The sequence below is a fragment of the Schistocerca nitens genome, chromosome 6, assembly GCF_023898315.1.
Source record: "Schistocerca nitens isolate TAMUIC-IGC-003100 chromosome 6, iqSchNite1.1, whole genome shotgun sequence".
In the NCBI taxonomy this organism is placed as follows: Eukaryota; Metazoa; Arthropoda; class Insecta; order Orthoptera; family Acrididae; genus Schistocerca; species Schistocerca nitens.
In genome coordinates this window covers 266,251,606-267,405,038 of record NC_064619.1, presented here as the reverse complement: position 1 = coordinate 267,405,038, position 1,153,433 = coordinate 266,251,606, and positions in this window count along the sequence as shown.

Genomic DNA, 1,153,433 nt, shown 5'->3' with positions numbered 1-1,153,433 from the left:
CCAGTGTAGGAGATCGCTCCCCACACCATGATGCCGGGTGTTGGCCCTGTGTGCCTCGGTCGTATGCAGTCCTGATTGTGGCGCTCACCTGCACGGCGCCAAACACGCATACGACCATCATTGGCACCAAGGCAGAAGCGACTCTCATCGCTGAAGACGACACGTCTCCATTCGTCCCTCCATTCACGCCTGTCGCGACACCACTGGAGGCGGGCTGCACGATGTTGGGGCGTGAGCGGAAGACGGCCTAACGGTGTGCGGGACCGTAGCCCAGCTTCATGGAGACGGTTGCGAATGGTCCTCGCCGATACCCCAGGAGCAACAGTGTCCCTAATTTGCTGGGAAGTGGCGGTGCGGTCCCCTACGGCACTGCGTAGGATCCTACGGTCTTGGCGTGCATCCGTGCGTCGCTGCGGTCTGGTCCCAGGTCGACGGGCACGTGCACCTTCCGCCGACCACTGGCGACAACATCGATGTACTGTGGAGACCTCACGCCCCACGTGTTGAGCAATTCGGCGGTACGTCCACCCGGCCTCCCGCATGCCCACTATACGCCCTCGCTCAAAGTCCGTCAACTGCACATACGGTTCACGTCCACGCTGTCGCGGCATGCTACCAGTGTTAAAGACTGCGCTGGAGCTCCGTATGCCACGGCAAACTGGCTGACACTGACGGCGGCGGTGCACAAATGCTGCGCAGCTAGCGCCATTCGACGGCCAACACCGCGGTTCCTGGTGTGTCCGCTGTGCCGTGCGTGTGATCATTGCTTGTACAGCCCTCTCGCAGTGTCCGGAGCAAGTATGGTGGGTCTGACACACCGGTGTCAATGTGTTCTTTTTTCCATTTCCAGGAGTGTAGTTTTTCTATCTTTTCGAAACAACAAACATTATCAGCAAAACTCCGCATTTAGATCACAGCTACCGGATAACCAGTCAAATTTAGTATATGCATTACAATGGAAATGTCTAGTGTATTTATTGGTCTTTTAACTGTAGTTCGTTAATTCTGGTGTTGGTCATCCATTTTAATTATATCCTTTTTCTGAGAAAGAACGCCCAGAAAACGGCTTGGACAAAAGCTCCTTTATAACTCGTGTAGACATAATTCTGAACTCTATTACAGGATACTACGTGGCACCTTCACATACATACGGCAAACGAGTCAACTGAGCAAAACAATACCATATTATTATTGACGCACTCCGATACGCTGTTGCTGTATTACATGCCCACACTCTGTCTCTGTGTTATATGCCCGACAGAAGCTAGCATCGCTTGTGGCAGAAAAACGCGATCACGGCCCACGACCACGAGAGATGTGCACGCACGTCTCTCGCTGCTCAATGATGCTACACGGATATTGCTTTCGGTTTGTCTCACATCGCTCTTTCAGTTATGTGACATAATGGACGTATTAGTTCTATGATTTTCGAAGAAATGTAACTGTTGGTCCAGATATTGGAGAATAGGCGTGTGATTCGGAGCCTACAAGAAATACGGGCTCCGCAACAAATTTGTGACATCACACTAGTTGCGTTGCCCGACATATATCGCGAAAGCTTGGCTACCTCCGGGGCCGAGCACGAAATCAGTATGTGAATGAAAAGGTACCAGCTAAAGTCCTTAACTTTGTCATGTGTTATCGAGAGCTTGACTGTACGTAAAGGTGGAGCTACGAATATTAACCAGAGACGTCGCTGCAACTCGTAAGACCTGTAGCGTCATGCGCTGTGACGCACAGCACAGTGTCCGTATATCTGGTTGGCCCCAGTGTGATTGTTATGACGTAATAAGTTGTTCCAATTATTGTTAACCGAAGTGGTGCTTAGGTTGCTTCCCTTGAAAGCACGCCACTGTCCAGCTTACATCGGAGTTCGCTGTCGCAGTGTACCTACAACCTGTCCAGGCCGGATGCAGCTCCTGCGTTTGCCGGTGTGCTGAATTGAGCCATTCAGACACCGTGACATATTGGACCTGAAGCACCTACTTCTTGCGTTTATAGTTTTTGTAAATAAATTATTATAGTCCTCCGTGAGCTTGCTGCATCTGTCTGTAAGGTCATTTAGAACTTTCTGTTATTGACTAACAACTTGCTCAATTCCCTTATAAAGAGTCGCTGACGTCACATTACCCTCTTTGTTACAACGTAAATTACGTTTATGACTACCTTTCGATTTTTGCAAATAAAGCAAAACTGTACGCATATTTAATGACAGCTCTATTTTATGCAAACATACGCCTGCAAACTACATCGATCAACTCATTCAAGTCAGGTTTGGTTATAAATAGTCCTGTTTTATTAGAAAGAAATCGTTCCCATTATTGACGATGTTTGGTATTTGATCGAGTCCTACTCGCCTCCTTTTAATATTTTTATCTGTTGTTCTACTTCACGATCCAGTGCATTGTCCATTTTTATTTTCGAATGAGAAGACAAATTAGGGCAAAGAATGCGAAGGCAACAGATTTTTTGGGTTTTGTAAAACAACTTCAGAAGTACCACAATTGAGAATGCGACATTTACATTGTTTTGAGAAATACTGCTATTTTTTTCTACAGAATGGACAGAGAACCTCTTTTAGACATACTCATCGAAAGGAAAATGCAAAAATAATTAATTGCAAAACACTTCACTAGATAATTTTTCTCTAAGAAATCCTGTAGCTATATCCAAAATCCTCTGCAATCTTCTCCACGTTAATGTTTTCTCAAAGCGTCTCGAACAAAAGAGCATATTCCAAGTGTTCCTTGACTTTTCCACAGTGAATTTTAGTACGGAATCTCTGACCATCAGGTCGAGTCCATTCGTTTTGAAATTTTTGAAAGAGATCATCTATTCACTAGAAACACGTTTGAGAATGATTTCATATATTTGGTACCTACAAGGTAAATACTAGAGACCTTTTTCTAAAAGGTTTTCGATCTAAACACATACACCACTAGTAGCTCTCGTATTGCATATCCTAACATGGCACTCATTAGCTGCCCCCTTTCTCTCTACAAATAAAGTTAACGTTAAAAATTACGGTCAGTTAAACGTGTAACTTGATACAAATTTTGGCTCCAATACATGTCTAACGGGTACTTAAACATCGGCACTTTCTTCATCCTCTGACCAGCTTAGCTGTGGCACTGTTAGATTTTTTTACAGAGTTTTCCAGCGATGTATGAGAATTGCTAAAGAATGGTAACATTTACAAGTAAAATTAATAAAATAAGATAGTTAAGTAATTCAAGATGAATATTTATGACTGAAATTGAACAAATTTTTCTTTACTAAATAAAATTGAATTCATATACAAATGATGGCCTCACGATAAATTAGATATATTAAAAACTGTTTTGCCAAACTCACTTCATCAGTTAGATTCATATAAGCATGCAATAAAGTTAGCAGTACATATTTGTGAACAAAGCGAACTCCCATACCATGCATCCCTCACAGACGGACGCTCAATTTCAGAGTCCAAAAGCACCTTAATTTTGTGCAAATTGGATATTAAAGTTGTTTTATTAATTCTGTAACCAGTGAAAAGTGGGAGCAGAACTGCCTACTAATATCTATGTATTTTTCCATTAGCGATGGAAGGTCTTGACATATTAATTGAAATGGGCTTTTGTTCACTGCTTCACACTCCGCACGGCCAGTACAGCACATAAAATCTCTCTCCAGCACAACCTATTCCCAATTCACTGGCGAGTGCCCTGGGCCACGACTAATGCACCTAAGGCTTACGCCACTTGCTCATTTCCCTTATAAAGAGTCGCTGACGTCACATAACCCTCTTTGTTACAACGTAAATTACGTTTATGATCACCTTTCGATTTTTGCAAATAAAGCAAAACTATATGCATATTTAAAGACAGCTCTATTTTATGCAAACATACGCCTGCAAACTACATTATAACCTTTTTGGTTCTTTTATTAATGAACAAATAGAAGCTGAAACCTTTTTACAACATTAGTTCACTCAAACTTAACACATTTGTAAATTAATATACATATTAAGCAGCCAGTTATTCCGAATCCTCTTTCAATGACCTTTCACCTAGTGATCCCAGAATTTTCAGTAATTGCAGCATACGCACATGGCAATATGGCCGATTTGAATAAATTTAATATAGCTATCAAAAATACTCAATGTTATAAATAACTAAAACATTGTCCAGGTAATCCATGTGCCTACACTGTGCTGACTGCATAATACATGTTATTATGGGCAATTGTATACTCTGACTCAATTTATTTAACTACAAAATTGTTGTTTGTAATATTAAAGCTATATAGTATATCAAAGCATGAGGCTCACAGGTTATAGTACAAACAAGTATATTTCATTTGCCACCTCATCTCGTTTTTTAGGACATGCAGTCCTCATGCAATTAATGTTAAGGAAACTTGCATAAAAGACAGTTGTTAATATTTCTTTAGCTTGTGTAGTTTTTGGCATATAGAATATTCTAAGAGTCTATGAACATTAACACTGGTAGTAATATACCACCCCAATGAACACTAGCAGTCTGATTTTTTCGTGGAGTTTCTCTCAGGACTTGTGAAGAGAACTTTTAAGTGATAAATCTTTGATGTCTTGACACAACACATCAATTTTCAATAACTGACACGTATTACTTCTCTGCCGCCGATCCTGCATTTAACACTGGCTGAATTAAGCTTGGGAGTGATTACTCCTTGCCATCTTCATCCCTTTTTGGGTGATAGTGAAATTTTTAAGGTAGTGTTATTAGTTGATGTCCCTCGAGATCCTTGAAATCAAGTAACTGATGCAACACTACTTGTATTCAACATGACCAATTCGACAAGCTGGTCTGAGAAAAGATTATAAGGAAGGTTTATTAGGAAGGTTTGAATAACAGCAAGCTAAATAGTAGTAAGTGGGACTATTGAGCACACTTTCTAAAATTTTCACACGTAATCGTTTCTTACAAACTTATTACATTATAGATATAACATAGTATAATATAATATAAGTGGCTAACCATAAACAATATTGAGAAAGAAGCTTTTGAAATAAGAGTGAAATGGATGAACATCGCATTCTAGACCACCAGAAACATATTCAAGAAGAAGACATTATCATGGGACACCAAAATTGAACCCTACAATACACAGGTGAGAACAAAAGCTCTGTATGGTGCCAGAACTCTAACCCTAGTACAAAAAGGTGGGATAAATACAGTAATGAAAATACAAAGGATAACAGAACAGAATACAACAGATTATGACCCAACAAAGAAGTCTATGAACATGTAGAGAGTATAATATACATTATGCGCCAAATAAGAATGTACTTCCTTAGACGTTTGGCGAGAATGAAAAAAGACCAGCTCACAAAACACACCTTTCACAAAATAATGAAACTTAACGGACAACCACTATACGCCATCTTTAAATGACCTCAAAGAAAAAACAGTGAGATAATGAACACACATAACAGAAACTTGTACAGGAACAAATTTCAGAAGGTGATCTTCAAGAAAGGACAAGAGAGAAAAAGAATGCAGCCTTGTCACATTGAGAAGCTCCGAACACAGAGATCAGAATGCATGAAATTAATGTGGGCAGAAAGGGGGAAGAAAACAAGAATTGATGTATTGATTTAAAGGGAGAACCTACAACATATACCCACAGCATTAAATTTGCAAAATTGATGACCCATTATCTCATAACCTTTGACAGATATAAATCTGAAATTTTTGGGAAGTGTAGTTTTACTCCTGTGATTACTGAATCAGAATCATAATATACAAACAAACAATGAGTTAGATTTCATTCTTTTTTTCAAATTTATGTTCGATTTTTTTAAAATCCACTTTTGCTCTGTAAGAAAGAACCATTAGGTAGAACTGTGTTGGTCGTTCAGCAGCAGCAGTACACTAAGAGGTAATTTAGAGTAAGTAAAAGACTGCAAAATTAGGTATACATATCTGTAATAGTTACTGAGATGGGTCAAATATTAGAAAAAAGGTTTTTCAGGAAAGCAAGTTTAAACAATTCATTTGATATTAACTGACATATGGAGGCATTCCAGCCCCTAGAAACATTCTGCAAACCTAAAAGCTTCTTTCTTCTCTTACCTCTTGCTTCTTTAGTCAATGCCTATGCTGTGCACTGGGCTTTTATGATCCTACGTTGATCCATTTGCTGGAAGACCAGCAGTGTGTTGGCTCCTGGAGTGTTACCAAGCTGTTCCAGTACCCTAATTTCCTCTTATTGCGATCATTAAACGTTACCACAGTGCCAGAAATACTCAGGCAAAGAGTTTTCCTTCCTATAAAGACACTTTTTGGTATGAGGAACCAATTGACTTTAGTGAAAGACTGATTTGGGTTTTGCATTCGACTATGGAGATAATTGGAAAGAAGGTCAGGATGAGCTAACTCTCTATATATTGGCTTAATAGTTTCCATCACTGCAGATGGTATGCTTTTTTGTGCTTAAATTGTACCTGCCACCTGAGCTTTGTGGTACTTGTACCATATCTTAGAACCAGGTGGACAAAGACCATGTATAGGTGAATCATCAGTGGATAGCTTGTGGAAGAATGTAGCTCACACTGGTCTTTCAATCCCTTGTAGGTCATGTGCATTGTTCCTTATTGCCATTTCATAATATTGCTGGAGTTCATCATTGTTTTTGTCTGTAAGTCTTCCTCTAGAGTCTCCACAAAATTCATGTGCAATACCGCCATTTCTCTTCACACACTGCATCCAGCATTTTAATTTGGACATTAACATGAATTCAAGGCGTAAATAGCTGAAAACCACAGCCTTCTAGATTGAATAGTTCTGGAGATAGAGATACTTAACGAAATCAATGTGGAATGGCTGTACCTTTATTACACTGTCACTATTAAATCTGAAGTAATACCAACTACACTTCCAATTGAAATTAATCGACAAACAGTCCGTCAAATTATTCAGAGGTACCAAATATTATTAAGAGAAAACAATCGGAAAATGCCACTTTTTGACCAGTTCCAGTGTACTTACTCTCCTTAATGTGCTATGTACAAGTTTCATTCGAATAAGTGAATAAATAATAATGTAATGTTGTTGTTGTTGTGGTCTTCAGTCCTGAGACTGGTTTAATGCAGCTCTCCATGCAACTCTATCCTGTGCAAGCTTCTTCATCTCCCAGTACCTACTGCAGCCTACATCCTTCTGAATCTGCTTAGTGTATTGATCTCTTGGTCTCCCTCTACGATTTTTACCCTCCACGCTGCCCTCCAATGCTAAATTTGTGATCCCTTGATGCCTCAAAACATGTCCAACCAACCGATCCCTTCTTCTAGTCAATTTGTGTCACAAACTCCTCCCCAATTCTATTCAATACCTTCTCATTACTTATGTGATCTACCCATCTAATCTTCAGCCTTCTTCTGTAGCACCACATTTCGAAAGCTTCTATTCTCTTCTTGTCTAAACTATTTATCGTCCATGTTTCACTACCACACATGGCCACACTCCATACAAATACTTTCAGAAACGACTTCCTGACACTTAAATCTATACTCGATGTTAACAAATTTCTCTTCTTCAGAAACGATTTCCTTGCCATTGCCAGTCTACATTTTATATCCTCTCCACTTCGACCATCATCAGTTATTTTACTCCCTAAATAGCAAAACTCCTTTACTACTTTAAGTGTCTCATTTCCTAATCTAATCCCCTCAGCATCACCCGATTTAATTTGACTACGTTCCATTATCCTCGTTTTGCTTTTGTTGATGTTCATCTTATATCCTCCTTTCAAGACACTGTCCATTCCGTTCAACTGCTCTTCCAAGTCCTTTGCTGCCTCTGACAGAATTACAATGTCATCGGCGAACCTCAAAGTTTTTACTTCTTCTCCATGAATTTTAATACCTACTCCAAATTTTTCTTTTGTTTCCTTTACTGCTTGCTCAATATACAGATTGAATAACATCAGGGAGAGGCTACAACCCTGTCTCACTCCTTTCCCAACCACTGCCTCCCTTTCATGCCCCTCGACTCTTATAACTGCCATCTGGTTTCTGTACAAATTGCAAATAGCCTTTAGCTCCCTGTATTTTACCCCTGCCACCTTCAGAATTTGAAAGAGAGTATTCCAGTTAACGTTGTCAAAAGCTTTCTCTAAGTCTACAAATGCTAGAAACGTAGAGTTGCCTTTTCTTAATCTTTCTTCTACGATAAGTCGTAAGGTTAGTATTGCCTAACGTGTTCCAACATTTCTACAGAATCCAAACTGATCTTCCCCGATGTCCGCTTCTACCAATTTTTTTCATTCGTCTGTAAAGAATTCGCGTTAGTATTTTGCAGCTGTGACTTATTAAACTGATAGTTCGGTAATTTTCACATCTGTCAACACCTGCTTCCTTTGGTATTGGAATTATTATATTCTTCTTGAAGTCTGTGGGTATTTCGCCTGTCTCATACATCTTGCTCACCAGATGGTAGAGTTTTGTCATGACTGGCTCTCCCAAGGCCATCAGTAGTTCTAATGGAATGTTGTCTACTCCCAGGGCCTTGTTTTGACTGAGGTCTTTCAGTGCTCTGTCAAACTCTTCACGCAATATCTTATCTCCCATTTCATCTTCATCTACATCCTCTTCCATTTCCATAATATTGTCCTCAAGTACATCGCCCTTGTATAAACCCTCTATATACTCCTTCCACCTTTCTGCCTTCCCTTCTTTGCTTAGAACTGGGTTGCCATCTGAGCTCTTGATATTCATACAAGTGGTTTTCTTCTCTCCAAAGGTCTCTTTAATTTTCCTGTAGGCAGTATCTATCTTACCCCTAGTGAGACAAGCCTCTACATCCTTACATTTGTCCTCTAGCCATCCCTGCTTAGCCATTTTGCACTTCCTGTCGATCTCATGTTTGAGACGTTTGTATTCCCTTATGCCTGCTTCATTTACTGCATTTTTATATTTTCTCCTTTCATCAATTAAATTCAATATTTCTTCTGTTACCCAAGGATTTCTATTAGCCCTCGTCTTTTTACCTATTTGATCCTCTGCTGCCTTCACTACTTCATCCCTCAGAGCTACCCATTCTTCTTCTACTGTATTTCTTTCCCCCATTCCTGTCAATTGTTCCCTTACGCTCTCCCTGAAACTCTCTACAACCTCTGGTTCTTTCAGTTTATCCAGGTCCCATCTCCTTAAATTCCCACCTTTTTGCAGTTTCTTCAGTTTCAGTCTGCAGTTCATAACCAATAGATTGTGGTCAGAATCCACATCTGCCCCTGGAAATGTCTTACAATTTAAAACCTGGTTCCTAAATCTCTGTCTTAACATTATATAATCTATCTGATACCTATTAGTATCTCCAGGATTAACTCACAAAGATAGGTTATTCACTAAAAACATGCTAAGTGTGCTAAACATACGCTGTAGAAGTACATATAAAAATTCAAGCCTATTTTGAGCTCAGTAGAATGAAATACAATTTTAGTTGAGAATAATGGGCATTTTGAGGACACAAGAATTAATTTAAAAATTAGTTTTTTTGTTTGTAACTAAAATCTCTATAGAACAAAACAAAAGTTTTGTTGAAAATACTGTGCATTTTGAATGTTCTGCAATTAATTTTACAAATAATTTGAGCTTCCAAATCATTATTCATTCCTTTATATACAGTCAACAAGGTTACAGGAAAATCTTTCTTCGCAGTTTGAGAAAAAACCTGGTGGGATTTATTTCACTTCATCAGACTGGCTGGCGGAACCAGTCCTGTAGCTATACAGAAGTGCCCTACAGGGTAATGAAATAACATTCACAGATCGTGTATATGGTTGGTATTTGAGGTTGATTCCAGAACAAAACTGGGAATGTGTCAGCCATTTCCTGAGTCAGATCCAGCTGCTAAAGCAGTCCAGGAAACGGTGGCTTGATATCAAGGACCGACCTTCTGACCAAGCCAGATAGCGACAAAAACTTCAGTCAGTTGTGAGCCACTGCAGAGGCAGGATCTATGCAATATTTTCTGCGAGCTGGCCTGTTGAATATATCGATTTTCGTTAATTTTGCATCCAAATATTAAACGATTTCAGCATACTCATATCAAATTTTTCTTACCATATAGGACTATATTGAGAAACGGGTCTTTTGGAATCTTACCATTAAATGCACCACCAATTTTATCGCTGTCTTTTGACTTGTAACAATATTTCTTCTATATATCATTTTAATAACATGTATAGGATGATTTGTTATGAATTTATAGGGATTTATATCAACATATCCTTTCAGTTGAATAACTCTTCAAAATCGAGAAAAGCATCATGAGCTTTAAAAAAATATCAGCTGGTTTTAAATTCCATGCTTTGTGAGGAGTATTACGTTTCTTCTGTTTTTCAAATATACATTACAAAGCTTTCCACATCATTGTGATGAATCAGCCAGTTGGTAATTTTTTCGATTAATGTGAAACACAACGAAAATAAAATAAGGCATTTCAAATGCTATTTCGTCATACCAAGTCATGAGATCTAGCTCGAATTTTTTCTTTTTACCTTAAGCAGCAAACTTCACAGTTTGTAGATCATAGAAAAATAATATTATTTTAGGATTTTCAGTATATTTTCTCATTGTTCATGCTCATAATTCGAGTTATATTTCACAACAGGTGCACGAATTTCCATAGATTATACTACAATTTTACCTTCTTTTAAGTGTATCTATTATTTCAACTCCAGCATCGTTATAGTCAGCCTATCCAAGGAGAGCATCTTCAGATCTGGAACTCCAAGTAAAAATTACAGTGTGACCACTTCCCATAAAATTTATATAAAGTCCGTAAGGAAACCTCCAAGCATATTCAGTGGATAAAGCACTTCATTTTTTTCTCTTACTTTACCATTATTAAGTGTATGTCCTTCAATACTTATTTTATCATTAAGAGATGAAGTCAGCTACAACAAAACTGTTGATGAAATAGAGAGATGCTCTATTCTAGACGTCACATTATTCCCTTTCTTTATGGTTATAAAAAAATAGCTTTGTCATATAATTATCAATTATTTTTATAAGATTTTCCATGATAAGTTAGATAATCTATACAATCAGCTCAAATAATACTGAAGCTCATCGACAGTATGACTCAGATGAAGCCATCAATATGCTGTATTTATGTTACTTAGTGTATCCTTGTTAGGAATATCCAGATTATTTTTTGATTTCTCATTCAAAGGGAATCAGTAGAACTGGTAGCCCTCTATTTTGTTGATTATGTATTAAAAACAAATCCTTATTAAGCCATTTATAAAATAGCTATTTCAGTAGCACCATTGAAGTCAATAAAATTACTTTGTTTATCAGTTACCATTGTTTCTAATACCTGTATAGTATCAAAATTGGAATATAAACAACATATTGTCATACATGAGTTATTGGTCCACAAAATTCAGGATTACGCCTGAGTAGGCAATAAACTGATTGGGAACCAAAAATGAGAATTCCAGAGACGAAATCAAAACACTAACACTGTAAGCTTTTACCAAATTCTATTCCATATATTTGTAGACAAGATGACACAAATTTAAATAATACCTACCATGAGTTTGTTGGTGGTGATTTAAAATTTGCTTTTAGCGAAATGTGTAGTAAATGATGCATTGACCATTTTGTATTCTTTTTACAACAGATATAACTAGGAAACCTAATGAAGGGAAATAGAGGTATCGTATAAAAGGGTTCCTTATTAAATGAGTTTTTTAAAAGATGATGCTGCATATCTGTTAGATCATAGTGATCGTATTTCACATGAACAGGTGAATGAATCTAAAGAAGCTCTGAACTATATAATAGAATATTAAAAAGTATGAAAAGTTTGTCAACATTATACTAATTGTTCATGGGCTAGTGAAGAAACTAAATGTGGGTCAGATGCATGCAGTTCTTATTTTTTTTATAAGTGTAAAAGCGGAATGCATTATCTTTCTAATTTTTAAATCCATATACAAGAAATATATTTCGTTAATGCTTTTATCCTTAGTATATGTTTTCGAAATATGACCCAGAGGTTACTAAAGAACTAAAAAGACAATGAAAAACTGAAAGAAGGAGTCAAGTTTTGGAAAAACAATCAATAACAGATTATGAAAAATGTAAGAAAGGACATCAATCTCTTATCGAAGATATCTGAAAAGTTCAAGAACGAATCAAAGATTTAGATGATTATGTATTGAAAGCTATTGGAGAAAATAGAAAGGTCGAAGAATCAAATGATTTCGTATCATCATTGAGACGTACCAGGATATGTAAGTCCAGAGTGTGAATAGTCTGATGCTCATCCAGCTTTATATAAGTATAAATTACGTGTATCAAAATGCAAAATCCTCTGAAGAGATATGAATAAGGGATTGAAGATAGAAAAAAGATAGCTCAAGTTCAAGGTGAAAGTAGAGAAATTAATATAAGTGGAAAATGTTTAAGTATATTAATCACAGTGAAGATAATTTTTTTGGACTGAAACCTATTGGTATGCTATAAATATGTTGGTACTTTACCAGTAAAATAATTTACTAGTAGAATTGGAGCGAGATGATTAAACGTTGGTGGAAAAGAACATGGAGGTAGAGAAGGGTTAATGAATCCGTTAACTGAGAAAAACATTTCTATGGACAATATGGGTTAAAAATTTGGTGCTGTTGACTTATTTAAGTATGCAGATATATTATTCACTTTATGAGCATTATTTTCTAGTAATAATTAAAATAAAATAAGATCAAGTAAAGGTAAAAAATACCAAAGTTTGATAAAAGAAATTGCCAAAGATTAATAGAACAATTTTCAAGTTCAGATTTTTCAGATACAAAAATTTTGGAGGCTTAATAAAAAAATATACAGAAAAACCAACTGAGTAGACACACATCAAAAGAAGTATTGCATCACCTTGGTTTCTGAGATTTCTGGCACCTGTACAGAAAATTGGAATAGAGATCAACATAAACACCATTTCCATTCTTTTTATTGCTCATTAAATTGCGGAGATGGTGTTCCAGATTGCTGTAACACCACTACCTGTAGTACCCAGTAGCATGTCTCTTGCACTGATACATGTCTGTAGTTGTCGTGGCTTACTATCCACAAGTTCATGAAGGCACTGTCAGTCCAGGTCGTTCCACAACTCTACAGCGATTCGGTGTAGATCCCTCATACTGGTTGGTTGTCACGTCATCGATAAACAGCCCTTTCCAATCTATTCCAGACATGTTCGATTGGGTTCATGTCTAGAGAACATGCTGCCCCTCTAGTCGAGTGATGTCATTACGCTGAAGGAAGTCATTCACAAGATGTGCACGATGGGACTCGAATTGTCGTTCATGAAGGGGAATGCCTAGCCAATATGCTGCTGATATGGTTGCGCTATCGGTCAGAGGATGGCATTCACATATCGTACAGCAGATACGGCGACTCCTATGATCACCGCGGCATATGTCAGCCCCACATAATGCCACACCTAAACTGCAAGGAACCTCCATCTTGATGCACTCGCCGGACAGTGTGTCTAAGACGCTCAAGTGAACGGATTCCCTCCAAACACATCTCCGACAACTGTCTGGTAGAAGCATATGCGACCCTCATTGGTGGAGATAACATGATGCCAATCCTGAGTGTTCCATTTGGCATGTTGTTGGGCCCATCTGTACCGCACTGCATGGTGTCATAGCTGCAAAGAAGGACCTCACCGTGGACGTCAGGAGGGGAGTTGCGCATCATGCAACCTGCTGCGCACAATTTTAGTCGTAACACGACGTTCTGTGGCTACACAAAAAGCATGATTCAGTAAGGCGGTGTTGCTGTCAGGGTTCCTCCAACCCGTAATCTTTAGGTGGTGGCCATCCACTACAGCAGTACCCCTTGGGTGACTTGAGCGAGGCATGTCATTGACATTTCCTATCTCTCTCTGTATCTCTTCCATGTCTGAACTACATCGCTTTGGTTCACTCCGTGATGCCTGGACACTGCCTGTTGAGAGCCCTTCCTGGCACAAAGTAATAATGTAGACGCAATCGAAACGCGGTAAGGACCATCTAGGCATGGTTGAACTACAGACAATATGAGCTATGTACTTCCTGCCTGGTGGAATGGCTGGAACTGATTGGATGTCAGATGCCCTCAATCTAATAGGCGCTGCTCATGCATTGTTTTTTACATCTTTGGGCAGCTTTAGTGACATCTCTGAATAGTCAAAGTGACATTGTCTGTGGTACAATATCCACAGTCAACGTCTATCTTCAGGAGATCTGGGAACCAGATTGATGCAAAACTTTTTTAATGTGTGTATTTGGATGAATGATATTAGAGATTTGATTAACAGATTAGCAGTCATTCACATAGAAGAATTAGATGGAAGTAAAAATTATCATAATGAAAATGTGGGAATAACACAAATGTTAAAAAACAAATATAGTGCTTCTATTATCGACAACCCGAAAGGAGCCTCATATTTGATTAGATTTTTAAATAACTTGCCACTCACTTTCTGGGAAAGTGAAAACAATGTAAATGGGTTAGCTAACGCAATAAATTAAAAATTTACTTTTGAAATTCATCTACCTAGCTGCAGATTTTGTTGTTCAGGGACAATACTAGATGAAAGTTCATCTCGAAACCATCAGGGAATAAATCCACCATGTGAAGGCTACAGAAAATATGATTTTGCATACAGGGATAATAAAGATTTAGAGAACATATGTGAACCAGATAAAGAATTTCAGCCAGCTGCAAAAGAAACAATGCATTCTTCTGATGCTTCAATTGGACAAAAATTAGTAGCAACTACAGCTATAGAAGTAATATATGGAAAGAGAAAATTAGTAATGCTCATTGGCATGATGTTAATGATTGGGGACTATAAAAATTTTAAAACTTTTAAAAAATTTTATATTTATAAATGAATAACTTTGTCATTGATTACAGTTTGCTACCCAGTGGTAAAACTAAGCCAAAATCAATTAAAATTAAGCTCAGTAATGAAGAGTTAAATAGTTTTGACAAATTTTGTACTGATGTACAAAAAAGAAAAGAGATAAAGGAATGGTGGTAATTTACTAATAGCATTAGGTATACCAGTTGTGAAAAAAGTATCAGATACCTAAAAAAAAGAAAGATGGCCAAGACTAACAAAACATGAAGCAGGATTTCTTCATTTATTGTTGGCAGCATTGCCATGTGCAGCAACTATTAGTTCACTAGTTGGTGGAGCAGATGACATTGTGAAAGTAGTAATGGGCAAGAAAAAGGTGATAAAGAATTAGAATAACAAAGAACACATAGTTTAGCAATGGAGAAGAAAGCTGGTACTGAAATAAATAAATCTGAAAAAATAGTTCATATGTATTAATATGCATTAAGTCCTTAGTTACTCAGTAATTAAAAATCAATTACTTTCGTGTTGTTCTTATGATTGATGAATTACTTAAACATCCCAGAGAATGTGAATGGAGAATAGTAAATTTAGATACATTTGCTCACACTGGCTCATACAGTATCCGTTATTAAAATAATAAAGATAAATTAATTGTGTTTGATTCATTTGCAGGAAATATTCCTGGTTAATTTATTGAAAAGAGTGAGTTGTACTACAACAGACAATGAATACATTATTTTTAAAAAGTGGTCTGTAGTCATTTGTGTATATTTGGTTTAAAATTGATGCAAGATAATTATAAGTTTAATGAAATTTTGAATATAGCAAATGGACGTTTTCAGAAATAAGATAAAAAAACAGAGTACTGAAAATATAAAGTAAAAAATCAAAATAAAATCCAAGGAATTAAATTCTTTAGAATTAAAAATACAAAAAATGCTTAAAAATATGGTATCCAAAAATAGATAATTTAATTAAATAAATTCAGAAAGCAGTAAGTAAGATTTTTAAAGCAACTGAAGATAACATTAATTTCCAAGGTAGGAGATTACTGGATATAAAACACCCTTTAAATGGTTATGATGCAGTTAGTAAACAATACTTGGAAATATATCATGTTTCAAAATCTGAATATAGAAGTTTTCGAACACACATTAATCACTATATCACTAAAACAAAAGAAAAAAATTAATTCTTACAAATTACTTCACAAAAAAGAAAACAGAAGAAACTTTTACAAATTATTTCTCAAAATCACATTTATACCATGCTTAAACCAGGTGAGTAATCTTCAATCTAGAATGTGTGACAAACAGCAACTGAAATTTAATTGACTGAAGGAATTTGTTCAGCATGCACAACTAAACCGAGCAAATTTATTAAAATAAATTTATGAGTGTAAGGGTGAATGATTCGCCCAGACCTGAAATTATTAATGAATTACATAAATCGATTAGAAAAAGTTTTAAAAGTGGAAATGTTGTTCATTTTGGTACAAACGATTTATGGCAAGTAGATTTAGTAGAAATGAATTCAGGTAATTTAAAACGAATTTCAAAAATAAATAAAGGATATAAAAGTTTTTGAACTGTTTTCAATGTTTTTTCAAAATATGCCTGCGCTATTCGTGTTAAGGATGAAACTAGTAAAAACATAGTTGATACATTTGAAAATATATTTAGAGAGAAATTTAGAAAGACAATTTAGAAAGAAAATTAGAAACAGATAATCATAAAGGATTCTGTAATAAACATCCTCAAGAACTTATGAAAAGATATAATATTTATCATTAGTCAGATTTTGCTGAATTAACTGCATCTGTTCTGGAAAGATTTTATAGAATACTTACATAGAAGCGATGAAAAATTTGATTTATAAGGAAACTATAAATTGATAGGACTAGTTGAAATACTAGTTGATGAATACAGTAATACAAAACATCCAACAAAAAAAAATGGAGACAACAAAAGTTCATGACAAAAATTGTAAGCCAGACATCATTTATCTAATGCTAATGTTAAATATAAAGTTGCCAATAAAGTTACAGCTAGTACACTTAAAGGAATTTAAAAAAAAGTTCTTATAGCTAATTTGTCAACAGAAATTACTGAAATTGAATATGTTATTCATTCTAATTGAAACCACATGTAAATTAAAGGCACTGGATGGGGACAAAATAAAATGAAATTCTTATGAGTTTGAAGTACAGAAGAAAAAATATCGAGATGGCTATCTGATTGAGAAAGTTGTATGAAAGAACGGAGATAAAGTATGTGTTAAACGGTTGGGATTTGTTAATTCACTTAACAGTTTGGTCAGTGAGGATAATGTTATTTTTCAAACAGTGTGTTTTTAGTAAAATTAAAGAATATAGGTCTGATTCATTAACAAATACATCTATTATACCCAACTTACAGTTTGGTCCAAAATTTTTTTCCATAGTTTATTTTACATTCTTCATTGACATTATTTATTATTGCTTTATCTGGATATGTTTAGTCTAATTATTCAGCAAGATGCTTTTCTTTAAACCCTGGATTATTTCCTGTAACAACTATCACAAGCATTTTCTTATTGTTATAAGCAATCCTGTAATATATATTATCAATGCTGTGAGAGCTGAAGCAGATGAACTTGGAAGTGGTTCCATTTAACAGAATTTTTTTTAATAAGTTCCCTATTAGTAATTTTGTTGTATATATTTGTTTTGTACAATAAGAATGAATGAATTAACATTTTAATATTTTCTGTCTGTATATTATCCTGATGATGAAGTATATACATTCATAGATCAATTAAATGATGAGAATGTGAAGTATCTATACAATCTAATTGGAGAACTAAATGTATTGTTTATGAGTACTTTGAAAAACAGATCTAAGATTTTAAGAAATATGTAGTCATCCTCTTGAGTACTGTAATATAGTACTACAAGAAATTTTATTTGATCTTTTTTTTAAAAAATGTTATGAAAATCAGTTATATTGTATGCAGGTAAATTTTTACCCCTTGCAAGTCAAACTAATCTCTCTTATTTTCTTAAGCTTTGCATGTTATGGATTGCCAAACACTGTAATTCCATGATGAAAGATAGATAAAGTACCATTAGTAACTAACACATAGTTTCTTAAGTAATAAATAGTTTTATATTTTTCTTATAAAATATTTATCATCACTGAACAACCTAAAAGTAAGAGAATTAAAGGCTAAAGCCAAACAGATAAGTATAAAAGGTTGTTCTAAGCTTAGAAAACAGTAAATTACTAATCTTATTTATGACAACAGTCAGCAGGATGCAAATACTGTGGAGACTGCTTCTCATATAAAGGAACTAAAAACTTAAGTGGCAGAACTCGGAATTTAAGGCTATTACAAACTAGGAAATGAAGAACTTATTATACTGATTAGTTCAATTTTAACAGTTTGTGTCTTGAGGAAATATATAAATTATGTTCAACAATAGCGAAATGTATAGGTTATGAACTGGTTGATTATATTAAAAAGAATAATCAGTATAACAATACAGAATGGAAACATATATCTGGACGTAACTGAAGAGTTTTTATGAGAGAACTTTAATATAAATTAGATTTGGAAATGTTATTAATACTGTGACGAAATTTATTATAAGGTTTTGTTGGAAAGTTCAAGATAAAATTAATTGGTACACTTTATCACACACACGAGATTATCCCAAAATTTTATGAGAGAATTTCAAGACAAAGGAGAGTGGTATGATATATCATATGAAAACTTGACTAAAAATTCCATAAGACAATTTCAATATAGATTTGATTAGAGTATTATGTCAAATAAAGAAAAGTTATCTGTAGGTTTTATTAGAGATATCCAAGATAAATTAAATTTGAAATGCTTATCAGTTGACCAATAATTATTTGAAGACATCCTGTCACAATTTCAAGATAAATTAGATTGGTATAATGTACCATATTGCCGAAAATTATCTGAAGATTTTTTGGGTGACTTTCAGAATAAATTAAATTTTGATGGTGTATCATACACAAAAACTAGCTGAATACTTCATAACAGAATTTAAAGATAAAGTTAATTGGAAAAGTATTTAATCTGTCAAAATTTAAATGAATCGTTCATACAAAAGATAATGAAACTAGATGAAATAATGGAAAACCTGAAGGAAGCAATTATTATGAATGCTTAATTAATCAAGATTATCAATTGCATAAAGAACAAAAGTTTGCATTAAATTCTGATCGAATATTTGAGAAAAAACATGAAGTAATAAAGTCTGTATTTCTCTGCTCCTTTCTAATACAGTTACTTAAGTGTAATCCATTATTCGATCTAAATTTTCTGTATGTTCATCCTTATTTATCTTTATATTTTCCAGATGAGTTATTTGACCCTGATACATCTCTTCCACTTCGTTTTTAATTTCATAATCTCCCTGATTACAAACTAATGGTAAAACGTCTTCATAAACCCAGTCTTGAATATCTTCTGCAGAAGGTACCTTGTATCTCATCCAGAAAGAATATATACCAGATTCATTAATGAATTTTAGTGATTTTTGTATATTTTTAGGTAGTGTCATTTTACTGCTACTGACATTTTCAGATCTTTTAGTACAATCATATAACTAAAGACATTAATACTAAAAATTTAATCGACAAGCAACTTAAGAAAGAACTCTCAGTATGACAAAAGAATAGTTCTAGAAAATTATGGTACAGTACCATAAGGATTTTAAATCTATTAATAAATATTTATTCTATATCGATGGAAGCCTTACTGAAGAAGCTGAGCAACCCTAGCATTACCAATTTGTTTAAAAAGATTTGTGAGCTACAGGTAAATTTTTAATGTAACACTACGAGTTTTGAAGATTTGAATACTAATCATGCAGATAAATTATGCTTGGAACTGAATAATGAATTTAAAATTATTTTTCCAGACAGATATTTCAACTTCATTTGTGGTTGGGATGTAAAGAAACAGAGAAACACGGAAACAATTTTTTCTCAGATTTTTTAACGGTAATCTTGTGAGGAATAGCCATATCCTGCTGAATTTAATTCGCCAAAATGGGTAAAATTTAAAATATAACAGTAACTATAGCCTACATCCATTAAATATGATTTATTTTTTACACTTGACATTTGATTGTTTTTATATTTGTTGGTAATTCATGTTGGATTACAATCTAGCTGGTCATTGATATATAATAATGATTTTTTGAATTCCCCAGGGAAGCGTCCTGGGACCTCTGCTGTTCCTGATCTATATAAATGACCCGGGTGACAATCGGAGCAGTTCTCTTAGGTTGTTCGCATATGATGCTGTAATTTACCATCTAGTAAGGTCATCCGAAGACCAGTATCAGTTGCAAAGCGATTTAGAAAAGATTGCTGTATGGTGTGGCAGGTGACAGTTGACGCTAAATAACGAAAAGTGTGAGGCGATCCACATGAGTTCCAAAAGAAATCCATTGGAATTCGATTACTCGATAAATAGTACAATTCTCAAGGCTGTCAATTCAACTAAGTACCTTGGTGTTAAAATTGCGAACAACTTCAGTTGGAAAGACCACATAGATAATATTGTGTGGAAGGCGAGCCAAAGGTTGCGATTCATTGGCAGGACACTTAGAAGATGCAACAAGTCCACTAAAGAGACAGCTGACACTACACTCGTTTGTCCTCTGTTAGAATATTGCTGCGCGGTGTGGGATCCTTACCAGGTGGGATTGACGGAGGACATCGAAAGGGTGCAAAAAAGGGCAGCTCGTTTTGTACTATCACATAGTAGGGGAGAGAGTGTGGCAGATATGATACGCGAATTGGGATGGAAGTCATTACAGCAAAGACGTTTTTCGTCGCGGCGAGATCTATTTACGAAATTCCAGTCACCAACTTTCTCTTTTGAATGCGAAAATATTTTGTTGAGTCCAACCTACATAGGTAGGAATGATCATCAAAATAAAATAAGAGAAATCAGAGCTCGAAACAGAAAGGTTTAGGAGTTCGTTGTTCCCGCACGCTGTCCGGGAGTGGAATGGTAGATTGATAGTATGATTGTGGTTCGACGAACCCTCTGCCAAGCACTTAAATGTGAATTGCAGAGTAGTCATATAGATGTAGATGTAGATGTAATTGTAGTGCACTCAAAATACACATAATATTCAATTAAAATTTTATTTCATTCAAGTGAACTCAAAACTGGCTTGGGTTTTTATATGTAGTATCAAGTAGGCATTTGAACACATTTGGCTCGTTTTTAATGTGTAACCTTTTTTTACAAATTAATAAATAATATAATATAATTAATTCATAAATAAGTTATATATTAAATACCTGCCAAGTGTGTTCATTGTATCCACTTACTACTGTGAATGACTGTAATATGAGTAGAACTGATTGACAAGCACATTTTTCATTTATTTTCAAGTGTATTTATGTAGATAGGAATGTTATAAATTCATAAATACATGATTTACCAAATTTAAGAATTTTGAATTCGTTTCACTTTCACCTCCTTCAGCTGCTCTGCTGATTCAGATGCTCTTGTTTCTTTTTGAAGCGTCTGGTGATCGAATCAATGCATGAAAGCTGGCTGTCATTTCAACCACTGATTTATCAAAAATTACTTCAACAGTAAGGATATTAAAAGCTTTGGAATATGGTGCGTTAAAAATTTCATCAATGGTTTGAACAAAAGTAGTTTAATTTCGCTTACAGACATGGAATGATTTCCTCATATATTTTTGTAATTGCCTTAATTGTCAATGCAAGTTTCCAGTAATGGAACACAGTTTTCCAGTGTGTATACGACAGTTTGCGGTTTACCTCAATAAACCATCATTTCATGAATTTAAATTCCGTTAATTTACACACTCACAAATTATAAAAGAAGAACTTCAACATATTCATACATATTACTGTACTTTACATCCAGTTATTTCATGAAAATAAAACATGAATAAATAAATTTGCTCCCATAACTGCTATGACTGATACCTTCCAACAAAAGTGAAAGATCACAGTTGGGTCGTGAAAGGTGTTAGGCTGTAAAAAGTGTTGGGGCTCAAAAGGTTAGTATTTTCTATTTTCTCAATACTATGGTTTTTGTCACTGCCCTGTAACATCACCCAAACAGTGTAATCTTTGATGTGAAAATGCATTCAGTTAAGAAGACTGAAAAATTGTCAGCACTGGATAATTAATGAATTTCTTATGGACAAGTAACGTTTTGCAAAAGTCATAGTTTTGTTTATAAAGATTTAAGAATTTATAATGCCCAGAGGCCCCTATTCCCCTTATCCTACTGAGCTCAAATTTCAGACAGCTCATTTCTTCATGGAGTAGAACTAAGGTATGGGACAGACGACGAAAAATTACTAAAAAAGAAGTTTCACATAACAACCACAATAATGAGCAACCTTGTAATGCTCTTGCACCACTGAACAAAACCTGTCCAAAACCATGCCGCTCTTCTTTGGATATCTATTTAGTACATTTATGATAACATGTAAGAGTGTCAAACTCACTAGAAATTATCAGAAAACAGTGAAACGATTATTCTGTAAGTCATTTATTTAGAGAAGAGATCATGTTTTCTGTAGGCTTATTTCAATGAATTTGAACCTTTTTATCCTAACATCTGCTTTCTGTACAACTTTTTGCTATATTGCGTTTACCTTCAGCTCATTCCAGACGGTGCTTCTAGATATAACTATCATGTATGGTAAAAAACTTCCTAAAACCACGATGACGTAAACATTTCTCTATTTTCAACAACCAATTTCAACCGACTTTGCTGTCATCTTCAGGTCTTCAACCTTTTTGTTGAAAATCGTGTTCTTTATGAGTTGGAACCTCACGCCGTGCTGTGATGTTAGTGGATAAAATGTAGCAACTTATATAAAGGTTTGTCGATAATAGAACATTTACGGTAAAAAAATCACCTTGTGTACATGGCCAGATCCGTATCTGTAGCGCTCACAGATGGTTGTTACGCCATAAACACGACAATATACAGTAAAATGCACAGTAGCTCATATATTTACGTTAGCCTGACATGTTCCATTAACTGCTGATGGTCCTTAGAGGGCGTATATGGTACCATATACGTCGTCTGAGGTCATCTCATTATCTCCTTCCAAGGATATGTTGTAATCATCTTCTGCGATCTCTATCATCCATCCATCTATCTCTTACGGTGTCTACATAGTCCTCTCTCTTCAGTCAGCCAATGATGCATTATTTTTTATGGCAATCTATTTTCTGTCTGTCAACGTGATCCATTTCGTCCTATTCTCTTTTATCTTGTCATTAACTGAAAAAGATTTTTAAATATAATCTTGTTGGTTCATTCCTTATTTCTTCTATTTCATTACAACCTCTCATACGTCTCACGAACTTCATCTCTGCTTTTTGTGTACATGATTTTTCTTATCTTTTCGTTACTTTCCATGATTTGGAACCATGTAAAAGAGTAGGTATAGACTTGACTTTATAGAACTTCATTTGAGTTTCTTTCTTTGTGTTTCCTCCCAATGTTCTTCCAGGTGTTCCGCAGATAGATTGATATTTAGGAACCTTATTCTCAATGTCTTTGCCGTAGTTAATGAAACATATCAAGCTAACGTATACAGATGTGCTACTGTTCATTAAATTGTATATTGTGGTTTTTATGACGTAACAATCATCTGTGATCGCTACATACACGGACATGGTCACGTACACAAGGTGTTTTTTGATCGTAATCGTTTTATTAGTGACAAACCTTTGTGTAAGTTGCTACATTTTATTCACTAAGTCGATAACTTGCCGTGCATTTTCAATCCACAACAAACACGTTTTTTACAAAAACTTTTAGGACTTGAAGACAACAAAGTCGGTCGAAATCGGTTGTTGAAATGAAGATATATTTATGCGATCTTGGCTTGCGAAAGTCATTTTACCAAGTGGAACAGACCGCTACTCACTTCTCAACATGAGAAAATTCCGTCATATCAAAGATGGGTCTTCCACTTCGAGCGCTGTGGTAATTCCTATAACTGGAACAGGCGGTTTTCGGTTACATAGATTTTTTCCACACCAGTTTAAACTATTAAAACCGGTCAAAATAAACAGTTTCTGAAATAACAGATTTACGGTTTCCTATTCCTTTTATTTCCGAATGCGAAAATATTTTGTTGAGCCCAACCTACACAGGTAGGAATGATCATCAAAATAAAATAAGAGAAATCAGAGCTCGAACAGAAAGGTTTAGGTGTTCGTTTTTTCCCGCGCGCTGTTCGGGAGTGGAATGGTACAGAGATAGTATGATTGTGGTTCGACGAAACCTCTGCCAAGCACTTAAATGTGAATTGCAGAGTAGTCATGTAGATGTAGATGTAGATGTAGAAACGTAGAAATCTAGCAAGAACTGAAAAATTTTGACTGTCTCAGTTTCAAGATACACAAAATCGAAATATTAAACGAAATAGGCAAATAGAAGAAAATGTAGTCCACCCATCATTTGCTGGTTTTCTTGAAAAGTAATTAGTGGCTAAATAATACAAAAAACCAAGAGTATTCTCCAAGTTGTAACACTGCTCAAAAATCGTATTCTAATCTGGGAAAATACCACTATTTTGTCATTAGAAACAGTCAGTGCTATAAGGCGAAAACTGAGGTTGAAAAACTCTGCTTTTCGTGTTAATCTGTCCATTTTCAATTGCTACAAGCAAATAAAGGCATATTACGTGAAAACAGGCAGTAGATCAGCTACTTTCTATTTTTATTGTATGCTGTGAATGAATTGTTATTAAGCTTTTAATTTCTTATTCTTAGCGTAATTCTCTTCCTCTTTTATTATTTCATGGAAACGCCAGACAAAAGTTTAATATTTGGAAGCAAACGTAGCACTGTGTTTCATTCTACGTCTCTTCGTGAAAATTTTCACAAACCAGGGTTGGCACCATTCTGGAATGCAACAGACATCCGGCGACGACAGCAAGAAACTATCGTATAGACAATGTGGCGTAAAGTTTTGCACACTGCAAGTACAGATGTATCTTAATCAGCAACATAAGGCGAAGGATATTATTGTCTTAGCAACGCTGTAGCAACCCTTATGCAATGTCGGCGTTGTTATTAAAGCAGCCCCGATCGTTTTTCCCATTTTCTATGATAACGAGATATTTCAAGCCAATGTAAATTTTACTAACAAAAATTACTCCTTCTTTGAAAATGGTTTATTTAAAAACAAATTCCGAAAATTATCGGTAATTCAGAACTGAAATGCAAGTATTGATTTTAACTGGTCGGTTTTTCCCAATTACTTCTGCACATTTCCCGTAGAGATACGCTTGTTTCCGAATCGTAGTCGGGGACATAGTTGTAGTGACTCGGAAGATCCACGCCAGCATGAAATCTGCAGACACATCCCGCAGTGTGCTGTCAGGTATTTTCTTGCTGGTTCGGCAACTTTCCCACAGTGCACCCAAAAAAATGAACAGTCAGAAAGAAACGACACTGACAACTTTCAAATGCGCTATGCAGTGTCAAGCATTAATTGGCCTATGTTAAACGGCAATGCAGGCCCGACAAAATGCAATTACTCGTCGACCACTTTTCCATAAATCACGCAAAAACAATGAGACTTCTCAGCTGCGCTGCGTCCGGGCGTCTGTTTCCAGCAGGGGCCGGGCGGCGACCCCGCGCTGGAAGGCGCCTCGCCCGCTACACGGGAGGTGTCCGCGTCCTAATGAGAGGCGAAGTCCTGTCTGACAGAGGCGGCGCTTGATTTACACCTGGCCTCCGCCGGCCCACCTGCTAATAACGCACGCGTGTGCGTACGTTTCGCACCCCACGCTACTCGCGCCCACCGCTCACACCACTGAGTCATCTTGCACCTGCCTCGGACGCCTCCTCACACACCGGCAACTCGGTGTCTGAAGAGGCTGTGTGCGATGCCACAGAGGCTGCCGCTGGAAGACTTCCTTGCCAAACAGTGGAGTATCTATTGTGTTTTCCATACTTTGTATTAGTCTCGCCCAACAAAAAACGATATAGAAAAATAATCCAATCGTTTCATGTTTAAGTCAACAGGAAACATGATTTAGAAGTTCTACCCACCAACACTCTTCCCCCCCCCCCCCCCCCCCCCGCCACAAACACACACTGAAGACTGTGAATCTTTCTGAAACAAAGGAAATTACCTTACATTGCGGCGAATCGTGTCAGACCTCATTTTGCCCAGCATAGTGCAGTAGGTCGACGTGGTATGGAGTCGCCGGAATTCCCTTGCAAAAATATTGAGCCATGCTGCCTCTATAGCCGTATATATCTAAGAAAGTGTTGCCAGTACAGCATTTTGTGCACTAACTGACCTCTCGATTATGTCCCATAAATGTTCGATGAAATTCAGTCGGGCTGTTTGCGTAGCCACATCATTCTCTCAAGTTATTCAGAATGTTCTTCAAACCGAATCTACTATTCTAGGCACACACTTAACGCTGTGGATCTCGAAATAATGAATTCTCTAACGATTTCGGAAATGGAATGTCCCATGTGTCCAACTCCAACTAACCACTCTGCTTTCAAAGTCTGTTCCTTCCCATTTTGCGGTCATAATCACGTGTGAAACGTTTTTACATGAATCACCTGGGTACATATGACACCTCCGCCAGTGCACTACCCTTTTTCACCATGTGTATGCGATAGTACCGCCATCTATATACGTGCGTATCGCTATCCCATGACTTTTGTCACCTCAGTATCAATCCTTCTGAGGACTTTTCTTGTTTCTATTAATGATTGCATGTACTATGCTGGATATAGTGGTTTGAAAAAAACAATATCGCCTTTTCAGACCAACAGTTCAGTTCATAGAATCAGTATCACAAATAAAATCTACCTTTACATAAAATTAAAGTCACTTACTTTGGTCCACAAACCTGTCCATTATTCAGAAACGCGCATTTTCAATAACTTTCCAGTAGCGTTAAAGGGTTTAACTAATAATAAAGTTCAGTCTAAGAGGAGCCTGAAGGATCTATTGGTGAGGAGTTATTCGTGTAAGAACCCATTGAGGTGAAACTTCCTGGAAGATTAAAACTGGGTGCCGGACCGAGATTCGAACTTGGGACCTTTGCCTTTCGCGGGCAAGTGCTCTACCAGCTGAGCTACCCAAGCACAACTCACGACCCGTCCTCAGAGCTTTACTTCCGCCAGTATCTCGTCTCCTACCTTCCAAACTTTACAGAAGCTCTCCTGCGAACCTTGCAGAACTAGCACTCCTGAAAGAAAGGATATTGCGGAGACATGGCTTAGCCACAGCCTGGGGGATGTTTCCGGAATGAGATTTTCACTCTCCAGCAGATTGCGGCTGTGGCTAAGCCATGTCTCCGCTTTCAGGAGAGCTAGTTCTGCAAGGTTCGCAGGAGAACTTCTGTAAAGTTTGGAAGGTAGGAGACGAGGTACTGGCGGAAGTAAAGCTGTGAGGAAGGGGCGTGAGTCGTGCTTGGGTAGCTCAGCTGGTAGAGCACTTGCCTGCGAAAGGCAAAGGTCCTGAGTTCGAGTCTCGGTCCGGAACTTTCGTCTCAGCGCACACTCCGTTGCAGCGTGAAAATCTCATTCTGGACCTATTGAGGTGTATATATTATTATTAATATCAAACGATGTCAGCTTACGAAAAATCTTTGACACATCTTCTAAGCGGTAATGTGATCAATGTAAGTGGTATAAAGTGATTTCCTCTTTCGTGTTGTGTGGCTTCAATAGTCTAAGACTCATCATATACATAGCAGTGTGTGTTGTACATTTACATGTTTTGTGAAAGTCTTAAATGTAGACATATGTGCGATTTTTGAAATTGTTCCACATCCTTGAGGACTATGTCACTTGGCGTATGTGGAAGGGATAGTAGCGTACCTTTAAGTACATACGTATTAAGTACTTTTGTTTTATGACATGTTCTACTTCCTTGTACCTTCTTGTTCTTATACATTTCACGGTTTAGGCACCTATACCTGTTCTGCCTTCACGTTTCACTCCCAACACGTGGGATTCTCTCTACTCCCATTATTTGCCCATTATTTGTGAGTTTTCTATAATATTTTTATTTTCTTCAATCTGTTCATTAGTATTACAAATGTCTAGCTGATTACTTATATCCTCATTCTTATGTGGATTTCTCAGGTACCACTTCTAACTTTCCTGAGAAATCTCATTTCTGCTGCTTATATTTTAGTTATATCAAGTTTTTTAGGAACCCGCGATTTACTTCATTATAGCAGTTCACGAGCAGCCAACGTTTTATAAAATTTTAGTTTTGTTTCCTTCCATATTTTATTTTGGAATGTTTTGTTTATCGTGGTGCATATTCATTACTATCTTTTAATCTTATTTTGTGTATCCTTGTCCTTACCATAGCACATACCACATCCTAAAACATTAAAGCTGGGATACCTGCTCAGGTGATGTATTATTAATTACTTTTAAGCTAGTAGGATATTTCCCATGATAAGCCATGATTTTAGTTTTCTTTATTGATATGCGAAGGTTGCATTCCATTTTCCCGAGTAGGTAACAGCCTTATTTTTGCAGCTCATTTTCACTTTCCTCCAAAACAGCTGCATCGTTGGCCCACATATTTACGTATACTTATTTCTATTAATTTGTATACCCAGATATACTTTGTATCACCAGTTTCTAATCAGATCATTTACATACACATCAAATGATGTTGGTGACAGGTTACAGCCTTGATTAAGTTCCTTTTTGGTAGTCATTTCTTCAGTTTTACTAGCGGCAGTTTTGCTATCATTTTTGTGTGCTTATATAAGCTTTTTGTATATGATATTCAGCTTCAGTCGTTATGTCCCACAATTTCTTTCTATTATCACTGTTGAAAGCTCTTTTTGAAATCAGTATAAGCTAGATGTGTCCATAGACTGACTTGTCGTCGTTTTCCAAAAATATTTTTCTGGTAAATATAAGGAGCCATCAAAAGTTTCCTTTGCTGCAGCGTATATGCCACTTGGCGTGACTCCGATGGGGGTATACAAGCACCGTCAAACAAGCAAGGGATAAGGTCGGCATTCAAGTCTTTCCGAAGGGCGCGCCCTAAATGCGGAAACGCGAACTATGGCGACGTCATTACAAAATGCGTCCAAACAGGACCAACGTGCTGTTATTCTTTTCTTGTCTGCCGATTGACAAACACCGGTAGACATGCGTCGGAGAATGAAAGATATGTATGGGGTAGCATGATTGCTAAAAATCACCGCCGTGAAAAGTTGCGCCAAGTTCCGTGCTGGGTACTGCTGCTTTATCACAACTCACGTCCCCATATCGAATATATGTCGTAACGCGCAAGTTACGCCACCGCAAGTGGGGGACACTCGAGCACCCACTCTGTAGTCCCAATCTCTCCCTATGCGACCATCAAGCCTTTGGTTACTGAAAAATAGCTTGAACAGTAGACGAATTCCGTCGAACGACGATGTGCAAGAGAGCGTTAAGGAGTTCTTCATGGTGCAGGACATGTTGTTTTGCCAAACGGTTGTCTTTAACTTGGTGCGTCGGTGATACGATGGCTTCAATGACCGTTGTGATTTTGAGTGATTGACATACCGATTCAGGGCTGTACGGCCTCTGAACGGAAAATTTTTGATCGCCCGTTCATACTGTCGTTGAATGAACGGCTCCTCCAGAACCCTATTAGTCGTTCTAAAAGGCGTGTCTCTGTTATACAAGTAGTTTTCAAGCGGTTGTTAATTATTTCTGCAAATATTCCAAAGGCTAAGTTTACGAGATTAATTCCTTTGCAGTTTCCTTTGGATTTAAAAAAAAAATTGATATCAGTTCTGGAATCTCCCAAGAATTTGGTATTTCACACCAGAGTCAACATTTATTAAGTTAATGGTCCATATTAATTCAATCTGGTCCACACGCTTCCCTGTTTGTCATACTTTTTAGAATTGTATGTAGTTCTTCTGCTGTAACTGAATACAGGTCATGTGATCTCCTCACTCGTCAATTCTGAATGTATTGGACATTTTATGTTAGCCTTTACCTCGTACTGACACGGAGATATACAAGAAACCACACGAGTGTCCGATTCCATGTTAAACTGTAGGTGCCGTTTCGCCGACAAGGTTACTGAGTTCCGTTAAGGGAGAGCAAGTCACTGAGGTGGCGGTCAACTGAAACAATTTTCAGTGAGTCAATCATGCCAGACGAATTTACTTTAGTTTAACAAATGTGGCTTTCCTGACGTTTGGCAAGATCATAAACATTTCTCATGTTTTAAATTTCTATTATTACTCAAGATTTTTTGGTTCTTCTGTATACAGGTGTTCGATTATATGACACTGCTCTTCAGTGACAGGATACGTTATAGTTATCGTTTTCATATTTTGTAAATCCACATCCATCTGTAATAAACGAGAAGAATGTGGATTTACAAAACATGAAAACAATAACAATTTTTTTTCGGTCGCAACTGCGTCAGTTTACCATTTTAAGTACATATCGGTGCTCTCTGCTGATGTAATTGCGCTGTAACGGAATACCAGCTGCTTCTTTTACAATCGAAATGCAACAATTCGTCATCGTGTGGTGACAAATTCTCTTTTCTAGTTTTAAATTACATCCATTCTCCGTGCATCTTTTCGTCACGGTTAGCTTCTACTTTGAATCTACTTACATACTCTGCAAGCCACTGTACAGTGTGTGATAGAGGGTATCTTGTACCATTGCCATTATGGTCGCAAATGGAACGAGGGAAAAGCGACTGCCTATACGCTTCAGTACGAGCCTTGGTTGCTCTTATCTCGTCATCGCGGTGCTTACGCGAGATAGGTGTTAGCGGCTACAGAATCGTTGTGCAAGCCGTCGCGAATGCCAGTTCTCTAAAGTTCCTCAGCAGCGCTTCGCGAAAAGATTGTATGCTTCACTCCAGTCATTCTCATTCGAGTTTAAATAGCATTTCTGTAATACTCGAGTGTTTATCGAACTTACCGGTAACAAATCTAACAAATCTAAATTGCTGCGATGTCTCCCTCGAATACGACCTCGTGGGGGTGCCAAGCACTTTAGCAATACTCAAGAATGGCTAGAAAAAGCCTTCTGTACGCCGTCTCCTTTATACATGAGCTACCATTCCTAGGATTCTGACAATAAACTGAAGCCGAACATTCGCCTTTCCTACAGCTGACTTTACGTGCTTGTTCCGTTTAATGCCGCATTGCATCATTACGCCTACACATTTAACAGGCGTGAATGTGTCAAGCTGCAAGTCACCAATACTGTTTTCGAACACTATGGGACTATTGCTTTTTTTTCTACTCATCTGCATGAAATTGAATTTTTCCACATTGAGAGCAAGCTGCCATTTATCATGCTAAAGAGAATTTCTGTCGAAGTCGTCCTGTGTCCTGCTACAGTCACTTAGACATAACACGTCCCGCATACTTCTGCGTCATCAGCAAACATTCGTAGATTGATATTCACCCTGTCTGCCAGATCGAGAACAGAAGCCGTTCTGTCACACTTCCGTGGCTCAACCCTGACGGTGCCTTTGCCTACGTCCAGGACAGTGTATTAGATTCTATTACTTAAGAAGTATACGATCCACTGACATATCTGGCAACCTGTTCCGTATGCGCGGACCATTCTTAACAGTCGAACGCTTTCCTGAAGTCTAGGAATATGCAGTCTTCCTATTGCCTTTCAACCTTGGTTCACAGTATATTGTGCGAGAGAAAGGCAAGCCGAGGTTTGCACGGACTATGGTTTCTAAATCCGAGTTGATTTGTGGATAGAAGCTTTTCTTTATCAAGGAAATTAATTATATTTTAACTTTAAATATGCTCAAGAATTCTACAGTAAACCGATGTTAAAGATTTTGGACTACTTTTTTTGCGGATCTGTTCTCCAGTATCTATGGAAGTAACTTGGGCATTTTTGCGGTCCCTCGGGGCTTTCCGCTGGCTAAAAGTTTCATGAGAAATGCAAAATAAGAATGAGACCAATCCCATTAATTACGGCGGCAGCGGTGGCCGATTGGTTCTAGGCGCTTCATCCCGAATTGCGCGACTGCTACGGTCGCAGGTTCGAATCCTGCCTCGGGCATGGATGTGTGTGATGTCCTTAGGTTAGTTAGGTTTAAGTAGTTCTAGGTTCTAGGCGACTGATGACCTCAGATGTTAAGTCCCATTGCGCTCAGAGCCATTTGAGCCAAAAATTACTCTGTAAAAGCGAATTGTGATTCAATGGAACTGGCTACTTAGCTGTTTTCAACTCTATAAGCAGTTTTCAAGGGCACAAATTTCTGTGTCTATGTCTTCCACATAGTTCTCGAGGTATTAGCAAATCCTGGTCGCCACTGGCGAACCGTGTCAATACAACTTTAATACTTTCTGGCAGCGGCCCATGCTTCTTCGTTGCTCCAACTCAACTGGTCCTCGCGGCATACGGCCGTGCCACGTGACAATGTGTCGCCAACTCCCCACAACGACAACATCGAAAGCACGTCACGTTACAGACTGACTCGGCTCATGCGCGGACCCACTCTCCTCGCTGCTGCTGCCTGACAGGGACAGATGAGCCCCTGTGGGCCGATGGAGTCTAGGCCGGAAGGCTATTCCTCCAAACTGACGGAGCGTGTGATGTGGCCTGACTTCATGTGTGATGTCCTGTCAGTCTGCTGGGACGGTGTTCTGGACGTGCTGGCAACACAGTGGTTGCGAAGCAGGTGGGGCCATCTGGTTGCGTTAAGACGCTGCACCCGGTGGCCCAGGGGTCGAAGGAGCGGGTTTTCGGACTGCGCGGACTTCTCGTAAAAGAGCCGTGCAGCCTGACGAAACCTGTCTCGAACAGTAGGGATGTTGGAGATTCGGTTAAGGTCGTCCGACGGGAAGTCCCGAGGGAGGTGCAATGCCAGACGTAGAATCCGGTTCTGAAGGCGTTGCAGGCGATCGACGTGGGTCGCTGCAGCATTGCCCCAAACCACAGCGGCGTAGTCGATAAGCGGACGTATAAGCGTTAGATAGAGCGCAACACCCAGTTCTGGCGGGTGCGCAGGCGTCGGATTGAGAAAGAGGTAGAGTTGAGTCAGTCTACCCCTGACCTTTTTGACGATGTCGTCGATATGGTGTCTCCACGTGAGCTCTCTATCCAGCGTCACACCCAGGTACTTAGCGGTATTGCCCCAAGGTACGGCGGTTCCCCTGATGGTGATCTGCGGGAGGTCGGCTGGAATATGCTTCCTGGTGATGAGGAGGGCTTGCGTCTTAGCCCCATTGAAGCTGAGGCGCCACCTCCTGGCCCACTGACTAAGTGTGTCAACCGCTGCCTGCATGCGTCGTTGGAGCAGAGCTGCATTCATGCAGCGCGTGTCCATCGCCGTATCATCCGCGTACAGGGCGAGGTGGACCCTGTCCATTCGCGGCATGTCTGCGGTATACAGGATGTACAGTGTGGGGCCGAGGACGGAGCCTTGGGGAACTCCAGCCCTAACATGGCGGCGCGTCGACAGGTCCTCCGTGCGTACATGAAAGCTTCTGTCGGCGAGGTAAGATTTTAAGAGACGGACGTGCGGCAGGGGCACACCGAGGTCCAGAAGCTTGAAGAGAAGCCCCTCATGCCATACAGAATTGAACGCCCGTGAAACATCCAGGAAGATGGCTCCGAAATATTCCCGCTGTTCGATGGCATCAAGGGCCTCTTCAACGAGGCGAAGCAGTTGGTGCGTTGTTGCGTGTCCAGGGCGAAAACCACATTGTTCGTCCGGCAGGAGACGTCCTTCCCTGATGTGACGCAGGAGGCGGCAGAGATACAGCCTTTTAAAGACTTTGCTGACAGCTGGCAGCAAACTGATGGGCCTGTAGCTGCTCGGGAGACGAGGGTCCTTCCCAGGCTTGCGGATGGGGATGACCTCGGCGTGTTTCCACTCCTGAGGATAGCAGCCAGTGCGGAGGATGCTGTTGAAAAGGCGAGCCAGGTGTTCAGCGGTTGCCGGTGGCATGCGTCGCAGCATTTCATTCGTAATCTGGTCAGGGCCGCCTGCCTTGCGCGTGTTGAGCCGTCGAAGTTGATCGGAGACTTCATCAGCATCCACCTCGTCGATACGTTCGTCACCCATAGGGGCAGCGAGGAACACTGGGAGACGTTGAGCAACCAGGCGAACGTGATCCGGATCCATGGGGTCTGTGACGGGCTGGAAATTTTGTTCAAAAACGTCAGCAATGGCGTTGGCTTTGTCCACTGGGCTGCTGACGATGTTTCGACCAACTTGTAAGAGCGTAATCTTCTGACGCTGGCGGAGGAAGAGCTGTGTGGCTTTCCAGGAGGTACCATCGTCAACCCGAAGAGTGGCCAGGCGGTTGGACCATTCCTGATGGCGGTGGTGTGCAACGGCAACTGTTATGTCCCTCCTCATCCTGTTGAGAGCCCTCTTCGTCGCTGCGTTGCGGGTCAGCTGCCATTCACGAAAGAGGCGGTTTTTGGCAGTTATCGCCTCCATGAGATGCGGTGGTAGTTGCCGGGATCGGTCAGGGTGGCCAGATCGCGGCCGCGGCGTGGCTCGGAGTACCGCGTGTAGAGTACAGTCGTGGAGGAATCGGGCACAGCCATCAACCCCAACACCGTCTGCGTCAGGTGTGTCACGGAGACCCTCTTCCAACAGCGCCTGATACTGGTTCCAGTTGGTGTTCCTGTTTGGGATGCCTCTCCGCGTCACTGGCTGGGCATCGACGTCGATGTCAAAGAGAACTGGGACGTGGTCCGAAGATAAGGCAATGCGGGTGCTGGCCGATATAACATAGGGCACCCCCTTGGCCACTGCAATGTCGAGCACGTCCGGAGGCCCACCGTTGTTGGGAAAGTGGGTGGGTTCGTGAGGTCCGAGGATGACGGCGTTCCACCGCTTGGCCACTCGGAGAAGTTTGCGTCCGTGGTTTTTGGTGACACGGGAATGCCATTCGGTGTGCTTAGCGTTAAAGTCACCACCAGCAAAGACCTGTCCAGGTAATGCCAGCAAATCTTCAACGTCCTGGAGGAGTAACTGTCGGTAGACAGCAACAACGTGATGCGCCCATGCGAGGTGTTGACAGCTACAGCAGTGTCCTCCATCGCTTGTAGCTGTGGAAGAGGAACTTGATGGTGCACCAGGACTCTCTTCGACTTGCGCACGCGCGCCACCATAAATAGCCTGCCTCAAAGACGCAAAGAGAACAAGGCACAGGGACAAAGATCAAAGATAGAAGTAAGAATCGATATCGCCCGGTGCCAGAAACCCACCGGCTCACCTATCGATAGCACTCATAACTTCGTGAGAATGAAAACGTAGTTGTGTTTCACAAGAACGACATTTGCTGAATCCCTGTTGGCTACTTCTCAATAAAGCGTTTTCTCCGAGGTAATTCACAAGCTTCAAACACAGTATATCTTCTAAAAACACAGTATATCTTCTAAAAAAAATCGATGTAATTGATGTGTTTCCATAATTCAGCGGATTGCTCATACTTCCTTTCTTGAACATTGGTGTGATTTATGGAACTTCACACTCTTTAGATACGTATCCTTCGATGAGCGAGCGGTTGTATCTGATCAATCTGGACCGGATGCCTTACTTCTATTACGTGATTTAAGCTGTTTCGCTACACCTATGATCTACGTCTCAGTTGGGAGTTGTTCACGATTAGAAATCTGGAATATTTTCTTCCTCTTCTTTCGTGAAGAAATTTCTGGAAACCTTGTTTAGTGTCTCTGCTATAATTCACTGTCATCAGCAACATTACTGTTGCTATCACGCAGTGAAGGTGTTAACTGCATCTTGCCGCTAGTGTACTTTACATATGACCAGAATTTTCTGCGGATTTCGAGACAGAGTTTCGTTGTGGAAGCAACTAAAAGAACTCCGCATTGAAAATAGTGCTTAATTTTTAGCTCCTGTAGAACTTTGCCACTCTTGGGGATTTAGCGTTCATTTAAGTATGCCATGTTTATTTAGTCGCTTCTGCACCGGTGTTCTGACCTGTTTAGTGCACCGTGGGGCCAGCCATCACGTATTAATTTTTGTTGTTGTATGCCTCTAAAATGATGTCGATACAATTTCTTTGAATTTAAACCAGATCTGGTCGACACTTACATAGTCGGATTGGAAGAATTGGAGACTGTTTCTTATGAAGCTTCAAACGAATTTTTGTATGCTTTTTTTAAAATAGATATGTTTTGCGTTTATTTTTTGTGGATTTGGATGTCACGGTACTCAGCCATGCTACAGTGACCTTGTGGTCACTGATTCCTGTATCCATGTTTCCATGTATTCCAGCTTTGGACCGCTTTCACATCCGAGTTCTTCGCAAATCTGGACACCGCACGATTCGAGCAGCTGGTGAAATTGAGACCCACAATGAGGCCCCTTTTAAAATATTTGAGGTGCTGGTAACGCTGTATCACACGAGAACACGGAATCTCCGTATCCTTCACAACTATCATTCAACATCTGATGCTGTTCATGTCTCTTATGTATCCTACCAGTCCTGGTAAACATAGACAACACTAAAGCACTCTTTCGGCTGCTCTACCTGTCTCAGAGAATTGCACCTCGAAGCATTTGGATACCCTCCGACGGTGTGTACGTATATGTACGAAGTTAAAATTGACATCCAGCCATGTTTTATCCTTAACGGGACCTACCTAACATTTCTCGTATCTTCGAAATGGGCTGAAACACCGTTGTCAATCGATGTCTTTAGAGTACAATCGCTAATTTCCCAGCCGTCATGCGCAGTCAGAAATGAATTTACTGCCTAATCCTTTCCACGCCGATTAAGTCTGAAAGCGGCTGACTGTCTTCCTCGCTTGAGCACTCATCTTAAATGCGTGAACTCGCACTTAATTCAATATAATAACGTACTCTGAAAGCTTGTCATACTCAAGTCCCCAAGCTTGGAAAAGGAAGAAGGAATTCGTTTTGATGAGATATAACTGAACGATCTGTTTTTACTCTGATGACATCTGTACTGTTCGCCTATACTGCAAAAACTAATGAGATTTCTTAACAGAGTAAGTTAAAAAGTAAACATCAAATCAGTCAAAAGAGGAGTAATGTGTAGAGAACAAGTCGGAATTAAAAGTATAAATTTTCAGTGAAGTCATAGCACTAGTTAGCTTTTTGTTCAGTGGAGATGAAGATAACGACATGATGGGCTAAAAAATAATAACTAGAAGAGCAAAAACGGCTTGAATACATGGGGATTTCAAATGACAGATGATGATTACAGCTTCGCATCCAGTCTAGCAATCACCTTTTAAAGTCTGTCGAATGCGTCAACTCCCGTCTGGTCAAAGCAAGTTTTTGTAATATTTGTCCGCGATCCTTGCGGGGGGTGATGACAAGTTTGTCTTTTGCTATCGCTAACAGATGGTGATGAATAAGAGCCAGGTTGGGAGAATCACGTACCGTGTAGCAATGAGAAATTTGTTATTCATTTCTTATTTAATGCGTAACGGACGGCGGCAGCATGCGAAGTCTGGTCTGCGATATCATTTCTGCCATGAGACGTACTGCATATGTTTTCTAGCTGAGTGACCTCGTATCCTGTTTCCATATTTGTGGTGTGTGTGAGTAGTGATGGCGGGTGAGGATCGATTAAGACATCAACACTGACTTACGCACAAGGTTATCTTGTAGTGATTAATAAATACCACTTGCAGTGGTACGCGAGAAATGTTGCCCTGGAAACTGAGACGAGATTTTATGTGCACGATATCGTGCAGTACCACGCGATTTAATGCTTCAGCAGTCTTAGGCGATTTAATCTAGAAGACATCTGGGCAAAAGCTAAATCTCTTAAAACCGGAATAATAAACAAGGTATTATTGATGTATCTCAGTATGATTAGCGGAATAATTTCCTAACAAGTAAATACAGCTTCAAGTTGTTTTATAAAAACGTGGACTGAATCTCCGAGGAAGACAGATTTCGAGTACGTTTTTAACCTTATATCATTCTTCTGACGGAAGACAGGCAAGAGTAAGTGAAAATTAATCATCGTATGCATAAATGAAGTATATTTAGAAAAAGAACCATCTCTGCCATCGATTCCTAAAGAGTTTATTTTAGATTCTCAGAAAAATACGATCAGAAACCAAAGAACTGAAATAAATGCAATATCACAGAGAGACCGAGTCTAAACGGAGGGGAAACAGTTTTCAATCTGCACAAGACAGCTAGATGATCCATCGCGCGAACTAATATTTAAAAAAACTACACAGGCATGTAGCAGTTTATACCTTATGTATGTAGGCTGTTTATGTTTTCTTATTGGCAACGTTACGTAGCGCTCTGTCTGAAAATCACTGGCTGTGCTCTGTGCAGTCTGTGGCTAGTTTGCATTGTTGTATGCCACTGTAGTGTTGGGCAGCGGCAGCTGGATGTGAACAGCGCGTAGCGTTGCGCAGTTGGAGGTGAGCCGCCAGCAGTAGTGAATGTGGGGAGAGAGATGGTGGAGTTTTGAAATTTGTAAAACTGGATGTCATGAACTGCTGTACACCTTATGACTTTTGAACACTATTAAGGTAAATACATTGTTTGTTCTCTATTAAAATCTTTCATTTGCTAACTATGCCTATCAGTAGTTAGTGTCTTCCATAGTTCGAACCTTTAATTAGCTGGCAGTAGTGGCGCTCGCTGTATTGCAGTAGTTCGAGTAACGAAGATTTTTGTGAGGTAAGAAATTTGTGAAAGGTATAGGTTAATGTTAGTCAGGGCCATTCTTTTGTAGAGATTATTGAAAGTCGATTGCGTTGCGGTAGAAGTATTGTGTGTCAGTTTAAACACAGTCATGTAAAATTTTTCTAAGGGGTCGTTTCATATGTCGACCCTTAGCCAAGGATACCTCACTGGAATCTTCTGATCTTTTTCTTGTAGTTTGTGTAATTAGTGTAGCTTTTGTTTATTGCTAGCGTGTAATTGTAGAGAAAATCTCCTTTGTAGTTGCAGTCTTTCATTGTTGTACAGTAAAACAGTTGTGGCATGCATGTAGATTTGCACCAAGTATTTCGCAGCTGCAATTAACTAGATATTATTTTCAGTGTTATGTTAATGTGTTCTCTTATTTTTGCTCTTCAAATTGTGCTTTTCTGTGTTATCGTGTGAAATATTGTGACAATAATGGCGTGTGTAAAACGTAACACTAGGCTCCAAAGTAAACTGAGAAATGACAGTGACGACGAGAGTAGCTTACCAGCACCGCTGTGTAATGAATTAACAGACATTCAAAGTAGTAATTTGGTAATTGTGCATAGGGAAATGGAGCGGGCGTCAAATAATGGTGTAGACAGTGAAACAGGTAGTGAACAGGGAAGCATTATCGATCGATCGGTCGGCAACAGCTCGCCTCAGGAATCCGAAATGACATAACACAATAATGCAACTACTGTAGACTCAGGTTTTGGGTCCTCACCGTTTTCTCAATTAAGTCAAGACACATTTTCTGATCGTCAAAATGTAAATGTTTCCGGTGCAAATGCACTGCCGAAAAGCATAGAGGAACAGATTCCAGACACTAATACATTACTATTGCAATTAATGCAGCAAATGAAACAAAATCAGAGAACAAACACACCAACAGTTAGACACAATGAAACAAAATCAGAGACAAACACAGCAAAAGCTTCAAAAGTTAGACATGATGGAACAAAATCAGAGACAAACACAGCAACAGCTTCAAAAGTTAGACTCATTGGAACAAACTCTTGAACAAACACGTGAAGATTGAACTACTGAGTTACATAACATTGACTCGAAATGTCAAAAAGTCTGTAATGACGTAAAAACTCAAATTTGTGAGCATTTTCAACCTATTTTTTCGCGCCATGAAAATGCGTTACAGAATCACGAAGCAGCCATAAAAGAACTGCAAACTATTGTTCATGAAAATCATGAGACCTTGCAAGCTAAAATTGACTCAGTTGCATCTACCGAACCGGTTACGCAACTTGCAAAAACTCAGGAAAACTTAAAGGACACAGTAGATATTCTGAAAATTGGTTCAGAAAGACACATGGAGGAAATTAGTTCACTATCAGAGAAAGTAGTCGAACTTTCGGATCAGCTAAATAATTTATCTACGAAGACAGATGATAATCTGAATGACGCAAGACCGGTAGTCTTTAATGACACAGAAGAGTACGAACAAATTAGGAAATTCAAACAAAATCAGAATCAAATTAATACACAACACCAAAGAGAAATCCGGGAAGTACAAGATCAGCTGACACAGGTAATACAAGAATTACGTATTTCAGAGGACACTCGCGCTCCAACATGGTAAGAGCGACTTGGAAATACGGAAAAACCGCAAAATAGTAACACAGGGTATTTCGGAAATTATGGAAGAAATTGGCAAGGTGCACCGAATTTTGAAATGGAACCGCCGAAACGACGGAACAATGACCGACATGCGACTCGCCGACACGATGATTTTGACTATAAGCTGTTCATTACTACACGCAAATTTAAAACATTTAAGAATTCTGACAACGACATTCATCCACAAGCATGGCTCCATCAATTCTCTCATTGTTTTCCTCCCAACTGGTCGTTAGAACACAGATTAGAATTTATGTGTGGCTACCTAGAGAATGAACCAGCTGTAAGAATGCGATCGGTCATTCACGATTGTCTCAGTGAAGGAGAATTTTATCATGCCTTCCTCTCAGCATATTGGTCTCAAGCTACACAAGACCGAGTAAAACATAGCATCATAATGATGAAACATTTCGAACAATCTGAATTCTCCAGTCTTGTGAAATATTTTGAAGACATGTTGCACAAGAATCAGTACCTGTCAAACCCATACAGCCCCTCAGAACTCATCCGCACTTGCTTAATCAAATTACCTGAACATTTACGACATATTATTTTGGCTGGACGTTGCAAAGATGACATTGAAGCTTTTCAGGGACTGTTACAAGAATTGGAAATTGACACTGACAATCGCGGAACGTGGAAACAGGAGCACAACAATTACAGGTCACATCCGTCGCAATTCCGCGATGAATGAAATAATAACTGGACACGACGAGGCTATTGTCACAACACAAATCGTGACCAAAACAGACACCACCCGTATGACAACCACTGGCAGAGTAATAGTTACAGAGAAAGTTCGCATTTCCGTAGTAATGAATATCACAGAGACAATCATAGAAACAGACAATATGGTAACCAGAACTATTATTATCAAGTGAGACAGAATAATTTCAGATGCAACAGTTCAGCGCGCAGTTACGATTCAGGGAGAAATTCTCCACCACGTGACCGACAAGAAAGAAACTGTGGCATCTACCGACATGACGACAGACGATATAATCATAACGACAGACCTGAATTTTATCAGAACTGGCGGGATTCAAACAGAGCAGGGCACTCTCGACACGGTGAATTTGTAGAATTAGGTATCCTAATCCTAATAACGATGCGCGCCAACAAAGAGACAGACAATGACTCGCACAGCAGGCAGCCGCGTGCGCCAGCTGGCTCAGAGAAAAATAACATAGATGCTAACCTTGAGAAAAATTCCAGTATTCTTTACCGACATATACCACATGATGATTCCGTTGAAGCTGGAGCTCTGCATAGTAGTAAGAGTAAAGGCTTGAACCACATTTCACATGTAAAACCGCTTATTGAAAGATAATCTGCTTTTTAACTTTGTCTTTGCCATATAACTTTTCACTTTACATTACTAGTATGCTTTGTCAGACTTAGAATCTGTTAACATGCAACAATGTTTGAAGTTAAATATCCAGTCGAGAACCAAGAGAACTTATTTCAACAGAAATTACGAATGCATTGTTATAGTGAACAGACGACACAGTGTTGTTATTTGTACATTCTTGCTTGTAAGTTGCACTATTACGTAACGACTATATGGCTTACATACTTAGAACATATACCAGTACTGCTAATGAGATTTTAATGCAACATTTTGGTTTACTTGAAATACATTCTGGACTTAAAGTACTTTCTGTGAGATACCAGATGACACAGTGGTTAGTTTATGTGACAGCTACACGATTTTATCACGACGCTACTAAAGAGTGACAATTTACAATGTTGCTTTTGCGGTGTATTGTTTTATATCTGCACAGTTTTTGTGAATTCTTCTGTAAAGTAAAACATGTTTTAGTAGTAACTTTTGTGGTATAGCTACAAGGAGACAGCCTTTTCTGTAGGACAACAATACGTTACAGCACAGTACTTTCTTCATCACGGCAATAAGCGTAATAACTAAGATATCTATACGCAAAGCATTTCACTTTTGTTTATCATGAGGTAAGTACATTGACTTCTACAGAACTTAGCTTTCGGAAGACGATAACTATGAGACTTCCACAGAGATTATCTTACAACATGACGCACAGTTTAGCGCTACAGTACACGTATTTGAGTGATTAATTTTGTACTTAAAACATTTATTTTTAAAGATATTTGAAGTAAAATGATACAAAGGTTTTCTGTGATACATTTCATTCCATTGCTGTAATCTGTAACACCTGAGGGTATAATTACATTAATCCTCAGGGGGGTACACGCTTACTTTGTGTATCATGTGTGTGGCAAGCACAAGGAGCCCTAGCTAATATGGTATTTGCTTATACAACTTTACACTTCGGTACCATATTTCTCTAACACATAAAATACACAGCTATCTGATCATTTAACTGAGAGATAAACATTTTTTTAGTACATCAGTGACACATGTTTACGCAATTACACAGTTGGGTAACTTCACACTTATGAAATTGTATTTTGTCTGTACTATGAGAGCTTTGAATGATGTATTTGGCAAGGGAGCATGATTGTAAAGTACGTTTGAGGTAGATGACACTATTGAAATGAGCAGAGAATTTTTTTTAGGTTTTGACATTATTGCAGAAAGCTACGACGTTTTTGAGATTTGGCTGAGTTTTTATGATATTATTACGATGGCGATGTGTATTATGCTGTTGAGGTATGCTTACGATCAATAAGCTGATGCTATATGAGGAATTTGATTATGCTACGTATTTATTATGATGAAATATTGAAGAAGCGTCGACGAATATGTATATGTGTAATAAGGTAAGGAATAATGAGTAGTGGTTAGGGACTCTGACTTGTGAAAAAGGTTGTTGGAAACCAAGAATCGTACTTTAAGAGTTATGAAATGTGTGTAAATGCGTGAATCTATCACAATGCCGGCGAAAAGTTTTTTGGACACTGTTATATTTATAGGATTTTGTTTCTACACTTTTCTACTGCAATTTCTCGAATTGTGAAATTTTATTTGTATATGAGACTGTCACTGTAGTGCAAACTGGTGTCGTAAATATTTCGGGAAGAAAGTTAAGTGACTACCTGCACGTAATGCGTCGTGGGCACCCAGCTGCGCGACAGTCGCCTGAAAGAAAAAGCCATTAGTGTGTGCCTTTCAGAGGCACAGGTGGAAAATAAAAAAGGGAGAGGCCATTAACCTCGCTATTGACATTCCTTTCTAGAAATCATCGCAAATACGACACGCTCATTACTTGGAAAGATCTGTGCACCTGATTATGACAAGTGTCTTTCTACGAGAGTTGAGAGAATTTCTAATAACTTATGAAATGCCACATGACTATTGAATGATATTTTTATGCTTCACTTTGTACTTAATTGCTTATTTCATTTGATATCTAGTTTCTAGCTGCCTACAGATCCAGTAAATAATTTTATGATCTACTTCAAAAAAACGAGGGAGCACAAAAGACATTTCCCTTCACAGTAATTGCATGCATAATTTTTTTCACTGACTGGTAAATGTTTAGTAGTGTAAGTTAAGGTGATGCATCACTCTAGTATTAACATGTGACATAGGTATTAAACATGGGCATTTGTACTGTAATATATTTTCTGCTTGAGCTTTGTCATGTTTAGGTATAAGTTATTGCATTTGCTGCTGCTGTTTGCCAGGCATAGTGTTTCTGAATTTCACTTTGTATTACTCTCTTAAGCCAGTTTTACTACAGATTTATTTTTCTTGTTTGCTGCGCATTGCCTTATATTAGTTGTAATATTGCAATTGCTTTGCTAATTTATGCTGCTTGCTTTGCCAATTTGAATTTTTTTGTCATTGCTGTTTGTGTTAACTGTTTTGTGCTGCTGCATGGCCTCGTCCCTTAGTTTAGCATCTGAGCTCACTAGGTTTAAGTTAGCTTAAGATGAGGTAGGCTATATAAGAGAATGAGTTGCGATGAATTTGAAGAAATGCACTGAGAGGCTATACGAGAAAAGTACAGAAAGCAGGTATAGATAGGACTTTTGGAAATAATGAAGAACGAAGGGAGATCTCCGAGAAGTAAAGAAAGTTTTGTTTGCAAAATACTGCAGTAAAACAAACCCTGTCCTTTCCATGTGTTATCCCACTATGTGTTTGTGTACCCTTGTGTATTTATGTTCTTCCTGTCTTTATGTGTTTATCTGATAAGACTTATGTTGTAGAATTTTTGTAGTACTAAGCTACATTCACTATGATGAGGAATACTCTTATCCTCAAATATAATTGGCATTAATAATATGTTATTTACCTTGTAAATATGCTTAGACATTATTTATTCTGTTTTGTTTTAATGCTCATGTGTGAAGTTGATGTTTCAAAAGTTATTCTGACCTTTTATGTATGTATTCATGTCATAATTCCTGTAACACTGATGTATATTTTATTTCGATTCTTTTGTAAAGCCTGTACTACAAATGTCATCTGTATTATTATGTTCTTTAATAATGTATTTTGTACCTTTGTTATTGTATTCATATGTTATAAAATTGTAATTGACACCAGTTCATCATACACTCCTGGAAATGGAAAAAAAGAACACATTGACACCGGTGTGTCAGACCCACCATACTTGCTCTGGACACTGCGAGAGGGCTGTACAAGCAATGATCACACGCACGGCACAGCGGACACACCAGGAACCGCGGTGTTGGCCGTCGAATGGCGCTAGCTGCGCAGCATTTGTGAGCCGCCGTCAGTGTCAGCCAGTTTGCCGTGGCATACGGAGCTCCATCGCAGTCTTTAACACTGGTAGCATGCCGCGACAGCGTGGACGGGGACCGTATGTGCAGTTGACGGACTTTGAGCAAGGGCGTATAGTGGGCATGCGGGAGGCCGGGTGGACGTACCGCCGAATTGCTCAACACGTGGGGCGTGAGGTCTCCACAGTACATCGATGTTGTCGCCAGTGGTCGGCGGAAGGTGCACGCGCCCGTCGACCTGGGACCGGAACGCAGCGACGCACGGATGCACGCCAAGACCGTAGGATCCTACGCAGTGCCGTAGGGGACCGCACCGCCACTTCCCAGCAAATTAGGGACACTGTTGCTCCTGGGGTATCGGCGAGGACCATTCCCAACCGTCTCCATGAAGCTGGGCTACGGTCCCGCACACCGTTAGGCCGTCTTCCGCTCACGCCCCAACATCGTGCAGCCCGCCTCCAGTGGTGTCGCGACAGGCGTGAATGGAGGGACGAATGGAGACGTGTCGTCTTCAGCGATGAGAGTCGCTTCTGCCGTGGTGCCAATGATGGTCGTATGCGTGTTTGGCGCCGTGCAGGTGAGCGCCACAATCAGGACTGCATACGACCGAGGCACACAGGGCCAACACCCGGCATCATGGTGTGGGGAGCGATCTCCTACACTGGCCGTACACCACTGGTGATCGTCGAGGGGACACTGAATAGTGCACGGTACATCCAAACCGTCATCGAACCCATCGTTCTACCATTCCTAGACCGGCAAGGGAACTTGCTGTTCCAACAGGACAATGCACGTCCGTATGTATCCCGTGCCACCCAACGTGCTCTAGAAGGTGTAAGTCAACTACCCTGGCCAGCACAATCTCCGGATCTGTCCCCCATTGAGCATGTTTGGGACTGGATGAAGCGTCGTCTCACGCGGTCTGCACGTCCAGCACGAACGCTGGTCCAACTGAGGCGCCAGGTGGAAATGGCATGGCAAGCCGTTCCACAGGACTACATCCAGCATCCCTACGATCGTCTCCATGGGAGAATAGCAGCCTGCATTGCTGCGAAAGGTGGATATACACTGTACTAGTGCCGACATTGTGCATGCTCTGTTGCCTGCGTCTATGTACCTGTGGTTCTGTCAGTGTGATCATGTGATGTATCTGACCCCAGGAATGTGTCAATAAAGTTTCCCCTTCCTGGGACAATGAATTCACGGTGTTCTTATTTCAATTTCCAGGAGTGTATTATTAACTTGTAAGTTCCATTTCACTGCACACGTTTCTGTTGGTCATAGTATATGGACAATATGTGAGAAGTAGGGACTCATAGTGTTTTCACATGTGTTAATAATTCAGCAAGGGACTGGATAACAGCATTGCTGGTTCTAAGGACAAAAAAAAATTTTTTTGTGAGTGCACAAGTGGTGGTTTATGGACTTGCTATATTGTCTGCAAGACTCTTCGATGGTGATTGTGCACCTGCACAGTCGCAACAGATGGTTGCTGGCTGTCTCTGCAAGGACTACAGTGGGTCTGCACCTCTGGTAGCCCACCAATACCATAATCTCTACCAGGACTACAGTGGGTCTGCTCTGTGATGACCTACCTACCAATACTCTTCAAAATTTGGACTGACTCTGCTGTGGGTTTGCTCTGTTGTGGCCCAATACATGTCTGCATGTCAAGAGTCAGCACTGTCTTTCCGTTGGAAGGACAACACTACTTCTTCAAGATTGAATGGAAATCCACTACTTCGGTGTGCATTTTCTTTTACTGCTCAGCCTTTGAGAAAAACACTGCAATTTTACTGTGATAAATGATCAGGACTGTCTTTATGGACTGTAAGAAAATTTTAACTGTTGACCAACATTGTATCAATAAGTGTGTGCATTTGATATCTTTGTTATTGTAATTATGAAAAATTTTATCAAATCATTATTGGCCACTACCCAAAACAATTTGTAAAATATTTTGTGGGGGGCATGGGGGCTATGTAAGTAGGCTGTTTATGTTTTCTTATTGGCAACGTTACGTAGCGCTCTGTATGAAAATCACTGGCTGTGGTGTGTGCAGTCTGTGGCTAGTTTGCATTGTTGTCTGCCATTGTAGTGTTGGGCAGCGGCAGCTGGATGTGAACAGCACGTAGCGTTGCGCAGTTGGAGGTGAGCCGCCAGCAGTGGTGGATGTGGGGAGAGAGATGGCGGAGTTTTGAAATTTGTAAAACTGGATGTCATGAACTGCTGTATACATTATGACTTTTGAACACTATTGAGGTAAATACATTGTTTGTTCTCTATTAAAATCTTTCATTTGCTAACTATGCCTATCAGTAGTTAGTGCCTTCCGTAGTTTGAATCTTTTATTTAGCTGGCAGTAGTGGCGCTCGCTGTATTACAGTAGTTCGAGTAACGAAGATTTTTGTGAGGTAAGAAATTTGTGAAAGGTATAGGTTAATGTTAGTCAGGGCCATTCTTTTGTAGAGATTATTGAAAGTCGATTGCGTTGCGCTAGAAGTATTGTGTGTCAGTTTAAACACAGTCATGTAAAATTTTTCTAAGGGGACGTTTCACTTAAACGTTGCGGAAGGTCGGAACCTATGGTCCTTGCAATAACACAAGAAAATAAATGTAACATTACTGCTAATTTATGAACTCCAGATGAATAGAATTGGGAACAATTTCTTATACAGGGTGATTCAAAAAGAATACCACAACTTTAAAAATGTGTATTTAATGAAAGAAACATAACATAACCTTCTGTTGTACATCATTACAAAGAGTATTTAAAAAGGTTTTTTTTCACTCAAAAACAAGTTCAGAGATGTTCAATATGGCCCCCTCCAGACACCCGAGCAATATCAACCCGATACTCCAACTCGTTCCACACTCTCTGTAGCATATCAGGCGTAACAGTTTGGATAGCTGCTGTTATTTCTCGTTTCAAATCATCAATGGTGGCTGGGAGAGGTGGCCGAAACACCATATCCTTAACATACCCCCATAAGAAAAAATCGCAGGGGGTAAGATCAGGGCTTCTTGGAGGCCAGTGATGAAGTGCTCTGTCATGGGCTGCCTGGCGGCCGATCCATCGCCTCGGGTAGTTGACGTTCAGATAATTATGGACAGATAAGTGCCAATGTGGTGGCGCTCCATCCTGCTGAAATATTAATTGTTGTGCTTCTTGTTCGAGCTGAGGGAACAGCCAATTCTCTAACATCTCCAGATACTGTAGTCCACTTACAGTAGCACCTTCGAAGAAAAAGGGACCAAAAACTTTATTGGCTGAAATGGCACAGAAAACGTTCACCTTAGGCGAGTCACGTTCATACTGAGTTGTTTCCCGCGGATTCTCAGTGCCCCATATACAGACATTGTGACAGTTGACTTTCCCGTTAGTGTGGAAAGTTGCTTCATCACTAAACACAATCTTTGAAACGAAAGATTCATCTGTTTCCATTTGAGCAAGGATAAAATCACAGAAATCGATTCTTTTAATCTTATCAGCTGCAGACAGTGCTTGAACCAATTTCAGACGATAAGGTTTCATAACTAACCTTTTTCGTAGGACTCTCCATACAGTTGATTGTGGAATTTGCAGCTCTCTGCTAGCTCTGCGAGTCGATTTTCCTGGGCTGCGAACAAATGCTTGCTGGATGCGTGCTACATTTTCATCACTCGTTCTCGGCCGTCCAGAACTTTTCCCTTTGCACAAACACCCATTTTCTGTAAACTGTTTATACCAACGTTTAATACACCACCTATCAGGAGGTTTAACACCATACTTCGTTCGAAATGCACGCTGAACAACTGTCGTCGATTCACTTCTGCCGTACTCAATAACACAAAAAGCTTTCTGTTGAGCGGTCGCCATCTTAGCATCAACTGACGCTGACGCCTAGTCAACAGCGCCTCAAGCGAACAAATGTACAACTAAATGAAACTTTATAGCTCCCTTAATTCGCTGACAGATAGTGCTTAGCTCTGCCTTTTGTCATTGCAGAGTTTTAAATTCATAAAGTTGTGGTATTCTTTTTGAATCACCCTGTATATTCAAAAGTACAGAAAAATTAACACACATAGACAACACTATTATAAAAATTTTTGACTTGAGGAACGAAAATACAATTTTGGCACTGTCATCCCACTTAGTGTCATAATACATGTGCAGTACAGGAAGCAAGAGACAACTATAGGTATCAGTGAAGTAAAGTTTTTCATCTGACACACGTACGTAGTTATACCGACAAAAAAAATCAAATTTACTTGGTAAAAGACAAGGGTATACAGATAAGTTTTGCGACTTAAAAATATTACGAATCCTAAAACAACATTAAAAAAATTGCAAAAACCATTGGTGATTGGAGTCAACTTCCTTTCCAGTATTGTAAACGAGGTACATGACATTACTCATACATTATGAGACGTGACATTGCATCGCATACATGACGTTAGTCATACTTTATGAGACGTGACGTTACATGACATTTGGTGCTACAGACAGCTAAAAAACGTACTATACAGTTCATTAGAACAGAGTGGCTCACCAGAGAACGAATAACGCATGATATCCACGGAAAGTGGAAATTTACCCTCTCTAAGAATACGGTAAAAGACAAATGCAGGAAGACTGCGGCTGCAATGTACAAAAATTATGTATCCAACACATCGTTAAGAATATTAAAAATCTCATTGGCCACTGGAGTGCAGTTGTTCATCTGCACTGTAGATGAATTACGTGACGGGTGCATATGGATCTCTATCTCTTCCAGAATACCCAGCTCTCGCCCTTTGGGTTCGAAAAGAAGTATATTCGATTGTCTGTCAATAGGAAGCATAGAATGCCTCTTCCTGCAGCAAACTGCAACGAATAGCCGTATTATTTTTGTACGTATGTTCCCTGAATCTGATAGCAATATCCCTACCTGGCTCTCCGACATAAATACAATCACAATAACTACATCTAATTCTTTATATCCGAGACTTTTTTGGACGTTGTCTACTTTCTCGTCCACGGAATTGCGCAAGGACGACCTAAACTTTTTACCAATGTGAAAGCCGATTTGCGCCCTTGCCTTTTTAAAGGCGTGTGTGATTTTTAAGCAATGCGAGCTTAGGAGAAAAGGAGGGCTACTCTTAATCACCGTTTTCTTTCGCTATTACAGGCCGAGATTTTGTCTTGCCAGGCACCTTTCTCCCAATAACGCGTACAAATTTTTCAGAGTAGCCGTTGCCCAATGCAACCTGCACGATTGTACCAATTTCCATGTTCGTATTCTCCCTACTAATATCCAACCAAGGTAATATGTTAGACATCGAAAAGAAATAGGCACAATTGCTTCCAAGTGAGTGGCATGAATCAGTACTAATGGTGACGTCTGCAGTTGTAGGTTTGCGAAAAAGTCTTTAAGAAGCGTTGACGCTTCCGCTACAACTTTTAGACCAAGAAAATTTAGGTAGTAGTCTTTCCCTGACCCTAGAGTGAACAGGATATTCCTCTCTACTTGGTTCAGAGCCTACGCAAAATTATGTTTATCCTGATCATACTGCTTGTCTGGAGAGAAACTCTGTTCTAATGATCGCCAAAGTCAAGTTTTTAATTCTATTTAGCACGGGTATTATAGCACCAATGTATCACATTTGCTAATGTAATGTCATGTACCTCGCTTACAAAACTTGGAGGACAGTTGACTCCAAGAGCTAATGTTTTTTTAACATTACAGCCTTGATCTTCCTACTCTTACCTTTTACTATATAAATTTAACCTTTTTTCGTGGATGTCACGACGTATCGGTTGTCAGATAATTTTATTTCAGTGAACCCTATAGTTATGTCTCTTACTTTCTATATTGAACATGTATTCTGACATCAAATGTAATGTGATTACCAAATCTGTACTTTGATTCTTCAAGACAAAAACTTCTATAATGTTAGCGTCTAATGTATGTTAACTTTTCTGTACTTCTGAACGTATAAGAAACTTGTAACCGATTTTAAAGCCTATTGATCTGGCGTTTATAAATTAGCAGTGATTGCTTGGACCATTGTTTACGTTCTGTCGCGATCTATAATGAATAAACAGTTACATGTCAGTATAGTTTTTTTTTTAATTTTTATTTTACTGCGCTTATCAAAAAGTGTTATCGACAGTAAAATGTTCACACAGTAGAATTTGAGGAGACGCTTTCGGATCACGAGGAAGAAACTTCATTAACTCACACATATCTGGTTGTTTCTTGTATCTCTCACAGATTTCAGTACCCATTTACTTTTTACACAGACTCCTGTAGATTGATTTAAGTTCAGATACCTTTACTCCGTCTAACTCATACAACATTATTTCACCGCCTATTTCTTTGACATCAGATTACTCCTATCCACAGGTGACACTTCTTTCTTATCGTATATACCTTCGATGTGTTCCTACCATCGGTCTCCCCTTTCTTCCGTATTCCACATAGTTTTTTCCATTTGTGGGTAGTACGTTATCACCTTCACATTTTACTTATCCGAAATTACGCTTAATCTTGCTGTACGCCATTTTGCTTTTGTCTACAGTCATCTATCTCCCAATATCTTAATATGTTTCTCTCATACGTTCTGAGTTAGAAAGAACAACATATTACGCTTGAACCTATTCACCACGCTTACACTTTCGGTCTATTATTCCACTCTCAAGCGATAACTGCACAACATAAATAGCTTAGAGAGCAATTCTACTTTAAGAATACGTTCTTGTCTGAAAATATTTTACAGAAATAAAATTGTCAAAAAATTTAGCTGGCTCGTAGGTAATTGTTTAACGTCTTTAACGTATTAGAGTTAGTTCGATCGGGCCAAAGAAACTAAAACCTGTCAGCCTACAGTGATTGTGCAAACAGAATTAACGGGTAGTTCACAGAGATCGACGCTATCAGCTAGTGTGAATGCACTGTGAGACATGTCGGTCTTGATGATGCGGAAACGCATGGAGCCGGATCACTGGGGCCGGGCTATTAACTACTCGGTTAATATGTTTCCCAGCAGTGTTTGTAATAGGTTCAATCGTCCAAGTCTTCAGCTGCGATCGCTAGGCGCCGATAAGGAACAATAATCAGATGAGGCTGCGCTCGAGAGCGGAAATGACATGCAGGTTACTGGGCACAGTTAATTAAATAAAGGCATAATTACACATCATGTAGGGGATATAATATGCATTAAGTGTATTAATTAGGAAAACTCTGGCTATCTTGATTCGGTGGATGTCGAATGCGCGTTTAATTATATCATCGGGCATTGTGGGGGCGGCGGCAGCTGAGTCACGGTGCGGCCGTGGCGCCGTCTCCTTAATGACGTCTGCAGTCCCCACACAGCGCGGTTCTCCGGACCTGACGTGCTGCCTATTTTTGTACAATCGACCTGCAGCGCGCATCGACTTTCCAATTCGCGAGGCCCACTGCCAGCGTCGCAACTTCTCGTGCAGTGACGCTGAAAGGCGAGCGGTATTGGCACCGCAGGAGCCCGTCTTACAAGAAACGGTTCCGGCTACCAGGAACCGAGCCTCTCGTGCTAGGGTAAAGTGGCACTGCGCCTTCTTGTGTAATGTACGGCCTAAGGTCTTTTTCCCTGAGAAGATATGCAAATGCAGTCCGATGACCTGGAGCAGGTTTAAGTGGTTACCCTTGTTGCTGTGACAATGCATGGACCTTACGTCTGACTTAAAGGAATCGGTATGCGTATGTGGACTAAATCGCTTGACCATCATGCATGTCTATAACACATTTCCTTTCCATCCTCACTTACTCTATAGTTTCAAGGATTTTCGCCCCTTCCCCCACCCCCCTCCACCTCCCCCGTCCCAGAAGTTCTATTGCTCTCTTCCCATAGTTGAAGATTATGCACTCTGCCTCAATTCCAGTAGCAGTTTCTCCTCCCCACTATTACCATGATAAAATTCCTAAATCTCCTCAAACAAATGTAATAATCACACCTGATCGATACTGCCCACAAAACCGAACACCCGTCTTGAAAATTCGATCTGATACTATGCCTCTTATCACTGTGTCTCACACACTCCTCATGTTACTCCCCAGCGTAATTTTAACGACTTTACTCTTCCAGACCTTGAAATAATACCTGAAATCTCTCCTCCCTTTCAACCAACTCTACCTGTTCAACACCAACCCTGCAGGGTTAAAGACTACACACACATCAATAACATTTCAAATTACCGTTTCTCTTCTTGTCAATACGTTTTATACATTATATATTCTTTTATTCAAAGGCTGGAGACGGAAACACTGCCAGCTCTCCGCCTACTAGAAGAATTTAAATTATATTTAAATAGAGAAATCGTGAGCACTTGCCATAAATAATAACCACGTGACTGTTTATTTCGTCAGTTGTACAACTTCTTCAGCTCACTAGATTTCCTGCGTCGCATTTAATTACATCTCTAGAGATGAGACGTTAACAGAAGTTCCCCAAAGAATTGATGCTAGCAATAACTGCATCAATTTTGAAGAATGGGAGTAAAACTGACCCAAAACCTTTGAACTTTGCTGATCACAGAATGTAATTTCTCTGCCAAAGTAATTACAGTGTGAATGACAAATATTGCAGATGGTACCTGTGGTGTCACCGCCAGACACCACACTTGCTAAGTGGTAGCTTTAAATCGGCCGCCGTCCATTAGTACATGTCGGACCCGCGTGTCGCCACTGACAGTGATCGCAGACCGAGCGCCACCACACGGCAGGTCTCGAGAGACTTACTAGCACTCGCCCCAGTTGTACGGACGACGTAGCTAGCGATGCACACTGACGAAGCCTCGCTCATTTGCAGAGCCGATAGTTAGAATAGCCTTCAGCTAAGTCAATGGCTACGACCTAGCAAGGCGCCATTAGCATTACATAGCTTTTATCTAAAGAGTCTCACTTGTATAGTCAAAAGCGATGTACCACAAGGATGGATTAAAGTTAAGTATTCCCAGAGCTACGTACTTTTCTTTATAGCATTCATTACGTATCCTGTTTCAGACCTATCTACTAGCCTGCGTGAGTTAACGCGTGCCTTTCGGCTACTTCCGAGTGGCGTGGCTGTCTTGTTACGCCACAACAGTACCTTGAATGAAGACGAAAATGTATTCCACAAATGTCGTTCGCGTATAAATTTTGCACGAGTATACGCCAGACAGCAGGGAAGCACCAAGAATTTCATTTGGGAGCAATCATTGCATTCACTGACTACGCAAAAGCGTTCGATGGAATTAACTGTTGGACATTTCAACTCATATCATGGAAGTTCTGGGAAGTACGCACAGATGCATTAATACTCAACAGCATTGATTACCATGTAACGAAATAATAAGCAAGCAGTTGCATAAAAGAAATCTGATTTCCTTACCGGTTTCGGGCAGCTAGTGCCCTTCGTCAGATGTCATACCTAACGCATTATTTGCGATTGTCAAGAATAAGAGGCACAATTCCGCGGTTCTAAAAAAAATGCAGGAGCTCCTGCATTTTTTTAGGACCACGGCATCTTCATTTTTATGGATGACAATGAGCGACCGCATCGAACGACGCAGATGGAAGAGCTCTATTATGAACGAGTGGATGTTCAGCGAATGGATTGATCTGCCCATTTCCTACCCCCCCCCCCCCCCCCCACACACACACACACACTTAAAACCCATCGAGCACGTGTGAGATGGTATGACAAGACATATTGCAGCACGTCCACAGGCACCAACATCCACTCAGCAGTAGTTACCAGTACTGGTGGAAGAATGGACTGCCTTACCACAAGAACTCCTTACCAACCTTAGGGCCAGCATGGCAGCACGTTGCAGACCACGCACTGGTGTCCATGGTGATCACACGCCGCATCAAGAACCAAACCTCGCATTTTGCATTTTCCAGGTGGGTGTAATAAGTCGTAGTGACTTCACTGCAATTACTGTCATTTCTGTGCAAGTTTCTCACTTTCAACTGCAATCACGACTTTAATAAAAATGGCAAAGGTAATGTTAATTAGAGCACTGGGAGGAGTTATCATCTAACAATAGATTCATTCATTCTTAATATCACAAGAGAAAAAAAATGGCTAAAGAAATGGCACTCAAACATTTTTATTGGAAAAACGCTTTCAATGATATGTGGTCTATGCCGACCATAGTGATAAGCTAGGAATCAATACACGACACTAACCAGAACTAATGGCCTTATCTGACTTGATACATGTGAATCCGTGGTATGGCCCAATAACTAACCTACTATCAGAGATCTGTACTATTCCATAAAGAAAAACATTATTCTAAAGAACAGGGTGCTGAGAAGCATATATTGGAGCCCTACGCCATAGTAGCGAATACTTTACCCTTCTGCGGGTCAGGGCAGGACACCCCGATGCGCTCGGCGACTGCAGTCTTGGACGGCGGCAATCTGTTATCAATGGCGCGCGCCCGAAAAAATAATGCAAGTACGCGATCTCGTGTTCGGCAGATTTGGAACGCAGATACTTCCATATGAGCCTCTGAAACCCCAGTGGATTCCAGGGTGCAGGTGGACCCGTTTGCTGGTCTGCCAAACCAATTTGAGTCCATGCCACGACTAAGCATGGCAGAATATGTCAAATGTTTCGACGGCCGACTCAAAACAAATAAGTACACCGATGCGTCACTCGCTGTGTGCTTGAGGCTAGAAGCAGTACCTCTGATGGTTCAGATGGTGACTGGCACAGGCTCTAAGTGGCACACTTGCAAAGGACAGAAGTCTCAAAGTTTAGGTAAACACCTGGAGTTCTGTACTAGCGAAGCGCCAATACAAGAGTGTCTTCTTCTCTTTCTCTCAGCTTTCCTCGCCAGTTCGGTAGCATTGCACATTTACATCTTATACTTCTCCCACTTTTGCACAAGCCAATCACGACCTGGAGCACAGCATTCGAAGCTGGGAGAGCCCCCCCCCCCCCCCCGCCCTTGATCTGCATATACAGGTTTGACCAACCAGCGACTTTAAAAGTTAATTAGGAGAAAAGGTGGAAAGATCCAGCAGCGCGGCCTCTTTCCTATTCGTTTATGCTGTTTCATTTGGTAATAGCAACACCTGGATGGAACTATAGAACCACAGCCCTCCATAAAAAGATTGTTATCTCCCCTGTTGCGTCCATTTCGAAATTACCAAGGAATGGTCATAAACTCCCTAAAAGGCTAGTGCATTCACAGATATGTTTTGTACTAGAGTATGGACGCTTGGGCGCCAGGCCTGTCCCACGGAAATTCGCAGAAACTCACAGTCGTCTCATGGCTTCCTACCTAACAAGGGCGCGTCCTGTGCTTCATTGCCAGTCATCAATGCTCTGCGCTCGTCAGCCTACCTGGACTCGGCCCCGACTGACCAGCGCCATCCAACGTGTCTGCACTATCAGACCGAAGAACTGGGCAGTCGGAAAATGTTTTTAGCCAGGTTCTACCGAAAAAAACTCACCTCGACGCTCAGCAACCTATGCTTTCACTGCAGTCATTTAAATCGGTACCCTCTTCCTTTGAAGCCACGTAAAGCTTACCGCTATTCCTTAACTAGAGCACAGAAGCAAGAGCATCAACTACTGCGAACCATTTAATTATATGAATGAATTCAAATGGTATCCAGGTATAGCAACCAAGTAATAAATATCACCTTCCCTAAGAACATTAAGTGGCATGACACCATATCAAAAGTGAGAGTGCCCTACCATCTCTCATCTGTTCGTATCATTGCTCATTTCCTTCAGTTTCCTTAGGTAATATGTACATATGATTGAAGTCTCATAAAATTATGTTACTTGACAGCGACACGTCATGCGAAACTTACTTTCGTCATTAAGTCTTACACAACAGTGTAGTTCGCCAAAAACGAAAGTTAAAACTAATTATCACCAAATTTTTGCACTCTGTGAGGGCCGGCTTTGTAGTAAAACCATTTTAGGACCGTGCATCTATTGGAGATAAATACACTACTGGCCATTAAAAGTGCTACACCACGAAAATGACGTGCTACAGACGCGAAATTTAACCGATACGAAGAAGATGCTGTGATATGCAAATGATTAGCTTTTCAGAGCATTCACACAAGTTTGGCGCCGGTGGTGACACCTGCAACGTGCTGACATGAGGAAAGTTTCCAACCGATTTCTCATACACAAACAGCAGTTGACCGGCGTTGCCTGGTGAAACGTTGTTGCGATGCCTCGTGTAAGAGGAGAAATACCTACCATCACGTTTCCGACTTTGATAAAGGTAGGATTGTAGCCTATCGCGATTGCGGTTTATCTTATCGCGATATTGCTGCTCTCGTTGGTCGAGATACAATGACTGTTAGCAGAATAAGGAATCGGTGGGTTCAGGAGGGTAATACGGAACGCCGTGCTGGATCCCAACGGCCTCGTATCACTAGCAGTCGAGATGACAGGCATCTTATCCGCATGGCTGTAACAGATCGTGCAGCCACGTCTCGATCCCTGAGTCAACAGATGGAGACGTTTGCAAGACAGCAACCATGTGCACGAACAGTTCGACGACGTTTGCAGCAGCATGGACTATCAGCTCGGAGACCATGGCTGCGGTTACCCTTGACGCTGCATCACAGACAGGAGCGCCTGCGATGGTGTACTCAACGACGAACCTTGGTGCACGAATGGCAAAACGTCATTTTTTCAGATGAATCCAGGTTCTGTTTACAGCATCATGATGGTCACATCCGTCTTTGGCAACATCGCGGTGAGCGCACATTGGAAGCGTGTATTCGTCATCGCCATACTGGCGTATTACCCGGCGAGATGGTATGGGGTGCCATTGGTTACACGTCTCGGTCACCTCTTGTTCGTATTGGCGGCACTTTGAAAAGTGGACGTTACATTTCAGATGTGTACGACCCGTGGCTCTACCCTTCATTCCATCCCTTCGAAACCCTACATTTCAGCAGGATAATGCACGACCGCATGTTGCAGGTCCTGTACGGGCCTTTGTGGATACAGAAAATGTTCGACTGCTGCCCTGGCCAGCACATTCTCCAGATATCTCAGCAACTGAAAACGTGTGGTCAATGGTGGTCGAGCAACTGTCTCGTCACAATACTCTTGTCACTACTCTTGATGAACTGTGGAATCGTGTTGAAGTTGCATGGGCAGCTCTACCTGTACACGCCATCCAAGCTCTGTTTGACTCAATGCCCAGGCGTGTCATGGCCGTTATTACGGCCAGAGGTGGTTGTTCTGGGTACTGATATCTCAGGATCTGTGCTCCCAAATTGCGTGAAAATGTAATCACATGTCAGTTCTAGTATAATATATTTGTCCAATGAATACCCGTTTATCATCTGCATTTCTTCTTGGTGTAGCAATTTTAATGGCCAGTAGTGTATAAAGCAGACGGTCGGAGAAAGGTAGGAACACACCATCGACAACCCAACAGGACAATGCAATGTTCAAACCAAGCTTCGAGTTTAGGAGAGTTTAGACGCTTACATTTATAAGCAGCAGGACAGTGACTTAGACACTAGAATACTGACTGATCTCTTTGGTAATAGCTAATTTCATGTTCGTCAGTGTTATCTTTCACTGGTACTGTGGTAGCTGTTAAACCTTATTTGCAAACTTATACTACTTTTTTTCTTTGGAAATGCCAGTTAGATTTTTCAACGAATCAGGCATACTTCTTTATCGTATGGAAGAGAAATGAAATGGTCAGGCACGTGAGGACAGGTAAATATGAAACTTGGCAAGATACAAAGGTTGAAATAGGATAAATCTCCCATTTAGGAAGCTACAGTGTAGCTCTTATGCAAGTGAGCCGAGGAAAAAGGTGCGAAAATTGTACCTTGGAATACAGTGGAACTGCGGTTTCACTAGCACCTGATTAGCGTAAGCTGAATTTATTAAAATTTAGAATTTACTGAACATCAATGAAATTTAGGTGAACCAGTAACATGCGAAAAAATATATCATCCAAGAATAGTAATGGGTTGCTTCCATGTTGTTGTAACGTGAAGCGGGTAGAGATAAATAACTTTCTCTAATTAAATCTATTTTAGATTATTGTTAGATAGGTAATTCAATCTTCGTTGTGGCCTGAACGTATTACAGAAAGCCTGATTATGTTCGTAATTGATTTCATAGCATTCGTTGCTTCTCAGCATTCCTTTCTTCGTACAGAAATATCAAAGCATGACACTGCGTCGTTGTTAGGACGTGCTGACAATTGCAGTACAGAGGATACGCTCCGTCACGCGCTTAAAGGACGTGTGTGTCACACCAGCCGACAGATCGCAGCAGCGACTGGGAATTTCACGCACGAGTGGCGCGCAGCCTCGGCATCACTGCCGGGGGAAGCCCGGCGTGTCTTCACGTCCCATCTGCAATGGGCTGGAACGCGTAGGAATTGCAAAAATCGCCAGCGCTTTGCAGCCGCCATAGCACCGCTAATGTTCCTGGCCTTGGAAACTGATGTTTATCAGACCCGTACCTTACATTACGGAACTTTGCGCGCTCCCTTGCCATAAACGACACTATCTGCTCAGATATGACTCCACGATCGAAATTCTCGCATCAGGTGTGCTTCGTGGACAGAGTCGTTAGCTTAGTAATTTTTGAAAGGACTCTTTAAAGTGTCCATGATTCCCACCGACCATTTACCTGACTTCAGGTTTATAGTTGCATTAAACTACGCTTTGGACATAGTTTCAAACAGAATCATGGTAGTCTACGTCTATATTAAATTCGGTGACAACAGAAACTGGAGAGTGCCTGTGGATAATTAGATAATCAGCATAACAGAGCAGTGCATTGAATGCAACAGAAAAGGAAAACCTTAAGAAATGGCTTGGCTGACAGCACACTGCAGGTCAAACACAAACAAGAGAGAAGAAATATTAAAAGTGATACGTTTAACTATGAAATGACACCACGCAGAGTTTTATAACTGTGTTAAATGCCACATCAAACTCCTTGGCAGGAAGACTGAAATGCGTGCAGTTGTTTAAGACGAGATCCCATCGCATCCTTTATTGCAAAAACTAACTACAGCAGAAGCAGCAGTGCTAGCACAACACGGATCCAAGTCATCTGCATCGGCTTGGACCTTATGAAAGACCTTACGCAAACATAGAACTCGAGCAGATACCGGTTTCAACTTCGAATTCCTCTCTTGTTAAGAATTCAACTAGAAAAGCTAAGAATGCAACAAAGGAAAATGTACTTCTTCCTGTGTTCACCACTTACCATGTGGGTCCGAACTGGTTGTCATCTGTGACCCAACTTGAACTGTCTTCACAAAAACTGTTTGTGTACATACCTGAAATCAATGTAAAACCAATAAAAAATTATTAACAAATACAAGTATGGTACTTATGATATGTATATACATAGGTACAATTTTTAATTGTTTTCTTAGTGCCGGACGATTCTATTTTAGATGTTCATTGCTACATGACTTGCTCATTGCGTAAATGAAACTTATTATTCTCATGTTGTATTTTCTATAGCTCTGTAAGCAGAAGTTAGTTATACATTCAGAGTAGGAACGTAAAAAAAAATCAATCAATCCTTATAGTCACTGTGGTACAGAAATGCAATGAATAAATAAGTTTTACGCATCATCGTCGTTCATTAAAGCATACTGAACTCTGAAGACCAGCTAGTCGGAAAAATCCAAGGCCTAGTCCTGACCTAATACCAGACTACAATCCGTCGGCCGGCCGCAGTGGCCGAGCTGTTCTAGGCGCTTCAGCCTGGAACCGCGCGACTGCTACGGTCGCAGGTTCGAATCCTGCCTCAGGCATGGATGTGTGTGATGCCCTTAGGTTAGTTAGGTTTGATTAGTTCTAAGTTCTAGGCGACTGATGACCTCAGAAGTTAAGTCGCATAGTGCTCAGGGCCATTTGAACCAAACTACAATCCATCAAGGGGGAGTGATCTCACGCTAATTTGTTTAATCTGCTCAAGGAAAATTCTCTATTTAGAATTTTACTAAGTTTTCCCTGCTACAAAAACTTTTGATCGCAGCTTCACCGTAAAGACAAAAGGCGGCCACCAAGAAAGGAAAGTGCTTATTGTAGCAAGGAATGTCAATACATGCATCGGTGCTAGGTCCATGGTGGCCACGACCGCACTATCTCATGAACTCGACTAAAACGAAAGGTTGATCGTTGAAGGCATGTGTAACGTCTTTCCGGAAAATTAATGATAAATACCAATGATTTGCGTGAAGTAAGAGCGCATGATCATTTTGACACTATCAACTAGAGCAGACATGAAAAGTAGAGCTGAGTGGTGACTAGGAGATGTAAAATTGTAAGTTTCTATGTTCACTGTAGAATTGCTAAGAAAGTTAGCTACGTTGATGAAAAATCCAAATTATTTACGTCAAAACTAGGTGAAAGAGTCTCAAAATGTGGTTCGAAGAGAGGACACAGCTGGGCATAATGCGTACACAGATAAGATCATGCATAAGTGTTCTAGATACCAAATTTAGAAGGTGCCTTTCCAAGCGAGTTTTTTGTGTAAATGTACCTAGATCAAAAATTGTAGCGTTAGTACAGATTCTGCATTTTCACCAGCTATGCGAGTAACAATGTGAGTAAACTCCTCATAATTATGACTTTTGGGCAGTATCTAAGATGAAACAGCAAGCGTCCCTTTACACTTGTGAGAAGCAAGTAGACGGGTGCATCTGGATGCTCGGAAATGAGCAGCTTGATATGTTCCACGACTTTCATTATAAAAGAGTGAAGCAATTCTTCCAAGCAGTTATTACGTCTGTTGCGGACTATTAGAGCTCCATTTCCAGTGGTAACTAGTCATTTTGGATTGTGCATGTGGTGTGCATATGCCAGATCAGGATGATACGGCACTGAGAATGACGAAAGAGTGTAAATACACCATTTAGAAATGTAAAGAGGCGAAACACTAACGGCCACAGACTCATTATAAGAAATCATAAGAATAGAATATGAGCTCCTTGACTTGGCACGGAGGTAGATTCTGTAATTGACTCTTTCATTACTTGTGTATTCTACTTAAACGATTGGTTTGGAATGCAGACTCTCCTACTGCGACGAGCCCAGCGTATTTTCTTTTCTTTTATTTATTTATTTTACTATCGTTTTTTGGCTTTCGTAATGTACCCATACAGCCAGTTAATCACTGGAAATGTTATACTGCAATTGGTTTCAACAGTTCATGGTAGACATTATTTGAGTTGTACCATGGTACGATGTAACACAGGATGAACAAAAGACTGATTCGCCATGAAACAAGATTTACACTCAAAGTATACGAAAACGAGTAAAACAGACGTCAATGGAACACCAGCTACACAGTGATAGTATACTACAAAATCATACTCGTGAGACAATAAGAAGTGATAAATCGCCTTTGGTATACATTTGGGATATTCCCAATTCAGTCCACATTAATGACTATGTATCTAAATTAACAATAAAATGTTCTCTGTGTGTCGAGTGAGGTTAGTTTCACAAGATGGGGACAGAGCATTGAATATTTGTGTACGCGTATGAGTACCATCAAGACAAGACCGGAGAATAGTTTATAAGAACCTGAGTTGCGTTTTACAGCCACATGTGTAGATACACAAGACAGAAAGATATAGGAGGTACATAGTAACATACATTTAGAGGCTGAGCGTTTCATATTCTGCAGAATACCTTGTGCTGATATAGTCACTTAATAAAGCTTTGGCCTTGTGACATTCTAAGTACCAGGAACATCATATTAGTAGCGCAGGGACCTATCTCTTGATTTCGGTACCATTGACGAACACATACAGTATAGCTTATAAGTTGCTATGTTGTTGGATGTTAACAAGGTCCGCAGGCTCTTTTGGAACTGATGACCAGGAGCCCGAAGATTACTTGCAAGTACCTTTATGTGATACGTGTTCCGAGGACACAGTAGAAATATATCATTTGCATCTTCTTCCTCTCCGCAAACACACAGAGCGGTTGTGCTTAGGTTGAGCAGATAGAGGTGATTGTTGAACTTCCAATGATTAAATTTCGGCCGTGCTATAATTTTCGTGACCCTTCTTGATGTTTGCGCCTTATTATACCACGGTACTCATGGAATCATGGGATGAAGTAGTGCATAGTGAATGCCTTTAATTTTAGATGGGATGAAGTAGTGCATAGTGAATGCCTTTGATTTTAGATGTCCGCGACCATTCCTCTTGCCAGTGATAGGACAACCACTTTCTGACCATGGGTATCATTTCTGTGAGAGGACATTAATCATATCTAATAACTCCGTGCATTAATGACTGAAATGAAACGAGTGTATGGTATCGTTGGCCAGGAGTCCCCATTCGGGTAAGTTCGGCCGCCAAGTGCAAGTCTTATTTCATTCGTCGCCACATTGGGCGACTTGCGCCAGGTGATGATGGAATGATGATGAGGACAACACAACAAATAGTCCACGAGTGAAGAAAACCTCCAACCCGGCCGGGAATCGTACCCGGGCCCGCTTGCATGGGACGCAAGCACGTTACCACCCATCTAAGCAGATGGCTGCTTTGTTATGACATCTACTGATTCAAAAAAAAAAAAATGGTTCAAATGGCTCTGAGCACTATGGGACTCAACTTCTGAGGTCATTAGTCCCCTAGAACTTAGAACTAGTTAAACCTAACTAACCTAAGGACATCACACACATCCATGCCCGAGGCAGGATCCAAACCTGCGACCGTAGCGGTCTCGCGGTTCCAGACTGCAGCGCCTAGAACCGCACGGCCACATCGGCCGGCTCTACTGGTTCATTTTGAAGTGTATTAGAGCGGCCATTCATCCATTCCAGCACAATATTGCGACAGTTCTTCTGCACTGAGGCCCACGAGAAAGACAGGCCGTGGCGTGTACATCACAGCACTTGTCACTAGAGGTCTTAAGAGTGCCGGAAACCGTCGCCGGCGGAAGCGAATAACTGTTTCAGACGAATTTAGTAATTCTTGACTGCGTATTTAAATGCTTGGAAGTTACCGATAGGACACGAAAAAATTAAGACTTTTACTGTGAACATTTTCTATTAAATATTGATTTCGCCTGGGCCCTGCACAGAAAGGAGCTTTCACAAAGTGTGGTGGAGAAGCCGACTAGTGTGACGTCACAAGTTCGTTACGGGCCTTCTACATCTCGTTTGTCCCGCTCTGTACCCGAAACAACAACTTCGACAACTGCTGCACCTATGGGGCTGGTCTGAATATTATGGTGCTTTGTAGGGCTGACATAAAGCTCTGCTTATGAAGTACTCCTCTTCGTACCACGTTTGGCATTTCAAATACGGGAGCTGTGTAAGACTAAGTAAATGCTCTGTCTATGCGCCACGGTTTTACTGCTGAGCCGAGATGTCACAATGACATGTGAGTCCGAGAATCGCTGATCTGCCCATCGTTTTCGGGCTTCCGGTTACTCTTCTTATTTCCCTTCGGCGCGAAGAATTTTGAACAAACAAAATGGTATTACTGGCTAGCGAGTGTCGGGTAACGAGACGTTCCCGTCCACCTGCGCCGAGCATACACACACCACACACTTGCAGCTACAGCAGGCGAGACCTCCTGCCGCACTGCGTCGCTCCTCGCTTTCATCCTGTGGGCCGGTAGCGTTCACAACGAGCCTACCACCGCCGACGAGAGAAAAACAGCTAATTACGATCAGCTCGAGATAGCCCCGACAATTAATAACCCCTTCGGCCTTTCATCTCCCCGTCCGGCGTGGGCAACATCCCTTCCCAGCGCAGGTGTGAAGTGGGTCTCTTATTATCACGCCAAGAACAGAGGAGGCGAGACCAGAGCTGGCAAAAAAGGAGGAAATATATATAAACGCTGGCACCGCACACCCCTTTGACGCGTCGGCCGGCCGCGACCAGAAATGCGAATTGGCCCTCCAGGGTTAGGCGAGGGTCTGGAGGCTGCACAGCCGCAGCTGCTTCGTAATTGAAAGACTGTAGTCTGGTGTTCCGCAGACGGACGCCTGCTAACTGCCCAGAACAGCGAACCGCCTGCGGGGAAGCGCGCGATTAGCGCTGATCTGGGGAGCGGCGAGACGCCGTATTATACGGTGCAACTGCCCATTACCTCTTTAGGTTTCACGTCTTTACTTTTCAGCTGGCGGCCGCCGTTTGGGTGTGCTCCAGCTACAGAACCAGACAGCAGTTTGCAGAAATAAATCGTCTGCTTCCGAGTCAAGGGCTGAGAAGGTTAACTCCTCTCCACGAAATGGCATTCCTTAGTGCCCACTGCGTCTGTATTATAGGGAACGCAAGGTGTCGCTTTAGAGGATTATAATAAGAGGTCAGAGGCAAAACTGTACAAAACGTAAGCGTAGGCGTACGAACCGTATTAGAATACTCAATTGTTTCTCCCGTTTTTATTTGTTCTCTCACTATGTTAGTGACCTCAAAGAGACGTAGCTTCAATTTTAATTGAACCAGACAAATTAACAATACAATTTCATTATATAAAGAAATATCCCGTTTTAGTCGCTTACATGTGGGCCTACATGCAGCTGCATAAGGTGGAATCAGAACAGTTTTTGAAAATTCTGCTTCCCAACCATCAGACACTGAAGAAATAATTTTTTTCAGGCAATAAACATTAATACTCTAGGGCTGGAGGTTAATCATCGTTTGTCAATCATCTCCATGAAAATAAAAGTGCTGCAGTTAGTTAGAATCAGTTAGTTACATACTTCGTGGCTCATTTGCACGGAGTACGGTGGTCACATGTAACTAATTGGTTTAACGCTTACGAACTTAATTTTTTATTTAAATACAGCTGCATGCGGAACATTTACAAACATGTTCATGAAACAGAAAATGCTTAATTCAGTCACGGAAATAAGTGTGTGATATATTGTAGTAAATAACTTGGAAGTTTTAAAAACAAATATTGTCCGGTGGATAATAGGGTATTGCCGGATGGGACTTGTTTTAACTTACTCCCAAATTCGGTTTTGTTATTATCTGACTGGCTTTTAATACCATTGTGAAAGCGATCAAAAAAGATTTTCGTTGCAGCATCATTTAACCCGATCAAACACGAAGTCGATTGTAATGGTGGGTAATGAAGAACCTGTTTGTTTTTACTTTGTGAATATCAACGTCATTGTTCATTCTCAATGCTATTTGATTCCTTACAAGAAATTTCATGACAGAAAGTATGTTAACCTTATTCACTGTGGATGACGGTCTGCAGCGGTGATTTAAATTATCTATTTATGCAATTGCTCATTACGTCACATAAACGCCAGAAAATATGTGCTGCAATGTTGTATATAGACTTACTATCTCCATAAACAGTTGTCTACTAGAAAAACGTAGTTGAACACCACGTATTATTCCTTCGATACGCTTTTGTGCAATAAAAACATTACGTCTTGGAAATGAGTTACTATAAAAAACGTTATGATATTAAAAATTTTTTGAAGGCAATTTCCAATAGTTATAAGTGTTTTCTTAAACGGATAACACGTGGCTGTTTATATGTCCTTTTACACACATCAAAAAAAGTTTTGCATCACCCCGGTTCCCAGAACACCTGAAGATAGACGTTGACTGTGGATATTGTATCACAGACAAAGTCCCTTTGACTGTTCAGAGATGTCACTAAACCCGCCCAAAGATGTAAACAACGATGCATGAGCAGCGACTATTAGACGGAGGAGCTCCGACAAACGATCAGTTCCAGTCAGTCCACCAGGACGGAGGTACACGGCTCGTGCTGTCTGTAGCTCAACCATCAATAGACGGTCAGTGCCGCGGTTCGGTCGGGTCCGCATTGTTACTTTGTGCCAGGAAGGGCTGTCAACAAGGGAAGTGTACAGGCGTCTCGGAGTGAAAAAAGCGATGTTGTGCGGACATGGAGGAGATACAGAGAGACAGGAACTGTCGATGACATGCCTGCCTCAGGCCGCCCAAAGGCTACTGCTGAAGTGTATGACCGCTACCTACGGATTATGGCTCGGAGGAACCCTGACAGCAACACCACCATGTTGAATAATGCTTCTCGTGCAGCCACAGGACGTCGTGTTACGACTGAAACTGTGCTGTATATGCCTTCAAGCAGACAATCGTCAGAGACGTGTTTGGAGGCAATCCGGTCAGGCTGAACGCCTTAGACACACTCTCCAGCGAGTGCAGCAAGGTGGGGGTTCCCCGCTGTTTAGGGGTGGCATTATGTGGGACCGATGTACGCCGCTGGTGGTCATGGAAGGCGACGTAACGGCTGTACGATACATGAATGCCATTCTCCGACCGATACTGAAATCATATCGGCAGCATATTGGGGAGGCATTCGTCTTCAGGGACGACAATTTGTGCCCCCATCATGCACACCTTGTGAATGACTTCCTTCAGGATAACGACATCGCTCGGCTAGATGTTCTCCAGACATGAGCCCTATCGCACATGCCTGGGATAGACTGAAAATGACTGTTTACGGACGACGTGACCCATCGACGACTCTGAGGGATCAACGCCGAATCGCCGTTGAGGTGTGGAACAATCTGGACCAACAGTGCCTTGATGAACTTTTGGATAGTATGCCACGACGAATACAGGCATGCATCATTGCAAGAGGACGTGCTACTGGGTATTAGAGGGACCAGTGTGTACAGCAATCAGGACCACCGCCTCTGAAGGTCTCGCTGTATGGTCGTACAACATGCAATGTGCGGTTTTCATGAGCAATAACAAGGGCGGAAATGATGTTTATGTTGATCTCTATTCCAATTTTCTGTATAGGTTACGGAAATGTCGGAACCGTGGTGACGCAAAACTTTTTTGATGTGCGTATATCACGATCGGTTTTTGTTAGTAACCGTCGTCACTGTGTAGGAGTTCATATATACCTACCCTATCACGTCATATTGAAATGATAATATTAATAATACATCCCCATCAGGCCGGCTTTCAAATCTGAGACACCATCTCTTCAGTACCGACTCCTGTTTGATCTTTCCTAGGTTAGATCTTCTGATGGGGTTGCGATAGTAACATTGCCGTATTGATATGAAATGAGGTGATCCTTAAATAATATATGAACGTTTATACTGTGATGATGATCATTAACTGAAGCCGAAAATTGTAATAAAGGACGTACAGACAGTTGCGTGTTATACATTTCATTAAATATGAAAGGAAACAATGTTTGCTGATTTGTTTTTTTATAAGTATTTTCAACCATACGAAGTGATTTAACAGCAGTATTTAAGAAACTCTAAAAAAATTTTGCTCTTTAGTTATAATCATCAGAATTTTTTTAGGTTTTTTATTACTGGCTCTAGATAATGCATTAAATTTATCATTGATTTTCAGATCTTAACACGCTACGTTTATTTACAAGTAAGAGGCATTTGCAGAAAACTAGTCACTAATTCTTTTAAACACGTTATTCACGATTTCCTGTGTTGATGTACGTCTAGTGAAATTGATTACAATGATTATATCATCAGGAAGAATAAATAACTTTGCTGGGTGTGTATTGCACAGATCATCGTATACTTTTGCGAGAAGCAGTTGTGTGAGCTAATATCGAACATTTGGGAGTTCTGTTAATGATTTTTCCCAAACAAGAAAAAAACGTTCATGATTATAGCTGTTCAGTTTCGTAGCAGAGCATCCCTTTATGTGTGGCGTGATATATTTATTAACTATATCATTAATTCTATAAAGAACCAGTTTTTCTAACGAAACGTAATTCACACAGTGTAATAAATTTTGGTAAGTCACAGAAAATTCTGTGCATTCTATCAGAATGTGAAGGTACCGTTTGTTGTGAGGAAAAGGGGCAGTTCTGTGTTTCAAAGGCATGCGAAATATTCCGTTTCTCTCATGAACACGAATAGTCATGTCCTGTGAAGTATTGTAGTCACTAATTCGAAAGCTGCTATGGTTGACTCGTTCTGAGAGATAAAAAAATAGCGTTGTATGATAATATGCCGTCCTCTTTAGATGCTGAGTTTTACTGGTGGACTCCAACCAGACTGTCCACTGTCGTTGCTCTTGCCAAGATATCGCTATGAACTCAGTTATAACTGTAGGGTGAGACCAACAATGATTACGTCTGGCTGGAGTTTACGCAGCGAGTGCACATAACAGGAAAAGTCGCAGTACCTGACGAAAACGGCTCGCCCAGAAGTCGAAATATTGTGTATAAAATGAAATAAAAAACTACGCAGAAAACCCGGAAGTACGTCAAAATCTCCTTTTAATATGTTGCTGCAGCCTCCCGTAGGTAAAATGCAGAAACGTAGGCGTTCGTAAACAGCATCATGCAGGTGTCAGAACTCATCTTACGGTACAGTGAACTACGCTAGTTGCCCCTTTTGTCTTAATTGGTAAAGAGATTTTACAGGTAACGTATTTGGATTACATGGCGTCATCGACGAGTCATGGGATTTACCCACACCTCCTACCTCCACTGCCGGCCGAAGTGGCCGTGCGGTTAAAGGCGCTGCAGCCTGGAACCGCGAGACCGCTACGGTCGCAGGTTCGAATCCATGCCTCGGGCATGGATGTTTGTGATGTCCTTAGGTTAGTTAGGTTTAACTAGTTCTAAGTTCTAGGGGACTAATGGCCTCAGCCGTTGAGTCCCATAGTGCTCAGAGCCATTTTTTTTCCTCCCTCCGCTCTCTGACAAAGGTAAATTACCCCATGCATAAAAAGGCGGAAAATTCAAACTTTGGGGGGAAATTAAAAAATGGCGGAAATTCAGAAATACGAGTAGCTCATTTGCGTTAGTGTCTAGCCCACACTCCCTCACCCGTGACGTAGGGCTATTCACATAAGCATGAATCAGTGGGAAAATTTAAATTCACACTGACACATTGTCATGCTGGTGGTAGACCACTTGTACTAAGTACAGAATGCAAGATGGCTGATCAGGGGTGCTGGTGCAGATCCATAACGCAGAATCTGGGATGCTAGGACAAAGGGAAGTAAGTTGCCTGTAGTGAGCTGTAGAGCTATTTTTACAACCATTGGGCCAATTGACAGAATTCCTACATACTACTTCTCCATGTCTGGATATTTCCACTTTAATACTATACATGACAGCTACACCGCCGCCGCCATCGCTGCCGCTGCCCCTGCTGTCCAATATAACTGACTGAGTGCCACGAGTAATGGCACCCCTCTGCAAGATTGAGGGGGGAAGCTGTCCTGAGTGCTCACCGCCATTTTGCACCAGGGCCTGCTTGGACTCAGAACAAGCACTAAGTGCACTGCTGTTTAGGTGTAGGTGTACACTATGTGATCAAAAGTATCCGAGCACCCACAAAAACATACCTTTTTCATATTAGGTACATTGTGCTGCTACCTACTGCCATGTACTCCATATCAGCGACCTCTGGAGTCATTAGACATCAGGAGAGAGCAGAATGGAGAGCTTCACGGAACCCACGGACTTCGAATGTGGTCAGGTGACTGGACGTCACTTGTGTCACACACCTGTACGAGAGATTCCCACGCTCCTAAACATCCATAGGTCCACTGTTTACGATGTGATAGTGAAGTGGGAACGTGAAGGGACACGTACAGCACAAAATCGTACAGGCCGACCTCGTCTGTTGACTGACAGAGACCGCCGACAGTTGAAGACGGTCGTAATGTGTAATAGGCTGACATCTATTCAGAACATCACACAGGAATTTCGAACGGCATCAGGATCCACTGCAAGTACTATGACAATTAAGTGGGTGGTGAGAAAACTTGGATTTAACATTTGATGCAGATTTGTGCATCTCCCTGTATAAAGGAATTGAACTGTGAATGAATTCCTCCTTATAGAAAAGACGCATGTAGGAAGTGTCACTATACATTATTAACAAATAGCTGTGACGTGGCAGAATGAAAGAAAACGAGTGACTAGTGTTTTTTCATTAAGATAAATTGCAGGCAATAAGTTTTTTCTTGGAAAAAATATGGCCCACATGTTGGGATATTTCATTTTTCATCTATTGGTTCCCAACACAGAAAAAACAATATGGTAAAAATAAATTGTATATATTTTCTCACGACAAATATGTTACACATATTGGACTAATTCATTTTCCCACAGAATATATTTGTTGTCAATATAGATAAACCATATGCCTGACTTTTTTACGTAACACACAGAAGACACAAGGCAAAAAATCTGTTTACATACACATAATATTTACAAAAAGCAAATTCAGAGATATATGTCCAAAATATCTCTCACAGGTTAGGAGTATATTTCCCTCCACAGCTCATGCTTTTTTCGCATTTTTGAACATCCATTGCACATTTTAAAAACAGTTGATCTATATTTATTCTTTCAACAGCTTGGAATATGCATAGTACAGTTGACAGAATTACACATATTAATTATACTGGACATGAGATCTTGATTTACAGTCCCCCTGCAGACATAACACTAAACTAAATACGATCTCTTTTGGTACGGCCAGCAGCAGTGAAACTTAATCTACCATGCAGATAATACACATATGGCATGCAAAAAACAGTTTAACTTGCACATATGATGTGCACTCAAACAAACTGTGTGTAAGAAACATTAAAATAACTCGCAGAAATGGTGTGAAAAGAAAAAAAAACAAGTATTCAATCACTCACACATTCACTCACATACACAGTCAAACACACAGACACACACACACACACACACACACACACACACACACACACACACACACTCACTCACTCACTCAGCCACTCACATGTATACAGGGTGGGCAGAAAATGTCTGGAACACTTTTAGGGATGTTGCAGGGCAGGTTGTACTGAGATATAAATGTTAAGAAAAAAATTCGACACATTAAGCCGTTTCAGAGATATTTAACATTAAAATTAGCCAATCAGGGCATTGCATGCTAATATTTAAACGGCCTGCGAGTCACGGTGTAGTCAGACGAGTGTTTTGTTTGGTTAGCTTAAACGTGACTCTTTACACACGGTGATTGACTGACTCCAGTCCTGAATAACTCAGAAACGGCGCAATCTATCGAACGTTTTTCATGACATTTGTGTCTCAGTACAACTTTCCCTGCAACTTTCCTATCAGACGTTTCCTGACCACCCCATATATACACCTGTATACACTATGATAAGTGAGTCATTCTATTACACACACACACACACACACACACACACACACACACACACACACACATACTTGTTTCACCATATGTGCAACACACAACACAAACACACACCATCCTCCAAGTGAATAGTGTGTGGTAGGATTTCAATCGTATCAGTACAAATGTCCCACTTATCACGTCGCCAATGTTCAGCTGTGTTACAGTGTGCACCTCATATATTCGTGACTGAATGCTACACCGTATGTGGAGAGAGGGACAGAGCACCACCAACACCACGGTGCAGGCACATAAGATTGTCTTCATTTGTGATAGGCATTGATGCCATACGTTGCACACTCTTAGCCTGTCGTCGTGTTGTACCAGTGTCTGTACTGTGTTGTTGTTGTGGTCTTCAGTCCTGAGACTGGTTTGATGCAGCTCTCCATGCTACTCTATCCTGTGCAAGCTTCTTCATCTCCCAGTACCTACTGCAACCTACATCCTTCTGAATCTGCTTAGTGTATTCATCTCTTGGTCTCCCCCTACGATTTTTACCCTCCACGCTGCCCTCCAATACTAAATTGGTGATCCCTTGATGCCTCAGAACATGTCCTACCAACCGATCCCTTCTTCTGGTCAAGTTGTGCCACAAACTCCTCTTCTCCCCAATCCTATTCAGTACCTCCTCATTAGTTATGTGATCTACCCATCTAATCTTCAGCATTCTTCTGTAGCACCACATTTCGAAAGCTTCTATTCTCTTCCTGTCCAAACAATTTACCGTCCATGTTTCACTTCTATACATGGCTACACTCCATACAAATACTTTCAGAAAAGACTTCCTGACACTTAAATCTATACTCCATGTTAACAAATTTCTCTTCTTCAGAAACGCTTTCCTTGCCATTGCCAGTCTACATTTTATATCCTCTCTACTTCGACCATCATCAGTTATTTTGCTCCCCAAATAGCAAAACTCCTTTACTACTTTAAGTGTCTCATTTCCTAATCTAATACCCTCAACATCACCCGACATAATTCGACTACATTCCATTATCCTCGTTTTGCTTTTGTTGATGTTCATCTTATATCCTCCCTTCAAGACACCATCCATTCCGTTCAACTGCTCTTCCAAGTCCTTTGCTGTCTCTGACAGAATTACAATGTCATCGGCGAACCTCAAAGTTTTTATTTCTTCTCCATGGATTTTAATACCTACTCCGAATTTTTCTTTTGTTTCCTTTACTGCTTGCTCAATATACAGATTGAATAACATCGGGGAGAGGCTACAACCCTGTCTTACTCCCTTCCCAACCACTGCTTCCCTTTCATGTCCCTCGAATCTTATAACTGCCATCTGCTTTCTGTACAAATTGTAAATAGCCTTTCGCTCCCTGTATTTTACCCCTGCCACCTTTAGAATTTGAAAGAGAGTATTCCAGTCAACACTGTCAAAAGCTTTCTCTAAGTCTACAAATGCTAGAAACGTAGGTTTGCCTTTCCTTAATCTTTCTTCTAAGATAAGTCGTAAGGTCAGTATTGCCTCACGTGTTCCAGTATTTCTACGGAATCCAAACTGATCTTCCCCGAGGTCGGCTTCTACTAGTTTTTCCATTCGTCTGTAAAGAATTCGTGTTAGTATTTTGCAGCTGTGGCTTATTAAACTGATTGTTCGGTAATTCTCACATCTGTCAACACCTGCTTTCTTTGGGATTGGAATTATTATATTCTTCTTGAAGTCTGTGGGTATTTCGCCTGTTTCATACATCTTGCTCACCAGATGGTAGAGTTTTGTCATGACTGGCTCTCCCAAGGCCGTCAGTAGTTCCAATGGAATGTTGTCTACTCCGGGGGCCTTGTTTCGACTCAGGTCTTTCAGTGCTCTGTCAAACTCTTCACGCAGTATCGTATCTCCCATTTCATCTTCACCTACATCCTCTTCCATTTCCATAATATTGTCCTCAAGTACATCGCCCTTGTATAGACCCTCTATATACTCCTTCCACCTTTCTGCTTTCCCTTCTTTGCTTAGAACTGGGTTTCCATTTGAGCTCTTGATGTTAATACAAGTGGTTCTCTTATCTCCAAACGTCTCTTTAATTTTCCTGTAGGCACTATCTATCTTACCCCTAGTGAGATAAGCCTCTACATCCTTACATTTGTCCTCTAGCCATCCCTTCTTAGCCATTTTGCACTTCCTGTCGATCTCATTTTTGAGACGTTTGTATTCCTTTTTGCCTGCTTCATTTACTGCATTTTTATATTTTCTCCTTTCATCAATTAAATTGAATATTTCTTCTGTTACCCAAGGATTTCTACTAGCCCTCGTCTTTTTACCTACTTGATCCTCTGCTGCCTTCACTGCTTCATCCCTCAAAGCTACCCATTCTTCTTCTACTGTATTTCTTTCCCCCATTCCTGTCAATTGTTCCCTTATGCTCTCCCTGAAACTCTGTACAACCTCTGGTTCTTTCAGTTTATCCAGGTCCCATCTCTTTAAATTCCCACCTTTTTGCAGTTTCTTCAGTTTTAATCTACAGGTCATAACCAATAGATTGTGGTCAGAGTCTACATCTGCCCCTGGAAATGTCTTACAATTTAAAACCTGGTTCCTAAATCTCTGTCTTACCATTATATAATCTATCTGATACCTTTTAGTATCTCCAGGGTTTTTCCATGTATACAACCTTCTATCATGATTCTTAAACCAAGTGTTAGCTATGATTAAGTTGTGCTCTGCGCAAAATTCTACCAGGCGGCTTCCTCTTTCATTTCTTAGCCCCAATCCATATTCACCTACTACGTTTCCTTCTCTCCCTTTTCCTACACTCGAATTCCAGTCACCCATGACTATTAAATTTTCGTCTCCCTTCACTATCTGAATAATTTCTTTTATTTCATCATACATTTCTTCAATTTCTTCGTCATCTTCAGAGCTAGTTGGCATAGAAACTTGTACTACTGTAGTAGGTGTGGGCTTCGTATCTATCTTGGCCACAATAATGCGTTCACTAAGCTATTTGTAGTAGCTTACCCGTGTTCCTATTTTCCTATTCATTATTAAACCTACTCCTGCATTACCCCTATTTGACTTTGTGTTTATAACCCTGTAGTCACCTGACCAGAAGTCTTGTTCCTCCTGCCACCGAACTTCACTAATTCCCACTATATCTAACTTTAACCTATCCATTTCCCTTTTTAAATTTTCTAACCTACTTGCCCGATTAAGGGATCTGACATTCCACGCTCCGATCCGTAGAACGCCAGTTTTCTTTCTCCTGATAGCGACATCCTCTTGAGTAGTCCCCGCCCGGAGATCCGAATGGGGGACTATTTTACCTCCGGAATATTTTACCCAAGAGGACGCCATCATCATTTAATCATACAGTAAAGCTGCATGCCCTCGGGAAAAATTACGGCCGTAGTTTTCCCTTGCTTTCAGCCGTTCGCAGTACCAGCACAGCAAGGCCAGATCAGTCAATCATCCAGACTGTTGCCCTTGCAACTACTGAAAAGGCTGCTGCCCCTCTTCAGGAACCACACGTTTGTCTGGCCTCTCAACAGATACCCTCCGTTGTGATTGTACCTACGGTACGGCTATCTGTATCGCTGAGGCACGCAAGCCTCCCCACCAACGGCAAGGTCCATGGTTCATGGGGGGGGGGGGGTCTGTACTGTATGTGACTATATTTGGGCAGAGACATACAGGATCCACAATCGGCCACCGACTTGCCTCGTCTTTCATCAGACCGACAATCTTGGAGGGTTTTATGCCATAAGGATTATTCGCCACACATCCAAATGTGTGAAATGCAGGGATGGTACATTATTACTTCATATGTACTGCAATCTTTCACCCGACAGACGAAACTGTCTGTATCCATATAAAGTAACTTTGGAGTTGTAAAATGAGTTTTTGTCAGATAATACTGAACTGGTGCATGTGGAGTTTGGAAGGTCCAATATACTTGTACACAAACCAACACAAACAGGTTTTTTGTACTCTACTGAAACCTTTCCATCTTTGTTGACGATTGTGGACCATTAAAATTTGGCCTGGAGATATAACATGCTGCACCACCGCCCCTTCTAGAGAGTAACTAAGTGAATTTTCCGATGTCCTTTGACATTCTGCATAGTTTCGCCGAAAGCTGCATTAATCATAAGTTTGTAAACATCTTCCTCAAATGTATATGTCTGGAGGGCCCTCTTTGTGGTTTTTAAGTATAGTTTTCTTCAACTGGAGAGGGTGGTTGACAAAAATAGTGTGAATGAGTCTATCCAGTTTCAACCCCAAATTGACATATTGATTGCGATTACGACAGTGTAATATGTCCTTTGTTTTCCCTTCAGTGTTGTCATCATCTCTGAGTGGGAACCGTTTTCCAGAACTTGGTGCTCTGGACATTGCAATAAATGGATGTGCTTCTCATGCAAACTGATAAGGTAGATTAAATCTACCTCCAGAATGTACCCCATTTGAAAATACATGTTGGATTTTTTTTACCCAATCTAATTCTTTGCTTATCATACAGACACTGAAACCACTCATTAGATAGAGGTTGTAGCATGGCTTGTCTGTTTAATCTGCTTGCATCAAAGTACTTGATGTAACTTAAATTACCAGATGCACTAAACTTTTCATGTATTAGCAGGTTGTCTGCCTTGGCACGCTCATGGACACAGTGACAAAGCCTGCTGTGGATCCTTCATTCACAAAACTGTAACATGTAAACATCAGTCAATCATTCAGTGTTGACACATAGCTTTTTCAACATAGTGTCCCACAAAAGCCCTAGCAAGGGGTAATAGTAGACAGTGTACAACTCGTATTTTTCTGGCATACACTCCATAATAATTCGTAAATATCTCCAATTAAGTGCACATCTGTGATGATATGAATTATGTATTCCTTTGAATTAGGAATCTTGAACTGATGCCACACTCTCACTGCATGGCCATACTCCACATCCGATAGGGCAATACCTGAAACTTTACTGGATAATGCTGTTATGTCAGTCAGAGTGGTTTTGTTGCGTTTCTCCCATAAATCCAGATGTTCGTATGGGAAAAACCCCTTCACTGTTACAAGGTGAAACTTGACATCATCGGGAAATGCAGCTCAAGTGAGGTGTAAGTCGTCCTGATGCATCATTTTAGCAAGTTTCTGTAGTGATGCCTGCATGAGTCTCTGTGAGCTAAAGAACCTCAGTGTAACTTTCTTGGTGATTTGATTCTCTTTGAAAACGTGATGTATCTCTCAGTGCTGTGAGGTAGGACACTAACCTGATCCCTGTTCTTTCTTTAATCAACCAAGTACTGGAATAGGCCCGGAGTGTCATATCTGCTTAAATTATGGATGACAATGGGTTTATGCCCTGGGAGAGAGTTATTCAAGTTGTGTACACAGTGTGCAGCACTGTTGAACTTGACAGTTTGATGGCATTGATTCCTTCAAGGTGTTTCTGCTTCTTTATCCATCGGCTGTCAGAAAATATAATAATCAACTGAATTATTGTACAGTAATTTATCCTCCGGCCTTTTGGAACGATGTTGTCATAAATTTCATCACCTTTCCTTGCAAGGTTTTCATACCCACAGAGCAACCAATTAGCAACATTATTCCTAACATACGAATTAAAATGATTAAAACTTGAATCACACGCACATACAACTTCATAGGCAGGTGCAAAAGGTACATGCAACTCTGTGAGAGTGAAATGTGAAGCAGTAGGAGCAATTTCACAGCCCACCACAGGAGGGAGAATACATTGAAAGTCGGCATATACGGTAAAGGGTATTCGCTCCTTGCTGACAAAATCATTAAGCCTTAAGACACAATACAACATGAATCGGCTCTGTGGTAGAGAAATCCACCACATGCTTTGTGAAACTCACACTCACCAGGCACCTTGAGCAAAAATGCTGTGTATCCTTATGTTTCGACGTATGGGAGGAGAGAAGATGGAACATGCTCTGAACCCATCAATAAAGTTGTCCGTCACCCTCAGAGATTAACAAACAATCTGCATGTGTCGCATGGTGACCAGCGACTTTAGAAAAGTAAAGGAGTCCAACGATCATTTGTGTAAGAACACCAACATCTGACTTGCATTCTCTCTAGCGATATAAGTGAGTAGATGTATGGTTTACCTCTCAAATTTACTGATGTTCTGAGGGTTCAGGGGGAATTTAAGTATCATAGTGTTTATAACATCTGCTAGTATTCGCATGGTATTTCTGTAGACGCTCAGAGATTTTTTATTTTTTATTTTTTTTATTTATTTATTTATTTATTTATTTTTTGCGGGCCAGAAGGAGCCACAGAAATCAGTACTTGCCTTTATTTTATTTTGAACATTAATAATGGCCTAGTTATCAGCAATATCCCTTGGAAGGCGGATATGTGAGGCCCCATCCCATGGATCATAGACATGATACAGAACCCTATGGAGAGCTTTACCCGAATCTCTCCGTTGGTAAACATAAGATCTTCGGAAGTTCTCTTTCCAGAAAGGGCAGACAGCCACTCATTTAAAAATTTGGGCCTTGGCACCCTACCATGTTACTGATGGTCTCGAAGAGCACCTCGAATCACTGAAAATGATAATTCTGTGCAATATACCTGGACAGTATCTTCGGTTTCAGAATGGGCAGAGGAGCTGCTGCTGGCCAGTAGATGATCGCTGCTGTTACTACAGAGGTCTCACCTCAATAAAACAAGTGTCGGGCATAGTGATGCTGCTGCTGCCTGCGACGTCCTGGTTGCTCACGATCGTCCTGCTGCTGGCAAAGATATGACTGCTATGGACTGGGGCCAGGTCACTCATAATGGCTCGGCCACTGGTGCTGCTGCCCACAGCGATGGTGACGCTAATGTTGATGGTGCTTGTGACGACCCAGGTGACAGAGATGGAGCTCCAAGTCAAAGAACAATTATGAAACATCACGGAATAACAGTTTATAAGCATTAGAAATATTTTTACACATATACATAATTAAGCTATTCTTAAGCATTCTACACTACTGGCCATTAAAATTGCTACACCACGAAGATGACGTGCTACAGACACCATATTTAACCGACAGGAAGAAGATGCTGTGATATGTAGATGAGTAGCTATTCAGAGCATTCAACCAAGGTTGGCGCAGGTGGCGACACCTACAACGTGCTGACATGAGGAAAGTTTCCAACCGATTTCTCACATACACACAGCTGTTGACCGGCGTTGCCTGGTGAAACGTTGTTTTGATGCCTCGTGTAAGGAGGAGAAATGCGTACCATCACGTCTCCGACTTTGATAAAGGTCGGATTGTAGCCTATCGCGATTGCGGGTTATCGTATCGCGATATTGCTGCTCGCGTTGGTCGATATTTAATGACTGTTCGCAGAATAGGGAATCGGTAGTTACAGGAGGGTAATACGGAACGCCGTGCTGGATCCCAACGGCCTCATATCACGAGCAGTCGAGATGACAGGCATCTTATCCGCATGGCTGTAACGGATCGCGCAGCCACGTCTCGATCCCCGAGTCAACAGATGGGGACGTTTGCAAGACAACAACCGTCTTCACGAACAGTTCGACGACGTTGGCAGCAGCATGGATTATCAGCTCGGAGACCGTGGCTGCGGTTACTCTTGACGCTGCATCACAGACAGGTGCGCCTGCGATGGTGTGCTGAACGATAAACCTTGGTGCACGAATGGCAAAACGTCTTTTCTGTGATGAATCCAGGTTCTGTTTACAGGATCTAGATGGTGGCATCCGTGTTTGGCGACATTGCGGTGAAAGCACATTGGAAGCGTGTATCCGTCATCGCCATACTGGCGTATCACCCTGCGTGATGGTAGGGGGTGCCATTGGTTACACGTCTCGGTCACCTCTTGTTCGCATTGACGGCACTCTGAACAGTGGACGTTCCATTTCAGATGTGTTATGACCCGTGGCTCTACGCTTCATTCGAGCCCTCCGAAACCCTACATTTCAGCAGGATAATGCACAACCGCATGTTGCAGGTCCTGTACGGGCCTTGCTGGTTACAGAAAATGGTCGGCCGGTGCCCTGGCCAGCACATTCTCCAGATCTCTCACCAACTTAAAACGTCTGGTCAATGGTGGCCGAGAAACTAGCTCGTCACAATACGACAGTCAGTACTCTTGATGAACTGTGGTATCGCGTTGAAACTGCATGGGCAGCTGTACCTGTACTCGTCATCCAAGCTCTGTTTGACTCAATGCCCAGGCGTATGAAGGCCGTTCTTACGGTCAGAGGTGGTTGTTGTGGGTACTGATTTCTCAGGATCCATGCACCCAAATTGCGTGAAAATGTAATCACATGTCAGTTCCAGAATAATATATTTGTCCAATGAATACCTGTTTATCTGGAACTAACGGTTACCTCATTGGTGGTGGTACAGGTAGGGGCAATACCGGAGGATTTTAAGCGTTTCTATGAAGCAATACAACAGTCTGTAATTATTACCTCGTGATGACTGGGTGTTGTGTGATGTCCTTAGGTTAGTTAGGTTTAAGTAGTTCTAATTTCTAGGGGACTGATGACCATAGATGTTAGGTCCCATAGTGCTCAGAGCCATTTGAACCATTTTTTTTTGTAATTATTAGATACAAAATTTATAGGTACGTACACACACACACACACACAACACACACACACACACACACAAATAAATGAGATATCTGCATAGAAAATCAATTTGTCATTGCCGTCATCGCCATTATGTCTCATCCTGGCTTGCACATAATACATGCTCTGCTGCTGCTGCATCTCGCTCATTGGAACAGACAATGTTTCGTTAAAACGATAAATACGGAGAAAGCAGCAAGAACGATACACTGGTTATGCAAAAACATGCACAAGAGATAATTACATGGAGAACTGTTACTGTCATTGCCGTTAGTGTCACTGTACGCCACTAGCCTTACAGGAGCGTTTATGAATTACTAGAGGTCTGTGATGGCATGGCCAGTGTTTGAATACATGGGGTAATGTTTGCCCACCAACCTCAGATGCTGGCGATGCCAAAATTTGGGTAGAGCTTGGAACAATAATCAATTCTGAAATACCTAGAAAAACATTGGTTAAGTAAAAAAATATAGACAATAACAAATGTATACACATTCAAGTAAAAAAGATCATCATCATTTTCAGCCCTCTGTGAGGGGATGTCTAACATCTGAATACACGGGGTAATGTTCACACACGTCCGCAGCTCGTGGTCATGCGGTAGCGTTCTCGCTTCCCACGCCCGGGTTCCCGTGTTCGATTCCCGGCGGGGTCAGGGATTTTCTCTGCCTCGTGATGACTGGGTGTTGTGTGCTGTCCTTAGGTTAGTTAGGTTTAAGTAGTTCTAAGTTCTAGGGGACTAATGACCATACGTGTTAAGTCCCATAGTGCTCAGAGCCATTTGAACCAATTAATGTTCACACGTCAACTTTCAGATGCTTGTTATGCCGGAAACAGGTTGGTTTTGGGACATTAAGCGATTCTGGAAACAACAAGAACGATATTGTTTAAGTCAAATACGTGAAAAATACACAGAAATTCCTGCATATATATCGGGAGAAAGTCGTACTACCAGCAAGTGCTACAGCATCATGCTCTTGTGATCGTGTACCCACACAGGTCACCCTTAGGGTTGTGTCATTCAGCAGCTCTAAGACAACAATGTAATAGTCTGCGAGTATCGAAAATACAAACACACTTACAAGTTTACAGAAATGGTACTTACTTTCAAGATTCTCATCCTTTCCAAAATCCTGCACTAAAGCAGTAAACTTCCTGTCATTGAAGAGGTTCGATGGTACACCGTCCTCATCGGCGACCTTCTTGAAATGATGGCACTTGCCACTGCTACAGCTGCTACTGCTGCCTTATCTCTTCATCTCAATGAACTCTACGACATAAGCACACATGACACCAACAGATGCTACAAGCAGACTGAGGAGAAAGCACACCAGCTGAGCTATCTTATATAGTCTTGGTCAGTGGAGAGGTGGTGAAGGTTGTAATTCTTTGCCAAATGAGTCAACGTAATAAACGCTATTTTGTGTTCTTCTTACACCACACAGTGAGTTTCTAGTCTTCCTGCAGTGTCTAAATTTAGAATTCCACATTAATTTGACTTCCACATATCTCAGGTTGTGTATTATGCATGAGCACTCCACGAAATCTTGGGATAGAGAACTTTTTGACTAATTTAAGCAGATCATATTAGTAATGGTTTGTTGGGTACTCCAGACAATAGTTTTCTTAGTGAAGCCCTTTACTGTGAGGTTTTAAATAAAGTTCTTTCCTAGTGGCCACATATTCCAATAATTTATTACGCCTTTTAGACTCAAAAAGTTGCTGCTACGCGTTTTCCGCTTTTTGCACTATTCTGGCGACAGCTGCCGCACCTCTGGACGGGGAACAAACCGTTGAAAGCCCCAACAAGGCTGGTTTTAAGAACAGAAGGAATCCACCTAATGTGCTTGCAGTGGTAACACTCCAGGCGTTTTAATCAGGTTTCATTTTGAGGCTCCTTTAGCTCCAGACAATGACAGCTGAAAATTTTTTCTTAAAGACCCTTATATCCCCTTCCGCTTCTTCTTATTCTTTTTGTTCAGTGGGCAATGAGAGGCATTTATAAAATATAAATTTAAGCCTATGCCAAAATTAAGTTTTGTACGCATTGCTTTATCTACTAAAAGTGTAGCGATAGGCTGACCAACCCTGATATCTTTTCCTGATCGCATTTGCTTTGCTTGGTCGGCTAATATTCCATATCCTACGTGACATCCTGCGAGATACTTATGTGTATATGATATTTTGAGGTCTAAAGGCTTCATCTATAAGACTGATCCTATTATCACCAAGCACGAGTTGCTTCTCAGGCTTAGTTCCAGGTCCACAGTACTTACGTATAAGGATATAAATTTCTGTTGGCAGATTACCGAAAATACCACTATCTGTGTTGATGTGCTTCCTGTCATCCATGCTATGCTGTTTCAGATTTGTATGTCTTGTTATCCAGCAAATCAGAGTCATACACCCAGCTGCTATGTGATGAATGGAGTCACAACCATTTAACAAGGGCCTTTTTGCCTCGTCTGCTTATGACAAATTCTGTGAGCAAAACGTCTAGTTCGCTGTTCCTCTGTAAATCTCCGTAAAAATTACTACCAATTTCAATAATGCTGCCATTCTTTAAGGCATAAGTTCTAGGTTTTGTTGGTTCCACCTTGCAAACTGTAAATAACTCGGTTGATCAGTTTTGGAGGTATGATTTCTCAGAGCAGTTGTAAATGTTAATGATATGTGGGAAAATATCAGTCCATTTAAAAGAACTGTGAAAGTTAAAATGCATCCACATTTGCCCTTTTACAGTCCAGTTCAAACGGTCCACAGTACTTGCTCCCAAATGTTAGACTGTAGTGTAGTGATGTATTCCATACAGTCACATTAACGCCTTGAAATACTGACTATAACTCACCACCCTCGTATGTTTGTGGGGTATAGTTGATTCTTGTCTGTAGCAATTCTTCAAACACATGTGCAGTAGCCTTTCCCATCTTTGTTTTCACAGGTAAAGTCCAAGAAAATGTCAATGACCATTAAAATATATTTGAATGTTTTATTCTCCTGTCAATATTGTTACATATGTTGGAGACCTGACTGCCGTATGTCACCAAAACCTGTGATTCTTACCCGCCTACACAGCAAGTCAACGGCCTTGCCACAGAGGTAACACCGGTTCCCGGCAGATCACCGAAGTTAAGTGCTGTCAGGTTGGGCTAGCACGTGGATAGGTGACCTTTCGGTCTGCCGAGTACTGTTGGCAAGCGGAGTGCACTCAGCCCTTGTGAGGCAAACTGAAGAGCTACTTGATTGAGAAGTAGAGGTTCCGGTATCGTAAACTGACATACGGGCAGGAGATTGGTGTGCTGACTGCATGCCCCTCCATATCCCCATACAGTTGCCGGTAGGCTGAGGGTGACAGGGCGGCCGGTCGATACTGGGCCTTCATGACCTGTTCAGGGTGAGATTAGGGTGTTGTTACATTGGAAAGTCCTGTGTGCTGGTTTATGGGGTTCTTGAACAAATTTCTCCATAATTAGTCAGTTATACATCTTTCTCTAAGTTCTGAAATTATCTGAATGATTTCATGCAAATATGATGTATTTCCAGCTGCAGAAGATGCTGTAAGCAACTGTGATCTTTCAACTATTTCATTGGGTAGATGTAATAGATATTTTGGTGTGGTGTGTTGTTAATTTTATTGTTCTGAATTTCGATAATGCCACTGCCAGGTACGTCTGCCAATGCTTGTTAAATAATGTTTTCGTATTTCGTGCTGTTCGTGCATTTTTCTGCTACTCCATTGACTTTCTTGTATATCTCCATCATACATAACATCTGATCCTTATTCTTTTCAAAATATTTTGGTGAGTAGCTGTTTGTTCTGTAGCTTTGAGGAATACTAGATTCAGTAAACTGGGTAGTCTTTCGAATTCTCTGCCTTTGATCTGTACTGCATTCCTTGTTGAACTTACAAGCTGAGTGCCCAGCATATATGATTTCTCCTTGCTTACCATGTAAGTTCTAGCCATCCAACTATCACTGTAATGTTTAATGAAATCACCAAAATCATCTTCATCATCCCCTTCTGTAGCCATCGAGAGCAATGTGAGACACAGGGCTAAACATGTCTCTGAGAGATTGGTCTCTTTCCAAATGCCGTAACTTCAGCAGTCGCAGTTTTCCTCGGACAGCCTTTTGTGCTTGAACGACTTTGTCTGTGGTAAGTTCCTATGGGGCCAAACTGCTGAGGTCATCGATCGCAACGACCTTGTTTCGTCGACATGTTGACATATACTAAGCAGACTTCAGAGTGGTACACCACTTATATAAACTCACGTTTGCCTTTTTTCAGTCACATCAACCTGTGCAGTTGACTCATTCGTCTTCTTTTCAATTAAATCAACCCTCGCTATTAATTTGTTGATAAACATCAGAACAGTTTGAGAATCAATTACTTAATACCTTTGTTGAGTGCTTGAAGTCTAATAGTATCACGCTTAATACAGTCTTGAGCTTCTGAATTTTCGTGTTAACACACAGACGAATGTTCCGTCTCTCCCTCACAAACTTGTCCATACTGTGAAGTTTAATGACGTCATTTCCCAGTGTTTCACTACATATACACATTTCCATTATCTTTTAAAGACATCCTGAAAGCTCCAACGTCATTCAACTGTTTTGTTTTATTGATAGGTACAAATCTATGATGTGAACGATCCCAGCAATCTCTACATAAAGTTGTAAATCCATCTAAAGTCATGTCAGTTCCTACATGTGCCTAGTAAATGTGTATAAGATTCATGTTACCCGTTTGAAGGCAATAATAACATAGCGTTACCTATTATCAGTTGTTTTGGGATTCTTGAATATGCCTGGCTTGGATAAAAGGTATCGAGACCGCTTTGTCGGCAAAAAGAGAAGTATTTGATTATTTGGTGCCGATTTTCCACTATGAGATTGTTCTATATGAACACCATATGAGGTTTTACTCCTTCAGGTGCTGGGACGTCTTCACATTGAGGAAAGTCTTTTATGTAATGCCGTCAACACATGAAAGTATTTCCCCAAGTAGCCGGCACTTTTGAAACAGTGTTTTTGAAAATACATATGCATTCTCATGAACACCATTTTGATTCATTAGTAGGGACATGAGGATATTAGTTTACCCTACAAACGATGGACAACTGGGCTTTAGTGCTCCATCCTTGTTATTCAATTTTTCTGTAGTAGTCTCAGACCAACTAGTTTCAGAGAAGTGTTTGTAAAGAACATTCTTTGTCCATCTGCTCTTGTTGAATACTACATGGCTACACTAGCATTCAAGATGTTTGCTACGATAAATAACACAGATGTCTTATACATGATTCATTTTATTCTACAGATAGCTGAATATATACAGAATGAAGAAAAAAAGGCCGCACTTGGTGGTCGGCATGCGATTCCTTATCCCAGTTCAAGGCAAAAATGTTTGTAACAGAACTTAACTGCAGCAATAGATTTAATGGGAGTGCGATTTTAAGAAACGAGTCTGTGACAACGCTGTAATTGCGTGCAGCAGGGTCAAGAACAGGTAGCAAGAACTCGGGGGTGTGCTGGAGGTGTCCCTTCAGGTCAGTGAAACGAGGGAATATCGCGGGGAACTTATATGCAGACTCATCGATGTTTGAGTCGTGTTCGGACCAATTTTTTTAGTTAATGCAATACATAACTTGAATCTGAATACTCCAGCTTCAAAGATGAAAGTGACATCTGATAGTTACACTCACAGCTCAGCGCCGCGCGCTACGACGCGGTCACCTTGTCGGACGGCACTTGTGCGGTGGCGAGTGACGCGTGGACGGTCGCCGGTAGCCAGTGGCCGCGGGAGGGTGAGGAAAGTCTAGACCATAGGGTGTGGTGGTGGTGCGGAGGTAACAATGATACCAGTAGTACCCTGCGCCGTACACCCTTAGGTGGCTTGTAGATTCTACTGGGTGTTTCTTTAGAGCGTGCAAAAATGTAACAGGACATAGAGAATGCTCCAATGAACAATTTGAGGCCGGGAACATGGGGTCGGAGAAGCCAGCTTAAGGAGATATGAAGTAAGCTTGTCTACCGCTTTGTCTAGCATTACTGTTTTCCAGCCTATTTACAACTAACATGCGTACAAGTTTACACGTGCTGCTTATTTACAAGTACATTATGTGATCAAAAGTACCCGGACACCCCCAAAAATATACATTTCTCATATTAAGGGCATTGTTCTGCAGCTTACTGCCACGTCCTTCACATCAGCGACCTCAGTAGTCATTAGACGTCGTTAGAGAGCAGAACGGGGCGCTCCATAGAACTCACGGCCTTCTAACGTGGTCAGGTGATTGGGTGTCACTTGTGTCATTCATCTGTATGCGAGATTTCCACGCTTCTAAGCATCCCTAGGTCTACTGTTTCCTATGAGATAGTGAAGTGAAAACCTGAAGGGACACGTGCAGCACAGAAGCGTACAGGCCGACTTCGTCTGTTGACTGACAGAGACCGCCGGCATTTGAAGAGGCTCCTAATGCGTAATAGGTAGACATCTATCCAGACCATCACACAGGTATTCCAAACTGCATCAGGATCCACTGCAAGTACTATGACAGTTGGGCGGTAGGTGACAAAATTTGGATTTCATGGTCGAGCGGCTGCTCGTAAGCCACACATCACGCCGATAGATGCCAAACGACGCCTCGCTTCGTGTAAGGAGCCTAAACATTGGACGATTGAAAAGTGGAAAAACCTTGTGTGGAGTGACGAATCACAGTACACAATGTGGCGATACGATGACAGGGTGTGGAATGGTGAATGCCAGAACGTCAGTAGTGCCAACAATAAAATTCGGAGGCGGTGGTGTTATGGTGTGGTCATGTTTTTCATGGAGGGAGTTTTCACCTCTTGTTGTTTTGCGTGGAACTATTACAGCAGAGGCCTACATTGATGTTTTAAACACCCTCTTGCTTCCCACTGTTGAAGAGCAATTCGGGGTTGGCGATTGCATCTTTCAACACGATCGAGCACCTATTCATAATACACAGCCCTTATTGGAGTGGTTAAACGACAATAACATCCCTGTAATGGAGTGGCCTGCACAGAGTCCTGACCTGAATCCTATAAACACCTTTGAGATGTTTTGGAAAGCCGACTTCGTGCCAATCCTCACCGAACGACAACGATACATCTCTTCAGTGCATCACTCCGTGAAGAAAGGGCTGCCATTCCCCAAGAAACTTTCCAGCACCTGATTGAACGTATGCCTGCGAGAGTGGAAGTTGTCATCAACGCTAAGGGTGGGCCTGCACCAATTCCAGCATTACCGATGGAGGGCGCCACGCTAGTCATTTTCAGCCAGGTGTCCGGACACTTTTGGTCACATAGTGAACATCTTTATTTCCTACTCTATTCAGAGACGTACAGTGGAATACGCTGGAGCTGTACCGGTACAATTTCGCAAAACTCACTGACATGCACCCTGTGTACGGGGAAGTATACGTTGCAATACTATCGCTGCACAAAGGCTATACAGGAAACGATTTCCTAACAGGAATCATCCGTTATGACGAGTTTTCATTTCTATCGATCGACGAATGCAGGTGATTGGTTCATTGGAAAGAAGAACATGAGGACCACTCGCACACCCGGTCGTGAAGAGGAGGTGCTGTTGCAGCGGATCCACTACAAGTACTCATCGTATTGCATATGAAATGGGCGTTGCACATAGTACCATGTGCCGAGTACTGCACGAACAACAATTACATCCATATCACCCACAATGAGTCCATGCAGTGCTGGTGACTGACGTTGCACAAAGGGTCACATTGTATCAGTGGTTGCTGCAACAATGGACTGATCGACCAGATTTCTTCCAAATCGTGCTCTTTACTCACGAGGCCTCTTTTGATCGTGACGGTGTTTCGAACAGCAGAAACATCCATATGTGGGATGAGGAAAACCATCACGCCCTATTAGAGTCAAACCGTCTAGTATGTTTTGCTGTGAATATCTGGGTCGGCATTGTAAGCAACAATCTCATTGGACCATATCTTCTACCTGGCCGTCCGCGTGGCCACAGGTACTTGCGATTCGTGCAGAGAGTTCTCCCTGAGTCGTTGGAGAACATACCTTTTGCTGTTCCTGAGAAGATATGGATGCAACATGACGGTGAACCGCCTCACGTCAGTGTGGATGACCCCAACCATCTCAATGCTGTATATTCTGGTCGCTGGATTGGAAGGGGAGGTCCTATTCCACGGTCTACGAAGTCACCTGACCTGAATACCCTTGAATACATCCTATGTAGATATCTAAAGTCACCTCTGTGTGAGACCCGAGTTGTTACGGAGATGTAATTAGTTGCTAGAATGGCTGTGATGTGATTCGAAACACACAAGAGATACCTGTCAGGGTGTGTCAGAATCTTGTTCGCCGATGTCAAGCTTCCAATGATGCTGATGGCCATCAGTTTTGTAAGATATAGTACAAATGATAAGTTTATTGTGTCAGTGGTGGTATTTGCAGTTAACTGTAAATAATGTAAATAAAAAAGTATACAGTATTCCTATTATTTTAAGCTGTCTTCGCCGAACTCACGTTCCCTACCTCAAATTGTTCAGTGGAGCACCCTCTTTGTCCTGTTAAATTTTTGCACGCTTTTACGGAAACACCCTGTATATGTAGAGGTGGTAGTGAAGACTACTGACGGCTTTGTTCAGGGGAGGGTCAGTGAGACAACAGCAGCCGGCCGCGACACAAGCAGCAACAGGGAAGTCACCGATTTTGCAACTTTTACGTGTTCCTAATTAGGAGTGGATTTTATAATGTAATCTGTGTGCTTTAATAGTTTAGTTCCTTGAGTTTCTGCGTGTTAATTTAATATCTAATAACCACGCTTCTCGCGATTTCGTTTGCGTCGGAAAGTAAACAGATTTTATGACATATTACAAGTTCCTAATCAGGCGAATTATTTAGTTTCACCTGAGTGGTTCGGTAGTTAGGTTTTTGAATCTCTGCATATTAATCTAAGTTGTTAGAACAATTCCTGCGTTTTCGTCAGGGTCTACAGTAGAGCTGTGCAGCTCGTGCCGGTAGTCCGTCTATCTGTATAGTTTAGTTTTCCACGGTCTTAAGTACGGACGGGACTGCGATTGTTGCGTGCGGTCCGAGCAGAGTTGGTGACACTTCGATCTCAGCTCCAGGCTGTGGTGGCCTCGGTTACACAGCTTGAGGCTGCAGTGGATGGGCACCACTGTTGTGGACCGGCCGTGGGGATCAAACGGACGTCCAGCATGTCCGAGTCCTCCATTCGGTCCCCACCGGTGGCCAGCCCAGTTACTGCTCGTACTGAGGTTGACCCCTCTAGTGGGAGGTCGCCCCGGGGCGAAACAGGCGGCGAAAGTCTTCCCAGCCCACCGCATGTAAGGCCTCCCCAATTCGTCTGACGAACAGGTTCCAGGTGCTGGCTTTGGCTGACACTGTCGCTGAGCCAGATGCTGTTGCCTGTCCTGCTTCAGAGGAAACCTCTCAGCCTGCAAGATCCGGACAATCACAGAGGGTGGGTTTATTGATAGTTGGAAGCTCCAAAATTAGTCGCGTTATGGGGCCCCTTAGTGACATGGCTGCCAAGAAGGGAAAAAAACCATTGCGCACTCCATGTACATACCGGATGGAGTCATTCCAGATGTGGAACAGGTCCTCCCGAATGCCATGAAAAGCACAGGGTGCAGCCAACCGCAGGTGGTTGTTCTCGTCGGTACCAACGATGTGTGTCGCTTTGGATCGGAAGAGATTCTCTCTGATTTCGAGCAGCTAACAGAAGTGGTGAAGGCTGACAGTCTTACTTGCAAGATGAAAGCAGAGCTGACCGTTTGCAGAATAGTCGACAGGACCGATTGCGGACCTCTGGTACAGAGCCGAGTGGATGGTCTGTATCAGAGGCTCAGACGGTTGTGCGACCGAGTGGCCTGCAGATTCCTCGACTTGCGCCAAACGGATGGTCGGCTTTCGGGTTCCGCTGAATAGGTCAGGTGTCCACTATACTCAGGAGGCGGCTACACGAGTAGCAGGGGCTATATGGCGTGGACTGGGTGGTTTTTTAGGTTAGAGGGTCTCGGGAAAACACAAGAAGTGCTTCAGTCACAAAGGGTGCAGGCCGAACACAGGAAGAACGTAGATACAGGAACCATTGGTATAACAGCTGTAAACTGTCGTAGCTGTTTTGGGAAAGTACCAGAGCTCCAAACGCTAATACAAAGCACTGGTGTTCAAATCGTTATAGGCATTGAAAGCTGGCTAAATCTGGATATAAGCTCAGCCGAAATTTTTGCGAAGAACCTAACGGTGTTCGGAAATGACGGGTTAAACACGCTTAGTGGTGGCGTGTTTGTTGCTGTTAGAAGTAGTTTATCTTGTCACGAAATTGAAGTAGACAGTTCTTGTGAGTTAGTATGGGCAGAGGTCATTGTTGGCAACTGGAATAAAATAATAATTGGATCCTTTTACCGACCTCCCAATTCAGGTGATACACCTGCTGAAAGGTTCAAAGAAAACTTTGGTTTGATTTCAAACACGTACCCGACTCATACGATTGTAGTTGGTGGTGACTTTAATTTACACTCGATTTGTTGGTGAAAATACATGTTTAATTCCGGAGGTATCCATAAAACATCATCCGAAATTGTGCTAAACGCATTCTCTGAAAATCATTTCGAGCAGTTACTTCATGAGCACACGCGAGTAGTAAACGGTTGTGAAAACACACTTGACCTCTTAGCAACAAATAATCCTGAGTTAATAATGAGCATCAAAACCGAGATTAGTGAACACACGGTTGTCGTAGCGAGACTGAGTACTGTCAACCCCAAATCCTCCAAAAATAAACGAGAAGTATACCTATTCAAAGAAAGCAGATAAAAATTCACTTGACGCCTTGCTGAGAGACAATCTCTACTCCTTCCAAATTAATAATATAAGTGTTGACCAGATGTGGCTTGAATTCAGAGAAAAAGTGTCGGCAGAAATTGAAAGATTTATACCAAATAAATTGACAAACGACGGAGCTGATCCTCCTTGGTACACAAAACGAGTCAGAATACTGTTGCAGAAACAGCCAAACAAACATGCCAAATTTAAACAGACGTAAAATTCCCAAGATTGCCGATTTATTACAGGAACTCGAAATTTATCGCGGACTTCAATGCGAGATACTCATAACAGTTTCTACAACGAAACTTTGTCTCGAAACCTTGCAGAAAATCTAGAGAAATTCTGGTCGTATGTGAAGTATGTTAGCGGAAAGAAACAATGCCTTCTCTGCGCGATAGCAGAGTTGCTAACACTGCCTTCCAAAATGCCTTCACAAAAGAAGACGACGAACATATTACTGAATTCGAATCAAGAACAGCTGCCAACATGAGTAACGTAGAAGTAAATATCCTCGGAGTAGTGAAGCAACTTAAACCACTTAATAAAAGCAAGTCTTTTGCTCCAGACTGGATACCAATTATGTTCCATTCAGGGCATGCTGATGCATTAGCTCCATACTTAACAATCATATACAACCGTTCTCTCGATGAAAGATCCGAACCCAAAGACTGCAAAGTAGCACAGGTCACACCAATATTCAAGAAAGGTGGTAGGAGTAATCCACTTAATTTCAGGCCCATGTCATAAACGTCGATATGCAGCAGGATTTTGGAATATATATTGTGTTCAAACATTGTGAATTAGCTCCAAGGAAACGGTCTATTGACAGACAGTTAGCATGCGTTTAGAAAACATAGTTCCTGTGAAAAACAACTAGCTCTTTATTCACAAGAAGTTTTGAATGCTATTGACAAGGAATTTCAGATTGATTCCGTATGTCTGGATTTCCGGAAGGCTTTTGACACCACACAAGCGGCTTGTAGTGAAATTGCGTGCTTATGGAATGTGCTAGTTATGTGACTGGATTTGTGATTTCCTGTCAGGGAGGTCACAGTTCATAGTAACGACGGAAAGTCATTGAGTAAAACAGTAGTGATTTCTGGCGTTCTCCAAGGTAGTGTTATAGGCCCTTTGCTGTTCCTTATCTATATAAACGATTTGGGAGACAATCTGAGCAGCCGTCTTATGTTGTTTGCAAATGACTGTGTCGTTTGTCGACTAATAAAGTCATCAGAAGAAGAAAAAAAATTGCAAAACGATTTAGACAAAATGTCTGAATGGTGCGAAAATTGTTAGTTGACTCTAAAAGACGAAAATTATCAGGTCATCCACATGAGTGCTAAAAGGAATTCGTTAAACTTCGGTTACACGATAAATAAGTTAAATCTAAAAGTCGTAATTTAAACAAAATACCTAGGAATTGCAATTACGAACAACTTAAATTCTAAGGAACACATAGACAATGTTGTGGGGAAGGCTAACCAAAGATTGCGTTGTTATGGAAGGACACTTAGAAAATGTAACAGATCTGCTAAGGACACTGCCTACACCGCGCTTGTCCGCCCTCTTTTAGAATACTGCTCCGCGGTGTGAGATCCTTACCAGATAGGACTGATTGAGTATATCGAAAATGTCAAAACAAGGGCAGCACTTTTGTATTATCGCGAAATATGGGAGAGAATGTCACCGAATTGATACAGGATTTGGGCTGGACATCATTAAAAGAAAGCCGTTTTTCGTTGCGACGGAATCTTCTCAGGAAATTCCTAGCACCAACCTTCTGCTTCGAATGCGAAAATATTTTGTTGTCACCGACCTACATAGGGAGAAACGATCACCACGATAGAATAAAGGAGATCAGAGCTCGTTCGGAAAGTTATAAGTGTTCGTTCTTTACACGCTGTACGAGGTTGAAATAATAGAGAGTTGTGAAGGTGGTGTTGCGTCCGCACTATAACACAACAAATATTCCGTGATAACCAAATTTATTTGACCTTCTGTCACTCAAAACAAAACATAAGTTCGACTACACAACACTTCGCTGGCTGTAGCGCCAAGGAGAAATCAGAGTCACTAGTAGAGAATACAAGTCCAAACCACTGCCAACCAGTCGACACGGACTCGTCGCAAGTTTCCAGCCAGGGAGGCCACAGTACGGTTCGGTCGTCGTGAATCCAGCAGCCGGGTAGTAACACAGTTATCGGCGAAGATCGAACTGGTTAAACGGGCTCAGGGAGCTCGCTTAAATCCGCAGGTCCGGCCAATCAGAGTGTTGGTAGATGGCGCCCTTATACGGTTCCTCACTCTGGTGGCAAGGGCAGCGCCGCCAGGGTAATCCGTATCGATAGTGGTGTGTACGCTGCCGCTAACCCCGCGATGACGCGTTCACTTGCGCCAGTTGTTGACATCGTGTGCTGCGCCAGCGGTACTCAGTGTGTGCCACGCGTGTTGTAGCACGCCGCGCCGAGTTGACGGCTGCTGTGCGGCGGCCGATACGGCAGGTGGTTCGATGAACCCTCTGCCATTCACTTAAATGTGATTTGCAGAGTATCAATGTCGATATTTATGTAGATGTTGTTGAACATTAATAAGTTTACCATTGGCAGGCGTGATCTGGAGCAAGTAGGAGGGAGATTTGCTAGCCGGCTGGTGTGACCGAGCGGCTCTAGGCGCTTCTGTCCGGAGCCGCGTGACTGATACGGTTGCAGGTTCGAATCCTGCCTCGGGCATGGATGTGTTTGATGTCCTTAGGTTAGTTAGATTTAAGTATTTCTAAGTTCTATAGGACTGATGACCTCAGATGTTAAGTCCCATAGTGCTCAGAGCCTTTTGAACCATTTTGAACCAGTGAGGATTACTCTTAGGTAGTAGGGTAGTGGTAGGAAAAGAGGTAAGAGGCCGGGAATTTCTCAGTTTTAAATATGTCACACTGCATTTGGCAAATTGATTAAGAGCGAGTCTGTTCTTAGTAATTTTTTTAAGCATTAAATTGAAACCAGTTTTCAACACCCCTCCTTTGAGTCACCATTCGACAATGATAGTAAATAGTGTGTTGAAATAGGTTTATCTTGCTGACTGACAAATATTGCTTACAATTTGGAAGAAGTATTTTCTCTCTAATACATGCTTAACATAGGTTAAGTGCAATTAATTACCTCTATAAACTTTATTTAATTTGGAAGTAATGAAGAAGCTGAGATGCATACAAATTTATTGAGTAAAACTGCGTTTAAATGAACAGCCATAGATCGCTAGTACAATACATAAAGAAAACAATAGTTCTTTAATTCAAACTTAATATTTGCTTGTAGAGACTAAGGCTCAATTTTTTTCATTTATTGAAAAATTAATGTATCGAAATATCAATATTTTGTATCCGATATAACTCCTGCATCGACCCATATCTGACGATTTATTGAAAAGTCGGCGTATCGATACTTCGGAATACTGCGCCATCTCTAATAGAGGGGTTGCTAGAGTTCATCTGAGAGGCCTCGGATGATTTCGTGTCTCACCCACCCTCAGCTTAGGCCACAAATGAAGCATATACCCTGACGTTGGTGAGCTCGTGGAAGTCTCTCCGGCAAGCGTTGCCGGCAGGTGACACGTTCGTTGGATGTGTGAGGGAGGCAGCGAGCCGCCGCGGCTCGCGCTCGGGCTGGCTCACGGTGACTCGGCGCAGCCTTTGTTTTGGCAGTCCGGGTCCCAACAGCGGCCGCGGCGGCGCCTGGCTCTGCCGGCGGCTGACGGGAACACAAAGGAGGCGTGTAGCGCCGTGGGGCGGCGCCGGCTCATCTGCCGGCCACGGCAAGGTGCGCGCCTCGCCTCCTGCCCCGTGTCTTTCGAGTGGTACCAACTGTCAGTGAACTGCCCACCCAACTCTGTGTGACAAAAATGTGTGATACTTTCACGCAGTTGTCTTCATGAGCGGTCAAGTATCCACTCATCTACTGTAACTTAACAGTCCCCAATCAGAAATTAAAATCTTCACGTAGTAAAATTACCTTTTGCCTAATCCTATTTTTAAAGCCACTGAATCTTTAGGGTTGTGTTGTTGTTGTGGTCTTCAGTCCTGAGGCTGGTTTGATGCAGCTCTCCATGCTACTCTATCCTGTGAAAGCTTCTTCATCTCCCAGTACCTACTGCAACCTACATCCTTCAGAATCTGCTTAGTGTAGTCATCTCTTGGTCTCCCTCTACGATTTTTACCCTCCACGCTGCCCTCCAATGCTAAATTTGTGATCCCTTGATGCCTCAGAACATGTCCTACCAACCGGTCTCTTCTTCTTGTCAAGTTGTGCCACAAACTCCTCTTCTCCCCAATTCTATTCAATACCTCCTCATTAGTTATGTGATCTACCCATCTAATCTTCAGCATTCTTCTGTAACACCACATTTCGAAAGCTTCTATTCTCTTCTTGTCTAAACTATTTATCGTCCACGTTTCACTTCCATACTTGGCTGCACTCCGTACAAATACTTTCAGAAACGACTTCCTGACATTTAAATCTACACTCGATGTTAACAAATATTTCTTCTTCAGAAACGCTTTCCTTTCCATTGCCAGTCTACATTTTATATCCTCTCTACTTCGACCATCATCAGTTATTTTGCTCCCCAAATAGGAAAACTCCTTTACTACTTTAAGTGTCTCATTTCCTAATCTAATTCCCCTAGCATCACCCGACTGAATTCGACTACATTCCATTATCATCGTTTTGTTTTTGTTGATGTTCATCTTATACCCTCCTTTCAAGACACTGTCGATTCCGTTCAACTGCTCTTGCAAAATTGCCAAAGGTACAGACCAGAAAAAGTATTTACTGTAGTGGCAGCTACCTCGGGTTATAACACTCCCGTCTGCTACTGTTATACCATAACCTCAATGCTAGAAACAGGTTGTGACATAAAACTATTTTGTAAAAGCAATTATGGTACAAAGCAACAGAGCAGTGTTACCCTCTGAGAGGAATTTTGTTATGTTGACCGTGTTGTCCCTAACGGAGGTGGCTTATCGGAAATGAAAGTCAGAATTACGTAAATACTTGAACAGTACCAAACAAAATTTTGTTTATCTGCACTGTTCAACGGATAAAGAAAACGGCCGCCAGCCTAACTACGCAAGAGAATGATTAACATTCTCGTTCAAGAAAGTAGTTATTAGTAACACTAATGGACAAACACAACCTAGACTTGGCCACACGCGAATGCAATGAACTCTGACACACATATGTTTTAAGATTGAAGCTAACAACTGGAGCAGCACAAACTATTTGCAAAATTATAACAGGTACAGAAAAAACTATCACTTTCAGGGCTTACACAAACTGAGTGGTCTTTATACTGTTAATATGCACACAAGAGAGACAAGCACTTAGTAATCATGAACATATAATTTCCTACTATGCAGATTTCTACTTTTACTACCGTGAGACATAAAATTAACATTAATGTAAGACACTGACCCACTTTCTGAGATCAACAACAGGCAGTAACGTGATCATTTACTAAGCAAAACTCTATAAGCCTCAGTCTTGAGAGATTTTAATTTGAAGTTGGCAACAACACATTAATAAGCATTTTTACTAAGAATGTTATTTTCAGCAAGCATCATTAACTCTAACTCACTCTCTTGCCACATTAACTTTCACTTTACTATGTTCAAGAGGCATTAATTAGAAAACTGGATTTTTAACGTACTTTCAGTAAGGACACTCGGTAATCACTTTAGATCAAACGGAGAGGACTCTGAGAGGTGTTATGATGAAGAGAAAAGTCAAGGTAGGTACATAAATTCAGATATAAATTACCTTATATTTCAGCACAATAACACATCCATTAAGCTGATCCTTCAATGTACATCATTATAGTGTTACGTTGCAATGATTGCGCAATGTGGTGGCAACTGCATGTTGGTAGATGGAATTGCAGGCAGAATTGCTGGACTCTGTCATTTCTTGGTGGCGATGATAGATACAAATTCCAGAATAGCCCAGCTATTTATCCATCCATCCGAGGCATTGGAAAATAACAGAAAAGCCTCTCTCGAAACCAGCACTATGCAACTTTTACACGGCAGTGCACGGACTCGTAGCTCATCTCTGACTGCTGGCTCGTCCCCGACTGACTGTTCGTCCCCGACTGACTATCAGTGCCACCTATTCTACATATGCCAACCACAATTTGCGCGCGCTACACAGTTCCGTTCCCGAGGGGAACCACACTACCTTTTACATACAGAATAACTAAGAGCCCTAAGTGAAGGTCAGCAGTTTACATAACAGCAAACAAACACATTAAATAAAACAGAACATTTTCACATATTGACACTTCTACAAAAAAAATTATTCACACAGAATTACAATTATATACAGTAAGTATTGTTCCCTCCAAATGGGACAAAGTATTTACAGTACAGATACACTACTTTGCATTGAAACAAACTACGACATCAAAGTTTTAACAAAGAAAAGAGTATACAATTTTGTGTTATCTATTCAATCAAAAACATTTACAGGTTCTTAACGATGTAATATTAAATGAAAAAAAAATAGATGAGTATAGCATTAGAGCTATGGTGTTACAGGGTGGAGTCTGCCATGAGCAAGGTGACCATTTTCTTTTTGGTCAACAGTCTTATGACTGGTCTGCCATGAATCCCTCTCCTGCGCAAACCTCTTCATTTTAGAGTTGCACGCTACATCGTCAATTATGTATTACAGTCTTTGTTTTCCTCTTCAGATTTTACTCTCTACAGTTCTCTCTAATACCATGGAGTGTAATCCCTGATCCTTTAATAAATGTCCCGTCACCCCGTTCTTTCTTCATGTCAATTTTTTTCAAATGTTCCTTCCTTCACCGACTCTGCAGAGAACCTCCACTTTCCTTTTCTTATCAGTCCATTTGATTTTCAACATTCTTATGTAGCACCACGTCTTAAGCGCTTCTATTCTCCTCTCTTCCATTTTTTTCCAGTGTCCATGATTCACTACCACGTTCTCCAAACGTACATTCTCAGAAATTTCTTCCTGGAATTATGGACTATGTTTGACACCGGTAGACTTCTCTTGGCCAAGTATGCCCTCTTCTACATGGACTAATCGGCTTTTTGTGTCCTCCTTGCTCCGTCCGTCATAGATACATTGCTTCCAAGGTAGCAGAATTCCTTAACTTCGTTTACTTCATGATCACCTGTCTTGGTGTTAGGTTTCTCGCTATTTTCATTTCTGCAGCTTCTCATAGCTTTCGTCTTTCTTATTCTCAATCCATATTCTGTACTCATTAGACAGGTCATTTGATTCAACAAATTCTACAGTTCTTCTTTACTTTCACTAAGGATACGAGTGTTATCAACGACTCTTGTCACTGATATCCTTTCATCCTGTAGTTTAGTCCAACTCTTGAACCTTTTTTTATCTTCGTCATTGCTTCTTCGAAGTATAGATTGAAGAGTAGGACTGAAACACTGCATGTCTCTTTTACACCTTTTCCAATCCAAGCACTTCGTTCTACGTCTTCCTGTTCCCTCTTGGTTCTTGTGCACAATGTATATCATCCGTCTTTCCCTATAGCTGACTCCTATTCTTTTTTCAGAATTTCTCGAACGTTTTGCACCATTTCTCAATGTCGAACGCTTTTTTTAGATGGAGAAAATCCTGTAAGCGTCTTTTGATTTTTCCTGTCTTGCTTCCATTATCAAGCAAAAAGTCATCACTGTCTCTATCGTGCCTTTATTTTTCGTAAAGCCCAACTGATCGTCAGCCATAAATACTTTCTCGTGAATTTTTCGGTAAGGCAGCCACAAATCACCGTCCGCCATCGTTCCTTCGTCGACCCGCAGAAGCGTATGACTATCTGAACCCAAGGACATTTCGCTCTGTTCATCGTCCTTCTGGAACTCCATTTACTGAGCATGTGTGAGGTTACAGCAGAACATGGACTGCAACTTAATCCCTGCCCTGGCTAAAGCCCATGTATTCTGCGCAAGGACATCTGCACAGTACATAGGAACACAGAGACATTGCCCATAGTGGCTATTATTTCTTGAAGATGACACCTCAGTCATTATCTCCTTCTCTGGCCAAGTGACTAACGTGTTCTAGACCATTGTTTTACATCTCCCTTTCATGAAAGACAAATCATTTTTTGATTCGTGCATGTGATTTCCTAGCAGCCGCATTTCATTTGTATAACCTATCGATGTGGATGGAGTCATAAAAAAAACTGGCGTTTTACAGATCTGAGTTTGTAATGTTAGAGCCCTTAATCGAATAGTTGCAGAATTCAGAATGGAAAATTAATAGTTTGAAATTAGATACAGCGTGACGGCAGTAAGATCAGGACTTACTGTCAGGTGAAAAAATTCAAATTGCTCTGAGTACTATGGGACTTAACCTCTAAGGTCATCAGTTCCCTAGAACTTAGAACTACTTAAACCTAACTAACCTAAGGACATCACACACATCCATTCCCGAGGCAGGATTCGAACCTGCGACCGTAGCGGTCGCGCGATTCCAGACTGTAGCCCCTAGAACCGTTCGGCCACCCCGGCCGGCTATTGTCAGGTGAGTACAGGGCTACAGTTAAAAATGAAATAGCAGTAATGCAGGAGTAGGTCTAATAATGACTAAAAAAATAGAACTGTAGATATGCTACTGTCAACAGCTTAGTGAACATATTATCAGAGACAGAACAGACACGAAGCCAACTCTCACCACTGAACGTTTATGTGCCTACTAGCTCAGCAGATGATAAAGCGCTCGAAACAATGTTTGATGAGATAAACTAGCAGATTTAAACTGGGTGCCTGATAAGGACTCGAACCTGGAATCTTCGTCTTTCGACTGAGCTATCCAGGCACAATTCACGACACTCACCACAGCTTCTCTTTTCAAAAGTCCTCTTCCCTACCTTCTAAATAAACAGTTCTGTTGCATACCAAGCGTGACTGACGCTAATGGAAGAAAAGATACTGCGGCGACGTGGTTTAGTCATGGTCTGCGGGATTGTTTCCAGAAAGAATGTTCATTCTACAGCGGAGTGTGAGCCGATTTAAAAATTCCTAGTAGATTAAAAATGTGTGCTGGACCGGGAATCTAACCTTGGACCTTTACGTTCCGAGGGAAAATACTTTCCGACTGAGCACTCCAAGCATAGAACTTTTAAAAAGCACCGTCCAGGTTTCTGTAGCTCTGGGGAAAGTTCCACGGTAACATAGAGCGACTTAACTACACTCCTGGAAATTGAAATAAGAACACCGTGAATTCATTGTCCCAGGAAGGGGAAACTTTATTGACACATTCCTGGGGTCAGATACATCACATGATCACACTGACAGAACCACAGGCACATAGACACAGGCAACAGAGCATGCACAATGTCGGCACTAGTACAGTGTATATCCACCTTTCGCAGCAATGCAGGCTGCTATTCTCCCATGGAGACGATCGTAGAGATGCTGGATGTAGTCCTGTGGAACGGCTTGCCATGCCATTTCCACCTGGCGCCTCAGTTGGACCAGCGTTCGTGCCGGACGTGCAGACCGCGTGAGACGACGCTTCATCCAGTCCCAAACATGCTCAATGGGGGACAGATCCGGAGATCTTGCTGGCCAGGGTAGTTGACTTACACCTTCTAGAGCACGTTGGGTGGCACGGGATACATGCGGACGTGCATTGTCCTGTTGGAACAGCAAGTTCCCTTGCCGGTCTAGGAATGGTAGAACGATGGGTTCGATGACGGTTTGGATGTACCGTGCACTATTCAGTGTCCCCTCGACGATCACCAGTGGTGTACGGCCAGTGTAGGAGATCGCTCCCCACGCCATGATGCCGGGTGTTGGCCCTGTGTGCCTCGGTCGTATGCAGTCCTGATTGTGGCGCTCACCTGCACGGCGCCAAACACGCATACGACCATCCTTGGCACCAAGGCAGAAGCGACTCTCATCGCTGAAGACGACACGTCTCCATTCGTCCCTCCATTCACGCCTGTCGCGACACCACTGGAGGCAGGCTGCACGATGTTGGGGCGTGAGCGGAAGACGGCCTAACGGTGTGCGGGACCGTAGCCCAGCTTCATGGAGACGGTTGCGAATGGTCCTTGCCGATACCCCAGGAGCAACAGTGTCCCTAATTTGCTGGGAAGTGGCGGTGCGGTCCCCTACGGCACTGCGTAGGATCCTACGGTCTTGGCGTGCATCCGTGCGTCGCTGCGGTCCGGTCCCAGGTCGACGGGCACGTGCACCTTCCGCCGACCACTGGCGACAACATCGATGTACTGTGGAGACCTCACGCCCCACGTGTTGAGCAATTCGGCGGTACGTCCACCCGGCCTCCCGCATGCCCACTATACGCCCTCGCTCAAAGTCCGTCAACTGCACATACGGTTCACGTCCACGCTGTCGCGGCATGCTACCAGTGTTAAAGACTGCGATGGAGCTCCGTATGCCACGGCAAACTGGCTGACACTGACGGCGGCGGTGCACAAATGCTGCGCAGCTAGCGCCATTCGACGGCCAACACCGCGGTTCCTGGTGTGTCCGCTGTGCCGTGCGTGTGATCATTGCTTGTACAGCCCTCTCGCAGTGCCCGGAGCAAGTATGGTGGGTCTGACACACCGGTGTCAATGTGTTCTTTTTTCCATTTCCAGGAGTGTAGAACCCTACAGTTCATACCGTGGGCCGCAAATGTTACGTTTGGAATAACTGACAGGAAATGCAGGGTAGCCAAACACGGGTGGTAAGAAGATAAATGCACGGCTGCTGGAGCGTGCAAGACTATGGGAGTACCAATTATTGGAGAATTAAAGAGATCGGTGGAGAAAAGATAAGTAGCTGTAGGAATATCAATAGCTCAGATAGCGAGCTAATAATAAGCAAAGAAGGGAAACCGAAAGGTAGAAGAAATGTGTAGAAAAACCACAAGGGAAATAGAGTCAATATTATTGAAAGGGAAGAGGAAATAAACGAATTTGAAATGGGTGATGGAACACTGCGATAAGTATTTGACAGAGTACTGGAAGACATAAGGTGAAATGAGACACATCGAACACAAGACATTCCCTCAGAAATATTGAGATTCTTGGGGGAGATATTCATGAAGAAACTATTCCACCTGGTATGCAAGATGTAGGAGGCGGAGAAAATACGTATGTGCCTTCACGCTTCAGGAAGAATGTTGTAATTCCAATTCCAAAGCAGGAAGTTGTGCATACTAAACAACTATCAGTATAAGAAGTCGTGTTTGCAAAATAATGACAAATTACTTACATGAGAGTGGAGGAATTGGTGGAGGCCGACCCTTGGAAAAATATTATTGGATTCCGGAGAAATATGCGAGGCAATGTTAACCTTACAGCTTATTATAGAAGATAAACTGAAAATGGGCAAACCTACGTTTTAAGGCATTTGTAGATTTAGAAAAAAACTTTTGATCGTGTTAACTTGGATAAATTCTTTGAAATGCAGAGAGTAGTAGGGATAAAATACAGGGAGTGTAACACTATTCACAACATGTAGCGAAATTAGACTGTAGCCACAAAACACGAAGGGTATGAAAAAGAAGCAGTATTTGAGAAAGGAATAAAACAGGACTGTTGCCTATTCCCAACTTCATTCAGTGCGCAAGCAGTAAGAAAAAGCAATGAGAAGTTATGAATTAAAGTTCAAAAAGAATAAATAAAAACTATGAGGTTCACCCACGGCATTTTAATTCCGTCAAACAGCAAAATACTTGGAAGAACAGTTGAACGAAATGGGCAATGTCTTGAGTAGAGGATATAAGAGGAACAGCAACAAAACTAAAACAAGGGTATGCGATGTAGTTGAATGAAATCAGACATTGGTAAGGGAATTATGTGAGGAAACGAAACACCTAAATATAGTACATGTGTTTTGGAAATTTGTGTAGCAAAGTAACTGATTATGGCCGAAGTACAGAGGATACAAAATGCACACTAAAGATAGCAAGAACAGAATTCTATGTAAGAGAAACTTGTTAATATCCAATATAAATTTTAACGTTATGGAGTTTTCTACGGAGGTATTTGTCTTGGATCCAGCGCTGTACAAAAGTAAAACGTGGCCAATAAGCAGCTCAGACAATAGAAGGTTTTGAAATGTAATGCTACGGAAGAATGCTGAAGATTAGATGTGTTGCTCAAAAAACTGATGAGGTGGTACTGCATCTAATTGTGGAAAAAAGAAATTAATGGCTCAACATGCCTAAACGAACGGATCAGTTGACAGGACACTTCATAAGGCATGAAAGAATCATCGATTTGGTAATGAAAGGAAGCGTGGGGACTAAAACCTTAAAGTAAGTTCAAGGCTTGAATAGTGTCCATACTTGTTTATAATAGCTCAGGGACACGGCTGTGATCTGAACGCTGTTGCTGCTAGTAAAAATCGGTAACAAACAACCATTTTCCTGTTTACAAGAGAACACACTCCAATCCAATCAGTATGTTATACTATTATGTACGTCGTTCCTTGTCGCTAGATCCAGTGAAATTTTATCCACTCCTTTTGAGTGGTAACGTGTGTCTGTATTTAAGGTCTTCGCATCACTATGAAGTGCGTGGCAGGGATACGTTTTTCACTGCACATATTAAAATTTCTTCCTGTTCCATTTGTGTGTGCGTGTTTTGGGTGGAGTGGCCTCGGTTCAAGTGGAGACTGAGACAAGACTAAAGAAAGCAGGTTCGAATGGATGTGGCTGTAGTAGTGATACAGAGATAAAACTAGAGCGAAGGGTTGCAACAAACCAGTCTTTAAGTTCAAGAACACTAAAAACCACAATGACAATCTATTGTCTGCCCTAAAGATCTAATCATTGTTTATCTTCAGCGGTATGGCACTACATATTATTGCGGAATGGATAAAATTATCTAGACACAGAATCACCATGTTGTGACTATTAAAATCCAGTATGGCAAATTTTGTATGGCCCCAATCTCCATTGCTGCCAAATTTATTCAAGATGGCGGATCCAAGACAGCAGTTAGAGATATTGCAACATTGCAATGACGTCATGGCGGGAAGTTAAAATTTTGGCAGGAAGATAGGTCAATTGGGTTACCTCGACTAACCTAAACATCCTCCCCCTCCCACCCCCCCACCCACAGACACACAAAATAGTGGGAAGTTCAATTTTGGATGTGAAGAAAGGTCACTTGGGCTACCTCCACTAACTTAAGTCATCCAACCGCCACCTCTTCCTAGGGATTCGTTGGGAAAGGACTCAGCATGTGTTGGATAGGATGGATGTAAGTCTTTATTTTCAGTCTTATTCAAACAATTTGAGGCAGTAGCTCCATCTAGTGTGTGCACCATGAGTTCTGGAGTCCAGCTGAACTAGTACACAGTATTGCAACCCTCTGTGATACAACCAAAGATGGCGATCTGGAGGGGAAAAATGGCAGGAAAAGGATTCAGCCTGTTCTGGGGTGCTGGAGAGAGGAATGAGTGTATTTGGAATGAATGTATTCGGAAACGGATTAGACATAGTACACTCCTGGAAATGGAAAAAAGAACACATTGACATCGGTGTGCCAGACCCACCATACTTGCTCCGGGCACTGCGAGAGGGCTGTACAAGCAATGATCACACGCACGGCACAGCGGACACACCAGGAACCGCGGTGTTGGCCGTCGAACGGCGCTAGCTGCGCAGCATTTGTGCACCGCCGCCGTCAGTGTCAGCCAGTTTGCCGTGGCATACGGAGCTCCATCGCAGTCTTTAACACTGGTAGCATGCCGCGACAGCGTGGACGTGAACCGTATGTGCAGTTGACGGACTTTGAGCGAGGGCGTATAGTGGGCATGCGGGAGGCCGGGTGGACGTACCGCCGAATTGCTCAACACGTGGGGTGTGAGGTCTCCACAGTACATCGATGTTGTCGCTAGTGGTCGGCGGAAGGTGCACGTGCCCGTCGACCTGGGACCGGACCGCAGCGACGCACGGATGCACGCCAAGACCGTAGGATCCTACGCAGTGCCGTAGGGGACCGCACCGCCACTTCCCAGCAAATTAGGGACACTGTTGCTCCTGGGGTATCGGCGAGGACCATTCGCAACCGTCTCCATGAAGCTGGGCTACGGTCCCGCACACCGTTAGGCCGTCTTCCGCTCACGCCCCAACATCGTGCAGCCTGCCTCCAGTGGTGTCGCGACAGGCGTGAATGGAGGGACGAATGGAGACGTGTCGTCTTCAGCGATGAGAGTCGCTTCTGCCTTGGTGCCAATGATGGTCGTATGCGTGTTTGGCGCCGTGCGGGTGAGCGCCAAAATCAGGACTGCATACGACCGAGGCACACAGGGCCAACACCCGGCATCATGGTGTGGGGAGCGATCTCCTACACTGGCCGTACACCACTGGTGATCGTCGAGGGGACACTGAATAGTGCACGGTACATCCAAACCGTCATCGAACCCATCGTTCTACCATTCCTAGACCGGCAAGGGAACTTGCTGTTCCAACAGGACAATGCACATCCGCATGTATCCCGTGCCACCCAACGTGCTCTAGAAGGTGTAAGTCAACTACCCTGGCCAGCAAGATCTCCGGATCTGTCCCCCATTGAGCATGTTTGGGACTGGATGAAGCGTCGTCTCACGCGGTCTGCACGTCCAGCACGAACGCTGGTCCAACTGAGGCGCCAGGTGGAAATGGCATGGCAAGCCGTTCCACAGGACTACATCCAGCATCTCTACGATCGTCTCCATGGGAGAATAGCAGCCTGCATTGCTGCGAAAGGTGGATATACACTGTACTAGTGCCGACATTGTGCATGCTCTGTTGCCTGTGTCTATGTGCCTGTGGTTCTGTCAGTGTGATCATGTGATGTATCTGACCCCAGGAATGTGTCAATAAAGTTTCCCCTTCCTGGGACAATGAATTCACGGTGTTCTTATTTCAATTTCCAGGAGTGTATATTTATTACACTGATACAAAACACTCATCCTCACATGCTTGGGATCACAATACACACGCTACAGACCTGCAAACTACACGTGAATAATGCAGTACACTGATGTGCAGAGATGCAAAAAACATGCTTACTAATTGTCAAAATCATGCATTACACGGTCTGCACACCTGTTCACAAAATAATGCAACAGACACGAAAACAACTCGTAAATTCAAAAGATAATATGTGTGTAATGCTTTCAAAACCGCTCAAAATGCTTAAACACCAGAAAATAATGTAGTGCACAAACACTCAGTGCATGTAAAAAAACGCAACGTATCAGCAAACTGTTCTAGTGCGCGCACGAGCTTTGCAGGGCCAACCGGATGCAAGACAGAACTGGAGTGCGAGCCATTGCTATCGTGTCACTGCCAACGGCAGGTGAAAGTCGCATCTATTTTCAGGTGTACAGTCATAGTTCTTTGAGTGTTATGCTGATGTCACATGTCTATGTTAATAAGCCCCAAATCACCCTCTGGACTGTATGCGTGTGTTCACATTTGGTGGTGCAATCCCTCTCTCTATCTGCAGCCCAGTGAAGACCTGATTGTCGAGCGACTCACCTCGCAGATGCTGCAGAAATCCATTCCATTGCTTCCCCAAATAGCACAGGCTTCATTGTTCCTAGCGATCCTAACAGGACATGCGAACTGCGTCTAGCCGTGTACGCATTTACCAGCCAAGTGTGGCTGACACATCGCTTCAATTACTTATGTAATTACACACTATCACAAGTGAATCTAAAAGGTTCTCATTGTTATACTCATGTCACATAGCTATGTAAAATAAGAGCCAAGTCGACCTCTCAGAAATTGTATAGTGTCCCAGAGATAGTTAACGGCTGCTTTTGCTTTTGTAAGAGCAGGGAAGTTCTTGCCCTAACAGAAACCGTTTACGAAAATAGTGCAGAATAATTCCGAATGCATTCTTCATGATGTGGCACTCCATCCATCACGTGTTACCCTTCCTGGAAATCATCAAGTCCTGTTTTCAATTAACACCTCCGAAACTCAAACGTTCTCACTGCTATGTAGAGGCTCCTACGTCCCGGCACAAAGGATGTCTTGTAAATGAATGGAGCATTAAAATTGGCTCTTATTGAATTTATGCGCCGAAATACTGATGATGCCAGTGTGGAAGCACTGTCCACCTTTCTTTTTTCTTTCTGTAGATGAGATTTTCAGTGGCATAATGTATTTTGTACAGATCACCATACTGAACCGACAATTAAACCCTGCAAAGTGGCCAACAGATCGTCAGATACAGAAAGACACTTACTCAATTACGCCGCTCTGACACAGATGGTGGGAGCTTGAATATTAGGGCGTTAAACCGATCTCCAACGCAGCAATATATCACCGAGTACCATGTCGATGTAGTAAACACACAATTCGTATCCTGCTCCATACAGAATCGCCCCTTTTACATCATTCGTTTAGCTATCGTATGCCAGACGCTCATACATATAACGCGAAGACAGACAGCATATACACATGCTCCATAGGTATACTCCTCTCTGCACTAGATATTTCCCGCGAGGTCGGGCAGTCATCCACCCCAAATGCGTGGCAAGAGCGCCCTCAGTGGACCGAAGGCACTCTCAGAACTGTTCTAAAAATTCAGTTTCGACTCACCTCGGCACAAATGCGTTACTGTTTCTGGTCCCAAACTGCTAGCTTTTCTACACCCATCTCCAGAGTCTGAGATTACAGGAACATATGTAATTTCGCATGGTTTGCAGGAATATCATACCATTTTCGCGATAATTGTCGATATCAAGCACATAGCAACATCGCTTGCATAGCATGCAAGAACTTCCTCAATTTCCCCTCATTTCAGTGTATTTTCTATTAATTTACGTCCGAAGATGTGTTCTATGTTCGAAGTTGGGTCCATCAGCGACAGGACCTGGTCCTGGGAGCCATCTGTGACACATGCACATGTGCAGACATACATAAAACAGAGCAAGCGCACTGCAGATGTGGAATATGTTGTTGGAGGCGTCTGGATGCAATCTAGTACAGTGCTATACTACACATCCCGATCAGTGCATTTGCGCTAGGTGTTGGCAGTTGTACTACATTTACAAGGAATTTCAGAACATGGTACTAGAGATGATATCATGATTACATGGGTAGAAGTGACATAGAAAAATCGATAGAATTGCGAAAAATCATGGAAAATATGTATAAATTGATAGAAAATACACTGAAATGTGGGGAAATTAAGGAATCTCTTGGACGCCTTCTGCTTGGCGCAGAAGATTTCTTCTGCTAGGGAACAAGTATGCAACAGCAAGAAGAATATGAGCAAACATTACCATCAAAGTATCGGGAACCAGGGAAGCAGTCACTATTTTTTCTTTTGGGGCAGCATTCTATTGTATGTATATTGAGGTAATAGTGATACCCTTGAGTTGACTGTTGCCTTTGATGATTTTCTGGAAAAACAGAGAACCATCTGCTTCTAGAGTTACTTGAATCTGCAATAAAGGATGACATAGAGTGGATGGGGTAGTCGGTTGAGATGGAGATGTAATGAGGTAGGATTTAATGGTAGACTGATGATGCATTCTAGAGAGAGAGAGGGAGACATTGCTGCAGGTGAATTTTTCCAATGTTGTGTCGGGATGCAATGGTCGCATGACATAGCCTGTATTCAACTCGTATACAACTGCATGTTCTGTGTGGGTCTTAGAGCGGTGTGTACTTGCGATCGTTAATGGTAAACCTCTCGGTCATCAGAGGACTACCATCTCATGTGTGATGAAACATGACACAGTTCTCTAAACGAACCAAGATTTATGCAATGTACTCCATTCCCCTATCACATACTGGGTATAAAATCAAGACTTTAGTTTCACTACTAAGATGATTCTAAGTTAGCGATAGGTGTTTGTGAGGCACTGCAGTCCCCATGTATACATTTGCCTGACAGATGTCTTGTTTACAGAGTTAGTGGTGGCATGACGTATAATTCTACATGTCAATCGCCTCTGCTATGTGTTTACCTGTTTCCTTCTAAGAGATATTCTCCATTACTAACGATCATTTTATAAAGGACAGACGCAGTCATAGTATAATTTCTGAACCATGATTGGATGTGAACAGTGGACGCTACACATCTCTGTAAAGCTATATTGTGCATGTATCAAACAGAACCGATATTTTGAGGAAGTAGTTTTTTCATTTTACGGTATGTTACAATAGTTAATTGTAGAGAAACCAGCAAGAGGGATGTATGTCATGTGCTGGAAATATATTTCTTACATTGGATTATTAATTTTAAGTGCAAAACCTTGTAGCCTTAGGAGTCCATTTGCTTATGTCCTCTCTCACTAGTATCTTCCAGATACTGATCCCAGATCATAGAATAACACTTTCGAGTGGACAGCATGGTAGATTTTCGTAAAAATGTTTCAAACTCCAGTCACGTGGAGCTCCAACTTGCACAAAAATCAGCAGGTTCTTGTTCTTCTTAACCATCTGCTATTACATCACAACACATTCTAATCTGTTACTGTACACAGATAAGAGCCGCTAATCCCCTCGACATGGTCGCATCTGGAGAAATCTTGTGTACTTTTACAGGCAATGACTCAGCTAGTTCCATTTATTCACGAGATGTAGAATGTAATGGTATACTTCTGGTCAGCTGCAGACTAAATTGGTAATAGTGCTGCAGGGCAGGCTGCTCAAAGAAAGTTCAAGGGGTTCTTTCAGTCTCTAATTTTATCCTAAGACTGCGTGAATGCCCTATGGCTCCCATCTTCATAGAGATAGATTGTAAATTAAGCATTATGCTCGAGGTGCTAGAAATATGTAGGTATACTTTGATGATGTATGTTTTTGAGAATTAACAATGAATGGACATACTGCACAGTCATCTATCTACATTTGCAATGATACTCACAAAATAGAGAAGAGGTGGTTTAGCTATGATACTGAAATTGGGAAACATGCTGTTTTATCATTGGTTGGTGTTGTAATTACTGTAAAATTGTTCGCAAAAAAGGGCTCTGAGCACTATGGGACTTAACATCTGAGGTCATCAGTCCCCTAGAACTTAGAACTACTTAAATCTAAGTAACCTAAGGACATCACACACACTCATGCCCGAGGCAGGATTCGAACCTGCGACCATAGCGGTCGCGCGGTTCCAGACTGAAGCGCTTAGAACCGCTCGGCCACAACGGCCACCAATTGTTTGCACCATCAGCTGTGATGCTTATTATTACAGTACATCGATGGTGCCTTTTCCACCACATCTGTCTACTGTACGCTCTGGGTTATCACATAATGATTGACTGACATCGCTTGTTTTGAGATGGACAAAGAGTTTTGTTGTGGGCAACACCTTCTAGGGATGGCTAGCACTGAATCACTGAATGCATACGTGACTGCAATATGAGGAATCAGTCAAAAGGGAATGCAGAGCCATCAGCTATTCCATCACTGTGACAGATAAGTTTAAATATAGAGGTCGTCAATCACCTTCAGACAGCAGTTTGGAAACTCTTCACAATGCCACCAAACTCTTCCAGTTTCCATATGTTGTAACTGTCTTTTATTTAAAATCATCCACTGTGTGTGGTGTGTTATGGTAGCAGCAGTAACAACACGACTTATACCGTGCGACATCTAGTTTTCTGTGAGAGGCAATAGATCAGAATGTGTAAATGTCAGACTAGACCCTGACACATACCTCGAAGCAGTGTTGGAAAAACAAAATGTATGGCAGTGGACAAAGCGTTTTACAGCAGAAAAAAATCAATGTTTCAAACAACATCACAGGGTCACAGAGAGGATCTCTTCGACTTGTAGCATGGTTTGTGGGATACAGTCATCCTCCTACAGTGCAGGCAGTGCAACTTTACACTGGTCTGTGCAATGGATCAATAGCTGTATATTTAATAGGACGTCACATGTGCTCGATTCCAGCATGCAGACGGTATTTGTTTCTGATATATGGAAGGAGAGAGATGCAATAAATGTCTTATCGAGTTCTCTTGCAAATAAAATTAGTGGAGCATTTGTAGTTCGTAATGTTTCTCTGTTGGATGGTACAGAATAATGAAGAAACATGTTGATGTGATAGATGTGAATGAGCTCTGAGTTACGTGGATCTGCTATGGACAACAATAGTTGTATGTAGTTTAGGGGTGCACCACAATGCAGTAGCAAAATCTTCATTCTCCCCCCAGTTCCTGTACTGTCTTTTATACTACCTGGTATTGTAGGAGCAGGCTTCATTTGGTGCTGACCTTAGACATCGTACATTGTTGGCAGAGCTATGACAATATGTTCCCATTTCCACAGAATGTTCAAAACATGATAATGTCGCTCTAACTCCGGTCACTCTGTGTCTAGGTTGCAGAAGGTGGTAGACACAGCTCTCCCCGACTTCTGCTCAGTTTTTTCTTAAATTGGAACGACCACATGTGCAAAGCTGCAGAAATGGCGGCAGTAGCATGTGGCATTGGGACTATCTAAAATTTTACTGTGGCTGATAGGTTCGAAAAAGCTGACTTGTTTCGAGGTTTGAGAGTGCCAGCAATATGATTCACTACTGGCTGTAATCATGAAAGGACACCCACATTGGATCCAATGCAGGTATATGGTAGAATGGAGAGACTTGATTCCAAATGCCAGACAGAATTTCTAGCAGATAGCGTTCCAATAGAGATCTGAAAAGCTATTGTACATTTCTTATGACCTCAATCAGCACACCATCTGCTGTTTGTGATCCTTCTCAATCAGCCATCACCTATAACCCAGTCGATATATCACCGAACCTCTGACATGGTATCGAGACAAAATGCATTACAAATACTGGAAAAATATCTAGCGGCAGTGGTGTGAGGGAGTTACAAATAACAGTTTCATGCCATGTTCCTTAGCGGAATCACTTTCTAAATTCAGTAATTCTATAATGAGGTTGCACTGTCAGTGGCATGTAACCACTCTGTTGTCTGATAATATACAGTTTGACAATCACCGTCTATATTCAGTGTCACGGTATTCATCTGGGAAAACCACTTCATATGGAGGTAATGCCATACCTCGGTTTATAAAGCCAGTATAGCCTTTAACATGAATATATGTGTGCCCCCGTAGAACCAAGACCGTTTGCAATAGTTATGTGGCCATGTTGTTTTAATCATATAATGGTTTGTAAGACGATGACAGCAGTCTTTCTAAGACACAGTGGTAGCACTCGCAAGAAAAACTTACGAGACACGTCCACCCATTGCTGATTTTCTCTCAGTATTATTTCGTATCACCAGCAATCAGTTATTGGCGAAGTATTATACTTAGTAGTAGGGGGTGCACCTTGTGCGTCAAGCTTATAAAAGTGTGTGTGTGTGTGTGTGTGTGTGTGTGTGTGTGTGTGTGTGTGTGTGTGTTCTGACATGTGCAAAGGAAATGACTATGTCCACTCATAAGGAAGGTATAGTTTGATGTGTAATGCTGTGATAGCGAGGGGGAAAGTATGTGAAATCATAAGAATGATACAGATCTTTCTACTTCCAGAGGCACAGCTGTCAGCAGGGAGTATTTCCGATACTTCGCTCATTGTTGAATGTCGTCCAATTGAGAGCGGGATCGTAATATTTAATTGTAAGTACAGCTATAAAATATACATATGTGGTCAGCTTCCTAGGCTAATGATTCTGCCTATGCATGCTTGGCATGTAGCGCCAGTGCACTGATGTGGGAATGATTCACGTTTCTAGCTAAAGATAAGAGCTGTCCAAATGGGGAGATCTGTTGAGGTGCAGGAATGTAGCTGACATGACCATGGTGATCATATGGAAATTCGAGGAGATTCAATATGGACGTGTGTTTACGTTGAACCATTATTCCCTCTCATGTAAATTGTCCACTTGACTTCTTCTGCACATTTCACACCTTTATTTAGTTGAGGGAACATCTATTGTGGTGTGCACATCGAGCAGGTGAAAGACAGGTGGAAACACGTTTGCTGGTTCTCTAGACATGAGAAATACCTTAGCTGACTTTGTAAATTATAGGGATGATTTGGAATCTGTTACATCACTGACATTGGGATTCACGAGTGGAAATATCTGTTTCCTCTATTTTTTTTTCTTCGAGTTTTCACGTTTAAGGTCTTCACATATGGGATATGTGGTGTCACCGCCAGACACCACACTTGCTAGGTGGTAGCTTAAATCGGCCGCAGTCCATTAGTACATGTCGGACCCGCGTGTCGCCATTGTCGGGATCGCAGATCGAGCGCCACCACACAGCAGGTCTCGAGAGACTGACTAGCACTCGCCCAGTTGTACGACGACGTTGCTAGCGACTACACTGACGAAGCCTTTCTCTCATTTGCCGAGAGACAGTTAGAATAGCCTTCAGCTAAGTTAATGGCTACGACCTAGCAAGGCGCCAATTGTACCATTTCATGAATCTAAAGAGTCTCACTTGTATCATCAAGAATGCTGTATACCAAAGGACGAGATAAAAGTTAAGTGTTCTAGTAGCTATGTTCTTTTCTTTATCACATTCATCACGTATCCTGTTCCAGACTTAACGCCAGACGGCGTGAGTTGACGCGTGCCCTTTCGGCTACTTCACTGTGGACTGGCTGCCTGAACAGTCCACTACAGGATAAGTTTCTAGTTACTCAGTGGCTTACAGCATGATCCACCTCACTCAAGTTTCAGGTTTGTAGAGAAATAAAATCCAGTCTATATTTTTGGAATTATGTTGTGCGAGTGATTGGTAGGATCCTACAGTGTGTTTGATATCGAGAAATACCACAAAAATTGTATAATATTATGGCAAAACATGCGAAAATACATATGTTCTTGTAATCCCAGAGTTTGGAGATGGGTGTAGAAATGCAAGCAAGCAATCAGGTGCAGACCAGAAACAGTAATGCGATTGTGCCAAAGGGAAACAAGCCCCGAATTTGTAGATCTGTTCTGAGAATGACTTCAGTCCTCTGACGGTGCTCTGGTCACACGTAGGGAGTGGATGACTTGTGACTGTCAGCTGTGGGAAAATATCTAGTGATGCTGTCTATCTTCACGGTATATGTACGAGGGTCTGGTGGACACTAGCTAGACGAATGATGTAAAAGTGGCGATTTCTGTATGGCGCAGGATATGTATTGCATGTTTACTAGATCGACATGGTATGTGGTGATATATTGCTGGGTTGGAGATCGGTTTCTCACTCTAATATTCAATCTCCTGTCCTCAGTGGCAGAGCAGTGTAATTAACGTATTTGATGATCTGTAGGCCACTTCGCAAGGTTTAATTGTCGGTGCAATACGGTAATCCGTGCAAAATAGATTTTGCTTCTAAAAGTCTCGTCTGCAGAAAGAAAAAAAGGAAGTCGGAAAATGCTTCCACCTACACGACATCAATAATTCGGCGGGTAAATTCGATAAGAGCAAATCATAATGCTCCATTCACTTCAGAAGACATCCTTTGTGCTGGGTCGTTTTCTTTTTGGTCATCAGTCTACTGACTGGTTTGATGCGGCCCGCCACGATTCCTTTCCTGTGCTAACCTCTTCATCTCAGAGTAGCACTTGCAACCTACGTCCTCAATTATTTGCTTGACGTATTGCAATCTCAGTCTTCCTTTACAGTTTTTGCCCTCTACAGCTCCCTCTAGTACTGTGGAAGTCATTCCCTCATGTCTTAGCAGATGTCCTATCATCCTGTCCCTTCTCCTTATCAGTGTTTTTCACATATTCCTTTCCTCTCCGATTCTGCATAGAACCTCCTCATTCCTTACCTTATCAGTCCACCTAATTTTCAACATTCGTCTATAGCATCACATCTCAAATGCTTCGATTCTCTTCTGTTCCGGTTTTCCCACAGTCCATGTTTCACTACCATACAATGCTGTACTCCAGACATACATCCTCAGAAATTTCTTCCTCAAATTAAGGCCGGTATTTGATATTAGTAGGCTTCTCTTGGCCAGAAATGTCTTTTTTGCCATAGCGAGACTGCTATTGATGTCCTCCTTGCTCTGTCCGTCATTCGTTATTTTACTGCCTAGGTAGCAGAATTCCTTAACGTCATTGACTTCGTGACCGTCAATCCTGATGTTAAGTTTCTCGCTGTTCTCATTTCTACTACTTCTCATTACCTTCGTCTTTCTCCGATTTACTCTCAAACCATACTGTGTACTCATTAGACTGTTCATTCCGTTCAGCAGATCATTTAATTCTTCTTCACTTTCTCTCAGGATAGCAATGTCATCAGCGAATCGTATCATTGATATCCTTTCACCTTGTATTTTAATTCCACTCCTGAATCTTTCTTTTATTTCCATCATTGCTTCCTCGATGTACAGATTGAAGAGTAGGGGCGAAAGGCTACAGCCTTGTCTTACACCCTTCTTAATACGAGCACTTCGTTCTTGATCGTCCACTCTTATTATTTCCTCCTGGTAGTTGTACATATTGTATATGACCCGTCTCTCCCCATAGCTTACCCCTACTTTTTTCAGAATCTCGAACAGCTTGCACCATTTTATATTGTCGAACGCTTTTTCCAGGTCGACAAATCCTATGAAAGTGTCTTGATTTTTCTTTAGCCTTGCTTCCATTATTAGCCGTAACGTCAGAATTGCCTCTCTCGTCCCTTTACTTTTCCTAAAGCAAAACTGATCGTCACCTAGCGCATTCTCAATTTTCTTTTCCATTCTTCTGTATATTATTCTTGTAAGCAGCTTCGATGCATGAGCTGTTAAGCTGACTGTGCGATAATTCTTGCACTTGTCAGCTCTCACCGTCTTCGGAATTGTGTGGATGATGCTTTTCTGAAAGTCAGATGGTATGTCGCCAGACTCATATATTCTACACACCAACGTGAATAGTCGTTTTGTTGCCACTTCCCCCAATGACTTTAGACGTTCTGATGGAATGTTATCTATCCCTTCTGCCTTATTTGACCGTAAGTCCTCCAAAGCTCTTTTAAATTCCGATTCTAATACTGGATCCCCAACCTCTTCTAAATCGATTCCTGTTTCTTCTTCTATCACATCAGACAAATCTTCACCCTCATAGAGGCTTTCAATGTATTCTTTCCACCTATCTGCTCTCTCCTCTGCATTTAACAGTGGAATTCCCGTTGCACTCTTAATGTTACCACCGTTGCTTTTAATGTCACCAAAGGTTGTTTTGACTTTCCTGTATGCTGAGTCTGTCCCGAAAATCATATCTTTTTCGATGTCTTCACATTTTTCCTGCAGCCATTTCGCCTTAGCTTCCCTGCACTGCCTATTTATTTCATTCCTCAGCGACTTGTATTTCTGTATTCCTGATTTTCCCGGAACATGTTTGTACTTCCTCCTTTCATCAATCAACTGAAGTATTTCTTCTGTTACCCATGGTTTCTTCGCAGCTACCTTCTTTGTACCTATGTTTTCCTTCCCAACTTCTGTGATGGCCCTTTTTAGAGATGTCCATTCCTCTTCAACTGTACTGCCTACTGCGCTATTCCTTATTGCTGTATCTATAGCGTTAGAGAACTTCAAACATATCTCGTCATTCCTTAGTACTTCGGTATCCCACTGGTTTGCGTATTGATTCTTCCTGACTAATGTCTTGAACTTCAGCCTACTCTTCATCACTATTATATTGTGATCTTAGTCTATATCTGCTGCTGGGTATGCCTTACAATCCAGTATCTGATTTCGGAATCTCTGTGTGACCATGATGTAATCTAATTGAAATCTTCCCGTATCTCCCGGCCTTTTCCAAGTACACCTTCTCCTCTTGTGATTCTTGAACAGGGTATTCGCTATTACTAGCTGAAACTTGTTACAGAACTCGTCTTTCTTCTCTTTCATTCCTTGTCCCAAGCCCGTATTCTCCTGTAACCTTTTCTTCTACTCCTTCCCCTACAACTGCATTCCAGTCGCCCATGACTATTAGATTTTCGTCCCCCTTTACGTACTGCATTACCCTTTCAATATCCTCATACACTTTCTCTATCTGTTCATCTTCAGCTTGCGACGTCGGCATGTCTACCTGAACTATCGTTGTCGGTGTTGGTCTGCTGTCGATTCTGATTAGAACAACCCGGTCACTGAACTGTTCACAGTAACACACCCTCTGCCCTACCTTCCGATTCATAACGAATCCTACACCTGTTATACCATTTTCTGCTGCTGTTGATATTACCCGATACTCATCTGACCAGAAATTTTTGTCTTCCTTCCACTTCACTTCACTGACCCCTACTATATCTAGATTGAGCGTTTGCATTTCCCTTTTCAGATTTTCTAGTTTCCCTACCACGATCAAGCTTCTGACATTCCACGCCCCGACTCGTAGAACGTTATCTTTTCGTTGATTATTCTATCTTTTTCTCATGGTAACCTCCCCCCTGGCAGTCCCCTCCCGGAGATCCGAATGGGGGACTATTCTGGAATCTTTTGCCAATGGAGAGATCATCATGACACTTCTTCAATTACAGGCCACATGTCCTGTGGTTACACGTTACGTGTCTTTAATGCAGTGGTTTCCATTGCCTTCTGCATCCTCATGTCGCTGATCATTGCTGATTCTTCCGCCTTTAGGGGCAATTTCCCACCCCTAGGACAAGAGAGTGTCCTGAACCTCTATCCGCTCCTCCGCCCTCTTTGACAAGGCCGTTGGCAGAATGAGGCTGACTTCTTATGTCGGAAGTCTTCGGCCGCCAATGCTGATTATTTATCAAAATTTAGGCAGTGGCGGTGATCGAACCCGGGACCGAAGACGTATTGATTATGAATCAAAGACGCTACCACTAGACCACGGTTCGTAGCAGCTTCTATATAGCGGCGAGGACGTTTGTGTTTCAGAGATGTTCATTGAAAGTAGGTCTTAACGATTTCCAGGAAGGGTAACATGTGATGGATGAGGTGCCACATTAGGACTATCATGAGGAATACATTCGGCATTTTTCTGCGCTATTTTCGTAAACAGATTCTGGCAGGACAGGAATTTCCATGCAGACAAGGTGAGACATCATAAAAGCTCCTGAAAAAGCGACCGTTAACTATTTCTGGGCCAGTCTACAGTTTCCAAGAGATTGACTTTGCTCTTATTTTATGTAGCCATGTGACGTCAGTATAACACTTGAAGAACTCTAACTGTGTACCCAAAAATAGACGTGACTTTCACCTGCCGTCGGCAGGGACGCGATAGCAATGGCCTGCCCTCTGGTGCTGGCTTATGTCTGGCTGGCTCTGCAAAGCGTGTGTGAACATTGGAACAGTTTGCTGATACTTTGCGTTTTTTACGTGCACTGAATGTTTGTGCACTACATTATTTTCGGGTGTTGAAGTGTTGTGAGCGTGTTTGAATAGAGTTACACATGCATTATCTTTTGACAATTTACGAGTGTTTTTCGTGTCTGTTACATTATTTTGTGAACAGGTGTGGAGGCTGTGCAATGCATGGTGCATGGTTTTGACAGTTGACAATTAGCAAGCATGTTGTTTGCATCTCTGCACATCAGTGTAGTGCATTATATACGAGTAGTTTGAATGTATGTAGGCTGTGTATTGCGACCAGGAGCAAGTGAAGGTTAGTGTTTTGTATCGGTGTAATAAATATACTATGTGAAATCCATTTCTAAATACATTGTTCTGAAATAAAGAAAGTACACTCCTTCCTCCCTCCAGTAGCCCAGAACAGGCTGAATCCTTTTCCCGCCATTTTTCCCTCCAGACTGCCATTTGGATTATGTCACCAAAGGGATGAAGTGCCCTCTGTGTACTAGGTCAGTTGGACTCCGGACCTCATGGTAGACACACTGGATGGAGCTGCTGCCTCAAATTTTTTAAATAAAGACTGAAAATAAAGACTTATGTCCATCCTATCCATCACAGGCTGAGTCCTTTCCCAGCAAATTCCTAGGAAGAGGTGGCAGTCGGATTACTTAGGTTAGTGGAGGTAAGCAAAGTGACCTATTTTCCTGCCATTTTCTTAGGTTAGTGGAGGTAGCCCAAGTGACCTTTCTTCGCCATCAAAATTTGAAATTCTCAACATTTTCTGGGCGGATAGGTGAGAGGGGGGAGGGGAGGGGTTATGTTAGTGGAGGCAGCCCAATTGACCTATCTTCCCGCCAAACTTTCAACTTCCGACCATGACGTCATTGCGATGTTGTGATCTTGGATGCACCATCTTGGATAAATTTGGCAACAATGGAGAGTGGGGCCATACATTGTTTGCCCTACTACTTCCAGTTACACATCGTCAAGCTGTGGCTTGTTATGTATGTTATTAAAATGTGTATGAATATTTGAAGAATAGAGAGTCTCATTACAATGGCTTTAGTGAGATAACTATACTGAACGATGAATTAATTGAGTCTTTGCCCTAAGTGTTATTGCTCCCTGTCTCCAGATAAAAGTTAGCTTACATGAGAATCTCTGGCCATGTTGTAAGGCACCTCCACTGCAGAGAAGTTAAGATGCCTTTCTCTCTCTCTTGTACTAGCACCCTGAACATTTCTCTCTCGTGTGTGTGCGTGTGTGTGTGTGTGTTTGTGTGTTTATGTGTTTCTCTAATGACAAAACTCACGTATTCATACTTTTTTGAACATGTCTGTGTCCACACAGGAGATGAAATGTTGTGATGAGCAGAGGTGGAAAGTGAGAGAAAGAGACAGAGAGAGAGAGAGAGAGAGAGAGATGATGATGATGTAGCAGATGCGGAAGTAATTTGTGCACTCAATCAATTGACAGCAAATTTAAGGATGAGACAGGTGGAATGTTATTCCAATATGTATTTTATACCATGTTTTTCTCTTCTTTGATAACTCTCATCTTCAGCCATTACTTGTTACTTGGCTACCGAAACAGCAAAAATCGTCTACCACCATCAGTTTCTCATTTCGTAATGTATTTCCCTAACCATCGCCTGATTTTGTTTGATTACATTCAGTTATCGTTAGTTTACTTTTGCGGATATCTTCTTATAACGTCCACTCCATCTCACTAACATTCAAAGCCTTGTTCCGTCTCAGAGAACCACAGTGACATCGGAAAATCCAATAGTTTTTATTTCTTCAGCGTAAACTTTGTTTCCTTTGATTTTCCTTACTGATTTCTCAATGTAGAGATTGAATAACGTTGAGGTAAGGTATAATCTAGCTCCCTTTCGTTTCCGACTCTTATATCTATGATCCGGTCTCTGTGCACGTTATGGACAACTTTTTACTGATTGGCGACATAGTTCTACAGTGGCCCACCCAAATTTCAAGAGTAGGGAATGAAATCTGCAAAAAAAAAAAAAAAAAAAAAAAAAAAAATTCTACATTTTTGTAATCAAGTTATTTCCCCTTATATGAATCGTGTATGTGTACTTTTCCATTTCTTAGTCTTCCTTTCTTTGCTTAGTAATGGGTTGCCATCTCAGCTCTTAATATCCAGACAAGTGCATCTCGTTCTGCAATAGGTCTTAGTAATTTTTCTATATGTGGCCTCGATGTTCTCCATAGTGAGCAAATTAACCCTTACCAACAGAAGGGACAAGGTAATTGGACAGGTGCTACAGCCTCCAGGAAATGTTAACATGATGCAATGAGCATTAGTGAGGAAAAGCGGAAGAGGCAGATGAAAGGTAGAATACGCAAAAGAGATTGTAGCTGATGTTGAGTGTAGCAGTTATGTAGGGATGTAAAGTTTAGCACAGTATATGAAAAGGTAGAAAACGGCCTCAAAAAAAGGAAGATTACTTACTTACGTGTGGCAAGGGCTATGTCGACCATACGCCTGCTCTACAAATCTCTTCTAGTTCTTGCCGTCTAGTGCGTTGGCTGCCCATTCGGAGTTGATGTTCACACTAGCTGTCTCATCCCGGATTTTGTCGCTTCTCGTAATTCTTGGTCTTCTTGGTCTAATTACGGTTTTAGAGAAGGCTAGTGCAGGTAGACTATGTGATATAACAGTCATATGTCGCTACGAGATGTTTATTTTCTTATTTAATAATTTTTTATTCTTCTTAAGAAAAGCACGAAGCTGGCTAGATATGGAGGATGTTTTCAACTTGCCTTGGTGGCAAGCGAGCTGGCTGAGTGGCCGCATAGATGTTGCAGCGTGACCTCAGGAGGTATCTGTCACAATGGCTGTGGTGGAAAGAGGTCGAAATCATGGGTGCTGCTTTTCGCAGAAGCGTCTGTAGTAAGCCCCTGGCCGTCCGTTTCTACTATGAATGATTTTTTTTTTCCCTTTTGAACGGAGTCACCGACTAGCTTCCAGAGAATTGCCGTGTGTGACGCATTCACCTTTCGGTACACAGAGCGCAGAAGACAACGATACGGCGCCGCTAGCCTACCGTGGGAAACTCGTTGCCTTCCCGTCAAAATTGAGGTTGTCCAATCATTTGAATTTTTAACGACACAATACTTTGTCGCGAAGGACTCGACCAACGAGTGGAACCTATCTAGTAGTCAGTACCAGCCTTGTTCATTCTGAAATGCATTCAGAAAGGCAAGGATGGAAAATAGAAAATTTGGGCAGGGTTCACTGTGCTAGAGAAGAAGCGAATTTCTCGCTGCTCACTGTGGCGACGCCTGGAGATTTTTCAAGAGGTATAGAATTAGGAGGAGACGAAAATTCCATTTCGGGACCTGCCATCGAGAAGTTATCTGGACCTGAGTAGTAGGATAATGGCGGCATGTTAGTGAAGGCTGCCTACGTCAGGGGCTAGTATACATTGAGAGGCAAACCGATTGTTCTCTTTAGATTGACAGGTACTTAACCTATAGCTCTATTAAGCAAAGTATGACCCCTGGAGTTAATCCATCTATTCAAGAAATCCCCATCCCTCCCCCACCTCCTTCCCCTCGCCCTCCTTCTCCCCCACACATCTCGCAACTCCTTTCGCGAATAAATGTACACTTTGGTATCAATTGGATTGGCTGTTTTATTAAAGCAGTCAAATAATTAACCCTGTCCCTCTGGGAAACCCCCAGACTTCCATGTCCCTTCCAGTACCTGGAAAATGGTGGGAAAAACTGAGTTGATTGGCCATTTGTTGGGAACTCGATTGCATTCTATGGAATATTGTTTAAACAATTTAGTCAGGGGGGATGGAACATTGTTTATTTAAAAAATTTATGAGATATATGGTGGTGTAGGGAATACAGTTTATTTACCAATTTATTTAAAGTATTTGGTGGAAATCGACTGCAGTGTTGCAAAATTTTTTAAACAATTTCTGACAGACATAGCAATGTGTGGAATATTGCTTATTTAAACAATTCATGGGATACTAAGCACTGTTTGGAATATACTTTATTTATTTAGTTAAATAATTTGTCAAGAAATTAACTGCAGCGTATGGAATACTGTTTATTTAAACGATTTGTGTGTGATAAGGCAGTGTGGAATGTTTAAACAGTAGAGGCCCTTTTTTATTCTGATCGCGCATAGAAATGCTGAGTGGGCTTAGTTTATATTTGATGCTGGAGTCAGGAATGTTAAGGTTCCTTTTTTTTTATTTTCCTCACTTTTCAAAGGACACAGATGTCTAAGCTTAGATGGGAAAATCAGAACAAGTTAAAGACGTATTTCTAAACCCGCAACAGATCGTGGAAAAAGACACACACACACACACACACACACACACACACACACACACACACGTACGCACGCACACACATACACACAGACACACACACACACACACATACACACACACACACACAAATAGAATTCGGAACATGTCGTACAGACGAGAAAAATGTCTGGTGTGGGAACACTGTATGCCACTTTCTGCAGATGCACAAATTACTGAAATTTCAGCACCAAACTATTTTGTAGAGATAGAAAAAAATACAGGAGTCATATTTCATTGACAGTTAAACCCTGCAAAATTGGTCTACAGATCATGAATGGAATTAAGTGCGATATAGTCTCCCGCGTCTGTGTCTATTGTCAGGGCGTCGCCACATAGGTCAAAACCGCCCAACGTCCTAGTGACAGATCAGGTTCTTAAATAACACCGATCAGGGACCAGATATGGGCCTCCTTTGAACTTGCAGCCGCCAAATGAAGCATGAAGTGATGGCATTCTGTTGCTCAGGAGATTCTAGACTCGCTTCCTGTCTCTGTCTTTCTCAGGAGATCAATTCCTGCGTCATTGTGAACCAACATCTCGAAACACACAGACGAAGGTTTTCATCTCTCCTCAGAATATCATCATCTTATTGGCTATGATTGGAGACAAGGGGAGAACTGACCCAGTTTCGATATCAAAACTAGAGTGAAATAATCCATTTGTACTACCCTATCAGATTAATGATTTAACAATTTACAGGAGTCAAATAGATCGCTTAAAACACTCACCTCCATCTCACAGTGATCCTTCTCCACAATAAAACATAATTTCAACGTTTGAGCAATACACACAAACATTTTTTAGTTGGTTGGTGTATAACATCCGAAATAATTTTCGTAGAAAATCAAACAGCACATGAGTATGTGAGCAATATGACCATACACATACGAAATACCGTAGAAAAACTTGAAAAACGACATAAAGTTCGTAAAATTCGACGAAAATCTGGTATAATCAGGAGAAATTGAGGGAAATATGACGAAATATGTAAAATCGCGAAAACCTAGAGAAACTGCAGAAATTGACTGAGAATAGATAAAATTAGAGAAAAATACTATGAAATGAGTACTGAGCAAAATCTATAAAATTTCATGTTTTGTTTGAGGAGGGGAGTAGACTGATGCTACATATACACGCCTTAATAGTGGAGAGAGGAGGCAATCTAGAGATGTTGCGTCAAGGTGCACATGAGCCATACAACCTAACATCGGACCATGACTTCTGTGTGAAAGAGAAAGGTTGTCAGGGGCAGTGTTGAACTACGATAAGACTGTTACATCACCTCTGGCTTCTGGGCATGGTGTTTATTTCCTCGTAAGATGTCACTGTTTGTTTGTATGTCTTTTCAGATGCGGAAGATTATTTTATAGAAGTGTTGTTAACATACTATAATTTCCGAACCGTAATCTGGATTTAACTTCATAATCAGCAGGAATCATACAATTTACATTTCGTCACCATAGTTTATCAGATAGTAACTTGCAGGGAGGGTGTATGTTATGCAAGGGAAATATATTTCTTACATTGGAATATTGACAGCGCTGCATTCCACAGGACTAATAGGTCGCAAGCCGCACCACTCTAGCATTACAGCATGTTTAAGTGCATAACCGTTTAACCCTTGGAATGTGTTCATGTTCCACGATCATATCTCTCTTCCAAAGGTCTTTTTGGTAGGGGCACCAACACCAGAACACTACTTCAGAATTAATAGCACAGTCGATTTACGTAAAATCATTTCGAACTACGTCTGTCAGGAGTTCCATCATGCAATAAAACACACGTTTCTTCGTAACCGCCTGTTATATCATTACAAGACTTTCATATCTTTCACACACCGATAAGGGCTGCTAACGTCCTCGACATGCACGCATCTGGAGAAATCTTGTGCACTTGGGTGGGTGCTGTGAGTAAGATTGGTGAGGAACAGTAGTTATGGACTCGACTCGCTCTGTTCCTTCACGAGACATGGAATGTAGCAGTCTGTTTCTGTTCAGCTGAGAATGCGAGAATGCCCTGTGACTTCCATCCACGTAGGGAAAGATGGGAAATCGTAATCGTAAATTACGCCCTATGATTGAAGTGCTAGAGGTTTGTAGATCGCGATGTGCTATACGTTGGTGTATATGTTCCAGAATTAACAATAAATAGGCGTACTGCACAGTCATCTGTCTACATTCGCAATCTAGCATATGGTATTCGCAAAGTAGTGGACAGGTGGTTTCATGGTGTTACAGAAATTGGGAAGCATTCTATCGTGTCACTGGTCGGCATTGAAATTACCGAAAAAAATTGCTAAAACTGATGGCACTATCAACTGTGATGCTTACTGCAATACATCGCTCCATGCCGATAGTGCCTTTTTCATCCAGTCTGTCCACTGGCATGCTGTTGATTACCACATAATGATTGACTGATGGCACTTGTTTGAGATGGAGAGACTCTTGGTGGGAGTAGCACTATTCAGCGATGGCTTGCATGAAACAGTGATCGTGTACATGACTGTAATATGAGGAAACAATGAAAGCGGAACACCTTGAGATATACTACACCCTCACTGTGGAAGATGAGTTTAAATGTAAGGGGTCATCAATCCGAGTAGCTGTTTGGAATCGGCCCAAAATGCCGCAAACTCTTCCAGTTACTATGTGGTATGATGTCTTACTCTTCTTTTTCAATAAGAAACACAATCTCTGTCTTTCATTACAGGCATCCTGTGTGTTGTGAGAACAGCAGGAGCGTAATTTACACTGTGCAGTGTCAGAGCCAATGGATCGACACGTGTTAATGTCAGTTTAGCACCTGACACAAACCTCTAAGTCATCGTAGAAGAAACATGTAGGCCTCTTTAAAATTCTGAAGGTGGTAGGGGTAAAATACAGGGAGCGACAAGGTATTTACTATTTGTACAGTTACCAGATGGCAGTTACAAGAGTCGAGTGACACAAAGAGAAGCAGTGGTTGAGAAGGGAGTATGACAGGGTTGTAGCCTGTCCCCGATGTTGTTCAATCTGTATACAGAGCAAACAGTAAACAAAAGAAAAATTGGGAGTGAGAATTAAAATCCATGCAGAAGAAACAAAAACTTTGACGTTTGCTGACAGCATTGTAATTCTGTCAGAGACAGCAAAGGAACTGCAAGAGCATTTGAACGGAATGGACAGGGTCTTGAAAGGAGGCAATAAGATGAACATCAACAAAAGCAAAACGTGGATAATGGAATGTTGTCAAATTAAATGAGATGGTGCTGAGGGTATTAGACTAGGAAATGAGACACTTAAAGTAGTAGATGAGTTTCGCTCTTTAGGAAGCAAAATAACTGATGATAGTTGAAATAGAGGGAGGTAAAATGTAGGCGGTCTGTGGCAAGGAAAGCGTTTCTGATGAAGAGTAATTTATTAACATCTAGTACAGATTTAAGTGTTAGGTAGGCCTTTCTGAAAGTATTTGTGTGGAGTGTAACCATGCATGGAAGTGAAACATGGAAGATAAATAGTTTAGATAAGAATAGAATAGAAGCTTTTGAAATGTGATGCTGCAGAAGAATGCTGAAGTTTAGATGGGTAGATCATGTAACTAATGAGGAGGTACAGAATAAAACTGGGGAAAAGAAGAATTTGTGGCACAACTTGACTAGAAGAAAGGATTGGTAGATGGGACACGTTCTGAGGCATTAAGGGATCACCATTTTAGTGTTGGAGGGAAGTGTCGAGGGTAAAAATCGTACAAGAAGACCAAGAGATGAGTACACTAAGTAGGTTTAGAAGGATGTAGGTTGCAGTAGTTACTCGGAGATGAAGAGGCTTGCACAGGATATAGTAGCATGGAGAGCTGCAGTAAACCAGTCTGTGGAGTGAAGACCACAATAACGCTAACACGGCTATGTACACACCTGCAGTCATAAACTGCTTTAATGTGTTACAGCAAATAAGCTAATGTATCCGAAAACAACACAGGGACCTTCTCTTGCAACTGGTAGTCTGTGGAACATGATCCTCCTATAGAATGGGTGAAAAAACGTTACACTGGTTTGTGGAAGCGACTTCGATCATTGGTCGCCTGCTCCAGTGGGCCAACACATGTATGTTTAATGGGATCATCACATATGGTCAATGCCAGCATGCAGACGGTATTCGTTTTTGATATATCGGATGAGAGGGGCGTCGTAATACCTTATCGAGTGCTCTACTGGGTGACATTAGCGGAGTTTTTATAGTTCTCTGTTGGATGGTACACAATAACGAGAAGGGACAGAATGTTTGGGTGACAGACTTGAATGCACTCTGAGAGACGCAGATCTCCTTTGAACTACAGTACCTGTATATAGTTTGCTGACGCAGTGCAGTGCAGCAGGAAAATCATCATCTTTCTTCCAGTTCCCATATGATGTGGAATTTCCCAATAAGAAATACCACCGTAACTGCCAGTACTGTCTTTTCTACTACCTCGTGTTGCTGAAGAGAGATAGCTTCTTTTGTAACTGGTCTTACACATCGTACATGGTTGGCAGAGCTATGAAAATATGTTCCCATTTCCACCAAGTTGTCAAAAGATAGTCCTATTGCATTAACTCAACTAACACTGTTTCTCCAGCGGTTGCAGGAGGTCTTAGATACACTCCTGGAAATGGAAAAAAGAACACATTGACACCGGTGTGTCAGACCCACCATACTTGCTCCGGACACTGCGAGAGGGCTGTACAAGCAATGATCACACGCACGGCACAGCGGACACACCAGGAACCGCGGTGTTGGCCGTCGAATGGCGCTAGCTGCGCAGCATTTGTGCACCGCCGCCGTCAGTGTCAGCCAGTTTGCCGTGGCATACGGAGCTCCATCGCAGTCTTTAACACTGGTAGCATGCCGCGACAGCGTGGACGTGAACCGTATGTGCAGTTGACGGACTTTGAGCGAGGGCGTATAGTGGGCATGCGGGAGGCCGGGTGGACGTACCGCCGAATTGCTCAACACGTGGGGCGTGAGGTCTCCACAGTATATCGATGTTGTCGCCAGTGGTCGGCGGAAGGTGCACGTGCCCGTCGACCTGGGACCGGACCGCAGCGACGCACGGATGCACGCCAAGACCGCAGGATCCTACGCAGTGCCGTAGGGGACCGCACCGCCACTTCCCAGCAAATTAGGGACACTGTTGCTCCTGGGGTATCGGCGAGGACCATTCGCAACCGTCTCCATGAAGCTGGGCTACCGTCCCGCACACCGTTAGGCCGTCTTCCGCTCACGCCCCAACATCGTGCAGCCCGCCTCCAGTGGTGTCGCGACAGGCGTGAATGGAGGGACGAATGGAGACGTGTCGTCTTCAGCGATGAGAGTCGCTTCTGCCTTGGTGCCAATGATGGTCGTATGCGTGTTTGGCGCCGTGCGGGTGAGCGCCAAAATCAGGACTGCATACGACCGAGGCACACAGGGCCAACACCCGGCATCATGGTGTGGGGAGCGATCTCCTACACTGGCCGTACACCACTGGTGATCGTCGAGGGGACACTGAATAGTGCACGGTACATCCAAACCGTCATCGAACCCATCGTTCTACCATTCCTAGACCGGCAAGGGAACTTGCTGTTCCAACAGGACAATGCACGTCCGCATGTATCCCGTGCCACCCAACGTGCTCTAGAAGGTGTAAGTCAAGTACCCTGGCCAGCAAGATCTCCGGATCTGTCCCCCATTGAGCATGTTTGGGACTGGATGAAGCGTCGTCTCACGCGGTCTGCACGTCCAGCACGAACGCTGGTCCAACTGAGGCGCCAGGTGGAAATGGCATGGCAAGCCGTTCCACAGGACTACATCCAGCATCTCTACGATCGTCTCCATGGGAGAATAGCAGCCTGCATTGCTGCGAAAGGTGGATATACACTGTACTAGTGCCGACATTGTGCATGCTCTGTTGCCTGTGTCTATGTGCCTGTGGTTCTGTCAGTGTGATCATGTGATGTATCTGACCCCAGGAATGTGTCAATAAAGTTTCCCCTTCCTGGGACAATGAATTCACGGTGTTCTTATTTCAATTTCCAGGAGTGTATAACGCTTTCCGACTTCTGTTCAGTTCCAACTGAAACTGGATTGATCACAGAGACAAAGCTACACGGTGGTAGGAGTGCGGGGGGGGGGGGGGGGGGGCAGGGCAGAGACTTAGGAACAATTACAAGATACAGACGGACTGGCTAAAAAAAACCACATTTGAGTTTTGCTGCAAGGGATCCTTAGCAGATAGGTTTGAAAAATGTGACTCGTTTTAAGATATGAGAGCGGCACGAATATGGTTCGCCAGGGGCTGTAACCATTAAAATACCTCTCCATAGTATCCAATGCAAGTATGTGGTTGAATGTATAGACTAGATTCCAAATCGCAGACAGCATTTCTACCAGAGAGAGTAACACAATCAGCGACTCTTGTGTGTGCCTGTAGAACCAAGACCGCTTTTTATGCAGGCTGGCGGTAAAATAGTCACTGTGATCGTGCGGTCCTTATGCGAAATGTGTGTTGCTGGTGGTAGACTCCTTCTGCGATCATCTTCAAATATTGGTTCCCAATACTTTTCCCGTTTCAACTACCTGGCGAGTATAATCCCAATACTCAATTAGAAAAATTACTCGCCTTGCAAAGTTACTCTCATGATCAATTTCATTAAGTAGTTACTTAATCAATTTGATATCAATGATATGCCACCTGCCGGGTGGAAGCGATGGCCAGAATACTATGGATGTGATTCTTGAGGTGGAGGAGTAACCAGGCGTTTTCTACGTTGTGGTGATATCTTTTACCAAAATTTCAGCCTCCCACCTACACAGGGAGAGATAACCATCGAAATGAAATCAGATGTATTACAGAATTTATGAAGTGATACCTGATACTTGTAAAGTCTCTGTGCTGTTACTTTAAGACGTCTGACGAGGTATTTGGTTGCTTTAAGATAGAGTTCGAAAGTGAGGAGGCATCGTGTGACAGAGGTACAACATACTCTTAGCTCACCGTCATGAGCCAAAAATGAGTTTAATGTTCTATCCCTGTGACACAGAACGTAACATATAAGAGAAGATTTATCCTACCTGAGAGAGAATACTCAGGGGAGATATAGCATATGCCAAACTGCTGTACAGGATTTTCACAATAAGTAACTATAATTTAGCTATGTAAAAACGTGTGTATACACCGATTTCTTCTGTCTTCAAAAGTAACTTGTATAAAAGGGAGAAACTTCATTTCGTGTGAGAAATTCGAGGCGTATGGCCTACAGTACCGCTGTCTCGGATTGGGTAGAGTGGATTTTTTTAAATTGGAGGATCTATGTCAGATGTTATTGGTTTGAACTACTGTCCACATCTAAGCCACAGCTGTTTGTTTCACACTGCAATGCGGCTGGCTGCAAGGGCGGTCACGAGCAGTCGGCGACCAGAAGTAATGTATTAGCTCAGCCTGTGACAGGATGTTAGGAACAAAGAATGCACTGAGCTGCCTGCTCTTGTCTGTGGCAGCATCGGCCAGCAAAGTGAGCAATGTGTTGGGTGGGCAGCGATAGAAACCGACGCGTGTGTTTTGTGAGAAGATTCAAAATGACAATGTTCGCGCTGCACGATTATTCCACCCACGCAAATTGATTGGTTGATTGCTTGGTGAAAGTCTCTCTCTGACCTCTGAGCATTTGATAAGGCGGGCATGTGGTTGTCGGGGGACTGGAGTGTGACTGTCGGCATATCGGATACGTGTGGAGGTCTTTCCTCAGCGGCGGTCCCAAGACATTGCGATATCCCGGCCGGAGGCGGATGGTGCGACTTCGGCTCCTGGCAGTTGGCGGACAGCGCACTCTTCACGGTCGCGAATTTAGGTGATCGGTTGGTTTTCTCACCTGATATGTCTAGTGGAAACCTTGTAGTGGAGAAGGGTGTTTGTGCCATCAAACATCCGTGCATACAAGACCTCGGATATATTTAATGCTATGATCTATTTGTAGCGGAAGTTTCATAACTTGTTTTACATAATGTTTGTGTGAGACGCTTAAACGTTGAAAGTGTGTTTTATTATGGAGAAGGGTCATTGTAAGGTGGCGGGGAGTGTTTTAAGCGATCTAGTTGACTCCTGTACATTGTTAACCAATTAATCTGATAGGGTAGTACAAATGGATTATTTCACTATATTTTTGATATCGAAATTGTATCAGCTCTCCAGTTGTCTCCAGCATCAGCCAATAAGAACACAATATTCTGAGGAGAGACGAAAACCTTCGTCTGTTTGTTTCGGGCGTTGGTTCACATGAAAAAACAGGTAGTGGCCTCTTGAGAAAGACAGAGACAGGAAGCGATACTGGAATATCCCGATCAACGGAATGCAATCACTTGATGCTTGATTTCGGGGCCGCAAGATTAAAGGAGGCCGATATTCGGTCCGTCGTCGTTGGTATTTAGGAACCTGATCTGTAATTAGGACGATGGGAGATTCTGACATTCGTGGTGACGCCCTGACGATAGATACAGATGCGGGAGACCCAAAACAGTGGGTCCTATGACTCACTTCGTTCCATTCATGATTCATAGAACACTTTTGCAGGGTTTAGCTGTCAGCGCAGTATGACTGCTGTGTGTATCTCAATCTGTACAAAATAGTTTGCCGCAAAAATTTTCGTAATTTATGCATCTGCAGAAAGTGGCGGACAGTGCTCCCACACCAGTAGCAGCAATGGGGCGCGTAAATTTAGTAAGAACCAATCAGAATGCTCTATTCACAGGAAATTCCATGACGTCAGAGAGTCACAAGAGATCCTTTGTGGGTGGGCGTAGGAGTCTCTATAGATTGGTCGAAGAAGACGGAGGGAGAGCAATGTATCTACAGAAAGTTATGTGACCTAAGAGATTCGTCTTATGTCATCTTCGTTCGAGTGTTCAGAGACAAGTCCAAGCAGGACAGCCTCCTCTGGTTTGGCCAGAGGGGATACTGTCCCTCGGGTCGCCATTGTGGCTTTAGAGCATATCCAAACCAGTATTTGTAGGGCATCACAAATTCACCGAAAAATCCAGACATTTTTATTGTCTGGAGGACAGTGCTTCGAATTCTGTTAGAGATTTTTTCTTTTACGATCTCTTGTCGGTTTCGAAATATGTGATGAACTTTTACATATGTAATTGTTCTGATTTTCTCGCCTGTGCTTAGATACCTGTGTGCTTCGAAACGTGCAAAAAATAACAAATAAGAGCCTTAACATACCTGACTCCCGGATCAGATATATAATAAGCCCACTAAGCGTTTCCATGTGGGATCAGAATAAAAAAGCGCCACAGTTGTTTAAATATTCTATATTGCCTTGTCACCCACAACTTTTTTAAATAGACAGTATTTCATTCACTGCTGTCAGTTTCCCCACAAATTCTTTAACTTAGTAAATAAACTATATTTCAAACGCTGCCTTGTGTCCCATAAACTGTTTAAATAAACATTATTCCACTCATTGCCATTTTCCCAGCAATTGTTTGAACAATACTGCATGAACTGCAGTAGATTTCCCACCAAATTCTTTGAATACACAAATAAAGAAATAAACTCTGTTTAATAAACTAACTTGCATCGGATAAACTATTTAAATATCCTGTAAACTATATTCCATACACAGCAAACGATTTCCCACCAAATGGCAAATCAACTGAGACTTTTTCTCTCAATTTCCAGATGAGGGGAGAGCTGCGTGGTTTCCCAGAGGGGAATGGGTTGATTAATTTATCAATTTCGATAATTAGTCAAATTGATATCAAATGTGTGCTACTATCAGCAAGAGGAGTTCCCAGAGGGATGGTGGAGGAGGAGTGAGAGGGGGAGAGGAAGTGGGAGAGATGATGGTTTTTTGGAAGGATGGATTGTCTCCAGGGAGATCTGTTTAGCAGAACAATAGGTTGACTTGTAGTCAAAAGAGAATAGGTTGCCCCTTGATGTAGGCAATTTGCACTAACAAATTGTGTTCGTCCCGCCAAGTACTGACCCAAGTATTGACCTGCCCTGATGCTTGCCTCAGTTTTACCCGTCCGACATCTTAGTTATTTAGCATTTGCTGCTTACTTGTGCGTTGGAGCACATGATCGTTTAGTTCTAAGTAAGTTCCGCTTTTCACAATTAGTGCAATTGTTATATGAGCAGCTCACAATTTGCAGGATTTGCACTTATTAACTGTCAATTTTTTTGGCTCACATAGAACCTTATTCACAATAAACCGATATTGTTCAGTGCATTCTCGCTTTCCAGCTATAAACCCTATTGTCCTACGACTAATCCTAACTATGTGACCTGTAAATAATAAATGTAGTTAGTTACTTGCATATCTAATACGTTGTCTCACTCTTAAGGTTATTTCCGTTGCATTGCAAATGCCCACGCTTCGGAGATTTTGATTAATTTGCTTGAATTAATGTACAACGAGCGCTGTATTCGCTCGTCTGGCATTTAGATGTTGAAGTCATCAGTCAGATAGGCAGACGGTACCCACATCTGCCGAACCCGGCACGACTTAGGCATAACGTCTCATTGGGACGCTAACAGTTTAACACTGTAAAGGGGTTAAATGTTAAATATTCTCCGACATTCTTGCAATGTGACCAGCCCTGCTCAACATTCTCTTCCCTAGAATTTCGACGATGTTACAGTTATTGTACGACGCATGTAGTTATTAATTTTTTTCGTATCCTCCGTTCAACGTTATTATCATCGGTTACAGGTCAAAATATATTCCTTTCGAATATCAACAGCCTGTCTTCCTCTTTCTTTCTCTACGTTTATGCTTCTCACTCTTATAATATTACAGCAGAGATTGTTGACGCAGAGACGAATTCTGAAGTTAATGCTAATTGATCACTTCCTTAAGATAATCTATTCGGTGTCCTTTCCGTTGTCTATATGTACTGCTTGAAGTGTTGCCAATGGTTCTGCCTCGTGAAAAGGCTGGTTCTCGCCCGATATCCAGAGGCAAGCAACGTCGGGCACTGTTGCACTTCGATGGATGACCGTTCATGGACCACACAAAAGACTACATTTAAACTCGTGTACATGAACACTACTGCATGCAGAGTAGCTGTATAAAAAGATGTGTCCTCAGTCACGGATAAAAAACTGCAAAGAAAATATATGACGCAGTCAGAGGCAATCCTCTGAAGGATACCACTGAGCCAAAATTTCCGAAATACTGGTGGAATATCATGTGGCAAAAGGACTCCACGCGTTTTTTATCGCTAGAAGTCCGCACGACGTAGTACAACGTTGTTAAAAGACGTTACTGACCAGTGAAAAACTAACAGGCATACAGATGATAGGGACAGACGCATGCGAGCCGCGCAATGGACTACACATTCTGGAGCACATGATTCTGTGTCGAAGGGTCCTAGATATTTGGAAAACTAGTAAATTAATACTCAGATAAACAGAACTGCATCAAAACATTGACCCACCGCAACAATCACGACAGTAGACTTAAAGCCAGGGGTAGTCAATCTTCTGAGACGAATGCCACGAAGTGGTTCCTTCATCTTCTGAATCAAATCAAAGTCACAACGACAAGTCCAGGAAGTATGGTGGATGGTACAGTACTTCCCAGTCCCATCGACCGAACAGATGGTTCAAATGGCTCTGAGCACTATGGGACTTAACATCTATGGTCATCAGTCCTCTAGAACTTAGAACTACTTAAACCTAACTAACCTAAGGACAGCACACAATACCCAGCCATCACGAGGCAGAGAAAATCCCTGACCCCGCCGGGAATCGAACCCGGGAACCCGGGCGTGGGAAGCGAGAACGCTACCGCACGACCACGAGATGCGGGCGACCGAACAGAGCAGCCACAGCTTGCGCTATATGCACCCGGGCATTGTCGTGCAAAATGATAGGTAGGTTGCGCAGAAAGTGTCGCCTCTTCTTTCACAGAGCTGGTCGCAGGTGATGCTCCAAAGCCCGCATCTCGTGGTCGTGCGGTAGCGTTCTCGCTTCCCACGCCCGGGTTCCCGGGTTCGATTCCCGGCGGGGTCAGGGATTTTCTCTGCCTAGTGATGGCTGGGTGTTGTGTGATGTCCTTAGGTTAGTTAGGTTTAAGTAGTTCTAAGTTCTAGGGGACTGATGACCATAGATGTTAAGTCCCATAGTGCTCAGAGCCATTTGAACCATTTGATGCTCCAAAAACGAACAGTAATACTGAGCATTGAATGTATGCCGTGGAGGAACGTAATGCGTTAGGATAACACCATCACAGTCGTACACCATTCGCACCATCAACAGAACAGGCACTGCTAACGGTATACTATGCCTTCCACATCGCTGGAAACGGGTTCTGCACCCCGCTGGTGACTACTTTGAAGGACAGTAACAGGTGCAAACATGTAACTCTTTTGTATCGGTTGTGAATAAATAGTTTCCACTATTTAAGTTCCAACCCTCGTAATTTATACTTTAGCATACGTGAATTACTAAAGTTATTCCATAGATTATAGATAATATTATTCCAGTATGAATCCCGTTGCCGTAACTTGGACATAGTTTAACATAATTATTCTACCTCTTTCTTAAAAGGTACGTTTTCTACAATCAATATTTTGAAATTCTGATTCAGTTCGATTAGCTGACCTTCATCACCACTGCTTTGAAGTAATCGAGAGAAAATGTCGGCTATAATATTATGTTTACTTTTAATATATTTTATTTCTATTTGGCCTTCCTGTAATAGTAAAGCCTGTCTCATCAACCTTGAATGAAGAATTTTGCATGTCATAAGAAAGGTCAAAGCCTTGTGGTCAGAATATACTACTACAATTTTTGCATATACAAAATGTCTTAACTTCTCGAGAGCCCACACCACGGCTAATATCTCCCACTCGCTCGTAGTGTACGCCCTCTCGCAGTTGGAAAGTGTGCTGCTTGCAAATCAGATGACCTTAATATCTTCCGAATTGTCAGGCTCGTTGACTTGGAATAACATGGCACCTTCACCCATTGCTGATGCCTCTGTCATAATGCAAAATTCTTTATTGATGTCAGGGTGACACAACAGATTAGCCTTTAACAAAGCTTCATGTACATCGTCAAAAGCTATGCTACACTTGTTATTCCATTTCCAACGCGCACTCGTTTTTAATAGCCCCAGAAGCACATCATAGTTTAGTAAGCAACTGGGTAAAACTTTCTGAAAAAAGACGATATATCTAGAAAAGATTTTAATTGCCTCTTTGTTTGAGGATATGGACAGTTCCTAATCACATCCAATATCTTTGGATTAGATACTATCTCATCTGTTGAGATAATATGCCTGAGAAATTTGATTTTATCTCGTCCAAATTTAGATTCTTCTAGATTCACAGTTACATCATATTCACTGAACTTATCTAAAACCCTCTTCACCAAATCAACGTGCTCTTCCCAAGTAGCAGTGGCTATTACCAATCATCGACATAAGTGGTTACTTTCCCAACACCGTGTCGAGCATGGTGATAAAAACACATCCACTTACGTTTAACACGAAGGGCATCACTCAAATTGAAAGCTCCTTCTGGCAAATATAAGAGCAGTATATTTTCTAAAATTTTTGGCTAGTTTAGTTTGCCATAAGATCATAAGTCCAGAGAAGTTAAATAGTCTACCCAGTGAAAACTCTGCACTAATTCTTCTAAATTTTATGTTCTGGTATGTACAAGTTTGATGAGTTTATTAATACATTAGGCGTCCAGAACCAAACACTAACTACCATCTGATTTAACGACAGCTACTAAGTGACTGCTGTACGGGGGAGTGAAAGGCTCAATAATGTCCCAGTCCAACATCCTTTGAATTTCCTTCGCCACCTTTTTCTTTTCCGCCAAAAGTATTGAGTATGATGCTTTACAGAAAATCTGATGAGGGTATATTTCTATCTCGTACTCATAATCCCTTATAACACCAGGTTTTTTTTATCAAAAACATTACCATGATTCTGAAGTACTGCACCTAGTTCGTACCTTTGCCCATTAGTTAGATATTCAGATTCTACCATTTTAACTCTTATAATTTCGTTGATGTCTGACACTCCTTGATCGGTTAACAAATATATGGGTTCCTTATTATTGAAGTAGAGTAGTTTAGTTTCATTAATTCTTATTTTAATTTGATTCCATATTTTGTTTTGAAATTCCAGTATTTGTACTAATGGTAACTCAACAACCCATCCACAACTGTTTAAGGAAAACACGCCCATCTCAGTGTGGAGTATTATGTCTCGTTCACGCATAAAATTGCATCCCCAAATGCATGGGTAAGTTAAATTAGGAACCAACAGGAAGGTGCTAATAAGTCGTTCTCCTTGCGCTACTATTTCTACTTTTACTTGGGCCTTCATGGGTACAGAATGGGTTCCTAATGCTCCATACAAATATAGTTGGCCACCTGTAATAGTAGCAGCTTCTGTTTGCTATTGTAATATTTATAAAGTCCCATATTCATCACACTAAATGTTGCGCCAGTATCCAACGGATGCTAATATCTTCATCTGAGATTTTAACTTTAGCCATAGCTTGACCCACTTCAAGAGGATTGTTATATAATTTTCTCGATTATATAAGAGTTGTTTTCTAATATACATACCATCATTATAGCTCAATACACACGCCTTTAAGATTTTATTAACTCGTGTCTCTTTGCCAGCTATACTGGAAAGGCTCATGGCAGCTGGTTTTAGTTTGCCGGGTGGTTACCCGTTTCATCAAGTACTACTCGAACCCCAGAATTTTGACCATTCCATTCATTGTTACTGTCAGAAGAGATATTCTCAGGCACAGACATTATGGGTGTTGGTACAAATGGTCTGTTAGCTGTAATGACATTAGTGGGAGCTCCCCATTGAATATTCGGCCCATTACCCCACTGAACACGCCTGTCTCGCGCTGGTCCTTGATGTTCCAACTGCTCTTCGTACTTTCGTTTTCTATTAAAACAGTTTGAATTGTGTCCATTCTGATTTTGGTGATTAGTATTGCTATATTCGGCGTTATTTTGTCCATTACTTCCCTAACAGTTATTAGAATTATTCTGTTTATAATTTTTTATCTCCAGACTGATTACCATTATCTTGATCGTTATACTAACCATTCTGATTTCGATTAACATAGTGACCTTCTTCGTCGTCTAGCTTTTTACTATTACTGTTATTGCCACTACAACAATTATTTTGTTGAGAGTTGTTACAATTAAAATTAAACTCCTCCAGAACAGGCCAAGAAGGCCCAACGGTACCGACCGGCCGCCGTGTCATCCGCAGCCCACCGGTGTCTCTGGATGCTGATATGAAGGGGCATGTGATCAGCACACCGCTCTCCCAGCCATATTTCAGTTTCGGAGACTGTGTTACAATTAGTACAGTGAAACTGATTCCCCATGCTCTTACCGTGTCCCTGAAATACGTCCAGGGAATCAATAACACAAAAATTGGTCAACGTCGTCATCTGGTACGTTTATTAATTTCTCGCATAAACAAATAGATAATTTTCCCTTGAGAATTCTAATAACCTCTCTGTGACTAATGGGATTATGCAGTATGGAGTTCTATTAATGTAGTTATCAAAGTATTTTTTTAAAGTCCCTATTTTAGGATTGTAAAATTCCGGAACATAAATTTCATTTCTTGATCGATTTTGCTTGCTTTCCGGCAATATTTCGCGATGAATAATTTTTCAAAATCCCTACATGTTCTGCAACTTTCAGCTACTTCCGATGCCTAAAATGAAATTTCTCCACTGGTCCTTGACACTATAAACTGTATTTTATCTTGTTCCTCCCAATATCGAGGAAATATCTACCTGAAACTTTTTATAAACACGATTGGGTGTATACAATTTTTGTCGTTCGAAAATATTTGAAATTGCCTAGCTATGAAAATACTGTATTCGACGTTAGAGGATGAGACAGTCCTCTTGCGATCGTAACATCGATCTCCAAGATCGGACTCATCGCTACTGCTACTACAATCGCTCTCTTGCCACTTTCACTTCCTAACGGGCGATTGATTTCTAGAATATGGTTCTCGATCTCTTTCAAATTGTTTTTTGTCTTTTAGGACTACCTTCACCTTTTGACAAACGATTAGTTACATATTCCTGCAACATAGGATTCTCGTATAAAGCTTTCTCCTTAATAAGAATGAATTACGCTTTCATTTGATCCATGCTATCTACCTCCTCGCGTCACAGTGCATTTGATTTATTCCGTTGCACCGCGTTCTCGATAGCATTCTGAACTTGCGTGTAAACTTCTCCCGTCTTTGCTTCTAACCATTCTGACAAATCCTCCACTATCTTAGTCGTTTGTTTACTAAGACAGTTATCAATAAACACCTTCCCTGTGATTTTTAAATATTTAACTTGTTTAATTACTTTATCGATCTGTTCAGCTGTTTCAGTCTGTTCTGTATTTATTGCCACCACATGATTTTACATTTAATGTTAATTTATCTCCGTTTTCTTGGTACGTGATTCTAGGTAATCCTTAATACCTCTTTCTTAAACTCTTGGTCTTGATGATCCCATTGTTTCTGTAATTCTAACATCTCCTCCCGAAAAGCTTTTCCCCGCAAGTTCGCGTTGTTTCGCTTGTTCCCTTTCTCTAGATTCGCATTGGTTTTCTTGTTCCCTTTCTCTAGATTCGCATTGGTTTTCTTGTTCCCTTTCTCTAAGCTCGCGTTGTTTGCTTTTCTCTAAAATTTCCGCTGTTAAGGCCTTATCTTTAAGATCACGTCGTTTATTTAACTCCATTTCTCTGACTTAAAGTTGTTGGTTTTGCTCTAATTGTCCCTGATTTCATTTCAGTAGAAATTCGAACAGCTTATTGATACTGGTATCTCCAGATGGCATATTGACAACACTGGTAGCATTACTTTCCCCACAGGTATCTATAGTTTGAAACTCGTGGCTTTCGGTATGGTCATTGCTTCTTACCAAACTAGTTATGCTCATGTTTGACATTTCACGTTCCAACAAATCCGCTGTCCTATTAATATCTAAATTTTCCACACGGTTTTCTCCTCTCTCGTATCTTCTCTCTCCAAAGTCACTAGACTTGTTTCTAGATTCGATCTTAAATAGTATTCCCGTTCCACTGTTATCAACATATACTCTCAGAATAACACCGTAGTAATAATACACAATAAATAAAATATAACTCTAACTAGTTATACAGTTTTTGTGGCTCGGACTGGCTTCATTTATCCACACAATTCCAATTAAAAGGAAGCACAATGAGGTACTGTGCAGCCAGTAATAATATTTCTTTACACTTACAAGTCCGAACCGCAGTAACACAAGTCAATTATTTCCTACCTTCCGTACAGATTTTAATGTCTTGTACTTTCCGTAGGTAGGCTCCTCGTTGTCGGCCGCACTTCACTATCAGCTCGCGCCGTTGGGCGTGAGTCGTGGGTTGTCGTAGCGGAGAACATAAAACATATAATTGGAAGTTTTCAGTCACTGTTCATTACGTAATCACCAAATAATTGTTTTTTCATACCTTTTTTCGAGTCCCAGTTTGGGTGCCAGTTGTAGCCGCCCTCCATCGATCTACTGTAGTCGACTTCTCTGACGTAAGAGACTGATGTTGTTGTCTACTGTATATGCTGGACTTTTCGTTATATATACACACCAGATGGAGCAGCCACAAACATCTTCACTGTAACGGCGACTAAATTTGGGGTTTTCATATTAATAATTAATATTCACTTTTTGCACAGTCAATGTTGCTCCGTTACCGAAGACAAGATAGTTAATAACGTCTTTGGAGGTTAGTTATTATTTCAACTTCCTATTTCCGACGCTACTACTTATCCCCACTGTTTCTGATTTTACATTATATCTGTCCGATAGCAAATGAAGCGTTAAATAATTTTAAGTCACAATTTACGCATCGTAATATTTCATAATCGAACCTTCCGTCATCCAGAGATATAGTTTGCAGCTTGACTATGATTATCGTTGACTAATACGCACGCCATTGTGGAAATCAGTTTAGTCTTTTATTAACAACATTTAATAATAATTAAATGATTATGAATGATGGCGTTTTGTATATAAAGAAAAGGAGGGTTGATCCTACAATTACTCTCAGCAATTACGGCAACGAAAATGTTCGTGATTTTTATAGTTGGTCACTCCAAGATATTATAGCAAGCAGTATGGTCCATTACTATACTTGCATACAGGCATTCAAACCTCGTACGCGTTTACTTTCACAAAACTAAGTGTCCAATTCCGTTCTTATATTCAATTTAACGTCTCTTCTATAGTCCACAGATCCTGTTATCGGTTATTCGGCAATGTAATAGAGTTTAACACTGAGCGCTATTTTCTCTCACGTACAGAATTCCTCAGATATTCTTAGTGCGTGACCTTATGGCAAAGATCTACCTAGACCTCAGTATAAGTTTCAACGTATCTTCCGTATAAATTAACTACAGTCACTTTCCTTGCAGTTTAACGGAAGAGGCCTGGTGCCTTCTGTAGCATATCACACAGAAATGGCAGCTATATCGCACGCCGCAGCTACGTAGACTTATTCAGAACGCAGACAACACGGCAAGAGAACTAACAATACCCGCGCTTGGTTTATATAATAAAATTTAGACACAAAAGTAGCCGCGTTGAACACTCTTCCCTTTCCCTGAGGCGTTACTTTGCTGCGGGCGTTATTCTGATGAGTGATTATATATCGATAATTGTAGTTAAAACTTTTTCAATGCTATTAGTTGATCTTATATTATCGATCACCTCTCCGCTATGTGAGAATAAGCCTCTCAATTAAAAACGGTTATACCTGTAAACGACCATCATTTGCTTGCAGTCAGATTCTACTTTCATCGCTGAAGACCACGGTGCGCCATACCATCCTCCAAGTGATCCTTTGACGGCACCTGACGATACGTGCACCTCGATGCTGTGGCGTGAGTGGTAAAAGGGTTAGAGGTGTACGTACACGTAGTCCCACCGCTAATAATCCCTTCGCAGTAGTTCGTATTGACACGTCTGGGCTCACAAGTACTGTTATCTGTGCTTGGATAGCTGTAAAATCTGCCACTGCCGCTCTTACATTACTACTTTCCTGGCGGCTGGTCCTACATGAACTGCCGGCCGGAGTGGCCAAGCGGTTCTAGGCGCTACAGTCTGGAACCGAGAGACCGCTACGGTCGCAGGTTTGAATCCTGCCTCGGGCATGGATGTGTGTTATGTCCTTAGGTTAGTTAGGTTTAAGTAGTTCTAAGTTCTAGGGGACTGATTACCTCAGAAGTTAAGTTCCATAGTGCTCAGAGCCATTTGAACCCTACATGAACTTCCAGGACCTCGTCCACGGCTGTGAGAAAGTTCACATGATCACCGATACCTGCATCGTTGCACAATCGACGCAGCATGTCCAGCTTGTGCGGCAGTTCTCCAAAAAGACCATCCCGCCACTCGGAAAGCCACAATTTAACCTCTTTAACGCTGTCTGTTGGCTGTAGGAAGCACGATTGCGTCTCCGTGGCATGGTTGCCTGCTTACTTTACACTGACTTCTGGTTGTGCGCATACCCTGTTAAAGGGTAGACGTAGACGGCGCTCTGGTAACTATGCGACTGAGCTACCTGTTGGCGGACGACCTTAAAACTATTATCAGTACACATACTGTCCTTCAGATGGTATACGGCATCATCACATCAAAATAGACGTCGTCTTTCTAAGTTCAAATGGTTCAAATTGCTCTGAGCATTATGGGACTTAACTTCTGAGGTCATCAGTCCCCTAGAACTTAAAACTACGAGGGCAGTTCAATAAGTAATGCAACACATTTTTTTTCTCGGCCAATTTTGGTTGAAAAAACCGGAAATTTCTTGTGGAATATTTTCAAACATTCCCGCTTCGTCTCGTATAGTTTCATTGACTTCCGACAGGTGGCAGCGCTGTACGGAGCTGTTAAAATGGCGTCTGTAATGGATGTGCGTTGCAAACAACGGGCAGTGATCGAGTTTCTTTTGGCGGAAAACCAGGGCATCTCAGATATTCATAGGCGCTTGCACGATGCCTACGGTGATCTGGCAGTGGACAAAAGCACGGTGAGTCGTTGGGCAAGGAAAAGTTTAAAGCCATACCCTCAGCCGGTAAAGTCATGGTTACAGTCTTGTGGGACGCTGAAGGGGTTATTCTGTTCGATGTCCTTCCCCATGGTCAAACGATCAACTCTGAAGTGTATTGTGCTACTCTTCAGAAATAGAAGAAACGATTTCAGCGTGTTCGTAGGCACAAAAATCTGAACGAACTTCTCCTTCTTCATGACAACGCAAAACCTCACACAAGTCTTCGCACCCGAGAGGAGCTTACAAAACTTCTGTGGACTGTTCTTCCTCATGCACCCTACAGCCCCGATCTCGCACCGTCGGATTTCCATATGTTTGGCCCAATGAAGGACGCAATCCGTGGGAGGCACTAAGCGGATGATGAAGAAGTTATTGATGCAGTACGACGTTGGCTCCGACATCGACCAGTGGAATGGTACCGTGCAGGCATACAGGCCCTCATTTCAAGGTGGCGTAAGGCCGTAGCATTGAATGGAGATTACGTTGAAAAATAGTGTTGTGTGGCTAAAAGATTGGGGAATAACCTGGTGTATTTCAATGCTGAATAAAACAACCCCTGTTTCAGAAAAAAATGTGTTGCATTACTTATTGAACTGCCCTCGTACTTAAACCTAACTAACCTAAGGACAACACACACATCCATGCCCGAGGCAGGATTCGAACCTGCGACCACAGCGGTCGCGCCGTTCCAGACTGTAGCGCCTAGAACCGCTCGGACACTCCGGCCGTCTCTTTCTAAGTGTACTAATTATTTTCCGGTAGTGCATTTGTCCCTGACTGTTCGGACATAGGATACATTACAACTTTCCAGGCAATTGTAGTAAATTATCGAAATATTGATGTTTGGAAATGTCGCATTTCCCCACTCATTCTTTATCATCTGCATCGGCCCTGTAGACTGCTTACTAAATACCTGAAAAACCTACTGTAAATGAGAATGGTCGTGCCATTACAGACTGGTGAAAGACGGAAGCGAGGAAGAACATACGAGGTCTCGACCCGCGAACACCTGCCGTGCAACTCTAGCCACCAGGAAAGTAGCAGGCAGTTAGCGCACGTGCTCGCTGGACGTGCGGCGGCAGCGGCGGCGGCAAGATGCGGGAAAGCGAAAGCTTGGCGTGTACGCACGGCGGCGCAACTGGTCCGGCGGCTGGGGTCGGGAGGTCGGCTGCTGCCCAGCCCAGTCTGGAACGACTGCAGCCACTACCAGCACCGCCACGGCGCCGGCAGCGGCAGAACTGGCAGCGCGCGCCATTTCCCTAAATCTACGCAGCCGGCGTCGGCCCGCACGAGCCGACAACCGGCTTTCGCCGCGGCAGTCGGGCGCCTCCTCGGCTCCGGCCTGCTCCTTTTTTTAATTATCCCGGCGAGATGCTGGTTATTCAAATAACTAAATTATCGGAGCGGCCACGCCTTAATGGGCCATTAGGCGGCTCCACCTGCGGCCGGCAGGCGCCGTCGTCCGCTGGGTGTGGCCGGCCCAGCCGCCACTGCAGCCAACCTGGGCCGTGCCTTACCGGCCGGCGGAGCGCGTTATAAACTGCCCGGCCTTGGTGGGCGCCTCCTTCTCGGCTGCCGGCGTCCCCATCCAGCTGCCAGTGCCGCCGCTCCCTATCGCTCTCGAGTGCCGCGAACTAACAGGACGCCTGCTTCCGAAGCATTTCATTTACGGTACTCTCAATTCTCGGACGTGTTGTGGACTCACGTTTAGTTTCTATCAATCAAACAGATCAACAGCTTTGTCTCTGCATCGGTAACAAGGCTAAAGATACGAAGACGATGAAGACATTGAATACTTTAGACACGTTGTAAGTAGGCTGTTTAGGTTTTTATGTTGGTAACGCCACGTAGCGCTCTGTATGAAAATCACTGGCTGTGCTGTGTGCAGTCTGAGGCTGGTCGGCATTGTTGCAATAGTCGCTATTGTAGTGTTGGGCAGTTGCCTGTTAACAGCGCGTAGCGTTGCACAGCAGTGGTGGATGTGAGGAGAGAGATGGCGGAGTTTTGAGGGCGGATGATCTGGAATTGTGTCCATCAGAGACAGGAAATTTGTAAGACTGGAGGTAATGAACTGATAGATATATTATGACTTTTGAACACTATTAAGGTAAATACATTGTTTGTTCTCTATCACAATCTTTCATTTGCTACCTATGCCTATCAGTATTTACTGCCTTCAGTAGTTAGAATCTGTTATTTAGCTGGCAGTATTGGCGCTCGCTGTATTGCAGTAGTTCGAGTAACGAAGTTTTGTGTGGTAAGTGATTCACGAAAGATATAGGTTATCGTTAGTCAGGGCCATTCTTTTGTAGGGATTATTAAAAGTCAGACTGCGCTGCGCTAAAATATTGTGTGTCAGTTTAGTATTGATCAGAATAGGTAAAGAGCGAAATGTCTGAGTACGTTCAGTTCTGCTCAGCTGTTTGTAAATCAAATATTGTAAGAGGTTTATCAGCACAGTAATTCATTAGTTTTTCTAAGGGGAAGTTTCAACGTCTACACGTGTTTCCTTCTCTGAGTGAGCGACTTCTGTCTTGCTCTGCAGCTTCTCTGTTGACGAAGATGTTCGCGATTTATGGGAAGGTACAGAAACTCCCAGTTTACGTTCCAAATGGCTCTGAGCACTATGGGACTTAACAGCTGAGGTCATCAGTCCCCTAGAACTTAGAACTACTTAAACCTAACCAACCTAAGGACGTCACACACATCCATGCCCGAGGCAGGATTCGAGCCTGCGACCGTAGCAGTCGCGCGGTTCCGTACTGAAGCGCCTAGAACCCCTTGGACACCGCGGCCGGCCCAGTTTACGTCAAACGCACAACAAACTATTGCTTACTCCCAGAGAGTACATTTCTTTGATTTGACTGAGTGACGTGGGTGAGTCTTGCTATCTGTCCCCCAGGCGAACTAATGTCAACATGATGTTTATGATGCTTGAAGTCGAATCTCAAGTGCACTACTTTTTTTTGGTCATCAGTCTACTGACTGGTTTGATGCGGCCCGCCACGAATTCCTTTCCTGTGCTAACCTCTTCATCTCAGAGTAGCACTTGCAACCTACGTCCTCAATTATTTGCTTGACGTATTCCAATCTCTGTCTTCCTCTACAGTTTTTGCCCTCTACAGCTCCCTCTAGTACCATGGAAATCATTCCCTCATGTCTTAGCAGATGTCCTATCATCCTGTCCCTTCTCCTTATCAGTGTTTTCCACACATTCCTTTCCTCTCCGATTCTGCATAGAACCTCCTCATTCCTTATCTTATCAGTCCACCTAATTTTCAAAATTCGTCTATAGCATCACATCTCAAATGCTTCGATTCTCTTCTGTTCCGGTTTTCCCACAGTCCATGTTTCACTACCATACAATGCTCTACTCCAGACGTACATCCTCAGAAATTTCTTCCTCAAATTAAGGCCGGTATTTGATATTAGTAGACTTCTCTTGGCCCGAAATGCCTTTTTTGCCATAGCGAGTCTACTTTTGATGTCCTCCTTGCTCCGCCCATCATTGGTTATTTTACTGCCTAGGTAGCAGAATTCCTTAACTTCATTGACTTCGTGACCATCAATCCTGATGTTAAGTTTCTCGCTGTTCTCATTTCTACTACTTCTCATTACCTTCATCTTTCTCCGATTTATTCTCAAACCATACTGTGTACTCATTAGACTGTTCATTCCGTTCAGCAGATCATTTAATTCTTCTTCACTTTCACTCAGGATAGCAATGTCATCAGCGAATCGTATCATTGATATCCTTTCACCTTGTATTTTAATTCCACTCCTGAACCTTTCTTTTATTTTAATCATTGCTTCCTCGATGTACAGATTGAAGAGTAGGGGCGAAAGGCTACAGCCTTTTCTTACACCCTTCTTAATACGAGCACTTCGTTCTTGATCGTCCACTCTTATTATTCCCTCTTGGTTGTTGTACATATTGTATATGACCCGTCTCTCCCTATAGCTTACCCCTACTTTTTTCAGAATCTCGAACAGCTTGCACCATTTTATATTGTCGAACGCTTTTTCCAGGTCGACAAACCCTATGAAAGTGTCTTGATTTTTCTTTAGCCTTGCTTCCATTATTAGCCGTAACGTCAGATTTGCCCCTCTCGTCCCTTTACTTTTCCTAAAGCCAAACTGATCGTCACCTAGCGCATTCTCAATTTTCTTTTCCATTCTTCTGTATATTATTCTTGTAAGCAGCTTCGATGCATGAGCTGTTAAGCTGATTGTGCGATAATTCTCGCACTTGTCAGCTCTTGGCGTCTTCGGAATTGTGTGGATGACGCTTTTCCGAAAGTCAGATGGTATGTCGCCAGACTCACATATTCTACACACCAACGTGAATAGTCGTTTTGTTGCCACTTCCCCCAATGATTTTAGAAATTCTGATGGAATGTTATCTACCCCTTCTGCCTTATTTGACCGTAAGTCCTCCAAAGCTCTTTTAAATTCCGATTCTAATACTGGATCCCCTATCTCTTCCAAATCGACTCCTGTTTCTTCTTCTATCACATCAGACAAATCTTCACCCTCATAGAGGCTTTCAATGTATTCTTTCCACCTATCTGCTCTCTCCTCTGCATTTAACAGTGGAATTCCCGTTGCACTCTTAATGTTACCACCGTTGGTTTTAATGTCACCAAAGATTGTTTTGACTTTCCTGTATGCTGAGTCTGTCCTTCCGACAATCATATCTTTTTCGATGTCTTCACATTTTTCCTGTAGCCATTTCGTCTTAGCTTCCCTGCATTTCCTATTTAGTTCATTCCTCAGCGACTTGTATTTCTGTATTCCTGATTTTCCCGGAACATGTTTGTACTTCCTCCTTTCATCAATCAACTGAAGTACTTCTTCTGTTACCCATGGTTTCTTCGCAGCTACCTTCTTTGTACCTATGTTTTCCTTCCCAACTTCTGTGATGGCCCTTTTTAGAGATGTCCATTCCTCTTCAACTGTACTGCCTACTGCGCTATTCCTTATTGCTGTATCTATAGCGTTAGAGAACTTCAAACGTATCTCGTCATTCCTTAGTACTTCCGTATCCCACTTCTTTGCGTATTGATTCTTCCTGACTAATGTCTTGAACTTCAGCCTACTCTTCATCATTACTATATTGTGATCCGAGTCTATATCTGCTCCTGGGTACGCCTTCCAGTCCAGTATCTGATTTCGGAATCTCTGTCTGACCATGATGTAATCTAATTGAAATCTTCCCGTATCTTCCGGCCTCCTCCTCTTGTGATTCTTGAACAGGATATTCGCTATTACTAGCTGAAACTTGTTACAGAACTCAATTAGTCTTTCTCCTCTTTCATTCCTTGTCCCAAGCCCATATTCTCCTGTAACCTTTTCTTCTACTCCTTCCCCTACAACTGCGTTCCAGTCGCCCATGACTATTAGATTTTCGTCCTCCTTTGCATACTGCATTACCCTTTCAATATCCTCATACACTTTCTCTATCTGTTCATCTTCAGCTTGCGACGTCAGCATGTATACCTGAACTATCGTTGTCGGTGTTGGTCTGCTGTCGATTCTGATTAGAACAACCCGGTCACTGAACTGTTCGCAGTAACACACCCTCGCCCTACCTTCCTATTCATAACGAATCCTACACCTGTTATACCATTTTCTGCTGCTGTTGATATTACCCGATACTCATCTGACCAGAAATCCTTGTGTTCCTTCCACTTCACTTCACTGACCCCTACTATATCTAGATTGAGCCTTTGCATTTCCCTTTTCAGATTTTCTAGTTTCCCTACCACGTTCAAGCTTCTGACATTCCACGCCCCGACTCGTAGAACGTTATCTTTTCGTTAATTATTCATACTTTTTCTCATGGTAATCTCCCCCTTGGCAGTCCCCTCCCGGAGATCCGAATGGGGGACTATTCCGGGCCGGCCGGTGTGGCCGTGCGGTCTAGGCGCTTCAGTCTGGAACCGCGTGACCGCTCCGGTCGCAGGTTCGAATCCTGCCTCGGGCATGGTTGTGCGTGATGTCCTTAGGTTAGTTAGGTTTAAGTAGTTCTAAGTTCTAGTGGACTGATGACCGCAGATGTTAAGTCCCATAGTGCTCAGAGCCATTTGAACAATTTTGACTATTCCGGAATCTTTTGCCAATGGAGAGATCATCATGACACTTCTTCAATTACAGGCCACATGTCCTGTGGATACACGTTACGTGTCTTTAATGCAGTGCTTTCCATAGCCTTCTGCATCCTCATGTAGTTGATCATTGTTGATTCTTCCGCCTTTAGGGGCAATTTCCCATCCCTAGGGCAAGAGATTGTCCTGAACCTCTATCCACTCCTCCGCCCTCTTTGACAAGGCCGTTGGCATAATGAGGCTGACTTCTTATGCCGGAAGTCTTCGGCCGCCAATGCTGATTATTTATCAAAATTTAGGCAGTGGCGGGGATCGAACCCGGAACTGAAGACGTTTTGATTATGAATCAAAGAGGCTACCCCTAATCAACTACTACAGCGACAAAATATATTTATGAACCTTAGTATATTACAACAGATCCCATGTGAACAGGCATGTGAACAGGTGACTGGAGAACAATCCTATTGCTGTCAAAGTATATTTCGCATACCGAAATTCGCTCAGAGAAATTAGGGCTCGTGAGGGAGGCTTATAGGCAGAAGTGTTTTCCCTAGCTCCATTTGCAACTGGAACAGGAGAGGTTCAAAAATGGTTCAAATGGCTCTGAGCACTATGGGACTTAACATCTGTGGTCATCAGTCCTCTAGAACTTAGAACTACTTAAACCTAAGTAACCTAAGGACATCACACACATTCATTGCCGAGGCAGGATTCAAACCTGCGGCGTAGCGGTCACGCGGTTCCACACTGAAGCGCCTAGAACCGCACGGCCACACCGGCCAGCAACAGGAGAGGAAATGACTAGTAGTGGTACACGTATGTTGTGTCATACGCCATATGGTGGCTTGCGGACTTCGTTTTAGATGTGGATGTAGATGCAGAATGTCGCTTATGCACACGCGATAAAACGTCCCCTTTGAAAAATTAAGAATGACAGTGCTGGAAAACCTCTTACGTTATTTGATTTTCAAACAGCTCAGCAAAACTGAACGTACTCAGACAGTTCTCTCTTTACTTATTCTGATCATAACTAAACTGACACACAATATTTTTAGGGCAACCTAATCTGACTTTCAATAATCCCTACAAAACAATGGCATTGACTAACAATAACCTATACCTTTCATGAATCACTTACCTCAAAATATCATCGTTACTCGAACTACTGCAATACAGCGAGTGCCAATACTGCCAGCTAAGTAAAAGATTCTAACTACTGAAGGCACTAACTACTGATAAGCATAGTTAGCAAATGAAAGATTTTGATAGAGAACATGCAATGATTTACCTTCATGGCGTTCAAAAGTCATATATATATATATATATATATATATATATATATATATATATATATATATATATATATATATACCTGAGGCAGGACTCGAATCTGTGACCGTAGCAAATGCGCGGTTCCCGACTGAAGCGCCTATATATACAGGGAGAGTCACCTAACGTTACCGCTGGATATATTTCGTAAACCACATCAAATACTGACGAACCGATTCCACAGACCGAACGTGAGGAGAGGGGCTAGTATAATTGTTTAATACAAACCATACAAAAATGCACGGAAGTATGATTTTTAACACAAACCTACGTTTTTTAAATGGAGCCACGTTAGTTTTGTTAGCACACCTGAACATATAAAATAATACGCAATCAGTGCCGTTTGTTGCATTGTAAAATGTAAATTATATCCGGAGATATTGTAACCTAAAGTTGACGCTTGAAACCTTCGACGTTCAGTTGCGTGTGGTAACAAACACGGGCCACGGTCGGCGAGCAGCATCTGCAGGGATATGCCCAAACAGCTGCAACATACATCGCGTTTCTACAGAATGATCTGCCAACGCTGTTCGAAAATGTCCCACTGGAAACGCGTCGACGTATGTGGTGTCAGTATGATGGTGCACCTGCACATTCCGCAATTAACACTAGGCTGACCCTTGACAGGATGTTCGACGGGCGTTTCATAGTACGTGGAGGACGCATAAATTGGCCAGCACTTTCTCCTGATCTTACACCTCTTGACTTCTTTCTGTGGGGTACGTTATGGAGAATGGGGTACGTTAACAGAGAATGTGTACCGTGATGTGCCTACAACCCCAGAGGATATGGAACAACGTATTGTGGCAGCCTGCGGCGACATTACACCACATGTACTGCGGCGTGTACGACATTCATTACGCCAGAGATTGTAATTGTGTGCAGCAAATGATGGCCACCACATTGAACATCTATTGGCCTGACATGTCGGGACACACTCTATTCCACTCCGTAACTGAAAACGGAAACCACATGTGTACGTGTACCTCACCCCTCATGGTAATGTACATGTGCGTCAGTGAAAAAGACCAATAAAAAGGTGTTAGCATGTGGACGTAATGTGCTGTTCCAGTCTCTTCTGTACCTAAGGTCCATCACCGTTCCCTTTGGATCCCTACGTAATTCGGTGCTCTCCGATGCACACGATCGAACAGCGGAGGAGTGTACTCAAGCGTCAACTTTAGGTTACAATATCTCCGGATGTAATTAACATTTTACAATGCAACTAACGGCACTGATTACGTATTTGTTTATATGTTCAGATTTTCTAACAAAACTAACGGGGTTCCATTTAAAAAAACGTAGGTTTGTGTTAAAAAACATATTTCCGTGCATTTTTTTATGGTTTGTATTAACCAATTACACTAGCCCCTCTCCTCGCGTTCGGTCTGAGGAATCGATTCGTCAGTACTTGATGTGGTTTACGAAATATATCCAGCGGTAATGTTAGGTGACTCACCCTGTATATAAACTCTGGCATCTCTCTCTCCACATCCACCACTGCTGGCGGCTCACCTCCAACTGCACAACGCTACGCGCCGTTCACATCCAACTGCCAAACACTACAACAGCGAATATTCCAGCAATGCCAACCAGCAACAGACTGCACACAACATAGTCAGTGATTTTCATACAGAGCGCTACCTGGCGTTACCAACATAATAACCGAAACAGCCTACTTACAACGACCATCAACTGGCGTAACAAGAAAAGTGACCAGGTAACACGTTTCCGTCGATGGACAGTCCAGTCTCAAAAATATCGTGTCAACTGCAGTCGTAATTGGCGGCGTCGTTCGGTCAACATGAGAATTTGCAGAGGTTTGCTGCGGAGCCCTATGTACAACACTGCCGGCTTAACGGTGAGCTCAGAAATACTTGTGTCGGCACTAGCATTGTTTCCTTCCACACATCGCCGCCTGTCTTGCTTTACAGAACGGGCAAGTTTCCACTTCTATGTTCTGTGATCCGCATACATCCAACTCTTCGTCGGCCACTGGTAGTCTCACCATCCTTCAAACACTTTTCCATAGATGCTCACAACAGCAGCAAGAGATCAGCCGTCCGAGATTCTCGTTCCCAGTCGTCGGGCCATAATAATCTGCCCTTTGCCATAGAAACTTATGTCGGTGGATTTACTCATTTGCACCGTATCGTCCCTAGAGTAATTCTCCATTCGCCTTTGCTTCGCTTATATAGATTCATTACTACGCTACGTTCCTGTAGTGCGCCAGGCAGCATTCGTAATGTTTTGGTTCATCACTGTATTTTACTGTATCTCATCTTGTGTGCTATTAATTATGATCATGCGCTATTGGATTAGACACTTATTAGTGAATAGCAAAGATGTGTTGTGGCATCCTGTGGACACCAAACGCGTAGAGGAGTTTACCTAATGCATGACCGCTCAAAGATCACGTCTCTCATCTGAAAAATGCGTCACAGTTGTGCTCTACGGAATAAGAGGTCCTGCAAGACCCCCACGTCCATTTCTCAAAACCCTTCTGATAAAATTTGAGGAGGATATGGTGGTGCATTGTCTTTCTGAAGAAACAGGTTGTCTGCAGGCTGATGTTTCCGGATAAACAGGTACGTATGACTGAAGAGAGGTTCCGGCTCGTCATTAAGAAATGATGGCAGACACATCAGGAGCCTCATATCATTTCGTGAAAATATCCTTTATACCTTTACATCTGCTGAGTGGCACCGCGTTGGTAAGAGAAGCTCATCGCCTAACTTTTGGTTCTCAGTGTCTTCGTACCGGGTGTACGAATGGTCATACTCTATACTGGAGACTTTTGCTCAAATTTCAGGCGCCCAGTGGTGAAAGTTTTGAGCTGCTGCTACTCACTGTACATAATCATGTGCGTGAGCACGGCTATATTTATGAGAGTGTAGCTTCTCTATTTGTAACGAAGACATGGTTTTGGATTATATGGGTGCCGTCTGGTTATTGTGAATTGGAGAGTGTTCTGCTTCACTGTGGTCGTTATATTCGCTAGTATAATACACGATAAACGACGGTGGTGGCTGCCATCGAATCGTATTCACTCATTTGACTCTGGTAACAGCGGTTTGGCTCGAACAGGAGTAATTGCTGTACTCCCTTGACACGATGGCATAAAAAAGCACCTCGGGGATGAAGTGTTCATGCGTCAGGCACCTACGGTTTTGTCGCTATCAAATCCACTGAAATTATGCGCCTTTCCCATACTGCGCTATAAGCTACACTCACGGAGATTTCGTACGTTGTCTGACGACACCCAAGTGATGTGAAATCGCAATGTATTCCACACACACCGCATTAAATCAGTTAGTGACTGGTGTTAAAATATCTACTCAGGTTTCAGTTGTGTGATATACTGATACGTCATTAGCAACAAGCAACGCGGTCACGGCAGAATGGGAGAAAATAAGTAAATTAAATTACTACTGAGCGGTTTTCTTGTCACAGAGAGATCCCCTGTATCGTTGGGTCGTTGCACTGATATATTGCAGTCTTGTTTCTTGGCATTTTGTGTTCGTAACATCTCCTTGATTATCCAAATATCGTGAGAACTTCCAAAACAAGGATCAAAAGCCAAAGTACCAAGATATTTACGCATACCATCATCACGTCCTCACGGATTAAAGCTGTTTTGCCAGGCAAGAAACCAAGTGCTCGGAATCAAATCCAATTTACTAGCTACGCAGCTTATATGAGTAAGGAAGTTTCGCAACACCTCACACTCTACTGCTAAATTAAGGATTTCTTCTAGTACCGATAGAATTCGTTCGGTGCTGTGGTTGTTGACATACAACTTATTCATAACTGAAATGTTTTACTGCCAATAAAGCTCTCTATAATCCAGACAGAACTCAATATCTCCTTTTGGAACCGTCAAAGGATTTTTTAAACTTTATCTTTAAAACTTTTAAGTATCCATATCGATTAAAAATGAGGTTTACAGAAGCATGTCAACCACATTTGCAAAAAACCAACTCCCGAATAAATTACCTCATGTGTAAACCAAAAAACATAATGAACAGTAACGTTTTAGAAGGAATTCTGTAATTGTAGCACAGCGATCGGTATAAAGTGCTAATAATCAAATAAAAACAGTCTCGATCGCTATTTCAGATTCTTTTATTTGTTAGCAACCGGTTTCGGCCCTTTCCTCAGACCATCTTCAGGCTTTTTTCACTGCAATACAGTAATAACACGTATTCAGTACAGAGGGACGAAAATATGGCTAAAGAACGCCTAAAACATAAGCTACAATAATTAAAAATTATGATGTTATACCCATTATGGCTGCTGGTGGCAGCATACGGGACGAGATGCTTTGAAGTAAGGTTGTCACGGCTGAATAAGGCAGCTTTGTTCGAGATTATATTCTATAAGCTCCGCCCATCACCTACAGCGTTACATCATTGTGAGATATGCTACATTGATTGGTTTAGTTGAATTTATGAGGAAAATAGGTACAGCAATAAAGACATAAAATTTCACGTGACTCATTATATCACGATTGATTTAAGGAAAAGAAACAAAAAGACAGGAATACTGTAATCGCTATGTGTGCACAGTGCCCGCTGTGGGCATTTGTATGTACTCGCTGCAGCAGAGACCGCTATAACTGGTTGCTTTAGCACTGGATTGCCAGTACCGATAGTTTTACTGCAGCAAGGGGTCCAGAGATACAATGGCGGAGGACGGAATCCTGAGGAGGCAGTGAATGAGTGTCTGCTATCTTGGAAGTCGATCTTCGTGCTTCAGTTTTGTTCGACGGTAACAACGAAGGCTAACAGCCGCAATATTGGCTCCTGTGGTCAGAATAAATCGCTTAACGTATGATTTGCATGGGTTGTACATGTCTGTCGAAGATCCTGGTTATAGACCTCGACAATATTGCCTTCCAAATCTCTATGTATTATTTAGTATTAACGAAATATTCATACAATAAAATAATCAATTGCTCTTATAAATAAAATCGTGTGAAATGACACGAAAGTGAAGTTCTCTAAAAATATAACTATAAAATAAAAGTTGTCTCCACAGTAACTGGCGACGGAAAACATGTAAATGAAAGAAGTACGTTTAGTATCTGCAAAATAAGTGTCAGTAACATCAGTTAAATAGTAAATAAATGTTATAAAAACAGTTGGTCAGAATTTGTAGTATATATCAAAATTATTAAAATGCTTAATATTTCGTTAACTGCAAAGAAATTGTGTGGCTATCTATGGGTATAGTGTGGTACAATAGTATTTACACTCAAAATCTTCTTAGCTAGTATTGTTTCCAATGTTAATTACCACTGAACATAGCTCCTGAGTTCTTTATTATAAAATTATAACGAAAAGGCTGCAGATATCCTAAAGTAAATCGTCAAAAAGTTAAAAAAATTATCTTTCTCTAAAATCAGACTTTTCGTTCAACAACGATAATGGTTTATTTTTAAAATGCGCATAAATTTTCATTTCCTGAATGGTGTTTAGCAGTAACCCCTTAGGTGTGTTATGTAGTATTCTCAAACTATTATCAGTGGAACATTCTGAATGCTTACTCTGCATCAAACGCCGGCCGAACAGTGATATATTGCGAGAGGTACCTACTTTTCTTTAAACCACAAGGCAAAATTTCTTCCTGTTTGGCCAATATATTGCTTTTCACAGCCTTGGAATGATATTTTATACACCCCTGAATTTAAATGCCTATTACTCCAATTGACAACCGTGTACCTCGGTTTAGTTCGTAGTAGGTTGTTAGTAGTGAACGCAATAGTCACTTCAGCGGTTTTAAATGAACTGTTTATTCAGAGGAAAATTGCTGACTGATAGCTTTAGTTTTGCAAATGATCTCGACGTCTCTAATTGTGACAATAAAACATCCTAGGAACTAACTGGACTCATACAAAACAGTAGAAAAATTAGTTTCGCAGACTTCATTTCAATGGACATGGAAACAAAATATGGCGATATTAAATAAGTCCTACAATTTAAATATCTTGCTGCTCCAGATCACGAAATGGAATAAAAAAGGAAGGTAACGAGTTTAGATGAAAACAGGGTACCAACTCATTCAAAATATATATACAACGAGAAGTGCTCCTACAGACACACAAAACTAAAACATTACGATTACATAATTAAACCGGAAGACCTCTTTGCTACAGAGGCACTAATTTCGAATAGCAATCTGAAGCCTAAACTTTCGAAAAAGGTAAAGAAGTATTATGAGAAGAATCCTGGCAACAAAGTGCAGATGATGTCATTTCAGGCTGAGAAGCAACCAATGAATCAAGTGATAACAATGTTTGACGCTGACACAAAAAAACGAAGATTAACATTTTACAGTTACATGAAGATGGAAAATCCATGGACGTACAAGAAAAATAGTTGACATTTATTTAAACAGCAGGAAAGCAAAAATAGACATTGAAATTGATTGAGGAAATAAAAAATAAAAAATGGTCGGTAATGTCGGCGGCGCTCGCACAGAACGGTGTCCAGAATAGGCATATTTTTTGGAGATGAAGTTTAAAAACGGTAAGGTGACCAGGCGAAAAAAAAAAAACTGCCTAAAGGACCTGGAGCAACTTGATCTGAAAAGAAGAAAAAAGCCTGAAGCAATATCACGAAAGATATATGGGCACAGATGAAGTAAAACCAACGTTTGTAAGCATTTTGTGGATTCCTAAATTGACTCATTTGCATAAAAAAATCATAAAAGTAGTAAAAAACGTCAATTTTCGATGTTTATTTTCTGTTAATCACTTTTATCAGGGTGTGTGGACTGTGTAGGATGTAGCCATAGCTGGGCATAAGACCGTTGATCCATTAACCGTTAATTAACGAAGTTAACTTTTCAAGTAAAGGATAACTGGGTGTTGGCCGTTTGTTGTTGTCAGTTTACTGAATTCGCTTTAAGTACCAATTTTTGTTAGTGGATTGACAGTGGAACCTAAATCATGGAATCGTACTATAGTTGTAACAACAATCTAAAGAGAAGCCTAGCAGTAGAACATCTGTAAAAAGTAAAGCCTGGATACAAGTTAAATATGGCTGGACATGAAGTCGAAAGACTCATTTAACTAAGCGGTCTTTGGGAAGAGGTTTTAGTAATCCTCCATTGCTGCACTCAAACGACTTTTTCTGAGGGCAAAGGCATTGGGTCTCCTAATTGAGCCTCGCTCTCAGATGGAAACCTTAACATGGCATTTTTATGAAGGAAAATATGCACCTTATGTTTGATATTTTCTGATTCTCCTGTATTTTGATTCTCCCGTGATTTAACATGGATAAGTATATAATTATAATATTAAATTATTAAATGATTACACTGTTTTTTTTATTTTCTTCGATGTGCTACCTAAACCTCTCCAACCAAAATATTTTATTCAAGTAGCGGTAACACGTTTGATTCACTTACTTATTTCACTTTGCCTTCCAAATAATGTATACTATTACGAATTTACGATTAATTTTAACTTCCTATAAATCTCCTGTGAAGTAACGCTTCAACGTTTAACGAAGTTAACTTTTTCAGTAACGGATTAAGGATTAGGGAAGTTAACTTTTTGATTAACGTTGCCCAGCTATGGATATAGCCTGTGGTTAAGAACGATTCAAGTATTTGACTAGAGTGACTTTGTCTAACCGAAAACAATACTGACTTTTTGTTATGAAAGCAATATCTCCCACATTCAAATTGCTTTATTAAAAATCACATTTAAATTAGCCTAACACATTCCTGCAGGCAGTCAATTGTTTCTCTTTGTTTCAACCACTGAATGTACAATTTAGCTAGTCTTTTCTACCTCTTTTCAAACGAGTAAATGTTAACAGAAACAAATCTTATTGATAATTAAACGTACTACGATGTGAATGACGCAAACAGCCACAAATACATTTTAGATGTTTTATTTTAGTGCTGTAATTACATACGTTCCAGTAGATGGTGATTTGTTTTTGAAGACAGCTATTTTGAATCATGTATATAAAAAGTCAATGATGTTTGCGTATTTTTATTAATGAAACAACTGATAAAGTGTCTGTAAATACTCAAATATTGTTGTGCAGCGTGGAACAGTCGACATACTGTTGCTCAAAACGTCTATGTACCGAAAAATATTGGCCATCTGAAGATAGGCATGGTAGCCCGAAACGGATAACGGCACTAAAACAAAATATTTACAAAATATTTGTTGCTGGTAGTGCTATTCACCAACTATCATCAACCGCCGCCGAGTTCACAAGATCCAACATGGATAAAATAACATTAAAAATATTGTTTCGTGTAAAAGTGTGTAGATTTCTTTTCCAATTATTCATCTATTCGTCATACCGGACAGAGATTCCGTTAATAGCTTATGCTTTTCGAAACAAATTCCGTATTTCTTTATACTTTCTGTAGAGATAATAAAAATGGATAGACATTACTGAAATGAATAGCAACTGCATTATAAATTTTCTGTTGAGAACTTCTTGAGACAACAACGACGCTGGCACTCTCTTTTGGTTTTGGGTAACTTATATGTCGGGAGACATCTGCCTATAATGCGACTGCGACGGCAAGCCCTAGTGTGCCATGTTCTACCACTACTCACCAAGCGCCGGGCTTCACTGAGTCCCAGCAGACCTCAACTCGCTGATAAGAAGTCAAGACGTTGGCAGGTAATAAAGTTTCCGAAACGTCGCACTTTACTTGGGCAATATCACGAGAAAGAGCCCTCTGAAACATTATATGTTTGCCGACATTGTGAGGTTATATGAGAAGTTTAATGATCGGTTCCCATGTAACTGTCACACTCACATCTCATCAGGAAAGAGATTCTAGTCGTATCATCTGATACTGACCACCGAACTATCGGCGCACGAAGAAAGGTTCTCTGCAGGTAACTCCCTTTTAATGCATGCAGTGTTCCACCCTGATATCGTGTAGGAAGGGACTGGCTCATTAAGGAATTAGCGTCGGCCGGTTGGCAGGCGTGCCTTTAGCCTTGGACGCTGCGCCATCCGCCAACGCTTCATCTCCTGCTCACGCCAGTTATGCGTCCCGAAATACAGCAGGAAGAAAGAGGCCGTAATGCTGCTCCGTCTGACTACATGTCTACATATTATCTGTACAGGTGTCTGTACAGAGATCACTGGTGATCTTGCAGCTCTCGAAGAATGAAATTATACCTAAAATTATACAGACCCGTAAGCAGCTAAAGGTCTGATTTCACTGTAATTTCAAATGTCCACTTTGTGGCCAGCTAGTGAGTAAAGAATAATTAGGAAATAGGAAAGTGACGAAAAGTCCTAAAATTTCTTGCAAGTGAATTTGCTGTTGGTTCTCCCGAGTTATTGAGGTCTGTTATGTAACTGACAGAATGCGAATCCATAGCTTAGTCTAAGATTAGTGGGCGTTTAAAGAGAAGCCCAAAATGCTGTCTTAACAGCAATTACGGAGTTTGAAAGACTCAGTAGTAAGGTGGAGATAAAGGCAGGCTGTCTAGGGCTGAAGATGTTTCGAGAACGAAGTGAAAAGATAAACGCAAATAGCCATGTAGAACTTTGCAGACAGTGGTTGTGTTGTGCTTTGTGTAGCACGTTTTGGGGCATGAAATAGCCAAAGACTGGGAGGTAATTGTGAGAGCTGTGTAATCGAACACCGAGAAAGCATGATCATTTCAAAAATTGCTGTTTGTTTGATACTTGCGTTTAACTGTCAGCGTTAGAGTATTTACAGGCAAGCGTGCTTTACCTAGCGTCCGGAGTAACAGTACTTCGCTTCACTTAATCAACCCTCTGTTGCGAAACTACCATAGTCTCGTTGCATTTAATTCATACATCAGATGCAGTACTCAATAGGAGGAAAAGAAAGTTTATGTTTTCATGTAAACCACCTGCAATTCTTTTATAAAATTATTCTTTAAAACGAAGAATGGAACTTGTGTCGTAGATGTCGTCATCATTACAAACGGAGCACCATCTTGCTTCGGCAAAACTGCGCATTATCAGTGCTGGTGTATTTTTATTTCCTTGTGACCTTACCTTAAGCAATAGTGTTTGATATGAAGAAAGCATACCACAATGTAACTCAGCTATAATGTTCTAAATAGTATTAAGACTGTTACCACAAAAGAGAGGTAATACATAGTTAAGATTTTATTTACTACTCACCATTACTTGCCGTAACAACTCGAAGGAAGTGTTCTAACTATTTAAAGTACTTGTTTATAATCAACATTTTTCATTTCCTTAACCGGGTTGTATACTTTCAAATTTTTTCGCTCGAGGGCAAGCTACCGTGAGCGAAGCCGGAGTCTATGAGATTGATGCCGCAATATTTTATTGTCCTTGCGCTTTGTTACTTGTAAAACTGTAGGCTGACTTGATTGGAAACTGCAGTCTTTTAAATTTAAATGGGAGTTCAGTAGAGGTAACTGGTATTCTGGGGAGAAACAGTGTGTGTCCTTTGTACTTTCCAGTCATAACTTCTGCTTCGATTATGTTATTCGATAGCTGTTTGACAATTAACTTTGGTCCATTACATACTTTTGTTGAGTTGAGAATTCTGAGTAGTATGGTTGGAGATCCATTCCTGGTACTTGCAGAGAGTTAAGAAATCTTGTAGGAAAGTTCACACTTTCTTCAACCTAAACCATCGTGTCGATCGATTTGTACATTACCTCTTCACCAGGAATTATCTTTTGAATATTAAAGTTATTGTCACCGACAATATTATTTTTATTTGCCAAAATTGCCGTTACTAATAACCAGTCCGGATTGGTGTAGTTGTGGACGATGTTTGGATAAAGTTGATCGATGGGTTCGTTTCCAGCAGTGACTATGTTGCAGAAATAATTGTTGAGTTTAATGAGGACAGTCGTCTGGTCAGTACGATATGTGCCTTCGCCTATTTGTAAAAGTTTCCCAAAACATACCAAAAACGCTTCGAATGGTCCACAATGTTCCAAAACATTTCCTAACATTCGAGAGTGCCCTGGTCCGGATCACTGTGGAACATTTCGGAACATTCTGGAAAGCTGTGGAATGCTCTCGAATGTTCTGGAATCTTCTCGAATATTCTTGAATGTTCTAGAAGTTTCTGGAAGGCAAAACTTCCCAGCCTCTGTATCTTCGAAAGCACGCCATTCAGGTAAAAAAAAGGAACCTTCTTCATTGTTGGGGATAGAGGACTACCACACCATGTAGCTCCCTTGATCGTACTGACACTCGTTTCTGAGTTTTAGCGACATGCACACTGTACACTCAGTTGTATAATACATAATGATTACTTGGTTTCGTACAATTCAGTATAGATTTAAAACAGCCAATCAAGTCCTCACTTCAACAAGATTTTTTACGGTTCCTTTCTCGTAACAACTCAACGTTTTGTTTAATGAGCGGTAGTTTTTACAGATTCTGTTATTCTTTACCTGTTAATTTCCTACTTTGAGTAACCCTCTAGTACGATAAACTACTATTCTGTGCAATATACTGAAAACGTCCAATTTATTTATTCCAGATTCTCGTTTCGCCATTCTTGCACTGCTTGTCGGAGACCAGAAGCGTTTGATATCCGACTGGTAATACAAATGAACCAGCGAAGGTAATTTATTAAGCGAACTGTAAACTGCTATTCGTTCTGGCTTCACATTGGCCACCTTGGGAGATGGCACGGTGGCTTCGAAAATGGACTCATATCCAGGAACTAGGGCTTCAAACTCGCTCCAACCTCCTGGTTAAAGCTTTCTGTGGTTTCTCTATGAACGACTCCGCCCTTATCGTAGACAGGACACTGAACCCCTCACTTTACGTTTGTTTATCGAATTCGCAATTACTATTGTTGAACGCGCAACATACTGGTTTATTGGTTTTTACTAGAGCCATTTGTTTACTGACCATGGCGTATACACTGAAATGTTTTTAACAATATTGTGTTAGAAGTACGGGTAACGCAGGTTGTGTACCGTCTTTTACGACTGTAACAAAAGGCTTGTTAAGACCATGTACGTCTCGCTTTAGTTTAAACCATCTTCAGTGCTCATCGCAAAAGTTTTAAATTACTTCTATTAAGCAATATCAAATTACTTTTATTACTCACGATTATACTTTTGTTTCCTGTTTCATTCATCTGCATTGTATACTTTGATTGGTGTTGCGGAATGCATTTATCTTTTGTTTCCTTTTGTACCGATGGAAGAGTCTGCTACTATTGCTTTGAGTATGTCTTTATATTTTTCGACTAATGTGCGTGTGCGTGTGTGTGTGTGTGTGTGTGTGTGTGTGTGTGTGTGTGCGAGCATGCGTGATTACATGTCGCTATGTAACCTAGATTATGTGGTATTGTTTTTATGCTGGCTATAGGGGTTGTTACTTATCCACAGTATGTTTTATTCGTTTAAATAAAGATTTGCTGACAATGTTTGTTTGGTAATTTATTATGTGCTTCTTTTCTGTCATTGCCTTCTGATTTTGGAAGTTTCCTTACAGCTTTAAATGTTGTTTGTTACTGAGTCTGATTGTTTTCACGTCTGTTTCTATTGTGGTAGGATGGTAGTTACCTTGTCAGCGTTGTTATTCAAATGTTGCATGGCTGGCGACACATTTCATAGCTCTTTTATGCTGTTTGTGTACTATTTCGAATTTTCTGTTGGTCTGTACTAAGTAGGGAGCATCACAGCCGGAGTTGGTAAAGGCCAGTTTTTTATGTCTGTCAATGACATACTTCTTTAAACATGTCTGTATTGAGCTATTCCTCGTTTCTTAAGGATGTTTTATTCCTCGTTTCGTAAGGATGTTACCAATTCTGTGTGAAGTGTATTCGAAATTATGGCCATCCGAACAGGGTACACCTGCTTGTGTTAGAATATGGACACCGTTTCTGCTGTTCTGGTAATGATACATGGGATTCCCAGAATTTATTGTTATAAATATACTGAGGACCATCACAACTGTTTTAGGTTCGCTGTTCACATTTTCTACACAAGCTAACTCATGTCACTGGCTGTGACAATAAATTCAACATGAAAATTACGAGTCACAGCTATCGCAGAACACGATCGACCGAATACTTTAAAATGTGTCGAACGGACCTATAGAAGGTAGCACAACTCAACTTGAAAACTAAAATACTTACTTCGTTGTGATGTATGTTTACACGTTCCAGCGTTGTTGAGCACCTTCAGAGGTGTCTTCCACAACTGTTATCTGAATCAGAGAAACCCTTTTGGACCCGCAATGGTGACTAGGGATTTATCGTAGGATGGACTCTATTTCCGAGATCCCCTGGTGTTTCGTAGCGAACCTGATAGCCTGTGACTCACCTCTCTAAAAATACGAGCCATAACATTTCAATTTATGCACTTTGTGTGGTCAACGACACCGACGGCGCGTCGCAGGGTCGTTGACAAATACGACCGGCGCCCACACGGGACGGGTTTCGCAGTCCAGCGACACTGGACCTGTGGCGGGTGAGACCATTTGGGGAGACGGCGGCTCCTCTAATTTCGTGACACCGCGTCCACAACTCCTGCCGCTAAAATAGTGAACCGGCGCCGGGTGTCAAAGGAGTTAGGTCCGAACGACAGGGAACCTGTTCTCTAATCTTGATCACCCAAAGAAACCGTGCTTTGTGTCAGCGGTCAGGTACTCTTCAATGTCGACGGTATCCCTTTTTTCAGCCCTTTATGCCTCATTCATCTCGGTATAGGAATTAAAGTTTTGGAGTTGGTGGAACACTTCAATTTCTTCTGTTACTTAAATGAGGTCGGTTATATACATCTGGCTGACATTCAACGGGCCACTAAGCTCCTTTCACAGACTGTATATAATGTTAAGAACCACCAATGCTGAAATGCAGTAGAGGAGTACTTCCTGGAGCTTGTTTCTTATTTATATGTAACGTACTATAGCACCCGTTGAAGTTCTCTGGAAAGCCAATACATTTCCAACTAATGTGCAGTGTTGAATGATCGTGATACCGGATCGATTTTTATTTTATTTTTCTACTTCTCTCTCTCTCTTTTGGTTGCATGCAGTCCGCAACGACTGTCTCTCCTGTGTCAGTCTCTTCATCTCAGAGCAGCATTTGAATCCCACTTCCACAATTATTTGTTGTATGTGTTTTAAATTCTCTCTTTCGCTATAATGTTTATCCTCTACGACTAGCTACGGTACCGTGGAAGTTATTTCTTGACCTTGGAGACGTCCAATGGAGTCCAGTTGTATTTGGAACGTCAGTGGCAATAGTTGCTAATACATTCATCTACATCTACACGGTTATTCTGCAGTTCACACTTAAGTGCCTGGCAGATGGTTCATCGAACCATTTTCATACTACTTCTCTACCATTCCACTCTCGAACGGCGCGTGGGAAAAAGGGACACTTAAATCTTTCCGTTCGAGCTCTGATTTCTCTTATTTTATTATGATGATCATTTCTCCCTACGTAGGTGGGTGCCAACAAAATATTTACGAATTCGGAAGAGAAATTTGGTGATTGAAATTTCGTAAATAGATCTCGCCGCAAAGAAAATCGCCTTTGTTTCAGTGACTGCCACCCCAACTCGCGTATCATATCAGTGACACCCTCACCCTTATTGCGCGGTGACACGAAACGAGCTGCCCTTCTTTGCACTTTTCCGATGTCCTCCGTCAATCCTACCTGGTAAGGAGCCATAAGTGTTTATATGGAGAGGGCTTTAAAGGCACGACGAATGGGACAGTCCGGCATTTTACATGCCTGGGACACTGTCAAACCTTGTGACAACCCTTCGGCTTCCTCCATAGCAGGATATAAAAGACAGTGCCGCGCGGGATTAGCCGAGCGGTCTGCAGTCATGGACTGTGCGGCTGGTCCCAGTGGAAGTTCGAGTCCTCCCTCGGGCATGGGTGTGTGTGTTTGTCCTTAGGATAATTTAGGTTAAGCAGTGTGTAAGCTTAGGGACTGATGACCTTATCAGTTAAGTCCCATAAGATTTCACAGACATTTGAACATTTTTTTAATAAAAGACAGTATCGACGTAACATAACGGCCACATCATGGGTGCCCAAAGCATGGGACTTCCCGTTTGAACAGTTGTGCAGACTGCGGGGGACGAACTATTGAAGCGCCACTGTGTCGAGGGTGTACCGAGACCAAAGTACCTCGAAACAAGAAATACCTCAGCCTCCATACTCAGCTGGATAGGTAGCAAAGTCTATGTTCCGTTCAGAGTGTAACAAAAAGTTTTAAAGACGTGTGCTATGATAAAACGCAGTGACTACTGCCACAAGTATTGATGATAGGCAAGGCACGAATTCTTGAAGCTGTGCAAAAAGTGTATTTCGTATGCCACAGAAAAGAATTTATAAACGCTCTCTGTCTCGTCAAGTGTAGTAGAAATAGTTACACACACAAGCATTTTCGTAATTCAGCGTATCTGAAAAAAGTGGTAGGCGTAGCTAGTATTCGAATATTACACAGTGAGTAATGATTCATCAAGACAGAGATCCAAAACTGAATAAGTGTTAGCTTCCTGATTATAGCGTCCAGCTGCGCACTGAGGATGCTTCCTCGGTTTTGTAATCACTGGTTTTAAATACAAAGAATAATTGAACCCTCAGCACCAATACATAATTCGTGGATATTTTTTTCACGCAACATCATAGCATTGTGCGAGATCATTCTGCGCAACATTTATCAACCAGCAATCATCGAAACAGCAGCGGTTGACCTACCTTATCTGCATCTGAAAACTGGTAGCATCCACAGGAAAGCTACTCATTCCTAAAGGTTTGTGACTACAACTCAATTTGTGGTTTCCGATACTCCAGAGTATTTGTACAATAGGACGCGAATCCACAGCACGTAACACGTTGGTGGCCATGCATCAGTAACAAGAAGTGATGTGGTTTACATCGAAATAATACCGGAAGAGTTAGACCGATAACTGTACACAGTGGACCAAGAAGTATTGCCGCAGACACCTTTTCGCATCTAATACAAAATGTATAAGAACTAGGAACATTATATGTAACCACTAACCCTGACTCACTAAAGGAAATAACTTTTATATTGCAATATTTTCCCAACGTAACAGAAACACAGGTATTCAAGTAAATAGGGGTTTCTCTGTGTCAAATAGGTATTGGCACACTGTACAACGTTTGTTATTGTGTTTGACGGACAGCGTCGCGCGTACCAGATTTATGCAACCTGAGCTGCCAAACAGTTCAGTCACTTGCCTGTCGGCCAAAAATATGGCTCTGAGCACTATGGGACTTAACATCTGAGGTCATCAGCCCTCTAGACTTAGAACTACTTAAACCTAAGGACATCACACACTGAAACGTGCCCTGTGGAAAATTAATGAATACTGTGCTGGTAAACCCCTTACCTTAATAGCGTTCAAAAGTCATAATATCAGTTCATGACATCCAGTCTTACAAATTTACTGTCTGTGATGGACACACGTCCAGATCATCCGCTCTCAAAACTCTGCCATCTCTCTCCCCACATCCACCACTGCTGGCGGCTCACCTCCAACTGCCTAACACTACAATGGCGAATATTCCAACAATGCCAACCAGCCACAGACTGGACACAGCACAGCCAGTGATTTTCATACAGAGCGCTACGTTACCAACATAAAAACCTAAACAGCCTACTTACAACACATTCATGCCCGAGGCAAGATTCGAACCTGCGATCTTAGCAGCCTCGCGGTTCCGGACATAAACGCCTAGAACCGCTCGGCCACAATGGTCGGCGCCTGTCACGATGAAGTCTAAGGGGAAGGACCATTCCTTGGCGTTCCACAAGAAGGCGGTTCTATTACACTCGCAGGGTAAGAGTTATCGTGAGACTGGTAAGAAACTTTCTGTTAATTGTATGACAATGCAAGCAATTATCAAGAAATTTCAGGAGACTGACACAACAGATAATAAACGCAGATCAGGACGTCCAAGAGTTCGTACATGTAGGGAGCGTCGGAGAACAGTTCGTCTTGCACAAAAAGAGCCTTTTAAAAATGCAGGGTCGCTTGTGTCGGAGATACAGTCAACGTCCAACAAACAGGTCAGTGCTCGAACTGTTGGGGAATGTTTTGAACGCAGCTGATATTAATGGCAGATCTTCCAGAGAGAAGCCATTTACTTCAGAAGTTAACAGAACAAAACGCACTTGCAGTTGGCCAAAGATTATGTCAATAAATTAGCTGAATTGTGCAATACGGTGACAGTTTCTGACGAATCCAAATTGTTTGGATCTGACGGAAAGGGAAAAGTGTAGCGTAGACCAAATACAGAGTTCCAGTTACAACGTGTTCTACCTACAGTGAAACATAGGGAAGGAAACGTAATGGTTTCAGGATACATGGCAGCTTCTGGTGTTGCTGACTTGGCAATTACTGAAGGTGTCATGATTAGCGTAAATATACCGATGTGTTGCGAGGCCATTTAAGTAGCATCGCACAGATGCTGGCGTCTTTTACCTTCAAGAAGACAACAACCATAAAAATACGGCTCTGAGAACTCGGGAGTGGTTATTATCTAATGTACTAAGAAGGGTTTTCACTCCACCACAAGGTCATGATCTTAACCAGTTAGAGCATCTTTAACCACACTGGGATACAAATGTCTGAAAACGTCGCTCTACGGAAAGCGGGAGTTTCAGACGGTATTGTTAGAGCAATGGCTGAAGATCTCACCAGAAATTACTTGCAACTTTGTTCAATCCATGCCAAGATGTTTACAGGCTCTCATCAGTGCCAACGGAATGCACACAGGCTACTAGGATTGAGCTGCGTGAATTAGAGAGACTTTAACTTCACTTTTATATAGTTGTGCCATTACTTTTTTGATGTGTAGAGTAACTGATTTCTTTTTGTATTATTGTTAAGGAAATACACTTAAATAAATATGATAGTGTATCGGTATCATCTTTATTTGTTTGTAATGTGTGTATAATAGTAAATGTGGCAGTACTTCGCGGTGCCACTGTATATTACTACCAAACAAGGGTAACTCATTTACAAGCCCACATGGATCCTCAAAATAGCAGCTACAACATTAAAATACACGAGAAGTAATCGGAACATCACATTTCCAGTCCACTACTTTGAACAAAGAAATAACTGTTTCATAGTTTATGAGAGGGTGACAACTTATATTTAGCGTACGACGAACTGAAAGAGTAATATGCGGCGCTACACTCTGCTCCCATTCAATCAAGTTCGACAATCTACGAGTTACCAGATGCAAGCACACTGCAGGATGCCTAATAGTGTATTAATCGTGACCAAGGAATGCCGAAATAACCTAAGAACTTCACCTAAACTTCAATAGGGCAAATAATAATTGGAATTTCACCGAGTGCTTTCATAGTTGTAGAACCTCCACAATAGCACCCATCTCCACCAGAAAAAGGCAGTGTTTCTCCCAAGGCGGGACACAGAAAAGGACTCCTGAGACACGGCACCATCAACTATAAGAATGACGAAAGACCTTCCAAATGGACCAGCCTCGTGACTCCCAACTTGTGAAGACTTCCCACTGATAGAAGCAAAAGACTCCCCAAAGATGTGAAATCACGCACAACGACCATGGAAAAAAGTTGCTCTCAGTTTAAAGTATACCATTGATAAATGTCACGATCTACTAGAAGCAAAATGGCATGGGAAGAAATGAAACTGCCGAATGAACAGGCAATTATCAAGGAGCGGACAAGTTTTCAGGACTCAGTGCTCATATAAAGAAGGAGAAAATAAATTTTATGGTGGTGGACTGGCAACGCTTTATTTTCACCTTAGAATTAATATACTACGTCGGAATGACATGGTAGCAGAGTTTATCAGCGTACTGGTTAAACTCTTTCTTACTTGAAATTATCATACTACACTCTCACCAGCTGCGAAATCATAAGAATATTTCAAGAGAGGCCTTAACAGATACCGTATTCAATGCGACGGTGGGATGATGCACGTATCGTTGATAACCGACGTCATTTTCAACACAATGTAAGAAAGTGTTATGCTGATACTTTGTGTGGGATTCTCATGAAATCTGTACACTTTTGTTACATTGTTTGTAGAGTGTTAGCAGTAACGCCAATCAGCAGTCAACTATATAAGTAGGTGGGAAGACCAATTACTCTTCGATTATATTATTGGTGACAAGCAGCTGGAAAGAATAACGACCGTAAAATTCCTAGGAGTATCCATCCGCAGCAACCCAAAGTATAAAGATCACAAAAAGCTAAGTGTAGGAAAAAATAAATGCAAACTATATAAGTAGGTGGGAAGACCAATTACTCTTCGATTATATTATTGGTGACAAGCAGCTGGAAAGAATAACGACCGTAAAATTCCTAGGAGTATCCATCCGCAGCAACCCAAAGTATAAAGATCACAAAAAGCTAAGTGTAGGAAAAAATAAATGCAAACTAGGATTCAACAGAAGAAACCGATGGGAATGTAATTCACCCACGATGTAAGTGGACTACAAAATATTCGTTCTACCTATTCTTGAGTCAGGGTCCTTTCCGGGCAGACTTAGCAGAGGAGATACAGATCCAAAGAGAGCGACGCATTTCGTCACAAGTTCGTTGGGATAGCGAGAGGACGTAACAGGGATGCCCATACAACGAAGAGTGGCGTGTTTCGTCACAAGATCTTTCAATAGGCGAGAGAGTGTTATGTAGACTTTCAACAAATTACTGTCGCCGACGCTGCGAGAGAGGTGGTGTGCATCAGGGTCAGGTTTATCACTGAAATGCCGAGATTACGTTCCTAGAAGAGTCGGGTAACAACCTCTTCCTCCCTCATAAACTTGCAAAATAACTACGTCAAAAAATATAAATTCAAACGTGGGCTTTATGGACAGTAGCTTTTCATAGCAACATTGTCAAGTCAGGTGGAAAAGGAAAGTTAGGGAACGACGGTGATACTGGACGTACTCTACGAGACAGACCGTAAGACGGCTCATCCAGTTTCGCTGTTGACGTATTTACGTTTGTCAGTGAATATGAATTAGGTTGAGCCATTTACGAACAATGGACCGTAGATATTCCTGTTGCACACTCACGCACTAGTAACAAACCTTCATTAGCGTAATGTAGTCCTGCTACTGTGTTGATAATCGTACACGGGCTTACAACAGCTGTAACCAAAGCCGTTAGCGAGCAAAACTAACCAGTAGACTTAACAACACATGTAGCCAAGCTCTGTTAATATTAACAAAAATACACTCAATTATACCTGTTAAAAAGACCTTGATTTAGATTCAGTTACGCGAGTTCACAAACATAACAATTCCTTCATCGACTTCGAGGTTGTTACAGATGAAACACTATAAGAGCTGGAAACGATTGATGACGAAACCGGCTATAATCTGTGTAACTTTTCTGGAAGTCATTTGAGAGTGATTCACGAAAACCAAACTAAATCAAAAAGACTTGACGGTTAATTGAATCTGCACCTGTTACTACAAGACGAATACATCTAAAATGGAGCTACTCCTTCAAGTGCCGAATGTTTGGAATTCGTACAGTGTGGGAAATTTGCAGCACAAAATTTAATCTCACAGTAAATTTACAAAACTGCACATCACTTTCAAAAATGTGGCTTTCCGTGTTAAGTAGCCCCGTACTATATGCAGAACGGCTACCAAATCCATGTAATATTATGTCAGCACCGACGTGTTAAAATTACGTGAGTCTCCAGCCACGGTATAGCATCGGGACATGTTACTTCAGGTTACGTATGCATAAATGCTGAAGTGATAATATTTGAGATGTTATGGAACGCAAGAGAGAGGAAGTGTTCATTTGTCCGTTGGGAATATGTCAGTGGAATAGAATGGGAGGCAAGTAATTACGGAAGTTATCCAGATTACACGGTACGATACCTTGCAGGAAATAAATACTGAGGTTACCAAATGAAAGATAACGCCATTTTAGATGGTGCATCAGTTTCAGAAATCGAAAAACTGATTTTAGCTGGTGAAATTTTATATTGCATTGCTCTAGTTAATAAAAAAAATTAAACAGTTCTTTTTCACAGTCCAATGTTTATGGAATGTAGTAAGGTCGCTAGCATTAACAAATGTGTTGTGTCGCAACAAGAGCATCGATTCGCCTTAACAATGCCGTGTATCTGACACTCCGTTAACATCTCGAATAGAAGGGTATAAAAGGAAAGACAAGTATAAAATTAGATGAAGAGTACGGAGGATGAAGTGGGTGAATTAAGTGCAAAATAAGAGGAACTGTAAGTTACAATAAAATAGATAGCCTCTTTGAGAATGCTGTGGAGTACCAACGCTGCTGACATAATGACCAAGACGATTAACACCTTTCTTCAATAGCTGTAATACGTTCTCGTTAAAACCAGGACACAGCCTCCATGATACAACCGGTTTTATTCCATTTAGCCTCCAGAAAATTGATCGGCAGAGGCTCTAAACGTTTCAAATCGTCTCAGACCGTAGGTGTATCACGGAAAGAATAGAAATACTTCACTTGTCATATTAAGAACTTTCCATTAATAGTGAAAAGCTTCATGAAACAAAAGATTATTACCTATTATCAGTCTGTCGTAGACGCTGTAATAAACCACATTCTGCGGACTGTTAAAGAATTATACTGTATGACAAATCAGATCCAAAATCGCCACTAAAGGCCATAATGTTCTACGTCTACATCTACATGGATAATCTGCAAATCACATTTAAGTGCCTGACAGAGGGTTCATCGAACCACCTTCACAATTCTCTATTATTCCAACATCGTATAGAGCGCGGAAAGAACGAAAACGTATATCTTTCCGTACGAGCTCTGATTTCCATTATTTTACCGTGATGACCGTTTCTCCCTGTGTAGGTTGGTGTCAACAAAATATTTTCGCATTCGGAGGAGAAAGTTGATGATTGGAATTGCGTGAGAAGATTCCGTCGCAACGAAAAACGCCTTTCTTTTAACAATGTCCAGCCCAAGTCCTGTATCATTTCAGTGACACGCTCTCCCATATTTCACGATAGTACAAAACGTGCTGCTCTTCCTTGACTTTTTTCGATGTACTCCGTCAGTCCTATGTGGTAAGGAACCCACACCGCGCGGCAGTATTCTAAAAGAGGACGGATAAGCGTAGTGTAGGCAGTCTCCTTAGTGGAGCTGTTACATTTTCTAAGTGTCGTGCCAATAAAACGCACTCTTAGGTTAGCCTTCCGCACAACCTTTTCGATGTGTACCTTCCAATGTAAGTTGTTCGTAATTGTAATCCTAGGTATTTAGTTAAATTTATGGCTTTTAGATTAGACTGATTTATCGAGTAATCGAAGTTTAACGAATTCCTTTTAGCACTCATGTGGGTGACCTCACACTTTTCGTTCTTTAGAGTCAACTGCCAATTTTCGCACCATTCAGATATCTTTTCTAAATCTTTTTGCAATTTGACAAACTGCCTATTGGCTTCTGTCTCGGGTTCTTCGGCCGACGTTCATCTAATGATTTTTCTGACGTTTCGCCAGCACGAGTGGCTGGCATTGTCAAAGCTTCACCCTCCATTGCCGGTGGTGAACTGGAGGCGAGCTCGCGGCCGCAGACTATATGTACCTGGCGCGCCAACGTCCGAGGGCTTCTCCGCGGTCATTTCCGGTGCGGTTCTCCTCTTGCTACCTGCGACGGTCGTTCGATGCAGTACGGGAAGCCAGGATCCGTTTACCTTAAGGCTTTCCTCTTTCTTGTTGAAACTGTTCGCGTGTTTTTGGATTTCTACAGCTTCTCTGAACAAGCGCGTGTGACAGTGCTTCTCTACAGCCAGAACTTCCGTGTCGGCGAATTTTATTACGTGTTCTGCCACGGCCGATTTCTCCACCTGCCCCAACCTGCAATGTCGCTTATGCTCTTTGATCCTGGTGTTAATGGATCGTCCAGTCATTCCGACATAAACTTTTCCGCATGTGCAAGGTATACGGTATATTCCCGACATTGCAAGTGGGTCTCTTTTCTCCTTCGCCGATCTAAGACACTCTTTGATCTTCCTTGTCGGTTTGAAAATCGTCTTTACGCCGTGTTTTCGCAATATACGGCCGATTCTGTCCGTCACTCTGGGAATGTATGGCAGAAAGGCCGTACCCGACATTTCTTTTTCTGGTTCCTTACTTCGCCGAGTGTTTGGCTCTGTTACACTTCTAATGTAATTTGTGGAGTACCCATTGCTCCTCAGAACAGTTTCCAGCTGTTGCATTTCTCGTTTGAGGTGTTGAGGCTCACATATTCGTCCTGCTCTCGTTACGAGCGTACTAATCATGCCTCTTTTCTGGCTCGGGTGGTGGTTTGACAGTTTGTGGAGGTATCGGTCCGTGTGTGTCGGTTTTCGATACACGCTGTGTCCCAGGTTTTCGCCGTCCCTTGTGACCAGCACATCTAGAAATGGCAGTTTCCTGTCCTTTTCTACCTCCATGGTAAATGTTATGTTGGCATGGAGGCTGTTCAAGTGTCTCAGGAATTCACCGAGCTGTTCTTCACCATGGCTCCACACCACGAAAGTATCATCGACGTACCTGTACCACACCTTAGGTTTGCAAGTCGCCGAGTCCAGTGCCTGTGCTTCGAATTGTTCCATGAAGAAGTTGGCCACCACTGGACTGAGAGGACTACCCATGGCGACGCCTTCCAGCTGTTCGTAGAAATCGCCATTCCACGTGAAATAGCTCGTGGTGAGACATGCATGGAAGAGCTTTTTGATGTCTTGCGGGAACATGGAACCGATGTGCTCCAGAGCGTCGCTGAGTGGCACTTTCGTAAATAACGAAACAACATCAAAACTGACCAGGATGTCGTTTGGCGCAAGTTTCAGTTTCTTCAGCTTCTCAATGAAATGTCCTGAGTCCTTAATGTATGTGTCGGTCTTTCCCACGTGTGGCTGTAGCAGAGAGGCCAAGTGTTTCGCCAGTTTATATGTTGGTGAGCCAGGAGCGCTAACGATCGGTCTCAGTGGAACGTTGTTATTGATCTTGGGTAATCCATACAGCCGAGGTGGTAGGGCTTCTGTGTTGCGCAGGTTTCTCTGTATGTCCGACGGCAGAGAAGACGCCTTGATTAATCGATTCGTATTCCGAGTGATACGCTGCGTCGGATCTGCGCTTAGTTTTCGGTACGTCGTCGGATCTAATAGGTCTCGGATCTTTTGCTCATAATCTTCGGTCTTCATTACGACGGTCGCATTCCCCTTATCGGCAGGCAGTACCAATATACTCTTGTCGGCGTTGAGATTCTTAATGGCTTGTTCCTCTTCTTTCTTCAGGTTGCAAGCTGGTGGTTTTGCTCGGCGCAGTATCCTGGCTGTTTCAGTGCGTATTTCCTCTGCCCTTTCACAAGGAAGGGTCCGAATGGCTGCTTCGGTGTTGGCAATGATGTCCTCCATAGCTATAGTTCTCGGGATGATAGCGAAATTCCCTCCTTTTTGAAGGACTGACACTTCCTCTTCGGTCAATTGTCGTTCAGTGAGGTTGACCACTGTGTGTGACATGTCGGGAATCGCCTTGTCGGTCTGCGTCCGGCATCTTTCAAACTTTTTCTTTTGCCGCTCGAGTTCGTTCTGCATGCTCCTGTGAGTGATGCTGTCGATCTTGTCCCAGTCGTCTCGATGCATTCTCATACTTAGTTGATAGAAAATGTCCAGAAGTTCCTGATCCGTTCTTGCCAAGTCTCTCCGTGTTGTATGTATTCGCTCACGAAGAAAAGCTCGTTCCATTCTGTCGTAGATACGATGTGCTTGGGCGGTGGTGAATAGGCGCTTGCATCTCAAGAACTTCGGTGTAGCACATTCATCTCGGCACCGTGACAGAAAGGCGAGAGAGGACGTTCCACTGAGACCGATCGTTAGCGCTCCTGGCTCACCAACATATAAACTGGCGAAACACTTGGCCTCTCTGCTACAGCCACACGTGGGAAAGACCGACACATACATTAAGGACTCAGGACATTTCATTGAGAAGCTGAAGAAACTGAAACTTGCGCCAAACGACATCCTGGTCAGTTTTGATGTTGTTTCGTTATTTACGAAAGTGCCACTCAGCGACGCTCTGGAGCACATCGGTTCCATGTTCCCGCAAGACATCAAAAAGCTCTTCCATGCATGTCTCACCACGAGCTATTTCACGTGGAATGGCGATTTCTACGAACAGCTGGAAGGCGTCGCCATGGGTAGTCCTCTCAGTCCAGTGGTGGCCAACTTCTTCATGGAACAATTCGAAGCACAGGCACTGGACTCGGCGACTTGCAAACCTAAGGTGTGGTACAGGTACGTCGATGATACTTTCGTGGTGTGGAGCCATGGTGAAGAACAGCTCGGTGAATTCCTGAGACACTTGAACAGCCTCCATGCCAACATAACATTTACCATGGAGGTAGAAAAGGACAGGAAACTGCCATTTCTAGATGTGCTGGTCACAAGGGACGGCGAAAACCTGGGACACAGCGTGTATCGAAAACCGACACACACGGACCGATACCTCCACAAACTGTCAAACCACCACCCGAGCCAGAAAAGAGGCATGATTAGTACGCTCGTAACGAGAGCAGGACGAATATGTGAGCCTCAACACCTCAAACGAGAAATGCAACACCTGGAAACTGTTCTGAGGAGCAATGGGTACTCCACAAATTACATTAGAAGTGTAACAGAGCCAAACACTCGGCGAAGTAAGGAACCAGAAAAAGAAATGTCGGGTACGGCCTTTCTGCCATACATTCCCAGAGTGACGGACAGAATCGGCCGTATATTGCGAAAACACGGCGTAAAGACGATTTTCAAACCGACAAGGAAGATCAAAGAGTGTCTTAGATCGGCGAAGGAGAAAAGAGACCCACTTGCAATGTCGGGAATATACCGTATACCTTGCACATGCGGAAAAGTTTATGTCGGAATGACTGGACGATCCATTAACACCAGGATCAAAGAGCATAAGTGACATTTCAGGTTGGGGCAGGTGGAGAAATCGGCCGTGGCAGAACACGCACTGAATGGGACCGACCACGTAATAAAATTCGCCGACACGGAAGTTCTGGCTGTAGAGAAGCACTATCACACGCGCTTGTTCAGAGAAGCTGTAGAAATCCAAAAACACGCGAACAGTTTCAACAAGAAAGAGGAAAGCCTTAAGGTAAACGGATCCTGGCTTCCCGTACTGCATCGAACGACCGTCGCAGGTAGCAAGAGGAGAACCGCACCGGAAATGACCGCGGAGAAGCCCTCGGACGTTGGCGCGCCAGGTACATATAGTCTGCGGCCGCGAGCTCGCCTCCAGTTCACCACCGGCAATGGAGGGTGAAGCTTTGACAATGCCAGCCACTCGTGCTGGCGAAACGTCAGAAAAATCATTAGATGAACGTCGGCCGAAGAACCCGAGACAGAAGCGAATAGGCAGTTTGTCAACAAGTGGCCACGAAAGCCTTAACAATTTTTGCAATTTGTTTTGATCTTCTGATGACTTTGTTAATCGATAAAATACAGCGTCATCTGCTAACAACCTAAGACGGCTGCTCAGATTGCCTCCGAAATCGTTTATATAGATAAGGAACAGCAAAGGGCCTGTAACAATACCTTGGGGAACGCCAGAAATCACTTTGGTTTTACTCGATGACTTTCCGTCATCTACTACGAACTGTGACCACACTGCGAGGAAATCACAAACCCAGTTATATAACTGAGACGGTATTCCATAAGCACGCAATTTCCCTACAAGCCGCTTGTGTGGTACAGTGTCAAAAGCCTTCCGGAAATCCAGAAATACGGAATCTATCTGAAATCCCTTGTCAATAGCACTCGACGCTTCATGCGAATAAAGAACTGGTTGTGTTTCACAAGAACGATGTTTTCTAAACCCTTGCTGACTGTGTGTCAATAGACCGTTTTGTTCGTGATAATTCATAATGTTCGAACACAATATATATGTTCCAGAATAATGTTGGATATCGACATTAATAATGTGGACCTGTAATTAAGAGGATTACACGTACTAACTTTCTTGAATATTGATGTGACCTGTGCAACTTTCCAGTCTTTGTGTACGGATCTTTCGTCAAGCGAACGGTTGTATATGATTGTTAAGTATTGAGCTAATGCATCAGTATACTCTAAAAGCCACCTAATTGGTATACAGTCTGGACTAGAAGACTTGCTTTTACTAAGTTATTTAAGTTGCTTCACTACTCCGAGAATATTTACTTCTACGTTGATCAAGTTGGCAGCTGTTCTTGATTCCAGATCTGGAATATTTACTTCGTCTTCTTTTGTGAAGGCATTTCGGAAGGCTGTGTTCAGTAACTGTGCTTTGGCAGCTATGTCTTCGATAGTATCTCCACTGCTATCACGCAGAGAAGTCATTGATTGTTTCTTGTCGATAATAAACTTCACATACGACCAGAATCTCTTGGATTTTCTGCAAGGTTTCGGGATAAAGTTTCGTTGTGGAAACTGTTATAAGCATCTCGCATTGAAGTCCGCTCCAAATTTCGAACTTCTGTAAAAGATCGCCAATCTTGGGGATTTTGTGTCTGTTTAGATTTGACATGGAAGAAAAATTTCGAAGATTCCATTCTAGAGATTATTTACTCGATTTAATTCTAGATCTTCATAAGGATAGTGGTGCAGTAAAACTTCGCTTCGTAACTGGAGAAGAGTATGAACTAAAGCTGTTCTCGACCTGAAGGTGACCATGAGCATACAGGACGTACTGGGCATGAACATAGTGGCCGTGGTATTTATTTACGTTTCTCCAGTCTCTGGACTAGGAGAACCAGCCATTTACAGGAAACCTACAGTCTGAGTTGGACTGCAAACCACGATACAATATGACATTTTTCATGTAGGCTACTCATTGTGAAGGAAGAGAGAAGCAGTAAGAGGCCGTGGACTCCTGGCAGAATTTGGAATGAAACACATAGGTACAAAGAAGGTAGTCACTAAGAAACCAGCGGTAAGAGAAGAAATACTCTAGCTGATCTATGAAAGAAAGAAGTACGAAATGTTCAGGGAAATTCCGGAATACAGAAATACAAGATCTCTTAGGAATGAAATAAATACAAAGTGCAGAGAAGCTAAGGCGAAATGCATGTATGAAAAATGTGAAGAAATCGAGGAAGAAATAATTGTTGGAAGGACTGGCTCAGCATATAGAAAAATCAAAACTACTTTTGGTGATATATATATATATATATATATATATATATATATATATATATATATATATATATATATACAGGGTGTTTCAAAAATGACCGGTATATTTGAAACGGCAATAAAAACTAAACGAGCAGCGATAGAAATACACCGTTTGTTGCAATATGCTTGGGACAACAGTACATTTTCAGGCAGACAAACTTTCGAAATTACAGTAGTTACAATTTTCAACAACAGATGGCGCTGCGGTCTGGGAAACTCTATAGTACGATATTTTCCACATATCCACCATGCGTAGCAATAATATGGCGTAGTCTCTGAATGAAATTACCCGAAACCTTTGACAACGTGTCTGGCGGAATGGCTTCACATGCAGATGAGATGTACTGCTTCAGCTGTTCAATTGTTTCTGGATTCTGGCGGTACACCTGGTCTTTCAAGTGTCCCCACAGAAAGAAGTCACAGGGGTTCATGTCTGGCGAATAGGGAGGCCAATCCACGCCGCCTCCTGTATGTTTCGGATAGCCCAAAGCAATCACACGATCATCGAAATATTCATTCAGGAAATTAAAGACGTCGACCGTGCGATGTGGCCGGGCACCATCTTGCATAAACCACGAGGTGTTCGCAGTGTCGTCTAAGGCAGTTTGTACTGCCACAAATTCACGAAGAATGTCCAGATAGCGTGATGCAGTAATCGTTTCGGATCTGAAAAATGGGCCAATGATTCCTTTGGAAGAAATGGCGGCCCAGACCAGTACTTTTTGAGGATGCAGGGACGATGGGACTGCAACATGGGGCTTTTCGGTTCCCCATATGCGCCAGTTCTGTTTATTGACGAAGCCGTCCAGGTAAAAATACGCTTCGTCAGTAAACCAAATGCTGCCCACATGCATATCGCCGTCATCAATCCTGTGCACTATATCGTTAGCGAATGTCTCTCGTGCAGCAATGGTAGCGGCGCTGAGGGGTTGCCGCGTTTGAATTTTGTATGGATAGAGGTGTAAACTCTGGCGCATGAGACGATACGTGGACGTTGGCGTCATTTGGACCGCAGCTGCAACACGGCGAACGGAAACCCGAGGCCGCTGTTGGATCACCTGCTGCACTAGCTGCGCGTTGCCCTCCGTGGTTGCCGTACGCGGTCGCCCTACCGTTCCAGCACGTTCATCCGTCACGTTCCCAGTTCGTTGAAATTTTTCAAACAGATCCTTTATTGTATCGCTTTTCGGTCCTTTGGTTACATTAAACCTCCGTTGAAAACTTCGTCTTGTTGCAACAACACTGTGTTCTAGGCGGTGGAATTCCAACACCAGAAAAATCCTCTGTTCTAAGGAATAAACCATGTTGTGTACAGCACACGTGCACGTTGTGAACAGCACACGCTTACAGCAGAAAGACGACGTACAGAATGGCGCACCCACAGACTGCGTTGTCTTCGATATCTTTCACATCACTTGCAGCGCCATCTGTTGTTGAAAATTGTAACTACTGTAATTTCGAAAGTTTGTCCGCCTGAAAATGTACTGTTGTCCCAGGCATATTGCAACAAACGGTGTATTTCTATCGCTGCTCGTTTAGGTTTTATTGCCGTTTCAAATATACCGGTCATTTTTGAAACACCCTGTATATATATATATATATATATATATATATATATATATATATATATATATATATATATATATATGAGACATCCATCTCTACAAATTTCCATTTTCTGGCAGACACACGTCCAGATCGTCCGCTTATAGTAACCTCTCAAAACTCTGGCATCTCTGTCTCCACATCCGCTACTGCTGGCGGGTCACCTCCAACTGGCCAGCGCTACGCGCTGTTCACATCCAACAGCCCAACACTACACAAGCGAATGTTCCAACAATGAGTCCAACCAGCCACAGACTGCACACAGCGCAGTCAGCGATTTTCATATAGAGCACTACGTGGCGTTACCAACATGAAAACCTAAACAGCCTACTTACACCATAACCTAAAAAAGCAGATGCGAGGACATGTGAACAAAACCGAACATTGAGCCTGGTGTGTCCTGCATCGAAAGTAGTCACCAAGAATAGGAAAACAAATACAAGGACTATTATCTAATACCAGTGAGGTTTTAGAGAAAATGTGGGAATGAGAGATGCTATATAGGCACTGAGACAAGTGATAGAGAAACAACTGAAAAATGGCAATGATACATTCATTGCACTTGTAGATCTTGACAAAACATTTGTCAGTGTCAACTTGAATGTATTATTCAGTATCCTTCACCAATCAGGTATCAGCTTTAGAGATACATAAAACCTAACTATGTACAATCGGAGTAATTCACTGTGGTAATAAAGAAGAATCAGCTAGCACTGAAAAGGGAAAAAAGCCAAGTTGCTCTCTATTTCCACACTTATTGAATCTGTGCAAACAAGAGCCAATCGACAAGGTGAGATATGAAGAAAACATTGGATTAACAGTTCATGGAGATAAGGTAGACATGTTGAGTGCTGCTCATGATACAGCGCTAATTGCAGAAAGTGAAGGAGACCTGCATAAAATCCTGAACGCAATAGATAGAAAAATGGAGGAGCAATTCCATTTGACAATAAACACACATAAAACGGAAGTTCTAGCCTGTAGTAGCAAGAAAGAAAGCAAGACAACCGTAATGTTGAAAAATGAAACAGCTGAGGAAGTGAGTGAGGTTAATTGGCTGAGAAGTAAAAACAAGAGTGATGGGAGAAGCTACAAGGAGACTGTACGCATATTTCCCCAGGCGAAGAAAAAATATCCATAATAAAGAAAATGAGCCTTGATGTGAGGAAAAAAGTTGAAGATCTATTTGTGGAGCATTAAAAACATATGGCAGCGAATTTTGGAAGATAAACGTCGCTTCATGTAACATCAGTAGTGGTGTAAAGGGGATCTGAGGACACTTGTAATTTGTTCATGATGGCTGACACTCCTTCCTCCCCCTCTGGGAAATCTGCAGCTTTAACCCAAATTTTTTCCCTTCCCATCGCACTGATGGCATCATAGGTTTCCTGCTTCCTGTCTCACGTCACCTGCCCCCCTAGCTCCTGTTCCCCATTTTCTTTCCCATCTCCCCTCCGCCACTAGGAAATTGGCGAGAACAATCGCTCAGCCTGTCCTAAGCTGTTTGTGTGGAAGAACATATTGTAGCTTATTTTCTTTATTTTGGGTGTTATCCTGCTGGAAATAGGCAGAAAAAGCTCAGCCCCTCCCCTTCCCCCTATTCCCTAACCCCTACTTGGAAAAATGGCAACATTAAATTGAAATCAATGTCAGTTACATTGCAGAGAATATAATAATATATTGTTTACATATAAAAGAATGGACGCTGAAGATGTTGGAATATATTTCAGAAAAAGTATCGAGCTGTCAAAAAGTAATTAAATGCGTGTATAGATCGCTGTTTTACCGATCGCACATCCAATATCGCTTCGAAACTGATGTCAACGTCAATATGGCTCTGAGCACTATGGGACTCAACTGCTGAGGTCATTAGTCCCCTAGAACTTAGAACTAGTTAAACCTAACTAACCTAATGACATCACAAACATCCACGCCCGAGGCAGGATTCGAACCTGCGACCGTAGCGGTCTTGCGGTTCCTCAACGTCAATATAAGACACTGCAGAACGCACTAAAGAAATCTGGAAAAGCAGTGATATTTTTATGTAAATCATACGTATCAACAAAAGATGGCAGTTAAAAACAACTTCACAGGTATGTAAAACACTCACTGCATATAATTACACTGCAACAGATTGCAGTCATGTCCCACTCTAATTACACAGCTACTGACTGGCGGGAATAGCATATAAAGATTCAAAAACATCGTAAACACAGCTCTAAATATACTATGAAGATCCCAAAAACTTCGCCGAACATGCACCTCAAATAGAGCCTATAAAACGTGCACCCTCTACTAAAAAACACCGCGCTGACTGAGAGGTCAGCACCAGCGGTCAGCGATTGTGTCTCTACAAGAGTCAGACACGCCAATGGCATAATTCCTTGCGCTGCCATCAGTGGGCAGGCTACCAACGCTGTCTACCTGCCTGCGACACCCGACGATCCCACAGAAGTCACTGCGCTGGTTGAACAAAGTACACCTCGCGGCATCTTTGATGTTGAAACTGGGGAAAAATACCGAGATGCTTCCTGTGTAACTATCTGGGATCACCTGGGCACTTGACAATATGCTTCAAATGCTCTGTACGTGTACCAACCTTGTGAACAATACCTATCGCTGGGATTATGCACCAACTTTGCTGTAGCTGACAAGAGATTTTCTTGGAGCATGGAGCTTCTGAATAATAACGCTTCCAGAGGATTTACACTTGTTTTTATTTTATTGACGAAGAATTCTCCATTTCTGTCGTCCCATCCATGTTCTGTATGTGGGTGGTCCTGAAGGATAAGAACTATACCACTCCCAGAGGATTTCGACTAGCTTTGATGTAGTCAAAATCCAGTTTTCTGGGAACGGCTGGCAAATGCTGACAAAGTCATTCTCTGCCTTCCCATCTGCATTCTGTGTGTGGGTGGTCCTGAAGGATGTAAACAGTACCTAATGTGTCTGAATCTGCAGCCTGGGTTTCCCCTCCCACCACCTGTAAATTGGTGGAAGACTAGTTCACAGCATCGCATCAGAAGGGAGCTTGAAATTGTAATATCATACGTTTTCCCCACTCTTTGTCCTATCCATTCCCCTTTGGAAAACTCCCGACCCTCTCCATCACTCGCCACCCCTCTCCTCCCCTCCTGTTCTGCCCCCACCAAATGGAGACCTGGGTTTATGAACTTTCTTATTGGTTCCTACCAAATTAGTGGCAGGGGGGCTGAAGTCTGTATAAACCCTATCCCCGCCACAGTCATCTTCATTCTGTTACAGTCTGTATTTGTGTCTCATCATTGTTAGGGACCTCATCCAGCCCAGTGAAGTGAGCGGGAAGCAGTAACAGTGACAGCCTCAGCCCCAAACACCTGAGAAAGTATTTGGAGAAATTGCCCTCTAAATACGTATTTTATACCATGTATCCTGAATGGTGTGTGTGTGTGTGTGTGTGTGTATGTGCACACAAGTTCCTCAGCAGGTATTTCACTTGTAGATTGGTAGAAGGCAACTATTCCTGCACTTCAGTGATGGTTTGCTGCCCAGTCACTTGATACCATGTATGTACAGGGTGTTTCAAAAATGACCGGTATATTTGAAACGGCAATAAAAACTAAACGAGCAGCGATAGAAATACACCGTTTGTTGCAATATGCTTGGGACAACAGTACATTTTCAGGCAGACAAACTTTCGAAATTACAGTAGTTACAATTTTCAACAACAGATGGCGCTGCGGTCTGGGAAACTCTATAGTACGATATTTTCCACATATCCACCATGCGTAGCAATAATATGGCGTAGTCTCTGAATGAAATTACCCGAAACCTTTGACAACGTGTCTGGCGGAATGGCTTCACATGCAGATGAGATGTACTGCTTCAGCTGTTCAATTGTTTCTGGATTCTGGCGGTACACCTGGTCTTTCAAGTGTCCCCACAGAAAGAAGTCACAGGGGTTCATGTCTGGCGAATAGGGAGGCCAATCCACGCCGCCTCCTGTATGTTTCGGATAGCCCAAAGCAATCACACGATCATCGAAATATTCATTCAGGAAATTAAAGACGTCGACCGTGCGATGTGGCCGGGCACCATCTTGCATAAACCACGAGGTGTTCGCAGTGTCGTCTAAGGCAGTTTGTACTGCCACAAATTCACGAAGAATGTCCAGATAGCGTGATGCAGTAATCGTTTCGGATCTGAAAAATGGGCCAATGATTCCTTTGGAAGAAATGGCGGCCCAGACCAGTACTTTTTGAGGATGCAGGGACGATGGGACTGCAACATGGGGCTTTTCAGTTCCCCATATGCGCCAGTTCTGTTTATTGACGAAGCCGTCCAGGTAAAAATACGCTTCGTCAGTAAACCAAATGCTGCCCACATGCATATCGCCGTCATCAATCCTGTGCACTATATCGTTAGCGAATGTCTCTCGTGCAGCAATGGTAGCGGCGCTGAGGGGTTGCCGCGTTTGAATTTTGTATGGATAGAGGTGTAAACTCTGGCGCATGAGACGATACGTGGACGTTGGCGTCATTTGGACCGCAGCTGCAACACGGCGAACGGAAACCCGAGGCCGCTGTTGGATCACCTGCTGCACTAGCTGCGCGTTGCCCTCCGTGGTTGCCGTACGCGGTCGCCCTACCGTTCCAGCACGTTCATCCGTCACGTTCCCAGTTCGTTGAAATTTTTCAAACAGATCCTTTATTGTATCGCTTTTCGGTCCTTTGGTTACATTAAACCTCCGTTGAAAACTTCGTCTTGTTGCAACAACACTGTGTTCTAGGCGGTGGAATTCCAACACCAGAAAAACCCTCTGTTCTAAGGAATAAACCATGTTGTCTACAGCACACGTGCACGTTGTGAACAGCACACGCTTACAGCAGAAAGACGACGTACAGAATGGCGCACCCACAGACTGCGTTGTCTTCGATATCTTTCACATCACTTGCAGCGCCATCTGTTGTTGAAAATTGTAACTACTGTAATTTCGAAAGTTTGTCCGCCTGAAAATGTACTGTTGTCCCAGGCATATTGCAACAAACGGTGTATTTCTATCGCTGCTCGTTTAGGTTTTATTGCCGTTTCAAATATACCGGTCATTTTTGAAACACCCTGTATATGTGTATGTAAGATCCAGAGCAACTATTTCACTTGAGGCTTGGCAGGAGGCGACTCTTGCAAGACTTCAGTGATAGTTTGGTGATCTATATTTTTGTACATCAGTGATCAGATTTCCTAGTATACTTTCGTAGTTTGTGTTTGTGATCTGATTTTGCAGTATGTTTTTGTAGTTTGCGATCAGAATTCGTAATATATTTTCCTAATTTGTGTTTGTGATTAGGGTTCATAGTATATATTTGTACTCTGTGATTAGATTTCATAGTATAGTTCTGTAGTTTGTGTTTAGATTTTTGTTGTATATTTTCACAGTTTGCGTTCAGATTCCGTAGCATGAGACAATTATTCTTCTTTTTGTTGTAGCATAAATACTACAGATGCTGCCTGATCTCGATCAGCAGCTCGAGGCCACGGAAGAGCAGCAGCAGCAGGCCGCCCCAAAGAAGTCTCCTGTGATAAATGATTTCCCATCACAGCTCGAGTTATCTGAGTACATATTCTTGTTTTTTATAATAATTTTCATGTGTTTACCACCACAGTAAAGACTTTTTTCTAAACCAGTCTGTTGTTTCTCTATCAGTAGGCGATTGTGGGAACTCGCTTCAAAAACGGTGCAAATGGCTCTAAGCACTATGGGACTTAACTTCTGAGGTCATCAGTCCCCTAGACTTGGAACTACTTAAACCTAACTAACCTAAGGACATCACACACATCCAAGCCCGAGGCAGGCTTCGAACCAGCGACCTCACCAGCAGCGCGGTTCCGGACCGAAGCGCCTAGAAATCCTCGGTCACAGCTGCCGACGGGAACTTGGTAATTGGATCCATACCAACTCTGACATTGTGATACCTGAGTGGGTGGAAGAGATGGACCAAGAGTTGTGGTCATGTGATACTGAATCACCTATGCCTGGGTGGATGGAGGTGGTTGTTGAGGCGGGGTTTTGGGACACAATAACATCAGGGAGATTTCGGTAATTTATGTACCTGCCTCTAATATTTTTGTAGTGCATATAACTCGTGTTATTTCTTTCTTTGAATCAACAGGTGAGTTTATAACGTGTTTGTACTTATTCTTTGTCTCTCTCTGTCTCTCTCTCTCTCTCACTCTGCAGCTGCTCCTTTATTGCCACTATGCTGTGGAATGAAAGTTGGGAGTAACAAAGAACTGTGATCCATATAAAGTAATGCATTCGTAACATCTTCCTACATTCTCGATAATCCTTACAGTGTTGTTACACAGAACAAGAAGGTTATCAGCCTTCTGAAAGGTGAGGCGAATGGATTGCCAACGGTGGAGGTTGTGTATCTTAAATCCGAAATGTAAGCATATTGCACACTGGGAGGTGCCACCCAGAGGCGGACAAAGCATGTGCGTTGTGTGACATCAAGAGCCTTCATGACAAGATTACTTGCAGTTCACCACAGCCACAGCAAATGGTACAGTAAGTGGGATTCAGTCACATGAGCACAAGGAGTACACTGTACTGCAGTCTAAAATTGATGTGACACCTCATGCAATAAGTAGATCATTTGAATTTATGGGATTGAAACTTACCTGTACTCGTGCTATTCACTTGATGAGAATGGTGTGAATAAGAGAGTGTGAATAAGAGAGTGTGAGAGTTTGTGTGAACAGTGGTTGTATGTGGAATGGGAAGACCCATTTACCATAGTGTAAATATTTCTAATATATATCCCATGTGTGCTGGCATAGTTGTGCTCTTGTAAGTTTATATGCACACCATGTGTGAAATGATAATGCAAATAGATGAAAATATCATGTAAAATATATGTACACCATGTGTGCTGACATAGTTGTGCAATAAGTGCACTTGTAAATATATGCACACCATATGTGTGTGACAGTGTAAATAGACCAAAAATGGTGTAAAGTATGTGCACACCATGTGTGCTGACAAAAAGCATGCTTGTAAATAGTCCTTTCAGATGCATACACTTGTAAATAATCCCTGAATGTAGTGTGAACAGAATAGTTTTTCAGTTTCACCTGCTGCTTGTCATCCAAGTCTGAATAGTTTTTAGTATACATATGTCTTAAACCCCAGACCATCAAGAAAACTATCAATATTTTTAATCGAAAAAATTGTGAATATTTTTAACCACTGTTTCTGAGCTCCAAAAATTGTAAATGTGGAAACATTGTTACTGTTGGCTGTACTGTGGGGTTTTCTTGAGTCATAGTTATTTGTATTAGTAATAGTGTATAAATAAAAACGTTTGTCTGCATTGAAAAATATTATGTGAAAAAGATCCAAGCTGTGTCTGTGTTGTGAGCAAAACCAAACTGTATCATAACAACAAAACAGTGTCAGTGCGGCGAGAAAAAAAAAGTATCTGAACAGCCAAATTGTATCTCAAGAACCAAAATGAGATATATTGTGAAAAAAAGAAAGAAATCGTATGAACTGTTTTTCAAGAACCAAATTGTATCTATATATCTGTGGGCATTCAATAAATGAAATTCATTACCATATGCCATTGTCGTTGACATTCACAGACAATCTATCTCCCATTGCGTTATTTATGTACAGGGTGTGACAGACACACACATAAAATTAGTTTGCAATTTGAGCATGAAATTTAAGATGTTGAATAACTATATATATATATATATATATATATATATATATATATATATATATATGTATATATACACTCCTGGAAATTGAAATAAGAACACCGTGAATCCATTGTCCCAGGAAGGGGAAACTTTATTGACACGTTCCTGGGGTCAGATACATCACATGATCACACTGACAGAACCACAGGCACATAGACACAGGCAACAGAGCATGCACAATGTCGGCACTAGTACAGTGTATATCCACCTTTCGCAGCAATGCAGGCTGCTATTCTCCCATGGAGACGATCGTAGAGATGCTGGATGTAGTCCTGTGGAACGGCTTGCCATGCCATTTCCACCTGGCGCCTCAGTTGGACCAGCGTTCGTGCTGGACGTGCAGACCGCGTGAGACGACGCTTCATCCAGTCCCAAACATGCTCAATGGGGGACAGATCCGGAGATCTTGCTGGCCAGGGTACTTGACTTACACCTTGTAGAGCACGTTGGGTGGCACGGGATACATGCGGACGTGCATTGTCCTGTTGGAACAGCAAGTTCCCTTGCCGGTCTAGGAATGGTAGAACGATGGGTTCGATGACGGTTTGGATGTACCGTGCACTATTCAGTGTCCCCTCGACGATCACCAGTGGTGTACGGCCAGTGTAGGAGATCGCTCCCCACACCATGATGCCGGGTGTTGGCCCTGTGTGCCTCGGTCGTATGCAGTCCTGATTGTGGCGCTCACCTGCACGGCGCCAAACACGCATACGACCATCATTGGCACCAAGGCAGAAGCGACTCTCATCGCTGAAGACGACACGTCTCCATTCGTCCCTCCATTCACGCCTGTCGCGACACCACTGGAGGCGGGCTGCACGATGTTGGGGCGTGAGCGGAAAACGGCCTAACGATGTGCGGGACCGTAGCCCAGCTTCATGGAGGCGGTTGCGAATGGTCCTCGCCGATACCCCAGGAGCTACAGTGTCCCTAATTTGCTGGGAAGTGGCGGTGCGGTCCCCTACGGCACTGCGTAGGATCCTACGGTCTTGGCGTGCATCCGTGCGTCGCTGCGGTCCGGTCCCAGGTCGACGGGCACGTGCACCTTCCGCCGACCACTGGCGACAACATCGATGTACTGTGGAGACCTCACGCCCCACGTGTTGAGCAATTCGGCGGTACGTCCACCCGGCCTCCCGCATGCCCACTATACGCCCTCGCTCAAAGTCCGTCAACTGCACATACGGTTCACGTCCACGCTGTCGCGGCATGCTACCAGTGTTAAAGACTGCGATGGAGCTCCGTATGCCACGGCAAACTGGCTGACACTGACGGCGGCGGTGCACAAATGCTGCGCAGCTAGCGCCATTCGACGGCCAACACCGCGGTTCCTGGTGTGTCCGCTGTGCCGTGCGTGTGATCATTGCTTGTACAGCCCTCTCGCAGTGTCCGGAGCAAGTATGGTGGGTCTGACACACCGGTGTCAATGTGTTCTTTTTTCCATTCCCAGGAGTGTATATTGGTTACATGGTATTTGCCTACCGTGCTGGGTTATGAGAGCAGATGGCACATGTCTGTGTCTGTTTCCAGAGATATATAGCAGACGTGTCTAAAATTATATCACCTGTGCTTGAGGAGAGCTGCAGACGCAGTATTTGGACAACCTTGCACAGTATATGACTATCAAAGGGTGAGCAGGGCGAAATCAGTAACAAAAATTACACAGATGCAATGTAAAAATTATTTCATTTCTTATCCAACTTAAAAGTACTTCATTTTCATAGGCAGACACAACACTACTTTGCCACATGTTCTCTTTCTTCTTGAACTCGTAGAGAGCAGGGCATCCATATAATTCCATGTCTTGAACAGCTGATTATTGAAGATTCAGTGCATTCATGCGATCTTCTCTTTCCCTTTAATGTAGATGATAGTATCTGTGTAGTCAAATGAAGGAAGCGATGTCACTATATCTTTATAGAGTATACCAGACTCGTCCCAATGAATTCCATGGAAGAAACGTGATAACCAATTTGCAACCCTCTGCGTTTTAGCAACTTCAAATTCTTAGAATCAAGCAGTGCTTGCTGAGAAAATCTCTATTACAACAACATCTTCTATTAATGCTGTGAATGCAATAACGTTTTAAATACACTGAAGAGCCAAAGAAACTGGTACACCTGTCTAATGTCGAGTAGGGCCCCGCAAGCACGCAGAAGTGCCGCAACACGACTTGGCATTGACTCGACAAATGTCTGAAGTAGAGCTGGAGGGAACAGACACCATGAAGCCTGCACGGCTGTCCATAAATCTGTAAGAGTACGATGTGGTGGAGATCTCTTCTGAACAACACACTGCAAGGCATCCCAGATATGCTCATTAATGTTCATGTCTTGGTAGTTTGGTGGTCAGCTGAAGGGTTTAAACGCAGAAGAGTGGTCCTGGTGCCACACTGTAGCAATTCTGGATGTGTGGGATGTCGCATTGTCCTGCTGGAATTACCTAAGTCCTTGGAATACACAACGGACATGAATGGATGCAGGTGAAGAGACAGGGTGCGCATGTATGTGTCAGTTATCAGAGTCGCATCTAGATGTATCAGGGGCCCCCATATCACTCGAACTGCACACGCCCCACACTATTAGAGAGTCTCCTCCAACTTGAACAGTCCCCTGCTGATATGCAGGGTCCTTGAATTCATGAAGTTGTCTCCATACCTGCACGCGTCCATCCTTTTGATACAATTTAAAACGAGACTCTTCCTACCAGGCAGACTTTCAGGACATGTAGGAATTATTATGAACGTTAAACAGGAGCTTGTTCTGGTACAGAGTGCAATGGGTAACAACACTTACATTCAAGGACCCCAAGAGGATAACGAGATCATCATGAGTAAAATAATATGGAAAATGCCTAACATCACCTTTAATGGATAAGGAGTGTTCCAAGCTTTCAAAACTTCTGACTGCCAGTGCATATCTGTCATTAAATTTCTGTTCATCAGAACGTTTTGGGTACCCAGTCTACCAGCACCCTTAAAAAGTTTTACAGGTACGCAGGACTGTAAATCTCCTGTACTCTCCCACTGTTCTACCCACTGGTTGGTCCACGAACCCTCCTGCATTGACTAAACCTTCCAAAGCTGTGGGCAAGGCACAGACATATGTTTAAAGGTCGATGCTGTGCCTACATTATGTGTACAGTCAATCTCAAACCCGTTAAGTTCATATCGTATCTCCTGAAACAGAAATGCTAAAGCGCTATGTATAAGCTTCGACGCCGCCACTGTGGTAGAACCATCGTTTTTCCTAAATACCGTATCCAAATATATGAAACTCCTGCATGGGAGGGTTAAAGCATCTTGGTGCTGGATGAAAATCTTGTTAAATGTTTTTTACACATAAAGTTCATGCGATAAATATTCCTGGTGCATAATTCGCTCATCATATTGTGCTAGGACGTTACAATGAGCGACATCATTGCAGGGTTTTAGGCCTACTGATTTAAGAAACTCTTAGTTCACACATGTCAACATGCAATTCTGCTGTGAAGTATTTTAATGTGCGTTGTGCGCACTGCTTTTATACCATAAGCCCATCCTGTCTTAAATGAAGTCACACAGTGATATCGTCACCACGAAAGCCAGCAAGTTGATTGTTCTGGTCCATAATATGCAGCTACAGATAGGCCGACATTTGAAATGTCACTGAGAGGTATATAGCGTTGGTGGGAGTCTCAGAAATCGATACCCTAGTCCAACTAATATGAAGAATCCGTAAATTATATGAAGCACGCAAACGTTGAGATTGTACTTCCTAGCAATGTTACACTCGACACGGATTGAATTGACGGGGAGTATATTCACAGTCCGATCAGTTCTGTGAAAGTTATTAGAACCCTTCTTCAAAAGCTGTCCTTTGTGAAACGCAATAGCGTCCTGTTGTGTCTTTTTCGTTAAAGTCAGTCGTTGCATTCTCCATCCTTATTTGGGAATTATATGTATTGAGCTTTGCATATAGTCCGATCTCTTTTCCAGACTGTTTTAAATTTTCGTTTACATCGTCAGTATCATTACACCAGGCTCTATTCCCACAACTACTTTTTTAGCATTAAGTTATAGATGCAGTTTATTGTTAGCCTCAATGATATTTGGTATGCCGTTGTATGTCTCCAGGCCAATCAGGGGAATACTCCATTCTCCAACACTTCTATCAACTGGTGAGAAGTAATTAACGTGTAATAATGAGGATCATTATTTTAAATTTCAGAGTATGTGGCACTGCATGTGAAACTCAACTGGTGAATGGATGCTTAATCCACCTCTTAATGTATCCTTCTTCATAAATGTTAGGAGGAAGATGATGCAAAGATGAATACCCAGGTATGTATTTACGTTTTGATAGCGTTGAAAATTGTAGAACACATTTCTCCGCCTGGCAAAGAATCGTTGTAATTCTTCCAGAAGTTGCAGGTCACCAAATGCGTCGTAATACTAGACATTTTTTATATTTTTTTTTTCTTACAGACGCCACAAAGTGGATTCCAGCTTCTCCTGCAACATATAAATTGTAATTCCACATTCTCGGGGCCGGCCGTGGTGGTCTAGCGGTTCTAGGCGCTCAGTCCGGAACCGCGCGACTGCTACGGTCGCAGGTTCGAATCCTGCCTCGGGCATGGATGTGTGTGATGTCCTTCGGTTAGTTAGGTTTAAGTAGTTCTAAGTTCTAGGGGACTGATGACCACAGATGTCAAGTCCCAGAGTGCTCAGAGCCATTTGAACCACATTCTCGGGATTTTTACGTGGTCTTTGATAATGTATCCCGCATAAACACATGCGGATTCTTGGAATGTCGAATTTTTTACTAACAAACCTAAACTGATCTGTATTTCTAATCGCTATAGCCGGTAGGATGTTTAAGCGCCTTTTTTTATTCGTGAATACTCTAGTGTTTGTAGTCTACTTCCAGGTATTGTACTTTCCCGATGTCTGCCGGTTTCTTCATGCCATTATATCTTCTTGCCTCCTCAAGTCGCTTCTGGGAGTACTGTGAGTTACTGACAGTCTTGGCAGTACCACCAGCCAGCCAACTCAATGCTGCGAGACCTGCGAGGGCCGGAATGAGGAAGGGAATAATTCCACCTGATGTCTTGGGTATTGGCAGAACCCTGGGTGCCTTAACCGCTCCTTTATGCTTCAGAGCGGTTTTAGCTGAATGCATCGCTCCAAGAATACCGTTCTTTAAACATACCTGCTCTATCGTCTTCATCATCTTCTTCTTCTTTTTTAGTGCGCAAAGTATTGCATTGCTGAAAATATCATAACGGGCTCTCCTCTCCAGTGTCCCATCTTGCATGCATTGTCTTGGCTTTATAGTTAAATTTCGATCTGCAGAGTGACATCCTGGGAGATCTCTATGTTTAGCACGTGCAGTGTCATTCCATACATGCCTTTTCAAACAGATTAATGCCCTTATCACCATATGCCAACCATTTTTGAAGCTTTGTTTCGGTCCACAGTAATTATACCTGGGAATTTGTAACTTGACTGGCAGTTAGTCGAGAGTACTATCACCTCCTTTAATGCATCTCTTACCACGCATGTTACGTTACTGTGGTGGCTGTGGTCTGCAAACCCTTTTATAAGCAAATCGTCGTATTGAATACAACTGTTTTGTGCTGCAGGAAAACCTAGCCATTTGACTAGCACGCTGCTCCGTCGATGTCTTATGACCTTCCCTACAAGAAACACATTTATTTCAGTGCTTTTCTGCAGTTTATCTGTGTAAAAGCATCCTCCAATTCCAGTATCACTGCTGTCTTTTAGATTAAAGTTACAGAATTTTTCCGTTGCACTGTGAAAACTGCAATATTTTTGTTGACCAGTTTGGCAGATATTACCTCTCAAATGCCGCATTGTGCTTTACATATTAAATCACGGACATTAAAGTTTTGTTTGCACGAATCCAGCATGTTAATGTGATTGTATATTGTATCAAGGAGTCCTTTGTCACAAACATCAGTTGGTCTCATTTCTATGTTGTTATCTTTGATTCGAAATTACTGTGCAATTATTAATGAGAGAATGGATACCTACCTGTGTGTATGAACTGTGGAGGTTAAAACACATCCGCATTTGACCCTTTATTGTTCTGTTCAGACATTCCACGGTACTTACCTTCCGGTGGATGAATGTTGAATAGTGGTGTCTTCCAGACTACCCCATCTATTGCAAAACTCTCCACACATAATCAGTTTGAAGGTTGTCTGGACATCAGTTCGCTTCTGTCTGCAACAAACGATCAAATCCCTTTGCGATATCTTTCCCCGTTTCTGTGTCGACGGGTAACAGTGCTTTTGTTTTTTGGTACTCCTTTTCCATTCTTATACAGATCAGCCAAATGTGGTACTTTACCACACATTTCTATTCTTCAGCTGAATACGTTAGGGTTTTCGTAGGTTTTAGGAAAATAAGGTTAGGTAGACCTGGTATTCTTTCAAATTCATTGATTTTCAATTGCATTGAGCTTTACAGTTAAGTCGTTTACTTCCTTTTCTATTACATTGACCGCCGGCCGCGGTGGCCGTGCGGTTCTGGCGCTGCAGTCCGGAACCGCGGGACTGCTACGGTCGCAGGTTCGAATCCTGCCTCGGGCATGGGTGTGTGTGATGTCCTTAGGTTAGTTAGGTTTAAGTAGTTCTAAGTTCTAGGGGACTTATGACCTAAGATGTTGAGTCCCATAGTGATCAGAGCCATTTGAACCATATTACATTGACCATATCTACTTCTATACCTACATCTACGTGATTACTCTGCTATTCACAATAAAGTGCCTGGCATAGGGTTCAATGACCATATCATTTAATGTATTGATCCAATCTCATAAGAGCCTGACAAAATATCAGCAGTTCCTTGCTTATACGCCTAAATGTATGTTCGAGAGCCTGAATTTTTCCATCCATGTACAAGCGAATGTTCTGTCTGTGTATAGCCATCCTGTCAGGTTGAGCGCTCGAAATCGATGTGAACTTGTCCATGGAGTGACATATGCTGATGTAGTCAGCCCTTGTCATAACTATATATATCGAAAGACACATCAGTTTCATGTAAACTTACCATTAATCAGCTTTCTTGTTTTGTCAGCATCAAGAAACGTGCACGGGGTCTAATTCCAGTAATCTCCAGGTATCTTTCCAATTTCATCGAATGACATATCAATTTCTACATGTAATTGATAAATGTGCTTTAAATTCAAATTGTGTTGTTTGATGACCATAATCAGTTATGGACTGCCTCTCACCAACCGTTTTTGGATTCTGAAAAATGTCCGATTCCAATGAAATATGTCAACAGCCATGTGACAACCAAAACAGAGATATCTTAGAATATGATCCTGGTTTTCACAGCAATATCGTCAAATATTAACACAGTATTTGGCTTTACTTTTTCTGGAGGACGGACAGCACTGTTTTCAGTGAATGCCATGTATGTCACACCATCGACACCTTGCAGTATCTCCCGTAATAGTTGGTATTTGGCCTGAAACAGTATTTTTGAAAATACGCTTTTGAGATCAAAGCAGACTCCATCCAGGTGTCTTAGCCGTGACCATCCCACAGCTGGATGGATCTACAATTATCGCTCATTATTAACAGGAAGGATTATCCCATTCTTCTTCTGGTCTTCCACGCCATCACAGGAACACTGACTTACAACGAAGTCCCTGTGATGAAAGATGCTTCATCCATCCTACGATGCTCCCTACCACATCAGGTATTGGTGTGTTATGAGCTTTTATAAAAACAAAAACACTTGTAATAGTATATGTAGCCACTATAGTGCAATCAGCTTATAAGCTGGGCTACAATGGCTACATTATAATGAGAGGGTTATCGAGTAAAAAATGACAGATTATTCGCAATAATATACATATTTTATTTACACTTCAGCAATGGTATACAGGATACATTACATTAAAAAATCCATTGGTTCATTTTTCCAATGTTGCTTGTATGTACTAAATTCTGCATGTTTTCCCCTGAAACTGATAGAAGCATAAGAAAAATTGGGTATTCCATCTGTAAATTTAATGTGGATGGACTCTTTAGTTATCGGAGTGACTTTAGCACTGCATTGATGCATGAACTGAAGCATTGTTCTAAATCATTAACATGAACACTATACAAATACAAAGTAGCTATCGCTCCTGTCCCTCTAACATGAGAGATAGCACCATCCTTAGTACAAATAAGATAGTAACAATAGAGTTCAAATGGTTCAAATGGCTCTGAGCACTATGGGACTCAACTTCTGAGGTCATTAGTCCCCTAGAACTTAGAACTAGTTAAACCTAACTAACCTAAGGACATCACAAACATCCATGCCCGAGGCAGGATTCGAACCTGTCCCATTCTTGCGGTTCCAGACTGCAGCGCCTTTAACCGCACAATTAAATAGGTTGTTACTTATCATTGAAGTCACCAGCGGTATTTTCTGCCTTGTGGCCGTTAATGCCCCAGTAACCTGCCCTGGTCGTTAGTGTAGTTTTCTGGCAGTGTGGTTTTCCTTGCCTTGTTGATGCTGTCTGTCATGGCGTGTAGTTCAACACTTCGGCCGGCTGAACAATAGAGTACCATTAGTAAATGGATCATTTCCAGATTTCTCCCTTGAGCTTCATCATGATACTGAGCCACGTGCGGCACATATTCGTGCTGTTATTGCTTGACATCTTGTCTTGGCAGTAATCCCATCTCGTTTCTTAAGCGATTTACTGGCGTCACTAAGTTGCTGGCTTGCCTGCTCATGAGTGACAGCAGCAGCGATTATCGATAAGAGTACTGTCGTACTATCTTTGGACCGACCGTTAGTATTTCCGGGTCATTGTGTGTCAGGAGTTTAATGGGAGACGGAGCACCAGTGAGGTCCGGACGGCCATCACTCGCCCGATCGTTGCTGGCACACAGAACTTCAGTGGAGACGACCTTGGCTGGTCGTTCAGTCGGTCGCCTCATCGGACGACGTGTATTTGGTCACTGACTGCTTCCGGTTTCTCTGTGTGTGTCGACTTGTGATTCCTCCTAGATGTCCCACAGCGACTGGTTTTGGTATAGTTAGAGTTGTTTGTGGAAGTATTTCGTGGAACCGTGTGCTGATTGTGTGGTATTGACTGAGCAGTTATTTTAATGCAATCCGTGTGCTGTATTGAGTTGGCCAGATGGGACAGAGCAGCGAGGAAGTCTCTGCGGTGCAAGGTCACGCCAGGACCGCTGGCGGCGAGCACGCGCGGTCTCATTGTGAGGCGCTAGCTGCGAGAACTACAAATTTCATTGCCCACCGAACCTGGACAACGAAGTTGAGTGATCAGTTAACCTGTTATGAAACCTCAACTGCTGTGACATCTCTTCATTAATTGTCAGTTGTTGCTTCCTGGGCCGTTCCGGTTAGCAGCAATGCTTGGTGTGTTGGAGTCGGCGAAATTTTGCAGCTGTCTTCCTATGTGGTCTTTAACAATTAAATAGGTTGTTACTTATCATTGAAGTCACCAGCGGTATTTTCTGCCTTGTGGCCGTTAATGCCCCAGTAACCTGCCCTGGTCGTTAGTGTAGTTTTCTGGCAGTGTGGTTTTCCTTGCCTTGTTGATGCTGTCTGTCATGGCGTGTAGTTCAACAGCCTTCTACTTGTTTGTTCATATTTTTTCTTAAGTGTGGTTATTGTGACTTGGCTGTTTTTAGACACCAATTTTGAAGCCGTAGTGGTGCTGGTATACTCGTCCCCGACTGATATTTTTCGTTGTCATACCGTTGGTCAGGTGGAAGGGAATTGATTAGGTTGTTGGTCTGTCGTTCAGCCATCCCTGGGTTGAGTTGCCATCCGATTATTTAATCTTACTCTTGGCTGCCTGTCTCACCTCACCTTCCATTAGAGCTACCTCCTCAGGCCGACCCTTGGAACACTTCGGAGCACCACCGTTCTGTTGGCTTTAGATTGTGATTTTCATTTTAGTCTGATGTACTATGCGAAACCTTCAGCTGTCTATTAATTCAGTTTATTTAAATTTTAAAAAGAGGCCTTCAGCTGACTTAAATTAAAATTTGAAGATTGATTTGTTTAAAAACTAAATTGTGAAAGTTTGTTCTATGTGAAATTCTTGTTATCCAGGCCCTAAGGCCTGAGTTGTTCAATGCCCAGTGTGTGGCCTTCAGCCGAGTCTTTACAGGAAATATTTTTAAGATAAGGCCTTCAGCCGACTTAAATTAAAGTTGAAGAGTTATTTGTTGAAAAACTAAAGTTTTGAAAGGCCATTCTATCTGAAATTCTTGTTGTCCACGCCCTAAGCCTTGAGTTGTTCAATGTATTGTGTGTGGCCTTCAGCCCGAGTATTTACGTGAAACATTCTTTTTTTTTAAGTAAGGCCTTCAGCCGCATGTATTCTATAAAGTAATTCTTATAACTTGTGTTCAGGGCTTCAGCCATTATTCTTTTCGGTATGGTTTTGGGCCTTCAGACCAGGAGGTATCTCAAGTTTTCTTAACTAAGCCTTCAGCCATATTGTTATAATTTGATACTTTTAAGGCAATGTGTAATTAAGTGGTTCTTAGAAAAATAAAGTTTGTGTGTTTTTTGCAACTAACAGTAACTGATTACGGCCCCCTCCACAACCATAACCTGATCTGTTCTGTTCTGCCAAACCAGATTTCACATACTTTGATGTTATAGACAGTGTCAAGTGAGTACAATAAACGTCCTGAGGCAGACAGATACTCTGTAGTCATTTGAACATTGATGTAGGCTATTGCACAACATAGTTCTTCCTATCCAGTTAAACACTCTTCATCACGTTCTGAATCTCCATCATCACATGCCACTCACTGTCTACTGCTTCTATGCCTCTTTTCAGATGTTTTGATCCACTAGAGGTTCAATTATACATGAAAGTGAATTGTAATAGTACACAGGGAGCAATATGTGTCTCATCATCCCCTACAGCCACACTCTGTCCTTGTAGTGTCACTGGAGCGCTTGGGATGATTTGTATGTTGAAGTACGGTACTGACCTGCACCATACTGTTTGAAACCCTCAGCACATTTGTGTGAGTCAGGGCATGTTATGTGTATTCATCGATGAGCAGTACAGACAAGAGCAGCTCTTTGTCCAGCTCCAACATGTTGACCATGAGTGCAACAGGATCCCATATGGTGGCAGTCACTGCAGTTTCTGGCATGCTGGAGGCTGCATCCAGTAACAACAAGCTGGAGGCCACTGCCAATCATGCAGGTCCTGACAAGCTGGAGCATGCTGTTGCTGAAGGTCCAAGCTAACCAGAGGTAGTGTCCACTGGTCCCAACACGTTGGAGACCGCTGAACAAAAGGGGAGAAGAAGAATGACTGTTAAGTGCGGTAATAATATTAGTAATAGCAACTATGGACAGACAAATAATACATTTAATGAGTAATTTCTTTTCTACATCTTCTTAACCCGATGAGAGGCCCTGCATGTTCTTATCATATGCTGCTCTTGATCTCATGATTCTTCCACTGACTGAGACTAGAGAACTACTGTGATCACCTTACATACCTGACATCACGACCTTTTGACCAGATGCATCATTATCGTTGGTTTCCACCAGTTTCTCACTCATGATGTCACAAGTGTGAGTGCATCTGCTAGCAATATTGTGAAATAGGACAGTCAAGCTTGGGTCTTTGAAGAGAACACTTTCGTTTCCGGCATATCGACTGGCTATTTCAAAAAAGCTTGACAGTTCCAGCACAAGGAACAGTCTGCATGATTTGTGAAATGGATCTTCAAACCCTCCCACTGCATCACCATTATTTTCTGGAAGGTATTCTTCTTCTTACACTCATTCATTATCTGTAATTTCCAATCCTCATGTAAGGCGTTATGGACATAGACCTCAGCTGCGTGCTTACAGGTAATACATTTATCAGATTCCTCTCTGAGCAACGCCAACATCTCATCAATTAAGCAAACTGTGAGCTTTTCTTACCAATTTCCAACAGGATCACACCCTGAAAAACTATCCAATGTCTTTCCACACCAACAGCTCAGAACAGACATAGATTTTTCCCACAAATTTCCAAGTGCAGGAGGGGAATGGAGGTGTGGGACAAGAGATGGGGAAGAGGGGATAAGTGGGGAAAATCCATAAGGCCTTCAGTGTGACATTGCCATATCTACACCTTGGGGCAGCGATGGGGGAGGGCTGGGGATTTCCCAGAGGAGTAGGGGAGGGGAGACGGTACCTCATCTTGAATAAACTGAGACTGTCCTCATATGCCCCTTACTCCATTACTAAGACCTAGAAAGAAGAAGAGATAAGCTGATTGCGATATAGTCTGACAAAGTGGTCTATTGAAAACAAAAATTGAGGGGGCATTAGAAGGCAGAAATTACAGTGGACGACCCATACTGGAGTTGTTGTTGTTGTGGTCTTCAGTCCTGAGACTGCTTTGATGCAGCTCTCCATGCTACTCTATCCTGTGCAAGCTTCTTCATCTCCCAGTACTTACTGCAACCTACATCCTTCTGAATCTGCTTAGTGTATTCATCTCTTGGTCTCCCTCTACGATTTTTACCCTCCACACTGCCCTCCAATACCAAATTGGTGATCCCTTGATGTCTCAGAACATGTCCTACCAACCGATCCCTTCTTCTAGTCAAGTTGTGCCACAAGCTCTTCTTCTCACCAATTCTATTCAATACCTCCTCATTAGTTATGTGATCTACCCATCTAATCTTCAGCATTCTTCTGTAGCACCACATTTCGAAAGCTTCTATTCTCTTCTTGTTTCACTTCCATACATGGCTACACTCCATCCAAATACTTTCAGAAACGACTTCCTGACACTTAAATCTATACTCGATATTAACAAATTTCTCTTCTTCAGAAACGCTTTCCTTCCCGTTGCCAGTCTACATTTTATATCCTCTCTACTTCGACCATCATCAGTTATTTTGCTCACCAAATAGCAAAACTCCTTTACTACTTTAAGTGTCTCATATCCTAATCTAATTCCCTCAGCATCATCCGACTTCATTCGACTACTTTCCGTTATCCTCGTTTTGCTTTTGTTGATGTTCATCTTATATCCTCCTTTCAAGACACTGTCCATTCCGTTCAACTGCTCTTCCAAGCCCTTTGCTGTCTCTGACAGAATTACAATGTCATCGGCGAACACCAAAGTTTTTATTTCTTCTCCATGGATTTTAATACCTACTCCAAACTTTTCTTTTGTTTCCTTTACTGCTTGCTCAATATACAGATTGACTAACATCGGGGAGAGGCTACTATCCTGTCTCACTTCTTTCCCAACCAATGTTTCCCTTTCATGTCCCTCGACTCTTATAACTGCAATCTGGTTTCTGTACAAATTGTAAATAGCCTTCCGCTCCCTGTATTTTACCCCTGCCACCTATAGAATTTGAAAGAGAGTATTCCAGTCAACATTGTCAAAAGCTTTCTCTAAGTCTACAAATGCTAGAAACGTAGGTTTGCCTTTCCTTAATCTTTCTTCTAAGTTAAGTCGTAAGGTCAGTATTCCCTCACGTGTTCCAACATTTATACGGAATCCAAATTGATCTTCCTCGAGGTTGGCTTCTATCAGTTTTTCCATTCGTCTGTAAAGAATTCGCGTTAGTATTTTGCAGCTGTGACTTATTAAACTGATAGTTCGGCAATTTTCACATCTGTCAACACCTGCTTTCTTTGGGATTGGAATTATTATATTCTTCTTTAAGTCTGAGGGTATTTCACCTGTCTCGTACATCTTGCTCACCAGATGGTAGAGTTTTGTCAGGACTGGCTCTCCCAAGCCTATCAGTAGTTCTAATGGAATGTTGTCTACTCCCGGGGCCTTGTTTCGACTCAAGTCTTTCAGTGCTCTGCCAAACTCTTCACGCAGTATCATATCTCCCATTTCATCTTCATCTACATCCTCTTCCATTTCCATAGTATTATCCTCAAGTACATCGCCCTTGTATAGAGCCTCTATATACTCCTTCCACCTTTCTGCTTTCCCTTCTTTGCTTAGAACTGCGTTTCCATCAAAGCTCTTGATATTCATGCAAGTGGTTCTCCTTTCTCCAAAGGTCTCTTTAATTTTCCTGTAGGCAGTATCTATCTTACCCCTAGTGAGATATGCCTCTACATCCTTACATTTGTCCTCTAGCCATGCCTGTTTAGCCATTTTGCACTTCCTGTCGATATCATTTTTGAGACGTTTGTATTCCTTTTTGCCTGCTTCATTCACTGCATTTTTATATTTTCTCCTTTCATCAATTAAATTGAATATTTCTTCTGTTACCCAAGGGTTTCTACCAGCCCTCGTCTTTTTACCCATTTGATCCTCCGCTGCCTTCACTATTTCATCCCTCAATGGTACCCATTGCTCTTCTACTGTATTTCATACTGGAGTGCATTAAGCAAATAATGGATGATATGAATTGATCTTCATACTAGGAGCTGAAACAGAAAGCGGACAGCGAGAAGAATGGTGAGACGCACGGCATCTTAGAGAGAGAGAGAGAGAGAGAGAGGGGGGGGGGGAGAGAAAGATGGAAGAAATATCGATGGCATTAAAATCGCTTGTCGAGAACTATTTCCAAAACAGTATTTGGTGTTTATACAGAACGAGTGAACTCGTAATGAAATATGAAGAAATGGTATATTACTCCGATTCGTTGAAAGATACTCTAATGTGTAGTAGTGGTGAAATCATTTAATTTTGATTTAACTGATAGCACAAAAATCCAGTGATCCAGTGGTTAAGTGAGCGCTATATCAAACACAGTCACTGATTGTCAAAGCTGCAATTAAGGTTGCTTTACGATGAATTTAATGCAAATTTCTAACAAGAAACCTTGATATGTTAAACCTCTCTCTTTTTCCTGAAGAAGACGAACCTGCTAAATAATAAACAGTTAACAAATACTAAGAAGTAGTGGCGTAAACGTAGCTGTACGCGGTCGACGGAAACATTCGCCATGCTTCGGGTTTCCGTGAACTGGTGGCGATTCAGTGCGCTTATATAGCACGTTTTTACTTCAGAAAGTCAATTCTGTAGTGTCTTCAACTGCTTCTGGTTCAAGGCTGCAGTAGACATCCTGCGCTCGACTGTCACGCAAACATGGAGGATGAATCCTGAGGACATTATGGTCACGTGAGACATCGAAGGATTCATTTTACGTGTGCTCATTTGCTAATTCACGTATTTGATTCCTAACCACTGAAATGATCTTCACCCGTTTGGATGGATTATTTGTATGTTGCTGTGTCTCTTTGAGAGAAGTGTTTTGTGAAGCATTTTCTTTCCCTTAGCTCTCGGCCGGCCGGGGTGGCCAAGCGGTTAAAGGCGCTACAGTCTAGAACCGCGCGACCGCTACGGTCGCAGATTCGAATCCTGCCTCGGGCATGGATGTGAGTGACGTCCTTAGGTTAGTTAGGGTTAAGTAGTTCTAAGTTCTACGGGACTGATGACCTTGGAAGTTAAGTCCCGTAGTGCTCAGAGCCATTTGAACCTTAGCTCTCACTTTACTTAATAACAGTGGTTGTCATACTGTAGGGTGTGACCACTGGAAGGAGGGTGGGGAGCCAATGGCGTGCAAGGGAGGCGCCGTATATTAAAGAAAAAAAGAAAAGACTATTGCGTTGGTCTCGATTACATTTCGCCCGACGTCAGTGTTGTTGCATCGGACGCGGTTGACGACAGTGAAACCGCGGTAATATTTTTGGCTTTATTTGAAATGATCGTAGCAGCTAGGAGACGTTGGCCGTCGAATGAATTTCCCGATGTTGGCTGCACTGTTACTGTATCTGCAACTATCGCATGCGGTACAAGCTTTGGTTTGTGACTCTCGACGCCTCCTTACAGTCTTTCAGACTTCACGAGGAAGACTTGACTGCAATATAAAGCGGTTCCTGGTTATTGGCAGAGATTAGGACACCAGTGGTCAATCAACTGCCGGAGGGGAGAGAGGTACTCCAAAGGAGAAACCGAGAAGGTGTGATGAGTGTGGTGTCACCCAAGGCACCACACTTGCTAGGTTGTAGCCTTCAAATCGGCCGCGGTCCGTCAGTACACATCGGACCTGCGAGTCGCCACTGTCGACGCTAGCAGAGCGAGCGCCGCCACTCGGCTGGTCTTACGAGACAAGCTAAAGCACTGCCCAGTTCTACAGCCGACTTGAATAGGAATGGTTCACTTGATATAGCTTCAGAGATCTCATTTGCAGAGACGCTAGTTAGTATAGCCTTCAGCTACGTCAGTAGCTACGACCTAGCCAGGCGCCACACACAATTTATGCACTGAACTTTGATTTATATTTGTGAAGCAATCAGAATTGTAAAGAAGTATTCGCAGTTCAGTCTATAACTGCACTTGTAAATATTATTGTACAAAGTCAAGACAGATGTTCACCGCTGATGCTGAACTAAAGCTAAGTATTTAATTGTATTCTTGTCTACATTCTCATCACCTAAGATGTTCCAGATACATCCCGTCAAGTATAGTTCATTGATACTCACGGCAGCCTACATGATCAACGCGTGAAATTAATGGCCACACCTCCTGATCAGACTTAGAGTCAAATTGCGTGACTCAGACGGGTCACCCTTTTTCCATGAGGCCCATAGTTCCGCCTCATACACAACAATGAGAATTATTCGTTGTTAGGCATCACGAAATTTACAATGGTCAAGAACGTCCGCAGTGTGTAATATGTTTAATCAGTTCAGCTGGTGATACCGTGAACAAGTTAAATAATCATCTTGGAACCAAACATCCTGAACTAATAGGAAAACCAAAATAATTTTTTGTCATGAAACTAAATGTTTTATTGTATAACCAGGAAAGTTGTTAAAACGATGAATGTGACAAATCAAACATCATCATTGTTCATTCATAGTTTTTGAATGAATGAAAATATGACAAGGATAAACAATTTGTTCGGTTTTAGAGTAGTTTCGACTACTGTTGCGTAATATCTTTCTATATTGGATTTGGTCAAACAGAGAATAAGGCAAAGAAAAAGTAAGAAATTACTATTTTATGAAATAGGCTGAGTGGTTTGGGTTGCCTCATGAAGGGGAGTCCAAAGAAAAAATGTTTGAGAACCAATGATTTGTAATAAGTGGGTACTTCTTTACGCCAATAGCAGTAATCCTGATATTGACCCATACCGACAGGGGTGGCACAATGCTTAGCATAGTGGACTCTGCCGGTCGGAGTGGCCGTGCGGTTCTAGGCGCTACAGTCTGGAACCGCGAGACCGCTACGGTCGCAGGTTCGAATCCTGCCTCGGGCATGGATGTGTATGATGTCCTTTGGTTACTTAGGTTTAAGTATTTCTACGTTCTAGGGGACTGATGACCTCAGAAGTTGAGTCCCATAGTGCTCAGAGCCATTTGAACCTTTTTTTTTTCGTTTTTGAACCATAGTGGACTCGGATTCGGGAATACGACCGTTCAAATCCATGTCCGGCCATCCAGATCTACATTTTCCTTGATTTCCTTAAATTGTCCCAAGCAAATGCCGTGATTGTTCCTTTGAAGGGGCGCGACCGATTTCCTTATCCACGCTCGAAACCTTCCGAGTTTGCGAAATGGTTCAAATGGCTCTGAGCACTATGGGACTTAACATCTGTGGTCATCAGTCCTCTAGAAGTTAGAACTACTTAAACTAACTAACCTAAGGACATTACACGCATCCATGCCCGAAGCAGGATTCGAACCTGCGACCGTAGCGGTCGCGCGGTTCCGGACTGAGCGCCTAGAGCCGCTAGACCACCGCGGTCGGCTCCGAGTTTGCGCTCCATCTCCGACGGGACGGGGCGTTAAACCCTAATCTTCGTTCCTTCCTTATTTAATACTGACCCGTGAAGGCTCCTGAAACATGCACTATATTATCCTGATCGGAGCGTTACCAATAATGGCTAGTATTCATCGGAGTCAATGGCAACGCCCAGCAGTGGCCCAGGGAAGGTCGCAGAACTGCACCCGTTCTCCATGTACGTAAACGAGATGTCCTAGCGGATGGGCAGCGCTTTGAGTCCTTTTGTTAATAACACATGTTCTGTTCGTGGAAGTGTCGTAGCTTATTTACTGCAGGACGTTTCAGGATTACTTGGACGGAATTTCGATTTGGTGCAATGGACAGCAGCGTGGATAAATGTAAGTTAATGCTTGTGGATAAGGAAAATATTCCTCTCATGTTCGAATGTGGTGCTAATGGTTTTCTGCTCGAGTCGATTAAATATCTGCCGCAACACTGCGAAAAGACTTGAAACGAAACCAGCACATAAGGTCAGTTGTGGGGAAGTCAAATGGACTCTTATGGTCCACTGTAAAACTTTCGTTAAGTATAGCACACATATTAATGACATTGCTTACTGGCGGCTTGTCAGTCGCTTTCTTAAGTCCAGTCGTGTTTCTGATCCACAGCAGGTCAGATTAAAGGACGACCTCGGAGCAATTCAGGTGAGTGCTCATGGATTTGCTACAAGTCTGCCCGAACAATGCGGGAGTGCTAGGGAAATTTGCCGTAAGCACTCAGAAATTGTGACAGATTACGGAATGACTCTACTGACTCCGCATGCTTAAGTACATGAAGGAGAAAATGGAGATTACGGGTCGTTCAGTTGTAAGGGCAATCGTTCTCCTCCTGTTCCATTTGCGAGTGGAAAGGGAATGACTAGCAGTCGTGCGTAAGTATAACATGTCATTCCTTGGCCCTGCCTGTGTGCTTCTACTGTTCGCTACTGTGGACGCCAGGGCAAGTTTCCGCAAGCTGGAGGGAAAGAACTTTTGTCCGGCCTAAAGATGTTGGCCAGTCAACTCTACGAAGTGGTCTGTAATCTGCGCTTAGCATCCTCGCTTAGTGGTGAATAATTTTCTCATGACGGCCAGTGTTTTCCAGCACCTCAAGGAAGCAAACTTCTGAAGGTCCTGGCAGGCTGCTGCGCAATGTACACTAGACATAGTAGCGAGAGCGGGAAGCGGCCAATGCAAATGTCAGATGCCAGAAAGGGTCGGATATTAAATAGTTTCAATGGACGATTAGGAGCTCGTGAAATCGAGGAATCGGCTGGCAGACTTCGTGAGGTGTATAAGTGGAGTTTACTCTGCGGTGAAGGTGGTGTTCGCATAGTGTATTTCTAAAATTCGGTGTTCGTTTTCTTCCGTGATCAACCAAATTATTAATTCATGACAGGAAACCTCGAGAATCCGAAAGCACGTGCCCATGTGCAGACGTGGATTTTCGGTTGTCACATTTTTCTTTTTCTGGACCAATGTTGCCGTTCAGAGAGTGTAGACACACTCCTGCGAGAGATTTCGAATTATATTGCGGAGCCAAGCAGCTTTCAGGACTGTGGTGTTTAGTGTACGAGACGGACTTTGTGAGATTTGATTGAAACCAATAAATTATATTCGATTTCGTGAATTCTGATGTGGTATGTTTGTGTGGTTGTTCCTCTGCTGAATTCGGAGTATATTAATGTTCTGATGTCGCGGAGACTGAAGTCGGATGTTGCCAGAAACCGACCAGAGGCGGTGTACGAACTACAAAATCGTTAAGGCTTTCGTGATCACTTGTTGAAAAACTGCCTGAAGGCTTCTGTCTCGGGTTCTTGGATCATTATTTTTCTAAGGTTTCGCCGGCGTGAGTGGCTGACATTGTCAGAGCTTCACCCTCCATTGCTGGTATTGTATGAGCTGTTTGCGAATCATATTCGAGTGCAGTGGTCTGATCTCGGAATCTTCCTGATCGGAATTATGAGCTGATAGGTTTAACACGATCTCGCGGGTCCAAGGAAAACTGGAAACTCTTATTTAGACAGATTTTACGTGTACAGAAATGCAGAGAAATAATCCGAGTCAGTGAACAGAAGTTTGTGAGAAAAATCTGTAGAGCAGTGCGTCATGTAATTTGCTCTGAGCGCCGTTCTACGCAAAGAATGCATGGTTTCTCGTCACGGATGCTAGTGGTACCTCGCATGATACTCCGGGAGCAGCGAGGATGGTCGAAAGATGTCATAGACAGTATACTGAGTTGCGGGGTCTGCTTATACGAGCGTCGTTCAATAAATAACACCGCATAATTTTTCTTTCATAGAACATATTTCTTCTTAAGATTTAGATTTTGGGGACTATATCCGTCAGCATGTTTTTACATGTGCAGTTTTTGTACACAGTATCCGTTACGTTCTGATACCTTACGCCTGACATGTTTAAGAACATGAATTCACTGTTAGCAAAACCTCTTGTCGTGCTCCTAACCTCATAGTCACTGCATGAGTTACGCTCGCATCATGCTCAGAGTGCTTCGCTCGTAGAGAATCCCAAAGTAACCCAAGCAGATCCACCATATCGGGAACGGTACGTGTGATAGGACATGGAGCCCAGTTTCTGCACTTCCTGACGCTTCAACTATCTCTACTCATTCCATGAAGTATACACGTACCGTATATATATATATATATATATATATATATATATATATATTTCCAGGAGTGTATTTCAATTTCCAGGAGTGTATATATATATATATATATATATATATATATATATATATATATATATATACTCCTGGAAATTGAAATAAGAACACCGTGAATTCATTGTCCCAGGAAGGGGAAACTTTATTGACACATTCCTGGGGTCAGATACATCACATGATCACACTGACAGAACCACAGGCCCATAGACACAGGCAACAGAGCATGCACAATGTCGGCACTAGTACAGTGTATATCCACCTTTCGCAGCAATGCAGGCTGCTATTCTCCCATGGAGACGATCGTAGAGATGCTGGATGTAGTCCTGTGGAACGGCTTGCCATGCCATTTCCACCTGGCGCCTCAGTTGGACCAGCGTTCGTGCTGGACGTGCAGACCGCGTGAGACGACGCTTCATCCAGTCCCAAACATGCTCAATGGGGGACAGATCCGGAGATCTTGCTGGCCAGGGTAGTTGACTTACACCTTCTAGAGCACGTTGGGTGGCACGGGATACATGCGGACGTGCATTGTCCTGTTGGAACAGCAAGTTCCCTTGCCGGTCTAGGATTGGTAGAACGATGGGTTCGATGACGGTTTGGATGTACCGTGCACTATTCAGTGTCCCCTCGACGATCACCAGTGGTGTACGGCCAGTGTAGGAGATCGCTCCCCACATCATGATGCCGGGTGTTGGCCCTGTGTGCCTCGGTCGTATGCAGTCCTGATTGTGGCGCTCACCTGCACGGCGCCAAACACGCATACGACCATCATTGGCACCAAGGCAGAAGCGACTCTCATCGCTGAAGCCGACACGTCTCCATTCGTCCCTCCATTCACGCCTGTCGTGACACCACTGGAGGCGGGCTGCACGATGTTGGGGCGTGAGCGGAAGACGGCCTAACGGTGTGCGGGACCGTAGCCCAGCTTCATGGAGACGGTTGCGAATGGTCCTCGCCGATACCCCAGGAGCAACAGTGTCCCTAATATGCTGGGAAGTGGCTGTGCGGTCCCGTACGGCACTGCGTAGGATCCTACGGTCTTGGCGTGCATCCGTGTGTCGCTGCGGTCCGGTCCCAGGTCGACGGGCACGTGCACCTTCCGCCGACCACTGGCGACAACATCGATGTACTGTGGAGACCTCACGCCCCACGTGTTGAGCAATTCGGCGGTACGTCCACCCGGCCTCCCGCATGCCCACTATACGCCCTCGCTCAAAGTCCGTCAACTGCACATACGGTTCACGTCCACGCTGTCGCGGCATGCTACCAGTGTTAAAGACTGCGATGGAGCTCCGTATGCCACGGCAAACTGGCTGACACTGACGGCGGCGGTGCCCAAATGCTGCGCAGCTAGCGCCATTCGACGGCCAACACCGCGGTTCCTGGTGTGTCCGCTGTGCCGTGCGTGTGATCATTGCTTGTACAGCCCTCTCGCAGTGTCCGGAGCAAGTATGGTGGGTCTGACACACCGGTGTCAATGTGTTCTTTTTTCCATTTCCAGGAGTGTATATATATATATCCTGACCACCCTAAATAACTGTTTGTCCAGATGAAAATTACAAAATGTTCAAGCAAATGCCCTTCAGCCGTCAGGGGGACACTAATCAGCATGATTGCCTTCGTTGTAGCTTTGTTTTTACAAAGATATAAACAGTGGTATGACTTTTTTAAATGGCACCCTGTATTTTGTATTCGGTAATTCATTTCCTCTCCTAACGACCTATTAAAAAATGTATCACAGTGTACCATTCACTGAAACACAGCGTTATTAATTACACAACACAACATTGACGTTGACACTCCCAGCGCATAGTGCAGGTACTCGGGTTACTGGAACACATCCACGTGCTGACGTTGACAGAGGACAAATGTAAACATAAGTAGAATGCACACTCGTCATTCCGTCAACTATCGTCAGTTGAAGAGTTGTGTGAGTGGAATGTACACCAATGAAGAGAACGTAGAAATGCTACTCGTCTATGGGGAATGTAAGTTAGCAGAACAGTAATTTCAATACTGTTTTCTTATGTACGGGTACATTTAGTATAGTAGTTTAGTACTTTAAAATATTGTTGTGTAGAGTAGGCATACAGTAAAGGCTGTCCTTCCTACAAATTGCATCGGCATAACGCTTCTTTTATTGTTGTTGTTGAAGGTAGACGAAATGCTACGCAGGCAACGGAACTGCACAGAGAGCGATATCCTGACAAAAACCCACCTTCCTGTCGGATGTTTTCTCGTCTTGTTGCGACGCTTCAGGAAACGGGAAGTTTCAACCCACGACAACACAATCGTCGTAGCACTCGCACAGACGAAGCTGCCAAAGTTACTGTCGTCGCATCGTTGCTATGAATCCACATGTGAGCACAAGCACACGATAGCTCGAACATGAGATTGGAATTCCTAAAACCAGTGTACATCGTTATCTTACACGTCACCGGTTCCATCCTTACCATGTACATCTACATCAATAATTGCATTGGAATGATTTCCAGAATCGTGTATAGTTCTGTCAGTGGGCACAGCAGCAAATCCTCGCCAACCCGAACTTCTTCTCCAATGTTATGTTTATCGATGAATGTTCCTTCTCAAACAAAGGACAGGTAAATACAAGGAACATGCATTATTGGTCCAGCGGCAACCCACGATGGCTTAGACATGTGGAACATCAGCGTCAATGGCGAGTTAACGTCAGGTGTGCAATGCTTGGTACTACAATTATTGGCCCTTATTTCATCAGTGGCAGTCTAAACGGCACAGGGTATGCCAATTTCCTCAGACGAATTCTTCCTCCTCTTCTGGAAGAAATGCCGCTAAGAACCAGAATGCTTATGTGGTATCAACACGATGGATATCCAACACATAATGCCTTGCGTGGACGTCGTGTTCTGAACCGAAGGTATCCGGCCAGATGGATTCGTCGAGGAGAAACAGTTACTTCGCCTGCTAGGTCTCCTGATTTAAATCCTCTTTTTTCTTTGTGGATGCATTAAAGACGTTGTCTATATTCCAACAACTCCAGAGCACACGCAGGGACGTATCGTGCTTGCTTCTCTTCAGCAGGCAACACTGGAAGCAGTAAATAATTTTTCATTAAAATAGTGCACTTATGTATCGGTGTCCAGCGTCAATACTATGAGCAGCTTTGAATTTTCTGCTCCTGGGCAATGGTACAGGACGGTCAAAGTCAGTTTTGTGTTATGTGTTTACTTGGTTTTCATTTGTTTTCTGACAACTCCAGCAAGTGGACGAGTTTGTGATCCCGGGCTCAAGGTCAATGTGTTATTAATTAATAACGTTGCGTTTCAGTGAATGGTACAATGCGATACATTTTTGAATAGGTCTTTAGGAGAGGAAATGAATTACCGAATAAAAAGTACAGGGTGCCATTTAAAAAAGCCATACTGCTGTTCATATCTTAGTAAAAAACGAAGCTACAACGAAGCCAATCATGCTGATTGCTGTCCCGCTGGCGGTTAAAGAACATTTGCTTGAAACATTTTGTAATTTGCATATGGAGAAACAGTTATTTATGGTGTTCGAGATAAATGAGACAGCATGTATACATAAATTTTCCAGTAAAAATTTTTGCAATATGCTTATATATATATTGTTTCAAAATTTTCCAAGGTTTGTTGAATTTAAGGGATCTGTGGCACACAATATAGCTGGTACCAATTAGAACCTGGAAAAAACAAAAAATCTATGTAATCTACGAAAGAGCAGCTAGTGCGCCACGTACGTAATTTTGGAAATAATGATTTTTGTATAATTAGCGGTTGTTTGAATAAAATCATTCGATTTTCACCAGAAAAGGACTCATTTCTTAATAAATGTTGTTTAAATTAACTAATCGAAAATCCCCTAATGTTTCACTTTGAAACGTTACTTAAAAGCTCTCATTAAATTTTCAAATAAAAAGATTGAAAATTGTTAGAGTTATGCTGCGTGACGTTTTGAAATATCATGTTCCGAGAAAAATACTTTTGAAGTTTTGAAATGTGTTAGAGACATGAATAAAAAAATTCCTTTTAGAAAACTCTTACCATTAATCTGTTATCCCAGGACTGGCCTGTGACAATGTTTCCGTTGCGATCGAAATCGTATCCACTAGTTTACCAAAAAACGATTGAAATATCGGTCATGGCAATTCCATGATCGCACAAAACTTTACTATTTCGTTTTGCCCTAGGACGACTTGACGGTTGATTTCATATACGTTCCGTACAAACTTACTACTTGGTATAATAACTTCTGGATAGGTTTGAGAGGCAATAAGCATTGTGAAGCCTAAGCCGCGACGGCTCCATTCGGGCAACGCAATGTCTGTACTGTACGTTTTTATAGTTAACGCTTTAAGAAATAACAGAGAAAGCGGCAAGAAAATTTATATCCTATAGCTCACTCCGTAATTCACATCAGACTCCTAGTCAGTCTTTCAATTTCTAAACGGAGGAACTGACTCCTCCCGAACTGCTCTCAGCCTCATATCTGTTCTTTGGACGCTTCGGCACGTTGGATACGTTCTTTTCGTACCTTTCCTGCATGACTACACTTTCTTACCAGCCATTCAGACTTTTGAAAGACAAAAACATATAACATAAGACAACAAACTATCAAAAGCACACAAAAATCAAGATCCGAGGTGAAAGAATCGTCTTTTTCCTGCAAATACTGACTCTTGCTGATTCCAAGCTAACGTATTATTATTCTGAAATGCTTCTAACTATTCCCAGATACTACAGGGGGTATCGAGCTGGCGCAAATGGGACGTTTTGAGTGATCCGAAGCGCTAGAGGAGGAGCTTGGCATTCCATACAACTAATTTCTTTTGTCAGACCTTTCGTCCCATGGCAAAAAAGCTGCAACACCAAGAGGCAGCTGTGCGACAGTAGTGGGGCACAGCCATTTCTGTGTCGATTTCGATATCAAATTGACATTAAATTAATTATGAAAATTAATTAATTGATCAATTGATTACCCTACTCCCAACCCCCATCCCCAGATGAATTGGGTTTTCCCCAGCCAGCACATGAGTCCCTTCCCCTTACCTTCCACCCCCCCCCCCCACCCTTCACCTCCATCCTTGGAAATGGCAGGAAATTGAAGTTTTGGAGGGACATTTAAAAATGGTGGGAAAATCAAATTTGTTGGTGAGAATATCAACCTTCAGGTTCAGAGACCAGACCCACTAGTTCACAACACCACTGGGAGACGGCACTGTTGGCCCTAATGCACACCCCCCCCTACCCCACCCCATATGGAAATTGGCTGAAAAAGGACTCAATGTGCTAGGCTGCCAGATAGGACAGATGTAAGTCTTTATTATTTTGTATGCAGTGCGCTATTTTGTTTATTTAAACGAATTGACTTGCCATTGATCGAGCACTAGACAGTAGCTCCGTCAATAACTGATGGATGTGGAGTAAATACTTTCGATAATAGTCTAACACTATAGACTTGCTCCAGCCAGCCTAGAAAAAGTGGCCATATTTGGGAAGGATAGGTGCTAATAATAATGAGACAGGAAGCTGTCACTAAAGTACAGGAGAGCAGGCTCTTGCCGACCTACAAGTGAATAATTGCTGGATGCGGAGAGGATACTTTCGCTATTAGACTAGCACTAGAGAGCTCCTCCAGACTGTCTACCACCCAACAGCCCTACACGAGAAACATGGATAATAATAATATGACAGCAAGCTATCACTGAAGTACAGGCAAGTAGCCTCCTGCCAGTGAATGGCTACTGCTTGGAGAAATTTAAGGGTGGGTAATAGTAATATTACACTACTGGCCATTAAAATTGCCACACCACGAAGATGACGTGCTACAGACGCGAAATTTAACCGACAGGAAGAAGATGCTGTGATATGCAAATGATTACCTTTTCGGAGCATCCACACAAGGCTGGCGCCAGTGGCGACACCTACAACGTGCTGACATGAGGAAAGTTTCCAACCGATATCTCATACACAAACAGCAGTTGACCGGCGTTGCCTGATGAAACGTTGTTGTGATGCCTCGTGTAAGGAGGCAAAATGCATACCATCATGTTTCCGCATGTGATAAAGATCGGATTGTAGCCTATCGCGATTGCGGTTTATCGTATCGCGACATTGCTGCTCGCGTTGGTCGAGATCCAATGACTGTTAGCAGACTATGGAATCGGTGGGTTCAGGAGGGTAATACGGAACGCCATGCAGGATCCAAACGGCCTCGTATCACTAGGCATGAGTGTATGGTCAACATGAATCATGACGCACGTGCGGCCGCACATGTGCGTCGATTCGTTGACCATACACTCGATCTCCCCCCCCCCCCCCCTCCTGGGTCCACTGGTCCCAAGGTCGCCATGGCGCCTATGGCTGTGGTGCTGAGATAGTTGGCTTTTCAAGCCAGCTATCTGGGCAAGCATCCATGCCAGCAAAAGGTTGGCGACAGAAAGAAATCGCGCATAATCGGTCACAGCCATTTGCGCCATGCACTATATGTAGGGGTATGTTAGGGTCTCAGTAACCATGTCTTCTGACAACGTACTGAACACTGCGTCTACCTCTGACCTCGCCGAAGCTACACTTAGTGAATTTTTCGTAAGTGCATTACGAAATGGTTTCTACTTTGTACAAATTGAGCAGATTTGTAATAGTAGGACACCTGGACAATGTTCTCCATTCAATTGACTTAAATATTCCGGATCTGTTGAAAGAGGATGTTACTTTACATTTTAGAAATGAAAAAATCCGTTATACTCTTTCACGTTATCGTTTATCACCAGATTACATTTTTCACAACTCAGAAAATGTACCTATGTTGCGAGAAATTGTAATAGAAGCTTCTATGTTTGGAAGAAAGTTTCGTAATTCAGAAAGGAAACCTTGGAATGAATTATGTGTATTAGCAATGAGTGATATGGAGCCTTTCAATTTCTTCAACAGTGTTTTCAAAATAAGTGTGCAGTATTATTGCATTAAGATCAATAATTCATACCTGAAGAATTCAAGATGGAGAATAAATATTTGTGAGCGGTGTGTAAATGAAATGCTTTCTGTATGACCCAGAGATCTAATTTATAAAATGTTTTGTGTCGACAACATATCATTAGTTGTTAATCCTTTGGAAGTTGTGGAAGGTGTATTTGCACCACCCATTGTAACTAAATATAATTATTGGTGCTCATTTTGTGCAAACACCCCACTATTTCGTAGTGTACGTTGTGCAGGTTGTCTAGCTGCAGTTTCCGATTCGGATGGATATGATGAGTTAATGTTTGATAATTTGTTTGCAGAATTCTGGAAATGGAACACATAGTGGAGCAACCTTGATGTGGACTATGCTGGAAGCCGAAGTGAAGAAACCATCCCTGAAGCTCCTCACATACCTGGCAACGAGTATCCTGTCATCACTGGGAGAAGACGATGGAGCTTTGTTAACGTGCTTGAATATAACCATGAACTATTTGACAAAATACGAACTGACTTCCTACTCTCATGTTCCCATGGTTTACAGGATTTATTAAACTATGTGAGGACTCGACCAGGTGGTACTAAAGTGACGTCATTGTCACATAAAGACCGGGAGATGCTGACATCTTGCATAGCAAACTTACTGAGTTCTCAAAGAGATATCCTGGAGAAATTCTCTTCTGGAGAAAAGACGGAGACCACTTACACGTCATTCATGACTGTGTCTATTCCTCGAGGAGATGCAGATGTTGGTTCCGAAATGATGCATTTATTTTCTCCAGAATTAAGAAGCTCCACAGACGGAAAGGAGCAATTGCAGCAATGTCAGATATCGACTGGCTCAATGTACTGTTATACCTCTATGTGCAAAAGGGGTATGGCCGTGGACAAATTTGGATTAGAGGAGCCATTAAAAGACTACCTTATCCAGCTGAAATTGTACGATGGGAAAGTTGCCTCTCAGGATACCAAACTATACTGGAAGGGGAAAGTAGTCGATCTGATGGTGACAGCGAACAGAGGCACGCAAATAATGCACCATGTAAACAGTCTCATTCGAGACGCAAACAGATCATTACAGGAAAAGGGTGCAACCCGACAACAATCGCGCGCCAGGTTCTTTCCGTACTAAGTCAGTACAAGTGTATACCACCCGAGAACATTACAAACTTGCTTCCAATTGATCATGGTTACTTCATGAATTTTATTGATCCTAAATTTAAAAGATCTTTCGATATGGGATTAGAGTTATACAAGAAAACCATTAACGATTTAGATCTTAGGGGAAATGAATCACTTTTATGTTCTGGTTCACAGGATAGTATATTTTATGCTACCTCTAACAATGTGTGAAATACTATTACACTTTGGGCGATTCTTTAACTTGGTTAAACAAAATTCTATTATGACAAAGCTACAGAATTTGTTAAATTTAGTTTCATGGTTCAGTAAGAATGGATTGTATTATTGGAATAATGATAATTATGTCCAGTCAAAAAAGTTAAACACTTTATGTATTGTGGGTCCTCCAAATAGTGGTAAAAATTGGTTCTTTGATTGCTTTGTATCTTTAGCTCTTAATGTTGGTCATATAGGTAGATGTAATAACAAAACGAATGAATTAGCAATGCAAAATGCTGTTAATAGAAGATTAATTGTTGGCAATGAAATTAGTATTGAAGAAGGAGCCTTAGAAGATTTTAAAAAAGTGTATGAGGGAATTTCATGTAACATTCGAGTGAAGTATAAAGGCGATGCAATTTTAAAGAGGACACCACTTTTATTAATTTCCAACAGTCAACCTATAGTTTGCAGCCACGTGTGAAAACTGTAAGGTGGCGTAGATTTGAAGATTTGAAAAATGCAACAAGAAAGCCTTATCCCTTAGCTTTTTTCAGCTTATTACGAATGTATAATGTGGAATATTAAATGAAAACCAATTGCAATTTTGAAATACATATATTATCAATAACTTGTTTACAAAGGTAAATAAAATATTACATTATGCAAAATAAATATTACACTTGTTTTATTTCATATTGATCCTTGTACACTGATGATTCCTCATTCCTTTTTACATTAGACATATATATCATATCAGAAACTTGAATATTTGATACTTTTGAGCGAGGATAAAGAGTTTATAAACCATCTAAGTATACAGAACATTCAGCTATCACTTCAAATAACATTTGAGTATCTGTATACTTTGTAACATCACTGTTCAAACTACTCGTACTTAAAGCATATGTAGGATTTATGCCTACATGAAGATTCGGCTGAACATTGATATCATGAAGTCTAATATTATACCCAGCAGAAGCAATATCAGCTTTTTCTATTAAGTTATTATATACAGATGAATCAGTGTTTGTTACTGGAGAAATAACTCCTAGTAATTGTTCATGAATTTGTGCTGGTTCAAATGGTGTTGTAGGAAAATTATCACATGTTACGAATGGAGTGAAGTGCTTATTACCAGTGATTGTGTACCGTTGAGGTACACCCTGAGCAGTAGATGTTATTGGGAAAATATCAATATTAGCTGGTTTTGGGATTTTAAGAAAACCTAAAGTAGGTTTGTATTCGTAATTAACAATACTACTGCCAGTACGAGCATCTGCATCTGCCTTGGAAACACATGATTGTACACATTTCCAACCCCAATTGTGTAGACCTTTTTCTGTTGTACTTGTTACACATGCATAATAGTATTTTAAGTTAATGGGTAGCCCAAATTGATGTGCAGGAACTATAGTTAAAAAATCGCCCTCATCATTTTTATACCTATACCATGATTTCCAAATAGGCGAAAAATCACGTTTATGGTCTATACTAGTTGTTTCCATAGGAGCTGAGTTACCAAATGTAGTAGGCTTTACTTTAACACCAGGTATTTTTAAATTAATACCCACACTATTAATCATATTTTTATTTTTATTTAAAGTTGCAAGTTCTGTTTCACTGGAATTGGTAGGAAAAGCAATCCTCGGATTTCGGGCAATTACTTTTGCTGAACAGTGAACAATTCTACTACCATTTGGCAATAAATCGAATTCAGGCGGTGTCATGTACAAAAATGGTCTATCAACAGGAATTTCAGCCAAAGGAGTAATCATAAATACAGCATCAGAATGAGTAATAACTTTATATGCTAAGCCATATGTAAAAAAATCTGTGCACTTTTCTAAACGTAGTAATATTTCCAGTATCTAATATTGATGGTGCAGGTAACGGCACATCACGTGTGTTAGCCGAATCACCGATTCCATTAGCTGATGGCGCTTCAGTACCAGGAAGCGTCTTTTTACTTTTCTTTGCTCTGTTTCCCTTTTGCGAGTGTCCTGCACGTTTTCCTGAATCTACATCCATAGAACTCATATTTGTATCAGAGTCAGAATATGGAACTAATGGAACACCTGGATTGTGATCTTCTGATTCGTCTTCGGAATATTCGATGTCGTCGTCGTCGTGATCCGTCCCACCGTCGCTCGTTGATGTTACTGACGTTGATGGCCGCTCCTGATCTATAGGCAAACTACGACGTACACGCGACATTAGCCACTGTTCATAAGCATAACGTTTCTGGCCTTCATGCATTTCATTCCAATTTGGACGTTACCAAGGAGGCCAATCGTAATTCCGGTGAAGGCAAGAAACGTTATTATTACTATTATCTGAATATTATATATACATTATATATGTAAAACATAAATAAATGTACATACCTTGTTGTTTAGCATCAGGTTTTTTCGGTTATAACACTTTGTCAAGTTTCTTTTCCACAAATGTTTTCAATTTCAATCTGTACTTTCCTGCAAAAGAATGCCAGTTGCATGTATGACTCCAATCAATAGCAAAGTCTACAATGTCTTTAGCATACAACTGCTGCACTCGTCTAAATTCTTCTTCCGTAAAAACACGTTCTCGACCTTCCTTCAATAAACGATAGTACCCAACGTCGTGTTCTTTAGCAATGACATCAGCTCCACTTCATGGTGCGTCTATATTAATACACTCCTGGAAATTGAAATAAGAACACCGTGAATTCATTGTCCCAGGAAGGGGAAACTTTATTGACACATTCCTGGGGTCAGATACATCACATGATCACACTGACAGAACCACAGGCACATAGACACAGGCAACAGAGCATGCACAATGTCGGCACTAGTACAGTGTATATCCACCTTTCGCAGCAATGCAGGCTGCTATTCTCCCATGGAGACGATCGTAGAGATGCTGGATGTAGTCCTGTGGAACGGCTTGCCATGCCATTTCCACCTGGCGCCTCAGTTGGACCAGCGTTCGTGCTGGACGTGCAGACCGCGTGAGACGACCCTTCATCCAGTCCCAAACATGCTCAATGGGGGACAGATCCGGAGATCTTGCTGGCCAGGGTAGTTGACTTACACCTTCTAGAGCACGTTGGGTGGCACGGGATACATGCGGACGTTCATTGTCCTGTTTGAACAGCAAGCTCCCTTGCCGGTCTAGGAATGGTAGAACGATGGGTTCGATGACGGTTTGGATGTACCGTGCACTATTCAGTGTCCCCTCGACGATCACCAGTGGTGTACGGCCAGTGTAGGAGATCGCTCCCCACACCATGATGCCGGGTGTTTGCCCTGTGTGCCTCGGTCGTATGCAGTCCTGATTGTGGCGCTCACCTGCACGGCGCCAAACACGCATAGGATCATCATTGGCACCAAGGCAGAAGCGACTCTCATCGCTGAAGACGACACGTCTCCATTCGTCCCTCCATTCACGCCTGTCGCGACACCACTGGAGGCGGGCTGCACGATGTTGGGGCGTGAGCGGAAGACGGCCTAACGGTGTGCGGGACCGTAGCCCAGCTTCATGGAGACGGTTGCGAATGGTCCTCGCCGATACCCCAGGAGCAACAGTGTCCCTAATTTGCTGGGAAGTGGCGGTGCGGTCCCCTACGGCACTGCGTAGGATCCTACGGTCTTGGCGTGCATCCGTGCGTCGCTGCGGTCCGGTCCCAGGTCGACGGGCACGTGCACCTTCCGCCGACCACTGGCGACAACATCGATGTACTGTGGAGACCTCACGCCCCACGTGTTGAGCAATTCGGCGGTACGTCCACCCGGCCTCCCGCATGCCCACTATACGCCCTCGCTCAAAGTCCGTCAGCTGCACATACGGTTCACGTCCACGCTGTCGCGGCATGCTACCAGTGTTAAAGACTGCGATGGAGCTCCGTATGCCACGGCAAACTGGCTGACACTGACGGCGGCGGTGCACAAATGCTGCGCAGCTAGCGCCATTCGACGGCCAACACCGCGGTTCCTGGTGTGTCCGCTGTGCCGTGCGTGTGATCATTGCTTGTACAGCCCTCTCGCAGTCTCCGGAGCAAGTATGGTGGGTCTGACACACCGGTGTCAATGTGTTCTTTTTTCCATTTCCAGGAGTGTAGGATTTCCGGGTCCCACATAATAACTGCCAGGTATTGTTAATCCTTTATTTTTTACTCTTTCAACTAATTTTGTAGCGCCGTACGCTACTCCTGCACCTGCTAAAGCTGTTACACCAACAGCTCCAGCTATTTGCCCTGTAGCTAACGACGTGCTTATGGTCGCACCATCAACTGCTGTTTCAGCTGCCCCAGATAAAAGTGGCGTACTTTCAGATGCACCTATTTCTATTGCTGTGTGACCTTCCTCATCGTACTGATATGGACGACGCTGGCGCAATCCAGTTTTTAGGTCTTCTGTTGGCCTTGGCTCCATTTCAAATTGAACAACTTCTTCGTCTAAATCATCGTATGCTGGATTTTCTCCATACCTAATTTCATCTGCAGCATCTTTGCGAAACACTGTCCTTATACTATTACTCCTATTAACATTAAAAACGTTTCCCCGATCCACCATTTCAATATCGTACACTGGTCCTGGATATGAAGTTCCTCCGTCGTACTGTATTGAACCATGTTGTCCAGTGCTTAAATACTCATTTAACCAAGACAGTGTGCTGACTAAATAAATGTTACTAGTTTCTGCTTTTATATACGTAACAGCAACATCTGTCACTGCATGGCGCAAATTTCTGTGACCGACCTTTTGCTGGCGTGGGTGCTTGCCCAGATAGCCGGCTTGCAAAGCCAACTATCTCAGCACCACAGCCACAGGCGCCATGGCGACCTTGAGACCAGGGGTCTCAGGGGGTGGGGGAGGGGGGGGGGAGATCGAGTGTATGGTCAACATGAATCATGACGCACGTGCGGCCGCACATGTGCGTCGATTCGTTGACCATGACAGGCATCTTATCCGCATGGCTGTAACGAATAGTGCAGCCACGTCTCGATCCCGGTGTCAACAGATGGGGACGTTTGCAAGACAACAACCACCTGCACGAACAGTTCGACAACGTTTGCAGCAGCATGGACTATCAGCTCGGAGACCATGGCTGCGGTTACCCTTGACACTACATCACAGACAGGAGTGCCTGCGATGGTCTACTCAACGACGAACCTGGGTGCACGAATGACAAAACGTCATTTTTTTGGATGAATCCTGGTTCTTTTTACAGCATCGTGATGGTCGCTTCCATGTTTGGCGACATCTCTGTGAATGCACATTGGAAACATGTATTCGTCAACGCCATACTGGCGTATCACCCGGCGTGATGGTATGGGGTGCCATTGGTTACACGCCTCGGTCACCTCTTGTTCGCATTGACGGCACTTTGAACAGTGGACGCCACATTTCAGATGTGTTACGACCCGTGGCTCTACCCTTCATTCGGTACATGTGAAACCCAACATTTCTGCAGGATAATGTATGACCGTATGTTGCAGGTCCTGTACAGGCCTTTCTGGATAGAAGAAATGTTCGACTGCTGCCCTGGCCAGCACATTCTCTAGATCTCTCACCAATTGAAAATTTCTGGTCAATGGTGGCCGAGCATCTGGCTCGTCACAATATACCAGTCTCTACTCTTGATGAACTGTGGTATCGTGTTGAAGCTGCATGGGCAGTTGTATTTGTACACGACATCAAAGCTCTGTTTGATTCAATGCCCAGGCGTATCAACGCCGTTATTACGACCAGAGGTGGTTGTTCTGGGTACTGATTTCTCAGGATCTGTGCACCCAAACTGCGTGAAAATGTAATCAGAAGTCAGTTCTAGTATAATATATTTGCCCAATGAATACCCATTTATCATCAGAATTTCTTCTTGGTGTAGCAATTTTAATGGCCAGTAACGTAGACAGCGACCTACTGTTATTTCTGTATTGTTTTTTCATACCCCTGAACCATGTGGCGAGGGGTGGGCTAGCAGCGGTACAATTCGCCACTCTTCACCCAAGAGACTATATAAAATATCACAGGAGAATGGTACATACATAAAATACAGGGATAAAAGGTGAAATTTATGCATGAGAGGGGGAAAGAATTGGATTTAAAATATACAAAAAGGGATAGTTTGATGAGGCACATTTACATAAAATCCACATATAATTAAAATGGCACTCGACAAAGACATAGCTCATAAACACTGGTGGAACGAATAGCACAGTATGATATGACTTTCACAGTATGATATGACGAAGGAACCAGATGATGTCTTTGACTGTGAGAATGGGCAGCGGGAACTGTTGCGGTGGAAGGGTTGACCAATAGCATGAACGAGGCATTGAATCTGGTTTGATGGGTGGGTGTTTTGCCTAACATTTAGAAGAATAGATGGGGTGGGCTTCATTACATGTACTGCAGGAAGGACGGAAGGCGATGCTGAGACACTGTTTGGGAAAATGAGGGGCTTTGCAGTGGGGGAAGGTAGGAGGATTTTTACAGAGGGAGGTAAGGTGATCGTTGTAAAACAGGCACTTCTGGCACCCGCAGGATTGGTAAGGGGAGCAGGAAGGATCAACAGGGAGGCAGCGGTTATAAATAAAGGCTCCTTGGGTGGGTAGGTGGTCGATGGAGGAGGGGATCACTGCAGCTGTAACATCCTGCCCATCTGTACAGGACACCTGTCGCAATGTCATCTGGAAGTGAAACAAACTTTTATTTATTTATTGATCGCAACTCGCATCCGAGCCAACAGAAATTTGGAAATTATATCGAACGATATTTTTTACGAATATAGCTCTCATTACCTTACCCGAACACAGCATCTCAATATGAAAAAGAAAACCGACCTGTCACTTCCTGGCTAGTCCAAAGTCGTCTACTGTGTGTACAGTGTATCTGAAAAGCCAGCCGACCGAGAAACCGCTGCTGGCCACGACCATAAGCTGCGACTTCTCATTCCGCGATATCTTCGTGACCATCGTGGCATGAAACGGTGCGACATGGACTAACAGAAGTCTCACCCAAAATTCCTCCTATACGCCTGTTCATATTGCTAAAGTGTCGTTATTTGTTGTGGAAATCCTGTACAACACGATGGCATAGGCTTTATTTCCACTAAGTATTCTCGCATCAGTTTAGAAAAATTTGTGCTTACCTGCCCCATCCTGCATCATAGGATTAGAATATTAAACTCATTTTTGCCTCATAAACGAGTGCTAAAAGCATGCTCTACCTCTCTCACAGGATGCCTCCTCACTTTCGAATTCTCTTAAAGTAAACAAATGTCTCGTCACATATGAAGTCTCTCAATCTAACAGCACAGAGAAACTGTACATACTGTGCGGCTGGTCCCAGCGGAGGTTCGAATCCTCCCTGGGGCATGGGTGTGTGTTTGTCCTTAGGATAATTTAGGTTAAGTAGTGTGTAAGCTTAGGGACTGATGACCTTAGCAGTTAAGTCCCGTAAGATTTCACACACATTTGAACATTTTGAAACTGTACATAACAGTTTCATACTACATTCCACTTTCCAAATTCGATAGTATAGCTGGGTTATTATGATGAACATCTCTCACTGTGTAGGTGGGAGATTGAAATTCCGTCAGAAGATCTCATAGCAACGAAAAAACGTCTGATAACCGCTATAACTCTTGAATCAAATCTGTGGTACTCTCACCACGCTTCCTCCGACCAGCCGGCACATCATTAATATCAAAGTGATATGCTAACTAAATTGATCAAGAGAGCCCCTTTGCATGGCGAGTAATATTTTTTCCTACAGTCGGATTACATTCGCCAGGTAACTGTAGCAGACACTTCCGCGATGTCTCTAAAGTGCTCCCTCAGACTAGTAGCGTCCAGTGCTCAAATCCGATTATGGTTCAGAAATTGTGCTATGCTCGCATCAGTCCTGTAAAATGATCGCTAGCAATGGAAATTACATCTTATTAGGTAACAGACAAATGCATCGCAGTGGTGTCTGACATGGGAAACTACACACCACGCAGCATTAACTTCGTAAAGAGGTCAACTATCAAGCAAATGTACACACACGGGGTTTGCAGTACTTCACAAACCTCTGTTAGTGATTTAGAAAAGAGATTTGAAACACTTTACGTAAATAACTTGTGCTAACAATTCTGAAGTAATGTTCTGGTGTTCGGTGTCCGTTCCAAGAAGACATCGGAAACAGAGAAAAGGTAATGGAAATAAACACATTGCAAGGGTTACACGGTTCAGCACTTAAAGACGCTATAACGCTAGAGCTATGCAGTTTCCGGCCTATTAGTAGTGTGGAATGCGACGTTGTTAATATTTCAATGTAAGAAATATATTTCCAGTGCGTGACTTACATTCTCCATATAAGTTCCTCTCCGATAAATTATTATGACAAACTGGAAGATGATAAAACAACTACCTTTCACACCAAAGAAAACATCGATTCTTTGTAACACGAACACGGTATTAGCGAAATACCATCCACGTTTCGTGTTTCTTAAACTGAGCAGTCAGCTGAGGAGAACCTATGACGTCATCCAGGTGGTGGGGGTGGTTGGCTGAGTAAATTACTGATCAATTAATTAATTTGCATAGTTTTTTTGATGTCACTGTGTTCCACTACTTGCGACATAAACGGAGTTTAGTAGGCGTTTTTATACATCTGAAACGCGATGTCTATTACAATATCATGCCATTGGGGAGATGCTACTAGCACGAGTATGAGGATGAAAATCATGTTTCTTTTAAGTGCATGCTGTAATTTTCGTGAGCTTTAGCTACCTTTGATATTGGACGTAGCGACAAAGTTGCCGTTATCAGCATTTCAATGACTTTGAATGAGGCCGTGTAATAGGGCTACATGTAGCTAGAATTTCCTTCTACGATACTGCAGACAGACTAGGCAGGAATGTAGTAACTGTAAATGACGGCTGGCAGCGGTGGTCGTGGGAATGTACTGTGGCATGAAGACCGAGCCCCGGACGGCGACGTGGCACTACCGAGGAGGAAGACCCTCGTGTTCGGCGTACGGTTCTCGAACATCGCACTGTACCTGCTGCAGCATTGTAAGCAGCAATTGGAACGACAGTGACGCAACGAACTGTTACAAATCGAGTACTTCAAGTAAATCTCCGAGCCTGACGCCCTGCAACGCGAATTTCACTGATTCCAAACCACTGCCATTTGCTATTCAGTGGTGTCAAGCAAGCTCGTCGTAGGGCAGAGTGGAGCTCTGTTGTGTTTTCTGATGAAAGCTGGCTCTGTCTTGGTTCCAGTGTTTGCTGTGTGTTGGTTAGAATAAGGCCAATTGAGGGCCTGGAAATAGCCTGCTGTGTGCTAGGCACACTGGACCTACGCCTAGAATTATGGTCTGGGATGCGATTTCGTGTGACAGCAGGAGCACTTTGGCAGTTATTCCACACGTCCTGACTGAAAATTTGTAAGTCTGTCTGCCGATTCGAGCTGTTGTGCTGCCATTCATTAACAGCATTCCAAGGAGTGTTTTCCATAAAGTTAACGCTCGCCCACATAACGCTGTTGTGACCCAAGATGCTCCACAGTGTGTCGACATGTCGCCGTGATCTACTCGATCACCAGCTCTGTCTCAAATCGAGCACATATGGGACATCATCCGACGGCAAATCCAGCGTCGTCCACAACCAGCATTAACCGTCCCTGTGTTGACCGACCAAGTGCGAGAGGCATGAATCTCCATCCCACAAACTTACGTCTGGCATCTGTACGGCACAATGCGTGCAGGTTTGAAATCTTGCAGCAACATTCTGGTGGATACACCGGTTATTAATGTAGCAGCATTTTAAATTTGCAGTGACCTGTCTCGCGCTTATATTAACCTGTAACCTTACAGCGTGAATCACTAAAATACAGGGTGAGCAAAAATCGACTTTACAACTGTGGAATGATGTAGAAATTGATTGAGGTAACTTACTGAAACGGCAGATGTGTCATTTTGTAGCAAACAATCAAATTCACGTAGTGCATTAGTACCCCGTTTCACCACTAGGATCGCCAGCGTAGGGCATAGACAAAATGGTTGATTTCATGGGTGTGGAGAGTGTTCTCTGTGTGTTTTGGTTTCATGTAACGAACTTTGCAACAGCAATTCGGCGCCAATTTCGCAGGCTGACGAAGATGACCGACATGGGATGGTTTGCTACCGACAAGACTGTGCACTACCTTATTTTCTCATGGAAGTTCGGGGTTTCCTTGATGATCGCTTCCCAGGTCGGTTGATTGGCCAGTCGCATGACAACCTCACTCCCCAGACTTGACACCACTGGATTCGTTCCTTTGGGGTTTCATTAAAGATTGTGCGTATGTGTTCCTCCCCTACCAAACAATTTAGCTGACCTTAAAAATCGAACCTACGCTGCCGCTGCAAAAGTTACCTTCGATATGCTGCAACAAGAGTGGGAAGAAATTCATTACCGGTGGGATGTTTGCCACATGACAAGTGGTACTGACATCGATCCAAAATGAAACTTGAAATTTTTGTGTGAAACTTCAGGTTGTTGACTAGAAAATGAAACATCTACTGGGTCTGTAAGTTATCTTGATGAATGTCTATATCATTTCAAACTAGTAAAGTCCTTTTTGACTCACCTTATATGTTACCTAGACAAATGCACTCACGAAATTTCGTTATCCTATATTAATTTTTTTTGGTGTTGTGATCTCTTTTGCCGGCAGTATATTTTAGGAAGTTCAAAGCATCTTTTAAGACGAAAAGAAATTTTTTTTGTTTTTTGGAAGTTCTATAGCGATATTAACCCTTAGGCCGGTTTCACACTATAATATTTCTTTGACAAAGATTTAATCAAAGATATGATCAAATATTCGCCAATTTTGTTTGATAAAGATATTTGACATGGCACTAAAAACGAGTATTACACTATCATCATATTTTTTGTCAAAGTTCAAGATGGCTGACAACAACAACTTGTTATTATGGACAGCAGTTGCATGTACCACAATTGCACTGTGTGCGCATTTGGAAGAGAAGTGGGGAAAAGAAAAAGAAACGTACCTGGGTGAAGCCATGGGTTTTAACACGAAACGATAAAAGTATTCAACAAAATTTGTTACACGAGCTCCTAGGGAAGGACGTCAAGTCGTACATAAATGACTTAAGAATGGATGAACATGCATTTCAGTATTTGCTCCGAGAAGTGTCTCGTCATATCACAAAGCACAATACTCACTTAAGAACTGCAATATCTGCAGAAGACAGGCTCACAGCTGCTACAGGAGAGAGTTACTCTAGCTTACAGTACAGCACTCGAATACCACAATGCACATTAACTAAAATAATACCTGAAACTTGTGAAGCAATTTATAAAGCGCTAAACGACCGCCAGCCGGAGTGGCCGAGCGGTTCTAGGCGCTACAGTCTGGAACCGCACGACCACTACGGTAGCAGATTCGAATCCTGCCTCGGGCATGGATGTGTGTGATGTCCTTAGGTTCGTTAGGTTTACGTAGTTCTAATTTCTAGGGGACTGATGACCTCAGAAGTTAAGTCCCATAGTGCTTGGAGCCATTTGAACCATTTGAACTAAACGACCAAGATCTGAACCTAAATAAATGTTCAATACACTTTATGTGCATTAAGAACAATTTTTTTTGTAGATCAAACTAATAATTACATTTTATCTCCCATGACCACAAAATTAATAGAAATTTGTGAAGCTGATGAGACGCTTTCCAATGTGAGGCACCCTGAGTACAAAAATACACTCCTGGAAATGGAAAAAAGAACACATTGACACCGGTGTGTCAGACCCACCATACTTGCTCCGGACACTGCGAGAGGGCTGTACAAGCAATGATCACACGCACGGCACAGCGGACACACCAGGAACCGCGGTGTTGGCCGTCGAATGGCGCTAGCTGCGCAGCATTTGTGCACCGCCGCCGTCAGTGTCAGCCAGTTTGCCGTGGCATACGGAGCTCCATCGCAGTCTTTAACACTGGTAGCATGCCGCGACAGCGTGGACGTGAACCGTATGTGCAGTTGACGGACTTTGAGCGAGGGCGTATAGTGGGCATGCGGGAGGCCGGGTGGACGTACCGCCGAATTGCTCAACACGTGGGGCGTGAGGTCTCCACAGTACATCGATGTTGTCGCCAGTGGTCCGCGGAAGGTGCACGTGCCCGTCGACCTGGGACCGGACCGCAGCGACGCACGGATGCACGCCAAGACCGTAGGATCCTACGCAGTGCCGTAGGGGACCGCACCGCCACTTCCCAGCAAATTAGGGACACTGTTGCTCCTGGGGTATCGGCGAGGACCATTCGCAACCGTCTCCATGAAGCTGGGCTACGGTCCCGCACACCGTTAGGCCGTCTTCCGCTCACAGAAGCTGGATTAATCCGAAGAAATGACGTTTTGCCATTCGTGCAACCAGGTTCGTCGTTGAGTACCCCATCGCAGGCGCTCCTGTCTGTGATGCGGCGTCAAGGGTAACCGCAGCCGTGGTCTCCGAGCTGATAGTCCATGCATCTGTAAACGTCGTCGAACTGTTCGTGCAGACCGTTGTTGTCTTGCAAACGTCCCCGTCTGTTGACTCAGGGATCGAGACGTGGCTACACGATCCGTTACAGCCATGCGGATCAGATGCCTGCCATGTCGACTGCTAGCGATACGAGGCCGTTGAGATCCAGCACGGCGTTCGGTATTACCCTCTTGAACCTACCGATTCCATATTCTGCTAACAGTCATTGGATCTCGACCAACGCGAGCAGCAATATCGCTATACGATAAATCGCAATCGCGATAGGCTACAATCCGACCTTTATCAAAGTCGGAAACGTGATGGTACGCATTTCTCCTTCGTACATGAGGCATCACAACAACGTTTCACCAGGCAGCGCCGCTCAACTGCTGTTTGTGTATGAGAAATCGGTTGTAAACTTTCCTCATGTCAGCACGTTGTAGCCACCGGCGCCAACCTTGTGTGAATGCGCTGAATAGCTAATCATTTGCATATCACAGCATCTTCTCCTGTCGGTTAAATTTCGTGTCTGTAGCACGTCATCTTCGTGGTGTAGCAATTTGAATGGCCAGTAGTGTAATAATGACTGTAGGAAAAAGGTTCAGTATTTATTGATGGACACTCGTAGGTAAGCTGAACCTTGAGGAACTGGGGACAGTACCGATTTCCAATGCGCCGCCTTCGTCATCTGCCGGGTACGCGAGCGACCGTTGAGGGCGTCGCATCGCGGTTGCCGCCGCGCCGCAGGACGGGGCCCGCCGCTGTTTTATGGCGGCGGCAGCGGCGGCGCTGTCCCTGCCTGTCGCTGCCTGCGATAGCGGCGCCGCCGGCCGACTGCTGCCTGCCGCCTGCCGCCTGCCTACCTGCTAAAAGCCGCCAGAGTTACGGCCCGAGATAGCGCGCGCCTCTTCGGCCTTGTAATACATAAATAGTGTTAGCGCGGTTCGCGTCCGGCCGCCCTAAAGAAGATATCCGCTGGAGATTTGTGTCCGGATCGGAGCATTCGCCGCGCCGTGAGCTGTCCCCTATATGTGTGTGTGTGTGTGTATCGTCTTGTATCGGCAATCGGAAATTCTGAACACCTCGGAATGTGGTCTGCAGCAGCATTTAGTACGCAAGCAAATGCACAACTAATGGCGCCTGGTTCCAATCGGAATCCGCGCTCCCTCTCTGCTCTCTTTTTTCCTCCGCGCCCGCGCGGTGTCTACGCGAAGCGTCCCCTTTTTCCGCGTCCCGAGTGCACTACCGACAGTGAGCGTAATTTATCTGCCGATCGTGCCGCTGGAAATATTATCTCTCCCCTGCCCCTTCCCTTTTAATCGCCCGGCGCGGCAGAACGGAGAGCGCTGTGTTAGGACGCGCAGCCAACATAAAAAGGAGACAAGAATTGCCGCGAATAAATAACTGTAATGAAACGGAGCAAAAGTATATTGTCCAATAAAACGACAGCAGCAGTGCGGCCTGAGTTACATACGCTCTGATTTAGATTCTAGGCTCTCTGTTCTCCGTAAGACGCTGCCTGTTCTACGTCGTCGGGTACGGAGAGAGGGATGTAATTTCAAAGTAATAAATTTGTGACTTCTTCGGGGAAAGGACGGTAAATCTGCGTAATATAAGCTGTAAGAAGCGGCGCTCCGGGCGAGCGCAGCCCGTGCGCTACCTGGCCGGCGCCATGCTGGCGCGCCGCCCGCCGCCACTAAAAGTTCCGCACTGTGCAAAGACCGGGGACAGCCGAGTGATATACGAGCGCCGCGGCGGTGTCGAATACCCGAATGAGGTCCGCGTTGCTATGCTTCACCGAAAGCAACGTCTGACACAACGCCCGCGTGTCTGTGTGAAACATTGCTAATTCGCAACAGTTGGGTCCCGACTGTCACGTGACGGTACGTGCCGAATTGCGGGACCGTATCACCCAGTTAAACAAAATCACGTCCTTCTTTGATTAAGAGTCGTGCGTGAAATTTGCAGTGCGCAGTTCCCGATAAGTTATATGTCGTCAGAGTCATAAATAAAGAGTAGTATTTTGTCAGCCTGTTTTGCTTTCCCTCCTTATACCCTTTTCGAAAAAAATATGAGGGGTGAGGTGTGGTATCATTAATTCGTTGCGTGTGCTAAGAAAAATATGTCGCAGCCACCTGCGACCTCCACGTTAGGGATATATCCTTGTAGAAAACCTATTTTCCTCGTCTTAGGAATAATTTATGGCTCTTCCTGTGGATTCAACCGATTTACACCTGCAGTAGTAATGTATCGGGTGGTTATAATTAAACTTTCCCTATTTAAAAGGTTTAACTTGGAAACTAATTACAGTACGAGTACCAAACTTGACAAAATTAATGCCCTGAGTATAGGGTGCATGATTTCCATCCATCACAGCGCCATCGTCCAGTTCCAACTATGACCACCAGCTGCCGTAATCTGTCACCGCGCCGGCCAGACTGGCCGAGCGGTTCTTGGCGCTACAGTCTGGAACCGCGCGACTGCTACGGTCGCAGGTTCGAATGCTGCCTCGGGCATGGATGTGTGTGATGTTCTCAGGCTACTTAGGTTTAAGTAGTTCTAAGTTCTAGGGGACTGATGACCTCAGATGTTAAGTCCCATAGTGCTCAGAGCCATTTTTTTTCTGTCAACGCGATTCACGAGCTCACACACGTGACCAGTCGCAGTGCACTTGTTGACGTGTCAACATGAGCTTCAATAAAAGCAGCAGGGAATTATTGGTGAAGTTCTAGTATCAAAACAACAGTAATGCTGAAGCTGCACTTCGACAACATCGCCAGCCGAAAGGATTATGGGAGGGTCCTCTTTCTCCACTTGCTGTGTGGAGTATGATGAAGAGGTTCGAATCAACTGGAGAACTGGGCGCCGCTCCGGGAAGGGGCCGACGACCGGTTGCACCACAGGTGGTTGATGAAATCGCTGTTGCTATGGCAGACAACATTGCGGGCAATTCCGGATCGTCAGGCAGTACGCGTGCCGTGCCACGACAGTTGAACATCCCGTGGTCCACTGTACGGAAGGTGCTTCGAACCATTCTCAAATGGTATCCGTACAAGATCCATATCGTACAGCAGCTTGCATCACAGGACACACAACGACGTGTTGACTTCGCTCTCCTCTTTCTCGGAAGGAGTGAAGTTGACAAGGGCCCTGAACCATCCTATGAACAGACGAAGCTCATTTTTTCCCTGACGGGTGAAGTTAAAACTCAAAATTGCCGTCTGCGGGGATCTTCATTTCCAGTCACTGCGCATGAAGTTCCTCTGTAAGGTAAACGTATCATTGTGTGGTGTGTGTGTACGACTACGTTCATCATTGCCCCATTCTTTTTTGAACAGGCTGGCGCTCAAGGACCAAACACGTGCAGTGTGACGACATAGTTACTGCGATATGCTTCGCCAGAATGTCATACCCGCCCTACTGGAGAGAGACGCATTGAACTCAATAGTTTTCATGCACGATGGGGCCCCACCGCACATCGCTCGTGAAGTTCACCTGCTTCTCCGAAACACATTTGGAAACGATCGAATTATCAGCCGATCGTTTCCAATTGCTAGGCCGGCACAGTCATCTGATCTCACTCCCTGTGATTTCTGGTTGTCGGGCTACCTGAAGGACAGGGTTTAGCAGGGGAACATTCACACATGTGCTGATCTGAAGCGCAGCGTATCAAGGGAGTTAGCCAGCGCTCCTATAGACATGCTTGGTATTGCTGTGCAGAATCCAATCCTGCGCTTTCAGACTCTTCTGAACACTGATGGGCGCCTTATTGAGTCCTTTTCATAGTAATAATGGTAATGGTACCGGTATGTAATGGTACGATGTACCTCTGCAGCACGTTAAGAGAGTTGCAACTGAACTGATTCTCCATTATTTCTGTTCCCCATGCCGTTGATATTAATGCTACCATGATCGGTACGCGTAACGAAATTTGTTTCCGTGTTATAAGATGTTAAATACGGAAAGTTTAATATAACCGCCCGGTATTATCACCGTGCATATGTTTACCTTTTTTGTTGTAGAAGTATCATCAGTCGTTTGTTATATTCAGAACACTCCAATATTAAGAACGTTCAGTTCCCATTTTGTTAAGTCTTATACTAATGACTAATAAAAATATTGATCTAGTGTACGCCCCAAACTGAGGAACATATTTATAACTAACGCTCCGCTTCAGTTACCATCGGCCTTGCCGCAGTGGTAACACCGGTTCCTGTCAGATCGGCAAAGATAAGCGCTGTTGTGATTGGCTAGCAGTTTGATGGGTCACCCTCCGCGTCTGCCAAGTGATGTTGGCAAGTGGGATGCACTCAGCCCTTGTGAGGCCAATTGAGGAGCTGGTTCACTGAGAAGTAGTGACACCGGTCACGGGAACTGACAACGGCCGGGAGAGCGGTGTATTGACCACATGCCCTTCCGTATCCGCATCCCGTGGCGCCTACGGCATGAGGATGACACGGCGGTCGCTCGGTACCGCTGAGCCTTCAAGACCTGTTCGGCTGATGTTTGCTATTTTTTCCGTTTCAGGGGAGCCGGAAAATGACAAAATTAACGTTTTTTGGGTTTTTTCATTAGAAAATTATTTGGAGTTTTTTGAATAAAACAAATCAAGTTTCGCCCCTCTAAGTGAATTCTAAGTATGTTTTTTATCGCTGCAAAATTGATCCGCCGCGTAAACGGTTATAGCGACTTGGTGAGTCACCACTGACGGCGCCGCTCGCTGGCCGCAAGCAGGGTATCTCTGCGGAATAGACAGTCTTTTGTTTTCCAACGTTGTATGGCTTTATCTCTGTGACAAATGACTGTTCAAATCGGTAAACATAAACAATATACCGTGTGTGTTGACTTGTGGGGTTTGCTTTGTGTTCTTTAGTTGTTCAATTTTGCGTATTTGATGAATTTCGCTCGTACCTGTTTTACGTATTTGGTTTGTGGATACCAATATGCCCCGTTTCAGCAATCGAGTGTTTAAGAAAAGGCACAATGAGTGGAGGAAGAAATATTTTGTTGTTTCTAAGGGAGATTCTGCTCAGACTGCTTCACCGACTACTCAAAATGAATGTTATAGAACGTCTTCCAGCAAGAATCTTTGTGAGAGCAAAGAAAAATTTGAACACTATGAAAGTGACAGCAAAGATGTGAATGAAATAATTAACATTTCCTTGCTCTCTAATTAGATCTTGAAACATAACGTATTATGTCAAGTTTTCAAAGAAAGAGGACTGGAATTGAAAATAAATTCACACATTGGTTTGGCATGTAAAATGTTATTGAAGTGTAACAAATGTGCTGCAGAAGTTTCGTTTTCTAATTCTAACAGTATTCCTCGTAGTTGTAATAGTGGAAAGAAGGTGTATGATATAAATGTTAGGCTACTGTATGGCTTGCGTTGGTTGCATTGGCAAGGGCAGTGCTTCAGGGACAATGTTATGTGGAATTATGAACTTGCCAAAACCACCAACCAAGTTTGGATTTATAATGAATTGGTTGGGTCTTCTGCTGAAGATATTGCTCGAGCAAAAATGAAGAAAGCAGTTGCGACAGTTAATGGGAATTGTAGAGATTTAACTGTTGCTTTAGATGGATCTAATCAGCTTTTGCACCACACAAAGATATCAGAGAACGAAACAATTTCTCGAACTCGACAGTAAGCAACTGACCAAGAGACCGAAACCACGCTCTGCTACCAGAGTTGACGCACACAGTGGTTACGGTTACTACAAGCCACATCACAAGTTGGGAAACAGGGCCAAATTTCTAGTAGTTTACTGTCGAGTTGAGATTTTCACAAATGTTTTATTCGTATCTTACAGAAAGAACACCTTTTAAACCCGCCGCTAAAGGCAATACAAAAATTAAAAAAAAAAATTAAAAAAATTAAAAAAACTCAGAAGCTAGCAGTACAGCAATAAAAAAAGCTTTTAAAACACGCCGCTAACGGCACTCAAGTAATTTGTAGCAATACAACAATTTAAACAAATTTAAAGAACATTAGTAAACAGGCTACTAAAGTAAATACAGAACTTTGTTAATAAGGTACGGTGAGGTAGTGAAGCTACCAACACCGCCATTAAAAAAATTAAACAGGTCTCAGAAAACACACAATTAAAGGCAATAAAAGGAATTTACTAACTTGGAGGAATTTAAAAAAATTTTATACAAAAGTGTCCTGGAATATCATTAGAACATAACAGATATGACGGACCCGTGTAAGGCGACCACAAATCACCCACTCAGGGATGCTCAGGCTAGACAGAATACTGACCAATTTAAATAGTCCCGTAAACACAATTGCCTCTCTGAGGATGGTCACTGTACCGACTTTTAGCCAGCGAAAACTTGTTATAAGATGGCTTAACTTGCGGACAGAATTAGAGCTAACCTCGTGCAAGGAAACATTACACCACACAGTCCTGAATGAGCGACCACATCATCAACCAACAAGAAGCATGAATTTACTCATAACCCACGACAGAATAGCGAAACAATTAAACTGCCAAAAATACACCTCCCATCGGACACTAACGAGAGGAGGAGGAAAGATCACTGTCTTCAATTACACCGGTGCCAGGGACAGGAAACCGGCTCGCCGGAGGCCACAAGGCAGAAAAGACGCTGGTTCCACAAAATTATTACTTAATGATTAAACCTTCCACGAACTTAACTTGCAATTATGCTCGAACAGGCAGTTCACGACCTCCGATGGCAAGGATCCACACATCCGACCGCGCACGCGTCGCCAGCGTATCCAACACGCCACGGTCACGCGAGACACGCTCTGTCACCGGAGTTCACGTCTTCTCTGCAACGTTGACGGGTAGTGACCGCTCCTTCATGTTAGGTGTCTCCTTTTAAACTCCAGTGTTGAAACGGAGGATTTAAAGACGCTTGTTAACGTCCCACCAAGGCGAAATGATCAGTAACCCCTCGTGGGGCGATTCTGTATACAACCAACACGCGGGGAGCTCTTCCGTCAACTAGACCCGCTCGTTACACACAACCAACATACATCACGTGGCGACTCGGTACAACCGACCACGCCTGCTTCTCGTTGGAGAGCCACACTGCCCTCCCGTGTCCACCACACTCTCTGTGCGAAACCCCCTACTTCCGCGTCACCACACGAGGTTACCACCGGTCAAAGATCTCACTTCCTCCATAGCAGTTTCCCGGAAGCAAAAACGCAGATATCGATAGCAGAGGGAAAAGACAACCAAGCAGCCACTTAATGACAGACAACATATCAAACAAACATGTCGGGGGAAGAAAAGGAAAACCAATGCAATCTAAACACAAGGTGTAGCACGAGTCGATACACGGCTCGGTCCTGCACGGTTTGTAACTCTCAAGGCGTTTGGCTTTGTCATCACTGTGATGCGCCATTTTTCATTCGGTGTTCGTGGCGCAAGTTAATGATTTGTTTTGAAAATTTCTCGAATGTCGACGGTGTCCATTTTGTGAAGTGTAATACATAAATCCAATAGAAGTTTGATCTCTGCACCTCCCAAACACTGATTTTCTGATGAACATGGTGTGTCAATAGCATCTAATATTTTTCCTGTAGTCATTGTTAACACAACACTTTCAAATGAGCATTAACAAAGATTGAATTTGCGACCTCTCACTCGGGGTTCCTTGTAAATATTCTGCGGCTGGACGAGTTGTCCGTTATTGCCGTAATTTTGTTTACGGGCCACAGCGTACTGATTAAAAATCATAGGGAAACATTGTATAACTGAATATTAACTCTAAATTCTAGTGTTGATAATGGCCGTATAAAAAGTCGAAAAAATTATTGCAATCAGAATCCAGAAGAAGTCATTAAAAGCTTACAGTTTTTTACTGGTGGTCCAGTAGATACGTTTCACGCACGTAAAATATTTCTTGGTACACCACATTCATAAAATCTTCAGGATTAGGTGCAAAAAACGAACATATTACGTTCTGATGTCACACGTGATAGGGCCACGTACAACTGCTGTGTGCGCCGGCCGAAGTGGCCGTGCGGTTAAAGGCGCTGCAGTCTGGAACCGCAAGACCGCTACGGTCGCAGGTTCGAATCCTGCCTCGGGCATGGATGTTTGTGATGTCCTTAGGTTAGTTACGTTTAACTAGTTCTAAGTTCTAGGGGACTAATGACCTCAGCAGTTGAGTCCCATAGTGCTCAGAGCCATTTGAACCATTTTTGAACTGCTGTGTGAAAAACACTGCACGCTTACAAGGGCAATCGGATTTATGTATTTTTTATATTTATGGCACGTGAAGTTGAGAACTCAAAAATCAGTCAGCAGCTGTACTTAGACGCAACTCTCAGAAATTCTATATAAAATCAACTTTGAAATTTTCGGACTAGAAAAACGACTTTGAAGTTTTCGGACCGCTTTTAATACGTTATAGCAAGGTCAATCTTGTCGATATCTTGCTTGGCTGTGTAGTAGAATGCTTGCTTACCACATACATGAACTGGATTCGATTCACAGATTTTTCAAAATTTTAAACAAAGGTGCGTGTTGTAATTTTTAATTCAAAACAATCTGTTATAAAATATCATCAATTAATAATTTATGTTTGCAATGAGAGCTGGATTTTTGTGTGCGATGTATAAATAGAAAAAGGAATAAGAGCATTGTTCATAAAACAGTAATTAGATATCCGTTAATCAGCGTATATTTGATGAATTTAATATTTGAATGACTTTGGGATTCGAACTGAACGGAAAAAACTGAAAAAATAACGACTGAAACGAGAGCCTAATTTGTGATTAAATGTATTTTAAACTCCACGGACTTGCTAGCAGAACTTGCACCTATTTTTAAAAATAAGCCTCAGCTAGGAGTGGAGCTTCCAGAGAACACACGAGCATTCTACCACACCGCCACACGGCCTTCATAAACTAACACAGCTTGCCTTACCAGATTTAAGACGATCGGGAAAATTCAAAGTCGATTTCCTCGAGAATTTTTGAGAGTTATATATAATTGTTCTGGGCGTATCAGCAGAGTAATAAATTTGGAACGGGCACTTCATACTTGGTTTATAAAGAAACAAGTATAATTTGTCAATTAATACCGAGGCGTTTAGTACCGAAACACAGACATTATTATAATTATTTAACTGACTATGACTTTAAATTTACCATTTCATATTATGATCAAGTTGTTAGCAAAATGTGTGTTATCTCGTCTAAAAGACAGAACTTTCCTATTACTTTTAAGTTCCAGTTATATGCAGCCGTAGGTATTATCTTCTCGAAGAAGCCTTGACTTCAACCGCTGTCGTCCCTCTTGAGACTACGGGTAGAATTTGGCAGAAGTCTCCAGAGAACAAAACGTTGCAGTCGCCCATAGGGTAATTGTTGTTACTCTAATCTAGCGTTGTACTTTCGAACACTCCAAAGAATATTTTATGTGACATCGAAATCTCAATACAAACAATAAAGGTGCAATCATGCATTACTTTACCAGTAGTACTTCGTTCATAAGCACTATAGACCCTGTAGGTCTCGTCATTACAAACTTTCAGGAGAAGTCTGAATGTAGACTGAGCAAAAAAAAAATGGTTCAAATGGCTCTGAGCACTATGGGACTCAACATCTGAGGTCATCAGTCCCCTAGAACTTAGAGCTACTTAAACCTAACTAACCTATGTGCCTAGAACCGCACGACCACCGCGGCCGGCTGTAGACTGAGCAGATCGGCCACCTTCTAAAAGTCTGGCAGCAGTGCCAGTCAATGCCACGGTGAGGGCAATGTTTCCACCAGATTTCACTTTTCGAGCTTTTCAAAAATGTCTTACCTGTGCCTCCCTACATCAGCATGTCGTAAACATTTTTTCCTCGTGGTTTAAACGACAGTCATTTTGTATGGTCTGTAAAAGTCGGCAACTATCGTAGTTTGTTTCTCGCAAATACTCAGCATTAGTTAATGTATTTATATTGGAGTTTATCGGTACGGAACGTCTAAAATGTGCTACAGATTTTCCTCAGAGAGAGAGGCAGCCTATTTATTCAGTTTAACAATGCTTCATCAAACATATTTTGGTTGTAATCTGTATCATCTAATGACAGTTCTTGTCGTTTCTGATGCAGCATGTCTTGAACCATGCTTTTGGGACGATTTTGTCAAAGGAGCATTGGATCAGTAATTGCACAAAACAAAATAATGATAACAAACGGATGTCTCAATGATTTTGCTGAACAGCATATCGGAGATCAGATTTTTTTGCCAGTGAGAATAGTCTCCTAGTAGAACCATGGTTTTGCGCGCTCCTTGCACGGTATCGTAAGTCATCTATCACCACTAGGTGTCAAGGGTATCGTTTTCGGAGATTATGGTAATAATAAGTCAATTCCCCCCCCCCCCCTTCCCCCCTGAACCATAGACCTTGCCATTGATGGGGAGGCTTGCGTGCCTCAGCGATACAGATAGCCTTACACTAGGTGCAACCATAACGGAGGGGTGTCTGTTCAGAGGCCAGACAACCGTGTGGTTCCTGAAGAGGGGCAGTAGCCTTTTCAGTAGTTTCAGGGGCAACAGTCTGAGTGACTGACTGATCTGGCCGTGTAACATCAACCGAAACGGCCTTGCTCTGCTGGTACTGCGAACAGCTGAAAGAAAGGGGAAATTGCACCCGTAATTTTCCGGAGGGCATCCAGCTCTGCTGTATGGTTAAATGACGATGGCATCCTCCTGGGTAAAATATTCCGCAGGAAAATAATCCCCCATTCGGATCTCCGGGCGGGGAATATTCAGGAGGACGTCGTCATGAGGAGAAAGAAAACCGGCTTTCTATGGATCAGAGAATGGAATGTCAGATGCCTTAATCGGGCAGGTAGGTTAGAAAATTTAAAAAGGGAAATGGTTAGGTTAAAGGTAAATATAGTAGAAATTAGTGAAGTTCGGTGGCAGGAGGTACAGGACTTCTGGTCAGGTGAATACAGGGTTATAAATACAAAATCAAATAGGTGTAATCTAGGAATAGTTTTAATAATGACGAAAAAAATAAGAAAGCGGATAAGCTACTACGAACAGCATACTTAACGCATTATTGTAGGCAAGACAGACACGAAGCCCACGCCCAACACAGTTGTACATGTTTATATGACAACTAGCTTCGCAGATGAGGAGGAGATTGAGGAAATGTATGATAAGACAAAAGAAATTATTCAGATAGTTAAGGAAGTCGAAAATTTATGGTCATGGTGGACTGGAATTCGTCAGTTGGAAAGGGAAGACAAGGAAAAGTAGTAGGTGAATATGGACTGGGGGAAAGAAATGAAAGAGGACACCGCCTGGTAGAATTTTACACACAGCATAATTTAATCAGAGTTAACACTTGGTTTAAGAATCATGAAAGAAGATTATATACGTGGAAGTTACCTGGAGACACCGGAATGTTTTAGATAGATTATATAATGGTTAGACAGAGATTTAGGAACCAGATTTTAAGCTGTAAAACATTTTCACGGGCAGATGTAGATTCATCAGTTCCATATAACCTAGAACTACTTAAACCTAACTAACCTAAAGACACACACACATCCATGTCCGAGGCGGGATTCGAACCTGCGACCGTAGCGGACGCGCGTTTCCAGACTGAAGCGCCTAGAACCGCTCGGTCACACGTTCCGGCCGTAGAGGTCAAATCTAATGATGTAGAAACATATATTACTAGGGGTAAGATAGATACTGCCTACATGAAAATTCAAGAGACCTTTGAAGAAAAGAGAACCACCTGTATGAATATCAAAAGCTCAGATGGAGAAACAGTTCTAAGCAAAGAAGCGAACGCAGGAAGGTGGAATGAGTATACAGAGGGCCTATACAAGGGCGACGTACTTGAGGGTAATATTACATAAATGGAAGAGGACGTAGATGAAGATGAAATGGGAGATATGATGCTGCGCGAAGAGTTTGATAGAGCACTGAAGAAGCTAAGTCGAAACAAAGCCCAGTGAGTAGACAACATTCAATTAGAACTACTGATAGCCTTGGGAGAGCTAGCCCTGACAAAACTCTACCGTCTGATGTGCAAGATGTATGAGACAGGTGAAATACCCTCAGACTTCAAGAAAAATATAATAATTCCAATCCCAAGGAAAGCAGGTGTTGACAGGTGTGAGAATTACCGAAGTATCAGTTTAATAAGTCACGGCTGAAAAATATTAACACGAATCTTTTACAGAAGAATGGAAAAACTGGTAGAAACCGACCTGGTGAAGACCAGTGTGGATTCCGGAGAAATATTGGAACACGTGAGGCAATACTGACCCTACAACTTATCTTAGAAGATAGGTTAAGGAAAGGCAAACCGACGTTTATAGCATTTGTTGACTTAGAGAAAGCTCTTGACAATGTTGACGGGAATAGTCTCTTTAAAATTCTAAAGCTGACATGTGTAAAATATAAGGAGCGAAAGGCTATTTACAAGTTGTACAGAAACCAATGGCAGTTATAAGAGTCGAGGGGCATGAAAGTGAAGCAATGGATGAGAAGGGAGTGAGACAGGCTTGTAGCCTATCCCCAATGTTATTCAATCTATAGATTGAGCTAGCAGTAAAGGAAACAAAAGAAAGATTTGGGGTAGGAATTAAAGTCCAGGGAAAAGAAATAAAAACTTTGAGGTTTGCCGATGACATTGTAACTCTGTCAGAGACAGCAAAGGACTTGGAAGAATAGTTGAACGGAATGGACAGTATCTTGGTAGGAGAAGATGTACATCAACAAAAGCAAAAAAAGGATAATGGAATGTAGACGAATTAGATCAGGTGATGCTGAGGGAATTAGGATAGGAAATGAGGCATGTGAAGTAGTAAATGAGTTTCGCTATTTGGGAAACAAAATAACTGATGATTGCCAAAGTAGGGAGGATACAAAGTGGTGAATGGCAATGGAGAGGAAAGCGTTTCTGAAGAAAAGAAATTTGTTAACAACGAGTATAGATTTAAGTGACAGAAGTGCTTTCTAAAAGTATTTGTGTGGAGCATAGCCATGTATAGAAGTGAAACATGGACAATAAACAAATTAGACAAGAAGAGAATAGAAGCTTTTGGGATGTGGTACTACAGAAGAATGCTGAAGATCAGATGGCAGAGCACATAACTAATGAGGAGGTACTGTATAGAATTGGCGAGAAGAGAAATTTGTGGTACAACTTGACTAAAAATGGATCGGTTGGTAGGACACATTCTGAGGCATCAAGGGATCACCAATTTAGTACTGGAGGGAAGCGTGGGAGGTAAAAATCGTAGAGGGAGACCAAGAGATTGATATAGTACGCAGATTCAGAGGGATATAGGTTGCAGTAGTTACTCGGAGATGAAGAGGCTTGCACAGGATAGAGTAGCACGGAGAGCTGCACCAAAGCAGTCTTTGGACTGAAAACCACAACAAAAATTCCACGTGAGTCAACGTATAGGTGCAAGTCTTTCAATTGGACGCCGTTTAGACGACTTGAGTCTCCCTAACCACTTATCCAACTGGAAAAAAACGGCCTACATGTTACTGAGAAGTGATTGCCAGGATTAAAAAAAAGAATGAATATCTATGGTCTGACCGAGATCGGATTTCGCGACCTTCTTTTTTTCAGACACGTGCTTTACCGCTACGCCACCATGCCCGACTTCTATTTCGCGCAAGCTTCGCTGTTCTCTGGCGTCGTGGCTGCTGTACTGCTTTGATGGCAAAAAGAACCTTTTCACAGAGACGGCGCACTTTAACTCATTATATTTCAGCCAGTTTCCAGGAAGTATTTATAATTTTCCCCTTTTGTTTTTGTAATTTAATATATATGCTCTTTTTCGTGAATCAGTCAACCTGTTAGTTAAAATCAGATCAAAATCCGTTTAGTAGACTCCGACATCATTTCAAACATACAGACGGAAGCAAACAGAGAACCTCAGTTCATATATACAGTGAGGTGATAAAAGTCGTGGGATACCCCCTAATATCGTGTCGGACCCACTTTTGCACGACATAGTGCAACAACTCAACGCAGCATTGACTCAATATGTCTCTGGAACTTCACTGCAGAAATACTGTGTCATCCTGCCTCTATAGCCGTCCATAATTGCGAAACTGTTTCGGTGGATGATTTCGTGTATGAACTGACCTCTAGATTATGTCCCATAAATGTTCGACGGGGTTCATGTCTGGCGACCTGGGCGGTCAAATCATTGTCTCTAATTATCCAGAACGTTCTTCCGACCAGTCGTGAACAATTGTGGTCTGCTTACAAGGAGCATTGTCACCAACAGAAATTCCATCGTTGTTTGGGAACATGAAGTCCATGAATGACTAAAAATGATCTCAGAGCAGCCGAACATAACTGTTTCCTACCAATGATCGGTTCAGTTGGACCATAGAAACTGGTCTATTCCATGTAAACAGAGCCCATACCATTATGGAGGCACCAGCAGCCTCGTTGACAACAGGGATCCACGGCTTCGTGGGGTCTGCGCCACACTCGAAGCCTGTTATCAACTGAAATCGGGACTTATCTGACCAGGCCACGGTTTTCGAGTCGGCTATTATCCAATCGATATGGTCACGAGCACAGGAGAGGCTCTGTTGGCGATGTCGTGCTATAAGCAAAGTCATTCGCGTTCGTCGTGTGCTGCCATAGCCTACTAACGCCAAATTTCGCCGCAGTATCCTAACGGATAAGTTCGTCATACTTCCCACATTGATTACAGCTGTTTCTTCACGCAGTGTTGCTTGTCTGTCAGCACTGACAACTCTACGTAAACACTGCTGCTCCAGATTGTTAAGTGAAGACCGTAGGCCAGTGCGTCGTCCACTGTGAGAGGTAATGCCTGAAATGTGGTATTCTCGGTACGCTCTTCTACATCTACATCTACATTTATACTCCGCAAGCCACCCAACGGTGTGTGACGGAGGGCGCTTTACGTGCCACTGTCATTACCTCCCTTTTCTATTCCAGTCGCGTATGGTTCGCGGGAAGAACTACTGTCTGAAAGCCTCCGTGCGCGCTCTAACTCTCTAATTTTACATTCGTGATCTCCTCGGGAGGCATAAGTAGGGGGAAGCAATATATTCGATACCTCATCCAGGAACGCACCCTCTCGAAACCTGGCGAGCAAGCTACACCGCCATGCAGAGCGCCTCTCTTCCAGAGTCTGCCACTTGAGTTTGCTAAACATCTCCGTAACGCTATCACGGTTACCAAATAACCCTGTGACGAAACGCGCCGCTCTTCTTTGGATCTTCTCTATCTCCTCCGTCAACCCGATCTGGTACGGATCCCACACTGTTGAGCAATACTCAAGTATAGGTCGAACGAGTGTTTTGTAAGCCACCTCCTTTGTTGATGGACTACATTTTCTAAGGACTCTCCCAATGAATCTCAACCTGGCACCCGCCTTACCAACAATTAATTTTATATGATCATTCAGCTTCAAATCGTTCCACACGCATACTCCCAGATATTTTACAGAAGTAACTGCTACCAGTGTTTGTTCCGCTATCATATAATCATACAATAAAGGATCCTTCTTTCTATGTACTCGCAATACATTACATTTGTCTATGTTAAGGGTCAGTTGCCACTCCCTGCACCAATTGCCTATCCGCTGCAGATCTTCCTACATTTCGCTACAATTTTCTAATGCTGCAACTTCTCTGTATACTACAGCATCCGCGAAAAGCCGCATGGAACTTCCGACACTGTCTACTAGGTCATGGTTCAAATGGCTCTGAGCACTACGGGACTCAACTGCTGAGGTCATTAGTCCCCTAGAACTTAGAACTAGTTAAACCTAACTAACCTAAGGACATCACAAACATCCATGCCCGAGGCAGGATTCGAACCTGCGACCGTAGCGGTCACGCGGTTCCAGACTGCAGCGCCTTTAACCGCACGGCCACTTCGGCCGGCTACTAGGTCATTTATATATATTTTGAAAAGCAATGGTCCCATAACACTCCCCTGTGGCACGCCAGAGGTTACTTTAACGTCTGTAGACGTCTCTCCATTGATAACAACATGCTGTGTTCTGTCTGCTAAAAACTCTTCAATCCAGCCACACAGCTGGTCTGATATTCCGCAGGCTCTTACATTGTTTATCAGGCGATAGTGCGGAACTGTATCGAACGCCTTCCGGAAGTCAAGGAAAATAGCATCTACCTGGGAGCCTGTATCTAATATTTTCTGGGTCTCATGAACAAACAAAGCGAGTTGGGTCTCACACGATCACTGTTTCCGGAATCCATGTTGATTCCTACAGAGTAGATTCTGGGTTTCCAAAAACGACATGATACTCGAGCAAAAAACATGTTCAAAAATTCTACAACAGATCGATGTCAGAGATATAGGTCTATAGTTTTGCGCATCTGCTCGACGACCTTTCTTGAAGACTGGGACTACCTGTGCTCTTTTGGAATCATTTGGAACCTTCCGCTCCTCTAGAGACTTGCGGTATACGGCTGTTAGAAGGGGGGCAAGTTCTTTCGCGTACTCTTGATGCTGTGGATCTCGGGATATTGAATACCTTAACGATTTCCGAAATGGAATGTCCCATGCGTATAGGTCCAACTACCATTCCGTGTTCGAAGTTTGTTAATTCCCGTACTGCGGCCGTAATCACGTCAGGAATCTTTTCACAAGAATCACCTGAGTGCAAATGACAGCTCGGCTAAAGCACTGCCCTTTTATACCTTGTATATGTGATACTACCGCTATCTGTATATGTGCATATCGCTATTCCATGACTTTTATTGTCTCGGTGTGTATAGAGATTGGTGCATCTGCACAGCAGTGAAATGTACTTTGATTTATAGTTCTTTTATAGGAAAAAATAAGTAGCTCTATATTTATTTATTCACGTGAAGTAATATAAGACTAGCATCACATTTTCGTAATAAGTGAATTTGTTCCGGAAATGGCCAGATATTTCGGGAATTTCAGTTACAAATCTGCATACTGCCTCCTAAAGCATCCCTTGCGTCAAAACGACTGTAGAAAGTGGCGCTACTTGTGAATATTATTTTGTACATATATTTAATTTCTAAAATACGTTTCGAGCCGCGCACACTAGCACACGCCAACGGATAGCGTGCCATCACTCGAGCCTACTTCAAGCAATCGACAATCGCCAGGTGCTCCTGTTGGAGTGCTCCATACAACTGGATAACTTGCTGTAAATCGATCTCTTAATGATCTGTAATGCTTCGGCGACACACTATAGACTGTTAGTAGCCAAGGTGTCAGTTGGGATACCTTTGACTTCGAGTTGTTTAATGTTCAGGAGACTGACAGTTTCTTTGTGTTGGATTTTTGGAGGCTAAATTTTGTAAAAATTGGTCTATGATCACATATAGCCTGCTTTTTATTAAGATATAATCGTGGACGTTTGTGACATTAAATTGTGTTCATTTTTCAAAATATTTTGGCACAAATATTTTCAAATAAAAGTTTTATTTCAAGAAAAATACTACCGGTAGCCCCAGTATGTCTTTGAGTTCTGTGTCTGTTTACCTGTACGATGTAAAATGAAAGTAAGAGTGTTAAATATTCACTTTTTACTGGAAACTGAAACTTGAATAACATTTACCGCAAAATGTGCTGGGATAGTGTACGTTTTATTGCCGATAAAGAAATAGAAATACAGTCTCATGAGGCAGCACGACTTCTTCGATGAAACTGTCGCGGAATAAAAATGCGGTTTGTCAGGAGGATTTCATTCCACTCCGTTTAGACACGCATCCTAAGAACATCGTGCACACTAGCATTAACACGACACACTGACACTAACTCTGAAGTATTCACGTCTTGGACTGCTTTCCACTGTGCTTCCGGTAAAAGTGACGTTTCTGGTCAGATATACGTGGCACTACTGAACCTATGCTCATTATCCTCGTGTAATCGATACTACTTTTTACGAGGACACTGTTCTCAGCGTCATCCGATTTGGATTAATTCGGGCAGTGGTTTCTGGCGCAATTTTTTACATATATTGTCATACGTCATCAGTTAAAATGAGTTTAACCCTTAAACCGACAGTGCGGATGGATTTAAACGCCGTCTCATAATGCCACTAATATTGAATAGGGGGTCAATGACCAGCATGGCACATAGTAATAATAAAAATCTGAATTAACCGTAAAAGTTGTTACAAGCATAAAAAGCCGACCAAGTTGATGACGATCAGACGTTTCCCCAGCTATAATTTTATGTTACTGAATACTCGACTTTGAGGTACGATCGTGTTAGGATACCTCGCAAAGTTGAGAGAAAATTGGCAAACACAATCAGTTGCAGCCTATGGCCTTATAATCGAAAAGAAGCATTATATGACATACGAGAAAAACACAGTTATCCGCTTCAACTGGGGTTTACACTCTCGCTTTGCAGTCGTCTGTGTAATTATCGCCTCCGCTGAGTCACTTGTTGTTTATACCACCAGCGAAGCGATAACTCTTTCTCCTCCACTTACTTCGCATCACCGGAGACGAATTACCTTCTCAGCTATAGATCGCGGTGAGGATAACTATCTTCGGTACACTGTTCTCTAACGAGACCCGCGCGGCTTTCTCGGCAAGTGCAGATATCATATCGCTTCACCTAGCCTTCAATTTGAAGCCCCAGCCAATTAGTGCAAAAGTTTTATCAGCAATTAAAGTTATGTGAACTGTAACGAGCGGAGACGTTCCTTACAAAAGCTGTTCAGGAATTCCGTAACCCTGCGAACTACGCCCAAGGTGAAGTAGAAAGCTAGGGAGAACTATAAGGAATGTTGCAGAAGGCTAAAAGGTCTGCAAGGAGAACTAAGATAAACTGCGCTCTTTGTTATTACATGGCAGAGAACGAAAAACTTGTACCTCTGAGTTTATAAACGCATGCTGGAGAACTCATTTTGTTACAGGGAATGTTCAGAATCTCTTGTATCAAAACTGTGCCTATCGAAGTGCCATTACAAATTAATAAATAAAGATCCTCCCCCCCCCCCCCCCCCCAGGGACCGATGACCTCACAGTTTCGTCCCTTTCCTCCCGTTTTAAATCCCCCCCCGCCCACACATCATCCTCACCGTGTTTTATGACCGTAACTACTGTAGAGATTTTCACACGGGTTTCAATAATAGACAGACCGATTCAGGAGGGGGGTTTTTGCACAAAATTTATAAATAGTTCGTGCAAATTTGCTGTACTATGATGAATTAAAGACTGCTACCACTTTTTTCTCTCTGTGTGTGTAAGTAATGGATTATTTAAAGCTTGGACTGTGATGATTCCCGCACCGTCACTTTACGCCAATAACGGTTTTCGATAACGGATGTTCCCATTACATTAGCGTACACCACATAACGCTAGAACTTGAAATCCCTTTCGTGAGGCACAAAACATTGAAGATGTACCGCGAGGTGGTTGCCCGCTTCCAGCAGCGTCTCTTATCGCTGCCAACAAATTATGACTCATAGTTACCTCGAGGAGATTGGAACAGAAGTACGAACTCCCTTCTTTGGGACAGCTGGAAGATGTTGGTCGATCCAGATAATGCGCAGTGTCTCCACGCGACAAATCTGATCTCTAGACGTCCACTGCGAACAACTGCGCAAACCCCATTCACCGTGGTGTTTGAAAGACGTTGATCAAAGCAACACCAGTGAAGGAACCTGGTTCAGTGGCGTCGTATTCTCTTGACCGATTTACAGAGGATATATATGACGCCTGGTGATCGTCGTGAAGAGCGTGAAGGCACCAATGGACGCCTCAGGCATGAAATAACTCGGGTTCAGCAAAGAGGTTGCTCTGTCATTTTTTTGTATGATATTATGTGTGAAGGTCGGACATTCATGTCACCATTCGTTTTCCGGATAGGAGCCTAGTGAAGCATCGAAACCAGTTGCTTAAATAATGAAATTTTTAGGAACAATTGCGGCTGTTGGTATCCCTTTCCTGCGAGTTATTGATCAGCAGCAGTTACACAGCTGGTGGCCAATAGTTCAGTACGAGATCAGATGACTCTTAAGGCTGATCCATCGTTGAGGAAGCTCGTTGTGAGGATATGCTCTACGTTAAGGAGCCAGTGCGATGGTGCTCCGCCCCGCAGAAAAATAAAATTTTCGGCATGTTCTCGCAGTGGTGGAAAACGCAAAATCACAAACGTATCCAGGTTCCTGGTTATCGTGAGCGTATTTTCCTCATAGAAGAACAGGCTGTCAGTACACTGAAGAGTCAAAGAAACTGGTACGCGTGCCTAATATCGCGCAGGGCCCTAGCGAGCACACAGAAGTGCCGCAACACGACGTGTCATGGACTCCACTAATGTAGAGTGTAAGCAGTGGTGGAGGGAATTGACACCATGACAACCGTTTATCAATCTCCAGGTAAGTTTACACTGGAGATTTCTGGTGCACGTCGCTTGCTTTTTACCGAAAACTGGTGAGGTGGCGCATGTGCGTAGGGTTTCACTGCGTGGCCACCCTCTGTCGAATTCAGCGCTCTCTGTCAAATATTGCCCCATCTTTGGGACGCAGGTGCATGCGAAACGTTGATTCTGCGTGCACACCACCTGTTGAACTGCAGGTCTGCAGAATTAAAGTTTAATTGGCAAAATAATAAAATTAATTATCGTCGGACATATTATTATGCGTAAAATGTTGTCCTTCTGAAGTTATAGGAGTAATAACTGCGTCCCAGGACTTTTCAAATAGAAAGCCACCGTCACCATGAATATGGTCGTCCGCCAAAAGTATTTCCAAAGACTCCTTAATAACGGAATTCCCGAAGGATCAATCCTTGACCAAAATTTTCGTGGCTGAATAATCCATATGATGTTCTGTGGAAATAACCTAGGACGTTCTGTTATGGCTGACATGTTGAAAATCATGTTCTATCACCCTTCACGAACTGTGCGACTGGTCTGACAAATGTAGGCTTTTCCACAATGACGTGGTGTTCGTGAACTCACCTGAAGATGGATGAAGGGTTGTTGGCCGAAACATTGGGCTAGGACGTCATCGTTATTCGCCTGCAAGCCCGAAACCTTATGGAAGATTACGGCCTTGTCGGTAGTGTCGATGAACTACAGCAACACAAAGTGACAACGTGTCAGTGCGCGGATGGTTGTCAGTGCATAAGGAAAATCTTTGTGATGTTTGAACATGCACGAGGATCGGTGAGGAGGCAAGCAAAGGCCTGTCTTCACATGGGAGGTGGCCATCTGGAACACTTAGAGCAAGGTGTTTGTCCTCACGTGCATATCTGCACTTCGGTTACTCGGAGTCCCCCATAAGGTAGTAACAGCTGCACGTTTTTTAAATCACAAAGCAACATGATTCCATTTTGATACTTCGGTGAAGGTATAATAAAGGTTGTAAATGAGTAGCTTTGTACCAAACCCGAACATCTGTTCTCCAAGTTGAAATTTAGTTGTCAGTCGATTCCGACGGGGAATTTTCCGCTCTTTTCATTGGTGAAGCCCGTTCGTTTCAGAAATGGACGTAAATATGATGGATTACACATTGAAATTCACCGTTCACTTCAGAAGTGGACACCTACACAATGGCTTGGCATTTGATGGAACCAAATGTAAGACCGTATATGATCACACGACCTCCAAAATCAGACATGGGAACCATCTGTGCAAGATAATAAACGTGCTAACCTGCTCTTCAGGTTCTGAAGAGTTTCTGCAGTATTACTACCAAAAATTAATAGTTAATGAAATGGAGCAAAATGTTTCACCAGCCACAGAACGAAGAGAAATCGGCAACCTGAAAAGCGTAAAGGAAACAATGAAAAGAGACGACGAATGTAATGATAGCTTGTAATCCATGCTGTTCCATTTGTATACATATTGCACGTAATTGTCAATTATTGGAAAGTATTCTGCTGTCAGAAATAGCGAAAGAATATATAGAGAGGAATCTGAAAGGAATTTTAACTGGCCATTTCCGAGATGCAGGGCCATGAAAAGTAGTAGTACAGGCTGAAAAACTGACGAATTCTTGTTCGTCACTGATTGTCACTGCTATTTTGGTGATTAAATCTGAGGTTGTGGGTTGAATTGTCGGCTAAAGGGGCGTAAGGAAAGGAGTGAGAGATTGACTTACTGAAATAAATAAATAAATATTAAAATGCAACACTTCAACCAACAGAGCAAACGTGTTTCCAAATTCACTGCTGTCAACATAATCTTATAATTACTATATTAATGCAGAATGTTTAGTGCTATTTTTATGTGGTACTGACTACGTTTCGAGTAATTTATTCAGCTGTTAAACGTGCCTACTGTCCTTCTATGGCAATATAAAATAACCAATAACCAAGCACAGGATCACAGGTGTGTTCAAAAACTTCAAGAAAGGCAATTCTCATGTTCCAGTAGAACCTCTAGATGGAAATCACAAGGAGATCAATTTTGGCCACTTACAGGAGCCCTGAAGACCTTCATTTTCAATCTAAGTGACCGTGAAATGTATTATTCAAGAGAACAGGCATCCCATGTTTATCTGTCAACAGATCTACGGAGAATGTTCAATGCATAAAAAGACTATCAAAAGAAAGACAATCAAGCTGTTTTCAGAAAACAATTTTTCTGCACACATTTTAACACAGGATTTTTATGCCCAAGTGTAGATGAGTGTAACAAATGTATTGAACTGCTAAATAGAATCTCAATGGAACAAAATGCTACTATGAAGTCAGGACTGAAAATTAAATTAGAGCTACGTAAGAAACAAGCACAAGTTTTTCTCCAGCACTGCGTTTAAAACCAACAGGCTGTTTCCTCTTGAGCTTTGACTATCAAAAGAACCTTGTTCTTCCTAAGGTAATGGGCCAAATTGCCTGCTGCTCCAGACAGCTTTACTGCTACAACGTTTTAGTTGTTCAAGGCTTGTCAAATGATTATCTAAAGTCTGATAATGTATCAATATACAGCAGGACGGAAGGTGAAGGCAAGAAATCATCGAATGAGGCTTCCATCATATTCAGTGAGTTAAAAGCTGTTGGTTTCTCAGGCTATAACAACATCCGTCTGGTGGCGGATGGATGTGCAGGGAGAAACAAGAATATCACCAGGTTTATAACGTCGAACAAGTTTCTAGCTAGCTATGCACCAGTAAACATAATAAAGATTGACGTAGTATCCTCAGTTACTGACCAATCTTTCCTGTCTTGAGATAGTGTTTGACCTAATAGAAAGAGATCTAGGAGAAAAACCTACCATCATTAATATAGCTGATTGGAAAGAGAAAGCCAAGCGGCATTTGAGGTCAGCATATCAGCTCCACTTCAAACTATCAGCATGCAAGTGCATAATTTTTCGGAAAACGAAGTCGAGAATAGTGGTGGTCAAAGAAGAACTTGCTTAAAATATAGGCATGGGAGCGGAAAGGCAGTTTCTGAGCCAAACCCCAAACGGGAAGACATAAACTTCCAGAATATTCCCACTGCTATAGTAATCAAGGCAGAAAAACGTGGACATGTTGACAGGTTGCTAGTCAAACGTATTGGAGAAAATTGGAAGAATCTTCCCACTGTTGAGAGGTACAAAAATGTACTACAGAGACCAGCTCCTGACTCAGAATTTGAAACGCAGCAGAATGATTTTGGCAATGATGTTGTTTTAATGTCTATTTGAAATCAGATTTATGTCTATTTGCATATAGATTTTCAAATATAAGTCAAAATTTTAGGTTTCTCTGGCAATTTTCTCATAATGTAAGGACTTTAAGATACAAACAAGTTTCATTATTACTCAGGATTCTTAAAAATCTTAAAGATCACTAAAATACGTATGCATCTTATTTTGTATATTGCACTCACATTATTTTAGTTTTTGCTTTCTTCAGTAATGTAATCGAGTTTAAAAGTTAATGTCTTGTAAAAGATTCACAGTATTAGGAAGTGAATCAAGAACGGACACGTGCAAGCAATTTCGCGTCAAAAGTGGACATCGGCACATAATAGTTTTAAAAATGAACCGATGTATTTTCAAAGACAATTTTACTAGTTCGTCTGATTAAAATGATATTGGGTACTCTGCAGCACCATTTCAGCAACTCTGAAGTTAATAACATTATGGAAATATATTAGAGCCACACTACGTAATAAAAAAATGACGTTTATTTCTGTTTCTCGCAGACGACAGATGTCCGTCTTTGATGATAAGCTCTTCAAAATATTCATTAATGTTTAAAGCCCTTTAATTTATTTGATGCTTTAGGGTGAACGGAATGTAATACATCATACTGTTTTATAGCATTATCTTATTTAAATTTCATTGTATGTAATTTGCGCGTAAACTATGTACGCTTTGCCCCGATAGGAAAAAACTCTTCTATGTTAAAATTTTGCAATAGGGAGAGTACCAAGTAAACTCTGTTAGTCTAACTCGGAACTCAGAAGTAGAGAGATGCACAGAAGGCCGGTCGGGGTGTCCGAGCGGTTCAAGGCGCTACAGTCTGGAACCGCGTGACCGCTACGGTCGCTGGTTCGAATCCTGCCTCGGGCATGGGTGTGTGTGATGTCCTTAGGTTAGTTAGGTTTAAGTAGTTCTAAATTCTAGGCGACTGATGACCTCAGAAGTTAAGTCCCATAGTGCTCAGAGCCATTTGAACCATTTGATGCACAGAAGAGTCATGTCAGGTTGTTAATGAAAAAAAAAAACCTGTTTGTGTGTTTGTGAATTGAAGGGGGACCCCCTACTATCAGCTCCAGTGGAACATTAAGCGGAATCAACTACGACGAGCGAAAATGTGGATCGAAACGGAATTTGAACCCGGAATCTGCTGCTTATTAGGTACATCCGGTAACCACTGCGCCATCGGAACACAGCTTTGTCGAAACTGCACGGACTATCTCGATACGCCTCACGGTCGATCGACACTCCCACCGAGTGCCAGCTATTCGGAGCCCCGTCCACTGTACTAGCAGTTCGCTACTTCGAGATTCTCACTGCAGATCGGAGGTATTTGTGCATTCTCGCTGAAGAAAGTGGATGCATTGCCCAGGCAGGCTTATCAATTATTTCAATTCATATAGCATTTCACAGCTGCGGGATCTGCGTGTTGTCTGTTCTTTCGAAGGAACGGACACCAGTGGGAATCTCTAGGAAGCGAACAGGCGTATAACGGACAGGGACTGCGGACAGATGGCGTTCGATGAGAGTGTGGAATGGCCGTGAGGCGTATCGAGATAGTCCGTGCAGTGGCGGTAACGCTGTGTCCCGCATGGCATCCCACACACGCACACACACACACACACACACACACACACACACACACACAGAAAAAAAAAGACCACGACGATTACTCGGAGAAAGAAGATGGCGGAGTGGTTACCGCATCTACCCAGTAAGCATAAAATCCCGCGTTCGAATCCCGGTCCACAATCATTTTCCCTCGTCGCCTTTGATTTCGCTTAATGTCATGTTGCAGCTGATAGCTGTAATTTACCTTCGCTTTTCATATATTGTTCTGGAGCTGCGTGTTGTCTGTTGTTTTGAAGGAACAGACACTATGTTTTCAAATAAAAAATCTATTAAATTTTGTAGGAAGATGTTTTCGTGTTGTAGTGGACGAGGTAATGTGGAGAAGAGAACACGAAAGTTTGAAGTATAGTGTGTGCTGTCACTCGTTCACGTAAGGGCGAATAGGCGTAAACGTAGTGCATTAGCCGAACAGTAATAATTTAGTGTAAGGAGTAGTGGTTGTCGTGGTAGTAGAAATCGGACAAAAGAGCAAAGAGAGGTATTGTACTGAGACGGACGCAACACAGAACCTTCCAGGTAAAGTACTGCAACGATATTGCTGCAATAAAGCCACGTTATATGTTCACTCACACATATGTCGAGAGCCACCACCATATATCACAAAGAAATACTATGCTGAGGACTTTGATCCACATAATTCCTGCGCTGCTAGACAAGGGTACATTTGTCAGTTAAGATATCCATTATCGGCTTTTCAAAGAAATCTGTGTTCAGGTAACTAACCGAACGGGTGCTATGAGAAAAATCAACAACGTCTAGGAAGGAGGTAGTGGACTGAAAGAAAAAAGAACCTATCAAGCGCCACAGATCTGACAAAGTTGTGTATGATCAGGACAAAGTACATAAACTGACCAATCAAAAGAAAAGAGGTACCGTGATGAAATTTTGCAGAATGCCAGTGGAGACAAGACGACTGAAATATGCTTCCTGTGTAGCGCTTCATACTACACCTAGCGTGAGACACTTTAACATCTGCTGGAAGGTCAGTCAAGACTATGGTCATGAGTGCAAGCAATAACGATATGCAAGTCACGACTGATAGGCGCCATGTCCAAATCACAACACTGCCTGCCATCTTACACACATAGTACGACCGCCACGTGTCGTTCAACAGTACCACTTCAGCAGCACGTTACCTGATGAGCAAATGGACTTATGATGCACACTAACATGCCTGTCAATGTAACATTGTCTCCAAATAAAAATCAACACCCAGGAAAGCGACTTTGCAAATCTAACTTAAATCCTAGAGTGTGAAGAAAAAATGTTTGTTGCTTCGTATCAAGAACTTCCGAGTAAGTCATTAAACCTCATCATCCACCTCACTGGTCAGAAATGCAGGCCTACTCCAATGTACCAGTCCACTTCTTCCTTGGTCTTCTCAAGTATCTTCTGGAAGGCGGTATGAAGTAACTTGTTTAGGTTGCTGCAGATTAACCATTTGAAAGACATCGCTGGATACGTTTGCCCGTATTTGTTGACTTTCCCGATATTTCCGACTTCCGAGGCCTTGTAAAGACTAAAATGGTTTCACTGCAGAACAACTCTATATTGCGTTTTCATTGAAGATGTGTTCTACTCTGTTATAATTGATTGCTCTCAGAAAATTCATGTATGTTGCTCGAATTCGACTGCTGTCAGTTTCCCCATGTGAGAGTTTACACCCTAGAAGCAGTTTCTGAATCAGAAAACCAGTTTTTACGTTTACCGCTGTGTCAGATTTTTTTTTGTAATTTAGCACCACAACTGTTTTACTTGGTGACGCCACCACAGATAATGAAAGAACCCCATGGAAGCAGGTCTGACTGGAGCCGGCCTGGTGAAGTCAAATCGGGAGCGACCTGCCAACACAAGTAGCGTCTTCGAAGCGTCGGACAGTTGCTACGCAGCCCAGCTCAGTAAAAAGGGAGAAGACGAGTAACATCCTCGACGTAGTTGGAAGGCAGAGCCGCTGTGGTGTTGATGACCTATTTGCTACACAACCGAACTAGGGCTCTGTTGTGGCTTGTTTGATGGGAGTTGACGTCTTGACTAAACAGGGACGAGTCTAGCTCATATAAGCAGAGGGTAACACTGATCCATGCCTTAGACGTTGCAAGTATTATTATCAAACTAAACAAAGAGAATCGCACGTAAAATAGTAAATGACGCGTTTGTTAAAGTTTTTGTCTTCTTTAGCACAAGTGGGCTAGCAAGAACCTTTGAAGAACTGCGTGTCACCCAGGATTGTAATACCCAAAAAACGAACATTCTGTGTGGCTCGATGGTTCACGAAATAAAAAAGAAGTGTAGGTAAGACACGGGATACAAATCGAAAGGTCCGGCGTTCGATTCCAAGTCGGTCCAAGCAATTTATCTGTTAGTTACTTCTTTCACTGCTAGCACTGATTTGTTGAAGCGAAAATTGATAAGTTGCACGGTCAATGGAGCTTACATTTAATTGTAGTTTTCCCTACAACTGGGTAAGTAACTGAGTTTAGAAGAGGAGGATGGCAAGGGCATATAACCTACAACAAGATCACCCTTAGTAAAACACGTCCTTTGGGCTGATGACAGGCACATTTTTATCAACAAAAAATTGGGAATAGAGTAGAAAAGTTTTAAGTTCTTGGGCGACCACAGTGACCAAAAATTAAGTTCAGCTACTTTTATCATAAGAACAATTGGTAACGTTGAGAACAAAAAAATCTATAAGTTAACAACCTGTTTTGGTTATTTTTAGTCACTGGTGCCTTACTGCATAATTTTCTAGGGTAATTACTCACTTAGGCAAAAATATTCATTGTACAAAAGAAAGCCGGCCGCGGTGGTCTAGCGGTTCTAGGCGCTCAGTCCGGAACCGCGCGACTGCTACGGTCGCAGGTTCGAATCCTGCCTCGGGCATGGATGTGTGTGATGTCCTTAGGTTAGTTAGGTTTAAGTAGTTCTAAGTTCTAGGGGACTGATGACCACAGATGTTAACTCCCATAGTGCTCAGAGCCATTTGAACCATTTGAACAAAAGAAAGTATTTACAATTATATGTGATGTTGACATACACCTTGTAGGCCTCCGTTTAAGCAATTGAGAATGTTAAAGGTAGTCTAACAGTGCACTCGTTGATGAAATGTTGTCAACAGCCCACTGCAGTCTGAGAGTAATAAAGCTATTCGCAAATACAGTACCGTAAGCAGAACTAATCCTTAAACCCTTCTAATGAATTTTGGTCACAGAAAGAACGATATGTCTGGAAAATAAAATTTCGACAGATGTCAGACGTTGTTATAAGTGTAAGCACTCCGTCTTCAGGCCACAAGTGGCCCATCGGGACCATCCGACCGCCGTGTCATTGTCAGATGAGGATGCGGATAGGAGGGGCGTGTGGTCAGCACACCGCTCTCCCGGTCGTTATGATGGTTTTCTTTGACCGGAGCCGCTACTATTTGGTCTGGTAGCTACTCAATTGGCATCACGAGGCTGAGTGCACCCCGAAAAAATGGCAACAGCGCATGGCGGCTGGATGGTCACCCATCCAAGCGCCGGCCACGCCCGACAGTGCTTAACTTCGGTGCTCTCACGGGAACCGGTGTATCCACTGCGGTAAGGCCGTTGCCTGTTATAAGTATAGACTAAAGTTATTTCTATTTAACAAGTCCTTCTCTAGCACAGAGGGTTTTCTGAATAGACATCAACAGTTAGTTAAATACCAGTAAATGGCCAGTGTGTATCCATGTAAATATAAATATTTTCTTAATCGTCTATGCCAGCTTTGGTGAAACTGACACATTCTTCATGATTATGTTTATTGTAAACATGGTATCCGCAACACGGAACTGGCTAAGTAGGTAACTAAGAAAAAGATTACATTAGGTCATGTCCCCTCTCCCCAAATACGTGTATGCATAATACAATGAAAGGAATTAGGCGCGCTATCTGTAGGAATGGTAGTGAAGTACATTATAATTCCCTTAATGCCCTCAAAATTGACAAATTTTCGACGACAGCTCGCTATACTTAAATGGCACCTGTATAGAATAAATATCAAACTTTAATTATCCAGGTGTAAATCGATATGTGTGTATAGCCAAGATATCAGTGGAAGATTAGTAACTTTCTCATCGCTGTTTGGCAGAATTAGAGCATTTTCGAAAATCTATTCTGTCTGAAACTCAACAGTGGTAGTGCCATTTCCTTTGAAGTTATACAAATAAATAAAGAATTAAGGTCACCAACACAAATGTAATTACTGTAACAGCATATATAATTTGTAAAGTTTAACGATGCTGCAACTGTGTTTTACCTTTTACCTTGTTGGTATTGCAGGCATTAGAAAATGTCCCCAGGGCCTAAATTGGCAAGTAATGTAGTATATGATGAAATGAAGCACATCTCTATTGTTGAGGCCGGGAGTGTTTGACCTCTACAGTAAAAAGATGGAATGGGTTCTCAGTGGTTAGGAAGCCTGCAGGTCACCACCTTGGGACGGGTGGCAGTGGAGTGGTGCGTGGATGCCCGGTATTTGTCGTAGTGTGATGAAACTACACAGTGAAACATTCATTTTATTGCACAGCAAACTGCAACAGATGTGTCACTGATCGGAGGTGCCAACGCTCCCAAAGCGTGAGCTTGGAATGGTCGTCGAGAAGGTGATGCCGTCAGCAAATGGCCTGTTGTTACTGGTAGCTAGTGGCGTCGTTAGGCCAGTGAAATGGTGACGCCGGAGATTCGGCAAGAGCGGTGATTCAGGTAGCGGGCAGCTGTCCACGACGGCAGCCACACAGATTAGAGGCAGCCACGCAGATCAGAGCAGGGCGGCTCGGAGCACAGGCAAAATCATGCCGTGGGGCCGCTATGGAGAAGACGGCTCACAGCAACAGGGCCTGCTCACGCAGGCGGAGGTGGATGGCAGCAGAGCTTCCCCGTAAGGCAGCTGAGCAGTTTGCTCGACCCCACTCTGGAAGTGTAGATTGCCAGGGCAGGAGGTTAACAGAGACTGGAAGTAGTCCTACTGGTGACCACCGGTTGGAGGGTGCTAAGTCAGCAGCGATGACTTAATACGGATGATAGTCCCGTGGCTAGAGGAGCGAAGTCTTGTGGTGGAAGCTTACTGATGTACGTAGACTCTAAAACCTGCGTTTACCTTCCATCGAAGCTGGCCACTGCCAGACTGCACATACCTGTTATACATACGGTGTGTTTCCGTGCAACAGGACGTAGAGGGTGCTCCACCGAACAGTTTGAGGTAGGGAACATGGGATCAGAGAAACCAGCTTAAGGATATAATAGGAATAAAATCACGTTACCGTGCACCTTTTTATTTAGGTTAGTTACAGTTAACTGCAAATACCTTCACTGATACAATGGATATACCATTTATACTGTATATTACAAAATGCGCTGGAAATAACAGCCTTCAACCTCAGCGCAAGCATGACATCGGCGAACAAGATTCTGACGCACCATGACCAATACACCTGTTGTGCTTCGAGTCACATCACAGGCAGCTACAATTCTGGCAACTAATTCCATCTCCGTATCCACTGGGCTCTCGCACACGAGGGTCTTTAGATATCCCTACAGGAAATAACCAAGGGGGTTCTGGTAAGGTGGCCTCGCAGGCCATGGAATAGGACCTCCCCTTCCAATCTAGCGACCAGGAAATACAGCAATGAGATGGTTGCAGACATCCACACTGAAGTGAGGCGTGCTACGTCATGTTGTATCCACCCCGTCTCACGATCAGCCAAGGGTACGTTCTACAACAACTCAGGTAGAACTCTTTGCACGAACCCCAAGTACGGGTGACCATTGAGACGGCCAGGTAGAAGATGTGACCCAGTGAGATTGTTGCCCACAATGCCGGCCCAGATATTCACAGCAAAACATACTTGATGGTATGACTCTAATACAGCGTGAGAATTTACCTCATCACACACATGGCTATTCCTGCTGTTCGAAATACCATTACGATCAAATAAGACCTCGTCAGCAATCAGTACGATTTGGAGGAAACCTGGTCGATCAATCCAATGTTAGAACAACCACCGACACAATGCGACCGTTGGTGCAAAGTGGGTCACAAGCTTTGCATAGACTCGTTGTGGGTTATATGGATGTAACCGTTGTTCGTTCAGTACTCGCCACATGCCACTATGTACAAAGCCCATTTCATATGCAATACAATGAGTACTTGTAGAGGAGTCATCGGCGGCCACGGTGGCCGAGCGGTTCTAGGCGCTTCAGTCCGGAACCGCGCGACTGCTACGGTCGCACGTTCGAATCCTGCCTCGGGCATGGATGTGTGTGATGTCCTTAGGTTAGCTAGGTTTAAGTAGTTCTAAGTTCTAGGGGACTGATGACCTCAGATGTTAAGTCCCATAGTGCTCAGAGCCATTTGAACCATTTTTTAGAGGAGTCATCTGCAACATGTTCCAGTACCTCCTCTTCACAATTGGGTGTGCGAGTGGTCTTCATGTTCTTCTTTCCAATGAACCAGTCTTCTGCATTCGTCGTTCGAGAGGAATAAACACTCGTCGTGACTGGGGATGCCAGTGAGGAAATCGTTCCCTGTACAGCCTTTCAGCAGTGAGACCATTGCAACGTACTTCCCCATACACAAGGTGCATGTCAATGAATTCATCGAAACTGTACCGGTACTGCTCCATCATATTGTACTGTACGTCTCTAAATAGCATTGAGTAATGAAGGGGTCTGTCGTTGATTCATAACACTTTCTGTCATGGGACAATGTAAATACGATAGAACAGGGCCATATTATGGACGAGCAAAATTAACAAGACCTACATCATGACTTCCTAGTAAGCATCCTCGTCCTCCTTCTTTCCTTGCAGTAAATAGAGAAAGGAGATGTAAATAAACAGCACAGTATGTGTAAACTTGTACGCATGTTAGTTGTAAATAAGCTGGAAAACAGTAATGCTAGATAAAGCGGTAGGCAAGTGTACTTCCATATCTCCTACAGCTGTCTCTTCCGAACCCAGTTCCCTACCTCAAATTTTTCGGTGGAACATTCTCTATGTCCTGCTACATTTTTGCACGCTCTTACGGAAACACCCTGAATAATGAACATTTTAGGTTAGTTCCTTTCTGCACACTGTCCGCCCCGATAGCTCAGTGGTCAGCGTGACGGATTGCTGTCGTACGGGCCAGGGTTCGAATCCCGGCTGGGTCGGGGATTTTCTCCATTCAGGGACTGGGTGTTGTGTTGTTTTCATCATTATTTCATCCCCATCCGGCGCGCAGGTCTCCCAATGAGACGTCGAATGTAATAAGACCTGCACCACGGCGGCCGTACCTGCCTCGTAAGGGGCCTCTCAGCCAATGACGCCAAACGCTCATCTCCATTTTTCTGTACACTCATATATCAATGCGACATAATTTTCTCAGTGATGGATGGTTTAGTGGAGATCTTCGTTGTAGGAGTCAGCGTCATGGCTGCTCAAGAAACGTTCTAACATGAAATTTGTCTCATCGTAGTTCTGAAAATGCATCTATGCAACAGTTTTTCATCCGAGGAAAGAAATTGAAATTTCTGGCTGTCACATCAAGAGAATACAGGAAGCAAAGGAAACATTTATAGCCCAAACAAGCAGCATGTGTAACTCGGTGCCATACGGAATAACCTAGCGCGTTGTGGAGCAAGAACATCCTGTCGTAAAAGTTCCCGCGACACTCCGTCTTGAAAGCCTCCACTAACCTCGTGAGAAGTTTCCGGTGGTGTGCTCCTCTGACGATTTGTCTGCAATGAGTCCAATCAGTTAGCTCCACACTACTGTATTTTCTACGTATGTACTCAGCGTCAACTTACCCGATGATATTTGGATCTTCGCCTGTTTTTTTCAATGGAGAATCTTCGTGTTTCCACTGCTTGCTTTTCTCCTGTCGGGGACACAGTGATACACACAACGTAGAGATCAAGCAGCTAAAGCAGTCTTCTGGATGGGCCTGACACAGCTGAAACCTCTCCGCTGCTGCATCGGTTGGACGGGCTTCTTGAATGTGTGTTGGCAGTCGCGAACCCAGCAGGCGGCGACCTTCTCATGTTAAAAATGTCGTGCAAAATACTGAAAACTTATCTGTCACTGATTTTCACTTTCTCGACCATAACCTCAACTATGATACTTCTGTCATGGGAGCCCAACGTTCTGTCACTTTGTTCTTCATCATTCACACTTTAAAGAACGCACTGCAAGCGTTTGAACGGCCTGAAGGTGCGTTTTCGACGTACAGTTTCACTGACTACGGGGATTGTAGCAGCACTGTGCCTCCTGAAATACAGAACAACAAATCACCGCACAACAGTCCTCTGTATCAAAGGAGTCTTCTATTTTGTTTTGGTTCTTCTAACGCCACGATTCGGTATTGTGACGCTAGGATTTAAATTTTCACTAGGACAGCAGACATGTACCTGCAAGTGTATGCATGTATCTGCCACTTAACTTTATTCTTTCGAGGTGCTATTTAAAACTTTAAGACTAGACCCCCAGCGTGATCAACATAGGTGAAAACTTGTCCGATGCTGCGCTATTAAATAATTAAGTAAAACTTACCTGAAACTCGCATTTAAATCTCTAATCGCACAAGATGACTGGTGAAACACGTAGCAAATAATCGAGTAGGTGTAGAAAGAACAGGCGAACAACTTGGCTGACGTAAGTTAGGCCGTTGCATGGTCTCGCTGTGCCCCGTTCCTACTGCTAAAGCGTGGCTTTCCAGCCTCGGAGAGCCCGCGGGCTCGCTGACACCTTTTTATTCCCGACCCCGCTAGTAGCGAGCGTCGTGCCTCGGTTTCTCTCCGCCCCCCCCCCCCCCCCCCCGCCACCTCTCTCCCGCTGGTACTGGACCTGCAGCAGCCGCCGAGCACGCGCCAGGCGCTAGTAGCGAACGCTCGCGCCTCTCCGCCCGCGCATGCCCTGTAGCTAAACGTAATTAACACAGACTCGCGTTACGGCGCCATTGTAGCGGGTAATTACTCGGCGGCCGGGTAACGCTATTAGCAGCGTGCTGCGCGCTGCTCTCGCTTCTTTCTCTGCCCAGGCGGCAGCAATGTGGGCGGCTGCCCGCGCACTTCGCGTTGATTCGCCGGGACAGGCAAGTGGTCCACCTAGTCTGGGGTGGCGGGCAAATAATCAAATGGTCTCTGTTCTTCATAATGTCGTTGTGGAAATGCTCCTAAATTGTCTGTGCCTGCTTTCCGTCTACCTTCGCCGTCTACATGAGCCTGAAAACTACACTCATGTAAAAAAATAAATAAAAAAATAATAAAAAAAGTCTTGAACGACTCGACGTTCATATTGACAGGACATTAGTACGTTTTGCAGAAATGATTAGGATTTCAATCGCCTCGGTTCAACACGAGTGCTGTTGCCTAGTGGGGACAGTGTCCGCCATGGGCCATGGTAACTTGTTTTATTCATGATGGCATCCACGTATATAAGGCGAGAATGGCCTCATGTGGCATAGCCATCCACGCTGCATTCACCTGGTTCCGAAGTTCATCTGCGGTGGTTGGCATTGGGTCACAGCGCTGCAACCGTCGTTTCACAATGTCCCACACATTTTCGATCGGCGACGAGTCTGGTAATCTGGCAGGCCAGGGTAAAAGGCTGACATCCTGTGACACCACGAAGCACGTGTCCGTGCAGCGACAAGTGGTCGTGCATTGTCTTTCTGAAAAATGGCGCCTGGACTGTTGTGCAGAAAGGGTACGGCTACGAGTCGCAGGACGTCATTCACGTAGGTCAAACTGGTCATAGTGCTCTGTACATGCACCACCTGTGATTTGTGATTGCATCCAGTAGCACCGTGCACCAGAACGCCTTAGTTTGGTGTCGTATGTCTTGTGCGAAAGCTATCACTGTGACGCCGCTCCTCCTGACTGCGGCGAACCAAAATGCGGCCATCATTTTTAAACAAACAGTACCTTTATTCTCCCATAAACAGTAACTGATGCCATTCCTGTCCCTAGAGACGTCGTTCCATTCACCATTGCCGTATAGCGTGTTTCTGCACATTCGCCAAAGGTAGGCCGGGAAGTGGACGACGCGCACGTAACCGCTGCCGCAATAAACGGCGACGGACTGTCACTGCTGACAGTGTACGATATGTCGCACCAGAGTCGACAAGGCTGCTGACCCGTCCTGCAATGCCATAAGGATGACGTGTCGATCTTCACGAGAAGTGGTATGGGTGGCGACCTGACCCACCTCGTCGAATTCTACGACCTTCCGCGAGCCATTCTGCAGACACTCGGTGCACTGCCGATGCGGTTAGTTGCACTCGAGCAGCAGTTTCCCGGATGGATGCTTCACATCCTCTCATGGCAATAATGCGCACTCTTTCAAACTCACTGCCGGCCGAAGTGGCCGTGCGGTTAAAGGCGCTGCAGTCTGGAACCGCAAGACCGCTACGGTCGCAGGTTCGAATCCTGCCTCGGGCATGGATGTTTGTGATGTCCTTAGGTTAGTTAGGTTTAACTAGTTCTAAGTTCTAGGGGACTAATGACCTCAGCAGTTGAGTCCCATAGTGCTCAGAGCCATTTGAACCATTTTTTTCAAACTCACTGATTTGAAGTGCGTTTCGCGCATACGTCTGCGAAGCATTCTGCACGTCTGATCATTTCACACTACGCATTACCTTCGGTTTATAGCGATATCGAGAGCCGCAGACGCATTTTATCAGTAGGCGGTGTTGCAATGAAATATCGATGTTGACCTAGAACTCACAGTCTGACAGGGTTCAAATGCTAGTAATTTCTGCAGAGCATACTAATGTCCACGTCCTGTGAATATGAACGTCGTATCTCTTGTTGTTCAAGGTGTTCAGTTTGTTCTAAACATGAGTGCATTTTTGCGGTCAGTCAGAAAGCGATCTAGAATATACTGACCATAATTTCCAGTCTGCGAGTACACATTACTCTTTGCACTCACTATAAGAAAATGTTCCTACTTGCTATTCACTCAGCGGATCAGGAACTGCGACTATAAATGAAAGTTTTGAGTTTTTACTGATTAATATCGTTTGTAAAAGTTCACACTCACAAAATATTGCTCTTAGAATACTAACCTATATCCCCATCGGAAACATCTGTATTAAAAGTTCAGAGTCCCAAGTAAAATGGTCTAATCGCCTTGACTTATAATCACAAAAGTCAATTACTCGCCTTAAAAGTGGAAAATAGTCTCACCACTTTTACCGAAAAAGCGTTCAAGTCTAACCAACTCTCACGTCATCCAACGCACGAAGCACGCGCCTGAATGACACGGACAGATTGATATATCGGTGAGAAGTAGGTCTTACCACTGCCTCCCTGGCTGTATTTAGGGTATAGGGGCGCAGTGGAGCGCCAAACGGAACCTCTGCTATCAGCCGCCTTAGGCACACGTAGCATTATCTAATTGGCTCCTTTCTCGGACACGTATTAAATAATAGTTCAGTCGTTCAACAATTTAAAATATACTTAATTTTTATATAAATTAAGTTTGCTTCAGCTACTGAAAAAGTTTTAGCTCGAGTGTATTTTAACTTTATCGGCTAGAGGTTTAGAAGGGAAGCTATACAGAACATGACCTCTGAACTGCCTCTTTAAGATTCCTTGTAACCATTGTTGTTTATAATGTAGTTTTGAAACCTGGTGTAGCTGTATTATTGCGTGAATGTAATCGAGTGCTGTAATTAGAACTTTCTATTGCAAATACAAGTGATTCTTAATCCACCACGAAGAAGGACGTTTTCGTTCCAAAATGGTTTTCAGTAAATAACTTGAAAAGCAATAGAGATAGCTTTTTGATGTCACATATTTAGTGTTTTTACACTCCTGGAAATTGAAATAAGAACACCGTGAATTCATTGTCCCAGGAAGGGGAAACTTTATTGACACATTCCTGGGGTCAGATACATCACATGATCACACTGACAGAACCACAGGCACATAGACACAGGCAACAGAGCATGCACAATGTCGGCACTAGTACAGTGTATATCCACCTTTCGCAGCAATGCAGGCTGCTATTCTCCCATGGAGACGATCGTAGAGATGCTGGATGTAGTCCTGTGGAACGGCTTGCCATACCATTTCCACCTGGCGCCTCAGTTGGACCAGCGTTCGTGCTGGACGTGCAGACCACGTGAGACGACGCTTCATCCAGTCCCAAACATGCTCAATGGGGGACAGATCCGGAGATCTTGCTGGCCAGGGTAGTTGACTTACACCTTCTAGAGCACGTTGGGTGGCACGGGATACATGCGGACGTGCATTGTCCTGTTGGAACAGCAAGTTCCCTTGCCGGTCTAGGAATGGTAGAACGATGGGTTCGATGACGGTTTGGATGGACCGTGGACTATTCAGTGTCCCCTCGACGATCACCAGTGGTGTACGGCCACCAGTGTAGGAGATCGCTCCCCACACCATGATTCCGGGTGTTGGCCCTGTGTGCCTCGGTCGTATGCAGTCCTGATTGTGGCGCTCACCTGCACGGCGCCAAACACGCATACGACCATCATTGGCACCAAGGCAGAAGCGACTCTCATCGCTGAAGACGACACGTCTCCATTCGTCCCTCCATTCACGCCTGTCGCGACACCACTGGAGGCGGGCTGCACGATGTTGGGGCGTGAGCGGAAGACGGCCTAACGGTGTTCGGGACCGTAGCCCAGCTTCATGGAGACGGTTGCGAATGGTCCTCGCCGATACCCCAGGAGCAACAGTGTCCCTAATTTGCTGGGAAGTGGCGGTGCGGTCCCCTACGGCACTGCGTAGGATCCTACGGTCTTGGCGTGCATCCGTGCGTCGCTGCGGTCCGGTCCCAGGTCGACGGGCACGTGCACCTTCCGCCGACCACTGGCGACAACATCGATGTACTGTGGAGACCTCACGCCCCACGTGTTGAGCAATTCGGCGGTACGTCCACCCGGCCTCCCGCATGCCCACTATACGCCCTCGCTCCAAGTCCGTCAACTGCACATACGGTTCACGTCCACGCTGTCGCGGCATGCTACCAGTGTTAAAGACTGCGATGGAGCTCCGTATGCCACGGCAAACTGGCTGACACTGACGGCGGCGGTGCACAAATGCTGCGCAGCTAGCGCCATTCGACGGCCAACACCGCGGTTCCTGGTGTGTCCGCTGTGCCGTGCGTGTGATCATTGCTTGTACAGCCCTCTCGCAGTGTCCGGAGCAAGTATGGTGGGTCTGACACACCGGTGTCAATGTGTTCTTTTTTCCATTTCCAGGAGTGTACATGCAACTGAAGCTACATACGAGTTTCCAGCTTTCTGAGTCTAATATTTAGCGGCTTCAGTTTTTCGTAAAAATACCGATTTTGACCAAAATATTAGTCTGATGAAGTTGAGACTTGTAACTTTTAATTGTTATATACATTTACGTATTCTGACCAGATTTTATCTTTCTAGTTTTATTATTCAGCAGTACTTGTTTATTTCTTAAGATCGTGTATTTTGCCTAACATACTCATCTGATCACTCTGAGGCTTTACGTTGTTGACATTAATATACATAAGAACACACTGACGAAGTCTGGAAAAGTTATTTTAATTTTTGATTTCACTCAAATTATGTCGCAGTCCTTTCTATGTGAAGCACAGGCGCGTCCTCATGATGTGACGCTGATAGTAATGAACGGGGGTAAGCCCCTGCACACTCGCTCGCCTCCGTTTCCTCTCACAACGATACAGGTCTTATTTCGTGTAACAAGGACGCCAACATAGTCACTCAGGTGTAGCCTGCGTGTTTACCTCGGTACTCTGAAACCCAAAGGGATGGAGATTTTACAAACGACAGATACACGGTGCTGTTAACATGTGAGACATTACTTTTGTGGCTGTGGTCTTCGGATTGCAGACTATTTCGGTACAAATGGTTCAAATGGCTCTGAGCACTATGGGACTTAACATCTGTGGTCATCAGTCCCCTAAAACCTAGAACAACTTAAACCTAACTAACCTAAGGACATCACACAACACCCAGTCATCACGAGGCAGAGAAAATCCCTGACCCCGCCGGGAATCGAACCCGGGAACCCGGGCGCGGGAAGCGAGAACGCTACCACACGACCACGAGCTGCGGACTATTTCGGTACAACTCTGCACGCTTGTCTGCCTGTAAAAGCACCTTCACCTATGCGAAATTGCTACAACCTTCACTAATTTAAACGTGTTAACACTTCACTTCATTACCAAACTGATGACTACTTGATGCCTCTGGATGTGTCCTATCGAGTGATCCCTTCTATTAGCCAAGTCATACCATAAAGCTGTTTTCTTGCCAGCTGTATTCAGTATCTTTCCATGTAGTCTCCAGCATTCTTCTATAGCAATACGTTTTTTTGAGCTTCTTCTCTCTTCTTGTCTGAACTGTTTATCTTCTCATTTCACACTGACGTAAAGGCTGCACTCCACACAAATAACCTTCATAAATGATTTCTTAACACTTGGATTTGTATTCAGTGTTATGTACATTTACATGTATATACATAATCCGCAAACTACTGTATGATGCATGGTGGAGGGTACCTTGTACTACTACTAGTCATTTCCTTACTTGTTCCGCTCGCAAACGGAGCGAGGTAAAAGTGACTGTCAATATGCCTCCGTTACAGCTCTAATTTCTCTTGTCTTCGCTGTCCTTACGCGAAATGAACTTTGGAGGTAGTAGAAGCGTTCTGCAGTCAGCAGAAGTTGCCGGTACTCTAAATTTTAGGCGTAGTGTTTCACAAGAAGAACTCGTCTTCCCTCGAGGGCTTCCCCTTTGAGTTTATGAAGCATCTTCACAATAATAGCGTGTTGATCACCCTACCTACCGGTAGCAGCACATCTCTAAATTACTTTGAAGTCTTCATTTAATCCGACCAGGTGTGGGTCACAAACACTTGAACAATACCCGTAAGTCAGTCACACCAGCGTCCTACACGCGATCTCTTTCCTTAAATCCCTCCAACAAACCGAAGTCAACCATTTGCATTCTATACCACCCTTTTCACTCGCTCGTTCCGTTCCGTGTCGCTTCGCAACATTACGTCTAGATATTTAATTTACGTGACGGTGTCAAGCATCACACCCCCTACCGTGTTAGAAGATTACATGATTGTTTTTCCTATTCCTCTGTATTAACATACAATTCTCTACGTTTAGAGCAAACCTTCAAATCTGTTTACGACAAGGCCAAACCTGCGCGATTGCGGGACAAAGGCCCAATAAAAAGAAAGAGAAAAGATGTTTCTTCTACAAATTCATTTCAACATACTGTTGTTGTTGTTGTGGTCATCAGTCCTGAAACTGGTTTGATGCAGCTCTCCATGCTACTCTGTCCTGTGCAAGCTTCTTCATCTCCCAGTACTTACTGCAACCTACATCCTTCTGAATCTGTTTAGTGTATTCATCTCTTGGTCTCCCTCCACAATTTTTACCCTCCACTCTGCCCTCCAATGCTATATTTGTGATCCCTTGATGCCTCAGAGCATGTCCTACCAACCGGTCCCTTCTTCTTGTCAAGTTGTGCCACAAACTCCTCTTCTCCCCAATTCTGTTCAATACCTCCTCATTAGTTATGTGATCTATCCATCTAAGCTTCAGCATTCTTCTGTAGCACCACATTTCGAAAGCTTCTATTCTCTTCTTGTCCAAACTATTTATCGTCCATGTTTCACTTCCATACATGGCTACACTCCATACAAATACTTTCAGAAAAGACTTCCTGACACTTAAATCTATACTCGATATTAACAAATTTCTCTTCTTCAGAAACGCTTTCCTTGCCGTTGCCAGTCTACATTTTATATCCTCTCTACTTCGACCATCATCAGTTATTTTTCTCACCAAATAGCAAAACTCCTTTACTACTTTAAGTGTCTCATATCCTAATCTAATTCCCTCAGCATCACCCGACTTCATTCGACCACATTCCGTTATCCTCGTTTTGCTTTTGTTGATATTCATCTTATATTCTCCTTTAAAGACACTGTTCATTCCGTTCAACTGCTCTTCCAAGTCCTTTGCTGTCTCTGACAGAATTACAATGTCATCGGCGACCCCCAAAGCTTTATTTCTTCTCCATGGATTTTAATACCTACTCCGAACTTTTCTTTTGTTTCCTTTACTGCTTGCTCAATATACAGGTTGAATAACATCGGGGCCGGCCGAAGTGGCCGTGCGGTTAAAGGCGCTGCAGTCTGGAACCGCAAGACCGCTACGGTCGCAGATTCGAATCCTGCCTCGGGCATGGATGTTTGTGATGTCCTTAGGTTAGTTAGGTTTAACTAGTTCTAAGTTCTAGGGGACTAATGACCTCAGCAGTTGAGTCCCATAGTGCTCAGAGCCATTTGAACCAATAACATCGGGGAGAGGCTACTACCCTGTCTCACTTCTTTCCTAACCACTGCTTCCCTTTCATGTCCCTCGACTCTTATAACTGCAATCTGGTTTCTGTACAAATTGTAAATAGCCTTCCGCTCCCTGTATTTTACCCCTGCCACCTCTAGAATTTGAAAGAGAGTATTCCAGTCAACATTGTCAAAAGCTTTCTCTAAGTCTACAAATGCTAGAAACGTAGGTTTGCCTTTACTTAATCTTTCTTCTAAGATAAGTCGTAAGGTCAGTATTGCCTCACGTGTTCCAACATTTCTACGGAATCCAAACTGATCTTCCCAGAGGTCGGCCTCTACCAGTTTTTCCATTCGTCTGTAAAGAATTCGTGTTAGTATTTTGCAGCTGTGTCTTATTAAACTTATAGTTCGGTAATTTTCACATCTGTCAACACCTGCATTCTTTGGGAATGGAATTATTATATTCTTCTTGAAGTCTGAAGGTATTTCGCCTGTCTCATACATCTTGGTCACCAGATGGTAGAGTTTTGTCTGGTCTGGCTCTCCCAAGACCGTCAGTAGTTATAATTCAATGTTGTCTACTGCCGGGGGCCTGTTTCGACTTAGGTCTTTCAGTGCTCTGTTAAACTCTTCAAGCAGTATCGTATCTCCCATTTCGTCTTCATCTACATTCTCTTCCATTTCCATAATATTGTCCTCAAGTACATCGCCCTTGTATAGACCCTCTATATACTCCTTTCACCTTTCTGCTTTACCTTCTTTGCTTAGAACTGGGTTTCCATCTGAGCTCTTGATATTCATACAAGTGGTTCTCTTTTCTCCAAAGGTCTCCTTAATTTTCCTGTAGGCAGTATCTATCTTACCCCTAGTGAGATAAGCCTCTACATCCTTACATTTGTCCTCTAGCCATCCATGCTTAGCCGTTTTGCACTTCCTGTCGATCTCATTTCTGAGAAGTTTGTATTCCTTTTTGCCTGCTTCATTTACTGCATTTTTAAATTTTCTCGTTTCATCAATTAAATTCAATATTTCTTCTGTTACCCAAGGATTTCTACTAGCCCTCGTCTTTTTACCTATTTGATCCTCTGCTGCCTTCACTACTTCATCGCTCAGAGCTACCCATTCATCTTCTATTCTATTTCTTTCCCCCATTTATGACAATTGTTCCCTTATGCTCTCCCTGAAACTCTGTCCAACCTCTGGTTTAGTCAGTTTGTCCACGTCCCACCTCCTTAAATTCCTACCTTTCTGCAGTTTATTCAGTTTTAATGTACAGTTCATAACCAATAGATTGTGGTCAGAGTCCAGATCTGCCCCTGGAAATGTCTTACAATTTAATACCTGGTTCCTAAATCTCTGTCTTACCAATATATAATCCATCGTAGACCTTCTAGTATCTCGAGGATTCTTCCATGTGTACAGCCTTCTTTTATGATTCTTGAACCAAGTGTTAGCTATGATTAAGTTATGCTCTGTGCAAAATTCTACCAGACGGCTTCCTCTTTCATTTCTTTCCCCCAATCCATATTCACCTACTATGTTTCCTTCTCTCCCTTTCCCTACTCTCGAATTCCAGTCACCCATGACTACTAAATTTTCGTCTCCCTTCACTACCTGAATAATTTCTTTTATCTTATCATACATGTCATCAATTTCTTCATCATCTGCAGAGCTAGTTGCCATATAAACTTGTACTACTGTAGTAGGTGTGGGCCTCGTGACTACCTTGGCCACAATAATGCGTTCAATATGCTGTTTGTAGTAGCTTACCCGCACTCCTATTTTTTTATTCATTATTAAACCTACTCCTGCATTACCCCTATTTGATTTTGTATTTATAACCCTGAATTCACCTGACCAAAAGTCTTGTTCCTCCTGCCACCGAAGTTCACTAATTCCCACTATATCTAACTTTAACCTATCCATTTCCCTTTTTAAATTTTCTAACCTACCTGTCCGATTAAGGGATCTGACATTCCACGCTCCGATCCGCAGAATGCCAGTTTTCTTTCTCCTGATAATGACGTCCTCTTGAGTAGTCCCCGCCCGGAGATCAGAATAGGGGACTATTAAGCATTTCATTCTACCTAGTCCGCAGCTCGTTGTGTATTGCAGTCGGCTTTCGGCCGTGGTCCCGTGCGGACCGGCTCCGCTTGCCGGACAGCGCACCGCAGTTGTTTACTTCCGCGGTGCAGTATTTCGTATTGTGTAGCGTCCATTATTACTGCAGCTCATGGCGCACTGTTACCGCCGAGCGACACTTATAGTAACATTCCAAGCCGAACATGCACGACCAAGCGCTTATGAAATTGAGCAATTCATTCGCGAAGAGCTACGTCTGATCCCCCAGGAAGTACAGGTATTTACTTCTCTATCACTGGCAGTATCCTCTATATTAAAATGACGACGGAGGATGCATGTGCTGAGGTAGTTCGACAACACGCACACGGCCTCAACTTCAAGCATTCTGACGGCATATTAGAGAGATAACGGTAGATCACAGTGGTTTCGGTCTTACAACAATTCGGGTCTTGAGCTCCCTTTCGAAGTGCCACAAGATGTGGTCGTCGAAGCTTACCGACCCTACGGCATGTTGTAGGGCACATCATGGCTGACTTTCACGACATACCACATTTTGAATGGTGTCCGCCAAATCAAAATAGCACCATCCTATCTGCTTATAGGTGGCGTGCGAGCCATCGTTCTCTATGATGGCCAGCCGCGGACGTGTGCCGGTTGCGGACGAAAGGGCCATGTTCCGTCAGACTCCGCCGACGTTTGCTCCAGGTCCCGACCAGTGACTCAGCTACCAAAGCGACGGTCACTTCTTTACCAGACAGCTACACCACAGCCGTCCGCATCCCCGATGCGTCACTTCAGGAAGCGACTGTTCTCCCCCGCCCTGCACTCCCCACTCGAAATGACGGTGCTGCGACCTCACCGGCACCATCTCCTCCGACGGCTACGAGACCACCACCTCTCTAGAGCTCGATGACCAGCCTGCCCGCTTCGATGGACATCGATGCGATTGCGGTGCCTACCTCTCCTTTTCTTCAGACGAGCGCGACCTCGGACATTCAACGTCCACATTCTGATACAGAACAGTACCTCCGAAAGCAGCGGTCGCCCCGAAAACGGAAGAAGAGAAGTCAGACCCCATCCGACGGCACACTTCTACATGTGGCATCACAGGCAGTGGAGCGGAAACAAGACAGTGATCTCCCATCGAGCGCCCTGAGGACAGGAGTAGCCGCTCCTGATGTCCCATTTCAGGAACAATCCCAACCGACAACGATGGATCCCATGAAGGGAGTGTCCCTGGACCCCGCTACAGCAGCGTCACCACAACTCGTCCTCGATGAGTGCGACAGTCGCTTGCCACCTGGTCCAGTCTCCTGGGCTGATCATGTAGACGATGGAGTAGATCGAGAAGGTGGCCGTTCCATCAGGCAGTGCCCTTGGAGGTGACTGACCACCTTCCACCCAATGATTGCGACTACAGTGACTGCGCCGGATGTTTCACGCCAGCCAGACATCTCTGCCAGAACATCTGTGCCAATGGTGGGAGCACACCCACAACACCACCGCATTGCTACGATGAATCTGGCCACCATTCGGGCTTCCCACAAAGTGGCGAAGTTCCAAGAGACGATTTATGCTGCTGATGTCGACACTGCCCTTCTCCAAGAAGTGATCGTTGCTGATTTCTACGCCCCCACTGGCTACACGGCACACATCTACCATGTTTCTGACAATGGTAGTGGAGTCGCCATCCTCCTCCGTTCTGGACTCCGTGCTCTTTGACATCATCAACAGACTTCAGCTTGTTAACACGTGGACAAAGGTTCATGGCACACATGCAAGTTTCACATACTACACGGCCCATTAGTCCAGTCGCCTCGACCGCATATACCTCACACGTTCTCTTGCTGCCGACACTCGACATGCCGAAGTATGGCCTCTGACTTTCTCTGACCACGACGCCTACATTTGCGATGTCGTCCACGCCCGCCAACAGGTGTGCCACTGTCAAGGGCTGTGGAAGTTAAACGTTTCCCACCTGACTATCCCCGATTGCCGACTGATCGTTGAGGATGCGTGTGCCCTCTGTCGTCGACGTCACCCGGCATACACATCCACCTTATCCTGGTGGCTATCCTCCGCGAAACCAGCTCTACACAGGGCACTGATGGGATATGGCAAAGACTTCAAAGCTTGGGAAGCGAGCACCATGGACTTTTATTATGCGGTGCTTCGTGACTGCAGTTCGATGGCATTGTCTCCTATCCATCAGATGACAGTGCATCGTGCTAAAGCGCAGATCACTTCACTCATGCGACGATGCTTGGAAAGGGCCCTTGTCAGATCCTGAACACATGATCATATGCCTCACGAAACCTCATCGATGTACCATCTTCGCACAGAACGCTTACGTCGTCGTAGAGCTCTCATCCACGACCTCTCCGATGCGGAATGACGACGATACACTACGTAATGCGCCATTGGTCACGCTCTCTATTCTAGTTTCCGCCGGCTGTACGCTGCTGTCCCACATTTCCCGGCCCTAATTGAGGAGGTAGCAGCACTGACTATCAACACCATGCCAGAGGATGTGGCTCAATAACTTCAGGAGCAAGTGACCTCCGATGGAGTTCTGGATGTTATCGAGGTCGGAGCTCCGAAGAAGTCCCCTGGACCTGACGACCTCCCCCTCGAACTTTACAATTGTTTTAGCTAGCTTTTGATACGTACTTGGACGTCCATCTGTCGCAAACTGATGTCATCCACCACGACGATACCAGCCACCTTCCTTGATGGGGTCATCATCCTGGTCCCTAAGCCACATGGGCGATCAAGGATCTGTGATTACCGGCCCGTCACTCTGCTCAACAGTGACATGAAAATTTTTACCCATTTGTTGGTCTCCCGACTCAAGAGGGCAGCAAGATACGTCACCTCCCTTAATCAGACTTCGCTGGGCGGTGACAAAAACATCCATACGCCCCTTTGCCGTTACAGGGGGCATGATCGCGCTAGCGGTCGCAACGCTTATCTGGCACCTTAGCATCGCTTGACTTGTCAGGCATTCGACCATGTCGACCATACCTTTCTGAAATCGGTCCTCCAACACATGGGTTTCCAGTTCGTATAGTAACAGTGGTAATGCGGCTGTTGAGCGACGCGACTTCAAGAATACTCTGTAACGGTCGCCTCACCGCGCCTATAGCGATCGAGCGGTCTGTCTGACAGTGTTGCCTACTTTCCACGATACTGTATGCTTTGGCATTAGAGCCCCTACTCCAGGGGCTTCGCCAACGCCTGGTGTGCCTGACATTGCATGGGCGCCCCTTCTGTTGTACAGCCTATGCTGACGATTTAGTCCTCTACCTCCGCAAAGAAGATGATGTTCGCCTGGTTCTGACTTGGATGGCGACATATGGGGAGGCATCCGGCAGTTCTATTAACATTTCCAAATCGAAGGTTCTGCTCATTGACGAGAGATATGTCGCTCCTCTAAGTGTGGCCACCAGCGTCCGCTGTTTGAGCGTTGATTTTATGAATAACCTCCGTCGTTCAGCGGCAACCAACAGTAGACGTCTCCTCCTAGCGATCAGGGACCACCGACTTAGATCCCTCGACACTGTACAGCGTGCGCGACTCACAAATCCCCCATGTGGTACAAGCTTTCCTGGTCCCGATTACCCTCGCATGTCATTTGTTAATGGCGATGGGATCCTTTGTCTGTACCGGGATGTTATTTAACGTTCAATATTCCTCCCTTGCCCTCCCGCGGAGCGTGGTGGAGTGGGATTATTCCATGTGCCAGACACAGTTACGGCCCTTTTCGTTAGCTCCCAACTGAAAGTCTGGCGTCGCTGCCCGACGAGCCTGAGCGGACTGCTTTTGCATGAATACGCACCAGTCTCCATTTCAGCCCCAGTCATTTTATTAGACATTCCACCGCCCCCCCCCCCTTTTTATCACTTTCGGCACTTATTTATTGAATTAAGTTACATCCTGCACTCCTTACCCCTTTCACGCATACTCGGGACAAAGACTGTACATGACAAAATACAAATGTGTCGAACCCCCAACCCGTCGAATACAAATTTCCCCAGATCATATGGCGTCGTGCGTGGAAAGCGGTGCGTGCTGGTTATCACGACACCAGCGTCCAGTCCACCAGGTATATCACCGTCAATGGCAAACAGGTCAACCAGTTTCGTTTGCACCGCATCCGCCTCGCAGATACGCGTCTCTGTGTTCAATGTAGTGTAGATCACATAGACGCTCATCGATTCGATTCTCATATAATCCGTCGTCTGACGTCTGGAGGCTCGCGAAACGTGTCTTGGCTTTCCTTACCCGACAGACACCTGCTCCGATCACTTTCCTGACTCATGTATTCCCGGATGTGATTCATTACCCCCCAACAAAAACTAACGCTGTGAATTGGATACGCATAGAAATTGAAAAGGACTTCCGTTTACTTTCTAGGACATTATTATTATCCTTTTTCTCTTTGTCCATTTATTTGATTTCAAATGGTTCAAATGGCTTTGAGCATTATGGGACTTAACTCGAAGGTCATCAGTCCCCTAGAACTTAGAATTACTGAAACCCAACTAACCTAAAGACATCACACACATCCACGCCCGAGGCAGGATTCGAACCTGCGACCGCAGCGGTCACGCGGTTCCACACTGTAGCGCCTAGAACAGCTTGGCCACCCCGGCCGGCATTTATTTGATTTACGATACTTATTTTACCTACTCGTGAATGACACTAATTAACCTATATTCTGGTAACAAATACATTTAATAATAAGTGATTAGCATACCAGATGAAAGATGTTTCTGTCGAAACACAAAAAGGTGAATACGCTCCTTTTAAAAGACTCAGGCAGAAAAATGAGGAAACAACTGTCTTATTTCTCATTCTTCCCGCCTTGCCAAAAATTTTGGTACGCGAACACATTCAAGCTAATTTAACACAGAACATCCTAGATTCTTTTACCCATTCTCTCTCTGCAGTGAAGCCTTCGTACTCAGCATCTCACTTATCTCTCTCTCTCACTGCCAGTGTATATGTATAGCTCTCCCCCATTGTCTCCTTTTCCTCCCATTAGCACTTTCTCCTGTCTTTCTCCCCCAATGTCACTGTCTGCATCCCCTTCTCTGGCTCTTCCTGTACAATGTCTCCTTCTCTGCGATTTTCACTACCTCCTCTATCCCACTGACATGATCTTTGTCCCATTTTTTCTGTCTCATTGTCACTATCTCATTTTTCTCGCTTACAGTTTGCTGTCTTTCTTTTCAACCACCATTCTCTCTTCTCCCCACATGTCCTTGGGAATGGTTTGCTCAGGGCTTTGACCCCTAACCTGTGAAACTTTAACACGTAGATACGGGGGATAGGGGCAACTGAGCAGTTTCTCACATGTTAAATTTGACTCCCTCTATCCTATGTATATTAGCAATTCACGTCTCTTTTTCATTTCCACTGTCTCCCATCTCTTTTTTCCCTACTTCTATTATCTCCATCCAACTCTGTTTCTCTTTTACTGCCACTGCCTCTCAATGACCGTCAAATGTCCTCTCTCTTCAGTTCCCACTGCTGTTGTTTCCATCTGTCCCTCTTTCTCCTTCAATGCCACTTTCTCTCTTCCACCGTCACTGGCTACTCTCTCCTGGTTCAAATGGCTCTGAGCACTATCGGACTTAACTTCTGAGGTCATCAGTCCCCTAGAATTTAGAACTACTTAAACCTAACTAACCTAAGGACATCAGACCCATCCATGACCGAGGCAGGTATCGAATCTGCAAACCGTAGTGGTCGCTCGGCTACAGACTGAAGCGCCTAGAACTGCTCGGCCACTCTGGCCGACCCTCTTACGCAATTAGTGTCTCTCTGCTATTTTTTTGCAGCACAAAAAGCGCTAATATTTTCACATGCCATAATGTTTGGTGCGGAAGGCGGAATGTGGACTGAGAAACCTGCTTCCCCATTTTCCAGTCACAGTGTTTTAAAGAAGAGCATATTTGCCTTTTTTGTGCTCCAATAGGAGCATTTTTCAGCTGGTTCCCTTCTTTCCTCTGTTTTCTCTGCTAATTTTATCAAGCCTATTATCAGAGCGGTAGAAACAGAAACCGTATATCGAGAACAGGCTCAGAAAATAATTTTAAATGTTTCCAGAATGAAATTTTTCAGTCTGTGTGCTGATACGAAACTTCCTGGCGGATTAAAACTGTGTGCCGGACCGAGATTCGAACTTGGGAACTCTCCGCAATATCCTTTCTTCCAGGTGTGCTAGTTCTGCGAGGTCTGCAGGAGAGCTTCTGTGAAGTTTGGAAGGTAGGGGGCGAGGTACTGGAGGAAGTGAAGCTGTGAGGAGGAGTTGTGAGTCGTGCTTGGGTAGCTCAGTTGGTAGAGCACTTGCTCGAGATAGGCACCGTTTGCGAATTCGGTTCTCGGTCCGGCACACGGTTTTAATATGCCAGGAAGTTTCAATTTCAAACTTAAGTTAAAGGTAATCTTCAAGAAACCAAAATACTGTCTTAGTGGTTTTGTCACTGTATTTAGGAGCTTGTAAAAAAAGGAAAAGTAAATGAAGGAAAATGTTCTATCCCCGATCCTTGATCTTTGACGAGTATCGAACGCGCTAGCTTACGAAAAACCAGTGCAAAGAGTTTCGCTCGTTTCGTCATAGATGACTCGCCCGCCTCCCGAGAACACGCTGACAACAATGGGCTAGTCAGGAGGGCCGGCGGCTGCCCGCTGCCGGCCCTCGCAGCTCATTCACGAGCCGGACTTGGAGAGAAAGTACAGCGCAGCACGGCACGGCACACGCACCATCATTAGGGGCGCCGGCACCTCACGACGCCGCCACACAAAGCCACTTTGTAGCGCTCAAGAGCCCACCGCCGCCACCGGCCCTGTACACGCCTGGCGCTAACTGCCCACATTGCTCAAGTTATTGCGACAAGAGCTCTCGAAGAACCGTGACCAGCGCGAAATTTTAATCATAGCGCATTAAAAAGCCTATTCCCACATACTAGATATCGGCCTGGTTCCGTACATCATTTAAACAGTTCCCGATCATGGCTGCTTGCGTAAGATTATTTTAAACTTTTCTATACATACACTCTCACAGTAAGTGTGCATTTTAGCATATTTCAGGAAAGCCCGGAGCATTTTCAACCATCAGCGCACACCCCGCTGCAGAGTGAAAATCTCATTCTGGAAACATCCCCCAGGCTGTGGCTAAGCCATGTCTCCGCAATATCCTTTCTTTCAGGAGTGCTAGTTCTGCAAGGTTCGCAGGAGAGCTTCTGTAAAGTTTGGAAGGTAGGAGACGAGGTACTGGCAGAAGTAAAGCTGTGAGTACCGAGCGTGAGTCGTGCTTCGGTAGCTCAGATGGTAGAGCACTTGCCCGCGAAAGGCAAAGGTCCCGAGTTCGAGTCTCGGTCGGGCACACACGTTTAATCTGCCAGGAAGCTTCATATCAGCGCACACTCCGCTGCAGAGTGAAAATCTCATTCTGGAAACTTGTAAAACATACGACTTAGTTCCAGGAGACAATCGCCGTCATGTAGGTAAGACACTCTTTGCACACACTCTTTGCACTTGTGAAGGTAGGAGGGAGGAGAGTGTTAAATGTAATTGTATGTCTGAAACATTTGGAGTCATTTTAACGAAAATTGGTTCTTATTTGATTTACTATCTGGAAAAATCTATTGTTGAGGTAAGACGCCACTAGCTGTCCTAACGACGGGCGTGGGGATATGGAGGGAAATAGGTGGCATGTAAGCGTAACTATCGAACGCCTGTGAAATTTCAGCTAAACTTGTATCAGATATGGCTTGGATCTACTATCTAGACCAAAATACTGTGGGAGCAAGTCAACTCAGCCTCCTCTAAAACGGGCTTGGGGACGGGAAAGCAGTTACACGTAAAAATGATCGAAAATTATTGATGTTAGTGTCGAATCCATGATATTCTGTGTTGCTAGTCTGACTGGTGAACATCCTGATAACAAGTCTGCACGCTTTCTTGGTCACTGCCATTGAAACTAAAATCTGGGTCGTTGGGCCGCGTCAGATTCCTCTTCAAACTTCATCAGAACTCGAAGTTTCGATTCCTGCTGCCAGCATCATCTTCAGAATTCCACTGGTGTCTCCGGACGACTGAACACTAACGAAAGATGGCGTCGTATTCACTTATAAATTGCTGAAACAGTACAGGAAAGTAAGTTTTTTTAAGTGAACATAACACAGTTTTTCGGAAGTGTTTAGTCATCCAGACACACCAGTCTCTGAAGATGATCCCAGCAGATGGGCTCAAACGTTGAGCACCGAAGAAGTTTGAAGAGAAAGATGACGGAGTCTAATAGATCAGATTGTACCATCAATCCTGATGACATTTGGCCCATAGGGGTAGAAGTGGGAAAAGGATTGGTATGAAGAGCATAATTTAGGGATGTGACGAGCAGTTACAACCAATGTTGGTAATGATATCACTTACTACACGGAAAAACCACTGGGGAGTTAGACATGCCTAGCACCACTAGGTGCGACACTGGAATAAATAAGCTGACGGGCAATACAGAGTAATAAGGTATTTAATAATAACAATATCATATTAATTTCTCTTCTTCGAAACAGCAAAAATGAATCGTACCTCTCGAAGCCGATTTCTAAACAGCCAGAAAACTGTCACCCCATATGCAATGTGGATATGGGTGCATTACAAGATCTGGAGGGCACATAACGGAATATGAAAGGTATGAGCTGAGCTACTGAATTACGGAGGAATTATTCGATTATCTCTGAGCGCTCCATTTGGAAAGACCTGATTGTGAAGGCTCTGCGGAAACAACGATTAACGTATTAACTAGCAAACGGCGAGATTCGCTGAATGTTCAGGTTCGACTGCCAGTAGTACCGATTAGAAGCAGAGATGAGGTGGGAAAGCACTATCAGCTGACAAGGTGTAAGAACATGTACGGCTGCGGCCTGTGCGCTTGTATAGCGAATTACTGGACAGCTAAGCAAAGAACGTCTCTGAAAAAAATACCGGTAATCCCACTCATATCGTCCATCACAATGAGTCGCAGCATGGAACTATCCATAGATGTACTTTTCTTGATACACCAATATCGTCATTTAAGGTTGTAGTGATAAGAGCGTCAAAAAATGTAAGAGGGTCAACTAAGTCAACCTAACCACGCCTCGCGTTACATATAAGGTCACTAATCGTTAAGGACACCATGTCTTCGAAGGGAAATCCTGCCCGACTCATGCAGAAATTTTGTCATTTAAGGTTGTAGAGATAAGACTGTGGAAAAATGTAAGATGGTCAAAAAAGTCAACTCAACCACGTCTCGTGTTACATATAACGTCCATAATCATTAAGGATACGACGTCTTCGAAGGGAAAAGCTGCTCGACACATGCAGATAAGATGCAAAAAGATTACATGTACCGCGTGTACTGTGCTGGAGATTGTATGCCAATTACCCCTATAGCGTTTTTTTTGTTTTTTTTTTCTTATAAATACAAATCGAAACAATTTTAACGTCCTAAAGATCAAACAGTACATCATTGAACAATGATTTTGTAATATTGACTTTTGCAAATCACAAAATGTTTTTTTTTTCCTTTTTCAAGCCAAGATATGTTTCAGCACGTGTGTGCCATCTTCAGTGGATCTTCCTGTATTTTTCTTAAATGTGGTCTGGCTGGTTTTCCATGTTATTATTTTAGGCTGAAGGACTGAAGACGTTAGTATTTTCAGGAACTATACTCTCATACAACTTTGGATATCTTCAAATGGTTCAAATGGCTCTGAGCACTATGGGACTCAACATCTTAGGTCATAAGTCCCCTAGAACTTAGAACTACGTAAACCTAACTAACCTAAGGACATCACACACACCCATGCCCGAGGCAGGATTCGAACCTGCGACCGTAGCAGCCCCGCGGTTCCGGACTGCAGCGCCAGAACCGCACGGCCACCGCGGCCGGCTTGGATATCTTCATTCGCGCTTATGCCTATCAACAAATATTATTGTTTGCAATTGAAATTTCGGCTGGTTGCCTTTATCAGGGATTCAAATGGTTCAAATGGCTCTGAGCACTATGGGACTCAACTGCTGTGGTCATAAGTCCCCTAGAACTTAGAACTACTTAAACGTAACTAACCTAAGGACAGCACACAACACCCAGCCATCACGAGGCAGAGAAAATCCCTGACCCCGCCGGGAATCGAACCCGGGAACCCGGGCGTGGGAAGCGAGAACGCTACCGCACGACCACGAGATGCGGGCTATCAGGGATTAATGACGCAGATAATGCCATAAATAATTTATATTGCCAGATACAAATCTTTGGCAGTAAAAATACAAATGTCTGAAATAATGCAGCTTAATGTTTGAATTTCGTCACTCATGTTATCTGCTTTACCGTCATAAAGGAGGATCCGGCACACGTAGCTCATTGTGTGCTATAATATCCATTATGTATATTTGATAATGACAGTTAGTTGAAGTTGTAACTGGAGAGTGTGTAACTTGTTGACAGTCGTAAGTCCCTGAGCCGATGTAGGAGAGGGCCCGCTGGCACTGACGAGAACAGGTTAAAAAAATAAATAAATAAAAAATGGACAAGTGATGTGATCTAGTTCACAATTTGTATTTTAGTTCGAACTGCTGAACTTGGCAGTTCATTTAACATCTGGTTGATTTTTGGGGCTTTTATTTCTTTTATTCCTGCAGATGAATTTTTTTTCTAGCACTATCATCTGCAATGCACTAACGAATTTAACAAAGTTCGTCTAAGTAATAGTAAAGTTCTGAATTGTGTAAGAGTCAATGCATGTGTTACAGTTTTTAGACTTACGGATATAAAAGAGAAAACCGTTAGAAACTGTGTCATGTTTTAAGAGGTAAAGCTAAAGCCACTCAAGAATGCGTGTTAGTGGTAAAACGCATACGGGTAAAAGCAGGGATAGAAATATCTTGTTTTGTAAACACAAAAACGCTGGAGCAAGAGTTCCCTATTTCAACAAGATGATGATACACTTTTGGTTGATAATGACAATTTAGTGACTGATTAGTGTTGCTGAGAATGTTAGACGGACGTAATCGAATTGAATATATTTTGACACGTACAACTTAAATTTTATCTGTGTCCTTACCTAGTGCAATGTTACAATTTGCTCGATAAGCTCATGGACAGACAACGAGACGTTCATTGCAGACATCGCACTCCGCCGAAAAACATCAAGTATGGAAAGTGAAGAGCCAATAAGCATGAAGTTTCTGAATTGTGTAGCAGATTATCTGATGGCAAAAACTCGGGGCAATGTAAGGATCAACGAGGCCAGGCATACAAAATACAGAATCTACATCTTCAGACATACTTCTCTGGCCACCGTAGAATATTTTTTGAACAAGACTTCGGATCAGTGTTAGCGATTTATTGTTCTGTTCCATTCGCATACTTATCAAGGAAAGAACGACTGTCTACAGGTCTCGTCACGCTGCCTATTCTCCCTTGCTCTATTCCTATGGTTCCTATGCGATGCATACGACGGTAGGAAAAGAATTATTGCACACTACTCGTCGAATATAGATTCTCTAAATTTACCCAATAGGATCTCTGGAAAGTAATGTGGCCCTTCTCCGACAGATATCCATTTAAGGTTCATGGATATCGCTGTCTAGTAGTTCATCCTTGGATCAATTTTACAAGAATATTTGAGATGTCAGGGTAATTCATCTACAGTAAAAACTATAGCGATACTCTACAAACCACTGTATAGTTCTTGGCAGACGGTTTCCACGTTTCATTCAAGTATCAGGTAGGAAAGACTGAATGCTTAAATGCCTCTCTGAGCACTGTAATTAATCTAATCAAGTCTTTGCAATCTCTGTGGGAGCGATACGTAGGGGATACGAGGGGGTTGAGATACATTCCTAGATTTGTCGTTTAAAGTTGGTTCTAGAAATTTTCTAAGTAGATTTTCGAGAGATCGCTTGCGTCTCTCTTGAAGCGTGTGTCTGTTCAGTTCAATCAGCATCTTCGTGACACTCCCCAATGGGTCGAATAACGCTGCTACTAATCGTGCTGCCTTTCTTTGCATCCGTTCAACATCTTCTGTGAGAGTGAGACTAGTAACGAACAGGTCCTACAGAAACATCAGCATAGCATTCAATTTTTTTTGTTGAAGCTACTGCAATCTAAAACTGTGACATTTTGAGGGAAAGTTCCTAGAATAAGTGCTCATCATAATGTTGTAGGGTGCTTATGTACGACATTAAGTAACAGAAAGACGAATTTTAATCGTTTTACTTACTATAGAGAAAGAAGAAGTGGTGGTGGGGTTGATGGTTGTTAGCTGCAGATCGTATACTGTCGTCCATAAGATGTGTTGAAGTGAATGACAAACGGCACATAGTTGTTCAGTCATCGGAGGTGATGCGGCACATTATTAGAGTTAGTTACCAATGGAAGGATCAGTTGAACACTAATGTACTGTTAGACCGTTTTAATGTGTTCATGTACTCAGTCGGAAAACCTGTTACCCATGATTGGTAGGGTTATTTGCTCGTTTCACTGTCCTCTTCTCCTCCCTTTCGTTCGACCTCATAATTGTCAGAAACGTTGACAGATAGTCAGAATTCGTTGACAGTCAAAACACCGGTTAGAAAAAAGGTTACAAAGTGAATAACTTTTCAAATTTTGAAGGGCACTGTGTGGAGTGGGGGTTAGAGGAGCAAGAGAGAGAAGTACGACCAACGAGCAGTGACAGAGGAACACGGGGGCGCCTTACTCATCCTGTAGGAGACCGTACCATGGTATGTAGCTGCAGGCGGCGGCCACGCGGTTCGTCCTCCGGCCGCGAAAGTAATTAACATACGATTTACGAACGTTAAGCGTTTAGGAGCTGCTGTAGAGGCTCGCACTGACCTGAGGGTTTGAATTCTCCTTGTGTAAGACTGCCGTCAACGTGACACCTCACACATGTTCGTTCTGGTGGACGCTGACTACACGACGAGGGCGTTATCGTGCTGGCTGCTTCAGGAAAACTGACAAATCTGAGACTGTGTGCTCCTGCTGGGTCGTATTTAAAGACTCGGTCCCAGCAATAAAACAACATACTGTCGTCGTTGGTACCATTTTCTGTAGCTATCACATACGGGCAACCCTACGAGGAACTAGCCCACACAGGAAAATTTACAGATCTGTTATGTTAACTTTACCAGGCTGGTACTAACCGCCTCTCATTCCATCCTGTACTTTTCCACCCATGGCGTCCTTCTTGCAAGGGAACCTAAGTGGCGGTCACCACCATCTCACTGACGGTTCATGACTACAAAGCCGTCGGTGGTAAGTAACAACAATATTTCCGCAACTAGAAAATCATATTTTCTAATTTCCGTCTATCTCTCGTCTCGGCACAATGGGAAGTAAGTGTGTGAAGTTGAAGACTCGCCATTAAGCCATAAACAATGTTGAAGTGGAAAGGTAACGCTACGGTCGCAGGTTCGAATCCTGCCTCGGGCATGGATGTGTGTGGTGTCCTTAGGTTAGTTAGGTTTAAGTAGTTCTAAGTTCTAGGGGACTGATGACTTCAGAAGTTAAGTCCCATAGTGCTCAGAGCCATTTTTTTTAAGGTAACGTCGTAAGAACCAAATCGGTTGAAGTTAGCATATTCCGCTTTTGGGTAACGTAATGAGACATCTAGGAACGCGAATGTAGTGTCGTCACTTCCCGCTAGAAAAGTCAAAACTCTGTCCTCAGCAAGCAAGGTGAGGCTCACCGTATTTTTCGACGTCCGAGCTCCAATATTCATCGACTTCCTCGAGCACAGAGTAACCATTAACAGGGTCGTGTACTGTAAGGCACATGTACTGAGAGACATTCCGTAGACTACGCATATTCATCAAGAGCAAACACATGTCCAAGGTCACACAGAGTGTAGTGGACAAGTTCAAGTGGGAGCAGCTTGAGCGTCGAACCTATAGGCCAAACATGTCCCCCTGTGACTTCCACGTGTTTGGTCCAATAGACACCAAAAAGGATTGTTTCGTACCATTTCTTTTGAACACGCCTCATATGTGTCACACTTCAAATAAATTAAGTGCCTCTTTTTATTTGGGCTGTACAGTCGTATTAAGATGAGACCCTGTTAAGTTTTTACAAATACGATGAAAGAAAGATTTGTTTCGTACAAATTGTTACATTTATAATTAAAATATTCGCGTTTAAAATCTTATGCATTTGTATGCGTTTAAACCAGTCCTATCCACTCTGTTGTTGATACCGAAAAAAATTATTGTGCAAGGATTCAACAGTTTTCTTGTCATGATCAAAGACGCTACGCATTTTTTGTTTTAAGTAACGGAACCGAAACAAGCTGATAGGCAACAAATGAAATGAATAAGTGCAATTAGATGTTAATTCGCTCTTTCCACTGTCAGATAATCCATTATTTGACATATAGTGCGACAGGAGGCATTGTTTCGATAATTTATAATGCCACATTTTCGGTGACTTCTGGCTCCCTCCAAACCAACCATCGCCAGTTCAGTAAAAAAAAAATCATGCGATCATTTTGTTGCAAGTTCATTGTGAACGAACCAGTTATATCAATTTCGGTTCATTTTGGAACACCAAAGCAGTTGGATGCTGTTCAGTTTCCGGATCGTAGGTATTCATCCAAGTTTTGTCCCATGTTACGATTCTGTGTACAGACTTTGCATTCCCTCCGTCCTGTTTTTTGAATATTAGCTTACACGAACTGAGATGAGCCTGATTTTGAGATACATTTAAAATGTGAGGAATCCATCAGGAACAAATATATTTCACATCCAATTATTAATGCAAAATCTAACAGATACTTGTATCTCTCTGTGAGTCACACGCCAGTCCTATTTAACCATATTGCCAGTAGCATTTATAGGTTTTATAAACAACAACCGATGTTTGTCGAGCTTCGCAAAATTTATTTCTGATGAAAGCACAACGATAAGATTATACGGAAGTATTGTAAAAAAGACAAACAAAGCGTTTCGAGGCGCTATTGCTGAGTTAGGCCCCTATGAAAATCGTAAGACGTTAACCTTCAAGTCGAATTTCCTTTTTCACACTACTGTTGTCATCGTTTCAACAATAAAAAATGACGAATTTTGAAACAACAAGAATGCTCTGAAGGTAGCGAGCGGTAAGTTATCTACAGCTTGTGCGAAGACCAGACTTCAAATGTAAGAGTCGAAGGACATGAAAACGATGATGTAGTTGAGGGAGTGAAACAGAGTTGTAGGCAATCAGCGATGTTACTCAAACGGTAAACTGAGTACGAATGGAAAAATTTAGAAAAAGAATGAAGTTTGTGGAGAAGAAATAAAAACTTGAGGTTTATCGACGTCTTTCTAATTTTGTCATAGATGGCAAAGGACTATGGAAGTTGGTAGAATGGATGATGATGATGATGATGATGATGATGATGATGATGTTTGGTTTGTGGGGCGCTCAACTACGCGGTTATCAGCGCCCGTACAAATTCCCAATCTTTGCTCAGTCCAATCTCACCATTTCCATGAATGACGAAGAAATGATGAGGAAAACACAAACACGAAGTCCCAGGGCGGAGAAAATCTCCAAGCCAGTCGGGAATGGAACCCGGGACGTCATGGTCCAGAGGCAGCAACGCTAGCCACATTTTTTTAATGAAAGTTTATTTTATAGGATTTCTTTGTTTTTTGTTTTTTGCGTATTTGTGTGTAATTTTTCTTTTTCTTTTATTTCGTTATTTATTTTTTACTTTTTTAAATTAAATTCGTTTATGTACCAAAATTCTAGGAGTCGCTAGGGCCTTCCGTTTGACGGAACATCCAAACGTGTCTTCTCGAAAATTTAATGGAAATTCCGTTTGTAGTGCGTTCAGTACATATGTCGGCAACAAAATATCCGCATCTCATGGCTTGGACGTTCCAGCTGGAAGGCGGGTCATGAAAGGCGCTCCTTAGGAAATTGGAAAAGGATTGCTTGTATCTGGGGCTGCGAGCAAGTGCACAGCGTCGATCGTTAAGGTATGTCCAATAACCTAGTTCTGATTTCTGGTCGGGGCCAAAAGGATAGCGGACCTTAGTTAGGTTTAAGTAGTTCTAAGTTCTAGGGGACTGATGACCTCCGAAGATAAGTCCCATAGTGCTCAGAGCCATTTGAACCATTTGAAATCAAATAAATGGACAAAGAGAAAAAGGATAATAATAATGGCCTAGAAACGAACGGAAGTCCTTTTCAAGTTCTATGCGTACACACAAAAATATCATCCACGTTATTCCTTCGAACGTACTATGCAAAAACGTTCAACTTGTCCTGATGTTAGCACAGAATTAAAGTGTGAAAACAAACACTGCCAACTGCCCTATTCGTTTTAATTCTAATAAACGGTTTTCGATTTACCATGTCATCTGGTAATGAATAATATTGGATATCAGGAAAGTAAGACATAATTTTTTTTAAATACTTATGTTTTAATGAAAATGTAATGTCAATGTACTTCCACAATTAAAGTATTAGAAAAAAGATTGGAATATAAAAATGTAAAACGTTAAAAAAATGAGTTAAATTGCACTAAAATTTGTGCGAGAACTGAATTACCGATTCACATGGAACTGTGACAACACTGGACTAGTATTCAGAAAGACCGGGCTTCACATTCCAGTCCACCTCTCCAGATATAGAAATTATGTGGCTTTTTCTAAATCAAGCAAAGAAAATGTCACATTTGGTTCATTTTCTTCCCTGCCTTTCTCCAATGCAATTACATTGTTGTCGATGGAATATTAAGTCCGAATCTTTCGTTCTTCCTTAAAAGTAAAGTGGAAATGAAACGCTTCCTAAAACCCTTCATACTCTCGACCTTTATACAGAAATGCATATATATCGATTACCAAGTTCAGGAGATAGCGAAACCAGGTAAACAGATTTCAGAATGAAGTGGCGAAGTAGCATTTGACTAAAACAGAATAACAAGACGATGAAGAGAACAATGCTGTCGTCCTCCAGATCATGTCGACATCTACATCTATGTGATTACTCTGCTACTCACAATAAAGTGCCTGGCAGAGGGTTCAGTGAACCACCTTCTAGCTGTCTCTCTACAGTTCCACTCTCGAACGGCCCGCGGGAAAAACGAGCACTTAGTTTTTTCTGTGCGAGCCCTGATTTCTCTTATGTTATCGTGATGCTCATTTCTCCCGATGTCGGTGGGTGCCAACAGAATGTTTCGCAATCGGAGGAGAGAACTGATGATTGAAATTTCATGAGAAGATCCCGTCGCAACGAAAAACGCCTTTGTTTTAATGGTTGCCACTCCAATTCACGTATTATGTCTGTGACACTATCTCCCCTATTTCGCGATAATACAAAACGAGCTGCCCTTCTTTGTACTATTTCGATGTCATCCGTCAGTGACACCTGATGCGGATCCCACACCGCACGGAAATACTCCAGAATAGGGCGGACAAGCGTGGTGTAAGCAATGTCTTTAGTAGACCTGTTGCACCTTCTAAGTGTTCTGCCAATGAATCGCAGTCTTTGGTTTGCTCTACCCACAATATTATCTATGTGATCGTTCCAATTTAGGTTATTTGTAATTGTAACCCCTAAGTATTTAGTTGAATTTACAGCCTTCAGATATGTGTGACTTATCGCGCAATCGAAATTTAGCTGATTTCTTTTAGTACTCATGTGAATAACTTCACACTTCTCCTTATTCAGGGTCAATTGCCACTTTTCGCTCCATATAGATATCTTATCTAAGTCATTTTGCAAGTCGTTTTAATCATCTGATGACTTTACAAGTCGGTAAATGACAGAATCATCTGCAAACAATCTAAGACGGCTAGTCAGATAGTCTCCTATGTCGTTAATATAGATCAGGAGCAATAGAGGGCCTATAACACTTCCTTGGGGAACGCCGGATATTACTTCTGTTTTACTCGATGACTTTCCGCCTGTTACTACGAACTGTGACCTTTCTGAAAGGAAATCACGAATCCAGTTGCACAACTGAGGCGATACTCCGTAGGTACGCAGTTTGGATAGAAGACGCTTGTGAGGAACGGTGTCGAAAGAATTCTGGAAATCTAAAAATATGGAACCAATTTGACATCTCCTGTCGATAGCACTTATTACTTCATGAGTATAAAGAGTTAGTTGTGTTTCACAAGAACGATATTTTCTGAATCCGTGCTGACTATATGTCAATAAAGCGTCATCTTCGAGGTACTTCATAATGTTCGAATACAGTATATGTTCCAAAACCCTACTGCAAATCGACGTTAGTGATATAGGCCACTAATTCAGCGGATTTCTCCTACTTCCCTTTTTGAGTATTGGTGTGATTTGAGTAATTTTCCGGTCTTTAGGTACTGATCTTTCTGTGAGCGAGTGGTTGTATATAATTGCTAAATATGGAGCTATTTTATCAGCATACTCTGAGAGGAACCTGACTGGTATACAATCTGGACCGGAGGCATTGCCTTTATTAAGTGATTTAAGCTGCTTTTTTCCACCGAGGATATCTACTTCTATGTTTCTCATTTTGGCAGTTGTTCTTGTTTGGAATTAAGGAATATTTACTTCGTCTTCTTTGGTGAAGGAGTTTCGGAAAACCCTTTTTAAGAACTCTGCTTTAGTGGCACTGTCATCATTGACTTCACCGTTGTTATCGCGTAGTGAAGGTATTGACTGCGTCTTTCCACTGGCGTGCTTTATGTATGACCAGAATCTCTTTGGGTTTTCTGCCAGATTTCGAGACAGAATTTCATTGTAGAAATTATTAAAAGCATCTCTCATTGAAGTACGCACCATATTTCGAACTTCTGTAAAACTTTTCCAAACTTGGGGATTTTGCGTTCTTTTAAATTTGGCATGCTGTTTTCGTTGCTTCTGCAACAACGATCTGACCCTTTTTGTGTACCATGGTGGATCAGTACCATCACTTATTATGTCAGGACATAAAACAGCAGGGACAAACAATCACAGTCTATTTTTGTCTAGGATTTTTATTAATGGAGTTGTTTGATATCAAACAATAGTTTAGACTGTATTTAGGTACTAGGAGAGAAGGCATCAGAGGAATTAGGTCGGTAAGATAGGGTCGTGAGTCGAATCGAGTCGGTGTGTACTTACATAGGAAAGACATAGTCGAGAGATAAAGAAACCAGGTAAGCAGATTTCAGAGTGAAGTGGCGAAGTAGCATTTGACTAAAACAGAATAACAAGGCAATGAAGAGAACAATGCTATCGTCCTCCAGATCATGATGGGATGTGAAGCAATCGGTGGAAGCAAGGACAGACAAGCACAGCCTATTTATTAGCTACGATTTTCGTTAATGGAGTCGTCCGGCACACTGTTTTAGTGCCCCAGGACGTTTCTGTATTCCAGACGTTATGCTCGGCTATACAATTCACCGAAACTGTTTTCTGTACACCACTTTGTTGCCGTAATGAAGGATTATATTCTTTACGCTCTCTAATTCATCACTCCATCTCAGATCGTTTTTACGTATTCTGACGCTTTCCAGAGATCTAAACCTTTACGTTTAATGTTTATGAAATAACGTTTTCTATTTTTCGTCGTGAAAAAGTAGAGAGAGAGAAATCGATGTGAACGGTTTATCTGTAGAGATACCACATACTAATTTTGCAAAATCTGCTTCATATCTGTGCACGTGTTTCATATATAACAACCTCAACATCACTCATACTCGTATTATTTATGCCATATATCACGTATACCCTGCTCCAAACGAGTTAGTGTTGCATTAATACGACGTGCGTAATATGTAGTAAAGCACCAAACTAGTCGACATTGCTAAATCGTCATAGCATCCACTGAAGTAAATTCTCCAAAGCCAGTGCTTTATGATCTCTTACATGACTGAAATATGCGAAAAAGTACACAATATGAAGTGAATAATTTCCGAGACGCGGTAAACTCTGCAGTGGCTGTCATAATGCGGAAACGAAACGATTCATCTGACGTCCAAAAGGGCACGACCATTGGCTTTCGGGCCAAGAGTGGAAGCTAACCTAGTAAAATGTTCGCGTGCCACCTTGGTTAAAATATACCGTGCATGGAAAAATGGTGCTATATTTGTAATAATTGGGTCACTGAAACACTTTAACATTTCTGCCTATCATTTTCTGATTTAGGAATAGAGAAACCAGCTTGAGTATACCCTTGCAGTCTCGAGCACATAGTATTAATAGAACCTCCCGCTTCATAACTCAGGGAAGGGAATATAATTGAAAGTTCGTTTCGAAGTGTTCTCACAGCCTCTACTCAACTTTTTATCCCAGACGCTGCAGTGCGACGAATGCATTTCTAGGCGCACTAACTGAACACTATTATCATAACAGCAGTGGCGGTGCATCAGATTTATCTGAAGCGTAATTATGAATTACGATGGGAATATTGAGCATTCAAGAAAAATTCACTTTGCAAATAACACTGTTTTGTGTGCAAGTGCGTCCTGATTAGCCAGGAGAGAAATCGTAGCTGATAGTTACAGGAGGAATGCAAAGGAACCAGGGAAAATTCTGCGCTGTAAGCAACACCGGTTGTTGCGGCTGTATGTCCTCTCTAGGCAGCGGCGAGACCATGCATATTTCATGATCGTACTTAGCCGTTAGATTCATGAATATACCTCCTGACCCCTGAGCAGAGTCGACATCTCTCTCCAACGAAAATAACTGATCAACACTGGAGTTATTCCAAGGCTCACGTGCTCATGTGAATTAATAAGAAATGATGAAGTCTACACAATTTTTTCGAGGTTTAATTTTACAGTAAAAAGGCAAAGTTATACTTGGACAGCATATTCTGAGACAATTTTTTTTTCTTTTCACTCATGAATAAGACAGAAATTTTTCGTTTTACTATATAGTTCAAGGAATTTTCAGGGAACTAGCTGTACGACTTGCATCCACACATCAAGAAGCAGATGTGCTACAAAGGAATACGTACGTCATCGTATGGAACGTACGTCATCGTATGGTTTCGGTAGAAATGAGGGATATCCTCATTGTTCTCTAAATCCTTTTAAGGGTTTCTGAACCTTCTACCAGACCGAATACGACTTGTTCTACATGCAATTTCATACTGAAAACAACTTGTAACAAGCAAACACACGAGTGCCAAGGCAATAAGGGCTTTTATTAGCGTACACCCTAAATTGAAGTGAAAGCTAGACGATAGGCAAGAAACGCACAGACGATCTGCAGGCAACAGAAGTGAGACTACAGAGAAAACTAATTAAAACGAGCTGGACATAAAATAAACCTAACGAAGAATTTTTTAAAGAAATAGAGCGATAGAAATCAAAAATATGTATCATATCATCAGTCACAGCACCTTTCTTGTATGGGAATACTTGGAAAACACCAAGAGGTAAACCTAAAAGACGTTGATAATATTCAGGAACTACCAAAAAAAGAAGTACGAGGCAGAAGACAGAATGCGATGCTGGCAATAAGGGGGTTTGGACTTTAGAATATGACATGGCCTGGTGACAAACAACTGGGAACAGCGCTCAGTAAACGTATTGTGGGCTAAGTGGTGTTATAGAAATGAGAGGGCGTCTGATCTGTTGCTGGTTCATAACGTCCACTTTTCGTAGACTGTCAATGGAACCCCTGAACTTGAAGCCTTCGTCTTATACCAAATCACAAACCACGGTATTCTAAGCTTTCGCTCCTCACAATCTTACAGAAAGGGAATACTTTTATGTAGAATATTTGTAAACGTAGAACCAAGTGACATCAGTTACCTTTATTCCTACTGATGCTTAGAGGATAACGCACAATATCTAGCCGCAAATATCGTTCGCTGCCGTCCTGCTTCTTTCGTTTTGTACATCTTTCATTTCCTGCCCATGACAGCAGGGTAGACTGACCCAGACATTCTTTTTTCTCACTCAAACCCGGCAATCTGTGACTGGAGCAAAGGGATTCTTAATTGAGAATGTTTGCGAGAATATTTCCAGTTCTGACATTCGCCTGACAGCCAAGGAAAACGTTCCGCAAGCTGTGGTCCGAACCATACAATGGGAACTTTTGGTTTTGTTTCAGGAACATTGTCCTACACAAAATTAGAGGTGCGCACTTACTTGTGTGTGTGTGGTTTGGCGGGAGGGGGGGGGGTCGGAGGGGGAGGCTGTTTGGGGGAGGAGACCACCAGACAGCGAGGTCATCGGTCTCATCGGATTACGGAAGGACGGAGAGGGAAGTCGGAAGTGCCCTTTCAAAGGAACCATGCCGGCATTTGCCTGGAGCGATTTAAGGAAATTAGGGAAAACCTCAGTCAGGATGGCCGGACGCGGGATTGAACCGTCGTCCTCCCGAATGAGAGTCCAGTGTGCTAGCCACTGCGCCACATCGCTCGGTGTGTGTGTGTGTGTGTGTGTGTGTTTGAGAGAGAGAGAGAGAGAGAGAGTGAGTATGAGATTAAGGATAAACAGAGAGGAGTCTAAACGGACTAGAACCTTTTTTATATACTTTTGATTTTCTATGTACACCCATATATTTAAGCCAAATACGAGGAGAGATGAGCAGAGAACGAACCTATTACGAGTCTTTGGGAGGGGATTTCCTTTTTGGTATTTTCCTTACAAACAAAAGAATCCTCCCGAGTACCTTAGTCAGAACTGGAGAATGGGAACTATGTAGTTTAATTCTGGAACAATTTGTCCTAGACAAAAAGTTTTAAAGCCTAGTGTGTGTGAAAATGTGCGTCTCTCTCCCTCTCTCTCTCTCTCTCTGTGTGTGTGTGTGTGTGTGTGTGTGTAAAGTAAAGCCGATAGCTTGCTCGGCATGTAAAGTGGCTCTATCTAGGGTAAACAGTGGCATCTTACTTCATTGTTTCATCCTCCACGCCCCAAGTCGTTGGGGCAGGGGAGGGTGGGGAGGGAGTGGAGGGAGGGGAGGGAGGGGAGGGAGGGGATCTCAGCCTGCTTTTCAGCCAAAGAGCACGTAACTTACACAAAGGCGAACACAAATTAAAATGTAAGATATTTACACATGATTTTAAAATTTGTAAAGAATGATTTTATGCATATTTTATATAAGAAAAATTGATTTTCTTTGTTTTTTAAGATTGTAACAGGAAAACTAAAGGTAAAATTAAAAGAATGACAATACTTTTGAAGCACGTTGTAAAAGTGGTGATCTTAAAAAAATGAAGCACAGGACTTCCAACAAAAACTGAGGTAGGTGAACGGCGGTTAGTGTGGGTCAGAGGGTAATATGAGCCAGTCGGTGTTTCTCGGGTTTGCTGCAAAACAGCGGAATAAGACGCAGACATCAGTCTAATATTTTCTGAGCTTGAGTGATGGAGCTGTTAAGTGAGTCACAAGTAAATTTTGTTATTGAGTATCGAAGCTGGCGAAAGACGTAGTTTTCAGAATCGGTTTATGGTTTTAAGGGTAAGAATTAATATTACCAAACTAGTATTCATATTTAAGTAGTCTAATGTAAATTGTAACATAATAATGAAATTCCATTCAGTCAAGACGGTTTTTGTTTCTACCATGTTCAAACCTGCAGTCTCAGTCGGGTAGTATGGGCTACACCAAAGTCGGGTGGGATGGGCCATATAAGTAGTCATATTTTGTTTTTAGGGCACGATGCCAAGTTACTACAACAAGTCTGCCCGTAAGGGTAAACCAGTCTACTTGCTTTCCTCATTTTTTTCACGATTCATGATGTCAGCGTAATTAAAATTGTTTATTTGAGTTTTCATTTACCATATCAAAACAAATAGAGATTCAACAAGGGAACTTTGTGTACGTAACCAGGCGATGTGAAAAATGAGCAGCAAGTAGAGGTATAAATTAGAAACACTGGCATTGATAGTCTTTCCTGAGGGGCGCAGAAAAAGACGCTTATCTTGATAGGAATGTGTAGTGCAATCATAGCTTATAGAAAACATTCAAAGTGAAACTGATTGTATAGGTTGTCCGTAGTAGTAGTTATTGCAAAAATCTCGCAAAAACTTAAATCCAGACTTTTCCCAAAATGAGTGAATATTAAGTGCTATGAATTTCTGTTTGATACTCCAGGAGATGCACACAGTAATCGTGCACGTATCCAGATATGAAGTTCATTGCCTATATGTCCCAAAAGGGTCCACCTTTATCGGACGATATGCTTTGAACGAGAGTGGATTATTCCAGAACTCTGAATCGAATGTACGAACTGAAAGATCAGAAATGTGTACCCTTCCACGTCTACAGAATTCCTCAACTCGCTGACTTTTCGGATCGCTCTTTGTATGACGGCGAAGCAAGATGGCACAATGGTTAAAACACTGGACATGGGAGGAGCGGGTTTCAAATCCGCAAGTCACTTCATGTGACCACCTGGATTGTTCCTCGAAAATGGACACGATCGATTTCATTCCACATACTAAACCATTCCGAAGTTGTACTTAACTCCTAATGATCAAGCCGCCGTCGGGACGCTAAATCCATATCTTCCTTTATTATTTTCCTCTATAGACAAAGAATGAAACAGGTGAAGTAAAAACAGTTCCATGTTGGTACCAGGAAAAGAAGAATTGATTGGATGAAGGAAGAAAGGCTTTATTTTATTGATGTTCGGTGTAAAAAACATACAGACAACACAGTATTACATATCTGGTTCACTTAATAACTAACAATTTATGTGCTTAGATACAGAGGATATAACAACTGATAAGAATTCATAATAACGCATCATGGTAGAGGTCAACAAATACAGTTGACTTGGGTTATTTAGGGTAAGAATGTAAAAAACGGTATAAACAACAATTTGTTCAGAAGTGAGATGGGATTAGAGACCAAGTTACATATGCACGTTAGAATCTCTTATGACGTTCACTGTGTTTTTGTAAGTTACCACATTTTTCTATGATAGTGGCGATGTTAGTCTGAAAGTGGTATTTCAAACTGTCCAATCACCTGCTCCAAGATATTTATTTATCGCGATACTACTCACGCGAAAAGCGTATATGATTTAGATCACTTTCTGATGTTGAATCACTTTCTGATGTTGAGTTGCATGGCCAAGATGAGGAGTCTCTAACGCCTATCCGGTGGTTACTGGGAAATTTCCGTAGTGAAACAACATCCTTTTCGTAGGTACAGTTTGCAGCATGACCAGACAGTAAAATATTGTATTCTGGGGGAAGAGGCTGCACGTTTATTATCCTGGTGGCCTCTCTGCAATCGCGCTACCTACCAGTCTTCTTTTCATTCGTTATTTGCTCGTCTCAAGTTCAGTGAGGCAATGAAATAAGGTAGAACAAAGTGGCCATTGTGCGGTACACATACTGACAAGATCGCTGCTCAGCCACATCAGGAGGTGAACGTTGTGGTCCTTCAGCAATGCTAAGACGTTGAGAGTTCATAATACACTTTAAATGTAACATACGCTAGAGATATCGTCCAATGCAAGCGGTCTGAATAAAAGTAAAGAGATTTTGTGACGGCCGCTACCTGTGTTCTGAGTCGGCCAATGATCGTTCTCCTTGTATATTAGGTCAAAATTAACTGATACCCTCAAGCGACAGACTGGTAATTTTCTACTCATCAGTGAGTATTTTAATCTTATCCGGTCATTAAACTTGACCTGGTTTGAATATGTTGTTTATGTTTAAAGGCGGCAGTGTTAGAGAACAAGCGGGTTTTGCACGAAGTGAATAGCTAAGACAAGTGACGTTCAGAGTGTTTTCTTAACGTAAAAATACAGTGCCGGGCAAAAACACCCTGAAGACAGAATGTAATACACTGAGGTGACAAAAGTCATGTAGTACCTCCTAATATCCTGTCAGGCCTCCTTTTGTGCGGTGTAGTGCAACAATTCGACGTGGCATGGACTCAACAAGTTTTCGGAAGTCCCCTGCAGGAATGCTGAGTAACGCTGTTTCTACATCCATCCGTAATTGCCAAAGTTTTGCAGTGGAAGGGTTTTTACAGTAACTGACCTTTCGGTTTTGTCCCGTAAATGTCCGATGGTATTCATGTTGGGCGATAAGGGTGGTCAAATCATTCGCTGGAACTGTCCAGAATGTTCTTCAAACCAATCACGAACAATTGTGGTTCGATGATATGATGCATTGTCATCCATAAAAATTCCATTGTTCTTTGGGAACAAGTCGATGAATGGCTGCAGGTGGCCTCCAAGTAGCAGACGGTAACCTCTTCCATCAATGCTCGCCTTAATTGCATCACAGGACACAGTCCTTTTCTCAGAAAAATGTGCGGAATGAACTAGTAGCTGGTGGCTGGAACGATTGTCAGTTGCGGGGAGCGAGAAGGGTTTTCACAGGTACCTGGAGACAGGATGTTGGCGCCGTGTGGCCGCCTGTGCCTGTGGAAGGTGCGTATGGAGTGTGTGCAGCGGATTGGCTGTACATGTTCGCAAAACTTTCGACGTGATTCATAGGAAGTGGCTCCTTGAATCAAAAAAGGAAGCTGCATTCATCAGGATGAAATCAAATAAGGAAAGGAATCTAGATGAAAGTGGGGAGGCTGGCGATGTATCCAATCAAACTATGGATGGTTTAGAAGGAGGAACGAATCCTAACTTGGTAGAATTGCTTAAAGCACTCTTCGTACAGGTAAAAGAAGTTAACGAAGAACTTGAGACAAGATTAGTGCAAAATACTAGTGAACAATTAGGTGCAAAGTTTAAAGGGAACAATGAATAGCTCCGTATGCTTAGGGACGGAAATACCGCACAGCTTCGTGTGTCTAGGAGGAAAATAACGAACTTTAAATAAGATGGCTCTGAGCACTATGGGACTCAACTACTGAGGTCATTAGTCCCCTAGTACTTAGAACTAGTTAAACCTAACTAACCTAAGGACATCACAAACATCCATGCCCGAGGCAGGATTCGAACCTGCGACCGTAGCGGTCCTGCGGTTCCAGACTGCAGCGCCTTTAACCGCACGGCCACTTCGGCCGGCCTTTAAATAAGAGAAACATGAAAGGTTAAGTAAAATGTAGAGGAATATTGTAGCAAATACTGCATAAAAAGAACAGGTAAAAATATTTGTTGAGCCTAGCCTACAAACCAAGTATGTCAGAGTAGGTACTGTTGAAAATAGAACTGTTAATTTGGATACTGAATTTGTAAAATAAACCGTAAATGGAAAGAAAAGTTAGAGCATATTATTTCTGCAATTAAAGAGGAGAATGGAAAAACGTGGAATGAGTTGCAGAGCGTAAGAAACGCTTGTGAAAGTTCTCGATGAATATGATGTTTGGTTTGTGAGGCGCTTAAATGCGCGGTCATCATCGCCCGTACGAAGTCCCAGTTCTTACACAGCCCATGTTGTTTACTCTGTCCAATCCAACCAATGTCACGAATGATGATGATGAAATGACGAGGACACCACAAACACTCAGTCTCCAGGCAGAGAAAATCCCCAAACCGGCCCGGAATCCAACCCGGGACCCCGCGATCCAGAGGCAGCAACGCTACCCACTAGACCACGAACTGGGGGCAGTAAAAGGTCTCGTTGATGCGTTATTGTCTTTCATAGTAACTTGTCGCCAAGTGTAGTGAGCCGTAGTAATTAAGTTACAAGGTTGGCAGTGTAACAGACTTGTAGCGAACTGTTTATGTTATTTATGTACCTGTTTCAAGATTTTGCCAACTTATATGCATATATTTCTGAGGTTTATGAATATGAAATTGCAGTTCGCAATAAAAAGTGTGAAATTTCAGGAAAAGTATTTTAGTAACTCCATAGGGAGCCAGAGCCTCCTTTCCAGCGTATCTGAATGGAACGTAGCTGCCTCTGGACAATGACGCGGCAATGAGATAAGTTAAAATGAACTTTTTTGTTCTGTACCAGCGCTACTATTATTATATACACGTCATTACAATCAGTCTGGTATACACATACACTCCTGGAAATTGAAATAAGAACACCGTGAATTCATTGTCCCAGGAAGGGGAAACTTTATTGACACATTCCTGGGGTCAGATACATCACATGATCACACTGACAGAACCACAGGCACATAGACACAGGCAACAGAGCATGCACAATGTCGGCACTAGTACAGTGTATACCCACCTTTCGCAGCAATGCAGGCTGCTATTCTCCCATGGAGACGATCGTAGAGATGCTGGATGTAGTCCTGTGGAACGGCTTGCCATGCCATTTCCACCTGGCGCCTCAGTTGGACCAGCGTTCGTGCTGGACGTGCAGACCGCGTGAGACGACGCTTCATCCAGTCCCAAACATGCTCAATGGGGGACAGATCCGGAGATCTTGCTGGCCAGGGTAGTTGACTTACACCTTCTAGAGCACGTTGGGTGGCACGGGATACATGCGGACGTGCATTGTCCTGTTGGAACAGCAAGTTCCCTTTCCGGTCTAGGAATGGTAGAACGATGGGTTCGATGACGGTTTGGATGTACCGTGCACTATTCAGTGTCCCCTCGACGATCGCCAGTGGTGTACGGCCAGTGTAGGAGATCGCTCCCCACACCATGATGCCGGGTGTTGGCCCTGTGTGCCATGGTCGTATGCAGTCCTGATTGTGGCGCTCACCTGCACGGCGCCAAACACGCATACGACCATCATTGGCACCAAGGCAGAAGCGACTCTCATCGCTGAAGACGACACGTCTCCATTCGTCCCTCCATTCAAGCCTGTCGCGACACCACTGGAGGCGGGCTGCACGATGTTGGGGCGTGAGCGGAAGACGGCCTAACGGTGTGCGGGACCGTAGCCCAGCTTCATGGAGACGGTTGCGAATGGTCCTCGCCGATACCCCAGGAGCAACAGTGTCCCTAATTTGCTGGGAAGTGGCGGTGTGGTCCCCTACGGCACTGCGTAGGATCCTACGGTCTTGGCGTGCATCCGTGCGTCGCTGCGGTCCGGTCCCAGGTCGACGGGCACGTGCACCTTCCGCCGACCACTGGCGACAACATCGATGTACTGTGGAGACCTCACGCCCCACGTGTTGAGCAATTCGGCGGTACGTCCACCCGGCCTCCCGCATGCCCACTATACGCCCTCGCTCAAAGTCCGTCAACTGCACATACGGTTCACGTCCACGCTGTCGCGGCATGCTACCAGTGTTAAAGACTGCGATGGAGCTCCGTATGCCACGGCAAACTGGCTGACACTGACGGCGGCGGTGCACAAATGCTGCGCAGCTAGCGCCATTCGACGGCCAACACCGCGGTTCCTGGTGTGTCCGCTGTGCCGTGCGTGTGATCATTGCTTGTACAGCCCTCTCGCAGTGTCTGGAGCAAGTATGGTGGGTCTGACACACCGGTGTCAATGTGTTCTTTTTTCCATTTCCAGGAGTGTAAAACGCAATGTGATAACTCATCTACGATATTCATTGTTAATTATTGCTAAACAGTAGTCGTAGCTTTAGAACCTGTTAAATATAGGTTTCACCATTCGTTATTGTATAATGACTACACTAGCTAGAGCACAAATGCCCCCCTCCCCCCTCCTTCCACACGACCATCGACAGATTAAATTTAAATTTGGAGGTTTCAATATTTTTTTCTTCTACTGCGAACAGGTCATCTGAGGTCCAAGTTCCAATTTCAGTTCTTCATTATTTTTTTCTTTTCTTTTCTTCCAGTATGGCTTCATCTGTTCACTACGTTCCTTCTTCTTGCATTCAAATCATTTTGAAAAAGTCTTCCATTTTCAGTAAATTTTCCCGAAATGCTTCTCTGTCGTTTATAGCTTCTGATTTTATATTATTTCTTTCTAAATCCTTTTTTCTACTTTCATCCAGCTTGTTTCGGCTTCTTACCACACAAATATTTGAAAAAAATAGTGATTGTACTGTGTTGCGTTAGAAATAAATGTTCAAGAAACATGAGATTTTTTTCTCATTACGTTTGAAATATTTTCCATATTTTTGTATATTTCAGAATTACTTCGTAATTTCCAGCTTTCTGCTGTGCTTTGTGGCCCTAATTATTTTCCTTATAATTCGCCTTTCCAGTACTTCTAACTTACCTAAATTGTAGTTCAATGCCAGGGATTCGCTTGCATATAGGCGTTCTGGCTTCATTACTGTTTTGTAATGTCTTGTTTTTGCATTTTTGGATAGGCACTTTTTATTGGAGATGTCTTCGGTGATACAATATGCTCTCCTCATTTTATGCAGCCTTTCCTCTGTTGCAGATATATGCTCTCCTCATTTTATGCAGCCTTTCCTCTATTGCAGATCTGTACAAAGCATTTTCATCTGATCTTCATTTATACTGTCAATTTGGAAGGAGTGGAGATGGCCCCTCAGGAAGGTGTCAAGCGAATTTTTATCTTTTTCTTGTGCAAGTATATTTTTCGTTTATTTTTGATGGATTTGTAAGTTACAGTTTTCATTCTTTCTACGACAACCCTGTGTTCCCTAATCCCTGTATCCGTTTTGATGCTCGTTATTTCTAAGAAGATCGTGTTATGACAAGTGCAAGAGGAAGCATGTGGTAATATGACAGCGGGAAGAACATGGCCAACCGAGACTGCCGTTTATCGTTCCGTGTCACTGCTACAGGTTCCCAACGTGGAAACTGTGACCTCAGGAGGCTCATACTCAACGACATCCAGGATCTCAAAATCCGTTAAGCTTGGCCGTGGAGGACAGTAGAGCAACATCACGCACCTGGACTCAAAAAATGTGCTTGTTTACAACAAGGCAAGTATCGACATGGACGGAGCGATGTACGTTTGGAGCACGACAGACTGGCAACCATTGTTGCGGCTTTCCTTGACGAGCCAGAATAGAGAAGAACATATCGACAATGGTACGTCCAACAGCAACATTGGACACAGGAGTGCCACCACGTTGTCTGCTCAGATGAGTCCTAGTTCATTATACTGCTTCACTATGGGCGGACCCGTGTGTGTGTGTGTGTGTGTGTGTGTGTGTGTGTGTGTGTGTGTGTGTGTGTGTGTGTGCGTGTGTTTTTGCGTGTGTGTATGCGTGTGCGATTCATACAGCCAATCATTTGGACAACAGGTTATTATTTCAAACGTGGTACGGCCAGTTGCTGAGCTGTTCTGATATACGACAGTACTGATATTCGACTATTTCCTTGGCACGTCCTCCAAATGTCACACCCATTGAACACATCTGGTCCCCGACTGCCGAGAAACTCGTAGACGGCCGAGCGGGGTAGTCGCGCGGTCTTGGGCGCCTTGCCACGAGTTGCGCGGCTTCCCCCATCGGAGCTTCGAGTCCTCCCTCGGGCATGGGTGTGTGTGTGTTGTCCTTAGCATAAGTTAGTTCAAGTTAGATTAAGTTGTTTGTAAGCCTAGGGGCCGATGACCTCACCAGTTTGGTCCCATAGGAACTTACCACAAAAAGACTCGTATACCACCACCTGTCAGCGACAAAGACCACCATTAACGAAATCAGGCACCGAGCTGAAGCTTGGAATGACGTCCTCGTATCTGTCATAAAAGCTCAGATTGTCTTGATGCCCAGACTGCTTCAAATCGTTGTTGCTCCAAGTGTAGCAGCTCTGTGTACTAAATTCTGCAATCTGGGTAGCCCGAAATCACTCGCAAATTTAATTATTCGTTCTTCCTGCTATCCAGCCTACAGGTATTGAGATTTGAATGGACAGTACTGTACAGGGTGGGCGAGAATTCCCAGTAACCCTGTAACCCCTGTTTAGCGTCAGATGTTGCTACACAGGATGGAAGATATTAATTCTCATCAATTGTTGAAATGCCTGTTTCCATATTTTGCAGTCGCAGTAGCAGTAGAGTTTTAATTTATAGCCATGGCAGATGTGAGCGGTCATACAGGGTGACACAGAAAAACGGGAACATTTCCACAATCCAATCAAACTAGAAGTATTGAAGGAAAGCAATTGCATTCATAGTAATTGAAACCTTACAACTTTGTCATTTACGAAACGTTGATGGCATTTATCATTATTTTTAAATTACGTCCTTTAGATGGCGCCCTGCTGTACGAATGTATTCGTGAAATTTGCTTTTGAGATTTCTCATTGACAACTACAACATCTCACCTGGGATACTGTGAATTGCATCTCGAATTCTCTGTTTTAACTCGTCCAGGTTTATTTGTCGAGCCGTATAGACTTTGCTCTTGAGGTAGTCCCACGAGAAAAATCAGAAACGGATAAATCAGGAGATCTAGGGGACCAGGGAGTGTTACCGGATCGTGAGATGACACGGTTGCCAAACAATTCTCGCACATATGCCATTGATTGCCGTGCAGTGTGTGGTGTCGCCCCGTCCTGTTGAAGCCAGGCTTCTTGGACGTTTGGAAAGTTTTTCAATGCAGGTGTAATGAAAGTTCGAAACATCTTCACGTAACGATCGGCACGGGCAGTTATTGTGTTTCCCCTGTTCATTTGGGAAAAAATATAGTCCGATATCCCCATGTGATGAAACACGACACCACACTGTTACTTTACTAGCCTTAAAGAGCGCTCATGAACGTCATTAGGATTTGTGTTTGCCTCGTAACGGCAGTTCTGTTCAAAATGGCTCTGAGCACTATGGGACTTAACATCTGTGGTCATCAGTCCCCTAGAACATAGAACTACTTAAACCTAACTAACCTAAGGACATCACACACATCCGTGCCCGAGGCAGGATTTGAACCTGTGACCGTAGCAGTCGCGCGGTTCCGGACTGAGCGCCTACAACGCGAGACCACCGCGGCCGGCGGTAGTTCTGTTTATTCACATAACCCGTGATATGAAAATGTGCCTCATCTGACATCCACAACTTGTTTAGAAATTCATCGTCATTGTTTATTTTTGTTACCATTTGTTGACAGAATTCTAATCGTAACCGGTAATCGTTGTCCCTCAATTGTTGCACCATCTGTAGTTTGTATGGATGAAATTTTAAATCACGATGAAGAATTCTACGAATACTCTACCGGGACATTACAACCACTGCTGCTTGCTTACGAATTGAACACCGTCGGCTTTGTAAGATAGACTCCTATACAATATCAATGTTAGCTGGAGAACGCACTCTTAGGCCTATTGGTCGTCCTGTTGTTTTATTCTTGAGGACAGATCCAGTCTCTTCAAAGTTATTAATCCAACATTTCGACGGAGCGGCATCATCACGTCCTGAATTATAAAGGCGTGTAAACTCCGTCTGCACCGCTACCAAACAACCATTGTGTTTATAAAACATTTTTATAGCTAATGCACGGTATTGTCCGTTCCACTGATACATGATTGCCGAAATGGCGGACTGTTTACTCGCTAACTGTCACGAAGCCGCCGTGCTGCCACCTGCCCATGGGTGCCACTACTCATTTCAAACATTCGTGTTATTGTGTGTCACCTTGTAGTTACACTATTTAGGAGCGTTTACTGTCAACCTTGTGGAAGTACGAACGACAACGAAGAGTCCAGACAGTGAGACAGATTATGGAGGCATTCCAAGAAGGATTTAATAAAGTTCCATCGCGAAAGGCAGCACTTCTGGATTGAGAGAGATGTGCTTTTTCCCTTGTCAGTGTTAAAAGCAGGCCGCCTAGTGGAGAGAAGAAGACATGAGAAGAAACAGCTACCGGAATCTCTCCTTCGATCGAACAATAAACGTAACCGGGGTTCGAACTTGGTATACCGAGGACACCAATGCGAGATCACTCGAAAAAGGACCTTAAGGTCAGACCTTTTGGATCGACCTTCGTAAACGAATTATCGGATACAGACTGGAATGAGTGCGTTTTAGCATGTCGTGCTCTGTTAACTCAGTTTCCAAATGCAGTGAAAAGTGTCAAGTTTAGGTTTTGACATGAATGTGCCATTTATCACAGCTCATGTCCTACAAATATTGTGGTTTAGGCCAAAGAGAATCCTCGTTACACATTAGTGTTAGAAAGGACCCTCCTCTCGTAACTATATGGGCAGCGGTGACATGACAGCATCTGTTTGGACGGCACTTTTTTGAAGGGACTGTGAATGCCGCAAATCATTGACACATGTTTGAAATATAGTTAATACCTCAGCTTGAGGAAAGGGCCTCACAGAACGCATATGGTTGCAGCTAGACGGAGAGCCTCCTGCTTTGGCGTTGTGGCGTTCGCTGTGTTATTCAGTGGTTTGGTATTTAACTAATTTGTAAATGAAAATGATAATCTTATTTTATTACATTGAGTAATTACTAAATAATTTTTCTCCCGGCTAAAGATTTGGTCAAGAACTCCAAGTTAACGTCGTGTTAAAGTGTTGTCTGTAAGTTGAGTAAGTGTCACTAAATCACAGTTCATACAACAGATTCCTTACAACTATTGATTAAGATGGAAGCAGTTATCTTCAGCAAAATGATCATTAAAACCACCGAATATCAGCCGCGCAAAACACTGACGTATGTTACCTGAAACAATATTCTTCGCAACTCGTGCTCCATACATCAGCTAGAAAAGGTTGTTATAACGATCGTGCTATGAGCACTGCTTTTAAAGAACCAATCTGATTCGAATCATTTTCATTAAAATGAGTTCGGGACAACCGGTGCACATTTATTTTTACACACTTGTATTACGATTGGCATTTACGTCTGCAGAGTTGCGTAATTTGAATTTGCCGCTGAGATAATTGTTAAGATGGCGGCAGACAACTGATAGAGACTTTCTATTGTTAGAGCAAATAAGATAAGTATTTGACATGCTTATTAAACTCTACTTTCGTATTGTGCACTATTTAGACTTCATCAAGCAAACATTTGATTTTTTTCTAAGGAAAACACAGACAAAAACGCGATACAAATCGCTATGATCAATGGCTGCGCTATTTGCAGCGGAAGGAAATAATTAACACAGATAATGCTTACTGAGAGAGGAGTTAAAGTTACAAATAATTATTCACTCATATTTGTAATAATAATGAACTCTATGCTCAAGCAATAATTAACAAATAATTATAATTTCTTAACAGGCCTCAGTTTGATATGCGTCCGCAACCTACAAAAGCCAACCAACGAAAGGTAAAAAAAACAAAGGAAGACAAACGCAGATCATAAATGGAATTTACAATTATCATTGTCTTGTTATGATACACATCGATATGTCCAATTACATCATAGAATATTATATAAATAATTAATATTTATCATCGTTTTCACTATTTTTTTCATATGTCGAATAGATTCTGTTTATAACTGTTACACACATAATTTCCTCTCGTAGCACTGTAGCTAAAATTTATCTCGTGGATGTTACAGCGTTCCTAAATGAGCAGTTCCCAGGACGGTGGATAGGTCGTTGTTAATCAGCAACATCAGTTTTCTTGAAATGGCCACCAACAAGTTCTGACCTCACCACAGCTAAGAATTCCTTATGGGAGGTTATTAATGGGCATGAATGTGGACGCCGTTATTTTACAAACGAAGAACTGCGCAATAATGGTGAGTACATACATATTTCGCACTGTAATACCGGACATGTTCAAAAATATCTTACGAATAACATTGAGGCTCACGGAAATGTGTTTACAGCATCATGCGGTACGTAGCGATGTACTGGATACTTAATACGTAAGTAGGTACTTGTCCTAAAACTAATGAATTCATTTATCATTCGATCCTAGGAGTGCGCGAACTTTTCGCTCACCCTGTACGTACTTCCGATTGTGTTGCGTTTTCTCGAATGACGTCTTTTCACTGAATAATGCACAGCAACCTTACGAAATTCACTTGACAGCTTTAACGTGGGCGAACCTTGTCAGAAAGATCAGATAAGATGTGCTACATCCCGCGAACGAACCAATTATTGACCATTTGCATACACTAGCGGCCGGCAAGGCCCGCAAAGAACGGAGGAGCGGGACACAATAACCAGCTGCGACAGTCGATCCACAGCGCCCTGTGTCTGGTGGAAACACGACAGGACATTAGCTGTTGCATCAACACGATATTTTACGCTCATCTTAACACATACTCAAAACTGACCCGCCGGACGACAATAAAGCTGTTCGTTAAAGCGGACAGGACACTTTTCTTTCCGAATTACGTTACCGAAACACAATCGGCGGGCCGTTCCTCGGGCGACGTTATCTGCCGGCTCGGTGATGTAGCGGCGTACCGGGAACCTGTTCTCGGCGGGCGGGACCAGCGTCGGCGACACGCGCCGCGCCGCGCCGCGCCGTGCTGTGGAACCGGCGGCGGACCGCTCGCGCATGCGCAGATTTACGCGCCTCCCCTAAAGACACATTAAGTTATCCCAATAAATAAATGGATAAACAAGTGGCACGTGTCGCGGGCCCCGCCCACTCTCGGCCGCAGGCGTGGCCGCTCCTACCTGCCGCGGCCGTCGCGTTGTGAAATGCCGAAAAGCGCAGCCGGACGCTGGAGCGCCGCAGCGCCTCCGGTCTTGGGAACTTTCTCTCTCTCTCCGTGCGACAATTACTGTCTCATAGTGCTACTCGTAAATCTGGCTTGTAAACTAAAAGTGCACGCTCGAGACCGCTGGGATACGCCCACTAGCACCGACGTTATCTCAGCACACACACACATCGACACACACACGCACGCCCGCACATATACACATATACATACACATACGCACACACACACACACACACACACACACACACACACACACACACACGCTTTAACGAGTACAGTCTCCGGTGGACAAAGAGACAAAGGCGACGCAATGGCAAGGCGGTAAACCGCTAGTCCCATGGTTCGGGTCCCGTTACGGCAAGTGTCACAGTTTCTCTACACTATGTAATGGTGCTTGAATTACGTAACCATTACGGCAGCTCACCTGAACCTCTAGATACCAGCAATATTCTACTGTGTTTCTGTAAAGTAGTTAACATGTTTCTGAGATAACATTCAGATTTGATTTCATTAATGTAGAGGTACTTCGATACATAGATATGTTTATGTTGCAATGATATTATTCTTATGTGTATTCTTTCTTTTGTCACTGTGTTCTTTGACGTACTTGTAACTCTGATTTTTGGGCGCGTAAGCGATTGTTAGTTCGTTAGAGAGTTAGAGACTGAGAAAGTCAAGTCTTGGACGTCATGTTGGAAAGACGCATATTGTAGTCAACTTATGAAATGTGAACTTTAACAGTGAGGAAGATGTTTTCAAGTATGTTTTGTATTGTGAAGTGATGTTTTGTGTGTTACGTGATATTGCAACAAAAGCAATAAAAAGGAAGTGAAACTTAAATTCGGCGTGCTGATTACTTTTTTTAAATCACCATTGTCCTGCAAAAGTGTAATCTTCAAGAATGGTTTGTGAAACACATCTATTAAACTTTTGAATGTCGCAGAATAAAACCTAGGCCTCTTTGCATCATAGCTTGGAATCATCACCTAGATTTTCGACGATTGAGCCATGATTTTACAACGAGACCAGCGTGGCATGATTGTGTGTGATGCCCATATATTAGTTAGGTTTAAGTAGTTCTAAGTTCTATGGGACTGATGACCTCAGAAGTAAAGCCCCATAGTGCTCAGAGCCATTTTGAACCTTCAAACATGAAGGGATGCAGGTGTTCAGCAGCTATCTGGTCCCATGAAAGCGCAGGAGAATGTCTTCCATAGCATAATACTGCTCAACCAGTCTGCGCTCGTCATGCTCTGCACGTTTGAAGCCGCCGTTCACCCCGTTGATGGCGGTTGTGGATACGACCACCGATCTAGTGTAGCAAACGTGTGATGCACCGGAAGAGCCGACACGTTTACTCTGATCGACGGTCGAATCCACTGCAGTAGTAACTGACCATGTCGTTTGGTCAACACGTAAACACGTAGGGGCGGTATGCTGCGAAGCTCTTGTTCAACAATATACGACGAACGGTGTGCTCCGAAACGCTTGTGCGTGCACCAGTATTGTGCTCTTTTTGCGGAGCTGCCATAGATCGCACTCTATCCCACTTTACAGAGCAGACAAGCCTCTGAAATCCACATTTGTGAGGAGTCGTGGACGTCCAACCATTTAGTGCAGAGTGTTCTTCTACCTCTTTCCGTAGATGCTCACAACTGTAGCAAGTGAACTTTGACCAGCTTCACCGTTTTCGAGTTATTCGTTCACAGGCTCTGCGTAATATTAATCTGCTCTTTGTCAGAGTCCCTTATCTCAATGGATTTCCTCGTTTGCAGCCCATATCTTGGTTATGGTGATCCTCTGTCCGTGCCTGCTACACTTACACATGTCACCTGCCCCAATTGCACCAGTCGCCATCCAACGTCACGGAGGGCAGTGGTCATAATGTTTTGGCTCATCAGTGTAATTTTTTTTCTTTTAACGACTTGTACGAAACCAAACGAGAGCTCTGTGTCTTACGTTTTGGCTTGCTACACTCCTCTCTCCGCCTGCAATAGCAGTTGCAGGGCCGGGAGAGAGGTCATCCACTAACTGTTCAGACTCCTATCGGCAGTGGAAGCAAGCATGCTTACGTTATTGTGCTCTTCATTTGCATACGCTGGCAGGTCTACGACCGTGGTTTGGGTCCTGTACGGCGTCAACAGGGAAGATAAAGTGTCACTAGGAAAAATTCCTTGTTAAGGCTTCAGTCTTTATCCGAATGACGAATACCGGTATGTGACAGAAATATTTTTACATTTTTTTAAAATACTAAAATCTTATATAAAACTGTTTTGGTGGCCGCATTAGCTGTTTGCAGTTTCTCTATTACAGGATCATACACAACCGGTTTCGCGATGTTTTAATAACATCCTCAAGTGTATACATCTATGGAAAAATGTAATATGAATTAAAATGTATGACAATGATAAAAATAACGCACTTAATCTGAAGGACAGGGAACAAACGCTCACATAACTAATTTAACAGTGGATCGTTAAAAATACACTGTCTCCCAATATTTGGACGCCGTTAGAATTGTCAGAACCGCCTGAATTGGATGGTTACACGGTGGAACATCAAAAATTCCATTGGACTGCTGGCGCCGGCAGTGTACATAAGCACTGTGAGCAGCGGGTGTGAACATAAAAAAGGAGTTGGAATAAGATTACGGAGGGAACTATACAGAATAAACCCGTGTTTGGACAGAAAACATAGAGGTTCAGCAACGATTAAAAACCAACAACTGTCACAAAAGCCAGATGTTGGAGACATGGCTATGCCTGAAGTGTGAAGGCTAGGCCGTCTGGTGTTACTGAAACTTCTGGCGTGCAGTGTGCCCGGCTCCCACGCGGTTCCATCTCACCAAACGAGATGAGGACTACGGTTCAAGCCCGTGTCCTACCATCCACATTTAGATTTTCCGTGGTTTTCCCTAAATCACTCCAGCCGAATGCCATGACGGTTCCTTTGAAAGGCCATGGCAGATTTCCTTCCCCATCCTTGACACGATACGAGCTTGTGCTCCATCTCTAAAGCTGTTATGTTTGCTTGCTGATAACACAAGCATTGGTATAAACAGCAAATCAGGAATAGTTTTGGAAAGAGGTGGTAACGGCAGTTCATGGGTTTTAAAGATTTCTAGCCAATTCACTACCACTAAACTCTGAAATAAAAGCCCTCACATATCCAGCTTACACCTACAAAACATGACTGCACATCATGTATAAGAAATACAGGAGCGTAGAGAGAGAGCAGAAGAACAGAGTTAAGCGGTTCTGGCGCTGCAGTCCGGAACCGCGGGACTGCTACGGTCGCAGGTTGGAATCCTGCCTGGGGCATGGGTGTGTGTGATGTCCTTAGGTTAGTTAGGTTTAAGTAGTTCTAAGTTCTAGGGGACTTATGACCTAAGATGTTGAGTCCCATAGTGCTCAGAGCCATTTGAACCATTTTTTTTTTTTTGAAGAACAGAGTTAAATATCTGAGATTAAAACTTGATGATAAATTCTTTTGGGAGAGGTATAGAACAGAAGTACTGAAACTCCTAAATCAGTCATTGTTTAAAATGCGAGTATTGTCCTACAGAAATAACTCATAAACGAAAAAGACGGCTGGCATTCTTCTCTTACTTTCTTTTCATTTTGGGCTCCTCATCTATCGAAACAAAAGTTTCCAAATTAAAAAGAGCCTTTAACGGATTACTTGTGGTGTGAGTTAATGTACGTGCTTATACGAACTTTAATTTTTTTGTTTTCCGGACGTGTTCGAAATTCTCGAGGATCCCTCACTATGGGTCTATGAAACGCCACGTTGTATGTAATCTAACCTAATTCACAATAATTACAAATCTATCTTTAAAACTTCATAAAGGGTAGCCAATGGGAGTATTCCCGGAAATCGTGCCTCTTAATCTTTCCCTCACTGGGTGTACTGCAACAAAGTAGGCTATTACGTTCTCCAGCAAACTTTCGGGAGCCGTGCGGGATTAGCGGAGGTTCGATTCCTCCCTCTGGCATGGGTGTGTGTGTTTGTCCTTAGGATAATTTAGGTTAAGTAGTGTGTAAGGTTAAGGACTGATGACCTTAGCGGTTAAGTCCCATAAGATTACACACACATTTGAACAAACTTTCGGGAAGTTTGTAGCAGGCATACATTTAAATATTCTTAGGCGGATAAAATCAGTTACACGAATCTCTTAAAGATTTGAAATGAATTACATAGACTGCAGTGAAATGGACAGACCAATGCGGATGAAGTCAGTGAAGGTACAACAACATAAAATGACATCAGCGTACATCTTTCACCTACACAAAATCTGCAGTGCAATGAGTCCCGGCCTGAAACTGATTTTCAACTGTCGCCACATATATATTACACTGCCAGTTTAGCATATTTTGACGGATGTGCTGATATAATTTGATGTTAGCGCATCATGTATTTCATCCCGATCGATCTTTTCATTCATTTTGTCTCATTCAATTCATTTCATATACAAATTATATTCTTTGTGACAGGGAAATCCACGATCCTCCATGGCCTCCCACGTCCCCTGTTGAGAATTCTGGCAGTCATGTTCGAAAATCACAGTTAGAAACATCAGTGACAATAAAAATCCCAGTCAGGCCTGGATACGTTTTGAGATAGCCTAGTAGTCGCGGCGGCTGCTTACTGTAAGTGGGAAATTCGGATTCGAGGCAATGTTTGTCAGACATTTTCCGTTGTTACTATATATGTTAAGGGATTGTTTAATAACATCACAAAACCTGAAGCCAGTAATGAAACTCAAACAGTTTAAGCACACTCCACTAAACTTGATGTATTTTGTAACTCCATCTGCAGTCACAATCCAGTGAACCGAAGGAGATTGTCTTTCTCTCCGTATGCTACGTGTATCCATCTCGTCTTAATACTGCATGAACGACTTATCTTCTACTTCGTTGCAGCTCTATCTTCAGGTTGACCCTGTGGTATTGTGTGTTTCCTCATACCCAAAGCCCATGAGAAACACATAATTTTCTTCCATTTATTACCAGTGAGGCAAAGCCTCAGACCTCACATTTCTTACATTGGTCGTTATCTGAAGCGAAATCTATTTCCTTCGAGACCCCCTTTCACAGATGGACCCAAAGTCTTCTCTTTTGCCTGTTGTAACCTGGCCTCTTTCCTAAATGTTCGGAAGAATTAGGTGACGTTCCTTTGTGCAGTTTACACTCAAAGCCGACATGACGGGGGCTACCAAGTTGAAAATTCTTGTGGACAGTGACAGACTCATGTGTCCAATATCCGTTATCATCAGGCCCGTTACCAGCTCGACTTGTCTAGGGCAAGAGTAGTTACGTGCCCACAACAAGATATTAAATATTCTTCATGTAATATATACTATTTACTGTAACATTCTGCTAAAACTGACATTTTCTTAATCAGCAGTGGAGGGAACTGTGTTAAACGACGAGGAACGGAAAAACTATCTATGGGAAAGACAAGTCATGACGACGTCTAACTGTCTATAAAAAAAAAAAAAAATTAGAATGCAGGTAGCCTGTCTATGTTATTATACAAAATCTAGCCGAGACCTTAAAGGATGTGTGTGATGTCCTTAGGTTAGTTAGGTTTAATCAGTTCTACGTTCTAGGGGACTGATGAGCTTAGAAGTTAAGTCCCATAGTGCTCAGAGCCATTTGAACCATCTGAACCTTATAGGAATGTGGTGAAACGACAATAAGAAATACATAACAAAATCTTTGATATTTACAGCTGAACACGTCAAGCGCAAAGAAATCCGCATTTGGTTCCAAGGAATCAGAAGTGATCAAAAGATATAGAGAATGAAGAACATAACACTATAAACAGATATATCTTTCGAAAGAAAGTTTTATATTCCCTTAAGCTAGAAGGAAGTGATCAGAAGTTCGAAACGACAGCAATCCGATTGAATGAAAAATGGAAAAACCGGTAATTAAATCAGAAGTATTTATTAACGTGGAACTTAGGAGGCACAAACTCAATGAAAAATGAAGAGGTCGTGGTAATGTTCAACAGCTGGATTACGTATATCAAATGGAGACGTGTTTTCCAATGGATCACACTGTTTCTGTTTTAAGACACTTGTTGCCTTCCTGTAGATGTGTAACAGTATATTAAGTGGTTTTTCAAGTCGGTGAATGATATGAAATGTGATTAGTATTATCATACGAAGCAGATGGTGCAGTAACGAAACCGACTCTAATAAAAGTTGTTTGTCATTCATTTGAAATATAATACTGCTGTTGGAACTTAACTACAAAAAATGTTCAAATTGTTTGATTGATCGACAATGGACGTGACTCAAAAAGAGAACATCCTATAATTTACTCGAAGTGATACAGAAAAACTTCGGGAAACCTGAATCAACGTGGCTCAATAGGAGTATGAACTTAACCACACGAACATGTCAAGAACCTCTGTCACTTCGCTCATTGCTTCCCCATTAATTATGTATCTGAGATGGCCTTATGTTTACGTTACGTGGCACTATAACGGGTACTTTTAAGGGTGGCCTAAAAGCGTAGGTGATGGATATTAAACTTTCTATATTATTTCGGCTACCTATTATTATTATGCATAAAAACTATTTTTGATGTTCAAATAAGAAATCATTTATCGTTTGCGCCATGACCACATCACGGCGGAAATATTCATAATAGCATCCGTTTCAAAGATCGCTACTGCTGTCCTCAAATATGTTACACATTACTTTCCTTTTATTTTTTACTTTCTTTCACTTTTTCGTGTTATTTTTAAGTTTTTGTGTAGTTCACACGAACAACGTTCCTCCTAGTTTATATGGAAAGAAGCTTCTGTGGAAAATCAAAATTTGTAGCAGTAAGCCTATATCTTACACTCATTAAGACATTCGAAGAAATGCTTATGGCGATTGTATACAAGGGTGCTCTATAAAGACGATAGACCGAATCGAATCTAAAGATGTACACGACTCAGTTCAGTTTGACAGGGAAATTCGGTACTGGGTACTAGCATTTGAACGTATAAATACATTAACAAAACTTTTCAGCAAACAGTTAATAAACAAACACATAAAACTTAATAATATTCCTAATTTTTTGCATATTCATGTTACTTGAAAACCTTTACAGTAAGAAGAACACGGTAATGCACCTTCTTCATTTACTTTACCCGAGGTATAATCCAAATATGTATAAATAAGATACAAGTGCCTAGAGCAAATAAATACCTACTCAAAATATTTTGGTACAGCTACAATCATGAAAACTTTAGTATCAGTAGCATGAGATAAAGTTAGTATAATATAATGCATTACTGTGTCAAGGTATTACGAGAGCTAGCAATATCGGCATTCTACCACTTTTGATTCGCCAAAAAAGAAAAAAAGTTCATTAAAATTCATTTTCTGAGACAAAGTTATGTAATGCTAGTGAAAAGCTTCATTGCTGTCTACTCCAAGTAGAGATGGAAACTGGAAATGTTTGTGCAGAAAAATTTTGGCTACATTATATAAAATATTCATGTAAATATTTTTTTTTCAACAGCGGAAACATTGTCATGGTCAAACATTGCAATAGGACAGTCAGTAGACTACTACGCTTTAAAAACAACAATAATTTTATTTGAATTATCTATTCCAGACATAAACGCATGTATTTTTTTGGTAATTTCCACAAGCAGCGCATTTAGGACTACGTCTACATCTATATCTACCTCATACTTCGTAAGCCACCTAATGGTGTGTGTCAGATGGTACTTTTAGTACCACTAACTAAGCTCTCCAACCCTGTTCCACATGCGAAGAGCGTGTGGGAAGAATTACTGTCGGTAAGCCTCTGTACTGGAGCTTATTTCTTGAATTTTCTCTTGGAATTAATGAACAGATTGATTGCATTTTCGTGACTGACTACGGATCTGTGTATCAACAATTTTGTTGCTTCTGGTGAATTAGAGAATGCTTTCAAGTGTTGTAGTTGAGTTTTTTTCTGAAATACACTGTAGATAATAATCTTTCGTTTAAACTGTAACGGAAAACATTCGTATTTTTTAGGAAAGTGAAAGATGTTAAGTACTTGTCATGCTTCAATGTACACTCGACAGCAAAAAAAGTGGGTAACCCCTGAATTCCAACGTGTAGTCTGCACCTGAATGTATGCAACCAACAAAGCATATCTGTGTTGCACATAGTCGCAACCCTCCACAGTACAGTCGTTGTAAGATACACAATGGGTACCGCTAGAGACTACTAGAGAACACCAGTCTTTATGACAGTCCGTACAGATGTAAAGTAAAACCACGATAGTACAGAAGAGATCAGACAGTCATTAACGTTTGTAAACTAAACTTAATTACAATACGTGACATTTCAAATGTTATGGGACAACTAGTTTTGTCACATAAATCGTTCAGTAATCCTTAAGCACAATTAAATATTTGAGACAGTAAATGGATTTATAAAGTTGTATGGCAATTGGATACAAGTTCTTTGCTGTCTGAAAGGATTACCCAGCACATGCTGAACGTCATTCAACGTTCAACAGGGAGTGGTTTCGCATCAACTTTATGTAATACTAAGCAGTTACAAGAAAACGTGATTAACGGCGGCAACCACTCTACGGAAATCCCAACATTAACAGCGAATCACAAGTAATATCATTGTTCACATTACTCATCGACAGTTACTTGTACACGAAGTTGTACTTTAAATGACATGACCAACGTCTTCGTTCTGGATCCGGATGCAAACCCAGAACGTAAAGCCATTGTTAACCAAGCAAAGCTTTGTACCTTATCGAGACTCGATCACTAGGCAGAAAGAGACGTCAAATATTGACGTTTGCACCAGTATCAGTTATCAGTTCTCAACTTGAACGTAAATGACGATAATGTTTGTACGAAAGCAGGAATCCTAACATGACAATTACCTTCTTGATAATTAACCTCGAAAGACGTTGTATACTGTCGCATTGTCAAGGAATAAAGGATGCACATGTTTAAAATTGAAATGCCATCATGTAATGCTGGGGACAAGGATGCGAACCCAGCACCTATTCGGATTGTTGAATAAGTACGTAAAATCACAATGTAGATATCACAGTTTGTCACCAGTAGTGGGGTTGGAACCTTAAATGACGACTGAAGTTGTATTGCCTGACCGGGATTCGAACCCGGCGCCTACCGCCGTCGTTGTCTAAACAGGAACAGACGAGAAATGTCCAATGGTGGTTCACCATCAGCGAGATGTGCACACGTCTAACTAGAAATAAGGTGACGAAAACGTCTATGCTGACTGAGAGTAGAACGCCGCACATATGGTTATGAAGACACGTTAATAATCAACTTCATATTCAGTAGTAGCTAGGAGAAACATGTTTAGTTGCAAACCTTAAGGCCTTACTCATCCCTAGTAACGTGTTGCCTAATATCTGCGATATCATGATGTTAATTTACAAGTGGATTGACTGCCGTAAAGAGCAATGTTCTCTAGTAGTCGTGTATCATTGAGATGTAAATGAATTGCCTCAGCAGAAAGTAATTTCCGTCGTGCAGCACGTATTGTTTCAGACACACTGAGAACATGTTATAAGTGCACAAAACGTGTATTGTATACTAAGTATATACTATTATTTGGAGAAGTTGCCGCCAAACCTGTTTACTTTTACATTCCGCTCAGTTGTCCTGGTTGAATACAGGTTTTCTTAAGGCTACATCTAATGCACAGCGCTTGCAAGAAAGTATAGCTTCCTGTGTCATGCTATTGCTAGCTAGGTGAAATATTTTGTGGTAGCTATGTTTAAAATGAATGTATTTTTGAAAGTATTGTTCGTCAAATATTTGAATAAATCGTCAACTGTAGGTGTGTCTGCACATGTTATAGCATAATAGCTGTAGCTGCGTTAGTTTGTACTACAGACTTGGGTAGATTAGGTGTAACTTTTGATCCTTCAAGGGGTGATCGTGGCCCTGCGGCCCAGGTCTGTACTAGCCGCGGCTCGCGAGCTACGGGCCAGCCAGGCTGGCCGAGGCGAGACGGAAGTGAGCGATCTGGCGGTGGCGTTGGGGGGCCAACAGTCCGGGACGAGCCAGCACGGCTGTGCCGCATGCCTCTGCCACTGCCGCTCCGTTTGACGTAAATATGTTTACCTCCTCTCCTGGAATCAGTATAAGAGCGGCAAGCAGAAATACACATCAGGCTGTCTGCCGTAATGACTCACTGGGAGAGGTCTATTCGAGGTAGAGTCAAAAAATGGTTCAAATGGCTCTGAGCACTATAGGACTTATCATCTGAGGTCATCAGTCCCCTAGAACTTAGAACTACTTAAACCTAACTAACCTAAGGACATCACACACATCCATGCCTGAGGCAGGATTTGAACCTGCGACCGTAGCGGTCGCGCGGTTCCAGACTGAAGCGCTTAGAACTGCTCGGCCACTCCGGCCGGCCGGGGTAGAGTCGTCGCTCTCATTGAGGATGGAGGATGTTCCATCAGAGAAGCTGGCAGGCGTTATGGCGTCTCACACACCACTGCAACGAAATGGTGGATGTCTACCTTGAAAGAGGCACCACCAACAGGGCTCCTGGCTCAGGCAGGAAGAGTGTGATCTGACAGCAGGAAGACAAGGACCTAGTGTCTAGGAGCAGAGAAAATCCCTTTCTGAACGCGAAGCAGTTGCGGCGGGAGATCAACTTCCCCGGCTCCAGTGACACGATTCGCCGAAGGCTGAGGGACCCTAGACTGCATGCACGACGATCCGCCGTGAATCAAGGGCTCAGCGAAGACAACGTTTTATACCGGCTAGCATTTGCGGAGCTCCATCTGAGGGCGTCGTGGGACAACGTCATTTTCACTGATAAGAAGGTGTTTTCCACCAATAACGACGGTCCACGAATCGTTTACAGGCCGCAAGGGACTCGCCATCGACGCGAATATGTAACCACGACGAGAAGAAGTGGCCGGCTATCTGTTACCTGCTGGGGTTGGAATTCTCCGAGAGGGGCAGGAATTCTTCACAGGATAGAAAGAACTCTGGACAGCGCGCAGTATGCCCACATATTGGAAAATGTGATGCTTCCGTCAGTGCGAATGCTGTACGCAGAAAGGGACGTCACATTGGAAGAGGACAATTCTCCCATTCACAAGTCTGCATTTGTTCAGCATGTATTGTCTTTACTCTCTCCCAAATCCATGATTGGGGTCAACGTCACGGACTGGCCGCCACGGGCGGCTGATATGAACTCCATGGAAAACATGTGGGCTGAGGTCGCCAGAACATTAAAAGAGAACTGGCCACGAAACCAACCAACTGCTGCGGACGCTCTTTGGAACTGCGTCCTGGAAGCCTGGGAGGAAGTTGCTTCTTCAGGCTGTTACGTCCGACGGCTTATACATTCTATGCCAAGACGCGTGATAGAAGTACAAAATAATGAAGGATTCTGGATAAAATGTTAGAGTTCTTAAAATGTTTTGTTATGTCTTCTTTTTCGTCATTTTTCCTCAAAATTCAAATGGCTCTGAGCACTACGGGACTTAACTGCTGAGGTCATCAGTCCCCTAGAACGTAGAACTACTTAAACCTAACTAACCTAAGGACATCACACACATCCATGCCCGAGGCAGGATTCGAGCCTGCGACCGTAGCTTTCGCGTGGTTCCAGACTGTAGCGCCTAGAACCGCTCGGTCACTTCGGCCGGCCATTTTTCCTCATTGGAAGCTAGTGGAAGATCGCGTGGCAACAGAAAAGACACAATATGGGTTAGCTTTCCTTTGAGTTGCCCTTTTAATTCAAGTGGGTTTCTTTTGAATATACAGTTTGTTAAGTATTCTACACTCCTGGAAATGGAAAAAAGAACACATTGACACCGGTGTGTCAGACCCACCATACTTGCTCCGGACACTGCGAGAGGGCTGTACAAGCAATGATCACACGCACGGCACAGCGGACACACCAGGAACCGCGGTGTTGGCCGTCGAATGGCGCTAGCTGCGCAGCATTTGTGCACCGCCGCCGTCAGTGTCAGCCAGTTTGCCGTGGCATACGGAGCTCCATCGCAGTCTTTAACACTGGTAGCATGCCGCGACAGCGTGGACGTGAACCGCATGTGCAGTTGACGGACTTTGAGCGAGGGCGTATAGTGGGCATGCGGGAGGCCGGGTGGACGTACCGCCGAATTGCTCAACACGTGGGGTGTGAGGTCTCCACAGTACATCGATGTTGTCGCCAGTGGTCGGCGGAAGGTGCACGTGCCCGTCGACCTGGGACCGGACCGCAGCGACGCACGGATGCACGCCAAGACCGTAGGATCCTACGCAGTGCCGTAGGGGACCGCACCGCCACTTCCCAGCAAATTAGGGACACTGTTGCTCCTGGGGTATAGGCGAGGACCATTCGCAACCGTCTCCATGAAGCTGGGCTACGGTCCCGCACACCGTTAGGCCGTCTTCCGCTCACGCCCCAACATTGTGCAGCCCGCCTCCAGTGGTGTCGCGACAGGCGTGAATGGAGGGACGAATGGAGACGTGTCGTCTTCAGCGATAAGAGTCGTTTCTGCCTTGGTGCCAATGATGGTCGTATGCGTGTTTGGCGCCGTGCAGGTGAGCGCCACAATCAGGACTGCATACGACCGAGGCACACAGGGCCAACACCCGGCATCATGGTGTGGGGAGCGATCTCCTACACTGGCCGTACACCACTGGTGATCGTCGAGGGGACACTGAATAGTGCACGGTACATCCAAACCGTCATCGAACCCATCGTTCTACCATTCCTAGACCGGCAAGGGAACTTGCTGTTCCAACAGGACAATGCACGTCCGCATGTATCCCGTGCCACCCAACGTGCTCTAGAAGGTGTAAGTCAACTACCCTGGCCAGCAAGATCTCCGGATCTGTCCCCCATTGAGCATGTTTGGGACTGGATGAAGCGTCGTCTCACGCGGTCTGCACGTCCAGCACGAACGCTGGTCCAACTGAGGCGCCAGGTGGAAATGGCATGGCAAGCCGTTCCACAGGACTACATCCAGCATCTCTACGATCGTCTCCATGGGAGAATAGCAGCCTGCATTGCTGCGAAAGGTGGATATACACTGTACTAGTGCCGACATTGTGCATGATCTGTTGCCTGTGTCTATGTGCCTGTGGTTCTGTCAGTGTGATCATGTGATGTATCTGACCCCAGGAATGTGTCAATAAATTTTCCCCTTCCTGGGACAATGAATTCACGGTGTTCTTATTTCAATTTCCAGGAGTGTATTTTGATTTCATTTATACCATGTCTACATACTTACAAACTAATCAGCGTAGATGGACTCTGTCACAGTAGTTTTTGATATTTCAAATACGTCTCTCTCTTCCCCTCCATCCGTGAATACACCCTCCGTCCTCCACACAATACGCCAACGATTTCATATTATGTTTACTCGCCGCGCGGGATTAGCCGAGCGGTCTTAGGCGCTGCAGTCATGGACTGTGAGGCTGGTCCCGGCGGAGGTTCGAGACCTCCCTCGGGCATGGGTGTGTATGTTTGTCCTTAGGATAATTTAGGTTAAGCAGTGTGTAAGATTAGCGACTGATGACCTTAGCAGTTAAGTCCCTTAAGGTTTCACACACATATGAACATTTATGTTTACTCGTTGTTAATATCTCTTCTGTTCTCTCTCACACTGTCTCTCTCTGTCACTATCGCCGCAAGTGCCCTTCTATTACACTCCCCCAAAACTTTGTAAACAAATCTAGCGGTTTCCAATGACGCTACATTTTCTCTTTTAATTGCTGCTGTCTTTACCCTCTAACATTCCTCTCACCACCTATGAAACCGTATTCGTTGATCTCCCCATCCCTGTAACCCATTCTTCGTTCTGAGAACAGTCCTTCCTTATCTCTCGGTCCTAAGATAAAACGAACTGTGGCACACGTCTAAATAAGCAATACTTTGCAAGAATTTCACGCTTATATTTTGCACTTCTGCACTTCAATCCATTCCCAGATCCCGCCCTCCTTCCTGCTATGCGTCCCTTGACATATGCATCTACATCTAAATTAATACTCTGCAATTCATAATTATGTGCTTGGCAGTGGGTTCTGTGGTCTGGTGGATTAATATTGTATTGAGGTGTAAAAAGTGTAGGTTCACATCTCACGTCGGGCGTAAATTTCTAACACACACAAGTAGCTCTCCTTCACCCCTAGTAACGCCAAGTGCAGAACGCCTTTAAGCTCCGTAGTTCAATATCCGCAGTAAAGATAATATCCCTTCGCTGCCGACTGGGCATTCGTTTGAGCTGTGACAGATGGAGAAACCCCGTAAGGCAGAGACTCTGTCACCAGCAAGCCGTCGTAAAGTAGAAAACGTATTTCATTTTAATGAACCAATGGCCATGTAAGTTCACAAGGGTCTTACTTGATTTGAAACTGAGACGTTGGAAATTGTGGTGCTGGACTGGGATTAGAATTCGATTTCACTATGTTCCCGAAGATTGCAAACTCTTCTAGGCGTCCTCGAAAGGCACCTATCTGGTTTCGAATCCTGATCAGCACAAAATATTCACTATTTCATTTCAAGCCCTAGCATGTGCACTCCGAACTACTGGTGAAAAATAGTTGCATTTTCAACGTCTCTTCGTGCGTTGTCAGCTGTAACGTGTTCGTTTCAACACACAGCCACATGATGAGCGTTTTATCACAACATTACAAGATCAAACGTATCCTTACATCTTTTCAAGTTCAAACATTCCTCTCCATCCTACTGGTGAAAACGGATTTGGGTTTGACGTTGTGTTCGTTGTGATCACCAACGACGACATGTTGTGGATTCAACTTCTAGCCAGCAGAGTATTTTCCATCACATCATTGACAGTACAAACATGCCATTCCTAGCTATTATTGGAAAAGAATTTGATAGTTAACGTTTCTTCATGACCACGTGTGCGCGGTTTGAATTCCATTCAGCACAGAACTTTTCGTCGCCTTATGTCTAGCTAAACATGCGCCCATCTCGCTGCTGGTGAACCAACAACAGCTATTTATCGTCTGTTCCTGGCTAGAAAACGACGGTGCTAGATGCTGGGCTCGAATCCCAGTCAGGCAAAAACAATTCTATCGTCAATTAAGGTTCCAGCATTTCGCTATTGGTGAAAACATTTGATATTTAACTTCTGATTTTATGTACAGTCGTGCACAAAAGTATCCGAACGACCTGAATTGCATTTCACCTGATTCCCATGCGACCTACATAACGCAGCTGTCTAGCAGGTCCTCTAATCGCTCCTTGGTACAGTCGTTTGACTATTGAAAATGGTTCCAACAAGTCACCACTAGAAAACACTGCTCTGTATCGCAATAACTCAGGACGTAAAGTAATACCACGATACTAAAAATATCAGGGAACACCTCATCACGGGTAAGACTGTCCTTAAGGCTTGTAAGCTCGCATTTACTGCAATAACTTACATACATGAAATGTTAACACTCTCATTATTACGTCAGATAGGTATTGCATGTAGTAAGTTAGTCGTATTCATGATTTCCTCTTCAAAGTCACATACCATACATGTTATTTAACACAAAATGTCATTAAAAATTTACGTTATTCACGGGCAGCTAGTTGAGAATATGTATGAACTTCAAATGCCACGACGAACCGCCTAATTCTGCATATGGATTCAAACCCAGGTCATGCAGGCTAGGCCGCAGTGGCCGTGCGGTTCTAGGCACTTCAGTCCGGAACCGCGTGACTGCTACGGTCGCAGGTTCGAATCCTGCCTCGGGCATGGATGTGTGTGATATCCTTAGGTTAGTTAGGTTTAAGTAGTTCTAGGTTCTAGGGGACTGATGACCTTAGATGTTGAGTCCCATAGTACTCAGAGCCATTTGAACCAATCACGCAGCCTAAGATTTCGTGGCTAACGGAAATTAACAGACATTCCGGACCAGGCATAAAGAGAGTGATATACCTCATTTTTGGACAGTATCAGTTAGCAAATATCAATTTTAAATTACATAATGTAACATTTTTAACGGACGCGAATTCCTATTCAGCATCTATTGTCCCTGTTAACGAACTACGAGAGATGTTAAATACTGCTTCTTCACAAGTAACTTACTTGAAATGCAGTGAGGTAAAGCTTTGTGTTGGACAAGGATTCGAACCCAGAATCTAATCGCATTTTTATCGAAGCAGAATCAACTTTGACATATCGGATTTTCTCGGCAGTAGCTAGATGTATTAAATGAAATGACGAGACGAAACATTAATTTTTCCTTTCCAGGACTCCAACCCGGCACATATCGCTGTTATATTCTAGAGAAAAGGAACGTTAAGTATGGGTTTGTTACACCAGCAGCGACATGTGAGCATGTTTGAACTAGAAATAATGTGACGAAGTGTTCAGTGCTGACTGAGAATCGAACCCCAAACAAATCATTGTTGACTACACACAAAGAGGCGACACTTACCGAATTTTTCACCACCAGCAGCTCGGAATAGCATCCCTGAACTTACAGTGATCTCGCAAATAGTTCTGTGTCTCACTGGGAGTCAAAAACGTCAGATATCGTTAATGTTGACAACGAATGAAAATGCATTAAAAATAAAAATTATTATCCACCAGCAGATAGGTGTTCTCATGCTAGAGCTTGAGAATACATAGTGAAAAGTTTAGTGCTGGCCCAGGACTCCAACCAATTCATGCGCAATATGTGGAGATGTTAAGGAATCTGCAGTTTTGAACAAACAAGTTGTAGTCGAGCTGTATTGTCACGAAGGGGTCAAATTCCGCGTTAAGGGCGGTCTGAGTTGCATTCCCAGTTCAGAACCAATTTTATCGACATACAGAAGCTCAAATAAAAGGCGGAATAAATGTCCTGTGACCATACACAGTGTTTGTTTCGTCACTAGAAATAAATAACTAGTATAAGAAAATTTACTGGTGATAGAGTTTCTACATGTCGCTACTCCTTACTTTATTGTGGTTCCACCTAACGTCTACTTGGTAGGGAAGGAATATCATGTTTAATGTAATTTTCAGACCGCAATGCCATTATACCTTCTTCACTTGGCGTAGCCAGAAGAGAATAGAATCTACCTCTCCTTATCAAAAAACATCGGCAGAAGTTGGAATCGATCTGAGACCAACAGCATATGAAACTATCATCAGTCCAACAGACCACCACACGCACTTCTCTACGGCTCATTTCTCTATCATAACACCGTTGCGGCACACAAGATGAGAATTCCGACACACAGGCTCCCTATAGTGGTTTGCAGGATGTTCAGTACATTCATTTACTTGGTTGACCGAATCGCCGTGAACTAGCTGCCTTGGCTACCCATTGCATACATTCGACTCTATTTTGTAATCACCGAAATAAAATAACGTAACTGCCACCTACACAGAACTGCCAACAGTGTAGGATGCAGAAATTTAAATAGGGAGTGTTCCTTTCGATTTGAGCTACTCTATTGCGCTATCTGTTTGTTGAAACCATCGTGCAGTGCAAAATAAATGCTGTAGCTGTCTGTCTCTCAGAAGTCTATATCCAGCTATATGCATTATCTCACAGCACTGTGGAATGCCGAAGTTCTGGAGGAACTGTTGTTCACTTCCAGAGGTGCTGCACCTACGTTACAGCTAATAGCGTAACGATAAGTGTCGTGCACTGATGGTAAGACGTCGCGTGTTTTATTACATTCGCTACTACTTTTTTTTAAACACAATTCTGCTGTCTGCCAAAGTATTCAATTTAATGGAACTTTGAACATAATTCTCTTCACTTCTCAACCCAAAATAGTCGCATGTGGAAAAAAGGCTAACTTCTGCGTCATTTTGTTCTTTTCAGGTTTAATAGACGGCCAGGCAGCAGATGCGCTCGAAGATTTTGTATTATGTATGGGGAGAGCGCATCGTGCCAAAATAGTCAGAAAAGTATTTTCTACATTAGCTGTCGTCTGGTAGTGGCATTTTATTATTCTTCAAACCTTGTTTGACAGCGTTAACTCAGAACAAGTTTTCTACATGCATGTAATCAATAAACTGCATGTGCATTGTCAGACTGTTATAGATAACATCAGAGAATTCGCATATATCGTTGATGATTAATTTCTCTCTCATGTTTAGCGTAGTTTTAACAACACTAAAAGAAACCTTACGAAAACTGTGAACTGTATTGTAAGAAAGGAAATAAAACTACCCACGATAACCTTACGACGAAAGTCTGTTTTAACAAAACTGAGTGTCTGTCCAAAAGCGTGCCTCTATCTGCACGAATTAGTAAAACACTATTCACTTAGATTTCGATTGGGTCTGTGTTTAAACGGTATGCTGTGTCATACTCAACAGGTATGCAAACGTGGCATTTCATAAATAAAGTTACGTATTCCTAGAAACCCTCAAATTTGCTTGTCAGCAGCGGAAAGAGGCGTTACCTGTTGTGCAGCATTGTAAGATTTTCACCATTGCACTATGAGCTGAAAGTATTTTCTTACGATTTGCTAATCAATTTATTTCCTTCATACTTATCACCCTGGCATGGGAGTCTTAAGTGAAGAACGATATTGAATTTCGTATCGTTGACGGTCGATTCGAATTTTTTCAGAGACGCTTGTATTGTATAGCAGCTTGGCTGTCAGAAAGCCGAGATCTACGACCATTAACACAAGTTACTGAGTCTAGCTGCCAAGAGGATTTGACGTGTAAAGGTTTTCTTCTGATTTTGTTACAGAATTTTTTCTGGGAATTCGCAGCTCCATGAAATAATACACAAAAAAACTCGAATGTTCTGCCCCTACCACAGTTAGAACTGACGATTTTCTTAACCGGTGGAACACGAGACACGGACGGTACCACGGGGCTACGTACACGCTGCTGCCAGCACGCCACTCTCATCATGGTATTGGTCGCTCAACCTCATAACGCATCGTGAAAGATGTTAAAAGTTGTCACTTATGTGAAGAATGGCATTTCTTAAGACAAAAAAATTGAAATTTCTGTCTCAGTGTCTTAGTTTACGTGAGGATTATATACCACGAGTCATTCAAATGGAAAGGGAATATGAAGTGAATTTAGCGAGTCAGTTCAGTACCATACGCGGAAGTAATTGCACTGTCACAGTGTTGCCAAATGTTTGGGACGATGTTGCCAATTCTCAGCTGTGCTAGGAACAGCTCTGTAGCGTTATAGGAGGAAAATCCTGTGCTCGTGTCATAGGAGGATACGGAGAGGAGGCGCGGGGTTTGGTTAATATGCAGCGTTTTCTCCTACCAGCTGTGTCAAACATTTAGGTGTGTAATCTTCCATCACGATTACAGTTTCCCACAAAATATATACGAATAAAACGCTTACCTTGCTACTTTGTTACAAAAGATTATTTCAGTAGAATAAAAAGTCTTTGGAAATCAACTTTGCCAACCTGTCACGAAAATTAAGATAACAAACATTTTGAACCTCGAAATCGATTGCATCTATGTGCAGTCTTGTGATCATACAAGTAGAATTTCATGAATTGCACGAGAATGTAGAAAAATGTTGGTGCCAATGGAAGCTGTAAGAAACACAGTTACCTAATTATTCTGTACCACGTATTAATCAATTCATTTGCTAATTCAGAAGAGAAGAAACTAAAAATTATGGCCATTAAGACAGAAACTAAAGTGCAGATGCGGGCACTGTGCAGATCTGCGCTTTTTCATCTTCAGATCTATACAAATAATGTATACTAACCAGCGGGATTTTCTCTGCCTCGTGATGGCTGGGTGTTGTGTGCTGTCCTTAGGTTAGTTAGGTTTAAGTAGTTCTAAGTTCTAGGGGACTGATGACCATGGATGTTAAGTCCCATATTGCTCAGAGCCATTTGAACCATTTGAACTAACCAGCGTAGTCTTCTTATGATGAACTTATGATGAAATGGATCCACACCCATAAGTCTTTTTCTTTGTATCCTTCCATCTGCTATCTTTGTGTGTTATTGTTCGGTGTTCAAAAAGCAAAATATTATGCCTGCTTCCACGAAGTATTAAAATGAGGTCGTAAACTGTGGGAAGTTTGTTTTAAAACCATTCTGCCGCTTTTCGCTGGTTCGAAGGCAAAAAGCTTACTGACAAATTTCACAGAAGGAAAAGGGGGACGAAATGTCTCCCACTCGAAGATCATGTTGTTTTACTTAAATGATCACAAAATCGGGTAAAACGAACAATGAGGTTGTCAGTATAAGCACATTACTGTTGTCAATATGATGTTGCACCGCCCAGGGACTGTAATGATAAAGGGCGCGTTTAGGTCAGGCATATTGTACACAGAAGTGGAAGAGAGAGCACCACTAAATTCTACAATCCGTATGCATTGCATACACACAGAAATTACTGTTACAGTGTACTTATGGAGCCCAATGAGTGAATTGCATATTTTCCGGTGAGAAAGAGCACTGGCAAACACTCTTCGCTACATTAGGTTACTCAAACTGGCGTCACTTTGAGCTAGAATTTATGGCCAGCGACTAAGTGTAAGGACAGTGAGTCGGATGCGGGTTTTGCAACTGTGAAATACTTTCCTTACATTATGGAAGCGAATATTAAATTTGAACTAATATTGCGAAAATTTTGGACTTGGATAGCTTAGAATGAAAATCTTTCTGTTTATTGCAAAGGAAAACAATTGATTTTCTAAAACATTCTGTGTCATACACAACTTGAAACAGGCCACGTCGACCAAATCATACCGAAGAACCAACAGTGACGTATATTGGAAGGCAGTAAGATCCCTTGGCTTTTGGTTTGGCAGTATTCGACAGCCATTTCTAGGCGCAAGTAAATGAAGAAAGGCAGCGCGTTTTCGTTATCAAGTAAGGTCTTCATCAATTGCTTTAGTTTTAATGTAATCTACGAGTAATTGCTGATGTTTGATATTAACATGAAAAGGATTCCGTAGACAGGGAAAGAACTTTTTCTTGGGCAACTACTTCTATAATGACCAAAAGGCCTTAAATGATCTTCAAGCACATGTGTTCCAGCAGCGGTATGAAGAAAATGATAGTAATAATGACGGTGATAATCGAATTATCCGGTAACTTCACACTTCACAGTGGATTTTCTGGAACTAAGAAATTTCCTGAATTAGTGAAAATTTCCAAATGGCTTCAAATCGAGGCTATGACGCCTGCTGACATGAGAATAGCATAATCTCCTCGTCAGAAGCTTGCTTCTACTTAACCATTGAATAAACTCGCGTCTTTTCCACCGCGACTAGTTTAGTAAGATAAGCACATCATTCATTACAGCACACTCCTGGGGCTGGGAAATGTGGCCGCAATGGTCTGGTGGAACGAACTATCACAAGTGCAATGCGTGGGTTCAGGCATTTACTTTTAAGAGGCACAAACAGATTTACTTTACCTCTGGTAACCTCAAGAGAAAGCTGTTATAATCCAGAATCCGCATTAAACATCACGTTCCTTCATTCCAAACTGGGCAGAGCCGGTTTACCTTGGAAAATGACATAGGTGGAGGTCAGGGTAAACAGAAATACTGTCACCAGTAAACTTACTTACATTAGAAAGTTTTATTTTATTTGATGAACTGATAGCCGCCTAAAGGAACAAGGCTCTTATTTTACTTGTACTTGATTGAACTAGAGACGTTGAAAAATTTGGTACTGGACTGTGATCCGAATTCGTATCTCCTCTTCCGAGGATCTGAATCTCTCGGAACAGTATAGTTCCATCATTTCATTCCTTTTCCCAAGACTACAGTCTTCTCTAGGTCTCCTCCAAAGGTAAATATGTGGGTCCGAATCCTGATCCAGTACAAAAATATTCATAACTCCATTTCGAGCCCTATCACGTGCACACCGGCCTGCTAGTGAAAATTAACGTGCATTTTTAATGTCTGTTCATGTTGCCAACAATTTATGGACAAACACGCACACATCTTACTGTTGGTGAGTAAGCAATTGATACTTAAGCAATATTCGTGGACAATAAAGAAGAACGATAGGAGTGCGGTTCGATTGTCGCTGAGGCACAAAAATTTGTGTCCTTATTTTAGATTAAACACCTAGTAGCTGGCAAGAAAAACCTATACGTAACATTTGGTTTTACTTAGTTAACAATCCGATTACGTCTTGGGTTCGTATCTCCGTCGCAGAACTTCACATCATCCGCTTCATCTTTAAATTCATACACACCTCGTTACTTCTGATTTGAGGTATATGAGGCATCTTTCATGGTTAGTTAACAGGGATGAAAGGGTCTTGATAGGAGTCCCGGTTTATTACAAAAACTGTCGTCTTTTATTTTCAAGTTTAGATTTGGTTACTGATATAGGCGAAAATTTCGGTACTTCATGACTCATCATGGATAGTCAGCAATATGATATGATTAGATTAGATTAGATTACACTTGTTCATAGATCATGAATACGACATTTCGTAATGATGTGGAGCGAGTTATTTTAATGAAAGATTTCTTTACATACCAGTATTCAATGTCTTTACAACAATTTTTTACCCTCTCTCTCTCTCTCTCTCTCTACCTCCCTCTCTCTCTCTCCCTCTCTCTCACACCCACACACCCACTCACCCACATTCTCTTTTTATTTTTATTTGTTTGTTGTGCTCGACTATCTGCGAGTCACGAAAACGTCCGTGAATGAATATCTTAGTTTTGAGTACAGTTACGAAAGAAATATAAAAACAACTATGAGAGTTACTGATTTATGATGCTTAGTAGCAGTCAGTTCTGAGCATTATTAGCAACTAAGCTCCAGTCCCTAAACCTAGTTACAGAAATGCGAATCAGACGCATTACGTATTCCAGGCCGTAGCAGTCGCGTCTTTGAGGCGCCAGCTATGGTCACTTCCCAGCCCGCTGTAGGATCACATCGGTTCGTCTTCTTCCTGCTGGTAATGTAACTGAGATTTGGCAACGACGCAAGGTATGTTTGACAACTCTGTGATCGACGAGTTACTTCCTGGTGTGCACGGAATTAAGCCTCAAAGTTCAATTGATTTCTCGTGTCATTTCCATTGAATAACCTGAGTTGTTATGGCTTGAGATGTAACAGAAGATTGTAAATTTACGGTTTTCAGCCCAGAAAAGTCATTGAACGTGGCAATACCAACTAATCTCGTCCTGGAAATAGCGGTTTACGAGTTGTAACGACTATTGACCTAAGAGGATGGCGCAAACCATATCTATCCGCTAGCTCTGTATTGACAAATGCGACTGTTATGGTTCGCGGTTCCAGCCTCGCTGAATGTAACGTTTTTATCCCTTCTGTGTAAGAGCTGCAAGCAGTTAGATCAAACATCGATAAGCAAATCATAAGAAAATACTTTCAGCTCACAGTGCAATGAGAAAAACTTACAATGCTGCACAACAGGTAACGCCTCTTTCCGCTGCTGACAAGCAAATTTTGGGTTTCTAGGAATACGTAACTTTATTTATGAAATGCCACGTTTGCATACCTGTTGAGTATGAGACAGCATACCGTTTAAACACAGACCCAATCGAAATCTAAGTGAATAGTGTTTTACTAATTCGTGCAGATAGAGGCACGCTTTTGGACAGACACTCAGTTTTGTTAAAACAGACTTTCGTCGTAAGGTTATCGTGGGTAGTTTTATTTCCTTTCTTACAATACAATTCACAGTTTTCGTAAGGTTTCTTTTAGTGTTGTTAAAACTACGCTAAACATGAGAGAGAAATTAATCATCAACGATATATGCGAATTCTCTGATGTTATCTATAACAGTCTGACAATGCACATGCAGTTTATTGATTACATGCATGTAGAAAACTTGTTCTGAGTTAACGCTGTCAAACAAGGTTTGAAGAATAATAAAATGCCACTACCAGACGACAGCTAATGTAGAAAATACTTTTCTGACTATTTTGGCACGATGCGCTCTCCCCATACATAATACAAAATCTTCGAGCGCATCTGCTGCCTGGCCGTCTATTAAACCTGAAAAGAACAAAATGACGCAGAAGTTAGCCTTTTTTCCACATGCGACTATTTTGGGTTGAGAAGTGAAGAGAATTATGTTCAAAGTTCCATTAAATTGAATACTTTGGCAGACAGCAGAATTGTGTTTAAAAAAAAGTAGTAGCGAATGTAATAAAACACGCGACGTCTTACCATCAGTGCACGACACTTATCGTTACGCTATTAGCTGTAACGTAGGTGCAGCACCTCTGGAAGTGAACAACAGTTCCTCCAGAACTTCGGCATTCCACAGTGCTGTGAGATAATGCATATAGCCGGATATAGACTTCTGAGAGACAGACAGCTACAGCATTTATTTTGCACTGCACGATGATTTCAACAAACAGATAGCGCAATAGAGTAGCTCAAATCGAAAGGAACACTTCCTATTTAAATTTCTGCATCCTACACTGTTGGCAGTTCTGTGTAGGTGGCAGTTACGTTATTTTATTTCGATGATAACAAAATAGAGTCGAATGTATGCACTGGGTAGCCAAGGCAGCTAGTTCACGGCGATTCGGTCAACCAAGTAAATGAATGTACTGAACATCCTGCAAACCACTACAGGGAGTCTGTGTGTCGGAATTCTCATCTTGTGTGCCGCAACGGTGTTATGATAGAGAAATGAGCCGTAGAGAAGTGCGTGTGGTGGTCTGTTGGACTGATGATAGTTTCATATGCTGTTGGTCTCAGTTCGATTCCAACTTCTGCCGATGTTTTTTGATAAGGAGAGGTAGATTCTATTCTCTTCTGGCTACGCCAAGTGAAGAAGGTATAATGGCATTGCGGTCTGAAAATTACATTAAACATGATATTCCTTCTCTACCAAGTAGACGTTAGGTGGAACCACAATAAAGTAAGGAGTAGCGACATGTAGAAACTCTATCACCAGTAAATTTTCTTATACTAGTTATTTATTTCTAGTGACGAAACAAACACTGTGTATTGTCACAGGACACTTATTCCGCCTTTTATTTGAGCTTCTGTATGTCGATAAAATTGGTTCTGAACTGGGAATGCAACTCAGACCGCCCTTAACGCGGAATTTGACCCCTTCGTGACAATACAGCTCGACTATAACTTGTTGTTTGTTCAAAACGGCAGATTCCTTAACATCTCCACATATTGCGCATGAATGGGTTGGAATCCTGGCCCAGCACTAAACTTTTCACTATGTATTCTCAAGCTCTAGCATGAGAACACCTATCTGCTGGTGGATAATAATTTTTATTTTTAATGCATTTTCATTCGTTGTTAACACTAACGATATCTGACGTTTTTGACTCCCAGTGAGACACAGAACTATTTGCGAGATCACTGTAAGTTCAGGGATGCTATTCCGAGCTGCTGGTGGTGAAAAATTCGGTAAGTGTCGCCTCTTTGTGTGTAGTCAACAACGATATGTTTGGGGTTCGATTCTCAGTCAGCACTGAACACTTCGTCATATTATTTCTAGTTCAAACATGCTCACATGTCGCTGCTGGTGTAACAAACCCATACTTAACGTTCCTTTTCTCTAGAATATAACAGCGATATGTGCCGGGTTGGAGTCCTGGAAAGGAAAAATTAATGTTTCGTCTCGTCATTTCATTTAATACATCTAGCTACTGCCGAGAAAATCCGATATGTCAAAGTTGATTCTGCTTCGATAACAATCAGATTAGATTCTGGGTTCGAACCCCTGTCCAACACAAAGCTTTACCTCACTGCATTTCAAGTAAGTTACTTGTGAAGAAGCAGTATTTAACATCTCTCGTAGTTCGTTAACAGGGACAATAGGTGCTGGATAGGAATTCGCGACCGTTAAAAATGTTTACGTTATGTAATTTAAAGTTGATATTTGTTAACTTACAGAAGAATGCTGAAGATTAGATGGGTAGATCACATAACTAATGAGGAGGTGTTGAATAGGATTGGGGAGAAGAGAAGTTTGTGGCACAACTTGACTAGAAGAAGGGATCGGTTGGTAGGACATGTTTTGAGGCATCAAGGAATCACATATTTAGCATTGGAGGCAGCGTGGAGGGTAAAAATCGTAGAGGGAGACCAAGAGATGAATACACTAAGCAGATTCAGAGGGATGTAGGTTGCAGTAGGTACTGGGAGATGAAGAAGCTTGCACAGGATAGAGTAGCATGGAGAGCTGTATCAAACCAGTCTCAGGACTGAAGACCACAACAACAACAACAACATTTGGTAACTGATACTGTCTAAAATCGAGGTATATGACTCTCTCTATGCCTAGTCAGGAATGACTGTTAATTTCCGTCAGTCACGAAATCTTAGTTCGTATGACCTGGGTTTGAATTCATATGCAGAACGAGTCGGTTCGTCGTGTTATTTGAAGTTCATACATATTCTCAACTAGCTGCTCGTGAATAGCGTACATTTTTAATGACATTTTGTGTTAAATAACAAGTATGGTATGTTACTTTGAAGAGGAAATCATGAATACGACGAACTTACTACATGCATTACCTATCTGACGTAATAGTGAGAGTGCTAACATTTCAGGTATGTCAGTTATTGCAATCAATGCGAGCTTACAAGCCTTAAGGACAGTCTTACCCGTGATGAGGTGTTCCCTGATATTTTTCGTATCGTGGTATTACTTGACATCCTGAGTTATTGCGATACAGAGCAGTGTTTTCTAGTGGTGAGTTGTTGGAACCATTTTCAATAGTCAAACGAACGTATCAATGAGCGATTAGAGGGCCTGCTAGACAGCTGCGTTATGTGGGTTGCATGGGACTCAGGCGAAATACAATCCAGGTCGTTCGGATACTTTTGAGCATGACTGTACTTCGTTAACAATCCGATTAGGTGCTGGGTTCGCATCCCTGTCACAAGCTTTATATGGTGGCATTTTAATTTTAAACATGAGCATACCTTGTTCCTTGTCAATGACACCATTTTAAACGTCGTTGGGGGTAGTTCTCAGGACGATAACTGTTATGACAGGATTTCCAGTTCTGTACAAACATTTTCGTCATTTATTTTCAGGATCTGAATTGATAACTGATACTGGTGCAAACGTCTGTACTTCACGTCTCTTTGTGCCTAGTTATCCGGTCTCAAGAAGGCACAAACAAAGCTTAGCTTAGGTGGCAATGGCTATAGGTGCTGGGTTTGAATCCAGGTCCATAACGACGACGTTGGTCATGTCATTTAAAGTTCAAATTTGTGTACACGTAGCTGTTGATGTGTTACGAGAAATGACTGGTGATTCACTGTTAATGTTGAGATTTCCTTAGAGTGCTTGTTGCCGTTAATCGCGTTTTTCTACTGGTTCGTCCAATATCCAGTTTCCAGAGCCACTCGCCGTTGAGCGACCTTCAACATGTGGATGGAAAACCTTTTAGAGAGCGAAAAACTTTTTCCAATTGCCGTACAGCTTTGTAACTTCATATATTGTCGCAAGTAATTAATTTTGACTAAGGATTACTGTACGATATATGTAAAATAATCCGTTTTCTCAGAACTTTTGGAATGTCAATTGTTGTAATTAAAGTTAGTTTATGAGTGTTATGGGGTTTCTTATCGCTAAAAACGTGTTTTCTAATATGTTTTGTATGATGATATTAGTTGACGCTTAGACTGACTGCCATAAAGACCTTTGGTCTCTTAATAGTCTCTTGCGGTACCCATTGTGTGTAGTCAAACGACTGTGCCCCATGGGGTTTAGAGGGTCTGCAACACAGCTACGTTATGTTGGTTGCATTCGGTAGTGACCCACTTTTTTTGCTGTAAAGTGTACATGTTACATATAAAAAAGTTATTTCGTGATGTCTCACCACGATAAGTGAAGGAGGACAATTATCTACCAGCATGTATCGACGAAAAATGTATGCAACTTTGTGGGTGGATTACGTACTGACTCTTACTGTTATTTAAAATTTCGTGCCATTGGTCCCACTGTCATCAGTATTTTCGCGCTATCCTTTGTTTTGTAGCAATTACATGTCAGTAATGGAGGATACATTTATTGCACAACATTTTTTTTTTTTGTAATCTGCTAACCTAGGGCCGCAGACAAAGCCAACAAGAAAAGGAGCGACAAGAGCGTCCCTAGCTGCTGCAAGACCCTCATCAATGTAATGTCCGTGACAGGCAGAGTATTAAATTCTAAGACCCCCCAGCAACTGCCGTTTGCCTCCAGCGGCGTCATAAGTCAGATTCCAGTTACTTGCGCGTGAGATAAGGATCGTTGCCACCACCCAACGCTGGCCACCCAGTTGGCGTGAAATTCTGTTTAGACGCGATTTAGTCTCGGATCTGGTGGAGGTATTTCGCGCAGGGGAAAACTTGTAATAAATGACGCACTGCCAACACGGATCAAAAGATGATGCAAGCAGTCGCAAGTTGGCGTGCAGTGGCTCCTGGGCGCCGTGTAAATCCTGCTATACTAGCTGTGATTAGCACAGGCGTCGGAATAAAAGCAAAGCAACAATAGATGTTGACACCAGTAGGCGAGCGCAGTTGTCACGCTGGTGTTACATTTGCGTCACGAATTATTTTTTTTTTTCCTCGTCCCACTCACGGTCTGCAGCCCTGCGCGCCAGTTACCTATGCTCACTGGTTACTTTCAAGACTGTAGCCAGATCACCGAGGAAGCTGGATCCGCAGTTAAGGCATTGCACTCGGGTTCAAGAGGAATGGAGTTTAAATTTCTGTTCAGAAATCGAGATTTGTGATTTTCAGAAATCACATGCTCAACATCCATATTCTTAATGAGGCGAAAACATTAGACGTAACAATAGGTTCAATTTTATCCCAAGAGAGTGTTGGCAGTGTGTTGTATAGTGACTCGGAGTGACAAATGAATGAACGGTGAAGTATTAGCCTTCTGCATTATTAAATAACTTCTGTCTAAAACAGTATTGTACGCTAGGGATAAACCGTATGAGATAGCACTGTTTCAAAAAGACTGCCGTTTTATTGGGAGGAGTGGACGTTCCAAACTTCATCCAGCTATTTTGATTTAGGTTTTCCGTAGTTTTTCTAAATTACTTTAGGCATATGCCGAGATGGATTGTGCTTCACTGACTGGCACGACAAACACAACACGTAATAAGCGTTTAGTTATCTACTAAATAAAAGTGCAACACTTTATTGTGTATTTTTAGATGATGTATGCTGTTGGAGTGCTATTGCATTGTTTAGCGAGTAAACAATGAAGAGTCGATTGTTTACTACACTAGCCTTAATCAATGTATGTATGTTTGACATTTCTTCAATCGTTGGGGGCGATCTGAAGGTTGTATTGTTCTCGAAGAATCAAGTCTGCCACGATCGGTAGTAATTCTTTTTATTACTGTCACTAGCTACCTTGAGAAAATAGATTTTTTTAAGAATAATACTTAATTACAGTATTCTCGCACAACCTGAAAAAATACGTCATTGGGTGTGGGGCTGTAATATTTCCTTGCTGTTGTAGCACTTGTGTTGTACTTTGTATTCTTCTCATTTTAAATCACAGGCGTCTGCAGGATCTTCCTGTGATTATCCCAATCATTTTTCTGTAGCATACATACCGTTAACCCCTTAAGATGTCGTGAAAGCTGTTGCTGTAATGGAAGATGGTCACAGCATGCATTACTTTGCAGAAATGATACGAAATACACCTTCCACCATTTCCACAACCGTAAGAAAGTACAGGGAAATGGAGACTATGCAAGGAAACAAGGAACCGGCTCGAGAAAAGGAACGTCGGCAAGAGATGACTACATCTTAGAACTGGAAGTTGTCCGGAAACTTGGCACCACCGCCGTTGAAACACGAAATCTGGCCCCTCCAAATTCTAGGGGCCAATATTAGTGAGAAAACCGTCCAAAGAAGACAGGAAGAAAACAATCTTCAATACAGAAAATTTTATACACGCCTAGAACTCGCGAGAGAGCAACACACACCTCGGCTACGTTTCGCTAGTGAATATCAGGGCTGGAGAGTACAACAACGGGAGGGAGTATTGCTCACCAACGAGTCGCGATTTGACCTGCGAACGCCTGGCAGTGGACATGGTTTGTGGAAAAGGCCGGGGAAAAGATGTTTTCCTTCACAGTCTCTTTCAGGACGTCTTTTCAAGGTGGTTCCCTGATGGTATGGGCAGGAATCTGTCTGACTACAAGGGCGGATTTGGTCTTCACGGAGCATGAGAGGCGTACAGGAAATCGGTATACACTTCAAGACTTAATCGTTGCACCATGATGGAGGACAGGAAACAGAATAATCCCCTCAGACTCCCAGAAGACTGTCACCGTGACTTAATAGGCTGAGGATGCTGCTTTGAACTTCTTTTCTGACGGGAGGTAGTGTGGGGTCGCAAACTGGATTCCCGTGTTGTTTCATGTTCGACGTGATGAATCCATGTTTAATCGCCCTTGACGATGTTTGACAAAAAATTGTTACGATCAGCATCATAACGCACAAGAAATTCCGCACAGATGGCTTTCGTTGCTCTTTATGATCTTCTGTTGGTCGCCGAGGAATGCAGCGGGCACAATCCAATTGGTGGTCGCGCGTGTCAGAACTACCAACATAGATATCCAGTTGCGCAGTTTGATTGTGATACGTCGATCACCTCTCTACTTTCCAACATTTCAGGGGTCACAGCTGCGTGCGGCTGGCCGGAGCGCGTGAGAACAGACAGATTTGAGCGATCTTGTTGCGATGATGACAGCCGCCTCGGCCAACGACTCACCGTGCTTTTGTTTACTGCCAAATCTCCATAGCCACTCTGTAAGCGCCTATGAATTTCTGTGATGTTGTGGTTTTCTGTGAAAGAAACTCAGTGACAGCTCTCTGCTTGAAATGCTCCTCCGTTACAGACGCCATTCTGAATGGCCGTCACCTATTGGAACTTCATAAAACTATAGGGGCTGAGGTGGGAATATTCCAGGATGCCCTACAACAAATTCTGAATTTTTTGACCAGAAATTGGTCGAGAAAATAAGTATTGCATTACGTACTGAACGCTCCTTGCACTATGAGGTGAAGCCAAGGCGGATAGGTATCATTATTACACCATGTGATCAAAAGTATCCGGACACCCCTCAAACATACGTTTCAGGTGCATTGTTCTGCCACCTACTGCCAGGTACTCCATATCAGAGACCTCAATAGTCATTAGACATCGTGAGAGAGCAGAATGGGGAGCTCCGCGGTACTCACGGACTTCGAACGTGGTCAGGTGATTGGGTGTCTCTTGTGTCATTCTTCTGCAGGCGAGATTTCCACACTCCTAAATATCCGTAGGCCTACTGTTTCCGATGTGATAGTGAAGTGGAAATCTGAAGGGGCACGTACAGCCCAAAAGCGTACAGGCCGACCTCGTCTGTTGACTGACAGACCGTCGACTGTTGAAGAGGGTCGTAATGTGTAAGAGGTAAACATCGATCCAGACCACCACACAGGAATTCCAAACTGCAATCAGGATCCACTGCAAGTATTGTGACAGTTAGGCAGGAGGTGAGAACACTTGGATTCCATTGTCGAGCAGCTGCTCATAAGCCACACATCACAGCGGTAAATGCCAACAACCCCTCGCTTGGTATAAGGAGCGTAAACACTGGACGACTGAACAGTGTAAAAACGTTGTGTGGAATGATGAATCACGGTACATAATCTGGCGATCCAATGGCCGGGTGTGGGTATGGCGAATGCTCGGTGAACGTCATCTGAAAGCGTGTGTAGTGTGAACAGTTAAATTCGGAGGCAGTAGTGGTATGGTGTGGTCGTATGTTTCATGCAGGGGGCTTGCACCCCTTGTTGTTTTATGTGGCAATATCACAGCACAGACCTACATAGATTTTTTTAAGCACCTTCTTGCTTCCCACCATTGAAGAGCAATTCGGGGACGCCGATTGCGCCTTTCAACACGATCGAGCACCTGTTCATAATGGACAGCCTGTGGCGGAGTGGTTACACGACAATAACATCCCTGTAATGGACTGGCCTACACAGAGTCCTGACCTGAATCCTATAGAACACCTTTGGGATGTTTTGGAACGCCGACTTCGTGCCAGGCCTCACCGAGCGACATCGCTATCTCTCCTCAGTGCAGCACTCCGTGAAGAATGGGCTGCCATTGCCCAAGAAACCTTCCAGAACCTGACTGAACGTAAGCCTGTGATAGTGGAAGCTGTCAACAAGGCTAAGGCTGGGCCAACACCATATTGAATTCCGGCATTACGGATGGAACTTGTAAGTCATCTTCAGCCAGGTCCGGATACTTTTGATCACGTAGTATATGTATAGTGGACATGTTTGAAAGAATATGCATCACACACTTCGGGTTCTGTGGCTGTCTGTATACGTGAAGAAGACAAATACCACCCGACTTTTACCTTATCATTTACGATTGTGCTATCATCTTAACTGACACACTAAAATACCTCAGATTAACACTTGATCGCCAATGGACGGGAATTGGATATGAGACCGAGATGAAGCAGCAAAGCAATCGGTGGAAACAAGTGGATTCATCGCTGCCGAAACATGTGAAAAACAGAGAATCTTTGGGAAAGGTGATGCCGAGAACTTTTTTGACTACCATGACCTGGACTTAACAGATAATGCTCGTTTTGGGCACATCACCCAAGGCTCTTAGTGAGTTTGCTGGAGACTGTCAAGACGAAGCGTCACGGGAAGCTGTTGAAAGGGATATGTTTGCTCTCCGACAACTCCTGTGCTAATTGTGCTCAGCTAAGTGTCCTCCAAGTCATGCATCGATTTCTTAAATGTGAATATGTGGAGAAGGTCTAGTACTAACATCAGCTTCCATGGTCGCAAAATTGATTTTCTGTTGTGACAATTAAATCTTAATGACTACCGCCATTACTTTCGTGTGGATACAATACATAGTCACATTCGTAATTTTGGTCATAGTTCACCATCTTATTCACAGCTATCCCGTCTACGTACAGTTAACAGCTGATATTTCCTTAGATTCTTCTAGAGCCTGATCAACGTGTACAGTTCCTCTTACTTAAAAAGTTCAGAGTGTACATTCGTTTCCATCAGAACAAAACGATCTCTCTCCATCAGGTTAGCTTCCATTCGGACATTTGGTGTACTCAGCGACTGTTATGTGACTTATAAATCATAGAGTGCATCAATCAGTCGTCCTTTCTTAGATTTTATTACGCAAATCCAGATTTGGGCTAGTAGCTAGCCATTCTCAATGCACTATTTTCTATTGTCAATGCATGTAATTCCCTGTTGTTCGGGCGTCAGTCACAGTTCTTTGAGTCAACCCGACAACTTTCGAAGCACCTAAGGAGCTCTAATAGGCCTATAGATGGTGGTATGACGTAATAAAACGTACCCCTTAAGCATCGCTGGTTCTCTGGAATATCCGTAGCTGGAGGTCAACATTTTTCTAGCAGGGGCACTACTGTCTTGCTGTTTTATTTAACAATGCCAAAGCCCGAACAGCCACACTCCAGGATGCTAGTATGTAGTCGTCGTTATTATTAGAACAGTTTGGTGATGTGATGCAGTATAAGTTTGGAACTTTTTCGTCCTTTGGTAGTGCAGCAGTGAGTAATTTATTCGGTTTACCAGCGGGTTTATCATAGTTTTTAGTGAACATCATCCATTCTTAGGAAGTGTGTTACTTACGAAATCAGTACAAAAAGTAAAGTGGTATGTGCTATTGTTCTAGCAAACCACAAATTTTCCACCTAAATTCGAAGAACTCTAATATTCGTGAAGCGAAAGGGACTGGTTTTCGTTTTAGGCAACAACGTCAGAATTCGAGAAAAAGCTTGTTCTCTATGTTAACCACCCTTGCCTAAGTCTGATCAGTGCGAACTAAATTACTGCTATGAAGCATGAGCAATGTTGGAGAGGAGTTTTACAACTTCCTTAGCTTTGTTGATATGTCAGGTCTATTGCGTCGAATAATTCGGTCAGTTAATTTCGAGTTTTTCAAAATGGTTCAAATGGCTCTAAGCACTATGGGGCTCAACATCTGAAGCCATCAGTCCCCTAGACTTAGAACTACTTAAACCTAAATAACCTAAGGACATGACACACATCCATACCCGAGGCAGGATTCGAACCTGCGACCGTAGCAGCAGCGCGGTTCCAGACTGACGCGCCTAGAACCGCTCGGCCACACCGGCATCCCGAGTTTTTCATTTTCTGCACCAGGGAGAGTATTCTATCCGTTCTGTGGAAAAGAAACTCTTTCATTAATTGTTACTAATGTCTCAAGTTCTTGCGGATTATTTTGTAGAATTCATCATAGCCCTTTAATGTGTGTGTGTGTGTGTGTGCACTAGAGTTTTGGATCCAGATGTATTGTACGCTATTATCTCCTCCTGATCTCACACCTCATGCATTTCACCCATCAATTCCTTGCACCTTCGGGATACACTCCTCACATGTATATCGTCGCATAACGTGAACCACTATCGCTGTCAATTATCCCTTGCATTGTGCTTGAAAAACCGCTAGTTTCGTTCGATGTTTGCTGTTATTATTACATTGAAAATAGAATTTTGTAGCCAAAAGAGATGGGAATAATATGGTATATTGGAACCCAGAATAAAACCAACCTGCTTTCAGAAAAACATGTGTTGCATTACGTTTTGAGCGCCTCGTACATCTTTAGTGCAGATGCATTCTAGCGACCTCTTACGGGCATCATGCTGAATGCTACGAGCAGTGAGGGTGGTAGACAAGAGGGCACCATGGCAGTGGTGTGGAACAAGTTGAGAATTTATGGTGGACGGGTAGCGTGTTCGGATAGCTGAAGGGGTTAATGTGTTCTAGTCCAACACCCTGAAAATTCGGACTCAAGCCTTGCTCTAACACAATTTTTTACTTGGTGCCATTGAATTATTACAATTCCCTCATGCAGCTGACGTTGGTATTTCTCTTTCATCAAAACAACTGCACCATATGAAGATGCATTGGTGCGGTAAATGTCCACCACTTCAGCACTGATGGTTCAAATGGTTCAAATGGCACTATGGGACTTAACATCTGAGGTCATCAGTCCCCTAGACGTAGAACTACTTAAACCTAACTAACGTAAGGACATCACACATATCCATGCCCGAGGCAGGATTGGAACCTGCGACCGTAGAAGCAGCGCGGTTCCGGACTGAAGCGCCTAGAACCACTCGGCCACCGCGGCCGGCTCAGCACTGATTTTATTTCTGTTGGTGCCCAACAAATGTAAAAACGAATCACCACACGATTCTTCATTTTACCAATGGGCGGCACCGTTTTATTTTTGCTCCTGTGGCAGCATGCTACGGTGCTGTGGGTCGGGGATTCACCGTCTCCAACAGGAGAGCTTCTGTAAAGTTTGGAAGGTAGGAGACGAGGTACTGGCAGAAGTAAAGCTGTGAGGACGGGGCATGAGTCATGCTTGGGTAGCTCAGATGGTAGAGCACTCCCCCGCGAAAAGCAAAGGTCCCGAGTTCGAGTCTCGGTTCGTCACACAGTTTTAATCTGCCAGGAAGTTTCATGGACCCAAGTTGTCAACAAGACACTGTGCAAGCTGGTAGTGGATCCATAATGGTTTGGTCTGTGTTTACATGGAATGGACTGGGTCCTCTGGTCCCGCTGAACCGACCATTTATCGGAAATTGTTATTTTCGGCTACTTGGAGACCTTTTGCAGCCATGCATGGACTAGATGTTGTCAAACAACGATGGAATTTTTATAGAGGTAGCAAGGCTCAGTATTTTTGCAGGGGGCATAGAACGACCTGTTGAGTACACGCCACGGCGAAATGCTGCACTACTCCAGGCAAAAGGAGGTCCGCCACGGTATTAGGAGTTATCTCAAGACTTTTTTCACCTCAGGGTCAGAATTAAAACTTTAGATCACCTCCGTAAGCGCGTCTGGGCAGGCTTCTTTTCGACTTCGGTATTTCTGTAATTCTGGCCTCCGGCGGTGTGCGGAGGACTCGCGGCTTCAGATGATGAGCGTGCAGGAGCCACTGAGCGCGTCTGCTGGGACGGCGGCGCGGCGCAGGCGCAGTGCGGTCGCTCCTCAGTGCGTGGCCCGCCCGCTCAGAACTGGAGCAGCGCTGACAGCACAATGAGCGGCGGGGGCCGGGGCGCCGCCGCCTGCGTCTTGTACCGGCGATTCTGCCGCGATGCTCCGCTATTGTAATTTATCTAAATGATCCAGCATAAACCTGGCCCCTATATGGAAGCCGCGGCCTGTTAAGGCTCGCCGCCTTTGTAATAAACGTCGCATATATCATATGTGGGGCAGACGCAGCGGGAAAGGCTATACGCCGCCCGCGTCTGTCAATTTGCGAATGACGTGCCGGACGGCGCGGCGCAGCGTTACGTAGCGTTGCCTAGCAACGGCCTCTTTCACAATGCCCGACGCACGCTTACAAGAACGCCTAATTGTCACTTTTTTGGCGAACGAGCTAGAGTACCTGACGTTCTAAATTACGACACGAACACGTTCCGTTACATGGGCAACAGGAATAATACCTATACCAAACGTGCAGCCGAACTGGTTTTGCTTAAAATCTTGTTTCAGTTAGCTAAAATGCATGTGTAGACTTAGTTATTCTTGGAATTACAATGAAGTGAAAACCCTTAGCTGCTTATAGGCGTTCGTCAACGGGAACAGATGAAAATGTGTGCGCCGATCGGGACTCGAACCCGGGCTCTCCTGCTTACATGGCAGACACTCTATCCATCTGAGCCATCGAGGACACAGAGGATGATAGTGCGATTGCAGGGATTTATGTCTTGCGCGCCTCCCGCGAGACCAACATTCTCAATGTATTGTCCCGCACAACATTCGTAGTGCCCCCGCCCATTATACTCATTACTCGCGGCGCGTTGCCGATTCCCGTGAGTTCGGGCAGTGTTTGTGCATCCGCACAGAAGAAGAAGATGGTCAAACGGCCGGTGAGCCTTAATTATATATGTATGAAGATGGTATCTGTTCTTTCGGACATGTCCGAAATAATAGATACCGTCTTCGTATATATATAGTTAAGGCTCACCGGCCATATGACCACCTTCAGTTCCATCAAATACCATCTTCCTATGTATTTAGTTATTCTTATCGCAGAAACACGTCTGTTTTCTAATTTTCAGTAATTACTTTTTTTTTCTTTTTGTCATCAGTATTCTCACTGGTCTGGTGTGACCCGCCTCTCCCGTGTCAACCACTTTACCTCAGCGCTGCGATTACACCTAACGCCCTTTTTTTATCTGCTGCATACACACGTTTTAACTTCTAAGTCTGCCTCATACACCGTGGAAATTATTCCCTAAGCTGTTAACACATGCTCTGTCATCTTTTCCCTTCATGTAGCTGGTGTTTCATGTGTAGTTCTTTCCTTGCGATTCTAAGGGGCACTCCCGCCATTTATTATTAGTCTAATTAACTTTCAGCATCCACATCTCAAACTTTTTTTCCCGTTCTCTTCCACTACCTATGATTCACTTTCATGAAATAGTGTGCTCTAGAAATACTATCTCAATTTTTTTCCTCAAATTAAATTATAAATTTGATTTCCTTTTGCATGGAGTGCTCTTTGCTCTTTATGTCCTCCTTGCATCGCCCGTCATGCGGTATTTTTCATCAAGGCAGAAAAACATCGTCCACTTCGTCTACACTATGTAGTTCACACTTTTCATGTAAAATTATCTATCTATGTTTTTTTCGCTTCTTCTTGCGTTTCACTCTCTTATTTCCTGTGCTTTGGAGACTGTCCAGTCCATTCAGCAGGGCCTGTAATTCTTCTTCACTTATATCAGTATACAAACGAAGCAGTGTTGCAGTTAATTACGTTACCTGAAAACTTTTTTTCTTTCCTAATTTAGTTCTAGACGTTTTTATTTTCATTTATCACCAATAGATTACAGTAACAACGAGAACAGACTCATGCGTTATGTTCCCTTAAGTACTAGCGCTTGTTAAACTATCTAGTTGATCACTCACTTCAGTCAACCTATCCCTGAATTAAGGGATGTAAACGTTGCTATGCATGGACTGCATAGTCGGTAAAGAGGATGCGAAGTATTGTTTGATATTTTAAATATTCACCCCTGTGTTGCTGATCGCAGCTATGAGTATCGTGCTGGGGCCCGGTAGTGGAGAGTGCTGCCTAGCTGCCACACGTATTCAACTCAAAGACGATATCCCGACTGGCGTAAGCTTTATATTGACTTATCAAACTAGTAATCACAGTTATTTAAAAAGCTCTGTGATATCAGGACTGTATTGAATGCGAAGCAGTTCTTATAAGCCATTTGTGCTACAAATTAAGTAAATCTCCTGTCACACATATTATGTTCCACGTAGCGGCACCTGCTTTGCAACAGAACGCCGTCACAGTAATAGCACAATTAAGTTCTGCAGAAGAAATAGCCCATATTTGCTATTTAATAAGGGTCGCCTGACATGAATTGTTTTAACACGGTAAAAGGGGAAAACAAATCGATTCTCACAAACAATGGATTCATTTTCTCTAGATTGATTTACAATAAAAATCATATTTCTTTATAAGTGAGGCAAAAATAATTACTTGAAACTCAACGAAAGAGCAATTAACTCTGAAAACTTTAAAAAATTATTTTCCGCAATAGAATGCACTTTGATGTTCTTAAAACTACAGTAAGCGATTGCCTGAAAGAAGCTTACTTGGGAAAAATGTTCTTTTAACAAGTGATATATCTCTCTAATTGAATAGAAGATTGCTATCGAACCGCAGCTGGCTTTCCAAAGTCTGTGCAGCCCTCGGACACAAGTTAAAACCAGATCCAAGATCGAAATAAGTAAAGGCACTGAAACGCAACGTAAGTTGCGGAACTATTCTCGCAAATTGTGATCTGGACAGATAAAAAGCAGCTGTAGGGATGAAAAAGCGACAATTAGTCGATAGATTCACCGAAAACTGCGCCACGTTGCCATCAGGCGCCTCTCTGTCTCTCTCTCTCGACGTGTCCTCTCGGCCACATGTCACCGCACCGACTGCTCGCCTCATTGCAGTTCCATTCAGTTACCAGAAAACCACCGCTTAGAGAGGACGATTCACAACTTTCGCCATAGTGACGACAAAGAATTCCCCTCAGCACGGCGAATCGCAGGTAAGCATAGCAAAAGTTGTTCACTATGGCTTACAGTCTGCCCATTAACTGGACAGAAGTTGGTACACTGTAAATGCTGTGTGGCCACTCATTGGTTCAGAAATTCGCGCTACAGCTCCTATGCTGATGAACCTTCTGACTGGCTGAACGTCTTCTAGATGAAATGAAGGACTCTCACACCAGTATTGCTGAGGGGACCTGTGGTCACCATGCTTGAATTTCGAAGACCATGCTGCCTTGAGGATAACGGAAACGGGCCAGCGTGCAGCCTCAGCACTCCCACGAACCAGCTGCCCAGTGGAGGGGTAGCTGGAGCTGTCCCGTGTTCAAAGCGCTGCAAGCACACAGATCCGTACCGCATTCTCTCAGGCCTGCTTCAGTAAGTTTTTTTTTTTTTTTCCTTTATTGATTTTCAATTCCCCCCGAAGGGGGCGGGCTGGCAACAGCTTAGTACGCTGCTCTACAGCCTACAGACTTTTATTTTAAAAAACGGAAGAAGAAAAGAAACAAGAAAAACAGGCGATAAAATGGTGACGTCAAGTGTAAAATGGCGGAAAAATGCGGAAAGTGAAAACAGAAAGCAAAAGGGGTTGGCAACGTTAATAAAAGACACAGGAATCAGACAAGTAACATAGTACACACACAATTAAAAAACACGGCGACAGTCTGGTTTCTGTTCGCAAGAGATAAAAGGCACACCCAGCGACAGTATGATGGCCGTTCGCAACACTTCCCAAAAAACACAACACGGAACACTCGCTGTAAAACACTCACTGTAGAACACTCACTGTAGAACACTGGACGAAAGTGGTGGCACAAAGATGACACTCCCGAGCCAAAGGCAGATGGGGTGGGGGAGGACCTGGAGGAGGGGGAAGAACAAGGAGGGCGGAAGGAGAAAAACGAAAAAAGGGGGGGGGTGGAACCAAGGAGGGAGAGGACTAATAAAGGGGGAGAAGGGCAGATGCGAGAGGGAATGAAAGGAGGCAGCGGAAGGAAATGTAAAAGGACTCAGGGGAGAGAAGGGGGCAAAGAGAGGGGAGGTGGGGAAGAAAGAGGATGGAAGGGGGGGAGAGGGAGCCCGGGAAAAGGACAGAGGAAAGGAGGGGGAGTGAGGATCAGAGTTGATAAGAGGGATAAATGGAGGGAGAGAGGGCATCATCCGGGAGGGGGAGTTGATGGAAGCCACCTTGGGAAACTTCAGCAAGGGAAATTCATGGTCATTATTTATGTGTTTTCTACTAACATGGCTAAGAACATTAAGCTGCTAAGTTTACTTACTATCGCAAAAGTGATACAGGGTGTCCAGAAAAGGACTCCCTGATTTCAAAATTAAATATCTCGAAAACAAAGATCGATAGAGGAATGCAGTAAAGCTGTAAGAAGTTTGTACAGCAGTTTGAAATAATAGTTACAAAAGCTGCTAACAGATGGCGCTCTAATCGCCATACGTAATGCCTAGTATAAATAGTGATCCAAAGCCCAGAGCGATTAGTTCCGCTATTGAAACGTGAAAGGAGGTTAGCGTACCGAAGGAAGAGATTAAAACCATGTACTCCATTGAACAACGCGTTTTTCTGGTGCTAGAGTACCACAGGTTAGAAGAGAGTCCTACGGCAACAAGGCAAAGTTTTCAAGCACGATTTAATGTTCCAAAAAGACCCGATGCGAAAACCATTCGTACGCTCTTCGCAAAATTTCAACGAACAGGCAGTGTAACTGATGATCTAGAGGGGCATGTTGGCAGCAAGCAAACCGCAGTTACACCTGAAAATATCGCCACAGTTTCTGGAATTATTCAGCGAAATCCAGTGTCATCTGTCCGTAGAATTGCATCTGAGACTGGTTTGAAGCGTTCCAGTATGCAGAAAATACTGAGAAAGAGCCTACACATGTTTCCATTGAAAATTCAAACGCATCAGGCCATACCCGTACGAGCTGTGCAACAAAGGGTTGCCTTTGCTAATCAGATGCTCACAATGATTGATAGTGAAGGATTTGATGTTGGCTGCATCTGGTTTACAGATGAAGCACACTTCCACCTGAATGGATACGTGAATACGCAGAACTAGCGACTTTGGGGTTCCGAAAAGCCATATTGGTGTGAAGCGAAACCCCTGTATTCTCCTAAAGTTACTGTGTGGGCTGCAGTATACAGCAGAGGCATTATTGGCCCTTTTTTCATTCGAGAAACGGTCACTGGTGCACGTTACGTTGAAATTTTGGAACAATTTGTCGCCATACAGCAAGCGTTAGAGGATCGACCAGGTACTGAATGGTTTTTGCAAGATGGAGCCCGACCACATCGGACCGGACAAGTGTTTCGCTTTCTTGAGGAATACTTCGGGAATCGAGTCATGGCTTTGTAATATCCCAAATTTACTGGTGCAGGCATGGACTGGCCTCCATATTCGTCGGATTTGACTCCCTGTGACTTTTTTTGTGGAGCACAGTGAAAGACATGGTCTGGACGAACTTAAATCGGCGATCTCTGTGGCATGTGAATCCATTTCGGCTGAGACACTACGAAATGTGATGGCGAATTTCATTCTTCGTTTGTGCTACCTCTGTAGTGCCAGTGGTGAACATTTTGAAAAATTGTGATGTGATTGTTTGCAAATATTGTTTTCATACGATTATTTCACTTATGTATGCTGATATGAGCTGTACAGCGTACAGTGCCATCTGTTAGCAGTTTTTGTAACTATTATTTCAAACTGCTGTATAAACTTCTTACAGCTTTCACAATAAACATACCGTTTACTGCATTCCTCTATCGATCTTTGTTTTCGAGATATTTAATTTTGAAATCAGGGGGCCCTTTTCTGGACACCCTGTATATGTGGTGTTATTGTCACATGTTATATAGAACTGAGCAACAACTGATTGTAAGTGATGAATATTTTCTGCCAATTCTGATATTAGTACAAATCTGTTTCAATTGTGAAGGTAGAGAGTTAGTTTTTTTTTCTTTATTGTTATTTCACTCCCCAAAATGGGGCGGGCTGGCAGTAGCACAATACGCCGCTCTTCAGACAAGAGAGTTACAGAAAAAAAACATAGTCAAATGAGAAAACAACACATGACATAGAATGGTGTAAAGTGATGACTAAACAAGAACAAATATAGATGAGTGTAAATGGTAGATTTAAAAACAACATAGACGAGAGCCACGCACACATGCAGAGAATGAACACTGTGAGTCGACACAAAAACAAAGAATACCCCACAGTGGGAACAGAAATGAATGATACTGGTGACACTTCTGATGCTGGTGGAAGGTAGCACTGCACACGACACTGATGAAACACTGACACCACAACGTAAACGTTAAATATCGGTGAACTGAAGGGGACCCACCACTGGGTGAGGGGTGGAGTGGGGGGGGGGGGGGAGAAAAGGGGGGGAGAGACGGTAGAGGGAAACCAGGTGCGGGTAGGAGGGAGTCAGTGGAGGGGAGAAGGAAAGGAGCCAGAAGTCCCGGGGGGGGGGGTGAAAAGGAGAAAGATGGTGTTCGGCAGGGAAAAGGGAGGAAAAAGGGAAGGGTAAGGGGGAGGGAGAGAGGGAGCCCTGAGGAGGGGGTGGGGGTGAAGGAGGAATTAGATCTGGTAGGAGGGGTAGATGGAAGGCACGAGTTCATCTGGGATGGGGAGTTTGTGGGAGCCCCCTTGGGCGAGGGTATGCAGTGTGTGGAGATGGAGACCAGGCAGGACACTGTAGTACAGGTGCGGCAGCGGACTGGGGTGGGAGAGGATGGGGGAAACCAAAATGTCCGTATTCGTTCAAGGAACAGGAGGAGATGGGGGAAGGGAAACAGATCATAACGGATCCCCATGGGGGACGGGAGACGGATGAGGTAAGTGAGGCAGAGTGCATGGCGCAAAGAGAGAAAATGATCCTGTATTTCAAATTGCTACACAAACTAGGCATTTACAGGAACCAATAGAGCAAAATCAATGTGTGGTGTCTGTTTTCCAGACATGTCCGAAAGAACAGACACCATGCATACATATAATTGATTCAACTCGATGGACAATGAATCAGTTAGCTCCAGTGTGGATGCAAAATTACTTTCGAGCTCCTGCAGGAATCTCAAAGAACCAAGCATGAAGGATATGGACGGGGACTGTGTATAGATGGCGTTAGGTGGGAATGTGGAGTGCCAAGGAGGCGTGCCGAGATAGTCCACACAGTGGCGATAAACATTGTGTCCGTATGGCCTAGTATGGAGGGTATCCCCGATTCAGATCCCGGAGTGGCATGCATTTTCACTCTTTGCCACTGGTGCCCCATCAAGTCCCGATGCAGCTGACATCAATGGTTTCTTCCCAGTCCTTTCCTTTCTCCTCTCTACCTTCTATTTTGAAAAGTGTTTCGGTGCACAACAAAAAGCTATTTAATGTCCAGAAAGAGAAGAATACTGCGTTGTTCAGATAGGGAAGTTTGTAAGAAAATCGTTTACAGAAGAAAACGAAGCCCTTTTGTAGGTGACAGAAGCAAGAGCAACTGGATTTAACTCTTGAATTGGAATACAACGAAAACTTATGGATATCAAGAAGCGTGGACCTCTGATGCTATATAGGCCATTTGGAAAGCGAGTCCTACAGAAAGTCTGACAGATACACGTCCATATCCATATAAATTCTGTGAAAGTCATTGAAATGTGAAACCTTCTTATCTTATAGATAATACGTAGACTTCCTTCCATTTGAGTGACGAAGGAAATGTGATACGTTTAGGTGCTTACATTTTCCGATACTTCGATTCCCTGGTTCTCAGTGAATAATTGCGGATCGGTGATAAATTTCTCATTTCTGCATAAAAAATTGCTTTCCGTTTAGTTTCGTAAATATTTATCCACATAATAATCGACATCTCATATAGAGTGTGTGACAGACTTATTGTTCTCTAATTGCGTAGGGTTTGTAGTGACACTTTCAGAGCCCCACAAAATAATTTGTATAGTGAGGCGGTATTGTGTTGTCCAGATTCATCACTAATTTACATTAATTGCATAAATTACCTATAAAACTGTACTTAAGTGCTATATTTAGCATCAATAAAAGTAAATGTGTTAGATGGGCTAACTGCAGAACTCTAATTGAGGCCTATTTTAGTGAGCGATGAATAAATTTAGTAGGGGCTACTGTACTTTTTTTCTTTTCACAACTTTGAAATTACTATTACTCTCACAGTATTTTGTCTAGGTTGGGATAACCATTAAACTGAATGAATTTAGTCCTTACAATGTTACTTAGAAGACTGTTTCCCAGTAGTTAATATCTTGCCATCACACACTATGATTAAAAATTTAATATGACCGTTATGAATAATTCAGCGTCACTTTTTTGGTGGTAGTTATTAAGACAAATGCGAATAATAAAGTGCCTCTGTAGCTTATTGTTGGCATGAATCACTTTAATCTTCACAATTAACGGGCAAAGAAGCTATTAGGATGGCATAGACGAATCAAACATTATAACGGAATTGATAACTGATGTGCCAAGATCTGAAGATGACAATCACGATTTAAACCTATAATTTCATTTTGTTTTCGCCAGAAAATTAACTATTTTCGAAATGAGTATCTGGATAGTCACTGGATCTCCAATAAGACTAAACTGTCTTTCATCCAAAACGGAATACTGCGGTCCAATATGCACTGAGGGGCGTTAGTGCATTTCATTACCAGACGACGTGTAGATGGAGAGGCAGCCCCTCCAGGAAGTGAAGGGAAAAACTGACCGGTTAAAACCGATACGAGGTCTTATAGTTCTGAATAACCGGTATTTTGCTGTATTTTTCTGGTTTCGGTTATAACAAGTGTTTTTTTTTATTTTTTCCAACAAGAGCGTAAAATCAACGAAATATCAATTAGCCATAGTAGCAGAGCTAAAATTTTTGATTTTCGTATGAACCTTTTTTTAAAAAGAAACGGAGGAATTTTTATTTGTAAAATTTCCATTGGTCTGAAATACGGCTTTATTATAGAAAATGGGGAAAGCGATCTGTGCTGTTTTCATAAGAATGCCCACAGAAACGAGCAACAGACACGTGGTATAAGAACTGGTACAGCTTTACTATGACCATAATATACCTGTTACCATGTTGCGTGGCCTATTGGATAGTACGCTTGTGCATTCAGGAGTGTGCGGAACTCGCTCCGTCTGGTTCTGTATGGTAATTTCTCGCTATTATAGCCGGGCATTAGTGGTACGTAATGGACCATCCCTAATCTGGAAGTATTATACGAAGTGCATTATCAGTGAAGTACACTGGCCCGTTTGCCTTAAAAGATTAAGAACAGGATGAGCCACAACAAACTTGTTAGGTCGTAATAAGGAGAAAAACCTTAGCAATTCATTCATAAAAATAAAAAGTAGATTGTCTGTTTCCAGTCTGCATAATATGCCTGTAACTGCTTTTAGCTTTTGAAAAAGGACTTATTAACATGAACAATACGGTTTTCCAACCTCAGTTTTACCCTTCAGACGAACTATTCGTAATGCCCAGATAGTGACATTGCAACATGACCTCTGGGCAGTGTTTCAAAAAATCGGGATCAACAGGAGAATACTGGTGATGTTTTGAAGTATTCAACCACTTATCACTTTTAGAGAAAAGCAATGAACAGTGTACTGACTAGGTTTTCTTTCATTTGTCTATTTAATTAAATATTTTGATTCTATATATCTTGAAACTGAAGCAGCCAAAATTTTTCAGTGTTCGATTTCTACGTTTATCGCAGGAAATAATGGGAATAAAATACCGAATCGGTTATTTCGGAAACCGGTTATCTTGAGTGGTTTTAACACTCAGATTAAACTGGTATTGAAAAAAAAAATGATATACCGATAACCGGCTGTTTCAGCGATAACTGCCGTCTCTATCTCTAGGCAGCGTGCGTGGGTAGTACGGCGGCGGCTGGGTCGAATGGGCAAAGCGTCTCACAGAAATAACACTGACCCATAGCGAACACCGTCACGTATAGGCTGACGTGCCCACAGCGGATGATGAGCAAATAAACTGTAATACATTATAAAACACGTGAAGGGGTATGAAAATTTGATATGTGTAGCTTGCTGGAACGTATTATAGGGGAGGGAGTGGAAGGTAGTGCCAAGGGTTTCCATAGGTTACAACTGAATTTAGCAAACATCCGCTTTCAAATCACAAGAGACAAGGGTATTTTTGCAAAAGACTAGGTGAACGGGTTTCTTATCTCCTTTCATCACACACATTACTTCGCTTCTTTCTCAGGATACTAGGATACTAAGTTTGTTTTTCGTTCTCCATAGAATACAGTTTGAGATTTCCGGACAAATGGTTAAAATGACTCTAAGCACTATGAGACTTAACATCTGAGGTCATCAGTCCACTAGACTTAGAACTACTTAAATGGGTTCAAATGGCTCTGAGCACTATGGGACTTAACGTCCGAGGTCATCAGTCTCCTAGAACTTAGAACTACTTAAACCTAACTAACCTAAGGACATCACACACATCCATGCCCGAGGCCGGATTCGAACCTGCGAATTCGAACCTGCGACCGTAGCAGCAGCGCGGGTCCGAACTGAAGCGCCCAGAACCGCTCGACCACAGCGGCCGGCGTTTCCGGACATTTGAAACAAGTTTTCATTCTTTGTACCTCTTTCAAATCTTGCCAAGTTCCGTCCGAATGTCTGTGCAGCTCTTTTCAGATCTTGAATTATAAGACCTATACGATCACCTGAGTTACAGGATTTCCCCTTTACGTCCAACGCTGGGGTGCTATTCTAATGCCGGAGAACCCTGACAATACTGACGATTTAGTGGGAAAATAATGGAAGATGTGAATTGAATTTTGTGCTTGAGAGGGCACCCCACTTGGCTAGTCCGTGTAACAACGTTACCCACAGTGCTGCGTTGATTTACTGGTCAGTATTCCTGCCTAATATTCAAGAAAACCCGGTTCAAGTACAGACCGTGGCAGTAATTTTAATCCATTTATTCAGCTTCCATCATTATCTTTTCAGATAGCACTTCATTACAGATAAATGTGACATCAGTGAAAAATCTGAGGTTACTTTTAATATTATCTGCAATATCATTAATATACAGCAAAAACAGCAAGTGTTCGAACATATTTCGCTGAGCCACACTTGAAATTAATTCTACAACTTTTGGTGACTCTCCACCCAAGATAACACGCGTCCTCCCAACCAAGGAATCTACAATTCAGTCACAAATTTCCCGTGACACCGTATACGACAGTAATTCCATAGGTGTGATAGTAAGAGGAATGCTCTTCTAGTATCAGGAAATACTGCACTGCTATGATCCTTGGTTCTCAGGGTGTCATGTGAGGAAAATACGAGTAGGATATCGGAATCCATGCTGATTGGAGTGGAGGATGTTATCCTGTTCGAGATTTATTCGGTGAAGCGACCCAGAATTTTACGTCGGCGAACCATGTAGTCGACTGTGAAAGAGAAAGAGACAGATCGAATCTGGCTTCCGCCTGGCTTCTGCCTGGGCTCAGCTCAGCTCCCGTATTTATAATATCGTTGGTGTTAGTTTCATTTTGAAGTTCCATTACGGATAATTGTTGTGTCAGAAGAAGTCCAGCTGATAATTCTTTGTAATCCATCTTATTGTTCATGGATGCGTCTGTGTTTTCCATTTACGCTGCTATAGTACACTGATGCTATCCTACATTTCTAGCAACTGTGTAGCATGTATATCTGCTTTTCTTTCTTTGAGAATATTTCAATATTGCGACTGACTAAAACTAAAATAGCTGAGAGTGGATTTTCGATGTACTTCATGTCACATTTTGACATAGAAACACAATGTGACGTCTATTGGATTCAACCACATTTGTGAATAACTTTTAAAACTTTGTTCAGACTGCCTTACGCAGGATATATTCTCCGACCTACTATCATAGCTTCAGTATTGACTCTAGTGGTTTCTTAATAATCAGCAGTTGATTCACGCGTAAATATAATAACGCATAACAGTGTAATGCGCAGCGTGATATCAAGAGAGACGGTAAGGTGAGCGAGGGCTCGTCTCCAATCGGTACCGGTCACTGGACAGACTGAATGCAGTTTTTAGGCGGTTTCCTACGGTCGTTTAGGCATGTGCTCGATTGGTCCCCAGTTTCCACCTCACAAACAGTTAAAATACGGTACCTTACAGAAAAAAGTTTGCACGATTCATAGTCAGATGGCGCACGATTTCGCTCCCATAGCATACCTTCACGTCTGCGGCATCAGGAAGGGCATCGTATTCGGCAGCAAAGTTAAATATTAAAATCAAATTTGCCAGTTCGTGAAACGCGGACCCCGCTCTAGACGGGATAAACGTTATGGATAAGAGATATTCACTTACCAGCATCCTACGGACTGTTACTGTCTTCAGTTTCTACTTTGATGTATTATGCGAAACCTATACTCTGACCTCCAATTTCTACTTCTTTTTACAAGGTTTCCAGCAACTTGCAATTTTCTCAGGGTATTTGTGTGGTAAAATAATTATTCTTGTGGATCTTATTCAATTTTGTGCTGTTCGTGAAGATATTTTGTGGGTTTGTTTTCCCTGTGCGAAAAGTTTCAAGGTTTAGTATACCTTGTTATATTATAAATTGTAATTACTGTTTCCTGTGAATAACTTTACCTTATGTTTCTCGCTCCGATTATTAAAATTATTATGTAGGCAAATGAGTGACTGTATACATTCAGTCACGAGGATTTATTTAACTTTTTTCACCTTTTTTACAGCCATATCTCTCAGAAATTTCTGGTATGCAGAAAATCGACACCCCCTCCCCCCCCCCCCTTCCTCTGTTTTCTGTTCTTATTTGGTGCCATGTGTGACTTTCGCTTGTTATAACTGTAAATGCGATATATTTTAACTTATCAGTGTTATTTACATTTAAGATAACAGAGGGTATCAAATGGTTCAAATGGCTGAGGTCATCAGTCCCCTAACTAACATAAGGACATCACACACATCCATGCCCGAGGCAGGATTCGAACCTGCGACAGTAGCAGCAGCGTGGTTCCGGACTGAAGCACCTAGAACCGCTCGGTCACAGCGGCCGGCCAGAGGGTATCAGGAAATCCTTCTATTCCATTCAATGAAAGTGAGAGATTGCAGGGCATTCTCACTTCTGATACGGTGTTATACTTCTTAACGTTCTTAGGGAAGATGATCTTTTTTATTCGGTTGCTATACATGGGTACGATCTGACTTCACCCATGTGATGAAATGGTTGAAAGTAGTTAACGCTCTTGCTTGTGTGCTCTAGTGAAGGAATAGCGGTAAGTTTTATCTGCGTTCAAAGGAAGAGGGTGCCGATTTAAACGACCGCAGTAAAAGCGTACGGCAGATAAGGGCCGAGGGGAGCGTTTTTTTTTTCTGCGGAACCTAGGTGAAAATGTTGAAGAATGCCCAGTTCCTCCGTCTCATTGTGCAGACACGTTGGATGGCGCCGGTCGGTCGGCGACCGCGTCTATGTAGGTTGACTAGCGCCGAGGAGTCGCTGCTGCTATGGGTAGAGCAATGATGACCAATAAAGCAATGAAGCCGATGATGGGACTTTGTTAGGTAGGAAGCCGATGAGACGACTGTGCGTTTCTTTGAATTTCTTTGGGACACGTCAGTGGCGCCCAGACGTCCATACTCTGATGCAAAACAAATTTGTGAAGGCACGATGCTCTTTGCGCGTTTATGGCCGGCCTTTGGAAAGTTCGAAATGACGCAGTAGGGGTGGTAACGATCTTTTAATGGAGGGCGGTGGTTCCATCCAGATCGCGATTTTAGCAAAGACACGGCTTAAATGCGTGAGAAAGAGGCCGCAAAGCTGTACCATTTTTTCTTTTTCTCCCAATTAATTTTTAAAGTCGCTGGTTGGTCAAATCTGGGTATGCAGTGCAAGGGGTGGTCTCCCAGCTTCAAAAATGGTTTAAATGGCTTTGAGCACTATGGGACTCAACATCTGAGTTCATCAGTCGCCTAGAACTTAGAACTACTTAAGCCTAACTAACCTAAGAACATCACACACATCCATGCCCGAGGCAGGATTCGAACCCGCGAGCGTAGCGGTCGCGCGGTTCCAGATTGAAGCGCCTAGCCACAGCGGCCGGCTCTCTCAGCTTCGACTGCTGCACTCTACCTCTTGATTGGCTTGGGCTGCAGTGGGTGTAGTCTAAGCATGTAAATGTGCTATGCTACCGAGCTGGCGAGGAAAACTGAGAGAAAGAGAAGAGGTCACTCCTGTACTAACAGTTCGCTAGTTGAGAACTTCAGGTTTTTACCTAAATGGTGAGACTTGTGTCCTTTGCTAGTGTTCCACTTAGAGTCCGTGCCAGTCACCGTCTGAACCATCAGAGGTACTGCTTCTAGCATCACGCAAATGACGAATAATGTGTGGATGTACTTATTTGTCTTGAGTCGGCCATCTAAACATTTGACATATTCCGTCGCGCACAGTTGTGGCACGGAGTCAGATTGGTTTGGCAGACCAGCAAACGGGTCCACCTGCACACTGGAATCCACTGGGGTTTCATAGGCTCATAGGGAAGTATCTGCGTTCCAAATCTGCCGAACGCGAGACCGCATACTTGCATTATCTTTTCCCATCGCGCGCCATTAATAACAGATTGCTGTCGTCCATGACTCCAGTCGCCGACTGCATCGTGGTGTCCTGCCATGACCAGCAGGACTGTAAGTTATTCACAGCTACGACGTAGGGCTCCAATATATGCTTCTCAGCACCCTGTTCTTTGGAACCATATTTTTCTTTGTGGAATAGTAGAGCATAGAGGCTTGATAGTAGCTTAGTTCTTGGGCCGTACCACAGATTCGCATGTATGAAGTCATGTAAAGCTATTAGTCCTGGTTATTGTCCTGTGATGATCCCCACCTGATCATTTTGTTCACCATAGACCGAATATTAGTGAAAGCGTTTGTCAAATAAAAATGTGTGTGTGACGTTTCTTTAGCCATTTTTTTTTGTCTGGTGATATTAAGAATAAATAAATCTATTGTTACTTAGATCACAACTCCTCCCAGTGTTGTGATTAACATTACCTTTGCAATTTTTGTTGAAGTCATGATTACAACTGAAAGCTGGAAGCTTGTAAAAGAGTCATAGTGAGCCAGAGTGCATATATTTCTGCCCCAGCTGCGGGGAGATTCACAGGAGGGAAAAAGGTTATTTAGTGATATCTAATGTACAATGCAGACAAAAGAAGCAAAGCATGTAGGGAGATTCCAATAAATCATTAAAACATACGGATAACAGATGGAGGTACAGTAATAAATGATCTACATCAGCTACTAAGCTTTTTAAGTGGGCGGTTTTGACGTATTGCTGAGAAGTTACAACAAAATTCCCAAAACTACATATGTAACAGATGTAAACTCTTATGATCCAAGGAAGATTATATTACCAACTACCGTGGATAAAGTCAGTAAAAGGGACAGAAAGAGAAGAGGGTTTCATTAGTCTCAAAGGCAACTCACCTTTTCAGATCCCAACTTTGCGACGATATCTTGAACAGACTTATCTCCAGACTGAAGATATTCTATGGTTTCCGTAACTGAAATAAAACTAGCCAGTTAACATCCATTGCTGGATTACAAATAATCACTTTGTTTATCTCTTTCGGGTTCCTGTCCACGACTACGAGAGACCTCTCTGCAATGCCGACCCTACCACTCTTGGTAAGTTTGATCTGATCTATGTTGTACAGTAAATTTTTTATTATTGCGAACTGCAATAACAAAAAAATGAAATTATAATGTAACTATAACGTAAGAACAATTAATTCCAGGAGTACTCGATTGTTCAATTATTTATTTTCATATTATTATAACTTCGTCAGTAGTATTTGGTTAGCTGCATTTATATTTTTTAATCACATTATTTTGTCTACCAGAATTGTTCACTATTAGAAATTCGCTGGATTAGGATATATTATTTAGTCGTACTTTTGATAGGTTTTCCTTCAGCTTATCACAGAAGAATTAGAGGAAAATATAGTTTTTCTAGAATGTTCTCGTAGATTTTACTTGTATAGTGTAAGCTGTTAAATATTCGAGAACAAGTGTTGGTTCGTATTTCTATGCAATTCACTAAGAGACGGTTCAGCTCAATTTGGCTAAGTTTCACAAAAAACCATTTCTGTCAGCCATTGTCACGTAGGCCAGTGTAACGATTTACTGTAATGGGAAAAAATGACAACTGAGTCAGTGCGGTTTTATTTTCGGCAATGAAAGCGTAAAACTGAAGAAGGGCAAAGAGTAACGAAAACGCTACAGTACCCAAGCACGACTTTCAGCCATCCGCGCATCACTATGCGATTTCTATAAACAGATTTGAATACACGGCTCAAAAATGTGGAAAGTACTCGGTTAATAAATTTTTAGGAGCTGTATCTCACTGTGAAACATTGTCTCACAGCACCTACTGAGCACCTACTTTGCGCATGTTACGTCACAACAAGAACGACATGTGGCCAACACGTGAAACCAGTTTACTATGCTGGGACAATTTTGCTCCACCAATACGTGACTTTGGAAAAACATTTAGTTGACGATTTTCGCTACGGCTTTTGTACTGTACTTCATGGAACACAGAAATAAGATAAAGATATATTTCTTTATAGGCTATTTGTCAAAGTATCGAATTTGGTCAAATTTTTTCAAATTTTTGCGACCATACAGCAAAGAACATTTATACGCACAACAATTTCTATCTGTTTGGGGTTCAATGCTTCTTTAGATTCCATAAAATTTCTTTGTATCCAGCAAACAGCAATGAAAAACGATGGTGAGTTACCGTAGGCAGCAGTTTCAACACAAGCCGTTGTCACGGACTCAGATTATATTAACCCGCAATTTTGCTGTTAGCGTTCACTATCCGAGTATGACAAAGCCATTATTTATTGCGAAATATTATTACATAAGACAGTTACGATACAGTACTGTCCTTTCCCTTCTATGTAGCTAGTAAATTACTGGAGCTTAATACCGAGTTACAAAAATAGGATACCGGAACACGGCAAAAAGCTTGAACGCGGTAAAAAGAGCAAGTTACTTGGCATGACGTCAACGCTGTGGGAAAACATTAATCACCCTTCGCCTGGGAATAATTAATTTCTGAGCGTGGCCGTCAATACCGATAGGCAGACAGAGGCACGCCTGCCGGCCGGGCGCCCACGCCTCTTCGTGTCCTCGCCAAGACCTTCCGCCGCGAGGCGAAACGAAACGAAAGGACTCTTACACGAGCAGCAACAGAGGCAAGTTACTCTTTCTTTCTGGAGGCGCTGTGTCCTTCCACGCACAAAAATGGTTCAAATGGCTCTGAGCACTATGGGACTCAACTGCTGAGGTCATTAGTCCCCTAGAACTTAGAACTAGTTAAACCTAACTAACCTAAGGACATCACAAACATCCATGCCCGAGGCAGGATTCGAACCTGCGACCGTAGCGGTCTTGCGGTTCCAGACTGCAGCGCCTTTAACCGCACGGCTACTTCGGCCGGCTTTCCACGCACATGTCATACGAATAATCAAATCAGAATCAGCAGCCGGCCGGGGTAGCCGAACGGTTCTAGGCGCTACAGTCTGGAAACGCGCGACCGCTACGGTCGCAGGTTCGAATCCTGCCTCGGGCATGGATGTGTGTGATGTCCTTAGGCTACTTAGGTTTAAGTAGTTCTAAGTTCTAGGGGACTGATGACCTCAGATGTTAAGTCCCATAGTGCTCAGAGCCGTTTGAACCAGAATCAGCATCTGTAATTTATTCCTCCAAGTGTCATTGTACGATGATGTAGAATGAGTCAGCTTAACACGACGAAGTCGTAAGTAATATATACGGACATACGAATGTCATAACAGTATGTACGTGTGTTTAAGATTGATAGGGTGGCCGTGGATTTACTGAAGGAACCGTACCGGCAACTGCCAGATGTGATGCGGGAGAAGTACTCAAAATCTAAACCAGGATGGCCAAGCAGAGCATGAAACAGAGTCCTCCAGAACCTGAGGCCCTTGTCTTGCACTATCGCAGTCAGTTTTACCTGGCGTACAGTCAACTTACGTCCTTACATACCTGAAGCGAATTAGTTTAATATAAGGGGCGATCAAAAAGTTTGCGTTTGAGGGCGTCGCAGCAGTTAGTATGCAATGTAGCGCGACTATGGTGCGGGTATATAAGTATTGACATACAGGGAAGAATTAGTGTGCCATTCATGTCTTTCCGATGTGCGTGTGTTAAAAGCGGGAACGACGACCGTCGTTTTTGGTACAACAAGCAATGTGATTCATCCGCTTACATGACACGTTTCCATTGATTCATAGTTTAATATCCCTGATCCCGTGCCCTGTAAAGTGGTAACTGAAGATGCCGTTGAGTGAGGATGGAATGTGTAGTAGTCATCTGCTGCAGAATTGAGTATTTTCGCCGCAACATTTGTGCTTGCACTAGCGTTGTGCTCTCTCGTCAGACTCCAGTCTCCATGTTATGTGTTGAGGTGTGAACATCAACCACCTTGTCACCTAGTCGTGCTTTCAACGTTCCTCAACCACTTTCCATAGATGCTCACAATAGCAGCACGATAACTGCCGACCATCCTCGCCGTTTCCGAGATGTTCGTTCTCACCTCCCATACCACAACTCTCTGCCCATTGTTATAGGTGGCTATGCAAGTGGATTTCCCAATAAGCAACCCACATAGTCGCTAGGATGTCTCTTCGTTCGTCTTTGCTCCCCTTCATGCATTCCTTACATCATCACGTGACCAGAACGCCACGAACAACATCTAGTCTCGTGGTAGGCAGTGAGAATAATGTTTTCGTTCATCAGTGTACGAGAGAAAGACAGTTTTTTGTTAGGAAACTGCTGACATGCGCCGGTATCATATAAGCGTAAAATACTTCTTCTCTTATTCAGCTAATTTTCATTCCTGTACAATAATCCGTAAATGAATAGCCTGAAATATTTATAAAAATGAAATACCTTTCTACATTATTACAATACATCCTGCTAACGAATCACAGGACTTACCATTTTTTTATTCATCAGTCTTAAGACAAGTTAGATGCTGCGTATTATAAATTCCTCTCCCGTGCCATCCTCTTTGTCTCAGCTTACCACTTGCACACTACGTCCTCTGTTATTAGCTGGAGTATTCCATTCTCGGTTTCCTCTACGGTTTTTGTCCCCTACAGCTCCATTCCGTACCACAGAAGTTATTCCCTGATATCTTAAAACAAGTGTCGTTCCATCTAGTCCTTCTTTTGTCAGTGTTTTACGCATATTCCTTTCGTTGCCGATTTTGCAGAGAACTTCATCATTCCTTAACTCTTTGACGGTCAGATAAGCGCCATAATATTTACCCTAGAGGGGCATGAATAATAAATTATATAGAATGAGAAATTTCACTGTGCAGCGGAGTGTGCGCTGATATGAAACTTCCTGGCAGATTAAAACCATATGTCGGACCGAGACTCGAACTAGGGACCTTCGCCTTTCGTGGACAAGTGCTCTACTATCTGAGCTGCCCAAGCACGAATCAATACCCATCCTCACAACTTCAATTCTGCCAGTACCTCGTCTCCTTCCTTCCGAAATTCACAGAAGCTCTTCTGCGAAGTTTGGAAGGTAGGAGACGAAGTACTGGCAGAATTGAAGTTGTGAGGACGGGTCGTGAGTCGTGCTTGGGTAGCTCAGACGGTAGACCACTTGCCCGCGAAAGGCAAAAGTCCTGAATTGGAGTCTCGGTACGGCACACAGTTTTAATCTGTCAGGATGTTTAATAAATTACATATTTCAAACTTAATCCGTCTGCAACGCATTAGTGTTATTATTGTAATGTGTCTTTTGGAGTAGTTTTGTAAAAATTGCCATTAACAACAACAAAATATTTGAATAAAATGTTGTCACCACTGTTAACCGCCGGCCGCAGTGGCCGAACGATTCTATGCGCTTCAGTCTGGAACCACGCTACCGTTACGGTCGCAGGTTCGAATCCTGCCTGGGGCTTGGATGTGTGTGATATCCTTAGGTTGTATTTATTGTATTGTATGCTAACCGGGGACCTAGAAACGACTGAGAGGCTCCATCCTCGCAGTAGCCGCAGTGGTCCACAACCCCACGACGACTACCGCAGACCACTTCACCCCTCCGCCGCCCCACACCGAACCCAGGGTTGGAGAACTTGTTTGTGCAGCAATCGCCGACATAGTGTAACTGAGGCGGAATAAGGGGAACCAACCCATATTCCCCGAGGCAGATGGAAAACCGCCTAAAAACCATCCACAGATTGGCCGGTTCACCAGACCTCGACACAAATCCGCCGGGCGGATTCGTACCGGGGACCAAGCGCTCCTTCCCGCCCAGAAAGCCGTGCGTTAGACTACACGGCCAACCGGGTGGCCGATATCCTTAGGTTAGTTAGGTTTAAGTAGTTCCAAGTTCTAGGGGACTGATGACCTCAGAAGTTAAGTCCCATAGTGCTCAGAGCCATTTGAACCATTTGAACAAACTTTTGTTCACCTTTCGACGAGTCTTTATTGGAGAACAGCTCCATTTTAATATCGATTTTCGTCAGATAATATTCGGTAAAATTCTTCCTCTGTTATTCTTTCTTGGCGAGACGTACTGTATGGAGAAGAAAATATACTTGAGGGCGAAAAACGGTGGTGGTCGGCGCCCACAGCCACACAGAAATCCGTCTTTGAAGTATAAACAGTTCTTTTGGAATACCAAGTAATATTTCTTGAAGAGTTATTGATGGTCAATATATAAATATAAACCATTACTTACCAAAAATAGCCATCTGAAGAAAAGCTACAGAGCGAAATGCACAACACTTCCACAAACCATACCAGTGAAGCATGAAATGGCAACCCCTTTCGTAAATATGCGACAAAAGTACTGCATTGTGATTCTCCTGCCATCTAGTAAACTTCAGTCAGTTTGTATGGTAAACTGAAAAACATATTTTTAGCCACAGTGACCACCGCTATTTCAAGACGTCTACATAGGTGGTAGGTTTCATTGATGCTCACACTTCAAACAATTAACTTATCACTCCACTCAGTTCATCCAATTTTTAACATTCTTCTATAGCATCACATCTCGAAGGCATCGATTTCCTTCTTTCCCAGTTTTCCTGTAGTCTGTGAGTCACTATCATGCAATGCAATGCTCTGAATTTATATTTTCAGAAAGTCCTTCCACAGATTAAGGTTGATGTTTGATGCTAGTAGACTGCTTTAGGCTTGGAATGTCCTCTTTGCTGTGCTTATTTGATGTTTGTTTCCCACTTGCTTCATCTATCATTTGTTATTTAGCTTCAGAGGTAGCCAAATTACTTAACTGCAGGTGAATGTTCCAGATTGTTCATGATCCATGAAACTTTTCCATTCCACAGGGTAAGGACCTCTCAATCAAAAGGAAGGATTATTCATAGGGGGTCATAACCAGTGAATAAAACCAATGACTTATATCCAGAGGGTCTTAATTCTCTTAGCAGAACTATAGGTTAAGGACCTGTCAATCAAAGGAGAACCAGAAGTTTGCCCCTAAATGCATACTTGCCCTGGAATGTAGGCAACCCACACTAACAAACTGTGCTAGAACATAGGCTAGGTTAGTGTTTTTTTTAACGTCCCGTCGACAACGAGGTCATTAGAGACGGAGCACAAGCTCGGGTTAGGGAAGGATGGGGAAGGAAATCGGCCATGCCCTTTCAAAGGAACCATCCCGGCATTTGACTGAAACTATTTATGGAAATCACGGAAAACCTAAATCAGGATGGCTGGAGACGGGATTGAACCGTCGTCCTCCCGAATTCGAGTCCAGTGTGCTAACCACTGCGCCACCTCGCTCGGTCTGCCAGAACATAGTTTGCCCTACTAGTTATCTCTATTCTCATCTCTTCTCCTCCTCAGTACTTTCGCCTTTGATGTACTCTCAATCCATATGCAGTACACATTAGACTTATCTAGTTCAACATGTCCTGTTGGTCTTCTACACTTTCACTTACAACAGTAATGACAGCTAAGAATTATCTCTCCTGTTCCATTTGCGAATTGTTCACAGGAAGAAAGAGTTCTGGTAAGCGTCTGTGTGAGCTTCAGTTTCTCTAATATTACCTTAATGGTCTTTTCACTTTACTTTAAGAAGGTCACGTTCTAGTAATTTTAAAAATAAACCACACTGTGATGCACAGTGCCTTTCATGCGAAGTCTGGCACTGAAGTTGGGTGAGTAGTATGTTGGCGAACCTTTCGAGATTACCAAGGAACTTGTGGGGAAACTTGCTGCTTTTCTTTGGACCTTCTCTAGTTCCTCCATCAGTCCTACCTGGTACAGATCCAAGACTGACGAGCAATATTCAAGTACTGGTTGGACGACAGTTTTGAAAGTTACCCCCTTTGTGGTTGGACTACATTTCCTGTGTATTCTTTCAATGGGCCTCAGTCTGTTATGTGTATTACCTGCTATTAGCTGGATGTGGGCACTCCATTTTGAATCACTCCACACTCATACGTGCAGATACTTAACAGATGTTACTGCTTCCAGTGATTTTTCTGTAATCGTGTAACAGGATAACAATGAGTCTTCATGTGCAACATGTTACATTTACTTATGTTGTCGGCAAACTTTTAATCCTTGTACTAAATGCAGATTCTTCGCAGGTCTTCCTGAATTTCGCTGCAATTTTCTACGATTGGAATTCGTCTGTATATGACAGCTTCAGCCACGAAAAACCCTCATTGAACTTACAATGTTGTCCACGAGCAGTTTATTTATATTGTGTAAAGTGATGGTCCTTTAGCACTCCATCGGGGTCCGCCAGAAATTAGTTAAAAAAAATCTTAGCAATTCAGTAACGCATTTTTCCACCTCTGACCCTTATAAATTGATTTGATGTAGTTATTGGTGGTCCTTCTGAGGGACATTGTGCCAAATTAGGTCCAACTGACGCGAGAGATCGTCAAAAAGCCGAGGTGGCTTGAGGTGCCTGCCCATAATCGTCCAAACTTTCTCATGTTGGGAGAGACACGGCGACCTTGCTGGCTAAGTTAGGATTTGGGAGCAAGACGACAAGCAGTAGAAAATTTCGCCATGTGGGGGCGTGCATTCTTTTGCTGGAATGTAAGCCCAGGATAGGTTGCCATGAAGGACAACAAAATGGGACGTAGAATATCCTCGACGTACCCATGCACAATAAGGGTGAAACGGATAGCAATCAAAGTGATTTTGCAATAAAATGAAATGGCCCGCCAGATCATCGCTCCTGGTTATCGGGCTGAATTGTGAGCGACAGTTGACTGGGTAACCCACCGCTGTCAGGGGCGCCTTCGCCTGGAGTCTCATTAACTGCAGTAGAATCTTCTCCAGTGAAGAGTCTCGCATCGAACTGAGCTCCGATGACCAGCCCTGTACAGCGGTGGGTTCCAGTCTGAATGTAGCCCGCTATACGGCCCGACAGCCGGGAGTGATGGTCTGATGGGCTATTACTTTTCATAGTAGGACCTCTTTGGTTACCATCTGCGGCATCATGTCACCACACCGGTGTGTCGACGGTATTCTACGGCCCATTTTGTTACCCTTTGTGGCAAGCCATCCTGGGCTTACATTTCAGTGACATAATGCCTGTTCGCACAAGGACGGAGTTTCTGCTGCTTGTCTTCTTGCTTACCAATCCTCTCCTTGGCCAGCAAGGTCGCCGGATCTCTTTCCAATTCAGAACGTTTAGAGCATTAGGAGCACGACCCTTTTACCAGCTCAGGATTTTGGCGATCTTACTCACCAGCTGGACAGGATTTGGCAAAACAGCCCACAAAATACATACAACAACTCTGTCAATCAATGGGAACGGGATAACTCTTTGCATAAGTGCCAGAGGTGTACCAACGCGTTATTGACTTGTTCAATTTGTGAAACTCTTTCTCTTTAAAAAATTATCTTCAAACGGTAATGATTTGTTTGTCTGTACATGTACATAACATCCCCTGATTTCCTTGTCTTAGTGTGTAGCTACCTCCATGAAGACTGAATGCTATGTTTTCTTTACTTGGGACTCTTCAATAAAATCAAAAATCTGGTCTGATATTCCCGTACACTCGTACTTTGTTCACTGGTGGTAGTGTGTAACTGTATCGAAGCGTTTCTGGAAGTCAAGGAACACTGCATCAACGTCGGCGGCGGTATCTACTATCATCTGTGTCTGGAGGACAGACAGAGCGAATTGGATTTCACACAAATCAAAGACTTTCAGTCCCCAGAAATGTCATTAAACGCGATCATAAAACATTTCCCAAACTTCGACAACAGAACGATGTCAGCGAGTTAGGTCTACAGTTCTGTGCGTCTGTCCGACGACCGTTTCTGAAAACGGGAATGACCTGCACAAATTCACATTGCTTCGTTCATGCACGAACTCTCGCAAGCAGCAGATCCTCTTTTCGACAATATCGTTCGTCACTATACAGCGTCGTCGAATACTAAGGAAGATACAGTCGTACGGAGTATCTTAACAAATGTATGGTTGGTTCGATGAATAATTGGCTGATAGAGCCTATTACGTTATACTGGACGCTAATTTCTTTTGTTTCATTCATTCAACATGCTCCAGTACAATATCTGTAATACTACATGTTTAGGTGGCAAGATAGATAAAGAAGAAGTCTAATTATAACGAATTACAATATCACAAATGAAAATTATTCACATTAGAAAACTTCTTTAACATCTATATAGTTTTCTTGGTGGGACATCATAAAAGTATAGCGTGTTAATAATTATATTCGCAACAGTAAACTTTGTGTAATCGATATAAGGTTTTCAGGTAAACCATAACTTTTTAAAAGTTTTAGTAACATAAATATTCAATTGCTGGAAAACGTGATTACATTACCAAATCTGTGAAATTCGTTCACTTATAGCTCTGTTAAAACTGGTTTACCGACGGGCCGGCTGCCTCCCTCTCCTGTAATACTCTTCCTCATGGCATCTCTCTCTGTATTGAGTTCACGACACACCCACAACAGGTGATCCCCGGTTTGATCACCTTCTCCGCACGTACATGCACCACTTGGGGTTAGCGTGAGTCGATGGTAGTAAGACATTAATTTTCCTTTCCCGGTTAACATTGCCGTAACATTATACGACTGCGGTAACTTTATGGAAAAGCGATGTTGAACAGGCTGAAGAAAATCTTTTGTGATCGCCCCTTTAGTAGTTTCAGCCCATATTCTTTCCTATTGTCTTTCGCAGTGCATCTTAACTTTCTTCTCGATCACATACAAACGGATTTTGTTGTACCTTTCTGTTGCTTTTTCTCGAGCTGTTAATATGGGAAGCTTGTCTGCCAGTTCATTCCCAGGAGTTCCTACATGTGCTTTCGTCCATGCGAAGTTAATATGCCATTTCCTATGCCGCAATTCCCTAATTTTGTTTCTGGTCTCTTCTGCTAAATATTTATCAGTCCTGGGATTTTTTTAATAAATCCAGCTCAATTTTGCTGCCTTCCGTATTACAGAAGCCATTTTAATTTTTTTCTCGTAAGTTTTCGAGTTCCTCTACGGCTCGCGACATTGCTAGTTTTTGTGTTTCGTTAATGATACACCCATTCCTTACTGCGTACTTTAACTGATAAGCAGGTGTGCCATTAATCATTGTTACCATTCCTGAATCTGTTCCGTTTTCTGAACAACTTCCATCTATTTAAATCTGTATAGAATATTCCTTGAGTTTGTAGGTTTCTTCTAAAGTTTCCATACTTGCTGGATGGGGCCCGCTGTTTGTAATCTAAATGATTGTCTGTACGATGGACCGTGTGTTCAGTTTTCGTCATTTTGTGTTGCCTGTAGTTTAATAATTATTGGTGTACAGTCTGTTAGAATGCACAACGCCTTAGTAGACGTCATTCTGTAAGCCTTATCCATCTTTTAGTTGACGAAACGATGGATTTCGAATCTTCATACAGTTATATTTTCTTCTTAGTGAATGAAACCAAACTGGAGCTGCATATGCCAATATTGGTAGAATAGTGCCTTTGTAAATTATTTTCATTATTCCTGAACAACGTCCCCAGTTGAAACTTGCTAATTTATATAAAGAATGAATAAATTTCGTGTATTTTTCAGTCATGTATTGTATATGTAAATGGTTCAAATGGCTCTGAGCACTATGGGACTCAACTGCTGTGGTCATAAGTCCCCTAGAACTTAGAACTACTTAAACCTAACTAACCTAAGGACATCACACACATCCATGCCCGAGGCAGGATTCGAACCTGCGACCGTAGCGATCGTGCGGTTCCAGACTGCAGCGCCTTTAACCGCTCGGCCACTTCGGCCGGCTATTGTATATGTACATTGAACATAAATTTAGAATCAATAATTATACGCAAGTATTCTAATCGTTCAACTTGTAGCAAATGATTATTGTTTAGAACGATATTAACTGTTGCTTTGTCTTTACGCCTTCTGGTTGTTATTAGCATAATTTTCGAGTTTTCCTAATTAAAACGGATTTTTTTGTTTTGGGCCAAGCTGTGATTTTATTCCATTTCTCTGTGGCAGAGCTCCACAGCAATAATGACAGTATCTGCTTCGCTCAACACGAAAAAGTCATCTGTAGATTCTACCGTTTTTACGTTTGTGTGGATTCAAATTAAGAAAATAATTATACTGTATCGTCCAAAGACCTGTACAGCATCTTTTAGTCACCTTCATTTCTAGTTTGATGCTGCTAAAAGCCATCTATCATTGAAACAGTTTTTTGCTACATTATGAAAGTTGCTAGGACATTAAAATTATAGTACCGCTTTAAGGACGCTGGACCCCATTATTGCATACTTTCCTTGTGATATGCTTTCCTCTACGACGCTCTTAGTAGCCAAAAACGCATCGACTGTCTCTTTCTGTGGAGTAAATCCACACTGACTGTTGCTTAGGAGATCCTTAGAGAAGACAAGGTGGATAGTTCTGTTTACTAATAGCTTTTACAGTACTTTTTCTTTCCGTATACAGAGGGCTGATGGGTCGAAATTTGGACCCTTCCATGTTGTTTTCTTTACCAAGTTGGAAAATAGGTACAATTTTAGGTCCCCGAAAGCAACCGTTGTTAAGGTACTTGTTATGTAAAGCGGTAAGATAGGAAGAACGCTACACTATGGACGAAGGATCTTACCAGTAACACCATTTCCCCCAGGAGTCTTGTTTTCAGCCAAGTTTATTACTATTCCCACCCCTCCCCCCTTATTTCTGTCATTGTAAAAGATACATCGTCTACCATTCCGTTGGGTAGTAGCATTTGAGATCTTATTATTTCGTAATATTCCGTGCCTTGAGAGTTTGATCGTCCTCAGGCACAAAATATTCGAGGATATAGGCGGAAGTTTAGGTTAAATCCGTTGTTGTCGTGTTATCACTTTTCCTTAGTGTTGTCACGTGAACATTATTTCTGATTTTCCCTAATGCGATTCGAGAGACTGTTCGTCAAAATTCCCAGACTTTCAGGGGACAAGCTACAGTATTGCTTCCTTAACGCGGTTTCTTTCTTTTTTGCTGTTAATTCAGATGTCCATCAGGGGACATATTTTCTCCCAATTTTCTATTTCAACTAGTTTTGCATATTGAACGTTTTTGTTATATATGGTGACTAGAACTTCTTCAAATTCTGTGATAACAGTTTCAGTACTTATTTCCGCTCGAACTTTTGCTGCCAAATCCTGGTCTATTTCTTTCAGGTTGTGTAAGTCCATGTTTGGTAAATATTTGTGTACCCATCACAATATCAAGTTTTCATCTCTAACAATATTTTTTTTAGTTTCAATTATGCTTTGAGCATATTCCGTTGGGCATCCTTCTTGCTAAAAGTAATGATCTTAAGGTCGGTGAACTCTTTTCATCACCACACGTTAATTGGCTTAGCATCGGCAATAGATGAAATGTGGCCATAGTTAAATGAATATCTATCTTTACATTACAATTTTCAAAAGTTTTTCTGTGACTCCCCTTGTTCAGTACGCACAGATCATATGAAGCCAGAAATTCTTCCTTCTACTTCCCTCTGGAGTTCCTTACTGTATCTTGCCACATGCTAGATCTTGCATTGCTCTCCCCAGTAATTACTAAACCAACTCCTTTATTGTATCCAGAATGAGATTTTCACTCTGCAACGGAGTGTGCGCTGATATGAAACTTCCTGGCAGATTAAAACTGTGTGCCCGACCGAGACTCGAACTCGGGACCTTTGCCTTTCGCGGGCAAGTGCTCTACCAACTGAGCTACCGAAGCACGACTCACGCCCTGTACTCACAGTTTTACTTCTGCCAGTACGTCGTCTCCTACCTTCCAAACTTTACAGAAGCTCTCCTGCGAACCTTGCAGAACTAGCACTCCTGAAAGAAAGGATATTGCGGAGACATGGCTTAGCCATGCGAAAGGCAAAGGTCCCGAGTTCGAGTCTCGGTCGGGCACACAGTTTTAATCTGCCAGGAAGCTTCATATCAGCGCACACTCCGCTGCAGAGTGAAAATCTCATTCTGGAAACATCCCCCAGGCTGTGACTAAGCCATGTCTCCGCAATATCCTTTCTTTCAGGAGTGCTAGTTCTGCAAGGTTCGCAGGAGAGCTTCTGTAAAGTTTGGAAGGTAGGAGACGAGGTACTGGCAGAAGTAAAACTGTGAGTACCGGGCGTGAGTCGTGCTTCGGTAGCTCAGTTGGTAGAGCACTTGCCCGCGAAAGGCAAAGGTCCCGAGTTCGAGTCTCGGTCGGGCACACAGTTTTAACCTGCCAGGAAGTTTCCTTTATTGTAGGTTATCATGTAGTTAATTTTTCTCAGGTTATCTTCGATCGACTTTGTGATACCTAAGTACACGCTAGATGTGAAAAATCGCAAATTTTATTTTACTATTTCTACAAATTCTGTATCTTTTTCGGACAAGTGGCTGATTAGTACAGAATCAATATGTTTGTTGTTTATCAGTATTGCTGCCCTTTTTCTTGTATCACCTGCGCCAAATGTCTTTTAGCCTCTAGTAATTCCACCAACAACAATATTGCTAACAATATAATTCTTGTATGAAAGCAATGTCTATCTGATATAGTACAATAAGCTGCATTAGGTTAGCTGTTGCAGCTCTGGAGGTGCTGTGCATTTATTTGTGTGCACCTGATTTGTTTTTGTAGGGACTAAGTTGTTTGGCTTTTATTTGGTGTTGCCATTAATGATAATCAGTGTTCGGTTTGCGATGTGTACTTTTTACTACGGACGTATCCACGCTACTACTTTGTTTTTGCTTGAACACAGAGGTAATAATTATAAGCGGCCGGGAGACATCTCGCGATGCGGTTAGGCCGCTGCGCCACAAGTTCATTAACGCCACTACGGCGACTTGCGAGTGAATGAGGATGAAATGATGATGAGAGACACACAACAACCAGTCATCTCAATGCAGAGAAAATCCCTGACCCCCGGGAATCGAACCCGGGACCCCGTGCGCGGGAAGCGAGAACGCTACCGCAAGACCACGAGCCGCGGACAACACAGAGCTGACGAACACGTTTTTAACCTGGTGTTCATTGGAATAAATATTGTTATTAGTGACGACTGATCTGTTGACAGCATCCTTATTAAGATCGAGATCAGATCGGCTTCTTTTACTGTATTTATGTGATATTTCTAGAACGGTAGCGCCAGAGTCAGACGTATGTTGCTTTTTTTCCAGACCATGTGGGAGGAAAAGGAATGTTAGGAACGAAGAGGAATTTTAGGAACTACTTCTTGAACCGATGATGATGTTTCTATAACTGCAGTAAAAGAGTTAAAACGTCCCCTTAGAAAATTATGAATTACTGTGGTGGTAAACTTCTACGTAATTTAATACAAAGACAGCTGAGTAAAACTGAACGTACTCAAACAGTTTTCTCTTTACTAATTCTGATCATCACTAAACTGACACACAATATTTTTAGCGCAACGCAATCTGACTTTCAATAATCCCTACAAAAGAATGGCCCTGACTAACAATAACCTATACCTTTCATGAATCACTTACCTCACAAAAATCTGCGTTACTCGAACTACTGCAAAACAACGAGCGCCAGTACTGCCAGATAAATAAAATATTCTAACTACTGATAGGCATAGTTAGCAAATGAAAGATTTTGATAGAGAACAAACAGTGTATTTACCTTAATAATGATCACATCTCCAGCAGTGGTGGATGTGGAGAGAGAGATGCCAGAGTTTTGAGAGGTTGCTATAAGCGGACGATCTGGACGTTTTCTGGCAGAAATACGCCCAGATCGTCCACTTATAGCAACCTCTCAAAACTCCGGCATCTCTCTCTCCACATCCACCACTGCTGGCGGGCTCACCGCAACTGCCCAACGCTACGCGCTGTTCACATCCAGCTGCCCAACACTACAATAGCGAATATTCCAACAATGCCAACCAGCCACAGACTGCATGCAGCACAGTCAGTGATTTTCATATAGAGCGCTACGTGGCGTTACCAACATAAAAACTTAAACAGCCTACTTGGGCTATGTAAGTAGGCCTCCAGCGTCCCGGCTTCTGTGAAAACAGACACCCTAGTCGCCAGGCTGCGCTGACGTCAAAGAACCGCTTCTTTCGCACCATTCCCTGCCCGACCTGTCTCCAATCCAATGCGGTGTGGTTTCCCACCCACACAAAAATAATTCATAAAACAGCCGGCCGAAGTGGCCGAGCGGTTCTAGGCGCTACAGTCTGGAGCCGCGCGACCGCTATGGTCGCAGTTTAAAATCCTGCCTCGGGCATGGATGTGTGTGATGTCCTTACGTTAGTTAGGTTTAAGTAGTTTAAGTTCTAGGGGACTGATGACCCCAGAAACTAAGTCCCATAGTGCTCAGAGCCATTTGAACCATTTCTCATAAAACAACACATCCGAGCTTCATGTTAAATGAAAGGAAGTGAACACAGGAAGAGCGGTGTACGACTAGTCACTGCCATTCGACGCCATTAAAAAAAACGTCAGTCGATGAATGTACATCATTACCTCTCTTTAATTACCTAATCACTTTCAAACTGAATGAAAAAGACATGTGAACTTGTTTGCCGCGTTTGAACTTGTGCATCACATAGAATGAGCAGTTCTTCCCACTATTCCAGAATCCACGTCGATACCAACATAGTAAATATGTATACAAAATGCTAACAGTACACAGGTATAATCTGTCTTCAATAGACACAGCAGAGGTGTTTGAAATTTTAAGTATGAAGTCGGTGAAACGCCTTGCAGCGTCCTCCTCACTAAACACCTAAAGATCAGTATTTGACTTTAAACAGCTACTTCAAGTGCCAACGCACCAAGTACCTTAGGTATGTGTGTGAAAAAGAAATTCCGCTGCTCGTTTGAAATCCCACCTGTCCAGATGGTAGTGCCAGCATGTAGCGGCGCTGAAATAACGCCAGTGGGAGCGTGTGTCTACACCAAGCTATGCTGCGGTTGCATGACAAAGTGGTTGGGTGAGTGGTGGTACAATCTGAAAGCTGCAACAGCACGAACCACTTGAGGGTCCCGTGGGCAACGGAAGCGGACAAGATTTTGCATGTGGCACTGGGCAATTATGGGGTACTGTTGGTATTGTTGCCTCCCGGAATTGCTCACACTGAGTTGCACTCCGAACAGCAGAGCCTAAGTATATGACTGGAAACTGGTTGTGTGCAGGCAATTGCAATGAGACTTTGTGTTGACTGTACAGAGCAGAATCTGGCACATCAGCTTGGACCATGCTGGGAACTGCTGTAGGCAATGATGCACGAGCCTTGGTTTCGATGGTAGTTTGACTGTGCTTGACTTTGTGATCAGTGGGGCAGGCCAAAGGGTTGGCCACAGTCGTTAGCTAAATGTGCTGTAGTGGAGTTGGCAGTTTATACTGGCCAAATTAGATGGAACCTGGAGAAATAGCACAGTACCATGCAGTCGGGGAGACAGAGCAGTGGTACTGCAGCGATCGACTTGGGCTACGATCGGTTGCATGTGGACCTCGTGTGGGTGGTGCAGCAAACTGTATTTCCTAATAACTCCCACTGCAGTTATGAGCCAGTGACGGGTTGTGGAAGCGTGTTTCCATTACGACAATTCTAAAGCTGACGAGAACAGTGACTGACTGTTGAGTGTGCCTATAGTTGCGTATGTGCTGACATTAGCATGTGACAGGGGTTTGCATTTTCAGAACAAAATGGGGCCTTGTTATGCCAGTATTGGTCAGTAGTGCTTACATAGTGGTACTTCAGTTGAAAAGGCGTGGTGAGGCAGTGGAGTGTTCTGACTTTATTACAGTCGCAATTGAATCAAAAAGGCATGCTGAGGCTGGGGTGTGTCTAATTATGTCGTAGAAATAAGGTTTCTAATTCTATCACCAGCTGATGTTAAATTCTATCTTGTTGTGTCAGGATACAATGTGTTCCTCTTACGTGTTGTCCATCCAGTGTGTGGTTAAGGTGTTAGTTGTAGTTGGCTGATGTATTTTCTGACTAGCCTGTGTCGTTGACAGTATTATTTTCTTTGCATCTTGTAAGGTTAGCTGCAGGCCGCTGTGGCCGAGGGGTTCTAGGCGCTTCAGTCCGGAACCGCGCTGCTGCTACGGTCGCAGATTCGAATCTTGCCTTGGGTATGGGTGTGTGTGTGATGTCCTTACGTTAGTTAGGTTCAAGTAGTTCTAAGTCTAGGGGACTGATGACCTCAGATGTTAAGTCCCATAGTGCTTAGAGCCATTTGAAACATTTTGTAAGGTTAGCTTCAGCAGGCGTATATTTCTTATGAATGATATGTATATTTAGGCTAAGTACTATTTCATATTCTTAGTGCCCGCTTGTAACTTCTATGATTTTATCACTATGGAGCAGTAGCTTTTTAATCATAGGTTTATTTGGTGTTAATTTGTGGCTGCCTTGTTTATGTATGCTCTCTAGTATTGTGATTCATCTTAACAAAACCAAGTAATCAGTCAGAAGACCACACTTACACATTCCCTAGCCAAAAACCACCCCCACTGAAATCCTGCGCCACAGGTACTTTGGCTAACGTAGAGCACGAGACTGTAGTTGACCACCAGTCAATCTATATGTTTATGAATGTTTGATTTGCATTGCCTTTCACTGTTGTAGTTGTTACATTCAGTCTGAAGGCTAATGTCAAGCAGCTCTCCGTCCTAATCTGTCTTGTGTAAACGTGTGCAAACTACATCCATTTGAAACTGCTTGCGTCCGCAGCTCGTGGTCGTGCGGTAGCGTTCTCGCTTCCCCCGCCCGGGTTCCCGGGTTCGATTCCCGGCGGGGACAGGGATTTTCTCTGCCTCGTGATGACTGGGTGTTGTGTGCTGTCCTTAGTTTAGTTAGGTTTAAGTAGTTCTTAGTTCTAGGGGACTGATGACCATAGATGTTAAGTCCCATAGTGCTCAGAACCATTTGAACCATTTTTTGAAACTGCTTGCTACATTCAAGTCTTGCGCTCTACAACGTTCACCGCCGACGCTTTTCTCGACTACCAAACTGACAATTCCTTGACACCTGTCAGAAGAACTGTTCTTTTATTTATGTTGAGCCACTAATTTTTTCTAATTTCCATTTAGTACTTCCACTTGAGTTTTTCGTTCGACACATCTAATCTTCAGGGTTTTCTCTAACATAAAATTTCAAAAGCTTCTCTATTCCCTTCTTGCCTGAATCTCACACTTTATCTACTACTTTTAGTATGCATGAAGATATTGCTAATTATGAGAGATTTTTTTTTTCTTTTTCGTCTTTCTTTCTTCTGATTCATTTGTTCTGTGAGTATATCTTTGATGGTCTCGAATAGTTTTTTGTTTTGTTCTGTAATATGAAACGTTATTAAGTTTTGCTTTATTTGTATTGCTACATGAATCTCTATTTCATTTAGTATACGGAAGTTTCAGTGCGTGTTTCATTTTCTTTGTAATGTTTCTGTGTAGTGCACTGTGTAAAACTAAATGTAATGTGTAGCATTTTTGCGAGAGCGATAGCAATACTTGCAGTCGGACAGTCAAGTCAGTCAATTAAATTTGAACGTAGATGTTATGGAACAAAACGATTGACTGTGTAAGTGTTAGAGAGTTTCGTGGATCTCTATAAACAGCAGTGACAATGCTTGCGCGAATGACTGTGATTGTCGTTGTGAGAACGGAAGTTGACTGTGTAAGTGTTAGAGAGTTTCGTGGATCTCTATAAACAGCAGTGACAATGCTTGCGCGAATGACTGTGATTGTCGTTGTGAGAACGGAAGTCTCTGCAGATAACGGAACTGCACAAGCTAATGTACTTTGAATTTATTATCTCGTATGCAACTTACTGGCATGCCACGTGCGTTGAAACAATAACAGAGGCCGTGGAGACTTACAAACTGATTGTGACATGTGGCACCATTTCCGGCAGAACTTTAAATTCGCGATCTTGGCGTTCATGCAAAAAGTGGACGGACTGTGAATTCGTGATGGGCGAGCCAGAGTGACTTTTATGCTGTTTTCGAAGCTATGTACTAGACGTTGACAGCGGAGCCGTGAGTGCATGAGACGTCATTGCCGAGCATATACGAACTTGGATGTACACAACAACTACGCCAAACCGCCAGGAGAATCATAAACTAATCAAGAGGGTGTATCCATGGCAATTTCATGACTAGTGGAGCCATAATAATCGAGCCACCAGCACGGACGAGCTACCACTGACGTCACGACGCATCGTCTGCAAAAAGATGAGCTGGAACGCCAAGCGCTCTCTCCTCCTAAAAACTCAAAGAATTTCGAGTATTATGAATTTAATGTCTTTCTTTTGTGACAAACTTTTCTTCATACATGCTCTCTTTAGAAATATAAGTAATTTCAGTGAGATTTATTACATTCTCTGTTGACATTGTTGACTTACCATCAACAATAGTTATTCCTTTTTCTACTTCTATCTCCCTCTTTTATTTCATTGCAGTTCTTGTTGTTTGTGTTTTTACGCGTTCTTTTCGAAGGCTGTGCTTTTACGTATGTGCATAGTGTTTGATGGTGAATTCACTTATTTATCGTGATATGAGCCAGCCCAAGAAGTTGCGGCGTCCGTCATTTGATTCCTGGCACCGACTAATCGTAGCAAAGCTGCTCGCTCGCCATTGGTGCAAGGCACGCTGTCGCCGGAGAGCTTGATTTTGACAGCTGTCAAGTGCGTAAAATGCGTTTACATTCAATAAGACGTCATATTACTGCATTCTCATTTCCGAATGCGAGTTTATTTAGCTCTTTCAGTTATAACTGAACAAAATTGTAGCCATTTCCTTAATTATTTTTTTACAGGAGTTTTCGTGTTACATGTCCTTCTGGTATTTGTTGACGAACTTTGACGTGGTTACTTTCGATCAGTTTGGAAGTAAAACGGGATCTCCTGGATTTAAATAATCGCAATTACACGAAGTAGATCACTGAGAACCGTTTCCTTCACATGTCTGATTTCCTAACCTACTTATCTCAGCAAAGCCTGATTTAAATCTGTTATATTCAGTTACTTTTGTTTCACTTTTGTTGACTTTCATCTCACAAACCGTTTTCAAGACTCTATCCATTCCATGTAACTGATTTTCAAACTGCTTTCACGTCCCTCAACAATAAAATTTTATTTCTTCCCCTTCTGTTTATTTCCCTTTCCTAACTTCTCCTTGATTTAATTTGTTGCTTGATGAATATACAGATTAAAAGACATCTTGGATACGCTATAACTGTTTCACGACCTTCTCAATTATAGTTTTCTTTTCATGCTTATGGCTCCTTAACTGCAGTCTGGTTTCTGTAGAAGTTGTAGACAACCTTGCGCCTCCCGAATGTTGTTCCCCCACCCTTAAGAATTTCTAAGAGTTTATTACAGTCAACATTGTCTAAAGCTTTGGATCGCCGATGGAGGAGACATTTCTGGAGAAATGTTGTTGCCTGCGCTACCGGAGTGGCCGTCAGCTTCCGGAACATCTGAGAGCGTGACTCACCGTGGAGATGTGGAACGAGGTTCCACGCACAGTGGAGAACAGAAGACGGCGTGGGCGGCGGCGGGTCCTTGAAGAGAGCGCCGGTGACGCGTTAATCAGCCGTGGCAGCGCGGAGCCGCGCTGCGTTCTCCGGCGGTTCGGCACAGCACTTGCCGCGCGCAGGTTTCCCGGAATCGGATTAGTCATCGCGCACGCACGCTCCCGTCTATTTCGCCTCATGAATATGCTTATGTGACAACGGTGCTCCAAGCCACTCGAGCGCGCCTCGATTTAGCACGGCGGTGTAATTCATATCATTGTCTGTACTGGACTACTTACCACTGTCATATTAAGCCTCCAACTTGCACGCCTGCCGCCAACTCAAATGGCACTGCGTTTCTCTTACCTTTCTAGTTTGCTTGTGAACAATTGCTGCCATTTACTGTAACAACTAGACATTTATTCCAGTTCTCGTCTTTCTCTTGAATATTCTGGCATTTTTTGCTTTCTTCTACAAAGAAAACTCGAGACGCTCATTTCAATTTTTTTTTTATTTTTGCACTGAGCAGTCTATGTGCCGCCACCACCAAACCTTTGGAGAGGAAAACATTGAAGTGCAGCAGACGCATGGGATTTAATAGGATGTACATTAACATAAACATGTAATTACAGTAGAATCATATTAAGAAGTGAGCTGCTCTTCAAACAAAAATGGGAAAAAAGGCGGATATTTTCGAGACTTTCCAGTAGAGCAGTACGGTGACACATGTCGGCAAAGAGCAGTCACTGGAGATAATAAGTACGAGGTGATTTGTAGCGGTGGTAGCCAAAAACGACGTATTTGAAATCGTGTTCTTCACTGCAGTCGCACAATGGGGATGCGACCACACCAGTGCGATATAGCTGCTTCTTGTGACAGCCGTGGTTGAATGTAAGGCACCTTGTTGTGTTGGTCATTTAAACTGGGAAGGTGAATGCCTCGTCAACGAGGAGGAAACTAATAGGCAGGCACAAGCTCAAGTCGAGGAAGGATGTTATCTGTGTCCTAATCAAGGGGACCATCTCGGCACTTCTCTTTAAGGATTGAGTCAAACCAAGGAAAATCTAAATCTGGAAGATCTGTCGGACAATCGTTTGAGTTGTAGTCAAGAGTCTCAAGAAAATGTACCATCTTTCTCCGTGTTTAGCTCTCTCTCATAGCCATCTGTGATTCAGTATAACCTATTTTCGTATACTTTCAATCTGCATATTGTTTCGCTTTCATTAAATTTGATTTCTCCACTGTTTCGTTGGTGATATTAAGAACAATTGTACCATTTAATACTCCATTATTTCCTTCAGCTTTTTGCAAGCCAATCACATCTTCAAATGTTCATTTGAATGTTAAATACATTGTCGCAAAGAAATTCAGATTTTATAGTATATATGCCAGCTTAATGAGACACGGCTGTAAAATACTAACACGAATCCCTAACAGAAGAATGGAAAAACTGGTAGAAGCCGACCTCGGGGAAGATCTGTGTGGATTCCTGAGAAATGTAGGAACACGAGAGCCAGAACTGATCCTACGACTTCTCATTGAAGATAGGTTAAGGAAAGGCAAAGCTACGCTTATAGCACTAGTAGACTTAGATAAAAATTTTGACAACGTTGACTGGAATACTCTCTTTCAAATTCTAAAGGTAGCACGGCTAAAACACAGGGAGTACAGAAATCAGATGGCAGTCATAAGTAGTGATTCTCCACCAGAAAGAGGTTCCTATCAATGGTCTGAAGATGACTACAGTAGTGGTCGAAACCGGTCACCTTGTTAAATAAATCGTGATCAAGAATGTTTTTAATAGTAATTATTTATAAGACATTGATCACTGCTGTTCCCATAATGCATCCAAAAGCAGTCATAAGAGTCTAGGAGCACGAAAGGGAAGCAGTAGTTGAGAAGAGAGTGAGACCGGGTTGTAGCCCATCCCCGATGTTTTCAGTCTGTATATTGAGGAAGAAGCAAAGGAAACAACGGAAAAATTATGAGTAGGAATTAAAGTCCGAGGGGGAAGAAATAAAGACACTGAGGTTTTTCTGATGGCATTTCAATTCTGTCAGAGACGGCAAAGAACTTGGAAGAGCAGTTGAACGGAATGGACAGAGTCTTAAAAGGAGGATATAAGATGAACATCAGTGAAAGCAAAACGAGGATAATGGAATGTAGTCGAATTAAATCAGGTGATGCTGAAGGAATTAGATTAAGAAATGAGATACTTTAAGTATTAGATGAATTTTGCTATTTCGGAAGCAAAATAACTGACAGTGGTCGAAGCAGGGAAGACAGAAAATGAAGATTGGCAATGGCAAGAAAAGCGTTTCTGAAGAAGGGAAATTTGTTAACGCTGAGTATAGATTTAAGTATCAGGAAGTCCTTTTTTGAAAGTATTTGTATGGAATGTAGGCACGTATGGAAGTGAAAAATGGACGATACACAGTTTAGACAAGAATGGAATAGAAACTTATGAAATGTGGTGCTACAGAAGAATGCTGAAGATTGGATGTGTAAAACACGCAACTAAGAGAAGATACTGAGTAAAATGTGGGGTAAGAGAAATTTGCGGTACAATCCGACTAAAAGAAGGGATCGGTTGGTAGGACGCATTCTGAAGCATCAGGGGATCACCAGTTTAGTATTGGAGGGAAGCGTGGAGGGTAAAAATCGTAGAGGGAGACGAAGAGATGAATACAGTAAGCAGATTCAGAGGGATGTATGTTGCAGTAGTTGCTCGGAGTTGAAGAGCTTGCGCAGGATAGAGTAGTACGGAGAGCTGCAGCAAACCAGTTTCTGGACTGAAGATAACAGCATAAACATGCCGTAATGTACCGATCATACTGAAACACATCGAATCATAGACGTCTAAAGCTCGAAACAAACATCAAATTTATAAATTCGAGAGTGAAATTACCACAGTTTCAATTCACTATATATAAAGACTTTCTTAAGTGGAAGACACTCAAAACTACAAGGTGTATTGGAAATCTTGAATGATGTAAAACGAAAACAGGTCAAAATAGCACAATCTGAATACAAGCAATGGTTAATTATTGGACTTGCGTTCACGAGGATCCGGCATCAAATTCGTCAATTAGCTTTTTCTCTTTTATTACGTTAAATAACTCCAAAAAGTAGCCACCCATTTATAAAACGAAAGCCAGTTATAACCCTGAATGTGTGGTACGTTGTACAACCAATTCGGTTTATTACTCTACATATTTTACCTATTTTACAATTAATATAGGTTTCCATGCTTAATAAACTACACAGGTCAGTTTCTAAAGATCTCCAAAGAACTGTAATGGTCTTTAAGTCTATTTTCACGGATACTGTATATAGAGAAATAACGAACGTGAACCGGGCTTTCCTGCAAAAGTAAAAATCTGAGTCCCGTTAAATAATGTGTTTTACCACATCATCAACTGACACAACGTCAGTTACAGCAGGGATAAGCAGAAATTTAGTGCAAAGTATTGTATAATCCCACGTGATGTAAACAAAAGGATTACTCGTTCACAAAATAGTATTAAAAAAGATTATTGACACTGGTAAATATTATAAAAAATTACATACATTATATTGATCAGCAGTCAGCATCAATAAGCATAGGCCTATACTTCTGTCTGTCGCCTGATGTACTTATATTACTTCATTGTACTAGCCTTGACCTCTAGTGCAACTAGATCCTGTGGCGTGCTTTCTGTGGTGCAAAGTTATTTACGACTCCACTGACATCACTTTCCATACTGAGAATGCTGGGGTCACTTAAATCTGTCATAGATTTCCGTAGATAGTCCCTTATAAGCTTCAGCTTAGAAAATATGTGTTCAGCGGACAAAACAGTAACAAGAATAGTCAAAAACAGGTAAACTGTTGTGCATAAATATGGAACACTAGCAGTTACTCTATTATTAATTGTTTTGTTAAGTCGTCTACAGATGTAAAGAAGGCAATTTTTTTCAGAGATTTTTTGAATCCTATTATCTGATCCGGGAATTCGCTAGATGAATCGTCCTCATATTCGTTTTGAAGAATTGCTGCTGCACTGTGAATCTCTTCGTCGGAAGAAGGATTTAGAAATTTTGGGAGAATATTTCAAAGTAATAATTACCTTTATACATACCCTCCCCTTACCCCTATTTACTGACTGATCTACTCAATGTACGAACATTCGTTAACAGCAGTAGTTCTGAAATACATATTTTGATTCATTAGCAACTCGTCCTGGCACTATTCATCAAAATAATTTTTCTCTTTTCGAATTCTTTTATTTTGAAACGGTTGTGAAATGCGTCATTTCGTTTCCAAAGATGTAGCTCATGGTATTGCTTCTCCAAAAGTATTTAGATAGCAAGATGAATTATCAGTTGCATTCTGAACACGAGAACACGCTTTATCAAGCTATACATTTTCCGATATGCATTTTTCGATTTGCACAATTTGAGATGTTAAGTTCGTACATCCCCCCCCCCCCCTTCCATGAACCATGGACCTTGCCGATGGTGGGGAGGCTTGCGTGCCACAGCGATACAGATGGTCGTACCGTAGGTGCAACCACAACTGAGGGGTATCTGTTGAGAGACCAGACAAACGTGTGGTTCCTGAAGACGGGCAGCAGACTTTTCAGTAGTTGCAGGGGCAACAGTCTGGATGATTGACTGATCTGGCCTTGTAACATTAACCAAACCGGCCTTGCTGTGCTGGTACTGCGAACGGCTGAAAGCAAGGGGAAACTACAGCCGTAATTTTTCCCGAGGGCATGCAGCTTTACTATGTGATTAAATGATGATGGCGTCCTCTTGGGTAAAATATTCCGGAGGTCAAATAGTCCCCCATTAGGACCTCAGGGCGTGGACTAATCAGGAGGACGTTATTATCAGGAGAAAGAAAACTGGCGTTCTACGGATCGGAGAGTGGAATGGCAGATTCCTTAGTCGGGCAGGTAGGTTAGAAAATTTAAAAAGGGAAATGGATAGGTTAAAGTTAGATATAGTGGGAATTAGTGAAGTTCGGTGACAGGAGGAACAAGACTTTTGGTCAGGTGAATACAGGGTTATAAATACAAAATGAAATAGGGGTAATGCAGGAGTAGGTTTAATAACGAATAAAAAAATAGGAGTGCGGGTACACTACTACAAACAGCATAGTGAACGCATTATTGTGGCCAAGATAGACACAAAGCCCATGCCTACTACAGTAGGCTCTGCAAATGATGAAGAAATTGATGAAATGTATGATGAGATAAAAGAAATTATTCAGGTTGTGAAGGGAGACGAAAATTTAATAGTCATGGGTGACTGGAATTCGAGAGTAGGAAAAGGGAGAGAAGGAAACATAGTAGATGAATATGGATTGGGGGGAAGAAATGAAAGAGGAAGCCGTCTGGTAGAATTTTGCACAGAGCATAACTTAATCATAGCTAACACTTGGTTCAAGAATCATAAAAGAAGGTTGTATACTAGGAAGAATCCTGGAGATACTAAAAGGTATCCGATAGATTATATAATGGTAAGACAGAGATTTAGGAACCAGGTTTTGAATTGTAAGACACTTCCAGGCGCAGATGTGGATTCTGACCACAGTCTATTGGTTATGAACTGTAGATTAAAACCGAAGAAACTGCAAAAAGGTGGGAATTTAAGCAGATGGGACCTGGATAAACTGACTAAACCAGAGGTTGTACAGAGTTTGAGGGAGAGCATAAGCGAACAATTGTCATAAATGGGGTAACGAAATACAATAGAAGAAGAATGGGTAGCTCTGAGCGATGAAGTAGTGAAGGCAGCAGAGGATCAAATACGTAAAAAGATGAGGGCTAGTAGAAATCCTTAGGTAACAGAAGAAATATTCAATTTAATTGATGAAAGGAGAAAATATAAAAATGCAGTAAATGAAGCAGGCAAAAAGGAATACAAACGTCTCAAAAATAAGATCGACATGAAGTACAAAATGGCTAAAGAGAGATGGCTAGAGGACAAATGTAAGGATGTAGAGGCTTATCTCACTAGGGGTAAGACAGATACTGCCTACAGGAAAATTAAAGAGACCTTTGGAGAAAAGAGAACCACTTGTATGAATATCAAGAGTTTAGATGGAAACCCAGTTCTAAGCAAAGAAGGGAAAGCAGAAAGGTGAAAGGAGTATATAGAGGGTCTATACAAGGGCGATGTACTTGAGAACAATATTCTGGAAATGGAAGAGAATGTAGATGAAGACGAAATGGGAGATACGATACTGCATGAAGAGTTTGACAGCGCACTGAAAGACCTAAGTCGAAACAAGGCCCCCGGGAGTAGACAACATTCCATTAGAACTACTAACTGCCTTGGGAGAGCCAGTCATGACAAAACTCTACCATCTGGTGAGCAAGATGCATGAGACGGGCGAAATACCCTCAGACTTCAAAAAGAATATAATAATTACAATCCCAAAGAAAGCAGGTGTTGACAGATGTGAAAATTACCGAACTATCAGTTTAATATAAGTCACAGCTGCAAAATACTAACGCGAATTCTTTACAGACGAATGGAAAATCTGGTAGAAGCCGACCTCGGGGAAGATCAATTTGGATTCCGTAGAAATGTTGGAACACGTGAGGCAATACTAACCGTACGACTTATCTTAGAAGGAAGATTAAGAAAAGGCAAACCTACGTTTCTAGCATTTGTAGACTTAGAGAAAGCTTTTGACAATGTTAACTGGAATACTCTCTTTCAAATTCTGAAGGTGGCAGGGGTAAAATACAGGGGGCGAAAGGCTATTTACAATTTGTAAAGAAACCAGATGGCAGTTATAAGAGTCGAGGGGCATGAAAGGGAAGCAGTGGTTGGGAAGGGAGTGAGACAGGGTTGTAGCCTCTCCCCGATGTTATTCAATCTGTATATTGAGCAAGCAGTAAAGGAAACAAAAGAAAAATTTGGAGTAGGTATTAAAATTCATGGAGAAGAATTAAAAACTTTGAGGTTCGCTGATGACATTGCAGTTCTGTCAGACACAGCAAAGGACGTGAAAGAGCAGCTGAACGGAATGGACAGTGTCTTGAAAAGAGGATGTAAGATGAACATCAACAAAAGCAAAACGAGGATAATGGAATGTAGTCAAATTAAATCGGGTGATGCTGAGGGAATTAGATTAGGAAATGAGACACTTAAAGTAGTAAAAGAGTATTGCTATTTAGGGAGCAAAATAACTGATGATGGTCGAAGTAGAGAGGATATAAAATGTAGACTGGCAATGGCAAGGAAAGCGTTTCTAAAGAAGAGAAATTTGTTAATATCGAGTATAGATTCAAGTGTCAGGGAGTCGTTTCTGAAAGTATTTGTATGGAGTGTAGCCATGTATGGATGTGAAACATGGACGATAAATAGTAGGACAAGAAGAGAATAGAAGCTTTCGAATTGTTTTGCTACAGAAGATTAGATGGGTAGATCACATAACTAATGAGGAGGTATTGAATAGAATTGGGGAGAAGAGGAGTTTGTGGCACAACTTGACAAAAAGAAGGGACCGGTTGGCAGGACATGTTTTGAGGCATCAAGGGATCACAAATTTAGCGTTGGAGGGCAGCGTGGAGGGTAAAAATCGTAGAGGGAGACCAAGAGATGAATACACGAAGCAGATTCAGAAGGATGTAGGTTGCAGTAAGTACTGGGAGATGAAGAAGCTTGCACAGGACAGAGTAGCATGGAGAGCTGCATCAAACCAGTCTCAGGACTGAAGACCACAACAACAAGTTCGTACATTCTAGAATCTTCGATAGCAGCACTATCTGAAAAATGAATTCAAATTTCTCTGATTGGTTTTTCGAAACAATTGCTTGTTCTCTATCTTCCTTATCATAGATACCAATATAATATTCAACTGATCCTTTAAGTCCAACGAAATAAGCACAACGAAGGCCTTTAGCAGAGTAGTATCCGGAAGACCAACGCGTTGGGCGAAGCTTTTTTGACCTACTAGAATATACCGAAAGTTCCCCTCTTTTAATACTACGACTGAAGAAAAGATACAACATTCCTAATGTGACGTAAAAGAACCTAACTTCTTGAATTCCATATGCAGTGTCGTCATGTAATAGATTTAAATCATATGCTGCGCAATGCACATTGTTGTCTTTATTGAACTGGCGTTCTAACAGCTTTGTATATGCCTGACACATTGATACAACCGTCATTACCGTGATCAAGGCATTCAATTAAAAAGAGTCCCTTTTCGTCTATTGCACTTAGTATTTCCTTTTCTATTCCTAATGCACTCTGATTTTTTATTTCTTGAAAACCTAAAAAGTTTTCATTTATCTTCAAGTCACAGTGCTTTTCAGAGACACCATGTAAAACTGTAACATATCTAATTATCTCAGTTGATTGACTTTTTTGTAATGTCTTGTGTTTTATCTGTAATAGTAGAAAATAATGAGGCTTCTTTAATGTCATTAATATCTTTCTCAGTTGCACAGGATAGGAAATTTAATAAATAATTCTGAATAGAAGGGATAAGTTACTTTTGTTTACCAGGTCGTACTTTGCGAGAAGTTCGATGATTGATAAAAAGTCTGATTTTCCAATTTCCTCCTTACGTCCCCGAAAAGTACATTCACACTACGCTCAAGGAGCTGTTTCCGTATGTTCTCACTTCTCCCTAATTGTGAATCCATACCCGCGTCAACAGTTGTATTCTTATGACGCGAACTAAAAACATCGCATGCGTTCGAAAAGTGCATAACTAATTTCATGTCGCACTATACTTCTGGTTAGCCACCTGCAATCTCGAACCTCTTCCCTCCAAGCTGACAACAATTTCTTTCCTCCAAAGAGCCATTATGGTTTTCAGTAGACTGTGTAGTTTTTAGGTGAATAACAATACCATTATTTCCAAATTTTTTGTCTTATTAATTCGAACTTTTCGTAAAATTTAATGGAGAAGGACCTGATTTCCTGTTTAGCGTCTTTAGGAAATGGACTCGATGGGTTATAAGGATTTCGTCTAAAAAGAACTTTTTAGTTTCATCATCTACAAATAACTGATAATCTGCACGATCATCCGAAATGTCTGCGATATTAACAGACCAAATTACATTTATGGCAATTTTGTTATAATCTACATTTGCACTTTCGTAATTGGTGTTATAACTTTCCACTTCACAAGCGCAATCACTGGTGACATTGCAAAATAAGAAGACGAAAAAATTACTTATTTTCACTACCTTGTTTATTCCTTCTTCTAATTTTCGCTTCTTTCTTATGCATCATTAGATTTCCGTACCTTTAACAGTTTTCATTTATCTGTAACTGTACACAGATTAATGTGAAAAAATTTAAAACTTTGAACTGTTCAAGTTCGAAAAATGTTGCATCACTTAACGATAAACGTATTATTAACTTCTCCAGGAAGGTATAATACGGGCAGTTGTGGCATCACATACCTGTAGCCGACGTCCGTCATGTTACTCACCCCCAAAAAAGGTAGCTTCTGGTGGGTGTGATTTGATCAAAAATTGCAGTTTACATCATTTGTACATGTACTAATCATTCTTATTATAGCCTCAAGTGTAAAATAATCTGTAAAAGGATCACATATCATTCGTAAGTGAGCTCGTTCAAGCGTCGAAACAAAGCAAAGTGTATTCTTAACAGTTTCGGGTAGAGGATACAGACCGAACGTTAGTTTCGTCAATCCGTGTTATGAAATCTTCTGGATTACAAAAGCAGCCTTTTCGTATCACTTGCTTATGTTCATGCTTATTCGAAACCATATAAAAGAAAGAAAGTTACATCAGCGAGGCGAAATGCGCCTTATTACTGGGTAAAATACGCATTTGAGACCAGAAAAACATTTGAAAATGTGTTCCTGATGGAGTGTGACTCCTGAAAGTAGTGCAACATTTTCAACTATAGCAACTGCTGCGTGCAAATGACAGAAATTAGGATCTTGAAGCAATCATTAACAGCAGCCTGATATTGTTTTCGTGCTTTTAACTTAGCAGCAGCGGCTTCAAAGCAACTTACAGAGTAAGTCCGTAGCGCCATCTCCCATTACTAAACATCGACGAACTTTCCGTTAGTCGTTACTACATGCAACATCTTGCTGGATAACAAACAGTGTTGTTGAATAAAAGTTTTACAAAAGTTAAATGTCTAGCAAAACGGTGCGTAGTACAACCTCAAATACACTACAAATCAGAATAATTTTCTGCCTGAGTGTGATATTTTGATATTCGTTTTCATTGTTGCCACTGTTTCATAATAACTAATGCTGCAAACCAAGTGTTACAAGAGGCGACAAGCGCAAGCATTGTTTACAAACTCTTACAACTATGTTAAACTCAAAGTTTCCTGATTCTACCAAATCGTTTTGATTTGACCATTTATGTGAAAAGGGGCATTTTCCTTGACTGTTTATCTTATGTACATTCTTGTATTTAAATTTGTATCCAGCCTAATTTTGTATTTTCATTTTTAATTTCAATAATAATGACAACAGTAACAATAATACTTTATTTGCTTTTCTGTGGGCCTCTGAAGTGCCACGACCTCTCGCTTTGCAGGCCGTAACAGCATGACCCTGGCTGTGGCCAAAATTATGGTTTATCATACGCTATTAAACGTCTGTCAGAGTTACAATGTTCAACAACAGGAGACTTGACTTGCTGCAAAAGGCGATTTCAGTGTTCTTCCATGGTGTGCCTCGTCTGGCCAATGTAAGCCCTGCCCCATTTGTTGCAGACGTGATGAACCGTGTTAGCGGGTTCCAAATGGAGCATACGGTGAACCAAATCATTTACACAGTTTTCTCCAACGAAGCCGATGGATTACGCCGATGGCCACGGTTGTCGGTGACACTGAGGACATTTGAGTTCAACAATTCAACCAGCGATGGTGCTGCCCAGGCCATGTGGAGCGCTGCACGTTTATCAATCTTTCATCGCCGCGTTTTCTTATTGAGAGATTTGAAGTTTTTCACACAGTAAACTGAAGACGATTTCCTCGCATTGGGTTCCTGATTCCGACTTTTTGTGTTTATTGCATTCTTAGAATTGCATTTTAAGTATATTTCTCATATTCTGCATGATTTTTTCTTGATCCATAACACTGAATGCAGTAAATGATCCCATACTCGTATTTATTTTGTTTCATATAAAACAGAAGGTGGTTTTGCAGCTTCGTTTCCTGTGGATATACATACACTGAAACGCCAAAGAAACTTGTATAGGCATGCCTATTCAAATACAGAAAATGTTCAAATGTGTGTGAACTCCTAAGGGACCAAACTGCTGAGGTTATCGGTACCTAGGCTTACACACTACTTAAACTAACTTATGCTACGAACAAGATACACACCCATGCCCGAGGGAGGACTCGAACCTCCAGTGGGACGGGCCGCGCAGTCTTAACAGAGATCTGTAAACAAGCACCATACGGCGCTGCGGTCAGCAATGGCTATAGAAGACAAAAAGTATCTGGCTCAGTTGTTAGATCGGTTACCGCTGCTACAATGACGGATTATCAAGATTTAAGTGAGTTTGAACGTGGTGTTATAGTCGGCGCGAAAGCCCATGGAACACAGCATCTCCGAGGTAGCGATCAAGTGGGGATTTTCCCCACGACCATTTCACGAGTGTACTGTGAATATCAGGAATCCGGAAAAACATCGAATATCCGACGCCGGCCGATGTGGCCGAGCGGTTCTAGGCGCTTCAGTCTGAAACCGCGCGACCGCTACGGTCGCAGGTTCGAATCCTACCTCGAGCATGGATGTGTGTAATGTCCTTAGGTTAGTTAGGTTTAAGTAGTTCTAAGTTCTAGGGGACTGATGACCTCAGATGTTAAGTCCCATAGTGCTCAAAGCCATTTGAACCATTTGAATCTCCGACATCGCTGCGGCCGGAAAAAGGTCCTGCAATAACGGGACCAACGACAACAGAAGCGAGTTGTTCAATGTGACAGAAGTGCAGCTCTTCCACAAATTGCTCCAGATTTCAACGTTGGACCATCAGCAAGTGTCAGAATGCGAACCATTCAATGGATCATAATCAATATAGGCTTTCGGAGCCGAAGGCCCACTTATGTACCCTTGAGGGCTACACGACACAAAGCTTTACGCCTCACCTGGCCCGCCAACACTAGCATTGGACTATTGATGACTGGAAACATGTTGCCTGGTCGGACAAATCTCGTTTCAAATTGTATCGAACGCATGGACGTGTACGGGTATGGAGACAACCTCATGAATCCATGGGCCCTGCATGTCAACAGGTGATTGTTGAAGCTGGTGGAGACTCTGTAATGACGTGGAGCGTGGGCCGTTGGAGAGATATGGGAACCCTAATACGTCTAGATATGACACTGACGGGTGACAAGTACGCAAGCATCCTGTCTGATCACCTGCATCCATTCATGTCCACTGTGAATTCCGACGGACTTGGGCAATTCAAGCAGGAGAGAATTGCTATAGAGTGTCTCCAGGAGCAGTCTACAGAGTTTGAACACTTGTGCTGGCCACCAAACTCTCCAGAAATGAACATTATTGAGCATATCTGGGATGCATTGCAACATGCCGTTCAGTAGAGATCTCCACCTCCTCGTACAGCCCTACAGGATTCATTGTGTCAGTTCCCTCCAGCACTGCTTCCATCCCACGTTGTGTTGCGGCACTCCTGCGTGCTCGCGGGGTCTACACGATATTAGCAGGAGTACCAGTTTCATTGGCTCTTCGGTATGTATTTATTCCTGGTTACGAAGCCGTGAGTGAACTGCTCGAATAACTTCGTTGTAGGTACATTGCTCGTATTATACTTTACTTTTGGTTTGCAACAGTTTTTCATATTTTCTTCAGTTAATGGAAAACTTTCGACAGAATCTGTATTCATCTATATGTGTGTAATTCTGCCTTGAATGGAATTGAATCAACAAGTTAAAATCTTCTTGGTTGTTAGGCCGTATCATATTTGCTCAAAAAATCAACGTGTCAAACCCTCTGCTGGAAACTTCTCCAGGGCCTTGTGGTGTCCCTGCGCTAGGAGAAAGATCTCCAATCTTAGAGATAGAATAAGTAGTTTTATGCCAGGTGCTATTACACAATAAAAATATTCAACATCGAAGTACATATTTGTAAATAAGATTGTAAGGCCAAGTGTAAATGTAGCGTTACCATATTGAACGCTGATGAATTTAGTAATTCTGTTTATACAGAATCGTTCGTACAGAACTGGGTAGGAGATCCAATGACCGACGCATGAGAATGGTGTATTAGTTGCTCTGAAATTTTCATTGGAGAGGGAGGATGATAATATTGCGTTGTTTTCTGCTAAAACCTGTTGTGTTTGGTACTTGTTAATAACACGTGAACACGTTTGAGGAACTGCTGTTGCATTTTTAATATTTGAAAGAAAGAATACTTTGTTTTCCTTTAAAGTGGGATATCAACTGGACCTCAGTGCTGTTACATGTTGCTCCTGAGTTTATCTGTAATTGTAATGTATTACATGCATTTGTTCTATTTCCTTTCTCCTGGAATAGATATACTGTACAGTACATGACTGTAATTCTAGTTAAAAGGTGTTTGTTACTGACTATTGAGAAAGACAGTAATCTTGTTAGAGCAATCAGTAACACAATATCCTCTCTTCGAAAGCCACACAAAGCAGACCCTTTAACTACAATGACATTCGTACATATTGTTGTGGTAAAATGCAGTGCAGTGGAAATATACTTCCACTGTAATACTCAGTATAATGTAGCAGAATGGTTTAATACAGAATCACAGTGTTAACTATTTACCATGATATATAGCTGTATTTGGTCTTTATCATTATATGTAGTGCTATTTACTTAACCCTCCATGTATGAAGATTTTCCGATTTTTCTGTATAAAATCGCAAACCAATTTTTTTTCGATAATTAAAACTGTTGTGATTACATTAAACGAGTGCAACAACGAAAGGTAAAAATGAATTTAGACGCGATTATCAATTGACATTTAGGGTATATAATTCGGGAAATGCGAAAATCACCTGAAAGGTTGTAAACACAGGACAAACTTACTGAGAATTTTTCAAAGTTGGGTATACCTTGAAGCATATAGAATCTCGCGAAAACGGTTACAAATTTATTTGCTCACGATTGTATATGTCTAATTGTGTGGATAAGACTTGATAACGCGTCAAAGCAACTCGCTATGTTCCACAGCAACATAACAAGTTTCGACAGGAAATTCGTGAATTTCGATATTCCAGAGAAACAAAAAAAGGATCAACGGGAAAGAACGCGACTTCAGATGTTCCGGAGCTACAGAAAAAGGTTCGATGGTAAAACAGCAACTTCCGACTTACAAACAGCCCAGTAATTATATCCGACGCGATAAGAGCATACGCATCGCCCGCGGCTGGAGTATTAAATGGCACAATTTACAGTGTTACAAACTTCGCTGTATCGTCGAGCCTATTTAATGTAATTCCACTGTGGTGTGTTCTAGAACAAGCTACGGTAACAGTAAATACAGTGGAAGTATGCTTACATTGTAATGACTAGCAGAATTTGCAGATGTTTAGTAAAAATAAGATACATGATTTAAAAATTTTTATCGTAGTTTGTAGTACCAATACTTCACGAAGATTACAAGCCATAGGCCTACATAGTGACAACAACCAATGTCTATATATGTAGGAGAGTTGCATGTCCCTTCAGCGTTAAATAAACTCAGGATCAATTTTTCCACTTTTTCCAAACTATTTGCCCTTTATTACACTCCACTGCCACTAAAAATAATCACTGTCTTACTCATTCTGCACAGCTACCTCTCCCTCCGTAAAAAACTTACCTTTCCATTTTCTCCGCCTTAGGAAGCACTACATGTGTAAACTGAAATCCTTTTTATAAACGCACAAAAATAAAAGTCTTTTTGTGAAGCATGAACAGACAGCAGTTAAATTCGTGTAAATGTTATTAACGTCTTTCTAAAAGGAGGGTTACCTTTCTTAATAGTAAACAAAGCACAGAAATGAAATTGGTTTGTAAAATCTGCTTAGAGCGAACTCAATGTGGAATTAATTAATCATTCATGTGAGCTTCATCTTTGTTTCTCCTTTAAGAATTTTTGATCTGAATGAGATTTTAGAGAAGTGAAGATAGATCATATAGGAAAGGATTATTGAAGTTTGAGATTGAAATACTAATGTGAACTTCCTGAACGCAGAAGTAATTATTATTTAAATCTAAATTCAGATGCAGAACATAGGAATAAAAGTGTCTACCCAATTAGTACCTGCACCAAAAATGAGACATTAAAAATGTGGAAATTAATTCGCAAATTACCTGAGGACATAAACTGCAGTTATTACGTGTGTGCAATAATTTTTGCTAAGCAGCTTTCTCTAGGCATAGATATATCCTGGTGTTAATTCAAAAGACATGGAATTAGTGCTATACCAGCTCTCTCCGCATTTATATTACACAGCTGGCGATGGTTATGGTGGTGAGGATGGAGCTGTGGGGATGGTGGGAGTCGTGATGGTGATGATGGTCGTGGTGGTAGTAGTAGTGGTAGTAGTGGCAATGGTGGTGGTGGTTGTGGTTCCATTGACAATGTTTTAACCACAAATAGTTGTGCATTATGCTCATTGCTGTGCAAACTTTAAAACATTAGTAGAGCCACCCAGGCCCCTTTTTCAGTACACAGATGATGGTGAGAACAGTTTCTTATAAGCACCGATCTGTAATGTTAAAACTAGTATGTGTGTAACGGCATCTGGACACCGATCTATAATAGGATATGGAATTCCAAAATGTGGAGTGCCTCCGAGAAAAGAAAGAATGTATGAATTATACACTCCTGGAAATTGAAATAAGAACACCGCGAATTCATTGTCCCAGGAAGTGGAAACTTTATTGACACATTCCTGGGGTCAGATACATCACATGATCACACTGACAGAACCACAGGCACATAGACACAGGCAACAGAGCATGCACAATGTCGGCACTAGTACAGTGTATATCCACCTCTCGCAGCGATGCAGGCTGCTATTCTCCCATGGAGACGATCGTAGAGATGCTGGATGTAGTCCTGTGGAACGGCTTGCCATGCCATTTCCACCTGGCGCCTCAGTTGGACCAGCGTTCGTGCTGGACGTGCAGACCGCGTGAGACGACGCTTCATCCAGTCCCAAACATGCTCAATGGGGGACAGATCCGGAGATCTTGCTGGCCAGGGTAGTTGACTTACACCTTCTAGAGCACGTTGGGTGGCACGGGATACATGCGGACGTGCATTGTCCTGTTGGAACAGCAAGTTCCCTTGCCGGTCTAGGAATGGTAGAACGATGGGTTAGATGACGGTTTGGATGTACCGTGCACTATTCAGTGTCCCCTCGACGATCACCAGTGGTGTACGGCCAGTGTAGGAGATCGCTCCCCACACCATTATGCCGGGTGTTGGCCCTGTGTGCCTCGGTCGTATGCAGTCCTGATTGTGGGGCTCACCTGCACGGCGCCAAACACGCATACGACCATCATTGGCACCAAGACAGAAGCGACTCTCATCGCTGAAGACGACACGTCTCCATTCGTCCCTCCATTCACGCCTGTCGCGACACCACTGGAGGCGGACTGCACGATGTTGGGGCGTGAGCGGAAGACGGCCTAACGGTGTGCGGGACCGTAGCCCAGCTTCATGGAGACGGTTGCGAATGGTCCTCGCCGATACCCCAGGAGCAACAGTGTCCCTAATTTGCTGGGAAGTGGCGGTGCGGTCCCCTACGGCACTGCGTAGGATCCTACGGTCTTGGCGTGCATCCGTGCGTCGCTGCGGTCCGGTCCCAGGTCGACGGGCACGTGCACCTTCCGCCGACCACTGGCGACAACATCGATGTACTGTGGAGACCTCACGCCCCACGTGTTGAGCAATTCGGGGGTACGTCCACCCGGCCTCCCGCATGCCCACTATACGCCCTCGCTCAAAGTCCGTCAACTGCACATACGGTTCACGTCCACGCTGTCGCGGCATGCTACCAGTGTTAAAGACTGCGATGGAGCTCCGTATGCCACGGCAAACTGGCTGACACTGACGGCGGCGGTGCACAAATGCTGCGCAGCTAGCGCCATTCGACGGCCAACACCGCGGTTCCTGGTGTGTCCGCTGTGCCGTGCGTGTGATCATTGCTTGTACAGCCCTCTCGCAGTGTCCGGAGCAAGTATGGTGGGTCTGACACACCGGTGTCAATGTGTTCTTTTTTCCATTTCCAGGAGTGTATAAATTAAAAACGAAAAACAGTTACAGAATGTGGAAAGTAATTGAAAATTCTAAAAGAACTGTATAATGACAAGAAATTTAAACTAACTGAAGAAGAGTTAAATTTGTGATCAAGACATTTAATAACAGCCAATTAAGGAACACCAATAAATCCACAGCAGTGTAATGGTCTACACAAGATAAGGCATTTGCTTTTTCCATTTATTATCATACAACCCGACTGGACAGATACTTGGCCGTGTACTTTTTCTTCCTGTCTGTCTGACACCTGAAATCACTCTTGTACTGGCGCTTCGCTAGTAAAGAACTGCAGGTCTCTACCTAAACGCTGAGACTTGTGTGCTTTGCTAATGTGCCACTTAGAGCCTGCGCCAGTCACCTTCTGAACTGTGAGAGGTACTGCTTCTAGCATCACGCACACAACGGGTGATGCTTATGCGTGGGTGTACTTAATTGCCTTGAGTTGGCAGTCTAAACATCTGACATATTCCATCACGAATAGTCGTGGTAGAGAGTCAAATTGATTTGGCAGACCAGCAAACGGGTCCACCAGCACACTGGAATCTACTGGCGTTTCAGAGGCTCATAGGGAAGTACCTGAGTTCCGAATTAACCGAACGCGAGACCGCGTACTTGCATTTTTCGGGCGCGCGCCATTAATAACAGAGTGCGGCCGTCCATGACTTCAGTCGCTGAACGCATCGCGGTGTGCCGCCCTGAACAGCAGGAGGGTAGAGTATTCGCTGCTACGGCGTAGGGCTCCAATACATGTTTCTCAGCACCCTGTTCTTTCGAACCATATTTTTCTTTTTTTGGAATAGAAACCAGATGGCAGTTATAGGAGTCGAGGGGCATTAAAGGGAAGCAGTGGTTGGGAAAGGAGTGACACAGGGTTGTAGCCTCCCCCCGATGTTATTGAATCTGTATATTGAGCAAGCAGTAAAGGAAACAAAAGAAAAATTCGGAGTAGGTATTAAAATTCATGGAGAAGAAGTAAAAACTTTGAGGTTCGCCGATGACATTGTAATTCTGTCAGAGACAGCAAAGGACTTGGAAGAGCAGTTGAACGGAATGGACAGTGTCTTGAAAGGAGGATATAAGATGAACATCAACAAAAGCAAAACGAGGATAATGGAATGTAGTCAAATTAAATCGGGTGATGCTGAGGGGATTAGATTAGGAAATGAGACACTTAAAGTAGTAAAGGAGTTTTGCTATTTGGGGAGCAAAATAACTGATGATGGTCGAAGTAGAGAGGATATAAAATGTAGACTGGCAATGGCAAGGAAATCGTTTCTGAAGAAGAGAAATTTGTTAACATCGAGTATAGATTTAAGTGTCAGGAAGTCGTTTCTGAAAGTATTTGTATGGAGTGTAGCCATGTATGGAAGTGAAACATGGACGATAACCAGTTTGGACAAGAAGAGAATAGAAGCTTTCGAAATGTGGTGCTACAGAAGAATGCTGAAGATAAGGTGGGTAGATCACGTAACTAATGAGGAGGTATTGAATAGGATTGGGGAGAAGAGGAGTTTGTGGCACAACTTGACTAGAAGAAGGGATCGGTTGGTAGGACATGTTTTAAGGCATCAAGGGATCACAAATTTAGCATTGGAGGGCAGCGTGGAGGGTAAAAATCGTAGAGGGAGACCAAGAGATCAATACACTAAGCAGATTCAGAAGGATGTAGGTTGCAGTAGGTACTGGGAGATGAAGAAGCTTGCGCAGGATAGAGTAGCATGGAGAGCTGCATCAAACCAGTCTCAGAACTGAAGACCACAACAACAACATAGATGCTTGATAGTGGCGTAGTTTTTGTGCCATAAGCCGGATTCACGTGTATGAAGTCAGATAAAGCGATTAGTGTTTCGCTTAGTGTCGTGTGTTGATCCGCAGCTGATCACTTTGTCCACCATAGACACCATGTTAGTGAAAGCGTTTGTCAAATGAAAATGTTTGTGTGACGGTTCTTTAATCATTTTTGTTGTCTTGTGATGTTAAAGATGAATAAATCTATTGTCATTTAGATCACAACTTCTCCCTGTCTTCTGATTTACAGTACCTTGCCATTTTTATTAATATCCAGATTCTAAAAGAGAGTAACAAGCTTGAAACTATACTGTTTAAATGAAAGAATTTTACTGTATAAATGTTTATTCTACTGTACAGTCATGATTTCACTCTTTGGCCATTTTCAAGTACCACAATAAAAGAGATATTTATAAAGAAAGTGTGAAAAGTACACTGGATCTAAACCAGAAAACATTATCCCAAAGGACCATAAAGTTTTTCAAAACTTTTTAGAACTTAAAAAAGCTTTGAAACCTCGTTAGTTACATGCTGTGCTGAACATGATTGGACTTCTGTAAATGAAGCATCGTCGAAATATATTAAACTTGATAATATACTGCAGATGTCACGCGTATAAATCAAAACGTACTCACAACGTGTGTGGCAGGAATGGAACAAATATTTCTGACGTACTTTGAATAACTGTGCCGTAAAATTATTAACAATAACAGTTATTACATTTACAGGGGCAATTACAAGCCAACGATGATCATCGTAGGCTGTCAGTTTATGCAGTGTAATTTGTGGTTGAATTCAGAGAAGTGTTGTAGGCAATTGACCAGAGTTAGATCTTTCAAAAGTCGTAAAATGTGAATACGTTGTGCGAACAAATGCGCATGTACCAAGAAATTTAACAATGCTAGGGAAGGACTGCTGTACACTAGTGGGTGACTATAATTAAAAGTGCAGTTTTAAAGAGCTGCAGAAAGAAAATCGTTTTTAAGAATGACGTCAATTTTGAATAGTATGTTATTGAAGCAGGAGGAAATATCCCGGAGGGAAAAAAATAAGTTACCAATAGATAGTACAGTAATCGTATTAACCTAAATGCGGTCGGCAACAAATGAATTACAATACGACGGCTATGGTCTGAGTTCCACATTACACTGTTCAGTGTGCATGACTGCAGAAGTTCGGCAGTCAACAGTTGCGGCGCAGTTAGATAAGCCTACCCACAAAGGCAACGTCGTACTACATCGGAGACGAAACTAAAAAGAGCATAAAAACCATTATGACGTGGGTATTTAATTGTCCTGGAGCCATAAACAGCATAAAAGGCAAATTGTTTCAGTTATTAATTGTTCTGGAGCCAAAAAAAGCATAAAAAGTAAAATGACGTCGGTTTCTAACTGTGAGACTGGTGCGTGACGTGTTTAATATGCTTTCCGCCGTTTTCTGAAATCGAGAAACAGCATGTTCCACAACATATAGGAGTATATTGGGGGTCACGTTCAGAATGCGTTGCGCAATGCGCGTCTTCAATTTAGCTTCGTTTGCAAATGGAGCACTGAAAGCAACATATTTAAAATAACGCCGCCGCCAGAAGTCACTCGGAATAAGAACAGGTGCGATAGGCTGTTGGGAAATGACGGTTGATAATTCTGGCACTTCCGAAATAGATTAGAGAAGCTAAACTTCTTTGCCGGGATCGGTAATAATAACTGAAACGTTTCAGCAGGAGCCGCTTCGCCACCTGTGCAATGTGTGGAGTAGCACCGTATTGCATAAAAATGCTCCTGCCCACACATCGGTGTTGAACTATCGTAGCGTTTGCCAGTGACGGTACAGGTAACAGGTCCCGCAAGACTGATGCACCCCAAAAAATACAGACCCTACGATGAACGATACCGTCAAACCGCGCCACACAATCACTTTCGCAGAATGGAGCTACACCGATTGATATGCGTGCGGATTTTTCGTTGCCCATATTATGCAATGCTGCGTACTGTCATGGCCTTGGAGGTGGTAACGGGCTTCGTCTGTCCACAGAATGTTCCAGGGCCGTTGACTGTCGACTTCCATGCGAGCAAGAAATTTCAGAGCGGACGTTTGTCTGGCTGGCAGGTCAGTAGGAAGCAACTCCTCAACATGAGTGATTTTGTATGGACAGTAATGCAGGATGTTGCGTACGATTTCATGCACCCAGGTCGCAAGCATGTCCAACGTTCGGGCCATTCCCCGTGCACAGCATGTTTGCACTCCACCGCTTGATTTCCTCCTGCAGAGCAGTGGCCACATCTTCGACAGATGTCAGATCAGCTACTTTCTCTACCTAACACATTGCACTTCAAAAGAACCTGCCTTTTCGAATTCGGTTATCATTTTCTCTAGATCCTTAGCAGATATCGGACCAATGCTCTTTTTCATACCCTTTACTATATGCATGGTCACTGGCGTAAAGCTACCGTTATTGTAAATGAGCCTTACCAGTAGCATGCGTTACTTCAAGGAGACAGTCGGATAGGTCGTCTCGGACGCAAACTAACGAACAGCCGCCCGAATGTTGGAGTTTATACACTGACGCTTACAGCGCCTGCTGTTGGTCAAATTTTCGTTAAATTTGTCTTTGTACCATGACGTTTTCCTGCATCAATAATGTGCTGTTCAAATTTGACGTCATTCTGAGCAGCGGTTCTCTTTCTACAGCATTTTGAAACTGGAAATTTATTATGGACACATTGTACAGTGAATATGAAATATGGGTATACTTTATTGGATCGTAGATCACTTGTAAAAACAACATAACGTAACCATCTGTCTAAGTGTATTATGAAGTGGACCATACCGTGAAACATCCAATGAATGTTTACCGTAAGAACATGGTGTACCACAACATATGTGTATATTATACAGCAATTGCGTACATGTTGTACATGCTTAAAAGGGAAAAAAAGTGTTTGATGTGAAATCAAGGGGAGGGGAGGGGGAGGGGTCTCGGAGTTGCAGTTAAAGTTGGGGGGGGGGGCGGAGGGGTGATAGCACGGAGGGAGTGATGGAAGGGAGGGAGAGTAATAAGATATAAGTGCATTTCTTGTTCTTCTTTTCTTTTCTGCGTTATTTATTGGCGAGACTGGGCCCAGCATCCTGCGTTACTTGCCTACAGAGGAGTAAGGAAAGAGCTGCGTGTTGATGAACGGTGCAGTTCAGTGCCGGCTGGGAAATACACTACAAATGAGAGAAGGGATTTTCCGAAACTCGATATGAATAATATGTTCGTCCATTGGGTTTAATTATTTCATTAAGAAAAGCGTAGTTATAGGTGGTATTGTAACGCCAGTTAGTGGCTAGTGATCCTCATTACGTTGTGAACAGCCTAGATTAGTCATTCGCGAACCACTAGCCATCTTTAGACTTACTAAGTACATCGCAATTACAACGATTGCCACTGTACTACCGCTACGTCTGCGCCGCAAGATACTGACTCTGAACGGTCGCAGGTTCGAATCCTGCCTCGGGCATGGATGTGTGTGATGTCCTTAGGTTAGTTAGGTTTAAGTAGTTCTAAGTCTAGTGGACTGATGACCTCATCTGTTAAGTCCCATAGTGCTTAGAGCCATTTGAACTATTTCTAATTAATTTGTGAATATTGAGATGAATTTGTTTACAATTTGTGTACCTGTGTAACACCTTGAGGCAAACTTTTCTCAGTAACTATGAACATAGTGCTCAGAGACCTTGGAGTTCTATCTGGAGTTAGAATCGAATATAACTAAAGTAACTAGTTACAGTGCAGGAGCACATCTTTCAATCTGAAATACGAGTGCACAAAATGGTTCAAATAGCTCTGACCACTATGGGACTTAACTTCTGAGGGCATCAGTCCCCTATAACTTAGAACTACTTAAACCTAACTAACTTAAGGACATCACACGCATCCATGGCCGAAGCAGGATTCGAACCTGCGACCGTAGCGGTGGCGCGGCTCGAGACTGTAGCGCCTAGAACCACACGGCCACTCCGTCCGGGCCGGCCGCGGTGGCCGTGCGGTTCTGGCGCTGCAGTCCGGAGCCGCGGGACTGCTACGGTCGCAGGTTCGAATCCTGCCTCGGGCATGGGTGTGTTTGATGTCCTTAGGTTAGTTAGGTTTAAGTAGTTCTAAGTTCTAGGGGACTTATGACCTAAGATGTTGAGTCCCACAGTGCTCAGAGCCATTTGAACCATTTGAACCACTCCGTCCGGCACGAGTGCACAGATTGTACTATTAACTGCAAGTCACCTGTCCAAATACCGATCTAGCCTTTTGACAAATATTTTCTCCTGATTGGACCTATCTAAAAAATACAGTGTGCTTCGAAAACATTCGACAACGGCTTGATTATAACGTCTAACAACTAATTTACTTACATTATGATTAGTAATGAAACTAAAACCCTTCCCTGAGGCGCACATAAACTTCCCGATGGCGACTTGTTGAAGTGACATGCTCCGTTAGATGGGAAGGCTGAGAGAGTTAAGACTGTTAAAGGCCAATCTAGCTGCTGCAATGGCAGACTGCAGTACCGTGTATAATTCTGACACGCCAACGTGTAAACAACAAGTTTGTGTTAGTGGTGATATTTTCTCGCGGAGCCTCATCGAACTGACAGGAACGAGTGTTTTAAAACAGCGTCTGCCGCCGCGTGAATCAAGAGACCGGAGCGGTCGCCGCGGCCATTGAGGGCGGCGAGCGGCGGGTCGGGCGTGGCGATGTAGTGCGCGATAGCGCCGAGTGGCGCCAGTACTGTGGCAGCGCCAGCGCCAGCGCGGCGCAGCCAGTGCGCATGCGCCGGGCGCCGGCCGTGGGCGCGCAGCCGCTCCCGCTCGCCCACCTGCGGCCGCGGCAGACAGACGTTTGCGTCACCTTGACTGATGGCGGCACGGTTGACTCAGGCCTGATAGCCGCGGATACGCGCCCTAAAAGATAGTCCAGGCGCCGCCCGCCAACACGCCCCTCCCTTTATGGACCATTCACAGCCATAACACGACACTTCTCGCTCATCCATTTCACTCCTCTGAGGAAACTGAGACCGTGTCGGAGCAGCGCGTTATGCTTGTATTTCACTTCTTCTATGCCTTTTTTCACCCCACACTCTCGCTACCGATGACGTCTGTTTCCTCTGAAAGGGAACGCGCTTACTCAACACAGTGAAAGCGTGAAGACAAGTACTTTGGTGACGAGCTAGTTTATTTCTTTTTTTTACGTGTGTAACAAAGGCAAACGATTAATTAGTCGTTCTTATGGGCGACAGTTTGGATATATTCAATCTCGAAAAGGACTCACCAAGACAATGGTGGTTTTCTAATGCAGAAGAACTGACACTGATTAAAACATCATAGAGAGACACCCACGTATTCCCAGGATAGCTGTCCGTAGTCGTTCTTAATACTTTCAGAAACACACCTGGTTTGAATGTTGTGGTTGCAAGCAGAAATCAATAGTGGACAACGATTTTTATTCCAGAATGAATTTTCAATCTGCTGCAGATTGAAACTGTGAGCTGGACCGGGACTGGAAAGTGGGTCCTCTGGATTTTACAAGCCTTCTATCGACTGACGAGGTCAATTAGGGCTCAAAACCCTTCCTCGCGGATGTACTTTGACAGTACCTCATCTCCTATCTTCCAAAGAACGCAGAGGTCTGATTGCATACCTTGTTGGACTGGTACTACTGGATGAAAGGACGCTGCGGAGAAATGGTTTAGCCATAGCGTAGGGGCTTCCGACATAAGAAGTCACCCTCATTCTGCCAACGGCATTGTCAGAGAAGGCGGAGGAGTAGACAGAGGTTCAGGGCACTCTTGTCCTTGGGGTGCGAAGCTTCCCCTAAAGGCGGAAGAATCAATAATGATCAACGGCTTGAGGATACATAAGGCAATAGAAACCACTGCATTAAAGACGCGTACCGTGTATCCACAGGAAATGTCGCCTGTAACTGGAAAAGTATCATGATGATCTCTTCATTGGAAAAAGATTCCAGAACAGTCCCCATTCGGATCTCCGCGAGGGGGACTGCCAAAGGGGAGGTGACCATGAGATAAAGATTTAATAACCAACGAAAGGATAACGTTCTACGAATCGCGGCGTGTAATGTCACAAGCTTGAATGGGGTACGGAAGCTAGAAAATCTGGAAAGGGAAATGCAAGGGCTCAATGTAGATGCAGTATCGGTCAGTAAAGTGAAATGAAAAGGCAAGGATTTCTGGTGAGATGAATATAGTGTAACATCAACAGCTGCAGCAAATGGTGTAAAGGGAGTATGGTTCATTACGAATAGGAAGGTAGGGCATAGAGTACGTTACGATGAATAGTTCAGTAATAGGGCTGTTCTTATCAGAATCGACAGCAAACAGATTCTGAAAACGATAAGCCAGGTATACATGCCGACGTCGCAAGCAGAAAACGAAGAGTCAGGGGAAGTATATGAGGATATTGAAATCGTAATATACAGCCATAAAGGGAGATGAAAATTTAATAGTCACGGGGGACAGGGATGAAGTTGTAGGGGAAGGAGTGGAAGAAATGGCTGCAGGAGAATATGGGGTTGGGACAAGGAATGAGAAAGGTGAGAGGTTAATAGAGTTCTGCTACAGATTTTAGCTAGTAATAGCGAATAGTCTGTTAAAGAACCACAACTGGAGGAGGTATACTTGAAAAAGGTCGGGTGATAACGGAAGATTTCAGTTAGATCACATCATGGTCAGACAGGGATTCAGAAATCAGATACTGGATTGTAAAGCGTACGCAGGAGGAGACATAGATTCAGATCACAATTTAATAGTGATGAAGAGTGGGCTGAAGTTCAAAAGCTTCGTCAAGAAGAATCAATACGCAAAGTAGTGGGATACAGAAGTTCTAAGGGATGACGAGATACGTTTGAAATTCCCGAAGGCTACAGATACAGCAATAAGGAAAAGTTCACAAAGCAGTACAGTTAAAGAGGAATGGACATCTCTAAAAAGGGCAATCACAGAAGTTGAAATGAAAAACGTAGGTACAAAAAAGATAACTACGAAGACACCAGGGTAGAAGGAGAAATACCTCTGTTGATAGATGAAAGAAGGAAGTACAAAAATGTTCAGGGAATTTCAGGAATACAGAAATACAAGTCTCTGAGGAGTGAAACAAAGAAGAAGTGCAGGGGAGCTAAGACGAAATGGATGGATGAAGAATGTGAAGAAATCGAAAAAAGGAAATCCTCTCTACTTCGACCATCACCAGTTATTTTGCTCCCCAAATAGCAAAACTCCTTTACTACTTTAAGTGTCTCATTTCCTAATCTAATTCCCTCAGCATCGCTCGACTTAATTCGACTACATTCCATTACCCTCGTTTTGCTTTTGTTGATGTTCATCTTATATCCTCTTTTCAAGACACTGTCCATTCCGTTAAAATGCTCTTCCAAGTCCTTTGCTGCCTCTGACAGAATTACAATGTCATCGGCGAACCTCAAAGTTTTTATTTCTTCTTCATTGATTTTAATACCTACTTCGAACTTTTCTTTTGTTTCCTTTACTGCATGCTCAATATACAGATTGAATAACATAGGAGATAGGCTACAACCCTGTCTCACTCCCTTCCCAATCACTGCTTCCCTTTCATGTCCCTCGACTCTTATAACTGCCATCTGGTTTCTGTAGAAATTGTAAATAGCCTTTCGCTCCTTGTATTTTATACCTGCCACCTTCTGAATTTGAAAGAGAGTATTCCAGTCAACATTGTCAAAAGCTTTCTCAAAGTCTACAAATGCTAGAAACGTAGGTTTGCCTTTTCTTAATCTATCTTCTAAAATAAGTCTTAGGGTCAGTATTGCCTCACGTGTTCCCACATTTCTACAGAATCCAAACTGATCCTCCCCGAGGTCGGCTTCTACTAGTTTTTCCATTCGTCTGTAAAGAATTCGCGTTAGTATTTTGCAGCTGTGACTTATTAAACTGATAGTTCGGTAATTTTCACATCTGTCAACACCTGCTTTCTTTGGTATTGGAATTATTATATTCTTCTTGAAGTCTGAGGGTATTTCGCCTGTCTCATACATCTTGCTCACCAGATGGTAGAGTTTTGTCATGACTGGCTCTCCCAAGGCCATCAGTAGTTCTAATAGAATGTTGTCTACTCCCGGGGCCTTGTTTCGACTCAGGTCTTTCAGTGCTCTGTCAAACTCTTCACGCAGTATCTTATCTCCCATTTCATCTTCATCTACATCCTCTTCCATTTCCATAACACTGTCCTCAAGTACATCGCCCTTGTATAAACCCTCTATATACTCCTTCCACCTTTCTGCCTTCCCTTCTTTGCTTAGAACTGGGTTTCCATCTGAGCTTTTGATATTCATACAAGTGGTTCTCTTTTCTCCAAAGGTGTCTTTAATTTTCCTGTAGGCAGTATCTATCTTAACCCTAGTGAGATTAGCCTCTACATCCTTACATTTGTCCTCTAGCCATGCCTGATTAGCCATTTTGCACTTCCTGTCGATCTCATTTTTGAGCTGTTTGTATTCCTTTTTGCCTGCTTCATTTACTGCATTTTTATATTTTCTCCTTTCGTCAATTAAATTCAATGTTTCTTCTGTCACCCAAGGATTTCTACTAGCCCTCGTCTTTTTACCTACTTGATCCTCTGCTGCCTTCACTACTTCATCCCTCAAAGCTACCCATTCTTCTTCTACTGTATTTCTTTCCCCCATTAGGAGGTATTGTATAGAATTGGAGAGAAGAGAAATTTGTGGCACGACTAGGAGAAGGGATCGGTTGGTAGGGCATATTCTGAGGCATCAAGGGATCACCAGTTTAGCATTAGAGGGCAGTGTGGAGGGTAAAAATCGTAGAGGGAGACCAAGAGATGAATACACTAAACAGATTCAGAAGGATGTAGGTTGCAGTAGGTACTGGGGGATGAAGCTTGCACAGGATAGAGTAGCATGGAGAGCTGCATCAAACCAGACTCAGGACTGAAGACCACAACAACTCCCATTCCTGTGAGGTTTTTCACATAAGAGGGTATACTGCGACTTTTGTCTTAGCCTGTACATTTTAGTTGTTCGTGTTTAGCGTTGTTACTGTGCCAGAAGGGAGACGCGAATAGCATGAACAGCGTCAGATCTTGAGAGATCACTTTGAAGAACACAGAGGTGCCGCGTAACTCTTGTGGGACATCTAGGCGCTCAGTCCGGAACTGTGCGACTGCTACTGTCGTAGGTTCAAATCCTGCCTCGGGCATGGATGTGTGTGATGTCCTTAGGTTAGTTAGGTTTAAGTAGTTCTAAGTTCGAGGGGACTGATGACCACAGATGTTAAGTCCCATAGATCTCAGAGCCATTTGAACCAATTCTTGTGGTACAGAGTTTTCAGCACTTATCAATGCTTGAAAGGGGCTTCATTTTGAGTCTTCACTCGGCTATCTTGTCCAACGGACGGTTAAACGGACGTCCTGTGTTCTTCTGTGCTACCTCTCATGCGACGATATCAACATGGCATTTTTCAACAGGACAGTAAATGTCCACAAATTGCATGTCTCTGTGAAAAGTGTCTCTGTGCTGTTGACGTACTTCCAAGACCAGTAAGGTCCCCAAATATTTCTCCTCTGGAACAAGTGTGGGATGTGCTCAGATGTCAAATACGTCCCAGTGCTAGTATTCAATACATCATGAATCAGGTACAGTAATTGTGAACCAGCTTGCCTCAGGAGAGGATACACCGGCTTTATGACACCATTCCCATCTGAATGAATGCATACGTCTAGGCCAGAGGCGGTGCAACATTTTACTGATAAGAGGACTCATGTTGCTAAGTTCTTTGTAAATTTGATTCCATTTTTTAATCTCTGGAATAACACCACACACCCCAAAAGCCGCGAAGTTTCATTTCGTTTCCTCGTCCCATTCTAAGTATTCTAATTTTTCTGTTAGGCAGTGTATAACATAAGAAAACGAAAATGCTCTGAAGGAAGAACAAAAAAATTTAATGCTGAATAATAAAATATATTTTCCTGTCGTTATAAAATGTTCGCTGCTGCAGCAGGCCTTTATCATCATCATACTAGAATTTTGCGAGAAGGGGATGACTTGAGAGGTTCAACAATGCAGATGGTTATAACGTAGCTGCAACCACAATGGAGTGCTATCTGTGGAGAGGCATGACATGTTGCTCCTGAAGTGGAACAGTCTGATCTGGCCTTGCGACGTTAATCAATAAACAGGACCTCACTGTGCTGGTACTATAAATGGCTGAAAACAGGTAGACTCTACAGCTGGTAATTTTCATTTTTCCTGAGGAATGCTACTCTTCCGTATGGTTAAATGATGATGGCGTCGTTTTGGGTAAATTATTCCGTTACATCCCATAATAACCTTCGTGTAGGGACCATTCAGGATTACGCCAACATAAAAACAAAAAACAAAATTGGCGTTCTACGGGTCGAAGTGTGTAATGTTACATCCCTAGAGAATATAAAAAGGGAAATTGATAGGATGATGTTAGATACAGTGAGAGTTAACTAAGTGTAGTGCCAGGAAAAACAGGACTTCTGGTGACTTGAGTACGGAGTTATAAATTAAAAACCACATAGGGGAATGCCGGCCGAAGTGGCCGAGCGGTTCTAGGCGCTACATTCTGGAGCCGCGTGACCGCTACGGTCGCAGGTTCGAATCCTGCCTCGGGCATGGATGTGTGTGATGTCCTCAGGATAGTTAGGTTTTAGTAGTTCTAGGTTCTAGGGGCTGATGACCTCAGAAGTTAAGTCCCATAGTGCTCAGAGCCATTTAAACCATTTTTGAACATAGGGGAAATGCATCAGTAGATCTAATAATAAATAAAAAATAGGAACGTGGGTAACCGACTACAAACAGCACAGCGTGTGTATTATCGTAGCCAAGACAGACATGAAGCCAATAACCACAACAGAAGTGCAAGTTTACATGCGAACTGGCTCTGCAGATGAAGAGATTGAAAAAAATATATGTTGACATGAAGTAAATAATTCAGATAGTCTAAGGAAGGAGATAATTTAGTAGTGATTGGAACTCGATACTAGGCAAAGGGAAAGTAGGAAAAAAGAGTAGGAGAATATGACTGGGGAAAGGAGTGAAAGAGGAACATGCCTGCTAAAATTCTGCACAGTGTGTCAGTTAATCATTGCTAACTGTTGGTTTAAGAATCATGAAGAAAGTCTGTACATGTGGAAGAGACCTGAAGACGCTGTAAAGCTACCGACTAATTATTTAATGCGGCTGGTCCCGGCGGAGGTTCGAATCCTCCCTAGGGCATGGGTGTGTGTGTTTGTCCTTAGGATAATTTAGGTTAAGTAGTGTGTAAGCTTAACGTCTGATGACCTTAGCAGTTAAGTCCAATAAGATTTCACACACATTTGAACATTTTGAATTATTTAATGGCAAGACAGAGATTTCGGAACCAGATTTAAACTGAAGAAATTGCTGAAAGGTAGAAAAATATAATAGGATCCGGATAAGGTGAAATCCCAAGAGGTTATGGAGAGTTTAAGAGGGAGCATTAGGCAACATTCGACTGAAACAGCAGGTGATGCTCGTCACGTTCGTTGTATTTTCGATAAAATCACACGCTCCCCCTGGGTTGTTGTAAATGGCAAACACTTGAGGGAGCTCAGCACTGTTTGCTGGGTACGGGATTGTTAACCTGAGTTTCCTGAGCTGGGGAATAATGAGCGCCGCCAGTTCTCTGTTACCGCAAGCAATGGACATGCTTCAGTGACCACTGTGCAGTGCAGCGGAGGAACGTTATGTTTCACAGGGAACAGAGATCCTGTCTTAAATACCCGGATCAGAAAATGGTAGAGACCTCTATTAGCAAATTTTTAGTTTCATGAAGTGCATTCGAATGAGATGCATGTCTGGTGAAGAACAGTCGTTAGCGGGCAACCTCTCGGGAGCCTGTCGTACTTCAGTTTGAATCTTACTCAGGCAAGTGGGGCTCTGTCTGGATGGTCGCTTGCTTCCCAAGCTATTCGTGGGACTTCCATGGAACCTAAATCTCTTTCTTCAACTTCCAGTAGTTCGGGTGGTCCGCTGAGCAGTATTAACCCTCTGTCGGGCGCAATCGGCCTGACAGGCACAGCTGATGTGTTTTTCTCTCTCTCTCGCCAAGTAGGCGGCGTGGGATTTCACCGCCACTAGTAGCTTCATATCTTCAGGTGCTGTTTACAACTCACTCCATTAGTGTTCGCGTGACCATCGTGGAGAGGAGGTGTGACGTTCGTGGCCTCTCAAGATCATTGCGCCTGATGACGTCTCACTTATGAAGGTGCGTATTTTTTGTTCTTTTTCATCAGAGTGCTTATTTTGTTCATTTAATGGATGAGTAACGTGAATTTTGTGAATTATTTACTCAAATATATACTATTTTGAGCTCAGCCTTTCAGGCACATTGCGCCTGAACTCGTAATTACCCTTGAGTTTTTTCTTTTACGCCCCAGATTTTCCACAAATATGGCTCGGAACTACTATGATCTGTCTAACCCAAGTCATCTTGTGGTAATACAGGATTTGCTGATGTTCGCTGAAGAGGAAGACCCCATGCTGATTGAGGATCTTGAGGATGAGAGTGACACTGATTCTGAAGACGAGGTGGAAGAATGTGAAGGCGATTCTGTAACAGAGCAAGATGGTGAGGAGACTGATGAAGATGAAGAAAGAAGGGACAACAAAACAAATAGGTTTTATTTAGGAACAGATAATAAGACCATGTGGGCCAAAAAGCTACCTGGGAAAAGAAAGCGCAAGGAGTCTCACAACGTCATCACTCACCTTCCTGGAGTCATAGGAAATGCTAAAAATGCTAAAACTGCAGTTGAATGTTGGAATAATATATTCACTGATAACATCCTTGATATGATCATTAGATACACAAACCAATACATGGACACTATCAAGGATCCTTTCTCCAGAGAGAGAGACATCAGTTCCACAGATGTAATCGAACTAAGGCCCTTTATTGGCTTGTTGTACCTAGCAGGAGCATACAGAGGGAGCCGTCAAAGTGTGGAGGAACTTTGGGGAACTGAAGGCGACGGCGTTGAAAAATTCAGCCTCGTGATGAATCTCAAACGATTTAAGAGTCTGATACGTTGCCTTCGTTTTGATGACCGAATGACCAGAACCCAAATGAAATAATTTGACCGGCTAGCACCGATTCGTGAAGTTTTCGAAACGTTGGTGGAAAATTGTCAAAAGAGCTATTCCCCTGGTCAAATCGTCTCAATAGACGAAATGATTCCAGGTTCTCGTGGAAGATGTGCTTTTCGGCAGTACATACCATCAAAACCAAACAACATAGGAATAAAACATTTTGCTCCTGTTGATGCTAAAATGATGTATACAGTCAACATGGAGATTTACGTTGGGTTACAGCCATTGGGTCCCTTCTGTGTCAGCAACAAGCCAAGTGAAGTTGTCAAGAGAATGGCTAAGCCTTTGTTTGGATCTGGTTGCAATATTACGGCAGATAACTGGTTTTCTGATATTGAACTCATCGACTATTTGAAAACAACTGTCAGACAATTGCCATCAGAATTTGTTGAAGTAAAAGGGAAGGAACGATACAGCAGAATGTTTGGCTTTAATGATGGGAAGGGTTTGGTTTCCTACATACCACGCCAGAACAAAAATGTGATTCTTGTATCTTCGTTGCACAATGACGCTGCTATTGATGCCGAATGTGGAGAGAAAAATAAACCACAGATTGTTACTTTCTACAATTCAACAACCGATATAGGTACTCAAGGTACCCTCCGCCACACACCGTCAGGCGGCTTGCGGAGTATGGATGTAGATGTAGATGTAGATGTAGATGTAGATGTAGATGTAGAAGGTGGTGTTGATACTGTAGCTCAGATGTGTGCTACTTACATTGTCAGCCGAGACACAAAGCGCTGGTAATTGATAATTTTTTTCACAATGCTGAATGTGGGTGGTATCAACTCACAGGTAACTTATCTTGGAAATCAACTGGAGAAAATGCGTAGAAGAGTGTACCTAAAATCACTGGCACATCAACTTCTTCCTGGAGAGCTACACAGAAGAAGTATGAAAATGTTGGAATGCCCTCCAGCCTGCAAAGTCGGCTCAAAAGGTTTATCCCTACTTAAGATAGATAGGAATCACCACGTTTCCCACGTCCAAAAAGACGTAGATGCACCACCTGCACTACAGGAACGGGTTTCAGAAGGATGTCTAACTATGAATGTAAAAACTGCTATAACGCAATCTGCCTATCCCACGCAAATATGGTATGTCAACTTTTCTTAAACCTTGGTGATCGATTAAGTACGATGGGTTGCCTATCTTAAGGTTCATAAAATATGTACCCAACCAGTTTTATGTCGCCCACGCAGTATGATGGCGATGTGTATAGAAATGAAGCAATGAAAAATTAGACTTTAAGAAGTATCAGCCTTCTAGTCATCATGTTAAGTAATAACTTCATTACATTCATGTCGAATGTAAGGAGTGATCTGCAACAGAAATATATGCCAGTAGGATAGAAGGAATAAGTGTGGATAAGAAGTTTATCAGTCAGAAGCAAACCGAGAAAATACAGAGTAACATTAATAGATAAAATAGAAGGAAGGAAATAGAAAAAGAAAGGTATCAGGGAACCAATGATTGTTTACAGTATGACAGAAAAACTGATTCCCTGCTGGCCAGAAAGAAAATTGCTGGGCTATTCCTATGAAAGCTTAGACGATGGCAGCAGATAAAGTTTTAGTTACATTTTGAATGCTGAGTGGTTTTGCATAACATTCTGATTATAGCACCGTTTTTTCATAGTCGTATGACAGAAGCAGGGAAGATGGAGGAAGGCTATGTGTTACTCACTGATACACACAAGACAGTTGGTATGTTCTATATGGTACCAGAGTTTGGAAGTGATGACGGTATGGGGCTAATGGTTTTCCTTATGTGACTGCAACAGGCATGTCCGAGTTCCTTTACGCCCCCCAAAACGCGCCCCAAAACGTGCGAAAATGCGAACTAATTACGATTTTGTTATAAGGGACATGATGTTGCTGGAATATAATATAAACAAATTAAGTGTTGCCTATAATGGTAGCCACTAGGCTTTACCTACTAGAAAAGAATGAAAGAAAAATTGGATGTCTTTCACGTCCAAGTCCGAACAGTGAAGTTGCACTCCCTTCTACGACGTATTATGGTGACTGCACCATAAGGATTAGTAAAACATATGGAGAACAAAATGCATTTTATTACTTTGAGAGCACATAATACCAACGAAAGTTTCCGGCTATGACGAGCCTAAGACTATTATACATGTTACGTCTATAACCAGATGTCTACATTGGCTGATATACAGGGTGAGTCACCTAACGTTACCGCTGGATATATTTCGTAAACCACATCAAATACTGACGAACCGATTTCACAGACCGAACGTGAGGAGAGGGGATAGTGTAATTGTTTAATACAAACCATACAAAAATGCACGGAAGTATGTTTTTTAACACAAACCTACGTTTTTTTTAATGGAACCACGTTAGTTTTGTTAGCACATCTGAACATATAAACAAATACGTAATCAGTGCCGTTTGTTGCATTGTAAAATGTTCATTACATTCGGAGATATTGTAACCTAAAGTTGACGCTTGAAACCTCCGACGTTCAGTTGCGTGTTGTAACAAACACGGGCCACGGTCGGCGAGCAGCATCTGCAGGGACATGTTTACGATGACGACCGTGTTTACGAGTGTGACTGTAGTGCACTGTTGTGGTTTGGTCTAACTGTCGCAGTGTCCGCATGTAGCGCTTGCTGCTATTGTTATTCTGCATTCGTCTCCGCACGCAGACCGTGTTACCAGGCGTCTGTGATAGTGTAGTGTTGTAGGAACTGTGACCATGGTGTATTCGAACTCTCAAAAGGCGGAGATGATACTCATCTATGGCGAGTGTCGACGAAATGCAGCTGAAGCCTGCAGGGTGTATGCAGAACGGTACCCGGACAGAGAGCATCCAACGTGCCGCACATTGCAAAACATCTACCGCCAACTGTATGCAACAGGTATGGTCGTAGCACGCAAACGGGTCCGTAACAGGCCCGTCACAGGAGAAGCGGGTGCAGTTGTTGTGTTAGCTGCTGTTGCCATGAACCCACACATGAGTACACGGGACATTGTGAGAGCCGGTGGACTGAGTCAAAGTAGTCATACGCATACTGCATCGTCACCGCTTTCACCCGTTTCATGTGTCGCTACATCAGCAATTACATGGTGATGACTTTAATCATCGAGTGCAATTCTGTCAATGGGCATTAACAGAGAATGCGTTGCAGTTCTACCTGTTTACCGATGAAGCGGGTTTCACAAACCACGGGGCAGTGAATCTACGGAACATGCATTACTGGTCCGTGGACAATCCTCGCTGGCTCAGACAGGTAGAGCGACAGCGACCGTGGACTGTAAATGTATGGTGCGGAATCATTGGCGACCACTTCACTGGTCCTCACATCATTGCAGGGGCCCAAACAGCTGCAACATACATCGCGTTTCTACAGAATGATCTTCCAACGTTGCTAGAAAATGTCCCACTGGAAACGCGTCGACGTATGTGGTATCAGCATGATGGTGCACCTGCACATTCCGCCATTAACACTAGGCTGACCCTTGACAGGATGTTCGACAGGCGTTTCATAGGACGTGGAGAACGCATAAATTAGCCAGCCCGTTCTCCTGATCTTACACCTCTGTACTTCTTTCTGTGGGGTACGTTAAAGGAGAATGTGTACAGTGATGTGCCTACAACCCCAGAGGATATGAAACAACGTATTGTGGCAGCCTGCGGCGACATTACACCAGATGTACTGCGGCGTGTACGACATTCATTACGCTAGAGATTGCAATTGTGTGCAGTAAATGACGGCCACCACATTGAACATCTATTGGCCTGACATGTCGGGACACACTCTATTCCACTCCGTAATTGAAAACGGAAACCACGTGTGTACGTGTACCTCACCCCTCATGGTAATGTACATGTGCGTCAGTGAAAAAGACCATTAAAAAGGTGTTAGCATGTGGACGTAATGTGCTGTTCCAGTCTCTTCTGTACCTAAGGTCCATCACCGTTTCCTTTGGATCCCTACGTAATTCGGTGCTCTCCGATACACACGATCGAACAGCGGAGTAGTGGTACTCAAGCGTCAACTTTAGGTTACAATATCTCCGGGTGTAATTAACATTTCACAATGCAACAAACGGCACTGCTTACGTATTTGTTTATATGTTCAGATGTGCTAACAAAACTAACGGGGTTCCTTTTAAAAAAAACGTAGGTTTGTGTTAAGAAACATACTTCTGCGCATTTTTTTATGGTTTGTATTAACCAATTACACTAGCCCCTCTCCTCACGTTCGGTCTGTGGAATCGATTCGTCAGTATTTGATGTGGTTTACGAAATGTATCCAGCGGTAATGTTAGGTGACTCACCCTGTATAACTGCGCCAATAGGCGATCATCAAATCCTCCGGCAAAAGCCAGGCCTCTTCCCCTTGTTGGAAAGAAATAACATTTCATTATTTTTTAGTCAGTCTTCATTAGGACTCTTCATATGGCCTTTGTTATTTTCTATTTATTAAATCAGATGGCTTACTGTACTTATTACTTGCAGTGTGAGAACTTTTCTTATGGTCGTGTCTCACGATCAAGCTGGCCATCTGGAAATCTCTCTCCTTTCGAGGGCCAACGGATGTGAGGAGTTGCCTACCTGTCCAGCAGCCCTGGTGTCTGCCAGAAACTGTTCCCGCCAGACCGGCGACACCCCCTATGCACATTCCTCGATTTCCTTACCTTACAATAGGTATATCACACATGAGGGGAGGCACTAAACACATCAGTGACTAAGAAACCGATAAAGAAAACAGTTTCAAAATAGTGTCGTCCATCCGTTCGCGGCTTGCCTGAATATAGGAAATACTTATATTATCAAACAACGAACTCTTACACACATACCCTCATGGAAAAAAATCGCAACAGCAAGAAGGAGTTGTGCGACATAAATTAAAGACGGTAGGCCTGTTTATACATCTGGAAGAAGATGTCTAATTACAGTTGAGAGCAGAGCTGGTGAGCTGATGTTAGTCAAGAATGCCTTTAAGGCAACAAATACGTCGTAATAAACAGCGCACCGAGTTTGAACGAGATCGTGTAATAGACCTGGATGTTCTTTCCACGATATTGAAGGAAGACTTGACAGGAATGTAGTCGCTGTACATGATAGCTGGTAGTGGTGGTCACGGAAATGTACGGTCGCAAGAAGAACGAGCTCCGGACGGCCAGTAGCACTACAGAGAGGGAAGATCATCGTGTATGATTCCGTCACATCGTACTGCATCTGCAGCAGCCATTTGAGGAGCAGTTGGCGTCACAGTGGCCCAACGAACTGTTAAAAATCATTTACTTCAAGGAGAGGTTCCGAGTCAGACGTCCTGTGGCGCGCATTCCACTGACCCCAAACCTCAGCCATTTGCAACTTCTGTGGTGTCAAGCGAGACCTCATTGGAGAGCAGAGCGGAGGTTTGTTGTGTTTTCTAATGGAGGTTGCTTCTGCCTTGATGGCAGTGATAGCCATGTGTTGGTCACAAGAAAACCAGTTGAGGGCTTGCAGACAAATTGTCTGCGTGACAGGCACAGGGGAGCTACACCTGGAGTTATGGTCTGGGCTGCGATTTCATATGCCAACAGGTATCTCACGTGTTTTCCCATGCACCGTGATAAAGTTGCTCGTCGATCTGGTGATTCGCCCTGTTGTGCTGCCATTCACGAACGCCAATTCAGGGAGCATTTACCAGCTCTCGTCCACGTGCCAATGTTGTAGCAAGACATGCTCTACACAGTGTCGACATGTTGCTTTGGCCTGCACGAGCATCACATCTGTATCCAGTCAAGTACATATGCAAGATAATTGGATGACAACTCCAGCATGAACCACAACTGGCGTCAGCTGTCCCTCTATTGAGCCACCTATTGCAACAGCCACGGAACTCCATCTGACAAAGTGACCTCTGGCACCTGTGCAACGCAATGCATACAAGTTTTCATTCAACATTCTAGCTATTACACTAGTTATTAATGTACCAACGATGGATATTTATAATGGCGTATCTCGCGTTTACATCAGCCTATGATCTTGTAATATTAACCAGCCGCGCAGAGTGGTCGCGTGGTTAGAGGCGCCATGTCAGTGAGTGCGCGGCATCTAGCGCCAGAGTTTCGAGCCCTCCCTCGGGTGTGTGTGTGTTGTTCTTAGCATAAGTTAGTTTAAGTTACTGTACATAGATTGTAAGTCTAGGGACCGATGGCCTAAGCAATTTGGTCCCTTAGGAATTCACACACATTTGAACATTTTTTTACTAACCACTTAAATATGTTGCCCTCCATACGGCGTCGGATGACGCCACCAGCGGAGGGTTAACAGGGGACTATCGGTACCGTTGAACTCTCCGGAGTATGTGAGACTGAGTATAGTTTTAGACCAGGAACTGGATACCTCTAACAAGTATTGGAGAATCTATTTCATAAGATCTTCAGTTAAAACTTCCGGGCTCAGAGGCCGTAGTCGATGTATAAAATTTCCACCTCATCCGGATGACCTCAGAAGATGTCTGCCGCAGATGGAGACGAAACGTTAGGTGGAAATTTTGTATATCGACCACGGCCTCTCAGCCCGGAAGTTTTAACTGAAGACAACACCGGCCATGCAAGCCTACATATTATATTTCATAAGATATTCGCTAATGAACTTTTGGTTTGTTACGAGGATAAGTGAAGGGTGATACTGGTATAAACTGCACCCAATTAAGCAGGTTGCAGTGCATTCCTAAGTAGAGTTGCATGGTTATGACAAAGGGAGTTAAAGGTAACTGATTTATCGCTGAAAGAGCGGTCCTGCTGCCACGGAAAGCGGAACAGATCAGGCCGTCGCATCACTGAAAGAAAAGAGAAAAAAAGAGAAACAAAGCATTTACGATGTGGTGCTACAGAGGAATGATTAATATTAAGTGGACTGGTAAGGTAAGGTATGAGGAGGTTCTCCGCAGATTCGGCTAAGAAAGGAAAAGATGCTAAACACTGACAAGAACAAGGGACAGGATGATAGGAGATGTGTTAAGACATCGGGGAATAACTTCCATGGTGCTAGAGGGTAAAATCTGTAGAGGAAGAAAGAGATTGGAAGGTATCCAACAAATAATTGAGTGCATACGGTGCAAATGCTACACTGAGATGAATTGGTTGGCACGACTGACGATTGAAAGAAACGTGACTGTCGTACCTTACGGGTCTCGAACGCTAGATAAGCAAGAAGCACGAAGCCGTAGCTTTTCATCAAGACGGGGTCTCCAAGCTCGTGGACACCACGGGCATTTCACATACAACGACGTGAAAAATATACTTCGTGAGTACCTCGATTCGATCAAAACGAAGCCTCCAGAACCAACTGTCTAGGCAACAACGTGTCTACGACAGACATCCCAGACGACTGAAGAGGGTTTTAGCAGGAGATTAATCGGCTATAAGGCAGCAAAGCACGCGCCAATATAATGCTTAATAGCAACCGGTAAACAGCCATGCCACCCCGTAGCACACCATACCATACCCAACTACACTCCTGGAAATGGAAAAAAGAACACATTGACACCGGTGTGTCAGACCCACCATACTTGCTCCGGACACTGCGAGAGGGCTGTACAAGCAATGATCACACGCACGGCACAGCGGACACACCAGGAACCGCGGTGTTGGCCGTAGAATGGCGCTAGCTGCGCACCATTTGTGCACCGCCGCCGTCAGTGTCAGCCAGTTTGCCGTGGCATACGGAGCTCCATCGCAGTCTTTAACACTGGTAGCATGCCGCGACATCGTGGACGTGAACCGTATGTGCAGTTGACGGACTTTGAGCGAGGGCATATAGTGGGCATGCGGGAGGCCGGGTGGACGTACCGCCGAATTGCTCAACACGTGGGGCGTGAGGTCTCTACAGTACATCGATGTGGTCGCCAGTGGTCGGCGGAAGGTGCACGTGCCCGTCGACCTGGGACCGGACCGCAGCGACGCACGGATGCACGCCAAGACCGTAGGATCCTACGCAGTGCCGTAGGGGACCGCACCGCTACTTCCCAGCAAATTAGGGACACTGTTGCTCCTGGGGTATCGGCGAGGACCATTCGCAACCGTCTCCATGAAGCTGGGCTACGGTCCCGCACACCGTTAGGCCGTCTTCCGCTCACGCCCCAACATCGTGCAGCCCGCCTCCAGTGGTGTCGCGACAGGCGTGAATGGAGGGACGAATGGAGACGTGTCGTCTTCAGCGATGAGAGTCGCTTCTGCCTTGGTGCCAATGATGGTCGTATGCGTGTTTGGCGCCGTGCAGGTGAGCGCCACAATCAGGACTGCATACGACCGAGGCACACAGGGCCAACACCCGGCATCATGGTGTGGGGAGCGATCTCCTACACTGGCCGTACACCACTGGTGATCGTCGAGGGGACACTGAATAGTGCACGGTACATCCAAACCGTCATCGAACCCATCGTTCTACCATTCCTAGACCGGCAAGGGAACTTGCTGTTCCAACAGGACAATGCACGTCCGCATGTATCCCGTGCCACCCAACGTGCTCTAGAAGGTGTAAGTCAACTACCCTGGCCAGCAAGATCTCCGGATCTGTCCCCCATTGAGCATGTTTGGGACTGGATGAAGCGTCGTCTCACGCGGTCTGCACGTCCAGCACGAACGCTGGTCCAACTGAGGCGCCAGGTGGAAATGGCATGGCAAGCCGTTCCACAGGACTACATCCAGCATCTCTACGATCGTCTCCATGGGAGAATAGCAGCCTGCATTGCTGCGAAAGGTGGATATACACTGTACTAGTGCCGACATTGTGCATGCTCTGTTGCCTGTGTCTATGTGCCTGTGGTTCTGTCAGTGTGATCATGTGATGTATCTGACCCCAGGAATGTGTCAATAAAGTTTCCCCTTCCTGGGACAATGAATTCACGGTGTTCTTATTTCAATTTCCAGGAGTGTATGATGAGTGCAGCAGCCGCTTACAATTGACCACGTGCAACAGAACAAAAAGTGTTGAGTACTGATGCAGAAAGACTGCCACTGAACTAATAAGTCAACTGCTCGGTATAAGAATGTCAAAAAACCACATGATGTCATGGATTCCACTCCCCAGCAGGACACCGCTCAGGCAACTGATCGATGTACTCTCGAAATCGTTTATTCCCTTGGTTTGAAACGGGTCCAGTGATAGATGTCTATCGTCTCTCAGCTGCCAACGTACAGTCAAATACTAGTTGGTCGCTTATGTCAACTCACAAGCGAACTGAGCCAGGTGGCGCAGTGGTTAGCACGCTGGACTCGCAGTTGGGAGGACGACGGTTCAAACCCGCGTCCGGCCATCCATTTAGGTTTTCCGTGATTTCCCTACATCACTGGAGGCAATTTTCGGGATGGTTTCTTTGAAAGAACACGACCTACTTCCTTCCCCCCATCCTTCCCTGACTGGAGCGGTGACCTCGCAGTTTGGTCCCTTCCCCCAGACGAACCAACCAACCAGCCCACAAGTGAGCGGTATCTTCAGGATGGCAGTACACCACTAGATAGATACCGGGTTGTGAGGGTGGCTCGAGGAACACTCCATGGGCCTCATGCCTCATGCCCATCGATCCTTTGGGACATACCTGGTACGCCAGAGAGAGAGAGAAATGTGCTTGCCTTGGAGCTCGATTCGGTCAACCTGCTCGACTTGCAGACGATGGACGAGGAGTCAGGTATAAAGACAGCTTTCCAACGTCTTCGGTGCCTCGTGTAGTACATGGCTGATGCGTCCCAGCACAGGTCACTCCACCGACACAGAGTCTTCGCGGCCTGCGTGTAGCAATCAGGAAGTTAACAGCAGTGTGAGTGACATCCAGTTACCCGGCCAAAACAATAGAATGTCTCGCCATCATCCTGTATGTGCATCGAAATCTCTCTCATTCCTACATGCAGTCCATGCGATCCAAAAGCTTAGAAACGTAACTCCAACTCAAACCAAACATAAATTAGTCAATTCTTTAGTCTTGCTAAGTCTTTACTACTGTGGTGTAATTCATTATAGCAGAAATAAGAGAACCCCAGACTGCTGTAGTCAGCTATCAGCTATGAAGGCTTTCGTAAGATAGACTGACAAAAAAAAAATCGCAACACCAAAAAATAATTAATGAATGGTAATGAAATTTCAAGAATGCACTGTCGAGGTAATATACGCACGTGGTTAACATTACAATGTAACAGGCTAATGTGAGCGCGAGATAAACTGTCGTAAATAAGAAATTCTGGTACATTAATAACCGGCGTAACCGCTAGAATGTTGAATGCAAGCGTGCAAACGTGCATGCATTATGTTGTTATACAGGCACTGGAGGTCGGTTTGTCGGATGGAGTCCCATGCCTGTTGCACCAGGTCGTTGAACGGAGGGCAACTAACGTTGGTTGTGAGTGATGCTGTAGTTGTCCGATGATCTCCCATATGCGATCGATTGGAGACTGATCTGATGGTCGAGCAGGCCAAGGCAACATGTCGACTCCCTGTAGAGAGAGATGTTGTCTTAATTATTAAATTTGGAGAAGATGTAATAGTCCAGTTCCTGTTCACTTCTATTGATTTCCGATTACCGGTTTCAACACGTAAGACAGTCATTTTCTGATTTTTAAAAAGCTTGTGAGGTGACAGAGTCATGTTATACCGATATACACATATGCAAATGGTTGTTATGTAGCGTACACAAGGTATGAACGGACAGTGCATTGGCGGAGCTGTCATTTCTACTAACAAGGGAACCTCCCCATCGCACCCCCCTCAGATTTAGTTATAAGTTGGCACAGTGGACAGGCCTTGAAAAACTGAACACAGATCAATCGAGAAAACAGGAAGAAGTTGTGTGGAACTATGAAAAAATAAGCAAAATATACAAACTGAGTAGTCCACGCGGAAGATATACAATATCAAAGGGAATGTTGGCCCAGGAGAGCCGTGGTCCCGTGGTTAGCGTGAGCAGCTGCCGAACGGGAGGTCCTTGGTTCAAGTCCTCCGTCGAGTGAAAACTTTAATTTTTTATTTTCAGTTTATGTGACAAACTCTTATGTTTTCATCACGTTTTTGGGAGTGATTATCACATGCACAAGAAAACCTAAATCGAGCAAGGTAGAAAAATCTTTTTACCCATTCGCCAAGTGTACAAGTTAGGTGGGTCGACAACATATTCCTATCATGTGACGCACATGCCGCCACGAGTGTGGTATAGAATATATCAGACGTGTTTTACTTTGGAAGAATCGGTTGACCTATGACCTTGCGATCAAATGTTTTCGGTTCCCATTGGAGATGCACGTCCTTTCGTCTACTAATCGCACGGTTTTGCGGTGCGGTCGCAAAACACAGACACTAAACTTATTACAGTGAACAGAGACGTCAATGAACAAACGGACAGATCATAACTTTGCGAAAATAAAGCATGTAAAATTTTCACTCGAGGGAAGACTTGAACCTAGGACCTCACATTTCGCAGATGATCACGCTAACCACGGGACCACGGTGCTCCTGGGCTCAAACTGTCCTTTATATTGCCTATGTTAGCCATCGCCTACTCACTTTGTATATTTTGCTTATTTTTTCATAGTTCCACACAACTTCTTCCTGTTTTCTCGATTGATCTGTGTTCAGTTTTTGAAGGCCTATCCACTGTGCCAACTTATAACTAAATCTGTGGGGGGTGCGATGGGGAGGTTCCCTTGTAAGGTGATTAACGTGAAAAAGTTTTCCGGCGTGGACATGACCTCACAATGGGAATTAACAGAATTTGAAAGCGAAATTGTAGTTAGAGCTAGACGTACCGGACACTCATTTTCGGAAATCGTGGGACAGTATTCAGTATTTAGAGTTCCACAATGTCAAAAATGTGCCAAGGATAGCACATTTCAGGCATCACCTCTCACCACAGACAACGCAGTGGCCTTCACTTAACGACCATGAGCGAAGACGTTTGCGTAGATTTGTCAGTGCTAACAGACAAGTAACATTAATGAAATAACGACAGAAATCAGTGTGGGACGTGCGAAGATCGTATCCGTTAGGACAGTGCGTCGAAATTAGTCGTTAATATGCTATGGGAGCAGACGACCGACGCGACTGCCTTTGCTAACAGCAGATCATAGTCTGTAGTGCCTGTCCAGGGCTCGTGACACTGTCGGTTTGACCCTAGATGACTGCATAACCGTGGCCTCATCAGATGAGTCCAGATTTCACTTGGTAAGAGTTGATAACGTGGTTCGAGTGTGGCGCACACCCTACGAGGCCGTGGACTCAGATTATCAACAAGGCATTGTTGAAGCCGGTGGCTTGGAATGGACCGGGTCCTCTGGTCGAACTACACCGATCATTGATTAGAAATAGTTATGTTCGGCTACTTGGAGACCATTTTCAGCCATTCTTGGACTTCATGGGATTTTATGAATGATAATGCGCCATATCAGAACATTCTGGACAATTTGAGCGAATGATTTAGCCACCCCGATCACCCGACGTGAATCCCACCGCCCACTTTCGCAATTATTGACGGCTGTAGAGGCAGCATGGCACAATATTGTTGCAAGAGGCTTCCAACGACTTGATAAGTTCAGGACACGTTGAGTTGCTGCACTACGCCGAGAAAAGGAAGTGCGACACAATATTAGGAGATATCCCATGACTCTTATCCCCTCAGTGTCCGTCCTGTTTCATTATGGATGTATCACACAAACCATGTTGATATTCTAGTGGATATTATATACCACATCGCACACAGGTTTGTTTTTTACAAATTTGTGTGGAATGTGCTACATAGTGTTCAGTAGAATGACAACGTTGTATGCGTGATACAGTCGTAATGGAACAGAACTTATAACAAGTTTTTTGAAGATCAGAATATGACAATCATAACTTTTGAAACCTGTAATCAGGAATAAATAGTACTGAATGCTATCTTGGTCGTTAAATTTTCTCCAAAGCAGTTACGAATCGCTCATTCTTAAGTCTAATTATGAGAAATTTCCATATCGGAGAAGAGAGGGAGCAGAATCTCCTCGGCTGCTTAGGACTGCGTTGAACAATGACGTCAATTAGTTTTGGATTTGGCCAAAATGGTTTGTCGGAGTATAATTTACTATTCTTCATACAAATTTGGTTGTCTGTTAGACACATTGATATATGAGGTGTAGGACAACTACCCCTTGTTATAATGTCAGACTATTTCGTATATGTTTCATCAGAGGGCCTTTTCAGGACCCTACTATCAGCACCCACTAGTTATAATATCTATACAGAGGCGACTGCCATTACTGCCCCTCGTTCTGTGAACTACTGGCCGCTTCGCCTAAGCAATCAACCAATGGCCATTTGACCAATTTTACAGAAGACAAGTACCAAGCCGCGACTTGTTCCTGATATTAATTTAAATCTTCAATGGTATGTAATTGAAACAGAAAGAGGCAGTCTTTCTTCAAACCATTCAGCCGAAATTGTGAAGTGCTGTTTATCTCAATGCTGCAACTGTCTCCAGCAGTCTACCACCGTCTTCTCGTATTTGAAGTTTCTATACCTCCATCATCATCTGCTGCTGAACATCACTGGCCTAGGTTACTCAATTCAGGAAGTCACTATTCACTCTCTAATCTGCTCATGGATGATCGTTGAATATCGTTCGTAATGGACTCCGGTTGCACACGACCCTCTTTCTGGAACAATCCGTCTACATGTGCTCGCCTTAACTTTAGATTAACGTTCCAAATTCTACCCTGGTTTCCTTCCGTCGTGCACTTCGGAACATTTCCTATTACGCGTTTGCCCTCGACCCTAGGGTCCTTTGACGAGGTAGCGATTGTTATACTTAAGTTGGCGTACTAAACTACCTTCTGGCGACAGCTAGTTTCCAGCTGCGTCAGACACGTACATCGGCTCGTGAATAGAGCCCCGTGTAGCCTTTTCTCCTTATGATCTGACATGTAATTAAAATATTAAAATCTTCCAAGGTTGCGGATATGCAAGCACACCTCGCCACTGACATGAAACTGAAATGAAGTGTTACAGGTTAACAGGTGGGTGGCTAATTCAATTACTCGTTTATGTTAATGTAACAACAGAACCAAGAAGATTTAAAACAATATAAAGGAACAAGGAAGCTGAAGTAATTCAAAAGAGAAAGAAGCAATCTAGCGTAAGTGTAAAGTCATACGAAGAAGACTTATCTGTGTCTGCACGGATAACCTAATACACAAGCAACTGAAAATACTCATGATTTACCGCAGACTTCTATTTACTATATCTGCAGAACACATCGCATGTGATATTTGAACACCCCGCTGTATTACTTATTCCTTACGATTTAATGGACAGAAACTGAGGACTTAACAACGAAATTACACACGAAATACACTGTGTTTCATATCACCTGATTTCAGTTCATTTTCGGGAAATAATAGCCAAATAATTTCCGTTTTTGCTTTTTATGCTCTTTTTCCTGTTGGTCTCATTTGCAGTAGAGTCAAAGCATCGGTATAATAAAACGACGTTTCTCCAGCATTAATAACAGATCATTGCGTTTCATTGGATTGGTATTTGTGATAATGGTTTCCTGATCACCTCGTGTTCGCTGTCTTCCTCTGTCGAGGACTTCAGTTTGATCATATACCAAAGCAGCAAGCTCCCGTTATCAGGGTATGTTTTAGGGATCAGCATTGTCTTGTGGCAGAAAAAATCAAACAAATATTTAATAGTATCTCTTATTGTAAAAGATAATATTGTTTGTAGTTGTGTCAGTTTACTTCATGCTTTTTTTTCTATAAAACCATCCGGAATATGTACGGATAACTGGCAAACCGGATGATCGGTACTCAGATAGTCGGGATATCGCTGTACTGGAATCGTGAGCTCGCATTTAACTTGTGGGTACACCGTCATAAATGAAGAAATTCCTATAGAACTGAAAGAACTTACAACGAAACAGAAAACAGTAACATTCCCAAAAGGAACAGTGGTCTAGAATACCGTGTTGAAAGGTGTTTGGTTTGTTCTCCAGAGACCACAGCCGAGCAGCTAGTTTACCGACCTTATACCACCTACAGTGTTTGCCTCTTGACCTTTCTGCACTCACTAGATGCTGACTTTCTTGACCTGTCTATAAATAAAGCGCAGCAGTTGCCAATGAAATTGTAATTTTTCTCGCATAACAGGTTTCGATTCAGTTACGAATCCTTTCCTGTTGTGTTAAGTGATCAGTCGTGAACGGCAGGCGTGTTACGTGTGAGTAGGTGAGTCAGTGTTTCCCAGGCTTCCTTTCCTCCTGCAGTGGAACATAGTACCATTGCGTAACAACAAACGTTGAATCACACTCAGATGAAATTATTTTTTTCCTCTTCTAATAAATAATGAGGGCGCTCCTCACCATCAACAGGATCAAAAAACCTCGTATTATGAGTTATCGTTGTGAACTCTACAGATTCGGCTTCGTTGGTCAATATCATTCGCATAGTTTTAATCGCTCGTGGGAGGATGTTGCTGCGTAGACAGAGCGTAGAAGAAATTCGCTCACTCGTATTTCAGAGTGGGATTCTTTGAATACTAGCGGGTCAAAAATTTCCGTACCAAATTTTCGCCCTGTAAATACTTTTTGTAATGGACGTGGAAGAATGGCAAAGTGGGAACATTATAATATTAGTGACTACTGTGTTTATTCAGTAGTTGCTCCTGTCGTGTTACCGTAGTGAATAGTTCGTTGAATTTGAATGCTCGTCATTGAAGCTCTATTTCAGTTGTAAGGGTTGGCTCTGAGCACTATGGGACTCAACTGCTGAGGTCATAAGTCCCCTAGAACTTAGAACTAGTTAAACCTAACTAACCTAAGGACATCACAAACATCCATGCCCGAGGCAGGATTCGAACCTGCGACCGTAGCGGTCTTGCGGTTCCAGACTGCAGCGCCTTTAACCGCACGGCCACTTCGGCCGGCGGTAAGACAGAGTGAATGATTAAAGGATCATACGTCTCTTAACGTGAAATAATGGAAACAATTGTATTTTCTTTTATACGCTAGTGTTAAGTAATTGCAGGTGTTTTATATGAGAGTTGCTACAATTGTTATAAAACGGAGAAGCTACCCAGATTAGGAAATCAGGGGCCTCTGCTGACACATCTTCGCAGGTCATTGGGGCTCAGTTGGAAGCAGGACTCATCAATGAACACAATTCTACGTCAGTCAGCGACATTACACTTCGAAGACGTGTTTGAAGACGTCCCAGACAGGAGTGGGATAGCAAGCTCATCGTCGGCTTCCATACGGCCCGACAACTAGGAATGATGGTCCTTTTGGATGTCATCAGTGGCACCCTTATAGCACAGCGATGCGTCTATGATATTCTACGCCCGTTTTATTGCCTCTATGGCACGCCATCCTGGGCTTACGTTTCAGCAAGATAATGCCCTTCCGCACACGGCGAGAGTTTCTACTGCTTGTCTTCGAGCTTGCCGAACCCTACCTTGGCCAGCAAAGTGACCAGATCTCTCGCCACCTGAGAACGATTGCAGCATTATAGGCAGAGCCCTCCTACGTGCTCGGGATTTTGACGAGATAACCTGCCAATTGGACAGAATTTGGCTCGATGTCCCTCAGGAGGACACCTAACAACTCTATCAATCAATGCCAAGCTGAGTAACTGCTTCTGTAAGTGCGAGAGGTGGACTAACGCGTTGCTGACTTACTCAATTTGTGAAGGTCTTTCTCTTGAATAAATCGTCCAGTTTGGTTGAAACTGTTATCATTTGTTTGTTTGTGTACATCACATCTAGGTGTATCTGTCTCACTCGGATAATTCCTTCGCGGTGCGTCGTTTTCCTGTCTTAGTGTGTATTAAAATAAAATAACTGTAATGTTATTTTTTATACGAATGGTCCAATTCTGTAAAATTTTTGGTTATAGCTCTTGTGATTACTGAGTTTTGGATTTTGCAGTTGGGTATCTCCATTTAATTGTATCCTTTTTCGAATCTGTCTGTCTGATCTCTTCATTTCTGAACTGATGACTATCTCGCCGCATCTGTAGCGCTTTAAGCAAATAATTTTATGTGCTGTTACCAGTTCTGGTGTTGTTGTACTAAATAGAAAATCCATTCTTGAATAGGGTGACAATCTACAAAGTGTAGTGTATGCAACGCCCTGTTAATCAGATTTAACTGCTGTATTTTGTATTTGCAAATAATTTTCATTCTAGTCGAAATATACACGAGATCTGTTTCTAGGGGAGTAGTCTCGGTGACTATTATTAGCAGGCCGCTGCGGCCGAGTGGTTCTAGGCACTTCAGTCCGGAACGGCGCTGCTGCTACGGTCGCAGGTTCGAATCCTGCCTCGGGCATGGATGTGTGTGATGTCCTTAGGTTAGTTAGGCTTAAGTAGTTCTAAGTCTGTGGGACTGATCACCTCAGATGTTAAGTCCCATAGTGCTTAGAGTCATTGGAACCATTTGACTATTATTAAACGAAAAAAAAAAATATGCCTTGGAGTTCCTACGGAGTTCCCTTAATAAGGACTCCGTTGCTACAGCACACAGCGACACAGAACGGGGTGGGCAATCTTGTTTCTAGCTCTTCATACTGTAATGCCTTATTTGACGGTGTTATTTATTTTAATCCTAGTATGTGTGCTATATTTACAAATTGTAAAGCCGTTACCGAATACCTCCGCAAATCTCAGTATTGTCATAACTTTGAAAAAGTAGCTGTCTTTCATTCGGTCATATTCCTTCCACAAGTCCAGGAATCCAAGAGTAAGTAAATTAGATTGCTAGCACGTGGTGAAAAATGATACCTCCGAGGCCCGCCCGGTTGGCCGTGCGGTCTAACGCACGGCTTTCGGGGATGGAAGGAGCGACTGGTCCACGGCACGAATCCGCCAGGCGGATTTGTGTCGAGGTCCGGTGAACGGGCCAGTCTGTGGTTGGTTTTTAGGCGGTTTTCCTTCTGCCTTGGCGAATGCGGGCTGGTTCCCCTTTTTCCGCCTCAGTTACACTATGTCGGCGATTGCTGCGCAAACAAGTTCTCCACGTATGCGTAAACCACCATTATTCTACAACGCACATAGGGACTCGTCTGGTGTGAGACGTTCCCTTGTGTGTCCACCGGGGACCGAACCGCACAATAAGCCTGGGTTCGGTGTGGGACGGCGGAGGGGTGATGTGGACTGCGGTAGCCGTCGTGGGGTTGTGGACCACTGCGGCTGCGGCGGAGACGGAGCCTCTCCGTCGTTTCTAGGTCCCCGGTTAACATACAATACAATACCTCCGAACTTTTTATGCGAAAACTCTACGAACTTTTTAAATAAACAAAGGTTATTAACATCCCACATCTCTGATCTTCTTGTCTACATATTTCTTTCTCAGTTAATCATCCTCGCAATGAGCAGTTTCTCCCAACGAGAGACCAGTATGTTGATACCGCCACTGTAGAAAGTTTAACTTCTTTGACGTAGCTACGACGTCACCTCTGCTTGCACCACTCCATCGTTATCAAAGTGAAGTCATGAAAGGTTTTCTTTAAGTTTTGTAAACAGATGAAAATCGGATGGGGCCACCTCGGGAACGTGTGGAGGGATAGCGAACTCGAGGCGTCGTATTGTCGTAGATGTCGCAGCGCTGATGTGTGGTGTGGTATTGTCATGCCGACACGTGGCATTAACCTAAATCATGTGTTTAAAAGTGTAACCATCCTGCAGTTATTTATCGAAGTTACCTTTTTCACCAAAGCTGCTACTGCAGCACTGAAGACATTTTGCAGCTGTATTCCTGTTAATATTTGATTGCAAATAATAATTACATCTCTTCCTACGATATGCCAAAATTCGAGATAAAACGCTATGAGAACGCATTTTTTTTTTGCAGCGCTGCTTAAAGTTCGTCACATGTGTGTATCCGAGCTCTGGCCAACAGGATTGGAGCCACAGACTCATTCAACTAAATTTCATAACGTTTGAAACCGCAAGTCACCTAAAGAGATCTGATGTTATTCCTAATATACTGTACACACACAAGAAGTAAAATTACTTTTGTGCTATCCTTCCTTGCGCTGAGATTTTAATGGCCAACCAATCTGCTGCGCTTCTTTAGTGGTAGCTCAGCAGACGCACACATGGCTATTGATTACGGATAAATGTCTGCTGTCTGGATCCACAACGCTTCCTCCTGTGAATAAAGAATTCGCACCGCCGCCGCGGTGTTTAATTCACGAAAGCGGCTCTTCCTGTACGCAGTCCACATCGGCGCCTGCAGCAACGGACAAGCAAACTGCGCATTGTCCCCTCGGCCTGAGGAACGCCCCGTACTACCAGTACCCTGGGTGCGCGACAAGTCCCGCGCTTCTGCCGGCGTCACTCGTCACACCTCTGCGTAAATTAGCGGCCGTCAGAGAGGCTTCCAGTTGGAAGTCCAAGCCGTGTTCGTCGTCTGTCGCAGTAGTCGGAAGCGAGCCGCAGTCACAGGAAGAAATAGGAAAGGCAAGGGCAGTGGCCACCTAAAGGTGTTGGGTCAGCGGGGGTCACCTTCCGTCGCTGACTGATTCATGGCTATGCTCGTTATGGGAATTCTACCAAGAACCCAGAGGTCGGGGAGAGAGCGATGTCCTCTCCAGCTGATGGGCCGTAAGTCCAAAATCAGCAGCAAAGGTTTTCGTTTTACACAGACAAAAACGGAATATCTTACACCATGAAGGACCGGTCCAATATTCATCAAACTTTCTCCTGCTGTTCATCACACAACGGGTATTAAAGGAGTAAATTTTAATTTCATTCTGAAATGATGTCCACTGTCCACATCAGAACGAAGCGTGACGCTCACTGATGTGAACACACACTTCCATTCGCTGTAGCGTGGAACCAGAAAGCCTCTGAATGACATCATCAGAATTTTTTTTCAGGTCTGAACCAATTCATGAAGACACTTGGCTGGAGGTCAATGTTAAGGTACACGTATTCTCATCGCATCTCAGGTGTTGTGTGCGACGCGACCAGGCGAGGCGAGCGAGTTTTGTACTATCGTAAAAATAAGCTGTTTACAATGTAACAACAGTTAATTCCGTACAGATTACTTATTAAATACGTGGATTAATGTGTGTTTTGCTCTTAAGGTTTAACTATTGTTGACGTATCAAAACAGAAAACGCGAGAGGATGATAAAGTCGATTTGTACTCGTATTTTAGTTCCAATTTTGGTGCAGTAAACTTGCACAATCTCCTTTAATGGTTTGTTTTCTTTCCACGATTTTAAGTGGACCGTATCTTTCCATTATTTAGTTTATAATTCCTGAATTTCTAAGTTATTTGCTTCAGAAACTTCGCACAAATTGTTTGCTTACATACAACTGCGTGTAGGCTAAATTTTTGTAATCGTGTTTCCTTGTTTTCCGGTAATTTAACTGGCGTAATGTCATTAAATTACTGTTGTTCAATGATTGAAAAGTGGCTGGCTTGCTGTACTTATTACTGCTGGGGTAGGATGTGATGGAAGCTGTCGTTTATTCCATTGGGATGACTGTCTTGGTACTTAAAGTAAACGAGACTCTCCCTTACTTTTGTAGGATGTGAAGCCTGTCCTTCAGGCCGAGTTACATAAAGCTAGGAAAGGTCAGAACAGTTGAAGGAGGCACAAGTGTAAAGACAGTTTGAAAGAGACAGCAAATACTAGAAGTAAGGCATAGAACGTCATCTGACAGCTTTGTGGTGGATGTGAAACATTACGCTTGACCTGTTACTTCAGTTAGAAACGGAGGTGCCTCGAGCAGATGTGAGTGTAGATAGAGCACAATAAACTTTCAACACAGATGTGAAAAGTCGAAATGAAGGGAAATCAGTTAACAGAATGAAAGTGTCTTGTTAGGTAATTCTCATATTGGAGTTGTAAGCAAACTTTTACAGCGTGGACTAGAACTAGAAACCTTGTGCTGGTCCAGGTCTGATGACGGAGAATTGAGGTCACTTTGTAATGATTTCGCCGAGGAAGACATAAGTTTTACAATGGCCTTGGCAAAGGTATTGTCAGAGAACGTAGGTCATATTACAGTGCAACTTGGTCAAGATTACGTCAGTATCGAGATATACTAGTGTTGGACTTGCATCTGTCCGTAGATGTCAAACCGACCTCATTTGAACATTTCCGCCAGGAGAGTTAGATTGGAGATAAGACGGTTGCCTCTATCTGTAAGGTCATATACTGACGTGATTCTTGTTGATCCTGTCAGTAGATAGAATTATACTAGCCATGGTCATCATTTCAACTCGAAAGGATGGGTAAATGACATCCATATGGCAGAAAACTTAAATGAGCGAGGCACTGTCATTAGTGGTAATATAGCACTTTTTCAGGAGTCAGAGCAGCAGGGTCTTTTAGAATAGGAGGGACGGAAAGAAGCAAAATTTGACGACGTGCTAGGAATGAAAAAAACCTTCACTTTGAGAAAGAAGTTACACAGTATCTCCTGGCGAACTGCATCACTATAAAATTGAAAATTAGCAGCAATCACCGCAAATTTTATTTTCATCCAATTTTATCTCAGTCAGCGTGAAACGACCATTATCTTTATTGCATCTGCATATACTAGGAATGTGAAGTAAAATTAATAAATTACTTACCTGAACTGATGAATTAGAGTCATGAGACCCAGCTAATATAATCTGTTTCTCTGAACATCATGTGACCACTGGTATAAATATACTAAGTTTAACATGATTTAAGTTCACATTTCTGTAGAGGAGAAATGGAGAAAGGAGGTGTTGCCACTATTATCAGGAATTGTCATAAATTTAAAGACACAGACATCTAAACATTTTGCTTAGGGTAACATATGGAAGCACGTGCGACAAAATTTGAATCTATATCGGGCCTAATCATAAAGCTGTAAAACTGTGGCGTCTTTTTGTCTGGTTGAACACACTTGTTCAAAACTACTAAACGGAACTTTATGAGATTTTGACAGCTAACTTGAGCACAGGTAACTTGGGCACAATTTGGAGTAACGTATAATCTTTATTTTATTAAAATCAGATCAGGGCAAAACAAAGCTATGTATTTGAAAATTTTTCCATACGAATATTATAAATGCGAAAGTAACTCTGTGTATTACGTTTTCACGACCAGCCTACAAAACAAACTTCGATGAAATTTGTTATGGAAATAGCGTGAACACTAAGGAAGAATACAGGCAACTTCAGAAAGTGTGTCGTACAAGACTTATTGATTTGAAGAATGTTACACGAATTAGGGGAAAATATTTACTCTTTGAGAAAAGCTATCTGATTTTTGACTTTCGATCTTTTTCATATCATACCTGTAAAAATACTTTTATTGGTTGATATGTACTACATGATACGATTCAAAGTAACGAATACAATGGCTACACAATCTTCAGTGTGTTTAATCCATACTTCCACACTATTTGTTGCATAATGTACATGTTGTATAATGTATAGCTACTTCAACAACACGTTGCATTGATGCAACCTCCTGCCCATGGCGTTCTGTATTCGCTGCTCAGCAGACCCTGTGACTGTCAACGAACAGTGCATTGGGACAGCATGAGAGGGGGGAGAGAGGGGTGCACATCACGAGCCTTGCTTGACGTAACAGACAGACACGTGAAGGCATCTGACGTTATTGCACATACAATAGATTATGTTCTCATCATCAATCATTAAAACAAAACGACTGTTATGCGAACGCAGCTGTAGGTAACAGCTAGTTTTACAATAAATCCTTTAAAATATATCATTTATAATATGCCAAGCATCTGGAGATTACGTGCTCATAAATCACCTACTGACTAGCCTTTTTAACAGTAAATAGCAATTAAATAAACAAAAATGTTGTTTCTGGAGATTTTAATGAAGAGTTTCTCATAAACTCCTCCAGTAAGAAGTTGTAATTATCAGTAGCAATATCAATCGACTTACATCGTATTGCTAACTGCTCAAAAGCAGCCACTCATATTATGTTTAGAGAAAAGCATCAGACAGAATTACACTACCAATCAAACAGCGAACAGCCTTTTAGATATTGACATGGAGCTCCTGTAAGCCAACAACTGACTGTTATAGGGAACTCAATTTTAGGAAAAGACATGAGCTGATGTATGCAGTGTTCACGGCATGACTGAAAAATACAGTGCTTTTATTAATAAAATACGTACCTTCTTTGAAAGTTGAACGACCAAAATAAACTGTTTTTATACCCAAGTCTGCAAAGAAGCAGTTGATTACTTAATGAATAAAGGTATCTTGTAATACAAGAAGGAAACCTTATCTATCAGTCAAAAACACCTCTGATGTTTACTCTATAGCTCATTACAGGACATGCTGTAAAATATTGAAGATAGAAATACGGCCACAAAGCAAAGGCATTGCAAAAAGGAGATAGTCACATCAGGTAATAAACTCAGGTTATGCGAATTCAAATGATACAAATTTCATTGGAATAAATAATAATAAAATGATAAAAAATTTCACATATATGCCAGTGAATAACTGATGTGGCCAACACCAAAGATTTTAGTTTATAATGAAACGATGTTCATATAAAAACCTAAAAGTGAAAATGACTTAAAATGGTGGTCCCACAGTTATTGTTTAACCAGAAACTAAAAATGAAATACTTTCAAATGCAGTAAAGCTTACGTTATTGCGTATTTAAAGTGGTGGCGGATTCCACATTTACTATTGAAACGTCACTGGTCCACAATAAAACAGAGATCCACTTCGTTTTGTATCACAAAGTATTAACCAGCTCACAGATATCACTAAGGTGATCAACTTATCAAATTCGCATAACCACGGATGTTTTTCGTGTCATTAGTGCTTCCAAATTTACAGCAAAAAACAATGTTCAACGCTTCACATCACCTATCATTGGCGAAACGTTAGTTCCAACTGGCTTACTGGTTCGAAGTTCCATTTGACTCTATACTTTTCTTAGTGCCAACAAATTTTAAAGCATTCGAGCAGTTGCTTGTCGCCCAAAACCTGTCACTTCACATGTCCTAAGACCATACTGTCAGCACCCCAGTACCCACAGAGCGTGACTGCCCTACACGGAATGACCAGAGCTGCTACCATTTGTTCTCGCTTACATGCCTTCGGTTTGCCCACCAATTTTTTTTTTTTTTAATCATCAGTCTGCTGATTAGTTTGACGCGGCCCGTTACGAATTCCTCTCCTGTACCAACCTTTTCATTTCAGAGTAGTGCTTGCAACCTGTGTTCCCAATTACTTGCTGGGTGAATTCCAATATCTATCTTCCCCTAGAATTTTCACCTTCTTCACCTCTCTTTAGTACCGTGGAAGTTATTCACTAATGTCTTAACAAGTGTCCTATCATCCTGTCCCTTCTTCCTGTCAGTGTTTTCCATATCCTCCTTTCGTCGTCGGCTTTGCGGAAAACGTACTCATTCCTTAACTTATCAGTCCACATAATTTTCAACATTTTCAACATTCTAGAACAAAATTTTCACTCTGCAGCGGAGTGTGCTCTGATGTAAAACTTCCTGGCAGATTAAAACTGTGTGCCAGACCGAGTCTCGAACTTGGGACTTTTGCCTTTCGCGGGCAAGTCGTAGAGCACACAGTTTTAATATTCCAGGAAGTTTCATTTTCAACATTCTTCTGTAGCACCACATCTCAAATGCTTTAATTCTTTTCCTTTCCCGATTTCCGACAGTTCATGTTTCACAATCATAAAATGAAATTCCCCAAACGAAAGTTCTCAAAAATTTCTTCCCCAAACAAAGGCATATGCTTGACACTAGCAGACCGCTCTTGGAGATGAATGCCCTTTTTGTCAGTGCTAGTCTGCTTTGTATGTCCTTCTTGTTTCGTCCGCCATGGGCTGTTTTTCTGCCAAAAGAGAATATTACCTTGACTTTGTCTACTTCGTGATCTACAATTCTGACGTTAAATTTCTTATACTTCTCATTTCTCCTACTTCTCATAATTATATCTCCTACTTCGATTTACTCTCAATCCATTAGACTGTTCATTCCATTCATAAGACCCTATAATCCCGCTTCACTTTCTATGGGGTAGCAATGTCATCAGCAAATTAATTTTAATCTCGCACTTGATTTTTTTTTCTTTCTGTCATTTTTCCTTCGACGCATTGATTGAACAGTAGGGGCGTACATCTCTGTCTTATACCCTTTTTAGTCCGAGCACTTCGTTCTTTTTAGTCCGAGCACTTCGTTCTTCGTCTCCGACTCATATTGTTCTCTCTTGGTTCTTGAACATATTACGTATTACCCATCTTTCACTATTGCTTACCACTACTTTTATCAGAATTTCAAACATCTTGCACCATATTATATTGTCGAATGTTTCTTCCAGGGCGACAAATCCTATGAACGTATCTTGATTTTTCTTCAGTCTTGCTTCCACTATCAACCACGTCAGAATTACCACTCTGGAGCCTTTACCTTTCCTAAAGACAAACTGATATTCATCTAACAGATCTTCAATTTTCTTCTCCATTCTTCTGATTATTATTCTTGTCAGCAACTCGGATGCATAAGCTAATAAGCTGATTGTGAGATTTTCGTACTTGTCGACTTTTGTCGTCCTCGGAATTGTGTGGATGATGTTTTAAAGAAAGTCTGGTGGTATATCGCCGCCTTATACATTCCACACACCAACGTGAACAGTCGTTTTGTTGCCACTTCCTGCAATGATTCTAGAATTTCCGATGGAGTATTATCGATCCTTTCAACTTTATTTCTCAAAAGCTATCAAACTGGATCCCCAATCTCTTGGCTGGCGACAACTGTTTCCTCTTCTATCACGTCATCAGACAGGTCGTCCCCATCACAGACACTTTCAGTGTGCTCTGTCCACCTATCCGCTCTCTCCTCGCATTTAAGAGCGGAATTCCCATTGCACTCTTAATACTATCCGGCCGCTGTGGCCGAGCGGTTCTAGGCGCTTCAGTCTGGAACCGCGCTGCTGCTACGATCGCGGGTTCCCATCCTGCCTCGGGCATGGATGTGTGTTATGTCCTTAGGTTAGTTAGGTTTAAGTAGTTCTAAGTCTAGGGGACTGATGACCTCAGATGTTAAGTCCCATAGTGCTCAGAGCCATTTGAACCATCTTAATACTACCCCCTTGTTCTTAATTTCACCAAAGGTTGTTTTGAATTTCCTATATGCTGAGTCAATTCTTTCGACAATCGTTTATTTTCCGATTTCTTACATTTTTCATACAGCCATTTCGCCTTAGCTTCCCTGAACTTCCTATTTATTTCATTCCTAAGCTATTTGTATCTCAGTATTCCTGACACACCAGAATTTGATTCCGGGATCTCCACAATGTAATCTAACTTCAATCTCCTCGTCGTATCTCCTGGCCATTTACAAGCACAGCTCCTCCGCTTCTGATTCTTGGACAGAGTATTCGCTGAAACTGATTGCAGACCTCAATTAGTCTTTCTAATTCTTGTTACCAATCCCATATTCTCCCGTACCCCTTTCTTCTACACCTTCAACCGCATTCCAACCCCCCATGACAGAGTTTCGTCTCCCTTTACATACAGAACAGCCTGTTCAATATCTTCTTATACTTTCTCTATCTCTTCATTCTCTGTTTGCGATGTCGGCATGTATACCTGAACTATTGTTGTCGGCGTTGGTTTGCTGTCGATTCTGATGAGAACAGCACTATCACTGAACTGTTTACAGTAACTCGCACTCCGCCCTACCTTCCTGTTAATTTCGAATCTTACCCGTTGAAGCATTTTCTGCTGCTGGTGATATTACCCTCTACTTATCTGATCAGAAATTCTTGTCTTATTTCCATTGCACTTCACTGTCCCCCACAATATCTAGATAGAGCCGTAGCATTTCCCTTTCCAGTTTTTCTAACTTCCCTGTCAAGTTCATACTTCTGACAGCCCATGCCTCGACTCGTAGAACGTTATCCTTCCGTTGGTTATTCGACCTTTTTCTCATTGTCACATCCACCCTGGCAGTCATCTCCCGGAGATCCGAAATGGTGACTAGTCCGGAATCTTTTTGCAAAGGAGAGATCCTGATGACACTTTCTCAATTACAGGCCACATATCCTCTGGATACAAATTACGTGTCTTTAATGCAGAGGTTCCCATAGCTTTCTCCATCCTCATGCAGTATCACTGCGGGTTCTTGAGCCACTTAGGTGCAGTTTCCCACCCCAAGGGCAAGAGATTGCCTTGAACCTCTGTCCGCTCCTCCACCCTCTTTGACGAGGCCGTTGGCAGAATGAGGATTATCCTATGTGTTAATAGTAAATGCACAATTAAATAAAACATGAAAATGGTGCACAAAGCTAACGATAAATGAACAAGAAACTGTTGCTAAAACGTGTTAAAAAATATGGATGGCCTGTTTAATAGAAGCGTCTGTTTGTGCTCTTTCAATGTGGTTATCAAATATTATATCCAAATTACCACTTTCTAGTAACGATAGTACTAAAGGTCAGAGTTAATACTTAATTAAATAAATTAGATATCATTTAATAATCTATACATATGACAAATGGGCACATAGGGAAAGGTACAAGGGCTGCGTTCGTGTTGTGTGTAAGTGTGAAGAATATGATGATCTGTCACATGAATTTTTGTGATTATGGTTAGTATTGTAATCTTTCATTTAATACGTTGCTTAACAAGATCGCATGAAGGGTTCAACAATTATGAATTTTTAATGATTTCTGTAGGAATATAAATTTGCTATTAATGATGTAACTTTTGTAGTTTTTGTGGTATTCCAGTACGTGGTGTCAGTCGTCCAATGTTTACGCTTCTTGCACCAATCGAGGCGTCGTTTGGCATTTACCGGCGTGATGTGTGGCTTATGAGCAGCCGCTCGACCATGAAATCCAAGTTTTCTCACCTCCCGCCTAACTGTCATAGTACTTACAGTGGATCCTGATGCAGTTTGGAATTCCTGTGTGATGGTCTGGATAGATGTCTATCTATTACACATTACGGCCCTCTTCAACTGTCGGCGATCTGTCAGTCAACAGACGAGGTCGGTCTGTAGGCTTTTGTGCTGTACTTGTCCCTTCACGTTTCCACTTCACTATCATATCGGAAACAGTGGACCTAAGAACCTCTAGGAGTGTGGAAATATCACGAACAGACGTACGACACAAGTGATACCCAATCACCTGACTACGTTCGAAGTCCGTTAGTTCCACGGAGCGCCCCATTCTGCTCTCTCAAGATGTCTAATGACTACTGAAGTCGCTGATATGGAGCACCTGGCAATAGGTGGCAGCACAATGCACCTAATATGAAAAAAGTATGTATTTGGGGGTGTTCGGATACTGTTGATCACATAGTGTAAAAACATTGCAATAAATGGCAAATCAAATATAGTTTTACCAAAATCTTTTAATAAAATTCTCATGGTTCCCAGACAACTCTTTGTCAAAAGTTCAGATATTATGCAGTTCAGAACTTGTAAATGGTCTCGCCCGGTACTTGCCGAAATTAGACGACATGTAGATAAACGAGGCTGGCAGTGTTAAATTTTTGGATTTACAGCTCGACAGTAAATTCATGTAGGTCGAGAATTCCACAGAACTGGTGAAGAGCCTAAACAAATTTATATTTGCAGTGCGGATGTTTCCAGAGATAGGTGATATAAAAATAAACAATTTAGCACACGGCGCTTACTTTCATTCCTTTTTTGGGGTAACTCATCAAATTTTGCGAGTCCAGAAACGTGTCCTACGAATTATTGTGGCGTGAACTCAAGAACGTTCTACAGAGGCCTGTTCAAGGTACGTCTCTGTTTCAAACCAACGTCGCAATTCACGGAATCCATACCAGAAATAAGAGAAATCTTCACAAGGATTTAAAATCACTTGGGTCTAGAAAGTATCCATTACTCAGGAACATACTTTTCACAGCTTTCCAGCACCTATAAAAAGTTTAACTACTGAAAGTTCAGTTTAAGAGCACTTGGGGGATTTACTGGTGGCCTACCCAGTAGTAGCGAGTGATATGTATATGTGTGTATGATGTGACTTCTGTGCGACTTCACTGCAGTAATGTGACTACCATAAATAAGTGATTTAAAATTATTTTGATTTTTCTCTCTAATGGTAAATGCTTCCCCCATGAACCATGGACCTTCCGTTGGTGGGGAGGCTTGCGTGCCTCAGCGATACAGATGGCCGTACCGTAAGTGCAACCACAACGGAGGGGTATCTGTTGAGAGGCCAGACAAACATGTGGTTCCTGAAGAGGGGCAGCAGCCTTTTCAGTAGTTGCAGGGGCAACAGTCTGGATGATTGACTGATCTGGCCTTGTAACATTAACCAAAACGGCCTTGCTGTGCTGGTACTGCGAACGGCTGAAAGCAAGGGGAAACTACAGCCGTAATTTTTCCCGAGGACATGCAGCTTTACTGTATGATTAAATGATGATGGCGTCCTCTTGGGTAAAATACTCCGGAGGTAAAATAGTCTCCCATTCGGATCTCCGGGCGGGGACTACTCAAGAGGACGTCGTTATCAGAAGAAAGAAAACTGGCATTCTACGGATCGGAGCGTGGAATGTCAGATCCCTTAATCGGGCAGGTAGGTTACAAAATTTAAAAACGGAAATAGATAGGTTAAAGTTAGATATAGTGGGAATTAGTGAAGTTCGGTGGCAGGAGGAATAAGACTTTTGGTCAGGTGATTATAGGGTTATAAATACAAAATCAAATAGGGGTAATGCAGGAGCAGGTTTAATAATGAATAAAAAAATAGGAGTGCGGGTTAGCTACTACAAACAGCATAGTGAACGCATTATTGTGGCCAAGATAGACACAAAGCCCATGCCTACTACAGTAGTACAAGTTTATATGCCAACTAGCTCTGCAGATGATGAAGAAATTGATGAAATGTATGACGAGATAAAAGAAATTATTCAGGTAGTGAAGAGAGACGAAAATTTAATAGTCATGGGTGACTGGAATTCGTCAGTAGGAAAAGGGAGAGAAGGAAACATAGTAGGTGAATATGGATTGGGGGGAAGAAATGAAAGAGGAAGCCGCCTTGTAGAATTTTGCACAGAGCATAACTTAATCATAGCTAACACTTGGTTCAAGAATCATAAAAGAAGGCTGTATACCTGGAAGAATCCTGGAGATACTAATAGGTATCAGATAGATTATATAATGGTAAGACAGAGATTTAGGAACCAGGTTTTAAATTGTAAGACATTTCCAGGGGCAGATATGGATTCTGACCACAATCTATTGGTTATGAACTGCAGATTGAAACTGAAGAAACTGCAAAAAGGTGGGAATTTAAGCAGATGGGACCTGGATAAACTGACTAAACCAGACGTTGTACAGAGTTTCAGGGAGAGCATAAGGGAACAATTGACAGGAATGGGGGAAAGAAATACAGTAGAAGAAGAATGGGTAGCTCTGAGGGATGAAGTAGTGAAGGCAGCAGACGATCAAGTAGGTAAAAAGACGAGGGCTAATAGAAATCCTTGGGTAACAGAAGATATATTGAATTTAATTGATGAAAGGAGAAAATATAAAAATGCAGTAAATGAAGCAGGCAAAAGGGAATACAAACGTCTCAAAAATGAGATCGACAGAAAGTGCAAAATGGCTAAGCAGGGATGGCTAGAGGACAAATGTAAGGATGTAGAGGCTTGTCTCACTAGGGGTAAGATAGATACTGCCTACAGGAAAATTAAAGACCTTTGGAGAGAAGAGAACCACTTGTATGAATATCAAGAGCTCAGATGGCAACCCAGTTCTAAGCAAAGAAGGGAAGGCAGAAAGGTGGAAGGAGTATGTAGAGGGTTTATACAAGGGCGATGTACTTGAGGACAGTATTATGGAAATGGAAGAGGATGTAGATGAAGATGAAATGGGAGATAAGATACTGCGTGAAGAGTTTGACAGAGCACTGAAAGACCTGAGTCGAAACAAGGCCCCAGGAGTAGACCACATTCCATTAGAACTACTGATGGCCTTGGGAGAGCCAGTCATGACAAAACTCTACCATCTGGTGAGCAATATGTATGAGACAGGTGAAATACCCACAGACTTCAAGAAGACTATAATAGTTCCAATACCAAAGAAAGCAGGTGTTGACAGATGTGAAAATTACCGAACTATCAGTTTAATAAGTCACAGCTGCAAAATACTAACGTGAATTCTTTACAGACGAATGGAAAAACTGGTAGAAGCGGACCTCGGGGAAGATCAGTTTGGATTCCGTAGAAATGTTGGAACACGTGAGGCAATACTAACCTTACGACTTATCTTAGAAGAAAGATTAAGAAAAGGCAAACCTACGTTTCTAGCATTTGTAGACTTGGAGAAAGCTTTTGACAACGTTAACTGGAATACTCTCTTTCAAATTCCGAAGGTGGCAGGGGTAAAATACAGGGAGCGAAAGGCTATTTACAATTTGTACAGAAACCAGATGGCAGTTATAAGAGTCGAGGGGCATGAAAGGGAAGCAGTGGTTGTAGCCTCTCCCCGATGTTATTCAATCTGTATATTGAGCAAGCAGTAAAGGAAACAAAAGAAAAATTCGGAGTAGGTATTAAAATTCATGGTGAAGAAGTAAAAACTTTGAGGTTCGCCGATGACATTGTAATTCTGTCAGAGACAGCAAAGGACTTGGAAGAGCAGTTGAACGGAATGGACAGTGTCTTGAAAGGAGGATATAAGATGAACATCAACAAAAGCAAAACGAGGATAATGGAATGTAGTCAAATTAAATCGGGTGATGCTGAGGGGATTAGATTAGGAAATGAGACACTTAAAGTAGTAAAGGAGTTTTGCTATTTAGGGAGTAAAATAACTGATGACGGTCGAAGTAGAGAGGATATAAAATGTAGACTGGCAATGGCAAGGAAAGCGTTTCTGAAGAAGAGAAATTTGTTAACATCGAGTATAGATTTAAGTGTCAGGAAGTCGTTTCTGAAAGTATTTGTATGGAGTGTAGCCATGTATGGAAGTGAAACATGGACGATAACCAGTTTGGACAAGAAGAGAATAGAAGCTTTCGAAATGTGGTGCTACAGAAGAATGCTGAAGATAAGGTGGGTAGATCACGTAACTAATGAGGAGGTATTGAATAGGATTGGGGAGAAGAGAAGTTTGTGGCACAACTTGACTAGAAGAAGGGATCGGTTGGTAGGACATGTTTTGAGGCATCAAGGGATCACAAATTTAGCATTGGAGGGCAGCGTGGAGGGTAAAAATCGTAGAGGGAGACCAAGAGAGCAATACACTAAGCAGATTCAGAAGGATGTAGGTTGCAGTAGGTACTGGGAGACGAAGAAGCTTGCACAGGATAGAGTAACGTGGAGAGCTGCATCAAACCAGTCTCAGGACTGAAGACCACAACAACAAACAGCAACAAATGGTAAATGACTACAATAGCCCAAGAACTCAGTGTATTCTACATTTCCATATTTTGTGGCAAGTGTGTTATTATCTTTCAAGTGAAAATGTGTTTAAGATTTTTTGACATGCTGCGAGTTTATGAGGAATATCTCACTTGGGATGCGGAAGGTGCATAACCATACTTCTTTTTCTCTGTAAATATCGATTATTTATTCTTGTTTCTTGATATGTTACACATCCTTGAGTATCTCCTCACTACTTATCTAAGGAACAAAAAGTACTTTTAATCTGATGTAAAATAAATTGAGGGCCCAGGCATCACGGTGGAGTATCTCTTACATTCATCAATACGTTTGTGGTCTGAACTTCTGCGTCCAATATCCTGGTGGTATATGTTATTTGTTTTAGGTCCTATCACTCTTGATACATACTGGCGAACATTCATACTCCCTTTAACAGTTGCCACAGTAGTGCTATCGTCGTACCCAATTCCTCCCGGTGAGTCTAAAAAGGTAAGGATACTGAGAACCGCCGCTTCCTGTGACCTTTCCCCAGGTGGTGTAGAGACACACTGACGCCGATGTTCAAAAAATGGTTCAAATGGCTCTGAGCACTATGGGACTCAACATCTTAGGTCATAAGTCCCCTAGAACTTAGAACTACTTAAACCTAACTAACCTAAGGACATCACACACACCCATGCCCGAGGCAGGATTCGAACCTGCGACCGTAGCAGTACCGCGGTTCCGGACTGCAGCGCCAGAACCGCTAGACCACCGTGGCCGGCACTGACGCCGATGTGACCTCCACAAACCAAATGCTGGAAGCTTTTGGCGGATTATTTTACATGATAAGACCTGAATCGATTAATCTAGCCCAGTAAAAGTTCGGGTTTCCAGTCATCAGCTGTTTTACAAGTACAACCTCTTGAAAACAGCTTTTTCAGTTTGATTTAGTCACCACTACGTACGGCTGTTACTCTTGGAAGAAATTTATGAGATGAGTAAGTTATTGCTCAGTGTAACATTTCATCTTCTTCACAAGTACTCACTGTGTCCAGATGACCCGACATTTTTAAAAGCAAGAATGAACCTGACAGTCAATGCATGTTTCAAAAATGGCATGGCATTCACATTGTGTAATTATAAATCTGGTGGTTATGGTGGCATTTCCATAATATGTGTTGGATTGTTTATACAAATAACCAGAAGTGGTAGTGGGAAGTATGCACATGGCAACTGGATATAGGCATCCTTTGTAGACCTAGTGACAATGTTCAACCTGAGGACAACATTGCCTCGAGATGTCAGTCTAGTCTTCTACAGTCGCCATATACAGTGTTGCTGGTGTGCATGGCAATGATATGGGGAACTCAGCTGCATATTTTCATAATAAATGCGTGTAAGTTCATAATGCTCCAAATACGACATGGAAGCATGACCGTAGACAATAGTGGAATAAGAGAGAGAAGGAAGGTCGCGATCTGGGAAATACAATTTCTGCGCCAAAATAAAGTCATTTATCAAAATAAGTAAGACTTCTAGCACAAAATACGTGTGGCTCTACTGTTGTAGTTTATAGTTTTGTGACATAAAAAATACACATGGTTTGCATATCGGCACTACTCAGTTTAACTGTAGCTTACAAGGGGAGGCCGCCAATTGTGAATTTCAGATTCGATTCATACTGCGCATAATAAAAGCTCATGGCCAGAGGTGTGATGTGGCAAAGCACCAAGATGCACTTCTCAGCCGTTGTCGAGAAAATCGACAGTTAAAAGAAACCGTTGCGGTGAAATACTCTCTACGATTACTAATATTCCACAGTGTCGTGGCGCAGCAGTAAGCGCTCGGGTTTGTAATCCGAAGGTCGCCGGATCGAATCTCGCACTATGCAACTTTTTTTTAGTATTTGTTTTTTGTAATTCATATATATATATATATATATATATATATATATATATATATATATATCCCGGCAATCAGTTGCAACAATTATGCATATAATAAGTTGTTGAAAGTCGTTTGTTGTGGAAAAACTGGCGACTTCGAACATCATTATGTTTTCCGCAAACAAAGTCCTATTTCACAAATGTTATTAATTATCTTCATAATGTTAACCACATATAGTTAACGGAAGACGTAGAAACGATATTCCGAAACGAATACGTATAACGTAAGTCAAACGTTCGAATTAGAATAGAGACCCCACGAACACAAATTCGCTGTGGCAGGTATGAAATATAAACTCCGTTACTCGCTCGTTACACTTGAAGGACAGATGTTGAATGGGCCGAAACGAGCCGCCGCATAACAGCGTAGTTGCCTGCTAACTTCGAAAGAAGGTAGATGCGGTCCCTAGCGCAAATTATAACATCGTCGAAAATCAGTGCGGACGGGAGAGCTTTGGTACACCCTGATAAACAAACGGAGAAATGGAGGCGGTACAATTGGAGAGCGATCCGCCTTCACCAACATGCATAAGCAATTCATTAATAGTTTATATATATATATATATATTTAAACACAAAAAACTAATAATAAAAAAGTTTGCACAGCGCGAGATTCGATCCGGCGACCTTCGGATTACGAACCCGAGCGCTTACCGCTGCGCCAAGACGCTATAGAAAACTATTAATCGTAGAGAGTACTTCACCGCAACGGTTTCTTTTAACTGTCGATTTTCTCGACAACGGCTGAGAAGTGCATCTTGGCGCTTTGCCATGGCCTCTGGCCATGAGCTTTTATTATGCGCAGTATGAATCGAATCTGAATTTCACAATTGGCGGCCTCCCCTTGTTAGTTGAATCTCTGTACCTCACATTAAATTTATAAAAAAAGTAAAAATTTGCTATATAACATTACAAAACACACATCAGCACTATTGATTATAGGGCTTAAAGTGCACTTTTGATGAAAACAGTTTGATCTTTGTATCAAAATGAACAATGTTATTCCCTCGTCTAAATTTTGGTAGCCGCGTCGCGGGTTCCTATCGTCATGAGACAGTTTCCTCCTTTTGGACTAAGCTGCTACTTGTATTCTGATTGTGGCTGAAGTTATACCGACAGTGGCTTATGTTTGTTGGACTGACGTTGGTTTTGGCAGCCACACACTATGCACACGGTCTTATGGAATGCCATGTCGACGTATTTGGTCTATGTGTTGTTATACCAGAGAGGTGCTGCATTCTCTGCTGCGAAGGAATATAGTGTGAGAGTCGATATTCTTAGAATTTGACGTTGAGCTCTCTACGTCGTGTCCGATGGTACTATTAGTCACAAATACTTTTCCCTCAATGTTTTGATGGTGGTTCCGAAATGCCAGCCTCCTGTCAAGTCAGATGCCGAAATATTTCGGCTAGTCATTATGGTTCCTGATCCTGCCACATAACTTTCAGTAGTCTACGTCCATCTTTATTTTTAAGATGGAAGGCACACGCGGGAGTTTACACGAATTTTACTTGAGGAAATTTTCTCTCTAGTAGACAGCTAGGTCTCCCAGAGTCCGCATGTTTCCCACGAGCTGCGAACCCACCTATGTACCTAAAATAAATAAATGACTATTAGATTCATATACGTTTCCTTAATGCTCCACCACGTGATTCCTGTGGCCACCACTTCTTCAATCGACGTTTAAGTGAAGGAGCAGTGTCTCACGCAGACCTACGAATGACTGATTCCTCCTCCGTCACCCTTTGGATCACTTTCTGAGACCAACATTCTGGTGTGAGAAGCTGTTGCTGCGTAGTCAACAATGTGGATGAAGAACTGATATCTGACACCCCGACATTCTGGTATCAGAAATTTCCCAGTGTCATCTGCTGCCATCCGTCAGGAGGATTCTACAGCAGCTCCATCACCCAATTAAAGTTGCATTATGAGCGTGATGAGTGAACTTTATGTTTTATGGCTTCACCTGTTCTTGGATATCGCCATACTACAGAGAACTGATGTGCAAGAAATCTACTTAGACTGTCTCAGTTTGAAGCGAGATAGCAGCAACGTAATTTGCCAGGCCACGCGTTGCCTTGTGCTCATTCTGTACCGGCTACATGTAAATACCTGCAGATGTAATAGGCATGAGGTGCATCAGTGTTCAGAACTGACGTTGGTGCCAATTCAGTGCAAGCATCGAGCTCATTCCTTGTTGTTATGTCTAATCAGATAGTGCTAATTTTTGTTTCCTCAAATTTTTCAGTATTATAAGTGTATAGGATTCTTTGGCCAGTATACTTCACACAAATCCCAGGATCACAAACGTGAGCGATAACCACTCAGGAAACGATTGAGAGCCTAGGTCAGCAGGTAGGTCAGCTAGTTCAGGATACATAATTAAGAACGTTTTATGGTAGACCGTATGCGAATACAGTGTGAACTAATGGGGGTGACAGAAAGAAAAGGTTAATCAAATATATCCACTACTTTACTGAATTTGGCTGCAGATATTCTGGTGACCACTTTCTCAGGTAAAGCAACTGAAGAAATCTCATCAGTTATTGATAAATTAGAGGCTGCCGCGAGCCTGGCTGGTTGCTTTTATGAAGTACGTTTTCACATGGCGAAATTAGGGTTAGTAAGCAAGCAAGCCAAAGACGTAAACTACTATCACGGGCTAAATAAGGCACATGAGTTTGAACAATTAATTGATGATATTAGGTTTGTGGGTCGCTCAACTGCACGGTTATCAGCGCCCTACAAATTCCAAATCATTACACAGTCCCGACGTGCCACTCTCATGAATGATGATGAAATGTTGCAGACAACAAACAACCAGTCCCCGAAAGGAGAAAAACCCTCGACCCGGTCGGGAATCGAACCCGGGACCCCGTGATCTAGAGGTAGCAACGCTAGCCACTAGACCACGAGATGCAGACGAAAAATTAAAGAATGGACTGAAAACAGCACGACCGCATACATAACAGATAGTTTTGGGGGCAGCACAGTGGAGTATTTCAGAAATGGAATGATTCAGTGGAGACATTCTTCGACGAAATTAAGAAAAAAATACAAACTTATCAGTTAATGGAAAATGAGGCGCTGCAATATGCGGGACATACAGTGCTCGACGTATTTTTGAGGGGACTTCCAACATCTATGTTCGGGAGAGGATGGACCGAAAAACCAAAGTCTGCAGCGGACAAGGTTGCTATGTAGCTAGAGGAAGTGCATGGAGCAGTGCGAGTAACGGGTAAGTGAAGTATTTTTTCCCGGGCCGTAAGAAGTGTGGGACACATTCAGAAGCAAAGCCAGCAGCACAGTGCTATGAGTGGGGTAGGGAGGGTGTATGACATCACACATAGGAGTGTAAGGATAGAAAAGGGAGGGAACGATGGCATGGTAGGAGGGCTGTTAAACAACGAAGTGGATTCTGTAAATACTGGATGCAGCTACAAGTACAATTAAATGCTATATTTGCAGAGACAGAATATTGTTTAGCAGGCATGACAAATGGCACAGAACGCGAGTTTTTAATGGAAGCAGAGGCTCATGTGTCGGTAGTAACTCTGAACCTCTTGCGTTGGAAAAGACTAATTCGCCTGGTTAGAACCAGGTACACGGAGTAGGGAACAATGATGTGGGATCACTAGGATCAATTCTTGCAATGGATCAAAGAATTCTCCGTTGTAAATGGAAATACTGCCCAATATCAGTGAAACGTACTGTGCAGTCCTGGAGTTGCAAGACAAGTGATTCTTCGTAGCACCATGTCAAACTTGGTGGATCGTTGTTCTGAGTAGGAGAGACCACAGCAAATGAAACACTTCTGCAAGGTTTTCCTAGTATGAAAATGGAACCGAGTAAGCTGCAAACGCCGTATTAATGCTCAGTTCGCATGAGAAAGTAGTGACAGGCACAAGAAAACTATGGGTAAGCATAGGTACTGACCTACCAAATGACAGTTTCTGTAGTATAGAGTCATGGAATTCCAGTCACCACCACCTCCTCAACCCTCGTTCGCAAAGGAACAGCACCTTATCCAGACCTACAATGGCAGATTCCTCATCCAATTTTTGTTTCATTTGCCAGTCATTTCCCAGCCTCCATGTTAACTTTACAAATACTTTATAAAGCTAGCCAAACATTACAGTGAACTCGTGTTACGGTAAGGTTATATTACAGTACAAAGGGTCTCATCTTTAGGTATCACAGAGTGGAGGCTAGATCACACTTTACATTGTAAATCATCACTCTGCAACCAAACATAACAAACTGCCCCATACTTCATCAACCTGTACTAGATTGGGGTGATGATGGTCAGAATACTTGTAAAAAAACTGGTTGAAACCAGAGAAAACATCTAAAACCAGTTACAACAAAGTAACAAATTACACCATGATACAGCAAAAATGGTATAAAATTGCTCCATGTTACAGCAAAAAACTGCAACAAATTGACCCCCGTTACGGTAATAATTTTAAGTTATTCTTCTACGCTAATGGAAAAGTTGTATCATATTGCCTCGCGTTACACCAAATTTATAACAAATTACTCCATTCATCAACATTTGCACTAAGCTGCATATGTATGAGGTGTGCGCACGCGGTTATAGTTATGCTGCAGCATCGATTTATTTGTTATAACATTACTGTAACAGTGGGCAATTTGTTAAAATTCTTGCTCTAATGGGGCAATTCCTTACAGTTTTTCTGCAAAATGGGGCAACTTGTTACAACTTTGCTGTAAGAATGAGAATGTATTGGGTGAAGTTAATGCTTTAGCACTGCTTCGTTACAGTGTTTGAGTACCTTTGAAAGTATTTGGAATTCATAACAACCCATGTTCATACCTATACAAATGTGTATTAATACTGTTCATCAGGGTGTCCGTAGTCTCCACAGTTTTTGTCAAATTTAGACGTGGAAATAACAGTGTCTACTTTGACACAAAGACAAAACTATTCTCGTCTACAATTGCACTTTTAGCTGGAATTTAGATCAGCAGTAATGCCAATGTGTGTTTTGTAATGTTATAGTCTGAATTTTTATGCATTTTGACAATTTTAATGTTCGGTACGATGACGGAAATGCATTTGTTGCCTAACCTATAATTTATTTTAGTAATGCCAAAAGCAGGTTTTGTGTATTTGTATAAGTAATAGAGACAATTTGGTTGTGGAAGTATTAAATTGGAGGATGCATTATGCTTGCCAAATGTGGTACAGACATCAGACATGAGGTGTCAACAAGCACTGCTTAACCTGTAAGTTTATCGTTATTGCCAATATGTGAGACACGTGTAACTTTTTTTTTTTTCTTTTTTTTTTTTGTTACAGAACAGTTAAGTTCTGACAGTAGTGTGACATGTGTTTTGTGCTCAAAGTCTTACATATTTCGAGAAATAATTCTATTTTCATGTAAATTTCTGATTTTCTTTCATTATAAGAGGGCTATACTTTTTATTACAATAAGCAATCTGTGTGTGTTTTTATACTCTAACTCTACTCATTTTGAAGCGAAAAAAAGAAAAAAAGTAAATGTAACGGGAAGCAAAGGTTGTAACTTCAAGAGATCGAGCTTTTATCTTTGTCTAGTTCCAACATTTTCTTTGACCGTCTTTCATGCCGCTCTTGCTCCGCCGTAATATTTGCATATTACGAAGATGTGAAGCTTAAGTGATACATCACCATACTGGTATCATCGAAGTGCCTTCTTCACTCCTAACATTATACTTTGCCAGTTCATTATTTTCTGGCTATGTTGAATGTTTTTATATAATGCATTTTGAAGAAGCATGCTTTTAATTTAACATTATTTAAGAGCTGATTATGGAAATACAGTCTGTAAACGATTGGAGGGCCTAGGCGCTGTAGTTCCTATAAGTAAATATTGGAGCCTTCCACAAAATTCATTTTTGTTTATAATATGAAACAGGCTCTAATTTAATGTAATAAAAGTAAAATTAACTAGCCAATACCGTCAGTTATATTTTTATAGTGTTGAACGTGGTGCATAGGCTTTTCCCACCCCCGCCCCCCTCCCCCTCCCTAAAAATGATGCTTGCTGAGGTGGTACGTTACTGAAAAAAAATGTCAGTTGCTTACAGTTCAGTCTTTGAACCACGACTATCGCAGCCTCTGATCTGCATGCCAACACATTATATGTATTATGACAGACATTTTAGATGTGCGGATATCACTGTAACAGTTGACATAAACACTGGGTGTGTGTGTTGCTGACGTATTTTCTGACAAGATGTGGAAATGACATTCACGTAAACATTGTGTTGCTGATGAAGTTTACTTATTTTTGTTGAGATCTGAAATGAATTCAACTTTACGGGATTGATATGCACATTACTACAATTTAGTTGAGAAAATATTAAATTTGAGGGTTTGTTGTGCTTCACACCAAGTATGGTACAGAGATCGAACTGAAATGTTCACAAGCGCTGCTTAACCTGTAATTTCACTGGATAAACGTTGCATGCGAAAGTATGTTTTCCTGATGATGAAGTTCATTTATTTCAGATGTGGAAATACTGCAAGTTACACCATACACAGAATTATTTTGTTTATTTACTTATTTATTTATTTGATAAACACTTCTGAACATGGCACAAATATTTAAGATCATTCACATATTTATGTGCACTGCCAAAATGATCATGAAAATACTAAGCTATGATGGGCTACTTCGTTTTAATTGCAGGTAAAATACGAGGGCTCTGACTGAAGTAAAGGATGGGCAAGAATTATGACGAAACTGTGATAGTTAGCAACACTTGCGGGTTTGGAACAGTGGTTATACAGACGCAATTGCAATTAGGTTGGAGGGATAATTTGCTTAATGGAGACAAAGGGTCTTTACCTATCAGGACGTGGAACCCAGTACTAACCCGCATCAAAACAGAATGTTCTTCGGTGCAGCCAGTCCGAATGTTCGAAAATCGTCTCTGAGTGCGATATATCCTTGCCGCCGGTTATTCTGGTAAGGGCGGCGCCATCTGCCCTGTCTTGGAGGGCTGAACTATGATTGGCGGCGCATACGCCGTGTACGGTGTGGAGGCCTATGTATGACTTCGATCTGCTACCTTGGCATCAGCTCTCAGCGGGACTGAGCAGCAGAAGCAGCGTTCTCATGAAGGCATTAAACCCGAAGAGACCTTCAATGCGATATTTCAGTGCCTGTGTCGTTCAGAAGTACGATGTAGACACATGGTTAACGATATAGGGAACTTTGGGTCTGGTTGTGAGTCGTGGCCAGATAGACAAATGGTAAAGCGAACGTTCTTGATAAGCGGGAAACCCTTGTTCGTGTCCCGTACCGGTATAAATTGCCATTGTTGTCATTCCGTTATATAGTTAACGGTTAACCATAATCGCAACTGCGAATACATTTCACGTACTTCATAACGGATGTAGTCACCAGAATGTCCGTTCCTTCGAACGTATATGCATGTCTGAAGGAACAGTGAGTTGTACTTCTGAACAACACAGTCACTGCTATATCGTACTCTTCTAACACTGTTTTAGCAACACACTCCACGCCTTCTATCAGTGTGTATCTTGTCAGCCCCACCTTCTCTGGATCAAAGGCGCCAAGCATCGTCCTTTTGCAACGACGGAAACTGATGCCTCATTTTCACAGCAAGCCAGTTCAAACTCAGAGCCCAGGTTGCCTCCACCGCTTTGATGCACCAACTTCCTGCCCCGCCTCGTCCTGCTGACAGCCTTCCCTTCTTAGTTACTCGTTTGCTGGCCATCTTCATACTGACACGTCTTCACTGACGCTCCTCCCCATCCCCGTGATAGTGGTCGCCCCATCCTCCAGATACACAGGGTTGCGAGCACCAACTGTGTGCAGTATAGTGCCACCCATTCTCCCAGGTGTCACCAAGCACTGGCGAACTCCTTCAGACCAGCACACACATAAGACTGGACGACGCACCAAACATGGCCCAGTGCAGCATGCGAAGTATTTTTCCCACTGCTGCACGCGTCTCCCGCTGCTGGATCTGAGACGGTGCCAGTTCCGTGTTTCACTACCGACTCCTTCTCCACTGTCTCTTCGGTCCTCTCCTCACCCATCCTCGGTTTCATGACGCAGTCAACAATTTTGCAGTAACAAGTGTGCTCTGACATAGCGGGAATGGAATACCAGTGCTGGCCCCCTCTGCCATGTGGGTTGTAACTTGTCATGAATCGCTAATTTGGTACAATATTGACAAGCTTTTGTTTCAGAGGATCAGTTGTTAGGTGCCAGCTTTCACACACTAGGGCACAATGTTCGCTCTCAAATCGGTCCCCTGATTTTTTTGTTGCTTATTTCTTCATTAACCTCTGACTGAATTGGTAAAGTGAGTAATACAGCTTTAACGTCGGAAGAGTGGGTGGAGGGGGGAGGGGCAAAGCAGAGGCGACATGATCATGACAAATAAAATACTGTGGTGTTCGAAGGCATCGTGAGAATGAGAACAGCTTTCCTATCCTACGTCAAAACAAAAATCAGAACAGTAACAGTAATCTGATTTGGTCCATTAGAAATGAAAGCAAGCGGCTGTGAAAACAATGGGTTTCTCGATTAATAACGATTCTCCTATCAGTCACGATATTCGTTTATTTATAGAAACAATTCTGTTGAAAGAACATCCGCAACTGGGCATTATACCAGAGGTTGAAAAAACAGCTTAAGTTGTAAAGTTCTTTTATTATCACACGAGGGGTTTCGCGGGCTTGTATAAGCGTCCTGTGCCCCCCCCCCCCCCCCCCCCCACACACACAAGCACCGCTGTGGAAGTGTACTAGGCGCTATGTGCCACCTATGAGTTTATTTATAATTTGTACGAATCGTTTACAGAATTAATTCCCGTTTTCAAGTACGTTTTTCTCTGTGTCCTGTTCCATTTTTTCTTACTATTCTTTAATGCTAGAGATTCTGTATTATTCTCTTGACGTTCTTGCCAAACATAAAAAACGTGCAATTTTTACTCGGTTATAGATGTTTAAACACAGGAGCGCCAAAGAAACTTGTATAGGCATTCGTATTCAAATACAGAAATATGTAAACAGGCAGAATACGCTGAAGCGGTCGGCAACGCCTATGTAAGACAACAAGTGTGTGGCTCAGTTGTTAGATCGGTTACTGCTGCTACAATGGCAGGTTATCAAGATTTAAGTGAGTAGTCGGCGCATCTCCGAGGTAGCAATGAAGTCGGGATTTTCCCGTACAACCATTTCACAAGTGTACCGTGAATATCAGGACTCCGGTAAAACATCAAATCCCCGACATCGCTACGGCCGGAAAAAGATCGTGCAAGAGTGGGACAAACGTCGACTGAAGAGAAGTGCAGCGCTTCCGTAAATTGCTGCATATTTCAATGTTGGGCCATCAGCTAGTGTCAGCGTGCGAAGCATTCAACGAAACATCGATATGGGCTTTCGGGGCCGAGGGCCCACTCCTGTACCCTTGATGCCTGCAGGACACAAAGCTTTATTTATTTATTTATTTATGCATTTATTTTACCTGGCAAGATTAGGGCCTTCAGGCCCTCTCTTACACCTAACCAGGCATACTCAGATTCAACAAATTTCAGGTTCTACAGAACATTAAGGACATATAACATGTTATACAGTATTTATGTTAAAGAAAAAATAGAGATTATAAACGTAGTACAATGATAATTATACCAATCAAAAAATAATTATAATAATCAATAATAATAATAATAATAATAGTAGTGACTATGTATATGAAAGTAAACATATTTTTCTTTTATGAATGTCAGTCCTATTGCTAGTTGGGAATTTTCTCGTTATATTCTTGCAGCTTGTGAGTTATTCTAAAAAATGGTTCAAATGGCTCTGAGCACTATGGGACTTAACATCTATGGTCATCAGTCCCCTAGAACTTAGAACTACTTAAACCTAACTAACCTAAGGACATCACACAACACCCAGCCATCACGAGGCAGAGAAAATCCCTGACCCCGCCGGGAATCGAACCCGGGAAGCCGGGCGTGGGAAGCGAGAACGCTACCGCACGACCACGAGATGCGGGCGAGTGAGTTATTCTCATCAAGCAGAGTCGTAAGACGATAGAATGGGGTGAAAGAGATATAGAAGAGGTAGATAGGTTAGAGGAAGAGAAATAGAGTGGTAAAATTCTAAGCTATGATGGAGAGGAGAAAGAAAGAGATCAGAGGGGCACAACAATGGTGGCTATACCGTCCCTAATACGTAAGTTTTGAGTTCTCTCTTGAATGTTGAGTGTTTCTGGATAAGACGCAGATCACAGGGGAGCGCGTTCCATAGTCGTATGGCTGAGATGGAGAATGACATGGAGAAAGATTTTGTGTTATGTAAAGGTACAGCCAAGATGCTAGACGTATCCGATCTGGTATTGCGGTTGTGGAATGATGATAGGTATTTAATGTGAGAAGATAAGTACTGGGGGCACCAGCGGCTAAGAAATCGATGAAGTAAGCACATCGTGTGGAGATCGCGTGCCTTATGTGGGCGTATCCAACCTAGCTGGGAGTATGAAGGACTAATATGATCATACAACCGTATATTGCATACGTATCTAACGCAAGCATTCATCACTAGCTCGAGGCATCTCGAATTTTCACTATTTGTGCCGTGTTGAACTACATCACAGTAGTAAAGATTAGGCAAGACTAGTGTTTGGACTAATTTTTGTTTAACATGGGTTGGAAATAGTTTTCTAAATTTTTGAATTGCATGTAGGGAGGAGAGAGATTTCCGGCAAGCTGTGACTGTTTGTTCTTCGCAGTTTAGGTGTTCATCCAAGATTATTCCAAGGTCTTTTACTGTTTTTTGGTATGGTAGTTGGGTACCATTGAGGAGTATTTTTACGCCTTGCCTGGGCCCGTCGACATCGTCATTGGACAGTTCATAACTGAAAACATGTTGTCTGGTCGGAGGAGTCTCGTTTCAGATTGTATCGACCCCATGGACGTGTACGGATATCGAGACGACCTCATGAATCCATGGTCCTGCAAGTCAGCAAGGGTCTGTTCAAGCTGGTGGAGGCTTTTTAATAGTGTGGGTCGTGTGCACTTTGAGTGATATGGGACCACTGTTACGTCTAGATACGACTCTGACAGCTGACACGTACGTAAGCGTCGTGCCTGATCACCTTCATTCATTCATGTCCACTGTGTAGTCCTATGGAGTTGTGCAATTCCAGCAGGACAATGCGACACCCAACTGGTTCATAAATGCTCCAGGAATACCGTTCTGAGTTTAAACACCTCTTCTGGCCACCAAACTCCCCAGACATGAATATTATTTAGCACATCTGTGATGCCTTGCGACGTGCAGTTCAGCAGAGATCTCCACCCCTCGTACTCTTACGGATTTATGGACAGCCCTGCATGGTTCATGGTGTCAGTTCCCTCCAGCACTACTTCAGACATTAGTCGAGTCCATGCCACGTCGTGTTGTGGCACTTCTGCATGCTCGCGGGGGCCCTACACGATATTAGACTAGCACTTGGATGGCTGGCCGTCCAGTCTGCTGACCGCTGTTGGCTAGCGGGATGCACTCAGCCCTTGTGAGGCCAATTGAGGAGCAATTTGATTGGGAGGTAGAGGCTCCGGCTAGGAGAGCTGTGTGCTGATCACATGCTCCTCCACATCCGCATCCAGTGACGCTTGTCTTCTGAGGGTGACACGGCGGTCGCTCGGCAGCGTCGGGTCTTGAAGGCCTGATCGGACGGAGTTTAGTTTCGTTTTATATATAGTAAGTGGCGAAATTTGGAAGCACTTGTTCTTACTATTTTCTTATGAACAAGTTCTTTCAAATTTCGCCTTTATCTATGTATAAAGATTGATAATGAACTAAAAATTGCACTTTCTTGTATACTTTAGTGAAGACAATGGAACAATGCAGAATCTCAAACATCTAAAACATTACAAAAAGATATAACAGTAGATAGAGAAAAAGGCTGCTGAAAATGGGAATCAGCACCGGAAGCACGTCGTGTAAAATATAAATAAACGAAGTTCATGACTAGTTGCGGGAAAGTTACTTATAAATACACTCTCAGTAGCAATAGTTTCAAAAAGCAGAGAAGTAAAATTCCTTTCACTGTGTTCTTTTAAACTCAGTCGCTATCTTCCTTTTATTGTGTTCTTTCAGTCGCTTAAAAAACAAAATTACCTTGAGACTTCTAAGCATAAAGGAAGTTTATCACATAAATCACTATTATGAATTTCGACGTATTCCCATGCGTTCAGAATATAGCAATAGATAGTAGAGAGACGCGCAGGATTAGCCGAGCGTTCTAAGGCGCTGCAGTCATGGAGTGTGCGGCTGACCCCGGCGGAGGTTCGAGTCCTCCTTCGGTCATGGGTGTGTGTGTTTGTCCTTGGATCATTTAGTTTAAGTAGTGTGTAAGCTTAGGGACTGATGACCTTAGCAGTTAAGTCCCATAAGATTTCACACACATTTGAACTTTTCTTTATTGTAGACAATTTCCTTCTTATCAGCGTGTCTAATGCCTCTGAATAAAGTCCCATAGTGCTCAGAGCCAGTTAGTCTGAAGTACCCAACAATACGATAAATTTTGAAGATTTTTATATTCAAATGTATTAAAAAAAGAAAGAAAGAGTCCAAAGGGAGAGCAAGGTAGTTAATTCGATCCATATAGTAGAACTCTCCGCGTTCCCGCGTAGCCGGATCGAGTCGGAGTCGGTAGACCGGTAGCAAAGTAAAATCCGCTCCGTGAGGAACACTACAGGCACCTGACGGTGGAGGCGAACTACACTTTCGAAATAACGTGCCGGCAACATACACACGTGTGTCTTTTCTAATTGTACTGTGGGGTTAGGGATCATTCTCACCTGCCTGTAGCGAGCCACGCATTTGTTTGGTGACCGAAGAAAGCCGAGGCACCTCGGCGAACGCCGGACGGACCTCGATGTCGGGAATCGCGGCTCGATGAGGCGCGTGTGTAGCGGGTAAGCAGGCGGCAGGCCCCCACAAAGGCGCATCATTACACGCCCACAAAAGGACTACAGACCGCGCCGCGGCGCTGGGGTTGGGCCTTCATTACATCGCTTTTCTGGCTCTCCGGCTCGTCTCCGCGCGGTGCGTCTGCCGCATTAATTCGTGCCCGTTGTACTGTTTGTACACCAGGCGCCGCGTCCGTCCTTCAACCGGAGAGAGCTACTCTGCTCCAACCGACCGGAGAGGCCCCGTTGTTTCACAGCTCCCGACAGAGGCCGGTGTTAGGGGGAGGACGGTCAGTGATCCTAGCATCGAATTGCAGCCAATAACGGCCAGATGCACCGAACTGCTTATTATATATTCGAGCGCAGGTCTTATTGCCTACCGTTTGGCACTGTTCCATTAATAATAGCCTCTTATTTCTTTTCGAGTACTCGCGGGCATCAGTTCTCATTCTGAAGCAAGTACATAATCTATTTCCTGTCTGGTGCCTGGTAGAGAGTACTTCTGTGTGCTGTTTACTGTTAGTCGATCGACTTGTAACAAGCAGGACTGATCCCGGAAGCTCCGAGTTCGTGCTCACATACCATGTGTGAGGCTATGATAATGGAAGGTGTAAAATATAAGATCGTCGAAGCACTATGTGTGGACTGGGCTCTAAATTATTGCCATTCAATTTGGATGATATTTTTTATCATCGCACAGTATGATTTTCTACCGGACGCAACCCTGAAGTATGCAGATATTAGTAAAATCTATCTCCATAAGTTCCACCTCTTAAAACTGAGTGGTAAAGCAAATCTCTGAAGCCTACGTGACTTCCTGGAAATAAAATTCTCAAGCATATGGTTTAACAATTCGAAAATATTATTTAAAATGTATATGGACTTTTTTGGGTTTTTCACTGTACAGAAAAACTTTTGGGGATCTATTGAGCCAGTCTCTTATAAATTAAATTCAAAAAGAGTTGTTAGTGCCAATCATATTCCAACTACACACATCGCACACACATACGTACACATAGCCTACACACTTACAGAGAGATGGTTCAAATGGCTCTAAGCACTATGGGACTTAACATCTGACTTCATCAGTCCCATAGACTTAGAACTACTTAAACCTAACTAACCTAAGGACATTACACACCTCCATGCCCGAAGCACGATTCGAACTTGCGACCGTAGAAGCAGTGCGGTTCCGGAATTAAGCGCCTAGAACCTCTCGGCCACAGCACCAGGCCTTACAGAGAGAGAGAGAGAGACAGAGAGAGAGAGAGAGAGAGAGAGAGAGAGAGAGAGAGAAAATCATATGCTTACAACTTCTTGATTCTGAGGTACTGAACTTCAGACTATTGTGTCACTATTTGCTCAGTGACTGAGAAATTGTATGTTTATAATCGCCACATTGTCCATTTTAATCAAGTGGTTACACAAGTAGATAACTGCTGTCCACACTTAATATTCGGGACCCTTTCTCCAACATGTCTATTCGTGTCTAAGTTAGTTTGCTGCTTCAATCGGTTGGGGTCAGTAGCCGTACATCCAGGAGTACGTCTAAATGCCAAGCATGGTGATGTTTCTTGTATCTATGCGAAGTGATTTTTCCACAAGGTGCTGTACAGTAGCGTAATGGCGTGTAGCTGGACTGTGAAACAGTGCAAAGGAGTTCGGGTGAAATTCTCACCGTCTCAAAATTGTGTGGGCCCACGCAGTTTACTTGCAATGCTTCCCGTGTGAGGTTCGGACAAATGGTTCACGTATGAAGAACGATTTACTGTCGTACCAACGGGAAAAGGAAACCGCTTACTACGTTTGTTCATAAGGAAACCATGGTGAATATAAATTTTCATCTGTTCTGTACCAGTGGTCAGAAGTAACATGTTTTTCCACATGCGAAGGAAGCTGTTGTTAACTTTTCCCACTTTATCAGCGATTCTTTTCCGCCTGCGTGTCTAAAATACCATCCTGAGCGGTTTTCACCGGTTCCAGGCGCCATAGATCTTTTCAGACTGGGAACATGGGCACTATAGTATGCAACATAAAACTGCAGGCGGTATAGAGCAGGTGTTTAGTATCTTTATACCTGCACAGATCAAAAGCAGTTGTAAGGGCTAAGAGGACGAGAGCTGCAGCAGATGTTTCCTTGTGACGTTGGCTACAAAGGGTCATGGGATTCAGCGGGAATCGAGAGTCGAATGTTTGTGGACGATGATTTTATGGCTGCCTTATCAGGGAGTTTTTGAACCGGATTTTATGAGTTCCTTGCAGTAAACTGGAGCGACCTGCAAGCCAGGCATCACAGTAGTGAATTTAAAATTCCTGACCGATTAAAAATGTGAGGTGAACTTGAAACCGAATTCACTTCTCGCATTTTGGAATCTACCAGAAAGCAGTATTGGAACAAGGGTGATCCGACGACAAAGTACTGTTATCCAAGATGGCGGCCGTGAAGACACAGACACACGCCAGTGGCGTCATCCAAGATGCCGGCCATGATGTCACAGATACACCCCCAGTGACGTCAATCAACATGGCGGACTTTGGCGGGAAGATCGAATTTTGGCGGGAAAGTGCCACGCCCCCTCACCCAGCAAAATGGCGGGAAGTTCAAATTCCAACATGATAATGCGCCACACATAAGAAAATCGTGGGAAGACAGGGTACTTGCGCTTTCGCTAACAACCTAAGAAAATTGTGGGGAAGAAACGCACTTGTACTAAATTCAGCCTACCGACCGCCACTTCCTCCTATGAACAGGCACCAAGTCTGAATCCTGGCAGTAAAGAAGGGTCACTTCCGCTTTCGCTAACAGCGTAAGAAAATTGTTGCAAACCTAGCTCACCGCCACCACTATCCTAAGTCACCAGGCCGCCACCTCTTCGTAGGGGTTGCTGGTAAATGGACTCAGCCTGCACTAGGCTGATGAAGAGAGGAAGGAATGTACTTTATTTGAGGGGGCAATTTATTTAGGGGTGGAGTATATTTACCACAGAACACACGCTCTGACATTTCCCACAGCATACAGACCTGCAAGCTACTCTTACACAACTCATGTATAAGACTCTACACACACACGCTTGCTAATTGTAAACAGTAAAAAATAACCCCATTGCACAGCCTACAGACATGCGAACCACTCGTAAATAATGCAATACATTTACGGCCATATAGTCAAACAACTCTTAAATAATAATAATAATAATAATTCATCTAAAAGACTCTGCTTGCTAACTGTCAACTGTCGAAGTCATACACCATCCTTTACTTAAAGAATTAGAGGCAGCACCACCACCCAATGTATTCGCTATTGAGACCAGAGCCCAACTGACTTAGTTCATATCTATGCCGCTAACGGATGCTGTAGTGACATCAGGTGATGAAACAAACAGAGTAATCTAAGATGTCGGCACCTAGAAAAATGGTTCAAATGGCTCTGAGCACTATGGGACTTAACATCTGTGGTCATCAGTCCCCTAGAACTTAGAACTACTTAAACCTAACTAACCTAAGGACATCACACACATCCATGCCCGTGGCAGGATTCGAACCTGCGACCGTTGCGGTCACGCGGTTCCAGACTGACGCGCCTAGAACCGCATACCCACACCGTCGGCACCTAGAGCGTTCACCACGAGCTCATGACTTCAACTGTCTTAATACAGTTCGTCGACACCAGAGGACGCCTCTGTGACACCAGCTGATGACGTAAGTATGGTTATCCCTGATGGCCACAAAAGTGTGTTCTCTACGAGGTCTAGAACTCAGTACCACCAGCAGAAGACGCTGTCATTCTTTTCGTGATGTAAACCAAGATGGCGAGGGATATCCCACCACAATCAATCTAGCATTCTGATTGGCTCTTGTCGAATTTACATGCCAAACTAGTGATGCAGATGGCATCAAAGCATCATCCAACTTCTCTTTCTGGGGCTTTCTGTCGTTATTTTGCACAGATTACTAAATTGCACTGACACTTAAACACGCAAAGTTGCTTACATATTATCAAATGCATACCAGCTTCACAAGAATGTTGGGAGCGATGAAGATACTAAAATTTAACATTACCATTGCTGCTACATTCTGACATCGGACAATGTACAGTTAATGTCTCCTCTTGACGACTGCGTCTCAGTATCTATGGCGCATATAACTTTCCACGTAAAAAACCGCTCGCCGTTATCCATGTACTCAATCTATACGTGGCTCACGATAGGACACACAGTCATCCTCTCCAGTCATCCCATAACATAAACAATAATAACTTTACAATGCAATATACACACAGTTTACACAGCGTAAGCCACACTGACTTTAAAATACAATATATGCACATTTTACACATACAGCGCAGTTATCTTTTCTATCTGTACAGCAACCGAAAAAAATATTGTATGCCCACACTCACACTGCCTATATGTCACGATGCTCCCCCAGTCCTAGGCAAGCACTGTCATCCTGTTCTTTCTTTCTACAGACGCTACACTCATCCGTAATAAACTATTTTACACTGATCACCACTTTGCACCGACAACTAAACATCGCAATGTTGTTTACAGGTCATCAAATACATATCAGACTCGCAGGAATGTTGGGGCGTCAAATCGATCTCCAACCAGGGAATATATCACCGAGTACCGTCTCGATCTAGTAAACATGCAATTCATACCCCCATCATACCAGATCATCCCCTTTACATCAGCGAAACGAAGTCACTCCCAGAACTCAAACGCAAAGAGACGCTCGTCTCCCCTCGGTACAAACCCGTTACTCTTTCCGCTTTCTTGCTCGCATTTCTACAGACATCTCCAGACTCGTCGATTACAAGAACACCTATATTTTCGCTATAATATTGTGCCATTTTAGCTGTAGTTCCCGATATCAAGCACCGGGACCATCCTACCGATCACTCACGCAACATAATTCCGAACATATAGACTGGGAATTATTTCTTTACAAACCTGAAACTTTAGCTAGGTGGAGCGTGCTCTAGAAAACTCAATAACTGGAAACAAACAGACCATAAGTGACATTTGCACTCTCGGATTCCATTGTCGGTCATGTAACATATTCCAAATCATCGCTGTAATTTACAAGGTAACTAAGGTCTTTCCCAGGTCTAGAGAACAGGCAAACGTGAGTCCAACACACCACAATCGATCCTCCCTCAACTAAATAAAGGCACGAAATGTGCAGAAGCAGTCAACCGAGCAATTTACATCCCAATCATACCATCTTCTCAAAGTTCCACTTGATCGCGAAAGCCGTCCTACATATACTAAGTATTAGATCGCTATCTGTCCGTCTAGATAAGGGCAAAATTAACTCTCATACATTCCTACACTCGAACAGGCCTCTACATTCGGAAGACTGCTACCAATAACATGGGAACCCGAATCAATCAGACTTTTCATACCCGAGTTCGTTCCTGGAAACGGGTTGCATATATATCTTTATCATTATACTTACAATTAAATGTTACGATCGCGCTCTCAATTGAATAGCATCCGGCAATGACCGAAGTATCGGAAGTACTTTCTGTTCACCGCTATGGCTCTGGAAGTACCTGTACTGTCCTTACAACTGGGCATACTCTTCCTTCGCTACCACAGTACTCCAAGTCAAATCCTTACCTTCCCTACAAGAGCACATGGGCATTTCCGTTACACAAAAACATATACTTTATAAACCTGATGCCCAAATGCGAACATATCACACACCCAGCACTAATACTAATTATAATATTACCTCGACAATAACTGGATGCATACGATACCAAATAATACTGACCGAAAATCAACGATACGTGTGCTTGCCTCTTATGTTCTTCCTGCGAGTCATACCACCGTGTCATAGACGTAACCGAGCGGATGTTAAAGAAAACATCCCGATCGCAACAACTACTGCATGTTACTCTCGCAAACGCTCTTCATTCTACACATGCACCCAAGTATCCACGTTAAAACCTATAACCGCTTTACGAATCGTGGTACGACATTACCTCTGATTGAGATGGTGTTTTCCGCACAAATACCGTGACGACGATCGTAGGAATAAGTATTATCAGCCAACGATGCAGCCTAGGGATAAAATCACTGAACTTTGAAAGTGATTTGGTTAAGGAACGTGGTATGAACGCGGTATTTGCGACTCCATCACACTGCATCCAACTAGATAATTGAGTAATTTTTGTAACGCATTCTGTCTCGAGACCATATCAGAGGATCTGCGATATAGCCACCGAGTTAGAGGCGATGACAGACAGTAGTAGTTGATGATGTGCTGAGGTGTGTGACGTCGTAAGAAGAAAAATACACACTAACTTCTCAGAACTGTGAAAAATGACGAAGGAATAAGTATAAATTGACAGAATATAGACCCAAATGCGACGAAATTGAGGAAGTACTTTGCTGTCCGGAGGAATCCGGGAAAACCTGGATATCAAAACGAAGGAAATAAGGGGGCAGTCAAATTTTTCCCATTGAGGCAGCATTATACTGTATGTCTATTGAGGTGCCGGTGATACACGCAAGTTGACTACTGTATTTGATACTTTTTGGGATGGCAGAGAACTAGAGAACTATTCATTTCTAAACTTATTTCCATCTGCGTAAATGGATAACAGAGAGTGGACTGGGTCATCGATTGAGATGCAGTTGTATCTAGGTACGAATTAATGTCTGCCAGATTCATTGTAGGGAAGGATAAGTTGATGGAGGTCATTTGTTTTTTCAAGTGTTCTGTCCGGATTCATCAGACACGTGACATAGCCTGCGTTCTATTCGTATACATATACATGTTTCGTATGTGACGGTGGATGATGGATGGTGCTTTGATGCCATCTGCATCACTAGTTTGGCATGTAAATTCGACAAGAGCCAATCAGAATGGTAGATTTATTGTGGTGGGATATCCCTCACCATCTTGGTTTACATCACGAAAAGAATGACAGCGTCTTCTGCTGGTGGTACTGATTTCTAGACCTCGTGGAGAAAACACCGTTTGGTGCCATCAGGGATAACTGTACGTAAGTCATCAGCTGGTGTCAGGGAGGCGTCCTCTGGTGGCGACTAACTGTATTAAGACAGTTGAGGCCAAAGGCAAAATACTCAGACTAGTGAGCTCGTGGTGAACGCACTAGGTGGCGACATCTTAGATTACTCTATTTGCGTCATCACCTGATGTCACTACAGCGTCCTCTAGTGGCATAGATATGAACTAAGTCAGTTGGGCTCTGGTCTCAATAGCGAATACACTGGGAGGTGGTGCTGCCTCTAATTCTTTAAATAAAGGATGGTGTATGATTTCGACAGTTGACAATTAGCAAGCAGAGTCTTTTAGATGGATTATTATTATTATATGATAGGCGAAGTAACGGTGTTAAACTGTTCGCTATGATCCTGTGCCCATTACACATGTTGTACAAATGGAGATGATGTTTTAAATTACTGACGACGCCTTTGGCATAATTGTTTTATTATTCTCCATTGCATGATGTAATTTTAGAAGTTTTACTTCTGATGAAGGTATATTTATATGTACCGAAACCTTGGTCAAGAATTTTAATAAAAAATTCTATCCTGCAACTGTTTTTAGCTGTCATCCTTTATTGTGAACTTTAGATCTTTTTCTATTCCATCAGTGTTTGCTAAATTTATTGAAAAGGCGGTGTATGTAAGGATAACGGATCATTTTATTTCACATAATTTGCTATAAAATGGACAGTTCGGTTCTACAAGTGGTTTAACGTCTGAAAATGCTATATTCTCTTTCTCTGTGGGGTACTGGATGGATTAAACAAATGGTTTCGAACGCTAGGCATCTTTTTCGATTTAACTAAGGAGTTTGATTGAGCTGATCAGCCGGTCTAGGCGCTTCAGTCTGGAATCGCGCGACCGCTACGGCCGCAGGTTCGTATCTGCCTCGGGCATGGATGTATGTGATGTCCATAGGTTAGTTTGGTTTACGTAGTTCTAAGTTATAGGGGATTGATGACCTGAGATTTTAAGTCCCATAGTGCTCAGAGCCATTTGAACCGAGCGAGGTGGCGCAGTGGCTAGCACACTGGACTCGCATTCGGGAGGACGACGGTTCAATCCCGCGTCCGGCCATCCAAATTTCTGTGATTTCCCTAAATCACTCCAGGCACATGCCGGGATGGTTCGTTTGAAAGGGCACGGCCGACTTCCTTCCCCGTCCTTCCCTAATCGGATGAGACCGATGACCTCACTGTCTGGTCTTCCCCAAAAACAACCCAGCCCATTTGAACCATTTGAGATTATCACAAAATGTTCCAGATATTGTGTCACTGTGGAACATGGGGAATAGCTCAAAACTGGTTCACCTCTTACTTTAACAACACACAGCAAGGGGCTATTATCCACAGTGTTGAGAATGGCTCTGATTTGGGGCCAGAGTGGGACACGGTCAAATGGGGTGATGCCCCAGGTATCACTGTTGGAGTCACTCCTGTGCCTTATTTTTATAAATGATATGGCCTCTAGTATTGCAGGTAATTCTAAAATATTTCTGTCTGCTGATGACATTAGCTTGATAGTAAAGGATGTGTGCAACATTGACTCTTTTTCAAATAGTGCAGTTCACGACATAAGCCTTTTCGAAAATAAACTAACGCTAAATCGCACTAAGACTCAGATTTTACAGTTTATAACACACAATTCAACAAATCCGGACGTATGAATGATACAGAATGGGCATATGATTAGTGATCAGTCGGATGTTACCGTAGTTCGACACGCGTTAGCAGTCCTTAGTGGCTTGCCTTCTATGTATTCTGTTTCAAAATTTTGTGACTAAAACTTTATCGCTTGATATTTAGTTTTGTGCATGACATGCCAGTCTGAGTGTTTTACTTCTCATGAAGGCACTCATAGTGACCGAGAGATGCAATTGCTTTAATTTTATTTTTTATTGAAGCTGAACAGTAACAAATTTCTAAGTGTTCAGATAGATAGTAAACTATTATGGAATGCCCACGTTCAGGATCTTGTTCAAAGACTTAATGCTGACATTTTTACTATTCGAACGGTATCTGAAGCAAGTGATCGTTTGACACGAAAATTAGTCTACTTTGTTTATTTTCATTCGCTTATGTCGTATGGTATTATATTTTAGAGTAAGTCTTCTCATTTTCAAAGAATATTTTTGGTTGACAAACGGGCAGTTCGGGTAATAAGTGGTGAAGTTCGCGAACTGTCGACCGCTGTTCGCTAGTCTGAGTATTCTGACTTTGACCTCTCAATATATATATATATATATTATTTACTGTCGTTTCTTGTTAATAATACTAGCTTATTCCCAAGAGTTAGCAACTTTCACCTAGTTAATTCTAGGCAGAAACCCAGTCTGCATTTGGATCCTGGTTCCGTACGTCTAAAGAAGAAAGGTGTACAGTATACTGATGCATCCATTTTTAATAAGCTACCAGAAGAATTCAAAAACCTCAGCAGTAATCCACGCGCTTTCTAAACGAATCTGAAGAGTGTCTCATGCGACACTCCTATTCTGTTGAGGAATTTGTCGAGAAATTAAGTTGATTCCTATGTTATATTGTTGACTGCTTTTAAAATTATGGCTTGACATTTTTGGTTTCATAAACACTTTATTTTATCTGTTATTATTTCTATCTTGTAATTTCATGTACTGAAACGTTCCATGACCTTGGTTATTTGCTCCTCAGTTTAGTCCTACGGAACTAGATGTTGTAAATAAAAAATCAATAAAATAAATTTGAAACGAAAATCGTTGGTGTTTACAGGTGCCCTTGTGGTCATAACATACAGCATGATGTCTGAATTGTCCCTAAGTATTTCAAAAGATCGTACTCTGCACGAACCTTTCACCTGATATAAGATGATATTTCCACCATAATTGTGCGACACTTTTTTTCGCGGTTTGTTTGACGGCCTTCACAATGATAATTTGTTAGCAGATTTGCATTATAGAAGTGACTCAGATTCTACGAGAGCTACGAGTGCGTCTCGCTGTAAACTCAGTTTGCTACTGCGTCGACTTGCCGCACAAATCATACGTGGCGCCAGAGCGGTGAATGGTCTGCTCCAAGCACATAATTTCGGTGTTCAAACGCAAAACTGCAGTATATCAGAAATGGACCTTTTGTACCGGTCATCTGCTGCGTGAGAAATCTAAATAAATAATCGACAAGGAGTGTTCCTTTGTTGGTAGATCCACTGTGCTTTTGCTTCCCCTTTAGAAATTTATGATCGATATTTATGTAGTGCAGACGTACGGGATTAAATCGGCTACGAGTACGCAAACGTTCAACAATGGGGCTGTCATAGGTAGTAGATTATCTGAATGTTGGAATAAACAAATTTTTGAGGTACTCGGCACAATTATAGTGTTTCTTTTTACAGTGTTTCCCCGCCATAAACTTGTCTCAGAAACCATATTTTGATCAGATGGAGAAATTTAGTTTCTCTCATGTTGTAATGGCATACCTGAAGCTCGGTCTCAAACAAGGAAACCGATTTACAACGCGTGGCTATTGTTAGCCACTTGCCATGTTTAAGTAAATGGTCGGCTCTAACTGTTCTTGTTTTTTTATATCCGCAGTTGCCGTTGAAGATTCTGTTTATATGTTTCCAGCAACGACTCCAAAAAAAAAAAAAATCGGCCCGATCATGTTAAAGGAATCTTCGCTGACTTTATATGAAATCATTTAACATAACTGCAGTTGAACCATATGACATCAGAAATTTTGAAAAGAACGATTCGTCATCTGAGATGGACTCTACAACCGCGGCAAATAAAATCTATAGTCATGTTTATAAGATATTAGGATACCATATAGTTTTGTGGCTCATCGATTTAAGGAACCATAGTTAAATGAGACCGACTATAATTTCCGGCAATTCTCAGGAAACGTGTAGAAGGACTTGTAAAACTATTATTCAGTCAGTCATGCAAAGACTATACGGAGAGTATAATACATGTAATGTTAGAGTGCTTTGCCAATGTATGATTGTAACTTATATAAATAAATGTGTGAAATGTATCATTTCCTAAATAATATTTCATCATGGATTAGTGAAATGAAAATGATCGTGTCTGGAATTTTATATATTTTATATTTGTCCAAACTGTCATTTATACTGTATAGAAGTTACCGCGGGCAGTGTGAAACATGGCTTGGATTTTTGGCGCGCTACATGTAGAGCGAACGGGAAAGAGACGACTCAGTCCGGAGGCAGCAAAGAAAGAGGCAACACTCGGACGGAGCAGGCGATGTCTTGCCTGAAAATCGTTGCACAATAGCCTCGGATAACGAATGCTGAATTGCTAGTTTTTGGGCTGTGTTGTGGACGTTAAAACGATGCCAAGAGGAATTAATTAGTCCATCCTTCAAGAAACTTGTACGCCGTACCATGGGCAGTGTAGTCGCCATTACTAGCGGCCTCACCCAACGACTACAGCCAACAGGCTGCAAACTATACAATTAGAATTGTAAAAAGTGAGCCATTAATTCAAAATTAACTTTTTTTGAATAATTATTGTGTTAAACATAATATTTGGTTCACCCTGTCATCTTATTATTACTACTCGCGTATGGGCCCAATAGGGCCACGCGGGGTACAATTAATCAATATCGCTTTTGATGGCTTGCCTTCCTATGTGTCCAAATTTGTTTCATACTTTCAGAATGAAGTCTCTATCTTTTGTCAGCCCACGGTGTTCCAGTCCATTTCCAATTTCCCTCTCTCGAAGTTTCCAATCAGATATCTTTCATCTAGTTCTGCACACCTGGTCCAGATGAAGCGTCTTTGATTCCTCGGTTCCGGGTTCGAATCCCGCCACTATTCAAATTTTAATTAATAATCAGTATTGGCGGCCGAATACTTTCGGCATAAGAAGTCACCCTCATTCTGCCAACGGCCTTGTCAAGAATCAGCAATGATCAACGGCATGAGGATGTAGAAGGCAATGGAAACAACTGTATTAAAGACACGTAACGTGTATCCCCAGTATATGTGGCTTGAAATGGAAAAAGTGTCATGATGATCTCTCCAATGGCGAAACATTCCGGAATAGTCCCCCATTCGGATCTCTGGGAGGGGACTGTCAAGGGGGAGCTGACCATGAGTAAAAGACTGAATAATCAACGACAGGATAACGCTCTACATGTGGGGGCGTGAAATGTCAGAAGATTGAACGTGGTAGGGAAACTAGAAAATCTGAAAGGGAAATGCAGAGGCTCAATCTAGGGATAGTAGGGATAAGTGAAATGAAATCCAAAGAAGACAAAGATTTCTGGTCAGATGAGTGTAGAGTACTATCAACAGCAGCAGAAAATGGTATAACGGGAGTAGGATTCGTTATGAACAGGAAAGTAGGGCAGCGAATGTATTACTGTGAACAGTTCAGTGAGAGTTCAGCTATACATGCCGACGTCACATGTTGAAGATGAAGAGATAAAGTATACAAAGATACTGAAAGGGTAATGCAGTACGTTAAGGGAGATGAAAACCAAATTGTCGTGGGGGACTGGAATGCAGTTGTGGGGCAAGGAGTAGAAGAAAAGTTCACAGCAGAATATGAGCTTGGGACAAGGAATGAGAGAGGAGAAAGACTAATTGAGTTCTTTACTAAATTTCAGATAGTAATAGCGAATTCTCTGTTCAAGAACCACAAGAGGAGGAGGAATACTCTGAGAAGGCCCGGTGAAACGGGAAGAATTCAGTCAGTTTACTTTATAATCAGACAGAGATTCCGAAATCAGATACTAGATTGTAAGGCACACCCAGGAGCAGATATCGTCTCAGATAACGATATAGTATTGATGAAGAGTAGGCTGAAGTTTACGACATTAGTAGGAAGAATCAGTACGCAAATAAGTGGGATACGGAAGTACCAATGAATGACGGGATACTCTAAGGCTATAGATATAGCATTAAGGAATAGCTCAATTCTCTAAGGCTGTAGATATAGCGATAAGGAATAGCTGTGTAGGCAGTACAATTGAAGAGAAATTGATCTCTAAAAAGGGTAACCACAGAAGTTGGAAAGAAAAACATAGGTACAAGGATGGTATCTGCGAAGAAACGATGGGTGACAGAAGAAATACTTCAGTTGTTCGATGAAAGGTGGAAGTGCAAAAATGTTTCGGTAATATAAGGAATACAGAGATACAAATCGCTAAGAAATGAAATAAATAGGAAGTGCAGGGAAGCTAAGACGAGATGGCTGCATGAAAAATGTGAGGAAATCGAAAAAGAAATGATTGTCGAAAGCACAGACTCAGCATACATGGAAGTCAAAACACCCTTCGGTGACATTAAAGGCAAGAGTCTTAACATTAAGAGTGCGACGGGAATTCTACAATTAAATACACAGGAGAGGGTGGATAGGTGAAAAGAATACATTGAAAGCCTCTATCAGAGGGAAGATTTGACTGAAGTGATAGAAGAAGAAACATGATTCGATTTATAAGAGATACGGGATCCGGTATTAGAATCAGAATTTCAAAGAGCTTTGGAGGTCTTAAGATCAGTTAAGGCAGAAGGGATCGATAACATTCCATCAGAATTTCTAAAATCATTGTGGGAAGCGGCAACAAAACGACTCTTCACGTTGGTGTGTAGAATTTATAGGTCTGGCTACGTACCATCTGACTTTCGTAAAAATATCATCCACGCAATTCCTAAGACTGCGAGAGCTGAAAGTTGCGAGAATTATCGCACAACCAATTTAACAGCTCACGCATTCCAGTTCTTGGGAATAATAATATAAAGAAGAATGCAAAAGAAAATAGAGGATACACTAAATGACGATCAGTTTGACTCTAGAAAACGTTAAGTCACCAGAGAAGCAATTCAGATATTGTGGTTCATAGAGGAAGCAAGAGTAAAGAAAATCAAGACACCTTCTTAGGATCTGTCGACCTGGAAAAAGCCTCCGACAATGTGAAATGGTGCAAGATGTTCCCAATTATGATAAAAATAGGGGTAAACCATAAGAAGAGACGGGTGATATACAATAACCAAGAGGGAATAATAAGAATGGACGACCAGGAACGACGTGCTTGCATTAAAAAGGGTGTAAGACCGGGATATAGTCTTTCGCGCCTACTGTTCAATCTGTACATCGGATAAGCAATGACGGAAATAAAAGAAAGTTTTAGGATTGGAATCAAAATTCAAGGGGAAAGGATGTCAGTGGCACGATTCGCTTATGACATTGCAATCTTGAGTGAAAAAGAAGAAGAATTACATGATCTGCAGAACGGAATGAACAATCTTATGAGTACAGATTATGGATTAAGAGTAGATAGAAGAAAGGCAAAAGTAATGAGAAGTAGCAGAAACGAGGGCAGAGAGAAACTTAACATCTGGAGTGACGGTCACGAAGTACATGAAGTTAAGGATTTCTGCTACCTAGGCAGTAAAATAACCAAGGTGTCCAAGAAGGACATCAAAAGCAGACTAGCAATGGCAAAGAGGGTTTTCCTGGCCAACAGAAGTTTGCCTGAATCGAACATAGGCCTTAATTTGAGGAAGAAATTTGTGAGAATATACGTCTGGAGTACAGTGTTTTATGGTGGTGGAACATGAACTGTGGGAAAACCGGAACAGAATATAGGGGAAGCATTTGAGATGTGGTGCTGCAGACGAATGTTGAAGATTAGGCAGACTGATAAGATAAGCAATGAGGAGATTCTGTGCAGAATCGGAGAGGAAAGTAATATGTTTAAAACACTGAGAAAGAGAAGGGACAGGATGATAGGACTTCTGTTGAGACACCATGGAATGACTTCCATGGTAGTAGAGGGAGCTGTAGAGGGCAAAAACTGTAGAGGAAGACAGAGATCTGAATACATCAGCAAATAATTGAGGACGTAGTTTGCAAGTGCTATTCTGAGATGAGGAGGTTGACACAGGAGAGAAATTCGTGGCGGGCCGTATCAAAGTAGTCAGAAGACTGATTATCCTCCAAAAAAATTTTTTGTCTGATTGTTTTTCTGTCTGTAACGTCTGCCTGAGTTATACAGTCTGCTTTAAGATCCTCCTTAATTGCAACGATCCATTTAATTTCTCAGTTTTGGCCTTACTTCTTTGTTCGTAGAATTCTACTATGTTTTGTCAACCTAGTGGGTTACATTCTTTCAATGTGTCCATAAAATTTAAGTCTTCGTTTTGTCATGTCACCATGAATATCTGTGTATTCCTCTACTTCCTTATTACTTCTCAGGCCATAAGTTTCTCCATCAGTAATTTTGGGACCCAATATTTTCCTTATAATCTTTCTTTCTTTCTTTTGAATCTCTTTAATATCCCTCATTCTGTTTGAAATTAAAGTTTCTGCTCCATAAAGACATTCAGGTTTAATTATAGTGCTCTAATGTCTAAGTTTACTGAATGTAGATAGTCATTTTTTATCATAAAAATTTTGTGTTAATCTGAGTGCAATTGCCCTTTTTTGACAGTGGACATCGTTCGCAGCTTTTTTTAGATTTTTTTCTTGTATGATTTCCCCAAAGTATTTAAATGGAGAAACCCTTTTTATTTTTCCATTTTTCGTGTTCCAGATCTTTGGTGCTCGTTTGTTGTATGTCATATATTCCGGTTTTTCGAATGATATTTGTAATCGGACTTTTTCCGCAACTTCTTTAAGAATTTCAATTTGTTTCTGAACTGTGGTATTATCCCTAGTTTAAACTGCCACATCATCTGCAAAGGAGATTACTTCCGCCTATCTTGATCGATTGATCTATATTTTAACGCGACTTTTGCTCTTGCCATTTCGTAACTATCTTTTCCAAAACACAGTTAAACAGTAATGAGAGAGTCCATCTCCCTGTCTAACACCAGTCCTTATGTCAAATGGTTGAGAACTTTCTCCTATGAATTTGTCTTTAAAGCTGGTATAGGTTAACGTTTCCTCAGTCAGTGTTAGAGTTTTATTATCTAGCCCTTACTCCTTTAAAATTTGGAAAAAAGGTTTACGATCAATTGAGTCATAGACCTTTTCAGAATCCACAAATGTACATACAACATTGTTATCAGAAATCCTATGATGGGTAACGATTAGTTTTAAATTAAGTATTTGTTCTGCACAGGATCTGTTTGGTCTGAAACCTGCTTCTTATGCACAGATTTTAGGTTCTAAATGCTCTTGGACTCGATAATATAAACACTGCGAGAGAATTTTGTATGTGATCCGGAGAAAAGAGATTCCTCGATAATTATTAACATTGGTCCTGTCACCTCTTTTATGCAATGGATGAATTGCGGCAGTTCTACAGTCCTCACGTATTTTCTGAGTTTGCCATATACACTCCTCGAAATTAAAATAAGAACACCGTGAATTCGTTGTCCCAGGAAGGGGAAACTTTATTGACACATTCCTGGGGTCAGATACATCACATGATCACACTGACAGAACCACAGGCACATAGACACAGGCAACAGAGCATGCACAATGTCGGCACTAGTACAGTGTATATCCACCTTTCGCAGCAATGCAGGCTGCTATTCTCCCATGGAGACGATCGTAGAGATGCTGGATGTAGTCCTGTGGAACGGCTTGCCATGCCATTTCCACCTGGCGCCTCAGGTGGACCAGCGTTCGTGCTGGACGTGCAGACCGCGTGAGACGACGCTTAATCCAGTCCCAAACATGCTCAATGGGGGACAGATCCGGAGATCTTGCTGGCCAGGGTAGTTGACCTACACCTTCTAGAGCACGTTGGGTGGCACGGGATACATGCGGACGTGCATTGTCCTGTTGGAACAGCAAGTTCCCTTGCCGGTCTAGGAATGGTAGAACGATGGGTTCGATGACGGTTTGGATGTACCGTGCACTATTCAGTGTCCCCTCGACGATCACCAGTGGTGTACGGCCAGTGTAGGAGATCGCTCCCCACACCATGATGCCGGGTGTTGGCCCTGTGTGCCTCGGTCGTATGCAGTCCTGATTGTGGCGCTCACCTGCACGGCGCCAAACACGCATACAACCATCATTGGCACCAAGGCAGAAGCGGCTCTCATCGCTGAAGACGACACGTCTCCATTCGTCCCTCCATTCACGCCTGTCGCGACACCACTGGAGGCGGGCTGCACGATGTTGGGGCGTGAGCGGAAGACGGCCTAACGGTGTGCGGGACCGTAGCCCAGCTTCATGGAGACGGTTGCGAATGGTCCTCGCCGATACCCCAGGAGCAACAGTGTCCCTAATTTGCTGGGAAGTGGCGGTGCGGTCCCCTACGGCACTGCGTAGGATCCTACGGCCTTGGCGTGCATCCGTGCGTCGCTGCGGTCCGGTCCCAGGTCGACGGGCACGTGCACCTTCCGCCGACCACTGGCGACAACATCGATGTACTGTGGAGACCTCACGCCCCACGTGTTGAGCAATTCGGCGGTACGTCCACCCGGCCTCCCGCATGCCCACTATACGCCCTCGCTCAAAGTCCGTCAACTGCACATACGGTTCACGTCCACGCTGTCGCGGCATGCTACCAGTGTTAAAGACTGCGATGGAGCTCCGTATGCCACGGCAAACTGGTTGACACTGACGGCGGCGGTGCACAAATGCTGCGCAGCTAGCGCCATTCGACGGCCAACACCGCGGTTCCTGGTGTGTCCGCTGTGCCGTGCGTGTGATCATTGCTTGTACAGCCATCTCGCAGTGTCCGGAGCAAGTATGGTGGGTCTGACACACCGGTGTCAATGTGTTCTTTTTTCCATTTCCAGGAGTGTATGACCTACTAGTTAAGTGATCTTTTTTATAGTGTTAGGGGCAGCTTATTTGAGTAGTTCTGCAATTATACAGTCTCCTCTGGATGCTTTATTGTTTTTAAGTATCTTAATTTGTTTAGTTGTTTCCATTTTGTGAGGTTCTTTAGAGTAAGGGTTGGTATTACCAGTTTCGTATGGTTGGAATTTATTCGCTGGTTCTGGAGAGTTTAATAGTTTTTCAAAATAATTAGCAAGTACCTTAGAATTTTCCTGATTCTTAAGAGCCAAACCGTCAGTTTCATTTTTGAAGCAAAGACTTTGAGTTTGGTAATCGGTTAGTTTTGTTTTGAATGTTTTATAAAAGTCTCTTGTATTGTTTCTTTGGAAGTTTCTTTCGATTTCAAAAAGTTGGACATTTCCGCAGTTTCTGTTCGATGTTGGATTAATTTAGATTTTCCTTTCCTTACAATTAGAAAGGTGTTGTACGTATTGTCAGTTTATTACTATTCCAATTGTTGAATGCCTCATGCCTAGACATAACTGCTGCTGCACAATCCGCGTTCCACTAGGTTTTTTTTCCTTCGAACTGCAAATGAATTTTGTGCTGTTTTGATGAAATTTTCTTTAAGGCTTTGTCAATTGTTGGATCATTTTTCATCAAGTTCATTAGTTAGGGTTAGTTTTATTTTAGCAGTGTCAAATTTTGGGGCTAAATTTTTTGTTTTGAAGAGTTTTTGAGGCTTAAGTTTTACTTTTATTAGCGTAAAATAATGGTCAGAACTTATATTAGCGCCTTTCCTAGCTTTGACATTTATAATTAATTTGGAATCAGAGTATGCAATTGCTACATGATCTATTTGAAACTCCCCTAAGATGTTTGTTGGACTTCCAATCATTAAATTTTAGTTGTGCTATAACTGTCGTGAAGCTCCACAATGTTCGTCTGTTATTATGCCATTGTACTCTTGGAATAGTGGGCTGAATTAGTGCATAGTAAATGTCATTGCTTTTAGATGTCCTTGAGCATTCTTTTATGCATTACGAGGGCAGTAGCTTTCTGTGCATAGGTATCATATCTGTGAGAGGAAGTTTATCAACTTCAAAGCCTCAGAAATGTTCAAGTTTTTTTGTTTAGATGGGTTCTTTTTAAAATGTGTTGACTTGATTTTAAGGTTAAAACTTTTGCACGTTTCAGCAAGTCTTTGGCCATTTTGGTTTGTCCAGGAAATCCACCCACCGCTTTCTTATACGTTTTTGCTTTACCTAATTGAGCATTAATATCACTGATTAAAAATTTAACATGGTTTGAGGGAATTTTTGGGATGATGCTTTCTAACGTTTCGGAAGCTTCCTTAATTTCTTCAGGTTTTCTATGATTGCGTCACTGACTGACATTTATTTTTTATTTATTTATTTATTTACATGTCAAGTTCCTTAGGACCAAATTGAGGAGAAAATCTCCAAGGTCATGGAACGTGTCAGTACATGAACTTAACAACGTAAAAGTAATAACAGATAAAAATAAATGTTCATGAACCTGAAAGAAAATCAGTCCATAAGTTTAAGCAAACGCTATCAGCATTACAATGAGAATCAGCTTAATTTTTCAAGGAACTCCTCGACAGAGTAGAAGTAGTGACCTATGAGGAAACTCTTCAGTTTCGATTTGAAAGCGCGTGGATTACTGCTAAGATTTTTTAATTCGAGTGGCAGCTTATTGAAAATGGATGCAGCAGTATACTGCACACCTTTTTGCACAAGAGTTAAGGAAGTCCGATCCAAATGAAAATTTGATTTCTGCCGAGTATTAACTGAGTGAAAGCTGCTTATTGTTGGAAATAAACTAATATTGGTAACAAGAAACGACAATAAGGAATATACATATTGAGAGGCCAATGTCAAAATACCCAGACTCGTGAACAGAAGTCGACAAGAGGTTCGTGAACTCACACCACTTATTGCCCGAACCGCCCGTTTCTGAGCCAAAAATATCCTTCTAGAATGGGAAGAGTTACCCCAAAACATAATACCATAGGACATAAGTGAATGACAATATGCAAAGTAGACTAATTTACGTGTCAAAATATCACTCACTTTCGATACCGTTCGAATAGTGAAAATGGCAGTATTAAGTCTTTGAACAAGATCCTGAACGTGGGTTTTCCACGACAGCTTACTATCTATCTGAACACCTAGGAATTTTAACTGTTCAGTTTCACTAATCATATGCCAGTTCTGTGAGAGTAAAACGTCGGGTTTTGTTGAATTGTGTGTTAGAAACTGTAAAAACTGAGTCTTACTTGATTTAATGTTAGTTTATTTTCTACAAGCCATGAACTGAGGTCATGTACTGCACTACTTGAAACCGAATCAATGTTGCACACAACATCCTTTACTACCAAGCTAGGGTCATCAGCAAACAGAAATATTTTAGAGTTACCCATAATACTAGAGGGCATATCATTTATATAAATAAGGAACAGGAGCGGCCCCAACACTGGTTCCTGGGGCACCCCCCACTTGACAGTACCCCACTCAGATCCCACATCACAGCCGTTATCAACATTGTGAATAATGACCTTTTGCTGCCTGTTGCTAAAGTAAAAGGTCAACCAATTGTGAGCTACTCCCCTTATTCCGTAATGATCCAACTTCTGGAGCAATATTGTGAGATCAACACAGTCAAATGCCTTTGTTAAATCCAGTACCTCACAGAGAAAAGAGAATATAGCATTTTCAGTTGTCAAACGACTTCTAAAGCCGAACTGTACATTTGATAGTAAATCGTGTGATATAAAATGATCAATTAACCTTACATACACAACCTTTTCGATAACTTTTGCAAACACTGATGGCATAGAAATGGGTCTAAAATTATCTACATTATCCCTTTCTCCCTTTTTATAAAGCGGCTTTACTACTGAGTACTTTAATCGCTTAGGAAACTGACCATTCCTAAAGGAAAAATTACAAATATGGCTAAATACAGGACTAACATGTGCAGCACAGTACTTTAATATTCTACTAGACACTCCATCATAACCATGAGAGTCCTTAGTCTTCAGTGATTTAATTATTGACTCAATCTCCCTCTTGTCTGTATCACAGAGGAGTATTTCAGACGTCAATCTCGGAAAGGCATTTGCTAAGAAATTTATATGATTTCCTGTAGAAATTAAATTTTTATTTAATTCACCAGCAATGCTCAGAAAATGGTTGTTAAATACTGTACATATATCTGATTTATCAGTAACAGAAATATTATTACTGCGAACTGACTTTATATCATCAACCTTGTGGTGCTGACCAGACACTTCCTTCACAACTGACCATATGGCTTTAATTTTATCCTGTGAATTAGCTATTCTATTTGCATACCACATACTTTTTGCCTTGCTATTAACATTTTTAAGCACCTTACAATACTGTTTGTAATGGGCCACCGTAGCTTGATTGTGACTACTTCTAACATTTTGATATAATTCCCGCTTTGTTCTACACGATATCCTTATCCCACTAGTCAGCCAACCGGGCTGTCCATTACTGCTAGAACCCCGTTTAGAATGTTCTAATGGAAAGCAACTCTCAAAGAGCATGTGAAATGTGTTATGGAAAGCATTGTATTTATCATCTACATTATCGGCACTATAAACATCTTGCCACTCTTGTTCCTTGACAAGTTTTGAAAAACTCTCTATTGCTGTTGGATTAAGTTTCCTACGTAGTTTGTAATTAAATACGACGTTGGTTTGAGTACAAAAACCTTTTAATGTTAAAATTTGCGCATCATGGTCTGAAAGGCCATTGACCCTTTTACTAACAGAATGCCCATCTAGTAATGAAGAATGAATAAAAATATTGTCTACGACTGAGCTACTATTCCCCTGCACCCTAGTTGGAAAAACACAGTTTGCATCAGATCATATGAATTTAGGAGATCTACCAACATCCTTTTCTTTGCACAATCATGTACAAAATTAATATTGAAGTCACCACATATAACTACTTTCTGGTACTTCCTACAAAGTGAATCAAGAACCCTCTCTAGCTTAAGCAAAAATGCTTTGAAGCCAGAGTTAGGGGACCTATAAACAACAGAAATTAGAAGTTTAGTTTCACTAAATTCAACTAATGCTGCACAACTTTCAAATATCTGTTCAGTGTCGTGATACGTCTATGTACTCAAATGAAATACTGTTTTTTTACGTACAGAGCCACTCCCCCACCCCGCCACGAACTCCTTGAGAAACAGCCAGCTAATCTGTAGCCTGGTAAAGGAAGCCTCTGAATTATCAAATTATTTAAGTGGTGCTCTGATATACCAATAATATCAGAGTTAACATCTATTAGCAGTTCACTAATTTTATCTCTAATACCTCTTATATTTTAATGAAATATGCTAATTCCCTCTCTACTTGGAAACATTACATCCTCAGGAGGTGAGCCCTTAGTTAGAGGCACTTCCTTTAAGCAGGCATACCTATCAGCTGACTTCAGTCTAAAAAAGGTGCAGCTCTAACACCAACTACTACAGGAATTTTTCCATGAGTACCACAAGCGCCACCACCCACTACACTGTCACCTATAAGCTTAGCCAGCCTCCCCTTCCCATACCTATTGAGATGCAGTCCATGCCTAGTGAAACCCCATCTACTGATAGACCCAACTGGCACCACTGAGATGTGATCCATGCCCTCCGCCATCAGTGCCCTCCCCAGCCCCACATTAACGCGCCTAACAGCCGCATTAAGGTGAGGCCGATCAGTTGCAGTTGCACGAAATGCACATTAGTGCCACCAGTTTGAGTAGCTATCTTAACCAAGTCACCACTGACATCATATTCCCCGTCCCTATCGAGACTGTTCCCTGCTCCACCCACTCCCATCACTACCTGATCCTCTTTCGTAAAATTCTTACATAACTCCCCTAAGCTTTCAGTCACCTGAGCCAATCCTGCACTAGGCTTCACAATGCTGGTGACTTGGTACTCACTCCCCAACACTTCCTGCAACTGCTGGCCCACACCTCTACTGTGGGAACTACCTAGCAGCAGAACCTTCTTTCTGCTAGACTTTGCAACTAACCTAGGCCTCCTAATTGCTGAGGACTGCTGCAAGTTACCTACTGAGGCTGAATCGATATGCTCTGAATCTCATAACGCACTTCATGTTGTTGCAGCAATGATTAGCGAGCTTTGTCGAGTAAGCGACGTTCTATCTTACGGCGTGAAAGGCGGAACTAATTTGGGTAATCACTACAGCTCTTCTCCCAATCGACGTAATGTACACTTAAGTCCTAAGATACTCTTAAATAAGTAATTTATTATTAGTTACAGGTAGTAAAAGATGGATTGGAACTATTCTCGTGTGCGGATGCAGATAGGAGCTGCGCTGTCCATGGTCATGCGCTAACCATGGTATACGGACTTCAGGTAACGACCCTGGGCTGCAGTGGCTTTCGGGTCCCTGCGGCGAATGCCGATGCCGCTGGAATCCTCTAAGAGTACTGATAACTACTGCTCTTTCTGAAGCACCGGAGCGTACTCTTACAATCGTGATTAAAAGACTCGGGCTGGATGACGAATGAGGGTAGAGGTGGCCTTAACAACAGACAAGTGTGCTTTGAATTGCTGGGAGCATATCTGAGCCAGCACAGGAGGTTTAGTCTGTTGGAACTGTGGCGTATCTTCCTATAAGGTCTGAACAAGATCAGAGAATTGGTGCAATGATCATTGGGTTTATCAATGTTAGATGGGTCACTAAGACACAAGCAATTTTTTGAAAATTTGGAAGGAAACCCAACTACGTTTTCATGTTTCCTGTTGCGGGGAGGGTAGAAACTTTTTTTTTTTGGGGGGGGGGGGGGAGGGGCGGGAATGGTCGAGGGTGTAATCCGAGGGTAGCAGCTAACGGATACTGAACTCAGTGGGTGTTGCTGGTTAAAAATCATAATTCATGTCAGCATTAAAGGTTTTTAACGCCTGGGATGAGAGAGCATTCTCAGTTCTTTTAGGTGTTACTGTTACAACGAATGTTATATGCTATTACGTCAATAACACGATGTTTCCGCTGGTCTAAGCGACTGCTGTTATTGCTACCCTCTTTACAAAAAGGTCCTGCTGGTGTGACTTTATGAGAGATCGTATTGTGAATGAGGACTGTCATTCAACTACGCCCGCGACGCACCTCTGGGTTTGTAGGGCGAGGTCCGGTTGCACCCAGTCAGTGGTCTGTGGGCGGCTGATTCACCAGTCCGACGCATCAGGCGGTGTCGGGTTCGCCGAGTGCAAACACGGCCACCGAATTACGGTCCAATTTGACGTTGCGTTATCCGAAACTCATCGCTTCTGCACGCGCTTGTGTTTGCACTGAGCAGCATGCCATATGTGGGTTAATTGGAGTAGGTTCGCGGCAGGGTTTGTCCCTCCGGCATCCCTACAGAAACCGTCCGTCAATTCGCCAGGCTGTTCCAGTCACCGAAGGAATTGCTACGAAGAGATTCTTAGTGCAGACGTCACTTGCATTAACCCAGATCTGGGCCAGGGAAACACTACTGGGACCGAAGACCTCGCTGTTTGGTCCCAAATCAACCAACCAACCAGGAAAACACTATCTTAATGTTCTGCAGTTGAAATAGACTGTGAGCCAAAACATAATTATCATCTGCTTACTGGCGTATGGTGCATCTTTCGAACGCAAAGCAGCAGAGATTCTGAATGGAATGTATTCGACAAGTCCTTCGTATATGAATATGGTATCTGTTCTCTCGGACATGTCCGATAGAACAGATACCATCGGTGACCATGCAGCGCTCTAGAATGAAATGATAATTAAATCAAGACCCTAAGCTGCCGACAGGCGTTGATATACATCAACGGGGACAGTTGAAAATGTGTGCCCTGACCGGGACTCGAACTCGGGATATCCTGTTTCCATGGCAGACGCTCTATCCATTTCAGCCACCGAGGGCAAAGAGAATAGTGCCACTGCAGGGACTTATCCCTTGCATGCTCCCCGTGAGACCCACATTCCCAACCTAATGTCCACATACTCCATTCGTAATGCCCCTGCCCGTTATACTCATTACTCGCGGCAGACAATCTTACCGAGTCCCGTAAGAGTTCGGGCAATACGTGTGCATCCTCACAGAAGAAGGTCAATGGCCGGTTAGCCTTAACTATATGAAGATGTTATCTGTTCTGTCTGTGCTCTCGGAAGAGACTCTGTGGTTGGTCGGACTAGCAGTAGCGACTGGATACAGAAGTGTATGGACATCTTTGTTCTTAGTGGAGCCTCTGTGTTGGTACGACATGCATTATAAAATGAGACACAAGGAAATGTAGGATGATGGATGTTGTTGATAGAATTTGAGTAGCGGCATTATTGACTATAGTTGTTTTGGAACTGAATGTCACATGAATAAGGTAAAATTTTGTAAATACATTGTTTGCTCTTTTGTTAACCATGTGCCTCCTAGTAGTTAGAGACTATAGGAGTTAGAATCTTTTTATTTAGGTGGCTGTAGTCGCTGCTTGTTGTAATTACTATAGTTCCTGTTATGAAGATTTTCTGTGAGGTAAGTGACTTATATAAAAAAAGGGTTCGTGATTGAAATAACCTTTGGCAATTAACACAGTTGGAGGTAGTTTCCTATTTCTTTAATTTCATATTTTTTGGAGTTTTATCATTGTTAGGATTTCTTGCAAATTCAGGGCCATTTTTTGTGTTAATTATTCGAAGTCATGTTGTCACTGTATAGCAGTCGGATTGCATTGGGCTTGTATATTGTGGGTAATAAATGAATAGATTAAGCTTGAGTAGTCTTTATCAGTGAAAATTCTGTAGGTCACAGTTTAAATGATAAAAATAAATTAGTTTCACACTTGTCACAGTGAAGAAACAGTTTTGGCTGCGGGATCGTTATTGTATATTACTGGTTGCTGGTTGGAAAACTTTGTCATAGTGTTTTTACTTGCTAGTACAAGTCGCACGGAAATCCAGATTATACGTCCTCCATAGCATTATACTACATCCACCTGCCTACATCCGTAGCGTGGTGCATGTTTGGAGCAGCCGTTCGCTTGGATAACGACGTATCCGAACACGACCATCGACATGGCTCATTCGATCACGAGACCCACTCCAAATGATCCACGGCCCAATGTCGGCTTTTGCGTGCCCACTGTAACCTTATGTGGCGATACCGTTAAATCAGCATGGGAACAGGTAAAGGTAGTCTGCTGCGGAGCCTACCGTTCAACAATATGCGGCAACAGTATCGTACGAAACACTTGTGCCTCCTCCAGCAATGACTTCTGTCATCAGATACGACACAGAATGCCACCTACCCTACTTTACCGGATGGGCAAGCCTCCGACCACCACATTCTATGACGGGGCATGGATTCGACCCTTTTTCATTTACTAGAATCTTTAACAACCTTTCGGCAAATTTCTTTAGCTTCTCCCGACGTTAGGACGTGAACAGATTTCGAGTTGCTCATCCCTAGGCACCAGCCCATGGAAGTCTGCCTTTAGTTGGTTTCCGCATTTGCGATCTGTATAGTGGCTACAACGGTACTCCATTAGTATCCGCTTCACCCAATTACTTCCCTTACGGCGTCACGTCCCTACAACGCCACCAAGCCATGAACACTTGTTATAAGGTTTCCGATTATCAGCAAATAGCGCGAAAACGAATAACAAATACAGTAAGTAATACACTACTGGCCATTAAAATTGCTATACCAAGAAGAAATGCAGATTATACACGGGTATTCATTGGACAAACATATTATACTAGATTTGACATGTGATTACATTTTCACGCAATTTGGGTGCATAGATCCTGAGAAATCAGTACCCAGAACAACCACCTCTGCCCGTAATAACGGCATTGATACGCCTGGGCATTGAGTCAAACAGAGCTTGGATGGCGTGTCCAGGTACAGCTGCCCATGCAGCTTCAACACGATACCATAGTTCATCAAGAGTAGTGACGCGTATTGTGACGAGCCAGTAGCTCGGCCACCATTGACCAGACGTTTTCAATTGGAGAGAGATCTGCAGAATGCGTTGGCCATGGCAGCAGTCGAACATTTTCTGTATCCAGAAAGGTCCGTACAGGACCTGCAACATGCCGTCGTGCATTATCCTGCTGAAATGTAGGGCTTCGCAGGGATCGAAAGAAGGATAGAGCCACGGGTCGTAACACATCTGAAATGTAACGTCCACTGTTCAAAGTGCCGTCAATGCGAACAAGAGGTGACCGAGACGTGTAACCAGTGGCACCCCATACCATCACGCCGGGTGATACGCCAGTATGGCGTTTAGGAATACCCGCTTCCAATGTGCGTTCACCGTGATGGCGCCAAACACGGATGCGACCATCATGATGCTGTAAACAGAATCTGGATTCATCCGAAAAAATGTCGTTTTGTCATTCGTGTACCCAGGTTCGTCGTTGAGTACACCATCGCAGGCGCTCCTGTCTGTGATGCAGCGTCAAGGGTAACCATGCTGCTGCAAACGTCGTCGAACTGTTCGTGCAGATGTTGTCTAGCAAACATCCCCATCTGTTCACTCGGAGATCGAGACGTGGCTGCACGATCCGTTACAGTCATGCGGATAAGATGCCTGTCATCTCGACTGCTAGTGATACGAGGCCGTTGGGATCCAGCACGGCGTTCCGTATTACCCTCCTGAACCCCCCGATGCCATATTCTGCTAACACTCGCTGGATCTCGACCAACGCGAGCAACAATGTCGCGATACGATAAACTGCAATCGCGATTGGCTACAATCCGACCTTTATCAAAGCCGGAAACGTGATGGTATGCATTTCTCCTCCTTACACGAAGCATCACAACAGTGTTTCACCAGGCAACGCCGGTCAACTGCTGTTTGTGTATGAGAAATCGGTTAGAAACTTTCCTCATGTCAGCACGTTTTAGGTGTTGCCACCGGCGCCAACCTTGTGTGAATGATCTGAAAAGCTAATCACTTGTATATCACAGCATCTTCTTCCTGTCGGTTAAATTTTGGGTCCGTAGCACGTCATCTTCGTGGTGTAGCAGTTTTAATGGCCAGTAGTGTATTTTTTCGTATTTGAGAAGCAAAAATTGAGAACTTAAATAAACCTAAGGTCTGTAGACACATAAACAATCTTGTGAATGTATCACTACAACTTCATATTGAAATCTCAATTATCAATTGGAATATATTATTACTTGTAGGGTTGTGATTAGAAATAGAATTTTCCACAGTGATGTCTAGGTGATCTGCACAGTCAGAAGCACTAAAGTGGTGCGTGAATTGTATCTAAGAACCTATTTGTACTCCTTAGCTACAACCTCAACTAAATCCTATGACCCGTACAGTATTACCAGCCTCCACACTGCAAGCCTTTGTTTCTATCTTTTTTCTCTCTACATCTACTTATACATTTATACTCAACAATTCACTGAACTGTATAGAAAAGGATACTTCACACTGTATCAGTTATTAGGGTTTCTTACCGATCCACCCACGTACGGAGAGCGATCAGTGGTGGAATGACTGCTTAAACGCTTCCGAGCGGGCTGTAATGAGTGTAGTCTTGTCTCCGGAATCCCTACGGCTGCAACCTCTAGGGTGTTGTCTTGGAGAAGTTGAAGCGAATCCCGCACTGCAATACCTTATCCATACGACAATTTTGTACCTTTTTAATACAGAGCATAGAGTAATGAGATGTTGCCCGTTGGATATGGTGTTTGATTCAACGTACAGCCGGTACAGGACCCAATAATCGTTCTTTGAAGTGATTACTTTCCGTGCCAAATGTTCGTTGTTAAGTGTGGCTTCAGTACGTCCGCACATAGCATCAAGTTCATGTAAGGTCCCCTGAACGTGACAACAAGCATGACTCATTAATTGACATAAGAGTAAAAGAACGACAGGATGAACAGCGAACGCGTAAGGATATAGTTTCTTCTATTACTTAATTTTTACTAGACGTGACTTTGTCATGGAAGGCTCAGCATAAATTATTACCACAATACAAATCTTAACGGTGTTCGCATGTCTATGACATCTGTCTGCTAAATTGTTTATTGATTTTAAACTCTACTTGCGTGTTCCTGGAGCTGTTATGCTAAATCGTTGCGTTAACGGACACGAAATGCGTTTGCTGTGTTCATATTGCACAAAGCCATTAGAGCGTTTCCTCACGCGTTAAACCAACGTACGAATACACCTCTCCGTTTACAAAGGAGTGAAAACAGTATTAACGGCGTGGTCGTCTTCTTGGCCCGATGGAGTGTACCGGCGCTGAACTACGACAATAATACTGCATACCACTCTCTTTCTTCCTCACTTAGGGGTGTTCTGTCTTCACAAATTGTGTATTCATTTCTTATTAGGTCTCCTGCATCTTTTCTAGCAGCCAGTTTATGAAGCAATATTAATTTGAGAACCCGTATGTTATGCATCCTCTGTACGTGTTCGTAACAGGTTTTGCAGCATTTATTTGTTTTAGATCGAATTTTTCCTTCTTCCAGCTGAGTCAACATGTTCTCGTAATATATTTGCGCTTGCGTAACCTCTTTTTCCTGTCAGTGGACTTGCATTTCGGGAAGACGGCGTTTAAAATCCCTGTGTGGCCACCCAGGTTAACATCTTATCTGGTTTACCTAAGTTGCTAAAGGAAAATGTTGGAATTGTTCCTGTGATAATGAGATGACCGATTGTCTTCGTTCTCATCCCTCTTACCCAGTCTTGTGCTCTGTCTATGATGACATCATCGTCGATGGGACGTCAAATCGAAATCTTCCTTCCTCCAAACTTCTAAAAAAATACATTAATGCTCTTTATATTTTACCGAAAGTTCTTTTCGTAGTTTTCCATCATTCGTTCATAAGACGGAGTATTCGAAGATCCTAGGGCATCCTTTCTCGTCTGGATCACATTTTGTGCATCTTCTCTATTCTGCTACATACACTTCCAGATCTAGTCAATTTTATATCTGCATTAACGATTGGCTAGTTTGGTAGCCCACAGATAGCTGAAGGATCACACTAGTTGCAAAATAAAATCTACATTGATTTTCGTACTTCCTATATCTAACTCTCAGAAAGTCATTGGTTAAGTCTTGATTTTCAAGATTTCACCAATTCTTATTTTCACAGTATTAAAGTCATGAAATGCACATTCAGAGTTATTATCTTTTCTTGTAGTACCAACAAATCACGAGTGTAAAGAAAAATATTTGAAATAGCGTCTTTTGATACCTTTGTGTATACTTTCTCCTAGTTTTTGAATACCATCATTACTATCGATATTAAAAACACTAGACCATACTGGACACCCATGTATTGCTTTATTATTAACAATAGATAGGTTTTTGTTTCAGCTGAATCCTCGAGTATTTTAAAAGGGTTTTTATTGCTTTTATTAGCTCGTTGGGATATCCATTTTGTTCGAAGTTTATATCGGAATTTCATTATAAAATGCTCTTATGAAGTCTGTTTAAGGGGGCCTGTTGAAGCGGATATGTTTTAAAATTTAGTTATCATCACTTCTTTTCAACTGTTTACGGTAAGTTTATAGCGATTCAATCACTGATATGTTCTTATCACATGCATTTTCTGGATGTCTTTCTTATCTTATTAATATTATTTAAATGTTATTGGCGACTTTTCTGTGTACTATGAGTATAATTTTACATTTATCATGGAATTTGTCTGAAACAGCTCTTCGTGCTTCTGTAAGTGGTTTCGTAGCATAGGTTTCAATTTATTTTTTACTTGCCATATTCTAAACTTATTTGCAATTGTTATATATAAGGAACGTGATTTTCTTACTACTTCTTCAATCTGCTTATTACAGATAATCAGACCTCCTCTGATGTTTGTTTTTTCTTCTTTGTGGGCGGCTCTCTAGACTGCATTTTCTTTGCAGCTGCAAAAGTTTTACCACTCTGTCTCCAGTTCGATTCCATACCAATAAGCACTCTAACAGCCCGTTTTCGCAAAGATGTTTTATACTTTCTTCTTGTAGAAAGTACACTGGTCTGCATTGTCTTGACTTGCACATGCCTGAACCGGAGTCTTAGTTGATTATTTAGTAAAAATAGTCTATTATTTTTCTATAACCATTAGTATTGTAACGGTTATCCTCAGTTTATCAACCACTGCTTCTATTGCTACGTTACTCTTGATTTAAAAGTGTCACATCTAAATAGATGTCCTTCCTCAAATACACATTCACTACAGTGACAGGATAGACGACATCTATGGAGTAAGAAAGTTTGTAGTCCTTTTAAAACTCTAGTTAACATTAATTATATTCATTAACTATAAAATAATTTGCTGTTAAGTACGGTAGTTGCACTGGATTAAAAATAGGGGTTAAATGTACTAGCTGCAAAAATCCAAGTATAGAGCGATTGTTTCAATTCCAGTCCGATGAGCATGATGGTACAGGTTTCGGAACTGTAGGAATTATTTGGAAACAAATAAAGAGTACCAGTTTGCAAGTTTAGTTTCTAGCAACACGGCCTGTTCGAGCCATTATTACATCATCGACATACCTCTTATAGCAAAAATTGAGAGCTATTCTGTAAGATGCAACAAATCTCATGGGAATAAGGAACTCATTGCACAGGTAGTTGCGGAAATGTGTGCCATGCCTCCCAAAATATAATTTACTTCAGAATTAGAGAAAGATAATTTCCTCGATTATCTTGACTTATTCCGAAAGCTAATGGTAACCACAAATTCTGCTACTATAGGAAACCGATGTCCACCAATACTATAATCCTAGCGAAATAATGCCATCCTTCGTGGTATGAGGAAGAGTACTTTCGCACAATGTTGTGTATAGGAAACCGATGTGCACCAATACTATAATCCTTGCGAAATAATGACATCCTAAGTGGTTTGAGAAAGAGTACTTCCGCACAATGTTGTGTAGGACGATGTGACTGCCTTTAGCACAGGATTAGGTCGATAAGCAAATTGTTGAAGCAGATCATGGGGGCAAATGGGTACGACCGCTTGTGTTCTAAAGTAAATGCATTAGTTTACACAAAAAAACCACTTCATCATAGAACATTTTATATAATAAACAAAGTGAACCAAAATTAAGGATGCAATGTAATTTTGTCAGCATGACGTACTGTGGCATAACTTCTGATATAGTTGCCTTTTGAGACTAAAATAGTTTGGACACAGGGTCAGTCATGACTTCTCACGCGAAAAGAATATGTATTTACACTCTTATTTTTTATAAGTTAACATATAATAACTTTCAAAATACCTATGATGGACAGACCGCTCCAATGATCATATGCTCACACAAAATAAAACTTCATCATCATATAGCCATGAGATCAATAATGTTGACAATAACATACAGATATTACATAGAACAAAAGAGGGACAGTATATCTGTGTGCTTGAAGAACTCGAAATTTATAGTGACAAATGAAAAGAACCTAGTATGTATCGTACAGAGCAAAATGAAATTTTCCATAATGCTTATTTTAATATGTACAATAATGTCTGATAAATACGAAATGCCTGCTGTTCTTCTTAGTTCCACCCACCACGATATGTTGACATTTTAGCCGGCCATGATGGAAGATACGCGGTGCAGACAGCAACCTGTGGCATTAATTAACACAACACTGCATCGCTCGTCCCTCAGTCAACTGTGATAGGTGGCGTACGGCAGCGATCACTGCTTTGCCCACACTGTTTTAACTCCCTTATTAATTTCTAGTAACTATATTCTAAACCTATAGTTATTTATGCAACTATAGCTCTTTTTCTCTTCATGATCTGACTCACAGTAAGAATCAATGTATTTTTATGTTTATTTATTGATTTAAGGCAAACTGTTTAAACTGTAGTTTTAACAGCTGTAGGAGTCAAGCTGTGCAAATTATGCATGTTTGTTAATTTTGGCAATATCTTTGAAAATGGATCAACAACGACAAAAATGTACGCTGCACCCTGTACTGTGAGGTTTATTTTTATGTTTATATTTTGTCTTTTAATTAAAAACACATCATTCATACTTTAATGTGTTACATTAACATGTCTTTTAATTCTTCATTTTTATTAATTGTTTTTATTTTATTTTATGATGGCAAGTGCCTTTTATGCTGTTTTAATGTGATAATGTCACATAACTGTAGTATAATTTAACTAGGCCACATTCTTTGTACTTTACATAAGTTTTACACCTATGACAGACTGCACTTTGGGCAATCAGGTGTGAGGTGGTTCATAATATTTTGTTGTTACTTGTACAGCCTTTGCTGGTAGTCTTTCCAGTACCTCATTCATACAATTTTTCATTATTGCTGCCTCTATTTCCTGTTCCAACTTAGACATGAAGAAGAACTGCAGCACAGGTTGAAATCTATACTCTGTAATAAAAGAAGTGATTCAGGCAGTGTTTGTTTATTTACTAGCTCCAAAGCTATGGACCCCTCCAAAAATTTGTGAAAATTAATGTCCCCATCAGACCGGTTATCATTGCTATGAATCATCCAGCGTAAAAAGTTATGAAAAATCTACATTCAATTTCAGAAAACCAATGTAAATTTCAAATCCCTTATTTAACAAAAAACTGTTATGAAACAATTCAAGACATCAAAGAAGCTGAGATTACATTGAATGCTCAGCTTCTTTCCTTAGATATAGCACACTTAAACAGCAGCATTTCTGTCAAAGACTCCATTGGTATAATTAAATATAATTTGTTAAAATACCAGACAATGTCTACAACTGAAATTTCTGAATTCACAGAATTATTGGACCTTGTTCTCTCTGGCATCTGCTTCACATTCAGCAGCAAGATGTATAACATGATGTAAGCCTAGAAGTGTGCAGTCCACTCAGTGGAATGAATAGAGAAATCTTTACTAACCAGTTGGGAAATACAAATTTTAAGGACAATGGCAACGTTACCTAGAGCACTACTGCACGTTTGTAGATGACACATCCATAGTTTATAATGGGACTGAAGAAGAAACAGAAACTTCGTTAGGTAAATTCAGTAGTTTACACAAAAAATCCACTTCACCATAGAACACCAAAAAGATAAATAAATAATTTTTTTTAGTATATAACAATGAAAAACACAAACAAGGCACTGAATATCAGTGCACGCAGAAAACTAACAAACACAGACACAGTTATTATATTTGTGATATCTGCTCGTGTATAACATATCTGAATGAAAATTTTCTGATATGCGGCTATGTATCTATCTATATAAGAGAAATACAGATCTCAGCTGCTAATGGGCGACAAGTGAAAATTTATGCTGTAAAAGTGCAATAAACAGACTCATAAATGAAACAGCAGTAACCAGCATAGAAAGTAAAACTGAATTCAGCATCTAACCGTTATGGGAAAGTTGCCAGTGTTTTGGTTATAAATGTCTCTGTATTTTGTACAGACATGAAGAATAATACGAAACTACTACTGAGGCAGACCTGAGGAACTGTGTCTTGTTCTGGGTAATGTAGCATATCCAGTAGCATATCCATCCTTTCGAGGGCGTAATTGTATGGGCATGAGTGGTGTATTGCAGCTGCACAGACAGCAGACGAGCCTGGGATGTTGTCACTGTAATAATAATTCAACAAGGCTTACGCAACATTGTGAGGCAGCTTAGCTTGCTGAAACAATGGACTCAGCAGTACTGCACAGACTCATACAGCAAAGAGCAAGGCAGATTTCTACAATGACAGTGCTAGTTGTGTTTTAGGACTGGTAGTGGTGTATATGCACAACAAGTGCAACGCTCCCGACTATGAGTACAATACATTCTGTAAAGAAATGGTTCTCAGTCTTCAGCGCTACCAGGACGACAGGGTTGCACTGGACGAGGTCGCCACATGTCCCTGCCAGCAGAAGCCACAAGTTTCACTCTATGGCAAGGCAACAGCTCTATCGGCTAAGTCCTTCCCATGGTGCAGCAGACCATCGAAGATCTACTTGAGCGTTGCAGCCGACTCCTGCTCAGTCACTCAAGGTATATTTCACCATCGTAGGACAGGTGCCTCATCGCGGTGGATTTTCCCCGCCATGATGATGCTGCGTGCTGCCTGGGTACAGAATAGATATTCCAGCGTCGAGTAGATGCCGCTGGCGCTAGAGCTCCGCTCCGGCTTAAGTAATGACGCCGCGGGCAAATGGCTGAGACTGAGCGTCAGCTTGGTAGGGCGTGAGAGCAGCCCTCCTAGCAGAATGCACCAGTCAGATGGCCACTCAGCTGGTATACTGCACACAGCAGATACTTCAATAAAGGAGTTGTCACATTTTCAATTGGACTTCCAACAACCGGTCACATCATCCTGGCTCATAGCTGCCCACCAATTCATTGGGGAGGAGGGGGGAGGGGGGGGAGGACGCTATAGGGAGATGAAAATGTAATAATCATGGAGGAAAGGAACGCTGTGTAGAGAGGCAATAGAAACCAGAGTTGAAGGAGAATATACACTTGTTAGTGCTAATAAGGAGAAACATACATTGAGCTCTGCAGTAAATTTCAGTCCGTAACAGCAAATATGTCGTCCAGAGTGCTAAAAGGCCTGAAAAGCCTGGAAGACTGCAGTTGGATCACATCATCGTCACATATTCTGAAGTCAGGAGTATGTACAAACTATTATCACAGTTTATTTAGAGTGAAGTTTAAGAGAGTCATCCGGAAGGATTAATCTAAAAATAAGAGGAGTGCTGAAGTACTGAAGAATATTAACGTGTGTTTGATGTTTTCTGTGGTTGTAGAAATTACAGTAATTGATTATACAATGGCTAATTCAGTTGAAGAACAACGGATGTCCTTCAAAATAGCAATCATGACTGTTGGACTCACAAATATAATGTAAGGACGGTGAGCTTAGGTAACAGAGAAAGTACTTCAGTTGATGTATGTAAAAGGAAGTACAGAAATTTTTAAGAAAGATAGGAATACAGCCGTTCAGTGATGCTTAGAAGAAAATGATGCAGGGAAAGTATGAAGAAGTCGAAAACTAAATGACGATTGGAAGGTCCAATTCCGCTTTGTGAGGTTTCTCGTACCAGGATGTGTGTAAGAATATTTTGAAACTATCCATCCACGCTGTAATGAACTCTCTGACTTAGGTGAAACTACCTGCAGCAGACGCTGAATATTAAAATCCCCATAATAATCGAAGCAGATTATTAACCATAGCAGTACCAGCGCATTTTCAATAATGTATATTTCCGAGGCGGAATACTTTATGCCTACTTTGAAAAATTAAAAAAATTCGATAAATGATCTTAACAACACACTTTTTAAAGAGTTACGGATGTGTAAGTAGGGTCTAGAACCTTATAAGATCTTTCAGCACACTCTCTGCAATACTAACACCCTTGCAATAATATGTCCTAGCTACCAAGGTGGTGGGGAGAGAGGGGAAGGGAAGGGTACTTCTAGACTCCACAAACAAATATTACAAAATTTTGTTAACTGTTGTTGACTATCATTCATAACATAATTTTTAAAGAGCTGTTAGTGTATAAGTAATGTCCTGAAACCTACTGCTGAAATTCTTGAAACATTTATTTTGACTTGATTAAAAACAAGACAAATTATTTTGAAAATTTTAAAATATAAAGTACCACCACATAAGATTATAATATTTTGTAGACGGGTATAAAGGACACCCCCGCCCCGTTCTCTGCCCCATGGTATCTCTAGGCTTAAACTGAAATGTTGATACTTGGGCCTGGGTTTTCATCTGACTGCATGAAATTCACTTTTAGCTTCTTCAAGGAATATGAATATTTCACTAAACATTTCTCAAATCAAACTAATTGTTGAAGTTGTTATTAATTACCATTGATACTCAATGTTCTTGACTAAAACACAAATGCCAGATGTAAAATACCTGAAATGACTACAAGCCCAAAACCGGTGCATGTTTAATAAAATAGCCTCCTATTGTGATTGGTAGTGGATATTATTCCACGCCCTAATTAATATCCTTGTTTCTAGTGTGTCTGTGCACCATTTTCCGTATAACTCCCTGCATAAAATATAGCGAATAAGGTTTGTCAGCTAATAAGTCCAGAAAGAAACGGAAAATATCTTAATCATAAGGCAAGTTTGTTGTAGGTCTAATAAATCTTTCACGCAGTTCCATCCACTCCTTATCTTTTTGCCAAGAAGGTCTTCAACGACTCTAGAAATTTAATGACAACACATAGTTCTTTGAACAGTATTGACCACTCCGTATCTATGCAAAATTACATCACATCACAAAATTATGTGTCACATGTAAGCTGTTATGATGATCGGCACTTGGATATAGAATCGCTCTCTTCAATACGTGGAGCCTCTTTCTTGCAAGCCAACAACTGCATTCTTCGATTCTTTTGCTTTATATGCATTATACTTACGAGAAAATACTTAATAGATTATAAAACATTTCATAAATGAATTACAATAAGACAATTCTTTTGTGTCAAGACAGATTTAATCAGTTACAGACTGGGAATCAAATGTAAAGGAATACATAAGTGTATTTGTAGTGGCAATACGAACAAGCATCAGTTGTATAATTTGTACCAGACGGGGACACGAACTCGGGTTTCCCGCTTTACGCGAGGAGTCGCCTTAACCGCTTTGGCTATCCGTGCACGTCTCGCGGCCAGACCCAAACTTCCATATGTCCTCGTACTCGATTAACAACCTTTACACGTACTCTTATTATGTAATTCACGTACGGGGTGGACGTTTCAATTGAAAGTCGCTGCCTGGTATCAGCGGATAAATGCAATATTGCAGTGCCGGTGTTCTTAAGACGAACGATGTAATGTTCCTTTGGACATGCACGCAGGTGCTTGGTTCATAAGTGAAGTTATAGTGCGACCTCCAGCACGTGACCAAATGAGAGGAAACGCAGATGCCAGTCAAAAACACGAAGAACTATTCCATTGAAGCTGCCTTAAAGCAAAAGGAGAAACGCGTCTGGAAGAGGTGAAATACATTGCAGCAAGAATAGGCGGGTTTTACTTACAAAATGAATTTTTCTGTGGTTTCTGGGGATGATGGTCACGGAAACAAACGTGATATATTAGTATTGCTAACATTTTCTTCGCAAGGGTAGCGGCTACTGGAATAAGTGCAGCCTATTAGCATCCTACAGTATGACGCGACAAACAGTAGAATATCAGAACCAGGGTAGTACGCTGGCTGCTTACAGAACACGGGGTCCTCGGGCGAACGGTTGCGCACAGCTGTCTCTGTCTTGAATAAGTGAGCGGCCGCACGCCGACTGTGCATGTTCGATCAGGCATCTGGCGTCCTAACCGGCTGTCGATTGTAATCGACTACTGGCCCTCCGGTCACGAACTGCATTTATTTATCAACAGAGCGCAATGTAATCACCGCAGAGATGGATTGTGATGTCTTGGGGCGTGATACTCGCTGGATGACGCCATACTTCACCATCGTAGGTCGCAGCCTCAGCGACCGTCATGTTGATTTTGGAAGGAAGAGTCTCAGCATTTTGCTTTCAAGCAATTTAGGGAAACCACAGAAACCTAAATATAGATGGCCGGACGACCTCTTTGAAGAGCAATTTTCCCGAAAACGAGTTCAGTGGTTTACAGCTGCACTACTCTGCTCGATTCTTTCTTTAGTACAAGATTATAACATTTATCATAACGGATGTAATACTTACTTCCATGCCCTGCTAACGCCTTTGAAAGGGAACCAACAGGTGTTTCTCATTAACAAAGTTTTCGCCAAAATGGTCAGTAACGCGTTTATTTGCATTTATTTGCATTATAGATTCACAGAATTCTGCACCTTATTAACAAATGACACTTTGCGACAACATTCGTCTGGTTGAAGATCTTCATCACCTTTATAATTGGCATATCCCCTCTTTTCCTTCTTTAGAATATCCATACTGCTGTTGAATCAATGACACATCACAACCACAGAAACCATTGGCAAAGTAATTCAATTGATCCTGACTGTAAACACAGCAAAACAAAAAATAAACATTAGTCCTAATTTGGGGAATGGCCTCTTATGTACTTGATTGCAGGTCCCGATGGTTTGTAGCGCCGCCACCAGAACCGAATTCGTGCATGTCATTTGCGTCGTGATTCTGATGCTTTTCTTCCCCCAGATTCACGCCCTCACGGGTCAGCGTAGCCTCCGCAGCCGCCAGCTGGTGCCACCAGAGCACTCCAGGAAGAGCGGATGGCCGATGTGCCCTCGGTCCCAGCGTCCCCACTCACCGAGCCAATGGACGTGGATCCGCCATCGCCGTCGCCGTCGCCGTCGCCGTCATCGTTTCACGACGCGCCCTCAGGCCTGGACACGTGCCCTGGCAGCAGTTTCCCGGATGATGTTTCTGTCGCTTCGCAAGCCAGATGGGGGTTACGGTCGAGAGTATGCCGTCGTCCACAGTCACTGCTTCTGGCTCATCTCTACGTCCAGTGTCCTGTCTCCCTTCCCGATTTCGTTCCCAACCTCACCACACCACAACGGTGCGGCATTTCGGGGAGGAGTAATGTGTTGGACTAAGCTGACGACGGGAGGCAAAAAATTGCGAGAAGATTGATAATAGACACCGGAGCAAGTGATTCTATCACGAGAGAGGCCAAAGACAAACTCGCAAGCAACGGGCCGCAAACGCCCTCTCGACCGCCAGTATTTAGATCGTTACCGCGGACCGGAAGACCCACTCAGTTAGTTATCCAATGAACCAACGAGTCGAGTCATCAGCCCTTTCGGAGTCGCAATCGCAGTTAGCTCAACTCAACCTCTAGCTCAGAGTCAGTCAGTACCCAGCGACCACAGTAGTGTACATAGCTGACTTGTATTTCACTAGCAGTGAGGCTAACGTCAACTATTACGGAAGAACTTGTACCACATCATCTGGACCATCTTAAGTTAAGTAACGTCTTGTTCTTATGAATAAAGAACCCAGCTAATGCTTGCATGCAGTTTGTGTTATTGAAAGAGGATACCTGCCACCAAACAACATCCTTTCCTTGCGTCCCATGGTGCAAGCCTACAGTGACAAGCCTAACAGCACTTTAAGGGAGACAAGCAAACAAATATTTTAAGTTATGGAAAGAAAATGGCAAATATAAGCTTCTTCTTGTTCATAATTCACATGCACTGCTACCTCGTACTACAAATGTTGGAAGTTGATTATGAACCTTTACAGCCGCAGACAACTGATCCAAAAGCACCATTTTATTAAGATAACCAGCCATTTTTGCTAAAAATTCTCTCACGTAATAACGCTGCTAGGTTTGCGAGGTGCTGGGGTGGAGAAGTGTGTGTAACACTTGGATGTAACTGAGTTTACACGAGAGTTGCTCATACTCTTAATATGCCCCTCTCCCGTCTAACTACCACCTTAACTTATGCACAACGGAGAAATGAATGCTAAGAGAATAAAATGATCCTGTGCATGGGTAGTAAAAATGGTTGCGCCCACACGCTATAATTTAGTAAAGTTACTAATCAATCTCTATACTCAACAGCTATTAAAATAAAAAAGGCAGGAAATGAAATTTAACGTCTGACTACTAAATGCTAAACAAATTATCATAGAGATTTATTTTATCTAACAAATATGTAAATATACGATTCCATGGACAGTGCCTTAAAAGAACAAGGGCACAAAATAATGGTGTTGAGAATAAGTACGAGGGCAGTTCAATAAGTAATGCAACACATTTTTTTTCTGAAACAGGGGTTGTTTTATTCAGCATTGAAGTACACCAGGTTATTCCCCAATCTTTTAGCTACACAACACTATTTTTCAACGTAATCTCCATTCAATGCTACGGCCTTACGCCACCTTGAAATGAGAGCCTGTATGCCTGCACGGTACCATTCCACTGGTCGATGTCGGAGCCAACGTCGTACTGCATCAATAACTTCTTCATCATCCGCGTAGTGCGTCCCACGGATTGCGTCCTTCATTGGGCCAAACATATGGAAATCCGACGGTGCGAGATCGGGGCTGTAGGGTGCATGAGGAAGAACAGTCCACTGAAGTTTTGTGAGCTCCTCTCGGGTGCGAAGACTTGTGTGAGGTCTTGCGTTGTCATAAAGAAGGAGAAGTTCGTTCAGATTTTTGTACCTACGAACACGCTGAAGTCGTTTCTTCAATTTCTGAAGAGTAGCACAATACACTTCAGGGTTGATCGTTTGACCATGGGGAAGGACATCGAACAGAATAACCCCTTCAGCATCCCAGAAGACTGTAACCATGACTTTACCGGCAGAGGGTATGGCTTTAAACTTTTTCTTGGTAGGGGAGTGGGTGTGGCGCCACTCCATTGATTGCCGTTTTGTTTCAGGTTCGAAGTGATGAACCCATGTTTCATCGCCTGTAACAATCTTTGACAAGAAATTGTCACCCTCAGCCACATGACGAGCAAGAAATTCCGCACAGATGGTTCTCCTTTGCTCTTTATGGTGTTCGGTTAGACAACGAGGGACCCAGCGGGAACAAACCTTTGAATATCCCAACTGTTGAACAATTGTGACAGCACTACCAACAGAGATGTCAAGTTGAGCACTGAGTTGTTTGATGGTGATCCGTCGATCATCTCGAACGAGTGTGTTCGCACGCTCCGTCATTGCAGGAGTCACAGCTGTGCACGGCCGGCCCGCACGCGGGAGATCAGACAGTCTTGCTTGACCTTGCGGCGATGATGACACACGCTTTGCCCAACGACTCACCGCGCTTTTGTCCACTGCCAGATCACCGTAGACATTCTGCAAGCGCCTATGAATATCTGAGATGCCCTGGTTTTCCGCCAAAGGAAACTCGATCACTGCCCGTTGTTTGCAACGCACATCCATTACAGACGCCATTTTAATAGCTCCGTACAGCGCTGCCACCTGTCGGAAGTCAATGAAACTATACGAGACGAAGCGGGAATGTTTGAAAATATTCCACAAGAAATTTCCAATTTTTCAACCAAAATTGGCCGAGAAAAAAAATGTGTTGCATTACTTATTGAACTGCCCTCGTAGTTGGCAACGTTTTTAAAGGGACACCTACTCCGAAATACTGAATTCGGTAATCTATTATGAGTGGGTCAGTTAACAGATATAATGACAAAACCTGACCGTGCAACGGAATGCCAATAAGAAATGACAACTCCGTGATAAATGCACATGCGAAACCGCGGGTACTGTAGCACCAAGATGACAGGGTACGCTGCTGAGGGCGTCAGAGAGGAGTTATACGTTCCTAGCACACTGGTGCTGCAGATACTTTACCACCAAGATCTCAGGCCCTGTGTAGACAGCAAACAGCTGTCGGATGGGACAACTGTTCTCTGATGATCGATGATCGCGGATAAAATGCGATGAGATAAATTCTGGAAAGAATCTAAACTCCTGTCCGGATCATCGAGACAGTCTTTCTCTTTAGTCTGCGCAGGAGTATCTCCAGGATAAGACACTGTCAATACACCTGTTCTACCTGGTGGTCTAGACGAGACTCCGTATCTCATACACAACGCACTGACACAACAAACTAGTGCTTTCCAACCCACCACGCTCAAATGTTTCCAATCTTAGGAGGGTGCGGAAAACTGCGGCAGTCATCTGTGTTCAGTGCAATCCACAAAATCCACACCAATCTGGATAGCAACGTTTTTGTACTTATCGCGGTCATTGCCGGCAGTTTTGAGTCGGCAAGACTCAGTGGAGGAGCAACACCTCTGAAGATGTCCAACGCAGTTCTGTACAAAACGTTAGGAACAGAGAATTTCGTGGACCACGACCGTATACTCTGAAAGGCTTACCAGTAGCAATGTCATCCGCTCGAGAAAACCTTTATTCTACCAAATATTAGGCTTGTATTAATTTTCAGTACTTAAGCGTTAGGATTTAAGGTATAAAGCAAACATTCTGTGCCGCTTTCACGAGTTTATCTAGTGCTAGTTTAAGAAACTTCATTTATTTTAAAGAAAAGCATTGTGCGTTTTTGCCGGCCGCGGTGGTCTAGCGGTTCTAGGCGCTCAGTCCGGAACCGTGGGACTGCTACGGTCGCTGGTTCGAATCCTGCCTCGGGCATGGATGTGTGTGATGTCCTTAGGTTAGTTAGGTTTAAGTAGTTCTAAGTTCTAGGGGCCTGATGACCTCAGATGTTAAGTCCCATAGTGCTCAGAGCCATTTGAACCATTTTGTGCGTTTTTAATTTTATGAGTATTCACAATCGTCCTTGCATTTAATTCGGGTATTATATAGACAGTATGACTCCTTATTGTGTGACGTTTCGGATGTGTGGTCGTCCCCTGAACTTGCCAAACAAATAGCCGATCACTCATGTAGTACTTTCTAACACTTTAGACAACAATTGGAGGCAGGTATACCGCAAGTGGCAATATTTGATAGAATTTTCTTGGTTGTTTTTCTTACACTAAAACTACAAGGTGTTTCAGTTGAAATGGCAGCTGCAATGGATGTACCTCTTCCCTTACCATCTCTAATGAGTTTTTTGTTGACAGGTCGTTAAACCATAAGCTTCATACCTTCTCTTTTCCACAACGTCTGATCACTGTCGACTTAATATGGCAATAATTCGCATCAAAAAGATAGTGTTTCAAAGTTCAAAAAGTTTCATCCCTCTCCTATACAGCCTTTCTCCCCTCCTAATCGCTCCCCCCCCCCCAAAAAAAAAAAGAAATCAATACCCAAAGTAAGTAAATGATTGCAAATGTTAGACTTCTTCCACTTGACGCTTCGTTTTCTGCTGCATAAGTAACACTCTTAATAACCTTCAGATATACAGCACACGTGGCTGGTCCCGGCGGAGGTTCGAGTCCTCCCTCGGGCATGGGTGTGTGTGTGTTTGTCCTTAGGGTAACTTAGCTTAAGTAGTGTGTAAGCGTAGGGACTGATGACCTTAGCAGTTAAGTCCCATAAGATTTCACACACATTTTTATACAGCACATGATGTGCCAGCACAAGAACAATACTAGAATCTCTAATAAATATGGAAGTTGATTTACACATTTTTTGCAGCCTTCGAGACAACACAAACAAGTCTGGGACTTTAAACAGCAATCTATTTTTTTCACGTACAATTTGCTGGTAATGGTACATTACATATTCAATATTCTTCCGTAATATCCTGCGTGGGCAATGATAATACATTGTTGTTAGTTAATGCACAACGTTTACTTAGTTTACCGAAGATATTTAGAGTGGAGAACCAAACCACAATAATAAATAATTTTGTGCCCGACACTCTGAATGCGGCAACTTGCACTGTGAATCATAGACGGAACGAGTGAAACACGGATCACTTCGGCAGAGGCCGGCTGCCGTCCGGTGCTGCTTATAAGCTGCATCGAGAGGAAGCTTTTCAACAAAACTGTTTTGATCAGGGTGGACAGCCGTGATATATTTTCGGGAAATACTTTTTAAAAATATTGTTATTATTGTCGAATTAGAAAGCGAAGAAAATAATTTTTTTGATTCCATCAAACTCATTCATTTAACAGACGAAATCTGGGTTAAAAAATTAAGGAAGCAGTGGTCTCACACTCTCAACTAATTTCGACGTAAGTCATGGTCGATGTATCTGTATTTCTGCACATTGTTTCTGTGAATTTGGATCGTTTGATAGATTGGTTATTTCTCTATATTGTGAACGTCTCTTACCCCATTCTCACCAAAGTAAAAACTTTTATCAAGCTTCAAAGACGTCTTTCAGCCCCGAGAAAGCGAAAGGAAGAACGCCAGACCCACCGATGTTCGAAATCCCATTTAAACATAATGTCTCTCGCTACCAGCTGCGGTGAAGTTTAGATTGAACTATGACAGAGGAGAAATGACAGTAAATGAGGACTGAATATTTCTTACACACGAAATTTAGTTTTGTGTCCTATTGACAGCTAAGAAATAATAAAAAAAATCATTTTCCATTTGCGAACATATGGTTTTGACAAAATTTTCGGTGTTACACGGTTTAACGTTTCTTTTGGTACTATTCAATTTTTTGAACGTTATGGAACAGGACCTTCGGTCCGGCCAAGTTGTCTCGGATAAACCGACATTAACAAGTATCTCACAGAAATCTGAACAACGCATGGTCGCAAACTATCAGCTCCCGAAAGACACAGGTTGGTAGAAAGAAAACACAGATTCTCATTAACAAAAATGTGGAATACATGGCAACATATGGAAACTGGAAAACTCCGCGGTATTGTAGAGCGTTTCCTACAGCTATCCGAAGCTGTACGGTTAATTTCATCTTCCACAGTGACAGGGTAGCGGGTGCCTCGGTATTCCGTTTCCAAGAGCATTGCTTCCTCATTTTGCAGTCATGTACATGATAACTGTTCCCGTGTTGACCATCGACGGAAGGAGCTGTTCACAACACGCTCGAGGTAGTTCAAATAAAAACAGGTACTGTTATCTTACTGGAGAAGAAATAGAAAAAAATAAAAGTAAAAACATGTGGAGGGCATCGCAACATATGGAAATAGGACGAATCTCCAGCATTGAGGAACGCCTCCAAACACCTATCTTTTCTCCCCATGCTGAACAGTGACAAGTAGCAGATATCCAGTTGTTCCGCAATTTCAGTGCCAGTCAGTGACACGGTAGAGTGCTTCCCAACTTCTGTATCATCGCTAAATCACCACTACTCTGTTTTGCAACTACCATATGCTAGATTCCGAATGCAACTAGATGACTGTGCAGTACATCCGTTCGACCATATACACGAAAGTATACCAGAGAACGTTCCATACCGATGCAATGTGGTTATCTAAATGTTTCCAGCACACCGATCATGGTGCACAATTTAAGATTACGACTGGCCATCTCTCCCTGCTTGCATGGGCGTCACAACGTTTTGTCGCATTCGTAGGATAAAGTCGGAGGTTGACACATCCTCGCCACATTGTCCTTGAACAATTCTCCCTGAAAATCGTTTTTACCCACAGCACCCATCCAAACGCAGAAGATGTAACGAGATACGTGCATGTCGAGGAGGGTAGCACCTCTCATCGGTGTTAAGTAGACAGAAGACAGTTTCGTTGGTGTAACAGACTGTTAAGACGGAACGTGTGGCTTATATATGATGGTGCTCAAGACGGATTGAGTTTGAAACTTTTCACGTAAACCAACCGTGCCATAAATTATGAAGTATTATTTCTCTGTCTGGAATCAGTATCAGGAAGGTACCAGCTTGAGAAAAGTGATCGTGGAGTATAAACGCACACTCCGATGATAACACTGTTCTGCACCTAAAAGTACTGCATTGTCAAAGCCGTACGGTTTCCGAAGTATTAGTTGTGCGGAATGGTTCAAATGGTTCAAATGGCTCTGAGCACTATGGGACTTAACATCTGAGGTCATCAGTCCCCTAGACTTAGAACTAACCTAAGGGCATCACACACATCCATGCCCGAGGCAGGATTCGAACCTGCGACCGTAGCAGCAGCGCGGTTCCGGACTAAAACGCCTAGAACCGCTCGGCCACAAAGGCCGGCGTTGTGCGGAATGCAGTGCTCTTAATACTCTAATGTAGGATATATTAGTCCAGCATCTGACATACAACCAACACGCACATTACCTACCGCAATCACTACGGTGGCAAACTTTGAAATGATATAACTGCTTCCTTTTACACTGTTCCTGTGTCCTAGAATGGCATCGTCAGTGTATATCCACCGCTCGAACTGCTTATAAACCAACTAGAACGAATTCTGGAGACTGTTGTTCCGTCTCTTAGGAAATTAATATATTCTATGTCTTTTTAAGTCGGAAACGTACGTACCCTCAATCACACTTCCCATGTCAGCCGTGCATATCGTTAGTTGTAGTAGTAGTAGTAGTAGTAGTAGTATCCGTTTTGATGGATGCGTCTGTGTCTAACTAGGAAATAGAGCAAAGAAAAACCGACTTGAATATTCTCGGTATCTGACACCACACACACACTGCTGCAGGAAACTGTGCACGAAGAAGCGTTAACTTCTTACCAGGTACTAAGCATCACAATATAGAGACAAAGGAGATGTAACAGTCTTATTGCTGTTTACAGCAGCATCAGCACAGCTCTTGTGGCATTCATCTTGCATAAAGAAGTGCTGGTCTCACGTTAGATAGTAGGATAATATGGCAATTTCATTGTAACACCATATCTCTCGAGTGCACCCCGCTCACACTGTTAAAGGTGATACATGTGACATCGGTTCACTCTCCTATAGAACACTCTAGGGAATGGCTTCAATCTCATAAAACCAATGATTCTTTTTTTATGCTTAAGGAATAACACTGTGGGAACCAGACGTAACTCGGAAATATATATATTTGACTGCATATGTGAGAACACAGTTATGGATCGGGACGCATATGTTTTGCCTGCTTTAATATGGCACCTCTGTGTAACACATATGTCGCCTTTCTTGGAGTATGTGCTACGAAAAGCCACGTACTTTACAATGGGAGCGGGAGGGTTAAAAGTGAACGCAGTCAGAGCATAATTTTTTAAGATTTTCTCGATCTTGAGTGACCTGGTACCCCCAACCCTCCTCAATTCCCCGCATTTCATGATACTTCTTCTCTAATTTCATGTATTCTCAGTCAATTTAAGTAATTTTGCAAGTTTTTTCGCAGTTTTACATATTTCGTCGTATTTTCTCAATTTTATGTATTTCTCATCAATTTGTCGCAAGTATACTAGATTTTTATCAATTTTTATAGCTTTTATGTCTTCTTGCAACTTTTTGAAGTTTTACCGTAGGTATATGGTAATTTTTTGTACGCCCCAAAAACCCTGTCAGGATATCTACAAACTCTAGGCATCTGGTACTTTTTTATCCTGGTATTAAGTTATTTGTTAGCTGACAGTGTGTCCACTGCACATAACGTCCTCGACCGTGAGAGTTCCCCTCCCCGTACCTACAGAGTGCGCGTCGTAGGTAGCGTAATTTGTAGACGAACAGTTAGCAAAGTAAGCATTCGAACCATCGCTGACAGCATGCCTATTACCAATCACGAAGTCACGATTTCAACCACTTGTACGTTATTTTCGGCAGTTCTACAGCCCCGCAAATAGCGAAAAACTGTAGTGGATGTAAGCACATTTAAACATCCTGCTAAAGAGCATAACATCTTCGATGCATGTTATATTACCGATATTTCGTGACAATATTGTCGAGCTCCGCCTATAATAATAACAAACCATGGCATCCTGCTGTGCCTATCACGCCTACTTCTATACTCTTAAAGATACACGATGATGGAACATAATCATCCCAATTCCGCTATTTTGTATGCTAGATGTCCATCAGATGGAGGGCGACATTTCTTCGTGAGTATTACTGTTAGGTACGCGTACTGAACAACATATTAGTCGGACGATATTACACCAGAATCGTGTAGAAGGAGGCAGTTTTATCATTTCAAAGTTGGTCACCGTAGTGATTGGGGTAGGAAATTTGCGGGGTGGATGTATGTCAGATGCTGGACAAATATATCCTGGGGTATTAAGTTCGTTGCATTCCGCACGACTAATACTTTAGAAATCATATGGCTTTGTAGGTACAGAATGGTGTTATCATCGGAGTGAGCGTTCATGTTCTACTATCATTTCTCTGAAGCCGGTACTTTCCTGGTACTGATTCCGGACAGTGAAATAATACTTCAGAATTGATGGCACTGTTGATTTACGTGAAATGTTTCAAACTCAAGCCGTCTGGAGCTCCATCATGTATAAGCCACACGTTTCGTCTTAAGCGTCTGCTATACCAACGCAGCACTCTCATGTCTACTAAACACCGATGAGAGGTGCTACCCTACCCGATACGTACAAATCTTGTTAGATCTTCTGCTTTTGGATGGGTGCCATGGGTAAGAACGGTGTTCAGGGAGGATTGTTGAACGACAATATGGCGAGGATATGTCAATCTCCGACTTTATCCTACGAATGCGACAAAACTTTGTGATGTCCATTCACACAGGGAAAGATGGCCGGCCGGCCGTAGTGGCCGGGCGGTTCTAGGCTCTTCAGTCTGGAACCGAACGACCGCTACAGTGGCAGGTTCGAATCCTGCCTCGGGCATGGATGTGTGCGATGTCCTTAGGTTAGTTAGGTTTAAGTGGTTCTAATTTGTAGGGGACTGATGACCTGAGACGTTAAGTCCCATACTGCTCAGAACCATTTGAACCATTTTTTGAAAGGTGGCCAGTCGTAATCTTAAATGATCGGTGTTCTGCAAATATGTAGATAACCTCATTTTATCGATATGTATCGTTCTATGGTGTACTTTGGTGTATATGGTCGAGAGGATGTATTGCACAGTCATCTAGTTGCATTCGGAATCTAGCATATGGTACTTGCAAAATAGAGCAGTGATGCAGAAGTTGGGAAGCACTTTACCGTGTCACTGACTGGCGCTGAAATTACGGAACAACTGGATATCTGCTACTTGTCACTCTTCAGCATGGGGAGAAATGTAGGGGTCATCACCTTCAGATAGGTGTTTGGAGGCGTTCCTCAATGCTGCAGACTCTTCCTATTTCCATATGTTGCGATGCCCTCCACATGTTTTTTCTTTTATTTTTTCTATTTCTTTTCCAGTAAGATAACAGTACCTGTATTTATTTGTACTACCTCGCGCGTGTTGCGCACAGCACCTCCCGGCGATGATCAACACCGAAAGAGTAATAATGTATGTGACTGCAAAATGAGGAAGCAATGCTCTTCGAAAAGGAATACCTGGGCATCCGCTACCCCTCAGCTGTGGAAGATGAGATTAACCGTACAGCTTGAAATAGCTGTAGGAAACGCTTTACAATACCGCAGAGTTTTCCAGTTTCCATATGTCAATGAAAAACATCGTCTTCTTGTTTTATTTCTACCAGCTTGTTTGTTGTGGGAGCTGTATAGTTTACACCATGCGTGGTTCAGTTTTCCGTGAGTAACGTTAATGTCGGCTTAGGAGCAGCTCACACAGATCTCGAAGTCATGGTAGAAAAAACAAAGTGTATGGCGGTGCACACTGATTGGATGTGTTACAAACGAAAATACAGTGTATTTAACTGCTCTTAATGGAACTATGCAGGAACCCTCTCTTATGGTTTATAGTCTGTGGCATAGGTCTTCCTCCAGTACAGGCGACAAGATTTTGTGCAAATCTGCGCAAGGAAGCAGCATGGCCTTCAGCTTCAATGCAACGATACGTTTATGTGTAATATTCTCCATGACAACACGCAGACGGTAATTATTTTTCGGTGTATCGGAAGAGACGAAGGTTCTATTACAAGTTGTGCCATAACTGGCTAAAGTTTTTATGCAGATAGTTCCCTCAAAACTACACTGATTTTGCTCATAAAACTAATAGGAATCGGCTATAACTATACTCTTGGAACCATGACAGTTTTTATAATATCGCCATGATTTTGTATTTAAAAAATAGGCGTTACCGCCGGTCCTACGTTATGTCACACTACATAACCTCTAATTACACTACTGGCAGTTCAAATTGCTACACCAAGAAGAAATGCAGATGATAAACGGGTATTCATTGCACAAATATAATTTACTAGAACTGACATGCGATTACATTTTCACGCAATGTGGGTGCATAGATCCTGAGAAATCAGTGCCCAGAACAACCACCTCTGGCCGTAATAACGGCATTGATACGCCTGGGCATTGAGTCAAACAGAGCTTGGATCGCGTGTACAGGTGCAGGTGCCCATGCTGCTTCAACACGATACCACAGTTCGTCAAGAGTAGTGACTGGGATATTGCGACGAGCCAGTAGCTTGGCCACCATTGACCAGACGTTTTCAATTGGTGAGAGATCTGGAGAATCTGCTGGCCAGGGCAGCAGTCGAACATTTTCTGTATCCAGAAAGGCCCGTACAGGACCTGCAACATTCGGTTGTGCATTATCCTGCTGAAATGTAGGGCTTCGCAGGGATCGAATGAAGGATAGAGCCACGGGTCGTAAAACATCTGAAATGTAACGTCCACTGTTCAAAGTGCCGTCAGTGCGAACAAGAGATTACCGAGACGTGTAACCAGTGACACCCCATACCATTGCGCCGGCTGATACGCCAGTATGGCGTTGACGAATACACGCTTCCAATGTGCGTTCACCGCGATGTCGCCAAACACGGAAGCGACCATCATGATGCTGTAAACAGAACCTGGATTCATCCGAAAAAATGACGCTTTGCCATTCGTGCACCCCATTCTGTGATGCAGCGTCAAGGGTAACCGCAGTCATGGTCTCCGAGCTGATAGTCCATGCTGCTGCAAACGTCTACGAACTGTTCGTGCAGATGGTTGTTGTCTTGCAAACGTCCCCATCTGCTGACTCAGGGATCGAGACGTGGCTGCACGATCCGTTACAGCCATGCGTGGTTCTAGGCGCTTCAGCCTGGAACCGCGTGACCGCTACAGTCGCAGGTTCGAATCCTGCCTCGGGCATGGATGTGTGTGATGTCCTTAGGTCAGTTAGGTTTAAGTAGTTCTAAGTTCTAGGCGACTGATGACCACAGATGTTAAGTCCCATAGTGCTCAGAGCCATTTGAACCATTTTTGAACAGCCATGCGGATAAAATGCCTGTCATCTCGACTGCTAGTGATACGAGGCTGTTGGAATCCAGCACGGCGTTCTGTATTACCACCCTGAACCCACCGATTCCATGTTCTGCTAACAGTCATTGGATCTCGACCAACGCGAGCAGCAATGTCGCGATACGATAAATCGCAATCGCGATAGGCTACAATCCGACCATCAACGTGAACGTGATGGTACGCATTTCTCCTCCTTACGCGAGGCATCAAAACAACGTATCACCAGGCAACGACGGTCAACTTCTGTTTTTTGTATGAGAAATCGGATGGAAACTTTCCTCATTTCAGCACGTTTTAGGTGTCGCCACCGGCGCCAATCATGTGTGAATGCTCTGAAAAGCTAATCATTTGCGTATCACAGCAACTTCTTCCTGTCGGTTGAATTTCGCATCTGTAGCACGTCATCTTCGTGGTGTAGCAATTGGCCAGTAGTGTATATCACATATGATGATTCCCGGAAACCCACTCAACAAAACCTGCAGATTCCTTCCCATTGATCTAGAATCATGAAATTTGGCAACAAACAAGGTTTCACAGTACAAGTGAGGGAAGGAATCCGAAAATTATTAATTTGTAATTTTTTTTATCGAGTTGAGCCTCTATGGACTGCGTGGTAATAACCAACTTCATTTTAGTTTCTAGGTCTTGTTCTCGTTCCAGCTTTGACTTCTTGACAGTGTCTTCTGAGCCCATCAGGAAGTGCCTGTTTATGCTCTTCGTACAAAGGTCCCCTCCGTCTTTTGGACTTTGATGCCATTTTAAAAACTTGCTAATTGTTCACCAAATTTCTAAATTTGTTCCTGTCAGGAATTTCTCTCTCTGAAACACTAATCTGCCTAAGATTTTTCTCACATTCTTTGAACCATCTTGGTCTTGTTTTCTTAGATTGGATGAAACTCTATTCTTTTTTTTAGTCGATCACTGTTCATCCTCGTGAGATGACCGTAAAATAACAATCGCCTCTTCCTAATATATTTATAATTATATTTGTAATTATATCAAACAAACAATTTCTTTTGTCAGTTGCTATCCGGCGTCGGACATTGAATTAAATCTGTCTGTAGTTGTGCATTCAGGCTGATTGGGTCGCAACCGTAAATGTCAAACATCGTGCAAAGAGTGACTTCATTGCTCATATGACGCGTTTCAGAATTTATCCCTCATCAGATAGTACGTGAAACGCCATATCTATGTGCAGTAATCGCTCCTAGGTATATTATGAGGGATTAACTTCGGAACGCGTCATATGAACAATAAAGTCAATCCTTGTCTGATGTTTGACTTTTACCACCGCCTCCCAGTCATCCCGAATGGAGAACAACTGGTTATTATAATAATGGTCGCCTACCTCCTGCATGACTTTGTATCAAACTTATATTTTTGAACAGTTTCGAAAATCTTTGAATCTCTGGGACTGATATATTGCCAAAATTAATGTCGACAACAGGTAAAAATAGTCGAGATTCTCGATTCCCGAAATATATATATAAAGTTTTTACGAAGCCCTAAGTGCCAGAGTTTCTCCCGAACCTGCCATTTTTATAATAATAATACGAGTACGGCTCTTACTAACTGCTGCAACAAAAATTCTTTATATATATGACGATTGTTTACAGTACTCGTTCCTGACGATACTTCTGGCACAGTCATCTTGTACTTGTTGCAAAAGAAATGAAACGAAACTATCGACATGCAAATCTGTTTGAGCAGTAATCCGTTTATGGGTAGGTCTACGCCGCAAGTTGGGACGGCGAGATGGAGAGAGAGTAAATACGTTCCGCATAATGAATCATTGGTCTGCGACGTAAACACAACCTGAGTTCCGTGTGGCGCCGTGTTGGCTGTCTAACTCTGCATACGAAATGTCTCCTGACGCAGGTAATGTATACAAATGTCGCATTCTGACAAGTCACTTCGCAGTACTCGTTTGAAAGTGCTAAAAATACTTGGTACAGACATTTTCGTACGTAGGCGTCCATTTAAATTTTGATGTTTAAATAAAAGAAACATACAACCTCGAAAAATATTCTGTGATAATGGGCATTTTATAATACCAATTATGTATTTCGTATAGTTTTTATTTCAGAATTGTTATGAAGTAAATTACACGATAAACTATGGCGGTTTCTCAGTTAGAGCTTTTAGGTAGTATCACAATTTAGCGAGCACTACAAATGTTAGATTAATTACAAAGTTGAATGCAGCGTATCCAAAAATGTTGCTTTTCCATAAAAGGAAAATTTAGAATAATTGATTTCGTTATTAGGCTCCAAGAGATCAAAATGTACCATACATACTGAACGTGCTTCCGGGTATCAAGAAAGGATAATGCAGCTTCATTCGACTGATCTAGTTTACTTGTCTCTAATGCTGAAACCACTTCAAAAAGACAAAAATAAATAACTGAATGTATTAATTTCGGTTGTCTTGCTCATGTCCTCTCTCGTATCTTAGGAAAGAAAAGCATGTGTAGCGTCTACGGAGCAATTCGTCGCTGTATGTTTTACCTTGTAATACCTCAACAATTGTAAAATTTTCAAGTAAGCGCTGCTTGTTTCAACTTACCAAACTAAGTAATTGTCAGACGTTTTGACAGGTAAAGGAAGTGCAAACCAAACCTTAGCAAATTGTTACCTAAGCTCGTGCTTATGTTGTATCAGGAAGAGATGCGTTGTCCAACTTAACAGGGGAAGAATGAAATTAATTATCCAATTCTGGACAGTTTTTTTTTTGTTTTGGATCAAGATTTTCTTCGCTACAAAATAAAATTAAATATACAAGAATGGGCCACTATAGCAACAATACAATGTAACTATTACAAATGACGCATGTAGCTGAAGTAGGACATTATAACTCATCATTAGAAGCGTTTTGTTTCACATTTGGTCTAGAAAAGAAATAAGTTTCTTTACACACGAAATCTACAGTAAATCGATACCTTACCGAACCTAAATTGGTAGGGATGTGTGTCCAGGGCTACTCAGTTGCTCTGTGTTGTGACTCTTTGATATGTTTTCTCTCAGGTTTCGTGAGATGGTATAAGTGAAAGTTACATGGTCACTCTGCAAGTCACAGTAGACTGCTGATAAGAAAGTAAGTAAAAGACAATATATCAGGTAGTATTACAAGAGTGCGAACCTCTAATTGCATCTTAGGGAGGACTGATGTGGCAAACAGTGTATATCTCAATGTCCAGACCCGACGTTCACGCCATACTATTGTTAATAGCCTCATAGTAATACTTTTAATAGATGGCACGGTAGAGACACGTGTGGATGAGCTGTTGCACCATATACAGTGCAGACGACGTAGTGAACCAATGTTTTTAATCTTCCACATTAGAAACAAATGCATTTGCAAGTCACACAAAAACTGAGTAACTGCTAACTTGAGAGCTTCGCTGGTATGTGGGTAGTTGTGCTGACGTTTAATACTATTCACAATCCCCGTGAAATTTTTAGAGTCCTGACAGGCTATTGTACTACAGGGTTTCTTGTGCGTGTTACTGCGACTTGACTGTTTCGGCTCGGGAAAAAATTTGGGGATATTGTTCGGAAGTAGGTCAGGCAGTGGCGGAGAACTGTAGGTCAGGCCTTGCTACTACATCAGCGACAATTTACAAATAAAATGCGAAGTTGGCTAAACAGAGAGTATAAATCCTATTGTTTCTACAATTTTTTGTTTAAGATGTTGTATTTGAGAACTTTACGACCTGCAGAATTGTTAATGGAAATGGAAAAAGTGTTAAATAATATAAAATACTATGTAAGGTGTATGCTTCGCCGGCGATGGGCGAGGCATGACAGAATCTCTGACCAGAGAGTAGTTTATTGTTAGTTGCTGCTTGTCGCTAGTCTGCGCGAGTCGACAGTAGTAGCGAGTGGACGGTAGTAGTCTGCGGGTGTCGGCATGCGTCGGCTGTGTGCTCTGGTCGCGACTCTGGTCAGGACTCTGGAGGATGAGTATTGTTGTAGAAGGTAAAGAAGCAGTCTTGCGCATATTTAATAATGTATGTTAATTGTAATTTAATTTGTTCAAAAAAAATGCCCCAATAATAATTTTTTATAAAGTAACTCTTTTAAAGAAAAGTATTAATTTCAATTTAAAGAATTTTTCCAATGCATTATCATTGCTTCCAAGAATCCAAATATATATATATATATATATATATATATATATATATATATATATATATATATATATATATATATATATATATATAGGCCAGCATTGCACGAAGCTGTGTCGAAGAATGTATACATAAGAGCAGACATATACGAGGTGTGGCTAGAAAAAAACCGGACTAGTACTGGTGAAACAATAAAACGAATGCAATAAGGCTGAAAGTCGCGTGGCCTGTCACGTGACTCTCGCTCCGCCTACTGCTCGAGTTTCATCTGCCTCCTGCACTCAGTCTGCCCGTGGCGTCTGTTTTAAGTAGTTGACGTTTTGTCTGTGCGTCGGAAAATGTTGAGTGTACAGAAAGAACAGCGTGTTAACATCAAATTTTGTTTCAAACTAGGAAAATCTGCAAGTGAAACGTTTGTAATGTTACAACAAGTGTACGGCGATGATTGTTTATCGCGAACACAACTGTTTGAGTGGTTTAAACGATTTAAAGATGGCCGCGAAGACACCAGTGATGACACTCGCACTGGCAGACCATTGTCAGCAAAAACTGATGCAAACATTGAAAAATCGGTAAACTTGTTCGACAAGATCGCCGTTTAACAATCAGAGCAGTGTCTGAGTTAACAGGAGTTGACAAGGAAAGTGTTAAGCAGATTCTTCATGAAAGTTTCAACATGAACAAAGTGTGTTCAAAAATGGTTCCAAAGTGTCTCACAATTGAACAGAAGGAACGCCGAAGAATGATTTGTTCTGACATCCTGGAAAACATTGAAAGTGATCCCACCTTCTTACAAAATGTTATTACTTGCGATGAATCGTGGTTTTTTACTTACGATCCCGAAACTAAACGCCAATCGATGCGTTGGAAAACTCCTGGTTCTCCACGACAAAAAAAAGCACGAATGTCAAAATCGAAATTCAAGGCAATGATGATTTTTTTTTTTTTTTGACATCAAAGGGTTCGTGCACATTGATTGGGTACCAGAGGGACAAACAGTGAATCAGCATTACTACATTAGCGTCCTGGCTACCCTATGTGAGCGAGTACGGAGAAAACGGAACGATTTGTGGAGAAAAAAGTCATGGATCCTTCACCAAGACAATGCCCCAGCTCACAGTGCGTTGTCAGTGAAGACGTTTTTGGCAAAACACAACATTCCCATCTTAGATCATCCACCCTACTCACCTGATTTGGCCCCCTGTGACTTTTTTCTTTTCCCTAAAGTCAAGTCAGCTTTGAAAGGAACTAGATTTGAGACTGTTGAAGCAGTAAATGAAAAAGCGACGGAAGTAATGTATGGACTTACCGAAAATGATCTGCAGCATTGCTATGAACAGTGGAAAATTCGTATGGAGCGGTGTAGAGACCGAGGAGGAGAGTACATTGAAGGAGATAACATGAAATTGTAAATAATTGTAAATAAATGTTTTTTCCAGCATCAGTCCGGTTTTTTTCTAGCCGCACCTCGTAATTCAGAACTTGGAACATTATGTGTTGTATGGGCTTTTAGCAGATTTCGGCATTTTCTTTATGGAAGATATACCACCGTTTACACAGACCATAGAGCGATATAGTTTTTACTTTCGGCTAAATTTACACACGACAGATTAAGCAGATGGAAACTTTATCTACAGGAATTTAATTTTACAATTGTTCACATTCCCGGCACACAAAATATTGTAGCAGATGCACTGTCCCGTTCTCTCAGCAACAGTCAGCAAGACATCGCAACCAATTTCTGCAAAGCAAATTTCAGCGTCATGTACATTCAACAAGTTGCATTTGAAAATTTCATTTCGTCGTCATTACAAGACATAGCACAAGAGCAGAATAAAGACAACGTATGGAAAGAGATTACACACCTTCGGCAAGATAGGAATAATGTTACCATTAGAAACCATTACACTGTACGCAATGACATTCTGTTTCGCCGCTCTTATCCTGACAGCAACATTTGGTTATTATGCATTCCTGACGAACTTGTTAACAAATTAATCTGGTATACTCATTTAAGTTACGCACATTACGGAGCCAGAAAATGTTTTCTTATACTGAGACAGAACTGTTATTTTACCTACATGGAGAAACGTATACGACGAGTTTTAGCGTCATGTAAAATCTGCCAGAAAACTAAATCGGATACGACTTCACATATTCCTCCATTACATCTCATTGTACCTGTTAAATTGAGACATACGGCCGCTGTAGACATTTTTGGTCCGATTCCCAGAACTAATAGAGGTTTTTGCTACATCTTTGTCGCTGTTGAACTCACTTCAAAATTTGTTACCTTCACTCCGTTACGCAAAGCTACTGCTAAAATTGTTTCGAAAGCATTTGTAAAACATTTTCTATTTCATGTAGGGCATGTGTTGAAAGTAATTTCCGACAATGGACCACAGTTTCGATCTGCTATATGGACACGTATGTTACGAGCTAGAAACATTTCTCCAATCTATATATCCAGGTACCATGCTTCTTCGAACCCTTGTGAACGATTAATGAAAGAAATTGGTAAACTGTGTAGAATATACTGCCATAAAAAACATATTGATTGGGACACACACATACTCTCATTCCAAAATGTAATTAATTCCATACCGCATGAATCTACTATGCTATCTCCGTCTGTTATACTGAAAAATGTTGAACCACCTAACAAAATTAAAGAATTAGTAACCTTTCCTACATCTCGTCGACTTCGACACCATGAAATAATTGACACTGCGCTGAACAACATCAAACGTGCTGCAGATCGCCGGAGAAGACAACAAAAACAGGTTTGTATACGCCGTGACTTTCACATTGGACAGAAGATATTAGTACGTACACACTATTTATCGAATAGAGGAAAAGGTAGGTGTAGTAAATTTGAACTTCTATACGCAGGTCCACATCGGATTCGCAGCATTCCTCATCCCAATGTAGTACACGTCGAAACTTTGAGAACCAGAAAAACCAAAGGGAACCACCACATATTCAACAATAAACCTTTTATTGAATGAAAATACTTTATGATTTATCACACGGTAATGCCATTACCTAATTTTTTTTATGACCACTTATGCAATTATATTCACATGAAAAATTACTGATGATTATCGTAATTTTTTCTTGGCAAGTGCCCGGCAAGGTAAGGTTAGCAGGTCGCTTTTCTTGTCGTTACACATCAGACCGTGCATATTTTTCCAGATGAACTTACACATTTTATGACCACTTATGCAATTATATTTATGTGACTACTTACTGATGATTATCGCATTTTTTCTTGGCAAGTGCCCGGCAAGGTAAGGTTAGCAGGTCGCTTTTCTTGTCGTTACACACCAGACCGTGCATATTTTTCCAGATGAACTTACACATTTTATGACCACTTATGCTATTATATTTATGTGACTACTTACTGATGATTATCGCATTTTTTTCTTGGCAAGTGCCCGGCAAGGTAAGGTTAGCAGGTCGCTTTTCTTGTCGTTACACATTAGACAGTGCACATTTTCCAGATAAAATTACATATCTTACGAATAATTATGCAATTCTATCTAGTGATATATTAATTTTATCAAATTTTCTCTCTATTAAAGTCTTCAATTCTCGCCTCTATTAACTACACAACATACAAGCTGTACACAAACAAGATCACATTTCTTGTCGTTATACACCCTAGACCGTGCATATTTTCCATTTTCTATGCATGTATGATTGTTTTCCTGTTTTGTTTGTATGTACTATGAAATATTTAAGATACAGCAAACACCAGTTGACTTTAACATTTTGCCTTATGATAGCTAAACATCGTGACTACTTTACTTTTTTTTGCTGCTACATTGTGATACACTGTGTACATTTTTGCTTCTGAACACTGTCAATGTTTTTGACATATTACGTTTTCTGTCATGCTGTGCTGTATGCTCAATTATGTTACTGTAAACCAGTTTTTATTTAGTGGGTATATGATTTAAATGCAAGACATTAATCCTTGTTCACCATTTTCAGAAAGAAATAACGTGTAAACGAAATAAATTAAACAGAAATGGGAATTTCACCTTCGGAATGAACGAAAGAGGATGCAATACCTCGTGATGAAGAGTAAACGGATCAGAATTAACAAGCATTAACAAGAATATACTATACACATCGTAGAATAGCAGTCTTAACTAATTTTTTCTTTCAGAATACAAGGCGATTCATGCAGGCTGTCAGACAGAACTACATATCTTCGTTTTAGTGATGAACTATGCTAGAAATAAGGAATAGTTGTATAATGAGTAATGAAGTGACTTTTTTGCAGATGATAATGAATGGTGATGAATAATGATGAAGAATGTCCTACAATGGATAATGAAGTTTTTCTTTACAGATGATGATAATAATGGAGTTATGGTGATATGGATAATGAAGTTTTTCTTTGCAGATGAAAATAATGATGAAGTTTATATATTTGCTGTTAGTTAAGAGATGCTATGTAATTATTTAAGTATTTGTTGCAGTTCGTTTTGACAGTATGTCTTATATCGCATGGTATGATGACTGAAGGTTTTGGAAAGGACAGCTAGAGAACATATATATTTTTATACACATTTCACTACCTGTTAATTCGAAGTTCACTACTTTTCAGCATAATATGCGTTTCTTCTTTCAGTTTCATAATCCATTTTGTATATTTTGCAGGAGAAATTATTCATGAAATTAATGTGGTATAAGTAGTTGTTTATTAAACCTATGTCGTTTATGAATGTGATCACATATACTCTACTTGTTTCATAACCTTGCTACAGCTGACTCATGACGAATGACGTTACACATCTCCATTTGCAGCAATAACTCAAAAGCAAACAAAGTAATTACCAGTCACAAATAATGCTACTAGTTTAAGAGAGTTCTGAATAATACTAATCAGCTCTGAACAGTATGTCACTTCAATACTGACTTCTGAATAATACAAAAAAAAATGCTTTGTAACTGGCCAATGAATGCCACTGTTTATTGTAATAAGATTACCTTTGATGCCTATGATTACTATAATTAAGTGAATTATGTTAATACTCTGCCATTCATTAGCTTCTGTTTTGAATGATGACTTCAGATGGTTTGTAACTGGGCAATGAGTGCCAATAATTACTATATTCAGATAATTTTATGAACATTATTCTATAATACTACATACATGGTACAGAAATGTTCAGTAACTGGGCGATGAGTGCCACCAATTACTCAAATCAGTTGTTAGACTAGTGTAATTCTCAATGAAGACTACTATGTGACTTAATGTCCTTCACCTTCTGACCTAATTACCAGAAATTACTGCAATATCCATTTGTCCTGTCTATCCTCATGATCATGGAGCACTACATTTGGTTTTTGCACTAATTCTACGTTGGTCTACTTTACAAGAACATGGTGTTGACACGACATGCTGTCCACCACCTTGAGCGATGGAGATGTTATTATGGTCCCACTTTTTGGTGTACCTAGTGTACTACCAAAATGATAGCATGGAATATTATTACGACATTTCAGTGTCTTGGCTACACTGATTAATACTTCAAGGAAAAGAGCTTCAGATTGTCTCACTTGGTGTTGTGCTTCTGTAGAAAGATATGGACTTTCAGTGCAGCTGCGTGCAACCTAAAGTGCTACAACCATGACGCAATCCTTCCCATTCCTTTCCTAATTCTTGTAAAATGATAAAGACATATACTGTGCGTGTGCACTTCCTTTCATTTGTTAATAAGATCAGTTGTCCTGAAAATACTAAAGACTTCTATAGTGCATGTGCACTTTATTTCACTCCTTGATATGTTAATTTGTTGTAAAAAAGTGCTAGAGAGTTTTACAGTGCGTGTGCACTCTATGCCATTTGTTAATATGATTTGTACTCATTACGTATACATTTTGTGATTCCCAGATATGTTCTGTATTACAAATGGCTTGGTTCAAATGGCTCTGAGCACTATGCGACTTAACTTCTGAGGTCATCAGTCGCCTAGAACTTAGAACTAATTAAACCTAACTAACCTAAGGACATCACACACACCCATGCCCGAGGCAGGATTCGAACCTGCGACCGTAGCGGTCACGCGGTTCCAGACTGAAGCGCCTTTAACCGCACGGCCACACCGGCCGGCTGTTCTGTATTACAGTGTGTGTGCACTTTCGTCATTTTGTTAACATGATTTGTATTCATTGCTTATACATTTTGTGATTTGCTGATATGTTCTGAATTACAGTGCGTGTTCACTTTTGTCATTTGTCAATATAATTTGTACTCATTATGTTTATTTGTTGTAGAAATATTAGAGAGTTTTACAGTGCGTGTGCACTTTATGCCATTTGTACTCATTACGTATACATTTTGTGATTCCCAGATATGTTCTGTATTACAGTGCGTGTGCACTTTCGTCATTTTGTTAACATGATATGTATTCATTGTATATATATTTTGTGATTTGATGATATATTCTGTACTACAGTGCGTGTGCACTTTATGTCATTTGTTAATATGATTTGTACTCATTACGTATACATTTTGTGATTTGTTGATATGTTCTGTACTACAGTGCGTGTGCACTTTTGCCATTTATTAATATGTTTTGTACTCATTGTGTATACATTTTGTCATTGCCTGATATGTTCTGTACTCAGGGCGTGTGCACTATATTTTATTTCATGTTCTGCACTTATATATCTGTAAATATCCTGTGATTGTAAAGTTAGTTAATTAAGAAAAATTTGTTGCTCATGGCAAGTCCAATTGACTCACCATCGCTGCCAAATTTTTGCCCCCCCAGTGGAGGGTTATGTAAGGTGTATGCTTCGCCGGCGATGGGCGAGGCATGACAGAATCTCTGACCAGAGAGTAGTTTATTGTTAGTTGCTGCTTGTCGCTAGTCTCCGCTAGTCTGCGCGAGTCGACAGTAGTAGCGAGTGGACGGTAGTAGTCTGCGGGTGTCGGCATGCGTCGGCTGTGTGCTCTGGTCGCGACTCTGGTGAGGATTCTGGAGGATGAGTATTGTTGTAGAAGGTAAAGAAGCAGCATTGCGCATATTTAATAATGTATGTTAATTGTAATTTAATTTTTTCAAAAAAAAAAATGCCCCAATAATAACTTTTCATAAAGTAACTCTTTTAAAGAAAAGTATTCATTTCAATTTAAAGAATTTTTCCAATGCATTATCATTGCTTCCAAGAATCCAAATATATATATATATATATATATATATATATATATATATATATATATATATATATATAGGCCAGCATTGCACGAAGCTGTGTCGAAGAATGTATACATAAGAGCAGATATATAATTGCAGTTTTATTGAGGTAAGAGTTTTTGCTTGTTTTATTCAGAATACAGGGCCGAAGGTCGGCGCTGCTGTCCCTATAAAATTTACCAGATATTATTATTTCTGTTAGGAGGTTACATTTCGTTCATGGTTCATTATTTAATTTATATTATCGTGTGGTTTATGGTCAATTTCCATTTATCAATTTTGTGAGGAGGTTACGCTTGGCTCCATTTCCATTTTCATTTAACAAAATTTCTGCTGGGAGGTTACAACTATACAGTAAGATTATTAGAAATGTTGCATGACAACAAAATGCTAATATAATTGAAATTAATATACGTATTTTATTAAAGAGGAACAGAGGAATGAGGAAATTACAGAGCAGTCCATATAGTGATAAAAATATATTATATTCCAGGAAAACTGCAGACAGAATAGCAAGTTTCTTCTATTTTATTTATTAAGTTGTATGGAAAAAATACAAGTCTACGCACCAACGTGCTCATATACGGATCAAGACTAAAAGGGCTCTATAAAATCTTTCTGAGACTTAAAAATGACAGCAAAGCCCATTGTAAGATGATAACTGTGGATTTTTATTTATAAAGGAAGACCGACATAAAAGATCATCTCTTCCATGGGAAACGCGGGGTATGACAAACAGATTAAAGGTCTGAAAAAGGAAACAACTGATAATCATACGAGTATGAAGAACCAAAGTGGAATGTTATTTCGGGTTGAGATTACATCTCATTTATTAAGATGACACAGTTTTTAGTACTCGATAACAGATAATAAGACTTGGATTCTAATATTTCTGTTTCATTTAATAAAATATATTCGTACTTAGTGAACAAAATAGTGACATGCCGTAGGTAAGTCAGATGAGATGTATAAAGCTGGTCATGGTATGACTAAAGGAAAGGCTCCATAAAATGGTATTTACTTGACATGATTACATGTAATACAAAAGTTACGTATTTTGTGCGGTTGAAGACAACCATAGGCAATGAAAAGGCGAGGAAAAGAACCGGACAAGTGTGAGTGGGTCTCGCGGCCTGAGAGTTCCGTAAGAACTTAAGAGTATGTCTACAGGCTCTTATGAGTGGGTTTGCCAGTATCAAAATATATGATATAAATGGCAGTAGCTTTTTGTTGAATCGAGCTAGAAGCTTAAATTTTTGACACCGCGAAGGGAGGTAGACCATAGCATTTGATATAAATTTCAACTTGATACTTGTACCGGCTCCTGAGGAACAGGTGTCTTAACAGATGGGCAGACAGACGAACAACAAAGTGACCCTATAAGGGCCCCGTTTATTGACTGAGGTACGGCACCCTGCAAATGGCCTGGAATGAAATTCATCAACTAATTAGACTTCTCAAAATATATGAAATGCTAAGCTGCACTTTCTGTTTTGACTTGTGTGCAAGACATAGACGTATAACAGGAGATTATTTCGAGAAGCGAGGTTTGATCATCGAGTAATGGAGTCAGGACTAGCCAGGAAAATAATATACAGATCAGCAAACAGAGTGTAGTGGGAATCGTAGTTAACTTTATGAAGAAAAGGAAGAAAGATAAGCTTTAACGTACCGTAGACAGGAAATCTGTCGTGCCCTTTCGGAGGCCATTCCGGCATTCGCCTTAAGCGATTTAGATAAATTAGATGAAACTTTTAACGTAATGAACTGAAATGAAGGTGGGAAGGACATGTGGATCCTAGACGAAGGAAACTGTATGCTATATTTGAAATAAAGAAATGCAGAGAATGTGTTTTAATGGAAGGTGGGTAAGTGACGTTAGAAAATAAGCAAGAACCACACAGCAACGTACTGATGAAGACCATGACGCTTGGAAATGTGTGGAAGTGCTGCTTATCCAGTAAACCAAGATCTGTTGATGCCACAGCTGTTACTACTGACTACGAAGCTGATGGGTGTATGTGGCTGAAGAGTCGAACATGATCCGAATGAAATCTATTTTGGGAATTAAAGCAGAAGCAAAGGGTAACATACTAATATTAAGTCCAGTCAGTGATAACTATTATCACCCTAGAACAAATTTGCCCGTTTGCTGTAACTTTATTATTGAGAACGGATTAATCGACCTGTTAACGACATGTGAACATGAGTTCACAAATTATCTTGCTCCAGTCTCACGTGGCAGATACAATTGTGCAGTTATACACTCCTGGAAATTGAAATAAGAACACCGTGAATTCATTGTCCCAGGAAGGGGAAACTTTATTGACACATTCCTGGGGTCAGATACATCACATGATCACACTGACAGAACCACAGGCACATAGACACAGGCAACAGAGCATGCACAATGTCGGCACTAGTACAGTGTATATCCACCTTTCCAGAAATGCAGGCTGCTATTCTCCCATGGAGACGATCGTAGAGATTCTGGATGTAGTCCTGTGGAACGGCTTGCCATGCCATTTCCACCTGGCGCCTCAGTTGGACCAGCGTTCGTGCTGGACGTGCAGACCGCGTGAGACGACGCTTCATCCAGTCCCAAACATGCTCAATGGGGGACAGATCCGGAGATCTTGCTGGCCAGGGTAGTTGACTTACACCTTCTAGAGCACGTTGGGTGGCACGGGATACATGCGGACGTGCATTGTCCTGTTGGAACAGCAAGTTCCCTTGCCGGTCTAGGAATGGTAGAACGATGGGTTCGATGACGGTTTGGATGTACCGTGCACTATTCAGTGTCCCCTCGACGATCACCAGTGGTGTACGGCCAGTGTAGGAGATCGCTCCCCACACCATGATGCCGGGTGTTGGCCCTGTGTGCCTCGGTCGTACGCAGTCCTGATTGTGGCGCTCATCTGCACGGCGCCAAACACGCATACGAGCATCATTGGCACCAAGGCAGAAGCGACTCTCATCGCTGAAGACGACACGTCTCCATTCGTCCCTCCATTCACGCCTGTCGCGACACCACTGGAGGCGGGCTGCACGATGTTGGGGCGTGAGCGGAAGACGGCCTAACGGTGTGCGGGACCGTAGCCCAGCTTCATGGAGACGGTTGCGAGTGGTCCTCGCCGATACCCCAGGAGCAACAGTGTCCCTAATTTACTGGGAAGTGGCGGTGCGGTCCCCTACGGCACTGCGTAGGATCCTACGGTCTTGGCGTGCATCCGTGCGTCGCTGCGGTCCGGTCCCAGGTCGACGGGCACGTGCACCTTCCGCCGACCACTGGCGACAACATCGATGTACTGTGGAGACCTCACGCCCCACGTGTTGAGCAATTCGGCGGCACGTCCACCCGGCCTCCCGCATGCCCACTATACGCCCTAACGGTGTGCGGGACCGTAGCCCAGCTTCATAGCGACGGTTGCGAGTGGTCCTCGCCGATACCCCAGGAGCAACAGTGTCCCTAATTTACTGGGAAGTGGCGGTGCGGTCCCCTACGGCACTGCGTAGGATCCTACGGTCTTGGCGTGCATCCGTGCGTCGCTGCGGTCCGGTCCCAGGTCGACGGGCACGTGTACCTTCCGCCGACCACTGGCGACAACATCGATGTACTGTGGAGACCTCACGCCCCACGTGTTGAGCAATTCGGCGGTACGTCCACCCGGCCTCCCGCATGCCCACTATACGCCCTCGCTCAAAGTCCGTCAACTGCACATACGGTTCACGTCCACGCTGTCGCGGCATGCTACCAGTGTTAAAGACTGCGATGGAGCTCCGTATGCCACGGCAAACTGGCTGACACTGACGGCGGCGGTGCACAAATGCTGCGCAGCTAGCGCCATTCGACGGCCAACACCGCGGTTCCTGGTGTGTCCGCTGTGCCGTGCGTGTGATCATTGCTTGTACAGCCCTCTCGCAGTGTCCGGAGCAAGTATGGTGGGTCTGACACACCGGTGTCGATGTGTTCTTTTTTTCCATTTCCAGGAGTGTATAACTATACACGTACATTTTAAAGTTCTTATTTTAAACTGTACTGGATTGTCACAGCAGTAAACAACGTTATTAAAGAAAGTACATACGTCTATTATAAATGGGGAACCTACATAGATATCTAGAGAAATTTACTGTTTATGCCTGCTGTGAAAGTAAGTTCTTAATGCTTGAATACGGCATGTGTCGGCAAGGTTCTGTATGAACTGCTAATTCTCTGACTTCGTTCTGCGAGATGTACGTGGGAAGGCAACAATATGTGCAGACTCGTCTTGGAACATAAGCTCTCGGAATTTTAACAGTGTACTCCACCATAATGCACAAATCCTGTTTTTGTACGTAGTGCTTTCCGTTGTGGTATGGTGCGCATCCCTGTCACGCTCTCGCTCTTACTTAACTTCTACGTGACGTAACGCGCCGCTCTTCTTCGGATCTTATCTGTCTCCTACCTGTCTCCTACCTGGTTAGGGTCCCAGATTGGCTAGCATTATTAAAATATCGATGGATCGAAGGTTTTGTAGAGTATATCATTCGTCGTTGAATCATATTTCCAATGAATCAGATTTTTCTACATCTAGTTTTACGGGGTACTTCTAGTTGAGGTCGCTTCGATCTGGGGACAGTGACTCAAAAGGCTTCAAGACTGTAGAGGAAATTAATTTGTAGTTGAGAAGTTGGAAAGAATTTGTAGTTAAGAAGTTGGATTGCCTTGGTCATGTGCCAAAGCGCATGAGTGCACGGCTTCGAAGGCTCAAACAAATTTTGGATTCAAGTAAGCTTAGTGATGGAAAGTCAGTATGAGGAGGCTTACTAATGAGATGATTGAACGTCTATAGAGATACTATGGGTATGCTACAAGGCAAAATGCTAGTAATATTAGTGACATGTCAAAATCGGAGGGGGCATTGGTCATTCATACTGTCTCCTCAAACGAATGCCCATAATACAGCCTGTGGTGGTGCAAATATAATGCCAAAAAGGACTATGATCACAAGCATGGTTTGTCAGCAGCTGTGATAAAAGCAATAAAATCAATTTTTATGACAGCACAGCCAGAATTGTTACACAAATGTCTACACCAAAACACCCAGAATCCTAATGACAGCGTTAACAATTTAAGGGTGTCTGTAAGCATAAAAACACTGCATAGGGACCATTATTTTCAAATTGACCAAGTTTTTTTTATTACCAGGGCCAATTTCACATCAATTATATTTCATCAGATTTAGTTTTCGTATTACGTAAATTCATGCAGTTTTGGCTTGGTTAAAGTTATTGACAGTCTACATTCTCGCAGCTACAATAAATCTACATTCTCGCAGTCATAAAAGTTCAGTACAGGGCAAAGCACATAAGCGACGAGATAAAATACACGTTCAAATGCCATTCCCATTCTAACAGCTGTGTTTCATACTACTGTTAATTACGTAGTTTCAGTTATATATCAAATGTACATGTTTCAGCAATATAGAATAAAAATAGAAATGAGTTGAGTTGCTGCTTTTGTATATGTTGCTTGCCTTTGTCCGCTTGTGGACATATTAGCTCCTCAGTTTTCACCCTTTAGCACTGACTACTTGTAACGCCATACGATCCACGACTACAACGTGATTTTTGAGTGGAGTTTCAAAAAAATTGAATTAATAGGAGTATACTGCTAATTTTTTGTAGTATTCAGTCACTTATCACGTGTCGAGAAAAGCAGAAAACGGTGCACGGAGTAAGATTTTCATTCACCTATTAAGTTTAATATTTTGATTCTTTGTATCTTGAAACTGAGAGAATCAAAATTTTTCGATGTTTATTCGATTTCTACGTTTGGTACAAGAAATGATAGGAATAAAAAAAAGTGAAAGTTGGTTATTTCACAAATCGATTATTTTGACTGATCTTAACAGTAAGGTTTAACTGGGGTGGAAAGAAACCGATAGTTTCAGCGATCACCGCCATCCCTACATCAGTAGAGAAGGAGTGCGTCGAGGTCAACGCCAGACAATGGCGGTGGCGCCAGACAAATGAGCGAGAGGCGCATGCGCGTGCGCCTGGTATAACGACGGCGCCAAGCACTGTGCGGGGGCGTGCTGGGTGGCGGCGCTGAGGTTAGGAGTAGGACGAGGGGAAGGGGGGGGGGGTGCGACACTGGCAGGGCGGTCTGAGCTCGCATCTGCAGCCTCGTGATAGGTGGGCTCGTAACCGAGGAAACGGCTGCCGCTACCTCGCCAAACCACTGCCGTCACAGGTTGCCTTTCGGGGAACCGTTTATCCGCCTGTTCCTTGACCACAAGGTATCCTAATTCTGAGGTACAGCTGCTTCTACAACACTGTGTTCCACACTTCTGAGAATCATTGTGTGCAGAAGGTGGAAATCGCTTCTCAGTAGCTCTGTTTGAAGCAGACGACAACGTAGATCGTACCAGAAGTTAGAAACCAGTGGAGATAGAGGTCTTGAACCATGTAATCATTGTAGTATCTACTGTAATACACCAACAAGTTACATTCCCTATTTAGACCGACGTGGTAATGCGGTATGTACTAGCATAAAATGCGTTTTCTGCTTGCAACCAACTGTTATTAACATACAACAAACGATCTAGTTACAGTATTGCTATTGCTCCGCTAGCTAGCTACCTACTTTTGGCATATTTCATTCTTTCATTACCAACTAGAATGATGTATCACACGGTGACTAGAGCTGGAGTACCTTATGTAAAGCCGGCCGAGGTGGCCGAGCGGTTCTAGGCGCCACAGTCTGGAACCGCGCGACCGCGACGGACGCAGGTTCGAATCCTTCCTCGGGCATGGATGTGTGTAATGTCCTCAGGTTAGTTACGTTTAAGTAGTTCTAAGTTCTAGGGGACTGATGACCTCAAAAGTTAAGTCCCATAGTGCTCAGAGCCATTTGAACCTTATGTAAACCGACAAGCACACACAATGAAATTATTTCTACTCGTTTATCAGTTTCATTGTAAAAAGCAGTATTTAAGTATTCCATAGTAGCTGTTTGTATTATTGTTTGCAATACCAATGTCGCTGCATTTTTGTAAGAATACCTACGGTCGCAGGTTCGAATCCTGCCTCGGGCATGGATGTGTGTGTTGTCCTTAGGTTAGTTAGGTTTAAGTAGTTCTAAGTTCTAGGGGACTTATGACCTCAGCAGTTGAGTCCCATAGTGCTCAGAGCCATTTTTTTGTAAGAATACTTGGTGTACTTGCTAAGAAACCGATTGACCCTGTGTTCAAAAAGCTGTAATGTATGCTTTGATTCTGAAAAGCTGTTCTCTTTCTTCCTGCCTTGCAATTACGTTATTACAGTGTTCATACAGTTGCGCCCCTTGGACCGTAAGCGGTCCGAATCAAGTATTCGTGTGGCCGGCGATTATCAGCTGTATTTTATAGTAATATGTATCTGGCGACTAGCAGCAGAATGTAACAACTTCAACTAAGGTGAAGAGCTTATTAAAGTGTGTAGTTTTACTATTCAGTAACAGATATAAGTACTTGCAGAGACAGTAATATTCATAAATATTTAATTTTAATAGACATTGATGAATTCGGTCGTGGACTAATAGAAGCTGGTCGCCTACCCCAGTTAGAGCGGGGTAAGTAATGCGGCCCCCCATGAACCATGGACCTTGCCGTTGGTGGGGAGGCTTGCGTGCCTCAGCGATACAGGTGGCCGTACCGTAGGTGCAACCACAACGGAGGAGTATCTGTTGAGAGGCCAGACAAACATGTGGTTCCTGAAGAGGGGCAGCAGCCTTTTCAGTAGTTGCCGGGGCAACAGTCGGGATGATTGACTGATCTGGCCTTGTAACATTAACCAAAACGGCCTTGCTGTGCTGGTACTGCGAACGGCTGAAAGCAAGGGGAAACTACAGCCGTAATTTTTCCCGAGGACATGCAGCTCTACTGTATGATTAAATGATGATGGCGTCCTCTTGGGTAAAATATTCCGGAGGTAAAATAGTCCCCCATTCGGATCTCCGGGCGGGGACTACTCAAGAGGACGTCGTTATCAGGAGAAAGAAAACTGGCGTTCTACGGATCGGAGCGTGGAATGTCAGATCACTTAATCGGGCAGGTAGGTTAGAAAATTTGAAAAGGGAAATGGATAGGTTAAAGTTAGATATAGTAGGAATTAGCGAAGTTCGGTGGCAGGAGGAACAAGACTTTTGGTCAGGTGATTACAGGGTTATAAATACAAAATCAAATAGGGGTAATGCAGGAGTAGGTTTAATAATGAATAAAAAAATAGGAGTGCGGGTTAGCTACTACAAACAGCATAGTGAACGCATTATTGTGGCCAAGATAGACACAAAGCCCATGCCTACTACAGTAGTACAAGTTTATATGCCAACTAGCTCTGCAGGTGATGAAGAAATAGATGAAATGTATGACGAGATAAAAGAAATTATTCAGGTAGTGAAGGGAGACGAAAATTTAATAGTCATGGGTGACTGGAATTCGTCAGTAGGAAAAGGGAGAGAAGGAAACATAGTAGGTGAATATGGATTGGGGGGAAGGAATGAAAGAGGAAGCCGCCTTGTAGAATTTTGCACAGAGCATAACTTAATCATAGCTAACACTTGGTTCAAGAATCATGAAAGGAGGCTGTATACATGGAAGAAGCCAGGAGATACTGACAGGTTTCAGATAGATTATATAATGGTAAGACAGAGATTTAGGAACCAGGTTTTAAATTGTAAGACATTTCCAGGGGCAGATGTGGATTCTGACCACAATCTACTGGTTATGAACTGCAGATTGAAACTGAAGAAACTGCAAAAAGGTGGGAATTTAAGGAGATGGGACCTGGATAAACTGAAAGAACCAGAGGTTGTAGAGAGTTTCAGGGAGAGCATAAGGGAACAATTGACAGGAATGAGGGAAAGAAATACAGTAGAAGAAGAATGGGTAGCTCTGAGGGATGAAGTGGTGAAGGCAGCAGACGATCAAGTAGGTAAAAAGACGAGGGCTAATAGAAATCCTTGGGTAACAGAAGAAATATTGAATTTAATTGATGAAAGGAGAAAATATAAAAATGCAGTAAATGAAGCAGGCAAAAATGAATACAAACGTCTCAAAAATGAAATCGACAGGAAGTGCAAAATGGCTAAGCAGGGGTGGCTAGAGGACAAATGTAAGGATGTAGAGGCTTGTCTCACTAGGGGTAAGATAGATACTGCCTACAGGAAAATTAAAGAGACCTTTGGAGAGAAGAGAACCACTTGTATGAGTATCAAGAGCTCAGATGGAAACCCAGTTCTAAGCAAAGAAGGGAAGGCAGAAAGGTGGAAGGAGTATATAGAGGGTTTATACAAGGGAGATGTACTTGAGGACAATATTATGGAAATGGAAGAGGATGTAGATGAAGACGAAATGGGAGATAAGATACTGCGTGAAGAGTTTGACAGAGCACTGAAAGACCTGAGTCGAAACAAGGCCCCGGGAGTAGACAACATTCCACTAGAACTACTGATGGCCTCGGGAGAGCCAGTCATGACAAAACTCTACCATCTGGTGAGCACGATGTATGAGACAGGCGAAATACCCTCAGACTTCAAGAAGAATATAATAATTCCAATCCCAAAGAAAGCAGGTGTTGACAGATGTGAAAATTACCGAACTATCAGTTTAATAAGTCACAGCTGCAAAATACTAACGCGACTTCTTTACAGACGAATGGAAAAACTGGTAGAAGCCGACCTCGGGGAAGATCAGTTTGGATTCCGTAGAAATGTTGGAACACGTGAGGCAATACTGACCTTACGACTTATCTTGGAAGAAAGATTAAGAAAAGGCAAACCTACGTTTCTAGCATTTGTAGACTTAGAGAAAGCTTTTGACAATGTTGACTGGAATACTCTCTTTCAAATTGTGAAGGTGGCAGGGGTAAAATACAAGGAGCGAAAGGCTATTTACAATTTGTACAGAAACCAGATGGCAGTTATAAGAGTCGAGGGGCATGAAAGGGAAGCAGTGGTTGGGAAAGGAGTGAGACAGGGTTGTAGCCTCTCCCCGATGTTATTCAATCTGTATATTGAGCAAGCAGTAATGGAAACAAAAGAAAAATTCGGAGTAGGTATTAAAATTCATGGAGATGAAGTAAAAACTTTGAGGTTCGCCGATGACATTGTAATTATGTCAGAGACAGCAAAGGACTTGGAAGAGCAGTTGAACGGAATGGACAGTGTCTTGAAAGGAGGATATAAGATGAACATCAACAAAAGCAAAACGAGGATAATGGAATGTAGTCAAATTAAGTCGGGTGATGCTGAGGGAATTAGATTAGGAAATGAGACACTTAAAGTAGTAAAGGAGTTTTGCTATTTAGGGAGTAAAATAACCGATGATGGTCGAAGTAGAGAGGATATAAAATGTAGACTGGCAATGGCAAGGAAAGCGTTTCTCAAGAAGAGAAATTTGTTAACATCGAGTATAGATTTAGGTGTCAGGAAGTCGTTTCTGAAAGTATTTGTATGGAGTGTAGCCATGTATGGAAGTGAGACATGGACGATAACTAGTTTGGACAAGAAGAGAATAGAAGCTTTCGAAATGTGGTGCTACAGAAGAATGCTGAAGATAAGGTGGGTAGATCACGTAACTAATGAGGAGGTATTGAATAGGATTGGGGAGAAGAGAAGTTTGTGGCACAACTTGACTAGAAGAAGGGATCGGTTGGTAGGACATGTTTTGAGGCATCAAGGGATCACAAATTTAGCATTGGAGGGCAGCGTGGAGGGTAAAAATCGTAGAGGGAGACCAAGAGATCAATACACTAAGCAGATTCAGAAGGATGTAGGTTGCAGTAGGTACTGGGAGATGAAGAAGCTTGCACAGGATAGAGTAGCATGGAGAGCTGCATCAAACCAGTCTCAGGACTGAAGACCACAACAAGTAATGCGGCCATTGCAGGACTAGAGAATGTGACAGAGGTAATCTTTTACCTTTGGTCTTCCAGTATTGTCAACTCACGGACGTGGGCGACTCATACCGATCAGCTGCTGTGGTATAAATTTTGACACTCTACTAGTGAATGAGCGTTACACAGATGGTCATCAGCAAATGTGGTACTGGTTTGTGATAAGGAACATTAAATTATTTAAGGCCTTTGTAATACAACGGCTTAAAAAGAGCAGAAGCCCAGGAGAAGATGGCATCAGTGCTGAAATAATTCAGGAATGGGGTGACTGCCTTGTCGCAAGGACTCACAAATTAATAGAGACCATCTGGAACACTGAAAATATTCCAGAAGACTGGAGAAATGCGCTGATCTGTTCAATCCACAATAAGAATGACCGAATGGCATGTGAAAACTACCATGGTATCGCTCTGCCCAATATTTGTTATAAGATTTTCTCAAACTGTCCTCTAGATCGAATCCAACCGTTGGCAGACACCATTATTGGACAATATCAAGGAGGACTTGGTCACGGGATGTCTACTATCGACCAGATAGTAGAAGAAAGGTGGGAGTTTGTCCAAGAACTACACATGCTGTTTGTCGACTTCAGAAAAGCATATGATTCCATTTATCGGGAAAGTATACTGAAGTGTCTAGAAGATTTCTGTTTTGCCAAGAAACTAGTGAACCTCACGAAGGCCTGCCTGATGTTTACTGCAGCAAAGGTAAAAATTGGAAATAAGGTGACTGAAGCATTCAAAATAAAAACTGGGCTACGGCAGGGTGATGAACTATCACCTGTTCTTTTCAATCTCGCTTTAGAGAAGGTAATGCGAGAGATGTCATCTAACGAACTCAGAGGAGTCCAGACCGGGGATGTGAACATCAAGTCCCTCGGATATGCCTGAGATATAGCGTTACTATCTGTGTCGCAAGAAGAATTAGGGGAAATGGCTGTCATTCTGGAAACAACAGCGAGGAAAATTCGACTTCAAATCAATCGTGGCAAGACGGAATACATGGTTCTACACCGTAGGCATAATGAAACTCAAGAACCACTTCCACCCTTACAGACAACTGAAGGTTCTTATCGTCAACTCACGGAGTTCAAATATCTGGGCGCAGTATTCAGAGATGAACCATCCAGTTAAATGGAAATACAGGCAAGGTTATAGGAAGGTAATCACTGTTACCACGGCCTTAATGCTCACCTCAAAACAGAAGTTTGTCAAGACATTTCAAAATAAAAACACTCCTACAGTCAGTAGTGCTATATGGATGTGCCACCTGGAGTACAACCAAGCAAAATCTGAACATACTGATGACATTTGAAAGGAAAGTCTTTCGGAAGAATTTTGGACAAGTTTACGATAGTGGAAAATGGAGGACTCGTCCAATACGGAGTTGTATGATAGTTACAAAGAGCCGAACATCGTGGCGATAATGAAGACACGACGACTCCCGTGTGCAAGGTATGTTGCTCGAATACAGGGCAACTGATGGCCGAAAACTGTACTCAGCACCAAGCCAACCGGCAGAACGCCCATGAGAAGACCTAGAACTCGATGGAGTGGCTGCGTATCCAAAGACCTACAAAGAGTGGGACTGCTGGAAGGATGACAGAAAGGAGCTGAAGATAGGCTGAATTGGAGGCAATCTCTTAAAGCAGCGCGCGGTCCATTGGGCCTGATCTCATAATGTAAGTAAGTAGTGTTGTAATACAATTAAGTGGATAAAAGAAAAATGGCATCCAAAATATTTAGTTAGCAGTTTTGGTCATGTTTCATATTGCATGAAGTCAATCAAACATTTGATTAGTCAGGTTATCTTTCCAACGCTTACTACGTTTGTTTAAAATGGCTGATGTTCCAGCTACTTGCATTGTTTTGCTCGAAAAACTAGGTTCTCAATACATCTATGATTTCTAATCCCTGTTTTGATTGTGTTTCCATCTTCTTACAAACTCTTAGCCTTGTCATTCTTCCTTAATGGTGTTTACTGTGAGGAGAACTTCTGATGAGAGTGACTGAAATTGAACAAAGCCCTATCGATACAAACATCTCATTATTTCAAAGTAAAACTGCAATTCTAAATTAACACTTTGTTTTTCTCCTTATTACCGCTGATTTCCTTTTGAGTAGTGTTAAGTAGGTTAGGGCACTAGATACACGAAAAAAACTAAATTTTTAAGACTGAATGATGGTGTAACTTTGTACCTACCACTCTGTAACTACAGGTGTAACATGTTGCAGTGTATGTTGTGATGTGTAATTCCTAATTCATGTTCAGGATTTTGAAGCAATTGAAAAAAGTGGTGCAAATTTAACCTGGTTAGCTGTAATGCATTTAAACATAATTTCGTTCTTCTTGTTCGATGGTTCAGGGAAGCCTGCAATTGTGTCATTCAGGATTTAAATGATGAAAGCTGCATGAAAAAATAGGTTACTGGTGCAGCTTTAATTATTTAAATTATTCATCCGCTTACATAGACAACAAAACAAGGCTTGCCATACAATTACAATGACACAACTTTGAGTTCGCTGCGGATGGCAGCAATCTGCAGCAGAAAACAAATGACACGAAGTGTTAAGATAACACAGTAATTTATGTAGGGTACCTGTTAATAATAAGATCGGTACATACGAGGCCCGAGTTAGCGCCCCACAGCGTCCATATTGGCCCTTAAGCAAAGAAGTCTCACGACCACTGCATCGTTATATCGGTTTTCTGGTGACTTTCTGGTATAACTTCTCGATTTTTTTTAGGCAGAGACACAGTAGACCACAATATCTTCCTGAAAAAATTCACATGATGTGGATAAGAGAATTTAGGATGGAGGGGGGGGGGGGGCGTGGGGGGAGATTCAATAAAGACATTTTGTGGAAGTAAAGTTGCAGTTTCAGCATTTGATTTGCAAACAAATTAATCTTCCTTGAAATTTTAGAAGAGGAGGGTGGGAGATATTTTTGAACCTTTATTTTTCCATTTTTACTCCAGTCCACTTGTAAGACTTGGAGGAATCTTCATTACATGGAGAACAATATACTGCATGTGAATGTGTCTGCAAAAATAAGTCTGGTGCATGTGCTAGTGAAGATTAGATTAACAGCATAAGAGCTACAGTTGCATCCAGTATGGATGTAGCAGAAGGTTGTGCTCATTAGGGTGACGAGAGCATTCAGAATCACGCCAATAGTCACTTCTAGAGCGTGATATTTAGCAAGGGGAACAAAACGAGTATTGTAAGGCCGAAGAGTACACTAAGAGCGTACAAAGAGCGTTTTCTAACGAGGCTCCATACTCATCTAGTGCATTTACATAAAATTTACTAAAAAGACTGAGAGGTACTTACCACTGCGAACAGTATGTACTGGAAGCTATTTACTATAAAAATACTTTCAAGGCACAGAAGCTACCACTGGAAAACTTGAAATATAGCTGCGAGTAAAATGTGCGGTAAACGTTATGAGATATTTACAGGCGTTATGTGGCGGTGTGAGCTATGCTTTCTGATGATACTTTCAGGTTTGTAGGTGACACCTCACAGGCAAAGACGAACACCTTATTTACACCGTAGCCTCGAACAAACGAAGACAGGGAAGTGGCAGCAGCCACGGGAACGGAAGATCGTCGTGGGGGTTCATCAAGTCGCCTAAGGTGCCGAAGGATGTTAAATCAATCATGTACCATTAACAACTCATAATTAAACATGAGTTGAAATGTAGGTACTTTATACCTTAGTAGTACAAATTGTAGAAGTTTACATAGGATGAAATAGTGATTAAATCAGTTCAGACAGGTAGAAACGTAGAAAATTAGACACAGTGCTAGACTCGACCTTATAAACATAAATCCGACTTGTTTTTCGATATTAGATGGTCTAAGAAAATGTATCCATAACAACAGTAATTTCATGTTGTTGGTGTGGTCTACATTCCGAATACTGGTTTCATGCAGTTCTCCACGAACCTGTGCAGACCCTTTCAACTCTGTTTAACTTCTGAAAACTACTTCCATTTGAACTTGCGTACTGCTCTCAAGAGTTCGCCTTACTCTACACATTTTACACGATGCACTTCCTTCCATTACCAAACTTACTATTTCTTGATCCCTCAGGATGCATCCTATCAACCGACCCCTTATTTTAGTCAAGTTGTGCCATAAATTTCTTTTTTACCCAGTTCGATTCCGTACCTCCTCATTAGTAACTCGATCTACCCACGTAATAGTCAGCAATTTCTTGTAGCACCGCATTTAAAAGCATCCTACCCTCTTCTTGTCTGCTCCATTTGCCGGCAAAGTGTCACATTTCATTTTCGTACACATTTCACTCCATACAAAAATCTTCTGAACAGACCTTCCAACAATCAGATTTGTAGTCGTTGTTAGCCGATTTATCTTGTTCGTAAACGCTTTTATCAGTATTTCCAGTATGCATTTTATGTCCTCTATACTTTTAATATCATTGCTTATTCTGTTGCCCAAATGACAAACTTCAAGATGCTTTAATGTCTCATATTCTAATCTAATTTTATCAGCACAGCTCGATTTTATTCGACTACCTTCCATTACCACATATTACTTGATGTTCACCTTACAACCTCTTTTGAAGACCTTGAACCAATCTTCGAATTCAGCGTCATCCAAAAACCTCAAGGTTTTTAATTATTTCTCCCTCAAATTTAACTGTCTTCCCACATTCATTCTTGGTATCCTTCACTGCTTGCTTAATGTAGAGATTAAATAACCTCGAGAAGATGTAACAAAACGGTCTCACATCCTTCCTCAACTAATTCTGCTCTTTCATGCCATTCGTCTGTTATAACTGCAGTCTGGTTTCTGTACTACTTTTAGATAACTTTTCTGTCCGTGTACTTTACCCTTCAATCCTTCAGCATATCGAAATGTGTGTTCCAGTCAACAATATCACAAGCTTTCTCTAAATATGCAAATGCTATTTGTAGATTGCCTTCCATGTTCCTACATTTTTGCGGAACCCAAGTCATTTTCTACCAGCATTCCTTTCTCCTTAAACTATTCTTGTCTGCATTTTGCACCCATTATTTGTAAAACTGATGGTTCGGTGATATTCGCACCTGTCAACTTCCGTTTTCTTTGGAGTGTGAGTTATTATATTCTTCCTGAAATCTGAGTGTATTTGGAGTGTCATATCTCTAATCTCATTGTATGCTTCCTCTTGTCCTTCTATAATTTTGTCTTCAAGTTTGTTTCCCTTCTTTACTTGGTACGGGTTTGGCATCTGAGCTCATAATATTCGTAAAATTATACATCTTCTTTGAATAGGCATCTTTAGTTTTCATATAGATGGCATCCAGCTTTGCTCTGATCAAGCATACTTCCAAAGCTGCGTATGTCTCGTCTACGCCAGATGGTATTTTGTCATTTTACACTGAGTGTCAGACTTATTTAGATGTTTAAATTCCCTTTTGCTTACTGCATTTTTATTTTATGCAAATTAGATTCAGAATCAGCCTTGTCATCCAAGGATTTCTTCTGGGCTTTGTCTTTTTGCCTGTCTATCTTGTGTTGCCTTCAGTATTTCAGTTCCCAAAGTCATTCATTTATCTTTTGTTGTATTGGTTTTCCCTGGACCATTCAGTCATTGTATCATGCTACCTTTGAAACTCTCGACAACCTCTGGTTCTTGCAGTTTATTCAGGTTTCATCGTCTTACTTCCCCACTTTTGAATTTTTTTGGTTTTAATCTGCAGCTCATAAGCAATAAATTATTTTTGGAGGCCGTATATCCCTTTGTAGACGTTCTGCTGTTTGAAATCTTTTTTACATATTTCAGGTTTACTGCTACAAAAGCTTCCAGTTCTTCCTGGTCTCTTCCATATACGACAGCCATTCGGAAAGTAAGGTCCGATCGATCGCGAAATGTAAACGACAATGAAAATCCGATTAACCTTTGCAGAGATCTGTTGGACAGTGTCTCTAGTATGCCCGTCGATCGCGTCACGTTGCTCTGTTAAGTTCTGAGCGCACAGTGAGCACGTAAAGATGCCTAGAAAACAGTGTGGGAGGGTCTGGTAAGAGATTTCGCCTGAAGCTATACAGCCCACGTAATATGACTGTCATGCGAATCCTTCTTCATGACAATTATCGTCCGCACTCTGCAGGTTAATGAAGATGCTCGTGCGACGTTTTCGACGGGAAGTGTTTGATTACCAACAATACAGCCCAAAATTGGCTCCCGCTGAGTTTCTTTCCTGCCCACTTGAACCGCTCACAAGGAAGACGACAATTTGGCACAGACAACGAGCTGCACCAGCGTAGAGATTCGGCAGAAAGCACAGGCGGTTGCCTTCTATGACTAGTCATTGGAAAGTTGGCACAAAACTGTAACAAATGTCTAAATCTGATCGGCGACTATGTAGAGAAGCTGTTTCAAATAAAATATTTTTGAATTTCACAGTGGTTTCCATTTTGCGACAGATCGTACCTTACTTTCCGAATAGCCCTCGTATGTAATCTCCTTTCACGATTCTTAAAAAACGTATTAACAATGATTAAATAATGCTCTGTGAAAATATGACCATAATAATCCTATTACCTCTGTATGTATCTCAACGCTGTCTGTCTAATCTCTATGTTTTGCAAAATAACACATTACATTTTCCTGTTACATGCTATTCACAGGAGTAGCTGGATGCCACAATTTATGCAGCAATGAAACTGAAGCATGCCATAGTCTCAATACAAGGTAAAGTAGGTGGCACACTTCGGTTCATTCGCAGCATACTAGGAAAATGCAATGAACCTAAATGAACCTACAAAGGAGACCCTAACAAAACACTAATGTGTTCCATCCTAGAATACTGTTAACGTGTGTGGGACCCACAGCCTCAGGCCCAACAACCCAGGAGAAAGCAATACCAGCTGCAACGATTGTTTATGTTTGTACAGCGTGTTTAGTTTAATGGTTTATCGCGAACTTCAGTCAAAAAATGAATAAAGCTGTGCGTTTATCTATGTCAGTTAGCATGTAATTACATTTTTTGGTGACCACGTATTTTTTCCCCTGTCTTGGCTTTTGTGTAATTTTTTTATGTTAAAACCAACAGTAGATTTAGCAAAAATATTTGTTTATTTATCGGTTACAGCTTATGTTGAAGACATCTTCAGAACTTTTGGCCCCTGTGTCCGGTGCTGGATGTTCCTCGGTTTTCTCGTGATACCACGATCGTACCCTTGTGTGAACTGACTTTATAATGTAGCTGAACAGTGTCATTAGCACTAATATCTCCCGAATTTAGTTCGTATTTCGTGACCGTGCTTGTGTAAAAGAAAACCGGGCTCGTGTATATCTACTTATTTACCTGTAGTTTTCATTTGAGCTTCAGTCGTAGGGTGGATAGGGAGTGTTTATGCTGCAGGCGGACGCAAGAGGAGCTGGCCTCAGTTCGGAAACAACTGATGGTGTTGGTGGCCAGGGTCAGGTGTCTGCAGGCTGCTGCCTGTGGCTGTAGAAGTGGTGGCGAAGTCATTGGTATGCAGCATGGGAGACCACAGGAGTTACTCGTTTCCCCACAGGCTCTGCTTGACAGTTATTGGGATCTAAGAATGACAGGCGCATTATAGACGCCCTTAGAGAAATAGACTCCAGGGCTGGAAAGAAGTAACATGTGCGTTCGGTATCACTCCAGGGCGCTTCCATCCAAGATGTGGAGGAGACACTCCCTGAGGGTCAAAGTGCAGGCAGCAGACATCTTCAAATTGTAACCCATGTCGGCGCTAATGGGCCTGTCGTTCTGGTTGTCCATTCTCAGTCGGTGCCGGCGGCTGACGGAAGACCGAAGACTGTTGACCTCACTCGCAGGGTCCAAGCAGAGCTTACAATCTGCAGTATCGTACCCAGAATTGATCGGCGTCCTTTAGTTTGGAGCCGAGTGGACAGTTTCAACTAGACGCCCGTAGATTCTGTGACGGTCTTGGTTCCACATTTATGGAATTCCTCTTGATAAGTACTGTAGCAGTCGTCGCATAAAATCTTTTTCAATCTAATTGTATAGAAAGTTTTTTGTGACGATGTAAAAGATATTATATTGGACAAACAGAATGAATCTTTAGTATATGATTTAAAGAATACGCGAGAGATCGTGAGAGCAACCAATCAAGTTTTCATCTACTCTTAAAGAAATAAAAACAACAGAGTGAACACAATCGAAAACTCTTTGATAATTCTACGTAGAGTACCAAATGGTCAAATCATGAACCTTTTGGAAGAACTAGAATTTTATGCACATACAAATAGATATCTGAATGACATTGCAAACGATCAAATGGACTTCAAACATCAAAATTACCTGGAAAACGTTATTCACATAATAGGAAAAGAAAATCGATGAGCACAACAGATTGAACAAAAAAACAATAGACAACATTATGATAGCACATCTACATAATGTAAAATTGTCTCTCGGGAAAAAAGTCTTTGACTACCTAAGAGACAGTTTACTTGTAAACATAATGCATCAATGGCACTATCTGTCATTTGGAAACTGTCAAAAAGTATCACGGAATTTCTATAGCACGTAAATACGTGGCCTATATTAACAACGCAATAAATAAAAGAAATTACGTTCGAAGATGTTTTATGAACGTCACTCCTTCTAGACGTTAAGTATATGATAAGATAAAACTATGTTAGTACTGTTGCGTAGACGTAGAATAAAATGTTTTATAAATGTAATGTGAACAGAAACACTTGAAAATGGCATAAATTCCGAAACAACTTTGTAGTGTACCTTTGTGAAACCATAAAGAAATAAAATATTTGCTGCAAATTTTGTAAAAATATAAAGATGACGGAATCTATTTGCTATTTAAAAGAAGATGCGCCCCACCGAATTGTCATAGGAAACGAAGTCCCTCACATATAAGTGTGGCTGATAGCCCTGGTTAAGCTACATTTCAATAGCATGGGGTCAAATAACTGCCGAAATGACATCAAGAAGAATCCAATTACCACAAGTTTATTGTACAAAGATCTACACACATGGGAAAAGCTGAACTTGGCTAACGTTTTCGTTCAAACTAACTAGAAATACATGAAATGTTAAACTGTCTCCGTTACAAGTAATTCACATAAGCTGTTTCCGTAAGGTACGTACTGGGAGACGCAGTGTACAAGAGACACTACTTCCAGAGATCGCGACTGACTCGACTTTAAATTATGTGGCAAAAATAAATGCGTTATTCATGGTGTTAAGGAGAGACTAGACATGCACCATAATTAGACATGAACCAGGCGAGTTGAATAGCAAGACAGCGTCAACTCAAGATTCACTGTAACAAACGTTGCACCCCGAAACATGAAATAAATGAAATGAAAAATAAAAAAACCATGACTGTGACTGTGAAACGACTGTAAATTGGCCACAAGGTCCCTAAAATTCACACGACACCGATTCCAATGAATGCCTGTCAGTGTAACGTGAATAAAAAGCATTCTGTCTGCCGTCTGAGATCTCGAACGAAGCCACCTGCTCTCCACCGATCTCAGGACAGAGTGTTCTACCACACTTCGGTGCCCTCCGGAACAGAATGTTCTCTGTGCTTCTTCGTTTCTCTGAATCTGGCATCTCAACAATAATAATTCCGCCAAAAACTCGCGTTAGCCAACTACGACTCATGCTTATTTGTTTCATCTGTTAGAAAAGAGAAAATTTTCCGTGCGAGTTCCCTTCTTTAGTATTAAGAACATCAGAAACTGTCTCACATATTAGCTCTATTACTGGTGTCAGCCTATGAGACATGAGCAAAATGCTCATTCTTCCCTCACCATCTAAAATATTTTTCGAACGTGTCTTAACTTTTCCTACACTTCTGGTAAACTCTATTTTTCGTACCTTCCTATTTAATCAGCAGGCTGTCAAATTTCTAATGGCGCCAGTATGTAGCCTGGGGGCGTACATGGTCATCAGCTTCTGAATTGTCTTTTCGGGGTTGGAGCCATTGTGTCTGCAAGAGGCATGTCTCCACCGTTAATCAGTGAAATATCCTCCCCTGTGCATTCCTCCATGAACGGACACAAGCGGGACCACCTTGCCGGAAAGTGCGCGCGATTTACGTGTAAAACTGTGCCCCCTAAAATTATCCCATATGAACGAAAAACAACTATTACAAGATCTGACTTCCTTTTTCCTTGACCTATTAAGAGTAGCACCATGCCGTCTATCTAGATTCTATTAAAAGTAGCTAATTACGAGGATGACTGCAATTGTTTCTGCTTAGTTCACACGGAAATCACTGGTGGAAACCAATCTTAACCGACTTATAATCACAGCAGGTGACGTCTTGGTTAGAATGCAAGTAGTGAGACACGCGCCAGCATATTCCTATATTAATTGTATTAATCTAAGTCCTCGTCGTTTGCGGTCAGATTGAATGTTTCATGTTAGTTGGAGTGGGAAGTAACTGAGGAATGCGGACACAGATTTTCATTTGCCAAACGTGCAAATCCAAAACGAACAGTGGCAAACTTCTTTCCAAGATGTAGATTATTTTGCCAAACATTAGCAAATGGCAGGATTCAGTAAACAGTTTAGGGGAAAAAAGGAGATACGAGAAGGACCTGACAGATCTCTGTCATCAGTACGAAGAGCTGGATGAAACCCGAAGTAGGAAGCCTCGAAATTGGACGAGGCTTTGGCATATATCTAAAACACAAGTGGGACGGCACAGGAACTGGAACGTTTATTGCAGTCGACAGAAATATTGTGTCTATCGAGGACGAAACTGACCTGACTGTGGAGCCATCTGGACGCAAGTAACTGGCTTAGGTGAACTCAGTTATAAGTTATTTTTACCAGCCACTCGATTCCGCTGTAACAGTTACAGAAATAATTCAAAAAAGTCTCAGTAGCGTAAGTTTCCCAGCCACGCAACGTTAGTTGGAGGTGTCATTAACGTACCGAGTATAGGGTAGGACGTCTATGGAATCACTCCGTGTGGTAAAAGCAGCCAGCCTTATCGTGAACTTCTCATCGTATGTTGTGAAATCAATTTAGAGAAGTTAGTTTGGCAATCCGCGTGTAGCGAAAATATTTTATACCTCCTTGCTAAAAAGAAACCGGACTTTATCGATAGTGTCAGTACACAGAGACAGGGATTAATGATCATGATCTGACCACAGCGACGACGGTTACTAAAGTTAATAAATCCACCAAGAAGACTAGGAGAACTATTATGCTTCAAAGAGCAGATAAGAAGTTCTTAGCATCCAACATAGATAATGAATCGATATCATTTAGCTCCAGCACTATGGACTTAGAAGAATTATGGACAAATTTTAAACTGGTGATAAATCGCGCTCTGGAGAAGTATGTTCCGAGTACATAGATTAAGGAGGAAAAGGACGCACTGCAGTGTAATAACAAAACTCGGAAAATACTTAGCAAACAGAAATTTATGCACTGTGGATTCAAAAAAGGACGCAGAAATGTCGACAGGCAAATGTTAGTAGAAATTCGTGCGTCTATGGAAGGATCGATGACCGAAGCATACGACTTCCATCGTTATACGTTAGCAAAAGATCTTGATGAGAATAAGAAGAAATTGTAATCCCACGTAAAATCACTAAGCGCGTTGAAGGCTTCTCTACAGTTAATCGTCGACCAGTGTGATGTATCAAAAGAAAATAGCTAAATAAGGGTAAAATTCTAAACATTTGTTTAAAAAAAATGTTCATGCAGGAGGATCGTACAAAGATACCATCGTTTGACCAAAGCACAGACTCTCGTATGGAGAATGTAGAAATGGGCGTCCCTGTCATTGAGAAGGAACCGAAAGAGTTGGAAACAAATAAGTAGCCATTTTAGAATTATTTTAACAGAGAAATTCACAAAACAGCCTTGCAAATTGAAAAATTATTTTATTGTATTTTCGCTACCAGTTTCAGCAATTCAGTATGCCATCTTCAGGCCCCATAAACACCTATCTTGGTATACTGGGGCCGTGTTTTACTGGATGTCGTGAATTCCCAAGCGCGTGTTTTTTTTTTTCAAAGATTTGAGCTGCAGTAAATTCTTTGAAAGAACTACTTCATTTTTCCCACGTGGTGCTCGAGAGGGGAACAGTCGATAAGTGGTATGACCGTAGTCCTATGAAGCTCTTGGAGGTGAATTGAAGGTTGGTGATGTAGAAAGGGAATAGTTGTTGTGGTTTAAAAGGTACCCTCTGAAATGCACCCTATGGCTGCCTGTGGAGTATGTATGTGTTACCATAACAAACAGGGGTAAGAGAGAGAGTGAAAAGTACTTGAAGATAGACGCAAATTATTCCACGAAATCCCACATACAGTGTTTCTAGGCCCAGTAGTAAGTCATGTTGGGATGTATTACTGACTCCTAGGTGTTAGCCTCGTTGTGACCGTAGATTAATTAGAGCTTGCATAAAACCATTTAAAAAGTCTTGCTCCCCATTTTCCAAACGGGAATGGAACCAGAGGAAGCGTTACTACGAGGCAGAAGGGGAAGTACCCTCTTGTATGCACTTTCACTATTGTCTGTAGAGTATTGATACAGATGTGGGTGGATAGTCCCTGCAGAAATTCAGCGTCCTCAGAGCCATGCCCATCCGTCCAACAGCAGAGTGGCGGCGGTGGCTATGATCTCGTAGTTCTCGCGGTCGGCCAGACCCCGCCTTCCGCCGTGGCCGCCACTTTGCGGGAAGCCTCCTTTGTGGCGGGCTGGCGCGCCGCAGCCGGACGCCTCTGGCACTAATGAAGCAGCCGCGCCTGGCCGCTGGTTGCTCGCGTGATTTATGGAGGCATCTTGCGGCAGGTGGGACTTTCACCGCTCGTCAAGGAGAACGCCGACTAATCGACAGCTCTCAGTTTGGGGGAAGGGAACGGATCCCTTTTGTATTTGAATAAAATTTGACCTCCCACGATCCAGGACGTAAAACGGGAAAGGCGAATGACTACCTGTGAAATCCTAATGATGTATTCCAAATTAAGCATCAACAGAGCGCGAAAGTACTCCTACATTAACTGAGATTATTACCTGTTCACCTGGCGTTGTCCATTTGTTTGTGTTTATGTGGTGTTTCCGGGAAAAAGGTTCCCATATTTACAAAATGGTTCAAATGGCTCTGAGCACTATGGGACTTAACATCTATGGTCATCAGTCCCCTAGAACTTAGAACTAATTAAACCTAACTAACCTAAGGACAGCACACAACACCCAGCCATCACGAGGCAGAGAAAATCCCTGACCCCGCCGGGAATCGAACCCGGGAACCCGGGCGTGGGAAGCGAGAACGCTACCGCACGACCACGAGATGCGGGCCCCATATTTACAGAAGATGTAGCATGTGAAAACTGGTTTCGCAGTACAGAGCGGATCAGGTTGTGGAAAGGGGCCAAGGTCAATTACTGTTAGTTTTACAAGAACACACACAACTTTATTGCCCAAACCAATGCACAGTTTTCTCTTTAAAACAACAAAGATCACTTCACAGCTGATTGCCCAAGTAACTTCTCCAGAATAAGTTTGAATGATTGATTTGAAAACACCAGGATTTAATGTAACGGCTGAAGGCCTTACTTTAACCAAAATTACAATATCTTCTCGGCTAAAGGCCGAAATAATATTTCAGATCAGCTAAGGAATTCTTTAAAAGCCACGCATTTACAAATTCCGGCTAGAGGCCATATTAAGGAAAATTGAAGTCAATTTTTCGGCTGATGCCCAATTAAAAAAAAATCTTTACACAATACAACAGAGGCTTTAAAGATAAGCTTTTGCACGGTATGTTGTCGGCTGAAGCCCAAAACAATTACTCAAGAATAATTAAAGACAACCTTAAGATAAACATTCACAGAACACGGCTGAAGGCCGTTTAAAGAATTCAAGATAATTAAAGGGAAACCTTATAGACAAGGATTTACATACTAAAGCCACAGATTCTGAAACAAACGCGGCTGAAGGCCTAAATACAGAGCAACAGGAACTTTAAATGAAACACGGCTGAAGGCCTAATCTTTAAGTTGTTATGAAGTTCGGCTGAAGGCCATATACTAAATATAAAACAGACAATATTAATACATGGCTGAAGGCCTGGCACAGTACGTGCGACCAAATAAAATGACAATCACAGACAACAAACAGTGGAGCTCACAAGTGTTCCAAGGGTCGGCAGGGGAAGAAACTCTAACCACAGTTTAGGTGAGACAGACAGCCAAGTGTAACAGCACGACCTGTGGATGGCTGACGAACCAACCAACTGCCTAATCAATTCCCTTCCACCAGACCAACAGCACGACAACCAAAAGAATCAGCGAGGACGAGAACCGCAGCAGGACTGTGTCTTAATAATTGGCGTATAAGCACAGTCAAGGCACAATAAACACTCAAAGAAAAGCAAATGGAGAACAATACCAAGCTGTCGAACTACACGCCGTGCCGGACAGCATCAACACGGCGAGGAAAACACACTTCTGCAAAACTACGCTAACGACCAGGGCAGGTAACCGGAATATTAACGGTCAGAGGGCCGAAGATACTGCTGATGCACTTCACTAATAAATTGTAATCATTTCTAAGAATAAACCCCATACAAGCAGACGGCTGCAAAATTTTGCCGACTCCAACACACCATCACGTTGCTGCTTGCGGAGACAGCCCAGAATGCAAAAACCAGCAATCAACGAAGAGGCTCACTGATTACTCAACTCCAATATGCATGAGCACTGGACGACGAACTTAGCAGTTATCGCAACTCCGACCGCGCTTGATTTCTACATCACCATCTATGGCCGTCCAATCGCCCTCACTCCCACCCTTAAGTACCTTGGCGTCACCCTCGACCATCGCCTCTCCTGGACTCCCCACCTCCGGACAATCCAAGCCAAGGCACGCTCCCGACTCAGTCTCCTCAAGCTCCTCTCCGGCCGTACGTGGGGTCTGGACCCCTCCACCATCCTCCACACCTATAAATCCCTCATCCGCCCTATCCTTTGTTATGCCCATCCGGCTTGGATCTCTGCCTCCCCTACCTTTTATAAATCCCTCCAAATCCTTGAACGCCATGCTCTCCGCCTCGCCTATCGCATCCGTCTCCCCTCCCCTATGCGGATCCTGTATGATCTCATCCCCTTCCCCCACCTCCTCCTTTTCCTTGAAAGGATACGGATCCTGTACACCTCCCATAAACTCGATCCTCCTCACCCGCTCGTCTCAGCGATCCTCTCCCACCCCCGCCCGCTGCCGCGCCTGTATTCCCACGTCCCACCCGGTCTCCATCTCTCCACCCTCCTTACCCTCTCCTGAGGTGGCTTCCACCAGCTCCCCCTCCCTGATGATGTCCTCCTTCCCTCCATCTACCCCTCCTTTCAACTTTGACCCCGCACTCCCCCACTTCTGGTGTCCTTTCCTTTCAGCACCCTCCCTCCCTGCTCTTCCCATCCCTTCTCTTTCCTTTTCCCCCGTCCCCTCCCTCCACCCCTCTTCCCCTGGGCTTCCCCTCCCCCTTCCTCCCTCCCCCTATCTCCCCTGCCCGTGGCATCTCTGCTCTCCCCTCTCGCTCTCCCACTCCCCTTCCTCCTCCTCTTCTCTTGGCAGGTCCCCGGACTCGCACATGCTCAGTGAACATTCGCGCGCCGGAGGTCATCGCCATTAGTGTCTCGTGTGTGTGCCTTCGTTTGTGTTTAGTGTTTGTTCCCCGAAACGCCGCCGCTGTTCACGTGTACCATCGCCATCATCCCTGTTTTGTGCGCCGGCAGGCGTGAACGGCTCCGTGTTTTTTGTTTTTTAGTGTCTACATTGTTTTGCCCGCCATTTTGATGGTATTCTCTGTGTCCCCTCTATTTATTACTTATTGTAAATCTCAAGGCTGAAGAGCGGCGTACTCAGCTGCTGACAGCCCGCCTTGTGTAAGGTGATAAAAATCACAATGAAGAAAAAAAAAATCCGACCGCGCGTGCACGCCGCCAGCAGGCCCGGCCTGATGACACGCCGCAGTGACTTCCTCCCTGCTTCGCCGCAACCGACCAACTGCAACACACACACCATGACACGGAAATACAATTGCCACACTACAGAAGTTACGGCAGTACAGTAGAACCCCTCTAATCCGACCTTGGATGGTCCGTCACTCCTGTTTTAGTCTGACCATGCTCAGGCTCACGAGCCTGTGCAGATTTGTCACTGACTGGACGCCTGTCGAGCCATTGTTGCGTAGTCTATCGCTGTACATATTGTTATACTGTACGTTATTGTGCAGTTTTATCCTTTGTTTGGATTAAAAACCGTCGTTGTTTACTTTATTCCGTATTCTCTACAGTACATATTACTGTACATTCATTGTGTACAGTTGTCTGTTTTTCAACATGTCTGGATTCAAACGTTAACACGTACCGGTAACTCTTTCACTAAACGAAATATTAACAGTGCTACAAAGACTGGACGAAGGAGAATCGCTCCAAAAAATTGCTAAGGAACTGAATGTAGGCGTTCCGACAATTAAGGATTGGAGGAAGAATCGGGAAGACATTGAATGCTATACAGTTAAGATTGATGGTGAAAACAGTCTGAAAAATCGCAAAATATTATAAAAGCCTAAACTTGAACTGCTTAATAACGCATTGTGGACGTGTTTTTGCCAAGAAAGAAGGAAATCAATATCCGAGCCAATTCTCAAAGAAAAAGCGATGGTTTTGCACAAAAAATTGGAAGACGAAAGTTAATTTGCTGCCAGTGAAGGCTGGACTGATCGTTGGAAAACTCTTCATGGTGTCCGATTTGTTTCTATTTCCAGTGAAAAACTATCTGTCGGTGCCGCAGCTGCTAAGGAGTTTTCTGTTACGTTTCAAGAAATTGTTGAAGAAAATGAACTGTTACCCTGCCAATTGTATAACATCGACGAGACAGGGCTGAACTTTAACATGTTGCCAGCAAAAACGCTCGCAGCTTCAAATGAATCCGTTGTAGGAACGAAACTTGTAAAAGATAGAATAACAGTCATTACTTGTAGCAACGCAGATGGTACCCACAAGCTCCCCTTGTTTGTCATTGGCAAAACTATGAAGCCTAGGGCATTCAAAAACATAAACTTGTCTTCCTTGCCGGTTTATTACCGCAATCAAAAATCTGCTTGGATGGACTGCAACCTTTTTAAATCCTGGTTTTTCGACGAGTTTGTGCCAAGGGTCGAAAAAGATTTGAAGCAAAAAAAAAAAAATCTGCCTGTTCGTGCTCTAATGCTGTTGGATAACGCACCATCACGCCCATATGAGGAAGATTTGGTGAAAGGGGAAATAAAAGCTCTCTTTCTGCCTCCTAATGTGACGTCACTCATCCAACCACTGGATCAGGGCATTATCGAATGGTTAAAAAGGCAATATCGCAGAAAGTTTATCAGCTCAATCTTGGAAAAATCTGAAGGAGGTCATAACTTAATTGAGGCAAATCCCTGAACATCAAAGATGCTATCTACACAATCGCGGCAGCATGGGATGAACCGAAACCTGACACACTTCGGAAATCGTGGCGTAAGCTTTGGCCACAAGTTAAGACTGAAAATAAGCATACCAAAGATGAGCAAAACAGCGACGCACTGGAAATCTTTGAAGATCTACAAAGTCTGCAGCCGAACGTCCCTGCCAGTGAAGTTGAAGAGTGGATCAACGAATGTGACAAAGACTGTGACACTTTTGAAGAGCTTGATGACGACCACATTGTTGCCGCTGTTAGCTAGGAAACTGTGAATGAGGACTCGGACGGCGAAGACTAGCCCCCCCACACGGATTTCACACAACGATGCAAAAAACGCTTTTGACATCGCCCGTCAATACATCGAGCAGAATCCAACTTCAACTCCAATGGACGTTTTGTGGATAAAAAATGGAGGAACACTGCAGCTACATCTAGAATAACATCTGCTAAACAAAAATGCATCACTGACTTTTTTTCCAAGTAATTTATTTTCCTTTTTACTGTAAAAACAATGCATATAGTATAATCATTTCTTAGTTTATACATACAGTAGTTTATTTCTTTTTAAAAAGTTTTTTTTTATATAGAGTGCTATGAACATGTTTTAGTTTACAGTATATATCGTTTATACGTTATTAAGTACACTACAGTACTGTAATTTGTTTGTAAAACCGATACATATTATAGCATGTTAGAGGCTTTTTAGTTAATATATTGTTTAACACTGTGTAAAAAACATCTTTTTATATTACTGTAGACGTCTTTTAGTTCTTAAATCGTTTAATTTTTTGTAGCAAATATCTTTTTATATTTGTTGCAATAAATATTAGGTTTTTCGGATAATCCGACCTTTTTTTCGTTCCGACCATGGTCCCGGTCCCGAAAGTGACGGATTAGAGGGTTTATACTCTACTAGTATCTATAAACGCTCTGCTGCTGCCACTGACGGAGGCAAGTGAGCAACTCATTCAGTCAGTAACTGAGGGAGGAATAAGACGCCAATGGATGGTGACAAAATGCCCAAAAGGAAAAGCCGAATTAGCGCGAGCCGAGCACGGATCAGCATGCATCAACGGAAGGAAAAAATTTCCTAGGAACATTAGCTGCATGTGTATGAGGAGCATATCTTTCGCACTGAGCACTTCGGCGCGAGACAAATGAGGAAACAATGTAAGTTCTAGGCATGTGTGCAACTCAACGTTTTTGCATTGGTATGAAACACGAAGCCAACATGAGAACACGTACAGAGTAAGTAGCGTACTACAGTACGTAGTGCAACTGTTTGCTACGTTAATTTGATCTGGTGTACCCGTGAAGTCCATATGGGTCATAGGTGCTGTGACACAGCAGTATATTACTGTAATTAGTTTCGTGTTTGTCATTGGACGTACAGCTCCCATTTCAACAGAGGAAATGGCAGATATGATCTTCAGCTACAGGAAAGCAGATGGAAGCAGAGAACGCATGTTCAATGCGTGCGACGCAATACCTCAACCACCTGGGGTGTTCCAACGAATGCGTGACTCCATGAGATATAGAAGCGAAGGCTCATTGCAATGGATGGCAGTCACATTACATTCCGGTAGATGCAGCGGATGGCAGTCACATCGCGTTCCGGTCGTTGCAACGGACGGCAGTCAAATCTCATTCCGGTCGTTGGAATGGATGACAATCACATCGTATTTCGGTCACATTCTTTAGAATGTTCTCCAAAGCCCCAGAATGGCATACTTTTAAGACATTCTTCAACTTCTGGAAAAACAAACTGTCACAGACTCAGGCCAGGTGTGTTTGCGGAACAAGAGGAATGTCGTATGAGGTCAAAATTTCCGTCGTGGAAGTACCCGTGTGACATGAGACGTTGTCACGATGCACCATCCACTAGTCGGTATACATTTCCCATGCGCAGAACCTCGGTCAAAATTTGATGTGCAATGACAATGTTTAACAGGTCACTCATCATACTATTGTTGAAAATAGGTCTGATCTCACAAGAGCACGCACACGTTCGACATCTTCATCAGTTCTCGAAGGTCTCCCCGAATGAGATTAATCTTCAACGTGTTCTCGGCCTTCCAGAAATGATTTGTGCCAGCGAAAGACTTGTGCTCTTGAGAAGGAATGTTCCCCATAGACATGTTTCAATTTGTCAATGGTCACACTCGCGGACTCCCAATGTTTAACAAGAAACGTAATGGCATAACGTTGCTCTAAATTCCGCTGTTCCATTTTCGTAGCGCTGAACAACAACACAACTTCACTGATGGCACTCCACAAAATCAGGTGAAGTCTGTACGGAGTTGAAACCCGGGCTGAGCACCTGGAAGGGATGAACACACCGGCCCACACAAGTAGAACAGCACAGCGCCGCAAGATCGCTCACAGTGTTGCCCGTCTCATTACTTTTCTCACACTCCTCGGGTATGAATGGAGAAAGAACGAAACCCGTCTATGATGTAAAGGAAAATTACTTCATACAAAAACCACTACATCCTGCTCCCATCGCCACTCCAATTGATAGTAGGAGAGTCTTACCTTTTTTTTCCAGAAACCAAACAATATGTTCGGTATGTTGTACTAAATTTTACCTGCGCACTATGTATCCCACATGCATCGTAACTGTAACCTGAAGCATCGCGACTCTGGAAACTGTTGATTCTACATTAATGTTTGTTTTAACTTCTTCTTAAATGTCACTTCATCGTATCTTCGGTCTATACTTGTTGGTGCTGTCGGTATCCTATTCTATACATGGTATGGCTGAAACTGTGCGGAGCTTTCCACAACTACACACATCAAAAACGTTTTGCATCAGCCCGGTTCCGAGAACTTCAGAAGATAGACGTTGTCTGTGGATTTTTTATCACAGACACAGTCCCTTTGACTGTTCAGAGATGTCACTAAACCTGCCCAAAGATGTAAACAACAATGCATGAGCAGCGCCTATTATACGGAGGGGGTCCGACTGCCGATCAGCTCTAGTCATTCCACCAGGAAGGAGGTACACGGTTCGTGTCGTCTGTAGTTCAACCATGCTAGACGGTCAGTACCGCGGTTCGATCGCGTCCGCATCGTTAATTTGTACCAGGAAGAGCTCTCAACAAGGGAAGTGTCAAGGTGTCTCGGAGTGAACCAAAGCGATGTTGTTCGGAACTGTCGATGCAATGCCTCGCTCAGGCCACCCAAGGGCTAATACTGCAGTGAAGGACCGCTACCTACGGATTATGGCTTGGAGGAACCCTGAGAGCAACGCCACCATGTTGAATAATGGTTTTCGTGCAGCCACAGAACGTCGTGTTACGACTTAAGCTGTGTGCATGAAGCTGCATGATGCGCAACTTCACTCCCGACGTCCATGGCGACGCCCATTTTTGCAACCACGACACCACGCAGAGCGGTAAAGATGGGCCCAGCAACATGCCGAAAGGACCGCTCAGGATAGGCATCACGTTCTCTTCACCGATGAGTGTCACATATGTCCTCAACCAGACAATCGTCGGAGACGTGTTTGGAGGCAACCCGGTCAGGCTGAACGCCTTAGACACACTGTCCAACGAGTGCAGCAAGGTGGAGGTTCCCTGTTCTTTAGAGGTGGCATTATGTGGCTCCGACGTGCGCCGCTGGAGGACATGGAAGGCGCCATAAGGGCTGTACGATACGTGAATGCCATCCTCCGACCGATAGTGCAACCATATTGGCACCATATTGGCGGGGCATTCGTCTTCATCGACGAAAATTTGCGCCCCCATCGTGCACGTCTCGCGAATGACTTCCTTCAGAATAACTATACCGACTCGAGTGGCCATCATGTTCTCCAGACATGAACCCTATCGAACATGCCTGGAATAGATTGAAAAGGGCTGTTTATGGACGACGTGACCCACCAAATTCTCTGAGAGAACCACGCCGAATCGCCGTTGAGGGGTGAGGCAATCTGGACCAACAGTGCCTTGATGAACTTGTGGATAGTATGCCACGTCTATTACAGGCATGCATCAGTGCAAGATGACGTGATACTGGGCATTAGAGGTACCAGTGCGTACAACAGTCTGGACCACCACCTGTGAATGTCTCGCTGTATGGTGGTACAACGTGCAATGTGTGGTTTTAATGAACGATAGAAAGGGCAGAAATGATGTTTATGTTAATCTCTATTCCAATTTTCTGTACAGGTTCCGGAATTCTCAGAACCGAGGTGATGCAAAACTTTTTTTTATGTGTGTGTAAGGGACAATATACACAAACATGACAAACAATGAACGCGATGTTTCAGCTTAGCCGTTCACTTTGGGTATTTCCTAAGCCATTGAAGATTTCGCAGATTTGATTTCACCCAAACGAATTGTACAAAAGTACACACTAAATGACGTGTGGTCTCTGTTCACAGATTTAGTAATGAGAGGGACATCACTTCGCGCTTTAAAATGTAGTTATGGTAATTTATGATGCCAGTATCGCAATTCTAAAAAGGAAGATTTCATCGGCGTTTCAGTCTTCAAAACTTGGATAGTAGTTTGGAAGAAATTACAACATTTAGCTCTTAGGATTTATCTGTTTTACACATCAAACTGATTGCTGTGTTATACGGAAGTTTATGTTGTCACACGAAACTGCTGCGTACGCTGATGAGATGCTCCAGCTGGTAGCAGCTGAGAGAGTCTAAAATGTTGAACAGAAGTTGCGTAGTGTCACCGAGAACTTTGCCACTTACACGAAGAGTGTTGTATGTAATTGTTCTCATGGGCTTATTATGATAAATCTTCGTATGTCCATAATTGAAACGGACGACTTGGGACGTCAGCTAGTATAATATATGTTAAAAAATGACTAAATTCCTCCAGCTGTATTAAGGTGTTGGTTTTATTGGCAACTAGTTTCGATGTTGTTACAACATAATCTTCAGGCCCATGCTTGTTGACAGTAACTGTATGTGTCTAACACTAGTAGTCAGTCGTGAGACAGGCGTGTTCCATGCGGAAGGCAGGTAATTTGTCCACTTTTTCTACTATTTAAGGTCCATTTCCACGTCTTACAAGTTCCTTTATACGTTTTTCTTTTTTTAAATCTGCTTATGGCTGCAAAACCTAAGTAGGTGAGGAATTTTTATATAGTAATGTGTGAACGGGATATTGATTTTTGTAATATTCCCCATTTTGGACGGGTGCTGATAATGAAATTCGAACGAGCCACGTCCATTTAAACTCTGACCCTAATGCGACGGATCTTCACTGAGTTGTGCATAAGTCTCCGGTTATTTTTGGAGTCCGCTAAATATAATTGTTTTTCGTATCATTTTTCATTCACTTATTTGTGTACGTCAGCTATTATCATCATCTTGTTATCCAAGTGGTTTGCTACCAACAGCACTACTCTCTTACACTACATTGAAACTCTGTAACTGCCCACCATTGTGACGCATACAAATGTGAAATTTGGTTCAAAGGTGCCTAAAAATTCCTCTATAATGGTACAAGAGCTTAGCGCCTGCGGTGTCAATCTCGGTTTCGACGGCGCTTGAAACAGCAAGCTCTCAACACATGCGAGAAAGACCAGAGCTCAGAAGTTCATGTGAGGTGTAAGATGGGTTAATGACGCTACGCTGGCCCGAATTTCGCCACAGTTCTGCCCAACGCTACATCAGAGATGTCACACAACGGCTGGGTCGTCACTCCTCTTCTTACCCACATTCAAGCCTTTTTTCTGACGCCTCATCCATGGAGGTAAGAACCGCGACGCCCAGCGTTGAAATCACGCGGTTTTCTTACGGGCAGTCGTGACACGGCACTGAGTTTTAGTCTTCCACTATGTTTCAAATCAGCACACCCTTCAGTGCAAAGTGAAAATGCATTACGTAAGCAAAACTTCGTCATCTAACGGTTGGTTTGCAGTACACGACCTCTCTGAGCCTACGTAACTGGAACGGATATTACACGAAAGCTGCAATTGCAGTGACTGATAGCGCCCTTTGTCTCTGTTCTATCTCTGGTCGTCTTAATCGGTGTCAGAGGTGGGCCTGGTGATAGCTCGCAGCCGGCAGGCAACCACGAGCCAGCGGGTGGAGTGAGGCGTCTGGAGGCGGCTAGGCTAGCCCTCGTCCAGCCTGCGCTAACTGGCTTTGTTTCTGCCCCCCACGGCGGCGGTGGCGGCAGCTGCGGTCGTGTTCTGCCTGCGGCGGTGCGGTGGCTCCTCCCCCGATTCGCAGCCATGATTTATGGAGGGATGCGGCGGGTGCCATATCGGCAGGTGATGTGGAGACGTGACGGCCGGCTGCCGCCCACGTGTCTGAGCACCTGGGCAGGTGTGCCCACTCACTACAACAAGTTGTGCACAAGGGAACCTCCCACCCTTATATAGGAGTTTTATACAACCAAGAGCATGTCAAAATGCATAGTGAACAATTGTAGTTCTGTAACCGCTGATACATTAACAGTGGATTGGACATGGAAGTCTTCTGCATCGTAAGGTGGGTCCAATTGTTTGAGTCTTGGAGATTCAGAGCACCTGGCTGAGGGTACTAGGCACACGGGCTGAAGCACTGATGGGTCTCCACCAGCCACCGAGCTGGCCACTGTTTCGCATAACATTTGACTGTAACCCTTATTAATGACAATAACTTCTACCTTTCACTGTGGTATAAAGTATACGGGCACTTCTGACACCAATTGTAAAGGTACATGATCTCACTTCTGGTCACCAATTGTAAATGTATACAGGGTTTGGAAAAGGGGGGAGGTGGGTTGCTATATATGCCTCGAGACGACAGGGTGCAGCAGGTCGAGCTGTCAGGATTAGAGAGTGGGCATCCAGGGCTGCCGTTAAATGAAAAAACGGGAAATTAGGTACAATAAACAGGATGTACTCGTATTTCAATGTACGGTGTACAAGGGGCGCGCATAGGGTCGGAAGTTACCAGGTTTAGGCCAGTCTAGGAGGTCGAAGAATTAATTGAAATGGACAACGGAAGGGGAATCGGTTCATGTTAACTTGCGTTGGCGGCCGGGCGTGAAAAGCAGAGCCAGAGGCTCTGCCTTCCAAAAAGACGTCTGTTCTGCTCGAGGTTTGGATTGTGTGAGAGAGAAGTAACTGTGTCCTGCACCGCAGAACACTGCAGCACCCACACACGTGATCACGCACGCTACTGGCTAAAACCAACGGCGTGAATTCGATAGCAGTTTCAGCAGAGAGCTCAATGCATCTCTTGTCAGGAGCTTTAACTGGACGGAACTGCCTCTGTTTTGAAAGACAGGCAAGTCCTGTCACGTAGACACGGCATAAGTTACTCGGGGAGAACACCAGTAAAGATTTCACTGGGCCTTTGAAATAAATTTTTAAACCAATTCCCTAAAATATTCCTTGACTGGCAGTCACCATATACAGTTGGCTTCTTCGGTTCCGATAGGGAGAGATATTAAACCCGAATTGCGATCTGAATCTAGTAAAACTGAAGTTAAATTGCCACGTAATAACGCTGGCAAGTTGGAAATTGTTTTGTTAACTTATATTTGTATTTGTTGCTTCATTTACTTGAAAATGTAGTACAGTATTTCTTAATTGGGTACAGCTGAGTTGAGATTCCACGTGATCTTCCTTCTGGACTCACTTTGACCAGAGAAAGAAAGAGATTTATTTCTATTTCGACTTCACATGCATTTTTCTTATATTTTTATGTCCTAGCGAGTTCCGAGGCGGCAGGAAAATACATCAAGCCGGGAAAATATAAACGGCACTGTAAATCACAAAACTAAACAGATCAGTTTACGTCCAAACCGTATGCACATGTCACTGCGGACTGTTCACCGATTCTGGGGACAGAGACCAGCCCTTACATCCCATGAATATCTGTGGGTTTATCCTCGAAGAATGCTGTAGATATTTCGTCTCAACGAAACTTTGTGATGACTTTTGTGTCTGTATTGTTACCCACATTTCGCAAAGCACTGTTAAATGTACTACTGCGGTAACTAAGTTTTACGCTCTCTCGATATCTGTGCGTGCTGTATTTACTTTAATCTCTTTCTCGAATGTCTGCGAGAGCGATACGCAAGGTGTTGCAGCATATTCCTAAGAGGCATGTTCAACAAGTAATGTAACACATTTCTTTCAGAAAGCAGATTGGTTTTATTCAGGATAACAGTACACCATATTGTTTCTCCAGTCTGTTGGCTACAAAACCCTGTTTCTCAACACAAGCTTTGTTCCATGCAATGGCTTTACGCCACATTGCTGGGAGGGCCGTGTGCATAAGTGTTACCACTCTCCTTGTCGGCGTCGGAGCCAACGCCTTGATGCACCAGTAAGCTCAGCATCATCCACGTACTGCATTCTGCGGAGTGCATCCTTCATTGGGCCAATCAGATGGAAGTCGGAAGGTGCGAGTTCCGGGTGGTAGGGTGGATGGGAAGGACAGTCCAATACAATTTTGTGAGCTCCTCTCAGGTGCGTAGATTTGCGTGAGGCCTTGCCATGGAGACCGAGAAGTAGGTTCGCATTTTTGTGCCGACGAAAGGAGACTGTACGATGAGGATTATGCTAGTTGTCACGGTATGTCAAAGAAGTGACGGTTACTGAAATGTAGCGTCGCTACATCATTTTAAGCAAAGCTTCTAAGAATTTGTAACAAAGACGCTGCGAAGCTTGCGTTACCTACGGAGTCGCTTCTTCAATTTTCTGAGCGTAGTGTAATATACGAGGGCGGTTCAGAAAGTAACCTCCGATTGGTCACAGTGCGGGTTGTGGGGGGAGTAGCGACGCCATCTGTGCGTTCACGCACTCAACAGGTCAGTCGGCATCAAGCCGTGGTCGAGTGAACGTCGTACCTGCGCTAGTTTAGTTTTTGTGGCAGTTTGAAATGTGTGCTGCAATAGAAAACCCCGCCAAATGTGAAGTGCGTGCTGTCATAAGGTTTTTTACAGCCAAAGGATATTCTGCAGCAGCTATTAATCGTGAGCTTTGTGCCGTGTACGGACCAAGAGTTATGAGTGAAGGAGTTGTCCGTGAATGGGTACGTTTATTTAAAAGTGGACGAGAAAACGTTCATGATGAAGAGAGGAGTGGTAGACCATCATTGGTGACTGACGAACTCGTTCAGACAGTTGATGCAAAAGTTCGTGAAAGTCGACGTTTCTCAATGTCGGAGTTGTCTACTGGTTTTCCACAGATTTCTAAGACTCTCTTGTACGAGATAGTGACAGCAAGATTGGGTTACCGTAAGTTCTGTGCACGATGGGTGCCCAAAATTCTTACCGACCACCACAAAACTCAAACAATGGCCTCTGCATTAGACTTTCTGTCACGTTATGAGGACGAAGGAGAACCATTGTTAAACAGAATCGTGACCGGTGACGAAACCTGGATTAAGTACGTGAACCCTGAGACAAAAGAACAATCAAAGATGTGGGCACATTCAAATTCGCCTACCAAACCAAGAAAAGCCTCGCAAGATTTTTCTGCCAGAAAACTGATGGCAACGGTGTTTTGGGATGCCAAAGGGGTGTTGTTGGTTGAATTCATGGAACGTGGTACGACCATTAATCAAGACGTGTACTGTGAAACAATAAAAAAGCTACGACGGGCTATACAGAACAAACGCCGTGGTATGCTGACTTCCGGTATCGTTTTTTTGCACGATAACGCCCGTCCTCACTCTGCTCGCAGAACAACGGCCCTTCTTGAGTCCTTCAAGTGGGACGTTATCAACCATCCACCTTACAGCCCAGACCTGGCGCCAAGTGATTATCACCTCTTCATGCATTTGAAGAAATGGCTCGGGTCACAGCGGTTTGATGACGACGAAGAGCTCAAAGATGCGGTCACAGGCTGGCTCCAGGCACAAGCGGGTGATTTTTATGCAGAAGGAATTTCAAAGCTTGTGAAGAGATACGATAAGTGCCTCAATCGCTATGGAGACTATGTAGAAAAATAGTGCAAAGATGTAGTTGTAAGATGTATATATTAAAATATTTTTATTTAACTTGGTGTATTTTTTTAAATCAACCGGAGGTTACTTTCTGAACGGCCCTCGTACTTCGTAGTAGATCGTTGTACGATGATGGAAGTAATTAAACAAAATAGCCCCTTCAGAGTCCTAGAACACCAACACCATGACTTTACCGGCTGAGCGTGCGGCTTCGATTTTTTTTGTTCGGAGGAGACGAGGTGTGGTGTCACTTCATGGATTGCCGTTTTACTTCCGACTGGATGTGATGAACCCTTATTTCATCGTCTGTGTCGATGTTCGACAAAAATTGTCACGTAATGCGCAAGAAATTCTTGACAGATGTCCTTCGTTGCTCTTTATGGTCTTCTGTTATGCTGCGAGGAAGCTAGCGGTCACACACCTTTGAGTACCCAAACTGGCGGGCGAGTGTGTCAGCACTGCCGACAGAGACGTCCAGTTGTGCAGCGAGGTGTCTGATTGTGATCCATCGATCACCTGATATGAGAGTGTCCGCACTTTCCTACATTGCAGGAGTCACAACTGTGTGTGGCCGGCTTACACGTGGGAGCTCGGACACGTTTGCGTAAACTTGTTGTTAGATGACAGACGCCTCGCACAACGACTCACTTTACTTTTGTCTACTGCCTATGAATATCTGTAGTTCTCTGGTTAAAAGAAACTCAGTGACAGCTCTGTGCTTGGAATTCACCTACCTTATCGATGACATTTTGAAGGGTATGTCTAGCGCGGTCAGCTGTCGTAAATTCATAAAACTATGGCGGTTGAAGCGGAAATGTACAAGTTCCGTATTTTTTAAACCGAAATTGGCCGAGGAAAAAATGTTGCATTACTCGTTGGACGTCCCCCGTAGATTCGTCACTTATAGATGGTTCTCGAAATTTTGTAAGTAGGCTTTCTCGGAGCAGTTTGTATCTGTCTTCAAGATCTGCCAGTTCTGCTTCTTTGCATCTGCGTGACACTTTCCCTTAGGGCAAAGAAACCTGTGGCCATTCATGCTACCTTTCTCTGTATACATCAGATATCTTCTGTTAACCTTATTTAGTATGGGTCAGACATACATGAGCAATATTCTAGGATGAATCACACGACTGTTTTGTACATAATGTCCTTTGTAGACTGGTTTCATTTTCCTAGTATTCTACCAATGAATCGCTATTTGCCACCTACTTTACGTACAACTGAGGCTATGTCATCTTCCCATTTCATATCCGTACAGGTTTTTACAGCTAGTCATGCGTATGATTCATTTGTGATTTGTTCATATTATCGTCATGGGTTACTGCATTCATTTCGTCTTGTGAAGTGCGCAGTTTATCATTTCTGAACGTTTAAAGCAACTGGCCTACATTTATCAAATCTCGACAGAGCGACCCCTGTTGTCTAATTTTGTCTGGAGGCTCTGGAGTGTGTTCAGATTAAGAAGTGTTTACCAAACCAGTATTTCTTATAGTTTATTAAGGTTGCAACTTTTGTCGAGTGCCAGTTACCGTGCCTTTGCTCTATTATAACTTACCGAACCGTTTGTAACTAAGGCAAGTCAGTCATAATTTTTTCTTCGCAATCAACGTTTAGTCCACTTTAATCAGCACGTTCTTAGCTATCTTTGTGTACTATGCAGTTAGAAAAATTTGTTGACGGTGGTTACTGAATATTTTCTTAGCAGATTTGCGTTTGGGGCAAAATGGTCTAATGGTATAGTCCGTTCCGCACCGGTCACCCTTTACTCTTCATGTTTTTGTCTTTCCCGTTTGAAGATGGTGCGTCATTACGACGGAAAATGGAGAGACAAAACTGGCCGAGAAAACACTTGGAACTTGTTGTTGAATCGGCAATTAATAAAACGGAAGACACACTAAAACGCAGAGAAAACAATCTGTCGTGCCTTTGATAACTTCGAAACGATACGTAAATAAATAAAACAACAATTGACAAACTTGCATAACATATCAATGTGTTTTCAATAAGGAGCAAGAGTTTGTTAAATACTTTAAGAATCTGCAAAAGCGACCCTTTGGTGTGATTACGAAAGAACTGCGGAGATTAGCGTATCGCAGAACAAAACAGACGTCCACTTCCATTCAACAAGGAAACGGAAATGGCTGGAGAAGACTGGGTCCGTGGATTTCTGGCTCACCATCTCACTTAAATTTTAGGTACCAGAAGCCACATCCGGTGCGCGTGCTATATGTTTCAATAAAGTTGCAGTTCATAGTTTTTTGACTTGTTGAGTAAAGTTATCGACGAAAAAAAAGTAACTATAGTAAGAATTTACACCTGCGACGAGATTAGCGTAATTGTTGTGCTGAAGCATCGCTGAAAAACTAATCCAAGTAAAGGACATAGTGGAGTTCGGGTGCTCACGTATACAGAAAGGTGAAAAAAAGTGACAGCTGAAATTTGTTGTTTAGCGGACGTAAGATTCATGTCTCCGATGTTGATCCATCCTAGGGATATGAAGTAGCAAGAATTCGAATCCTGTTCACCATCAAGAGGTTGGGCCGAAGCTCAGGAATCTGGATGGATGACAAGCGAAATATTCTCATGCTGATTCCACAAATTCATCGATATTTCTAATGCAAAGATAGAAAATCCTGTTCTGCTGCTCTTCATGTGCATTCCTCTCATACGAAAAACGTAAAGGTGATCGAACCAACTTAGAGCAACGGTGTTTTTTCACTATGCTCTGCATTGCAATACATTGCTCGCAAAACTTCAGGCCCTGGATGTAGAATTCATGAAGCCCTTGCGTTTATTATGAAGATTAAGCGAGAAGATGGTTAAGATCGAACCCAGGGCAAGTTGTCACTTTGTGGAAAAGTCATCCTTGTTTCAGAAGGATTTTTAGTAGCAATTTAATATTTCTTTTAGTGGTGTCAAGACGGACGGACCCAAGTGTTCCTGAGCCGTGGCTGGCACATGTTATGCGTTGGATTAAATCTTGGTTGCTATTCTGTGTTTAGTCACCCGCGGTTATCGCGATTATGCTGTTATCCTGCCTGTCCGTGAGTGGCAGCAGCGGTGTGTATCAATTTTTGCACCTTGTACTATCTTTGACCTGGCGCTTATAGTTCCGGCTTGTGCGGTGTGCTCAGAGTTGGTCGGTTGGCGTGGAGCAGCGACAAAATCACACGGCGCGTAGTTTGGCCGAGGCCGCTGGCGGCGTTCACGCACGGTCGGAGTGTGTGGTGTTGTTCCCATTGCTACGAAGTCAATGGCTCACCGACACTGGACACGAAAGTTGAGTTTTGACTTAATCTACCAGCAAGTTACGACTGTTCACATTGTGTCATTTGGATTTCATGTCGGCTGTTGGGACATTCCCGCGAGCAACACCGTGTGTTTTCAAGTTGGCAAATGTTAGCCACTGTGCTTGGTTATTTTGAATTGAAGTGCACCACGGAATCTTCTGCCTTGTGACCGTTAACGTTCTGGTTACCTGCCCTGGCCGTTGAGGTAAATTCAGGCAGTGTATTTTCCTCATCGTATTGTCGTTGTCCAGCACGGTGTGTAGTTTGACAGCTCAATGTATCATTGGTTGTGGGCGCCAATACCTTTTACGTTGTTCCACTGAACTCCCTGTTGTGTGCTGGTTGGGTGGAGCGGAAGTTATCTTGTCGGTGGGTCCGCTGACTGTCTGTTGGTTGGGTCGTCGTCGGACCGAGAATGGTTGCGCCGACTGCCTGTCACACGTAAGCGAGCGTTAGTGTTTGAATTCCAGGCCGACCCTGGGAAACTTCTGAGTGCCGTTGAGTGTACTGCCTTTTCTTATTTGTTCTTGTTGTTTGTATTTGTATCGCTTGTAGCCGATTTTTAAATTAAGGTTGGTTTGCCCTCAAGGCGTAAGATTGTTTGGGCCTTCATCCTAATTTAAAGAATTGTTTTAAGGTAAGGCCTTTTGGCCTTTTAAAAATTTATTTTGGTTTGAGTCTTAAGTGATGGGCCTTCAGCCGATTTTTAAATTAAAGTTTTTTTTTGCTCGTAAGGAGTCAGATTGTTTGGGCATTCAGCCTAATTGAAAGAACTGATTTAAGAGAAGGTCTTCTGCCTTTTAGATTTATGTTCTTGGTTTGAGTCTTAAGTTATTGGCTTTTGGCCGATTTTAAATTAAAGTGGTGTTGCCCTTAAGGCATGAGACTGTATGGTTCATTCAGCCGGTAATTAAGTTCCAAAAATTAATGCTGTGTCTTTTTTAAAATTTTCTTGCCTCTTCTAATGTTTGGTCAAATAAATGAAGTTGTGTGTTCGAGTGTAACTGACAGCCGCTTAATTTGGCCCCTTTCCACAATTTAAACTACCTGTCTTGTCCTGCGGGTTTAGCAGGGCTTCTCAGTTCCTAATTTCGCTCCAAGCCATGAAATTACTGACACACCACCAACTACTTAGTACTGCATGGTCGGCCGTCGTATAGCCATAGCGGCAGTGAGAGAATAACATCAGGTTTATTTATTAAATTTCATACATTAGTGTAAGGTGTCACCTGACTGCAGTCACCACCCAAGAGGCGTCCGCCAGCCCTGGGTGACAGGCTGGGTCAGCTTAGCACATGATCGCATGAGGCGGACAGCGGCACTGAGTCTCCAGGCCGTCATGCAGCACCGGTGAAGCAGCCATGGAAATGGAAACAAGCGTTTGGCGTCATTGGACGGAGGCCCCTTGCGGGGAAGGTCCTGCCGCCTTGGTGCAGGTCTTATTACATTCGACGCCACATTGGGCGACCTTCGCTCCGGGTGGGGATGAAATGATTATGAAGACAGCACAACACCCAGTCCCTGAGCGGAGAAAATCCCCGACCCAGCCGGGAATCGAATCCAGGCCCGTAGGACGGCAATCCGTCACGCTGACCACTCAGCTACCGGGGCGGACGGTGAAGCAGCCATGTCAGCACATCGGCGGGTGGGCAAGCTGCGTCAGATCTAGACAGGTGGCAGCTGAGGCAGGCCGACAGCTGACGAGTACTCCTCACTGTTATCTGCATATGCTGACAGATAGTGCGTAGCGACATCAGATGGTGTTTATGGCCGCTTGACTCGGCCTTGTTGTGATGCGACAAAATTTTTTATCACGTAGACACGTAAAGCGGCGCAGCTTAAGATCCAGGTCACAACTGCGATGGTGTGGCACTCTTACTACGATGCACCGAGAATGTTCCAGCCCCAGCAGTAGGCAACCGCCCTTACTTTCGTGCCAGAATGGAGAGTCGGCCTCATCACAACTTGTGGCAGAGGAGTGTGGGGAAAGTCTTCTGCTAGATTGGCTATAAGTTACAGACGCCAGTTCAAGAACTAGTCATGTAACATTCCTATCCTCTTTGGAAGATCTGGTCCACCAGACTGTAGAATGGCGTTACATCTGGAAATTACTTTACAGTACGTCTTGCATTTTTAAATTAAGACAACTTCTCAATCCAGCTGCTCTTATGCTAACCCAATCCAATTTACAATGATACTTCATCACTAGTTATTTTCTAAGGGTGATCCAGTTGGTCGGTATATGTTGTGCAGGGAGTAAAGGAGGCTGGGTAGTTTTCTGCCATTGACAGATATAGGCTGCACAGGTCAGAGTCAAAATCAAGAAGGTACGTGAAGTGGTAGCAATTTCAGCGATGTTGTTGCACATTGTGAAGCATTTGCTCCTCGCTAGTACGCCTGTTCTGTGCTCTTACTAATTTCAGAGAGTAAAGGAGGTTGGTTTCTAAGGTGCCGTTCATCAATTTCAAGTTTTGGGCAGCCAGCATGTCAAGACGTTCTGTCAGGCCAGTACAGTATTAGATATATTACAGTTAGAATAGTAGTCACTATTGTCATTGTTGGGAAATGAATAGATAGTCCAGAAATATCGCAAATCGTACCATTTTGCAATAAACGCTGCCTCTCAGTTGCAACAGTTCTGTCCCCTTTGGTTGCCCTGCTTGCTGCAGTTCACGATAACTACTACTGCACCACATATGCAATATATCCAACTTGAACATGGTCTTTGAATGTAGGATTGTGGTGCTAGGATGTCCCGCAGGTATCCTTCCAGCTCTGTTCCCCAAAAGAATAAATTTATCAGAATGCTTCTGTGGCAGTCTCAATCACTTTGGATACCTTTGTACAATATAATTCACTTCCACAATCTCCATAATGCTGCACAGAGAATGATATGCCTGACCTAACCCTATACTCTATTATTTACAACAAAATAAAGATCACCTCAGATATAAGGCACAACAAAAGAAACCAAACCTCAAACTCACTACACTAAGAAAAACAAACAGTATTCCGAGCAAAAATTACCACTGTTACCAAAAATTGAATAGATCATCCATCAGCCATTAGTGACTCCAATAATCCACACTCTCCTAAACACATAACCAAAAAGATTTCTACTGTGTGCCCGACCGAGACTCGAACTCGGGACCTTCGCCTTTCGCGGGCAAGTGCTCTACCAACTGAGCTACCGAAGTACGACTCACGCCCGGTACTCACAGCTTTACTTCTGCCAGTATCTCGTCTCCTACCTTCCAAACTTTACAGAAGCTCTTCTGCGAACCTTGCAGAACTAGCACTCCTGAAAGAAAGGATATTGCGGAGACATGGCTTAGCCACAGCCTTGGGGATGTTTCCAGAATGAGATTTTCACTCTGCAGCGGAGTATGCGCTGATATGAAACTTCCTGGCAGATTAAAACTGTGTGCCCGACCGAGACTCGAACTCGGGACCTTTGCCTTTCGCGGGCAAGTGCTCTACCAACTGAGCTACCGAAGCACGACTCACGCCCGGTACTCACAGCTTTACTTCTGCCAGTATCTCGTCTCCTACCTTCCAAACTTTTAGATTAGCGTTTAACGTCCCGTCGACAACGAGGTCATTAGAAACGGAGCACAAGCTCGGATTAAGGAAAGATGGAGAAGGAAAGCAGCCGTGCCCTTTCGAACGAACCATCCTTGCATTTGGTTTAGGAAAACTTAAATCTGGACCGTCGTCATCCCGAATGCGAGTCCAGTGTGCTAACCATTGCGCTAACCTGCTACCTGCTCGCTGATTGTGGTTTGGCATTCGCTGCCAAGGTAACCCAACAACCTGACATGGACCTTGATACCGTGTGTCGAATTTTTTATTTTCCTTTTTCGGATGTATGGGCTTCTCAGCATTACTCAATGGCAAACCCATTGGTAATTCAGTAGTTGACGGCTGCGTTGTTCAATTCTCTCTTGACTATCGAGGACCTTGGTATTGATTTTCTGTACTCGTTTCCAAATGATCGTTAACGTTTCAGTGAAATTTCGCACTGGATCATCATTTATTCATAATTTTGGTTTGATCACTTCGACTGCATACAACCTCGTAAGGTGTTTTAGAACTATAAGCCACTATCACGTATGGCAACGAAGTATCCCAAATATTGTGGTGGCTACTCACATAGTGACTTGACATTCTCCCTATCCTGCAAAGTAGATTTTGATGTTTGTTAACCTCCAGATGAACGAGCTTGCAAGAAATATTATCACAACTGCTTCACCAAATTCAACATAAAGTTGGTGGCCCTAGTGAAAGGTGTAAGTGTTAATTGTTGTTGGAATTTTTCTTCTGTTGGATGACTGAAATCGGCTCGTAACGTTTCAATCGCTCGACAGAGGTACGTCGCCGAACAAAGTTCACGGAGATTAAAAAAGGAGTTGTCATTATGTCGCAAACTTGAAGCCAAATCCGCCATCATACATAGCCAAAAACATTAATTTCACCCCATTAGTCCGCTGTCTTACATAGCTCAAAACATTACATTCACCGCTTTTATACGTCCATTGTTCACCGCGGTGTACTTCCTCGCGATGTCACTGATTTGCCCGTGTCCGGTTTCGACGAATGGGGATATCTGTCGACTTTTGTGGTAGTATTCTAAATAGCATCTGGTGTCATGATTGTGTGGAGACAATAGTTGTTTCATCAGAATGCCAGCATGCGTCTTTTACGGGTGTACTATTCGATCCGATCGTAATATGAAGTTTAAAGGAATCACCTTTCATTCGTAAGTGGAGCGGGTACAAGCAATATTTTCTCTTGCATACATGAACTATGGTTGTACTGGTCACTTTTATTTCTTCCTGTGTTTTTCATTGCCTTCCAAACCGGAAACGCTCCGACATCCGAGCCACATTCCATCAACGGTCTCATCCGCGTACAACACATGGTTATGTGACCGCGCTGATTGTTGGTGCAGCATCTCATGCCGTAAATTCCTCCCGCCGATAATTATTCGTTGTTCACATTTCCTCCCTCTTCGAATAAAAAGATTCTGGCTGGAATAGCTGGAGACAGTGGAAATGTGTGTGTGAGTTTTGCAGGTATGATTGTATGAAATTGTGGGTGTGCTTTGCTTCTTTTCTGAAGCAGGCTTTGGCCGAAAACGTATGTGAAATGTGAACACTCTTTTCGTCGTGCTTGCCTGCTGCTCGCTAAGTGAGCTTCACAGTACAGTTATACCTCCATGAAGTCTGTTGTACACTTAATTTCAACAGGAACGATGATGTACGTAATTACAATGTCAGAAGAAAAAAACATAACATTCCTTACGCCACATTAAGGTTATCTGAAGCAAAAACAGGGGTTCACGGTTCTGCAACCGAAAGTTTTGATAACTTATCCAGAGATATAAAATGCGTAACGGACAGCAAAGTAAAATCTGAAACTTAAAATGGAAACGTTTCTCTTTGACAACACCTACTCTGCAGAAGATTTTTACTAATGTAGAGTGTAAATGGTGATCAGTAGGAATTACTGACCAACGTCTGTCTGCCTTTAATCAAAAAACAAAACGCAAATAAGTGATGAGCATGAAGGTATATATACAAGAAAATGATTCGTTTCACACCCTTACGATTCATCATGCAAATGATACCCCGAAAATAAAACTAACTAACTAACTATTGGTTTGAAACTTCCTGGGAGATTAAAACTGTGTGCCCGACCGAGACTCGAACTCGGGACCTCTGCCTTTCGCGGGCAAGTGCTCTACCAGAGTGCTCTACCAGAGACGAGGTGCTGGCAGAAGTAAAGCTGTGAGTACCGGTCGTGATTCGTGCTTCGGTAGCTCAGTTGGTAGAGCACTTGCCCGCGAAAGGCAAAGGTCCCGAGTTCGAGTCTCGGTCGGGCACACAGTTTTAATCTGCCAGGAAGTTTCATATCAGCGCACACTCCGCTGCAGAGTGAAAATCTCATTCTGGTAACTATTGGTTTATCACAAAACGTAGTTATGATTTAGGCACTTTGAAAATCTCAAAATGAGATTCAAAAGGAAAATGAAGCAGATGATCAAAGTAGATGTACATTCCAATTGTGGTACGTTTGGTTATTTCCGAAAAACTCACACACACTTGCGAAAAACATTCCAGGAAAGGAAGCAAATATACCGTACCGTTGGGAAGCCAGGCCTATATGATGTTAGGCTATCATTACAAAAAAATGACTTACGTACATGTTAAAGCAGAATATCCATTTACGGATCTAAGGGTCTGAGATCGTTAGCTTCATCACATTTATAGTACTGCACAGTGCTGGAACTCGTTTAAAAAATATATCGTTTCTTCATCCTGTAAATTCTTATTATTGGTCACACACTGAAGGACGCATAATAGGTAAGATTTCAAAGTGAGAAGATGTCTAAACTGTGGTAAAAATAATGCACTGACAATCTAATAAAACAGGAACGGTAAGCGTACTGTCATATCGCTGGCTTGGTTGCGGAGTATCTTTGCGGACAGCCGCGTCTGTCGAGTCGAGCACGGGACACGGAACTGTTACGTTGTGTTGTGTGTAGCTCTGCATGTGATACGCTTTGTTAGTATGGAAGTTGAAGTATTGCTACAAGTGCTATTACAGTAAAGTGATAAAATAAGCAAATGATTCAGTGGAAAGTGCGTCAAGAAGTAATTTAAAAAGGAGCGGTGCTGCTGACAACGTATTTGCGTATCCTCTCGTTGCGTGTCGTGCCGTACGGTATCAATAATCCGCGCCGTGTTCGGTCTCCAAGAATGAACTAATGTGAATCAGTAATACTAGTTACCACAAAAGAGAGTATTTAAGTGCCAGTGCTTTGTAGCGAGCGTGTGAACGTGCGTTCGATCATTGCGTTCCGCATCATCAACAATCAACCGCGCTGCGACGGTTACACGCACGCTCGTACAAGTGAGAACTGAAAAATTTACTTTACGAACAGTGTTATATCATTACTAGTGTCAAGGAGGACTATAACCAGATATCTATCTGTATGTGTGACGAGCGTAAGAACTTTTGTTCGATCATTCGGCTTCCGCATCATCAACAATCACCTGCGTCGTGTCGGTTACGCGTACGCTCGTCTGTGTGATATTGTGGACATACAATAATCAAGATTGTTAACTGGGATAAACATTTATGAATTAGAACGTAAACAGTGCAACCTGCGATTTCCTTTTATCGTCTCAGAATATAGTTGTTCATACGAGACGTAGAACAGTGTTGTGTTTGACGTTGAGTGGCTCCCCTAACTCGCTTACGTATTTCGATAGATAATTTCAGCCAACAGCAGTGTGGAGCAGGACAATACGACCGCCGCGGGATTATCAGGAATGTTGTGTGGACATGGCGCACGGTCATGAAACGACAAACAGTTACAGTTAAAACGACCCTACCCATTTGTACCCCCGGGCGTGTTACTGAACTCTGTTCTGTCTGGAAGTGAAACTCTATGCAGTTCTGTTTCATCGATATTTCAGTAGTCGTTCACTTTGTTCAGATGCACAAGATACGATAGCATGCCTTGCTTCTTTCCTCATTGCGCGTGTTTATGGGCTAATGGTTCAAATGGCTCTGAGCACTACGGGACTAAAATTCTGAGGTCATCAGTCCCCTAGAACTTAGAACTACTTAAACCTAACTAACCTAAGGACATCACACACATCCATGCCCGAGACAGGATTCGAACATGCGACCGTAACGGTCGTGCGGTTCCAGGTTGTAGCGCCTAGAACCGCTCGGCCACCACGGCCGGCCTATGGGCTTAGCGCCTGATCTACAGCTGTATAGCTGTAATATACTCGCGTGAGTAGCGCTGTATACGACTTCGTCCACAACAGTAAGGAAAGGTGGGCTACAGAGTGATTCAGCAATTGTCGTATTAAAGCTGGACAGGAGCAGTTAACATAACGAACGGTAGATTTTCTTAATTTGTATTTCTCCGATCGAACGAAGACTCAATAGATATACTGCACCAGCAAACAAAGTTCAGCTCCTCAGTATCAACAAGAAAGCGTCTCGTACAAAGCACAGGTGTTGGAGCCGCGACTAGGCGGCGTCTGCGAAGCGTCATGTGGCCATGTGTCTCCGAGCGGAACAGGGCCGTTTCGCTGCTGTCCGCCTTTCCTATATTGCTTTGGCAGAGAGTAGTCGTGGCGTGGAGCCGCTGGAGTGTGGCTCAGCGGACGTGCACCACTGGGTCTGCCAGACCCCGCGCAACCACTATCGGCATCCCACGGAAACTTGCCATTCTGTTACCAATATAACGACTCCGATAGAGTGGTATCGATATGTGATACCACAAGTGCAAGTGGAAAAGATTTGTAAAGTCTTATTAGTGACTACCATGGAAAATATATGAAGATGAAAGAGTATGCCATTTAGTTACTTTTACTATATTACGTTTGATACATAGAGAGAAAGTGTGCACACCATGTTTGTGAATCGAACATGATTTCGGTCATATAATAAACTGAGTAAAAGTTTTTAGCATATCGTACTTACCTTCATGATAGTCACGCATGTAGGCACTGCGTGCTTCAGTTGCCCAGCCGGATGTTTCACACTACTCATGGACTGGGATCCAATGGAAAGTGCCAAGGGAATGGAGTCAGACCACTGAACTACTCACTGAAAACCATGCAGAGTCTCGACGATGATATCACTGAACAGAGTTTTGTGTTAGACAAGGACGTGTAAGAAAATCGGTCATCGGCCATTTAAAAAATAAAAAATTTCAGGTAAATCAAGGAAATCTAACAAATGGTTCAAATGGCTCTGAGCACTATGGGACTTAACGTCTTAGGTCATCAGTCCCCTAGGACTTAGCACTACTTAAACCTAACTAACTAAGGACATCACACACATCCATGCCCGAGGCAGGATTCGAACCTGCGACCGTAGCGGCCAAGGAAATCTAACTCTGAATAATCGGAAGAAGTTTTAACGTTATACATCATAAACTCGGATCCAGTGCTGGCTACAGCATCAGCATGCTCGGTAAATTCCAGGAAAAACGGGTGGTAGCTGATCTGGAATGTTGGTGAATAATTGCAAGGTAAGTCATTTACTGTCTTGGTCGCAATTAATACGTGACCAAGACATAATGTTAACGAATAGTTTAGTTTTCAAGGTAAAAGGTCTCTATCAAATTTACAAATCGATCTCATTTCATGTTACTAGATAATTTAAAAATACAAACTTAACAGATGTAGAAGCCTAAAAATTTTTCCTTCAGATAAATACAAGAATTGTAGTATAGGTGACAGATAATGAGGTAAAATATGGAAGTTTGTAATAAATGTGGACATTTACAATTTGTTAACGGAAGATATAAAGCACTTACAATACGCGATTTACTAACATTGAATTTGCAGTGATTAGTGACCGAAGAATAATTCAAGGCGCCGTGGTGTGGATGGAATGGGAACTTCGCTCTCAATATTAAAACGCTGAGCAGATGATATCTGGATTCGGCTTAGTGGAAGAGTGGGCTCTATTTACTTTCATCGGAAACGATGTTTGTATTTTAGAATGGTGCCGAACAACACGATTTGTGCTGTTGTCTGAATTGTGTTGTTGGCGTGCAGGGAGGTAGAAAGTCCTCGAAAAGAAGTGTTTAATACCTTGCACAGAGTCTTAACATTTTGGATACGGCTGCGCTTGAGCAAGTGTGCATGCAAGAGCTTCAGTGGACTGGAACTAACAGCCAACCAGTTGCAAAATACAGGTTTATTAAACCTTGATCATGGTTTCGGCACTTTTAAAAATGTCTTCAAGTACTGTACATAGAATCACATTATGTATATCCACTGTGGGAGTCGATTCTCTCTAGTACATGTGTGTATCATCCACTTATTCACCATATATACAGAGTCTTTTGACGTGTATCAGGGTTTGGTGGTTACAACAATTTACTTGTGCTCATCTTCTTGAGTATGATTGGCAGAGGTTTACAGATTTACAGCTGGACGGTCGTATTAGATTAAAAAAAAAAAAAAAAAAAAAAAAAACTTTAGTTGGCCACATGGTGATGCAAGTTCAAATCTGGACCGACGTTGCGCCAAAAGGGTCACCTGTAACCACCCCAAACCACTTGTAACCCCAACTACAAACAAAGATGCTGTTGGCCCTTATAAAGTCGTGGCGTATTGCTTAGGAGACTGGACTGACATTCGGCTATTGTAATCCCCTTCCAGACATCCTGATTCAGGTCTTCCACAGTTTCCGTAAGCTGCTTCAGGAAAATGACGAATTCTTTTCTTGTATTCTTCCAGTTCTAGCTTGTGTACGTTACTAAAAAGTTCGTCTGGACAAAGCTGTAAGTTGTAATCCCCCCACGTCTCATAAACCTGTGACATTCCTCCGATGAGTAGTGAAAGACACAACATTTGGGATACGCCTAAATCATAACCAGCAGATACGTGGGAAACTACGCACACTGTGTTGAAAACTACGCATACATAAACAAAAATGCTACAAGTAAAAATCAAATATAACGTCTTTTGAAATGAACCTTTGTCTTCGTCTTGAAGCAAAACGAAATTGTAAAAATGTTTCATTCCAGTCCACCGATGATGTCTGTATCGAATAAAATGAAACGCATGTTGTTGTTGCTGTGGTCTTCAGTCCTGAGACTGGTTTGATGCAGCTCTCCATGCTACTCTATCCTGTGCTAGCTTCTTCATCGCCCAGTACCTACTGCAACCTACATCCTTCTGAATCTCCTTAGTGTATTCATCTCTTGGTCTCCCTCTATCATTTTTTCCCTCCACGCTGCCCTCCAATACTAAATTGGTGATCCCTTGATGCCTCAGAACATGTCCTAGCAACCGATCCCTTCTTCTAGTCAAGTTGTGCCACGAACTTATCTTCTCCCCAATCCTATTCAGCACCTCCTCATTAGTTATGTGATCTACCCATCTAATCTTCAGGATTCTTCTGTAGCACCACATTTCGAAAGCTTCTATTCTCTTCTTGTCCAACTATTTATCGTCCATGTTTCACTTCCATACATGGCTACACTCCATACAAATACTTTCGGGAACGACTTCCTGACAGTTAAATCTATACTCGATGTTAACAAATTTCTCTTCTTCAGAAACGCTTTCCTTCCCATTGCCAGTCTACATTTTATATCCTCTCTACTTCAAACATCATCAGTTATTTTGCCCCCAAAATAGCAAAACTCCTTTACTACTTTAGGTGTCTCATTTCCTAATCTAATGCCCTCAACATCACCCGACTTAATTCGACTACATTCCATTATCCTCGTTTTGCTTTTGTTGATTTTCATCTTATATCCTCCTTTCAAGACACTGTCAATTCCGTTCAACTGCTCTTCCAAGTCCTTTGCTGTCTCTGACAGAATTACAATGTCATCGGCGAACCTCAAAGTTTTTATTTCTTATCCGTGGATTTTAATACCTACTCCGAATTTTTCTTTTGTTTCCTTCACTGCATGCTCAATGAAACGCATATCGTTAAATAAATACGTAATTGCAAAGAAGGATTTGAAATATCTTTAATAAACCAAGTTTTTTAACTCGATAGACAGATTTGATTGTTTTTCCCATCTAATATAGGATATAAGCAACTGACAACGCCAGTGAACGGCTATTAAACAGTAGTTTACCACAGAAGTCTATTACAGATATGCTGTGCTTACTGTAAGGGGTGATCACAAAGTTTCCGTCTCAGGGCGTTGCCGCAGTGTATATGCAATGTAGCGTGACTCCGATGCGGGTATATAAGGATCGGCATGTAGGCAAGGAATCAGTGTGGCGTTCATGTCTTTCCAACACGATTGCGGAAATGTGAACTATGCCGATGTTATTACCACATGGGACCAAACAGGACCAGCGTGCTGTTATTCCTTTCTTTGCTGCCGAAGGACAAAGATTGACACGCATCCATCAGAGAATGAAGAATGTGTATGAGATAGCACGTCTGCCGAAAGCCATCTTTGCGGAATGATGCTCCCAGGTCCGTGCTGATCGCGATTCGACTCAAGGAGCGCCCATATCGCAAATGTCGTAATGCAGAAGTGCCAACTCAAGTGGTAGACATTCGAGCACCCGTCCTATAGTCCTGATCTGTGTCCATGCGATTATTACACCTTCGGTCCCTTACAAAAGACCATGAACGGTCGAGGATTACGGTCGGAGGAGGATGTGCAGCAAGCGGTAACGAACTTCTTCACGTAGCAGGACACGGTCTTCTACGAAACGGATATCTTCAACCTGTTGCGTCGCTGGAATGAATGCCTCAGTCCTCAGGGCGATTTTGCCTGACTGGCATGCCACTTGCGGAGTGTACGGCCTTCGAATGGAAACTTTTTGATCGCCTCTTATATTAATGTAAATCACCGGCTTCTTATGTAAGTAGGAAATCGAAGCTGTTAATTCTGTTTTCAAGGAGCACGACATTTCGAACACGTTCCATCATCAGAGCTCAGCACAGAATTAATTAGCATACGAGGCAGGTAGCTCTCCTCTTCAAGCCGTTTTCAATCTTGATTACAGATGACATGTTTGTAGACTGGGACACAGATGTCAAACGAAGATGTAACTGTAGTCGAGACAGCTAAAATCGATGCTTTAAGACAAGATCAAGAACCTAAGAAAAAAAATCAATAATTTTCATATGGTCCGTCCGGTAAGACAGGGAATATAAATGGCCAGAAAGGAAAAGGTATTTCTTCGTTTCTCTACAGAAATATTTTACTATACGAACAACAATTAATTAAATGACATAACATGGGAGGAAAAAACCTAATTCGTAAGGACACAGTTTGAAAGAGCTACAATAATTTCCTGACTTACACTAGCGGGACACTAGATTATGATAGCATATAAGAGTTTTGGCGCAGAATTACAATTAAATGTTGGGGGAAGGAGGAAGAGTTTTGAGAAGAATGACATAATTTTTTTGAAAGTTCACTTGGCGGTAATATATCAGATTTTGAAAGAGAACGAAAATTAAACTGGGGTTCCAGACTAAAATGGTACTAGCTATGGCTGATACATAATTAGCTATCGAATTCCAGCTGTTGAAAAGTGAATTAGGTTTTCTTGTTGATACTACTGAGTACCCAACACTATCTTTTCTGACAGCTGTTTGTTATTTTCAAAGTTTTCAACATTTAGCAGTGTTATAAGTTGAATATCATCTTGAATAGTCAACTCAAGCAACATTTTAACTGCTGAAAAGTAAAGCAACTACAGTGCTTTTAGGGAATAACGTGAAAGATGTCTATAATTATGTTGGAATATGTAGGAGGAAGGGGAGCTATGTAGACATCCTGGAAGAGTGGACAGAAGAAATAAGTCTACTACTACCGAATATGAGGGGGGAAACTAAGCATCGTTACGGGATGAGACAAATGGAACAACGTGGGGAAGAAATAAATAAAAGTGGCTGATATTGATTCTACCAATGATTCAATAAAAGGATCGCCAGGCACCCGAGAATCAATGACTAACAGACATGCACCAACATTAATTCGTGCACCAGGTATGTTGACGAGCAAGTCAACGGTAGCTAAAGGCTCAGCAAATCGCGAAATTTAACTGTGAAAATCAGCGTTGTGTGAGACGAAACTGATCAATCTGGAGACTGATAGGAAGCCATCCGATTTAAAAGAAGTTACACTACGGAATCGACATGAGAAACAATGTTGCTCACTCATAACAATGGCTGACGGCCTTGATTAATATACATTCAAATGACATGGGATTATCTAATTACCGAAATGGTATCTAGAGGAATTCGATGATGCCATTTATTTTACCAGGATGTACGCGCATGAAGAAAGAAACATGACGAACGTCTTGGTTCAAAAACAACAAGAAATGCGTGAGGAATTAAACTGTCTCAGTTACAAGTACTGCACGTATGGTGGATCCGCAAGGCACTGGCAAACACGGTGTAAAAAGAGGCGTTACTTCCAGATATCGCGACTGATTCGACTTGAAATAACTTGTCAGAAAGAAACAGTGTTACCTGTGGTGTTAAGGAGAGGTTAGACATGCACCAACATTAATTCGTGCACCAGGTATGTTGACGAGCAAGTCAACGGTAGCTAAAGGCTCAGCAAATCGCGAAATTTAACTGTGAAAATCAGCGTTGTGTGAGACGAAACTGATCAATCTGCCAAACCTTCAGGACAGCGATGAAGAAAATAGCTTCGTACACGATAAGAATGGTCGTTATTTGAATTCGGCTGTACCTGACACTTGAATAAGAAGCCCGTCAGCTGCCGGTAACGTTGTAGTCCGTATTCCATGTGTGTCAAAATAACGAATGAATGAATTTACAAATAACTCAGAACACATGCAAATATTTCTGTGGTATATGCATTTTATTAAATGAATAGAATTTTTCAACAAATTGAACAGATATAAAGTCTTTAGATATGGATAACTTTCAAGTTCCATCACTGAAATGCTTCCAAGACAGTTTTCACTTATTCTCGAATTTCTGATGCATGAATATTGATATTGTCTTCTCATACTCGCAGAATCGGGTGTACTGCCGTGGACCACGTCTTCTCAATATGTAATGAAGAGGCCTAGTTTCGACTTCGAAATATCGTGATGAGAAGACGCGAAACCACCGGCAGTACACCCAGTTCTACAATATGTCAACGAATCGCTTGGAAAGTCTAGGAAACTGTAACACTAACATTGATTCGAAAAGTACATTACAGAGGCAAAATAAAATGCGTTTAGTACATGAGAATCCAATTTCATTATAAAATATTCTATGTTCACACAATTTCTCTAGCATGTAACTGAGGGTCGGGTCACTGTGACCATGCTGTACAGTTCGTGTGACGATTTCAGAGGTGTACACTACCAGGGTCAAAAATCATGACTACGGGTGTAAAACGGCTTTACTGATCGGAAGGGTCCTAAACTTCCACAACGCCCAGTTAAATCATAACAAAGCAGCGTGAATACTCACCATTCTGGCTTCCGCCTTGGATCTCGCGAAAACCACCGGCTCGCCATCGATCTCACGAACAGGAACTTGCTGTCCTCCGCCGCTCTCTGCTGCCCTCCGGAACAAAATGTTCTCTGTGCCGCTCTCTGAGAAAACATTAGTGTCGCCTATCCTCTCTCGTTTAGCTAACTCCGGCGTCTCAACAAAAATAATTCTGCAAAAACTCGACTCAGTTAACCAGGGATCGTGGTTATTTGTTTCATCTATGGGAAAGGGGAAAATATTCCACACGAGTCCTCTCCTCTTATGAGTACCAAAAACATCCACACCACATATTAGTGTCCAATGAGAATTCTAGTCTTGGGCTTAGCCTTTGTGACGTGAAGAAATGCTTATTTCTCCCTACACAATCCTGAATATTTTTCGAAAGCGAAGTCTTCCTTCGGTTTCGGTAAACATCTTGATGTAGATACGTCCCACAGAGGCGTAACTTCCTACTTAATCAGCAGGCTGTCAATCTTCAACTGGCACCAGTATGTTGCTTTGGGGCTTAAAACTGTCATTATTTTCTGTGCAGACTTTTAGAGCTGGACCCAGTGAGTCTGCAAGTAGTGTGTCTCCACCGTTAATCAGTGAAGTGTCTTCTGCATTGCATACTGCCGGAAACAAACGCTGACGAACACCTGTCGGGCTTGAAAAGCGACTGCGCCGGGAATTTGCTCTACTGATTGCTTGAGACACTATTGTTCATAAAGAACAATTGGGCCGGCTTGTTGGAATGGGAAAGCGACTCGCGCATGGAATTCGGCCATACGAACATTACCTCATACGAAGGAAAAACTGTTATTTCAACAAGGTATGGCTTGTTTGTTTCTTGACCTATTAAGAGGAGTATCAAACTGTCTGTCGAAATTCTGCTAGGAGGAAATAATTACGAGGGTGACTACAATTGTTTCTTCTGTGTCCACATTGAAATTACTGGTGGAAACGAATCTTAACTGACTTTGTATCACAGGAGACAGATGTCTCGTTCAAAGTGCATGTAGTGAAACACACGCCACATTTTCCCCATTCTCCTTTCATTAATCCACATCAATGTCGTCTGTTGTCAGATTGGATTTTTCATCAGCTGGATTAACAAGGAGGCGAGGAGTGCAGACCCTGATTTTCATTTAGTAAACATGTAAACCTAAGGAAGATAATAGCACACTACTTTCCGAGAGGCTGTTTATATTCTCAAAAATTCAACAAATGCAAAGGCCTGTGGACAGTTTAGAAAAGCAAAAGATGTAAGAAGGATCTTACAGATCTCTCTCAAATGTACATGTTAACGGCTTATAACAGTTCTTGAAAAGGAAAGAATAGTGACGTATCTGTCTCTCTTCAATATTTACAGTGAAAAATTTCGTAAGGTTCTATTTTGTGAATATGTGAACCAAGAAGTCACTTTGCGCAAAGTTAATAAAGCCACAGACACATTTGTTCTTTAAGCCACTAGTGTTGTACCTCATATTTTTATTTTAGAAAATCATGTTATGTACGTCCCGAAAGACATTTTCTTTAATAACCAGTCGTCTTCCTTCCTGACCAACATTTAAAGAACCGTGTTACCTGCTGCAGTTTTATCAGTCGTTATTTTCTGTGCCGTCATCTTAAATTATGAAATATGGTTTGTATCCAAGCTTATGTTTTCTTATACTTTTAGTGTTTTAGACTGTTTCTATTGTGACATTGGATTTTCGCGTACTGAGTTTAGGCTGCGCGTTATACAAAAGCACTCCGTCGTCAGGCCACAAGTGGCCCATCGCGACCATCCGACCGCCGTGTCATCCTCAGCTGAGGATGCGGATAGGAGGGGCGTGTGGTCAGCACACCGGTCTGCCGGTCGTTATGATGGTTTACTTTGATCGGAGCCGCTACTGTTCATTCGAGTAGCTCCTCAATTGGCATTACGGGACTAAGTGCACCACGAAAAATGGCAACAGCGGCCCGAATGGTCATCCATCCAAGAGCCGGCCACCCCCGACAGAGCTTAAGCGCGTTGTACAAAGCCTTGGGTTAATTTTAAATTTTATTTACAGTCACATATGTGAACGTGCAGTCACAAATAACGTCAACAGAAATGTCTTCAACACCAAAAATCAGAAATAAACAGTATTCTGCACAAGAATAAATATTTCTTAAAACAACAAAACAATTAAACTTATTGTAAACACGTCCAAATATTCCTAAACAATAAGCTTACACAGTCCAGGTGACATTACAAGTATGCGTCAATGAAGAGATAAATATCACAATATCATCACGTAATAGCTTCACATCTGGGCACTCAGAATCAGACTCTATAATGCAAAGTAGGAACTGTCACATAAAGACATACACTCTACCGGAATCAGCCTTCACTGGCTAATGGCTAATGGCAACAACTACACAGAGGTATCTATTATGCATACAAAGGAAAGCAGCACATATACAATGCATATATAAATGATTGAACAACACGCTCTGCCTGAGTACAGTAATCACAATGCAATAATGTTACAATCTTATACACTTACGACCTGCCGTGGAATACAGAATTTAACACAGTTTATTAGGCTTTGGGATGTGTAAAAACACCAAACCACGTATCAGAAAACGTCATCTTCAGTACCCGCCGCACGATAATTTACTCTGACAAAACCTATCCACTACTAGATATGGGCCACATAAACACAACGCTTTTTTCTCTGAATAGTTGTAGATAAACAGAACTCCCTCCATTCGTTGTCTCTGGCTCTGCACTGCTGCCTTTTCAGGTCACTGTGAAAAGACACCGTGAACTCTCCAAGTAGACGATATCCACGTACACGCTGTATGCGCCGTTCGAACTCTGCAGACATTCTGCCTGGCTCCACGGCGCCTAACGTTCGAGTCTCTGTTGCCCACTTGTTGTCCATCAGTGAGCTGCCCATTCCACCATGTCCGGAGCCCCTTTCACGTATACCTGTGGCAGCCCCATCGCCATCCGCACCGATACGCAACAAGTCCACATCCACAACAGTGGATCCTGGTGCTGGTACGCGAATATGTCCCCTCCCACTCCTTGCTACTGCCTGCGTCCTACGGTGACTCCCCAGCTAGCTATGTCGACACGTCGCGTGTGGCCAGATCCGTGGCGCTGCTCCACAGCTTGTCAGCGACTACCACAGTGAAAAGCCCGCTGTACCAAGTCGGTGTCAGCCATATGGACTGACATAGCAGACGCTCCTTCTAAATCTGGCACATCTTCGGTCAGCCTAACGATAGAAAACTTCAGCAGTAATTCCAGTGCCTAGCTCCCTGCAAAGAGCAGCAGGATTGTCAGCCACTTCCACAGCGGTCCTGGCGCAGGCCACTAGATGATGATGTCAGTTGCTCTCAGTACAACAGTCTGACCTCTACTCTGTCTCCCCGACTCCGACGCGTCCTGTAGTTCAACTCTGAAAACTCGAGTAGTACCGTAGCGTCCGGCTTGACAAGCGAAGATGCAAACGTGCCGCGAAATTCAATTTCAAGGCAAACTCTAATTAAAAATTTACGTTTTTTCTTCTCCCATCCTCTAGGGAACATTTATGAATGAGTTTCTTTAATTTAATACATTCGATGAAGTTTCTTGAAACTGTTAGGGCGTAAAGCCAAGTGCCGGCATGCCAGTCGAAAACGAGAGGGCTATGAAGAAGACGTCAGCCAATTGCACGCTGACCGACCCCTCTTCAGGAGGAGACAGCCCGACAGCAGCGGCCTCTATGCGAAGAGAACATAAGCGCCGCGCCCGACTGGTCACAGCAGCTCTACAGCAGCTTCAAGACTAGCAACTAGGACATAAATGTCAACACTCGTTACTTTGCTTATCCCTTCTATGTAGATCAAATTTGGAATTGTTATACTGAAGAAGTTTCTTGTTTTTCGCCTTTGTTTGCGAAACATCTGTTTAACAGAAAGTTAAGTGTTGTATTTTCTCCTTTTGTAATAAAACTCATAAACACGATTTGATTGAATATTGTCTAACGATCCGAGAAAGCAGGTTTCCCAGAAACCCCACATTTGACGACTAGGCGGGATTCAACATTTGGCGGCGAGTATTAAGAGGAACCCAATGCCTGGCTTCCACGGATTTTCTTTTGTGTTTTGCTGGCCCCTTAATTCTCAATTGTCTTCTTTGTTGCAGGGGTGTGTTTACTTGCCTTAACAGTATATCTTGCAGTGTTTTTGCTATTCTGTGTTTTCAGGTGGGCGTTGCTGAAACTTTATTTGCTTGTGTGCTTATTTTTATTGCTTGCATTGTCTGTTAATTGCATTTGCATAGTCTAAAATCAGCACGCCACCTCTCCCAACCTCTGCTCAGTGCCTCCGCTGCAAGCAATAGATGTTACTCAGCTAACACCGATGTTTCAGTTTCAAACCCCGCAAATTGCCTCATAGCTAAACATGGTACAGCAGCTCCTCACGAGTCATGCCACCAGTACAGTGCAAAATACAACAACTGTAGCTCCGAGTTCCATGCAAACAACAAAAAAAGGCAAGGAATGTCTCGAGTTGTTGCAACAATTTGAAGCCCACGTAATTGCTCACAGTGTACCAAGGACTGTGAAACAACACTACTTTTTGTCAACAGTAGGAAGTGCAGTGTGTGAGGTAAGGGCGAGTGTGGCGCCCTGAAAATATTCTAAGTTTGCAGTTGGCGTGGCCGTGCTGAGGCCTCTCAGTGGGCCGCGGCTCATCGGCGGCCACGAGCTGCCAAACGTTAGCCCGGGTCCAGCGACCACGTGGCGGGCAATTCCATGGTGACACTGTGTCGATGAAGGAGACATGCCGGGAGGGCCAAAGATGGCGGACATTGTGAAACCTTAATGGCAGACATTTCACAGTTCGCATAGAAATTAATAGTTGCCAGACGAAACATGATACCTCAAAAGGAAACATGTACATTACCATTATTCGCATGATGATTCCGATGGTGTAGTCAGATTTTTTAAAATCTTTATTAGTTTAAAGTTTAGTATCCAACAATAAATTATACAAGTAACACGCACCAAGGAATTTCCAAAATCTAAACGGTTCATCAGATTTTGTCTATCCACATGTCTTTAGAAAGGTATTAGTGTAAACCTAAATTGGTATAAATTACAGGCATTTAACCTGAATAATACATGAGTTACTGGAGGTCAAAGAGGCCGATTACTGTCGATCGCGTCAGCCATAACTAATCCACAGTTACACGAAAAAACGGTAGCAGCATCCTTATAAGTATACTTATTCATCTATGTCTGTGTTTATATCCGATATATACTATTCAGAAAGAAATTGGTCAATTATTTACTGTTTTTTAGAAGGAACAGAGACATTAAGCTACTGGCCTACTTCTGTTCTAGTCTTTTGATGTATGTTTATTTGATCTGTTTATGTACTTAATAACGTCTGTTAGAGCGTGTTTATGGTCCAGCCGTAGGAATATTTATTTAATTTCAAGTCATTTAAATGTAAGTTCAGAATTTCGAATGTGTTTCAAAATGTTTGTGAATGTGCGTTGGCTTGGAGACATGACAGGAGCGCTAATCGCCAATCACAACGTTCGTTACTAAGGGAGGCGACGACCGAAGTGAAAGGAGGGTGAGTTCTGAACAGGGCGTCGCAGGGGAGAGTCGCACAGGACACGGGGAGTCAGATTCTCTTTCCATGTGCTAATATGATCATATCATATTGTTGCTATTTATAGGCCAGTATCTTAGTGCTCCCCTTGCCCACTATCCTGTGCCATAGTAGAATTCTAATAGTTCGCATTTACGACGTGCTGCACGATGTGTTGGTTTCTTCGTAGTTTTGTATCTGTTTTTGCTGTTCATATTCTGTAAAATGTCTATATTATTTACTAAATTGTAATAGATTTAATTTTTATTTCCATTTGGTCCTTGATAAACAGATATCCATTTACTTTTTCTGAAAGGGTATATCAAGTACATCAGTTGGTGGTGTTGGCCAGAAAAAGCGCCCAGCTGCCTCTACTAACCCCTGGCTTACGACATTTGGCTACAAAGACAATAACGTGAAAACTCGATTATTTCTACCATTTTTCATGTAGAAAAAGTGCAAAACTCTAGAATTCGAGTTGGAAGAGGAGGTAAACAAGATCAATCGAGACATAATACTGTTTAAGAAGTATGGAGATAAAAAAGATGTTGGAATATAACTAAAATTGCGGCATGTTTTCATCGTACACACTATCAGATCTCAGAGGAAATTCAGGTGTAGGCTATATTATAAACAAGGAAATTAAAAACAATATTATAGACATTGAAGGAATCTTAAATAGAATAGCAAGTCTCATATTGAAAATAAACAAAAAATATTACATAGAAATCAATCTTGTCTATGTACTAAAGTGTTCATATTTTGATGAGGAGGCAGAATGCCTTTCCCTCCCTCCCTCCCTCCCCCCTCCCTCCCTCCCTCCCTCCCTCCCTCCATCCATCCCTCCCTCCTTCTCTCTCTCTCTCTTTCTTTCTCTCTCTCTCTCTTTCTCTCTCCCCCTCTCCCTGTCTGTCTCCAGCAAGTTCCTCTTCTTAGGACTTGGTGATCTCTATTTCCACACTAAGAAGCTTGTGAGGAAATATTACACTCGTCTGCATCATCTGCTTTCCATGTCTCCTAAGCCGGCCGAAGTGGCTGTGCGGTTAAAGGCGCTGCAGTCTGGAACCGCAAGACCGCTGCGGTCGCAGGTTCGAATCCTGCCTCGGGCATGGATGTTTGTGATGTCCTTAGGTTAGTTAGGTTTAACTAGTGCTAAGTTCTAGGGGACTAATGACCTCAGCAGTTGAGTCCCATAGTGCTGAGAGCCATTTGAACCATTTGAACCATGTCTCCTAAGCTTCTCTATCATAAATACATAAAGTTTTTGTTGTAACTGCATAAAGTTGAAAATTATCAAACATGCTAACATAGTCATGTCACACAAATAGAAAGATATCTTTATATGCTGTGTTATAAACAACTAAGCAACATAGTATGTAAACTGGTATCGTCAGTAAGTGTTAACTTCCCTTCCAGCTCCACAGCTGGGCACACGTGGCAAAGGCTAAAACTTTTTATTTCACTTTTGAATTGAGCCTAGCTGATCTACATTCTGACCATTGCTTTTTAATTGTGTAGTTTAGCAAAATTTCGTTCTGATGAAGACACCCCTAAAAGGTATAGAAACCTGGGTCAATGTGCCTAGCAGTCGGGTGCAACAGGTTGGCTGTATAATTCTACGTTGAATCTAGTATACGGTCTTGCCGCTTTGATACCACCGGTTCCTGTCAGATCACCGAAGTTAAGCGGTGTCGGGCTGGGCTAGCACTTGGAGGGGGGATCATCCGGTCTGCCAAGCGCTATTGGTTAGCGGGGTGCACTCAGCCCTTGTGAGGCAAACTGAGGAGCCACTTGACTGAAAAGTAGCGGCTCCGGTCTCGGAAACTGACAAACGGCCGGGAGAGCGGTGTGCTGACCACATGCCCCTCCATATCCGCATCCAGTGGGGCCTGTGGTCTGAGGATGACACGGCGGCCAGTCGGTACATTTGGGCCTTCATGGCCTCTGTGGGAGGAGATTTTTTGAATCTAGTGTACGGTTACTGAGTAACAGGCATGTTGAAAACTATAAATATTAGTGTCATCGAAAGTGTTCCAACGTCCAATACAAACAGAGAATATGACCTGTCTACTGGAAACAGTTGGTGATGAAACATGATTCTAAGGGTGGTTCATTTATCGGAATCGTAAGTCTCTTACGTTAAGAGACAGAGAAATGTTGTCCTTAAAAACCCTGACCCCATGTGCTTAGCAGCAAGTGCGTGGTATACACAATCCGGTTCCGATGAAACGTGCTGAGATCGGGTGTGTGACATCCGCGACCGAAACGAAGCCGCTGCAAGGTCTGCCGATATTGCCGCTGTGTGTCACACATAGCTAATCCAAGATGGCTGTCTCTTCTAGGTGGGCGCCACCCACAACTTTGTTGGTCGTATCGAACTGTTTGTTGTTTAAACTCTTCGCATTCTACGATTACAAAACCTTGTTTCTGACGCTTGTTTTTAATCATTCCGTCACTTCTTATCTCATTTGTTTACCTGCATCTCGCCGTTTCTCACATTTCTGTAGACGGGCTGTTCATTGTCTATATCACAGAGAACTTCAGCTTAGGATTGGTAATATGTTCCAAACCGAGCGAACTGAATGAATAGCATTTTTAGTTTCCGATTGCTCAATTACATATTTTATTAGGATAAGAGAATACTTAATCGAAAGTTTATATTTCAAATAATTTTATGGTGCCACAGTAGTTCATGCTGAAGAGAGTCATGGCTTATAACTACATTTTCGCCATTATCTGGTGAACGATTCGTATGGGAACCACCTTTGATGGAAACATTTTGCTTATATTATACATTCACCCTTTTCAGTTATCACTATTAATTGTGTTATACTAAGCGGAGTCATATGAGATTTCGCAGGTCGTTTTGGGATACATTCTGAATATTTTACTATGAATGACCGGTCGGCTACTGTGGCTCGTTATAGTGTAGTTATAATCTATTCGGTTTCTTACCCAATTTCATTTTGTTTCTGTGAAAATACCTCCACAACAACCAAAAAAAACCTGTAGTATGTAATCACCAGAACGTGCAACACAAAACAAAGAGTAATGTAACAACCCGCAGAAACAAAAGTACTGTGGTTTGGTTTCGGTAGCAGCGGGAACAGCACATCATAGTGTCGTTGTGTCACTTCTCCACTGCATTCAGTGAACCCATTCAGAGCCAACTCTTTATTTCATGCTGAAGTTCGTTCCGCCGGGGGTAGCCGTGCTGTCTAAGGCGTCCTGTCACTGTTCGCGCGGCTCCCCCCATCGGAGGTTCAAGTCCTCCCTCCGGCATGCAAGTGTGTGTTGTCCTTAGCATAAGTTAGTTTAAGTTAGATTAAGTAATGTGTAAGATTAGGGACCGATGACCTCAGCAGTTTGGTCCCATAAGACCTTACCACAAATTTCCAATTTCTGAAGTTCGTGGTGACTCGCTACCACACATTCGCACTCATCTCGCAAACGGTCCGTTTGCAGACAGGTATTTACTAGAATATTTTGGCTTCTGTTGTATTCTTTCACCCTTGTCAGTTTTCGCTAACAGTTGTGTTGTACCCCGTTTACATCCCGTCTGGCATGAGATCCAGAAAGATATACACAAAACGGAATCGTGAAGTGGACTTAAAATCCAAATATTTGCCAGAGTTGCCACTACACATTCGAATTTGCGCTTGTTCCGTACCTCGATAACTATGGCAGTCATCCCATACATACCATACGGTGTAAACTGTAATGGGCTGAGAAGCACGTCGTGGAAATGCAGGTATCTTGGTGCGCGCTCGTCGCTTCCTTCCTTCGCCTCGCAGGTTTCAAGATCAGCATTCCTTTCTTCGTCTGTGAAACAATGGCGGCTGTCGGCAGCAGGATACGACGCGGACATGTCCCGCTGTCACGTACGGTACCGCACACCGGTTGACCTCTTCCACAGACAATTCCAAGTTGTTCGCACCGTCGCCTGAAGACAATCAAGATAACGGCGTTTAGAAGAACTGGCTTGCATCGTGACCGGCGCCTTTTCGCAACTGCTGGATCCGTTTGTTCACGCTTCCAGCGCCGGACAAAGGCTGCTATCTTACCCGCCCTCAAATGATAAATGGCGCGACCGCTATAAGTGAGCAGTTAGCACCGCAAGAAGTAGATGTGATCTAGAAATTTTCTCTTCTCCCGCGTTTTGCGGATTATTTATTCGAAACGATCTTGTCGTACCTAATCATTTGTTAGCCACGATACTTGCGATAGGCGGGTGACATGGATTGGCGAGGGGCTCCTCGACTTTTATAGAGCCGCCGTTAATAGCTCACATTACTACTGACTGTAGTGTGGACAGGACTTGCAAACAACGCAGTGACTATAATCTAGGTAACATGTCTGAAAGTGTGACACTACATTCAACTCGAGACGTGTTCATTAGTAAAAATACAACGAGGAGCAATTCCTTTTGGAAAAGGAAATGCTTTTCAGAGTACAGTTACACATTCAAATCTCCAACGATATAATACCAAGTTTACGTACCGTAAGAAAATTAATTAAAATTATTTGTGTGATTAAATGTCCAGCTGTGTCAATAATGAAAATCCCAAGTATTTTCCTTTGTACTTCTGTTCATGACGCAAAAATATATCGTTTACGGTGACGTAAAAATAGATGAACCATAGATTATAAAGATTGAATCTAAACTGAGTCTTACAGTCCTTCGAGTAACAGAATAGCAGAACTGAGGCTTGTAGTTGATAAGGAGGGGACAAATCTGGATCTATCTTTCAGCGGAATATGCAACCGATATTGCTGCAGCATCGCCGTTTAGTAGGAGGAGGTAACTGCAACACGGAGAGCAGCAATGGTAATATGTAGCTGATGCGCAGGGATGGACGAACAACAGCTAACAGTCGTTGCACCAGAGAGCAGACGTGGCTCATAGCTTTCACACTAGGGAAGGCTCTGAATCTGTTACTATTCTCGAGAACCTGAGAGGCCTACGTACGTTTTTATACTTTTTAATTTTATCTCTGTATAGGCATTCTGGCCAGTTTTTTCTAACACACTAATAGAAAATACCTTAACAATGCACCTTAAGCAGAAAAATAAAAAAAACCTGTAAGTAACTTCATCAAGCAAACGCCGTTTAGAGGCAAGTAACTTGTTAGTAACCAAACGTATCGGCACATATTTCGCGGTCTTATCTATATCCCTAAACAGATAAAATGAAAACCCAATTCTGTCGCAGGTCGCCTATCAAAGGATTTCAAACGGCACAAAAATTTGATCTTCAGTATTTCGCATTATTATTGCCCAAATCTGAAAATCTGTCATAATCTAATCATGAAAATGTGTAACCCTGCGCTAAAAGTTTACCAAGCTGACTGTCTAACGGATTACAGGAGCAAGAAAAATTTAATTTTCAGCATTTCATATTATTATCAAACAAGTTTCAAAGTTTAAAGTGCTGTCATGATCTAATCATTAAGAGATATGATCTAACGTTATAAGTTTTACACAATTAGCCAACTATTACAGTTAGGAACTGTATATACGTCTTGAGGCAATGTAACACACGGCTCGCAAATTACCCAGACAATATTCACCCAGTATTTGAAATGAGAGCAAGTACTTTACACATAATTTCAACCATTTTCTAATTTTTTTTCACTGACACCACCCACAAAGTGAAGAAAGGATGTATCTAATTTACATTTTCATTGCTCATTCATTAAAGCTTCAACATCACGAACGACATTTTAATTTGTTACTTCTTTACTACTAACTTGAATCCCAGTACATTTAGCAGACATTATCCGCATATAGCAATGCATGTATCTGCGAAATTGTGTGATGGTACAACACATAATCCAGGATGTATGATGCCATAAACACTGAGATGCGTGAAAAACTAGCTTTTCTTGGAACAGGGTGGACATAGTTTAGTAGAAAATCAAGATTTTCGGAAAATAGAAAATAGTTCTCAATATCCAATTATGAAATTACAGGAACTGAATTGGAAGGCAGTTCACAGATAACTTTAAAGGATCGAGGGTGGCGTGTGGAGGTGTCAGTGATATCATGTAATCGTTCGTGAAACTCTCGCTAGGTGGTGACACTTGCAACGTTTATGTAAAAACGCCTGAATTGACGTTCAGAAATGCTTTAATTTTTACTACTGGTTGCGTTCATTGCACATCTTTAGGTGATAGGTGTCTAGGACGACGAGGTTTTGCATAAAACCATATGCTATCAGAATATCTTCATTAGTACCAAAGCTCTATGCGAGGTCCTACAGAGGCTCCGAAGCATAACAGGAAGACACGGAGATTCGAGATTCGGGATTGAAGGTCTTCGCAACCCGTTCTCTTTCCTTTTTCACCGAAAAAGCAGTAAATACGCCTTCTTGGGGGAATTTTTTCAATGACGAATCACTTTCACGCCCGGGTTAGATACGTTTTTCTTAGCTAATATATTGAACTACTTAAGAAGTTTGCTTTATTCAAGACAATTTTGCATCACAGTTATTCGCATCCAGCACAATTTGTGTATTATTATTCAAAATGTTTCAAATGGCTCTAAGCATTATGGAACTTAACATCTGAGGTCATCAGTCCCTTAGACTTAGAAGTACCTAAACCTAACTAACCTAAGGACATCACACACATGCATGCCCGAAGTAGGATTAGAACCTGCGACCGTTGTAGCAGCGCGGTTCCAGACTGAAGCACCTAGAACCGCTCGGCCACAGCGGCCGGCAGTTATTATTATTAATCGTAGATGGAGCTAAACCTAATTTTACGTCTAGACACCTTCAATTAAACTTAGAACTGTCAGTGTTCGTTCGCAAAAATATCTGATAAACGAAATTAATTTTCACCTCTTTGGCATGAGACTGTGAGGCATGGGCCCTAGGGATTGAACTCAGCGTTAAAAACAAATTATAGCTCGTCGAAGTCTCACGGCAACATCATGTTAGCTGGTTGATGAACGTGAAAATCATGTCGATGTTGGTACAACCCATTAGGCTCAGCTAGTAAAGCCTTTTCGAAGCCACTAAAGGCTGCACAGCTTGCCGATGTAGCCAGCCATCTCTGTTTCTCGCCAACTTTGCCCTTTCCTTTAGTTGGTGCACATTATTCCACAGATAATACTTTTTTAATGTCGATTTTACGGGTCTGCCTCCAGATTTTTTCCCGAAATTTTTCCTTGTCATATATTTCTGCAAAGCTGTTATGACAAATTATGTGTTCAGTTCATGCAGTTTTTCTTCTCTGAATCATGTTACTCAACATGTATTTATCTCTGATATCTTTCAACATTGGCCGTTGGATTTTGTCTCAGTCCTAGTCCTTTTCGAGACTTTTCTCCATATCTATATGTTTATTGCTTCTAACAAGTAAGAACCAGCGTAATATATAAACAAGTGACAAATTCATCACGACAATTACTTAAAGCACTTTAAGATATGGTTCTGAAGGATGGACAATGGAGAACAGGAAAAGAAAAAATTGGAAGCAATAAACATATAGATCTGGAGAAAAGCCACGAAAACGTCTGAAGACTTTCCAGAATGAGATTTTCACTCTGCAGCGGAGTGTGCGCTGATATGAAACTTCCTGGCAGATTAAAACTGTGTGCCCGACCGAGACTCGAACTCGGGACCTTTGCCTTTCGCGGGCAAGTGCTCTACCATCTTTTTTTTTTTTTTAATCTCATTTTGTTCGTTTTCGTTCGTTGTGTCTGCTCGGGGCGGACGTCGTAATACATCCGTTTAAGTTCGTTGATGATCGATTAACTCAGTTTTTTTTATTACAGAGGGCGCGTAACCCTCTCACCGAACACGCTGAGCTACCGTGCCGGCTACCATCTGAGCTACCGAAGCACGACTCACGCACGGTACCCGCAGCTTTACTTCTGCCAGTATCTCGTCTCCTGCCTTCCAAACTTTACAGAAGCTCTCCTGCCAGGAAGTTTCATATCAGCGCACACTCCGCTGCAGAGTGAAAATCTCATTCTGGAAACATCCCCCAGGCTGTGGCTAAGCCATATCTCCGCAGTATCCTTTCGTTCAGGAGTGCTAGTTCTGCAAGGTCCGCAGGAGAGCTTCTGTAAAGTTTGGAAGGTAGGAGACGAGATACTGGCAGAAGTAAAGCTGTGAGTACCGGGCGTGAGTCGTGCTTCGGTAGCTCAGATGGTAGAGCACTTGTCCGCGAAAGGCAAAGGTCCCGAGTTCGAGTCTCGGTCGGGCACACAGTTTTAGTCTGAAAACTTGTTTGGTCATTGCAATTGTCCTTTTAATATCTGTTGCATGTGTGTTGTCATCTATTATTGTTCTTCTGAAGCATCTTAATTAATTTATTTGCTTAAGTTTTATGTTCAAATGGTTCAAATGGCTGTAAGCACTATGGGACTTTAACGTCTGAGGTCACCAGTCCCCTAGAACTTAGAACTACTTAAACCTAACTAACCTGAGGACATCACACACATCCATGCCCGAGGCAGAATTCGAACCTGCGACCGCAGCTGTCGCGGGGTTCCAGACTGTAGCGCCTAGAACCGCTCGGCCACTCCGGCCGGCTTAAGTTTTATATTTAATGCCTTAACTTTTACCCTTAGTGGTGAGTTCGAGTGATCTCGCGCAATAGTTTTGTGTTGTTCAGTAGATATCAACAGTTCTAAAATGTTCACTGTCACTTTTTAAACCCGTGTGTGAAATATTCAAAGTGCTGGCTGGTAATTTCAGTTTTTTAATACAGAATGGCACCAGTACACTGTAAAAATTGCTCATGAGTTCGAAATTTGAGGGAAACGTATCATTTACGGTGGAAGTGTAGCTTAAAGTTGAAGTTACTGTAGGCGTTCGAAGTAGTCACCTTTAACCTCCGTACCCATGTGGTGTCGTTGAACTGCTCCACGAACTGCCGACTGCAGCTTGTCCGGTTGGATGTCTCCAGAGGAATGTTCGATGCATTCTCCAAGTTAATGATGTCCGTTAGTGTTCCCCTTACTTAAAATTCCAAAGGCGTTAAGTCTGGCCAACGGCCTCGCCGCATTGGTAACACTTGGATAGGTGACCGTCGTGGTTGCTGAGCATTTTTGGCAAACTGGGTGCACTCAACTCCTGTGAGGTCAATTGAGGGGCTACTTGACTGAGAAGTAGCAGCTCCGGTTAAGAAAACTGCAACGACCGGGAGAGCGGTGTGCTGACCAGAGGCCCGTCCATATCCTCATCCAGTAAAGCCTAACGGCTGAGGATGATTCGGCGGTCCGTCGGTATCTTGTGCCATCCTAGAGCTGCAGTCAGTCGGTACCTTGCGCCATCCTAGTCCTGTACGCACGGAGTTAAGTCTGAAGGACGCGGTGGATACTCTACGGCACCTATTCGACCTATCAAAAGTGCGGGAAGATTTCCGTTGAGGTACTCCCTGACATACGACTGTGACATTGTGGTGGGGTCCATCTCGCGGATGGCAGATAAAATGGATGTTTGAAGCTTCTCTAAATACACCTCACCCGCAAGTGTGGCATCAAAGAAGAAAGAATCAGTAAAACCCTTATAAACTACAGTACAACACACATTAAATCCCGGTAAATTTACGGCTTCGTCCACATTTACTTGCCGATATGCAGTTGCCTAGTTGACGCAATTGTGGCGGTTTACTGTAACGCTGAGTTTAAATTCGTCTCACCAGGCCACACAATCAACTCTGCAAACACTTCACTGTTGCGCACCACGCCATTAAACCAGTTGCAGTACTCCCACGATTGGGGTTCTCCTTGTTCATTTCGTGTAGCAATCTTGGGATAAAGATCTTAAACTTCGCAGTTTTCAAAATGCGTGGAACACTTGAGCGACTCATCCTGGTTTCAAGAGCACTTTATCTGACAGACTTCTTTGATGAGAAAACGAATTGATGTAAAACAGCTCGAGAACTTCGTGGAGCCTGCTGCTGTTACAGGTCGTCCAGATTTGAAATTTGTCTCGAATGTGTACAGCTGTTAAATGTGTCGGTGGCTCTGTCTCAAACTCGTTTCACCCTTGACGTTGAACCTCATTAACATCTTCGTGCTTAATGCTCCTTTTAACTTTCATCGAATATCAGAGTTGTACAACAATGTTCACTCATGTAACTGCAAACAAAACATGGTGACTATCAAGTAACACGCAAAATATCACAACACACATTACCCTCTGGTTCCTGTTGTTTGTCGTTTGGGTCCACTTAGAAGTAGGGCTCATGTGACGACCACCGACGACAACACAGATACGGTACACACGATCACGAAGCCCTGGTCCTCCAGCATCTGCCACATCTACCAGTAGGTAGGGTTCTCGTAAATCAAGGACTCCATGTGACCCCACTGGTAACAGTCTAGCGGGCTCAAGTCGGAAGAACGTGCAAGCCAAAACTTCGGGCCACTGTGACCTGTCCACTGTTGCCCAAATCGTTGCTTCAGATAATCTCGGACCATTGTGCTCCATCATTATGGAACCACATGTTTTCATGCACATGTAGTGGCGTATCTTCCAAGTGTCCATGCAGTACGCCTAGAGGGAATTGGAAGTACGCGGCACCGGTGAGATGTGATGGAAGAAGGTATCGTCCAACCAGGCGTCCTAAAATCCTACACAACTGTTCAGACCCTAACTTTCCTGAAAATCTTGGAAGGGTGGGGGGGGGGGGGGGGAGGGTTCATCAACCTACACATGACTGTTGGGGGAATTGAGAACAGCTGCCCTGTTGGACTTGCCAATATCGGTGATAAGGATTCACCGTTGGAAGTCAGGATCATCCACAGAATGGTGCAAGAACCACTTGCAAAAGTGGGCTGCATTGATTGTACGTTCTAGAGGTGGTACATGTGTGGCTCGAGGCCACGCAGAACACCCCAGACAGCTTGGTGTTCCTCTTTCAGTCTACCTGCTATGTTTCTGGTACTCATAGACGCGTCCTGTGCATAGAGAACAGCCTCTTCAAACTTTGGTGTGCGGCGCCGCCGTGGAGTCCACCAGCGTCCTCGCTGCTGATGAATGTACCCTTCTCCGAGGTCCGCTGGTGCACCGTAGCAAAAATGGAGTGTGAAGATGTCTGGCGGTGTGGAAATCGTTCAATATACTACTAACGAGCAGCGTTTCTACTCCACCGAGCTTCGCCATACGGTAACATGATGTCGGCACATTCCGCAAACGTGTCGTTAACCAAGGTCAGCATTATTACACTAAAAATGAAATGTACATACCGCTTCCAATTTGTACTATAGTGAATGATTTCTACTGTACAGTGGGGTAGTGCGAAAAAAAAGGCCACAAGCACGACAGCAAGTACAAACCTCTCTGACAGAAAGCAAGCTTAACTCAATGGCTTATAAACATACCTTTCGTGAGCATGGGACGTCATATGATTTGTGAGCGACGTGCGTAATACTCTAAGTCAGTGGTACCGAGAATGTGGGAGATTTCAATGTGTGTTGTAGTATTTCGCGTGTAGCATGAGCTCCTATGCTAAGCTTAACCGTCGTGGCCCCCACTACGAGTCCCGCAACGTCTGTAAAGTTACACCCAGCACACTCAGGTGACAAAAATCATGGGATACCTAGTAATATCGTCTCACACCTCCTTCTGCCTGGCGTAGTTAGCGTGGCATGGATTCCAGTTGCTGGTAGCCCCCTGCAGAAATAATGAGCCATGCAGCCTCTTTAGCCGTCCATAAATTCGACAGTGTTGCCGGTGTAGGATTTTGTGTGCGAACTGACCTTTCGATTAAGTATCATAAAAGTTCGATCGGATTCATTTTGGGCGATCAGGGTGCCAAATCATTCGCTGTAATTGTGCAGAATTTTCTTCAAACAAGTCGCGAACACCTGTGGCCTAATGACATGACATTGTTGTTTGAGAAAATGAAGTTCTTAAATGATTTCAAATGGGCTGCAGGTAACCAAACATAAGCATTCCCGGTCAATGATAGGTTCAGTTGGACCAGGGGACCAAGCCCATTCCAAGTAAACACAGCCCACAACAATGTGCCTGGTTAACAACCTGGGTCCATGGCTTCGCAGGGTTTTCGACAGGCTCGAACCCTACTGCCAGGTCTTACCAATTGAAATCGGGACTCATCTGACCAGAGCAGTGTTTTCTAGTCGTTTAGGCTTCAACCAATTTCATTACGAGCCCAAAAGAGGCGCTGCAGACGATGTCGTGCTGTTAGCGAAGGCTCTCGTGTCGCTCGTCCGCTGCCATAGCCCTTTAATGCCAAATATCACACGCTAAGGGAGACGTTCATCGTACATCGCACGTTCATTACTGCGGTTATTTCACCCAGTATTGCTTGCCTGTTAGCACTTATAACTCTACGAAAAGGCTGCTGCTCTCGGTCGTTAAGTGAAGGCCGACAGCCAGCGCATTATCCGTTGTGAAATTTGGTATTCTTGGCAAACTCTTTGTAAGGTGGCAGAATAAATGGTCAATTTCGCAACTTACATGAGAGCTTTATACATGGCAATGAGAAGGTGAATATGACAGCTAACGTAATTCGGTGGTTATGAGAACATTTGCCTGTCAGTATGTAATGCAAAAAGGGATGACAGTGAGTCAAAGGTAATTAACACACCATTCCTATACAATGCATGTCTTTGAGCGGAAGGTGGAACAGGCAACGTGAGTAGTTTTTAGTTTGAAAAGCCAGGCAGAAATGGAGTATCAAAGGCGCGCTGCAGGGGTTACGATGGACACCACTTAAAGGGGTGATAGGAGGAAGACCAGCGACCTGAACCAGGTGATTCAGGCGGAGTACCGCCTGTAGCGGAACATCTGCGCAAGGGACAGAGAAAAAGCTGTAGAAAGCTGAGTTTCGGAATTCCAAAGGGATGTGAACAAAAACTAGTAATGCGTTTCGATCACGTGTCCAGCGAGTGCAACACATGGAAAGGTCAATGTACCTTAGACGTCTAGAACGGGCACAAAACGTCCGATTGGAGGAAACGCACTAGGAAGCAGAAAAATACTGAAGATTCGACGCAGTTTGATAGAAGGGACATTGCGATTAGTAGAGAGAGTTTCCACAAAATAAGAAGAACGCTCCTATTGGTGGGAAAAGGCCATGAGGTGAAGAACGAATGAGCCCAAGTGGGGGAAGAAGTTCTGCCATGAGTAGGACAAGAGAGAAATTTTCGTGGCCTCTTCTCTGAACTGGCGTCAAGTGCAGAATGGAGCACTTAACGCTCTCTACGATGCAGAAAAGAAATTTGTGTGGACACTGCGTTCACAGCGGCTGCAATCCAGCTGGAGATTAGCTGTAGCAACGTTTAGCTCCAACTGTGGAGAAACGAACCAGCCAAATTAGTTAATTGTTCTTGCGAGAACTGAGAGGGCATATAATGTGCACGCTGCTCCAACCGTGAGCGTGTATATCGCCACATACTAAGCCTAGGGCTGAGTATATGTTTTCTCATGTAACGAGAAACATAGGGAAAGTTTCTGCTGGAAAGTTCAGTGGGAGAGAGCGGCCTTGCAGTCGGCAGCTCGTCGCAGTTTAAGGTAAATACTAAGTGCAGAGGCATATCTTTGTTGGTTCACCAACTTCCGTTCACTGTACATTCGAGCGGCCTTGGATAATCTTGCGCTCAAATTTGTCTCATAACTAACCATCCACTGTAGATTTGACTGTCATCCTAAATAGTACCGAACTTTGAACCGGAATCGGGCGATTTTCGTAGTACTGGCAACATCATAATATATGTGTAGGAGCAATTTTATAAAGAAACCTCCAATTAAATTTTCATATTATTGTGCTTAGGATTAATGTTCTTTAAGAGAGTTAATATTTAATAGTGTTGTGTATAGGACTATGTCACTTTTTGATGTCGTCGAGATGCATTATCCATTGCACTGTTTTTATGTCGTCGAGTTGAAAACTGTGTAAAAGCTGTAATTTTTGTGCTGAGATTTGCGTCATTAAACTTGTCTTTTCAACTTAGACAGATCTTCCCAATTCTAGAATAAGCACCCACGTTACATCCTGACGTTGTGGAGCTCGGAATATTGAAATCCCTAACGATTTCTAAAATGAAATGTCCTGTGCTTCTTGTGAAAACTTCCGTATCGCGCCGAAAGTCCTAACTGCCGTCGTGAGGCCATAATCACGTTGGTCACCGTTTCACATGAATCACCAGAGGACAAATGACAGTTCCGGCAGTGCACTGTCTTTTGTACCTCGCGTACGCGATACTACCGCCGTCTGCATATCTGCATATCGCTATCCGATGACACTTGTGACATCAGTGTATACAGGGTACGGCCAAACTTCCAGGAAACATTCCTCACACACAAATAAAGAAAAGATGTTATGTGGACATGTGTCCGGAAACGTTTAATTTCCCTGTTAGAGCTCATTTTAGTTTCGTCAGTATGTACTGTACTTCCTCGATTCACCGTCAGTTGGCCCAATTGAAGGAAGGTAATGTTGACTTTGGTGCTTGTGTTGACATGCGACTCATTCCTCTACAGTACTAGCATCAAGCGCATCAGTACGTAGCATCAACAGGTTAGTGTTCATCACGAACGTGGTTTTGCAGTCAGTGCAATGTTTACAAATGCGGAGTTGGCAGATGCCCATTTGATATATGGATTAACACGGGGCAATAGCAGTGGCGCGGTACGTTTGTATCGAGACAGATTTCCAGAACGAAGGTGTCCCGACAGGAAGACGTTCGAAGCAATTGATCAGCGTCTTAGAGAGCACGGACCATTCCAGCCTATGACTCGTGATTGGGGAAGACCTAGAACGACACCTGCAATTGCCGGCCGCTTGTGGCCGAGCGGTTCTGGCGCTACAGTCTGGAACCGCGCGACCGCTACGGTCGCAGGTTCGAATCCTGCCTCGGGCATGGATGTGTGTGTTGTCCTTAGGTTAGTTAGGTTTAAGTAGTTCTAAGTTCTAGGGGACTTATGACCTCAGCAGTTGAGTCCCATAGTGCTCAGAGCCATTTGAACCATTTGAACACCTGCAATGGACGAGGCAATTCTTCGTGCAGTTGACGATAACCCTAATGTCAGCGTCAGAGAAGTTGCCGCTGTACAAGGTAACGTTGACCACGTCACTGTATGGAAAGTGCTACGGGAGAACCAGTTGTTTCCGTACCATGTACAGTGTGTGCAGGCACTATCAGCAGCCGATTGGCCTCCACGGGTACACTTCTGCGAATGGTTCATCCAACAATGTGTCAATCCTCATTTCAGTGCAAATGTTCTCTTTACGGATGAGGCTTCATTCCAACGCGATCAAATTGTAAGTTTTCACAATCAACATGTGTGGGCTGACGAGAATCCGCACGCAATTGTGCAATCACGTCATCAACACAGATTATCTGTGAACGTTTTTTGATGTCTTGATTGGGCCCCATGTTCTTCCACCTACGCTCAATGGAGCACGTTATCATGATTTCATACGGGATACTCTACCTGTGCTGCTAGAACATGTGCCTTTACAAGTACGACAGAACATGTGGTTCATGCACGATGGAGCTCCTGCACATTTCAGTCGCAGTGTTCGTACGCTTCTCAACAACAGATTCGGTGACCGATGGATTAGTAGAGGCGGACCAATTCCATGGCCTCCACGCTCTCCTGACCTCAAACCTCTTGACTTTCATTTATGGGGGCATTTGAAAGCTCTTGTCTACGCAACCCCGGTACCAAATGTAGAGACTCTTCGTACTCGCATTGTTTACGGCCGTGATACAATACGCCATTCGCCAAGGCTGCATCAGCGCATCAGGGATTCCATGCGACGGAGGGTGGATGCATGTATCCTCGCTAACAGAGGACATTTTGAACATTTCTTGTAACAAAGTGTTTGAAGTCAAGCTGGTACGTTCTGTTGCTGTGTGTTTCCATTCCATGATTAATGTGATTTGAAGACAAGTAATAAAATGAGCTGTAACATGGAATGTAAGCGTTTCCGGACACCTGTCCACATAACATATTTTCTTTCTTTGTGTATGAGGAATGTTTCCTGAAAGTTTGGCCGTACCTTTTTGTAACACCCTGTATTAATGTTTCTTTTGGAGAGGTTACAGGTCAGACGCTCCGGAAACGTGCCATGCCTTCCAGAGACCGCGTGTGGTGGGCACAGTGGGGTGCATGGCTGTGCACACAGAGGTACTCGGAGTCTTCCGAGGCAGCAGCGGCAGTGGCAGCAGCGACGGCGGTGCGCGGAGCGGCAGGCGCGCCTTATAAATCGGGGCGTATCTCGGCGACATCGCGCGCAATTACCAATTTGTTGGCGGCGTTGTTGCCGCGAGGGCAGCGCCGCGATAGCGCCGTCTCATTACACGGCGTCGCGTCGCCTGGCGGCGGCGCCGGCCACACGCCGGCATAAAGCACGGCGGCGCTCGTTAGCCGCGGCGACAGCGTCCTACAAGGCCCCGCCGCGCCGCGCCGCTCCCATATCGCCGCGCGCTGAAGACATTGTTCCCGCGGGGCGCGTCGTCCGCCGGCGCGGGCCGTAAAGCCATGTTAATGAGGGCCTTCGCCGTTTCTGTGAGTCCGCGCCAGCTTTATGGGCCAGTTTAGAATTTCAAACTATTGGTGATTGTCTCGTACGCCGCGACTGAGGTAACGTACGGGGTGATTCACATTTAAAACGTACTAAAACCAGCTCCTCCTCGAGTGTGGACGCTTGTGTTTGGATACCGAACAACTCCTTTAGCACCTGTTGGTTCGTACGTATCAATTTCAGTTCTTTCGTTTTTGCTACACTGCACTGAATGGAATAACATCCGTTTTCTGCGAAGCGCCTGCGTATAACTTCGCTCGTAATCTAATATCGGTGTTCTATTCTGTGTAAAGCACCACCTGTGTAGCCTCTAACGCTCGCCTCGCTCCGCACAGAGACAGCCAGCTAGAATGTTGCAGTTCCAAGAGAAATCAACATGGATGCGACCTAAATGGTGTGCACCAGTGAAGCGACTACACACGTGTGCGAGCATTTGCTTTCAGCTCTAGTGCCACCGTGAAGAACTCTTGACTGTCGCTCCATTTCACCTATCTGTTTGGTTGTTGACTCGGGGATATTCTCTGGGTGCGTTTCCTTTTTATTTTTATTTGTTGATTTCCTTGTGATCGTTCGTCTGACTGGTTTAATGTGACACGCCACGAATTCTTCTCCTGCGTCAAACCTTTTATATCAGCGTACCACTTGCACCCAGCCTCCCCAATTGATTGTTTCATATGTTCCACTAGTTCTTTTCCTCTGTAGTTTTGCTGGCCGGAGTGGCCGAGCGGTTCTAGGCGCTACAGTCTGGAACCGCGAGACCGCTACGGTCGCAGGTTCGAATCTTGCCTCGGGCATGGATGTGTGTGATGTCCTTAGGTTAGTTAGGTTTAAGTAGTTCTCAGTTCTAGGGGACTGATGACCTCAGAATTTAAGTCCCATAATGCTCAGAGCCTATTCCCTGATATCTTAAGACATGTGGGACGAATCACACAATAAGCCTCGGTTCGCTGTGGGGCGACGGTGGTGTGAGTGGACTGCTGTAGCCTGTTGTGGGGTTGTGTACCACTGCGGGCTAAGGCGGGGACGAAGAAGCCTCTCCGTCGTCTCTAGGTCCCCAGTTACATACAATACAATACAAGTATTTGTTTCGTTATAATGTACTGAAGTTAATACAGGTACAAACACCCATAATCACTAACGCGGTTACTAGATGTCGTTGGTAGTCACATCACTCATAGTAGCTTGTAGAGCATAGGAAATGTGCATAAATACACTAGTTTAAAATTATACTCCCTTCTCTTTCATCCCTCTTCCTAAATACAATGAATATACGAGAACTCTTAGTTAGAATCGCTCCTAAAAGTATGTATAGTTTTAAATATATTTGGCGGCTGTATGAAGGCCGAATTCCGTCTTCCCACCGGGAAAACAACTGACGTGTTGCTCGCGCTGAGGTACTTCGATTGGTAAAAGTTTTCACGAGTTGTCGACGCTGTCTTCATTATCGCCTTCGTCGCTGATCATCACATTCGCCACCCTTTCATCGCTTTCCTGTTACCAAGGTTCTTTTGCTCTCGTAATATAAGGAGGGAGTTGCTGCCTCTGGATCACGGGGTCCCGGGTTCGATTCCAGCTGGATGGGGGTTTTCTCCGTTCAGGGACTGGGTGTTTGTGTTGTCCTTATCATCTCATCATCATTCGGGTAATGCGGAGACTGGAAACGAAAAGATTTGGAACACGTCTGGGCGGTGATGACTACGCTGTTCAGAGCCACACAAACCAATATCATCGTCATCATCATCATCCAAGGAGGACGAAGCAACGTAGGTTGAAAATGGAAAAAAGGAATTGCGACATATGTAAAAGTTGAACAAAAAATCAAAAATATAGCAACAAGCAGAGTTTTTGAGCATCAGGATCTAGAAGCACGTGCTTGTGAGTTGTTACAGCAGAATACTTCTCCTGTAATTGTGACACTCCACAGATCCTCTCTCGGAAAGTTCTAGCTATTTATGAGAAATGTGAATTCGCTACTCAGCTTCCTATCAGAAGGGAGGAAACAGTTTGTATTTTTGTAGATTTCAGTGAAGATTTCTTGAAAGATTATGTCAGAATAAATGACTTTACCAGCCTTGGAAACAAATCAATCAATTCCTAACTTGTGTTCCATATTTCAACTCAGTAAGTCTATGGAATAATTTTCTGTGGTAACTCATCACTTAAAAAGAAAGTAATGATTGCAAAAAAACGAACTATAAGAAAAATTATTTTCAAGGAGTTAAGAAATTTAAACACAACCTTACAGTATATATTCGCTAGGGAATATAATTATTATTTGTGTTATTCCCGTGAAGAGCGCATTTCGACTAAACTTCATGTCCATTTCTCTGTTGTTTTCTCTTTACGTACTGCCAAAACTTCCTTCATTCGTGTGCTGTGTCTCTGTTCCCTTTTTTCGGTCCACTTTAGGTCCTATGCTCTCTTCGGCTCCTCTGTTTTCCTATTCACCCAGTGTTCCTTTATTCTTTGGCTGTGTTCTTGTCGTCTCTGTTCGATCCATGGTGTTCGTTTGTTGTGTGGTGTTTCTTCTGATCAGGTTCCTGTTGTATTGTTTCCTTTGCGATGTTGAGTTGTTCCATGTCATTTCTTACTTCATTCATCCACTTGTTGTTTTTCCTTGTGCAAATGAGTCCAAGATCTGTCTGATTATCCTATGTAGTGCCATTCTGCTCAGGTGTCGTCATTGGCCTGTTATTTCCTCTGTGTGGTCGTATAGTTCTTCAGCTGGCCTCTTTATCCATACCCTGTCTTTTTGCGTCGCCCGGAATATTTTCCTGATTACTTTTCGTCCCTTCTCTATCTGTTTGATTCGTGTCTCTCCTAGTACTACTGTGGTCTCGGCAGCGTATAGTGCTTCTGGTAGCACCACCGTCTCGTAATGTCGTAGCTTGGCCTTTCGAGAGATAACTTTCTTATTTTAGTGATTCCAAGTCAGTTAGTAGGCCTTCTCTAGTTTCGCTCTTCTTTCTTCCTGTAATCTGTATTGTTTCTCCTAGGTACTTAAAATTTTCTGTTCTGTGTATTATCCCACATATTGTGTGTAGTGATGGGTGTTTTTGGGTGCTCATGAACTGTGTTCTCTTGTATGACATCTGTAGTCCGGTCCTGGCTGCTATTTCGTGTAGTTCCTCTATGGTTCTTATTGCTTCTGTTTCTCGTACCGTTACGATGGCTAAACCGTCTGTGAATGCTAGGCACTTGACTCATACTTTGCTAACAGGACTCCTTGCTGTGTCTTTTCCCATTCCTTCACTATTTTGTCCAGTACTATGCTGAACAGCAATGATGAGAGGCCGTCGCCCTGCCTCACACCTGTGCTGATTTCGAATGGTTCTCAGAGCTCTCCACAGAACTTCACTTTAGATGTCGTATTTGTTAGTGTTTGCTGAATTATGGTTAGTGTTTACCTATCTACCCTGTATTCTTTCAGGATTTTAAACAGGTTTTTCTGATTATTGAGTCGTATGCCTTCTTGAAGTGGACGAAGGTGATGATTATGTTCTGTTTGTGTTGCAGTATCATATTAAGGTTACATATATGTTCAGCACACGACCTGTGTTTACGAAAACCAGCCTGGTATTCGCCAATCAGGTGGTTTGTTTGCTTCTCTAATCTATGTAGCAGGACTTTTTAAAGTATCTTATATGTGACAGGTAACAGTGAGATTCCCCTATAGTTGTTTGGGTCCGACTTACCCCCTTTCTTGTGTAGAGGGTGTATCAGTGCTGTGCGTCATTCTTTCGGTATCTCTTCTGTTTCCCACATCTGTTTCATGATGTTGTGCATGTGTTCTGTGAGATCCGGGTCTTTTAGCTTCCAAAATTCCGCGATGACTCCATCCTCTCCTGATGCTCTATTGTTCTTGAGGTTCCTGATGATTTCTCTTACTTCTTCTATCAATAGCGGTTCGCTATCTGGGTTTGGTGGGGGTTCCTCTGTGTCCAGTTTTGTCTGTTGGTGATTCTGCGGTTAGTAGTTTCTGGAAGTACTTCGCTAGGAGGTTACATTTGTTCTAGGTATTGGTCTCTAATGTGCCGTCCTGTTTCCTAAAGCAGAGATTCGATGCTTGGTATTTCATCATGTTTTCTCTGAACGTCCTGTAGAAATTCCTCGTGTTGTTCCTTGTGACGTCTGCTTCTATCTCTAGTTTCTGTTTGTCGTAGTTTCGTTTTTCTTTACGGATAATTTTACTTGTCTGTTTCTGTGTTTTGAGAAATTCTTGCTAATTTTCTAGTATCTTGTTGCTATTGAACCTCTTACATGTGTTGATTCATCGTTTGATTGATAGGTCACATGTGTGATTCCACCAGCGTTGTTTCCTGGTTCTCGGTGCTACTGCTAATTTAATGGCTTCCGAAACTATCATGATAGCTGTTCCCAGTTTTGCCTTGTTCCCGCCGGCCGCTGTGGTCGAGCGTTTCTAAGCGTTTCAGTCCGAAACTGCGCTGCTGCTACGGTCGCAGGTTCAAATCCTGCCTCGGGCATGGATGTGTGTGATGTCCTTAGGTTAGTTAGGTTTACGTAGTTCTATGTCTAGGGGACTGATGACCTCAGATGTAAGCTTCGATCCATTTGATTTTGCGTTGTTCCTATCTTAATTTTCTCCAGTATTTTCTTGTTTCTTGTAGTGCGCAAATTTTGGTCTTGAAGTTGTCTAAAGTATCTGTGAGCTATTTCACCTTGCTCGTCTTGATTAGTGTGTTCACGATGAGTGTTGCGATGTAAGGTTTCCGTTTTGTCTTGAGGGAGTTTCAGAAGGTCCGATTCTTTTCATGATCTGCGTGAGCCCCCGGAATCCGATGCATACTTTGCTCATTTTCATTCAGTGTGTTGTGAAATAATATTCTAGAGTAACCCCTCATTTAGGCAAGTATGATTCAGTCCACAAAAGAAAATAATAAGAGTTATGTGTGGTGTTCAGACAAACATACATCCCACAGGCATCTATCTAAGTATTGGGAATACAAGCCACTCATTCACAGTACAGTTATTCACCTATGACGTTTGTTATCATCTAAACATTTGAGTATGAAAGTAACGGAGATATCCACTAGCACAATACTAGACGGAAATATATCTATTAGTCTTTCATAGATTTAACTTTGACACAGAAAAGGGTGAAATACTCAGCTGCAAAACTGTTTGATAATGTACCATTGAAAACAAAATCTCTGGCAGATAGAAGAATTGCTTTCAAATGTAGATTAATGTGGATTGAAGATGTTTCTCCAATAAATATCCGGTGCCATTGAGGAAATCTTGGGAAGAACTATTTAGTGTTACACAAAGATGCTGTAAGTGGCCTGCATGTGGCTTTAGAAATGACGGATCATTTCTACTCACGAAATCCTCTATGGTACAGTGAATGAAATGAAATGAAATGATCGTATGGCATTGTTGGCCGGGAGGCCCCATGGGGAAAAGTTCGGCCGCCGTATTGCAAGTCATTTTTAGTTGACGCCAATTCGGCGACTTGCGAGTCAGTGATGACGAAATGATGATGAAGAACACACAACACCCTGCCGGGAATCGAACCCGGGACCCCGTGCGCGGGAAGCGAGAACACTACCGCAAGACCACGAGCTGCGTACTATGGACAGTATATATATGCAAAGTGTTTAGTATGTTTATTCTGATTTCACATTCGACAACGCACAGTTTTCGCGTGAATATGAACTTAGGAACACATGACTCAGCCACTTACCTGCGTATAGTCGGGGAATAAGTCTAATATTCTAAGCTAAATCATTATCGTAAACCATGAACAGCAGTGGTCCTATTACACTCCCATGGGGGCACACTAATCGTTAACTGGTGGTGGTTAGTGTTTAACGTCCCGTCGACAACGAGGTCATTAGAGACGGAGCTCATGCTCGGGTTAGGGAAGGATGGGGAAGGAAATCGGCCGTGCCCTTTCAAAGGAACCATCCCGGCATTTGCCTGAAACGATTTAGGGAAATCACGGAAAACCTAAATCAGGATGGCTGGAGACAGGATTGAACCGTCGTCCTCCCGAATGCGAGTCCAGTGTGCTAACCACTGCGAATCGTTAACTGTCTGTAGACGACTCTTCAGCCAGTATAACATGCTGCGCCCCGCCAGCCAGGAAATTTCAATCCTGCCGCTACACTGGTTAGATATGAGAGGTGTAGAACAGTATTCAAGAATAATAATGAATAACTAATCATTGATTACAGTAATAGATTTACCTAGTGATTACCGAATTAGGCTGTTACGAGCCCTCTTCCAATGGTTCAAACTTAGTTACAACGAAATTAATCAAATTAGTCGTCATGTAGCGCTGACGAAGTTGACATGTTACATTGTACGCAAGCGAAAAGATCTAATCGACCGAAACCTACATTTCGCACCCAGATTGCTGCATCTTACTACACAGTTTGTCTACCCTTGTATGGCGGTAATTCATTTTCAAGTTCTATACGGAACTTGACAAGTGCTGCGTCGGATATCGGGCTTTTTCCCAAGCTAGCAGTAGAATCACAGCAGGTAGAACGGTGACTGCCAGGCTTAATCTAGTCATCGATGCAGGTGGGTGGTCCTCGCCGGTACAGAGAATCCTGAGAGCTTCTGGTCGTCCTTCATCGTGAGACTAAAATAGACTGCGGAGCAGAGCGTCGTTAGAGTACATCACTTAGGAAGGCAAACACATAAGTCTGGCGCCGCAAGTGTCCGCTCGTTACGCACTCTGGCGGCAGACAACGGTATAAACAACGGACAGTGTCAGCCTTCGCTGCGCCTCCGTCTGGTTATACCGTGGCTGGAGTTGACTTACGGCGGTGGGCGATCTGTAAAAAGCTCGTAGCGGCCGCTGGTCCATTAGTGCGACGTCGGTAGGGCTCCCTGTACCTGCCCTGCTGATATTATGATCTCTCATCGACCTGTTCCCTCAGCTAATAACTGCAAGAAGGCAATCGAATCGTTTACTTCACCAAACGGTGGTCATTAAGGGTGTATCAAAATGAATCATCCGATTTGGCACGTTTATATTTGTGAAACTTTGTAAGTAGGCTGTTTAGGTTTTTATGTTGGTAACGCCACGTAACGCTCTATATGAAAATCACTGACTGTGCTGTGTGAAGTCTGTGGCTGGTTTGCATTGTTGAAATATTTGCTATTGTAGTAGAGATGGGCAAACTGAAACACGTAACTGTTTCGAAACAAATGAAACAGTGCAATGTAATGTTTCGATACGCTGTTTCGAAACAGTGAAACAGTTTGTGTTTTTTATCATCTTGAATGTCTACTCTATGAGTATGTCCATATAAACACAAATGAGGTGCGAGAGCGCTAATGATACCGCAGAAAGCATGAAACTCACTTAGGCGTCTTGGCAGTTTCGTATTTCCTGCAGCAAATGCGCTGCTTTCGTGTCGTGTTACTTTCATACTTTTCAATTGGCTGAGGACAGCCATAGCTAAAGACAGAAGAACCACCACGAGCGGAACTAGAGGTGGGAGCAAACTGCAGAAACAACGGATATGCTACTGGGATTCCCATATTCTGTTAGTATGGGTAATATACCCATCCTGCTAATTTCCATTCACACAAAGGGAATCATTGTGGATAATAGGCACAGTGACTATAGACTCACAAATAACGCCAAATAATTCGAATAAATAACAAAATATAACAGAAAAATTTTTTGTCTTTCACCGAACCGTTACCATAAATTCACCATGCTTCCCATCCCTTCCCGTTCAGCATTACTCTATCAGTGATACGTCAAACAGATTGCTTGCAATTATACCTACATCCGATTTATGTATTTGTCTAATAACTGTCACTCTACGCCTTTTTTTTATTCAAATTGTTGTAGGCTTACTTGCGTTTCTTAATGTGATTACTGTACATGAGCAGAGAAGCGTATGTTATAAAAAAAGTGTAATTTAACTGAATGATTTTCACATATTTATTATTTTGAATGTGAATAGTATGCGTTGTTTTATTGTTTGGTTAGTGTATATAAAGCAGATGTTACGCCATTTCGTAATAGGACAGTCAGATAGAAATGAAGCTTTATTTTCGGATATCTTAAGCTTCATGGTATTGCTTGTCAAAAAGATTTCGACACTCTTGAAAGTGTTTCATGAAGTGTTATGTTGTGTTTCAGTACCTGTGCCGAGCCCGAATCTCGTCCGACACAGAGCTGAATGAAACATCACTGTTTCGATACAATTAGTCCGTTCCAAGCACAGCCTTATTTTGAAACAACGATACAGTTTCTGTGTCTGGCTCGAGATCGAATCTGGTCCGGTTGTCCGAGACAGGGGCGAAATGAAACACCACTGTTTCGAAACAGTGAACCACAGCCGTTCCGAAACAATGAAACCGTTCCACGTATCGATACACTGTATCGAAACATAGAAATAGTGGCCAAGTCTATATTGTAGTGTTGGGCAGTTGGAGGTGAGCCGCCAGCAGTGGTGGATGTGGGGAGAGAGATGGCAGAATTTTGAGAGCGGACGATCTGGACGTGTGTCCATCAGAGAGGGTAAATTTGTAATACTGTATATCATGAGTCCGCAGCTCTTGATCTCGCGGTAGCGTTCTCGCTTCCCGAGGTCCCGGGTTTCCGGCGTCCCGGGTTCGATTCCCGGTGGGGTCAGGGATTTTTCCTGCCTCGAGATGACTGGGTGTTGTTGTGTCGTCTTCATCATCATCATTCATCCCATTACGGTCGGAGGAAGGCAATGGCAAACCACCTCCACTAGGACCTTGCCTAGTAAGGCGGCGTGGGTCTCCCGCGTCGCTCCCCTACGCTCTGTAAAGGAGTATTAAGGTGAATACATTGTTTGTTCTCTATCTAAATCTTTCGTTTGCTAACTATGCCGATCAGTAGTTAGTGCCTTCAGTAGTTAGAATCTTCTATTTAGCTGGCAGTATTGGCACTCGCTGCAATGCAGTAGAGTTCGAGTAACGAAGATTTTTGTTAGTGATTCATGAAAGGTATAGGTTATTGTTAGTCAGGGCCATTCTTTTGTAGGGATTATTGAAAGTCAGATTGCGTTGCGCTAAAAATATTGTGTGTCAGTTTAGTGTTGATCAGAATAAGTAAAGAGAGAAATGTCTGAGTACGTTCAGTTCTGCTCAGCTGTTTGAAAATCAAATAACGTAAGGGGTTAACCAGTACAGTAATTCAATAATTTTTCTAAGGGGATGTTACAACTTATGAACTTATACAATGAATTTTGTTTTCTGATGAACGGGAAACTCAAAAAGTTTTTTCGTACATTTTCATAGGTATTCATTATGCCCCCCCCTTGAGATGTACGGCTTATGTTAATGCGGTGTTCATATCGCTCCCACATTGCAGCGCGCATGTCTTGAGTTACAGCTTCCGCAGCTACAGTTATGCGATGTCTCAGTTCAATCATGGTTGTTGGTAACGGAGGCACATAAGCAGAGTTTCTTTTAAACCACCACAAGAAATAATCGCATACAGTCATGTCCGGCGACCTTGGAGGCGGGTAATGTAACGCTGAATCCATTGTTCAGTAACGTTCTGAGTTAAAAATTCCCGCACTTTCAGATACCAGTGTGGCGGTGCCCGATCCTGTTGGTAAATGAAGTAGTTCGAATCGGTCTCCAACTGTGGGAAAATAAAGTTCGCAATCACGTCGACATATGTACTTCCAGTCACAGAGTTCTCGTTCAAGAAAAATAGACCATACACCTATAGTCCATCTCATGCTGTACAACTTCATATGGTTGTTCCGTACCCCATATCCTCACATTATGACGGTTCACCTTTCCATTTAAATGGAATGCTGCCTCGTCACTAAACACTAAGCGTGGAAGAAAACTGTCATCCTCCATCTTCCCAAGAATGAAATTACAGAACTCCACTCATTGTTGTTTGTCATCTTCACGCAGCAGTAACTGAATTTTGTATGGTTTCATGTGCAAACGTCGACCCAACACACGCAAGACTGAGATTGGGGGCTTGTTGAGCTGTCGAGCAGCACGGCGAACGGATTTCTGCGGACTCCTTGTGAAGCTATGGCGAATGCGTTCGACGTCTGTATCAGACCCCATCGATTTGGCCGGCCGGAGTGGCCATGCGGTTGTAGGCGCTACAGCCTGGAACCGAGCGACCGCTACGGTCGCAGGTTCGAATCCTGCCTAGGGCATGGATGTGTGTGATGTCCTTAGGTTAGTTAGGTTTAATTAGTTCTAAGTTCTAGGCGACTGATGACCTCAGAAGTTAAGTCCCATAGTGCTCAGAGCCATTTGAATCATTTGTTTCAGAGCCAAGCCCGTCGATTTCCCTGTACACAACAACCTGTTTCTCGGAATTGTGCGTGTCATTGTCTAATGCTCTGTTCTGTAGGAGGATCCACACCATTCCTAGTATGAAATTCATGCTGAACAGTTATTATTGACCCGCACTGCGCAAAACGTAGAACACAAAACGCTTTCTATCGTCCCGACACCATTTTTACTAGAACTGAAATGGGCGCACACTGCTGCTACCTAGCGGGAACCATGTAAAACTCGAGAGTTTGCTCTTTCCGAAAGTACGTTGTTGACGTACATACCTGTATCTCAAATAACATAATAGTTATGATTGTTTTAAAAATCGGATGGTTCTTTTTGAGGCACCCTGTATCTCTTCCCGGGCTATCCCTACATCGTGGCAATAATTTCATTTCCACTACATCACTGTCCGGATAATCTTTTCCATAAGTTTTAATTTTTCACTAGCACTACAGTTTTTCTCCTTCTCATGGTCATTTAAGTATTCCATGTAGCCTAGTTACTTCATTAGATGTTTTGTTTGTTGCTTTGTCAGTATTTAGTTCAGCCATTACACCGATGGATATGGCAAGTGTTATACTTACAGGCATCAGTCCGCTATTTATCGAATTTTGTTATGTTTGTAAAATAACGGCTATGGATACTTTTAGGAATTGATTCCTATCGTAATTAGTTTGATATATGATCCCACAAGCAGGAACACATTCCCGTGCAAACAGCCATCGAGTGTCATTTTGAGGAATTTCTTGCCATGCTAGAAACACACGGTGTCAGTTCATGGAGATTACTTCCAATTTATAGCCCACATCATATGAATACCTTTTATATTTTTCCACTACGAAACTAGTTAATAACGGAAGTACTGTACTGTTACCGGTAACACAGTTCAAGTTTACTGGCATCGTAGACTGTAATGACGCAGCATAGCGTATGGAGTGTTCTTGCTTTCTGATGGCGGATCGAGAGGGAGACAGAGTTAACACGTTTGTGAGTCCCCACAAATCATGTTTCTCACACTGGTGCACTGTTGCTGCCAGTTGAATCCAACGTTGTCAGATACAGATAGGTTTTGCCGCAGAGAATAGGCCCCTTGAAAGTGAGGTGGTGGATAGAGTCCATAGTTCAATGAGGATTTTCGCGTATGGTGGTGTACCGAAATGCAGGAATATTGGTTCAAATGGCTCTGAGCACTACGGGAAGTAACATCTGAGGTCATCAGTCCCTTAGAACTTAGAACTACTTAAACCTAACTAACCTAAGTACGTCACACACATCCATGCCCGAGGCAGGATTCGAACCTGCGACCGTAGCGCTCACGCGGTTCCTGACTGAAGCGCCTAGAACCGCTCGGCCGCATCGACAGGCTATGCAGGAATATCTGCACAGGATTGATACTTGGTGAACGGATTCCAGTTGACCTTCAATAAAAACAATTACAACATATTGCATATTAACGGCCTGGAAGATCCATTATTGCTTTATTATGTAACACCCCACCCTTCACTTATCTGGTTTTGGCGTGTGTTCACCCCAGCTAATTGATTAACATATCAACAGAGAGTGCAAAACTGCTGCAATATCGGATAATGTAAAGAAAGTAATAAGGCCCTGTGACTCTTGATTGAACTGCGGTGGCAGTGTTGACATTAATTGATTCACAATTGATCCCTTTTAATTAAAAAGGGGTGCACATTGATGTTATATTCAGCTATTGAACACCAGATGCAAATGTTGAACATAAAATTAATTAAGAAAGTGACCTGGGATTTCAACTACTTGATTGAAAACAGATGCAGTTGATTAGCACAAATTTATTTTAACTCACAACATTAAATCAACACATTACATGACTATCCTAACAGGCAGTGGGAATAAATTGCGTTTACATGGAGTAAAGAGCGATAAATCAAAATTAATTCCCATCAACTGACCCAGGCGTAATGCGAAATGTGAGAAGAATTCTACAATACACGGCCAATGAAACCCTCATGGAAACTTTGCCGACGTGATCCAACAAATTAATCAGTGGCCTAACTCAAGCTGGAGTGGACGCAATATCACCGAATTCAGGGTGGCGGGGCGGCATTGTTGTGCGGACGTCGGCCGGTCTCATGGTGCTGCAAGGCTGTGCTCGTCTATTCACTCCTAGCTATCTTGCTCAATACATAGCTGAACGAAAACTTTCTATCTCCAAGCTCAATCGTTCCGTTTGCTAAGTCCTAAATTGCAGAGATGCTCACTCTCTCTCGGGCAAGCTGAGTAAAGAATGCCACGTCCACACTCCATGCAAGTTGCGAAGGGAAGACCCCTACAGAGACTTCTGCCAGTCCTCTCTTCGCCTCGGTTTCCCAGCCAGTACAATCACTTATGCCAATTGCAGCGCAAGTCGCGTTAATTATGCGTCGCTTTCCAGCGCCGACCAATGCCTGCTCTGGAAAGTGAACAAATTCCCACAAAATTTCCCTTCCACTCAACTTCTGCTATTTAGCTCGTCCCAGGCCACCCATCAAGGTTATCATCTGCATAAAACACCAATTTTTCCGAAATTCTGACTCCCAGGAGAGTACTTGAAATTCCTTGGTCCTACAATCCCATCGGAGGCCGGGGTATTTCATTCTGTCGCTCTTCACCTGATTTACTTCAGACTCTGCGGACCGTGAATTCAGCGTGAAGTTGCTACAGTCAGGAATACGCATATTTCGGCCTCTGTTGACTGTTCCACCATAGCTTTGCGCGGCTTTCTCGCATGTTTCTCTGAAAACGGGATGGCGGACTTATCAACAGGCATGCAAGTTCTCTGTCTGCTTCCCAATACACCAGCATGGGGTCAACCACCCCCTTACTGTCACTCATCTTAAGGCAGCTGGAGGGCACGCCCGTTACCGCTTTCTCAGAGTTTGAACCACCCTAAGCTGCCTATTATCGCTTCTCTTCGCCCCTCCCAAGCCGCGCACCGCCACCTGGCCATGGTCAACTCTGAATACTTTCCTGGGATAAACTAGCCTTCAGTAAATCGACGCATTTCCATAAAGTTTTCACGTCGCGTGAATTACTTTAAAACCATCACCCAACATTAATTATTCCAATATGTCCATACTATACCCTCTATAAGATGCATTGTGCCTTGTCAGTCATTTTTGTTCAGCTCTACTGTTCGTTCAATGTGAGTTCGGTGATCTTTAATGACTTCATGTAAGGGGTATAGTTCTTGCCATCTTACAGGTTGGTTGGTTGGTTGGTTTTCGGGAAGGAGACCAGACAGTGAGGTCATCGGTCTCATTGGATTAGGGAAGGACGGGGAAGGAAGTCGGCCGTGCCCTTCGAAAGGAACCATCCCGGCATTTGCCTGGAGCGATTTAGGGAAATCACGGAAAACCTAAATCAGGATGGCCGGACGCACATCTTACATATCTTTAAGTACTTCATGTAAGGGACATAGTTCTAGCCATCTTACAATTATACTATGTGAGAATAATCACTGGAAAGAATGACACCCATAAATTATCTAGGTGTATGCGTGCGTATCTATTTGAAGCAGAAAAACAACATAAATCGTAGGTAAGGCAGATGCGACTGACTGGAAAAATCCAGACGGCGTGTTCTACAGCTACAAAGTAGGTAGCTCACGAGTCACTCTTTCGAACAGTACTTGAATAATGCTCGTTAACTTGGGATGGGCGCTATATAAGGCTGGTAAAGGAAAGAGACAAGACACAAAGAAGAGCAGCGTGTTTTCCTACAGGTTCATTCATTTAAGGCGAAAACAGTACATAGATGCTTAGCCAAGTCCAGCGTTATGCATCACAATGCTACACTACTGACCATTAAAATTGCTACACAACGAAGATGACGTGCTACAGACGCGAAATTTAACGGACAGGAAGAAGATGCTGTGATATGCAAATGATTGTCTTTTCAGAGCATTCACACAAGGTTGGCGCCGGTGGCGACACCTACAACGTGCTGACATGAGGAAAGTTTCCGACCGATTTCTCATACACAATCATCAGTTGCCCGGCGCTGCCAAGGTGAAACGTTGTTCTGATGCCTCGTGTCAGGATGAGAAATGCGTACCATCACGTTTCCGACTTTGGTAAAGGTCGGATTGTAGCCTGTCGCGATTGCAGTTTATCGTATCGGGACACTGCTGCTCGTGTTAGTCGAGATCCAATGGCTGTTAGCAGTATATGGAATCGGTGGGTTCAGGAGGGTAATACGGAACGCCGTGCTGGATCCCAACGGCGTCGTATCACTAGCAGTCGAGATGACAGGCATCTTATCCGCATGGCTGTAACTGATCGTGCAGCCACGTCTCGATCCCTGAGTCAACAGACGGGGACGTTTGCAAGACAACAACCATCTGCACGAACAGTTCAACGACGTTTGCAGCAGCATGGACTATCAGCTTGGAGACCATGGCTGCGGTTACCCTTGACGCTGCATCACAGGCAGGAGCGCCTGCGATGATGTACTCGATGACGAACCTGGCTGCACGAATGGCAAAACGTCATATTTTCGGATGAATCCAGGTTCTTTTTACAGCATTATGATGGTCGCATCCGTGTTTGGTGACATCGCGGTGAACGCACATTGGAAGCGTGTATTCGTCATCACCATACTGGCGTATCTCCCGGCGTGATGGTATGGGGTGCCATTGGCTACAACTCTAGATCACCTCTTGTTCGCATTGACGGCAGTTTGAACAGTGGACGTTACATTTCAGATGTGTTAAGACCCGTGGCTCTAACCTTCATTCGATTTGTGCGAAACCCTAAATTTTAGCAGGATAATGCACGACCTCATGTTGCAGGTCATGTACGGGCCTTTCTGGATACAGAAAATGTTCGACTGCTGCCCTGGCCAGCACAGTCTCCATATCTCTCACCAATTGAAAACGTCTGGTCAATGGTGGCCGAGCAACTGGCTCGTCACAATATGCCAGTCACTACTCTTGATAAACTGTGGTATCGTGTTGAAGCTGCATGGGCAGCTGTACCTGAACACGCCATCCAAGCTCAGTTTGACTCAATGCCCAAGCGTATCAAGGTTGTTATTAGGGCCAGAGGTGGTTGTTCTGGGTACTGAATTCTCAGCGTCTATGCACCCAAATTGCGTGAAAATATAATCACATTTCGGTTCTAATATAATATATTTGTCCAATGAATACCCGCTTATCATCTGCATTTCTTCTCGGTGTAGCAATTTTAATGGCCAGTAGAGTATTTACTATTAAAATTTCGAGAACGTACCATCATAGACGAGTTACCCGATATGGCGTTTCCTGCAGTATATATCTCGCGAGAAGACCATGAGGGTAAAATATGAGATAATCGAGCAGACACGGAGGCTTACCAACAACCGTTCTTCTCGCATACCATTCCAGAATGGAATAGGGTAGGGGGGGAACTGACAATGACTCATCCTATCGTGGGTTACGGTGTACAGATGTAGATATATTCCGTGGCAACGCCCGATTAAGGGAGCATTTTCCTGTCTCAAACCTGGCAACCCTGGTGATTCAGAGTTGAGCAGCCGAGCGAGTTTGCATACCGTACCAATCCTGTGACCTGCCCGCAGGAGGATATACAGTCTAAAGGCCGGGCCATCGACAGGGACGGTGAAGAGCGAGAAGCGCCGTACCTCGACTTCCCAAGACGGTATCTGCCGGGAGCAGCCACTACCTCTGGCCGCATTAAATGGCCGCCGTGCTGAGTGCGTGGGCGGAGGGTGACAGCGGGCAGGCAGTCCAGCTATTTGACTCGCAGGCCATTAGGCTGCGACGCGAACACGACGCACGCGTCCGATCTCCGCGCCGGCGTAATTAAGGGCGCGACGCGGGGACAGCGGGCGCTGCGCCGCGCTTCCGGCTACTCCTCCGGCGGTCGCAGGCCGTAGGTTGCTGACACCGTTCCTGCTAATGCAACGGCGGTGGTCGGTACGGCACGGCAGCGACCGCTTCCTGGTGGCCGCACTTTTCTTCAGATCGTGACTCGTAAAAACTCCGGTAATTGCGCTAACGTATGTGTATAGCGAACGTGATTAATATTTCACTGTTGCTCTAAGTAGTCGTAGATAGCTTTGTGTGAGATCGAGTCACGCTATGATGCTTGAATAATACGGACAGGGTTTCTCTATTAACTCTGCGCCCCAATAGTTCATAGCTTTTTGTGAATTATCGCCTCTTGGGTTGGCAGAGCAAGTTACAGACAACATTGTCCTTTTGGAGCCCCTTCCTCCCCACTCTTGCCGCTAACATCATGGCCGAATAGTGTGCACACTGCTGCGTTGCCGGATAGTATATCGCAGGAGTGCAGAAAGTAAAGCTGTCATCCCCTTAAGCTTGGCATGAACGCCACAGTGTTCTACTGGGCATTCTCTTTTTGGAGGTGATATAACAATCCCTTACTACTACCTTTAATCTAACTTACCTAGCCGACTACATTGGAACCTTTAACTTGGACTCCGAACCACAGTGCTACTCTTTACTATATACATAAAGAAAACATTGCCAGAGTTGAAAGAAGAGATAAGTGACACATAAAAATCCGAGGACTGACCAGGCATTAATTCCGGGACATTATCGTATCCTAAACCGGAATAGAATTCCTAGACTCAATGTTGCACCATAACTGTATTATGTGTATGATACAATGAAAGCTAAAGTTACTCTATTCTGTTAACTTCCTATGATCGGGATTTTTGTGGACATTATGTAGACTGCCAAACCAGTTGCAGATTTGCTAATTCTTTGCTATCTGTGGTATGTCGGTTCAGTGGAATACTAAAACTTAAGAAACGGGATTTCTGACCAAATTAGCCAGAAGCTGTAGAACAGCTACCATCTGAGCTTCAGGTGTGGCAACAGGGGAGAGTGTTGTTTCTTGGGACACTGTTCAGATTTTCAGCTCTAGCCAGATCTGTAACAAATTTTTAATGTATTTTGTTATTCAACTTTCAAATGAAGCCGTTCTCTTTTTATGTGTAGCAGTCTTGTTCTGAAATAAAAAAGTTTCTCTAAAAAATGTAGGGTTTTTGCGAAATTTAAAAAGAGATCCATGGTACTACACGATCACGTATCTAGGAACGAATGCTCTATTGAAATTTAAAAGCGTTGCAATCCAGAAAACCTTTTCAGTTCTGTATTTAGTCGCCTACCCGTTACATTATTACTCTAATACGCACTAATTAACGGTAAGTGAAATCAAATTAAGGAGATGTATCAAAAGCCGATCACAAGTTAATATATTTTGAAATTCAAGATATTGGGAAAAACACTATTTCCATTTTCAAGACAGACGAAACTGGTAGGACGTTAACGAAAGTCAGTTAATTTCCACACGTCCCTTATTCCATGGTAGAAAAATTTCTTCTGTTTCGGGGTACGTGGTGATATGTTACATACGAACTATGGCTTCAATGGCACGTTGTATAAGTACTTTTAGAAATTCATGGAGTTTTACTTAGCGGAAAATTTTGTAATCGAATAATTAACAGTAAACTCCAAATAGTTCTGATATATAAGACAGCATTTAAATGTGCAGAACCTGAAATATTTACAAAATCTGCACTAAACGCAACCTGATGTCTAGTAACAACAAAAAACGGCTGAAGAGGCGAAAACTGCTAATGGTGGTCTGTAGTCCGAGATGCTTCATATAATTCTAAAATGATTCATTATATTGAAGTACCGACAAAAACCATCATCTGCTCCTAAGTACACTATTTCCTGCGTACAACACCTTCCCATACTTAATGATCATCATCATTATGGTGGTTTTCACGGGATAAACCATTTGGCTTGATTAGGCTTGACAGTCCACTTCTTTGTGCAAGTGTTACGTCTTCCTGAGGGGGTATTAACGTCCAGTTAATTTCGGTATACAATTTATATAAATTCTTATGGATGTTTGAACAATTTGTTTCTATTTTATAAGATCTGGCTCCTACAGAATAGGTATCTTGCATTTTTATGACAGTCTTAGTTATTATGTAGCGTCTTTCGGAGTAGCTATAGTATAGGGACGATTTTTAGGACTAGTGAAGCCAACCCTCCCAGGGGAATAAAACAGAAAATGAAAAAAAGTTCTCCTGAGGTGAGGCTTGTAATTTTATTGAGCAATAGTCACCAGTAACTTGACAGCTGGTTTGTAACACCAGAAAGTTCTCACACAGTGGAATACATGCAAATGCTCGACACTTCATACGGAGACTGTCAGCTATCAACACAGTGGTAACGTATTTCCGATCACTGGATTAAAAGACTAGTTATAGTCTGATTTCATCACTGACGCTGAATCACCGGAGATATTCTATATCTCCATTTATACATCACTCTGTAAGCCATTTTACGCTACAAATTTTTAATGTTATGACGTTCCTTCATACTGCAGCATCATATGTAAATATGCAGCATCATATGTACCAGGGTAAGTCAATTATTATCCGCAATTATATTTTTGTTGATTTTGGTAGCACTGTCGTTTTACGTTGATGACTCATGCTTCATTTATTTGTTGTTATATCTTTGCAATTTTCAAGCTGCTAGGTTAGTTTCATTATCGCTGCCGTGCTGCTAATCATGGCTGCTCCGCTTTCTATTTGCACCAAAGAAGAGCAACGTACAGTGATCCGTTTTTTGTGGTCGGAAGGCGTATCAGGGACCGAAATTCATCGACCGAGTGTCTACGAATGGATTGAAAAATTCCGAAATAGTTGCACAAGTGTTACGCAAGATGAAGGAGCCGGACGACCGTTTACCGTCACAAATGAAGAAACCATTGAGCGTTCGCGTGATATGATTCTCTTAGACAGACGATTAACTGTTGGCGAAGTGGCACATCGTCTGAAAATTAGCCACCGTTCTGCCTTCGAAATCATCCACAACAGACTTGGGTTTCATAAAGTTTGTGCAAGTTGGGTCCCAAAACAACTCACACAGTTCCATAAACAAACGCGCTTGGACATCTGCAAAAAACATTTGAATCGCTATGGTAAAGAAGGGGACAACTTCTTAGACAGGATCATTACTGGTGACGAAACATGGATCCATCATTACTAGCCTGTAACGCATATCCACCTATTTCCACCTATTGCACTATAATTTTTTTTCCTTGTTTTGTTACCTCAAGATATAACATTTCTGTGTCTTTGTATATTGTAATTGTTTTACTATTTGTATATATATGCATTTATGTCGATGTATAATTGGTTTGTTTTGTAAATATTATTTGTATTTGTACGCTGGGTCTGGCCTAGGGAAAACTTTACTATCGATCGAATACATCGATAGGTCGTGTGGAGAACAAAAGTGTTTAGGATCTTTGGTAGTGTTAACTCTGTCGCGTGGTGCGCGGGCAGAGAGAGTCTGGCTGGAGTAGTGCAGTGGAGCAGGTGTGTTGTGTGACGCTCCCGCGAGTTGCCGCGCTTTCGGGGTTGGGCAGCATGTAATTGCGCTCGACTTGCTATGATAGTTTCTGACACGGTGTCGCGGACGGGACGCATTAGCTGGCGCACATCAAGAGCCCGTTTCGCCTGGTGACCGCGTCGGGAAGGAGGCGCGCCAACATCCAGCTTCTGCAACAGCGACGGCGGACAATCAGTGACTGTCGCCACCTCCTCGATCGACGGCTTCAAACCTTCAATCAACCAACAAGGAAGACTGGAAGCACGTAAAGTTTTAGAACTGTATGGCAGACCTCAGCTTTTAAAACTGTTCAAATCACAAAATTACAGCAACGTAGCATGAACCTTTGTTGCTCATTGTCCCAATTGCATTACCAAGCAGGGTCCCTTCCTTTTCCGGAATGAGCCCGAGTGTCGTGGAAATTCAAACGCCAGCATTAAAGCAATATTATTCTATTTCAATGCTTTAATTTCAAAGTTCAGTTAAGGTATTCATAGCTGGCTACAATATTTAGATTGCACAAGCACAAATTAAGAGTGCGAGTTTTGTTACCGTATTTTAGTTACCTGTGACTGCAGCTCAGCTTGATACGTACTAAATTTTACTATTGTTAATTGTTCAGAATCATTTAATTCAAGTTCAAAGTTAAATCTCTTATTTCTAAATTGCGTAGCTTCAAGTAGCTTTTGAAATGATTGTTGAGGTAGCTCAAGACTAACCGTATTTTACTGAATTTCGATGTGCTTCAGAAAGAAAGCTCACTATTAATTTCAGTCACTAAATTAACTTTCAATTTTCCAGTTTTATTAATTCTTTTGCTAAATTAAGTCAGAGTGCAGCGAAATTTATTACTTCTGACAAACTTTCAGTTTTCACACTACACGTGTCAACCTTCAGTTGCCACGCTTCTAGTGCTAATTATATGTGTAATAACCTTTCTTTTTCAGTCCATAGGACTGGCCACCGTAATTTCCCCCAAATCTCAAATATCTAATTACCGCTAGTTAATTGTTGACGTAACGGCCGCACATTTACTTTCTTTATTAACTTTACCCCTTTTCAAAATTAATTTCCACCAGTTTCATTTGCATTTTTCCTTTCATTTAAATGTAACCCTTTCCTCCCTCTTTACCGACAGATTAACTTCGGTGACTATTGCTTTTCCCAAATTTCCATTAGGTACACGCGGTTTAATTTTTCACTGTCATTAAGGTCGATAATTGAGGGGGAGGTTACAAGCCGGAGACTAAACGGCAGAGCATATAATGGAAACATCCAAATTCGCCGTGCAAGAAAAAGTTCAAGACCCAACCGTCCGCAGGAAAACTGATTCTTGCGGTTTTTTGGGACACACAGGTTCCAGTACTGGCACATTTTGGGGAAAGTGGCATAACAATAAACAGTGACATACTTACTGCCAGGCTAAGGCCTGCAATTCGAAGCAAACGCCGAGGGTTGCTGTCAAAAGGTGTTGTGTTGTTGCACGACAGTGCCCGTCCACATACTGCTGCCCACACTGCTCGAACGCTCCAGAAACTCAAATTTGAAGTACTGGATCATCCTCCATATAGTCCCGATCTTGCCTCTTCTGACCACTTATTTGCTCCACTCAAACAGGCATTAAGGGGCTGTCGATTTGCCTCGCACGAGGCAGTGAAAGAAGTGGTGCATTCCTGGCTCGCAGCTCATCCGAGAACCTTCTTTTAAGAGGGCATCAGGAAACTTGTATAACGATGGACAAAGTGCGCTGAAAGGCAAAGAAACTATGTCGAAAAATGATGTTCTTGTAACCTTCCTATTTGATTACAATAAAATTTTATAACTACTTTGCGGATAACAATTGACTTACTCTTGTAAATATCTAAGAGTAAGTGCCTGGAGCATTTTACGTGAAACGGTTACAGGAAAGTAAATGAAGAGAAGGTAGATCATTTACGAAAGGGATAACACCTGAGATACCTTTTCGATCGATTCTTGAATATTGTCGAGTGGTATTAATTGGAGAGATAGGGAAGATCCGAAGAAACGCTATGTGATTCATCACAGCATATCCACCTCCACTGACAGACGCTATAAGAGAACGTTTTTGTGTCACGGAGAGATTTACTGGTAGAGCTTTGAGTTAAACAACATATTATTTACTTTCACAGTATCTCAAGGAATGGCTTTGTACATGAAATTTATTCGGCCGTCTAAATTGAATGGTACGACAGTGGTACACAGAGTATCCTTCACCAAACACCTGAAGTTGGTAACTTTCAAGGTACTTGTGTTCCGTCTCTATCACGACGAGTCTTTGCATCCAGCTCTTAACTTCATTACCTTAATTCTCGTCTCACTTAGTTTCGATTTTGCTCGTCAGAGGGAGCTTTTCTTAGCATTTTCCATCATGGAGTGCTTCCAGAAAGTGCTCCGCCGTGTCAGCGATGTCCAGCTATAAACGACGGGCTCTGACTCAGCGCGGCCAGCGCGCGATGGCGCAACGGTAGGAACGGCTGACCATATCTCACGAAGCCAATCATAGAAACACTTTCTAGATCGGTATCGTGCCGAATAAACCGGCGAGATCTGTTTCGGGTCTTTTGTGCTGGCGCTCGACGGCGTGGTTCCGGAGCGGTCGCTCCCGGCGGCGTGGACCGTAACGACACAGTAATTCACTTTTAATACCGTGGCGACACTTCTTATTAAATGGGCAGCTCGGTTTAAGTTCCCCGCACCTTACATTGGAAGCCATTAGCGGATGTCGTGCGTGGGCTTTACGGCTTGTTGGCGTCGTAGGATCGACTCACTGGGCCGTTTAAGCCGACAGAAAATTGTTTTCCTTGCCTCCCCTTACATTTTTATGTCTATAGAGACGAACATCATTTTAAAACCGATTTCTACAGCCATATACTTACTCCGAACAGAATTTAATTAGAAGACCCAGCGATTGTACAGTGTGATTTACTTTGTTCTACCTTTGGAATGATAACGAGGGCCACAGCGCAGGTGAAATAAGTCAGCCACCAGCCTATATGAAACGGAAATACAGAACGTTTAACAAGCTCAGAAGGTGCATCGTCTTATGTCACTTTTTCCTATAATCCTTATTTAGATGACTGTTTTATCCCTAATATTAATACTGATACTTGACTAAACTTGTCATATTATTTGTTAAATTCGCAGGGTAAACAGTATCCTGCTGCATCGATTTTGTAAGTACAAGAACGATTTGTTATGTCAGTTAGAGCTAATTCAAAATTTTTAGTATAGTCATATTGAAAAACTATCTTCTTAACATATAAGTAAATGTGTAACTTACGAGAGAAGTTAACGTAAAATTACGTTAGTAAATGCTCTTATGAATTCTTAAAGTGAACTATTCTCAATGATACAGAATTCTACGTGTTTGACGTTTGTGATGGTATAAATTTCGCACAGCATTTAGGAATTCAAATGCTGTTACTGTGTTATGGTACGGCGTGCAGATTCCTTAATCTGTGGATTTCTGCAGGCCTAATCCTGATTTGTAATCCACAAGCACAACTGTGGGCAACCTATGCTATCACCTCTGCCCCTCTCGCGCAACGGATGCACCCAACACTCTTTGTACAGAATGTGCAGCAACAAGAAGAAGAACATGACCTAATAAAAACATAAGATCACCATCAGATTCCAATCTGAAATAAACGAAGCTAATTCAAGATATGTCTGTGTTTTATTACAATAATTTACACATCACACTCGATTTTAGCTTTTAGGAAGAACTTTACAGACGAATGGAAAAACTGGTAGAAGCCGACCTCGGCGAAGATCAGTTTGGATTCCGCAGAAATGTTGCAACACGTGACGCAATACTGACCCTACGACGTACAGGGAGCGAAAGGCTATTTACAGTTTGTACAGAAACCAGATGGCAGTTATAAGAGTCGAGGGGCATGAAAGGGAAGCAGCGGTTGGGAAGGGAGTGAGACAGGGTTGTAGCCTCTCCCCGAGGTTATCCAAGCTGTATATTGAGCAAGCAGTAAAGGAAACAAAAGAAAAATTCGGAGTAGGTATTAAAGTCCATGGAGAAGAAATAAAAACATTGAGGTTCGCCGATGACATTGTAATTCTGTCAGAGACAGCAAAGGACTTGGAAGAGCAGTTGAACGGAATGGACAGTGTCTTGAAAGGAGGATATAAGATGAACATCATCAAAAGCAAAACGAGAATCATGGAATGTAGTCGAATTAAGTCGGGTGATGCTGAAGGGATTAGATTAGGAAATGAGACACTTAAAGTAGTAAAGGAGTTTTGCTATTTAGGGAGTAAAATAACTGATGATGGTCGAAGTAGAGAGGATACAAATTTAGACTGGCAATGGCAAGGAAAGCGTTTCTGAAGAAGAGAAATTTGTTAACATCGAGTATAGATTTAAGTGTCAGGAAGTTGTTTCTGAAAGTATTTGTATGGAGTGTAGCCACGTATGGAAGTGAAACATGGACGATAAATAGTTTTGACAAGAAGAGAATAGAAGCTTACGAAATGTGGTGCTATAGAAGAATGCTGAAGATTAGATGGGTAGATTACATAACTAATGAGGAGGTATTGAATAGAATTGGGGAGAAGAGGAGTTTGTGGCACAACTTGACTAGAAGAAGGGACCGGTTGGTAGGACATGTTCTGAGGCATCAAGGGATCACAAATTTAGCATTGGAGGGCAGCGTGGAGGGTAGAAATCGTAGAGGGAGACCAAGAGATGAATACACTAAGCAGATTCAGAAGGATGTAGGATGCAGTAGGTACTGGGAGATGAAGAAGCTTGTACAGGATAGAGTAGCAAACCAGTCTCAGGACTGAAGACGACAACAACAACAACAATAAATTCCTACACAAATTATGCACTAGAATGGCAAGGTCACGAACTGATCCTGTTTAGAGAAAACGAAGGCTAATAGAGCAAGATAATTGCTGTACACCAGCGATGTAAGACTTGTTAGCGCCGCGGGCCGGAAACCTCTCATTATGCCTACGCAAGGGCTGCAATAAAGCTGTATACACAAATAGATCAAATAACTTGTTTCACAAATTTCCCCTTTATTTGACAAACACAGTAACAAAAACGAATTCTCAAATGAACTAAGTACTGCAAGGACCCACTCTCTTTTCCGGAGCGGAATGGAAGATGGGCAAAAAAGTTTACAAGATCGAACGGTGAGGAGTGATTCGTCATCCGATAGAGGGCACTGTGCTCAGACCTATCGCTTCATCCGTTTACAAAAGGATATTAAACGCCCTCTCCAGGTCTGGTGGGCTGCTTTCTCCCAGTCTTCGCCAACACGCCGAATTCCGACATTCTCATAGATCCTGACATTAAACTGATTGTGTCCATATTTATTTTCTCGGTTCCATTACACGTTATAAAAAACTGACACTGATCTGAAAACTGTATTGAATTGAAATTGGAACACAGTCAATGCGAATCACAATCGAAATTGCAATTTGTCAGTTAAAGGGATTAGCGGAAGAAACTGCTAATCCACAAGAGTCTAATTTTGTGTTACTTCATGCTGTAATTTGGTTATGTTCAAAGAGAAGGATACAGGAAGACAAAAGAGCTAATTTCCAGTTCTTTGTGTAGTGCTGAATAACAACACAACGGTAATATTAGGAAGGCCTAAGGCTTGGACAGTTTTTTTCTTTGTTACTTTTATTTCATCATTTGACAAAGAAAATTCGGTACGTATTTGGCATGTAGGCAAAGATTATCTACAGAAGACTGTATCGAGCTAATACTAACAGGAAAAGTTTTAATCTCTGTCTGAATGCAGCGTGGTTTTCGATTACACGAACTTTATAAGATTGATTGTTACATCCACATCTGATCTTCAGTCACAGTTATGGAAGTATTTAGCATGCGTTGAGTCCAGTGAATAAAAAACTGACGAACAACACAGTCAGTGCGAAAATTAAGTCGCACAATTTGTCACAACGTCTTTAACAGCGCAAAGGGTGTGTTAACGTGATGAGATAGTCGAATGGTAAGAATATATTTCAAACAAGTATTCATGACTAGGTTGACTAGATTTTTCACTCTTTGTGTAGTGCTGAATAACAACACAACGGTAATATTCGGAAGGCCTAAGGCTTGGATAGTTTTTTTTTTTGTTGCTTTTATTTCATTATTTCATACAGAAAATTCGGTACGTATTTGGTATTTAGGCAAAGATTATCTGCATGCTTTGATAGTCTGTTCGTTTCAGTTCAAGTGCCTGTCGAGGGATGTACCACGATTGTTTACTGTTTCTCTGATTATATAACGTGGAGGAACTGTTTCATGAAAATGTTTATTCATCAACTTTCGCTATGAGATATACATCACTATCTATGATGTATTATCGTTTAGTGGTAGAAGTATTTTGTTTGTCAGTCTTGCTAATCAATCAACGTCATTACTCGCACCTAAAAGGACATACATGGCTTTCGCAGGGTTGGTACAGATATGTTGCTTAAAGCCAACAGTATATAAGTGATAAGTGATGTTTCATTGGTGTACTGGTAGAAATGCTTCAGACTACGGAGAGAAACCTAACGAGCTTCTCACCAGAGATCCACGATTGACACTCTGTTACATAGACTACGTGGTAGATTTTTTCAAAAATAGTGTCAGAATCAACGGTATGTTACGTATTACTCAAATAGAAAAGCGACCAAAACTGCCCCTTCACCTCCATTTGGAGCTTGTCTGAGGTCACTGTGCGAGCTAACATTGCATAGATATTCGGGCTCACATGCGGTTCCTCTTCGTAGAAATATCTTGGCTCAAATTCTTCTAGGGGTTGAACCGCACGTGTCGCATTACACGCCCTAAATTAGACACTTGTGACCCTTTGGTTAACTTGTGTGGCTGATGGCAAGTTTGCGAAATTGTATGAAGTTAAGATGACATATAATAACAGTAATAGTAATATCGGGAACTAAATTAACGACTCATAAATGATGTAGGCCACACAGCTGCGACTTGGTTAGAATAATGTTTATTCAGAAAGCAAACTAGTAGCGAAAGTAGTTGTATTTAGAATTTCTATTACACTCGAGCGCATATCCATTTGACACAGTTTGATCATTCTCAATCTCATCGCGAAACACAATACTCCATCTCGATTTTTACACGAAAAGTTAGAGTTCACAGCAGGCTCGCGGCTGCTCACCGCTCAGAGGCTAAGTCCCATGATACCACACAACGCGAAACTTTCGAAGTCGTTTCACTTCCTACCTACCTAAATGCCGACCGTCCGCTTTCGCGTCTCCTTCAGCACCGTCTTTCCGCCCGTCTCCTACCGCGTTTCCCGCGCGCCGAATATCCTTGCTCAACTGACTGGGGCACTTCCCTTTCCTGAAGCCGTCCATCTGATTGACTACAGATTATTATACATTATTTTACAGTTTAACATATTTAAATAATCAAAGCTTGACCATTTTCACGTTGTAAATAAAGAAATAATAATATCCATAACATAATACACTCCTGGAAATGGAAAAAAGAACACATTGACACCGGTGTGTCAGACCCACCATACTTGCTCCGGACACTGCGAGAGGGCTGTACAAGCAATGATCACACGCACGGCACAGCGGACACACCAGGAACCGCGGTGTTGGCCGTCGAATGGCGCTAGCTGCGCAGCATTTGTGCACCGCCGCCGTCAGTGTCAGCCAGTTTGCCGTGGCATACGGAGCTCCATCGCAGTCTTTAACACTGGTAGCATGCCGCGACAGCGTGGACGTGAACCGTATGTGCAGTTGACGGACTTTGAGCGAGGGCGTATAGTGGGCATGCGGGAGGCCGGGTGGACGTACCGCCGAATTGCTCAACACGTGGGGCGTGAGGTCTCCACAGTACATCGATGTTGTCGCCAGTGGTCGGCGGAAGGTGCACGTGCCCGTCGACCTGGGACCGGACCGCAGCGACGCACGGATGCACGCCAAGACCGTAGGATCCTACGCAGTGCCGTAGGGGACCGCACCGCCACTTCCCAGCAAATTAGGGACACTGTTGCTCCTGGGGTATCGGCGAGGACCATTCGCAACCGTCTCCATGAAGCTGGGCTACGGTCCCGCACACCGTTAGGCCGTCTTCCGCTCACGCCCCAACATCGTGCAGCCCGCCTCCAGTGGTGTCGCGACAGGCGTGAATGGAGGGACGAATGGAGACGTGTCGTCTTCAGCGATGAGAGTCGCTTCTGCCTTGGTGCCAATGATGGTCGTATGCGTGTTTGGCGCCGTGCAGGTGAGCGCCACAATCAGGACTGCATACGACCGAGGCACACAGGGCCAACACCCGGCATCATGGTGTGGGGAGCGATCTCCTACACTGGCCCTCCACCACTGGTGATCGTCGAGGGGACACTGAATAGTGCACGGTACATCCAAACCGTCATCGAACCCATCGTTCTACCATTCCTAGACCGGCAAGGGAACTTGCTGTTCCAACAGGACAATGCACGTCCGCATGTATCCCGTGCCACCCAACGTGCTCTAGAAGGTGTAAGTCAACTACCCTGGCCAGCAAGATCTCCGGATGTGTCCCCCATTGAGCATGTTTGGGACTGGATGAAGCGTCGTCTCACGCGGTCTGCACGTCCAGCACGAACGCTGGTCCACCTGAGGCGCCAGGTGGAAATGGCATGGCAAGCCGTTCCACAGGACTACATCCAGCATCTCTACGATCGTCTCCATGGGAGAATAGCAGCCTGCATTGCTGCGAAAGGTGGATATACACTGTACTAGTGCCGACATTGTGCATGCTCTGTTGCCTGTGTCTATGTGCCTGTGGTTCTGTCAGTGTGATCATGTGATGTATCTGACCCCAGGAATGTGTCAATAAAGTTTCCCCTTCCTGGGACAATGAATTCACGGTGTTCTTATTTCAATTTCCAGGAGTGTAAGTGTTGAATTCTTTTACACAAAACGAATATAATTTCCTTCTTAGCTTTGAATGCTACGGCCAGTAGCCTTGCATCCATGTGTTTTATGATAAATAAATAAAGAACAAAAGTAACTAATATACACTATACAACAAATATTTCATCACGCAATGATTGAATAACGTGTCATGTTCTCATCGTACAATATTTTTGTGTGGAGGAAATGATGATCTGATGCTTAACTGTAAATACTGATAATTCAAATTTACTATTTCTTTTAAACAAATAAAATTACAGTGTTGATATTTACAATGTTTATTTTAATGATAAGGTTCTATATGAAATGTCAATCGTTAAGATCGAGCAGAGCGTTCAGATTTTAGCATTCAGGTTAATTTCACTGTAACAGTAAATACTGAACTTTTACAGATATGATCAATATTCAAGTTTTATTGGGTTCACCATGAAAATTTGTGGAGGATGGCAGATTAAAATTACTGTGGCTTGATTCCATGAATTACTACAGAATTAAGTAGTTTTGATAAATGTTTCTCTTTACGGCTGATCTTACTTTCGACATATTTAACACTTCTACGTCTCCTCGGATACAAAAGGTTTGTACGACTTTTCCCTATGACGTAGGTTCTCGACTGTCTCACTCACACACAACAGCGCTTAGGCCTCATTCAGCACAATAGACGGTTTTCCCATCTCGTGGCGAAGGTGTTAGTTTCACAATTCCTGAAGTCTGACCCTTTCGGCGATATATTTAAATGAGAGCGAAATGCTCGTTAACTCACAATTGATAGTTTTGAATGATACAGTTGCTCTGAAATATTTTTCGAATTCGAACTGGTATTTATATGAGATCACACACGAGGGATACTTTTGCAGTCCTGATCGCAGTACCGTAGCCCACCGTTAGAGGAACCAAAACAAAATGGCGCATTATATTGAAAAAGTGGATTATCATACGTTAATTTGCTTTTAGTATTTTCGGGAGAGTGACGATGCAACTATCCGTATGACACTAGCGAAGTGTACCGTAACATTTCATCATGGTGCTGTGCTAACAGACTGTGCTCGTGAGGAGCGTACTACCGAAATTTCTTGACGGGGTTACACAAGACGGTCAGGAGGAAGCTGCGAAGAAAGGTGGCGCCTTCGCTCCATGACGACGCACCGGTTGTTTTGTGTCGACAACCGATTTCTCGTGACATGGTACCCAGTTACTTATTTTTCACTAAGTGGAGAAACCACTGAGTAGCAGGTACTTTCGCAGTCACAACGAGGTGATCTTTGAAAACGGAGCTTTTCCCGAATGGCCAAAACATCTTCTACGACTGTGGTCTCCACACAGTGATCCATGTCCCAAGAAGCGAAGGGCTAAAAGATGCACTAATTTCATGATTTTATGAGCTGATAGTTAAAACTTTATGACTACTCGTAATACTCGTATGTGGTAAAGTACATTTACGGCAGTTTTGATGTTGCAGTATTCAGACAGGCTGAATAAAAATCAAGAGACGTTCGTAGGATTTGTCGACCTGGAAACAGTGTTCGACAATGTCAAATGGCGCAAAATGTCCGAAACCCTGAGAGAAATGTGGTTAAGCTACAGGGAAAAACGGGTGATATATATATATATATATATATATATATATATATATATATATATATATATATATATATATATACAAGGGCCAAACGGGAACAATAAGAGTGGAAGACTAAGAACGAAGCGCTAAAGTTAAAAAAATCTGTAAGACAGGAATGTAGTCTTTCGCCCCTACTGTTCAACCTGTACAATGAAGAAGCAACGACGGAAATAAAAGAAACGTTCAAGATTGGGATTAAAATTCAAGGTGACAGGATACTAATCTTAGGATTTGCTGATGACATTGCTATTCTCACTGAAAGTGAAAAAGAATTACAAGGTGCGTTAAATGGAATGAACAGTCTCATGAGTACAGAAAAGGGAATGAGCGTAAATCGAACAAAGACAAAGTAATGAGAAGTAGCAGAAATGAGAACAGCGCCAAACTTAACATCAGAATTTGTGATCACGAAGTAGATGAAGTTAAGATATCTGGGCAGCAAAATAAGCCCTGATGGACGGAGCAAGGAGGACACAAAAAGTAGATTAGCGCTGCAGAAAGTGTGTCCTGGCCAAGAGAAATCTGCCGGCCTTCAATCGAGGAAGAAATTTCTAAGAATGGGTGTTTTGAATACGGCATTCCATGGTACTGAGACCTAGCCTTTGGGAAAAGTGAAACAGAAGGGAATCGAAGCATTTGAGATGTGGTGCTACTGAAGAATGTTGAAAGTTGGATGGACTGATAAGGTAAGGAATGCGGAGGTTATTTTCAGAATAAGGGACAGGATGATAGAGCATCTGCTAAGACATCCAGAATAATTTCCATGGTACTAGTGGAAGTTGTGGAGTGTAAAAACTTTCGAGGAAGATAGAGTTTAGAATACATCCAGCAGATAATTGAGGATGTAGAGTGCAAGTGTTACTCTGAAATGAATAGGTTGGCACAGGAGAGGAATTCGTGGTGGAAAGCATCAATCTATAACTAGTGTAATCTTTTATTTGTTAGTGATTTTGATTCCACTTTTAATAATCAGGGATTTAACTAACACAGGTATGATTTATTTTCCATCCCCAGTCATTAACAAAACTGATACTAAGATTCGAATGTACAAATGCCTTAATACTCATATTCGACTCTGTACCTAGTTCGAACACGAACTTTAAAATGAATTCTGCCTCCAGCCGAAGCATCAATGAATGCGAAGAAAAACTTCAGTAACCTAAATATTTTTCAATTCTTTGCATATCTTTACATCTCGGAAAGTAGGCCTAAAACGTTGCTGTGACGCCGACACTGTGTGCTGTTTTCCAGACTATGTTTGATGTGAATGTTACACTTCTGTTCTTGTGTAGACAAACGTTACGCGTTCAATATGAGATTCACATCCTCGTTGCACCTGATCTGCCAATAAGCAAGCTCACCTATGCATTCATCAAACAAGGATACAAAACTTCGTGTAGTATTAGTAATCTTAACCTCACTCAAATATTAGTTCACGCCCCCATTTCTTCCCGTGGCGCAATGCAAGCATCTCCTATCTCTGAAAATTTCTAGGAAACTACTGTCAAATTCCAATAACAATTACTTCTCGAATCAAAATTTTTTACAAAAAGGGGCACAATTTCTGGGGATCGTACTGAAACACATTTTCATGTATTCATTTCTTACAAGGAGAAGTACGATTCTTACACACTCTACAAATTATTTAGGTTAACACAGTCAGGAAACCAAAATCAGGACCAGAATGTCGGTACTTCCATTGGTCATTTCCTGCTTCCGCTGGTACCGCTTCTGTGTGTTACTGTGTCTTGCCAGAATTTTCAGACGTTTCTTTCCTCGTCGGCTCCGGCCACTACACATTTACCCGATCACACCCTTGCTGAAACGAACCTCCTTTTCCCAGACAGATCTCTAGCAAACACGATAGCCACACGAGGAGCACTTAAGCGAGAACAGGAAATAATACATTACACATTTACCCCATCTTGCTCGTATATGACGTCAGGTTTCAGATATTACAATTGTTATGTAGCTAACTCTTGCACCATATCCTGGTAAGCATCATTATTGACGGCAGACTCGCTAAAAATGAGTGGACCAATAGTGCAATTCTGCGAACGTCTGAGTCACCCAGTACCCTTGGAACTATGTCCCTCCATTCCACTTGTTACATGACTATCTCATCCTTACGTATTCACGTTATGACGTTTCATTTTGCCGGCCAAATGAAAAGCTGACTCATCGGAGAAACAGATCACTTTCAGTCATGCTTACGTCAGTATTGGCTACCATATCCACTGCAAACTATTATATCTCTGTGTGTGTGTGAGAGAGCCTTAGTTCCTGAAGCAGCTGCACCTTGTGGGCATTAATGCGTAATCTCATGTACACGACTCTGCGCACTGTTGATAGTAGCATTTCCAACTCTCTGCCACTGTGTTCATTAACTTTGACTGACTCCTCGCATACGCCCGCCGTCCCTTTTCGACGTTAGCATGTGAGACAGATGGGTGACTCATCCCATGCTTCCATAAATGACGTGCCAAGAAGTATGGAAAGGTAGTTTCCCTCCATATTGTGTCCGACAATTCCTTTCCACTTCGTGATGGGACTTTTCTCTATGAACTAGGCTTCACAATGAGCTTTCTCCTGTGGCAACCTCATTTTTCGTTAAATCTGCAGCACCTGGAAAATCAAATAAAATTTACTTCAAGGGTTACCTTGTCACATGTTGTGAGTCGATTCCTATTACGTAGTACGTTTGTAAAGCTCCTAGTCTTAAGTTGAAACGAGAGTTTATTGACAGCTTATATAATATTTATAAACCTTTTACATGTCTCTCATCACACTCTGTCTTTGCAAATATAATTCACAAAACGCGCTACCAACTAAAGAAAACTAAACTCTTCAGAAATGTTGAAATAAAATTTCCAAGGCAGTTTATTTTCCACGCAACATGTATTTTGTATGTACTGTGCTACAGGATGAAAAACAAGAAAGTGAAGTCACAAATGTGACAGACACAGCAGAAGATGGTGGCTGATAGTTTGACTATAGGAACGAAAAACGATGTGACATCAATATGACCTTCATTACTCATTAATAACGGTATGTGAGGCTCGTAATGTAATTCGCCCCGCAATCACGAACATTTGTGGTTATTTTCCCAATAACACGAAGCCGGCCGAAGTGGCCGTGCGGTTAAAGGCGCTGCAGTCTGGAACCGCAAGACCGCTACGGTCGCAGGTTCGAATCCTGCCTCGGGCATGGATGTTTGTGATGTCCTTAGGTTAGTTAGGTTTACCTAGTTCTAAGTTCTAGGGGACTAATGACCTCAGCAGTTGAGTCCCGTAGTGCTCAGAGCCATTTGAACCAATAACACGAAATGTGTCATAGGTAGCAAAACAAATTTTAAATCGAAACTGAAATCATTGTCTTCTGGAAACCGCCTTTTACTGTCGAGATGAATATTTAATTGAAAATGGTATAACGAGTGGTGTAGTAGTCCAGTATCCTGAATTCGTTATTAGATTTGTGTTTCACTTTTAACGTCAGTCGTGACGAAGACTAATATATTCATTTCTATTAAATTTAACACACTGTTCTATTTACTAATAAGCGACACCGCATTAATCATACATATGTACTCTTAAAACTTCTCGTTTCACATCATTTCTATGCAATTCGTACAAATGAACTGTGGAATGTGTGATTAACTAACTACCACTGGCGATTTCACTCATTGGTGAAGCATATACAGGAGTGTTGCATATTTATCAGATTACACCTCGGTATTATGTTGACCCGAAAGTATAATGACACAGTAAAATGTAACAGATACTATGATCTTAACGGATAGGACTTCATGAATTACTTTCCACATTTATTATATTAATGTTAATCAGTTTTTAGAAAATTTGGTTTAGTACGAATGTCAAATTCTGCAATCTCCCCTCGATAATACAGAAGTAAACTGATCCAAATACGCAAGAAGTTGCGAGTCACTTGTAATGTCATTACTTTATCGATGAATACGCGTTCACAATGAACAGAAGGAACATGTGAATATCACCCAGCATGAATGTAGATCATTTAATTGAGTTACACTACTTCTTTCGCGAACAGACAATGAACGATGAGGATTCGTTCAGTCGATGAGGATTCGTTTAGTCAATTACTGTGTCCCGAAACGTTCATTTACAACGAAAACGAACTGTATAGATTTACGAACTAGGTACTTAATAATTAGAACTGATGAGATAGTTCTTTGTGTAACACTGTAGCTGGCAAAGAGGCGAAATAAAGGCCAGGTAAAGCACTGGCCGGCCAAACGTCTGTTCCCCTCTAAAGGCACCAAGCAGAATGCAGGACTTAACGCCTCAGTACCAGGGACCTATCACTACTAATAAACTCTCTTCCAGACAACATACGACATATTAAGAATGAATCTTGCTATCAGGAAGATGTTCTAACACCTCCGTCTTTCTTTGGTTCCCCTCCCATGTTTCAGTGCTGAAAATCGTCGAATTGGTGACACCAGGTTTAAAGTCACTGCGTCGTCAGTATCAGCAGGCTTCGGCCTCCGAGGTGAGCTGTACTACCAGTCCATATATCTCGAGTAACGGCTAAAGTTTTCATGGTACCTTTTTTTCTGTAGTTAACCAGGTACCCATCAAAGTCTGATTAAGGTAGACGGTGAGTGCGCTATTACGTAGGTGAGCGACGAAATTGCAACACCTCTATTTAAAGAATCGTTGAAGTATGCTAAGCTAATTAGGTGGTGAAGGGGTTGCATGACGTAGCGGAGGCCTAGCTGCTGCCGGTTAACTCGGCGGGCTTGTTAGGCAATGTTTGATGGCATTTTGATAGGTCACTGTGGAAAATAGAGGATACCGAATATGAAGACCGTTCCAGCCACCTCCTTTGTGAGGCTAGTAGTTGCCTGAGTATCACACAAAGGTTAGTCAGTTTGGCCATCTCTAATACACGAAGAATGCTGTAAAATATACCAGAAAATTATTCTAATCCTAACATTACAGCCAACAACGAAAAGTGAAAGGGGCCAGTAATTTTCCTTAAATGGAAGGAGGCCAGCACAGGCAGTATTACGTTCATGGTACGGAATACAGTCCAACAAATGTCGTTCACGATAAAAAGGGTCGTATTTCTCCATTTACATATTATTTACATCGTCACAGTAGGAGCCGGTATCGAAACGTTCATGATGCCGCTCTTAAGGATTTAAATAAAATTAAACAAAGTAAAAAATTATTGTTGAGGAAAAAAGACAGTAATGTAGGTATTGAGCCTCCGGAATACGACGTTTACTTACCAGCTATCTGACATGGTTTGTTTATATCATGTAGCTAAGATCATTGACCTAATCACATCATTAATATTACCTATGATGTCATCAGTGATGTTATCACTTATATCTTCCTTCTCAGTGGAACTCCATCACCCTTCCCCCTCCTCTCCCCTTCATCCCTCCCCTCCCCCTCCCACTATACTCCCCTCTCCCTATCGCCTGACAATCACAGAATAGTATTAAAAACGAAAGAGTCAACTGAAAATTCAAGATGGCAGAACCACCCCAAATGTATTAATGATAAATTAAAACCCTGTCTCCCTAACCTCCGCTCCCGCTCTCTCTTCCCAATTATTAAAAGTGCTGTAATAAAAATGAAACAGCAAATAAAATAATTGAAGACAGAGGAACTAACGCAGTTGTATTAATGGAAATTAAAAAAAGAAAAATCTCCGTCTCCCTGTTTCAAATCAACACTCTGTTCAGCCAATAACAACGAAACATTAAAAATGAAACAGCTAACAAGGAAACCAAGATAGAATAACAAGCTCAGGTCTGCTTTGAAACTCCCCTCATGCCCTTCCACTGCTCTTTCCAGCCATTCTGAGGTAGTAATAAAACAATAGGTAAAAATCAAACCAAGTGGTATTATTTCTGTGATATTTACACACACTGCATAGGGTACCACCTCCCTCCTCTCTCCTCCAATCAGAGAGTAGCATTTCATACATATTAAAATGAAAGATCAACTCACAGTGAAGCCTCATCATGCCTGTGCTCAAAAGCATCCGAACTACCAGAATTATATATATATATATATATATATATATATATATATATATATATATATATATATATCACACTCTTAAAATGGTATCTGATCTTCGTATAATGACGAAAACGTCAAAAACGTACACTGATGAGTTCAAAAAGTTGTTTATGACTGGATCCCAGTGTAATGGCTAAATTTCGTCAGGAGCTCTATGTAGCTCTTTACTAGGACAATAAACCTTCAAAATAAATGTTTCTACATCGATACTGTCTGTATTAATTATTCAAATACATACGGCTAGCACATTTATTAAAATACACAAAACTTGCTTATTGGCATTACTGAAAAAATCTTTTATGTTAAGCAGCACTCGTTTACAACGAAAGTTCGATAAGTGTATCACACTTGCAAGCCCTAAAGTGTCAGTATAAATTGTTGAAGTACACACAGCCTGAATGCTTATTGTAGTACACAAAATCTCTACGAAAATTCGAGCAAAATGAATTTGTATTATAGTTAAAACTTATCGCATTCAGCAAGCAATATAGACTTCCAAATCAAACATTTCTGCATCTAAACTGGCTGTATTAATTATTAAAATAAATGCAGTTTGGTTATCGGCACTAATTAAATAAATTATAGGTTACTACACAACAACGATCTATGTAACGTGCATTAAATTCATGTAAATCGATGGGAATTGGTGGCACATGGAACGACCGCAGATCTTAACTTACACCTTAAAATGCACCACATTACCTTCGCGTCTAAAAGTCACCGAAATTTCGCAAGCAAATTAAATATTTCCACACCTAAATTATATGTAAAACTTATTAAAATACACTCGTCCTGATTATTAACAACACTAAATATTGTACATATACAGCTCTATCGGTCAGCTGAGAATGACACGGCGGTCGGATGGTCCAGATGGGCTGCTTGTAGCCTGAAGGAGTGCTAAAGCGCTATCGGAGTCCTAATTTACAGCCTCTAGTGATACGTTACTATTAAAGATCCGTAGCTGACATCATCTGGTGTTAAAAAACTAGTTAAGACCCATAAACATCTAACACCTAATGCATAATGCCTGACACCTGATGCCTGATGCCTGATGCCTAGCACATAATGGCCAATGTATAATACGTAATGCCTTACGACTATTACGCCAAAGTTTGTAACTTACGTATCTCTGACATCATAATGCAATGCCATCAAGTTCAAAGATATGCAGAGTATATGTATAATGGTATAATGGGTATAGGTATAGATATTTGTATATGTGTTTGTTTTTCTGAATCAAACAGTCTTCCCAGAAATACGTCACATAATTAGTACCTCTGTTTTCTGCATGCTCGTAACTGCATGATCGTGACCGGACCAAATGTCTCACGAAATAAGCGTCAAACGTAAAAACTACAAAGAACGAAAGTTGCCTAGCGTGAAGGGGGAAACCAGATGACGCTATGGTTGGCCCGCTAGATGGCGCTGCCATAGGTCAAACGGATATCAACAGCGTTTTTTTTAAATTGGAACCCACATTTTTTATTACATATTTGTGTAGTACGTAAAGAAATATGAATGTATTAGTTGGACCACTTTTTCCGCTTTGTGAGAGATGGTGCTGTAAAAGTCACAAACATATGGCTCACAATTTTAGACGAACAGTTGGTAAGATGTAGATTTTTTAAATTAAAATACAGAACGTAGGTACGGTTGAACATTTTATTTCGGTTGTTCCAATGTGATACATGCACCTTTGCGAACTTATCATTTCTGAGAACACATGCTGTTACAGCGTGATTATCTGTAAATACTACATTAATGCAATAAATGCTCAAAATGTTGTCCGTCAACCTCAATGCATTTGGCAATACGTGTAAAGACATTCCTCTCAACAGAAGAGCGAGTAGTTCGCCTTCCGTAATGTTCGCACATGCATTGACAAAGCGCTGATGCATGTTGTCAGGCGTTGTCGGTGGATCACGAAAGCAAATATTCTTCAACTTTCCCCACAGAAAGAAATCCGAGGACGCCAGATCCGGTGAACGTACGGGCCATGGTATGGTGCCCCGACGATCAATCCACCTGTATGAAATATGATATTCAATACCGCTTCAACCGCACGCGAGCTATGTGCCGGACATCCATCATGTTGGAAGTAAATCGCCATTCTGTAATACAGTGAAACATCTTGTAGTAACATCGGTAGAACATTACGTAGGAAATCAGCATACATTGCACCATTTAGATTGCCATCAATAAAATAGGGGTCAATTATCCTTCCTCCCATAATGCCGCGCCATACATTAACCGACGAACATCGCTGATGTTCCATCGCGAAGTTTCCGTTGCCCAATAGTGCATATTATGCAGGTTTACGTTACCGCTGTTGGTGAATTACACTTCGTCGCTAAATAGAGCGCGTACAAGAAATCTGTTATCGTCCCGTAATTTCTCTTGTGCCCAGTGGCAGAACTGTACACGACGTTCAAAGTCGTCGCCATGCAATTCCTGGTGCATAGAAATATGGTACGGGTGCAATCGATGTTGATGTAGCATTCTCAACACCGACGTTTTTGAGATTCCCGATTCTCGCCCAATTTGTCTGCTACTGATGTACGGATTAGCCGCGACAGCAGCTAAAACACCTACTTGGGCTTCATCATTTGTTGCAGGTCGTGGTTGACGTTTCACATGTGGCTGACCGTTTCCTGTTTCCTTAAATAACGTAACTTTCCGGCGTACGGTCCGGACACTTGGATGATTTTGTGCAGGATACCGAGCAGCATACATAGCACACGCCCGTTGGGCATTTTGATCACAGTAGCCATACATCAACAAGATATCGACCTTTTCCGCAATTGGTAAACGGTCCATTTTAACACGGGTAATGTATCACGAAGCAAATACCGTCCGCACTGACGGAATGTTACGAGATACCACGTACCTACAGCGCCATTTATCACAAAGCGAAAAAAGTGGTCTAACTAATTCATTGGGGGTTCCTGTTTTAAAAAAAACGCAGTTGATATCCGTTTGACCTATGGCAGCGCCATCTAGCGGGCCAACCATAGCAACATCTGGTATTGCCCTTCAAGCTAGACGAGTTTCGTTCTTTGTAGTTTTTTCGTTTAATGCTTATTTCGTGATATATTTGGCCTGGTCACTATCAATGGACGACTCTTGGGAAAGACACCATTATATATAAAATGGTGTCTTTCCTAAGAGTCATCAGGTGCATTTTCTCTGGTATTTATGCCGGTATTTGCAATTTCGTTTTTGTAGCTTGTAGCTAGAGTCAGCCGAATGAACTAGTCTAGCCCGACGTTTGTTTCATCGATATTTATTAACAGGGACACTGAAACACGAAGAATATACAGAAATCCGGCAGCGACTCAGTAGCACTACGTGCTTGGTATTAACAGTTAGCGCGGGCCAGGTCAGCATTGTTGCTGCTGGAGTTTTGTTTATTCTGCCTGTTTTTTTTTTTGTTCCGGATAACACATATCGATAACATCGCACTAATCTGGGACAGCTCTATCAAACTTGCATGTAAAATTCCGCTTTATAACTAATTTTGTTTGTAATTAGGAACAAACCGACGTTTTATGTCTACACTTGGCGCCGCATGAAAGACGTGATGAGCGCTATTTCTTTTGGCTGATTCTAGCTACAGAATGCAAAAACCAAATTGCAGGTATCTGCTGAAGCATCAGAGAAAATGTGCCTAACAATCTTTTCGCCTGACATTTAATTCAAGTGATCCTATAGGGTTCAAAAACCAGTAGCTAGTATCTCTGTAACCTAAGTAGCTGTTCGTATGACAATAAATGCACATACACAGTGTCAGCTTCTGCTGTCTAGAATACTGTTTAAGATCTAGTAACTGGTCTTAGAATACTATTTAATACCCAGTAACACTTAACACATGACACATAATGCTTAACAGATAATGCATTATGCGTCCAGGTAACAATACTGTAATATATTACAGAGAGGAAGTACCATTTTCCTCCCCAATCGCTGACACTAACTGCAGCTACACACTGGCAGCTACTGGGGGAGGTGACAGCTACTGGTTATATGAGCTAAAGGGGTTGTGACGTACCGAGAGGCAGGTGTTACCTAGTAAGGGTGTTGTGTAAGCTATTGGAGGTGTTAGCTGCTAAATCTTTAATAGTATTGTATCACAAGCAGGTGACACTGTATATGTTCAGTGGATGTCACTTACTGGGTGTTAAACTGTACCGCATCACCTGAAGCACAAAATGTGTATGTACAGGGGGTGCTAGCTACTGGATTTTAAGCCAAGGCTCTGGTCCGCAAGATATTTCTGGGAGTTGAATCACCGTCAGACTGTTTCCGGATTCTGAGTAAGCCTCATACGTTAGAATTCTCCAGGATTTCGTGAGCTAATGTAAATAAATGTTCATGATTTGACCCGTCTCGCTATGATTAATTTTCCCTAACATTAAATTTAGTGAAGAATTTCTGCTCTAAGAGTTTAATCGCTTGTAGGTAATGTGAGAACAAACATACTTTCTAAATCATGTTCTTTCCAAGTGACGAAGAAACATGAGGCTGTATGTCTGGGAACTGGTGGAAATAAGCCCATTATAAACACGTTGCGCAAAGCAAATTATTCCTGTTTGTCCTATTCCTTTAATGGTGCAATCAGATCGCTTTACTGTATGAATTCATGGGTCTAAACAACGAATATCGGAGGACATTCCTATTGCGGGCATATTTCAGATTACACGTTTCTATGTAATCCGAATTTTATGAAAAGAACAGGAGCCTTATAATATTAAATCAGATCTTTGCCCTGAAGTTCCTCATTCTCTATTGTTTACGGTCAGATGCTCTGAGATGTCAGGACCTCATTGTAATCTAAGCCACCGTACGGTTTACGGTGCACAGTAACAAGTGTATCAGCCCCAACGTACCTGCAGGGAAGAAATAATTCGTAACATATAAGTATGAAGTTTTAAAAAATTAACGCTGTGGTAATTACGTAACATAAATATTAAATAAAGGTGGTAATGTATTGGAAAACTTGGCTGGCTCTGAGCACTATGGGACTTAACAGTTATGGTCATCAGTCCCCTAGAACTTAGAACTACTTAAACCTAACTAACCTAAGGACAGCACACAACACCCAGCCATCACGAGGCAGAGAAAATCCCTGACCCCGCCGGGAATCGAAGCCGGGAACCCGGGTGTGGGAAGCGAGAACGCTACCGCACGACCACGAGATGCGGGCAGGAAAAACTTGGAAGTTTGTGGTAAGGTCTTATGAGACCTAACAGCTGAGGTCATCGGTCCCTAAGCTTACGCGCTACTTAATCTAAAACTACATCATGAAGCTAGCAGTACTTGTAAACGTAAGATGGGAAAGTTGTTTTCGCATGCCTAGTAAGGCACTCACTAAAATTTCAGCCAGTTTGGACGCGAAGTTGTAGTCTGACAGTCGTTTTAGTGAGCCGATGCGCGTGTTTTTGTGAAAACTGATAAAATCGAGTATCGAGTTGACATTAGATTTTTCTTTTTAGAAGACAATAGGCGTACGTAATTTAAACGTAACTTGGACACAGTTCACAGGGAATCTGCACCATCATTTACTACCGTCGTACCAGCATGGATGCCGATGAACGTTCGCGAAGACCAGAAACTGCAACTACTGATGACAACATTACCCAAGTTCACCAAATAGTGCTAGAGCATCGTCTAAGTAAGGTGCAAGAGATAGCGGAGCCTATAAGCAATCTAAAGAACGTGTTTGTCACTTAATGATTGAAAATTTAGTGATGAGAAAGTTGACCGCACGCTGGGTAGCAAGATTCCTTACTCTGTAATGACTCACATCTCAGCGGTTGTTACAGCGAAAATCCACGAATTGCGAATTAATTGATCACCCTCCTTACCCACCAGATAAAGACCCCAAAGACTTTGTTCCCTTGGCTAAAACTTGAGCTGTAGGATAGAAATTTCCGTCGAATACAGAGGCCATCACATTCATAAACAACTATATTGCAGGAAAAGACACTATTTGGATGGTTTATAGAGATGGGTGCATCGCTAGGAGAAATGTATAGGGCTACAAAGAGACTGTGCTGAAAAATAAAAATAACTTTGAAAAATAAAGTCTTTTTTCTTTCTTGGGTTGGAAATTTTTCAGACTACCCTCTTACTATTTTGAGAATAAGGGGAGTGATGTACCTTGGAACCCCTTTCAGACTGCGCCTCTATCCAGTTCTGTAAAAGTATTTAATATATCTTCTTATTTTACTCCCGTCGCGAATACGAGTGGAACATTTCGTTTTGTTACACGACTAGGTGTGGTTAACAACTGTACTGGCGGTCGGCAAAACGATCGAGTGCAAGATTGGTAAGACTCGCTGCTCTTTGACATCCACCCTACGCACGGAATAAAACTACGCAAGCACTGGGCTCTGCACTTGTCAGGGTGACTTGAAAAGCTTGGTTCGCCAGGATTAGCGGCTGTGGGCGGCCTACTACAATGGCGGGTGTCGCTGTCGACATCTGGACGTACCGAAGCGGAGCAAGTCGCTTACACACTCAGTCCTGTGCAAAAATAACCGCTGAGTATTATTCACCACGAGATCCTTGTTTTGTGGTACTGAAGCCACCACAAGTTTGGCAGCTGCATGTCACGAGGCTTGGAAAGTAGACTGACACAGGAACAGCACCATTCGATGGTCTACGTATAAAAAAAGATCACAGACTGTTGTTACCGTAATTATTGGCTCATTGTAATTGCAGGAATACACCTCAAACGCGACAAAAGATACCATTTTCCCAATAGAGTACTTTTCAGCCAGTTGAGTGGGAGATGTATGTCTGGGCAGGGTTGTGCCCATGTTGGTACGCAATCTACTCTCTTCGGAAAGCGACACGGGAACGTACTGCTTATAAGTGTAGACGCGCATCAGCCTACTGCACGCTAAAGGTTTAGTGTACTTTCATTAAGATAAAGAATCACCATATGGTACGCGAATTGTGTCAAATTTATTTGAAGCGTATTCCATGGACTTAAGGGTCACCGCTTTGTTCTGGGTGAGACAATATATCACACGCTATTAGGCAGGTGCTTCGAATTCCATAAATGTACGTTTCTGTTCTGTTTCTCGACACTCCGTTCTAGCTAGTGTTGTTAATGAACACAGTTGGGGATTTAATGTATTAATCTGGTTAGACCGCACACATGTCCCTCTTCTGCCCACGTTCCACGTTAAAATTCTAGACCTACATACGGTATAAACATCCATCATTCCCATATAATGGGCCTGCTATGTCATTCTCTCAGCAAAAGCACTAAAAATACAATCTTACCACTTATTCTTATTTTGCAAAGTTATTTTGACGTTTTTCAGGACAGATGTCAGTATTTATATTTTACTGATGTAACAGTCGATATCAGATCAAATTGACAACGTGACGTAAAGTCAGTTATTTTAAAGGTATTTACCTTATTTTGATATCTCTGTCAGTGTTTGTCAGATTCACAGTTATCTAAATTAATTTACATTAATTTACATTTGCGAATTGTAGCTATTAATTTGAAACTATTTTACAACTAAGAATAGGAAACGGCGTAGTTGATACCTTGATTTATGAACTGTCTGGAAGCTTCAACAACTGAGCACAATGTATGTTCTACATGTTATTGGTACCCAGAGCGCCACTCTCGTGCTGTGACTGTAAACATGAGGAACCGTTCGACTGCTACGGTCGCAGGTTCGAATCCTGCCTCGGGCATGGATGTGTGTGATGTCCTTAGGTCAGTTAGGTTTAAGCAGTTCTAAGTTCTAGGGGACTGACGACCTCATAAGTTAAGTCCCATAGTGCTCAGAGCCATTTGAACCATTAGGTCGCTTCGGAAGGCTTCTCGTAGGTACCGCTACTGCACATTATACGTTTTTTCCTGTGATTTATCGCCAATAGTTGTGTAGCTGAACTTAGATTGAATAATATTCTTCCGTCTTTTTTTATTATTTTTCAAATAAATATTTTATGTCATTTTTAGAAATTAGCTAGACTTCACCTCCTAGGACGTTATCAAGCAGCATTTCATTAAAAATTGGTTTATAATTATACCATTTTATGACGTCTTCCAGTGGCAAAAGGAAGACGGGACGCCATTTCACAATAGGTATTTCAGCAGAACAATAATTATACTGGCTGTGTGGTATCTGTTCTGTTGGACATGTCCTGCAGAACAAACATCACTGTTTTTGATACAGTGGCACGTGTCCGACAGAACAGACCACTGTTTGTGGAACAGTGACCGTCCGAACAGATCAGACCCCATAATTTCATTATCATTGTCCTGTTTTTAAAAGAAATACGCTGTCACCAGCAGCGACTAGTCTCCACGGTAAATACATTCCAATCCAAATTTAAGACTCAGTTGATGGTCCCGCTTTCGCTTGCTGTCTGTACTTAACGCTACGTGAGCATTACTATTTTTAATGAGTGAGACTAATACAGGAACCCCACTATGGATGCCACTCTCCGATTAGCACAGGGTTGGAACGCTTGTTCGGAGTGGCATTCTGCGAAGGGTTATTTCTGAGAAGCCTGGGGCTCTTACTGAGAAAAGCGGCTTTTGGCAGGTAGCGCAAGGGCACATAAGAATTTGTTCCTCCTCTTGCAGTGTAGCAGAGAGCGGTGCAGTCTACGGCACCAGTTGCTCGAAAGTAGTTTTTGTATAAGTTAAAGGTTGAAAAAACTGCGAACAGTTACTCTTTATGATATTTTAATTTGTCTTTACCAGTTTCATGTTGCTTTGTCCATCTTCAGACTAGGTCTATGTGAGGTTGGAATGTGACAGCTGTAACTTAGTCAGAGGTCTATGTTAGGTTGTAATGTGACAGACTGGTTGTGAGTTGGCGAAGTCAACGAATGTGAAAGGAAAAATTTACCTGTAGTGTCTTGGGCTCCTAGGAAATGTCAACACATTGCATCTCCGTACAACTGTCAAAGTTATCAGTAACAATGAGAGTTCTTCTCTGAGGACCACATTTCTTCGATTACAGCAAGTAATTTATCACTGACCCTGTGTATGGATTCCTCTCATCTATGCCACATACTGCGCCGTGCGAGTAGCGATTTCCATTGCGGAACGAGGAATTCTATGAAAAATTAACAGTAAGTTACAAGGTGTCGAAACAGTTTCCTAATTCCATGCTTACGTACAATATTTTGACAAATGAACAACTGGCAAAATAACGTAAGTTTGTTCGGAACAGCAACGATGAAGCAAGTAAGTCAGCTTCTCCTGTTTTCCTTTCTTTGGTTCAAATGGCTCTGAGCACTATGGGACTTAACTGCTATGGTCATCAGTCCCCTAGAACTTAGAACTACTTAAACCTAACTAACCTAAGGACATCACACAACACCCAGCCATCACGAGGCAGAGAAAATCCCTGACCCCTTTCCTTTCTTTATTGCAATGTTATGCGTCACGGGATTGCTCCATTGTTTCTCCATTTTAAAACAATATCCTCACAGATGAAAATTTCGTGACACAAAGAACATAGTCCCTTTTTCGGTCCTAAAAGTGCTTCTTTTTTCCTTCAATACACATTGTTCGAACTAGTTTTAAATGCGGAAACAATTCAACTACATCTAAAACTAAATGATTACTCTGCAATCCACAGTTAAGTGAGTAGCAAATGGCTCATTGAAGTACCTTTCAGCAATTTCTCTACCGTTCCACTCTTGAGCAGAGCGTGGAAAAACGGACATTTAAACCTTTCCGTACGAGGTCAGATTTCTCTTATTTTATTATGACGATCATTTCATCCTGCGTAGATGGGCGCCAACAAAATATTTTCACACATTGAGGAAAAAGTTGGTGACTGAAAATTCATGAGAAAGTTCTACTGCAGCGAAAACCGCGTTTGTTTTAATGACTGCCGGCCCAAGTCACGTATCACATTCGTTGCACTCTCTCTCCTGTTTCGCGATAAAGCAAAACGAGCTGCCCGTCTTTCAACTTTTCGATGTTCTCCGTCACTCCTACTTGATGTGGATCCCACACCGCCAGCAATACTCCAGAAGATGGCGGAAAAAAAGCGGTGTAAGCAGTCTTTTCTAAGTGTTCTGCCAATATATCGCAGACTTTGGATTCAATTCCCCACAACATTATCTACGTGATCGTTCCACTATAAGTTATTCGTAATTTTAAAGCCTAAGTATTTAGTTGAGTAATACGTTTTAGATATGTGTGGTTTATCGTCTAGCAGTAAAGGAGTTTTGCTATTTGGGGAGCAAAATAACTGATGATGGTCGAAGTAGAGAGGATATAAAATGTATACTGGCAATGGCAAGGGAAGCGTTTCTGAAGAAGAGAAATTTGTTAACATCGGGTATAGATTTAAGTGTCAGGAAGTCGTTTCTGAAAGTATATGTGTGGAGTGTAGCCATGTATGGAAGTGAAACATGGACGATAAATAGTTTGGACAAGAAGAGAATAGAAGCTTTCGAAATGTGGTGCTACAGAAGAATCCTGAAGATTAGATGGGTAGATCACATAACTAATGAGGAAGTATTGAATAGCATTGGGGAGAAGAGAAGTTTGTGGCACAACTTGACTAGAAGAAGGAATCGGTTGGTAGGACATGTTCTGAGGCATCAAGGGATCACCAATTTAGTATTGGAGGACAGCGTGGAGGGTAAAAATCGTAGAGGGAGACCAAGAGATGAATACACTAAGCAGATTCACAAGGATGTAGGTTGCAAAAGGTACTGTGAGATGAAGAAGCTTGCACAGGATAGAGTAGCATGGAGAGCTGCATCAAACCAGTCTCAGGACTGAAGATCACAACAACAACAACATTGTATAACTAAAATTTTGCGGATTCTTTTTAGTGCTCATATGGATGACTTCAGACTTGCCATGTTTTAGAGACAATTTCCACTTTTTACACCATACAGAGATCATTTCCAAATCATTTTCCAATTTGTTTTGAGCATCTAATGACATTACTTGATGGTAAATGACAGCATCATCTGAAAAATCTGAGGACTGCTCAGATTACCTCTTAAATCGTTTATGTAGATTAGCTTCAACAGAGGACCTATGACACTTCCTTTGGGAAAGCCGGATATTACTTCTGTCTTAATCGATGATTTTCCATCACCTTTTACGAACTGTGGCCTTTCGGAAAGGTAATCACGAAACTAGTCACACAATTGAGACGATACTTCATAGGCATGTAATATCATTGGAAGTCACTTGTGAGGAACGGTGTCAAAAAGCCTACAGGTAATTTAAAAATATGGAATCAATTTGGCATCCCCTCTCGATAGCACTCATTACTTCTAGCGAATAAATAACTAGTTGTGTTTCACAAGAATGAAATTTTTTGAATCCGTGTTGGCTATTTTCATATTAATCTTCTTCTTCGAGGTGACTCATAACGTTCGAGCACAATATTTGTTCTAAAATCCTACTGCAAATCGATGTTAGTGATATGTGTCTGTAATTCAGCGGATTACTTCGGTTTCCTTTCTTGGGTACTGGTGTGACTTGTGCAAGTTTCCAGTCTTTTGGAACGGATCTCTCTACGAGTGAGCGACTGTGTATGATTGCTGAGTATGAAGCTATTTTATCAGCATACTCTGAAAGGAACCTGACAGAACAATCCAGACCGGAAGACTTGCTTTCTTGAGTGTTTTAACGGACTTCTCTGCACCGGGGATATCTGCTAAGTTACTCATTGTGTCAGTTTTTCTTGATTCAACTTTTAGAATATTTACGTGAAGGATTTTACGAAAACAATATTTAGTAACTCTGCTTTAGTGCCACTGTCATCAACAACATCACCATTGTCATTGCGCAGTCAGAGTACTGACTGAGTCTTGCCACTGATGTACTTTATATACGACCAGAATCTGTTTGGGTTTACTGCCATATTTCGAGGCAGAGTTTCATTGTGGAAACTATTAAAAGCATCTCGCACTGAAGTTCGAGCTAAATTTTGAGTTTCTGTAAAACTTTGCAAGTTTAAATTCGTTGCTTCTGAAATAATGTTCTGATCTGTTTCGTGAATCATAGGGGAACGGTACCATCTGTTATTTGTTTATTTGGTATGTACCTCTCAATTGCCATCGATAGTACTCCTCTGAATTCAAATCACATCTGGTGTACGCTTACACAGTCAGATTGGAAGGAGTGGAGATTGTGTCTTAGGAGAGTGTTAAACGAATTTTTGACTGCTTTCTTTAAAAAGATATATTATGCCTTTAATTTTACATCTTATGTACTTAACATCGTTTGACGTAAAACACTGTAGCAAACAACACTGAAATTTACACACTATTATTAAGAACCTAGTCAAAAAGAATAAAATAACAAAAGCCTTAAAACTTTTATGTATTCTGTTTCTGCAGGCACATTCTGTTCATTACCTACTCAAGTTGAAAGAAGCTTTTGTGCTTTTAGAATTTACAGAAAACTAAGTTGATAATCAAAATCATTGTTATCACATTAAAAGTCAAGATGTGCCCTCGATGCTCCTAATGATAATAGTCTTTTGCTTACCTTGATGCAGCAAATCAGGTGCAGCTTTTCTTAAGGTTCTGTGTTGCAGCTATTTATGAAATCTTTGAGAGTTTCAATCAAATTGAATTTCGAGCGTTATTCCTTCAAAATACGAGTTCCATGTTTCTAACTACATAGCTACACTGCTATGTCTTCACTTTTATTATAGTTACTTGTTTATTGAAACTTATTTACCATACAGAAACGAGGGCTTTTGTATAGCTTTGCTCGTTTTCTATCTTCCCTGAGGAACATTGGCTGGGACAGATATAATTTGAGAATATTCCATTTTCCTTCATTAAGCGTGTGTAGGGTACAATTACAACTACTTAAAACTGACTTTCAGAGGGTCTTCGTAATATATAACGGCAGTTGCTCCTTATCTATTTCCACTCATATGACAACGTGTAATATAGTCATGATGGTAAGATACGATTGCGTTCTAAGTATCTGATGTTAGTACCGTGTACGATTACTTTTATTATACGTAACTACATGGTGATTCAGTAGCTGAAGGCTCCAATCTATTGATAATAAAAATTTATGACTCTGTGGCAACAGCGTGAAAACTGATACACGAAAACCGGTAGGGATGCAAAACAGCCAGGACCTCCCACAACTGCAAAAAATTGTGTTGCCTGTCTTTATTTGCCCGTCTCTTCTGCATTTTCTGCGGCTTATATACACGTGTTTTGAGACTTAACGTGCACTTCAAGATAAAACAAGAATTCGTAATCTGAGCTAATACTATAATCCAGAATTTCGAAAATAAAATATTATATTCACAATCAGAACCCAAAACTATGTGATGTGTAGAAAAGATGTATCTTTTTTGATTTGAGCTCTTTGAAATACGTGATTGGCTGGCTGTTATCTTGACAGATCTTTCGAAGCGATAACGACTGGGACGACACTGAACCCCTTATCATTCATTCCATACTTTTTTCAGAGGTCTTAGCGAAACTTTGTGAGGTTTCCTTTTAGCTGAAACGTTTAATTGTTTCAAGATTTCACATTTACATCGTGTACACATGTCTACTGTGATTGCCTTCTGTCATGTTTTACTTGGGTCTTACTTGTTATTTGTAAACCGAGATTCAAGTTTTGTTAGATTAAAAACCTTGAAATTCACAAAACATTTGAGTGAAAGCTGCTGGGATGCTGGAGAATGATAGCTCCCACGCTAATTTTCGTCGATTCTTGTCTACGTAATATTATTTTCATGGTCTTAATTGACTCACAAATTCCCCTGGACGAAAGTCTTTCACTTTCAACGAGCGTGATACCTTGCACTTTACATCATCATAGGCTTAATACTAACTTGTCTCGAATTTTAGGTACAAGTAAATTATTATTTCATAACGGAATGAAGGCTGTACATTTCTCAAAAATGTGTAACGCTTGATATGCCTCGTGAGACTGACAAGGTTCGTTTTATCATATCACTTGGAGACCATAACTTAATCAGCAGCAGACTAAATTAAATAAGTGTTAAAAATGGCCATAAAGTGGAAATTGGAAATTTCCAGTAAGTTCCTATGGGACCAAACTGCTGAGGACATCGGTGACTAGGCTTACACACTACTTGATCTAACTTAAACTAACTTACCTTAAGGACAACATACACACCAAAGCCGAGGGAGGATTCGAACCTCCGACGGGAGAGCCACGCGAACCGTGGTAAGACGCCTAGACCATGCGGTTACGCCCGCGGCAGTGGCCTTAAATACATTCAGAAAACTAAATAGGTCTTTCAATGTTATATTTAAATTGTGTCTCAGATGGAAATCTTGCAATCAGTGCATGTTACCATTGCTGACTAATGGCAGGGAGATATAGTCTACTGTTGCCGAAAACCTTGTGTTTCGATTTGTAGTATACTCCTGAAGTAATAGTCCCCAGAGCATGCCAGTACTGCGTTTTCTTTTACACTGAAGCGCCTGCTTTAGGCACGCGTATTCAAATACACAGATATGTAAGCAGGCAGAATATGGCGCTGCAGTCGGCAATATAAAGCCTATATAAAGCAACAAGTGTCTGACGCAGTTGTTAGATCGGTTACTGCTGCTACAATGGCAGGTTATCAAGATTTAAGTGAGTTTGAAGGTGGTGTTATAGTCGGAGGACGAGCTATGGGAATCAGTATCTCTGAGACAGCGATGAAGTGGAGATTTTACCGTATGATCACTTCACGAGTGTACCGTGAATATCAGAAATCCGATAAAACCTCAAATCTCCCCTACATCGATGCGGCCGAAAAAAATATCCTGCAAGAATGTAGCTAACGGCGACTGAAGAGAATCGTTCAAAGTGACTGAAGTGCAACCCTTCCGCAAAATGCTGCAGATTTCAGTTCTGGAACATCAACAAGTGACAGCGTGTAAATCATTCAACGAAAAATCATCGATATGAGCTTTAGAAGTCGAGGGACCTCTCGTGTACCGTTGATGAGTGCACGACACAAAGCATTACGCCTCGACTGAGTCCGACAGCAATGACATTTGACTGTTGATGATAGGAAACATGCTGCCTAATCGGACGAGTCTTGTTTCAAATTGTTTGGAGATGGTGGACATGTACGAGTCCGGAGTCAACGTCATTAATCCATGGACCCTGCATGTCGGAAGGGACTGGCTCTGTAAAGGTGTGGGACGTGTGAAGTTGGAATGATATGGACCCTTGACACGTCTAGATACGACTCTGACTGGTGACGCGTAAGTAAGAATTCTGTCTGACCACCTGCATCCATTCATGCCCATTTCGACGGACTTGGGCAAATTCCAGCAGGACAATGGGACACCCCATGCGTCCAGAATTTCTGCAGAGTGGCTCCAGGAACACACTTTTGAGTTTAAGCACTCCCTCGAACTCTTACTGATTCACGGACAGGACTGTAGCATTCATAGTGTCAGTTCCCTCCAGCACTACTTGAACATTAGTCTAGTCCATGCCACATCGTGTTGCAGCACAACTACCTGCTTGCGTGGGCCCTACACGATACTAGGCAGGTGTACCAATTTCCTTTCCTCTTCAGTGTATATGTATCACGGCGGCAAACCGTGGTCGTGCGTGACGCTCACATCATGATGACATCACTGTAAACATCACTGCAAACTTTTAACCTGAGATTCATATGAAATGATTCTGTTAAATAAGAAGTCCAAAACTTTAATCATTTATGTGTTACAGATTATTATCAATGATTCAAATTCTCGGCACCAGCTGTTAATGTACAGAACTTGTACCAACTGTATCACTTTGGCGACCATTTGTATACTATCGTGATGTTGTTGTTGTGGTCTTCAGTCCTGACACTGGTTTGATGCAGCTCTCCATGCTACTCTATCCTGTGCAAGCTTCTTCATCTCACAGTACCTACTGCAACCTACATCCTTCTGAATCTGCTTAGTGTATTCATCTCGTGGTCTCGCTCTACGATTTTTACCCTCCACGCTGCCCTCCAATACTAAATTGGTGATCCCTTGATGCCTCAGAACATGTCCTACCAACCGATTCCTTCTTCTGGTCAAGTTGTGCCACAAACTTCTCTTCTCCCCAATCCTATTCAATACTTCCTCATTAGTTATGTGATCTACCCATCTAATCTTCAGGATTCTTCTGTAGCACCACATTTCGAAAGCTTCTATTCTCTTCTTGTCCAAACTATTTATCGTCCATGTTTCACTTCCGTACATGGCTGCACTGGATACAAATACTTTCAGAAATGACTTCCTGACCCTTAAATCTATACTCGATGTTAACAAATTTCTCTTCTTCAGAAACGCTTTCCTTGCCATTGCCAGTCTACATTTTATGTGGTGTCACCGCCAGACACCACACTTGCTAGGTGGTAGCTTTTAAATCGGCCGCGGTCCATTAGTATACGACGGACCCGCGTGTCGCCACTGTCAGTAATTGCAGACCGAGCGCCGCCACACGGCAGGTCTAGAGAGACGTATTAGCACTCGCCCCAGTTGTACGGACGACTTAGCTAGCGACAACACTGACGAAGCCTCGCTTATTTGCAGAGAATATAGTTAGAATAGCCTTCAGCTAAGTTAATGGCTACGACCTAGCAATGCGCCATTACAGTCAATATTCTCGATAACGTACCGTCAAGATCGATGTATTCAAATGATGGATTAAAGTTAAGTATTCCAGCAGCTACGTACTTTTCTTTACAGCATTCATTCCGTATCCTGTTTCAGACCTCACGCCAGCCTGCTTGAGTTTAACGCGTGCATTTCGGCCTTCTCTAGCTATACAACATTTTATATCCTCTCTACTTCGACCATCATCAGTTACTTTGCTCCCCAAATAGCATAACTCCTTTACTACTTTAAGTGTCTCATTTCCTAATCTAATTCCCTCAGCATCACCCGACTTAATTCGACTACATTCCATTATCCTCGTTTTGCTTTTGTTGATGTTCATCTTGTATCCTCCTTTCAAGACGCTATCCATTCCATTCAACTGCTCTTCAAAGTCCTTTTCTGTCTCTGACAGAATTACAATGTCATCGGCGAACCTCAAAGTTTTTATTTCTTCTCCATGGATTTTAATACCTACTCCGAATTTTTCTTTTGTTTCCTTTACTGCTTGCTCAATATACAGATTGAATAACATCGGGGAGAGGCTACAACCCTGTCTTACGCCCTTTCGTGTCCCTCGACTCTTGTAACTGCCATCTGGTTTCTGTACAAATTGAAAATAGCCTTTCGCTCCCTGTATTTTACCCCTGCCACCTTTAGAATTTGAAAGAGAGTATTCCAGTCAACATTGTCAAAAGCTTTCTCTAAGTCTACAAATGCTAGAAACGTAGGTTTACCTTTCCTTAATCTTTCTTCTAAGACAAGTCGTAAGGTCAGTATTGCCTCACGTGTTCCAGTATTTCTACGGAATCCAAACCAATCTTCCCCGAGGTCAGCGTCTACTAGTTCTTCCATTCGTCTGTAAAGAATTCGTGTTAGTATTTTGCAGCTGTAGCTTATTAAACTGATTGTTCGGTAATTTTCACATCTGTCAACACCTGCTTCCTTTGGGATTGGAATTATTATATTCTTCTTGAAGTCTGAGGGTATTTCGCCTGTTTCATACATCCTGCTCACCAGATGGTAGAGTTTTGTCAGGACTGGCTCTCCCAAGGCCGTCAGTAGTTCCAATGGAATGTTGTCTACTCCGGGGGCCTTGTTTCGACTCAGGTCTTTCAGTGCTCTGTCAAACTCTTCACGCAGTATCGTATCTCCCATTTCATGTTCATCTACATCCTCTTCCATTTCCATAATATTGTCCTCAAGTACATCGCCCTCGTATAGACCCTCTATATACTCCTTCCACCTTTCTGATTTCCCTTCTTTGCGTAGAACTGGGTTTCTATCTGAGTTCTTGATGTTCATACAAGTGGTTCTCTTATCTCCAAAGGTCTCTTTAATTTTCCTGTAGGCAGTATCTATCTTACCGCTAGTGAGATAAGCCTCTACATCCTTACATTTGTCCTCCAGCCATCCCTGCTTAGCCATTTTGCACTTCCTGTCAATCTCATTTTTGAGACGTTTGTATTTCTTTTTGCCTGCTTCATTTACTGCATTTTTATATTTTCTCCTTTCATCAATTAAATTGAATATTTCTTCTGTTACCCAAAGATTTCTACTAGCCCTCGTCTTTTTACCTACTTGATCCTCTGCTGCCTTCACTACTTCATTCCTCAAAGCTACCCATTCTTCTTCTACTGTATTTCTTTCCCCCATTCCTGTCAAATGTTCCCTTATGCTCTCCCTGTACAACCTCTGGTTCTTTCAGTTTATCCAGGTCCCATCTCCTTAAGTTCCCACCTTTTAGCAGTTTCTTCAGTTTCAATCTACAGGTCATAACCAACAGATTGTGGTCAGAGTCCACATCTGCCCCTGGAAATGTCTTACAATTTAAAACCTGGTTCCTAAATCTCTGTCTTACCATTATATATCTGATATCTTTTAGTTTCTCCAGGATTCTTCCATGTATGCAACCTTCTTTCATGATTCTTAAACCAAGTGTTAGCTATTATTAGGTTGTGCTCTGTGCAAAATTCTACCAGGCGGCTTCCTCTTTCATTTCTTAGCCCTAATTCATATTCACCTACTACGTTTCCTTCTCTCCCTTTTCTTACTACCGAATTCCGGTCACCCATGACTATTAAATTTTCGTCACCTTTCACTATCTGAATAATTTCTTTTATCTCATCATACATTTCTTCAATTGCTTCGTCATCTGCAGAGCTGGTTGGCATATAAACTTGTACTACTGTAGTAGGTGTGGGCTTCGTATGTATCTTGGCCACAATAATGCGTTCACTATGCTGTTTGTAGTAGCTTACCCGCATTCCTATTTTCCTATTCATTGTTAGAACTACTCCTGCATTACCCCTAATTGATTTTGTGTTTATAACCCTGTAGTCACCTGACCAGAAGTCTTGTTCCTCCTGCCACCGAACTTCACTAATTCCCACTATATCTAACTTTAACCTATCCATTTCCCTTTTTAAATTTTCTAACCTACCTGCCCGATTAAGTGATATGACATTCCACGCTCCGATCCGTAGAACGCCAGTTTTATTTCTCCTGATACCGACGTCCTCTTGAGTAGTCCCCGCCCGGAGATCCGAATGGGGGACTATTTTACCTCCGGAATATTTTACCCAAGAAGACGCCATCCTCATTTAATCATACAGTAAAGCTGCATGCCCTCGGAAAAATTACGGCCGTAGTTTCCCCTTGCTTTCAGCCGTTCGCAGTACCAGCACAGCAAGACTGTTTTGGTTATTGTTACAAGGCCAGATCAGTCAATCATCCAGACTGTTGCCCTTGCAACTACTGACAAGGCTGGTGCCCCTCTTCAGGAGCCACACGTTTGTCTGGCCTCTCAACAGATACCCCTCCGTTGTGGTTGCACCTACGGTACGGCTATCTGTATTGCTGAGGCACGCAAGCCTCCCCACCAACGGCAATGTTCATGGTTCATGGGGGGAGGGGAACACCATTTTACTATCAAAAACAGTCTTGATCAAAAATTATTTACTCCGGTGACCGGATTCGACCACAATTATGGTCATCTTCAGACCAATAAGTAAGAACTATCGTGATATTTTCACCTTTTTTACACACTCCACTTCTTCTTCAGTTTCCTGGATTTCATCTGGTTTCCGCATGTGTCGGAATGTTAGTCTGCTTTTGGAAATCTTAGTGATAGGGGTGAGAGACTGCAGGGCACTCTCACTTCTGATACTGTGTTATGCTTCTTAATGTTCTTAGGGAAGATGATCTTTATTACTTGGTTGATATACTGGATACTTTCTGACATCATTCATGTGATGCAATGCTCGGCAGTAGTTAACGGTCGCTGGCCGGTGTGACCGAGCGGTTCTATCGTTACAGTCTGGAACCGCGTGACCGCTACGGTCGCAGGTTCGAATCCTGCCTCGGGCATGGATGTTTGTGATGTCCTTAGGCCGGCCGCGGTGGTCTCGCGGTTCTAGGCGCGCAGTCCGGAACCGTGCGACTGCTACGGTCGCAGGTTCGAATCCTGCCTCGGGCATGGATGTGTGTGATGTCCTTAGGTTAGTTAGGTTTAAGTAGTTCTAAGTTCTAGGGGACTGATGACCACAGCAGTTGAGTCCCATAGTGCTCAGAGCCATTTGAACTATTTTTTAGTTAACGCTCTTGCTTGTGTGCCCTAGTGATGAATAGCTTCCAGGTAGGCTGACTAGCGCCGAGGAACCGCTGCAACTGTGTGCAGAGCATTGACGACCGACAATAAAGCAGAGGATGGGCACTTGTTAGGCAGGAAGCCGATGAGACGACTGTGTGTCCCTGGGAATTTCTGTGGGACAGGTCAGTGGCGCCGAGGCGTCCAGACTTTGCAAAAAAACATATTTGTGAAGGCACGAGGCTTTTAGCGAATTTATGGCTGTTCCTTGGAAAGTAAGAAATGGATGTAACAGGGGAGATAACGATCTTTTTATGGAGGCCTGTGGTTCCATCCAGGTCATGCTTTTAGCAATGACACAGCGTAAACGTGTGGGAAAGAGGCCTTGAAGCTGAATCTCTTTTTCCTTTCCTCCCAGTTAATTTTTAAAGTCACTGATTGGTCAAATCTGTGTATGCAGATCAAGAGGCGATCTCCCAGCTTCGAATGCCGCACTCCAGCTCATGACTTTCTTGTTCTAAAATGGGAGTAGTCTAAGATGTAAATGTGCTACGCTGCCGAGCTGATGAGGAAATCTGAGAGAAAGAGAAGCATACACTCTTATGCTGGCGCTTCACTAGTAAAGAACGACAGGTCTTTACCTAAACGGTGAGACTTGTGTCCTTTGCTAGTGTCACACTTAGTGCCTGTACCAGTCACTATCTGTACCGTCAGAAGTACTGCTTCTTGAATCATGCACACAACGATTGATGCGTGGTTGTACTGGTTTGTTTTGAGTCAGCCGTCTAAATGTTCGACATATTCCGTCATGCACAGTGGTATCACAGAGTCAAATTGCTGTCGGAGACCAGAAAACGGAGCCCCCTGCACACAGGAAACCACTGGGGTTTTAGTGGCTCACAGGGAAGCATCTGCATTCCGAATTAGCGTACATACATTTATTTTTATTTTTTTTTTTTAGGGCGCGCGACGTTAATAGATTTTTGCTGTCCATGACTGCAGTCGCCGAACGCATCGTGGTGTGCTGCCCTGACTTGCAGAAGGGTAAATAATTCGCTGCTACAGCGTAGGGCTCCAATATATGCTTCTCACCCTTTTCTTTGGGACCATATTTTCCTTTATGGAATAGTAGAGTATAGATGCTTGATAGTAGGCTAGTTTTGGGCCATACTACGGATTCACATACACGAAATCAGGTAAAGCCATTAGTTCTGGTGAGTGTTGTGTGTTGATTCACAGCTGATCACTTTGTTCACCATAGACCGTCTGTCACTGAAAGCGTTTCTATAATAAAAAATGTTTGTGTGCCGTTTCTTTAGCCATTATTTTTGACTTGTGGTGTTAAGAATCAATAAATCTATTGTTATTTAGATCACAACTCCTCCCACTGTTCTGATTAACAGTGCCTTTCCGCATTTTTATTAAAGTCTTGATTGCAATTGAAAGAGCAGACCCTTGCAGAGGAAAGCCTGATGCTCCAGTTACCTCCACTTTCTCCCCCTGTAATGGAATTTGTGGACTCCATGTATCAGTGTCTAGTGTTAACAAAGTGAAAGTGTGAGAACGTTTTCATAATATTTGCGATTCGTGTAACTGAGGCGTGACCTGGTTACCAGCCCAGTATTCACCTAGTCGGATGTTATAAACAGCCTAAAACCATATCCAGGCTGGATGCACACGGGCCCGCGTCGTTAACCTGTCAGGCAGTTTCGATCCGAGGCCACGGTGCGCCTTCTCGAAACCCAGAGGCAGCCTTCTAACGTGCACGGCTATTCGTTCGGGTTCTTACAGCCCCGACATGACTTTTAAAGTAGGCAGTTTTCGTCTATTCTGTGCATATTTTCCTGACGATAGACGCACGTAATTCACTGCTGCCTCTCCGCCCTGTCTTTCTGTTCTGTCTTCCCGTAACTGTCGCCATCCTCAGACTGCCACGCAGGCGTCAAACTGCCAGTCACGTTCTGATCACGTGAAAACCTCGCAAGAGTGAAAACCTCACAAGGGTTCGCAGTGGCAGATTCTTCTGAGCACTGTTTTCTGAACGATTCCTTTTTTTTCAAAAAAACATCTGTAACCAAAATATTAAATCAAAGGGGCACTGAGCTCAAAGACAAGTTTATATATTAAATGCATTCCGATAATTAAAAAAAATCTGCCTCAGTAAATACGTGAGCCGACTTCGGAATTTTCTGAGGATATGATCGGTCGCCTTATGATCGTAATTCTTGGAAGACCTGGCAAGGTGACTGAAGTGGCTGATGATGATGCTGCTGCTGCTGCTGCTTTTGATGAAAATGATAACGAAGAAAAACTACAAACCACAGCTAAATCGAGCAACAGCACGTAAAATAATACATGGTTATGCAAGGTGTTATTAACAAAGTATAATCAAAGTGAATGAAAGTCCATATGACCACATTAGCTGTTTATTGTCGTCGCTTCGAAGATCAACAACCGGATTCGCATCATAGAGGTGCATCCTCAGGTGCATTTCTGTATATAATAATTACTCTCTTTGTGTAATGAGAAATCGTGATTATGTGATTATGTGAAGGCGTACTTAAATTTGAAACAGTGTAACAAAGTGCCTTCTGTTAAAAAGAAATTGGTACGTTTAGTCATTTCTGATAGCACAGTAAATTTGTACAAGAAAAAAAGATGATATTAATAGTGAAGCTTACTGTATACACCTATTTTTAACAAAAGCCTTTAAAGATCTTTTTAATTTCCAAATTTACCACCTGTGGAATAGTATTAATGAATGGCTCTTTAATCGTAAAGAAGAAATTAGGACCAGAGATGTAAGAAAGTTGTTGAAGTTTAGTAATAGGGCCACAAGTAAAAATGTTAATATAGTAGACAATAGTGTCAAACATCAGTTTTACGAAAGAATACTGAATAAAACCAATATTACTTTTACGCAGGCTGAAAATGACTTGTTATGTAAAGGCCTTAAATATAATTGGCCTGCTCAACTCGATAAAGATCCAGTTATCTGTAATCTTATTGTAGATCTTAAAATCGGTTTGGAATCCCTTAAACTAGAGAAAACCGTTCAAGTCAAATGTGCCTACGAATGTAATAACGTAATAGAAAAAGAAATTAAACTACTTCCTAATGTTCAGTCGGGCGAATATAGAATAGTAAAAAGCATTAATCGTAAACTGAGAGAAGACGACGCCTTAGTCACTAAGAGTGACAGAGGGAACACTGCTGTTGCGGCTTTTAAAAACGAATATATTGAAAAGACTGTAAAGTTTTTTGAGGAAAATGACATCACTGAGGTTACCGTAGATCCAACCGCGAATTGCAAAATGAAATCCGGCGTACTTCAGCTAGTTCTGTCAGCTTGTTCAATAACTTCCAAAAGAAATGGCTTATAAATATGAACCCGAAACCACCCGTGCTCAGAAGTCAGTTTAAACTGCACAAACAAAATCACCCGATTCGCCCTGTAGTGAATGGAATAGGTAGTCCACATCACACACTCGCTAGGCGCCTCCATTTTAAAATTAAAGATGCTTTCATATTTGAAAATAATTTATCGGTTAAAAACAGCAAAGAATTGATCAACAATATTCAAACTATAAGATGTACACCTGACACTAGACTGGTTTCCTTTCACACCGTCAGTCTTTATACAAATGTCCCTGTCGATGTAACCATAGCCCTTGTAAAAAAGAATCTACTAAAACATAAAAAACTAAGTGAAATTCAGATTGAGGAACTGATTAGTTTGCTTAAAGTCGTTTTGAAATACAATTATTTCACGTTCAATGGGAAAATGTATTTGCAACCAGATGGTTTAGCAATGGGTAGTCCCCTCGCTGGTATTTTGGCAGATGTTTTCATCAACGCTCTGGAAATAACGTTCTTCAATTCAAGTTCAGAATTACGCCACAAAATCCGCTATTATGCACGTTATGTTGACGACATTATCATTGCTTTTGACGGTACTGATCATGAGTTAGAGCTTCTCTTCAATACTTTCAATGGCTTATATGAAAAAATTTCCTTCCCAAAAGAACTTCAGAATGAAAAAGGTGAACTTAACTTTCTTAATTTAACAATTTCTATACAGAATAGTTCCTTCAATTTCAACATCTTCCGTAAGGAAACGTATTCAGATAATGTCATCCCTGCTGACTCAACTCATCCAAAAGCTCATAAACTGGCGTTTTTTCATTCTGCCATTCACCGCATGGTAACTACTCCTTTATCACCCGCCGATCAACAAAAGGAATTTACCGTCATCAAAGCGATTGCGGTTAATAATGGGTACAAGCAGAATATGATTGATTACATGTTCAGTAAGAAAACTTCCCAAAACCGTTCGACTTTGAGCAACAACCTCCCCACTGATAGCAAAGGAGTTAAAAAACTTATTTCTATTCCTTTCTTGGGTAATATATCGTATAGGATAAAACGTCTTCTAATGAAAAAATATAACTGTAACTCCTCCTTCTCTACAGATAACAGTTTAAAGAGAAATCTTGTACATTCAGTAGAGATTGCCGGCGATTGGTTTTCCAATTCAGGGATTTACAACTAACCTGTAATAACTGTCATTCATATTATGTTGGTCAAACAGGCAGAGCTGTGAAAACGAGATATAAAGAACACATATCAGGTAAAAAAGGAGCGAATATACACAGTTCTACTTTTGCTGAACACCTGCTGATAGCCAGTCATACGCCTAAACATTTAGAAGACACTGTTATCCTACACAGAGAAGTCAAAGGGCGTAGATTAGATCTGTGGGAAGAGTTTCAAATTTTCAAACATATTGAGCTCAAGGACGGTAATATACTGAACGACCAGTAGAACCTTGCTTGTAGACAATTTTTGAAGGCTTTAAACCTGTACTGTTTATGGTATAACATTAATGCTGGTAATCTTAGTGGTTTATTTCCTCAGGGCGCTATGATGCAACTTCAATGCTTTAAGCTCACTACCCCTCATGTAATGCTGGTTTTCTCACGATGTATATTTGCTACTACATCGGCCATTATGTGGTTTTGTCTGGCTGTAAAATTTTGGTTTTCCCTGTGAATGTGTATTAACACGATCGTGTATCAGTGTTCGTAATTCTTTCTTCCCCCATGAACCATGGACCTTGCCGTTGGTGGGGAGGCTTGCGTGCCTCAGCGATGCAGATGGCCGTACCGTAGGTGCAACCACAACGGAGGGGTATCTGTTGAGAGGCCAGACAAACATGTGGTTCCTGAAGAGGGGCAGCAGCCTTTTCAGTAGTTGCAGGGGCAACAGTCTGGATGATTGACTGATCTGGCCTTGTAACATTAACCAAAACGGCCTTGCTGTGCTGGTACTGCGAACGGCTGAAAGCAAGGGGAAACTACAGCCATAATTTTTCCCGAGGACGTGCAGCTTTACATGCAGCTTTACTGTATGATTAAATGATGATGGCGTCCTCTTGGGTAAAATATTCCGGAGGTAAAATAGTCCCCCATTCGGATCTCCGGGCGGGGACTACTCAAGAGGACGTCGTTATCAGGAGAAAGAAAACTGGCAATCTACGGATCGGAGCGTGGAATGTCAGATCCCTTAATCGGGCAGGTAGGTTAGAAAATTTAAAAAGGGAGATGGATAGGTTAAAGTTAGATATAGTGGGAATTAGTGAAGTTCGGTGGCAGGAGGAACAAGACTTTTGGTCAGGTGATTACAGGGTTATAAATACAAAATCAAATAGAGGTAATGCAGGAGTAGGTTTAATAATGAATAAAAAAATAGGAGTGCGGGTTAGCTACTACAAACAGCATAGTGAACGCATTATTGTGGCCAAGATAGACACAAAGCCCATGCCTACTACAGTAGTACAAGTTTATACGCCAACTAGCTCTGCAGATGATGAAGACATTGATGAAATGTATGACGAGATAAAAGAAATTGTTCAGGTAGTGAAGGGAGACGAAAATTTAATAGTCATGGGTGACTGGAATTCGTCAGTAGGAAAAGGGAGAGAAGGAAACGTAGTAGGTGAATATGTATTGGGGGGAAGAAATGAAAGAGGAAGCCGCCTGGTAGAATTTTGCACAGAGCATAACTTAATCATAGCTAACACTTGGTTCAAGAATCATAAAAGAAGGTTGTATACCTGGAAGAATCCTGGAGATACTAAAAGGTATCAGATAGATTATATAATGGTAAGACAGAGATTTAGGAACCAGGTTTTAAATTGTAAGACATTTCCAGGGGCAGATGTGGATTCTGACCACAATCTATTGGTTATGAACTGCAGATTGAAACTGAAGAAACTGCAAAAAGGTGGGAATTTAAGGAGTTGGGACCTGGATAAACTGAAAGAACCAGAGGTTGTAGAGAGATTCAGGGAGAGCATAAGGGAACAATTGACAGGAATGGGGGAAAGAAATACAGTAGAAGAAGAATGGGTAGCTCTGAGGGATGAAGTAGTGAAGGCAGCAGAGGATCAAGTAGGTAAAAAGACGAGGGCTAATAGAAATCCTTGGGTAACAGAAGAAATATTGAATTTAATTGATGAAAGGAGAAAATACAAAAATGCAGTAAATGAAACAGGCAAAAGGGAATACAAACGTCTCAAAAATGAGATCGACAGAAAGTGCAAAATGGCTAAGCAGGGATGGCTAGAGGACAAAATTAAGGATGTAGAGGCTTGTCTCACTAGGGGTAAGATAGATACTGCCTACAGGAAAATTAAAGAGACCTTTGGAGAGAAGAGAACCACTTGTATGAATATCAAAAGCTCAGATGGTAACCCAGTTCTAAGCAAAGAAGGTAAGGCAGAAAGGTGGAAGGAGTATATAGAGGGTTTATACAAGGGCGATGTACTTGAGGACAATATTATGGAAATGGAAGAGGATGTAGATGAAGATAAAATGGGAGATAAGATACTGCGTGAAGAGTTTGACAGAGCACTGAAAGACCTAAGTCAAAACAAGGCCCCGGGAGTAGACAACATTCCATTAGAACTACTGATGGCCTTGGGAGAGCCAGTCATGACAAAACTCTACCATCTGGTGAGCAAGATGTATGAGACAGGCGAAATACCCACAGACATCAAGAAGAATATAATAATTCCAATCCCAAAGAAGGCAGGTGTTGACAGATGTGAAAATTACCGAACTATCAGTTTAATAAGTCACAGCTGCAAAATACTAACGCGAATTCTTTACAGACGAATGGAAAAACTGGTAGAAGCGGACCTCGGGGAAGATCAGTTTGGATTCCGTAGAAATGTTGGAACACGATAGGCAATACTAACCTTACGACTTATCTTAGAAGAAAGATTAAGAAAAGGCAAACCTACATTTCTAGCATTTGTAGACTTAGAGAAAGCTTTTGACAACATTAACTGGAATACTCTCTTTTAAATTCTGAAGGTGGCAGGGGTAAAATACAGGGAGCGAAAGGCTATTTATAATTTGTACAGAAACCAGATGGCAGTTATAAGAGTCGAGGGGCATGAAAGGGAAGCAGTGGTTGGGAAAGGAGTGAGACAGGGTTGTAGCCTCTCCCCGATGTTATTCAATCTGTATATTGAGCAAGCAGTAAAGGAAACAAAAGAAAAATTCGGAGTAGGTATTAAAATTCATGGAGAAGAAGTAAAAACTTTGAGGTTCGCCGATGACATTGTAATTCTGTCAGAGACAGCAAAGGACTTGGAAGAGCAGTTGAACGGAATGGACAGTGTCTTGAAAGGAGGATATAAGATGAATATCAACAAAAGCAAAACGAGGATAATGGAATGTAATCAAAATAAATCGGGTGATGCTGAGGGGATTAGATTAGGAAATGAGACACTTAAAGTAGTAAAGGAGTTTTGCTATTTAGGGAGTAAAATAACTGATGATGGTCGAAGTAGAGAGGATATAAAATGTAGACTGGCAATGGCAAGGAAATCGTTTCTGAAGAAGAGAAATTTGTTAACATCGAGTATTGATTTAAGTGTCAGGAAGTCGTTTCTAAAAATATTTGTATGGAGTGTAGCCATGTATGGAAGTGAAACATGGACGATAACCAGTTTGGACAAGAAGAGAATAGAAGCTTTCGAAATGTGGTGCTACAGAAGAATGCTGAAGATAAGGTGGGTAGATCACGTAACTAATGAGGAGATATTGAATAGGATTGGGGAGAAGAGAAGTTTGTGGCACAACTTGACTAGAAGAAGGGATCGGTTGGTAGGACATGTTTTAAGGCATCAAGGGATCACAAATTTAGTATTGGAGGGCAGCGTGGAGGGTAAAAATCGTAGAGGGAGACCAAGAGATCAATACACTAAGCAGATTCAGAAGGATGTAGGTTGCAGTAGGTACTGGGAGATGAAGAAGCTTGCACAGGATAGAGTAACATGGAGAGCTGCATCAAACCAGTCTCAGGACTGAAGACCACAACAACAACAATTCTTTCTTGACAAGAGCCATTATTGTCAATTTTAAAGTTCTGACATATATACCGTTTGTAGGCTTCACTAATATAGTAATGTAATTTTTTATAATTTGGTTGTATATGCCACTGGGCGTAAGTTTTTCGGCGTAAGCGCCACCTGCTTTTTTGATGTATAACTACGTTATTTGTACCAATGCTCAAATGGTTCAAATGGCTCTGAGCACTATGCGACTTAACTTCTGAGGTCATCAGTCGCCTAGAACTTAGAACTAATTAAACCTAACTAACCTAAGGACAGCACACACATCCATGCCCGAGGCAGGATTCGAACCTGCGACAGTAGCGGTCGCTCGGTTCCAGACTGTAGCGCCCAGAACCGCACCGCCACTCCGGCCGGCCTACCAATGCTCCCATACTGTTATAACTGGAGTGTTAATTTCCTTCCTTTTTTATTATTGCTTTACCTAAGGACGTTATTAATACTGATAATTTACACCTTGCCTTTGAACGCCAATTGGCACGTGTTTCTCGCCAAGAGCGCCACCTGCCCTGGTTTCAGAGTAACTACGCTCGCCGATTACACTCAGTCCGTTGTGAGCTCTGCAAGATCCATGTACTATTTTATATTTACGTGACAAACCCTACTTCAAGGGCTATATTTCATTTCTGACAAATGGATCTATGCCGACAATTGTAAAAACGGCGATGGTACATTAGTCGTTACTAGTGTAAAATTGTAAGTACCAGTCGTCGTTATCATATTTCTGTAATGCAAGAGTTATCTAACTTGTGTTAAAATTTATTCTTGGCTTAAGTTTCATACTTTTCTAACGTAAGCTATGATGTTCATTGCCCTTAGGCTACCTTCTGAAGAAGACAAATTTATATTTGTCGAAACCTAGGTAAAGAATTTCTTCATCCATTGCAACTGGTCGGCCGTTTATAATTTTATTAAATCGTGAACAACTTTTTTTCAGAAATTTTCACCACAAATGCTATTTTGTATAGGTACTGCTAAACTCTGCTGTGTAATAAATATTAAAAAAAAGCTTCTGTTAAAAATGCAGTGTTGTGTGGTGCTGTTGAAAGTCAATTTTCATATTTATTGCTTAAAACTAGTCACTTCATGCTTGATGCGTATTACAGAGTTCGAAGGTGTAGCTATAAACGAAAATGAGTGATCCACCAACGGTTATCATCAAACTAAAACGTTGTTAACCACCGATAGTGGCTGTCCTGAATAAAATCCACAAGTTGAGAAAATGTGGCTGTGGAAGTTGCTATAACGAGAGAATGCTGTCGGTTAAGAACGAGGAGCCATTAAAGTATTTAAAATAACTAGTCAAATGAACCGCAGTTTTGGGGTCAGTACCCATAGGGCAAGAGTGAGAATGCTACTCACTAATAAGCGGGAGGGCTGCTTGTGGCCTTTATGCCACGACCCCGCCCAAGTTTATACACTCCTGCAAATGGAAAAAAGAACACATTGACACCGGTGTGTCAGACCCACCATACTTGCTCCGGACACTGCGAGAGGGCTGTACAAGCAATGATCACACGCACGGCACAGCGGACACACCAGGAACCGCGGTGTTGGCCGTCGAATGGCGCTAGCTGCGCAGCATTTGTGCACCGCCGCCGTCAGTGTCAGCCAGTTTGCCGTGGCATACGGAGCTCCATCGCAGTCTTTAACACTGGTAGCATGCCGCGACAGCGTGGACGTGAACCGTATGTGCAGTTGACGGACTTTCAGCGAGGGCGTATAATGGGCATGCGGGAGGCCGGGTGGACGTACCGCCGAATTGCTCAACACGTGGGGCGTGAGGTCTCCACAGTACATCGATGTTGTCGCCAGTGGTCGATGAAGGTGCACGTGCTCGTCGACCTGGGACCGGACCGCAGCGACGCACAGATGCACGCCAAGACCGTAGGATCCTACGCAGTGCCGTAGGGGACCGCACTGCCACTTCCCAGCAAATTAGGGACACTGTTGTTCCTGGGGTATCGGCGAGGACCATTCGCAACCGTCTCCATGAAGCTGGGCTACGGTCCCGCACACCGTTAGGCCGTCTTCCGCTCACGCCCCAACATCGTGCAGCCCGCCTCCAGTGGTGTCGCGACAGGCGTGAATGGAGGGACGAGTGGAGACGTGTCGTCTTCAGCGATGAGAGTCGCTTCTGCCTTGGTGCCAATGATGGTCGTATGCGTGTTTGGCGCCGTGCAGGTGAGCGCCACAATCAGGACTGCATACGACCGAGGCACACAGGGCCAACACCCGGCATCATGGTGTGGGGAGCGATCTCCTACACTGGCCGTACACCACTGGTGATCGTCGAGGGGACACTGAATAGTGCACGGTACATCCAAACCGTCATCGAACCCATCGTTCTACCATTCCTAGACCGGCAAGGGAACTTGCTGTTCCAACAGGACAATGCACGTCCGCATGTATCCCGTGCCACCCAACGTGCTCTAGAAGGTGTAAGTCAACTACCCTGGCCAGCAAGATCTCCGGATCTGTCGCCCATTGAGCATGTTTGGGACTGGATGAAGCGTCGTCTCACGCGGTCTGCACGTCCAGCACGAACGCTGGTCCAACTGAGGCGCCAGGTGGAAATGGCATGGCAAGCGGTTCCACAGGACTACATCCAGCATCTCTACGATCGTCTCCATGGGAGAATAGCAGCCTGCATTGCTGCGAAAGGTGGATATACACTGTACTAGTGCCGACATTGTGCATGCTCTGTTGCCTGTGTCTATGTGCCTGTGGTTCTGTCAGTGTGATCATGTGATGTATCTGACCCCAGGAATGTGTCAATAAAGTTTCCCCTTCCTGGGACAATGAATTCACGGTGTTCTTATTTTAATTTGCAGGAGTGTATTTGTCTTACTGTGTTTTAATGACCGGTATAGGAAGATTACGCTACGGGAGGCTATCAAGAAGGTAGGATCACGAGGCAGACTCGTCGATCGACGCGCTAGATGGTCATAACATCGTGAGAACGGCCGGGTGAGCAAGAGCAGTATCGTACCGGAACAGACACAGTGGGGATTCACCTACAACTCTGGGCGCCAAGAAGCGAATCTTTTATTATTTATGTTTACTGTTTAAATATTAATATACAACACCAATTGTTCTGACGACGTTACTTGCACTAGAACTTATTAATAATAAGTCAATATCACTCAGTTAATCAGTAAATGCTAATTACAGATTTTAGTTACTGTCAGTCCTTATCGATGGAAAGGATGGACCAATCACAAGGGTGCACTGAGAGGGCAGATGCCGAACTCCTAAAATAGCTCACTATCACTCTACGATCAGTTTCCAAGGAGGTAATACATAAATCTGTGTTAATCCATGGTAGCCTACGATTGCTTTTAGGGGTTGGAAACACGTCGGCTGGTGTGTGAAGTGCAACTGCGCGTAAAGTCGGAATCAGTAGTTAAAGTTGCCTCGTAAAACAGGTTTGTGTGACCGCATGTGGATTCTAAGATCGCATGAAGCATTTTGTGACTTTTGCGGTGTTCAGGAACTAATGATTAACGGCCAGGAATCTTGTTATGAATTTTAACGACAGACTGGCTCTAAAAATCGTTTTACTAATGTTGCGATTGGACAAGTAAAACAAAATTAGTTGGCATGCTAACGTTTTAGGATTCTCACTTTGCTTAATCATTTGAGAGCACAAGCGCTAGAGCACGCGACCGACAGAAATGAAACCAACTGGGGCAATGTCTGCAGGATGTGAGGTGAGGCAATTGGCTATAACTGAGTTACGAGAAATGGGGTCTGGGGTGAACGTACTGGACTTTCTCATTTAAATCAGACGTAGAACCTGTAATATTAGTAATTTTCGCCTCACAAACATTAATTTACGGTCAACAGTAAACGCCTGATGGCCTAAAGTTATCGAACAATTGTAAAGTAAAAGAAACGAATCATTGCATAGCATCGACAGTATCTATTATTCTTTATCTTTGCCGTTCTTGCGCGTTGCCTGTAAATCTCTATGTACATGTATCATTGAATGATATAAAAAAGAATTCTGTTGTTTCAAAACAAATGAGGCATTGGGCGCCTCAGCTTTTACTGTTTGTGTTCCATGAAAGGCGGACTTGGACTTGCTACGTTCCGCATCGGTATTTTATATTTTATGTGAAAATATTAAATGAATGTGCTAATTGTTATTTTTCCAATCAGAAAACATGTAGTTTCTTGTAATTGACTACGAACAGACAGCATCAAGAGGACATTTTGACTGTTATGTATATTTAACCACAATGGTCATCTATTGTAATTTAATATGAAAAGGTACGTAGCATTAAAAAACGTATGTTAAAGATAAGTCTGCTTATTTTAGTCAATTAACCTTGATGATTTCCATCTTCTCATTTACTTGAATGATAATTATTGTGTTAGTTTATCACCAGAAATTACGATCACGCTGATGGGCTTACGCAGCATGAGGCAGAAGGAAAATTATCGTTTTCCTATAATTTTTGAATCAACTCTTTTTTTAATTGTGTAGTGTTGCATTTCTTTTAAAGTCTATAAGTCTTCCGGTCCCTTAGTGTTGTTTCGGGTATGACTACATCGCGACTATAAAAATGTACAGAAATGATAATATTTCTTCCGAACGATCTCAAATAAATCAATCTGCTGCTCTTATTAAGGTATTTAATGCTCAACGTATATAATTATAATAGTGCACCCTGATTCTGTTGCCAATTGCCCCACCAAAATATTCACTTTTCCGAGATTTTTCAAAAAAATATAAAATAACAATTCTTTTTCTTTTCGCCCCCTAAGAGCAACGCTACAAACCATTATGCGTCCCCGTGTACATACTGCATCAGACGATATTTCGAACATTCTGTCCCCTGTTTCTTGTGATAGTTTTACATGCATACTAGAATTCGCACAGCAACGCGTATCGTTAGTCGGTCAGCAATACGTGTTCAAATTTCGATAATGACCTTAGCCGCTTGGTTCAGGTCGGCCCATTGAGGACCTAACGGAGCTCTATTGTAGAAATAGACCGTGGCTAGCGCGTGTATTGATCCAGTACCGCACCTAACGTAGCGACAAAAGTTCATTTATAATTTCTTAGTGCGAAACCGGTCTTGGGTCATTCAACCGACTACGTTAAACAGCAAACTTTAATTTTAAATCTAATTTGCTAATAGTGCCTTGCGTAATACTGTGGTATTACAATTCCATGAAACTGAAATTTCGGTATGAGAGATAAGGAACCGTCAATCCGACGCGTACCCTTCAAGATCCGTCGCTTTCACATTTGGTGTGGAGTACAGCTGAGAGGCCGGGACGAGCGTGTAGCCCTGACCACCCCCACGGCAGCGGCAGGTGAGGAAGGCCGGTGCTTTACTGACCCACTGCCCCCGGACACGGACGCGCTCTTCTGTTCCGTCAGGTGTTCCCGCATAGCAGAGGACGCGTGATTACCGCGTCTAGACGGCGGTGGACCGCCGTGTCTTCCGGCAACAAGGCGCCTGCCGCCCCAAATCACAGGGTCCCGCCGGCCCACAAGATTGCAGGGGTGGTGCACACGCGCGAGCCGCGACCGCACCGAAAGGCCTCTCCACCCCGGCCCAGCAACCCCTAAGAAACCAATAAGCGCTTCTCGCCCCGTGGCTGCCCCAAATCGACCTCATTTAAATCTATTAGAACTCTTCAAAGTCCTCTAATGGGACGTCTCGGAGAAACCGCGAAACATCCGTCAAGTGATTACCGGCGTGGAACCGGCAAAGGCAGAGGCGGCTGGCGCGTCGGATGCCGTAAAAAGATAACGCCCGTAACGGCCTCGTAATGGGGCAGTGTGTCTTTCACACCTGCGTCGGTGGATCGGCACCGGTTTAGAAACGGACTGCTCACAAACGCCCACGCTACCTGTGCAAAGGTGGGACATGGCATCGTTTGCTGTCTCAGTGGTACTCACCTAGTACGTTTACATGGCCACCCAAATACCGTCTTCCGTACACCTATTGCCCAGTACCACTTCACCTCTGCATGTTGATGGATTATAAGACAAGAAAAGAGAAAGAAAAAGAAGCACCGCGGAGGAATTAAGCAACAGGACCGAAATTGGCGGGTGTGAGATTCATATACAGATCAACGAATGATTACTATTTCAGAAAAACTGAATGATTCTCTGGTCATCGGGCAACCAGAACTGACGCTCTGGGTTGCCATTTCACTTCCTAGTAATAACCCTTCGATTCTCATCCGCGGCACACCTACAGCACAGCGGTACGTCCACGATCTTATACTCCCCGTTTTGATCCCCCTTATGGCAAGCCATCCTGGGCTTACATTTCAGCAGGATAATACCCGCCCTCATAAGGCGAGAGTTTCTATTACTTGTCTTCGTGCTTCCCAAACACTGTTTTGGCCAGAAAGGGCACCGGATTCGTCCCAAACTGAGCATTACGGGCAGGACTCTCCAACAAGCTCTGGATTTTGAAGATCTAACGAGCCAATTGGATAGAATTTGCACTATATACTGGTGTGGCGATTGAACACTCTAACCTTGTATACCAGTAAAACAACCAGTTTGTAATTGCAACACTTCTTTATTGATTACACATACACATGAATTCATCAGCAGTAATACTCAATAAACATTTGCATATCAAGGCCATATCCACAATTAGTATTTAAAAATGCACAAAAATGAGTATAAAGAATTGTAGAACACAGGAACAGTTTCAAATACATAGTCATTTAAAAATGTTATACTGGAATGAAACTTACTGATGTAATGGAAACAGTAACTTAAATTAACTTGCAAATAGGAGGTATTTCAGTCTTGCCACAGCCATACTGTAATATGACTAAATCTTAAATTACTTTAAATATGAAACTTAGGGATAGGCACAACCGGGCTACAATTTGTGAGTTGATGTTCATACATTTACTGACTTCTTTCTGTTATCACTCAGTCTTACACTTATGCAAGCTTAAGGTAAAACGTCAGTTAGATGAACATGTGATCGAGCAAACGTTAATCTATTACAATTTCACAAATACACAATCCAAAGGGTGAACTTATATTCAGCATTGGGCAGTAGGAAATCTTCTGCCTAAAACAAGTCTCTCTTTGAATGGAATAGAGAAATCGTGCTCTAACGGGGTCCGGACGGCCCTGAGTTTAAATCCTGAGATTTCCGTCACACTGCAAGCTTGCGTTGCGAGGTTTTCTCGCGTCGACCACTATACACGTTTATGAAAACAGGAAAACATGAGCGGCAGACACATTGTAGTATATACAAGTTACACAAATATATATATATATATATATTGAAGTGCTCAGGAAAATCTACGAGAATTCTTCAGCTTATGTTAACATCGGCGAATCAACTCAAAAATTCCGCATCATGAGGGGTCTCAAGCAAGGCTTGAACATGAACCTTTCCAAAACACAAGTAATATCCAACAAATGGGTCCCAGCTGGAGATGTGAAACTCAAGGACAGTCTACTAGAAGAGGTCAGTGAATATGTCTACCTTGGCCAGATTATAAATATGAAGGGAGACATAAGGCCAGAAATCTATCGACGCATCAAGCTTGGCTGGCAAGCATTTGGGAAGAATTCAAAAGTATTCAGATCAAAAATGCCAGTAAATCTGAAGAAAGCAGTATTTGATCAATGCATTCTTCCTGTGATGACGTATGGCTGCGAGACATGGACACTGAACTCATTCACAAAAGGGAAACTTAGGACAGCACAGAGAGCCATGGAGAGATCAATGCTGGGCTATACAAGAAAGGACAGGAAAAGGGCAGATGATATCCGGTCTGTGACGAAGGTTAATGACATCTTAGAGAGAGTAGGTTCCTTGAAATGGCAGTGGGCTGGCCACGTTGCAAGAAGAAAAGACAACAGAGGGACGAAGCTAGTACTGGAGTGGAGTCCGAGAGAGCACCGGAGGCCTAGAGGAAGACCACCAGACAGATGGGACAAAGACATCAAGAAGATCGCTGGTAACACCTGGCAGAGAACTGCCCAAGAGCGTCCCACTTGGAGAAGACTTCTGAAAGCCTACCTGAATCCACAACTCGAAGAGGCCACATCATCTAATGATAGAATTGGCTGCTGCTGCTGATGATGATGATATATATATGCCGGTTTTATTTCTATCCACCCCACGTACTTTGTTAGACCAAACTGACATGGGCCCAACATATTCGAAAAATACTATAACAGAGCTGGTACAAATGTTGACCAATTCGTTCAGTGATTATAACCTGTTTCTCAAAATAATGACTGCTTCATCTGGGACTGACCATATGTGACAATTCAGTTTCATATCCACTATCTTTGTTACATGAATGTAATCTGAACTGTGTCATTGATGATCTAGTCAATTGCTTTCTAAATGAGCACATCCTTCCCTCTTTCTTCATTTATTTCCTGATTGCAGTACTTGTTTTATGTCGATTTGTGCTCAAAACCTAAAATCATTCTGTCATAGGTCTTGTGCAAATTTTTCTGATTCACTATAAGAAAGCTAGCCTTCTAACTTTTGTTAAAATTGGAGCACTATGGAAAAGAGCTGAAATGAATCCAGGCTTGGAGTGTGTGAAGAGAAGAGCAACAGTAATCTGTGGTAAAAGCAGATATTGTTATTCTTAGAATCCAGAGCCATATTTCATTTCATCATGGCTGCTGCATCTGACATCTTCGACCATCTACCATATATACTCGTATCTAGTTCTGCCCTTACCATTCTATCCTTCCATCAATCTCTCAACTAACGTTTTCAGCAACGACTCATGCCGTAAGGTGTACCCAAGCATTTTGTCCCTTCGTTTCATTATGTTCTTCACTACACATTTCTCTCGGTGAGTTGGTGTAGGAAGTCTTCATTCCATACTCAATCAATCCATGTGATCTCCAACCATTTCCAGTAAAACCATGTTTGTAAGCGTTCAAGTCATTCCATTTCTCTCCTCTGTAGTGTCCTCGTTTTGCACCCTTGTAAAACTGTCCCAAACATGTCTACTGATGAAACTTTTTCAGGTCTCAAGGTTCATAGTTTTAGATGTTAGCTGCCCTTCTATGTCTTTCTTGCGTCTCCCTCTTTTATCTATCCTATTTCCTAGATAGTAAAATTCGTCCTCCACGTCAGTGGTTTATTCTCCAAGTTTAATATTCAGTGGTGACCATGAGAAACACTGCCTTACACCTTTTCCGATTTTATCCTCTCGTGTCATTTCATCAGTGCCAGCTATTCCAGTCTGCTTCGTCTAAAGAGAATAGATTACCCTTCTACTAGTTCACTGACGAGGAACAGAAAAACGTTTTATTCCATTCTGGATAGGGAAAAATCTGACCACCCTATCACCATCACAAGTCATCGAACTTTTATGTGGAGGTAATACCGATTGTGGGAACTGATATCTGACAGCTGAAATCGCAAATTCGAGAACTGATACTGGAATACACATCAAGACATAAGAAGAAGCACATCGAAGAAATTATCTGAATGGGACGGAAATGGGTAGATATGGTGTACATATACTGTGAAACACATGATTACAATTTCAGGAAAATGGGATGGTTATTTAAGAGAAAGAGCTTTACGAGCTGAGCAAGTCAGTAACTCATGGGTCCCTTATGCAAGGAGTTATTCGGCTTGGCACTGATCGACGGAGTTGTTGGATGTTCTCCTGAGGTATATGAGCCGGTGGGTTTCTGGCGCCAGGCGATATCCATTCTTACTTCCATCTTTGATCGTTGTCCCTGTGCCTTGTTCTCTTTGTGTCTTTGAGGCAGGCTATTTATGATAGCGCGAGTGCTCAAGTCGAGGAGAGTTGGTGCGCGCATGAGCCGAGTCAGCCTGTGACGTGACGTGCTTTCGAAGTTGTCGTTGTGGGGAGTTGGCGACACCATGTCACGTGGCACGGCCGTATGCCGTGAGGACCAGTTGAGTTGGAGCAACGAAGAAGCATGGGCCGCTGCCGGAAAGTATTAAAGTTGTATTGACACGGCTGGCCAGCGGCGACCAGGATTTGCTAATACCTCGAGAGCTATGTGGATGGATGGCGTGTGAATTTCACATGAAGAAGAAAAAATTAATCGCCAAGCTTTCGTGGTGGGTTCCTCCTTCTATATATAGTGAATATTATTGTGTACTTAAGGACTGTTGACTGTTGCAGTTGCTCGGGCTAGTGGGCAGCAAAACATTCACTGCAGTGGTGGCGAGGCAAGTTATGTTCTGGAACGGTCATGAAATTACTTTACTTAAGTGGCTAGAAATAGCGCCTCGAATTTGTAAGTTTGGATTTGGTGCTTAGTAGCACGCTGAAGGTAACTGGTTCACTTGAACTTCATTTCTTAATTTAGTTATAGATTTAGAATTTTCTGGTTTTACGAATTAGTGGTAGTTGTTGTTTCTTAATAATTTCTTGTGTGTATGGATTGTCACGTTAGGTACTTAGTACCTCAATTTTTTTTTTGATCAAAGGAAACCAAGCTCCTTAATTCTGTTCATTTGTTAACTTGTAATATGTTTATATTAAGGTATTGTTTTTATATATATAGTATATATAACAGCTTTACATCGCTGAAATGACGAAAGTGGTGAAAAGTATAATGTCGCAGTCACGGAACAAAATACGCCAGAACTGACCTTCAAACTTAACGCCAAGTACGGAGCACGCAGTTCATTACCTCACGTCAACACTATAAAGACAAAAGTTAGATTAATGAGTCTCACTGAAGCATCGGCAATCGTCCATGAATGGGTTGGGACAATTGTTTAATGCGTGGGGTAGACTGTACGTTCCTTACTACTCGTGTTATTAACGCATTCGGTGATGGTTATATATATAAGAGAAATAACACGTTACAGAAAACGCAATGTTTTGGCAAACTTGTAGTTGGACTAGAGAAAAGCAGTATGAACAGAAAATACAATTGACTCCCTTCTGTTTGGCACATTTGCAGGGCTAGTATATATTTTCAAGGCAGTGAATAATTATATGTGACAAAAGCCTTTGATTCATGAAGTATGTTATACTTTTTGCGTAAGATGGAGATATATGGAACTAGGAGAAAGGATCATAAATGATACTTTTCGTACCTAGCAGACAGGAAGCAGAAATCTGTTCTACAGAGTCTTCAAGGGACAAAAATTGAAGTCAGTGAAAACGTGTAAAGTGGCCGGTGCTGCAGGTACACGGTCTTTCCGCTTTGGATGTACATCAATGACGTGCCTCCAGAAACGAGAGATAACTGAAAAAATATTATAACTTTGTAGTGCAAACCACCACTGTGTAACGCGCAGTAAAGACAGTAATGGAAGGATGAAGAGATGAAAACATAGACAGGGGGGGGGGGGGGTGGAGGGAAGAAGACAGAGACGAAGAATAGGTGGAATTAGAGAAAGGAGAGGATAGGAACAGGGTAAGGAACAAGGGAAGGGGAGCGTTAAGGCAAAAGAGAAAAGAAGTGTCTACCTGTTTCTTTGAACATGCTAACGTATCCGGAGGAACACTGCATCGTTTTCCTTAAGATGACAATTACAATGCCCCTTAACAACGCAGGAATGGGCTAAGGACAGGTAGAGGAGGAAACTACAAGAGACATGGTTCGCTACATCAGTAAATATTACAAACAAAGGGCACCAAACAGAGACTACTGAGAGGATGAGGGGCCGGACCGTAGGATCAGTTTGGACCAGAAGTAGGTCGAACACATATATAAAGCGATCAGGAGTTTCTCATGGGTACGAGACAGGAAGAACAGCTGAAGGATCACCAGCTAATAGCTTCCAGATAATGGCCATAAGTAAAGATATGGAAACAGATCCACTACGAGAGGAAAATACCGGATTAGGACAGATTTTACAGAAATCGAGGGCTATCGGTGTCTTAAAAGATACAGGTTGTTCTATCAGTTATGACTCTCAATACCCACACCGAAAATGACTAAAAAACGGAGATAATATTCCATGTCTTTCACTGACATGCATATCAGTATGCGCTGTAGTGAAATCTCCCAAAAGAACAGTGAAAGACCGGATGGTAATAGGTATGGTAATAGATCAGAGGCCGACCGGTGTAGCCGAGCGGTTCTAGGCGCATCAGTCCGGAACCGCGAGACCGCTAGCGTCGCAGGTTCGAATCTTGCCTCGGGCATGGATGTGTGTGATGTCCTTAGGTTAGTTAGGTTTAAGTAGCTCAAGTTCTAGGGGACTGATGACCTCAGATGTTAATTCCCATAGTGCTCGGAGCCAATAGATCAGAAACAATTTAAGTTCTTAGTGCTCGTTGTACCAGGCTATAACAAACTGAAATAACTTGCTGTGTCAGTCCGTAATGTGTATCTCTAAACAATGTTTATCAGTTATTACTGTAATTTAGCTGCTCTCAATTTTTTTGAGAAAAAACTGAGGGGCTAAAAGTCTCCTCACTAGCGAATTTTGTCTTCCGTCTGAGTTCATGGAAGAACACATTCCATTTTTACTCGTAACTTTATTAATAACGATGACGATATTTAAGTTCACTCATGCTTTTATTTAGTAGCCACTTGATTGAAATCCCTTTACTGATGCTATATTCAGAATTTATCTGTCAGCTATTTAACTACGTTGGGAAGTGATTGGTTTGCTGACGCATCAATTCTGCGCCATCAGCGAGACATCTTACGCATATTTGATTTCTCTGCAAGTTGGACATTTCAATCTAATTTTCTTATTATGAAGTCCAGTTACTGTTTCTGTGTTCTGCACGTCATTTGGATGCCATATTACCATGGTCCACCGTCACCAAGCTTTTCTGTTACACAATAACTGTGCACTTGACACTAAAAGAAAAGAAAAAAAAAGCATGTAAAGGAGCCATCCTTGGCCAAGTAAGAGTTATAATCATATTTAATAGCAAAATTCTAGTGATATATGTTCTTTAGTTTACTCCTGCTGTGTATCCCCCTTCTGAACAACTATCTTTCAGAAGATCCAAGATCAGTTATTGTAATAAACATTCATTCATATTCACTATTTTCATGGGATAATTACAACGGCGACCATGGCGGGACCACACATAATTTTTATATATACTATATGTAAACTTCATTATTATCATAACATTGTCATAAATTTTCTGGTTTTCTGTTGCATGAGTTATTGAAAATAATTTTAGTCCCGAAATTTAAAAATCAGATGTACAACAAAATACCAGACCACTATTGTAAACAAACCGTAAAACAGATAACTGGACAAATTAGGAAAATTTTGAACTATTGGACAACCGCTGTCTATGCTACACCGTAAAAGGAAAAGTAAGGAGCTATTGCCTCTTGTACCTGCCTGCGTATAGAGTGCAGTCATGCGTTATCTGTACTGATTCAAACCAAAATTTTGATTGGTAGATAAAAATTAAAAATTTTTACAGCAGTAAACTTTAACAATAGTGCGAATCTAATTTTTACAAGACGGCTGACATCATGAATCGATGTTTTAGTGTTCCATTTCGGTAATGTTGTCTTGCCAGAACAATCTTGCTCAGTGATATTAATCATTTGTGTTCTTATTTTAATACAAATTACATGAATTCACATATGTGATTTCAGCCATTTTACATTTTACATTAAAAATCAGGAAAATATCCAAAATGGAATGCAAAACAGTATGTGAAATTGAATTTAATGCTGTGAGAGACAATTTTCTGAAGTAGCTATACATGGTTTAGATACATCAGTACATGAAACAGAATCGTATGATGGTACTGAAGTAATGAGTTCTATAGTGAATACAGACATTAGCTGTTTACCAGATGCTAATACGGCAATTATTAGCTATTCAATGGATATGATAAAGCAAATGTCAACCAAACTAGATGAAGACCATAATGGAATTTCCTTTCCGCTAAGAAACTTAACCACGACTGTATGAAATTTAACATTACAGCAATATGCTATATTCACTGACACGAAAGACATTCATTAGAATGTGGTACATTACCTACTGAAATTGTAGCATTAAAAACTGTTTGTCAGGGCCTATCTGATGCGATGAAACAGTAGTCTGATGAAAAAGCACAATTCAGGAAGTCTGCCCGTAGACTAGGTTCATAAATAAAGATTATCACTGTGAAACCAGAAGCTAAGATTAAACTTCAATTTGAAAAACAATGAGAAAGTCTTGAGAAAGATTATTCTACATGGCTTTGTAGTGGGGAAACACAGTTTACTGAAAGATTGAAGTCAGAATTTCCACATATTGTTCATGAAAAAGGTATTATCTCAGGGAGGCGTATCAGGAGTCGTAATGAAGATGGAGGTAAACCAAATTAAAAAGGCGCTGGATAAGCAGTTACCAAAGTAGCGGATTACAGTACAGATTAACGACATCCAACAGAAGCTAATACTGGTTACACAAAAATTAAATGATTCGCCATCCATTGTTAGAGTAGCAGATGAAGATGTTAGTCCTACAGTATCCGATGGTATGGTAATGATCTTAGTCGCATAGGCATCTGTGTTCTTCGCGGTGGGGACACCAGCACCACAACTCTCATCTGTTCTCTTGGATGAAAGATTACTAAAGAATAAGCAATTTCAAGCGTTCACTTCAGTTAAAAAGGTATTCGTCCTGTTATCTTCATCAGGTCATTTAAAGTCTACTGCTGAGGTTGTGGACCTATCAACATATAATTCACTCATGTGCCCCTGGGATTGCAGAGAACTGTCGACATTACACGCAATCTGTGCAGGTCTTCTGCTCTAAGTACTGGTATGAGCTTGTCCAGGAAAGACTCCGAAAGAAGTAGACAGGATTCTTGCTGTTGTGGTCGGTCTCCAGTGGAAAGACTGGTTTGATGCAGCTCTCCATGCTATATTGTCCTGTGTGAGCCTCATTTCCGAATAACTACTGCCGCTTACAGCTTTCTGAATCTGTTAACTGTATTCATTTCCTGGTCTTCCCCGACGATTTTTTCCGCCGACACGTCCATCCAGTACTAAATTAGTGATCTCCTGATGTTTCAGAATTTGTCCTATCAACCAGTCCCTTCTTTTGTTCAAGTTGTGTCACAAATTTCTTGCCTCTTAAATTCTATTCAGTACTTCCCCATCAATTACGTGACCGACTCATCTAATCTTCAGCATTCTTCTGTTATCGTTCATTTTTCATTTGCTTATATGGCTACACTATAAATAAATATATTCCGAAAAACTTCCTAGCACTTAAATCTACATTCTACGTTAAGAAATTTCCCTTCTCCGTAAATGTTTTTCTTGCCATTGCCAGTTTGCATTTTATATCCCCTCTACTTCGTCCATCTTCAGTTATTTTGGTGCCGAAATAGCAAAGCTCATCTACTACTTTAAGTGTCTCGCTTCCTAATCTTAACGTAACTTGATTGTATTCTGCTGTATTCCATTATCATTGTTTTGCTCTTGTTAATTGTGATCTTATATCCGCCTCTCAAGTCATGGTCCATTCCATTCAACTGCTTTTCCAAGTCCTTGGCTGTCTCTGACAGAGTTACAATATCATCAGCAAACATCAAAGTTTTTAATTTTGCTCTGTGAACTTTAATTCCAACTCCAAATTTTTCTTTGATTTCCTACATTGTTTGTCCAGCACACATATTGAATAACATTGAGGACAGGCTACAAATCTGTCTCACTGTCTTTTCAACTGCTCCCTTCCGTGGACCTCCTCTCCTATGAATGCTGCCTCGTTTCTGAAAAAGTCGTATACAGACTTTCGGTCCCTGTATTTGACTCTTGTAGCTTCATAATTTCAAAGAGCTTATTGCAGTTAGCATTTGCGAAAGCTTTCTGTAACTCTACAAATGCTAAAAAAGTAGGTTTGCCTTTCCTTAACCTATCTTCTAATATAAGTCGTAGAGTCAGCATTGCCTCTCATGTTCCTGCTTTTCTTTGGAATCCGAATCAATATTGCCTGAGATCGGTTTCCACCAGTTTTTCCTTTCTTCTGTAAAGAATTCATGTTACTAAACTGATAGCTCGGTAACTTTTGATACCTGTGAGCTGCTGATTTCTTTGGAATTGAAATTGCTACGTTCGTCTTGAAGTCTGAGAGTATTTAGCCTGTCTCATACGTGTTGCAAACCAGATGAAAGAGTTTTGTCATGACTGGTTCTCCTAACGTTATCAGTAGTTCTGGCGGAACATCGTCTACTCTTGGTGCCTTGATTCGATAAGATCCTTCAGAGCTTTGCCAACTTCTACAAATGTCCCATCTCATCCTCATCTACATCCATTTCTCTTTCTATAATATTGTTTTCATTTCCCTTGTATACACCCTCTATATACCCCTTCCACCCTTCACCTTTCCTTTCTATACTTAAGACTCGTTCGCCATCTGAGCACTTGATATTCATACAGCTGCTTCTGTTTTCCCCAAAGACCTCTACAATTTACCTGTAGGCGATATCTATGTATCACATAATGAAGCACACTTCTTTACATTTCTCTTCTAGGTATTCCTGCTAAGCAATTTTACACTTCCTGTCATTTTCATTTTTATACGTTTTTATTCCCTTCACTTGCTGCATTTTTAAATTTTCTCCTTGCGTCTGAAACTCTAACCAATGTCTGGTTCTTTCAACTTATTCACGACCCATTTCCTTAATTTCCTATCATTTTCTTCAATTTTAATCAATAAATTATTGGCAGAGTTCACATCTGTCCATGGAAATGTCTTACATCTTAAAATGTGGTTCCTAAGTCTCTGTCTAACCATTAGACAAACAAGCCGAAACATTCCAGCGTCTCCAGGTCTCTTACATGAATACAGCCTTCTTTTATTATTCTTAAACCAATTGTTAGAGATGGTTAAATTACGCTCTGTGCAAAATTCTACCAAGTGGCTTCCTCTGTAATTCCTTTCCCCCAGTCCACATCCACCTACCAATTTTCTTTCGATTGCTTCCCTATCATTGAACTCTAGTCCTCCACAACAATTAAATTTTCGTGTCCTCTAATTATCTGAATAATTTCTTTCATGTCATCTTACATTTCTTCAATCTCTTCATCATCTGCAGAGTTAGCTCACATGTAAACATGTGGTTGGCATGGGATTTGCGTCTATCTTGACTACGATAATGCCTTCACTACGCTGTTAATAGGACCTTACCCACATTCCTGTTTTCTTATTCATGATTAAACCCAATCCCGCATTGCCCCTGTTTGAGTTTGTATGTACAACCCTGTATTCACATGACTGTAAGTCCTGTTCGTCCTGTCACCTGGCTTCACTAATTCTCACTATATTTAGCTTCAACCTATTCATTTCATCTTTTAAACTTTCTAACCTATATGCCCAGTTGTATCTAATATTCATGCTCTGATCTGAAGAATGCCAATTTTGTTTCTCCTGACGATGACATCCTCCTGAGTAGTTCCCTCCCGGAGATCTGAATGGGGACTATTTCACTTCCACAATATTTTACCCGAGACGATGCCATCATCCTTTAACCATAGAGCTGCACAAATTAAGGCTGTAGTTTCCCTCTTGCTTTGAGCCATTTGCAGTACCAGCACAGCAAGGCTGTTTTGGTTGATAGTATAAAGACAGATCAGTCAATCATTCAGGCTTTTGTCCCTGCAACAAGTTTGTCTATCCTCTCAGCAGATACCCATCTGTTGTGGTTGTTCCCATATTATAGCTGCCTGTATCGCTGAGGCACACAAGTCTTCCCACCGATGCAAGGTCCATGGTTCATAAAGCTGGGGTGGGGGGTAGATGGGGCAACCTCAGCAAATACTTTAGGTTGTTCGCAGACGATGCTCTAATTTACCGTCTAGTAAGGTCATCCGAAGACCAGTATCAGTTGCAAAGCGATTTAGAAAAGATTGCTGTATGGTGTGGCAGGTGGCAGTTGACGCTAAATAACGAAAAGTGTGAGGTGATGATCCACATGAGTTCCAAAAGAAATCCGTTGGAGTTCGATTACTCGATAAGTGGTACAATTCTCAAGGCTGTCAGTTCAACTAAGTACCTGGGTGTTAAAATTACGAACAACTTCAGTTGGAAAGACCACATAGATAATATTGTGGGGAAGGCGAGCCAAAGGTTGCGTTTCATTGGCAGGACACTTAGAAGATGCAACAAGTCCACCAAAGAGACAGCTTACACTACACTCGTTCGTCATCTGTTAGAATATTGCTGCGCGGTGTGGGATCCTTACCAGGTGGGATTGACGGAGGACATCGAAAGGGTGCAAAAAAGGGCAGCTCGTTTTGTATTATCACGTAGTAGGGGAGAGAGTGTGTCAGGTATGATACGCGAATTGGGATGGAAGTCATTACAGCAAAGACGTTTTTCGTCGTGGCGAGATCTACTTACGAAATTTCAGTCACCAACTTTCTCTTCCGAATGCGAAAATATTTTTTTGAGCCCAACCTACATAGGTAGGAATGATCATCAAAGGAAAATAAGAGAAATCAGAGCTCGAACAGAAAGGTCTAGGTGTTCGTTTTTCCCGCGCGCTGTTCGGGAGTGGAATAGTAGGGAGATAGTATGATTGTGGTTCGACGAACCCTCTGCCAAGCACTTAAATGTGAATTGCAGAGTAGTCATGTAGATGTAGATGTAGATGTACCTAAATAAAACCACATATTGGGATGGTCTAAGATGTAATCTGGACGTCCTGAGAGTGTTAACAGTCACTGAATCTTAGGTACAAAGTGGTACATTTACCCAAAATTGTTCTGAACATTTTATGCCGGTGCTGGACTAACTTGAACTTATACAAGAAGATTCAAAATCTAATAATTATAACAATAACATTGCGGCATGTTCCTCCACAGCTCTCGCACAGTGGTACAACAACAGCAAGACAAGAGAGAATCAGTTAAATTACGAAATGCTGAAGGCCACTTTCCACGTGTAAATCACAGTAAACTGATCATTGTCCACTGAACTCAACTGTAAAGTCACGAAATGGTTACTGCGATCACCCAGCTTATTATGACAATGGTAATGGAAATTGACTGAACCATAATAATAGCCCCAGCAACAATAGTTGGAATTCCGAAATGGGAAATCGCAACTAATCACTCCAGCAAAACAATAATCATAGGCGTGAGTTTTCCATGCAAAATCGTATTTTGGAAGGTGATTGACAGAGACAAAAACCCACTGGAAATGTCGGTCGTGGGGTGGACCACTTCAGTAAAACTATTACATTACAACAATGACACAGACATCAGGGAGGAGCTAACTGTCCAAACCACTGTGCATGCCATAGTATGTAGGAAAGATAATGACTACGTTTGTAATAGACACAAGCGCTTATAGTGGGCATTATGTCGTCCAGTTTGTTCAATAAAATTGAACAGGTCACTGAAGTACCCATATATCAAGTACAAAATGGTAAAATAGTAGGAGCTGCTGGTTTTAAATCATGCAATGTCGAGTTAGTAACCACCTTCAACACGGAGTACGTCCATATCTCACCACTGACATATAGTATAAGCCGCACGCAGTTGACGTTATCAAGTGTATGGGCCTGAAGATGACGTTGTTACAACTTTAAAACTAGTTGCCAAAATAAAATCGACACCTTATATATAGCTCCCCCCCCCCCCCTCCCCCCCGATGAACCATGGGCCTTGCCGTTGGAAGGGAGGCTTGCGTGCCTCAGCGATACAGATAGCCGTACCGTAGGTGCAACCACAACGGAGGGGTATCTGTTGAGAGGCCAGACAAACGTGTGGTTCCTGAAGAGGGGCAGCGGCCTTTTCAGTAGTTGCAGGGGCAACAGTCTGGATGATTGACTTATCTGGCCTTATAACAATAACCAAAACGGCCTTGCTGTGCTGGTACTGCGAACGGCTGAAAGCAAGGGGAAACTACAGCCGTAATTTTTCCCGAGGACATGCAGCTTTACTGTATGATTAAATGATTATGGCGTCCTCTTGGGTAAAATATTCCAGAGGTAAAATAGTCCCCCATCCGGGCGGGGACTACTCAAGAGGATGTCGTTATCAGGAGAAAGAAAACTGGCGTTCTACGGGTCGGAGCGTGGAATGTCAGATCCCTTAATCGGGCAGGTAGGTTAGAAAATTTAAAAAGGGAAATGGATAGGTTAAAGTTAGATATAGTGGGAATTAGTGAAGTTCGGTGGCAGGAGGAACAAGACTTCTGGTCAGGTGACTACAGGGTTATAAACACAAAATCAAATAGGGGTAATGCAGGAGTAGGTTTAATAATGAATAGGAACATAGGAATGCGGGTAAGCTACTACAAACAGCATAGTGAACGCATTATTGTCTCCAAGATAGATACGAAGCCCACACCTACTACAGTAGTACAAGTATATGTGCCAACTAGCTCTGCAGATGACGAAGAAATTGAAGAAATGTATGATGAAATAAAAGAAATTATTCAGATAGTGAAGGGAGACGAAAATTTAATAGTCATGGGTGACTCGAATTCGAGTGTAGAAAAAGGGAGAGAAGGAAACATAGTAGGTGAATATGAATTGGGGCTAAGAAATGAAAGAGGAAGCCGCCTGGTAGAATTTTGCACAGAGCACAACTTAATCATAGCTAACACTTTGTTTAAGAATCATGAAAGAAGGTTGTATACATGGAAGAACCCTGGAGATACTAAAAGGTATCAGATAGATTATATAATGGTAAGACAGAGATTTAGGAACCAGGTTTTAAATTGTAAGACATTTCCAGGGGCAGATGTGGACTCTGACCACAATCTATTGGTTATGACCTGTAGATTAAAACTGAAGAAACTGCCAAAAGGTGGGAATTTAATGAGATGGGACCTGGATAAACTGAAAGAACCAGAGGTTGTACAGAGTTGCAGGGAGAGCATAAGGGAACAATTGACAGGAATGGGGGAAAGAAATACAATAGAATAAGAATGGGTAGCTTTGAGGGATGAAGTAGTGAAGGCAGCAGAGGATCAAGTAGGTAAAAAGACGAGGTCTAGTAGAAATCCTTGGGTAACAGAAGAAAAATTGAATTTAATTGATGAAAGGAGAAAATATAAAAATGCAGTAAATGAAGCAGGCAAAAAGGAATACAAACGTCTCAAAAATGAGATCGACAGGAAGTGCAAAATGGCTAAGCAGGGATGGCTAGAGGACAAATGTAAGGATGTAGAGGCTTATCTCACTAGGGGTAAGATAGATACTGCCTACAGGAAAATTAAAGAGACCTTTGGAGATAAGAGAGCGACTTGTATGAATATCAAGAGCTCAGATGGAAACCCAGTTCTAAGCAAGGAAGGGAAAGCAGAAAGGTGGAAGGAGTATATAGAGGGTCTATACAAGGGCGATGTACTTGAGGACAATATTATGGAAATGGAAGAGGATGTAGATGAAGATGAAATGGGAGATACTATACTGCGTGAAGAGTTTGACAGAGCACTGAAAGACCTGAGTCGAAACAAGGCCCCTGGAGTAGACAACATTCCATTGGAACTACTGACGGCCTTGGGAGAGCCAGTCCTGACAAAACTCTTCCATCTGGTGAGAAAGATGTATGAAACAGGCGAAATACCCTCAGACTTCAAGAAGAATATAATAATTCCAATCCCAAAGAAAGCAGGTGTTGACAGATGTGAAAATTACCGAACCATCAGTTTAATAAGTCACAGCTGCAAAATACTAACACGAATTCTTTACAGACGAATGGAAAAACTAATAGAAGCCAACCTCGGGGAAGATCAGTTTGGATTCCGTAGAAACACTGGAACACGTGAGGCAATACTGACCTTACGACTTATCTTAGAAGAAAGATTAAGGAAAGGCAAACCTACGTTTCTAGCATTTGTAGACTTAGAGAAAACTTTTGACAATGTTGACTGGAATACTCTCTTTCAAATTCTAAGGGTGGCAGGGGTAAAATACAGGGAGCGAAAGGCTATTTACAATTTGTACAGAAACCAGATGGCTGTTATAAGAGTCGAGGGACATGAAAGGGAAGCAGTGGTTGGGAAGGGAGTAAGACAGGGTTGTAGCCTCTCCCCGATGTTATTCAATCTGTATATTGAGCAGGAAGCAGTAAAGGAAACAAAAGAAAAATTCGGAGTATGTATTAAAATCCATGGAGAAGAAATAAAAACTTTGAGTTTCGCCGATGACATTGTAATTCTGTCAGAGACAGCAAAGGACTTCGAAGAGCAGTTGAATGGAATGACCAGTGTCTTGAAAGGAGGATATAAGATGAACATCAACAAAAGCAAAACGAGGATAATGGAATGTAGTCGAATTAAGTCGGGTGATGCTGATGGAATTAGATTAGGAAATGAGACACTTAAAGTAGTAAAGGAGTTTTGCTATTTGGGAGCAAAATAACTGATGATGGTCGAAGGAGAGAGGATATAAAATGTAGACTGGCAATGGCAAGGAAAGCGTTTCTGAAGAAGAGAAATTTGTTAACATCGAGTATAGATTTAAGTGTCAGGAAGTCATTTCTGAAAGTATTTGTATGGAGTGTAGCCATGTATGGAAGTGAAACATGGACGATAAATAGTTTGGACAAGAAGAGAATAGAAGCTTTCGAAATGTGGTGCTACAGAAGAATGCTGAAGATTAGATGGGTAGATCACATAACTAATGAGGAAGTACTGAATAGGATTGGGGAGAAGAGAAGTTTGTGGCACAACTTGACCAGAAGACGGGATCGGTTGGTAGGACATATTCTGAGGCATCAAGGGATAACCAATTTAGTATTGGAGGGCAGCGTGGAGGGTAAAAATCGTAGAGGGAGACCAAGAGATGAATACACTAAGCAGATTCAGAAGGATGTAGGTTGCAGTAGGTGCTGGGAGATGAAGAAGCTTGCACAGGATAGAGTAGCATGGAGAGCTGCATCAAACCAGTGTCAGGACTGAAGACCACAACAACAAAACAACAATATACAGCTCGAGGAATTTCTTCATTTTAATATAAATAATTACAAACATGGTTTTAAATTGACGAACTCATCCATCAGAATATTTAATACTTTAAATCACTGAGTTATAGAGAGGGAATGATGCTTTATAAATGAAACACGAAAAGATCTCCACCCTCGTGCTTAACACTGATCACTCTAATTATTCAAATTATGCCTTGTTACTTATATTTATGTAAACTTTTACTTGTAATCTAAAAACGATTTCGTACAGTATAACCTGTGTAGGTCATACATTATGTAATAGTAATTCAAATGTACCACTATTTCATGTGACCTGACGATGCTGAATTAATCAAGGCAACCTCTAGAAGCCAGGAGAGCTGAGTGGATACTTCCTGTCTACTGTTCTGGTTGATGACCTTTCTGTCAAGAAACTGATCATTAAGAACGTGCCTACCACAGCTGACGACGTCGTCTGAATATTATTATTGGGCTTATCACACTAGACCATCACCAACCGCTACAGCCAATCCATTCAGAATTTGCTTACCTTTCAGCTGTTTAACTTCGTTGGAAGTGATTGGTTAGGAAGCTATTTCTGTTGGCGCAAAATCATATGCACATTTCCGTTGTCTATAAGTTGAAACTTGCAATCTAATTTTCTCATTTCGAAGTCCGATCACTGTTTCTATGTTATGTAAATCAGTTGGGTGCATTATAAACCATATTACGATGGTCTGCTCTAACTAAGCTTTTCTGCTCCGCAATGTCAAACCTACACTGGACACTAAAATAAATTGCATAAAATGCAGCTAACGGATCCATCTTTGGCCAAATAGAAGTTATAATAACATTTAATAGTAAAAATTATAATTATTTATGTCTTTAATGTGCTCAAGCCCTGGCCACTGTGATGCATCCCACTTGCGAACATTTTAATCACTATATTACACATTCATTCTCTTTCGCTCTTTTCATAGGATACATTACGAGGCCCAAGTGTACTGTTGATCCTGGGTGGTGAATGACTGAAGAAGTATGTGGCAAACGGATTCTGTGAAACTGCAATGATAAAAACCAAAGAGAATGCTCTCAGTGGTCCATTCAAGGACACTGTTACTATGAGGACGAAAGAAGAGAAACCCACTATATTTTATACAACTGCCACAAGCAGCGCTGATGAGATGCCAAACTTTAAAATCCAATACAGATGGGAGAATATCCCCAAAGAAGGTATACAAAGGTTAACAGAAATTTTAAATAAAAATTGAAACGTGTTATCTGGTGTACCAGTGTCGAGCTTCATTGAGCTTGAATCTTCCTAGTACTCACGTGCCCCATTCTCGAAACTGAATGTACTACGCATCAATGTTGAATATTAGTGCCATCTAGGAAAGTCTTTGTTGATTCGGTGTCGAATTGTAGCAGCTGTGTTGAGAGGAAGGTTGTAATTATTACGTTCAATTAGGTAGGAGCAAAATGACTCGTTCCTTACGCACAGACTTTTCTAAGGAGCAGACTGTACGCCTTTTAAAGGCATGTATAAGTGAAAACGACATTAACAATGATTTTGTTGACATTAATTTTGACGATATCAGTGACTCAACTATAAACAGCTCGAGTGAAGTGACGACGGAAACAGTTCATACTTGAGAGTTTCAATAGTACCACACAGCGAAAAGTTTTTATAGTAACACCTACGCAAATACATTTGAAGGGAAGTGCATTTTTTGTTTTAATGTACACCCTAATTGTTGGTCAGTGGCCTCATTGCTACCACAAAGAGTCACGCAGTTCTCTGTGGTGCGCTCACTGACAGGGTAGCTGTGATTTAAATTAATTTGCGCAAAGACGCCTTTTGTCTACGTTATGGAGTGGGAAGGATTAATAAAATAATACGAGTAACATCAATCACGGGTTTTACGGTTAGTGTTACAGAAATTGTGGGGAGCTCAAGTTTTTAGCAATGTTGATGTAAGGCCATTGTGCTGGCAGGTCCTACTTCATCAAGAATCAAAAAATATACTGTGTGTTTAGATTTGATGTCAGAAGCTGTGTTCTACAATATCTAGAAATATCAAATGTAGCATGCGTCAGATCTTTGGACAACGTTCTTAGGATGAATTATTAAAGGAAATTACAGCTTATGTGGATGACACTATGATCCCATCTGTCTCCAGGGAAGCACATAAACAGATATTAAACGGAGTTTTTACAGCATTTGAGAGAGCAAGAGAGACAATAAATCCCGAAAATTCCGAATTTCCTAAGTGTGGAATAAAAGTTTTGGGACACACAACTAGCTCAAAATGTAAGACAAAGTGAAAACTATAAAACAGTTTCTAAAGCCTCAATTCCAAACACAATTATATGTATTTTAGGATTATGTATATTCAAAAGCAGATTTGTGAATGATCAGTGGCTAAGTGAACCATAACTGGATTACTTTTTTTAAAAAAAGAAAAGAAAAGGTGATATTGGATTTCACACAGTCATGTCACGATGATTTTGCATTCACTGAAATCCATAAATATTAGTATACTCATACCTCGCAAAACATTTTTGCTTGGCCTATAATAGCTCAGACTATGGCACTGGAGTACATCTTGATCAGAAAGATCTGGTTGGTTCCATAGACACTATCGCATCTGTCAATAAAATAATGAGTAAATGAGGAACACAATAAATCATCACTGAATGAGAAGCCTTAGTTGCAAATTCCAACCCTTTTAAACATCACTGAAGACGAACATTGCGTACAGTAGAAATCGCCGTCGCATCTTCCTATGTAAAGTGAATGTACAGATCCACTGGCAAGACTAATGGAGCACTATCTAGTACCACTACCGACACATTCTGCCAGACGATTCAACGCCCATTGTTTTTTAATTTGAGATAAAACAAGGCTCCAGTTCTTTCTTATTGGATAACCCTTGTCTCTGGTAATAATGTGGTATGTCAGTCTAATTTTAATGGAATCCTTAGAAACATATCCCTAAAAATGAGACACAGTGGCCACCATTTGTATCTTGTCATTTAACGTGCCGTGTCACTCGCTAAGACAGTGCTTCTCCATTGTAGGTATTTCAGGTTCCAACACCCATGATAGACGACGGTGCTCAGTTCATCTATCGATAAAGGTGCGAACAGTCTGCCCAATAAAAGTTTTTCCACCATGGCAAGAGCTTTGACGAACGGTGGGCTTCCTCTATCCTAGGTCGTCTTTTACCAATCCAAGGAGCACTCAAATCTAGGCTGGCAGAGGAAGTATACTTTTGACATTACATCTTTTGGAAATCTGTCGTATCTTAGTATACATCCCCCATTACATGATGGAGAAGCTACTGATCCCCATGCATTTTCCACTGGTTCTGCCGAAGGTCCAAATTCGAAGGCCTGATACATCTGTTTGTCTGTGTAACCATTGAACACGAGCTTAAAGTGTTCAGCTCTTGTGTCAAGCTTTCTGTGTATGAAATGGCAGTAGACCTGTTTCCCAACTTCCCCAGGATCACTATGCATTGCTACGGTTGATGGCATTCTGTGTGTGTAGATACCGTTTATGTTGGCTTCCGTTTCCGATAAACCCTGTGTCCTAGAGACCCATCGTCCTTTCGGTAGACCATATGTATAAGGCTGGAAGTCTTCCATTCATTTCGACCTCCATTGTGAACAACAGCGTTCCTAGCTGAACGTGGTGGCCAGAAGGTCTGCAGAGATATTATGTCTAGATGATTGTGTAATCAGGCTGTAGAGCTGACAAGAATACAATCAAGTTTCACTCACGGTCAGAGTCTATGTCAAACTGAAGATCCCTCTGGAACTAGCGGATGGGTCAGGTCAAAAGCTGGAGGAAGGCAGATGAAATTACAGGCGTAGATGTTATGGAAGTAGAAGAAAGAGAGGGAAATGAACGTGAAACGTATTTAAAGAAAGAGACTCGTAAATCCGAAAAAGAAGAGGCGAGGGAGAAATGAAGAGCAGTAAGGATTGTGAAGGAGAAGAAATGCGAATAGAAGGAATGTAAAAGTGTGGAGGAAGGAGAAAGAAAGTGGGACAGCAGAAGCAGCTTGGTTACAGGCAAGCTGCTGCAGGAAAGTGAGAGATTTTCTTGAATTATGTACAATAAACTGCCATCGAGAACCGATTATAAATCCAGAAATAGTAAATTTAGTGTGGTAAAAAGTTATTGCAAGTTTTCCCGCAATTTCCGTTTTGACAGTCAAATAAATAGAAGGTTTCTAATAAATCAATTTTTCTTCAGTGCTATACTTCACAAATTTTCTAGAGGCCACTCTATTTCTTAGCCGTGTTATTCAACGGCGTTACTTCCCAAGAGCAACGTTTACGCATTAGTTTATTTTTTGCTCATACAAAGTAAACCTGCAGTGTTATTAGTTACTGCATGTCGTATACTACACGCTGTAAGTACTGAAACAATACGTTCACAAAACCATCATTCAGTGTTAAATATATTTTTTACATACTAAAAACCACCATCTAAACCCTCAAATCTAATCAAGTTCATGATATGTAGCTTTGGGTTAATATGCAATTTAAGTATGCATTGTAACCTGGTATTTGTGGAGCTACTGGTGTTATAGCACTGAGAGTCTACACTTAATTCAAGAACAATAGAGTATGACTAATTACCGTATAAATTTCTGCAGCGAAATTACTGCTGAATTATTGTATTTCAAAGTATGTCATCATGTTGGTCGTAAGTTTTCAGAGACAAAATATTTTCTCTATATATATAAAATAATCACTGTGTCGCCAGGTATATTTTTCCTTGCATTCGATCGGTGGCCACACGCCCTCGGAGTGGCATTATTGCAGCATCCAACAATCCATTCCTTACTTGACTTATCACAAGGCATTACCCAGGAATGTTCAGAGGGATGCTCGAACCCGACATGTCATTGACATTGAAAAAAATTGTCTCTTATTCAGTCTGCAATTTTTCGCAAATTGTTGGCTAATGATATTGGTGGAAAGTCCACTTACTGATCATGATGCTCTCGTAATTCCTAGTGAAGTTCCATCTTCTGCAGCAGTTATCAGACCATGCTGGTTTGTCGTTCCTAATGAATTTCTACGATCAGTGTTTATTTCAATTTCTTTTTGGAGACTTCTTGTAATTTGATACTCATGTAAATTAGTTTTCGATGTATTGCTCACTATAATATCAAACAGTTGCCACTTTTCCTAACTAATGACCATGACATACCAGATGGTTACGATTAAAGTGCAGCTACTCAAGGAATTCCAGTGTCGACAGTAATTATCGCATGGGAGTGAAACTCGGTATATATGCTAATGTGCTAATGCGGAACGGATCTACTCTGGAAACAAATCAGTTCCAGTTTTGGCCAGCAGATGCATATCTGGCGCTCTGAGTTCAAGGAAGACACGTAAATTTGTTGCCGTATGTAATGGACTAGGAATGGGGTGGCGACAGAAAAGGTTAAACAACTGAGAATGTTTTTTTCAAATTAGTAACCGTTATGTAGTCATATGACAGTGTGGATCACACACCATCATACAAACTGTGTACAGCGCCAGATTTTCACCTTTATTCCCGAGTTAATCGGTTGCCCATTAACGTATTAACGTATTTACCAAGTTTGGCTGCCATACAATAGTTACAGTCCGCCTTCGTCCTCTGTGAGTAGGTGCACATTAATTGTAACCAGCCGGTACATATATCAGAATTCAATTCCAGCCTACGTTCAATACATTTGTCACGTTCAAACAACACATGTTCAGGCATAGCTGTCAATCCTTAGTAGCATGTCTGGCACCTAATACTGTTATATCTGTATAAATATACAGACTATGAACTACCTTGGTAATGGCTTGAGAATAAACATACCACCCATTTGCAATTTTTCACGTATGCTTGCTATAACCGCATTTCTCCAGTTTACAGTACTAATTGCATGCCTGTCACGTTGCTACTCAGCAAGCATTTATTTTTTTAGCTGATACTTCCCAATGACGTTCTGGTCAGTAAAGTACTTCGGCTCGATTACCTCTGCAGAACCTATGACAACGTCCTAGATACCATAATTTTATGCTTGTGGGAAAATGCCCAACAATACCTGCCACTGCAGGATTAGCATTAACAGCTCCCTTCGTCCAGAATAACAGAGCAAAGTGGGGCAGTAGCAATACACTTGCATTTGAGAGGATGGCGAGTTCAAAACCCTCTCCATACATCCGGCCTTAGGTTTTCCGTGATTTTTCTAAATCATGTGCGATGTACGACGAACGTATGCGTTCGGACAGTGCTGCGAAATCTGGCGTTAATAGGCTATGGCAGCACGCGACCAACGCGAGTGACCTTTCTAACAGCACGACATCGTCTGCAGCACCTCTCCTGTGCCCGTGACCATAACGATTGGACCCTAGACAAGTGGAAAACCGTGGTTTGATGAGATGAGTCCCAATTTCAGTCGATAAGAGCTGAGTGTAAGGTTACGAAGCCGTGGGCCCAAGTTGTCAACAACTCACTGTGCAAGCTGGTGGTGGTTCCGTAAGAGTGTGGGCTGTATTTACACGGAATGGACTGGGTCGTTTGGTCTAATGGGACCGATCATTGACTGGAAACGGTTATGTTCACCAGCTTGGAGACCATTTGTAGCAATTCATGCACTTCATGTTCCCAAACAACGACGGAATTCTTGTGAATAACAACGCTCCATGTCACCGTGCCACAATTGTTCACGATTGGTTTGAAGAACATTCCGAACAATTCGAGCGAATGATTTGGACATCCCGATCGCCCGACTTGAATAATCAAGAGGTCCGTTCGTGCGCAAATTCCTGCACTGGCAAAACTTTCTGAATTATGGACGTCTATAGCGGCAGCATGGCTCAATATTTCTGCTAGGGTCCATACGACAATGACATGCTGCACACGCCGGGGAAAATGAGGTCCACATGATATTACGAGGTATCCCATCCGTTTTGTCACCTCATTGTGGGAAATGTGACGTTTAACCATTTAAATATGAATGACTTCTACTGAAATTGTGTACATGTTATCTAGATATTTTGTATAACAGTTATTATTACACGCATATTTCTAGTGGTGTCCAGCTTCAATCATATGATTTTTTTAAAATGACAATTGAAATCGTGGATAGTAGAACAACCATTAAGAATGATAATACGTAGATGTGATGGATACCAATATAGTGCTACCCAAAAGCCTATAAAACAAAAGAAAATCATATTTTCCAAGCCATATAACTGTAACGAACTATATTTGATTTTCCAATAACGGCGTTTGATTTTTCAGCACGATGTCATTCTGAAACTAATGAAATACATTGCAGAGTGAACAGAATGCAGTCAGATCACGATTCAGACACAAAAACGAAACTTAAAGCTTAGAGTCACGACGACAACGAGATGATTATAGACGAAGATCTTGCTCAGGTCTGGGAGGGATGTGGAAGGAAAGTCGCCGCGTTGTTTTAAAGGAAGAGCTCTGTTATTTGCCTTGTGGGACGCATTTGTCCGTGCGCTTAGTTCCAACTACAATTCCGTGTTCAAAGTCTGTTAATTCCGGTCGTGTGGCCATAATCACGTGAGAAAACTTTTCGCATGAATCACTTTAGTACAAGTGAGAGTGAGAGCTCCACCAACGCACTGCCCTTTTTATACCTACACACGTTACTACCGTCGTCTGCCTACGTGCATATCAATGGCCACAGACTTAGGCACCTCTGTGTACACCTCTCTCTGGTTGACAGGAAGAATACGACCGATTTTGGAAGGGGCATCGCTGAAATAACCGATGCTTGCATAAAATATTTTTGATGTGTCTCGTATCTAGTACACGAACACAGTTGATGGCTTACGTCCCACACTTCATTGCGTAAATAGCGTAATGGAGAGTCTTCTAATACTATTCTGAACACGTGGGCGGTCTGGGAAGTAGACACGGTTTGAGCGTATGCGCGTAATCGCTGTTATGAATTGCCTTCTCCTGTTCTAATTTAAGAGCCTGCCGGGTGGCTTTGCGAGATCCGCGTCCCACGGCGCGTCGCCGGTCGACGGAGCCTCCGGCGGAGATGTAAATTCCTGCGTGTGCGCCCCGGCCGCGCGCCTGCGCCATCAAGCCGTGCCGTGCCGTCCGCGTTGTAATACAGCGATTACGTGGGGGGCGCTGCGCTGCGATAATTCGGGGGCGCCCGGCGGTTATTTAATAACTCGCCCGTGCCGGGTAATGGGCTTGTTATTTGTAAATTGCAAGTGCGCACAGGTGGCTTACCCGCTCATTAGCGGGAGTTAGGCCGCGGCCGCAGCCATTAGGGGGAGGGCAGCGGGGGGCGAGGGGCGTATCTTGGCCGGCATCTAGCCCCGCCGGCACCCGGAGCGCCGGGGGACATTCCGGGCAGATCGGTGGTCCCGTCCCACCCCACCCCATGCGCCTTCGTCACGTCGCGGAACCGTGGGTCGTGGTCCTCGGGCTATAACAGCGCCACTTCCGGACACTGATCCATTGGGAGGCGTGTGAGCGTGTCGATTGCGATCGTTCGTCCAGAGTCATCTTGCTCGTGCAAAGCAGGTAACTGATAAGTAGATACATTTTTTCCTGGTGTACACAACATGCTGCTACTCTAGTGTCTGACTTGCTGCCTGTTGTTTTTAGTCACCAATCTTTCACTGGTTTAATTCGGCTATTCACGAATTTCCTATGCTGTGCCAAACTTTTCATGTCCACCCTTAATTACGTTTTCGATGTATTCCAATATCTCTCTTCGTCTACAGTTTTTACTCTCTACAGTTTTTACCCTCTACACCTTCCTCTGGTTCCGCGGAAGCTATTCTGTGGTGTCTTAACAGACGACCTACCATCCTGTCCCTTCCCCTTGTCAATGTTTTCCATATACCAGCCGACTCTGCAGAGAACATAATCGATCCTTAACTTATCAATCCAGCTAATTTTCAACATTCGTCTGTAGCACAACATTTCAAATGCTTTGACTCTCTTCTGCTCCGATTGTCCCACATACCATGTTTCACTGCTACACAATACTGTGCTTCAAATGTACATTCTCAGAAATTTCTTCCTCAGATGTAGGTCTTTGTTTGATACTAGTAGTCTTCTATTGGCCCAGGAACGCCTTTTTGCTTTTTAATATCCTGCTTGCTCCGTCTGTCATGGATTATTTTGAAGCCTAGTAAACAGGATTTCTTTAACATAATCTACTTCGATATCACCAACTATGACGTTAAGTTTTTCTCTGTTCTCACTTCCGCTACTTCTCAATAATGCCGTCTTTTATTAGATTTGTTCTCAATTCATATTCTGTACTCATTAGACCATTCATTGCATTCAGCACATCCTGTAATTCTTCTTCACTTTCACTGAGGATGCCACTGTCAGTGGCGAATCTTATCACTGATATCTTTTCACCTTGAATTTTAATCCCACCCTCGATCCTTGATCCTTTCTTTTATTTCAGTCATCGCTTCTACGATGTATAGATTGAACAGTAGGAGCAAACGACTGCACCCCTGTCCCACACCATTTTTAATTCGAGCGCTTGACTGTCCGTATCGGGTCTTACTGTTCCCTCTTGGTACTTTTACATATTGTATACTACCCGTTTTTCTCCACAGTTCAACTCTATTTTTCTCAGGATATCGAATATCTTGCACCATTTTACACTGGCGAATGCTTTCTCTAGGTCGACAAATCCTGTGAACATATCTCCATTTTTTCTCAGTCTTGCTTCCACGATCAGTCGCAACGTCAGCTCTGCCTCTGTCATAAAGACCATTCCTAATGCCCAACTGATGGTCAACCAACTGATCCTCAGTTTTCTTTTCCATTCTTCTGTGTATTATCCTTGTCAGTAATTTCGATGCATTAGCTGTTAAGGCCGGCCGGAGTAGCCGAGCGGTTCTAGGCGCTACCGTCTGGAACCGCACGACCGCTACGGTCGCAGGTTCGAATCCCGCCTCGGGCATGGATGTGTGTGATGTCCTTAGGTGAGTTAGGTTTAAGTAGTTCTAAGTTCTAGGGGACTGATGACCTCAGAAGTTAAGTCCCATAGTGCTCAGAGTCATTTTGAACCATTAGCTGTTAACCTGACTGTGCGATAATTCTTGCACTTTTGGCTTCGGACTTGTGAGGATGTTCCTTTCCTTGAAGTCTGTTGGTACATCGCTAGTCTCATACATTCCACATGCCTACGCGAATATTTGTTTTGTTGCTCCCCGCCCGCCATCCCCCCTATGATTTTCGAAATTCCGATGGAATGTTGTCTATTCCCTTTGCCTTATCGTCCAAACTTCTTTTAAATTCTGATTCTGATACTGGGTCCCTTATGTCTTCCCTGTCGATTCCTGTTTCTTCTGCATCACACCATCAAGTAAGTCCTCTCCCTCATATAGGCTTTCATTTTATCCTTTCCACCTATCCGCTCTATCCTGTGCATTTAACAGTGGAATTCTCATTGCACTTTTAATGTTACCGCCCTTCCATTTAATTTCACCAAAGGTTGTCTTGACTATCAGTCTTTCCGACAACCAGTTCTTTTTCGATTTCTTCACGTTTCCATGCAGCCATTTCGCCTTATCTTCCCTGCATTTCATACTTATTTCGTTCCGAAGTGACATGTATTACTGTACACCATGAATATTTTTTAACTTTCTTATTTTTGCACTTCCTTCATTCGTCGATCAGGTGACGTATTTCTTCTGTTCAAAAATGGTTCAAATGGCTCTGAGCACTATGGGACTTAACATCTATGGTCATCAGTCCCCTAGAACTTAGAACTACTTAAACCTAACTAACCTAAGGACATCACACACATCCATGCCCGAGGCAGGATTCGAACCTGCGACCGTAGCGGTCACGCGGTTCCAGACTGAAGCCCCTAGAACCGCACGACCACACCGGACGGCTATTTCTTCTGTTACCCTTCGTTTCTTTGCAGTTACCTTCCTTGTACCTATTTTTTTCCAACTTTTGTGATTGTCCTTTTTAGAAATATTCATTACTCTAACTGAGCTGCCTACTGAACTATTCATTATCGCAGTATATTTAGCCTCAGAGAACTCTCTTCATTACTCCGTACCACACTTCTTTCCCCACTGATCCCTCCTGTCACTCCCTTCAACTTTAGCCTACTCTTTATCATAAACAAATTGTGATCTGAGTGTATATCTGCTGCTGGGTACGCCTTACAGTCCAATATCTTGTTTCGGAATCTCTGCCTATGACGTAATCTAAGTGAAATCTTCCCGTATCTCCTGGCCTTTCCAAAGTACAGCTCCTCTTCTTGTAATTCTTTATCAGAGTTTTCGCTAGTACTAGCTGAATTTTATTGCAGCGATTCTTTCTCTTCACTCATTCCTACAACCGATCCCATGTTCTACCGTAACCTGTTCTCATTCCAATCGCCAATGAGCGCTAGATTTTCATCTCCCTTTACCTACTGAATTACCCGTTTAATATCCTCATATACTTCCTCTGTCTCTTCGTATTCTGCTTGCGACGTTGGCACGTATACCTGAGCTATTGTTGTCGGTGCTGGTTGCTGTCGATTCTGATGAGAACAACCCTCTCACCGAACTGTTCACAGTAACACTTCTATGACTTGACTGCCAACTGATAGCAAATCTTACGCCCGTTATACGACTTTCTGCTTCTAATGAAGTTACCGTATAGTCATCTAACCAGAAATCGTTGTCTTCTTTCCGTTTCACTTCATTCGCCCGCAGTAATCTAGACTGAAACTTAACATTTCCCTTTCCTGATCTTCTAGCTTCCCGACGATGTTCAAACTTCTGACCCTCCACAAACCGATTCTTAGAACGTTATCCTTTCGTTGGCTATTCAAATCTTTTATCATGGTCACCTCACCCTTGGCAGTCCCATCATGGGCATCTGAATGGGGGAACCAGTCTGGAATATTATGCCAATGGAGAAATAATCATGACACTTTTTGACTTACATGCCGCATGTCCTGTGGATACATATTGTATATTTTTATTGCAATGGTTTCCATTGCCATATAGATCCTCATGCTGTCGGTCATTGCTGATTCTTCCGACTTTTGGGGGCAGTTTCCCACCCTATAGGCGATAGAGTGTCCTGAATTTCTTTCGGCTCTCAGTGCTGTTTGACAATGTCTTCGTCGGATCGAGGGTGACTTTTCATTCCGGAAGTCTTCGGCCGCCATTACTGATGATTTTTGTCCAAAATTAATGCACTGGTGAGGATCGAAACCGAGATCCAGGACGTTCTGATTACTAGTCAATGACACTACATCCCCCCTTTCCTTTAACAAAAGGTGGAAGGACTTTTTCATTTTTTAACTCTCGTGCTATGGTATGCCTTATAATACCGAGCGAAAGGAAAATGGAAAACGGTCCTCTTCGGATATCAAATAGGATGAAAAACGTATGAGGCCGTCTCATTACGATCTGAGGTCGCTCCATGGTACTAGTCGCTGAGGAATTATCGATGCATGGGTTCTCGTATCAACATGGTTCCCGTTGACGGTTCAACCCCAACAAAAGAGAAAGTTTCGTCATTCACCTTCTTCTGTCATGGATAATCCGGCTCCGAGATGGATTATGGGACGCGCTCCGGAGAAAAGTTAAGAAGTATTGCTGGTACTTGGGATTCCGTACGAGGGCATAGTGTCGTTCGTTTAAGTAGTGCCAAATTCGAAGACCTTTTTCTGTCCGGTCGGGAGTCAAGCGTTTGAGGAAAGCCAACACCAGCTGCACCAAATGCTAAAGATCCTTCACCTTTACGCAGACAATACGATAGTCATCCGTATCAATCACTCCACAGGTGACACATAGTGGAGAGTCGGCGAGGTGAATTTGACGTAGACCAGACTAGCGCACCTGCTTCCGTTAATCGTTATGTACCAAGCGGACTGATTGGCCGTATCAAGAGCCGCAGCGCTCTCCACCTTCCACACGACTTGCCACTTTAAATGGTGGGATTTCCTGTCAGTCACGTTGGTGCCCTACTCAGTTGCAGGTTCGTATATATCGCTCTCGCCGACGTCAAGCATGTGGGCAGTAGTGCAGTGCGGATATAGATTAATCCAAAGAAGAGTTGATCAACTTAAAAGAAACGCGCACGGATGTCCGATAACAGCAGCAATGAAGACAGAGGGAGATCGGCACTGAGTACACCAGCAGCAGGGTTGTAAGGCATGTTGGACAACTTCGCCACATCTTCATGTGAGAGCTTACAAATGTGGCTTTCGCACTGTCCTAAACGGGAGCCCGTCTGTCCCTCGGGAGGGCGAGGTACTCTTAGCAATCTCAAAAAGCATGCCCATACTAATAAAGTATCTCAAAGCCACCAGCACGCGGCGGGTGAGACACGGCTGGATCGTAAGCGTCTGCGCAACATGGGGACCCTCAGAACTGCGGTGCCTGAGGCAGCCAAACTTTCCTAACATTAATACTTTGGCAAGATGTTTATAAAAGCAATGTCCTGTAACGATACTTTCGCGATGCCTACTCAACAACACACAGGCATTTGCTACTATTCTCTTCTGTTTGCACTTGCTGATAGTAAGAGCAGATATCAGGGCATCTGTCTTTCATACAGCACCCGTAATATTGTTGGCCATCGAACTTCCTTAACTGACACCTTCTCATAGTCGTAAATTTCTAGGACCAACGATTCTTTTCTGCACTTCTTGTTCTCTTGCAAGTTTTTTAAGTGTGAGCAACAGGTTAGACACATTACACTGGGGTACGTGCAAAAGAATTTCAGCCTGCTGCAGATTATACTGGACGCTGAGTTCACTGTATGAGAAGGTGTATGACACTAGGAAGTCTATGGGTAAAAACCCGCATATTTTTAGACGCTCTTGTGAATTACAATGTTCTCCTGAGGGTGTAAGTGAATCAGTCATTAAGTGAGAGGAAATCATAAATTTGAACGAGCAATAATTGGTTCACCGTTGGCGGAATTATATACTATTTCCGACCAATGACACAAAATTGAGGAAAACTGGTTACCAAAAGGTACTAAAGAGGGAAAACCGAACTGTTAAAAGAGGTCGCCGTACATGAAAGAAGTACACTTAATCTTGTGATCTCTTTGATGTAAGTCTGCGTTGGTCTCCATCTTATTTCTTCTCGATTCATTTACGCCAACTAAAGTTTCTCATCAGCATGATAAATGTAGGGAGGCTGACAACCTAATACGCTTACGAACTCAGTACATAACGCTGCACCACACGTGGAGGGGCGGTCTCATACCAGTCTGCTACCTATCTTGTCCTCTTGCAAGTTATTTTAGTGTGAGGAGAATAGATACTTACTTTTCACCAGAGGTTCACATTTCACTCCGCTGCACAGCGGCGGTAAGTAACGTATCATGCAGCTATACTCAGATGCCCACATACTCTAAAACTCTCCCATGCCAGGCGATTACGAGACGTACTAGGTAATTGTATAAAGTTTCTTGATCCGTTCAAAATACTAAGTAATAATGCGCATGTTTGTTTTAACGGCCTTGTTTTCCTTCTTAGCCGTTTCGCCTTCACGTAACGTGTTTCCAGCTCAGTAAATTACATTATTGATGGTTTACCGTCAACATTGTAAGTCATTAAAATGTTTGACAGGACAGAAGCGCCACTTCTTAATATTTGCCTCTGTTTGGGTACCACTAAAATAACTTTTTGTTGTACATTACGTAAGTCAGTTCTCACAGGTTTAGAAGAAATTCATACAAATACAAAGTAGCTTACAATAGTTCATAATAATACGTCAAGGTAATGGTCAATAAACAGTATTAAGAGGAAAAAGATAAATATGAATAAAATACATTGTCTTCCGGTTATCTTCATACATGTGTTCAAAACTGTGAAGCTTAAAGAATGCTTGGATATGGAACTGTCTTTGACAGGCAGTGTGTGATGTGGTACAGAAATTTCACTTGGAAATAGAGGGTCAAAGGTTTTTACAACACTTGGGATAATTATCTTATTTCTGTACTCTGTTGTGTACACTAATAAAAGTATATTAAGTGTATGAATGGGTGGGGGAAAAGGAGGGCTAAAATAATGTGTGTGACTTCGGGTTCGTTGGCAGACCGATGACAAGCGACCAGTGAAGAAAAGTGACAGTTTCAGGTGAAGGTTTGCAGTGTGTCAGATGTCATTGACCACCACACAGTGCAACATTGTTCCTTAACGCAGTTTCCTAAGACGATACAATGGCTTAATATATCAGCATCACCACCAGAAACCGGTGTTCTGTACAATGAATTTCAGATCTTGTTAAAGTTGTTGCTTCTTGATAAGTGCTAAATATACATATCAGTAGTTCCGTGCAGTAGTTTCAGTTGTTCCAAAAATAGGTTAATACAACAGTTGCCACAAAAAATGGCTCTGAGCACTATGGGACTTAACTGCTGAGGTCATCAGTCCCCTCAGTAGCCACATGGAGGAGAAATCACAGAAAGGAACGAACATTTCAATTAACAATGAATGTCCATTATTTTTATCTACGTCCTCAAATGCCCTCCTGACGTTTTTCGTAACAGTTAGAGGCGTTTCAAGGAATTAAACCAGCCGCTTCATCGGCAGTATTAGGGTCTATAGGCAGTGACAGGTTGTTGTGCTAAGAGATCACCTGTGAGAAAGCTGCTGTCATTTCGTGATCACGCTCTGCCCACGTCCAATCTGAGATGGTGATTACATTTCGATAAGAGCAGCCTATTAGTAAGTATATCACTGTGAGTAATGTAATAATATCGCTGTTATTACTGCAGCGTCGATAGCAGCGAGCAAGGAATGATAATCGACTCGATTTATATGCAGGGAAACAGGCGGCTTGGTCTGAAGAAATCTGTGGCTCTGTCGGAACATATAAACGGAGCTTTTATTTACGCCGCCTTCTTTAAAGAACCACCGCCCAGCTTAATTAATTACCTCTTGTGAGTGGTTGCCCATTTCGATTCATTGGTTAATTAACATAGGAAGGTCTGTAAGAAACTGGCGAAGGCGCCTGTTACGAGCGAGTTTTGTGGGCAGCTCAAGTAACTGTCATCGGGCAGGACATTATTATGAAAATCATTTATAGGTCTTGCATTCTGGTGGATTCTATGACACTGCACTTATAGGTGAACAGATCGAGCAACTCGTCTACTTTAACTACATTATCGTGATACGTTCCGAATAACATCGGATGATCTGGAAATTGCAGTGAGAAATTAATAGTAACATACCAGGTGTGCGTCGTAGATGATGCCTCAGTGGTGAATTGTATTTGCAGTAGAAACAGTATTAGAACTATTTCCTAGTGGCTGGAGACGACCACTAGATCAAATATACGACAAAAACTACATGCTAGCCTGAAAATTAGTTGGGCAAATCGAATAAACCCAAAGTAGTATAGTGACGCGGGAGGGAGGGGTGGGTGCGTTGGGAAAGGCAGCCCCTTTTTCACGGAGTGCTGCACTGAGGAGAGATATCGATGTCGGTCGGCCTGGCACGAAGTCGGCGTTCCAAAGCATCAGAAATGTGTTCCATAGGATTCAGGTCAGGACTTTGTGCAGGCCAGTACATTACAGGGACGTTATTGTCGTGTAACCACTCCGCCACAGGCCGTGTATTAAGAACAGGCGTTCGACCGTGTCGGAAGATGCAGACGTCATCCCCGAATTGCTCTTCAACAGTGGGAAGCAAGAAGGTGCTTAAAACAACAATGTAGGCCTGTGCTGAGATAGCTTTACGCAAAACAACGATTGGCCCCTCCATGAAAACCACGACCACACCATAACAGCATCACCTCCGAACTTTACTGATGGCACTACACACGCTGGCAGATGAAGTTCACAGGGCATTCGCAGTACCCACACCCTGCCATCGGAACGCCATATTATGTACTAATATTCGCCACTCCACACAGCGTTTTTCCACTGTTCAGTCGTCCAATGTTTACGCTCCTTCCACAAAGCGAGGCTTCGTTTGGCATTTACCGGCGTGATGTGTGGCTTATGAGCAGCCGCTGGACCGTGAAATCCAAGTTTTCTCACCCCCCCCCCCCCCCCCCGCCTGTCAAAGTACTTGCAGCGGATCCTGATGCAGTTTGAAATTCCTGTGTGATGGTCTGGACAGATGTCTGCCTATTACACATTACGGCCCTTGCGAGGTGCCGGGGCTAGTAGTGTATTTATCACTAAATTCTACTAGAATCCACATGTGTAAATCATGCTCTAAGCCCCCCCTATTCTAACTCCGACTTTTGCTGTTGCACAAGGATAAAACAAATACGCGAACTGACTCTAATCAACCCTGCTAGTGGAGTAGAAGAGAGTTTGGCACCTGCAATAATTTAATTTGATAAATAAGTTAAATAAACAAAGGTTTCATTAGCATAGTGAGGAATGATAGGGTTGCTCTATTGATTAACAGAAAGAAAGTTCTGTCCAAAATAACAATATGATTTATTAAGATTAAACGCAGAATAGTAAAAGAGACACAGGAAATATAAAACATCAAATCGGCTAAAATTGGAGATTCATACAAACACAGTAAAGGTGAAGTTGTCCCTAACTTAGATCGTGAGGTTTAAGACGAAGTGGTATGTGGAGCCAATTCCTTTCCACTCAAATCTCAAGAGAGACACACAGCTAACCCAATAGTAATTGCTGCTACTCGAAACTGAACAAAGTTAGAAAAGGATGAACAGGCGCGCTCTGCTGAGCTCTGATTATCACCTAGGAAAATCCCTATCTGCCGGTGCTGCGGACGTACATTACCAACAGTCTTCTTATCTCCCAGAACACGATCTGGCGTACCGCAGGCGAGGGCTGGTTGCTCAGACGTCCTCGACCGAAAGGCGACTGCTGACTACTCGGAGCACCCGCACAGGCCGAACACCGAACATTCCCGCCCCCACGACAGTGGCCGTGGTTACGTTCCAATCAGCAACTCGAAAACCGGCGGAAATTCCACTCCATTGCCGGAGCACTACCATTCCACCAATGGAGATTCTTGGCGCCAATTTCTGTGCTGATTTTGCAGAAAGTGCGGGAATTTTCCCGCCACAACTGCGTGGGTACACAAGTCATTCCCACGCCTCGCTGGTAGCCCGCCAGAAAGTGTTTTCGCAAAGTTTCTCTGAAGTAACGGAACCTCTAGCCCAGCCGCTACTTCACACCCCAGCGGGCGTGTCTCTTGACAATGTCGGCGTCTGAAAAGCATTCACTCGACTGCCTCACACACGTCGGCTTAACTCTCTCCAGTTCCACCGAGCCCGCCTGTCACCGGCCCACCCGGGTGACGAGAGACGCTGCGTGGGAAGTACGCGTGTTAAGGAAAAGCAACCCTCCACCGCATGCAACTAAAGAGGAGAATCGTAAGATAGAAATATGAGAGGGGGCTCATGCCACCTCTCATTGCCCCTACGCCATTTTAGATTGTAATTGGTGAGCGGTTGGCTCACTTAGGAGCAAGGTAGTGAGTCAATCGCCCAAGAACAATCTTACAAAGTGACTCCACATACCGCACTCTATAAAAAAGATCATTGCAACTGAAAAATGCAACTCATAGAGGGAGGATTATTTATGATGTAGCCAACTTCACCTTCTTAATATGGAACACTAACACTCACATCACACATCCATACCCAGGGAGCCCCTTCCAAACACCGATTCACGCAGACATTCACTCTCTAAATATGGCCCGGGCATCTGAGCCAAATATGGAGCAGTTTATTCTTTACAATCAGAGTTGGAGTGCTCCGCAATTAAATGCCCAAGATGTTACAACAATTTTAATCATTAAACTAGCCTGACCTCACTCACACATGATAATATTTAAGTTAACAATCTCTTTGTGAGTTTTCAGAATCTAGTTACAACCTCCGATTCATTCTGTCTCCCTGCAGCAAGAATAACCTTTACAAAATGTTCCCTGAACTGATGGTCCATTCACAATGACAGTGGTGGTATCTGCTTCAGTTTATGGGGACTTCAGGCACACTGTTAGCATACACACAACAATAAACACAAAATACAAAAAAAACATGATGTGGAGAACAATACAGTAATCTGTAATAAGAATTACAGTGTAAAACACAAACGCATACAAGGTATAACATACATTACAGAAACAACATAAGAGAAAGAAATTTAAGAAAAACAAAAAAAACAAGGTTCATGGGGCATCAAATTGTGCGTGCACATTGCACAAAGTTCACGACTGTGCTGAGAATGAGGCACTAAATCACATTGTTAGAAATATCCGTGGCACTTCACTGATTCCACTGTACTGACATCACATAAGGCTAAACGTCGGTTGTAGTAGCTACGTTGTGGCAACAGCAATAGGGAGTTCTGGAGTGTCTGCAGTACGCTGTTGAGATTGTAGTCAGACCCACGCATATGATCACGGCAGTACGGTAGGAAGACACAGTGATAGGTTCTCCTCACGTCGATTAATTGTCTCTGAGATCTCCTTGTTGGGATACATCACTAGTCTAGGTCTCTTCTCTCGCTGGACAGAACTTTACGTTTCCCAATATTGCAGTTCGACGAGGGATGATGGCACGTGGAGTGACTCCACAAGTGTGTGAGGTCATCCATACAGGATCGAACTAGGAGCGACTATTGTTAAAAACTGCTCTCTAATAGAGAGGAGAAGTAAGACATGAGACCATACATTTGTTAGTGTGGCACGATACTGCTTTGTGTATGCAGATCGGCCAATGCTAGTGAGTTGTAAAAACCCAAACAGGTGAGTATAGAGCGTCCCTTTCTGTCCTGAGGCACATGAGGCGCAGGTTCTGACACGATATGTGATGTTCTTCGTGTACTCACGACAACGTGGTCTGCCGCAGGGAATCCCTCCAAGCGGCTGCCGCGTCCGGAGAGCTAGCAGGCTGTCGCGTGTCAGGGTCAACGGCCAGCCCCACTTTCGCTTGTGGCGGGGCGAGGGTCCCGTGTAATCCCTCAGGTAGGCAGCCGGGTGACTGTCAGCGTGTAGGACGGGACGCTCGCCCTCTAGCAGGTAGCCGAAGACCTCTTGTTTTTGCGCTGGCTGGCCTCTGCATTGCCACGTTCCTCGTCATCTGTACAATTCTTACAAAAGTCTTATGCCTAACTTTTTCCCATGACCTTCTATGTTATAATAAATTTACATAATGAAACATTGATGGTCTGTCATTTCAGACACTCTTATTTTACTTTTATAGTTATTAATCTATGGCAATCATTATAACATCTAATCTAGACATGGAAATAATTTATTTTGATATATGTGTAGAGACCGATCTCAGTATGTACATGGTGTGTGATAACTGATGCTTTGTAATGGATGAACAACTAAATGTGCGGGCCCGCACTAATATTACTATTAATTATATAGATCGACAGTAGACATGCTTCAAGAATTAACTACCATATCCCAACGATCTACATTCTACGTCTTTTAATTAAATTATGTTGTTATGCAGGTCTAAGTTTTACTGTGCTATAAAGAACATGCAACTACGCTACTTTCGCTCGCCCGTCGTCCCTCCATCTCGGGTCTGTGGTTTGGTGACCTGAAAAATAGCAACTCAACAGGCGTGCGCCACACTTGTGGTAGAAAACCCCCACAATATTAATCTAGTTATTGTTAAATCCTACAGTTTAACTTATCCTAGTATCGTACTTTCCCTTTTATTTATTTATTTATTTATTTTATTTTATTTATTTATTTATTTATTTATTTATTTTTTTTTTATTTACCTTATACAATACCCTTACATAGTTCCTGTTACGCTGAGATGTCTTGCTGCTCGCCGCTATTGACGACAGTGATGTGCGCGCCGTACGACATGACCTCCGAGTTTTCATTACGCCTCACTGAAACTCCAGAGACTGGGTTAGCCATGGCTATACACGACAATAAATTTATAGTTGCAACTTCCTTCTCTATGTGAAGCGGTTTTCGCGATCGAAGTACACCTTTCCAGAAGCAATGTAATATGACCAAGCCAGGACTGGTTCCTGTTGAGGATTCAGACACCCAACACACGCCAGCTACACAGTATGTCACGAATGTCCAAGTACAATTCCTTGGTGATTCATCTGTGACAAAAACGAGCAGCACGCTAAATCCCCAACCAGCACATTAGCATGGTAGGCTTTTATGCCCTGATTTCTCTCGTCTAGGGCACCATTAGAGTCAAATGCTCACAGGTTCACCCCGACTTGCAAGACAACGATACCGGCGCAGCTCTGCAAAAACTATACTGCCCATATTCACCCTCGAAATCGCGCAATATACCACAATCGTGCAGTGCACTGACGCGTGCCTGCAAGCATTGGTATGAACGTCTCACGAACTGGTTGTGGCCGCTATGGAGCGTATCACGACCTCTCAGAACGCTTCTAAGAGCACGTTCTTGTATGCGCCCGTTTGTGCGACGTCTCGTCACTCATCCTTATCCCTTAACATGGACACCAGATAGGAAAGGACAAAAACATTGCTCATGAAAAGGTAGTGTCTCCTACTCCATCAACATTGGAGATCGCAAACATAAACAAAAAGAGGATAGCAGCAGTAAATTCTTATGCAAGACAACGCAGCGTGTTAATACTTTAGCAATCTTAATCTATTAATGTAACGATTATTGTTCCCCGAAAAAAAGGTTCATATCTTTGCCTATTCTACTATGTACATTTCTTACACTACTACTATTCTACGAACTCCTTTATGTGAGAGAAGTGGTGGAGTCCTATGGACTAGCGTCAATCCCTTCTTAGACTCCCCCTCCTCTGACGTGCATTAGGATTTGGAGGTCTAATTTCAATCTCCTGGTTCTCCTGTTGTCCTTGATTTCGCTCCCTCCAATTACGGTCGCTTTGCCGTTCGTCATTCCTCCTGTCCCAGATTGCTTGTCTGGATTGACCCTGTTCCCTGACGTTCTGGTTTCCGTGTCTCTGGTTTCCATAACCTTGAATAGCGTAACCTTGATCTCGGTAACCCTGGTTTCCTAACTGACCAGTGCGACTATGCGATCTGTTGTCGTCTTCCCTTGCTGGCCCGTGGTATTTGTTATTTTGCGCCTTCTTCCTGTCCTTTGCGTCTTGTTTATCGAAGACTACTTCGAGTTCGCGCAGTAGACTCTTGAATGCATCTATGTCAGATCCACACTTCCCGACAAGTGTCTGTTGATACCTAACTGGCAATTTCGAAAAGCAAAATTTAATAATTTCTCCGTTGCTGTATGGACTATCTAAAAACTGATTCTTCTTGAGTAAGTCATCAAAAAATTTGGTTGCGCTCTTATGCCCGGACACTTCCAGTTCAGGACAAAATATTATTTCCTCTTTAATCTTGTCTTGCGTTTCCTTTGACCAGTAGGTCCGCAGGAATGCACCAACAAATTCCTGATAAGTCCGACACGTCGCTGCCACGCCCCGCATCTTTTCCGCGGCTTGGCCTTCGATGTGTCCACACATGAATTCTAATTTGGCCTGGGTTGGCCATGACGACGGTAATGAATTAGTAAATTGCATCACCCAGCTCTTCGGATGCATCGACCCTCCATTATCTTTGAACTTCTGGAATTTGAGTATCGACAGGAAGTGATTGTGATCAAAATTCTGTCCGATCCTCGCACTGGTGTTGTCAGACGTTTCCGATACTTGCACGTCTGCGGAGTGTCCTGATCTATCTTGCTGATAACTGTGATGTGCTACGTCTGTATCACAGTGGAAGTGGCATTCAGCATTCACTCTTCTAAGTGGGCTGCAATTATTGGAGCTATTACTCGCTGTTTCTGCGTGTGCATTGTTTGTTCCGCACGCTGTCACTGGGCTAGAGCACGGCGGGCTTTTCCTCGGAGACACAATCCTGTGTGCTCCATCATTGGTATCCGAACGCGCAGTGCTCGTGTGCCCATTTCGCTCTAGTTTTGCTATCCGACTCTCTACTTCTTTCATTCGTTTCGTGATGTTCGTAACCGCAATATTACCTTGAGTCTTTAAGGCCGCTAGGGATTTCGAGTGGACTTGTGTCGCACGTCGCAAGCGCCCTGCGAGTTTAGAAGTTACTCTTGCGATTTTCATTGCCCCTGTTGCTGCAGTTTTGGCTAGGCCTGCTACTTTTTGTGCTACCATTGACATTTGTTTTGCTTCTCCACATTCTTTCTTTATTGTTAATAATTCCCCACGAATTGCCCCTATATGCGAGATTATTGCCTCAGTGTCCCTCTTACGCTGTTCGTCAGCTTCTTCCTTCTCCTTCTTACGCTGTTCGTCAGCTTCTTCTTTCATTGATCGTAGGAAGCTCAGTATTGGGTTTACGTCATCTTCTTGATCCTCTTCAAACATGGGCGATGTAACTCTGGACACCTGGGCGCTAGAGCTCTGACGTGACCGAGCTGGCCTCTGTCTGCACTCGTTCGTTTGACTATAAACTTCTGCTACCGTCTCGACCTGTGTGCCTGTCTCTGTTTCCTCCTCTGCTTCACTATCATAATCACGGCCGCAACGCTGCTCTGAGATCGCGTCCAAATCACCTTCCTCATCAATGCCCCTGGCGTCCTGTCCTGCTAAAAATGTGCCCATCTCATCTCCGAACCTATTCCCGTCAGTAAACTGCCCCTTATCCATTATGCTATCCTCTTTTGTTTTAGCTTCGCCCGATAATAGTCGTGCCTTACTTCTCGTTATCATTCATAAAAACAAATTCATCTAAAATGCACAATAAAATTAATCTACTCCATATATTTTTTTACACATAAACATAAAATTTCAACAACGCTGTTCCAACGCTGTAATCACAAACACAATTTGATGTGGTACAGAAACCGCACACAAATCCGACAAAGTGCGATGCGGTACAGACACCACATCAGCGAAACACAGAAAAAACAATGAACAAAAAAATATATACACTGAAAACAAAAACTGTAGTCATGCGCCGCTACTTAAAACTAAACGCGGAACTACCAAAAAAAACTTGGGTATTAATCATTAAAAAATAGAGAGAAAAAAAATTGAATGTTCCTACTAAGAATCCTGTTTGTTTATCAGAGATTCACAGGAAAGATCCGAGGCCAAGGGTCGCCATATTATGCGAGGTGCCGGGGCTAGTAGTGTATTTATCACTAAATTCTACTAGAATCCACATGTGTAAATCATGCTCTAAGCCCCCCCTATTCTAACTCCGACTTTTGCTGTTGCACAAGGATAAAACAAATACGCGAACTGACTCTAATCAACCCTGCTAGTGGAGTAGAAGAGAGTTTGGCACCTGCAATAATTTAATTTGATAAATAAGTTAAATAAACAAAGGTTTCATTAGCATAGTGAGGAATGATAGGGTTGCTCTATTGATTAACAGAAAGAAAGTTCTGTCCAAAATAACAATATGATTTATTAAGATTAAACGCAGAATAGTAAAAGAGACACAGGAAATATAAAACATCAAATCGGCTAAAATTGGAGATTCATACAAACACAGTAAAGGTGAAGTTGTCCCTAACTTAGATCGTGAGGTTTAAGACGAAGTGGTATGTGGAGCCAATTCCTTTCCACTCAAATCTCAAGAGAGACACACAGCTAACCCAATAGTAATTGCTGCTACTCGAAACTGAACAAAGTTAGAAAAGGATGAACAGGCGCGCTCTGCTGAGCTCTTATTATCACCTAGGAAAATCCCTATCTGCCGGTGCTGCGGACGTACATTACCAACAGTCTTCTTATCTCCCAGAACACGATCTGGCGTACCGCAGGCGAGGGCTGGTTGCTCAGACGTCCTCGACCGAAAGGCGACTGCTGACTACTCGGAGCACCCGCACAGACCGAACACCGAACATTCCCGCCCCCACGACAGTGGCCGTGGTTACGTTCCAATCAGCAACTCGAAAACCGGCGGAAATTCCACTCCATTGCCGGAGCACTACCATTCCACCAATGGAGATTCTTGGCGCCAATTTCTGTGCTGATTTTGCAGAAAGTGCGGGAATTTTCCCGCCACAACTGCGTGGGTACACAAGTCATTCCCACGCCTCGCTGGTAGCCCGCCAGAAAGTGTTTTCGCAAAGTTTCTCTGAAGTAACGGAACCTCTAGCCCAGCCGCTACTTCACACCCCAGCGGGCGTGTCTCTTGACAATGTCGGCGTCTGAAAAGCATTCACTCGACTGCCTCACACACGTCGGCTTAACTCTCTCCAGTTCCACCGAGCCCGCCTGTCACCGGCCCACCCGGGTGACGAGAGACGCTGCGTGGGAAGTACGCGTGTTAAGGAAAAGCAACCCTCCACCGCATGCAACTAAAGAGGAGAATCGTAAGATAGAAATATGAGAGGGGGCTCATGCCACCTCTCACCCTCTTCAACCGTCGGCGGTCTCCGTCAGTCAACAGACGAGGTCGGCCTGTACGCTTTTGCGCTTGACGTGTCCCTTCACGTCTCCACTATCACATCGGAAACAGTGGACCTAGGGATGTTTATGAGTATAGAAATCTCGCGTACAGACGTATGACACAAGTGACACGCAATCACCAGACCACGTTCGAAGCCCGTGAGTTCCGCGAAGCGCCCCATTCTGCTCTCTCACGATATCTTATGACTACTGATATGGAGTACCCGGCAGTAGGTGGCAGCACCAAGCACTTAATACGAAAAACGGATGTTTTTGGGGGTGTCCGGATACTTTTGATCACATAGTATAGTTGTCGATAAACATGTAATGAAAATACATTATTAGATCGTTTGCGATAGTTAACGAAATGATCTTGATTAGGTTTATGACAGCTTGTCGTGAGTCTGCGGGGCTGTCAAAGAAGCATCATTCTGGTAAGAGCTATGGCGCAATTCAGATACCAGATGCATGGCACCGGATGCCGCAAAGTTATAGAATGTAAAGATACAGGTTCAGGCTGTGAGTTCCATGAGAGAAAGAGGTGCCACTTACGGCACCACACTGCCCCAGTGTTGTGCAACAGCTTCCACTGGTCGTCGTCGTCTGCCTGCCAAGAGGATTACCATAAACAGGAAGCAGCGTTTGAGCTTGCGGAACACGTGGTTTTAACAGCTGTAGCACCACAACAGTCCAGCTTCGCAGAGAATAGACACTGGTCGTCTGGCCAGGCAGGTGATCAGAGCGTAGATCGGTTGAATCGGCAATTCATCGAGCCATAAACCAACGCCGTGCCGGCCTTCGTTAAGCCACCACCAATCTAAAGTCATCCCAACAGGAGTGCCTCCAAGAGGGTCCAGCCATTGCTGAATCGACGAAGGGTCGAAATGAGGCCCTCTCCACCTCTTGGCTGCTGGGTATCCACCAGAGCCAGCCTGTGCCACGCAGACACCATTGGCCTCTCCAGCAGCATAACACCAGTCAGCCGCGTGCGGACCTGACATATGTAACACTGCAAGAAACCCGAAAACCCAAATAAGAATTTTATGATAATTTAAAGTGGGGAACAGTGTTGTCCTGACAGGTATGTCAACTCTGACAATAATACAACACCTCAAAGTTTTGATGAACACCCATTTCAATAATTAATGAGTATGTCATGATATAAAGCTAAAAAGAAAGAAAGGTTATTTTTATTAGCTATCAAACATCTTAGTAATAATTGCAAATCAGTACGACGAAAGTTAAGTCCAAAGTAATGTGACGGTCAGAGATAACTTTTATTGTGAAAGAGAGTTGTAAACGCGGCGGAAAGGAAATTCAATGCGTCTACAATGCTCTATCATGGAAAAGTTTGCCGCTTGCTATCTTGCTTGATATCAAGTCGAGAGAGAGCACCGTTGGTTATAGTACTACAAACGGAACGCTACGAAATTGTTTCTATTAAAAAAAAGCAATATTGTGTGATAGAGATACGCAGACGTTGTTCTCACTTATTCTGACTTGAGAACTTGAAATGAAGTGATATTCTGATAGTGTACGACGAGTTAATGTACTTTAATTAGTGGAGATATTATTGTTGGGCTCATCTTTCATCAAATTGAACAGTTACAACGAAGAATGGACATAGTATCGAAAACTGCAATACCTGATTAGCCTGGGGTGGGAAACATTAATACGACCACACGAAGATAATACAAATACGCCGATGGTAAAAGTTGTCGTAATTGTCACGATCACCGAACTGAAAAGAATCGTAATTGATCTGATCTATCTGTGTGCGTGTGGTGTGATGATTATAAACTAACTGCTAAGAAGGAACAATAAAATTGTTCCTCAGAATTGGAAATCTCACGTGTTGGCTTCATCATAAATTGAACTGTGTGATAGTTGATGATCAAAATTAATTGTAAACATTTGAATTGAAAGAGTGACTTGATGAACATTGAGCATTGAAAGGAGTGCTTTGTCGAAATAATATCACAACGCACGAAAGCAAAATAGCATTATAGATTATCTCTTGATTTGCGTCGTGACTTGGTGAACAATTGTGCCTAGCAACGTAACAACAACTACCGATACTGAACCGCAAATAAATTTTTCCTCGCTTAAGTGGTGTGAAACGACGCCGGTGATGAGTGATTCACTCAATGCTGCAATAACTAAATAACCGGGCATAGCAAATCGTCATAAAATCATAACAGACAATTAAAATCAGCAGTTCGCATCGCTGAGGAGACTTTACCGGCTAGTAAACTGACTTTCATACGTTACGCGAGGAACAATTTTCTTTAGAGATTTTCAGGTGCTGTTCCACGTTAACTGGACTGGAACAACTATTACTGCGCGTCGTGTTTCCATTCCACCGACCGAGCTGTAGCAGTGTCGGCTCAACATCAACAGCGAGAGGGGACGTCACACATAGCGTCGCTGGGAAGTGTTTCCCACATAAGCTCATTCTGAACTTCAGCCGCGCGTCTGCTACGAACTTCTTGACAACACTCGGTGCCAAGGACTGAGAGATGGATGCCTGACCAAGCTGTTGGATCGTAATCTGGCTATTCCACCACATGTGCCTGTAGCTGCTCAAGCTTCTGACAGCACCAAAGAGCCATCTGTCCTGCTGGAGCCACTTTACGTCTTCGAATGCCTTCTGCAGCCTTTTACAACACATCGAAACCACAACACCGAAGTGGAAGAGCACATCAACCCTCTACATTCTGGTGTTAGAAGTGGTACTGGTAAAGGTGTTAAGGAAGTAAGCCATACAGGTAAGTTGCAGCGTGTGCATTTCATAAACTCTCTTGGAGTACCTGTTTCCATTTTGCCTGGTTTTAAGTCCATTGTTTTTATTTCCGTTTCCTGTGTAGAATTTGTCAGGAATCAAGGCCACACAGAGTGTATTGGGAAACAATCAATGAATTCAGATCTGAGAAGAAATTCATAATAAGCGGCTTTGCCTATTGCTGTTGGTTGTATATATCGTGCAGAGAGACATCGCTCATTACTGTGACGCTACCTGAAAGTAACATTCATGAATGATATTTTGATTCATGTGATTTACAGGTTTTTATATTATTGGGTAACAACTACAAGGCTGAGGAAATGTCCTCATGACATTCCTGGATGCTATAAGCAGGATGCTATAAGCGTCGAATTTAATTCATTGTCCTTTACGAATCAGTACTCACTGTGCAACATTCAAGTTGTTGCTATAGAAGTCTTTTCTTTTCCGTTGCACTAAATTATGAAAGTATGCATATGTGACTATTTCTGTTCAACTTGACGAGGCAAAAAGCACCTCCAAATAGTTTTCTGGTGGATGAAAATCAAACATTCTGCGCAACTTGACTGTTTCAGGGCTTGATTATCGCTACTTCCCCTTTCATCACAAAACCCCTCATTCAAATGTAAAGACAGTATTCTAGGCTGGTGGTCTTGATGTTGTAAAGCGAGTCACTTGCGCCAGTACACTACCCTGCGTTGCAGAACGATGTTCTTCGAGCGTCGCTGTCTGGCTGTCTGGCTGATAACCAAAAACTGGAAGCACATCTACATGGGGCGTATCAAGTTTAGCACTCACAGAGCTACGGTAGTCACCTTTGCGGCAGACAAATACTGCTCGTCCGGCAAGGCAGGTGACTGAAGCGTCGATCAGTTATCGACTCAATTGTCTTTGTTCTACCCTCCGGCGAGAGGTCACTTCCGCTCTAACGTCATTCTGACAGGACCGCCTGCGAGAGACTCCAGCAGTTGGGTCGCTGGATGGCCGCGTGGCCAGCTACCTCCAGCTAGACGTCGGTCGCCTCGGCCATATTGGACACAGCCACCACGATGTTTAATCATTACGACGTAGTACACCGAAGAACCAATAGATGGCTCTGTTGGATTCGTAGTACACCAAAGAAACAATGGAACACTCGGTTAATTTTTAACTCGGTGGCACATGTATTTTCCCAGGTTTACGCCAGTGACAATACAGCGTCGAAATTCTATCTTTACGAATACAAACTAAGAGCAAATTCACTTGGTTACTGATTTCGTTTTGCGTATTAAAAATTTAACGACATTGCATTCCCTCTTTCACTATATTTTATTTACATTTTTCGCGAGGAAAAACGAATTTATTAAGTTTGTGTAGCGATTTTGGAGCTTACTCATTACATTTTGATTTCGCTTCGTTTACGAGTAAAAAAGCTTCGAAAACGGTTGAGTCTTTCTGAATACACCAGAAAGGCTAAAAGACTGGGGACTATAAGGTCTCAAGACTCCAATGAAGATCATGCAGCGACACTGGCTGTGGATCGACAACATCGAGCTTTAAATCTGAAATGACTCAATGAGTTCACCTTTCTTTTCTTCTATAGTTTGCAAAACTTTGTTCCAAATAGTGGTGGCGTTTTAAGGGAATGGAAATAATACTGTAATTACGAGCAAAAGACTCGGTTGCTAACTGGACTTAAAACGCAATAACGCTGATTTATCATCTCCATGATAAAGACAAGACAATGTATATCGTTTTTGGTTCACTGCCTTTTAGACCTCTTTTGTGAGCGTTTCTTATATTTACCTCTGGATAGTAACTGAAAAATTGTCCAAGTAAGTTATGCTAACCTCCCTGTTGTGTTTCAAACAGAAACACACATATTGTTAGTGGGTCAGTTAAATAGTCTATTAAAAAAAACATAGTTATATTCTTATGTGGTACATCAAAATATGTTTCGTAGATTTTTTGTAGAAAACAGACATTGGGACTTGTCAACTTTTATTGAACACAATTATTACAAAATAAGAAATTATTTACAAGATTTCAGTTGAAAAATAAATTATTCTGGCATAGTGCTTCAAAATACATTTTTTGGCAGAAAAACGTACATTAGAGCTTAAATTTCAACATTTATTGTTGAATATAATTACTATAACATTTAAATTAAATTACAAAATTCGACTTTGAATAACTATATTCAACTCCATTTCTATGACTATCGCACTGACTTTTGCAATTCTTGCAGTAAATGTTTGCATGTTCTTTGCAGAGGAACGACTGACGTGTAATACACTTTCTGCCTTTCGGTCTTTCTTCGGTCCACATTCTTTGTACCGGCCCCTCTTCTGTTCTTTTGCGCCTGAACTCGTTCCTGCAACATTCTCCAAACTAACTTCTATATTCTTAGAAAAATTTTTGGCCATTCTTTCACTCGCTTTGGTTTTATTAGCTCATATCCAAGTTCTCTTGGAAATAACCATCTTTTGTACCATTTATTTTGATTGTACTCTGTCGATGTGTACGTACAACACATAGGCATTTACTGCAGCAACACCTAGCACGTAGTAGAACAAACAAACAGGCCGTCATTTGGTGCACATTTTTTGGGAAAAAGTGCTGGCGGGTTTATCTGTTGTGTCAACTCCTCCTTTCGTTTTGTTGTAATATAGTATTACTTTAGGGTTCTTATGCTCTTCTGAGGACACTCTTGAGTCATGATACATTGTAGAAAGTAATACTACTGCTTTATTTTTTATTTAATTTTATATATTTATTTATTATTATAACTTTTTGCACATATGAAACCAGTATTACTTCCCTCTGAAACCCAAAGATGGCTGAAAATAATGGTCTGCTATTCCTTCGAAATCTCTTTCTTCTTCTTTCTGAGAGTTCCTACTAATGTCAGATTTTTCTTGAGAAGTTCTTTGGACAGGGTGTAGGCCGTAAAGAAATTATAGATGGTGATTTTCCGCCCAATTTTCTCAGTACTCTCAACAAGCATCAAAACAACATTTCTGTTTCTCGTGGCCCCTTTTCCGGCTTTCATGTATACGCTTCTGCCCCAAAAACGTACCTTGTTTTTATGTCAGCTATCAACCATAGTTTTATTCCATATTTCCCTCTCATTCTTGAAGGTATATACTGCCTCAAGGGACACTTTCCTCTAAATGGAACCAATTTCTCATCCACTGGGAAATCGTAAGGAATGAACATTTTAAGGTACTGTTCCAGAAACATTTAACAGTCCCGATAACAGCCATTTTATCAAGACGTTGCCTAGCTTGTCGATATTTTCTGTTGTCAAATCTGAAAAATTTGCTGATTGTATGGAAACGCTGAAGTGACATCGTTGCACGAAAATCTGGCCGACCACTGATGTTGTCCCATAGCTCTTCAAGAGATTCTTCAGCACATCTGTACACACCAGCTAATATGCGGAGTCCCAAATAAGCCTTTAGTTCCTGTCTTGTAATAGGATTGAAAGGCACATCTCTGACTTTTGATATCCGTGTCATCCCTCTGTTGATTTCATTGAAAATCGCCATCAGCATGTCTTTAGTTATGAACAGTGAAAATGACGATACTCTCGTTTCGTCAATCCGTTGAAGGGCAAATCGCTTAGGTTCTGGTGTAGGATGGATAATGTTTCCAGCCCTAAAAAGAAAAAGTAAAATAAAGAAAAATAAACTAAGCTAGTACTAAATAAAATAAAATAAATAAATACAATAAATTACAAAGAAATACAGTAAAACATTAACGCAACAATAAGTAAAATGTAAAGATATACTGTGTAAGGTGTCATGGATGGTAGGGGTTTCCATTTTTCTAGACAATCGACAAATGAGGTGGTAAAGGGGTAACCGCGAGAAAGCCTGACCCAGCGCTGCGTTCCCCACTGAAACAATCAGTTGAGGCTGGACCGAGTTACGAACCCGGGAGCACAACAGTGTAAGCCCAACGGACTAGTTGGTAGACTGTAACATGGTTCGATTATAACAATACTATAAGCTTAAAATATAGTTAAGTATAATATATTTGTTCCGCTCACCTTGGTCTTGTCTCTACTGGAGGATTTGTGAACCACTCTGTACCATTACTCGACGTAATATCACTACATTAGTTTCTTCAGACAACAATACTCCGTCTTCATCGCCTTCAGCCACATCATTCTCCTCACTTACAACTAATAAAATTATCATCATCAATTGAGTCATCAAGATAATCTTGAAAATCAGTATCATTAATAAGATCATCTACCATTTCATCATCTGACTCACTCAAAAGCCTTTCTAACTGATCATCACGTAAAAATCTTCTAGCCATTTCGATACAAAAATTGGACTAAGGATGTAGTTGTTGTACTTTTACATATTCTTACAACAACGTGAAATGCCTCTGAAGCATTGTAGACCATACGACAACAGTCGCATTTATTTCAAATAAAATTTTCTTATAATTAAAATGACAATTTCTGGTTGGGTGGAAACGACTCATTCACATTGAGTATGTCAAAGCAGTGTGTCTCTCAAATTACTTCAGATTTTGAAATAAAAACTGAGGACAACATAGATTATTTTGTATATGAGGATTATCTAAGGTCGTGTTAGAGTATAAATATTAATCGCGGTTTTATATTAATTTTAGTGAACGAACTTGCTCATTTACACCCATTCATAATGGGAAAATTAAATAATAAGTTACGATGAAGTCAATGTACCGAGTTGCGATACATAATTTTAGTCCTATTGTTATGTTGTAACAGTTAATCTCAAGGAACAACTGGTATGTTTCAAGTGAACAGAATTACCAGCATGGTAATGATCTGTTTAGCCACGACTGCAGTCGCCTCATTGAGGTAATAATTATTTACATTTCTCACGTGGAACCTGCATTTTTTATTTGGCAAAGTCCAATGTACAAGTGCGAATAGAAATTGGGGCACTTATAATTTTAAATTTTGTGTTCGTAGGATTCTTTTAACTAAGCCTGGTAATTCAAGATATAATAGTTCGAGTTCAGTATCATGATTAACGGCATGAGAGAAAACTTAGCCTTCTGATGCATACGGTTACGGGTTCCTTCATAAGGGAATATGTTGTGCGGTAAGAGACTCCTGCGAGCAGAGGTGGGAAGGAAATGACACTTAAAAACATTAGAAAACGGCTAATATTTCTGTACAGTCCTCTTCTTGTCGAGTATAAAATTATAGCAAACGCTGAGGAATCTGGTAGTAGTTAATGAAGTTTGAATTGCACAGTATTATTTATCTTGAACGATTAATATCCATTCAATATTAAAATAAACCTATATATTTAAAATGTGAGTCTGCTTTCTACCATAGTAATGAAACAGTCGTGGAAAGTAGTGTATTTTATAATGAGATAAAACTAGAGAAGGTAGTTGGATGAATGTAGCTGGATTGGTACAGTGTCCTTGCTCCTTATATTGCATTTAGAATATAATACTACACTGTTAATTATTTACGATTTTAGATAAATTTTTGTTCCAAGTATTGCAAGCCCATTGTTACCGTTACTGAGTAAGACTTACTATGGAACTTATAACATCACAAGCGGCATGCCCACTAAGAATTTCATGTATATGCAGAATATTCCGTCGAGTAGTGTGTGGCTGGCAAGTTGTGATGACGTGGGTGGGCCACATAAATCAGACTTGACGACGGGCAGAGTACCGTGGCTATTGCAGCGAGGTGAGAGCGGATGGGGGTCCACTCGGCAGGCTGCAGAACCTCAGCAGCTTGAAAAATCCCGAAGTGAACAGGGTGTTAAATTTAAACCTAATACACTGACGGAAAAGAAATTGCAGCAGCAAAAAATTACTACTGTAGAGTAATGAAATTTCGGGAATACATTTGTCTAGGTAACAGGTGATTAACATTGCAAGATCGCAAGTTAATGTAAGCGCGCGAGATAAGCCATTCCAAATGTGAAATGGTGGTTCGTTAATAACCGGTGTAACCGCCAGACTGTTGAATACAAACATGCATTGTGTTGTACAGGCGTCGGATTTCGGTTTGTTGGATAGAGTTCCATGTTTGTTGCACTCGCTAGGTCAGTACTGGAACCTTTCACGCCGTTCGTGGATGCCACTAGAGTTGTCATCCGATGAAGTTCCATACGTGCTCGTTTGCAGACAGATCTGGCTATCTAACAGGGCAAAGCAGCATGTTAACACTCTGAAGAGCATGCTGTATTGGAACAGCCTTAATGGGCAATCGTTATCCTGTTGGAAAACGCCCCTTCGAATGTTTTTCACGAATGGCAGCTCAGCAGGTCGAATTACGAGACTGACGTGCAAATTTGCACTTAGGGCACGTGGGATAACCACGAGAGTGCACCTGCTGTCGCAGATCTAAACCCAGATTATAAGACCAGCTGTAGGTCGAGTGTGTTTACCACGCATACAAGTTCGTTCCAGGTCCTCAACTGGCCTCCTCCTAACCGACACACGGCCATCACTGGCACCGAGGCAGGACCAGCTTTCATCAGAAAACACAACAGGTCTGCATCGTGCTCACCAATGAGCACTCGCTCGACGCCACTGAAGTAGAAAATGGCGGTGGTTAGAGGTCATTGGAATAGGTCGTCTGACTCGGAGCTGTCCTTGGAGTATTTGATCTGCAACAGCTCATTATGTCACTGAGGTGCCAACTGCTGCTCATATTGCTGCTGCAGATGCAGTACGATGCGCCACAGCCATACGTCAAACACAGTGGTCTTCCCTCTTAGTAGTGCCATGTGGCCGTTCAGAGTCTTGCGACCGTACATTCTCTAGACCAGTGGCGCCAGCAGTCATGTACAGTGGCTACATTCCTGCACACGTCTTCCTGAAAAATCGCAACAGAAACATCTAGCTTCTCGTAGCCCTATTGCACGACCTCGTTCAAACTCAATGAGGCTTTTTGAATGGCGCCTGTGTAGCCTTAAATTCAAGTCCGTTACAGCGTGTATTTAAAGCAAACTCGATTTACAGCCTCATCGTGACGTTACTAGCGCCATTGTTACGCGAGTAGCCCGAAGTTTGAATAGACATCATCTTTCAGATGTAGAAACATGGCCATCAACTTTTGTTTATGTCCTTCTTAGTGTTGTGCAAACACGAGGTGCATTCAAGTTCTAAGGCCTCCGATTTTTTTTCTAATTAACTACTCACCCGAAATCGATGAAACTGGCGTTACTTCTCGACGTAATCGCCCTGCAGACGTACACATTTTTCACAACGCTGACGCCATGATTCCATGGCAGCGGCGAAGGCTTCTTTAGGAGTCTGTTTTGACCACTGGAAAATCGCTGAGGCAAAAGCAGCACGGCTGGTGTATGTGCGGCCACGGAGAGTGTCTTTCATTGTTGGAAAAAGCTAAAAGTCACTAGGAGCCAGGTCAGGTGAGTAGGGAGCATGAGGAATCACTTCAAAGTTGTTATCACGAAGAAACTGTTGCGTAACGTTAGCTCGATGTGCGGGTGCGTTGTCTTGGTGAAACAGCACACGCGCAGCCCTTCCCGGACGTTTTTGTAGCAGTGCAGGAAGGAATTGTTCTTCAAAACATTTTCGTAGGATGCACCTGTTACCGTAGTGCCCTTTGGAACGCAATGGGTAAGGATTAAGCCCTCGCTGTCCCAGAACATGGACACCATCATTTTTTCAGCACTGGCGGTTACCCGAAATTTTTTGGTGGCGGTGAATCTGTGTGCTTCCATTGAACTGACTGGCGCTTTGTTTCTGGATTGACAAATGGCATCCACGTCTCATCCATTGTCACAACCGACGAAAAGAAAGTCCCATTCATGCTGTCGTTGTGCGTCAACATTGCTTGGCAACATGCCACACGGGCAGCCATGTGGTCGTCCGTCAGCATTCGTGGCACCCACCTGGATGACACTTTTCGCATTTTCAGGTCGTCATGCAGGATTGTGTGCACAGAACTCACAGAAATGCCAACTCTGCAGGCGATCTGTTCAACAGTCATTCGGTGATCCCCCAAAACAATTCTCTCCACTTTCTCGATCATGTCGTCAGACCGGCTTGTGCGAGCCCGAGGTTGTTTCGGTTTGTTGTCTCACGATGTTCTGCCTTCATTAAACTGTCGCACCCACGAACGCACTTTCGACACATCCATAACTCCATCACCACATGTATCCTTCAACTGTCGATGAATTTCAATTGGTTTCACACCACGTAAATTCAGAAAACGAATGATTGCATGCTGTTCAAGTAAGGAAAACGTCGCCATTTTAAGTATTTAAAACAGTTCTCATTCTCGTCGCTGGCGGTAAAATTCCATCCGCCGTACGGTTCTGCCATCTCTGGGACGTATTGACAATGAATGCGGCCTCATTTTAAAACAATGTGCATGTTTCTATATCTTTCCAGTCCGGAGAAAAAAAATCGGAGGCCTTAGAACTTGAATGCACCTCGTAATACAACTGCTTACAGACATGCTACGAAAAATCTACAGACGGTGTGAGATTTGTGTGAGACAAGTTCACTAAAATTATTACCAAAGGTAAAAATTATTATTAAAAAAGTTGTTAGAATTTAGTCTAAAACTAGTTTATGATATCAGTAACATGAAACAGACGCAAAATGCATGCACGTTCCCCACGTTATGTATATCTTGATATCAGCTAGAGATTGACCATATTTCTAATACAGTCAAACGAATGAGTGGATAATTGTAAGTTATTCATGGAATAATCTGACTAAACATCCGAAAAACAGAGATTTCTCCCCTTGGACATAAACGACTATGGCCTGTATGAGAGAGGTGTTCCATTATCCTATTACTCCAAACGTTTATTTAATGATGTTTTCGTAACTTAATTTATATGAGATGGTGGAGCAGGAGATCAGTGTTTAACGTCCCTTCGACAACAAGGTCATTAGAGACGGAGCACATACTCAGATTAACGAAGGATGGGGAAGGAAATCAACAATGCCATTTCTAAGGAGCCATCCCGGCATTTTCCTGATCTAGGGAAATCGCGGAAAACCTAAATCAGGATGACCAGACGTGGGATTGAACCGTCGCACTCCCGAATGTGAGTCCAATGTGCTAACCACTGCACCACTTCTCTCGGTATATAGAGGAGATAGTCATTTCACTAATGTCGAACTACAGTGTCAGAGTGAGTAAAGTCACCATGTTTCTACAGTTCCGTTAGTGGCACATGAAAGTGAATAAAACCAGTTATAAGGACTATGTTTTAAACTGCGTTGCGTTATATGAGATTGTTACAATAATCGTAAATTCACGAATGATTGTTAGATTTTAAGCAGCTGTTTTGAGTCAGGTGGCGATTGCATGACGAAGTTTGTAAACAGGCAGGCAGAGCAGAGATCAGGGTCTTTCGTCTTTTGGTCGGTGAGGTTGGTTTTGGTAAGGGAGTTGCTTAGGTTTAGGTGTTAGTTGGACATAGATATATGTCGGCAGCTGGTAGTTCAGGACTCAAAGATATTACAATGTCGACCAGTTCGCGACTTAAAAATACACTCCTGGAAATGGAAAAAAGAACACATTGACACCGGTGTGTCAGACCCACCATACTTGCTCCGGACACTGCGAGAGGGCTGTACAAGCAATGATCACACGCACGGCACAGCGGACACACCAGGAACCGCGGTGTTGGCCGTCGAATGGCGCTAGCTGCGCAGCATTTGTGCACCGCCGCCGTCAGTGTCAGCCAGTTTGCCGTGGCATACGGAGCTCCATCGCAGTCTTTAACACAGGTAGCATGCCGCGACAGCGTGGACGTGAACCGTATGTGCAGTTGACGGACTTTGAGCGAGGGCGTATAGTGGGCATGCGGGAGGCCGGGTGGACGTACCGCCGAATTGCTCAACACGTGGGGCGTGAGGTCTCCACAGTACATCGATGTTGTCGCCGGTGGTCGGCGGAAGGTGCACGTGCCCGTCGACCTGGGACCGGACCGCAGCGACGCACGGATGCACGCCAAGACCGTAGGATCCTACGCAGTGCCGTAGGGGACCGCACCGCCACTTCCCAGCAAATTAGGGACACTGTTGCTCCTGGGGTATCGGCGAGGACCATTCGCAACCGTCTCCATGAAGCTGGGCTACGGCCCCGCACACCGTTAGGCCGTCTTCCGCTCACGCCCCAACATCGTGCAGCCCGCCTCCAGTGGTGTCGCGACAGGCGTGAATGGAGGGATGAATGGAGACGTGTCGTCTTCAGCGATGAGAGTCGCTTCTGCCTTCGTGCCAATGATGGTCGTATGCGTGTTTGGCGCCGTGCAGGTGAGCGCCTCAATCAGGACTGCATACGACCAAGGCACACAGGGCCAACACCCGGCATCATGGTGTGGGGAGCGATCTCCTACACTGGCCGTACACCACTGGTGATCGTCGAGGGGACACTGAATAGTGCACGGTACATCCAAACCGTCATCGAACCCATCGTTCTACCATTCCTAGACCGGCAAGGAAACTTGCTGTTCCAACAGGACAATGCACGTCCGCATGTATCCCGTGCCACCCAACGTGCTCTAGAAGGTGTAAGTCAACTACCCTGGCCAGCAAGATCTCCGGATCTGTCCCCCATTGAGCATGTTTGGGACTGGATGAAGCGTCGTCTCACGCGGTCTGCACGTCCAGCACGAACGCTGGTCCAACTGAGGCGCCAGGTGGAAATGGCATGGCAAGCCGTTCCACAGGACTACATCCAGCATCTCTACGATCGTCTCCATGGGAGAATAGCAGCCTGCATTGCTGCGAAAGGTGGATATACTCTGTACTAGTGCCGACATTGTGCATGCTCTGTTGCCTGTGTCTATGTGCCTGTGGTTCTGTCAGAGTGATCATGTGATGTATCTGACCCCAGGAATGTGTCAATAAAGTTTCCCCTTCCTAGGACAATGAATTCACGGTGTTCTTATTTCAATTTCCAGGAGTGTAGTTTGTAATTCTGAGCGCTAGTAAACATAGTGTCATAGGCAGGCTAGAAACGATTGAAAACTTCAACCGCGGTGGATTTGTTACACAATAAAGACTTGAAAGCAGATGTTGAGCTTCTAGATTTCGCTGCAGTTACAGTGATTCACTGCACTGCTCCAAGTTGTTAGTTCACACTCTTTACTGCCTGCTAATGCTCTGCTTGCACTGCAAAACGAATAATTTTGTCCTATTTTGAATCTACGTTGCGTTCAGTAACAGCCTATGCGAGACAGCCATTTAATAAATTAGTGAGTGATCTCAATAAACAAAGTTTAATCCTCTGATCGTATTTCACATTATTATCCTGCGGGATCTTATTACAGTTTTTCTTTTAACAATCACAGTCTATATATTGATTTGTTTAATTACATCACTATTTATCATTGTTAATTAATGTGCCTCACGAATGATCCATGGTTGTATAATGGCTTAAAGCATCACTGCATGATCGAACGTCTTTTGATCATATATATTCAAATCTAACGTCGTGTATTCTCCCTCGGGTGTTTAGCTGCAACGAATTGACACTGATTAGCAGTTAATTTCTCATTATTGTTACCTGTACCCTAGTAAAGTTGCAAATTTACTCCAAACAGAACCTCAACATTCAGGTTATACGTCTCAAATAAATCACTGATGATTTCTCTCATAATACTCTCTAATGTGTCCGCTCGGCTAGCCGTTCGCTCTAGGGCGCTGCTTCCCGAGCGGGACGGCGAGCTGGGTGCCTATTCTGTATCTTTCCGCCATTGTGCCGATCGTTTCGGAACTCAATAGCACCGAACGGTCTAGCACTCGAATTAGAGTCTCTGCTTTATTCAGTATGCATTTCGGTAGCGATACTGTTCGGGTCTAGAGAACCGAAGCACTGATGTCGGTTCGTCTCGTGCAAGCCAATCAAAAGCAAGCGGCCGCAGATCCGCGCATGCGCACTGCAGCGCGCACAGCGCCACGAACACAAAGCGGCTAGCAGACGACACAGGCGCGCTATTCTTCCAAGTACCGAAAATTGCGTTTAGGTTGCCACAACGCATGACGCCGCATTCCATCGAGCTGACGTGCCCACTTTCATCGGCCTTGCCTCCTCCTTAACGGTATCAGGTGCAGCATATCCATTTCCATGATTCTCAACTGAATTGCATAAAATTTTTTACAGTTTCTCTCACCTCATGTTTCCATGCATGCATAATAACGATAGCGTATATGACTGTATTCTGCAGATTGTCATAAATGCCGCATTGTCATCTTATTCTCATTCACACTGACATCATGTTTTGGATTTTACGTTTTGTAAAATGAGTCAGGAATAGTGTGCAGTACCACATCGTACTAATACATCTATAAAAACACCCAAAAATTGATTCTGAGAGTCTCAAAGAATAAGAAGATAAACAGAATGTGGTTGTAACACGCTACTAGGGATCCAGATGATTAAGTAGCCCACTTCCCTATATGATGCGTCAACGATTTGGGCCTTAAGGGGAGTAGGACGGCAAACGGGCCGACTTGGAGCAGGAGAGGCACCACAGAACATTTTATTTTCTACTGTCTATACTTTTACAAATAAATTCATAAAACTTTGTCAGCATGACCAGGAAGGATTCAGGATACACACTAATAGCAGTGGAAGTGCAAAAACATAGCAAAACAATATTTTTTAGATATGAAATTTCATCATTTTTTCACTCCCTGTAGGCTGCATTTGTTGCTGTAGGTACATTTTTCTTCACAAGTAAGAGAGATTCTTTGACGAATTTTGCACAGCATACAAACCATACTTACAGGTGTATGAAACTCTAGAATTTTCCAAATCTATTAAAAACTGTGGTAAAAATTGAGATAATTAACTACAAAATTAGATTTTTTTCGAAACATAAAGTTTAAAACGTAACAGCTCATTCATTTTTTCATAAATTAAATAGATTCTAGGATTTCAGACACCTGTAAGTATGGTTTGTATGCTGTGCAAAGACTTATGAAGAAAAGTGTACCTATAGCAACAAATGCAGCCAATAGTAAGTGAAAAAATGATGAAATTTCACATGTAAAAAAAATGTTTTGTTATGTTTTTGAACTTCCGCTGCTACGAGTGTGAATCCTGAATCCTTCCTGGTCACGCTGACAAAGTTTTATGAATTTACTTGTAAAAGTACAGACAGTGGAAATTAAAATGTCCTCTGGTGCCTCTCCTGCTCCAAGTCAGCCCGTTTGGCGTCCTAACCCCCCCCCCCCTTAAAAACAAAAATTGAAAAAAAAAACGCATTTTCAGGAGCTTCTGCAGTTCGTCGAAGTTTATAGCATGCATCTCATGAATAAAAATGTTTCGTATATGGTGCTACAGTCTAAAAGTATTACGACAGAGATCTTTTATCTCTGTCCACTGTGGTTGAGGATTCGATCGCAAATAAATACTTGTGACAAGCAAGATTATGAAGATGACTGCTGCTAGTTACATTACCAGTAATTTGTGTTCTTAGATTCCTGTCTAACAGCATACTCGGAAATCGCTATATATTCGGAAAAAATGGTGAATTATTTCTGACAAGAAAAAATATCAAGGTCACTGTCGGTTGTTTCACTCACAGCAATTTCATCTCCAACAATTTCATATTTCGTATTTTAGACACACAGAAATCACGAAATCATTACTGAGTAAGTACACCCTTACATGTAAGTAATAACGAATATTGCAGAAAAATCTTAACTTACACGAATAACGATGTCTCAGAACGTGTTGCATATATGAAGGAAAAAAAAAGTTCCATTCACCCATGCGCAATCCCGTGTTTTAGGTATCGCTGTCCCGCGCTAACCACTTTTTTTTTTTTAATCTCATTTTGTTCGTCTTCGTTCTTTGCATCTGCTCGTGGCGGTCGTCGCAAGACACCCGTTTCAGTTCGTCGTTGATCCATTAACTTTGTTTTTTTTTTTTATTACAGAGGGCAGCTAACCCTCTGACCGAACACGCTGAGCCACTCGGCTACACCAAACAACAGACACGTAGCGCTCATTTGTTGTAGTATTGTGTAGAGGAACGTAGGCTGACTTCGTTGCCAAACGGTGCTGCGTAAGTCATAAATGCGTGGTAGTTTAGAAGGTTTCCAATATCAGGTTTCACATAACTTGCTTTCCATTGTTACTTGAAAGTTGTTAACACGTTTTGATAAGTACGAACTAACCTATTTGTGGGAAAAAGTACACAAAGGCACTACTAGTAATGTCAGTTCACACTCATGTAATATACGTAAGCAGAGCCGATGTCTTGATATTTAATGATGTTTAAACTCTTATTTGCACACAAGTAACACGTATTTTGAGATAATATTGACCGAAAACGTTTTTCTTTGGTGTAATCATTCACAGTAACAACATAGCCTAACCATACTTCTAACAAAGGAAAATAGTCTGTTACGAATTCACTCTCCAACTGGATGCGTCCTCTGGTGATTCTTTAGTTACACAATCACTAAATTCAAAGCTAAAACCGCTAAATATGTTTAAAATAACAAATTATAGGTGTGCATAAACCACAGGTCACCGATCGACAGGGCCAGACCGAAATCCAAAACCTCTCAGTACAATTGTAAACTCGGTGGGAGGACCGTTCGGTAACAAGTCTCAGATGCTTACTGAATAGGATATTTCGATAAAGAACCGAAAATGACGTCACTACCGAGACTAACCTACTACACCGATCCGTATGAACGATACAGAATAGGGCCCCTGGTCCCCGGAACGAATCCACCCGACGGATTAGTGTCGAGGTCCGGTGTGCAGGCCAGCCTGTAGATACTTTTTAAGGCGGTTTTCCATCTGCCTCGGCGAATGCGGGCTGGTTCCCCTTATTCCGCCTCAGTTATATTATGTAGGCGATTGCTGCGCAACTCCACATACGCCTACATCATAATTACTCTACCACGCAAACATTTGGGGTTACACTCGTCTGGCAAGAGACGTTCCACTGGGGGCCGAGCCGCACAGTAACGCTGGCAGGATGGACTGCTGTAGCCTGTTGTGGGGTTGTAAAACACTGAGGGCTATGGCGAGACGAAGCCTCTCTGTCGTTTCTAGGTCCCCGGTTCCGTACGTAATACACTACACTCTCTAATGGAATTTGTTTTGTGTATTTTGAAGTATTGCTAGGAAACAATTTATTTTATTCTAATGCGCAAGACATCATCCTTTCTTCTCGTGACTGTTGATCTACTTGCCGAACATTCATGGTCAAAATGTATCGTTCACTGGCTTCCAAGTGCTACAGTCTGTTTACTCGTTGACATGCTAACGCAATTATGAAAAAAAATCACAGATAACATGCTGCAAGCATAGATATATCCAACGAAGTAAGTACAGAGTCAGAATGCGTGACAGTTTATATGGAGAAAAGTGCCAACACGGGGAGTAAACAGAAACTGGAAGTTTCTATCACCCATCCATAAATCAGTTATCGAACCAGTGGAGCTCTTCGGGGAAATCATAGAAACAATAGCACGTAAATTATGGTAATACCACAGTCATAGATGGAGATATCGGTCTGCCATCTAAATGCAGAGGTGTACGCAGCCAGGCACAAAGAATCTTTCGGTATTGTTTTAAACACATTTCCCGAAAATTACCTTGAATGGTTGAGGAGATAACTCCAAGGTAAGGAAAACACTGGATCTATTGACGAAATTAAAAAAACCTAAAGTATACATATTTTTGGTAATCAGCGCTGTAAAGGCTATTTATTGATGGCACTAAGTGAAAAATTAAGAAAGGTTAAAAAATAATTTTGCTAAACATGTATGACAATAAGCAGATATTGAGTTAAAAGAAACCAAATCACTACTATCAAATAAAAACAGAACAAAGCGAGGACAAGGGTGATAGTGGAATACTAACCAGAGTGATAAGGCTGTTGGCGGAATTTGTTGTATAAAAAGTTAAGAAAAAGGTAAAAGTATATCGGCTTGAGAAATAACTTTTGCCAAAAAATGTTCAAATATGTGTGAATTCCTAAGGGACCAAACTGCTGCGGTCATCGGTCCCTAGAGTTACACACCATTTAAACTAACTTATGCTGAGAACAACACACACATGCCCATGCCCGAGTAAGGACTTGAACCTCCGGTGGGAGTGGCCACGCAGTCCGTCACATGGCGTCTCAAACCGCGCGGCCACTCCGCTCGGCTGTTGCCAAGATAGAGGATACATGAACAGTAGTTAGTTTACCGTCATTAACTTCGTTAGTTTGACAACACTTACATAAAAAATAAGGAAAGATACACGAAGTGAACATACAGTTACGACAAAAACACTCACAGTTCTCGTACGAAAAATCAATAGTTTTAATCAAACAAGTAGTGGCGTTCCACAGCGTTTAGCTTACAAAATGTGAAAACTACAAAAAGATCGTGATGGGAAAACTTGTTGATGTTTTATAAGTTAGGTGATAATGGAATCTCCGACGACCACATTAGGAAACCCAGATTTCGGCCAGAAAAACGAATAATTGTAAGTGATAATTATTTATTAATGTAATAAATGTGGCGTGAACTCTTTTCTAGGTAGAAGTATCACATATAAAAACAAAACCGTATTATTTCAGATTAAATACACTCAATATGCCTTCATGTAAAACGCGGAACGTGTCTTCGACATAAATAAAGACTTTAGCAAGGGGAAGTCATTTCTATTTATAAAACGAATATTTATATAATTGCAGCTGATAACTGCCATGCCATTAAACTAGTTAGACGAAATATTTTGTCTTGGAAGAGACTTGCATCAAAAGACGTTCGATAAGTATTACACACAACTATGAGGCTGCTCACGCTTGTGTCCACAATTGGTTGGCTGGTTGATTTTGGCGGAGGGGACCTAACGGCGAGGTCATCGGTCTCATCGGATTAGGGAAGTATGGTGAAGGATGTCGGCCGTACGCTGTCAAAGGAACCGTCCTAACATCTGCCTGAAGCGATTTAGGGAAATCTCGGAAAACATAAATCAGGGTGGCCGGACGCGGGTTTCAACCAACACGCTCCCGAATGCGAGTCCAGTGTGCTAACCGCTGCGCCACCTCGCTCGGTACCCACAACTGAAGAAATATTGAAATTTTTCACAGGCAAAGTATGGATAGTAACTAGGATCTGTTAGACCAACTGGAGACTGCGGCCAAAAGTGCGAAAAATGGAAATATGTCAAATGAACAGATGGCATGCGCCAGGAATAACTTTTTAAAGATGTTTCGGTACTGCCAAAGTTCGAATTAGATTTCTTTATCAACCTCAAATACCCGTTGTATTAGTGACTGGATGCTGTATACGATGATATTCGAACTCTTGGTCACTGCCACGGAGTGGTATTCATTATCCTTATGTTTGGAGTGTCTCTGGTTTCTCGAATCTGTGAACAAGGTGTAAAGACATGCTGCATATATTTTTACGTCTGGAACACTTTTTCTGGAGAAAAAGAGACCGCGTGCACGAACTGCTTTTCCTGTAACACTGACAATGCAATGGATGAATTTGTATATCACCACAACAACTGAACTAATGACTAAAACATTCTGTAGCTTCCACAAAACGTGTACCCTACAAATTCGATATAACTATGAGATTAATTTTTTTCCCGTTCTAAACGCCCTACATCCACTGTCACGAATTAAGTGTGTTAGAATGTTACAGTAGTCTGTAATCGGCTGATTTTCCACGCGTTTGTGACGGAAAGTGCCGTTTCCTTGTAGCCTGTTAACAGAACAATGAACGCATAAGAAAAGGTAGGCCTTGTATACTCGGAACGTCTTTTTCACAGGTAGTAGATGTAACGGATAGTCATCTGTATTCATAACGTAGTATGAGAAGTTTTATTTACAGCTCCGCTTTAACTTTTCTATTAGCACTGGCTCATTTTTCCTGCTGTGGATAATCCCTTATTTTATGCAAATTTTATGGCCAAATAAGAGTTTTGAGTGGAAAAAACAAAAAGTCAATTTACTACCCATAGCGCAATAAGTTTCTCTACATGGGAGAGTTAATGTCTTACCTAGCCTACGGTTTTTGTCTAAATGTGACTGTCATCATGAATTATGACCGCTATAAGCTCACGACGCCGTAAACATGACGTCAGGCTTCCCAGTAACAAAAGTAAGTCTGTAAAACTCTGGGGAATGGATCTCGGCGACAGATAGTTGCATCTTCTGTGAAATAAATTGTGTTCGTACAGTGTGTTATTGTTGTGCCGAACGTATGTGCCTTCGTATACGCCGGAGATGCAGATTGAGAAGAACCATATAAGGCACCGGTTAGGTATGTGTTTATACATGTCGACATATCGATTCACATTAAGTTCAGTGGGGAAGACACCTACCGCGTTCGTTTATGAAAGGTAGTTTTCCTTTTCCATTACGGAAACTTTTCACCAACGGATGCGCTTTTACTTCCCTGGCAGATCACGTCGTAGTCAGTTGCGCTATGGTTGCCTGATGAAAAAAAACTTTCAGTAGCCAAAATTACGTAAGTATTATTTATTTTCGATAACACGTTTGGACAGATATTATTGTCATCTTTTAGTCTTTAAAATATTTGAGTACTGATGAGCGGAAAATGACAGGTGTAGCTGTTAAAACCGGTCGTCAAAAATAAAGAATAATTTATGCGATCTTGGCTGCTGAACATTTTTTACCAAGTAAAACAGATCGCTCCTTCTGATTCTCAACGTCAAAAAATTCTATCGAATAAAAGATTATAAATTATTTCTCTGTTGGTTCAGTATCAAAAACATTTTTAACTCTACGATTATTCCTGCTGTATCCCGTGGACACTGATTTCGAACTAGACTCGTGGTAAATACATGTTGGAAATCAGTGGTGTCGTCGTCAGCGAACTGTTGTTGTAATGCCCAGTACAAAAGTTCAAAATGTCATATGAGTGGAACGATACAAACAAACTTGCTCTTCTGTTTTATGCTACGACGGTGCAGCCATGGTCTAAGGATAGTGTCTTTGATTAGTCATCGAAACATGTCACTTCTTACATTTTGATTGATACTCAGCACTAGCGACCGAAGAATTCTGGCATAAGGAGTCACCCTCATTCTGCCAGCGGCCTTGTCAAAGAGGGTGAAGGAGCAAACGGAGGTTCAAGGACACTCTCTTGCCCCTGAGGTGGGAAACTTCAGCAATGATCAACGGCATGACGAGGCAGAACGCAGTGGAAACCACTGCACTCAAGTCACATAATGTGTATCCACAGAGCAACAGGCCTAGAACTGAAACAATGTGATGATGATCCCTCCGCTGGCAAAATATTGCGGAGTAGTCCCCCATTCGGATCTCCGGGAGGAGACTGCCAATGGGAGGTGACCATGAAAAAAAGACCGAATAATCACCGAAAGGATAACGTTCTACGAGTTGTGGAGTGAATTCCAGAAGTTTGAACGTGGTATGGAAGCTAGAAAATCTGAAAGGGAAATGCAAAGCCTCAATCTAGGTGTAATCGGGGTCAGTGAAGTGAAATGGAAAGAAGACAAGGATTTCTGGTCAGATGGATGTAGGGTAATATAAACAGCAGCAGAAAATTGTATAACGGGAGCAGGATTCGTTATGAATAGGAAGGCAGGGCAGAGTGTGTGTTACCGTGAATAGTTCAGTGATAGGGTTGTTCTTATCAGAATTGACAGCAAATCAACACCAACAACTATAGTTGAGGTACAAAGGCCGACGTCGCAAGCTGAAGCTGAAGACGTAGAGAAAGTATACGAGAATAACGAAAGGGTAATACAGTACGTAAAGGGAGACGAAAAACTAATAGACATGAGGCACTGGAATGCAATTGTAGGAGAAGGACTAGAAGAAATGGTTACAGGAGAATATGGGCTTGTGACAAAACAGTGAATAATCTGTTCCTCAATCGCAAAAGGAGGAAGTATACATGGAAAAGACCAGGTGATACGGGAAGATTTCAGTTAGATTACATCGTGGTCAGACAGAGATCCCTAAATCAGATACTGGCTTTTACGGCGTGGCCAGGAGCAGACATGCACTCAGATCACTATGTAGCAGGGATGAAGTTTAAGAAATTAGTCAGGAAGAATCAATATACAAAGAAGTGGCGTACAAAAGTACTAAGGAATGGAAAGATTTACTTGAAGTTAAATAAGGCTGTAGATACAGCGACACGGAATAGCTCAGTAAGCAGTACAGTTGTAGAGGAACGGACATCTTTGAAAAGAGCAATCACTGAAGTTAGAAAGAAAAATTAGGTACACAGGAGGTAACTGCGAAGAAAACATGGGTAAGAGAAGAGAATCTACAGGTAATCGATGATAGGAGGAAGTACAAAAATGTTCAGGGAAATTCAGGAATACAGAAAAACAAGACAGTAAGGAATGAAATAAATTGGAAGTGCAGGGAAGCTAAAACAAAATGGTCGCAATAAAAAAGTGAAGATATCGAGAAAAAAAAAGAAATGATTGTCGGAAGGACTGCCTCAGCATACAAGAAAGTCAAAACCACCTTCGGTGAAATTAAAAGCAAAGATGATAACATTAAGAGTGCAACGGGAATTCCACTGATAAATGCACGGGGATGTAAGGAAAGAGTACAAGATTTGTCTGATGTTATACAAGAAGAAACAGGAGTCGATTTAGGAGAAATAGGGGATGCAGTACTAGAATCAGAATTTAAGAGAGCTTTTGGACACTTAACATCAAATAAGGCAGAAGGGATAGATAACATTCCATCAGAATTTCTAAAATCATTGGGGGAAGTGGCAACAAAACAACTATTCACATTGGTGTGTAGAATGTACGAGTCTGGCGACATACCATATGACTTTCGGAAACATACTATCGACACAATTCCTGACACTGCATGAGATGACAAATGCGGGAATTATCGCACAATCAGCTTAACAGCTCATGCATCCAATTTGATGACAAAAGAATGGAAAAAAAATTAAAAGATGTGAATTTAAAAAAAGAGTTGGAATAATTTCTAAAATCATTGTGGAAAGTGGCAAAAAAATTATTATTCACGATGGCCTGTAGAATGTACCATCTGAAATTCGGAAATATATTATCCTCACAATACCGAAGACTGAAAGAGATGACGATTGTGAAAATTATTGCACAATCAGCTTAACAGGTGATGCATCCATGTTTCTGACAAGAATAATTCACAGAATAATAGAAAAGAACGATGAGCATGTCTAAGAAGGCCATCAATTTGGCATTATGAAAGGTACAGGCCCCAGAGAGGCATTTCTGACGTTGCCGTTGATGATGTAAGCAGGACTGAAGGAAAAGCAACATAGATTCTTATTATTTGTCGACCTGGAGAAACCGTTCGACGTGTCAAATGGTGCAAGATGTTCGAAATACTGTGAAAAATAGGGATAAGCTCTAGGGAGAGGCAGATAGTACACAATACGTACAAGAATCAAGTGGGAACAACAAAACTGGAAAACGAAGTACAAAGCGCTCGAACTAAAACGGTTGCAAGACAAGGATGTTGTCTGTTGCCAGTTTTCTTCAATCTGCATATCGAAGAAGCAATGACGAAAATCAAAGAAAGTTTCAAAAGCGCGAGAAAAATGCAAGGTGGAGGATATAAATGACACGATTCGCTGATGAAATTGCTATCCTGAGTGAAAGTGAAGGAGAATAACATAACATTATGAATTGAATGAACAACCCAATGAGTACGGAATATGGACTGAGAGCAAATCGAAGAAAGACGAAAGTAATGAGAAGTAGCAGAAATGAAAACAGCAAGAAGCTTAATAGCAGGACTGATGGTCACGAAGTAGGTGAAGTTAAGGAATTCTGCTACCTAGGCTGCAAAATAACCAATGACGAACAGTGCAAGGAGGACATCAGAAACAGACTAGCATTGGCGAAAAGGCATTCCTGGCCAAGAGAAATAGTCCTTAATTTGAGGAAGAAATTTCTGAGAATATACGTTTGGAGCACGGTGTTGTATGGTAGTGAAACATGGACTATGGGAAAATCGAAACCGAAGAGAAGCGAAACATTTGAGATGTGGTACAACATACGAATGTTGAAAATTAAGCGGACTGATGAGGTAAGGAATAAGGAGTGTCTGCATAGAATCAGAGGGGACAGAAGTATGCGGAAAACACTGACAAGGAGAAGGGGCAGGATGATAGGACGTCTGTTAAAACATCAGGGAATGACTTCTGTGGTACTAGAGGGAGCTTCAGAGGGCAAAAACTGTAGAGAAAGAGAGAGTTTAGCACACATCCAGCAAATAATTGAGGACGTAAGTTGCAAGTGCTACTGTGAGATGAAGACGTTGGTACAGGAGAGGAATTAGTGGTTGGACGCATCAAACCAGTCAGAAGAGTGGAGAGTCAACTTAAAGAAATGACTTTGGCGGTTGGTATGGCAGTGCTGTAGAAACAATGAGGCGATTAAGAATTTCAAAACAATGGTTCAAATGGCTCTAAGCAGTATGGGACTTTAACGTCTGAGGTCATCAGTCCCCTAGAACGTAGAACTACTTAAACCTAACTAACCTAAGGTCATCACACACACATCCATGCCCGAGGCAGGATTCGAACCTGCGACCGTAGCGGTTGCGCGGTTCCAGACTGTAGCACCGTTAACCGCTTGGCCACCCCGGCCCGCTAAGAATTTCAGACGCAATACTAAGGACTTAAGAATGGCGTGACCATTGAATAAGAAAATTGCCTAAGAAGTCTTATTTTATCGAAGTGGTGGAAAGACAAACTAAGAGAAAAAATAAATAAATAAAAACAGAGCACCACGAAGTAATTAAGGAAATGGGACGAAATCGGCAGACGTGATGTACATGTGCAACGAAACAAATGGCTACAGTTTCAGGAAAATTTGATGATCTATTCAAGAGAAAGAGTTTTGTAAAATGAGCAAGTCAGTAACGCATTGGTCCACCTCTGGCGCTTTCGCAAGCGGTTACACGGAGTGGAATTAATTGATAGAGTTGTTGGACGTCCTCCACGAGGGATGTCTTGCCAAATTCTGTCCAACTGGCGCATTATACCCGAGCTGGTTGGAGGGCACTGTCCACGGCGCTCCAAACGTTCTCAACTGGAGAGAAATCCGGAGACCTTGGTGGCCGAGGTAGAGTTTGGCAAGCAGAAAGACAAGCAGTAGAAACTGACGCCGTGTACGGGCGGGCACTATCTTGCTGAAATGTAAGCCCAGGATGGATTGCCATGAAGGGCAACAAAACGGGGCACAGAATATCGTCAACGTGCCGCTGTGCTGTAAGGGTGCTACGGATGACCACCAAAGGGGTCCTGCTATGCAATGAAATGAGAGGTCAGACTACCACTCATAGTCGTCAAGCAGTATGGCGGCGAATAGTCAGGTTGGTATCTCACCGCTGTCCGCGGCGTTTGCTGGTCATCTGGATTCTGTTCGAAGCGAGACCCATCCCTGAAGACAATTCTACTCTAGTCACTGAGATCCTAGGCCGAAGACCTGTCTGGAGACGCCCCGAACAGCATTGGGAAAGCAAACTGACGGTCGCCCGTCATACGTTCATGAGTAATAGTCCAGGGCGCCATTTCTTCTCGTAGCAGGACCCCTCTGTCACACGAGGCATCCTTACAACATAGCGGTACGACGACAATATTCTACTACGACCAGTTTTGTTGCCCTTCATGGCAAACCATACTGGACTTGAGGTAACGATCGCCCGCACACCGCAGGTGTTTCTTCTGCTTGTCTCCGTGCTTGTCATAGCCTATCTTGGCCAGAAAGATCGTTGATCTCTCTCAGATGGGAACGTTTGCAAAAAAATGGTTCAAATGGCTCTGAGCACTATGGGACTTAACATCTATGGTCATCAGTCCCCTAGAACTTAGAACTACTTAAACCTAACTAACCTAGGGACAGCACACAACACCCAGCCATCACGAGGCAGAGAAAATCCCTGACCCCACCGGGAATCGAACCCGGGAACCCGGGCGTGGGAAGCGAGAACGCTGCCGCACGACCACGAGATGCGGGCGGAACGTTTGCAGCATTATGGGCACGATCCTCCAACTATTTCGGGGTTTTTACGATCTAATGCGTCAGTTGTACAGTACTTTGTTCGATATCCCTCAGAAGGACGCCCAACAAATCTGTCAGTCAACGCTAAGCCGAATAACGGGCTGCACATGGGCCAGAGATGGACCAACGCGTTAGTGCTTTCTCTATGTGTAAGTTCTTTCTCTTGAATAAACCAACCAACGTTTATGAGATTGTAATCATTTGTTTATTTGTACATGTACAGCATACCTACCGATTTCATCCCATTCTGATAATTTCTTCGTTATGTCGCGAGTGTAATGTGGTGCTATCACTGACAAGGTTGCATGATAGCAGCTTGTGCTGGAAACGAAATGGAAACAATAAATGTTTACTCAAATGAAATAACTTTGCGCCTGTTATATGATTTAATCTCTTACCTAAGGACCACGACGGCAGTCAGATAAAATCATATGACTAGATATAATAATCCATTGCACATAGCGGGCCGGGGTGGCCGAGCGGTTCTAGGCGCTACAGTCTGGAACCGCGCGACCGCTACGGTCGCAGGTTCGAATCCTGCCTCGGGTATGGATGTGTGTGATGTCCTTAGGTTAGTTAGGTTTAAGTAGTTCTACGTTCTAGGGGACTGATGACCTCAGAAGTTAAGTCCCGTAGTGCTCAGAGCCATTTGAACCATTTTTTCCATTGCACATATAAACATTAAAAATGTATGACTTGAAAGTTCAAAAACATTAAGAGTGCCGTAGCAGGCACGTTACACTCGACTTTCCGTTCCACGATTTTAGCAGAAAGAAACAACATAAACAGTTCATAACGAAAGGAATCGCAATAGAGTCAGAAGAACAACATACTGCACCAGTTATCCCGAACTGTGTCAGAATTTCTGAATCCTCAGCGTACATGTGGGTGTTTCTGTGGCCCTTCAGATCAAGTCATTTTGAGCATATCTAGGGGACAACTGAACGAAAGCTTTTCGCCATTTTACTCAGCTCCGTCACTAATAAGCTTCTGATTAGCCTTCATTTACGGTACCCCAACGATTTTTGTGTCTCTTGGAGTCCGTGTTGCAGTTCCTCGTAATCGTAATCAGGAGCAGGAAGAGGCTAGAGGTTACCGTCGTTCGTGCGTCCAAACAGGAAGAATGAAAGTTAGGATTTAGCGTCTACTGACCACAGGCTCGGATGGGAAAAAGGTGTGGAGGGATATAGGCTGTGGCCTTCTTGCAGAAACCATCCCCCACTTGCTTTAAGGTATTTAGGGAAATCTGAATGGGTATAGCAGCACAGGTATTTGAACCCATGGCCTCCCGAGCTCTAGTACATTGTCTTGGCACTGCGCGCTTTGGTAGCTGTCTACATTCCATGAAACTAGACATTGCCTTTGGAGAACGCGAAATAATACTCACAATTTCATCTGCGAAACTGATCAATACCCTTTTTAATTTCTGCAATCGAAGCGTTTTGAATGAAAACATTTACTATCCATTTGTTCAACATGAAAACTTAGAGAGACTATAATGGAAGTAAATTAACTCATTAAGAGCAAGAGCAGTATATGGTCGGAATAAGACCATTCGTGCGAAAAAAATTGAATAAGGTGATTCAGCTGCCCCTACGTATGGGATTTATGCAAACCACAACGTCTTCAAAACCCACAAGGGGGGGTTTTCATTTTCTCTCGCTCGCTAGGTGCAAACATCTCGTATTAGCCCCACAGAAAAAATAAACAAGGCCTTTTTGTAGGAAATTTAATGTAGTTAAATTCTGTGCTGGTGCACGTTACCGTTGGAGGCCACAGGTTTAGAGTTACTCAAGAAAATCGCGTAGTAAGGTCGCTTTTATCCGATTTCTTCAGTAACTCTAAAACTACGTCCTTTAGCAAATACGTACCCCAATACAAAATTGAACTACATTATATTTCCTACAAAAAGGTCCTGTTCATTATTTCTGTAGGACTAACAATTTTCCTGGGAGAGAATATAAAAATCTTACTCGTGGTATTTGTGTTGTGGGTTGCATAACACCTGTGGGAGCAGCTGAATCACACTTTACAACTGAGTATTAAGTTTCTTATAAATATGAGATTACATCTGTTTCACGTTGCGAAATCCTTACGAAGGAGAAGCAGATCTTAGTTATCTGGTAGACGCTGGTCAACACTTACCACGTTACTTCACTGACATGGAACAAATCGTTCAGATACTCTTCGATCTATTACTACATAATTCGGAAAGATTTTTTTTCAGGAATGTTGCTATACTTAATACACAACATTCGTTTTGAATAGCATTTATTAACCGCAATTTTTACTGTTTACACAGGCTTTAAATATTTCAGAGCCTCTTGGTCCTTATTCTGGGTAGCATAGCTGAAATTACGTTGTATTTCAACGGAAAATTGTGCTGTACTGAAGACATAGAAAATATTATCCTTGGATCATTCATCAACAGTCCTCATCGCCAGATGATGAAGAGTAGTTATTTCACGGAAATATTTAGAAGATTCAGAGACAAAACGTCTCACTGATCAAGAGAATGAGTAAAACATTGTGCTTACTGTTTGAATTTTACTATCTTCAGTATCTGCGACTGTTATTTTTACAGTGATTGTCACAAATTAGGAGATATGACGAAAATAGAGCCCTGTAAATGTAAGTAAATTCAAGGTGCTGCCTCGGCAGTTCTGTACAAAACTTTCCACTTAAACACAATCTCATAATAGAGAAAAAGTTATTGCTAGAGTTCCAGTAAATCATGTTAAGTTCTTCACTGTTTGAGGAACTGAAGAATTTCGAAGAACGGTTAAGCTCAGAGATTCAAACGGTTAGGGTCTCAATAAGATGAAAAATGTTGCTATTAGCATAGCAAATTTTATTTGAATACTACCCTCAATTCTCCCTCCAACGTCAGAGTACGTTAACTGTGAAGAAATTTCGAAATGAAAATGAGATTTTCCTTTTTTTAGACAGCCTTATATTTAGCTATCCACTTCCTTCACAAAATCTCGTATCTGTTTATCAGTACATATGTTTTCATTCCATACGGGACAAACATAATATAGCTCCTGGAACGAACGACATTTTCTGCCTTAGAATACTCTGAACTTCCTTTCGTCTAGATATTGCCAGTGCAAACATTTTCGTGAGTAAACTCTAGTTGAGTATATCTCTTAACTACCAAAACTGAGAAATTTCACTGTGAATAAGAATCAGAGCAGCTGTATGCAGATACGTTTATTACGTCACGACCGGTAGCGTTCAATGAATCTCATGAGGTGACAATGACAATTCGCTAACAGTCTTCGTATCTGGTTGTCACAGAAATGTGCCGGTTTGTGACCAGAAAAGTTTGATCATATTATATAGATCAAGACGAGCGCACAGACACTTCAGCAACCACTTCGCACAAGCACGACCAGTAGCAAGCCCACAAAACACAGCACGCTGTGCGCAGTCTGTGTCAGTGGGCCTTTCCATTTTAAGGCCAGTGTTGTCGCTAGAATAAGTCTCGATTCTTGTCTTTATTGTTGTATTAGTTCCCCCCAAAGCGGATGGGATTACAGAATAAAATATCGCTCTCAGCCAAGGATTACATGAACTGCAGTGCAGGCGTGTGACGAGGGCCTCCCGTCGGGTAGACAGCTCTCCTGGTGCACGTCTTTCGATTTGACACTACTTCGGCGATTTGCGCGTCGGTGGGGATGAAATGATGATGATTAGGACAACACAACACCCAGTCCCTGAGCGGAGAAAATTTCCGACCCAGCCGGGAATCGAACCCGGGCCCTTACGATTGACATTCCGTCGCGCTGACCATTCAGCTACCGAGGGCGGACATTGGCATGAACTGATAGAATGTTATAAACTACTTCAAACAGATGATCCAAAATGATTGTTTTAAAAAAGCATTAGTGGGCAATTTTCATGATTTTTGAGACTTTGTACATGATTTTTTGTTGTGGTTAAAATACGACTGATGGTAATATGAATGATGCTATGGTGATGATGCTGGTATTTCATGACAGTGGGCATGGGCGTGGTAGGTTGAAATTAAGGCAGGAGAGGGTGGATAAGGCATGAAAGTTCATGGAAGGTGGAGTATGAATGTAGTGGTTCAGCAGGGTACCTGGATTGGCTATTAGGATACTGGGTAACGGAACTGGGTTTTAGTTCAATTACTTGATCAGAAGGTATGGGAAGTAGATGAGTTAGTGTAGGATGTGAGTTGGGAAAGATGGGCGGACGCAGAAAGTGGAGCGGAGTGCATGAAAGCGCATTACGTACTGTCACACATGCATCCTAAGTTGTGGAGATGAGAAAGCGGTGACGTGTATGGATAACAGAATATGAACGTCAAACAAGGTGTATATACATTTTACTATTACGTGTTTGCGAGGATTTCACGTGTGTTGTTAGATGTGGTTTCAGGTGGCCCTACTCACATACTACCGCCACCTTGTTTTGGGCTCTGTCACGCAACGGTTCAGCCAGAAGGAAGTTTCCGTAAACACCCGGCAAATTTAAAAGGGTCGCCAACATACTGTGACTGGAAGTGATATTAATATCTATCAGTGACGTTATGGGGCTTATCAAAGAATTAGAGGGTAAATACACCATTATAACTGTAGTTTTACTACATCTGTGGGTTTATTTCGGGGTCGACTAGCACCATCCACGCATACAATAAATTAAGTTTCAATACATAATGTACATTACACATTAACATTAATGTAGGTACCCTCGCCGTAGTCAGTAATCTAGTGATCAATCAAAGAGTGCACCGACCCTGACCCATATCCTACTAACCACACATTAACTACACTGACTAAAAGAAGACTTCTATCTCCTTTTCAGAATCTTCACAAAGCGTTCACTCGCTCTTGTCTAAGGTGGAGGTGTTCTCGCCAAAATCGAACCTAATTATCTGGCGGTTTTTGAAATTTTGATTGCAGTGGACGCCGATTAGCAAAAATTCATCCGCTTGGGTCGTTCGAACACAGGGCAGGGATGATGTTCCGTTTCGCGAAGAGTTCTTTTGTTTGCGAACGTGGTTGTTTTGTGCTTTATATTCGACATGGACGTTTCCGGCCAGCCTATGGTTTTTCAAAAGTGTGGTTCTTTCCCTACAGTAGTGCTGATTGTGAGTCTTAACTCTCCAGTGCAGTTAATAGCTGGACCTGTATAACCCTCTTGCCACTAGCAGATCGCTGGTGAGCCTTTAGATTTATCCTCGCCAACCACCTTTCCCTCTGCTCACTTCATACTTTACTTGTGCCAATTACTTTGACCTAATAGCTGTTCCCTCTTACTGCGAAAAAAATTCTATTAAGAAGAGTGGGATGCAGATGCGAATGGATCAGTATGGAAGAATACTGTATAGATTACATCTTTCTCGGAGTCACCATGTTGTCTACTGCCCATCGTGATGGCACTTCGTTGTGGGTGATTGTGCACTATAACACTGGATTTCTTGGAGAAATTTCAAAGAAACGTGTTACACATATAAGATACTGTCTTGCAGAAATAAATACTGTAGGACAAGGACAACCGCAGGATTCCTAGGAGTGGGGTTGTCTCAAGTAACTTGCCAACGCTGTGTAATTTGGTAGTACAGAATATAAAGATCACATTTGAACGTAATGATCAAATCTATCAGTGGTTAGAACCTATTCGCTAGGATTCTTTTTTCTGCAAAGAAGCTGCCGATGGAAGGAGAGATATAATTTCTCGACATTAATCATGACGCCCAGAACGCCAGCCGGCGCCTTGAGCGAAGCGCGACCCTTTCAGTCGGCAGATTAGCAGTGTGGGGCTCTTCCAATTGCTGGTTGCCTCACAGCCACATTGAAAGCCGCCTCCGATGGCAATAAATCTCCCTCCGTGGCTCCCATCCGTCACACTGCCGGCGACTTTGCCGAAACCGCACTTCCGAGTATGGATCACCACGGCCACAAGCTGCAGTCGGCAATTATGTTGCGAAATAAGCCCTTAGCTCTAATTGCCTGCTACAAAAGCGTGGCTCGGCAGCAGATAACAGGCCCGGCCTCCTGATGTATTGGCCAAAATTTCAGAGCTTCCAGAATTGCCGCCAGCGTTTTCCAGTTCCACCTCCAGCGACGTCTATCTGCATCTTAACAAGGTAGAGGCTTTTAACGGCACGGCCACATGGACCGGTAGACACACAAGGGAAATTATTACCGTTCGGAGCATGACTCATTTGCAGTTTGTCTCCTTCGGACGCGCATCCCGCAGGGAATTTGTCCTCCTTAATGAGGGCGTCTCGGACAAATGGAGACTCCATTATCTATAGCAGATCGCTGCCCCGCACCGTCGCGGAGATTCGGTAAAAGGGGAGGGGGCGGGGGGGGGGGCAGGCAGTATATGCCGACCTGACACCTCCTTATGTCTTTATGCTCAGGCATTGCGTATCTTTGAGAACCCTACTGCTTTCCGAGAGTCACTGGCTGGCAATAACGTTTCTGTTCAGAACCTAGAAGGTTCATTACTTAATGTAAATGTATGTTGAATTTTTAGTATCTGAATTATGTGATGTAGAATTTGTTACTCTGGTTTAAAATGTGTTTTCTTACCGATAAGAACACAGAACAATGTTAAGTTTCCGTTAGAGAGACCTGTATTTAGTTAAGTTGGAGGACCAACTAGTACCACTTTAGTGGAAGTACCAAATACGCAGCACTTGCGCGGCTCTAGTTCAAACACATCCAGTTTCAACAGCTTCTTAGATGACAACACTTTCAACCGTGAGCTAAAATCGTGTCTACAACTATTTGTCTCCCGAGTGACCTATGCTGTGTTGCTGCGTTAACACTTCTCCGTTCCCTACATTGACAGAGGCTATTTAAGTGGTCGCAGCAGTAGCCTCGTTTTTATTCATCGCCTTGTCTAGCGGAATCAAGCAGTAAGTGCCGCTTGGAAATACCAAGTTTATATTTTCTACACAGCGGTTACTTTCTAACCCAATCATTACGGCATTTCGTACAATGCAGTGACGTGTGCCCACGAGCGCATGCCAAGGTAACGTTCTAACACTCGCCAACAGTCTTGAGAAATTTTTAATTTTTTCCTTGTTGTTAATGAGACTATGCAAGGAATTACTACGTATCGTTTTTGTGAACATTCTCTTGAATTTGCGCTGTATACAGTTTGATTCAGCTGCCCGCTATGTTAAATCTGGTCTTGAAAACCACGCGCGAAATTTTCAAATTCTCTCGCTCTCTGCACGCTAACTACACTCCTGGAAATTGAAATAAGAACACCGTGAATTCATTGTCCCAGGAAGGGGAAACTTTATTGACACATTCCTGGGGTCAGATACATCACATGATCACACTGACAGAACCACAGGCACATAGACACAGGCAACAGAGCATGCACAATGTCGGCACTAGTACAGTGTATATCCACCTTTCGCAGCAATGCAGGCTGCTATTCTCCCATGGAGACGATCGTACAGATGCTGGATGTAGTCCTGTGGAACGGCTTGCCATGCCATTTCCACCTGGCGCCTCAGTTGGACCAGCGTTCGTGCTGGACGTGCAGACCGCGTGAGACGACGCTTCATCCAGTCCCAAACATGCTCGATGGGGGACAGATCCGGAGATCTTGCTGGCCAGGGTAGTTGACTTACACCTTCTAGAGCACGTTGGGTGGCACGGGATACATGCGGACGTGCATTGTCCTGTTGGAACAGCAAGTTCCCTTGCCGGTCTAGGAATGGTAGAACGATGGGTTCGATGACGGTTTGGATGTACCGTGCACTATTCAGTGTCCCCTCGACGATCACCAGTGGTGTACGGCCAGTGTAGGAGATCGCTCCCCACACCATGATGCCGGGTGTTGGCCCTGTGTGCCTCGGTCGTATGCAGTCCTGATTGTGGCGCTCACCTGCACGGCGCCAAACACGCATACGACCATCATTGGCACCAAGGCAGAAGCGACTCTCATCGCTGAAGACGACACGTCTCCATTCGTCCCTCCATTCACGCCTGTCGCGACACCACTGGAGGCGGGCTGCACGATGTTGGGGCGTGAGAGGAAGACGGCCTAACGGTGTGCGGGACCGTAGCCCAGCTTCATGGAGACGGTTGCGAATGGTCCTCGCCGATACCCCAGGAGCAACAGTGTCCCTAATTTGCTGGGAAGTGGCGGTGCGGTCCCCTACGGCACTGCGTAGGATCCTACGGTCTTGGCGTGCATCCGTGCGTCGCTGCGGTCCGGTCCCAGGTCGACGGGCACGTGCACCTTCCGCCGACCACTGGCGACAACATCGATATTCTGTGGAGACCTCACGCCCCACGTGTTGAGCAATTCGGCGGAACGTCCACCCGGCCTCCCGCATGCCCACTATACGCCCTCGCTCAAAGTCCGTCAACTGCACATACGGTTCACGTCCACGCTGTCGCGGCATGCTACCAGTGTTAAAGACTGCGATGGAGCTCCGTATGCCACGGCAAACTGGCTGACACTGACGGCGGCGGTGCACAAATGCTGCGCAGCTAGCGCCATTCGACGGCCAACACCGCGGTTCCTGGTGTGTCCGCTGTGCCGTGCGTGTGATCATTGCTTGTACAGCCCTCTCGCAGTGTCCGGAGCAAGTATGGTGGGTCTGACACACCGGTGTCAATGTGTTCTTTTTTCCATTTCCAGGAGTGTATGTTGAATTTTTAGTATCTGAATTATGTGATGCAGAATTTGTTACTCCGGTTTAAAATGTGTTTTCTGACCGATAAGTACACAGAACAATGTTAAGTTTCCGTTAGAGAGACCTGTATTTAGTTAAGTTGGAGGACCAACTAGTACCACTTTAGTGGAAGTTCCAAATACGCAGCACTTGCGCGGCTCTAGTTCAAACACATCCAGTTTCAACAGCTTCTTAGATGACAACACTTTCAACCGTGAGCTAAAATCGTGTCTACAACTATTTGTCTCCCGAGTGACCTATGCTGTGTTGCTGCGTTAACACTTCTCCGTTCCCTACATTGACAGAGGCTATTTAAGTGGTCGCAGCAGTAACCTCGTTTTTATTCATCGCCTTGTCTAGCGGAATCAAGCAGTAAGTGCCGCTTGGAAATACCAAGTTTGGATTTTCTACACAGCGGTTACTTTCTAACCCAATCATTACGGCATTTCGTACAATGCAGTGACGTGTGCCGACGAGCGCATGCCAAGGTAACGTTCTAACACTCGCCAATATTCTTCGGAAATTTTTAATTTTTTCCTTGTTGTTAATGAGACTATGCAAGGAATTGCTACGTATCGTTCTTGTGAACATTCTCTTGAATTTGCGCTGTATACAGTTTGATTCAGCTGCCCGCTATGTTAAATCTGGTCTTGAAAACCACGCGCGAAATTTTCAAATTCTCTCGCTCTCTGCACGCTAACTATTACGATTTAACGCAGTTAAATTTACGTTTCCGCTAAAGGCCGGTGTTTCAGAATTATTCAAGGAACGCTTACAAAAATGACCTTTAAACGCATCTCCATTCCTACCGGTCATCATTTCTACTATGTTATTCACTGCACTCTCTCCAACTATTGTACAAAAATTTGCTACTCCACGAATTATTTCCCGCATACGATATTTCTCCATCTTCATTCACTGCTCTTATTAAGACATAGGCTTAGTCGAGCACTAAAAATTTGTCAAATTGAAGTTTGTATAAATATTACAAGCTCTGGGATGTGCTGAACGCAAAAGGGGTAGATGAAGAGATAACACGAAAAGTCAGAAAAATGTATGAGGGAAGTGAGAGTTGTGTGAAAGTGGGGAGGGAACGTACTGCATGGTTCAAGCTGGAAAATGGGCTGCGACAGGGAAGTGCACTTTCGCCTTTATTGTTTATTATTGTTATGGATGAAATCCTACAGCAAGTATCAGATGCAATTCGAGATCATAAAATGAAAGCAGTGCTTTTTGCCGATGACCTGATGTTATGGGGAAATTGCGAGAAGGAGGTGCAAGAGCAGTTAGATGCATGGGAGGCAACGGCAGCTCAATATGGAATGCATTTCGCTGCAAAGAAAAGTGAAATAATTGTCACAACAAGGAAGAAGAATAGGCCAAATGTGGATATAACTTGTGGAGGGGAAAAACTACAAGTGGTAGAGAACTTCAAGTACCTGGGAAGCATGATTGAAAGTAAGGGGGGAAACGCAATGGAAATAAATGAAAGGTGCAGAAAAGCAGGGCAGTTCTACAAATGCATTAGGGGGCTTATTTGGAGCAAGGAGGTGCCACAGAAATCCAAGGGAATTATATACCGAACCTACTTTGTCCCCATATTGGCATACGGAAGTGAGACATGGGTAATGCACAAAAGCGACAAAAGTAGAATACAGGCTAGTGAAATGAAGTTCCAGAGGAGCAGGTTGAGTGTAACAAGACGAGACAGATTGCGAAATGTGTATGTGAGGGAAAGACTAAAGGAGGAACCAGTACAGGACAGGATAGAAAAATCAAGACTGCAGTGGTATGGACACATGAAGAGAATGGATGAGGGAAGAATTCCAAAGAGGATGTTTGATCTGCAACTGGAGGGCAAGAGGCCCAGAGGAAGACCAAGAGATAGATGGGTGAAGGGAGTGAAGGAATGTGTGACGAGAAGAGGAGAGAACTGGACGAAGGTGGAAGAGGGGAAATGGTGGAAAGACAGAACACGATGGAGAGGCTTGTGTTCCCGACAGACCCAGCCAGTGGCTGGAAACTGTCCAAGATGATGATGATAAATATTACCCATTAATATTGTGAATTTTAACAGCATAAAATAGACAATTATTCGTCAGGCCTTCTGACCACGAAACTACTGAGCTACTAAGGGATGGATCTGGATCGAACTGTCAACATAATTAGTTTAGCTTAAAGTTTATAACAGGCGTATTTCTTTCATTAGCCGCACGGGCACGTTTAAATGAACAATCTGAACGAAATGTTCGACTATACTGATGGCGTAATAGTCCAATCAATACAGACAAAAAAGATCGAATATCGGAAATAGTTCGTGTACTCGGAAATTTTTGTACAATGTACAAACATCATACTGGAAATCTTCACTGGTGAGGGATGAGTGTGGGGGCGCAGGTGCGTTTGAAGGTAACTTTTGTACGTTTTTCTTAAATAACTCGAAAACTGCGGCCTCCAGCGAAAACGTATCCCTGTCCAAAGTTTAACTACATAAAAATAATGTAGTTAAAATGATCTAGTTCACTGTTTCTGTATGAATAATAGTTTGTGTGCAGTGAGCGAGAGCATATGAAAATTTCGCACGTGGTGTTGGAAGATCAGACGTAACATTGTGAGTTACATAAAACGACATCGGCAGTGGCAGTTCAATAGCCCTGTATGTTACAAGTCTGAGGTTTAATGCTGAGCTATTTTTCTAAAATTTTGTTTAATTAGCACACTTATCCTCTTTCTGTGCCATGAGTATGAATTATTTCTCTGAGATGTCAAATTAACATTGATCCATAGTGAGCATCATAATACATTCTTCTGAGAATTCAGGTTGTTAGAATCAGTCACTTGTCACATTTTTATCATTCCAAGCTGCTATATTCATAACCACATAAAACTATTGAATCTAACTTGATTGCTGACATACACGGTGTCAGCTGATTTCTTCCTATAATTAATCTAAAATGAACTCTTTGCAACGATGTTGTGCACCTTGCAGGCAGCAGCAACGAAACGGATCGGTATTTCTTCAGGAAGCTAATTGTTTACCTAATAATGGATGGCTGCAAGGACACAGACCGTTCTGAGTTCTATATATCGGAACTTATCGTGTCATTCCTATCGTTTCCACTTTCAACGTTAAAGGTATGGAATGCACTTGGAACGTCCACATCCCGTAGTGTAAAGTAATGCTTCCGTGGTCGTATGATGCTGCATAGCACAGACACATATCGCCTTGGAAGTCGGTAATTGTTACAAATACTGCAATTATTAGCATGTCGCACAAACGGTAAAAGAAAAAATAAAAGATACTTCACCACGAGTGCAGATAAATATATTGTCATTAACATCAGTCTCCTTGGTTCGAGGTGATCGTTTCTTATTTTGTATTTGAGTCAATAGTAGGTAATTTATATTAATAATTTTAACGTCATTTGTGCTTAGCAGAAACCGCACTAAAATATATGATAAAGAGACTATGGACGGTACGGCAAAAAGCTATGAAACGCTCCCTTCCACTACATCAGACAAGGAGGAATTTTTCATACGTGGGTCCGAGAATGATGAGGTACATAGAACACTCAGAGAGAGAGAGAGAGAGAGAGATAAGAAATGAAGCGTCTTTTCCTATTCGCCACGTTAGGCTTGGAGTATCATCGAACACTATTATTTATATAATGTTTCCTGGATTTAAAATACCGGATTGTACAGTCACGCTGGATTAGATTTAACTCACACTTTCAGCCATCCTCGGTACACTAACCAAGAATGGAAAGAGATGTGGCAGAATTTTTCTCCAGCAAACTGTCATCTTATTACTGACCCTATATAAACTGTGAATGGATTTGGTGTTGTCACGAAAATGTGGACAGCGCTGAATCGATTCCGTACGGGGCGTGGAGGGTGCGGTGGCTGTTTGTACGAATGGGGAAATGAATGTATGTATGAAGTGCAAACTACGTAACACGTGACTGAAGGGTGTATTTTACGAAAATATCCTGATGGACTCAGTGAACAATATTTGATGATACCAAGATGTGTGGACTGGTCAAGAGACCCAGATATTCAGTCATACAATTACTGTGTGTTTGTTTCGTTACGTTACGTATTTTTATGTAGATTTAACTATTTCCATATGAAGTCTTTAAATAAGAATGTAAAATGTCTCCATGTAAGCTATAGGAAAAATAATAATAGTAATAGTAATAATAATAATGATATGTAGGCAGGCTTTGCAAAGGTTCTCAACATAACTAGTTGCTTATCCTTATTTTAGTTAGACCCACTCGAATTTGAAACGGAGGTACGTGTTAATTTTTACCTCCTATACCCATGTTTAATCTTTTCCTCTCTCTGCTCTAACTGCTTGAGGTGCCGCGAGTTGTGCTGTTGGGTTGGAGTCCAGCCAGTGAGTACACATAACAGAACAACTCGCACAACCTGTCTGAGGTAACTGGGGTGGTCATCGAAATATAGTGCATTAATAGGAAATAGGAACTTGACAGAACACCCGGTAGCACGCCAGTAATCAATCACACTGAGAAAACTGAGATACTACAATTCTGAACCTGTCGTTCTTAGATCTCACTTTTTTAAACCTCTGACGAGAGTCACATACATAAAACTGGAAAGAAAGAAAAACTATTGTTGTACTGGACAAAGACAAGTTGATTCTGGAAGGGAAAAGGTACCAGAGAATCAGTTGTGACAACGTGCTTAGTACTCAAAATCACATTTTAAAAAACTTAGGATCCTTCCCTAGCATTTGTAGACGTAGAGAAAGCATTCGACAACGTAACGTGGAGTAAGCAGTTCGAAATTATTAGAAGAATGGCGCTAAAGCGTAGAAACAGACGAATAATCTAAAATATCTACCATTCCGAAGCGGAGTAATATAAGCGGAAGGTCAAGAAATCAGCTTCAAGTCAAAGTAGATGAAGGAAGAGTTGTGGATTACCACTATTGTTCACCTTCCTCATAGATGTAGCAACGCCGCAAACAAAAGAAAATGTCGGAAGACTTGCTACTTTTTGAGTCCTCTGGTTCCATACGTCCCACCACAAATTCTCTCCTGTGTCAATTTTTTCATCTTAAAGTAGCACACTGATGTCTTAGCAGATGCCCTACCATCCTGCCTCTTGTTCTTGTCAGTGTTTTCCTTATATTTATTTCCTCGCCTACTCCGCTGAGTACCTCCTCGTTTCTTATCAGTCCATCTAATTTTCAACATTCTTCTGTAGCACAACATCTCAGATGCTTCGATTCTCTTCTGTTCCGGTTTCCCCATAGCCCTTTTTGCACTACCATTCAATACTGTGCTCCAAACGTACCTTTTCAGAATTTTCTTCCTCAAATTAAGGCCTATGTTAGATACTGGTAGACTTCTCGTGGCCAGGAATGCCCATTTTGCCAGTGCTAGTCTGTTTTTGATGCCCTCCATGTTCCATCCATGACTGGTTATTTTGCTGCCTAGGCAGCAGAATTCCTTAACTTCATCCACATCGTGACCATGAGTCCTGATATTTTCTTGCCGTTCTCGTTTCCGATTCTTCTCATCTTTCTTCGATTTAATCTCAGTACATATTCTGTACTCATTAGCCTGTTCACTCAATTCAGCCGATCATGTTACTCTTCTTCCCATTCACTGAGGATAACAATGTCATCATCGAACTGCGTCATTGATATCCTTTCACTTTGAATTCTTGTTCCACTCCAGACCCTTTCTTTTATATCCGTCATTGCTTTTTCGATGTATATACTGATGATTGGGGATGAAAGAAGTCTTACACCCTTTTTAATCCGAGCACTGGGTTCTTGTTATTACACTAATATAGCTGTCCACAGTTTCGAAAGTGATGGTGGTGCAAGATTTAGTGCACAAACCAAAATTTCGATGATGTCCCATAAAGGTCCTATGGGATTCACGTCGGGCGATCTGGGTGGCCAAATCATTCGCTCGTCGAGTGTCCAGAATGTGCGTTTAACAAATCGCAAACAACTGTGGCCCAATGATATGGCGTATTTTCATCCACCAAACTTACATCATCATGTGAGAACATGAAGTCTGTGAATGGCTGCAGATGGTGTGCAAGTAGACTAGCATAACCAATTCGTGTCAATGATCGGTTCAGTTGGACCAGAGGACGCATTTCATTCCAAGTAAACACAGTCCACACCGTTGCGGAGCCACCACTAGCTTGCACATTGCCATGTAGACAACTTAGGTCCATGGCTTCGTGGGGTCTGCACCACACTCATGCCCTACTATCGGCTATCGCCAACTGAAGTCGGTACTCATCTAACCAGGTCACAGTTATCCAGTAGTCTGTGGTCCAACCGATATGGTCACGAGCCCAGGAGAGGCTCTGCAGGCGATATCGTGCTATTATCTAAGGCATTCGCGGTGGTCGTCTGCTCCATAGCCCATTAACCCCAAATTTCTCCGTACTGTCTTAAAGGGGAACGTTCGTCGAGCATCCCACATTGATTTCTGCCATCATTTCACGCAGTGCTGGTTGTCTGACTACTCTACGCAAGCACAGCTGCTCGTGGTCGTTAAGTGAAGGTCGTCGGCCACTGCGTTGTCTGTGGTGAGAGGTAGTGCATGAAATCTGGTCTTCTCGGTACACTCTTGACTCTGTGAATTTCGTAATATTAAATTTTCTAACCATTTACGAAATGGAATGTACAATGCGTCTAGCTGCTGCCACGACTCCGCGTTGAGATTCTGTAAAGTCCGGAAGTGCGGCCATTATCATGTCGGAAAGCATTTCAATGAATCACCTGAATGCTACTGCTAGTCCCGCCAGTGAACTGCCCTTTTATACTTTTAGTACGCGTTACATCGCCATCTGCATATTAGCATGTTGCTATCCCTCGATTTTACCCTAGCTCAGTGTAAATCGGTATAAATAGAAATAGCTTGTTCAATGGCAAATGTTTTCGAATTGCTATGTTCGCATGCAGATGAGTTTATACTTCGAAATGTGTTGCAGCTTTCAACAATTTAAATAAGTTAACAAGATATTTGGACGGTCAGAAGTCTCCGGAAAATGTCTTCGTGAATTTTCACAAAGAAACAAACAATAACGGTCGAATAACAGTAGGTATGGGTTTAAGTTTGCAGTCAGATACTTTCTGTGTTCTGTAATATTGATACAGTTAATGGATGAAGTTGATGTATAGACGAAAAATCACGACAGTGTGTGCGTTCTGTAATTTTTGTCTTTTTTTACGCCTGTGAATGGCCTTTTGTTTGATCGAGTCTGTATGAAGTGACGTACAGCTATGGTGTAAAATCGAGTGACGTAAAAATGTTTCAGGGAAAGAAATCATCGCCCCTTAAAATAATGTATCAGTTTACTTATCAGGATGAGGGAAGATTAGAAAACTACCCACGCTCTGTTCTGTCCGCCGCTCGTGGTGTAGTGACTAGCGTTTCTGCCTCTGGATCATGGGGTTCCGGGTTCCATTCCCAGCGGATTGGGGATTTTCTCTTCCCGGGGACTGGGTGTTTGTGTTTTCCTCATCATTTCATCATCATCACCATCATTCCTGACAGTGACTGGATTGGATTGTGGCAGAAATTGAACTGTGTATAAATTGTGACTTTATCTGGGCAGCCGGCCAGAGTAGCCGAGCGGTTCTAGGCGCTACAGCCTGGAACCGCGCGACCGCTACAGTCGCCGGTTCGAATCCTGCCTCGGGCATGGATGTGTGTGATGTCCTTAGCTTAGTTAGGTTTAAGTAGTTCTAAGTTCTAGGGGACTGATGACCTCAGAAGTTAAGTCCCATAGTGGTCAGAGCCATTTTATCTGGGCGCTGATGATTAAGCAGCAGCGCGTCCCACATACCAAACATCATCATCACTCTCAGTTCGACGAACAATCGGTGAACCAGCGGGAAGTGGTGTGGGAAAGCCACAGACAACTTTATTTGGAATGTCCAGATGGGTAACGGAACGCCATTACTGTACCTTAGAAGCCAATGTCTTCAGCAGGTCCAAAGAAATTGCCTCGAGACTGAGAAAACATTGGTGTGGGATGGCGAAATGATGTTCTTCGATCAGAAAGAGGGTGTATTAGAAAGGGCGAGACCATTTAGCGAGACGACGTAACAGCTATATTTGACTGTACTCAGAGCGTTGTTAAGAGAGTTTTCCGGGTCACATTTAAATAATTCTCATTACGGCTCGGCACCTGAACAAAGGAATGAACAGCGAGGGAGATGGCGGCGGCCTATTATGACAGTCGGGCGGGTGGTGGTCCCATCTCGATTGGCGGCTGCCGGCTACCATGGGCGACACCACAATGGCATCAGATAGGCGGCCGGCCCACGCCGGCGCACGGTAGCCGCGTTCCCGTCTCTCTCTCCGTCCGTCTGCTCTCGCCCTCTCGCTACGGCTCGCCGCCTCTCATCGCCGGGTCCGTGATGGATGGATCAGGCTATCAATCAATTAATCAAGCTCCGCAATAGCCGTCAATTTCCATCCGCAGAGACGCAAACTCGCCGGCGAGGCCGTTTAGCGCAATAACCGGCCCCGTTGAATCAGCAATTAATTGGGAGCCCTGTGGAATACATTAAGAGGCGGAACGGGCAGGCTACCGGCGCCTTCCGACCGCGTTCTTCTCGCGGCAGAAGCCGGAAACGCGGCGTCAGCCGTCCCTCCGCGGGAGCGGAATCGCCGGCGCCGTTTCATTCACTTGTGGGCGGAATCGGATTTCCCCCGCAGACACATGAATGAGGCGGCCTGATAAACGGAGGCAATAACGGACGTCAGCGAAGAGTTATGGCGACGCGGAGTGGAGTAGATAGGGAGATAGACGTACATGGCGAGAGGCGCACGCACGCGACCGCGCACACTCTCACACAGCGGCGTCTGCGGGCACGTGCGCGCGGATCGCGGCCGCTTCGCAGTCTGCGCATGCGCGTTATAAATTGCCGGCCAGGCTGATGCCTCGCGTAGGCCGGCCGGCGGCGCCTCGCGGGCGCCGTGTCTCGGAGCTGCGCCGCGCGGCCATATGTCTGCCGGCTGTCCGCCGCTATCTGCTGCCTCCTACCGCCAGCTCCGGGACGACCGAAGTAGCTCTATCCACTGACAGGTACATCTGCCGGCTCTCCTGCTGAGTGAGTCACAGGTATCCTGATCACTGAATAAAGCGTCCAGGTGTGGAGGACAAGTCGTTACTACACCCACGGAAAAAAAAAATCGCAACACTAGAAGCTAATTGATGTATGGGAAAGAAATTTCGAGAATACTTTTGCCTAGGTACCATATTAAAGTGATTAACATTGCGAGATCACAGGTTAATGTAAGCGCGAGATAATCCACTGGAAATGTAAAATTATGGCATAATAACAACTCGTGTAACCACCAGAATGCTGAATACAAGCAGGTACTGGTTGTCAGTTTGTGGAATGGAATTCCACGCCTGCTGCACTTGCTCGGAAAATACGGGGACGGTTATTGCCGTTTGTCGATTATCCTGGAGTTGTCGTCCGATGATATCCCTTATGTGCTCGACTGGACAAAGATCTGGTGATCTAGGAGGCAAACGTAACACCGCACAGTATGTTACGTTACAACAGCGGTAAGTGGGCGAACGTTATCCTGCTGGAAAACACCCCCTGTAATGCAATTAATGACAGGTCGACTCCCCACGAGAGCTCCTACTGTCGTGCGAAGTCGCACCCCAGACTGTAACTCAAGGTGTAGGTCCAGTATGTCTAGCAGACTATTTGGTTGTCAGCCCTCTACGGGCCTCCTAACCACACACAGCCTGCAATGGCACCGAAGCAGACCCAGCTTTCATCAGAAAACTCTCCACACCTCCACTCTTTCCTCAAATGAGCTCTCGCTTGACAGCACTGAAGCGTCAAATGGCGGCGGTTTGGAGTCAGTAGAATGAACGCTACACGGTGTCTGGATAGGAGCTGTCCTTGAAGTAACCGATTTGTAACCGTTCGTTGTGTCATCATGGTGCCAACTGCTCCTCAAATCGCTGCTGCAGATGAAGTACGATGAGCCAGAGCCATACGCCGAAGACAATGATCTTCCTTGTACATGGTACCACGTAGCCCGGTCTTCTTGCCACCATACATTCTCGTGACGACCGTTCAAAAATGCTCTGAGCACTATGGGACCTAACTTCTGAGGTCATGAGTCACCTAGAACTTAGAACTAATTAAACCTAACTAACCTACGGACATCTATGTCCGAGGCAGGATTCGAACCTGCGACCGTAGCGGTCGATCGCCTGCAGACTTTAGCACCTGGAACCGCACGGCCACTCCGGCCGGCTAACGACCGTTGCCAGCTCCCATGTACACTGACTACATTCTGGACAAGTGTTTCTCCAGCATCACGCAGCATCCAGCTTCCCGTAGACCTATTAAACGACCTCGCTCAAACTCAGTCAGGTGTTTACAATGCTGTCTTTGTCGCCATAAAGGAATTATTGACATACATCAACTCACCACATCCAGTCTAAGAGGTAACTAACGCTCACGATCGTTACAGCGTGTATGTAAATCAAACCTGATTTTCATCCTCAAAGTGGCGCTAACAGCGCCACTGTTATGCGACCGGCGCGAAATTTGAATACACATCATCACAGGTACAAATACACCCACCAACTTTCGTTCATACCGCAGAGCTCCTTCTTGTATTTTTCCATCAGTGTATTTAAGCGTGAAACATTTGTTTCCCTCTCCCATGACGTGCATGAAATGAATTTAGACGATATTGCACATCAAACTAATATTATTTTCAAATTCACTCACCTAGTAGCCATTAGCAGGAGAGAAATAGTAACGATAAGCAGATACCAGACTGTTTCCCTGCAAGAAGATTAGAAACAATAGTTTTTCCACGAAAGGTGCAGCGTAGGAAACCCTAATTTGACCGATTATTGAGAAATGACCAACAGACTGGGTCCAAAAATCAAATGGCTCTGAGGACAATGGGACTTACCTTCTGAGCTCATCAGTCACCTAGAACTTAGAACTACTTAAACCTAACTAACCTAAGGACATCACACACGTCCATGCCCGAGGCAGGATTCGAACCTGCAACCGTAGCGGTAACGCGGTTCCAGACTGTAGCGCCTAGAACCGCTCGGTCACTCCGGCCGGCAACAGAGTGGGACTTACCAGACTGTGTTAATAAATGGGAAAGAGAAGATTAAAAAAGGGCGGCCTCGCTCGTCACTAGTACTTTCAGCAAGCATAAGGTGCTAAAAAGCTCCACAGCCAGCCGCTACGAGAGAGTTAAAATACAATTAAAAATTATAGAGAGTACGATCCACAAAGTCAGACAACATGTGGCGTTTCGCCAGCCTGTTGAAAGATAACACCACGGAGACCTAAAACGTCAGAAATGTAACGTCCACTGTCCAGATTACTGAATGAGCGAACCAGCTGAAATAGTGTCTTGTACCCAATAGGACTCTATCCCATCACAACAGGTGCCTGCCTCGTATGACGATGCTGAATGCAGTGTTGCACCTACAGTTCTCCTCTGAGACTTCACAGACGGATATGTTCACTGTGATGCTGAACGCAGGAAAAAGAGGCGTTTGAAAAGCCTTAGTGGGGTCGTTAACGTGTCCAACGTTCACGTTGAGCGCACCACACTCAGTGTGCCTCTCTCTGCTGCCACGTCATAGTAGGACACGCCAATGGTCACAGTGCACACAGTGTTGCTTCACACATCAGATCACTGTCTGGGTGGATACCTGTCTTGCTGCAAACAAGCCAATGTCCGTAACCAACCCACGTGACTTGGCGGCACGTTTCTGTGCAACTAAGTGAATAATGGGGCTCTCTTCTCGGGAGCTAGTCATGTGGGGGTGAACAGATGTGTGACAGTGTTGCGTACGGCTGTCCTGAATCAATGGATTACACATTCACATGAAGGTCGTGAGATCCCGACCAATGTGAAAAACAGTATCTCAGTATGATGATCGGAAGTCTCAGTGGCCACGATTACACTCTTCGAATTTCTTTCTTGAGGCATTACACAACCTTAACACAAATGGAGAATATTCACGTCCAGTTTCTGAGGAAGAAAATCGTTGTATAGTCTTTTATAGTATAGAAAATTTAAATGGCGTCATTACCACATACCTCGAGCCATTACTCTGAAATACATTGCCAGGAAAAGAATTTACACTTACTTTCAGAGCATTCCAGTTTACTCAAGCTTTATTGGTTGGTTGGTTGAGTTGGAGAGTAAAGGCCACTTAGTGTTGCAGCAGTGCATATGGGTATATAAAATGATTACATTTACAGATCAATAGCACAATCAGTTCTGCGGTACCAGGTATCGACTCATGCTGAAACCCCCGTATTATTACGCGGCGTAGGGTCGACAGGCAGCAATGCAGGCGCTGACTCTGCCATCCAGTAAGTCGCGCAGATGGCGAATACCGTACTGGGATACGATATTGAAATCTGGTTTCGTAGGACAGAGCGGATCAGGTTGTGCAAAGGGGCCCAAATCAGTTGCTGCTAGTTGCACGAACTTACAAACTTTATTTGCTAAAAACACTTTACCACACATGCCCTTAAAGGAATTCAGAAACACCATGGCTAAAGGCCAGAACACGACTTGCTAAAACTGCGCTAAGGAAAACACACGGCTGAAGATCTTATTTACAAAATAGAAGAATTGAGGCCTTAAGGTCTGGATAACTAGAACTCCAGTAAGGAAATTTTAAAGGGTTTCAGACAAAGACCTTTCAAATTTTAATTTAAGTAGGCTGAAGGCCTAATCTTAAAATATTTCACATATGGTTCATGTGAAGGCCATATACTGAACATAGAACAACTCAAGGCTTGTGGCCGAGCGGTTCTAGGCGCTACAGTGTGGAATCGCGCGACCGCTACGGTCGCAGGTTCGAATCCTGCCACGGGCATGGATGTGTGTGATGTACTTAGGTTAGTTAGATTTAAGTAGTTCTAAGGTCTAGGGGACAGATGACCTCAGAAGTTAAGTCCCAGAGTGCTCAGAGCCAACTCAAGGCTCTGGGCATCAAATTAAAACAGAGAGGAAAATTTTGAAATTTCATATGATTTCTTTTTGGGACCGCTGAAGACCGTATCTTAAAATACTTCACATAAAGTTCGGCTGAAGTGCATATACTGAACATTGAACAACTAAAGTCTTAAGGCCTGGATAATAAATTAAGATAGAGAGAAAATTTTCAAATGATTTTTTTTAATACTTCAGATGGCTGAAGGACGTATCTTAAAATATTTCACATAAGGTTGGGCTGAAGATCACATACTGAACATTAAAACAAACTAAATTGATACACGGCTGTAGGCCTCACACAGTACTAGAGACACAAGAGAAAATCACAATCAGAAACAACAGAATAGTGGTGCTCAGAAGTGTTCCAAGAGTCGGCCTGGGGATGAAACTCTAACTACAGTTTAGGTGAGACGGACAGGCAAGCCTAACTCTAAACAATCGAGTGGAAACACGACCTAGGGACGGCTGAAGAACCAACCAACCAACAACGACGAGGAAACACACAGTGCTTAAAAACTACGCTAACGACCAGGGCAGGTAACTGGAACGTTAATGGCCACAAGGCAGAAGAAACCGCTGGTGCACTTCGCTAATAAGTTACAATCATTTCAATAGTTAAACACCATACAGGAAGACGGCTGCAAAATTTGCTGACTCCAGCACACCATATGTTGCTGCTTGTGGGAACGGCACAGGAAGCAACAACCGGCAATGAACGAAGTGATGTGACAGCAGTTGATGTTTCCAAACAGGTTAACTGATTACTCAACTCCAGTATCCAGGTTTGGTGGGCGACGAACTTTGCAGCTCTCACAGCTAGTACCTCACAACTCTGACTAAGCGTGCATGCCACCAGCCGCCCAGGCCTGACCACACGCCATGGAGACTTCCAGGCTGCTCTCTCGCAACCGTCCGACCACTCACACACACCATCATACGGAAATATAGCGGTCACACCAAAGGTGGTACAGCAGTCATAGTATCCATAAACGCTGCAGCTGCCACTGACAGAGGCAAGTGAGCAACTTGTTCATGTAGTAACTGAGGGAGCAATAAAGCTCCACTTGATGGTGAGAAAATGCCAAAAAGAAAAGGAAAAAAAAAACGGCATCAACGCGAGCCAGCCACAGCTGAGATATCCCACGCCTGCTAAACTTTTCACATAGTTCTGTGAAAGTTGTTGGTTGACGAGCTGACCAAGTAACTTCTCATCCCATCATATTCCACAGGTGCTCCCTTGGAGACAAGTCTGGAGATGGTGCTGTCCAGGGAATTTGCTGCACTTCTTGCAGAGAACGTTTCGTTTCACAGGCAGTGTGTGAGCGAGCCTTATCCTGTTGGAACAATACACCATCTTCATGTTGCAAGAAGGGCGAAGGAACGAATCTGCACGTACCGAGCGCTGGTTTGCGTGCCTTCAGGAAACACCAAAGGCGAACAAGAATTGGCCTGGGATGTGGCCAGTGTGTCTTGCAGGAATGCACTCTGCGAGGCAGCGCTCATCAAATCTACGCCGTACGCACAGACTACCATCATTTACGTGCAGGTAGAATCTGCGTTCATGGTTTAAGACCACGGAGCGCCATTTCATCTTCCAAGTGAGCCTCTGACGGCACCAGTCGAGATGTGCATGTCGATGATTTTTCGTGAGTGGAAGACGGGCTAGAGGTGTGTGCCCGAAATCACGTTGCGAATAACCTGTTCGCAACATTTCATGTTGATGCCTTTGAGCTTACCAGTCCTCTTGTCTGTGCTGTGGTAGCTGCATGATCTGCCACTGCTGCTCTTACTGCGATTCTGGCTTGCGTCTGTGCTCTGTGGACGTCCAGAAACTTGTCCACAAGTGTGATATTGTTCACGTCACCGCTGATACCAACATCGTTGCACGACTGATGCAGCACGTCCAACGTGTATGACAATTCTCCGAAGTGACCATACTGCCATTTGGAAGACCACTATTTGGCCCCTTTCAAATTCGCTCATTTCGCTGCAGGAAGCAAGAGTAAGTCTCTGAGGCATGGTTGCCTCGTTGCTTCACACGTTTGCACTACACAGGGCTCTCTGGCTGTGAGCATTCCTATTAAAAAGTAGTCACAGATGGCGTTCTGGTAGCTATGCTACAACGCAGTCTGTTGGCATATGACGTTGAAACCATTATGTGTACCAGCCATATCGCATATGGCGCCATTGGATGAAAATCAACGTCGTTTTTCCAGCTGTACTAATTTTTTTCCGGCATGTAGTAATCACTTGCATATCCAAGCATCTAGTACACTTCATGTCACTTGGAGGTCTGTTCCGAGTCGCCGGCCGGAGTGGCCGAGCGATTCTAGGCGCTTTCGACTGGAGCCGCGCGACCGCTACGGTCGCAGGTTAGAATCCTGCCTCGGGCATGGATGTATGTGATGTCCTTAGGTTAGTTAGGTTTAAGTAGTTCTAAGTTCTAGGGGACTGATGGCCTCAGATGTTAAGTCCGATAGTGCTCAGAGCCATTTGAACCATTTGTTCCGAGTCATCTTCGTGGTACTGCGGTTGCAACTGCCAACAGTGTAGAAAGCGCCAGTCGGAACTTGTTTAGTATGACCCTAAATAGTTTCTCAGCCACTAACAGCAGCCATCTACGAGAGAGTGCGGCATTAATTCATACGCAGATGTAAATGCGTCAGATGAGACGGGAGGTCGTCATTTTGAACAATTGCTTCGAACATAAGAAGTGTATGTCAGTAAAAATACTGTAACTGGTGCAAAAAAACTGCATGTACAAAATTTTAGAGTGTTCACAAGATGAAATGCTTTTTATGTGGCAAAAATGGCATAGGTGCACCGTTTCGCCGTTATGGGTCCATGAAGTTTTGATGCTAGTGATATCCAGAGATGGTGTTGAAACTGCCATCCGATGAATATTGTTTTAGGGATGTTACCGTAAATGTCATCTAGTTACATATTTGCACAAGTGGCATGTACATGCTAATATTAGTCTAACACGCTCAAAACAATGAGGTGTAATTGTTGCGGCTTCAGCCAAACTGGCCTGGTTTTTTTCAGTGCGTTAGACTAATATTAGCACGCAAATGCCACTTGTGCAATAATGTAAATGGATGTAATTTTCAACAACATCTCTAAAATAACATTCATCTCTTGGTAGTTTCAACGCCGTCTTTGAACATCACAAGCGTCAAAACGTTTGAACCCATAGCGGGGAAACGGTGCACCTGTCCCATTTTTGCCACATAAAAACATTTCGTTTTATCTCCTCTGAATTCTCTAAAATTTTGTATACGTAGGTTAGTTACACTCTCTACAGTATTTTTCTCTAACATGCACTTCGTAAGATAGCAACAGCTGTTCAAAACGACACATCCAGTCTCATTTCACTCATTTACAACTGCTCGTAAATTAATACATCAGATGATTCCATCTCTCTCAACAAAAAAAAAAAAATTCTATAGGTCAGTAATATCTCTAACACAACAGTCATCACTCACCAGTTCGAACCCCGTTACTAACAAACAGTCCTGTTGGAAGAACATCCACAACTGAGCATTATAGCAGAGGTTGAAAATACAGCTTCAGTTGTAAATTACTTTATTTGCACACGACCAGTTTCGGACTGTTATAAGCCCATTCTCAGGTGTCGTAGCTGTGCTGTGTCCCCGAGCGCCGCGTGTACCAGGCGCGGTGTGCTGCCTATGAGCGCAGAACAGCGCTCAGAGACCACCGCACGGCTACCACACCTGAGAATGGGCTTATAACAGTCCGAAACTGGTCGTGTGCAAATAAAGTAGTTTACAACTGAAACGGTATTTTCAACTTCTCCCGTTACTAACGTTACTGGCCCCTAGAGAGAAAGCATTTCATCTGTGATCAAAATTTTGAACAGGCTTTCTAAAATCTTTTTTTTTTTTTTTTTTTTTTTTTACGTTCGATACATAACGATAGCTCACTGTTTCAGTCTCGGAAAAAACAAACACAGTTAAAAGGCAACTGCATGCAAAGTTGCCTTTGATTTAATTATAAAAATAGATGTCAAATGAGATGTAGATTACAAATTATTATTGGGAATTTAACAGCGTGCTCTGTAAAACATGTCATTTAATAAATAAATAAATGGAAAACATAAAATCCGGGCGGTGTGGCCGAGCGGTTCTAGGCACTTCAGTCTGGAACCGCGCGACCGCTACGGTCGCAGGTTCGAATCCTGCATCGGGCATGGATGTGTGTGATGTCCTTAGGTTAGTTAGGTTTAAGTAGTTCTACGTTCTAGGCGACTGATGAAATGTTAAGTCCCATGGCGATTGATAATGGAAGCAAGGCTACATAAAAATCAAGACACGTTCATAGGATCTGTCGACTCGGGAAAAGCGTTCGAAAATGTACAGTGGTCGAACGTCTTCGAAATTCTGAATAAATTAGGGGTAGGCCGTAAGGAAAGACGGGTAGTACGAGCCAAGAGGGAACACTAAGAGTGGAAGTCCAAAGACGAAGTGCTCGGATTAAAAAGGATGTAAGACAGCGATGTAGTCTTTCCCCGTTTCTGTGCAACCTATACATCGAAGAAGCAATGATGGAAGTAAAAGGAAGATGCAAGAGTTGAATCAAAATTCACGGTTAAAGGGCATCAATGATAAGATTCACTGATCACATGCCGAGTAAAAGAGAAGAAGAATTAGACGATCTGCGAATGCAATTAGCATCTAATGAGTACAGAACACGGGTTGAGAATTAATCGAACGAAGACGAAAGTACGGAGAAGTAGCTGAAATGAGGACCGCAAGAAACTTAACAACAGCACTGATGATTACGAAATAGATGAAGTTAATAAATTGTGCTACCTAGGCACTTTAATAAGCAATAACGGATGGAGCAAGGTGGACATCAAAAGCAGATTAGCAGCGAAAAAAAATGCTTTCCTGGACAAGAGAAGCCTACCAGTATCAAACACAGGCCTTTATTTTGGCAAGAAATTTATGAGAATGTAGATTTGGAGCACAGCATCATATAGTAGTGCAACATGGGCTGTGGGGAAACCGGAAGAGAACAGAATCGAAACATTTCAAATGTGGTGCTACAGAAGAATGTTGAAAATTGGGTGGACTGATAAGGTAAAGAACGAGGGGTTCTCCGCAAAATCGGCGTGGAAATGAATTTATCGAAAACATTGAAAGAAGAAGGGGTAGGATAGTACGCCATCTGTTAAGACATAAGGAATAACTTCCATGGTACTAGAAGGAGAAGTAGAGGGAAACAACTGGAGGGACAAATTGTTATACATTCAGCAATTAACTGAGAGGATGCAAGTTCTAGTCTGAGATGAAGATGTTGGCACATCGTCATCGGAACATGAAGTTCGTCTTTGGCTGGAAATCATCTCCAAGCAGCCTAACATAACCATTTCCACTCAGAGATCGATTCCGTTGGAGCAGAACACCCAGTCCGTACTTTGTAAACACAACCCACACCATGTGGAGCCATCACCACCTTGTAGAGTGCCCTGTTGACAACTTCGTGGGGCCTGCGCCACATTCGAACCCTACCATCAGCTCTTATCAACTGAAATCGGTACTCATCAGACCAGGTCACGTTTTTCCATTCGTTTAGGATGCAATCGATAAGGTCACGATCCAAGGACATGCGCTGTAGCAGATGTCATGCTGTACGCAAAGGCACTCGCGTCGGTCGTGTGCTGCCGTAACCCAGTAACGTCTAATTTCACCTCACTGCTCTAATGCACACGTTCGTCGTGCACCCCACATTGATATCTGTGGTTTTTCACGTAGTGTTACTTGCCTGTTAGCACTGAAAACTCTACACAAGCGCCGCTGCTCTTGGTTCTTTAATGAAGGCCGTCGGCAGTTGCGTTGTCCGTGGTGAGAAGTAATGTCTGAAATTGGGTATTCTCGGAACATCCTTGACACTGTGGATCTCGGAACACTGAATTCCCTAATCATTTCCGGTAGGAAATGACCCAAGCGATCTACAACTACCATTTCGCGTTTCAAGTCTGTTAATTCCCGTCATGGGGCCATAATGACGTCGGAAACTCTTCCACATGAACCGTCGAAGTACAAATAATATCTTCGCCAATGCACTGTCCTCGTGTACGAAATACTATCACCATCGTTAGCCCATGACTTGTCACCTCAGATGGTTCAAATGGCTCTCAGCATTATTGGACTTAAACATCTGCGGTCATCAGTCTCCTAGAGCTTAGAACTATTTGAACCTAACTAACCTCAGGTTCAAATGGTTCAAATGGCTCTGAGCACTATGGGACTCAACTGCTGAGGTCATAAGTCCCCTAGAACTTAGACCTACTTAAACCTAACTAACCTAAGGACATTACACACACCCATGCCCGAGGCAGGAATCGAACCTGCGACCGTAGCAGTCACGCAGTTCCGGACTGAGGCGCCTAGAACCGATTGGCCACAACGGCCGGCACTTGTCACCTCAGTGCGTGTTATGGACAATCTGCACGATACCGTTCTTACATAGAGTGTATCTTAAGGAAACTTTGTTTGTTTCCTTGTGGCTTTTTTTGGACGTACAACTGCAGAGTGTCTGTCTTTTGGCCGAGGAGCACCTCTACTCGACATTAGGACCCCTCCAACAGGCGGCGACCCCTGAGTCAGTCGTGCCGGCCGTCGGCTGTATCCTGGAGGAGCGGCCGGGACACGCAGCAGGTGGAGGCGACGTCGTGAGGGCCCGCGTCTGATCCGGCCGGCGCTGTTTTTGCCGCCGGATTCCTGGGCGCGCACGCCCGCTCGTGACGGCTCGCTTCTCCACGCGGCCTCCTGAGGAGCCGCTGTGTACACGAGGCGGGGGCGTGATGCTACTCAGGCTGCGGCTTCTGGGAACTGGTGACGTCACCTCGAGGTACAGTTCACTCGTGCTCATAAGACATGTCACACGAGATAGAACCGTTCACACTGCAGCGGAGTGTTGTGCAACTACATGGCAAATCAAAACTGTGTGCTCGACAGTCACCAAACCGAGGTGTTACGGACATTACAGAGCTGTCTACGAAGGATACACGACCCTCCCTCACAGCGTCAGTTCTACCAGTACTTCCTATCTTCTCCGCAATATCTTTTCCTCAAAACACTTCGATACGACCTAGAAAGAGAGTTCGACAATATAAGAGGGTGAAAAAAATTTAAATTAAAAAAATAAAGAAAAAAATACGTGTAGCCGGTGTATCTCGCAGAGGTGGCTAAAATATCGTAGGTATGTACATTTAACGTTCGCTCTACTTTGTACCACGTTGTTAGCGGTCAGAATGCGGTGTGGATACACAAAAAGGAGAGGAACGATCAGTCACAAGTGCATGGGGGCTTCATTAAATATAATGCAAATAGCTGGCGAAGAGTTCTCGTGCTTCCAGCCGGGTGGCGGTGTCTTCAAACTGCGACGTTTCGACGAGTGACATACTCATCATCTTCGCCAGAATATGATGAGTATGTCACTTGTCAAAACGTCGCAGTTTGAAGACACCGCCACCCGGCTGGAAGCACGAGAACTCTTCGCCAGCTGTATACGCCGGGAAAGCATACATTCACATAATGCAAATAATTTTTAATTTTTGGTAGCTGACTGTCCGGTTACGCAGTCTCGTAACCGGTTGGCCCTGACTAGTATTACTCCGCAATCTGACTGCATAGAATAACAACAAAGAATGAAAGAAAACTTCCGTTAACACAATTAATTAATTAAGTCCCCAGCAACTATAAAACCTACGAAACAACAAAACACAAATGTAACTGTTCTGTGTGTGGAAGTGTGATTCAACGTACACATCTGGCACGGTTTTTCCTCAATAAGATAAGATATTTTAAATACCATTTACACTGAATTAATTAAATAAAACTGAAATACTATAATTGCACATAGAAACCCGAATTACAGTCTAATACATGAACACAAGCCAGATGCTTCGTTGACTGAACCTGTGACCAAGAGACATTGTTAGTTAGGAAATAAAAAAATGTTTTTTTTTTACCTTCATATATATTGACTAAAAATCCACTCTGATCATTACAACATCTCCATTCGAACAACATCTGCTGTCTAGCCCATCAAAACAACTGCACACGACATGGCCTCAAAAAGTACAGCTATCAACATCCTTTCAGCAAAGCACAAACAACCACCACTTCTGAACAAGCACTGCCCACTACGACTTCTCGACAAGAACTACCAGTGGAGGCGGCTGAATAATACTCTTTGGCGCAATCTCTGGCGCTGTGACTCAATGTAGCCACCTTTCACATGATAACGGCGGTTCTGGGGTGTTTATTGGGATTTAGTCACAAGTTACAACATGTGGTTAAGATGATCTCCCGTCTCAGCACCATGCAGCATCCGTAACACGGTATGGGCAGCAGTTGCTCTCAGCATATCCAGTTTAATCAGAATGATATGTCATCGTCCAAATGTATCCCTGACACACAAAATGACTGAAGACTGAAGTCACATGGATTTAGTCGGGGGCCTGGAAGTCCACATATCTTGAAATTGCCTAGGGATGATGGAAGCGTTATCGAAAGTATCTGAAAGCTCATCTTTCACCTGGCAAGCAACATGTGATGTCAACCCAAGTTGTATGAAAATAGTGGCGTGGACACAACTGTTTTCTAGGAAAGCTCCAACCACGAGTTGCCCTAGGAGGTCTTTATAACGTGCAGATTTCTATACCTGCGTGTGACATGTCTTCTCCTAGAGGAAAAATGTGGTGAGAATAAACGAGCTTGTGAAACTACACCACAGACTCACATAAGCTGAGGATAGCGATGGATGTTCCTGCACAATATGTGGCGGAGTAGAACCGCATATGCGACAGCTCGATGCTTTCACGCCGCCGAGCAGAGCAAACCGTGCTTCGCACTTCCAAAGAGTATTTTCTGAACACATGCCATCCGTTTACAAGCGTATCAAGAAACGAAGAGCAAAGGTACGGCCTTGTAGTCTATCTTTCGGTTTCATTCGGTGCACCTTCTGAATCTCGTAGGAATACCGCTGTAGAATGCGTCGCAAAATCTTTCGAACTGTTGACGAGGTTAGACAGAATACGTGTGATACAGCTCGAGGACTGGCTGCACGGTTTGGGGCGTGTGTTGCACCGTCAACTATAGGCCTGCCTGCAGCAGCTTTGTTATCTGCCACGGGAATGGTTCAAATGGTTCAGAGCACTATGGGACTTAATTACTGAGGTCATCAGTACAAAAATGTTCAAATGTGTGTGAAACTTAATGGGACTTAACTGCTAAGTTCATCAGTCCCTAAGCTTACACACTAATTAACCTAAATTATCCTAATGACAAACACACACACCCATGCCCGAGGGAGGACTCGAACCTCCGCCGGGACCAGCCGCACAGTCCATGACTGCAGCGCCTGAGACCGCTCGGCTAATCCCGCCCGGCGATGTCATCTGTCCCCTAGAACTTAGAACTACTTAAACCTGACTAACCTAAGGACATCACACACATCCATGCCCGAGGCATGATTCGAACCTGCGACCGTAGCGATAGTGTGGTTCCAGACTCTAGCGCCTAGAACCGCTCGGTCACTATGGTCGGCCCACGGGAATGGACTGCCTCCCTCTCCCTCATGCAACGTCTACATCACCTCTTTCTTCATATTTCTTTATCAAATTCTTTACCTACCTATGGACTAGGGGCCTCTTCGCTGCTGTTTCTGTTGGAGACATTCCCGCAACGCACTGCTGTTATTGCTGCTATTCTGATAAAACAACTTTATCGGCAGTGCGCGGGCTTTTTTTCTCAATAGCCATTCCGTTTCGTACGGAAAACTTCAACATTCTTAATCGTTCACACCAACAATCACTTCACAAAAGAAATCAACATGCTTCGCAAAGTCACAAACAGCATACTGACATCAGGGAACATTTCGTATCCTGACCATTTACAGGGCCATATTTTCACCTACCGGCATAAAGTGGAACTATTATTTCCAGCATACTCGCAAGCGCACCGATTAATAAACATTCTCATGATGTTTCAGTGTCTGTGAGTTGTACAACCCACACTGTAGTACACGGAAGATCAATTTAATCATAATCGCAAAATATATGAGTAAGAACCAAGAGGGAACGATAAGAATTTAGAACCGACAAATACGTGTCTGGACTAGAGTGTAAGACAGGGGTGTGGTCTTCCTCCCCCACTGTACAGTTTAGTGTTGAAACTATACATCGAAGAAGCAATGAGTGAAATAAAAGAAAGAATCGCGAATGGGATTAAAGTTCAGAATTGACCGTTATCAAGGTTAAGGTTCTCTGACGACACAGCAAACTTAACATCAAAACTGGTGATCACATGGTGGACGAGGTGAATGAATTTTTGTGCGTTGGTAGCAAAATAACGCATGACGGACGAAGTGGGAAACGTGTACCAGTCAGGCTAGCACGGGATACGAGGACATTCCTCGCAAAATAACTCTACCAGTACCAAACTTAATCCCCAACTTTGCAGAAAAAATTATGGGAATATGAGCGTAGAGGTGTATGGGAGTTAATAGTGAACTACGGCAAATAAGAAAAAGAGGAGTATTGAAACGTTTGAGATGTCTTGTTGCAGAAGAGTGCTGAAATTCAAGTGAGCTGATAAAAATGAGGAGATTCACCACAGAATCTGTGAGGAAAGAGAAATAAGAAAATATTGATTAAAAGGAACGACATGAGATAGGACGTGAGTTTAGACTTCAGGAAATCACATCCCTGGTAATGGAGAGAGCCACAGATGGCGAAAACTGTAGTGGAAGACGGAGACTTGAATACATACAGCAAGTAACGGAGGACATGAGGTGTAAGTGCTACTCTGAGATGAGATTTGAACAGAGAAGGAAGTTTCGACCATTCTCAAGACTGACGACCCTTAAAAGAAAAGCTCTGTGCACAGGTCGTGAGGTGTGCCCGCAGAACGAGAGACAATTTGTCGATAAAGTATGATTTTCATTATCAAAGAGTGCTTTTATTTTCTTTTCTCAGCAGACAATCCGGTTTATATAAAGTTTCGTTATGGATTAATATGCTAAAGCTTTCGTGAGGTACCTTACACTATTAGATGTGAGAGTGATATATGAGAGTGCCCCACTGTCCTTCACGATCGTCAGACTCCTGTACTAAACCTGACGTTCCTCTTTCTGTATATACAGGGTGGTCCATTGATAGTGACCGGGCCAAATATCTTACGAAGTAAGCATTAAACGAAAAAACTACAAAGAACGAAACTCGTCTAGCTTGAAAGGGGAAAACAGATGGCGCTATGGTTGGCCCGCTAGATGGCGCTGCCATAGGTCTAACGGATATCAACTGCGTTTTTTTTTTAAATAGGTCCCCCATTATTTATTACATATTCGTGTAGTACGTAAAGAAATATGAATGTTTTAGTTGGACCACTTTTTTCGCTTTGTCATAGATGGCGCTGTAGCGGTCACAAACGTATAAGTACGTGGTATCACGTAACATTCCGCCATTTCGGACGGTACTTGCTTCGTGATACATTGCCCGTGTTAAAATGGACCGTTTAACAACTGCGGAAAAGGTCGATATCGTGTTGATGTATGGCTATTGTGATCAAAATGCCAAACAGGCGTGTGCTATGTATGCTGCTCGGTATCATGGACGACATCATCCAAGTGTCCGGACCGTTCGCCGGATAGTTACGTTATTTAAGGAAACAGGAAGTATTCAGCCACATGTGAAACGTCAGCCACGACCTGCAACAAATGATGATGCCCAAGTAGGTGTTTTAGCTGCTGTCGCGGCTAATCCGCACATCAGTAGCAGACAAATTGCGCGAGAATTGGAGATCTCAAAAACGTCGATGCTACATCAAACATCGATTGCACCTGTACCATATTTCTATGCACCAGGAATTGCACTGCGACGACTTTGAACGTCGTGTCAGTTCTGCCACTGGGCACAAGAGACATTACGGGACGATGAAAGATTTTTTGCACGCGTTCTATTTAGCGACGAAGCATCATTCACCAACAGCTGTAACCTAAACCGGCATAATATGCACTATTGGGCAACGCAAAATCCACGACGGCTGCGACATGTTGAACATCAACGACCTTGGCGGGTTAATGTATGGTGCGTCATTATGGGAGGAAGGATAATTGGCCCCCATTTTATCGATGGCAGTCTAAATGGTGCAATGTATGCTGATTTCCTACGTAATGTTCTACCGATGTTACTACAAGATGTTTCACTGCATGACAGAATGGCGATGTACTTCCAACATGCTGGAAGTCTGGCACATAGCTCGCGTGCGGTTGAAGGGATATTGAATAGCATATTTCATGACACATGGATTGATCGTCGAAGCACCATACCATGGCACGCACGTTCACTTGATCCGACCTCTCCGGATTTTTTTCTGTGGGGAAAGTTGAAGGGTATTTGCTATCGTGATCCACCGACAACGCCGCACAACATGCGTCAGCGCAATGTCAATGCATGTGTGAACATTACGGAAGGCGAACTACTCGCTGTTGAGAGGAATGTCGTTACACGTATTGCCAAATGCATTGAGGTTGACGGACATCATTTTGAGCATTTATTGCATTAATGTGGTATTTACGGGTAATCACGCTGTAACTGCATGAGTTCTCAGAAATGATAAGTTCACAAAGGTACATGTATCACATTGGAAAAACCGAAATAAAATGTTAAAACGTACCTACGTTCTGTATTTTAATTTTAAAAAACTACATGTTACCAACTGTTAGTCTAAAATTGTGAGCCATATGTTTGTGACTATTACAGCGCCATCTATCACAAAGCGAAAAAAGTGGTCCAACTATAACATTCATATTTCTTTACGTACTACACAAATATGTAATAAAAATGGGGGTTCCTATTTAAAAAGAAAAAACGCAGTTGATATCCGTTTGATCTATTGCAGCCCCATCTAGCGGGCCAAGGATAGCACTATCTGGTTTCCCCCTTCAAGCTAGACAAGTTTCGTCCTTTGTAGTTTTTTCGTTTGACGCTTATTTCGTGAGGTATTTGGCCCGGTCACGATCACTGGACCACCCTGTATACATAGCATCAGATTAAACAAGTCTAGGACTCGCAGGTGTCACCACTTGGACAGAATTTACTCTGAAATGTACAAACAGCGCGAAAGCTTTTCCACTATACGTAAAAACAAAGTGAATGTATCAGCGTCTACAATTAGTGGATGACAATTCTCAAGCCACTAGAATAATTTGGGGAAGAAAAGTACAAGCGTCTAAATCGAGAAACGCTATGATGAAGTTTATTCAGATCTGCGGAGAGTCGCCAGATGCGGTGAGATCCTACACACATTAAACTCTTTCGAATAAATCGTCAGGCGCATGCACCGGTCCATGGGTTACTCAAAAATTCATTGTTGCATTGTCGCCGAAATCCAATATCGTGATAATTATGCGCAGAATTAACCACACACCGAATCAGATACTTGAGACATGCGCCACAATCTACACAGGAGTAACATAATGAGGGAATGTGCACATAGCTTTATTTCTATTTCACAATTAATATCATCAATGTACAGGGACATCATTTACGACAGTCTTCTTTAATTCTGTGAAGTTTAAACGGACTTGCTTCTTGCAACATTGTTTTAACATTGTCCCGCTGCTCACGAGAAATGCATGAAAACCGAGAAAAAAATAAGTGGGGGAGGTGCAAAAGAATTATGGGAGGTGTATAATGTCTCACAGTTTTAGGTAAAGACTTTAACGTCCTATTGAGTACTTCGGTCCTGGAACACGTTTCGCGGCAGTCTTCTCATGCTGTCGTTCCCAAAAACTCTCAGAAACATCATGAACTGTGGAGACACATAAATCGTCACATCTCATCGAATTCAAGTTCAGTCTTATAGCGATCAGTATGCCTTGAAGACGGTGCGAGACACCTGCCCTGACGATTCCAGTTAATTGTCTCCTTGCAACATTATGAATACGTGCATGATGACTCTCTTAACAATACAGGGCCAGACAACAAATAATACGATCTTCCGCTATAGTTTCCTTGCAAATGTCTCCATCTTACATTATTACAAAGTATCGTATTCGTATAAAATACACTCCGTAAAAATATGGATCTAAATATCGCATTTTTTTTTTCAAGTAAGCTGGTCGTTTCGAGCAATATGTGTACCAGATAGTAAAATAAAAACTTAAGTATTATAGATGTGAGACAGTACTGTTCGGTTTGGTATGCGTATCTGCAATCCTCAAACCTGAGAAGCAACTCATTCTAAGTAGGCATTTGAATGGAATCGAGCCAGTTGAAGATTGCCGGTTTTCATAAACACAAAGCATTTTCAGTCTGGTAAGTAACACAAACGTTCCCGTCACTAACCTAGGATCAACCCTAAGTCTTGGATTATTATCCTGAAACCCAACAGAGTAGCTACTAACAATAAGTCACAATGTATACTATATGTGTTATCGTGTGAAGGAAGAGCGGAAGTTCAGAACTCAGCGTCCAGTCACCGCCTTAGTAATATGACACGGACCATTAGCTGATATTGGACGGACATCTGGTAAGCAACCACATATGACTTTATTTTAACTTTTTTGAAGAAAACGCCTCAGCGCTTCGCCTGAAATGATACAACTAAACTATAGAAGAACTAAATCTGAATGGCCAGACATCAATTTCAGTCCCTTTCCTCTGGGATGAGGGCTCACCGAATATCGTACTAGCTTTTGTCGGACTTCCTAGAGTTCCTAGCGGGAGAACTCAGCTATTCGTCCTTAACAGAGCGAAATCGTCGGATGTAAGAATAATTTATGGAGTACGCAAGGAAGTGTTACAGCACCCTTACTGTTCATATTTATATGTATACATATACATAGTATCGGGGATGTAAGTGCATATATTGTGATCATGGTTCTTTAACACTTACTCACTTCATTCTTTTAGTTGTTTTTTCACTGCGTCTAAAACTCTTCCCGAAAACGCGTAAAATAATTTACTACCTTATATTTTCTTCAAAGTGGTAACTGCACCGCTAAGCAGAGAACAACTATTCAGCATAGACTGACTGTTTTATGTCCACGGGCCAACACTTCAATATCTGCCCTGCTGTCTAGGGAAAGTATACTATATATTAATTTCTTGCTCTTGCTACATGTACAAGGAGGTACAAAACAATCTAAAAATATACTACTCCTAATAGCTACAATTATCAGTCTGAAGTCCGCCCCGATAGCTGAGTGGTCAGCGTGACGGGCCCGGGTTCGATTCCCGGCTGGGTCGGGGATTTTCTCCTCTCAGGGACTGGGTGTTGTGTTGTCTTCATCATCATTTCATCCTCTTCCGGCGAGCAGGTCACCCAACGTGGTGCCGAATATAATAAGACCTGCACCAAGGCAGTCGGACCTGCCTCGCTAGAGGCCTCCCGGCCAATGATGCCAAAAGCTCATTTCCATTTCCATCAGTCTGAAAATGAAGCAAAGAGTGATGTAATGTTGTGCAGTACACCATCCGCAATAACCAACAGAAATACCCGCACTTATATGCCTGACACGCTTTGTAACTAACTAGGTGAATGAAGTTGGAAGCTCCGTGAGAATAGTTGCAGATAATGCTGTTGCTGCTATGCCAGAAAATTGTGCCGAAATGCAGAAAGACTTGTTTACAATCGACGTCAGATATCTGGCAAGTGACCTTGAACCTAAGGCGAATATAAAGTATTGACCTTAGAAACAGAAACAATGGAAAAATATTTCAGAGCAGCGTTCCAGATCGATGACCACACATAATCAGTAGTGGGAAACGGAGATGCGAGGCAGGTTGACTTGAGGTGTACTGGAGGAATGTGTTTCATCCGAGAAAGAGTTGTTTTACAAAATCTCCTACCGGCCAGCATATTTCCCGTCAGCCGGGAATTCTTACCAGGTACAATTAATAGTGGTAATGAATATCCGGAGAAGAACGTTACGTTACTTCTCAATTTGCTCTATTAAAGGCGATGACGTCAAGGAGACGCTCCTCGCACACCAGTGGAAAATGCCATAGGAGGGGCGCTGACGCTGTAATCACGCGAAGAATTACTGAGCGTACGTTCGAAGAAGAGTCAGCCAACACATTACTTCCTCCTACGTACATTTTGCGAAATGACTGTGATGGGAAAAATTATGATCACCATTCACGACTCGGACAAGAACGAAGGTAAATCATAGTGATACCACAAGTATTCTTCGCGACACACCTAAAAGTGCCGTGTGATGCAAAGAGATAGATGCAGAAGAATACGAATCTAATATCTTAGAAGATTTTGCAATCTCACTCGGTGTGGTTGTGCTGGAGGTGTCTCCTTGCGCCACTACAACCCGGTTTGGAGTTCACCCAGACAGTTATTGTAATTTCAACAGTTAAAAGAGATCACGAACAAGATTCAGTTGTATGAAACGTATTTCCGGGAAGCAATTTCCCGTCTAAGAACCAAAAAGTTTCCTGGTAGTAATATCTCGGAGATATACAACTAGACACTTTATGGAACTGTTATTTGGTTCAAATGGCTCGCCGGCCGGAGTGGCCGAGCGGTTCTAGGCGCTACAGTCTGGAACGGCGCCACCGCTACGGTCGCAGGTTCGAATCCTGCCCCGGGAATGGGTGTGTGTGATGTCCTCAGGTTAGTTAGGTTTAAGTACTTCTAAGTTCTAGGGGACTGATGACCTCAGATGTTAAGTCCCATAGTGCTCAGAGCCATTTTAACCATTGAAATGGCTCTGAGCACTATGGGACTTAACATCTGAGTTCATCAGTCCCCTAGAGCTTAGAATTACTTAAACCTAACTAACCTGAGGACATCACACACACCCATGCCCGGGGCAGGATTCGAACCTGCGACCGTAGCGCTTAGAATCGCTCGGCCACCACGGCCGGCAACTGTTATTTATATGAAGATTCGATTGATCCTCCCTCGCCTCTTCTGTCGGCGTAAGGGGTTACATATCTACTGTCGTTACTCCGAAGGCACTTTGAGCGCTGACAGCTGTTTTTTGTGCTAGTTCAGTAGTACACCCAAATATAAAAAGCAGACGACAAGTGATCGATACATACTAGTATAAACACAGCTACAGTAACGTGAAATCAGGGAACTAGTTTTGCCAAAAGAGGTTTCAGCTGTAGTAACATTGCTTTATCAACGTTATCGTCAATAACAGAACTTTCCAGTCGATAGTTATTTTACCTTATTATCAGTATGTCTTTTAAATATTTTATTCTCATTTCTTGTTGTTCACACGTTTCAAAATGTAATCACGCGGTCGCACCATACAAACAATTAAATATGTTTGTATGATCAGTTGTAAGCAACAAGAGGTCACATTATCTAATGAACTCAATAAACGTTATTCATATATGTCGTAAAAAAGCGGTAGAAAGATGTAGAGCCTTGAATCATGTTACATGACAGTACGAACTAAATAGAAAACGTTTACAAAAATCGGAAAATAACTTCCAATGGTTAGCATGACACCTAGATTGTCAAAGACTACTACCTAGAAATATCAGTAACAAATCCACAGTGAGGCTGCAAAGACAACTATCATATCCAGTCAAAAATAGTTATCTCTGATACTCCCGTGTAATGCAAAGATGTAGAAGCAAAGAATAACGATTTAAGAACAACATTATTAAACCGCCAAAATTTACTATATCATTATAATATATTTTTAAATTTACGATTTTTTCAGTGATAGATAACCATTAGGTCAAAACAACATTATAATTCCACAATAGCAACAGTAGGAACAGTATAATATTATGTCGATCTGATGATAGCCTTGAACTGAAACTTATCGTAAAAAAAAGAAAAATATTTGTGCAGCAGGGTTAGGCGTTTCAAAGTGTGATTCCTGAATCATTCCATAGACCAGGAACACCACCTGCAGAAAGTAAACCTCTAAAAGGCTTCGAACGTACGTGTTATTGGAGCTTTAAGAGAACGCTGCACAGTATGACGATGAGAGATACAAGAGTAAAAATTTATGAAAAATGGTGGTACTTATTATGACACGTACTACACAGATTTTCTTTCAAACTGCTGGCTGCAAAAGGTAAGTAATGAGACTTGAATAAAATTAAATGCTATTAAAATTATAATGAAAAAAACAGCAAGACATGGAGCGATGATGTCAATAGAAGGACGAAAGAAAAATTTCAAAGCTGATACAGTAGGACAGATCAGGAATTTTTGAAATATTTCGGAAAAGGAGGAAATAACCCTCTTTATTAAGCCAGAGTATTCAAAACCTCACAGATAACCAACAGAGCTAACAAAGGGAACACGATCGAGTGAGACTTACTGGATCGAAAGCAAAAATTAATACGAGTATTCTAAACAGTTTTTAATCTCGGATAATTATCTGACGTTAAAGTAAGGATCAGTTTTTACATAGTGCGTGGCTGAGGCTTCGCGGACAGATAGGTAAACTTACACTGCAAATTTGTGACCACGGCCCGGTTTCCGTGTGGGAGTACGAACGATGGAGAGAGGAGAAGAGGAAGGGGGGGGGGGTTGGAAAGAGAGGCATTCCACAATAACTTTCTTTCATAATATGCTTTCCCTAGAAATACTACCGACTTAACGAGCAATATCTGTTATCCGCGCCTCCTGCAGCAGTTGCTTAAGTCGCCTGCGCGGAGAAATTGTGTTTGCCTTCCTTTAACCTCCTGTGACCCGCGAGCATTTCTACGTTTTTACGGGCATTAATTAATTTATGGTAGGAATTAAGCGAGATAAATGCCGCGCGCACCGCAGGTGTTATGTTTGTAATGAGTTTGGATGAGAGCCAGGCAATTATGAGGAAGGTCTCTGTGTTAGCCGATATCAATCACGTGTTCCAGCAGAGGGAGCTGCTTGTACGTGCGGCTACCGCCTCGCCTCGCCCGTCTTATCGTCCTACAGTAAATTAGTGAGATGTTTGCCGCGCGAGAGCAAGAAGATTCAGCAGCCGGCTATCTCTGTAATTATAAAATAGATTGCTACTGAAAATCTTAATTACGTGTCTTCGAGCGAGGAAATCATTTGTATTGATCACTGAGCCCGCTTTTACCGGTGGGAGGGGCTCTCGCTGTGTTTTGCTCCTACATGCCGTGCTGTGTACGTCCCAGATACGCTCTTTCTTCATACGGCAGTGCAGAAAACAAACAACCACAACCCATTCACACTTAATACTTGTTAAGTTACTGCAAAACGTTTTACACCACTTCCATGTCTGACAACGTGTGTGGACTCAAGGGGAGCAAGGATGAAACAATAAATCTTACATAGCTAAAACAGTAACTTCATTCTGAAATAAATACATGAAAATAATCAAAATAAAGGCGATCTCTTCGTGACTGTGACTATGGAACATTCAGTACCATGTTATTCCACCTCGCGCACTGTTACTTTTTCACCCTCTTTGGCACGCTACTCCAGCCTGCACTGTTCCTTGCTGCTGCCCTCCAGAGGTTATCAGACTTTTGAGGAGCGTTCCTGCGACAACCTGCTGGAAGATTCAACGTGAAAGGTGCTCACGGAGTGAACGCAGCGTGCTCTTCCATTGTTCTATTGAAAAAAGAACCCATCGCTGAAGCGTTGACAGGAGGCCTGCATTGTAGATTTGAGCGTCCTGTCCACATACTTCACAAGCCCCAAATTATCCCCGACAGCAATGAGAGGCATCCGACATCCGTACATGATACAGACCCACAATAATTCACCCACGTCTCTGCTTAACAAGCGAGGCTATATCCTCGTGGCGTTCATTGATACCTAGCCGTCTCTATGCTTCTACGATGACACTTGTCGTAAAAATCTACACTCGTCAATGAAAAGAATACATTGGCTCCACGTCAGGTGTCCCCTCACCCTTTCCATCCCCACTCTTTCATGCGCACCACTGTATGTATGTGTGTGTTTGTCTGTGTGTATGTGTGTGGAAGGGGCGATGTTGCCTTATAGCCAGGTCTGGACTCCTGCAGGCCAGACTTATAATCTGTAGATTGTTGCACATTGTTTGGCTCGATAGAACCATCCCAGTTGCTTCCAAGTACGCAGCTTGCTTACTGCTGCATTTTCCTGCAAGTCTGTAGATAGAAGGTACCAACAGGCGATGCTGTCCGACTGTTATTGCTGTCCACTAGTGACCTCTGTTTCGCAGATCTATGATGCTCCGTCTGTAGAAACGTTAACTAAATCTTCAAATGAAATTGTAGTTGTACGCAGTTTTGGCAAGCAAGATCACTTATTAACAAACCTTCTTGAGTTACAGTTACAATCCGCGCTAATCTTGGAGTAAACCTTCTAGTCACGTTGAGAAACTGAACAGCGGACGCACGCTGCAAGTCCCGAGTTTTAAAATCCTTCTTAGTATACGAAAAGCACTCTAAGCAGCTTTTGCTCTCCTGTTTATTTCTTTCGCTTTTGTCACGTGGTAGGTTGCAACTGTTCTAAATACAGGTCATCACTTGATTCCGCGTATACGTTCTTAATTTTCTGCTCTTTTCTTTTCAATATGTTTGTTATACATTAACTTAGTTATATTGCAATTTATTTTCAGGCCTACTTTCAAATTTGCTTTACTTTCTCCATTCGTCGTTGCAGCTTATTTGCTCCGAGAACAAGCAGTGAAGTATGTTCAGTAATAAGAAGGTGGCAGGATTAAGTTTCATTAGCAGCGATCCCTTCCTTATTTTTTTCCGGTTTTAAGTACAGACTCTTGTTAAGTGTGATATCATACTTTCAGTGAGGTGCTACATGAAAGATGAGACCCAAGTGTGTGATGTCCTTAGGTTAGTTAGGTTTACGTAGTTCTAAGTCAAGGGGACTGATGACCTCAGATGTTAAGTCCCATAGTGCTTAAAGAAATTTGAACCATTTGAACTAACATGTATAAACAATGCATGATGCATACAGAATAACCTCTGACCAAAGAACTCAGTGTTAAGTTACAGATTAAGACAGGTGAAGCACTTTTAAGTAACTTATCCCAATAGAATCAAACAACGAAACGAAACGGGAGCACAGATGAACATATAATTTAACAACACTGCTGTGTCTATTAAGGTTACACACAAGGGCACGTATTAAGATACACAAATAACAACACACAGTAAAAGCATACCCAAACCAAGTTCCAAAAATACCCGTCCGAGAGTAATGGCAATTTAATTTTCACTTGGCATATTCCCTTCAGTTAACACTCTTTCAGTTGAGTACACTAGGCCCAACAGCGATCTCATTGCGTTTCACCATGTAATGAAAGGGTGCTAAAAAGGCCATTCCTGCATCACTCTTATGGACTGTAGCCACTGTAGCGAGCACTCGTCACGGCAGACACTCACTCCTCTAAAAAGTGTGGTGCCCGGAAACACGCCACAGAAATCAGCTGTTAGCTCCAGCTGTGCAGCATTCCTTGAGTTCACGTAATCCAGCACCGTCTGCTGTACCAGCCAGAACTATGGCCCGTGTTGACAGCAAAAGCCTATTAGGGTCGACCGTCCGTCCAACAGACTGCCCTGCTTTCCGCCCCGCAACATCTTCCAACTTCTCTGTATGCCCATCTTTTCAGAGATGGTTGCGGGACAGGATGTCAAACACCTTTCAGCCACCTATTTTTTAACCTTATTTTACTTGGCAACCAGTTTCAACGTTTTACTACGCATTCTTCAAGCCCCTGACCGACTTGTAGGAAGATTCTACCTCGGTTGGTATCAAAACAGGGGCTAGCAGCACTGGTATAAGTAGATTTTTGCTGTAGCGATCTTTTCAGCCCTCATCTGCCGACTGAAAAGTAGGTTGCAAGTGCTTCTGCCAGAGGTTGGCCCAGAAGAGAAATTTATGTGGGGCTTCTTCAGCCCAAAAAAAAGTATTTCACTGGCCTCGATTTAACATAGTGTTTGAGTACTAAAAATATGGTTGCAGAATACGGTGGTTTAGATGGGCACTTTACCCCTTGTTCTGACACTTCCTGAGCTAGTCACTTGAACTCTTTCACTCGGGCTGATGAGAAACGGTAAGACGGCCATGCGACAGGCACCATAACCGTCACCTCAATACAATACTTAATAAGGGTCATAAGCCTCAACCGGTCAATGAATTCATTGCACAATTTAACCAATTGTTCCCTTTGTCCCGGAGGTAAATGACCTAACTGGACCTTCCTACCACTGCCTTCTTTCTGTCAGACGACAGCTACTGCGAATTCACAGTGCTGGCAAAAGGAGAATGTCCTGTTCCTGCAGGAGTCACAATTCTTTTATTTCACTTTCATCCAGTCCAGCATAAGTAACGAACTAGATTTAGCAGTAACATATGAAAGGGCCTCCTGACTCACTTTCTCTCATCCACAAACCGCTTCCCACTTAACACAGTTACCAAGCTACCAGTAACCAGAAGGTCACATACTGACACTTTACTCGTATTATCTCGCAACACACAAACGGAGTCACGTTTCGCTGGTATGTAAAAACGGACCTATTACCATGTGGGGCAGTGATCGATATAACGCCCAGAATCAGAAGCTTATGAAACCATCAGTTATCCATCCTAATATCCCCCTTCCTCTGCCTAAAGTGCTCCAATGCACCACGAAGGAAACAGCCACTTGACCTCACTTCATAAAACAATGAACCTTTCTGGCCAGCCACAACCTAACTACAATTCCTGAACACCACAACCAACGAGCACAGGAACACAAAACCAAAATAATCCTGTCTTAATACTAGTTCTAATGCCACACCAATATAAGTCACAACCCCACTCTGCTAGCAATGTGGCACTGGGAGTCGTAACTGGCTGCAGGTTTCTTAGTGCAATTGATCAAGCACATGCAAATCAGTTTTTGAATAGGTATAAAATATCAATATCTCTTGTAGAATAAGCAATGAGCAAAGAAATCAGTACTCAGAATAACAAAATCAAATTATTAAGAAGTAAAAGCAATCCAGAGCGCGTGCAGAATCAGCGATGACTAGAGAACACAGAACTCCATAAAAACAAAAATTATTTTTAAACTAAGACAGGTAAAATCAATTTGAATTAGCTACTCCCAAAACAATCAATCAACATTACAATTAAGTGGCACAAATGAATACATAATTTAACAACACAGTTGTACCTAATACCATACACAGAATGTCAATAAATCAGACCCTCTGAGGTCCTTCAGGCTGCACACAAGGCCATCAGTTAAGGTCCACGTATAACAACACGCAGTGAAAGCATACAAGACACTCAGTAACAGATCTCAGTCTAAAACAAATTACAAAAATGACCATCAAAAGTTGACTTCCTCCTTAATAGCAAAGAAACAGAACCAGAGAAACAAAATTCACAATGAGTGAATACATTCTGTAGCGTTCAGAATATCAGAATTGTAAATCAATGAAACACAGCTAGTACTCTTTCAGTTGGGTACACTCAACCCAACAGCTGCCTCCTTACGTTTCACTAAGCAATCAACGAGCGACTCGAGTATGTCAGTTCTGCCTCACTCGTATGTATTACAGCCAGCACTTACCACAGCAAACACACATTCCTCTAACTATTGTGTTTTGGATGCTTGAAGCCCAGCACCGTCCACTGCCACGGCAGAATTATGTCCAATGTTGAAAGCAGCCGTCCACCAGGCTGCCTCGTTTATCCGACACGCGTTTCCTGCTTCGTCTCTTCAAGAGCCGGTCCTCGCTCTCCAAGCTGCTGGTAGTCTTCCGTTCGCTGATCGATTTCCATCTCCTCCTTCACTACAACGGCCTGTCACCGATCGGTGGTGGCACCCGAAGCAGTTGCCGTGGTCATCCAGCGATCTCCTGTGTATTCCGACGACAGATCAATTGAAAATTCATATCCAACGGCGGGAAAGATGAGTATGTCACAATTCACGACACAATTAATACAGTACGGAGGGAACAATTGTATTTGCTGTTTACAATGTTTAATGTAACATCTGTACAAGAATTGTTCTCATACTTTACGCCGAGATTTGTAGCTTATATTGAAAGACATGAATTGCAATTTTTTGAGATTTAGTTATACTCAAGTCCACATATTTTGGTTTGCATCTTTCTACAGAACTCCTCACTACAGCCTTTGGTCCCAATACTTCCTTGCTTCCAACTGGTTCCTCATGCGCATGATACTTCAGCCTTCCCGTTGTCAACCCACACAAACTGCTGTTATCAAAGGAGCTGACCCCAAAATCACGGCATACAGGATGGAGCAAGCCCAACTTCAGCCCTCTGACTAGAAGAGGCCTCTACATCCACAACAACTTCGGTGCCCTCTGCTACCAGTGGCCATCTTAATGCCCACATACCCACAGTGCCCTCATACCATCGTTGAATCCTTCCATTCCCAAAACAGCATACTGATACCCACACTAGCCTACCTACAATGGCCACATAGTACGATAGTATTGTAATCCTTCCTCCTGTCTCCCCTGCAGATAACATCACATTTTAAAAGAATGCCCTAAGCTGTAATCCCCACCTCCATGTAGCACCCGTACTCAGTCCAATCTCACCTAATACCATACTTGTAACACCTAATCTCCTGCTCCGAAGCCAGAATTATTGTCCGTATCCACCCAACTGATAGACCATTCCACACTAACAACTTTCTGCGTTTAACTCCTACCACACTACACGTTATTCGTTTCGTACATGCAGTAGATGTCAAGCCTTGCTATAAATTAAATGAAATTTAAGATGATTTATCATGATCACTGAACTGCTCTTGAGAATGCATTTTTCTTCGAGCAGTGGTGCTCGGGCTTTATTGGGGTTGTTTGGGGGAGGAGACCAGACAGCGAGGTCATTGGTGTCATCGGATTAGGGAACGACAGGGTAGGAAGTCAGCCGTGCCCTTTTCAAAGGAACCATCCCGGCATTTGACTGGAGCGTTTTAGGGAAATCATGGAAAACGTAAATCAGGATGGCTGGACAAGGGATTCAACCGTCGTCCTCCCGAATGCGAGTCCAGTGTACTAACCACTGCGCCACCTGGCTCGGTTGGGCTTTATTATAAGTGGCTATAAGTGAAAAGGATTTGCTATTAAGTGTTCTGGTTATTTAACTGATGGTTAATTCTGAATCTTCTTGTGGGCGTCGTGCTGTGGTTTTAGTTATGTCGTCATGTTATATATGCTACTGAAATTTATTGAGTATTTCTAAATTCATATTGCTATCAGATGTACTATTGTTCAAAAACGTGTAAGTAAAAGAGCTTGCTGGGTGAGGCCTCAGGTCCTTACCTTTCTTTAACTTCCCTTGGGTATTTGTAAGAATACGTGCACTATCACTTCAGTCGCCATGGTTACATACAGTCTATCACTAGCCATATGTGTCACACAATTCTGGAAGAGAAGGAAGTTGTGCTGGAGTAAACGGTCGCCAGGACACAGGTTGGCAAAGATTAAGCACGAAGATCGAGTAGTGCGTTTATCACGAGAGAGGCCACAGACACAGCCGCCAACGCTCTCTCGACAGCAGGTATTTAGGTCACCGCCACTGACCGGAGGCTCACTCACTCACTCACTCATCCAGTCTGGAGTTTATAAGTTAACTAGCAGAGTGTGTTTAGTTCATCACAAGCTACGGCAGTACATAGCGACCATATTGGTGACTATAGTGGGACTAGTTTTATTGACAGTCCATCAATCTGCTAGAGGACTACTACTGATGAGCTTGCACCACAAAACATGGACTCTGTTCAAGTGAAGTAACAGGTTCCTGTTCATGTAAATAAATAACAGTATTAATCCATAGGTGATTTGTGTTGTGGAAAGAGGATACAAGCCACCCATAAAATCCTCTCCTTTGCTTCCTTGCGCTACAAGACTCTACGGAAGTAGTAGCTGCAAGACTGCTGTCAGAGAACTAGTTTGGCTAGATCAACAACCACAGTCGGTATTGTTTGGATGTTTTATCATAAAGTTTTCGAAGCGTCTATACCCGTTCGGAAGACATTAATGCAATTCCATTGGTATTTCCTTTTGAGCTGCAAGTATGCCCATCAATTGTTCTCATTCAGACATTACACTGCATTTCGTAAATTGAACGACTATTTATTGAAAGTAGCAACATACACTCCTGGAAATTGAAATAAGAACACCGTGAATTCATTGTCCCAGGAAGGGGAAACTTTATTGACACATTCCTGGGGTCAGATACATCACATGATCACACTGACAGAACCACAGGCACATAGACACAGGCAACAGAGCATGCACAATGTCGGCACTAGTACAGTGTATATCCACCTTTCGCAGCAATGCAGGCTGCTATTCTCCCATGGAGACGATCGTAGAGATGCTGGATGTAGTCCTGTGGAACGGCTTGCCATGCCATTTCCACCTGGCGCCTCAGTTGGACCAGCGTTCGTGCTGGACGTGCAGACCGCGTGAGACGACGCTTCATCCAGTCCCAAACATGCTCAATGGGGGACAGATCCGGAGATCTTGCTGGCCAGGGTAGTTGACTTACACCTTCTAGAGCACGTTGGGTGGCACGGACGTGCATTGTCCTGTTGGAACAGCAAGTTCCCTTGCCGGTCTAGGAATGGTAGAACGATGGGTTCGATGACGGTTTGGATGTACCGTGCACTATTCAGTGTCCCCTCGACGATCACCAGTGGTGTACGGCCAGTGTAGGAGATCGCTCCCCACACCATGATGCCGGGTGTTGGCCCTGTGTGCCTCGGTCGTATGCCGTCCTGATTGTGGCGCTCACCTGCACGGCGCCAAACACGCATACGACCATCATTGGCACCAAGGCAGAAGCGACTCTCATCGCTGAAGACGACACGTCTCCATTCGTCCCTCCATTCACGCCTGTCGCGACACCACTGGAGGCGGGCTGCACGATGTTGGGGCGTGAGCGGAAGACGGCCTAACGGTGTGCGGGACCGTAGCCCAGCTTCATGGAGACGGTTGCGAATGGTCCTCGCCGATACCCCAGGAGCAACAGTGTCCCTAATTTGCTGGGAAGTGGCGGTGCGGTCCCCTACGGCACTGCGTAGGATCCTACGGTCTTGGCGTGCATCCGTGCGTCGCTGCGGTCCGGTCCCAGGTCGACGGGCACGTGCACCTTCCGCCGACCACTGGCGACAACATCGATGTACTGTGGAGACCTCACGCCCCACGTGTTGAGCAATTCGGCGGTACGTCCACCCGGCCTCCCGCATGCCCACTATACGCCCTCGCTCAAAGTCCGTCAACTGCACATACGGTTCACGTCCACGCTGTAGCGGCATGCTACCAGTGTTAAAGACTGCGATGGAGCTCCGTATGCCACGGCAAACTGGCCGACACTGACGGCGGCGGTGCACAAATGCTGCGCAGCTAGCGCCATTCGACGGCCAACACCGCGGTTCCTGGTGTGTCCGCTGTGTCGTGCGTGTGATCATTGCTTGTACAGCCCTCTCGCAGTGTCCGGAGCAAGTATGGTGGGTCTGACACACCGGTGTCAATGTGTTCTTTTTTCCATTTCCAGGAGTGTAATTCTCGTTGGCGCGAACACAGCCTCTTTTAGCTTGTTACAGTTATCCCACTGACTCAAGCGAATAACAACTTTTTACTGCCTCCTAGATTTTGGTAGTGCATAGTGTCCCAGTTCTAGTGTCCCTATTGATCTTTACGTTGGCAGGGCGCTGAACTAGGTTCCTTTCGAAATACTACTACAGGTGCCAGGAGTCCCGCTGACGCTGGGTGCTGAAGCAGCAGCGAGGGTGCACCAGGCCGGCAGAAGGGTTGGTTGCCTGGAATGCTCGCAGTGTGTGCGAGTGTAGAGGGGGTGGGGGGTGTTGTTGGGGCGGCGGTTAGCGTCGTTATTTACGAGGCTGGGCGGCTGGACGCGCGCCGGCTGCGGGCGCTGATCCATATTCATCGCCGGCCTTGCCTCCTTTCCACTTCACACCTAATTATTTTATCACCGGCTAAAACACCGGCCGGCCTGCGCAGCCGCCGATTACTCGGCCGTAAATCGCGCCTCGTTGAGGTCACAGGCGCCGCTGAGGGGTGTGTGGTGTGGCCGCCCCACCAAAGCCCGTGCCGGCAGGGAAGCGCGCTGCGGGGGTTTTTTGCTTCCTGAAGCACCGAAGGGCTGCGTATCTGCCTCAGCTTGCTCGTAACGGCACGAGGGCATTTGGCGAAATGCGTAAAGGCGTTCTGCGTTACACGCTCGCCTACTGCAAAAAAGGCACAACAAACTGGTGAATTCTAACACAGTAACAAATTTTCCTCGTGTTATGTGGTTTTGAACAAAATTAAGGACACGAAAACTGTTTACAGTGTGTCCCTCATTCATGAAACGGCACGGAGCGGATTGGGAAGTGGTTTTGAACTAAATCCTGTGCAAATGACAAAAAAATCCAATCAAAAACCTTTACTTAACAATTTTTCAGAGCCAGTGTGCAACACAGACACATCAGAAGAGACACAACTAAGAAAACAGAAAACACACAAGCTTTAATAAATGGAGTCGTCCCACAATTAAAAACCTAATATCATTACATCTTTAATAAACCCTGTTAAGAAATAGTCGCAACGAAATATATTTACTTTAAAATTTCACTGAATGTTTGATGTATCCGCATCCATGCGGTGGTGCCACAACAGATTTAAATTTGTTTCCTTTTATTTTTCAAAAGAGTGTATGGTCGAAATACTACAAAATTTTACTTCCGCCAGACGGCCCTAGGAAGTTCTTAATATGCAAAACCGTTTATATTTAGAAATCCTTTTGGATATACCAAACAAGCAGTACTGAAGAATTTGATGAAGACAGTAAACGTAGGAACAACCTAACGTACAAATCTTAAGACTAGAGACTAGAATATGCAGTAAAAAGAAAATTAATTTTGAAAAATTACTAACTGAAATTAATACGCAATTACAAATTTACATTGTAAGAAAGCACCAGTTTTGTTCTGACCAAAGAGATAAACATCCCAAATTATTATTGTAACAACTTTTGAAAATTCGTTGCCTTTCGGTAAACCGTCTTCTGGACAGATTAGCTTGTAATCGTGGCCCGTCGGCGAAGTTAGTACATAGCCACAGTATACTAGAAACTAGTAAAGATGCAGTCTTATATTCTGAGGCAGCTTTACTGGCACAACGAAATCTGTAATCAATCGGCCGAGGCGAGACTTTAAGCAGTTCTGAAAATATTGGATAAATCAAAGTTGATATTTTTGACTTGCCTAGAAATTTTAATACAGCAAATAGTTCAAGTGACTTGATAGTTTAATTTGCGTGCCATAAATTTTCTTTCCACCGGCATGACGACGAAGGCATCGGGATTCATCGCATCATGCAACGCGATGTCACTGCACCAACGGTCAGTGCCGATGGTCATACGCCCATTTCAGTCCTAGTTGCCGATCTCGTGGTGTTAACATTGGCACGTGCATGGATCGTCGACTGAAGGGGCCCATCCCTAGGAGTGTTCGGTGCACTGTGTGATCAGCCACACTTTGCACAGCATTAAAGTCATGTTAGTTCCGCCACAGTTCGCCGTCTGTCCTGTTTCACCAGTCTGGCCGGCCTGCGACATCGGACATCTGCAATGAAAGGCGGCCGCCCAACACCACAACGTCTGGACGTGGCTTCACCTTGATTTCGCCATTTGTTGAAGGCACTCACTACCACTCCTCGAACACTCGACAAGTCGTGCAGTTTCCGAAATGCTCGTACCGAGACTTCGGGCCATCACTATCATCTCTCGGTCAAACTCAGAAAGGCCACGCGCCTTCCCAGTTCTACATGCGAACAGCAGCCTCAGTGATACTACATGCACCGTCCGTGTCTCTGACTAGCAATCGTTCCTCGTCACTTGCTACTGCTAACGCCTGGATGGTTTTATATCGATAGTAGGACGATTGTCATTATGTGTGTGTGTGTGTGTGTGTGTGTGTGTGTGTGTGTGTGTGAAATCTTATGGGACTTAACTGCTAGGGTCATCAGTACCTAAGCTTACACACTACTTTACCTCAATTATCCCAAGGTACACTAATGGCCATTAACATTGCTACATCACGAAGATGACATGCTACAGACGCGAAATTTAACCGACAGGAAGAAGATGCTGTGATATGAAAATGACTAGATTTTCAGAGCATTCACACAAGGTTGGCGCCGGTGGCGACACCTACAACGTGCTGACACGAGGAAAGTTTCCAACAGATTTCTCATATACAAACAGTAGTTGACCGGCGTTGCCTTGTGAAACGTTGTTGCGATGCCTCGTGCAAGGAGGAGAAATACGTACCATCACGTTTCCGACTTTGATAAAGGTCGGATTGTAGCCTATCGCCATTGCGGTTTATCGTATCTCAACATTGCTGCTAGCGTTGGTCGAGATCCAATGACTGTTAGCAGAATATGGAATCGGTGGGTTCAGGAGGGTAATACGGAACGCCGTGTTGGATCCCAACGGCCTCGTATCACTAGCAGTCGCGATGACAGGCATCTTATCCGCATGGCTGTAACGGATCGTACAGCCACGTCTCGATCCCTGAGTCAACAGATGGGGGCGTTTGCAAGATAACAACCATCTGCACGAACAGATCGACGACGTTTTCAGCAGCATGAACTATCAGCTCGGAGACTACGGCTGCCGTTACCCTTGACGCTGCATCACAGACAGAAGCGCCTGCGATGGTGTACTCAACGACGAACCTGGGTACACGGTTGGCAAAACGTCATTTTTTCGGATGAATCCAGGTTCTGTTTACAGCCTCATGATGGTCACATCCGTGTTTGGTGACATAGCGGTGACGCTCATTGGAAGCGTGTATTCGTCATTGCCATACTGACGTATCACCTGGCGTGATGGTATGGGGTGCCGTCGGTTACACTTCTCGGTCATCTCTTGTTCGCATTGACGGCCCTTTGAACAGTGTACGTTACATTTCAGATGTGTTACGACCCGTGGCTCTACCCTTCATTCGATCCCTGCGAAACCCTACATTTCAGTAGGATAATGCACGACCGCATGTTGCAGGTCATGTACGGGACTTTCTGGATACAGAAAATGTTCGACTGCTGCCCTGGCCAGCACATTCTCCAGATCTGTCACCAATTGAAAACGTCTGGTCAAGGGGGGCCGAGTAACTGGTTCGTCACAATACTCTAGTCACTACTCTTGATGAACTGTGGTATCGTGTTGAAGCTGCATGGGCAGCTGTACTTGTACACGCCATCCAAGCTCTGTTTGACTCAATGCCCAGGCGTATCAAGGCCGTTATTACGGCTAGCGGTGGTTGTTCTGGGTACTGATTTCTCAGGATGTATGCACCCAAATTGCGTGAAAATGATATGACATGTCAGTTCTAGTATAATATATTTGTCCAATGAATACCCGTTTATCATCTGCATTTCTTTTTGTCGTAGCAATTTTAATGGCCAGTAGTGTAATTTTCAACATTCGTCCGTAGCGCCACATTTCAAGTGCTTCGATTCTTTTCTGTTCTGGTTTTCCCACAGTCCATGTCTCGCTAACACACACTGCCGTTCTCCGAACGAATATTCATAGAAATTTCTTCCTCAGATGAAGGCCTATGTTTCATACTAGTAGACGCCTCTTGCTCAGGAACGCCATTTTTTCCAGTGCTAGTCTGCTTTTGATGTCCTTCTTGCTCCGTCCGTTATGGATTGTATTTGCTGCCTGGATAACAGAATTCCTTGGCTTCATTTACTTCGTGATCACCAATCATGAGTCTAAGGCGCTGCAGTCATGGACTGTGCGGCTGGTCCGGAGGAGGTTGCAGTCCTCCCTCGCGTATGGGTGTGTGTGTTTGTCCTTAGGATAATTTAGGTTAAGTAGTGTGTAAGCTTAGGGACTGATGACCTTCGCAGTAAAGTCCCATAAGAGTTCACACACATTTGATCATTTTCGAACCAATCATGATGTTTGGCCTCTCGATATTTTTATTTCTGCTACTTCCCATTACTTTCGTCTTTTTTCAACCTACTCTCAATTCATAAGCTGCACTGATTACCATTTTCATTCCTTTCAGTTGATCCTGTAATTCTTCTTCACATTTTGTATTGAGGTGATATCAATTTCACCTGCGTATCCTATCTCTGATATCATTTCACGTTGAATTTTAATTCCACTCTAGAACCTTTCTTTTATTTCCATCATTGCTTCTACACTTATACCGAACCGTAGGGGCGACAGACTGCATCCCTGTCTTACACCCTTTTTAAACTGATCACTGTGTTCTTGGTCTTCCAACACTTGTTATTCCCTCTTGGTTCTCGTACATGTTGTATATTACCCGTCTATCCCTATAGCTTAACCATGCTTTCCTCTGAATTTCGAACATCTTGCTCCAATTTACATTGTCGAAAGCTTTCTACAGGTCAGAAATTTCTATGAACGTGTCTTTGGATTCCTTTAGTCTTGCTTCCATTATCAACCGCAATGTCGTAACTGCCTCTCTGGCGGTTAATCTTTTCTAATGCCAAACTGAGCGTCATCTTACACATTTTTCACTTTCTTTTCCATTTTTCTGTATATTATTCTTGTCCACAACATGATGCAAGAACTTTTAAGCTGATTGTGCGGTACATCTCGGACTTTCCAGCTCTTGGAGTCTTCGGAAATGTGTGTATCAAATTTTTTCCGAAAATCAGATGATATGTCGCAGACTCATACATTCTATACTCCATCGTGAGTAGTCGTTTACTTTATTTTATTTATTTATTTATTTATTTAGTTTTCTTTCTTTTCGCACTTCCCCAGAAATTCTGATGGAATGTTATTATTCTTTTCTGCCTTATTTGATACTAATTCTTCCAGAACTCTTTTAAATTCTGATTCTAAAACTGGATTACTATCGCTTCTATATCGACTCCTGTATCTTCTTCTGTCACGTTAGACATGTCTTCCCATTCTACAGGCCTTCAACGTACTGTTTCCACCTATCCGCTCTCTCCTCTGCGTTTAACAGTGGAATTCCCGTTGCACTCTTAATTTTACCACCATTACTTTCAATTTCACCGAAGATTATTATGACTTTCCGTTATGCTGAGTCAGTCCTTCCGACAATCATTGCCTTTCCGATTTCTTCACATTTTTCATGTAGCCATCTCGGCTTAGCTTCCCTGCATTTCCCGTTGATACCATTCCTAAGCGACTTGTATCTCTGTATTCCTGAATTTCCCTGAACGTTTTTGTGCTTCTTTCTTTCCTCGATCAGCTGATGTTGCCAATACTTTCTTTCCTCGATCAACTGATGTTGCCAATACTTTCTTCGCTGGTATCTTCTTTGCACATATGTTTTTCTATCCAACTTTTGTGTTTGCGCTTTTTAAAGATGTTCATTCCTGTTCAGCGGAACTGTCTGCCGAGCTGTTCTTTATCGTAGTATCTATAGTGTAGGAGAACTTCAAGGGTATCTCTTCATTTCTTAGTACTTGCGTATTCCACTTTTTTGGGTATCGATTCTTCCTCACTAGTCTCTTAAACTTAGGCCTACTCTACATCACTACTCAATTGTGATCTGTGTCTATTTCTGCTCCGGCGTACGCCTTACAATCCACTATCTCATTCCGGAATTTCTGTCGAACCATGATGTAATCTAAGTGAAATGTTCCCGCATCACCTGGCCTTTTGAAAGTAAACCACCTCCTCTTGCAATTCACGAACAGAGAAGGCGCTATTACCAGCTGAAATTTATTGCAGGGCTCAGTTAGTCTTTTTTCTCTCCCATTCCTAGCAACATTCTCCCGTATCTCTTTCTTCTACTGCTTCCCCTGCAATTGCATCCCAATCCCCCATGAGTATTAGATTTCCATCTCCATTTGCATACTGAATTACCTGGTCTATATCCTCGTATACTTTCACTATCTCTTCACCTTCAGCTTGTGACGTTGGCATGCATACCTGAACTATCGTTGTCGGTGTTGCTTTGCTTCCTGTTCTGATAAGAACAGCCCTATCAGTGCGGTATTGACAGTAACACACTCTCTGCCCTACCGTCCTGTTCATAACGAATCTTCCTCCCTTATTGCATTTTCTGCTGCTGTTGATATTACCTTCCACTCATCCGACCAGAAATACTTGTCATCTTTCGGTTTCATTTCCTTACTTCCTATATATTCAGATAAAGTCTTTGCGTTTTCCTATTCAGATTTTCTAGCTTCCCTACCAAGTTCAAACTTCTGACATGCCATGCTCCGACTCGTAGAACGTTGTCCTTTCGTTGGACATTACATTTTTTTTCTCATGGTCACCTCACCCTTGGCAGGCCCCCCTCCCTGAGAACCGAATGGAAGACTATTCCGGAATCGGTTGCCATCATGACACTTCTCCAATTACTGATCACATGTTCTGTGGATACACATTATGTGTTTTTAACGCAGCGGTTTCCATTGCCTTCTGCATACCCATGCCTTTGACGGTTGCTGATTCTTCGCCTTTAGGGGCAGTTTCCTACCCCAGGGACAAGAGAGTGCCCTGAAGCTCTGTCTGCTCTTCAGCCCTCTTTTACAATGCCTTTGCCAGAATTAGGGTGACTTTTTATGCCGGAAGTCTTCGGCTGCCAATGCTGATGATTTTATTCAAAATTTAAGCAGTGGATGGATTCGAACCCGTACCCTTTACCAAACAAAGGCGCCGTTTCTAGACCACGGGTCCCCAACTTCCGCTTCAGGAAATAAGATTCAAAAGCATTTAAAATGTAATCACAAAGACACGCGCAACAAAGCTTACACAATTCGTAGACTGGTTGCGCACCCGACTTCCTTCCCTCAAGTAACTGACGATTGCGAAGGCACTAACGGCGTCCGCCAGGAAAGCTATATAAAACTATCAATTTGCCAAATTCTGAGTACAGCAGCCCTTTACTTGACGAGATCAGTGCAAAGGAGTAAGTAAAGTGGTTGGAATGGAGATGTGACTTCGGGCAAACGTCGTTCTCAATTCTAAAGCAACTTATCTACATTCATAAAAATAAATGTGGCCAAACGTTCAGTAGTTTCTGTCCCATTCATACTTTGAGGTTGCCAATGATTTATCCAAAGCAAAACTTCTCTTCACATTGGAACTCGAGGAAGAGAACAATCTAGTGTATTTGAAAAAAAATATACCACGCTGGCAGCCCCGTCCACAAGGAGAATTTGTGCGAAATTACTGCAGTCATTTTCACTGCTATAAGCAGTACAACTGTGGTAGCTCTGCAAACACATGCAGACTGTGAATGATGATGGTTATATCAATATAATTTTGCATTTTTTATACTACAATTATTAGTTTCACAGATTTTGAAATAAAGAAGAAGGTGATGAATAAGAATGACAAGGAAAATTGCGACTACTTTAACACCAAAATCTGGAATATACTAGTGGAAAAAATGAAAGAATTTCCTATCTCGGAGGTAATATCGCCGAAAATGGTCGAAGCAGAGAAGATATCGGAAGTAGATTGATACAGGGGAAGACAGCTTGCTTCAGTGAAGGAGCTCAACTGGAGAAAGATGTTGGTACAGAACTGAAGAAGAAGTTCCTGAAAATGTATGTATGCAGCACAGAATTGTTTCCTATCCCTCAGTAAAGTATTATTTTCAAACATGACCGACGAAAAATGTTAATTAAATATTGTTAGTGAGTTACTGAGACACTGGGGAAAAATGTTTTATTAACATTTGTGAGAAAATTTGTGATTCATTATTGCCGTTAAAGAAAATTCCGGGAATGTAGTACCTCGACGACAGCGACGCAGAACAGCCACCTGACAGCACAGAGTCCATTGCTCGCTGTTTCCGTGCCAAAACGAGAAAAATAATGCAAAACGTACTTGTTAGGCGTCGATTTGTACAAATTTTGTGTTAGATCCGCTCATTTTTAACACTGAGTTAAGAACAATCACTATTAAGAGGTGCACTGACTAATTTTCTTCAAAGATAATGATTTCATATGTACACAGTAGGTTATTGTTTTCTATACAAACTAAAAGAAGTGAAAGTGAGATTTTTTTATTTTCGTTGGATTGCTATTATTAGTAGTGGCTCTGTTGAATAATGGTATTTATTAATTCCATGTTTTATCAGTTAGTATTCTTTGGACGTTGGTCACGCCCGCAGAGGCGAAACTTTAGTCATTTAGTCAGATGCGTATAATAGGGCCGCAGATTTTTATGCTGGTAACTCAATATTTTCAGGCGATTTTTATTTTAGGCCCCAAAAAGCGGCTGCTCACCCGAGCCATACTTTATAGTTTATACAAAGAAGCTTAACTTAGGACTCGGGTTATGAATCCTTATTTCAAACTTAAAGGAAAACAGAGCCACTAAAACAGGAAAGATGGAAAAGCGGGAACCTGGTACTACCAAAATTAAGTAGACAGCTGAAATATGAAATGAACAGACTAGGTGACGAAAGAAGTATATGAAAGTGCCCAACCGAAAGAATGGATCAGTTAGTAGGACACGTACTACTGTATCTAGGAATAGTTGTTAAGTTGACGCTGGAAGTAGCAACAAAAGGGCCACTAGTTAGGGCAGACGCAGACTATGATACGTGAAGCATATCATAAAGGCGCTGGGTGTTGTGGTAGCAAAGAGATGAAAATATTAGTACGCACAAGACAGGGAAATGCGACCAGCATCATACCAGTCAAGAAAGTGACGAATTTTTAAAATATCTCAAGAGTGTTGGAGAAATATAACAATTCAATACTGTACAAGAGATAAACAAAGGAAATGAGTACACTGGACCAAAACTGCCTTTGCTACACGTGTTCATCACAGATATAAATTCTTGATATGCAGGTGAGACATCTTGGTGTAACAAAGGCAATACATATTTATTTCAGAATGCATAAACTATATAATATAACCACAATTTTTTTCAGTCTCTGGCGCAAGAATGTCATATTCGTCTTACTTGAATGAAACCCATTACAGTTTCATATCGAAACAACGTCACGTAACACTGGTCTATTAGTAAGTTAATACTTGACATCGAGAAACTACAGATTTCTTTATATCATTAGATGTCATCCAGTTTCGCATAGTGGAAGTTAACCTGCAGCAATGATAATTGATTTCAGTGCTCATTATTCGAACTATGGACGTAAAGGTGCGTGGGCTTGATAGAGCGTCTGTGTAGTGTGTGTATGACAGACAGATGTCAGACACTCACAGAGAGGGAGAGACAAAGTGCGTGTGTGTGTGTGTGTGTGTGTGTGTGTGTGTGTGTGTGTGTGCGTGTGTGTGTGTGTGTGTGTGTGTGTGTGTGTGTGTGTGAGAGAGAGAGAGAGAGAGAGAGAGAGAGAGAGAGAAAGAGAGAGAGAGAAATGTTCACTCGTACAGTTCTTAGCCATTACAGTAGAATTCGGGAGAACCTCTGTTCAAAACCATATCCGGCTATACGGATTTGGGTTTACGAGGTTTGACTGCCGAGAGATCACATGGAAAGCCCGCACTATGTAAAGAACGAGTCAAAGGTGAAAGGAATATACAGAAGCCCTATGCAAAAGAAGTATGGTACAACGTTATTGAAAAGAGGGGGGGGGGGGATAGATTAAGAGGAGATGGGAAATGTGATTCTGTGATTAAAATTTGACAGTCATTGAGAGTTCAAATTCGAAAAAAGGTATCTGGATAAGACGACACTCCTTCAGCATCATTGAGATCCTAGAGAGAACGAACCACGACAAAAATTCTCCACCCAGTATGCTAGAGATCCAAGATAGGCGAGATTCATTCACACTTCAAGAAGAATTGACAGGTGCTGACAAGTGTGAATACTGCAGAACTATCAACCATGACTTCAAAATACTAGCACGAACTATCTGCAAAAGAATGGAAAGACTAGTCGAAATCGACGGTGGAGTAGAGTAGCTTGGGAACGCGGGAACACGTGAGATATATGTCACAGTACGACTTACGTTTGAGAAAAGGTAGCACTACATTTACAGTACATGTAGGGATAGCATTTGATAATGCTTACTGAAATACACTCTTGGAAATTGTGAAGGCAGTAAGGACAAAATACAAGTGTCGAAGCGTTACCTGCAAACTATACAGAAGCTAGTCTGCAGTTATAAGATAGATCGACATGAAGTGCAGGCAGTAAATGAGAAGGGAGTTAAACATGTTTATAGTCTACCTCGCATTTTGGGATTTATACATCGAGCAACCCACAAAGGAGACGAAAGATAAATTTGGAAAGTGTTTTTAACAAAGGTTTCGAGAGATAAATCTGCAAAATTAAGAAAACATAATGGAATGTAGTCGTTTTAGATCAGATTATCCGAGGGAATTCGATTAGGAAATGAGGAACAGGAAGCAGTACTCTAGTTTACTATTTGGTGAGCAAAATAACAGATGACGTCGCAATCAGAGACGATATAGAATGCTGACTTTCAATACAAGAAAAGTTTGTCTGAAAAACGAAAATGTTTCAACACCTGACAAAAATTTAAATCTTACAAATATTTCATGAAAGTATTTGTTTTGAATGTTAACTTACACGGAAGACAAACGCGGACAATAAAGAGTTTAAGGAAGTCAGATAACTAATGAGGTACTGAATGGACTCGATAGAAAATAAATTTATGCCACAACTTGAGTGAGAGAAGATGTCGACTGATAGCTGACATGAAGAAATGGCCAGTGTGGTATGTTCTGATTACCAGTCAAATCATAATTCAGGACTGCTCTCGGTCATGGTCATACTTCTGCCACTAGGGTTACTACCGATATACAAGGCTCTTATCAGTTAGGTGAGGTTCCAAGATATATTTTTACGTTTCAGATACATATTTTAACGGTTTTTGTGATAATATTTACTATATAAGTGACTTATTAGTGGTTTCTTCATTCGCCTCTGCCTTTCTTGTGTTGTGACGTGATATTTGTGAGTGTTTCGTATCGAGCAACGTAACCTCTTAGCTGTGTTTACATTCCGCGTTGACCAGTTGCAGCTGTAGCGGTGCATCGAAAGCTAAGTACTGATTAATGGTTTGTGTATAGTGGTTTATTTAGGAACTTTAGTAGTCTTCAACCGGTATTTTTTGTGTTTTCTGGTGAAATAATTTCAGAAGAACCTTTTGGGAACTGCTTTCAGCTTCTTTATTGTGTCATTAGACGTTTGATTCTCTTTCTGTATTAGTCTTTTGTTATATTCACATTTGTTGTTTATTAATACTGTTAATAATAGTAGTTACTTCCCTTGTAGAGTAACTTTTTGATTATTGTAGTCAGGTTTTAACATCTTCTTACTGTAGTAGCGGAACTTAAAAAAAGTAAAATTTTACCGTGAGTGAGAAGTGTGGGCTTTGCCGTAGGTTCGTGATTAGTGGATTGCGGTGTGAGACTTGTTCGAAGTATTTTCACTGGGGGGAATGCAGTGGGGAAGCCAGTGGGCATTCTGGTGAGATCCTTTCCTGGAACTGTAGGTTATGTAGCAAGAGTAAGTTGATAGAGGAGCAGGAGCGTAAGATCTGTGCTCTTCAGGTGCAGTTGAAAAACGCACAGGAGGAGCTAGATAGGATGAGGAGGGAGAAGGGGGTTGTGGAACGGGAGCTGGCAGTTGGCAAGAGATCTGCTAAGAGAAGAAGATTTTCAGATAGTTTTACTATTGGTGTTTACAATAGATATGACCAACTGTCAGAGTCTAGTGGAGAGGAATCTCTAGTATCTGTAGATGTAGGAAGTATGCAGCAGACCTCAGTAGTTACGGTGGCTAGAACAGTTGCAAAGTCGAAGAGGAAGAAGAAGGTTCTGCTGTTAGGTACTTCTCATGGCAGAGGTGTAGGCCAGCAGTTGCAGGAAGTGCTGGGGAGAGAGTACCAGGTCACCAGCATTGTGAAGCCTAATGCAGAATTGGCTCAGGTGACTGTTAACATAGGGGGGTTATGTAGGGATTTTACTAAAGAGGATCAGGTAGTGATTGTGGGTGGGGCTGGTAATAGTATTGATAGGGATAGGGAGTATGACGTAGATGGTGACCTGGAAAAAATAGCCACTCACACTGGCAACACGAATGTGCATTTCGTGGAACTGTTTCAACGTCACGATCGGCCTCATCTTAATACAGCCGTCAGGCGTAATAACATGAGACTTGGGGGTGCGCTGATGACAGAAAGCATGGGTCACATTTCAGTGGTGTCGGTGGAGTCTATCAACAGGACGGGTTTCACCAGACATGGCCTGCACCTCAACAGGTATGGGAAGGGAAGGTTAGCAAAGCTTATAGGCGACAGCATAGGTGGGGGTGGTGGGATCACTCATGGGAAAATTCCTGCAGTAGTGGATGTTAGAGCTGCACCTTTTTTAGACTGAAGTCAGCTGATAGATATTCCTGCTTAAGGGAAGTCTCTCTAACAAGGGAACCACTTTTGACAAAGCTTAGGTACCCGAGTAATGAGGGAATTAGTATATTTCATCAAAATATACACGGTATTAGAGATAAAGTTAGTGAATTGCTTATAGATGTTGACTCTGAAATTATTGGTGTATCTGAACACTTCTTAAATAAGGAGATAATTCAGAGGCTTCCTTTACCAGGATACAGGTTGGCTGGCAGCTTTCGAGGAGCTCTTTGCGGTGTGGGGGAGTAGCCATGTATGTGAAAAACTGAATCCCATTTCGGTCAATTGATGTTTCAAAGTACTGCACTGAAAAGGTGTTCGAATGTTGTGCAGGTGTGGTTAAATTTAATGGAGCTAAACTTCTAACTGTTGTTATTTATAGATCCCCAGACTCTGATTTCACAACATTTTTGCTAAAGTTAGAGGAGGTTCTTGGTTCACTTTATAGGAAATACAAAAAGTTTGTTATATGTGGTGACTTCAATATTAATTGTATAAGTGATTGTGCAAGGAAGAGGATGCTGGTAGACCTCCTCAATTCATATAATCTTATGCAAACCGTATTCTTTCCAACGAGACTGCAAGGGAACAGTAGAACAACCATAGACAACATTTTTGTTCACTCCTCATTACTAGAAGGGCATTCTGTTAGCAAAAAGGTGAATGGCCTTTCAGATCATGATGCACAAATTTTAACTCTAAAAGATTTTTGTGCTGCAAGACGTGTTAAATATAGTCATCAGCAGTTTAGGAAAGTTGATCCAGTTGCTGTAGAGACCTTTGTAAACCTTATCAAGGAACAAGAGTGGCAAGATGTTTATAGCGCTGATACAGTAGACGATAAATATAATGCTTTTCTCAAAACTTTTCTCGTGCTCTTTGAAAGTTGCTTTCCGTTAGAACGTTCAAAACAGGGCACTAGCACAAACAGGCAGCCTGGGTGGCTGACTAGAGGGATAAGAAGATCTTGTAGAACAAAGTGGCAATTATATCAATACGTTAGAAACAGTCAGAATCTAAATGCAGCAGCCCATTACACACAGTATGGTAAGGTGTTTAAAAATGTTATTAGGAAGGCAAAAAGTATGTGGTATGCAGATAGAATAGCTAAGTCTCAGGATAAAATTAAAACCATATGGTCGGTCGTAAAGGAAGTGGCTGGTCTGCAGAGACAGGTCGAGGATATAGAATCAGTGCGTAGTGGGAATGTCCGTGTTACTGATAAGTCGCATATATGTACAGTATTTAATAATCACTTTCTGAATATAGCAGGTGAACTAAATAGAAACCTAGTCCCAACAGGGAATCATATAGCGCTCTTAGAAAAAAGTGTTCCGAGATTGTTACCTGAAATGCTCCTCCATGATACTGACAAGAGGGAGATTGAGTTAATAATTAAATCACTAAAGGCCAAGAACTCTCATGGATATGACGGGGTATCTAGCAGAATACTGAAGTATTGTTCTATGTATGTTAGCCCAATACTTAGCCATATCTGTACTTTTCCTTTAGGAGTGGTCGGTTTCCTGACCGATTAAAGTACGCGGTAGTGAAGCCACTTTATAAAATGGGAGGCAGGGATAATACTGACAATTATAATCCTATTTCTATGCCATCGGTGTTTGCTAAAGTTATCGAGAAGGTTGTATATACAAGGTTACTGGAGCATTTAAATTCAAATAATTTGCTGTCAAATGTTCAGTTTGGTTTTAGAAATGGTTTAACAACTGAAAATGCTATGTTCTCTTTTCTCTGTGAGGTTTTGGACGGATTAAATAAAAGGTTGCGAACGCTAGGAGTTTTCTTTGATTTAACGAAGGCTTTTGACTGTGTTGACCACAAAATATTACTGCAGTAGTTGGATCATTATGGAGTAAGGGGAGTAGCTTACAATTGGTTCGCCTCTTACTTTAAGAACAGAAAGCAGAAGGTAATTCTCCGCAATATTGAGAGTGGTAGTGATGTTCAGTCCCAATGGGGCACTGTTAAATGGGGCGTTCCCCAAGGGTCGGTGCTGGGGCCACTGCGTTTCTTATTTATATAAATGATATGCCTTCTAGTATTACAGGTGATTCAAAAATATTTCTGTTTGCTGATGACACCAGCTTGGTAGTGAAGGATCTTGTGTGTAATATTGAAACAGTATCAAATAATGTAGTTCATGAAATAAGTTCGTGGTTTGTGGAAAATAATTTGATGTTAAATCACAGTAAGACTCTGTTTTTACAGTTTCTAACTCACAATTCAACAAGAACCGATATTTTGATCAGACAGAATGGGCATATTATAAGCGAGACGTAACAGGTCAAGTTCCTAGGCGTTCGGATAGATAGTAAGCTGTTGTGGAAAGACCATGTCCAGGATCTTGTTCAGAAACTAAATGCTGCTTTATTTACCATTAGAACAGTATCTGAAATAAGTGACACTTCAACGCGAAAAGTAGTCTACTTCGCAGATTTTCATACGCTTATGTCTTATGGTATTATTTTTTGGGGTAGTTCTTCTGATTCAAAAAGGGTATTTTTGGCTCAAAAACGGGCTGTTCGAGCTATATGTGGTGTAAGTTCGAGAACGTCTTGTCGACCCCTATTCAATAGTCTGGGAATTCTGACATTGCCCTCACAGTATATATTTTCTTTAATGTCGTTTGTTGTTTGCAATATTAGCCTATTCCCAAGAGTTAGCAACTTTCACTCAGTTAATACTAGGCAGAAATCAAATCTGCATGTGGAATGCACTTCCTTGACTCTTGTGCAGAAAGGAGTGCAGTATTCTGCTGCATCCATTTTCAATAAGCTACCACAAGAACTCAAAAATCTTAGAAGTAGCCCAAACTCTTTTAAGTCCAAACTGAAGAGTTTCCTCATGGCTCACTCCTTCTATTCTGTCGAGGAGCTCCTTGAAGATCTAAAAAATTAAGCAAATTCCAGTGTTACATTGTTGATTTTCTTTATTTAAACTTACTTGTCACCTAAATATGTTTTTTATACTTCATTCTATCTGTTTCTAATATCGTGTTATAATTTCATGTATTGACTTGTTCCATGAGCATGGAGACTTCTCCTTAATTTGGTCCCACGGAACAATATATAAATAAATAAATAAAAATTGTTTTAGGAAAAGGAAAAATGCTTTGCCGTTCTCAGTGCCGCATGGTCTCACATGCGACACAGTAGCTTTTCGGTATCGAAGAGAATCGTCATAGATGCCAGTGGTGCTGGCTGTATAGAAACAAACGGGGTCGGTTACGTCCTGCCACGTGAATAACGATACACATGAAGCACCTAGTGCTCTGTTTGATTTCTGGGTAGTTGAACATACTATCTATCTTCCTGCTGTATCCGTTTTGATGCTCGTTATTAACTCAGGATTATTTGTACTACGAGGTCAAGTGTGTTTTCACAACCGTTTACTATTCGCTTTGGCTCAAGAACTAACTGCTGAAAATAATTTTCAGAGACTGCGTTTAGCAGAATTTTGGAGGATGTTTCATGCGTACCTCCGGAATTAAAAATGTACTTTCACCAACATATCGAGGGTAAATTAAAGTCACCACCAACTATAATTGTATGAGTCGGGTAATTGTTTGAAACCAAACTCAAGTTTTCTTTGAACCTTTCAGCATTTGTATCATCTGAATCGGGAGGCCGGTAAAAGGATCCAATTATTATTTTATTCCAGTTCTCAGCAATGACATCTGTCCATGCTAGCTCACAGGAATTATGTACTTCAATTTCGCGACTATGCTGCAAATGGACACCTCTGCTTTCATCTCACAAGCAAGACTGGCAGCCTTTACGACTTCCGTTAGCAGCTCTAGACCAGAGAGAACCTCTTCCGAGCCAACGTGACACACATGATTGGTACCGACGTGAGCCACCGCATGCAGGTGGCTGCACCCTTTGCTCCTCATGGCATCCGGGAGGACCCTTTCCACGTCTGGAATGACTCCACCCGGTAAGCACACGGAGTGCACATTGGCTCTCTTCCCCTTCTTGGTAGCCATGTCCCTAAGGGCCCCCATAACGCGCCTAACGTGGGAGCCTTCAACTACGGCTAGAGATTTGGCGATTTCGTATTACAATATCGATCACTTTCTTTCTCTTTGTTTCCTTCGATAATAGCTTCTACTGCATTGACCTTTATCCTTTTCATATCCTCTTTACATTCCTCAATACGTTTTTCAGTAAATAAGTTGAGAAACAATGGTGTAAAGTTACGTCCCTGGCGTAGTCCTTTTCAAAAGCAAGCCTCCTGTGCTACTTCACTTGTGTGTGCGACCGTGCCAGAGAAACGCTGCAACCGTATTCATGTGTAAGATAATTCTCATTTATTGTTCCGTCTCAGCTGCGCATTATTAATTAGATAACGTACTTCTGTCACTCTGAATGATCGTCAGACGCAAAAGACAGTAAAATAAAATATGTACATTATAATATTTCACAATAAGTAGGAAAGAAAAGAATTGTACTTAAATGTCCACTTTACCTAAGCAGACTAGTAGTTTGAATAGACGCAACTGCTTAGGAGAATTCTACATTAATATAAAATTCTTTTCTTTTGTATTTGTTGTAAAATAAAAGGTTCATATTTAGCTTTACTTTGTTTCATATCTGAAGATGATCCAGAATGATCGAAACATGTAGGAGGCGTGTTTTTTTAAGTAAGTACCGTTTTGAAATTTAAAAAAGACGTTCTAAGATATCTCAATAATTTTATTTTTACATAAAAGCTTGTACCTTAATCTACTCACTGAAGCCATTACAGTCTGATTCTTCCTTGTTTACGTTGTGTACTGAGTGTTTAGGATGCCTCCGATAGTCCCGGACTGTTACAAGATTTCTTATTGCTAAAGGCCTAAAAGCGATCGATATTCATCGTGAGATCTGTGCAGTTTACGGTGAAAACATTATGAGTGATGGAATGGTAAGAAAGTGGGAGAGAGCATTTAAAGATGGCCGGACAAATGGGCATGATGAACAACGGAGTGGGCTTCCTTCGGTTGTTAATGAAAGTTTGGTGCAGAAAGTGAAGAACAAGGTGAGAGAAAACAGACTCTTTACGATTTCGTCCTTGCGCGATGACTTTCCTCGATGTTTCTCGTACTGTTTTGTATGGCATTGTGACTGAGCACTTGAATTACCGAAAACTGTGCTCACGTTGGGTACCGAAAATGTTGACGGACGTGCACAAAACCAAACGTTTAGACAGTGCATTGACTTCCCTTGAGCGGTACCACAACGACGGTGATGCTTTCTTAAGCGAAATTGTAACGGGCATTGAAACATGGGCGGCCTACGTCTCAGCAGAATCAAAGCAACAGTCCATGGAAGTTGAGCAAGGGCATCGTTTTGCAGCAAGACAATGCCCGTCCGCATGTGGCGAATCAGACCAAAGATCTCATCACATCTTTTCGATGGGAAAATCTAGTTCATCCTCCGTACAGCCCCGATCTTGCGCCCAGTGACTACCATCTGCTCCTGCACTTGAAAAAAAAAAAACACCTGGGCAGTCAGCGTCTTCAAGACGAGAGGTTAACAAGTCAGGCGGCAGACTTCTATGAGGAGGGTATTCAAAAACTGGTACAACGATATGGCAAGTGTCTCAGTATTGACGGAAATTATGTAGAGAAGTAGATTAAGGTACAGGCTTTCATGTAAAAATAGAATTATTGAGATATCTTAGCACGTCTTTTTTTAAATTTCAAAACGGTAGACGATACTTACTTAAAAAACACGCCTCGTAGTTCAATTAAAAATGTGCAACTGAGACGGAACAATGGATAAGAACTGTCTTAAGGATGCAAACAGCTTCACAATGTTTACTGGCTGTGAACACAGCTGCCAGAAAGCTGCCGTACGGGACTGTGTGCACGTAGCCGGTGCACGTACGCACGCCGGGTGACTGGGCTTTGGCGGCGGTGGCGGGTGCAAGTCACGGTGATGGGGTCCGGTGCGGCAATATCGCCGGCGCACGACGCGGCGTGCCCACAAAAAGAGCGGCCGGTACACCACGCCACGCCACGCCGCAGCTCCGGGCCTGCTGCCCCGAGCCGAGCCGGAGCCGAGCGGCGATGACTCGCCACGCTCCTAAACAATCGACAGGCCACGGCGATTAACGCCGCCATTGGGTTTTAATTGCGATCGGCAATTAGTGCTATCGCCGGGCGATCGTGTTTGGTTTAGCGGCGCCGCGCCGCTCCGCGCTGTGAAAGCGCGCCATCAGCTCAGCTGCCACGCTGCCCGTCATGCGGCGCACGAAGCGTCCAGAGGCCGCGGCTGCTGCGCGATTACGTGCGCATGCGCGCTAAGCGCGGGCCTCCAGCCACGGCGCCGTGGCTGAATATTTGAACAGCGCGAATTACGTTGTGGGATAAGGCGGCCATCAATTTCGCGGCTTTTACGCTTTTGTCCTATTACGCGAGCGCAACCCGGAAGCACTCGGTTTCATATCGCACGTTTCACGGCAAAGAGGTTTCGGCCCTGAGGAGAGAACATGTGTAACTACGGCGTTGCGATCAGGTAGCGTAACTGTTTACACTCTTCGTGCGGGGAGGAAAGGGTAATGATTCACAGCGACCTGGCGTCTTCCGATGGCACAGAGGCGCCGGGTATATCATTTGCCGTAAGTAAACAAGGTGTAATTTTCAAAGGTAAGGTTTATTTCGATGGTTGATACTAACAACGTCCTGAGAACCTTAACGACGACAATCGTGGTATACGAGCTCCAGGCTGAATCCCACGTATAGCTGAGAAATTTACATCTACGCCTTAGAGGATTATTTTGCTCCTTCACTGTCCAGCTGATTCAAGGTCTAACAGATAAGCCAAGCAACGCAACATTTGTTACTAGTAACGTTGTAGCCCCATTTCCGGCAAATTTTGAGAGCACTTCACTCTCCTATTAGTAGCAGTGTATTTGTAACATGAAATTTTTTAGGCTTCCATAACCACCCAACACAACACCATACTAGACCTCAGGAGTTAACCGTGATGTTCTTGAAATACTAGACTCCGAATCGTGAACCTGTCTTCAGGAATCGTTAATCGTGGAGCAGCAAATCCGTTAAAAAAATACACTTTCCTGAACATAGTCGCTCTTTGACAACTTAGGTAGCCCTTTCCTCTCTCTCTCCCCCCCTCTCTCTCTCTCTCTCTCGCACACACACACACACACACACACACACACACACACACACACACACACACACACATTCACACAAACACACACACGCGCTCGCGCGCGTGCGGGCGCTAAATTTTGTGAACTACTATGCAGTCCAATACGCAGTTGTCGTCCTTAAAGATTTCCGGAAAGTGTTAGACCCTGAACCACACTGTAGACACGGGATAGGTTCTCAAATACGCTGGTGATCGAAGACATTTTGGGCGATGAGACCCAGTAGATTGTTCCGGATGGTGGTACAAATCATCAACAAAGGTAACGTCAAGTGTGCCTCAGGGAAGAACGATAGGGACTGTTCTTGTGCTCCACATACATCAACAACCTGATGGATAGGGAGAGCAGCAGTCGGAGATTATTTTTTGATGTAAGTGTTGCGAACGAAAAGTTGTCATCGTTGAGTGACTGTGAGGGAATTCGGGATGATTTGGATGGAATTGCTTGACAAGAAGCTTTTCTGACATCATAATTATTCTGTGGCAGAAACAACATAACGTTATTTGCATATTAAATCTAAAATATATCGTATACAGAAAAGCGTTCAATGCTTACTTCATGACTTCATGGTGTCGTTAAAAATTGGGAGCAAGTGAAAACGTACGATGAAGTCCTTGGTGACTTACGGTTGACTTATTATATGGCTACAGTTCTCGTCGCTTGTATTCATGCTACTTAAGGAGTATGTCTGGAAGATATTTGCGTCAATAAACACACAGTGTAGCATGAATCAATCGCTTCTGATGGGGAAGGAGCTCTACACTGGAATATACACTGCAAATGCGGCCTCAGAGCTCTAGTAAGCGTTAAGGCAAGAATAATCATTGGCAACATATTTGTTTAACCTTTTCACTTAGAAAGCTATGAGTATAAGCTAAAAGCATTTGGAATGAAGGTGAACCTTATTCCCATACACTGCATAAAATTTGCAAATGTTTTTTCCCTCATAGCCAATAGCGAAAACTATCTGCCAAATATGCTACCTCAGTTTCCAAGAATTCTGAAAACTTTCGATCTTGAAATGAACAGGAAGAATACGCAAAGAGGAGTCGGGAATACAACATCAAAACTGAAAGAAGTAAAATTCTGTTATTTAACCGCCACTGAAGACAAGATGTGGTGCATAGTAATGAGAAAAATAGTTGCAACAGATATGTGCTTTCGGCGATGTTATGTTCTTCACATTTTCTCTTTCAGGTTCTATGCACATTGTAGCATGTTTTAACCGGCTTGTAGTAACGTCGGTCTTTCAGTCAGTGAATAAATTGAACACTTTCAGCATAAATCAACACCATACAAATTAATTATTCTAATGGTTTACTCCTAAATGTGTATTTGATGAAACTGAATTATTTGTGTAAATAGAAACGTACCATTTTCGCACCGGACTGTGTAGAAGACTGAAGACGCATACAACAATTAGGGCAACATTCTGTAGGGCGTAAAACAAAGCTCTGACGCGATCAGAAATAGATAGACGAAATATTGCGAACAAGTCTTTCTGTAAACGGGTGTTGATGCAAACGTGAAGCCTCGTAGTCATTATCAATCTCGCCGCTGTACATGCATACAGTATCTGCTAGCCCACGTAACGAGAAGTCTGACACGGATAATGTGTAACGAGAAGTTTGGCATGGTTAAGCGGAACACTTATCAGGTAAAACACTTCTGCAAACGTTAACTCTCATATCAGACTCACTTGAAGTACATTGTCGTCAAATGTAAACGTGTCTTGAAACGCTCCTTACTCTTCATCGGAGCTTCATGACGTCGAGTGAAATCTCTTTCCCAGACGCGCCCAGAAGAAGCACACTCTTAGTGATTTGTGATATTCACGATAGATTGTGCGACATATTAGTCCAAAGATTGACAAGGGAAATGTTTATTGGTGGATTTGGATTAATTATGTGCCCTACACAAGGCAGGATATAAACTAGTCACATCTCCCAGAAACAACGATTAATGTCCTGTATCCATCTAAATGTATTCAGAATGGTTCCGAGATTGAGGACAGGACTGAACAACGAACGACAGTCAATGCACCACCTCCCAGTGGTTCCTAGTAACTTCTGCCAGTAATCTCCAATAGGATAAAACAAGAGTGCAGTCAAAGTCACAAGTTTCCAGAAGACTATTTCAACTGATAGCTTCAGTCAAGCCTCCCCAAGTCCATTCTCTTTTTAATCAACAAACTAGCCAGTAGCCCCGTGTTGTTCCAGAAGACCTTTTCCAACCCATGATGCGCACTCTCACCCGTGTGCCAGAATGTAGCCTACCCTCAATGATCATTTCGTGCTCCCACAAGCAGCACTTCTCTGGAAAGTCCTGCACTCTGTCAGAACATCTCCCAAGTTATTTTCAAAAGAGAGAGGAAAATGCCTACCATCATGAGAATGTCGATGGTCCCTAAGAGCATTACGCTTCGGTCACAATCCCCTTAGATGGATTACAGGAAGACTACCATCATCTGCAGGCTGTACAAAGACCACCTCCAGCGGAAGTCGTAAACGGGCGTTTGTGGCTTCAACATCCAAGAGGATGATCATAGACCTACGCTAACAACGATGTATTACAACCTCAGTATTAAACTGGGCGAACGTTCATAAAACCGACAAACTCCAGGGTCGCATTCCCGACTGGAAATGGAGGAGAAAGGTCCTATGAACATTTGTCCGGAAACGCATGGTGTGCTTGTAACGACAAAAAATAGTCCCGGATCACAGTACAGAGCTGCATGGCATCCGCGTACAATATCCCTTTCCCAAGTTAACTGAAATAATGCACTAATTCTCTCTTGAATGAATGTATACTCTACTGGGCGACTGTGCAAAAAAAAAAAAAAATAATATAAATACAGGGTGTTACAAAAAGGTACGGCCAAATTTTCAGGAAACATTCCTCACACACAAAGAAAGAAAATGTTATGTAGACATGTGTCCGGAAACGCTTATTTTCCATGTTAGAGCTCATTTTATTACTTCTCTTCAACTCACATTAATCATGGAATGGAAACACACAGCAACAGAACGTACCAGCGTAACTTCACTTTGTTACAGGTAATGTTCAAAACGTCCTCCGTTAGCGAGGATACATGCATCCAACCTGCGTCGCATGGAATCCCTGATTCGCTGATGCAGCCCTGGAGAATGGCGTATTGTATCACAGCCGTCCACAATACGAGCACGAAGAGTCTCTACATTTGGTACCGGGGTTGCGTAGACAAGAGCTTTCAAATGCCCCCATAAATGAAAGTCAAGAGGGTTGAGGTCAGGAGAGCGTGGAGGCCATGGAATTGGTCCGCCTCTACCAATCCATCGGTCACCGAATCTGTTGTTGAGAAGCGTACAAACACTTCGACTGAAATGTGCAGGAGCTCCATCGTGCGTGAACCACATGTTGTGTCGTACTTGTAAAGGCACATGTTCTAGCAGAACAGGTAGAGTATCCCGTATGAAATCATGATAACGTGCTCCATTGAGCGCAGGTGGAAGAACATGGGGCCCAATCGAGACATTACCAACAAGGCCTGCCCAAACGTTCACAGAAACTCTGTGTTGATGACGTGATTGCACAATTGCGTGCGGATTCTCGTCAGCCCACACATGTTGATTGTGAAAATTTACAATTTGATCACGTTGGAATGAAGCCCCATCCGTAAAGAGAACATTTGCACTGAAATGAGGATTGACACACTGTTGGATGAACCATTCGCAGAAGTATACCCGTGGAGGCCAATCAGCTGCTGATAGTGCCTGCACACGCTGTACATGGTAGGGAAATAACTGGTTCACCCGTAGCACTCTCCATACAGTGACGTGGTCAACGTTACCTTGTACAGCAGCAACTTGTCTGACGCTGACATTAGGGTTATCGTCAACTGCACGAAGAATTGCCTCGTCCATTGCAGGTGTCCTCGTCGTTCTAGGTCTTCCCCAGTCGCGAGTCATAGGCTGGAATGTTCCGTGCTCCCTAAGACGCCGATCAATTGCTTCGAACGTCTTCCTGTCGGGACACCTTCGTTCTGGAAATCTGTCTCGATACAAACGTACCGCGCCACGGCTATTGCCCCGTGCTAATCCATACATCAAATGGGCATCTGCCAACTCCGCATTTGTAAACATTGCACTGACTGCCAAACCACATTCGTGATGAACACTAACCTGTTGATGCTACGTATTGATGTGCTTGATGCTAGTACTGTAGAGCAATGAGTCGCATGTCAACACAAGCAACGAAGTCAACATTACCTTCCTTGAATTGGGCCAACTGGTTGTGAATCGAGGAAGTACAGTACATACTGACGAAACTAAAATGAGCTCTAACATGGAAATTAAGCGTTTCCTGACACATGTCCACATAACATCTTTCCTTTATTTGTGTGTGAGGAATGTTTCCTGAAAGTTTGTATATACAACTTGAAGAATCTCTGAAAATAATAACAATAATAATAATTATTAATACTATTGTATCAACAGCAATACAGATTCGCTGGAGGAAAAATTCTTCTTCTGAATCTCGGCGATGTCGATCCCGGGACTCCACAGCTGTGGTGATCGACGAATTATTATTGATGATTCTACACAATCTCAAAGGAAAGCAGGAGGGGAATGAAAAAGACAGCAGATCCTTACCGTTGTAGCGAGAATAAACCCACGTCCGGGCTACTGAATGTTACTTTTGAGAAAAGACGACAACGTTGCTCGTCGTTGGTTTTGATCTATTATAAATTCGATGTAGGCCATAGGACGTAAATCTTACTGGTAAAAGTTCAACATATATAATGTTCAGTGTGAAGTGTCGGAGTTTTAAAAGAATGAATTACCTTTTCCTGTTTTGTTGTCTTTGACAATTATTGGATTCGTTGTTTATTCATCAGGATGAGCACTTTCCAATTACGATGGTTTTTAATCCTTCCGCCTTTTCGATGCATGTACCAAACATTAAAGCCACACTTCTGATTGCAATGGCGGACTACCCCTTTCATACAACAATATAATATATATTATACGTCTCTCTCCTTCCACTAGGAAGACAACACAAAACAAAACAAAAATTAGAAATTACATCCAAGTCGGCTAACAAAGCCAGAGATACAATGTACAACAGCCTCTTTGAACATCGCTGCTGCCACTCGCAGCCACTATGTCTTTGAGTGCCAATATTACTGTCGCAGTCTTCGCTGTGCCTGTGTGCATTTGAAGCTTATAATACCAAGAGTCTTTGTTGTGTTTCACCGTTTGTTGATAGTGTAATATAGAGTTGGGCAACACGATTCTTGTTCTCGATTCGATTCCTACGATTCAATCTCACATTGCGAATCGATTCCTACGATTCGTTCACGATTGTTTCACGATTCATTCTAGTCTGCGATGGCACGATTCTTACGGAATGCGAAACGTTCTACATCTTACTCACAGATGGCAGGACATGTCTAAAATTGTCAATGGGGTTAGAATCGAACTGTCATGACAAGATGTCAGAAATAGTTTATTTGTGAGTAAACATGCATATGACGTCACAAGTGTGATTCACCATTTATACGTGTAATGCCTTAATTGTTGAAAGGTCACGTTTGATTTGATTGCATCTTTTGTTTTATATCAGTATGCCAGGAAAGAGGAGTCGATGTGTGTGGAAGGTGGTGCAAAATTACGTGGTATGCCAGTTTGGTTGTGTGGCTTGAACGTATCTAACTACAGACGTCTGTTTTATAGTAACAAAATCTAGCAGTGAGGCAGACGTGGTTTGGCTCATATCATCCTAAGTTTTTCTGTGCTAAGATGTTTTTCGAAGTCCACATCACCCTTGTAATTCATAACGCAGCTGACAGCCATCCCACACAGCAAATTTAGGTTAACTTTCATTTCTTCTAAATACAAAGCATACGTATTATGCTTTTAATTTGTCTGAGAACTTGCTGCTGTCACTATTATTTGCGTGAGAAGGCGACATACTTCTAAACAATAGGATTCAATCGTATACAGCGACATTACTTCACTAAAATTTAATATGAATCTGAACACGATAACTTTCGAAAACTCGAACTTGAAATTATTAATTAAAAAGCTTTTGTTTCAAGACGGTATTACACGGCGATCCGCTAAGAAAGGTAATGGTTAGAGAGCCTACATTCTCTCTATATAGGCTCTGTAATATTGGTCTAGTTCGACAGCCATTTAGTGGCGGCACTGGTGGAACTAGCAGAATTAGCAAATTAGCAGTGAAGTAATGTCGCTGTATGCGATTGTATCCTACACTTTAGGTGTATGTCGTCTTCTCACATAAATAGTAGTGGCAGAAGCAAGTTCTCAGACAAATTAAAAGCAAAATACCTGTGCTTTGTATTTCGACGAAACAAAAGCTAAGCTAAATTTGCAGTGTGTGAGTGAGGGCTGACAGTTGCTTTATTGTGAAATATAAGATGCTGTGGAATTGGAAAGAGCACAGAAAAATGTAGGACGATACGAATCCGCGCACGTGCACTACATAGGGATAGTAAATGGGAAATTCCTTTACGCTCATTCCCGTCAGCCACCGCCAAATGTCAGCTTGGTTTTCACGAGTAATAGTACGGCCCACAAACTTCGTTTGTTCCTTCCGAGCTCCTTTGTTCACACGCATCCTCCACTTGACTGCCATCTGGCGGTCGTAATCATTCGGCACGACTCGGCATGATTCGGAAGGTTCCTTCGAAGCATAGCGTACTAAGAATCGATGAATCGTTGGAATTTGGAATCGTCACGACTCGGAAACACGCAATCGTTCTTACGATTCTTTTGAACGACGATTCGTCCGTATCACGATTCGATTCTTACGATTCTTTATATAGAGTCGTTCAAATGAACGACTCATTCACGAATCGCCACAACTCTAGTGTAATAGCGATGGTGAACTACGTTGTTGCTACGGATGGAAAGAAAATTATGTGAAAGGAGGGATAGTAACTTTTCATGGGTACATTCCATAAAGCTCTAATTATAGTTTTCATTTTAGTAAGAGACACTGTATACGTTTAAAAATTTCGAGACGCATTATAATTAAGACTTGATTCTGTAGACCCATTTTACTACGATTTTATGACTATATAATAGATATTACGGCTCGTACAAAAGCTTACAAACAATCGCTTCCTCTCGTAAATTTGCTAGTGGAACAGGAAAGGGAAAGGTTAGTTGTTTCAGTAAATACTATCCTCCATGCATTTATCAGTGACTTGTCAATTATGTATATAGATTACTCCGTCTACTATTTATTTAATGAACTGGGAGCAAGTACTTAAAATGCGTTAAATAAATACCTCAATGTGCCACCAGTAAGAAAAATTGTGCTTTAGGTCGCAAAAACGAGAAAATAAATACGCAGAAATACAAGAAAAAAGGACGAATTAGCAGGGATATAATCGCTAACGTGTGGTAAATTCGGTGTTTTTCGGACACTTGCGAAAGTACTAACGTACTGTCAAGTCGTTTTGCAGGATTATCACTGCAAAAATGTACTTCAGGCTCTGTAATACTATAAAGTACGGCATCACACCAAAAACTACCAAAAATCGAGTGCATCTGAACTATGACACCTATCGCAAAGAAGCTGAATGTAATATCACTTGCCCTTAAAAGTTACGTAGCTGGTTTATTCCCGGTATCAAATGGATACTGTTAAAATGTCTTCGCAACATATATAAATAATCCACGACACGTACGAAAAGAATCCGTCTGTACTAGGGATGTAGCGACATTCTAAATATACAGGGCGCTATACGAACACACGACGTCCCGAGATGACGTGACCAGGCCGGCAATGTATGTTGACAACACAAAATCTGTTCTGCGCATGTGAGTGCTCACTCCAGAGATATTTACTCAATGTTTTTAATTTCCTCAGTTGTGTATGACTTTAAGAGTCTCTTTAGATTAAGCGTTAATACTTAAGTTGTGGATTATACGTCGAATTATAACAAGGTAAGAGTCATTTCTATCGCGCTGACATCTTTGCACACCGCCGTAAGATCGAAATTGCAATGAAATATCAAATTGTCTCGACATGATACTACACGCGTTACAACAGATGTTTAAAGCGAACTCCATGAGACGCAACGGACGCATTCACACGTCGTACTATGGATTGCCGCACTCTTTCTCACGTTCCGGCCTCTGTCCGAATAGCGTCACAGGCGTCTTGAACAAGCTGTTAAAGAGTCATCACCTCAAGAACTGGATCACCAGATCTCAGATGCCCCGAGAGATAAAAATCCAGGGGGTTTAAGTCCGATGATCTAGCAGGCCATGCTACAGGGCCTCCGCATCCTATCCAAAGTCTGGGGTAGATGTTATTGAGGTTTCTGCAAAAGTGTAATGCGGAATTGGGGTAGTGCTCTGTCATGCTGAAAACACATAATGTGTCGTTTTGCCAAAGGCAGATTCTCAAGCAAGTCAGGCAGAATATTCCGCAGGAAGTCCAGGTGCGGTCCTCCATCGAGGGGTTGTGGGACAATAACCGGTCCAAGTATGTGGTGGCCAAGAATACTTGCCCACACACTGATGTTGAACGGATGCTGATGACAAGACTCAACAATTTCCCAAGGATTGTCTGTAGCCCACACATGACGTTTATGCAGATTGGTGATGCCAGTTCTGGGAAAGATTACTTCGTGGGCAAAAACCATCGACAAAATCCTTCCCGTAGAGGAAAATCTGCTGGTGAAAATCCTCGCAAAAGTTGCGATTGACAGAGATAGCAGCGGTTGTCATGCAGGATACATTTAATCGCACTTTGGCTCACACCCTGTTGGCAGGACACTGGTTTGGAGCTTGTACTAGGGTTCGCCTCAATATCCTATACAACCTGATCCTCCAAATCTGGTGTACACATAATCTGCCACCTCCCTGCACGTTCGTCTATCTGAAAGGACCCATGACCACACAGGCCCCCAAAAAGAGCTTGATTTGTTGTGCTGTGTGGTTGGTGTCTGTGCACTTGTTTTGGTATAGCCGTGCTGGCTTTCGACCTTTTAAACCTGCTTGGCTGTACTATACAAACACCATCTCGGCTTGTTCTAGATATAAACACGGGATTATTCTGCTGCTTACAGTCCGCTGCATCAATGACACAGTCTGCAGCACACAAGGAATACACGGGATGTGTCAGAGAACTTCCATTTCTCATTGCCATCTACAGTGACAACGATTCATTTCTGGACACATGTTCATAGTAAGACTTTTCCTCTAATGTTGGAAAAGCGGCAAAGAAATTACCTTGTCGACGGATGTCGGATGTATGGCTGGTGCACCACTGAATACATGAGAGTCACAAGGTGAAATAAATTCGTCGGGCCGCTGATATGGAAACCATTTGTCACCTTGTCGAAGATTTCACAAAGGATGACACCACTGAACACGAGCTTCACGAATTTGTGCCGTGAAAGCTACAGAAAATGCACGACACGGAAACTCTGGCCTCGTACTGAAGATGTGAGCGCGATCTGAGTAGATAACTCAGGTTAAGCTGTACACGCATGCTTCACAAGCTAAACACTGTGCAGATGCTGACTGACAACAATGGGGCTTTGCGGCTACAGCAAGCACTTTGTTACGAGACAAAATTTATATACGTGTTAAAAAAAGCTGAAATGCCCATGTCAATTGATAATCATTCAGGATAACTTCAACGGCCGAAAATAAAGGCTATGCCCATAACCTCCACGATTATCAACCCCCGAAAAGGTAAATAAGCTCAGACACTATGCGCTTCCATATGACGTCAGTGCAAAGAGGGGGCAATTATGTTGAATTATATTATTTTTTTCGTTCTGTTCTTTTTATGCATGTAAGCTATATATACACAAAGCCAAAGGTAAATTAACAAGACGTTTTGCACCAATGATAATGTTTTAATACGTCTGCAAGAAAATAGGAAGAAATACGGTCTTCAATTTATTAATTCCTGTATATTCACCTGTTTGTTTCTATAAGTGGTGCGGACGTATGCTTGGATCCTTCGTACCATCATTTTTAAAACATGTGTGTCTCAATTGTGCATTGAAACTGTTATAAAAAGCTATTAGAAAGGTAAAATTAATTCGCATATGTGAGATGTATGTCCCTGTCTGTTCATCACTTCGCCCACCGCCGAGATCCTGCATCAGGAGTTTCGGAGCAGACAAGAGTAATTCGCGCGAGCAGTGAAGGAGCGATCCTGCATCGACATTGTTCTAATCAAGACTACGCACAATCGAATTACTGTGAAGCAATACGTATTTCAAATTATGAATATTGTTTCTTTAAAGTCAGTACCGCCATTAGACTGTTGTTTATTTACAGCGTTACATTTACACTTACACAATCATGATTTCGGCTTCAAAGTGCCATTATCAAGTGTTTTATGTGTTTAAATTGCCTAAGATGGCAAACTGCCGTATTAAAACACTCTATTACACACATTTTCTAAGAGTCAATGCTTCGGGCAGAGCCCACTGCTTTGTTTCGTAACTGAGTACACTATCTTGACTGGAGTACTTTGTATAGTATTTCTGAAGTTCCCAGTAAAGTTCTAAAATGACAGGGATGGAATCATATCCAAAGACGGATTAGACGAAACCGTGAAACTATGTAGTCGTAGCTGAAGTGAGTCATTGCTGCTTCTACGCACATTCTTCGATTTTTCTCTGTGTCCTTCTAGATCCAACTACATTCTTAACACAGTGTGGAGCATATTTTGAAAAATAAAACACTGAAATGAGTTTTAGATGCAAATAAGTCCACAACCAGGATCAATTTCTCTAATGATATCAGTTTTCCGCACTGGCTGATTTTATTAGCATTAAACCAGCCGTTGGTTTCATATTGTTCGTTACAATATAGTGTGGAGTCTGTACTCATTCTTTAGTGTATGCAGTACATGTCAGATATAACATAATTAAAACAGAAAGCATGAATCATCCTTTGGTAGTTTAATCGACAGAATAAAAACATAACTTGCAGAATATAGCCCGTTAACTACACATACTTGAATCACACTGTACTTGTCTGTGCTATACAATTCTAGAAACAGTGCATGCATGGCTATGTTTTTCATTACTGTATTTCATTCCGCCATATGAGGGACGAGATGGCAGCAACGATGTAGCTGCGCTTCCGCCTACAGTTTGTTTACTTAGAAGTGGTTTTAAAAACTTAGGAAGGTTAAGAAATGGTTCAAATGGCTCTGAGCACTATGGGACTTAACATCAGAGGTTATCAGTCCCCTAGAACTTAGAACTACTTAAACCTAACTGACCTAAGGACAACACACACATCCATGCCCAAGGCAGGATTCGAACCTGCGACCGTAGCGGTCGCGCGGTTCCAGACTGAAGCGCGTAGAACCGCTCGGCCACACCGGCCGGCACTTAGGAAGGTGAGGTGACATTGTGAAAAACAGACTAACGCTGATGCGCTGGACATACTGCGCCGAGCTGCTCGGAGGCGACAAACTGCTGACAGAAGATGCGAATGCCGTTTCTTGCTTGACGACTAGTTCTAGGTAATGTGCATCTCTATAGAGATCATGACGGAGAATGGGCGTACAATAAGGTTATGGAGGTGACATTAGAGATATAGATGAGAAGAAATGTTTATTTGGTGTGGTTTGCGAGAGTTGTGGTGTAGTTTCTAGACATGCTTAGACGCGGAGACTAGTGCTGTGCGGTTTGATGTGCTACACAAGGTTGAGCGGAAAATGTAAACAAATGTCTAGTCTGGAGTTGTTTTCGGAGTATGTGGCAGTGGCTTTTAAATGGAATACGGAACGAGCAGCCTGTATCACTTAAAAACGGATAAAATTAGAATTAAGTTAATACCTTCAGCTGCTGACGGGCATTGATACACTACACCACGAAGATGACATGCTACAGACGCGACATTTAACCGACAGGAAGAAGATGCTGTGATATGCAAATGATTAATTTTTCAGAGTAATCGCTTAAGGTTGGCGCCGGTGGCGACACCTACAACGTGCTGACATGACGAAAGTTTCCAACCGATTTCTCATACACAAACAGCAGTTGACCAGCGTTGCCTGGTGAAACGTTGTTGTGATGCCCCGTGTAAGGAGGAGAAATGCGTACCATCACCTTTCCGACTTTGATAAAGGTCGGATTGTAGCCTATCGCGATTGCGGTTTATCGTATCGCGACATTGCTGCTCGCGTTGGTCGAGATCCAGTGACGGTTAGCAGAATATGGAATCGTTGGGTTCAGGAGGGTAATACGGAACGCCGTGCTCGATCCCAATGGCCTTGTAGTCGAGACGACAGGCATCTTAACAGCATGGCTGTAACGGATCGTGCAGCCACGTCTCGATCCCTGAGTCAACTGATGGGGACGTTTACAAGATAACAACCATCTGCACGAAAAGTTGGACGACGTTTGCAGTAGCATGGACTATCAGCTCGGAGACCATGGCTGCGGTTACCCTTGACGCTGCATCACAGACAGAAGCGCCTGCGATAATGTTTGGCGACATCGCGGTGAACGCACATTGGAAGCGTGTATTCGTCATCGCCAAACTGGCGTATCACACGGCGTAATAGTATGGGGGCCAATTGGTTACACGTGTCGGTCACTTCTTATTCGCATTGATGGCACTTTGAACAGTGTACGTTACATTTCAGATGTGTTACGACCCGTGGCTCTACCCTTCATTCGATCCCTGCGAAACTCTACATTTCAGCAGGATAATGCACGTGCGCATGTTGCAGATCCTGTACGGGCCCTTCTGCATACAGAAAATGTTCGACTGCTGCCCTGGCCAGCACATTCTCCATATCTCTCATCAATTGAAAACGTCTGGTCAATGGTGGCCGAGCAACTGGCTCGTCACAATACGCCAGTCACTACTCTTGATGAACTGTGGTATCGTGTTGAAGCTGCATGGACAGCTGTACCTGTACACGCTATCCAAGCTCTGTTTGACTCAATGCCCAGGCGTATCAAGGCCGTTATTACGGCCAGAGGTGGTGGGTACTGATTTCTCAGGATCCATGCACCCAAATTGTGTGAAAATGTCCAATGAATACCCGTTCGTCATGTGCATTTCTTCTTGGTGTAGCAATTTTAATGGCCAGTAGAGTATATATCAGCGGTGACAGGTGAAAATGTGTGCCTCACTGGGGCTCGAACCCGGGTTCTCTTACTTACATGGCAGACGCTCTAGCCTTTTTTTTTTCTTTTTAATCTCATTTTGTTCGTTGAATCTGCTCGTGGTGGACGTCGCAAGACATCCGTTTCAGTTCGTCGTTGATCTATTAACTTAGTTTTTTTTATTACAGAGGGCAGCTAACCCATTGACCTATCACGCTGAGTTACCGTGCCAGCTTTTGCATTTTGTTCGTTGTTGATCGTTGTGTTTGGTCGTTGCAGACGTCACATGACATCGGTTCCAAGTTCGTTTTGTTGATCCTTCCACTCAGTTTTTTGTTACAGAGGCCAACCAGCTCCCTGACCGAACATGTTGAGCTACCGTGCCGGCGGACCTACTGAGCCACCGACGGCACACAGGATAGTGCGACTGCAGGGACTATCTCGCGCACTCCTCTCGCGACACCCACATTATCACCTCGTATGTCCACACACTACATTCGTAATGTCACACCCCAACACACTCATTACTCGTGGAAGACATTCTTACCAAGTCCCGTAACAGTTTGGGGAATATGTGTGCATCCGCACAGAAGAAGAAGGTCATGGCCGGTATTGCTAGAACTATATATTTATATGGATATGGTGTCTATTTTCGGACACGTGCGAAAGAACAGACAGTACACCCATAGAAGTATATTAAAAAGGATAAGTGGACTCTTAAATGGATAGATATTTTGAAGTACAGTGCTAATGAAGTGGGTAATGTCTTCAGCAGTGGGAGAAGGACGTAGGGAGTTGTTTGGGTGAAGTAGTGTGTAGGTAGAGCGGATTGGTGAATTCAGATTTGCTTTGAGGGGATTTATCTTTACATTTACAGAAGAAGACAGAATGAGACTGGTTCAGGTATCCCAGAGAGGCACGGACTTAAGGTTACGGTAGTACTAGTATAGGTCGTCCACTTTTCAGTGAGGCATGTAGGTGGGCTATAGCAATAAGGTGTTAAATGGTCATTATAGTTAACGAATTTTTAGCAAGAGTTGGCTTGGGATTGAGAAGAATATAAGTTGTGGTTTTGATGATGTATGTAGTCCTCAATCTGAAGTAAGTTATCTATGGTAAATGGATCATCGAAGAGGATGCAAAGGAGGAATGTGAGAGCTGCGTGGAGATGATTTAGGAGGTTTTTTCGAATTTGCAATTTAGCTGTCGCTCGACTTCCCTCACTGTACCTCAAAGTGAACTCCCTTCATCGCAGAAGCAATAGAATAAGCAGAGGGAGGTTGCGGCTGTCTGGGGTGTGGAGGAGACTTATGCAGGCAGGGCGATATGTGGACCCAAAGTTATGGCCAGGAGTCTGTGCAGCATGTGTGATTAGAAATCAGGGTTGGATGACTTGCAGATTATTGAAGCATTATGGGGCATGTGTTGTGATAAACTGAGGTTTCGAAACTACTTTTTTTTTTTTAATTTCGGACGACACCGTTTTACGATAGGAATCTATAGGAGATGTTTTGAATGGGATGGAAGTGGAGTCGATAGGTTATGTTTGACGGAAGGCCAGTTTAAGGTTTTGGGTCTGAGGGATGGGTTTGTGTCTCTGATAGATCGTTTGTGAAGATGATACTCTAGGATAGTATAGGGGGTAAGGGAGTAGGTCTAAGTGGAGGTAGCAGAGTAGTATAGATGATGTAGTCGTGGGTTCACACATCGTACATTGTAACCTCCCCGCAGAAATAAAAGAAAAGTCTATGATAATGAAATAGAGCCAAATGTTAGCTTTCCACAGGAATAAAACTCAATGATAATAAAAATGTGCAATAATGTTAAGTCCCCACAAAATTAACGTTAAGGTGAACCTGATAAATTTTATAAGGCCAGCTGCGCTGACCTTAGGCCCTGTGCAGTAATTAATCTGATAAATTGATTTTGGGAGGAAAAGCATAGGAAATATTGTTTCAGTTGGAATGATTCTTTTTTTTTTTTTAACGATTGCTTTGAAAACAAAATTATTATTGGGTCATTTCTTGAACAAATTAATTACAATTAACAGATGTTATTGGCTGAGCGCAATGCTGCTTCATTACCTTATTTAACAATATACCTCGTCCCGAATCGTGACCAAAGACCCATGTCGACGCCCGCCGACTCCTCACACACGACTACTGTCTCGCGCGCGCTACTAGCACTGACTGAGTGCAACTAGCTACAGAACTCTCGCGCGGTCAAGCGCAGACTAGCAACGATAAATAACTCTCTGGTCAGAGATTCTGTCATGCCTCGCCATCGCTGGTACATATGAGACGTACGCGTTTCAACATAATGAGAACAACTGAACTGGCACTCTTAGCCGAAAAATCTTGGCGATGACACTGACAGGCGGGTACTGAAATGGTGACCTAGGCGTTACACATTAGTGTCGTCGTGTTTGCCGTTGTTCTCAGGCTTAGCAGAGTACGTAAAGGACGTAAACAGAGTCCTATGATACGTCACCACTGTCAGAGACACAGTGACACCATGTACTTGTTTGAGACAGCGTTATTAGCAACTTGGAGAGTTTGCAAAGGGCCTCATTGTGGGCCTCTATTTGGCCAGCTGATCGAATCGTGAAGTATATAGGTTTGTGAGCCATTCGGACCAATATTGGATTACATGAAAACTTGAGAGCAGGCGTACTCGTCGTCAAGTTTCCGGTCTACCATGTCTGAACACCGCAAGAAAGAATCGCAACACTGTACACCGAAAAGTAATCTATCCGCGTCTGTGCCAGCCATCCGAGAACAAGTAATGGACTCCCTGCAACTTTCTGTGGCAACCTGCATCATTGGTCAGTAACTGGCAGCAGTTGGTCAAGAGAATTACTGTCCCATTTGCATGTTGCTGTTAACACCACAACACAAATGGTTGCTTTTGTTGTGGTGCCGTGACTGGGAAGATGAAATGCCGATAGAACTTGTGTGAGACAACTTCGGACGTCATCTCTGTCCCAGTGACTGTGACCGGGATATCGCGGACCAGTTACAGCATACAGTATGTGAGTCAGGTTGCCTCAGGAGAGGAAGCAACGGTTTTACGACAACACTACCAACCCAGTCAGTGCACGCACCCAGGCCAGATGGTGTGCGACATGCTACTAATAAGTGGGATAACACTGCCAAGTTATTTATATGTTTAACTCGATTTTGTAATCATCTAAATAACATCACATAATCTCTCAACCCGTGAAGTTTCATTTTCTCCTCACTTTTTGTAAGGCAATGTACCGTAGCTAAATTTATTACCGGATTTTGAATCATTGACATGCCACCAGGTGTTATGAAACCAATAATTGCACAGCATAGTGAGTTACAACTGTTAGGGAATAATTAATTATGAGAGGGACAGTTTGGGGCTGATTAGTCTCAAATAAAAGTTAGTGGATAATAACACCTTTTTTAATCTGTGATGACCATGTAACTGCTGTAGTGCTGGGTTGGGATTGGAATGGATGAGTTCACGGTCTGGAAGCAGAAGAGTGTTGGAAATCCTTGTGGACATCAAAATACGAAATATAGGAGTTTTCCAAGACAAACTTCGAATATCCTCAGTGAACAAACTGAACTGAAAAACAGAAAGTGTACCATTTTTCAGCTTGGTCTGGCAAATTCGGAGCTTAACAGAATTTCCTCTACAGCCTCGCAACTTTACATTGCCACTGTATTGGGCATATTTCTGTGCTGAGGCAGTGGTTAGCACACTCCTCGCATTCGTGAGGACGACGGATCAAAGTCGTGTCCCGCCATCCTGATTTACGTTTTCCGAGTTCCCTAAACTACTTTAGGCAAATGACTGGATGGTTCGTTTGAAAGGGCACGGCCGACTTCCTTCCCCATCCTTCCTTAATCCGACGGGACACGTGATCTCGCTGCTTAGTCCCCCCCCCCCCCGCCCACCCCACCCCCACCCCCCCAAAAACCAAACAACCAACCTCTGTGTGTCAATCCGTGTCGCGTAGACTTCAACGTCCTGTTCTGGTGCTGTGTTACCTATTACCTAACATTACTTATTACACAGCAATATTTCTGTATAATTAAAAAACTCCTGAGGTTGTTTCTTTCCGCATGTGTTTTTCACTTTTGATGTTGTCGTTCCGGATGTGTGGGATTCATGTTACGTATCGTACATAAGTCAATTCTCGTACAATTTTCTACTTCCCGATCTTGGACCCCTATCTTATCTGACTTGCACTGTGGAGTTGTGATAAATAATGATGGTCTTTCTGTAATATATAGCCGTTTGCCTTTTATTATTTATATTTTATTTTAGATTCTCCTATCTGATCACAACTGTTATTAAGACAAGAGAGAAATGAGTGGGGTCTTCCATGTTATTTCGGTATTCATGTTGGTGCACATTTTTCTTATTAAATCGTAATTTTTACATTTGTTTGTGGAAAAATATTAAAACGCCGGATACATTCGTGATAACAGACATGCTCTCAGATTTTATCTTGTTTCTATTTACCTCTCTACGAAATATCTGGATTAATTATTGTGATCTTGCTGGCAAAGTTTAAGAACTTTGACTGTGTGGAATAATTGTTTGTATTTTCTGTCCGTCACAGTCTTGCAATGTGTTAAATAAAACATAAAATAAATGAATGTGACTGGTAGCAGAAAATATAAATGAACCTCCGGATGTGTTTGTTACTTCTAAAAAGTCACAAAACATTTCCTAAGTATGTTTTCACATTTCAGCACAGTTCCCTAATTTTAGTAAAACTTATCACATACGAACTTTTAAATATGTGGTTAAAATGTGCCCAGTTTGGATAAGAGCATAAGTCCCCATTCTTTGGCTTTTTGTTTTTCATGACTGCTGTTGATAAAAACGAAATCAGTTCATGGCGAACTGCTTTACGTCTATTAGTGCTCAACGTGTAAAACACATGTCACACTAAATTAGTATCGCTTGTAAATTTATCTGGATACTTCTTGGGAAGAAAGGTGGGAAGTTGAGCTTCATCTTGCCATAGATTCATTAAAATACACTGTTTAAAATACTACACTAAAATGTTATTCTGTAACTATTAACTATTTCCTTGTGAAGATAGATGTACACAGGGCGGCCCTATGAACCTCGCACACAGACAGCAAGCCTCCATTCCCTTCAGCCTCTCTTCCACTCATTTTTATTTCTGACCAATTAGCCACGAGCTATCGCTGTTATAGTTTAGTGCTCCATTAAACACACTTGTAAGAGTCTATGGTCTGATTCAAAAATTGCGTGATGCACGCAAGTACTCTGACTATAACCCAACTATGTACATTTAATGGACTATACTCCATAATATCGGTTTTTATTCTCTCGACTAAACAATCGTTGTTTACTGTGCCGTGATTATGTGGTATAGCTATAAGTCCCGCCCCGCTCAGCAGTTGGCGCCAACGCTGGTGTTGTTTTTCTGCCACGGAGAGGGCAAGCAGGGCACCAGACCGGGGGAGAGCAGCGCCACCGCGCGTCTCCAGCGCGGGAGAGCGGCAGCAGGTAAGAAAGCCCTTCTGTGCGACAACGGAGAAGCCAGTGGTGAGTCGTGGACGGCAGCTGATGGCTAACAGTTCGTGAGTAGCTTCGGACGCATGGAGAACGCACTATCCAGTCTCATCTCCGTCGCGGACTGGTTAGCTCCGGAAATTTTTCGGCAAGCGGCGGAACAGCCCGGACTTGAAGCGTGCTCTTGGAGAGACGAGTCGCAGTTGGCGGCTGCCAACACATGTGAGCGGATCCGTAAGCAAGAAGCATGTTGAAAGAGACGCGGATTTAGTGGGGAAGTGGAGTGGACTGGTTGCATACCTAAAATCGAACACTCCTTATTAAAATAGTTTATTAATTTCCAGAAGTCAAACAACCTTATTTATACTTTGGCTGAACAGCCAACACCGTGTCCTTCCATTTCATTTATTTTGCTAACGGCAAGTGTTATTCCCTTCCTTTATTTAAGATCCAACAGTTATCAGTTAATCAGTTCCATCTTACACCGAAATCCTTTTGTTTTGTTTTCCAACATTCACTTACAAGACTTTATCCAAATACAATACTCAAAATAATCTAAACAACAATACTGAAACACTTTTTAAAACAACTTCTATTGAACAAAGTTTCATTTTAGTCCCTTAGGTTGAAATTTAAAAAAAACTCAAACAATACCAAAAGACAGTTCTTTTTCAATAATCTATAAACTAACGTACCAGAGGACACATGCCACTGAATTTCCACAAGTAATATCAGTGTACAAAAGCTTTTACGAGAGCAAAAAAATGGTTCAAATGGCTCTGAGCACTATGGGACATAACATCTGAGGTCATCAGTCCCCTATAACTTAGAACTACTTAAACCTAACTAACCTAAGGACAACACACACATCCATGCCCGAGGCAGGATTCGAATCTGCGACCGTAGCAGTCGCGCGGTTCCGGACTGAAGTGCCTAGAACCGCTCGGTCACAGCGGCCGGTTTTACGAGAGCACTTGATAACAAATAATTTAACCAAAGCTTACGCAAAAAATGATCAGCTTAAGTTCTCACCCGATCATTTACAGTTGAATTCATAAAATTCAGTTTACCAAGAACAGTTTCTAACATAGTGTCCTGAGAGCTCTCGATTGTTTCCGGTACACTGTTCCAGTACACACAGTCTTCAAACAAGAAAAATTCGAGTGTGCTATATAACCTACACAGTGAGATGTTACAATAACAGAAAAGACAACTTTTTATCAAAGTACCATGTGCAGACCTACCTCACTTAAAATTATTTAACATCAACCTTCCCTCCCCCCGCCCCCTTGGACCAGTGTACTACTCGTACCACACTTCTCAGGCCTGACTACCAGAACAACGGCTCCTTCTCGACCAATACAGCAGGTCAGAGTTCGTGCCTTACTTCCAACAAAGCAAATCAACCTATTCTTTACCGGCGCTGTCCATTTTTTTTTTTCTGGTAAGATCTAATGGGACCAAACTGCTGAGGTCATCGGTCCTTAACACTACACACTACTTATTCTAACTTAAACTGACTTACGCTGTGGACAACACACACACACCCTTGCCCAACGGAGGACTCGAACTTCCGTCGGGGGCAGCCGCACAGACCGTGAAAAGGCGCCTGAGACGGCGCGGCTATCCCGCGCGGCTGTCCATATGTCTCCCCTTCTACACTCCTGGAAATGGAAAAAAGAACACATTGACACCGGTGTGTCAGACCCACCATACTTGCTCCGGACACTGCGAGAGGGCTGTACAAGCAATGATCACACGCACGGCACAGCGGACACACCAGGAACCGCGGTGTTGACCGTCGAATGGCGCTAGCTGCGCAGCATTTGTGCACCGCCGCCGTCAGTGTCAGCCAGTTTGCCGTGGCATACGGAGCTCCATCGCAGTCTTTAACACTGGTAGCATGCCGCGACAGCATGGACGTGAACCGTATGTGCAGTTGACGGACTTTGAGCGAGGGCGTATAGTGGGCATGCGGGAGGCCGGGTGGACGTACCGCCGAATTGCTCAACACGTGGGGCGTGAGGTCTCCACAGTACATCGATGTTGTCGCCAGTGGTCGGCAGAAGGTGCACGTGCCCGTCGACCTGGGACCGGACCGCAGCGACGCACGGATGCACGCCAAGACCGTAGGATCCTACGCAGTGCCGTAGGGGACCGCACCGCCACTTCCCAGCAAATTAGGGACACTGTTGCTCCTGGGGTATCGGCGAGGACCATTCGCAACCGTCTCCATGAAGCTGGGCTACGGTCCCGCACACCGTTAGGCCGTCTTCCGCTCACGCCCCAACATCGTGCAGCCCGCCTCCAGTGGTGTCGCGACAGGCGTGAATGGAGGGACGAATGGAGACGTGTCGTCTTCAGCGATGAGAGTCGCTTCTGCCTTGGTGCCAATGATGTATGCGTGTTTGGCGCCGTGCAGGTGAGCGCCACAATCAGGACTGCATACGACCGAGGCACACAGGGCCAACACCCGGCATCATGGTGTGGGGAGCGATCTCCTACACTGGCCGTACACCACTGGTGATCGTCGAGGGGACACTGAATAGTGCACGGTACATCCAAACCGTCATCGAACCCATCGTTCTACCATTCCTAGACCGGCAAGGGAACTTGCTGTTCCAACAGGACAATGCACGTCCGCATGTATCCCGTGCCACCCAACGTGCTCTAGAAGGTGTAAGTCAACTACCCTGGCCAGCAAGATCTCCGGATCTGTCCCCCATTGAGCATGTTTGGGACTGGATGAAGCGTCGACTCACGCGGTCTGCACGTCCAGCACGAACGCTGGTCCAACTGAGGCGCCAGGTGGAAATGGCATGGCAAGCCGTTCCACAGGACTACATCCAGCATCTCTACGATCGTCTCCATGGGAGAATAGCAGCCTGCATTGCTGCGAAAGGTGGATATACACTGTACTAGTGCCGACATTGTGCATGCTCTGTTGCCTGTGTCTATGTGCCTGTGGTTCTGTCAGTGTGATCATGTGATGTATCTGACCCCAGGAATGTGTCAATAAAGTTTCCCCTTCCTGGGACAATGAATTCACGGTGTTCTTATTTCAATTTCCAGGAGTGGAGATCAGCCGCACAACACATTTCTACGACGTTCTAGAGCAAAATCACTTCATCGAGTGAATCCGAAACCGGCCCCCTCGTTTTTAATGACCAAAAGTTTGAAAAGCGACATACCAATAGCTTCAAAAGTTCCAAAAGCGACATACCATCATTCTACCATGCCGAGCCGTCTTCCTCCTCCGAACTAGCGAAAGTCAGGGCATGTGCCTTCCTTCACATACGCACGCTCCTTTGCTCCCAGGAGGCTCACCAAAGCCGTCCACCCTCTAGCGTTACGTTCGCAATCTCTTACTTCGCGTACAGAGTCACTCTCATCCTTGCCCTCACAAGCCCTCCCTCTCGCAGGCCTCGTACGCCCCATCGATGACACCAAAGAATTTTATGAAGACGAACCAGTCAGTCGATCACAGTGCAAATATCTAATCATATAACACGGTTTTGACTTGATGTCCTGAAATAGATGTTAATCACATAATCCCAGTCACTTGAAAATGGCATAAAAGTCTTAAACCTGGGTATAATTGAATAAACAACAATACAGTCAACTGGCGGTAAGCTCATTTATAAAAAAAATGACTGTTTATGTTGGCTTTGTGTCAGGTAGTACGCAGGGCACCAGCCGAACAGTAGAATTTGGACGCACACGTGAGGAGCCGAGTGGTGGTTAGTGGCTGGAAACATCAGAGAGCAGTCCTGTCGGCTAGAAGTACATGCTGGCAAGTTTTGCCTTGGTGACCGAACGTCTATTCGTTGGTGTTCCTGGGGAGAACGGGTGGAGAGGAGACTGGGGCTGGGTGTGTGTCTCGTGTGTTGTTGGATGTGTCTTGCATGCAGCGCTTCCCAGTGATACGTGCGAGGATTCTCTTTAGTCTGCGCAGTATACAAACGAATGTTTAACTGTTTCCTTATAGGAAATGTAGCTGGCTCTACTGCTATGTAGCCTACATGGGCAGGGGTTTCTACAAAGATTTAGTCTATTCTATGTTTGGTTACGCCTGCTCATGAGTCTCCTGGCTAAAATTATCTCGCAGTAGTTCCTGCAGTAGTATAGGGTGATGCAAATTTGTATTGTCATTCTATAATGCACTTGCGTCTGTAAGATAAAAGTGTTTTGACGTGAATTAATCTAATAGTGATGCTTGTATGTATTAATTCAGATTGAATTTCATTATTCATTTGTGGGGCTGTGGGGCTTTGAGAACGATAAATTAGAGTCCAATTATTCTATCGATGTGTGGTCAAGGTTCTACGTAAAAATTGTTCTACTGTTGCTTCTTTTCATTAACTAGTAATAATGACTTTTCGCTCGTAAAATTTTGATTTGTTCATTGTGGGTTAATTGAGAAAATCTTAATTACTGATTGGAATTATATAGATCCACTGTCACTCAGACGTCGTGTATCAGTTTTTGTGTGTTTATGAAGGAATTTTTAATTATTATTATTATTTCTGTATTTATTAGGGTAGCTTTTATTGTTCTTTGAATCTTAGTCATAATTTTCTCTCATTAAAAGCTGTTCTATTCACTGTGAAATAAAACTTTGATTTGCAATGTATATTTTAATATGTTTAGTTGTTTAGAATTATTTGCGGTATTTACGTTACCAATAAATTGTGTATTGTGATAAGAAAAGTATACACCCCCAAAATCCCCATTCAGTTCCGCTCCTCAGTTCATGTTGCTGCTAATTCAGCTGTAACATTGCTTTATGTTTTGTCTTTTGATTGAGCTTATATCTGATATGTATTGCAGGCATTTGAGAACTGCTACGCAACCCAAACTACGTATAAGAGAACAGTGTGAAATGAAATGATGGTTTAATCCTGACAGCAGCACCCATAGCGGCGAACCGATATCATTCAAGAAACAAATGAATTGTTGGGAGACGTGTGTTGGCGTCTCTAATAATGTGCCGTAGTGTAACCAAAATGTATCCCTCCGGTAGAGATAGTATCTAACTCCAAATCGAAGACCTCCTACCTCGATCTGCTGTGGTGCACTCTGGAAAGAGGCAGCTACAAGACGACGAAAAGAGCGAAAAATAAGAGAGAAAGTAATGAAATGAGGAGGGTGATCCGGCGTGCGGCTGTTCGCCACGCTCCCCGAGCCACCTGTGGGCTCTTCAAAAACGCTCGCGAAGGCCGCATCGGATTTCTTGTGCCCAGCCCGATGAAATCTGTGCCGGGCTTTGCTGTGTAAAGCAAACCCAATAATAATTCGTCTCGTCTCCGTCGCAGGGTGCCACGCAAATTGAACAGAATCCCTTTCTGCCTCTTCCGTGTTACGTATGCACCAAACAACAAAATGTTAGAAAAGCAGTAATCCTTCACGGACTTTGGGCACACAAAACTCAAGTGCGGACGTTGCCTAGCCTTGAATATGTGTGTCCTACGGATACATAGAGCCATTAAGGTCGAAGTTACTTAGTCTTGGACAGAGTGAGTACTTCTGGTCTACATATATACTCTGCAAGTCACTCTACAGAGCAGGGTACTTCATTCGAATATTAGAGAATTCCTGCTCTGCTCCATTCGCATAGTGTACGAGCGTATAACTGATGTCTGTAAGCGATCTGTTACGATGCTAGCAGTTCTACTTCTGCTATCACGTCTACTTGATAAGGCCGAGAAACGTCAGATAAATTCTCTAGAATTGGTAGGATCAGCGTCTGCTATCCGATTTTACTTCTCAGTATTGGCCCTCAACATTCTAATGATGTTACATACACCCCTAATCTTGTAATCGGATCTGTCGGATTTTTCTCTTTGCTTTGAATATTACCTTGCATTTGAAAGGAGCTGCTATTATTTACACATTTCCTGGTGATCATCCCGCGACGATATTTTCGTGTAGACAACAGCATTGCCGACGGACAGCTTTATAGTGCTGCTGATCCTAACTGGTGATTAGTTTAGATAATTTCCAAGTATGACTGCCTATCGAACACACGGATGTTTAACAATATATATAGAACATGCGACTCGATGTCTACCGCACGACTCTAGTCGCGCGAGTTACGGTAAATATTTGTCTGAAATGTTTACTATAGCTCAAAACATGGATAACGCAATCTGAAACTATCTAACACTGAATAGACTTTGGTGCATTTGATCTACACGGAAGTCATACTACGTTGGTGCAGCTGAGAAGAAATGGCGAAACTGTGATTCTGTTTGACCTAACACGCTGGAGGAGCAGTACTATGCCGTTTTATCCATGTGTAGCGCTGTGTCAGGTGACAGTCGTAGTTCAAGCGTCAGCAGAGCAGCGATGTGCGCCGGCCTTGGTGGCCGAGTGGTTCTATGCGCTTCAGTCCAGAACCGCGCGACTGCTACGGTCGCAGGTTCGAATCCTGCCTCGGGCATGGATGTGTGTGATGTTCTTAGGTTAGTTAGGTTTAAGTAGTTCTAAGTTCTAGGAGACTGATGACCTCAGATGTTAAGTCCCATAGTGCTCAGAGCCATTTGAACCAGCAATGTGTGTCGCCTTCGCCTGTAACTATCACAGGCACGAAATATGCAGATTCGCGGCTTGTGATCTGTTATATGGATTGCAATTACTCTCCAATGGCTTCCTGAAATCTCGGCCCATTCCAGCATGTAACACTGCCATTCTCCGGCACAACATGGACCAATTTGACTCTCTTATACGACATTGTGCACAAGAAAATCAAATGTCAAGGAAGCTGAATCAGATTTAAGAACAAGATTGACATTGGCACTGAGTTGTCGGAGATGAGTGAGGTATAAACTGTTGGTACAGGTAAGTCCTCACCACAGGTTCCCAGCCAAGACAAGTACTACAGTGAAGTGATGCTCAGGACAAGAGTCCCTTGTGTAGCCCACTCACAACAAAAGTCAAGACCAGAATCCTCTCCAGCCTGGAGTCTGAATGAAAAGACCCAATCAATACTTGAGTCTGAATCGGAAGAGCCAGTTTCTTCTCTCCTCACTTTCAATTAAAACCTCGCTAAACTCCACAAAAGCTTTACTGCAACAGACCCCTCAAGGGTTTTGCGCCTTTAACAAGACACCATGAGCTCCATGTCTCTACTCTAACTCGTTTGCTCTACCCATCGGTCAATCCTAACTAAACAACATTTCTCTTTTTCGAGGAGAAGCGGAGAATCTCGGACTCACAGATTCCCGTGCAGAAAGGATAAGCTGTTGTACTTCCGAATTGTTTGTTCCCACAGCCACTTTAGGTAGCCAGCTTTGAGTTTCTATACAGCTCTAAAGTGAACAACACATTTATCATGGAGATCACTATCTGGTCAGCCATGTTAAGCCTGTCCAGCCAGGGGTAATGGGTAAACTAGTGCTTCTGTGTCCCAACACAGATCTTTTCAGAGCCGCCGTAAATGTTGTGCTCCTTTTAAAATTGTTTTGAAGGCCTGAGGCTTCCCAAACAAACGCTGCAGGCAGACGGACGACGCCAACTGACGGCTCCCTCGACAGTGTCCAGTTCCCAATGAATATGGAAACTCAAGAATTCTTGTGACTGCTATCCCCGTTCGCAAAGGGCATTTGCGACACGGTTGGCCGGGCGACCTAGATTTCTCTCGTGCCCCTGCCTCAGCTGTGGCTAGAGACGCCTAATAGGTAGGTCTAGGTAGACAGTTGTCCTGCCTCTTTGGCTGAACGCATTGTCTGCACACTGGTGCGAGAAGTTCTTGGGACCAGCAGTCTGTCCCCAGCAAGTACTTCGAAGTGTTCCTTTATCTAATAGCTTTATCTGATGGCTTCGAAGCCCTAAAGTCCTTTGTAAGATTTACTGTTAAAAGACGAATCTGACTGCTTGTTCTCAACTCAAGAAAATATTATTCAAAGGAGGGCCACTATAAAGATCCCGCACGCATTAACAATGTACATGCTCCCGGCTTCTCGCGCTGATAACTCCCTGGTGTTTCACAGAAACAATGTACTGGGTGTAAAATCAACATTAAAGAGTAGCCTTGAATGTCAAGAATAGTGAGAGAGTGACTTGTCCCCTCTCAACTGGATGAGTGAAGTCCAGGGTTATTCGTGTACTGTGAGCTACACTACATTTTAACCATCACCCCTTTGATAGGTGAGTCGTTCTTACCCCCCCTCCCCCAACGATTATTTCCAATCAGTAAGTTCTTTTTATATTAAGCTTGGCTGAAATCGGTCCAGTGGTTTAGAAGGTGATGTGGAACATAAATATATAAACAAATTTTTATAATATGCATGGTTTCTTAGTATTGCAAAGTAATATCTATCTGAGGTCAGTATCGATGGTTTGCACAGTTTAACGAAGTAGACTCAGACCTTTAGGAATAGTGACACTCGATTTATTTACAGTGCAATTTATTATACCGTGTAACGGGTCTTGTGTAGTACACTGCTGTTTTTGCCCAGACCGAGAGAAATTCAGCTGACTCTGAATGAATTTTTCACCAAATACTGACAAAAGATTAAGTGGCTGGAAGATTATTATGAAAGAGCTGTGTGGTACTTTCAGAAACGAACCCCAAGTACCTTTGTGTACGCAAGAGCAGAAGGAAATGATAATAATAATAATTTCTGTACATGTAAAGCAATCTCCTGACTGAGTGAGTCATCATCGCCCAGACCAAACCGTTAAAGACAGAAGTTTGAAATTTGGCGAAGGTGTGGTTTCTACCCTGTAGGCTTCTTTTAAGAAGAGATGTTTCGAAATTACATCCCTAAGGGCGTGAAATATGGGATGAAGATCTTCCTTTAACGTCACTATTATGGAAAGTTTGAAGCTACACCTACGAAAATCGGCGTTTACTTTCTTGTTCACAAATAAAGATTTTCGTGTTCCAGCATTTTTGGAAATTTAACTCTATGGGGGTGGAATAGTCGATGAAAGCTTTTTGTGAAAATACACTCCTGGAAATGGAAAAAAGAACACATTGACACCGGTGTGTCAGACCCACCATACTTGCTCCGGACACTGCGAGAGGGCTGTACAAGCAATGATCACACGCACGGCACAGCGGACACACCAGGAACCGCGGTGTTGGCCGTCGAATGGCGCTAGCTGCGCAGCATTTGTGCACCGCCGCCGTCAGTGTCAGCCAGTTTGCCGTGGCATACGGAGCTCCATCGCAGTCTTTAACACTGGTAGCATGCCGCGACAGCATGGACGTGAACCGTATGTGCAGTTGACGGACTTTGAGCGAGGGCGTATAGTGGGCATGCGGGAGGCCGGGTGGACGTACCGCCGAATTGCTCAACACGTGGGGCGTGAGGTCTCCACAGTACATCGATGTTGTCGCCAGTGGTCGGCGGAAGGTGCACGTGCCCGTCGACCTGGGACCGGACCGCAGCGACGCACGGATGCACGCCAAGACCGTAGGATCCTACGCAGTGCCGTAGGGGACCGCACCGCCACTTCCCAGCAAATTAGGGACACTGTTGCTCCTGGGGTATCGGCGAGGACCATTCGCAACCGTCTCCATGAAGCTGGGCTACGGTCCCGCACACCGTTAGGCCGTCTTCCGCTCACGCCCCAACATCGTGCAGCCCGCCTCCAGTGGTGTCGCGACAGGCGTGAATGGAGGGACGAATGGAGACGTGTCGTCCTCAGCGATGAGAGTCGCTTCTGCCTTGGTGCCAATGATGGTCGTATGCGTGTTTGGCGCCGTGCAGGTGAGCGCCACAATCAGGACTGCATACGACCGAGGCACACAGGGCCAACACCCGGCATCATGGTGTGGGGAGCAATCTCCTACACTGGCCGTACACCACTGGTGATCGTCGAGGGGACACTGAATAGTGCACGGTACATCCAAACCGTCATCGAACCCATCGTTCTACCATTCCTAGACCGGCAAGGGAACTATCTGTTCCAACAGAACAATGCACGTCCGCATGTATCCCGTGCCACCCAACGTGCTCTAAAAGGTGTAAGTCAACTACCCTGGCCAGCAAGATCTCCGGATCTGTCCCCCATTGAGCATGTTTGGGACTGGATGAAGCGTCGCCTCACGCGGTCTGCACGTCCAGCACGAACGCTGGTCCAACTGAGGCGCCAGGTGGAAATGGCATGGCAAGCCGTTCCACAGGACTACATCCAGCATCTCTACGATCGTCTCCATGGGAGAATAGCAGCCTGCATTGCTGCGAAAGGTGGATATACACTGTACTAGTGCCGACATTGTGCATGCTCTGTTGCCTGTGTCTATGTGCCTGTGGTTCTGTCAGTGTGATCATGTGATGTATCTGACCCCAGGAATGTGTCAATAAAGTTTCCCCTTCCTGGGACAATGAATTCACGGTGTTCTTATTTCAATTTCCAGGAGTGTATATCATTATTAAAGAACCACTAAAGTATTTTTAAAGCTACCTCTATCAAAATTGGTATTGGACCTCTCGTTTACAAATAAAATAATACGTATTTCAGTGTTTTTGGAAACAGAACCCGTCACGGGTGAAATAGGGGATGAGATTCTTTATGAAACTATTTTATCATGAAAGCAAGCTTACAGTTAAATCTATGTAAATTTATATTTGACTTGGCAGATAGTAATAAGAAAAGACCTCTTATACTGTTTTTGAAAATGCAATCCCTTTTGGTGGGGGTTGAAGTGGGCATGAAAGTTTCTATGGAAGTATTTCATTGTGCAAGCATTTCTGAAGAAAACCTTTGAAAATCTGTATTTCGGCTTCTCTGTTACAAATATAAACATACAGGTATCACTGTTTTTGAAAATTTAGTTCCTAAGGCGGTGAAAGAGTTCTCAAAATGGCTCAAATGCCTCTAAGCACTATGGGATTTAATATCCGAGGTCATCAGTTCCCTAGACTTACAATAACTTAAACCGAATTAACCTAAGGACATCACACACATCCATGCCCGAGGCAGGGTTCGATCCTGCGACCGTAGCAGCAGCGCGGTACCAGACTGAAGCGCCTAGAACCGCTCGGCCACAACGACCGGCGGTGAAAGAGGGGGTGGAATTTTTAATCAAAATATTTCATTTTTAAAGTTACATCTTTGAAAATTGATGTTTGGCTTCTCGGTTGGAGATGAAAAATACGTGTTCATCTGTTTTTGGAAATTCAACCACTAAGGGGGCGAAATAGTGTCAGACTGATACACCTCTCTCATCATCGCCCAGCCCAAATTGGATTTTGGAGAGGGTGAAGATCTTATACTGTAGGCATCGCTTAATAAGGAACTGTCTGAAATTCCACTCCTAAGGGTGTGAAATAGCGGTAAAGGCTTTTTGAAAGTATGTCGCTATTGAGTGATTTAGGAGCTATAACTGTGAGAAGTGGTATTCAGTTTCTCAGTCACAAAATGAAAAAAAAAAAAACATACTTTGCAATATTTTTGGAAATTCAATCACTAAGATGGTAAATAGTGGTTGAAAGACTTTTTTAAAACAAATAACTACTAAACAACTGCTAAAGTGTTTTTAAGACTGCAACTATGACAGCCGGTATTTGTCTTCTCGGTTAGAAATAAAAAAAGTATTTCATTTTTTCTGGAAATTAAACTCCTAAGGGAGTACAAAAGAGGATAAAATTTTTAAGAAAATATTTCGTTACATTAAAAAAATTTTAAGCTTAATTTATGGAACTTGGTATTACATTTCTCCGTTATACGTAAGGAAACATTTGTCAGGGGATGAAGGTTGCTATGGAAATATCTCCACGAGAACGCAAAAGGCACGATTAACAAATACTTTAAAATTCCAGGTACGAGAATCGCTTTTTGGTCAGAAGTACATTCGAAAAAGACCGTGCTTATATGGCCTTAATTAGTGTGAAAAGCTTAGAAGGTGTTGTTGTTTGTGAATAACATAAAACCCGATTAAATAAAACAAAAGAAAAAAATTCTGCAGGCAATACAGTCTATGCAAGCGAAGCAGCAGGTGCTAAGCTTTTAATAAAATAAAACTTGCTTGATGACATATAAACTAATGAATACAATGAAATTCATCTGTGTATCAGTGAAGTTAACTTTTTTATTTGATGGATTAAGAATGTTATCACCAGTCGTAAAGAATGGTAACTTACTTTTTTCCGCATTGGCAAACGAGGTTACCATTGTATAAAGTGAAATACTGTACATTATAAAATCAACTATGGAATGCCAATACTTCATTTTTCATTCAGTTCTACTGGATTTGTTTCAAAACTGAATGATCCCACTTCGAACATTTTCTGCAAATTGTTTTATCATTAGCTCAAATCCCAGCGGCCCTGCCGCGGTGCATACATTGGTTCCCATCCGATCAACAAAATTAACCGCCGTCTGGCATGATTGGCAGTTGGGTGGGTGATCATCCGGGTCTCTATGCGCTGCCCACCTACCTGGTTGCACTCGGTCTAGTGACGCCAGTTAAGGAGCCACTTTACCGAATAGTAGCGGCTGCAGATCACGGAAACGCTTAAGGGCCCGGAGAGCGATGCCTAACTCATGCCCCCTCCTTATCCGGCGGTCGATGACGATGATGATTTTTGGTTTGTGGGGCGCTCAACTGCGTGGTCATCAGCGCCCTTACAAAGGCCCAATTTTAACACAGTTCAAGTTCTTTTACACAGCTCAGTCTAGCCACGGACACGACGGCGGTCGATCAGTACCACTGGGCCTTCAAAGTCCTTTCCGGACGAACAGACAGTATTAGCTTAAATAGTTATCCCAACTATTACAACTTAGACTTTTATGTTTTACCGACTGCAGGACGTGATTTATGTTTCCTTTTACGTCGTTATTTATGCCCCCTACAGTGTCAAAGGTTCATATGGTTCAAATGGCTCTGAGCACTATGGGACTTAACATCTGAGGTCATCAGTCCCCTAGAACTTTGAATTACTTAAACCTAACTAACCTAAGGACATCACACACATCCATGCCCGAGGCAGGATTCGAACCTACGACCGTAGCAGTCGTGCGGTTCCAGACTGAAGCGCCTAGAACCGCTCGGCCACACCGGCCGGCCAGTGTCAAAGGATTCAAGATTTTTGATGAGGATTTTCCTTGGATTGTAGCAGCATTGGATGACGTTGCGTTAACGAATTTTAGTTCCCATGTTTAGTTCATTTTCTCAGACATCTTTTTACATTTTTGGTCACACAACAAGTGCATCTTTTTTCATATTATCTAGGACGCATATCCACGATATCACAGAAAACGTAGCTATCGTCGAATAGCGTAAATATTGTGCGAGTCTATGACAGGCCAGTCTAAAAATGGCAAAATGGAGGCTGGTATTTCCGAAGCGAAATGTGGATGTCGTAAGGACGAACGTAGAAGACCCACATCCCCCAAAGGAAGTGAAGGCTAAGTGGAATATGACAGTCGCATGATCGCAACAAACGAGAACCTGCGTACCATCAGTTTCGTTCCATCCAACTTAGGCTACACACGCTACAAAAAAAAGTACAAGTTATGTGGCAAACAGCTATGTATATGCTCTCTCATGTTAACAGAGGCACTTCAGTTAATTTTTGTAAATACATTCCTAATTCGTGTGCTTGAATTTCTTCCCAGCACAAAAATAGCAACACCTATACTGAATACTGACCACACTGCAGACGCTATTTTAATTCTACATCAGACAGAACGGTTACACTTTCTTTTTTGTCTACGGCAACAGTATCAGAAGAACAAACGATACTCAAACCACACCAACATATTACGTTATTTCTAAACATCGGGCTACAGATAGCTTTTCAAAATATTATGACACTGAGCTTAGTTGACAACAAAGACGGCACCAAATGGAAGTCTAAGAAAAACTACAATAACTGAAAGGCTTTTATGAGCCGTGGGCTGTAACAAGCATCCCGTGAAGATCCAATGCAGAAGCAGCTCCAGAGTGGAGGCCAAAAGTTCTTTGTTCATATAGTCATACTTCACTGAACAATCAATCAAATTAATCATTAACTGTGAACGTCAAGACTGGATACAGAATTTGAGCAATTTATGTTTGAGGAGTTAACTGAAATAAATATCATTGTGAAGACCTTTCTGCTTTGTTCCACTTTGTTTTCCCATAGCGTATCCAGACGTTTTTCATTACCGTTAGTTTGAACTGTTAGTTAAAAGATACAAATTATCTTTAGAATATCGATAAAAGATCAAAAAAGGTGGGACAGGCCACCTGTCGACCAAGACGCGCGCTTGATTTACAGGTGATAGAGGAACATGACTTGTATAGTGTAGCGGGGGTGCTTGATGTACCACTCCCAAATCGGTCAGATATTTTTGATACACATGTACAGAAAAGCAATGATGATAAATTTTGAGGACTGGGGAGAAAGCCAAATTAAACCTTTGCAGCTTAAATAAAAATTCAGGGAACTTCTTAAGTTGTGAAACAGATAACGTAGGAGTGTTGTTCCGAATCAGTCGATTTCCAACAGCTTCGAGCAGTTAAGTACTGTGCTTCAACTCACCACTACCAGTTCCCGTAGAATCGGCGACCAAATGAGTTTCACCTCATTCGGCAATAAAATCGCTTTCGGATTGCGTATCCAAACTGTGAGTCATGAAGATTTCGCGTAAAGTGATATATTTATGTGTATGGCAAAACAGCTGCTGATAGTGCGTGTCTTTCCCTTTCAGTTCCGAAGTGTCGTACTTAAGTATAGTAAGATCACTACAACAATTAAATTTTTGACACACCGTCATGGGCTTCCAATGTCATTACTCATTGAGATCCAGCAAGAAGCCACCAAACCCTCATAATTGATGCTATGTCTCAGATGCGTAATATTCAATCAGTCAGTGAATCGCTACACGCAATGAAGAAGTCTCAACCACTTGATAATTTTGTGCACAAAGCTTCAGCGTCATTTGGAGGGGAGCAGGTAAAATAATTTTAGTGAGTGATTACAATAATATATTTACCTAGAACAACTGAAAGTTAACTGGTTAGGGAAAGCAAATTTGCTGCTCTTCCTAAAACACAGTGGCTTTGCGGAACTGGCGAGGTACAGGATCCTATTTTCTATTAGATACCTCAGTTGGAAACTTCCCAGAAGTGAAATATGCAGATGAGTTCTAACACAACAGATTAAGAAGAGAATGCAGTTTAGTCATTACGAAATGAGCGCCGATTGAAGCGATTTTCGTTACCACATTCATGACTGGGACCATTTGCAGCCGTGAGCTCGTCAGGACCTCCTTTGAAGAATGTGTACAGGTTTCGGGCCGTTATGATTCTCTGTAGCATCGTCCACACGGTCACTGAAATAGGGCGTGATGTAACTTACCGCCATTCCATCCCTTATAAGAAACGTGCACTAATTTGTTTCAAGATTAATTTAATTGATTGCTTTTTTCCCTCAGAAAGCAATCAGTTTCTAATATCCGCCTCGTAATTTAGAAAAGATTATGTTTTATTAATTGCATATGACCGACTTTTGCAGTGGCCAAAAATCTGTCCTGCACAATGATCCACTAATAGGCGCCATAAATCAAATTACGTTCTGCACCCAAATTAAAGCACGGTTTCATTAGGTGATACTGACTGGAATACGAAATAAGCTTCGTTAAACGCTGCCGTCGATCTAGAATGACCTCGTATCTCGCGGCGGCCAGAAAGCTTAGGTTCAAGAGTGATATATAATTACATGAAGCAAGTGTGTGGATGCCACTTTTCGGACACAGCAGCTTTTCTGTAACAGCCTGATAACCTTCCAACAGTTATTTTACTGTGAGAAAGACAGTATTTCCCTTTAATAATAGTTTCCCTTTAATGATGCCACCGTTTCCTAATTGCGGCAACGAGTGCATCATGTTCTAGATACCATCCACTGCTAGTGTTAACAACCCTGCCTGTGAGTGGTTACTGCACGTTGACATCGAACGTTAACGTGACTGGACAGGGTACTAATGTGAATTAACGTCAAATTATCATTACCGTTAAATCAAAATGGCTCACTGATACATCAGGTGGCCTGGTTTCGTCGTTTCCTTAGTTGTTTCCTCCAATGTGGTCAGAACATCGGCGGCAAAATTTTTTGATTAGTCACCTTGACACAGAGGCACTAAATATACTCTTCCCGAGTGTTAAGAAATGTTCGTCGTTTGCTACACACAGAGAGAATTTTCTGTCGATAGACTAGTCAAGCGTGACGCAAGAAAGGTTACGCAAGAAGTAGTAAGTTTATAGGCTCTAAGGGAGACAGGTTTCTGTAACGTAGTCCAATTGCTTGAAGAGTACAAAGAGAAGAATATGTATCTAGACGAATCTTTCACTCCTGCAGAAACCATATTGTTGTGTTATGACAAGCTACCAACAAAATATTGTTGGGGTTTCATTGGACAAAAGAAAGAGAGAACGAAGGAATTCAAGGTACGGTTGGAGGCATGTGGCCTATAAACAGAGGAAAGAAATAAAGAGAAGGAGATGTCCTAACTAGCGGTATGGATCATGAATATAGGGGCATAAAAAGTCAATTCGTGCGAGTTATGAGCAGTGTGAATACCATTATGAGGGACATGAAGATAAGGGTAGTGGAAACGAATGTAGTAGGGACTAAGGGTAACCGCCAACTGGGGCATATCAAAGACATGTAATTATTGAGCTGTCGAATGATTGTAGAGAAAGCAGAACAGCATGGTGTGTTTTTTCTAGGATTAAAACAGTACATAAGTAATTTGAATAAGTGATACTGGTCGTTAGAGTGATGTGCTAAATACATCAATGAACAACATTTGTGTAAAACTATAGTGTGAAGTTTGAGCAGATCGAGCATCTAAAATTGTTGAAGTCGTTCTGTCCACAGTTCATTAAAATGTAAATAGGTTAAGCATGGCCATTTTTTGTTGCATATTTTCCGTTCTTCTTTTGTTCCCTGGAACTTGTTCTTCTACTGTCCTGTTTTATTTTAGCGTAAGAGTACCTCGTAAAAGAATGTCCATGTTAGTTGCCGTCTGGTAATCGTGAAGTATTTTCGTTAATTTTGACATGAGGATAGCAAATACGGTTGCATTTCAGCGTGCACGTAATAATTATGTTTTTTCTGCGATGGATAAGTGCGTCTATGAGTGTGTGGTGAGTTAAAATGTAACCTCTGAGGGTACTGTGAAATACGAGATAATAAACTGCGATTGAATTATGTTAATTGTTGTTTAACAGCATTCAGCAGAGAAAGCAGGTAAGACAGTTGGTAAATTATATAATAGCGGGATAACAGGCATAGGTTACTGAGCTCACTAGATTGCAAATAATAAGGACTGTGTAAGTAAAAAAGAAGTGAGTATGCTCATATGGAGGTACGTACTTAAAGTGGTATGCAGAATAACACATTGAGCAACTCTGCTCGACTTCATCTGCAATTTTCAGAGTGATGTGTTGTAAATCTTTTTGTTTTGTGTTGTGCTATTTTAGTTCACATATAAAGCATGTGGCATGAAAAGCACTTGCGAAGAGGAACAGTATGTGAAAGAGGCATAGACGCTAATGTCACCCAGATACAAGTATGGTGCAATTAAGGGCACACCTCTGCTCGTACAGCAATCACGGATGTTGACATTCTCCATTACGCAACATTTGCTGTTTACTTGCACGATGTACATAAGTTACTGGACTTGTTGAGCTTGTAACTAATTAAAGTTGGTAAGTCTTAAGGCATGACATGATCAGAATATACAGATGAGCAATAACCAGCTATCAGCTTCACTAACCGTATACTAATATTAATGTGTATACCTTAAAAATTCACATGGACAATGCAAGATAATGATTGTGTTACCGTAAGAGACACAGACGGCTAATTTGATAACAGAACGATGTGTAATGGTACACATGACAATCTGGTAATAAGAAATCAGACAAGGGCATCTGTTTTGATAATAATATTAGAGAACATTTTATTTTTTACATCATCAAACAACTCCAAGGAAAAATTTGTCTTTTTAATGCTATCACGGAGAGGTACTTATATATTTTGTTTAATACTGTGCCAATGGCCCTGCCACCGTGGAACACTGCTTCCTGCCAGACCACTAAAGTTAAGTGCTGTTGGTCTTCGCTCGCATTTGAATGGGTGACAGTGTGGGTCTGCCGAGCGTTGCTGGCAGTGAGAGTGCGCTCAGCCCTTGTGAGGCAAATTGAGGAGCTACTTGACTGGTAAGTAGCGGCTCTGGTCAGAAAAACTGACAACAGTCGGGACACCAATGTGCTGACACTTACACGTTGCATCGAACAGCATACCCTATTAAGAATGAGATTTTCACTCTGCAGCGGAGTGTGCGCTGATATGAAACTTCCTGGCAGATTAAAACTGTGTGCCCGACCGAGACTCGAACTCGGGACCTTTGCCTTTCGCGGGCAAGTGCTCTACCAACTGAGCTACCGAAGCACGACTCACGCCCGGTACGCACAGCTGTACTTCTGCCAGTACCTCGTCTCCCACCTTCCAAACTTTACAGAAGCTCTCCTGCGAACCTTGCAGAACTAGCACTCCTGAAAGAAAGGATATTGCGGAGACATGGCTTAGCCACAGCCTGGGGGATGTTTCCAGAATGAGATTTTCACTCTACAGCGGAGTGTGCGCTGATATGAAACTTCCTGGCAGATTAAAACTGTGTGCCCGACCGAGACTCGAACTCGGAACCTTTGCCTTTCGCGGGCAAGTGCTCTACCAACTGAGCTACCGAAGCACGACTCACGCCCGGTACGCACAGCTTTACTTCTGCCAGTACCTCGTCTCCTACCTTCCAAACTTTACAGAAGCTCTCCTGCGAACCTTGCAGAACTAACACTCCTGAAAGAAAGGCGGGCGTGAGTCGTGTTTCGGTAGCTCAGATGGTAGAGCACTTGCCCGCGAAAGGCAAAGGTCCCGAGTTCGAGTCTCGGTCTGGCACACAGTTTTAATCTGCCAGGAAGTTTCATACCCTATTAAGTTCTAACTCTTAAATAGTGAGGATGTACCTGTTCACATTACGCTACAACCAGTTGGTGTTCAGCTCATTGAAGCAGTTGGCAACTCACTATAATGTACAATCGACGTGAGAATAAGAATTAGCAACACCATCAACAGCACATTGACCTTTGGAAAGAACCACAGACTGTTCTTGTACACAATTTCATGTTGCCACGAAGTCGACACTACGGGGAACTGAAACCACAGTTCTGTCAACACCGATCACGTGATGTATGACCTAGCATCAGCGACCCCCCTCTCTGGATTATGCCTGGGCAAACGTCTGCTAGATGCCTACTGCTGATGCTGAAGCTGCTAGATGTGCCACACCAACAATGTGAGCCACGGCCAGATGGACTTGCACCAAACTGATTTACTGCACTCACTCCTGAACATTTTGTGTCAATGAATCCCTCACCACATTCATGAATCAAATTGAATAACCCATAATTTTTATGTTGTGGTATAGAGTAATTCTATATGTAGGTCAGACTCACATTCAGTGTTACATGTTTTCTTTCAATGGAATTTGATGTTGGTGTCTATGTTTTTCGTGATTATCATACTTTCTATTTCTGGTTGTATTAATATATAATTCATTTACATAATAATTTTTCACTGCATCATTTGATGACACAATTAAAACCTAAATTTATGGTTGCCATTATCATATTAGAATTAGTTCAAAATGGTTCAAATGGCTCTGAGCACTATGGGACTCAACTGCTGAGGTCATTAGTCCCCTAGAACTTAGAACTAGTTAAACCTAACTAACCTAAGGACATCACACACATCCATGCCCGAGGCAGGATTCGAACCTGCGACCGTAGCGGTCGCGCGGTTATAGACTGAAGCGCCTAGAACCGCTCGCCCACCATGACCGGCGCCTCCTGTCATGTAGTGAATGGGCAAGGAACCACATTCTTGTGAAGGGCAGATTGACAAAAATAATTATTGTAAATTAACAACAACTTTGGACGCAGTAAAAATGTGAGTGATCCGTTTTGAAAAACTGGTGCTGAAATCCCTGTTTGTTTTGTGTACATTCATTGATTATTGAGGATTTGCCTTCAGCATCTAGTCCATCACTGAAGTGGGAACAAGTGATAATTATTGCCTTGTGGTTGTGTGTGCTTCTTTTTCTTAAGTAGCTTGAACATTAGTCATATGTTGTGGTTGTCAGGATTACCGTAAGTCGTTTCTTGCTGGTAACCATTGCTGTTGGCTGTCATATAGATAATCATGATGTTCTCACTAAATATGACTCACTGTAATTTGTAAACGTGCTGGTTGCTGACCACACACCAGTATTACAGAAGATCACCTCTGGTGCAAAATTTTTGGTGCAAGCGACTCTTATGACAGGCTTGTCGTTTTCCATTCGGTATGATAACTAGTTTAAAATGTAAGATAATAAGGAGGCAAGATCTATCAGTAAAAGTCTTGAGGCGTAAACATGAATGCAAACACTTAAGCACTGACTTCTTAATAACTTGCCTTAATTAGCATTTTCACATGTAACCCGGTGTGATGCTGTTCCTTGCTTTTCTGAGAGAGTTTGGGAGTCGCAGCTACAATGGACTCAGCACACGCGATGTGGGGTCTGACAGGAAAACGGGGCTTGGTATGTAGCAGGGACACAGGTGTTATGGTAGCTGCACAGCGCCAGGCAGCAGGCAGTCAAAGTGTGTTGCCCATGTGAAAGTTACATCTCCAGGTGGCGCCCCCAGAGGCTGAAAGCCTTTGCTTAGCTTTATGATATGTTTCTACTCTGGCTCGATGAGGAGAGCCGTGGGATGAGAGTAAGAACTTTTACCAGCCACAAGCTGGTGCTCTGCCATTTTCTGAGTTGCGCTTTCAGCAGACAAGGATCTACATCTTTCCAAAAAACAAGAAGAGGCTGCAAAATTAGCAGCTAGCCTCAGGTACTTTTTTAGAATTTTCAGAGGGTCTGGCAAGTGAGAGTAGCTTCTGGGTACAGAAAACGCTCCTTGGTAAAAGTAAATGTGACTTCATGAGCCGCGCGGAGTCTAGTGACCGATGACCTCAGCAATTTGGTCCCTTAGGAATTCACACACATTTGAACATTTGACTTCGTGAGGCCGTATCATGTAGAGGGAAGCTTTTTAGAGGAGCTAGGGGATTAGAGAAATCTCAGGCTTTCCTGGAAGGTTTTCTACTGAAGAAGCAATTATGCCATTGATGGACAGAAAGTGCTCCCAAAATGATTTGTGGTCATGTTGTCTTGGCGGGAAGGAATGAGAAGGTTGCTTATTTCTAATAGACAAGAGGGGACTTAGATATGAATCGTGACACTGAACGCATCTCTGCAGGTTGTGGTCTCCACCGAAGCAGCCGATTAGGGGTCCAGTATTCGAATCGACGGAAGTGCGTTATTGGCGGTATGCTTCAGAGAGTAGAGAAGGAACCAACACTCTGTTCATCTTCTGCTGAGAATTTATGTCGAGCAGATTAGCAGCATCAGCATGTCAAATATCTGTTCTATGTCCATCATTGCATTGGTGGATGTATGCGTCTTTCCAGTTTCATATTCAGCTAAGCAGTCGCTGCAATCGATAGTGATTTATTTCAACAAAGTCAAAGATTTTGAAGTGATAGTATCAACAATATGTTCTCTCACTGGGTGAAATGCTTTCGTCACCAAGGCGACTATGTTGAGAACTAAATATGTAGACAAGAAAAAGATGAAGAATGTTAATAACGTTTGTTATAATTAAAAAACTGCAGGAGTTTTCGCATAAAACGTCGGAGGCAGTTTTTTTCAGCACGTCCTCGTATTTCACGAAGTAAGTGCGATAATATTACCACTGTAAGACAATTATAACCTTGATCTGATATCACCGCATCTAAAACCCAAAGATGAATTTCCAGCGATGTGCAATGTTCATAGGGTACCTAATCATAAATGTGTTTCTCAGCAATACTGTAAAGAATCTTCAAAGCTGCACAGAGATTTGGCTTTATTAACTGATGACTGCTTTCGGATGTCTTGCGTATTTGTGCATAGCATATCTAGCTGCAAATCGTATTTCAACGTGATGAAAGTTGACGACAGAGATACGCACAAAGACGCACGGCAAGTTGTTTTTTGACGAGATTTGGACGATATATCCATCCGTTGGAATAATGCCCTTGAAAATGCGCCGTGCCCGAAACCGGTAGTGCACAGTAAAGTAACCTAAAACGCAGCCTAATGGAACACTGTTCTTGTTCAGATTTACTGAGGCTGTGGTGCATAACCATAAAAAAATGCTTTCAAGCGTTGGTGACTGCAGAAGCAGAGAAGGAGTGCAGGTAAAATATTGGTGAAAAGCTTAGCGAATGAAATTGGTTCTTAAAGGACATTTATTCGTAAAGAGGAGCTTACGCCTGAACTTAGTTAAATATGGAACGTATATAAACCCCCAGCACTACGGTTCCATAAGGGTAAACTGTATTAATCATCATTTTTCAAGGAGGAGTAAGTTTGCTCAGGGATGCGACATGAACACTCATGCGCTCACAAACAAAGAATCAGCAAACGTTCATAAAATAACTGGACATAATGCTCACGATTTTATAGAGAAATATGAATCATTAAAATTGGCTTGTGACTTACAGCGGAAAGAAAAATACACGAAACTCTGTTACGATCACAATGCATGAAGTGAATCGTGACCAGATGAGGAGCAAGATAGATCCCATCTCGATCTAGTTCAACCCTGGCAAAATTATCACTGTGATAACTCCAACATATGCTTCCAACACATGAATTTAAGATTACAGAAAGTTCCTAATTCGAAAAATATGAACTAAATCTCTTCAAAAATTGTCTTCTATGAGCACAGAAGCAACACAGCATACTCACGACCTAACAGCTCAGTGACTTTTCACCGACTCACTGCGTGCGAAATCCAACTTGCCTCGCCTCCGTGCCGAGAGACCGAAAAAAGTTTGAGGAGGCGAACTGACCATTCAACAAGAACGATTCAGATGTATCAGGTGCCTCTTCCGATCAGAAGACAGGAGACACAGCGCCGGTTTCCACTTGCACCAAATTTCCCATCGGTTTAACGTCTAAGATTTGAACAAAAGGTGTCCCTTGTGCGCAGTTGTGAATGAACGAATCGAGAGGTTGCCCGAAAATAAGATAACGTTAAACTCAAATGACGTTCTCGGGGGTCTGCTGCAAAGTTGAACCAAGAAAGTCCACCTGCATTCACCAAAGTACATGTATTTGCAGAAACAGCAACATTCATCCAATCCCGCAGTTGCTCATGTTCGGAAAAGTGGTTACAGGTACTCTGTGTACTGAATATGAAAAATACAAATAAAATGAAACACTCTTAAAGTCAGTTTACAGCACAATCTTCCTCCCTGGCATGAAAAAAAAAGTGAGAAATCACAGGCACAGATAAGATGCTTTGCACAACTTGATAAAACCATAAAATTATATGAAACTGACTGCCATAATTCACAGAAATGACCTCATTATCATTTTAGATAAAGTGGAAACTAAAATCAGCGATTAAGATAGTAAACCAATACACAAAAAACATACAGAACCATTTAGTTAGAAGTGCATAAACAAACCCAAACAGCGCTATTTTGTCGTATTTAAAGTCAGGAAAAATGTATCGCTAAAAACCTATGTGAAAGACAGCAAAAAAAATCAGTATCAAATCAGAGGATACCTGAAAAAATATACAATTATACGGCACTTCCGGATGCGACGCAAATCTGGCTCGAAAAATGCCGTACATAAAAATTGCACCCCCATACCTTTTCTAAGGAACTGTTTTTCGATCTAGAACGAAGACCAAAGTTACAAATATGTTTCACGTGGGACCAATGACTATGTTTAAATCAAGAAAAAGAAAAGCGAATGGTGAGATAAGTCTTTCTTTCTTTGTATTCAGAAAGGCTGACTTAAATACGTTTAACAATTTTAAAGCCACTATGTAAAAGCATCGCGATACAAATGAAGAAATACTGTAGCACATTATCAAAGTGTGTGTACACCAGCAATATATCTTGCTCAAATGCATCCTAGACAGAAGACAAACAAAGAATGGAGGCAGAAAACATGTATCCTTGTTGCATTTCATATCCAGCATAATAATAAGCCAACAAACACGCAGTCGCAGGATGAACAAGCCGTTACTAAGCAATTTTTGAATTCAAGTACAGAACGCATTTATGAGATTTGGTGACACATTTACTCGTTCGTCATATTTTGATTGGGTCACCCTGTTCATTCACCTGTCCAAGAGCTCAAGCGGATGAGAGTACCAAATTAACCGAACATCGGTAAAGTTCAAGCACAAGACACTTGATATGTGACAATGTCAAAAAGATGTGAGTAGAAAATTTCTGTAACCGCAGGTCAATATTCAAAACCAGTAGCAAAATTAAAACATGATATGCATAAGATACTGCGTGAAGAGTTTGACAGAGCACTGAAAGACCTGAGTCGAAACAAGGCCCCGGGAATAGACAACATTCCATTAGAACTACTGACGGCCTTGGGAGAGCCAGTCCTGACAAAACTCTACCATCTGGTGAGCAAGATGTATGAGACAGGTGAAATACCCTCAGACTTCAAAAAGAATATAATAATTCCAATCCCAAAGAAAGCAGGTGTTGACAGATGTGAAAATTACCGAACTATCAGTTTAATAAGTCACAGCTGCAAAATACTAACGCGAATTCTTTACAGACGAATGGAAAAACGGGTAGAAGCCAACCTCGGGAAAGATCAGTTTGGATTCCGTAGAAATGTTGGAACACGTGAGGCAATATTAACCTTACGACTTATCTTAGAAGAAAGATTAAGAAAAGGCAAACCTACGTTTCTAGCATTTGTAGACTTAGAGAAAGCTTTTGACAATGTTGACTGGAATACTCTCTTTCACATTCTAAAGGTGGCAGGGGTAAAATACAGGGAGCGAAAGGCTATTTACAATTTGTACAGAAACCAGATGGCAGTTATAAGAGTCGAGGGGCATGAAAGGGAAGCAGTGGTTGGGAAGGGAGTGAGACAGGGTTGTAGCCTCTCCCCGATGTTATTCAATCTGTATATTGAGCAAGCAGTAAAGGAAACAAAAGAAAAATTTGGAGTAGGTATTAAAATTCATGGAGAAGAAGTAAAAACTTTAAGGTTCGCCGATGACATTGTAATTCTGTCAGAGACAGCAAAGGACTTGGAAGAGCAGTTGAACGGAATGGACAGTGTCTTGAAAGGAGGATATAAGATGAACATCAACAAAAGCAAAACGAGGATAATGGAATGTAGTCAAATTAAATCGGGTGATGCTGAGGGAATTAGATTAGGAAATGAGACACTTAAAGTAGTAAAGGAGTTTTGCTATTTAGGGAGTAAAATAACTGATGATGGTCGAAGTAGAAAGGATATAAAATGTAGACTGGCAATGGCAAGGAAATCGTTTCTGAAGAAGAGAAATTTGTTAACATCGAGTATTGATTTAAGTGTCAGGAAGTCGTTTCTGAAAGTATTTGTATGGAGTGTAGCCATGTATGGAAGTGAAACATGGACGATAACTAGTATGGACAAGAAGAGAATAGAGGCTTTCGAAATGTGGTGCTACAGAAGAATGCTGAAGATAAGGTGGGTAGATCACGTAACTAATGAGGAGGTATTGAATAGGATTGGGGAGAAGAGAAGTTTGTGGCACAACTTGACTAGAAGAAGGGATTCGTTGGTAGGACATATTTTGAGGCATCAAGGGATCACAAATTTAGCATTGGAGGGCAGCGTGGAGGGTAAAAATCGTAGAGGGAGACCAAGAGATGAATACACTAAGCAGATTCAGAAGGATGGAGGTTGCAGTAGGTACTGGGAGATGAAGAAGCTTGCACAGGATAGAGTAGCATCGAGAGCTGCATCAAACCAGTCTCAGGACTGAAGACCACAACAACATGCATAAGAAAACTAATACTGCCTCTAGTTAGCCTGAATAGCTTGTGGCGATGAGGTATATCATCTCCAAGGTCGTTGGCGACGAGTAGGGCAGGTGGGATAAGTCGCGCACTTTTCAGTTTTTGTGGTCAAATAGCATTTTGTCTAATTATTGACTACAGAGCAATTTACAATTTAGGTAAAACGAAAATGTGGTGTTTTGCCCCACCAAATGGGTTAAACATCACAATGCGGGTTTGCTTCCCTTCGACATAAACGTGAATAAAATGGATGAATGCATAATAAAAACACTTGAAATAACGCTTTGTAACATTGTTGTATTGCAGCCAAGTTAACTAATATTAAAATCTAAACGTCTCGTAAAGTTGAACATAATTCTTAAAAATACCTCTACAAAAATTAAGCTCTCTACTTCAAGAAAGCAGGATTGGTAGCGTAACCTGAAAGAGTTCAGTTACTGAGGCTAAGCGGTCGAGGTACCTAGTAAATAGGCTTCCCCTCTGATTCTTCATTGTATTCCAGGGCGCTTCTGCTTATTCTTTTTCGGATATTTCTTCGCCAAATGCTAAGTCCGTTACAAAAAGGTATCGAGACAGATTTCCAGAACGAAGGTGTCCCGATAGGAAGACGTTCGAAGCAATTGATTAGCGTCTTACGGAGCACGGAACATTCCAGCCTATGACTCGCGACTGAGAAAGACCTAGAACGACGAGGACACCTGCAAAGGACGAGGCAATTCGTCGTGCAGTTGACGATAACCCTAATGTCAGCGTCAGAGAAGTTGCTGCTGTACAAGGTAACGTTGACCACGTCACTGTATGGAGAGTGCTACGGGAGAACCAGTTATTTGCCTACCATGTACAGCGTGTGCAGGCACTATCAGCAGCTGATTGGCCTGCGAAAGGTTTATCCAACAATGTGTCAATCCTCATTTCAGTGCAAATGTTCTCTTTACGGATGAGGCTTCATTCAACGTGATCAAATTGTAAATTTTCACAATCAACATGTGTGGGCTGACAAGAATCCGCACGCAATTGTGCAATCACGTCATCAACACAGATTTTCTGTGAACGTTTGGGCAGGCATTGTTGGTAATGTCTCGATTGGGCCCCATGTTCTTCCACCTACGCTCAATGGAGCACGTTATCATGATTTCATACGGGATACTCTAGCTGTTCTGCTAGAACATGTGCCTTTACAAGTGCGACACAACATGTGGTTCATGCACGATGGAGCTCCTGCACATTTCAGTCGAAGTGTTCGTACGCTTCCCAACAACAGATTCGGTGACCGATGGATTGGTAGAGGCGGGCCAATTCCATGGCCTCCACGCTCTCCTGACCTCAACCTTCTTGACTTTCATTTATGGTGGCATTTGAAAGCTCTTGTCTACGCAACCCCGGTACCAAATGTAGAGACGCTTCGTGCTCGTATTGTGGACGGCTGTGATACAATACGCCATTCTCTAGGGCTGCATCAGCGCATTAGGGATTCCATGCGACGGAGGGTGGATGCTCGCTAACGGAGGACATTTTGAACATTTCCTGTAACAAAGTGTTTGAAGTCACGCTGGTACTTGTGTTTTTCCATTCCATGATTAATGTGATTTGAAGAGAAGTAATAAAATGAGCTCTAACATGGAAAGTAAGCGTTTCCGGACACATGTCCACATAACATATTTTCTTTCTTTGTGTGTGAGGAACGTTTCCTGAAAGTTTGTCCGTACCTTTTTGTAACACCCTGTACAAGGGTGAGTCACCTAACGTCACCGTTGGATATATTTCGTAAACCACATCAAATACTGACGAATCGCTTTCACAGACCGAACGTGAGGAGAGGGGCTAGTGTAATTGGTTAATACAAACCATAAAAAAATGTACAGAAGTATGTTTTTTAACACAAACCTACGTTTTTTTAAATGGAACCCAATTAGTTTTGTTAGCACATCTGAACATATAAACAAATACGTAATCAGTGCCGTTTGTTGTATTGTAAAATGTTAATTACATCCGGAGATATTGTAACCTAAAGTTGACGCTTGAGTACCACTCCTCCGCTGTTCGATCGTGTGTATCGGAGAGCACCGAATTACGTAGTGATCCAAAGGGAACGGTGATGGACCTTAGGTACAGAAGAGACTGGAACAGCACATTACGTCCACATGCTAACACCTTTTTATTGGTCTTTTTCACTGACGCACATGTACATTACCATGAGGGGTGAGGTACACGTTCGACGGGCGTTTCATAGGACGTGGAGGACGCATAAATTGGCCAGCCCGTTCTCCTGATCTTACACCTCTGGACTTCTTTCTGTGGGGTACGTTAAAGGAGAATGTGTACCGTGATGTGCCTACAACCCCAGAGGATATGAAACAACGTATTGTGGCAGCCTGCGGCGACATTTCACCAGATGTACTGCGGCCTGTACGACATTCATTACGCCAGAGATTGCAATTGTGTGCAGCAAATGATGGCCACCACATTGAACATCTATTGGCCTGACATGTCGGGACACACTCTATTCCACTCTGTAATTGAAAACGGAAACCACGTGTGTACGTGTACCTCACCCCTCATTGTAATGTACATGTGCGTCAGTGAAAAAGACCAATAAAAAGGTGTTAGCATTTGGACGTAATGTGCTGTTCCAGTCTCTTCTGTACCTAAGGTCCATCACTGTTCCCTTTGGATCCCTACGTAATTCGGTGCTACCCGATACACACGATCGAACAGCGGAGGAGTGGTACTCAAGCGTCAACTTTAGGTTACAATATCTCCGGATGTAATTAACAAAAATGGTTCAAATGGCTCTGAGCACCATGGGACTTAACATCTGTGGTCATCAGTCCCCTAGAACTTAGAACTACTTAAACCTAACTAACCTAAGGACATCACACACATCCATGCCCGAGGCAGGATTCGAACCTGCGACCGTAGCAGCCGCGCGGTTCCGGACTGCGCGCTTAGAACCGCTAGACCTCCGCGGCCGGCTGTAATTAACATTTTACAATGCAACAAACGGCACTGATTACGTATTTGTTTATATGTTCAGATGTGCTAACAAAACTAACGGGGTTCCATTTATAAAAAAACGTAGGTTTGTGTTAAAAAACATACTTCCGTGCATTTTTTATGGTTTGTATTAAACAATTACACTAGCCCCTCTCCTCACGTTCGGTCTGTGGAATCGGTTCGTCAGTATTTGATGTGGTTTACGAAATATATCCAACGGTAACGTTATTTGACTCACCCTGTATATATATATTTGGGGGGGGGGGGGGGTTGAGGTAACGAAATGTAGCTTACGTCGTTTTGTTTTGTATGGCACGCCTTTCTCTTTCCTTTGCTCGTGTTTCCTTCTCACTACCAAGCTTTTCTTTTCCCATACATTCTTCTTCGATTCATTCTCTATTGGGTGTCAACGTTAGAATCACATTTTTCGTTGCTTTGCCAGAAAAATTCCCGTTAACTTTTACTTCAAAAATCGGAGTTATATCCTTAGGTCAGATAATCTCACAGAGTGTGTGTTGAATGTCATCTTTTGCTCGGTGTTATGCCTCAAGAACTGTCTTCACAGTTTTGGAGCCGTGGGGATTTACCCCAAAACACCTACGGAGATCTGCCCATTTTGCCATTTTCGAAAAATGCGCCATTGTTGATTATGGGGACCAACTGAAATAATTATTTGCACGCAAATGTGAAGCTTAAATTGTGTCAACAAGCAATTCGTTGATTCCTCTTTTCAAGCCATATATTATACAACGTTCAAATAAAACATCAGGAAAGTAACGTGTAAGTAGTAATAAAGAGACTCACCTAATTTTCTTTCTTTTGGAGCGAGCTTCGGGGACGAACGTGAATTGTATAAAAAGTTACAATACGACAAATCTGCTCTCGGTGGTCAGCACCTGAATCGATGGCAGTCAATTCAAAACCTCGGTGCGGGTTTTTACCCCATGCAGGGCTTTACCCCATCCACCATATGGCAGACTGTCCTGTTCCTAAGAACGTGCTTTGCGCAAGTCTTAGTTTAACTTAACGGTACGCAGTTCGTCTTCCAAATTTGTACAAACGTTCTCTTTCCGACTCTCATCACACGGCCTCAGTGGCTGATCCACGTGGAGAATATCTTTACCAAAGAGAATTTAATACACCATCGACGCAGTCGACCAGTCCCATCTGTGAAGGTGGAAGGTCAGGGTTTAGCGTCCCACCGATGATGAGGTCACGAGGAAAAAGATTAGCGTGGATTCGACAAGGATGGAACTCGCACATGTTGCAGCTTGCTTGTTGCACATGTGGTACTTTATTTCTGTACCTGGACGTTAACATTATTCCAGAATGAATCTTGTTGAGGTGTAACCTTCCTAAAATATAAAAGCATTGAAATCGGGTGTCGGAACAAGACATGAACCTACTGTTTTATCTTTTCCGAGCAGTGCAGTTACGGACTGAGTTGCCGACATGCGACTCTCAGTCGCGAATCACCATGGCTCCACTTGTGTCAGTACCTCCCTCCTACCTACCAAATGTCAGAGTTGGTTTACTGCGTACTGTATTAGACTTTGTTCCTTTGATATTACCCAGTGCGAAGCTCCGTACGCCACCCAAGCTAATTTCTTCCCACAACAGCATCTTCCGTTCATCCAAAAAATGGTTCAAATGGCTCTGAGCACTATGGAAATTAACATATGAGGTCATCAGTCCCCTAGAACTTAAAGTACTTAAACATAACTAACCTAAGGACATCACATACATCCATGCCCGAGGCAGGATTCGAGCCTGCGACTGTAGCGGTCGCGCGGTTCCAGACTGAAGCGCCTAGAACCGCTCGGCTACACCGACCGGCTCCGTTCATCCCCTCCATCATTCAATTGCTTATGGAGTCTTCAATTTTGGTTGTTCTTCAGTTGGACTACGAATGACATGAAAATACCTGACAGAGACTCGAACTCGGGACGTTTGCTTGTCGCAGCCAAGTGCTCTACCATCCGAGCTGCCCAAGCACGATTTAGGAGTCGTCCTGACAGATCTAACTCCTGCAGTACCTCGTCTCGTACCTTCCAAACTTCGCAGGAGCTCTCTTTCACACCTTGCAGAACTAGCACTCCTAGAAGAAAGGATATTACTGAGGCATGGTGGCTTAGCCACTGTGTGGGGGATGTTTCCAGTATGAAATTTTTACTCTGCAACAGAGTGTGCGCTGATATGAAACTACCTAGCAGATTAAAATTGTGTGCCGGACCGTAGAGCACTTGCCCGCGAATGGCAGAAGTCCCGAGTTCGAGTCTCGATGGGGCACACAGTTTTAATCTGCCAGGTACTTTCATATCAGCGCACACTCCGCTGCGGAGTGAAAATTTTATTCTACGAATGACATTTTCTTCTTTTTCGATAATGTTGTCAAATCCACATTACTTCATGAGACATCCGTCACAACAATATGTGCTCGACCTGACTCAAGATGATCGAGGCGTCTGTCTTAAAAAAGGAAAAAAATTAAAAAATACCGCTCCACTAAGTATCTCCTTCCTACCTATCAAACATCAGCGAAGCCTTACTTCGTACCGTATTAGACCTTCTTCCGTTGATAATCTCCAACACGAAGCTCCGTATGCCACCCACCTTAATTTCTTCACACAATAACATCTTCCGTTCATCCCGTCCAACATATAATTGTTTGGGGAGACTTTAATTTTGGTTCTTTTTCAGCTGGACTACGAATAACATTTTCTTCCTCCTCGATACAGTTGTCAAAGCCAGAATACATTATGGGACATCCGTCACAACAATAGGTGCCTAACCTGGCTCAAGCAGATCGAGGCGTCTGTCCTCAAAAGAAGAAAAATTAAAAAAAAACGGTCAAATAATTGGTATGTGTAATAGTAAGAAATAAAGTAAAGTAGAAAAACATTTCATGTGCCTTTGAAGGAAGGAAGGAAGAAGAGAAGATTAGTATTTAAAGTCCAGCTCACAACTTGGTCGTCAGAGGTGGAGAACAAACTCGTATTAGGGAAGAATGGGGAAGGAAATCAGCAGTATCCTTTCAAAGAAATCATACCGACATTTTGCTTAAGCGACCTGGAGAAATGACGCAAAAGTTAAATCTGCATGGCCAATGAACCACCGTCCTCCAGAAATCGAGTCCAGTGTGCTGCCACTGCGTCACTTCACTCCAATGTTCGAAATCATATCAAACAAATCAAGAGCGTCAGTTATTTCTTTAATCTGTTTTATTTCTTACTTTTAAACAACTCATTTCACGAAAACATTTTTCCTTTCTTTCAATTTTTCTTTTTACTTTCAAGTTTTCTTCAGAAAGAATGAAATATAATATATTTAAACTTCGATCGGTATTCTACTCCTATTAAGAGTAAGTACATCAAAAGAAAGAATAGAATTTTCAGCTTATGCTGTAATTTGGTACTTATTTTATTTTTCCAACGTACCAATGTAACATGTTATACACAAAGCACCTAAACTTTAGCACATGGATTTTTAACACTTCGTTTGTGTAACCAGCAGCAGCTGTCGTTGTTTCATTTACATTTTCCCTCAACTCACTAATTATATTTTTCTTTAGTACTCTGATTACTTTCAAACAATGAAATCTTATTTTGCAAAACTAGACCTCTCGCAAGTCAATTTGCTACCACATTTGTCCTTTTCTCACTGTTCCGTTTGGCTATGAAAATTGTGATAAAAATTTTCCGTCAAATCATTTACAGCCTGATTCTTTTCCAGCGGTTAAACGTTTATTAGCAAAACTGGACCTCACACTGGTCAATTTGATACCTCGTTTGTCCATTTCCCACTCTTCGTCTGTCTATGAAAATTTCTACAAAAACACATTACGTAATTTCTAGGGAGTCTTGTTGCCACTGCGTCCAAATGTTTGTCCAAAAGGGATTTATACAGCTCTTTTGTGGTGTAACTTCGTATTTCACTCAGCTCACAACGTAATTGCAAAAGCGCTCAAGATGTTACGAGCCTAATGCACTGCTGTGTCTCTAAAACGTACTCATTTCCAATTCAGACAGCCTGTTGTGTCTAAATGTTTATCATTTGTTTGGGTTTCTTACCTCGTTTCCTTTCAGATTTCTGTTTTCTCGATTACCTGAACTTTCAACTTCTAGTACGTCTCTTAGTGGAAGCACGATGGTTCAGTGGTTTTACCTGCCTCATTTATATGTGTTTGTGTGTGCTGGTGTGAGTGGAGGGGGGAGGGCGGGGAGGTAGGCTCCGAAGTTTGTTGGATGCCAGACATACGGACTGTAATTCTTTTCCACTGACTGGCAACGTGCTAATGGTATGCGCTACAGAATATCAAAGTAAAATAGACGGCGTTCAGCCTACATTTCATTTCGTGTGCGCTGAACGATTACGGGTGGTTGACGGTTTGACGCGGGAATAATGCAGTCGGCGGCCGCCACGCCTTGGAAGCCCCGGTTTCCCGCTGTTCCGGCACGAGTTATGCTCCGCGGGGATGGTTTATGCGCTGGCACCGCCGCCAAAGACTTACGGCGGCAGTCCGGGCGGACGGCAATACTGCGCAGGCGCAGTCGCAGGCGCCAAGCCCAGCAGGCATCCGCGTTACGCCGCCGCTGATCCACTGCCGCCCCCGCCGCCCCCGCCAGGAAATACGGGCCGCGTGTTGGGGCGGCGCCGCCCACACGACTGTCACTGAGACCCCGGCGCGTACTGCCTACGTAGCACGGATGTCGCGTCCAGACTATTGGAGGCTAAGAGGTCTCGGGGTACTCAGATGTAGCAAAACAAAATAAATTGTCATTTTTCCTTTATTGATTCTATTTGTTAGACGAGAATTTATAAGGCAGAGGAGATGAGCGGTTTTCACCCTGTGTGGACGTGACCATGTGATCAATAGGGACAACTTGAAAAAATGCGTGTAAAAGACATGTTAATCATTTGATAACAGCCGTAACGGCCGAAGTCAGATTATCGTTATCGTATACAGGGTGATTCAGGTGCTCCTACCGATCGGTTTTAAGCAATCCGCAGCGCCTTTAAACACAACATGCAAGATTTTCGTATTTCCTCATTGGGTACGCACAGATTATTAGTCCTACAGAAAAGAGAGAACGATATTGTTTTGTAGGAACCGTAATGTAGTTAAATTTTGTACTAAAATTTCGCTAGAGACTATACTACACAAATTTATCAAGAAAGTACAAATGTAACGTTCATATGCGCTTTTCTTAAATAACTTAAAGACAGCTGCCTTGAGAGGAAACGTATCCCAGTACAAAGTTAAGATACATTAAATTTCCTTAAAAAAGATCATGTCCATTTTTCCTCTAGGATTTAATAGTTTGCGTGCAGAGAGTGAGAGAATATGAAAATCTCACACGTGGTTTTTGAAGGCATTGTGGGTTGCATAACACCCACTGGTAGAGGCAGCTGAATCTCCTTGTATGCAGACTTCCTGACCACATGTGGGAACTTCAGCGATTTTTACTTCACGTTGTCATTGGATTTTAGTCCAAAGACTAGTTTGGTACAGCTCTCCACGCTTCCCTTTCCTATGCAAGTCTCTTCACCGCCAATTAACTACTGCAACCTACATCCTTCTGAATCTGCTTACTGTATTCATCTCTTGGCCTCCCTCCATGATTTTTAACTCCTCTCCCGCCCGCCTGCCCCCCCCCCCCTTCCCCCAGTACCAAACTGGTGATCCCTTGATGCCTCGGAATGTGTCCTGCCAACCGATCCCTTCTTCAGGTTCTACCACAAATTTCGCTTCTCCCCAATTCTATTCAGTACCTCCTCATTAGTTATGTGATCTACTCATATAATCTTCTGCACTCTTCTGTACCACTACATTTCAAGTGCTTCTATTCTCTTCATGTCTAAACTTCTTCTTTCACTTCCATACAAGGCTACACTCCATACAAATACTTTCAGAAGGAACTTACTGACACTTAAAGCTATACTCGATGTTAAAAAATTTCTCTTCTTCAGAAACGCTTTTCTTGCCATCGCCAGTTTGCATTTTATATCCTCCCTATTTTGAGCATCATCAGTTATTTTGCTTCCCAGATAGCAAACTTATCTACTACATGAAGTGTCTCATTTCCTAATTTAATTCCCTTAGCATCAAATGTTTTAATTAGACTACATTCCATTATCCTCGTTTTGCTTTTGTTGATGTTCATCTTATATCCTATTTTCAAGACAGTCCATTCTGTTCAACTGCTCTTCCTAGTCCTTTGCTGTCTCTGACAGAATTACGATGTCGTCGGTGAACCTGAAAGTTTTTATTGCTTCTCCCTGCACTTTAATTCCTACTTCAAATTTTGCTTTTGTTTCTTCTACTGCTTAGTTTCACTGATTTTACGTCCTATAAGAATAGAAAGTAACATTTTAAATGGCTATTTCTTTTCTTTCATTTGCAGTTATTATAGCTATGATGAATACAATTAATTTATCTGCACACGTGGAGTACCGGAATCGCTCTGAATTACCAAAAGCAAGTGGTAACGGATACCTACGATAGTATACAGTTGCTGCGAGCACCAGTTCCTCATGTGGCCTAGGTTGATTGGTTTCCGCCAGATGACGCTAATCGAAAGCGGTCACCACCAAGAGAAAGAAAAGAATTGCTGTTTAGACTGTTACTTCTTATCCTTTTATTAGTGTTCGTTTAGTAATTAATTTCAATAAACGAAAACGACGTCTCTTAATAATGTTTTTAAAAGCTATGGATACCATTCTAAGAATTCTATTGGAAATAACAAACACATCGAATATTAGCTAATTTACTTCTATAGAGTGATAGTTGTCTATTGTCTTTGAGTTGTGTGCCGAAATTGTGTTCAACTGAATGTCTCGATAACTGTCTGAAAAATGTCTAAAAATTCTAAACTTCCGATTACAGATTGAAATCTATAACCGGCTTACTTACCCAACTTTTGAAAATGAACCTTTTTTTAAGCAAATTACTTTTTACGAATATGATTTTAATTAAGACGAAATGCATGTGACTGTAAATTGTGAGACCTGAGTTTCTCCAGGCATATAAAATTTTCAAACAATTTCGGGAATTCAGCCAGGTAATATTTACAGCGACCGCCGATATTTCGGCAGGAGTACACTCCGCCATTTTCAAGGGACAAACTGCAACAGACGGGCGATGTGCAACCAAATTTAAAACCTCGGTTCTTGGAAAATGGCGGTGTGTACTCCCGCCGAAATATCGGCGGTCGCTGTAAATATTACTTGGCTGAATTCCCGTAAGTTGTTTGAAAATATCTTTAAATTATAATACACATATGAAGAAAAGTTTCGCATCACCCCGATTCCCAGAACTCCTGAAGATAGACTTGACTGTGGATATTGTATCACAGACACAGTCCATTTGACTGTTCAGAGATGTTACTAAGCCCGCCCAAAGATGTAAACAACCACGCATGAGTAGTGCCTATTAGACCGAGGGAATCCGACAGCCGATCAGTCCCAGTTATTCCACCAGGAAGGACGTACACGGCTCGTGTTGCCTGCAGTTCAACCACGCCTAGACGGTTACCGCGCATCCGCATTGTTACTTTGTGCCAGGAACAGGTCTCAACAAGGGAAGTGTCCAGGCGTCTCTGATTGAACCTAAGCGATGTTGCTCGGACGTGGAGGAGATACAGACAGACATGAACTGTCGATTACATGCCTCACTCAGGCCGCCCAAGGACTACTACTGCAGTGGATGACCACTACCTACGGATTATGGCTCGGAGGAACGCTGACAGCAATGTCACCATGTGGAATAATGCTTTTCGTGCAGCCATATGACGTCGTGTTACGACTCAAACTATGTGCAATAGGCTGCATGATACGCAGCTTCATTCCCGACGTCAATGGCGAGGTCCATCTTTGCAACCACGACACCATGCAGCGCGTTACAGATTGGCCCAATAACATGCCGAATGGACCGCTCAGGATTGGTTTCATGTTCTGTTCACCGATGAGTGCCGCATATGCCTTCAACCAGACAATCGTCGGAGACTTGTTTGGAGGCAATCCGGTCAGGCTGAACGCCTTAGACACACCGTCTAGTGAGTGCAGCAAGGTGGAAGTTCCCTGCTGTTTAGGGGTGGCATTATGTGGGGCCGACATACGCCGCCGGTGGTCATGGGAGTCGCCGTAACGGCTGTGCGATACGTGAATGCCATCCTCCGACCGATAGTGCAACCGTATGGGCAGTATATTTTCAAGGCTTTTATTTTCATGGACGACAATTCGCGCCTCCATCGTGCACATCTTGTGAATGTCTTCCTTCAGGATAACGAGATCGCTCGACTAGAGTGGCCAGCATGTTCTCCAGACCTGAACGTTATCGAACATGCCTGGATCAGATGGAAAAGGGCTGTTTATCGACGACGTGATCCACCAACCACTCTGAGGGATCTACGCCGAATTGCGATAGAGGAGTGGGACAATGCGCACCTGCAGTACCTTGATGAACTTGTGGATAGTATGCCACGACGAACAGAGGCATATATCAATGCAAGAAGACGTGCTACTGGGTATCAGAGGTATCGGTGTGTACAGCCATCTGGACCGCCAGCTCTGAAGGTCTCGCTGTACGGTGGTACAACATGCAATGTGTGGTTTTCGTGCGCAATAAAGAGGACGGAAATTATGTTTATGTTGATCTCTACTCCAATTTTCTGAAGTTTCCTGAACTCTCGGAACCGAGGTGATGCAAAACTTTTTTTGATATGTGTACATGGAAGAGCAATTCACAAGAATAATCAGAATGACTAGCTGCTAGGCGGTTTAAGTATGCCCAATTGCAAAAACATATCTTTTGAACTTACATGAAATGCTGTGCACAATATCTTTACAAAAACGTTTATTTATGAACCCCATAATAAATTCTTACCTAGAAATGGACAGCTTGAGTCTGCTTTAGCTGCTCTGCAAACGATGATCTGAAATAAATCGCTGCATGCCAGTTTACCTTTTTACTGTTATATCTATTTATGTCGCTGTTTTAGAAGTTTTTGTGACTTACTTTACAAAGTTATTATTTACAGTTCACGCAGAACTGCAAGACATGACAATGTAAATTCTGTTAAACTTTTTTCTTTTAACTGTTGAGATATGCTTTGTGAAGTGTCTACAGATCTTGGACAATCTCCAACAGAAATTTCTGCGCTGTTGATTCGCTATTCAAGCTGCTCACTCCAGCATGGTAAAACACCGTCCCTCCACGACTGCTAATGCGCAAGGCTGCACCTCGATTGGACTGTTACCCGCTAGCTTACCAGCAGTTTTTTCAATAACGCAACCTCTGCAAATCAGACATTGTGTGTCGCTCATGTGTTACCGCGGAAAGATTTTCATCGTGGAAATATTCCGAATAAAGAAATAACTCTCATTATACACTCCTGGAAATTGAAATAAGAACACCGTGAATTCATTGTCCCAGGAACGGGAAACTTTATTGACACATTGCTGTGGTCAGATACATCACATGATCACACTGACAGAACCACAGGCACATAGACACAGGCAACAGAGCATGCACAATGTCGGCACTAGTACAGTGTATATCCACCTTTCGCAGCAATGCAGGCTGCTATTCTCCCATGGAGACGATCGTAGAGATGCTGGATGTAGTCCTGTGGAACGGCTTGCCCTGCCATTTCCACCTGGCGCTCAGTTGGACCAGCGTTCGTGCTGGACGTGCAGACCGCGTGAGACGACGCTTCATCCAGTCCCAAACATGCTCAATGGGGGACAGATCCGGAGATCTTGCTGGCCAGGGTAGTTGACTTACACCTTCTAGAGCACGTTGGGTGGCACGGGATACATGCGGACGTGCATTGTCCTGTTGGAACAGCAAGTTCCCTTGCCGGTCTAGGAATGGTAGAACGATGGGTTCGATGACGGTTTGGATGTACCGTGCACTATTCAGTGTCCCCTCGACGATCACCAGTGGTGTACGGCCAGTGTAGGAGATCGCTCCCCACACCATGATGCCGGGTGTTGGCCCTGTGTGCCTCGGTCGTATGCAGTCCTGATTGTGGCGCTCACCTGCACGGCGCCAAACACACATACGACCATCATTGGCACCAAGGCAGAAGCGACTCTCATCGCTGAAGACGACACGTCTCCATTCGTCCCTCCATTCACGCCTGTCGCGACACCACTGGAGGCGGGCTGCACGATGTTGGGGCGTGAGCGGAAGACGGCCTAACGGTGTGCGGGACCGTAGCCCAGCTTCATGGAGACGGTTGCGAATGGTCCTCGCCGAAACCCCAGGAGCAACAGTGTCCCTAATTTGCTGGGAAGTGGCGGTGCGGTCCCCTACGGCACTGCGTAGGATCCTACGGTCTTGGCGTGCATCCGTGCGTCGCTGCGGTCCGGTCCCAGGTCGACGGGCACGTGCACCTTCCGCCGACCACTGGCGACAACATCGATGTACTGTGGAGACCTCACGCCCCACGTGTTGAGCAATTCGGCGGTACGTCCACCCGGCCTCCCGCATGCCCACTATACGCCCTCGCTCAAAGTCCGTCAACTGCACATACGGTTCACGTCCACGCTGTCGCGGCATGCTACCAGTGTTAAAGACTGCGATGGAGCTCCGTATGCCACGGCAAACTGGCTGACACTGACGGCGGCGGTGCACAAATGCTGCGCAGCTAGCGCCATTCGACGGCCAACACCGCGGTTCCTGGTGTGTCCGCTGTGCCGTGCGTGTGATCAGTGCTTGTACAGCCCTCTCGCAGTGTCCGGAGCAAGTATGGTGGATCTGACACACCTGTGTCAATGTGTTCTTTTTTCCATTTCCAGGAGTGTATTTGCATTCAAAGATACACCAACGGGTAATCTACCAAACTAACAGTGATTTATTATTATTCCATTTAATGTATGAACCTTTCAAGAGGTGAACCAGAACTTCCCCGACAAACTTTCAGATGTTGTTCAGGGATACCTCCTGCGTATTTTGGTATCAGGTACCCACGGTCACCGTGGGCTTGTTGCAGAGTAACAATGTAACTATGATTTAATTCAGTATGTTTCCACATTTACCTTCATGTCCGTGGAAATTCCGTCATAACAATGAAAAAGACAATAATAAGCAATTTCAAAAACATACAACACATCCTGTTTCTCGTAAAAGCCTATGTACAGACACAAAAGGACTGTGGTGTGGCTGTCGTCGTTGTGGGAGCAGTTCTGCGTATGCGTCTTTGTGCCGCCCTTCCACTGCATTCAGTGAAACCATACAGGAAGTGCATATCGGTAAATTCTTCGTCTGTCAACATATTCATGCCGGCGTGTATCGCCGTTAACATACAACTAACACTACCGGAAAACCAAATCCGAGACGGGACAGTGCAATGCTGACTGCAGTCAGTGAGGGTGAAGAGTAAAGTGTTGTAAACAGTGAATAGAACAAGTATCTTTCCAAACAAGATACACAGTGGACACCGTCGACACTTGGTCTGTTGGGCACCATTTTCATAGCAATACAGGTACGAAGCTAATTGGGGCATGAAACCAAGCGAAATGGAATAACCCTGTAACGATCCGTAAGAGACCATGGGTCCCTCATACCATAATATTAACAAGGCATCCCTGAATAACCTCTGAAAATTTGCCGGTAGAGTGTGGTTTAGCGAGAATATCGCTCCTAAATAAACGCTTTTGAGGAACATAGACAGGCAGCAAAAGTCCTATGTATAATATACGTTAGCTGCTTGATCGTAAAACAGTTTGACTTATGAGGGAAGCATTACAATTGCAGGTCATTACAGATAAACAAGTAAGCGCAAGAACATCGGCATCAAATCAGTTCGAAAAACTAGCCAACAGTGCGGCGTATAGAAAGAAAATTTGTAAGAAGATGCGAAACAACGAGCGGAAACAGTCTTAACTTCGGGGCGGTTATAATTAAACTTTCGCTGTATGAGAAACAGCTTTACGAGGAAAGCCCCACTCACCTTGTCCACACCGACATTCACTCTCTGAAATAGCAATGCACATTGACGTGTGTGTTTCAGCCCTATGTCGCCATACCAATACCGCCGACAGACGGAAATTCACGACACTAACACTTCCAACAGCGCAAATCCTGCAGTGCACAGTCTGAACATCATTCCCTGGAGAGTTGCGGTAAATAGTGAAATGGAGTACAACTTTATCGATCATAAGAATATTGCAGCACTGCACTGCAACCAATAGTCATCACTTCCAACACCTTCTGTAAATGGACGTTCCTGACTCCTTTGTGACCTTCGTTGACCTTCAAAGACCTTACTGTTACATACCATGGATTCGTCTCCATAAACGCTGTCAGAAAATAAGTACCAAACTATAGCATCGCATTTAGAAAAAAACAAAATGACCTTCATATCTCTGACGCGACCCCCAACTAGCAACAAAAAACCAACATCATGTTATGGTCCCCGCTGTCCCATGCAACTTTTGTCCCACAAACTTTTCAGCTCCTATCGTACTTTCGCACACACTTGATGGCAATGGTTAGTGACACACCCTGTATAAGACAACAAGCATCTGGCGCAATTATTAGATCGATTACTTCCGCTACAGTGGCAGGTTATCAAGATTTAAGTGAGTTTGAACGTGGTCTTATAGTCGGCGCAAGAGCGATAGGACACAGCACCTCCGAGGTAGGGATAAAGTGGGTAATTTCCCGTACGACCATTCACGAGTGTACCGCCAATATTAGGAATCCGGTAAAACATCAAATCTCCGACATCGCTGCGGCGGGGAAAAGATCCTGCAAGAACGGGATCAACCACGACTGAACAGAATCGTTCAACGTGACGGAAGTGCAACCCTTCCGCAAATTGCTGCAAATTTCAGTGTTCTGCCATCAGCATGTGTCAGCGTGGTGAACCATTCAACGAAACATCATCGATATGGGCTTTCGGAAGCGACTCTTTGTGTCGTGCGGTCATCAAGGGTACACAAGTGGTCGTGTACCCTTGATGGCCGCACGACACAAAGCTTTACGTTACGCCTTGGCCCGTCAACACGGACGTTGGACTGTTGATGACTGGAAACATGTTGCCTGGCCGAACGAGCCACATTTCAAATTGCATCGAGCGGATGGACGTGTACGGGTCTGGAGACAAACTCATGGATCCATGGACCCTGCATGTCAGCAGTCCACTGTTCAAGCTGGTGGAGGCTCTGTAATGGTGTGGGACGAGTGTAGTTGGAGTGATATGGGACCTCTGATACGTCTAGATGTGACACCGACAGGTGACACATAAGTAAGCATCCTGTCTGATCACCTGCATCCATTCATCTCCATTGAGCATTCCGACGGACTTGGAGTATTCCAGCAGGACAATTTGACATACCACACGTCCTGAATTGCTACAGTGTGGCTCCTGGAAGACTCTTTTGAGTTTAAATACTTCCGCTGGCCACCGAACTCCCCAGACATAAACATTACTGAGCATGTCTGAGATGCCTTGCAATGTACTGTTCAGAAGAGATCTCCACCCTATCGTACTCTTACGGATTTCTGGACAGCCTGCAGGATTCATAATGTGAGTTCCCCACAGCACTACTTCAGACATTAGTCGAGTCCATGTCACGTCATGTTGCGGCAGTTCTGAATGCTCGCGGGGACCCTAAGCGATATTAGGCAGGTATACCAGTTTCTTTGGCTCTTCAATGCATTGAGTCTCGTACTGAGGAATATAGAAAGTCTATTTTTCCTCTATCCATTTCCGAGTGGAACAGGAAAGGACAGAACTGGTAGCGGGACTAGGTACGAGTGTACGCTTTTCACCGTACGGTTGGTTGCAGAATATCTGTGTGGATGTAGATATACAGAACCTCCAACGCTAAAGGCTGTCGCAAGTAATGGCTATATTCTTCATCACCTTACAGCTTAGTGTAACCAAATGTCAAGACATTAGTCGTCATCAAGGTCGCCGGCCGGTGTGGCCGTGCGGTTCTAGGCGCTTCAGTCTGGAACCGCGTGACCGCTCCGGTCGCAGGTCGAATCCTGCCTCGGGCATGGATGTGTGTGATGTCCTTAGGTTAGTTAGGTTTAAGTAGTTCTAAGTTCTAGGGGACTGATGGTCACAGATGTTAAGTCCCATAGTGCACAGAGCCATTTGAATTTCAACAAGGTAGTCGTAAAATCATTATCGAGCTAAGTTTCTTCGTTAATACCTTCCGATATCCACCACGTACTGGAGACAAAAGCTATTCCTCGTCGTTCTGCCACCGATTCAGGTGTGAATAGATATCACTACACGAGATGATATTATAGTTCATCCCATTGTAAACTATACCGGACGCAAAGCACATTCACAGCGCTGGAAGACATATGTCACCCGACAGACATTGTTTACTATTAGACACCAAGGTCTGTTTCCAGAGACTGTGATTGCAGAAGAAAATAACGACTAAATGCCAGGAAATAGGAGACTCAAACGAGCAGTTACACCTTCCATTATTGTTGCAATGACGTGTTACTTCTGACTAACAACACGAAACAGGGGGAAACTGGTCTCCTAGGACGTGTAGGAAAGAGGTGACCAAAAATTAAAAGCGGTAGCACACAACAAGTTACATGATGCTCATTATTTCTCTAAAGTCAGTGATCGCTAAACTGCATAATCCGTCTCGGTAGCTGCGGGGTGTGCGTGACGAGATGTCAACCGGAGGGGCCCTGGTTCTATTCTCCGCTAGGAGACTGGATGTTGTGTTGTCCTCACCATCCTCACGTCATCACGGAAACTCAAGTCGCCTAAATATGGTCACCTAAATATAGACGGCGAAGTCATCACACAACAGGAGGAAAGAATTTTATACCTACATGCACCAGTGCCCACTGACAGTTGATCGCCGGCTGACTTCTACTATATTTTGTGGACGCGCTCTTCTACATCAACATCTACATCTACATCCATACTCCGCAAGCCATCTGACGGTGTGTGGCGGAGGGTACCCTGAGTACCTCTATCGGTTCTCCCTTCTGTTCCAGTCTCGTATTGTTCGTGGATAGGATTGTCGGTATGCTTCTGTGTGGGCTCTAATCTCTCTGATTTTATCCTCATGGTCTCTTCGCGAGATATACGTACGAGGGAGCAATATACTGCTTGACTCTTCGGTGAAGGTATGTTCTCGAAACTTTAACAAAAGCCCGTACCGAGCTACTGAGCGTCTCTCCTGCAGAGTCTTCCACTGGAGTTTATCTATCATCTCCGTAACGCTTTCGCGATTATTAAATGATCGTGTAACGAAGCGCGCTGCTCTCCGTTGGATCTTCTCTGTCTCTTCTATCAATCCTATCTGGTACGGATCCCACACTGTTGAGCAGTATTCAAGCAGTGGGCGAACAAGACTACTGAACCTACTTCCTTTGTTTTCGGATTGCATTTCCTTGGGATTCTTCCAATGAATCACAGTCCGGCATCCGCTTTACCGACGATCAACTTTATATGATCATTCCATTTTAAATCACTCCTAATGCGTACTCCCAGATAATTTATGGAATTAACTGATTCCAGTTGCTGACCTGCTATTTTGTAGTTAAATGATAAGGTAACTATCTTTCTATGTATTCGCAGCACATTACACTTGTCTACATTGAGACTCAACTGCCACTCCCTGCACCATGCGTCTATTCGCTGCAGATCCTCCTGCATTTCAGTACAATTTTCCATTGTTACAACCTCTCGATACACCACAGCATCATGTGCAAAAAGCCTCAGTGAATTTCCGATGTCATCCACAAGGTCATTTATGTATATTGTGAATAGCAACGGTCCTATGACACTCCCCTGCGGCACACCTGAAATCACTCTTACTTCGGAAGACTTCTCTCCATTGAGAATGACATGCTGCGTTCTGTTATCTAGGAACTCTTCAATCCAATCACACAATTGGTCTGATAGTTCATATGCTCTTACTTTGTTCATTAAACGACTGCGGGGAATTGTATCGAACGCCTTGCGGAAGTCAAGAAACACGGCATCTACCTGTAAACCCGTGTCTATTGCTCTCTGAGTCTCGTGGACGAATAGCGCGAGCTGGGTTTCACACGACCGTCTTTTTCGAAACCCATGCTGATTCCTACAGACTAGATTTCTAGTCTCCAGAAAAGTCATTATACTCGAACATAATACGTGTTCCAAAATTCTACAACTGCTCGACGTTAGAGATATAGGTATATAGTTCTGCACATCTGTTCGGCGTCCCTTCTTGAAAACGGGGATGACCTGTGCCCTTTTCCAATCCTTTGGAACGCTACGCTCTTCTAGAGACCTACGGTACACCGCTGCAAGAAGAGGGTCAAGTTCCTTCGCGTACTCTGTGTAAAATCGAACTGGTATCCCATCAGGTCCAGCGGCCTTTCCTATTTTGAGCGATTTTAATTGTTTCTCTATCCCTCTGTCGTCTATTTCGATATCTACCATTTTGTCATCTGTGTGACAATCTAGAGAAGGAACTACAGTGCAGTCTTTCTCTGTGAAACAGCTATGGAAAAAGACATTTAGTATTTAGGCCTTTAGTCTGTCATCCGCCGTTTCAGTACCATTTTGGACACAGAGTGTCTGGACATTTTGTTTTAAGCCACCTACTGCTTTGACATAAGACCAAAATTTCTTAGGATTTTCTGCCAAGTCAGTACATAGAACTTTACTTTCGAATTCATTGAACGCCTCTCGCATAGCCCTCCTCACACTACATTTCGCTTCGCGTAACTTTTGTTTGTCTGCAAGGCTTTGGCTATGTTTATGTTTCTGTGAAATTCCCTTTGCTTCCGCAGCAGTTTCCTAACTCGGTTGTTGTACCACGGTGGCTCTTTTCCATCTCTTACGATCTTGCTTGGCACATACTCAGCTAACGCATATTGTACGATGGTTTTGAACTTTGTCCACTGATCCTCAACACTATCTGTACTTGAGACAAAACTTTTGTGTTGAGCCGTCAGGTACTCTGTAATCTGCCTATTGTCACTTTTGCTAAACAGAAAAATCCTCCTACCTTTTTTAATATTTCTATTTACGGCTGAAATCATCGATGCAGTAACCGCTTTATGATCGCTGATTCCCTGTTCTGCGTTAACTGTTTCAAATAGTTCGGGTCTGTTTGTCACCAGAAGGTCTAATATGTTATCGCAACGAGTCGGTTCTCTGTTTTACTGCTCAAGGTAGTTTTCAGATAAAGCACTTAAAAAATTTCACTGGATTCCCTGCCACCCGTTATGAACGTTTGAGTCTCCCAGTCTATACCTGGCAAATTAAAATCTCCACCCAGAACTGTAACATGGTGGGGAAATCTACTCGAAATATTATCCCTATTATCCTTCAGGTGCTCAGCCACAACAGCTGCTGAGCCAGGGCCCTATAGAGACATCCAATTACCATGTCTGGGCCTGCTTTAACCGTGACCTTCACTCAAATTATTTCACATTTCGGATCTCCGTCAATTTCCTTCGATACTATTGCACTTCTTATCGCTATAAACACGCCTCCCCCTTCACTGTCCAGCCTGTCTCTGTGGTATACATTCCAATCTGAGTTTAGGTTTTCATTACTGTTTACGTCTGGTTTCAGCCAACTTTCTGTCCCTAGTACTATATGGGCGTTGTGACCGTTTATTAATGAGAGCAGTTCTGGGACCTTTCTATAGACGCTCCTGCAGTTTACTATTAGCACATTAATATTGTTATTCCCTGTTGCATTTTGCCTACTCCTACCTTGCTGCGTCTCAGTAGGCGTCTTGTCGGGCCTGGGGAGGGAATTCTCTAACCAAAAAAACCCACATGTGCACTCCACACGTACTCCGCTACCCTTGTAGCCGCTTCCGGCGTGTAGTGCACGCCTGACCTACTCAGGGGGACCCTACATTTCTCCACCCGATAGCGGAAGTCGAGAAATTTGCACCCCAGATCTCCGCAGAATCGTCTGAGCCTCAGGTTTAAGCCTTCCACTCGGCTCCAAACCAGAGGACCGCGATCGGTGTTGGGAACGATACTACAAATAGTTAGCTCTGATTCCACCCCGCGAGCGAGGCTTTCCGCCTACAACAATTCCGCCAACCGCCTGTAAGAACTGAGGATGACCTCTGAACCCAGACGCCAGGAGTCATTGGTGCCGACATGAGCAATAATTTGCAGTCGGGTGCACCCAGTGCTCTCTAACCCCGCCGTCAGGGCCTCCTCCACATCTTGGATGAGACCCCCCGGCAAGCAGACAGAGTGAACACTGGCCTTCTTCCCCGACCTTTCCGCTATTTCCCTAAGGGGCCCCATCACCCGCGTAACGTTGGAGCTCGCAGTAACTAATAAACCCCTCCCCCGTGTGCCTGCTCGGACCTTGCTGAAGGAGCGGCCACATGTCCACTCACAGGCAGAGCGGGCGATGCCACACGGCCAGCCTCCACATTGACCCTCCGCCTCGCGCGCCGTGAACGCCGCTGAACCCGCCACTCCCCTTGGGGAGAGGGTGGCCAAACCGCGCCCGGTACCCGCGAAGATGTCTCGACAGCAGGGACAGTGGGTGAAGCATGTAACACCTGGCGTGTACAATGGGACGCACCAGACTCCCCACTGCCGCTACATTCCGAGGCAGCAGCCTGAAGACGGCTGACCGTGGCCATCAACACGCTCAGTTGTTCGCGAAAAGTGGCCAGCTCCTCCTGCGTCCGTACACAGCAGTCACGCATCCTATCCATCCTAAGAAATCAATTTACTGTAGAGAGTTAATAAACTTTTAACTAGACTGCTAATTCACTAAAGGCGGCTGATTGTTGACTAAACTGTGATTGCCAGCCACTTCTTGTAGAAAACAATGAAAACAGCACTACCTGTCTTTGGACTGTATTGAAAACAAACACTAGCACTACTGGCACTATGGTTGACTAAAGGGATTCTCTCTGACTGTATTCAAAACAAACACGAAATCTGTGGTGTCACCGCCAGACACCACACTTGCTAGGTGGTAGCTTAAATCGGCCGCGGTCCATTAGTACATGTCGGACCCGCGTGTCGCCACTGTCAGGATCGCAGACCGAGCGCCACCACAAGGCAGGTCTCGAGAGACGTACTAGCACTCGCCCCAGTTGTAAGACGACGTTGCTAGCGACTACACTGACGAAGCCTTTCTCTCATTTGCCGAGAGACAGTTAGAATAGCCTTCAGCTAAGTTAATGGCTACGACCTAGCAAGGCGCCATTTGTACCATTGCATGTATCTCAAGATAGTCTCACTTGTATCATCAAGAATGCTGTATACCAAAGGACAATATAAAAGTTAAGTGTTCTAGTAGCTACGTTCTTTTCTTTATCACATTCATTACGAATCCTGTTCCAGACTTCGCGCCAGTCGGCGTGTGTGTACGTGTGCCCTCTCGGCTACCCGTCACTGTGGACTGGCTGCCTTAACAGTCCACTACATTGGCGACGAGTCTCAAAAGGGACTTTAGCGTTCGTATTGTATTAATTTGCTTGTGTCATGGCTTCGCCACATTCTCCAGATGTACTGTCCGAATTTTATCGCTTGCAGAATCAGCAGACGCAGGCCTTGTTGGATGCCCTTGGACAGCTGGTCCAGGGTCAACGTGCGCTGCAAAACGATGCGGCCGCCGCCGCTTCATCGCTACCGCAGCCACACCATGCTGTTGCACCTAAATTTAGGCCCTACGAGGCGGCCAACGAGACATGGCCGGAATGGTCACGACAATTTGGATTTCATCTCGCCGCATACAGAATTCAAGGTTGAAACGTCCCCTTTGAACCAATTTACACGACTGTCCTTAAACTGACACACAATATTTTTTTTTTAGCGCAACGCAATCTGATTTTAAATAATCTCTACAAGAGAATGGACCTGACTAACATTAACCTGTACTTTTCACAAATCACTTACCTCACAAAAATCTTGGTTACTCCCACTACTGCAATACAGCAAGCGCCACTACTGCCAGCTAAATAAAAGGTTCAAACTACGGAAGGCACTAACTACTGATAGGGATAGTTGGCAAATGAAAGATATTAATAGAGAACAAACAATGTATTTACCTTAATAGTCATAATATATATAGCAGTTCATGACAAATTTCAAAACTCCGCCATCTCTCTCCCCACATCCACCACTGCTGGCGGCTCACTTCCAACTGCGCAACGTTACGCGCTGTTCACAGCCAGCTGTCTAGCACTACAATGGCGAGTATTACAACAACGCAAAGCAGCCACAGACTGCACACAGCACAGCCAGTGATTTTCATACAGAGGTGGCGTTACCAATAAAAAAACCTAAACAGCCTACTTACATAGCCCCCATGCTCCCCACAAAAAAATTTTACAAATTGGTTTGGGCAGTGGCCAATACAGATTTGAAAAAATTTTTTTATGATTACAATAACAAAGAAATCAAATGCACACACTTATTGATACAATGTTGGTCAAAAGTTAAAATTTTCTCGCAGTCCATAAAGACAGTCCTGATCATTCATCACATTGCAGTGTTTTTCTCAAAGTCTGAGCAGGAAAAGAAAATGCACACGGAAGTAGTGGATTTCCATGCAATCTTGAAGAAGTAGCGTTGTCCTTCCAACGGAAAGACAGTGCTGACTCTCGACATGCAGACAGGTCATGGGCCACAACAGAGCAAACCCACAGCGGAGTCAGTCGACGTTTTGAAGAGTATTGGTGAGTAGGTCATCACAGAGCAGACCCACTGTAGTCCTGGTAGAGATTACGGTATTGGTGGGCCACCAGAGGTGCAGACCCAATGCAGTCCTTGTAGAAATAATGGTATTGATGGATCATCAAAGACGTAGACCCACTGTAGTCCTTGTTGAGATAATGGTACTGGTGGGTCATCAAAGATGCAGACCCACTGTAGTCCTTGTAGAGATGGCCAGCAGCCATCTGTTGTGACTATGCAGGTGCACAATCACCATTGAAGAGTCTTGCGGATAATAGAGCAAGTCCATAACCACCACTTGTGCACTCACAAAGTTTTTGAATTGTCCTGAGAACCAGCAATGCTGTTAACCAGTCCCTTGCTGAATTATTAACACACGTGCAAACACTAACAGTCCCTACTTCTCACATATTGTCCATATACTATGACCAATAGAAACGTGTGCAGTGAAATGTAACTTACAAGTTACTTAATTTGATGAACTGCTGTCAATTACAATTTTATAACATAAGAATACAATAACAAGGTACAAAATACATCATTCAAGAACATAACAATACAGATAACATTTGTAGTACAGGCTTTACAACAGAATAGAAATAAACATATACATCCATGTTACAGGAATGATGAGATAAGTAGATACATAAAAGTTCAGAATAACTTTCGAAACATCAACTTCACACATGAGCATTAAAACAAAACAGAATAAATAATATCTAAGCATATTTACAAGTTAAATAACATATTATTAAAACCAATTATATTTGAGGATAACAGTATTCCTCATCATAGTGAATAGTATTAGAAAAAAAATTCTATGAAACTACACAGAGACAGGAAGAAAACAAATACACAAGGGTACACAAACACATAGGGGGATAACACAATGGAAAGGACAGGGTTCGTTTTCAGTGTAACTTTTGGTACTGCAGTATTTTGCGAACAAAACCTTTTTTGTTCTTGGAGATCTCCCTTCGTTCATCATTATTCCCAAAAAGTCCTAGCTGTACCTCTTTTCTGTATTCTAACCATATTTGTTTCAAAATAAGTATGGCTCATTGTACAATACTCATTTAGGCCCAAATCGTTTTCATATAACTTTCAAAGCATTCTTTCCCTATTCTCCATAGTTAGGTTCTTACATAGTCTACCCCCTCTTAAGCTAACTTAAATCTACTGAGCTCAGATATTAAACTAAGGGACGAGGCAATGCAGCAGCACAAAACAATTAACACAAACTGCAATGACAAAAAAACATGGAAGTTTGCAAAGCAAGCTACAGTAAATCTAAATTACCAAGCAATTCACATTACAACTAATATGAGGCAATGCGCAGCAAACAAGAAAAATAAATCTGGCTTAGCAGAGTAACACAAATTCAAATTCAGCAACACTATGCCTGGCAAACAGCAGCAGAAAATGAAATACCTAAACATGACATAGCTCAAGCAAAAAAACTAGTACACTAAAGATAACAATGCAGATAAGGGAAATGTATAATCACATCTTAATGTCTAAGTAATTAAAGTGGTGCACCACAAGAAGTTATTCTACCAAAATTTTACCCAGTAGTTGAAAAGAAAATTCCGTATGCAATTCCTGTGAAGGGAAATATCGTTTTATGCTCCTTCGTTTTTTTTAATAGATCATAAAATTATTTACTGGATCTGTAGGCATAAAATATTTATATTAGTACATCTATTAAATTTTATTTTAACCAATGCTGCAGTACAGCTAGAAACTAGATATTAAACAAAATGAGTTAATAAATACATAAAGCAAGCCATATCGCATTTCTCTCAACTAGCACGACAATAGCCGTGAAATGTTTCTCACAATTTCATTTCAGGAAATATCATAAATTAAGAGCTCCACAGTGTAATCATATGTTTTCAAGTTCGACCGTGTCGTTTTTGCGATGCTTTCTACAAAGGAACGTCAATAGCGAGGATAATGGCCTCCCTTTTTTTTTTCTACCTGTGCTGCTGAAAAGGGCTCGCAATAATGGCTTTTTCTCCAGGCGTCTGGCACACCTGGCCGCTCAGCTGGGTGCCCACGACGCATTACGTGCAGGTGGTCACTGAACTTTCTTACCGAAATATTTACGACACCAGTTTCCGCTACAGTGACAGTCTCATATAAAAAATTTCACAGGCCAAGAATTTACATTGCAAATGTGTAGAAACAAAAATCCTATGAATATAACAGTGTTCAAAAAGTTTTCGTCGGCATTGTGATACATTCACGCATTTACACACATTTCATAACTCGTAAAGTACGATTCTTGGTTTCCAACATCCTTTTTCACAAACCATAGTCCCTAAACACTACTCATTATTCCTTACCTTATTATACATATATATATATTCGTCGACACTTCTTCAATATATAGCATCAGCTTACTGATCATAAACATACCGCAACAGCATAATACACATAGTCATCGTAATAATAACATCATAACACCTCAGTCAACTCTCAAAATCGTCGTAGCTTCCTCCAACAATTTCAAAACCTAAAAAAAATTCTCTGCTCATGTCAAAAGTGTCATCTGCCTCAAACGTACTTTAAAAATCGTGATCCCATGCCAAATACATTATTCAAAGCTCTCATAGTATCACAATGGCTCCGAAAAAATATGAACAGTTCACAAAGTACTGACAAAATACAATTTCATGTGCTCTCTACAAAGGAACGTCTATAGCGAGGATAATGGCCTCCCTTTTTTTTTCTCTACCTGTGCCGCTGAAAAGGGCTCACAATAATGGCTTTTTCTCCAGGCGTCTGACACACCTGGCCGCTCACAACGAATTACTTCACGGTCACTTACCTTTCTTAACGAAATATTTACGACAGCAGTTTCCGCTACAGTGGCAGTCTCATATAAAAATATTTCACAGGTCAAGAATTAGCGTTGCAAATCTGTAGAAACAAAATCCTATAAATATAACTGTCAAAAAAAAAATATTCGTCAGCATTGTGATACAGTCACACATTTACACACATTTCATAACTCTTAAAGTACGATTCTAGGGCTCGCAATAATGGCTTTTTCTCCAGGCGTCTGACACACCTGGCCGCTCACAACGAATTACTTCACGGTCACTTACCTTTCTTAACGAAATATTTACGACAGCAGTTTTCGCTACAGCGACAGTCTCATATAAAAATTTCATAGGTCAAGAATTTGCGTTACAAATCTGTAGAAACAAAATCGTAATCCTGGCAGGGTCGCCATATGAAATGTCCCCTTTGAACCATTTTACACGACTGTCCTTAAACTGACACACAATATTTTTTTTTTAGCGCAACGCAATCTGACTTTAAATAATCTCTACAAGAGAATGGCCCTGACTAACATTAACCTGTACTTTTCACAAATCACTTACCTCACAAAAATCTTGGTTACTCCCACTACTGCAATACAGCAAGCGCCACTACTGCCAGCTAAATAAAAGGTTCAAACTACGGAAGGCACTAACTACTGATAGGGATAGTTAGCAAATGAAAGATATTAATAGAGAACAAGCAATGTATTTACCTTAATAGTCATAATATATATAGCAGTTCACGAAAAATTTCAAAACTCCGCCATCTCTCTCCCCACATCCACCACTGCTGGAGGCTCACCTCCAACTGCGCAACGTTACGCGCTGTTCACAGCCAGCTGCCTAGCACTACAATGGCGAGTATTACAACAATGAAAAGCAGCCACAGACTGCACACAGCACAGCCAGTGATTTTCATACAGAGGTGGCGTTACCAATAAAAAATCCTAAACAGCCTACTTACAAGGTAATGAGCGGCAGGCGTTTTTGCTTTCGTGTGTAGGTGTGTCCACCTACCGTGTGATAGTGAAATTGTTTCCCCGACGCGACGTAGCAACTCTGTCATACGAAGAAATTTTGTCTGCTTTAGATGCCTATTTCAAGGAAACAGTAAATGTCGTTGCAAAAAGGTATGCGTTCTTTCATACAAAACGTACGGCCGGTCAGACTAATATGGAGTGGGTTGCAACTTTGCAAGGACTTACTAGGGATTGTGCATTTGAATGTGACTGTGGACTCCCGTATTCAGATACTATGGTGCATGATGCAATTGCACAGAACGTTTCTGATGTTCGCATAAGGGAACAGATTTTGAAACTAGTAAATCCCTCCCTTCAACAAGTGATAGACATATTGGACAGGCAAGACACACTTGACTTTGCTCAGGAATCATTTGAAACTTCGCCAGCCGTGTGTCACATTAACCGGCCCGCCGGGCGCGCTGCACGGGCCGCTACACAGCCCTCGCGCACGTCCGCGCAGCTGCGGCCTAGCTCTCAAACACGTGTGCCACGTAGGCAAGCAAATGCAGTGAAATCATGCCCGCGGTGTGCAACTAGACATTCGCGTGAGCATTGCCCGTCACGCCAAGCTATTTGCTTTTTCTGTAATAAGAAAGGGCATGTTCAAAGTGTTTGCCAGAAAAAGCTCAGATCAGACAATCGCAACCTTTTCCGGCCCTTTGCTTCGCGCCGGAATAGAACCAAGGACAATCAAGCTCGTGAACCTTCGCCCATGGACATTCATGTAGTTAATTCCACCCTGTCCAGTGCCGCTATCTCAAACAGTGACTGTGTTCGTCCCACAAAAAGTGTGCGTCGACGTCGCCGGAAATCCCGTAAAGTCCCGAGTGCTTCCGTACCTGTATCGGTTCAAATTGCACGTGAAAGTCGCTCTTGTCGTCAGCAGGACGGTAAACTTTTTGTAGATTTGGACTTTGCCGGACAAGTGATACCATTCCAGCTCGATACCGGAGCTGCAGTTTCATTGCTCAATCACGCCACGTACAAACAACTGGGCGCACCACCGTTGCGTGCTGCACGTGTTCAGTTAAATAGTTATTCTGGACAAGCTATCCCTGTGTTAGGACAGTGCACTCTTCTTGCTACATACAAGGAACAAACAAAACTCGTGTCATTTTACGTTCTTCGTTCTTCTACTGCAGTGAACTTGTTTGGTTTAGATTTATTTCAGTTGTTTAACTTGTCTATCGTCACTCAGGTCCTATCAGTGAATCCGGCTGTGCCTTCCGCCAGTGTTTCTCGTCTTTGTGAAGAATTTGCAGACATTTTTGCACCGGGCCTTGGTTGCGCTACGAACTATAAAGCACCTTTGGACCTGAAAGTCAACGCGCAACCGGAATTTTTCTGAGCGCGCAATGTTCCCCACGCATTGCGTTATGAGGTCGCCAACTGCTACGATATCTTGTATCGGTCCACTGCTAATCACGGAAACGCTGATGCGTTGTCCCGTTTGCCTGTTGCTGAGGATAAAGCATTCGATTCATCCGAACGTGCTTGCATGTTCATTGACTCGGAACCCGATGACATGGTCGAATCGTTTCCGATTGATTTTCGTCGTGTAGCTACAGCCACAGCTGCTGACCCTGTCCTTGCTACTGTTTTGCGTTTTGTTGCTACGCCATGGCCCTTGTCGAAGTCACGGTTCGAGGATCCGTTGGTTCGCCGAATTATTGCTCACAAGGAGAGACTTTTTGTACGACGTGGTGTTTTGTTGTTGCGTTCTGATAATGATCAGTCCAGAGTCATGGTCCCACGTTCGTTACAGTCCTCTGTCTTACGGCTTCTTCACCAAGGACATTGGGGTATAGTGCGAACGAACCAACTTGCTCGTCAGCACTGTACTTGGTTCGTAATCGATGCTGCGATTACGAATATGTGCTCTTCATGCATGGCGTGTGCCGAACAACAATCCGCGCCACCGCGGAAATTCTTTGCATGGCCGAACGCCGCTTCCCCTTGGCAACGCTTACATATCGATTTTGCTAGTCTATTCTGGAATGCTCGATGGTTGGTTGTGGTCGATTCTTTCAGTAATTTTCCTTTTGTTGTCCGGATGTCTGCCACGACGTCATCTGCCGCCATACAAACGTTATCCGCTATTTTTTGCGTTGACGGTCTTCCGCAGACTATTGTTTCCGACACTGGCCCACAATTCATGTCCGCAGAATTTCAGTCATTCTGCAAGGCCAATGGTATTCAACATCTGACATCCACGCCGTTTTCACCTCAGTCAAACGGTGCCGCTGAACGATTGGTCCGGACTTTCAAGTCACAGATGTTGAAGTTGAAAGAGTCGCATTCTTGGGAGGACGCGTTATTGCTCTTTTTGTCCTCGTATCGCTCTCAGCCCCGCGATGGTCGCTCACCGGCTGAGTTGCTCCACGGTTGTCCTCATCGAACCTTGATGTCTTTGCTGCATCCGCCGCATCAGGTTCCTGTGCAGCGGCAGACTCCTGCTTTTGCTCCTGGCGACGTTGTCTTCTATCGCAACTATCGAGGTTCACGGCGTTGGCTCGCAGGGCGCAGTCTTCGCTGCCTCGGCCGTGCGATGTATTTGGTTTTGGGGGCCTCTGGTGAGGTGCGTCGGTATCTCAATCAGCTGCGCCTCTGTCGTCGCCTGGGTTCTGCCGCTCCCCGTCTGCTTTCAGCGACGGTGCCGTCCGGTCAGCGCCCTGGCTCGCCTTATCCCCAGGTGTTACCGACGATGCCTTCCATTTTGCCCCATGGCGACGCGCCGCTGCCGCCGCCGCCGCCGCCTGTTCTCCCGCCGGCGCCGCCCGCAGTGGACGCTTCGCTGCAGCAGCCCAGCGCCTCCCTGGGTCCCGCGCCGCCGATCGCTCCCCGTGACCAGCTGTCCTCCGCCATGGAACTATTGCCCGCTCCCGCCCTTAGTCTGTCATCCGCCGTTTCAGTACCATTTTGGACACAGAGTGTCTGGACATTTTGTTTTGAGCCACCTACTACTTTGACATAAGACCAAAATTTCTTAGGATTTTCTGCCAAGTCAGTACATAGAACTTTACTTTCGAATTCATTGAACGCCTCTCGCATAGCCCTCCTCACACTACATTTCGTCATCGCGCGTCGGATTCCCCGACGCAATGGAGGTCGACCCTTCGGCCCCTCCTGTCTCATTACGGGCGCATACACCGCATGTTGACGTGCACCCTGGACTAGGTTTTCAGGCGTTTCCTAGCTCCCCTCGGACCGAATGGCAGGGTGCGGGTGGCACAGCCTCGCCTGTTGTTAGGCTCCCCACCCCATCGCATACGTCAACAAGGGGTCCTCCCCACGGCGGGCGGAAGCCTTATCACACGACCGTCCGCCGATTTGCGGGGGAGGAATGTGGTGTCACCGCCAGACACGACACTTGCTAGGTGGTAGCTTAAATCGGCCGCGGTTCATTAGTACATGTCGGACCCGCGTGTCGCCACTGTCAGGATCGCAGACCGAGCGCCACCACAAGGCAGGTCTCGAGAGACGTACCAGCACTCGCCCCAGTTGTACGACGACGTTGCTTGCTACTACACTGACGAAGCCTTTCTCTCATTTGCCGAGAGACAGTTAGAATAGCCTTCAGCTAAGTTAATGGCTACGACCTAGCAAGGCGCCATTTGTACCATTGCATGTATCTCAAGATAGTCTCACTCGTATCATCAAGAATGCTGTAAACCAAAGGACAATATAAAAGTTAAGTGTTCTAGTAGCTACGTTCTTTTCTTTATCACATTCATTACGAATCCTGTTCCAGACTTCGCGCCAGTCGGCGTGTGTGTACGTGTGCCCTCTCGGCTACCTGTCACTGTGGACTGGCTGCCTTAACAGTCCACTACAAAATCTATGGAACACTATTACTAGCACTCGACAATTAAAGCTTCCTAAAAGCAAAAACACACGGAAGAAGAAGTGACAAGTAAGAAAAATACAGTTAATACTTAAATTAAGGTAGCTCGCTGCACAGCAGACGTGAAGCGGACGGCGGTAACGACGACACTGACAGTATTGGCACTTTGGCTGACTAAAGCGACTCTCACTGACTGTGTTTAAAACAAACACGAAATCTATGGAACACTATTACTAAGCACTCAACAATTAAAGCTTCCTAAAAGCAAAAACACTCGGAAGAAGAAGTGACAAGTAAGAAAAATACAGTTAATACTTAAATTAAGGTAGCTCGCTGCACAGCAGACGTGAAGCGGACGGCGGTAACGAGACATTTATTTTTTTGACGTTCATGTGACTGGTCGCACCTTATTTTAACATGAGACGTGAACTGACCTATAGGTAAATGCAATTATTTGTAATACATGTCTTAAAGTTGGTTCAGACGACATGACGATACAGAGAGCCGCTGATAATGGGCATGTAGCACGATAATGGTCCGGCTAAACAATATTTTGAAAATAAATCCCATGTGGGAAATGTTGACTTTTTACCATCAAAAATGAAATTCCTGAAGGACAGGGGACGACTGTCTAACACCTTTTACCAACTCCGGCGCAGCAATGTACAGTGAAACCTAGTTCCTAACACCACAGGGCATTTTACTGGCGCTAGCCGATCCACGCTCAAGGAACTTCGTAATGTCGTAGTGCAGGCGCTTTGGAGTAATTAACAGCCAACAACTTTTTTGTGTTACGCTCGAAATATAAATCAGTAACGTACTTGTTCGCTTTATTGTACGTGGTTTCGTATTATCTGCTTTTCCTTTACCAATTTCATAAATTTGTTTGCTATTTGTTTACGTTCAGAGTTCCCCAACAACCATTAAAATGGCTCATAGGGTAAGAGGGTCGCTACATAACTCGACGCTTAGCATGAGCCGATTACAATAGATTTCACTTCTTTGAAGTATTGTGTAGTAGGTAATGATAGGCGAGAAACTGAGTGTGCAAATAACTTGTCGTAGATTTCATCACAATATGTGTGCGGGTGAAGAATAATCTGTACGCTGATAAATATACAACAGAATATGTTTCCTTCATCTGGTAAAGTTTGTTTTCAGCTTATCTAGCCACATTGAATACAATGGCTTTACAGGCTATTTTGTCTAGGTCTTCGTGCTCCGTGACATTATCAAGCAAACACCATCACATGCATTAAGGAACACGGGAAAAAGTAGACACGTAATTTAAAGAAGAAGAAAAGACTGTACAGCCTGTTTCCTTCCCAGCTGGAACAAATGTACTAGTGTTCTTTTTCTAACAACCACGATCAAACCCTAAACTCTGATATGGTACCTTCGTGTCATATTTTGCAAGCATTATCGGATCGTTGGAAACAATACTGGATGCCATCCACTGTGGTCCTGGAGTATCGCTGCCTTCGTACAGCTATTGTGAGGTGTGTTAAGCGTGGAATTCTATGGTGTGGATTATGGTACTGAGTACTTGTGCAATAAAATGTTATGTACGTGCTGTTAGCGACGAGAATAAGCTGTATCTTATGTGGTGCCGATGAAAGGCTTAGCTTATTTAATGCTGTAAAGCGTATTTTTCACTAAAGAGATTTAAAAGCAGACGGTGCTTTACTTTTAAAGCGACTCGGCCGTATTAACATTTTCCTTGAGACAAGCTGGGAAACGTAGCGGCTAGTTTAGTTATAGTGTTATTGTCTGGGAGGTGTACACGGCACAGCGGCATTGTGGAGCTAGCGTAACTTAACTCCTTTTAAATAGTGTAACGAGAAAACGCCGACAATGTATTTTACGCACTCGCTTCGTCTCTGTACCGGACACGGCCGCGTGTAGCCAGTGAAGGAAAACGGCCTCTGCGGGGAGAAATGGCGCACTATTTCGTGTCTGTGAGCGTTCGGCGCTACTTGCAACACAACGGCAGTCGTAAAAAGTGTGAACTCGGGCGTCCTTTAATTAGCGTAGCCTGATTCTGTTGTACACGCTATTCTTCCAGGAGCGTTCCGCTGCGCGGGGGGGACAAATAAAGTCGCAACCGCTCCGCTATATCACGGCTTACACGTGCTGTTGTCAGTACTGAGGCGCGGGGCTCACTTGTTACGTGCTGCATGGGGTGCAAGGCGCAGCATTCGGTGGAAGGTATCGTAACGCTCTGCACACTTGACCGTGCTTCGGTCACTGGCTTCGAAATACCGGTCATTTGGTTGCATTCGGAACAGTGCGCTTTTTAGTTAAAGAACATGTGATGGCAACACGATTAAAAGAAAGAAAGGTCGTTACTAACATTGGTTGCTGTTCCATATTTGAATATGTGCACACAGAGTGGCTTAATTGTAAAATTTAGACTTTCACAGCCGGAAATGTTGCGATTAATAAAATGCAACGGGCTATTGTGCCGTGATCGAATGGATTCTACATTAAAACCCAATGTTTCGTCCCCATCCGCCGAGGACATTTTCAAGGTGGACCGTAGCTTCTTTGAATGTCCGATTCACACCCGGGATCGCTACTGGCTGCAGCAAAATTGTGTGCTTCCGACTGGTGTCATGCCGTCACATGTTTTGAATACCCAAGCGCAGTTGGCCGTTGTCGATTTCCACCCCAGGGTGGAAGTCTAGTACACATCGTCTTCAGCACTGGAATGCAGACGTCATTCAACTTCACGCCCTCCTCCTTCCTATTGAAATTCTTGAGGTGTTTTGCAATCTTTACAGCCTCTGTGTACAGCCTTTCAAGGTATCCATTTGAGGCTGCCAGTCAAAATGAATGAGGTGGTGTCCTGTCTGCAAAGCATGTTCCGCAACAGCTGATCTATCAATCTCTCCTCCTTTGCAATTGCTCTTGTGCTCTTCTGGTCGTTTTCTGACAGTTTCTTTGGTACCCACGTACACCTCCCCAAAAAACTACATGGAATCCTATAAATTCCTGCTTTTTCCAGCAATTGGTGAGCATCCTTGGCCGATTTTAGGTGATCTTATATCTTCCTAGTGGGTTTGTAGATTACCACGATGTTCCTTTTTTCAAGATTTTTCATACGCGGACAGTCACGTTCTTAATGACAGGCAGGAAAACTTTCGATGTCACCCTTTCTAGAGCTGCTTAAGACGCGTGATACGACGTTAAACAACCTTGTTTTGCTGCTCTGGATCATGCATTAGATACGTGTAACTCGTCAGATCCAGAGTCACATCGTATCACGTGCGGTACAATAACACGTTTGGTTTCCGCAACTTTCATGGAGAACGATTACGAACGTCATTCTATACTACAAAACAGATAACATATCGTCAACAGTGTAGAAGTATATTGAGGTCAAGAGTCACAGATGTGTTGGAAAACCATATTCGTGACTTCTGTGCCAAGTTTCACGACAGTTAACAAAGTGAATTTAAGCCGCCCAGTAACGTAATAATATACGTGCCTTGGGACACTCCAGGTCACGTAACATGTTCACATAATAACTGTCTATAATTAGTCCTTGGAATGAAGCTCACGTTTCTTTTGACTCAGAGAAAACGCCCACTCACACCTTTAAGTGTGGAAGGCACGCAGACTGATTCTGGAGACTTCTCGTGTGCACGTCCCGTACTATCTTGTTTTGTCGTTGGAAATAAAGGGAAACATGGCCAGACGTACAATGTTGTTATCATTATTATTATTAATTCTTACTTGCATCATTTTCACCGTACTAACGGCTTTTCGGTGGATTTAAGAGGATGCACCTGAGTTACTACATCATCGGTGACGATTTATTTCTATGACACGATGTCCGCCGCACTCGATCTCTGTATCACGATCTTTATGAGGGTAAATTAGAGCGGTCTTTACGTCTAATGGAAATGGCATTGATTAATTTTATTTTTATTTTTGATGATACAAGATATGCAATTCCATAAATCAGGTGTTATCTTAAAATAGACAAAACTTTTCTTTATAAGACTATTAACGTATTTATTTTCGGTATGTTTCCGTAAATTGGATAAGCTATCATCTCGTGCTGTTACAAAGTCCTTTACTTTCGACGTCTCATCACCAAAGGAAATAGTAATGGTATGTCAAGTGTCTGTTCTTCCGTTTTCATCAGTTAAGAAATCAGCGACTGAATTAGACATGATCTTACCTCTTGGAAGCTGATCCACGTGAAGGATGCCAAAAACTTCAGGTACAAATTAAAACGTCCATGAAGTACACATTACGATTCTGGACCACTGATGACTAACGGTGCATTTGTTAGGTGAGACCATTTCCATATCTGAAGTAAGAGCACAATTCAGTTTGAATGCAAATATAATAAGATCAGGGCCGCGCGGGATTAGCCGGGCGGTCTGGGGCGCTGCAGTAATGGACTGTGCGGCTGCTCCCGGTGGAGGTTCGAGTCCTCCCTCGGGCATGGGTGTGTGTTTTTGTCCTTAGGATAATTTAGGTCAAGTAGTGTGTAAGCTTAAGGACTGATGACCTTAGCAGGTAAGTCCCATAAGATTTCACACACATTTGAACAATAAGATCAGGCTTTGAAACACACTCTTTGAATACCGATGGAAAGGAAATGTAAACGGGGAAAGTACGAGGACGTGATGACCGATTTTTTATGTGAGAATTCTGAAAATTTTGTTGGATAAAACAAGATTTATTAACATTCTACAGCTTTATTCTTCGTCTCAGCATATTTATTTCTCAACATAGGCACTCTGGCGTCGAATATATTTCTCTGAACGCGAGACAAATTTGTTGACACCATCACTGTAGAGTAATTAACTTTGTTGATGTAGCCACAACCTCTTCTCTGCTTACCCCGCTTCATCACTACGAAAGTAAAGTCCTAGAAGGTGTTCTTTAAGTTTTGGAAACAGATGGAAATCGGAAGAGTCGGGAAAGTATGGAGGATGGTCGATGACGTTGAACCAGGGCTCGGATTGTCGCAGATGTCAGAGCGCTCTTGTGTGGTCTGGAATTGCCCCTGTGTGGACGAACTCTCCGAATTTCGATGTATCTCGCGGGTTGCGGTACGCAGTCGTCCAGTCCGGGCTGTGCCACATACTCGTTTCCTTCATTAAGAACAATGGAGAGAAGTCTTCCGAAGTAAGAATGATTTCAGGTGTGCCGCAGGGGAGTCTCGTAGGACCGTTGCTTTTCACAATATACATAAATGACCTTGTGGATAACATCGAAAGTTCACTGAGGCTTTTTGCGGATGATGCTGTAGTATATCGAGAGGTTGTAACAATGGAAAATTGTACTGAAATGCAGGAGGATCTGCAACGAATTGACGCATGGTGCAGGGAACGGCAGTTGAATCTCAATGTAGACAAGTGTAATGTGCTGCGAATACATAGAACGAAAGATCATTTATCATTTAGCTATAACATAGCAAGTCAGCAACTGGAAGCAGTTAATTCCATAAATAATCTGCGAGTAGGCATTAGGAGTGATTTAAAATGGAATGATCATCTAAAGTTGATCGTCGGTAAAGCAGGTGCCAGACTGACATTCATTGGAAGAATCCAAAGGAAATGCAATCATAAAACAAAGGAAGTAGGTTACAGTACACTTGTTCGCCCACTGCTTGAATATTGCTCACCAATGTGGGATCCGTACCAGATAGGGTTGATAGAAGAGATAGAGAAGATCCAACGGAGAGCAGCTCGCTTCGTTACAGGATCATTTAGTAATCGCGAAAGCTTTACGGAGATGATAGATAAACTCCAGTGGAAGACTCTGCAGTAGAGACGCTCAGTAGCTCGCTACGGGCTTTTGTTAAAGTTTCGAGAACATACTTTCACCGAAGAGTCAAGCAGTATATTGCTCCCTCCTACGTATATCTCGCGAAGAGACCATGAGGATAAAATCAGATAGATTAGAGCCCACACAGAAGAATACTGACAATCCTTCTTTCCACGAACAATACGAGACTGGAATAGAAGGGAGAACCGATAGAGGTACTCAAGGTACCCTCCGCCACACACCGTCAGGTGGCTTGCGGAGTATGGATGTAGATGTAGATTCTTTGGTGTACATAGAGTCACATGATCTGGGTTCATAAGGACAGCGAAAATTATTATAGCGTGAATCCTCACACAGATGAGCCCTTGCATATAAACCTGAACATGTACACAAAAGAATTAAGAAGTCACTTTCTGATAACCCGTCATTTCCCCCAATTACGAAGCTCAAATTTTGAAATTGGGCTCAAAGATGTCTACAAACTTTCTCTGTAACGCCGCAAACGCGGGTGCCCTGCGATCTTATCCTTGGACTCCGCAACAACACACACCCCCACCCGATGGAGAATTCGAACGTCCGGCGGGAACTGCCACGCAATCCGTGACATGGCGCCTCTAACCGTGCGGCCACTCCTCCCGGCAGAAAAGTGCTAGTTTCAAAGAGTTTGTGCTCTGCTTTTCTAATGTCAGTTCATCCTTGCAAAATTTGACCTACATCTTTAGGGTTAGAAAAGCTTCATAACAAAACTTTCTTTCTTTTTACTGATTTCACTCCATTCTCATTTTTAAATTTACTTCTGAAAGTTTGTTGTGCCCTGAGTACACCTACATCAGCTTGAGGCTCATCAGTTCCTATTTGTAGCAACGGCTGAAACTTATTTTTCACATGCAGAACGAAACTGTCATACGAAGTTCTAAGCCTCTTCCTTTTGTTACTTACTGCCACATCCCACTTATCTTTAAACTTTTCCCTCCTTGACCTATCCAGATATTTCCCAGTCTTTCATAATTCAGTCTAAAGGGAAGTAAACTTTCCCCTTCTGTTCCACTATCTCGCTATCTCTCTACTACATAACATACAAAAACACTGAAAAGCCTCATTTAGTTCCCCAGTTCCTACACCACTGTAGTCACCTAAATGGAAAAAGCCTACAGCACCCATTGCACCACACCTCGGAACTAAAAATTCTACAGCAAGTCAGATACCTTTAACTCATGATAACTATAATATTTCAGTAAGAATAAGTCAATTAAATTATCGAGAAACAAGAGAAAACTCTTACAAATTTCTATGTAAACAAAATATTAGTGCAAAGTTTCTGAATAAAACCAATTAAAATTTACGCTTCTTTGCGAAAATGTGAGCTAAATAAAAATGGTTACGCTCTACTTAAATTACTGGATAGAAAAGGGAAGAATTAGACAAGACTCTATAAGTTAACTGCCTCAACACGTAAATAAAAGTATGTCAACAACTGGCCTATACCAACTTTTCGCGTTTTCGGGAATATCACGGAAAGATAAGTGAAACCTTTCATAGTAATTATGTAAAATGAAGTTAGAGGAGGGAAAAAGGAGAGGAAAGGGAAGAAACTGATGATACCAGGTTCTTCGGGACTTTATGCGCAGTCAGCGAGGATGAACGAAAATGTGTGCCGGACCATGACCCGTAGCCGGAATCTTCTGTTTACTAGGCACAGATTTAATCGCAAATGAGCGGACTACATCGGCACGTGTTCATATAATCATTCATATAATCTTTAATGTTGAATCTAAAAAGCACACTAATGCACATATTTTACGCGTAACCTGTACAAAAACGAACTGTTGTTACACTGTAAATGACTTATCTTTACGAGAGCACAAAAACTCGCGCGTCTCTCCTGGTGCAGGTCAGTCAACTGTCTTGGCACCCAGAAGCCGGACGGACTAAGATATTGCCTATACAGCAATGGACTGGACACCAGGTACGTGACAGGCTGTACACCTCTATGTAAGGACGGCAGCAACAACATGACAGTAACCACCTGAGAATGGCGAGGAACACTCGGCCGGAGATTCGTGGGGTTTTAACCACTTGACGCGGCTGGAAGCTCCAGAAAAATTTATCAGTTTATTTTGTCTCTTCTTTCCCTTCTTTAAGACGTCGTATTGTGTAGTTCTTTTGCATCGTAGCTCTTGAGATGGCTCTTCGACACTTAAGATCACCTTATATTACAGATATAATTTGTGATGTAATTAACACATGGAAATTGTTAACACCTTATTAGCAGTTATATTTTGTTGATGTTGCAGAGAAAATAAGGAATAGCAGTAGTTGCAAACCAATAACAATCCTCAATTTTCGTGCTAATTATTTATATTTTATGTATCGACTCGCCAGGATAGCCGAGAGCGCTAACGCGCTGCTTCTTGAACTCCGGTAGGCACACCGGCCCCGGATCGAATCCACCCGGCGGATTAACGACGACGGCCGGTGTGCCGGGCAGCCTGGATGTGGTTTTCAGGCGGTTTTCCGAATCCAACTTTGTGAATACCGGGCTGATCCCCACGTCCCGCATCAGTTACACGCCTCACAGACATTTGAAACACATTCACACTATTTCACGATTTCCATTAGACGCAGACAGTTGGGGTACGCTTATCCCGTCCTGGGGGGTACGGGGTGGCGGCAGGAAGGGCACCCGGCCACCCCTTACAATTAACATGCCAAATCCGGTTAACCATGGCCGACCCTGCGTAACCGAGGGACAAGGCGCAAGGAATAGAATTAAAAAAAAATTATTTTATGTATCATAATTGAGCTTAAGAGGTCTACTGTGAATCGATGAGTTACACTTTGTTTAGTTAGTAGAGAGCTATTTATTGACAGACTGTTTTGTAGAACAATCTCAACTTTGTTTTTTTTTTCCATGCTCCACATTTTGAATACAGTACAGTGTCCCGGTATTAACTACATTTCAAATGACTGTTGATGAACTGCCATGCACGTTAACAAAGTCCAACATGAGAAATCATGCCGTTGCTCTCTTTCCACGTAAATGATGAGTTCGTGACCTGTGAAGCAGTACTTCCCAGATTTGTTATCTGCACCTGTAATGACGTTGGGTTCCATAGTCAAATTCTGCACACGACAGCATAACAGAGGTCTAACAGTACAGTCTGTGGGGACAGTGTCACTTTCGTAAGATGGCCTACACTGTCCTCTTTCTTCTCAACAAGCTATTACACAAAACCACTGGTTCAACAAACATATTAGAAACACTTTTTGTCAACTAGGCCCCGCTAAGTTTAAGTACTGAATTTTACATACGGTAAAAATTACACAACTTACAACTGGGTTTTTATACTGGACGAATGAAGCAGCCTGTAAACTTTCTTCCCTGTGGTTACAGAAAGCACTTCACTTTCAGAACAGAACCATTTTACTGATATCAAGATTATTGGAAATGCAGCATTCGGTAAGATTTAACATGCATCGCAGTGTCTTAGCATAGAGGCACTGCTGAAGTAAATCTCCAATCATTCGTGTGAAGCAAGGTACTACATTTCCGATGACTGCGTTTGAGGATGCTGCCACTGAACTCCTCAACTATGCTAGAATGGGTAAGTTCATGATGTTTATGAAAACGACGATGTTATTGACAATGATGGTGACAAGGTAGTGATGCTGATGGTAGTAGTGGTGTTGGTGATATTGGTGACTATGATGATGATGATGATGAAGGTTATGAAAAACGAATTGGTGGAGAGAGAAGAAGAAGAGTTTAAATTAAAGCTTGGTGCATACTACAGCCATTAAACTGAAGCTTCAACGTCAGTGATACCAGTACTTTCCGAAGTTAACAAGATGTGTTTCAAGCGAATGCTCAACCGCCTCCTTAGCGAGCGTTAACACTTACCATCTGTCGCCAATACAAAAGAACGTCTCTCCCAGTCACCAGCCCTGCACCACCTGATTTCATGTACAGAACCATTTTTCAGTGAACGTAACTGGTGTGTCAGTTGCTGGAATGGATCCTGCCTGTAGCAAATCTGATTAGACCCACGGTACACTGGGCCATGACACGAAATTATTATTGTGACAAACGCAATGAAACTAAAGGCAGACATAGTAGCAGTAATTTCAATGCATAGTAAGTGTCTACACAAATAACAGCAGGTTCAAAAATGGTTCAAATGGCTCTGAGCACTATGGGACTCAACTGCTGAGGTCATTAGTCCCCTAGAACTTAGAACTAGTTAAACCTAACTAACCTAAGGACATCACAAACATCCATGCCCGAGGCAGGATTCGAACCTGCGACCGTAGCGGTCTTGCGGCTCCAGACTGCAGCGCCTTTAACCGCACGGCCACTTCGGCCGGCAAATAACAGCAGGTCTCGTCCTCTTAGTTATCATCGTTATCGGGAGCACAAGTTACGCGCTGCTGCTTAACGCCTCTGGGATGTTATCTCAAGCAGATGCACGCTACTGAATGGTTATAACTATAAACGCTCGTGTTTATAGCGGACGCAGTGACACTCCGGGATGGGGGCTTTTCCGTTGCTAGGCCAGAAGAATAACGCGGCCGGTAATGTGCGCGCCTGTTAATAGGCACCAGCTTAAACCGCGGCCGCTGGACAATGGGCTGGCGCTGGCGCCGTTTGTCTCGTCGGGCCGCCCACTCGTGGCCTCGTGGCCTCCTCAGGGCTCCGTTCCGGCGCCGTCAAACGGGAAGCGAACGCTACTGGCAGCTGCAGCTGCTGCACTCGCTTCTTCACAAGTCTCATCATTATCATTTTTCATCCAAGACTGACGCTAGGTCGATCTTCTTCTTCATCCTTTATGCAGTGCATGGACAGTTACATGGAAACACCGTAAAACATTACACTTTACCAGGCCTAGTACGGTTTGGGGCGCAGCTGCTATGGTCGCAGGTTCGAATCCCGCTTCGGGTATGGATGTATGTGATGTCCTTAGGTTAGTTAGGTTTAAGTAGTTCTAAGTCTAGGGAACTCATGACCTCAGATGTTAAGCCCCATAGTGCTTAGAACCATTTGAATCATTTGAACGGATAAATACTGACCCTGTGTGTTTTTTCCCCTTTATTGTTATTTCAACCCTCTCACCCCATGTGGCCTGATGATGGGGGGGGGGGGGGTAGGATGGTAGGATGGCAGCGCTGCGTTACCATCATCCCGATCTTCAGCCAATAGACATTATTCACTAACTCAGATGCTGAACACAAAATAAGAGAAGACACGTTTACCACGAATTTGAAGTTTTGTAAGAGGTAAAATTAATTTGGAAATTTGTGGCAAGGGATTATGGGACCAATCTGCTGAGGTCATCGCTCCATAAGCTTACACACTACTTAATTTAACTTATTAACTTAAACTAACTTACGGACGACACACATGCCCGATTGATTAGACATGGTGATGAGATGCGGCTGTTTGTCGAGGGACAGCTGGTATCGGGATCTATAAATTTGAAAGGAAAAGAGGGCGGGGAGCGACAGAGAAGGGGAAAAGGTTGAGGTATGGTACGGGGAAAGGACGAGAAGGGAGCCCTTGAGGGAGTAAGAGGTTTCAGTGGATTTAGAGTTGGTAGGTCGGGTATATGCTGGGGCAGTCTGTGGTCTGGACAAGGGAGACAGTTGAAATTTCTTTAGGAGAGGATGTGGAGGGTGTGCAGGCGGTGGGTGGTCCTGTGTGATTTTCAGGGGAGCCTCATACCATTATTCCTGCAAAAGAATGAGAAATTTCGGTAACGACGATGGAAACTGATAGCGATCAAGCACACTTCTCTCCAAAGTTGACCACGAAGGATAAGTAATATCGAGATCTGGTGACATTGGTGGCCAAAGGATATGCGACAGTTCATCTTCGTGTTCACAAAACCGGTCCTGGACAATACGAGTTGTGTGGACAGAGGTCCTGTCGTTTTGGAACACAGAATAACCACCACTTAATAAACATTGTACAATGAGGTGGATCTGATCAGCCAAAATGGTCACACAGGTTCGGGAGCGATCAACCATGCAAAACAACCATGGAGCCCATGGAATAGTACTATTTGGCTGCTGAAATCATCACCGGATCTCCGGCTTGTTTCATCCTTGGATCGTAAATTCGGTTAAAAGTTGGAAACTGCCTGAAACAAGACCCCTGTGACCTAATTGCATTCTTCGAATTCAATTTAGATTTTATGGCTTCGTCACACCGGTGTAGTGGTGCAGTGTTTAGCATACTGGACTCGCATTCGGGATGACAACAGTTCGAATCCCTGTCCGGCTTTCCAGATTTAGGTTTACTATGATATCTCTGTATATCTCCAGTCACTCTTCGGGATCGATCCATTGAAAGGATACGGCCGATTTCCTATCCCATCCTTTCGTGATCCGAGCTTATGCTTCGCCTCTTATTTCTACACAGTCCTATTTTTTACGCAGTCCAACCGAGCTACTGTCTTATATGATGATGATGAGGATGAAATGATGAGGACAACACAAACACCCAGTCCCGGGCAGAGAAAATCCTCAATCCGGCTGCGAATGAAAGCCGGGACCCCGTGATCCAGAGGCAGCACCGCTAGCCACTAGACCACAAGGTGCGGACCCGTTGTGCTGTGATTTCTACTCGGCAAGTGGCGCAAAGGCTCTATTTTTTGCTCGGCGCCGCAGAGATCGCGCGGAGCATCGAAGCAACTGTGGAAGCCAACGGTGTCGCCGAGTTATTGACCGCAACCGTCAAGGAGTCTCGTGCGCGGCAACCAGCGCCAGGGAAGACAGTGAGTGGCTGCTGTCAGACAACACACCTATAGCAGCATCGAATGCATGGAGGGCGTAATGTTAGGTATCGTCTTGCGTCCTGACAAGTTCGTCCCGGAGCCTGTTGGAGAGCAACGGAACAGCCTTCACTTGAAATGTGCGTCTGTCAACTGGCAGTGGGCGTCTGATAGCACAAGCGAGAGGTCACGAAGACATGTGTGGACGGGCCGGTCGGTGTTGTCTTGGTGTCCAAGGAGGCTCTTTCTGGCTGTTACTGGAGAGCAGGTACAGACTTGAGGTCTTGTGCTGTGTGTCTTGCATTCAGGGTTTCCCAAGGGGCAGTGCGAGATCGTTTTCATGTTTGCAGCCGTAGAGCCGACTGTATATTAACAGAAAATGGAGCAAGTACTGGAGGAACAGATCTTACATGGGTAGCGATTCTGTACAACTTGATCATGTGTCAGTACTGCCTTTGGCTGATTTACGGTCGTCGGCTGCACCTAGTTACTCAATAACGATGAATACTCTTCTGATACAAGATATCATTTCATTGCTTCATTTTGTGCCCGAGAGGTGAAACTAGAGCTAGATTTCTGTGGATCCTGTGGAGTAGGGCATGCCTGCTGTTTTTTGGTATCTCTGGAATTGACCTTTCAGTCATAACATTTTGTGCTATTCGTCCTGGATTTTATGGTCTCGTGAATCTTAGTAACAACGGCCAGGAGGATGGTGTGCTGGCCATAGGCCCCTCCTACCCTATCCGGTGACGCCTAAGGGCTGAGGACAACACGGCGGCCGCTTGATACCGGTGCACATTCGACGCTTGTTCTGGAGGCGTTTGTTTTTTAATCTTGGGCTTTGGCTTTTGATACTGAGTAAAATTGTCCTGTATTTGCTTAGTAAGTCGTTACATCCTTTGCCGGCCGAAGTGGCCGAGCGGTTCTAGGCGCTACAGTCCGGAACCGCGCCACTGTTACTGTCGCTGGTTCGAATCCTGCCTTGGAAATGGATGTGTGTGATGTCCTTAGGTTAGTTAGGTTTAAGTAGTTCTAAGTTCTAGGGGACTGATGACCTCAGCAGTTAAGTCCCATAGTACTCAGAGCCATTTGAACCATTTTTCGTTACATTCTTTGGTAATGGAAGCAAGACTGTAGAAAAATCGAGACACGTTCATAGCATTTGTCGACCTCGAAAAAGCGTCGGACAGTGTGAAATGGTGCAACATGTTCCAAATTCTGAGAATAATAGGGGTAAGCTGTAGTGAAGGACCGGTTTTTTTGTGCAGTATGCACAAGAACCAAGAGGGAACAATAAGTCTGGAAGGCTTAATCAGCATGGTTTCAGAAAACATCGTTCTTGTGCAACGCAGCTAGCTCTTTGACGCACGGAGTAATGGCCGCTATCGACAGGGGATCTCACGTTGATTCCGTATTTCTGGATTTCCGGAAGGCTTTTGACACCGTTCCTCACAAGCTGCGGGCCAATGGGGTGTCGTCTCGGTTGTGCGACTGGATTCGTGATTTCCTGTCAGGAAGGTCGCAGTTCGTGGTGATGGACGGCAAGTCATCGAGTAAAGCTGAAGTGATGTCGGGTGTTCCTCAGGGAGGCGCCCTGGGACCTCTGCTGTTCCTGATCTATATAAATGACCTGGGTGTCAATCTGAGCAGTTCTCTTAGGTTTTTCGCAAATGATGCTGTAATTTACCGTCTAGTAAGGCCATCCGAAGACCAGTATCAGTTGCAAAGCGATTTAGAAAAGATTGCTGTATGGTGTGGCATGTGGCAGTTGACGCTAAATAACGAAAAGTGTGAGGTGATCCACATGAGTTCCAAAAGAAATCCGTTGGAATTCGATTACTCGATAAATAGTACAATTCTCAAGGCTGACAATTCAACTAAGTACCTGGGTGTCAAAATCATGAACAACTTCAGTTGGAAAGACCACATAGATAATATTGTGGGGAAGGCGAGCCAAAGGTTGCGTTTCATTGGCAGGACACTTAGAAGATTCAACGAGTCCACTAAAGAGACAGCTTACAATACATTCGTTCGTCCTCTGTTATAATATTGCTGCGCGGTGTGGAATCCTTACCAGGTGGGATTGACGGAGGACATCGAAAGGGTGCAAAAAAGGGCAGCTCGTTTTGTATTATCACGTAATAGGGGGGAGAGTGTGGCAGATATGATACGCGAGTTGGGATGGAAGTCATTATAGCAAAGACGTTTTTCGTCGCGGTGAGATCTATTTACGAAATTTCAGTCATCAACTTTCTCTTTCGAATGCGAAAATATTTTGTTGAGCCCAACCTACATAGGTAGGAATGATCATCAAAATAAAATAAGAGAAATCAGAGCTCGAACAGAAAGGTTTAGGTGTTCGTTTTTCCCGCGCGCTGTTCGAGAGTGGAATGGTAGAGAGATAGTATGATTGTGGTTCGATGAACCCTCTGCCAGGCACTTAAATGTGAATTGCAGAGTAGTCATGTAGATGTAGACGTAGATGTAGAAGACTAAGAACGAAGTGCTCGGATTATAAATGTGGATTTGGCCCCCCCACCCTTCTGTTTAACCTCTATAGAGAAGAAGGAGTGACGAAAGTAAGAGAAAGGTTCAATAATTGCATCATTGTTCAAGGTGAAAGGATGTCGATAATAATATTTGATGATGACATTGCTGTTCTCGATGAAACTAAAAAAGGCTTTAAGATGCTTTAAATGTAATGAACAGTCTAATGAGTAGAGAATATGGTTTGACAGCAGATTGAAGAAAGACGGAAGTAACCAGAAGTAGCAGAAATGAGAACAGTGGGAAACATAACATCAAATTTGAGGATCAAGAAGTAGTTGAAATTAGGGAATTATGCTGCCATGGATGCAAAATAATACACGACGGACAGAGCAAGGACACAAAAACCTGAATACCACTGGCAAAAAGGGAATTCCTCGCCAGGAGAAGTCTACTAGTATCAAACACAGGCCTAAATTTGAGGAAGGAATTTCTGAGAATGTACTTTTGAAGCACAGCGTTAAACGTGGAGAGTGAGAAACAAGATCAGAAGAGAATCGGACTATTTCAGATGCGGTTCTAGAAAAGAATGTTGAAAGTGCTACACTCAGGTGAATAGGGTTTGGCCGAGGAGAGGAGCATGTGGTGGGCCGGCTCAAACAAATCAGAAGGCTGATGACTCAAAACGAAATCTTGAATATTAACCGTAAGTTACTCTCTAAGGATTCTAAAAAAAATCATTGTGCATTATTTAAAGATTTTCAATTAAGATTGTATCATTAGTGAGCACATTTCAATAGATAACATTGTCACTTTTTTGTAATTGTCTTCACGGTTGTGTTGGCATGTTTTTTTTTCTTTTTTCTTTTTTCTTCTTCCTCCTCCTCCTCCTCCTCCTTTCTAATAAGAAACATATACGCTTTTGCAACAACTCAGTTCCACTCCGTAACCTAGGCTGCTCCTAATACTGCCGTGCCATCGTCACAAGCCATTTGACATCCACTGCTGGTCAAAAATCATTTCTTCATGCAAATGTAATTATTCATTTTGTTCCTGTAGGTTTTATAATATCGCTTACTTATGTTGCTTACTTCATTGTCTTGGTGTCTTCTTGTCGAGCAGATATCTCGCTTCGCCCATGTGGAGTACTGTCCATTCGAAAGGTAACATGTCCGTATCACGTGCAATACTTTTTGTTTAGAACGTAATTACGTTTACAGATCCAATTCCGTACGGTATAGTCCTGTTTCTTCTTGAAATCTGCTGATATTCACCATACACGTATCCATTATTGGCTGTACAATCCTGACTGCTGTCTCATTGTTATAAATAAAAACTGAAAGTAAATTTTCAGCTTTGTCAGTTATACAGCGTGTCTGAAAAAGATTCATTTGAATTTACGAGACTTTTCATTATACGTTATTTAAGATATAAACTTGGGGCTGAATTTTAACTTAACTGTAGAAACAGTCACAAGTAGGGATGTCTTGATGCACCAGATTACCTTGTCCGTTTGCCCAGTGTGCATTGAATTGAGATACAGCTGTAATTCAGTTACAACTATGCAGCGGGATTTTCGTCGACGGTACGGATCTTGCATTGCTCCATTTGCCCTAGGATCACCTGACCTCACGGTATGCATCTCCACGCAGCAACACCTGTGAATGCAGTAACTCTAGACACGCCTGCAAGAGAAGTATGAGATGAGTTTGACTATAGTCCGCCTGTTTGCTTGCGACTCATTGAACATTGGTCAGATGCAAACTAAATCTTTGATCCTAAATATAATCGTAAGAAGTACTTCAAGGTTGTATGAGCATTTAAAAATGTATCATTTTAACATGGGATTTTTTTTTTCAATAAAAACTTCGTGCCCTAACGCACGAGTTAAAATTCATGCCGAGTTTCTATCTTCGTTCATGTGGAAGATATAGTCTAGTGAAACTAGATGAGTCTCTTTAAGCACCCTGTGTTACCTTCATACATCTGTAAAGACATGCTAACATTTTGTATTAAAATTTCTTATTATATACGTTTCTCCTGCGTGCTTCAAATTTTTAGTTTAAAAATATGAAAAAATGGATGGATAGGTTTAAACGTCTGGTATTTAACTTACAGAAGAAACTAAAATTGGAAGAGGTTTGGGAAGGAATTTCGCTGCGTTATTTTGGAAGAAACTGTTCAGGGTCTTGCCTTAAGCCAATATGGAACCACGAAAAACCTAAATTTGACTGACGGGAAGGGAATTTAAATCGTCCTTCTCCTGACTACCACTCTAGCGAGATGATCACTGCGCCACATCGGTCAGTTGCTGATTACTGTGAAAATGAATTCAGCGGAGAGTAATAGCATTTACCGTCTCTACGCGATCCCATACTGCTGTTGCTGTCATTTTCTGTTGAAGCGTGATCTTGTCTTGGTCATATGCCAAATTAAATCGATAATAGAAAACCATAGAATGTTAACCTGTTTCTCTGCAACGTTAATTCTTACAGGGCGCAGTAGTGGCAAGTAATAGAAAGAAAAGGGTTTGACAGTATTTTATGGGCAAGATATTTGTTGTCATATTAACGTAGCCTAAGGAAAAGAACTGAATTTTTTTTTCCAAAGCTGCACTAAAACGATAACTAAATTATTTACTCCATGTCCAGATACACAAATAGAAACTGAATGAAATAACGAAGTAATGAGATTTTTTAAATTGGAATCTAGATTTTGTTTCATTTAATTTTCTTGAATACTGTTGTTAATGTTTTGATGTAGAAAGCGGCCACGTTGCGAGATTCAGTTTCTTATTGAACTGATGACTAGTTTCTTGTTAGTAAAATTTTTGCTAAAAACAGACTTTATCGCATGAATATCGATTTATTCGATGAGGTTCTGTGAAATATCCCTAAGTCTTCCCATTATTAGTGGTCGTCTTCTAATTTTCTTTATACAGAGGGATTATTATTTTACTTAAGCCAATACATGTTTACATTTAAATGCAGTTAATACTGCTTCTGTCTTTACTTGTTAACATTTCATAGGTTACAGACTGCTTTGCAACTTCTTTTCTCCATGTCCATTATGCTTGTAGTGATGTACCTGTATCACAGTGGTAATGCTTCTGTTTTTACTCAGGCCTGTATTGGCAAGGTAATCATTGCAATTCTAGTATTTTACGTCAGTTATTCTTGTCAACACTAAACCAATTATGTAAATTAAGCGGGCAGCATTTAAATACGTGTCTGGACACATTGCTTCTCATCGTTTTCATAGCTACATTAGAATACTGGCAGCTGTTTCGTTACTTTTCATCATGATGTAGGTACCTTCTATGTAATTACTGAAATTAGTGTATATTGTGTGTACACGCCTTTCTTTTACTGGCAATGTATGCTGTAGTTTAATTTTATTTTAACGATTTAATTATGCTTATTTTATCCGCATCTTAACTATTTTATATGCAGATGTTTTGTTACCTTATTCGTCGTCTTGCAGCTACCTTTTACGTAAGAACTGACGTTAGTGTTTGTACACGCGTCTCATTTGCTGGTAATGTAGTCTATTTTTTAATTGTTAGTTATATACTTTTATTTTTATTTCAGTGATCTTGATATGCACATTTAATGAAAGAGCTAGTCCATAATTTCATAAGCGGATTTTGGCTGCATATTACAACATTATCTTTCAATTTCACGAGTGATCGATTCTTACATGGTCTCCATGGTTACTGGATGCCGTCCATAGCACCAGCCAACCTTCTTCTTTGGTCTATGCAGGTGTCGATGTAAGGTGTCGTTTCCATTGTTACCAAGCTGGCGTCCCACCGTCTGCCTATCACCTGCAGAAGGCAGTGAACGCTCACATGACCAGTATCATGATTAACGAAGTTTTTATCCATATTTTAACTGTTATATATGAATATTTAGTTTGAAATGAATAACTGTTCTAGTTTTTTTACTTTGATGGACGAAATCAGGGTAATTTCCAAGATTGATTCCCTATCGAAGTTGGAGCGCTCCAAACGATACATATCGAAGTTGTGATAGTAAATCGATTATGGCGGTCTCGTGGCGCGCGTTGCGAGTATGTTTGAAGGTGTCACTAGAGAACGACAAAAGAAAAGCGTTAGAGAAGCACTGGTAAATTGTAAGGAGACGACTTACCTTAGTCGTCGTCGGTGTTAGCGTCTTGTGACAGTCCGCGCGATGTATAAACTGCAGGGACAAGTCCTTTTTTGCCATACCCGTGGTAAACTCTGCCAATATCGAGTAGGAATATCGGCAGAGTGTCGCATACGTCGACTTTCCCCTGCAGACGCAAGTTGTGAAAGTATAGCTACTGGAACAAATAGAGTTCGTCCCTTTGTCCTGGACGGCCTTCTCTTTTTATGGTTGACTTGAGACTTCCAAAGGCGTTCTATGTTCTGGGTTTGGACACTGGCGTCATCTGAAGAGACAAACTCGACAGAGTGGTTCACAAATTCGTGCTCGAACCCTTCAGCTTTGAGACTCGGGTATGGTTGAAACCCGTCTGTGATGACTTTTGTTCCTGGCAGTATGAAATGCTTTATAAGACCCACAAGAGTCACCTTGTCTCGCGACAACACCCTGACAACGATCCACTTGGTGACTCCCTTTCTATGCCACCAAAAACCCAAATATGATCTTCTTCGGTTTTAGTAGGCCGCCCTCTCTGATTGTTTCGCCTAGCAATGTGAGACTCGTCTACTTCCACTATTTCATTCGGTCCACCAATTGGCACACTGTCGTTTGTCACAATGACGTAGCACACTTCTCGGCAAAACCCGAAGCAATCACAGACGGTATTCGTCTACAGCTCAGTTTCTGATGCTGTGGCTTGCAGAGTGTAATCACGAATCCAGCACGACACAAGAATTATGCTCGTCTCAATCGATAATTTAGAGGACTCGAACCACGTATTTTTCCCGATGCTGGTTCGCTTTCCACAAAGTCCGCAATGAAATTGCAATGGAATCTCAGTGTCCGCCCTCCTCTTACGCAGTTTCACAGACTTCGCAGCACCACAGTCAATACAGTCTCTCGTGTCGTCGTCGGGCAGAAGGCCATATTTCCGGGAAAAAGTCAAACATTTGTCTACACTGCATATGCATGGAATGAGAGTTCACCATGTGAGGCAATCCGCAGACGAAACTTGAGAGGCAGCACTCATTACGCTCGCTATGAAGGGAAAATGTCACACACAATTATGGCCGGAACGTAATGTACTGAAACTGAAGAAACAACGCAAAACTGATACAAATGACGATCACAAGTAATTTATCATAACGCGTGCCACGAGACCCCCATAATCGATTTACTATCGCAACTTCGATATGTATCGTTTGGAGCGCTCCAACTTCGATAGGCACTCATTCTTGGAAATTACCGAAATCAGTGTATTTTAGGAGTAGCTTTTATTGTCTGTACTGGAGAATCTTAGTCATATGCCAGTACTGACGCCATGCTGGAGGCAGCCGGAGGGGCTGTCATAATTTAACACGAACTGCTGTGCCACAGTCAGCAATCGATTACATCTCTCTAGAGGAGCCTGCTCAGCCAGCCCAATTCCTGTCACCATCGTGGATATAGTATTCATAGTAATTATATTTTGTAGCTATTTCGCTTTGTTATCGTAATGATTCTGAACCCATTTTCATATCATCCAAACAGAAAAATGGCATGTTCCGTAACAACTTGCAAAGCATATTAATATTATACATACACTCAAATCAACGTCAAGTTTTTAATGAACATTAGCAGTATTAGTTGTATGTTTGTATTCCCAATGTTCATTGGAAAATTTCACTTTGATATAAGTGTATGAACAATATTAACATGGTTTGTAAGCTACTACCGCATATATACAGTTTTCTCTGTTCGGATGATTTGAAAATGTATTCAGGGAACCAGAAACCAATCATTAATTAAACAAAAAAACTTAATCTTGCAACTTTGGCTCTTTTCTACATCAAAGTGGTTAACGCAAGTTGCTGTCCTGCTATTAATGTAGCATGCTGGAAATCCGTTAAAAATTTTATTGGTTTTATTGTAAGCTGCCTGTTGGTCGGATTTCTTGATTGACTATTGTCACGAGCCTATTTTTCCCGTAAGTGTAACCTTCTAGTGGAATCATATTAAACTAATACATACCTATAACTATTATGTATATATGCGCTAAGAATATCTTTCGTTTCACTTTTTACAGGCCGGCCAATGTGGCCGAGTGCTTCTAGGCGCTTCAGTCTGAAACCGTGCGACCGCTACGGTTGCAGGTTTGAATCCTGCCTCGGGCATGGCTGTTTGTGGTGTCCTTAGGTTAGTTAGGTTTAAGTAGTTCTAAGTTCTAGGGGACTGATGACCTCAGATGTTAAGCCCCATAGTGCTCAGAGCCATTTGAACCATTTTTGAACTTTTTACAGGTGTGTAGGTCTGATTCATACGCTCAGCTATATGTCATACATATATGAAATTACCGCCAATCACGATGTTGATTATTACTGATGTGTTTTCTTCTTGTTCTCTGTTCTAAGTAACTATAAAACTACTATTACTAACAAAGTGGACATTTTTCTAAACAAACTGCCTAGTTGGATCATGTTGTCAGTTAGAGAAGTATCGTATCATAAATAAGTTTTCTCTTCGATGTTCCACTTGCACTATTGTCTTAAATCGAGACTGTTGTCTCGAATTGCCACAACAGTACTAACATACAAATTTGGTGTTTCCTCTACAGGTTTCCTGTAGATCTGTAAAACAATAGACATACATACTCCTATTCATTAAGCGCATTTTGCATGCTCTGCAGATTCTGATTTCTCACTTTATAAATAATTTACATTGTAAAGTAGATGAGTTTACAAACCGCCATTATATGACATACGTGCGACTCTATCATATAAGTGGTTTGTTCGGACTGATAGAGATCCACAGTAGACGCTGGATTCAGATTTGAAGCTGGTGTACACTTGAATGAATTTTCATTCTGCAGTGAAATATGCGTTGATTTGAAACTTCCTGGCAAATTAAAACTGTGGGCCGCATAGAGATTCGGACCTGAAGTCTGGAAGATAGAAAATGTGGTACAAGTTGAACTAAAGCTGTGACAATTGATCGTTAATAACGATAGCACGTAGAGCACTTGCCTGCGAACGGCAAATGACCCAAATCCTAATCCTGGTTCAGCACATACTCTTAATCTATCAGGAAGTTTGAAATTGGAGTACACTTACTTCGACCTTGTTTCTTTATAATATTACCTGAGTTGCAGGGTATCGTGTCGTCATTGTATTTCGAGTGACTACGTGGATATGTGTTTGCATGCATATTTTTTATTCAAAACATTGTGCAGTGTACATGTGGAAAATAAGTTTACTATCAGAGAATTATATTTATTGTATTTTCTTTAGCCAGAGGAGCAGAGCTTTATTGATTTTTAGTTGTAAAATAAATTCATTTTCACTATTGTTCTCGCTCCATTGCATACATGGAATTAATCATTTTTGTTTAACGCATATATGATCATTGAGTATAGCATCACGACATTAGGTCACCACCTGATCGTAGAGTCGTTAACATTATTTCCATTTAGGTAGATCATCCCCTAGTATTGTGCTTTCTTTATGAAAAGGCAAGTAATAAAATATCTAAGAACATATTAGCACACTATTTAGAAGAAATTGGTAGAACCTAAATTTTGATGAGTAAGAGATTTCTTTCCGGAGGAAATTCGATCTACAGAGGCAATATTTATGAGAATGCCGAAAAATTTTATAAGCACTGTATCTAAACTGTTTTCTTGTTTCCATGACGGCGTCATCTTCGAATCTCTCAAGTGCGCCAATATTGTTCGCACTAGCAAATCGGACTTCGTAAATTAAAGAGCTGGCAGGTTCTAATTAATTACAATTGGCAGTGATCTTAGTGAGACAGCCGTAGTGGTATCTAGACAGACATCACGGAAGCCGGTTTTCGCCTTCACACAATCAGATTTGCCTGCACTTCCTATAAAAACTGTCAGTAACATACCAAGGGTATTTGTGGTACAGAATAAGAGAAGATTACACAATGTTGGGACAAAAATGTATAATTATTCAGGCTTAAAGAAGCTTACATTGGTACGTGCATCTTAGCAGATGGTAGTTGGAGAGGAAAGGTGAAGAGGGAAGTAACAAGTGAAGTATGTCAGACAAAAGACAAATATTGTTTTACAGGGATAACATTTCCTTAACTGAAACTCAAGACTTTAGCATTATGACTGCTTGTCTCATATACAAGTGCCTTTTGTTCATCACAAATAATACATTTAAAGTCAGACTACTATATTTGCACTAAAATAATTTTATTAAAACAGAAAAGAGAGGAAATTACTAATATGTCATTGCGGACTCTTTAAAAATGACGATTTTATGGTTTTTGTTTGCAAAGAAATAAATTCATTAACGCCTGTTGTTACCAGTACTTCTCTTTTATCAAAACTACTGGAAAACGACATTCTAATATTACGACCAAAAAAGAACTGCACAAAGTCTTCGAGAGTTTAGTGCCAAAAAGGAGTTAAAATCTTCAGTGAACGTGATTCTGGCGATATTCTGGAGCACAATAAATGTTTTTTGGCTAATGTAGCTAATTTTAGGAGTGAATTAAGTAAATTTATATTCTACAAATATTTTTACTCCATCCTAGAGCACATTCACCGGCACTGTTGGGTATTAATCAACTAGGTCATCATGTTATTATTATCGGCGCTGTGATGCTATAATGTTACGTAAATTAAATCATTCTACTGATTTATCGTACCTCCCTGCCGCACCATTTCTAAAGGTCTATATTGCTAAACAAAAGCATCTCCTCATACTAATGGTTTTGTGACTTCACAGCAGCATCGCCTCGGAGTTTTCTTGTGTCTAGGAATTCAGCAAAGAACTACTAATCCATTATCCAGTCTCCTGACATCTAGTCCCAATGAACTTGAACTCCATTTTATTTTTTACTACAATCATAACTTCGTGTTCTACCCCAGTCTACCCTCTCACCCATTTCGGAGACCCCATTTTAAATTGTGAATTTTCCACCATTTCGATGAAGTTTATTGGACGCTTAGCATAGATGTATGTATTCTTCATTATACTAACAAAGGATGAATGAATTTTTTGTTTCTCAAGGATTGATTGACTGTACTGAGGCCGTTGAAATTGAACTGAAAGCTTTCCTAAATCTATGAAGCACAGACAAAGTGACAATTGATGCTTATTACTCCAGCAGATACTTTCAAAATGGTCGATAATGCTATGGGAACCTTTAAAGGCAACTTATTATATTTGTTAATTAGACTCCAATTATTACTTTTACGTTTCTTAAATGACAAGATAAGGTTTCTAAGCAACAAGTGTCTGTTTTCTTCTTGGGTTGAAACAGTTGTCTCTATAGTGCCTACCTTGTTCTGAAATTTTCTTTACGGTTTCTTTTTTCGTAACTATAAGACCTTTGATTTATATACGTATTTTTGCTAATGACCTTTCGCCTTTCGTTTATGTCAGAATAATAGTTAGTTCTTAAGATAGTCATATTTTTTCTTAATTTGACAGTTTGAAATATTTAACATCTGTGACACGCTAGAAAGGGGTATGTGAAGATAATGTTGAAGGGAATGGTAATAACCTGAGGGTGGAGGAAAGAGAAAGAGTGAATGCCCAATCACATTTATTAAGAACTTTAAGTTAGTTGTAACGTTCAGTTGATATGCAGGTGAACAAATGAAAGGAGGTACAGTCAGTATGAACTCCCTGTCGGCAACAACATCACTAGACTTAGCACACTTGCGCAGTGGCAGAGTAATAGTGAGTGGGATCGGCCGTGGCCTTATTTTCAGGAATTGTACGTGAATACTCACCTGATTTGATTTAGCTAAGCCGCAGGGCAACATTCCTCTGTGCAATTCTTTTGCGAGGACCAATTATCATCTTGGTCTCTGACAGAAGTTGATATGGGAGTCTAGCCACAACTCTCCTGCACAGCTCACAATATGGCCCAGCAACAGTCTATGGGCGGGTCTTGAGGTACCAGACAATGTGACAATCACATCGAACGAATTACCATGCACGCCAAGGAAGGGTGGTCTAAAACACGGGTACAAAGATACGTTCGCATTTGGCATTACGTATCACTGAGTGTGACGTACATCTCACGTTATACACCATTGGCCAAGCCAACATTTTTTCGCTTTGTTTGATATATTAATGGTAGTGGAGAATGAAAAAATTAACACCCCGTAGCAAGGGTCTCATACGAATATAGTTCTTTTCTCGTATGATAATATTGTGCACAGCACTTATCTTAACGAATGGGTCATACATCCTTCGGAGAGGTAGCGTTAATCAGAAATACGGGACCAGTGTTAACCACTCAGTAATACAGAAAACCTTTCTGACAAAAGGGGTGGAGTCAGAATATAAAGTCATTTTCTTCACCATAACTGTGACAACAAGGCGTCGGTACCTTAAGCAATTGAGAATAATCTTTAAAGCCGAAAATGGCCACTCGTGTGGAACATAAAAATGCAGATACTTGTTAATTAAGGAACAGCGAAGGCGGTAACATGACACTCCAGAAAACCAAAATTAAGCACTAGCCTCAGATCCACATGACGTTGTACCTACTGTCCGAATAATATGAACATATCCAAACTACTATTAACCATATAATGAAACAGCTATCGAAGGCGGTCGCTGAAACTCATTCGGTTGAATGTACGAGATATCAGACTTAAAAAAATATTTTGTATGGAAGAGAAAGGCACAAATAGGAAGAAAAATATCATGTATCGAAAGTATATGGAAGTATTGTGGACGAACCCTGTTCAGCATTCCTTCAAATCACGGTGCCATACAAAGAAGACTAATAAAAGAGTTGTAAATTCCGTATACATATGAGATTTTATCAAGTATCATTCCGTACTCCTCTTCACCGAGTAAAAGTACGAAATAATCCTCACTATGAATAATAACTTACCGTGGCTCAATGATCCGTTACAGCGTAACGGTAGGAGATGTAAAACACATTTTCTTCGTACGTCTGCTTCGATACATCTGTTTTACATCAGGTGTCTACTCCAACACTATTAACTTCTGTGCTATGCCTCTACTTTTACCTTGTGATAACTTGGAGCAGTCTGAAAGCGACCCAGCGTTCCCAGTGTTCTGCTATCCCCTCAGTCTTAACCATTCGCAGAAGTTCTCTTTCCATTACTGCACTTAGGAGTACTTCTTCATTTTCATTCTGTCGCCCATTTCTCTTCCAGCATCCTTTCTTCAATTAAATTTTAAAGTTGTTCAAGTACTTTTCTCTTTCATTCGACTGACCATGACTCACAGCCAAATAACCCACTTTCCCGACGAAAGACACATAATGTCTTTCTTCGTTCCAGCAGAATTCTTTTTCCTGTCAAGAAAATTTTCGTATCTTCCCTTGTAGGTGGTGTGAAAACCAGAAAACTGAATTCTTACAAGTAATCAGATTTAATCAACGATCATTCTTAAATGTTTTTGGCTGGATTCCTGGCAGTCATCTTCCAGTGTGTCGGCAAATACTCAGTCTCTAAACATTAAGCAGCAGTACAGTCCATCTAAATAAAAACAGTTCTGGTGACCTTTAAAGGCTCCTGTGACTACAATTACCACAGTGCATTTCCGGAATCGTGTACTGACAAAATTATACAGGTATTATGACTCCTTTCCAGTAATAGCGTTCTGCGCCCCTCCAGCGTTTCTCATCACTGGCCAAAGGTGGTAGTTGACGACGATACTTACCTGACAAACGGCGTTCTACACACTGAGGTGACATAGACTGTGTGATCAAAAGTATCCACACACCAGGATGAAAATGACTTACAAGTTCGTGGCGCCCTCTATCGTTAATGCTGGAATTCAATATGGTGTTGGCCCACCCTTAGTCTTGATGACAGCTTCCACTCTCGCAGGCATACGTTCAATCAGGTGCTTGAAGGTTTCTTGGCGAATGGCGCCCATTCTTCACGGTGTGCTGCTCTGAGGAGAGGTATCGATGTCGGTCGGTGAGGTCTGGCACGAAGACGGCGTTCCAAAACATCCCAGAGGTGTTCTGTAGGATTCACGTGAGGACTCTGTACAGGCCAGTCCATTACAGGGACGTTATTGCCATGTAAACACTCCGCCACAGGCCGTGCATTATGAACAGGTGCTCGATGGTGTTGAATGACACAATCGCCATCTCTGAATTGCTCTTGAACAGTGGGAAGCAAGAAGGTGCCTAAAACATCAATGTAGGTCTGTGCTGTAATAATTCCCGGCAAAACAACAAGGGGTGCAAGACCACTCAATAAATAACTCGACCATACCGTAACACCACCACCTCCGAATTTTACTGTTGGCACTATACGTCTGGCAGATGACTTCACCTGGCATTCGCCATACCCACACCCTGACTTCGGATCGCTATAATGTGTACCATGATTCGTCACTCCACTCTGCGCTTTCCCACTGTTCAATCGTCCAATGTTTACGCTCCTTAGACCAAGGGAGGCATTTACCGGCGTGATGTGTGGCTTATGAGCACCCGCTTGATCATGAAATCCAAGTACTCTCACCTCCCGCCTAGCTGTCGCAGTACCTGCAGTGGATCGTGATGCAGTTTGGAATTCCTGTCCGATGGCCTGGGTAGATGTCTGCCTATTACACATTACGACCCTCTTCAACAGTCAGCGGTGTGTGTCAGTCAAAAGACGAGGTCGGCCTGTACGCTTTTGTGCTGTCAGTGTCCCTTCAAGTTTCCTCTTCACTATCACAGTGGAAACAGTGGACTAGGAATATTTAGGAGTGTGGAAATCTCGCGTACTGAAGTATGACGCAAGTGACACCGAATCACCTGACCGTCAATGTTAAAAAATATATCGGCTCAACCACTTGTTTATAGTGTAAAACATTAAGATTGACGCGTTTCGGAAGTCAAGTTTCAATCATCAGAATAATAAAAAGTAAAAGAACCTGTTAAAACTTGCTAAAATGGTACATGCACCAGGCATGTTCCATTTTAGCGCGTTTTAACAGGTTCTATTACTTTTTATTATTCTGATGATGGAAACTTGACTTCCGAAACGCGTCAATCTTAGTGTTTTACACTATAAACAAGAACCTGTTAAAACTCGCTAAAATGGAACATGCACCTGGCATGTTCCATTTTAGCGAGTTTTAACAGGTTCTATTACTTTTTATTATTCTGATGATGGAAACTTAACTTCCGAAACGCGTCAATCTTAGTGTTTTACACTATAAACAAGTGGTTGAGCCGATATATTTTTTAACATTGACATTCACAAGCACGACCTCTCATCCAGTATGGATAAAATCAAAGTTCACCTGACCGTGTTAGAAGTCCTTGAGCTCCGTGTAGCGTCCCATTCTCCTCACTCACAATTTCTAATAACTACAGAGTTCGCTGAAATGAAGTACTTTGCAGTAGGTGACAGCACGATGCTTTTAATATGAAAAACGTATGTTTGATCACATAGTGTAGTTAAATAGGAGGGGGGGGGGGGACTACAGACGACAGGAATATTACAATTTTTATCACTACCGGCAGATGAAATTTTATTGTAAATTTATTGGTAGCGGTTTTCAACGATACTCTTCCTCATAATCAGGCGCTCTAGACATATAGTGCCTGAATTTTCCCGAAAGACATCACTCAGAAAGTGCCACGTGAAAATAGCTGGTACCCGCTTATGCTGTGCTAGTAAGCAACCACAAGCGCTGGAGAAATTTCTGTTTCTGGTCTCACCGCGTGTGGTTGCTTACAACAATATCTGATGCGGATATCGTTTATTTTCACATGGGACTTTATGACTGACGCCTTTCGGGAAAATGCAGCCACTGTATTTTTATAGGGCCTGATGATGACGAAGTTAAAGTCGAAACCGATTGCCAATAAATTGATAATGAAATTACATCTGACGGTAATGTTGAAAACTATAATAACCATTTCCACTCAGTGATCCATGTAAAAACAGCCCGTATCATTGTGGAGCCATCACCAGCTTACAAATGCCTTGTTCATACCTTGGGTCCATGGCTTCGTGGGTCTGCGCTACACTCTAACCCTGCATCAGAAACCGGTACTTTTCTGACCACGGTTTTCCAGTCTTCTAGGGACCAACCAATGTGGTCAGAACCCCAATAAAGGCGCTGAAGGTTATGTGCCGATGTTAGAAAATGAACTCGCATTTCTCGTCTGCTGCCATAACGCAGTAACGCCATATTTCGCCGCTCTGTCCAACGCACACATTCGACGTATGTCCGACACTAATTTCCGCATTTATTTCAAGCAGTGTTGTCTTTTAGCGCTGACAACTCTGCGCAAATGTCCCTGGTCTCGCTCGTTAAATGAAGGCCGTTAGCCACAGCACTCGTGGTGGGACGTAATGCCTGAAATTTGGTATTGGCAACACAGTCTTGACACCGTGAATTCGCTAACGATTTGCGAGATGGAGTATCCCATGCGTCTGGCTCCAGCTGCCAATCTGCGTTCGCAGTCTGTTACTTCCCGTCGTGCGGCCATAATCACGTGGGAAACCTTTTCACACGAATCACCTGAGTGGAAATGTAACAGCTGCGCCTATGTACTGCCCTTTTATACCTTGTGCAGGGGTGTCTACAGTCATCTATACATGTGCACAACGCTATCCCATGACTTTTTGTCACTTCAGTGTGATTCCATGGCGGTACAGACCTGACTGACGCTCTAAACATGGGAATGTACGAACATGCTGTAGGTGGATAGTGCGAAAGTTGATAGCGTGCTTCCGAGTTTCCTGCCAGGGTGGACTATTCAGTTTTGTACAACCGTTCAACGACTAACCAAGAAGGTTCGTTTCACGCTGCTTGGGCACGGGCATTGTCCTACTTGAAGACTACACTTCCTTGAGGTTCAGTTAACGCCAACAGAATTGCTTGGTGTTAATTGTTTCCTCAACAAACAACGGAAGTTTACTACTTTTGTACGTTGTGCCTTGCATATGCAGTCACGCTTGTATTGGCCTGTTGGGAGAGACGCAGCGCATAGAAACGGCGGTCATTGTCGCTAAGGCGGAATCTCCTGCCATCACTAAACACAGTTTTTTACCATACGTGTCGTCAGTAGCATCATTCTCTATACCACTGAGGAGATGGCCCGGTATGCATGTCAAGCAAATTGCAAGGTGACTTTTTTGTTTTTGTTCCAACAGTCTTCTTACTCCTCTGATGCAGTCCTCCCCGAATTCCTCCCCTGCGCCAACTTTATCATTTCAAGGGTAGTAATTGCAACCTATGTCCTCAATTATTTGCTAGATATATTCCAGTCTCTGTCTTCCTCTACAGTTCATACCCTCTGCAGCTCCCTCTTGTACCGTCGTAGTTATTCCGTCATATCTCCGCACTGCTCGCCATATATTCCTTTCCTCGCCTATTCTGCAGAGAACGACTCATTCCTTACCTTATCAGTCTAATTTTAAATACTTGTTTAACAAGACGTCTCAAATGAATCCATTCTCTTCCGTACCTGTTTTTCCACAGTCCATTTTTTACTACCACACAATGCTGTGCTCCCAACGTAGATTCTCGAAATTTCATCAAAGTACCCTCCATTCGGAAATTGGGATGCGCTCAACGACTGTGACATGACTTTCAAAATTGTAGAGAGCAGCAATCAGTCTTCGTTTCCGTTCTAGCTTCAGTAAGGTAGGTCCAGATTTCGGCTGGTAACTAGCAATTATCAACGATAACAATACAAGAAGTACATAGAGTATAGCATATAAAAATTACGACCTATGACATAAGCTATATCGCTCGTACATTAAATTACATACCAATATTTCACAGTTGTTGCACATGCCCTAGTATATCTACACCATTTGTCCGGGCTGCTGTCACAGTTCATCAAAGAGTACTATGTAATGAAGGTAGCTTTTTCAGAGAACACAACGGTTAGCAGTGTGGCCCACTCCACGTGAACTACGTAGTAGGTAACCTTCTACATACATCCATACTCCGCAAGCCACCTGACGGTATGTGGCGGAGGGTACCCTGAGTACCTCTATCGGTTCTCTCTTCTATTCCAGTCGCGTATTGTTCGTGGAAAGAAGGATTGTCGGTATGCTTCTGTGTGGGCTCTAATCTCTCTGATTTTATCCTCATGGTATCTTCGCGAGATATACGTAGGAGGGAGCAATATACTGCTTGACTCTTCGGTGAAGGTATGTTCTCGAAACTTTAACAAAAGCCCATACCGAGCAACTGAGCGTCTCTCTTGCAGAGTCTTCCACTGGAGTTTATCTATCATCTCCGTAAAGCTTTCGCGATTACTAAATGATCCTGTAACGAAGCGCGCTGCTCTCCGTTGGATCTTCTCTATCTCTTCTATCAACCCTATCTGGTACGGATCCCACACTGTTGAGCAGTATTCAAGCAGTGGGCGAACAAGACTACTGTACCCTACTTCCTTTGTTTTCGGATTGCATTTCCTTAGGATTCTTCCAATGAATCTCAGTCTGGCATCTGCTTTACCGACGATCAACTTTATATTGATCATTCCATTTTATATCACTCCTAAAGCGTACTCCCAGATAATTTATGGAATTAACTGCTTCCAGTTGCTGACCTGCTATTTTGTAGCTAAATGATAAGGGATCTATCTTTCTATGTATTCGCAGCACATTACGCTTGTCTACATTGAGACTCAGTTGCCACTCCCTGCATTTCAGTACAATTTTCCATTGTTACAACTTCTCGATACATCACAGCATCATCTGCAAAAAGCCTCGGTGAACTTCCGATGTCATCCACAAGGTCAATTATGTATACTGTGAATAGCAACGGTCCTATGACACTCCCCTGCGCCACACCTGAAATCACTCTTACTTCGGAAAACTTCTCTCCATTGAGAATAACATGCTGCGTTCTGTTATCTAGGAACTCTTCAATCCAATCACACAATTGGTCTGATAGTCCATATGCTCTTACTTTCTTCATTAAACGACTGTGGGGAACTGTATCGAACGCCTTGCGGAAGTCAAGAAACACGGCATCTACCTGTGAACCCGTGTCTATGGCCCTCTGAGTCTCGTGGCCGAATAGCGCGAGCTGGGTTTCACACGACCGTCTTTTTCGAAACCCATGCTGATTCCTACAGAGTAGATTTCCATTCTCCAGAAAAGTCATTATACTCCAACATAATACGTGTTCCACAATTCTACAACTGATCGACTTTAGAGATATAGGTATATAGTTCTGCACATCTGTTCGACGTCCCTTCTTGAAAACGGGGATGACCTGTGCCCTTTTCCAATCCTTTGGAACGCTACGCTCTTCTATAGACCTACGGTACACCGCTGCAAGAAGGGGGGCAAGTTCCTTCGCGTACTCTGTGTAAAATCGAACTGGTATCCCATCAGGTCCAGCGGCCTTTCCTCTTTTGAGCGATTTTAATTGTTTCTCTATCCCTCTGTCGTCTATTTCGATATCTACTATTTTGTCATCTGTGCGACAATCTAGAGAAGGAACTACAGTGCAGTCTTCCTCTGTGAAACAGCTTTGGAAAAAGACATTTAGTATTTCGGCCTTTAGTCTGTCATCCTCTGTTTCAGTACCATTTTGGTCACAAAGTGTCTGGACATTTTGTTTTGATCCACCTACCGCTTTGACATAAGACCAATATTTCTTAGGATTTTCTGCCAAGTCAGTACATAGAACTTTACTTTCGAATTCATTGAACGCCTCTCGCATAGCCCTGCTCACACTACATTTCGCTTCGCGTAATTTTTGTTTGTCTGCAAGGCTTTGGCTATGTTTATGTTTCTGTGAAGTTCCCTTTGCTTCCGCAGCAGTTTTCTAACGCGGTTGTTGTACCACGGTGGCTCTTTTCCATCTCTTACGATCTTGCTTGGCACATACTCATCTAACGCATATTGTACGATGGTTTTGAACTTTGCCCACTGATCCTCAACACTATCTGTACTTGAGACAAAACTTTTGTGTTGAGCCGTCAGGTACTCTGTAATCTGCTTTTTGTCACTTTTGCTAAACAGAAAAATCTTCCTACCTTTTTTAATATTTCTATTTACGGCTGAAATCATCGATGCCGTAACCGCTTTATGATCGCTGATTCCCTGTTCTGCGTTAACTGTTTCAAATAGTTCGGGTCTGTTTGTCACCAGAAGGTTTAATATGTTATCGCCACGAGTCGGTTCTCTGTTTTACTGCTCAAGGTAGATTTCAGATAAAGCACTTAAAAAAATTTCACTGGATTCCCTGCCACCCGTTATGAACGTTTGAGTCTCCCAGTCTATATCCGGCAAATTAAAATGTCCACCCAGAACTATAACATGGTGGGGAAATCTACTCGAAATATTATCCAAATTATCCTTCAGGTGCTCAGCCACAACAGCTGCTGAGCCAGGGGTCCTATAGAGACATCCAATTACAATGTCTGGACCTGCTTTAACCGTGACCTTCACCCAAATCATTTCACTATTCGGATCTCCGTCAATTTCCTTCGATACTATTGCACTTCTTATCGCTATAAACACGCCTCCCCCTTCACTGTCCAGCGTGTCTCTGCGGTATACATTCCAATCTGAGTTTAGGATTTCATTACTGTTTACGTCTGGTTTCAGCCAACTTTCTGTCCCTAGTACTATATGGGCGTTGTGACCGTTTATTAATGAGAGCAGTTCTGGGACCTTTCTATAGACGCTCCTGCAGTTTACTATTAGCACATTAATATTGTTATTCCCTGTTGCATTTTGCCTACTCCTACCTTGCCGCGTCTCAGGAGGCATCTTGTCGGGCCTAGGGAGGGAATTCTATATCCTAAAAAACTCCCATGTGCACTCCACACGTACTTCGCTACCCTTGTAGCCGCTTCCGGCGTGTAGTGCACGCCTGACCTATTCAGGGGGACCCTACATTTCTCCACCCGATAGCGGAGGTCGAGAAATTTGCACCCCAGATCTCCGCAGAATCGTCTGAGCCTCTGGTTTAAGCCTTCCACTCGTTTCCAAACCACAGGACCGCGATCCGTTCTGGGAACGATACTACAAATAGTTAGCTCTGATTCCACCCCGCGAGCGAGGCTCTCCGCCTTCACCAATTCCGCCAACCGCCTGTACGAACTGAGGATGACCTCTGAACCCAGACGGCAGGAGTCATTGGTGCCGACATGAGCAACAATTTGCAGTAGGGTGCACCCAGTGCGCTCTATCGCCGCCGTCAGGGTCTCCTCCACATCTCGGATGAGACCCCCCGGCAAGCAGGCCAGTGTTCACTCTAACACTGGCCTTCTTCCCCGACCTTTCCGCTATTTCCCTAAGGGGCTCCTTCATCCGCCTAACGTTGGAGCTCCCATTAACTAATAAACCCCTCCTCCCGTGTGCCTGCTCGGACCTTGCTGAAGGAGCGGCCACATGTCCACTCACAGGCAGAGCGGGCGATGCCACACGGCCAGCCTCCACATTTACCCTCCGCCTCGTGCGCCGCAAACGCCGCTGAACCCGCCACTCCCCTTGGGGAGAGGGTGGCACAACCGCGCCCGGTACCCGCGAAGATGTCTCGACAGCAGGGACAGTGAGTGAAGCATGTAACACCTGGGGTGTACCATGCGACGCACCAGACTCCCCACTGCCGCTACATTCCGAGGCAGCAGCCTGAAGACGTCTGACCGTGGCCATCAACACGCTCAGCTGTTCGCGAACAGTGGCCAGCTCCTCCTGCGTCCGTACACTGCAGTCACACATCCTATCCATCCTAAGAAATCAATTTACTGTAGAGAGTTAATCAACTTTTAACTAGACTGCTGATTCACTAAAGGCGGCTGATTGTTGACTAAACTGTGGTTGCCAGCCACTTCTTGTAGAAAACAATGAAAACAGCACTACCTGTCTTTGGACTGTATTGAAAACAAACACTAGCACTACTGGCACTATGGTTGACTAAAGGGATTCTCTCTGACTGTATTCAAAACAAACACGAAATCTATGGAACACTATTACTAGCACTCGACAATTAAAGCTTCCTACCGAGCGAGGTGGCGCAGTGGTTAGACACTGGACTCGCATTCGGGAGGACGACGGTTCAATCCCGCGTCTGGCCATCCTGATTTAGGTTTTCCGTGATTTCCCTAAATCATTCCAGGCAAATGCCGAGATGGTTCCTCTGAAAGGGCACGGCCGACTTCCTTCCCCATCCTTCCCTAATCCGATGAGACCGATGACCACGCTGTCTGGTCTCCTTCCGCACCCAACCCACCTAAAGCTTCCTAAAAGGAAAAACACACGGAGGAAGAAGTGATAAGTAAGAAAAATACAGTTAATACTTAAATTAAGGTAGCTCGCTGCACAGCGGACGTGAAGCAGACGGCAGTTACGACCTTCATAGTAAAGTTATGGTCCCCAGCGAAACTTAAAATTTACATAGATATAAAATAAAATGAAATATAGTTAAAATTATTGAATTTGCTGTACTGACTTACTGCACATTTAACATGTTTTTTTTTTTTCAATTTCATCTCATTGCGCCTCATACGGGCTGAGGAGCGGGCTGTCAGCGGTACTAGCAACCCGCTCTTCAGCCAATGTACAATAAAAAGAAGTAAAGTAGATGAATAAACAAGAAACAGATAGTGGAGATATATAAACCGAATTTAAAGCTTTTTAAATGTGAAAAATAAAACCTAAGTGTTGAGATATATTATGGATGACTTTTTGCACTGGTAGGTAAAAACAGTAATAATGAAAGATAAATGAAATGCCATAAGGGTACGATTAAAACATTAATAAATGTTGCAGGAACAGTGATATGTGAACCAAATTAACGTTAGAAGACATAAAACATGTTAGATTCACTGCTTGTGAGCCAGTTACTATAATAATCTTTAAAAGCAAAGAAATTTCTTCCTCAGATCAAGGCCTATGTTTGGTACTAGTAGACTTTCTTTGTCCAGCAATTGCAAGGCGACGCTCTTCTCGTAGCCAGCATCCAATTTCTGCCAGGCGCAATGCCTGTATCACACATCGAAGTTCGTGCGGCGATCTCCATGCGACCAATAATGACTGCTCGTAGCTGGCAGACCACAACTGTTTTTGGCAATCTCCTTGACCGACAGGCTATCCTAGCACAGCTCCAGTCCTGCCTCAAACACTGCTTATCACTGTTTTTGATGCTATTATCCCAGATCAAACATAGAGGGTCCTCCGCTTCGAAGCAGGAGCAAGAGAGGACGAGACATGAAGTACCGATCTAGCGGAATCTTCCACTTGTTTTGATATGTACATTGTAGTTTTGTTATAGGTGCTCAGCACGAAAATCCCGCCGACAATGAGGTTATTTGAGAAGGCATTTTCCTGCTCAGCACGAAAATCCCGCCGACAATGAGGTTATTGGAGACGGATGAGGTAACGAAGCACTTTGCCCTTTTCTGTGGAACCATTACGGGATTTACCTTAAGCGGTTGAGGGAAACAGCAGAGAATTTGGATGGCCAGATGAGAATTTGAACCACTGTAGTCTCGAATGCGATTCCAGTGTCTTACCATTGTGCCCTGTCGCTAGTTCTTGGAATGACGTTCCTTCTTCACTGCTGCAAGACACCTCGGAACACTGCTCTTGCTGGTTAGTGATGACCATTCCTCATTCACTGTTACTGCGTTGCTGCGAATGTAGTACGAGGGCAATGCAGCAAGTAAAGAACGTTTGCGCATACAGTCCGTGCACCGATCTTGGGGCAGCCGCTCATTCGTTTCTGGTGCTCAGTGGGGTGCGGACAGTTACCGTATGCGGTTGTAAGTCAGGCCTGGTTGCGTGGTAAGTGCAGAGATCGCTGCGCGGACTGCGGATCCCGCTGACTGTGAGATGCGAGGTGTTGTTCGTTTTCTGCAGGCAGAATTGTTAGACCCTGTGACATTCACCATTTGTTACCATTCAAGGAAAAGGTATAACGAACGCGGCTAGTGTCCGGAAGTCTTGCACTATGCTTAATAATGGAAAAACAGATCTTGATGACGAAGAGAGATCGGTCGACCCTCCGTCACCACAGATGCTCTGAAGCAAGAGGTGGATATCGTATCATTCGAGGGAGTCGAGTATTTACGATTCACCACGTGCCTGAACAATGCCTGGAAGTGTCTCGTTTAACAGTGAATGGAGTGTCCCTCAGAACTTAGGTTACCACAAAATCTGTGCACGGTGGATGCCACACGTGTTCACGCATGACCAGAAAGCTGCGGGAGTGGGCACGACATTAGTAATTTTGGAACGTTAGGAAAGGGATGGCAATACATTCAGTGACCAGATTGTTACATGAGGTAAAACGTGGGATTCTCATAAAGCACTTCCCCACAAAATGGTTCAAATGGCTTCAAATGGCTCTGAGCACTATGGGACTTAACTTCTCAGGTCATCAGTCTCCTAGAACGTAGAACTACTTAAACCTAACTAACCTAAGGACATGACACACATCCATGCCCGAAGCAGGATTCGAACCTGCGACCGTAGCGGTCGCGCAGTTCCAGACTGTAGCCGCTAGAACCGCTCGGCCACCCCGGCCGGCGCACTACCCCACATCCACCTCTCCCCCCCCCCCCCCGAAAAAGGAAATGAAACGATAGTCTATGAAATGACGTCATCCACTGTATCCACAGGTCCCACGAAGTCAAACAAATTGCATCACCTCAAAAACTGATAGTTTGTGCATTCTGTGACAGTGAAGGAGCCCTGCTCGGCGACTTCATGCCCCGCAACACAACAACCAATAGTAATGCGAACTGTGCATCCCTTGAACGTATTCGTCGGGCTATCCAGAACCGCTGGAAGAAGACAAGCTCTCGCATGGAACTGTAATAATTCACGACAATGTACGTCCGCATACCGCCCGGCAAACATCTTTGAGCGTACTACCTACAGTCCATTCGTGGTACCATCAGCCTTTTTCCTCTTTGCACAACTGGAGGGACACATTGCTGGTAAATGCTTCACAACTAATGAAGATCTGAAGGATGCTGTCTTGACCTGGCTGAACAGCCAGACGGCTTCTTTATAAGACGAGGGTATACACAAACAGGTGGCAAGATACGACAGGTGCCTTAGTGTCAAAGGCAACAATGTGGAAAAGTAGACGAAGTATGTGTCAAATCGTGTATGTTTAGTTCCTGTATTAGTATTGAAGAGTATCTCGATGTAGCGAAACGTTATTTACTTCCTGGAAGAACCTCGTGGTTCGGGATAGAAGCTATTATGATCTCTATTGTCGTACTGGATTATTACTTCAAGGAATTTTAGGACAAAATGCATAACACACTACTGACAGCCTTTGGAGAGCCAGTCCTGACAAAACTCTACCATCTGGTGAGCAAGATGTATGAGGCAGGCGAAATTCCCTCAGACTTCAAGAAGAATATAATAATTACAATCCCAAAGAAAGCAGGTGTTGACAGATGTGAAAATTACCGAACTATCAGTTTAATAAGTCACAACTGCATAATACTATCGCGAATTCTTTACAGACAAATGGAAAAACTGGTAGAAGCCGACCTCTGGGAAGATCAGTTTGGATTCCGTAGAAATATTGGAACACGTGAGGCAATATTGACCCTACGACTTATCTTGGAAGAAAGATTAGGAAAGGCAAACCTACGTTTCTAGCATTTGTAGACTTAGAGAAAGCTTTTGACAATGTTGACTGGAATACTCTCTTTCAAATTCTGAAGGTGGCAGGGGTAAAATACAGGGAGCGAAAGTCTATTTACAATTTGTACACAAACCAAATGGCAGTTATAAGAGTCGAGGGACATGAAAGGGAAGCAGTGGTTGGGAAGGGAGTGAGACAGGGTTGTAGCCTCTCCCCGATGTTATTCAATCTGTATATTGAGCGAGCAGTAAAGGAAACAAAAGAAAAGTTCGGAGTAGGCATTAAAATCCATGGAGAAGAAATAAAAAGTTTGAGATTCGCCTATGACATTGTAATTCTGTCAGAGACAGCAAAGGACTTGGAAGAGCAGTTAAATGGAATGTACAGTGTCTTGAAAGGAGGATATAAGATGAACATCAACAAAAGCAAAACGAGGATAATGGAATGTAGTCGGGTGATGCTGAGGGAATTAGATTAGAAAATGAGACACTTAAAGTAGTGGAGGAGTTTTGCTATTTGGGCAGCAAAATAACTGATGTTTAATTTATTTAAACAAGTCACATCTTTGAGATCTGCATTACTACACAGCAATAAAACTATTCTTTTTCCCTCTGTTAATCTTCCATGTCTGTGATAATTAGAGTAATTCCTCTATTTCCATTTGTGTTAACTTATAATTTTGTTTAGCTACTCCATATGGCTAGAGGATAAATGTAGGGATGTAGAGGCTTATCTCACTAGGGGTAAGATAGATACTGCCTACAGTAAAATTAGAGAGACCTTTGGAGATAAGAGAACCACTTGTATGAATATCAAGAGCTCAGATGGAAACCCAGTTCTAAGCAAAGGAGGGAAAGCAGAAAGGTGGAAGGAGTATATAGAGGGTCTATACAAGGGCAATGTACTTGAGGACAATATTAAGGAAATCGGGAGAGAATGTAGATGAACATGAAATGGGAGATATGTTACTGCGTGAAGAGTTTGACAGAGCACTGAAAGACCTGAGTCGAAACAAGGCCCCGGGAGTAGACAATATTCCATTAGAACTACTGACGGCCTTGGGAGAGCCAGTCGTGACAAAAATCTACCATCTGGTGAGCAAGATATATGAGACAGGCGAAATACCCTCAGACTTCAAAAAGAATATAATAATTCCAATCCCATAGAAAGCAGGTGTTGACAGATGTGAAAATTACCGAACTATCAGTTTAATAAGTCATGGCTGCAAAATACTAACGCGAATTCTTTACAGACGAATGGAAAAACTAGTAGAAGCCGACCTTGGGGAAGATCAGTTTGGATTCCGTAGAAATATTGGAACACGTGAGGCAATACTGACCCTACGGATTCTCTTAGAAGCTAGATTAAGGAAAGGCAAACCTACGTTTCTAGCATTTGTAGACTTAGAGAAAGCTTTTGACAATGTTGACTGGAATACTCTCTTTCAAATTCTGAAGGTGGCAGGGCTAAAATACAGGGAGCGAAAGGCTATTTACAATTTGTATAGAAACCAAATGGCAGTTATAAGAGTTGAGGGGCATGAAAAGGAAGCAGTGGTTGGGAAGGGAGTGAGATAGTGTTGTAGCCTCTCCCCGATGTTATTCAATCTGTATATTGAGCAAACAGTGAAGGAAACAAAATAAAAATTCGGAGTAGATATTAAAATCCATGGAGAAGAAATAAAAACTTTGAGATTCGCCGATGACATTGTAATTCTGTCAGAGACAGCAAAGCACTTGGAAGAGCAGTTGAACGGAATGGATAGTGTCTTGAAGGGAGGATGTAATATGAACATCAACAAAAGCAAAACGAGGATAATGGAATGTATTCGAAATAAGACGGGTGATGTTGAGGGTATTAGATTAGGAAATGAGACACTTAAAGTAGTAAAGGAGTTTTGCTATTTGGAGAGCAAAATAACTGATGATGGTTGAAGTGAGAGGATATAAAATGTAGACTGGCAATGGCAAGGAAAGCGTTTCTGAAGAAGAGAAATTTGTTAACATCGATTATAGATTTAAGTATCAGGAAGTCGTTTCTCAAAGTATTTGTATGGAGTGTAGCCATGTATGGAAGTGAAACATGGACGATAAATAGTTTAGACAAGAAGAGAATAGAAGCTTTCGAAATGTGGTGCTACAGAAGAATGCTGAAGATTAGATAGGTAGATCACATAACTGATGAGGAGGTAGTGAATAGAATTGGGGAGAAGAGGAGTTTATGGCGCAACTTGATTAGAAGAAGGGATCAGTTGGTAAGACATGTTCTGAGGCATCAAGGGATCACAAATTTAGTACTGGAGGTCAGCGTGGAGGGTAAAAATCGTAGAGGGAGGCCAAGAGATGAAGACACTAAGCATATTCAGAAGAATGTAGGCTGCAATAGGTACTGGGAGATGAAGAAGCTTGCACAGGATATAGTAGCCTGGAGAGCTGTTTCAAACCAGTCTCCGGACTGAAGACCACAACAATAACATGCATAACACAGAGAAGGTTATACACGATGCGTGCGATGAGCAATTTAAACAAATGCGCCCTCAGGACAATAGCAGAGCAGACGACGAGGTCGTTGACCTACAAGGCACAAGTAGCCAGCTGCGCCGCGCTTCTGTTCTGCCCACGAGCCAATATGCTAATGCGCCGCAGTGGCGTTGGCGGGCGCTCTTTTAATTGGGCGCTGGCCGCGCGGTCCGCCGTAATTATACGGCAGGTACCGCGGAGCACGGGCCGCGCCGCGCCGCGCAGCGGTCCGGTGGGCGGCGTGGCGGGCCGTGGCCGCCACCAGGCTGGGCCACAGCAGACCGCGGCTGCGTAATCGCCCGCACAATGGGCCCCACCTACTGCACAGTGTCTCCTGCGTGCCAGGCTGTAAGCGACGCCGCTACCTGTTGTGGCGTTACCAGATTCTTCGAGTCATTTAAAACAAAGAATGTGACCCAAATTCTTTTTTTCTCTTTTTTCTTTGGTTTGCTGTGACCCGCCACGAATTCCTTTTACACCTCAGACAAGCAATTGCAATATACAGTACGTCTTTAACTATTTGCTGGATGTATCCCGATCTCTGTCTCCCTTCACAATTTTTGCCATCTACAGCTCCCTCTAGTACCACGGAAATTATTCGCTCGTGTCTTAAGGGCGGGTAGGACGTCAAACGGACCGACTTGGAGCAGGAGAGGCACCACAGGACATTTCAATTTCATCTGTCTACACTTTTAGAAATAAATTCATAAAACTTCGTCAGCATTACCAGGAAGGATTGAGGACTCACACTCATAGCAGTGGAAGTTCAAAAACATAGGAAAATACCTTTTTTTACATGTGAAATTTCATCATTTTTTCACTTACTACTGGCTGTGTTTGTTTCTGTAGGTACACTTTTCTTCCTAAGTTAGAGAGATTCTTCCATGAATTTTGCACAGCATACAAGCAGTACTTACAGGTGTATGAAACTCTAGAATTTTCCAAATCTATTCAAAACTGTGGTAAAAATTGAGATAATTAACTACAAAATTTGAGTTTTTTCTAAACAAGAAGTTTAAAATGTAACAGTTCATTCATTTTTTCATAAATTAAATAAACTCTAGAGTTTCATACACATGTAACTAGAGTTTGTATGCTGTGCAAAATTCATCGAAGAATCTCCCTCGAAAAGTGTACCTATACAGCAGCAAATACAGCCAGTAGTAAGAGAAATAATGATGAAATTTAAAATGTAAAAAATGTATTTTGTTACGTTTTTGAGCTTCCACTACTATGAGTATGAATCCTGAATCCTTCCTGATCGTGACCGAGCGAGGTGGCGCAGTGGTTAGCACACTGGACTCGCATTCGGGAGGACGACGGTTCAATCCCGTCTCCGGCCATCCTGATTTAGGTTTTCCGTGATTTCCCTAAATCGTTTCAGGCAAATGCCGGAATGGTTCCTTTGAAAGGGCACGGCCGATTTCCTTCCCAATCCTTCCCTAACCCGAACTTGCGCTCCGTCTCTAATGACGTCGTTGTCGACGGGACGTTAAACACTAACCACCACCACCACCACTTCCTGATCATGCTTTCAAAGTTTTATGAATATATTTGTAAAAGTATAGACAGTGGAAATTAAAATTTCCTGTGGTGCCTCTCCTGCTCCAAGTCGGCCCGTTTGACGCCCTACCCCCCATAACGGATGTCCTATCATTCTATCTCTTTATCTTGTCAGTGTCTCCTCCCCTCCCCCCCCCCCCCCTCATTCCTTACTTGACCAGTCCACCTAACTTTCAACATTCTTCTGTAGCATCATATCTCAAATGCTTCTGTCTTCTTCTGTTACGGTTGTCTCACAATCACTGAATGTCTCACTACCATACAATGCTGTCCTCCTCAAATTAAGGCCTACGTTTGATACTAGTAGACTTCTCTTGGCCAGCAATGCCCTTCATGCCTCTGCTAGTCTGCTTTTTCAGCCCTACCTGCTCCTCCCGGCATGGGTTATTTTGCTGCCTAGGAAGCACAATTCCTTAACTTCGTCTACTTCATGTTCCCCAATTCTGATGTTATGTAGCATATTACCGTCTTTACGACTTTTCTGATCGAGCCTTAACGTTATCTCGCATTTCTAGCTGCTTCTCTCACAAATAATGATAAAAATTCAGAAACTCAGGGTCGCCACTAGCCCAAGCCCTTCCTAACCATTTAGAAAAAAACGGAGCTGGAAAATTATTAGTTTAATTACTTTAATAATTTAATTACAAATACGCAAATTTCTTTAAGTAGCCAGATAAAAAGCACTCCATGTGGTGCATGAAGCAACTTGATTAATTCAGGATTGGAAATCGGAGTAAGTGGGTAAGATCTGCACCACAGAATTTATCTTTCACGTAGATTATTTATTGTATATAAGTATTTGGTTGCACATCCTAACTACACATAACTGGTGCCTCACTAGAAACATTTAAGAAAGAATTACGTGAGAATGTAACAGAGCACAATTTAACTACAGCAAGAAGAAACACAGAAAAAGGGGGTGGGATACATCATCTCCTTTGCATTCATACCATAAAAATATCTCACGGAGATTCCCAATACGATTCTACGCATGTACTATTCTGGACAGAGGTTTAACCAACGCATGAGGTGTGCGATAATTATTCAACATACTAACTGCGTCTGCTGCTTGCAAACGGCCGAACTAGAGCACGTGGTGCATTCCGAATCCAACTGTTGTGCTGTTTTGTAGAAAGCGTACGAAAGGACAGATATTCTTGCAGAAATTATAGCTCATTTTCTTGCAGAAATTATAGCTCATTAAGCAAGCAAACTGTTAAAATAAAGCCTATTGCGGTGCCGTGGTGGACCAGAAGGGTCATTGATTACCAAACACGTGGCACAAAAGCGACACACAAAGACCAAAGCAACTTTCACAAAGTGTAAGACTAAAATCATTAAAAATCATACTCGATTCACCACAGTATTACACTCACGTGTGGCTGAAGTGAACCTAACCAGCTTTTCCTAACCAGATTTACCGTTTGAAATTCTAATTCATTGTTGTTCAAAATGAACAAAGTACCTTCCACACTTTTAACTGAAACACCCAAAAATCGCCTATTTGAAGCAATATAATTATGGCACATTCGGAAAAATAACTCGCTCTACACGCTTCAGTTAAGTTGAAGTTCTTAAGTATTTCAACAGTTAAACATAACGAACTCCTAACTCAACCTGCTTCCTATCACCTGAAACCTCCGTTAAGAGCTACGATCCGTACTCAGCAAGCCCCTTCACCGAAGAGTGCAGCTTTCTCTTTCGACGTTACATAGCTACCCCGTAGGGGTAGCCCTCCGTCACCAACCTCACACACTAAAACAGCCTTCGACACAGCCTTCGACTGTTCAGGTATTGGAAACTTAAGTTGGTCATCCTGTGCTATCCTTCGAACGAGAAGCAACATCGTCTGCTCCCAGCAGACGATGGCCAACTCAGCGTTTCCCACAAAACAAAACTGAAACCCCACTTTAAAACACACATATAATATACAATAGGCGTTACTTGACTGCTCAGTCTTTCCGGAAGAGTTCATGAATTGAGCTAAAATCAGATAGTAAAGCGAATAAGTTGTACCGAATTAGACAAGCGTCTTATGAAACGACTTCACAGAGACGTTTCAGTTAATTGTCTCATTACTGTCATCTTTCTTCGCTTTACCCACGGTTCATATTCTGTACTCATTAGTCTGTTAATTCTGTTAAAGATATCCTGTAATTCCCTTTCACTTTCTAAGGATAGCAAAGTCATCAGGGAATTTTAATGGTGATATCCTTTCACGTTAAATTTTAATCTCTCTTAAACCATTCTTTTATTTCTGTCGTTGCTTCAAAACCTACAGATTGAAGAGAAAGTGAGAACGACTACATCCATGCCTTACACCCTTATTAATCCGTGCATTTCGTTCTTGATCTTCCACTCCTGTTGTTGCCTCTTGATTCTTGCATTGTGTACTACCCGTCTTTCCCTATAGCTTACCCCTATTTTTCTGAGGGTTTCCATCATCTTGCACCATTTGACACTGTCGAATGCTTTTTCCAGGTAGACAAATCCTATGAACGTGTCTTGATTTTACTTCAGTCTTGCTTCGATTATCAACCGCAGTGTCAGAACTGCCTCTATGATATCATCACCTTTTCCGAAGCCAGACTGATCATCATCTAACCAACGTAGCACAAGTATTCCACAATCCAACTTGTGCATTTCATGAGTGTCATGTGATAAATTTGATGGCTGTAATCGATTTCAGGTTTCTCGTCCCGCAGTTCACTTGTACTGTCAGATTTTACAGTTATGTGCAAAGCAAATATTGATAAATCGTAACGTATCTCCACACTTCAGGATTTATTTTGAAAGCAATTCTCAGCCCTGTGTCACATAACACAACAGCAACTCACTCTCAAGTGCTGCCAGGAGTCTACGCAAACTGTATTTAATACATCCTCCGCCACCCCAACCAATTTAAGTGATGCGATGACACAAAATAACTTTTTTTTTTTTTTTTTTTTTTTTTTTTTTTGGTCATCAGTCTACTGACTGGTTTGATGCGGCCCGCCACGAATTCCTTTCCGTGCTAACCTCTTAACCTCTTCATCTCAGAGTAGCACTTGCAACCTACGTCCTCAATTATTTGCTTGACGTATTCCAATCTCTGTCTTCCTCTACAGTTTTTCCCTCTACAGCTCCTTCTAGTACCATGGAAGTCATTCCCTCATGTCTTAGCAGATGTCCTATGATCCTGTCCCTTCTCCTTATCAGTGTTTTCCACATATTCCTTTCCTCTCCGATTCTGCATAGAACCTCCTCATTCCTTACCTTATCAGTCCACCTAATTTTCAACATTCGTCTATAGCACCACATCTCAAATGCTTCCATTCTCTTCTGTTCCGGTTTTCCCACAGCCCATGTTTCACTACCATACAATGCTGTACTCCAGACGTACATCCTCACAAATTTCTTCCTCAAATTAAGGCCGGTATTTGATATTAGTAGACTTCTCTTGGTCAGAAATGCCTTTTTTGCCATAGCGAGTCTGCTTTTGATGTCCTCCTTGCTCCGTCCGTCATTGGTTATTTTACTCCCTAGGTAGCAGAATTCCTTAACTTCATTGACTTCGTGACCATCAATCCTGACGTTAAGTTTCTCGCTGTTCTCATTTCTACTACTTCTCATTACCTTCGTCTTTCTCCGATTTACTCTCAAACTATACTGTGTACTCATTAGACTGTTCATTCCGTTCAGCAGATCATTTAGTTCTTCTTCACTTTCACTCAGGATAGCAATGTCATCAGCGAATCGTATCATTGATATCCTTTCACCTTGTATTTTAATTCCACTCCTGAACCTTTCTTTTATTTCCATCATTGCTTCCTCGATGTACAGATTGAAGAGTAGGGGCGAAAGGCTACAACCTTGTCTTACACCCTTCTTAATACGAGCACTTCGTTCTTGAACGTCCACTCTTATTATTCCATCTTGGTTGTTGTACATATTGTATATGACCCGTCTCTCCCTATAGCTTACCCATACTTTTTTCAGAATCTCGAACAGCTTGCACCATTTTATATTGTCGAACGCTTTTTCCAGGTCGACAAATACTATGAACGTGTCTTGATTTTTCTTTAGCCTTGCTTCCATTATTAGCCGTAACGTCAGAATTGCCTCTGTCGTCCCTTTACTTTTCCTAAAGCCAAACTGATCGTCACCTAGCGTATTCTCAATTTTCTTTTCCATTCTTCTGTATATTATTCTTGTAAGCAGCTTCGATGCATGAGCTGTTAAGCTGACTGTGCGATAATTCTCACACTTGTCAGCTCTTACCGTCTTCGGAATTGTGTGGATGATGCTTTTCTGAAAGTCAGATGGTATGTCGCCAGACTCATATATTCTACACACCAACGTGAATAGTCGTTTTGTTGCCACTTCCCCCAATGACTTTAGACGTTCTGATGGAATGTTATCTATCCCTTCTGCCTTATTTGACCGTAAGTCCTCAAAAGCTCTTTTAAATTCCGATTCTAATACTGGATCCCCAACCTCTTCTAAATCGATTCCTGTTTCTTCTTCTATCACATCAGACAAATCTTCACCCTCATAGAGGCTTTCAATGTATTCTTTCCACCTATCTGCTCTCTCCTCTGCATTTAACAGTGGAATTCCCGTTGCACTCTTAATGTTACCACCGTTGCTTTTAATGTCACCAAAGGTTGTTTTGACTTTCCTGTATGCTGAGTCTGTCCCGACAATCATATCTTTTTCGATGTCTTCACATTTTTCCTGCAGCCATTTCGCCTTAGCTTCCCTGCACTTCCTATTTATTTCATTCCTCAGCGACTTGTATTTCTGTATTCCTGATTTTCCCGGAACATGTTTGTACTTCCTCCTTTCATCAATCAACTGAAGTATTTCTTCTGTTATCCATGGTTTCTTCGCAGCTACCTTCCTTGTACCTATGTTTTCCTTCCCAACTTCTGTGATGGCCCTTTTTAGAGATGTCCATTCCTCTTCAACTGTACTGCCTACTGCGCTATTCCTTATTGCTGTATCTATAGCGTTAGAGAACTTCAAACGTATCTCGTCATTCCTTAGTACTTCCGTATCGCACTTCTTTGCGTATTGCTTCTTCCTGACTAATGTCTTGAACTTCAGCCTACTCTTCATCACTACTATATTGTGATCTGAGTCTGCTCCTGGGTACGCCTTACAATCCAGTATCTGATTTCGGAATCTCTGTCTGACCATGATGTAATCTAATTGAAATCTTCCCGTATCTCCCGGCCTTTTCCAAGTATACCTCCTCCTCTTGTGATTCTTGAACAGGGTATTCGCTATTATTAGCTGAAACTTGTTACAGAACTCAATTAGTCTTTCACCTCTTTCATTTCTTGTCCCAAGCCCATATTCTCCTGCAACCTTTTCTTCTACTCCTTCCCCTACAACTGCATTCCAGTCGCCCATGACTATTAGATTTTCGTCCTCCTTTACATACTGCATTACCCATTCTATATCCTCATACACTTTCTCTATCTGTTCATCTTCAGCTTGCGACGTCGGCATGTATACCTGAACTATCGTTGTCGGTGTTGGTCTGCTGTCGATTCTGATTAGAACAACCCGGTCACTGAACTGTTCACAATAACACACCCTCTGCCCTACCTTCCTATTCATAACGAATCCTACACCTGTTATACCATTTTCTGCTGCTGTTGATATTACCCGATACTCATCTGACCAGAAATCCTTGTCTTCCTGCCACTTCACTTCACTGAACCCTACTATATCTAGATTGAGCCATTGCATTTCCCTTTTCAGATTTTCTAGTTTCGCAACCACGTTCAAGCTTCTGACATTCCACGCCCCGACTCGTAGAACGTTATCCTTTCGTTGATTATTCAATTTTTTTCTCATGGTAACCTCCCCCTTGGCAGTCCCCTCCCGGAGATCCGAATGGGGGACTATTCCGAAATCTTTTGCCAATGGAGAGATCATCATGACACTTCTTCAATTACAGGCCACATGTCCTGTGGATACACGTTACGTGTCTTTAATGCAATGGTTTCCATTGCCTTCTGCATCCTCATGTCGTTGATCATTGCTGATTCTTCCGCCTTTAGGGGCAATTTCCCACCCCTAGGACAAGAGAGTGCCCTGAACCTCTATCCGCTCCTCCGCCCTCTTTGACAAGGCCGTTGGCAGAATGAGGCTGACTTCTTATGCCGGAAGTCTTCGGCCGCCAATGCTGATTATTTATCAAAATTTATGCAGTTGACGGGGATTGAACCCGGGACCGAAGAGGTTTTGATTATGAATCAAAGACGCTACCCCTAGACCACGGGTACCATCCTAAAAATAATTGATAAAATTTATTTAATAGTGGAGTTAAGCAATTGTATATTCTCATTACAAAATCTTTTCTGTTCCACATTAAGTTCCTTTGGATGTGTCTTAATGTATTAGTAACCATATTTGAGTCCACTAATGTATTCTTAAACTTGTCCGCCATGTTATAGAAAACAAAGCAAGTGAATGTTTTAGGAAATTTAAAATTACAGAAGGTTTATACATGTAATGTCAGGTCTTAAAGTAATTGTTGTGCGGATTCCAAAGCTGCTCTTAAATTTTTCGAGTTTGTGTGTTATTAAGGATTTAATAATCTGATTTTTTGTAACATGGCTGCGCTTCAGCAACGGTTAGAGATCAGTAAACGAATCCAAAACAGCCATCCAGTGGTGTATTTATTCAACCTTTGAACATTTTTACGACTGATGTAAACCCGTCTTCTTCAGAAAATAATTTAACTAAAATTTCACATTGGAAAATCACCAAATGATGAGGCGATCTGACATTTGTCCAACGACGGAGCATTTTCAAGAAACCAGAGTGCCAGGAAAAGCACTTCTTATTTTAGATGGGCATCTGTCACATTCTTCACTATCAGCCCTGGAATTGTGCCGAGAAAATAAGATGGTTCTGTTTACTGCCATGTGTTGTAGTCTTTGGACAGATGTGTTTTCAGGACCCTCAAAACACATTATTTTGCGACGGCGACAAAATGGCAGCAACGAAATCCCAACACCAAAATGGTCAAAGTTCATTTCACTGCGGAGCATGAATGTCAACTACGGCAGTCCGCTCTGCTGCAAGTGGATTTTCCTGTACCGGGATCTACCCATTTAACCCGGGTGCCATTGAGAACTCGCGGTTTTTTTTCTTCTGGAGCCCTAAAAGGAAACATGGAAACAGTCACAGGAAAGGGTGCAACAATCGGTAATTCTTCAACAGCTACACCAAAAGACTCCACTCCGGATATCCTTCCATCTCAAGTGAAACAATTTGAAAGAAAAACCACCAGAGCTGTAGCAAGCGCTCGTCATACAGCATCTCCAGAGAAAGTTGCTGTGGTGAGGGCAAAGAAGGAGTGTGGCCCACTGATGCAGAAAGTAGCAAAAAGGAAAGCTTCTGTACCAAATGATGACGAAAAAAGAACTGCCGGTACCAATAATAGAGAGCTAATGTAGACCTATCCATGAACACAGCTAACAAAATTTTAAAAAATTTTCAGACACCGCTTTAGAGTGCAGTGTCGACGATCTTGTGCGCCTAAGTGACTCTGAAGATGAGGCGATGGAATGGAAATGCTCACTTGTTGCAGATGAAAATAAACGTGAATGGATACACTGCCAAAGGTGTACCACCTGTTATCATGAGAACTGTGTCGGTGCTATAGATCGTAAACAATTTTTCTGTAGATGCTGCAGGTGATTTACGAGACCAGAAACATTTCACAAAGGCCACTTTCCATTAACATGAAATCAGTATTGTACTTGTTGTATTATTAGTGGTAAAGATTATTTAATATTTTCAGCTAACGTTCCATGTAACTGTGTAACTTATTTGTGTATCTTATTCGAATAGCCCCGACCACTATCCGATAGCCACACTGAAATGCACTTTTTTCCTATCGGAGGGTAAATCAAATAACAGCGTAATATAAATGTCTGATAGCATACAACCACCTTTCGTCAATAGGATAGGTATACCCATAGAAGCAATACTATACGCATAAACTAAAATTTAGTTAATAATTTTCCGGAAAAATTTGACGTAAGTTGAAACTATTTTTATTGCCCCGTGTACCCTATTTCTAGGCATTTTACGGTGTCTGAGAGGAGCCCTTCTGGAAATGTATTAATTTCTGTACAAAGCTTTTTGGGTTACTTTATATGATGCAGCAAACCGTAGGTGCCTATGTCTCGTAGTTATTTTTTTGTTTCGTTTTGAAAATCAGTCCATCCAAAATCCCTATAATGTTTTAGAGTCACTACAGGTATGCATCTAGAAGCAGCCGCTTTCAGAATTCATCCGTTTCGGGTGTTGAGTGGCTAGTGTGTACGATGACGGGCACGACTCAGCTGAGAATTTTGGTACTGCTAGGAAATATTCTTGATTGTCGGTTTGGAAAGGATTCTAAGCAGCCCACTGACGAAAGGAGAGAAGCTATTTGAAGGATGTGTAACTTAAATTTCACACTGAAAGAACTGTGAACTAACTACATGGCCTCCACAGCTAAACCTAATGATAACTTGGAAAGAGTACGACGCAGCAATTCATCGGAAATGTTGTTTTGTAATTATCATTATAGAGACATCATGAAGGGTGACCCAGGAGGAATGGTCAGTATTCAGGGATACGACAGTAACGATAATTCCAAGCAAAAACTTCGAGTAATCATGGGCTCTAAAATGCGTAACTAATGACCTACGAGCGCTTCTTTATCTTTGATAGTGTGAAACAAATATCTTCAACGACGAGCTTTTCGCTTTCCGTATTTTGGGAGGCTGTAGTATAGACCAAAACGAAAAAATATGTCCAGTGGCTTTGAAGTTTATACTTTAAGGGATATACGCACTTTTCATATTCGCTTCTGTGAAACACACCTCTTCTATTCAACAAATGCTCATAACTCTTAAGGAAAGCATTTAAGACTCCACGTGTACTTTACTTTATTCTTTTTGGTCCACATTACCACCTTCAAATACATGGAAAGCAAACAGCTTACCGTAGAAGAGATTTCTGTAACACATAAAGAAGAGCGTGTAGTTCTTCAGGTGTGCGTTTTACAGCCCAAAATTAGTAGAATTTTTTGATTCGAATGATCGTTCATGTCATATTCCTGAGGAGTGACGATTCCTCTTGGGACACATTTTATTTTATTCTTTAGGTGACTATACACTATGCGCTTCAGTCTGGAACCGCGTGACCGCTACGGTCGCAGGTTCGAATCCTGCCTGGGGCATGGATGTGTGTGATGTCCTCAGTCCCCTAAGTTGTAGGGGACTGATGACCTCAGATGTTAAGTCCCATAGTGCTCAGAGCCATATACACTATGATGACCTTTGTGACGACACTGTTTCAGACTGGAACGTCATTGTAACACCTTCCAAATACTCATTCTTTTAATACTAAGAAAAGGACAGCAACCAGGTACATAAATCGATAAGTAAGTACATAGCAATAACACACTAGTTGTCAAAAAATGACATAGATTCCAATGTGTCGGAGTACATACACTAATAAACGACATGGACAAGCGTCTGGCTGGCAGAGAACTCAGACCTTTGTTTACATCGTCACAAGCGGACATGAAGATAACAGTATGTGATCAAAAGTACCAGGACACCCGCAAAAACATAAGTTTTTCATATTACTTGCATTTTGCTGTCACTTACTACCAGGTACTCCACATCAGCAACCTCAGTATAATTAGACACCGTGAGAGAGTGGAATGGGGCGCTCCGCGGAACTCATAGACTTCGAACGTCGCCAGTTGATTGGGTGTCACTTGTGTCATACGTCTGTAAGCTAGATTACCACACTCCTAAACATCCCTTGGTCCACTGTTACCAATGTAATAGTGAAATGGAAACGTGAAGGGACACGTACAGCACAAAAGCGCACAGGCCAACCTCATCTGTTGAGTGTGTGAGAGAGAGAGCCGATAGATGAAGAGGGTCGTAATGTGTAATTTCGTGGTCAAGCGGCCGCTCATAAGCCATACATCACGCCGGTAAATGGCAAACAACGCCTCGCTTGATGTAAGAAGCGTAAACATTGGATGATTGACCAGTGGAAAAACTTTGTGTGGAGTTACGAATTACTGTACACAATGTGGCCATCCGACGGCGAATGCCCGGTGAACGTTATCTGCCAGCGTGTGTAGTGCCGACAGTCAAATTCGGAGGCGCTGCTGTTATGGTGTGGTCGTGTTTAAACTTTCAAACAGCTGTAGAAATAACACCACAGGTCAGAATGACGTCAAATTGCAACGAAATATTATCGGTGAAGGGGGAAAACGTACGGCAGAAGAAAAATAAATAGTTACAAAATGTAGCAATAGATGGCGCTGTAACCATCATAAATTAATAGTGGTTGACTCCAAATGGGAAATGCATGATACAACAATGCCTAAGGTGTGCGTTCGACATTAAACAAACTGTGCTACTCAGTGTGCATGGGTGTGCAGGTGTGATACTGTTAGTTACGTAAGCCTACCCACCACGGAAAATTGGTTTCACATCGGATGGGAAAAATCGGTTTTTAATAGTACTGAGACCAAAAACTGCATAAAAAGCTTCAATCACATTGGTTTTTTAATTGTTCTGAGGCCAAAAACCGCATAAAAAGCATGAATCAAAATGAAATCGGATTATTAATTTCCGTGTGACTGGCCATAAAACATTTTCAATGCACTGTCCACCGTTTTCTGCAGCAAGTTGAAACCGAGAAACAGATGTTCCACAACTGATCCAGTGTTTCCGGGGTCACGTTCAGAATGTGTTACGCAATGCGTGCCTTCAATGCAGCTAAGTTTGGCATCGGAGCACTGAACATAACATCTTTCAGATAGATCCATAGCCAGATGTCACACGGATTAACATCAGGTGATCGGGACGGTCAGGCTGTAGGGAAATGCCGGCTGATAATTCTAGCATTTCCGAAATGGCGCTTCACCAGCTGCTTAACTGGATTTTCGTAAAAATGATCCCATTCACACGCTGTTGGAGAGCTGGAATGACGTGGTTGCGCAAAAGACACTTATATCCCTTACCAGAGACATTACAGGTAAACAGGACCGGAACCACCTGTCTCTTCGAAAAAATATGGCCCTGTGATAAATGGTCCATAAACCTGCACAACAAAGTGACGTTTTTAGGACGAAGTGGTACTGGTTGATTTGCGCATGTGGATTTTCCGTTACCCATTTTCGACAATTCTGTGTATTAACATATTCCGTCAGACGGAAGTGGGCTTCGTCTGTGCTCAAAATCTTCCACTGCCAATCATTGTCCACTTCCATGCGGCAAGAAATTCTAAAGCAAAGATCTCTCTTGCTGGCAGGTCAACAGGAAGCAAGTCGTGCACATGGGTAATTTCGAACGGATAGCAAGGAGGGATGTTTCCTAAGATTTTACGCACCGTGCTCACGGGTATGTCCAATGTTCGGGCAATTCTCCGTCCTCTACACGTTTGTACACCACGACTTGTCTCCTCCTGCATTTCTGTGGCCACTGCTTCCACTGACGTCGAATCAATTCGTTTCATCTCTCTATCATGATTCACACCAAAAGAATCCGTCTTTTCGAACTTCCGAATCATTTTCTCCAGACCCATGGCAGTCATCGGACAAACGCCTTTTTTTCAAACCCTTCAGTGTCCGGAACTTCTGCGGAGCTACGTGTACACAGTCATCATTCTTGTAATACAGCCTTACAAGCAGAGCGCAATCCTGTATTGAGGCAGTCATGGCGAACGTCGCAGACGTGAAAGGAGGAAAAGCCGTGTACCCGGCGTGTTTATAACAACTTCCGTGGGTCGTGGGCATAACAGGTGTTTCCATTTGCGTAATCTGACTCATTCAACGCCATCTATCGATTAATTTTCACACTATTTTTTTGTCTTCTGCCACACGTTTCCCCCTTTTCCAGTAATATTCCGTTGCAATTTGACGTCATTCTCACCATTGGTGTTATTTCTACAGCGTTTTGAAAGTGTGATTATAATTATCCTGTATACAATTACAGTATATATATTAAAAGTCGATTTGCATTCCAATAGAGGACACCACTGGTTCCAGACAGTGCATCTTCATGCCGCTTCTGACGATATAAGTGAGGGCCTCAGTTCTTTGTCAGTCACACGCACACCCATGTCATTTATTAGCAAGCTGTAACAACTGCTATGTTATTGCTATGTACTTGGTTATGGATTCCTTTATCAGCGGTATTTGATACATATTGTATGTGTTGTTGATTCCACTTGTCTTTGTATTTTGCCGGCCGGAGTGCCCGTGCGGTTATAGGCGCTACAGTCTGGAACCGCGGGGCCGCTACGGTCGCAGGTTCGAATCCTGCCTCGGGCATGGATGTTTGTGATGTCCTTAGGTTAGTTAGGTTTAAGTAGTTCTAAGTTCTAGGGGACTGATGACCTCCGAAGCTGAGTCCCATAGTTCTCAGAGCCATTTGAACCATTTTTGTATTTTATAGAACGTATGATGACAACGTAGTAGTCGAAATCTAGATCGGCTCCAATACACGACGGATTTAGCGACTGGTTGGTGTCCTTTTCTTAACACAGAAAGTCTCAACTGTCACTGCGCACATAGAGATCTAGTATATTCCTATTTAATCAATTAGTTTTTATACTTATGCGTTATTGTTTCATTCTCACGAAAAGCTTCTGATCCATAATGTTAGTTTCACCAAACATGTAACCATTTATATCACTCGTGTGTCAATGCAACAGTATCAAGGGAAGTGGCAAACTACATTGATTATGTACTATTACAAATGCGTAAGTGTACTGATGTTTAATTTATTTAAACAAGTCACATCTTTGAGATCTGCATTACTACACAGCAATAAAACTATTCTTTTTCCCTCTGTTAATCTTCCATGTCTGTCATAATTAGAGTAATTCCTCTATTTCCGTTTGTGTTAACTTATAATTTTGTTTAGCTTCTCCATATGGCTAGAGGATAAATGTAGGGACTAGGGGTAAGATAGATACTGCCTACAGTAAAATTAGAGAGACCTTTGGAGATAAGAGAACCACTTGTATGAATATCAAGAGCTCAGATGGAAACCCAGTTCTAAGCAAAGGAGGGAAAGCAGAAAGGTGGAAGGAGTATATAGAGGGTCTATACAAGGGCAATGTACTTGAGGACAATATTAAGGAAATGGAAGAGGATGTAGATGAACATGAAATGGGAGATATGTTACTGCGTGAAGAGTTTGACAGAGCACTGAAAGACCTGAGTCGAAACAAGGCCACGGGAGTAGACAATATTCCATTAGAGCTACTGACGGCCTTGGGAGAGCCAGTCCTGACAAAACTCTACCATCTGGTGAGCAAGATATATGAGACAGGCGAAATACCCTCAGACTTCAAAAAGAATATAATAATTCCAATCCCAAAGAAAGCAGGTGTTGACAGATGTGAAAATTACCGAACTATTAGTTTAATAAGTCATGGCTGCAAAATACTAACGCGAATTCTTTACAGACGAATGGAAAAACTAGTAGAAGCCGACCTTGGGGAAGATCAGTTTGGATTCCGTAGAAATATTGGAACACGTGAGGTAATACTGACCCTACGGCTTCTGTTAGAAGCTAGATTAAGGAAAGGCAAACCTACGTTTCTAGCATTTGTAGACTTAGAGAAAGCTTTTGACAATGTTGACTGGAATACTCTCTTTCAAATTCTGAAGGTGGCAGGGGTAAAATACAGGGAGCGAAAGGCTATTTACAATTTGTATAGAAACCAAATGGCAGTTATAAGAGTTGAGGGGCATGAAAGGGAAGCAGTGGTTGTGAAGGGAGTGAGATAGTGTTGTAGCCTCTCCACGATGTTATTCAATCTGTATATTGAGCAAACAGTGAAGGAAACAAAATAAAAATTCGGAGTGGATATTAAAATCCATGGAGAAGAAATAAAAACTTTGAGATTCGCCGATGACATTGTAATTCTGTCAGAGACAGCAAAGCACTTGGAAGAGCAGTTGAACGGAATGGATAGTGTCTTGAAGGGAGGATGTAATATGAACATCAACAAAAGCAAAACGAGGATAATGGAATGTAGTCGAATTAAGTCGGGTGATGTTGAGGGTATTAGATTAGGAAATGAGACACTTAAAGTAATAAAGGAGTTTTGCTATTTGGAGAGCAAAATAACTGATGATGGGCGAAGTGAAAGGATATAAAATGTAGACTGGCAATGGCAAGGAAAGCGTTTCTGAAGAAGAGAAATTCGTTAACATCGAGTATAGATTTAAGGGTCAGGAAGTCGTTTCTGAAAGTATTTGTATGGAGTGTAGCCATGTATGGAAGTGAAACATGGACGATAAATAGTTTAGACAAGAAGAGAATAGAAGCTTTCGAAATGTGGTGATACAGAAGAATGCTGAAGAATAGATGGGTAGATCACATAACTAATGAGGAGGTGTTGAATAGGATTGAGGAGAAGAGAAGTTTGTGGCACAACTTGACCAGAAGAAGGGATCGGTTGGTAGGACATGTTCTGAGGCATCAAGGGATCACCAATTTAGTATTGGAGGGCAGCGTGGAGGGTAAAAATCGTAGAGGGAGGCCAAGAGATGAATACACCAAGCAGATTCAGAAGGATGTAGGTTGCAGTAGGTACTGGGAGATGAAGAAGCTTGCACAGGATAAAGTAGCATGGAGAGCTGCATCAAACCAGTGTCAGGACTGAAGACCACAAGAACAACACTCCATATTTAATTTGCTTTTGACGACACTAATAACATACTCGGTCACAATGTGCCATTGCTGCCTCCATTAACTTTCAACAATCCTGTCTTACTCATGTTCCTTTGTTTACAATCACTAAAGTACTAACAGGGTTATCACGCTGCAGTCCACTGTAGCACTTATTTATAGTGATATGCAAATAAGAAGGAGCGAGTGCGTGATGTGTTTTGGGCACAGAAGCATTGAGAATAGTTTGCGGTGTCTGTCTCCGTATCTTGGCTCACGCTCCAGCAGATTCCTACAGCTCACGCTGTGATATAAACGACATTGCGTCATTCTTTCTGTTTTCTCTCTATAGAAAAATTGGTATCATTGGCAAAATATCGTAGTGGCATGTTAACGTACTACTTGTCGTGTTTGCTGTAGCTAATTGTAATGAATGTTAAACTAACGAAAATAGAGACTAAAAGTTCTGGCCACACATCGAATTGCACGCTCCCGAGAGATGCGGCAGAATTTCGCTGCTGGCTGGGGCAAATTTTGGTGCACTGTCTCTGATCACTGGCTGTCGGCCCGCTCCCCTCCTTCATAGGCACACCTCACTATGGTTTAGGCCTATCCTTACAAACTATAAATCTTGATATTGTCACTTCTCTCTCTAAGGGTAAATCTACTAATTCCGTATTTAAGCCTTCTGTGATAAAAATACGTTACTCAGTATTGGGCTGCACGTTTACATGTTTATCACCAAAGAAATAACCTTTTGTGTTTATTGTTTTCGGGCATGAATGGACTGATAATTCAAATAATATTTTCTGTTTCTTCTTAATTCTGCCTTCTCTAACGAAGAACACCCTATACGTCCAAACATTTTGTTAAGAGCATGACGAGAATATTTGCGTCGAAAACATCTTGTGTTTCTATTCAAAAATGGCTCTAAGTACTGTGAGACTTAATATCTGAGGTCATTAGTCCCCTATACTTAGAACTAATTAAACCTAACTCACCTAAGACACCACAGGCGCTGCAGTCGTGGACTGTGCGGCTGGTCCCGGTGGAGGTTCGAGTCCTCCCTCGGGCATGGGTGTGTGTGTTCGTCCTTAGGATAATTTAGGTTAAGTAGTGTGTAAGCTTAGGGACTGATGACCTTAGTAGTTAAGTCCCTTAAGATTTCACACACATTTGAACATTTTGAAGACATCACACAAATCCATGCCCGAGGCAGGATTCGAACCTGCGACCGTAGCAGCAGTGCGGTTCCAAACTGAAGCGCCTAGAAGCGCTCGGTCACAACGGCCGGCTCGTGTGTTTCTGTGTTTCATGTATTGTGAACTTAGGCTTGACTTCGGATCAGTCTGTTTAGTTGCTGTATGTATTAGCAGGGTGAGACTAATTTACTGTTTGACTTTACATTTCTGGAGAAGTAGCGTTAATAGAGTCTGTCAATCACCGTTGTAAAGTGTAGCAACCATATGAGCATCCGTAATAGACTCTACGTAGACGAGCTTCATCAAATTCTGGCTTTTCCCAGTAGGCCAGTCGATAGCTGTCGGTAGTTGTTGCATCTGAATGGATTTCCTATTTGACTTCGGTTCTTCTATTCCGTTTCTATACACAAAGCAGCTGCCTCTGCATTTTCTAATAATATCGAGCGTAAAAGTAAGCTGCAGTTATACTGATCATGGAAGAAGTTAACTATCGTTGTTATTCTTCAAGATGTTCTTTATTCGCATGGGAATATCCTGGTTGACGGTGATATTTAGGGTTTTAATTTTCTTCGATGTCGGGTCTCTTAGGAATACGATGCCAGACAAATTGCGGAAGAGTGGATGAGGAGACTGATCTTGGTATCGGAGAGTCACACTAACATTTGCCAGAAGCTATTTTTATAATTTACGAAAAATCTTACTGTGGATGAACGTATTAGCACTTAAATTGCCCCTCCAAAACTTCGATAGCGTTGTACACACCAACTCGTGTTACTATTGTCATAAAACCATAATAAACTCTGAATAATGAGTAAATACAAATAATTTCTTAACATTTATATAAATGACATAATAACATATGCCGCCTTTGAGTAGTTATAAACACAGTGTTTACTATGATACTGATGTGTGGAGCAGAAAGAACCTCGGGCGTGCCTCTTTTATGCATGTTTCATGTCCTCGATTTTGACGGAATTACTTTCAATATCTGGATTGCCAGGAGAGCTTTTTTTGTGCCATAGCGCGATACAGTTCTCCATCAAAGACATGCCGACACGCTCTACGTCAAACATTTTTTTTCTCTGCTTCTATGCTACTACTTCCATTGTTACTCCGGAAAATCGCGCTGCACGAACGCAGCCGCTCGAATATCATGCGTAAAAAGGAGGCCGCCAGAATGTCGTGTGGAGAAAGGTCGTATGTTTTGAGACGCAACAAAAAGTGTGTTTCCGTGCTTATGTTTCGCAAACAATAACAATAATAAGGCAAGGAATTTTTTCCTTGTTAGTCCCGAAATCAAGGTGAACCATAGGTTGATTTTTTGGAAGGATGAAGAATGTCAAATCACGTGATGATGCAATTACTCGTAGGATGTGGTAATTCTAAACTTCTCTAATTACTTTAAACTCCATGATGTTTCTCTCGCTAATGATAATTACGAGGCTTGCCTATTTTAAGAAAAGAGAACATGGTTACAAGAAAAACATTATCTGCAAAGTTCGAGCTATTTTTGGACGTAATCCCGCCCTTGTCATCAGCTCTTGTAGTCTCGTATCGCAGAGGTCTGCCGCCTTGAATTGGAACCAGCGTGTGACAATTTGAACCTCTTCGGCACTGTGAAAATGCTGACAAGCACAGAAATTTCTTGTGGTAGCCGTTACTGTAAAGCGCTGAGAAAATTGTGATGGGCCATTAAAACTATAAGGCGTTGAATGTTCAGTGCATGTTTAAGTGGCCAAGTGTGTTTAGAACTGGTCTGCTAACAGGAGTAGACAGATTAAGCTCTGATTTATTGAATCTGTGCCTTGTTAAATGAATAATTGTGTCGTACGTTGAAACAAATAAATGCCTCTGGTCTGGGCTGCGAGGTCATTCTTGGGTCATTCCTGCGACTAGCAGAGAAGGGTTAGAAGACCAACCTGGCACATGGAGTTGCAACGAAGCTGACAATTTGCAGCATTAGCAGAGAAATACCCCAAAAAGCCGTGAAGATGGCATGTGAATTGCCGAAACTGCTAGTGAAAATAAAATAAAATTACTTTTCACTCTACACGGTTGTTTGGCGAATTTCTTTGTTAGATATTTCACCAGCCGCTGTCCCATGTCCACAATGGATCAATAGAGATTTCCACCACTGTCCCCAGAAATGCTCGTGGTCTATTGGTTCTGAGTCGAATGGAAGTACTGAACCAGAGGCTTCGAAAGTTCTGTGGCAAGATAGGCTGCGAATTCCTGGACTTGCGTCAGAGGTTTGAGAACTGTAGGGTCCTCCTAAATGAGGCAGGTGTGCACTACACAGCAGAGGCTGCCACTGTGTGGGTGCAAAGGGGTTTTTAGAGTAGGTGACTCTCCATGCAATCCAGATATCGATAGCTGTAGGAAACCCAGATATATCAGTGTAAAATTGAAAGACATCCCTCCCAAGGTGAGAGTATTAAAATCCTAATGGTAAGCCACCGAAGCATTCGCAACAAAGAGCCAGAGTTTGAAGCGCTCATAAAAAGCAGTGAAACTCACATAATACTTGGAACATAAAGCTGGTTGAAATATGAAATTCATAGTAGTGAGATTTTTGGGGAAAATTTAATTCTATATCGAAAGGGTAGGCAATTGGGAAATGGAGTGATATATTTGGGGCAGTATACAAGAAACTCAAATCGACCAAGACAGAAATTGAAGCTGCACGTGAGATTATTTGGGCGAGACCCATTAGCAGGGTGGGCATGGAATCATAATTGGATTCTTCTGTCGCCCACCAGGACCATCTCCCGATGTAACGGAGAACTTTAGAGAAAACTCCAGTTCACTTGTACGTCAGTTCCCAAATCATAGTGTAATCATCGTTGGAGACTTTAACCACCCAACAATAAATTGGGAAAATTACACTTTTGTTAGTGGTGGGCGTGAAACTTTACAAAATGCCATCTCTGAAAACTACCCAAAAGAGATAGTTAGGAACCCCGCTTATGATGTAAATATATGGGATCTAATCGCTCCTAGAGGATGTCGACATCGAAAATGGTATTAGTGGCCATGACGCGGTTGTGGCAACAATGATTACCAAAGTAAAAAAGACGAAGGACAACTAAATCAAGCAGAAATATTTCTATGTTCAGTAAGATAGAAAAAAAGTAGGCAGTGTCTTATCTCAATGAGGAACATGAAACTTTCAGCACAGGGCAGGAGCATGTCGAGGAACTCTGGTTCAACTTTAAAGGAATAATTGACCATCCACTTGATTGATATGTACTCAGTAGAGCAGTTCATAATGGGTGGGAACACCATGGTATGCAGTCACTGTAAAGAAATTTCTAAAGAAACAGAGATTACTGCATAATAGATGTAAGACAAAGCATAGGACTGTAGATAGAGAATGCTGAATGAAACGTGATTGGCTGTCAAGAGAGCTTTGCGTGATGCTTCAATGACTACCGTGGCAGAATATTGTCAAGTGATCTTTCACAGAACCCAAACACATTCTGGTCGTATGTAAAGGCTATTAGTGGAGCCAGAGTTTGTGTCCAGTTCCTAGTGAATGAGACACGGACTGAAATTGAGGGTAGCAAAGCAAAAGTTGAAATACTTAACTCCAGTTTCAAATGTTCCTTTACAAAGGAAACCGATTAGATTTTACCCGGTTTAATTGTCGTACTACTGGCAAAATGAATGAAATATGTATTAGTGTCAGTGGTGTTGAGAAACAGCTGAAATCAGTAAAACTGGGCAAAGCTCCAGGGTCAGAGGGAATCCCTATCAGATTCTATACTGAATTAGCGGCTGAATTAGCCCCTCATCTATCTATATCATAGATCCTTTGAACAAAAAATCATACCCAGTGAAGTGATCCACGAAACTACCGTCCAGTATCCTTGACATCGATTTGCTGTAGAATCTTAGAACATATTCTGAGCTCAAACATAATGAGGTATCTTGCACAGAATGACCTCCTCAAAGCTAACCAGCGTGGATTTCGAAAACATCGATCATATGAAACACATCGATGACATGACACACTGAAAGCCTTGGATCAAGGCAATGCAGCATTTCTTGATTTGCGAAAAGCATTTGACTCAGTACCACACCAAAACTTAGTGTCAAAAGTACGACCATATGCCGTATCAAGTGAAATTTATGACAGGATGGCACTCTTACTATTCATGTTGTATGTTAATGACCTTCCAGACAATATCAATAATAAAAATCAGGCTGTTTGCAGATGATACAGTTATCTATAATGAAGTACTATCTGAAAGAAGCTGCAGAAATCTTCAGCCAGATCTTGATAAGATTTCAACGTGCTGCAGAGATTGGCAAATTGCTTTAAATGTTCAGAAATTTAAAATTTTGCACGTCATAAACCGAAAAAACATAGTATCCTACGACTATAATATCAACGTGTCACTATTGGATCTGGGTGTAACGCTTTGTAGGGACATGAAACACAATGATCACAGTTGTTTAGCCGTGGGTGAATCAGGTGATAGACTTCGCTATATTGGGAGAATACTGGGGAAGTGCAATCAATCTACAAATCAGATCGCTTAAAACTCATTCATGAAACCCATTCTAGAATAGTGCTCAAGTGTGTGAGACCCGTACCAGATAGGACTAACAGGGGATATTGAACGTATACAGATAATCCTTGGGAGAGCGTCATAGAGATACTGAAGAAATTGAAGTGGAAGACTCTTGAAGATAGACGTAAACTACCACAAGAAAGTCTCTTATCGAAGTTTCAAGAACCGGCTTTAAACGATTACCCAACGAACATACTACTACCCCCTACGTGTCGCCCACATAGGGATCGTGAAGATAAGATTGGAATAATTACCGCACGTACAGAGGCCATCAATCATTCTTCCCGCGCCCCATACGGAATAGGACAGGAAGAAACCCTAATAACTGGTGCAATGGGGCGTAACCTTTGTCATGCATATCATGGTGGTTTGTAAAGTACAGATGTAGGTGTACATGTAGCTAAACCAAAGGAAGGTGAAGGTATTGAAAAAAAAATGTGATTCAGGATAAAATTAATACCTAAATTCGTGCTCACGTAGTAAACGAAGTGAGGGAGTTCGGCTAACTTGAAAGAAAAGGAAGCCATATCAGACGAAACAAGGAGGAGTGAGAGAGGAAGAAACACAAATATTGCACAGTAAAAGATAGCATTTCCCGCTACAAAATCAACTAAAATCAAAAATGGCCCTTAATTTGGAAGGCATATTTCTGAGAAAATATAACTGGAGAACAGCACTGCGTGGAAGTGAATCATGGATTTTGGGACAGCCGAAAATGATGAGAATCAAAGGGATTGAGGTGCACTGTTACAGCGGGATGCTGACTGATAATAAAAGGATCGATAAGAAAAGAGATGTGTTGATGAAGCTAACTACAAAATGGGACAGTGTGGTAGAAAAACTTTTAATACGTCAGGGTGTCTCTAGACTCAAGGAAAAAAATCGCGACACTAGGAAGAAGTTGTGCGACATAAACGTTGTTTGGTAGGCGTATTTGTACATCAAGAACGTGACGTCTATTCAGACTTCGCACCAATGGCATCTGAATGGCGCTGGTAGCGGCACTGTGAGAATGCATATCAGGTTAAATACACGTTGTAACGGTCGTGATCGTCAGTTAACTTTGAGAAAGGACGTGGTGAATTAATGTTAGCGAAGAATACCTTTAAGGCGACAATGACGGCATTACCAACACCTCGCTGAGTTTTTGCTAAGGGAAGCCTTGTGTTCCTTCCGCGATATTGCACAAAAACTTTGCAGAAATTTAGCCACTGCACGTGACTGCTGGCAGCGGCAGTCACGAGAATATACAGTCGCTAGAAGACCGGGCTCCAGACGGTCACGTGACACTACCGAGAAGGAAGACTATCGTGTTCGGCGTATGGCTCTGGCGCTTAGTACTACATTTGCTGCATCCAACTGAGCATCAACTGGCACCATAATGTTACAAGGAACTGTTACAAATCGGGTACTTCAAGAGAAGCTCCGAGCCAGAGGCCCTGCAGCGAGCGTTCCACCTATACCGAACCACCGCCGTTTGTAACTTCAGTGGTGTCAAGCCAGATCTCACTGGAGGGCATGGTGGAGGTCTGTCTGCTGGTGGAGGTCAATTGCGTTTTCTGATGAAAGTTGGTTCTGACTTGGTGCCACTGATGGCCGTGTGATGGTTATAAGCAGGCCAGTTGAGAGCCTACAACCAACCTGTCTGTGTACTGGAACCACTGGATCTACACCTGGAGTTATGGTCTGGGCTGCGATTTTGTGTGGCAGCAGGAGCATTCTCGTGCTTATCCCAAGTACCCTACCTGTAAAACTGTACGTCAGTCTGATTATTCGACTAGTTGCGTTGCCATCCATAAACAGCGTTCCAGGGGGCGTTCCCCAACAGGATAATGTAACCCAACATACCCTACTGAGTGTCGACGCACTGCCTTGGCGTGCTCAATCGCCAAATCTGTCTCCGATCGAGCACATATGTTTCATCATCGGACGACAACTCCAGCGTCATTCGCGACCAGCATTATACGCCACTGTATTGGCAGACGAAATGCAAAAGGCTAGGGACTCCATCCCACAAACTGACATCCGCCACCTATGCAAGACAATGCATGCACGTCTGCATGTTTTCATTCAACAGTCTGCTGACTTTTATTCATTTATTTTATTTTTTTGAGTCATCAGTTCTCTGACTGGATTGTTGCGGCCTGCCATGAATTCCTCTCCCGTGCCAACGTCTTCATCTAGAGTAGCACTGGCAATCTCCGTTCTCAGTTATTTGCTGGATGCATTCCAGTCTGTCTTCCTCTACAGTTTTTGCCTTATCAGTCAACCTAATTTTCAACATTCGTCTGTAGCACTACATTTCAAACGCCTTGGTTCTCTTCTGCTCCACAGTCTATTTTTCACTACCATACAATTCTCTGCACAAAATGTACATTCTCAGATATTTCTTCCTCAAACTAAGCCCTGTTTTGATACTAGTAGATTCTCTTGGCCAGGAACGCTTTTTTTGCCAGTGTGAGTATGCTTTTGATGTCCTCCTTGCTCTGTCCGTTATTGGTTATTTTGCTGCCTAGGTATCAGAATTCCTTAACTTAATCTACTTCGTGACCATCAATCCTCTTGTCAAACAATGGAAAACCCAGGACAGAATGTAATAATATTATGAGAAGGAAAGCTGTCACTTAGCATATAGCGGAGATGCTGAGACGCAGCTAGGCACAACAAAGAGATTCTCGTCATTAAGTCCTTCGTCAACAATAGACACATGCGTATGTGTGTCTATTGTTGACGAAGGCTTTCATGGCCGAAAGCTTTAATTGTGATAGTCTTTTTGTTGTGCCTTTCTGCGACTCAGCGTCTCCGCTTCTTAAACTATTGTTATGATCCTCATGTTAAGTTTCTCGGTGTTCTCATTTCTGCTACTTCTCGTTACTTCCGTCTTTCTTCGATTTACTCTCACTCCATGTTCTGTACTCATTAGATTGTTCATTCCATTCAGCATTTCCTGTAATTCTCCTTCACTTCCTCTCAGGATAGCATTGTCATCAGCGAATCGTATCATTGATATCATTTGCCTTGAATTTTAACCCCACTCTTGAACCATTCTATCATTTCCATCATTGCTTCTTTGACACACAGATTGAACAATAGTGGTGAAAGGCTACATCCCACTCTTACATCCCTATTAATCCAAGCACTTCGTTCTTGGTCTCCACTTTTATTATTAGATCTTGGCTCTCGTACATGCTGTATATTATCCATCTCTCCCTATAGCTTACCCCTATTTTTGTCGGGATTTCGATAATCTTGCACCATTTTACATTATCGAACACATTTTACATGTCGACAGATCCTATGAACGTGTCTTGATTTTCGTTTAGTCTTGTTTCCATTATCAAACGCAACATTAGAATTGCTTCTCTGGTGTCTTTACCTTTCCTAAAGCCAAACTGATCGTCATCTAATCAATCTTCGGTTTTCTTTTCCATTCTTTTCTTTATTATTCTTGTCAGCCACTTGGATGCATAAGCTGTTAAGCTAATTGTCTGAACATTCTTGCACTTGTCAGCTCTTGCAGTCTTCAGAATTGTGTCGATAATATGTGTCCGAAAGTCAGATGGTATGTCACCAGACTCGTACATTCTACACACCAATGTGAATAATCGTTTTGTTGTGAGCCCCCCACCCCCCATAATGATTCTAGAAATTCTGATGGAATGTTATCCATCCCTTCTGGCTTATTTGACCCTAAGTCCTCCAAAATATTAAATTCTAAATAGACTCCTGTTTCTTCTTCTATCACATCAGACAAATCTTCCCCTCTTAGGGGCTTTCCATGTATTCTTTCTACCCATCCATTCTCTCCTCTGCATTTAACAGTGGAATTCCTGTGGCACTCTTAATGTTACCACCCTTTCTTTTAATGTCACTGAAGGTTGTTTTCACTTTCCTGTATACAGAGTCTGTCCTTCTGACAATTATTTCTTTTTCCACAGCTTCACATTTTTCCTGCAGGGATTTCGTTTCAGCTTCCCTGCAATTCCTATTTATTTCATTCGTCAGTGACTTGCATTTCTATATCCCTGGATTTCACTGAACATTTTTGTACTTCTTCCTTTCACCGATCAACTGAAGTATTTCATCTGTAACCCATGGTTTCTTCGGAGTTACCTTCTTTATACCTATGCTTCTCTTTCCAACTACTGTGATGCCTTTTTTATAGATGCCCATTCCTCGTCAACTGTGTCATTTTTTAGTATGTACGTCTGTATCACACTTCTTTGCCTATTGATTCTTCTTGACTTATCTCTTAACCTTCAGCGTACTCTTCATAATTTCTCAATTGTAATATGAGTCTATACCTTTTCCTGGATACGTCTTACAATCCCGTATCTGATTTCTGAATCTCTATCTGAACGTGATATAATCTAACTGAAATCTTCCCGTATCACCAAACCTTTTCCAAGTATGCCTCTTCCTCTGGTGATTCTTGAACAGGGTATTCGCTGTTACAAGCTGAAACTTTTTACAAAACTCAGTTAGTCTTTCTCCTCTCTCATTCCTTGTCCCAAGCCCATATGCTGCTGTAACCTTTACTTCTACTCCTTCCCCTACAACTGCATCAAAGAAGCCAGTGACTATTATTCATCCCCCTTTACGTAGAGTATTCCCCTACATCTGCATTCAAGCAGCCCATAACTATTACATTTTCATCACCCTTGTAAGTAGGCCGTTTAGGTTTTTTTGTTGGTAACGCCATGTAGCGCTCTATATGAAAATCACTGACTGTGCTGTGTGCAGTCTGTGGCTGGTTGGCATTGTTGAAATATTCTCCATTGTAGTGTTGGGCAGTCGGATGTGAACAGCGCATAGCGTTGCGCAGTTGGAGGTGAGCTGCCAGCAGTGGTGGATGTGGGGAGAGAGATGGCAGAATTTTAAGAGCGGACGATCTGGACGTGTGTCCGCCAGAAAGAGTAAATTTGTAATACTGGATATCATGAACTGATATATATATGATGACTTTTGAACATTCTTACGGTAAATACATTGTTTGTTCTCTATCAAAATCTTTCATTTGCTAACTATGCCTATCAGTAGCTAATGCCTTCAGTAGTTAGACTCTTTCATTTAGCTGGCAGTATTGGCGATCGCTGTATTGCAGTAGTTCGAGTAACGAAGATTTTTGTGAGGTAAGTGATTTGTGAAAGGTATAGGTTTATGTTAGTCAGGGCCATTCTTTTGTAGGGATTATTGAAGGTTAGATTGCGTTGCGCTAAAAATATTGTGAGTCAGTTTAGTGTTGATCAGAATAAGTAAAGAGCGAAATGTATGAGTACGTTCACTGCTGCTCAGCTGTTAGAAAATCAAATAACGTAAGGGGTTTATCAGCACAGTAATTCAAAAATTTTTCTAAGGGGACGTTTCATATGTCGACCCTTGGCCGAGGATACCTCACTGGAATCTTCTGATTTTTTCTTGTAATTTGTGCAATTAGTGTAGCTATTATTTATTGCTAGCGCGTAATTATAGAGAGAATTTCCTTTGTATTTGTAGTTTTTCATTGTTCTACAATAAAATAGTTGTGGTATGCATGTAGATTTGCAGCAAGTATTTCGCCGCTGTGCTTGCAATTAACGAGATATTATTTTCAGTGCAATGCTGATGTGTTTTCTTATTTTTGCTCTTCAACTTGTGCTTTCCTTGTTGTCGTGTGAAATATGTGATAATTATGGCGTGTGAAAAACGTAACACTAGGCTTCAAAGTAAATTGAGAAATGATATTGACGACGAGCATAGCTTATCAGCACCACCGTGTAATGAATTAACAGACATTCAAAGTAGTAATTTGGTAACTGTGCATAGGGAAATGGAGCAGGTGGCAAATAATGGTGTAGACAGTGAAACAATTACTGAACAGGGAAGCATTATCGATCGATCGGTCGGCAACAGGTCGCCTCAGGAATCCGAAATGACAGGACACAATCTTGCAAATTCTGTAGATTCAGGTTTTGGGTCTTCACCGTTTTCTCAAATAAGCCAAGACACATTTTCTGTTCGTCAAAATGTGAATGTAGCCGAACTTTCGGATCAGTTCACTAACTTACCTACAAAGGTAGATGATTATCTGGATGACACAAGACCTGTAGCCTTCACTGACACAGAAGAGTATGAATAAATTAGAAAATTAGAAAAAATCAAAATCAAATTAATACACACTACAAAAGAGAAATCCGGGAAGTACAAGATCAGTTGGCACAAGTAATACAAGAATTACGTATTTCAGAGGACACCCGCGCTCCAACACGGGAAGAGGGACTTAGAAATACGGAAAAAGCCACATAATAATAACACAGGGCATTTCGGAAATTATGAAAAAAATCGGCAAGGTGCACCGAATTTTGAGATGGAACCGCCGACACGACGTAACAATGACTGATTTGCGACTCGCCGACACGATGACTTTTACTATATGCTGTTCATTACTACACGTAAATTCAAAACATTTAAGAATTCCGGAAACGACATTATCCACGAGCATGGCTTCATCAACTCTCTCATTGTTTTCCTCCCAACTGGTCATTAGAGCACAGATAAGAATTTATGTGTGGCTATTTAGATAATGAACCAGCTGTAAGAAAGCGATCGGTCATTCACGATTATCACAGTGAAGGAGAATTTTATTATGCCTTGCTCTCAGCATATTGGTCTCAAGCTACTCAAGATCGCGTAAAACATAGCATCATGATGATGAAACACTTTGACCAATCTGAATTTTCCAGTCTTGTCAAATATTTTGAAGACATGTTGCATAAGAATAAGTATCTGTCATACCCATACAGCCCCTCAGAACTCATCCGGATTTGCTTAATCAAATTGCCTGAATATTTACGACATATTATTTTGGCAGTACGTTGCAAAGACGACACTGAAGCTTTTCAGGGACTGTTACAAGAATCGGAAATTGACACTGACAATCGCGGGACGCGAAAACAGGAACACAACAATTACAGGTCACATCCGTCACAATTCCGCGATGAAAGAAATAATAACTGGACACGACAAGGCTATTCTGACAACGTAAATCGTGACCAAAACAGACACCACGCATATGACAACTGTTGGCAGAGTAGTAATAATTACAGGGAAAGATCACCTCTCCGCGGTAATGACTATCACAGAGACAATCAGAGAAACAGACATTATGGGAACCAAAATAATTATTTTCAAGGGAGACAGAATAACTTCAAACGCAATGGTCCACCGCGCAGAAATGCCTCACGAGTCCACTGCTTTACCACCTATTCTTGTACTGAAGAATGAAGAAGCACCGAACAGAATCAAAGAGCTTGTACCTTTTCCGAATACACGTAAACTTCGACACAAAGACATAATTGATTTGGCTATTAAAAATATAAATTCTGCAGCAGGCAAAAGGAGAAAACTACACGGTAAAGCAAATGCAGAGAAATTATATATTGGATAGAAAGTTCTCATTAAAGCTCATTCATTGTCACATAAGAAGAAACACTTGAGTCACAAATTATCTCTGATTTACAATGGACCTTACAGAATCCGACGTATACCACATAATAATTGCGTTGAAATTGAAACTCTGCATACTAGGAAGAGTAAAGGATTGCATCACATTTCACATGTAAAACCGTTTATTGAGAGATAATCTGCTTTTTAACTTAGTCTTTGCTATAAAACTTTTCACTTCGCATTACTAGTACTCTTTGTCACACTTAGAAACTGTTAACATGTAACTATCTTTTAAAGTTAACTATCCAGTCAAGAACCTAGGGAACTTATTTAGACAAGTAATTACAAATGCATTGTTATCGTGAACAGAAGACACACTGTTATTGTGTGTGTACATTCTTGTTTGCTAGTTGTACGATTACTTAACGATTATAAGGCTTACTAGTGCAACATTTTGGTTTACTTCAAAAGCCATTCTTTATTTGAAGTACTTTATGTGAGATTAAAGATGACTTAAGATTTGATTTCTTTGACAGCTATACGATTATATCACGATGCTACTAATGTGTGACACAATTTACATTGTTGCTTTTGCGGTGTATCTGTTTTATATCTGCACAGGTTTTGTGTATTAATCTGGAAAGTAAAACATGTTTTAGAAGTAACTTTGTGGTATAGCTACAGTGAGACAGCCTTTTCCATAGCACAACAGTACGTTACAGTATATTACTTCCTTGATCACGGTAAGGTACGTAATAACTACGATATCTATCCGCATAGCATTTCACTTTTGTTTATTACGAGGTAAGTACATTGATTTCTACAGAACTTTGCTTACGGACAACGATAATTACTACATTTGGCACATTTTTTACCCTTAAGTAATGACAGAGATTATCTTACAACAAGACACACAGTTAGCGCTACAGTACACGTATTTGAGTGATTAATTTTGTACTTAAGACATTTATGTTTAAAGATTTTTGAAATACAAAGGCACAAAGGTTTTCCGTGATACATTTCACTCCATAGCTGTAATCTGTAACACCTGAGGGTATAATTACATTAATCCTCAGGGGGGTACACGCTTACTTTGTGTACCATGTGTGTAGCAAACACAAGGAGCCCTAGCTAACATGGTATTTGCTTATACAACTTTAACATTGGTACATTATTTCTCTAACACATATATTACACAGCTATCTGACCATTTAACTGAGAGAGACAAACATTTTTTTTACTACATCAGTGACAGATATTTGCGTAATTACACAGTTGGATAACTTCACACTTATGAAAGTGTATTTGGTCTGTTCTTTGTGAACTGTTCACTTTCTTTTTCGGAACTATTGTGATATATTGAGAGCTTTGAATGATGTATTTGGTATGGGATCATGATTTTTAACGTACGTTTGAGATAGATGACGCTCTTGAAATGAGTAGAGAATTTTTTTTAGGTTTTTAATTATTGCAGAAAGCTACGACGTTTTTGAGATTTGGCTGAGGTTTTATGATGTTATTATTACGATGACGATGTGCATTATGCTGTTGAGGTATGTTTATGATCAATAAACGGATGCTATATGAGGAATTTGATTATGTGACATATTTATTATGATGAAATATTAAAGAAGTGTCGACGAATATGTATATGTGTAATAAAGTAAGGAATAATGAGTAGTGGTTAGGGACTCTAATTTGTGAAAAAGGATGTTGGAAACCAAGAATCGTACTTTAAGAGTTATGAAATGTGTGTAAATGTGTGAATGTATCACAATTCCAGCGAAAATTTTTTGACTTTGTTATATTTATAGGATTGTGTTTCTACACATTTCTACTGTAATTTCTCGACTTGTGAAATTTTATTTTTATCAAACTGTCACTGTAGCGGAAACTTCTGTTGTAAATTTCGGTATGAAAGGTAAGTGACCTTGATGTAATGTGTTGTGGGTGCCCAGCTGAGCGATAGTCGCCTGAGAAAAGAAAGCCATTATGTGGAGAAATAAAAGAGGCCATTATCCTCGCTATTGACATTTCTTTGTAGAAAGCATCGCAAATATGACACGCTCAAACTTGAAAACATATGATTACACTGTGGAGCTCTTAGTTTATGATACTTACTAAAATTCCTAATGAAAAGATGAGAAACATTTTACATCTATTGTCTTTCTAGTTGAGAAATTTTTATACTGCCTTTGGAGACGTCATTTGCCTAGTGAATGACGTTTCATGCCTTGCTTTATATATATATTTGCTCATTTTGTTTAATATCTAGTTTCTAGCTGCACTACAGCACTGGTTAAAATAAAATATAATAGATGTACTAATGTAGATATTTTATGCCTACAGATCCAGTAAATAATAATTTTATGATCTACTTCCAAAAAAAAAAAAAAAAAAAGAGGGAGCACAAGAAGACATTTTCCTTCACAGGAATTGCATACATAATTTTTGTCAATGACTGGGTAACTTGTTTCATAGAGTAAGTCAAGGTGATGTATCACTCTCTAGTGTTAAGATGTGACATAGTTATTAGACATTTCCTATCTTTACTGTAATTTTTTTCTGCTTGAGCTTTGTCATGTTTAGATATAAGTTATTGCATTTGCTGCTGCTGTTTGCCAGGCATAGTGCTACTGAATTTCACTTTGTATTACTCTGTTAAGCCAGTTTTACTACTGACTTATTTTTCTTGTTGCTGCACATTGGCTCATATTAGTTGTAATGTTGCATTTGCTTTGCTAATTTAGATTTACTGCTGCTTGCTTTGCCAATTTGCATTTTTTGTCATTGGTGTTTGTGTTAGTTGTTATGTGTTGCTGCACTGCCTCGTCCCTTGGTATATATATATCTGAGCTCAGTAGATTTAAGTTAGCTTAAGAGGGGGTAGACTATATAAGAAACTAACTACGAAGAATAGGGAAAGAATGCATTGAGAAGTTATATGAAAAAGATTTGGGCAAAAATGAGTATTGTACAATGAGAAATATTTATTTTGAAAGAGGAGATGAACAAAACAGTAGGGTTTAAGGACAACAGGCTGAGATAGTTTTTTTTTTTTTCCAGAATCAAATGTTGAAATAAGAGGGTAGATCTATGCAATGAAGTTTTGGGTTGGAATGCAGTACCAGATGTCTCACTGAAAACAAACCCTATCCTTTCCTTTTGTGTAATTTCGCTATGTGGTTGTGTACCCTTGTGTTTTTGTGTTCTTCCTGTCTTTATACGTATGTTTATCTGATAAGATCTGTGTTGTAGAATTTTTGTAATTATATGTTTTTTTCTTTGTAAAATGTTTAGACATTATTTCTTCTGTTCTGTTTTCATGCTCATGTGTGAAATTAATGTTTCGAAAACTATTCTCATTATTTTATATATTTACTTATGTCATAATTCCTGTAACACTTATGTATATGTCTATTTCCATTCTTTTGTAAAGCCTGTATTACTACAAATGTTATCTGTATTATTATGTTTTAATGATGTTTTCTGTATCTTTGTAATTGTATTCTCATGTTATAAAATTGTAATGGACACCAGTTCATCAAATTAAGTAACTTGTAAGCATTCATTTCACTGCACACATTTCCGTTGGTCATAGTATATGCACAATATGTGAGAAGTTGGGACTGTTAGTGTTTGCATGTGTGTTAATAATTCAGCAAGGGACTGGTTAACAGCATTGCTGGTTTTAAGGACAATACCAAAACCTTTGTGAGTGCACAAGTGGTGGTTTATGGACTTGCTATATTGTCCACAAGACTCTTCATGGTGATTGTGCAGCTGCACAGTCGCAACAGATGGCTGCTGGCCGTCTCTACAAGGACTGCAGTGAGTCTGCACCTTTGATGGCCCACCAATACCGTAATGTCTACCAGGACTACAATGGGTCTGCTCTGTGATGACCTACCTGCCTACCAATATTCTTCAAAACTTCGACTGACTCTGCTGTGGGTTTGCTCTGTTGTGGCCCATTACCTGTCTGCATGTCAAGAGTCAGCACTGTCTTTCCATTGGAAGGACAACACTACTTCTTCAAGACTACATGGAAATCCACTGCTTACGTGTGTATTTTCCTTTACTGCTCAGACTTTGAGGAAAAGAAACACTGCAATTTTACTGTGATGAATGATCAGGACTGTCTTTATGGACTGTGAGAAAATTTTAGCTTTTGAACAACATTGTACCAATAAGTGTGTGCATTTGATATCTTGGTTATTGTAATTATTAAAAAAATTTCAAATCTGTATTGGCCACTGCCCAAAACAATTTGTAAAATTTTTTTTGTGGGGAGCACAGAGGCTATGTAAGTAGGCCGTATAGGTTTTTATGTTGGTAACGCCATGTAGCGCTCTATATGAAAATCACTGACTGTGCTGTGGGCAGTCTGTGGCTGGTTGGCATTGTTGAAATATTCTCCATTGTAGTGTTGGGCAGTTGGATGTGAACAGCGCAAATGGAGGTGAGCCGCCAGCAGTGGTGGATATGGGGAAGAGATGGCAGAATTTTAAGAGCGGACGATCTGGACGTGTGTCCGCCAGAAAGAGTAAATTTGTAATACTGGATATCATGGTTCAAAATGGTTCAAATGGCTCTGAGCACTATGGGACTCAACTGCTGAGGTCATTAGTCCCCTAGAACTTAGAACTAGTTAAACCTAACTAACCTAAGGACATCACAAACATCCATGCCCGGGGCAGGATTCGAACCTGCGACCGTAGCGGTCTTGCGGTTCCAGACTGCAGCGCCTGTAACCGCACGGCCACTTCGGCCGGATGCATATCATGAACTGATATATATATATATATATATATATATATATATATATATATATATATATATATATATATAATGGCTTTTGAACACTATTAAGGTAAATACATTGTTTGCTCTCTATCAAGATGTTTCATTTTCGTAGTATGCCTATCAGTAGTTAGTGCCTTCAGTAGTTTTAACCTTTTGTTTAGCTGGCAGTAGTGGCGCTCGCTGTATTGCAGTAGTTCGAGTAACGAAGATTTTTGTGAGGTAAGTGATTCGTGAAAGGTATAGGTTAATGTTAGTTAGGGCCATTCTTTTGTAGGGATTATTGAAAATCAGATTGCGTTGCGTTAAAAATATTGTGTGTCAGTTTAGTGTTGATCAGAATAGGTAAAGAGCGAAATGTCTGAGTACGTTCAGTTCTGCTCAGCTGTTTGAAAATCAAATAACGTAAGGGGTTTACCAGCACAGTAATTAAAAAAATTTTCTAAGGGGATCTTTCACCCTTTACATAGTGTATTACCCTTTCAGTATCCTCATAGACTTTCTCTATCTCTTCATCTTCAGCTTGTGACATCGGCATGTATACCTGAACTATCTTTGTCGGTTTTGGTTTGCTGTCGGTCCTGATAAGAATAACCCTATAACTGAACTGTCCACAGTACCACACTTGCTGCCCTACCTTCCTATACATAACGAATCCTACCCCATGATATGGTTTTATTCTGCTCTTGATATCACTCTATACTCACCTGACCAGAAATCCTTGTCTTCTTTCCATATCACTTACCTGACCCCTACTATATCGAGATTGAGGTTTTACATTTCCCTTTCCAGATTTTCTATCTTCCCTACCAAGTTCAAGCTTCTGACATTCCACACCCAGACTCGTCGAACGTTACCCTTTCGTTGATTATTCAGTCTTTTTCTCATGGTCACCCCTCCCTTGGCAGTCGCCTTCCTGAGGTCCGAATGGGGGCTATTTCGGAATCTTGTGCCAGTGGAGAGTTATCATGACACACTTTCAATTACGGGCCACATGTCCTGTGGATACATTTTATGTATATTTATTGCAGCGATTTCCATTGCCTTCTGCATCTCCATGCCGTTGATCAACGCTGATTCTTCCACCTTTATGTGTAGCTTCCCTCCTCAAGTACAAGAGAATGGCCTGAATCTCTATACGCTCCTCCGCCCTCTTTGACAATTCCATTGGCAGAATGAGGGTGACTTCTTATGGCGGAAGCCTTCGTCAGCCAATGCTGATTATTAACCAAAATTTAAGCAATGGTGGGTTCTTAACTCTGGACCGAGGGCGTTTTGACTGCTAATCAAAGACGTTACCCTAGACTATGAGTTACACCGCTTATTGATGCACCAGCATTTCACATATGCAGTGGCTTAGCTGGAACTTACATTAACCTGTGATCTTGCAGTGTTAATCACTTAAATATGTTGCCTAGGCAAATATATTCCTGAAATTTCTTTACACTGCATTAATTATTTTTTGTTGTTGAGGTTTTTTCTTCGTCAGTATATAATTTCTGACTTAATCGCCAATGAAAACATTGATGCATGATGTGCATAACTTGTTCTTCAATTTCAGTCCATGACCAAAACTATCAATTTCAATCCTTAGTGACAGTCTTCAGATCTGTTTGAAACATATCCTAATACAACAAAGTCAAATTGGCTTTATTGTATTAGGATATGTAAAACATTATAAAAGGACAGAAACTGTGGGGAAAAGCAGAAATTAGAATATAGATACAACAACTAACTAAGTCGTTTACTAATGACACCCTGAGCATTAACTTGGCAGTTGCAGGATCAAGAAACTGTACAGTCATAATTCTACGGGCTTTCCACGTTTCGCTAAAAAGTAGTATTACATCGGCTAAAGTGCAACAGATAGACTTATTTACACAGTAAGGACAGATACACCGTTATCACTTGACGGTTCACAAAACCAGTCCCAATCGCGTCGTCGTGGAGTTATATACACCACAAAAGTACAATCAAGATATCCAGAAGTCACGCACGAGCTTCGCAATGTAAAAAACTCTCCATTTGAGATCCTATAAACAGCCTGGACACTTAAGCACAGTGTCAGCAGCGAGGCTGGTAGCAGAGCACAGCAGGATATAAAGTGGATGCGTGCTACCAAGGCGGCCTGTTTTATTTCCTGAACGACATGAGACCAGTCCTGTAACATTAGAGGCCTGGCTCATGTGACCGCTCGGATGCACCTCTCATCGGGCACAAGTGAGACCTTTGTGAAATCTTTGGCACCGTGTTCCACACACTGTCGACCTCCCTGTCTGAGAACACCTGTATAGCAGTTAGCTTCTGTTCAGGGGCCTGTTTGGAAGTTGCTACATTTTTAATAAGCTTCGATTATTACTGCTGCGAGTGCCCTTTTTGATGTACATCAGTATTATGCCTTCTTTTACGCATCATAACGTAGGTATGGAACAAGAGCTTGAAACGTATTTCGACTCTACATTTACACAGACTGTGCTTGTGAATTTGGCACTTAATTGGAATGTTGGTTGTTTAGCCTCCTAATTGGAAATTCTTGCCTCATTTCCGTGCAGATGCATCTTTACTTCACCAGGTGTGGGTATTGTGTGTGAAGTACATTTGTCCAGGAGGAAGGAAGAGGAGATTACTGTTTAACGCCTCATCGACAACGAGATCATTAGAGAGGCAGCACAAGCTCAGATTAAGGAAAGCGGCCGTGCCCTTTTGGAAGTGGTATCCGGGATTTTCCGTAATTGATTTAGAGAAATGACGGGTAATCTGAATCAACTTGGTCGGATTCGCATTTGAATCGTCTTCCTCCAGATTGTGAGTCCAGTGTATTACTCACTGCGTTTCCCCTCTCGGTATGTCCAGTTTAGGTGACTATGAGTACGTGTGAAGTATAATTTTATATTTGTGTTGTTGGCGATTTTGGGGCAGAGAAGCAAGTACGTGGCCTACTTCTCTCGAATAGCACAAAGGTGGCCACCAAGCTGAAGGGGTGAGAAAATTGATTTTTGTGAAATTCATTTTCGAAATATTTACAGTCTCTCGTTTAAAATTGCGTATTAAATATTGATGTGACGTGCATAGAGACATTTTAAATCACATTCAAAAGAAATTGTGGAACAAGATGTTCCACACTGTTTTTATGAAACGCGAAACATGGCTGATATAGCCTGCCTTGCCAGAGATATAATTGAGCCCAAGAGAGTTATCTTTTCTGTTGACTACACTGCAAGACAATTGACACTCGATTTTGCGCCATTTGTATTTTTTCCTTTGTGAGTGAATCCCTGTGCTTGTTGTGGAAGTCATTTTTGGTGACTGCTCATCATAGCAGCGAACTATCAGATGGCTGCCAGGGGAGTACTGGAGAGGGAACATCCGGTCACTGGGTATTGCTGACAGACTCGCAACCCACCCATGGCTGGTGGCATTCTCTCGGCATTGACGTCAAGTCTCAGGAGCCAGAGCGACGGACGCTCGCTATTTTTACAACGGCTTGGGGCAGTTTTCTCACGGAAACCTCGTGTTTTCGGCAGCAACACGGCAGCTAGGGGCAACTTTCTCACGAAAGTCTCATGTTTTGGGCAGGAACACAGCAGTTTTGCGCAACACCTGTGTTGTTATTGGGACGTTTTGGGGAAGTGGTCGCCGAGCTGCACGGGATAGCCGACAGAATGTCGCCACGCAAAGCACGTTCTTATTCCGTTGGCCGTTGGCGCCCAGCGTCAGAGCGCTTCCTGCGCGAAGTCCTGGCGGAGGCTGAGACAGTGGGGGCTTAATTAAATATAATGCTAATAATTTTAATTTTCGTCGCTGTCTGTCCGGTTACGCTGACTCGTAACCGGTTGGCCCTGACTGGTATTAGTACGCAATCTGACTGCATAGAATAACAACAAAGAATGAAAGAAAACTTCCGTTAACACAATTAATTAATTATGTCCCCAGCAACTATAAAACTGATTTTCAACATGCTTATTTATGTTCTGGTACTCTTCGGTTTCTGCAAATGGCAATGGAGCTGTATCATCTGAATCTCTGTCCCCATTTAAACTAAGACTTGTCAATTTATCTGAAATCCCCTCAACTCTTTCCGATAAGTCACCTATTTTTTCATTCTGTTTATTTACGTCTTCCGTAAGTGTCGCGACTCGGGATTCAGTATTGACACATTTAGTAGTTAATTGTTCATACTGTTGTGTTAGGTTATTTATTCTGTCATTTGGTACGGATTCCTCGATTCTTTCAAATATTTTTTCCTTATCGTGTGCACGTTGTAAATTTAACTCTGAAAATTTCTGTACTATCACGCGATCTCTTTCTTCCTGTTCTATGTCCTGTTCCTCTTGTCTAATTTCTATTGAAATTAAACTGTTATTGTGAGCATTCAATATCGGTTGTACTTCTTCTCTAATTTCTTTCTTTGATTCATCTTTCATGCTTTTGAAACATGTCCTTATTCGTGAATCTAAGCGTGTTTCAATTGTTTTTAACTCAGATCCTAACTGTGATCCCAGTGAGCTTAACCGTGTTTCCATTGTTCGCATATCAGTTTTAATTGTTCCTATTTGTGATCCCAGTGAGTCTAACCGCGTTTCCATTGTTCCCATATCAGTTTTAATTTCAGATCGTAACTGTGATCCCACTGTTTTTAATTCAGATCCCAAATTAAATATTGCACTCATCAATTGCTCCATATTAACTGGTTCGAAATTCTTTTCACCCCTAACATTTCCCGCGAAACCAACTTCTTCCGTCAAAGCTGTAAAGCTATCTGTGTTCGATACTATTCCAGAATCTTCTATCGTTAATCTCATATTCTGAAAATTTTCCGATTGAGAAAAATTTTGAAATGGTTCCGGACTATTTTCCCGACTTATTAAATTGTTTTCCACTTCATTATTCATCATACTATTCTCCTGTGTTGGCGAGTTCGCCATGTTAACAATTTCGTCATTCTCACTATCCATTCATTTTTGCCTTTTTCATCGATCGCGTAATCATTTACAAAATATACAAAACTCGTCACTATACGAAAATTATACACAATGACACTTTATCTCCAACAATACCATTCACACGAAAAGCTTTCCGACAAACACGATTAACGAACAATTGAAATCTTCATAATTGCACAAAATTGTCAAACCCGTGTACGAGACATCAAAAATTAAATTCTGCAAAAATACCATTAGAACAATGACAAGACAACTACAAATGTTCAATTACCAAATCTACACATGCAATATAAACTACAATTACTAAACTACAAATTACTTCAACAATACTACTGTCTGCTATTTTTACTATCAGAAGAATTCCAAGGGACGATCCGAAGCAGCGGTCGCCACGTGCATGGGGGCGTAATTAAATATAATGCAAATAATTTTAATTTTCGTAGCTGTCTGTCCGGTTACGCTGTCTCGTAACCGGTTAGCCCTGACTGGTATTAGTACGCAATCTGACTGCATAGAATAACAACAAAGAATGAAAGAAAACTTCCGTTAACACAATTAATTAATTAAGTCCCCAGCAACTATAAAACCTACGAAACAACAAAACACAAGTGCAACTGTTCTGTGTGTGGAAGTGAGATTCAACATACACATCTGGCACGGTTCTTCCTCAATAAGACAAGGTACTTTAAGCACCATTTACACTGAAGTAATTAAAAAAAACCAAAAATACTATAATTGCACATAAAAATCAGAATTACACTCTAATACATGAACACAAGCCAGATGCTTTGTTGACTGAACCTGTGATCAAGAGACATTGTTTGTTAGGACATTTGAAATAACAAAAATTTCTCTACCTTCATATATATTGACGAAACATACACTCTGATCATTACAACATCCGCAATCGAATAGCATCGGCTGTCTAGCCCATCAGAACAACTGCATACAACATGCTCACAACTAGTCACGACTACATCAGAACTCCTACTGCCCACTTCTCAATAAGCACTCTCCACGATGACTTCTCGACAAGCATTCTCCACCACCACATCTCAACAAGCACTGCCAGTGGAGACGGCGGAATAAAACTCTTTGGCGCAATCTCTGGCGCTGTGACTCAGTGTAGCCACCTGCTCGACTGTTACGTCAGCACACGTTTGCAGTCATCTTCGGGAATTGTAGGGAAGGAATAGTATTGGCACATCAGTTGACAGCGTACGGTAGTGTGAGTCTACGCGAATTTGTTGTAGGCCATAATTAGCGAAAGCTTTGTTTATCGGTGACGATTAGCCGAGTTCTGGTCCAGCGGAGCAACCTATCTCTGGGCAGATGGCAGGAGAAAATGAGAGAGATTTGATTTCTGGCCACCGCAGGAGACGGTCGCATAGTTTTCCGCCCTTGCTGTAGGGTAATTTCATTCTCAGGTTCACTTGTCCTGCCATCGGAACAAACACTTAGTTGTTTTCACGCTGACGCTTCGATTAGTCTCCAAATCGAGCGAGGTGGTGTAGTGGTTACTACAGTCGACTCGCATTCGGGAGTATGACGGTTCAAACACGCGGCCAGCTATCCTGATTTAAGTTTTCCGTGATTTCCCTAGATCGCTTCAGGAAAATGCCGGAATGTTTCTTTTGGAATGGCAGGGCTGGTTTCCTTCCGCATTCTTCCCTAATCCGAGCTTCTGTTCCGTCTCAAATGACCTCGCTGTCGACGGGAAGTTAAACAGTAATCTATTCCTCCTCCCTCCTGATTAGTCTCGGAGCCCATATCCATGCAGCGGAGCCGACGACTAGTAGGAGCCGTCATCAGCACACTACCTGGCAGCGTACTGCCGGTAATACATGCAGCTCGGCCTGTAGCGTTCCAGATAATTTTTCAGTACCCAAAATTTGAACTGAGGCTTATTAGCACTGGCCCTGTAGCACCACTTTGCCTCTTTGGTGTAATACCGTGGTACTGCATCCAGTTACCCACTTGTTTAACAACATTATAGATTTTACCTCTCTCTTTGCTCTCCATTCTCGTAGCAGAGAAGCGCACTAGATTCTATGCAGTGTCGTTTGTACTAGGTTCTTGCCAACACCTCTGTCAGGTAAGGATTATTTACATGTTTGCTAAATGTTTATATTCATGATAGTTCCTGGTACAATTTCACCAGCAATTTTGGGTTCCATTTAAAGAAACTAAATGTAATTGTAAATTTTTAGGACGGCATTTATTCGTTAAACAATCAGACTAACCACACCACTCTCCCATCATCATTTTTTTTAGGGGACTTCAGCCAATTAATTTAATGAATAAACTATGTGAGAAGCTAGCCACCCCACGTAATATTTATATCAGGGCTGTTATAAGAGTGCTTTATACACCATGTGCAGATTCAGTATATACCAGACACAGTGTACGATCGTGGTATGACCTGAAAAACCGAGGAGCCGCCAGTGTCTACAAGAGTGGCCCCAAAAAAATCTGAGAATGGCTTTGGAACATAAGTCGAAACCGGTCATAATAAACAAATGTTATTTCGATCTCTGTTTTAATTAAACCCACTTGGGTGTGACTTGCATAACATCATGATTCTGCACCTTGATTGCATATCAATTATGGGCCCCACAGTATTAAACTCGCTGCTCGTGTCCAATATATCCAGTGTGAAGTATGCTGTTTGAAATAATATTCAACTGCAAGATCGAATCTCTAAACAACATTAGGACAAAATGGTTCAAATGGCTCTGCGCACTATGTGACTTAACATCTGAGGTCATCAGTCCCCTAGAACATAGAACTACTTTTACCTCACTAACCTAAGGACATCACACACATCCATGCCCGAGGCAGGATTCGAACCTGCGACCGTAGCAGTCGCGCGGTTCCGGACTGAAGCTCGTAGAACCCCTCAGCCACCGCGGCCGGCAATATTAGGAGACGGAATGGCATTAATTTGGACGTTCTCAAAATTACAATATCAATTCGTCGTCCCTTATTGCGCTTAAGAAAACGGAAAATCGTCGGGGTATGAATACATTTTACATCACTGTGTGCTGCATTCAGTAGAGGAAAAGTTTGGAGTCTTGGTTACTTACATCAGCATCAGAATGCACCCTGTGAAAAAGCAGCATCTGTGGCATAATGGTTTGTGGACAATAACGGAACTGAAATGGATTGAGGTGTCGCGAGTCCCGAACTAAACCTAATGCAACATCTTTGGGATGAATTAGAACGTAGACTTCGTTTCAGACCCCAGCGTTCTGAAACACTGTCCTTCGTGGTTTCGGCTCTTGAGAAAGAATGGGCTACCATTTCTCCACAGTCCACCCACCTCATTCAAAGTATCCCTAGCGAAGTTCAAGTCGTCGTAAAGTCGAAGGGCTCACTTACCGCATATTAATGTCCACTAATAGCTGCCAAGACACTTTTGATCAGATAGTGCATTTGAAATGTACTTGGACAAACATTTTAATTTTGTTTGTCTGTCAACCTTCATTATATTAATGACTTTCAGGTTAGGACTGTCTGAGTACAACTGTATAACAGCCATATTTCTTTTGCGTAGTGTGTTTCTGCTTCAGTTCATTAAGACAGCGTGAGTGAATTTAAATACTCGCATACATTTTCATTTTTATGCAGCACTTTCTACTTACAAATACCGATCATGCACGTGTAAGTTCTGATCTGGGCAACTTTGATTCAATATACGTATTATTATTTACTTTGCATGTTGGTATTGCTCTTCATAAATTATTGTTGTACTGATGTACGAGGGCTGTTTGGAAAGTAAGGAACGGTAGTCCACGAAATGGATATCACAGTGAAAATCAAAACTGCTTTATTTGCAACGGTTAGCTACACCTTCCAGCTACGTGTCTACACAATCGCCGCTCAGTCTTAGACATCGGTCGTAGCGTTGTACCTACTTTTCAATTCCCTCGTTATAGATGACAGCCGCCAGTGCCTTTCGACAATTTTCTGCTCTGGACTGCAGCTAGTTGTCTGTGTCAAAATATTGTCTTCATAGCCAGCGGTTCATTTGAACAGAGATGAACCTCAGGGGCAGCCAATTATGGGCTGTATTGTGGGTGGTAGAACACTTCCCGTCGAAAACGCTGCAGGAGCATCTTCATTGCCCCTCCAGTGTGCGGCAGGGAATTGTCGTGTAGAACGAACCACATGACAGTTATGTTATGTGGATTGCATAGCTTCAGGCGAAATCTTTCGGCAGGCCATCATACTTGGTGGGAGACACTAATTTCTAGCCACCTTTACGTTCTCACTGAAAAGAGCGACGTGATGCAATCGATGGGAGTGCCAGACACAGTGCCCAATGCCTCTGTGCAAATCTTCATCAGATTGTCACGGTATTTTCCATTTCGCGACCGATCGCTCCTTACATTCCGAGTAACCCTTGCATTACAATCTTCACCAATTTTACTTTGAGGTTAAACGTCAAGAAAGCGACTTCGAATATGAACCTCAAACTAGTGATACTATTACCACTGAGAACCAAGTATACTGAAAAACTAAGCAGTTTATGCCTCTCAGTTCTCTCATAACTTCGAACAGGCACTCCATTACATGTTATTACTTCACAACTGAAATGACGCCAAGCACTAAACAGATTACCATGGAGGAACAGTGTGTGAGTAGTTTCTGTTCTGTGCAGAAAATTGTTTTTTGTGCTACAGCCAGACAAACAAGCATACGAGGGTTATTCGAAAAGTAAGGAACGATCGGTCGCGAAATTGAAACCACTATCAAAATCCGATGACTTTTTGCACAGGTGTATTGGGCAGTGTCTCTGGAGTATGCCCGTCGATCGCATTACGTCGTTCTTTTAAGTTCTGAGCTAATAGGGAGCACATGAAGATAACTAGAACAATAGTGTCTCCTGTCAAGTACAAGGGCCTGGTGAGAAATTTCACCTGAAGCTATGCAGCCAACATTACATAACTGTCGTGCGTTTCTTCTTCAACACAATTCTCAGCCGCATTCTGCAGAGGCAATGAAGATGCTCCTACATCGTTTTCAATTGGAAATGTTTGGTTACCCACAATACAGCCCGCAACAGTCTCCCTCTGAGTTTCATCTCTGCTCACATGAACTGCTGGCTATGAAGACAACATTTTGATGCAGACAACGTGCTGTAGGCCAGCGTAGAGAATTGGCGGAAAGCACTGGCGGTTGCCTTCTATAAAGAGGATATTGGGAAGTTGGTACAACGCTATGACAAACGTCGAATTCAGATCGGCGACTATGGAGATAAGTAGCTGGAATCTGTAGCTAACTGTTGCAAATAAAACAGTTTTGATTTTCATTGTGGTTTCCATTTCGCGACCTATCGTTCCTTACTTTCCGAATAGCCTTCGTAACTATTCCTTGGTGCTTTAGGTGTGTTCAGTCAATCCATCCTGTGGAGTAGTAGTGGCATGCAGAGCTTTTGTACCTTAGTCGATGCTATTACTTTCAGCTAAACACTTTCTGTAGATACTTATCTTCAGCAGTCTTCTTTAACACATTATTTCAATAACTTTAATCCTCTTCTCGTAATTATTGTCTGTCGGCCACGTTTCATTCCTACATACGGCTTTACTTCAAACAAATACTTATACAATAGACTTCCTTAAACTTAAATTCATATTCTCTGTCAACAAATATCTCATCTGAATGAAAACTTTTCTTTTTTATGTCAGTCTATATTTTGTACATTTTATACAGTTATTTTGCTGTCCCTATACCAAGACCACTTCCCCCTTAACTTTCAACGCAATATAATTGTCTCAGTATCTCCGGATTTTAACGCTACTACACTTATTTATTAATGTTGTTCTACTTCTGTTGATATTCCTCCTGTAACCTCTTTTTAAAACACTACCCATCCAATCAGCTCATCGCCTAAGTCCTTTGACGTGTCTGACAGAATTGCAGTTTCATCGGTCCATCGTACAGTTTTTATTTCTTCTTGAGGAATTTTAAGCCATTTTCCCAATTTCTCCTTGGTATTCTATACTACTTCTCTGTACGAGTACCCTTCACAATTCGTGCGCCGTTTTCATGTCCTGCGGCATTATAACAGCAGTCTGACTTCTGCACAAGTTTTAGATAGTCTCTCGCTCTCTCAATAAGAATTTCAAAGAACGTATTGTGGAGAATCATGTCAAAAGTTTTTTTTTAATGTATAAATGTAGGTTTGACTTTCTTGAATCTAAGATAAGTAGTATGAGTCAGTATCGTTTTCTACCGGAACCCAGACTGGCTCCTACCAGTGGTTCATCTTTCTGTTATAGCGGCTCTTCAACTTCTTGATGATTTGGTTTGATTTGTACTTGGTCTCGGCTAAAACTCGCCGACAGTCGGTAGAGTGTTGAGATCGTTATCAAGTTACGAAGATGACGTTACACAAAATAACAGTGCTGAACCGATATGTCGACGTGCGTGAGATATTTACTTCACCAAGAATCGTAATTAATCGTTAGAAATCGATGTTTAACTGATTAATGATGAAATATTAATGATAAAACCAATACAGTCACGTCCACAACAAATTCCCTACAAGCTGGTCGTAATTTCAAGTATCTAAGAAATCGTAACAGTGGGTTTGTTATTTGAGTCAAAGATTCTACACAAGCGCCGAGCGCTACAGTCAAATATTATCGCTGCGCGTAATTATTACTCGGGAGTTTCATGTCAATAGTTTGATCGAATTTTAAATCACAAATGCACGACTTGGCACGAGAGGGTGTTTTATTGCACAATATCAGTCAGTCACTTCCTAACCGAGCCTTGAGAAGAAAACTTTCCCAGGTGTTGGGGGGATTTCAATTATATGCTTCGGACCTATCACTGAAGTTCCATAAACCACTGGCTATTATGAATGGAAATTTTCTATCAGTGTTCGTTGCCTAAATCACTGTTTAGTTAAATTATCCAGTTAAAAGTTCACTTTATTCTAGTAGGTAAAAGTCCTCCGTTCGAATTATAATGCCGTGATATTTGAAGTCAGAAGATCGTATTACTGCGTCATAATAGATCGCAATTATTCAATCTCAAAAACAATCTAAGCGCGCCTACATGTATGAGCATTCAAATATATGACCTGCTTCGGCTAACTCTCGTAACGTGGTGACAATGCATTGAATTATACTTAGTCATTACTCACGATTCCCAAAGAGAACTCACACGGAGTATTCTTTGGGATCGTTGGTTCTACTTTGCGAATGTTAATTTATGCTAATTTTGCGATTCATTATGATTTTGATTTTAATTTTACTGAGATTTAATCTTTCTTTCGTAGATTGCTAAATTGTCAAGTCCTAGATTCCTGATTTAATTACTTGTTATTGTCCCAATAATAGTGATAAATGGAACTACATTCGCTTATTCACTTTTATGGGAATTTGGTGGGAAATCTTTGGGTTATTGGGAGCTAATTTTTGATTTTTATTTCTCGTCTGAGGAAGTGGCATTACACTGTGAAAAATTCGTGTTAGTGTTTCGCAAATTTTACATATTACACTGATGAACTCCCTGCCTTTTTGTAGTTCCTGCCCTTTGTGCCAGTGGGACCATTAAATTCTTTTTGAAATCTGCACTTTGTTCATAAGACTCTGTAATGTTACAGGCGGGCTTTGCAGGCGTACACAGGAGAGATTTGATCAAAACCTTTCTCGAACCTAATTTTCTGCCGGCAGACACCACACATGAATGGTGTCTGCTGTACTGTTGTTATCGATGAATGTCACAGTTTACTGTATGAGTCCAAATCAATTATTCATTTCCATTTCTGTGAAGAGAACGACTTTATGAAGCTGCCTCGACTTGCATCGACAGGTGTGCGAGTAGCCAACTCCGTTAAAATCGATGAAGGGAAAAACAGGTTGCTCCTTTGTCGCTATCCGCTTCCTGCCGCGATACACAAAATGTGCTCACGAAGTGTTCGGAAATTGCGAGACGCCTAGCGCTGCAAACGAGGTATCTTGATTTGTTTCCAGCGGCGGCTAATAAAAACGTTTAATAAATCCGCAGCCGGGTATCATAAAAGCGTCACCGGCCGTATATTTTAATTAGTCCTTATTTACGCGCGGGTTCCCGGTGATTAGCATCGCCTTCCTAATCCGCACCGTGATTTGCGGGCCGCCCTCGCGCTAAGTCAGGCGCGCCCGCGAAAGCTCGCCCCATATCTGTCATCGCGGCTCGGGACTCGGCCGCGCGCAGCCCGTTTAACGAAATTAACCAATAAGGTTTCCGTGGCTGGTATACGGGCATAATGCCCGCAGCGGCCGCCATAAACAAGGGGCCGGGCCGGGCTAGATAGCGCCACCGGCGCTCTGCGGTCCCTTTTTTTTTTCTTTATTGGCCGTCGATTTTCACGACCTGCTGCTGAGAACGTGTCCATTTTTCAGGCGGCATCCGCGAGAAAAGAGAAAAGAAAAAGCGAAGCTTCCTCGATAAAGTGACGAATGGATCCGAGCAGCCGGTGATTCGCTACGCCGGGCAGTCGCTGCCTTTTATCTCTTACCCCCCCCCCCCCAACTCCCTCAGGACGACCAACTTTCTCCACGGACGGCGGAATAATGTCTGCGCTTCAGTTCACACCCACACTGATAGGCGACAGCGGCTGTATAGGAAGAAAATAACTGTCCTCTAAAGAGGATTTTACCTTATACTGGATTTCAGGCGGACGAATAAAATGTAAACTTCTGCTTCCCAGTGACCATGGCCGTCAGATTTCGATAGTGTTTTCCGCATCCACGTGCGACGTGTGGAACATGTGACACATATCATTTATTACAGCTATTTCTCACTCTTCAAGGACGTGATGCTTTCACCGTGAACAAAACGATTAAATTACTTTGATAGGACTAGCGACGGAAGATAGCTTCAATAACCGCGAATCAGTACGATAACAGATATCTGATAAATATTTGATTTATCGTTTTGACAAAATTTTATAAATGGTTACTGATGCTCAGTATGAAAACGTACATACGTCAGTTAAAGCGTGGTAGCTCGTGTTACTTTTCGTCGCATTTTGCTACGCGCCTGTGTTTAAACCTCGAACATGGGTTTTACTGCGTGACGAGCTACATAAAAGATCACAACAAGGCAGTGGACGAGTGGAGGATGAGAAGTAGGACATTACTGTTTAACATCCCATAGACAACGAGAACATTACAGACGGAGTACAAGCTCGGATTAGGGAAGGATAGAGAAGGAAAGCGATCACGCCCTTTCTAAGGAACCGTCCCAGCATTTGCCTTAAGCGATTTAAGGAAATAACGGTAAACCTAAATCTGGATGGCCGGAAGCGAGTTTGATATGTCGGTCGACGAATGTTTACCATACACCTGTCCATACACCAAGTACCAATGCAAAAGCCGTTGACCTTCTGCACAGTTTCGCTTTAACGACTCACGGAAATGTTATGAGGAACGGAAAGAACGAAAGGAGACTCATTAAAGGCCACTACAATTAATGGAACATCTGCAAATACACCTAAATACATACTCCATAAGCCACCTTACGGTGCATGGCGGAAGACATCTTGTACTACTGCTAGTCGGTTCCTTTCCTGTTCCACCCCCAAACGGAGCGAGAGAAAAATGACGGGCATCCTCCGTACTATCCCTAATTCATCGTATATTTTCTTTATCTACGTCTGCATCTACATGATTACTCTACAATTCACAATTAAGTGCCTGGCAGACGGTTCATCGAACCAGCTTCAACTCCTTTCTCTAATGTTCCGCTCTAGAAGCGCTCGCGGGAAAAACGAGCACTTAAATCTTTCTCTTCGAGTTCTTATTTTTGTTATTTTATCAGGATGATCATTTCTCCCTGTATTGGTCGGCGTCGTCAGAATATTTTCCCAATCGGAGCAGAAAGGTTGTGTCCGAAATTTCACGAGAGGATCCTCCCGCAACGAAAAACACCTTTGTTTTAGTGATTACCACCGCAGTTTACCTACCATGTCAGCGACAGTGCTTCCCATATTTCGCGATAATACACAACGTGCTGCCGTACTTAGAACTTCATCGATGTGCTCCACCGGCCGCATATGACACGAATCCCACCTGCAAAAGAGTACTCCATGACAGGATGGACAAACCTGGTGTAAGCAGTCTTTTTAGTAGATCTGATGCACTTGCTAAGTGTTCTGCCGTCACGTTGGAAGCAGTACAATCGTTCAGCAGTCGGCTGCAAATGCAGTAATCTATTCTCAATAGTCTTTTAGGAAAAGACCGTCGGCTTCCCTCCAAAGACACCCATTTGAGTTCACGATGCGTCTCCGTTACACTTGCTTGGTGATCGAACCTCCCCGGAACCGTTTCTAAATGTGTTAGATGTCTTTCTGTAACGTAACATTAGGACTGATGGTCCAGAAGTAGATGAAATTAACGAATTCGGCAACCTAGGCAGCATTATAACCAATGACGGACGGAGCAAGGAGGACATCAAAAACGACTAGCACCGGCAAAAAGGGCATTTCTGGACAAGAGAATTCTACTAGTATCAGACCTTGGCCTTACTTTGAGGAAGAAATTTCTGAGAATGTACGTTTGGATCATAGTATAAATGGTAGTGAAACACGGACTGTGGGAAAACAGGAACAGAAGACAATCGAAGCACTTCACATGTGATACTATAGACGAATACTGAAAATTATGTTGACTGATAAAGTGAGAAATGCAAAGGTTGTGCGCAGAACCGCAGAGAAAAGGAATACGTGGAAAACACTGATTAGGAGAAGGGACAGGATGATAGCACCTCTGTTAAGACATTACGGAATGACTTGCGTGATATTAGAGGGAGCTTTAGAGGGCAAAAAGTGTAGAGGAAGACAGAGACTGGAATACACAGAGCAAATAATTGAGGACATAGGTTTCAAGTGCTCCTCTGAGATGAAGAAGTTGGCACAAGAGAGGAATTCATGGCGGGAAGCATCAAGTAAGTCAGGAGACTGATGAATCTAAATAATCAAGCAGTAGTATCTCATACTCAGTCTCACGTATAAACGACCTGCCCGTTCCTAGAATTCACCCAATGGACCGAAGTGGCTTTCTGCACTACCGACCTTAGGCGCTGTTACGCCTAGATATTATATCGCCTTGACTGTAAACCAGAACACCACTGATACTATATTCGAACATTGTAAGATTGTGTTTTCTACTCACCTGCGTTGACATTCATTTCTTGCACATTTACAACAAGCTGCTATGCACTGAACAAAGTAGAAATTCCGTCTGAATCATTCTGTACCCCGAAAGATGTTCAGCGCCAACACTTTTCCCGCGTACTACAGCGTCATCAACAAACAGCTGCATATTACTGTTCACACGATCTTTCATATCGTTTGTTTACTATCATGGTCAAAAGTAAACGAAGAAACCGAACTGCGTACCGCCTGATTTGTATGCAGTCCACGTAACATCAGCAGCTCAAATGGCAAGCAACAGTTGATGTAGAAATTTCCGCATCCTGCTGTTTTGGCAATTCATGCAGATGGCCGTTAAGTGATTTTACTTCAACAATTACAAAATGAAGTCGGTGGTACGCATTTGGCATCCAAAGCAGCTGATCGATTGCAGTGCAGATGAAGAAGAAAATGAACGTTTTGACAGGCTGTAATGCACCTTCAGAGGCTGAGATTATCCTGTGTAGCACTCTTCGTTACAACCAAACCATGCTCAAGTGCATAGTTCGGTATTATGTTGGAATGGTTGTAGCTTAGTATGGTTAAGGTCAGTCTTCGATTCATACCTCAGGGAACCGCTTTCAACTAGCGTAAACAGACCTCTTGGTGTCGGGGTAACGTCTTTGATTCGTAATCAAAACCTTTCGGTCCCGGGTTCGAATCCTGCTACTGATTAAACTCTTATTAAGAATCAGCATTGGCGGCTGAAGACTTCCGGCATAAGAAGTCGCCCGCATTCTGCCAACGACCTTGTCAAAGAAGGAGAAAGAGCGGACAGCGGTTCGGGGCACACTCTTGTCCTAGGGGTGGGAAACTGTCCCTAAAGGTGGATGAATCAGCAATGATCAGTGGCGTGAGGATGCAGAAGGCATGGAAACCACCACATTAAAGACACATAACGTGTATCCACAGGACATGTGGCCTGTAATTGAAGGAGTGTCATGATGATCTCTCTGTTGCCAAAAGATTCTGGAATAGTCTCCCATTCGGATCTCTGGGAGGGGACTGCCAAGGGGGAGGTTACCATGAGAAAGAGATTGAATAACCAACGGAATGATAACGTTCTATGAGTAGGGGCGTGAAATGTCAGAAGCTTGTACGTGGTAGGGAAACTAGAAAATCTGAAAAGGAAAATGCAAAGGTTAAATTTAGATATAGTAGGGGTCAGTGAAGTGCAAAGAAGACAAGGATTTCTGGTCAGAATAGTACAGGGTAACATCAACAGCAGCAGAAAATCGTGTAACATGAGTAGGATTCGTCATGAATAGCAAGGTAGGGCAAAGAGTGTGTTTCTGTGTACAGTTCACTGACAACGTCGTTCTTATTAGAATCGACAGCAAAGCGACACCGACAACAATAGTTTAGGAATACATGCCGACGTCGCAAGCTGAAGATGAAGAGATAGAGAAAGTGTGTTAGGATATTGAAAGGGTAATGCAGTATGTAAAGGGGGATGAAAATCTAATATTCGTGGGCTACTGGAATGCAGTTGTAAGGGAAGGACTAGAAGGAAAGGTTTCCAAGAGAATATGAGCTTGGGACAAGAACTGAGAAAAGAGAAGGACTAATTGAGTTCTATAACAAGTTTCAGCTAGTAATAGCGAATACCCTGTTCAAGAATCACAAGAGGAGAAGGTTTACCTGGAAAAGCCGGGTGATGTAGGAAGATTTCAGTTAAATTACATCATGGTCAGACAGAGATTCCGGAATCAGACACTGGATTGTAAGGCGAACCCAGGTGCAGATATAGACTCAGATCACAATATAGTGGTGATGAAGAGGAGGTTGAAGTTTAAGACATTAGTCAGGAAGAAGCAATACGCGAAGAAGTAGGATACGAAAGTACAAAGGAATGACGAGACGCGCTTGACGTTCTCTAAGGCTATAGATATGTCAGTAAGGAATAGCTCAGTAGGCAGTAAAGTTGAAGAGGAATGGACATCTCTAAAACGGTCATCACAGAAGCTGGGAAGGAAAACATAGGTACAATGGAGATAAGTGCGAAGAAACCATGGGTAACAGAAGAAATAATTCAGTTGATTGCTGAAAAGAGGAAGTACAAAAATGTTCGGGAAACTCGGGAATACAGAAATACATGTCACAGAGGAGTTAAATAAATAAGAAGTGCAGGGAAGGTAAGACGAAATGGCTGTAGGAATTCTGATACCTTGGCATTAAAATAACAAATGGCGGACGGAGCATGGAGGACATCAAAAGCAGCCTAGCTGTGGCAAAGAAGGCATTCCTGGCCAAGAGAAGTCTACTAATACCAAATATCGGCCTTAATTTGAGGAAGAAATTTTTGAGAATGTACGTCTGGAGTACAGCATTGTATGGTAGTGAAACATGGACTGTGGGAAAACCGGAACAGAAGAGAATCGAAGTATTTGAGATGTGGTGCTACAGACGCATGCTGAAAGTTGTGTGGACTGATAAGGTAAGAAATGAGAACGTTCTACGCAGAATCGGAGAGGAAAGCAATATGTGGAAAACACTGATAAAATGAAGGAACAGGATGATAGGACATCTGTTAAGACGTGGGAATGACTTCCATGGTACTAGAGGGAGCTGTACAGGTCAAAAACTGTGAAGGAAGATAGAGATTGGAATACATCCAGCAAATAATTGAGGACGGAGGTTGCAAGTGCTACTCTGAGATGAAGAGGTCAGCACAGGAGAGAAATTCGTGGCGGGCAGCATCAAACCAGTCAGAAGATGACAGAAACAAATAAAATAAAATAAAATAAAATAAAAATGGAGTTGATAGTCTCCCATCGGGCGCCTCCCCAGGTGGCGGATAGGGGAATGCTCTCCAGATATGGAGGGTACCGGGGAAATAAAATACCCGGGGTGGACCAAAACTATCAACCGAAATCCACTAACGTCTGCCTGGTATCCAGCGGTTAGGGGTCAGCGTCTGTTCGCCTAGATGGTGCGGCTGCAGCAACCTTCTTGATCTCAACAATCAAGTCGTATTCCTCGTGATCTTTCCTCGGAAGGACCACCACCAAGTTAGTTTTCAACTTGAAAACCAAACATGATGATAACACAAGGAATGAATCCACTACCCCGGGCACCAGTCGCAAGGCTGGCTTTACCTGGTCATCGGATTCCGGGGGACCAGGAGCATCATGTTACGCCTAAGGTTGAGAACCAGACGACGTCCAAATTATTACACAAAAAACAAAGACACTTCATCGGTACACTTAATACTAATACTCTTTTCAAACTGGGCAAGATCAAACAACTTACAGACGTGCTGCAAAAATTCCAGATCAAAATCCTTGCAATCCAGGAAACACGATTTACGGATGAAAACCATTTTGATACGGACAACTACAGGATCTACAAAGGAAAACCAGCAGTTAAAACTAATGAGAAAGGACTCAAACAGTTTGGCACAGCATTTGCAGTCCACAAATCTATCAGAGACTCTGTCATTGACTTCCAGTCTGCCTCAGAACGTATATCAACGCTCTCCGTCAAATCGGCCAACAAAGCATATACCTTGATCAACGCACACGCACCCACAAATAACTATAACAAGAAGAACTGCCAGAAAGTGGATGACTTCTGGAATGACCTTGAAGAGACGACAAACAAAATTGCCAAACACCATGTAATAATCTTGTTAGGCGACTTTAACGCACAATTAGGTAAAGAGAAAAAATACAGGAAAATCACCGGAATCCATACAGCTCACAAGAGAACTAACAAGAATGGGGAAAGATTGATAAACTTTTGCGAAAATTTCGGCCTCATAATTATGTCAACACAATTCAAAAAACCCAACAAGAAACTGTATACTTGGAAGTCGCCCAACACAATGTTGGGTGAATTCCAGATAGATCATGTGGCCATCTCCAAGAGTAACACAGCAGAAATTCTGAATGTGAAAACGAGAAGAGGATTTTTTGACTCAGACCACCATCTCCTACAGATAAAGACCAGATTACAACCCAATAGAAAAAAGCCAAAACTAAACAAAGTGCTGAGACCAGACCCCGAATACATAAAACTCAACAAGGAAAACATCTTACAGGAAATTAGTCAGACAAACACCACAAACTGGACAGAACTTGTGGACGTCCTCAAATCCACGATGAAATTGGGTCAACCCCCGAGAAGGAGAAAACACAGGTGGTGGAATATAATATGTGACCAAGCAATAGAAGAAAGGACCAATGCCTGGAAAAACTTCAATAGTCACAAAACATCAGAAAAATGGCAACAATTTCTAGTAATCCGAAAACAAACATCGAAAACTATTCGGAGGGAAAAAAGAAATTATGACAAACGGCGACTAGATGAGATAGAACAAGATTTTAAGAAGAACAACACCAGGAATTTTTATAAGACGTTTAAAGAACATATTGCAGGATACCAGCCACCCAATCTTTGTTTCAAGAAACCGGATGGTTCACTAGAAACTAACACAAAGAATAACTGCCAAATCCTCGCAGACTATTTCAACAAACTTCTCAACTGCGAAAGACCTACAGAGGAAATTCACTACGAGACGTCTACACCAAATCCTGACGCTAAACCGCCAACCATCAACGAAATAGTAGAAATTATCAAGACTCTGAAAAACAATAGAGCCCCAGGAGAAGATGGAATTATTGCAGAACTATGGAAACTAAATGACGAAAGATTAACAGGAAAAATTCACAAAATCATATTAAACATTTGGGAAACAGAACAGATCCCTTCTGAATGGAAATGCGCACTCATCCATCCACTCCACAAAAAAGGGGACAAAACTGAACCAAATAATTACAGGGGTATCTCACTCGTACCGGTCACATATAAAATCCTATCAAAAGTTCTCATGAATAGATTAGAAGAACAAGCTGACCCACAAATAGGAGAATACCAGGCTAGTTTTCGCAAGGGACGATCATGCATAGAGCAGATCTGGAATCTGAAAATGATTCTCCAGATGAGAAACACCCGAAACACAGTGGTTACTTTTGTAGATTTTAAAAAGGCCTACGACTCAATAGACAGAGTAGCGCTCTGCAAGACGCTGGAGGAATTCAGCATTGACAGAAAGACAAGAGCAATCATTCGGGAAACATTAACTGACACAATCTCCAAGGTTAAATTTATGGGGGATATCTCGGAACCATTTGAAATCCAAACTGGAGTGCGACAGGGTGACGGACTTTCACCATTACTCTTTAATATCATTCTTGAAAAAATTATCAGGACATGGGAAAAAGAAGTCAAAGGAATCCAAATTGGCATTAGAAAAGATAATAGATTCAATGTGAAGTGTTTAGCTTTTGCAGATGACCTTGCAATCCTCACAAATAATAGAAAAGAAGCTACTAACGCCATAGAGAAATTACACGAAATTGCACAAAGAACCGGCCTGCAAATCTCATATGAGAAAACCCAGTACATAGAAAGAGTGCCACAAGACAAATTGCCTATTGTGACAACCCATGGGAAAATTGTACAAGTACCACATTTTAAGTACCTGGGAGAAATCATCCAGCCATCAGGGATCAACCTAAAGGCCAATGAGGAAAGAATAAAAAAACTACAGAAAGCATATAAACTCACGTGGAACTATTATAACAAAAAGTCCATATCCATTAACGCAAAATTGAGGCACTACAACACCGTCGTACTTCCGGAGGCACTGTATGCATCTGAAACAACACAAATAGGTGGGCAAACTAAAATCAAAGAAATAGAGAAACAAGAAAGGAAAATTCTCAGGAAAATTTTTGGCCCGATACAAGAGCAAGGAATCTGGAAGAAGAGACCAACATCAGAATTATATAAATACACAGACAAGATTACAGATACAATAAGGAAAAGAAGAATGCAGTTCTACGGACATATCCACAGGATGAATGAAAACAGAATTTCAAAGCGAATTCTTAAAGTCATCAACTCAGGCAGGGGAAAAACAAAATGGATAAAAGAAGTTGAAGAGGACCTCAGACAAGCACACATAACAGTAAATTATGCAGAAAATAGAACTGAATTCAGGAACATCATCAAAAAACATAAATTTGACACCACAACACAGAAGAGAACAGGATGCAAATGGACAGCGGAGCGAAAGAAACAACACAGTGAACACATGAAGAAAATTTGGGCTCAGAAAAAACATAAACAATCATCATAAAGGAATTCAAGTTCAAACGCTCTCTTAAATGGGAATAATCGAAAATAATAATAAATAATAATAATAATAATAAAAATGACATAGGCGAAAGTTCCAGCTAGCAGAATCGCTTAGTTTTCTTATACCAGTAATTTTATTTCATAATGAACCAATCTTAATGTAAGGCTTCAGGGCACTTATCTCTTACTGTATTTGAAATTGAGATGTTGAAATTATTGGTGCTGGGCTGGGATTCGAACTCAGATCTCCCCTTTCCTCTGATCTCACCGCTTCGGGCGATACAGTTCCATCGTTTAGTTGTGGCCTCAAAACTTAAAAACCCTCAAAGTCTCCACGACCAGTACTGGTCTCGAACAAAAATTTTCAACATGTCATCTCAAATAGTATCATATGCACACCAAACTACAAGTAAAAATAATTAACAGACTTGTCTCTGTGCGCTGTCAATAAGGACTAGTGCCGATCCCAGTCAGACATAAAACTTTCCATGTAATTTCAGGTTCAAAAATGCCACTTCTAGCTACTGGTGGAAAAAAATTCGGTAGTTAACACCTCTTCGGGTGTAGTCAACAACTCCCAGTCAGCACACAACTGTTCATCGCTTCATGTCCGGATCAAAGCTACGCAAATCTCGCTACTGGTAAAAAACACCGACACTAACGCTTGTTCGTGTGCCTCATTTGAATCCGAACAAGGCACACCCTTTTCGTTTGATCATTTCGGCACTAGTGAAAAGTTTTGTCAACTATCATTTGATTGTGCTTAGTTAACCATCAATTAGGTGCTGGGGTCGACTTCCGGCCCAGCGCTAAACTTAACGCCACGTCATTTCCATCTTAAACGTGTGTACACTTCGTTATTTGTGACAAAAGTCATTTTTAAGCCCTAGATTGGGGTCTCACTCCTCGTCCAGAACACAATTTTCTTCATGCAATTTCAGGCTGACACTTGCTTTTTGAAATGTTATTTATTGTAACACATTTGAGTTCACAAGCGTTAAGGGCTCTCTTACCTCTAATAACGTGTTTCTTGATATTTTCATTATTGTGGTCTTAACTTGCAAGTGGACTGACTTTCATAGCGAACGAAGTTCTTCAGTAGTCTCCTGTAGTAACGATTTTGTACAGTCGAATGACTGTACCGAAAAGAGATTAGAGCATCCATGATATATTTAAGTTACTTGGGTTGCATACAAATCAGGTAAGTTTGTAGAGTTACATGGAATTATATATCTACGCACAGGTCATGTAATTCACGTAAATAACGGGCTGCTGATATGCGTACATGGTGATGGTGCCCGACAGAGACCCAGGTGAGTTCCATAGGATTTGTATCAGGCGAATATTGTCTTCGGGACGTCAACGTGAGTTCATTATAACGCTCATCAATCCACTTTATCACGCTTCTGCACGCCTGAAGATGACATCGCCATCGCGGAAGGCATCAAGCATGAACGGATGCAGATGGTTCGCAGTTGTCAGCGTGTCTTCGATTACTACCACAGGTTCCATGCAAGCGCAGGAGAATTCCTCCCACAGCATAAAAGTGCTCCAACCAGCCTGTGTCCGTGCACGGTTCGAGTCACCGTTCACCTCGATGGAGACGACGATCGACCTAGTGTATCAAAAACGTGATTCGGCCGGTGAGCCGACACGTTTCCATTGATCGACGGTCAAATCCAAATTTTCCCTTACCCACTGCAAGCGTAATTGACGATGTCGTTGAGTCAACATGTGAAAACGTTGTGATGGTCTGCTGTGGAACACCATGTTCAACAATGTACGGTGAACGGTGTTCTCCGAAACACCTGTGCGTGCACCAACACTGTACTTTTTCGGCAGAGATGCCACAGGTCACCATCTGTCCTACTTTACATATCAGACAAGCCTCCGATATTTTCACTGCCCTTCTACCTCTTTCATTGGAGTAGATGTTTACGACAGAAGCTTCAAATGGCTCTGAGCACTATGGGACTTAACTTCTAAGGTCATCACTCCCCTAGAACTTAGAACTACTTAAACCTAACTAACCTAAGGACATCACACACATCCATGCCCGAGGCAGGATTCGAACCTGCGACCGTAGAGGCCGCGCGGATCCAGACTGTAGCGCCTTTAACCGCTTGGCCACCACGGCCGGCCTTACGACAGTTGCACGTGAACATTCGACCGCCTTCGTCGTCTTCGAGATACGTAATAGCAATGTGCCCTTTGTCAAAGTCGCTTATCTCAATGGATTTCTCCATTTCCAGCCCATATCTTCGCTTACATACTTTTGTTACCGCGTCACGTGCTCGCAACGTCACCAGGCGGCATCCAATGTCGCGGTGGGCAGTGATCGTAATCTATTAGCTTATCAGTGTAGGAAACAGGCGCGGTACAACCACACATCCCTGGAGCACTCCTGACATACCTGCTATGGGAACAAATATTCAACGTATCGTTTCTTTGTACACGTCATTTTGTGGTGGAATATTGAGAAAATTCCTCAAGTGAACCGCTCGTCCACCGCTAATGACACTGTCGACACAGTTTGATTTGTCAAGGAGCACGGGCACCACAGAGGCTTGAAAAACTGCCACTCTGAAAGAAATGACGACAGATATTTTCTTATAAACGGGAGCAGTGTCCGTTGTTTTTGATAGGCCACTTATTGTTATCAAGAGAAAAGATTTTGAAACACATTCACTGCGATGCAAGTGTAGTCTTCATTCTACGATTTCATTCTCTTTAAAATGTTCACCAGGGTAAATCACCACAAATGTTCAAATGTGTGTGAATTCGTAAGGGACCAAACTGCTCAGGTCATCGGTCCCTAGACTTAAACACTACTTAAACTAACTTAACGCTAAGGACAACACTCACACCCATGCCCCAGGGAGGACTCGAACCTACGGCACGAGGGGCCGCACGATTAGTACGAGAACCTCCCATCACGTACACATCGTTCGGAATACTGATACAGGTGAACATAGGCTAGTAGCCCTCGACACTGCTGGAGTGCGGTCTGCACGCAAGGGCGTGTATGGGATTTTGGATGTTGTGTATGGTATGGCTGCTCAGATGAATATATCGGCGTGTTATGCATGAAAATGATCTGCAGTATGCTGTTTACTGAAAAAAAAACGTACAGGTGGTTTTGTTATTTTTCATAATGAAACATTCAGTGCCGCAATCCTAATGACAACTGACAAATAACTATTTTATAGTTAAAGGAAATACAAAGCATGTGACTGGCAGCGTCAAGCAATAATCCATATGGAAATCTCTATTACATGCTTACAACAGCTTCCACCGTATTTCCTTAGAGAAAGATCTGTCCGAGAACGCCACAAAATTCTAGTACACTAAGCACGTCGAAAGCTTCTATTCAGTCACTCGTTGACCATTGTGGTACGTCAACAGAAGAAGAATAGTTGGTTTTGAATTTCGCGTTCAGTAAATCATTAAAGAAAGATCGTACAGATATTTTACCGTCGGGCAAACTCTCATATGGAAGCTGGCGGAGAGAAGCCCGTGAACGAGTTAAGAGAAAACAAGTCGACAGGCCCCGATAGATTCCCGAAACGGTTTTAGAGTACTCTTCGAACCTGACACCTTCAGCTTGCGTTTATCCCGAATCTCTTGCGTAGCCCGTAGTTCCAAGTGACTCGATAAAAGCGCAAATGACTACTAAATGTATGTAGCGTGAAAGGACAGATTGGTTAAATCTCGGACAAATATCCTCAATATCGATTTCCTGCAGAACTCCTTAGCGTATTTTAAGTTCGAATACAATAAATTTCCTTGAGACAGAGAATCTGTTGTCCACAAATGAGCACGGATTTGTAAAGCATCGCTCGTACGAAGCTTAGCTTGCCCTTTTCTGATACAATATCCTGCGGGCCATGATGTTCCTAGATTCCTGGAAAGCGTTTTACACTTTGCCTCTCTGCAGACTATTGACGAACTTCCTAGCATATGAAATTGAAAAATGGTTCAAATGGCTCTGAGCACTATGGGACTCAACTGCTGAGGTCATAAGTCCCCTAGAACTTAGAACTACTTAAACCTAACTAACCTAAGGACAACACACACATCCATGCCCGAGGCAGGATTCGAACCTGCGACCGTAGCGGTCGCGCGGTTCCAGACTGTAGCGCCAGAACCGCTCGGCCACCAGCGGCCGGCATATGAAATTGATGTCGAGGTATGTGAGCGGGAAGACTTTTCAAGTAATACAAATTTCTTCGACGAGTGTTCCTCAGAGACAAGGGCATCAACAGGAGAGCATAGGGAAGTGTAAGAGGCCCGCTCGTGTCCTCTATATACGTAAATTATGTGACGGATAACATGAGAAGCGTCTGATGACGCTGTAGTATACGAGAAAGTATCATCGTTGAGTGCCTGCAGAAGGATACAGGTGACTGAGACACAACATAGATTTGGTGTGAGGAACGGCAGATTGATAAATAAATGTCGTGTGACTAGGGCCCCCCCGTCGGGTAGACCGTTCGTCGGGTGGAAGTCTTCCGATTTGGCGCCACTTCGGCGACTTGCACGTCGATGGGGATGAAATGACGATGTTTAGGACAACACAAAACCATGAATGACTTTCCGTTGCGCTGACCACATTTTTTTTATTTTTTTGCATTTTGTTCGTTATTGATCGTTGTGTTTGGTCGTTGCGGACGTCGCAAGACATCCTGTTCAAGTTCGGTGGTTGATTCTTCCACTCAGTTTTTTCATTACAGAGGCCAACCAGCTCTCTGACCGAACACGTTGAGCTACCGTGCCGGCTTTCACTCATCTACCGGGGGCGGACGGCAGATTGATGTAGATGATGAAAAGTGTAAAAAAATGGTTCAAATGGCTCTGAGCACTATGGGACTTAACAGCTATGGTCATCAGTCCCATAGAACTTAGACCTACTTAAACCTAACTAACCTAAGGACATCACACAACACCCAGTCATCACGAGGCAGAGAAAATCCCTGACCCCGCCGGGAATCGAACCCGGGAACCCGGGTGCAGGAAACGAGAACGCTACCGCACGACCACGAGCTGCGGACAAAAGTGTAATATAGTGCGGTGAGTAGAAACAACATACTTGCTGTGTGCTGCTTGACACTGTAAAGTCGTAACGTTGCAAAGCAATACGATATGGAACGAGCACGTAAGGAAATTAGTAGGGCAAATAAATGGTGGACATCGATTTATTAGGAGAATTTTGGAAAAGTGTAGCACATCTATAAAGGAGACACGTATAGCGCCCTAGTGGGACACAGACTTGCGGGAGTACTGCGCGAGTGCTTGACGTTCCCATCAGGTCGGTTTAAAGGAAGGTATCGAAGCAGTTCAGAGGAATGTTGCTAGATTTGTCACCGGTAGGCTAGATCAACACTCGAGTATTACAGAAATGCATGCTGAACTCAAATGGGAATCCCTGGAGAGAATGTGTTCTTTTCAGGAAACACTACTGAGAAAATCTTGACGATAGTCATTTACATCTAACTGTAGAACCACTCCACTGTTGCCAACATACCAGAGCTATTGCTTATTATGATTCGATCGGCCATGGAATGGAAAGCCCAGTGAAAATCCGTCGAAGTATTTCACGGATGTGTTGGCCAGAGACTCTTGTATGCCCACCGCAATTTTCAGTTCCGAGAGCACAGCAAGCTTGTAAATATGTCTGGAAAATACTGTCTGTCACCAACTATGAGTACCACCTGATTTCATGTAACCCGACATAATGTAACTGTCACGCATTTCTTTCTTCGTGACAATTCTCGGCGGCACACTGTAGGGGCAATGAGGACCTTTGTCCAGTGTTTTGATTGGAAACTTTTGATCACCCACTATAAAGACCGATTTGGCTCCCTCTGAGTTTCATCCCTACACACATGAACCGCCGGATTTGAAAGTAACGCTTTGGCACAGACAACGAGCTGCAGACCAGCCTGCAGAATGGGCGGAAAGGTGGCTGCCGCCTATGTTGTGGGTAATGGAAAGTTGGTACAACGCTACGACAATTGTCTCAGTAGGAGCGACTATGTACAACTTGATGATAAGATCCAAATTTACTGAAATGTTTTTCTTTTATACTTTTACCCGTGTGAATTTTTCGCTGTCATTTATAAAACGCCCTACATGTGTAGGGCTTCCATATGTTCGTTTTTTTTCTGACTTTGTCCTAGTTTTGAGCCGCGCGGGATTAGCCGAGCGGTCTGAGGCGCTGCAGTCATAGACTGTGCGGCTGGTCCCGGTGGAGGTTCGAGTCCTCCCTCGGGCATGGGTATGTGTGTTTGTCCTTAGGATAATTTAGGTTGAGTAGTGTGTAAGCTTAGGGACTGATGACCTTAGCAATTAAGTCCCATAAGATTTCACACACATTGTTTTCCTAGTTTTGAGGGCGGCCGGAGTCGTCCTGAAAGGTTTATTCATAGAACTGTTCGAAATAAATACAGTCCATTTTTGTGTCTGCTGAAATTCAGTTGATTCGAAACGAAAAGATTCAGTTACAGTTCACCAAACGATGACTGGCTCTTAGATAGTTTCGTCCGTTTTATATTAAAAAAACTTGAGGTAAACTATCTTAGATGCCCTCCTTGTACACATATATTCCATACTTCTCTATTGAAAACAATGAAAAGTACCTGAAAATCGATGATGGCAACGGCCGCTGTCCAGTCCGTCAGACAGTGGCGTGTAGGCAAACCAACTGTGTCCATGTACGTTCAACACGTGCCGCAAACATAATATCACCATGCTGCAGTACAGTTACGTAAGTTTTGTCATCCATATTCGTTAAGGCTTAACTAACTAGGGGTTTCTTTTGTCGGCTAACTTGTCGTCGTGAGCTTGTATGTGTCCGGGAATATAATCCGATTTCACATAGGTCGTCAATTTAAGTGAACGAATGGCCACCTATTTACACAGTTTCCATATGGGCGCTTCTGGTGCATCTGTCTCCGTTGTCGTTCCGTGTGGCCACTCAACAATGAAGTCCAGAATAAGAAACGGCACATCGCCTCAGCTAAGCTTCAGTGAATACCTTTAGCTTACAACTGGCTTACCTGAGAGATAGCTAATGGATTAGAAAACGCACTAGACCGAAACTTGTGGTGAATGTTGATGCACAAAGGGAATTCTGTGACCACGGAATGATCGCCAGGATCAACAAGAATATCTAGAACGGAGGTGTCCAACCTTTTAGCATGCCTGCACCCTATATATATGATTACAAATCGTAGAATTAATGCGACATTTGACTCCGAATTTGGGAAACTAATTTGTCAGTGTTAGGTTCGACCCAAGTGGTTGCTCTTCTCAGGGTGTTCTCAAGGTTAAATATTTCTTTTAGTTGGATGTGAAACTGTAATTCTATGTACTGCATCTGATAATCTTCTGACGGCGTGTCAATATTGTTAATACAAAGCATCGTGTAAATACAGAAATTTAGATTATTGTTTTTCGAAAATATTGAAATTGATTTTCATATTCTTGCATGAAATCGGAAAGTATAACTGCGTTTTTCATCCCGTCTTTCGGATTACGTTTCAGTTTACCATAACTTTGAATAAATGGAATTTTATGGACTTTTTTTTTAACAGTCGTGTGATACAGGTCGGCGCAAATAAAAGAAGCTCGTGTAAGTATAAAAGAAATACAGTGAAATTACAGTACCGAAGACCTGAAATAGACTTACCAGTTGTTTACAATGAGAAATACATTGATAGAAGACGTTGGAAGTGGTGCCTTGTAACATCAGTACAAGGATCCTGCGAACGTGATGGCCATAAATTTTTAGTGACAGTTCGTTCCTCAGTGAAGACAAATTGGGCTTATTCCAGGGATACGTTACACGTGTGACATTTTGCGCCAGCTTGCTAGAAGAAGGAGTACTGTCTTTCATATTCAGTACGTTGAGCAGAAAATGTAACAGAAATTTCCACATGTGCAACGGTGTTAAGGCTAGCATCAAAAAATTATCGGTCTAATGATGCACATTTATGTTCCACCACACGGAACGCTGATTATTTCGTCAAGGAGTATTTGATGACACTCCATGTTAGCGTCCTCCGTTGCCCAGATCCTCGTGTTCTGTGAATTCATATCACCGGAAAGATGAAACCACGCTTCATCGCTCATGATGTAATAGAAAGGGTCTAAGAAACCGCCGTTGGCGTTATTCGAAAGCCACATGCAATAATGTACACGTTTCTGACGAAATTGCTCGCATTAGAGAGGACGACTGTTCAAAGCCGCGTCCGGCCATCCTGGTTTAGGTTTTCCGTGATTTATTAAATCGCTCCAGGCAAATGAAGGGATAGTTTCTTTGAAAGAGCACCCCCAATTTCCTTCCATATCCTTGACACAGTCTGAGGTTGTGCCGCGTCTCTAATTACCTCGATGTTGACGGTACTTTGAACCCAATATTCCTTCCTTCCTTCCTTAATTGCTGCACGATCGTCACACGATATGGCTTCAGATCAAAACTTTTCAATATCCGCTGGCAACTTCTCCTGCTTAAATGCACTTGTTCGGCCATTTTACGTGTAGACTTCTTTGGGCTCTGAATAATTATTCAGAAAATGTCTGCAATAACTACTGGTGTACTGAATAAAGGAATTCTATGTCGTTTTTATTTTGCTCAGATCCGTAAGTGCGGCAATTTTAATACCAACTCTGTACTTGTCTCTTTGCTGATAGATCTCGATCCAGATACTTGACCTCGAAAATTTGGCTAGTTTTCTTAGTCGAAACTGTTTCCACATATTCTTTCACAATTTCAATTCTTTCCACTGTCGAAAAAGTCGTTTTGCAGACCGCAAAGAGAAACGTCTAACTTCACTGATGCAGTAAACAGAAATGCTGAGCCGCGCGGAGTGGCCGCGCAGTTTGGGGTGCCATGTCACGGATTGCGCGGCCCCACCCACCGGAGGTTCGAGTCCTTCTTCGGACATGGGTGTGTGTGTTGTCCTTAGCATAAGTTAGTTTAAGTAGTGTGTAAGTCGAGCGACCGATGACCTCAGCGGTTGGTTAGGTTGAGTTGTCTGGGGGAGGACACCAGACGCTGAGGTCATAGGTCTCATCGAATTAGTGAAGGACAGGGAACGAAGTCAGCCGTTCCCTTTCAGATGAACCATCCCGGCATTTGACTGGAGCGATTTACGGAAATCACGGAAGATCTAAATAACGATGGCCGGACGTGGGTTTGAACCGTCGTCCTCTCGAATGCGAGTCCAGTGTGCTAGCCACTGCGCCCGCCACCTCGTTCGGTCTATCAGTTTGGTCCCTTACAAATTCACACACATTTGAACATTTTCCTTTTTGTTTCTTTTTTTATTTCTTATTTCCCCCCAATGCTGACAGGAGAATGCGGACAGTTGATTGTGGCATAAAACTGTCCGTTGTTGTAGCTGTTTACTCTATTTCAGAAGTCGAAATGTTGCATTCGCAAGCTACTTTTAATTGCCCTACCCAGTAAATGCTCACTTCTTCGGCCGCATTGCTACTTGCCTTGTGCCGCATGGACCCCGCGGGCCGCGTGTTGGACGCCCCTGGTCTAGAAGTTTCTAGAAGACAAGAGACTGTGCACTGGTACGCTTTTATTCCCAACCATCCACTGTCCAGTAACAGCCTGTTGAAGTTGATAGTTTGTTAGGCAAACGACTTAAAGGAAGTTTTTGTTGCACTTGTCCGCGCTGCCCTTTCTCTCGCAGTAACGCGCGCCGCTCCCCATCGCTGCAAGATCTACGGAGGCCGTGTTCGGTATCGTTACAGGCCGGGCAGCTGGCGGCGTGCGCTGTGGCGCGCCGTAATCGCTGCGCCGTTGTTCGAGGAGCGAGGTCGCCAATTGGCGAGCAGGGCAGAGCGGCGGCACCTGCGGCCGGGGGCCGGGCAGAGCGCAGGGCAGCGCGGGCGAGCCGAGGTGACAGCCTCCCCTCATTAGCGGTCGTATCGCGCGGGTCGGCTGCCGGCTCGCGCCGCCGCCGCCATTATTTGTCCGCGCTGGCCTGCCGCGCTGCGTTTTGTAACATTAATTGCGCCCTCGGCGGGCATTCAGGCTGGCGGAACACCGCTCTGGAACGGGAACAGTTTCGCATTAGGTCCCCTCTCCACGGGCCAACGCCGATCGATATTTTCCCAATAAGCCGTATTAACCCGCTTCTGTAGGGGCTTAATAATAATCAGATGTGATTTAAGTGTCAAAATTGTGGCTCTCGAAGGATTATACGGCGGTAGTAATTGATTCCGGTGGCGTAAGATTACCTTGCCTCTAGACGGTATTACGTAGTACATGTCTTCGCTTGTAGCGCTTGCGGCAGGGTTAACGAGAGTGTAATTAGCGTCTACGCTCAACCACCTGTGACTTGCTCTGTGTCGCTAACTCAGTGGAGTTTTATAATGGATCTGATATGCTATGATAAATATTTACGGACGTTGCTATTTGGACTTGCGCTCGTTGCCGTTTGGAATGGCAAGGGCATTGTTTCGAAAATATCATCAAGTCACATTTAAGAATTTCGTGGACGATCAACTTTCAGGTTTGTAATCTTGCTATTCTGGAGTCAGGACCAGTTTTCGTTCAATTATGTGAATGGGTGCTGTCTGTTTTTTCGGGCACAGGCAATGAATCCACCAATTTCAGTGCGGATGTACGTTTACGTTCGAGCTCCAATGGGAATCTGACATTAGCGGGTATGGAGCACATGGACGAGGCCTGCCGGTAGGAGGCGCTAGATAGGAATGTGAGTCGGCTGGAGAGCATATCGGTATAATCCATCCATTTTCGATAAACACTATGGTGGAAACAGGAGATTCCAGGTTCGAATTCCCGTCCAGCGCACATTTTTCACTCATCGCTGCTAATTCCGAATGCGTTTCCAATGCAGCTGATATTACCAGTTCACTTCCTTTGCGCTCACTTCACCTTCAATTTACGTAATACTTGCATTCAGTACTTCGCGGACACAAACTGTTACCAATGAATTTAACAATAAATTGTCCGTCCCGATAGCTGAGTGGTCAGCGTGACGGATCGCCGTCCGACGGGCCTGGGTTCGATTCCCGGCTGGGTTGGAGATTTTCTCCGCTCAGGGACTGGGTGTTGTGTTGTCTTCATCATTATTTCATCCCCATCCGGCGCGCAGGTAGCCTAATGTGGCGTCGAATGTAACAAGACCTGCACCAAGGCGGCCGGACCTGCCCCACAAGGGGCCTCCTGGTCAATGGCGCCAAACGTTCATTTCTATTTCATTTACAAATTGCTTAGAAGTGATTAACTAAAATTATAAATTTGTAGGAATTCGGTGTATACTGCCATAAGTATGTTGAGCAATTCTGAGTTAATTCAGTTTTTGGAAGATTTGGGACTTATAATAACATGTGCCAAAACTTGAAGGAATCAGAGTGTGCAATTATAGTCTTGACATACTGTCTTGAAAATCAAACAATACACGTGTACAAAATCCCGATGCACAGGCATGCAAATAACACTCCTGGGTAGAGGAGCGGAATTACGATACTTCATTGCATAATTCGCCGAGCATATGTACAGAGAACATTTGCGTAAGAGGGATACGAAAAACCGACAAACACTAAGTTAAACTGCAATGGTAAACACAACGCAAAAAAAAAACTAGTCGCTGTGAGACAGTTGGGAACTATAGATAATGTTAGGGTGCGAAGTTCCCACATGACTTGCACAGACAAAAATATTTTTTTAATGTTAAATAATGTATGGCTAGACGATGCAATATGGACCTACTTTCAAATACTGAAAGAAGGTAGTGTCGGCCAAATCACACTCGCACAGTAACTAGATTCCATCCAAACAGGCCTCGGAAGGGCCAACAGTACCAACCGACCGTCGTGTCATCCTCAGACGACAGGCGTCGATGGATTCGGATATGGAGGGCTTTAGCTTCTCCATTTTCCTCACAAAGGCTGAGTGCGCCCTGCTTGCCAACAGCGCTCGGCAGTCCCGGACGCCCACCCACCCAGGTGCTAGTGAATGCTCGACACTGCTTAACTTCGGTGATCTGACGGGAACTGGTCTTAGCACTGCGGCAAGATCGTTGACGCATTAGCACATATACGAATGTAAAAAGCATCTCTTAATTTATCACGGATAGAAAATGGTAGATGTCTTAGTAATTTAACAGCTTAGTTACTGTAAGACGTCGTGGTCTCCTGACCTTCATTGCTTACATATTCCGCCCTCACAATCATATTCCGCACATCAAGACGCTTCATTGGAACCCAAACTCGATAAGATAAAGTCAATGTTGTATGAATTCATATAAATGATATGCAAATAACTAATAAATTGCAAGTGCGCACCGTGGTTGAAATACTGGAGGCTGGCGTACAGACATACATTCCAGACACGACGGTCGCAGGAGCTTTTAGTTTGAAAGAGGCAACCGCACGCCAGGAGGCCAGTCCCAACGCATCTACGTCAGCCGATGTCCGCCCATGGAGCGCACAGCATTCGCCCGAGGGAAACGAGGAATGACCCCGTGTTCGGCTTAAAAGCAAATTCCGTACATTGTGTGGGAGCGGCCAGCCTACACATTCTTTACACATAGCACGCAGTTTCAGAGATTTTCACACGGAGACAGCAAACGCCAAACGCCGATACTACAGATTTCCAGATTGGTCGCCTTAAACGAAACGTCATTCTCCCGTTTTAGAGGAGCAATGCTGATTGGCAGACAATATTTCTGACGCCTTGAGCTGAAGGAGTAATGGAAGAGACTGAAACATATACCCCTTCACATCTGGCGAGGAGAGGCGCCATTCCGTTGTCGCTCTAGGAGCGAGGAACAAGTCTCTCCTCAGTACTTCACTGGGAGAGCACCTCTGTCGAGAGCGAATCGAAGTGCTACTCTCTATATTGAGTCCTTGCGATTAAGCGTTGTTCACTGTGTTGGCCGATACACTTATTGTGCGGTGTGAACGGACAGAGTTATAGTTAAACGCCTGCGAGCGAATTTTTGAGTGGCATGGCAGTGGACTGGTTATCTGACTGGAGTACCACGCCAATAGTTCGACTAGGGGCGAATAGGAATCCTTGACTTCATCAAGGCGTAGGGAGAGTTTGATTGGCGAAGGTCAATCCAGATAGAATGAGAGTTATCTTATTTGTCAGCAGTGAGCGGCGCAGACAGCAGTCATCGCAGCTTATGGTATTGTGCGCTACAGCTATTGCGAGCCCCAATTTCCTCCACAACAGTACACTTCACTGAATTTCACAAGCGACAGCCTCGACCGTACCTAGCAACAATCTAAACCATAATTATTCAAGTTGAGTAGGCGCGCCTCTCAGCCATTCTGCCAAGTCAACAACAATCTTAAACTTTGTACAGAAATTTCATTAGCGAATCCTATCCTTGAGAGGTAACTTAACATTCCGAAAAGAAACAGTATATAACTTGTTCAATTCATAACTAAAAGTGCCATTGTGATTTCTCAGAATTTTTGCAAAATAAATAATAACTTTCGTTAGTTTCATGTTTTTCTTACACTAACTAGCACTACTCCACTACCCAAGTGTCCCACAAGTTATGTAAGAAATTTTGTGAATTTTTGTGTCATTTCCTTACAGCAGACGACTCCAGAAGATATTTATTGCTAAAAGTTTTTCAGGCATTTCTCTTTAGAACGTTAGGAGCGTCTGTCTGACTTCTGTAGTAGTGTGGGGGTGGAAATTGCATCTTGCAGGAGGCACAGGGTTAAGGGTACATCTCAGATTAATCCGTTGCGCAGAATGACCGAATATCAGATCAACCCCACGCTTACATTACTGTGGTAATAGAATTGTATGGAAAGTTATGAAAGAGAAAAGTGGGGCCGCTTTGTAAGGCCTATAACCGAATACCTAAATCAAATGCAACAGTCACGTTTTTATTCATTCACTGTGTGTTAACAGTTAATATCAGGACAAACATATTGATTATTTACTGCGCTGCAACTACGACCCAATTGAAACGAATAATTACTACGCCTCTTGCAGTCGATTTAACAAAGTTACCTTCACTTACATAAGGTAACCAACAGCACATAAATCTCTATTACAGAAGTTGCGGTAAATTTTATTGTCGCCTCAATGAATAAACGTAAACAAAGCAATATTTGACATGCGTGGATTTCTCAGCATAGCGAAAGACGTTGCTGAAGGCATTTGGAATATAAATACTAAAGTGTCACGTTTACCATGAAACTGAAAGATCATAGACTGTCAACCTATAATACACCGTCCACGAAATAAGTATATTTTATTAAGTCACACTTCATATTCTCAGCACTGTAATACCAGCATGTAATTACGGTGAATATTAGTTGTAGTTGTCAGTACCGAGCTGCCAATGAAGCGAAGTGTGTTATCCATGAATAACGACAGTTGTTCAAGACGTAATTACAGCGACGGTGCTGCGCTGTTGCACTGTTGCTTGTTGCAGGTACTTTACATTTCAGGTTCTAGTGTAGATCTAGATCAAGTCACTTGCAGCATTACACTGTGCTTAACTGATCACGGGCAGTGTGCTTTGGAGAAAACGTCTTACATTAACGTTTAGTGTAGAGACCAAATTACTATTTACTTACATTAACATATATTGTAGCCAGCGTTCCCTAGACATACAAGGTGCATCAGCTTAACTGGCATAGCGAATATTCAGACTCAACTTTAGCAACTTCTGCATTTGTTTGGGATAGGTGTTTATGATTAAGGACGATATTTTAACACCTAAATAACTTTATTATGGTCTGTCAAGCAGCATAGAGGTGTGGGTAGAAAAAAACCGGACTAGTACTGGTGAAACAATAAAACGAATGCAATAAGACTGAAAGTCGCGTGGCCTGTCACGTGACTCTCGCTCCGCCTACTGCTCGAGTTTCATCTGCCTCCTGCACTCAGTCTGCCCGTGGCGTCTGTTTTAAGTAGTTGACGTTTTGTCTGTGCGTCGGAAAATGTTGAGTGTACAGAAAGAACAGCGTGTTAACATCAAATTTTGTTTCAAACTAGGAAAATCTGCAAGTGAAACGTTTGTAATGTTACAACAAGTGTACGGCGATGATTGTTTATCGCGAACACAAGTGTTTGAGTGGTTTAAACGATTTAAAGTTGGGCTCGAAGACACCAGTGATGACACTCGCACTGGCAGACCATTGTCAGCAAAAACTGATGCAAATATTGAAAAAATCGGTAAACTTGTTCGACAAGATCGCCGTTTAACAATCAGAGTAGTGTCTGAGTTAACAGGAGTTGACAAGGAAAGTGTTAGGCAGATTCTTCATGAAAGTTTCAACATGAACAAAGTGTGTTCAAAAATGGTTCCAAAGTGTCTCACAACTGAACAGAAGGAATGCCGAAGAATGATTTGTTCTGACATCCTGGAAAACATTGAAAGTGATCCTACCTTCTTACAAAATGTTATTACTTGCGATGAATCGTGGTTTTTTACTTACGATCCCGAAACTAAACGCCAATCGATGCATTGGAAAACTCCTGGTTCTCCACGACAAAAAAAAGCACGAATGTCAAAATCGAAATTCAAGGCAATGATGATTTTTTTTGACATCAAAGGGATTGTGCACATTGATTGGGTACCAGAGGGACAAACAGTGAATCAGAATTACTACATTAGCGTCCTGGCTACCGTACGTGAGCGAGTACGGAGAAAACGGAACGATTTGTGGAGAAAAAAGTCATGGATCCTTCACCAAGACAATGCCCCAGCTCACAGTGCGTTGTCAGTGAAGACGTTTTTGGCAAAACACAACATTCCCATCTTAGATCATCCACCCTACTCACCTGATTTGGCCCCCTGTGACTTTTTTCTTTTCCCTAAAGTCAAGTCGGCTTTGAAAGGAACTAGATTTGAGACTGTTGAAGCAGTAAAAGAAAAAGCGACGGAAGTAATGTATGGACTTACCGAAAATGATCTGCAGCATTGCTATGAACAGTGGAAAATTCGTATGGAGCGGTGTAGAGACCGAGGAGGAGAGTACATTGAAGGAGATAACATGAAATTGTAAATAATTGTAAATAAATGTTTTTCCCAGCATCAGTCCGGTTTTTTTCTAGCCGCACCTCGTATCAATCTATTATCAAATCTGTTATCAAATAAGAACAGATAAAATTAATCGAAAGTAATGACAATAGTGTCCCGCATTGCTAGCGTACTCCCTGCGCTCTGAAGGAAATCAGAATGTATCCCTGAAGGAATTTTAAATCTATTGTTGGCATCAGATTTGGTAGTTTTTGTGACTCTGAAACCGTTCGTGAGTTTAAATAAACCACTTGCAACCAGGGGTATTGTGTTAGTTTGCGTACATATCCTCTGCACCCACCCGGTCAGCCGAACGGCCTTATGTCTGAACACTATGAAGAAACAGTGGTCGGGCGCAGGGAACTCACTCAGGCGACAACTCTTGGACATTTACACCCCGGCATCCGCCTCCTCCTCGGTGTCGGTAGGACATGTTGTGCCTCTATTCTTGCATCTGTCTGTCTTTTTCGTGGACCTTAGCTGAGCACGCACCGACCTCCCATGCACGCGCTCCTCACGTTTGAAGGATTTCTACGTTCAATGACAAAGCGGTGTACCTTCCAACGACGTTTGCCTCAAGTGTCCATTAACGATGTGGACTGCAGCGTGTTGCCACCTTCATCAGCCCCACCTCCCAACATCAGTCTGAGCAACATTGTATCACGTCACCCGTGGAATATTCGACACTCAACAGCATTTACATGCCATTGGTTTGATGGACAATCCTTTAAGCTCCACCTATCAATCGGCGGATTCTGACGCCCTCGCCTGACCTGCGCCGGTGTTCATGAAGTCTGTCTGGACGCAGGGGCGCAAATTGTCGCCTTTTCAAAAATGGTTCAAATGGCTCTAAGCACTATGGGACTTAACATCGGAGGTCATCATAGACTTAGAGCTACTTAAACCTAACTCACCAAAGGACATCACACACATCCATGCCCCAGGCAGGAGTCGAACCTACGACCGTAGCAGCAGTGCGGTTCCGGACTGAAGCGCCTAGAACCGCTCGGCCACAGCGGCCGGCGTCGCCTTTTCCTCGCGCCCCTCCATCCCTGGTCGAATCCTACGTTTTCATTCGCTCGGAGGACGTTTGTTTGCCTGCAGCCAAGGCTCATGCTACATAGTAGGTCAAAGAATGGACGGTTGCCTACTTTTGTAGAGACAGGGGCAAATCGCGCCTCGGTCTTTGCTCCCTCTTGCAGAATGAACATATGGTGATTGAACGATGTCCGCGCCACAGCGTCTCTTTCATCAGTTACCTCCTGGGAATTTCGTGCGATTCCTCGCTCAGCTGGGATGTGTCTGGCTCGACTGGTGTCGAGGTCCACTTCTAACAACCTCTGTCAGGCAGCGCCTGATATCACACTGTCCATTTCCATTTCCCCTCTCCCCTAGGTATCACTGCTGTGTGTCACACGATAAAATTTGATGATTACAATTGCGTATCTCCTTTCTTGACTGTTCCTTCTTGTCGACTTCCAGTTGGTTGGTGGTGTTGAGGTCATCATGGCCAGTCTTCGTGTGGTCGACCCTTGTCCACTCCACGCCAAACCCTGCCACCGACCCGGAGGAACCCGACACGTGTTAATCTGCCATTCTCCCATCATCCCTACCTTCTGTGTGTACCGAGCGAGGTGGCGCAGTGGTTAGACACTGGACTCGTATTCGGGAGGACGACGGTTCAATCCCGCGTCCGGCCATCCTGATTTAGGTTTTCCGTGATTTCCCTAAATCGCTCCAGGCAAATGCCGGGATGGTTCCTTTGAAAGGGCACGGCCGAATTCCTTCCCCGTCCTTCCCTAACCCGATGAGACCGATGACCTCGCTGTCTGGTCTCCTTCCCCAAAACAACCCCCAACCCCTTCTGTCTGCTTCCAAGGAACGGTCAGCATTCCTCATTTGCATTTTCTCCCCTTAACTCCACAAATACGCCAATTTTTTTTCAGTTAAAGCATTACTTTCAGGATTCGAGAAGGTGGGCCTACCCCGGATTAGATGGGCCTCGCGCATAAACGACGTGAGCTAGGGAGCCGGCCAGCCTGGGTGTAGTTTTCAGCGGTTTCTCACATCCAACTCGGTAAATGCCGGTCTGGTATCCACGTTCCGCATCAGAGACACGCTACGCGAACGTTTATAAAACATTCTCACATATAAAGCTACGTTTTATCCTAGAGTTAGGATGGATGGCATCACAAATTACGTCCCTGGCGTGTGGTGTTGTCAGGAAAGACATCCGACCACCAACTATCACTAACATTGTCAAATGCTATCAAACAATGGCGATCCCGTGGAAAAATGGGAAAGAGGCAAGGAAGATAGAAGATTAAGTCGACCATCTCCCACGGAGAAACCGTATGATTTATGTATCAGGATGTATGTGGAAGGGGAAAGCTGTTTTACTGATACTTAAAATTTTTCTGATTACAGATCAGTACAAATTCCTTGAGTACTACGTACTCTTCTTACAGTTTACTGAACTCACAGAACAAGAATTATCATTAAAGCTAAATGTGAAAATTTGTGCATTGCAAGAACTTTACCAAAACGAAGCATCAGTTTACGAAAACAAATATCGTATCTAAGATGTAAGTAAGTAATAACAACAACATACGAATGTGAATCACGTGCAGAAACATTTCATGCATAGAATGTATTAAATCCACGAAAAGTGTAGTTATAAGCATCCAGTATGTGATAACGAAATCAAATAATTTTCCTTACATTCCTGTGCTATTAATAATCATTAAGAGATCATTCACTTCAGTCTGGAATAGGTAAAGCACGATATCGCTGCAGACGACGTCGAAATTTTTATCCGCTTTGTTTTCTTTACCATTTAGCAGAATATTACGTCTCCATACACAGACAGAGAGTTAGCAAATTATTCGCTCCATGCAGATCCGCGATATCTATGAAATGTCTTCGCTTATGGCATACATCAAGTGATTATCTAAAACGTATCATACTCACAAAGTAGCTCTCCGGTCTATTATTTACATAAAAAGAGCGAAATGGATTTAAGAAATGAATCGTGACAACTTGACATTGTAATGAACAGATATGCTAGTGGTATAGTTTCCTTCAAGTGACGCTTTGTGTGCTACCATTAATAAAAAATGAGCATTGTGAGACATTTACTTGAACTTGGAGTCATACACTCCTGGAAATGGAAAAAAGAACACATTGACACCGGTGTGTCAGACCCACCATACTTGCTCCGGACACTGCGAGAGGGCTGTACAAGCAATGATCACACGCACGGCACAGCGGACACACCAGGAACCGCGATGTTGGCCGTCGAATGGCGCTAGCTGCGCAGCATTTGTGCACCGCCGCCGTCAGTGTCAGCCAGTTTGCCGTGGCATACGGAGGTCCATCGCAGTCTTTAACACTGGTAGCATGCCGCGACAGCGTGGACGTGAACCGTATGAGCAGTTGACGGACTTTGAGCGAGGGCTTATAGTGGGCATGAGGGAGGCCGGGTGGACGTACCGCCGAATTGCTCAACACGTGGGGCGTGAGGTCTCCACAGTACATCGATGTTGTCGCCAGTGGTCGGCGGAAGGTGCACGTGCCCGTCGACCTGGTACCGGACCGCAGCGACGCACGGATGCACGCCAAGACCGTAGGATCCTACGCAGTGCCATAGGGGACCGCACCGCCACGTCCCAGCAAATTAGGGACACTGTTGCTCCTGGGGTATCGGCGAGGACCATTCGCAACCGTCTCCATGAAGCTAGGCTACGGTCCCGCACACCGTTAGGCCGTCTTCCGCTCACGCCCCAACATCGTGCAGCCCGCCTCCAGTGGTGTCGCGACAGGCGTGAATGGAGGGACGAATGGATACGTGTCGTCTTCAGCGATGAGAGTTGCTTCTGCCTTGGTGCCAATGATGGTCGTATGCGTGTTTGGCGCCGTGCAGGTGAGCGCCACAATCAGGACTGCATACGACCGAGGCACACAGGGCCAACACCCGGCATCATGGTGTGGGGAGCGATCTCGTACACTGGCCGTACACCACTGGTGATCGTCGAGGGGACACTGAATAGTGCACGGTACATCCAAACCGTCATCGAACCCATCGTTCTACCATTCCTAGACCGGCAAGGGAACTTGCTGTTCCAACAGGACAATGCACGTCCGCATGTATCCCGTGCCACCCAACGTGCTCTAGAATGTGTAAGTCAACTCCCCTTGCCAGCAAGATCTCCGGATCTGTCCCCCATTGAGCATGTTTGGGACTGGATGAAGCGTCGTCTCACGCGGTCTACACGTCCAACACGAACGCTGGTCCAACTGAGGCGCCAGGTGGAAATGGCATGGCAAGCCGTTCCACAGGACTACATCCAGCATCTCTACGATCGTCTGCATGGGAGAATAGCAGCCTGCATTGCTGCGAAAGGTGGATATACACTGTACTAGTGCCGACATTGTGCATGCTCTTTTGCCTGTGTCTATGTGCCTGTGGTTCTGTCAGTGTGATCATGTGATGTATCTGACCCCAGGAATGTGTCAATAAAGTTTCCCCTTCCTGGGACAATGAATTCACGGTGTTCTTATTTCAATTTCCAGGAGTGTATGTGCTGGAATTGAGGTTGGTATGCAGACAATCTCGTGGTGGAATGACTCGTAAGCAGCCTATCTGTCGACCGTGATGGTGAGATTTTTTTCCCTCTTGATTGGATTTCGTTGCATAGGAGCCTGCTTCCGTGTGACTGTTGAACAAGGCGTATGCCCATCAGTCCAAGGACTTAAGAGACTGGATTAATAAAAAGATAAAGAAAATTTAAAATTGTTGTTTTAATGCTGGACGAAATCTACATCGTCCCCCCCCCCCAGTCCTCCTCCCCCCACAGTTGAGTATAAAGCATAGAACTTCTATACTATCATGAAAAACTGTCCGAAAAGTCTTTCTCTGAGATGACATTGGCTTGAATGTTGGTTAAGTCGACAAAACGTTGACCTATATGTGGCATTCTTCACTTTGTTGTTTTGTGGTAGGTTTGTATTTATAACAGTAGCCAGCCGGAGTGGCCGAGCGGTTCTAGGCGCTACGGTCGCAGGTTCGAATCATGCCTCGGACATGGATGTGTGTTAGTTAGGTTTAGGGTTAGTTAGGTTTAAGTAGTTCTAAGTTCTGGAGGACTGATGACCTTAGAAGTTAAGTCACATAGGGCTCAGAATCATTTGAACCACGTACGCAGTAAAGAGGATAAAAAACTGGTTTGCTTCTTGTTTTGTACTAATCATCGGTTTATTTCTACTTAAGAACTGAATCACACTAAAATAGACATGTAGAAATGAACGCCGCACGGAGTGGCCCCGCGGTTCGTGGCGCCATATCACGGATTATACGGCCCCTCCCGCCGGAGGTTCGAGCACTCCCTCGGGCGTGTGTGTGTTTTTTGTGTGTGTGTGTTGTTCTTAGCACCAGTTAGTTTACGTTCTTTTAACTAGAGTGTAAGTCTAGGGACCGATGACCTCAGCAGTTTTGTCCCTTATCAATTCGCCGGCCGCGGTGGTCCGCGGTTCTAGGCGCGCAGCCCGGAACAGCGCGACTGCTACGGTCGCAGGTTCGAATCCTGCCTCGGGCATGGGTGTGTGTGATGTCCTTAGGTTAGTTAGGTTTAAGTAGTTCTAAGTTCTAGGGGACTTATGACCTAAGATGTTAAGTCCCATAGTGCTCAGAGCCATTTGAACCATTTGAACCTTATCAATTCACACATAACTGAACTTTTTTTTTTTTTTTTGGAAATGAAAGGATGTTTTCGAATTATGCTAAGCATAGAGCAAACTTTTTGACAGTACCTCAAGAAAAGCGAAAAAGCTTGTTTGGAGTAGTAGAATACAGGCACGGTCGGAAATGGAAGTCCTATATCACAAACTGCCGACAGAAAGAATAACTGTAAAAAAGGTGCCTATGTAAATACTGAAAATACTCAATTAAGAATGCTGGATACGGTAATGATAGATATACTGTGAAGACCACAAAATATTCCACCTAGAAAGAACAGCGCACTATCGAACAAATAAAATTTGGTGAAATGAATCGTTCAGACAAACATCAGTAGCTGAATAAATTGCGTGAGGCACTGGACTAACACCTGAGCAACTCTACAAGAAAGTAACGTCGACCACAGCACCAACAAACGAAAACACGCACATCGCTTAATGCTTGGCTTAAGTGAACGTTGTAGTACAAAAAAAGAAAAAGGAAAGAAGCACCAATTTTAGAATGATTATTCGCCATTCGGAAAGAATACAACGTGTAAGCTACACGATCATTGATTTTTCTTTTAGTTGACTGATATGTACGCGGGATGTAAAGGCAAGGATATAATTGAATTGTGAGAGTACTTGCTGAGGATGAATCAATTGTAAGATTGGCAGTTATGGAAAAATAATTATACAAACAGCTGAAAATGTCCTTTTGCGATAGCGTGATGACAGAATTAACACTTAAGGTATCCTTAGATTTCCTGCAGCGGCGTTACAGGTGTTACATTGAGAGACCGAAAGAGATCATTAACTCCATGTGAGTACCAAGAGAACACAAGGGAAGAAGAGAATCCAGAAAACCCTATGGGTCATGCGCATGTGGCTGCTGCATGCTCACCAATGTTAAATGTGTTTTTAGAGGAGGCACAATTTCTCCAAGAAGTCTTTGATGCTTATTCCTCAGTTGGTATTCTTCTGAAGAGTAAATTTAATGCAGAAGGTTTCCAAAAAATGGTTCAAATGGCTCTGAGCACTATGGGACTCAACTGCTGAGGTCATTAGTCTCCTAGAACTTAGAACTAGTTAAACCTAACTAACCTAAGGACATCACAAACATCCATGCCCGAGGCAGGATTCGAACTTGCGACCGTAGCGGTCTTGCGGTTCCAGACTGCAGCGCCTTTAACCGCACGGCCACTTCGGCCGGCACAGAAGGTTTCCATTTTCACGTTAGAGTAAACAATCAATGACGTCCAACCCCCTCCCTAGCAACTAGTAAGTGCAGAGTAACACTAAGCACCTAGAACTTTACATGTACACCATAATCCCCAAGCCACTATCTGTGGAAGACTGTACTTCGCCTACCATCTATTTTCTCCCCTTTCCTTTAACATTTACTAACGTGAGCATGAAGAATTACTGTCCGTTAGTCTCCATATGAGCCACAATATCCCTGACTTTACTGTCCTGGTCATTTTACGAGAGGTGTATGGGAGAGAGTAGTATGTTGCCTGCCCCTTAGTATCTTCCTGGACAGCGTGTACTAAAAATTTTAACAATATTCTCCGTGATTCACAACATATCGTTTGTATCGTCTATCTATAGAGTCTGACGAGAAATGTCGTGAAGTTACAGCGCATATTAAACTAATTATTAGCAGAATTTGTTGTTCTTCTTGATGCTACGTGATTTGTGTCCCAAACAGAAGAGCTGTTCTCTAGAATCGGAAAAATGATCAGTTTGTAAGCTACCTTTTTTCCAGTCTGGGATTTGTATTTCCTGCAACTACTTTAATCTAGTTGTTCGAATTTCTCACTCCAAATTACGGTTATGACTGTGAGCGCCAAACGTATAATCGAATCATAATACATAAATCTTGCTGCCTATTTATGCGTAAATTGGTGCGCTAGTTTACGGTGAGGGTAGACGTGTTGTTCTTGTACGAAGAACCGATATATCTACATCTACATGTACATCCATACTCCGCAAGCCACCTGACGGTGTGTGGCGGAGGGTACCCTGAGTACCTCTATCAGTTCTCCCTTCTATTCCAGTCTCGTATTGTTCGTGGAAAGAAGGATTGTCGGTACGCCTCTGTGTGGGCTCTAATCTCTCTGATTTTATCCTCATGGTCTCTTCGCGAGATATACGTAGGAGGGAGCAATATACTGCTGGACTCTTCGGTGAAGGTATGTTCTCGAAACTTTAACAAAAGCCCGTACCGAGATACTGAGCGTCTCTCCTGCAGAGTCTTCCACTGGAGTTTATCTATCATCTCCGTAACGCTTTCGCGATTACTAAATGATCCTGTAACGAAGCGCGCTGCTCTCCGTTGGATCTTCTCTATCTCTTCTATCAACCCTATCTGGTACGGATCCCACACCGCTGAGCAGTATTCAAGCAGTGGGCGTACTAATACTGAATTCGCTTCACTTTGTTGGTCCTGCGACTTTCCTATATACGGTAGTGCGCCTAACTGTAATCACTAAAGCATGAATGTGTCTACATCAGCAACTGCAGTCTGGAATCACTATGAAACGAGTGACAGACTAACGGAGTTGGGAGAAATCTCTATTTTTAAACGTCTGTGCGACCTACTGCTTGATTAACTTTCAGCACGTCTTCTACAGTATTCGTAATTTTTACCATGAGTGGCTGTTCTTGAACTACTGTGCGCAATTCTCTCAAAATGCTGGGCGTCTTTGTTGGAGTGTCAGCCAGTTATAATTCTCCGACCTTTCTGTCAGGCTTGCTTAGCCAATCATTTGCACTGTCTTGTGCGTCCTCTGATGTTTCACCCTTATTTGGGTCCGTTAGACTTGAAAAGTATTAATGTTGGACCGTACAAGCATTTTGTAGGCAAACCTCAGTTCCGCCCGAGCATCTCGACGACAGCGGTTTGTTTGTCAAGACTCTGTATTCCAAGAACGGATGGGTATGTGTAACCGAAAATGTAACAACGCACGGAAGCAATGCAATTGAAACATTTTCAAAAAAAAAAAAACAAAAAAAAAAAAAACAAGTGAACGGATAATTACATTCCCTCCTTGCCAAGCGCTCTCTGTTTTACACACACACACACACACACACACACACACACACACACACACAAGCGCACAGGAGGCGCACATGTACAGGCTTTCCTTCTTAAAAGTCGTCAGATGTATTATCTCTTGTGTTTTTGGAGATATTCGCAATTTAGTTTTTTCAGCGATGCCCAGTGTCGATGCAAAGCGTAGGTTTTCCCGTTACGAACAAACTCATTTGTAAATCCGAATTTTATTGTCACAGTTCGTACCGGGAGACAAACCGACCCTTTGCGTGGATATTGGGCGTTGCATGACGGGCAGTACTGTTAGGTATGACTCCAGCTTCACGTTGCAAAAACGAAATAGCATGTATCTGCCGAACCACCATAGAAATCGCACCTGACGACTATTGATAGGGACACCCTTTCTGTAAAGGTACGTAAACAACCGCCAAAACCAATACGTTAAATCGATACTGTTCCGCACTGTCGCCTAAAATACACAATAGGAGCGTACGGAGTATCAAAACAGCTTTGAGAATTAATTGAAGAGTTTCTAGAAAACAGAGCGTAGCGTCATTCTCAGTGGAGAGAAATGTTCAGACGCAAAAGTAAATTCGGCCGAGGACCAAGAACCATAGTTTTTTACAGTTTTCACCTACCTAGTCGATAACGTCGGAAGATGGGTGCTTTTCGCGGATGATGCTGTTGTAGGCACAGATGTCGCAACGCAATAATTTTGCGTATAAAGATTTGCTTACACCATCTTGGAGTCAGTATTGTAACTTCGGAGCTTCGCACATCCTTTTGTATACTACACGCCCATCGCACGATGAAGATAATTATTCGTCGAAGCCTCTCATCTAAAACAGCAAGCGGTGTTACCGATTGAGAAATAGAAGCACCACTGCCAGCCGACCGAGTAACATCGCATAGATCCATCCAAGTGATCGGTGTTGATTTTGCAGGTCAGCTATACGCCAAATTAGGAAATATCACTGCTAAATGGTATGTTATACTATTTACCTGCTCTGTAACTAAAATCGTCCACCTTGGGCTAGCCCGCAATGCATCAACGGGCCGATTCTTACTGGTATTCCATGCGCCATTTTCACCGAAAGTGTTCAAATATTCCAAGCATCCAACAAAGAAAAAATGGAATTTTCTGATAAGACTGACCAATACTTGGCTCAGCAAGGAATAACTTGTGAATTTATAACTCTGAGTGCTGCTTAACGGGGAGGTTTCTGGAAAAGAGTGGTCAGCCCAACGAAAGGATGTCTGAGGAAAGCATTCGGATATTCGACTATAGATGTAGAAGGGCTTTATAGCGTGATCGTAAATACTGAAGGCACCCCGAACTCAAGACCAATTTCCCAAGTTGAGGACAAAGTACTCACTCCAGCACATTTCCTCGTGGGAGAGACACGGCATTGCCAACCGGACCTGTGCCACTTACCGCAGCACACGAGCGAGAGATTTCTGGAAGCGATGGAGTAAGGAGTAACTCATGCTCTAGCTTAACTTCACCAACTGAAAGCCCAAACGGAGTAGCGGTGAGAACTCAGTGACGTATTTCCACAAGAAGTTCTTCCACCGCACCTGTGGAAGAGAGCAAGAGAACAGGATCTGAAAGAGGGCAGAGACTGAATCCCGCGCACGCATCACTACACCTGTCCGCCTGGTTATACCTCTGGAAGTAGACCGGGGTGGGAGGATGTGCAGAATCACTGAAATGACGCTTCCGCGGTGCATTATATCTGTGAATTGTCATCGATGTGGAATCTATCGATGATTTAGATGCCCTCTGCCAATGAAGTTACTTTTGTTCGACGTTCAGAATTCACATTCTACATTTTCCTCGACGCATAGGAGTAGAGGAAAAGACAGGGCGTGAAAAGTTGCGAAGGGGCAGTGATCGCTACGGTAGAAGCGGAGTGGTGACACAGTACAAAATGGCGGCGGGCGCGTGCGCGCCTTTCTCCGGCCCGCTCGGCTCAGCTCGCGGGGGGCGGTGCCTGTGCGCGCTGAGCTGATTAATGCGCCGCCTATCGATCGGCGGGCCTCGATACGCCACGCCACGGTGCGCCACGAAACGGCGCACGAAAAATTGCGCCCCGCGGTGATTGCCATCGTCCGGTAGCGCTAGCTGTGTGGCAACCGCGCTGCGGCGAAAGTCGGCGGCTCGCGCTTCGTTGGCGGTGAAACCGGCGGCCGGGCGGGTCGCGCTGTGCTACGCAGCCCGGCAGCGCCTGGAAAGTGTGCCTAGTGCCCACTGCCCGCTGCCCCCTGACCCCACCCTGGGGGACAGCGAACAGTAGTGGGCGAAGGCGACGGCGGTGGCGGCGGCGGCAGGCGGGGCCGCCCGGGGTCAGCGCGCCTCGCGGCCGCTTCCGGAGTTACGCGCCGCTGACTCAGGATCGCGGCACCGTCAGCTCACGTCTTTTGAAGGTACTCGGGTCGCGGCCGGGACCGGTTTAATGTCACGATAGGGCCATAACACTGATCGAATACAGAGTCCCTTTACAGTACCATGTGCTCGCAGTTTTAAAACGCATTAATTCACTTCAGTATTGCCAGAGTAGCATACAATAATCTTTTATACAACCTCTATAGACAAATTATGCTAACCTGTCTTGTCAGCCATTCACTATGAATCAAAACACTTACACTGCATTGACTTTCAACACTTTCCCTTCACATGAAGATAAAATCAACTTCGCAGACAAGTAACTTTTTTATTTTATTTTATTTTATTTTATTTTATTTATTTATTTATTTTACGTCGCTTCGCAATAAGAAACTTGTGAACCCAATGAGATGGCCATGCAACATAATGTTGTTAGAGCCAGATCATACAGGCGAGTATGAATGAGATTGTCACTCTGCTGCGGAGTTGAACATCAAGAAGCACTTTGAACTAAATTCACAAGTATGCAGCACAAGAAGAAAGAGATTTTATGAACAGTAACATTTCTGAAGTCACACACATTACTCCACTGTCAGCAGCAACGGTTTGTGATGCAAATGAACGAAGAGTACGTAGACTTTACATGCTAATGCGAAGTACATTGTTTAAGTCAAAGAGCATACCTGGAACGAATTTTCGATTTAAAACTCGTGCTGGTAGGAAAATTAGAGCACCTGGAATGGGTTGCAGCCCTCGCATTGTTAGCTGACGTGATTGCACACTGCCTTCTGTAAGACACTGGAAACTGAGAAGCAGCTAATTTTTGGTGTAATGAGGATGCATTTAGAAAGGGAAAGGATAAATTATGACAAAAAAATCAAACACGCTGATTTCCGTAACGTCACTGGCATTAACGAAAACGCGAGGTTCGAGGAATCCATTGTGGCTATGAAAGAATTACAAGAATACTTTCCTAAACTTTTTGAGGACACTCCCAAACTTACATCCATTTTCGAGCTGTTTCGAGACCCTTTGCCGTTTCGATTGAAAGTGCCCCTGTGCATGGGCAGATGTAACTGACTGACCCTCAAGGTAATAGCCGTTTTAATGACAAATCGTTTTACGTTAAAACTGTCCAGGATGTCTATACTGCTTCACTGAGGAAGATATTCCATATCTCAATAACAAGGTTGCAAAAGTGGTACAATATTTCGATCGACATATTTGCGTAAAAGACAAATGCTTCAAACAGCTCTGAGCACTAAGGAACTTAACAAAGGTTCAAATGGCTCTGAGCACTATGGGACTCAACTGCTGAGGTCATTAGTCCCCTAGAACTTAGAACTAGTTAAACCTAACTAACCTAAGGACATCACAAACATCCATGCCCGAGGCAGGATTCGAACCTGCGACCGTAGCGGTCTTGCGGTTCCAGACTGCAGCGCCTTTAACCGCACGGCCACTTCGGCCGGCGGGACTTAACATCTTAGAACTACTTAAACCTAAGTAACCTAAGGACATCACACACACCCATGCCCGAGGCCAGATTCGAACCTGCGACCTTAGCAGTGGCGCGATTCCGGACTGAAGCGCCTAGAACCGCTCGGCCACAGCAGCCGGCCGTAAAGAAATTTTTTCAATTATGAAACTAAGTGAGTCACGATAACGTGACAAACTGAGTACGAAAACCTGCGAAATTATCCGTATGCCGACAGTTTGCACCACATAAAAATTATGTTATGTCGTCAGCGTGCCGAAACTGAAAATTTGTTTTGTTTGTTATCTGTGTTGTTGTGTAATGTGTAATACAAAACCAAGTCCTATGCAGAGCAACTTCACTGCCATTTAAATGCTGCGTGTTCGTAGTTCCTTTGTTCGCCATCCTCATGCTGAGACAGCAGTGCTTGGCGGTGGGGGAAATGTGCGGCGAGGCTGTATTACGGCGCTCGTGCACGGGCACGGTTCGTGAATCGAATTCTTGGCGCCGGCCAGGGTGACCGAGCGGTTCTAGGCGCTACAGTCTGGAATCGCGCGACCGCTACGGTCGCAGGTTCGAATCCTGCCTCGGGCATGGATGTGTGACGTCCTTAGGTTAGTCAGGTTTAAGTACTTCTAAGTTCTAGGGGACTGATGGCCTCAGATGTTAAGTCCCATAGTGCTCAGATCCATTTGAACTATTTTTTTGAATTCTTGGCCGCCGCTGCTTTACACAAATAAGAATATTGAGGTAAAAAACAAACGTCTATAGTAGAACACCAGTACTGTCTGCAGTGAGATATCAGCACTCGCATTTCCATATGTAGATTTAACCATTAGCAGTCATTTTCAGACAAAAATGAATAGAGTGTCTCCTTTGAAAAAAACTAAAAACAATCTCTCACGTTTCTCTTAACGAATCAGCCCCTCCCTTATTAAGTTCAAATCTCTGGATATAACAAAGTGATGCGACTCACTCCACAGTACCACTCCTGACAGTAAATCGTGCTGACACACCTGTTGGATAAACTAGAGTAACGCTGAACTGAGCAATGAGCTCACTGGTTAATCGAGTGCGGTAAACATTAAAGCGTACAACAAACCTGTGTACATTCCAAACCCCATACAGATAATCCCGAAAATTTCTGCTTTTGAGTTCTTAATAGCTGCGACAAGTAAAACTTAAAACGAAAACATGAGGTGCATGCAGTAGATAACTGATGCATGAACTGTTGGGCCGTCACGAACAAGGTTATTGCACTGCAAATGATATGAATTGTTGTGTAGTTTTTCTCAACGACAGCATATCTCTACTCCTTGCTGTTGTCTGTTACATGCGCCCCACGTTTCTTATTTCAAGTCTTACAAATTATGTATAAAAATTCTCAAACGCACAAATTTTCAGGACTATCTGTACGGTGATAGGAATCTGTACGGCACAAGGAGAAATTATGTCATACTCTTTAGTCTGTTTTAAAATGCTGTCAATTAAAACCGTTTTTCATTTAATGATTTTGGTATTTCTAGTCTTGTGCGTTTGCGAAATTTTCCAATCCATTTCAAACACCTTGATGACATTGCAAAGAAGGCATGTGAGAAATTTCACATTGGTTCTATTTCCTATTCACCTGAGTCAACCAATATTGCTTCCCCCTGCCCATATCTGGCAAAAAGACCATAAGGTTGAAATGAGAGAGGATCGATGGCGGAGGGAGCAGTCTTTCTTTCTGCGTAAGTTTCGCTGTTGGGACAGGAACAGAGGGAAATAGCAGTGGCGCACAAAGTATCCTCCCCTACACACCTGACTCAAAAGTGAATAAGTATTGCAATGTTATCCAGTCCTGAGCTATGTCGAAAGTTTCAGGTCTCTAGATCATTGGGGAGATAGTCTGAAATCGACAGCAAAATTTATAGAGAAAGAACAGACGGATAAGGTTGGTTGGTTTTGGGGAAGGAGACCAGACAGCGTGGTCATCGGTCTCATCGCATTAGGGAAGGATGGGGAAGGAAGTCGGCCGTGCCCTTTCAGAGGAACCATCCCGGCATTTGCCTGGAGTGATTTAGGGAAATCACGGAAAACCTAAATCAGGATGGCCGGGCGCGGGATTGAACCGTCGTCCTCCCGAATGCGAGTCCAGTGTCTTACCACTGCGCCACCTCGCTCGGTAGACGGATAAGAAAGCGAAGTAATAAAAACGCGTCAAAATATACTAAATGAGCTATGTTAATTCGCAAAAGAGCTGTCCATATTTGGGAGTATTCTAACTGCCCATACTTAGCCGTGGTTGGCTCGCGTTAATGCCGTTTTTCTTTTTGGGCATTTTGTCACCATCGAGTGGCGTCTTATTCCTCCCTCATTTACTATCTGAACGAGTTGCTAACTTGCCTCCGTCAGTGGCAGCAGCAGCGTTTATCGATACTAGTACTGCTGTAACTTCTTTGCTTCTCATGGTGTGTGTGGCAGTTGGTCGGTTGCGGCGGAGCAGCGAGGAAGTCTTTGTGGAGTGTGATCAGGCCAGGGCCACTGGCGGCGTGCACGCGCTGTCGGAGTTGTGTGCCACTAGCTGCGAAAACTGCCGAGTTCGTCGCCCACTGCACCTGCATACTGGAGTTAGGTAATCAGTGATCCTGTCATGAAAGCTCAACCGTTGTGAAATCTATTCTTTGACTGCTGGCTGTTGCGTCATGGGCTGCCCCCGCTGGCAGCAACGTGATGGTGTGTTGGAGTCGGCAAAATTTTGCAGCCGTCTCCCTGTATGGTGTTTAACCTTTGAAATGATTATAATTGATTAGTGAAGTGCCCAATGGTATCTTCTGCGTTGTGGCCGTTAACGTTCCGGTTACCTGCCCTGGTCGCTAGCTTAGTTTTGCGGCAGTGTTTTTCCCTTGCCGTGTTGATGCTGTCCGGCACGGCGTGTAGTTCGACTGCTTGGTGTTGTTCTCCTTTTCTCTTTGAGTATTTATTGTGCCTTGACTGTGTTTATACACCAATTATTAAGACAATCCCGCTGAAATCCTCGTCTTCGCTGGTACTTAGGGTTGTGCTGTTGGTTGGGTGGAAGGGAATTGATTAGGCGGTTGGTCGGTTCGTCAGCTGTCAGTAGGTCATGCTGCAACCCGATAGTTTAGTTTTACGCTTGGCTGTCTGTCTCACCTAATCTGTGCTTACAGTTTCCGCCCTAGGCCAAGCCTTGGAACACTTCTGAGCACCCTGCTTGTTGTTTGTGATTGTGATTGTATTTGGTCGCAGGCACTGTGCCAGGCCTTCAGCCATGTATTAATATTGTCTGTTTTTTGTTTAGTATATGGCCTGCATGACGACTTTAAGATTAGGCCTGTAGCCGTGTTTCATTTAAAATTATTGTTGCTCTGCATCTAGGCCTTCAGCCGCGTGTGTTTCAGAATCTGTGGCTCGACTGTAAGGTTTCTTTTTAATTATCTTGAATTCTTGAAACTGTAAGTAGGCTGTTTAGGTTTTCTTATTGGTAACGCCACGTAGCGCTCTGTATGAAAATCACTGGCTGTGCTGTGTGCAGTCTGTGGCTAGTTTGCATTGTTGTCTGCCATTGTAGTGTTGGGCAGCTGGATGTGAACAGCGCGTAGCGTTGCGCAGTTGGAGGTGAGCCGCCAGCAGTGATGGATGTGGGGAGAGAGATGGCACGGTGTTTGTTCTCTATCAAAATTTTTCATTTGCTAACTATGCCTATCAGTAGTTAGTGCCTTCAGTAGTTTGAATCTTTTATTTAGCTGGCAGTAGTGGCGCTCGCTGTATTGCAGTACTTCGAGTAACGAAGATTTTTGGTGAGGTAAGTGATTTCTGAAAGGTATATGTTAATGATAGTCAGGGCCATTCTTTTGTAGAGATTTTTGAAAGTCAGATTGCGCTCGCTAAAAATATTGTGTGTCAGTTTAAGCACAGTCATGTATAATTGTTCAAAGGGGACGTTTTATAAACGGCCTTTAGCCGTGTTCTGTAAATGTTTATCTTAAGGTTGTCTTTAATTATTATTGAGTAATTGCTTGGGGCTTCAGCCGACAAGATACTTCAAGTTTTTTAAGATGTTTTTCTGTAGTACTGTGTAAAGGCTTATCTTTGAAGTCTCTCTTTTATTATGTAAAGAAATTTTTTATTGGGCTTTCAGCTGATAAATTAACTTGAATTTTCCTTAATATGACCTTTAGCCGGAATTTGTAAATACTTGGCTTTTAAAGAATTTCCTTAGCTTAAATGAAATATGATTTCGGCCTTTATCCGAGAAGATAGTGTAATTTTACTTAAGTAAGGCCTTCAGCCGTTACTCTAAATCCTGGTGTTCTAAAAGAATCATTTAAACTTATTCTGGAAACGTTACCTGGTCCCTTAGCCGTGAAATAATCTTGGTTGTTTTAAAGAGAAATCTGTGCATTGGTTTGAGAAATAAAGTTGTGTGTGTGTATAACTAACAGTAATTGATCTTGGCCCCTTTCCAGAACCTGATCTGCTCTGTCCTGCGAAATCAGATTTCACACATCGTTAGGTGTGAGAATAATCAACAAATGAATTTATGAGCCACCCTTATAAACGAAAAATGTGCAACAAGCAATCTCCGACGATATTTTGATAAAGGTTCTGAGAGGTTACTACAGTTATCTTTTCCGATCGCAACTCTCCCACCTGTTGCATCTAGCAGTCAGGCCTACTAGATGTGTGGCCTGCCTAGTGAGTGATTAAATTTTTGTGCATCGGAAATGTTGATATGGCTTATCGTAGCCACTGCTACTGTACATAGATGGCAAAGCCTTTTCACCCACCTGTTTTGCTATATTTTTTTTCTTTTTAATTATCTCTATGCGACGGAATTAAACGTAACTGACTAATAAATTTTGAATATGACACTGTCTGTAAATATTTCCGATGGATTTACTCCGCCTTGGCAAGACCACATTCCCATTCTATTGCATTCATTTTAATCAGAGCATGGGTATTCCAATAATAGGGAGCTTATGGCTAAAATGTCTGAACAAAATGGCTGCCCTTTACTGAATGATCAAGACCACCCTTTTGTTTCATATCTCCTCTTTTATTTTCTGAGATTCTACCACCGCAATTATACAAAATTTGCTCCAATACATTTAAACATAAAAGAAAACAAGGAATTCTCTGCCCAATGGTCATGACATTACTTTCCATTTCAATATCCAATGGTCTCTGAACGTTTTTCCTTGTTACTACAATGCACTTTCTGGATTTGTACGGATATCCACTACTTCTCTCTCTCTCTCTCTCTCTCTCTCTCTCTCTCTCTCTCTCTCTCTCTCTCTCTTACACACACACGCACACGCACACACACACACACACACACACTCACACACACACACACACACACACACACACTAATAAGCTCATTCATTAATAACCTAGAGAATTTACTAGCAGTCAGGCTATTCAAAGAAAATTCCTGTTTTTTGGTACAGTACTTGTAACTCAGTCACCAAATTCAAATTACACAGATTGAAAACGTTATATAAAACAGAACAACCGACTTTAGCCAGTACGTATCAGATCTTCACCACAACAAAATTTCAACCCAGATTATCAAGTCACAGACCTTCTGATTAAATGTCACACGTAACCTTTCCTACGGACCTACCACACACTGTGGAGGATTTATGCTCATCTCCCACTGCAATGTAGCCCTCATTGTGTTGCTGGGCAGATGGCTACTCACCTTTCCCTTTCTCAGAGTATCCACATTTCTAACTTGCTCCACACGAATGTAATTAATAACGGTGATTTTGGTATCATGATTACTTAATTACTTCACACACGTATCCTCAACTGTAAGTCTGCACAAGCACTTCTGTTTTTCATTATCTCTTGGTCAGATTATGACAGTCAGTACTCACCATGTGGAAGTGGTTGTTCCTAATTCAAATTCTGCACACGCAGTTCTTAAATATTCTCTGTTTAAATTCACACAAGCAAGTATCTCAGCTTAAAATTACCACACGTGGTTTCACTGTGACAGATGGTCACTACCAAAAAATCCTAAGTTCACCATGATTTTTACCTGTGTACGTTCACATGAATCTCTCATCAGAAAGTTTTGATCTCGCCGATATTTTGAAAAGGGAAATCATTATTTCTAGCTACTCTTAAATATTCCACATACATACCATTCCCATATTCTGTAGTTTCACGGAGCACACCAGCGACATAGAGTGCCGGAATATGGCCGTTCACCAGGCCATCCCACGCTTCCTCACAAGAGGGAGAGGATCCTGTTACCGTACTGGTCAGCCATACTCCAGGCCCTCTAGTGCTCTGGAATACTTCCGTTCTTTGTTTCTGTCAAACGTGTTCAGAGGACTGTCTCAAAGCCAATTACAGATTCTACATCCACTATCTGTGGTCAGCAGATTTTTCTCTAACATCATAAAACTCTATATAGGGATCTATTTTTGAAGGAACTTCACATATAGATAATTGAATATACAAACAGTCCTTCTTTTCTACATCAGTATCTGGTTTGAGTGTCTTGAATAAAATTGTGTAACCATAAAACCGCTGTTCTGACAAAAACAACCAAGTATGTTGTTATACAACGGGTATTACTGTACCCAATGAGGCAAATCTTTTCTGTGTCGGGTAGTACTGTGCCCTTTCAGTTCGTAATTATTCACAAAAAACCAGAGTAGAACAGAAGATATACCTATGCACAGTACGTAAAATATCAACATTGTAATGTCTTCCATTATTTGCATTGCTTTAAAATACTGCGTCTTATTATTTTCAATTCAAAACTGTTTATTTTCTCCCTGAAAACTGGGTAAACCATGTCGAGTCACGACCTGCGGATACTAGAAAGTAGATACATTATTCCACAATGAAGAGGTGTCGCATAATATGATGTCACAACTGAGTGAAAGCAGGTGTACTATCCCATCATTTTGATATTTTAATCTCCAAAATCAACTGAATTATTAAAAGGATATAAATACTCATTATACAGCTAGTAAAAGAAATGTAAATGTCGCGTGACTAGGGCCTCCAGCCGGGTAGACTTTTCGCCGGGTGCAAGTCTTTAGATTTGACTCCACGTCGGCGACTTGCACGTCGATGGGGATGAAATGATGATGATTAGGACAACACAACACCCAGCCCCTGAGCGGAGAAAATCTCCGACCCTGCCGGTAATGGAATCTGGGCCCTTAGGATTGACATGCTGTCGCGCTGACCACTCAGCTACCGGGAGCGGATACACAGCTAATGACCGTTTTAAACTGCGCTAAATCACCATGTGCTTTGCACCATATAACTAAGAAATAATCGGAATTTAACTTACATAAAGGATGACAGTAAATCCACAACATTTTATCCGCCATAATAGATGCAGTTACTCGTCCTGACTAGCTCCAGCATCTGAAAGTGAGTGTATCAACAATATCATTTCCCAGACAAGCAACTGGAATATCAACCCCATGCTGACAACGTAAGAGTTGCTCAGCATAGACTTTCGGAATATTTCTTGATCAAAAGCCATTTGTCACCCACTGCTCGATAAAATCCATCTCTAAACTTTGCAACGAGTTATGCATATCACTGTCGCGTCTGTTTGTTTTCTAATCTCACCTACTCACCATCCATTAGGTCATCGTCTCGGTGTTTTCTTATCTGCCGGAACTCGACCGTGCACTTCCTTGGACCATCTATCATCTATTCAAGCTAGTTCGTCGTGTCGCTTGTTTCTTGTCATTTATTCAGTATTAACTTCTACTGTTTTGTTTTCATTGATTTGGATACACATTATTTAGTCATCCTTAAATTGCTTATTTATGCCTACAATCAAACTTACGGTCTAAAGTTCCTGCATTAGTGATTGAATGTCGTCTGTAATTGTTACATACAAGTATATGTTCCATAATACACATTGCTTCTTCATTATCCCAGTTAAAAGGATTTAAAAATTTCCTCCTGGGTGGTTGAGAATAGTTTTGGTGGTATGCAATGTACTTGCACAACTAAATGTCTCACTGTCTTGACGAAGTCTTACGGAATCTTTAGCACAGAACATGTGCATGACCTGTCTGCCACTTAATTCTAGTCAATATAAACATACAAGAAAAAAAGGACTTTTATTTATATATTTCCGACATGCTTGGCCGGCCGGGGTGGACGAGCGGTTCTAAGCGCTACAGTCTGGAACCGCGCGACCACTACGGTCGCAGGGTCGAATCCTGCCTCGGGCATGGGTGTGTGTGATGTCATTAGGTTAGTTATGTTTAAGTAGTTCTAAGTTCTAGGGAACTGATGACCTCAGAAGTTAAGTCCCATAGTGCTCAGAGCCATTTGAAGAATTTTTGAATCGACATGCTTTACCTTTATAGAACGGGGGATTGCGTGTATCCTATTTTAGCTACGTTTAATAATAATCCATTTTCAGAGTATTCCTGAGTAATTCCGAGTAAAACGTTATTTGCGTTACTAGTCTTGTACTGTATGCCTAAGGCTAGATTTTGGTCATCCTTATACAGCACTCTACCAACATCTTGCATATACGATGCCTGATTATTTATATTCAACAAGAAGTACTGGTCAGAAATCAATTCTTTCGTTCGTACACATTCTGAAGATACTTTTCCATTGGTACATTGAGTATGTTGATGAGTCAATCTCCGGTATCTTAATTCGAAAGAAAACAAATTACCACGAAGATGGCTAATATTTTAAATTCTCTCAGTGGCATTGGATTCGTATCTGGAGTTAAATTGTACTATTTCTCTACGGTAAATCACACCAGATGCAAATGCAGAAATGATACCTTCAACAGTAGTGCTTCTCTGCTGAACTCGATGTTTAAGGGCCCTTAAGCTCGTATTGTAGTATCTGTCTCCTCCACAAAGTAACAGAAAAATAAAATATTTTGATTGTGAAAAAGAACTCAATGATGTGTGAAATCCGCCAAAAGAATTAGACTTGAAAGTAAAACAACAAATTTCAGAACTGAGGAAGCTGGTATGAGCCGTAAAGATCCTAACACAACGTTCGAAGAGATTTCGAGAATTGCAGCTGGTCATCGTAAACTTCACTCCACGATATTTCGAATGGACACCTGTTGGTCACCTTCAGGTGAGCCTTCGAAGCCTGATGGCTTCTATGGCTCACCTGCAGATGAATAGAACGTGTCCCGTCCAAATATCGCGGAGTGCAGCTTACGACGACCGGCTACAATCCCTAAATCTCTTTGAACATTAATTCGTCTGGAAAATTTTAAGTTTCATAACCTATAACAACATCTTCTAGGCACTGCATTTCAACCTTTGTCAAACATGCACTTTTTGTGGTTACCACAGTCTTTCTGTCTTAGGGAAGTACAGTCTTTACTTTGTGTTTTCGTCTTCTGTTTTGTAGCAGCTGATGGACTAACTGGTTCGAGGTAAAGTGGATGTGCAGGCAGCCAATGTTTGGATTCCTATTAAGCTGTCTCAACAGGTGCGGGGTTCTCGGCTTCATTTGATGCGTAAGTGACTTCCGGCAGGTCATTCCATCGGTTCTGCTTGTAGTCGCTATTATGGGCCACAAAGTGGATATCCTGACATGCACGTTTCCTCACTGGAAACCGTCTTTGTAAATCTTGCCAGAGGGTTTTTCTTCGATCGTGCGTGAAGCGTACGCTATGTGCCTGCCTCGGAGAAGTGGCGGACCAAATCAGTTTCTTCTCTTTGGTCTATGCGTCCAATCTCTCAAAGAGTTTTTCTGTTTGAAACCATGCAATCGCAATTTACCACGAGCTCGTTTCTCGTTTCATCCGAAATCGACTTCGTAATTGCATCGTACATTGTTTAACAGTTTAGAAATGTGCGCAGTAAGTGTCGACACAGTAGACTGTTTTCTGATTGCCTGTGTTACTTCGAGAACAGAACAGGAACTAGGAAATACTTTACTGGTAAGTGGCTAGACGTAAAACTTCCTATTTGCCAAGCGACATGTAAGGAAATCAGAAATTTGTTGTCATCTGGCGGGAAAGGGTCCTTTTTTTTATCCTCCATTCACTTGGAAAACTCCTTGTGTGTAACTTTTAACCCAGCTGCCGCCGTCTCACAGAAGACTACTGGGAAAAAAATCGTAACAGATCTCCGTATCATCCTATTAAATGAGGCTGACCACGACAGTCTCAAGAATCTCTTTGATAAATCTTTGTTTTCTAAAGCTTGCTGTTATATCTAACAAATTGCTGCAGATGTTGTTGTTGTTGTTGTTGTTGTTGTGGTCTTCAGTCCTAAGACTGGTTTGATGCAGCTCTCCATGCCACCCTATCCTGTGCAAGTTTCTTCATCTCCCAGTACCTATTGCAACCTACATCCTTCTGAATCTGCTTAGTGTATTCATCTCTTGGTCTCCCTCTACGATTTTTACCCTCCACGCTGCCCTCCAATGCTAAATTTGTGATCCCTTGATGCCTCAGAACATCTCCTACCAACCGGTCTCTTCTTCTCGTCAAGTTGTGCCACAAACTCCTCTTCTCCCCAATTCTATTCAATACCTCCTCATTAGTTATGTGATCTACCCATCTAATTTTCAGCATTCTTCTGTAGCACCACATTTCGAAAACTTCTATTCTCTTCTTGTCTAAACTATTTATCGTCCATGTTTCACTTCCATACATGGCTACACTCCATACAAATACGTTCAGAAACGACTTCCTGACACTTAAATCTATACTCGATGTTAACAAATTTCTCTTCTTCAGAAACGCTTTCCTTGCCATTGCCAGTCTACATTTTATATCCTCTCTACTTCGACCATCATCAGTTATTTTGCTCCCCAAATAGCAAAACTCCTCATTTCCTAATCTAATTCCCTCAGCATCACCCGCTTTAATTCGACTACATTCCATTATGCTCGTTTTGCTTTTGTTTATTTTCGTCTTATATCCATGCTGCCGATGGAAGGACTATAATGAGTGTTTTATAATCCTATAGCATCAATTGTGCAAACAGAAATTCTCGGGTGCGCCATGTGAATAAGTTCCTGAAGAACAGATGTGTGCGATAAAGTAAGAAACTGGTTACTATGTTAAGTTAACTCCGTCTTCAGGCCACAAGTGGCCCATCGGGACCATCCGACGGCCGCGTCATCCTCAGCTGAGGATGCGGATACGATGGGCGTGGCGTCAGCACACCGCTCTCCTGGTCATTATGATGGTTTTCTTTGATCAGAGCCGCTACTGTTCGGTCGAGCAGGTCCTCAATTGGCATCACGAGGCTGAGTGCACCCCGAAAAATGGCAACAGCGCATGGCGGCCTGGATGGTCACCCACCCAAGTGCCAGCCACGCCCGACAGAGCTTAACTTCGGCGATCTTACGGGGAACCGGTGTATCCACTGCGGCAAGGCCGTTGCCAAGAAACTGCTGGTTATTCGTTATTAGTTGCTGCCGGAAGTAACCACAATGTTATATAAAAGTATGCAAACAAGTTGCTTTCGTCAGATTTGGGTAAACAAGTTTCAGTAAAACTATAAAGCCATGCGTTTATGAGAACGAAAATTACAGTAACTAATTGTAATTGGCTATATCATACTGACCAGACATATTTCTTTTTATGGTATAATTTGGGTCAGAAGCTACAATTGTTATATCACAACACTGAATCGCATACAAGTAAATGCGTTTACAAGAAAAAACAGAATTTATTGATAGTTGTCTTACTGCAAATCACTAAGTTGTTCATGAAGATTTCCTAAATGTTGGGTACTTAAACCATTCCGTGTATTTGTTTCGAATAAGTAAATAGCAAAATGAGTTGTGTGGCTCCTTACTATCTGTAAATTATAAGCATTGCGGACGAAGTATAATTTCCTATTTTCATAACATTAAATCGTTCTAGTGAGTCCAAAATATTAAGTTGATTTCCTCACTTTCTGAAAACCCCAACAATTTACAAAATGCTTTTGGAGACAATCCTTACGTTCTGAAATATTCTTTTCGTCCGTGCTTCGGAGTTTCCGTAAAGACACGCGAAATCACGCTCCCAGTCGAGGTCTGAATCCACGTAGTCTTGGCGTGCGAGACAAATTACGTGACTTACTGCGCGGCGGTTTTAATTCGAAACATTTACTGCCGCACCCGGACTGCCTGCACGCCTACGTTACCGAACCAACATAAATAAGAGTCACCAGTCTAGCTTTGATCCGTGAGTCTGGTCAAACGTCTCACAGCTCAGAAGTCAGTAGTTAACAGAACTACAGCCGGCCGCTGTGGAGGAGCGGTTCTAGGCGTTTCAGTCCGGAACAGCGCTACTGCTACGGTCGCAGGTTCGAATCCTGCCTCGGGCATGGATGTGTGTGATGTCCTTAGGTTAATTAGGTTTAAGTAGTTCTAAGTATAGGGGACTGATGACCTCAGATGTTAAGTCCCATAGTGCTTAGAGACATTTGAACCAATAGAACTACTTTCAGGAAAGATTTAGAGAACCAGCCACTGCGCTGGAGAAACAGTCACTGCTACCAGTTCTACACACCGCCTCTGAACTAGGTACTATCAACTCGCGACGATAACCCTCATAACAAGACGTGAATACCAGTTCATTGTCAATAATGCAGAAGCCTCAAAAAATGAACAAGAAAGAACTAACCCTACGCAATTCTGTCACTGCTGTCCAACCCACCTCCAGCTAGCTAATGACTCAACGATCTGTTCATAGCATTCTGCTCTTAGGTATCTTTCGGAAGTACAAGTCCACACTCACTAATCCAAAAACTCGCTGAGAGGAACAGGAACGTATCCAAACAGCGTTCGACGTCCGTGCACAGGAACGCACGTCTTAAAGGATGTCAAATTAAATACCTTTCAGCCGTCAATTTTCAACCTTTTTCTATTTGGCAACCAGTTTCAACGTTTTACTACCCCACTTCAGGCGTATGACCGACGTATAGGAAGAATCTACCTCGGTTGTGTTCAAAATAGGGGCCAGCAATACTGGTACTAGTAGATATATACTTGCTACAGTGATCCCTTCAACCATCACCTGCCGACTGAACGGCTGAAACTGATTGACAAACCAAATAAGGATGAAAATTGACGCCCGAAAGGTATTTAATTTGACATCCTCTATCGAACAGACGAGTGCCACAACCATTTTTAAAAATAAGGACGTACAGAGGCACGTCTTAAGGTGTAAGTAGGCTGTTTAGATTTTTATGGTGGTGACGCCACGTAGTGCTCTGTATGAAAATCACTGACTGTACTGTGTGCAACCTGTGGCTGGTTGGCATTGTTGGAATATTCGCTATTGTACTGTTGGGCAGTTGGATATGAACAAAGCATAGCGCTGTGCAGTTGGAGGTGAGCCACCAGCAGTGGTGGATGTGGGGAAAGAGATGGCAGTTTTGAGAGCGAACGATCTGGACGTGTGTCCGTCAGAAAAAGGAAGTTTGTAAAACTGGATGTGTTGAACTGATATATATAAAACTGGATGTCATGAACTGATATATATATATATATATATATATATATATATATATATATATATATATATATATATATATATATATATATATATAATGAATTTTGAACACTCTTAAGGTAAATACATTGTTTGTTCTCCATCAAAATCTTTCATTTGCTAACTATGCCTATCAGTAGTTAGTGCCTTCAGTAGTTAGAATCTTTTATTTAGCTGGCAGTATTGGCGCTCGCCATATTACGGTACTTCGAGTAACGAAGATTTTTGTGAGGTGAGTGATTCATGAAAGGTGTAGGTTATTGTTAGTCAAGGCCATTCTTTTGTACGGATTATTTAAATGCCTTGTGCATGGATGTGTGTGATGTCCTTAGGTCAGTTAGGTTTATGTAGTTCCAAGTTCTAGGGGACTGATGACCTCAGATGTTAAGTCCCATAGTGCTCAGAGCCATTTGAACCATTTTTGATTACTGAAAGTCAGATTGCCTTGCGCTGAAAAAAATATTCTGTGTCAGTTTACTGTTGATCAGAATAAGTAAGAGAGAAATGTCTGAGTACGTTCAGCTTTGCTCAGCTGTTTGAAAATCAAGTAACGTAAGATGTTTACCAGCACAGTCATTCATAATTTTTCTAAGGGGATGTGTCAAAAGCGCTGCAAGCTTTCTGTACCGGAAAAGTAATTTCTTTCGTCACGATGGATCGCCAACTGAAAAACTCCTTAACGATTACACTTCAAAACGCAAACTCTAGCCCAGAGGACCCACGACTTATCAGATCAATCGTCGAGGGCTTGTGGCCTACTCTTAGATTTCGTGAGTTCCGTACGTCTCCACGAAATTATTCTACATTTTGCCTCTTCATGTAGTCATAATCAGGAGCAGAATGTAGGCAATGTCATTGGGCATTCCCTACCCTGCCTACAACACTCCTGTACGGTGCTGTCTCCTGGCAACTTTTTCTGCAAGAGGTTTTGGAAACACCGACCGTTACTTGGGAAATACTCGCCATTTAAATCCGTCTTGCAGGCTCCAGAAACGAACAATTGAGGAGGGCTAGTGGAAAAACTGTCCAGTCAGCTATAGACTGAACGAAGCCTCCTTCACCTAGAAACACGAGCCCGTTGTAGAGAATGGAGAAAGGGCCTGGAAATGGTGTGTTAAACATTTAACTGTATTCTAGGGTAACAGTGGCCAACACTGTTTATGAAATATACAGTACGCAGAGCTGTATATAAAAAGAAAAGGATTCAGCGAATGAAACTACTCTTCGAGAGGTACAAGATGTTGAGGTAGGAGACGATATAATATTCTCCATAATTGTTGCTAACCAATGGAAACTAACATCTGAAAGAGATTTTAACGTGTTTGAAAATTATTGATAAACAGACCACGTTACAGACATTTCTATGTTTTTCACACATCTGTCCTTTCGTAGTCCACTGATTGTTTAATTAAGATTTGTTGTACTATCACTAAAATAAAACTTCAATTATATGACCCATTATCTTCAATATTGGTTTTTAATTACATTACATGTGCTAATGAGTAATAAAAATTAATTAATAATTTACTGTTTCCTATCAATTAAAGAGTATCATAATTGAGAAGTATTACCTTTAGAAATTCAGTCATCGCCTTCAAGTAGCGTTTGAGGCTCATTTAAGAGTATGAAGGTCATTTACATTGATAAAGTGGATTTGTATCATACCTGTAAGTCGGCAAGAGCACTGCGCGAGGGGAACAAGAGTTCATTTTCTAATGTTATTGAATTTCAACGTTTTAATCTCTCACGAAGCCTCTAATGTTTCAAAAACTCTGCTTAATAGTGAAGGTTTAGTCCTGAAAACGTGTATCAGGTTCGATTCCATATGGTATGGGTGTGCTCATCGAATATGTTAATTAAATTTGAGAAATATCAGCAATCGGTCGCCAATAATCTATTTACTGCAGATCTAGCTAGATTTCAACCACTGTGTGGCCATCACAAGGGCTGAAAGCATATAACAATACATCAAAATAAGAAACATATATGAATCAAAATGTATCGTAGTTGTTTGAGCTTTGTAAACGAATAGATGATAAAGTAACAAATCGATGAGATGTAAAACAAATAATCATAATATCTCCATTATATAAATACCTGCTACTATAATATCCATGGCAATATTTCAATTCACATTGAGCCGACTGTTTGCAATTACTAAACATTGAGAGTCGATGTACGTCTCGATAGTATGTAGAGCCCTTTAGTTTAGATCACAGAATTAACTTGCCTTTTTCCTTCAATGTTATCCAACAACTGAAAATCACAAACACAATAAACAAGAACATTGTTGAAAGAAAATAGCAAAGATATGTATCACACAAAAAGCAGTCGCTACTGATTAGCGGATCGGCCTGCCCCCTTGGGGCTACTGGGCGATCTAACAGTAATTTCTACATATTGCGTTTTAAAACGCGTATAAATAATTTAAAACAATATAATTACTCTTACTTGCAGAAATAAAACTTCACTAAAAACCATTCATTAAAACACAGTTGGTTTCATCTTAACACCATCTCTGATTAAAAACATGAACTAGAAGCTTCAGGAACTTAGGTACCAGTAGAGGTACCTTCTTAGGAACAGGACACATTACGCTTTACAAAGCATTTACACCCAGATTTCCATTAAGATCAGTTAATTATTGATTAAGTTTGGTGCTACGTTCATTAAGCTTTGGAGTACGCTAGCTATTGAGGTAAACAAAGCTTTTTCGTTTAGTATGGGAATCGTTCTCACATGTGAGCGTAGAGGCATACCATTATAACAGAACATTGCTGGGTGGCCGATGTGGCTGCTGGCTTCTCCTTTCACTGGCCGAGTTCAAAACAGATTTCAAAAAGTTACCCTCATTGAGAACTTCTTATTATTGTTTGTTCGTACAACAGCGTATTGTGGCAAAAAATGTGCACTCAATGATCCACGTAAAAACAGCCCACACCATTATGGAGCCGTCACCAGCTTACACAGTGTCTTGATGACAACTTGGGTCCATGGCTTCGTGGGGTCTGTGCCACACTCGAACCCTATTATCAGTTCTTACCAGCCGAAATGGGGACTCACCTGACCCCAGTTTCGCAGTCTTCTAAGGTCCAGCCAATATGATTGTACAAGGCAGTGAGGTGGTGTCCTGCTGTTAAACGAAGTCACATCGGTCATCTGCTGCCGTAGCCCATTAACGAGAAATTACTCCGCACTGTCCTAACGGATACGTTCCTCGTACATCCCACATTGATGTATGCGGTTATCTGACGCAGTACTGCTTGTCTGTTAGCACTGATAAATCTATGCAAAAGCCGCTACTCTCAGTCGTTAAGTGAAGGCCGTCGGCCACTACGTTGTCAGTGTTGAGAAGTAATGCCTGAAATTTGGTATCTCTGGCACAAACTTGACAATGTTGATCTGAGAATATTGAATGCGTCACCGATTTCCGAAATAGAATGTCCCACGCATCTAGCAGAATTACTATTCGGCATTCAGAGTCTGGTAATTCCCATCGTGCGACCATAATCGCGTCGACAGCCCTCTCACATGAATCACCTGAGTGCAAATGACAGCTCCGCCAATGCACTGCCCTTTTATACCTTGTATATGTGATACTACCGCCATCTGTGTATGTGCATATAACTGTCTCATGACTTTTGTCACCTCATTGTACGTCCTTTGTAGTAACTCTGACTACACAATTAATAAACGAATAGGGTGGAGATTTGAAGTTGAAAGACCAGATAGACTCATTTGTGGCTAAAGCAAGTTACAGGCTTTGATGAATTTATTGCATACTGGGAAACTGCAATGTTACTATAAAACAGTTGGCACACAAAAAGGATTTAGCCTTCGGTATACGCCTCCCGTCCCCCACGCAGATCCTCTACAACCTCATTCCTTTCCCCCATCTGCTCCTATTCCTCGAACATATCTGCATACTCTACACCTGCTGCCACCTTGATCCCCCTCATCCCCTGGTTGCTCCTCTCCTCTCCAACCCCCGCCCTCTGCCATGCATTCACTGTTGTGTCCCCCCTACCCTCCATCTCTACACCCTTCATCTCCTTTCCCAAGGTGGCTTCCATCAACTCCTCCTCTTGGATGATGCCCTCTCTCCCTCCATTTATCCCTCCTATCAACTCTGATCCTCACCCCCCTCCTTTCCTTTGTCCTTTCCCCAGGCTCCCTCTTCCCCCTCCCCCCCCCCTCCATCCGGTTTTTTCCCCACCTACCCTCTCTCTGTCTCCCTTCTCTCCCCCAAGTCCTTTCCCATTTTCCTTCCTCTGCCTTTCCCCATTCCCTCTCGCATCTACCCTGCTCCCCGCTTCTGAGTCCTCTCCCTTCGTCGTCCCCCCCACGCATTTTTTTCCTCTCCTCTCGCCCTCTTTTTCTTCCCCCTACTCTGTCCAGGTCCACCTGTAACAACAACAACTGTACATATAATAAATTTTTCTTCTGATTTTCGATAAATTAGTGTAAGCAATGTTTTAATTTCATTTCTTTTTCTTTTCATGTCATTGTGTTAATGAAACTGTGAGCAACTTTAGATGTGAATATTAATATTTATGTCAGATTTCAAGCAATGTTATAACAGAATTGAAGTGTAACCCATATTGAATCTATTGTAACCTGTTTAAAAATGTAATGGTGCGCCTGGTCCATACGTAGGCAATGTATTAGGATATGTGGAATGTAAAACCTTTGGTGAATACCCTATCTGTAGGGGAGCGGTAAAAGGTGGATGGCAGGCGAGCGCGGGAAAATGCACACGGGCGCGGCACGGCGTAACGGGCTCAGCAAGTCAGTCGGAGTTGGGCATCGGTCTGAGGAACACGTCCCGGATCGAGGAGGCTATCCTGGAAAAAGTGGTTTCATTGAGCCTCGGATGTGCCGTTTCCGACGACCATACAGCATGGCTATATTCTAAAGGCACTGAATTGAAAAGGATTGCGACGCTAAGAAGAAGCAAAGTGCCGATACAGCAAGAGCCATAGCTGTGATTGTATGTGTGCTGTGCGCCTCGCCATCTCGCTGCCCGCCAACCGCCGTATCGACACGAACAGGTTAAATGTTTAGAATTGTATTCGTGTGGACCAGTGTTAATTTTGTTCCTGACTGTTCAATAATAACTTAACTTTTACCAGAATTGTCCTAGCAATTAATTATCCTCATCACTAACCTAGACAGGGTCCTTTCCATATGTTGTGCAACCCTAGTGTCCCGAAATGAAGATTTAAAGTTTATGTTAAAAAGAATTACCTGCAGAACTATCTATGCTAGAAAGATGTTTAAGGAGTTTTATTATTAATGAAAATATAAGCAAAGAACTAAGGTCTAACAAAGTTGGAAGATAATTTTGGAATTGGTTTAGTAATGAAGCTTAATTAATTGGAGACAAAAATAATGGTAGTTAAATGAGGAAGTAATAATACAAAAAGAGTAGTAACTCATATTTTGTAAATCTTGAGTGCTTAATGTTTCCAATAGTTAATAGTTTCAACACATTGATCTTAACAGTTTCAGGGTCCCCCCTCCATTTTTTTCTTTCCTATTCATTTAAATTCTGAAGTGTACTGAACTGATTTGACCAGCAAAGTCAAAGTCAATATAAAACCTAAATTTACCTGTGTTTTACCCTTATTAAAACTAACATTGTATGTGTGTTTCAAAAGTGCTATTTCTAGGGTAACCTATGCCCGATTTCAGTCGGATTAATAGACAAAACGCTGCGTGTAGTAATCATTGTAGTGCAATGTTGTGTATTTATAGCTTGTTCAAATTAGTACAGAAAGGGAAAATCTTAGTTCAGTAGATTTTTCTGGTTCTAAAATTCACCATATAATGCAATATTGCTATGTGTTGTTATGCTTGTACGTACATCCACTTGTACAAGGAAAAACTCACTTAATGCCTAATTAGGCTGGCGACCGTATTATTAACAATTGGTAGCATCTGCTGTGTATGTTTCTTGCGCGTTCTAACGTGTAGATGCACTTTAGATTTGCTTGACGTATCATTGTTGTTACTGTGTGGGGTAAGTCTGATTTTGCCTCCATTCAGGTACACGCGGTCAACATATTTACTAAAATCCTTTATTATAAGGTGAAGCCCATCAACTTATCATGGTTCAAATGGTTCAAATGGCTCTGAGCACTATGGGACTCAACTGCTGAGGTCATTAGTCCCCTAGAACTTAGAACTAGTTAAACCTAACTAACCTAAGGACATCACAAACAACCATGCCCGAGGCAGGATTCGAACCTGCGACCGTAGCGGTCTTGCGGTTCCAGACTGCAGCGCCTTTAACCGCACGGCCACTTCGGCCGGCTAACTTATCATAGTACAGGCTTTAAAGAGTTAACGTACGCCCGAGAGCACGTATACGTTACACCCCCTTCCATCTGCCCTTGCCTGTGGAGTGTCATCTTCGTGCTGACCTTTCGGTGCAGTGTTCCTAGTGATTGTTAAGTGTTGTGCGACTTTTCTGAAGTGTTGCAAACGGACATCATGCTGTCAGAGGGTGTGATTTTTTTTTATCTCTCTTGCGAACAGATTCCAAACTGTCGCCGTGTTTTTTTTAATTGTCTGTCTTCTTTTTCCCTGTCTGCTTCCTCTGTATTTTATTATCATCGCCCACCATTAGTTTTATGTTTTAACTTTCCACAATTTTACACCGTTTTACGTTTTATGTCACCGTTAATCGCTTGTTTTTTTATTGTTTCTTATCTTCTTATGTTTTAAAAATTCTGTAGGCTGAAGAGCGGCGTACTAAGCTGCTGCCAGTCCGCCGCCTTCGGGGGGAATTGAAATCCAATAAAGGATAAAAACAGGATTTACGGCCTAGACCACATTAGTATTAAAGTATATTGCTGCTCTGTCGAGTTGGCCTGAGGTGGGACATCGAGTTCACAGAAAGAATGCCGGCGCTTTTTGTTTCGCGAGAGTCCGTAATAGAAGAGTCTGAAATATCGATTGAGAAGTTATCTCAGGAAGAAGATATCTTACGGAATTTAGAAAATTTGTGACCCTGCTTACCGACGGCAATGTAAAAATATTTTTCAGTCACTTGTGTATCTGTTTCACAAAGGCAGTGAAGATGAAACTAGAATAATGACAGTTCGAGAAGACCCCTTTAATGCATTGACTATAACACAATTTGCAATAAAAAGTACTCTTTGCCATGTGCTTAGATACTGGGAATTTATATTGTAGCGTACTTAGACTAAAGCACATAGTGCCAGTCATGTAAAACATATCGTTTGTTGGTTTTCTGCGCCAGAGTAACTCCCGGGCGCTAACGATGCCTTCGCGGAGCTGCCGAGTCTTCCGCTGCCAGACGGCGCCAGAGGCGGCTGAACAGATGCGGGGAGGCTCGCGTGTCGGTCGGCAATTTGCGGACCTCACGCAGATAAGACGGCCTCCTGTCGCTACTGCCCCCTGCCACCCACCGCTGACAAGTCAGTGCGTGGCGCCGTCCGCCAGTACTCGGGATACGAATGCAGATCCCTGAGGAGCTGTTAATCGTGTTTCAGGAAAGTTAACTATATACAAAATTGATGTTTACTTTGTTTTCCATATTATGTCCAATGGTATACTTAGTAAAGATTGAGTTTAAATAATATAACAGGACTAGACAGCATTCCATCGCAATTTATAAAATCATCTGGGCATGTAGCAACCTAACGATAATCAAGTTCCTCTGTAGGATCTGCGAGACTGGCCACGTACCATCAGACTTCAGGAAAAAATATCATCCACACAATACCAAAGACAGAAAAGGCAGATAAGCGCAAAAACCATCTCACAATCAGCTTAGGGATACAGGGTACTTTTTCGGCACAATATTATGTAAAAATCAACACCTATTTCTTTTTCATCACTATTTATATCTGTATGTTTTACAGATTTTTTTGTTGATATCAGGTAATGCAGCACACTTTCTAAACAAATTAGAAATATTTTGAATATTTTTGAACCTTCTTAGGGTTATTAAAAATTACAAAGAAATTGATGTATTTTTTTCTAAAATGCTTCCATAAACTGAGGTATCATATTATGTTATACATTTGAATGGGACCAGATTTTTACCAGATACACATGACATGATGGTTGAGGTACCAGACCTATCTAATTCCAGCTATTATGTATATTACAACGATAAAAAATACCACATCTTGCATTTTAATTTTTGTAATTTGTTTCCTAATAAAAATGTTATTTTTTCTATAATTTAGTTGATTCTGCAATAAAGCCTACTACATAACTATTGACTATTGAAAGATAAAGAAAAAAATAGAGCAGTGGTATGTAAACTTTAGGAAATATTTGTACCTGAATTCTAAAAAATACAACTTGCAGGAAATTGTGAATGAAGATATGTGGTCCAATTAAACTGTACCTCAGAACATTCCTGAAGCATAGTCTTCATCCTGCAGCATTTCTTCATCTTCAAGCTTCCTCTTGGCATTTCTTTTAGCACGTCTTGCTTCTTTGGGAACTTGAAGAGCGAATCTTTCAGCTTCATGCACTCGTTGTCCGTCACACGCAAACAATTGAACTCCCATATTAGAGCCACATTTTATGGCTATTCTCAGGACTTCCAACCCTATCACTCCATCATTGAAATATATCACTACATCTAGTACACCAACTTTTAATGTATTTAGTCCTACAAAAACAGTCTTGGGTAATCTTTGCCATATGCAATGGTTGAAACTTTCATTTATATTCAGAGTGCCCCCATAAAGACATTTACTAAGAAAAACAGGGTCGCTCAGGTTTCCAAAAATTGATTTTATTTCAATCCTAACAGGCTCAGGAAGAGAATGCTTACGATGGTATATTTTGACCACTTACTTCTGCTTTTTGGTAACCACACCAAGAATCTGCTCCTTTAAAATTTGGTAGATATAGGTCATTTCTCATTTGAAACCGTATAATGTATATATCAATGTAGTCATGGAACGCAACAGAATTTAATAAAGTAACAAAAAAAATTTCGAAATTTCCGCCATTTAGAAGTACCCTGTATCCTTAACAGCTCATGGATACAAGCTACTGACAACAATAATATACAGAAGAATGGAAAAGAAGGAACTGTGAGATGACGATCAGTTTAGCTTTAGGAAAGATAAAGGCACCAGGGAGGCAATGCTAACGTTGCGTATGATACTGGAAGCGAGAGTGAAGAGAAATCAACACACGTTCTTTGTACTTGCTGACTTGAAAAGGTTGTTCGGCAGTATACAGTGAGACAAAGTGTTCGAAATTCTGAAAAAAAATAGAAGCAAGCTTTAGAGTAAGACCTGTAGAATACAGTCTGTACAAGTACCAAGAGCGAACAATAAGATTGGAAGACCAAGATCTACGTGTTCAGATTAAAAAGGCTGTACTACTAGATGTAGTCTTTAGCTCCTACTTTTCAATCTATACATCGAAGAAGCAATAACGGATATAAAAGATATTTTCGAGAGTGAGTTTAAAATTCAAGGTGATGGGAAAAATGAAAAGATTCGCTGACGACATTGTTATCTCCACTGAAAGTGATGAGCAATTACAGTATCTATTGAGTGGAATTAACAATCTATTGAGTACAGACCTCAAACTGACAGAGAAGTGAAGAAGGACGAAAGCAATGAGAATTAGAGGGAATAAGATCAGCGAGAAAATGGAAATCAGTGCTGGGGAGCAGAAAGTAGACCAAGTTCGGGACTTCTACCTTGAAAGCAAAATAACCCATGGTGGACAGAGTAAGGAGGACAAAGAAAGCCGACTAGCACAGGGAAAGAAGGCATTCCTGGTCAAGAGAAGTCTACTAATATCAAATATCGGCGTTAATTTGAGGGAAAAATTTTTGAGAATGTACATCTCAAGTTCAGCACTGTATGGTGGTGAAACATGGACTTTAGGAAAACCGAAACAGAAGAAAATCGAAGCATTTCCAATGTGATGCTACAGTAGAGCGCTGCAAATTAGGTGTACTGTTAAGGTAATAAACAAGGAGGTTCTCAGCACGATCGGCGAGCAAAAGGAATATATCGAAAATACTGACAAGAAGAAGTACATCTGTTCGGATATCAGGAAATAACGTCCTTGATATTAGAGGGAACTGAAGTGGGTAAAAATTGTAGAGGAAGACAGAGATTGTAATACGTCTATTAAATAATTGAGGACGTAGGCTGTAATTGCTACTCTGAGATGGAAAAGTTGGCACAGGAGACGAATTCGTAGCGAGTTGCATGAAACCGGTTACAAGACTGATTGATGCAAAAACAAAATGGCATTTGTGAGTGGCCGTTGACACTCAACAAAACCAAATATAATTTACTAAAGAAAATCACATCTATTTCTTTCTTTCGCTTACGCCACAGTCCCACAGCGACCGCAGGGTCGGCGTGGTTACAACGGATTTGGCAATGTAAGTGTTAGGGATGGCCGGATGCCCTTCCTGCCGCCACCCCACACCCCCCAGGACGGCATCAGTGTACCCCAACTGTCTGCAATCGTGAAATAGTGCGGACGTGTTTCAAATGTCTGCGACGCATGTAACTGAGGCGGAACGTGGGGTCCAGCCCGGTATTCACCTACCGGGATGTAGAAAACCGCCTAAAAACCACATCCAGGCTGGCTGGCACACCGGCCCTCATAGCTATTCCGTTAGGCGGAATCGATCCGGGGCCGGCGCGCCTACCCGAGTCCAGGAAGTAGTGCGTTAGCGCTCTCGGCTACCCTGGGAGGGGGGGGGGGGGTAGAAAAACACATCTATTATTGGCTCCAAAATAAAAAAGAAGTCTGTTTACTGTCAGATATTCACTGGAATACGCTCAAAGAAATGAAACTCACTCGTGAGAGCTTAAAAAACCACTGTTTCACACATTCTTGATGTTGCTCAGCAATCTGGGACTGCTTGTAATATACCATTTTTAGGTCGCGGCTGTATGCTCTTTCTCTGGGTATTTTGTACGCTACAGTCTATATTCATCCTAAAGAGGATTCCTCCAGCCTAGGAGTAACGGACCGATTTTTTTTCCTATCGTCAAAATGGGTTGCGGTCAGGGTACACGGCTGCCTTAGGAGCTTGTGACTTCCCGTAATCGCCAGTGTTTCCCGGGTTCTGTTGGAAAGAAACATCTGAAACTCCTGAAGCACATTACAGCTGTTGGTATTAGCAGGAGATGGCTGTTTGAAGGGCCTACACTCCGAACTGCAGGCTGATTGCCTGAGACACCTGTCAGGGAGAATAACGTCGTGGAGCCGAAATCAGAGGTGGGACGATGGCAAGTCATGGACTCTGTAAAGGTGGAACTGATGTCTCAGAACATTTAGCTGAAGCCAGGCCTTAATGGTACACTGCGATTTACGAAGTTTATTTTGAAATGTGGAAGGACTACAAGAACAGGAAGAGCTTCCCCTTGTGCAGGAGTGAAATTCTGTTTTGTTCTTTTACGATTGCCTTTTGAGCCTTTTGAGCGTGCAACTGCTCAGTAGGAAAAGCCTCTTATACAAGGCCATGCAGCTACTAACTAGCAGGAAGTAGTGTTCTTTTTTACAAACCGACTTAACCGAGACTAATTTAGGTAAATAAATTCCAGTTTTCTCGTTGGAAATTTGAGTGTTGCGTATTCTTTTGGCCTGTTGACACTGAGTGGTGCTCCTGGTTAGCTGTGTGGAGATTATAGACGGAAGTTGATAGAAGCCGTCTGGATGTGTTGCATGAACTGTTAGCGGTGTACATATTCCAAGCCAGTGGTCGGACTGCTGCAGGGCATTAATTGTTTATTCACTGTGGAATAGTGAGAAGTGTAACCTTGTTTCACGGGTCAAGGAGAGACACTGGTAACCCTTCTTTGACTGATTTTGTAAGCGTAGCAGTGTAGCGAATTAATCTGGATCCACAAATAAACGTTTGCATTTAAATTTGTGCAGCAGTACGTCGCGTAATTTCTCTCGCGCTCTGCATGTATTTGTGTATGCTAAGACCGCGGCCGTGGGTGTGACTTCGTGTTTCGCCACGGTAGGTTCCAGGCAGGAACGAAAGGAGCGTTTCAGCTTACCATGTAGGATGAGTCCTAGATACAGAGAAGGTATAAATAAATGTGACACGTTTCGTCACAGGTTTCCTTAGTAAAAGGAATATGCTTATCCAACTGCAGTGGAAGATGTTGCGAGAGAATCGTTGTGTTTCACGAAAAGGTTACATTCTGAGAAGAGTCACGCAGCATATTACGTTGTCTGATACCCCGCCACTACATTGATACAGAGACGAACTCGAAGAGTGACACCAATAATATTTGTGTCGATGGTTTCACTTTCACCAGCCCGGATAGCCGTGGCGAGAGTTGCCGGATCGAACCCGCAACGCCAATTAATGACGAGGGCTGCAGAGCATGTTTGCTCCAGACACAGACAAATGGGGTACACAAATTCCGTTCCACGAGGCGCTGGGCGGGTCTGGTGACGTCAGAAATGACAACCGGCCACCAGCTGTCTCTAATCTTCCCAAAAACCATATAACAATGGTGACCCAGTAGAGAAATGGGAACAGACAGGTGGTCGCCTTTCGAGTTGTCGTGGCCATTATGTTACTTGGGAATTACATGCTGGTGAAGCATATCGCAGTAACGCTTGCCTGTTACACTGTACATCTTTGGTCCTTGAGCGCCAGCCTGTTCAAAAAAGAATGAGCCAATGGTGAACATAGCCGTGAATCCACACCAAACTATGACACGTTCACCAGACAGACGAACTTCACGCACAGTGCCTGGAGGTGAAGACCTTCACACTCGGCGACTGTGTGTGTTCACCACACCCGTCAGAGAAAAATGAGCTTCGTCTGTCCGTACGATGGTCCAGCGCCAGCCCTCGTCAACTTCAGTCCTTGCGAGAAAGTGGAGAGGGAAGTCAACACATCGTTGAGCATCCTGTGGTGCAAGCTGCTGTGCATTGTGGATCTTGTACGGATGCCATTTGAGAATGGTTCGAAGCACCTTTCGAACACTGCACCATGGGATGTTCAACTGTCGTGACACAGTATGCGCAGTGCCTGACTATCGGGAATTGCGCGCAGCATCGTCTGCCATAGCGACAGCAATTTCATCAACTATCTATGGTGCCACTGGTCTTCGGCCTCTTCTCGGAGCGACGCCCAGTTCTTCAGTTGATTCGAACTTCTTCGTCGATCTCCACACAGTAGGTGGAGAAAGAGGAGTTTTCCGTAATCCTTTCAGCCGCCGATATTCTTGATGTGCAGCTGCAGCATTACTGTTGTTTTGATGACAGAACTTCACCAATAATGCCCTATACATTTCTCCAAGCTCATGTTGACACGTCAACAAGTGCCCTGCGACTGGTCAGGTATGTGAACTTGTGAATCGCGGTGACTGATTACGGCACGTGGTGGCCGTAGTTGGAACTGGACGGTGGCGCAGTGACGCTGAAATCGTGCACCCCATACTTTGGCATTAATGCTACCATGTTTGGTAGTCGTACGATAATTAGTTTCGGTGTTATAACGTGTTAAATAAGGAAAGTTTAATTTAACCACACGGTATTTCTCGTAGCGAGGGCTGGCCGTGTACCATCCTACGGACAGACGAAGCTCATTCTTCTCTGACGGGTGTGGTGGACACACACAGTTGCCGAGTGTGAAGGTCTTTACTTTCAGGCACTGTGCATCAATTTCCTCTGTATGGTGAACGTGTAACCGTATGGTGTGGCTTCACGGCTACGTCCACCATTGGCTCATTCTCCGATCAGGAGAGCCGATCATTTCCAAATGCTTGGCCTGCACGATCACCTGATCAGACTCTCTGTGATTTCTTGTTCTGGGACTACCTGAAGGACATGGTTTACCAGGGGAATATTCACACATGGGCTGATCTGATGGTTCAAATGGTTCAAATGGTTCAAAATGGCTCTGAGCACTATGGGACTCAACTGCTGTGGTCATAAGTCCCCTAGAACTTAGAACTACTTAAACCTAACTAACCTAAGGACAGCACACAACACCCAGCCATCACGAGGCAGAGAAAATCCCTGACCCCGCCGGGAATCGAACCCGGGAACCCGGGCGTGAGAAGCGAGAACGCTACCGCACGACCACGAGATGCGGGCGGGCTGATCTGAAGCGCTGCATATCAACAGAGGTAGCCAGCATACCTATGGACATGATTTGTTCTGCTGTGCAGATCGCAACCTGCGTTTTCAGACTCTTCTGGACACTGGTGGGCCTCATATTGTGCCCCTTCGGTAACAGTACTGGTACCGGTATGTAATGGAATAAAGTACCGTAGCAGCACATTAAAAGTATTTCAATTGAAATGATTTTTTTTTCGTTGCGGAGGAATTTACTAACGAAATTCCTATCACCAACGTTCTTCTCCGAATGTGGAAATATTTTTTTGTGGCAAACTTACGATTACAATAACAAAATAAGGGAAGTCAGCGCTCGTACGGAAATATATAGGTGTTCGTTATTTCCGAGCGTTAAACGTGGCTGGAATAATAGAGAATTCTGAAGGTGACTGAAATGTGATTTGCAAGGTATCTATGTAGATGTAGATGTAGATTCGGCATTACTTCTCTTCCCCATGTCCTTGACATTAATGATATTAAGTTTGGTACTCGTGTGGCAATTAATTTTAGTGTTATTATGTGTTAAATAGTGAAAGTTTAATTATAATCACTCGGTAAATACCCGGGCTGGCAGCTGCATTGACGTTTTTTCTTGTTGAAGAATTTGTACGTCTATCCTCATATACTGTAGTTACTTCGCTTTGTCGACCTGGATTTTGAACTGGAAATCTAATTTCTGTGTGCTGTGGTCCAAGGGAGTTTGACTAGTTCATTAGAATTGATTGAACTCTCGTTATTTGCTATACTAAAGTTCACTTACCATCGATTTACCATCGAGCTTGTGTTCCACGTGCTTCGTTGTTTTCGGCAGTGATTGGTCTTGTTTGTGAGTCCGTGACGGTAAGATAAGAGATATTAGAGCTCACACTTGGGTTGTGAGCATTTGAGTGCTATTCTGTCATTCCGAGCAACGGATTAATCTGAGATGTACCGCGCCCGGGTTCGATTCCCGCCGGGGTCAGGGATTTTCTCTGCCTCGTGATGACTGGGTGTTGTGTGATGTCCTTAGGTTAGTTAGGTTTAAGTAGTTCTAAGTTATAGGGGACTGATGACCATAGATGTTAAGTCCCATAGTGCTCAGAGCCATTTGAACCATTTTTTTTAGATGTACCCTTAACACTGTGGCTCCTGCAAGTGCAATTTCCACCCCCACACTACTACAGAAGTCAGACAGACGCCTCTAACTTTCTAAAGAAAAATGCCTGAAAAACTTTCAGCAATAAATATCTTCTAGAGTCGTCCGCTGTAAGGAAATGACACAAAAGTTAACAAAATTCCTTATGTAACTAGTGGGATGCTTGGGTACTGGAATAGTGCTAGTTAGTGTAAGAAAAACATGAAACCAACGAAAATTATTATTTATTTTGCAAAAATTCTGAGAAATCACAATGGCACTTTTAGTTATGAACTGAGCAAGTTATTTCCAGGTTCTTTTCGGAATGTGAAGTTACCTCTTAAAGATAGGATTCGCTAATGAAATTTCTATACAAAGTTTAAGATTGTTATTGACTTGGCAGAATGGCTGAGAGCCACACCAAATCAGTTTGAATAATTATCCGTTACAAATTAGCTGGGTATGGTAGAGGCTGTCATGTGTGAAATGCAGTGAAGTGTATTGTTGTGGAGGAAATATGGGGCTCGCAAGAGCTGTAGTGCACAATAGCGTAAGCTGCGATAACTGCTGTCTGCGCCGCTCGCTGCTGACAAATAAGGTAACTCTCGTTCTTTGTTGATTGACCTTTGCCATTCAAACTCTCCCTACGCCTTGATGAAGTCAAGGACTCCTATTCGCCCCTAGTCTAACTATTGGCGTGGTACACCGGTCAGATAACCAGTTCAATGCGATGCCACTAAAAAATTCGCTCGCAGGCATTTAACTATAACTCTGTCCGTTCACAGCGCACAATAAGTGTAGCGACCAACACAGTGAACAACGGTTAATTGCAAGGACCCCATATAGAGTCACACTCCAATTCGCTCTCAACAGAGGTGCTCTCCGAGTGAAGTACTGAGGAGAGACTTGTTCGTCGCTCTTTGAGTACACGTACGAGCGCGCATGCTCTCGTTACGTGTTCTCGCTCCAAGAGCAACAACGGAACGGCCCCTCCCCACACCAGACGTGAAGGGGTATATCTTTCGGTCTCTTCCATTACTCCTTCAGCATCAGGAATATCGTCTGCCAATCAGCATTGCTCTTCTAAAATGGGAGAGTGACGTTTCGTTTAAGGCGACCAATCAGGAAATCTGTAGCACGGGCGTTTGGCGTTTGCTGTCTCCCTGTGAAAAACTCTGAAAGTGCATGCTATGTTTGTAAAAAATGCGTAGGCTGGGCGCTCCCAGACAATGTAGCAGAATTTGCTTTTAAGAGGAACACGGGGTCGTTCTCCCCTTTCACTCAGACAAACGTTGTCCAATCCACAGGCGGACACCTTCTGACATAGATAGGCTGAATCGTCCTCTGAAGGGGCCGGCCTCTTGGCGTGCGGTCCGCCTCTCCTTAACTAAAAGCTCTTGGGACCATCGTGCCTTGAATGTGTGTGTGTGTGTGTGTACGCCAGCCTCGAGTATCTCAACCCGGTGTGCACTTGTTATTTGCATATCGTTTACATGAATTCATGCAACATTGACTTCATCTTATCGAGTTTGGGTTCGAATGTAGCGTCTTGATGTGTGGAATATGATTGTGAGGGCGGAATATGTAAGCAATGAAGGTCAGGAGACCACGACGTCTTACAGGGTTCAAAAAATGGCTCTGATCACTATGGGACTCAACTGCTGAGGTCATTAGTCCCCTAGAACTTAGAACTGGTTAAACCTACCTAACCTAAGGACATCACAAACATCCATGCCCGAGGCAGGATTCGAACCTGCGACCGTAGCGGACTTGCGGTTCCAGACTGCAGCGCCTTTAACCGCACGGCCACTTCGGCCGGCTCTTACAGGGTCATCCACAGTAATTCTATCTGGGTTCTAATAGCAAATCCATCAAGTAAGGACGGAACTAGTGCAAGTGTCTTCTGTGACTATCAAAGAATAGGATGTGGATGTAGAGGCAACATCTGCGGACACGGCCCTGCTGGATTACAACGCTACTGGACGAATATTGAGAGTGAGTGTTCTCTGCTTCCCTGGTGTTCCGGTCATTTACTGAGAAGATCCACACTTTGCAGGAGCTGGTAATTCAAGATGACCAATGCTGCCGAGGCCATCATGCACACTGTGATTTGACACCAGTTTAAGATAAGGATGTAACATGTCATCGACGATGAGAACGTTGGAAACGTAGTACAGGCTCCAATGAGACGAGAATAGGAGGGGAAACAGGCCGAGACCATACAAGACAAACATATCAGAAATTTCCTTGCCCAATTTATTGAAAACATTGAATCTGAGGGTTGCGCTTTCTGACTGCGAGTCCAGTTCTTAACCATTGCACCACTTCTCTCTATAATCATAAACGGGTGTCAGCCTGCTGGTTTATAACCAAGAAGTGAATGATAATAACAAATATAAGATAGAGTTTAATGTTAAGAGTTCAGGTCGTATAACGAGTCAATAAGAAATCGGGACACATTAATAAATTGAGGCACTGTCCAGCAGCTTCAGTAAAGCGACCATTTCGTCCTCTGTTCATCTCAGAGCAAAGAGTTCTCTGAGGCACTGAAAATAGTTATTCAGAACTATTATGTATAAAAATGGCCTACACATAGTCTGCAAAGTGACGAAAGACGAAGATTTGCTGTACGCTTTTGCTTTTTTTTTTTTTTTTTTTAAAAAGGAATCCCACTTTTAGATATTTATGCGCCCCACACCGGTAATAATCCTCCGGAAAAAAAGTTCCTTTTCAATTATATATAAAAGTATGCTTACTGCGCTCACAAGTAGTCATAATTCTATTGTACTTCACCGAAGTCTCACAGCAGAAAACTTTTGGATCAGTTGTTGATACCATCACAGTTTCAATCTGCATAACTGATTGAGGCTCCCCGACATTTCGCTATATAATATCAGGTGAATGCCACTGCGATGTTTCCAACGATACCATGTTACTTACTATGGCAGCTGTTAACATGTTGTTCAAATGCTCCGACTGTAATAACTTAGATTCTAGGATTATCGGAATCAATTCGAAATCTCTAACAAGTCATCATGAGATTAATCTGCAGAGTAACGGCCTTGCTGCCTACAGATGTGACACTATATGCCGGAAACTTAAAAATAAAAGTAGTAATGTGTTTAATAATATCACTGCCGACTGTATACCTGCAAGACAATTCTCATCTTCGAATTTTTTTCTTAGAAATTCGTCTGATACAAGATGCAAGAATTTGCTGAGAAAGCCTACACTGGTTTCAGTGGGGGTTCTAACCAACTTAACACAAGACCTCATAAGTATTAGTATTGCTAGTATTTGCTAATTGCTAACATTTGGTATTCCTAATACTCGAATCTGATTTACCTCTTTCGGTACTTGATGTTTATGCTGTGCATATAATAACCGTTACATCTGTAGCTATTTTTTTACTATCATTTTTATTCAAACATGTTCCACCTAATAGTATTTGGCACCTTCAATAGTTTTTACAGCTCTTACACTTTATGTCTGTTCCTTGACTCCAATGTAAACACATCAGGACTCAAATACATGTTACTATTTGAATTTTCTCTGCGCCGCAGCAATGCAAATACTACCTCGTTGCTAAAGCAGTTACAAAGCACAGCCTTCCGAAATTCCTTCACTAAACAAGACGAAGTAAATATTCCAGAATTCAAATTAAGAACAGCTTCCACCAAGAGTAACTTAGAGGTCCTCGGAGTAGCGAACCAATTTAAATCACTTATCAAAAGCAAGTTTTCCTGCCGAAAGCTTGCTGATGCAATAGCTCCATACTTAATAATCATATACAACTGCTAGCTCAACGATAGATCTTTACCCAAGGGTTGGAAAGTTGCTCAGGTCACACCAATATTCAAGAAAGGTGGTAGGAATAATCCACTAAATTTTAGACGCATATCATTAACGTCGATAGGCAACAGGATTTTGGAACGCATATTGTATTCGAACATTATGAATTATCTCGAATGGAACGATCTATTTTTGCACAATCAACACGGGTTTAGAAAATATCGTTCTTGTGACAGACAACTAGCCCTTTACTCACACGAAGTGTTGAGTGCTATCGACTACAGCTTTCAAATTGATTCCGAATTTGTGGGTTTTCAGAAGGCTTTTGACTTCGTAGCTCACAAGCGGCTTGTAATCAAATTGCGTGCCTATGTAATATCCTCTCCGTTATGGAATGTGAAATTTAATTTTTTGTCAGAAAGGGATTTCTGGCGTTCCCCAAAATAGTATTGTAGGCCCTCTGCTGTTCCTTATCTATACAAACGTTCTGGGAGACAATAGAGCAGTTGTCTTGGGAGTATTAGCAGATGGTGCTGTGGTTTATCGTCTAGTTACGTCATAAGAAGATCAAAACAAATTGCAGAACGATATACACTCCTGGAAATGGAAAAAAGAACACATTGACACCGGTGTGTCAGACCCACCATACTTGCTCCGGACACTGCGAGAGGGCTGTACAAGCAATGATCACACGCACGGCACAGCGGACACACCAGGAACCGCGGTGTTGGCCGTCGAATGGCGCTAGCTGCGCAGCATTTGTGCACCGCCGCCGTCAGTGTCAGCCAGTTTGCCGTGGCATACGGAGCTCCATCGCAGTCTTTAACACTGGTAGCATGCCGCGACAGCGTGGACGTGAACCGTATGTGCAGTTGACGGACTTTGAGCGAGGGCGTATAGTGGGCATGCGGGAGGCCGGGTGGACGTACCGCCGAATTGCTCAACACGTGGGGCGTGAGGTCTCCACAGTACATCGATGTTGTCGCCAGTGGTCGGCGGAAGGTGCACGTGCCCGTCGACCTGGGACCGGACCGCAGCGACGCACGGATGCACGCCAAGACCGTAGGATCCTACGCAGTGCCGTAGGGGACCGCACCGCCACTTCCCAGCAAATTAGGGACACTGTTGCTCCTGGGGTATCGGCGAGGACCATTCGCAACCGTCTCCATGAAGCTGGGCTACGGTCCCGCACACCGTTAGGCCGTCTTCCGCTCACGCCCCAACATCGTGCAGTCCGCCTCCAGTGGTGTCGCGACAGGCGTGAATGGAGGGACGAATGGAGACGTGTCGTCTTCAGCGATGAGAGTCGCTTCTGCCTTGGTGCCAATGATGGTCGTATGCGTGTTTGGCGCCGTGCAGGTGAGCGCCACAATCAGGACTGCATACGACCGAGGCACACAGGGCCAACACCCGGCATCATGGTGAGGGGAGCGATCTCCTACACTGGCCGTACACCACTGGTGATCGTCGAGGGGACACTGAATAGTGCACGGTACATCCAAACCGTCATCGAACCCATCGTTCTACCATTCCTAGACCGGCAAGGGAACTTGCTGTTCCAACAGGACAATGCACGTCCGCATGTATCCCGTGCCACCCAACGTGCTCTAGAAGGTGTAAGTCAACTACCCTGGCCAGCAAGATCTCCGGATCTGTCCCCCATTGAGCATGTTTGGGACTGGATGAAGCGTCGTCTCACGCGGTCTGCACGTCCAGCACGAACGCTGGTCCAACTGAGGCGCCAGGTGGAAATAGCATGGCAAGCCGTTCCACAGGACTACATCCAGCATCTCTACGATCGCCTCCATGGGAGAATAGCAGCCTGCATTGCTGCGAAAGGTGGATATACACTGTACTAGTGCCGACATTGTGCATGCTCTGTTGCCTGTGTCTATGTGCCTGTGGTTCTGTCAGTGTGATCATGTGATGTATCTGACCCCAGGAATGTGTCAATAAAGTTTCCCCTTCCTGGGACAATGAATTCACGGTATTCTTATTTCAATTTCCAGGAGTGTATAAAAGATATCTGTATGGTGTAAAAATCGGCAGTTGACCTTAAATAACGAAAAGTGTGAGGTCATCCACATGAGTGCTAAAAGGAACCCTTTAAACTTCAATTGTACGATAAATCAACCAAATCTTAAGTCCGAAAATTCGGCTAAATACCTAGGAATTACAATTACGAACAACTTACGATGGAAATTAAACATACAAAATATTGTGGGGCAGGCGAAACAGAGACTGCGTTTTATTGGCAAAACACTTAGAAGATACAACAGATTTTGTAAAGAGTCTGCTTACACTACGCTTCACCGTCCTGGTTTGGAGAAGTGCAGCGCGGGGTGGAATTCTTATCGGGTAGGATAAACGGAGTACGTTGAGAAAGTTCAAAGAAGGGCAGCACATCTTGCATTAGCGAGAAACTAAGGACAGAGTTAGAAATGGTACAGGATTTTGGGGGAGGGGGATATAATTAAAACAAGACTTTCTCGTTGCGGGATCTCCTAACGAAATTTCAATCACCAACTTTCTCCTCCAAATCCGAAAATATTTTGTTGATGCTGACCTACATAGGGAGAAACGATCATCATATTAAAGTAATTGAAATCAGAGCTCTCAAACAGAGATATAGGTGTTCATTCTTTCAGCACGAGAGTGGAATAATAGAGAACGCTGATTACACTAGCAGAAAGATGAGGTCATTTCCCCATTGTAATGGTGCCATCACATTCTTATTAAAATTATGGTATTATGTTAATTACATTATTAGTAATTTTGGAAAGCTATTCATCACACAACTTTCTGTGGGATCTCAATTCATAAGCACAAAAGGGCGCAACCTCATTTGCAATTAAATTTTTGCTGTCCTTAATGATCTAGAAATTATCATTTTTGTGCTAGGACAGGCTCTGTGTCAAACAGGAAGCACTTTCAGGAAGTCCTGCCACAAGATATGAAAGGGCCAGCCTGACGATGAAGTGAGGAATTCGGTTTCCTACATCGCCTCAAGCATGACCTGTGTTACTCCTGCACAGTGAATCATCTACCTGTTTCGGCTGGTACTTAGAATAATAGTTCGTTCGGAATAATTTTTCTGTTGTGTCACAGTTTGACCTCTAATTTTATTATATGGTTTCGCAGACTTCTCGAATTTTCAAGTGGGTTTCTGAGAACTTGTAGTATTCCCAGTTGTGAATTTTGGTCAAGAAACTGAATTTTTTTTTGCGAATTAGCCAGCAGTCAGTCAGAAGTTGTAAGGCGTATGCTTCGCCGGCGATGGGCGAAGCATGACAGAATCTCTGATCAGAGAGTAGTTTATCGTTAGCTGTTGCTAGTCTGCGCTTGACCGCGCGAGACGTCAGTTTGCGTGTACCGAGTCGGCAGGAACAGTTGTACTCTGTCTGCAGGAGTGTTAAGTTGCACGCTGTCTGCAGTAGTGAGTTGTACTCTGTCTGTAGTAGTAGCGAGTGGACGGTTGTACTGAGCAGGCGTGCTCTTCTTGCGACTCTGGTCACGATTGTGGTGGACGATGAGTATTGTTACAGAAGGTAATGAAGCAACATCGCGCACATCTAGTAATGTATGTTAATTGTAATTAATTTGTTCAGAAAAATGCCCCAATAATAATTTTTCTATAAAGTAACTCTTTTAAAGAAAAGAATTCATTTCAATTTAAAGAATTTCCAATCTATTATCATTACATCCAAGAATCAAAAAAATATATATATGCCAGCATTGCACGAAGCTGTGTCAAGAAATTGCAGTTTTTTATTGAGGTAAGAATTTTTGCTTGTTTTATTCAGAATACAGGGCCGAAGGTCAGCGCTACTGTCCTTATAAAATTTGTCAGGTTTAATTATTTCACAGGGTCGAAGGTCAGCGCTGCTGCCCTTATAAAATTTACCAGATATTATTATTTCTGTTGAGATGTTACATTCGGTTCATGGTTCATTATTTAATCAATATTATTGTTGTTGGTTTATGGTTCCATTATGCATTATTATTTAAGTTAATTTCTCTTGGGGAGGTTACAAAGTTATAATAATTTTTATTAATCATATTTGGAATTTATTCTGTGGTGAAACAAACGTTTTGGACCTTTATATACCTTCACTTGCCGGACAGTGATGTAGCTGGAACATCAGCATTCACAATGTAGAAATATGCTGTATGGGGCTCTCGAGTCACTCTACGGAAATTAATATTTTATGGTGAGTAGAAGAGTAACCACTATCAATCACAATATAATGTGATTTTATTTAATGCACGACCTGTTTGAGGCTTGTGCCCATATTCATGTGGTTTTACATTCGATCATGTCTCGGTGCTCAAAGTTGGAAATCAAAACAGCTGATAAACAGGTGACAAAAGTAATTGTATCACTCAAAAGCATCAACTCTTTTGGATGTGATGGTGGTTAAACGAAATTATTTGAATTCTGTCCCTTTTATAAGAATAACTTTTACCAGTCTTTCATGCTAACAACAAGGTCAAGTGCAGTCAAGTCCAACATTGAGCACTGAAACATGTAACTGAATGTAAAACCGTCTGAAGATGGACGCAAGACAGAAACCGGTTGTGTATTACACGAAATATACTGTGATATATAGCGGCTTTTTTCTACACTCTATAAAGGAAGTTACGGAGGTTAACTGCATACATTACGGATAAAATTCAATTAATATTCTGTTTTAGCTCACCGACTGTAAGTACTAGTTCAGGCTCACATTAGGCACCAGTTAACAGTGTTATGAAATCTTGCTCAATTAAACCTTCGTTTTTATAATAAACAGTTCTTTTTGGGTAATATAATTTATGGCAGCTTGTCACTTCACTATTTATTCATTTAAAATTACGAGACACTGCCTGAAGTTGACTGATGTAAGCAGCCACTAGACAACATACAGTCATAGACAGTAATGTGGTTACATACCAGTTAACTCATGTTCCAGGGGACAGTTTATTTATATCGTTACCCCTGGTGGTAGAGTCCCACTGCATACATTTAATCTTAGTTTTGCAACGTTACTACGCACTGCATTTGACCTTGTTGCTAGCATCAAAGGCGAGTGAAGATTATCCTTGTTTGCAAGATGAACAGAATTTTAGTAATTTGGTTAAACCATTATTACAGCCGAAAGAGTTTATTCTTTTTAGTGCAGTAATTATTTTTGTGATCTCTTTACGAGTTGAGCTGGTCACAGTGATGTCATTTGGAAGAATATGTGTAAATAAATCTGATGTATGTGCTTTCGGTGGTCAGTTTCTATCTGACAGGATTGTAGTAAGCAGGGAACCGGTTATTAAAGTGTAAATATCAATGAAAAAAAGCAGTTCCGGGATTTTTACTCTTAAGTATGAAATTGTTGTAATACGGAACGACGGAAAAATTCCTTTGCAGTTCATGTTTTATCTGTTATTCTGTTTTTTAAATAATGAAAATAAATATTGTCTGTAGTTTAAAAAAGACATTTCACATTTGTTTCCTTCATTCGCTCGAAGTTTTCATTTCCGACAGTTCTTATCTTTGAAAACAAAAATTTATTGATGCATTTGAAACGGACCATTGTCAACAGCTGAAAATAATGGAACCTGAACAGACTGGATGCTTGGTCTGGTGTGTAAATAAATCAACTGTAGATTCGAAATGTTAAGTTACTACCAGACTGAACATACTAATATATACAACCAATTAAATTTCTATAAATGCGAATAATACGATAGGATGAGTGAAGAGCAACAGCAGTATCTAGAAAACTGGCACTAGTATCTCTCAAGGAACGTAAACTCATGGATGAATAGTTCGTTTTTGTTCTTACTCATTCGGAAAGCGATGCAGAAGATTGGTAAAAAGCAAGACTACATACATCTAGTTCACTTCATTCTTTAATGAAGCGTCATTGCTGAAATTGTATCATTTGTTGAAGCACTGCAAGGAAGAGAAAACGCTAGAGCTTTGCTATTTCTGTAACTCCTAAATAATATTCATTGAGTCATTGTGTTTATACTCACTGCTTCAAGCGATTCTTCCTCGGGAGACAAGATGGCTCTAAATATCAGTCTTCAATTCTTGGGACCGAAAGGTACATAAAATCCTTGTTCGCAAATAAATGACAAGAGATTGCCAAAACATCCGAAAGAAACCATAGCACTTTGGAAACGCCGCCCACATTGGGAGAATACGGACCAAAGACTCATTAATTTTATTAAAAGACATACCATTTCTGTGTGAAGATAAGATTACTGTTTCTGTATACCGGTATTATTTGAGAAGTACCATGACTGCTTGTAATACAGCAATGAATCAGCAGCAAATTACTATATACAGAAAAAGAGAAGATTTATCGAGAATTTTCTGGTTCGCTAAGACGTCGTTTCACTTAGTTCGGTACTCAACTATTCAACAAGTTAACTTTCGTTTCCTTAATAAATTTGATTTATGTAAAATTCTTACCGAAAGCTAAAGTCTGAAGTCATTGCCTACAATGTGGAGGCACCAGCTAAATAGAGTTGCCTCATACCTGAAACAACCAGTCACTAGTAAACTTCCCTCTTCAAATATGCCATTTAGTTGCAGGACCTCGAAAAAGATAGCAAACACGATCTGAGGCCTACAAATGCTGTAGGGAGGAGTTTTAGGGGGTTTTCCTACGCCGAGTGATGAATCAGGAGCTTGTTTGCTTACATATGTTGGTACGCTCTCTATATGTAAGGAATGTTCCAAAGTTCTCTCCTTCACTCTTGACAGACCGAATCCTGCACAAAAAAATACACAATTCGCATTCTATCCTGTTTAGTATACCATCGCAGTAAAGATGCTAAGCTATGCCGATGATCTGTACAGAATTTCTGCGTACAATATTTTGCCATTAGCAGTGACCATAAGACTGGACTCTGTGAGGACCCCTATCAGTGAACGACAGGATGCTGCAGCTATGTTCTCATCGCTAATTGTTATCGATAAATGATGATTTATGGAAGAAAGGACCGACCTTCGCACCTTCGCTTTACAAGCTAACCGAAAGCTTCATACTTGTCTGGATTTACAAGTCACATATATTTCCATGGTCCAGAACCGAAAACAAATCCCTGAAGTCGTACGTTTATGCTCGCGTTGTTACTAATCATAAAAGTATTGAGATTGTAAGATATATTACGCGTACATACAAATATCCTTGCATACTCACCCCCAGAAACCATTCTCATTATTTATTCTGATCCAAACATCATCAGTATCGTTACGAACGATAGTTAAGCATCCAAAGTTCGCCGTTGATAAGCCGACACAGTTGCATTATGCACACGGAGCTATTACGTATTTGCTTGACCCTGACTACACATATTACTCTCCATTTCTTTTATTACTATCCTGAAGTCGGTTATAGCATTTTTCAACGCAAAGGCAATACAGAATATTGCACCTATTTTGTTAAACAAAATACTGTCTTTCTTACGTCTTATGACATGGACGGTGAATTTTGATATTTTGTCAAAGACATATAGGCAACCACGTAACACACCCTGCAGGATCGACTGTCGGTACTGTTATTTTTAGGATGATGACTCAAACTGTACAATGTTGGCCATAAAGGAAAGAATATTTTAGCTTAATGGCTTGTCGTTTCTTAGGTTTTGAGGGTAGGAACACGAGCTTGGTTGTAGAAAGATAGGGAAGGAATCTGCTGAGACTTTTTTAAGGAAACGTTCATCATAAGAAATACAGCTAAAACATATGTCTGATAACTGGGCCTATGATCCTTGATCTTCCACGGTACGAGAAGTTGGTTGACCATTGCACCACGTCTCTTAATACTGACCGTTATGGCCTGTAACTAGACTTTTTTTAAATCCATTGCTGAAATACTTGTTCAGTTTCTGTTTCTAAAAATGAACGCTATATCGGTTAGAGAACGAATATACTCTGAATGACATTGCGAAAAATTACTGTTTTCAGATTTCATAGTTGGTTAGATGTCAGGCTAGTATGTATGCTCGCAGTTCCATGTTGAACTCTTTACAAAATAATGGGATATTTTGTAGAACAGTTGTTTGAAGTTTAGTGCGAAACGGGCTCGTTGCAATGAATTACCTCTTTTTCTTAGTTTGATCTCTTGCACCATTCCTATTTGGGATTTTACTAAGCGATGTATTTTGTATATGATACAGTAATCGCATGTGCCCCAGTGAAAGTGGTAAAATACCATCCCCATACTTCAATAAGTATTTATAATATAAAATATGTTTGAAGCTAAATTTTCTAAACAACATAGGGCCCAGAAAACTGTAGACACTCTTTGAGAGTCAATATTAATGGACCAAAGTGACATACCGTTACAATTCTTACTCGGGGGAAGGTTACTTGATGTGTTCAAAGTGACCCCTGTTAGCAGCCATACAACGTCGATGCCTCTGAACTGTTGACCGAACTACGTCTGCCAGTGTTTCCGGTGTATAGCCGCACAGGGCACCTCGATGGTTTCTCGTAACTCGTTCAGTGTAGCTGGCTTGTGTTGATAAACTTCATTTTTCAGGCTCTCTCATCGGTAGAAGTCAACAGGGGTACGGTCTAGAGACCTTGGTGGGTATTCAACAGCTCCTCTTTGGCCTATCATAGTCCGGGCAGATTTTCAACGGAGTAGGCTCTGACATCTCTGTGGTAGGTAAAATCTTTTCCATCACCTCTAGGATGGCAGGTAAAATAGATGTGAAGATACAACTCATCAGTTACGGTACCTTCAAAGGTGAATGGGACAGTCAAACATCGCAATGACAGACCACACAACACATTAACACACAGAAGATTAACATGTTTGTTTTTCAGGAGTCCAGTACGCGCAGTTATGGTGGTTTACTATATCATTTGAATTACACCTTCATCAGACCAGGTGACCATCGCTGCAAACTGTTCATCCCTCTGAAAATGCTTTCAGACCACTTGCAGTACTCCATCCTTCGGTTCGTCCTCGTTCGTAGCGGGCATCCACTTTTCTGCCTTGCAGCCTCCAGAATTCATCGCGCGCTTAATAGGCTGACCCCGCTTTCATGTTCACCCTCCTTTACAGGATTTTGAAGTGACCTAGTAAAATGTTGCAACCCAACAGCGCTGGAAGTTGGACTTCATGGTTTTGGTCGGCCAGACCTTTCCTTATGCATCTCCTGAACAGTACCGTCGGCTTCAAATTTATCCCGAATACGATAAACTAATGTACGAGCTGGTGGCTGAGTTCCGCAAACATTACGCCATCATCGTTGTACCTCCATTGTGTTTTCGGACAGCTATATCACTTCAATACGGTCTTGCGTTGCTCAAACGGCAATCTCACTTCATTCATTGACGCGCTGTCATCTCCTGCAAAATCCACGCCAAGATCTACTGCTCAAAATTGCAGCGATATGTCATTTTGTTCCAAAGATATTAATTATCAAAGCGTGTCTAAGTTTTTCTGGGCATATTTTTCTGCCATTTGCAAACAGAAAACCATAAGGTAAACCAGTGCGATCGCGAATGGAAATCCTACTTATAGTACCTAAAAGCCCACTATTGACCCTTTTACAACAAATAGAAATATGCACACGCGCACACACACACACACACACACACACACCAAAATACCCAGATAAAATCCTAAATGAACAGAGTGAACTTAAGCACAAATTCTGAGTAAAATACGGGTATCAACAACCGAGACGGAACAATAACAGTGGAAAACCAACAACGAAGAGCTCGGATTATAACGGGTGTAAGGCAGGGATGTAATATTTCACACCTACCGTTCAACCTAACGATTAAAGGAGCAGTAGCGGAAATAAAAGGTAGTTAATCTGCCACATTTCTATATTTTATAGTAGAAGATGGCATTTGGAGTTAATGAACACTCTATAGCAAGAAGAGATACGTCCCTCCCAGTGCTTCCTTCTGCATGCTGTCGGGTAAGTTCCAGTCACAGCGCGCCCGAGACTCATTGCCAACTACCTTGCATGTAAGAAGACACATTTGTCTCCCCCACTTGGTGTCTGACACTTACCCAGTTAGAAACAGAGTCACACATCGAGACTAGCTCACGGTAAATGTGAAGGATAGCTACAAATTAAACGAAACAATGCTTTAAAAAAATAATGATAAAAATGTTAAATTCTCATTAGTCGTTTGAAGCTAGAGCGCCATATAAACTGGTATAGGGCATGCGTAATCAAATACAGAGATATGTAAACAGGCAGAAGATGGCGCTGCGCTCGACAACGCCTATAAAAAAACAAGTGCCTGGCGCAGTTGTTAGATCGATTATTGCTGCTACAATGGCAGGTTATCAAGATTTAAGTGAGTTTGAACGTGGTGTCATAGTCGGCGCACGAGGGATGGGACACAGCATCTCCGAGGTAGCTATGAAGTTGGCATTTTCCTGTACGACCATTTCACAAGTGTACCGTGAATATCAGGAATCCGGCAGAACATCAAATCTCCGACATCGCTGCGGTCGGAAAAAAATCCTTCAAGAACGAGACCAACGACGACTGAAGGGAATCGTTCAACGTGACAGATGTGAAATTTTCTACAGATTTCAATGCCGGATCATCACCAAGTGTCAGCGTGTGAACCATCCAACGAAACATCATCGATATGGGCTTTCGGAGCCGAAGGACCACTCGTTTACCCTTGATGACTGAACAACACAAAGATTTACGCCTCGCCTGCGCCTGTTGACACCTACTTTGGACTGCTGATGACTCGATATATGTTGCCTGATCGTAAGAGTCTTATTTCACATTGTATCGAGCGGATGGACGTGTACGGGTATGGAGACAACCATATGAATCCAGGGACACAACATGTCAGCAGGTGACTGTTCAAGCTGTTGGGGCGTGTGCAGCTGGATTGATATGGGACCCCTGATACATCTAGATACGACTGTGACAGGTGACACGTACGTAAGCATCCTGTTTGCTCATCTGCAGTCGATTGTGCATTCAGACGGACTTGGGTAATTCCAGCAGGACAATGCGACACCCTACACGTCCAGAATATGTACAGAGTGGCTTTAAGAACCCTCTTCTGAGTTTAAGAACTTCCGCTAACCACCAAACTCCCAAAATATAAATATTATTGAGCATGTCTGGACGCCGGCCGAAGTGGCCGTGAGGTTAAAGGCGCTGCAGTCTGGAACCGCAAGACCGCTACGGTCGCAGGTTCGAATCCTGCCTCGGGCATGGATGTTTGTGATGTCCTTAGGTTAGTTAGGTTTAACTAGTTCTAAGTTCTAGGGGACTAATGACCTCAGCAGTTGAGTCCCATAGTGCTCAGAGCCATTTGAACCATTTTTTGAGCATGTCTGGGATGCCTTGCAACGTGCTATTCAGGAGAGATCTCCACCATCTCGTACTCGTGCGGATTTCCGGACAGCCCTGCAGGATTCATGGTGTCTATTCCCTCCATCCATACTTCAGACATTAGTCGAGTCCATGCCACATCTTGTTGCGGTACTTCTGCGTGCTTGCGGGGGCCCTACACGATATTAGGTAGATGCACCAGTTTGTTTGGCTCTTCGGTGTATATCGTGTCTTCTTTGGTGTCTTTTACAGAACATAGTAACATAACATACCACAATTTGGTTATATAAAAGTATACAAGCATTTGTATTGACACTGCACCTGCACTGGCCTCTAATCTGAAGAAAGGCGCAGGAACGATGCAGATTCTGAATGGTGAGCCGAATGTATATTTGGACAGCGAACATATTTAGTTGTTTGACCCCACGAATTTCTTTTCTTAAGTCATGTGTCTCTAATGCTTTGATGATGTCCTCCCGTATTCCTGTGTTGTGCTAATCTTTTCATGTCACTGTCAGTACTACACCCGTCGCCTTATATAATCCACTTTGCATAGTTTGTTTTCTGACCCAAATGTTTCTCTACACTACAGCTCCTTCCAGCGTCAAGATTATTCCTGGAAGCCGCAGAAAATCTCTATCCTGACCCCTTTTCTTGTTTGGTTATTCCATAGCCTTCTTTCTGGAACTTCTTCATTTCCGATGTTGTTCGACAATTTAATTGATGTTATAGCATCATTTTTGAAACGTTTCCAACTCATTCTCCTCGGTATTCATTTCCACAGATGCTCTTGAACAATTTATTCTTCATTTATCCACATCTGATGTCAGTAGAGCTCTTCTATTGCAGAAAACTTCCTTCGCGTGGCTCAATCTACCTCTAATATACGCTTTTCCTGTATACGAGAGTTCTTCCACTTTTTCCGCTAGTGTGTCGTTTCCAATGTCAGTTTAAGTTAAGCAAGCTGTTATTCTCCCTACTAGTACTCTTCATCACTATCCTCTTTGCTTGATTTATCCTTAAGTCGCGTTTTTTGCTAAGCATGATCCCAGTTCCTTTCATTGAATCTTCTTAGTCTTCTCAACGTAGGACCAAAAGGCTTATGTTATCTCTGAATATCAATAATGGTATCTGTGTATGTTGCACTTTTATTCCTCATCGTAAATTTTTATTCGTTTCCTTCATTGCTTCTTCGACTTAAACGTGAAACAGCAGTGCTGATTAACTGCTGTCATTTCTTACATGCTTTTAGCCGTAGCCTGCCCTCCTCGCCCTTCTCTTGCTTTTACAGACTGTTAACCTTTTCTGTAATTTATGAGCAACCCTTTAATTATTTCAAAGGTCTTATTCGACCTACAAAATTAAGATGAACTAACTACATGGTAACATAGGCGACATATTCGTCGTGAGAGAATTCGGTAGCTGTGTTATTATTTAAAGACATTTTATATTGTTACAACTTCTATCCATTACGGATATGAAATAATGAAACTGTGAAGAATAAAAGTTTCCAGAAATTACTGCAACCAGCCACCTCTTGTTCTATTATTCAATGGCTCTAGTGTATTCGAAACCGGTGATGGAACATTAAAATTGAAGAATGAAACAAAAGGCGACTTGTTGCAAATATTTCTGGAGATTTTATTTTTTATATTTTTCCATCTCAGTGGCACATTCGTTTTGTATGCCATGAATAGTTTCGATCACACTTAATCATCTCCAAACCTACGTAGTTGTATAAGCGTCTTGTAGTATCTATATTACGACGTATAGAAACGGCTGTTGTTTCCTTTTTTATTTAGTCATCAGGCTTGTGCCTGGTTTGATGCGGGCCTCCACGAATTCCCCTCCTATGCCAACACTTTAATCTCACAGTTTCATTTGCGACCTACGCCTTCAATCTCTGTCTTCCTCTACAGTTTTTTGCCTCTAGTACCATGGAAGTTGTTCCCTGACGTCTTAAGAGAGATCCTACCACTCTGTCCCTTCATCTTGTCTGTGATTCCCATACATTCCTTTCCTCAGCGATTCTGTGGAGAACTTCCTCATTCCCAATCTTATCCGTCCAACTAATTTTCAACAATCTTCTGTAGCACCACATCTCAAATGCTTCGATTCTCTTCTGCTCAGGTTTTATCACAGTCACTACCATATAATGCTGTGCTCCCCACGTACATTCTCATAAATTTCTTTTCAGATTAAGGCCTCTGTTTGATGCTAGTAGACTTATATTGGCCAGGAAAGCCCATTTTGCCAGTGCTAGTCTACTTTTTATATCCTTCTTGCTCCGTCAGTCGTGGGTTATTTTACTGCCTAGGTAACAGAATTCTTTAACTTCAAGTAATTCGTGATCACCAATTCCGAGCACCTCGTTAATGATTTTCCACTTTTATTGTCTCCTCTTGGGTAATATTCATACTATATACAGTATATAGCTTACCCCTATTTTCTCTGGTGGGTGTACGTTTCCTCAAGCCAAACTGATCCTCAATTTTCTTTTCTTCTGTTTTGTACGTATGTTATTCTTGTCGGAAACTTGGATGCATGACCTGTTAAGCTGATTGTGCGCCAATTCTCGCACTTGTCGGCTCTTACAGTTGTCAGAATTGTGTCGATGATATTTTTCTTAGTCAGATGTTACATCGCCAGACTAATGGATACTACACACTAGAGCGAATAGTCGCTTTCTTGTCACTTCCCCCAAATGATCTTACAAATTCTGATGGAATGTTACCTATCCATTCTACCTTATTTGATTATCAGGTCCTCCAAAGCTCTTTTAAATTCTGATTTTAATACTGGATGTCGTATATCTTCTGTTTCAACTCCGGTTTCTTCTTCTGTCACGTCATCAGACCAGTATTCAGACCTCTCACAGAGGCCTTCAATGAACTCTTCCCACCTATCCACACTCTCCTCTGCATTTAACAGCGGAATTCCCGTTGCTTTTAATGTCACCTAAGGATTTTTTGACTTTTCTGTACGCTGCTTCAGTTCTTCTGACAAGCATTTATTTTTCGGTTTCTTCACGTTTTTCATGCAGTCATTCATACTTAGCTTCTCTGCACTTCACCGGCCGCGGTGGCTGAGCGGTTCTAGACGCTTCAGTCCGGAACCACGCGGCTGCTACAGTTGCAGGTTCCAATCTTGCCTTGGGCATGGATGTGTGTCATGTCCTTAGGTTAGTTAGGTTTAAGTAATTCTAGGTGTAGAGGAATGATGACCTCAGATGTTAAGTCCCATAGTGCTTAGAGCCATTTGCACCATTTTTTTCTCTGCACTTCCTATTTATTTCGTTCCTAAGTGCCTTGTATTTCAGACTGCTGAATTTCCCTGAACATAACAATTACAGGCATTCAAATTAGAATTCCCACGTATTGTTGCCTTTTGCTGACATTCACAGGAAGCTAATGCGCGAGGTAAGATATTTTATTGCATGGAACATATTTATTCGTGAGTCTGTGCTAAACAACCACTAATTGTTTTAAACCGCTGTTTTTAATATTTCACTCTTGCTCTCCACGATACTTTTCTTCTGGGATGGTTGAATGATATAACTTATGTCTCTTCTGTGCTGGCACGTAAGTTTACGCTAGAAGCAGGCCCACATAAAGGAAGGAGAACGATAGGCGGATAGTCTGTGACTGCTGAACATCTTCGAATGCTGTCTGTTTTTGCCTGATTACCGCATTCTTTCTTTCATGACACGTGCCTCACTTGTTTTATCGTCAAAAGCACAAATTATTAATCTAATTTGACACTGGAAAATTAATAGTAATGGTTTATCAGTACAACGGACAAAAATGAGTCACCCCCAAAAGACATCACGTTAATCTATCTCTACAGCTAAATGGGTACTTTGACAATCACAGTTAAGTGCCTGGCAGAGGGTTCATCGAACCACCTTCACAATTCCCTATTATTCCAACCTTGTACAGGGCGCGGAAAGAAAAAACATCTATATCTTTCCTTGCGAGCTCTTATTTCCCTCATTTTAAGATGATGATCGTTTCCCCCTATGTAGGTCAGCGCCAACAAAACATTTTTCCATTCGGAGGAGAAAGTAGGTGATTGTCATTTCATGAGAAGGTTCCTCCGCAACGAGAAACGCCTTTGTTTTAATGATGCCCATCCGAAATCCTGTATCATTTCAATGACATTCTCTCACCTATTTCGCGACAACAGAAAACTTGCTGCCCTTCTTTGAACTTTTTCGATGTACTCTTTCAATCCTATCTGGTAAGGATGCCACACCGCGCAGCAGTATTCCGAAAGAGGACAGGCAAGCGTGCTGTCGGCAGTCTCTTTTGTAGATCTGTTACATTTTCTAAGTTTCCTGCCGTAAAATGCTGTCTTTGGTTAGCTATCCCCACAACATTTTCTATGTATTCCTTCCAATTTAAGTTGTTCAAAATTGTAATTACTAGGTATTTAATTCAATTTACGGTTTTTAGATTTGACAGATTTATCGTGTAACCAAAGTTAAACGGATTCCTTTAGCACTCATGTGTATGGCCCTACACTTCTCGTTATTTAGGGGCAATTGTCAATTTTCGCATCATACAGATATCTTATCTAAATCGTTTTGCAATTTGTTTTGAGCTTCTGAGGAGTTCACTAGTCAATAAACGATAGCATCATCTGCAAACAACCTAAGACGGCTCCTCAGATTGTATCACAAATCGTTTATATAGATAAAGAACAGCAAAGGCCGATAAGACTACCTTGGGGAACGCCAGAAATCAATTCTGTTTTGCTCGATGACTTTTCGTCAATTACTATGAACTGTGACCTCTCTGACAGGAAATCACGAATCCACTCACATAACTGAGACGATATTCCATAAGTACGCAATTTCACTACAAGCCGCTTGTGTGATATAGTGTCAAAAGCCTTCCGGAAACCCAGAAATACATAATCAATCTGAAATCCTTTGTCAATAGCACTCAACACTCCATGCGAATAGAGAGCTAGTTGTGTTTCACAAGAACGATATTTTATCAATCCATGTTGACTGCGTGTCAATAGACCGTTTCCTTAGAGGTAATTCATAATGTTCGAATACAATATATTTTCCTAAATTCCGCTGGATTTCGACGTTAATGACATTGGCCTGTAATTTAGTGGATTACTGCTACTACCTATCCTGAATATTGGTGTTACCTGTGCAGTTTTCCAGTCTTTGGGTACGGATCTTTCGTCGAGCGAACGGTTGCATATGATTGTTAAGTATGGAGCTATTGCATCAACATACTCTGAAAGGTACCTAATTGGTGTACAATCTGAGCCAGACGTTTGGCCTTTATTAAGTGATTTAAGTTCCTTCACTACTTCTATGTTAGTCTGATTCAAATTCTGGAATATTTACTTCGTCTTCTCTGGTGAAGGAATTTCGGAAGGCTGCTACTTGTGGTGGAGGGATACTCCACAAATATTACTCACTTCCTTCCCTGTTCCAACCACAAATGGAAAAAGACTAAAAAAAACGACTGTTTGCATGCATACACATGAGCACTAATTTATCTTGTCTTCGGGCTCCCTACGCGAAATGCAGGTTGGCGGTAGTAGAATCGGCTTCAGTAAGCCGCAAATGCCGGCTCTCTAAATTTATTCAATAGTGTTTCGCGAGAAGAACATCGTCTTCCCTCCGGGATTCCCATTCGAGTTTACAAAGCATGAAGCATCTGTGTAATATATTTGCATGTTGAGCTACCGGTAACAAATGTCGCAGCACGCCTCTGAAGTGATTCTATGTCTTTCTTTAATCGGACCTTGTGGGGATCTCAAACACTTGAGCAATATTCAAGGATCGGTCGCAATAGTGCCCCACATACGATCTACTTTATAGATAACCTTCATTTTCCGAGAATTCTGCCAATGAACGGAAATCAACCATTCGACATTCGTACGGACCGTGGGTTTCAACCTGCTTTGCGTAATAGTAAATAGAAATTTTATCTACGTCTTCCTGTGTTTTCCTACAGCGACTGAACGGCGACACCATCCTGTACACTACAGGGTCGTCAGCAATTTCCTAATTGATGCTGACGCTATCCACCAGATCATTTATGTATATGGAGAATAAGATCCGTCATTTCGCACTTCCCTGGGGCGTTCCTCACGATACACTAGTCTATGATGAACAGCTGCCTTCCTGGGCAGCGTACTGGATTCTATTACTTAAGAACGAGCCAATCACACGTTTCAGACCATATCCGTATGTCCGGACATTCGATAAGAATTGGTAGAGGAGCATTGCGTCCAACGCCTTCCGGAAATTTAGGGATGTGGAATATGCCTGTCGGCCTTCATCCATCATTCGCAGGATACCACGTAATATCTAGTCTCAATAATGGCCTCAGTTCGCTGAGGAAAAGGGATCACAAGTTATTTGAGGTTCGCCGTAACCAGCCGAAGCCACTCATGAGTGATTATATCCTGTAGAACTAACAGACTGTGAACGTGATAGCTATATTTTACTCACCATTCCCGATAGTCCTGTACAAGTTTTAAGGATTAATATTTGGTGATTTAGTGGAGTAATATTTGTCGTACTAGGAAAGTATGCATGCATCTTTGGAACAAGTGTGCTGTCATCTTGCAAACCACAAGTGTGTACTGGATACTATGAAGACGTGGAAGAAAGTGCTACTTTTGGTCATCGGGAATCTTGAAATAAACATCCTGGTTCATATCCACGATAACTTGAGTGGATCCAAATCATATTACGAGAAATATCCCCAAAAACAACACGACAAAATGGCTCTGAGCACTATGGGACTTAACATCTGTGGTCATCAGTCCCCTAGAACTTAGAACTATTTAAACTTAACTAACCTAAGGACATCACACACATCCTTGCCCGAGGCAGGATTCGAACCTGCGACCGTAGCGGTCACGCGGTTCCAGACTGAAGCGGCTAGAACCGCACGGCCACACCGGCCGGCAACACGACAAATTCTGGCCTCAACAACACCCGTTACACACTGAGGGTTAAATGAATCATTAGAGAGTTGATGCTTCGGACGCTGTTGTGTCATTTGAAAAAGAGGTAAAATTATGATTCGCCGATCTAAATAACAAATGTTCAGTCAACTTCTGTCCCGTTTCTGTGTTGTTCCGCCAGATGAAGACGTGCAGCTTCGTGTACCGTTGCGTGTAAGTGACTCAACTCCAAAGGCCCGTTACATGCCGTTCCCTTCGCAATGATTGCTTGGAAAACTTCTGAGATACTGTTGCAAATAAGATAACTCTTATTTATTGTTCAGTCTCATTAGAATATTGTAGTTACACTACTGGCCATTAAAATTGCTACACCACGAAGATGACTGGACTACAATGTTGAAAGTACTAAAATTATTACTTTCCTTCGCTACATGGCTTTGAATGGCACTCTATACCTCGCGTCCGCGGCTCGTGGTCTAGGGGCTAGGATTGCTGCCTCTGGATCCCTGGGTCCCGGGATCGATTCCTGGCCGGGTTGGGGATTTTTTCTGCCTGGGAACTGGGTGTTTTTGTTGTCTCATCATTTCATCATCATCAGCATTTGTGAGAGAGACTAGATTGGATTATGAAAAGAAAATGGTGTAAAAATTGGGACTTTGTACGGGCGCTGATGGCCGCGCAGTTGAGCGCCCCACTCACCAAACATCATCACTATACCTAGTTGACACTTGGTGCAGTTCACAGCTGATACACTATCAAATCAGGATACTTGGTTTTCAATGTAGTCAAGAGCGGGTCCGAGAACGATAGCTCCTTTGTGCCACAGTACAGCGTATCCACGTCGATCCAACGTAGGGTGATGATCCCACAGACCAACTGGCATTTACATACCAGTTCACTGCCATTTACGTCAGCAGTTCAGCGTTAAACGATAGTCTGGTACTAAATGGTTCAAATGGCTCTGAGCACTATGGGACTCAACTGCTGTGGTTATCAGTCCCCTAGAACTTAGAACTACTTAAACCTAACTAACCTAAGGACATCACACACATCCATGCCCGAGGCAGGATTCGAACCTGCGACCGTAGCAGTCGCACGGTTCCGGACTGCGCGCCTAGAACCGCGAGACCATCGCGGCCGGCAGTCTGGTACTAGTTCAACCCATCTGCAGCGTCCTAAGTGTACAGTGTGCCTTTCTTTTAAGTGGGGTGGGGTGACTGGTGTTTTGCCCCCTCACACTCGTGAGTTGGTCGCGGGCGCAGTGTGTCCAGAGAGAGCCCGCGCCGGCTGTGGTCGCCGCGCGCCGCCCATCGAACCGGATCCTCAAACCTGATAGGCGCCGCGGCAGCGACCGCGACCGCGTGCCGATATTGCGCGAGCGACCGAAGGAGTCAAAGACCGAGCGGGCGGCTGCCGGCTGTTGTTTCCACGCCATTAGCCGCCCAGCACATCCAGGCCGGCGGGGCGGCGCCCGCTGCCTCCGGTAGCGGAACGCGATTTAGCACGGCGCTAAAAGGCGGAAAATCCCCCGCCACTGCGTCCGCGTTAGCGTCGGAGATAGATAGAGTTCATTAGCTGAGGAAAGCTGCAGCTTCTATTTAGAGCCAAGTAGTCACTGCGTATTCTGAACTGTTGACCGTTTAAGTAGTGAGATTGATATTGTGGAAGACAGCCTACACCAAGTATGGCGCCAGTCCATATGCCAAACGCGTACGTTCCTCGCTAGTGGCCGCTGTTACTGCTTTTGTTCCTGAGTTACATTTGGCTCTGTCTGTGCGTAGTGCTCGTTGCTACAAACATTACCATAGGTTCTAGTCTAGGTGTGCGATACGGCCGCTGTGAGAGGTATATGCTCGTAATCACCATCATTAAAATTATCGCCATCAACATCGTCATCACCATCAACAAAAACGACATGAATGATGTACCATTCACTGCTGATTATACAGGGTGTTACAAAAAGGTACGGCCAAACTTTCACGAAACATTCCTCACACACAAAGAAAGAAAATACGTTATGTGGACATGTGCCCGGAAACGATTACTTTCCATGTTACAGCTCATGTTATTACTTCTTTTCAAATCACATTAATCATGGAATGGAAACACACAGCAACAGAACGTACCAGCGTGACCTTAAACACTTTGTTACAGGAAATGTTCAAAATGTCCTCCGTTAGCGAGGATACATGCATCCACCCTCCGTCGCATGGAATCCCTGATGCGCTGATGCAGCCCTGGAGAATGGCGTATTGTATCACAGCCGCCCACAATACGAACACGAAGAGTCTCTACATTTGGTACCGGGGTTGCGTAGACAAGATCTTTCAAATGCCCCCATAAATGAAAGTCAAGAGGGTTGAGGTCAGGAGAGCGTGGAGGCCATGGAATTGGTCCGCCTCTACCAATCCAACGGTCACCGAATCTGTTGTTGAGAAGCGTACGAACACTTCGACTGAAATGTGCAGGAGCCCTATCGTGCATGAACCACATGTTGTGTCGTACTTGTAAAGGCACATGTTCTAGCAGCACAGGTAGAGTATCCCGTATGAAATCATGATAACGTGCTCCATTGAGCGTAGGTGGAAGAACATGGGGCCCTATCAAGACATCACCAACAATGCCTGCCCAAACGTTCACAGAAAATCTGTGTTGATGACGTGATTGCACAATTGCGTGTGGATTCTCGTCAGCCCACACATGTTGATTGTGAAAATTTACAATTTGATCTCGTTGGAATGAAGCCTCATCCGTAAAGAGAACATTTGCACTGAAATGAGGATTGACACATTGTTGGATAAACCATTCGCAGAAGTGTACCCGTAAAGGCCAATCAGCTGCTGATAGTGCCTGCACACGCTGTACATGGTACGGAAACAACTGGTTCTCCCGTAGCACTCTCTATACAGAGACGTGGTCAACGTTACCTTGTACAGTAGCAACTTCTCTGTCGCTGACATTAGGGTTATCGTCAACTGCACGAAGAATTGCCTCGTCCATTGCAGGTGTCCTCGTCGTTCTTGGTCTTCCCCAGTCGCGAGTCATAGGCTGGAATGTTCCGTGCTCCCTAAGACGCCGATCAATTGCTTCGACTGTCTTCCTGTCGGGACACCTTCGTTCTGGAAATCTGTCTCGATAAAAACGTACCGCGCCACGACTATTGGCCCGTGATAATCCATACATCAAATGGGCATCTCCAACTCCGCATTTGTAAACATTGCACTGACTGCAAAACCACGTTCGTGATGAACACTAACCTGTTTATGCTATGTACTGATTTGCTTGATGCTCGTACTGTAGAGCAATGAGTCGCATGTCAACACAAACACCGAAGTCAACATTACCTTCCTTCAATTGGGCCAACAGGCGGTGAATCGAGGAAGTACAGTACATGCTGACAAAACTGAAATGAGCTCTAACATGGAAATTAAGCTTTTCCGGACACATATTCCACATATCATCTTTTCTTTATTTGTGTGTGAGGAAAGTTTCCTGAAAGTTTGGCCGTACCTTTTTGTAACACCCTGTAGACCCAAACTCCAAATACATTACGATCTCCAACTTTTTGAACCCAAGTCTACTCTGCTTGTTTTCTCAAGTCGCCAATCCATCTTCTATTAGGTCGTCATCGAGGTCTTTTCATAGCAAGATGAGTCCTGCACAGAATATCCTGCGTTCATCTCCCATCATTTCGTCTTGCTTTATCCCAGACCAATCTTCAGTTTAGTTTCGTAACAGTGACTATCATGTCGGTCAGCTATCGTCATCCCTCTGAGTCTGTCCATTCTTGTTATGCCCTACATGTATGTTTCCTTTGCTCGCTAGGCAACCCTCAATATTCGACTCATTTGAACATTTACGTAAATGTCCCACGATAAAACTCTCTTAGACTTCCAGTGGGTTCAAATAGTTTTAAATCATTTGAGGCGGCAGGATGCCCGAGATAGTATTATGAGTATATATCTCCATGAAACCTTGTATTCACGTATCCAAGTTGCATCTGGATAGGTAAGTACTGACAGTAAAAAGTGGTTGCAAATTTTCGCCGGCCGCGGTGGTCGTGCGGTTCTAGGCGCTGCAGTCCGAAACCGCGGGACTGCTACGGTCGCAGGTTCGAATCCTGCCTCGGGCATGGATTTGTGTGATGTCCTTAGGTTAGTTAGGTTTAAGTAGTTCTAAGTTCTAGGGGACTGATGACCTAAGACGTTAAGTCCCATAGTGCTCAGAGCCATTTGAACCATTTTTCCAAATTTTCTCTGTAAAGCACACTGGGAAATTATGTCTGAAGATTTAGTGTCCCTAATGAACTCAAAGACATTTGCATGTTTAGAAAACAAAACAAAGAGGTAGCCTCATAGTGAAGATGTAGCTACAGAGTAAAGAATCAACAGAAATACCTTCACATAAACAGCGAAGAGAAACAAAACTTCCATACACATCCAAAAATCGAGGTCTTACAGTCCTCAGTACATCAACTCACTGTATTGACCAACGAATATTTCATCTACCTGTAGGAGTAACCAGAACGTATTATAACATTTTACGCTGTGGGGCCAGTGTATGGGACTACGGAGCAGGAAAGGCAAATACTATCGCAGGTCCACACAGAACCACGCCGATTGAGGCGCTCCTGGTGGGTCTAACAATACCAGCACTTGAGCTAGCGATAGGAGAGGGGCACGATAATGACTCAAAATGGCGAATATGAAAAGACTGAGGAGATGCTGGGGTCAGAACCCACATCAAGAAGGAAATAAAAATGTGGATTGGCTGAGGCGGTTAAGAAATCTATCACAGGGTAGAAACAGAAAACACAGCTTTCTAGTTTCTTTGCAGTGAACTGGAAAGATCAAGAGTGTCACACTTTTCTTCGATTTGCGGAGCAAACACAACCTGACAAGACATGGACCAATCATGTAGACTCCAATAATCCCTCATGCGCCTCATGTAGTGCGGATTCTTAGCGGACCAATGATGAATATTTTTTGCGCTCATTTTCCTTTGATTTTTAAGGACGGCTTAACTGGTCAAGATAATTCTTTCAGGATGTGGGCCTGATGCTGCATCACAACATAGCGACAGGTGTTTATGCGTCTTCTGCGATGCCGTTGGTCAATCTGCTTGTGAAGCGTCTCGTGATTCGGATGGAATCCTTGGCGCGCAAATTAAGAACAACGTCGGGCTGTCTCACAGTTTCTCTGTACCTATAACACGTAGAATATGAGAAACAGCTGCCGGAATATCTACTTCGTTTATACCTTTCGTTCCAGTCGTGCTTTCGAGCGTCCTTACAACAGCAAATTTTACACTGTTATTTGACATTGTTGAATCTGTACTGCGATTATATTCTGTAAGTACGCTGTTTAGGTTTTTATGTTGGTAACGCCACGTAGCGCTCTGTATGAAAATCACTGACTGTGCTGTGTGCAATCTGTGGCTGGATTGCAGCCCGTAGCGTTGCGTAGTTGGAGGTGACCGCGAGCAGTGGTGATGTGGGAAGAGAGATGGCGGAGTTTTGAGAGCGGATGATCTGGACGTGTGTCCGTCAGAAAACGAAATTTGTAATACTGGATGTCATGAACTGATATATATTATGCCTTTTGAATACTATTAAGGTAAATACATTGTTCGTTCTCTATCAAAATCTTTCATTTGCTAATTATGCCTATCAGTAGTTAGTGCCTTCAGTAGTTAGAATCTTTCATTTAGCTGGCAGTATTGGCGCTCGCTGTATTGCAGTAGCTCGAGTAACAAAGATTTTTGTGAGGTAAGTGATTCATGAAAGGTATAGATTATTGTTAGTCAGGGCCATTCTTTTGTGACGATTAATGAGAGTCAGATTGCGCTGCGCTATAAATATTTTGAGTAGTTTAGTGATGATCAGAATAAGTAAAGGGAAAAATGTCTGAGTACGTTCAGTTTAGCTCAGCGGTTTGAAAATCAAATAACGTAGAGGTTTACCAGCACAGTCATTCTTAAATTTTCTAAGGCTTGTGTAACTAGTGTAGTTATTGTTTATGGGTAGCGCGTAATTGTAGAAAGAATTTCCTTGTAGTTGTAGATTTTCATTGTTGTACAGTAAAACAGTTGTGGCATGCATGTAGATTTGCACCAAATATTTCGCGGCTGTGCTTGCAATTAATTATATATTATTTTCAGTGCTATGTTAATGTGTTTTCTTGTTTTTGCTCTTCAACTTGTGCTTTTCTTGTTATCGTGGGAAATACGTGACAATTATGGCGTGTGAAGAACGTAACACTAGGCTCCAAAGTAAATTAAGAAATGATAGTGACGACGAGCGTAGCTTATCAGCACCACCATGTAATGAATTAACAGACATACAAAGTAGTAATTTGGTAATTGTGCATAGGGAAATGAAGCGGGCGGCAAATAATGGTGTAGACAGTGAAACAATAAGTGAACAGAGAAGCATTATCGATAGATCGGTCGGCAACAGCTCGCCTCAGGATTACCAAATGACAGGACAAAATTTTGCAAATACTGTAGATTCAGTTTTTGCGTCCTTACATTTTTCTCAATTACGTCAAGACACATCTTCTGCTTTTCAAAATGCGAATGTTGCCGGTGCAAATGCACTGTCGAAAAGTGTAGAGGAACATATTCCAGACACTAATACATTATTATTACAATTAATGCAAACAATCAAACAAAATCAGAGAGAAACACAGCAACAGCTTCAAAAGTTAGACACAGTGGAACAAAATCATCAAACGTTAGACACTACACTTGAACAAACACATGAAGGTGTAACTGCTGAGTTACTTAAAATCAAATCGAAATGTCAAAAAGTCTGTAATGACGTAAAAACACAAATTTGTGAGCATTTCCAATATATTTTTTCGCGTTATGAAAATGCATTACAGAATCACGAAGCAGGCACAAAAGAACTGCAAACTATCGTTCATGAAAATCACGACACCTTGCAAGATAAAATTGGCTCAGTTGCATCTACTGATTCGGTTACGCAACTTCCAAAACTCAGGAAAACTTAAAGGACACAGTAGATATGCTTTCAACACATATGGACACTGCAACATTGTTCAGAAAAACACTCTGAGGAAATCAGTTCATTATCGGAGGAAGTAACCGAATTTTCGGATCAGTTCACTAACTCATTTACAGAGGTAGATGATGATCTGAATGACATAAGACCCGTAGCCTTCACTGACACAGAAGAGTATGAACAGATTAAGAAATTTAAACAAAATCAAATCAAATTAATACGCAACACAAAAGAGAAATCCGGGAAGTACAAGATCAGTTGGCACAAGTAATACAAGAATTACATATTTCAGAGGACACTCGCGCTCCAGCACGGGAAGAGGGACAACATAATGACATAGGGCATTTCGGAAATTATGAAAGAAATTGGCAAGTTGCTCCGAATTTTGAGACGGAACCGCCGACACGACTTAACAATGACCATTATACGACTCGCCGACACGATGACTTGGACTATAAGCTGTTCATCACCACACTTAAATTCAAAACATTTATGAATTCTGGCAACGATATTCATCCACAAGCGTGGCTTCATTAATTCTCTCATTGTTTTCCTCCCAACTGGTCATTAGAGCACAGATTAGAATTTATGTGTGGCTATTTAGAGAATGAACTAGCTTTAATAATGCGATCGGTCATTCATGAATGTCACAGTGAAGAAGAATTTTATCATGCCTTCCTGTCAGCATAATGATCTCAAGCTACTCAAGATCGAGTAAAACATAGCATCATAAAGATGAAACATTTCGAACAATCTGAATTTTCCAGTCTTGTCAAATATTTTGAAGACATGTTGCGTAAGAATCAGTATCTGTCAATTCCATACAGCCCCTCAGAACTCATCCGCATTTGCTTAATCAAACTGCCAGGACCTTTACGACATACTATTTTGGCAGGACGTTGTAAAAACGACATTGAAACTTTTCAGGGACTGTTACAAGAATTGGAAATTGGCACTGACAATTGCGGGACGCGAAAACAGGAACACAACAATTACAGGCCACATCCGTCACAATTCCGCGGTGACAGAAATAATAGCTGGACACGACAAGGCTATTCTTACAACGCAAATCGTGACCAAAACAGACACCACCCGTGTGACAACCGTTGGCAGAGTAACAATAATTACAGGGTAAGGTCACCTCTCCGTGATAATGACTATGACAGAGAAAATAGCACTATGGAACTCAACGTCTGAGGTCATCAGTCTCCTAGAACTTAGAACTACTTAAACCTAACTAACCTAAGGACATCACACACATCCATGCCCGAGGGAGGATTCGAACCTGCGACCGTAGCGGTCGCGCGGTTCCAGACTGTAGCGCCTAGAACTTCTCGGCCACCCCGGCCGGCTATGACAGAGACAATCATAAAAACAGACAATATGGGAACCAGAACTATTATTATCAAGGGAGACAGAATAACTTGAGACGCAACGGTCCACCGCGCAGTTACGACACAGGGAGAAATTCTCCACCACAAGAAAGAAATTACAGAAACTACCGACATGATGACAGACGATGTAATCTTAACGACAGACCTGAATTTCATCAGAACTGGCGGGATCCAAACAGGGCAGGGCCCTCCCGGCAAGGTGAATTTGTAGAGGTTAGGTCTCCTAATCCCAGTAACGACGCAGGACAGCAAAGGTAACAGACAATGACTCGCACCGCAGGCAGCCACGTGCGCCAACTGGTTCAGAGAAAAATAACATAAGCTGGCCTTGAGAAAAATTCCAGTGCTCTTTACCGACATACACCGCATGATAATTGTGTTCAATTTGATATTCTGCACTCTGAGGAAGAGTTAGGTTTATTGAGAGATAATCTGCTTTTTAACTTAGTCTTTGCCATAAAATTTTTCACCTCACGTTACTGGTACACTTTGTCACACTTAGAAACTGTTAACATGCAACAATGTTTTGAAATTCACTATCCAGTCTAGAAACTAGAGAACATATTTAGACAGTCATTACGAATGCATTGTTAGAGTGAACAGACGACTCAGTGCTATTGTGTGTACATTCTTGTTTGTTAGTTGCAAGTTTACGTAACGACTATAAGGCCTACATACTTAGAACATACACCAGTACCGCTAATGAGATTTTAATGCAAAATTTTGGTTTACCTGAAAATACATTCCGGATTTTAAACACTTTCTGACAGATACCAGATGACACGGTGGTTAGTTTAGTTGACAGCTACACGATTATATCACGACGCAACTAATAAGTGACACAATTTAATTATTGCTTTTGCGCTGTATCTGTTTTGTATCTGCACAGTTTTTTTGAATTCTTCTGGAAAATAAAACATGTTTTAGTAGTAACTTTTGTGGTATAGCTACAATGAGGCAGCCTTTTCCGTAGCGCAACAACACGTTACGGTATAATACTTTCCTGATCATGGTAATGTACGTAATACCTACGATATCTGTATGCATAGCATTTCACTGTTGTTTATTACGAGGTAAGAAAATTGACTTCTACAGAATTTTTGATTACGGACGACGATAATTACGACACTTGGCACATTTTTTACCCTTAAGTAATGACAGAGATTAACTTACAACAAGACGCACAGTTTAGCGGTACAGTACACGTATTTGAGTGATTAATTTTGTATCTATAATCTGTAAACATCTGAGGGTATAATTACATTAATCCTCAGGGTGTACATGCCTACTTTGTGTGCTAAGTGTGTGGCAAGCGCTAGGAGTCCTAGCTAATATAGTATTCGCTTATACAACTTTACACATTGTACCATATTTCTCTAACACAGAATTACACAGCTATCGGATCATTTAACTGAGAGAGACAAACATTTTTTTTTTTACTGCATCAGTGACACATGTTTACGCAATTACACAGCTGGATAACTTCACACTTACGAAATTATATTTTGTCTGTACTTTATGAACTCTTCATATTTTTTTAGAACCATTCAGATACTATGAGAACTTTGAATGATATATTTTGTATGGGATCATGATTTTTGAAGTACGTTTGAGGTAGATGACTTTATTGAAATGAGGAAAGAGCATTTTTTTAAAGGTTGTGAGATTACTGAAGAAAGCTATGACGTTTTTGAGATTTGAATGAGGTATTATGATGTTATTATTACGACAACGATTTGTATTATGCTGTTGAGGTATGTTTATGATCAATAAGCTGATGCTATATGAGGAATTTGATTATGCTACATATTTATTATGATGAAATATTGAAGAAGTGTCGACGACAGATAGGGACTCTGATTTGTGAAAAAGGATGTTGGAAACCAAGAATCGTACATTAAGAGTTATGAAACGTGTGTACGTGCGTTAAGGCATCACAACACTGCTATTCATGAGATTTCGTTTCTACACATTTCTACTGTAATTTCTCGACCAATCAAATTTTATTTGTATCAAACTGTCACTGCAGCGGAAATTGCTGGCGAAAATTTTCAGTAAGAAAGTTAAGTGACCTTGATGTAATGCACTGTAGGCGCCCAGCTATGAGACAGTCGCCTGAAAAAAAAAAAAAAAAAAAAAAAACTGTGCCTTTCAGAGGCACAACAAAAAAAAATAGGAGAGGCCATTAACCTCGATATTGACACTTCTTTGTAGAAAGCATCGAAAATACGACACGCTTATACTTGAAAACATATGATTACACTTTGGAGCACGTGATCTCTGATATTTACTGAAATGCGTAATGAAATGATGAGAGACATTTTACGGCTATTGTCTTGCTACTTGAGAGATTTTTTAATGCCTTATGAAATGCCATATGACTAGTGAATGACGTTTCATGCCTTGCTTTATGTATATATTTGCCTATTTTGTTTAATATCTAGTTTCTAGTTGCACTGCAGTATTGGTTAAAATAAAATTTAATAGATGTAGTAATAGAAAAGGTTTCTGTCTACAAACCCAGTAAAGAATAATTTTATGATCTACTTTCTTAAAAAAAGGGAGCCCAAATAGACATTTCCCTTCACAGGAATCGCATTCATAATTTTTTCAACGATTTGTTAACCTTTTAGGCAGAGTAAGTTTTTGTGATGCATCACTCTAGTGTTAAGATGTGACATAGGTATTAGACATTTCCTATCTTTACTGTTTTTTTTTTGTTTGCTTTGTCATGTTTAGGTACCAAGTTATTGCATTTGCTGCTGCTGTTTTCCAGGCATAGTCCTACTGAATTTTACATTGTGCTAAGCCAGTTTTACTACTGATTTATTTTCCTTGTTGCTGCACATTGGCTCATATTAGTTGCAATGTCGCACTTCCTTCGCTAATTTAGATATACTGCTGCTTGCTTTGCAAATTTGCATTTTTTGTCATTGCTGTTTCTGTTAATTGCTTTGTACTGCGGCATTGCCTCGTCCCTTAAGATATATATCTGATCTCAGTAGATTTAAGTTAGCTTAGGAGGGGGGGGGTGTAGGCTATATAAGTAAGTAACTATGAAGAATAGGAAAAGAATGCATTGAGAAGTTACATGAAAAAGATTTGGGTCAAAATGAGTATTGTACAAAGAGAAATATTTATTTTGAAAGACGATATGAACTAAACAGTAGGGTTTAGGGACAACAGGTATAGATAGGACTTTTTGGGATTAATGATGAACTAAGAGAGATCTCCAAGAAATATAGAAAGTTTTGTTTGCAAATCAAATATGATAAATTTTGCAGTAAAACAAACCCTGTCCTTTCCTTTTGTGCTATTCCGCTATGTGTTTGTGTAGTGTACTTGTGTTCATCCTGTCTTTATACACTCCTGGAAATTGAAATAAGAACACCGTGAATTCATTGTCCCAGGAAGGGGAAACTTTATTGACACATTCCTGGGGTCAGATACATCGCATGATCACACTGACAGAACCACAGGCACATAGACACAGGCAACAGAGCATGCACAATGTCGGCACTAGTACAGTGTATATCCACCTTTCGCAGCAATGCAGGCTGCTATTCTCCCATGGAGACGATCGTAGAGATGCTGGATGTAGTCCTGTGGAACGGCTTGCCATGCCATTTCCACCTGGCGCCTCAGTTGGACCAGCGTTCGTGCTGGACGTGCAGACCGCGTGAGACGACGCTTCATCCAGTCCCAAACATGCTCAATGGGGGACAGATCCGGAGATCTTGCTGGCCAGGGTAGTTGACTTACACCTTCTAGAGCACGTTGGGTGGCACGGGATACATGCGGACGTGCATTGTCCTGTTGGAACAGCAAGTTCCCTTGTCGGTCTAGGAATGGTAGAACGATGGGTTCGATGACGGTTTGGATGTACCGTGCACTATTCAGTGTCCCCTCGACGATCACCAGTGGTGTACGGCCGGTGTAGGAGATCGATCCCCACACCATGATGCCGGGTGTTGGCCCTGTGTGCCTCGGTCGTATGCAGTCCTGATTGTGGCGCTCACCTGCACGGCGCCAAACACGCATACGACCATCATTGGCACCAAGGCAGAAGCGACTCTCATCGCTGAAGACGACACGTCTCCATTCGTCCCTCCATTCACGCCTGTCGCGACACCACTAGAGGCGGGCTGCACGATGTTGGGGCGTGAGCGGAAGACGGCCTAACAGTGTGCGGGACCGTAGCCCAGCTTCATGGAGACGGTTGCGAATGGTCCTCGCCGATACCCCAGGAGCAACAGTGTCCCTAATTTGCTGGGAAGTGACGGTGCGGTCCCCTACGGCACTGCGTAGGATCCTACGGTCTTGGCGTGCATCCGTGCGTCGCTGCGGTCCGGTCCCAGGTCGACGGGCACGTGCACCTTCCGCCGACCACTGGCGACAACATCGATGTACTGTGGAGACTCACGCCCCACGTGTTGAGCAATTCGGCGGTACGTCCACCCGGCCTCCCGCATGCCCACTATACGCCCTCGCTCAAAGTCCGTCAACTGCACATACGGTTCACATCCACGCTGTCGCGGCATGCTACCAGTGTTAAAGACTGCGATGGAGCTCCGTATGCCACGGCAAACTGGCTGACACTGACGGCGGCGGTGCACAAATGCTGCGCAGCTAGCGCCATTCGACGGCCAACACCGCGGTTCCTGGTGTGTCCGCTGTGCCGTGCGTGTGATCATTGCTTGTACAGCCCTCTCGCAGTGTCCGGAGCAAGTATGGTGGGTCTGACACACCGGTGTCAGTGTGTTCTTTTTTCCATTTCCAGGAGTGTATGTTTATCTGATAAGAGTTATGTTGTAGAATTTTTCTAATTCTATGTTATTCACTTTGTAGAGAAGTTTAGACATTACTTATTCTGTTCTGTTTAAAGGCTCATGTGTGAAATTGATATTTTGAAAGCTATTCTGATCTTTTATGTATTTACTTATATCATAATTCCTGTAACACTGTCGTATGTGTTTATTTCTATTCTTTTGTAAAGCCAGTACTGCTACATATGTTATTTGTATTATTATGTTCTTTAATGATGTATTATGTATCTTTATAATTGTATTCTTATGTAATAAAATTGTAATTGACACCAGTTCATCGAGGTAAGTAACTTGTAGGCATTCATTTCTGTGCACACATTTCTGTTGGTCATTGTATATGCACAATATGTGAAAAAAAGGGACTGTTAGCGTTTGCATGTGTGTTGATAATTCAGCAAGGGACTGGTTAACAGCATTGCTGGTTCTAAGGACATTACAAAAAGTTTGAGAGTGCACAAGTGGTGGTTCATGTACTTGTTATATTATCTGCAAGGCTCTTCAATGTTGATTGTGCACCCGCACAGTCGCAACGGATGGCCGCTAGCAATCTCTACAAGGACTACAGTGGGTCAACACTTCCGCTATCCCACCAATACCATTATTTCTACAAAGACTACAGTGGGTCTGCACCTTTGATGGCCCACCACTACCATAATCTCTACCAGGACTACAGTTGGTCTGCTCTGTGATGACCTTACCAATATTCTTCAAAACTGCGACTGACTCAGGGTTTGCTCTGTTGTGGCCCATTACCAGTCTGCATGTCAAGAGTTAGCACTGTCTTTCCGTTGGAAGGACAACACTACTTGTTCAAGATTGGGTGGAAATCCACTACTTCCGTTTGCATTTTCTTTTACTAGTCAGACTTTGAAAAACAAAACAAAAACTGCAATTACGACTGTGAGGAATGACCAGGACTGTCTTTATGGACTATGAGAAAATTTTTGCTTTTGACCAACATTGCATCGATAAGTGTGTGTATTTGATATATTTGTTAGCGTTAATATAAAAAATTTTTAACAAATATGTATCGGCCAATGTCGAAAACAATTTGCAAAATTCTTTGTGCGGAGCGTGGGGCTATGTAAGTAGGCTGTTTGCTGTTTAGGTTTTTATGCTGGTAACTCCACGTAACGCTCTGTGTGAAAATCACTGACTGTGCTGTGTGCAATCTGTGGCTGATTTGCATTGTTGGAATATTTGCTATTGTAGTGTTGAGCAGTTGGATGTGAACAGCGCCGGCCGCGGGGGTCTAGCGGTTCTAGGCGCACAGTCCGGAACCACGAGACTTTTACGGTCGCAGGTTCGAATCCTGCCTCGGGCATGGATGTGTGTGATGTCCTTAGGTTAATTAGGTTTAAGTAGTTCTAAGTTCTAGGGGACTGATGACCACAGATGTTAAGTCCCATAGTGCTCAGAGCCATTTGAACCATTTTGATGTGAACAGCCCGTAGCGTTGCGTAGTTGGAGGTGAGCCACCAGCAGTGGTGGATGTGGGAAGAGAGATGTCAGAGTTCTGAGAGCGGACGATCTGGACGTGTGTCCGTCAGAAAACGAAATTTGTAATACTGGATGTCATGAACTTTATATATATATATGACCACAGATGTTAAGTCCCATAAATTTGTAATACTGGATGTCATGAACTTTATATATATATATGACCACAGATGTTAAGTCCCATATATATATATATATAAAATGACCGTTGAACCCTTTTAATGGAAATACATTGTTTGTTCTCTATCAAAATCTTTCATTTGCTAACTATGCCTATCAGTAGCTAGTGCCTTCAGTAGTTAGAATCTTTTATTTAGCTGGCAGTATTGGCGCTCTCTATAACGCAGTAGTTCGAATAACGAAGATTTTTGTGAGGTAAGTGATTCATGAAAGGTATTGATTATTGTTAGTCAGGGCCATTCATTTGTAAGGATTATTGAAAGTCAGATTGCGTTGCGCTAAAGGTATTGTGTGTCAGTTTAGTGATGGTCAGAATAAGTAAAGAGAAAAATGTCTGAGTACGTTCAGTTTTGCTTCGCGGTTTGAAACTCAAATACTGTACAGGTTTACCAGCACAGTCATCCTTAAATTTTCTAAGGGGACGTTTCAGTTCATAAAGGTGCATCCATGTAACCGTCCTAAATACAGCATCTAATGGCTCAATTACACCACTTAGATCTTATCCATCTATTTACAGATCTCTAATTAAAACCAGGTATGACGCTGATTGTAATTGGCACTAAACTTCGGGGTCACTCACTTAATTAATTAGATCTAAAATTTGTTTATCATTGGTACTGTATATACTTAGTCGTATCTTAAAATATTGTACTGCTTTCAGTTGTGAGCATATTCCTTTACTTCCCTTTTTATTAGGTCCCTGTAGCAATTTATGTTCGGTATATGGTTACTACAGATTGTAGAAACTGAACTTAGTTCGTAACATTTTATGTAACGTAAATCTAGTAGAAACTTCGTAACGCTGCAGGTATTTCTTCTTATTATTATTAAGGAACGACTTTGTAAAACTTCGTTGTTTAGTAGCGTCAACTGGCGGTTAGCGTTGTCGTGTAGCAACAACGCTACAAAAGCGGCCACTTATCGGACAGCAGTAAGACAAATTCTTTCGTCCAGCCTCGCCGTCAGTCTTGCAGCGTCTAGGAGTCCTCCCAATTCGGTTCGCTAGACGAACAATCCAGCAATTCGTATCAATGAGTTTTATTACAAAAAGACGGTTACAGATACGTAATTTTGGCAGTTACACAGATCTGTCGCAAGCAAAGGGCGACACACGAAATAATCAGTCTTTGTAGTGATTGCTGATCTGTAACTGACAGATGTCTTTCCTGAACTGCTATCAAAGTGAAAAACGCTGACGCTGCTATGAAGTGGGCCGTCACCAGTCGGGCTCGGCGCTTACGTCCTCTTCACGTAAGGGTCGCTGCTGTCGCGTTGTCGTCCTGGAAGGGAGGTCCGTCAGCGTGCGATTGGATGACTTCTCCTCACAGCCTTCTCTTCCCTTTCGTTCCCGACTGGCGTTCCGGTGCTTGACTTTACGTCATAGCACAGATATTTCCTTGTTCCTGTATTCTTGTGAGTGATATGCTATATTTACATCCTCACAAGTGCTATATGGTAGTTACGACTTACAACCTTGCATTTAAACACAAGCAATATGAGCACTAAAGACAAATGTCGCGAACCTTGTGCATTATGTAACAATGACGACCTACTTCAGGTAAGATTACAGCTTTATACCATTTACGTAATGTACGTCTTTGTCTTTATTTTTTACACGATCTAAAAAATTTCTCAGTGGGTACATGACAAGAGCTATTCAGCTCAGCAGATTATGACGATGTGTAGTGCCTGGTGGCTGATGTATACCGAACTAAATAATAATTTTTGTTGGTATTGATCATAAAATACAAGCGTAAATATAAAATGTGTTATGCTGTTGTGCATCTCTTTTACGCAATTTTCTGTATTTTAGATCTGAAGATGCTCATCAATGAGCTGAAACTAGTAATCAATAAAGGAATTTTAGCGATCTTTACCTAGGACTTTTATCCACATACATTAGCAAATTTTAGCACATCCGTTGAATTTTCATACTTGTTGGACAACGTCTGGCTGTGTACCTTAGTAACTACAGCTCAACTGATCTCTACGCCTTCGTTTTGCATTCTCCGTAGAGAAGTGGTGTGTCTAGTCACTCTTGGCGTCTGACGGACACTTATTTTTCAAATCTAGCCAGCACTCGATACACGTGAACGACACAGAATTTCCTCAGCGCCCCATTGATACCTGTATCGCGGCAGTGCAACACTCTGTTCATTCCTTATACAACATGACTTATTTCCTTATTTAGGTATGGAATCACGAACTTCCGCAGAAGACACCAATCGGGTCCACGTTCAAAATACATAAACCCTAAGTCCTAAACATTGTAATATCTCAGAAAGAAATTGGATTTTGAAGAGTGGGACACCGTTAAATTAGTCTCTTTTAGAACTGCGATACTAGCTGGAGAAATTACAATAGTTGCATTTGGAAAAAAGTGAATGCCGATAACAATATCTCTGTAATTACAATAGCTATGTAAAGAGACTGTAACTTGTTTAGTGACGAGTTCTCTACAGTTCATCTGGGTGAAAACAGAAGTTAAATATCTTAAGCGGATCCGGGAGTATCGGTGATGAACAGTTTAGCTTAACCATCATTTAACACAAATTTATGTGCGACGTGTGGTCTGTTTAAGCATCTACATAACGGACTGTTTTTGTAAGTCAGTACATTTATTAATTCTTTAGCTACTCTCTTGTTTCTTCATCTAAAAAGTTAGCTTCGTATACCACTACATGGATTTTAGGAGGTCATTTGACAGTCCAGCGCTGGTATACATCCTCCTGGTAAAGCATATCTCACAGCAAGGAATAAATGTGGCTCATTCTTGGATGATAGATTGATTTCTTTGCGGTTAGCATCAAACTTCTGAGAATTTTCTCAACTTGCTTTCTTAGAATTTCACTTTTATCGTAGGCGTAACTCAGGCGGTAAATCGGTTGTAGAGTCACTTTGTTGTCTGTCTATCAGTTCGGCTGTTCAAAACCCTTTTTCTCAGGGACGGGCAGACATATCAACTTGACATATATGTCACATATTAAGGTCTACGGTCCTTTGGCGGTTTAACAAACAGAAGCTTCTAAGTCACTGCAGTCAAAGCACACGGCCATTTATGTCACATATTTTGACACTCGCAAACTCACTCATCAAAACTTACCGGATACTTTCCGTTGGTCAAGAATCATGAAATTTGCCACGAAGAAAGATTATTCAGTAGAAGTAAAGGAAAACATCCGAAACTGTAAATCTGTAACTATATCACAAGAAAAAAATTTTGTCATTTGTTATCTGTCTTCAAAGATGAATGTAAAACATTATCGATAGTCTTGGGAGCCCAGAGACCGATATCTTGCCAATATCAATGACGATAACAGGCAAAAACCACCGAGATCCTCGATTCCCGGAATGGATCAACTTTCTATGTACATAATTAAGTTTGCATGGAACCCCCAGTGCGTGAGTCCCACTCTCACTTGGTCAAGTTTTTCTCATTGAGATGGTTCTCGGTCGGAAGTCGCCATCTACGTTGCAGAGAATTACCTAATGTTGGGTGCGGGGAGCTGGTTTCTACAGTCCTTTATGCGCAGTAGATGATATTACTAATATTTAGGGTGATTATAATTATAGTTAAACGTTCAAACCGCTGTAGAAATGACACCACTGGTCAGAATGACGTCAAATTCCAACCGAATATTATCGGAGAAGGGGGAAATCATATGGCAGAAAAACAATACATAGTTAGAAAATGTAGAATAGATGGCGCTGTAAGCATCATAATTTAATAGTGGACGAATGCAAATGATAAATGAATCATATATCATGGCTAAGGTGTACGTTTCACGTTAAACAAACTGTACTACTAAGTGCGCATGGGTGTACAAGTGTGCTATTGTTAGTTACGTAAGCCCATCCACCACGGCAAGATCATATTACATCGGATGGGAAAAATCGGTTTTTGAGTGTCCTGAGATCAAAAACCGCATAAAAAGCATCAATCAAAATCAAATAGGATTATTAATTTCCGTGTGACTGGGACAAAACGTGTTCAATAAGCTATCTACCGTTTTCTGGAACAAGTTGAAATCGACGAACAGTAAGTTCCACAACTGATCGAAGTGTTTCGGGGGCCACGTTCAGAATGTGTTGCGCAATGCGCCCCTTCAGTGTGGATAGCTTCGCAGCAGAAGTCACACGGATTAAGATCCGGTGATCGGGACGGCCAGGCTGTAGGGAAATGGCGGCTGATAATTCTAGCATTTCCGAAATGGGGCTTCAGCAGCTGGTTAACTGGATTTGCGAAGAGCGGAGGTGCGCCATCTTGCGTAAAACTGATCCCATTCACACCTCCACGCTATTGGAGAGCTAGAATGATGTGGTTGCGCAATAGACACTCATAGCGATTACCAGTGACGGTACAGGTAACAGGACCGAAATCATCTGTCTCTTCGAAAAAATATAGCCCTACGATATATGATGCGGTGAACCCGCGCCAAACAGTGACCTCTTCAGGATGAAGTGGTACTGGTTGATTTGCGTGTAGATTTTCCGTTGCCTATATTCAACAATTCCGTGTCTGGACATATCCCGTCAGATGGAAATGAGCTTCGTCTGTCCACATAATCATACACGGCCAATCACTGTCCACTTCCAGGCGAGCAAGAAATTCTGAAGTAAAGATCTCACTTGCAGGCAGGTCAACAGAAAGCAACTGGTCGACATGGGTAGTTTTGAATGAATAGCAAAGAAGGTTTTTTCGTAGGATTTTACGCGCCGCCTTCACGGGTATGTCCAGTGTTCGGGGAATTCTCCGTGCACTACACGTTTGCACACCAACACTCGTCTCCTCCTGCATTGCTGTGGCCACTGCTTCCACTGACGTCGTGTCAATTCGTTTCCTCCCTCTACCAGATTGCACACCAAAAGGATCCGTATTTTCCTATTTCCGAATCATTTTCCCAGACCCACGGCCGTTATCGGACCAACGTCTTTTTTCAGACCCTTCAGTGTCCGGAACTTCTGCAGAGCGACGTGTGCACAGTCATTCTTGTACTAGAGCTTTACAAGCAGAGCGCGATCCTGCATTAAGTCAGTCATGGCGAACGTCTCAGACGCGAAAGGAGGGAAAGCGTGTATTCGGCATATTTATACCGACCCCAGTGGTTTGTGCGCATGACAGGTGTTTCCATTTAATTATTCTGAGACACACAGCGCCATCTATTGATAAATTTTATCACTATATTTTTCTTCTGGCATACGTTATCTCCCTTCTCCGAAAATTAATCCTTTGCAATTTGACGTCATTCTGATCAGTGGTGTTATTTCTATAGCGTTTTGAAGATTTAATTATAATCACTCTGTATATCGCATTAGTGTTTTTACCTTGGCGCCGCGTAATTTGAAAGCAGGGCAAATTTGGAACGTGCATCTGATGCAGAGGTAATATCTGCATCAGGTGCACGTTCCAAATTTGCACTGCTTTCAAAATTACGCGGCGCCAAGGTAAAAAGATATTACCTCTTTGTCATCGATTGTAGCGTTTGTAAGTCTTAGTAGCAGATGAACTAATCCAGAGTAAACAGTACATTGTGTGTTTCAAAACGAGAACCTAGGCTCTCTTAGGGTAGTGTTATGGCAGTGAATTCGAATTCAGCTATTACAATTTTTGTGATGGCGTTTTCCATGGATGCAGTTGACCTTGAAATACATTAATGCTTCAGGAAAAATTCATTTACTTTTAATGCTGCTTTTCGTCATGTGCTTGCTACACTCGTGTTCTCTTTTATGATTCCAGTTCATAAGGATCTCTACCACGCATCGGATATCGCAATAAATTTCGCTGCAGTAGTGTTTCAGTATTTTCTTTGACTGGAGGGTTAATCCTTCAGTATTGAAAACAAGTGTCAGATATGGCGTTGAATTATGTGAATGGATTCCCTATCAATATACGCATATGGTTCTATCATGCCTCACTATATGACTACTGAAAGGAAAAAAGGGATGTGGTGAATGTAAATGCCTGAAACTCGTGGCGTTGTCAACTTTTTCCGCTGACGATATCTCGTATTCCATATTAAAAGGTCTTTGTAAAACTGATGCCCATGGCATCTAGACGTCTTGTTCTCGGCTTTATTGTGGGCCAAAGTAAATCTAAGAAAGGGCCCTTATCAGAGGACGTAAATAAAAGATGAATGTACCGAATTAATTGATTACTATCGTGTTGGAGCAAATACAACAATGGGTTAGAGATGAAAAACTCTGTTTAAACTTTGTTCAAATTGTGAAGTTGTAACACTTGTTGAAAGTCGACGTTTTCAGCCCTATTCTTGAAAGAAACGTTAAATCAACAGTGGTGACGAATCTTCTTGGAAAGTGAATGGTTACATAAATTTCAAATTAAAACATTGTTGATAGCTCTTTCTTCATTCCTGCTGTCCACGTACTTCTGGCCACGATACCATCGTAATGACCACTAGTACATAATTAAAATGCAGCTTCAAGCTTTTGGTGTTGGACAAGATGGCCTATAGCCTACTGAGATACTAGTTCCTCCGTATCGACTACCAAGTATGTTTTCATCCGACTGCACTGAAGTTTCATGAAAGGCGCTCATGAAACCTTTAAGACGGTACAGGTGGCTGACTAGTATCCTTTGGTCCATATACTTTCGATGCTGTCTAGTGGTGTCGCATGAGGTGAACGTGTTCCTACAGGATCACTTTAACATACTTGGTGTTCGAAATGATCAGGATAATACCTTAGTACACAGTCCTAGTCTGAGTAAATATGAAGTCTAATCTTATAATTCATCTGTTCTGCACTATGTTCTTGTTCTTTCTCTGTTATTCGTATTTATGTTCGTTTCTTCCTTTCATATTCTTCTTTCTCTTAGTATTTTCTTTTTAAGTTTCTTTCTTTTGTGCCGTTACTTTGCCTCTCGATCCTCTCCTCTTATTCATGTACATTTAGTTGCGCTTTTTTGTATATCCCTGACGAAGTTACGATAAACAATTAAGATATTTAAGTCAATCACCAACCACAAATGCGGTTGTCCACTACACGTTCTCTTGCAAAAGCAAGTAATGAACAAGTATTTAAATTTTGTGAGAATTACGTCGGGAGTAGAAATGACACTTCAGCGTATTTAACATTGCGAAAAGTATTTGCCCGCAGCGTTCCTCGATTATATGCTGCGAAGGAGACGCCGTATTTCGGTTTTGCTCTACGTACCTGACCTCCTCAATACCTAAGAACTGTACCTCTGGATTCCCAGTGATGCAAAATTAAGGATAACGTTGAAGGAAGACATGTTCATGTTACGTAGTTGACAAGGACATCTATTTGGTAATCAGTTTACAATGTTCTGATTCTTGATGTCTTTCTAAGTACAGACCATATTTCTATTTTTAGATTTTTAAATTTGTTATTCTCTGCAGAGTTCAGTATCGACGATCGAATTCGAAATCGTCGTAAGATGTTTAATATTCTTAAATTATTTCCACTACAACATCTTAAAAAGCATACCTTTTTCTCCTTTTTTTTAATCGGAGATTTCCGTTTAATACGAATGTTCTTTAAAGTCGTGAATTGTACTACCAATTCCAAAAATTTCTACTCTTTATAGTGCAATATGCTTTCCTGTCTGTTAGTCGCAAAGACACTCGACATGTCTTCCACAGGGTCTTTGTACAAATTCAGGTCTAGCCTTCTAGATATAAATGCTACGAGCTTTCCATAAACCACTTCAGGAATAGTATTTCCCGATACTTTCTAAATAAGTTTATGTGACATCTGTGACAATTTTCATCATAGGTTACCTGCTTGAAACGGCGCTGTTACATTCTCGCTCTGCTCCCTCTATTGAGTGAATGTGTAGGACGGAGAGACGAGGTCAGTCCTCTACTGTTGTCATCCATTGTCTATAGCCTACGCAGCGATATACCCTGCCGAAATAACAGAAGCTTTGTCCAAACGTCTCGTTTGGCAATCGTATCCTTTTTTCTCCTTGTGAAAAATCTGCTGTCCACGGGCTACTGGAGGGATATTAGAGAGCATGTCGTATAACATGAGAGAAAAACTTAGAAAATATTTCGCAGTATTGCTGATGCGTCGGCCAATGCCAGGCCATCTGGCTGTGATGAAAGTGCTATCGCAGACGTGACTCAGAGGAACCAGGATATACTCTACGACCTTCTCGAGCACAAAACGTGTCACAAAGACCTATAAATATGCAGCAGTTTAAGGAACATCGACAGGATCATTTTGCTTGCTATTCAACCCGCGTAGCATAGTATGTTTTACAAGTTTCATTCTTTCCTATGGCGTTGACGGATTCGTCGGTGTGCTAGATAAATACGAAGTAGCCGTTTAGTGGCCCCGAAGGAGCTAAGCTGGCTTCACATTTTCTGTTGCATTGCTGTGTCACCTAGGGAGTGTTACCTTACTTCGAGGAATCGGGTGTTCAGAACCGTTGCACAGATAACACTCTTCAAAGACCTCACAGCCTAAATGGAATATCAGTTTTAAAGCAAAGAAAAAATAAAATCAATTCCGCCTGTTATAGTACATTTGTGTTACAAAGTAAACTGGACTTCAGTGGGGGAGAAGCCCACTATATGTGCTTACAAGTACCGAAAACTAGTTGATAGCAAATTGTGCTCCGTACAAGTCACATAAGTTGGAGTATATCTTTGAACTTATTCTCTCCTCATAACAATACATTAAACAGCAGTTTGTATCACTGTGTGATCACACATCACAGGCAATGGAGGCAATGTTGACATGGTATCCTTTTTATTCACTTATTAGCTGTATCTCAAGTTCGGAAACTTATTTCACATCTAAAGTCAGTGCCACCATTAATAATTGAAATAAAAATGACTTGTGGCAAAAATATTGAAGTATAACGGAAGCAAGTGAAACTTCTAATAAAACAAGAAACAGCCGCATAGACTAATCCGTGGGAGGATTGAAGAACAAGATACTGGTTCGTATATAATTTTATCTTCACTCGGTTCACGACTGGAACATGAAAAGCAGTTACTAACTATGTTACATATATTTCAAGGCAATATGGTCTTAGCGTTTACTGCGACAGAAAATAATGACTCAAAAAATGTATCGTCACTAAAATAACGTGACGCGAAATACGAGAACAGAAATTTATGTCAGTATGTACGTCTGTGGCACTTTAAACTGAGACGAAGAAGTTGTATCATCAATAAATATTTTCGAACTTTCGTGTGTAATAACCAACTCATATATCAGGATGGATTAAGTGAATGTGTGGACTCATCAAATAGGAACAGAGGAATTAGTTTTGCCAAGTTAAATGAAAACAATTAGGGGCATATTAACCAAGCCCAATAGTCGGACCAATGGTCTGAGTGCAATGAGAGTGTTCGAATGCTCATATCAGCAGCTCAGATCAGGTGGTGGCCCATATCAGGATTATTTCGCAGTTGAGGAAGTGGCTTAAGTTGTTATTGAGCTTCCCATTAACGTTTCTTCATCGATCACGGTGCGATTACATCACCTAGCAAAATCGTCTAGCCTACTGGACGACACCAAGAGTCCTATTCTGTATCGTTCATATCTATCGGTGTAGTTGGTTCGTTTCGCTAGTGACGTCATTTTCGGTTCTTTATCGAAATATCCTATTCAGTAAGCTTCTGAGACCTGTTAACGAACGGTACTCACACCGATTTTACGACAATTGTACCGAGAGGTTTTGGAATGCGATGTGGCCCTGTCGATCGATGAGGTGTGGTTTCTGTACACCTCTAATTTGTTATTTTAAACATATTTAGCGGTTTTAGCTTTGGATTTAGTGATTGTGTTACTAAAGAATCACCAGAGGACGTATCCGGTTGGAAAGTGAGTTCATAATAGACTATTTTCCGTTGTTAGAAATATGGTTATGTTATGTTGTTACTGTGAATGATTACATCCAAAAAGAAAACGTTTTCAGTCGATATTCTCTCAAAATACGTGTTATTTTAATGCAAATAAGAGTTTAAAGATCATTAAATAGCAAGAGATCGGCTCTGCTTACGTATATTACATGAGTGTGAACTGACGTTAATGGTCACTTTGCGTACTTTTTCCCACAAATGGATTAGTTAGTAATTATCGAAACGTGTTTACAACTTTCAACTAACATTGGAAAGCAATTATGTGACGCCTGATATTAGAAACCATCCAATCTATTACGCATTTCTGACTTACGGAGCATCGTTTGTGAACGAAGACAGCCTACGTTCCTCCGCAATAGTATAAGAATTCAGCCCGGCATAGCTGTTGTTTAGCGTAGCCTATATCATTTCATTGTAGCCATTATTGTTACTGTTTCTGTGGGACAAAAGTGGTTAGCGCGCGGGATCGCTACACGTAGAGACACGGGTTCGCGCATGGACGGGTGCAATTTTTTTTTTTCCCTCTTCGTAATGCAACACATTCTGAGACACTGTTGTTCGTGTAAGTTAAGATTTTTCTGCAATATTACTTACATGTAAGAGCGCACCTCCTCAGTAATGATTTCGTGATTTCTGTGTGTTTAAAATACGAAAAATGTTATTGTTGGAGATGAAATTGCTGTGAGTGAAACAACCGACATTGACATTTATATATTTTCTTCTCAGAAATAATTCACCATTTTTTCCGAATATGTAGCGATTTCCTTGTATGCGGTTAGACAGGAATCTGAGAGCACAACTTAAATTACTGGGAATGTAACTAGCAGCAGTCATCTTCATAATCTTGCTTGTCACAAGTCTTTATCTGCGATCGAATCCTCAACAACAGTAGACAGAGATGAAAGATCTCCGTCGTAATACACTCCTGGAAATTGAAATAAGAACACCGTGAATTCATTGTCCCAGGAAGGGGAAACTTTATTGACACATTCCTGGGGTCAGATACATCACATGATCACACTGACAGAACCACAGGCACATAGACACAGGCAACAGAGCATGCACAATGTCGGCACTAGTACAGTGTATATCCACCTTTCGCAGCAATGCAGGCTGCTATTCTCCCATGGAGACGATCGTAGAGATGCTGGATGTAGTCCTGTTGAACGGCTTGCCATGCCATTTCCACCTGGCGCCTCAGTTGGACCAGCGTTCGTGCTGGACGTGCAGACCGCGTGAGACGACGCTTCATCCAGTTCCAAACATGCTCAATGGGGGACAGATCCGGAGATCTTGCTGGCCAGGGTAGTTGACTTACACCTTCTAGAGCACGTTGGGTGGCACGGGATACATGCGGACGTGCATTGTCCTGTTGGAACAGCAAGTTCCCTTGCCGGTCTAGGAATGGTAGAACGATGGGTTCGATGACGGTTTGGATGTACCGTGCACTATTCAGTGTCCCCTCGACGATCACCAGTGGTGTACGGCCAGTGTAGGAGATCGCTCCCCACACCATGATGCCGGGTGTTGGCCCTGTGTGCCTCGGTCGTATGCAGTCCTGATTGTGGCGCTCACCTGCACGGCGCCAAACACGCATACGACCATCACTGGCACCAAGGCAGAAGCGACTCTCAGCGCTGAAGACGACACGTTTCCATTCGTCCCTCCATTCACGCCTGTCGCGACACCACTGGAGGCGGGCTGCACGATGTTGGGGCGTGAGCGGAAGACGGCCTAACGGTGTGCAGGACCGTAGCCCAGCTTCATGGAGACGGTTGCGAATGGTCCTCGCCGATACCCCAGGAGCAACAGTGTCCCTAATTTGCTGGGAAGTGGCGGTGCGGTCCCCTACGGCACTGCGTAGGATCCTACGGTCTTGGCGTGCATCCGTGCGTCGCTGCGGTCCGGTCCCAGGTCGACGGGCACGTGCACCTTCCGCCGACCACTGGCGACAACATCGATGTACTGTGGAGACCTCACGCCCCACGTGTTGAGCAATTCGGCGGTACGTCCACCCGGCCTCCCGCATGCCCACTATACGCCCTCGCTCAAAGTCCGTCAACTGCACATACGGTTCACGTCCACGCTGTCGCGGCATGCTACCAGTGTTAAAGACTGCGATGGAGCTCCGTATGCCACGGCAAACTGGCTGACACTGACGGCGGCGGTGCACAAATGCTGCGCAGCTAGCGCCATTCGACGGCCAACACCGCGGTTCCTGGTGTGTCCGCTGTGCCGTGCGTGTGATCATTGCTTGTACAGCCCTCTCGCAGTGTCCGGAGCAAGTATGGTGGGTCTGACACACCGGTGTCAATGTGTTCTTTTTTCCATTTCCACGAGTGTATTTTTAAACTGTAGCACCATATACGAAACATTTTCATTCATAAGAAGCATGTTATAAACTTCGACGAACTGCAGGAGCTCTCGAAAAAGAGTTTTTTCAGTTTTGTTTTTAAGACCGAAATCGTTGATGTATCATATAGGGAAGTGGGCTACTTAATCATTTGGATCTCTAGGAGTCAGTTATAACCACATTCTGTTTATCTTCTTATTCTTTTAATCAATTTTTCGGGTGTTTTTTATAGATGTACCTGTGCAATGTGGTACTACGCACAAATACTGGCCAAAACTGTTGAATAATAAGTGCCTCTCCATACCCAGGGATGCTGTTTTTGTTTCAAATAAAATACCCATAAACGACAATCACAATAGCAATCCTTAACGCTCTTTCAGTGTCACTAAACTGCGAACCTATTAACCTCATTTTCGTCCGACATTTCCGCTGGTATTTTAGCAACACTTCGTACTGCGAAAACACTAGTTCGGTACTGCGAAGAATAGCGCGCCAGTGTCGTCTGCTAGCCACTTTGTGTTCGTTTTATTGGCTTGCGCTACGCGAACCGAAAACAACGCTTCGGTTCTCTACACCCGAACGGTATCGCTACAGAAATGCGTACTGAATATAGATGGGACTTTAATTCGAGTACTAGACCGTTCGGTGCTCTTGAGTACCGAAACGATCGGCACAGTGGAGGAAAGATACAGAATAGGCACCCAGGAACCGTTCCCTTTCGCAATTTAGAGAAAAGAAGAGCAGTGTTGGGATTTTGTTGGCACTAGAGAAAATCCTGGTACATAATTTCTTTTCTACATGCAGACGGAACCCTTCATAAGCGTTTCTCCTGATCATATCTTGCACAAAAGTGTTTGGTTTGTCATATATTAACGGCGTGACTGACTTATACGTTGTTACGCTTAAGGCTGGTAGGTGCCATCAAAGATATTCCAAGATAGGAAAACAGAGACACAATGTAGATAGCAGACAAAAGTGGCAGCATTTAGGTTACCATGGCCAAACATTAATACTAGAGCCTTGCAGACACCCTGTGCAGCTGTCCCAGGGGAGAAGACTGGCTTCAGAGAATTATCTGGTAATTTCATCCGCCGCCTAGACGCTGTTATAAGACATCACAGTATAAGATGGCCGTTAAAAGGCACGTTTTAGCGGAAGCAGCAAGCTTGGTACTTGCTCTTCAGGACGACAATGTCAGGGGGTTTACATAAGTTAGTATGCCGTCCCCACTCACACAAGGACTGAGGATGGGTCTAAGTGACGTAAAACAGCGTTCCTGGTGGCCATAATAGGAGTGGCAGCGACGTTTAGCTTTCAGCTGAAAGCTGTTGCTAACAAACTTGGTATTTGTTGATGTAAAGTCCAGAATTATACTTACCTACCGAGCAGGAGAAGGAGAAGAGTTGAAATGTGGTTGAGCAAAGGCTCCCTGGGATACACAGTGGCTCGTCAGAACGGCCGAGGATTGTTCAGTGCCGGTGGACTGGTGCTACTATAGGAAGGGAGAAATAGGGCACTGCTGCGATTCGTTAAAAATCAATATATTTGTATTCAGAGGCAGTTCTCAATATGATCGTTAGAGCGCCGACTCCATGTCGCCCGTGGTCAGCCTTGGTAAGCTCCGAAATGTCTGTTTTTCTCATTTAGAGTGCTGCTTTCGAGTTTGAGCTTAACACGCTGCTACAGTTAGCTACTTCTGTTTGCGCTCAACCCCGTTGATTCAAACACTGACTTCTGTTGGGCAACCTATTACCTCCTTTACTTCTTCTAATGTTTGGAACTAGCCTTTAGTGTAGTTGTTAGTCTTATCACTAATAAATAGTGTTAATCAGACCCTGATTCACGTGAGTCTCCTGCTGAAAGCATCCTGTTGAGTCCCAAAATCCATGCCTCTCTTAGGTGTCTTGTGAAAGTGTTTGGTGCTGATCCAAGTCATCAGCCTGCCTCCACTGGGAATTTATTTTCCTGCATTTGCTCCTCACCCTCGTGATTTGCAGACTGACCTCAGTGCCACTGTCCTTCCTTTATCCTGCTTTAGGACACGATAGGTTGTTCACGAAATGTAACACTTTTCTTAAATTAAGAACGATACGTGTAATGCTCAATTTTCGCCCTGACAGTACCTTGTACTCAATTGAAAGACTGGCTTTTCTTTTCTGATACCAAACACTGAATGAGAGAACAAATTATGTAGGAGATTTGCTGCAGCAATTTTGTATTTGAGCTCCCGAAAAACTTGATAATATGGAAATCGGACCACTGGTGCCTACGTCATCTCTGTCGCACTTTTTATAAAATAATTTTCCCGAAGAGTTTCTTTATTATTTTGAAAACTAAATAAATGAAGGAAATACATGCCAAGTGGTTTCGAGCCTAGCACGTGTCTTTGGTGCAGTCAGCGTTGCCTTTGATCTTATTAAGTTTCGTGGGTTCGTTTCTGACCAATCCACCTCATTAAAAAGCGTAAGTGGTGTCGCAGAACGCACCCGCAACATCTGCCGTTATACACAAACCTCTAACTGTCGCATCTTTTAAACATATTGCTTAGGAGGCTTGGTACAGTGCTCAGATATGGTCCAGAAATCTACATAAGTCTACTTAATATCTCATCATACGCATGTGTCTTATTCTTTAACGAGTTATTCATTGAATCAATCTCTGATACTTTCATCTCTTACTTCCATGTGACATAACTGGATTTAAAACTGGTTTTCAAGAGCTTTCCAAGAGCTGACTTTACGTCAGTGTTTGCAGATAATCTAAGAGTCTTGGTAATAAGGCTTCTCAGTCACATTCTGGCACATGCTGCGCCACTGTTACTATTGCCAAACGTTACTTATCTCGGACACATTGCTGCTGTATGAAGAACATTGTCTCGAGTGCTGACTGATGAAATACCTGCAAATGACTGTGTTTGCTTTACACCATGTTTCTGCTCTCGCTCTGTGTTTCCCAGCATCAGCAACACAGTTTAGATATCACTCTATGAAAAGGACCTGTTTCCTTTTTTAACAGTGAAACGATATATCTGAGAAAAATTGTCGACTATGAAGATATTTAATCGATGTAACTATAGTAATCAAGAAATTGTTTCAATAGTATAACTGCAACCGAAAACTATGCAATTTTACAACTTCCAGAAATAGCTACATATCCTATAATAGAATTCTGAAGAGTAAGTGGGCAGATCGTATCAATAATTAGTTACCGAACTGAATGGAAGAACAAAGAAATTTATTGAACAAAACTGACTAAATCATAGTTTAATAGACCACATCCTGAAGCGTGAAGGAGTCATCGTTTGTCACTAGAGGGAAGTGTGGGGGCTAAAAATTGTAGAGGGACGCCACGGCATAACTACACCAAGCAGGTTGAAATAAATGTAGGTTGCAGCAATTATGCAGAGATGAAGAAGGTTACGCTTGAAGAGCTTCATTAACAGTTATCTGTCTGAGGATCACAACAACGATCTTTAGATGCTACCTGCCTCACACAGAAAAATACAGCATATACACTGAGCTGACAAAAGGTATGGGACAGCACCTAACATCGTGTCGGATCTCCTTTTGCCCGGCGAAGTGCAGCAACTCGACGTGGCATGGACCTAACAAGTCGTTGGAAGTCCTCTGAAGAAATACTGAGCAATTCTGCCTCTATAGCTGCCCATAATTACCAAAGTGTTACCATTACAGGAGTTTGTGAGCAAAATTATCTCTAGATTTCGTCTGGATGGCCAGATCATTCGCTCGAATTGTTGAGAATGTTCTTCAAACCAATCGCGAACAATTGTGGCCCGGTGACATGGCGCATTGTCAGCATTAAAAATTCCATCCTGTTTGGAAACACGAAGACCATGAGCAACTGTAAATGTTCTCCAAGTATCCGAACGTAACCATTCCTAATCAATGATCGGTTCAGTGGGACCAAATGACATAGAGCCTTGTTGATAGCTTAGGTCAATGACTTCGTGAAGTCTGCGCTGACTCGACCTCTATCATGAGCTCTTACCGACTGAAATGTGGACTCATCTGACTAGGCCACGGTTTTCGAGTCATCTAGGATCCAGCCGATGTTTTGACAAGCCCAGGAGAGGCGCCGCAGGCGACACCGTGTTGTTAGCAAAGACAGTCGCGTCGGTCGTCTGCTACCATAGTCCATTAATGCCAAGTTTCGCCCCAGTGCCCTAACTGATACGTTCGTCATATGTCCATATTTATTTCTGCTGTTTACACAATGTTGCTTGTCTCTTAGCACAGAAAACTCTAGACAGACAGTGCTGCTCTTGTTCAATAAGTGAAGACCGTCGGCCACTGAGTTGTCCGTGGTGAGACATAATGCCTGAAATCTGTTATTGTCGGCACACTCTTGCCACTGTGGATCTTGGAATATTGAATTCATTAATGTTGTCCAAAATGGAATGTCCCATGCGTCTAGATACAACTATCATTCCGCGTTCAAAGTCTGTTACTTCTCGTCGTGGAGCCACAATCTCGTCGGAAACCTTTTCACATGAATCACCTCAGTTCAAACGACTGATGCACCAATGCACTGCCCTCTTATAACGTGTGAACGCAATATACCACCATCTGTATATGTGCATATCGTTCTCCCATGATTTCTTTCATCTCATTGTATGTAGCCAGAGACACTAAACAGTAGTACGCGAAGATTTGTCCAATGTTCAGTTGAAATCACAGAGTACAGTTACGTCCTTTCGAAAAGACTCAAGTCTTCACCCGAAGTTGGGTAACAAAGGGAAGATACAAATCGTTGTGGTCTCACAACCACCTTCAGACGGTTTTCTTGTAGTCTTCCCCAAACAGATCCATGGGCAAGATCATTCAAGTGCTATTCCGGTATGCAGTTTCCTGTGTACGTTCACTGAGGTTCCTCTTACTTTTAACGTTTCGCTAGCAATTTCTCCACTACTGTAGCTCTCCTACGAAAACTGAAAACAATTAATTGCTGTATCCTCGACATGAAGCTCTGGGATACCACATGCAAAGAAAGAAAAGTGTAAATAACTGCCCTGAGAATAAAGTAACTAACGCATTGATTTCCTCTCGCGTTCCTTGCTTGGCGTAGTTTTACTTCATCAGAAGATGCAAAGAAAGCTATCTTTTCTGAAAAGTCCTGGACTTACTGAGAACTGACACGTCAAGAGTCCCGAAAATATTGTCTTGCATCTAGAAGAAGTGAAAAGTTTCTAGGGTAATTAACGTTTGAAAGGAATGGCAGATACGAACGAATATTATCACCGGGAAGAATAAGATCTGACTGCTATTTGTATCTGTTAAGTGCTACATGTAACTAACACGAAAAAGGATGGTTTAAAAAAGCGATAACGTAACGCGGATGACCATAAAGAAGGCAAGAGGAAACAATAGTAAGCCTTAGCAGGCTCTATAATAGGTAATTTTGTACAGAGAGCGCGACGTTCTGTGATTGCTGCTATGATTCATTGCTTATAATTGTAGCGTTCTCTCTGAGCTCAGCATTCCTGAGGAAGACTGAGAGCGTATTGAACGCCGCTATAATTGCTTTCTCAGAAATATATCACCCACTAGAGCATAAAATTTCAAAACGTGACTAGAAACATTCATGATATTAGACTTACACCGGTTTTTTGGTACGTAGCCCGAGAATTCAGCAAAGTTGAACTAGTTACCTTGTATTTAAGGTATGCCTACTGTTGCTGAATGAATACCGTTAAGTATTATACAATCATATTTTCTTTCGATGATATGATGCAGTAATTGACTAAATTCTCATTAGGAAAGGAGAGGCACAGATTCTCCCAGAACTATCCCGATTTATGTAGTAGCTTCTTGTCATATCAGTTCTAGGATGGTTCTTTCAGTAACACCCCATCTGCTACCATTCCCCATCTTCTCCAGCAGATATATGCTATATGTATGATTGATTACCTAACACTGCTATGGTGTTAATACTCTCCATTCACTCCGTCTTGCTTAACCCGTCAGCGAAAAGATAACAACGATCCTTCTACCGCAACAAAGTTTTCATACATGTGTTTAATAAAACATGTCTCTAGTACATGAAATCGCGGTAGAAGGCAAGAGTCATTTTTGGCACTTTTATGGCACTGTTCAGTCATGAATAATTAATTCGGTCGTTGACCATCTTCGTACAAATACGATGTAATGCCTCTGATGTCAGATTCTTCACGTCGTGATGTCATTCATCAAGCAGTTCGAACTATGCTTCAAAATATAACACAAATTTCCAGTCTCTTACTTCATTCTTTAATTACTTACTCTAGCTTGTGGTCCAGCTGCCGGCCTAGTATATTATCTTTCGGATTGGAAGGGTAACAGTCTTTCCGTCTGTCTCCTTTGGATACCAGTGCCTCTCAGAAAGAGCATATTCCTAAATTAATTAACTTTTCTCTTCCTTACAATGACGTTTGTTTTCTTTATTGTTATTTACTGCTTTATTATTCCATATATCATATTTTTAATAATGTCCATCAGTTACAATTTTTCCCTTTCATCCGACAGAGGAATCAGTGTGAGGTAACAAATCTGTTATTTGACGTCACAGTGTCCCTTTAGAATGGTGGTGTTTGGCATTCTTTTATACACAGACTTCGGCATGAAGGCTCTTTGAGATCAATGGCTATTATACTATTAATCTAATTATTCGTCTAAAGACCAATTCTCTTTTTTTTACTGCCAGTGAGTGTTTTCTTTCTTTTTGAGTTATCAACAGACTTTTAAACCTTTACAGAAAACTGATAAGTTAGAAATTTAACGGAGATAATTTTGATCCTACTTCCATACAATACCTGCAAGTGAAATGAGTGCAGTGTACTGTATATACGTCTCGGGCATTGTCAGTACGGCAGCAAACACACTGGTAACGAATTCTAATTAGAGGACTAGAAGAGCCCAAGCCGGAGCTCCTGGCGTTTGTGTGCTAACTGCGGCACCCACGGCGACCAATTAGAAGTGAATTAGCACAAGTAATCGGCCACAGTATCTGGCGCGACCACACCCACTGTGGACAGCGACTCGACTGGGAACGACTGTTCATTATTCTGAAGTTGCAGACGGATGATCGCGTTACAGCGCGAAGCACATTCCCACGATGTTTCCAGCTCATAACGACACTGAAAATGTCGCAATACCCCACGAATCATACAATAACTATTGTTTCAGTAGTGCATAATGGACGAGTTTGCCTGCTGTTGGTGGCATTAAAAACTAATTCCCTAAATTCAGCAGAGAACGACTGGAAATAAGTACGTTACAGTTTTATAACTGCGTTAACTTAGCTTTTAAAATTCATGTGTCAGTTTGCAATCTATAGATTTCTGCTGTGGTTCTTTATTCTCTCGGTATTCGATTCTGCATTCATCAGGCGTATCAAAAACGTATATTGGACCATATTGTAATATAATTACCACATAAATATATTTAAACGACTCAGTTACTCTACATCGCAGAAGAATATGAAATTCATGTATTTAACAAATATCGTAGCCAGATAAAGTACTAAAGCGTACAGAAAAAATATTAAATTATTATTACCAGCTACCTAAGAGTCGCACAACTCATTTCAAATAACTTAAATATCACTGGCACAGACTAAACTGGATGTTTAATCAAACATAAGCGAATAGTATGCAAAGCCAATCTACTGCAAAACAGGCCTTCAGGACTTCTTTGCACTGGACATTCACGTTTAGAGGGCACTTCACAATTGCAAGATGACATGTTTTGCAAGCAATTATTTGACTGTGTTTGTTGTTCAGAAATGCTACAAGCGTCTACTAATTGTTATTGACGTGTCAATGAAACTGATATTGCGATGCTCCCGTACAACGGAAATGGTGAGCAAAAGAAAAGGATACGTCTCGCCAGACAGGTATGCCCCTAGCGTCTTCTTGGGTGTCACTGCAGTTGTAAGAGAGATCTATTAGCAGGTCAGTGATAGTCTTCAGTCTCCACAGTCACCATCTAGACGAGTAACCTGCGAATCACCCTGAATTCTCTGACAGAGGGTACATTTTATTGCATCATGTGCTAGGGTTCCTTGCCATTCCGTTCAAAGCTTGTTCGTTTCTATCCTGAAAGTTGGTTGTTGGAATTTTCTCAGGAGCTGCATAGCGTCTATTGTTAGTTTTCCAGTTAAGACTTTTCAACATTTCTGCCCGCTGTTTCGTCATCCGAATAAATATATAGCTGCTCACGTTGCAGTTCGTAGCATTTGATTGACGTTTCCTCTTAGTTCCACCTGACACAATGGTCAATTCCGGAGTCTATTCAGCGACCAAAAAAATGTACGACTGAATGGATGCAGAGCATTCTGAGAAAGGCACTAGTAAACTAAGCATTTCAACTGAACGCTTTTAGAAGATATATTATTGTTGCAACCATGTGTTTCTTTAGCGCAGGAAAAGAGAGCGTTATCCTAGGACAACTGCAGTTGTCAACAAAGAATTTAGTCAAAACCGAATTCCACGAATAAAAAATAAGGAGTCTCCTCCAAACAACGAGAGAAGATACTGTGTTCGTTCTTCAAACCACTAAATTAGCTAAAGTAACTTTTAGAATCTTTGTAATAATTCGGAGTATGCGTTTCTCAATCTTTATGGCCATTGTTGGCTTCTTTCCCTTAGTCATGTTCGGGGAAGATGTAATTTTCTCAGGAAGGTAGTACACCAGTGTTATTCGGTCTGTACATCGAGCAAACAATAAAAGAAATCAGGGAGAAACTTGACAAGGGAACTATAGTTTCAGGTTTTACCGATGGCACTGTAAAACTGTAAGAGATGGCAAAACACTTGGAAGATAAGTTGTATGTAATGGATAGTGTCTTCAAAATACACTCCTGGAAATTGAAATAAGAACACCGTGAATTCATTGTCCCAGGAAGGGGAAACTTTATTGACACATTCCTGGGGTCAGATACATCACATGATCACACTGACAGAACCACAGGCACATAGACACAGGCAACAGAGCATGCACAATGTCGGCACTAGTACAGTGTATATCCACCTTTCGCAGCAATGCAGGCTGCTATTCTCCCATGGAGACAATCGTAGAGATGCTGGATGTAGTCCTGTGGAACGGCTTGCCATGCCATTTCCACCTGGCGCCTCAGTTGGACCAGCGTTCGTGCTGGACGTGCAGACCGCGTGAGACGACGCTTCATCCAGTCCCAAACATGCTCAATGGGGGACAGATCCGGAGATCTTGCTGGCCAGGGTAGTTGACTTACACCTTCTAGAGCACGTTGGGTGGCACGGGATACATGCGGACGTGCATTGTCCTGTTGGAACAGCAAGTTCCCTTGCCAGTCTAGGAATGGTAGAACGATGGATTCGATGACGGTTTGGATGTACCGTGCACTATTCAGTGTCCCCTCGACGATCACCAGTGGTGTACGGCCAGTGTAGGAGATCGCTCCCCACACCATGATGCCGGGTATTGGCCCTGTGTGCTTCGGTCGTATGCAGTCCTGATTGTGGCGCTCACCTGCACGGCGCCAAACACGCATACGACCATCATTGGCACCAAGGCAGAAGCGACTCTCATCGCTGAAGACGACACGTCTCCATTCGTCCCTCCATTCACGCCTGTCGCGACACCACTGGAGGCGGGCTGCACGATGTTGGGGCGTGAGCGGAAGACGGCCTAACGGTGTGCGGGACCGTAGCCCAGCTTCATGGAGACGGTTGCGAATGGTCCTCGCCGATACCCCAGGAGCAACAGTGTCCCTAATTTGCTGGGAAGTGGCGGTGCGGTCCCCTACGGCACTGCGTAGGATCCTACGGTCTTGGCGTGCATCCGTGCGTCGCTGCGGTCCGGTCCCAGGTCGACGGGCACGTGCACCTTCCGCCGACCACTGGCGACAACATCGATGTACTGTGGAGACCTCACGCCCCACGTGTTGAGCAATTCGGCGGTACGTCCACCCGGCCTCCCGCATGCCCACTATACGCCCTCGCTCAAAGTCCGTCAACTGCACATACGGTTCACGTCCACGCTGTCGCGGCATGCTACCAGTGTTAAAGACTGCGATGGAGCTCCGTATGCCACGGCAAACTGGCTGACACTGACGGCGGCGGTGCACAAATGCTGCGCAGCTAGCGCCATTCGACGGCCAACACCGCGGTTCCTGGTGTGTCCGCTGTGCCGTGCGTGTGATCATTGCTTGTACAGCCCTCTCGCAGTGTCCGGAGCAAGTATGGTGGGTCTGACACACCGGTGTCAATGTGTTCTTTTTTCCATTTCCAGGAGTGTAGTTTATAAGATGAATACCATCAAATGTGAAACAAAGGTAATGAAATGTAAAACTGAATCACGTGATGCTCAGTGATTTAAAGTAGGAAATTAGCTACGGGGGAAATAGTAGGTGCGATTTGCTGTTTGAACAGTAAAATAACTGAAGATAGAGAAGTAGAAAAGATATATAATGAAGACTTGTAACGGCAACAACTACTGTCCTGTGACACAGAAATATGTTAACATCTGATACAATTTTAAGTGTTTGTAAGTATTTTCTGATAGTACGAGGGTCGAATGAAAAGTAATGCCTCCACCTTCGATAATTGGGTTTTGATGGGAATATTTTAATAAATCAACGCAGAAGTATTCCTTAGAATGTGATCTTTAATTACCAATATTCAATTGTCCACATAATCACCAGCCAATCGGATATATTTCTGCCAACGATGAACAAGTTTTCTGAAGCCGTCATGGAAGAAATCGACATTCTGTTTCCGCAACCAGAGTCTCACAGTTCTCTCGTAATGGTGTACCCCCGTTTCGTCTCCTGTCACAACTGAATGGAGAAAGGCGTCACCTTCATTCTCGTAACGCGAGAGGAGTCCATGGCAAATTTCAAGTCTGTGAGCTTTCATTTCAGGAGTCAGCATCCAGGGTACCCATCGTGCACAGATCTTCTAATAGCCACGTAAAGCAATAATGTGACCCACACGTTCTTGAGAAATGCCGATTGTGCCTGCAGTTTCTCTCTGAGTGATACAACGATGGTCCTGAATCAATCTGTCAACATTTTGCTTGTGAAACTCGGTGGTTGCTGTCACAGGACGTCCAACTCTTTGTTTCTCACTCAGGTCAGATATTCCCGCGTCAATGTCTTTAAACTTACTCGTCAAACGACGCACAGTACTCACATCAACACAATCACCATAAACTGCTTTCATTCTCTGATGAATCTCCTTTGGTGTGACACCTTCTGCTGTCAAGAATTCAATGACTGCACGTTGCTTAAACCGCATTGATCGACCGTCTGCGCAGGGTTCCATACTTTATACTGTAACAACACAACTGTTCAATGCCAAGGCTTCCTACAAACTGGAGAAGAGGCTACGGAGCAAGCCAGTACCTGCCGCATACCAATGCTGCCAACTGTTGAAGAGGTACGAAGGAGAAGGCATTACTTTTCAGTCAACCCTCGTAGTTGCCTGAAATGGAGACATATACGGGAGTAAAACGTGGGCACAATCAGGACAGACAAGAAGTGAATAGAAGCTCCTGGAATTCGGTGCTACAGAATAATGCTGCAGATTGGATGAAAAGTTCGGATAATTAATGATGAGGTAGAGAATCTAAAGAAAAGAGCAATGTCTGGTACATCTTGCTTGAAAGTAGATGTCGACTGAGAGGACACATTATGGGAGGCGTGGTAAGGGGTAGCTGAGATTGGCTGACCATGTTGCTTCAAGACCAGTCACGCAGTCTTGTCCTTTCTAGTCAATGAACAGGCACTTGTTAGCTCCATGAGTTATCAGCTTTGCAACAGTGCTAGTCCACTGGCTGAACCATCTGAACGGGACCTCTTCTCCTTGCAGGTAAAGGTTAAGAGAGGCATCCCCAGTAAAAAGCGGAACGCTGGTCTGGAGGTGGATATGTGACAATCCCACTGCCAGATTTGCTACCTTTCGACCGGTAAATAATTGATAGGACTAAATTACTTCTTTTGAAACATCAAAGAAGGAATAACTGGAAGGATATTAATAATGATGTCTATGGCAATAAAAAGAACAAGAGCTGGAAAAAGAATAAAATGCTATTTGCTACAGGTAATGTGCAAGCACAGACACGCAAGGATGTGCAACTGGATGATAGTTTAAACAAAGGACGTGTTATATTCAGTGGACTCGACAGAAATGTGATATCACATGCAGGCGTCAATATAATGGTATACATGATTAAAAGTAAAAACAGATCACTACACAATCTGGAATGAAGGATTGTGGAGGTGTGACGACAAACGCAGCTTAGCTTGCTAACAGTAACAGATGTGTTTGCTTCAGAACGGAGTGAGAACGAAGAAACTGGTAAGTTTTAAAATTTTGTACAGCTGGAACAGCAACTCTAGGATGAAATATTCTTGCAAAAATAGTAAACAGCCAACCAGTTGAAAAATGGAAGGTTTATTAAAACCCCTTTAACGAGGTTTCAACGTTTATAAAAAAGTCGTCTTCAGAAAGGAAATGTTGACAACTGGATTATATGTTGTGGCAGAGGTACATTAAAATATAGTCAAAAGGCGTCAGTCAAATATAAGGCTATGGAGGTGAAATTTTATGTTTTACTGACGCCTTTTGGCTCTATTTAGATATACCTCTGCCACAACAGGTTATCCAGTTGACAATACATCCATCAGAAGAAGGCGTTTTAATTAATTTTCATTTTGCAGCTGATTGGCTGTTTACTATTTTTACAAGAAAACTGGTAAGTTACGTGCAAAACTTCAAGAAATTCATCGTAAGATCATTAAGAAGTCCTACCTTCTTGTAATGCGTCACTTTAATGCGAGAGTTACTAACCCAAGAACAGAGAATTAAGCAGGAGATGGAAAAAAAAGATAATGGTGGTGGAAGAAATTGACTAAGTTATGAAGAGACAGAGCAGGTAGAAGGCAGGTTGGGGATGGGACGATGCGATGGACAGACAGAGAGATTAAGAGGTGGACACAGAGTGTGGGAGGAGGTGGTGTGTTCATTATGTGTCGAATGCATACATGGGTGAAGCCACAGGAAAAGGCAACTGTAGATATAAAGTATGCTGTATGCATTTGTATATGTATGTATATCTGCAATCCCCTCCAAAGCTGTGGATTGGTTTCACCCAGGTTTGGCACATAAAGAGTAAACTTCATCAGTATCAGCACTATGAAGCTCATAGCCTCCTGACTCCACTAGGAGCAAAGTTACAGGCAAAATCGTGTCTCTTCAGCCTGTACTGTATTGCCTGCCTGCACACAGATTTGTTTCCTAAGAATACCGCTATTAGCCTGTCTTATCGATTTGGTTTGCAATTTAGCCTCCAGAAAATGGGAAAATACGGTTTCCAGCCCCCAATAACTACAGGGCTACTATGTTGGAGTAGTTTCTATCTGTATTATCAACCTGTTTTTGACGGGTTACAAGTATGGATGGGCATGGTTGGGGAAAGGTTGGGACTGGTAAAGTGGAGGTGGGCAGGAGGTGATGCATACAGACAGAGAGTCAGGATGAGATAGGCAGAGAGAGGGGTCAGTAGAGGAAGGACAAAGAGAGGGGAAGGGGGGAAAGGTACAGAGAAATGGGAGGAGGATATGAACAGGGAGACTGACAGTGTGTAGAGAAGAAGGGGAAGATGCAGGCAACTGGTAGAAGGTGTAGTGCCACAGGGCAGGTGTAGAAGGATGAGGTGAGGGAATAGGAGGAAGATGTGAACAGAGAGGGGGGATGGGTAGGAGAATACAGAAAGAGGGACGGGGAGGGAGATATGGACCGAGAGAGGATGTGGAGAAGATGGACAAAGAGAGGAGGAATAGGAGATGAAGAGGCAAGGAGAACAGGAAGGAGGAGATATATACAGGTAAAAGGTTGAGGTGGATAGGGAGATGTAGGGAAGAGAAAGTGGACAAAGGAAGGTGAGAGAAGGAGGTGTGTGCAGTTTATGTGTGCAGTTTATCTGTTTTCTGGGGCTACATGTGCAGACGATCACCACTTGCGGAACATTGAGATGGATAGAGGAGATGATTGACAGAGGGAAGGGACAGGAGGAGATGGACAGACTGAGGATGGAGAAGGTGAGGGAAAGAGATAGAGGGGTAGAAGGAGATAGGCAGATGGAGGAGGAGCTGGACTGAGAAGAAGGTGAGGAAAAGATGGACTGAGAGAACTGGAATGTACAGACGGACAGAGAGAGGAGTGAGGCATGCATGGAAAGAGGTATGGCATGGAGGAGACGGACTGAGAGAGGGAGGAGATGGACTGACAGAGGGAAGGAGATGGGCATGGGAGAGAGGAGGAGAGGCAAAAGGAGATAGGGGTAGGAGGAGATGGACAGGGAGGGTGGGGAAGTAGGAGATGGACAGAGGGAGGAGAAGATAGAGTTAAAACCATTTTCGATACAGTTTAATGGAGGAAACTTTGAAAAACCTGGCAGAATGTAATATTTCATTGTAAATCACAAAAACAATTCAAAACATACATAGCGGAAACGTGATATCAGTCAGAATCAGAAAATATGTGGCGGCATGGGAACAATTTGAGTAAGTAGGACACGAATTTTTTCACCACATTGATAAATAAAACCTCCAGTGCATGGAGACAAAATCTCCGTGGAAGAATCGAGGTAGACAAACTGATCTCGACACACTATACTGTTTGCAGCCGACAGGGTAACTTTCACAGAGTCAGAGGATGATCTACAGAGATCAGTATATGACCTATATAGCTTCATCGGGAAAGATCGCAGGAGAATCAAAAAAACAATATACAACACAAACCTCGGACAAGTAGCAACATTCCAATAATAGCGCTATAACCTCAGCTACAACACCTTACTAAACGTACCTTCTTGTGACAGTGACGCTTGGACACTGGGCAGATGACGAACGGAGACGAATGATTGACGACATGCGGTTTCTGAGAACAACAATTGCTTACACGCTATGAGACAAGAAAATATCTTAACACAGTACAGAATTACAGACCATGATGGATAATCCACGTACAACAGGTGAAGTCCAGTCGGGTCCCCCGAAAAATTTTTAAATACCAACCCAGAGCTAGAAGAGATGTAGGTAGATAAGCAAGGAGCCGGACTGAGGCCATAACCGGCCACTAGGCTTAAGACCGGATGGGAAGGAGTAGAAGCAGGAAGAGTAAAAACTGTACCGGGAGACCAAGGATACAGAAAGTAAAGCAGATTCAACTGAATGTGTGATGCATTAGTTATGCGGAGATGACGAGACTTGCTTCTGTAGACTGGCGTGGACAGCTGCATCATACCTGTCTTCAAACTGAAGACCACAATATCAACTGCGTGTTATGTCTAGTGCTTCCGCTGGGGTGAAGCTTTTCCAAGGCAGTCTTAAAGGTCGCCTCTAAATCGCAAGACTTAATTTCGCGTTGTGCAGTAGGGCGCCATTAATTTTAGTGTCAAGAAAGTACTAATCGTGCTTTTGCCGGCAATAGTGGGAGAATTCAAAGGCACGACCTCTAGAAAAGAATCTTGGCACTTTAACAAGTGGACCGCTCGAGGTGCTGGGCAGGTAGCCTTTTGTGTGCACAGGTACACCCGGAGAGCTGTGTAGTTCGTTCCGTACCTGTCACGACTCTACAATACGGCAAAATAACGGAGCTGGGCGCACGTCTTTCACTCTCAGTTTATTGTTGTCCGCATAACGGCTTTTCTTTCACGGATTCAGGCTCACTGGCTAGGATATGTCTCAGTTATATGGCAGCAGCCTATTTTATGCAATGTGACTGCACCACAGTCACGTATTCTCACTCTGTAAATAAAAACTGGAGGCGGCTATATAACGTTGAATGGACGCAAGCTTTTGTCACGCTCATCGCTTCTCTACTAACAGAATGTAACAATCCCCATGACACACGTGACTTGTTAGAACTGCAAAATAACAACAAAACAGCTTGTATTTTGATAAATAATGGTAACGGGAAACAGACTGTGTGATTCCTTAGCGAGCCACGTTGCTCCGGAGAATAATCCTGCAAGGCACAGGATCTGTGCATCTCAAATTTGCAGACATCTATTGACTTAGCATGTAACCTGAATCCGTCACGTGACTAATATCCTATGATCGAGGATCTCTAATGCTCAAAACTGATCTTTGAAGTCGTAATCCATTTACAGTATATTTGGTAACTTAGAACAAGCAAAGGCCTTTTACAGGTCCCATGTCACCAACATTATTTAAAACCTATATAGATATTAGCCTTAGAACATGGTCTCGTATACGTAATAGTGTGGGATTAGAAATAAGAGATGGAGTTTACCTACATCATTTATTGTTTGCTGATGATCAAGTAGTCGTAGCACAAGATGGGGAGGATGCTAAGTATATGTGCAATCAACTAGCAGTGGCATACAAAACTTGTCGTTTGAAGATTTATTACCAAGAAACAGAATACTTGACTAATGATCCAGATGAGCTATACAATGAAGGAAATAAAATCAAAAAGATAAACACTTTCCGTTATTTGGGATCCATTTTAGAAATCGAGGGAAAATCAGAGTCAGAAATCAGTATTAGTAGCGGACGAAACGTCATTGGGATGCTTAACTCAGTCTTATGGAGCAGGAATGTAATGAGCAGAACTAAAAAATTAATATACAAATCCACATTAGAGAGTGTGGTTCTGTATGGAACAGAGACCTTGTCAATTAACCTGAAGCACATTAAAAAATTACAAGCTCTAGAGATAGACTTCTGGAAAAGATCGGCAGGAATCTCCAGGAAAGAGAAGATAAGAAATACCGAAATAATAAGGAGAATGGAAATAACAGAAAGAATATATGACGTAACGGAGAGGAAGAAATTACAGTGGTACGGGCATGTACGACGAATGGAGGAAGCCAGAATACTAAAATTGATACTGGAGAGGAAACCTGAGGGGAGAAGAGGAACAGGACAACCTATGACCACCTGGTTCCAAAATGTACAGCACACAAAGAGGAGAATGGACGCAGAGGAAGGGGGCACACAAGATCGAAATACCTGGAGAAATATTTTGAAAATATAGTTTAAGAACGTTTATTCTTTGTGTAGTAATTTCCGAGTAAATTATTATGTTGAAGATAACCCTCTGTAGTGAGGAAAAGCTCAAAATAAAAATAAAAAAGAAGAAAAGGAACATTTAATTCATGATTTAACTTGTCGATCCTCATTTTGTTGCCTTGCAGAAGTATTCATATTTATTTTAAATAATTAATTTTAAGTACCTCACTATCAATTTCATTAAAGAGAATATTGTCATTTACATCTGTTCTCCACCATTCATCGAGATGGCTAAGGGTATGCTGCCGTTATAACAACCAACTTATTTCATTCGGGCATCAAGCGCTAGAGAGGTAAGCAGGCATGTTCCGCATCATTCTGGTCCTGGCGCGTCAATCGGCCTCAACCAACCGCCATGTCGTCCTCTGCCAATAGCGTCATCGGATGCAGTGTGAATGGGCGTATTGTCAGCACACCGCTCTCCAGATCACTGTCGGGTTTCTTGACTTTTAAATCGGTACTAATCGGTCGATTAGCTCCTCAGTTAGTATCACGAGACTGAGTACATTCCTACCACTCATCTCACCAAGGAAAAACCTACGGCAGTACCGGGAATCGAACCCAGGTTCCCCGCATGCCAGTCATACGCACCGAGCACTCTGCCTCGGGGACACGCATTGCATGAACCGCGGTAATTTTACCGTCAAAATTAGATGTCAGTTCTTGGAAATCTTTGGTTATGTTTTTCGTAACATACAATGTATATGTTGTACTGAAATTCTACTCGTACGGTGACCGGCTCTCCAGTATTTCCCGATATCTGCCTGTCATAGCAATCTTTTTAATCCTCTCGGCTCCTTTACCCACCTCCTGATTCTCCTGCATATTTCGTCAGTGATGACTGTTATAAATATTGGTCCTAAGAAGTACTATCGGTAGATCGCATTCCACGACCAACCAAAATTGAAAAGTTTTCGGATAATCGATATAATTGTCGATATATAGTCTTTCTTCTGTTGGGGCTTCTATGGAAAGAAGATCCAAGGTAATGCGAGGAGCGGAGAACAAATTACATAGTCTGTGCGTCTAGAACGGTCGTGAGAGCGGGAATGGTTACTCTTTTCTCGGTCAGTACCGGTAACCCTCGGATGTGATTGCCTCGTGTTGGCCAGCAGCTATGGTATCAGTTACACATGGACGTAACAGTGACTCACGAAAGTGGATTATGGAGACGTTCATGTTTAAAAACACTCGTTACAGAATTTATTTCTCAGCTCCCTCATGCAAGCTATGTAAGGGTGGCTTTGCATCGGTTGCGAAAATTCTCGTACAGAAGTACATAAGCGCAATGAAAGATAAGTGAAACCTTCCTCAAATATTCTCAAATGCTTTGGTAATGACAGCAAGGTCAGTAAAACATTGCTGGTGAGCTATCAATAGTTTTTCCTATTGTGAAACAGAGTATCAACTACAGAAATATGGATTGTGGAAAAAAGTATGGAAAATTATGGAAAACGTGACTCTAATTTGGTTAAGTTAAAGTCATGCGTCCGAACAAAGGCTGAACCAATTGTGAAAAAGATATTTTCTCCAAGAAGTGTTCAGAACCTCATTTATCTCTTGAAAGAGCGGATGTTCTCTCTGTTTGCAAAGTATTTGGATCCTGGAAAGGAAGTAAGAAATACGCTTCTGGAGTTGATTGAACAAGACAATGAGACACTAATGATTTTCGCAGTCAGATGAAGCCATCACTGAATTTATGTAATTTGATACAGGGAATGTGACTGCCTACAGCGCATTTAATGCAAATGTAGATTATGGAAATCATAATTCAGTCTTTAACCTGCCCCAAGAAGACAACAAGCAGTTGGTGAAACGAAATTCTCAATCGACATCATAATGCAAAAAAAGTTCAAATGGCTCTGAGCACTATGCGATTTAACTACTGAGGTCATCAGTCGCCTAGAACTTAGAACTAATTAAACCCAACTAACCTAAGGACATCACACACATCCATGCCCGAGGCAGGATTCGAACCTGCGACCGTAGCGGTCGCTCGGCTCCAGACTGCAGCGCCAGAACCGCACGGCCACTCCGGCCGGCTCCATAATGCAACTAAACTTGGATGTGGTGCATTATTTGCAGATATTGAAATGCGAGGGTTGACCAGAAAGTAAGTTCCGATCGGTCGCGAAATGGAAACCACTGGGAAAATCCGGTAAAGCTTTGCACAGATGTGTTGGGAATAGCACGTGTAGGGAATAGCATCTCCCGCGAAGTATGAGGGTCTGGTTAGTGATTTCGCCTGTGTCATGCAGCCCACATAACACAACTGTCGAGCAGTTTCTTCTTCATGCCAATTATAGGCCGCACACTGCAGGGGCAATGAAGACGCTCCTGCAGCGTTTCCGATGAGAAGTGTTTGATCACCCACAATACAGTCAGTAATTGGCTCCCCCTGAGTCTCATCTCTGCTGACAAGAACCGCTGGCTATGAAGACAAAATTTTTCCACAGACAACGAGCTGCAGACCACTGCAGATAACTGGTCGAAAGCACAGGCGACTGCTTTCTATGACGAGGATTTTGGAAAGTTGATACAAGGCTACGACAAAACTCGAATTGGAGCGACGACTACGTAGAGAAGTAGGTGGAAGGCGTACCTAACTGTGACTGCTGACCTCAGATGTTGAGTCCCACAGTGCTCAGAGCCATTTGAACCATTTTTAGTTGCAAATAAAACATTTCTTGTTTTCACTGTGGTTTCCATTTCGCGACCCATCGGAACTTACTTTCTGGACAACCTTCGTAGTTCCCTTGAGAATATAGAGAAATCTGTGTCTGTCACCCATTCTAGAAACATGGGCTGTAGTTGTGCAGATGAAATTTATTGCGACTTAATTTCCCTTAATCATTCCTTAAAATCATGGTCAGTCATTGGTAATCTCTCTTAAAAGCGTGATCAAATGTTGGTCGCCTTATTACTGGACGAGCCGGCCGCTGTGGTCGAACGGTTCTAGGAGCTTCAGTCCGGAACCACGCGGCTGCTACGGTCGCAGGTTCGAATCCTGCCCTGGGCATGGATGTGTGTGATGTCCTTAGGTTAGTTAGGTTTAACTAGTTCTACGTCTAGGGGACTGAACCTCAGATGTTAAGTCGCATAGTGCTTAGAGCCATTTGAACAACTGGACGTTGTTGACATTTTATCTGACCTGCGTCTTTGCACTGCACAGAGATACATATTTGCTGCTGGGTAACACTCAGTACCTTGTTGCTTCTTCCTTGTGCTTTGCAACAAGCTTTGTTCTCTTTGGCAAGCTGTCCACATCCTGTCGACAAGTTGCTCCCGCACTTCGACAGTAACTCTCTTGAGTCCATGCGGTAAGTGAGGGAAGTTCCGGCGAAAACAAGCTGGAAGTTTCAACAGATCCCAAGCATGCTCAGTGTGGCTCACATCAACATGTCATTTAATCAGGTAATTCATCCCGACTGGATTTACTTGATGGATGTGGTGTGCTCGAACTTTATCGTCTTAAAACACGAATCCATCACGCGAAATGTTGACTATAGAAGAGAGTCCTAAACAGCGATGAAGCGATGAAGGACGTCAGACATACCTACCCTCCTCCAGACTTCACATACGGAGCTCCAGGCTTGAGAAAAACTCTTTCTTTTCTTTTTTTCTTTTTCTTTTTTGGCATCAGTCTTCTGCCACGTTTGATGGGGCCGCCACGATTTCCTCTCCTGTGCCAGTCTCTTCACCTCAGAATAGCACCTGCAAACTACGTCCTCAATTCCAAAATGAGATTTTTACTCTGCAGCGGAGTGTGCGCTGTTATGAAACTTTCTGGTAGATTAAAACTGTATGCCAGACCGAGTCTCGAACTCGGCGGGCAAGTGCTCTACCATCTGAGCTACCCAAGCACGACTCACGCCCCGCCCTCACAGCTTTAATTCCGCCAGTACCTCGTCTCCTACTTTCCAAACTTCACAGAAGCTCTCCTGCGAACCTTGCAGAACTAGCACTCCTGGAAGAAAGGATATTGCGGAGACATGGCTTAGCCACAGCCTGGGGAAAGTAGGAGACGAGGTACTGGCGGAAGTAAATCTGTGGGGGCGGGGCGTGAGTCGTATTTGGGTAGCTCGGATTGTAGAGCACTTTCCCGCGAAAGGCAAAGGTACCGAGTTCGAGACTCGGCCCGGCAAACAGTTTTAATGTGCCAGGAAAGTTACGCCTTCAATTATTTTACTGAATTTGTTCCAATTTATATCTTCCTCTGCAGTTTGTACCCTCTACAGCTACCTCTAGAACCATGGAAGTTATTCGCTGACTTATTAGCAGGTGCCCAACAGGAATTTACTGGGCCTTAATCTCCATTGGTAAAAGAAGCAACAATACAGAATGTTAAAAAACTAATATTAAGTACAAGAGCAAAATCCCCAACGGGAATCTTAGACCAATACACAGATCATAAAACAACGGAATTCCACCGATTACATACTGACTTATTCCACTGAACTCATTCGTGAAATCCTTTTCTAGTATAACAACAATATTTAGGCAGAAAAGACAGTTATCTTAATAGTCAGTTTAAGTTCCACGCAAAAGCGGGCACACCCCAACGGATGACCCACCCAAAACGAGAGTGACCAAACCACTAGTAACAGGGGACACACCTTGGCGCAGCCAGAACACAGTAACGAGAGGAATTTCCAAATAATTACGAGAGAATATTCAACTTCTGTCAACTAACGGGGTGAGCAGCGACTCTGACACGATACAGCCACGTAGTGCCGAGCGTCACCAAGACGTAACTGGCCGAGCTAACACCGCCCGAACATATTTCAGTCATGACGCCGCCCCTGTTTTGGTTAATCCGGAACTCACTGTGCCCGCCGCTCGTAGTACACTGTCACTGTAACATTAAAAAAAAAGAAGGACAGAGAAACAAACCAACGGACTCAACACAAACCCTCGTATTTCAGAGTTATGCCCCCCTTTAAATTCAAAACCCTTAACACATGCAAAACCTCAAACAAATAACATGGAAAACTATTCACTTCTTACAGCTCATAATTCTTTACGCTTACAGGCAGACGCCAATAACAAGCACAAGTCTGGAGAAGTTAACGGCCTGCCGAACCAAGAGCATAAAAGCCCATAATACAAGACAAGGTCACGGCCCCTTCAAACGGAGACCACAGAATAAATCATAAGATACTCAAGTAACATTACAAGCATACTGTCTTAACACTAAACATGGCCTGTGCACTATCCTAGAATGACTCATGCGGCCTTCAAGCTACGCATGCATAGTGCTCCCGTCACTCAGCAAAGTTTTACAATCTTGTCAGCAGTACTCAACATATACCCGTACCAAGAGTTAATTCCTTATTCCCGCCACGGTCTGGATAATCAGATACAAATCACTGTTTTCGGCTGTGAACACAAATTACGAACAGACTGATCACAAACACAACTTAAAAGAAATAGCTGATGCCCACCGTTAGTAGCAGTAAACGACGAGAATCCACATGGCATCCATAGACATCCAGCATCAGGTAGTACAATGTAAACACTTGCTAGTGCATTGAAGGCCATCGCCACCAGGCCGCGGCCGACACACTCCTCAAATCATAACACAGCGCCGCGAGCAACCAACGCTCCTCCGTAACGGTCACTCCAAGACTCGCCAACACAACAGATGCCCAAGCAATGGACAAGCACGGCCACCAGGGCCCCGGAGCGGAAACCAGGGGAGCCATAAACGGAAGCGCCGCACTTAAAATAGCGGCCAGAAGAGGAAAACGCACATGCCAGAACGAGTGGGATTACTGCCCCTTCTAGATAAGAGAATCGCTGGCCCCAGCGGCTCCCTCACCGCTCGTTGTTGGCGTGACAAAGTTGTAACTAAGGACATTTCGGCGACGGTCAGTACAAGGGTCGTCCATCTCTACTATCTTATCCCTAAAGAATACAAAACAATGAGAAATAAGTTGCAAAACTACTGTTTGGAAATAGGTATATTATACCCGTTTCTCTAAACTTGAAAAAGTGTGCAGTTCAGTGTTACTCACGATCGCGCTGCATTTGTACACAGCAGTCATCCATCACTTGGTGGCATCGACAGCGGGCGATCACCACGGGACATTTCATCAATGTTTTGTGTCCCACGATATCGGTGTAATGATGGCGTCGCTGCGATGTACGTCAATCAGGAGGGCTTGTTTCGTAGTGACAACGCTTCTTACCGTAAAGGGACTACGCACGAACGGTCTAAACTTGAAATGGTACTTCGAGGCAAGTCGACAGGCTGAACAGTGCACACAGCCAATCTTCTACCGTTCACGACTGGAGACACAGCTCGGTGTCGTGGGCTGAACTGAGAAAACGTCTTTATTCTTACCTTCATAACACAACAATTACGGATCTAGAAGTAACACCAAGCTAGTCCTGAACAAGACTGGCGGAATCCTTGTTCTTCACATTTACATTAATGACCCGGCAGACAATATTGACAGCAACGTCAACCTTTCGTGGTTAATCTATAGCAAAGGACTGTGTGAGTGGCCGAGCGGTTCTACGCGCTGCAGTATGGAACCACGCGACCCCTACGGTCGCAGGTTTAAATCCTGCATCGGGCATGGGTGTGTGTGATGCCCTTAGGTTAGTTACGTTTAAGTAGCTCTAAGTTCTAGGGGACTGATGACCTCAGCAGTTAAGTCCCATAGTGCTCAGAGCCATTTGATTTTTGATTGTGTGAAATAATTTACCCAAACCCTGATAAGGTTTCAAAACGGTGAAAACGGTGTAAACACTGGGAAGTTGTCTTCACTGTTTATAGATGTAAAGTCACGAATTTCATGCGAGAAAAAAAGGTATGTCCGATCACCATAATACTAAGAATCACAGAATCCGTCAACACATACAAGTATCAGAGTGTAAAATTCGTAGGGTTTAAAATGGAATGACTTCAATTCTCTGTCGTAGAAATATTAGGTCCAAGACTTCGTTTGATTCATTGGTAATATACTGGTGAAATGCAATCAGTTTAGAAAGGAGATTTCTTACAAAACATATGCGGTACCGTCTTAGACTATGGAATCCGTGCCAGGCGATACTGAACGTATACAAAGAAGATCTGCGCAAATGGTTGCACATTCGTTGACCCTCAGGGTGCGTCACAGAGATACTGAAAATATTTAATTTGAAACCACCTTAAGATTGACACCAACTTTCCCGCGCAAATCTACTGTAAAAGTTTAAAGAACCGTCCTTAAGTGAGGGATGTACAATAACCCCTTAGCTATCGTTCCCGAAGGGACAGCGAATACTCGATTAGTCTAGCTACAGCGCGCACGAATGCCCTTCTTTCAAATGGTTCAAATGGCTCTAAGCACTATGGGCCTCAACATCTGAGGTTATCAGTCCCCTAGACTTAGAACTACTTAAACCTAACTAACCGAAGGACATCACATACATTCGTGCCCGTGGCAGGATTCGAACCTGCGACCTTAGCAGCAGCGCGGTTCCGGACTGAAGCGCCTAGAACCACTCGGCCACAACGGCCGTCATGCCCTTCTTTCTTCGCATGCTCATATGTGGGTGAAATGAGAAGAACCCTAATAAATGGAGTGATGGGGCGTACACTTTGCTACGTGCCCCACAGAGGTTAGCGAAATAAAGATGTAGAGTAAGTCAGGGTGATATGATGAATCGGATTAAATGATTTGCTTTAATTCTACATATCCTAGAAATCGTTGCGTCTAGTGTTTGAACTTCTTGCCGTGCTATTCGCCGTTTCACCCATAGCAAATGGGAGAATTGGTAACTCGGGCAGGGGTGATACGGTGAAGGACTTTCATTATGTGTAATGTGTAAAGCTTTAATTTAGGTACATCCCAACCAGGATTGTTGACAAGTCATGAAATGCTAGCGTTCCCTATCCCATGCGAGACTTATATTCTGCTTTATCCGACGTCTCAATACATTCGTTAATTTAAAAACTTGTTTGTACAGTTTGGTTTGTCAGTGATTAAAAAAGTAAATGTTCTAACTACTGCCATTGTTCCAGGCAAAGATACCTACATTTTACAAAAGAAAAAAAAGGATCCAGCCGTGCTGGTTGGAAAGACGAGCAACTTAACAATGTCTTAAAAGCGGCGCAAAATGGAACGAGCCTGAATAAAGCCTCAAAGGAGTTTCACGTTCCATGGTCAACGCTGAAGAGACGATTAGCAAGCGGGTGCTTTACGAAAAAACCTTTGGGTGGGCCGCCTGTACTAACACAAGAATGTGAGAAAGCCGGCCGCGGTGGTCTAGCGGTTCTGGCGCTGCCGTCCGGAGCCGCGGGACTGCTACGGTCGCAGGTTCGAATCCTGCCTCGGGCATGGGTGTGTGTGATGTCCTTAGGTTAGTTAGGTTTAAGTAGTTCTAAGTTCTAGGGGACTTATGACCTAAGATGTTGAGTCCCATAGTGCTCAGAGCCATTTGAACCATTTTGAATGTGAGAAAAAATTGGTAAAAGATATCATAAAATTACATGCAGTCTTCATCATAAGCAACATATATGACCTCGACAGTGGCAACAGAACAATCTCAAATAACCACTGGCAAACTCTTGAACCATATTTCGCCGATACCTAACCTAGATAAAGCTGCATCTGCAATAAAGAAGTCCAGAGCTTTAGCTGAGGTTTTGACTTCTCCAGAAAACATCGACAACCTACGAAACAGAAAACGACAAAATGAGTCAGTGAAGAGTAGAGCAGATGCTAAAAAGAGGACCAAAGGAGAAAACGGAACCAAATAAAAAACCGTAACCAAAGAGACTACCAAAGGAATTATCAAAAAGAAGCAGCCTAAGAAACGAAGAGCGTCTACCACTGACGCCGAACCCGACTCATCGTTGGATACCCAATTGCAAGACGATGATGACGACGCGGATGATGAAGAGCGTAATTGTGTAGGGTGCGGTGAACTGTACAGCTGCACTAAACAGGATGTGGATGGGATCAAATGTATTAGCTGTTAATGCTGGCTGCATGAAGACTGTTCAAAATATGAATCTACGTGTGGCATATGTGGCAAAAAGCAGGGGAAAGAAGTGCACCATTTCACCCAAAGGGCATTCGCTATTTCAGCCATATACATGGGTGAAATTGATAAAAATAAGTATTGTTTCTTTTAACTTTTCTAGTGCCTTAAAGAGGATGTGGTACTGTTAATTTGTCACTTATGTATTTTGTCAAAGTAGAGTGTTTTATTTTAATTAAATAAACCATTTCTTGTCTTCTATGAGGCCCAAATTTTTTGTTTACCGTATCACCCTGATTTACCCTATATGTACACGGCTGTGCAATAAGACTTACCCTGTGCTGTGTGTTTTACAGACGTTTGCGAAGAATCTTGTCTTGACGGTTATCAACCCACAGGTTGGTTGGCAGCAGCACGCCATTCCGTTCTTTTGTCAACTTTCTTCTTCATATCTGCATAGGTCTGGCACCCGATGTCATTTATTACTTGTTGAATGTAGCTTAATCTAGGTCGTCCTCGGCGAGTTCTTCCTTCAATGATTCCTTCTAATATTCTCTTAATGAAATTGTTATGCCGTAAAATGTGACCTATGAAGGTTATTCTTCTTTTCTGTATATTTCGCCAAAGAGATCTGTTTTCTTTCACTCTTCTGAGGACATCTTCGTTTGTAGCCTTGTCTCGCCAGCTGATTTTTTCCATTCTCCGGTAGCACCACATTTCGAATGCCTCTAATCTTCTCTTTTCTTCTTTTCCACTAGTCCAAGTTTCACATCCGTAAAGGGCTGTACTCCACACATAGGTTTTCATGACTCTCTTTCTTACGTCTAAACTAACATTTCTACTCGTCAGTAAGTTTCTTTTTCCATTGAATGCTATTTTGGCAAGTTGTATTCTGTTTTTAATGTCACTTTTGCTCCTTCCATCTGCTGTTATTTTGCTACCTAAGTAGTTAAATTCTGTAACCTGCCCTAGTTTCTCTCCCTTTATTGTTATTCGTATGGGTTCATTGTAGTTCAGGGCGCCACTCACCATCACTTTAGTCTTTTTCTTATTTATTTTCATTCCATACTGTTCTTTTAAGGTGTTTTCCATTTCATTGAGTGCGGCTTCTAAATCTTCTTTCCTTTCTGTAATTATGGCGATATCATCTGCATATCGCAACATATCTATTTTCATTCCGTTAAGTTTTATTCCTACTTCAATATTCTCTCTTATTTTATCTATTGCTTCTTGGATATATGCGTTGAAAATTACTGGAGATAGTGGGCATCCCTGTCTCACTCCTTTCCTTATTCTTGCTGTTTCTTCTTTGTTTTCCTTCTTAACTAAGGCTGTTTCATTTTGGTATATTTTAAAGATTATCCTTCTATCATTATATTTCAGACCAGCCTTCTTCAGAATTCTAAACATTTCTGGCCATACAACATTGTCAAATGCCTTTTCGAGGTCTACGAAATAGATGTAGATAAAAGAGGCTGTTTCCTGTGGTCAGAACAGTATAGAATAAGAGGTTTCAGATCATAAAGGATACAAAGTATCCAAGTCATGAGGGTGTAGCAAAATTATGTCGAGCAGTTTACTTAAGCGTAGGGGAAGTTTTTACTATCCTAATCGGGATAAGTATTTAAAGTCCAAATCGCTTATAACACAGCGACGCGGTACAGGTAGAACAAGTGGCAGCTCAGAATCTTCGGTGACGACGGAGTTCGCCTAGTGGACGGCTGACTATAAACAGAATCCTAAACACAGCAAGTTCGTCATAGGCTCACAAGATCACCTCAGAGTGAATACAGAAAGAGAGGCAATAATAACGCAAGCACTAATCAAACACTGTGTCAAACGGTGCAATTTCGAGGCTTCATATCACCACAGGCATGTGGCTATACGCGACAGCGCTCACATATTTAACTGCAGAGCTCAGCCAGAGGATGCGCCCTTTGTACCCGTCGCTTACGACCTAGGCGAAGTCATCAGGATCTGTGGCTTGTTGCTAGCCGCAGTATCTCAAACTCCATTCCGAGAGCGTGGCTTGATGGGGAATCCAAATCACTGATGTATACAAGAGAAACTTCGAAGGGGGTCTGTTGGAGTGTCGGTAATGTCGACAGACACAGGATTTAACGCCGTTCCGCACTTGGAAGAGAGTACGGGCAGGAGAGACTGAGAGTCGCAGAGCGCAGCAGGCGAGGCAGGATCGTTGGAGGCGATGGTCCAAGGACTTGGAAGGGAGCGGCCGTGGCTTATTTACCGCGCGAGGCCGCCGCCTGCCGCCGCCTTCTGGTGCCGCCGCCGCCGCCACCGCTGCACGCGTGTCCATCAGCAGCGCAGAGCAGAGCAGAGCACAGCACTGGACAGCGCGCGGCTGACTCAGGGCGGCCCGCAAAACATCGCTACGTGCCCGCTGTTTGGTTTGGCAACTTTCGGCTTCCGACACCGCCGCACGAACCGGGCCACCGGCTTGCAGTGCATTGTGGCGCGAAAGCCCGCATTGGGAACCGAGGTCACGTGTGCCCTTGCTCCTCATTCGTAATTTTACAGCGCACACACATGTCGCTAGGCTCAAGAACTCGGCCACCAACATCCTCCTACTTTCTTTGTTTCAGTTCTTCTGACTCGCTTCATGCAACCCACCAAACTATTTTTTTTTTTTAAGCAGGACACCTAATGTCAGTGGCACATAACGACTTAAATAGTACTGCATAATTCGGTCTCTTTGTTCGCTTACAATTGACCTCTACGAAACCCTATATTGCTGTGAACATTAATCCACGATGTCCTATTATCCAGGCCCTCTTTCTAGTCAATGTTGTCCTAATTTCTCATCTTATCAGCCCTCTTCGTATTCAGCACTCTGTAACATCACATCTGGACCACTTCGATTCCTTTCTTTTTCAGTTTACTCACCACCTCTTGACCATTTAGTTACAAATATATGTCCAGACGTGGATTCTCAGAAATTTATTTTCCAAATTAGTACTGCTAGAAAGCTACTGGTGTGGAATACACTAGTTCCCTTTGTTAGACTGCTTATTACGTTCCCCTTGCTTCCCCCATCATGTTCATGTTGCTTTTAAGGTAGGATGATTTCCTTACTTCATGTAACGGGAGATACTCCCTTTCGCCGGCCGGGGTGGCCGTGCGGTTCTAGGCGCTATAGACTGGAAGCGCGTGACCGCTACGGTCGCAGGTTCCATTCCTGCCTCGCGCATGGATGTGTGTGATGTCCTTAGGTTAGTTAGGTTTAAGTAGTTCTAAGTTCTAGGGGACTAATGACCTTAGAAGTTAAGTCCCATAGTGCTCAGAGCCATTTGAACCATTTAGACACTCCCTTTCGATGTTTTGTTGCCAGTCTCATTTCCACCGGTTCGCAGTCCCTGTGGTTTACTTTAAATGCAAGCAGTGCGTCCGTCTTATTTTCGATCGATATCGTATACGGATATCCGAATCCTCTCATTGTTGTAGTCTGCTGCAAACTAAAGAGCAAGTAGTGTTCATGGTTGAGGAAGTGGCGTTCCTCCGAATAACACTGCAACCGATGTAGAAGAACACTAAGAATCAGATCCCGCTAGCAGTACAGTGCAGCCGGTTGCAATTGCGACGTTATGGGGTAGAGAGAGTGGTGACTCGCTTACTTGTACACAGCTTACAGACGGACTACGACGACAGCAAATTTACAACTCTGCAGCAACAAGCAACCTATTGTCCACTCCTACAGGTACGATTTCAGCGATAGGTTTATCTTTGAAGCCAATATAAAAGAGCACGCAGCGTCCATCTCCAGAACATCTCCAAACGAACTGAATGGAGGTTGTGTTCATAGCCTAAATAATACAATAATATCTAGTTAGATTAATACAGATTACGAATGCGAGATAATTTCTTTGAAGGTAAGTGCTGAAAGTGATTATAGTTAAACTTTCAAAACGCTGTAGAAATAACACCAATGGTCAGAATAACGTCAAATTGCGACGGAATGTTATCTAAGAAGGAGGAAAACGTATGGCAAAAGAAAAAATAGTGTGAAAATTGATCAATAGATGGCGCTGTTTGTGTCAGAATACGTAAATGAAAACACCTGTCATGCGCACGATCCATTGAAGTTGGTATAAACTCGCCGGGTACACGGCTTTCCCTCCTTTCGCATCTGCGACGTTCGCCATGACTGTCTCATTGCAGGATCGCGCTGTTCTTGTAAAGCTGTGTTACAAGAATGATGACTGTGCACACGTTTCTCTGCAGAAGTTCTCAATTGTGAATAGTTTGAAAAAAGGCATTTTACCTGTGACTGCCGTGGGTCTGGAGAAAATGATTCGGAAATTGGAAAAGACGGGTTCTTTTGGTGTGCAACCTGTTAGAGGGAGGAAACGAACTTATTCGACGCCAGTGGAAGCAGTGGCCATAGCAATGCAGGAGGAGACGAGTGGTGGTGTGCAAACGTGTAGTGCACGAAGAATTGCCCGGACATTGGACATACCCGTGAGCACGGTGCGTAAAATCTTACGAAACATCCTTCATCGCTATCCATTCAAAATTACCCACGTGCACGAGTTGCTTCCTCTTGACGTGCCAGCAAGAGAGACCTTTGCTTTAGAATTTCTTTCCCGAATGGAAGTGGACAGCGATTGGCCGTGTATGATTTTGCGGACAGACAAAGCCCACTTCCATCTGACAGGATATGTCAATACACAGAATTGTCGAATACGGGCAACGGAAAACCCACACGCTAATCAACCACTGCCACTTCATCCTGAAAAGGTCACTGTGTGGTACAGGTTTATGACATCGTTTATCATAGGGCCGTAGCGTTTCGAAAAGTCAAGTGCTTCCGGTCCTGTTACCTGTACCGTCACTAGTAAGCGCTATGGGTGTCTTTTGCGCAACCGCGTCATTACAGTTTCCCAACTGCGTGGATATGTGGATGGAATCATTTTTATGCAAGATGGCACACGCCCGCACATTGCAAATCCAGTTAAACAGCTGCGGAAGCGCCATTTCGGAAATGCTATAATTATCAGCCGCCATTTCCCTACAGCTTGGCCGACCCGATCACCTGATCTTAATCCGTGTGACTTCCGGCTGTGGAGCTATCTGAAACATGTTGTCTTCAGTGTTTCGATTGCAAACTTAGCTGCATTGAAGGCACGCACTGCGCAACACATTCTGAATGTTACTCCGGAAACACTTCGATCAGTTGTGGAACATGCTGTCTCTCGATTTCAACTTGTAGCTGAGAACGGTGGGCAGCATATTGCACATGTCTTGCGCCAGTCACACGGAAATTAATAATCCGAATTGATTTTGACTGACGCTTTTTATGCTGTTTTGGGCCTCAGGACAATTAAAAACTAATGTGATTGATTATTTTTATGCGGTTTTAGGCATCAGGACAATTAAAAACCCATGTGATTGATGCTTTTTATGCGGTTTTTTTTTGCCTCGGCACAATTAAAAACAGATTTTTCCTTCCGATGTGGATGGGCTTACGTAACTGATACTATCGCACCTGTACACCCATGTACAGTGAGCAGTACAGTTTGTTTAACGTGAAACGTACACCTTAGGCATTGATGTATGATTCATTTGTCATTTGTCGTCGACCACTATTAAATTATGATGCTAACAGCGCCATGTATTGCTGCATTTTATAGCCATTTATTTTTCTTCTGTCGTACGTTTTCCCCCTTGTCCGATAATATTCCGTTGCAATTTGACGTCATTCTGACCAGTAGTGTTATTTCTAAAGCGGTTTGAATCTTTAACTTTAATTATAAACACCCTGTAGATCAAGCACGCTATTCGGATGCTTTGATAGACCCCTGTATCAACAAAATGGCTCTGAGCACTATGCGACTTAACTTCTGAGGTCATCAGTCGCCTAGAACTTAGAACTAATTAAACCTAACTAACCTAAGGACATCACATACATCCATGCCCGAGGCAGGATTCGAACCTGCGACCGTAGCGGTCACGCGGTTCCAGACTGAAGCGCCTTTAACCGCACGGCCACGCCGGCCGGCCCTGTATCGACACAATTAGTCTTGGAACATAGTACGGAAACTTCAAGAAAACTGCATGTAAACATTGTGGTGATGTTACGGTATTACGGGTTCATTTCAACTTCTCATGTACGGTCAGACTCAAATGATTTGGGCGGATGGTGCGCACAGGGAATCATGTGAAGTGGTTTTTGTTCAAATGGTTCAAATGGCTCTGAGCACTATGCGACTTAACTTCTGAGGTCATCAGTCGCCTAGAACTTAGAACTAATTAAACCTAACTAACCTAAGGACATCACATACATCCATGCCCGAGGCAGGATTCGAACCTGCGACCGGAGCGGTCGCTCGGCTCCAGACTGTAGCGCCTAGAACCGCACGGCCACTCCACCCGGCGGTTGTTTTTGTGATGTTCAGTCAAAAGACTGGTTTGACGCAGCTCTCTTGCTGCTGTATCCTGTGCAAGCCTCTTCATCTCCAAGTAACAAGTGCAACCCACATATTTCTGAATCTTCTTACGGGGTATTCATCTCTTGGTCTTCTTCTACAATTCCCGCCCCCGCCCCTCCCCCCCCCCCCCTGCCTCCAAGCTTCCCTCCAGTACGAAACTGGTGATCCCTTGATGCCTCAGAATATGTCCTGCTAACTGATTCCTTCTTCTAGGCAGATTGTACCACAAAGTTCTCTTCTCCCCAATTTTATTCAGTACCTCCTCATTAGTTACGTGATCGACCCATCTAATTTCAGCCTCCTTCTGTAGCGCGATATCTAAAAAGCTTTTATTCTCTTCTTGTCTAAACTATTTATCGTCCATGTTTCACTTCCATACATGGGTACACTCCATACGAATACTTTCACAAGGGCCTTCCTGACAGTTAAATCTACACTCGACGGAAACAAATTTCTCTTCTTCAGAAACGCTCTTCTTCCCATTGTCACTCTGCATTTTATATCCTCCTTACTTTGACCACCATCAATTATTTTGCTTCCCAAATAACAAATCTCTAGTACTTTAAATGGCTCATTTCTTAATCTAATTTCCTCAGCATCACCTGATATAATTCGACTACATTCCATTACCCTCGTTTTGCTTTTGTTGGTGTTAATCTTATATCCTCCATTCAAGACACTGTCCATTCCGTTCAGCTGCTCTTCCAGGCCGTTTGCTGTCTCTGAGAGAATTACAATGTCATCGCAAAACTTCAAAGTTTTTATTTCTTCTCACTGGATTTTAATTCCTACTCCAAATTTTTCTTTTGTTTCCTTTACTGCTTGCTCAATAAACAGATCGAATAAGATCATGGATAGGCTACAAGCCTGTCTCACTCCCTTCTCAACAACGGCCTCCCTTTCGTTCAAAAATGTTCAAATGTGTGTGAAATCTTGTGGTACTTAACTGCTAAGGTCATCAGTCCGTAAGCTTACACACTACTTAACCTAAATTATCCTAAGGGCAAACACACACACCCAGGCCTGAGGGAGGACTCGAACCGCCGCCGGGACCAGCCGCACAGTCCACGACGGCACCGCCCTAGACCGCTCTGCTAATCCCGTGCGGCTCTCCATTTCGTGCCCGTCGACTCTTATAACTGTCATCTGGTTTCTGCACAAATTGGAAATAGCCTTTCGCTAGCTGTATTTTACCGCTGCTACCTTTAGATGCTGAAAGATAATATTCCAATCAACACTGTCAAAAGCTTTCTCTAAATCTACAAATGCCATAAATGTAGGTTTGCCTTTCCTTAACCTATCTTCTATGAGGAGTCGTAGGGTCAGTATTGCCTCGCATGTTCCTACATTTCTCCGGAATCCAAACTGAGCCCGACGTCGGCTTCTTCTGTAAAGGAGTCGTGTTAGTACTTAGCAACCGAGATTTATTAAACTGATAGTTAAGTAATTTTCACGCCTGTCAGCAACTGCTTTCTTTGAAGTTGGAATTATTATATTAGTCTTGAAGTCTGGGGGTATTTTGCCTGTCTCATACATCTTGCTCACCAGGTGGAAGAGTTCTCTCAAGGCTATCAGTAGCTCTAACGGAATGCTGTCTCCTCCCGAGACCTTGTTCCGACTTAAGTCTTTCAGTGCTTTGTTAAATTCTTCACGAAGTATCATATCTCCCATCTCATCTTCATCTACGTCCTCTTCCATTTCCGTAATACTGCCCTCATCTCCCTTATATAGCCAGTTGGATTCGCCTTCCACCTTTCTCCTTTCCCTTCTCTGCTTAGGATCGGTTTTTCATCTGAGCTCTTTATATTCATACAGGTCGTTCTCTTTTCTCCAAAGGTCTCTTTAGTTTTCCTGTAGGCCTTACCTCTAATGATATGTGCCTCTACATCCTTACAGTTTTCCTCTAGCCATCCCTGCTTAGCCATTTTGCACTTCCTACCGATCTCATTTTTTGAGACGTTTGTATTCCTGTTTGCCTGCTTCATTTACTGCAGTTTTATATTTTTTCCTTTCACCAATTAAATTCAGTATCTCTTCTGTTACCCAAGGATTTCTGCTAATCCTCGTCGTTTTATCTACTTGATCCTCTGCTGCCTTCACTATTTCATCTCTCAAAGCTACCCATTTTGCTTCTACTGTATTTCTTTCCCCCGTTCTTGTCAATCGTTCCCTAATGCTCCCTCTGAAACTCCCTACAACCTCTGGTTCTTTCAGTTTATCCAGGTCCCATCTCGTTAAATTTCTTTGGACAATTAATCAGAGCATCGTCTTGTGACGATAACACCTTAAATCACCTGGTTACAGACACAACCGAACATTCAGACTCAGTTAACGTATAGGAGGGAATCGGTGATTGGAATTCCGTTGTAGCATCGCTGACTACGAGTGTTGTTATTAAAGGGGGATATCCCAGTTTTCATGACGCTCTATGTTCTATAAAATCCAGCCACTGTTAGAATGTAAACAATTAACCCAGTAAATTACACCGTGTGTACAAAAGCGAGTAAAATGGTTCACACCAGATTCTTAAGAAATTAACATCAATCGTTTAAGAGATGAAAGAACGCGCCTCTGCGTTACTGTTATCATAGAAAGTCAAAGACACTGTTAAGAATCGATTTTTTTTAAATACGAACCATGTAAACAACATAAGTACATGACTTAATTTCATCCTTTGGCGTTAGTGTTTCTTCCGTGACTGTACTACTTTCGTAAACTTTCATAAAACTCCTTCAGTTACATTTATGATTTTATTTCAATGCACGATGTATTTAGAGCCCTGGAGGTTCGTCCTCAGGTGCTCTGACTGTCTTCATCGACTTATTTCCAGGCTTAGTTTAATTATGGCCTGGGATCAGATTAGAATTAACCTAAATTTGGAAAAAAATCGATATATATACTGCCAAATGACCTGAAATTGAGTCTCCAGGGCTCAAAATGCATCGTGCTTTGAAATAAAATCACGCTGTTGATCCGAAAATTGACTAGAATTAACCTATATCTGGAAAAAAATCGATTTAGACTGTCAAATCACCTGCATTGAGTCCCCAGGACTTGAAATGCACCGTGTTTTAAAATAAAATCACGATTGTGACTGAAGGCGATTGTTCTTTACTTTACCATAAGCACATGAATTTTAATAACGTCAAGATGCAATTGAAAAGGCACGTAGGTTCATCATCAACTTTAAAAAGTGACGGTTAGGCATGTTTTAGAACTTAAACACGTTTCCGACACCGACCAGTTGTCACTTTCAGATTACTTAATAGTGGAAGCTGTAGGTCGCGCGCATTTCATGAAGTACAACACAAATATGCGTAAAATTTCAATAATAAAGTTATAAAACACACATGTCCACAAAAAGACACAATGAAATAAGTAAAATGACAAAAAAGAGCGAAAAATTTTACGAATCAGAACTAATCTATAGCTTTTAATAATACGAAAATGTGTGACAGATGTTCATCAAGAGCAAGACATATCGCAGTACACAGAAAATAAAAAAATGAATACATTTGGGATTAACATACTTTGAAATAAATTTATGTAAAAAAGCTGTGACAAGAATTTCAGTATTACTTAAAAAGTGAATACTTGAACCAACAAATAGTGCACAAACTTTCAGTTATTGTTAATGTACATTTATTATAGAAGATACTTTTAATCCCTTTAATACAGAAATACATTAGAAATGAAACTGTTATTAAGTATTGGTGAGGGAGAGCTTTCTGACAAATGGAATTTTTGAAGTCACTTAGTGGTGTGTGTTGAACGATGTCTTCCAAAGTTGCCTGAGAATAAATGGTGGTGGTGACAGTGTAGTATGCCTATAGATATTCAAATACAGTCCTCCTTGAAATGTAAATGTAGTCGTTTTGGCGATTGTAATTATTTTATGTTTGCTTGAGCTTGATACATGTTGACTAGTAGCAACCAGTAACGTGGTGCGTTTACGTTAGTACTTGCAAAATGAATTATTTTCACGACATACAAGTGTTACTTGGGCTAACCTCCCGTTTTTAGTGCATGCACAGTCACGATAACCTGTATAATATTTTACTCGTACGGAAATCACTAGTTTATTTCGTCGTGTTTGGGGATTTTTTTTGTTTTTCCACTTTAATGCATACAACTGGGTTATCTTTACAAGCACTCCGTTAAGTAATTCTGAAAGTCTATCATCTTGCTAACACATGGCTGGTTCTAAAAGACAATCGCCTTTCAGAAAATGTCTGCTTATGTTACTGACGTCCTTATGCACAAAAATAAAACTAACGATGACTGCCAACTGGGCCATATTTATTAGTGAAAGGAGTTAACCAAAATTAAAATCGTCAACATACATTATCGCTAGAACCTTATGTAATTCCAACTCTCTCTCTCTCGTCTCTGGTATACAAAGGAAATCATACGCAAATCTGAACACTTGTAAATTACTAAAATATTCTCTAAACAAAATATCAAACTAGTTTAAGTAAGTGTCCCTGAATTTAGTCCATACAAATATATAGAATATTCACCAATTTGTTTGTCACAGCCCAAGACCTATGAAAATTTTGGGATCCCACCATAAGGAAGACACTGTAACGTTCGTTATATAGTGAACAAAATTCTAGTAGCATTGAATATAAACGTCATTGGAGAAAATATTGAGCCCATGACAGCTTGAAGTAACACTGTTGCAGAAATTAGTAAAAAACAAATAAATAAATAAATGCGAAATGAAACAATTTTATATGAATATAATCCTTTGAAAATCTAAGCAGTGCTGTCAAAGATGAGTTTTGAAAATTTTCAAATGTTGTTATTGTAGTTGATTTTCATGCCTACTTCTCGATTATTTGTGTTACGTTCTTCGATTCGTCGCTGGTTTTCCTGCATCTGAGGCAAACAGTAATACGTCAATGGGCATATTTAAAGATTTTCAGACACGTGGTGTTCGGCAAATGAATCCTTGATTTTCATGAAATAACATGAAGATAATGATCGATCAAAGAAAGCAACGAACGGTACGTATATTTTGAAAGCTGTAAGAATCTTGTATTGAAGTTTAGTAGCTACAAAATCTGCTAACATATGGCGCTGTAATCGCAATGCACAGTGCCTATAAATAAAACTCCGAAACCGGAGTGATCAAATCCACCGTTCAAGGATAAAAGGAAGTTACCGTAACGAAGGAAGAGTATGAGACCATGCATTCCATTGAACAGCGTGTGTTTCTGATGCTGGAATGTCACAAGCTACAGCAAAGAACTGCGGCAACAAGGCACAGTTCTCAAACATGATTCCATATTCCAAAAGTACCCGATGTGAAAAATATTCGCAAGCCCTTCGTGGAATTCGAACGGACAGACAGCGTAGCTATTGATCTAATAGAGTATGTTGTCCCCAGAACAATTATAATTTCTCCTGAAAATATCGCCGAAGTTTTTGGCTTTATTCGGCAATACAGGGAAATCCATCCGAAGAATTGCAGCAGAGACTAGTTTGAAACGGTCCAGTAGGCGTACAATGCTGCGGAATGGTCTAGACACGTTTCCTTTCAAAATACAAATTCGCCAGTCCGTACACGGACCCACTGTGCGATAAAAAGCTGACTACGTGAACGTGATTGTCACAATGGTTTGATACTGGTTGCGTTTGTTCACAATTAGTACAGACATTCACCTCAGTGGATTCGTGAACATTTAAACCTGGTGATTTTGAGGATACGTTAATTCCCTTTTTTAGCATCCAACTGTGATTCAGATTCACAGCTAACCGGTTGTCGATACGGAAGATAGAGATACGCAATCTTCACATTCTGGTTGCAGCTTGTTTCTACGAGGGGTGCCATTGCAGCCGCAAACATACCACATGGGCACGTCCATTGACGAGACACTACCGATAAGTGCAGCGTCCCCTAGACCTTCCGGACTGTCTCTCACTAGTTCATCGAAGCTTTCAAAAATGGTTCAAATGGCTCTACGCACTATGGGACTTAACATCTGAGGTCATCAGTCCCCTAAAACTTAGAACTACTTAAACCTAAATAACCTAAGGACATCACAAACATCCATGCCCGTGGCAGGATTCGAAGCTGTGACCGCAGCGTTCGCGCGGTTCCAGACTGTAGCGCCTAGAACCGCTCGGCCACTCCAGCCGGCTCGAAGCCTTCTGTATGTGCCATTGAGCAGTAGAGTTTTGACATTGTCTGTGTTAAATTTTTGCTCCATAGACTGTTGTATAAGCTTGGGATGACTTCGTTACGCCGGCCGGAGTTGCCAAGCGGTTCTAGGCGCTTCAGTCCGGAACTACACTGCTGCTACGGTCGCAGGTTCGAATCCTGCCTCGGGCATGGATGTGTGTGATGTCGTTAGGTTAGTTAGGTTTAAGTATTTTTAAGTTCTAGGGGACTGATGACCTCAGCTGTAAAGTCCCATAGTGCTTCGTGCCATTTGAACCATTTTTGTGTGTTCTACCTACGCATAGCAGCATAGAATAATGGCACCAAAAACGTTCTAACTGCGAGCTATTGTAGTGAAGCATTGAATCCAAGACTGAAAAGTTGTGGCAGTAGTAGTTGTAACTACAAGTGATACGGACACCTACAATCAGGTTCTACAGGAAGGACTGGGAAACGTATTGAACATCGCTTGTTGCGTAGCAACCTTCATAACCAATTTATTCAACATAAAAACTATTTACTAACGTCTTACAAGGTTCATGCATAACTGTCTCTTTTCTTTAGAACCGTACAAAGCAAAGCACAAATGCCTCCCCTCTTTATAACAATATAAACGTTAAAGAACACTAAGCATAAATGTCTCTTTTCTTTAGAACCAACATACTGTAAGGAACAAAGCTTTACTCGAGCCTCACGTTAATCTTTGACCATGTTTCAGTATTTTTTGTCGCAAGAAAGAAGTAGATCAAACACGAATAAATTGCTATTCATCAGACCGACATCGGATCGTGGGGCACGTCCATACGTGGCACAACAGTCTCGGAGGTAGACATCGGGCACCAGTCTCTGACTCCTACGAGACAAGCAAAGTAGTGGTGTCAACACATTTAGCATACCACTCTTAGACTATTCAACGACACAACGGTAAAACTTCGGCCCCCTTCAAGGACACCACTCTTAAGGCAACTACAAACGAGGGCACGAAAGGCTTCAAAAATTATTAAAGCTTTGAATATAAAATCTATTAAAACCACCTCGACAAATGTAGAAGCATGCCTCAGAAAATAAGCTTCACAAGCTGCAATGACACAGACATAAATCTCCCTCCCCCCCTACCCACACCTCTCCAATTATACCACTTTTAAGGCAAATACAAATACGGGCGCAGCAAAATTCAGAAGTCTTTAAAGCATTAAAGACAGAAAATATGGAAACCACCTTAACAAATGTAAAATTATTCTTTAGAAAGTAAACTCCATTAGCCACCAAGCACTTCAACAGTCGCTGTATAAAAATTTCTTGGTTAATTAGATGTTGTTGTTGTTGTGGTCTTCAGTCCTGAGACTGGTTTGATGCAGCTCTCCATGCTACTCTATCCTGTGCAAGCTTCTTCATCTCCCAGTACCTACTGCAACCTACATCCTTCTGAATCTGCTTAGTGTATTCATCTCTTGGTCTCCCTCTACGATTTTTACCATCCACGCTGCCCTCCAATGCTAAATTTGTGATCCCTTGATGCCTCAAAACATGTCCTACCAACCGATCCCTTCTTCTAGTCAAGTTGTGCCACAAACTTCTCTTCTCCCCAATCCTATTCAATACCTCCTCATTAGTTACGTGATCTACCCACCTTATCTTCAGCATTCTTCTGTAGCACCACATTTCGAAAGCTTCTATTCTCTTCTTGTCCAAACTGGTTATCGTCCATGTTTCACTTCCATACATGGCTACACTCCATACAAATACTTTCAGAAACGACTTCCTGACACTTAAATCTATACTCGATGTTAACAAATTTCTCTTCTTCAGAAACGATTTCCTTGCCATTGCCAGTCTACATTTTATATCCTCTCTACTTCGACCATCATCAGTTATTTTACTCCCTAAATAGCAAAACTCCTTTACTACTTTGAGTGTCTCATTCCCTAATCGAATTCCCTCAGCATCACCCGACTTAATTCGACTACATTCCATTATCCTCGTTTTGCTTTTGTTGATGTTCATCTTATATCCTCCTTTCAAGACACTGTCCATTCCGTTCAAGTTAATTAGATAGTCTAGACAAATTATGGACACGTCAGTTATCTTTACAAAACAGCTTGTGTAACGGTTCAACCAGTTGAAACTATAGGAGCATTAAACAGAATCTACTCGGTCCGGCACACAATTTCAATCTGCGAAGAAGTTTAAAATCAGAGCACACTCTGTTGCAGAGTGAAAATTTCATTCTGGTTGCTATTTGTTAAAGCCCTCTCTAACTTTCTATACGTTGCACGTTTGGTAACCACCACCACCGCTGGTACTATCCACGCCCTGTCCATCACGTTTCATCACGTTTGCAGCAGAGGATCCACCTTCCACCCTGGTTTCTGACAACAGCTCTCAGTTCACGGCATCTGTGTTTCAGCATTTTTGTAAACGCAATGGTATCAGCTACCTTTCCACCCCACGTCAAATTCGGGAGCCTGACAGACTGTCAGGATCTTGTAACTATGTAGTTACGTCGGCTGTCAGTCAATATTATAGAACCCTACGGATGGTAGCAGCATCGACTCTGTTGTCACCAAGGTAATATTTGATTTAAGCGCTGAGGATTGTGACGGTCCGCTTATATCGCCCGTCTTAAATTGTTAAACCCAGACATCAAACGAGGTTAGCACGTAAGGATGGGAAATTACATAGACAGCTGGGGGGGAGCTACCACTGTACGGACAACGGGAGATCTTCATGTTGTTAACATAAGCTGAATATTGTTACAGAAAACCTAGAGTTTGGGAACCGCTGCTGGTGAAGGATCCGTGAACCGAAAAGCTGGCAAATAGCAGCGGGCAGCCGACAGACATGTGAGAATGACACCGCCAAAGAATCCGCCGGCTCTGAAAATGAGTAAAAAATAGAAAAGTTGTGTTCTATTCCTGTCTTTATATGCACTGGAAATGATTTGTGGCACGTCAAGAACTAAAGAATGTCAACTTTTTTTAACATATAATGGTTGACTATAAAGGTTAATTAATGGTTTTGAGTGGCGTCTAACAATAAGTAATATGGCAAAAATACAGAGATGTGATATTTAAAGCCTGCTTGAAGTGATCTTTATAGCCTTACTGTTGTAGATTTACTCTGCAGAGCGATGATATTACCATATGTCCCTTTTAGATGGTTAGATAGATCAGAATTGGTTTGGAATAGAGGACTGACGATATGCTTTTGCAAATAACAATTCACTTATTCAGAGTAAATGAGTTGTTCCTAGGCAGCTGTGATTAAGTTTCGTAACATTCAAGTTCGTCCTCTGAAACTTCTGAACAGTCAGACACATTATTAATTTAGGGCTGGATTACTGTCAAGACACAGTAAAATATACGGGAGCAATTATACTGTCGCCTTATTCGTGTGGACCTCCCTGTAGGATAATTCGTTCTTGGCCCGGCTAGATTCCTACTGACAAACTGGTTGACAAAACAGTTTACCCGAGACATATTAAGCGCAAGAAAAAAATATGAGAACCTCCACGATCTTCAGACTCCATATGCGCAAAATTATGCAGACAGCCGTAGCCGGAGAAGCACTCACCAGCTTCCCAGCTATCCATCGGCCCAACGCCGTAAATGGAAGTAGTCCGAGTATCGACGTGGAAGACAGCTCAGAGAAACTCCGCGATTCATATCCCACATGCAGCTTGCTCCTGCGAGGGGCGCCGCCGCAGCCGTAGACATGCCAAGTGAATCCGTCCGCTGACGCGAGAATATTGGTAAACAGGACAGCCCCACACTTGCCAGTCAGTTTCTCGCAACTTCACTGAAGCCTTACATAGGTGACTTTGACCAGTAGAGTCTTGACCTTGCCTGCATTATGATTTGATTCGAATTGCTCCCTGGGCTATCGTACACGCTTAAGACAGCTTCACTACGCTCTGCATTTTGTTTTCGGCTAGCCGTTCACTTCGTGAATTCCGCTAGCATCGACCTCAGAAATTGATTCTAACGGGGTTTGCGTTGTCGTCACTGTGAGTGATCGCCGGCCGCGGTAGTCTCGCGGTTCTAGGCGCGCAGTCCGGAACCGTGCGACTGCTACGGTCGCAGGTTCGAATCCTGCCTCGGGCATGGATGTGTGTGATGTCCTTAGGTTAGTTTGGTTTAAGTAGTTCTAAGTTCTAGGGGACTTATGACCACAGCAGTTGAGTCCCATAGTGCTCAGAGCCATTTGAACCATTTTTTTGTGAGTGATCACAAACTGTTTTCTACGTGCGGGTCGACAGAAGCGTCCGATCCCACGCGTCGGCTTTGACCCGTGACGTAAGGGTGTTGTCGTGTGTGACGTCATGACGGCGCGGAGTTTGGTTTGAGTGTGGCTGTCTCCAGTTCTGTTTTACCTTATTTTATTTACTTTTCTGATCTGTTTGTTCTATCTCGTGAGATTTTTCTTAAAAAAATTTAAAAACACTTATTACTTATTTTAATTATGTTTCCTCCAATTTCTGTTTTAGTTTATTATATTTATCTTTCTGATCTGTTCGTTCTATCCCGTGGGATTTTTTTTTAAAAGACAAAAAACACTAATCAGCTACTGAAGCATCTTTATCTTCTATGGGTTGCAGGGGTTACGGCCCCTGGGGAGGTGGGTGGGTATTCATGCATGGCTGTCTTCACTTACACGTTGTAGCTACGCAAGGCGTCTATATTTGTTTATATTTAGTTTGCCCCCCACCCAAAACACTCCATTTCCCGCGCTTGTCCCGTTAGTGTCATTAGGCTTCTTGTGGAAAGTGTGTTTGTTTGTTTTTGTTTCCGCCATATTTGTGACGTCATGGGTCAAAGCAGACGGGCGGGATCGGACGCTTCCGTATTTCCCTACGTGCGAAGAGTAGAATAGAAAAAATTAACGAGAAGCGAAACCACTGCAGTCCCCCAGAGTTGCTCTTTGGGTTGCGAAAATCAGTAACTAGTGAACGTCACATTGCAATTTTGGAACCGTTGGTCGCCACGCAGAAAGTGATGGAAGATCGATCAGGCCCGGAGTAATTTACTTATTACAAGGCTTGACAACATCGCACCGAACAGTTGCTTAGCTTTCTTGAGGAATATCTCCAGAGTAGAGTCACTGCATCTGATTATCCTAAATTTACTGGCGCTGTCATGGGCTGCCCACACTTTCATCTAACCTGATCATTTGCGACAACTTTTTCTGTGTGGCTCTATGAAACACATTGTCTACGGTAACTATTTCACGACGCTGAAAGACCTTTAATCGGTGATATGTGAGACAACTGAGTCCGTTTCCGTTAAGACATTACAGGTTGTGATAGTAAAATTTATTCATATTGGGAAAATGTGACGCGACTTCTTAACAGAGTTTAGAGAACTTACTTCAGAGACAGCTAAAGAAAAATCCACATATGGTACTTGCCTACTCAAAATAAAGATAGGAAGAATCTTTAAATTTTGCTTACTACCTCTAAGGAAGAACTGATGAACACCTACATCTACATCTACTTGAATAATCTGCAAATCACACTTAAATGCTTGGCAGACGGTTTATCGAACCACACTCACAGTAATCCTCTAGTACTTCGCTCTCGAACGGCGCGCGGGGAAAACGAACACCTATATCTTTCCGTGCAAGCTCTGATTTCAGTCATTTTATTATGATGGGAGTTTCTTCCTATGTAGATCGGTGGCATCAAAATATTTTCGCATTCTGAGGAGAAAGTTAGTGATTGAAATTTTATGAGAAGATCCCGCCACAACGAGAAACGCATTTCTTTCAGTAACATCCACCTCAGATCCTGTATCACGTCCACAACACTGCCCCCCCCCCCCTTCGTATTTCTCAATAATACAAAAAGTGCTGCTATTCCTTGAACTTTCTCGATGTAATACATTAATCCTATTTGGTAAAGATCCCAAACTGTGCAGCGATACTCCAAAAGTGGACGGACAAGCGTAGTGCAGGGAGCCTCTTAAGCAGATCTGCAGCATCTTCTAAGTGTACTGCGAAGAAAACGCAGTCTGTGGTTCGTCTTATCCACTTTTATGCGTTTTTTAATAGAGATGGGGCCCCCTCCACGCTCGCACCAACGTAGTGACCAGACCAAAAGTTCTACTGACACCTCCGTTAACATGTTAGTTATCTAATAGGTGGATCACAGGATGCTGGGTTGTGATGGTATCCGTGTGTCTGGGTAAGACTACGCATTAACACGGTCCATCAGGTGACAGATAGTGGACGAAACGCGAATGAGGGTAGCAATTTGAAGATCAGAGGGAAAAAAGTGCCAAGGCTCGTGCCGTGGGAAAAAAATCTCTGCGACAGTGGGATGGGTAGTAAGAGCAGTAGTGGCTTACTAGCTGCGATAGTTCATGCAAGGTTGGGTTTGTTAGTATGGGTATCATGCATCAACACCGTGGCAGGCGATGGCGATGTATCCGAGTTTGCTGCAGCCGCTGCATTCCTGGAACAATTAGGATCGTTATATATTAGTGGGAGATCGGCCATAGATCATCTCACTGTGTGGGGGATGTGTGGAGCTTGTTTGCATGCAGTGTACGGTACGGTTTCCCTGCGTGGTGCCAGTTATTCGGCAACTGTGTTCCAGCTGGATATCCATTAATGGCGTCTGATTAACAGGGGCTCACCTGTAGCGTTGTGTTTGCGTGTACTTGGCCATAGATGTTAGGTCCTTACAAGTATGTCTTTTGATCTTTTATTTTTCCATCTATGGTTGTGGTCGTAGTTCCACAGATTCAGAATAAACGGGTTCTGCGAGTGTCTGGAGTTTCTGTATAGTCTTGTGGTGAGTTTGTGCATTACCTCCGTGAGAGTCTCAAGTCGGTATTCCCGGTGAATGTCCGTGATGCGTGTGTATCGTGGAGCATTGCTTATGATTTTGAGTGCTTTGTTTTGTATGATCTGCAGACGGTTCATGCGTGTGGGAGCAGCGTATCCCCCGACAGGAGCTGCGTACGTCATCAGGGGTCGAATAAGTGTCATGTACTTGGACATCGACACCCTTCTATTCAGTGTGCTACGCCTGTTGAGCATAGGGTAGAGCTGTTTGCGCCGGCTGGGGTGGCCGAGCGGTTCTAGGCGCTACAGTCTGGAACCGCGCGACCGCTACGGTCGCAGGTTCGAATCCTGCCTCGGACATGGATGTGTGTGATGTCCTTAGATTAGTTAGGTTTAAGTAGTTCTAAGTTCTAGGGTACTGCTGACCTCAGAAATTAAGTCCGATAGTGCTCAGAGCCATTTGAACCAGAGCTGTTGAGCGTTGCGCTTGCTCGGTTGGTCATGTGTTATATGTGGTTCCCCCACAGAATTTCCGGTCGACCCAGGCACCGAGAGGTATTTGACTTTCTCGCGTAAACATATTGGGCGTACATGTAGAGTTATTGGTCTGCAGTATCGGTGTTTGCGCAGTTGCTTCGCTCTTCTAGTGAAGAGAACGGCTTCGCACTTGTCGACGTTTACTCTAACAGGCCATTTCTCCATCCAAGGCTCAACCACTCTGAGTGCCGTCTGTAAGCGTGACGTAATGTCTGATGGTTTCCAATCTTGCGCGAGGGTGACTGTGTCATCGGTGTAAATTGCCATCGTTGTGTTGTGTGTGGTTGGGAGATCGTTTATGTAGAGGTTAAACAGTAGGGATCCTATGATGCTTCACTGAGGTACTCCCGCGTTTATACCATGTCGTGTTGATTGTTCTCCCTGCACGTCAGTGTTGAAACTTCTGTCTGTCAGGTATGAGTGTATGAGACGCACCAGCCCGTCGGGGAACCCCGCGGCGCTGTGTTTTCGAATGAGGCCGTTGTGCCATAGAAGGTCGAAAGCCTTTTCGATGTCCAGGAATACCGCCCCTGTTGCTTTGTTTGTGTTAAAGTCATGTGTTATATGTTCAACGAGCCGTAAGAGTTGTTGGGTTGTGGAGTGGTGATTCCTGAAGCCGAATTGCTCCGGTCTCTGGACGTCATTTGTTATGCAGTGCCTAGTGATGCGTTTGAGAATCACCTTCTCAACAATCTTGCTGAGCGATCTCAAAAGGCTGATGGGTCGGTAATTTTGTGGGAGGCTGTGGTCTTTTCCCGGCTTCCTGAACATCAGGACCTTGGCCGTCTTCCAAAAGGCGGGGAAGTGTTGGTGTTTTAGTATGGAAATCGTTATGTGTGTTAGGTATTCAGTGGCTTTATCCGTGAATTCCTGGAGGAAACAGTTTTGAATGCCATCATGACCAGGGGCTTTCCTAGCAGCGGAATCCATTATAGCCCAGGAGACTTCGGCTGTACTAGCATGTCGAATGTCGTCGCGCGATGGTTGGGCTAAAATGCGTGTAACCTCCTGGTCAGCAGCAAGTGTGAACACTGCATCTGATGGTACCAGGTTCGGTGTGAATGATGCTGCGAGTGTGCGGGCCATTAGTTCTGCTTTCTCTTCCGCTGAGTATGCAGGTCCGTCAGGCCCTTGAAGCGTTGGGGTGTACATTTTCTCCTTGGTGAAGTGTCGGGCTAGTTGCCAAACGCCAGGTCGCGCGGTGTCCAGTTCTTCGAGTTTTTGGTTCCAATTTTTCTGCATGTTCTTTCGAATTTAAGTTATTGGTAATAGTGATTCCTAGGTATTCAGTTTAATTTACGGCCTTAGATTTGGTTGATTTATCTAGTAACAGAAGTTTAACCGATTTATTTTACCGCTCATGTGGATGACATCACATTTTCCATTTTGTAGGGTCAACTTCCAGTTTTTATCACATATATGGTTTTGCAACTGGTTTTGACCTCCTGGCAACTTCACTTGGCGTTAAACATCAGCGTCATCTGAAAACAGCTTATGGCAGCTGCTCAGTTTGCCACCTAAATCGTTTATATAGATAAGGAACAGCAGAGGGCCTATATCAATACCTTGGGGAAAGCTAAAAATCACTTATGTTTTACTCTGTGACTTTCCGTCAGTTACTACGAACTGTGACCTCTCTGAAAGGAAATCACAAATACAGTCGCAAAACTGAGACGATACTCCACAAGCACCCAATTTGATTTCAAGCTACTTGTCAGGAACAGTGTCAAAAGCCTTCCGGAAATCGAGAAATACGGAATCAATCTGAAACCCTTTGTCAGTAGCACTCAACACTTTGTGTGAGTAAAGAGCTAGTTGTGTTTCACAGGTACGATGTTCTCTAAATCCGTGTGTCAATACACCGTTCTCTTCGAGGTAATTCACAATGTTCGAACACAATTGAATACTGGTGTGGTGTGACCTGTACAACTGCCCACTCTGTGTTTACGGGTCTTCCGTTTAGTGAACGGTTGTATATGATTTTTAAAGTGGAAATCTACAATCACATGAAAAGAAGAGCGGATAAGTTTCTCAATTATCAAACCGCGCAGAGCTTAGGCGAATGGTTCGAATGGCTCTGAGCACTATGGGACTTACGTCTGAGGTCATCAGTCCCCTAGAACTTAGAACTACTTAAACCTAACTAGCCTAAGGACATCACACACATCCATGCCCGAGGCAGGATTCGAACCTGCGACCGTAGCGGTCACACGGCTCCAAACTGAAGCGCTTAGAACTGCATGGCCACACTGGCCGGCGCAGAGCTTAGGGAAATCAATTTATAGAACTATATACAAACTGGATATAAAGATTGCTTATCTTACCTATTACTAGATGCTATTTTACTCCATAATTTACTGATATTGTTAAGTATTAAGTGTATTCGCAATCGCGAATAACGACAACCATCAGCTGTAGAATGGAATGACGACAGTGAAAAGGTGTGCTGGAACGGGATAAATTTTCATTATCGTCATTCCATTCTGCAGCTGATGGTCGTAATTACTCACAATTGCGAATACGTTTAATGTATTCGTAACGGCAGCAGTAACCGCAGTGCTTGTTCCTTTGGACATTCATGCATGTCCAAAGGGACTTAGCGTCGTAATCAGAATAACACAGGCACTGCAATATCGGATCCTGTTAAGGGTTCCCATCCCTCGTTCTACTTTCTATCTTTGACTGTACGTGGCAAGGCTTACCTTTTCCGCTTTCCCTACGACTTTTGCGCTATACCTACCTTTTCTCCTCCACCTTCTCCTCCTGCCACGACCTAAGCTACTTAATATTATGACAAGCAAATATACGGTTGTTTCGTTGGTTTGTGGGATTAAAGGGACCAAGCAAATATACGGTTGTGGTGTAATGTTCTCCATTGATTACAGTATTTTAAATTATTGACGTGAAGATTAAGATATCAAGAGCTCATGTACCATGATGTTTTAAATGCACTCTACTTACTGTTTTGCCTGCCGTTGTGGTCGAGCGGTTCTAGGCTTTTCAGTCCGGAATGGCGCTGCTGCTACGGCCGCAGGTTCGAATCCTGCCATTGGCATGGATGTCTGTGATGTCCTTAGGTTAGTTAGGTTTGGTTCAAATGGCTCTGAGCACTATGGGCCTTAACATGTGAGGTCAGCAGTCCCCTAGAACTTAGAACTACTTAAATCCAACTAACCTAAGGACATCACACACATCCATGCCCGAGGCAGTATTCGAACCTGATACCGTAGCGGTCGCGCGGTTCCACACTGTAGCCCCTAGAACCGCTCGGCCACCCCGGCCGGCTTAGTTGGGTTTAAGTAGTTCTAACTCTAGGGGACTGATGACCTCAGATGTTAAGTCCCATAGTGCTTAGAGCCATGTGAACTTACCATTTTAAGTTGCAGATGCACAAGGGAACTATGGACCTAAAGTGTGCTCACCACTTATAAGGCACTACCAGGAGCAGGGCGTAAGTATTGGATATAAATGCCGCAATAGGATAACTTTCACATCACGACACGTTTGTACGAATTACTGTCGTGATCCTTTGTTGCATTTTATTAATGCCATAGCCCATCCATGCAACCTTACGCACGTTACATACGAGGAATGGATACCACAGCCGTGACGGATTGATGAGCTGTGACGCGGCGTACATGAAATGCAATGCGCCGCTGCCGAGAGCCCGAGCGTACACACGAACACTGCCAGGATAAACGTGAAACAGGAAATGCGGTCGGAGATGGTCAACTGAAATAGCCACAATGCGCCATTACTTCCGCTGGATACTGGAAGATTTCGAATGTAAGTAAATTTTGCCTTTAGCTTATAATCTTGTGTAAGGAACGAACATACTTTACTAGAGGATTCATGGTCAGATCGGTGTTTTACAGTGACACAAACAGAATATAAAAGATATATGGAAACAAGACAACAAACGTTTATATTTTTTCATTGTTTTATTACAATGGGACCTATTTTATTCTTTGTTTGATTGTGTGTTATTTTAAGTTTCATATTTTAGGCTATATCTATTATGTTTTAAATATCTTTTACAATGACACTGTTTTAATAAGAAAAACGAAACTCTGAACACCTGGTGGTAATCTGATAACTGTTTGCTGCATTGTATACCTATTTTAAGCATATTATTGCCCTTTACTTTCAGTGTACAACATCCCCACTTGGCGAGCGAATATGACGACTCCACGCCAGGGCTAACGTACGGCTTACATATTAAGGTAGTATTCTATACTACGCGTTTGCTACAATAAATTTAATGCGATGCTATAATAAACGTACTGTGATGCTTTTGGTCATAGGATCACCTCATGATGGAACTTTGAACTGAAACCGGGCCCGTAGGCAAAATAAAATAGAATTGCGATTGTAGACAAAAGCGTAAAATTTTCAGATTGTGTTGGTTACTGTTCCAACCGACAGTACATCGGGAATATTCTCATTTTATTGACCGTTTGCACCGCCTCTGTATTGCGAGCTGTGAACATCTTGGAAATGTAGCGATGTGGAAGCAGAGACTGTTTGCAGAAGTCGAGTTTATTTATGCATGCTGATACGGGCTATCCAGCGTACAGTGTCGTCTGGAAGCAGCTTTTGTAACAACAATTTAGAAGCTTCGGCACAAAATTATTACAGCTTTCACAATAAACGTACCATTTTCTGCATTTTTCTATCTCTCTTCGTTTTCAAATTATTTAATTTTAAAATCAGCAAGACCTTTGTTAACACTCCGATGCTGGCGCCACTGAACTCACACGGATGCTGGCGCGCGATCTGTCAGATCCATTCACTCAAAGCAACAATACTTCACAAATAAAACGTATGGATGAGCTCCAGGATCGCATAAGGTACTAATTTATTTTTAATAATTTTACTAGAGAATTACTTCATAAACATACAACATAGATATATGGAACTACGCTTGGAAAAATATAATGTTCAGGAAATGCGTTACAAGGTGTATAAGACATACACAGTCCTGAAAAGTAACTCACAACTAAAAATATACCAGATAAGAGACGTTTTCATGTTTCTTCTCGAGGAGTACCCAATTCCCATCCTTCGCGGCAAACAAAATCATAGTGGTGAAGACACAGCTATTGTCCGCAAGATTTTCACGAGTATTTCGTCAGTCGTCTTATACTAGTGAGGCAGGGTTTGCAACGCTTCCTTCTTCCTTGATTGGTGTCGGCATTGTCGGCTCTCTCACCAAAAAGAGCGAAAGGTCGGCGATTTTGCGGCAGAATTTCAATAATGCGAGTAGTCAAGGCCCGACGTAGATTGGAAAGCAGGCTTCGTTTTACCAATTGATCTTCCAAGAGCTCCCATCCGAGCTGACGAAGAAACAGCAGCCGGCGGAGACTTTAGTTGCCATTTCTCACATAAATTACTATAAATTACTGCGAATTTATACCAGCAACACTCAGTGCCGAAAAAAATACGACCATGGGCCATCATCGTGTACGCCTCTGAACGCTGTAGGCAGAGTACAATTTGTCAACCATATCAAGATCAATAAAACATCTTTTGTATTTTTTTTTCATGGGACGATCGCACCTTATTTTCGGTACGCAAATATGCTATAATTTGCAACCCTGGTTTTCACGTCCTTCATTTCTTTCGGGATCTGCCATTTTTTCTTCAGGGTTCCAACATATGACAGCCGGCGCTTCTCTGAAAAATCACGAAGCAGATTTACATCGCTGAACCAGTTGCCAGCACAGACATTGCGTCCTGAATCAGTGAGAGGGGCCACCAAACGTTCAACCATGTCACTGCTTTTATTACTAAGCTGAAAACGGCCATGTGGCTGTGTGTCAGCATAGATCTCCATGATCCAGGTGTAAAACAGTTTGGAATCAGCTGTAGCAAATATTTTTATTCCGTATTTTGCCGGCTTCGACGGTATACATTGGACAAAAGAGCAACGTCCCTGAAGGCCTCGAGTTTCTCTTCAATTGTGATGTTTTGGCCTACAACGTAACAAGATTGGCAGTTATTCACAAATTTTCTAAATAAATCTCGAACTGGCGCCAGGCAGTCCACTACTCTGCGTTCACTACATGATTGTCCACTATCAAATCGCAGAACTTCTAACAGGAAATGTGATATATACATTAAAGGCATCTTGCGTAATAATAGTGACAGCCAACGGTGGTTCTAAATCGGATCAATCCTTTAAAACGTAACGTTTACATTTGTTCCCATAATGTTCAAATGAGTGTGTATTCCTAAAGGATCAAACTGCTGAAGTCATCGGTCCCGAGAGGTACACACTACTTAAACTAAGTTATGCTAAGAGCAACACACACACCCATGACCAAGGGAGGACACGAACTTCCGGTGGGAGGGGCAGCGCAATCCTTGACATGGCGCCTCAAACAACGCGGCCACTCCCTTAACTGTTATTTGTTTTGCGAAATTTCTTATCGATTTATTTGCTGCTCCTTACTGCTTGCTCAATGTACAGGTTGAACACCGCTAGGGTACGGCACAACACTATCTCACTTCCTTAAAAACTACTCTCTCCATTTCATATTTTGCTGCTCTAACGCAGAAAATTGAGGCCTCTGAGGTATTTCACATACGTTTTTTGTTTCCACTTTTATTAATAGTGAAGTTACTGAGAAGTGGACGTGTCAGGCAAATATTACATCCAGCCATCGCTCTGATGAGTCTACGAAACTGAGCAGTCATGGCGGTAAAGTTAAAAAGCTTCAGAAATATTTCTGAGCTACTGTGAAGCAATACAGCTACAGTTTACGCACAGAAATCAGTGATTTAACGGTCTTTCAATAAGGCCATATACCTCAGTTCTCAAGTCTATGTGCCGCCCGAATGTCACTGATCACAGATACGAATTCATGACGCCGTTAAGGGTGCTGAAAATAAATCGATGAATGATTATCCACTACTACTGTTGAACTGTCCAATGTCAAGCGAACAATACACTGAGCGAGGTAACGCAATCGGAAGACACTGGATTTGGGAAGACGGCGATGCAAAACCCTCTCTACAGATCGAGATTCTCTAAATCACTTGACATCTTCAGTCCTTATGTATCATATTGAGAGGCACCCACTTGCCTTTCTCATACTGTGGCATCAAGCAGTCAGGCCTGCAAGATGGGTGGTTTGCCAAGCGAGTGGATTAGCAACATGAATTCTCGTATCTTACGATTTTGTTATAAATTATCCTCCTGCATGAATAATACGCAACGGAAACACGCATCTGACTATAGAACTCTGTCTGCACACTACGCACTGGCAATACCACACTTACTTTTTGTCTTTGATTTAACGGCTTTTATACAAATTCGGGACATTATGATAACATACAATTTAATGAAATAGGCCACTAATCTCTTTCTTTTCACTATTTGATTTATTCTTTAGCACACAAATTCTACAACCTACGACAATATCATAAGAGAATTTCCATACTACGGTCTCGTAATCTATCTACCACAACTGTGCACTCCCTGGATCGGATGGTGGATCTTTTATTATACCTCACACTTCGCCTCTCACAATCATTCTCCAGAAACATTCCTCCAGGTCGAGCGATGCAGAAGGAACAGGCATACCCACAAAATCTTCCGAAACTACCTTGCTACTCCCATGCAAAACACACATATTCAAATTACAAGACATACCCAATACAACAATCTGAAATAATACACAAGAACCGTTACAACTTCATCATTTTCCGCTTTCCCACTTCAATCAATATTTAACCCAGTTTCACTCGACACTGCCCCAATTTGTAATTCCAGTTTCCTACTGTGAACTCTGGAGATAAACGCTCGTCTTCCTGTGCAATGCAAGCCAAGTGGCGTTGCTGGAAAAACGGCCGACTCACCTTGATTTTCTCTCAGAGTTTAAATTCAGCGTCACACGGAATGATATTTCTTAAATACTTCAATTTATGATACACACGCAATTCTTAAATATATCAGCTTATTGTACACACGCTATTAATTCTCAAATATTTCAGCTTATGGTACACACGATATTAATTCTTAAATATTTCAGCTTATTGTACCCACGCTAGTATCTCAACTTATAACTACACGTGGTCCCTTTGTGACCGTTGGTTTACTATAATCCCTTTAAAATTACCTGCCTCACTTTGTAATTTTCCCCACAAAAGATCCTAGGAAAGAGAAATGATTAGTTCTAACTACTCTTAAGTATTCCACATCCATACCATGCCTCCACGCTTTCATTACGGAGCACAACAAAAAACAGGTCTTCACAGCAGAAGGTTCAGCGCCAGAGTGCCGAGTCTGAAACATGGCCGTCTTTTCGTTCTCTCGCACCTCTCTCGAAGTGGGAGAAGCACCTTGCTACCTTATTGGTCAGCCCCATTTCAGACGCTCAAAGCTCTGGTAACTTCCATCTCTTTGGTCTCACCAAAGGTAGCCAAAGGATCGACTCAAAGATGCTCATGTCGATTCACTATCTGTGGTTAGCAGACGACCATACATTCATTCATTTACACCACACAGATCTCACCAAACTGGATGTAAGGATTTATGTTGAGGAAGTGCACATGTGATCAATTAAATAAATAAATTGTCATTCTTTCCCACACTGGTATCCGGCTTCGCTGTATTAATTGAAATTATTGAGTTACTTTTACAAAAAAAATGTGTTGTTCTGACAGAATTTCGTACCTATTCTCAATGTTGGGCGGTACTGTACCCTTTCATCACCGGCTACCCATGCAGAAAAAAATGGCACGGTACTATCCTTGCAATGCGAGGGTAGTTCCGAACATTTTTTTAAGAAAACTGTATTAAAACAAACGTAGCAATTCATCAAAATAACCAGGAGGAGACCTTAGCCCCTGGTGACCTCAAATAGACGACCAAATTATATTGTACTCTCCACAATCCGGAGTAACGTACACATACAAATATATAACAATCCACATGACAAATAAAACATCACATCATAGAAATGAAAAAATAATATTGAGATAAAAATTTGCTTTAGTTACTGGGATCTTCGTTACTCATGAAATTTTAAATGGCTCACCGTCCAAACACAGAGCAAGTAATCTGACATTCATAAATTGCGCTGTAAAAACCCTTACATAGCAAAGTCTAAATACAAAACAAAATCAACAAAAGAAAAAAAATTCGTACACTAGTTACACGTAGAATGTCAGGCTCCATACCATTACTCTAAAATATACCTCAAACCTACAGAGAAATAAAAACTGAGAAGAAAAACAATAAAATATTCCACAAGTTACATACTGGTTACGTAATATAGTTCGTCTAAGACATCATGTCACACCTCATTAACTATCATCACCTAAACAATTGCCACAGCTACTCGACAGTGAGTTTAACCTTATCCTATATCCATCAGTGCAAATACCTGCTGCTGAGCTAGTCAGTCCATCAACTTTGATCAATACTCGCAATAAATAGTTTATCAATAAGTGCTTGAATCCACCAGTAGCTCTCTTATCTTACTCTACTGTTCATTTCTCTGTTGTCACACATATAGACGACAAGAACTTGCATTTCGACTAGCCTTCGTTACACTTTAATGTGAAATATCACCACTGTGATAATAGAAATAAGTGGCTTCAGTCAAAACACCAACAAGATTATTACTATGCACGACATCAAAATACATCAGTTAATTCCGATATTTGTTGTGCAATGCAAATTCTTCTCCCCTGTGACAACCTTACTGATCAATACTACAAGAGCCGCTACGTTAGTATTACGCCACTGGCTAATAGTTAAAGCATCATTGTACCAAATATTCTAATAAACATGCTACGTGAACTTGATAACCCAGAACAAACCAAAAAACTAACACTAACTATTCTAAACACAAATATTAATAAAATACAATTACGCTTGCTGTCCCTTCAGGAATGAAACATATAAAAAAAACATTTACACAATTACAAATACATTATTCCCTATCTTGCGAGTCACACGGAAACATTTCATTCTGTGATTTTCTTGGGGTCAAAAAGTTGCTGATAGTTTTCCTAGAACCACTGTCTCGGTGTCAAAGCTCTCCCATGGTTACCCGGACGAAAGTCTTTGAGTCACTCAATTCGGCATTTTGAACACGCACTGAACAGTAAACTGTATCTCTCATTAAACACAAATGTCATAGTCACTCTCAGAGTACCATCCACACGAAACTGTTCGTCCAAAAAAAATGGCCCTACAACTACTATTACCCACGGTTCTGTCCTTTCAGTTCATGGTGTAATTAAAAGTCGTAAGTTTCAACAAACAGCACTTATTCCCGCGCCAATCCAAGAAACGTCTCCTACTACAGACGCAAATGTCAATGTCCCACTCTAATTGTTCACCAAACGACAACTGTCCTCTAAGTATACCAAGTGTCCCACATGCCATTCACAAAGCACACTTAACAAGTCATTGTCAAAAGTTTATCGATCCCACCATTCAGTGGTCAAGACAAAACAAAACAATCGTCCCGTCTGCTAAGGACAACATCTTTTCCACCTCTCACAATGTGGAAACACCAGTCCTTCACTTTCCACCTTATGGAAAGTCGCAGTCATCTTGTTTCACGGCTCCACAGTCCAGTACAAGTTAATAGCTGCAGGTAAAAAATGCTCGCCGGGCTCTGTCGCGCCTCGTCCATTCAGCAGTAGCGTCGCTGCGCGCGCCGTTGAGCAGAAGAAACCACCCGCTGTTGCCTCCGCGGGATACCTTCCCCAGTCGTAAGGGTGGCGGAACTCATGAATGGCCAGTGATACGTGCGTGTCGCCCCAGGCCGTTGACCTGCTGTAGCGGGCGCGTGGAGTGTACCTCGTCCCGACAATGGAGTGGGGAGTGCCGCGGCTGTGTCGCCTGTCGTCGTGGTGACGTCAGCTCGGCCCGTTAGCGGTATGGGCGTTACGACACCCAATTAGCCAGATCTTCCGTGCATCTCGCAACATTACAGACAAAAGGATATACAGCATTTAAATACTCATTGATTACATGTATTATCTATTAGCTACATTGGTAACAAAAGAATCTTTGTTCTAAAAAGAACATAAAATTATACACCCTAGTTTTCTACACAGACAACATACATTTATCTATCCTTTTTCTATAGATAGCCCACACTCGTGCTATTCTTTGTACCTGTCGTCCCTCATACAAAACATGAAGGTGTAAAATAAAGAACAAAATGAATAAGAAACAATCTATACAACTCATAATTACAATACAAAATAGTAAACTACTCTAACATCCTATCACAGTGAAAAATATTAGAAACTGTTGATTCTCACGCTACAATATACAATGAACCTTTTGTGCTTATGACACACTGAAATTAAAATCCCTTGAAAGTGTTCTAACAAAAAAATGAGAAAATAATCTACACAACTCTCAATTACCTACCACATGTTATTAAATAGTAAACTACTTTAACATCCTAACACAATAAACATTTTAGAAACTGGTGACTTTAAATCTACAACATATAATGCACCTCTGTGCTTGTGACAGACTGAAAATTCGTATCTCTTCACATACTTTACATTTCATTATATATAACAACGTTTCTAGGACACGTATGACAGATCCTGACCTCACATCAAGGTTCATCCCAACAAACAATAAAACACAATAATCTTTTAGTTATGGATCGGCAGCATCCCCTTTTCAGGAGTGTGCGCATTGATCACACTACTCTACGACTCTCACTCACCAGACATCACATTTTCCCTCTCATTCATTCCATTAACACACTAACAGAATAGGTTTAGAAGTCAGTTAACCTTAACACCACCACACTCACTACAACATACCATACCTTTGCTCCCTTATACTCAACCACATAACACATGAAGCTGTTTCGGAGATAGCTTTCCAGTCTCCGAATTCGTCCTTTCACTCTGGCACCTCTCTCCATCGGCTTACCTCTGCATTCACTTTATGCTAATATCAACCTAGAATTGCGACATTTCATCTAAGAACAAAAAATACACAAATTATTCATCCTGCAAAAAATAGCTGTACACATTCTTGGTACCGTTTTGATTAGTTATACTGGTACGAGGCTTCAACAACAACAAAAAATATTTTTCTCAAATCGCAATTGTTATGCTAAGAATTAGATCTACACCTACATTACATCTTTCGTCAGTATTCCACAACGTTCACCATCTGGGTCTCATACTCCCTTTACGTCCTTTCACATTGTGCAGTTGTCCTCATCTCTTCATTCGTATTTCGGCTCTCCGTCCGTCCATTACTCCATCATTTCCTGGTCTTCCTTCGCCATTGGCATCAATCTCTATTGCAGCATACACAGGCCTCTCTGTAACATACATCTAAGACATCTCCACATTATTCAATTCTACTCACCTTTATTTTACCGCTGCTTCATCACGTCGAATCTCCCTTCATCATTCACACTGCTTCAAGTCGATTCTCTCCTCAAAAATTCACCTTTATCCACTACTATTTATCACGTCGCTTCTCTATCTACCATCTTTATTCACTCATTAATCATCCCGTCGTTTCTGCTTGATCCTTATTCATACGACAAAAAAAACACGTACATACACCACTCTGTCGACTCCTGTTCATGACTCATTTGACCAGTCTATTCCGTCATACTTCCTGACATCCCGCCTGAAAATTCTTATGTTCGATTTGACCCTGCACAACGTTACACACCACAAATAAATACACTGACTATCTACCATAAATTACCTACTTTAGATCTATCCTTAACTTTTCCATAATTTGATGTTGGAAATGTGATGAAGCCCACGAGATTGTTTTCCCTTGATCGTCTCAATCAGTACAGCATTTTCATGTACAATCCGCCTCACTCTGAATGGTCCACTATACACAATAAAGAATTCGCTAGTTAGGAATCTGTGCTTACACGAAAATTAAATGTGTGCAGAGAATATACAAGCTGGGAGAATTGGGCAGCCCAAGTGTTAGAAACTTAGGTGCTAGTGGCCTCTCTCACTAACACCAGATTTCGAACAACCATACACAGCACTTCATTATAACTGTCACCACGACAATGACATACTATAGATCAGATGGCATCTAATTTGAAAACTTCGATCACAATGTTTACCTCTTACATTACTTGTTTAGTATCTACAATAGTCGAATCACACTAATTCAACTGGACTCATTGGCATTATTACATAACAATTCTTTTACTTTACTGTTCGAAATAAAATTTGCAAATTTTACTGAGATACCAGCCTAACAGATTCCATTACTGCCGTTTTATTCTCTGATCAGAAGTATGGTATTTTCATTCCTCATTTCTCTGTTGAGTTTGTCTGCTACATAGACAATTTTCAGTGCCAGCTGCATGTGTTTTAGAGCAAGATATTAAGGGCTGATATGTTGGATTAGTTTCTCCTATTTTTCAATCTATTACGACATGAATGAAATGCCTGGATTCCACGCTCTCCTGTCATTATGATAGTTTCTGCCGTTCCTATCCTCGACACTAACTGACCTATGAGTCGTGTCTCCGTTCACGATATCGCTCTCATTACCCAAGTGTTGAAATGACGCGGAATCGTCTAAGCCTCTGCCTGCCATCACTATACCTCTGCGCAATTTCACTGGCAACTTCGTTATATGGATCCTAATGAACTCCGCTGGTTCGTATGTCACATCCAAGTACCTGTTTCGTCTGAACATCTCCTGATAGCATGACACTGAATCCCTTATACCACATTCGTTACGATTTGGCATCATCAATATGCTTTGCGTAACCTGGTCCTGCTTACTTTTCGACCAGAATTCATTTAAATAGCTACTACAGTCTTTAAGGTCTTCCTGCATTTTCGCTCTAGCCTCGTCCCTCAAATAGTTATACACAAACTTCGTTTTGCGGAGCAGTCCCCTCGATGAAGGTAATGAATCTTGAAATTGAGACAGCCTTGGACTATACCCAGTTGAGTCTGCCACCTGTTTTATCCGACACAACCGTTCTTCTGACTCTGTGAATTCGTCTTCCTCTTTCTGCCTATTTTCGCCTTTTGAGTTTATCTCACTCTCCTTCTGCAATCTACCTGGTGGTGTGTCACCTCCGCTACTGCACGCTAATTGCAACTGTGCTAGTTCTTCACTATGTTTCCTACTTATTTCTAATTGTCCCTCTTTAAACTGTAATGGTGGTTGTATCTCCTCCTGATCGGCACAAACCTCTCGCTGCGTACTGTCAGAACCTGTCTCGCCTCTTATACTGATCTTTTCTACATCTGCGCTAATCGTATTCATTCTGACCACTACCTCTTCGATTCGCTCATCCGGCAAAACGTCCCTACGTTCTGTAACATCGCTCTCTATTGCACTTATTCGTACCTCCAGATTATTGGCTTTTTCTTTTACGGCATCACATACTTGCTTCAACGCATCCAGATTCTTCTCCCCCTCATCTAACCGATTATTAACTGCGGGCAAACGCTCATCGATAACTGTGTGGAGCTTCCTCATTGCCTCTTTATTTCCCCTATCCATTGTTTCCAATCTCTCCTTAGTCTCCCTATCTCTCTCCTTATTATCTCTATTGATTGCTTCTAATCTTTCGTTATTTGCTTCCAATTTTTTCTTAGTTGCTTCAAATCGTTCCTTATTCTCCCTATTCATCGCTTCCAATCTTTCCTTATTATCTCTATCCATCCTCTGTAAAAACTGCAGTATCGCTACTTTCGACGCGCTCACCTCGTTCGCCTGAGAAACCGTTGCTTCGCTAAGGGTAGCTGCACTTTCACTCTCTACCTGACCGAGTCCCTGCTCGCCCGCGTCGTTCGGAAAGGCCCCCGATAGTGAACAAAGCCCCCTGCACAAAGGCTCCCCTTGCAGCGGTCCACTGAACAATACAGCCTCTTCGGAGTGCCTGCCGTCCCCTCTCATTAACTCACGGTCAACACCTACTTCCCGCTGCACTGCTACATTCACGCCAGAATCGTTATTCTCCATGGTGACTATACTTTTAGCCTGCGACCTAGTTACTACGGACATTACGCAAAAAGAAAATTATAAAACGATCTTCTAGCCTTGTGCGATACCGCAATTAATTACATAAAATAAAATAAAAGATCCTCACCAATCCAGAAAGAAATTGCAAACAGAAAAAAAACTTTACTTCTTAGCGCTATCACAATATATTCCATCAAAAAATAAAAAAAATTAACAGCAAACCCTAACAACAAAATATCCTAACAAAAATGATCCTGGCAACAAAATTATCGTGACAAAAACGGAATCCTGGCAGCAAAATATCCTAACCAATAAAATAATCCTGGCAACAATTATCCTAACAATTTAAACATCCTGGCAGGGTCGAAATTATGAGAGGCACCCACTTGCCTTTCTCATACTGTGGCATCAAGCAGTCAGGCCTGCAAGATGGGTGGTTTGCCAAGCGAGTGGATTAGCAACATGAATTCTCGTATCTTACGATTTTGTTATAAATTATCCTCCTGCATGAATAATACGCAACGGAAACACGCATCTGACTATAGAACTCTGTCTGCACACTACGCACTGGCAATACCACACTTACTTTTTGTCTTTGATTTAACGGCTTTTATACAAATTCGGGACATTATGATAACATACAATTTAATGAAATAGGCCACTAATCTCTTTCTTTTCACTATTTGATTTATTCTTTAGCACACAAATTCTACAACCT